The sequence below is a fragment of the Phyllobates terribilis genome, unplaced genomic scaffold, assembly GCF_046119375.1.
Source record: "Phyllobates terribilis strain yellow unplaced genomic scaffold, ASM4611937v1 Scaffold_8__6_contigs__length_399053987, whole genome shotgun sequence".
NCBI classification, from domain to species: Eukaryota; Metazoa; Chordata; class Amphibia; order Anura; family Dendrobatidae; genus Phyllobates; species Phyllobates terribilis.
Genome location: NW_027362768.1, coordinates 349,694,415 through 350,847,847, shown reverse-complemented (window position 1 = coordinate 350,847,847; position 1,153,433 = coordinate 349,694,415). Strand labels below are relative to the sequence as shown.

General features: G+C 46.8%; 1 protein-coding gene and 2 long non-coding RNA genes across 10 annotated transcripts; 1 reads left to right on the top strand and 2 right to left on the bottom strand.

The window, feature by feature from the left end:
* The first annotated feature begins 299,362 nt into the window (after positions 1-299,362).
* On the top strand, positions 299,363-1,109,531 carry LOC141156559 (uncharacterized). Of its 5 annotated transcripts, XR_012247667.1 has the most exons (4): positions 299,363-299,530; positions 302,418-302,515; positions 372,180-372,287; positions 394,655-394,722. It is a non-coding gene; the product is annotated as an uncharacterized lncRNA (long non-coding RNA). The 5 variants fall into 5 exon arrangements; XR_012247670.1 differs by lacking the exons at positions 372,180-372,287; positions 394,655-394,722 and adding an exon at positions 1,109,303-1,109,531; XR_012247671.1 differs by lacking the exons at positions 372,180-372,287; positions 394,655-394,722 and adding an exon at positions 754,495-754,597.
* On the bottom strand, positions 505,337-599,896 carry LOC141156558 (UDP-glucuronic acid decarboxylase 1-like). Of its 4 annotated transcripts, none has more exons than XM_073642762.1 (8): positions 599,774-599,896; positions 597,628-597,747; positions 534,725-534,768; positions 514,556-514,616; positions 510,697-510,754; positions 508,411-508,514; positions 505,962-506,073; positions 505,337-505,858 (listed from the first exon to the last, which is right to left on the bottom strand). In XM_073642762.1, exons 1-8 carry the CDS (start codon positions 599,795-599,797, stop codon positions 505,842-505,844), a joined length of 540 nt encoding a protein of 179 aa, XP_073498863.1. In that variant the 5' UTR covers positions 599,798-599,896; the 3' UTR covers positions 505,337-505,841. The 4 variants fall into 4 exon arrangements, 3 of the variants coding, with proteins under 3 accessions (XP_073498863.1, XP_073498862.1, XP_073498864.1); XR_012247665.1 differs by having other exon boundaries at positions 505,833-505,858; positions 508,411-508,510; XM_073642761.1 differs by lacking the exon at positions 505,337-505,858 and having other exon boundaries at positions 505,885-506,073.
* On the bottom strand, positions 781,309-852,856 carry LOC141156557 (uncharacterized). The gene is made up of 4 exons (XR_012247664.1): positions 852,694-852,856; positions 844,532-844,676; positions 811,996-812,103; positions 781,309-781,380 (listed from the first exon to the last, which is right to left on the bottom strand). It is a non-coding gene; the product is annotated as an uncharacterized lncRNA (long non-coding RNA).
* Positions 1,109,532-1,153,433: the final 43,902 nt, after the last annotated feature.

Genomic DNA, 1,153,433 nt, shown 5'->3' with positions numbered 1-1,153,433 from the left:
GCTGGCCGTCAGGGTTCACCGCGGCTCTGGCACAAACCCGGCGACACGGAGGTGGCACGGGCAGGAGCGGACTGGCCGTCTCGGCTTCTCACTTTTTGGATTTTAGAAGGGCATGACATGCCTATATCTGTGTCTCCCCCTCCTTTTACTCCTCCACCTCTTTTCTTTTCGCATGACTATATGTACTTGTCACTTTTCCATGTGTTAGTTGTGTCTTCTGAGCAGTTTGTCAGCTTTTGGACACCTTTGAAGGTGTTTTCTATGTGTTTCTATGTGTTTTTGTTTGCCTGCCATTGGTTTTAACGGTGTTCGAAGGTGTTCGACGAACAGTTCGACGAACAGTTCGGCGAACAGTTCGGCGAACACAAGGGTGTTCGACGAACCGAACCGAACTCGAACACTACGGGGGTGGCTCAACACTAGTTATTACACACTAAAATCAAACAGTTTTCAACTTAAAACTTTATTCTAGGTGATGTTACATTTGCACATAGGACCCCTTGTTCGAAAGGAGCTTCTGAACTCTCTCATTCATTGAATTTGTCAGGTTTTGGATGGTTTCTGCTTCAATTGTTTTGCATGAGGACAGAATACCCTCCCAGAGCTGTTGCTTAGATGTGAACTGCCTCCCGCCATCATAGACACTCCTTTTGATGATGCTCCAGAGGTTCTCAATGGGGTTGAGGTCAGGTGAGCATGGGGGCCACACCATAAGTTTGTCCCCTTTTATGCCCATAGCAGCCAGAGATGCAGATGTGTTATGTGCAGCATGAGACGGGGCATTATCATGCTCGAGTCTCCGCCCCATATGCTTCGCGGCCAAAAAAAAAAACGTTGCTGGGATCGCCTGCCATGCGCGAGCGATCCCCGCATGGTTTTTTTGGGTGTCTAACAACCGTGAAACATGCGGGGCGGGGACTCGAGCGTGTCATTCGAGCACCCGCGATACTTGGTGCATATCCGAGTACCCGATGCAAACTCAAGTAGCGAGCACTTGCGCTCAAGACTAATGACAACTTATTTAATATGTTGACCTAATATTATCAAATTCTGTCGTACCTTTGGGTTCAAAATGTACACTATACACCTTGATAAAATTCTTGAGGGGTCTAGTTTCCAAAATGGGGTCACTTGTGGGGGGTTTCCACTATTTCGGCACATCAGGGGCTCCCAAAATGCGACATGGCGTCCGCTCTTGATTCCAGACAATTTTGCGTTCAAAAAGTCACACAGTGTCCCTTCCCTTCTGAACCCTGATGTGCGCCCAAACAGTGTATTTTCCCCACATATGGGGTATTGGTGCACTCAGGAGAAATTGCACAACAGTTTTTAGGTTCCATTTTCTCCTCTTACCCTTGTGGAACTAAAAAAAATCGCTGATCAAATTTTAACCCTTATAGCGCACTAATAAAAAAAAAATTTGGTTCCAAAATTGTGCTGATGTAAAGTAGACATGTGGGAAATGTTATTTATTAACTATTTTGTGTAACATATCTCTCTGATTTAACAGAATAAAATTTCAAATTTTGAAAATTGTGAAATTTTCAAAATTTTCGCCAAATTTCCAATTTTTTCACAAATAAACGCAAGTGATATTGAAGAAATTTTACCACTATCATGAAGTACAATATGTCACGAAAAAACATTCTCATAATCAGCGGGATCCGTTGAAGCGTTTCAGAGTAATTACCTCCTAAAGTGACAGTGGTCAGAATTGTAAACATTGGCCTGGTCATTAACGTGTAAACCACCCTGGGGGGTAAAGGGGTTAATAATAGCCATTTCAAAACTGTGCAGAAGGGTGCAGAGGTCCTTAATCTGTTCCCACTCCGTAAACGTGATACGCCCCACGTCCGTACTGCGTTGGCACAGGCTATACGACATGACATACTGCGTCAGGGCTCGTTGCTGCTGCCACAGTCGCTGAAACATGTGCAGAGTGGAATTCCACCGCGTTGGCACATCACTATCAACCTGTTAACTGTCATGGAGAAAGACCTCTGTATCAATGCAAGTCGATGACATGAGGGGTGCGAACAGCAGAAGTGAGCACACAGCTTCCGGACTTTCTGAAGCAGCTCATCCAGGCCGGGATAGTGGCGGAGAAATCGCTGTACCACCAGGTTGAGGACGTGAGCCATGCAAAGCACATGTGTGGGTTCGCCTTGGCGTAGAGCCGCAAACAGGTTCGCACCGTTATCGTACATGGCCTTCCCTGGCTCCAGGTTCAGTGGAGACAGCTATTGCTGAAACTGAGCCTGGAGAGCTGTCCACAACTCTTCAGCTGCATGACTGCGATCTTCAAGGCATATTAATTTGAAGACTGCCTGGTTGCTGTGCTGCGCAGTATGGAGGTGGTGTGAATTTGCTCTGCACTGTTGGAACGCGTGTCTCGTTAAGGCAGAGGTTGATTGCCAAGTGAAGCACAGTGGATGGTCCATGCAATTTAGTGACGCGCCCCTGGGCCTGTGTCGCGCTGCGTTGCGCACGCGGGAGCTTACCCGGAGCCGGATCTGTTGAGGGTTGTAGTCTCGTGGCGGTGACCCGGTCCGTGCCCAGGGAGTCAAACTGAGCGGCGATGTATCAGCGGTAGATGTTGGACGACTACGCCACCCGTTGAGTACAGCTAAGGAGCTGCTGCTGCAGGGCAGACCGCTGAGGCCGGTGGTAGGATTGTGCAGCGTGATAGTATAACCCCCAACGGGAGGGGTATGGCCTCAGGGCAGCCGACGTGGATGATGGGGGTAGCAGGAACCACTCGGAGACGGTACGGTGTAGTTCAGGGTCTTTACTGGTGACAAAGATAGACCCTCCCGGAGTACTGGCTAGCGATTGGGGCCTGGTCAGTCCTTGAGCAGATGGGATCTCCCCTGGCCAGGCGGAGTTGTAGGCCTCCCAAACTAACTGTACTCTTCTGGCTACCTTGCTAGAGGCGGGTATAAGTAGCCCACGTCCCTCAGTGTACCGTGTGGTGCTCACCCGTATGGCCGGTGACTCGGGGCCTTCTAGTAGCTTCCGCTCCACGACGGCGGTGCTGGTCCCATGCGTGTGACCGTGCCTTCGGGTTTCTTGGCCAGAGGACCTGGAATCCCCTGCCTGACGGATTCTGCTGCTGGGTAGGAGTTAGTCCCCACAGCCTCGGACTCCGGGTCCGGTAAGAAATCTTCTCAGTCAGGGCGAGCTCTGCAGCTGCCAGCCCCTGACTCCTTGTAACACTGCTCCCACAGAGCTCCTGATGTTCTGTTCCTATATTTGCTTCTTTTCTCTGTCTCTACTTCTTCTCTACTCACTAACCCTGCCTCAGCCCTAGGTTTATATAGGGGAAGTCCTTCCCCTCCCAGGACTGGGCAGGAGGTGTGGCATGCATAGGATTCCTGACCAAGAGACCTCCCACCTGCTCTCAGACGTAATATCTCTATCACTGTGGCAACCAGACCCCTGGGGTGTCACATTCCCCCCTAGTGAAATTTAGTACTCCGGGACTAAACATATTTTAGAAAAACATAACAAGATATAACAATAACAATACAATAAAGAAACACATAAAGGTGGTCACGGCATGTCCGTAACCGGGTGCAGTCTTTGAAGAAAGCAAGGTGTCCATTTCACCAAAACAGGGAGACGTAACCAGGTAGGGGTCTGTCCTGCCCCGAGTCCTTAACAGTCTTTAGTCCGTCCTGGGTTACGCTCCAACTATGTACACAGGATTCCCGGTAAATCCACCAAAGACTCCTATAAACAACTAGAAACACATAATTATACACAAGCAACAAGAAAAACAGGTAACCACAAATAAAACAATTTATACACTTCAAATCCTCCAACGTGCGGGTAACTGGCCTCTAGTGGACCTAGTGGACCTACGGAGCTGACTGTCTGGCCCTGAACTACAGGGTGTAGGAGCTGTCAAGGGTAAATTGGGCAGCTGTCTATGGGCCCTTTGGCTCACTAGGGATATGGCAGGCTCACTGCAAGCAGAGGGTTGATCCTCCTGATCTGCTGGTGTGGGGTCTTCTGCCTCCTGGACCGGCTGTTCTTCCAGCTCTACCTGTTGCTCCGTAGGTGCTTGGGATGCTGGTTGGAGGAAGGTGAGTACGGGTACCACAACTGCACCATTGACTTGAGTCCAAGACCGAGGGAAGTCTCCGAGCACAGTACTAACCATATCTTCCCTTTCCTCTCCTGGTCGATGGTCTTCTTGTTCCTCTTCAGGGTTCCGTAGCTGTTCAGGACACTTCTTCAGGTGATCCCGGGATACAATGGCTGTGGTCTCCCCTCCGTCTTTACTGATGGTACAGACCTTCGGGTTCTCGTGGCTTGAGGGCAGTACGGTGTACGGGTCCTTCTCCCACTGGTCGTCCAACTTGTGGAGCCGTCTTTTCCTCTTCAAGACCTGCTCTCCGGGCACCAGGGGAACAGCGGGAGCATACTGGTTGTAAGTTTTCTCTTGTCTCTCCCTAGCCTGACAGAGACTTCGCTCCACGCTCTCCTGTACTTTCCGGTACTGCTGCTGCCTCTCTGTGTCCCAGTCTGCTTCTGGTGAAGTGTCCTCGGGTGTCAGGACTCCCATTTCCAGGTCAACAGGTAACTTACCAGGTCTCGCCCTCATTAGGTAAGCCGGGGTACAGTTGGTGGAACCTACCGGGATGTGGTTGTATAGGTCCACCAGATCGGGCAGCTTCTCAGGCCACAGACTGCGTTCTTCCAGGGGCAACGTTTTCAAAAGATCCATTACCACCTGGTTCATTTTCTCACAAAGTCCATTAGTTTGCGGATGATAGGGTGTCGTCCTTATCTTCCGGCAGCCATACAGATTGCAGAATTCCTGGAAGACCTCCGCTTCAAAGGCAGGTCCCTGGTCCGTCAGCACTTGGTCCGGGTACCCGTGTGGACGGCAGAAGTGCTGCTGGAAGGCTCTAGCTGCTATTTGAGCCGTTAAGTCCTTGACGGGGACGACAACCAAGAACCGGGAGTAATGATCCACGATGGTTAACGCGTAGACGTAGCCACTTCTGCTTGGGGTCAGTTTTACATGATCCAAGGCTACCAGTTCCAACGGCTGCCGGGTGACGATGGACTGCAGGGGAGTCTTCTGGCTGGCACGGTCCTTCCTCCTCAGGTTGCACGGGCCACAGTCTCTGCACCACCTCTCGATGGTTCCCCTCATGCCTACCCAATGGAACCGCCCGCACAGCAGGAACTCCAGCTTCTTCCATCCGAAATGCCCAGCTCCATCGTGGTATGCCTCCATCACCATGGCTGCGTCTCGTCGTGGCACCACTACTTGCCAGATTAGTTCATGCGTCCGGGAGTTAACCATCCTGCGGCACAACTTCCCCTTGTAAAGGAACAGTCTACTCTTTTCTGCCCACAGTTGCTTGGCTTCCTCCGGAGCGTCTGGGTCAAGGCGAGCCTCTGGCCGAGTCAGCATCTCCTTCACCAGCCGGACGGCAGGGTCACTGTCTTGCGTTTCCGCCCAGTTGTAGTGAGGTAAGGGGTTAAGCGTAGCGCCTTGCTTACTCCTTACCCGATGGGAAAACTGGATAGTCCCATGACGGTGAAACGCGGGGAGTTCGACTTCTTCCAGTCCCTCTGGATCTTCTCCTACGTCCGGTAGGTTTGGCATCCTGGACAGGGCGTCCGCGTTGGTATTGGAGCGTCCTGCCCGGTATTTGATGGTGAACTCGTAGTTGGACAGGCGGGCCATCCATCTCTGCTCTAGGGCACCGAGTCTTGCCGTGTCCAGGTGTGTCAACGGGTTGTTATCCGTGTACACGACGAACCGGGAAGAAGCGAGGTAGTGCTTAAAGCGTTCGGTGACTGCCCACACCACTGCCAGGAACTCTAGCTTAAATGAGCTGTAATTCTCAGGGTTTCTTTCGGTGGGTCGCAGTTTTCGGCTGGCGTAAGCGATTACTCGCTCCTTCCCCTGCTGGATCTGGGACAACACGGCTCCTAGCCCGATGTTACTTGCGTCAGTGTAGAGGATAAAGGGCTGGCTGTAATCCGGGTACGCCAGGATTTCATCCCCCGTGAGGGCCATCTTCAGCTGGCGGAAGGACTCTTCTTCCAACTTCTCCCATCTGAAGGGCGGCTTCTGGTTCTTGGCCTTCCGGGACTGGCCTATCAGGAGGTCCTGCATAGGAGCTGCCTTTTTGGTGAAACCGGGGATGAACCTGCGGTAGTAGCCTACCAACCCGAGGAACTGCCGCACTTCTTTTACACTGGAGGGACTTGGCCATTCCTTAATTGCGGTGATCTTATCAGGGTCGGGAGCCACTCCGTCAGCGCTCACCACGTGTCCCAGGTACTGCACCTTTGGTTTCAGGAGGTGACACTTGGAGGGTTTCACCTTTAGGCCGTAGCTTGCCAGAGCTTCGAACACTTCCGCCAGGTGTTTCAGGTGGTCCTCATAAGTCTTAGAATATACGATGACATCGTCCAGGTACAACAGGACCGTCTCGAAGTTTCTGTGGCCCAGACAGCACTCCATTAATCGTTGGAAGGTTCCTGGTGCGTTGCAGAGTCCGAACGGCATACAGGTAAACTCGCTAAGTCCCATCGGGGTGGTGAATGCGGTCTTCTCCCGGTCCGCCTCTGCTACAGGAACCTGCCAGTACCCACTAGTGAGATCCAAGGTAGAGAAGAAGTTAGCAGATCTTAAAGCAGCCAAAGACTCCTCTATCCTTGGTAAGGGGTACGCATCCTTGTGTGTGATACGGTTGATTTTCCGGTAATCTACACACATCCTCATGGTGTTGTCTTTCTTTTTGACTAAGACTAGTGGAGCTGCCCAGGGGCTACAGCTATCCCTGATCACCCCAGCCTCCTTCATGTCTCTAAGCATCCCCTTGGCGTGTTGGTAGTGTGCAGGGGGTACGGGTCGATACCTCTCTTTTATGGGAGGATGGTCTCCCGTGGGGATGTGGTGTTCTACCCCCTTGACTCGCCCGAAGTCTAACGGGTGTTTACTAAACACTCTCTCGTACTCTTGAACCACCCGATAGACTCCCTGTTTCTGGTGTGAGGGAGTGGAGTCAGTACCCAAATGTAGTTGCTGACACCAGTCCTCCATTGTTTTCTTAGAGACGTTACCTTCCTCCGGGTGAGATGGAGGCAAGGGTTCCACAGATTGTATAGCATTTTGGTTAATGGTATATAATTTGGCTAGCGTGGCATACCGGGGCAGGTACACTTCCCTCTTCCCGATATTGATTATGCGAACGGGCACCCTCCCATGGCGTACATTAACCACCCCCCGTGCTGTCAAGATGGTGGGCCTACTGTCTGAGTAAACTGGTTCTACCATTGCCTGGTAATCTCTACCTCTCAGACCAATAGCTGCCCGGCACCAAATCATCATTTCACTTTTTGGGGGCATGGCAATAGGGAAAGGGTCACACATTCTCACGCTACCAATCTCACCGCCGGAGAGTTCCACCTGTTGCCGTCGCATCAGTGCCCGGATCTCTCTTTGGAGCACTCGCTGCTCGCCGGAGCTGGCGTTCTTGGCAACCTGCTGTAAAAGGAAAATCACCTCTGCAAGACAATTTTCAATTACATTAGTTCCTAGAGTTATCTTTGGGTGACTCTCGTGTTTGTCAATGTCTACAATGATCAGTCCCTGTGCTGCCAGTTCGACTCTACCGATTTTAATGGTCACCTCTTTAAATCCAATCTGTGGCACGGGCTGACCATTGCTGGCGATGATACTCAAGTCGTCGTCAGGGTAGCGGGTGATATCCGAGTCATTCCAGTACTGCTTGAAGAGCACGTACGGGATGGTGGTGACCTGTGACCCGGTGTCCAGTAGGGCACTCATAGGAATGCCATCCAGTACCACGGGTAAGACTGGACGTCCTCCAACATATTTGTCGCGCCAGTTCGATGGGCCTGGTGATCTTTTTCCTGGGGGTTGGCCCTCTACCCCAGGTTGTGCCAGTTTAAAGGACAGTACCTTGCCATATGTCCGGGTTGATTGCAGCGGCGGCAGATGGGTCGTCCGTCCTCGTTGTATCGGTCGCTGGGTCTCCCTCTGGCCGGTGGGGTCCTCCTTGGTCGACGCCACGGGATGTCCTCCGGTCCGGATGCCAGCTGGATCTTCCCTGGAGTGGAAACCTGTAAAGACTGCACAGTTCGGGTTAGCGCAGCAACGCTTTTAGCTAGCTCTTGGACCTGATGGTGCAGGTCTGGAGCCGGGTCATTGTTCAAAGCCTGCGCATCAGCTCCCACAGGCCCTGCCGACAAGGGTGCCGCCTCCTGGTGGTAAGTGGTAGTGGGGCGTCTGTGGGTCACAACGCCACCTGGTGCCGGTTCTCGGAGCAACCGGATGGCTCTGTCCTTGAACTGTGCAAATCCCAGATGAGGGTCCTGTAAGGCCATTGCCCGCAACTGGGTTCGGTGGGCATTGCAATATAAACCCTCTATAAATTGTTCAGTCAACAGCCTGTCCTCGTCTCCCACGCCGTCAGGGTCGGTCTGCTTAATGGCTCTCAGGGCCTCTTGTAGGTTCAGGGCATAGTCCCTTATACTGTCGTATGCTCGCTGCTTGCACACGTAGAATCTAAGCTTGATCTCGGCTGAGGTGCGGGTATCAAAGGTGTCCCTCAGCCGGGTTAGTATCCCTGCGACAGTCCTCCCCCCAGGTGGCCAGGACTTTACCTCCCTTTGGGCTGCCCCGGTTAGTTGGGCCACCAGGATGCTCACTTTTTGCTCCTCTGTGAGGGGGTACACCTGGAAGAGGCTATCCAGCTTTTCTCTAAAGTCATGCAGGGTATGGGACTCCCCTGAGTACTGGGGTAGCCAGGCTGCCCCCGGGATATAGGGCATGGTGAAAGGCATGACCGCAACAGCGGTGGCGCTGGCGGGGGTTGAAGCGGTGAAGCTCTCCTCCGTATCCGACATCCTTCTCCCCCCTAGTGGACCGTGGCCTACCTTGCGATGATCCTCTTCCGTAAGCCGCGGCTCCGCAGTGGATCGTCAGGGTTGAGGACCTTCCGTCGCGCTCCTGTGACGTCGGCGTCTGCTGGGCTCCTTCCAGGACCTTACGCAACGTCCGGACGTGAGGCGGGGCTTCAGTTCTCGCGCGCTTTCGGAGTCCACGCCCCTCTTCTTCCCGCGCGACGTCTTCAAGATGGCGTCCAACGGCGGGAAAACTCCACGGAAGGCGGGAAGAAGGCTGAAAATGGCGCCGGATGGCGGGAATCTTCACCACAGGTAAGTTTGAACAGTCTTTTTCAGGCACGCAGTACCCGGTGGTTGCGGGCACGAAATCCTGCCGACTACGCCAAAAGTTGACGCGCCCCTGGGCCTGTGTCGCGCTGCGTTGCGCACGCGGGAGCTTACCCGGAGCCGGATCTGTTGAGGGTTGTAGTCTCGTGGCGGTGACCCGGTCCGTGCCCAGGGAGTCAAACTGAGCGGCGATGTATCAGCGGTAGATGTTGGACGACTACGCCACCCGTTGAGTACAGCTAAGGAGCTGCTGCTGCAGGGCAGACCGCTGAGGCCGGTGGTAGGATTGTGCAGCGTGATAGTATAACCCCCAACGGGAGGGGTATGGCCTCAGGGCAGCCGACGTGGATGATGGGGGTAGCAGGAACCACTCGGAGACGGTACGGTGTAGTTCAGGGTCTTTACTGGTGACAAAGATAGACCCTCCCGGAGTACTGGCTAGCGATTGGGGCCTGGTCAGTCCTTGAGCAGATGGGATCTCCCCTGGCCAGGCGGAGTTGTAGGCCTCCCAAACTAACTGCACTCTTCTGGCTACCTTGCTAGAGGCGGGTATAAGTAGCCCACGTCCCTCAGTGTACCGTGTGGTGCTCACCCGTATGGCCGGTGACTCGGGGCCTTCTAGTAGCTTCCGCTCCACGACGGCGGTGCTGGTCCCATGCGTGTGACCGTGCCTTCGGGTTTCTTGGCCAGAGGACCTGGAATCCCCTGCCTGACGGATTCTGCTGCTGGGTAGGAGTTAGTCCCCACAGCCTCGGACTCCGGGTCCGGTAAGAAATCTTCTCAGTCAGGGCGAGCTCTGCAGCTGCCAGCCCCTGACTCCTTGTAACACTGCTCCCACAGAGCTCCTGATGTTCTGTTCCTATATTTGCTTCTTTTCTCTGTCTCTACTTCTTCTCTACTCACTAACCCTGCCTCAGCCCTAGGTTTATATAGGGGAAGTCCTTCCCCTCCCAGGACTGGGCAGGAGGTGTGGCATGCATAGGATTCCTGACCAAGAGACCTCCCACCTGCTCTCAGACGTAATATCTCTATCACTGTGGCAACCAGACCCCTGGGGTGTCACATTAGCAAATGGAGTTAGGGATTTAGTCAGGATTGATGGCTAATTATCTGCCTGTATTTTTCAGCATTAAGGACTCCATCATACAATTCCATCAGGGAGGCGTCTGATTGCCTCCAACATTATTCTGCAGCAGCAAAACGACCACAAATGTACAGCCAATGTCATTAAGAACTGTAAATGGCATAAAGAAGAAAAAGGAGTCCTGGAAGTGATGATATGTCCCCACAGAGCCCTGATCTCAACATCAAGTTTGTCTGGGATTACATGAAGAAACAGAAGGTTTTGCGAAAGCCTACATAGGATCTGTGGTTAGATCTCCAAGATGTTCGGAACAATCTCCCTGTCGAGTTCCTTCAAAACTGTGTAAGTGCATCCAGAAGAATTGATGCTTTGATGATGTATTGTGTTCATTCACTTTGTATTTTGTTAATTGATAAAAATAGACACTTCTACATTTTAAACCATTTTCACTGTGCAGCATTTCTCCACACCTGCCTGTCTAGTTGATTGGAGGGGTTTCGGTCCTGAGGAAAGGTCTTGGGAGCCTGCCGACAACATCGTTCTCCCCCCTCTTCCCCCCTGTGATTTTTGAGCAGTTTCTCCGTCGGGTTGGCCTAAAGAACAGTGGGGCGTCAGGGGGGTGCTGTCACAGCAGTAACTCACGTGCCTCCTCAGCGTCGTCCTACTCTCCATCGTCAGCGTTCGGCGTCTCCTCCCATCAGGGCGGCTCGCTGAGGTTCGCCTCTTGCAGCTCTCCTCTGCACAGCTGCAACAGCATGGTGTTTTCCATTTGGCCTTAGGGGGCGTGGCCGGTCTCTGCAGGAATTTAACCCTGCTTTGTCCTGCAGAGATCAGGAGTGGTACCTGGCGACTACCTGCGGCCAAGACTATCCTCGCCACCAGAGGCTCTAGTGAAAACCAGTTAGTTGCTTGGTCACGCCACTCCAGGGTCAGCCCGGCCCCAGGAGCAGTGGGTCCACACCCAGCCGTGTTACAGGAAGTTTCATCAGTTTTTATTTTAAATACATTAAGACAACTTTTTCTGTTGAACAACTTCCTTTGTAGAGAAGCTGTCACTTGACATAAATGTGTAATTTTTTCCGTTCTCATGAATCTGCGTCATTTTGTTTTTCTTTCCTGTGCCCCTTCGTTTCGAAAATATGGCACTTTATGCCTTGTGTAAAGTAGTCTTTTTAGCCAACTCGGAGTGGTCTTTAACCCCTTACTGGCCAGCGACATTAGCCCCGCCCATCGGTGACCTGTCACGTGATCGCGGGTTACCGATGCGTGGGCATGGCAACCCGGGGTCTGCAGCAGACTCCTGTGGTTCTCATGTCTTGCTTGCTATGAGTGCCACCTAGTGGTTGGCGCTCATAGCACAGAGCATTTCTGCTACATAGAGGCAATCTGCTCATCGCCTTTCTGAAGCCGAGCCGATCAGGTATCTGCAGCTTCTGGTCTCCTGTGGAGACTATTGAAGAGGCAGAAAGTGGAAAAAAATGTTTTTAAAAATATGAAAAAGGTAAAACAATATATAAAAGTTTAAATCGCCCCCTTTCTCCCCATTCAAAATAAAATAATAATAAAGAAAAAACACATATTTGGTATTGCTGCGTTCAGAATCGCCCATTCTATCAATATAAAAAAAGAATTAATCCGATCGGTAAACGGCATAACGAGAAAATTCTAGACGCCAGAATTATGTTTTTTGGTCGTTACAACATTGAAATAAAATGAAATAATGGGCGATCAGCTCGACACGCAAAAAATAAGCCCTCACTTGGCCCCAGATCCCGAAAAATGGAGACTCTACGGGTCTCGGAAAATGGCGCCATTTTTAGCAAACTTTGGATTTTTTTTTCACCACTTAAATAAAAAAGAACCTATACATGTTTGGTGTCTACAAACTCGTAATGACCTGGAGAATCATAATTGCAGGTCAGTTATAGCATTCAGTGAACGTGGTAATAAAAAAACAACAACCGTAGAATTGCATTTTTTGTTGCAATTTCACCGCGCTTGGAATTTTTTTCCCCGTTCTCCAGTACATGATATGGTAAAACCAGTGATGGCGTTTAAAAGTACAACTTGTCCCGCAAAAAATAAGCCCTCACATGGCAATATTGACCTAAAAATAAAAAGGCTATGGGTCTGGGAAGAAGGGGAGCAAAAAATGAAAATGCAAAAATGGAAAATGCTCCGGTCATTAAGGGGTTAAAAAGCCTCCCATGTAGAGGAGTTTTGTATCACTACCACTTAGCTAAAGGGAGAAGATTAATATATAAGTAAGAGGAGTGGAGTGGCAGATGGAAAAGGGAATAAAACCAATCCCAGATTCAGAAGAACAGCGGCATTTACACCAAATAAATGTTACAGATTTATGACAAGTGACAGATCCTATTTAATGTGATTGTTTCTGTGACAGAACAGACATTTTCTGATGTTCTATAACTCCTTTACATATAAATGTATTGTGGGCTCTAGATGGTACCGTGTATGCTATCATTGTAATCTCCATTACTGGATAGAATTAGAGAAGAAAGACTAAGGCCAGAAGCTGTGACAAAAAATTATCAAAAGTGACTGCAGATTTTATTTGTATTTTTTTTAGGCAAAAGGAGTTAATAACAGCGACCACCTGACTGGGGTCTTACATCTTCAAGCAACTATTCCCAATCATCCGGAGAATCTACAAGAAGAAATGTCTTGTTTGCAGCCACTGATTTCTCTGCCTCCATTCAGTCCACAGTTGTGGATTTGTCTGGCTGAATCTTCCATGAGGCTTTTCCTCCATCACTGACTGCGAGGATCCATCACATAACTGCCATAGATTCAGCTTATGTGCTCAGACATCACTGGGAGCCCCCCAGCAATGTATATGACGCGCCCCTGGGCCTTCGTCGCGCGGCATCGCGCGCACGGGGGCTTACCCGGAGCCGGATCCGATGGGAGTAGTAGTCTCGTGGCGGTGACCCGGTCCGTGCCCAGGGAGTCAAGCTGGACGGCAGTGTTTAGCAGTAGATGTTAGAAATGTTCGACTACGCCACCCGTTGATTGCGGCTATGAGGCCGCCGCTGCAGGGCAGACCGCTGAGGCCGGTGATATGGTTATGCAGCGTAGATGGTATAACCCCCAACGGGAGGGGTATGGCCTCAGGGCAGCAGATGAGGATGATAGTGGTAGTGATGGTGCGGCAAGGAAGCTCAGAGACATGTGATGCAGTTTCAGGGTTTTTACTCACAGGTGTTGCTCCGATCACTTCGGCCAAGGGTGACCACCCGGGCCGTGCTGCGTCCACCAGGTGCGGGACTCGGTCAACTCCCGGGCAGTTCCAGAGCGTGGTCCTGAGCTCCCCTCTCTCTTTCTTCCTACTGGCCGTCCCCACCAGGGACCCACCTTTGTCCGGCTCCCTCGGGCCTCTTGGTGGCAAAACCTTTCCTGGCTTTCCTGACCCTATTCGTGGTATGCCTTCCTGGTGGATGTGGTGAGGGTCGTGCCCAAAACTTGACCACGACCTCCGGTTCCTGGCTAAGGATATTTTGCCTCTGCCAGTTTGGGATCCGCTACCCTTTTCTGCCAACCCTTCACCCTTCTGGTTTACTTCTGGGATCTCAGGGTTCCCTCTTGTCTTGTGTCTCTGGGCCTCTCTTCCTCCTTCTCTCTGCTTCAGGCCTGGCCCTGGAGCTGGGCCCAGCCGGAGCCACAGCTCCCTGTCAGCCCTCCTGGCTGAGCTCACTCTGAACTCACTCCCTGAACTCACCCTGTTCCTAGATGGTGCCCACCTTATATACTCCCTCTATGTGTGAGCCCAGGTGACTAGCACCCAATGGGCTCCTACCTCTATGCCCAGAGTCCCTCCCCTATCTGCCCCTACACTACTGGGATGTTCCACCCCCCCTCCCACTCCAGCCAGGGACAGACGCTGTCGTACCTGCACATCTACCTAGTGGGAGTACCGTTGTTCTGTCCCCCGGAAATGGGATGAGTGTAGTGCATGCAGCTTACTGAGCTCAGTCCCACACTCCATCCTTACCCGGGAGTGGAATACCACACCTCTGGTTCGAGGTGCAATACCCCTGTAGTAGCCGAGTCCTCGGGGTGCTACATTCCCCCCCGGTAAACCACAGCACGTCCTCGGGCTGGAATAGAGTAAAACATACCAAAACATACAAACTTTTTAAAACATACACTAACAGGTAAGACATCATAAACATTATCAGCAGATATAACATGACAGGTAACTTCTTATATATTATTCTAGCAGTATAAATTTTTGATATAAAACTTTTTCATATAAAATGTTCTTGATCTTCTGGCCACGGTGCAACTTGTGACCAGGTAAAGTGCCACAGTCACTAGAAGAAAAACAGTTCCTTATAAAACCGGTAGGGGGCGCCTTAGGAAGCGCAACTATTTTACAGGATATGGCCGCTCTCAGTCCTCGGCCAGTGGGGATAAGGAATGGCTGCTCACAGTCCTCAGCCTGTGGGGATAAGGAATGGCTGCTCACAGTCCTCAGCCTGGTTAGGGAAAGGGACACACAGGGAACAATTCACACTAGTCCCAACGGGGAACACACTTAAATTGGCAGCATGTCAAGTACCCCTACGGGTAACTATATACAGTTTCAGTTTATGCTACTTCCCTTCAGCAGCGGTGTCCTCTCCTTGTCTCCTCCTGAGGGTAATCTTCAGACCCGTCCGGGTCCTCTTGTTCCTCCTCATACCGCAGCTCTTCCTCCGTCAGCCGGTGCACATGAAGGGCGTATGGTCCTTTTGCACACTGATGCCGGGTGAAGGTGACCTCGTCACCCAGGTAAAGGTCACGTCCACGGTGTCCCTCTGGCAGGTGGGACTCGACATCCCTGCGGGTAACAAAGACGTCGCCGGGGGTTCTGTGATCCCTGATAAAGCCCCAGCCGTGCTCCATTTGAAATTTTATTACAGTCCCGGTGGCGCGGGGACCGTGGGCCGCACGGCGGTTTCGTCGGGTCCGGCTTTTCTGCTCCGCACTTTGGACCTGCAGCCGCTCCTCGCGGACCCGCCTCTCTCGCCGTTCTTTGTTGAAGACCTCTAGTTGTTGTCGGCAGCACTCCGCACGCTGGGCTGCGGCCGCCCGGGTCTCTTGGGTGAACCCCATGAGGTTTTCACCGGTGGGGTCCCATGCGAACTGAGCCTCCTCCAACGGGAGTGGGGTGATCTTGGGGGCGCCGGAGCCGGGATCAGGGGCTCACACAGGGGCCATTACTTCCGGAGTCGGGGATTGACATACTCCGGTGGCCACACAAAGGACTGCCCATCCGGGCAAGTATGTTGTGCGAACAGGTCTTCGCCCAAGGGCAGCACTGTGGAGGTTGAGGGCGCGGTGGTGGTAGCGGCGCCCGGGTTCACGAGGCCTTGCGACCAGGCCGGTGGCGCTCTAAAGGTGAAGGGCACTGTGGAAACGGCGGCGCCCGGGGGTACTCGGCCTTGCGACCAGGCCGGTGGCGTTTCCTGCTTGGCCGCGCTCAGGGTTGAGGCGCGTGACGTCACAGGGGGCGCGGCCGCGGCTCCTGCCGCTTGAGGCCTAGTTTGGAGCGGTGGCGGTGCAGCATCGGGCACGGTAAGGGGGATTTTGGGCTCTGCGACGGGGAGCTGGGGCAGGCTCACGGCTTCTAGGCCTGGGGTGGTGACGTCCCCTTTACCTGCTTCCATCTCTTCAGCTCCTTCCACGGCGTCGTCTCCGGCCTTCGTCCCTCCTGCACCATCCTCAGAGGCAGACAGACTCCTCGTCCCGGGTGGCGTCCTTTGCTGGCGGGTTCCAGCCTGCAGGGCCATTTCTCTGCTCCACTCGGCCAGCACTTCTTGCTGCACTCGGGCCATCTTCCGAGCCAAGCCCTCCAGCGCGGTCTGTGCATGCTCCCGATCTTTGGGGAGCTGTGCCAGGATCTCCACCAGGCCTTCTGGGGTGGCGGCCTGCAACAGGCTCCTGACCACAGGGTCGGTGCTGCCTGACTCTCCCTCCATCTCCGGGTGCGATCTTTCCAGACTCCCCCAGGCTGCACCCATCCTCTCTCTTTTGTTCTTGATCCGCCCATACTGAGGGTGGTCCCGGGGCAACTTGGTGATTGTGAGTTCCAGGGGCAGTCTCCCCACGCTGATGGACATCTCTATCATTGCAGTCCCTGCTGGTGGGGGCGGTCTTTGCTTTTGGCGCTCTTCTGGGACCAGGCCCACGATGGGAGGTCGTCTCTTGCCACCCTCTGGCACGCCCATAATGGCGTCCGCTCTGCCAGGGCGGGAAATCGTCCCAGATGGCGGGAATCGCCTCCCAATGGCGGGAAACTCTGCGGATGGCGGGAAAAGGCTGCAGATGGCGGGCAAACGGCGGGAAACGACCCGAGATGGCGTCCGATGACGGGGACCCTCCGGAATTGGCGGGAGACTTCTTCTTACGGTACATATAAACTTTTCTTCAGGCACGCAGTACCCGGTAGTTGCGGGCACGTAATCCTGCCGACTACGCCAAAGTTGACGCGCCCCTGGGCCTTCGTCGCGCGGCATCGCGCGCACGGGGGCTTACCCGGAGCCGGATCCGATGGGAGTAGTAGTCTCGTGGCGGTGACCCGGTCCGTGCCCAGGGAGTCAAGCTGGACGGCAGTGTTTAGCAGTAGATGTTAGAAATGTTCGACTACGCCACCCGTTGATTGCGGCTATGAGGCCGCTGCTGCAGGGCAGACCGCTGAGGCCGGTGATATGGTTATGCAGCGTAGATGGTATAACCCCCAACGGGAGGGGTATGGCCTCAGGGCAGCAGATGAGGATGATAGTGGTAGTGATGGTGCGGCAAGGAAGCTCAGAGACATGTGATGCAGTTTCAGGGTTTTTACTCACAGGTGTTGCTCCGATCACTTCGGCCAAGGGTGACCACCCGGGCCGTGCTGCGTCCACCAGGTGCGGGACTCGGTCAACTCCCGGGCAGTTCCAGAGCGTGGTCCTGAGCTCCCCTCTCTCTTTCTTCCTACTGGCCGTCCCCACCAGGGACCCACCTTTGTCCGGCTCCCTCGGGCCTCTTGGTGGCAAAACCTTTCCTGGCTTTCCTGACCCTATTCGTGGTATGCCTTCCTGGTGTATGTGGTGAGGGTCGTGCCCAAAACTTGACCACGACCTCCGGTTCCTGGCTAAGGATATTTTACCTCTGCCAGTTTGGGATCCGGTACCCTTTTCTGCCAACCCTTCACCCTTCTGGTTTACTTCTGGGATCTCAGGGTTCCCTCTTGTCTTGTGTCTCTGGGCCTCTCTTCCTCCTTCTCTCTGCTTCAGGCCTGGCCCTGGAGCTGGGCCCAGCCGGAGCCACAGCTCCCTGTCAGCCCTCCTGGCTGAGCTCCTCTCTGAACTCACTCCCTGAACTCACCCTGTTCCTAGATGGTGCCCACCTTATATACTCCCTCTATGTGTGAGCCCAGGTGACTAGCACCCAATGGGCTCCTACCTCTATGCCCAGAGTCCCTCCCCTATCTGCCCCTACACTACTGGGATGTTCCACCCCCCCTCCCACTCCAGCCAGGGACAGACGCTGTCGTACCTGCACATCTACCTAGTGGGAGTACCGTTGTTCTGTCCCCCGGAAATGGGATGAGTGTAGTGCATGCAGCTTACTGAGCTCAGTCCCACACTCCATCCTTTCCCGGGAGTGGAATACCACACCTCTGGTTCGAGGTGCAATACCCCTGTAGCAGCCGAGTCCTCGGGGTGCTACATATACATGACATTGCCAGAACAGACCACCCCACTGTATCCAGAGCTGATCACTCCGTACTAGTGTAGCACCCCGAGGGCTCGGCTGCTACAGGGGTATTGCACCTCGAACCAGAGGTGTGGTATTCCACTCCCGGGTAAGGATGGAGTGTGGAACGGGGCTCAGTTAGCTGCATGCACCACACTCACCCCATTTCCGGGGGACAGATCAACGGTACTCCCACCAGATAGATGTGCAGGTACGACAGCGTCTGTCCCTGGCTGGAGTGGAGAGGGGGGAGGAATATCCCAGTGGTGTAGGAGCAGACAGGGGAGGGACTCTGGGCATAGGTAGGAGCCCATTGGGTGCTGGTCACCTGGGCTCGGGTGTCAGAAGGGAGTATATAAGGCAGGCACCATGATAGGGCAGGGGAGTGCAGTCAGAGAGGAGTTCAGTTCGGAGAGGAGCTCAGCCAGAGAGGGCTGACAGGGAGCTGTGGCTCTGTCCGGGCCCAGTTCCAGAACCAGGCCTGAAGTGGAGGCCTGAGGCAGAGAGAGAGAAGGAAGAAGAAGAAGGAACAGAAAGGAGCAGGAACACAAGGAAAGGCCCAGAGACGCAAGAAAAGAGGGAACCCTGAGATCCCACGAGTTAACGGGTGAAGGGTTGGCAGAACAGGGTACCGGATCCCAAACTGGTGGAGGCCAATTGTCCTCAGCCAGGAACCGGAGGTCGTGGTCAAGTCTTGGCGCGACCCCTCACCATATCCACCAGGAAGGCATACCATATAGGGTCAGGGAAACCGGGAAAGGTTTCACCACCAGAAGGCCAGAGGGAGCCGGACAAAGGTGGGTCCCTGGTGGGGACGGCCAGTAGGAAGGGAGAGAGGGGAGCTCTGGACCACGCCCTGGAATTGCCTGGGAGTTGGCCAAGTCCCGTACCTGGTGGACGCAGCACGGCTTGGGGGTCACTGCTGGCTGGAGTGACCGGAGCAACAACTGTGAGTAAAGCTTTAAACCTGCACCACAAGTCTCTGTGATTCCTTGCCACTCCAGCACCACTAGCACTGGGACCCTCACAACATCACTCCCATCAATTTCCACACTAGCTGCCCTGAGGCAATACTCCTCCCGTGGGGAGTCATCCCATACTGAGCTGCACAACCAACATCAGCCTCAGCGGTCTGCAGTGCAGCGGCGGTCCCCACTGACCGCAATCCACGGGTGGCGTAGTTGAACAATATAACATCTTATGCCAAGCACCGCCACTTAGTTTGACACCCTGGGCACGGACCGGGTCACCGCCACGAGGACTACTACCCCTATCAGATCCGGCTCCGGGTATTCCCCGCATGCGCAACGCTTCACAACATGGCCCAGGGGGCGCGTCACTAGGACCCTGTAATAGAAGTGGACGGCCCCCACACACAGGGAGCAGCTGTGGACGTGGTCCTGTGCCGGCTTCATTAGGGCAAGGTATATAGAGGATCTCATCTGTACCGAGAAGCCGGACGAGCAGTCCTGCAGCAGAAGTGACCGAACACTGCGAGTGTCAGTACCTAGGACCACCTCTTGGGAGGAGGAGGATGTTTTAATGACGTATAAAAACTTAGGACACTATAGTCCTGATTGATGAATGCAATTATGCCAGAATTCCGGTGTAAATCACTTTGAAAAGTCACAATTTTTGTGCATTGTTGAGTTGATCAAAAATGTTGTGACTTTTGGTGTTTTCACGTCAGTTTTGCCCAGCTTCACCAAAATGGGCAGAGTTGGGGCAGGATGGAAGTGTGCCACCACAGCTTGTCTAATTCTTGGCGAACTGTGGCTTCCCTTACACCAGAAATCTTACTCCAGTCCGTGACTGGAGTAAGATTTGTGGCAAGGTGCACGCACCACTTGTCAGAAGCGCATAATTCATGCGCCACTTAATGAATCTGGACCGTCTGACTCCAGCACGCTCCCTCATCAAGAGCAGCTTGAATATCGCCAGTCTTAATGAATCCGTGTCCTAAGTGCTTTATTAGTTAAAGAATAACCGTTGTTTTATTTTTTTTTTGTAAATTAATATTACACATGAAAATAAGTAATTTTATAATCTTATCAGAGAAGTCTTCTTTTTCCTGCTGGATTGATCTTTCAGTTTCAATTTGCGGTAACATCTGTAAAATCTGTATTCAGTGAAGACAAACTTTCCTATTAGTGAGATAGATGACAGTTAGTGCTATTAATACTCTTTAAAGAAGGAAGGGGGAGGAGCTAGTGGAAGGGGGAGGAGCTGGCGGAAGGCACAGACCTTCTGCTGCAAGTTCTCCTGAAACCACAGTTACTTCTCCATGGAAGATTGCAGCTGGTGTTTATACATAGAATCCTAGAACATTAGAATTGGAGGAACCTCCAGGGTCCTAGTGTCCAACCCCTGCTCAATGCAGGATTCACTAAACCATCTCAGACAAATGTCTGTCCAGCCTCTGTTTGAAGACTTCCATTGAAGGAGAATTCATCACCTCTCGTGGCAGCCTGTTCCATTGAAGAACGCACCAAATCTGCAGCGTGTGCACACAGCCTTGTTGTTCTTTTGGTCACAGGCAGGTCTTTGCACAGTCCTGAATGATAAGTACAGCACATACACGCTAAGGCTATGTGCCCACGTAGCAGATTTGATGCAGAGCATTTTTGCCTCTCTCTGGCAGAAGAAAACGCATGCAGATTTACATGCAGATTTACATGCATTTTTTCTGCTAGAGAGAAGTGTTTTTTCAGCATTTTTTCAGCGTTTTCGCATGCGTTTTTTCAAGCACTTTTCCAAGTGATTTTGAGCATAACTTGGAAAAGTGCTTGACAAGTTGGTCACACAATATAAATCCATGCAACCGGCATGGATTTATATTGTGTGACCAACTTAGATGCTTTAAATGCGGCATCTATAGTAAAAAAAAAAAAAGAATTAAAAAGTTAAAAATAAAAAACAAACCTGTATACTCACCTCTCCAGTCTCCTCCCGGCGGCGTTCTCTCTCTTCAGCGTCCCGCGGTATACTGGCAGGACCTGCGGTGACGTCATTTAGTCAGCTGATGGTCACGCGACCATCACCTGACCTCTTTCGTCAGCAGTCGCGTGACCATCAGCTGACTAGATGACGTCACTGCAGGTCCTGCAAGTACACCGCTGGACGGCGAGGAGAGAGGATCGCCGCCGGGAGCAGACCGGAGAGGTGAGTATACAGGGTTTTTTATTTTTAACTTATTTATTTCTTTTTTTCACCGCTTGGTAGCCGGGATGAAGAGGAGTTGTAGTATCTTCTTCATCCTGGGTACCACACGCACCCCGATTACGCTGCAAATTCTCGGCCATTGAATTCAATTGAAACGCAGCAAATCCACATATACCTGCGGGGTTGCTGCTTTTCAATGGCCGCGAATTTGCGGCGTAATCGCAGTAGAAATGGTCATGCTGCATTTTGCAACGCAATGCGGATTCGGCTCTCTAATTAGCGCATCATGTGCACAGCACATCCGAATTCACATTGCTTCGCATGGCAGACGGTTTTACAAGCGTTTTCATGGGCACATAGCCTAAGAGCGGGGAGCGGCTCTAGTGTCACCTGCTGGGATGGCACAATCACTGTCACCAGGATACAGGGGACATTATCAGAAAGGAGGAGATGACGTCTCTTCCCTCTCGCCTATCAGAGAATAGATTGCTGTATACGGGGGGCCTTATCCTCCTCTATTACACATCACTCAGTTCCTAAAGGGAATGATTTGACCATAATACAATATATTTGAGTGGAGCCAGTGCTCCAGTTTTACCTTCATAATGTTGAATGGAGATTGATCAGTTCCAGTGTGTCTGAACAGGGTCCGAGCCCACATCTCCTGAGCTCAGGCTTTACACTGAGCATCACTGTCACGGACGTCAGATGAGAAGGGCATGGAGCACGATGTGGATGGTTGCCTCCGTATCCGCCATTACCTGGACTGCTAGCTTTACCTGGACACTCTGGATCAGCTCCTCCGTCTTGTCGAGACCTCTAAGGGCCAGTTCACACAAGCAGATAAAATATCATTCAGAGTTTCATCCAGAAAAGTGGGAGAATTCTTTTCTCACTTGTCATCCATGTGCAGTCCAGATCTAATCTGGCTTTTTAACCATTTACAGTTTCCAGGGCTACAGGATTGCAATGTATCTGTATAAAGCAGATTTTTTTCTGTACCCATAGACTTGAATGGGTGAATCTTGTCTGACGGATGAAACGAGGACATGCTGCCATTTTCTCTATTTATTTTTTGCTCACACACAGATTCGATCAGTGACAAAAAAAAAAAAAGACTCCTCTGCACTTTCCCATTGAATAGCATTGGTCTGAGTGCTGTCCATTTGTTCCACAGACAACTTTCCTACTGAAAATACATTCGTGTGAATGAGTCCTAAGAAAGACCTTGTAATTGGTTATTAGATGTTGACTGAAGTTTGGCTCTGAAAATGCAGGGCTCTTAAAGACGTTCTCTAATACTTTAATGCAGATGATTTATGCATAAAATAGGTCGTCTATATCAGATCGTTGTAGGTCCGACTCTTGGCTCCCCACCAATAAGTTGTTTATAGCTCTGGCAACGGCCGGATGTAACTTGTGCACAGAGCGCACCCCAGTGGCCACTGCCTGGTGCTGCAGATCACCTCCGGTACTCCTCAATAGCTGGTCTGCACCCGGCAGCGGCCGCAGTGTACGGAGCGGTTTTGTTCCACTTTGAACATTGCCTGTATCTTGCCAGAGGTGATAACAGCTGATCATCGGGGGGCCGATGGTTGGACCCCCACCTATCTTATATTAATGACCTATCCAGTGGAGTATAAAAGTGTTTGATAACTCCTTTTAAAATCTTGTTTCCATCCCATTGTCTTATACAGCGTGTATCTGTGTTCTTGCTGTAACCAGATCGGCCTGACCTCTGATGGTTCTTCTAGGCTTCTATTACAGCTCTTACAGCCCCAGCATGCATCATTTGTGCTGGAGAGGAATATGAAGACGCAGGAGCAAATAGAAGAACAATTAGGAAAGCTTGGATTATTAGAAGAGCAAAAAATGCTCATAGTGGAGGTGAACCTATTATTATTATTATTTTTAACTTTCATTTTTATATTTTTTTATTTTTAGGACATTTGTTTCCTCTCTTCAGGAAATAACAGTAGATAAGATTGATTAAAGCTTCTGGAAAGGTGTTTAATAACGTCTGATCAGGTGGCTGGTTTGTAATGGTTGTCCCATCTTACCAATCCCTCTCTCCTGCGGTGAATGTGACATTGTGGGATGAATATATATATGACGCGCCCCTGGGCCTGTGTCGCGCTGCGTTGCGCATGCGGGAGCCTACCCGGAGCCGGATCAGTAGAGGGTTGTAGTCTCGTGGCGGTGACCCGGTCCGTGCCCAGGGAGTCAAACTAGACGGCAGTCTATTAGTATTAAATAGTTGATGACTACGCCACCCGTTGAGTGCAGCCAGGGAGCTGCTGCTGCAGGGCAGACCGCTGAGGCCGGTGGTAGGATTGTGCAGCGTGATAGTATAACCCCCAACGGGAGGGGTATGGCCTCAGGGCAGCCGACGTGGATGATGGGGGTAGCAGGAACCACTCAGAGACGGTACGGTGTAGTTCAGGGTCTTTACTGGTAACAACGATAGACCCTCCCGGAGTACTTGCTAGCAAACGGGGCCTGGTCAGTCTTTGAGCAGATGGGATCTCCCCTGGCCAGGCGTAGTTGTAGGCCTCACAAACTGACTGTACTCTTCTGGCTACCTTGCTAGAAGCTGATGTAAGTAGCCCACGTCCCTGAGTGTACCGTGTGGTGCTCACCCGTATGGCCGGTGACTCGGGGCCTTCTAATGGCTTCCGCTCCACGATGGCGGTGCTGGTCCCACGCGTGTGACCGTGCCTTCGGGCTTCTGGGCCAGAGGACCTGAAATCCCCTGCCTGACGGATTCTGCTGCTGGGTAGAAGTTAGTCCCCACAGCCTCGGACTCCGGGTCCGGTAAAGAATCTTCTTAGTCAGGGCGAGCGCTGCAGCTGCCAGCCCCTGACTCCTTGGAACTCTGCTGTTTCCTATGCTGCTTCTTGTCTCCACTCTCCTTGTCTGACTCACCCTGCCTCAGCCCCGGGTTTATACAGGGGAAGTTCTTCCCCTCCCAAGACTGGGCAGGAGGTGTGGCATGCACAGGATCCCTGACCAAAGGACCTCCCACCTGCTCTCAGACATAACATTACATTACTGTGGAAAACCAGACCCCTGGGGTGCCACATTCCCCCCTAGTGAAATTTAGTACTCCGGGACTAAACACATTTAGAAAAACATAACAAGGCAAAAACATTAATAATACAATAAGAAAACATATAAAGATGGTTACGGCATGTCCGCAACCGGGTGCAGTCTCTGAAGAAAGCAAGGTGTCCATTTCACCAACACAGGGAGACGTAACCAGGTAGGGGTCTGTCCTACCCCGAGTCCTTAACAGTCTCTAGTCCATCCTGGGTTACGCTCCAACTATGTACAAGGATTCCCGGTAAATCCACCAAGGATCCCTAAAAATAACTAGAAACACAAAATTATACACAAGCAACAAGACACAGAAAAACATAAATAAAACAATTTATACACTTCAAATTCTCCAGCGTGCGGGTAACTGGCCTCTAGTGGCCCGAGTGGACCTTCGGAGCTGACTGTCTGGCCCTGAACTACAGGGTGTAGGAACTGTCAAGGGTAAACTGGGCAGCTGTCTATGGGCCCTCTGGCTCACTAGGGGTATGGCAGGCTCACTATAAGCAGAGGGTTGATTTTCCGGGTCTGCTTGTGTAGAGTCTTCTGCCTCCTGGACTGGCTGTTCTTCCAGCTCTACCGGTTGCTCCGTAGGTTCTTGGGATGATGGTTGGAGGAAGGTGAGTATGGGTACCACAACTGCACCATTGACTTGAGTCCAAGACCGAGGGAAGTCCCCGAGCACGGTACTAACCATATCTTCCCTTTCCTCTACGGGTCGATGGTCTTCTTGTTCCTCTTCAGGGTTCCTCAGTTGTTCGGGACACTTCTTCAGGTGGTCCCGGGATACAATGGCTGTGGTTTCCCCTCCGTCTTTACTGATGGTACAGACCTTCGGGTTCTCGTGGCTTGAGGGCAGTACGGTGTACGGGTCCTCCTCCCACTGGTCATCCAACTTGTGGAGCCGTCTTTTCCTCTTCAAGACCTGCTCTCCGGGTACCAGGGGAACAGCGGGAGCATACTGGTTGTAAGTCTTCTCTTGTCTTTCCCTAGCCTGACAGAGACTTCGCTCCACGCTCTCTTGTACTCTCCGGTACTGCTGCTGCCTCTCTGTGTCCCAGTCTGTTTCTGGTGAAGTGTCCTCAGGTGTCAGGACTCCCATTTCCAGGTCAACAGGTAACTTACCAGGTCTCGCCCTCATTAGGTAAGCCGGGGTACAGTTGGTGGAACCTACCGGGATGTGGTTGTATAGGTCCACCAGATCGGGCAACTTCTCAGGCCACAGACTGCGTTCTTCCAGGGGCAATGTTTTTAGCAGATCCATTACCACCTGGTTCATTTTTTCACAAAGTCCATTAGTTTGCGGATGGTAGGGTGTCGTCCTTATCTTCCGGCAGCCATACAGATTGCAGAATTCCTGGAAGACCTCCGCTTCAAAGGCAGGTCCCTGGTCCGTCAGCACTTGGTCCGGGTACCCGTGTGGACGGCAGAAGTGCTGCTGGAAGGCTCTAGCTGCTGTTTGAGCCGTTAAGTCCTTGACGGGGACGACAACCAAGAACCGGGAGTAATGATCCACGATGGTTAACGCGTAGACGTAGCCACTTCTGCTTGGGGTCAGTTTTACATGATCCAAGGCTACCAGTTCCAACGGTTGCCGGGTGACGATGGACTGCAGGGGAGTCTTCTGGCTGGCCCGGTCCTTCCTTCTCAGATTGCACGGGCCACAGTCTCTGCACCACTTCTCGATGGTTCCCCTCATGCCTACCCAGTGGAACCGCTCGCGCAGCAGGAACTCCAGCTTTTTCCACCCGAAGTGTCCAGCTCCGTCGTGGTATGCCTCCATCACCATGGCTGCGTCTCTTCGTGGCACCACTACTTGCCAGAGTAGTTCATGCGTCCGGGAGTTGACCATTCTGTGGCACAACTTCCCCTTGTAAAGGAATAGTCGACTCTTCTCCGCCCATAGTTGTTTGGCTTCCTCCGGAGCGTCTGGTTCAAGTCGAGCCTCCGGCCGAGTCAGCATCTCCTTCACCAGTCGGACGGCAGGGTAGCTGTCTTGCGTTTCCGCCCAGTTGTAGTGGGGTAAGGGGTTCAACGTAGCAGCCTGTTTACCCCTTACCCGGTGGGAATACTGGATAGTCCCATGACGGTGGAACGCAGGGAGTTCAACTTCTTCCAGTCCCTCCGGATCTTCTCCTTCGTCCGGCAGGTTGGGCATCCTGGACAGGGCATCCGCGTTAGTATTGGAGCGTCCTGCCCGGTATTTGATTGTGAACTCGTAGTTGGACAGACGGGCCATCCACCTCTGCTCCAGGGCACCGAGTCTTGCCGTGTCCAGGTGTATCAACGGGTTGTTATCCGTGTATACGGTGAACCGGGAAGAAGCGAGGTAATGCCTAAAGCGCTCGGTGACTGCCCATACCACGGCCAGGAACTCTAGCTTAAATGAGCTGTAATTCTCGGGGTTCCTTTCGGTGGGTCGCAGTTTTCGGCTGGCATAGGAGATCACTCGTTCTCTCCCCTGCTGAATCTGGGATAGTACGGCTCCTAGCCCGATGTTACTGGCGTCGGTGTAGAGGATGAAGGGCTGGCTATAGTCTGGGTACGCCAAGATTTCATCCCCCGTGAGGGCCATCTTCAGCTGGCGGAAGGACTCTTCTTCTAGCTCTTCCCATTTGAAGGGCGGCTTCTGGTTCTTGGCCTTCCGGGACTGGCCTATCAGGAGGTCCTGCATAGGCGCTGCCTTTTTGGTGAAACCGGGAATAAACCTTCGGTAGTAGCCTACCAACCCTAGGAACTGCCGCACTTCTTTTACGCTGGAGGGGCTTGGCCATCCCTTAATTGCGGTGATCTTATCGGGGTCGGGAGCCACTCCGGCAGCGCTCACCACGTGTCCCAGGTATTGCACCTTTGGTTTCAGGAGGTGACACTTGGAGGGTTTCACCTTTAGGCCGTAACTCGCCAGAGCTTCGAACACCTCCGCCAGGTGTTTCAGGTGGTCCTCATAAGTTTTGGAGTATACGATGACATCGTCCAGGTACAACAGGACCGTCTCGAAGTTTCTGTGGCCCAGACAGCACTCCATTAATCGTTGGAAGGTTCCTGGGGCGTTGCAGAGTCCGAACGGCATGCAGGTGAACTCGCTAAGTCCCATCGGGGTGGTGAATGCGGTCTTCTCCCGGTCCGCCTCTGCTACAGGAACCTGCCAGTACCCGCTAGTGAGATCCAAGGTAGAGAAGAAGTTAGCAGATCTTAAAGCAGCCAATGACTCCTCTATCCTTGGTAAGGGGTACGCATCCTTGTGTGTGATACGGTTGATTTTCCGGTAATCTACACACATCCTCATGGTGTTGTCTTTCTTTTTGACTAAAACTAGTGGGGCTGCCCAGGGGCTACAGCTATCCCGGATTACCCCAGCCTCCTTCATGTCTCTAAGCATCCCCTTGGCGTGTTGGTAATGTGCAGGGGGTACGGGTCGATACCTCTCTTTTATGGGAGGATGATCTCCCGTGGGGATGCGGTGTTCTACCCCCTTGACTCGCCCGAAGTCTAACGGGTGTTTACTAAACACTCTCTCATACTCTTGAACCACCCGATAGACTCCTTGTTTCTGATGTGAGGGAGTGGAATCAGTACCCAAATGTAGTTGCTGACACCAGTCCTCCATGTCTTTCTTAGAGCCGTTACCTTCCTCCGGGTGAGATGGAGGCAAGGGTTCCACAGATTGTATAGAATTTTGATTAGTGGTATATAATTTGGCTAGCGTGGCATACCGGGGCAGGTACACTTCCCTCTCCCCGATATTTATTATGCGAATGGGCACCCTCCCATGGCGTACATTGACCACCCCCCGTGCTGTCAAAATGGTGGGCCTACTGTCTGAGTAAACTGGTTCTACCATTGCCTGGTAATCTCTTCCTCTCAGACCAATAGCTGCCCGGCACCAAATCATCATTTCACTTTTTGGGGGCATGGCAATAGGAAAAGGGTCACACATTCTTACGCTACCAATCTCACCGCCGGAGAGTTCCACTTGTTGCCGTTGCATCAGTGCCCGGATCTCTTTCTGGAGCACCCGCTGCTCGCCGGAGCTGGCGTTCTTGGCAACCTGCTGTAAAAGGAAAATCACCTCTGCAAGACAATTTTCAATTACGTTAGTTCCTAGAGTTATTTTTGGGTGACTCTCATGTTTATCAATATCTACAATGATCAGTCCCTGTGCGGCCAGTTCGACTCTACCGATTTTGAGGGCCACCTCCTTAAATCCGATCTGTGGCACGGGCTGGCCATTGCTGGCGATGATACTCAAGTCGTCGTCAGGGTAGTGGGTAATATCCGAGTCATTCCAGTACTGCTTGAAGAGCACGTACGGGATGGTGGTGACCTGTGACCCGGTATCCAGTAGGGCACTCATGGGAATGCCATCCAGTACCACAGGCAAGACTGGACGTCCTCCCACATATCTGTCGCGCCAGTTCGATGGGCCTGGTGATCTTTTTCCTGGGGGTTGGCCCTCTACCCCAGGTTGTGCCCGTTTAAAGAACAGTACCTTTCCATATGTCCGGGTTGATTGCAGCAGCGGCAGATGGGTCGTCCGTCCTCGCTGTATCGGTCACTGGGTCTTCCTCTGGCCGGTGGGGTCCTCCTTGGTCGACGCCACGGGATGTCCTCCGGTCCGGATGCCAGCTGGATCTTCCCTGGGGTGGAAACCTGTAAAGACTGCACAGTTCGGGTTAGCGCAGCAACGCTCTTAGCTAGCTCTTGGACCTGATGGTGTAGGTCTGGAGCCGGGTCATTGTCCAAAGCCTGCGCATCAGCTCCCACAGGCCCTGCTGACAAGGGCGCCGCCTCCTGGTAGTAAGTGGTAGTGGGGCGTCTGTGGGTCACAACGCCACCTGGTGCCGGTTCTCGGAGCACCCGGATGGCTCTGTCCTTGAACTGTGCAAAGTCCAGATGGGGATCCTGTAAGGCCATTGCCCGCAACTGGGTTCGGTGGGCATTGCAATATAAACCCTCTATAAATTGTTCAGTCAACAGCCTGTCCTCGTTTCCCACCCCATCAGGGTCGGTCTGCTTTATGGCCCTCAGGGCCTCTTGTAGGTTTAGTGCATAGTCCCTTATACTCTCATGCGCTCGCTGCTTGCACCCGTAGAATCTAAGCTTAATCTCGGCTGAGGTGCGGGTATCAAAGGTGTCCTTCAGCCGGGTTAGTATCCCTGCGACAGTCTTCCTCCCAGGTGGCCAGGATTTTACTTCCCTTTTGGCTGCCCCGGTTAGTTGGGCCACCAGGATGCTCACTTTTTGCTCTTCTGTGAGGGGGTACACCTGGAAGAGGCTATCCAGCTTTTCTCTAAAGTCATGCAGGGTATGTGACTCCCCTGAGTACTGGGGTAGCCAAGCTGCTCCCGGGATATAGGGCATGGTGAAGGGCATAACTGCAGCAGCGGTAGCGCTGGCGGGGGTTGAGGCAGTGAAGCTCTCTTCCGTATCCGACATCTTCCTCCCCCCTAGTGGACCGTGGCCTACCTTGCGATGATCCTGTTCCGTAGGCCGCGGCTCCGCAGTGGATCGTCAGGGTTGAGGACCTTCCGTCGCGCTCCGGTGACGTCGGCGTCTGCTGGGCTCCTTCCAGGACCTTACGCAACGTCCGGACGTGAGGCGGGGCTTCAGTTCTCGCGCGCTTTCGGAGTCCACGCCCCTCTTCTTCCCGCGCGGCGTCCTCAAGATGGCGTCCAATGGCGGGAAAACTCCACGGATGGCGGGAAGAAGGTCGAAGATGGCGCCGGATGGCGGGAAAACTTCGCGGATGGCGGGAAGAAGGTAGAAGATGGCGCCGGATGGCGGGAAACCTCCACGGATAGCGGGAATCTTCACCACTGGTAAGTTTGAACAGTCTTTGCTTTTCAGGCACGCAGTACCCGGTGGTTGCGGGCACGAAATCCTGCCGACTACGCCAAAGTTGACGCGCCCCTGGGCCTGTGTCGCGCTGCGTTGCGCATGCGGGAGCCTACCCGGAGCCGGATCAGTAGAGGGTTGTAGTCTCGTGGCGGTGACCCGGTCCGTGCCCAGGGAGTCAAACTAGACGGCAGTCTATTAGTATTAAATAGTTGATGACTACGCCACCCGTTGAGTGCAGCCAGGGAGCTGCTGCTGCAGGGCAGACCGCTGAGGCCGGTGGTAGGATTGTGCAGCGTGATAGTATAACCCCCAACGGGAGGGGTATGGCCTCAGGGCAGCCGACGTGGATGATGGGGGTAGCAGGAACCACTCAGAGACGGTACGGTGTAGTTCAGGGTCTTTACTGGTAACAACGATAGACCCTCCCGGAGTACTTGCTAGCAAACGGGGCCTGGTCAGTCTTTGAGCAGATGGGATCTCCCCTGGCCAGGCGTAGTTGTAGGCCTCACAAACTGACTGTACTCTTCTGGCTACCTTGCTAGAAGCTGATGTAAGTAGCCCACGTCCCTGAGTGTACCGTGTGGTGCTCACCCGTATGGCCGGTGACTCGGGGCCTTCTAATGGCTTCCGCTCCACGATGGCGGTGCTGGTCCCACGCGTGTGACCGTGCCTTCGGGCTTCTGGGCCAGAGGACCTGAAATCCCCTGCCTGACGGATTCTGCTGCTGGGTAGAAGTTAGTCCCCACAGCCTCGGACTCCGGGTCCGGTAAAGAATCTTCTTAGTCAGGGCGAGCGCTGCAGCTGCCAGCCCCTGACTCCTTGGAACTCTGCTGTTTCCTATGCTGCTTCTTGTCTCCACTCTCCTTGTCTGACTCACCCTGCCTCAGCCCCGGGTTTATACAGGGGAAGTTCTTCCCCTCCCAAGACTGGGCAGGAGGTGTGGCATGCACAGGATCCCTGACCAAAGGACCTCCCACCTGCTCTCAGACATAACATTACATTACTGTGGAAAACCAGACCCCTGGGGTGCCACATATATATGTATATGTGTATGTGTGAAAAGTTGTTTGCCCCTTCCTGATTTCTCATTCTTTTGCATGTTTGTCACACTTAAATATTTCAGATCTCAAAACAAATTTTAATATTAGACAAAGATAACACAAGTAAACACAAAATGCAGTTTTTAAATGAAGATCCTAATTATTAAGGGAAAAAAAAATCCAAACCTACAGGGCCCTGTGTGAAAAAGTGATTGCCCTCTAAACCTAATAACTGGTTGAAGCACCCTCAGCAACAACAACTACAATCAAGTGTTTGGGATAATTGGCAATGAGTCTTTTACAACACTCTGGAGGAATTTTTGCCCACTCATCTTTGCAAAATTGTTGTAATTTAGCCACATTGGAGGGTTTCCGAGCATGAACCGCTTTCTTAAGGTCAGGACTTTGACTAAGGCTGTGTGCCCACGATGCGTTTTTGGTGCGTATTTTGGTGCATATTTGCAGCGCGTAAACGCTCCAGAAACGCTTTGCATACCTTATCCTATGACATTCTGCAAGTTCTGTGCACATGGTCCGTATTTTTTCTGCGCAGATTTTACTCGCAGAAAAAATACGGACATGACCAATTCTTGTGCATTTCTGCATGCGTATTTGCCTATACAATGCATTGGAAAAACGCATGGCAAATACGCATGCAAATACTCAGGAAAATTTCTGCTTCATTTCTGCATCGTGGGCACTAAGCCTAAGCCACTGCAAAGTCTTAATTTTGTTTTCCTTAAGCCATTCAGAGGTGGACTTACTGCTGTGTTTTGGATCATTGTCCTGCTGCATAACCCAAGTGCACTTCAGCTTGAGGTCATGAACAGATGGCCGGACATTCTCTTTCAGGATTTTTTGTTTAACCAGCAGAATTCATGGTTCCATTTACCACAGTAAGTCTTCCAGGTCCTGAAGCAGCAAAACAGTCCCAGACCATCACAATACCGCCACCATATTTTACTGTTGGTATGATGTTCCTTTTTTGAAATGCAGTGATTCTTCTACGCCAGATGTAATGGGACATACACCTTCCAAAAAGTTCAACTTTTGTCTTGTCAATCCACAGAGTATTCTCCCCAAAGTCTTGGCGATCATCAAGATTTTTTCTGCCAAAACTGAGATGATCCATTATGTTCTCATTGCTCAGCAGTGGTTTTCGTCTTGGAACTCTGCTATGCGTGTCATTTTTGCCCAGTCTCTTTCTTATGGTGGAGTCATGAACACTGACCTTAACGGAGGCAAGTGAGACCTGCAGTTCTCTGGATGTTGTTGTGGGGTCTTTTGTGACCTCTTGAATGAGTCTTTGCTGCGCTCTTGGGTTAATTTTGATCAGCCGGCCACGCCTAGGAAAGTTCACCAAACCACAGTTAATTTATGTTTTAAGGAGGGAGGGGGGTCACTTTTTCACTCAGGGCCCTGTAGGTTTGGATTTCCTTTTCCCTTAATAATAAAAACCTTCCTTTTAAAAACTGCATTAAGTGTTTCATTGTGTTATCTTTGTCTAATATTTAAATTTGTTTTGTGATCTGAAACATTTAAGTGTGACAAATATGCAAGGAAAGGGGCAAACACTTTTTCACACCAGTGTATGTATATGTCTGTGTCTGTGTGTGTGTATCAGCGACGCGGGTTTTCAGAAAAAGATGGCGGCCGTTAGCTGCTCATCTGCCGGACGGAGGTCAGCGGCGATGCAGCCGGGAGATGAGCAGCGCTAGCTGCTCATCTCCTGTCTGCTGGCAGCACAAGTACCCCGACGGGCGGCGCCGCTGACCTCCATGCGGCTACCGTCGGGAGATCAGCGGCGATGCAGCGGGAGATGAGCGGCGCTAGCCACTCATCTCTCGGCTGCTAGCAGCATAAGTACCCCAACCTGTGGCACCGCTGACCCCCATGCGGCTACCGTCGGGAGATCAGCGGCTTGGGCCGCTGATCTCCCGACGGCAAGTGTGAAGGGAAGTACGGCGCCGCTGCCCGGTCCTCAGTAATACGGTTCGCCAATCAGCGATATTGGCGCCAAATTTAAACACCGCTGTGCTGATTGGTCGCGCCCCCCGGCCACGACCAGTCAGCGATATTGGCGCCAAAATTAAACACCGCTGTGCTGATTGCGCCCGGTGTACCGCATACATATTCTAGAAAACCCGATGCGTTTGAATCGGGCCACCATCTAGTGTGTATATATATATATATATATATATATATATATATATATACAGTACAGACCAAAAGTTTGGACACACCTTCTCATTTAAAGATTTTTCTGTATTTTCATGACTTTGAAAATTGTACATTCACACTGCAGTCATCAAAATTATGAATTAACACATGTGGAATTATATACTTAACAGAAAAGTGTGAAACAACTGAAAATATGTCTTATATTCTAGGTTCTTCAAAGTAGCCACCTTTTGCTTTGATGACTGCTTTGCACACTCTTGGCATTCTCTTGATGAGCTTCAAGAGGTAGTCACTGGAAATGGTTTAAACTTCACAGATGTGCCCTGTCAGGTTTAATAAGTGGGATTTCTTGCCTTATAAATGGGGTTGGGACCATCAGTTGTGTTGTGCAGAAGTCAGGTGGATACACAGCTGATAGTCCTACTGAATAGACTGTTAGCTGCTTTTTTCTTGCCATAATACAAATTCAAAGTAAAGAAAAACGAGTGGCCATCATTATTTTAAGAAATGAAGGTCAGTCAGTCTGAAAAATTGGGCAAACTTTGAAAATGTCCCCAAGTGCAGTTGGAAAAACCATCAAACGCTACAAAGAAACTGTCTCACATGAGGACCGCCCCAGGAAAGGAAGACCAAGAGTCACCTCTGCTTCTGAGGATAAGTTTATCCGAGTCACCAGCTTCAGAAATTGCAGGTTAACAGCAGCTCAGATTAGAGAGCAGATCAATGCCACACAGAGTTCTAGCAGCAGACACATCTCTACAACAACTGTTAAGAGGAGACTTTGTGCAGCAGGCCTTCATGGTAAAATAGCTGCTAGGAAACCACTGCTAAGGACAGGCGACAAGCAGAAGAGACTTGTTTGGCCTAAAGAACACAATGAATGGACATTAGACCAGTGGAAATCTGTGCTTTGGTCTGCTGAGTCCAAATTTGAGATCTTTGGTTCCAACCACCGTGTCCTTTGTGCGACGCAGAAAAGGTGAACGGATGGACTCTACATGCCTGGTTCCCACCGTGAAGCATGGAGGAGGAGGTGTGATGGTGTGGGGGTGCTTTGCTGGTGACATTGTTGGGGATTTATTCAAAATTGAAGGCATACTGAGCCAGCATGGCTACCACAGCATCTTGCAGCGGCATGCTATTCCATCCGGTTTTCGTTTAGTTGGACCATCATTTATTTTTCAACAGGACAATGACCCCAAACACACCTCCAGGCTGTGTAAGGGCTATTTGACCAAGAAGGAGAGTGATGGGGTGCTATGCCAGATGACCTGACCTCCACAGTCACCAAACCTGAACCCAATCAAGATGGTTTGGGGTGAGCTGGACCGCAGAGTGAAGGCAAAAGGGCCAACAAATGCTAAGCATCTCTGGGAACTCCTTCAAGATTGTTGGAAGACCATTTCCGGTGACTACCTCTTGAAGCTCATCAAGAGAATGCCAAGAGTGTGCAAAGCAGTCATCAAAGCGAAAGGTGGCTACTTTGAAGAACCTAGAATATAAGACATATTTTCAGTTGTTTCACACTTTTTTGTTAAGTATATAATTCCACATGTGTTAATTCATAGTTTTGATGCCTTCAGTGTGAATGTACAATTTTCATAGTCATGAAAATACAGAAAAATCTTTAAATGAGAAGGTGTGTCCAAACTTTTGGTCTGTACTGTACACACACACCACACACACACACCAAACACACACACACACCACACACACACCGCACACACACACCAAACACACACACACACCACACACACCGCACACATACGCGCACACACACGAGCACACACACGCGCGCACACACACGCACACGTGTGTGTGTATGTGTGTGTGTATATATATAATTTTCCAAGTGCCAATTGAAACATGTGTTCACTTTGCACTTGCATTTCTTTTAATCTCCCCACTGTCTGCCAAGTTACCTACATTATAGATCCAAACAGATGGTTAGATTCCTCTGCTGAGGCTGTTTCACGTAAGGACACGGGACGTGGTCCCCAGCATGGGACACCCATTCAGGGCCGGCGTAAGGGCAGGCAGACTAGGCATCTGCCTGGGGCCCCCAGCCCGTGGCGTGCCGCTATAGGGCCTGTGAGTTCGTCCCCCCGCATCGCACATTGAACTGTATCGGCAGCGGGGGAATGACTGTGCCTGCAGAGTGGAGCTGCTGAGACGCTCTGCAGAGCATGGAGCAGCTGGAGAACGAGGATGAGTATTGTATGTATTTGTTTTTTTATACGTGGTGACCATAATACTGCAGAACTTGGGGGCTGCATTATACTGTTTGGAATGGCTGAATTATACTCTATGGGGGGGCAGAATTATACTTTATCGTGGACTATGGGTTGCATTATATTATATGTACTATATGTTTGGCTGCATTAAACTATAGGGAGGCTGCATTATACTCTATTAAGGACTAAGGAGAATGCATTATACTATATGAAGGACTATGGGGAGTTCATTATACTATATGAAGGACTATGGGGAGTGCATTATACTATATGAAGGACTATGGGGAGTGCATTATACTATATGGAGGGCTATGGGGCGTGCATTATATTATAGGGAGGGCTATGGGGAGTGCATTATACTATAGGGAGGGCTATAGGGAGTATATTATACTATAAGGAGGGCTATGGGGAGTGCATTATACTATACTGAGGGCTATAGGGAGTATATTATACTATATGGAGGGCTATGGTGAGTGTATTATACTGTATGTGTGGCGCCCCTGAGGGTTCGGTCGCCACAAGAGGGGACACTGCAGCCTGTCAGCAGGTGTAGTGTCTCCTCACCCAGGTAAGGAAGGTGCACTGGTCAGGACCCTGTCTTGCATCCAACACTACACACTCCTGACCTATGGGAGGCAAGTATGCACCATAGTGCTGCCTCAGCAGGATCACGAGTGGGGGGAACCAAAAGTTAGGGGAACCATGTAGTGGGTGAAGGGTGTAGAACACACTTTTAGTTTGCACACATAGTTTCATATATAATAGCCAGCCATCTTAAGCACAAGGTTCTTGATTCTTGGCTCCTGTTCTTTGATTGTGGTCTTTGCAGCTGACAGTGGCCTTGTGTAGGAGCCTGCAGTGTGCTGAAGATGCACAGTCCTCGTGCTCTGACCTTGACACGAGGAGCGGGTACGAGTTAACAGAGTCTCTACCCCGGTCAAGTTCCCTTGCTTAAGAAGGTCGGGAGCTATAGTGTAGCTCCATAGCAAAAGGATCCCAGGAGGATGCAGACGGAGCGGTATACGCCACCTGTCCTCGCTATACTGGCCCAGCCAGAGGGACTCCTGCTGCAAGAGGGGTACCGGCCCCCGATATCTGACTTTGTCACTTTAGGTCTCCGTCAGAGAAGCCCGGTGGGCTACAGTGGATCCCGTCGCGGGACGGACGCAACAGCAATTGCCGCCGTGCCCCAAATCTGTGGAAAGTCCAGAGGGATACCCAGCCTTTAGTCTACACACGGACAGGAGAGGTCCAAAAAGGGGAGAGTTAGGAACACTCTGAGGGTCCTGATCCAGGCACCTGAAGGACTTGGGTGCGCTGAGCCCTCATCCCTGGTGGCCGCAGTCATCCGTGAGGAGCAGGTAGAAGCCTTGCGGCTGAGCTAAAAGAACTGTGAGTAAAAGACCTGAAAGACTATCCTTATGGCCTATGGTTCCTTTATTTCTGCGCTGCACCACACTGCACCCGAGTGACCCAGGACTACTCTCCCCATCCTCCTGTCTCATCTGCCCTGAGGCACAGCTCCGCCTGTGGGGAGTTATACCATCGCAAGCTGCCACAACTCCCGGCCTCAGAGGACTGCTAGCAGCGCTGGTGGCGCATCACCAGACACCGCAGGAGGCGTAGTCGATAATACCACTCAACCCTGAAAGCCCTTACATCCTTTTCAATGTGACGGCCCTGGGCATGAAACGGGTCCGGTCCACGACTGCATCCCCCCTGACATCTGACCCGGTTCCGAGTACCCCCACCATCTTTTCCCAGGGCAGGGCTGCGAGCGTCACACATATGGAGGACTATGAGGTGCATTATACTAATATGGAGGACTATGGGGAGTGCATTGTACTATATGGAGGGCTATGGGGAGTGCATTATACTATTTGGAGGAATATGGGCCACATTATACAATATGGAGCGCTGTGTGGCACATTATACAATATGGAGGACTATGGGGAGTACATTATACTATAGGCAGGGCTATAGGGAGTGCATCATACTATATGGAGGGCTATGGGGCAGTGTATTATACTATATGGAGGGCTATGGGGCAGTGTACTATACTATATAGAGCGCTATGGGGAGTGTATTATACTATATGGAGGACTATGGGGAATGTATTATACTATATTGAGGAATATGGGCCACATTATACAATATGGAGGGCTGGGGGCACATTATACAATATGGAGGACTATGGGCAGTGCATTATACTATAGGTAGTGTATTATACTATATGGAGGGCTATGGGGCAGTGTATTATACTATATGGAGGACTATGAGGTGCATTATACTATATAGAAGGCTATGGGGAATATATTATACTATATTGAGTAATATGGGCCACATTATACAATATGAAGGGCTGTGGGGCACATTGTACAATATGAAAGACTAAGGGGCGTGCATTATGCTATATGGAGGCCTATGGGGCAGTGTATTATACTATATGGAGGGCTATGGGGCAGTGTATTATACACTGTGTGCAGAAATATTAGGCAAGTTGTATATTAAAGGATTATTTTTATTATTGATCAACAACTAAGTTCTCAATCAACCGAAAAGACTCATAAATATCCAAGCTTAATATTTTTGGAAGTTGGAGTGGGTTTTTTTTAGATTTGGCTATCTTAGGAGGATATCTGTTTGTGCAGGTAACTATTACTGTGCAGAATTATTAGGCAACTTAATAAAAACCAAATATAATCCCATCTCACTTGTTTATTTTCACCAGGTAAACCAATATCCGTGCACAAAATTTAGAAATAAACATTTCTGACACGCAAAAACAAAAACCAAAAAATTAGTGATCAATATAGCCACCTTTCTTTATGATGACAGTCAGCAGCCTTCCATCCATAGATTCTGTCAGTTGCTTGATCTGTTTTTGATCAACATTGCGTGCAGCAGTCACCACAGCCTCCCAGACACTGTTCCGAGAGGTGTACTGTTTTTCCTCCCTGTAGATCTCACATTTTATGATGGACCACAGGTTCTCTATGGGGTTCAGATCAGGTGAACAAGGGGGCCATGTCATTATTTTTTCTTCTTTTAGACCTTTACGGGCCAGCCACGCTGTGGAGTAGTTGGATGCATGTGATGGAGCATTGTCCTGCATGAAAATCATGTTTTTCTTGAACGATACTGACTTCTTCCTTACCACTGCTTGAAGAAGTTGTCTTCCAGAAACTGGCAATAGGTCTGGGAGTTGAGCTTCACTCCATCCTCAACCCTAAAAGGTCCCACAAGTTCATCTTTGATGATACCAGCACATACCAGTACCCCACCTCCACCTTGCTGGCGTCGGAGTGGAGCTCTCTGTCCTTTACTGATACAGCCTCTGGCCCATCCATCTGGCCCATCAAGAGTCACGCTCATTTCATCAGTCCATAACACCTTTGAAAAATCAGTTTTAAGATATTTCTTGACCCATTATTGACGTTTTATCTTATGTTTCTTGTTCATAGGTGGTCGTTTTTCAGCCTTCCTTACCTTGGCCATGTCCCTGAGTATTGCACACCTTATGCTTTCTGATACTCCAGTAACGTTGCAGCTCTGAAATATGGCAAAACTGGTGGCGAATGGCATCTTGGCAGCTTCACGCTTGATTTTCCTCAATTCATCGGCAGTTATTTTGCGCCTTTTTTGACCAACACGCTTCTTGCGACCCTGTTGGCTATTTGCCATGAAACGCTTGATTGTTCGGTGATCACGCTTCAAAAGTTTGGAAATTTAAAGACTGCTGCATCCATCTGCAAGACATCTCACAATTTTGGACTTTTCAGAGCCCGTCAAATCTCTCTTCTGACCCATTTTGCCAAAGGAAAGGAAGTTGCCTAATAATTAAGCACACCTTATATAGGGCGTTGATGTCATTAGTCAACACCCCTCCTCATTACAGAGATGCACATCACCAGATTTACTTAATTGGTAGTTGGCTCTCAAGTAGGAGTAGGACAACATGTATAAAAAGTATCAAAGTGATCAAAATACGCATTTGCCTAATAATTCTGCACGCGGTGTACTATATGGAGGGGGGCACATTATACAATATGGAGGACTATGGGGAGTGCATTATACTATATGGAGGACTATGGGGAGTATATTATACTATATGGAGGGCTATGGGGAGTGTATTATACTATATGGAGGACTATGGGGAGTGTATTATACTATGTGGAGTACTATGAGGTGCATTATACTATGTGGAGGGCTATGGGGAGTGTATTATACTATTTGGAGGAATATGAGCCATATTATACAATATGGAGCTCTGTGGGGCACATTATACAATATTGAAGACTTTTGGGAGTGCATTATACTATAGGGAGTGTATTATACTATAGGGAGTGTATTATACTATATGGAGGGCTATGAGGCAGTGTATTATACTATATGGAGGGCTATGGGGCAGTGTATTATACTATATGGAGGGCTATGAGGCAGTGTATTATACTATATGGAGGGCTATGAGGCAGTCTATTATACTATATGGAGGGCTATGGGGTAGTGTATGATACTATATGGAGGGCTATGGGGCAGTGTATGATACTATATGGAGGGCTATGGGGCAGTGTATGTAACTATATGGAGGGCTATGGGGCAGTGTATGATACTATATGGAGGGCTATGGGGCAGTGTATGATACTATATGGAGGGCTATGGGGCAGTGTATGATACTATATGGAGGGCTATGGGGCAGTGTATTATACTATATGGAGGGCTATGGGGCAGTGTATTATACTATATGGAGGACTATGAGGTGCATTATACTATATAGAAGGCTATGGGGAATATATTATACTATATTGAGTAATATGGGCCACATTATACAATATGGAGGGCTGTGGGGCACATTGTACAATATGAAAGACTATGGGGCGTGCATTATACTATATGGAGGACTGTGGAGAGTATATTATACTATATGGAGGGCTATTAGGTGCATTATACTATATGGAGAACTATGAGGTGCATTATACTATATAGAAGGCTATGGGGAATATACTATACTATTTGGAGGAATATGGGCCACATTATACAATATGGAGGGCTGTGGGGCACATTATACAATATGGAGGGCTGTGGGGCACATTATACAATATGGAGGGCTGTGGGGCACATTATACAATATGGAGGGCTATGGGGAGTGCATTATAGTATATGGAGGGCTATCGGGAGTGTATTATACTATATGGAGGACTATGGGCCTCATTATACAATATGGGGACTGTGGGGCACATTATAAAATATGGAGGACTATGGCATGTATTATACTAAACAAGCAAAATGCTGCCTATTCATCAAGTAATTGGATTGTTTATGCCAGAACAAAAATCCTTGTTCTCAGCAGCACATCGGCCGGTGTAACCTGCAGATGTGCTGCTGGTAACATGATGCTGTATGGGGACAGATTGATCTATTAGTGATTGTTCTGTATCCATCATTCTTCCTCAGCTGGTGTAAAGAGGTCGGGAAACAAGCGTCGAACGGCTTCAGTATTGTGGATTGCGCTCGTTTAGCGGCCTGATCTCAGCGCATGTAAATACAAGCTAAATGTTTGTGTGGTGCTGTATGTCAGCATTTGGGACCCCACTTTAAACTTTTCCCCAGGGCCCCACTTTATCTAAAATCGGCCCTGCACCCATTTAAATGGTTCCCGTCCGCTGCACAGACTGGGAGAGAGAGGGGAGACTATTTGTGGCTTATGTAGTGGCGCTCAGTTTTGTGGACATCGGAGGGAAAGTTTTCTTTTAATTTATGAAATTCAATTCATGTGCTAAATTTAAAAAAATAATATTAGTAACAATTCAACTTTATTTTAATCCTTAGGTTATGGGTGAGGATCTTTTGGCAGAAAGAACAGAGGAAGGACAAACGGACACAAAAACCACTCAGACATTGGCCTCTTACATAATGCCGTCTGACGCCGAGTTCAGAGTCAAATGGTTTCAGAAAGCGACCACTTTCCTAATGAGCAGCGAGTAAAGATGATCAGCTCTCCGCCATCACTGACTGTCTGCCAACTGGAGCTTGTCCATCTCTAATCATTCCTGCTTAATGGGGGCCACAATATTTTTACTTCACAGTAATCCCTGACATCTTTTCGGTGTATATTGTATACATAGTGATCTTTATACGGCTGGAGCACTTACAGTAGCAAATCAGATGGCGTGCAGGTAGCGTTGTGCGAGATACAGTATGCCGTCCTGCTTCTATCATTAGAGGGTCCTGCTGGAGAACAGCGGCCACACTATTATACTGTGTCCAGAGTTACAGGAGTCTGTCAGATGTGGACTGCTACGTTGCAAAAAATGCTTAATAAGTTATTTTTTTTCAAACTGATATGCAAAATATTTTTAATAAAATCATTTTCTTATACTTGCAGGGTTTCTGTTTATTCAGTAATTTTGTAGCTGTTTTCTCTCACGCTGTGGATGATTGTAAATGAATACAGTTTCCTACATAATCATTGCAGCGGATCAGTTAAAAACGGGTGCCGTATGTGTTGTACCCAGGACCGGCATCACCACCCGGGCAAGTGCCTGGGCCCTCAGCGAGCAGGGGGCCCACTCACCCTCTGGGACACCAGCGTGCTATGGGGCCCATGAGTCGGCGGGGCCTGATGCCAGCGAATGGGCACTTGCACTGGGCCTTCCCAGTGCTTTAAACTGTTTGCAATACTTACCTCTCCCTGTTCCTCTGCTGCTCCTCTGTCTTCTGCGTCTTCTTACTCTGTGACATCTCAGGGCAGAGGGCACGATGACGTCACTACAGAGCGCCCTCTGCTGAGCAGTCCCAGTGCAGAGAGTCGGAAGACGCTGATGAGACAGGCCTGCTTCCAGCAAGGAGCGGTGAGTATTTGATTTTTTTTTTTTTATGTAAGGAGTATTATATGGGGCTCATTATATATGGAGTATTATATAGGGCCCATTATCTATGGAGCATTATATGGGGCCTATTCTTTATCGAGCAATATATTGGGCCCACTATTTATGGAGCAATATATAAGGCCCATACTGTATGGAGCAATATATGGGGCCCATACTGTATGGAGCAATATATGAGGCTCATTTTACTTTATGGAGCAATACATGGAGTCCATTATACTGAATGGAGCAATATATGGGGCTCATTATACTGTATGGCGCATTATATGCGGTCCATTATTCTGTATGAAGCAATATATGGTGTCCATAATACTGTATGGAGGACCATGTGGTGTCCATAATACTGTATGGAGGACCATGTGGTGCCCATAATACTGTATGGAGGACCATGTGGTGCCCATAATACTGTATGGAGGATATTCTGCCACCGATGTACGTGGGGCGAGATGTGTCTGAGGGATGTGACACGGATCTCTGTATAAGCAGTGGCATATAGCGTCAACTCACTGATCTGAATAGATGAAAACTACCCGACTCCTGGGGCGATGGTGGTGCCCAGGTAGGGTTACAAGCCCGTAGTCATGTAGAGAAGTAACCTGGCACTCAGAAGACTCATGGGTTCTTTTATAGTTTTTAATAAAGTAGTGCAGAAAAATAAACAACAGACGTTTCGGTCACATTAGACCTTCATCGGTGTACTACAAAAATAAAAATGGCAGTAAGTATCATATAGACATGTATAAATAATACAGATGTGACCAAACATGATCAAATCAAACCAATTAGTCATGAAAAAGTGCTTAAAGGGAGTACAACATGGGAAAAAAAGGATGGGAAGGGGAGGAGGATTAGGAGAGGGAATGGTGGCAGATCCTGAAATCTTATAGAAAGGAACCTACCAGTTAGCAGAAGTGGGTATATTAAAGCAGTAGCCTATTGGGTTCTGTAAGCTGTGGGGATAAAAATAAAGGCATAAATGCCATGGACCAAGGCTATTACTAGTATGGAGAGTGAGGGCATTGTCCCTATGAAGTTACCTGTAGATGTGTGGTAGCCGGACACGGTGTCCACCGTTTGTCAGGAGGTGCTATGAGGGACTGAGGACCTTATGGGTCTTAAGTAGGTAGTGGAGAGGGTTAAAGGTCACTCTCTGGGCTGATCATTGGTAGCAGTGGGATTAGAGCGCGCATATAACAATCAGAAGGACCTGAGAAGCGGAAGTAGCGTCATTTGACGTTCTTTAAGGTCCTACAACGAGAAGGGCCAGTCAGGTGACCGGAAGTGACGCGCGAGTGCGTTCCACGCTATGTTGTATGCGTTCCACTGCATAAGAGTAGCGCTGGAGACAGTTTGGTAGGATGGAGGGATGTAATAGGATCAGGATAGGAGTCCAGGAGGGTAGGGGATCAGGAGGGAGGAACCGCCGAAGGAGACGAGAGGTAGAGATTGGGGAAAGGAGTTACGCCACTGTACTAATCTTGAACTACATTGTGCCACACTCTCTAAATACGTCAGAGTCCAACGTATTCCAAGGGGACTTAGAGTCCCATTACGCCCTACACTTTTCTATGACCAAGAGGACTATTGCATAAAGTTTGAACTTATTTTAAACAAATGCTTGTTTGATCTCATGACTTTAACGATTGAATTCTTACAGAAGGAAATCATGGCATCCAAAGAACAGATTTCTAGCATTGAAACTCAACTAGCATCCACGATCTCCATAGAAGAATTGAATTCTCTAAAGACCAAGGTAAATCAGAACCTGGAACAACACCGACGGGATACTGAAGAAAGGAAACGACTGAAATTCATCCGTGACGCAGAGGACTACCAGAAGGATCGAGTATACAAATGGCGCGACTTCTCCAGCACACGACGTGGTCCGGGACAACCGGGTCACTCCTCCACCGACCTTTCCTCTTCTGGCACGGAATTGGACAGACCAAATCACCCATCCACCTCTACTCATTATTTAGGTTTTCGGAAGAAGTACAACCGAAAAAGAGGAGGACGAGGAGAGGCGGTACCAACAGTTGGCGACAGGAGCTTCGTCAGGGTTACACGCTCCCAGGTCTGACCCCATTAGTTGTGAACATTTCGTCACGATCCCTCAGCATAGCGGAACTATCGGTGTTACAGAAAGGCCTGTCTTTCTGCCCGTCTTACAAGTGTAATACTTTTGGTTTAGAGATGGATTTACAAAGGTTTTTCAGATCTATTAGACTCAAGGCTCACTTTTCTCAGGAGGTTATTCCCAATACCACTACACCTATCATTAATCCAGTCAGCATCACAGCGGCTAGCCTAGGATTAAAGAATAAAAGTACTTATCGACCCCCCCAGAACTACCATGCTGCAGAAACTTTCATCGATTTTATTAAACAATCTTTCCAAAAATTACGATCAGATATTGATTTAGGCCGGTTACATTACCAACAGAATCTGTCCTCTTTGGACAGACAAGCACTAAAAACACTCCAATCTGATTCTTCCATTATCATCAAATCAGCGGACAAGGGCGGGGCGATAGTAGTAATGGACAAATCCACCTATCTGAATGAGATTCATAGACAACTAGACGACAACTCAGTTTATGAGAGACTTACACACGACCCCACCTCCACTATTAAGGAGGCTATCTCCAAAACCCTGGAACATCATTGCCTTAAGGGAACAATTGACAACAAAACCCGTGAATTCTTAACCAATACCTTCCCAATTACTCCAGTGTTTTATACCTTACCGAAAATTCACAAGAATCTCGAAAACCCCCCGGGCTGTCCGATAGTCGCTGCCACTAATTCCATTCTATCACCTTTAGCGATTTTCTTGGAAAAATATTGACCCCTTTGGTTAAACACTATTATTAAAGAGATTGCACAGATCCACCCAGAATCCTTATTAGTCACATTTGATGTCAATAACCTATATACCTCCATCCCATATGAGAAAGGGATCACTTGTGTAAAAAAACTACTGCCTATTTCCCATACACCACCAGAGATGAACCGCCTCTGCCTAGATCTTTTAACCTTGGTCCTATCTAAAAATTTCTTCTTATTCCAAGACACTTTTTACCTACAGAAACAGGGTACCGCAATGGGGTCTAATGTAGCCCCCCCGTATGCTAACTGCTACATGTCAAGATTTGAGGAAGAGGTAGTATACACAAATCCACTATTCAAGACCCACTCTAGGTTATGGAAGTGATACATAGATGACATTTTCTGCATTTGGACAGGGCCCATGGAGACTTTGACACAATTTTTTGAAATTCTGAACTCATCCTGGGATGGTCTTGGTTTCACCATGTCTTCCAGTAGACAATCTATTCATTTCCTTGATACCACCATCATCAAAGATGAGCTGGGCTTCCTCTCTACTGACTTGTATGTGAAACCCACAGACAGAAATAGTCTTCTACACTACACGAGCCTTCACCCGAAATCCATCTTTACCTCAGTACCCAGATCCCAATTCCACCGGGTTCAACGCATTGTTAGTAACCCCTCTACACAGGATGTCAGGATCACTGAGATGAGGGAAAAAATTCTTAACATGGCTGGTGGATAACCTCTGTCATCTCGAGCCTTAGAGCCCACTACAAGCACTCGTCTTACTTCTAACAAACGCATACCATTCGTCCATACTTACCATCCTATGGTTTCAATATTACATAAAAAGATCAGGCAACACTGGAACATATTGAAAACAGCTTATCCAACAGTTCCAGAATTTAAGGTCCCGTTCTTACCATGTTATAAAAGATCCACCAACCTCCGTGACCAACTCGTCCACTCAGACATCGGTACCACTAACACTCAACCAAGACAGAGATTCCTATCCACACCGAAACATTGGACTTTTCCATGTTTACAATGTCACCAATGCAATAACATTATCCGAGGAGATACTATCACCCACAATCAGGCAAACAGTATAAAATTAGGGATTATTTCACATGCAACTCTTCCTACGTGGTTTACTTTTCAAAATGCCCTTGTGGCCTGATTTATGTGGGGGAGACTACTCAGTGTATCAAAGATAGGATCTCTAAGCGTAAATCAACAATATGTTGTAAAAATTTACTCTTACCAGTTCCCTTACATTTTGTGACAGCCGGTCATCTGGTGTCACAACTCAAATTCCAGGTGATTGAACATGTCCCCCCTCCCAGACGGGGAGGAGACCGAATCCGTTTGTTAAAACGCAGGGAGTCTTTTTGGATCCATGAGCTACAATCACTATCCCCTAAAGGACTCAATAAAGAATATGATCTTAGCTCATTTACTTAGTTATCAATTAGCTCATGCAATCATATTGAACATGGGCTTAACTATGGCATTTAACAGGGACCTTTGATTTTCTACATATGATACCGTTTATCCAAGGGACTAATAACTCAGTTGTCATTATCATATTGACCTATATGGGATACCCAGTTATTGTAATCATTACTCTGATTCTCTGATGTCTTGAAATATGCGATGCCTTGCTGATATGATCTATATTATTCTATGTTGGTTTAATGATGCATACTATGATCACGTTATTTATACCCTTTTTCTCATTTTCTTTAGATCCCATCCTAATTGGTGTTCCTCCCTCCTGATCCCCTACCCTCCTGGACTCCTATCCTGATCCTATCACATCCCTCCATCCTACCAAACTGTCTCCAGCGCTACTCTTATGCAGTGGAACGCATACAACATAGCGTGGAACGCAATCACGCGTCACTTCCGGTCACGTGACCGGCCCTTCTCGTTGTAGGACCTTAAAGAACGTCAAATGACGCTACTTCCGCTCCTCAGGTCCTTCTGATTGTTATATGCGCGCTCTAATCCCACTGCTACCAATGATCAGCCCAGAGAGTGACTTTTAACCCTCTCCACTACCTACTTAAGACCCATAGGGTCCTCAGTCCCTCATAGCACCTCCTGACAAACGGTGGACACCGTGTCCGGCTACCACACATCTACAGGTAACTTCATAGGGACAATCCCCTCACTCTCCATACTAGTAATAGCCTTGGTCCATGGCATTTATGCCTTTATTTTTATCCCCGCAGCTTACAGAACCTAATAGGCTACTGCTTTAATATACCCACTTCTGCTAACTGGTAAGTTCCTTTTTATAAGATTTCAGGATCTGCCACCATTCCCTCTCCTAATCCTCCTCCCCTTCCCATCCTTTTTTTCCCATGTTGTACTCCCTTTAAGCACTTTTTCATGACTAATTGGTTTGATTTGATCATGTTTGGTCACATCTGTATTATTTATACATGTCTATATGATACTTACTGCCATTTTTATTTTTGTAGTACACCGATGAAGGTCTAATGTGACCGAAACGTCTGTTGTTTATTTTTCTGCACTACTTTATTAAAAACTATAAAAGAACCCATGAGTCTTCTGAGTGCCAGGTTACTTCTCTACTAACTCACTGACCTGCGCTCCTGTTCCTCATGAACTGCACGTGGTAATCCGGAATGATGATGCAGTGATGAATTCAACAGATTTATTTACAGTTCTTGATGAGATGAGATGAGGGAAAGTGAAGGATGAGGAAAGGGTAGGAATTGTAGGTATTAGAAGCGCCAGGTAAAGTGGTAACAAGAGAATCCTTTCTCCAGTCCTGCAGCATGAGTAGTCAAGATGGATGTGAAGAAGAAGAAGGAAGTGCTGAACAGGAGATAGGAGGAGTTACAGACCGAAGGGGTTTGTGGGTAAAACACAAGAATAATACATGTTATAACATACAGTATTATAACTACGGCCAGTAGATGGCAGCAAAGTACAACAATACAATAATCATGTAACATTAGGTAATGCCCCAAATGTCTGAAAGTATTTTCAAATAAAAAGCTGGACAGCACACTCCCCGTCTGAAATCCCTGGATTTCACTATATTAACAGTCTTGAGGTGGGGGTGTTTTCCTGAAGTACTGAGGGATACCTCAACCTGAAAGACAAACAATGCATGCAATGCAACAATAACATATAACAAACGAGGTAGACGAATGTCTATAACAGTTCCTGAAGCAATCCAAAGGATGCCCATCTTCAGATTGGAGAAGCCGCACTAGGCCAAACTGTCTCCAACCCAATTGTAATCCAGTGGTTACAGTTCCTGGTTGCAATCAGATGAGTGTTTTTAGCAGTCCAAAAGTTTCTTGAAAGTTCCAAGTTCAAGTTCCAGATGTGTTGGCGCAAACAAGCCTTGTCCATCTGGAGAAGTGTTCAAATTGCTGTCAGCCCAAGCCAACCTTCTCTTTGGTAATGGGGGTGCTGACATCAGGACGGATCTCTGGGTCAACGTCTGGATCCTGAAGACTGAAGCTGTCTTCAACAGCAGTCTCTTCACACTGGCCGCAAAGGAACCCCGGTCCTTTTAACCAAGAAGAGTTTGCGAGGGCACCAACAGACACTGGCCTAGTAGCAATGTCAGCAGGGTTAAGATGTGATGGAACATACTTCCATTGCTCAGGTTTAGAGGATTTCCTGATCCTTTCAACGCGGTTACTGACATAGACATAGAAGCGTTTTGTCTGGTTGTATATGTAGCCCAGAACAACCTTGCTGTCTGTGTAGAATCTTGTGTCATCCACGTGAATAGGTAGTTCATTCTGTATGAAGTCTGCAATGTCGATGGCTAGTACAGCTCCACAGAGCTCAAGTCTGGGTATGGTGTGTTCAGGTTTAGGAGCCAGTTTAGCCTTTCCAAATAGAAATCCAACATGGGCTTCATTGTTAGAGTCTATAACCTTCAAATAGGCAACAGCTGCAATTGTTAGAACCCTCCTGTTAGTTTTTGCTATCTTGTGTTTTGCGGTCACGTGACCAGCTGCCTATATATTCCAGCTCCGCCCTTCTGGCTTTGCTGGACTTCAGTGTTTTTTGCCTGTCTCTCTAGCCAGGTGCTTCGGTGCCTATCTGTCTAGTTTGCTTGGTCCTCTGGGACCTCTAGTACTTTTTGTCAGTTTGTCTTTTTGCTCTGCAACAACTTCTGTTAGGAGGTGTCCCATTTTTGTCCCAGTCCTTAGTTCTTTTAGGGACCCCTCCCTTTATTCTATATGTCTCTGTTCAGACTAGCCGAGGATGAAGGCGGGTCTGTTCACAAGGAACAGGCTGCCCACTACATTGTAGGGATTCAGCTTAGTCTTACTGTAGGGACAGCTTTTCCCATTCTTTCCTTAGTTTATGTTGCAGATCATAACTTCGGACTCCAAGATTAAGTCTTGGAGTCCGAAGTGCTATGATAAATGTTGTAATGGTCGCATTGCGGCTGTGGAAAAAGGGGAATTACCTGTACCTATTCAAGATTTTTGGAGGGTTTTTTCGGAGGAGGAGTCGCAAGTTTTACCTCCTCATAGGGATTATGATTGCACCATTGAGTTTGTTCCAGGTGCTACTCTTCCCAAAAGTCGCTTGTTTAATCAGACTATCCCTGAAAGAAAGGCATTGGAGGAGTACATACAGACTAGCCTGGCTGCTGGTCACATTAGACCTTCTAAGTCGCCTGTGGCAGTCGGATTCTTCTTTGTTAAAAAAAAGGACGGCGGTTTGCGTCCATGTCTGGATTTTCGTGAAATTAATAAGAGTACCATATGCAATTCCTACCCATTGCCGTTAATTCCTGATTTGTTTAACCAGTTAGTGGGGGCCAAGTGGTTCTCAAAAATTGATCTCCGAGGGGCATACAATTTGTTACATGTGAAGGAGGGTGATGAATGGAAAACTGCTTTTAACACTCCGGTAGGTCATTTTGAGAATCTGGTTATGCCTTTTGGTCTTACCAATGCAACTGCATTTTTTCAGAATCTTATTAACGACATCCTCAGACCTTTGATTGGTAAGAATGTGGTTGTGTATTTGGATGACATTTTGATTTATTCACCAGGTCTGGAGTCCCTTTGGCAGAGTGTACGTGAAGTTTTGCAGTTATTGAGTGATAATTCACTTTTTGCTAAGCTGGAGAAATGTGAGTTCCCTGTGCAGAAAATTAGTTTTTTGGGCTACATTGTCTCCAGCGAGGGCTTTGAGATGGACCCTGTGAAGGTTCAGGCTGTGCAGGAATGGCCTAGGCCTATTGGTTTGAAATCTATACAGAGGTTTTTGGGTTTTGCCAATTATTACAGGAAATTCATTAAGAATTTTTCTGTAATTGTTAAACCTCTAACCGATCTCACCAGGAAAGGTGCGAATACGACCCAGTGGACTACTGAGGCCATTGAAGCGTTTGAGTATCTCAAAGAGAGGTTCAGTTCTGCCCCTATCCTTATACAGCCTGATGAGACCAAACCTTTTTTGGTCGAGGTCGATGCTTCATCAGTGGGGGTCGGAGCAGTTTTGTCTCAGGAGAACAAGGGTGGAGTACATCCTTGTGCCTTCTTTTCGAAAAAAAATTCGGAAACCAAACTGAATTATGATGTTGGAAATCGGGAGTTTCTGGCTATTAAACTTGCGTTTGAACACTGGCATCATTTTTTGGAAGGCGCTAGATTTCCTATTCAGGTTTTCACAGATCATAAGAATTTGATCTATCTGGATGCTGCCAAGCGCTTGAATGCCCATCAAGCTAGGTGGGCACTTTTTTTTTCTCGGTTTCATTTTTCTGTTACCTATATCCCTGGTACTAAGAATGTTAAAGCCGATGCTTTATCTCGCAACTTCTCTCCTACGGTCGGTGCCGAGGAGCAGGAGAGCATTTTGCAGAAAGGAGTTGTGGTGGCGGCATTGGACTCCGATTTGGAGAATGGGATTCTGAATGCTCAAGATGATGCTCCATCTAACACTCCCCATGGGAGGTTGTTCGTGCCTAGAGCCTTTAGGAAAGATTTGTTTGTGGAGTGTCATGAGTCTCGGTTGGCAGGTCATCCAGGAGTTTCGGAGACCAAGAGACTTATCAGTCGCAGTTTTTGGTGGCCTGGATGGCAGAAGGAAGTCATCAAGTGGGTGCGTCAGTGTACTGTGTGTGCCAGGTCAAAGGCTTCACATACTCCTGCTGCGGGGTTGCTTTGCCCTCTGGAGGTTCCTAGTGCGCCTTGGACGCATCTCTCTATGGATTTTATTACTGATCTTCCTGTGTCTGAGGGTTTTACTGTCATCTGGGTGGTCGTAGACCGTTTTAGTAAGATGTGTCATTTGGTTCCATTCATTAAGTTGCCCTGCGCCAAGACACTCGCTAAGGCGTTTGTTAAGGAGATTGTCAAGCTCCATGGCGTTCCCACGGATATTGTTTGTGATAGAGGACCTCAGTTTGTGGCTCGCTTTTGGCGTGCTTTTTGTGACTGGTTGGGAGTTCATTTGTCATTTTCGTCTGGTTATCATCCTGAGTCTAATGGACTGGTTAATCTGTAGGACCTTACACAGCTCCTTCATTAACTTGCTCATGAGTAGGGTCCCTTGATCGGTTAGTATTTCCTTCGGCAGACCGGTCCTGGTGAATATATTGACAAGTTCTCTGGCTATGTACTTAGTCGATGAGTTCCTTAGCGGTACCGCTTCTGGATACCAGGTCACATAGTCCATGACCACCAAAATGTATTGGTGGCCCCGGACTGATTTGACTAAGGGCCCCACTAGGTCCATTGCAATCCTCTCAAAGGGGACCTCTATCACAGGTAGTGGGATTAGTGGGCTACGGAAGTGGGAAGACGGAGTGGTTAACTGGCAGGTGGGGCAGGACCTACAATAGTTTAGAATTTCTCGGTAACACCCTGGCCAATAAAACCTTCTCAACATCCTCTCCTGAGTTTTCTCGACCCCTAGGTGTCCCCCCAGAACATGTGAATGGGTCATATCTAATACCCTCCGTCGGTAGGGCCCCGGCACTAACAGCTGTTCCACTATCTCACCGCCCCTTAGTTTGGCCACCCGATAGAACAACTCCCCCTGAACTGCAAAGTGGGGGAACCTGGTGTCGGCCCCCGGCTCTTGAGCAACCCCATTACATACAGTAACCTGGTCAAACGCCCCCTTTAAGGTCAGGTCCCGAACTTGAGCAGTCCCAAAGTTCTCTCTGGACACATCTAATTCAGGAAGCTCGGCCTCGTCGGTCACCATCTCACCCTCATTGCCAGCAAGGATGCACAGTGGGAACTCATCCACTTGAGACTTCATCGGGGGTTCTTACCTAGGGACCAAGCTTTGGCCCATGCTACATAGTCCGGTTCCCTTTCCCCACAAGTCCCAAAACGAAGAAAAATCACATCTCAGTAATACGGGATATATCAGGTCCTTTACCACCCCGACCTCGTGGGACTGGGCACCACACTCTTTTCCCACTGTCACTGTGGCCACGGGGTAGTGCTTGGCATCCTCATAGATTTACCGAACGCCCACGGATTTGGTAGGGACCAACTGGTGGGGAAGGGTAGATCTGATTAAGGTCACCAGACTCCCAGAGTCCAACAACAAAAAACAGGGATCCAGCAACAAACATCCAAATGAGAATCTGAATGTGTATTAAAACTTCATGTTTATTAGAATTCCTTTAAAATCATGCTGTTAAAATTGTGGATCCAAGGGATTACGCGTTTCGAGCAAAAATATCTTTAGTCATAACCATGTCTCAGACAAATATGGTGCCAGAACCTCTGCCCACTGATCTGGTGGAAGTCAGTCCCGATCAGCCACCCTCTCAAAGACTGTCAGAAAGGCTTCTACATCATCCCAGGGGTCATCTTCTGCATGGCCCATCTTACCGCCTTCCTGACGTGTGAGTCATCAGTCGGCCCAGGGGGTGGGGCGGTTGCTCTACCCTGGATGGCATCCGCCAGAAACTGTATCTTCTTTTGCTGCTCCCGCTGGTGCTGCTGCTGCGCCTTTGGCTGCAACTGTTGCAGCAAGTTTGGTCGTCTCCTGTTGAGCTTGTTGCTGCTGTAGCTCCCGGTGCTGCTGTAATTGCTGTAGGTGCTGCTGGTGTTGCTGCGCTTGGCTCTGGACTAAATGCTTAATAAGCTCCTCCATGTTTCCGGACATCTGTGGCTGGCTGACGGCCTTCACCCAGGACATCCACCATTCTCTATGGCAGGTACAAGTGTTCCTGGAATCTTGCCCGTATTCTCCACCAATTGTGGTAAAGCGACTTGCTAGGCTTTCCAGAGGCAGACACAGGACACACGGTTTGGGTTAACTTCCTGCTGGTTTATTGTATGGCATAAACTCCAGCAGCGTTCCACAAAAATAAACAGGCCCTCTCTGGGTTAACGGGAAAACAAAAGATAAAGTATAGCAGAGTCCATTAGCGAGGCTTTGCCCACTCAAAGCAGCACAGTGAAGTGCCCCAAACACCAGTCCTTCGGTGTTGCTCTCTGGCAAACACAGCCTGGAAAATTCACTCTCCAGACCACACACTACAGAAAAAAAAAACAGTGACTGAGCATTTAAGCTTGCTCAGCTACACCCTGAGGGGACATAGGGTGAATGACCTCCCACCCTCTTTGCCATTCACATAAAACCACACCCTTTAGGAATTAACCCCCAACATATAACATGCTGGAGGAAAGTTTGTAGGTTTCAGTTCACACAAGCTAGCAGCCGGAGTGACACATACCTCCTCTTGCATATAACACCAGTGACTGTCACAGGGTGCAGAATACTGTTTAAGGGAACTTTGTGGGGACAATACTGTGTAAGGGGGCTGTGTGAGCATATCGTTCTGTGAGGACATAATACTGTGTAGTGAGGCTTTGTGGGGATGTCATTCTAGGTGCCGGGCCGTGTGGTACATCATATTGTATTAGTAACTGTTGATCAAAATACAAGGGCTGAATAACAGGAGCAGTATGATTTCCGCTTTATATACAATTGATATAAATCAGTACATTTTATGGTTTTGAGTAGCTGCTACAGGTAAGAATGCATGCTACAAGAAGCCCTATTGTATGACAATTGAAAAGCACTACAATGATAAATAAGTGCTACAGCTCATAAGTCTAATAGATGAGATACAAGGGCGGCAGTAGAAGCATTTACCTCACTGCCCACTAATGAATGAAACCAAATATTGCCGAATAAGGCTCATTTGGATATGAAAAGATATCTATTGTGATCCAAATAGTTTTCTATCTATAGAGACTGGAGAGACGGCTGAACACCGGGATGACCAGTGTAGTTGTACATAGAAGCAGTTTTCTCTTGCTACGTATAGCATAATCCCTTTTATCCAATTTCCTGATAAATAAGCCCTCATAATAAAGTGAATAGTGTATACCGAGTAGGATTATATTGAGGACTCACTATTGGTGGTGATTTATTCTGAAGAATAATATATTAGACAAATAAGCCCTCGATACACAACTGCCATAACAGAAGCACAAGCACTTTAATAGTTATGGCTCATATAACCCAGCGCTGAATTATCAGAAACATCCAGTACTGTGTGGTTTTAAAGGCCCGGTCACACTTAGCGACGCTGCATGATCCCGATAACGATACGACCTGTCAGGGATCGTTGCTGCGTCGCTATGTGGTCGCTGGTGAGCTGTCAAACAGGCAGGCTCACCAACGATCAGGGGAGCAGCGACATCGTGGAAAGAATTTTTCCACGATGTCCTGCTCCTGGTTACGAGCCTGCTGAAGCAGGAGCAGGCTGGTAACTATGGTAAACATCGGGTTACTAGTGGCACACGCACACCTAGTAACCAATTGTTTATCATGCTTACCACTCTGCTACAGTGCGTGTGTGCCCCTAGTAACCCGATGTTTACCATGGTTACCAGCCTGATCGCTGCTCCCGCTGGTCACACACAGCGATGTGTGCTGACCAGCGGGAGAGCAACGACCAAAAAATGGTCCAGGACACTTTGCAGCGATCAGCGACCTCACAGCAGGGGCCTGATCGCTGCAAAGTGTCACACATAGCGACATCGCTGGTGAGGTCGCTGTTGCGTCACCAAAACCGTGACACAGCAGCGATCTCGCTATGTGAGACGGGGGCTTAAGTGTGTGTTATATTTTCCGTTATTATATCTAATAATCAAAATAAAAGTTATGTTTTATATTTCGGTCTTTATTAAGGGATCTCTATCCCTAAGCCGACCTTTGAACAGAGTTTTTGTGTGTCTGATCCACACAATGTTACTCCACATTATGAGCTAAAGAGGAGTTAAAAATGAGCAATTGCTGCCTATTTGCTTCTGTGCTGATCTGACACATGGGCCCATCAGGTAAAGTGATGGAAGGAAGTTTTTTCCTCTCATGTTGAAAAATGACATTTTCTGACACCTATTGATGAGAGAAAAAAAGTGATGAAGATTTACAAACTTCTAACATTAGTCAGTGAAAAACATACAGAACAAGGATGCAAATGTATCTTTTTTTTGACAATCCAATCATTTGAATGGGCCAGTTTTATCTGCAAATCAGATTACAATCAAACATGTCTCAAATTTCTTTTGTGAACCATCAGCATCAGAAAAGGTCCATAGACTATAATTATTACGTTTTTATAAGCAAAGAAAAGGAACACAATGCAAACTCTAAAATCAGACATTTAAATGGATGAGTTTGGTGGGCAAACAGGGTCTGACTGGAGCACCGGGACACTGGACGATTATCCGGTGGGCCAGGGTCCTTGGCAGGACCCTGAGCAGGACGTAGAGGGGGCCCACTGGTTTCAACTGAATGTGCGTCCGAGGACATTTCATTAATGATCAGTATTGTAATATTCGGTCACTATGTTGTAATATCTGGTCCGGTCATGGTGTGGTATTTATCCCTGTATGTGTTATTATTTGGTCACTATGTGGTGTGGACATGGTGTGGTGGTATTTCTCCCTTGTATGTGGAATTATTTGGTCGCTATATGTTGGTAATATCTGGTCTGGTCATGGTGTGGCGATATTTCTCCCTTTTACAGTATGTGGTATTGTTCGGTCACTATGTGGTGGTCATATGTGGTCTGCTCACGGTGTGACGGTAGTTCTCCCTTCTATGTGGAATAATTTGGTCGCTATATGCTGGTAAAATCTGGTCTGGTCATGGTGTGGCGATATTTGTCCCTTATACAATATGTGGTATTATTCGGTCACTATGTGGTGGTAATATGTGGTCTGGTCACGGTGTGGCTGTATTTCTCCCTTCTACGTGGGATTATTCTCCCTTGAATGTGGTATTATTGGTCTTGAAAAAGTGGATTGTGTAGTGTATAGCAGTCAATTGTTCTCTCAGATATTGATTAGGAGAATAATCTTTATTTAGATTTGTGATTAAATACTTGGAACAAGATGCATTTACAGAAAATCTACTGTGAAAACAAGTAATCACCTTTCCAAAGGATAAGTGATAAGGTATTGATTGGTGGGGGTCTGACTGCCGGGACCCGCACCGATTGGTAGAATGTGGAGCTTTTATCCCCACTAGACTGGAGCAGCATGTGCGACTTCACCACTGATCCATTCATTCCCTCAATGGCTGCGAGCGCTGCTCTTGTTTTTTTCTGGAAGCCCCAAAGAGAATAAATGGATCTGCGGTCAGACGTCCCACCTGCCGCTGCATTTTAAAATGGGGATAAAAGTGTCCTGTCAGGGATAAAACTTCCCAATTCTGATCAGTGTGGTTTCCAATGGTCGGACCCAAACGATCATTAAGTTATCACCAATCCTGAGGAGCCCATGGATCGGTGATAACTTGTTTTCACCAAAGAAGCCCTTTAATGCAAACTACCGTAATTGTACATCCCAGTTGTGCTGTGCGCACAGTAGATGTGCAGGAGCCGCCTGTGTTTTACAGTCGAGGTTCCACTATAACGGGGATAAAGGCTAACAGGTATCTGCATCTAGCTGTAGGGTGGGCCCCAGTCTCCCCAGTCCGACGCTGTGGGCAAATATAACCTGGCTGGGCAATTGTAGCCAATTTTGCTGCAAAAAAAGAAAAGTCTTTTTACCTTTTTAACCATAACTTTCAATGTCTTGGATAAATGTGTAACCCTTTATTAAATTCTGACTTTATTCTGGGGATCTCATGGTAGTAGAGCATACCAGAGGTTGACTATATTTTATTTTTTATTTATTTATTTTTTACAGAAAGATCCAGGTAAAGAAAAAAAAAAGTAAAAAAAAATGGAAACCAAAAGAAAATAAACAGACCACACCTTTTTGGTAAATTGTTATACTTTGAGCAGCCCCATGATATAAGCTGGTGCAGGTCACTAATCAGACAAATCCACATGAATGAGTGTAAGAAGTGAATGCAGCACTCACCGCTATAATAAAACATTGTATTCCATAATTAATAACCATCAGCTTCTCACAGAGGGAGGTCGGCGAGTGGTAGATACAGTGCATTGTGAAAGGATTTGGCCCCGTTGAACTTTTCTACCTTTTGCCACATTTCTGGCTTCAAACATAAAGATATAAAATTCAAATTTTTTTGGGAAGAATCAACAAGTGGGAATGAAATCTATTGGATATTTTAAACTTTTTAAAAAAAATAAAAAATGAAAAGTGGGGCGTGCAATATTATTCAGCCCCTTTACTTTCAGTTCAGCAAACTCACTCCAGAAGTTCAGTGAGGATCTCTGAATGATCCAATGTTGTCCTAAATGACTGGTAACGATAACTAGAATCCACTGATCCAATGTTGTCCTAAATGACTGGTAACGATAACTAGAATCCACCTGTGTGTGATCAAGTCTCCTATAAATGCACCTGCTGTGTGATAGTCTCAGGGTTCTGTTTCAAGTGCAGAGAGCATCATGAAGACCAAGGAACACACCAGGCAGGTCTGAGATACTGTTGTGGCGAAGTTCAAAGCCGGATTTGGATACAAAAAGATTTCCCAAGTTTTAAACATTTCAAGGAGCACTGTGCAAGCGATAATACTGAAATGGAAGGAGTATCAGACCAATGCAAATCTACCAAGACCCGGCCGTCCCTCTAAACCAGTTTTTCCCAAACTCCAGTCCTCACGGACCCCCACAGGTCGTGTTTTCAGTATTCCCTTAGTATTGCATAGGTGATGGAAGTATCATCAAGGCATCAGGAATTATCTCACCTGTGCAATACTATGGAAATCCTGAAAACATGACCTGTGGGGTCTGTGAGGACTGGAGTATGGGAAACACTGCTCTAAACTTTCATCTCGAACAAGGAGAAGACTGATCAGAGATGGAGCCAAAAGGCCCATGATCACTCTGGATGAACTGCAGAGATCTAGAGCTGAGGTGGGATAGTCTGTACATAGGACAACAATCAGTTGTACACTGCACAAATCTGGGCTTTATGGAAGAATGGCAAGAAGAAAGCCATTTCTCAAAGATATCCATAAACAGTCTCGTTTGAAGTTTGCCACAAGCCACCTGGGAGACACACCAAACATGTAGAATAAGGTGCTCTGGTCAGATTAAACCAAAATCGAACTTTTTGGCCACAATGCAAAACGATATGTTTGGCGTAAAAGCAACACAGCTCATCACCCTCAAAACACCATCCCCACTGTCGAACATGGTGGTGGCCGCATCATGGTTTGGGCCTGCTTATCTTCAGCAGGGACAGAGAAGATGGTTAAAATTGATGGGAAGATGGATGGAGCCAAATACAGGACCATTCTGGAAGAAAACCTGTTGGAGTCTGCAAAAGACCTGAGACTGGGAAGAAGATTTATCTTCCAACAAGACAATGATCCCAAACATAAAGCAAACTCTACAATGGAATGGTTAGAAAATAAACATATCCAGGTGTTAGAATGGCCAAGTCAAAGTCCAGACCTGAATCCAATCGAGAATCAGTGGAAAGAACTGAAAACTGCTGTTCACAAACGCCCTCCATCCAACCTCAATGAGCTCGAGCTGTTTTGCAAGGAAGAATGGGCAAGAATTTCAGCCTCTCAATGTGCAAAACTGATAGAGACATACCCCAAGCGACTTGCAGCTGTAATCGCAGCAAAAGGTGGCACTATAAAAGTATTAACTCAAGGGGGCCGAATAATATTGCACGCCCCACTTTTCAATTTGTTAAAAAAGTTTAAAATAGCAAATAAATTTCGTTCCACTTCACGATTGTGTCCCACTAGTTGTTGATTCTTCCCCAGAAAAATAGAATTTTATATCTTTACTAGATGGTGGCACGATTCTAACGCATCGGGTATTCTAGAATATGTATGCGGCCGACCGGGCGCAATCAGCAGAACGTTGTTTAAATTTGGCGCCAAAATCGCTGATTGGTCGCGGCCGGCAACCGCGACTAATCAGCAAAACGGTGTTTAAATTTGGCGGCAATATCGGTGATTAGTCACGGGTGGCGGCCGCGACCAATCAGCGAACTGTGTTAGTGAGGACGGGAGAGCTTGTTTAAATTTGGCGATAAAATAGACCAATCAGCAGAGCGTTGTTTACATTTTCCGGCAATCTCGCTGATTGGTCTTGGCCGGCCGGCGGCCGGGACCAATGAGCAGAGCGGTGTTTAAATTTGGCGCCAAAATCGCTGATTGGTAGCAGTCGCCGGCGGCCGCGACCAATCAGCAGAGCGTTGTTTAAGCTTGGCGCCAATCTCGCTGATTGGTCGCGGCTGGCGGCCACGACGAATCAGCACAGCGGTGTTTACATTTGCCGCCCATCTCGCTGATTGGTCTTGGCCGGCCGGCGGCCGCGACCAATGAGCAGAGCGGCGTTTAAATTTGCCGCCGATATCGCTGATTGGTCGCGGTGGCCGGCCAAGATTAATCAGCAGAGCGGCGTTTAAATTTGCCGCCCATCTCGCTCATTGGTCGCGGTGGCTGGCTGCGATTAATCAGCACAGCGGCGTTTAAATTTGCCGCCCATCTCGCTCATTGGTCGCGGTGGCCGGCCGCGATCAATCAGCAGAGCGGCGTTTAAATTTGCCACCCATCTCGCTGATTGGTCGCGGTTGGCCACCGCGACCAATCAGCAGAGCGGCGTTTAAATTTGCAGCCCATCTCGCTGATTGGTCGCGGTCGGCCACCGCGACCATTTAGCACAGCGGCATTTAAATTTGCCGCCCATCTCGCTGATTGGTCGCGGCCGGCCACCGCGACCAATCAGCGTCGTATTAGTGTGGGCCCGGGAGCGGCGCTGCTTGTGCGGCTCTTTCTGCTGCGAGAAGCCGGGAGATGAGCGGCTACTCGCAGCAGAAGCATCCCGACCGGCGGCGCCGCTCCCCGGTCCTCCGTTCACACTTGCTGTCGGGAGATCAGCGGGCCGAGCCGCTGATCTTCCGACGTTAGCCGTATGGAGGTCAGCGGCGCCGGTCGGGGTAGTTGTGCTGCTAGCGCCGCTCATCTCCCCGCTGCATCGTCGCTGACCTCCGTCCGCCAGATGAGCCGCTAACGGCCGCCATCCTTTTTCAGAAATCCCGCGGCGCTGATTGGCCGCTGCTGGACCAATGAGCGACGCGGGATTTCCAGGACGGACAGACAGACAGACAGACGGGATAAGACAATTATATAGTAGATGTTTGAAGCCAGAAATGTGGCAAAAGGTAGAAAAGTTTAAGGGGGCCAAATCCTTTCACAATGCACTGTATAGGCGACGGCAGTATTGTGTATTTGCAGGATTCCAGGCCAGTATCTGCCACCCGCTGTATTTCCCATGTGAGAAGCTCTGATATTTTATTACAGGGAAACTGTCATCAGGTTTTTGCTATGTAATCTAAAAGCAACAAGTCGGGGCAGAGGACCTTATCCCAGCGATGTGTCACTTGCTGGTCTGCATGATGTCATTTTGATATAATCCCTCTTTTATCTGCTGCAGATCTAGCAGTTCCCTGAATTCACAGATTATGTAGAGACCAATGCGGGAAAGTTACCCCAAATGTTATAGAAGTCAGCATTGGATTTTCTACTTTCAGATCACCTCACAGACCAATGTAAGTTAAGGGACAAGTTCAGATGACTGTTTATCCCACTGTTTTTTGAAAGAAATTTGCCATTAAAACTCATACATACAGTACAAAAAGAAATAGATGCCACAACCAGGGCCGGCTCCAGGATTTCATGGGCCCCGGGCAAAAGTCTCAGTGGGCCCCTTTCACACCTACCACGATTCATGATGCACAGAAATATAGGTATAGTACAATGCTAAAGATTTCACTGACTTCTCACATTACATGAGTGATATCTATTGTAAAGTCTACAAGAGCTCAGAAACCGGCGAATCCTCCCAGCGCACAGTGCAGACAATATAGTCCTCTATACAGTATTATGGGCCCCACGTAGTCCTCCATATACAGTATTATGGGCACCACGTGGTCCTCCATATACAGTATTATGGGCACCACATGGTCCTCCATATACAGTATTATGGGCACCACATGGTCCTCCATATACAGTATTATGGGCACCACATGGTCCTCCATATATAGTATTATGGGCACCACATGGTCCTCCACACAGTATTATGGGCACCACATGGTCCTCCACACAGTATTATGGGCACCACATGGTCCTCCATACAGTATTATGGGCACCACATGGTCCTCTATACAGTATTATGGGCACCACATGGTCCTCCATACAGTATTGTGGACACCACATGGTCCTCCATACAGTATTATGGACACCACATGGTCCTCTATACAGTATTATGGACACCACATGGTCCTCCATACAGTATTATGGACACCACATGGTCCTCCATACAGTATTATGGACACCACATGGTCCTCCATATAGTATTATGGGCAGCACATGGTCCTGCATCCAGTACTATGGGCACCATATATTGCTCCATACAGAATAATGGACCGCATATAATGCTCCATACAGTATGATCCCCATATATTGCTCCATTCAGTATAATGGACCCCATATATTGCTCCATAAAGTAAAATGAGCCCCATATATTGCTCCATACAAAATGGGTACCATATAATGCTCCATACAGAATAATGGAGCCCAAATATTGCTCCATACAGTATGGGCCCCATATATTGCTCCACACAGTATGGGCCCTATATATTGCTCCATAAATAGTGGGCCCAATATATTACTCCATAAAGAATAGGCCCCATATAATGCTCCATAGATAATGGGCCCTATATAATACTCCATACATAATGGGCCCCATATATTGTTCAATAGATAATGAGCCCCATATAATACTCCTTACATAAAAAAAAAAAATCAAATACTCACCGCTCCTTGCTGGAAGCAGGCCTGTCTCTTCAGGGTCTTCCGACTCTCTGCACTGGGACTGCTCAGCAGAGGGCGCTCTGTAGTGACGTCATCGCGCCATCTGCCCTGAGATGTCACAGAGTAAGAAGACGCAGAAGACAGAGGAGCAGCAGAGGAACAGGGAGAGGTAAGTATTGCAAACAGTTTAAAGCACTGAGGAAGACCCAGTGCAAGTGCCCATTCGCTGGCATCAGGCCCCGCCGACTCATGGGCCCCATAGCGCGCTGGTGTCCCAGAGGGTGAGTGGGCCCCCTGCTCGCTCAGGGCCCAGGCTCTTGCCTGGGTGGTGATGCCGGCCCTGGGTACAACACATACGGCACCCGTTTTTAACTGATCCGCTGCAATGATTATGTAGGAAACTGTATTCATTTACAATCATCCACAGCGTGAGAGAAAACAGCTACAACATTACTGAGTAAACAGAAACCCTGCAAGTATAAGAAAATGATTTTATTAAAAATATTTTGCATATCAATCCAGTTTGAAAAAAAATAACTTATTAAGTATTTTTTGCAACGTAGCAGTCCACATCTGACAGACTCCTGTAACTCTGGACACAGTATAATAGTGTGGCCACTGTTCTCTAGCAGGACCCTCTAATGATAGAAGCAGGACGGCATACTGGATCTTGCACAACGCTACCTGCACGCCATCTGATTTGCTACTGTAAGTGCTCCAGCCGTATAAAGATCACTATGTATACAATATACTCCGAAAAGATGTCCGGGATTACTGTGAAGTAAAAATATTGTCGCCCCCATTGAGCAGGAATGATTAGAGATGGACAAGCTCCAGTTGGCAGACAGTCAGTGATGGCGGAGAGCTGATCATCTTTACTCGCTGCTCATTAGGAAAGTGGTCGCTTTCTGAAACCATTGGACTCTGAACTCGGCGTCAGACGGCATTATGTAAGAGGCCAATGTCTGAGTGGTTTTTGTGTCCGTTTGTCCTTCCTCTGTTCTTTCTGCCAAAAGATCCTCACCCATAACCTAAGGACTAAAATAAAGTTGAATTGTTACTAATATTATTTTTGTAAATTTAGCACATGAATTGAATTTCATAAATTAAAAGAAAACTTTCCCTCCGATGTCCACAAAACTGAGCGCCACTACATAAGCCACAAATAGTCTCCCCTCTCTCTCCCAGTCTGTGCAGCGGACGGGAACCATTTAAATGGGTGCAGGGCCGATTTTAGATAAAGTGGGGCCCTGGGGAAAAGTTTAAAGTGGGGTCCCAAATGCTGACATACAGCACCACACAAACATTTAGCTTGTATTTACATGCGCTGAGATCAGGCCGCTAAACGAGCGCAATCCACAATACTGAAGCCGTTCGACGCTTGTTTCCCGACCTCTTTACACCAGCTGAGGAAGAATGATGGATACAGAACAATCACTAATAGATCAATCTGTCCCCATACAGCATCATGTTATCCACCGGGCGATGTGCTGCTGAGAACAAGGATTTTTGTTCTGGCATAAACAATCCAATTACTCGATGAATAGGCAGCATTTTGCTTGTTTAGTATAATACATGCCATAGTTCTCCATATTTTATAATGTGCCCCAGAGCCCCCCATATTGTATAATGAGGCCCATAGTCCTCCAAATAGTATAATACACTCCCAATAGCCCTCCATATAGTATAATGCACTCCCCATAACCCTCTATATAGTATAATATACTCCCCATAGTCCTCAATATAGTATAATGCACTCCCCATAACCCTCTATATAGTATAATATACTCCCCATAGTCCTCCATATTGTATAATGTGCCCCACAGCCCTCCATATTGTATAATGTGGCCCATATTCCTCCAAATAGTATAATACACTCCCCATAGCTCTCTATATAGTATAATGCACCTCATAGTTCTCCATATAGTATAATGCACCTCATAGTCCTCCATATACACTGTGTTCCAAATTATTATGCAAATAATATTTTCTCAGATTTTCCCAAATTACCTATATGAATTGCAGTCATTGTAATTTTCCAGTCAGATAACTATTAGAGTACAATTGAAAGGTTTTTGTACAAACTGCCTATGATAACAGTATATTTAAAAAAAAATAAAACACTCAAACTGCTCTCAAAATGCATGTTCCAAATTATTACGCACAGCAGAGTTTTCAACCTTTTCATTTTAATAAAGAACAAAAAAAATGGTCATTTTTGAAATTATAAGCATTAGCAGGTTATTACAAACTGAAATCAAACAGTTTTCAACTCAAAACTTTATTCTAGGTGATGTTACATTTGCACATAGGACCCCTTGTTCGAAAGGAGCTTCTGAACTCTCTCATTCATTGAATAAGTTTGTCCCGGTTTATACCCACAGCAGCCAGAGATGCAGATGTGTTATGTGCGGCATGAGACGGGGCATTATCATGCATGAAAATGATCTTGCTGCGGAATGCACGGTTCTTCTTCTTGAACCATGGCAGGAAGTACTGTTTGAGAAACTCAACATACATTATGGAGTTCATCTTTACCCCTTCAGGGATCCTAAAAGGGCCGACAATCTCTCTCCCCATGATTCCAGCCCAAAACATTACTCCGTCTCCTCCTTGTTGGTGCCGTAGCCGTGTTTGCATGGGGTGTCCATCAACCAGCCATCCTCCATTCCATCCATCTGGACCATCGAGATCATTTCATGCATGATAATGCCCCGTCTCATGCTGCACATAACACATCTGCATCTCTGGCTGCTATGGGCATAAAAGGGGACAAACTTATGGTGTGACCCCCATGCTCCCCTGACCTCAACCCCATTGAAAACCTCTGGAGCATCATCAAAAGGAGTGTCTATGACGGCGGGAGGCAGTTCACATCTAAGCAACAGCTCTGTTAGCGTATTCTGTCCTCATGCAAACAATTGAAGCAGAAACCATCCAAAACCTGACAAATTCAATGAATGAGAGAGTTCAGAAGCTCCTTTCGAACAAGGGGTCCTATGTGCAAATATTACATCACCTAGAATAAAGTTTTGAGTTGAAAACTGTTTGATTTCAGTTTGTAATAACCTGCTAATGCTTATAATTTCAAAAATGACCATTTTTTTGTTCTTTATTAAAATGAAAAGGTTGAAAACTCTGCTGTGCATAATAATTTGGAACATGCATTTTGAGTGCAGTTTGAGTGTTTTATTTTTTAAAAAATATACTGTTATCATAGGCAGATTGTACAAAAACCTTTCAATTGTACTCTAATAGTTATTTGACTGGAAAATTACAATGACTGCCATTCATATAGGCAATTTGGGAAAATCTGAGAAAATATTATTTGCATAATAATTTGGAACACAGTGTAGTATAATGCACCTCATAGCCCTCCATATAGTATAATATACTCCCCATAGTACTTCATATAGTATAATGCACTCCCCATAGTCTTTCATATTGTATAATGTGCCCCACAGCACTCCATATTGTATAATGTGGCCCATATTCCTCAATATAGTAATTACATTCCCCATAGCCCTCCATATAGTATAATGCACCTGATAGTCCTCCATATAGTATAGTACACTCCCCATAGCCCTCCATATAGTATAATACACTGCCCCATAGCCCTCCATATAGTATAATACACTGCCCCATAACCCTCCATATAGTATAATATACTGCCCCATAGCCCTCCATATAGTATAATACACTCCCTATAGTATAATGCACTCCCCAAAGTCTTCAATATTGTATAATGTGCCCCACAGAGCTCCATATTGTATAATGTGACCCATATTCCTCCAAATAGTATAATACACTCCCCGTAGCCCTCCACATTGTATAATACAACTCATAGTCCTCCATATAGTATAATGAACCTCATAGTCCGCCATATAGTGTAGTACACTCCCCATAGCCCTCCATATAGTATAATACACTGTCCCATAGCCCTCCATATAGTATAATACACTGCCCCATAACCCTCCATATAGTATAATATACTGCCCCATAGCCCTCCATATAGTATAATACACTCCCTATAGTATAATGCACTCCCCAAAGTCTTCAATATTGTATAATGTGCCCCACAGAGCTCCATATTGTATAATGTGACCCATATTCCTCCAAATAGTATAATACAATCCCCGTAGCCCTCCACATAATATAATGCACCTCATAGTCCTCCATATAGTATAATGAACCTCATAGTCCGCCATATAGTATAATACACTCCCCATACCCCTCTAAATAGTATAATGCACTCCCCAAAGTCCTCCATATAGTATAATATACGGCCCATAGTCCTCCATATAGTATAATGCACTCCCAATAGTCCTCCATATAGTATAATGTGGCCCACAGCCCTCCATATTGTATGATGTGGCCCATATTCCTCAATATAGTATAATACATTCCCCATAGTCCTCCATATAGTATAATACACTTCCCATAGCCCTCTGTATAGTATAATACACTGCCCCACAGCCCTCCATATAGTATAATACACTGCCCCATAGCGCTCCATATAGTATAATGCACTCCCTATAGCCCTCCCTATAGTATAATGTACTCCCCATAGTCCTCCATATTGTATAATGTGCCCCACAGCGCTCAATATTGTATAATGTGGCCCATATTCCTCCAAATAGTATAATACACTCCCCATAGCCCTCCACATAGTATAATGCACCTCATAGTCCTCCATATAGTATAATGAACCTCATAGTCCGCCATATAGTATAATAAACTCCCCATAGCCCTCCATATAGTATAATGCACCTCATAGCCCTCCATATAGTATAATACACTCCCCATAGCCCTCCATATAGTATAATACACTCCCCATAGCCCTCCATATAGTATAATGCACCTCATTGTCCTCCATATAGTATAATGCACCTCATTGTCCTCCATATAGTATAATGCACTCCCCATAGCCCTCCATATAGTATAATGCACCTCATAGTCCTCCATATAGTATAATACACTCCCCATAGCCCTCCATATAGTATAATATACTCCCCATAGTGCTCCATATAGTATAATGCACTCCCAATAGCCATCCATATAGTATAATGCCACTCCCTATAGCCCTCCCTATAGTATAATGCACTCCCCATAGCCCTCCCTTTAGTATAATGCACTCTCCATAGTCCTTCATAGTGTATAATGCACTCCCCATAGTCCTTCATATAGTATAATGCATTCTCCTCAGTCCTTAATAGAGTATAATGCAGCCTCCCTATAGTATAATGCAGCCAAACATATAGTACATATAATATAATGCAACCCATAGTCCTCGATAAAGTATAATTCGGCCCCAACCATAGAGTATAATGCAGCCCCCCAGTTCTGCAGTATTATGGTCACCACGTATAAAAAACAAATACATACAATACTCACCTCTCCTCGTTCTCCAGCTGCTCCATGCTCTGCAGAGCGTCTCAGCAGCTCCACTCTGCAGGCACAGTCATTCCCCCGCTACCGATACAGTTCAATGCGCGATGCAGGGGGAACTCACGGGCCCTATAGCGGCACGCCACGGGCTGGAGGCCCCAGGCAGATGCCTAGTCTGCCTGCCCTAACGCTGGCCCTGAATGGGTGTGTCATGCTGGGGACGTGTTTTTCTGCTTTTTTTCTTGCCATAGTACAAATTCTATTCAGTAGGACTATCAGCTGTGTATCCACCAGACTTCTGCACAACACAACTGATGGTCCCAACCCCATTTATAAGGCAAGAAATCCCACTTATTAAACCTGACAGGGCACACCTGTGAAGTGAAAACCATTTCCGATGACTACCTCTTGAAGTTCATCAAGAGAATGCCAAGAGTGTGCAAAGCAGTCATCAAAGCAAAAGGTGGCTACTTTGAAGAACCTATAATATAAGACATATTTTCAGTTGTTTCACACTTTTTTGTTAAGTATATAATTCCACATGTGTTAATTCATAGTTTTGATGCCTTCAGTGTGAATGTACAATTTTCATAGTCATTGAAAATACAGAAAAATCTTTAAATGAGAAGGTGTGTCCAAACTTTTGGTCTGTTACTGTATATATCCAGGATGTGTGATCAAGGGGTGCCATACATACCAGAATGGGGGATCAAGGGGTGTCATGCATACCAGGATGGGTGATCAAGGGATGCCATGCATACCAGGATGGGGGATCAAGGGGTGCCATGCATACCAGGATGGGGGATCAAGGGGTGCCATGAAAACTAGGATGGGGATCAGGGGGTGCCATGCATACCAGGATGGTAGATCAAAGGGGTGCCATGAATACCAGGATGGGGGATCAATGGGTGCCATGCATTCCAGGATGGGGATGAGGGCCACGTATACCAAGATGGGATGGGGGCCACATATACCAGGAAGGAGGGACCATACATACCAGAATGGAGGATATTAACAGAATTAGGGGACATTACCCCAATACCAATGTCAGCAGCAGACTCCTATTAGACAAAGATAGCACAAGTATACACAAAATGAAGTTTTTAAAAGGAAGGTTTTTATGATTAAGGGAAAAGGAAATCCAAACCTACAGGGCCCTGTGTGAAAAAAGTGATGCCCCTCCCTCCTTAAAACATAAATGAACTGTGATTTGTCACATCTTTGGGAAGCTGAGTTCAATTTCCGTAGCCCCACACAGCCCTGTTTACTGCCACACGTGTTCTCAATCAAGAAATCACTTAAATAGGACATGCCTGACAAAGTGAAGTAGAACAAAAGATCCTCTAAAGCTAGAGATCATGCTGCGATCCAAAGAAATTCAGGACCAAATGAGAAACAAAGTAATTGAGATCTATCAGTCTGGAAAAAGTTCTAAAGCCATTTCTAAAGATTTGGGACTCCAGCGAACCACAGTGGGAGTCATTATCCACAATAGGCGAAAATATGGAACAATGGTGAACTTTCCTAGGCGTGGCCGGCTGATCAAAATTACCCCAAGAGCGCAGCAACGACTCATCCAAGAGGTTACAAAAGACCCCACAACAACATCCAGAGAACTGCAGGTCTCACTTGCCTCAGTTAAGGACAGTGTTCATGACTACACCATAAGAAAGAGACTGGGCAAAAATGACACGCATAGCAGAGTTCCAAGACAAAAAACACTGCTGAGCAATAAGAACAAAGGCTCATGTCAGTTTTGGCAGAAAACATCTTGATGATTGCCAAGACTTTTGGGAGAATACTCTGTGGACTGACAAGACAAAAGTTGAACTTTTTGGAAGGTGTATGTCCCATTACATCTGGCGTAGAAGTAACACTGCATTTCAAAAAAGGAACATCATACCAACCGTAAAATATGGTGGCAGTAGCGTGATTGTCTGGGACTGTTATGCTGCTTCAGGACCTGGAAGACTTGCTGTGGTAAATGGAACCATGAATTCTGCTGGTTAACCAAAAAATCCTGAAAGAGAATGTCCGGCCATCTGTTCATGACCTCAAGCTGAAGTGCACTTGGGTTATGCAGCAGGACAATGATCCAAAACACAGCAGTAAGTCCACCTCTGAATGGCTTAAGGAAAACAAAATTAAGACTTTGCAGTGGCTTTGGATTCAGGGAGTTTGGAAGGGAGGACTTAGGACTGAATTGCTGACTGTATTTCATTCTTTCTTTACTTTACTTTTTGCTTAATTAATCCACCTGACCTACTTATCTGATTCCCCCGTCCATACTTGATACTTAACTGATCTCCCGCCGATATCTAATTGATACACTTGCACATCCCTAATTGATCCCCGTCCATACACCTATATATAAATAATTGTGTTTTGTACTTGTATATATATACTGACTGTATCCCCATATTTAGAATGACGTCCATTTTGGCCGGAGCTGTGCAGTGTACATCTTGCGCAATGTATGCATTCCGTGAGCAACCGCTCGAGGATCCATACTGCTGCGAGAGATGTGAGCATATCGTGCACTTGGAAGCCCAAATTCTGGATCTAAGTGCTCAGATAGCGGTACTGAGGAGCATCGACAACATGGAACGGAGTTTGCTGCTCACCGAGCAGACACTCAATGGGTCAATACTGGGGGTGGAGCATAGAGGGGAAGTGCAGGCTGAACAGGCAGGGAGCTGGATAACAGTTAGGAGGGATAGAGGGAAGAAGTATAGGAAGGCTGGTTCAGAACCGGCATTATTGGAGCACGACAGATCCTCTGACCGCCGGGGGAGTGTATGCTCCAGTAATGAGGGGGAGGGGGGAAGTGTAGGGCAGGCAAGACAGGTTCTGGTAGTGGGTGACTCTATTATTAGGGGGACAGACAGGGCAATCTGTCACAAAGACCGGGATCGCCGAACGGTGTGCTGCCTCCCTGGCGCTCGAGTCCGGCACATCGCGGATCGGGTAGACAGGTTACTGGGTGGGGCTGGCGAAGACCCAGCGGTCAAGGTCCACATCGGCACCAATGACAAAGTGAGTGGTAGATGGAGGGTCCTTAAAAATGATTTCAGGGACCTAGGTAGGAAGCTTAGGGCAAGGACCTCCAAGGTAGTTTTCTCAGAAATACTACCAATCCCGCGAGCCACACAGGAGCGCCAACGGGAAGTTAGGGAGGTGAATAAGTGGCTAAAGAGTTGGTGCAAGGCAGAAGGGTTTGGGTTCATGGAGAACTGGGCCGACTTCGCGGTCGGCTACAGGCTCTACCGTAGGGACGGGCTGCACCTCAATGGGGAGGGTGCAGCGGTGCTGGGGAAGAAGATGGCTAATAGGTTGGAGGAGTTTTTAAACTAGAGACGGGGGGGGGAAACAAAGGAAATAGGTGGGATGTGAGGCAAGCAAGGGGGAAGGGGAGAAGTGAATATAATGAGGGTGGAGAGGGGGGGTGGGGATAGTACAGTTAGATCGTTAGAGAAGAATAGGATGCTAAATAACCCCAAAGTTTTATCTTGCATGCTGACCAACGCAAGAAGCCTGACCAATAAGGCGGATGAGCTGCAGGCGCTTATATCGGAGGAGAGGTATGACATCGTAGGTATAACAGAGACTTGGCTAGACGATAGCTACGACTGGGCGGTAAATTTATTAGATTATAGTTTATTTAGAAGGGACCGGAAACAGGGGAAAGGCGGAGGAGTCTGCTTATATGTAAAGTCATGTCTAAAACCCAGACTAAGGGAAGATATAGGAGAGGGAGAAGAGGGGGTCGAGTCCATGTGGGTAGAGATAGAGGGAACTAAAAATAATAATAAAATATTACTGGGGGTCTGCTATAAGCCACCAAATATAACAGAGGAGAATGAGAATCTGCTATTAGGACAAATAGACAAAGTAGCAAAACATAATGAAGTGATTGTAATGGGGGATTTCAACTACCCGGATATTGACTGGGAAACAGAAACCTGTAGATCTCAGAAAGGAAAAAGGTTCTTGACAAATATTAAGGATAATTATCTCTCCCAACTAGTGCAGGAACCAACGAGAGGGAAGGCCGTGTTGGACTTAATATTGACTAATAGGCCTGATAGAATAACTGAGGTACAGATAGGGGGGCACATAGGTAATAGCGACCATAATATTATCGACTTCAAAATGCCCTTCAGTAGGGTTATCAATAAGGGAACAACAAAAACATTAAACTTTAGGAGGGCGAAGTTTGATCAGCTGAAAGAAAACCTTCAACTTATAGACTGGGACAAAGTTCTTAATCAAAGGAATACGAATAGTAAATGGGAAACCTTCAAAAGAATTCTGAATACTCAGTGTGAGAGGTATATACCGTATGGGAATAAAAGGGCCAGAAATAAGAGGAAACCAATATGGTTGAACAAGAACGTAAAAGGGGCGTTAAATAGCAAAAAAGAGGCATTCAAGAGATTAAAACAGGAAAAACAGTAAGGAGGCACTAATGTGTTACAAGGAAAAAACGAGAACCTGTAAAAAACAAATAAAAATAGCGAAGGAGGAAACAGAGAAACGTATTGCTAGGGAAAGTAGATCAAATCCCAAACTGTTCTTTACGTATATAAATAGTAAAAGGATTAAATCGGATAATATTGGACCGATAAAAAGTGAGGAAGGCAAAATCATAGAGAAAGATGAGGATAAAGCTAATCTATTAAATAATTTTTTTTCGACAACTTTCACAAAGGAAATAGAACTAACAGGAGAAATGAGAAGTGACAAACTTAATCCTCCACTAAGTATGACAAATCTAACCCAAGTTGGGGTACAGAAACGCCTCAGTAACATTAAAATAAACAAATCACCAGGACCTGATGGCATACACCCACGGGTACTAAGGGAACTAAGTAATGTGATAGACAGACCGTTATATCTTATATTTAAGGACTCTGTTGAGACTGGGTCTGTACCACTTGATTGGCGACAGGCGAATGTATTGCCAATATTCAAAAAGGGAGCGAAAAGTGACGCCGGAAACTATCGGCCGGTGAGTCTGACGTCCGTTGTGGGCAAAATTTTTGAAAGCTTCATTAAAGAGGCAATTACGGAGCATCTTGATGCTAATAATCTTTTAATCCCGAACCAACATGGATTCATGTGGAGTCGCTCCTGCCAAACAAACCTGATTGACTTCTACGAGGAGGTTAGCTCTCGAGTAGATCAGGGGGAACCAGTGGATGTCGTGTATCTCGACTTCTCAAAAGCGTTCGATAGCGTGCCACATAATAGGTTGGTATACAAAATGAGAATGATGGGGCTGGGGGAAAATGTCTGCAAGTGGGTAGCTAACTGGCTAAAGGATAGAAGGCAGAGGGTGGTTATAAATGGAATATACTCAGATTGGGTAAGCGTCACTAGTGGGGTACCACAGGGGTCTGTACTAGGCCCAATGTTATTTAATATCTTTATTAACGACATAGTCAATGGGATAAATAGTAAAATATCAATATTTGCAGATGACACAAAGTTATGTAAAACAATTAATACAAAAGAGGACAGTGCAGACCTACAGAGGGATTTGGATAAGCTGGGTAGGTGGAGCATTAAATGGCAAATGAGGTTTAACGAGGAGAAATGTAAGGTCATACATATGGGAAGGAAAAATGGAAGTCACCAGTACTCACTGAATGGGAAATCATTGGGGAATTCAGAGATGGAGAAGGACTTGGGCATCTTGATTGATAGCAAACTAAATTGGAGTGCCCAAAGTCAGGCCGCTGCTGTAAGGGCAAACAGGGTAATGGGATGTATCAGAAGAGGTATAGCTGCAAAGGATGAGAACATTGTTCTTCCACTGTACAAAGCACTGGTCAGACCACACTTGGAATACTGTGCTCAGTTATGGGCCCCAATATATAGAAAGGATATAAATGAGCTTGAAAAGGTACAAAGGAGGGCAACAAAATTAATAAAGGGAATGGAGGGACTGCAATACCCAGAGAGGTTGGCAAAACTAGGACTATTCAGCCTGGAAAAGAGAAGGTTGAGTGGGGACATAATAAATGTGTACAAATATGTTAGGGGACAGTATAGAGATCTTGCCCGGGATTTGTTCAAAAGGAGGGATATTACGGTAACAAGAGGGCACTCACTAAGACTGGAAGAGAAAAGGTTTCAGCACCAGCATAGGAAGGGGTTCTTTACGGTAAGAGCAGTGAGAATATGGAATTCACTGAGTGAGGAGACGGTAATGTCGGATTCACTAAACCAGTTCAAGCGGGGACTGGATGCATTTCTAGATACCAGGCAGATTTCAGCATATACTTAAAAATAAAATAAAATAGTAGGTTGATACAGGGATTTATTCTGACTGCTGGTTTCAGAGTCGGGAGGGAATTTTTCCTCAGGTGAAGATTGGCCAAATCATTTGGGGTTTTTGCCCTCCTCTGGATCAACTTTAGCAATTACAGAACTAACAGGTCGAACTTGATGGACGCAAGTCTTTATTCGGCTTTACAAACTATGTTACTATATGTTACTATGGCTTAGTCAAAGTCCTGACCTTAAGAAAGAGGTTCATGCTCGGAAACCCTCCAATGTGGCTAAATTACAACAATTTTGCAAAGATGAGTGGGCAAAAATTCCTCCAGAGTGTTGTAAAAGACTCATTGCCAATTATCCCAAACACTTGATTGTAGTTGTTGTTGCTGAGGGTGCTTCAACCAGTTATTAGGTTTAGAGGGCAATCACTTTTTCACACAGGGCCCTGTAGGTTTGGATTTCTTTTTCCCTTAATAATTAGGATCTTCATTTAAAAACTGCATTTTGTGTTTACTTGTGTTATCTTTGTCTAATATTAAAATTTGTTTTGAGGTTTTGAGATCTGAAATATTTAAGTATGACAAACATGCAAAAGAATGAGAAATCAGGAAGGGGCAAATAACTTTTCACACATACACATATACATATATATATATATTCATCCCACAATGTCACATTCACCGCAGGAGAGAGGGATTGGTAAGATGGGACAACCATTACAAACCAGCCACCTGATCAGACGTTATTGAACACCTTTCCAGAAGCTTTAATCAATCTTATCTACTGTTATTTTCTGAAGAGAGGAAACAAATGTCCTAAAAATAAAAAAATATAAAAATGAAAGTTAAAAAGAAAAAATAATAATAATAGGCTCACCTCCACTATGAGCATTTTTTGCTCTTCTAATAATCCAAGCTTTCCTAATTGTTCTTCTATTTGCTCCTGCGTCTTCATTTTCCTCTCCAGCACAAATGATGCATGCTGGGGCTGTAAGAGCTGTAATAGAGGCCTAGAAGAACCATCAGAGGTCAGGCCGATCTGGTTACAGCAAGAACACAGATACACGCTGTATAAGACAATGGGATGGAAACAAGATTTTAAAAGGAGTTATCAAACACTTTTATACTCCACTGGATAGGTCATTAATATAAGATAGGTGGGGGTCCAACCATCGGCCCCCCGATGATCAGCTGTCATCACCTCTGGCAAGATGCAGGCAATGTTCAAAGTGGAACAAAACCGCTCCGTACACTGCGGCCGCTGCCGGGTGCAGACCAGCTATTGAGGAGTACCGGAGGTGATCTGCAGCACCAGGCAGTGGCCACTGGGGTGCGCTCTGTGCACAAGTTACATCCGGCCGTTGCCAGAGCTATAAACAACTTATTGGTGGGGAGCCAAGAGTCGGACCTACACCGATCTGATATAGACGACCTATTTTATGCATAAATCATCTACATTAAAGTATTAGAGAACGTCTTTAAGAGCCCTGCATTTTCAGAGCCAAACTTCAGTCAACATCTAATAACCAATTACAATGTCTTTCTTAGGACTCGTTCACACGAATGTATTTTCAGTAGGAAAGTTGTCTGTGGAACAAATGGACAGCACTCAGACCAATGCTATTCAATGGGAAAGTGCAGAGGAGTCATTTTTTTTTTTGTCACTGATCGAATCTGTGTGTGAGCAAAAAATAAATAGAGAAAATGGCAGCATGTCCTCGTTTCATCCGTCAGACAAGATTCACCCATTCAAGTCTATGGGTACAGAAAAAAATCTGCTTTATACAGATACATTGCAATCCTGTAGCCCTGGAAACTGTAAATGGTTAAAAAGCCAGATTAGATCTGGACTGCACATGGATGACAAGTGAGAAAAGAATTCTCCCACTTTTCTGGATGAAACTCTGAATGATATTTTATCTGCTTGTGTGAACAGGCCCTTAGAGGTCTCGACAAGACGGAGGAGCTGATCCAGAGTGTCCAGGTAAAGCTAGCAGTCCAGGTAATGGCGGATACGGAGGCAACCATCCACATCGTGCTCCATGCCCTTCTAATCTGACGTCCGTGACAGTGATGCTCAGTGTAAAGCCTGAGCTCAGGAGATGTGGGCTCGGACCCTGTTCAGACACACTGGAACTGATCAATCTCCATTCAACATTATGAACATAAAACTGGAGCACTGGCTCCACTCAAATATATTGTATTATGCTCAAATCATTCCCTTTAGGAACTGAGTGATGTGTAATAGAGGAGGATAAGGCCCCCCGTATACAGCAATCTATTCTCTGATAGGCGAGAGGGAAGAGACGTCATCTCCTCCTTTCTGATAATGTCCCCTGTATCCTGGTGACAGTGATTGTGCCATCCCAGCAGGTGACACTAGAGCCGCTCCCCGCTCTTAGGCTATGTGCCCATGAAAACGCTTGTAAAACCGTCTGCCATGCAAAGCAATGTGAATTCGGATGTGCTGTGCACATGATGCGCTAATTAGCGCGCAGAATTCGCATTGCGTTGCAAAACGCAGCATGACCATTTCTACCGCGATTATGCCGCAAATTCGCGGCCATTGAAAAGCAGCAACCCCGCAGGTATATGTGGATTTGCTGCGTTTCAATTAAATTCAATGGCCGAGAATTTGCAGCGTAATCGGGGTGCGTGTGGTACCCAGGATGAAGAAGAGACTACAACTCCTCTTCATCCCGGCTACCAAGCGGTGAAAAAAAGAAATAAATAAAAATAAAAAAACCCTGTATACTCACCTCTCCGGTCTGCTCCCGGCGGCGTCCTCTCTCCTCGGCGTCCAGCGGTGTACTTGCAGGACCTGCAGTGATGTCATCTAGTCAGGTGATGGTCACGCGACCGCTGACGTCAGAGGTCAGGTGATGGTCGCGTGACCATCAGCTGACTAAATGATGTCACCGCAGGTCCTGCCAGTATACCGCGGGATGCTGAAGAGAGAGAACGCCGCCGGGAGGAGACTGGAGAGGTGAGTATACAGGTTTTTTTTTTACTTTTAACTTTTTCATTCTTTTTTTTTTTTTTACTATAGATGCAGCATTTAAAGCATCTAAGTTGGTCACACAATATAAATCCATGCCGGTTTCATGGATTTATATTGTGTGACCAACTTGTCAAGCACTTTTCCAAGTTATGCTCAAAATCACTTGGAAAAGTGCTTGAAAAAACGCATGCGAAAACGCTGAAAAAATGCTGAAAAAACACTTCTCTCTGGCAGAAAAAATGCATGTAAATCTGCATGTAAATCTGCATGTAAATTTGCCAGAGAGAGGCAAAAACACTCTGCATCAAATCTGCTACGTGGGCACATAGCCTTAGCGTGTATGTGCTGTACTTATCATTCAGGACTGTGCAAAGACCTGCCTGTGACCAAAAGAACAACAAGGCTGTGTGCACACGCTGCAGATTTGGTGCGTTCTTCAATGGAACAGGCTGCCACGAGAGGTGGTGAATTCTCCTTCAATGGAAGTCTTCAAACAGAGGCTGGACAGACATTTGTCTGAGATGGTTTAGTGAATCCTGCATTGAGCAGGGGTTGGACACTAGGACCCTGGAGGTTCCTCCAATTCTAATGTTCTAGGATTCTATGTATAAACACCAGCTGCAATCTTCCATGGAGAAGTAACTGTGGTTTCAGGAGAACTTGCAGCAGAAGGTCTGTGCCTTCCGCTAGCTCCTCCCCCTTCCGCTAGCTCCTCCCCTTCCTTCTTTAAAGAATATTAATAGCACTAACTGTCATCTATCTCACTAATAGGAAAGTTTGTCTTCACTGAATACAGATTTTACAGATGTTACCGCGAATTGAGACTGAAAGATCAATCCAGCAGGAAAAAGACGACTTCTCTGATAAGATTATAAAATTACTTATTTTCATGTGTAATATTAATTTACAAAACAAAAATTAAAACAACGGTTATTCTTTAACTAATAAAGCACTTAGGACAGGGATTCATTAAGACTGGCCATATTCAAGCTGCTCTTGATGAGGGAGCGTGCTGGAGTCAGACGGTCCAGATTCATTAAGTGGCGCATGAATTATGCGCTTCTGACAAGTGGTGCGTGCACCTTGCCACAAATCTTGCTCCAGTCACGGACTGGAGTAAGATTTCGGGTGTAAGGGAAGCCACAGTTCACCATGAATTAGACAAGCTGTGGTGCCACACTTCCATCTTGCCCCAACTCTGCCCATTTTGGTGAAGCTGGGCAAAACTGACGTAAAAACACCAAAAGTCACAACATTTTTGATCAACTCAACAATGCACAAAAATTGTGACTTTTCAAAGTGATTTACACCAGAATTCTGGCATAATTGCATTGATCAATCAGGACTATAGTGTCCTAAGTTTTTATACTTCATTAAAACATCCTCCTCCTCCCAAGAGGTGGTCCTAGGTACTGACCCTCGCAGTGTTCGGTCACTTCTGCTGCAGGACTGCTCGTCCGGCTTCTCGGTACAGATGAGATCCTCTATATATCTTGCCCTAATGAAGCCGGCACAGGACCACGTCCACAGCTGCCCCCTGTGTGTGGAGGCCGTCCACTTCTATTACAGGGTCCTAGTACGGAGTGATCAGCTCTGGATACAGTGGGGTGGTCTGCTCTGGCAATGTCATGTATACATTGCTGGGGGGCTCCCAGTGATGTCTGAGCACATAAGCTGAATCTATGGCAGTTATGTGATGGATCCTCGCAGTCAGTGATGGAGGAAAAGCCTCATGGAAGATTCAGCCGGACAAATCCACAACTGTGGACTGAATGGAGGCAGAGAAATCAGTGGCTGCAAACAAGACATTTCTTCTTGTAGATTCCCCGGATGATTGGGAATAGTTGCTTGAAGATGTAAGACCCCAGTCAGGTGGTCGCTGTTATTAACTCCTTTTGCCTAAAAAAAATACAAATAAAATCTGCAGTCACTTTTGATAATTTTTTGTCACAGCTTCTGGCCTTAGTCTTTCTTCTCTAATTCTATCCAGTAATGGAGATTACAATGATAGCATACACGGTACCATCTACAGCCCACAATACATTTATATGGAAAGGAGTTATAGAACATCAGAAAATGTCTGTTTTGTCACAGAAACAATCACATTAAATAGGATCTGTCACTTGTCATAAATCTGTAACATTTATTTGGTGTAAATGCCGCTGTTCTTCTGAATCTGGGATTGGTTTTATTCCCTTTTCCATCGGCCACTCCACTCCTCTTACTTATATATTAATCTTCTCCCTTTAGCTAAGTGGTAGTGATACAAAACTCCTCTACATGGGAGGCTTTTTAACCCCTTAATGACCGGAGCATTTTCCATTTTTGCATCTTCATTTTTTGCTCCCCTTCTTCCCAGACCCATAGCCTTTTTATTTTTAGGTCAATATTGCCATGTGAGGGCTTATTTTTTGCGGGACAAGTTGTACTTTTAAACGCCATCACTGGTTTTACCATATCATGTACTGGAGAACGGGGAAAAAAATTCCAAGCGCGGTGAAATTGCAAAAAAAATGCAATTCCACGGTTGTTGTTTTTTTTACCACGTTCACTGAATGCTATAACTGACCTGCAATTATGATTCTCCAGGTCATTACGAGTTTGTAGACACCAAACATGTATAGGTTCTTTTTTATTTAAGTGGTGAAAAAAAAATCCAAAATTTGCTAAAAAATGGCGCCATTTTCCGAGACCCGTAGAGTCTCCATTTTTCGGGATCTGGGGCCAAGTGAGGGCTTATTTTTTGCGTGTCGAGCTGATCGCCCATTATTTCATTTTATTTCAATGTTGTGACGACCAAAAAACATAATTCTGGCGTCTAGAATTTTCTCGTTACGCCGTTTACCGATCGGATTAATTCTTTTTTTTATATTGATAGAATGGGCGATTCTGAACGCAGCAATACCAAATATGTGTTTTTTCTTTATTATTATTTTATTTTGAATGTGGCGAAAGGGGGCGAATTAAACTTTTATATATTGTTTTACCATTTTCATATTTTTAAAAACATTTTTTTCCACTTTCTGCCTCTTCAATAGTCTCCACAGGAGACCAGAAGCTGCAGATACCTGATCGGCTCGGCTTCAGAAAGGCGATGAGCAGATTGCCTCTATGTAGCAGAAATGCTCATGTGCTATGAGCGCCAACCACTAGGTGGCCCTCATAGCAAGCAAGACATGACAACCACAGGGGTCTGCTGCAGACCCCGGGTAGCCATGCCCACGCATCGGTAACCCGCGATCACGTGACAGGTCACCGATGGGCGGGGCTAATGCCGCTGTCGGAGATTGACAGCGGCATTTAAGTGGTTAACAGCTGCGGGTGGATCGCAATTCCACCAACGGCTGTTGCAGCCACATGTCAGCTGTAAGAATCAGCTGACATGTGCCTGGTTCAGTGCGGGCTCAGCGCCGGAGCCAGAGCGGAACCGGGAGTGATGGCCTGGGGTGTACTAATACGCCCCTGGCCAGTAAGGGGTTAAAGACCACTCCGAGTTGGCTAAAAAGACTACTTTACACAAGGCGTAAAGTGCCATATTTTCTAAACGAAGGGGCACAGGAAAGAAAAACAAAATGACGCAGATTCATGAGAACGGAAAAAATTACACATTTATGTCAAGTGACAGCTTCTCTACAAAGGAAGTTGTTCAACAGAAAAAGTTGTCTTAATGTACTTAAAATAAAAACTGATGAAACTTCCTGTAACATGGCTGGGTGTGGACCCACTGCTCCTGGGGCCGGGCTGACCCTGGAGTGGCGTGACTAAGCAACTAACTGGTTTTCACTAGAGCCTCTGGTGGCGAGGATAGTCTTGGCCACAGGTAGTCGCCAGGTACCACTCCTGATCTCTGCAGGACAAAGCAGGGTTAAATTCCTGCAGAGACCGGCCACGCCCCCTAAGGCCAAATGGAAAACACCATGCTGTTGCAGCTGTGCAGAGGAGAGCTGCAAGAGGCAAACCTCAGCGAGCCGACCTGATGGGAGGAGACGCTGAACGCTGACGATGGAGAGTAGGACGACGCTGAGGAGGCACGTGAGTTACTGCTGTGGCAGCACCCCCCTGACGCCCCACTGTTCTTTAGGCCAACCCAACGGAGACACTGCTCAAAAATCACAGGGGGGAAGAGGGGGGAGAACGATGTTGTCGGCAGGCTCCCAAGACCTTTCCTCAGGACCGAAACCCCTCCAATCAACTAGACAGGCAGGTGTGGAGAAATGCTGCACAGTGAAAATGGTTTAAAAAGTAGAAGTGTCTATTTTTATCAATTAACAAAATACAAAGTGAATGAACACAATACATCATCAAAGCATCAATTCTTCTGGATGCACTTACACAGTTTTGAAGGAACTCGACAGGGAGATTGTTCTCAACATCTTGGAGATCTAACCACAGATCCTATGTAGGCTTTCACAAAACCTTCTGTCTCTTCATGTAATCCCAGACAAACTTGATGTTGAGATCAGGGCTCTGTGGGGACATATCATCACTTCCAGGACTCCTTTTTCTTCTTTATGCCATTTACAGTTCTTAATGACATTGGCTGTATATTTGTGGTCGTTTTGCTGCTGCAGAATAATGTTGGAGGCAATCAGACGCCTCCCTGATGGAATTGTATGATGGAGTCCTTAATGCTGAAAAATACAGGCAGATAATTAGCCATCAATCCTGACTAAATCCCTAACTCCATTTGCTAAATTGCATGGACCATCCACTGTGCTTCACTTGGCAATCAACCTCTGCCTTAACGAGACACGCGTTCCCACAGTGCAGAGCAAATTCACACCACCTCCATACTGCGCAGCACAGCAACCAGGCAGTCTTCAAATTAATATGCCTTGAAGATCGCAGTCATACAGCTGAAGAGTTGTGGACAGCTCTCCAGGCTCAGTTTCAGCAATAGCTGTCTCCGCTGAACCTGGAGCCAGGGAAGGCCATGTACGATAACGGTGCGATCCTGTTTGCGGCTCTACGCCAAGGCGAACCCACAAACGTGCTTTGCATGGCTCACGTCCTCAACCTGGTGGTACAGCGATTTCTCCGCCACTATCCCGGCCTGGATGAGCTGCTTCAGAAAGTCCGGAAGCTGTGTGCTCACCTCCGCCGTTCGCACCCCTCATGTCATCGACTTGCATTGATACAGAGGTCTTTCTCCATGACAGTTAACAGGTTGATAGTGATGTGCCAACGCGGTGGAATTCCACTCTGCACATGTTGCAGCGACTGTGGCAGCAGCAACGAGCCCTGACGCAGTATGTCATGTCGTATAGCCTGTGCCAACGCAGTACGGACGTGGGGCGTATCACGTTTACGGAGTGGGAACAGATTAAGGACCTCTGCACCCTTCTGCACAGTTTTGAATTGGCTATTATTAACCCCTTTACCCCCAGGGTGGTTTGCACTTTAATGACCAGGCCAATGTTTACAATTCTGACCACTGTCACTTTAGGAGGAAATTACTCTGAAATGCTTCAACGGATCCCGCTGATTATGAGAATGTTTTTTCGTGACATATTGTACTTCATGATAGTGGTAAAATTTCTTCAATATCACTTGCGTTTATTTGTGAAAAAATTGGAAATTTGGCGAAAATTTAGAAAATTTCACAATTTTCAAAATTTTTATTTTTATTCCGTTAAATCAGAGAGATATGTTACACAAAATAGTTAATAAATAACATTTCCCACATGTCTACTTTACATCAGCATAATTTTGGAACCAAAATTTTTTTTTATTAGTGCGCTATAAGGGTTAAAATTTGATCAGCGATTTTTTTTAGTTCCACAAGGGTAAGAGGAGAAAATGGAACCTAAAAACTGTTGTGCAATTTCTCCTGAGTGCGCCAATACCCCATATGTGGGGAAAATACACTGTTTGGGCGCACGTCAGGGTTCAGAAGGGAAGGATCACTGTGTGACTTTTTGAACGCAAAATTGCCTGGAATCAAGAGCGGACGCCATGTCGCATTTCGGGAGCCCCCGTCTCATGCTGCACATAACACATCTGCATCTCTGGCTGCTGTGGGCATAAAAGGGGACAAACTTATGGTGTGGCACCCATGCTCCCCTGACCTCAACCCCATTGAGAACCTCTGGAGCATCATTAAAAGGAGTGTCTATGATGGCGGGAGGCAGTTCACATCTAAGCAACAGCTCTGGGAGGGTATTCTGTCCTCATGCAAAACAATTAAAGCAGAAACCATCCAAAACCTGACAAATTCAATGGACGAGAGAGTTCAGAAGCTCCTTTCGAACAAGGGGTCCTATGTGCAAATGTAACATCACCTAGAATAAAGTTTTGAGTTGAAAACTGTTTGATTTTAGTTTGTAATAACCTGCTAATGCTTATAATTTCAAAAATGACCATTTTTTTGTTCTTTATTAAAATGAAAAGGTTGAAAACTCTGCTGTGCATAATCATTTGGAACATGCATTTTGAGTGCAGTTTGAGTTTTTTATTTTTTTAAAAATATACTGTTATCATAGGCAGTTTGTACAAAAACCTTTCAATTGTACTCTAATAGTTATTTGACTGGAAAATTACAATGATTGCAATTCATATAGGTAATTTAGGAAAATCTAAGAAAATATTATTTGCATAATAATTTGGAACACAGTGTATTCGGAGAGCTATAACTTTTTTTTTTCGGACAATGTTGCTGTGTGGTGGCTTGTGTTTTTGCGGGACAAGATGACGTTTTTAGCGGTACCATTTTTATTTACATTCGTCTTTTTGATCGCGTCTTATTTCATTTTTTGTTTGGCGGTATGATGATAAAGCATTATTTTTTGCTTCGTTTTTTTTTTTTTTTTCTATGTTCACTAAAGGGGTTAACTAGTGGGACAGTTTTATAGGTCAGGTCATTCCGGACGCAGCGCTGCCAAATATGTGTACTTTTATTGGTTTATTTTTTTTTTCATAATAAATAAATATTAGGGGTTCAATATATTTTTATTTTTTGGGGATTATTTTTTTCTTTTTTATATTTTTACAATTTTTTTTTTATTTTTTTAATTTTTTTCACTTTTCTACTTTTTTTTTTTACTTTTACACATTGTCCCACTATGGGACTTTCACTTTTTGCAGCCTGATCGGCTGCATGGCATAGGGAGCAGCAGCTCTCTTTGTCATGCAGCCTGTCAGCGCTGCACACCGGGGAGACATTACTTTGGTCGCGCACTGCGCATGACCAAAGGAACGTCCTGCCTCCTGGTTACCCGGATGTTGTCATGATGACATCGGATCGTCATGGCAACATCCGGAAGCCGCCGCAGACATCGCTGGACGCCGTCAGGAGAGGCGAGTATATCGATCACCTCCCCCCTTGCCACCGCAATGTGCCGGGTGTCAGCTGTGCACATAGCACCGGGTGTCAGCTGTGACAATCAGCTGACACCCGGCGGCGATCGCCCCGCTTGTGTGCGGGCGCGATCGCAGCGCACGTAATAATACGTAGCTGGTCCATAAGTCCCAGGGCACAGCTACGTACTATTACTGACAAGGTCGGAAAGGGGTTAAAATAGTTAGCGCTGACGATGCCATATTCAGCATCACTATTCCGGTCATACACATGCTGGAGCAGAATTTGAATAGTGTGCAGCACGAGGTGGTTGTCCCAGAAGAAGAGGAGGATGCGGAAGGGATAAGAATGTCTCAAAGTTCCAGACTATCGTCACACAGGCGGATGCCAAGTGACGGTGGATTCCGGCGATCGAGGGGTTTGGTGACACCAGACATACTGTTAGTGAAGGTGCAAGAGCCGAGGAACAAATGGAGGAGGAGGAGGAAGAGGTGATGGGCGAGTAGCTGTCAGAGGATGAAGAGGATAATCATCCCCTCTCTGTTGAACGTGGTTTGCAGGAGGGGACGGAGGAAAAAAGCATCAGTGTTACGCAGCCAGCAACAGAGCCTGGCTTTGGACCACATGGAAGAGCCTGACATACAAGTGCCTTGTTGATGCACTATATGCAACATGATTCCCGTATAGTTAGGATTCGAAATAATGCTGACTACTGGGTTGCCACTCTTGTTAGATCCACGTTATAAGACTAAATTTTGCCAGATGCTTCCCGCCCTGGAAAGGGACCTGCTAATGTTGGAGTTTCGAAACAAGCTTTTAAGCAACCTTAATAGAGCTTTTCCCCAAGATAGGAGTGAGGCACACAGTGTGCGTCGCAGCTGTAGTCTTTCAACCTCCAGCACGTCAGTTTGTCAACGCCAAAACATTAGCAGCAGCAGCGTAAGTGGCAGAAGCAATTTCTGAGTCCTTTCACACATTTTTAGACCAGCTCATGCACTAGCACAACAGAGTACAAGTTTGACACATGGTAAACGACTGGAGAGGATGGTGGAGGAGTATCTAGAGCTCAATATGAATACCATCAGGGAGGATTTTAACCCTTTTACATTTTGGTCTTCAAAAATGGTTCAATGGTCTGAGCTTGCCTGTCACGCCTTGGAGGTTTTATCATGCCCGACAGCCAGCATTCCCTCAGAACGTGTCATCAGCGCTGCTGGTCGTGTCCCGACGGATAAGCGCAGCCGGCTGTCCCATGAAAGTGTGGACCGCCTAACTTTCATCAAGATGAACAAGTCATGGATCTCCAAGGACTTTTGCACCATAACTGCAGACTGTACAGAGTAGGCGATATTGTAGTTTTTAGTGTGCTGCATTGATCTTGCGGAATTGCGTCTGTGATGTGGGTTGTGTGCCTGTTCTTGCTGCTGCTGCAGGTTTTAGGCCCTAATTTTTGGAAATGTGGGGAATCCTGATTAGATTTCCATCTACTGGGTTGGCTGGAGGGGAAGAGGTGTCCTTCCTACTTCTACAATTTCTACTGTAGTGAAATTGATGCCACTTCGGAGGTTTTAGGCCCTAATTTAGGGAAATGTGAACACTCCTGATTGGATCTCGATGTGCTGGGTTGGCTGTATTTGAAGAGGTTTTGGTCTCCATTACAATAGTTATACTCTAGTGAAATAATTTTTTTGGTGCAGATATTTTTCTCCACAAAAGGGGTACACAGACCTGATAAACTCAAAATTGGTATATAAAGCAGGCTACATCTCCGCTTAAAATTGTTTGGAAACAAGACAAAAAACCAAGCAATGTGAACTGAGGTCTAAGATGGTAGACATGCAAGAAATAGGAGCATGTTCACACTAGCAAAAAAAAGCAAAACCTACAAAAGACAAAAATATATCTCATACCCTACCATCATTGTATGTAAATGTAAAGCAAAGTTGCATAATAAATATAGGGTACTTAGTGAACTATTTTTGATCAAAAAAAGTATACAAGCCGTCCCACCAGCGGCAAGGTGACCCTAAATTGGGACGGTACCTATACTGTCTATATTAAAAACCTTACTGTATATCAAAGTTGAAGTAATGCATATAAAAGGGCAGACAAATAGGACCGGGTCCCAACTCCAGACCACCCAGGCCCGTGGTAAGCTACATATATACTAATCAGCTCAACAAAGGGGATGCCACACCCTTAAATTGCACAGAATGCAAACAAGACAAAAAACCAAGCAATGTGAACTGAGGTCTAAGATGGTAGACATGCAAGAAATAGGAGCATGTTCACACTAGCAAAAAAAAGCAAAACCTACAAAAGACAAAAATATATCTCATACCCTACCATCATTGTATATAAATGTAAAGCAAAGTTGCATAATAAATATAGGGTACTTAGTGAACTATTTTTGATCAAAAAAAGTATACAAGCCGTCCCACCAGCGGCAAGGTGACCCTAAATTGGGACGGTACCTATACTGTCTATATTAAAAACCTTACTGTATATCAAAGTTGAAGTAATGCATATAAAAGGGCAGAGAAATAGGACCGGGTCCCAACTCCAGACCACCTAGGCCCGTGGTAAGCTACATATATACTAATCAGCTCAACAAAGGGGATGCCACACCCTTAAATTGCACAGAATGCAAACAAGACAAAAAACCAAGCAATGTGAACTGAGGTCTAAGATGGTAGACATGCAAGAAATAGGAGCATGTTCACACTAGCAAAAAAAAGCAAAACCTACAAAAGACAAAAATATATCTCATACCCTACCATCATTGTATATAAATGTAAAGCAAAGTTGCATAATAAATATAGGGTACTTAGTGAACTATTTTTGATCAAAAAAAGTATACAAGCCGTCCCACCAGCGGCAAGGTGACCCTAAATTGGGACGGTACCTATACTGTCTATATTAAAAACCTTACTGTATATCAAAGTTGAAGTAATGCATATAAAAGGGCAGACAAATAGGACCGGGTCCCAACTCCAGACCACCCAGGCCCGTGGTAAGCTACATATATACTAATCAGCTCAACAAAGGGGATGCCACACCCTTAAATTGCACAGAATGCAAACAAGACAAAAAACCAAGCAATGTGAACTGAGGTCTAAGATGGTAGACATGCAAGAAATAGGAGCATGTTCACACTAGCAAAAAAAAAAGCAAAACCTACAAAAGACAAAAATATATCTCATACCCTACCATCATTATATATAAATGTAAAGCAAAGTTGCATAATAAATATAGGGTACTTAGTGAACTATTTTTGATCAAAAAAAGTATACAAGCCGTCCCACCAGCGGCAAGGTGACCCTAAATTGGGACGGTACCTATACTGCCTATATTAAAAACCTTACTGTATATCAAAGTTGAAGTAATGCATATAAAAGGGTAGACAAATAGGACCGGGTCCCAACTCCAGACCACCCAGGCCCGTGGTAAGCTACATATATACCAGTCAGCTCAACAAAGGGGATGCCACACCCTTAAATAAATCTACCATCTTAGACCTCAGTTCATATTGCTTGGTTTTTTGTCTTGTTTGCATTCTGTGCAATTTAAGGGTGTGGCATCCCCTTTGTTGAGCTGACTGGTATATATGTAGCTTACCACGGGCCTGGGTGGTCTGGAGTTGGGACCCGGTCCTATTTGTCTACCCTTTTATATGCATTACTTCAACTTTGATATACAGTAAGGTTTTTAATATAGGCAGTATAGGTACCGTCCCAATTTAGGGTCACCTTGCCGCTGGTGGGACGGCTTGTATACTTTTTTTGATCAAAAATAGTTCACTAAGTACCCTATATTTATTATGCAACTTTGCTTTACATTTATATATAATGATGGTAGGGTATGAGATATATTTTTGTCTTTTGTAGGTTTTGTTTCTTTTTGCTAGTGTGAACATGCTCCTATTTCTTGCATGTCTACCATCTTAGACCTCAGTTCACATTGCTTGGTTTTTTGTCTTGTTTGCATTCTGTGCAATTTAAGGGTGTGGCATCCCCTTTGTTGAGCTGACTGGTATATATGTAGCTTACCACGGGCCTGGGTGGTCTGGAGTTTTGACCCGGTCCTATTTGTCTACCCTTTTATATGCATTACTTCAACTTTAATATACAGTAAGGTTTTTAATATAGGCAGTATAGGTACCGTCCCAATTTAGGGTCACCTTGCCGCTGGTGGGACGGCTTGTATACTTTTTTTGATCAAAAATAGTTCACTAAGTACCCTATATTTATTATGCAACTTTGCTTTACATTTATATATAATGATGGTAGGGTATGAGATATATTTTTGTCTTTTGTCTTTTGTAGGTTTTGTTTCTTTTTGCTAGTGTGAACATGCTCCTATTTCTTGCATGTCTACCATCTTAGACCTCAGTTCACATTGCTTGGTTTTTTGTCTTGTTTGCATTCTGTGCAATTTAAGGGTGTGGCATCCCCTTTGTTGAGCTGACTGGTATATATGTAGCTTACCACGGGCCTGGGTGGTCTGGAGTTGGGACCCGGTCCTATTTGTCTACCCTTTTATATGCATTACTTCAACTTTGATATACAGTAAGGTTTTTAATATAGGCAGTATAGGTACCGTCCCAATTTAGGGTCACCTTGCCGCTGGTGGGACGGCTTGTATACTTTTTTTGATCAAAAATAGTTCACTAAGTACCCTATATTTATTATGCAACTTTGCTTTACATTTATATATAATGATGGTAGGGTATGAGATATATTTTTGTCTTTTGTCTTTTGTAGGTTTTGTTTCTTTTTGCTAGTGTGAACATGCTCCTATTTCTAGCATGTCTACCATCTTAGACCTCAGTTCACATTGCTTGGTTTTTTGTCTTGTTTGCATTCTGTGCAATTTAAGGGTGTGGCATCCCCTTTGTTGAGCTGACTGGTATATATGTAGCTTACCACGGGCCTGGGTGGGCTGGAGTTGGGACCCGGTCCTATTTGTCTACCCTTTTATATGCATTACTTCAACTTTGATATACAGTAAGGTTTTTAATATAGGCAGTATAGGTACCGTCCCAATTTAGGGTCACCTTGCCGCTGGTGGGACGGCTTGTATACTTTTTTTGATCAAAAATAGTTCACTAAGTACCCTATATTTATTATGCAACTTTGCTTTACATTTATATATAATGATGGTAGGGTATGAGATATATTTTTGTCTTTTGTCTTTTGTAGGTTTTGTTTCTTTTTGCTAGTGTGAACATGCTCCTATTTCTTGCATGTCTACCATCTTAGACCTCAGTTCACATTGCTTGGTTTTTTGTCTTGTTTGCATTCTGTGCAATTTAAGGGTGTGGCATCCCCTTTGTTGAGCTGACTGGTATATATGTAGCTTACCACGGGCCTGGGTGGTCTGGAGTTGGGACCCGGTCCTATTTGTCTACCCTTTTATATGCATTACTTCAACTTTGATATACAGTAAGGTTTTTAATATAGGCAGTATAGGTACCGTCCCAATTTAGGGTCACCTTGCCGCTGGTGGGACGGCTTGTATACTTTTTTTGATCAAAAATAGTTCACTAAGTACCCTATATTTATTATGCAACTTTGCTTTACATTTATATATAATGATGGTAGGGTATGAGATATATTTTTGCCTTTTGTAGGTTTTGTTTCTTTTTGCTAGTGTGAACATGCTCCTATTTCTTGCATGTCTACCATCTTAGACCTCAGTTCACATTGCTTGGTTTTTTAAAAAAGAGGGGGCATAAAGGGGGGGGGGTACTGTAGCATCGGCGTCTCTGCCCCCTGACAGGCAGAGACGCCGTCCCTCTTACCGCCGTGATCCCGGCGTCTTCCAGCTCTCCTGCTACTGCTGGCACGCGCAGCTTCCCGGGCACTGTGCTTAGGGCGCGCGCGCCGTCCTAAAGAGTCCCCGGCCAGTGGCCAGAGGACTTCTCATATAAAAAGGCACCTCCTCCAAAATGGTGGTGCCCGTGCAAGATTGTAGCTCTGTGTTCTAAACTCTGCTTCAGCCCTCAGGTCCCGCTGCTAGCCTGACTACCAGTCCAGTCCGCCAGCCTGACTACAAGTCCAGTGCGCCAGCCTGACTACCAGTCCAGTGCGCCAGCCTGACTACCAGTCCAGTGCGCCAGCCTGACTACCAGTCCAGTCGGCCAGCCTGACTACCAGTCCAGTCGGCCAGCCTGACTACCAGTCCAGTCCGCCAGCCTGACTACCTGTCCAGTCCGCCAGCCTGACTACCTGTCCAGTCCGCCAGCCTGTCCAGTCCGCCAGCCTGACTACCAGTCCACCAGCCTGACTACCAGTCCACCAGCCTGACTACCAGTCCGCCAGCCTGACTACCAGTCCGCCAGCCTACCAGTCCAGTCCGCCAGCCAAATACACTCTCCAGCCCGACGGTCTGCCTACGGTCCAAACCCGCCAGTTTGTCTATGGGCCAGGCTTGCCTGCCTACCCGGAGAACGTACCAGTTACCTGCCGTGCCTACCAGCCAGCCTACCTGTATGCTCCTGCCAGTTACCTGTGGTGTCTGCCAGTCCGTCTACCCGGATCACCCGTCAGTCTGCCTGCTGTGCTCATCTGCTGTACCGGTCAGTCCCTGCCTTCTGACCCGTGGGAGTCACCTGCTCTCATACAAGGACTGGCCCAGAGTAGCACCTGGTCCCTCTGCTCGATCCTTCCCTGGTTCACGGAGTCGATTGAGCCTCCGTGCGACCTTGGTCAGTCCGAGTTGATACCTAGTTACGCCCCTCTGGTCCCTCCTTGCACCGCAGCACAGAGGTTCCACCACCCGGATCCCTAACAACCTCCATATAGTGTGAACAGGTGCACGTTGCAATGACTGCATAACATAAAATAAGAAAGAACAGCAGCACTCTCTAAGGGCCAAGAGGTGGTGGTCAGGTTTTTTGTTTTCTTGCAGTTTACCATGGAGGTTTTGACTGCCTCCTTTTCTGACTCTGCACTCCACCCATCAACCCAAGGGTGCTTTTAATTAGTGTTGCTTTCTAACTGCCCACTTAAAATTGTAGGCTTATAGCCCAAGAGAGGCATGTTTCGGAAAATAGTTACCCATCATGCGGAGGTCACCTTGCCGTGGTTGATGGGCACACATGAATTGGCCAATTTATGCGCTAAGAACCTTGATTTTTTCTAAGTACATTTTATTTAGCAATAGTGCAGTTTAGATCTTATTTTCTTAGCGTTTGCATATGTCTTGGCCCTTACAGAGTGCTGCTGTGCTTTCTTATTCTATGTGGGAGAGGCAGTCATGAGTGAAAGGATAACAGGAGTGTGTCCTAGACGAGGAGATGGAAGAGCACCAGACCCAGTCCCCATACACTGCAATATTACAGAGGAGTCCACATCAGTGTCAGGGCTCAACAGCCGGGACCGCTCCCTATTTATACCACGAGTACAGTTAAAATACTGGAGCCAGATTACTAGTGGGGAACTATATAGTAGCATGAAAGCAACAGCTTTGTGCATGACGACTGGTATAAATGGAGGGGGTATATAAATATCCAGATGGGTAATAGGACACACAAGTTCCGTACAGTACAAGAATACACACATACCCTCTTTATATAAATTTCAATGTTGTAAAGGGTACAATTTAGGGTGCGAATGACTAGGATAGAAACTCCCCAGGCATATGTGCAAAAGACTGAATAGTAAGCCCACCTGAAGACAGATAACGTGAAAACGCCTCCAGTGGGATTTCAAAGAAGTCAGACTGGTTGTCAGCAATGACCTTCAGGCGAGACAGAGAGAACATGGAGTATATAAGATTGAGTTCCTTCAGGAATTTGACAGAACTGAGCGAGTATTCTCAAACTACATATGGTCTTTTCGAGACAAGCAAAGAAGAAAGTCTCTGTCCCTACAGTTGAAGAATTTTGCAATGAAGGTGTAAGGTGCAGACCCAAGGGGCAAGGGATGGAGGGATGTGATATGCCCTCTGCAATGTACATAGCCGAGAAACTATCCCGGCCATAGGTGGAGATCAGTACATTCCCTAAAAAGAGCCGTGGATATTTGGGAATATGTCTGAAATACCCCCACAAAACAAGGTCCAGGAGTATGCGCCAAAGGGGCCATAGACTGCAATGATGCAAACTGAGCGAACGTCCAGTATACGCCTCCCGGAGACAGACACCCAGACCCAGTCTACTATGTCCAGTCAGTGAATACGCCTGGACCCTGTTTTTTGGGGAACTTCGGAAGTATGCCCCGATGGGGACACAGAATGCAAGGTGAAAGCACCCTAACAAGTTGCAGCTTATCTGCTGTTCTGTTGTGAGATGAAGCCCATTTTGGTGGAGTCCGTATAAAATGGATCAACTCAGACTCCTAAAATATATAATAAATTGGGTACAGTAGTTTGTGGGGAATATTTTTTTCACAAGAATTTGGTAAAGTTATGAAATGTCCTATAAATGTCTGTCCTATTCCTGATCTAAGGGTCTAGACTTTTAGCTGAGATGAATCTGTGCTACAGTAAATTTATCACTTACACATGAGCCGTGTATGAGGGAGTCGGAGGCCTGGAAATGGAGGAGTCGGAGGTTTGGCTTACTGACTCCACAGCCCGGGTTAGCAATAGCCGGATGCAGGTGAAGCCGAGCAAAGGACGGACACTACATCTCTCCTTCTAATGAGCCGTGTAGTAGGTGGTCTCTGTCACAGAATAAGGTAAGGGTCCGGTGTGCTACCGGGGGTGTACAACTCCAAGAGGGGCAGGAAGAGAAGGATAGAATCCAACGGAAAAGGAGATCGCACAGTTTCCCAAGGAGACCGGATCACTAATGATCTACTCCAGAAACACAAACAAGAGGATCTGATGGGGGAGGGGCGACAGACAAATTCATAGAGAACTGTATTCATGTAGCCAAAGTAGAATTAGCAAATGAGCTATAATGAGCCTGAAAAGGACGGACCCCACAAAGCCAGAGTTAATGCTGCAGATGTCACCGGCATCAGACAATGAGAGCGGGGGGCTTTGCACAGCTTAAGATACTGAGAGAGTTCAGTATATAAATTGTAAGCTTGCGAGCAGGGCCCTCACTCCTCCTGTAACGGATAAAATGTCTTACATTGTATTGTTTTTATTGTCTGTATAAGTCCTTACTTAATTGGAAAGTGCTGCAGAATATGTTGGTGCTATGATACAATAATCATTTTTATTTATATGTGCAGAGATGTTTCAGTTTTCACATTCACCACATGAGGGCAGCAGAGTACTATGCTCAGAATAAGGTCAGACATAACAGAACCTGCATATTACATGTGCTGACTAATGAGAGATACTGCCACTTGCACTGGTATGGCTGACATCAGACTGTACATGCGCCCGATAATGTCTGTGAGGGCGTATCTGTGCCCTGCTCCTCAGTCTCCTCTCGCTCTCCCTCTGAGCGCTGGTAAATAGGTGATGGTATCAGGGGGAACAATGTCTACCTAGAACTGCACCCTTGGTCTGGGCCAACTACGCCATCTTGTGGTAAGGGACAGTACCAATTAGTGAAGCGCTGCTAAAGGGCCATGTGTTTCTGAGTCGGGTCTCACAGTCTGGGGCCCATTGGTAACAGGACAATGGCAGACAAGGTCCTCTGGTCTCCCACCTCAGCTCAAGTGAGGCCGCAACTCTGAGCATCGCGTAGGCCATGCTAATGGAGCACAGCCAAACTCATCTGAAAATGGGCCCATAAGCTTCTTGTAACCAAGAGGAGTCACACTGATGGCCCTCCATGCCGGGATGAGCCCTCTGTGTAGCTCGGAGCCCCCTTGGACACATACGCACCCAATGGCTGCCGGACATGCCCCCCCTACACAACAATTATTTTTTAAAGCATTCTGACTTTGCAGCGTTTTCCCACAACACTATATCAGCGCTGGTCCCAGGTGTTGGCAGCTCCATTCCCACATAGGTGTCACTGGCAGAAGGAGATCCTGGACCAATGCAAATATGACAACTTTTCCATACCTTTTTTTTTAACTAGAGCATAATAGTAAGTTTCATCCATTTTTACTTTTAAACATAATAAAGCAACTTTTTCTTCTCAAGTTGGACAAATAATGTTTCCCTATAATGTCTCCAATTCCATTCCCAGCAGTTCTGCGCTCTCCAGCGCTTCTTTGCGCCTCCCCAGACGTAGTAAGCCGCGCGCCTGACTTTCCTGGACGTCGCTCCTCATTGCGGTGTTTGCCAGCGGTATAAGTGCAGAGCAGTCGCTGGACACATTAAACGCCTTCTGAAAGGGAAGAAAGAGAACGGCCATTATCCTTCCTAAAAGAAAGGGATGGTGGCAGAATTCTTTTCAGATGTTTTAGCAAAGTCTTTTGGATTTATGGGCAAAGTCTTTCCTACAAAACTGCAGAACTGATTTCTTGCAATTCTGCGAGTCTGATCATTCTATAAGAAAATCAACTAAGTGACAAATCTATTGTTTTATTATAGTTCTGTGAGTACAAATCATTCCATAACCTTGGGTTCACCCTGGTATTACACACAAAGCAAATGGTTGGCTTGCTGTAAGGCAGGGGTCTCAAACACGCGGCCCGCAGACACCATAGACCCCGATGGCGGCCCGGTCCAGAAGCTGCCGGCAGCTGCGCTTCAGTTCAGTGTACTGCTCTGCACAGCAATACCAGTGGCAGCCGCCGGCCTATCAGAGGCCAGCAGCTGACATCTGCGTCCCAGCGCAGCAGCGTATGACGTCACTGACACGCGCAGATGTCAGCTGCTGGCCTCTGATAGGCCGGCGGCTGCCACTGGTATTGCTGTGCAGAGAGCCGGTCTCTGCGCGGCAGTACACTGAACTGAAGCGCAGCTGCTGGCAGCTCCTGGATCGGGGTCTATGGTGCCTGCGGGCCACAGGTGCAGAAAAGACGCCGAGGGAACGGAGGACAGGTGAGAAGAATCTTTTTTTTTCTCTTGTATGTGTAGAACAGCATAAGGGACAGTCCTCCAAGGTGGGTACCAGGCTGGGGACAGTCCTCCAAGATGGGGACCAGGCTGGGGACAGTCCTAAAAAGGTGGGTACCAGGCTGGGGACAGTCCTAAAAAGGTGGGTACCAGGCTGGGGACAGTACTAAAAAGGTGGGGACCAGGCTGGGGACAGTCCTAAAAAGGTGGGGACCAGGCTGGGGACAGTCCTAAAAAGGTGGGGACCAGGCTGGGGACAGTCCTAAAAAGGTGGGGACCAGGCTGGGGACAGCCCTAAAAAGGTGGGGACCAGGCTGGGGACAGTCCTAAAAAGGTGGGGACCAGGCTGGGGACAGTCCTAAAAAGGTGGGGACCAGGCTGGGGACAGTCCTAAAAAGGTGGGGACCAGGCTGGGGACAGTCCTAACAGATGGGGACCAGGCTGGGGACAGTCCTAACAGATGGGGACCAGGCTGGGGACAGTCCTAACAGATGGGGACCAGGCTGGGGACAGTCCTAAAACATGGAGACCAGGCTGGGGACAGTCCTAAAACATGGAGACCAGGCTGGGGACAGTCCTAAAACATGGAGACCAGGCTGGGGACAGTCCTAAAACATGGAGACCAGGCTGGGGACAGTCCTAAAACATGGGGACCAGGCTGGGGACAGTCCTAAAACATGGGGACCAGGCTGGGGACAGTCCTAAAACATGGGGACCAGGCTGGGGTCAGAACTACAAGAGGGGTACCAGGATGGGGACATTCCTAGAAGATGGGGACATTACAACAAGATGGGGACCAGGATGGGGCATTACTACAAGATGAGGACATATCTACAATATGGGGACCAGCATGTGACATTACGACAATATGGGGCCCAGTATGGAATATTACGACAAGATGGGGACAAAGATGGGGGGCATTACAAGATGCAGGCCAGGGTGGGGCACGTTACTACTAGATTTTGGCAGAAAAACTTCAAAATAAAGCATGAAAAAATATTTTGCCACTAAAAATGCTGCTCTATATACAGTACAGACCAAAAGTTTGGACACACCTTCTCATTTAAAGATTTTTCTGTATTTTCATGACTATGAAAATTGTACATTCACACTGAAGGCATCAAAACTATGAATTAACACATGTGGAATTATATACTTAACAAAAAAGTGTGAAACAACTGAAAATATGTCTTATACTCTAGGTTCTTCAAAGTAGCCACCTTTTGCTTTGATGACTGCTTTGCACACTCTTGGCATTCTCTTGATGAGCTTCAAGAGGTAGTCACCGGAAATGGTCACAGTCACTGCAACATGTGCAGAGTTGAATTCCACCGGGTAGGCACATCGCATTTTAGCCGGTGAAGTGGCAGGCCCAACGACTTCTGTAGAGATGTAAGTTGCTGAGCTGCGGGATGCGAACGGAGGAAGTGAGCACACAGCAACCGTGCCCTCTGCAGAAGGCCATCTAGTCCGGGATAGTGGGCTAAAAATTGCTGAACAACCAGGTTCAACACGTGAGCCATACAAGGCACGTGTGTGACATTGCCCCGGCGAAGTATAGATGGACTAATAGACCAAGTCCCACACACTGCTAGAAGCCCAAATATTTTTTCAGAGCTAGATGCAGAAAAAAATTATATTGAATTTGCAACCTGATGGAGGTCAGTATAGATGGACTAATAGACCAAGTCCCACACACAGCTAGAAGCCCAAATATTTTTTCAGAGCTAGATGCAGAAAAAAATTATATTCAATTTGCAACCTGATGGAGGTCAGTATAGATGGACTAATAGACCAAGTCCCACACACTGCTAGAAGCCCAAATATTTTTTCAGAGCTATATGCAGAAAAAAATTATATTCAATTTGCAACCTGGTGGAGGTTAGTATAGATGGACTAATAGAATGATGCTATGCCCAAAAGGTTTTACTTCACTAGGTGCAGTAAAAAATATTGGTATTCTATACACAGGTGGTGTAGCTTGCAACACAGATAGGCTACTCCACTGACTAACACACACTGCAAGAGGCCAAAAAGGATTTGCTTTGCTAGATTTAGCAAAATGCTGTGAAAAAAACTTGCACAGACCTGCCTGGCAAAAACTGATAGGAACTGATGTAACTTAGTCCTGAAAAGGACTGCAATTACAATTAGTCTTTACTCCCAACCTATCTATTTAAGAGCACAGACCTGCCTGATAAAAGTCGTAGGAAATGCTGTAACCTAGTCCTTAAAAGGACTGCAATCACAACTCTTCCCTACTCCCAAGCTATCTGTAGATTGGCTTGAAATTAACAAGGTATAGCGCACACAGCAACAGCGGTGCCGTCTAACACGCAGCTGCAGCAGTGAGAAAATGGTGGCGACGGGGAAAATGGCAGGGTCTTATAGGGCAAGGACATGTGACATACACTGCCAATGACACATGCCCTTGCTTGTGTGAAAAAAAGCACTTCGCTCCGTGTGTGCGCTGCTGATAGGCTGACAGATTGCACCTCCCCACTGTAAATGCGGGAAAGAGAAAAAAAAATGGAGATCTTCATTATTCCTGCAGAGATCCATCCCCTGCCCCTCCCCCCGCCCCGCTGTACACTCAAACTGCGTATTAACATTAATTTTCATCATTACTGAGAAAAAATCCAGTTATGATTTTGGTGCACGAACAGTTATCGAACATAACCTCGAACAGCCGAATTTTTTTCGTGTTCGCCGACCGGCTCGAACACCGCCCAAAACAGCTCGAATTTGAGATTGGCGAACAGTTCGAGTCGAACAACGCTCATCTCTAATGGGCGAGTTCAGAATCACCCGATCTGTCAAAATATAAAAAGAATTAATCAGATCGGTAATGAGGATAAAAAACAAAAATGTAGAATTTTGTTTGCTGCAACATTGCAATAAAATGAAATAACGGGTGATAAAAACATCGTATCTACCCCAAAATGGCATCAATAAAAATGTCAGCTCAAATGAAATAACGGGTGATAAAAACATCGTATCTACCCCAAAATGGCATCAATAAAAATGTCAGCTCAGCGCGCAAGAAATAAGCCCTCACCCGACCCCAGATCCCAAAAAAAGAGATTCCATGGGTCTTGGAAAATGGCTCCTTTATTTTCTTTTTTACAAACTTTGGAATTTTTTTTCACCACTTAAATAAAAAAGAACCTATACATGTTTGGTGTCTACAAACTCGTAATGACACGGAGAATCATAATGGCAGGTCACTTTTAGCATTTAGTGAATATGTTAAAAAAAACAATTGTTGAATTGCACTTTTTTTGCAATTTCACCACACTTGGAATTTTTTTCCCGTTTTCCAGTACACAATATGGTAAAATCAATGGTGTCGTTCAAAAGCACAACTCGTCCGCGAGAAACAAGCCCTCACACGGCCATATTGACTAAAAAAAAAAGTTATGGCTCTGGGTAGAAGGGGATCAAAAAATGAAAATGCAAAAACAAAAAATCCCAAGATGGTAAAGGGGTTAAATGAGAAATGTATATATGTGATTTGTGTTTTGAAATCTATGTCTTAATCCACAGTTTTTAATATACCGTATTTTACAGACTATAAGGTTTTAGAGGAGGAAAATAGGAAAAAAATGTGAAGAAAAAAATGTCATGCCGCATTGTTATGGGGAAGGGTCTCCTGCTGGCACTGTTTATGGCCCCCACACGCCGATGTCAGCTGGCGGAATATTCACTGCTCCCCATGCCCGGGGGTGTGTAGAAAGTTTTAAGAAAATTATACACACAACCTTTCACCTATCTAAATTAGTGCCCTTATGGGAAAATCCTAGATTTATTCAGGGTAAACAGAACAAGCTTTGTAAGCAATGGAACCAGAAAGGGAATTATTAAATGTTAATGAAGGAAGGCTGCTCACCTGGCAGGAATTCTCAGGGATGTATGATATGGGAGATCATCAATGTCTACAGTACCACCAAACAGTCACTTTCTACAGCTCTATGGTGAGAGATTTCGGGAAGGTGGAAAGGAGGGGTGATTTTGACATATTGATGTGGTCTAGCTCATGGGTAAATTCTCTATCCACAATATATCAAAGGATTAGGAGACAAATTCTGCACACTGCGGTACCGGATTCATTTATCCATTGGAGTATAGCGCTAAATGACACTTAGATAGATGGTAAACTTTTGACGGGCTTGGATAAAGTAAAAATAGCAATGAACAATGGAGAGAAATGCAGTACAAACTGATTCATAATGCCATTTATGCTTTCAATTTTTCCTACAAAGATGCTTCATCACATTATTTATGAAAATGCCCAAAATGTAACCTAAAACCAATTTGTTTGATAGAATCAGGCGATGCCCTTCCACCCAAATGGTGTGGGAAGAGACCCTTCTCTATTTAGATAATGTTTGGAAAATTAAAGTACCACAGTCTCCTCGGGCATGTTTATTTCATCATATTGTAACAGAACATCGGGAGGATGGGGACAGAGTTCTGTCTATACAGATAATACATGTCGTTCTTTTGGTGGTTAAAAAATGTCCACTTAGATATTGGTTGAAGAAAGAGACACCTCAATTATCTGAAATAATCAAAACTCTGAAAACCTTATTAGTTTATGACAAACTTGAGTCAGAAAGACAAAAAGAAAAGTCGACGACAGCGTTTTTTCACAAACTGAGATCTTTTAATGAATATAGCAATACACAATCTGATATGTCACAGCTGATGAAAGTATTCTGACACACATCCTGGTATCATACGGAGGAACATAGGGGGACAACAGGATTACTTAAAGTCTAATGGATTCACTTATTTTTACATCTATTCATATAAGGATTTTGGACAAGTATTTTTTTGTTGTTTTGCATGCGGAGTTAAAAACTGAATCTGTTAAAATTGTGAAAAAAAATGATTGGATGGATTTCACACTTATTTCTAAAGATGTGGTCTGTGTTGGTAAATGTCATGGAGATTCTAGGATTATAACCTGATTTGTTTGTCTATTTTGTCTCATTAAATAAAGTTTGTTTAAAAAAAAAAAGATGAGAACACTAGATTCCATCATGACATCATAATTAACCATCACTACTTACAGAAGTGTTTACACCCACATAGTCACTTTGACATTCCGGTGTCATTGCTGTCAGTGAGAAGCTACATAGCTAATCATATACTGATTGCGCTTGGATTTACTTTGGATTTACTTGAAATGTCTGAAATTCCTTCAGACAGACTTCAGGTGTTAGCACTGCTCCAGGGGATTCTTACCACCTACGCCCCTGACATTGTGCTACCACTACCCGATGGCGTCCTCAGCTTCACTTACCGGCTGGTTATGAAGCTTGTGAGAGACTGCCTGACCAAATACCACAAAGGTCGTATTAGCTCAGAATATCTTGAGCATTTACAGCAAAACATCTGGACACTCGTACAGCAGGTAAATAGCAGGCAATCTGCACAAATCTTATAATAATAATAATAATAATAATAATAATAATAATAGAATATGATAAGGGATTACAAGTTTAAGTTTAACCTGTTCCAAATACTAAGATAAGAATAGCTGGGGACCAAAAATAGGGCATACAGGCTACATGACAAGGGAAATTGAGGTATCTAAAGGTTTAATTGAAATAGGGACAGGAAGGTTGTTACCGTGGGGTGAATGGGATTGGTTAACCTTGTAAGGACCAGGAAATTTGACATTTTTTTGCTGTCATTTTTTCATCACTTTCTTTTAAGAGCCATAACTTTCTTATTTTTCTGTTGGCGTTTGTGAGAAGAGTTGTAGTTTTGAGTGGCTCCATTCTTTTTACCATAAAATATACAGTAGTTTTTGGGGGTTTTGTTTTTACGGCGTTTGTTATGCAGTAAAAATGACCTGGAAAAATGATTTTCCACGTCAGTTCGATTAAGGCGATACCGAATATGCAAAGAAAATTCAGAATATTGCGAAAACATTTTTTTGCTTTGTGTCGCTAAATTCTGAGACCCGTAACATTTCTTATTTTTCTGTTGATGGGGCCCAGTGAAGACTTGTTTTTTACGCTGTAAGAAATGGAGGAGAGGAAGGAGGATTTAAAAGGCGGTACTTGATAAATAGAGGGTTTGGGGAGATGTGATTTTTAATTGTCACAGGCCGATTTACACAAGTCGTAAGCAGTCATGTGTCTTACTTACATGCCCTAGGTGTGGAGGGTGGACGTGGAGATATAAAGGGAACCTGTCGCCTAAAATAATGCTATTAATCTGCACCTTAATCTGCAGTTTAATAGCGTTCTGACACCATGGAGCCGCCACACTGAAATAAACTGTATCCCCCTGGCAGCCTCACTCTTTCAGTCATATCGGTGGCGCCGGCAGGCTTTCAGTCTCCGTTCTCTGCATAGTGAGCGGCGGCTGTAACCGCACCCGGCACTGACTGACAGCCGGTGCTAATATGGCAGCACAGTGTCAGAATGCTAATAACCTGTATATCAACTCCATATCTGCAGGTTAATAGCATTACTTTACATGACAGGTTCCCTTTAGAGGTTTACAAATGACCGGATCCCTCGTCAGCTGTCATGTAGCATTTGTAGTGGCGATATCAGGAGTAACACGGCGATATAAATGGCGTCCTCCATTCTGCACTTTCTCTCATGATTTTCCTTTCTTGTTTATTTCCATCTCTATAGGCTGAACAAAAATCCCATAGTGGAGAATTGGCCTTTATTAAACAACTGGCCCAGAATGTCCTGCTTGTACTGGAGTATCCGGCCTACTCCCTGGAGCGCCTGGTAAGGAGCCATCGTCTTCTATATCTCATGTCCTTGTTGCCTGATCCTCTCCAGATTACCGTCATATAGCAGAAGCTCAGATTTATGGTGGTAGAGGCCTCCCTGTCCGCTCCAGGCAGACACAGGACATTTTATGACCGCCTGTCTCTGCGGCTCCATCATCTGTGAGGACAGTCTGATGTTCATTCAGTTGTTTAATGTTGTTGAAGAAAAAGCAGATCACAGACATGGCACAAAACTAAAGTCATTTCAAATGGCAACTTTAGGGCTTTAAGATACACTAAAAGAAATCAAGATTAAAAATGTGGTACTCAGTAAGGGTAATTTTTTTCATACCAAGTAGAGGGAAAAAAAATATGGAATCACTAAATTCTGAAGAAAAAATTATGGAATCACCCTGTAAATTTTCATTTCCAATACTAACACCTGCATGAAAATAGATCTGCTAGTTAGTCTGCATCTAAAAAGGAGTGATCACACCTTGGAGAGCTGTTGCACTAAGTGGACTGACATGACTCATGGCTCCAACACGAGAGATGTCAATTGAAACAAATATGGAATCACTCAATTCTGAGGAAAAATTATGGAATCATGAAAAACAAACACACAAAAGAACACTCCAATACATCACTAGTATTTTGTTGCACCACCTCTGGCTTTAATAACAGCTTGCAGTCTCTGAGGCATGGACTTAATGAGTGACAAACAGTACTCTTCATCAATCTGGCTCCAACTTTCTCTGACTGCTGTTGCCAGATCAGCTTTGCATGTTGGAGCTTTGTCATGCACCATTTTCTTCAACTTCCACCAAAGATTTTCAATTGGATTCAGATCCGGACTATTTGCAGGCCATGACATTGACCTTATGTGTCTTCTTTCAAGGAATGTTTTCACAGTTTTTGCTCTATGGCAGGATGCATTATCATCTTGAAAAATGATGTCATCATCCCCAAACATCGTTTCAATTGATGGGATAAGAAGACTGTCCAAAATATCAATGTAAACTTGGGCATTTATTGAAGATGTAATGACAGCCATCTCCCCAATGCCTTTACCTGACATGCAGCCTCATATCATCAATGACTGTGGAAATTTGCATGTTCTCTTCATGCAGTCATCTTTATAAATCTCATTGGAACGGCACCAAACAAAAGTTCCAGCATCATCACCTTGCCCAATGCAGATTCGCGATTCATCACTGAATATGACTTTCATCCAGTCATCCACAGTCCACAATTGCTTTTCCTTAGCCCATTGTAACCTTGTTTCTTTCTGTGTTTAGGTGTTAATGATGGCTTATGTTTAGCTTTTCTGTATGTAAATCCCATTTCCTTTCGGCGGTTTCTTACAGTTCGGTCACAGACATTGACTCCAGTTTCCTCCAATTCATTCCTCATTTGTTTTGTTGTGCATTTCCTGTTTTGAAGACATATTGGATTAAGTTTCCGGTCTTGACGCTTTGATGTCTTCCTTGGTCTACCAGTATATTTGCCTTTAACAACCTTCCCATGTTGTTTCTATTTGGTCCATATTTTAGACACAGCTTACTGTGAAAAACCAACATCTTTTGCAACATTGTGTGATGATTTACCTTCTTTTAAGAGTTTGATAATCCTCTAATTTGTTTCAATTGACATCTCTCGTGTTGGAGCCATGAGTCATGTCAGTCCACTTGGTGCAACAGCTCTCCAAGGTGTGATCACTCCTTTTTAGATGCAGACTAACTAGCAGATCTAATTTGATGCAGGTGTTAGTTTTGGAAATGAAAATTTACAGGGTGATTCCATAATTTTTTCTTCAGAATTTAGTGATTCCATAATTTTTTTCCCTCTGCTTGGTCTAAAAAAAATTACCCTTACTGAGTACCACATTTTTAATATTGATTTCTTTTAGTGTTTCTTAAAGCCCTAAAGTTGCCATTGGAAATTACTTTAGTTTTGTGCCATGTCTGTGATCTGCTTTTTTTTCAACATTAAACAACTAAATGAACATCCTCCGAGCCCGGTGATTCCATAATTTTTGCCAGGGGTTGTATATTAATGTGGATTTACTGGGGGGAGCGGCGTTGTACAGTTCGTCCAATACTGAGATTATCCAGGAAATCCAATGTTTAGTCCTTCCTGTCTATTGTATGTGGTAATGTAGTATTTGTGAAATGTTATATTAATTGTATATATTATATCCATCAGGAAACATCTGAAGGCGACTCCAAAGAGGGGCAAAACGGAAATATTGCTGACCCTGATATCAGTCAGCCGGGGCCGAACCCTGATCTGATGGAAGGTAAGCCGGTCATCTAATATTCTACATACAAATATCAAGTTATAGAGAAAGGCAGAGAACATGGAGATTTACTCTTCATCCAATGTATGAGACCGCTGGCGGCTCATGAGCCCCCATGGACTATAATGGAGGGGGTCACAAATGTACAAAGAGGCTCATTGGTCCCCAATCATGTAATTGTTGAGGATTCGGTCAGATCCTGAGCAATGACACGTTCATAATACAGTATATATATATACATATGCCATAAATATATACAGTGTGTGCAGAATATCCTTATATCTAGTATATTCCATGTACAGGGGTCTTATCATTTCCATTATTATATGGATGTGTTATATAAGTGGTGATATAGACTAATACATGTCGTCTCTTCATTATTTTATCATTATTATAGGAATAACTGTGCCGGCAAATACTGATGGTGGAACATCTGAGCCACCAGAAATCATCCAGGAATCAGCCAGTGTAAGTATCATGGGACGTCTGTATATCATCAGATGACGGGTGGGAATTACACATCCCATATTATACCCCATATGACAATGGGATATCTCTGCTCTTATGTAGATCAGACCTATTATGTGTGACGGTGGTGTTATTATTCTGTCTCCTCCGTGTGATGTCCCTTATCCTCCCCTGCAGTACAATGATTTATGTGTATGGGGAATATCCCCCTATAATATAATAGTGTCTGTGGGGGGTCCGGCTTTTATCACGTCCTCTACTTCGGTTGCAGTGTAATCAGGGGGGATATAATATAGACGGAAGATGTTCCTGCATCTGGAGCTTTTATCCTCCTGCAGCTTCGTTGTCTTAATGTCATTTCTTATTCCTTTTTAGGCCTTGATCGGATCAGTGAACCCGGGGAGAAATCCTTGTAAGGACGACTTTAATCCTATCAAACTGATCAGCTGTGGAGGATTTGGGTGAGCTTTACTTTGGTATAATATTCATTTCTCAGGGCTCCTTATGACGATGCCTATGTCTCTACCTCCTGCCCGTGCAATGCTACCATAGAGAAATTATGGTTCCACATCACTGTCCACATCTAATTGTCTCTCTTCAGTTAGGATGTGACGTGGATGAGGACTTTCCATAGGTGATCATTTATGGAGTGTTATTTTATGGATTTCTAGTGATGGCCGCACATCTAGTATTAACCATTAGTACAGGAGATCACTTGATCAGGTCTATGGATGGACTGTTAGTAAGAATTCATAATAAATCATTGATTTTCTTCCTCCTCAGATCCGTCCACCTAGTTCGCCATACAGACACAAACAAGATATGTGCTATGAAGAAAATGGACAAGCAGAACCTGAAAAAGCCAAAGACCCTTAAATGGGCCTTTCAGGAGAGGGACATCTCTACATTCGCTGATTGTCCCTTTGTGGCCTCCATGTTCTGCTCCTTTCCTACTAAACTTCATCTGTGTATGGTCATGGAGTATGCACCAGGTAGGACACATCCATTGTATTTATATCCAGCCCACGTCGGCCTAATCCTAGCACCTTATATATAACCTGAACATGTCCACATGGACGGTTACATGTCCACACCGCATTTACTATAATGTTACTAAGATGCCTTGTGTGTCCTCACTGAGCATGGCGGCAATATCTGCTATGGAGGAAAGGAAGATTTCTCTGTATTTGAACAGTTTTTATAGATGAGAACTTTCACAGAGAAATAAATTAGAGGCTTGTAGATGAGGCCTGGCTCTGTCTCTATGTACAGGGTTCCTCTGCAGTATACGCTCTACATTACACAGTGTATCTCTATATATACCATCCTGTCCCAATATCTCCACTTGTTTCACATTCACACTCATCATGTGTAATTTACTCTGTAACAGACCCTCACCTGTCATATTTGCTTTTTCCTGTAGGAGGAGACTGTGGCAATCTTCTACAGCACAGGGGTCCTTTACCTATCACCTTGGCCCGTCTGTACATTGCAGAAACAGTCCTTGCTGTGGAATATCTGCACAGCTATGGTGTGGTGCACAGAGACCTGAAGCCTGTAAAGTAAGTGACCCTTGAGGTATAATAAAGGGGATGAAAGTTAGTTTGTTATACAGTCTATGGGTTATTACTTGGGGCTGACACCATCTTTTCTTTTACAGCATCCTGATAACATCAACAGGACATATTAAAGTGACTGATTTTGGACTTTCAAAACTTGGCCTCATGAGACCAACATCAAACATCTATAAGGCTCCAACTAAGGACATCACCAAAGAGTTCTGTGATAAAGAGGTCGGCTTTACTTACAGGATCTTCTACTTTACATATCTCATCTCTTTCTCCTTCTCTGATCATTTCTCATCACATTTCCACTGATGTTATTTGTCGTATGTATTGATCATCATCTCATTCTTCTGTTGTTTTCCAGACTGCTGGCACGTCTAGTTACATGGCCCCAGAAGTTATCCTACAGAAAGGCTATGGAAGACCTGTTGACTGGTGGTCAGTAGGCATCATCCTATATGAATTTCTCTTTGGATATACACCATTTTATAGGGCTTCCCAAAAGGAGAAATTAGGCAGTATCCTCAGTGGTAAGTAAAATAATCTGACTGCTTGTCATGTCGCTGTTATTTGGTTTGATTGGTTCCTTGGTTTAGCTTCTAGCTTTTTTAAGGAAAATGCTTTTTTATGTAAATAAATGAAGAGGTTTTATTTCCTGTAATATTTTCTTTTTATATCACAGATGACATTGTTTGGAGATGTAATTACTTTCCTCCACCAAATGCTCGGGGCATCATCACTCAGCTACTCAGAAAAAATCCAGAACAAAGACTTGGGACAGGTAATATGATAATAGTATTAATAATGACTTATTACACCTCTGGACAAATGAAGGTGTCCATGAGGATAAGCACTGAAGGTCTCTACCAACGTGTCCATTCCCCATTCTTTATGCTCTAATGTTCAGTACATTTCCTTCATGTTGGCTCTTTTAAATCTCCAGTTCAGATTAACATAAACTGTATAGATACGGAGTAGTTTCTCTGACAATAACTGTATCGATTTCTTTCTTGTCTTCCTTTTCCAGGAGGGGCACACGAGATCAAAATTCATCCATTTCTGCGAGCCTTAAACTTTAACAACCTTCTAAGTCAGAAGCCTCTGTTCGTTCCTGATCTAAAATCAGATGAGGACACCTGCTACTTTAGCAGTAAGTAAAATGAGACGTTATCAGCAGAAAACTGCTGAGTGTCTTTTCTTTCATTATGTGTGACAATCAGTTCCCATCATAATGAGTAATAACATGGTGACTGTCTGACCGGCTCTTATACTAATAATTTCTCATAAAACTTTTACTTTTCAGATCGCTCTGTACGTTATAAACTTAGGAATTCAGATGATGGGGACACAAGTGAGGACAATGACTGTCCAGAAATCAAAAACTTTGAATCATCTTCTCAAAGGTTTTCCAAAGTAAGTATGTCTAAAGCATGTAGGTCAATAAAATGAATAAAACCTATAATTAGAAAAAAAGTTTAAAAATATATCTATTTATATTTTATATTTCTTTGTGTTTTTTAGCTATATACCACCAGTACCAAGATGGTGACCATTGAAGAACCTATGTCACCTCCAGAGTGTACCCCTGAGAACAGCAAAAAACACCCAGACTTGCGAGTAGATTATTATTATTATGAGATTTAGCTCTGATATATGCTCAGACACGAGTAACACAAATCTAAATCCAGCATCCACCACCCCATGATAACTGATTGCTGCTCATCTGGCTTGTGATTACACAGCAATATCAGTTGATCATTGCAACCAGCCATTCATTCCCAGCTCTTTATAGGCCAATATTACTAGTTAGACTCCATTCTTGCTGGTAGAATGGGTCCTGAGCAGAGTATCCCCTTCATGATGTCCCAAATGGCCTTACAGACAAGTGTTCTTCCTTTTTGTATTGTTTTCACTTGTAATTTACTTGACTTTCTTCTACCAAACAGGCAGAAAGAATCTCCCCCTTCCAAAACTGATGATGGTGACAATCAGTGTGTCACTGCTAAAAAGTGTGAGTCATCCTCGCCCTCATTGTCAGGTATGTACAGATTTATAGACCATCCCATTATAGGCTATGATACAAAAGTGTAATGTGAATCTGCACATGAAGGCTCAGATAATGACTTACTTTATTCCCGCTGCCCCTGAGTATTCAATTTTTTGTTTTGGTAAAATCCACCATACGGTTCCAGAGTTATTGGCAGTTTTATTTAGTGCTAATTTTTATGTTCTTTACAAGAGGGTGGTGCTTACAGGATTATCTGGGGGGGGTCTTCAGCCTCTTCTTCAGTATTATACTGTGGTAAAGACCATAAAAATGACCACTAAATAAAAAGGCCCCTGTCTGTGGAACTGTAAGGCGATGTGCTCACTATGCGTTTTTAATCGTTTCCGCAGCGGCAATTCCGCCGCAGAAACGCTTAAAAAACGCTTGGTAGAAGGTCTGCCATGTTCCCCAATGATAATCCGCATCTGCTGTGCACATGCTGCGGAAATTTCCGCTGCAGATTATCATTGCGGAAAAATCCGCAGCACTACCAATTATTTTGCAGAAGTGCTGCGTTTTCACCGCCATTGACTTGCATTGGAACGCATGGAATCCACATCACTGCATCTGTACATGCGGAATCCATGTGTTTCAATGTGCGGATGGTACTCGGGTCTGGAGAAGAGGAGACTCTCCTCCAGACCCCCCCACCATAGAACCTGTAAAAAAAAGAATAAAATAAAAAATAAATATTATACTTACCTTCTGATGGCCTCCGGTTCCTTGTCTCGGCTTGCCGGCAGATCGCGGTAGACTAAAGGACCTGCGCTGACGTCATTTAGTCATGTGACGGGTCATGCGACCAATGATGTCGGCAGGTCCTTAAATCTATCGCGAGCTGCCGGCAAGCCAAGACAAGGACTCCGGGGGCCATCAGAAGGCAAGTATATTTATTTTTTATTTTTTACCATTCTTTCGGTCACACTATATAAATCCATGCCAGTTGCATGGATTAATATAGTGTGACCAGGTTGTCAAGCACTTTCCAAGTGATACTAAAATCGCTTGGAAAGCGCTTGACAACCCGCATGCGAAATCGCATGATCAAAACGCTTCACATCCGCATGTCCCTGGCAGGAAAAACGCATGTACAATCCGCATGTACAATCCGCATGTACAATCCGCCTGTACAATCCGCCTGTACAATCCGCCTGTACAATCCGCCTGTACAATCCGCCTGTACAATCCGCATGTATAATCCACATGTACAATCCGCATGTACAATCCGCATGTGCAATCCACATGTGCAATCCGCATGTACAATCCGCATGTACAATCCGCATGTACAATCCGCATGTGCAATCCGCATGTACAATCCGCATGTACAATCCACATGTACAATCCGCATGTACAATACGCATGTACAATCCACATGTACAATCCGCATGTACAATCCGCATGTACAATCCGCATGTGTTTTTTGTGGCAGGAAGATGCAGAAACGCTCAGGAAAAAATCCGGAGCATTTCTGCATCGTGGGCACATAGCCTAAGGGGGATTTTAATAAAAACCAAAAACAGAGTCCTCAGGGGAGCAGGGGGAATAAAGTAAGAGTGAATTCTGGACACTTAAGACCTGGTGATGAGTCTTCTTTAAACTTACGCTTAAGTGTTATCTGACGGATTATATAAAAACACTTTGGCTTGCTGCAAGTAATGTCATGTTAATAAGGGAGACACCACACGGCCGCACACAGAAAAGCTACAAGTGCATATTAACCAGTTTGAGTAACTCTATAAACATATAAAATTAATCTTTGAGGAGTTTATAATCAACATCTTTTTCTGACTTTTTATTAGAACCTCCAGTTCAGGAGAGAAAGAAATCTGCACTAAATCTGAGAAAACAGCAAAGAACAGATAAAGTGGAAGAGGGGGAAAGTAGTAGGCGAGGTAAGTGTGAGGATAATCTCCATGTTGTATGATGTCAGTGAGATAAGTCATGTGGAGCAGATGTCATCTGTCAGTGGTGGGATTGTCACATGTATGATGGCTGACAATGATCCCGCACCTCTGTATGGAGAAGATTCCTCTACCGGCCTCCCACAGAGACACCACAGTAGTGTCCTCTAATATGGAGTCCCATTACTTACTTCGGATTTACATCTTTTTTATAGGTTCTATCTTCCGCCGGATGATATCATCCTGCCGGCGTGGATTATCCAGGGCTGCTCGCACTATCAGACAAAGCTGCATTTTTGCCCACTGTCACCAGGGCACCAGAACCATCTCAAGGGCAGAAAACCCTCACATCTAGTGCCCTGAAGAAAGTACAGCACATCCACCATCAATGCTGTACCTGCATGGAAAGAGTTGTACCATCTACTGTACCTGCGGCCGTCTGACCAGCAAGAAATATCTGCAAAAGTCAAAGGCCTCCAAGAACATCTTTTCAACCTTCCATGTAATTCTTAATTAAAAAAAAAAAATTAAAATTGATTAATGTCCTTTTGAATTTAATTGAATATTACTGACATTTATGGCATATCAATGCTATACATGTTATATCTGTCCAACGGTTTGGACACCAAACAGAAGATTAGACAAGACTGAAACATACAGCTTGCACAGCAAGTTGTTTTTACATTGCAGTGTATGTTCATTTTAATTTTTATTGAGTACTTTTCATAAGGGAACCAGGAGGAAACCACCTGAAATAAACATTGTGTGCACAAAAAGTGGAAATCAAGCTAGGTGGAAACATGCCCTGATCCACTGATTTTACAAGAACTCAGATACTTTTACCTTAGTAGCGCTCTATTTCAGATTCAGGCACAAGAACAAGTTGGATTCTGTGCTGTGCATCCTGGGGGTCCCAGCAGTCACAATCCACCAAAATCGTAGCTAAGACTTCAAGCACTGACGAGGCGAAACATCCGAGTGGGTCACTAACCGATATTACCACTATTTGGTGACCATATAGTGGTAGATAACAGCACATATTAAGACTATAGATGAGTGAGCACTAAACTGCTCAGATGCTTGTTACTCGAACCGAACAATTCCTAATGCTCGTGTGCTCATTTCAAGTAACAAGTATAATGGAAGTCAATGAGAAATCCGAGCATTTTTCTGGAAGACCCTACAAGGAGGTCTGGGTGGCAGTGAAAATGTTCAAATGGATGGAAAAAGTGCTGAATGGAAGGAGAACAGCATGGGGAAGACCCCTGGAGGCATCTCTGACTCCCAGATCGCTGCTGAGAACAATGGTGTGACACTTTTTCTCCACTTTAAGGACTGACAATAAAACATTCCCAATCAATGAGAAATTGCATTTTACAGGAACAAAAATGTTAAAAGGGTTGCCCAGTACTTTAGATTACCCCCACAATGTATCCCCCCTGGGCCCCTAAGGATTTTTGTAATTACCTTACGTTGCAGATAATGCCTGTGAGTGGCGCTATCACTGGCCGCTCACAGGCATCACGTGACCCCCGGCTGCAGCCGGCTCTGATATCCGCTGATGTCACGACAAGTGCTGGCAGCAGCCGGGGGTCTCTCTCTTCCACATTCCACGGTGAATGCCAGGCTGTAGGTGGGGTTACCCCCTGCATCACACCCGGCATCCACCTCGCGCTCTCCCTCTCCCCATTCATTGGGAACGCACGCGGTGAATGCTGGGTGTGACGCGGGGGGTGATCGCGCCCACAATCCAGCTGTCACGCCTCACTTGTCGTGACGTCAGCGCGGGGTCACGTGATGCCTGTGAGCGGCGCTATCCTTGGCTGCAACGTCAGCTAATTACAAAAATCCTTAGGGGCCCCGTGGGGATACATTGGGGGGGGGTAATCTAAAGTACTGGACAACTTCTTTAAGAATCATTTTTTTCCTGTATAATGACTTAAACCAAAATTTTATTTTTTATTAACAAATAGGTAATTTCAGTGTAATTTATGAAGGAAGAAAGAACTGCCAAAAATTAGGGATTCTGATACATCCTGTATTAGAATAAAGGAGGGTCTCATACACATTCTGGTCAATTTGACATATAGTAGTACTTCTAGACTCATAAAGGCTATGCATTAAGTGCAAAATGCAAGTAGTTTCATGCTTTGACTACACCCCACAATTTTTTGGCATCTGTTGGCTTTGCCTCAGAAACAGCATTTTTGATGTCACCCCACAAGTGTTCTATCGGATTAAGATAGGGGTGTAGCATCGGCGTCTCTGCCTCCTGCCCGGCAGAGACTCCGTCCCCCTTACCGCTGCGGTCCTGCTCCGGCGTCTTCTGGCCTCCCTGCAGCTGCTGCTGGTGCACGCAGCTTCCCCGGCTCTGTACTTAGGGTGCGCACACGCTCCCTACCTCTTAAAGGGGCCGCGCGCGCCGTCCTAAAAAGTCCCCGGCCAATGGCCGGAGGACTTCCCCTATAAAAGGCACCTCCTCCAATATGGAGGTGCCCGTGCAAGGTTGTAGCTTTGTATGTTAAACTCTGCTTCAGCCCTCAGGTCCCGCTGCTAGCCTGACTACAAGTCCTGCCTGCCCGCCAGCCTGACTACCAGTCCTGTCCGCCAGCTTGACTACCAGTCCTTTCCGCCAGCTTGACTACCAGTCCTGTCCGCCAGCCTGACTACCAGTCCTGTCCGCCAGCTTGTCTACTCTCCAGCCCGACAGTCTGCCTACGGTCCAGTCCGCCAGTTTGTCTATGGGCTCAACCCGCCTGCTTGCCTGGAAGCATCTGCCTGTTACCTGCCGTGCCTACCTGTCTGCATGCCAGCCGTGCATGCCAGTGCCCACCTGTCAGCCTACCTGGAGGCTCCTGCTTGTTACCTGCCGTGCCTACCTGTCAGCCTACCTGGAGGCTCCTGCTTGTTACCTGTCGCGCCTGCCTGTCCGTCTGCCCGGATCACCCGTCAGCCTGCCTGCCGTGCTCATCTGCTGTATCGGTCGGTCCCTGCCTTCTGACCCGTGGGAGTCACCTGCTCTCATACAAGGTTGGTACCCAGAGTAGCACCTGGTCCCTCTGCTCGGTCCTTCCCTGGTCACGGAGTCGATTGAACCGCCGTACGACCTTGGTCGGTCCGAGTTGATACCTAGTTACGCCTCTCTGGTCCCCCCTTGCACCGCAGCACAGAGGTTCCACTACCCGGATCCGTAACACCGGGGATTGGACTGGTCACTCCATAACCTCTATTTTGTTGGACTGGAACCAAGATTTTGATCGTTTACTGGTGTGTTTAGGGTCGTTGTCTTGTTGAAACACCCATTTCAAGGGCATATCCTCTTCAGCGTAAGGCAACATGACCTCTTCAATTATTTTAATATATGCAAACTGGTCCATAATCCCTGGTATGGGGTAAATAGGTCCGGCACCATAGTAAGAGAAACGTGCCCATATCATGATGCTTGCTCCACCATGCTTCACTGTCTTCAGAGAGTACTGTGGCTTGAATGCAGAGTTTAGGGGTCGTCTGACGAACTGTCTGTGCCCCTTGGACCCAAAAAGAACAATTTTACTTTCATCAGTCCACAAAATGTTTCTCCACTTCTCTTTAGGCTAGTTGATGTGTTCTTTGACAAATTGTATCCGCTTCAGTACATGTCTTTTTTTAACAGTGGGACTTTGCGGGGACTTCTTGCTAAGAGATTAGCTTCACACAGGCATCTTCTAACTGTCACAGTACTCACAGGTAACTTGAGACGCTCTTTGATCATCCTGGAGCTGATCATTGGCTGAACCTTTTCCATTCTGGATATTCTTCGATCCACTCGAATGGTAGTCTTCTGTTTTTTTTCCACGTCTCTCTGGTTTTGCTTTCCATTTTAAAGCATTGGAGATCATTTTAGCTGAACAGCCTATCATAGTCTGCACTTCTATATAAGTTTTACCCTTTCCAAACAACTTTTTAATCAAAGTACGCTGTTCTTCTGAACAATGTCTCGAATGACCCATATTTCTCAGGCTTTCAAGGAGAAATGCATGTACAACATGTGCTGGCTTCATCCTTAAATAAGGGCCACCTGATTCATACCTGTATCTTCACAGAATGATTGACCTCACTATTGAACTCCACACTGCTATTATTTTGAACACACCCCCTAACAATTAATTATTCAAATACACAGACTCATGCAGATCATGAATGCGGAGTCTGTTGGTTTTCTTAGAATCTACTGCACCAACTGGTAAATTGTTTGACATGTGGTAATATAATTTATAAATCATATATAGCAACTATAGTGGATTTAAAACTTAACTTTTACTATTAAGAATAAAAGATTTGGCAATCCTCAATACAAAATTGACAATACACATAACAAATATGTTAAAAACTAGAAAATATGTCCATGTGTTTGTTTAGGATCATACTCTGACAATAGTCAAAAAGGTGGCAACAAGGCATCAGTGAATACCTATATAAATATATAACATGTTACAACAAAACCAGACAATAAAGTCCAGAAATTGTATACAGTAGGGCTAATGGATATAAGGAAAGATCTCACCAAATTCGCTGGTCTCCAAATTCCTCCAACAGGTCCTCATCCATAAAGGCCCAAATCATGGAGTCCAAGGGGTTGATTATCCCTTTCAGTCCCTATAATCTTGACTGACCCTCAAACGTATTCTGCGCTCCAGTGCACCGGAAGTGACGTGCATACGTGCATGGCTGCCAGTGGCACTGGGTCACTAGTGTTTATTGATGATGTGACACAGGACAGAAGCAGACGAATGAATTGTGATGTATTCAGAGCCATACTGTGTGCTCAGATCCACCCAAATGCAGCCAAACTGATTGGTCGTCGTTTCATACTACAGATGGACAATGACCCAAAACATAAAGCCAAAGCAACCCAGGAGTTTATTAAAGCAAAGAAGTGGAATATTCTTGAATGGCCAAGTCAGTCACCTGATCTCAACCCAATTAAGCATGCATTTCACTTGTTAAAGACTAAACTTCAGACAGAAAGGCCCACAAACAAACAGCAACTGAAAACCACCGCAGTGAAGGCCAGGCATCAAAAAGGAGGAAACACAGCGTCTGGTGATGTCCATGAGTTCAAGACTTCAGGCAGTCATTGCCAACAAAGGGTTTTCAACCAAGTACTAGAAATGAACATTTTATTTACAATTATTTAATCTGTCCAATTACTTTTGGTCCCTTTAAAAACAGGGTGGCACATGTTGAGGAGCTGAAACTCCTAAACCCTTCATCCAATTTTAATGTGGATACCCTCAAATGAAAGCTGAAAGTCTGAACTTCAACTGCATCTGAATTGTTTTGTTTAAAATTCATTGTGGTAATATCTAGAACCAAAATTAGAAAAATATTGTCTCTGTCCAAATATATATGGACCTAACTGTATGATTTTCGAATTGTGGACTTGGCAGGAGGGGCAACCCACACATATTGCCGCCCCTTGAATTTTGCTGTTAATGTTTAATATAATTTATACCAAAAACAGTGATCAATCTGGTTAGTCATATTGGACTGCTATTATTTTGAATACTACTGTACATACAGCGCCGGACTGGGGTGTCTGGGGCCCACCAGGGACATTGACTCCAGGGGCCCACCCACCTTTCAGCTATTTGCAAATACCTGTTAGCCGTTATACCCATTATATTGTCGGCTCCTGCACATCACTGTGCGCTCACAAGAACTGCGATGTACAATTACTGTAGTTTGCATTAAAGGGTTATTATTGGTGAAAACAAGTTATCAGCGATACACAGGTTGGGAAGGTGATCACTTATTTATTGGTGGAATCCGCACTGTCAGAAGATTGTGGCACTTTGAGTATTTGGTGACATTTTTACCTCTGTATTTATAAGACAAAACCAGGAGTGGAGCAATCAGAGGTAATGTTTTATGCATTTCTCACCCACTCCTGGTTTTGTCGTATAAATATGTGGCACCCCAGGGGTCTGGTTACCACAGTAATAGAAATATTACGTCTGAGAGCAAGTGGGAGGTTTCCTGGTCAGGAGCCCTTAAACATGCAACACCTCCGGCCCAGTCCTGGGAGGGGAGGAATCTGCCCTTATAAACTGGGTCTGGGGCGGGGTTAGGGAGAACAAGCAGACACAGAGAAAGTAACAGCAAGGAGCTCTGTAGGAGCAGGAGCTGAAGACCAGGGGCTGGAGCTGAGCAGAGCTCGCCCTGGCAGAAGAATCTAAGTACCGGACACCGGAGTCAGAGGCTGTAAGGATCTCTAAGTCCAACAGCAGAACCCAGCTGACAGGGGATTCCAGGTCCTCTGGCCATAGAAGCCCGGAGGCTCAGTCACAAGCAAGGGACCAGCACCGCCATCGAGGAGCGGAGGCTAACAGAAGGCCCCAAGTCACCAGCCATACGGGTGAGCACTAAACGGTACACTCAGGGACGTGGGCTACTATCACCCGCTTATAGCAAGGTAGCCAGGAAGAGTGCAGACAGACGGGGAGGCCTACAACTCCACCTGGCCACGGGAGCTCCTGCTTGCTCACAGACTGACCAGGCCTCTTATGCTAGCCAGTACTCCCGGGAGGGTCTGCCTTATTATCATCAGTAAAGACCCTGAACTGCACTGCAAAGACTCTGAGTCGTTCCTGTTACGCTCGTGCACCATCACTCCCATCATCCACACTCATTGCCCTGAGGCTATACTCCTCCCGTGGGGAGTCATCCCATTCTCTGCTGTGCATACAACACCAGCCTCAGTGGTCTGCCTCGCAGCGGCGGTACACCCTGACCGCAATCCACGGGTGGCGTAGTCGGACAATTAACCTAAAACCTTACAAATAGACTGGCACTGGTTTGACCACCCTGAGCCACGGGACCGGGTCACCGCCACGGTGACTACAACCCCCAGCGTCCCACGAAAGGCCCAATTCCGGGTTCCCCACGCGGCCCAGGGGGCGCGTCAACTTCAGAGGTGAAAATCTCACCAAATGCCAACTTGCTTTCTCTGGTGAACCTCTGTAACTGCATCTCTGCTGCTGTGTAATAGTCACAGGGCAGGGAGGAGTTAAACATCCAAGTATTTAATATCTATTGGAAATAAAGAGGTTTCCCCTTATTGATATCAGGTAAAACAAATGACCAACCACAATCCACTCTACCAAGATCAATATTACCAGATAGAAGGCAGAAATACCATCACACCGTGACCAGATCACATATTACCACCACATTGTGCCCAAATAATGCCACATACAAGGCACAAATACCCCCACACCATGACCAAAGCACATAATACCACCATATAGTGATCAAATGCTACCAGATACAAGGTATAAATACTGACACACCATGAGACCACATATTACCACCACATAGTGACTGAATAATGCCACATACAAGGGACAAATATCGTCATGTCATGACTAGTGTTGAGCATTCCGATACTGAAATATCGGGTATCGGCCGATATTCGCGGTATCGGAATTCCGATACTTTTGCAATATCGTATACCGGAATCGGAAGTTCCCATAATGCAATGAGCCATTTTCATTTTATTCAGCCAATGAGGATCCTAAGAAGTGTGGGCACATCCTGTTAGGCATGTAGGCATCTTAACTAATGGCATGGCTGTGATTGGCTGCTGAAATGATGTCATGATGCACTATAAAAGCCGCCGCCGCCATTTTGAGCTCACTCTGCTGTGAATTCAGTTAGGGATAGGACGCTGTTGTTCTGAGGGACAGTTTTAGCTACCTATTTGCTCTATACTGCTTTACCCAAGCTACTTTCTAAATCACTGTGCCTTGCAGCGCTAGTGCACAGTTCCCTGTGCTGTTCACCGCTGTCTGCAAGGTCTGTGTGTGTGAGTGCAGCTCACCCTGTAGTGTGTGCTTCAGCCACGTCTGGTTGTAGTGCACTCAGTATGTGTCACTGCCTCATACATTGTCCTTTTTTGCCAATTCATAATTTTTCCTGATATCTCCTATTAGTGTGGTGGTTCCATCTGTATTCAGCTAAATTGGTTCCAAACACACTATATAGGAGTAGATAGAGAATTTTTTTTCCGTCTTGCAGCACTAGTGCACAGTGCTCTGCATCTGTACTGTTCACCGCTGTCTGCAAGGTCTGTATGTGTGAGTGCAGCTCACCCTGTAGTGTGTGCTTCAACCACGTCTGGTTGTAGTGCACTCAGTGTGTGTCACTGCCTCATACATTGTCCTTTTTTGCCAATTCATAATTTTTCCTGATATCTCCTATTAGTGTGGTGGTTCCATCCGTATTCAGCTAAATTGGTTCCAAACACACTATATAGGAGTAGATAGAGAAATTTTTTTGGTCTTGCAGCGCTAGTGCACAGTGCTCTGCATCTGTACTGTTCACCGCTGTCTGCAAGGTCTGGTGTGTGAGTGCAGCTCACCCTGTAGTGTGTGCTTCAACCCCGTCTGGTTGTAGTGCACTCAGTGTGTGTCACTGCCTCATACATTGTCCTTTATTGCCAATTCATAATTTTTCCTGATATCTCCTATTAGTGTGGTGGTTCCATCCGTATTCAGCTAAATTGATTCCAAACACACTATATAGGAGTAGATAGAGGAGCCTTTCTGCAGCATTGGGCCCTGCAGCCCCAGCCAGATTAGTATTAGCCTATTTTTTGCAGCCTCATCTATTGTATTGTAGGTTACCTTCCTACATTGTAATAGCTACAAAAAGTTTGTGATACTATCGTTATTACATCTTTAGGCACATCCAGTGTCTTTTTGTGACAAAAAAAAACCTAAATAAAGTTCACCAAACACTCCACTTTACAGTTGTGTAGGCCACATTAGCTCATATTAAAATCTAGTCCACACTTTATAAAATTAGTGTTTCTTATACCTGTTAGCAGCTGTTCAGGAATAAGCACACTAAGCCCTTAGTACTTTTCTGCCTATCTTTATCAGTCTACCAAGATGAAGAAGGCAGGGAGTAAGGCATGTGGTCGTTGGCGTGCAGTTTCTGCAGGGAGAGGACGTGAGGATTCTGTGCCTGCAGGGAGAGGACGTGGGGATTCTGTGCCTGCTGCGGGCACCAGTGACTCAGCATCCCCCAGTTTTACCAGGGAACAGTCCTTTATGCGCAGCTTTGTAGGAGCTAGCCGTACCCCACTGCTGCGCGAGGACCAAATTGAAGCCGTTGTCGGATGGATGGCAGCTAACGCATCGACTTCAATTAGTTCCAGATCCTCTCAGGTCCTGAGCACTGAAGAGCACCCATCTGTCTCTTCACCACCTGCCAAATTGCCCAGGCAGTCAGAGAGCTCTGGACAGGAGCCATCTCTACTTCTGTTCTCTGAATCTCTTGGCTTGGAAAGAGGGGGCCAGCCAAGCAGAATTCTAGAATTTGAAGAAGAGGTAGTATGCAGTGATGCGCAACCGTTTTGTCTCTCTGAATCTGAAGAGGCGGGTGGGCCAGTGCCTATGGTCAGCAGCACACCTCAGTACGCATCTGATGATGAGACTCAGGTGCCACTTTCTGGTGCGTACTGTGCTGTCGAGACTACCCAGGAGAAGCAGTTGTTTGAAGAGGGTGGTGTAGATGATGAGGTCCTTGACCCATCATGGCGTGAGGGACAGGAAGGTGGTGGGAGCAGCTCTGAGGAAGAGATTCCCCGAACGGCCCAAAAAGGAGGGAGAGGGAGGGGGCAGACTTGGTTGCCTGTAGCCTCCACTTCGGCACCCATTAGGAGCATGGCTCTTCCAAAATCCAAAGCGGGCGCTCCCAAGACTTGCAGTGCCTGGTCCTTTTTTGACACAGTTGCAGATGACATTTGCTTTGTCAAATGCAAGCTGTGTAATCAGAAGGTGAAAAGAGGGAAAAGTGTCAGCAACCTCAATACCACAAATATGTGGAAACATGTGCGGACCAAGCGCGTGGTGGAGTTACAAAAACACACTGAAGACCTAGGCCAACCTACAGCGCCACCTACCACCTCTTCAGCTCGTGTTGTAGCCTCTTCCTCCAGCTCACACACAGCTGGTTCGGCTTCCTCACAGGATCGCCATGGAAGAATCTCTGGCACTGTTGTACAGAGACACAGTGTAATTCCACCCACAGCACCACTTTCCCAGTCATCCTCACACTCCCAGGCCAGTCTACAGCCATCGTTAGCACAGGCATGGGAGAAAAGGCGCCCATACTCGGCAAACCACCCCCGAGCACAGGCTCTGAATGCTGGCATTGCTAAACTACTGGCCCTTGAAATGCTATCATTCAGGCTGGTGGAGACTGACACATTCCGTAACTTTATGGCATTGGCAGTCCCACAATACAATGTACCCAGGCGCTTTTATTTCAGCAGGCAAGCCGTCCCTGCCCTGCAACATCATGTGGAGGGAAAAATTAAACATGCGCTACAAAACGCCGTCAGTAGCAAGGTCCACCTGACCACTGATGCGTGGACCAGTAAGCATGGACAGGGACGATACCTTTCCCTCACTGCCATTGGGTAAATGTTGTGGAGCCGGGTACAGATCTTGAGAGTGGCGCTGTACGTGTTCTGCCAACTCCAAGGATTGCAGGAATCCAGTCTGTACACATTGACTCCTCCTCATACTCCAGTTCCTCTGAATCAGCGCTGCAGGAGCCGTCACGGTCTACCTCCACATCGACCCGTGAACGGTTACCTGTTATGATGACCGATATGAGCACAGCCGTGGCCAAACGTCAACAGGCCGTATTAAAATTAATTTCTTTGGGGAATCGAAGCCACACAGCGCAGGAGCTCTGGAATGCCATCAAGCAGCAGAGCGACGTGTGGTTTGTGCCAGCGAATCTCCAGCCAGGCATGGTAGTGTGTGACAATGGCCGAAATCTGGTGGCAGCTCTGGGCCTGGGCAACCTCACTCACATCCCATGTCTGGCACATGTGCTCAACTTGGTCGTGCAGAGTTTTTTGAGGGACTATCCGGATCTTGATGCACTGCTTCACAAGGTCCGCATAGAGTGCGCTCACTTGCGGCATTCCAGCAATGCAAGATCACGCATTGCAGCTCTGCAGCGCCGATTACGTCTTCCGGAACATCGCATCATATGTGACCTACCCACCAGGTGGAATTCAACGTTACATATGTTGGAGAGGTTGTGTGAGCAGCAGGCAGCAGTAATGGAGTACCAGCTGCAGCAGGCGCAAACAAGTCGCAGTGCGCGCCGTTCACACTTCACCACCACTGAGTGGGCCTCTATGAAGGACATTTGCCACGTTTTGCGTGCCTTCGATTTTTCCACGCGGATGGCGAGTGCAGATGATGCACTAGTCAGCATGACTATCCCCCTTATCTGCCTGCTTGAAAAAACACTGCAAGCACTAAGGGACGAGGTTTTGGAAGAGGTGGAGGATGAGGAGTCACAAATGCCATCTGCTTCTCTACAGTCTGCGCAACGTGGTTCCTCACAAAGGCCTAGGCAGGGGACACTTTGTGAGGAGGATGAGGAGGAGTCAATGGATGAGGAAGACATCTGTCCAGAGGAGGGAGGTACACAATGCTCTAGTAGTCAGTATCTAGAGCGAGGGTGGGGTGATGCAGAGCAGGCAGAGATCACGCCTCAAGCAGGGGACAGCGTTTCTTGGCCAGTTGGCAGTCTGCAGCACATGGTTGATTTCATGCTGCAGTGCCTGAGAAACGACCGCCGCATCGCCCACATTCTCAACACGGCTGATTATTGGGTGTCCACCCTCTTAGATCCTCGCTACCGGGACAACTTACAAAGCCTCATAACACCGTTGAACCGGGAGCGTAAAATGCGGGAGTACCAAGACGCACTGGTGCATTCCATCATGTTCTCCATTCCAACCGAGAGCAGTGCTGCTAGTGCTTTACAAAGCAGCTCAGTGCGTCGAGGCAGTGGAGGAAGCTCTGCACAAAGAGGGAGCAGAAGCAGCGCCTCAGCACAAGGCAAGACCACTATGGCCGAAATGTGGCAAAGTTTTGTGTCCCCGCCACCACAAATGTCTACACCATCACAGACGGCTCCAGTCAGCAGGAGGCAACGTTTCCGTCAGATGGTGACAGACTACATGTCTTGCCCTCTTAGTGTACTCCCAGACGGCTCTTCTCCCTTCAAGTTTTGGGTCTGTAAGCTGGATACATGGCCAGAGCTTAGTCAGTATGCATTGGAGGTGCTAGCTTGCCCTGCTGCTAGTGTATTATCGGAACGCGTCTTTAGTGCCGCAGGAGGTGTACTAACAGACCGTCGCATGCGACTATCCTCCGATAACGTTGACCGGCTTACTTTTCTCAAAATGAACAAGGCCTGGATCTCTCATGAATTTGCCAGTCCTCTTCCAGAATAAATAATTGGTTGGCAACAGTATCCAGGTCTCCTGTTCTGTTCATGTTTCTACCACCTGAACTGTAATCCCTGAGCTCCAACACCGCCAGTTGGCGCTCGGAAGTGCCGTCTGCACAGTCAACACTTGCTGCGGTGTTATTGGGGTTCAGTAACGTCAGCTGTTCCCCTGCTGTGTTCACGGCAATTTCTCCTGCTCTGTCCATATTCACTGTGCTACTTATTTAAAACTTGCTCCAATTACACCTCTGGCTCCTCTCTGTTTTCATTCTTATCCCTGGGCTCCAATACCGCCAGTTGGCGCTCGGAAGTGCCGTCTGCACAGTCAACACTTGCTGCGGTGTTATTGGGGTTCAGTAACGTCAGCTGTTCCCCTGCTGTGTTCACGGCAATTTCTCCTGCTCTGTCCATATTCACTGTGCTACTTATTTAAAACTTGCTCCAATTACACCTCTGGCTCCTCTCTGTTTTCATTCTTATCCCTGGGCTCCAACACCGCCAGTTGGCGCTCGGAAGTGCTGTCTGCACAGTCAACACTTGCTGCCGTGTTATTGGGGTTCGGTAACGTCAGCTGTTCCCCTGCTGTGCGGACGGCAATTTCTCCTGCTTTGTCCACATCCACTGTACTACACATTTTAAAGTTGCTCCAATTACACCTCTGGCTCCTCTGTTTTCATTCTTATCCCTGGGCTCCAGCACCGCCAGTTGGCGCTCGGAAGTGCTGTCTGCACAGTCAACACTTGCTGCCGTGTTATTGGGGTTCGGTAACGTCAGCTGTTCCCCTGCTGTGCGGACGGCAATTTCTCCTGCTTTGTCCACATCCACTGTACTACACATTTTAAAGTTGCTCCAATTACACCTCTGGCTCCTCTGTTTTCATTCTTATCCCTGGGCTCCAACACCGCCAGTTGGGGCTCAGAAGTGCCGTCTGCACAGTCAACACTTGCTGCGGTGTTATTGGGGTTCAGTAACGTCAGCTGTTCCCCTGCTGTGTTCACGGCAATTTCTCCTGCTCTGTCCATATTCACTGTGCTACTTATTTAAAACTTGCTCCAATTACACCTCTGACTCCTCTCTGTTTTCATTCTTATCCCTGGGCTCCAACACCGCCAGTTGGCGCTCGGAAGTGCCGTCTGCACAGTCAACACTTGCTGCAGTGTTATTGGGGTTCAGTAACGTCAGCTGATCCCCAGCTGTGTGTCCGGCAAATTCTCCTGCTTTGTCCACATCCACTGTACTACGGATTTAAAACCTCCTCCAAATACACCTCTGGCTCCTCCGTTTTTAGTATTTACCCTGGGCTCCAATACCGCTAGTTGCTGCTCAGAAGTGCCGTCTGCACAGTCAACGCTTGCTCCAGTGTTATTGGGGTTCAGTAACGTCAGCTGATCCCCAGCTGTGTGTCCGGCAAATTCTCCTGCTTTGTCCACATCCACTGTACTACGGATTTAAAACCTCCTCCAAATACACCTCTGGCTCCTCCGTTTTTAGTATTTACCCTGGGCTCCAATACCGCTAGTTGCTGCTCAGAAGTGCCGTCTGCACAGTCAACGCTTGCTCCAGTGTTATTGGGGTTCAGTAACGTCAGCTGATCCCCAGCTGTGTGTCCGGCAAATTCTCCTGCTTTGTCCACATCCACTGTACTACGGATTTAAAACCTCCTCCAAATACACCTCTGGCTCCTCCGTTTTTAGTATTTACCCTGGGCTCCAATACCGCTAGTTGCTGCTCAGAAGTGCCGTCTGCACAGTCAACGCTTGCTCCAGTGTTATTGGGGTTCAGTAACGTCAGCTGATCCCCAGCTGTGTGTCCGGCAAATTCTCCTGCTTTGTCCACATCCACTGTACTACGGATTTAAAACCTCCTCCAAATACACCTCTGGCTCCTCCGTTTTTAGTATTTACCCTGGGCTCCAGCACCGCCAGCTGGTTCTCGGCAGTTCCATTGGCTCTTGTACCTTCTGCTACCCATCCGGGTTCCAGTACCGTCAGCTGGTTCTCGGCAGTGACTTTGGCACGGGTACTCCCTCCTGCCCAGCCTGGTTCCAGCACGCCAGCTGTTTCCGGGTAGTGTCAACGTCACTTTGCCTCCAATGCGTTGTCCTGTCGTGTTGCGGTCGGGTTAGCCGACTCTATGGTGCCTGCAGTTTAGGTGACTCCTATGTGGGCTGCGGGATCTGGCAATGAAGGCTGGTTCCATAGTGCCAATAGGACAAGCACCCCCTGTAGGACTGTGGGTTTTGGTAACTGCGGCCGGCTCGCGGCCTTGAACTTTTTTTTACATGGGTACCTTCCGCTACCCATCCGGGTTCCAGTACCGTCAGCTGGTTCTCGGCAGTGCCTTTGGATTAGGTGCCTCCTTCTCGGTATCCAAGTTCCACCAACGTCTGCTGGTCCTTGGTAGTGCTTTCTGGCACAGGTACCTCCTGCTTAGTAACCGAGTTCCAGTAACATCAGCTGGTCCTCGGTAGTTCCATTGGCTCTTGTACCTTCTGCTACCCATCCGGGTTCCAGTACCGTCAGCTGGTTCTCGGCAGTGTCTTTGGCATGGGTACTCCCTCCTGCCCAGCCTGGTTCCAGCACGCCAGCTGTTTCCGGGTAGTGTCAACGTCACTTTGCCTCCAATGCGTTGTCCTGTCGTGTTGCGGTCGGGTTAGCCGACTCTATGGTGCCTGCAGTTTAGGTGACTCCTATGTGGGCTGCGGGATCTGGCAATGAAGGCTGGTTCCATAGTGCCAATAGGACAAGCACCCCCTGTAGGACTGTGGGTTTTGGTAACTGCGGCCGGCTCGCGGCCTTGAACTTTTTTTTACATGGGTACCTTCCGCTACCCATCCGGGTTCCAGTACCGTCAGCTGGTTCTCGGCAGTGCCTTTGGATTAGGTGCCTCCTTCTCGGTATCCAAGTTCCACCAACGTCTGCTGGTCCTTGGTAGTGCTTTCTGGCACAGGTACCTCCTGCTTAGTAACCGAGTTCCAGTAACATCAGCTGGTCCTCGGTAGTTCCATTGGCTCTTGTACCTTCTGCTACCCATCCGGGTTCCAGTACCGTCAGCTGGTTCTCGGCAGTGTCTTTGGCACGGGTACTCCCTCCTGCCCAGCCTGGTTCCAGCACGCCAGCTGTTTCCGGGTAGTGTCAGCGTCACTTTGCCTCCAATGCGTTGTCCTGTCGTGTTGCGGTCGGGTTAGCCGACTCTATGGTGCCTGCAGTTTAGGTGACTCCTATGTGGGCTGCGGGATCTGGCAATGAAGGCTGGTTCCATAGTGCCAATAGGACAAGCACCCCCTGTAGGACTGTGGGTTTTGGTAACTGCGGCCAGCTCGCGGCCTTGAACTTTTTTTTACATGGGTACCTTCCGCTACCCATCCGGGTTCCAGTACCGTCAGCTGGTTCTCGGCAGTGCCTTTGGATTAGGTGCCTCCTTCTCGGTATCCAAGTTCCACCAACGTCTGCTGGTCCTTGGTAGTGCTTTCTGGCACAGGTACCTCCTGCTTAGTAACCGAGTTCCAGTAACATCAGCTGGTCCTCGGTAGTTCCATTGGCTCTTGTACCTTCTGCTACCCATCCGGGTTCCAGTACCGTCAGCTGGTCCTCGGTAGTTCCTCAGCCTTCTTGTACTTTCTGCTACATTTCCAAGTTCAAGCTTTTTGAAATGGTTCTTGGTAATCACTCTGGATCTCCCTGACGAGGACCCTGAAGACGAGGACCCTGAAGACCAACCCGAAGAAGACGAGGACCCCGAAGACGACGACCCTGAAGACGAGGACCCTGAAGACCACCCCGAAGAAGACGAGGACCCTGAAGACGAGGACCCTGAAGACCACCCCGAAGAAGACGAGGACCCTGAAGACCACCCCGAAGAAGACGAGGACCCTGAAGACCACCCCGAAGAAGACGAGGACCCCGAAGACGAGGACCCGGAAGACGACCACCCTGAAGACCACCCTGAAGAAGACCAAGAAGATGACCCTGAAGAAGTTGACCAAGAGGACAAAGAAGAGAAGACAAGTACCAAGATACAGAAGAACAAGAGACAGAAAACCAAGAAGCAGAAATACAAGAAGCTGCAGAACAAAAAGCGGAAGAACATTAAGCATAAGATTAAAATTCAGAGCAAAAGATAATATCTAAATTATAAGCAGAATATGACTAAGCAGTGTATGGGGGTGAGTCCGTTCCTCCTCGTGGTGCCCCTGGAAAAGACCTGCTGCTGCAGGCCAAACTGAACGCGGACAAATCCTGTTGTGAATCTTTTGTGACGGGCAGAACGAAAGGTGTAATGTCCAACCTTTTATAGATAACAACTACAGGAATGCCTGTCACAAATAAGAATATGATGAAGAAGAAGAATATGAAGAAGATGAAGAAGTAGAATATGAAGAATGTAAAAAAAAGAATAATACGAAGAAGGTGAAGAAGAAGAAGGTGAAGAAGAAGTGGATGAAAAAGATGCTGAGGATGATGAAGGAGAAAGTGTGGGAGAAGTAAAAAAGAAGGTGAAGAGCATGGAAGTAGTGAAACATAAATATCTGACAAAATATAAAAATACTTAACATAGTTAATATTTCCGTAACTCAGAACATCTTAAAAAAATAGTAATTCCTGCTATTCCATTTGACTGGGCTAAACCTCTATGCCTTTATTGTCTCCCCCACCTCCCCCAATACATTCTACATTATTCTTAGTTGTTTTCCTTCATGTAGAATTAACCTACAAGGAAAGAAAGGGTTTATTTTAATTCCGATATTTATGTCCCATTGACTTGCATTGGTTTCCGGTATCGGAATCGGCGATATCCGATACTTTTTCGGTATCGGTCCGATCCAATCCGATCCGATATTTCCCAATATCGGAAGGTATCGCTCAACACTAGTCATGACCAAAGCACATAATGCTACCACATAGTGACAAATAATGCTAAAATAATAAAAATGTAAAAAACTCAGTATATTGGGTCAGTGTACAGGTTATACAGTGATCACCAGTGACATTATACACCGGAGCTCTGTATATAGTGTACAGGTTATACAGTCATCACCAGTGACATTATACACAGAAGCTCTGTATATAGTGTCAGTGTGTGTGTATAGGTAATACACATACTCACCAGTGATGTCTCTAGGTGAAGTTCTTTATCTGCTGACCGATATATCACATCTTCTATGCAGGACTTATCTATGCAGAAAATAACATAGTTAGCTATAACTGATCACTTCCAGAGCACAATCCACACTTTTCCCAAGATTTCTACACTGCATGAAATGACAAAAAAGCAACATAGTGCCGCACTACACAGTAACAGTGCTCCAGTGTCATTCTGTGCCTGCTCATCTGTCAGCAGACATATTTGTCTGATGGCAAAGATGTGGCAGAGCTGAAGACAGAAGACCCATGGATTACGTCAGAGCGAGGATTTTTTTTTATATTAAAGATAGAGTCCCTTAGGCTACGTTCCCACGCGGAGTAATAGCCGCATATTCCTGCTTTTATGCGGCGCTGTAGAGCGCTCGCGTAAAAGCAGTGCCAAAGAAAGCTGGAAACGGCTTCCAGCAAAAGCTATGGCTTTTACTGAAAAGCGTTCAGACGCCGCGTTTTGCCACGTATTTTTGCGCGGGCGCTTTCACTGCAAAAGCGGCCGTGCAAAAAGAATTGACATGCCAATTCTTGGCGTTTTTTTCGGCACGATTTCCCTATAGGCTACATGTTAACATGGCTTTGGGAAAAGCGCGCTGAGAAAAGCGCAACGTCGGCATGTAGTAGCGATTTTTTGCGCCGCGTATGAAAGTAGCCTAAATGTGTTTTGTGTTTTATTTTTAATAATAAAAAAAATTTCTGTGTTTTTTTTCTGTTTACTAGAAATTCATGGTGGCCATATCTAATTTGGCGTGACAACATGAATATCGGGCTTAGTATCAGCTGATAATACAAAGCTGGCCTGGTACTAACCCTATTATTACCCAGGGTACTCACCATCAGGGCCGCTAGAAGAGCCAGCTAAAGCGCCTGGAAATTTTCAAGGGTGGCTGCGGGCTGCGATTTTCAGCGTGGGGGGCCAAGAACACTTGGGCCTTACCATGCTGAGAATCCCAGCCCCCAGCTGCCTTGTTTTATCTGGCTGGTGATCAACATATGGCAGGAGCACACACCTTTTTCTAAAAAAAAATATTTTAAATAAGTTTAAAACAAATATTCGGCTTCTCTGTCTTTTGATCGCCAGCCAAGGTAAAGCCAGGCAGCTGGGGGTGGCAGGCTGTAGCTGTCCGCTTTACCTGCGGTGAGAATCAAAAATTCTGCAGAGTGCTACATCATGTTTTTAAAAATGATTTCTTTTCACACTTCTATATGTCACAGACCCAACAGCCAATCACAGATGCTGTCAAAGAGGATGGGCGTCTGTGACTGGCTGTTCGAGTAATGTACAATCAGCCCATACATTCTAGTATGGTACTATGTATGGGCTACTTTCAGGTTACTCAAGCAGCCAATCACAGACGCCCATTTTCTGTGTCAGCGTCTGTGATTAGCTGTTGGGCCTGTCACACATATAGAAGTGTGAAAATAAATAAATAATAAAACAAAAATGACATAGCGCTCCGCAGAATTTTTGATTCTCAGCGCAGATAAAGCAGACAGCTATGGGTTGCCACTTCTAGCTGCCTGGTGATCAAAAGTCAGGAAAGCCCAATTTTTTTTTTAATTATTTAAAAAAATAATACAAAAAAAAATGTGTGGGCTCCCGCCATATTTTGATCGCCAGCCTGGTAAAAAACCAGGCAGCTGGGGTCTGGGATTCTCAGCATGGTAAGGCCCAAGCATTCTGGGCCCCCCACGCTGAAAACGGCAGCCAGCAGCCACCCCTGGAATTGGTGCATACATCGTAGCGCCATTTCCAGGCACTTTATCCGGCTCTTCCAACGGCCCTGGTGGGGGTGGCATGCTGGGTAATAATGGGGTCAGTACCAGCTTTGTATTATCAGCTGGCACTAAGCCTGAAATTCATGGCGTCACGCCAAACTAGACATGGCCACCATGAATTTCTAGTAAACAGAAAAAAAAACCACAACACAGAAATTTTTTTTTAATAAAAATAAAACACAAAACACATGTAAGGACTCCATCTTTAACCACTTCGCACCAGAGCCTGTTTTTGCCTTCGTGACCGGGCCAATTTTTTCAATTCTGACCAAGGTCACTTTATGAAGTAATTACTCTGGAACGCTTCAACGTATTCCCCTGATTCTGAGATTATTTTTTCGTGACATATTGTACTTCATGATACTGGTAAAATTTCTTCGATATAACTTACGTTTATTTGTGAAAAAATCGGAAATTTGGCAAAAATTTTGAAAATTTTCCAATTTTCCAACTTTGAATTTTCATGAGCTTAAATCAGAGAGATGTGTCACACAAAATAGTTAATAAATAACATTTCCCACATGTCTACTTTACATCAGCACAATTTTGGAACCAAAATTTTTTTTTGTTAGGGAGCTATAAGGGTTAAAAGTTGACCAGCGATTTCTCATTTTTTGAACAAAATTTACAAAAACATTTTTTTAGGGACCACATCATATTTGAAGTCACTTTGAGGGGTCTTTATGACAGAAAATACCAAAAAGTGACACCATTCTAAAAACTGCACCCCTCAAGGTGCTCAAAACCACATTCAAGAACTTTATTAACCCTTCAGGTGCTTCACAGGAATTTTTGGAATGTGGAAGAAAAAAATTAATATTTAACTTTTTTCACAAAAATGTTACTTTAGACCCAATTTTTTCTATTTTCACAGGGGTAACAGGAAAAAATGGACCCCAAATTTTTTTGTGCAATTTCTCTTGAGCGTGCTGATACCCCATATGTGAGGGAAAACCACTGTTTGGGCGCACTGCAGGGTTCGGAAGGGAAGGAGCGCCATTAGACTTTTTGAATATAAAATTTGTCTGAATAATTAGCAGACGCCATGTTGCGTTTGGAGAGCTCCTGATGTGCCTAAACAGTGGAAACCCCCCACAAGTGACACCATTTTGGAAACTAGACCCCTTAGGGAACTTATCTAGATGTGTGTTGAGCACCTTGAACCCCAAGGTGCTTCACAGAAGTTTATAATATTGAGCAGTAAAAATAAAATTTTCACATTTTTCCCACAAAAACATTTTTCATCCCTTAATTTTGCATTATCATAAGGGTAATGGGAAAAATTGCACTATGAAATTTGTTGTGCAATTTCTCCTGAACTCGCTGATACCCCATATGTGGAGGCAAACCACTGTTTGGGCGCACGGCAGGGTTTGAAAGGGAAGGAGCGCCATTTGACTTTTTGAATGTAAAATTTGTCTGAATAATTAGAGGACGCCATGTTGCGTTTGGAGAGCTTCTGAAGTGCCTAAACAGTGGAAACCTCCCACAAGTGACACCATTTTGGAAACTAGACCCCTTAGGGAACTTATCTAGATGTGTGGTGAGCACCTTGAACCCCAAGGTGCTTCACAGAAGTTTATAATATTGAGCTGTAAAAATAAAATTTTCTAATTTTTCCCACAAAACCTTTTTTCATCCCTTAATTTTGCATTATCATAAGGGTAACAGAATAAATTGCACCATGAAATTTGTTGTGCAATTTCTCCTGAGTACGCCGATACCCCATATGTGGGGGAAAACCACTGCTTTGGTGTACGGCAGGGTTCGGAAGAGAAAGGAGCGCTATGTTGGCTGGGATAGGTGGCTGACACCATGTCACATTTGAAGAGTCGCTGACATGCCAAAACAGCAGAAACCCCCACAAGTGACCCCATTTTGTAAACTACACCTCTCAAGGAATTCATCTAGGGAAGTAGTGAGTATTTTTTAATTTTTTATTTTATACAATTGGGCAGTGAAAAAAGCATAATTATATTTTTACCACAAAAAAATGTTTTACCCTCAGATTTTACATTTTCACACAGGGCATGGTGCCGAAATGTGTCACACAATTTCTTCTAAAAGTGGCAATACCCCATATGTGGCTGTATCGTACCGCTCAACCATACGGCGAGATCTGGGGGGGACGGAGTGCTATTTGACAATTGGAGAACAAATTATTGTAGAATAGGCATTTGGATTTGGGAGCACAAAATTTTCTGAATTTCTTTTGGGGGGCAAGGGCCATTTCGCTTTTCCAGAGACTTTCTGCTACCAGTAACTTGGAAGTCCCTTATACTTTTAACAGATGACAGACCTGAGTGGGGACTAGCTTTTTTTGAGGACTGAGTTGAAGCTTTTATTGGGAACATTTTATGTAACATTTATCCGGCGCTCTAGGCCGAGCACTTACATCGGGGTTTCCATCTAAATTTCCAAGTGATATAATTCAGATGAAACCCCTGCGGGATCCATTCACTGTAATGAGGCAGCAGAGTTACTCTGGACTCCGTCTGGCCTCTGTTTAGCGGTGTCCTTTTTTTCAGAAGTGCACAAAACGGCCAACCGCACTTTTATGCACGCCTAAAACAAATGACACCGTGGGATCCCAGGCTAGACGGCGTCCACAGTGGTCTATATCTGCCTCATTACAGGGAATCTTCCGTCATGGGTTCTGGCTGAATCACGTATTTCAGAGATTTACACGGAAACTCTGGTGTAAGCGCTCAGCGCAGAGCGCAGGATAAATGTGAGCGGAGCCTTACTGCGATCTTTCGGAGACATAATAAACAAATCAGTAGCAGGTGAAGAATTGGTTATATTTATTTTTTACGCCACTCCTCGTGCGGTATAAGTGATGAGATTACTTTATTCTTCGGGTCGGTGCGATTACAGAGATACCAGATTTATATCGGGTTTTTATGACTCACAGCTGTCACACACTAAAAGACGCTTTTTTTTGCAAAATCTAGTTTTTGCATCACCATATTTTGAGAGCTATAATTTTTCCATATTTCGGCCGACAGTCATGTGATGGCTTGTTTTTTGCAGGACGAGTTGACATTTTTATTGGTACTATTTTTGGGTACGTGACATTTTTTGATCGCTTTCTATTCCGTTTTTTGGGAGGTAAAATTAACAAAAACCAATTCAGGAATTGTTCTTTGAGGTTTTTTTTATGCCGTTCTGCGTGTGGTAAAAGTGATCAGGCAGCGTTATTCTTCGGGTCAGTACATTTACAGCGATACTACACTTACTGTATATTTTTTTATGTTTTGGCGCTTTTACACAATAAAACAAATTTATAGAAAAAAATATTTTTTTTGCATTGCTTTATTCTGAGCACTATAACTTTTTTATTTTTCGACTGATGGAACTGTATGGCGGCTTGTTTTTTGCGGAACAAGATGACGTTTTCAGCGGTACCATTTTTTTTTCTATTTTGCTTTCTGATCGCATTTTTTTCCACTTTTTGTTTGGCGATATGAGGAAAAAGCATATTTTTTTGCTCCGTTTTTTATTTATTTTTATTACGGTGTGCACAGAAGGAGTTAATTAGTGTGACAGTTTTATAGCTCGGGTTGTTTTGGACGCGGCAATACCAAATATGTGTTCTTTTTTTGGTTTTGTAAAAATATACGGATTTATTGGTTTAATATTTTGTTTATTTATTTTTATTTATTTTGTGATTTTTTTTTTTTAACAGTTTAAAAACTTTTTTTTTTACTTTTTTTTACATTTTTACTTAGTCCCTGTATGGGACATTAATTTTTATTTTTCTGATCACTGATCTCATGTAATGTAATAGACATATATTACATTACATTACATGAGATCTTCCCTGTTTCAGGCAGAGTCTCCTGTCTGGCTCAGCTTGCAGGCTGAGCCAGACAGGACACCATATATGGCAGAGCTGGAGGCGGTCATGTGACCTCCAGCTGCCATAGCAACCCCAGGTCCTGAAAGGAATCGGAGGTCTTCGGAGGTAAGTAAGACGACCCCCTCTCCTCCTGCTGTCTCCTATATGCCGCGATCACTATAGATCGCAGCATATAGAAGACAGCAAAGGGTTAACATCACTGGGACCAGATCCAATCAGGTCCCGATGATGTTCCCTGTCAGAGCTAACGCTTTGCACCGGAATCGCAGCGCTTGCAGGACCCTGGGGGTCCTGAGCGCTGCGAGACCACCCACCGTTTTTAAACGTCCGCGCTGCACAGAGCCCAGGCAGCGCGGACGTTTATGTACAGTGGGCGGTCGGGAACCGGTTAATAAATAACAAAATCCTCGCCCTGACGTAATCCACGGATCTTCTGTCTCCAGCTCTGCTACATCTTTGCCATCAGACAAATATGCCTGCTGACAGAGATGAGCAGGCACAGAATGACACTAGAACACAGTTGTCAGAGAAGTGCTCAGCTGGCCTCCAGCCGCCGACCATGTTTTCCTGCGCGTTACAAATAATGCATACTTTCAAATGCATGCCTATTTTTGCAATGCAAGTCTACGGTACATTGCGTCTGCGCTGATTTACAACGGATCCGTTGTAACGCACAGCATAAACGCAATGTTAACCCATCCTAACAGCAGCGAGAAGGGGAGATGGAGCCCTGGAGACCGCCTAGTCAGTCTACTGGTGGTACTATCATGACCATTGCCCAGTATGTACTGCCAGCCTCTGTGGTACTAGCATTCAAGCTCACATGGCATGTCCTGCCAGCCAGCCACTGGTGTTAGTACTAGCATGATAGTACCACACCACCAGTGACTGGGCAATGGGCATGCATGATGGTACCACCATTGGCTGGCAGGACAGGACATGCTGGGCATGATAGTGCACAGAGGCTGGCAGGACATACTAAGCATGATTCATGCCTAGTATGTCCTGCAAGCCTCTGTGGTACTATCATGCCCACCCGGCATGTCCTGCCAGCCAGCCACTGGTGGTAGTACTACTAGCATGATAGTACCACAAAGGGCCGGATCCAGGTTTTTCTGGGCCCCGGGCGAAAGAGTCTCAGTGGGCCCCTTTAACACATACCACGATTCATGATGCACAGATACTGTAGAGAAATAAAAGTATAGTACAATGCAAAGATTTCACTTCTTATATTATATGACTGATATCTATTTTAAATTCTACAATAGCTCAGAAACCGGCGAATCGCTCCACAGAGTGTACTGGCCCCCCAAAAATGCTCCATACAGGATATTGGCCCCCAAATAACGCTCCATACAGGATACTGGCCCCCAAAAAAATCCTCCATACAGGATACTGGTCCCCATATAACGCTCCATACAGGATACTGGCCCCCCAAAAATGCTCCATACAGGATACTGGCCCCCATATAACGCTCCATTCAGGATAATGGCCCCATATAACGCTCCACACAGTATACTAGCCCCCATAAAATGCTCCATACAGGATACTGGCCCCCATATAAGGCTCCATACAGGATACTGGCCCCCATATAAAGCTCCATGCAGGCTGTCCCGTCCCCCCCTTATAATGCCCCATGCAGGCTGTTCCCCCCCCCCTTATAATGCCCCATGCAGGCTGTCCCCCCCCATATAATGTCCCATGCAGGATGTCACCCCCCATATAATGCCCCTTGCAGGATGCCACTTCCCCCCATATAATGCCCCATGCAGGATGTCACTCCCCCCCCATATAATGCCCTATGCAGGATGTCCCTCCCCCCCCATATAATGACCCATGTAGGATGTCCCTTCCCCTCCATATAATGCCCCATGCAGAATGTCACTCATCATATAATGCACCATGAAAAATGTCACTCCCCCACATATAATGCCCCATGCAGGATATCACTCCCCCCCCATATAATGCCCCATGCAGAATGCCATCCCCCATATAATGCACCATGCAGGATGTCACTTCTCCCCCCCATATAATGCCCCATGCAGGATGTCACCCCGCAATATAAGCCCCATGCAGGATGTCACCCCCCCTTATAATGCCTCATGTAGGATGTCCCTTCCCCCCATATAATGCCCCATGCAGGATGTCACCCCCCATATAATGCCCCATGCATGCTGTCACCCCCCCCCATATAATGCCCCATGCAGGCTGTCACCCCACCATATAATGCCCCATGCAGGATGTCCTCCCACCATATAATGCCCCATGCAGGATGTCCTCCCCCCATATAATGCCCCATGCAGGATGTCATCCCCCCATATAATGCCCCATGCAGGCTGTTACCCTCCCATATTATGCCCCATGCATGCTGTTAACCCACCCATATAAAGCCCCATGCAGGATGTCACCCGCCCCCAATATAATGCCCCATGCAGGCTGTCACCCCCGCCCATATAATGCCCCATGCCTCCATACATAAAAAAAAAAAAAAATCAAATATTCACCTCCCTCCTCCTCACCTGCTGCCGCTGCTCAGGTCTATACTCCTGCGTTGCCGGCGTATTCCCGCTCTGCGCTGCCTGTGATGGCTCAGGGGAGGACGCGGTGGAAAGTCGTCACCGCACCCTCTAACCTGAGACGTCACAGGGAGCGCAGAGCAGGAAGACAGCGGATCTGCGGAGGCACGAGGAGAGGTAAGTATCCGGCTGCCGGGGCCCTGAACACGCTGCCTGGAGCGACGCCGGGTCCGTCAGCGCGTACAGGAAGCAGTCCCAGGGCGATGACGTCATCACCCTGAGACTGACCTCCTGCGCACGCTCCGGCAGTGTCGCGCTGCGCACAGGAGGCAGAAGGCCACTGCGGCAGCAGGCAGAGCAGGGAGATCGCTCTCCAGAGGGCCCATCACTAATCATATCGGCAGTGCTGCCGACATGATTAGCGAACCGGGGGGGCCCTCTGTTCTCTGTACAGGGGGTGTAGGGGGCGGGGCTTGATGGAGACATTGGGGGCAGAATGGAGACATTGGGGGCAGAATGGAGGCAAAATGGAGACATGGGGGCAGAATGGAGGCAAAATGGAGACATGGGGGGCAGGATGGAGACATGGGGGACAGGATGAAGACCTTGTGAGGGGGGTCATGTTACTGTGCAAGGCGACACTAGGTTGCTTTATTTTCTTTATCTTGTGCAGTGTAGAAGCTGGGGAAAAATTGGGTTATGTGCTCTGGAAACTGTTCTTGATAACTGTGTTATCTTATGCAGAGACGAGTCCTGGCTGGAAGAAGTGATGGCAGTCTGCGCTGGATGAAGAGGAAAAGCAAAGATGAAGGACTTCAACTAGAAATGTCACCGGTGAGTCAATGTGTTATCTGTACATTTACACTATACACTGTGTACGTTGTACAGAGCTCCTGTGTATAATGGTACTTATGGTAATATTAGTTTTCTTTTTTTTATTAATAATCAGTATTGTATTCGGTCACTATGTGGTGGTAATATGTGATCTAGTCATAGTGTGGTGGTATTTGTCCCTTGTATGTGGTATTATTCGGTCACTATGTGGTGGTATTATGTGATCTGGTCATGGTGTGATGGTATTTGTCCCTTATACGTGGTATTATTGGTCATTTTAAAAAATATATGTAACACATTCCCATAAATAAAAATATACCTAAAAAGAATATTGGATATTATAAGAAATTTTTAATAGGTTAGCGTAGATTATGGCCCGGCCAGAAGAGTCTCCTTGTCGTGGTGGTGACTTAAAATATCTTTTGGCAAAAACAAAAGCTGCTGGCTATATATGTGATCTGCTGTTCAATGGGAAATGTTAATGTGTGATTGGTGAAGATGTGGTGCAGAAAGTAGAGTTTTTCCAGGAGTGGGCGGTGGGACTGTGGAACTTTTGAGGGATGGAGACAGAGCTGGGGTGGAGGTGGAGCTGGGATGGAGCCTGGCTGGAGTTTCAAGGGGGCCCAAAAATTTTGTCAGTATGGGGCCCCCAAATTACTGGTGGCAGCCCTGCATCTGATGGATGGCTCTAGGTTTGGTGAATGCCAGGAGAATGTGACCTGCCTGAATACATTGCAGGGCTGCCTCCAGGAATTTTAGGGCCCCATACAGCCAAAGTTTTTGGGCCCCCCTGAGACTTCACCCCAGGCTCCACACCAGCTCCACCCCTCGAACCTTCCACAGTGCCACCGCTCACTCTTGGAAAAACTCCACTTTCTGCACCACGTCCTCACCAATCACATATTAACAGTTCCATCGAATACCAGATCACCTACATAGCCAGCAGCTTTTGTTTTGGCCAAAAGATTTTTTTAAGCTGCCACCACGACAAGGAGATTCTTCTGCCCGGGCCCTACTCTACTCTAACCTATTAAACATTTCTTATTTTACCTAAAACTCTTTTTAAGTACAGTATATAGGAGCTCTGTGTATAGTATGTAATGCATAGTGTAAATGTACAGGTAACACACTGACTCACCGGTAACGTCTCTAGTTGAAGTCCTTCATCTTCGCTTTTCCTCTTCATCCAGCACAGACTGCCATCACTTCTTCCAGCAAGGACTCGTCTCTGCAGAAAGTAACACATAGTTATCTAGAGCAGTTTCCAGAGCACATTCCCTAATTTTTCACCAACTTCTACACTACACCAAATGAAGAAAAAAAGCGATATAGTGCCACCCTGCACAGGAACAGGGCCCCCTCCCCACTGAAAACAGCATTCTCAAAAATAAAATACATCACACTTGTAATAATATCCTTTTATTAGCCCCTACAGTAATAATGTAATAATGTCCCACATCCTGCTTCCATATGTACTCCATTCTGGACCCCATATGTCTTCATCTTGCCCTGATATGTTCTCCCATCCTGGCCCCATGTGACTTCATTCTCCCTGCATATTTCTCCATTCTGGCCCCCATGTGTTAGCTCGCATTCTGCCCCGCATGTGTCAGTTCCCATTCTGCCCCCCATGTCTCATCTCCCATTTTGCCCCCCATGTCTCATCTCCTATTTTGCCCCCCATGTCTCAGCTTCCATTCTGAACCCAATTCTCAGCTTCCATTCTGCCCCCCAGGTCTCATCTCCCATTCTGCCTCCCATTTCTCAGCTCCCATTCTGCCCCCCAATGTGTCAGCTCCCATTCTGCCCCCCAATGTGTCAGCTCCCATTCTGCCCCCCAATGTGTCAGCTCCCATTCTGCCCCCCAATGTGTCAACTCCCATTCTGCCCCCCATGTCTCCTCTCCCATTTTGCCCCCCGTGTCTCAGCTTCCATTCTGCCCCCCATGTGTCATTTACCATTCTGCCCCTATGTCTCAGCTTCCATTCTGCCTCCATTTCTCAGCTTCTATTCTGCCCCCCTTGTCTCAGCTCCCATTCTGACCCCCATGTGTCATCTCCTATTCTGCCTCCCATGTCTCAGCTTCCATTCTGACCCCCATGTGCATGTGTTAGCTCTCATTCTGCCCCCCATGTGTTAGCTCTCATTCTGTCTACCCCCATGTGTTAGCTTTCATTCTGCCCCCTTGTCTCATATTCCATTCTGCCCCCTTGTCTCATATTCCATTCTGCCCCCTTGTCTCATATTCCATTCTGCCCCCATGTCTCATATTCCATTCTGCCCCCCATGTGTCATCTCCCATTCTGCCCCCCATGTGTCATCTCCCATTCTGCCCCCCATGTGTCATCTCCCATTCTGCCCCCCATGTGTCATCTCCCATTCTGCCCCCCATATGTCATCTCCCATTCTGCCCCCCATGTCTCAGCTTCCATTTTGAACCCAATTCTCAGGTTCCATTCTGCCCCCATTTCTCAGCTCCCATTCTGCCCCCTATGTGTCTTCTCCCATTCTGCCCCCTATGTGTCTTCTCCCATTCTGCCCCCATGTCTCAGCTCCCATTCTGAACCCAATTCTCAGCTTCCATTCTGCCCCCAATGCTCAGCTTCCATTCTGCCCCCCATGTCTCAGCTTCCATTCTGCCCCCATGTGTTAGCTCTCATTCTGCCCCCATGTGTTAACTCTAATTCTGCCCCCATGTCTCAGCTCCCATTCTGCCCCCAATGTTTCAGCTCCCATTCTGCCCCCAATGTTTCAGCTCCCATTCTGCCCCCCATGTTTAATCTCCCATTCTGCCCTGATGTCTCAGCTCCCATTCTGCCTCCACGTCTCCTCTACATTCTGCCCCCATTTTTTTGCTCCATCAAGCCCCCATGTGTCTACTCTCCATTTTGCCCCATGTGTCAGCTCCCATTCTGCCCCATGTGTCATCTCCCATTCTGCCCCCATGTCTCATTTCCCATTCTGCCAACCATGTGTCATCTCCCATTCTTCCCCCCATGTATCATCTCCCATTCTACCCCCCATGTCTCATCTCCCATTCTGCCCCCCATGTATCATCTCCCATTCTACCCCCCATGTGTCATCTCCCATTCTACCCCCCATGTGTCATCTCCCATTCTGCCCCCATGTCTTATCTCCCATTCTTCCCCCCGTCTAAGCTTCCGTTCTGCCCCCCATGTGTGAGCTCCCATTCTGAACCCCATGTGTCAGCTCCCATTCTTCCCCCCTGTCTAAGCTTCCATTCTGCCCCCCCCCATGTGTTAGCTCCCATTCTGAACCCCATGTGTCAGCTCCTATTCTGACCTTCATGTCTCATCTCCCATTCTGCCCCCATGTCTCATCTCCCACTCTGGCTCCCATGTGTCATCTCCCATTCTGCCCCCCATGTATCATCTCCCATTCTGCCCCCCATGTCTCATCTTCCATTCTGCCCCCATGTGTGATTTCCCATTCTGCTTCCATGTCTCATCTCCCATTCTGACCCTAATGTCTCATCTCCCATTCTTCCCCCCTGTCTAATCTTCCATTCTGCCCCCCCCCATGTCTGAGCTCCCATTCTGATCCCCATGTGTCTCTTCTCCATTTTGCCCTATGTGTCAGCTCCCAATCTGCCCCATGTATCATCTCCCATTCTGCCCCCAAAATTGACTCCCATTTTGCCCCCAAAATTGACTCACATTCTGCCCCCCATGTGTGATCTCCCATTCTGCTTCCATGTCTCATCTCCCATTCTGACCCTCATGTCTCATCTCCCATTCTTCCCCCCATGTGTGATCTCCCATTCTGACCCCCATGTGTCAGCTCACATTCTGCCCCCATGTCTCATCTCCCATTCTGGCTCCCATGTCTCATCTCCCATTTTGCCCCATGTGTCATCTCCCATTCTGCCTCCCATGTCTCATCTCCCATTCTGGCTCCCATGTCTCATCTCCCATTCTGCCCCCCATGTGTCATCTCCCATTCTGCCCCCCATGTGTCATCTCCCATTCTGCCCCCCATGTCTCATCTACCATTCTGCCCCCCATGTCTCATCTACCATTCTGCCCCCCATGTCTCATCTACCATTCTGCCCCCCATGTCTTATCTACCATTCTGCCCCCATGTCTCAGCTCTCATTCTGCCTCCACATCTCCTCTACATTCTGCCCCCATTTTTTTGCTCCATCCAGCCCCCATGTGTCTCCTCTCCATTTTGCCCCATGTGTTATCTCCCATTCTGCCCCCCATGTATCATCTCCCATTCTGCCCCCCATGTATCATCTCCCATTCTGCCCCCCATGTATCATCATCCATTCTGCTTCCATGTCTCAGCTCCCATTCTGCCCCCAATGTCTCATCTCCCATTCTGACCTCCATGCCTCATCTCCCATTCTTCCCCCTGTCTCAGCTTCCAATCTGCCCCCCCTCATGTGTTAGCTCCCATTCTGACCCCCATGTGTCAGCTCTCATTCTGCCCTCATGTCTTATCTCCCATTCTTCCCCCCGTCTAAGCTTCCGTTCTGCCCCCCATGTGTGAGCTCCCATTCTGAACCCCATGTGTCAGCTCCCATTCTTCCCCCCTGTCTAAGCTTCCATTCTGCCCCCCCCCATGTGTTAGCTCCCATTCTGAACCCCATGTGTCAGCTCCTATTCTGACCTTCATGTCTCATCTCCCATTCTGCCCCCATGTCTCATCTCCCACTCTGGCTCCCATGTGTCATCTCCCATTCTGCCCCCCATGTATCATCTCCCATTCTGCCCCCCATGTCTCATCTTCCATTCTGCCCCCATGTGTGATTTCCCATTCTGCTTCCATGTCTCATCTCCCATTCTGACCCTAATGTCTCATCTCCCATTCTTCCCCCCTGTCTAATCTTCCATTCTGCCCCCCCCCATGTCTGAGCTCCCATTCTGATCCCCATGTGTCTCTTCTCCATTTTGCCCTATGTGTCAGCTCCCAATCTGCCCCATGTATCATCTCCCATTCTGCCCCCAAAATTGACTCCCATTTTGCCCCCAAAATTGACTCACATTCTGCCCCCCATGTGTGATCTCCCATTCTGCTTCCATGTCTCATCTCCCATTCTGACCCTCATGTCTCATCTCCCATTCTTCCCCCCATGTGTGATCTCCCATTCTGACCCCCATGTGTCAGCTCACATTCTGCCCCCATGTCTCATCTCCCATTCTGGCTCCCATGTCTCATCTCCCATTTTGCCCCATGTGTCATCTCCCATTCTGCCTCCCATGTCTCATCTCCCATTCTGGCTCCCATGTCTCATCTCCCATTCTGCCCCCCATGTGTCATCTCCCATTCTGCCCCCCATGTGTCATCTCCCATTCTGCCCCCCATGTCTCATCTACCATTCTGCCCCCCATGTCTCATCTACCATTCTGCCCCCCATGTCTCATCTACCATTCTGCCCCCCATGTCTTATCTACCATTCTGCCCCCATGTCTCAGCTCTCATTCTGCCTCCACATCTCCTCTACATTCTGCCCCCATTTTTTTGCTCCATCCAGCCCCCATGTGTCTCCTCTCCATTTTGCCCCATGTGTTATCTCCCATTCTGCCCCCCATGTATCATCTCCCATTCTGCCCCCCATGTATCATCTCCCATTCTGCCCCCCATGTATCATCATCCATTCTGCTTCCATGTCTCAGCTCCCATTCTGCCCCCAATGTCTCATCTCCCATTCTGACCTCCATGCCTCATCTCCCATTCTTCCCCCTGTCTCAGCTTCCAATCTGCCCCCCCTCATGTGTTAGCTCCCATTCTGACCCCCATGTGTCAGCTCTCATTCTGCCCTCATGTCTCAGCTCCCATTCTGCCTCCTTGTCTCCTCTACATTCTGCCCCCATTTTTTTGCTCCATTCAGCTCCCATGTGTCTCCTCTCCATTTTGCCCCATGTATCATCTCCCATTCTGCCCCCATGTCTCATCTCCCATTCTGCCCCCATGTCTCATCTCCCATTCTGCCCCCATGTCTCATCTCCCATTCTGCCTACTATGTGCCATCTCCCATTCTGCCCCCATGTCTCATCTCCCATTCTGCCTACTATGTGCCATCTCCCACTCTGCCCCTATGTGTCATCTCCTATTCTGCTTCCATGTCTCATCTCCCATTCTGACCTTCTTGTCTCATCTCCCATTCTGCCCCCATGTCTCATCTCCCATTCTGCCTCCCTTGTCTCATCTCCCATTCTGGCTCCCATGTCTCATCTCCCAGATTTCCAGTGTGTAGTCCCAGTCAATGTATAGCAGTCATCACCAGACAATGCAGATCAGGCACTAGAATAGCTTACAGCCGTTGATCTTTGGGGATACAGTATATCACAAAAGTGAGTACACCCCTCACATTTTTGTAAATATTTTATTATATATTTTCATGGGACAACACTGAAGATATGACACTTTGATACAATGTAAAATAGTCAGTGTACAGCTTGTAAATTTGGTGTGCCCTCTAAATAACTCACACAGCCATTAATGTCTAAGCCACTGGCAACAAAAGTGAGTACACCCCTACTTGAAAATGGCCAAATTGTGCTCATAGTGTCAAAACTTTGTGTGGCCACCATTATTTTCGTTTTGATTTAAATTATTTATTTATCATGAATCAAAAAAGTAAAGACAAATCAGAGATACAACAATGGTGGAACAACATCTGGAAATAAGATATTACAGGAAGATCAAAAATTAGAAATCAAACAGAAGTGCCAGTTGAGTAGAGCTAAAGGTGAGGATTAGTTCCGACAAGAGGAAGAGAATTAAATAGATGATTCGTGGCCACCATTATTTTCAAGCAGTGCCTTAACTCTCTTGGGCATGCAGGTCACTAGAGCTTCACAGGTTGCCACTGGAATCCTCTTCCACTCCTCCATGATGACATCACGGAGCTGGTGGATGTTAGAGACTTTGCACTCCTCCACCTTCTGTTTGAGGATGCCCCACAAATGTTCAACAGGGTTTCGGTCTGGACACATGCTCGGCTAGTCCAGCACCATTTCCGGTGACTACCTCTTGAAGCTCATCAAGAGAATGCCAAGAGTGTGCAAAGCAGTCATCAAAGCAAAAGGTGGCTACTTTGAAGAACCTAGAGTATAAGACATATTTTCAGTTCTTTCACACTTTTTTGTTAAGTATATAATTCCACATAATTCATAGTTTTGATGCCTTCAGTGTGAATGTACAATTTTCATACTCATGAAAATACAGAACAATCTTTAAATGAGAAGGTGTGTCCAAACTTTTGGTCTATACTGTATATATACTACTATATATTACACAGGTATATTTGTGTACACATACATATTTATATATAGCAAGAGAGAGTGCTATATATACTGTATATAAGCATTCGTGTGTTATATAGACAGAGGGGCTCAGCATAATGTGCAGTTACAGAAAGTTGCGCTATACAGTTATATGAAAAAGTTTGGGCACCCCTATTAATCTTAAGCTTAATGTTTTATAAAAATTGGTGTTTTTGCAACAGCTATTTCAGTTTGATATATGTAATAAGTGTTGGACACAGTAATGTTTCTGCCTTGAAATGAGGTTTACTGTACTAACAGAAAATGTGCAATCTGCATTCAAACAAAATTTGACAGGTGCATAAGTATGGGCACCCTTATCATTTTCTTGTTTTAAATACTCCTATCTACTTTTTACTGACTTACTAAAGCACTTTTTTGGTTTTGTAACCTCATTGAGCTTTGAACTTCATAGCCAGGTGTATGCAATCATGAGAAAAGCTACTTAAAGTGGCCACTTGCAAGTTGTTCTCCTGTTTGAATCTCCTCTGAAGAGTGGCATCATGGGCTCCTCAAAACAACTGTCAAATGATCTGAAAATAAAGATTATTCAACATAGTTGTTCAGGGGAAGGATACAAAAAGCTGTTTCAGAGATTTAACCTGTCAGTTTCCACTGTGAAGAACATAGTAAGGAAATGGAAGAACACAGGGACAGTTCTTGTTAAGGCCAGAAGTGGCAGGCCAAGAAAAACATCAGAAAGGCAGAGAAGAAGAATGGTGAGATCAGTCAAGGACAATCCTCAGACCACCTCCAGAGAGCTGCAGCATCAACTTGCTGCAGATGGTGTCACTGTGCATCGGTCAACTATACAACGCACTTTGCACAAGGAGAAGCTGTATGGGAGAGTGATGCGAAAGAAGCCGTTTCTGCAAGCACACCACAAACAGAGCACATTTGGAGAAGCCAATTTCTTTTTGGAATAAGGTCCTGTGGACTGATGAAACCAAGATTGAGTTGTTTGGTCATACAAAAAGGCGTTATGCATGGCAGCAAAAAACCCGCAGCATTCCAAGAAAAACACTTGCTACCCACAGTAAAATTTGGTGGAGGTTCCATCATGCTTTGGGGCTGTGTGGCCAATGCCGGCACCGGGAATCTTGTTAAAGTTGAGGGACGCATGGATTCCACTCAGTATCAGCAGATTTTTGACAATAATGTTCAAGAATCAGTGATAAAGTTGAAGTTACGCAGGGGATGGATCTTTCAGCAAGACAATGATCCAAAACACCACTCCAAATCTACTCAGGCATTCATGCAGAGGAACAATTACAATGTTCTGGAATGGCCATCCCAGTCCCCAGACCTGAATATCATTGAACATCTGTGGTATCATTTGAAGAGGGCTGTCCATGCTCGGCGACCATCAAACTTAACTGAACTGGAATTGTTTTGTAAAGAGGAATGGTCAAAATTACCTTCATCCAGGATCCAAGAACTCATTAAAAGCTACAGGAAGCGACTAGAGGCTGTTATTTTTGCAAAAGGAGGATCTACTAATATTAATGTCACTTTTCTGGTGAGGTGCCCATACTTATGCACCTGTCAAATTTTGTTTGAATGCAGATTGCACATTTTCTGTTAGTACAATAAACCTCATTTCAAGGCAGAAACATTACTGTGTCCAACAGTTATTACATATATCAAACTGAAATAGCTGTTGCAAAAACACCAATTTTTATAAAACAATAAGCTTAAGATTAATAGGGGTGCCCAAACTTTTTCATATAACTGTATATAAATCTATAGATATAGAGAGAGTCAAAATTGGAACAGCACCATATCTTCAAAATATCGGGTGCAAGGCCCCCAAACAGATATCCATAAGTATAGACAGTATAGCAAAAAAACGGCAGGCAGCGCTCCAAAAGATCTTTGAAAAAATATGGACTTTATTAGCCCGGCGTGGCGACGTTTCGGTTGCGGTGCAGTGATCAAGCAGTGATGAAGGTTGTCTGCAACTGAAACATCGCCACACCGGGCTAATAAAGTCTATATTTTTTTTTGGAGAGCTGGCTGCCATTTTTTTGCTATAGATATAGAGAGATATATGGAAAAAATATCAGCAACCGGCCAAAAACCTTCAAATTAGGAAAAAATAGAATGGAAGCAGCACTTCACTGAAAATAAGTGATGCGCACTTTATTCCCCCATCTGATCTGGATGGATAATGTCGGCCTTTTTCACTTATTTCCACTGGAGCGCTGCTTCAACTCTTAACTTGCTCCATTTTTAGCCACGAGATGTAAATGTGGATCTTTATTCGCAGATATGGGTGATACATGCTGTGGTCACTCTGTAGCCTTCTCTCTGGCTCTACACACAGTATATATAGACAGGAGACCCTTTATATAGATTGTCCCCCTTTCTATTACAACCATTTGATAAATGAGCTCTTAGGGTCACTACACTGCTGACCAGAGGCGCTGCCTAGCAACCAGCCTCTGGGGGCGCCGTGCCGCCAAACCCAAGATGGCCGCTCCCATAACTGTGATTCTCTTATTTGATAACGCAAGTAATTCTTCCAAAGGTAATTCTTCTGTGGGTTGTAGAGTCCGTCTCATGCTACTATGAGTGTGAAAACACAACCAGCATTCCAAAGTGACCAAAACATCAGCCAGAAAGCATTGGTACTGAGATGTGGTCTGTGGTCCCCACCTGCAGAACCACTCCTTTATTGAGGGTGTCTTGATAATTGCCAATAATTTCCATCTATTGTCTATTCCATTTGCACAACAGCATGTGAGATTGATTGTCAATCAGTGTTGCTTCCTAAATGGACAGTTTGATTTCACAGAAGTTTGATTTACTTGGAGTTATATTCTGTTGTTTAAGTGTTTTGGGTTTTTTTGCGCAGTGTATATTTTTTTAATTACTTTTTATTAGCTTTTTAGGGGCTCGTCATATTGTCAGAGTCCTAGCTTTTTCATTTTTCTGTAAACAGAACTGTATGAGGGCTTGTATTTTTGTAAAATGAGCTGCTGTTTTTATTGGTGTCATTTTGGAATATATATGACTTTTTGATCACTTTTTATCATTATTTTTATTTGGCCTCATGGAGAGATGGAAGTGAGTGATAATTCAGAGTTCGAGTCTGCAGGAAGATGCGCCCCTGACTCAGAACCATAAACCCATAGTTCTAGTAACAATACAACCTTAGTCAGTTAGAGGCACGAGTCAGCTGTGTACCCAACCCACTCCCGCCTTGTATGACCCAGTCACAGCTCCTGAGCCCACTCCATGCACTCACAACCATCACCCGCTGTACATATACAGCTAAGTAAGATTCCCATAACACACGTAGGAACAGAAAACCCGGAGTTCTAGTAACAACACAAATTCATTCTCAGGAGGAAGCAATAACAACGTATAGGGAGGCTGTAGGAAGGAGCCGGTGAGTTTACGTGTTACATTGTAACTGTGCAGACTACTAGAGGCTCAAAACTTACTTATTGAGAAATTAATGTTTTATGTCACTGTAGACATTATAAGTAATAGGATATGAAAGTCATAACAGAATGTGCAGTGTTACCACCTTTCTATATATCACTTACTGGTAATAAATACAGAAATACACGAGGTACATGATGATGATGTTCAATAATTAATAATTTTATTTTTTTCTCCTATCAGTATGTTTTGAGTTGTGGGAGGAAACCGGAGTACCCGGAGGAAACCCACACAGACACGGGGAGAACATACAAACTCAGTGCAGATGGTGTCCCAGATTTACACCCAGGACCACCGTGCTGCTCGCCAACAGCGCTAATCACTGCGCCACCGTGCCGTCCTGTAGTATGATGGTCCTACATCTCCAAGCAGCATGCCACCAGATGAGGTATGGGGCAGCAACAGAGAATGCAGGAGGTCATGGTCTCTGATATGTAACAGAGTAGATGGAAGAACTCTGGACAAGAGACCAATGGTAAAGCTCATGGGTGGGATTCTAACAGACCCCGCCTGTTTCTTCAGACCACACCCAGGTCCACGCCTCCCTGACCCAGTAGTCAGGTATTGGGGGGAGGGAACTGCTTTACATTTCCATTGCTGTTATTGCTGCGGCTTTGAATGTTCTTCCACCTGTCGCTGATATAGGAGAAGCCACAGAACAGCCGCTGGTCCTCCGGGGTTATAGGTGGTTTCCGAGCTTCAGTGCGGGACATCACTTGCTGCAATTCAATTTGTTTGCTAGTTTGCATCACTGGGATCTATAGAAGAAAGACAAATCAGTCTGGTTAATTCATTAGGTATTTCATTATATTAGTCCCCTCCTTAGGGCACCTGTACAGATTGTGGATGAGCCGTGGTAACCATGTGCAGATTACCCCTAATCACCACGATCCTCCGGTACTTTTAGCTTGAGAACAAGTCAACTACTGGTGGTGCCTGGCAATCTGCGGTATGCACATCGGCTACAACTGCACCACTAGGCTGCGCTCACACGTTACAACCACATTGGTTTCTTTTGCCACAGTATCGACAAAAATGCAAACTTTTGTTGTGGTTTTCCCAAAAAAATGGCAAGAGCATTATGGCGCTTTTACCAAAAAAATGGACAGTGTGAACGCAGCCTAATGGATCCAAGTTTTTAACTAAGTGGCCGTCTGGAGAATTGGGGACAATAATTACACTTTTGAGAAATATGTAAAGGCCTGCCCATCCTGCCCCATGCTGTAATTCCACACGTTTACCAGCAGGGGAGGATAAACACATTCTGGCCTACACTATGTATGATTATTACTCATTATTTGAGTATTTCTTACACATATTGTCACATTACACAGACGAGGAGGTGACAGTATAATAAAATAATGCTGCGTACTTACAGGTGTCATTGTAAATGGTGGACGTAACCTTCATGCCTCCAATTCCTCCCAGTTTATGGGCGAGAAGAATGGATGTCCTTTTAAATTGCTGCAAGCAACCTGTCTCTTCTCTGGTGATTTACACAAGAGCTGCAAATATATAAGAACCATTATTATATCACAAGTAGTCATATGAATAATCCCAGAAAAACATCAGTGTCACAAATGTATTCTCATTTTCTTATAGAAAGATGAATTTATTATAACAACTATTGCTAGAGAGAAGTAGGATAGGACAGGATAGGACAGGATAGTACAGGATAGGACAGGATAGGACAGGATAGGACAAGATAGGACAAGATAGTACAGGATAGGATAGTACAGTATAGGATAGGGCAGGACAGGACAGGATAGTACAGTACAGTACAGGATAGGAAAGAATAGTACAGGATAGGATAGGAAAGTACATTATAGGATAGGATAGGACAGGACAGTATAGGATAAGACTGGACAAGACAGGACAGGATAGTACAGGACAGGATAAGACAGGACAGGATGGGATACGATAGGACAGGTTAAGATAGGATAGGATAGGCCGTCTGTAGTAGATCAGACGGGGGCCGATGCCCAATGATCATGATGATTAGCTGTTTGAAGAGGTTTTGGTGAGCTCCGCGGCCTCTTTATAGTATGAATAAGGCTGTACATAAGAACGCTGTACATATAGGAGGGGCTGTGCCGGGGGCTGCAGCGTTGTCCCAATCACTTGTATTGGATAAAGCTGAAATACCCAACACAATGGTGATGAAATGTTCAGCGTGTTATCACAACTCATGACAGTCCTATCTGTTCTGTGTCTCAAGATATAAGGGTCTAATTACTCACTCTCTCTATGATGTCCCTGATGTTAGAATCCATAGTGTTCGGATAGCGAGGTTTATCATGCTGCACTGAACGCTTAATCATTAGTCGATTCCGACCAGTATAGAACGGGTAAGATCCTGTGGCCATTTGAAAGACTGTGATCCCAAAAGAGAACAGGTCGACCGTGTAATTAAAGGGCTGCTGACGATGCATCTGTGGAAAAATCAGATTAAAAGGATAAGTTAGTACATTTTCCATCCTGGGAGACAAAGCAACCGTGGCCAGATTTACCAGTAGTGTTCCTCCACTCCTAAGCCCCCATATACATTAGATAGATGTTGGCCAAAAGATCGTTGTTAGCTACCTCCCCCATAAACAGGAATGCACGGCTCGGGCGAGAGCTCCTTTGTTCTCGATGAGAAAGAAGCTGCTAGACTCCTCCGAAGAACAAAAGATCGGTCATTGGAAATCCGATGTGCCGTGGTTTTCTCCTCCCGGGTGAAGACTTGAGAGGTCCTCATACACATTAGACTGTTTGCTGAAACTTCTGATATTGGCAGGTTCGGCTGACTACGTCTTATATGTATGGGGGCCTTTACACAGTCCATCAATTAGACAGCGTTAGTAAATGAGGGCCGCTGTGGTGATGGGTCTGTGATTGCACAAGCTCCACAGTAAATGAAGATCGTAGGTGGATAATAAGATATGAGATATCAGTAGTCACATAGTCACCTCAGGAGCCATATAGCCGGGAGTGCCGGCAAAGTCACTGATCTTCTGAGAGCCAAATACATTCATTGCAGCAAGGCCGAAATCAGCGATCTTCGCGTGTCCATCGCTGTCCAGAAGGATGTTGTCTGGTTTTAAATCCCTGAAAAAAGAAAGAAAAATAGTTCTGTGAATCAGACGTGGATCAGTTGTAGTGCTTGGGTTGCTGTGGGGGCGGCTGCACAGGACCACTCACTAAACACTGGGGGGCAGAGTTACTAATCCCGTCTTGTGTAGACGTATACCAGACTGTCTGAAAACACACCAAATTTCATCACAGTAAATTTGGAGCATCTTTAGTGACTTTTGTCTGACGTTACACCACCTATTGATCGGATTACTTAGTTCTGCCACATTTCACTATTTTACAAAGTAAACCTTCTCCTATGTATAAAAAAGAAATGACTTATTACCGGTGAATAATCCCCTGGCTGTGGAGAAACTCTAGTCCACTCAAGATTTCTGCTGCAAGGAACCTAAGAAGGAAGAAAAAAAATCCTATCAGCATTAATACTTCTATAGAACCACTAATAACTATGATGGGAGACAGCGGCCACAGATGTCACAGAGCTGCTGTTCTCTTACCTGGTCGTGCAGACATCCAGGGGGGCTCTGGAATTGATAAATGCAGTCAAGTCGCCACCACTCAGATATTCCATGGCATAAAATGCATAGTCCTGTGTGAAAGGAGGGAAGATGATGTTAAATAATGTGGATTTTATCCATCCTGATAACATTTACCATGGTTCAGGGAACTATACTGTATGTTCAGGAAAAAATGGCCCCATGATCTGCAAACTCTGGAGGCGTACGAGTTCAAGATTCAGTCAAAATCCACTAACGATAGTCATCAGTAATGGCGGCAAGGGCACACAGCAGATCTTTTCATTTGCACTGGCAAAGATTGGATTTGCACTCTAATGGAAGCAACTAAACATGATGGGGGGAAAGGGGGAATTTCTAGAAGGAAAGGAGTCTCTTACCACTGTCTGGAAGGTGCCATAGGCGTGTGTGAAGAATCTGCTCTCTCCAGTGATTTCCAGGACCTCTCTCTCTAAGCGGATGGCGTGTCTAGCGTTCTCCACCAATTCCCTCTTCTTGACCATCTTGATCGCCAGCTGATGTCCGCTGGTTTTATGTGTGGCCAGCATCACCTTGCCAAAGCTGCCCTCTCCAAGCTTCCTGGTAAAGGTGAAACTCTCCAGGGAAATACGGGTAGTCACTGGGTCTGAAACGCTGGTGGGTCTGAAACGCTTTCCTAGAAAGAAAAACAGAAGAACTAACAATTAATCTTACTGTCGCACTCGCATATAATGCTACAATAAATTGACAATTATTTTAACCCAGTCATGAACTTTGAACATGATGAAGCTGGATACCACCATGTTCCGGCCGGAGAGCCCCAAGTATAGAAGTTGGAGAGCTCTGATGTACATGGTAAGATGTACGGGATACGATTATGTCATTAGATTACATTTTGTAAAATAAATTAACACTATATAAAGCATGGATGTGGTCTGTGACTTAATGACTATAGACTTTACCTTCTGGAGCTTGGTAGATGGCTTTGTCATTCTCACGTCTTCTCTTTGTAGTGGTCTCAGTGTCAGATGTCCTCTTTCTCTTAAGTTGTTCTCTACAACTTAGATCTTCACCACTCTCATGATGTTTTTGAGAACTCCTTGTTTTAGCTGACCCGCTAAACCTTATTACAGAGGTATCATCCTTTCCACTCTCAGATTCCACCATTCTCCCTCTCTTATTTGGGGTTTCATCTGCCTTCTCAGGAGATGTGTTCCCTCTTTTTTTCCCCTTCTTAAGGGTCTTTTTCTGTAGAGGATGCCCAAAAGATGTTGTACAGGGATCTTCTGTCTTCTCAACAGGTACATCCTGTATAATGTCCTGAGAAGTTTCTCCTCTCTGAGAAAAACTCTCTTCCATGCATCTCTTTTTAGCGCTCCTCTTATTCTCCTCACCATACTTCCTTTTTCTTCCCATGATAAGTTAATATCAATGAAAAAGAATTTGCTAAGTACGCAAAAGTCGTCCTCACTCTTCAACAGTTGAAGGTAAAGTAAGAAAAGTGACAGTGGAATCTTAACTTTACAATTCCATAGTATTGTGATATCATCGCCATTGTGACATCATCAGTCAGAGCGTAAGCGATGATGTCATCAACCGCTGAAGGTCTAAGTTTGACATAATCAGATGACCCAGTATGAGAAAAGTTTTGTTTTGCAGTGTAACATACCTTTTTTAAGATTCTACTGATGGGTCCTAAATGTTGTGCATCTAACTGTCCAAAAAACTATGAGCACCTAGAAAAAAAACAAGGACCGATGCACCAACAAATATAAAGTTTAATAAATAAATGTATCTTTATTAGATATACAAAATTGCTGGACATGATCTGATTAAAAACAACATATGCACAAAGACATATTAAAATAACAATCGGAGATGGAGGAACACAGCAGTGTTACAGAATATAGTAAGGAGGACACCAAATCGCCTAAATATAGCAGCAGAAATAATCAATTGTGACATTAGGGTACACGTAAAGATTGCAGAAGGAAGAGGAACAGTGACTTCCCAAATAAATAAGTATAAGAGAAATAGTTCTGTGCTCCAGTATATGACACCACAACACAGGTCAAGACAAGTAAATCCCGGTGTTTTCAGGCCCATATTGCCCACGAGGTGAATGTTTCTGTGTCCTCCCCTCACCGTCCTGTTCACTAAACTAAGATGAATTTACCAACCTGATATTATGTGCCAGGACTCATCTAAAACCAAGTATCTCCCTTCATGGCAGCCATGTTCCCTACTGGCAGAGGTCCCTTTCATTAGGAGAATGCCCCCTGCTACACGGCAAACATCACTGAGGTCTCCAAAGTACCCAAAATATTAGGCAGGTGGTGTTCATGTTATGGCTGATGGGTGTATATCTGCAGTGATGTACATGAATGAAAATAGGAACTAATCCTTATATTTCACATTCTGCCTCCTACTGCCGCTATCCACAGCCCTGTGTTGTGTAGAGGCCACACTGACATTTCATCTACATACAAGAGTATATAAATCTCTACATTCTCCAGTGGGTTTTATACTGTGGTGTTTTGTCCACAGTGATGTAATACCCTGCAGTAGCCACAGGATGACGTAGTTTCATGGCTTTATCTCTCTATGGATGTAATGTTACAGTATTATTACTGCGAGGAAACAAGTAAAAAGAAATTGGCCAGCGCTATGGATCACTTGGCTGCACTGGAAGAGCAACCATGTCATGTATATAATGGATCTCCCAGGACATACGACCACAAGGTCAGTGCTGGACACTCTGAAAGGTGTAGTCCACATACAGGATCTTCAGAGAAAAGACAAAAGCATGTCAGTCACCCTGGAAGTAAAATGCCCATATACTTTATTTCTGTGCAGCGGTGGATGGGATGTGCACACAGGCAACATGAAAAGGTATCGGCCGTTTCGCACTGTGACTAACGCTTCATCTGGCCCGAGTCTATCATGACATCAGTGTATGCCTTATATACGCCCTGCTACAAAGTGTCATGGTAGAAACTTATTCTGCTGCATTCGATAGAGGAAGGTCAAGTGGACAAAATATGAATTAGAAGAACACTCTCATGTCAAATTTAGCATTTAACCCCAGAGGTCCTAATGTGTTAGTATGGAGGATCCATTATGCTTCTTTTCTTAATAGGATCTTATGTCTGTCACCACCCCCGAGTGGTGATGGGACCTTTTCTAAACCTGCAAACTGTAATATATTAATTTTCCCTTCTTGGTGTTTATATGTTCGATTAAATGAGAAGAAAAAGCTCCTGTATTAATTGATTTAAAATGTTCCTTTTGTTTAGACCTGTAGGTTACGTATTGTTCTTCCTATATAAAACGCTCCTCATTCACAGAGCAGGACATAGACTATGATGTTTATTGGCATGAAATAAACTCATTACCCTGATGCGTTATGTTTCACAGTCTGATGTAGTTCGTTTTCGCATTATAATCACATATTGTGCAATTGCCCCATCTGTAATTTCCGTTTGGTGCGGATTTTTCTAACCAGGTGGTTTTCCTATCACTAAAGCGGCTCCTCACTAAAATGTATTTTTTTATTGCAATTGCGTTTCAGGCCACTACTTTATAATCTGGATAATTTTCAATTATATGCCAATAGTTTTATAAATAACTGATTTTATAGACGCAGGTAAGGGACGGTGTTTAACAGAAAATCAAAAGTGATTTTCTATTCTTCTTTCTTCATCTTTAGAATATAAAAGGCAATTGGAGCTTACTCCATTCAGAGCTTCTGGGATTCATTTTTTGGGTACCATCTTTTTGTGAATCTTTCTTTTAATTATGTGTCCTGTTCCATGAAATTCTCCATAATATTATATATACAACGCATTCACAAGAAGTGACTGTATGGATTGGATTTTCTACATGTGGAGCATGTGCACTTTCTTATTGCAGGAAAGACTAGTTTCTGTAGTTTTTAGTAATGATTTCATTGGTAATTATAGAGGCTGAAATCTCTAATAATTCTATTCTGATATCACTAAACTTGCTAGTAAATTTCATATACATTTTTTCAATATTATTTAAATCATTAACAAACTGGTTAAATTGTGAGTCTGTACCAGAACATATCAGAAAAATGTCATCCACAAAACAGCAAAAAATACAAATAAATCTGATGAACGGATGACTATAGATTAAAATATAATTATTTTCAAAAACGGTCATAAAATATTGGTGTAAATCCATGTGACGAAGAATCCTACCGCGGTGCCGAACTGCTGATGATGCCATTTATTATTGAATTTAAAAGCATTATCAGTAAGTATGAAATGTAATGCTTCGCTCATAAATACAATGAATTGTTCATTTGTATTTGGGTTAATCAGAATGTCTTGGACCGCATGGAGACCCCCGTCCTGGGGAATCCTGGTGTACAGACTTTTAGTATCAATGGAAGCCAAAAGGAAAACGGGTTGCCAAGTGAAGTCTTCCAAAGTGCTCAAGAAATAGTCCCTGTCCATTATATAGGACGGTACGTCACTGTACCTAATCATTATTAAGGGCCATAGGATTCTGCTGGCCAGGCACATTGGAGAATTTTAGTGTTAACTTTCTGAAAAAGTTTTTTTATATTACATACAGATTCCCAGAGCAGAGTTATTTTGATAACACCCAAAGTCCCAGGAAAATAATTAATGTTTTCTGAATGTTGTTCTGGAATCATTGGATGGTGTTACAGATCCGGGTGGTGGAACCTCTGTGCTGCGGTGCAAGGAGGGGCCAGTGGGGCGTGCCAAGTATCAACTCGTATCAACTCGGTCCGACCAAGGTCGCACGGTGGCTCAGTCGACTCCGTGAACCAGGGAGGAACCGAGCAGAGGGACCAGGTGCCACTTTGGGACTGACCTTGTATGAGAGCAGGTGAATCCCACGGGTCAGGAGGCAGGAACTGACCGGTACAACAGATGAGCTTCGGCTGGCAGGCTGACTGGTGGTCTGGGTAGACAAGCAGGCAGATAGTCAGGCGAGTGTTCCGGGTAGGCAAACTTGCGGCACAACAGGTAGCTGGCTGGTGCTTCCTGGTAAGCGGGCAGGCAGGCACGGCAGGTAACAGGCAGGTGCTTCCAGGTAAGTGGGCTGGCAGGCACGGCAGGTAACAGGCAGGTGCTTCCAGGTAAGCGGGCTGGCAGGCACAGCAGGTAACAGGCAGGTGCTTCCAGGTAAGCGGGCTGCCAGGCACAGCAGGTAACAGGCAGGTGCTTCCAGGTTAGCAGGCGGGCAGAGCCCATAGACAGACTGGCAGACTGGACTGTAGACAGACTGTCGGGCTGGAGAGTAGTTAGGCTGGCGGACTGGACTGAAGATCAGACTGGCGGACAGGACTGACTTGCAGAGGACCTGGGGGCTGAAGCAAAGTAAGAATCACAAAGCAACAACCTTGCACGGGCACCTCCATATTGGAGGAGGTGCCATTTATAGGGGAAGTCCTCCGGCCATTGGCCGGGGAATTTTTAGGACGGACCGCGCGATTAAGCAAAATTGAAGTAGGTCTTTCTTTTGAGTACCTATTGCATCGCCCCAGGAAGCATTTCTGACCCCCAGGTCACTGCTGTCAACAATGTGGTCAGAGGTATTAAGCCACTTTTACGGGCACACAATAAAACGTTCAAAAACGAAACTGAAACGGTTTTCCTGTGAAATATGTTAAGGAACTTCCTTTCCAGGGTAAAGACTTGTGTATAAGGTAAAATAAATAACCAAAAACAAAAATATTCCTCCACACCTTCGGCTATGTTCACAAGTAGCATTTTTTATGCGTTTTTGCACTTTTGTATTGCTTTCAACCGTGACAAATGCATTCACCGGGAAATGTCATTTTATCATTTTACAATCTTATCTTGCCATGTGCTGTGTGACACATGCATACAGTGCTGAAAAGACATGGGAACATCATGGGGAAGATACCTGGAAGCATCTCTGACACCCAGGTCACTGCCTAAAAGTGTGCCCATCAGAAGTGATCCTTGCCGCATCAGAAGATGCAGACTTGCAACTATCCCCATGCAAGTCCTTGTCCCAGGGCAGTGTTCAATTGTACCTCCCCCATTCCTTGCAATGCAAGCGCAAGTATGCAGCCTGCCACCCGACCACCCCCAGGCTGCAATACCATACTGCTAGCTTGCTTGCACTTAAAATTGGGCCTTTTAGGCATGTGGAGGCAGACGCCGGCCACCATGTCATGGCATCCCCAGCCACCCCGCGGCCGGGTGCCCACACACAGTCCCCAGCCACCTGGGGGTGGCCGGGTGTCCATAAACGGTCCCCAGCTGCCCCTATTTGAAGGACAGCCTAACCACAAACACGTGGACATATGAATGTGGCCAGGAATGGTCCATCTGACTGATGTCGTCACACTGGGTTAATATTGTGGAAGCCGGGACACAGTTGGACACTGGGATGCAACACTTCCTCCAGACATAGAGGATTGCGGGTCCTGGGTCAATCAGGCTTCAACACAAAGTTCAGAAGGTAGACAGCAGCAGTGGTGGGCCTCCTACACAACGAGTAAATTATTCATGATCATGAGGCCATCCATCTCCTTAGCTTTCTGTTCCTTGGAATGCAAGCGCATGTATGTAGTTGCGGCTAGGCCTGAGGTGGTCAGGGTTTTGGCGCATATCCTACCTCCTCTGAGGATTGCTGGATGTTTTCCTGCTACTATCCCAGTTCTATGACTCCCGTTAAAACAAAGCTTCAGGTGATGAATAATGGATGAGGTGGTGGCAAAGGAGAAAGAGCAGGAGGAACAGGGACCATTCACATCAATATCAGGCCAGTCAACCACACATGTCTTGTAGGATATGTTTCTGTACCAAAAGGAACGGTTCGGCTACACAGTTATAGGGCATAAAATGAGTGCAATGCCTACCAAAAATTTCGAGGCACTCCAGTGCCCCTTGGAAGTGACATGGAGGTAGAGGGCCTTAACTAAACCATTTTTTCCATTTATAGCAACTGGGTCTCCTGTACACTGTTGGCCTAAGCAGTGAATGGAAGGCTTTCCAAAAATTCTGAGGAACTGCAATGCACCTTGAAACAGACGTGGATTACAGCGTACTAAAAACCTCCTACCCATTATTGGGGAGTGGGTCTCCCTTAGTGTTCGCCTATGCATTGAAAAGCAAAAGCTGACTAAAATTAGGAGGAATTGCAATGTCCGTTGGAAGAGTCGTGGAGGTTAGAGTTAATTAAAAACAACATTTCAATGCCCCTTGGAAGAGCTGTGGAGTTCAGAGTGGTTTAACAAGATGCTTTTAATGCCCCTTGGAAGAGAGGTGGAGGTCACAGTAGCTTAACAAGATGGTTTTAAAGCCCCTTGGAAGAGACGTGGAGGTGACATGGAATAAAAACACAATATCAATGCCCCTTGGAAGAGTGGTGGAGGTCGCAGTTGCTTAACAAGATGGTTTTAAAGCCCCTTGGAAGAGACGTGGAGGTCACAGTGAAATAAAAAGACAATATCAATGCCCCTTGGAAGAGTGGTGGAGGTCGCAGTAGCTTAAAAAGACGGGTTTTATGCCCTTTGGAAAAGTGGTGGAGGTCGCAGTAGCTTAACAAGACGGTTTTAATGCCCCTTGGAAGAGACGTGGAGTTCAGAGTTGTTTAACAAGACGGTTTTAATGCCCCTTGGAAGAGACGTGGAGGTCACAGTAGCTTAACAAGATGGTTTTAATGCCCCTTGGAAGAGACGTGGAGGTCAGAGTGGTTTAACAAGACGGTTTTAATGCCCCTTGGAAGAGACGTGGAGGTCACGGTAGCTTAACAAGACGGTTTTAATGGCCCTTGGAAGAGACGTGGAGTTCAGAGTGGTTTAACAAGACTGTTTTAATGCCCCTTGGAAGAGTGGTGGAGGTCGCAGTAACTTAACAAGATGGTTTTAATGCCCCTTGGAAGAGACGTGGAGTTCAGAGTGGTTTAACAAGACGGTTTTAATGCCCCTTGGAAGAGACGTGGAGGTCAGAGTGGTTTAACAAGACGCTTTTAATGCCCCTTGGGAGAGTGGTGGAGGTCACAGTAGCTTAACAAGACTGTTTTAAAGACCCTTGGAAGAGACATGGAGGTCAAAGTGGAATGAAAAGACAATATCAATTTATCTTGGAAGAGTGGTGGAGGTCACAGTAGCTTAACAAGACTATTTTAATGCCCCTTACAAGAGACATGCAGTACAGCATATTCAAAACATTATTCCCATTATTGGGGAGTGGGTCTCCCATAGTCTTTGCCTATGCCTTCCAAGCAAAAGCTGCCAAAAATTAGGACGGAGGAACTTGCAGTGCTTCAACACGGACCACGGTCACCCTGGTGGTATAGTGGTGGTAGAGGCTGAGGATAAGGAGAAGAACAAAATACAGCCGAAATGAGGAAGCGTATACCCATGTGTGGATGTGAAGCGGTGCATGGGAATACACCTCCCGAAATGACACAGTGGATTTGACTTTATGTTACTCTGCTGTCATTTGGTGGTGATGAGAAGTCTGGCCCAATTCAGCCCTTGTTCATTTTGATAAGGGTCAGCTTGTCAGCATTGTCAGTTGACAGGCGAGTGCGCTTACCAGTTATAATTCCCCCAGCGGCACTAAAAACACGCTCCTTTAACACGCTAGCGGCAGAGCAGGCCAGGACCTCCAAGGCGTACAGAGCGAGTTCATTCCAAGTGTCCAGCTTGGATACCCAATAATTAAAAGGCACAGAGGATTCACGGAGGATGCTGGTAAGGTTGGCAAGGTACTCCCTCACCATCTTTTGAAACTTCCCACGCCTCAGGGCCTGTAAGTGGGGCGGGTCTCAGAAAACTGTCCCAGAATGTTGACAGTGTTCCCCTGCCTCTGCTGGATTGCAGTTGCTTCTCTCTCGCCTGTACGCCTTGGTTGGTCAACGAACTGTGACCTCTGCTGCTAGCGTGTTCAGATGGGAATTTTTTTAACAGTTCTGCAGCAAGGGCCTTCTGGTACTGCCACATTTTTGTAGACCCCTCCACCTCAGGAATAAGAGAGTGAAAGTTCTCCTTGTAGCGGGGGTCTAAAAGTGTCACCAACCAGTAATGACTGTCACCCAACATTTTGACAACGCGAGGGTCACGGTTAAGGCCTTGTAACATAAAGTCAGCCATGCGTGCCAGACTGGTAACGGGCAAGACTTCCGTGTCCTCACCAAGATGACGACTGACCATGCTCTCCTCCTCCTCCTCCTCCCCCCCTGTCCTCAGGCCACCCACGCTGAACCGATGGTATGACAGTTGTACAGGTACTACCATCTACAGCGCATGTTACCAGCTCCTGTTCTTCCTCCTCCTCTCCCTCATTGTCCCCCAATGCACGTTGGGATGAGATGAGGCTGGGCTGTGTGTAATCGCCCTTTACGGCTTCTTGATCCATCTCATCATACTCTGGCTGCAATGTCTCCTCTTTAATTCTCTGCAGAGAGCATTGCAAAAGACAGACAAGTGGGATGCTGACGCTAATGATGGCGTCATCACCACTCACCATCTTGGTGGACTCCTCAAAGTTTGTCAGGATGGTACATATGTCAGACATCCAGGTCCACTCCTGAGGTCTTATGTGTGGAGTCTGACCTGAATATCGACTGCCTTGTTGCGGCTGGTACTCCACAACTGCTCTCTTCTGCTCACAAATCCTTTGCAACATGTGGAGGGTAGAGTTCCAACGTGTGGGGACATCACACACCAGTCGGTGTGCCGGAAGCTGCAAACGCTGCTGCAGCATAGCAAGGGCGGCGGAAGCTGTAGCCGACTTGCGAAAATGAGCTGACAGGCGGATTACTTTGACGAGCAGATCTGGCAACTCGGGGTACGATTTAAGAAACCGCTGAACCACAAGGTTAAGCACATGAGCCAGGCATGGTACGTGTGTGATCTCGCCTTGCCTCAGAGCCGCCACCAGGTTACGGCCATTGTCACACACGACAATGCCTGGATGTAGGTTCAGCTGTGTCAGCCACAGATCTGCCTGCTCTTTCACAGCTGTCCACAACTCACAAGCAGTGTGAGGTTTATCACCTAACTTATGAGTTTCAGCACAACCTGTTGCCGTTTGGCTGAGGCAGTACTGCAGTGCTTCCAGCTTGTAACTGATGTGCTGATATGTGAGATGGAGGCTGAACATGAGGAGGAGGAGGAGGAGGATGCGTAGGAGCTGTACACTGTGGGGGCAACTCTGACTGACATAGGGCCCGCAATCCTCGGTGTGGGGAGGATGTGTTCCGTCCCAAGGTCCGACTGGGCACCCGGCTTGCACTATGTTTACCCAGTGTGCCGTCAGGGAGATGTACCGTCCCTGGCCACAAGCACTTGTCCACGTGTCCGTGATGTATTAGATGTATCTTACATGTGCCGTGTACTTCCAGCATAAATGTTACTCCTTGATTGGAGTATATTTCTGGTGTAAGCTTGGCTATGATTGGGTCACAGTTAACATTGATCTGTATTGGGCTCTTTTCTTTTTAACATATTTATTAATGACCTTGGCCAGAGCTTACAGAGTAGAATTTCAATATTTGAAGGCGATTTTTAAAATCTTTCATAATCTGCTTCATCCAATAAGCATTCAAGTTTATATAGCTTGGAGGTTGAAGCTCTGCATAAAAATGATGATATGGTCAAAATACTCACTTCTGCACCCAGAGCAGAAGATTTTGTTCAGTAACAAGATGGCGGTTATACTCAGACACTATGTGGTGATAATATATGGCCATTGTGTGGTGCTAATATCTGGTCATTGTGTGGTGCCATTTTTCCCCTTCAAATTGTTATGACTGGTTAATAAATTTTGGTATAGTGAACTTGTTCAGTAGCAATATGGTGATGATTGTTATTTGGTAACTCTCTGATTACTATTTAGAAGTTTTACCTAGAAAATGATCTTACTGCTGTGTTTTCTATGAGGTTTACATATTTTCTTTTTTCTAATGTAGGTAAGATAAACACATACCGTATTTTTCGGACTATAAGGCACACCGGACCATAAGACGCACCCCAAATTTTGGGGTGGAAAATAGGAAAAAAAATGTTTTTATAAAATGGTGGTCCGTCTTATAGTCTGAATAGGTATATAGGTATCTTACCTGGGGGGCGGTCCCTCAGGAGGTAGGGTCCCTCAAGAAGCCGGCGGAAGTGGAGGAATGCTGTGAACCCGGAGTGTTCCAGCAGCGGGGAGTTGCGGTGGTGGTGGAGCAGGATCGTAAGAAGCAGAAGCCTCCGTTCCCTCCCTCAGAAACCTGGCGGTGGAAGAAGAGGTGAGATGCTCGGGGCCGGTGTCTGGCTGTAGGCGATGAGGCAGAGTGAGGAGTGTGCGCTGCTTTTATGGTGTGTGCCGCCATCGATCCCACTCCACCACCACCGCAACTCCCCAGACATTCGGACCATAAGACGCACCCCTCATTTTCCTTCCAAATTTTGGGAGGGAAAAAGTGCGTATTATGGTCCAAAAAATACGGTATGTCTTTATAGGATGTAGAATTCTACAGAACCCTATACATCAGGCCAACATGCTTTTCTGGTCCAGATCCAAATTTTCATTGGGGCCCATTATTCCACTACGTATACATCCTAATGAATCAGCCCCATACTGTTTAACCCTTTAAGGACCGAGCCACTTTGTATATTAATGACCGAATCTCAATTTTCTAATCTGACATGCGTCACTTTTTGTGGTAATAACTCTGGAACACTTCAACATATTCCAGTGATTCTGAGGTCATTTTACGTGACACATTGTACTTCAGGATAGTAGTAAATCTAGGTCGATACGATTTGTGCTTATGTATGACAATATCTAAAATTTGACAAAAATGTGGAAAATGTGCAATTTTCGAACTTTTAATTTTGTTCTGCTTTTAAAACAGTCATTCCACACAAAATAATTCATAAATAATATTCACCACATTTCTACTTTACATCAACATCATTCTTGAAATGACTTTTTTTTGCTAAATTATTGAAAAGGTTAAAAGTTTATCAGCAATTTTTCATTGTTTCATTGAAATTTAGAAAACCTTTATTTTTAGAACCGCTTCACTTTTGAAGTCGTCTAGATGTGAGAAAACTGGCAAAAAATGCCACATTTTAAAATCTGTATCCCTCTAAGTATTCAAAACCGCATTCAGAAAGTTTGATAACTATTTAGGCGCTTCACAGGAATAAATTCAACTTGGAAAAACCTGGAAAAAAAAAATGAAAATTTACATTTTCTTTACTAAAATGTCTCTTAAGCCCCACATTTTAAATTTTTGCAAATGTAAAAGGTGGAAATGGACACCACAGTTTGTTGTGAAATTTCTCCTGAGTAGAACAATACCCTATATGTGGTGGAAATAAAAAGAATTTTGAGAAAACTACTGTTTGGGCACATGCAGGGCTTGGAAGGGAAGTAGCGCTGTATGATTTTTAGAGCGTAAATTTGTCTGCAATAGATTGCAGACGCCATGTTGCATGTGACCCGAATTTGGAGTCTATACCCCTCAAGGAATATATTGACGAGTGTAATGAACGTTTTGAACATACATGTGTTTCATAGAATTTTATAATATTTTTTAGCAGACAAGATAATCTTTTCAGGATTTCATATACAATTTTTTTATCTCGTTTTATTCCCCTCTTTGTTTGGCAGCAAAATGCAAAAGTTTTTGCCACTTTTTTTTTTTTTTTTTACGGTGCTCACTTTAGGGGTTAAATTGAGTGACAGTTTCATACATCACATTGTTCCGTCCGCCACGATTCCAAATATCTGTACTTTTTTTCTTTATTTTTGTTTTTAAATAAATATGCACATTTATTGGTGTAATATTTTTTGTTCTTTGGTTATTTTTTTTTAAATCATTTTTATGATTTTTTTCTTAACTTTTTTTCCCTTTTTTTCTTAGTCCCTCTATGGAACTTTAACTTTTATTTGTCTGGTCACTGGTCTCATGCACTGTAACACACATGTATAGCAATTAGTGTTGAGCGAGTATGTTCTGTTAACCCTTTCGCCGAGTATGCTCGGGCCGAGCTCCGAGTATTTACAGCTGCTCGGTGATATGTTTGAATCGCTCCCGTGTGCATGATTTGCAACTGTTTGACAGTTTTAATACATGTGAGGAATGTCTATTTCTTACACATTCCTCACATGTAATAAAGCTGTCAAACAGTTGCAAATCATGCACACGGGAGCGATTCAAACATATCACCGAGCAGCTGTAAATACTCGGAGCTCGGCCCGAGCATACTCGGAACAGAACATACTCGCTCAACACCAATAGCAATGCATAAGACCTATCATATTAAACTGGCAGCCTACGGCTGGGTCTAACAGGCCACCGTACCTAGCAGACCAGGAGGTCATTGTTTGACCTCCGGGTACCATGACAACTTTCAACTCCTGGTGATTGTGTCGATGGGGTGCTGATGGTGGTGAGAGGGGGAGCCCTCTCCCTGTTACAACTTATAAATGCCGCGATCACTATGGATCGTGGCATCTGGAAGGTTAATCAGCCAGGGTCAGTTCTAGCACCGGCCATGGCTGTTACCACAGGAGCTCAGCTGTCAGATAAGCCGAGCTCCCGGTGCTGATCGTGCAGGGAAGTGATGGTGTTTCAGCACCTCTCGCCGATCTCATGGTTTGCGTGGTTAGTCTTATACTCGCTCATGATGTGCCATATCCATCATTCATCGTTAAGGGCTTCATTTTGTCATAAGCAACGTCCTGACTGAAGCGTCAATGTTCTCCACAACCTCCTCCTGTCCTGACACAGAACCGTCCCTTTTGCTTTACAGGACGAAATAGCAGAACGCACAAGCCTTAACCCCATAGTGTCACAGACAGTTTTGGCCTCTATTTGTGTGATCCAGGAGTGATAATGTCTTTAGTAAAAGTGAGAGCATTTTATCCCAGGGCGAATGTAAACAGTTTGTTTTGGACAGATCAAATATGACAATAACAAATTTATATAGTTTACTGTTGTACAATTAATACGCTCATGGATAAAAAAAATCTTCTGATTTTGGGTCATCAAATTCTGAGAGCTATAATTTTGCAATTTTCGGACAACTGAACTGTACGAGGGCTTATTGCTTGTGCTACTAGCTGTAGTTTACATTAGTGCCATTTTGTGGTACATGCGACTTTTTGATATATTTTTCTTTACAGTTTGGATGGAATCAATTCTATATTTTGATCATGGAATCTTTATTCAATATGATCACGACAATATCAAATTTATATACTGTAGATTTTTTTCTTATTTTTTGCTGCTTTTGCAGAAGAACTTGCATTAAAAAAATACTTATTTGTCACCATATTCTGATAATCATAACCTTTATTTCCCCACAGATTGGGCTGCATGAGGACTTGTTTTTTCTGGGACAATTTTGGGGTTTTTAAGGTTTTTTTTATCATCATTTATCATTATTTTGGTAGCAGGCAGGAGCAAAAAAGATTAAATCTGTGTTTGGTTTTAAATTTTAGTCTTTACAAAGAGTAACTGACATGTGTAAGAAAGTCCTTACCAAGAGCTGGAAGAGCTGGGAAAACAGTGTGGACAATTTCTTCTTTAAAGCAGAGAATGAAGTTTATTCAGAGGTACGCGGCAGAACAGTTCAGAATGCAGACAGGGAAAATGCACTGGCACTCGCAGGTGTCCAGATCAGCAACACAGCATTGGAATATCTGGTGGTGGTCTGACCATGGTGTGGATGTGTTGTGGCGATGGACTGGCCCCGAACAACAATATCAGAGCCTTTTTATACATGGCTTAAACAAAGGAACTACATATTGCGGCAAAAGGCGTATACAGTGGGTACGGAAAGTATTCAGACCCCTTTAAATTTTTCACTCTTTGTTTCATTGCAGCCGTTTGGGAAATTCTAAAATGTTAATTTTTTTTCTCATTAAAGTACACTCTGCACCCCATCTTGACTGAAAAAAAAACAGAAATGTAGAAATTTTTGCAAATTTATTAAAAAAGAAAAACTGAAATATCATATGGTCATAAGTATTCAGACCCTTTGCTCATATTTAAGTCACATGCTGTCCATTTCCTTGTGATCCTCCTTGATATGGTTCTACTCCTTCATTGGAGTCCAGCTGTGTTTAATTAAACTGATAGGACTTGATTTGGAAAGGCACACACCTGTCTATTTAAGACCTCACAGCTCACAGTGCATGTCAGACCAAATGAGAATCATGAGCTCAAAGGAGCTGCCCAAGGAGCTCAGAGACAGAATTGTTGCAAGGCACAGATCTGGCCAAGGATACAAAAGAATTTCTGCATTAGTCAAGGTTCCTAAGAGCACAGTGGCCTCCATAATCCTTAAATGGAAGAAGTTTGGGACCACCAGAAGTCTTCCTAGACCTGGCCATCCAGCCAAACTGAGCAATCGTGGGAGAAGAGCCTTGGCGAGAGAGTTAAAGAAGAACCACAAGATTACTGTGGCTGAGCTCCAGAGATGCAGTAGGGACATGGGAGAAAGTTCCACAAAGCCTCTCCTCAGTGCAAGACATATGAAAGCCCGCATTGAGTTTGCTCAAAAACACATGAAGGACTCACAGACTATGAGAAATAAGATTCTCTGGTCTGATGAGACGAAGATAGAACTTTTTGGTGATAATTCTAAGCGGTATGTGTGGAGAAAACCAGGCACTGCTCATCACCTGCCCAGTACAATCCCTACAGTGAAACCTGGTGGTGGCAGCATCATGCTATGGGGGTGTTTTTCAGCTGCATGGACAGGACGACTGGTTGCATTGAAGGAAACATGAATACGGCCAAGTGCAGAGATATCCTGGATGAAAATCTCTTCCAGAGTGCTCTGGGCCTCAGACTTGGCAGAAGGCTCACCTTCCAACAAGACAATGACCCTAAGCACACAGCTAAAATAACAAAGGAGTGGCTTTAGAACAACTCTGTGACCATTCTTGACTGGCCCAGCCAGAGCCCTGACCTAAACCCAATTGAGCATCTCTGGAGAGACCTGAAAATGGCTGTTCACCAATTTTCACCATCCAACCTGATGGAACTGGAGAGGCTCTGCAAGGAAGAATGGCAGAGGATTCCCAAATCCAGGTGTGAAAAACTTGTTGCATCATTCCCAAGAAGACTCATGGCTAAATACTTATGACCATGTGATATTTCAGTTTTTCTTTTTAAATACATTTGCAAACATTTTTACATTTATGTTTTTTTCAGTCAAGATGGGGTGCAGAGTGTACTTTAATGAGAAAAAAATCAACTATTTAGAATTTACCAAATGGCTGCAATGAAACAAAGAGTGAAAAATGTAAAGGGGTCTGAATACTTTCCATACCCGCTGTACATGATAACCTCATACTGCAGGGAAAACATGCGTCTTAGAACAACAAATAATGCAACATGACAATATTTATGAGTATTTTTGCCAAACTCCATTACAATCCATGAATCCCCATGTCCTTCTTAACTAATGATGGTTTCCTCATAATTCCTCACATATTGCTAACTGTATTGTCCTAATTTCTATACCACTATTACAATGACACTATTTTCTACCCTATAATGCCACTTATTTACTTTCACAATGACCTGCAGCTGCTCCAATTAACCTTTGTGTATGCTAACCGTACCTGCTAATGGCGCTGACATCATTCCATGGCTCCATTGTGGCTAGAGCCGCAGAACATGCATCTCATTAGCTGCAAAACTCAAACTTTGCAAAAGATGGCTGCTAGGTTTAACATGGCTGTTCAGATTGTTAGGACTTCTCATTCTCTTACAACAAGTTAACTTTTTTTTGGGTCAATAAAATTATAGTGATAACAAAAATATATATATTTAATTATTTTTTACAGTTTTTTTACATGAAAAAAATATACACTGTTCAAAAAAATAAAGTGAACACTCAAATAACACATCCTAGATCTGAATGAATGAAATATTCTCATTGAATACTTTGTTCTGTACAAAGTCATGCTGAAGGATGTTGCAGGCAGTAGATCGCTCTTCATGGCGCCTCCAGACTCTGTCACGTCTGTCACATGTGCTCAGTGTGAACCTGCTTTCATCTGTGAAGAGCACAGGGCGCCAGTGGCGACTTTGCCAATCCTGGTGTTCTGTGGCAAATGCAAAGCGTCCTGCACGGTGTTGGGCTGTCAGCATAACCCCCATCTGTGGACGTCGGGCCCTCATACCACCCTCATGGAGTCGGTTTCTAACCGTTTGTGCAGACACATGCACATATGTGGCCTGTTGGAGGTCATTTTGCAGGGCTCTGGCCGTGCTCCTCCTGTTCCTCCTTGCACAAAGGCAGAGGTAGCGGTCCTGGTGCTGGGTTGTTGCCCTCCTACGGCCCCCTCCTCGTCTCCTGATGTACTGGCCTGTCTCCTGGTAGCGCCTCCAGCCTCTGGACACTACGCTAACAGACAGAGCAAACCTTCTTGCCACAGCTCGCATTGATGTGCCATCCTGGATGAGCTGCACTACCTGAGCATCTTCTGAGGGTTGTAGAGTCCGTCTCATGCTACTACGAGTGTGAAAGCACAACCAACATTCAAAAGTGACCAAAACATCAGCCAGAAAGCATTGGTACTGAGATGTGGTCTGTGGTCCCTACCTGCAGAACCACTTCTTTATTGAGGGTGTCTTGATAATTGCCAATAATTTCCATCTATTGTCTATTCCATTTGCACAACAGCATGTGAAATTGATTGTCAATCAGTGTTGCTTCCTAAATGGACAGTTTGATTTCACAGAAGTTTGATTTACTTGGAGTTATATTCTGTTGTTTAAGTGTTTTTTTGTTTTTTTTTGCGCAGTGTATATGATGTGCCCCCTGGGCCGTGGGGTACTCGGTGCCGGGCCGGTCGATGCAGGGGATGTCACAGTGGCATTGACCCGGTCCGTGATCCAGGGCGGTCAATCAAAAGGGGTTATTTACAGGGGATTCATAGTTTTTATATAAAGTTTGTGACGCCAGCAAAAGGGAGCCGCCGCTGCGGAGCAGGTCCTCTGGAGCTGATGTTAGCACAGCAGAGTTGGTTTAGCTCTCCACAGGTAGAGCTTAGCTCCAGGGCGTTGCAGGAATGTTATAGATGAAGTAGGTGTGTAGGGTGGTGCACGGTGGTGCAGGGGATGATGGCGCAGTAAAAATTCACAGAGACAGTGGGGTGCAGTCTTCAGGGTTTTACTCACGATTTTTAGACTTCAAGTTACCAGGGCCAGGGTAACTTCCCACGTTGTCCTGTGTTTACTCAGGGAGGGGTTCAGCAAACCCCCAGGCAATTCCAGAGTACTTAACGGGACCCCGTTCTTTGTGTTCCCTCTGGCCATCTCCCTGCACCTCACACCCAGTGCCCCAAGCCAGTGACCGCGGACCTTGTCGGGCGACGTCTTCTCTGTCCCCTGGGTCCTCTATGGCCACCTTTTTGATGAGTTAGATGTGGCTTTTGGCTGCAGCACCTGAAATGCTGCACCCTCCGGTTGTCTAGTTGAGACTTGAAGAACTCTGCTAGTTAAAGGGCCAGTCCCCTCTCTGCGACCTGATCCTTCCACTCCTGGTGGGTTCGGGTGCACGGGTGGCATCCGCACTGCCTGTGCCCCTAGGATCCTTTCTCCTTTACTGGAGCCTTTCTTCTCACTCTACTCCTCTCTTCAGTCTGTCCTGGGCCTGTCTCACTAGGCTCTCCTCCTGAGCAGAGCTCCTGCTGAGCTCCTGCTCCACACTCTCTTCTCCTCTGACTGAACTTTCAGACTGACCTGACTTCACAAGATAGCTTCTCATTTTATATCCTCCTTTCAAGTGCTCCCCTAAGCTGCTTCCTCCACCCACACCCACTACATGGTTCCCCTTAATTTGGTTCCCCCCACTCCAGCCAGGGACAGGGCTCAGCAGGAGAGCGACGCATCTTGCCCCTCCTGCTGGTCTGGAGTAGTGTAGTGTTGGATGCAGGTGTTTGGGTCCCGAGCAGTACTCCCTCCTTACCTGAGAATGAGATACCACACCTGTGGGTGAGATGCAGTACCTCTGTGGTGACTGAACCCGCAGGGGCGCCACATATATTTTTTTAATTACTTTTTATTAGCTTTTTAGGGGCTCGTCATATTGTCAGAGTCCTAGCTTTTTCATTTTTCTGTAAACAGAACTGTATGAGGGCTTGTATTTTTGTAAAATGAGCTGTTGTTTTTATTGGTGCCATTTTGGAATACATATGACTTTTTGATCACTTTTTATCATTATTTTTATTTGGCCTCATGGAGAGATGGAAGTGAGTGATAATATCAGAGTTCGAGGCTGCAGGAAGATGCGCCCCTGACTCAGAACCATAAACCCATAGTTCTAGTAACAATACAACCTTAGTCAGTTAGAGGCACGAGTCAGCTGTGTACCCAACCCACTCCCGCCTTGTATGACCCAGTCTCAGCTCCTGAGCCCACTCCATGCACCCACAACCATCACCCGCTGTACATATACAGCTAAGTAAGATTCCCATAACACACGTAGGAACAGAAAACCCGGAGTTCTAGTAACAACACAACCTCATTCTCAGGAGGAAGCAATAACAACGTATAGGGAGGCTGTAGGAAGGAGCCGGTGAGTTTACGTGTTACATTGTAACTGTGCAGACTACTAGAGGCTCAAAACTTACTTATTGAGAAATTAATGTTTTATGTCACTGTAGACATTATAAGTAATAGGATATGAAAGTCATGACAGAATGTCCAGTGTTACCACCTTTCTATATATCACTTACTGGTAATAAATACAGAAATACACGAGGTACATGATGATGATGTTCAATAATTAATAATTTTATTTTTTTCTCCTATCAGTATGTTTTGAGTTGTGGGAGGAAACCGGAGTACCCGGAGGAAACCCACACAGACACGGGGAGAACATACAAACTCATTGCAGATGGTGTCCCAGATTTACACCAGGACCACCGTGCTGCTCGCCAACAGCGCTAATCACTGCGCCACCGTGCCGTCCTGTAGTATGATGGTCCTACATCTCCAAGCAGCATGCCACCAGATGAGGTATGGGGCAGCAACAGAGAATGCAGGAGGTCATGGTCTCTGATATGTAACAGAGTAGATGGAAGAACTCTGGACAAGAGACCAATGGTAAAGCTCAGGGGTGGGATTCAAACAGACCCTGCCTGTTTCTTCAGACCACACCCAGGTCCACGCCTCCCTGACCCAGTAGTCAGGTATTGGGGGGAGGGAACTGCTTTACATTTCCATTGCTGTTATTGCTGCGGCTTTGAATGTTCTTCCACCTGTCGCTGATATAGGAGAAGCCACAGAACAGCCGCTGGTCCTCCGGGGTTATAGGTGGTTTCCGAGCTTCAGTGCTGGACATCACTTGCTGCAATTCAATTTGTTTGCTAGTTTGCATCACTGGGATCTATAGAAGAAAAACAAATCAGTCTGGTTAATTCATTAGGTATTTCATTATATCAGTCCCCTCCTTAGGGCACCTGTACAGATTGTGGATGAGCCGTGGTAACCGTGTGCAGATTACCCCTAATCACCACCATCCACCGGTACTTTTAGCTTGAGAACAAGTCAACTACTGGTGGTGCCTGGCAATCTGCGGTATGCACATCGGCTACAACTGCACCACTAGGCTGCGCTCACACGTTACAACCACATTGGTTTCTTTTGCCGCAGTATCGACAAAAATGCATACTTTTGTTGTGGTTTTCCAAAAAAAATGGCAAGAGCATTATGGCGCTTTCACCAAAAAAATGCACAGTGTGAAAGCAGCCTAATGGATCCAAGTTATTAAATAAGTGGCCTTCTGGAGAATTGGGGACAATAAATACACTTTTGAGAAATATGTAAAGGCCTGCCCATCCTGCCCCATGCTGTAATTCCACACGTTTACCAGCAGGGGAGGATAAACACATTCTGGCCTACACTATGTATGATTATTACTCATTATTTGAGTATTTCTTACACATATTGTCACATTACACAGACGAGGAGGTGACATTATAATAAAATAATGCTGCGTACTTACAGGTGTCATTGTAAATGGTGGACGTAACCTTCCTGCCTCCAATTCCTCCCAGTTTATGGGCGAGAAGAATGGATGTCCTTTTAAATTGCTGCAAGCAACCTGTCTCTTCTCTGGTGATTTACACAAGAGCTGCAAATATATAAGAACCATTATTATATCACAAGTAGTCATATGAATAATCCCAGAAAAACATCAGTGTCACAAATGTATTCTCATTTTCTTATAGAAAGATGAATTTATTATAACAACCATTGCTAGAAAGAAATAGGATAGGATAGGACAGGATAGTACAGGATAGGACAGGATAGTACAGTACAGGATAGGACAGTACAGGATAGGACAGTACAGGATAGGATAGGGCAGGACAGGACAGTATAGTATAGGACAGGATAGTACAGTGCAGGATAGGACATGATAGTACAGGATAGGAAAGAATAGTACAAGATAGGATAGGATAGTACAGCATAGGATAGGAAAGTACATTATAGGATAAGACAGGATAGGATAGGGCAGGACAGGACAGGATAGGATAGGACAGGATAAGACTGGACAAGACAGGACAGGATAGTACAGGACAGGATAAGACAGGACAGGATGGGATACGATAGGACAGGTTAAGATAGGACAGGATAGGCCGTCTGTAGTAGATCAGACGGGGGCCGATGCCCAATGATCATGATGATTAGCTGTTTGAAGAGATTTTGGTGAGCTCCGCGGCCTCTTTATAATATGAATAAGGCTGTACATAAGAACTCTGTACATATAGGAGGGGCTGTGCCGGGGGCTGCAGCGTTGTCCCAATCACTTGTATTGGATAAAGCTGAAATACCCAACACAACGGTGATGAAATATTCAGCGTGTTATCACAACTCATGACAGTCCTATCTGTTCTGTGTCTCCAGATATAAGTGTCTAATTACTCACTGTCTCTATGATGTCCCTGATGTTAGAATCCATGGTGTTCGGATAGCGAGGTTTATCATGCTGCACTGAACGCTTAATCATTAGTCGATTCCGACCAGTATAGAACGGGTAAGATCCTGTGGCCATTTGGAAGACTGTGATCCCAAAAGAGAACAGGTCGACCGTGTAATTAAAGGGCTTCTGACGATGCATCTGTGGAAAAATCAGATTAAAATGATAAGTTAGTATATTTTCCATTCTGGGAGACAAAACAACCGTGGCCAGGTTTACCGGTAGTGTTCCTCCACTCCTAAGCCCCCATAAACATTACATAGGTGTTGGCCAAAAGATCGTTGTTAGCTACCTCCCCCATAAACAGGAATGCACGGCTCGGGCGAGAGCTCCTTTGTTCTCTATGAGAAAGAAGCTGCTAGACTCCTCCGAAGAACAAAAGATCGGTCATTGGAAATCCGATGTGCCGTGTTTTTCTCCTCCCGGGTGAAGACTTGAGAGGTCCTCATACACATTAGACCATTGGCTGAACCCTGTGATATTGGCAGGTTCGGCTGACTTTAGTCTTATATGTATAGGGGCCCTTACACAGTCCATTTATTAGACAGCATTAGTAAATGTGGGCCGCTGTGGTGATGGGTCTGTGATTGCACAAGCTCCACAGTAAGTGAAGATCACAGGTGGATAATAAGATATGAGATATCAGTAGTCACATAGTCACCTCAGGAGCCATATAGCCGGGAGTGCCGGCAAAGTCACTGATCTTCTGAGAGCCAAATACATTCATTGCAGCAAGGCCGAAATCAGCGATCTTAGCGTGTCCATCGCTGTCCAGAAGGATGTTGTCTGGTTTTAAATCCCTGAAAAAAGAAAGAAAAATAGTTCTGTGAATCAGACGTGGATCAGTTGTAGTGCTTGGGTTGCTGTGGGGGCGGCTGCACAGGACCACTCACTAAACACTGGGGGGCAGAGTTACTAATTCCGTCTTGTGTAGACGTATACCAGACTGTCTGAAAACACACCAAATTTCATCACAGTAAATTTGGAGCATCTTTAGTGACTTTTGTCTGACGTTACACCACCTATTATTCGGATTACTTAGTTCTGGCACATTTCACAATTTAACAAAGTAAACCTTCTCCTATGTATAAAAAAGAAATGACTTATTACCGGTGAATAATCCCCTGGCTGTGGAGAAACTCTAGTCCACTCAAGATTTCTGCTGCAAGGAACCTGAGAAGGAAGAAAAAAAATCCTATCAGCATTAATACTTCTATAGAACCACTAATAACTATGATGGGAGACAGCGGCCACAGATGTCACAGAGCTGCTGTTCTCTTACCTGGTCGTGCAGACATCCAGGGGGGCTCTGGAATTGATAAATGCAGTCAAGTCGCCACCACTCAGATATTCCATGGCATAAAATGCATAGTCCTGTGTGAAAGGAGGGAAGATGATGGTAAATAATGTGGCTTTTTTACATCCTGATAACATTTACCATGGTTCAGGGAACTATACTGTATGTTCAGGAAAAAATGTCCCCATGATCTGCAAACTCTGGAGGCGTACGAGTTCAAGATTCAGTCAAAATCCACTAACGATAGTCATCAGTAATGGCGGCAAGGGCACACAGCAGATCTTTTCATTTGCACTGGCAAAGATTGGATTTGCACTCTAATGGAAGCAACTAAACATGATGGGGGGAAAGGGGGGATTTCTAGAAGGAAAGGAGTCTCTTACCGCTGTCTGGAAGGTGCCATAGGCGTGTGTGAAGAATCTGCTCTCTCCAGTGATTTCCAGGACCTCTCTAAGCGGATGGCGTCTCTAGCGTTCTCCACCAATTCCCTCTTCTTGACCATCTTGATCGCCAGCTGATGTCCGCTGGTTTTATGTGTGGCCAGCATCACCTTGCCAAAGCTGCCCTCTCCAAGCTTCCTGGTAAAGGTGAAACTCTCCAGGGAAATACGGGCAGTCACTGGGTCTGAAATGCTTCTGGTCTGTGCACCAATTACTCCTAGAAAGAAAAGCATTAGAACTAACAATTAATCTTACTGTCGCACTCGCATTTAATGCTACAATAAATTGACAATTATTTTAACCCAGTCATGAACTTTGAACATGATGAAGCTGGATACCACCATGTTCCGGCCAGAGAGCCCCAAGTATAGAAGGTGGAGAGCTCTGATGTACATGGTAAGATGTACGGGATACGATTATGTCATTAGGTTACATTTTGTAAAATAAATGAACACTATATAAAACATGGATGTGGTCTGTGACTTAATGACTATAGAATTTACCTTCTGGAGCTTGGTAGATGGCTTTGTCATTCTCACGTCTTCTCTTTGTAGTGGTCTGAGTGTCAGATGTCCTCTTTCTCTTAAGTTGTTCTCTACAACTTAGATCTTCACCACTCTCTTGATGTTTGTGAGAGCTCCTGGTTTTAGCTGACCCGCTAAACCTTATTTCAGAGGTATCATCCTTTCCACTCTCAGATTCCACCATTCTCCCTCTCTTATTTGGGGCTTCATCTGCCTTCTCAGGAGATGTGTTCCCTCTTCTTTTCCCCTTCTTAAGGGTCTTTTTCTGTAGAGGATGCCCAAAAGATGTTGTACAGGGATCTTCTGTCTTCTCAACAGGTACATCCTGTACAATGTCCTGAGAAGTTTCTCCTCTCTGAGAAAAACTCTCTTCCATGCATCTCTTTTTAGCGCTCCTCTTATTCTCCTCACCACACTTCCTTTTACTTCCCATGATAAGTTAATATCAATGAAAAAGAATTTGCTAAGTATAGAAAAGTCGTCCTCACTCTTCAACAGTTGAAGGTAAAGTAAGAAAAGTGATAGTGGAATCTTAACTTTACAATTCCATAGTATTGTGATATCATCGCCATTGTGACATCATCAGTCAGAGCGTAAGCGATGATGTCATCAACCGCTGAAGGTCTAAGTTTGACATAATCAGATGACCCAGTATGAGAAAAGTTTTGTTTTGCAGTGTAACATACCTTTTTTAAGATTCTACTGATGGGTCCTAAATGTTGTGCATCTAACTGTCCAAAAAACTATGAGCACCTAGAAAAAAAACAAGGACCGATGCACCAACAAATATAAAGTTTAATAAATAAATGTATCTTTATTAGATATACAAAATTGCTGGGCATGATCTGATTAAAAACAACATATGCACAAAGACATATTAAAATAACAATCGGAGATGGAGGAACACAGCAGTGTTACAGAATATAGTAAGGAGGACACCAAATCGCCTAAATATAGCAGCAGAAATAATATATTGTAACATTAGGGTACACGTAAAGATTGCAGATGGAAGAGGAACAGTGATTTCCCAAATAAATAAGTATAAGAGAAATAGTTCTGTGCTCCAGTATATGACACCACAACACAGGTCAAGACAAGTAAATCCCGGTGTTTTCAGGCCCATATTGCCCACGAGGTGAATGTTTCTGTGTCCTCCCCTCACCGTCCTGTTCACTAAACTAAGGTGAATTTACCAACCTGATATTACGTCCCAGGACTCATCTAAAACTGAGTATCTCCCTTCATGGCAGCCATGTTCCCTACTGGCAGAGGTCCCTTTCATTAGGAGAATGCCCCCTGCTACACGGCAAACATCACTGAGGTCTCAAAGTACCCAAAATATTAGGCAGGTGGTGTTCATGTTATGGCTGATGGGTGTATATCTGCAGTGATGTACATGAATGAAAATAGGAACTAATCCTTATATTTCACATTCTGCCTCCTACTGCCGCTATCCACAGCCCTGTGTTGTGTAGAGGCCACACTGACATTTCATCTACATACAAGAGTATATAAATCTCTACATTCTCCAGTGGGTTTTATACTGTGGTGTTTTGTCCACATTGATGTAATACCCTGCAGTAGCCACAGGATGATGTAGTTTCATGGCTTTATCTCTCTATGGATGTAATGTTACAGTATTATTACTGCGAGGAAAAAAGTAAAAAGAAATTGGCCAGCGCTATGGATCACTTGGCTGCACTGGAAGAGCAGCCATGTCATGTATATAATGGATCTCCCAGGACATACGACCACAAGGTCAGTGCTGGACACTCTGAAAGGTGTAGTCCACATACAGGATCTTCAAAGAAAAGATAAAAGCATGTCAGTCACCCTGGAAGTAAAATGCCCATATACTTTATTTCTGTGCAGCGGTGGATGGGATGTGCACACAGGCAACATGAAAATGTATCGGCCGTTTCGCACTGTGACTAACGCTTCATCTGGCCCGAGTCTATCATGACATCAGTGTATGCCTTATATACGCCCTGCTACAAAGTGTCATGGTAGAAACTTATTCTGCTGCATTCGATAGAGGAAGGTCAAGTGGACAAAATATGAATTAGAAGAACACTCTCATGTCAAATTTAGCATTTAACCCCAGAGGTCCTAATGTGTTAGTATGGAGGATCCATTATGCTTCTTTTCTTAATAGGATCTTATGTCTGTCACCACCCCCGAGTGGTGGTGGGACCTTTTCTAAACCTGCAAACTGTAATATATTAATTTTCCCTTCTTGGTGTTTATATGTTCGATTAAATGAGAAGAAAAAGCTCCTGTATTAATTGATTTAAAATGTTCCTTTTGTTTAGACCTGTAGGTTACGTATTGTTCTTCCTATATAAAACGCTCCTCATTCACAGAGCAGGACATAGACTATGATGTTTATTGGCATGAAATAAACTCATTACCCTGATGCGTTATGTTTCACAGTCTGATGTAGTTCGTTTTCGCATTATAATCACATATTGTGCAATTGCCCCATCTGTAATTTCCGTTTGGTGCGGATTTTTCTAACCAGGTGGTTTTCCTATCACTAAAGCGGCTCCTCACTAAAATGTATTTTTTTATTGCAATTGCGTTTCAGGCCACTACTTTATAATCTGGATAATTTTCAATTATATGCCAATAGTTTTATAAATAACTGATTTTATAGACGCAGGTAAGGGACGGTGTTTAACAGAAAAGCAAAAGTGATTTTCTATTCTTCTTTCTTCATCTTTAGAATATAAAAGGCAATTGGAGCTTACTCCATTCAGAGCTTCTGGGATTCATTTTTTGGGTACCATCTTTTTGTGAATCTTTCTTTTAATTATGTGTCCTGTTCCATGAAATTCTCCATAATATTATATATACATCGCATTCACAAGAAGTGACTGTATGGATTGGATTTTCTACATGTGGAGCATGTGCACTTTCTTATTGCCGGAAAGACTAGTTTTCTGTAGTTTTTAGTAATGATTTCATTGTTTATTATAGAGACTGAAATCTCTAATAATTCTATTCTGATATCACTAAACTTGCTAGTAAATTTCATATACATTTTTTTAACATTATTTAAATCATTAATAAACTGGTTAAGTTGTGAGTCTGTACCGGAACATATCAGAAAAATGTTGTCCACAAAACAGCAAAAAATACAAATAAATCTGATGAACGGATGACTTTAGATTAAAATATAATTATTTTCAAAAACGGACATAAAATAGCAGTGCAAATACGTGTGACGAAGAATCCTACCGCGGTGCCGAACTGCTGATGATGCCATTTATTATTGAATTTAATAGCATTAGCAGTAGGTATGAAATGTAATGCTTTGCTCATAAATACAATGAATTGTTCATTTGTATTTGGGTTAATCAGAATGTCTTGGACCGCATGGAGACCCCCGTCCTGGGGAATCCTGGTGTACAGACTTTTAATATCAATAGAAGCCAAAAGGAAAACGGGTTGCCAAGTGAAGTCTTCCAAAGTGCTTAAGAAATAGTCTGTGTCCATTATATAGGACGGTACGTCACTGTACCTAATCATTATTAAGGGCCATAGGATTCTGCTGGCCGGGCACATTGGAGAATTTTAATGTTAACTATCTGAAAAAGTTTTTTTATATTACATACAGATTCCCAGAGCAGAGTTATTTTGATAACACCCAAAGTCCCAGGAAAATAATTAATGTTTTCTGAATGTTGTTCTGGAATCGCTGGATGGATCATAGGCTAAGTTCACACAAGTGTATAAAAAATCTTCCGATTTTCATCCATTAAAAAAGAATGATTTTTCATCGTTATTGTCATCTGTATATTATCCGTATATTATCTGTACGTCCTTTTATACATCTGTATGGCATCTGTTTTATAAATCACCAGTTAAAAAAGTTTACAAGACCAACGTGTCTGTATAAATTAGATGCAAAACAGATGATCAGTATGGGATACCGATTCTTTTGCCCAGCCATAGGCCATAGCACTCGGACAATACACTGGTGTGAATGTACACATGGGAAGAGATATGATTTGATTTCTCTACAGTTAATATTCAGGCACTTGTGTTTTATTGAAAGAACTTTACTTGCACGCTCATTTATATTTTTTCATTATAAATGGAATAATTAATACAATAAAAATCATTATTTATTTTCTTCTCAAAACACAGAGATACAGGTTAAACGATTATATAAAATAGTATTTACCTGCTGCTATTATTTGAACCTGCTGGTAAATAACAATTTACACATGTGCTGCAGTCTAATTGGAAGTGCAGCTACAGGGAGAAAATGACGTTATATTCTCCCTGCAGCTTCTGCTTCCAGTCATTGGGGTAATGAATAGTCAGTGCTCACTACACAGTGAGGTCGCTGTAATCACTCCCTCCTGCTTGACTGATATCCTGCTCTGCACACACCCTGAATCAGGGTCAGACTGTGACTCAAACCCTACCAGGCCATAAACTATAACCCCACCCCAAACAAGGGGCAATGAACGGTTTAACAAATTTTGCTTTAGTTGTTCATGCCCCTTACCACTCCTTTGGAGGAGTCATCTGTTAATGATGCGGCAGTGCACATGACTGACCAGGACTCCATTCACACCGGGCACTTCAGAGCCCTGTCTTTCAGGATCAGTGGGGGTCCCAGTAGTTGAACAGTTATCTTCTACCCCATCGGATAGAGAATTGTTTCCAAAGTAAAAATTACCCTTTATGTTTGACGCGCCCCTGGGCCTGAGTCGTGTGGCATCGCGCGCACGGGGGCTTACCCGGAGCCGGATCAGATAGGGGTAGTAGTCTCGTGGCGGTGACCCGGTCCGTGCCCAGGGAGTCAAACTGAGTGGCAGTATTTAGCAGTAGATATTAGAATGTTCGACTACGCCACCCGTTGAATGCGGCGATGAAGCCGCCGCTGCAGGGCAGTCCACTGAGGCCGGTGTTATGGTTGTGCAGCGTAGATGGTATAACCCCCAACGGGAGGGGTATGGCCCCAGGGCAGCAGATGTGAATGATAGTGGTAGTGATGGTGCAGCAAGGAAGCTCAGAGACGTGTGGTGCAGTTTCAAGGCTTTTACTCACAGGTGTTGCTCCGGTCACTTCGGCCAAGGGTGACCACCCGAGCCGTGCTGCGTCCACCAGGTGCGGGACTCGGCCAACTCCCAGGCAGTTCCAGAGCGTGGTCCTGAGCTCCCCTCTCGTCCTTCCTACAGGCCGTCCTCACCAGGGACCCACCTATGTCCGGCTTCCTCGGGCCTTATGGGGCAAAACCTCTCTCCGGTTTTCCTGACCCTATGTGGCGTGCCTTCCTGGTGGATGTGGCGAGGGGTCGTGCCAAAGCTTGACCACGACCTCCGGTTTCTGGCTAAGGATGATTTGCCTCCACCAGCTTGGGATCCAGTACCCTTCTCTGCCAACCCCTCACCCGTTCTGGTTCACTCGTGGGATCTCAGGGTTCCCTCTGCTTGCGTCTCTGGGCCTTTCCTTGTGTTCCCTTTTCTTCCCCTCTCTGCTTCAGGCCTGGCTCTGGAGCTGGGCCCAGACGGAGCCACAGCTCCCCCCCTCAGCCCTCTCTGGCTGAGCTCCTCTCTGAACAGACTCTCCTCTGAACAGGACCTTGTCTAAAGATGGTGCCCACCTCTTATACTCCCTCTGACACCCGAGCCCAGGTGACTAGCACCCAATGGGCTCCTTCCTATGCCCAGAGTCCCTCCCCTGACTGCTCCTACACTACTGGGATGTTCCTCCCCCCCTCCCACTCCAGCCAGGGACAGACGCTGTCGTACCTGCACATCTATCTGGTGGGAGTACCGTTGTTCTGTCCCCCGGAAATGGGATGAGTGTAGTGCATGCAACTAGCTGAGCTCAGTTCCACCCTCCATCCTTACCCGGGAGTGGAATACCACACCTCTGGATCGAGGTGCAATACCCCTGTAGCAGCCGAGTCCTCGGGGTGCTACATGTTCAATATGTTTTATTAAACATTAATTAAACATTAATTATTGATTGTTAAACATTTTGCAAATCAAAAAATATATTGAATTTGAAGAAAACATAACAATATGGAAAATGTCCACAGTTCCAATGAGATCACCTCTTTCAATATCAATTCACATTGTAATACCTTGAACATCATATTGTTTATGTAATAATCAGCAATAAGAGGTTCTTATGTTGAGGTAACTTCTATATTATGTCTGAAGAAATCATATAAAGAGAAGAAAGAAAAAGAGAGAGAAAAGACATAGGGACAAGGGATGGGAGGGGGAGGAGGTCCTTATGCCCACGTAGCTGATTATGAGCACAATAACATAAATCTGTTGAAACTATTAAAACATAGTATGATAATTATGTGAATCCTGAAACAGAATCCAACCACTCCAAACCCTTCTGAATTTATCATTGGTTCCATTACATTCTGCAGAAAGTTCTTCCATTCTACATAAATTCACCATTTCATTGTACCAATCCAATATACTAGGTGGGTTTTTAAGTTTCCAAAACCGCGGGATTACCGTCCTTGCCATTGTAAAGCAAAATCGAAGTAGGTCTTTCTTTTAAGTACCTATTGAAGAAAGGAGAATTGACAGGAGAGCTATTTGGGGAGACCATGTTACTCTGTTACCTGTGATACGTTGGTAATTATCGAATACCTTCTCCCAAAATGGTTTCATTCTAGAGCACTCCCACCAGATAGGAATCATGGAACCCACTTCACATTCACATCTCCAACACATTTCTGAAACTGTAGGGAACATTGCATGTCATTTAGATGGGTAGTGATACCATTGTGTAAGTATTTTATAGTTCTTCTCTTGTGCACTCCCAGCATTAGTGAGCGTATGTGTGAAGAGGAACCCTTTTGCTCATTCAAGAGGGGACAAACTAATCCCCAAGTCCCTCTCCCATGCTCGCTGATATGCCAGCTTCTCCATTCCCTCCTCTCTACCCAATCCCTCACAGATCACAGAAATAGAGTGAGTCGGTCCATTTTCCTGAAGGAACATGTTCTCAAAGCAGGTGTAGTTTGGGAGCGAATTTACATTAGGGTTATGTGCTACTAGAAGGGATTGTATTTGCAAGTATTCAAACCATTTGATTTTCACATTTGGAGACTTTGTTTGTAAAGATACAAAAGAAGGTATCATACCATTTTCCAATATTTGAAACAATCAGGTGTCCTCCACTGCCCTCCGACCGAGGAAGGACCCCCGTAGATATCCGGGAAGAAAGGAAGGGTTATAAAATATTGATGTGAGTGGACTAATAGTTTTATCTGGAAACACTTTTTCCTCAGTGAATGTCATGTTCTAAGTGTTTCCCTAGTTAATTTGCACTTGACCAAGGTCACTGAGTCTTCTTGACACCATGGTAGATGTGGTAGAGGGACTTCTAAGCCTTCCTGTTCCACCCCCACCCATTGTTTAGTGTCTGCATAAAAGTGCCAATCTAGGATCCTCAGCAAGGCAGAGGCCTGAAAATATCTCTTGAAATTTGGAAGGCTTGCACCACCCATTGATTTATGACGAGAGAGTGTCTGTATGTTTATGCGAGGTTTAATCTTACACCAAATGAATTTAATCATAGCTAATCTTAGTCTACGAAAGAAACTATGGAGAGGAGAGATCGGGACTGTTTGAAAAATGTACAAGAAACGAGGTAAAATGTCAATTTTGATGGCGTTCATTCTTCCAAATCAAGATAGCTTCAATTTACCATATTTCAATAGATCTCTATATGTTCTATTCAGTAAAGCTTGATGGTTAAGCGCAAATAATTTATTAGGATCTGAGGGAATATGGACCCCTAAATATTTCAATGATTCTTTCTGCCATTTAAATGGAAATTTAGTCATAAGTTGTGAGACTTCAGTCTGTGGGAGAGATATGTTCAAGGCCTCTAGACTTTAAAATTACTGACTGATCCAAACCTATCAAATTCTTTTAGAGTCATTGGAAATGTTATTTGTGGTTGGGATATATAGAGAAGTAAATCATCTGCATACAGAGCTGCTTTATAAGACTTAGATCTCACCTTGTATCCATGAATATTGGGATTATTTCTGAGAGCATTGGCCAGATGCTCCATTACCACTACATATAGCAATGGAGATAGGGGGCACCCTTGTCTAGTTCCATTGTTAATTGCAAATGGAGCAGAAAGATAATTATTTACTCTCACTCTTGCTGTTGGGCTTTTATATAGTGCCATAATTTTCTGTAGGTAGCAAGGGCCCAAACCTATCTGTCTTAAAGCTTCCTCCATGAACCCCCAGTGAACTCTATCAAAAGCCTTCTCTGCGCCTATAGATAGAAGACTTAGTGGAGTAGACTCAATTCTTGCTATAGAAATAATGAGTAGTGTCTTAATAGTATTGTCCCTAGCTTCTCATCCTTTGACAAAGCCTACTTGATCATTATTAACTAAAGAGGGGAGTAAAGGAGCTAACCTATCGGCCCAAGATTTTTGAAAATAATTTAATATCTATATTTAATAAAGACATTGGTCTAAAATGAGCAATTATTGAGGGGTCTTTTCCTGGCTTGGGGAGAACATTAATATGTGCCTCTATAGATTGGGGGACAAATCCAGCATTTCCATCAATTGCATTAAATGTTTTAGCCATTATTGGAGAGAGTTGCTCTCTAAACTGTTTGTAAAATGCCGGCGTAAAGCCATCTGGGCCCGGGCATTTACATGATGGGGAGGCCCGTATCGCAGAATAAATTTTATTTATGGATATCACCTCTTCCAGAGTTTTCGTAAAATAACCCTTTAAACAATTTGTCAATAATTAATTTTTATTTGCCTAATGGATTGCAGACATAGAAAATAATAAACCCACCAATACTGACGCTCCCCAAGTCCAATGCCTCCCAGCCAACGAGCCAGAAGAAGTTGTATTGTGCAATGTATGTACACAGAATAAAAGCATTACCAAACAAAACTTAGGATAAAACAATGAGCAAATACCCTGCAGTAAGTAAAGAAATAATAGTAGTATTAATACATGTATATATGGGGGTCTAGCTAAGTATTTTGGTGAGGGATGAAGTATGTAGATGACTAAGATTAGACCCTTAGTCGAGGATCCCACTCTGCATATTCTCTCAAACCTAGTTGAAATAGAAACTCAGGTATATTGAAGTAAATAGGAACCAAAGTGGTGAATTTGAAAGTAGTGATATCTGCTTCAACATGGAAGGAAAATTTAGATGAAAGGTCCTCAAAGGACTGGGAAAATTTGGATAAAAAGTCCTCAAAGGACTGGAGGGATCTAGACCTGTAATGAATTATCTCTACAAAAATATGCAGGATAAGGAGAAAGGATTACCAGCTTCATGAATAGTTCAAAAAATAGGTTTCTTTATTGTGAAAAAAGCTCTTTAAAAACAGATTTCATAGTCACATAGTGTAGCCAGGGCAACGCGTTTCGAACCCTAAAGATGCGTTCTTTGTCAAGACTGGCTTGCAAATGGCATACCCATGGTATATAAACCATTGTTCACCAATCACATACAAAATGGAAGTCACATGATACATAAATTTGCATACAAAAATATAAAACCAATTTGCAGAGTATATGCATAGTAAAAGCAATCACATGACAAAGAAGAAATCACATATGCATAGACAAGTTACTCGCTATAATGGAACAGTAGTTCCCTCCGTAAATTTAGTCCATTCGGTTGGCAAGTGTTCAGATGATACATCCAAAATGCTTCTCGATCGAGTGGGCGTCTCCTATTATCCCCGCCCCGAGGATCAAAGGTAAGTTTTTCAATGCCAAAGACCTGAAATGAGGATGTCTCTCTATTATGCTGCTCAATAAAATGTCAGGAGGCACAAGAAATGTTATGATTAGTGACATTAAAAATATCAGAAAGATGTTCTGCCACTCGCTGTTTTCATTTTCTTATAGTGCATCCCACATATAACAGATCGCAGCTGGCACATCTTATGATGTAAACCACATAATTACTGTTGCAATTCAGATAGCTTTTTATATTGTGGGTTTCACTAGAATCAGCATTAGTGAAGTTTTTAGTGATTTTTACATAGCGACAAATGCCGCATCTGGTGTAACCACACTTGTAAAACCCTTTACAATTAAGCCAGGTATGCCGTTTTTGTAGATTATTTGGGCGACTAGATGCCAATAGCCCCCCTATTGTTTGCGCTTTTTTTTGCCACCACCAAAACTCCAGAATCAAGAATTTTAGACAATACAGTATCCTCATATAAAATGGGAAGATGTTTCAGTATTATATTTTTAATCAGTTGAAATTGTGAACTATATCAAAAGGAAATAACATTTCGATTTTTATGTGCTGTAATATCATTGCGATTAATCCTTGCCCTAGACAGATCAATTAGATCCAGTCTATTTTTACTGTCCACAATTTTTTCTGCTCTCTTTAACCCCTTAAGCCCCGAGGGTGGTTTGCACGTTAATGATCAGGCCAATTTTTACAATTCTGACCACTGTCAATTTATGAGGTAATTACTCTGGAACGCTTCAATGGATCCCCCTGATTCTGAGATTGTTTTTTTGTGACATATTGTACTTCATGATTGTGGAAAAATTTCTTCGATATCACTTGCATTTATTTGTGAAAAAAACGGAAATTTGGCGAAAATTTTGAAAATTTTGCAATTTTCAAAATTTTAATTTTTAAGTCCTGAAATCAGAGAGATATGTCACACAAAAGAGTTAATAAATAACATTTCCCACATGTCTACTTTACATCAGCACAATTTTGGAACCAAAATTTTTTTTTGTTAGGGAGTAGTGTTGAGCATTCCGATACTGAAATATCGGGTATCGGCCGATATTCGCGGTATCGGAATTCCGATACTTAATTCCGATACTATTGCAATATCGTATACCGGAATCGGAAGTTCCCATAATGCAATGAGACATTTTCATTTTATTCAGCCAATGAGGATCCTAAGAAGTGTGGGCACATCCTGTTAGGCATGTAGGCATCTTAACTAATGGCATGGCTGTGATTGGCTGCTGAAATGATGTCATGATGCACTATAAAAGCCACCGCCGCCATTTTGAGCTCACTCTGCTGTGAATTCAGTTAGGGATAGGACGCTGTTGTTCTGAGGGACAGTTTTAGCTACCTATTTGCTCTATACTGCTTTACCCAAGCTACTTTCTAAATCACTGTGCCTTGCAGTGCTAGTGCACAGTTCCCTGTACTGTTCACCGCTATCTGCAAGGTCTGTGTGTGTGAGTGCAGCTCACCCTGTAGTGTGTGCTTCAGCCAAGTCTGGTTGTAGTGCACTCAGTGTGTGTCACTGCCTCATACATTGTCCTTTTTTGCCAATTCATAATTTTTCCTGATATCTCCTATTAGTGTGGTGGTTCCATCTGTATTCAGCTAAATTGGTTCCAAACACACTATATAGGAGTAGATAGAGAAATTTTTTTCCGTCTTGCAGCACTAGTGCACAGTGCTCTGCATCTGTACTGTTCACCGCTGTCTGCAAGGTCTGGTGTGTGAGTGCAGCTCACCCTGTAGTGTGTGCTTCAACCCCGTCTGGTTGTAGTGCACTCAGTGTGTGTCACTGCCTCATACATTGTCCTTTATTGCCAATTCATAATTTTTCCTGATATCTCCTATTAGTGTGGTGGTTCCATCTGTATTCAGCTAAATTGGTTCCAAACACACTATATAGGAGTAGATAGAGAATTTTTTTCCGTCTTGCAGCACTAGTGCACAGTGCTCTGCATCTGTACTGTTCACCGCTGTCTGCAATTTCTGGTGTGTGAGTGCAGCTCACCCTGTAGTGTGTGCTTCAACCCCGTCTGGTTGTAGTGCACTCAGTGTGTGTCACTGCCTCATACATTGTCCTTTATTGCCAATTCATAATTTTTCCTGATATCTCCTATTAGTGTGGTGGTTCCATCCATATTCAGCTAAATTGATTCCAAACACACTATATAGGAGTAGATAGAGGAGCCTTTCTGCAGCATTGGGCCCTGCAGCCCCAGCCAGATTAGTATTAGCCTATTTTTTGCAGCCTCATCTATTGCATTGTAGGTTACCTTCCTACATTGTAATAGCTACAAAAAGTTTGTGATACTATCGTTATTACATCTTTAGGCACATCCAGTGTCTTTTTGTGACAAAAAAAACCTAAATAAAGTTCACCAAACACTCCACTTTACAGTTGTGTAGGCCACATTAGCTCATATTAAAGTCTAGTCCACACTTTATAAAATTAGTGTTTCTTATACCTGTTAGCAGCTGTTCAGGAATAAGCACACTAAGCCCTTAGTACTTTTCTGCCTATCTTTATCAGTCTACCAAGATGAAGAAGGCAGGGAGTAAGGCATGTGGTCGTGGTCGTGGGCGTGGGCGTGGAGTTTCTGCAGGGAGAGGACGTGAGGATTCTGTGCCTGCAGGGAGAGGACGTGGGGATTCTGTGCCTGCTGCGGGCACCAGTGACTCAGCATCCCCCAGTTTTACCAGGGAACAGTCCTTTATGCGCAGCTTTGTAGGAGCTAGCCGTACCCCACTGCTGCGCGAGGACCAAATTGAAGCCGTTGTCGGATGGATGGCAGCTAACGCATCGACTTCAATTAGTTCCAGATCCTCTCAGGTCCTGAGCACTGAAGAGCACCCATCTGTCTCTTCACCACCTGCCAAATTGCCCAGGCAGTCAGAGAGCCCTGGACAGGAGCCATCTCTACTTCTGTTCTCTGAATCTCTTGGCTTGGAAAGAGGGGGCCAGCCAAGCAGAATTCGAGAATTTGAAGAAGAGGTAGTATGCAGTGATGCGCAACCGTTTTGTCTCTCTGAATCTGAAGAGGCGGGTGGGCCAGTGCCTATGGTCAGCAGCACACCTCAGTACGCATCTGATGATGAGACTCAGGTGCCACTTTCTGGTGCGTACTGTGCTGTCGAGACTACCCAGGAGAAGCAGTTGTTTGAAGAGGGTGGTGTAGATGATGAGGTCCTTGACCCATCATGGCGTGAGGGACAGGAAGGTGGTGGGAGCAGCTCTGAGGAAGAGATTCCCCGAACGGCCCAAAAAGGAGGGAGAGGGAGGGGGCAGACTTGGTTGCCTGTAGCCTCCACTTCGGCACCCATTAGGAGCATGGCTCTTCCAAAATCCAAAGAGGGCGCTCCCAAGACTTGCAGTGCCTGGTCCTTTTTTGACACAGTTGCAGATGACATTTGCTTTGTCAAATGCAAGCTGTGTAATCAGAAGGTGAAAAGAGGGAAAAGTGTCAGCAACCTCAATACCACAAATATGTGGAAACATGTGCGGACCAAGCACGTGGTGGAGTTACACAAACACACTGAAGACCTAGGCCAACCTACAGCGCCACCTACCACCTCTTCAGCTCGTGTTGTAGCCTCTTCCTCCAGCTCACACACAGCTGGTTCGGCTTCCTCACAGGATCGCCATGGAAGAATCTCTGGCACTGTTGTACAGAGACACAGTGTAATTCCACCCACAGCACCACTTTCCCAGTCATCCTCACACTCCCAGGCCAGTCTACAGCCATCGTTAGCACAGGCATGGGAGAAAAGGCGCCCATACTCGGCAAACCACCCCCGAGCACAGGCTCTGAATGCTGGCATTGCTAAACTACTGGCCCTTGAAATGCTATCATTCAGGCTGGTGGAGACTGACACATTCCGTAACTTTATGGCATTGGCAGTCCCACAATACAACGTGCCCAGCCGCTTTTATTTCAGCAGGCAAGCCGTCCCTGCCCTGCAACATCATGTGGAGGGAAAAATTAAACATGCGCTACAAAACGCCGTCAGTAGCAAGGTCCACCTGACCACTGATGCGTGGACCAGTAAGCATGGACAGGGACGATACCTTTCCCTCACTGCCCATTGGGTAAATGTTGTGGAGCCGGGTACAGATCTTGAGAGTGGCGCTGTACGTGTTCTGCCAACTCCAAGGATTGCAGGAATCCAGTCTGTACACATTGACTCCTCCTCATACTCCAGTTCCTCTGAATCAGCGCTGCAGGAGCCGTCACGGTCTACCTCCACATCGACCCGTGAACGGTTACCTGTTATGATGACCGATATGAGCACAGCCGTGGCCAAACGTCAACAGGCCGTATTAAAATTAATTTCTTTGGGGAATCGAAGCCACACAGCGCAGGAGCTCTGGAATGCCATCAAGCAGCAGAGTGACGTGTGGTTTGTGCCAGCGAATCTCCAGCCAGGCATGGTAGTGTGTGACAATGGCCGAAATCTGGTGGCAGCTCTGGGCCTAGGCAACCTCACTCACATCCCATGTCTGGCACATGTGCTCAACTTGGTCGTGCAGAGTTTTTTGAGGGACTATCCGGATCTTGATGCACTGCTTCACAAGGTCCGCATAGAGTGCGCTCACTTGCGGCGTTCCAGCAATGCAAGATCACGCATTGCAGCTCTGCAGCGCCGATTATGTCTTCCGGAACATCGCATCATATGTGACCTACCCACCAGGTGGAATTCAACGTTACATATGTTGGAGAGGTTGTGTGAGCAGCAGGCAGCAGTAATGGAGTACCAGCTGCAGCAGGCGCAAACAAGTCGCAGTGCGCGCCGTTCACACTTCACCACCACTGAGTGGGCCTCTATGAAGGACATTTGCCACGTTTTGCGTGCCTTCGATTATTCCACGCGGATGGCGAGTGCAGATGATGCACTAGTCAGCATGACTATCCCCCTTATCTGCCTGCTTGAAAAAACACTGCAAGCACTAAGGGACGAGGTTTTGGAAGAGGTGGAGGATGAGGAGTCACAAATGCCATCTGCTTCTCTACAGTCTGCGCAACGTGGTTCCTCACAAAGGCCTAGGCAGGGGACACTTTGTGAGGAGGATGAGGAGGAGTCAATGGATGAGGAAGACATCTGTCCAGAGGAGGGAGGTACACAATGCTCTAGTAGTCAGTATCTAGAGCGAGGGTGGGGTGATGCAGAGCAGGCAGAGATCACGCCTCAAGCAGGGGACAGCGTTTCTTGGCCAGTTGGCAGTCTGCAGCACATGGTTGATTTCATGCTGCAGTGCCTCAGAAACGACCGCCGCATCGCCCACATTCTCAACACGGCTGATTATTGGGTGTCCACCCTCCTAGATCCTCGCTACCGGGACAACTTACAAAGCCTCATAACACCATTGAACCGGGAGCGTAAAATGCGGGAGTACCAAGACGCACTGGTGCATTCCATCATGTTCTCCATTCCAACCGAGAGCAGTGCTGCTAGTGCTTTACAAAGCAGCTCAGTGCGTCGAGGCAGTGGAGGAAGCTCTGCACAAAGAGGGAGCAGAAGCAGCGCCTCAGCACAAGGCAAGACCAGTATGGCCGAAATGTGGCAAAGTTTTGTGTCCCCGCCGCCACAAATGTCTACACCATCACAGACAGCTCCAGTCAGCAGGAGGCAACGTTTCCGTCAGATGGTGACAGACTACATGTCTTGCCCTCTTAGTGTACTCCCAGACGGCTCTTCTCCCTTCAAGTTTTGGGTCTGTAAGCTGGATACATGGCCAGAGCTTAGTCAGTATGCACTGGAGGTGCTAGCTTGCCCTGCTGCTAGTGTATTATCGGAACGCGTCTTTAGTGCCGCAGGTGGTGTACTAACAGACCGTCGCATGCGACTATCCTCCGATAACGTTGACCGGCTTACTTTTCTCAAAATGAACAAGGCCTGGATCTCTCATGAATTTGCCAGTCCTCTTCCAGAATAAATAATTGGTTGGCAACAGTATCCAGGTCTCCTGTTCTGTTCATGTTTCTACCACCTGAACTGTAATCCCTGAGCTCCAACACCGCCAGTTGGCGCTCGGAAGTGCCGTCTGCACAGTCAACACTTGCTGCCGTGTTATTGGGGTTCAGTAACGTCAGCTGTTCTCCTGCTGTGCGGACGGCAATTTCTCCTGATTTGTCCACATCCACTGTACTACACATTTTAAAGTTGCTCCAATTACTCCTCTGGCTCCTCTGTTTTCATTCTTATCCCTGGGCTCCAGCACCGCCAGTTGGCGCTCGGAAGTGCTGTCTGCACAGTCAACACTTGCTACCATGTTATTGGGGTTCAGTAACGTCAGCTGTTCCCCTGCTGTGCGGACGGCAATTTCTCCTGCTCTGTCCACATTCTCACTACTACAGATTTTAAAGTTGCTCCAATTACACCTCTGGCTCCTCTGTTTTCATTCTTATCCCTGGGCTCCAGCACCGCCAGTTGGCGCTCGGAAGTGCCGTCTGCACAGTCAACACTTGCTGCGGTGTTATTGGGGTTCGGTAACGTCAGCTGTTCCCCTGCTGTGTTCACGGCAATTTCTCCTGCTCTGTCCATATTCACTGTGCTACTTATTTAAAACTTGCTCCAATTACACCTCTGGCTCCTCCGTTTTTAGTATTTACCCTGGGCTCCAACACCACCAGTTGGCGCTCGGAAGTGCTGTCTGCACAGTCAACACTTGCTGCCGTGTTATTGGGGTTCAGTAACGTCAGCTGTTCTCCTGCTGTGCGGACGGCAATTTCTCCTGCTTTGTCCACATCCACTGTACTACACATTTTAAAGTTGCTCGAATTACACCTCTGGCTCCTCTGTTTTCATTCTTATCCCTGGGCTCCAGCACCGCCAGTTGGCGCTCGGAAGTGCCGTCTGCACAGTCAACACTTGCTGCGGTGTTATTGGGGTTCGGTAACGTCAGCTGTTCCCCTGCTGTGTTCACGGCAATTTCTCCTGCTCTGTCCATATTCACTGTGCTACTTATTTAAAACTTGCTCCAATTACACCTCTGGCTCCTCCGTTTTTAGTATTTACCCTGGGCTCCAATACCGCTAGTTGCTGCTCAGAAGTGCCGTCTGCACAGTCAACGCTTGCTCCAGTGTTATTGGGATTCAGTAACGTCAGCTGATCCCCAGCTGTGTGTCCGGCAAATTCTCCTGCTTTGTCCACATCCACTGTAGTACGGATTTAAAACCTCCTCCAAATACACCTCTGGCTCTTCTGTTTTTAGTATTTACCCTGGGCTCCAGCACCGCCAGCTGGTTCTCGGCAGTTCCATTGGCTCTTGTACCTTCTGCTACCCATCCGGGTTCCAGTACCGTCAGCTGGTTCTCGGCAGTGTCTTTGGCACGGGTACTCCCTCCTGCCCAGCCTGGTTCCAGCACGCCAGCTGTTTCCGGGTAGTGTCAACGTCACTTTGCCTCCAATGCGTTGTCCTGTCGTGTTGCGGTCGGGTTAGCCGACTCTATGGTGCCTGCAGTTTAGGTGACTCCTATGTGGGCTGCGGGATCTGGCAATGAAGGCTGGTTCCATAGTGCCAATAGGACAAGCACCCTCTGTAGGACTGTGGGTTTTGGTAACTGCGGCCGGCTCGCGGCCTTGAACTTTTTTTTTACATGGGTACCTTCTGCTACCCATCCGGGTTCCAGTACCGTCAGCTGGTTCTCGGCAGTGCCTTTGGATTAGGTGCCTCCTTCTCGGTATCCAAGTTCCACCAACGTCTGCTGGTCCTTGGTAGTGCTTTCTGGCACAGGTACCTCCTGCTTAGTAACCGAGTTCCAGTAACATCAGCTGGTCCTCGGTAGTTCCATTGGCTCTTGTACCTTCTGCTACCCATCCGGGTTCCAGTACCGTCAGCTGGTCCTCGGTAGTTCCATTTGCTCTTGTATCTTCTGCTACCCATCCGGGTTCCAGTACCGTCAGCTGGTCCTCGGTAGTTCCATTTGCTCTTGTATCTTCTGCTACCCATCCGGGTTCCAGTACCGTCAGCTGGTTCTCGGCAGTGCCTTTGGATTAGGTGCCTCCTTCTCGGTATCCAAGTTCCACCAACGTCTGCTGGTCCTTGGTAGTGCTTTCTGGCACAGGTACCTCCTGCTTAGTAACCGAGTTCCAGTAACATCAGCTGGTCCTCGGTAGTTCCATTGGCTCTTGTACCTTCTGCTACCCATCCGGGTTCCAGTACCGTCAGCTGGTCCTCGGTAGTTCCATTTGCTCTTGTATCTTCTGCTACCCATCCGGGTTCCAGTACCGTCAGCTGGTTCTCGGCAGTGCCTTTGGATTAGGTGCCTCCTTCTCGGTATCCAAGTTCCACCAACGTCTGCTGGTCCTTGGTAGTGCTTTCTGGCACAGGTACCTCCTGCTTAGTAACCGAGTTCCAGTAACATCAGCTGGTCCTCGGTAGTTCCATTGGCTCTTGTACCTTCTGCTACCCATCCGGGTTCCAGTACCGTCAGCTGGTCCTCGGTAGTTCCATTTGCTCTTGTATCTTCTGCTACCCATCCGGGTTCCAGTACCGTCAGCTGGTCCTCGGTAGTTCCATTTGCTCTTGTATCTTCTGCTACCCATCCGGGTTCCAGTACCGTCAGCTGGTTCTCGGCAGTGCCTTTGGATTAGGTGCCTCCTTCTCGGTATCCAAGTTCCACCAACGTCTGCTGGTCCTTGGTAGTGCTTTCTGGCACAGGTACCTCCTGCTTAGTAACCGAGTTCCAGTAACATCAGCTGGTCCTCGGTAGTTCCATTGGCTCTTGTACCTTCTGCTACCCATCCGGGTTCCAGTACCGTCAGCTGGTCCTCGGTAGTTCCATTTGCTCTTGTATCTTCTGCTACCCATCCGGGTTCCAGTACCGTCAGCTGGTTCTCGGCAGTGTCTTTGGCACGGGTACTCCCTCCTGCCCAGCCTGGTTCCAGCACGCCAGCTGTTTCCGGGTAGTGTCAACGTCACTTTGCCTCCAATGCGTTGTCCTGTCGTGTTGCGGTCGGGTTAGCCGACTCTATGGTGCCTGCAGTTTAGGTGACTCCTATGTGGGCTGCGGGATCTGGCAATGAAGGCTGGTTCCATAGTGCCAATAGGACAAGCACCCTCTGTAGGACTGTGGGTTTTGGTAACTGCGGCCGGCTCGCGGCCTTGAACTTTTTTTTTACATGGGTACCTTCTGCTACCCATCCGGGTTCCAGTACCGTCAGCTGGTTCTCGGCAGTGCCTTTGGATTAGGTGCCTCCTTCTCGGTATCCAAGTTCCACCAACGTCTGCTGGTCCTTGGTAGTGCTTTCTGGCACAGGTACCTCCTGCTTAGTAACCGAGTTCCAGTAACATCAGCTGGTCCTCGGTAGTTCCATTGGCTCTTGTACCTTCTGCTACCCATCCGGGTTCCAGTACCGTCAGCTGGTCCTCGGTAGTTCCATTTGCTCTTGTATCTTCTGCTACCCATCCGGGTTCCAGTACCGTCAGCTGGTTCTCGGCAGTGTCTTTGGCACGGGTACTCCCTCCTGCCCAGCCTGGTTCCAGCACGCCAGCTGTTTCCGGGTAGTGTCAACGTCACTTTGCCTCCAATGCGTTGTCCTGTCGTGTTGCGGTCGGGTTAGCCGACTCTATGGTGCCTGCAGTTTAGGTGACTCCTATGTGGGCTGCGGGATCTGGCAATGAAGGCTGGTTCCATAGTGCCAATAGGACAAGCACCCTCTGTAGGACTGTGGGTTTTGGTAACTGCGGCCGGCTCGCGGCCTTGAACTTTTTTTTTACATGGGTACCTTCTGCTACCCATCCGGGTTCCAGTACCGTCAGCTGGTTCTCGGCAGTGCCTTTGGATTAGGTGCCTCCTTCTCGGTATCCAAGTTCCACCAACGTCTGCTGGTCCTTGGTAGTGCTTTCTGGCACAGGTACCTCCTGCTTAGTAACCGAGTTCCAGTAACATCAGCTGGTCCTCGGTAGTTCCATTGGCTCTTGTACCTTCTGCTACCCATCCGGGTTCCAGTAACATCAGCTGGTCCTCGGTAGTTCCATTGGCTCTTGTACCTTCTGCTACCCATCCGGGTTCCAGTACCGTCAGCTGGTTCTCGGCAGTGCCTTTGGATTAGGTGCCTCCTTCTCGGTATCCAAGTTCCACCAACGTCTGCTGGTCCTTGGTAGTGCTTTCTGGCACAGGTACCTCCTGCTTAGTAACCGAGTTCCAGTAACATCAGCTGGTCCTCGGTAGTTCCATTGGCTCTTGTACCTTCTGCTATCCATCCGGGTTCCAGTACCGTCAGCTGGTCCTCGGTAGTTCCTCAGCTTTCTTGTACCTTCTGCTACATTTCCAAGTTCAAGCTTTTTGAAATGGTTCTTGGTAATCACTCTGGATCTCCCTGACGAGGACCCTGAAGACGAGGACCCTGAAGACCAACCCTAAGAAGACGAGGACCCCGAAGACAATGACCCTGAAGACGAGGACCCTGAAGACCACCCCGAAGAAGACGAGGACCCTGAAGACCACCCCGAAGAAGACGAGGACCCTGAAGACCACCCCGAAGAAGACGAGGACCCCGAAGACGAGGACCCAGAAGACCAACCCGAAGAAGACGAGGACCCCGAAGACGAGGACCCCCGAAGACGACGACCCTGAAGACCACCCCGAAGAAGACCAAGAAGATGACCCTGAAGAAGTTGACCAAGAAGACAAAGAAGAGAAGACAAGCACCAAGATACAGAAAAACAAGAGACAGAAAACCAAGAAGCAGAAATACAAGAAGCTGCAGAACAAAAAGCGGAAGAACATTAAGCATAAGACTAAAAATCAGAGCAAAAGATAATATCTAAATTATAAGCAGAAGATGACTAAGCAGTGTATGGGGGTGAGTCCGTTCCTCCTCGTGGTGCCCCTGGAAAAGACCTGCTGCAGGCCAAACTGAACGCGGACAAATCCTGTTGTAAATCTTTTGTGACGGGCAGAACGAAAGGTGTAATGTCCAACCTTTTATAGATAACAACTACAGGAATGCCTGTCACAAATAAGAATATGATGAAGAAGAAGAATATGAAGAAGATGAAGAAGTAGAATATGAAGAATGTAAAAAAAAGAATAATACGAAGAAGGTGAAGAAGAAGAAGGTGAAGAAGAAGTGGATGAAAAAGATGCTGAGGATGATGAAGGAGAAAGTGTGGGAGAAGTAAAAAAGAAGGTGAAGAGCATGGAAGTAGTGAAACATAAATATCTGACAAAATATAAAAATACTTAACATAGTTAATATTTCCGTAACTCAGAACATAATAAAAAAATATTAATTCCTGCTATTCCATTTGACTGGGCTAAACCTCTATGCCTTTATTGTCTCCCCCACCTCCCCCAATACATTCTACATTATTCTTAGTTGTTTTCCTTCATGTAGAAATAACCTACAAGGAAAGAAAGGGTTTATTTTAATTCCGATATTTATGTCCCATTGACTTGCATTGGTTTCCGGTATCGGAATCGGCGATATCCGATACTTTTTCGGTATCGGTCCGATCCAATCCGATCCGATATTTCCCGATATCGGAAGGTATCGCTCAACACTATTAGGGAGCTATAAGGGTTAAAAGTTGACCAGTGATTTCTCATTTTTCCAACAAAATTTACAAAACCATTTTTTTAGGGACCACATCACATTTGAAGTCACTTTGAGAGGTCTTTATGACAGAAAATACCCAAAAGTGACACCATTCTAAAAACTGCACTCCTCAAGGTGCTCAAAACCACATTCAAGAACTTTATTAACCCTTCAGGTGCTTCACAGGATTTTTTTGAATGTGGAAGAAAAAAATGAACATTTAACTTTTTTCACAAAAATGTTACTTTAGACCCAATTTTTTTTATTTTCACAGGGGTAACAAGAAAAAATGGACCCCAAAATTTGTTGTGCAATTTCCCCTGGGCACGCAGATACCCAATATTTGGGGAAAAAACACTGTTTGGGCGCACGGCAGGGCTCGGAAGGGAAGGAGCGCCATTTGACTTTTTGATTGTAAAATTTGCTTGAATAATTAGCGGACGCCATGTTGTGTTTGGAGAGCCCCTGTGTGCCCAAACTTTGGAGCTCCCCCACAAGTGACCCCATTTTGGAAACTAGACCCCCCAAGGCACCTTTCTAGATGCATAGTGAGCACTTGGAACCCCCAGGTGCTTCACAAATTGATTCGTAAAAATGAAAAAGTGAAAAAAAAAACACTTTTTCATTTTTACGAATCAATTTGTGAAGCACCTGGGGGTTCCAAGTGCTCACTATGCATCTAGATAGGTGCCTTGGGGGGTCTAGTTTCCAAAATGGGTTCACTTGTGGGGGAGCTCCAATGTTTGGGCACACAGGGACTCTCCAAATGCAACATGGTATCCGCTAACAAATTGAATGGAAAATCGGCTCAAATTGTTAGCGGACACCACGTTGCGTTTGGAGAGCCCCTCTGTGCCCAAACTTTGGAGCTCCCCCACAAGTGACCCCATTTTGGAAACTAGACCCCCCAAGACACCTTACTAGATGCATAGTGAGCACTTGGAACCCCCAGGTGCTTCACAAATTGATTTGTAAAAATGAAAAAGTGAAAAAAAAACACTTTTTCACTTTTATGAATCAATTTGTGAAGCACCTGGGGTTCCAAGTGCTCACTATGAATCTAGATAGGTGCCTTGGGGGGTCTAGTTTCCAAAATGGGGTCACTTGTGGGGGAGCTCCAAAGTTTGGGCACACAGGGGCTCTCCAAACGCAACATGGTGTCCGCTAACAATTTGAGCCGACAATTTGTTAGCGGATATCATGTTGCATTTGGAGAGTCCCTGTGTGCCCAAACATTGGAGCTCCCCCACAAGTGACCCCATTTTGGAAACTAGACCCCCCAAGGCACCTATCTAGATTCATAGTGAGCACTTGGAACCCCAGGTGCTTCACAAATTGATTCATAAAAATGAAAAAGTGTTTTTTTTTTCACTTTTTCATTTTTACGAATCAATTTGTGAAGCACCTGGGGGTTCCAAGTGCTCACTATGCATCTAGATAGGTGCCTTGGGGGGTCTAGTTTCCAAAATGGGGTCACTTGTGGGGGAGCTGCAATGTTTGGGCACACAGGGGCTCTCCAAACGCAACATGGCGTCCGCTAACAATTTGAGCCGATTTTCCATTCAATTCGTTAGCTGACACCATGTCGTGTTTGGAGAGCCCGTGATGTGCCTAAACAGTGGAGCTCCCCCACAAGTGTCCCCATTTTGGAAACTATACCCCTCAAGGATTTTATTAAGGTGTATAGTGAACATTTTGAACCCAGAGGTACGGCACAGAATTTGTTTACATTAGGTCATCATATTGAATAAGTTGTCATTATTCTTGAGCGCAAGTGCTCGCTACTTGAGTTTGCATCGGGTACTCAGGTATGCACCATGTACAGCGTGTGCTCGAGTGACATGCTCGAGTCCCTGCTCCGCATGTTTCACGGTTATTAGACACCCAAAAAAAAACATGCGGGGATCGCTCGTGCATGGCAGGCAATCCCCGTAAAGTTTTTTTGGCCGCGAAGCATATGGGGCAGAGACTCGAGCATGTCACTCAAATACCCACGATACTCAATGCATACCAGAGCACCCGATGCAAACTCAAGTAGCGAGCACTTGCGCTCAACACTAGTCACCATATCGTCATCTTTTTTTCTTACTTTTGAAAAAAATCCCAACCCCAGCCCTAACCCTAGCACAACCCTAACCATAGCACAACCCTAGCCCTAGCACAACCCTAGCCCCAGCACAACCCTAGCCCCAGCACAACCCTAGCCCCAAACCCAGCCCTAACCCTAGCCCAATCCTAACCCAAGAGTTTATTTTTGACGCCATTCCTTGTGCGGTATAAGTGATTAGACGACTTTATTCTTCAGGTCGGTGTGATTACAGCAATGCCAGAATCATATGGGGTTTTTATGACTGACAGCTGTCACACACTAAAAGACGCATTTTTTGTAAAATCTAGTTTTTGCATCGCCATATTTTGAGAGCTATAATTTTTCCAGATTTTGGCAGACAGTCATGTGACGGTTCGTTTTTTGCGGGATGACTTGACGTTGTAATTGGTGCCATTTTCAGGCACGTGACATTTTTTGATCGCTTTCTATTCCGATTTTTGGGAGGCAGAATAAACAAAAACCAACAATTCAGGAATTGTTTTTTTTTTTTTATTCTGTTCTGTGTGTGGTAAAATTGATGAGGTAGCTTTATTCTTCGGGTCAGTACGTTTACAGCGGTACCACATTTGTATCATTTTTCTATGTTTGGCGCTTATACACAATAAAAGCTATTTTATAGAAAAAAATATTTTTTAGCATCGCTTTATTCTGAGAGCTATAACTTTTTTATTTTTCGGCTGATTGAGCTGTATGGCGGCTTGTTTTTTGCGGGACGAGATGACGTTTTCAGCGGTACCATTTTTATTTATATGCGTCTTTTTGATCGCGTGTTATTCCACTTTTTGTTTGGCGGTATGGTGATAAAGCATTGTTTTTTGCTTCGTTTTTTTTGGGTTTTTTTTACCGTGTTCACTGAAGGGGTTAACTAGTAGGACAGTTTTATAGGTCAGGTTGTTCCGGACGCGGCGATACCAAATATGTGTACTTTTATTGTTTTTTTTTTGTTTTTTTTTATAATAATATTTATTGATGGGTACATTATATTTTTATTTTTGGTGGATTATTTTTTTTATTTTTTTTTTATATTTTTGCAATTTTTTTTTTTTTTTTTCTACTTTCAGACAGTTTATACACTTTATTACTTTGTCCCACTCTGGGACTTTCACTTTTTTTTCTCTGATCGCCTGCATGGCACAGGAATGCAGCACCATCCCTATGCCATGCAGGCTATCAGCGGTGCACAGTGTGAAGATTGTTTGGAGATGCACTGGGCATGTCCAAACAATCTTCCTGCTGTCTAGTGACCCGGATGTTGTCATGACGACATCGGGTCGTCATGGCAACACCCGGGAAGCCTTTGCAGACTGCGCTGGAAGCCGGAAGAGGAGGTGAGTATCGGCGATCACCTCCCCTTGCCCCCGCAATGCCGCGATCGACTTCGATCGACTTCGATCGCAGCATCGCAGGGGTTAATGTGCTGGGAACGGTGCAGGACCGCTCCCTGCACATAGTACCGGGTGTCAGCTGTGACAATCAGCTGACACGCGGCGGCGATCGCGCCCGCACAGCCTGTGTGCGCGCGCGATCGCGATGACGTACTAATACGGGTCTGGCTCTTAAGTCCCAGGGCACAGACGCGTATTAGTACGTCAGATGTTGTTAAGGGGTTAAAGACCAATCCGGATAACCCCTAGATTTCAATTTACTTTTACACCTGATGAATTCTTCATCCAATTTATTTGCATTGTTACAGTTACGTTTGATTCTTGTCAGTTCCCCCACATGTATAGCTTTTATAGTATGGCGCGAATGTCCGCTTTTGGCATGTAGAATGGTATTCCCAGATATGGGTCTGGAAAATGTGGAAGTAGTGATGGAGCCGTGAAGAATCCCCAATTTTAGATCAAGAAATGATATACACTTAGAATCAAAGGTGTAAGTGAAAGAAAGATTGAATTCATTGTTATTTAAATACTTGATGAATTCCGGTATGGCAGACGCATCCCCACTCCAGATGAAGATCAAATCATCTATGTATCTGCCATACCAGAAAACATCACGAGCCCATGGATTGGCGAAGGTGTACAATGCAACATATTCCCAATGGGACATTACCATATTTGCCAACGATGGGGAATAGCTAGATCCCATGGATACTCCTCTACATTGGAGATAAAATTCCTGATTGTACATAAAAAAATTATTAGTCATAAGATATTGTGTACAAGACAAAAGATAATTAATTAAATCCAAGGTATAATTACTATACTTATTAAGATGGAAATCCAATGCTTGCAGAGCGACATCATATGGTATACTTGTGTACAAAGACACTACATCACACCCTAACCATGTATATCCCTCCGGCCATGTGATATTTGTTAATTGGTCCACAACGTCTCTTGAATCTTTAAGAAAACCTGCAGATCTCTGCACTAGCGGTTGAAATAATGTATCCATCCAATTACCAAGATGCTCTGTAACAGAATTAATATTAGAAATGATTGGTCTCATTGGGGGGGGATTGATGCCCTTGTGTGTCTTGGGTAGACCATATAAAAGTGGTAGCATGGGATGCTCAACAATGAGAAAGTCTTTTTGTTTAGCTGTAATAACCCCTAAAACAAAACCTTTGTTTATTATAGCATGGGTTGTTATTTTGTAATCTGTGGAGGGATTTGATGGAATTTTTGTGTAAGTAGTTGTATCAGACAAAAGCTCCAACATTTGGTTGTGATACATGTCTGCATCCATAACTACTACTAGTCCGCCTTTATCTGACATCTTAATAATGACATCCTCCATCCGTTTTAGTTCCTGTAATGCCTTCATTTGTTTTTTGCATAGATTTTTTTCTCAAAGTAATAAAAAGATGAAAGATGTCAATAAATTTGTAAGAAACCTGACGGTAAAAAGACATTTTTTTATCTGCACCTAACAATATAGATCATGACAAAATAACCAATGAATTTCGGACTCTTAATTTTCAGGAACAATCAGCATTACTACACCTTCAAGATTTGGAAACGGAAAATCGTTCTCCACAACCTAGCATCAATTCAGCAGAGTTTTTTTCAGGGCGGAATCCTTTTTTTTATCCTATACAATCGAGAACGGGAGCAATGGATAAATTCCAGGAAACTATTCAACGTGAACTAAAAAATCTCCATATGCAGGTGGAAAATAACAGCTCAAAAAGTAATTTGAACAAAAAACAAATGAAGGCATTACAGGAACTAAAACGGATGGAGGATGTCATTATTAAGATGTCAGATAAAGGCGGACTAGTAGTAGTTATGGATGCAGACATGTATCACAACCAAATGTTGGAGCTTTTGTCTGATACAACTACTTACACAAAAATTCCATTCCACAAGAATGTGGTTGTGTATTTGGATGACATTTTGATTTATTCACCAGATCTGGAGTCCCATTGGCAGAGTGTATGTGAAGTTTTGCAGTTATTGAGTGATAATTCACTCTTTGCTAAGCTGGAGAAATGTGAGTTCGCTGTGCAGAGAATTAGTTTTTTGGGCTACATTGTCTCCAGCGAGGGCTTTGAGATGGACCCTGTGAAGGTTCAGGCTGTGCAGGAATGGCCTAGGCCTATTGGTTTGAAATCTATACAGAGGTTTTTGGGTTTTGCCAATTATTACAGGAAATTCATTAAGAATTTTTCTGTAATTGTTAAACCTCTAACCGATCTCACCAGGAAAGGTGCGAATACGGTCCAGTGGACTACTGAAGCCATTGAAGCGTTTGAGTATCTCAAAGAGAGGTTCAGTTCTACCCCTATCCTTATACCGCCTGATGAGAACAAAACTTTTTTGGTCGAGGTCGATGCTTCATCGGTGGGGGTCGGAGCAGTTTTGTCTCAGGAGAACAAGGGTGGAGTACATCCTTGTGCCTTCTTTTCGAAAAAAATTTCGGAAACCAAACTGAATTATGATGTTGGAAATCGGGAGTTCCTGGCTATTAAACTTGCGTTTGAACACTGGCGTCATTTTTTGAAAGGCGCTAGATTTCCTATTCAGGTTTTCACAGATCATAAGAATTTGATCTATCTGGATGCTGCCAAGCGCTTGAATGCCCGTCAAGCTAGGTGGGCACTTTTTTTTTCTCGGTTTCATTTTTCTGTTACCTATATCCCTGGTACTAAGAATGTTAAAGCCGATGCTTTATCTCGCAGCTTCTCTTCTACGGTCGGTGCCGAGGAGGAGGAGAGCATTTTGCAGAAAGGAGTTGTGGTGGCGGCATTGGACTCCGATTTGGAGAATGGGATTCTGAATGCTCAAGATGATGCTCCATCTAACACTCCCCATGGGAGGTTGTTTGTGCCTAGAGCCTTTAGGAGAGCTTTGTTTGTGGAGAGTCATGAGTCTCGGTTGGCAGGTCATCCAGGAGTTTCGGAGACCAAGAGACTTATCAGTGGCAGTTTTTGGTGGACTGGATGGCAGAAGGAAGTCATCAAGTGGGTGCGTCAGTGTACTGTGTGTGCCAGGTCAAAGGCTTCACATACTCCTGCTGCGTGGTTGCTTTGCCCTCTGGAGGTTCCTAGTGCGCCTTGGACGCATCTCTCTATGGATTTTATTACTGATCTTCCTGGGCCGGAGGGTTTTACTGTCATCTGGGTGGTCGTAGACTGTTTTAGTAAGATGTGTCATTTGATTCCATTCATTAAGTTGCCCTGCGCCAAGACACTCGCTAAGGCGTTTGTTAAGGAGATTGTCAAGCTCCATGGCGTTCCCACGTATATTGTTTCTGATAGAGGACCTCAGTTTGTGGCTCGCTTTTGGCGTGCTTTTTGTGACTGGTTGGGAGTTCATTTGTCATTTTCATCTGGTTATCATCCTGAGTCTAATGGACAGACTGAAAGAAAGAACCAGGATGTTGAACAGTTTTTGCGTTGTTTTGTGGCGGACAATCAAGAGGTGTGGTCTGAGTTTCTGCCTCTCGCAGAATTTGCTCTTAACAATCATACATCCTCCTCTGCTGGGTGTTCTCCTTTTTTTTGTTGCACTGGGAGACATCCGTCTTTTGGTTCGTTCTCCAAATTGGGGTCGGCGGTGCCGGAGGAGGAGAATTTTTCCGGTGATTTGGAGAGAGTTTGGACTAATGTACGTTGTAACCTGTAAGAGGCTAACAAGAAGTCCAAGAAGTATTTTAACAGGAAACGTAAAGAGGTTTTGTTTACTGTGGGTGACATGGTTTGGTTGTCCTCAAAGAACTTGCGGTTGATGATTTCCTCTAAAAAACTGGATCCTAAGTTTGTGGGTCCATTTAAAGTGCTTCAGGTTGTTAACCCATCTGCTGTCAGGTTGGATGTCCCTACTTCCTGGAAGATTAATCCTGTGTTTCATGTTTCCTTGTTGAAAAAGGCTGACGTTTCTAATAGGGACGCCACTGTCACAGTTCCTCCTGTGGTGGAAGACGGTGAATATGAAATTTCTCGTATTTTGAATTCAAGATGGCATAGAGGGATATTACAGTATCTTGGTTCCTGGAAGGGTTTCGGTCCCGAAGACAACTCCTGGGTAAGGACGGATGATGTCTCCTAGGCTTGTTAAAGCTTTCCACAGGAGGTTTCCTGACTGCTGTACAAAGACGAGGAGATGCCACACAGTGGTAGACATGACCATGATCTGATTTTGAGTTGTGTTGCTGCCGTCAATTTCTACATTAGGTAAGTTTTTCAAATGAAATGGAAAATGTCTGATGTTCACCCTCTGATCTGTGATCTATGTTCTGTTGTGAATAAAATGTGGCTATAAGAGATTTCCCAATCATTGCATTCTTGTTTTCTTTCCATTTTTACACACGGCCCCAACTTTTTGGGAATTGGGGCTGTAATTTATGGTCATGTTCACAATGTTCACAAAGATAAAACATGGATATATCCATTTTCCATCGGATTTGTAGATAAAACTCGCCCCTTTGAGTGAAAGTTTGTAAGGAAAATGCACAGCACTCGGATGCTGTCCACGTCATTTGAGCAATGTCTGTCTTTTAGGGTTTAATGGGCAGGAGACGCTTGGAAACGCTAAAGGGACGTCACATAAATGTGTCACATACATTGACATGATGCAGATTTTAATTCTACATTGCAAACAATTTCTGCATGAAATCAGCAGAGACATTTATTTTCAGCGTGCAGATTACATTTTGTAAACTTCCATCCGCTTTCCTGCTGCTATAATACGCTGCGGCTTTTCCACAGAGAGAGGACCCTGGTCCACAACATTTTGCTTATTTTGTTGGGAATTGGGCCCTCCGGAGTATGGGAGCTGACACTGATCTGGGAGCTTTTATGCTGTTTGTGCAGTATTTGGGACATTAATCTATCAATTATTCGGCCAGGGTATAACAGTATTTTTAGGTAATGATTTGTATTGTACTAATATTTAAAACTTTAATACAATAAACTTTACGATGTGATGTCAGGACTATGGCACAGTTATTTGGCCGGTGTATTTCAGTATTGTACAGCACTATTATTTGGGGACTTTCTGACGTGTATTTATGGACTGTGGGGTAGAATTATTTTGTGCACTGTATTGCACTATTTTCCATAGAACTGTGTGGCTATATTATTTGGCCAGCATATGGTAGTAGTTTTTGGCACTATGGATACTATTATTCTGAAACTTTGTGTCATCATTTTGTGGACTGTACAATTCTGTTCATACTAATGTAATTGCTTCTATTTTTATAGTCTATGTAACATTTTGAACACCGTACGTGCGGTATTATTTTATGACAGAATTATTTGACCACTTTATGGAATTATTTTCTTATAGACTGTATGGTGCCATTATTTAGTTATTGTATTGTCATTTTTAGTAATGTGTTACTATTCTTTAGAGGTTTCATATGGTGGGTATTTAGGGATTGTTTGGTGGAATTAATTTGACCACTGTATGGCAGTATTATTGAGGCATTATAATAGGCCCATTGTGTGAATGTTGAAAGTATATCCAGTGGAGCCGTCACCACAGGGAGTCTCACATGTAGACCCAGGTGATGTGTTTGACCTGAGAAAAATACCTCCACTAGCTTTGGGGGAAGGGTGGGAGCAGTTCTGTCCATTCAGAGGGCTGATCCCAGTGAAGGAGAAAAGAAGCCACATGGTTAGAGTTGGTGGAATGTCGTTGAAGGGATAGTATCTAGTCTGAGGATCTGGACCATGGATGAATCGATGGCTTATGGCGTAGAGATCAGCTATCACCTGAGCTGAATAAATGTGCTACAGTTGTGGGATCTGTGATCCATTGTCTGGATTTGATACATTTTCTTAAAGGACTGTTGCTACTGGATACCTTTGCTTCTATCGTTTTATGTGTCATATGGAGAATCGTGGACTGTGACTACAGACTATACTTGCTGGAGATACGAAATATGTGGGCCAACCAAAAGTTGGGGGATAGTGATTATCGCTTGGCACAAATGCAGTGGAATTACCTCCCCGGGGAGGGGATCTTGTGGACTGAGACAATTGTATTTTGGACATTTACCTGGAATTGCTGTATTACCATGGATGTAAGGAATAAAATAGTGTTGCTTGTAGATGGTAAGCTTAGGAGCAGGGACCTCACTCCTCATGTAACAGTTTAAACTGTCTTACCTTGTATTGAACTTATTGTATGTACATGTCCCCGCTTAATTGTAAAGTGCTGCGGAATATGTTGGCGCTATATAAATAAAAATCATTATTATTATTAACCTGCCTAAGTAATTATTGAAATGCACCATCTCAGATCTTCACAGTATGGACCCCAAAATAGTAAGGATAAAAACTACAGCAAACACTGCAAATAAAAAAAATAAGAAAGTTGGAAAGCAAAGAGGAAGCAATAGGACTATGTGACCCAGGACCTGGTGCAGCCATCTACTAATTGCAGGACACCCTGGGGACAATGTCCTCCCCATCCATTAGAACTACAAGGTCCAGCAGACAAGCAACAGAGCACATCACTCCTTCCCTCCATGTCCCGCTGCCGACATTACCGCACATGGCCGCTAGATGGCGGGGCACCTCTGCTGTTGCAGCCAATACTAGCGTGCAGGTGAAGTCGCTGGCCACTAGGTGGCGGGGCATCTCTGCTGTTGCTTCCATTACAATTGCTGAGTGCAGTCGCTGGCCACTAGGTGGCGGCACACTTTTCCAGGCTGTAATGTTGAGTCTCCAGTCTGATATAACGCAGTGGATTGTGGGCAGCAGAGATGACAGCCGCCCTGTCTCCTCCACACTCCGCGGAGAGATCCTGTCAGTGAGCCGCCCTTCCTATCAGGGCGCCGGGGAGAGCCTGACCGCTGCCTCCATCCATCACCGGCCGCTGCTGCGGGCACAGGTAAGTAGCAGCCCCGTGCCCGCAGCCCATGTCCCGGGCTGAGAAGCCTCCGGCTGCTGATTGCTGCTGGCAGAGGCGATGGCAGCCGGGACTGGCAGCAGGTGATGGGTCCTGTGTGATGTGCGCACATACTGGTCAGATGGGGGCGCAGCAGTGCCAGGGACGCTGGCAGGAGGAGATGCCCATAGCGTGTGGTGTCTGGGGTGATGGGGTGAGACTGGCACCTGCCCTGGTAACGCTGCCAGTGCCCGGGAGACTTGTGCCGCTCACTGTGCCCGGGGAGACTCGATCACCTGCTGATCTGCTAGTATTCTACAGCTGGGATTGGCTGTAAGAAGCGGATTGTAACCAAGTCCTAGTGATTAGCTGCAGCGTCGCTATGTGCCATTGTGATCGTTATATACAAGGGATTAGCTGCAGCGTCGCTATGTGCCATTGTGATCGTTATATACCAGGGATTAGCTGCAGCGTTGCTATGTGCCATTCTGTTCGTTACATTCCGGGTTACAATGTGACCCTATAAGATGTGAGTAGCCCCTGAGTAATAGACACGAGGAGGTGAAGGACCCTCCTGCTGTTCCTCCTGGCCCGGTGGCCGTGGCACATATGGACTTCCACTCCAGTGATGGGTATAAATGTTATTATATTATTTTCTGATAACTGAATATTTTATCAACTGTATTTTCTGCCGTTAATGTTAGTGCGGTCCCAGTGTGCTATGAGATATACCCCAGCACCTTCTCTCCTGCTGATCTCCCTCCCCTCAGTCCTCCGCCCTGCTGATATCCCCCCCTCCATTCCTCCGTGCTGCTGATATCCCCCCCTCCATTCCTCCGTGCTGCTGGTATACCCCCTCCTTCATTCCTCCGTGCTGCTGATATCCCCCCTCCATTCCTCCATGCTGCTGATATCCCCCCTCCATTCCTCCATGCTGCTGATATCCCCCCCTCCATTCCTCCGTGCTGCTGATATCCCCCCACTCCATTCCTCCATGCTGCTGATATCCCCCCCACTCTATTCCTCCGTGCTGCTGATATCCCCCCACTCTATTCCTCTGTGCTGCTGATATCCTTCCCACTCCATTCCTCCGTGCTGCTGATACACCCCCCCACTCCATTCCTCCGTGCTGCTGATACCCCCCCACTCCATTCCTCCGTGCTGCTGATATCCCTCCTCCATTCCTCCGTGCTGCTGATATTACCCCCCCTCCATTCCTCCCTCCTGCTGATATCCCCCCCCCTCCATTCTTCCGTCCTGCTGGCCGGGTCCCCGCCTGTTTCTTCTCTTCTTCAATTGTTGGCTCGTGCCTGTCCCATCCAAGCAGTGGTGGTAGCAGGTATGGCCACTGACTTGGCTGCAGCAGTCACATGCCAACAGTACTGGGCAAGGAGCATGGTGGGACCCGACCAGCAGCATGGAGGACTAGGGGGGGATCAGCAGGGGCTGTTCAGTATTTCCATCCCACACTCAGCCCATACCTACATATAGAATGTGATGTCTGCAGCCGATCTCTAGCTACTGATTGTCTGCAGCGGTCCTATGATCCACCACCAATAGAGAGGTTATTTCCCTGCCAGAGCGCTCAGCACATTGTGTATGGACTCCATAGAAAGTCTCTGGTCCTCACACCGCACTGTGTGCACGCTCCTGCAGCCGCTCACTGCTTCTGCTGCTCAGGGGTTTCTATAAAGTCTGCTGCATGATTGTTGGGGGTCTGAGGACCCCAACCCCTCAATCCGCAGGACGTTTAATCCCCTGCAACATATAAAGGAATCTTGTGAACTCCTCGGTGCACTTCACTATTGGGGGCGCTGTCCGGGATCGTCCTCACCCACTGGGATTCTGGCAATAATGAGAAGCGATAAATGACGGGTGAGGAAAATCCTGGAGAAAAGCTGCAAAGAGAAACCTTCAGGTTGTTTCCTACTGATTCTATAGAAATCCTTTTCTCCTCCAGTAACATAGTCTATTAGCCCCCATAGTGACCGCCTGGTGGTCAGGGGGTCCGGGGTGTTGTGCCCTGGTTGTCAGGGGGTCCGGGATGTTGTGGTCAGGGGGTCTGGTGTGTTGCACCTGTGGCCTCTGTACATTTATAAGGGTGGAGTCGCTGATATCAGCCACAATATAGTGAGACATAAAGATGGAGAAATGCTGGAGATCTCGGATCCACTGTGATCTCCTAGAAGAGATCTGCCGGTGACGCCCCAGAAACGATGACTGTTCGGAGCTCCGCACCTTGGATACGAGTGGGGTCTCATTCACACCTCCGTGATCTTCACGTGTGCAAGAAAAATGCTCCCGTGGTCCTCCGTGTTCTGGATATAAGTATAAGGGTCTGTGCACACCACGTCTTGTAGATGCCGGCGACCCGCTCAGCTTTACTACAGGAAGAAGCTGCAGAAACCGAGACAGGGAGAACTCCGAGCAGAAACCGCCTGGAGAAAGGAGCGGTCACTTCTAACTGCGTGGCCTCTTCATAAACGTGAAACGGTTAAAGGACTGACCATGTGCACAGCGAGGCGGATTACATTGCAGGGTATATGGTCATTCTATCTATTTATTGGGTGGTTGTTCTTCAGACGGGTTGTGGAGCGTACCGGCCTGATAAAGGCGCTGTGTACACAGAGCCTAAACCTGCAGCGGGAATCATAGGGTCAGCCATGAATCTCTGCTCGTAGATCACATTGCAAATGCACAAGGGATTTATTAGTGTGAACTCCCGGTAACAATGCTCACACTCACTGGGTGGATGTGGACCAAGCCTGCTCATATTCACCACCTAACATGTATGGTGTTTCTTCATGTCTGGGAAGGAAAGATCAGGCATATTGGATATCAGCATGCCCAATCCTTTTCTTCTGAGAGAAGCTGTCACCAGAGGCGTCTGACAGCGGCTATCTCTCTGGTGAGAATAAATGCCCTCTTGGCTGTGGAGTGTGCCTGTGTATAGCGGGGGCAGGAGGAATAGTGACGGCTGGACAAGCTTTCTTATGGCGGCTATCCCATGACTATTTCCCGGAACAAACAGCGGTGGAATAAGTATTCATCACGTCACTACTATTCTAAGTAAATATATTTCTAAAGGTGCTATTGCCATGAAATTCTCACCAGATGTCGGTAACAGCCCATCCAATCCACACAGGCAAAGAAATCACCATAGATGTCCATAAATGAAGTTTTGTGTAATGAGAAATGACAATTTCTCAGCTGGAGGACTACGAGGCATCGAGTGATATCAATGCTACTAATGGAGACAAGTGTAGAGAATTCTGCTACTTCTGGGCTTAGGACCATTATGTGCAAAAAGTGTATGGTGTGTGTTAACAAAATAGGAATACCTCTTTAAAGGGGTTGTCCGAGCTTTTATACTTTTCAATGTGTGTGTATAAGTTGCAGAATGCTGAACCCTTGTAATATACTCACTGTCAGCATTCTGCACCGTTGCCTACATACTATACTTCAGCATGTGACCAGCCTCACTCCTGGTTTTGGAGGACCTGGTCACATCCTGACTAGTCTTTTCGTGTTCTGTTCGGAGACTAGTCATGAAGTCACAACTAACACCACACCCAGTTTCTGCCGGACCCTCCTCCTTCAGCCTCCTGTGCCTGCACACAGTGCAAGGCGGCAGTGGCATGTCACAGCTGGTTGCACTAACCAGTCCAATCAGCTGCTAGCAGAGACATACAGGTGAACTGAATGGTGGAACAAGGAACTGAAAGCTTCTTCCTCCACTGATCAATCTCAGGAAAGGCTGGAGGTCCTGTCACTGATGATGATGGTAAAACAGTGCTGCTGTAGGTGCAGCGCAAAATCACATTTTGCAAATGGGAAAGTAATCAGACCTAGGTATTTCTAATAGCTGCAGAGCAGGTGACATTACTTTGACCGATGTCCTAATAGACCTTTCTTCAGTCAAGGTCTAATAGGAGCAGTAAGATGTCAGTCATGGGGGTCACTGTTAGGACCCCAACTTCTATAGAAACTCATCAGCACCGTAATCGTATCTCCCTCTCCTTCTGTCCAAACCATCTAGATGCTGTGGTTGCTACTGACGGTGGGGTATAAGGGGTTAAACTGCCAGGATCAGGAATAGCTCCTCCAGCAGCGGGACTGTGTAATACAGCTGTACGACTGCTGCAGATCTCGTAGGTGCCCTGACGACACCTGCCTGATGAAAATGTGCACTATTGAGCGGGTGCTGGATCCTGACTGTGAAGTATATTTTCGATGCTTCTCGGGAACCAGTTATTCTTAATCTTTCAGCAGGTTAAGGGTAGAGAGTCTGATTCCAGTGATGTGTCAATTACTGGGTGTGTTTTGCTGTTTTAATACAATCAGTATTTTAGCAGCAGGACGTTATCACTACAAGACTAGGTGTCTCGTGTCTCCTAGTCCAACCACACCGCCATCACTGGTTAGCGGCTTTCTGTCAATATACAGTGTACATAGAAAGCTGCCAATCAATGGTGTGTTCGGGGTTATACAGGGCTCAACATCTGAGCTATGCTACAGAGAAAAGTGTGATTCTATCACAATTGCTGCACCCAGTAAGTGGTACATCGCTGGAATCAGGGTCTCTGTCCCTACATCATGCTGCTGTCAGATTACATAGCAAAAACCTGCTGACAGATTCCCGTTAAGGCCCAGCTATAATATCACTGTAACACTATCATTAGATGTGAGCTCCCTATACCTGTATACCTGCTGCTGTGGTGCTGCACAAAAAGTTATTCACAAAACGAGTGTATACATGTATATCTATATCTCCTGAATGGTATTACTGCTAGATTTACTATAGATATACAGTACAGACCAAAAGTTGAATCTCATCAAGAGAATGCCAAGAGTGTGCAAAGCAGTCATCAAAGCAAAAGGTGGCTATTTTGAAGAACCTTGAATACAAGACATATTTTCAGTTGTTTCACACTTTTTTGTTAAGTATATAATTCCACATGTGTTAATTCATAGTTTTGATGCCTTCAGAGTGAATGTACAATTTTCATAGTCATGAAAATACAGAAAAATCTTTAAATGAGAAGGTGTGTCCAAACTTTTGGTCTGTACTGTAAATATGAGGTTCTTAGCGCACATTTTGAGCAAATTGTGCGAGCCCATCTGCCAACGACAAGGCGACCTCTTCAGATGGGTCCCTACACTAACCTAACACTAATTTATTTACTAACTGGAACTCGGCCTCACAAATATCTTATTATTACTACCATTTTTACGATTTATTAAAAATGTACCTTTTATTATTTACTTTATTTATTAGTTTTATCATTTTTTTTATTACTCTTGTGACTCTAATAATGGTATTACTAAAATCCCTATGTCTAAAGCTTTTGATCCAGAAGAAGGCAAAAACCCCAGGACACATTCAGCCAATTTGTGTCACTGGGGAAAAATTCCTTCTTGACCCCGAGAAAAGGCGATCAGTCCTAGGACCCTGGATCAAACCTAATTATGTTATTACTAGTTATCTAATTAATATTGCAGTGCTAATTATACTACTACTATAGTTATTATTATTTTATATATAGGGTTTTGTTCTTTTTATAGATATTATACTATTATTAATATACCGCTATTTTATTACAGAACTATTCTAACTTTTAGATTAGGTTTTGTTCTTTTTATAGATTTTATATTTATTACTTACGTCCTGCTATCTTATAGTACTATTCTAACTTTTCTATGACTGTTTCACTTTACACTACTGATTGAGGTACTACTATAATTATTTTAATTTAGTGTTTTGTTCTTTTTATAGATATAACTATTTTATATTCTTACTATTATTAATACTGCTATTTTATAACTATTATTCTAACTTTTCTATTATCATTAATACTACCCTATTCCTACACTGTTGATCCAGAAGAAGGCAAAAACCCCAGGACACATTCAGCCAATTTGTGTCACAGGGGAAAAATTCCTTCTTGACCCCGAGAAAAGGCGATCAGTCCTAGGACCCCGGATCACACTGCTATTCCACCTACTACTGTACTATTACTACGGATATTTTATTACTACTTTTATGACTTTCTTATTATCACTAATATAATTACTCTTGTCAGTCTAATACTGATCTATTCCCACTATATTACTATTCTCCTGCTATTATTATTACTGGTGTTTTTATACTTATGGGCCGGTAATGCCGCATCTGATGTTATCGGCAGAGAGGTCCCAGCAGGACGGTCCACAGGATGTTCTTCTTTCTTGTCATAGGGAAGACTTGGCTGACTTGGTGGTGGAAGTTGTGCGGCCTGGTCCTGCTTCTTCTTGTGCTGCTTCTCGGGAGCTTAATGTCCAGTTTGATCTTCTTTGCCGCCTTCTGCTCTTCTTTCTTGTCTTCCTCTTCATCCAGATAGTCCAGCATTTCTCTTAGAGCCATTTGTTCTTCTTCTTCCCGTTTCCTTTTCTCCCTGGCTTGGATGCTTATGGGTGGAGCGGGCCGTTCTTCTCTCCTTACAGTATACCTTCTTTGGGCTTCTGGGTTGGTTGGCATGAGGCGCTCCTTCTTGTAGAGGGGAGAAGGGAGAAGCTTCGTACAATACGCCAGTCTTCTCAGTATCTCCTCAGGGGGGACGTATCCGGGGCACATGGTGACTGCTGACATCTTCACTGACAATGTAGCCAAATCCTATAAAACATCAGGAATAGTCAGCAGGGGTTTTGACTATAAATTCTGGTGCAGGGGAAGGGCAACATTGGGAAATGTATAGGATACTGACTGTTACATATGTCGGCTCCATTACAGGGGGATTTTCAGTTGGAACCAGTTATCACTTATACCTGGGATAGGTGATGACTTATAGATCAGTGGGGTCCGTCCGCTGGGAACTCCAGCCGTCACCAGAACTTTTATCCCCGTTAGATGGTAGAGGAGGTGCACATGCTCCACCGCCGCTCCATTCACCCTCTCTGGGGCCTGCAGGAGCTGTACTCAACGTTCTCTGGCACCCTCGGTGGTTGGGCGAGGGTACTGCCGCTGCCTCCTAACAGGATAACAGGGCCCTGTTCTGGCGATTGGTGGTTCCCAGTGGTCGGACTCTGATCTTATCCCGCAGATAGGTGATAACTTGTTGGGAGCTCCCCTTTAGTATGTGGTATATATGGAGGACGGGGTATCGTGCAGAGTACTAGCAATACTACACTGCGGCCATCCTGTGTGCGCCGGGGCCGTTCCCCATGGAGGAGCAGAGCGGGGGGTAAATATCGGGATCTAGTCGCCGGATCCATCCAGATGGGAGATGTGACGAGTGCGGCCTCACCCCCTGATATCTCATCCTATTGTGTGTTGGGGAATAATAAGTTGGTGATGAGCAGATTTCTCAGGACGTCTTGGTTGTGGTCTGTGAGTGCGTGTGATGGGATGTGGCTCCTCCGTTATCTTATAGACGTCTTATACCTGGAATCTCGCGCTGACTGCAGGTGTCTGTCTTCACACTCGGATGAGATATAACAGACTGACTTCTTTTTTTTTTTTTTTTTCCAAATTCAAACTGAGCAATCCTATTGGTTGTTCAGAAATGCAGTTACCATGGTGACAGAAGTATCTGAAGATTTAAAGGGACCGGATGCTGTTATAGTGCTATAATACATTTTACTATAATGTTCCCCAAATACTGTATATTATGTGTCCCTGTGCAGATAATGTGGGGGCATATATAGCTCTCCATATATAGCTCTTCATATTTTACATAGATTCATTTAGAGGATCTGCAGAGATATTTTGGGGGAAAATAACTTATGGTAACAATTGAACGTGTATAAAGAAGGCTGGTTATCTATTAATGGTCATACGATTGCGGTTTATGTTCAATACAAATCTAAATATTAATCAGAAGTCACTGGGAGAGATTTATCAGCTAAATGACAGAATCCTGTAGTTCTGTGCAGCAAAATCTGTATTTCATGATTTGCTTCACATGTTTTAAACTCTTTCTGTGCCTTGTCTGACAAGAGGCGTGGCTTAGCTGAAAAGGGGTGTGGCTTATGTGAGAGGGGAGGGGCCTAACATTCTACTCCAGAAATTACACCAAAATTGTAGCTCACATTTCTGGCAGAAAATAAGTAACTAACTAACTAGATGGTGTAAATGTGGAGAAGACAGTGTAAGAATGTGGCAGATGGATGAAATGGCCGCTGCGGGAGGAATGTGACGCCCCACACTGATTATTACCAGTTCTTGCAGCTGCAGCGCTTACTGAGCGGAGTCACTGGAGGTGACGGGTGGGCGACCCCTGAATAGAATAATGCTCCACATCGCCAGCATGGTCTATTCACTGGGAATCATTCACTATAATATCAGTCAGCATTAAACTGAAGGAAACTTCCCAGCACCTCCTAACAGCTGGAAGTAAGTGCCGGGTGCTGTGACTGCATTATACACCGTGTGCACTGAGGGATCAGCAAACATTGAGGAGCAGATGACAGAATCTGGTAACATTTCAGTTTGCCAGCCATGATGAGTTTTCCACAATAAATTGATTTGTGGCAAAATATTGATGGGAAAATACGTGTATAACACATGGAGCTCTTCTCTAACTTTTTTTATTCTCTTTTGAGTTTTTTAACACAAACTTAGTGTCCAAGTGATCTCAACCTATCTGACTAGAGGAAAACGGATGGTAACTATTAACTGCACTAACAGACTTTATAGGAAAAATCCAGCTCACCAGCAATGGAAATGCAGGAAATCCAGCGTCACAGTCATACAAAAATTTCTTTAACCCGTTTCTGGCATGAGGCGTAATAAGACATCCCTGTGCCCTGGGCCTTAATGACCAGGTACGTATTATTACACCTCGGCGATCGCGCCCGCACACATGCTGTGCTGGCGCGTTCATCTCCGAGTGTCAGCTGATTCTGACAGCTGACACCCAGTATTCTGTGCCAGGAGCAACCCGGCACATTAACCCCCAAAATGCTGCGATTTGAAGTGGATCGCAGCATTTCGGGAGCAGGCAGAGGTAAGACAGGCCCTCCTACCTTGGATCGGAGACCCCTCGCTGCCTCAGTGGGGTGGTCTTGTTTGTTGCCATGGTGACCCGATGTCTTCATGACTACATCCGGGTCACCAGGCACCAGCAAGTTTGTTAGATCATGTGCAGAGCACTAACTATCTAACTTGTGTCAGTGCAGAGCTTACAGCCTGCATAGCTTAGAGATGCTGCTGCATCCCTATGCTATACAAGCAATCAGCCTGCAAAAAAATGAAAGTCCCATAGTAGAACAAAGTAAAAAAGTGTCAGAAAGTAAAAAAAAAAATTGGAAAAATATAAAACAAAATGAAAAAATCTTAAAGAATAAAAATATATTATACCCAGAAATAAATATTATTATGAAAAAAACAAAATGATAAAAGTAAACATATTTGGCATCACCACGTCCAGAACGACCTGACCTCTAAAACTGTCCCACTCATTAACCCATTTAGTGAACACGGTGTAAAAAAAAAATGCAAAAAACAGTGCTTTATCATCATACCGCCGAACACAAAATGGAATAAAACGCAATCAAAAAGACAAATGTAAATAAAAATGGTACCGCTGAAAACGTCATCTTGTCCCGCAAAAATGAAACCGCCATACAGCTCCATCAGCTGAAAAATAAGTTATCGCTCTCAGAATAAAACGATGCAATAAAAATACAAAATATGTAAAGAATATTGTAGATATAATCCCATGTCAATCATTGTATCCTATTTGGCAGGGGATTATAAAGATCTACTGCATACAGTTGTAACTGGATACTTCTAAAGCCAAGAAGGAGGAAGGGGGCCTGAGAGAGTGAGTGACAAATATTTCACTTAGCAGCTCCAAGCCAAGAAATTACACCCCCACCAGCTAGCGGTGGGCTTCAACAGGAAGACCCCCTGGAGATCCAAGCCATGCCGTTCAGACAATTATAATTCAATACCAAATTATGGAAATGCTATATGTCCTAGTTATTTATAAAATAGATTTTCAAGATCCCAAGAGAATGGGGAATGTCAGCCTTACTCCCAGCCCAGTCTAGCGCGTAGGGATGGGGAGATACTAGACACAGCCTTTTGAAGACCCGTAGGGTCACTGTCTTTAGTCTCCACGCGTAGCAGGGGCCCGCCTGGATCGTGATGACACCAGAACCGGCTCCCTAGGACCGTCCATTAAGGAAGTATAACCCATTTTCGTTTTTGGAGTTTATAGCTGAGGGAGGCCATGGGTGGAGATTTAGGTCCAGTCCAAGGGGTAGGAGGGGGAGTGACCCAGAGAGTTTAAAAGCTCCTGCAGTTCTAGCCCAGGGCTTTTTCTCTGGGAGGTTGCGACAACACATCATGTGAGGGAAGTCATCTCCACAGAGGGACCCACAAACCTCTCATGTGGCAGCCCTCCCCCGCAAGCCAGGCTTTCCATCTGACTGGTAACTCACTCTTAATATCTGTTTTTATCTTTTGTACCACTACTATTGTGTTTGCATCTCTGACCATTATGTATTTATAATCCTTATGTATATAGGCGATGTGATGGCGATTAAATATATAGTTTAACTTTGGGCTGATCTTTTATCTCGATCCACGAATCCTCATGTCCATTGTACGGTCCAACTAACACGATACCGGGGCTGGTTTCTGGCCCGATAATTCCCGTTAATGGACCGGGGGGCTTATATCTAATAGAAACTGGTAGCAGCTCTACCAGGCTGACAAGGTTCTGTTTCACTGGGGCTAGTGGAAGGGGCCTCTCAGCCTGTCAGGGGTGTGAGCGAGTGTGGTGCCACGTCAGACACTGAGTGGGCAACCTCTTCTCACGCCCGGTATCTTCCTGTACCTGTGTGGACAGGGGTGTCTGTGTAGAACTGTACCAATCTGACATTACGCATCCTCGAGGGGGTGCGGAATGTCACGTTGGTGCAAAGGGCAGATCCATATCATGTGATCCATCAGACGTAACTGTGATGTCAGGCGGGTGGCGAGGTGTGGATCCTTCACATGTGGTGGCAGTGGTGGGATTCTGCGGGATCTCTCTGGTGCCATATCGCCAGAAAAAATTAACATACCGGCATGAGCTGAAACGACACACACATGCTGCTGCTCCCAACGCACGTTTCGCCATCTGGGCTTTGACTAGGGACAAGGAACAAAAAGGCAGAGTTGGTATTTAAGCCGGAGTCAGCCAAAAAGGGTGCAAAGTGCTATATAGCAAGCCGCGATTAGCTGGTAACAGAGAGAGGGATTGTCATGCATGACAACGTCACATCCGGTCCGCGTGACTCGACTCGCTTGAGCGCATCAATAGGGCAGAAGTGACGGCGGTATGCATTCAGCGTTGGAGCGCAAAACAAGATGGCGACTTCTGCGCTCCACGTTAGAACACAAGGGTCAAATTACAGCCGGCTGGGCTCAGCGCAATAAATATACAAGGAACCTCATGTCCTGAAACGTAAAACAGAAGTGTGAAAGGTGAATGAATGAATGTTAGTGACCTATTATGAATAAACAGTGTGTGGGGGGGGGGATAAGCAAATGTGAAAAATGTAAGTAAGAAAGAAGAAAATAGAAAAAGAAATTAAGTAATGAGTATACAGTACAGACCAAAGTTTGGACACACCTTCTCATTTAAAGATTTTTCTGTATTTTTATGACTTTGAAAATTGTACATTCACACTGAAGGCATCAAAACTATGAATTAACACATGTGGAATTATATACTTAACAAAAAAGTGTGAAACAACTGAAAATATGTCTTATATTCTAGGTTCTTCAAAGTAGCCACCTTTTGCTTTGATGACTGCTTTGCACACTCTTGGCATTTTCTTGATGAGGTTCAAGAGGTAGTCACCAGAAATGGTCTTCCAACAATCTTGAAGGAGTTCCCAGAGATGCTTAGCACTTGTTGGCCCTTTTGCCATCACTCTGCGGTCCAGCTCACCCCAAACCATCTCGATTGGGTTCAGGTCTGGTGACTGTGGAGGCCAGGTCATCTGGCGTAGCACCCCATCACTCTCCTTTTTGGTCAAATAGCCCTTACACAGCCTGGAGGTGTGTTTGGGGTCATTCTCCTGTTGAAAAATAAATGATGGTCCAACTAAACGAAACCGGATGGAATAGCATGCCGCTTCAAGATGCTGTGGTAGCCATGCTGGTTCAAAATGCCTTCAATTTTGAATAAATCCCCAACAGTTTGACCAGCAAAGCACCCCCACACCATCACACCTCCTCCTCCATGCTTCACGGTGGGAACCAGGCATGTAGAGTCCATCCGTTCACCTTTTCTGCGTCGCACAAAGACACGGTGGTTGGAACAAAGGATCTCAAATTTGGACTCCTCAGACCAAAGCACAGATTTCCACTGGTCTAATGTCCATTCCTTGTGTTCTTTAGCCCAAACTTGTCTCTTCTGCTTGTTGCCTGTCCTTAGCAGTGGTTTCCTAGCAGCTATTTTACCATGAAGGCCTGCTGCACAAAGTCTCCTCTTAACAGTTGTTGTAGAGATGTGTCTGCTGCTAGAACTCTGTGTGGCATTGACCTGGTCTCTAATCTGAGCTGCTGTTAACATGGGATTTCTGAGGCTGGTGACTCGGATAAACTTATCCTCAGAAGCAGAGGTGACTCTTGGTCTTCCTTTCCTGGGGCGGTCCTCATGTGAGACAGTTTCTTTGTAGCGCTTGATGGTTTTTGCAACTGCACTTGGGGACACTTTCAAAGTTTTCCCAATTTTTCGGACTGACTGAGCTTCATTTCTTAAAATAATGATGGCCACTCGTTTTTCTTCACTTAGCTACTTTTTTCTTGCCATAATACAAATTCTAACACTCTATTCAGTAGGACTATCAGCTGTGTATCCACCTGACTTCTGCACAACACAACTGATGGTCCCAACCCCATTTATAAGGCAAGAAATCCCACTTATTAAAGCTGACAGGGCACACCTGTGAAGTGAAAACCATTTCCGGTGCCTACCTCTTGAAGCTCATCAAGAGAATGCCAAGAGTGTGCAAAGCAGTCATCAGAGCAAAAGGTGGCTACTTTGAAGAACCTAGAATATAAGACATATTTTCAGTAGTTTCACACTTTTCTGTTAAGTATATAATTCCACATGTGTTAATTCATAGTTTTGATGCCTTCAGAGTGAATGTACAATTTTCATAGTCATGAAAATACAGAAAAATCTTTAAATGAGGTGTGTCCAAACTTTTGGTCTGTACTGTATATGATTGTGAACTAAAAGTAAACGACACAAAGTGAATAACAATTGATCATACTTTCCATACACTAATGAAAGTGCTACAGTGCATATATGAACAATAAAAAATGTGTATATAATTTATTTAAAACAATAATAAATATATAAGGATTGAGAGGAGCCACTAATTTTAAAAACCTCTATATCAAAAAAGCTATTGTATTAATATACAGCAGCCTGTCACTGGTATTTATTCAGATAAGTATGATGAACATAACTCCGGAATGTGAAGACCAATTCCTCGTTGGCGAAATATCATCAATTCAGATGCATTTTTATTGTGTAAAAGCGCCAAAACATAAAAAAACTATATAAATGTAGTATAGCAGTAAATGTACTGACCCGAAGAATAAAGCGACCTTATCAATTTTACCACACGTGGAACAGAATAAAAAAAGTAAAAACAATTCCTGAATTGTTGGTTTTTGTTTGTTCTGCCTCCCAAAAAGAGGAGTAGAAAGCGATCAAAAAATGTCATGTGCCCGAAAATGATACCAATAAAACCGTCAACTTGTCCCGCAAAAAACAAGCCCTTACATGACTCTCTCAGCCGAAATATGGAAAAATTATAGCTATCAAAATATGGGGATGCAAAAACTAGTCTGTGCAAAAAAAAGCGTCTTTTATGAATATGAATATGAATCTGGTATCGTTGTAATCGCACCAACCCGAAGAATAAAGTCGTCTAATCACTTATACCACACGAGGAACAGCGTAAAAAATAAGCTCTAGCATTAGAGTTACGGTTAGACCACGGCCTCATTATCAGTATTCGGTCAGTATTTTTTCTCAGGAGTGGGAACCAAAGCCAGGAGTGGGTGATAAATGCAGAGTTGGTGACTTGTTTCTATTATACCTTTTCTCTGATTGTTCCTCTCCTGGTTTTGTCTCCCACTCCTGAGAAAAAATACTGACCAGATACTGATAATGGGGCCCTGGCCTTAGGGTTGTTTTAGGGTTAGGGTTGTGTTGACGTTGGGATTTTTTCAAAAGTAAAGAAAAAAAAAAATGATGACGATATGGTGACTAGTCTTGAGCACAAGTGCTCGCTACTTGAGTATGCGTCGGGTGCCGGGTATGCACTGAGTATCGCAGGTGCTCAAGTGACATGCTCGAGTCTCTGCCCCATATGTTTCACGGCTGTTATACAGCCAAAAGAAAAAAACAGATGGGGATTGCCTGCTATGCATCGGCAATCCCTGCATGTTTTTTTTGTTGTTTTTTTGAGTGTCTAAAAACCGTGAAACATGCGAGGCGGGGACTCGAGCATGTCACTCGAGCCCCCGCGATACTTGTTTCATACCTGAGTACCTGATGCAAACTCAAGTAGCGAGCACTTGCGCTTAAGACTAATGACAACATATTCAATATGATGACATAATGTTATCAAACTCTGTGTTCTGTGTCGTACCTCTGGGTTCAAAATGTTCACTATACCCTGTGACAAAGTCACTGGCAAAGTACTGGAGGGAAGATGTGTAGCACTGAGATTAGGAGCTCCAGTAATTAAATATAGGAAAAAGGTTCCAGCACACGAAGGGGTTACTCAGCCATCTTTAGTTCTAAGGTGGTTAAACACATGTAGAAAGGAAGGAGGTCGGAGGATAAAATCCCAGCCTTTTAGAGCATATGTGTGTAGGGTGGGTTTGGAGGTGAAAGCTCTGAGCTGTTTTGTCATGTGAAGGAAAGACAAACCTTGAGTTGTTTGTTCCTGAAGCGGGCGGTTACTCGTAGCTACAAGGACTGTGCCATACGTTATGTTTTGTTTTTTCCGGTTAGGCCAGGAAGGCCGTGTTTGTTTTTGCTGTGGTTTATGCAGCATTCTTAATAAACCCAGCGAAGATTTAAAGAGACAATTGTAGCACCCTGAGGATTCGGCTGCTACAGGGGTATTGCACCTCAACCCAGAGGTGTGGTATTCCACTCCCGGGTAAGGATGGAGTATGGAACTGAGCTCAGTAGGCTGCATGCACTACATACATCCCATTTCCGGGGGACAGAACAACGGTACTCCCACCAGTATATGTGCAGGTACGACTGCGTCTGTCCCTGGCTGGAGTGGGAGGGGGGTGGAACATCCCAGTAGTGTAGGGGCAGATAGGGGGAGTAGTCTGGGTAAATGTAGGAGCTCATTGGGTGCTGGTCACCTGAGCTCACACATAGAGGGAGTATATAAGGTGGGCACCATCTTAGGACAGAGTCAGTCAGTCAGTCAGCGAGTCAGCAGTACTCCAGGAGAGGAGAAGGAAGAGGGACCCAGAGGCGCAGGACGAGAGGGGACCCCAAGAGCCCGTATGAGAGCTGATAAGGGTGAAGGGTCGGCAAAAGGGTACCGGATCCCAAGCTGGCAGAGGCCAAAGCACACCTTAGCCAGGAACCGGAGGTCGTGGGCAGGATCTGCCACGACCCTCACCAAATCCACCAGAATGGCACACCGAGCATAGGGTCAGGGAAGCCAGAGAAGGTTCAACCACCAAGAGACCCGAGGGAGCCGGACACAGGTGGATCCCTGGTGGGAACGGCCAGAAGAAGGGAGAGTCAGAAAGGAGCTCAGGACCATACTCAGGAATTGCCCGGGAGTTGGCCGAGTCCAGGACCTGGTGGACGCAGCACGGCTTGGGTGGTCACTGCTGTACAGAGTGACCCGAGCAACACCAGTGAGTAAGAACCCTGAACTGCATTTCATGCCTCTGAGTCTCCTTGCTGCACCTTCACAACCACCATCCTCCACGTCTGACCCCCTGAGGCTATACCCCTCCCGTTGGGGGTTATACTACCACAGCTGCACACACACCACCAGCCTCAGCGGACCATCCTGCAGCGGCGGCCTTTTGACCGCAAATCAACGGGTGGCGTAGTCGACACTAAAAACATCTACAAGGACTGCCGCACACTGAGTTTGACACCCTGGGCACGGACCGGGTCACAGCCACTCGGAGACTACAACCCCCATCTGATCCGGCTCCGGGTATCCCTAACAACATGGCCCAGGGGGCGCGTCAACTTTGGCGTAGTCGGCAGGATAACGTGCCCGCAACCACCGGGTACTGCGTGCCTGAAGAAAAGTTCGTATTTACCTCAAAAAGAAGTCTCCCGCCGATTCCGGAGGGTCCCCGCCATCGGACGCCATCTCGGATCGGTTCCCGCCGTTTGCCCGCCATCTGCGGTCTTTTCCCGCCGTCCACGGAGTTTCCCGCCACTGGGAGACGATTCCCGCCATCTGAGAAGATTTCCCGCCCTGGCAGAGCGGACGCCATTATGGGCGTGCCAGAGGGTGGCAAGAGGCCACCTCCCATCGTGGGCCAGGACCAAGAATGGCGCCAAAAACGAAGACCGCCCCCACCAGCAGAGACTGTGATGCTTGAGATGTCCATCAGCGTGAGGGAACTGCCCCTGGGGCTGACAATCACCAAGTTGCCCCGGGACCACCCTCAGTGTGGACGGACCGAGAACAAAGGAGAGAAGATGGGTGCAGCCTGGAGGAGTCTGGAGGAGAGTCCAGAGAGAACACACCCGGAGATGGAGGGAGAGTCAGGCAGCACCGACCCAGTGGTCAGGAGCCTGTTGCAGGTCGCCACTCCAGAAGGCCTGCTGGAGATCCTGGCGCAGCTCCCCGGAGATCGGGAGCGTGCACAGACCGCGCTGGAGGGCCTAGCACGAAGGATGGCCCGGGTGCAGCAGGAAACACTGGCGGAGTGGACCCGAGAGATGGCCCGGCAGGCCGGAGCCCGCCAGCGAAGCATGCCACCCGCAGCGAGGAGCAAGTCCACCTCTGAGGACGGCGAAGGATGGACGACGGCCGGAGACGACGCCGCGGAGGGAGCTGAAGAGATGAAGGCAGGTAATGGGGACGACAACATCCCGTGCCCAGAAGCCGTAAACCTGCCCCAGCTCCCCGTCGCAGAGCCCGAAGCCCCATTCACCGTTCCCGTAGCCGCTGCGTCATCGCTCCAAGCTAGGCCTCAAGCGGCCGGAGCCGCGGCCACGCCCCCTGTGACGTCACGGGCCTCAATTCTGAGCGCGGCCAAACAGGAAGCGCCATCGACCTGGTCACAGGGCCGAGTACCCCGGGCGCAGCAGTACCAACAGCGCCCTATACCACAGCCGAGCCACCGGCCTGGTCGCTGGGCCAAGTAACCCCGGGCGCCGCCGTCTTCACGGTGCCCTTCACCTTCAGGGTGCCCCAGGCCTGGTCGCAAGGCCTGGTGAACCCGGGCGCCGCTACCACCACCGCGCCCTCAACGTCCACAGCGCCACACCTGGGTGAAGACCTGTTTGCCCAGCAGACTTGCCCGGATGGGCAGCCCCCTGTGTGGCCACCGGAGTACCACCATCCCCGACTCCGGAAAGAAAGACCCCTGGATGAGCCCCTGATCCCGGCTCCGGCGCCCGCCAAGATCACCCCACTCTCGTTGGAGGAAGCTCAGTTCGAGTGGGACTTTACCGGTGAGGACCTGATGGGATTCACCGAGGAGACCCGGGCAGCCGCAGCCCAGCGTGCGGAGTGCTGCCGGCAACAGTTGGAGGTTTTTACTAAGGAGCGACGAGAGAGGCGGGTCCGCGAGGAGCGGCTCCAAGTGAAGAGCGCCGAGCAGAAGAGCCGAGCCCGCAGAAACCCCCGTGCTGCCCACGGTCCCCGTGCCAGCGGGACTGTAATAAAATTCCAGTTGGAGCACGGGTGGGGTTTCATCCGGGACCACAAGACCCCCGGCGACGTCTTTGTCACCCGCAGAGACGTTGAAAGTCATCTGCCGGAGGGACACAGAGGCCGTGACCTATACCTGGGTGATGAGGTCACCTTCACCCGGCATCAGTGCGCCAAGGGCCCGTATGCCCTGCATGTGCATAGACTGACTGAGGAGGAGCTACGGGGTGAGGAGGATCAAGAGGACCCGGACGGGTCTAAAGATTACCCTCAGCCAAGAGCACACCGCCACTGATGAACTGTAAATAGAATATGTAAATAGTTACCCGTGTGGGTACAAAAACTGCTGCTACCAAAGTGTAGTCCCCGTCGGGACCAGCAAGTGAATACCCGTGTGTCCCTATCCCCTAACAGGCTGAGGACTGTGAACAGCCATTCCTTAATCCCACTGGCCGAGGACTGAGAGCGGCCACCTCCCCTTTTGTACATAGTTGCGCATTTTAAGGCGCCCCCTACCGGTTTTATAGGAAACTTGTTTTTCTACAAGAGACTGTGGCACTTTACCTGGTCACAAGTTGCACCGTGGCCGGAGGAACAAGAAAAAGTTTATCGCTGCTGATAATGTTTATAGTGTTTTATATGTTTATGTTTTGAAAAAAAATTGTATGTTTTTGGATGTTTATTCTTTTACAGCCCGAGGACGTGCTGTGATTTACCAGGGGGGAATGTAGCACCCTGAGGATTCGGCTGCTACAGGGGTATTGCACCTCAACCCAGAGGTGTGGTATTCCACTCCCGGGTAAGGATGGAGTATGGAACTGAGCTCAGTAGGCTGCATGCACTACATACATCCCATTTCCGGGGGACAGAACAACGGCACTCCCACCAGTATATGTGCAGGTACGACTGCGTCTGTCCCTGGTTGGAGTGGGAGGGGGGTGGAACATCCCAGTAGTGTAGGGGCAGATAGGGGGAGTAGTCTGGGTAAATGTAGGAGCTCATTGGGTGCTGGTCACCTGAGCTCACACATAGAGGGAGTATATAAGGTGGGCACCATCTTAGGACAGAGTCAGTCAGTCAGTCAGCGAGTCAGCAGTACTCCAGGAGAGGAGAAGGAAGAGGGACCCAGAGGCGCAGGACGAGAGGGGACCCCAAGAGCCCGTATGAGAGCTGATAAGGGTGAAGGGTCGGCAAAAGGGTACCGGATCCCAAGCTGGCAGAGGCCAAAGCACACCTTAGCCAGGAACCGGAGGTCGTGGGCAGGATCTGCCACGACCCTCACCAAATCCACCAGAATGGCACACCGAGCATAGGGTCAGGGAAGCCAGAGAAGGTTCAACCACCAAGAGACCCGAGGGAGCCGGACACAGGTGGATCCCTGGTGGGAACGGCCAGAAGAAGGGAGAGTCAGAAAGGAGCTCAGGACCATACTCAGGAATTGCCCGGGAGTTGGCCGAGTCCAGGACCTGGTGGACGCAGCACGGCTTGGGTGGTCACTGCTGTACAGAGTGACCCGAGCAACACCAGTGAGTAAAAACCCTGAACTGCATTTCATGCCTCTGAGTCTCCTTGCTGCACCTTCACAACCACCATCCTCCACGTCTGACCCCCTGAGGCTATACCCCTCCCGTTGGGGGTTATACTACCACAGCTGCACACACACCACCAGCCTCAGCGGACCATCCTGCAGCGGCGGCCTTTTGACCGCAAATCAACGGGTGGCGTAGTCGACACTAAAAACATCTACAAGGACTGCCGCACACTGAGTTTGACACCCTGGGCACGGACCGGGTCACAGCCACTCGGAGACTACAACCCCCATCTGATCTGGCTCCGGGTATCCCTAACAACATGGCCCAGGGGGCGCGTCACAATGTTCCTGTGTACCGCTATATGCAACCAAGTGAGCCGATCTACAACAACCCCTTGATAAAATCCTTGGGGGGTCTAGTTTCCAAAATGGGGTCACTTGTGGGGAATGTCCACTGTTTAGGTGCATCAGGGGCTCTCCAAATGCGACATGGCGTCCGCTCTCGATTCCTGCCAATTTTGCATTCAAAAAGTCACACAGTGCTCCTTCCCTTCTGAACCCTGCCGTGCGCGCAAACAGTGGTTTTTCCCCACATATCAGGTATTGGCGTACTCAGGAGAAATTGCACAACAAGTTTTGGGGTCCATTTTCTCCTCTTACCCTTGTGAAAATAAAAAATTTGGGGCTAAAAGATCATTTTTGTGAAAAATGTTAAATGTTCATTTTTTTCTTCCACATTCCAAAAATTCCTGTGAAGCACCTGAAGGGTTAATAAACTTCCTGAATGCTGTTTTGAGCACCTTGAGGGGTGCAGTTTTTAGAATGCAGTCACTGTTGGGTATTTCTGTCATATAGTCACTTCCACCTCCTATCCACGATCTGTCACAAACTCTCGCAACCCTTCAAACCTTATTCCCATCCGCCCAGCCCCCGCCTCCCCAGTCCCACTAACAGGATCTCTATGCAATGCTCGCTCCGTGTGCAACAAACTTTCCTACATCCATGATCTTTTCATTACTAACAAACTCTTCTTCATCGGCATCACCGATACCTGGCTCACCACCTCTGACACGGCATCCCCAGCTGCACTTTCGTACGGTGGATTCCATCTTTCTCACACACCCCGCTCCAATTTCAAGCATGGTGGAGGAGTAGGTTTTCTCCTGTCAGGCAACTGCTCCTTCACCCATATCCCACTGCCACCCTCCATTACTCTCCCCTCCTTTGAAGTACACTGTGTGCTCATCTACTCCCCCCTCCAACTGGCCGTCGTTTACCGCTCCCCAGGACTAGCCACCACCTTCTTTGACCACTTCAACACCTGGCTGCTTAATTTCCTTTCGGATGACATCCCCACTATCATCATGGGTGACTTCAACATCCCCATTGACACTTCCCACTCATCTGTCTCGAAGCTTCTATTCCTCACTTCCTCCTTCAGCCTTGCTCAATGGTCTTCAGCCCCCACTCACAAAGATGGCCACACACTGGACCTCATCTTCACCCTCCTCTGTTCCCTATCTAACCTCTCAAGCTCACCTCTCCCTCTTTCTGACCACAACTTACATTCTCTTACCTCTCCTCTCCAGGTACACAAGCCACACTCCACAAACTTGCACACCCTCACAGAAATCTCAAACACCTTGACCTACACTCAATCTCTGAATCCCTTCTCCCTCTCACAGGCATAAGTTCATTACACAATGCAAATGCTGCTGCCACTTTATATAACACCTCAATAGCTGCAGCTCTCAAATCGGTCGCCCCCTCACACGTATCACAGCTCGCCCATTCAACCGGCAACCCTGGCACACCAACCTGACTAAAGAACTGCGAAGGGCCTCCAGGGTTGCTGAGTGGAAATGGAAAAGGTCCCACTCCAACGAGCACTTCATTGCATTCTAACAGTCCCTCACTACCTTCAAGTCCACACTTACTGCAGCAAAACAAACATACCTCTCATATCATCCCTGTCTCACAACCCTAAACAGCTATTCAAAACTTTCAGTTCTCTCCTCTGTCCCCCAGCGCCTCCTTCATCTCCTCTCATCTCAGCCGAAGACTTTGCCACATTCTTCAAGCAGAAGGTTGACACTATCAGACATATCTTTTGACTAAAGTCCCCACAGCCCCTCCTCACACCTACTCAACCATCCTCCTCCAAAACCAGCTTCTCCACCATTACAGACAATCAACTCTCCTCTTTACTCTCCAAATCACACCTCACCACCTGCAAACTTGACCCAGTCCCATCCCACCTCATCCCTAACCTTAACACTATTCTCATCCCAACCCTAACCCACCTTTTCAACCTGTCACTAACAACTGGTGTCTTCCCCTCATGTTTCAAACATGCCTCGATCACACCCATCCTCAAAAAGCCATCCCTTGACCCATCCTCTCTGTCTAGCTATCGCCGCATATCACTTCTCCCCTATGACTCAAAACTACTGGAACAACACGTCCATTCTGAACTGTCCTCCCACCTCTCCTCTTTGACCGCCTCCAATCTGGCTTCCGACCGCACCACTCCACTGAAACTTCCCTGACTAAAGTCACCAACGACTTACTAACTGCCAAATCCAAGCAACACTACTCTGTCCTCCTCCTCCTGGACCTGTCATCTGCCTTTGACACAGTCGACCATTCCCTCTTACTACAGACTCTCATCTCTTGGCATCATGGACTTGGCCCTATCTTGAATCTCTTCATACCTAACTGACCGGACATTCAGTGTCTGCCACTCACACACCACCTCCTCATCTCGCCCCCTCTCTGTCAGTGTCCCCCAAGGTTCAGTCCTAGGACCCCTGCTCTTCTCCATCTACACATTCGGCCTGGGACAGCTCATAGGGTCCCATGGCTTTCAGTATCACCTCTATGCTGATGACACACAGATCTACCTCTCTGGATCCGATTTCTCCTTCCTACTAACCAAAATCCCACAATGTCTGTCCGCTATTTTATCCTTCTTCTCTGACAGGTTTCTAAAACTTAACATAGACAAAACTGAATTCATCATTTTTCCACTGTCTCACTCAACCCCCCCCAACTGACCTATCCATCAAAGTCAATGGCTGCCCAATCTCCCTAGTCCCGCAAGCCCGCTGCCTCAGGGTAACCCTGGACTCTAACCTCTCCTTTAAACCACATATCCAAGCCCTTTCCACTTCCTTCCGACTCCAACTCAAAAAATATCTCCCGGATCCGCACATTCCTCAACCACGAATCTGCAAAAACACTAGTGCATGCCCTCATCATCTCCTGCCTTGACTACTGCAACCTCTTGCTCTGTGGCCTCCCTTCTACCACTCGCACACCTCCAATCTATCCTAAACTCTGCTGCCCGACTAATCCACGTGTCCCCCGCCTCTCCTCTCTGTCAATCCCTTCACTGGCTCCCCATTGCCCAGAGACTCCAGTGTAGGGCCAGCAATGGCAGCCCTGGGAGCAGCAGTACAGTATATCACTATAACCATAGTGAGCATCCAGGAGATGTGTGGCTGGCATGGCCGTGCTGTTTCTGTGGCAGAAGCCACATGATATAAAGACAAAGTAGCACTCTGTAGTGCTAAAGCATGGAAACATGAAATACATGGAATTTGAATATCATTACTGCTTTAGATAATAAGAAAAAATGGAGATGTTTAGCACATAATTTGGCCAATTCATGCAAACCCAGCAGCCAACGACAAGGCACTTTCCGGTTTGCTGGGAACTGATCTAATGTGAATCCTCTGCTAGGCTAAAGCCTGAATTTATGGGTAGCTAGGATCCTGCTGCAGTTAAATCCGCCACAGGCTGGAGGGTGGAGCGCTCGGTCAGAGAGACAATATACAAATAGCAAAAAACTGTCACTTCCAAATCAGAAAACTGGTGTGTACAAGGCCACTCTGGAGCGGGGCTGCGCCCACTAGTCGGGTTCTGCCCGGGAGTATGTATAATGCATATATCACCGCCATCCCCGGGTCAGAAACCAGCGACTCCGCACAGTGCACAGTCTCTGCGCTGGAGGATTTATAAGTCTGCAGTTACACAGTGACCCGACAACCCCTTACAGCAGGGGTCTCAAACTCGGCTTGGTATATGGGCCGCACACGGAAAAAAATTTAATTTGGGGAGGCGCATTCTTTGCAGGACAAAGTGACATTTTTAGTGATACCATTTTTTTCTATACACCTTCTAAACATTTTTGCTGTTTTATTTTTTATAGCTTGAGTCTTTGTGGATGTGGCGATAATAAAACATGCACTTTTTTTGTTTACTTTAGTTTATACAGTACAGACCAAAAGTTTGGACACACCTTCTCATTTAAAGATTTTTCTGTATTTTCGTGACTATGAAAATTGTACATTCACACTGAAGGCATCAAAACTATGAATTGACACATGTGGAGTTATATACTTAACAAAAAAGTGTGAAACAACTGAAAATATGTCTTATATTCTTGGTTCTTCAAAGTAGCCACCTTTTGCTTTGATGACTGCATTGCACTCTCTTGGCATTCTCTTGATGAGCTTCAAGAGGTAGTCACCGGAAATGGTTTTCACTTCACAGGTGTGCCCTTTCACGTTTAATAAGTGGGATTTCTTTCCTTATAAATGGGGTTGGGACCGTCAGTTGTGTTGTGCAGAAGTCAGGTGGATACACAGCTGATAGTCCTACTGAATAGACTGTTAGAATTTGTATTATGGCAAGAAAAAAGCAGCTAAGTAAAGAAATACGAGTGGCCATCATTACTTTAAGAAATGAAGGTCAGTCAGTGCGAAAAATTGGGCAAACTTTGAAACTGTTCCCAAGTGCAGTTGCAAAAACCATCAAGATCTACAAAGAAACTGTCTCACATGAGGACCGCCCCAGGAAAGGAAGACCAAGAGTCACCTCTGCTTCTGAGGATAAGTTTATCCGAGTCACCAGCCTCATAAATCGCAGGTTAACAGCAGCTCAGATTAGAGACCAGGTCAATGCCACACAGAGTTCTAGCAGCAGACACATCTCTACAACAACTGTTAAGAGGAGACTTTGTGCAGCCGGCCTTCATGGTAAAATAGCTGCTAGGAAACCACTACTAAGGACAGACAACATGCAGAAGAGACTTGTTTGGGCTAAAGAACACAAGGAATGGACATTAGACCAGTGGAAATCTGTGCTTTGGTCTGATGAGTCCAAATTTGAGATCTTTGGTTTCAACCACCGTGTCTTTGTGCGACGCAGAAAAGGTGAACGGATGGACTCTACATGCCTGGTTCCCACCGTGAAGCATGGAGGAGGAGGAGGTGTGATGGTGTGGGGGTGCTTTGCTGGTGACACTGTTGGGGATTTATTCAAAATTGAAGGCATACTGAAGCAGCATGGCTACCACAGCATCTTGCAGCGGCATGCTATTCCATCCAGTTTGCGTTTAGTTGGACCATCATTTATTTTTCAACAGGACAATGACCCCAAACACACCTCCAGGCTGTGTAAGAGCTATTTGACCAAGAAGGAGAGTGATGGGGTGCTACGCCAGATGACCTGGCCTCCACAGTCACCAGACCTGAACCCAATCAACATGGTTTGGGGTGAGCTGGACCGCAGAGTGAAGGCAAAAGGGCCAACAAGTGCTAAGCATCTCTGGGAACTCCTTCAAGATTATTGGAAGACCATTTCCGGTGACTACCTCTTGAAGCTCATCAAGAGAATGCCAAGAGTGTGCAAAGCAGTCATCAAAGCAAAAGGTGGCTACTTTGAAGAACCTAGAATATAAGACATATTTTCAGTTGTTTCACACTTTTTTGTTAAGTATATAATTCCACATGTGTTAATTCATAGTTTTGATGCCTTCAGTGTGAATGTACAATTTTCATAGTCATGAAAATACAGAAAAATCTTTAAATGAGAAGGTGTGTCCAAACTTTTGGTCTGTACTGTATATAGAGCAGCATTTTTAGTGGCAAAATATTTTTTCATGCTTTATTTTGATGTTTTTGTACCAAAATCTAGTAGTAACGTGCCCCACCCTGGTCTGCGTCTTGTAATGTCCCCCATCTTTGTCCCCATCGTGTTGTAATATTCCATGCTGGGCCCCATATTGTCGTAATGTCACATACCGGTCCCCATATTGTAGATATGTCCTCATCTTGTAGCAATGCCCCATCCTGGTCCCCATCTTGTTGTAATGTCCCCATCTTCTAGGAATGTCCCCATCCTGGTCCCCCTCTTGTAGTACTGTCCCCAGCCTGGTCCCCATGTTTTAGGACTGTCCCCAGCCTGGTCCCCATGTTTTAGGACTGTCCCCAGCCTGGTCTCCATGTTTTAGGACTGTCCCCAGCCTGGTCCTCATCTTTTAGGACTGTCCCCAGCCTGGTCCCCATCTGTTAGGACTGTCCCCAGCCTGGTCCCCATGTTTTAGGACTGTCCCCAGCCTGGTCCCCATCTGTTAGGACTGTCCCCAGCCTGGTCCCCATGTTTTAGGACTGTCCCCAGCCTGGTCCCCAACATTTTAGGACTGTCCCCAGCCTGGTCCCCACCTTTTTAGGACTGTCCCCAGCCTGGTCCCCACCGTTTTTAGGACTGTCCCCAGCCTGGTCCCCACCGTTTTAGGACTGTCCCCAGCCTGTTCCCCACCGTTTTAGGACTGTCCCCAGCCTGGTCCCCACCGTTTTAGGGCTGTCCCCAGCCTGGTCCCCACCGTTTTAGGGCTGTCCCCAGCCTGGTCCACACCGTTTTAGGGCTGTGCTCAGCCTGGTCCCCACCGTTTTAGGGCTGTCCCCAGCCTGGTCCCCACCGTTTTAGGACTGTCCCCACCGTTTTAGGGCTGTCCCCAGCCTGGTCCCCACCGTTTTAGGGCTGTCCCCAGCCTGGTCCCCACCGTTTTAGGACTGTCCCAGCCTGGTCCCCACCGTTTTAGGACTGTCCCCAGCCTGTTCCCCACCGTTTTAGGACTGTCCCCAGCCTGGTCCCCATCTTGGAGGACTGTCCCCAGCCTGGTCCCCACCGTTTTAGGGCTGTCCCCAGCCTGGTCCCCACCGTTTTAGGGCTGTCCCCAGCCTGGTCCCCATCTTGGAGGACTGTCCCCAGCCTGGTCCCCACCGCTTTAGGGCTGTCCCCAGCCTGGTCCCCACCATTTTAGGGCTGTCCCCAGCCTGGTCCCCACCGTTTTAGGGCTGTCCCCAGCCTGGTCCCCACCGTTTTAGGACTGTCCCCAGCCTGGTCCCCACCGTTTTAGGGCTGTCCCCAGCCTGGTCCCCACCGTTTTAGGGCTGTCCCCAGCCTGGTCCCCACCGTTTTAGGACTGTCCCCAGCCTGGTCCCCACCGTTTTAGGACTGTCCCCAGCCTGGTCTCCATGTTTTAGGACTGTCCCCAGCCTGGTCCCCATGTTTTAGGACTGTCCCCAGCCTGGTCTCCATGTTTTAGGACTGTCCCCAGCCTGGTCCTCATCTTTTAGGACTGTCCCCAGCCTGGTCCCCATCTGTTAGGACTGTCCCCAGCCTGGTCCCCATGTTTTAGGACTGTCCCCAGCCTGGTCCCCATCTGTTAGGACTGTCCCCAGCCTGGTCCCCATGTTTTAGGACTGTCCCCAGCCTGGTCCCCAACATTTTAGGACTGTCCCCAGCCTGGTCCCCACCTTTTTAGGACTGTCCCCAGCCTGGTCCCCACCGTTTTTAGGACTGTCCCCAGCCTGGTCCCCACCGTTTTAGGACTGTCCCCAGCCTGTTCCCCACCGTTTTAGGACTGTCCCCAGCCTGGTCCCCACCGTTTTAGGGCTGTCCCCAGCCTGGTCCCCACCGTTTTAGGGCTGTCCCCAGCCTGGTCCACACCGTTTTAGGGCTGTGCTCAGCCTGGTCCCCACCGTTTTAGGGCTGTCCCCAGCCTGGTCCCCACCGTTTTAGGACTGTCCCCACCGTTTTAGGGCTGTCCCCAGCCTGGTCCCCACCGTTTTAGGGCTGTCCCCAGCCTGGTCCCCACCGTTTTAGGACTGTCCCAGCCTGGTCCCCACTGTTTTAGGACTGTCCCCAGCCTGTTCCCCACCGTTTTAGGACTGTCCCCAGCCTGGTCCCCACCTTGGAGGACTGTCCCCAGCCTGGTCCCCACCGTTTTAGGGCTGTCCCCAGCCTGGTCCCCACCGTTTTAGGGCTGTCCCCAGCCTGGTCCCCATCTTGGAGGACTGTCCCCAGCCTGGTCCCCACCGCTTTAGGGCTGTCCCCAGCCTGGTCCCCACCATTTTAGGGCTGTCCCCAGCCTGGTCCCCACCGTTTTAGGGCTGTCCCCAGCCTGGTCCCCACCGTTTTAGGACTGTCCCCAGCCTGGTCCCCACCGTTTTAGGGCTGTCCCCAGCCTGGTCCCCACCGTTTTAGGGCTGTCCCCAGCCTGGTCCCCACCGTTTTAGGACTGTCCCCAGCCTGGTCCCCACCTTGGAGGACTGTCCCCAGCCTGGTCCCCACCGTTTTAGGACTGTCCCCAGCCTGGTCCCCATCTGTTAGGACTGTCCCCAGCCTGGTTCCCATCTGTTAGGACTGTCCCCAGCCTGGTCCCCATCTGTTAGGACTGTCCCCATCTATTAGGACTGTCCCCAGCCTGGTCCCCATCTTGGAGGACTGTCCCCAGCCTGGTCCCCATCTTGGAGGACTGTCCCTTATGCCGTTCTACACATACAAGAGAAAAAAAAGATTCTTCTCACCTGTCCTCCGTTCCCTCGGCGTCTTTTCTGCACCTGTGGCCCGCAGGCACCATAGACCCCGATCCAGGAGCTGCCGGCAGCTGCGCTTCAGTTCAGTGTATTGCCGCGCAGAGACCGGCTCTCTGTACAGCAATACCAGTGGCAGCCGCCGGCCTATCAGAGGCCAGCAGCTGACATCTGCGCGTGTCAGTGACGTCATAAGCTGCTGCGCTGGGACGCTGATGTCAGCTGCTGGCCTCTGATAGGCCGGCGGCTGCCACTGGTATTGCTGTGCAGAGCAGTACACTGAACTGAAGCGCAGCTGCCGGCAGCTTCTGGACCGGGCCGCCATCGGGGTCTATGGTGCCTGCGGGCCGCGTGTTTGAGACCCCTGCCTTACAGCAAGCCAACCATTTGCTTTGTGTGTAATACCAGGGTGAACCCAAGGTTATGGAATGATTTGTACTCACAGAACTATAATAAAACAATAGATTTGTCACTTAGTTGATTTTCTTATAGAATGATCAGACTCGCAGAATTGCAAGAAATCAGTTCTGTAGTTTTGTAGGAAAGACTTTGCCCATAAATCCAAAAGACTTTGCTAAAACATCTGAAAAGAATTCTGCCACCATCCCTTTCTTTTAGGAAGGATAATGGCCGTTCTCTTTCTTCCCTTTCAGAAGGCGTTTAATGTGTCCAGCGACTGCTCTGCACTTATACCGCTGGCAAACACCGCAATGAGGAGCGACGTCCAGGAAAGTCAGGCGCGCGGCTTACTACGTCTGGGGAGGCGCAAAGAAGCGCTGGAGAGCGCAGAACTGCTGGGAATGGAATTGGAGACATTATAGGAAACATTATTTGTCCAACTTGAGAAGAAAAAGTTGCTTTATTATGTTTAAAAGTAAAAATGGATGAAACTTACTATTATGCTCTAGTTAAAAAAAAAGGTATGGAAAAGTTGTCATATTTGCATTGGTCCAGGATCTCCTTCTGCCAGTGACACCTATGTGGGAATGGAGCTGCCAACACCTGGGACCAGCGCTGATATAGTGTTGTGGGAAAACGCTGCAAAGTCAGAATGCTTTAAAAAATAAGTGTTGTGTAGGGGGGGCATGTCCGGCAGCCATTGGGTGCGTATGTGTCCAAGGGGGCTCCGAGCTACACAGAGGGCTCATCCCGGCATGGAGGGCCATCAGTGTGACTCCTCTTGGTTACAAGAAGCTTATGGGCCCATTTTCAGATGAGTTTGGCTGTGCTCCATTAGCATGGCCTACGCGATGCTCAGAGTTGCGGCCTCACTTGAGCTGAGGTGGGAGACCAGAGGACCTTGTCTGCCATTGTCCTGTTACGAATGGGCCCCAGACTGTGAGACCCGACTCAGAAACACATGGCCCCTTAGCAGCGCTTCACTAATTGGTACTGTCCCTTACCACAAGATGGCGTAGTTGGCCCAGACCAAGGGTGCAGTTGTAGGTAGACATTGTTCCCCCTGATACCATCACCTATTTACCAGCGCTCAGAGGCAGAGCGAGAGGAGACTGAGGAGCAGGGCACAGATACGCCCTCACAGACATTATCGGGCGCACTTACAGTCTGATGTCAGCCATACCAGTGCAAGTGGCAGTATCTCTCATTAGTCAGCACATGTAATATGCAGGTACTGTTATGTCTGACCTTATTCTGATCATAGTACTCTGCTGCCCTCATGTGGTGAATGTGAAAACTGAAACATCTCTGCACATATAAATAAAAATGATTATTGTATCATAGCACCAACATATTCTGCAGCACTTTCCAATTAAGTAAGGACCTGTACAGACAATAAAAACAATACAATGTAACACATTTTATCCGTTACAGGAGGAGTGAGGGCCCTGCTCGCAAGCTTACAATTTATATACTGAACTCTCTCAGTATCTTAAGCTGTGCAAAGCCCCCCGCTCTCATTGTCTGATGCCGGTGACATCTGCAGCATTAACTCTGGCTTTGTGGGGTCCATCCTTTTCAGGCTCATTATAGCTCATTTGCTAATTCTACTTTGGCTACATGAATCCAGTTCTCTATGAATTTGTCTGTCACCCCTCCCCCATCAGATCCTCTTGTTTGTGTGTCTGGAGTAGATCATTAGTGATCCGGTCTCCTTGGGAAACTGTGCGATCTCCTTTTTCGTTGGATTCTATCCTTCTCTTCCTGCCCCTCTTGGAGTTGTACACCCCCGGTAGCACACCGGACCCTTACCTTATTCTGTGACAGAGACCACCTACTACACGACTCATTAGAAGGGGAGATGTAGTGTCCGTCCTTTGCTCGGCTTCACCTGCATCCGGCTATTGCTAACCCGGGCTGTGGAGTCAGTAAGCCAAACCTCCGACTCCTCCATTTCCAGGCCTCCGACTCCCTCATACACGGCTCATGTGTAAGTGATAAATTTACTGTAGCACAGATTCATCTCAGCTAAAAGTCTAGACCCTTAGATCAGGAATAGGACAGACATTTATAGGACATTTCATAACTTTACCAAATTCTTGTGAAAAAAATATTCCCCACAAACTACTGTACCCAATTTATTATATATTTTAGGAGTCTGAGTTGATCCATTTTATACGGACTCCACCAAAATGGGCTTCATCTCACAACAGAACAGCAGATAAGCTGCAACTTGTTAGGGTGCTTTCACCTTGCATTCTGTGTCCCCATCGGGGCATACTTCCGAAGTTCCCCAAAAAACAGGGTCCAGGCGTATTCACTGACTGGACATAGTAGACTGGGTCTGGGTGTCTGTCTCCGGGAGGCGTATACTGGACGTTCTCTCAGTTTGCATCATTGCAGTCTATGGCCCCTTTGGCGCATACTCCTAGACCTTGTTTTGTGGGGGTATTTCAGACATATTCCCAAGTATCCACGGCTCTTTTTAGGGAATGTACTGATCTCCACCTATGGCCGGGATAGTTTCTCGGCTATGTACATTGCAGAGGGCATATCACATCCCTCCATCCCTTGCCCCTTGGGTCTGCACCTTACACCTTCATTGCAAAATTCTTCAACTGTAGGGACAGAGACTTTCTTCTTTGCTTGTCTCGAAAAGACCATATGTAGTTTGAGAATACTCGCTCAGTTCTGTCAAATTCCTGAAGGAACTCAACCTTATATACTCCATGTTCTTTCTGCCTCGCCTGAAGGTCATTGCTGACAACCAGTCTGACTTCTTTGAAATCCCACTGGAGGCGTTTTCACGTTATCTGTCTTCAGGTGGGCTTACTATTCAGTCTTTTGTACATATGCCGGGGAGTTTCTATCCTAGTCATGCGCACCCTAAATTGTACCCTTTACAACATTGAAATTTATATAAAGAGGGTATGTGTGTATTCTTGTACTGTACGGAACTTGTGTGTCCTATTACCCATCTGGATATTTATATACCCCCTCCATTTATACCAGTCGTCATGCACAAAGCTGTTGCTTTCATGCTACTATATAGTTCCCCACTAGTAATCTGGCTCCAGTATTTTAACTGTACTCGTGGTATAAATAGGGAGCGGTCCCGGCTGTTGAGCCCTGACACTGATGTGGACTCCTCTGTAATATTGCAGTGTATGGGGACTGGGTCTGGTGCTCTTCCATCTCCTCGTCTAGGACACACACCTGTTATCCTTTCACTCATGACTGCCTCTCCCACATAGAATAAGAAAGCACAGCAGCACTCTGTAAGGGCCAAGACATATGCAAACACTAAGAAAATAAGATCTAAACTGCACTATTGCTAAATAAAATGTACTTAGAAAAAATCAAGGTTCTTAGCTCATAAATTGGCCAATTCATGTGTGCCCATCAACCACGGCAAGGTGACCTCCGCATGATGGGTAACTATTTTCCTAAACATGCCTCTCTTGGGCTATAAGCCTACAATTTTAAGTGGGCAGTTAGAAAGCAACACTAATTAAAAGCACTCTTGGGTTGATGGGTGGAGTGCAGAGTCAGAAAAGGAGGCAGTCAAAACCTCCATGGTAAACTGCAAGAAAACAAAAAACCTGACCACCACCTCTTGGCCCTTACAGAGTGCTGCTGTTCTTTCTTATTTTATGTTATGCAGTCATTGCAGCGTGCACCTGTTCACACTATATGGAGGCTGTTAGGGATCCGGGTGGTGGAACCTCTGTGCTGCGGTGCAAGGAGGGACCAGAGGGGCGTAACTAGGTATCAACTCGGACTGACCAAGGTCGCACGGCGGCTCACTCGACTCCGTGAACCAGGGAAGGACCGAGCAGAGGGACCAATTGCTACTCTGGGCCAGTCCTTGTATGAGAGCAGGTGACTCCCATGGGTCAGAAGGCAGGGACTGACCGGTACAGCAGATGAGCACGGCAGGCAGACTGACGGGTGATCCGGGTAGACGGACTGGCGGACACCACAGGTAACTGGCAGGAGCCTCTGGGTAGGCTGGCTGGTAGGCACGGCAGGTAACTGGTACGTTCTCCGGGTAGGCAGGCAAGCCTGGCCCATAGACAGACTGGCGGGTTTGGACCGTAGGCAGACCGTCGGGCTGGAGAGTGTACTTGCCTGGCGGAGTGGACTGGTAGTCAGGCTGGCGGACTGGACTGGTAGTCAGGCTGGCGGACTGGACTGGTAGTCAGGCTGGCGGACTGGACAGGTAGTCAGGCTAGCAGCGGGACCTGAGGGCTGAAGCAGAGTTTAGAACACCGAGCTACAACCTTGCACAGGCACCTCCATTTTGGAGGAGGTTCCTTTTATATGATAAGACCTCCGGCCATTGGCCGGGAACTCCTTAGGACGGCGCGTGCGGCCCCTTTTAAGAGGGAGGGAGCGCGCGCCCTAAGCACAGTGCCCGGGAAGCTGCACGCGCCGGCAGCAGCAGCAGGAGAGCCGGAAGGTGCCGGGCCGTGAGCGCGGCGGTAAGGGGGACGGCGTCGACGCCGATGCTACAGAGGTTCTGGTCAGGTTTTTGTTTTCTTGCCTCTCCCACATAGATCTTGCCCTGGTGCCGGACTCTGCCTTGGCTGCAGTCATTTTCTATTATTACCTCTGTCACTCCATCCCAGATCTTACTCCTCTCCCTGTTCCCCTCTTGGGAGGGTCCATTTCCAAGGCCACTGTGACATATAAATCCATCTTGCGTCTCTCTCCTTCTCCTTTTTTTTTATTTCAAAATAACAATGAGGACCGTATAATACAACAGATATGGGATACTTTTGAAGCATTTGCTCATGATATCCTGGCTCCTGCTGTGAGGGATGTGGAGATGACTGAGGTATCACACAGGAGCTCCAGTACCTGTGGAGCATAAGTCCCAGTGGCCGGCAGCCTTACTTGTTACACTCCCTCTGCTTAGAGATGATGAGCAACATGGTCCTTTTATGTATGACAGGAATACTAAATGGGGACAAATGTGGTAAACTACTTACCTATATGGCAAATCGTTACTGTGACCCCGTGGTAATCAGGGCACTTAGGGGCGAGGAGAGGAGAACTAGAGGGGACCCTAAACATGTTCTGTCGGAGTTTGATAATTTTTACCAATCTTTATTCCTCATACAGGCCTGTTTATTACTTCAGTTTGATGTAAAAATTCTAGATAAAGTATTGGAAATTCCTCTGCGTTCATATATTCGGCAAATTATTCATTGTGACCAAACTGACATTGTGCCAGGAAAGTCGACAACCCTCAACCTCCAGCGTTTTTATTTATTTTTCTCTAAGGAGGACACGTTATGGTCTCACTTGATGCCAATAAAGCCTTCAGCTCTATTGAATGGTCTGTTCTTTGGGCGACCAAGCGTTGGATGGGCTTTCGGCCAGTGATTACTAAATGGGAGAAGCTCCTATACGCGGACACTGTGGTGCGTATATGCTTCCCCCTGATCCAGGGCGCGCAGCAGGGATGTCCGCTGTCCCCAATGCTGTGACTGTAGTGGAGCCACTGGCCGCCCTTATCCGCTCCACCCCAGAGATTCAGGGGTTTATCCAGGCCCCAACACACAGCAAACTTAGTCTCTACGCAGACAGCACTTTCCTGTACCTGCAAGGTGCTAACGTGTCAGTACCAGCAGCGCTGAATGTGATTGATGAGTGCGGCCTCTTCTCAGGTCAAAAAATCAACTGGGATAAGTCTTTTGTCTTCCCTGTAGACCTGAAAGTCACCTCCAGACAAGCCTCCCTCCTATCTTTAATATGGGTTTCAAAGTTCTCTTATCTAGGAGTCCAAGTATCTACATATTTAGATGAATTCACTACACAGCTTCGCTCTTTTGTTGATTATAAAAGCTAAGATAAGGAGATAAGAGAAGTTACTCCTGTCGGTCGCGGCTCACATCAGGTTATATCCCCAATATATGTGAACTTCAATACCTTCAATAAGCGTAACTCCATCTTTTCCTCATTCATTTTGCAGGGTCACAGAACTGGGATCCATCGCCCGGTCCTGTAATATGCTCGGGTGAGGGGGTGGCTTTATCGGACCCTAGACTGTATTATTGGGCGTATTATTATCCTTTTGCGCATTATTGGTTTGTTCAGCTTTCTTGTATATGTAGGTGGAACAGGGATGACTTCCTGAGATCCCTTGTGGCCATTGTTTGACCCTATGACCCAGAGATTAAACACCCTTTGCACATACTTTTTTGCTCCTCCAAGAGCATACATGGAAAGCTCTGGCCCGCAGGGTGATTTATATTTGGCTTGCGGCACCAGAACCGCCACCCCTATGTGGGGCCCATTACCCTGTATGGAGGACTATGTGGGGCACATTATACTGTATACTGATTGGCTCACGACTTTGTCCAAGGTTTTCATTTTGGCCCTCTGTGTGTTTGAGTTTGACATCCCTGTTCTAGAGGGCCCCTTCAATACATAACTGATTTTCATGCAGGCTATATCAATCTAGACCATGGTATGGAAACTTTTCTGTGCTCCTTTTTCTCACAATCATACCCCTCTCTGGCATAGCAGCACTCTTATTGAATTATTAGATTTGGAGTGAGGGCCTTTATGGGAAAGGGCAGGCTCGGTTTACCTGGGTCAGGTCTATGTGGCTGGTGACCCATTTCATGTTCTGAAGTGAAATCTTCTTTACCCTTCCATTTCCTACAGCTTAGACAAACTAATTCCTAGCTATTCCGAGAGAGCGGCTCAACTCTGTATCCTACATTGCACATATTACACCACAGCCAGGATGAGTAGGGTCCAGCCCCAGTTCCTGGATGTATGCCTCATGTGCCGCAAGGGCCGGGGGACGTTCCTCCACCTTCTGTGACACTGTCCAGAGATTTGGGCTTACTGGCCAAGTTGGTTAGATTCCTACATGACAGTATGGAGAAGCCTGTCGCAGAGGACCCTGTAACCTGCCTTTTGGTTCTTGACCTTGAGGAGTGCCCGGGTCACTCCTAACTGCCTGCACTCTTTTGGGGCTGGTGGAAGGGTGAGAGCGTCGATCCTCATATCTGGTGGCAGAGTTTGTGGTATGGTGGAGTGTTCGTCATTTTTTTCCTTCTTACTGTTCCTCGGTCTCACCCCCGGCCCATTCTCTGTTTCCGGGCCCCCAGTGGGAGCAGTTTATTTTTATTTTTTTATTATTAAAATTGTTTGATCCCAGGCCTTCATAATGTACAATCTCATGGCAGTGCACTTGGTATACGTGATATTTTCTTTGCACATCGGTCCCTCCTAGTTGTACACTGCATGTTCGGTTGACTTGTTCTTTTGTTGTACTGTAGTATGTACTTCATTCTGTATTTTCTTAATGACATTGCCTGGATCGTTGTCGTCCGGCTGCAGAATGATTTTGGCACCAGTCAGACACCTCCGTAATGGTACTGAATGGTGGATAAGAATCTGCCTGTATTTCTCAACATCGAGGACACCAAGAAATGGGCAACGTTAAGTGCTGTAGATGCAATGGTCAACCAAGGAAACGTAGTGCAGCAGATGAAAGATATATCAGGATTACTTCCCTTCAGTGTTGGAATATGTCCAGCAGTGTCATCAGCTCTAAGCTCCGTTTGTTTGTTTAGTTAAATGTCCATTTATTATGCCATACCTCTGTCTTTTTTTTGTGCATATATTTGTGTTTCTTCAGATATTTTGTTATACCATGCCTGAGGAAGAGACCTAAGAAGTCCTGAAAGCTTGCTTTGTAACATCATTTATTTTATTATTTTTGTTAGCCATTAAAAGATATCATAACTACAAGATTATCTTGTTTTTTCCTACTGAGAGCAATCTTTTTTTTTTTTTTTTTAATTAGCTAACAAGTAGAGATGAGCGAACATTTCAATGTTCGGTTCGGAAATGTTCATAGAATATTTAGACATTCGCCGAACATTTCCGAACACCATACTGTTCAATGGGGGGGGGGGACAAAAAAAAAGCATATGCAACACCTTCACTCTGGCCCAAAAGCTGTCAAAACACATCAAATTAAGGGTGTAGACACCAGGAAAGTGGGTCAATTGATGCCAGAGTACAAATACTAGATTTATTATTACTATTGCAGCGACATTTATTCCGTGGTGCTTTGCATGTGAAAAGGGGTCACCGACTGGTACAAGAGGAGAGCGGACCCTGCCTGCGAGGGTGCACAAACAATCTGCAAGGGATGGTTGAGGATACAGTAGGTCAGGGTACAGCTGGTTGTGCAAAAGTACGCTGGAGTGAGGGTTACCACATATTGTACGCTTGTCAGAAGAAGTGGATCTTCAGCTTCTTTTTCAAGGTTTCCATGGTAGGCGACAGTCTGATGTGTTGGGGTACAGCGTTATCACAGTAGGGGAGATGCATGGAACAAATCTGCTGAGAGCCTAAATCTCGGTAAGCTTCCAAGAGCTCACAACTGAGCAGATAAACCCCTGCACCGATTAATATGAAGGTGAAAGGCTTCTAATGACTGCAGGAGTGGGAGGAATCAAACACTTCTGGCTCCTCTCTGTGACGGTAAACCCATAACACCTTGCAAGCTTCAACACAATGTTCACAAGGTAGACAGCAGTGGTGGTCGGTCTCCTACACAACGAGCTAACTCCATGATGATAGAGGACAACATCTGCAAGTAGTTTGTATGTTCTCCCCGTGTTTGTGGGGGTTTCCTTCAGGTTCTCCGGTTACCTCCTCAGTGAAAAAGCAGCCTTACAGCAGTGTTCACAGTTCAAAAAATTAGGGACTGACACCACCATTTGCGTGGCCAACAGTTTGGAGATGGTGGAGTTCGACCTCTTAGCTTTGTCATGTGTGGGAGGAAATTTGTAAGAAGTAAGGGGCAGACCTAGCACCACACTAAATATAAATTATGTATTTGTGCCAATGTCCCCATGAATGCAAACAAGCATAAGAAAAAGACAAGGGGGATTGGGACAAATCCAGGGCACCAAATACAATTAATAAATAGATATAAAGACACTAATGTACAAAAATATGCAAAATTTTATTAGTCTCAAAGCACACTACATAGGACATTATTAAAAAACATGATAAAAAACATACACAGGACAAAGAAGGAAAAAAATCCACCCAGACAAAAGAAAAATAATCAATAGATATGTCAAAGATGTATTACACAACTGTGCAAGATAAATGTACTTCAATAACAATGGTACATAATTCCAAATATCGCTAAAATATATATGGCATGTTATAGATAAATCAATTGGTAAGAGAGCATAGTGGAAAATATCTATGCTCCACTATCGAGCCCACAAATAAATGAAGTATAAAGCAATATAGGAATAAGGAGAGTACCAGAAAATAAAGATGCACAGAGAAAAGGAAAGAGTATAAATAACCTACGCGTTACGCCAAATGCTTATGAAGCCATAAGCATATTTGGAATTATGTACCATTGTTATTGAAGTACATTTATCTTGCACAGTTGTGTAATACATCTTTGACATATCTATTGATTATTTTTCTTTTGTCTGGGTGGATTTTTTTCCTTCTTTGTCCTGTGTATGTTTTTTATCATGTTTTTTAATAATGTCCTATGTAGTGTGCTTTGAGACTAATAAAATTTTGCATATTTTTGTACATTAGTGTCTTTATATCTATTTATTAATTGTATTTGGTGCCCTGGATTTGTCCCAATCCCCCTTGTCTTTTTCTTATGTGTGGGAGGAAACAATCTTTTACGTGACCACAAATGCGGGACTGAGGGCTGGCTGTGGTGCTGATAGAGGTCGGAGTATGGTGAAACGGACAAACTGCTGGACCGTGAGTGAGGTGCAAGCACAGATGTAACGGTGGATTGAGAAACGTGGTGTGCTCAGTGAAACAAACACAGCAGGCATGTCTGCTTCTGATACAGCTGACAGGCTCTCTTTCACCCTGACTGGAGCGAGTACAGAACTAGAAGTTCTGTGGTGGGAGACCTGCGTGACAATACTTGGCACGGTAACAGAGGAGGAGGAAGCAGCTGATGCGGTTGATGAGGCAGCTGATGGTTGTTGAGGTCCGCATTTTAGCGCGGTAAGATTACCAGCGTAACACATGTTGTGTGCGCATGTGAAGGTTCATGCATGTAGTAGTCAAATCATTAGCACTTTTTCCCTCTACTGAGTTTTTTATCGCAAACTTTGCAGATAACGCGATCTGGCTCATCCTTTGCGGTCTCAAAAAAAAAAGCCCAGACTAGGCAACCTTTGCCGCCCCTGCGAGCTGCAGACCAGCGGCCGCTTCCAGTCACTGCCACGGTTGTTGCGAAGGATGCAGTGCTCCTCGTGTTTGCATTACTTTGTGTCTGCGCCATAGGACACAACGTAACCTTCTCGTCTTCCTCCTTCACCTCCTCAGATGAGCTACTCAGCTGCGTACCTCTGGGTTCACACCAAGTTGGATGAACAACCTCATCATCCCATGTGCTATCCCATTCCTCACCTTCAGAGTCACCCTCCTCTTCTTCTTGCCCCGACCGCACAGTACAGTCGAGGGTCACGGAACTACTCTTACTCAACTCCCCCCTCCCCCCCTGTATGGAGAACAATATCTGTCCCAAACAATTTTAAGCGGAGATGTAGCCTGCTTTATATACCAATTTTGAGTTTATCAGGTCTGTGCACCCCTTTTGTGGAGAAAAATATCGGCACCAAAAAATTTATTTCACTAGAGTATAACTATTGTAAAGGAGACCAAAACCTCTTCGAATACAGCCAACCCAGCACATCGAGATTGTTATGCACACGCCCGGACTGACTGGCGTGTGCGGGTGTTGTGGTTCCACTGGACCATGAACCGGAGAGTGCCTGGAGGGGCGTGACTAAGTATCTGGCCGATCCGACCAAGATGGCACGACGGCATACGACGCCAGTGCACCAGGGAGAAACCGGGCAGAGGGACCAGGTGCTACTCCAGGTCAAACTCCGGACACGGGGGTTGACCCACACAGGGATTACTGGAACAGGCTGGTTAGGCTGGCGCACAGACTGGAGGGTATAGGCAGGCACGACTGGTATGCAGGCAGGCGGGTAAAGGCAAGCGCAGCTAGAGTGCAGACAGGGAGGCACTAGCAGGTAGGAACACAGGCGGGATAGGACCCAGTACACACTGGGACTCAGGAACAATACAGGCAGAGGGGTACAGGCAAGCACAGCTAGAGTGCAGACAGGGAGGCACTAGCAGGTAGGAACACAGGCGGGATAGGACCCAGTACACACTGGGACTCAGGAACAGGCAGGTTAGGCTGGCACAGACTGGTGGATGTAAGCAAACACGGCAGGTATGCAGATGGGTGGATACAGGCGAGTATGCAGGCAGGGAGGTACTGGCCGAAAGGACGGGCTGGAGCACAGAAAGGTTAAGACCCAGTACAGACTGGGTCACAGAACCGCAGATGCGGTAGACAACCACAGCAGAGAGGGAACGCCCGAAGCGGTGGGTAAGAACAGAGCAGGACGGGGCTGCAGGAGCAGCGAGGGCAAGAACAGAGCAGGACGGGGCTGCAGGAGCAGCGAGCACAAGCAGGGCAGGACAGGACTGCCGGAGCAGCGGGCAGAAGCAGGGCAGGACAGGACTGCCGGAGCAGCGGGCAGAAGCAGGGCAGGACAGGACTGCCGGAGCAGCGGGCAGAAGCAGGGCAGGACAGGACTGCCGGAGCAGCGGGCAGAAGCAGGGCAGGACAGGACTGCCGGAGCAGCGGGCAGAAGCAGGGCAGGACAGGACTGCCGGAGCAGTGAGCAAAAGGGTCAGAGCGGAGCAAGGCTGCCGGAGCAGTGAGCAAAAGGGTCAGAGCGGAGCAAGGCTGCGGAGCAGTGAGCAAGGAGTCAGAGCAGGCTAGAACCGCCGGAGCGGTAAGCAAAGGAGTCAGAGCAGACTAGAACCGCCGGAGCGGTGAGCAAAGGAGTCAGAGCAGGCTAGAACCGCCGGAGCGGTGAGCAAAGGAGTCAGAGCAGGCTAGAACCGCCGGAGCGGTGAGCAAAGGAGTCAGAGCAGGCTAGGCTGAGTATGGGGGACAGGGCTCTGTTCACACGGAACAGACAGGAAGGGAAAGGCAGAGCCAGACACCCACAGGGTACTAGCAGAGAAGTAGCGAGTGGACCACAAACTCACAAACGGGAGTACAGAGACAACAAGCAGGAGTTAGGTACGAGTTCAGACTCTGCAGAAAAAGGAAGGGAACGGACATAGAGGCAAAACAGGTAAAGGATAGGAGAGAGTTCAGACTGGAACTGAGTGTACGGAGGAGACCGACACTGCAGCGGAATACAGGAGCGGGTCTGGGAATACGGCCCCCAGAGAGGCAGGACGAACAGGCAAGGAGCGTGTTCAGACAGGACAGACAAGATACAGGAGCGGGTCTAGGTAATCAGCCCCTAGAAGGCGGGAGGAACAGGCTAGGAGCGTGTTCAGACAGGTCAGACAAGATACAGGAACGGGTCTAGGTAATCGGCCCCTAGAAGGCAGGAGGAACAGGCTAGGAGCGTGTTCAGACAGGCCTGGAAATACAGCCTCCAGGATAGGCAGACAAGAGAACACAGAACGGGACCTGGCACCTTCAGAGTGCAAGCACACACTGAATGAAACACTATGCTCAGGCAGGAATAGATGGGAGCAGCTGAGCTATATACCAGGTGACAGACAGCAATAGGCTGAGGACGCACAAGGGGTGTGACCCACAGCAGGTACAAAAAGCAGGAAGTGATCGGGCGCCGCCCTTAAGCAGCAGAAACAGACACAAACAGACAGCATGGAGGGAAGCCAGAGAGACATTCTGGACTGGAGATCAAGTGCGCGCTCTTGCACAGTGGGAGATGGACCACCATGCAAGGACGCCGCCAGGTATGTTACAGTACCCCCCCCCTTACGCCCCCTCTTCTTCAGGCCTGCCAGAATCTTCCGCAGGGAATTCGAGGACCAGTCGTTCACTTCAAGGAGATCACTTCCACTGTCCACAGGAAAAACTGATCTCATCTGGTTAGCTAGGATGCTACCTCCTATCCAGCCATCCTCAGCAACAGACGAAACGGGTGGAGTACCAGGAACAGCACACAAGGAAGTCTCTCTCCACATATTTTCAGGTGGCACCCCAGAGGGTACAGGAGACAACTGGAAGTCCTTCACCGGGTTGGAGGGGGACAGAGACTTGGAGGTAATCTCTGCTTCGAGGTACATCTTGTCAAGCTCACAGGAAGAAATAGACGGGTTATCAGGTGCATAATGAGGAAAAGTCACTGTCTCTTTGTTATCTGGTGGTACCCCGGAGGATTCAGGAAACAACTGGAGGTCCTCCGCCGGGTCAGAAGAGTGCAGAGGCTCAGAGAAAACATCTGCTTCAGAGTACACTAGGTCGGACTCACTGGATGAAGCAGGCGAGGTATCGGGTACCGAGTATAGGAAAGTCTCTGTCCATTCACCACCAGGTGGCACCCCGAAGGGTTCTGGAGACAACTGGCGGTCCTCCGCCTGGTCAGAAGGGTGTAGAGACTCACGGGTAACCTCTGCTTCAGAGTACACTAGGTTGGACTCACTGGACGAAGCGAGCGAGGTATCAGGTACAGAGAAAAGGAGAGTCTCTGTCCTTTCGCTACCAGGTAGCACCCCGAAGGGTTCTGGAGACAACTGGAGGTCCTCCGCCTGGTCGGAGGGGTGTAGAGACTCGGGAGTAACCTCTGCTTCGGAGTACACTAGGTTGGACTCACTGGACGAAGTGAGCGAGGTATCAGGTACAGAGTATAGGAGAGTCTCTGTCCTTTCGCTACCAGGTAGCACCCCGAAGGGTTCTGGAGACAACTGGAGGTCCTCCGCCTGGTCGGAGGGGTGTAGAGACTCGGGGGTAACTACCACTTTGGGGTACCGATTGTCAGGCTCACAGGACGAAGCGGACAAAGTATCGAGTACCGAGTGTAGAGAAGTCTCTCTCCATTTGTCATCGAGTGGTATCCCGGAGGATTCAGGAGGCAACAGGGGGTCCTCCGCCAGGTAGTAGAGGTGCACAGACTCAGAGGTAACCACAGCTTTGGAGCATGCTTGGACATGCACACCGGTTAAAGTGGGTGAAGCATCTGATGCCGGGTGCAGGAAGTTCTCCTGTGTGGAGTCTGGATGGGCAGAAGTCTCTTCGGGCAGGAGAACCGGAGCACTACCCACGCACATTACCCGTTGGGGCTTCTCCGGGATACAGGGAGATGAAGCTTCAGTAGGGACTTCAAGGTTGGGGTCAGGAGGTCTCAGGGAGGACAGACCCTGGCGTGACGGCTTGCCTCTACGTCTAGCACGTCTGGACTGCCTCTTGAGGTTGGGAGATGTATTCCGGAAAGCGTAGTCACCCTGTGAAGATTCTGGGTGGACAGTAGTCTCATTGGGCTGGAGGACTATTGCGCTACCCACACACATTACGCATCGGGGCTGCTCCGGGATATTGGGAGGTGAAGCTTCAGCAGGAGCCTCCGGGTTAGGATCATCGAAGACCATTAGAAAGGCCACCAGGAAGGCCATTAGGTCCAGGAGGATCGGATCCTGTGTTTCATATAGGGGGTTGATCCATTCCAAGGCATCACCCGCCAGGTAAGACATAATGAATGCCACCTTAACCCGATCGGTGGGAAAACATAGAGGGTAGAACTTGAAGTGTAGCATGCATTGCTCCACAAATGCACGACTTTGTCTTGGATCCCCATAGTAACGTGGCGGATCCGCAGGAACGAGAGCAGATAGATCCATCTGGACGGGTGCGTAATTCGCCTGGAACTCAGCTGAGAAAAAAAAAAAAATAAATTTTATTTATTTATTTTTAATGCATGTATTCGCTGGAAAACTTCTCAGAGAGCGAAGGCCGTGGGGCTCAACGGGAACCATGGCCTGAGCATGCTGTTATGCACACGCCCGGACTGACTGGCGTGTGCGGGTGTTGTGGTTCCACTGGACCATGAACCGGAGAGTGCCTGGAGGGGCGTGACTAAGTATCTGGCCGATCCGACCAAGATGGCACGACGGCATACGACGCCAGTGCACCAGGGAGAAACCGGGCAGAGGGACCAGGTGCTACTCCAGGTCAAACTCCGGACACGGGGGTTGACCCACACAGGGATTACTGGAACAGGCTGGTTAGGCTGGCGCACAGACTGGAGGGTATAGGCAGGCACGACTGGTATGCAGGCAGGCGGGTAAAGGCAAGCGCAGCTAGAGTGCAGACAGGGAGGCACTAGCAGGTAGGAACACAGGCGGGATAGGACCCAGTACACACTGGGACTCAGGAACAATACAGGCAGAGGGGTACAGGCAAGCACAGCTAGAGTGCAGACAGGGAGGCACTAGCAGGTAGGAACACAGGCGGGATAGGACCCAGTACACACTGGGACTCAGGAACAGGCAGGTTAGGCTGGCACAGACTGGTGGATGTAAGCAAACACGGCAGGTATGCAGATGGGTGGATACAGGCGAGTATGCAGGCAGGGAGGTACTGGCCGAAAGGACGGCTGGAGCACAGAAAGGTTAAGACCCAGTACAGACTGGGTCACAGAACCGCAGATGCGGTAGACAACCACAGCAGAGAGGGAACGCCCGAAGCGGTGGGTAAGAACAGAGCAGGACGGGGCTGCAGGAGCAGCGAGGGCAAGAACAGAGCAGGACGGGGCTGCAGGAGCAGCGAGCACAAGCAGGGCAGGACAGGACTGCCGGAGCAGCGGGCAGAAGCAGGGCAGGACAGGACTGCCGGAGCAGCGGGCAGAAGCAGGGTAGGACAGGACTGCCGGAGCAGCGGGCAGAAGCAGGGCAGGACAGGACTGCCGGAGCAGCGGGCAGAAGCAGGGCAGGACAGGACTGCCGGAGCAGCGGGCAGAAGCAGGGCAGGACAGGACTGCCGGAGCAGCGGGCAGAAGCAGGGCAGGACAGGACTGCCGGAGCAGTGAGCAAAAGGGTCAGAGCGGAGCAAGGCTGCCGGAGCAGTGAGCAAAAGGGTCAGAGCGGAGCAAGGCTGCGGAGCAGTGAGCAAGGAGTCAGAGCAGGCTAGAACCGCCGGAGCGGTAAGCAAAGGAGTCAGAGCAGACTAGAACCGCCGGAGCGGTGAGCAAAGGAGTCAGAGCAGGCTAGAACCGCCGGAGCGGTGAGCAAAGGAGTCAGAGCAGGCTAGAACCGCCGGAGCGGTGAGCAAAGGAGTCAGAGCAGGCTAGGCTGAGTATGGGGGACAGGGCTCTGTTCACACGGAACAGACAGGAAGGGAAAGGCAGAGCCAGACACCCACAGGGTACTAGCAGAGAAGTAGCGAGTGGACCACAAACTCACAAACGGGAGTACAGAGACAACAAGCAGGAGTTAGGTACGAGTTCAGACTCTGCAGAAAAAGGAAGGGAACGGACATAGAGGCAAAACAGGTAAAGGATAGGAGAGAGTTCAGACTGGAACTGAGTGTACGGAGGAGACCGACACTGCAGCGGAATACAGGAGCGGGTCTGGGAATACGGCCCCCAGAGAGGCAGGACGAACAGGCAAGGAGCGTGTTCAGACAGGACAGACAAGATACAGGAGCGGGTCTAGGTAATCAGCCCCTAGAAGGCGGGAGGAACAGGCTAGGAGCGTGTTCAGACAGGTCAGACAAGATACAGGAACGGGTCTAGGTAATCGGCCCCTAGAAGGCAGGAGGAACAGGCTAGGAGCGTGTTCAGACAGGCCTGGAAATACAGCCTCCAGGATAGGCAGACAAGAGAACACAGAACGGGACCTGGCACCTTCAGAGTGCAAGCACACACTGAATGAAACACTATGCTCAGGCAGGAATAGATGGGAGCAGCTGAGCTATATACCAGGTGACAGACAGCAATAGGCTGAGGACGCACAAGGGGTGTGACCCACAGCAGGTACAAAAAGCAGGAAGTGATCGGGCGCCGCCCTTAAGCAGCAGAAACAGACACAAACAGACAGCATGGAGGGAAGCCAGAGAGACATTCTGGACTGGAGATCAAGTGCGCGCTCTTGCACAGTGGGAGATGGACCACCATGCAAGGACGCCGCCAGGTATGTTACAGAGATCCAATCAGGAATGTTCACATTTCCCTAAATTAGGGCCTAAAACCACCGAAGTGGCATCAATTTCACTACAGTAGAAATTGTAGAATTAGAAAGGACACCTCTTCCCCTACAGCCAACCCAGTAGATGGAGATCTAATCAGGATTCCCCACATTTCCAAAAATTAGGGCCTAAAACCTGCAGCAGCAGCAAGAGCAGGCACACAACCCACATCACAGACGCAATTCCGCAAGATCAATGCAGCAAACTAAAAACTACAACATCGCCTACTCTGTACAGTCTGCAGTTATGGTGCAAAAGTCCTTGGAGATCCATGACTTGTTCATCTTGATGAAAGTTATGCGGTCAACACTTTCATGGGACAGCCGGCTGCGCTTATCCGTCGGGACACGACCAGCAGCGCTGAAGACACGTTCTGAGGGAATGCTGGCTGTCGGGCATGATAAAACCTCCAAGGCGTGACAGGCGAGCTCAGGCCATTGATCCATTTTTGAAGACCAAAATGTAAAAGGGTTAAAATCCTCCCTGATAGTATTCATATTGAGCTCTAGATACTCCTCCACCATCCTCTCCAGTCGTTTACCATGTGTCAAACTTGTACTCTGTTGTGCTGGTGCATGAACTGGTCTAAAAAATGTGTGAAAGGACTCAGAAATTGCTTCTGCCACTTACGCTGCTGCTGCTAATGTTTTGGCGTTGACAAACTGACGTGCTGGAGGTTGAAAGACTACAGCTGCGACGCACACTGTGTGCCTCACTCCTATCTTGGGGAAAAGCTCTATTAAGGTTGCTTAAAAGCTTGTTTCGAAACTCCAACATTAGCAGGTCCCTTTCCAGGGCGGGAAGCATCTGGCAAAATTTAGTCTTATAACGTGGATCAAACAAGAGTGGCAACACAGTAGTCAGCATTATTTCGAATCCTAACTATACGAGAATCATGTTGCATATAGTGCATCAAGAAGGCACTTGTATGTCAGGCTCTTCCAGGTGGTCCAAAGCCAGGCTCTGTTGCTGGCTGCGTAACACTGATGCTTTTTTCCTCCGTCCCCTCCTGCAAACCACGTTCAACAGAGAGGGGATGATTATCCTCTTCATCCTCTGACAGCTACTCGCCCATCACCTCTTCCTCCTCCTCCTCCATTTGTTCCTCGGCTCTTGCACCTTCACTAACAGTATGTCTGGTGTCACCAAACCCCTCGATCGCCGGAATCCACCGTCACTTGGCATCCGCCTGTGTGACGATAGTCTGGAACTTTGAGACATTCTTATCCCTTCCGCATCCTCCTCTTCTTCTGGGACAACCACCTCGTGCTGCACACTATTCAAATTCTGCTCCAGCATGTGTATGACCGGAATAGTGACGCTGATGATGGCATCGTCAGCGCTAACTATTTTAACCCCTTTCTGACCTTGTCAGTAATAGTACGTAGCTGTGCCCTGGGACTTATGGACCAGCTACGTATTATTACGCGCGCTGCGATCGCGCCCGCACACAAGCGGGGCGATCGCCGCCGAGTGTCAGCTGATTGTCACAGCTGACACCCGGTGCTATGTGCTGGGAGCGGTCCCGCACCGCTCCCAGCACATTATCCCCCGCAATGCTGCGATCGAAGTCGATCACAGCATTGCGGTGGCAAGGGGGGAGGTGATCGGTATAATCGCCTCTCCTGCCGGCGTCCAGCGATGTCTGCGGCGGCTTCCGGATGTTGCCATGACGATCCGATGTCATCATGACAACATCCGGGTCACCAGGAGGCAGGACGTTCCTTTGGTCATGCGCAGTGTGCGACCAAAGTAATGTCTCCCCGGTGTGCAGCGCTGACAGGCTGCATGACAAAGAGAGTTGCTGCTCTCTATGCCATGCAGCCGATCAGGCAGCAAAAAGTGAAAGTCCCATAGTGGGACAATGTGTAAAAGTAAAAAAAAAAAAAAAAGTAGAAAAGTGAAAAAAAAAAATGTAAAAAAAATTGTAAAAATATAAAAAAAAAAAGAAGAAAAAAATCCCCAAAAAATAAAAATATATTGAACCCATAATATTTATTTATTATGAAAAAAAAAATAAACCAATAAAAGTACACATATTTGGCATCGCCGCGTCCGGAACGACCTGACCTATAAAACTGTCCCACTAGTTAACCCCTTTAGTGAAGACAGTAAAAAAAAAAAAAACGAAGCAAAAAACAATGCTTTATCATCATACTGTCAAACAAAAAATGGAATAACACGCGATCAAAAAGACGAATGTAAATAAAAATGGTACCGCTAAAAACGTCATCTTGTCCCGCAAAAAAACAAGCCACCACACAGCAACATTGTCCGAAAAAAAAAAAAGTTATAGCTCTCAGAATAAAGCGACACAAAAAAATATTTTTTCTAGAAAATCGTTTTTATTGTGTAAAAGCGGCAAAACATAAAAAAAACTATATAAAAAATGCACTGACCCGAAGAATAACGCTGCATTATCAATTTTACCACACGCAGAATGGCATAAAAAAAACGCAAAAAAACAATTCCTGAATTGTTACTTTTTGTTTATTCTGCCTCCCAAAAATCAGAATAGAAAAAAAATGTCACGTGCCTTGAAATGGTACCAATAAAAAAACCTCAACTTGTCCTGCAAAAAACAAGAAATCACATGACTCTGTCGGCCAAAATATGGAAAAATTATAGCTCTCAAAATATGGTGATGCAAACACTAGTCTGTGCAAAAAAAAGCGTCTTTTAGTGTGTGACCGCTGTCAGTCATAAAAACCCGATATGAATCTGGTATTGCTGTAATCGCACCGACCCGAAGAATAAAGTAGTCTAATCACCTATACCACGCGAGGAATGGTGTAAAAAAATAAACACTAGGGTTACGGATGTGCTAGGGTTAGGGTTGGGGTTGTATTAGGGTGGGGGCTAGGGTTGGCTTTTTTTCAAAAGTAAAGAAAAAAAAAAAGATAATATGGCGACCAGTGTTGACCCAAGTGCTCGCTACTTGAGTTTGCATCGGGTACTCGGGTATGCACTGAGTATCGCGGGTGCTCGAGTGACATGCTCGAGTCTCCGCCCCATATGCTTCGCGGCCAAAAAAAAACGTTGCTGGGGTCGCCTGCCATGCACGAGCGATCCCCGCATGTTTTTTTTGGATGTCTAACAACCGTGAAACATGCGGGGCGGGGACTCGAGCATGTCATTCGAGCAACCGCGATACTTGGTGCATACCCGAGTACCCGATGCAAACTCAAGTAGCGAGCACTTGTGCTCAAGACTAATGACAACTTATTTAATATGTTGACCTAATGTTATCAAATTCTGTCGTACCTTTGGGTTCAAAATGTACACTATACCCCTTGATAAAATTCTTGAGGGGTCTAGTTTCCAAAATGGGGTCACTTGTGGGGGGTTTTCACTATTTCGGCACATCAGGGGCTCCCGAAATGCGACATGGCGTCCGCTCTTGATTCCAGGCAATTTTGCGTTCAAAAAGTCACACAGTGCTCCTTCCCTTCTGAACCCTGATGTGCGCCCAAACAGTGTATTTTCCCCACATATGGGGTATTGGCGCACTCAGGAGAAATTGCACAACAGTTTTTAGGTTCCATTTTCTCCTCTTACCCTTGTAGAACTAAAAAAAATTGGGGCATTTTTGTGGAAAAAGTTTGATTTTTTTTATTTTCACGGCTTCATGTTCTAAACTTCTGTGAAGCACCTGGGGGTTAAGGGTGCTCACCACACATCTAGATAAGTTCCCTCAGGGGTCTAGTTTCCAAAATGGTGTCACTTGTGGGGGTTTTCCACTGTTTAGGCACATCATGGGCACATCCGCTAATTATTCAAGCAAATTTTACATTCAAAAAGTCAAATGGCACTCCTTCCCTTCCGAACCCTGCCGTGCGCCCAAACAGTGGTTTTCCCACACATATGGGGTATTGGCTTACTCAGGAGAGAATGCACAACAAGTTAGATGGTGCAATTTCTCCTGTTACCCTTATGAAAATGCAAAAATGGGGGCTGAAAAACATTTTCGTGGGAAAAATGTGAAAATGTTATTTACATTGCTCCATGTTATAAACTTCTGTGAAGCACCTGGGGGTTCAAGATGCTCACCACACATCTAGATAAGTTCCCTGAGGGGTCCAGTTTCCAAAATGGTATCACTTTCCACTGTTTAGGCACATCAGGGGCTCTCCAAACGCAACATGGCGTCCGCTAATTATTCAAGCAAATTTTACATTCAAAAAGTCAAATGGCGCTCCTTCCCTTCTGAGCCCTGCTGTGCGCCCAGTGTTTTTTCCCCACGTATGGGGTATCTGCGTACTCAGGGGAAATTGCACAACAAATTTTGGGGTCCATTTTTTCCTGTTACCCCTGCAAAAATAAAAAAATTGGGGTCTAAAGTAACATTTTTGTGAAAAAAGTTAAATGTTCAGTTTTTTCTTCCCCATTCCAAAAATTCCTGTGGAGCACGTGAAGGGTTAATAAACTTTTTGAAAGTGGTTTTGAGCACCTTGAGGGGTGCAGTTTTTAGAATGGTGTCATTTTTGGGTATTTTCTGTCATAAAGGCCCCTAAAAAAAAAATGGTTTTGTAAATTTTGTTGGAAAAATGAGAAATCGCTGATCAACTTTTAACCCTTATAGCGCACTAATAAAAAAAAAATTGGGTTCCAAAATTGTGCTGATGTAAAGTAGACATGTGGGAAATGTTATTTATTAACTATTTTGTGTAACATATCTCTCTGATTTACCGGAATAAAAATTCAAATTTTGAAAATTGTGAAATTTTCAAAATTTTCGCCAAATTTTCAATTTTTTCCACAAATAAACGCAAGTGATATTGAAGAAATTTTACCACTATCATGAAGTACAATATGTCACGAAAAAACAGTCTCTCATAATCAGCGGGATCTGTTGAAGCGTTTCAGAGTAATTACCTCCTAAAGTGACAGTGGTCAGAATTGTAAACATTGGCCTGGTCATTAACGTGCAAACCACCCTGGGGGGTAAAGGGGTTAATAATAGCCAATTCAAAACTGTGCAGAAGGGTGCAGAGGTCCTTAATCTGTTCCCACTCCGTAAACGTGATACGCCCCACGTCCGTACTGCGTTGGCACAGGCTATACGACATGACATACTGCGTCAGGGCTCGTTGCTGCTGCCACAGTCGCTGCAACATGTGCAGAGTGGAATTCCACCGCGTTGGCACATCACTATCAACCTGTTAACTGTCATGGAGAAAGACCTCTGTATCAATGCAAGTCGATGACATGAGGGGTGCGAACGGCGGAAGTGAGCACACAGCTTCCGGACTTTCTGAAGCAGCTCATCCAGGCCGGGATAGTGGCGGAGAAATCGCTGTACCACCAGGTTGAGGACGTGAGCCATCCAAAGCACGTGTGTGGGTTCGCCTTGGCGTAGAGCCGCAAACAAGTTCGCACCGTTATCGTACATGGCTTACCTGGCTCCAGGTTCAGCGGAGACAGCTATTGCTGAAACTGAGCCTGGAGAGCTGTCCACAACTCTTCAGCTGTATGACTGCGATCTTCAAGGCATATTAATTTGAAGACTGCCTGGTTGCTGTGCTGCGCAGTATGGAGGTGGTGTGAATTTGCTCTGCACTGTGGGAACGCGTGTCTCGTTAAGGCAGAGGTTGATTGCCAAGTGAAGCACAGTGGATGGTCCTTGCAATTTAGCAAATGGAGTTAGGGATTTAGTCAGGATTGATGGCTAATTATCTGCCTGTATTTTTCAGCATTAAGGACTCCATCATACAATTCCATCAGGGAGGCGTCTGATTGCCTCCAACATTATTCTGCAGCAGCAAAACGACCACAAATATACAGCCAATGTCATTAAGAACTGTAAATGGCAAAAAGAAGAAAAAGGAGTCCTGGAAGTGATGATCTGTCCCCACAGAGCCCTGATCTCAACATCAAGTTTGTCTGGGATTACATGAAGAGACAGAAGGTTTTGCGAAAGCCTACATAGGATCTGTGGTTAGATCTCCAAGATGTTCGGAACAATCTCCCTGTCGAGTTCCTTCAAAACTGTGTAAGTGCATCCAGAAGAATTGATGCTTTGATGATGTATTGTGTTCATTCACTTTGTATTTTGTTAATTGATAAAAATAGACACTTCTACTTTTTAAACCATTTTCACTGTGCAGCATTTCTCCACACCTGCCGGTCTAGTGGATTGGAGGGGTTTCGGTCCTGAGGAACGGTCTTGGGAGCCTGCCGACAACATCGTTCTCCCCCCTCTTCCCCCCTGCGATTTTTGAGCAGTTTCTCCGTCGGGTTGGCCTAAAGAACAGTGGGGCGTCAGGGGGGTGCTGCCACAGCAGTAACTCACGTGCCTCCTCAGCGTCGTCCTACTCTCCATCGTCAGCGTTCGGCGTCTCCTCCCATCAGGGCGGCTCGCTGAGGTTTGCCTCTTGCAGCTCTCCTCTGCACAGCTGCAACAGCATGGTGTTTTCCATTTGGCCTTAGGGGGCGTGGCCGGTCTCTGCAGGAATTTAACCCTGCTTTGTCCTGCAGAGATCAGGAGTGGTACCTGGCGACTACCTGCGGCCAAGACTATCCTCGCCACCAGAGGCTCTAGTGAAAACCAGTTAGTTGCTTAGTCACGCCACTCCAGGGTAAGCCCGGCCCCAGGAGCAGTGGGTCCACACCCAGCCGTGTTACAGGAAGTTTCATCAGTTTTTATTTTAAGTACATTAAGACAACTTTTTCTGTTGAACAACTTCCTTTGTAGAGAAGCTGTCACTTGACATAAATGTGTAATTTTTTCCGTTCTCATGAATCTGCTTCATTTTGTTTTTCTTTCCTGTGCCCCTTAGTTTCTAAAATATGGCACTTTACGCCTTGTGTAAAGTAGTCTTTTTAGCCAACTCGGAGTGGTCTTTAACCCCTTACTGGCCAGGGGCGTATTAGTACACCCCAGGCCATCACTCCCGGTTCCGCACTGGCTCCGGCGCTGAGCCCGCACTGAACCAGGCACATGTCAGCTGATTCTTACAGCTGTCATGTGGCTGCAACAGCCGTTGGTGGAATTGCGATCCACCCGCAGCTGTTAACCACTTAAATGCCGCTATCAATCTCCGACAGCGGCATTAGCCCCGCCCATCGGTGACCTGTCACGTGATCGCGGGTTACCGATGCGTGGGCATGGCAACCCGGGGTCTGCAGCAGACCCCTGTGGTTGTCATGTCTTGCTTGCTATTAGCGCCACCGAGTGGTTGGCGCTCATAGCACATGAGCATTTCTGCTACATAGAGGCAATCTGCTCATCGCCTTTCTGAAGCCGAGCCGATCAGGTAACTGCAGCTTCTGGTCTCCTGTGGAGACTATTGAAGAGGCAGAAAGTGGAAAAAAATGTTTTTAAAAATATGAAAAAGGTAAAACAATATATAAAAGTTTAAATCGCCCCCTTTCGCCCCATTCAAAATAAAATAATAATAAAGAAAAAACACATATTTGGTATTGCTGCGTTCAGAATCGCCCATTCTATCAATATAAAAAAAAGAATTAATCCGATCGGTAAACGGCGTAACGAGAAAATTCTAGACGCCAGAATTATGTTTTTTGGTCGTCACAACATTGAAATAAAATGAAATAACGGGTGATCAGCTCGACACACAAAAAATAAGCCCTCACTTGGCCCCAGATCCCGAAAAATGGAGACTCTACGGGTCTCGGAAAATGGCGCCATTTTTAGCAAACTTTGGATTTTTTTTTCACCACTTAAATAAAAAAGAACCTATACATGTTTGGTGTCTACAAACTCGTAATGACCTGGAGAATCATAATTGCAGGTCAGTTATAGCATTCAGTGAACCTGGTAAAAAAAAAAACAACCGTGGAATTGCATTTTTTGTTGCAATTTCACCGCGCTTGGAATTTTTTTCCCCGTTCTCCAGTACACGATATGGTAAAACCAGTGATGGCGTTTAAAAGTACAACTTGTCCCGCAAAAAATAAGCCGTCACATGGCAATATTGACCTAAAAATAAAAAGGCTATGGGTCTGGGAAGAAGGGGAGCAAGAAATGAAAATGCAAAAATGGAAAATGCTCCGGTCATTAAGGGGTTAAAAAGCCTCCCATGTAGAGGAGTTTTGTATCACTACCACTTAGCTAAAGGGAGAAGATTAATATATAAGTAAGAGGAGTGGAGTGGCCGATGGAAAAGGGAATAAAACCAATCCCAGATTCAGAAGAACAGCGGCATTTACACCAAATAAATGTTACAGATTTATGACAAGTGACAGATCCTATTTAATGTGATTGTTTCTGTGACAAAACAGACATTTTCTGATGTTCTATAACTCCTTTCCATATAAATGTATTGTGGGCTGTAGATGGCACCGTGTATGCTATCATTGTAATCTCCATTACTGGATAGAATTAGAGAAGAAAGACTAAGGCTCGAAGCTGTGACAAAAAATTATCAAAAGTGACTGCAGATTTTATTTGTATTTTTTTTAGAAAAAAGGAGTTAATAACAGCGACCACCTGACTGGGGTCTTACATCTTCAAGCAACTATTCCCAATCATCCGGGGAATCTACAAGAAGAAATGTCTTGTTTGCAGCCACTGATTTCTCTGCCTCCATTCAGTCCACAGTTGTGGATTTGTCCGGCTGAATCTTCCATGAGGCTTTTCCTCCATCACTGACTGCGAGGATCCATCACATAACTGCCATAGATTCAGCTTATGTGCTCAGACATCACTGGGAGCCCCCCAGCAATGTATACATGACATTGCCAGAACAGACCACCCCACTGTATCCAGAGCTGATCACTCCGTACTAGGACCCTGGAATAGAAGTGGACGGCCCCCACACACAGGGGGCAGCTGTGGACGTGGTCCTGTGCCGGCTTCATTAGGGCAAGGTATATAGAGGATCTCATCTGTACCGAGAAGCCGGACGAGCAGTCCTGCAGCAGAAGTGACCGAACACTGCGAGGGTCAGTACCTAGGACCACCTCTTGGGAGGAGGAGGATGTTTTAATGCATTATAAAAACTTAGGACACTATAGTCCTGATTGATCAATGCAATTATGCCAGAATTCTGGTGTAAATCACTTTGAAAAGTCACAATTTTTGTGCATTGTTGAGTTGATCAAAAATGTTGTGACTTTTGGTGTTTTCACGTCAGTTTTGCCCAGCTTCACCAAAATGGGCAGAGTTGGGGCAGGATGGAAGTGTGGCACCACAGCTTGTCTAATTCATAGCGAACTGTGGCTTCCCTTACACCAGAAATCTTACTCCAGTCCATGACTGGAGCAAGATTTGTGGCAAGGTGCACGCACCACTTGTCAGAAGCGCATAATTCATGCGCCACTTAATGAATCTGGACTGTCTGACTCCAGCACGCTCCCTCATCAAGAGCAGCTTGAATATGGCCAGTCTTAATGAATCCCTGTCCTAAGTGCTTTATTAGTTAAAGAATAACCGTTGTTTTAATTTTTGTTTTGTAAATTAATATTACACATGATAATAAGTAATTTTATAATCTTATCAGAGAAGTCTTCTTTTTCCTGCTGGATTGATCTTTCAGTCTCAATTCGCGGTAACATCTGTAAAATCTGTATTCAGTGAAGACAAACTTTCCTATTAGTGAGATAGATGACAGTTAGTGCTATTAATACTCTTTACAGAAGGAAGGGGGAGGAGCTAGCAGAAGGAGGAGGAGCTAGCGGAAGGCACAGACCTTCTGCTGCAAGTTCTCCTGAAACCACAGTTACTTCTCCATGGAAGATTGCAGCTGGTGTTTATAAATAGAATCCTAGAACATTAGAATTGGAGGAACCTTCAGGGTCCTAGTGTCCAACCCCTGCTCAATGCAGGATTCACTAAACCATCTCAGACAAATGTCTGTCCAGCCTCTGTTTGAAGACTTCCATTGAAGGAGAATTCACCACCTCTCGTGGCAGCCTGTTCCATTGAAGAACGCACCAAATCTGCAGCGTGTGCACACAGCCTTGTTGTTCTTTTGGTCACAGGCAGGTCTTTGCACAGTCCTGAATGATAAGTACAGCACATACACGCTAAGGCTATGTGCACACGTAGCAGATTTGATGCAGAGCGTTTTTGCCTCTCTCTGGCGGAAGAAAACGCATGCAGATTTACATGCAGATTTACATGCATTTTTTCTGCTAGACAGAAGTGTTTTTCCAGCATTTTTTCAGCGTTTTCGCATGTGTTTTTTCAAGCACTTTTCCAAGTGATTTTGAGCATCACTTGGAAAAGTGCTTGACAAGTTGGTCACACAATATAAATCCATGAAACCGGCATGGATTTATATTGTGTGACCAACTTAGATGCTTTAAATGCTGCATCTATAGTAAAAAAAAAAAAGAATTAAAAAGTTAAAAATAAAAAACAAACCTGTATACTCACCTCTCCAGTCTCCTCCCGGCGGCGTTCTCTCTCTTCAGCGTCCCGCGGTATACTGGCAGGACCTGCGGTGACGTCATTTAGTCAGCTGATGGTCACGCGACCATCACCTGACCTCTGACGTCAGCGGTCGCGTGACCATCTGCTGACTAGATGACGTCACCGCAGGTCCTGCAAGTACACCGCTGGACGGCGAGGAGAGAGGATCGCCGCCGGGAGCAGACCGGAGAGGTGAGTATACAGGGTTTTTTATTTTTAACTTATTTATTTCTTTTTTTCACCGCTTGGTAGCCGGGATGAAGAGGAGTTGTAGTCTCTTCTTCATCCTGGGTACCACACGCACCCCGATTACGCTGCAAATTCTCGGCCATTAAATTTAATTGAAACGCAGCAAATCCACATATACCTGCGGGGTTGCTGCTTTTCAATGGCCGCGAATTTGCGGCGTAATCGCGGTAGAAATGGTCATGCTGCGTTTTGCAACGCAATATGAATTCGGCGCGCTAATTAGCGCATCATGTGCACAGCACATCCGAATTCACATTGCTTTGCATGGCAGACGGTTTTACAAGCGTTTTCATGGGCACATAGCCTAAGAGCGGGGAGCGGCTCTAGTGTCACCTGCTGGGATGGCACAATCACTGTCACCAGGATACAGGGGACATTATCAGAAAGGAGGAGATGACGTCTCTTCCCTCTCGCCTATCAGAGAATAGATTGCTGTATACGGGGGGCCTTATCCTCCTCTATTACACATCACTCAGTTCCTAAAGGGAATGATTTGACCATAATACAATATATTTGAGTGGAGCCAGTGCTCCAGTTTTATGTTCATAATGTTGAATGGAGATTGATCAGTTCCAGTGTGTCTGAACAGGGTCCGAGCCCACATCTCCTGAGCTCAGGCTTTACACTGAGCATCACTGTCACGGACGTCAGATGAGAAGGGCATGGAGCACGATGTGGATGGTTGCCTCCGTATCCGCCATTACCTGGACTGCTAGCTTTACCTGGACACTCTGGATCAGCTCCTCCGTCTTGTCGAGACCTCTAAGGGCCAGTTCACACAAGCAGATAAAATATCATTCAGAGTTTCATCCAGAAAAGTGGGAGAATTCTTTTCTCACTTGTCATCCATGTGCAGTCCAGATCTAATCTGGCTTTTTAACCATTTACAGTTTCCCGGGCTACAGGATTGCAATGTATCTGTATAAAGCAGATTTTTTTCTGTACCCATAGACTTGAATGGGTGAATCTTGTCTGACGGATGAAACGAGGACATGCTGCCATTTTCTTTCTTTATTTTTTGCTCACACACAGATTTGATTAGTGACAAAAAAAAAAAATGACTCCTCTGCACTTTCCCATTGAATAGCATTGGTCTGAGTGCTGTCCATTTGTTCCACAGACAACTTTCCTACTGAAAATACATTCGTGTGAACGAGTCCTAAGAAAGACATTGTAATTGGTTATTAGATGTTGACTGAAGTTTGGCTCTGAAAATGCAGGGCTCTTAAAGACGTTCTCTAATACTTTAATGCAGATGATTTATGCATAAAATAGGTCGTCTATATCAGATGGTTGTAGGTCCGACTCTTGGCTCCCCACCAATAAGTTGTTTATAGCTCTGGCAACGGCCGGATGTAACTTGTGCACAGAGCGCACCCCAGTGGCCACTGCCTGGTGCTGCAGATCACCTCCGGTACTCCTCAATAGCTGGTCTGCACCCGGCAGCGGCCGCAGTGTACGGAGCGGTTTTGTTCCACTTTTAACATTGCCTGCATCTTGCCAGAGGTGATGACAGCTGATCATCGGGGGGCCGATGGTTGGACCCCCACCTATCTTATATTAATGACCTATCCAGTGGAGTATAAAAGTGTTTGATAACTCCTTTTAAAATCTTGTTTCCATCCTATTGTCTTATACAGCGTGTATCTGTGTTCTTTGTGTAACCAGATCGGCCTGACCTCTGATGGTTCTTCTAGGCCTCTATTACAGCTCTTACAGCCCCAGCATGCATCATTTGTGCTGGAGAGGAATATGAAGATGCAGGAGCAAATAGAAGAACAATTAGGAAAGCTTGGATTATTAGAAGAGCAAAAAATGCTCATAGTGGAGGTGAGCCTATTATTATTATTTTATTTTTTTTTTAACTTTCATTTTTATATTTTTTTATTTTTAGGACATTTGTTTCCTCTCTTCAGAAAATAACAGTAGATAAGATTGATTAAAGCTTCTGGAAAGGTGTTCAATAACGTCTGATCAGGTGGCTGGTTTGTAATGGTTGTCCTATCTTACCAATCCCTCTCTCCTGCGGTGAATGTGACATTGTGGGATGAATATATATATATGTATATGTATATGTGAAAAGTTGTTTTCCCCTTCCTGATTTCTCATTCTTTTGCATGTTTGTCACACTTAAATATTTCAGATCTCAAAACAAATTTTAATATTAGACAAAGATAACACAAGTAAACACAAAATGCAGTTTTTAAATGAAGATCCAAATTATTAAGGGAAAAAAAAATCCAAACCTACAGGGCCCTGTGTGAAAAAGTGATTGCCCTCTAAACCTAATAACTGGTTGAAGCACCCTCAGCAACAACAACTGCAATCAAGTGTTTGGGATAATTGGCAATGAGTCTTTTACAACACTCTGGAGGAATTTTTGCCCACTCATCTTTGCAAAATTGTTGTAATTTAGCCACATTGGAGGGTTTCCGAGCATGAACCGCTTTCTTAAGGTCAGGACTTTGACTAAGGCTGTGTGCCCACGATGCGTTTTTGGTGCGTATTTTGGTGCATATTTGCAGCGCGTAAACGCTACAGAAACGCATTGCATACCTTATCCCATGACTTCCTATGACATTCTGCAAGTTCTGTGCACATGGTCCGTATTTTTTCTGCGCAGATTTTACTCGCAGAAAAAATACGGACATGACCAATTCTTGTGCATTTCTGCATGCGTATTTGCCTATACAATGCATTGGAAAAACGCATGGCAAATACGCATGCAAATACTAAGGAAAATTTCTGCTTCATTTCTGCATCGTGGGCACTAAGCTTAAGCCACTGCAAAGTCTTAATTTTGTTTTCCTTAAGCCATTCAGAGGTGGACTTACTGCTGTGTTTTGGATCATTGTCCTGCTGCATAACCCAAGTGCACTTCAGCTTGAGGTCATGAACAGATTGCCGGACATTCTCTTTCAGGATTTTTTGTTTAACCAGCAGAATTCATGGTTCCATTTACCACAGTAAGTCTTCCAGGTCCTGAAGCAGCAAAACAGTCCCAGACCATCACAATACCGCCACCATATTTTACTGTTGGTATGATGTTCCTTTTTTGAAATGCAGTCATACTTCTACGCCAGATGTAATGGGACATACACCTTCCAAAAAGTTCAACTTTTGTCTTGTCAATCCACACAGTATTCTCCCCAAAGTCTTGGCGATCATCAAGATTTTTTCTGCCAAAACTGAGATGAGCCTTTATGTTCTTATTCCTCAGCAGTGGTTTTCGTCTTGGAACTCTGCTATGAGTGTCATTTTTGCCCAGTCTCTTTCTTATGGTGGAGTCATGAACACTGACCTTAACGGAGGCAAGTGAGACCTGCAGTTCTCTGGATGTTGTTGTGGGGTCTTTTGTGACCTCTTGGATGAGTCTTTGCTGCGCTCTTGGGGTAATTTTGATCAGCCGGCCACGCCTAGGAAAGTTCACCAAACCACAGTTAATTTATGTTTTAAGGAGGGAGGGGGATCACTTTTTCACTCAGGGCCCTGTAGGTTTGGATTTCCTTTTCCCTTAATAATAAAAACCTTCCTTTTAAAAACTGCATTAAGTGTTTCCTTGTGTTATCTTTGTCTAATATTTAAATTTGTTTTGTGATCTGAAACATTTAAGTGTGACAAATATGCAAGGAAAGGGGCAAACACTTTTTCACACCAGTGTACGTATATGTGTGTGTGTGTGTGTGTGTATATATATATATATATATATATATATATATATATATATATATGCATATGTGTATATCTAATATATATAATCGTCTTATCCCGTCTGTCTGTCCAGGAAATCCCGCGTCGCTGATTGGTCCGGCCGCGGCCAATCAGCGACGCGGGTTTTCAGAAAAAGATGGCGGCCGTTAGCGGCTCATCTGCCGGACGGAGGTCAGCGGCGATGCAGCCGGGAGATGAGCAGCGCTAGCCGCTCATCTCCTGTCTGCTGGCAGCACAAGTACCCCGACGGGCGGCGCCGCTGACCTCCATGCGGCTACCGTCGGGAGATCAGCGGCGATGCAGCGGGAGATGAGCGGCGCTAGCCACTCATCTCTCGGCTGCTAGCAGCATAAGTACCCCAACCTGTGGCACCGCTGACCCCCATGCGGCTACCGTCGGGAGATCAGCGGCTTGGGCCGCTGATCTCCTGACGGCAAGTGTGAAGGGAGGGACGGCACCGCTGCCCGGTCCTCAGTAATACGGTTCGCCAATCAGCGATATTGGCGCCAAATTTAAACACCGCTGTGCTGATTGGTCGCGCCCCCCGGCCACGACCAGTCAGCGATATTGGCGCCAAATTTAAACACCGCTGTGCTGATTGGTCGCGCCCCCCGGCCACGACCAGTCAGCGATATTGGCGCCAAATTTAAACACCGCTGTGCTGATTGCGCCCGGTGTACCGCATACATATTCTAGAAAACCCGATGCGTTTGAATCGGGCCACCATCTAGTGTATATATATATATATATATACAGTACAGACCAAAACTTTGGACACACCTTCTCATTTAAAGATTGTTCTGTATTTTCATAACTTTGAAAATTGTACATTCACACTGAAGTCATCAAAACTATGAATTAACACATGTGGAATTATATACTTAACAGAAAAGTGTGAAACAACTGAAAATCTGTCTTATATTCTAGGTTCTTCAAAGTAGCCACCTTTTGCTTTGATGACTGCTTTGCACACTCTTGGCATTCTCTTGATGAGCTTCAAGAGGTAGTCACTGGAAATGGTTTAAACTTCACAGATGTGCCCTGTCAGGTTTAATAAGTGGGATTTCTTGCCTTATAAATGGGGTTGGGACCATCAGTTGTGTTGTGCAGAAGTCAGGTGGATACACAGCTGATAGTCCTACTGAATAGACTGTTAGCTGCTTTTTTCTTGCCATAATACAAATTCAAAGTAAAGAAAAACGAGTGGCCATCATTATTTTAAGAAATGAAGGTCAGTCAGTCTGAAAAATTGGGCAAACTTTGAAAATGTCCCCAAGTGCAGTTGGAAAAACCATCAAACGCTACAAAGAAACTGTCTCACATGAGGACCGCCCCAGGAAAGGAAGACCAAGAGTCACCTCTGCTTCTGAGGATAAGTTTATCCGAGTCACCAGCTTCAGAAATTTCAGGTTAACAGCAGCTCAGATTAGAGAGCAGATCAATGCCACACAGAGTTCTAGCAGCAGACACATCTCTACAACAACTGTTAAGAGGAGACTTTGTGCAGTAGGCCTTCATGGTAAAATAGCTAATAGGAAACCACTGCTAAGGACAGGCGACAAGCAGAAGAGACTTGTTTGGCCTAAAGAACACAAGGAATGGACATTAGACCAGTGGAAATCTGTGCTTTGGTCTGATGAGTCCAAATTTGAGATCTTTGGTTCCAACCACCGTGTCTTTGTGCGACGCAGAAAAGGTGAACGGATGGACTCTACATGCCTGGTTCCCACCGTGAAGCATGGAGGAGGAGGTGTGATGGTGTGCGGGGCTTTGCTGGTGACACTGTTGGGGATTTATTCAAAATTGAAGGCATACTGAGCCAGCATGGCTACCACAGCATCTTGCAGCGTCATGCTATTCCATCCGGTTTTCGTTTAGTTGGACCATCATTTATTTTTCAACAGGACAATGACCCCAAACACACTTCCAGGCTGTGTAAGGGCTATTTGACCAAGAGGGGGAGTGATGGGGTGCTACGCCAGATGACCTGGCCTCCACAGTCACCAGACCTGAACCCAATTGAGATTGTTTGGAGTGAGCTGGACCGCAGAGTGAAGGCAAAAGGGCCAACAAGTGCTAAGCATCTCTGGGAACTCCTTCAAGATTGTTGGAAGACCATTTCCGGTGACTACCTCTTGAAGCTCATCAAGAGAATGCCAAGAGTGTGCAAAGCAGTCATCAAAGCGAAAGGTGGCTACTTTGAAGAACCTAGAATATAAGACATATTTTCAGTTGTTTCACACTTTTTTGTTAAGTATATAATTCCACATGTGTTAATTCATAGTTTTGATGCTTTCAGTGTGAATGTACAATTTTCATAGTCATGAAAATACAGAAAAATCTTTAAATGAGAAGGTATGTCCAAACTTTTGGTCTGTACTGTACACACACACCACACACACACACCACACACACCACACACACACACACACACCGCACACATACGCGCACGTGTGTGTGTATGTGTGTGTGTATATATATAATTTTCCAAGTGCCAATTGAAACATGTGTTCACTTTGCACTTGCATTTCTTTTAATCTCCTGTCTGCCAAGTTACCTACATTATAGATCCAAATAGAATGTTAGATTCCTCTGCTGAGGCTGTTTCACGTAAGGACACGGGACGTGGTCCCCAGCATGGGACACCCATTCAGGGCCGGCATAAGGGCAGGCAGACTAGACATCTGCCTGGGGCCCCCAGCCCATGGCATGCCGCTATAGGGCCTGTGAGTTCGTCCCCCCGCATCGCGCATCGCGCATTGAACTGTATCGGCAGCGGGGGAATGACTGTGCCTGCAGAGTGGAGCTGCTGAGACGCTCTGCAGAGCATGGAGCAGCTGGAGAACGAGGATGAGTATTGTATGTATTTGTTTTTTTATACGTGGTGACCATAATACTGCAGAACTGGGGGGCTGCATTATACTGTATGGAGTGGCTGAATTATACTCTATGGGGGGGCAGAATTATACTTTATCGTGGACTATGGGTTGCATTATATTATATGTACTATATGTTTGGCTGCATTAAACTATAGGGAGGCTGCATTATACTCTATTAAGGACTAAGGAGAATGCATTATACTATATGAAGGACTATGCGGAGTGCATTATACTATATGAAGGACTATGGGGAGTGCATTATACTATATGAAGGACTATGGGGAGTGCATTATACTATATGGAGGGCTATGGGGAGTGCATTATATTATAGGGAGGGCTATGGGGAGTGCATTATACTATAGGGAGGGCTATGGGGAGTGCATTATACTATACTGAGGGCTATAGGGAGTATATTATACTATATGGAGGGCTATGGTGAGTGTATTATACTATATGTGTGGCGCCCCTGAGGGTTCGGTCGCCACAAGAGGGGATACTGCAGCCTGTCAGCAGGTGTAGTGTCTCCTCACCCAGGTAAGGAAGGTGCACTGGTCAGGACCCTGTCTTGCATCCAACACTACACACTACTGACCTATGGGAGGCAAGTATGCACCATAGCGCTGCCTCAGCAGGATCACGAGTGGGGGGAACCAAAAGTTAGGGGAACCATGTAGTGGGTGAAGGGTGTAGAACACACTTTTAGTTTGCACACATAGTTTCATATATAATAGCCAGCCATCTTAAGCACAAGGTTCTTGATTCTTGGTTCTTGGCTCCTGTTCTTTGATTGTGGTCTTTGCAGCTGACAGTGGCCTTGTGTAGGAGCCTGCAGTGTGCTGAAGATGCACAGTCCTCGTGCTCTGACCTTGACACGAGGAGCGGGTACGAGTTAACAGAGTCTCTACCCCGGTCAAGTTCCCTTGCTTAAGAAGGTCGGGAGCTCCATAGCAAAAGGATCCCAGGAGGATGCAGACGGAGCGGTATACGCCACCTGTCCTCGCTATACTGGCCCAGCCAGAAGGACTCCTGCTGCAAGAGGGGTACCGGCCCCCGATATCTGACTTTGTCACTTTAGGTCTCCGTCAGAGAAGCCCGGTGGGCTACAGTGGATCCCGTCGCGGGACGGACGCAACAGCAATTGCCGCCGTGCCCCAAATCTGTGGAAAGTCCAGAGGGATACCCAGCCTTTAGTCTACACACAGACAGGAGAGGTCCAAAAAGGGGAGAGTTAGGAACACTCTGAGGGTCCTGATCCAGGCACCTGAAGGACTTGGGTGCGCTGAGCCCTCATCCCTGGTGGCCGCAGTCATCCGTGAGGAGCAGGTAGAAGCCTTGCGGCTGAGCTAAAAGAACTGTGAGTAAAAGACCTGAAAGACTATCCTTATGGCCTATGGTTCCTTTATTTCTGCGCTGCACCACACCGCACCCGAGTGACCCAGGACTACTCTCCCCATCCTCCTGTTACTTCTGCCCTGAGACACAGCTCCGCCTGTGGGAAGTTATATCATCGCAAGCTGCCACAACTCCCGGCCTCAGAGGACTGCTAGCAGCGCTGGTGGCGCATCACCAGACACCGCAGGTGGCGTAGTCGATAATACCACTCAACCCTGAAAGCCCTTACATCCTTTTCAATGTGACGGCCCTGGGCACGGAACGGGTCCGGTCCACGACTGCATCCCCCCTAACATCTGACCCGGTTCCGAGTACCCCCACCATCTTTTCCCAGGGCAGGGCTGCGAGCGTCACACATATGGAGGACTATGAGGTGCATTATACTAATATGGAGGACTATGGGGAGTGCATTGTACTATATGGAGGGCTATGGGGAGTGCATTATACTATTTGGAGGAATATGGGCCACATTATACAATATGGAGCGCTGTGTGGCACATTATACAATATGGAGGACTATGGGGAGTACATTATACTATAGGCAGGGCTATAGGGAGTGCATCATACTATATGGAGGGCTATGGGGCAGTGTATTATACTATATGGAGGGCTATGGGGCAGTGTACTATACTATATAGAGGGCTATGGGGAGTGTATTATACTATATGGAGGACTATGGGGAATGTATTATACTATATTGAGGAATATGGGCCACATTATACAAAATGGAGGGCTGGGGGGCACATTATACAATATGGAGGACTATGGGCAGTGCATTATACTATAGGTAGTGTATTATACTATATGGAGGGCTATGGGGCAGTGTATTATACTATATGGAGGACTATGAGGTGAATTATACTATATAGAAGGCTATGGGGAATATATTATACTATATTGAGTAATATGGGCCACATTATACAATATGAAGGGCTGTGGGGCACATTGTACAATATGAAAGACTATGGGGCGTGCATTATACTATATGGAGGCCTATGGGGCAGTGTATTATACTATATGGAGGGCTATGGGGCAGTGTATTATACACTGTGTGCAGAAATATTAGGCAAGTTGTATATTAAAGGATTATTTTTATTATTGATCAACAACTAAGTTCTCAATCAACCGAAAAGACTCATAAATATCCAAACTTAATATTTTTGGAAGTTGGAGTGGGTTTTTTTTAGATGTGGCTATCTTAGGAGGATATCTATTTGTGCAGGTAACTATTACTGTGCAGAATTATTAGGCAACTTAATAAAAACCAAATATAATCCCATCTCACTTGTTTATTTTCACCAGGTAAACCAATATCCGTGCTCAAAATTTAGAAATAAACATTTCTGACACGCAAAAACAAAAACCAAAAAATTAGTGATCAATATAGCCACCTTTCTTTATGATGACACTCAACAGCCTTCCATCCATAGATTCTGTCAGTTGCTTGATCTGTTTTTGATCAACATTGCGTGCAGCAGTCACCACAGCCTCCCAGACACTGTTCCGAGAGGTGTACTGTTTTTCCTCCCTGTAGATCTCACATTTTATGATGGACCACAGGTTCTCTATGGGGTTCAGATCAGGTGAACAAGGGGGCCATGTCATTATTTTTTCTTCTTTTAGACCTTTACGGGCCAGCCACGCTGTGGAGTAGTTGGATGCATGTGATGGAGCATTGTCCTGCATGAAAATCATGTTTTTCTTGAACGATACCGACTTCTTCCTTACCACTGCTTGAATAAGTTGTCTTCCAGAAACTGGCAATAGGTCTGGGAGTTGAACTTCACTCCATCCTCAACCCTAAAAGGTCCCACAAGTTCATCTTTGATGATACCAGCACATACCAGTACCCCACCTCCACCTTGCTGGCGCCGGAGTGGAGCTCTCTGCCCTTTACTGATCCAGCCTCTGGCCCATCCATCTGGCCCATCAAGAGTCACGCTCATTTCATCAGTCCATAACACCTTTGAAAAATCAGTCTTAAGATATTTCTTGACCCATTATTGACGTTTTATTTTATGTTTCTTGTTCATAGGTGGTCGTTTTTCAGCCTTCCTTACCTTGGCCATGTCCCTGAGTATCGCACACCTTGTGCTTTTTGATACTCCAGTAACGTTGCAGCTCTGAAATATGGCAAAACTGGTGGCGAATGGCATCTTGGCAGCTTCACGCTTGATTTTCCTCAATTCATGGGCAGTTATTTTGCGCCTTTTTTGGCCAACACGCTTCTTGCGACCCTGTTGACTATTTGCCATGAAACGCTTGATTGTTCGGTGATCACGCTTCAAAAGTTTGGAAATTTCAAGACTGCTGCATCCATCTGCAAGACATCTCACAATTTTGGACTTTTCAGAGCCCGTCAAATCTCTCTTCTGACCCATTTTGCCAAAGGAAAGGAAGTCGCCTAATAATTAAGCACACCTTATATAGGGCGTTGATGTCATTAGTCAACACCACTCCTCATTACAGAGATGCACATCACCAGATTTACTTAATTGGTAGTTGGCTCCCAAGCCTATGCAGCTTGAAGTAGGACAACATGTATAAAAAGTATCAAAGTGATCAAAATACGCATTTGCCTAATAATTCTGCACGCGGTGTACTATATGGAGGGCTATGGGGCAGGGTATTATACTATATAGAGGGCTATGGGGAGTGTATTATACTATATGGAAGACTATGGGGAATGTATTATACTCTATTGAGGAATATGGGCCACATTATACAATATGGAGGGCTGGGGGGCACATTATACAATATGGAGGACTATGGGGAGTGCATTATACTATATGGAGGACTACGGGGAGTATATTATACTATATGGAGGGCTATGGGGAGTGTATTATACTTTATGGAGGACTATGGGGAGTGCATTATACTATATGGAGGGCTATGAGGAGTGTATTATACTATATGGAGTACTATGAGGTGCATTATACTATGTGGAGGGCTATGGGGAGTGTATTATACTATTTGGAGGAATATGAGCCATATTATACAATATGGAGCTCTGTGGGGCACATTATACAATATTGAAGACTTTTGGGAGTGCATTATACTATAGGGAGTGTATTATACTATAGGGAGTGTATTATACTATATGGAGGGCTATGAGGCAGTGTATTATACTATATGGAGGGCTATGGGGCAGTGTATTATACTATATGGAGGGCTATGAGGCAGTGTATTATACTATATGGAGGGCTATGAGGCAGTGTATGATACTATATGGAGGGCTATGGGGCAGTGTATGATACTATATGGAGGGCTATGGGGCAGTGTATGATACTATATGGAGGGCTATGGGGCAGTGTATGTAACTATATGGAGGGCTATGGGGCAGTGTATGATACTATATGGAGGGCTATGGGGCAGTGTATGATACTATATGGAGGGCTATGGGGCAGTGTATGATACTATATGGAGGGCTATGGAGCAGTGTATTATACTATATGGAGGGCTATGGGGCAGTGTATTATACTATATGGAGGACTATGAGGTGCATTATACTATATAGAAGGCTATGGGGAATATATTATACTATATTGAGTAATATGGGCCACATTATACAATATGGAGTGCTGTGGGGCACATTGTACAATATGAAAGACTATGGGGCGTGCATTATACTATATGGAGGACTATGGAGAGTATATTATACTATATAGAGGGTTATGGGGAGTGCATCATACTATATGGAGGGCTATGAGGTGCATTATACTATATGGAGGGCTATTAGGTGCATTATACTATATGGAGAACTATGAGGTGCATTATACTATATAGAAGGCTATGGGGAATATATTATACTATTTGGAGGAATATGGGCCACATTATACAATATGGAGAGCTGTGGGGCACATTATACAATATGGAGGGCTATGGGGAGTGCATTATACTATATGGAGGGCTATCGGGAGTGTATTATACTATATGGAGGACTATAGGCCTCATTATACAATATGGGGGGCTGTGGGGCACATTATAAAATATGGAGGACTATGGCATGTATTATACTAAACAAGCAAAATGCTGCCTATTCATCGAGTAATTGGATTGTTTATGCCAGAACAAAAATCCTTGTTCTCAGCAGCACATCGGCCGGTGGATAACATGATGCTGTATGGGGACAGATTGATCTATTAGTGATTGTTCTGTATCCATCATTCTTCCTCAGCTGGTGTAAAGAGGTCGGGAAACAAGCGTCGAACGGCTTCAGTATTGTGGATTGCGCTCGTTTAGCGGCCTGAACTCAGCGCATGTAAATACAAGCTAAATGTTTGTGTGGTGCTGTATGTCAGCATTTGGGACCCCACTTTAAACTTTTCCCCAGGGCCCCACTTTATCTAAAATCGGCCCTGCACCCATTTAAATGGTTCCCGTACGCTGCACAGACTGGGAGAGAGAGGGGAGACTATTTGTGGCTTATGTAGTGGCGCTCAGTTTTGTGGACATCGGAGGGAAAGTTTTCTTTTAATTTATGAAATTCAATTCATGTGCTAAATTTAAAAAAATAATATTAGTAACAATTCAACTTTATTTTAGTCCTTAGGTTATGGGTGAGGATCTTTTGGCAGAAAGAACAGAGGAAGGACAAACGGACACAAAAACCACTCAGACATTGGCCTCTTACATAATGCCGTCTGACGCCGAGTTCAGAGTCCAATGGTTTCAGAAAGCGACCACTTTCCTACTGAGCAGCGAGTAAAGATGATCAGCTCTCCGCCATCACTGACTGTCTGCCAACTGGAGCTTGTCCATCTCTAATCATTCCTGCTCAATGGGGGCCACAATATTTTTACTTCACAGTAATCCCTGACATCTTTTCGGAGTATATTTTATACATAGTGATCTTTATACGGCTGGAGCACTTACAGTAGCAAATCAGATGGCATGCAGGTAGCGTTGTGCAAGATACAGTATGCCGTCCTGCTTCTATCATTAGAGGGTCCTGCTAGAGAACAGCGGCCACACTATTATACTGTGTCCAGAGTTACAGGAGTCTGTCAGATGTGGACTGCTACGTTGCAAAAAATGCTTAATAAGTTATTTTTTTTCAAACTGGATTGATATGCAAAATATTTTTAATAAAATCATTTTCTTATACTTGCAGGGTTTCTGTTTATTCAGTAATGTTGTAGCTGTTTGCTCTCACGCTGTGGATGATTGTAAATGAATACAGTTTCCTACATAATCATTGCAGCGGATCAGTTAAAAACGGGTGCCGTATGTGTTGTACCCAGGACCGGCATCACCACCCGGGCAAGTGCCTGGGCCCTGAGCGAGCAGGGGGCCCACTCACCCTCTGGGACACCAGCGCGCTATGGGGCCCATGAGTCGGCGGGGCCTGATGCCAGCGAATGGGCACTTGCACTGGGCCTTCCTCAGTGCTTTAAACTGTTTGCAATACTTACCTCTCCCTGTTCCTCTGCTGCTCCTCTGTCTTCTGCGTCTTCTTACTCTGTGACATCTCAGGGCAGAGGGCGCGATGACGTCACTACAGAGCGCCCTCTGCTGATCAGTCCCAGTGCAGAGAGTCGGAAGACGCTGATGAGACAGGCCTGCTTCCAGCAAAGAGCGGTGAGTATTTGATTTTTTTTTTTTTTATGTAAGGAGTATTATATGGGGCTCATTATATATGGAGTATTATATAGGGCCCATTATCTATGGAGCATTATATGGGGCCTATTCTTTATCGAGCAATATATTGGGCCCACTATTTATGGAGCAATATATAGGGCCCATACTGTATGGAGCAATATATGGGGCCCATACTGTATGGAGCAATATATGAGGCTCATTTTACTTTATGGAGCAACATATGGAGTCCATTATACTGAATGGAGCAATATATGGGGCTCATTATACTGTATGGCGCATTATGTGCGGTCCATTATTCTGTATGAAGCAATATATGGTGTCCATAATACTGTATGGAGGACCATGTGGTGTCCATAATACTGTATGGAGGACCATGTGGTGCCCATAATACTGTATGGAGTATATTCTGCCACCGATGTACGTGGGGCGAGATGTGTCTGAGGGATGTGACACGGATCTCTGTATAAGCAGTGGCATATAGCGTCAACTCACTGACCTGAATAGATGAAAACTACCGCACTCCTGAGGTGATGGTGGTGCCCAGGTAGGGTTACAAGCCCGTAGTCATGTAGAGAAGTAACCTGGCACTCAGAAGACTCATGGGTTCTTTTATAGTTTTTAATAAAGTAGTGCAGAAAAATAAACAACAGACGTTTCGGTCACATTAGACCTTCATCGGTGTACTACAAAAATAAAAATGGCAGTAAGTATCATATAGACATGTATAAATAATACAGATGTGACCAAACATGATCAAATCAAACCAATTAGTCATGAAAAAGTGCTTAAAGGGAGTACAACATGGGAAAAAAAGGATGGGAAGGGGAGGAGGATTAGGAGAGGGAATGGTGGCAGATCCTGAAATCTTATAGAAAGGAACCTACCAGTTAGCAGAAGTGGGTATATTAAAGCAGTAGCCTATTAGGTTCTGTAAGCTGTGGGGATAAAAATAAAGGCATAAATGCCATGGACCAAGGCTATTACTAGTATGGAGAGTGAGGGGATTGTCCCTATGAAGTTACCTGTAGATGTGTGGTAGCCGGACACGTTGTCCACCGTTTGTCAGGAGGTGCTATGAGGGACTGAGGACCTTATGGGTCTTAAGTAGGTAGTGGAGAGGGTTAAAGGTCACTCTCTGGGCTGATCATTGGTAGCAGTGGGATTAGAGCGCGCATATAACAATCAGAAGGATCTGAGAAGCGGAAGTAGCGTCATTTGACGTTCTTTAAGGTCCTACAACGAGAAGGGCCGGTCAGGTGACCGGAAGTGACGCACGAGTGCGTTCCACGCTATGTTGTATGCGTTCCACTGCATAAGAGTAGCGCTGGAGACAGTTTGGTAGGATGGAGGGATGTGATAGGATCAGGATAGGAGTCCAGGAGGGTAGGGGATCAGGAGGGAGGAACCGCCGAAGGAGACGAGAGGTAGAGATTGGGAAAAGGAGTTACGCCACTGTACTAATCTTGAACTACATTGTGCCACACTCTCTAAATACGTCAGAGTCCAACGTATTCCAAGGGGACTTAGAGTCCCATTACGCCCTACACTTTTCTATGACCAAGAGGACTATTGCATAAAGTTTGAACTTATTTTAAACAAATGCTCGTTTGATCTCATGACTTTAACGATTGAATTCTTACAGAAGGAAATCATGGCATCCAAAGAACAGATTTCTAGCATTGAAACTCAACTAGCATCCACGATCTCCATAGAAGAATTGAATTCTCTAAAGACCAAGGTAAATCAGAACCTGGAACAACACCGACGGGATACTGAAAAAAGGAAACGACTGAAATTCATCCGTGACGCAGAGGACTACCAGAAGGATCGAGTATACAAATGGCGCGACTTCTCCAGCACACGACGTGGTCTGGGACAACCGGGTCACTCCTCCACCGACCTTTCCTCTTCTGGCTCGGAATTGGACAGACCAAATCACCCATCCACCTCTACTCATTATTTAGGTTTTCGGAAGAAGTACAACCGAAAAAGAGGAGGACGAGGAGAGGCGGTACCAACAGTTGGCGACAGGAGCTTCGTCAGGGTTACACGCTCCCAGGTATGACCCCATTAGTTGTGAACATTTCGTCACGATCCCTCAGCATAGCGGAACTATCGGTGTTACAGAAAGGCCTGTCTTTCTGCCCGTCTTACAAGTGTAATACTTTTGGTTTAGAGATGGATTTACAAAGGTTTTTCAGATCTATTAGACTCAAGGCTCACTTTTCTCAGGAGGTTATTCCCAATACCACTACACCTATCATTAATCCAGTCAGCATCACAGCGGCTAGCCTAGGATTAAAGAATAAAAGTACTTATCGCCCCCCCAGAACTACCATGCTGCAGAAACTTTCATCGATTTTATTAAACAATCTTTCCAAAAATTACGATCAGATATTGATTTAGGCCGGTTACATTACCAACAGAATCTGTCCTCTTTGGACAGACAAGCACTAAAAACACTCCAATCTGATTCTTCCATTATCATCAAATCAGCGGACAAGGGCGGGGCGATAGTAGTAATGGACAAATCCACCTATCTGAATGAGATTCATAGACAACTAGACGACAACTCAGTTTATGAGAGACTTACACACGACCCCACCTCCACTATTAAGGAGGCTATCTCCAAAACCCTGGAACATCATTGCCTTAAGGGAACAAATGACAACAAAACCCGTGAATTCTTAACCAATACCTTCCCAATTACTCCAGTGTTTTATACCTTACCGAAAATTCACAAGAATCTCGAAAACCCCCCGGGCTGTCCGATAGTCGCTGACACTAATTCCATTCTATCATCTTTAGCGATTTTCTTGGAAAAAATATTGACCCCTTTGGTTAAACACTATTATTAAAGAAATCGCACAGATCCACCCAGAATCCTTATTAGTCACATTTGATGTCAATAACCTATATACCTCCATCCCACATGAGAAAGGGATCACTTGTGTAAAAAACCTACTGGCTATTTCCCATACACCACCAGAGATCAACCGCCTCTGCCTAGATCTTTTAACCTTGGTCCTATCTAAAAATTTCTTCTTATTCCAAGACACTTTTTACCTACAGAAACAGGGTACCGCAATGGGGTCTAATGTAGCCCCCCCGTATGCTAACTGCTACATGTCAAGATTTGAGGAAGAGGTAGTATACACAAATCCACTATTCAAGACCCACTCTAGGTTATGGAAGTGATACATAGATGACATTTTCTGCATTTGGACAGGGCCCATGGAGACTTTGACACAATTTTTTGAAATTCTGAACTCATCCTGGGATGGTCTTGGTTTCACCATGTCTTCCAGTAGACAATCTATTCATTTCCTTGATACCACCATCATCAAAGATGAGCTGGGCTTCCTCTCTACTGACTTGTATGTGAAACCCACAGACAGAAATAGTCTTCTACACTACACGAGCCTTCACCCGAAATCCATCTTTACCTCAGTACCCAGATCCCAATTCCACCGGGTTCAACGCATTGTTAGTAACCCCTCTACACAGGATGTCAGGATCACTGAGATGAGGGAAAAAATTCTTAACATGGCTGGTGGATAACCTCTGTCATCTCGAGCCTTAGAGCCCACTACAAGCACTCGTCTTACTTCTAACAAACGCATACCATTCGTCCATACTTACCATCCTATGGTTTCAATATTACATAAAAAGATCAGGCAACACTGGAACATATTGAAAACAGCTTATCCAGCAGTTCCAGAATTTAAGGTCCCGTTCTTACCATGTTATAAAAGATCCACCAACCTCTGTGACCAACTCGTCCACTCAGACATCGGTACCACTAACACTCAACCAAGACAGAGATTCCTATCCACACCGAAACATTGGACTTTTCCATGTTTACAATGTCACCAATGCAATAACATTATCCGAGGAGATACTATCTATCACCCACAATCAGGCAAACAGTATAAAATTAGGGATTATTTCACATGCAACTCTTCTTACGTGGTTTACTTTTCAAAATGCCCTTGTGGCCTGATTTATGTGGGGGAGACTACTCAGTGTATCAAAGATAGGATCTCTAAGCGTAAATCAACAATATGTTGTAAAAATTTACTCTTACCAGTTCCCTTACATTTTGTGACAGCCGGTCATCTGGTGTCACAACTCAAATTCCAGGTGATTGAACATGTCCCCCCTCCCAGACGGGGAGGAGACCGAATCCGTTTGTTAAAACGCAGGGAGTCTTTTTGGATCCATGAGCTACAATCACTATCCCCTAAAGGACTCAATAAAGAATATGATCTTAGCTCATTCACTTAGTTATCAATTAGCTCATGCAATCATATTGAACATGGGCTTAACTATGGCATTTAACAGGGACCTTTGATTTTCTACATATGATACCGTTTATCCAAGGGACTACTAACTCAGTTGTCATTATCATATTGACCTATATGGGATACCCTGTTATTGTAATCATTACTCTGATTCTCTGATGTCTTGAAATATGCGATGCCTTGCTGATATGATCTATATTATTCTATGCTGGTTTAATGATGCATACTATGATCATGTTATTTATACCCTTTTTCTCATTTTCTTTAGATCCCATCCTAATTGGTGTTCCTCCCTCCTGATCCCCTACCCTCCTGGACTCCTATCCTGATCCTATCACATCCCTCCATCCTACCAAACTGTCTCCAGCGCTACTCTTATGCAGTGGAACGCATACAACATAGCGTGGAACGCAATCGCGCGTCACTTCCGGTCACGTGACCGGCCCTTCTCGTTGTAGGACCTTAAAGAATGTCAAATGACGCTACTTCCGCTCCTCAGGTCCTTCTGATTGTTATATGCGCGCTCTAATCCCACTGCTACCAATGATCAGCCCAGAGAGTGACTTTTAACCCTCTCCACTACCTACTTAAGACCCATAAGGTCCTCAGTCCCTCATAGCACCTCCTGACAAACGGTGGACACCGTGACCGGCTACCATACATCTACAGGTAACTTCATAGGGACAATCCCCTCACTCTTCATACTAGTAATAGCCTTGGACCATGGCATTTATGCCTTTATTTTTATCCCCACAGCTTACAGAACCTAATAGGCTACTGCTTTAATATACCTGACGCGCCCCTGGGCCTGCTGTGTCGCGCAGCGTCTCGCGCACGGGGGCTTACCCGGAACCGGATCAGATGAGGGTTGTAGTCTCCGAGTGGCGGGGACCCGGTCCGTGCCCAGGGAGTCAGACTCAGTGTGTGGCAGTCTTGATAGATGTTATTTGAGTGTCGACTACGCCACCCGTTGATTTGCAGCTATGGAGCTGCCGCTGCAGGGCAGACCGCTGAGGCCGGTGTAGAATTGTGCAGCGTGATAGTATAACCCCCAACAGGAGGGGTATGGCCTCAGGGCAGCCGACGTGGAAGATGGGGGTAGCAGGAACCACTCAGAGACGGTGCGGTGTAATTCAGGGTCTTTACTGGTAACAACGATAGACCCTCCCGGAGTACTTGCTAGCGAACGGGGCCTGGTCAGTCCTTGAGCAGATGGGATCTCCCCTGGCCAGGCGGAGTTGTAGGCCTCCCAAACTGACTGTACTCTTCTGGCTACCTTGCTAGAAGCGGATATAAGTAGCCCACGTCCCTGGGTGTACCGTGTGGTGCTCACCCGTATGGCCGGTGACTCGGGGCCTTCTATTGGCTTCCGCTCCACGATGGCGGTGCTGGTCCCACACGTGTGACCGTGCCTTCGGGTTTCTGGGCCTGAGGACCTGAAATCCCCTGCCGGTCGGCTTCTGCTGCTGGGTAAGAGTTAGTCCCCACAGCCTCGGACGCCGGGTCCGGTAAGAAAGCTTCTCAGTCAGGGCGAGCTCTGCAGCTGCCAGCCCCTGACTCGTAGTAGTATTGCTCCCACTGAGCTCCTGCTGTTTCTTCCTATGACTGTTTCTTGTCTCTACTCTCCTTGACTCCTCACCCTGCTTCAGCCCCGGGTTTATATAGGGGAAGTTCTTCCCCTCCCAAGACTGGGCAGGAGGTGTGGCATGCACAGGATCCCTGACCAAAGGACCTCCCACCTGCTCTCAGACATAACATCTCTATCACTGTGGCAACCAGACCCCTGGGGTGTCACATTCCCCCCTAGTGAAATTTAGTACTCCGGGACTAAACATATTTTAGAAAAACATAACAAGATAAAAACAATAATAATACAATAAGAAAAACATATAAAGATGGTTACGGCATGTCCGTAACCGGGTGCAGTCTTTGAAGAAAAGCAAGGTGTCCATTTCACCAAAACAGGGAGACGTAACCAGGTAGGGGTTTGTCCTACCCCGAGTCCTTAACAGTCTTTAGTCCGTCCTGGGTTACGCTCCAACTACGTACAAGGATTCCCGGTAAATCCGCCAAGGACTCCTACAAATAACTAGAAACACAAAATTATACACAAGCAACAATACACAGGTAAACATAAATAAAACAATTTATACACTTCAAATCCTCCACCGTGCGGGTAACTGGCCTCTAGTGGCCCTAGTGGACCTACGGAGCTGACTGCCTAGCCCTGAACTACAGGGTGTAGGAGCTGTCAAGGGTAAACTGGGCAGCTGTCTACCGGCTCTTTGGCTCACTAGGGATATGGCAGGCTCACTGCAAGCAGAGGGTTGATCCTCCTGGTCTGCGGGTGTGGGGTCTTCTGCCTCCTGGACCGGCTGTTCTTCCAGCTCTACCTGTTGCTCCGTAGGTGCTTGGGATGCTGGTTGGAGGAAGGTGAGTACGGGTACCACAACTGCACCATTGACTTGAGTCCAAGACCGAGGGAAGTCCCCGAGCACAGTACTAACCATATCTTCCCTTTCCTCTACGGGTCGATGGTCTTCTTGTTCCTCTTCAGGGTTCCTCAGTTGTTCGGGACACTTCTTCAGGTGGTCCCGGGATACAATAGCTGTGGTTTCCCCTCCGTCTTTACTGATGGTACAAACCTTCGGGTTCTCGTGGCTTGAGGGCAGTACGGTGTACGGGTCCTTTTCCCACTGGTCGTCCAACTTGTGGAGCCGTCTCTTCCTCTTCAAGACCTGCTCTCCGGGTACCAGGGGAACAGCGGGAGCATACTGGTTGTAAGTTTTCTCTTGTCTTTCCCTAGCCTGACAGAGACTTCGCTCCACGCTCTCCTGTATTCTCCGGTACTGCTGCTGCCTCTCTGTGTCCCAGTTTGTTTCTGGTGAAGTGTCCTCGGGTGTCAGGACTCCCATTTCCAGGTCAACAGGTAACTTACCAGGTCTTGCCCTCATTAGGTAAGCCGGGGTACAGTTGGTGGAACCTACCGGGATGTGGTTGTATAGGTCCACCAGATCGGGCAACTTCTCAGGCCACAGACTGCGTTCTTCCAGGGGCAACGTTTTTAAAAGATCCATTACCACCTGGTTCATTTTCTCACAAAGTCCATTAGTTTGCGGATGGTAGGGTGTCGTCCTTATCTTCCGGCAGCCATACAGATTGCAGAATTCCTGGAAGACCTCCGCTTCAAAGGCAGGTCCCTGGTCCGTCAGCACTTGGTCCGGGTACCCGTGTGGACGGCAAAAGTGCTGCTGGAAGGCTCTAGCTGCTGTTTGAGCCGTTAAGTCCTTGACGGGGACGACAACCAAGAACCGGGAGTAATGATCCACGATGGTTAACGCGTAGACGTAGCCACTTCTGCTTGGGGTCAGTTTTACATGATCCAAGGCTACCAGTTCCAACGGTTGCCGGGTGACGATGGACTGCAGGGGAGTCTTCTGGCTGGCACGGTCCTTCCTTCTCAGGTTGAACGGGCCACAGTCTCTGCACCACTTCTCAATGGTTCCCCTCATGCCTACCCAGTGGAATCGCTCGCGCAGCAGGAACTCCAGCTTCTTCCACCCGAAGTGTCCAGCTCCATCGTGGTATGCCTCCATCACCATGGCTGCGTCTCTTCGTGGCACCACTACTTGCCAGAGTAGTTCATGCGTCCGGGAGTTAACCATTCTGCGGCACAACTTCCCCTTGTAAAGGAACAGTCGACTCTTCTCTGCCCATAGTTGTTTGGCTTCCTCCGGAGCGTCTGGTTCAAGGCAAGCCTCCGGGCGAGTCAGCATCTCCTTCACCAGTCGGACGGCAGGGTCGCTGTCTTGCGTTTCCGCCCAGTTGTAGTGAGGTAAGGGGTTCAACGTAGCAGCCTGCTTACTCCTTACCCGGTGGGAATACTGGATAGTCCCATGACGGTGGAACGCAGGGAGTTCAACTTCTTCCAGTCCCTCCGGATCTTCTCCTTCGTCCGGCAGGTTGGGCATCCTGGACAGGGCATCCGCGTTGGTATTGGAGCGTCCGGCCCGGTATTTGATTGTGAACTCGTAGTTGGACAGACGGGCCATCCACCTCTGCTCCAGGGCACCGAGTCTTGCCGTGTCCAGGTGTGTCAACGGGTTGTTATCCGTGTACACAGTGAACCGGGAAGAAGCGAGGTAATGCTTAAAGCGCTCGGTGACTGCCCATACTACGGCCAGGAACTCTAGCTTAAATGAGCTGTAATTCTCGGGGTTCCTTTCGGTGGGTCGCAGTTTTCGGCTGGCGTAGGCGATTACTCGTTCCTTCCCCTGCTGGATCTGGGACAGTACGGCTCCTAGCCCGATGTTACTGGCGTCGGTGTAGAGGATAAAGGGCTGGCTATAATCTGGGTACGCCAGGATTTCGTCCCCCGTGAGGGCCATCTTCAGCTGGCGGAAGGACTCTTCTTCCAGCTCCTCCCATTTGAAGGGCGGCTTCTGGTTCTTGGCCTTCCGGGACTGGCCTATCAGGAGGTCCTGCATAGGTGCTGCCTTCTTGGTGAAACCGGGAATAAACCTTCGGTAGTAGCCTACCAACCCGAGGAACTGCCGCACTTCTTTTACGCTGGAGGGGCTTGGCCATTCCTTAATTGCGGTGATCTTATCAGGGTCGGGAGCCACTCCGTCAGCGCTCACCACGTGTCCCAGGTACTGCACCTTTGGTTTCAGGAGGTGACACTTGGAGGGTTTCACCTTTAGGCCGTAACTCGCCAGAGCTTCGAACACTTCCGCCAGGTGTTTCAGGTGGTCCTCATACGTCTTGGAATATACGATGACATCGTCCAGGTACAACAGGACCGTCTCGAAGTTTCTGTGGCCCAGACAACACTCCATTAGTCGTTGGAAGGTTCCTGGTGCGTTGCAGAGTCCGAACGGCATGCAGGTGAACTCGCTAAGTCCCATCGGGGTGGTGAATGCAGTCTTCTCCCGGTCCGCCTCTGCTACAGGAACCTGCCAGTACCCGCTAGTGAGATCCAAGGTAGAGAAGAAGTTAGCAGATCTTAAAGCAGCCAATGACTCCTCTATCCTTGGTAAGGGGTACGCATCCTTGTGTGTGATACGGTTGATTTTCCGGTAATCTACACACATCCTCATGGTGTTGTCTTTTTTTCTGACTAAGACTAGTGGAGCTGCCCAGGGGCTACAGCTATCCCTGATCACCCCAGCCTCCTTCATGTCTCTAAGCATCCCCTTGGCGTGTTGGTAGTGGGCAGGGGGTACGGGTCGATACCTCTCTTTTATAGGAGGATGGTCTCCCGTGGGGATGTGGTGTTCTACCCCCTTGACTCGCCCGAAGTCTAACGGGTGTTTACTGAACACTCTCTCGTACTCCTGAACCACCCGATAGACTCCTTGTTTCTGGTGTGAGGGAGTGGAGTCAGTACCCAGATGTAGTTGCTGACACCAGTCCTCCATGTTTTTCTTAGAGCCGTTACCTTCCTCCGGGTGAGATGGAGGCAAGGGTTCCACAGATTGTATAGAATTTTGGTTAATGGTATATAACTTGGCTAGCGTGGCATACCGGGGCAGGTACACTTCCCTCTCCCCGATATTTATTATGCGAACGGGCACCCTCCCATGGCGTACATCAACCACCCCCCGTGCTGTCAAAATGGTGGGCCTACTGTCTGAGTAAACTGGTTCTACCATTGCCTGGTAATCCCTACCTCTCAGACCAATAGCTGCCCGGCACCAAATCATCATTTCACTTTTTGGGGGCATGGCAATAGGAAAAGGGTCACACATTCTTACGCTACCAATCTCACCGCCGGAGAGTTCCACCTGTTGCCGTCGCATCAGTGCCCGGATCTCTTTCTGGAGCACCCGCTGCTCGCCGGAGCTGGCGTTCTTGGCAACCTGCTGTAAAAGGAAAATCACCTCTGCAAGACAATTTTCAATTACATTAGTTCCTAGAGTTATTTTTGGGTGACTCTCATGTTTGTCAATATCTACAATGATCAGTCCCTGTGCTGCCAGTTCGACTCTACCGATTTTGATGGTCACCTCTTTAAATCCGATCTGTGGCACGGGCTGGCCATTGCTGGCGATGATACTCAAGTCGTCGTCAGGGTAGCGGGTAATATCCGAGTCATTCCAGTACTGCTTAAAGAGCACGTACGGGATGGTGGTGACCTGTGACCCAGTGTCCAGTAGGGCACTCATGGGAATGCCATCCAGTACCACAGGCAAGACTGGACGTCCTCCCACATATCTGTCGCGCCAGTTCGATGGGCCTGGTGATCTTTTTCCTGGGGGTTGGCCCTCTACCCCAGGTTGTGCCCGTTTAAAGAACAGTACCTTGCCATATGTCCGGGTTGATTGCAGCGGCGGCAGATGGGTTGTCCGTCCTCGTTGTATCGGTCGCTGGGTCTTCCTCTGGCCGGTGGGGTCCTCCTTGGTCGATGCCACGGGATGTCCTCCGGTCCGGATGCCAGCTGGATCTTCCCTGGGGTGGAAACCTGTAAAGACTGCACAGTTCGGGTTAGCGCAGCAACGCTCTTAGCTAGCTCTTGGACCTGATGGTGTAGGTCTGGAGCCGGGTCATTGTCCAAAGCCTGCGCATCAGCTCCCACAGGCCCTGCCGACAAGGGCGCCGCCTCCTGGTGGTAAGTAATAGCTGGGCGCCTGTGGGTCATAACGCCACCCGGTGCCGGTTCTCGGAGCACCCGGATGGCTCTGTCCTTGAACTGTGCAAAGCCCAGATGGGGATCCTGTAAGGCCATCGCCCGCAACTGGGTTCGGTGGGCATTACAATACAGTCCCTCTATAAATTGTTCAGTCAACAGCCTGTCCTCGTTTCCCACTCCATCAGGGTCGGTCTGCTTAATGGCCCTCAGGGCCTCTTGTAGGTTTAGTGCATAGTCCCTTATACTCTCATGCGCTCGCTGCTTGCACCCGTAGAATCTAAGCTTAATCTCGGCTGAGGTGCGGGTATCAAAGGTATCCTTCAGCCGGGTTAGTATCCCTGCGACAGTCTTCTTCCCAGGTGGCCAGGATTTTACTTCCCTTTTAGCTGCCCCGGTTAGTTGGGCCACCAGGATGCTCACTTTTTGCTCTTCTGTGAGGGGGTACACCTGGAAGAGGCTATCCAGCTTTTCTCTAAAGTCATGCAGGGTATGTGACTCCCCTGAGTACTGGGGTAGCCAAGCTGCTCCCGGGATATAGGGCATGGTGAAGGGCATAACTGCAGCAGCGGTGGCGCTGGCGGGGGTTGAGGCAGTGAAGCTCTCCTCCGTATCCGACATCTTCCTCCCCACTAGTGGACCGTGGCCTACCTTGCGATGATCCTGTTCCGTAGGCCGCGGCTCCGCAGTAGATCGTCAGGGTTGAGGACCTTCCGTCGCGCTCCGGTGACGTCGGCGTCTGCTGGGCTCCTTCCAGGACCTTACGCAACGTCCGGACGTGAGGCGGGGCTTCAGTTCTCGCGCGCTTTCGAAGTCCACGCCCCTCTTCTTCCCGCGCGGCGTCCTCAAGATGGCGTCCAATGGCGGGAAAACTCCACGGATGGCGGGAAGAAGGCCGAAGATGGCGCCGGATGGCGGGAAAACTTCGCGGATGGCGGGAAGAAGGCAGAAGATGGCGCCGGATGGCGGGAAACCTCACCACTGGTAAGTTTGAACAGTCTTTGCTTTTCAGGCACGCAGTACCCGGTGGTTGCGGGCACGAAATCCTGCCGAATACGCCAAAGTTGACGCGCCCCTAGGCCTGCTGTGTCGCGCAGCGTCTCGCGCACGGGGGCTTACCTGGAACCGGATCAGATGAGGGTTGTAGTCTCCGAGTGGCGGGGACCCGGTCCGTGCCCAGGGAGTCAGACTCAGTGTGTGGCAGTCTTGATAGATGTTATTTGAGTGTCGACTACGCCACCCGTTGATTTGCAGCTATGGAGCTGCCGCTGCAGGGCAGACCGCTGAGGCCGGTGTAGAATTGTGCAGCGTGATAGTATAACCCCCAACGGGAGGGGTATGGCCTCAGGGCAGCCGACGTGGAAGATGGGGGTAGCAGGAACCACTCAGAGACGGTGCGGTGTAATTCAGGGTCTTTACTGGTAACAACGATAGACCCTCCCGGAGTACTTGCTAGCGAACGGGGCCTGGTCAGTCCTTGAGCAGATGGGATCTCCCCTGGCCAGGCGGAGTTGTAGGCCTCCCAAACTGACTGTACTCTTCTGGCTACCTTGCTAGAAGCGGATATAAGTAGCCCACGTCCCTGAGTGTACCGTGTGGTGCTCACCCGTATGGCCGGTGACTCGGGGCCTTCTATTGGCTTCCGCTCCACGATGGCGGTGCTGGTCCCACACGTGTGACCGTGCCTTCGGGTTTCTGGGCCTGAGGACCTGAAATCCCCTGCCGGTCGGCTTCTGCTGCTGGGTAAGAGTTAGTCCCCACAGCCTCGGACGCCGGGTCCGGTAAGAAAGCTTCTCAGTCAGGGCGAGCTCTGCAGCTGCCAGCCCCTGACTCGTAGTAGTATTGCTCCCACTGAGCTCCTGCTGTTTCTTCCTATGACTGTTTCTTGTCTCTACTCTCCTTGACTCCTCACCCTGCTTCAGCCCCGGGTTTATATAGGGGAAGTTCTTCCCCTCCCAAGACTGGGCAGGAGGTGTGGCATGCACAGGATCCCTGACCAAAGGACCTCCCACCTGCTCTCAGACATAACATCTCTATCACTGTGGCAACCAGATCCCTGGGGTGTCACATACCCACTTCTGCTAACTGGTAGGTTCCTTTTTATAAGATTTCAGGATCTGCCACCATTCCCTCTCCTAATCCTCCTCCCCTTCCCATCCTTTTTTTCCCATGTTGTACTCCCTTTAAGCACTTTTTCATGACTAATTGGTTTGATTTGATCATGTTTGGTCACATCTGTATTATTTATACATGTCTATATGATACTTACTGCCATTTTTATTTTTGTAGTACACCGATGAAGGTCTAATGTGACCGAAACGTCTGTTGTTTATTTTTCTGCACTACTTTATTAAAAACTATAAAAGAACCCATGAGTCTTCTGAGTGCCAGGTTACTTCTCTACTAACTCACTGACCTGCGCTCCTGTTCCTCATGAACTGCACGTGGTAATCCGGAATGATGATGCAGTGATGAATTCAACAGATTTATTTACAGTTCTTGATGAGGTGAGATGAGGGAAAGTGAAGGATGAGGAAAGGGTAGGAATTGTAGGTATTAGAAGCGCCAGGTAAAGTGGTAACAAGAGAATCCTTTCTCCAGTCCTGCAGCATGAGTAGTCAAGATGGATGTGAAGAAGAAGAAGGAAGTGCTGAGCAGGAGATAGGAGGAGTTACAGACCGAAGGGGTTTGTGGGTAAAACACAAGAATAATATATGTTATAACATACAGTATTATAACTACGGCCAGTAGATGGCAGCAAAGTACAACAATACAATAATCATGTAACATTAGGTAATGCCCCAAATGTCTGAAAGTATTTTCAAATAAAAAGCTGGACAGCACACTCCCCGTCTGAAATCCCTGGATTTCACTATATTAACAGTCTTGAGGTGGAGGTGTTTTCCTGAAGTACTGAGGGATACCTCAACCTGAAAGACAAACAATGCATGCAATGCAACAATAACATATAACAAACAAGGTAGACGAATGTCTATAACAGTTCCTGAAGCAATCCAAAGGATGCCCATCTTCAGATTGGAGAAGCCGCACTAGGCCAAACTGTCTCCAACCCAATTGTAATCCAGTGGTTACAGTTCCTGGTTGCAATCAGATGAGTGTTTTTAGCAGTCCAAAAGTTTCTTGAAAGTTCCAAGTTCAAGTTCCAGATGTGTTGGCGCAAACAAACCTTGTCCATCTGGAGAAGTGTTCAAATTGCTGTCAGCCCAAGCCAACCTTCTCTTTGGTAATTGGGGTGCTGACATCAGGACGGATCTCTGGGTCAACGTCCGGATCCTGAAGACTGAAGCTGCCTTCAACAGCAGTCTCTTCACACTGGCCGCAAAGGAACCCCGGTCCTTTTAACCAAGAAGAGTTTGCGAGGGCACCAACAGACACTGGCCTAGTAGCAATGTCAGCAGGGTTAAGATGTGATGGAACATACTTCCATTGCTCAGGTTTAGAGGATTTCCTGATCCTTTCAACGCGGTTACTGACATAGACATAGAAGCGTTTTGTCTGGTTGTATATGTAGCCCAGAACAACCTTGCTGTCTGTGTAGAATCTTGTGTCATCCACCTGAATAGCTAGTTCATTCTGTATGAAGTCTGCAATCTCGATGGCTAGTACAGCTCCACAGAGCTCAAGTCTGGGTATGGTGTGTTCAGGTTTAGGAGCCAGTTTAGCCTTTCCAAATAGAAATCCAACATGGGCTTCATTGTTAGAGTCTATAACCTTCAAATAGGCAACAGCTGCAATTGTTAGAACCCTCCTGTTAGTTTTTGCTATCTTGTGTTTTGCGGTCACGTGACCAGCTGCCTATATATTCCAGCTCCGCCCTTCTGGCTTTGCTGGACTTCAGTGTTTTTTGCCTGTCTCTCTAGCCAGGTGCTTCGGTGCCTATCTGTCTAGTTTGGTTGGTCCTCTGGGGCCTCTAGTACTTTTTGTCAGTTTGTCTTTTTGCTCTGCAACAACTTCTGTTAGGAGGTGTCCCATTTTTGTCCCAGTCCTTAGTTCTTTTAGGGACCCCTCCCTTTATTCTATATGTCTCCGTTCAGACTAGCCGAGGATGAAGGCGGGTCTGTTCACAAGGAACAGGCTGCCCGCTACATTGTAGGGATTCAGCTTAGTCTTACTGTAGGGACAGCTTTTCCCATTCTTTCCTTAGTTTATGTTGCAGATCATAACTTCGGACTCCAAGATTAAGTCTTGGAGTCCGAAGTGCTATGATAAATGTTGTAATGGTCGCATTGCGGCTGTGGAAAAAGGGGAATTACCTGTACCTATTCAAGATTTTTGTAGGGTTTTTTCGGAGGAGGAGTCGCAAGTTTTACCTCCTCATAGGGATTATGATTGCACCATTGAGTTTGTTCCAGGTGCTACTCTTCCCAAAAGTCGCTTGTTTAATCAGACTATCCCTGAAAGAAAGGCATTGGAGGAGTACATACAGACTAGCCTGGCTGCTGGTCACATTAGACCTTCTAAGTCGCCTGTGGCAGTCGGATTCTTCTTTGTTAAAAAAAAGGACGGCGGTTTGCGTCTATGTCTGGATTTTCGTGAAATTAATAAGAGTACCATATGCAATTCCTACCCATTGCCGTTAATTCCTGATTTGTTTAACCAGTTAGTGGGGCCAAGTGGTTCTCAAAAATTGATCTCCGAGGGGCATACAATTTGTTACATGTGAAGGAGGGTGATGAATGGAAAACTGCTTTTAACACTCCGGTAGGTCATTTTGAGAATCTGGTTATGCCTTTTGGTCTTACCAATGCACCTGCATTTTTTCAGAATCTTATTAACGACATCCTAAGATCTTTGATTGGTAAGAATGTGGTTGTTTATTTGGATGACATTTTGATTTAGTCCCATTGGCAGAGTGTACATGAAGTTTTGCAGTTATTGAGTGATAATTCACTTTTTGCTAAGCTGGAGAAATGTGAGTTCGCTGTGCAGAAAATTAGTTTTTTGGGCTACATTGTCTCCAGCGAGGGCTTTGAGATGGACCCTGTGAAGGTTCAGGCTGTGCAGGAATGGCCTAGGCCTATTGGTTTGAAATCTATACAGAGGTTTTTCGGTTTTGCCAATTATTACAGGAAATTCATTAAGAATTTTTCTGTAATTGTTAAACCTCTAACCGATCTCACCAGGAAAGGTGCAAATACGACCCAGTGGACTACTGAAGCCATTGAAGCATTTGAGTATCTCAAAGAGAGGTTCAGTTCTGCCCCTATCCTTATACAGCCTGATGAGACCAAACCTTTTTTGGTCGAGGTCGATGCTTCATCAGTGGGGGTCGGAGCAGTTTTGTCTCAGGAGAACAAGGGTGGATGGAGTACATCCTTGTGCCTTCTTTTCGAAAAAAAATTCGGAAACCGAACTGAATTATGATGTTGGAAATCGGGAGTTTCTGGCTATCAAACTTGCGTTTGAACACTGGCATCATTTTTTGGAAGGCGCTAGATTTCCTATTCAGGTTTTCACAGATCATAAGAATTTGATCTATCTGGATGCTGCCAAGCGCTTGAATGCCTGTCAAGCTAGGTGGGCACTTTTTTTTTTTCGGTTTCATTTTTCTGTTACCTATATCCCTGGTACTAAGAATGTTAAAGCCGATGCTTTATCTCGCAACTTCTCTCCTACGGTCGGTGCCGAGGAGCAGGAGAGCATTTTGCAGAAAGGAGTTGTGGTGGCGGCATTGGACTCTGATTTGGAGAATGGGATTCTGAATGCTCAAGATGATGCTCCATCTAACACTCCCCATGGGAGGTTGTTCGTGCCTAGAGCCTTTAGGAAAGATTTGTTTGTGGAGTGTCATGAGTCTCGGTTGGCAGGTCATCCAGGAGTTTCGGAGACCAAGAGACTTATCAGTCGCAGTTTTTGGTGGCCTGGATGGCAGAAGGAAGTCATCAAGTGGGTGCGTCAGTGTACTGTGTGTGCCAGGTCAAAGGCTTCACATACTCCTGCTGCGGGGTTGCTTTGCCCTCTGGAGGTTCCTAGTGCGCCTTGGACGCATCTCTCTATGGATTTTATTACTGATCTTCCTGTGTCTGAGGGTTTTACTGTCATCTGGGTGGTCGTAGACCGTTTTAGTAAGATGTGTCATTTGGTTCCATTCATTAAGTTGCCCTGCACCAAGACACTCGCTAAGGCGTTTGTTAAGGAGATTGTCAAGCTCCATGGCGTTCCCACGGATATTGTTTGTGATAGAGGACCTCAGTTTGTGGCTCGCTTTTGGCGTGCTTTTTGTGACTGGTTGGGAGTTCATTTGTCATTTTCGTCTGGTTATCATCCTGAGTCTAATGGACTGGTTAATCTGTAGGACCTTACACAGCTCCTTCATTACCTTGCTCATGAATAGGGTCCCTTGATCGGTTAGTATTTCCTTCGGCAGACCGGTCCTGGTGAATATATTGACAAGTTCTCTGGCTATGTACTTAGTCGATGAGTTCCTTAGCGGTACCGCTTCTGGATACCAGGTCACATAGTCCATGACCACCAGAATGTATTGGTGGCCCCGGACTGATTTGACTAAGGGCCCCACTAGGTCCATTGCAATCCTCTCAAAGGGGACCTCTATCACAGGTAGTGGGATTAGTGGGCTACGGAAGTGGGAAGACGGAGTGGTTAACTCGCAGGTGGGGCAGGACCTACAATAGTTTATAATTTCTCGGTAACACCCTGGCCAATAAAACCTTCTCAACATCCTCTCCTGAGTTTTCTCGACCCCTAGGCGTCCCCCCAGAACATGTGAATGGGTCATATCTAATACCCTCCGTCGGTAGGGCCCCGGCACTAACAGCTGTTCCACTATCTCACCGCCCCTTAGTTTGGCCACCCGATAGAACAACTCCCCCTGAACTGCAAAGTGGGGGAACCTGGTGTCGGCCCCCGGCTCTTGAGCAACCCCATTACATACAGTAACCTGGTCAAACGCCCCCTTTAAGGTCAGGTCCCGAACTTGAGCAGTCCCAAAGTTCTCTCTGGACACATCTAATTCAGGAAGCTCGGCCTCGTCGGTCACCATCTCACCCTCATTGCCAGCAAGGATGCACAGTGGGAACTCATCCACTTGAGACTTCATCGGGGGCTCTTACCTAGGGACCAAGCTTTGGCCCATGCTACATAGTCCGGTTCCCTTTCCCCACAAGTCCCAAAACGAAGAAAAATCACATCCTAGTAATACGGGATATATCAGGTCCTTTACCACCCCGACCTCGTGGGAATGGGCACCACACTCTTTTCCCACTGTCACTGTGGCCACGGGGTAGTGCTTGGCATCCTCATAGATTTACCGAACGCCCACGGATTTGGTAGGGACCAACTGGTGGGGAAGGGTAGCTCTGATTAAGGTCACCAGACTCCCAGAGTCCAACAACAAAAAACAGGGATCCAGCAACAAACATCCAAATGAGAATCTGAATGTGTATTAAAACTTCATGTTTATTAGAATTCCTTTAAAATCATGCTGTTAAAATTGTGGATCCAAGGGATTACGCGTTTCGAAAAAAATATCCTTAGTCATAACCATGTCTCAGACAAATATGGTGCCAGAACCTCTGCCCAGTGTTCTGGTGGAAGTCAATCCCGATCAGCCACCCTCTCAAAGACTGTCAGAAAGGCTTCTACATCATCCCAGGGGTCATCTTCTGCATGGCCCATCTTACCGCCTTCCTGACGTGTGAGTCATCAGTCGGCCCAGGGGGTGGTGCGGTTGCTCTACCCTGGATGGCATCCGCCAGAAACTGTATCTTCTTTTGCTGCTCCCGCTGGTGCTGCTGCTGCGCCTTTGGCTACAACTGTTGCAGCAAGTTTGGTCGTCTCCTGTTGAGCTTGTTGCTGCTGTAGCTCCCGGTGCTGCTGTAATTGCTGTAGGTGCTGCTGGTGTTGCTGCGCTTGGCTCTGGACTAAATGCTTAATAAGCTCCTCCATGTTTCCGGACATCTGTGGCTGGCTGACGGCCTTCACCCAGGACATCCACCGTTCTCTATGGCAGGTACAAGTGTTCCTAGAATCTTGCCCGTATTCTCCACCAATTGTGGTAAAGCGACTTGCTAGGCTTTCCAGAGGCAGACACAGGACACACGGTTCGGGTTAACTTCCTGCTGGTTTATTGTATGGCATAAACTCCAGCAGCGTTCCACAAAAATAAACAGGCCCTCTCTGGGTTAACGGGAAAACAAAAGATAAAGTATAGCAGAGTCCATTAGCGAGGCTTTGCCCACTCAAAGCAGCACAGTGAAGTGCCCCAAACACCAGTCCTTCGGTGTTGCTCTCTGGCAAACACAGCCTGGAAAATTCACTCTCCAGACCACACACTACAGAAAAAAAACAGTGACTGAGCATTTAAGCTTGCTCAGCTACACCCTGAGGGGACATAGGGTGAATGACCTCCCACCCTCTTTGCCATTCACATAAAACCACACCCTTTAGGAATTAACCCCAACATATAACATGCTGGAGGAAAGTTTGTAGGTTTCAGTTCTCACAAGCTAGCAGCTGGAGTGACACATACCTCCTCTTGCATATAACACCAGTGACTCTGTCACAGGGTGCAGAATACTGTTTAAGGGAACTTTGTGGGGACAATACTGTGTGAGGGGGCTGTGTGAGCATATCGTTCTGTGTGGACATAATACTGTGTAGTGAGGCTTTGTGGGGATGTCATTCTAGGTGCCGGGCCGTGTGGTACATCATATTGTATTAGTAACTGTTGATCAAAATACAAGGGCTGAATAACAGGAGCAGTATGATTTCCGCTTTATATACAATTGATAAAAATCAGTACATTTTATGGTTTTGATTAGCTGCTACAGGTAAGAATGCATGCTACAAGAAGCCCTATTGTATGACAATTGAAAAGCACTACAATCAGCGTCGGACTGGGGAGACTGGGGCCCACCCTACAGCTAGATGCAGATACCTGTTAGCCTTTATCCCCGTTATAGTGGAACCTCGACTGTAAAACACAGGCGGCTCCTGCACATCTACTGTGCGCACAGCACAACTGGGATGTACAATTACGGTAGTTTGCATTAAAGGGCTTCTTTGGTGAAAACAAGTTATCACCGATCCATGGGCTCCTCAGGATTGGTGATAACTTAATGATCGTTTGGGTCCGACCTTTGGAAACCGCACTGATCAGAATTGGGAAGTTTTATCCCTGACAGGACACTTTTATCCCCATTTTAAAATGCAGCGGCAGGTGGGATGTCTGACTGCAGATCCATTCATTCTCTTTGGGGCTTCCAGAAAAAAACAAGAGCAGCGCTCGCAGCCATTGAGGGAATGAATGGATCAGTGCTGAAGTCGCACATGCTGCTCCAGTCTAGTGGGGATAAAAGCTCCACATTCTACCAATCGGTGCGGGTCCCAACAGTCAGACCCCCACCAATCAATACCTTATCACTTATCCTTTGGAGAGGTGATTACTTGTTTTCACAGTAGATTTGATGTAAGTGCATCTTGTTCCAAGTATTTAATCACAAATCTAAATAAAGATTATTCTCCTAATTAATATCTGAGAGAACAATTGACTGCTATACACAACACAATCCACTTTTTCAAGACCAATAATACCACATTCAAGGGAGAACTAACGCGACACTGTGACCAGACCACATATTACCAGCATAAAGCGACCGAATAATCCCACGTAGAAGGGAGAAATACAGCCACACCGTGACCAGACCACATATTACCACCACATAGTGACCGAATAATACCACATATTGTATAAGGGACAAATATCGCCACACCATGACCAGACCAGATTTTACCAGCATATAGCGACCAAATTATTCCACATAGAAGGGAGAACTACCGTCACACCGTGAGCAGACCACATATGATCACCACATAGTGACCGAACAATACCACATACTGTAAAAGGGAGAAATATCGCCACACCATGAGCAGACCAGATATTACAAACATATAGTGACCAAATAATTCCACATACAAGGGAGAAATACCACCACACCATGTCCACACCACATAGTGACCAAATAATAACACATACAGGGATAAATACCACACCATGACCGGACCAGATATTACAACATAGTGACCGAATATTACAATACTGATCATTAATGAAATGTCCTCGGACGCACATTCAGTTGAAACCAGTGGGCCCCCTCTACGTCCTGCTCAGGGTCCTGCCAAGGACCCTGGCCCACTGGATAATCGTCCAGTGTCCCGGTGCTCCAGTCAGACCCTGTTTGCCCACAAAACTCATCCATTTAAATGTCTGATTTTAGAGTTTGCATTGTGTTCCTTTTCTTTGCTTATAAAAACGTAATAATTATAGTCTATGGACCTTTTCTGATGCTGATGGTTCACAAAAGAAATTTGAGACATGTTTGATTGTAATCTGATTTGCAGATAAAACTGGCCCATTCAAATGATTGGATTGTCAAAAAAAAGATACATTTGCATCCTTGTTCTGTATGTTTTTCACTGACTAATGTTAGAAGTTTGTAAATCTTCATCACTTTTTTTCTCTCATCAATAGGTGGCAGAAAATGTCATTTTTCAACATGAGGAGAGAAAACTTCCTTCCATCACTTTACCTGATGGGCCCATGTGTCAGATCAGCACAGAAGCAAATAGGCTGCAATTGCTCATTTTTAACTCCTCTTTAGCTCATAATGTGGAGTAACATTGTGTGGATCAGACACACAAAAACTCTGTTCAAAGGTCGGCTTAGGGTTTACTTCATGTACACACAAATTGCCAAAGGCAAATAGAGATCCCTTAATAAAGACCGAAATATAAAACATAACTTTTATTTTGATTATTAGATATAATAACGGAAAAGATAACACACACTTAAAATCACACAGTACTGGATGTTTCTGATAATTCAGCGCTGGGTTATATGAGCCATAACTATTAAAGTGCTTGTGCTTCTGTTATGGCAGTTGTGTATCGAGGGCTTATTTGTCTAATATATTATTCTTCAGAATAAATCACCACCAATAGTGAGTCCTCAATATAATCCTACTCGGTATACACTATTCACTTTATTATGAGGGCTTATTTATCAGGAAATTGGATAAAAGGGATTATGCTATACGTAGCAAGAGAAAACTGCTTCTATGTACAACTACACTGGTCATCCCGGTGTTCAGCCGTCTCTCCAGTCTCTATAGATAGAAAACTATTTGGATCACAATAGATATCTTTTCATATCCAAATGAGCCTTATTCGGCAATATTTGGTTTCATTCATTAGTGGGCAGTGAGGTAAATGCTTCTACTGCCGCCCTTGTATCTCATCTATTAGACTTATGAGCTGTAGCACTTATTTATCATTGTAGTCAGGCTCGGTCTGGCCTGGCGGGGCGCCGGGAAATTTCCCGGTGGGCCCCGGGCCCCTTGCAGAGGGAACAGGAGAATAAAAAAAAAAAAGTGGTCGTGGACCCTTTAAGGGCGCACGCAAGCACTTTCACCGACGCGATGCCCAGTACAGTAGCGGGAGGGGCCTGGGAGCAGGAGAGCAGGGCAGGGGCTGCACTGCAGCGTCACACTCAGCAGACAGGGCCGTACGTCTGCTAAAAGTGACGTCACAGCGCGCCCTGCACTGCAGTCTCCCACATTAGGGGCGCGTCTGTACACTGTATGGGCTGGAGACAAGCCAAGGTACTGTAATATTTGTGTGTTTGTATGGATTTTTATGTATATGCTGCCTGCATGTGTGTGTGTACAGTGTGTGTATATGCCTGTGTGTGTACAGTGTGTGTATATGCCTGTGTGTACAGTGTGTGTATATGCCTGTGTGTACAGTGTGTGTATATGCCTGTGTGTGTACAGTGTGTGTGTACAGTGTGTGTATATGCCTGTGTGTGTACAGTGTGTATATGCCTGTGTGTGTACAGTGTGTGTATATGCCTGTGTGTGTACAGTGTGTGTATATGCTTGTGTGTGTACAGTGTGTATATGCCTGTGTGTGTACAGTGTGTGTATATGCCTGTGTGTGTACAGTGTGTGTATATGCTTGTGTGTGTACAGTGTGTATATGCCTGTGTGTGTACAGTGTGTGTATATGCCTGTGTGTGTATATGCCTGTGTGTGTGTACAGTGTGTGTATATGCCTGTGTGTGTATATGCCTGTGTGTGTACAGTGTGTGTATATGCCTGTGTGTGTATATGCCTGTGTGTGTACAGTGTGTGTATATGCCTGTGTGTGTATATGCCTGTGTGTGTACAGTGTGTGTATATGCCTGTGTGTATATGCCTGTGTGTGTACAGTGTGTGTGTACAGTGTGTGTATATGCCTGTGTGTACAGTGTGTGTATATGCCTCTGTGTGTACAGTGTGTGTATATGCCTCTGTGTGTACAGTGTGTGTATATGCCTGTGTGTGTACAGTGTGTGTATATGCCTGTGTGTGTATATGCCTGTGTGTGTACAGTGTGTGTATATGCCTGTGTGTGTACAGTGTGTATATGCCTGTGTGTGTGTATATGCCTGTGTGTGTACAGTGTGTGTATATGCCTGTGTGTGTACAGTGTGTGTATATGCCTGTGTGTGTACAGTGTGTGTGTACAGTGTGTGTATATGCCTGTGTGTGTACAGTGTGTATATGCCTGCATGTGTGTGTATATGCCTGTGTGTGTACAGTGTGCGTATATGCTTGTGTGTGTGTACAGTGTGTGTATATGCCTGTGTGTGTACAGTGTGTGTATATGCCTGTGTGTATATGCCTGTGTGTGTGTACAGTGTGTGTATATGCCTGTGTGTGTGTACAGTGTGTGTATATGCCTGTGCGTTTGTGTATATGCCTGTGCGTGCGTGTGTGTATATGCCTGTGTGTGTATATATGCCTGTATGTGTGTGTGTGTGTGTGTATATGCCTGTGTGCGTGTGCGTATGTGTGTATATGCCTGTATGTGTACATTGTGTATGCCTGTGTGCTTATGTGTCTTCACACGTGTGTGTGTGCTTCCCTGCGTGTCTGCATTTTTGTGTGTGATTGTCTGAGTGTGTCTGTGCATTTCTGTGTGTGCTTGCCTGTGTGTGTACTTGTCCCCATTTCTGTGAGTATCTGTATCTGCGTGTGTATATTAGGGCTCTTTCACATGTCCTGATATTTACGGGACTGGAGATATCCGTGTCCACCTGTGTGTCATCCAAGTGACACATACTGGCGCTTGGGAATCAGTGTACAGTTAGCGCTGTTCCCAAGAGCCGGGTGCTGAGCGCTGCCCTCATCATAGATCCCTGCAGGCGCTGTGATCAGCAGCAGCGGGGTCAATGATGAGAGTAGTAGTCTACTCCCACTGTGTCCGTGTCCAACTGTAAAAATAAGAATAAAATAAAAAAATCCTTATACTCACCTCTCCTAAGTGTCACCTGCTGTAATCCGTGCGAGCGCTCACGCCAAGGAGAATGACTTCTGCAGCGAGCTTGCTCCAGAGCTGCGCTTAGTGAATCACAGGGCACCGCTTGTTGAGCGCAGCTCCGGAGCCCACTCGCTGCAGGAGACATTCTCCTCGGCGTGAGCGCTCGCACGGATTACAGCGGGTGACACTTAGTAGAGGTTAGTATAAGGATTTTTTTATTTTATTCTTTTTACAGTTGGACACAGCGGGTATAGACTATTACTCTCATCATTGACCCTGGGGTGCTGATCGCAGAGCCGGCAGGGATCTATGATGAGGGCAGCGCTCAGCGCTCTTCCCAAGCACCGGGTGCTAACTGTCATCAGTGTGCGGGACATTTTGCGGTCTGGACATCAGGTAAAAAACAGACATGTCAGCGTGTTTTGCCCACGGACACCACATGGTCTGTGTAAAGTGGAAACACACTGACATGTGCACATACGCATTCATGTGAATGGGTCTACGTGTGTCAGTGTCTCTGGTACGTGTGGAAACGGTCACCGCATGTACTGACGTGTGAAAGAGCCCTTAGTATGTGTCCGTGTGCGCTTGTTTTCGTGTGTGTAAGCGTGCTTCTGCATGTCTGTGTGCTCTTCCGAAGATTTATTATATTTGGAGAGAGATGGGAGAGAAATTCTAGGAGACAGAATGGGGAGATGTGTGAAGAAACAGTATGGTGAACTAGGGGAGGGGTGGGAATGGGTGCGGGAACAGAATGGGGAAGGGATGTATAAGACAGTATGGAGAGTGGGGGAATAGTGTGAGGAGACAGTATGGAGGGAGAAAAGTGTGAGGTGACACAGCACAGATACTAGGTAGTGTGGGGGAAGGTATAGAGATGCGGCAGTATGGGGGGAACAGTGTGAGGGCACAGCAAGGAGGGAACAGTATGCTGAGGAGGGGGGAGTGTGATGAAGGGGCACAGTATAGAGACTGGGCAGTATAGGGGGGACACAGTGTGAGAGGACAATGTGAACAGGGGGCCCAGTATGGTAAGGAGAGGACAGTGTGGAGAGCAGGTACCATAAGAGGGATAGAGTGTATGTCATGTTTTGTGCAGGGAGCATTGTAAGAGTTAGGTTTATTCAGGGGCTCAGTGTAGATATTTTTATTCAGGAGCATTATAATGACACTGCTATCTTTAAGGGCATCGTGTCGGGATGTGCTGCAGAAGACCGGAGAAGATGGAAGTCTGCAGAGACGAGCTGTGGATGAGAAAAGTCATCATGGAGACTGGACAAGAGGTAACATACCTGGATGTAAATGTTCATTTGTGATCCTGCCTGTGTCTCATCAGTACTGTGGTTCCTGTATGGTCCACAGTCTGATGATGACTGATAACAACTCCCAGTATCTCTATTGTTAATTACATACTGGAAGTTGTAGGTTTATGCGATACAAAGATATATGGGGCTGACCTGACATTACAAATGATGGTGGTTCAGATGATGTATTCTTGTACTAATGTGTTTGTGCGCGTCTGTGTGTTTGTATGTGTCTACGTATCTGGAATAATATGTATTTTTGTAAGATGCGTGTATGTAAGAGTCCATTGTGGTGTGTAATAACATTCATATGCTTGGGGCACCTTTACTAAATCTATTAGGACTTGCTCACATGTGTTAGGGAATTCCATTTGTCTTTCCACATTTAGGAACAGACAAGTGAAATTTGCTAACCTTGTCATAACCATAGGGTTGTACTTGTATGGAGCGGGTTCAGGAGCTGAGCCTGCTCCATACCAGGCGGATGTCGGCTGTGTTACATAGCCGGCGTCTGCCTGTAACAGCAGTGATCAGAGTTCGCCTTGATTGCTGCTGTTCTGAGTATTTAAGTGCCCTTGTCAATCACTGACAGCGGCATTTAGATAGCACGATGGCCGGTGCATGCAGTCACCTGCTCCCTTCAGCCCCCTGTGACGCAGTTGCAGGTTGCTGGTGGGTTGCCAGTAGTGCTGAGTGAGCGTGGTCGGACAAGGTGTTATCTCAGCATGTTCGGGTGTTATCTGAGTATCTTGTAGTGCTCTGCTAATATGTTCGAGTCCCTGCGGTAACATGTTTTGCGGCGGTAGACAGAAGCAACACATGCAGTGATTACCTAACAAACAGGCAATTCCTGCATGTGTTGCGTCTGCCTGCAAAACATGCTACCCTGGGGACTCGAGCATATTAGCAGAACATTACAAGATACCTGGATAACACCCGAGCATGCTGGGATCACACCTTATCCGACCATGCTCGCTCAGCACTAGTTGCCAGATGCTGCTGCCATGTTAGTCGTTCAATGAAGCTCAGCCTGAGGCTGGGCTCCATGGAAGTGTCACAATCAAGGTGTCGGACGTTATTGCAGCACCCTCACTTTGTAGTTCGCGGTGACTGTAATGTCTCCCTCCTTGCACCGACCTTATAACAGGAAGCGAGTTGCGGCAGGGAGAATAAAACGTAATTTTCTCTGTGTAGCCAACGCTTTTCCATTAAGCTGTCTAACCAGGCTTTAAACCCTATTTACCTGCAGATTACCCCTATATCTGCAGATAAATAGCGTTTTTCAAGGTGACAAGTTACCATTAAAGGGACTCTGGCAGTACGGAATGACTGTTCGAACAAAGTCCTGCCGCTCAGTTCTTCACAGCGTGGCCAATCATGTAACTATAGTGCATTATAGAAAAGCATAACAAGTAATAAAACCGTTTATGGTGGGCTGTAGTTTGGGCCCCTAGAGTCAGTTCCCCTGGTGGGCCCTGGGCACCCCAGTCCGACTCTGCTCACCGCTATAATAAAACATTGTATTCCGTAATTAATAACCATCAGCTTCTCACAGAGGGAGGTCGGCGAGTGGTACATACAGCGCATTGTGAAAGGATTTGGCCCCCTTGAACTTTTCTACCTTTTGCCACATTTCTGGCTTCAAACATAAAGATATAAAATTCAAATTTTTTTGGGAAGAATCAACAAGTGGGAATGAAATCTATTGGATATTTTAAACTTTTTAAAAAAAATAAAAAATGAAAAGTGGGACGAGCAATATTATTCGGCCCCTTTACTTTCAGTTCAGCAAACTCACTCCAGAAGTTCAGTGAGGATCTCTGAATGATCCAATGTTGTCCTAAATGACTGGTAATGATAACTAGAATCCACCTGTGTGTAATCAAGTCTCTGTATAAATGCACCTGCTGTGTGATAGTCTCAGGGTTCTGTTTCAAGTGCAGAGAGCATCATGAAGACCAAGGAACACACCAGGCAGGTCCGAGATACTGTTGTGGCGAAGTTCAAAGCCGGATTTGGATACAAAAAGATTTCCCAAGTTTTAAACATCTCAAGGAGCACTGTGCAAGCGATAATATTGAAATGGAAGGAGTATCAGACCAATGCAAATCTACCAAGACCCGGCCGTCCCTCTAAACCAGTTTTTCCCAAACTCCAGTCCTCACGGACCCCCACAGGTCATGTTTTCAGTATTCCCTTAGTATTGCATAGGTGATGGAAGTATCATCAAAGCATCAGGAATTCTCTCACCAGTGCAATACTATGGAAATCCTGAAAACATGACCTGTGGGGTCTGTGAGGACTGGAGTATGGGAAACACTGCTCTAAACTTTCATCTCGAACAAGGAGAAGACTGATCAGAGATGCAGCCAAAAGGCCCATGATCACTCTGGATGAACTGCAGAGATCTAGAGCTGAGGTGGGATAGTCTGTCCATAGGACAACAATCAGTTGTACACTGCACAAATCTGGGCTTTATGGAAGAATGGCAAGAAGAAAGCCATTTCTCAAAGATATCCATAAACAGTCTCGTTTGAAGTTTGCCACAAGCCACCTAGGAGACACACCAAACATGTAGAATAAGGTGCTCTGGTCAGATTAAACCAAAATCGAACTTTTTGGTCACAATGCAAAATGATATGTTTGGCGTAAAAGCAACACAGCTCATCACCCTCAAAACACCATCCCCACTGTCGAACATGGTGGTGGCAGCATCATGGTTTGGGCCTGCTTATCTTCAGCAGGGACAGAGAAGATGGTTAAAATTGATGGGAAGATGGATGGAGCCAAATACAGGACCATTCTGGAAGAAAACCTGTTGGAGTCTGCAAAAGACCTGAGACTGGGAAGAAGATTTATCTTCCAACAAGACAATGATCCCAAACATAAAGCAAACTCTACAATGGAATGGTTAGAAAATAAACGTATCCAGGTGTTAGAATGGCCAAGTCAAAGTCCAGACCTGAATCCAATCGAGAATCAGTGGAAAGAGCTGAAAACTGCTGTTCACAAACGCCCTCCATCCAACCTCAATGAGCTCGAGCTGTTTTGCAAGGAAGAATGGGCAAGAATTTCAGCCTCTCGATGTGCAAAACTGATAGAGACATACCCCAAGCGACTTGCAGCTGTAATCGCAGCAAAAGGTGGCACTATAAAAGTATTAACTCAAGGGGGCCGAACAATATTGCACGCCCCACTTTTCAATTTGTTAAAAAAGTTTAAAATAGCAAATAAATTTCATTCCACTTCACGATTGTGTCCCACTTGTTGTTGATTCTTCCCCAGAAAAATAGAATTTTATATCTTTGCTAGATGGTGGCCCGATTCTAACGCATCGGGTATTCTAGAATATGTATGCGGCCGACCGGGCGCAATCAGCAGAACGTTGTTTAAATTTGGCGCCAAAATCGCTGATTGGTCGCGGCCGGCAACCGCGACTAATCAGCAAAACGGTGTTTAAATTTGGCGGCAATATCGGTGATTGGTCATGGGTGGCGGCCGCGACCAATCAGCGAACTGTGTTAGTGAGGACGGGAGAGCTTGTTTAAATTTGGCGATAAAATAGACCAATCAGCAGAGCGTTGTTTAAATTTTCCGGCAATCTCGCTGATTGGTCTTGGCCGGCCGGCGGCCGGGACCAATGAGCAGAGCGGTGTTTAAATTTGGCGCCAAAATCGCTGATTGGTAGCAGTCGCCGGCGGCCGCGACCAATCCGCAGAGCGTTGTTTAAGTTTGGCGCCAATCTCGCTGATTGGTCGCGGCTGTCGGCCACGACGAATCAGCACAGCGGTGTTTACATTTGCCGCCCATCTCGCTGATTGGTCGCGGCCGGCCACCGCGACCAATGAGCAGAGCGGCGTTTAAATTTGCCGCCGATATCGCTGATTGGTCGCGGTGGCCGGCTGCGATTAATCAGCACAGCGGCGTTTAAATTTGCCGCCCATCTCGCTCATTGGTCGCGGTGGCCGGCCGCGATCAATCAGCAGAGCGGTGTTTAAATTTGCCACCCATCTCGCTGATTGGTCGCGGTCGGCCACCGCGACCAATCAGCAGAGCGGCGTTTAAATTTGCCGCCCATCTCGCTGATTGGTCGCGGTCGGCCAACGCTACCAATCAGTCGAGCGGCGTTTAAATTTGCCGCCCATCTCGCTGATTGGTCGCGGCCGGCCACCGCGACCAACAGCGTCGTATTAGTGTAGGCCCGGGAGCGGCGCTGCTTGTGCGGCTCCTTCTGCTGCGAGAAGCCGGGAGATGAGCGGCTGCTCGCAGCAGAAGCATCCCGACCGGCGGCGCCGCTCCCCGGTCCTCCGTTCACACTTGCTGTCGGGAGATCAGCGGGCCGAGCCGCTGATCTTCCGACGTTAGCCGCATGGAGGTCAGCGGCGCCGGTCGGGGTAGTTGTGCTGCTAGCGCCGCTCATCTCCCCGCTGCATCGCCGCTGACCTCCGTCCGCCAGATGAGCCGCTAACGGCCGCCATCTTTTTTCAGAAATCCTGCGGCGCTGATTGGCCGCTGCCGGACCAATGAGCGACGCGGGATTTCCAGGACGGACAGACAGACAGACAGACAGACAGACGGGATAAGACAATTATATAGTAGATGTTTGAAGCCAGAAATGTGGCAAAAGGTAGAAAAGTTTAAGGGGACCAAATCCTTTCACAATGCACTGTATAGGCGACGGCAGTACTGTGTATTTGCAGGATTCCAGGCCAGTATCTGCCACCCGCTGTATTTCCCATGTGAGAAGCTCTGATATTTTATTACAGGGAAACTGTCATCAGGTTTTTGCTATGTAATCTAAAAGCAACAAGTCGGGGCAGAGGACCTTATCCCAGCGATGTGTCACTTGCTGGTCTGCATGATGGCATTTTGATATAATCCCTCTTATCTGCTGCAGATCTAGCAGTTCCCTGAATTCACAGATTATGTAGAGACCAATGCGGGAAAGTTACCCCAAATGTTCTAGAAGTCAGCATTGGATTTTCTGCTTTCAGATCACCTCACAGACCAATGTAAGTTAAGGGACAAGTTCAGATGACTGTTTATCCCACTGTTTTTTGAAAGAAATTCGCCATTAAAACTCATACATACAGTACAAAAAGAAATAGATGCCACAACCAGGGCCGGCTCCAGGATTTCATGGGCCCCGGGCAAAAGTCTCAGTGGGCCCCTTTCACACCTACCTCGATTCATGATGCACAGAAATATAGGTATAGTACAATGCTAAAGATCTCACTTACTTCTCACATTACATGAGTGATATCTATTGTAAAGTCTACAACAGCTCAGAAACCGGCGAATCCTCCCAGCGCACAGTGCAGACAATATAGTCCTCTATACAGTATTATGGGCCCACGTAGTCCTCCATATACAGTATTATGGGCCCCACGTAGTCCTCCATATACAGTATTATGGGCACCACGTGGTCCTCCATATACAGTATTATGGGCACCACGTGGTCCTCCATATACAGTATTATGGGCACCACATGGTCCTACATATACAGTATTATGGGCACCACATGGTCCTCCATATACAGTATTATGGGCACCACATGGTCCTCCATATACAGTATTATGGGCACCACATGGTCCTCCACACAGTATTATGGGCACCACATGGTCCTCCATACAGTATTATGGACACCACATGGTCCTCTATACAGTATTGTGGACACCACATGGTCCTCCATACAGTATTATGGACACCACATGGTCCTCTATACAGTATTATGGACACCACATGGTCCTCCATACAGTATTATGGACACCACATGGTCCTCCATATAGTATTATGGGCAGCACATGGTCCTGCATCCAGTACTATGGGCACCATATATTGCTCCATACAGAATAATGGACCGCATATAATGCTCCATACAGTATGATCCCCATATATTGCTCCATTCAGTATAATGGACCCCATATATTGCTCCATAAAGTAAAATGAGCCCCATATATTGCTCCATACATAATGGGTACCATATAATGCTCCATACAGAATAATGGAGCCCAAATATTGCTCCATACAGTATGGGCCCCATATATTGCTCCACACAGTATGGGCCCTTTATATTGCTCCATAAATAGTGGGCCCAATATATTGCTCCATAAAGAATAGGCCCCATATAATGCTCCATAGATAATGGGCCCTATATAATACTCCATACATAATGGGCCCCATATATTGTTCAATATATAATGAGCCCCATATAATACTCCATACATAACGAGCTCCATATAATACTCCTTACATAAAAAAAAAAATCAAATACTCACCGCTCCTTGCTGGAAGCAGGCCTGTCTCATCAGCGTCTTCCGACTCTCTGCACTGGGACTGCTCAGCAGAGGGCGCTCTGTAGTGACGTCATCGCGCCCTCTGCCCTGAGATGTCACAGAGTAAGAAGACGCAGAAGACAGAGGAGCAGCAGAGGAACAGGCAGAGGTAAGTATTGCAAACAGTTTAAAGCACTGGGGAAGGCCCAGTGCAAGTGCCCATTCGCTGGCATCAGGCCCCGCCGACTCATGGGCCCCATAGTGCGCTGGTGTTCCAGAGGGTGAGTGGGCCCCCTGCTCGCTCAGGGCCCAGGCTCTTGCCCGGGTGGTGATGCCGGCCCTGGGTACAACACATACGGCACCCGTTTTTAACTGATCTGCTGCAATGATTATGTAGGAAACTGTATTCATTTACAATCATCCACAGAGTGAGAGAAAACAGCTACAACATTACTGAATAAACAGAAACCCTGCAAGTATAAGAAAATGATTTTATTAAAAATATTTTGCATATCAATCCAGTTTGAAAAAAAATAACTTATTAAGTATTTTTTACAACGTAGCAGTCCACATCTGACAGACTCCTGTAACTCTGGACACAGTATAATAGTGTGGCCGCTGTTCTCTAGCAGGACCCTCTAATGATAGAAGCAGGACGGCATACTGGATCTCGCACAACGCTACCTGCATGCCATCTGATTTGCTAAGTGCTCCAGCCGTATAAAGATCACTATGTATACAATATACTCCGAAAAGATGTCAGGGATTACTGTGAAGTAAAAATATTGTGGCCCCCATTGAGCAGGAATGATTAGAGATGGACAAGCTCCAGTTGGCAGACAGTCAGTGATGGCGGAGAGCTGATCATCTTTACTCGCTGCTCATTAGGAAAGTGGTCGCTTTCTGAAACCATTTGACTCTGAACTCGGCGTCAGACGGCATTATGTAAGAGGCCAATGTCTGAGTGGTTTATGTGTCCGTTTGTCCTTCCTCTGTTCTTTCTGCCAAAAGATCCTCACCCATAACCTAAGGATTAAAATAAAGTTGAATTGTTACTAATATTATTTTTTTAAATTTAGGACATGAATTGAATTTCATAAATTAAAAGAAAACTTTCCCTCCGATGTCCACAAAACTGAGCGCCACTACATAAGCCACAAATAGTCTCCCCTCTCTCTCCCAGTCTGTGCAGCGGACGGGAACCATTTAAATGGGTGCAGGGCCGATTTTAGATAAAGTGGGGCCCTGGGGAAAAGTTTAAAGTGGGGTCCCAAATGCTGACATACAGCACCACACAAACATTTAGCTTGTATTTACATGCGCTGAGATCAGGCCGCTAAACGAGCGCAATCCACAATACTGAAGCCGTTCGACACTTGTTTCCCGACCTCTTTACACCAGCTGAGGAAGAATGATGGATACAGAACAATCACTAATAGATCAACCTGTCCCCATACAGCATCATGTTATCCACCGGGCGATGTGCTGCTGAGAACAAGGATTTTTGTTCTGGCATAAACAATCCAATTACTCGATGAATATGCAGCATTTTGCGTGTTTAGTATAATACATGCCATAGTCCTCCATATTTTATAATGTGCCCCACAGCCCCCAATATTGTATAATGAGGCCCATAGTCCTCCATATAGTATAATACACTCCCGATAGCCCTCCATATAGTATAATGCACTCCCCATAGCCCTCCATATTGTATAATGTGCCCCACAGCCCCCCATATTGTATAATGAGGCCCATAGTCCTCCAAATAGTATAATACACTCCCGATAGCCCTCCATATAGTATAATGCACTCCCCATAACCCTCTATATAGTATAATATACTCCCCATAGTCCTCCATATTGTATAATGTGCCCCACAGTCCTCCATATTGTATAATGTGGCCCATATTCCTCCAAATAGTATAATACACTCCCCATATCTCTCTATATAGTATAATGCACCTCATAGTTCTCCATATAGTATAATGCACCTCATAGTCCTCCATATACACTGTGTTCCAAATTATTATGCAAATAATATTTTCTCAGATTTTCCCAAATTACCTATATGAATTGCAGTCATTGTAATTTTCCAGTCAAATAACTATTAGAGTACAATTGAAAGGTTTTTGTACAAACTGCCTATGATAACAGTATATTTTGAAAAAAATAAAACACTCAAACTGCACTCAAAATGCATGTTCCAAATTATTATGCACAGCAGAGTTTTCAACCTTTTCATTTTAATAAAGAACAAAAAAATGGTCATTTTTGAAATTATAAGCATTAGCAGGTTATTACAAACTGAACTCAAACAGTTTTCAACTCAAAACTTTATTCTAGGTGATGTAATATTTGCACATAGGACCCCTTGTTCGAAAGGAGCTTCTGAACTCTCTCATTCATTGAATAAGTTTGTCCCGTTTTATACCCACAGCAGCCAGAGATGCAGATGTGTTATGTGCAGCATGAGACGGGGCATTATCATGCATGAAAATGATCTTGCTGCGGAATGCACGGCTCTTCTTCTTGAACCATGGCAGGAAGTACTGTTTGAGAAACTCAACATACATTATGGAGTTCATCTTTACCCCTTCAGGGATCCTAAAAGGGCCGACAATCTCTCTCCCCATGATTCCAGCACAAAACATTACTCCGTCTCCTCCTTGTTGGCGCCGTAGCCGTGTTTGCATGGGGTGTCCATCAACCAGCCATCCTCCATTCCATCCATCTGGACCATCGAGATCATTTCATGCATGATAATGCCCCGTCTCATGCTGCACATAACACATCTGCATCTCTGGCTGCTGTGGGCATAAAACGGGACAAACTTATGGTGTGGCCCCCATGCTCCCCTGACCTCAACCTCATTGAAAACCTCTGGAGCATCATCAAAAGGAGTGTCTATGATGGCGGGAGGCAGTTCACATCTAAGCAACAGTTCTGGGAGGGTATTCTGTCCTCATGCAAAACAATTGAAGCAGAAACCATCCAAAACCTGACAAATTCAATGAATGAGAGAGTTCAGAAGCTCCTTTCGAACAAGGGGTCCTATGTGCAAATGTAACATCACCTAGAATAAAGTTTTGAGTTGAAAACTGTTTGATTTCAGTTTGTAATAACCTGCTAATGCTTATAATTTCAAAAATAACCATTTTTTTGTTCTTTATTAAAATGAAAAGGTTGAAAACTCTGCTGTGCATAATAATTTGGAACATGCATTTCGAGTGCAGTTTGAGTGTTTTATTTTTTTAAAAATATACTGTTATCATAGGCAGATTGTACAAAAACCTTTCAATTGTACTCTAATAGTTATTTGACTGGAAAATTACAATGACTGCCATTCATATAGGCAATTTGGGAAAATCTGAGAAAATATTATTTGCATAATAATTTGGAACACAGTGTAGTATAATGCACCTCATAGCCCTCCATATAGTATAATGCACCTCATAGCCCTCCATATAGTATAATATACTCCCTATAGTATAACGCACTCCCCAAAGTCTTCAATATTGTATAATGTGCCCCACAGAGCTCCATATTGTATAATGTGACCCATATTCCTCCAAATAGTATAATACAATCCCCGTAGCCCTCCACATAGTATAATGCACCTCATAGTCCTCCATATAGTATAATGAACCTCATAGTCCGCCATATAGTATAATACACTACCCATAGCCCTCCATATAGTATAATGCACTCCCCATAGCCCTCCATATAGTATAATGCACTCCCCATAGCCCTCCATATAGTAAAATGCACTTCATAGTCCTCCATATAGTATAATACACTCCCCATACCCCTCTAAATAGTATAATGCACTCCCCAAAGTCCTCCATATAGTATAATATACGGCCCATAGTCCTCCATATAGTATAATGCACTCCCAATAGTCCTCCATATAGTATAATGTGGCCCACAGCCCTCCATATTGTATGATGTGGCCCATATTCCTCAATATAGTATAATACATTCCCCATAGTCCTCCATATAGTATAATACACTTCCCATAGCCCTGTGTATAGTATAATACACTGCCCCACAGCCCTCCATATAGTATAATACACTGCCCCATAGCCCTCCCTAAAGTATAATGCACTCCCCATAGCCCTCCCTTTAGTATAATGCACTCTCCATAGTCCTTCATAGTGTATAATGCACTCCCCATAGTCCTTCATATAGTATAATGCATTCTCCTCAGTCCTTAATAGAGTATAATGCAGCCTCCCTATAGTATAATGCAGCCAAACATATAGTACATATAATATAATGCAACCCATAGTCCTCGATAAAGTATAATTCGGCCCCAACCATAGAGTATAATGCAGCCCCCCAGTTCTGCAGTATTATGGTCACCACGTATAAAAAACAAATACATACAATACTCACCTCTCCTCGTTCTCCAGCTGCTCCATGCTCTGCAGAGCGTCTCAGCAGCTCCACTCTGCAGGCACAGTCATTCCCCCGCTACCGATACAGTTCAATGCGCGATGCGGGGGGACGAACTCACGGGCCCTATAGCGGCACGCCACGGGCTGGAGGCCCCAGGCAGATGCCTAGTCTGCCTGCCCTTACGCTGGCCCTGAATGGGTGTCTCATGCTGGGGACGTGTTTTTCTGCTTTTCTTCTTGCCATAGTACAAATTCTATTCAGTAGGACTATCAGCTGTGTATCCACCAGACTTCTGCACAACACAACTGATGGTCCCAACCCCATTTATAAGGCAAGAAATCCCACTTATTAAACCTGACAGGGCACACCTGTGAAGTGAAAACCATTTCCGGTGACTACCTCTTGAAGCTCATCAAGAGAATGCCAAGAGTGTGCAAAGCAGTCATCAAAGCAAAAGGTGGCTACTTTGAAGAACCTATAATATAAGACATATTTTCAGTTGTTTCACACTTTTTTGTTAAGTATATAATTCCACATGTGTTAATTCATAGTTTTGATGCCTTCAGTGTGAATGTACAATTTTCATAGTCATTGAAAATACAGAAAAATCTTTAAATGAGAAGGTGTGTCCAAACTTTTGGTCTGTTACTGTATATATCCAGGATGTGTGATCAAGGGGTGCCATACATACCAGAATGGGGGATCAAGGGGTGTCATGCATACCAGGATGGGTGATCAAGGGATGCCATGCATACCAGGATGGGGGATCAAGGGGTGCCATGCATACCAGGATGGGGGATCAAGGGGTGCCATGAAAACTAGGATGGGGATCAGGGGGTGCCATGCATACCAGGATGGTAGATCAAAGGGGTGCCATGAATACCAGGATGGGGGATCAATGGGTGCCATGCATTCCAGGATGGGGATGAGGGCCACGTATACCAAGATGGGATGGGGGCCACATATACCAGGAAGGAGGGACCATACATACCAGGATGGAGGATATTAACAGAATTAGGGGACATTACCCCAATACCAATGTCAGCAGCAGACTCCTATTAGACAAAGATAGCACAAGTATACACAAAATGCAGTTTTTAAAAGGAAGGTTTTTATGATTAAGGGAAAAGGAAACCCAAACCTACAGGGCCCTGTGTGAAAAAAGTGATGCCCCTCCCTCCTTAAAACATAAATTAACTGTGATTTGTCACATCTTTGGGAAGCTGAGTTCAATTTCCGTAGCCCCACACAGCCCTGTTTACTGCCACACGTGTTCTCAATCAAGAAATCACTTAAATAGGACATGCCTGACAAAGTGAAGTAGAACAAAAGATCCTCTAAAGCTAGAGATCATGCTGCGATCCAAAGAAATTCAGGACCAAATGAGAAACAAAGTAATTGAGATCTATCAGTCTGGAAAAAGTTCTAAAGCCATTTCTAAAGATTTGGGACTCCAGCGAACCACAGTGGGAGTCATTATCCACAATAGGCGAAAATATGGAACAATGGTGAACTTTCCTAGGCGTGGCCGACTGATCAAAATTACCCCAAGAGCACAGCAACGACTCATCCAAGAGGTCACAAAAGACCCCACAACAACATCCAGAGAACTGCAGGTCTCACTTGCCTCAGTTAAGGACAGTGTTCATGACTACACCATAAGAAAGAGACTGGGCAAAAATGACACGCATAGCAGAGTTCCAAGATGAAAACCACTGCTGAGCAATAAGAACAAAGGCTCATGTCAGTTTTGGCAGAAAACATCTTGATGATCGCCAAGACTTTTGGGAGAATACTCTGTGGACTGACAAGACAAAAGTTGAACTTTTTGGAAGGTGTATGTCCCATTACATCTGGCGTAGAAGTAACACTGCATTTCAAAAAAGGAACATCATACCAACCGTAAAATATGGTGGCAGTAGCGTGATTGTCTGGGACTGTTATGCTGCTTCAGGACCTGGAAGACTTGCTGTGGTAAATGGAACCATGAATTCTGCTGGTTAACCAAAAAATCCTGAAAGAGAATGTCCGGCCATCTGTTCATGACCTCAAGCTGAAGTGCACTTGGGTTATGCAGCAGGACAATGATCCAAAACACAGGAGTAAGTCCACCTCTGAATGGCTTAAGGAAAACAAAATTAAGACTTTGCAGTGGTTTAGTCAAAGTCCTGACCTTAAGAAAGCGGTTCATGCTCGGAAACCCTCCAATGTGGCTAAATTACAACAATTTTGCAAAGATGAGTGGGCAAAAATTCCTCCAGAGTGTTGTAAAAGATTCATTGCCAATTATCCCAAACACTTGATTGTAGTTGTTGTTGCTGAGGGTGCTTCAACCAGTTATTAGGTTTAGAGGGCAATCACTTTTTCACACAGGGCCCTGTAGGTTTGGATTTCTTTTTCCCTTAATAATTAGGATCTTCATTTAAAAACTGCATTTTGTGTTTACTTGTGTTATCTTTGTCTAATATTAAAATTTGTTTTGAGATCTGAAATATTTAAGTATGACAAGCATGCAAAAGAATGAGAAATCAGGAAGGGGCAAATAACTTTTCACACATACACATATACATATATATATATTCATTCCACAATGTCACATTCACCGCAGGAGAGAGGGATTGGTAAGATGGGACAACCATTACAAACCAGCCACCTGATCAGACGTTATTGAACACCTTTCCAGAAGCTTTAATCAATCTTATCTACTGTTATTTCCTGAAGAGAGGAAACAAATGTCCTAAAAATAAAAAAATATAAAAATGAAAGTTAAAAAAAAATAAAATAATAATAATAGGTTCACCTCCACTATGAGCATTTTTTGCTCTTCTAATAATCCAAGCTTTCCTAATTGTTCTTCTATTTGCTCCTGCATCTTCATATTCCTCTCCAGCACAAATGATGCATGCTGGAGCTGTAAGAGCTGTAATAGAGGCCTAGAAGAACCATCAGAGGTCAGGCCGATCTGGTTACAGCAAGAACACAGATACACGCTGTATAAGACAATGGTATGGAAACAAGATTTTAAAAGGAGTTATCAAACACTTTTATACTCCACTGGATAGGTCATTAATATAAGATAGGTGGGGGTCCAACCATCGGCCCCCCGATGATCAGCCGCCATCACCTCTGGCAAGATGCAGGCAATGTTCAAAGTGGAACAAAACCGCTCCGTACACTGCGGCCGCTGCCGGGTGCAGACCAGCTATTGAGGAGTACCGGAGGTGATCTGCAGCACCAGGCAGTGGCCACTGGGGTGCGCTCTGTGCACAAGTTACATCCGGCCGTTGCCAGAGCTATAAACAACTTATTGGTGGGGAGCCAAGAGTCGGACCTACAACCATCTGATATAGACGACCTATTTTATGCATAAATCATCTGCATTAAAGTATTAGAGAACGTCTTTAAGAGCCCTGCATTTTCAGAGCCAAACTTCAGTCAACATCTAATAACCAATTACAATGTCTTTCTTAGGACTCGTTCACACGGATGTATTTTCAGTAGGAAAGTTGTCTGTGGAACAAATGGACAGCACTCAGACCAATGCTATTCAATGGGAAAGTGCAGAGGAGGAATTTTTTTTTTTGTCACTGATCGAATCTGTGTGTGAGCAAAAAATAAAGAAAGAAAATGGCAGCATGTCCTCGTTTCATCCGTCAGACAAGATTCACCCATTCAAGTCTATGGGTACAGAAAAAAATCTGCTTTATACAGATACATTGCAATCCTGTAGCCCTGGAAACTGTAAAGGGTTAAAAAGCCAGATTAGATCTGGACTGCACATGGATGACAAGTGAGAAAAGAATGATATTTTATCTGCTTGTGTGAACAGGCCCTTAGAGGTCTCGACAAGACGGAGGAGCTGATCCAGAGTGTCCAGGTAAAGCTAGCAGTCCAGGTAATGGCGGATACGGAGGCAACCATCCACATCGTGCTCCATGCCCTTCTAATCTGACGTCCGTGACAGTGATGCTCAGTGTAAAGCCTGAGCTCAGGAGATGTGGGCTCGGACCCTGTTCAGACACACTGGAACTGATCAATCTCCATTCAACATTATGAACATAAAACTGGAGCACTGGCCCCACTCAAATATATTGTATTATGGTCAAATCATTCCCTTTAGGAACTGAGTGATGTGTAATAGAGGAGGATAAGGCCCCCCGTATACAGCAATTTATTCTCTGATAGGCGAGAGGGAAGAGACGTCATCTCCTCCTTTCTGATAATGTCCCCTGTATCCTGGTGACAGTGATTGTGCCATCCCAGCAGGTGACACTAGAGCCGCTCCCCGCTCTTAGGCTATGTGCCCATGAAAACGCTTGTAAAACCGTCTGCCATGCAAAGCAATGTGAATTCGGATGTGCTGTGCACATGATGCGCTAATTAGAGAGCCGAATTCACATTGCGTTGCAAAATGCAGCATGACCATTTCTACCGCGATTACGCCGCAAATTCGCGGCCATTGAAAAGCAGCAACCCCGCAGGTATATGTGGATTTTTCTGCGTTTCAATTAAATTCAATGGCCGAGAATTTGCAGCGTAATCGGGGTGCGTGTGGTACCCAGGATGAAGAAGAGAATACAACTCCTCTTCATCCCGGCTACCAAGCGGTGAAAAAAAGAAATAAATAAGTTAAAAATAAAAAACCCTGTATACTCACCTCTCCGGTCTGCTCCCGGCGGCGATCCTCTCTCCTCGCCGTCCAGCGGTGTACTTGCAGGACCTGCGGTGAGGTCATCTAGTCAGCTGATGGTCACGTGACCGCTGACGTCAGAGGTCAGGTGATGGTCGCGTGACCATCAACTGACTAAATGACGTCACCGCAGATCCTGCCAGTATACCGCGGGACGCTGAAGAGAGAGAACGCCGCCGGGAGGAGACTGGAGAGGTGAGTATACAGGTTTTTTTTTTTTTTTTTTAACTTTTTAATTCTTTTTTTTTTTTTACTATAGATGCAGCATTTAAAGCATCTAAGTTGGTCACACAATATAAATCCATGCCGGTTGTATGGATTTATATTGTGTGACCAACTTGTCAAGCACTTTTCCAAGTTATGCTCAAAATCACTTGGAAAAGTGCTTGAAAAAACGCTGAAAAAATGCTGAAAAAACACTTCTCTCTGGTAGAAAAAAATGCATGTAAATCTGCATGTAAATCTGCCAGAGAGAGGCAAAAACGCTCTGCATCAAATCTGCTACGTGGGCACATAGCCTTAGCGTGTATGTGCTGTACTGATCATTCAGGACTGTGCAAAGACCTGCCTGTGACCAAAAGAACAACAAGGCTGTGTGCACACGCTGCAGATTTGGTGCGTTCTTCAATGGAACAGGCTGCCACGAGAGGCGGTGAATTCTCCTTCAATGGAAGTCTTCAAACAGAGGGTGGACAGACATTTGTCTGAGATGGTTTAGTGAATCCTGCATTGAGCAGGGGTTGGACACTAGGACCCTGGAGGTTCCTCCAATTCTAATGTTCTAGGATTCTATGTATAAACACCAGCTGCAATCTTCCATGGAGAAGTAACTGTGGTTTCAGGCGAACTTGCAGCAGATGGTCTGTGCCTTCCGCTAGCTCCTCCCCCTTCCGCTAGCTCCTCCCCTTCCTTCTGTAAAGAGTATTAATAGCACTAACTGTCATCTATCTCACTAATAGGAAAGTTTGTCTTCACTGAATACAGATTTTACAGATGTTACCGCGAATTGAGACTGAAAGATCAATCCAGCAGGAAAAAGACGACTTCTCTGATAAGATTATAAAATTACTTATTTTCATGTGTAATATTAATTTACAAAACAAAAATTAAAACAACGGTTATTCTTTAACTAATAAAGCACTTAGGACAGGGATTCATTAAGACTGGCCATATTCAAGCTGCTCTTGATGAGGGAGCGCGCTGGAGTCAGACGGTCCAGATTCATTAAGTGGCGCATGAATTATGCGCTTCTGACAAGTGGTGCGTGCACCTTGCCACAAATCTTACTCCAGTCACGGACTGAAGTAAGATTTCGGGTGTAAGGGAAGCCACAGTTCGCTATGAATTTGACAAGCTGTGGTGCCACACTTCCATCTTGCCCCAACTCTGCCCATTTTGGTGAAGCTGGGCAAAACTGACGTGAAAACAATAAACGTCACAACATTTTTGATCAACTCAACAATGCACAAAAATTGTGACTTTTCAAAGTGATTTACACCAGAATTCTGGCATAATTGCATTGATCAATCAGGACTATAGTGTCCTAAGTTTTTATACTTCATTAAAACATCCTCCTCCTCCCAAGAGGTGGTCCTAGGTACTGACCCTCGCAGTGTTCGGTCACTTCTGCTGCAGGACTGCTCGTCCGGCTTCTCGGTACAGATGAGATCCTCTATATACCTTGCCCTAATGAAGCCGGCACAGGACCACGTCCACAGCTGCTCCCTGTGTGTGGGGGCCGTCCACTTCTATTACAGGGTCCTAGTACGGAGTGATCAGCTCTGGATACAGTGGGGTGGTCTGTTCTGGCAATGTCATGTATACATTGCTGGGGGGCTCCCAGTGATGTCTGAGCACATAAGCTGAATCTATGGCAGTTCTGTGATGGATCCTCGCAGTCAGTGATGGAGGAAAAGCCTCATGGAAGATTCAGCCGGACAAATCCACAACTGTGGACTGAATGGAGGCAGAGAAATCAGTGGCTGCAAACAAGACATTTCTTCTTGTAGATTCCCCGGATGATTGGGAATAGTTGCTTGAAGATGTAAGACCCCAGTCAGGTGGTCGCTGTTATTAACTCCTTTTGCCTAAAAAAAATACAAATAAAATCTGCAGTCACTTTTGATAATTTTTTGTCACAGCTTCTGGCCTTAGTCTTTCTCCTCTAATTCTATCCAGTAATGGAGATTACAATGATAGCATACACGGTGCCATCTACAGCCCACAATACATTTATATGGAAAGGAGTTATAGAACATCAGAAAATGTCTGTTTTGTCACAGAAACAATCACATTAAATAGGATCTGTCACTTGTCATAAATCTGTGACATTTATTTGGTGTAAATGCCGCTGTTCTTCTGAATCTGGGATTGGTTTTATTCCCTTTTCCATCGGCCACTCCACTCCTCTTACTTATATATTAATCTTCTCCCTTTAGCTAAGTGGTAGTGATACAAAACTCCTCTACATGGGAGGCTTTTTAACCCCTTAATGACCGGAGCATTTTCCATTTTTGCATTTTCATTTTTTGCTCCCCTTCTTCCCAGACCCATAGCCTTTTTATTTTTAGTTTAATATTGCCATGTGACGGTTTATTTTTTGCGGGACAAGTTGTACTTTTAAACACCATCACTGGTTTTACCATATCATGTACTGGAGAACGGGGAAAAAAATTCCAAGCGTGGTGAAATTGCAACAAAAAATGCAATTCCACGGTTGTTTCTTTTGTACCACGTTCACTGAATGCTATAACTGACCTGCAATTATGATTCTCCAGGTCATTACGAGTTTGTAGACACCAAACATGTATAGGTTCTTTTTTATTTAAGTGGTGAAAAAAAAATCCAAAGTTCGCTAAAAATGGCCCCATTTTCCGAGACCCGTAGAGTCTCCATTTTTCGGAATCTGGGGCCAAGTGAGGGCTTATTTTTTGCGTGTCGAGCTGATCGCCCGTTATTTCATTTTATTTCAATGTTGTGACGACCAAAAAACATAATTCTGGCGTCTAGAATTTTCTCGTTACGCCGTTTACCGATCGGATTAATTCTTTTTTTTATATTGATAGAATGGGCGATTCTGAACGCAGCAATACCAAATATGTGGTTTTTCTTTATTATTATTTTATTTTGAATGGGGCGAAAGGGGGCGATTTAAACTTTTATATATTGTTTTACCTTTTTCATATTTTTAAAAACATTTTTTTTCCACTTTCTGCCTCTTCAATAGTCTCCACAGGAGACCAGAAGCTGCAGTTACCTGATCGGCTCGGCATCAGAAAAGCGATGAGCAGATTGCCTCTATGTAGCAGAAATGCTCATGTGCTATGAGCGCCAACCACTAGGTGGCGCTCATAGCAAGCAAGACATGACAACCACAGGGGTCTGCTGCAGACCCCGGGTTGCCATGCCCACGCATCGGTAACCCGCGATCACGTGACAGGTCACCGATGGGCGGGGCTAATGCCGCTGGCCAGTAAGGGGTTAAAGACCACTCCGAGTTGGCTAAAAAGACTACTTTACACAAGGCGTAAAGTGCCATATTTTCTAAACGAAGGGGCACAGGAAAGAAAAACAAAATGAAGCAGATTCATGAGAACGGAAAAAATTACACATTTATGTCAAGTGACAGCTTCTCTACAAAGGAAGTTGTTCAACAGAAAAAGTTGTCTTAATGTACTTAAAATAAAAACTGATGAAACTTCCTGTAACACGGCTGGGTGTGGACCCACTGCTCCTGGGGCAGGGCTGACCCTGGAGTGGCGTGACTAAGCAACTAACTGGTTTTCACTAGAGCCTCTGGTGGCGAGGATAGTCTTGGCCACAGGTAGTCGCCAGGTACCACTCCTGATCTCTGCAGGACAAAGCAGGGTTAAATTCCTGCAGAGACCGGCCACGCCCCCTAAGGCCAAATGGAAAACACCATGCTGTTGCAGCTGTGCAGAGGAGAGCTGCAAGAGGCGAACCTCAGCGAGCCGCCCTGATGGGAGGAGACGCCGAACGCTGACGATGGAGAGTAGGACGACGCTGAGGAGGCACGTGAGTTACTGCTGTGGCAGCACCCCCCTGACGCCCCACTGTTCTTTAGGCCAACCCGACGGAGAAACTGCTCAAAAATCACAGGGGGGAAGAGGGGGGAGAGCGATGTTGTCGGCAGGCTCCCAAGACCTTTCCTCAGGACCGAAACCCCTCCAATCAACTAGACAGGCAGGTGTGGAGAAATGCTGCACAGTGAAAATGGTTTAAAATGTAGAAGTGTCTATTTTTATCAATTAACAAAATACAAAGTGAATGAACACAATACATCATCAAAGCATCAAATCTTCTGGATGCACTTACACAGTTTTGAAGGAACTCGACAGGGAGATTGTTCCGAACATCTTGGAGATCTAACCACAGATCCTATGTAGGCTTTCGCAAAACCTTCTGTCTCTTCATGTAATCCCAGACAAACTTGATGTTGAGATCAGGGCTCTGTGGGGACATATCATCACTTCCAGGACTCCTTTTTCTTCTTTATGCCATTTACAGTTCTTAATGACATTGGCTGTATATTTGTGGTCGTTTTGCTGCTGCAGAATAATGATGGAGGCAATCAGACGCCTCCCTGATGGAATTGTATGATGGAGTCCTTAATGCTGAAAAATACAGACAGATAATTAGCCATCAATCCTGACTAAATCCCTAACTCCATTTGCTAAATTGCATGGACCATCCACTGTGCTTCACTTGGCAATCAACCTCTGCCTTAACGAGACACGCGTTCCCACAGTGCAGAGCAAATTCACACCACCTCCATACTGCGCAGCACAGCAACCAGGCAGTCTTCAAATTAATATGCCTTGAAGATCGCAGTCATACAGCTGAAGAGTTGTGGACAGCTCTCCAGGCTCAGTTTCAGCAATAGCCGTCTCCGCTGAACCTGGAGCCAGGGAAGGCCATGGACGATAACGGTGCGAACCTGTTTGCGGCTCTACGCCAAGGCGAACCCACACACGTGCTTTGCATGGCTCACGTCCTCAACCTGGTGGTACAGCGATTTCTCCGCCACTATCCCGGCCTGGATGAGCTGCTTCAGAAAGTCCGGAAGCTGTGTGCTCACTTCCGCCGTTCGCACCCCTCATGTCATCGACTTGCATTGATACAGAGGTCTTTCTCCATGACAGTTAACAGGTTGATAGTGATGTGCCAACGCGGTGGAATTCCACTCTGCACATGTTGCAGCGACTGTGGCAGCAGCAACGAGCCCTGACGCAGTATGTCATGTCGTATAGCCTGTGCCAACGCAGTACGGACGTGGGGCGTATCACTTTTACGGAGTGGGAACAGATTAAGGACCTCTGCACCCTTCTGCACAGTTTTGAAATGGCTATTATTAACCCCTTTACCCCCCAGGGTGGTTTGCACGTTAATGACCAGGCCAATGTTTACAATTCTGACCACTGTCACTTTAGGAGGTAATTACTCTGAAACGCTTCAACGGATCCCGCTGATTATGAGAATGTTTTTTCGTGACATATTGTACTTCATGATAGTGGTAAAATTTCTTCAATATCACTTGCGTTCATTTGTGAAAATATTGGAAATTTGGCGAAAATGTTGAAAATTTCACAAAATAGTTAATAAATAACATTTCCCACATGTCTACTTTACATCAGCACAATTTTGGAACCAACATTTTTTTTATTAGTGCGCTATAAGGGTTAAAAGTTGATCAGCGATTTTTTTTAGTTCCACAAGGGTAAGAGGAGAAAGTGGAACCTAAAAACTGTTGTGCAATTTCTCCTGAGTGCACCAATACCCCATATGTGGGGAAAATACACTGTTTGGGCTCACGTCAGGGTTCAGAAGGGAAGGAGCACTGTGTGACTTTTTGAACGCAAAATTGCCTGGAATCAAGAGCGGACGCCATGTCACATTTCGATAGCCCCCGTCTCATGCTGCACATAACACATCTGCATCTCTGGCTGCTATGGGCATAAAAGGGGACAAACTTATGGTGTGGCCCCCATGCTCCCCTGACCTCAACCCCATTGAGAACCTCTGGAGCATCATTAAAAGGAGTGTCTATGATGGCGGGAGGCAGTTCACATCTAAGCAACAGCTCTGGGAGGGTATTCTGTCCTCATGCAAAACAATTGAAGCAGAAACCATCCAAAACCTGACAAATTCAATGAATGAGAGAGCTCAGAAGCTCCTTTCGAACAAGGGGTCCTATGTGCAAATGTAACATCACCTAGAATAAAGTTTTGAGTTGAAAACTGTTTGATTTCAGTTTGTAATAACCTGCTAATGCTTATAATTTCAAAAATGACCATTTTTTGTTCTTTATTAAAATGAAAAGGTTGAAAACTCTGCTGTGCATAATAATTTGGAACATGCATTTTGAGTGCAGTTTGAGTGTTTTATTTTTTTAAAAATATACTGTTATCATAGGCAGTTTGTACAAAAACCTTTCAATTGTACTCTAATAGTTATTTGACTGGAAAATTACAATGACTGCAATTCATATAGGTAATTTGGGAAAATCTGAGAAAATATTATTTGCATAATAATTTGGAACACAGTGTATTCGGAGAGCTATAACTTTTTTATTTTTCGGACAATGTTGCTGTGTGGTGGCTTGTGTTTTTGCGGGACAAGATGACTTTTTTAGCGGTACCATTTTTATTTACATTCGTCTTTTTGATTGCGTCTTATTCCATTTTTTGTTTGGCGGTATGATGACAAAGCATTGTTTTTTGCTTCGTTTTTTTTTTTTTTTACTATGTTCACTAAAGGGGTTAACTAGTGGGACAGTTTTATAGGTCAGGTCATTCCGGACGCGGCGATGCCAAATATGTGTTCTTTTATTGGTTTATTTTTTTTTTCATAATAAATAAATATTATGGGTTCAATATATTTTTATTTTTTGGGGATTATTTTTTTCTTTTATATATTTTTACAATTTTTTTTTTTTCACTTTTCTACTTTTCTTTTTACTTTTACACATTGTCCCACTATGGGACTTTCACTTTTTGCAGCCTGATCGGCTGCATGGCATAGGGAGCAGCAGCTCTCTTTGTCATGCAGCCTGTCAGCGCTGCACACCGGGGAGACATTACTTTGGTCGCGCACTGCGCATGACCAAAGGAACGTCCTGCCTCCTGGTGACCTGGATGTTGTCATGATGACATCGGATTGTCATGGCAACATCCGGAAGCCGCCGCAGACATCGCTGGACGCCGGCAGGAGAGGCGAGTATACCGATCACCTCCCCCCTTGCCACCGCAATGTGCCGGGTGTCAGCTGTGCACATAGCACCGGGTGTCAGCTGTGACAATCAGCTGACACCCGGCGGCGATCGCCCCGCTTGTGTGCGGGCGCGATTGCAGCGCGCGTAATAATACATAGCTGGTCCATAAGTCCCAGGGCACAGCAACGTACTATTACTGACAAGGTCGGAAAGGGGTTAAAATAGTTAGCGCTGACGATGCCATCATCAGCATCACTATTCCGGTCATACACATGCTGGAGCAGAATTTGAATAGTGTGCAGCACGAGGTGGTTGTCCCAGAAGAAGAGGAGGATGCGGAAGGGATAAGAATGTCTCAAAGTTCCAGACTATTGTCACACAGGCGGATGCCAAGTGACGGTGGATTCCGGCGATCGAGGGGTTTGGTGACACCAGACATACTGTTAGTGAAGGTGCAAGAGCCGAGGAACAAATGGAGGAGGAGGAGGAAGAGGTGATGGGCGAGTAGCTGTCAGAGGATGAAGAGGATAATCATCCCCTCTCTGTTGAACGTGGTTTGCAGGAGGGGACTGAGGAAAAAAGCATCAGTGTTACGCAGCCAGCAACAGAGCCTGGCTTTGGACCACCTGGAAGAGCCTGACATACAAGTGCCTTCTTGATGCACTATATGCAACATGATTCCCGTATAGTTAGGATTCGAAATAATGCTGACTACTGGGTTGCCACTCTTGTTAGATCCACGTTATAAGACTAAATTTTGCCAGATGCTTCCCGCCCTGGAAAGGGACCTGCTAATGTTGGAGTTTCGAAACAAGCTTTTAAGCAACCTTAATAGAGCTTTTCCCCAAGATAGGAGTGAGGCACACAGTGTGCGTCGCAGCTGTAGTCTTTCAACCTCCAGCACGTCAGTTTGTCAACGCCAAAACATTAGCAGCAGCAGCGTAAGTGGCAGAAGCAATTTCTGAGTCCTTTCACACATTTTTAGACCAGCTCATGCACCAGCACAACAGAGTACAAGTTTGACACATGGTAAACGACTGGAGAGGATGGTGGAGGAGTATCTAGAGCTCAATATGAATACCATCAGGGAAGATTTTAACCCTTTTACATTTTGGTCTTCAAAAATGGATCAATGGCCTGAGCTCGCCTGTCACGCCTTGGAGGTTTTATCATGCCCGACAGCCAGCATTCCCTCAGAACGTGTCTTCAGTGCTGCTGGTCGTGTCCCGACGGATAAGCGCAGCCGGCTGTCCCATGAAAGTGTTGACCGCCTAACTTTCATCAAGATGAACAAGTCATGGATCTCCAAGGACTTTTGCACCATAACTGCAGACTGTACAGAGTAGGCGATATTGTAGTTTTTAGAGTGCTGCATTGATCTTGCGGAATTGCGTCTGTGATGTGGGTTGTGTGCCTGCTGCAGGTTTTAGGCCCTAATTTTTGGAAATGTGGGGAATCCTGATTAGATCTCCATCTACTGGGTTGGCTGTAGGGGAAGAGGTGTCCTTTCTAATTCTACAATTTCTACTGTAGTGAAATTGATGCCACTTCGGTGGTTTTAGGCCCTAATTTGGTGCAGATATTTTTCTCCACAAAAGGGGTACACAGACCTGATAAACTCAAAATTGGAATATAAAGCAGGCTACATCTCCACTTAGAATTGTTTGGGACAGATATTGATCTCCATACAGGGGGGGGAGTTGAGTAAGAGTAGCTCCGTGACCCTCGACTACTGTGCGGTCGGGGCAAGAAGAGGAGGAGGGTGACTCTGAAGGTGAGGAATGGGATAGCACATGGGATGATGAGGTTGTCCATCCAACTTGGTGTGAACCCAGAGGTACGCAGCTGAGTAGCTCATCTGAGGAGGTGGAGGAGGAAGACGAGAAGGTTACGTTGCGTCCTATGGCGCAGACACAAAGTAATGCAAACACGAGGAGCACTGCATCCTTCGCAACAACCGAGGCAGTGACCGGCAGCGGTCGCTGGTCTGCAGCTCGCAGGGGCGGCAAAGGTTGCCTAGTCTGGGCTTTTTTTTTTTTTTTGAGACCGCAAAGGATGAGCCAGATCGCGTTATCTGCAAAGTTTGCGATAAAAAACTCAGTAGAGGGAAAAAGTGCTAATAATTTGACTACTACATGCATGAACCTTGACATGCGCACACAACATGTGTTACGCTGGTAATCTTACCGCGCTAAAATGCGGACCTCAACAACCATCAGCTGCCCCATCAACCGCATCAGCGGCTTCTTCCTCCTCCTCCGATACCATGCCAAGTATTGTCACGCAGGTCTCCCACCGCAGAACTTCTAGTTCTGCACCCGCTCCAGTCAGGCTGAATGACAGCCTGTCAGCTGTATCAGAAGCAGACATGCCTGCTGTGTTTGTTTCACTGAGCACACCACGTTTCTCAATCCACCGTTACATCTGTGCTTGCACCTCACTCACGGTCCAGCAGTTTGTCCGTTTCACCATACTCCGCCCTCTATCAGCACCACAGCCAGCCCTCAGTCCCGCATTTGTGGTCACGTAAAAGATTGTTTCCTCCCACACATAACAAAGCTAAGAGGTCGAACTCCACCATCTCCAAACTGTTGGCCACGCAAATGGAGGTGTCAGTCCCTAATTTTTTGAACTGTGAACACTGCGGTATGGCTGCTTTTTTACTGAGGAGGTAACCGGAGAACCTGAAGGAAACCCCCACAAACACGGGGAGAACATACAAACTACTTGCAGATGTTGTCGTCTATCATCATGGAGTTAGCTCGTTGTGTAGGAGACCGACCACCACTGCTGTCTACCTTGTGAACATTGTGTTGAAGCTTGCAAGGTGTTATGGGTTTACCGTCACAGAGAGGAGCCAGAACGTCTGATTCCTCCCACTCCTGCAGTCATTAGAAGCCTTTCGCCTTCATATTAATCGGTGCAGGGGTTTATCTGCTCAGTTGTGAGCTCTTGGAAGCTTACTGTGATTTAGGCTCTCAGCAGATTTGTTCCATGCATCTCCCCTACTGTGATTTGTTCCATGCATCTCCCCTACTGTGATAACGCTGTACCCCAACACATCAGACTGTCGCCTACCATGGAAACCTTGAAAAAGAAGCTGAAGATCCACTTCTTCTGACAAGCGTACAATATGTGGTAACCCTCACTCCAGAGTACTTTTGCACAACCAGCTGTACCCTGACCTACTGTATCCTCAACCATCCCTTGCACCACGGAATAAATGTCGCTGCAACAGTAATAATAAATATAGTATTTGTACTCTGGCATCAGTTGACCCACTTTCCTGGTGTCTACACCCTTAATTTGATGTGTTTTGACAGCTTTTGGGCCAGAGTGAAGGTGTTGCATATGCTTTTTTTTTGGTCCCGTCCCCCCAATTGAACAGTATGGTGTTCGGAAATGTTCGGCGAATGTCTAAATATTCTATGAACATTTCCGAACCGAACATTGAAATGTACAACTAGGAGGGACCGATGTGCAAAGAAAATATCACGTATACCAAGTGCACTGCCATGAGATTGTACATTATGAAGGCCTGGGATCAAACAGTTTTAATAATAAAAAAATAAAAATAAACTGCTCCCACTGGGGGCCCGGAAACAGAGAATGGGCCGGGGGTGAGACCCAGGAACAGTAAGAAGGAAAAAAATGACGAACACTCCACCATACCACAAACTCTGCCACCAGATATGAGGATCGACGCTCTCACCCTTCCACCAGCCCCAAAAGAGTGCAGGCAGTTTGGAGTGACCCGGGCACTCCTCAAGGTCAAGAACCAAAAGGCAAGTTACAGGGTCCTCTGCGACAGGCTTCTCCATACTGTCATGTAGGAATCTAACCAACTTGGGCAGTAAGCTCAAATCTCTGGACAGTGTCACAGAAGGTGGAGGAACGTCCCCCGGCCCTTGCGGCACATGAGGCATACATCCAGGAACTGGGGCTGGACCCTACTCATCCTGGCTGTGGTGTAATATGTGCAATGTAGGATACAGAGTTGAGCCGCTCTCTCGGAATAGCTAGGAATTAGTTTGTCTAAGCTGTAGGAAATGGAAGGGTAAAGAAGATTTCACTTCAGAACATGAAATGGGTCACCAGCCACATAGACCTGACCCAGGTAAACCGAGCCTGCCCTTTCCCATAAAGGCCCTCACTCCAAATCTAATAATTCAATAAGAGTGCTGCTATGCCAGAGAGGGGTATGATTGTGAGAAAAAGGAGCACAGAAAAGTTTCCATACCATGGTCTAGATTGATATAGCCTGCATGAAAATCAGTTATGTATTGAAGGGGCCCTCTAGAACAGGGATGTCAAACTCAAACACACAGAGGGCCAAAATGAAAAACTTGGACAAAGTCGTGAGCCAATCAGTATACAGTATAATGTGCCCCACATAGTCCTCCATACAGGGTAATGGACCCCACATAGGGGTGGCGGTTCTGGTGCCGCAAGCCAAATATAAATCACCTTGCGGGCCAGAGCTTTTCATGTATGCTCTTGGAGGAGCAAAAAAGTATGTGCAAAGGGTGTTTAATCTCTGGGTCATAGGGTCAAACAATGGCCACAAGGGATCTCAGGAAGTCATCCCTGTTCCACCTACATATACAGGAAAGCTGAACAAACCAATAATGCGCAAAAGGATAATAATACGCCCAATAATACAGTCTAGGGTCCGATAAAGCCACCCCCTCACCCGAGCATATTACAGGACTGGGCGATGGATCCCAGTTCTGTGACGCTGCAAAATGAATGAGGAAAAGATGGAGTTACGCTTATTGAAGGTATTGAAGTTCACATATATTGGGGATATAACCTGATGTGAGCCGCGACCGACAGGAGTAACTTCTCTTATCTCCTTATCTTAGCTTTTATAATCAACAAAAGAGCAAAGCTGTGTAGCGAATTCACCTGAATATGTAGATACTTGGACTCCTAGATAAGAGAACTTTGAAACCCATATCAAAGATAGGAGGGAGGCTTGTCTGGAGGGGACTTTCAGGTCTACAGGGAAGACAAAAGACTTATCCGAGTTGATTTTTAGACCTGAGAAGAGGCCGCACTCATCAATCACATTCAGCGCTGCTGGTACTGACACGTTAGCACCTTGCAGGTACAGGAAAGTGCTGTCTGCGTAGAGACTAAGTTTGCTGTGTGTTGGGGCCTGGATAAACCCCTCAATCTCTGGGGTGGAGCGGATAAGGGCGGCCAGTGGCTCCACTACAGTCACAGCATTGGGGACAGCGGACATCCCTGCTGCGCGCCCTGGATCAGGGGGAAACATATACGCACCACAGTGTCCGCGTATAGGAGCTTCTCCTATTTAGTAATCACTGGCCGAAAGCCCATCCAACGCTTGGTCGCCCAAAGAACAGACCATTCAATAGAGCTGAGGGCTTTATTGGCATCAAGTGAGACCATAACGTGTCCTCCTTAGAGAAAAATAAATAAAAACGCTGGAGGTTGAGGGTTGTCGACTTTCCTGGCACAATGTCAGTTTGGTCACAATGAATAATTTGCCGAATATATGAACGCAGAGGAATTTCCAATACTTTATCTAGAATTTTTACATCAAACTGAAGTAATAAACAGGCCTGTATAAGGAATAAAGATTGGTAAAAATTATCAAACTCCGAAAGAACATGTTTAGGGTCCCCTCTAGTTCTCCTCTCCTCGCCCCTAAGTGCCCTGATTATCATGGGGTCACAGTAACGATTTGCCATATAGGTAAGTAGTTTACCACATTTGTCCCCATTTAGTATTCCTGTCATACATGAAAGGACCATGTTGCTCATCATCTCTAAGCAGAGGGAGTGTAACAAGTAAGGCTGCCGGCCACTGGGAATTATGCTCCACAGGTACTGGAGCTCCTGTGTGATACCTCAGTCATCTCCACATCCCTCACAGCAGGAGCCAGGATATCATGAGCAAATGCTTCAAAAGTATCCCATACCTGTTGTATTATACGGTCCTCATTGTATTTTAAAATAAATAAAAGGAGAAGGAGAGAGACACAAGATGGATTTATATGTCACAGTGGCCTTGGAAATGGACCCTCCCAAGAGGGGAACAGGGAGAGGAGTAAGATCTGGGATGGAGTGACAGAGGTAATAATAGAAAATGACTGCAACCAAGGCAGAGTCCGGCACCAGGGCAAGATCTATGTGGGAGAGGCAAGAAGGCAAAAACATGACCAGAACCTCTGTAGCATCGGCGTCTCTGCCCCCTGATAGGCAGAGACGACGTCCCCCTTACCGCCGCGCTCCCGGCCCGGCACCTTCCGGCTCTCCTGCTGCTGCTGCCGGCGCGTGCAGCTTCCCAGGCACTGTGCTTAGGGCGCGCGCTCCCTCCCTCTTAAAAGGGGCCGCACGCGCCGTCCTAAGGACTCCCCTGCCAATGGCCGGAGGTCTTATCATATAAAAGGAACCTCCTCCAAAATGGAGGTGCCTGTGCAAGGTTGTAGCTCGGTGTTCTAAACTCTGCTTCAGCCCTCAGGTCCCGCTGCTAGCCTGACTACCAGTCCAGTCCGCCAGCCTGACAAACAGTCCAGTCCGCCAGCCTGACTACCAGTCCGCCAGCCAAGTACACTCTCCAGCCCGACGGTCTGCCTACAGTCCAAACCCGCCAGTCTGTCTATGGTCCAGGCTTGCCTGCCTACCCGGAGAACGTACCAGTTACCTGCCGTGCCTACCAGCCAGCCTACCCGGAGGCTCCTGCCAGTTACCTGTGGTGTCCGCCAGTCCGTCTACCCGGATCACCAGTCAGCCTGCCTGCCGTGCTCATCTGCTGTACCGGTCAGTCCCTGCCTTCTGACCCATGGGAGTCACCTGCTCTCATACAAGGACTGGCCCAGAGTAGCACCTAGTCCCTCTGCTCGGTCCTTCCCTGGTTCACGGCATCGATTGAGCCGCCGTGCGACCTTGGTCAGTGTGAGTTGATACCTAGTTACGCCCCTCTGGTCCCTCCTTGCACCGCAGCACAGAGGTTCCACCACCCGGATCCGTAACAGTTTGCACGGGCCATGGAACCCGGTGACCCCCAGGCTCCTTCGCTTGCTGACCTGTACCAGGAGGTTTCTCGTCAGAGATCCCAAAAGGAAACCATCCTGACCTACCTGCGGTCTGTCAACTCTCGCCTGGACACGCTGATCGTCCCACCTGTGTCCGCCTCGAGCCGAGCGACACCCGTTCCGGCGGCGCCTCTGCCTACCAGTGCCACGGCATCCAGCTCTGGACCCCGGCTCTCTGCGCCTCCTCGTTTTGGGGGTAACCCCGTCTTACGTCGGGGTTTTCTGAACCAGTGCACATCAGTTTCCCTCCGACCGGGCCAAGGTGGCGTTCATTATGTCTCACCTCACCGGGGAAGCATTGGCATGGCTAAACCCTCTATGGGAGAGAGGGGATCCCCTGGTGTCCGATCTTCCGGCTTTCCTCACTGCCTTCCGGAGGGTCTTCGATGAGCCCGGACAAAGAACTTCTACTGCCTCCTTATTGCTCCGTCTCCGCCAAGGGAGTCTCACCGTGGGCCAGTATGCCATACAGTTCCGTACCCTCGCTTCTGAGCTTGACTGGAACAACGAGGCCCTAGTGTCCACCTTCTGGGAGGGTCTTTCCGGACGGATCAAGGACGAGCTGGCCGGCCGGGACATTCCTACCACCTTGGTTGACCTGGTGTCACTAGCTACCCGGATTGACATGCGTTTCCTGGAACGTGCTAAGGAGACTACCCGGGAGAGAAGATTTCCTCGTCTTGCTCCTGTTTTCCAAAAACCTGCCTCCCAACCAGCAACTCCCCGGGCACGCTCGCCTGAGCCCATGCAGATCGACCAGACCAAGATGGCCAAGTCTCGCCAAGAAACACGCCGAGCCGAGGGGAGTTGTTTCTACTGTGGTAGTAAGGAGCATCTGATCTGTTCCTGTCAGGTGAAGCCAGGAAACTACAGTGTCTAGGACCGCTCGGAGAGGTCGTCCTAGGCAAGAGTAAATCCTCTCCGTTCTTGACTTTTTCTGTTTCTATTTCCTGTGGAGAGAACCGCTTCTTTGAAACTGCCCACCTGGATTCCGGAGCCGCTGGGAATCTCATTTATCAGTCCCTTGTAGAGAAGTATCAGATTCCTACCAAACCTCTGGCTGAACCATTGGCAGTCACTTCCGTGGATGGAAGACTCCTTCCGGTGACCATCCAGCTCGTCACAGAGCCTGTAACCCTTCAGGTGGGAATGCTGCACTCGGAGAGGATCTCCTTCCATGTGCTATCCGGAGTCTCTCACTCCCTTTTGCTAGGTCTACCCTGGCTACAGAGACATGAACCCGTTCTGAATTGGCAATCCGGTGAGGTGCTCCGTTGGGGGCAGGATTGCCATGAGACCTGCCTGGTTCCGATTCGCCCGGCTTGACCTCCGTCTACTCCGGCTAATTTACCTGGTCTACCGGCACCTTACTGGTCCTATGCAGATGTCTTCGACAAGAAGGAGGCAGAGACCCTTCCACCTCATAGGCCATATGATTGCCCTATCGACCTGGTACCCGGTGCCACTCCACCCCGTGGGCGTATCTACCCATTGTCGTTGGCCGAAACCCGGGCCATGTCGGAGTACATCGAAGAAAATCTGGCTAGGGGATTCATCCAGAAATCTACCTCCCCGGCTGGAGCTGGATTCTTCTTCGTTAAAAAGAAAGACGGTTCACTACGCCCCTGTATCGATTATAGAGAACTCAACCAGATTACTATCAAAAATAAATAGCCCCTGCCGCTCATCTCTGAGCTGTTCCACCGCCTTAAAGGCGCGAAGATCTTCACCAAGCTCGATCTTCGTGGTCCGGATCCGCCAAGGAGACGAGTGGAAGACGGCATTCAATACCTGGGACGGCCACTATGAATACCATGTGATGCCCTTCGGCCTCTGTAATGCTCCAGCCGTCTTCCAAGAACTAGTTAACGACATCTTCCGTGACCTCTTATATTCATGCGTGGTGGTGTACCTGGACGACATCTTGGTCTTCTCTCCGGATCTTCCCACACACCGGAGGAATGTTTGTCAGGTCCTGCTTAGGCTCAGGCAGAATCACCTAAACGCAAAATTTGAGAAATGCCTCTTCAAGCATACCTCTCTTCCATTCCTGGGCTATATTATCTCTAAAACTGGTCTACGGATGGATCCCGAGAAGGTCTCTGCCGTCTTAAAGTGGCTCCAACCAGAGGGGTTGAAGGCGATTCAGCGATTGCTGAGCTTCGCTAACTATGAAAGCCTCTTCATCCCACATTTCTCTTCCCGGACTGCACCCATCTCTGCGCTCACCCGTAAGGGAGCAAATCCTAAGGAATGGACGTCCGAAGCGGAGGAGGCCTTCCTCTCATTAAAACAAGCCTTCTCCTCTGCCCCGATGCTGCACTGTCCGGATTGCAACAAACAGTTCTTTCTGGAGGTTGATGCTTCCTCTTCCGGAGCGGTGCTCACCCAGGAATCTCCGTCCGGGAGAATGGTAACCTGCGGCTTCTTCTCCAAGCTCTTCTCCTCGTCCGAGCGCAACTATTCCATTGGAGATCGAAAACTGCTAGCCATCAAATTGGCGCTGGAGGAGTGGTGTTACCTGCTAGAGGGGGCTCTGCACCCGGTGGTCATCTACACTGACCACAAAAAACTGGCATATCTACAAAATGCCCAAAGACTCAATCCGCGTCAGGCCCGGTGGTTTTTGTTCTTTTTAACTTTACCCTACATTACCGCCCTGCGGACAAGAACGTTAAAGCCGACGCTTTGTCGAGATCCTTCCTGTCTTCCGATCAAGAGGAGGAGCCTATGCATATCATCGATCCCTCCAAAGTGATGAATGAGGTCCAAGGGAGCCAGTCTCGTCTCCCACCCGATAAGACATTTAACCATATATTCATAAGGTACATTGTAAAAAACCACTCTACCCCAAGTGAGGTCCCAAAAATTGGAAAAGTGGAAGTTTATGCCACTCCATAAGACAAATATGCATGCTACCACAAAACACAGGAGTTTTTTTGGCAATAATTAGTAGACAAATATTTTATTGAACACTTAAAGACATGGGACATACAACAAGGAACAACCCGGCATAAAAAGTGGGGCTGCATATATAAATATATTAAGATCGAACAATCATAAAGAATAGAAATAACAATGGAGAAAAAAAGTGCCACAGTATTTAACCCCTAGTGGGATAGTTGTCTAAGTGCTGCATACAGGAAAAGTCTATAAAGACATGCATTGTTAATACAAAAAAGTATATAATAATCGTGTCAGCACATAAACCCCTATAATCTTTGTTCAAATCATGGTATTGCACGCTTACCCATTGCTAAATAGCAGCCCCACAAGAGAAAATCCCCAACGCACGTTTTGCTTGGTGTGTTAAACCGCTTCCTCGGGGGGGAATAAGGACTTCATCCATCACATCTTTCGTCTCCACGGCCTACCCCTCCACATCGTGTCTGAACGCGGGGTCCAGTTTACTTTGCGCTTCTGGAGAGCTACGTGTAAGCTGCTGGATGTCTCCCTGTATTTCTCCTCTGCTTATCATCCACAGTCCAATGGCCAAGTGGAACGTATCAACCAGATCCTTACCAGCTTCCCCCGGCACTTTGTCAACGCTCACCATACCGATTGGGTAGAGTTCCTACCATGGGCCGAGTTCTCCTATAACAACCATGACAGCGAATTTTCTTCCAAGTCCCCATTCTTTGTGGTCTACGGTCAACATCCCCGGATTCCGTTTCCCGTCTCCGCTTCAGTGGACAACCCTGCCGCAGAGTCTCTGATCAGCGAATTTTCCACCATTTTGGAGGACACTAGATCCGCACTTCTTCAATCCTACAAGCAGATGAAGAGACATGCCGACAAGAGATGTCTGGATCAGCCTCCATTCCGCCCTGGAGACAAGGTTTGGCTCTCCTCCAAACATGTTCGTCTCAAAATACCCTCCTATAAGTTGGGTCCACGGTTCATCGGTCCATTTGAAGTCCTCAAGCAAATCAATCCAGTGGCCTACAAGTTAAAACTCCCGGCCCCCTTCGGGTTCCCAACTCCATCCACGTATCTCTCCTCAAACCAGTTGTTCTTAATTCTTTTTCCGACAATCCAGGTACTTCCCCAGCTCCGGGCTCCACTGAGGAAGTCTATGAGGTAGAGAACATTCTGGCCACCAAGAGGGTAAGAGGAAAAACCTTTTTTCTGGTGGATTGGAAGGGGTTTGGCCCAGAGGAGAGAATTTGGGAACCCAGGGAGAACATCCACACCCTGCTTCACCTTAAAAAATTTCTTTCAGGCTTAAAAAAGAGGGGGCATAAAGGTGGGGGGGGGTACTGTAGCATCGGCGTCTCTGCCCCCTGACAGGCAGAGACGCCGTCCCTCTTACCGCCGTGCTCCCGGCGTCTTCCAGCTCTCCTGCTGCTGCTGGCACGCGCAGCTTCCCGGGCACTGTGCTTAGGACGCACGCGCCGTCCTAAAGAGTCCCCGGCCAGTTGCCAGAGGACTTCTCATATAAAAAGGCACCTCCTCCAAAATGGAGGTGCCCGTGCAAGATTTTAGCTCTGTGTTCTAAACTCTGCTTCAGCCCTCAGGTCCCGCTGCTAGCCTGACTACCAGTCCAGTCCACCAGCCTGACTACAAGTCCAGTCCGCCAGCCTGACTACCAGTCCAGTCCGCCAGCCTGACTACCTCTCCAGTCCGCCAGCCTGACTACCTGTCCAGTCCGCCAGCCTGTCCAGTCCGCCAGCCTACCAGTCCAGTCCGCCAGCCAAGTACACTCTCCAGCCCGAGGGTCTGCCTACGGTCCAAACCCGCCAGTCTGTCTATGGTCCAGGCTTGCCTGCCTACCCGGAGAACGTACCAGTTACCTGCCGTGCGTACCAGCCAGCCTAACTGGATGCTCCTGCCAGTTACCTGTGGTGTCCGCCAGTCCGTCTACCCGGATCACCCGTCAGTCTCCTGCCGTGCTCATCTGCTGTACCGGTCAGTCCATGCCTTCTGACCCGTGGGAGTCACCTGCTCTTATACAAGGACTGGCCCAGAGTAGCACCTGGTCCCTCTGCTCGGTCCTTCCCTGGTTCATGGAGTCGATTGAGCCGCCGTGCAACCTTGGTCAGTCCGAGTTGATACCTAGTTACACCCCCTCTGGTCCCTCCTTGCACCGCAGCACAGAGGTTCCACCACCCGGATTCCTAACAACCTCCATATAGTGTGAACAGGTGCACGCTGCAATGACTGCATAACATAAAATAAGAAAGAACAGCAGCACTCTGTAAGGGCCAAGAGGTGGTGGTCAGGTTTTTTGTTTTCTTGCAGTTTACCATGGAGGTTTTGACTGTCTCCTTTTCTGACTCTGCACTCCACCCATCAACCCAAGGGTGCTTTTAATTAGTGTTGCTTTCTAACTGCCCACTTAAAATTGTAGGCTTATAGCCCAAGAGAGGCATGTTTAGGAAAATAGTTACCCATCATGCGGAGGTCACCTTGCCGTGGTTGATGGGCACACATGAATTTTCCAATATATGCGCTAAGAACCTTGATTTTTTCTAAGGACATTTTATTTAGCAATAGTGCAGTTTAGATCTTATTTTCTTAGTGTTTGCATATGTCTTGGCCCTTACAGAGTGCTGCTGTGCTTTCTTATTCTATGTGGGAGAGGCAGTCATGAGTGAAAGGATAACAGGAGTGTGTCCTAGACGAGGAGATGGAAGAGCACCAGACCCAGTCCCCATACACTGCAATATTACAGAGGAGTCCACATCAGTGTCAGGGCTCAACAGCCGGGACCGCTCCCTATTTATACCACGAGCACAGTTAAAATACTGGAGCCAGATTACTAGTGGGGAACTATATAGTAGCATGAAAGCAACAGCTTTGTGCATGACGACTGGTATAAATGGAGGGGGTATATAAATATCCAGATGGGTAATAGGACACACAAGTTCCGTACAGTACAAGAATACACACATACCCTCTTTATATAAATTTAAATGTTGTAAAGGGTACAATTTAGGGTGCGCATGACTAGGATAGAAACTCCCCGGGCATATGTACAAAAGACTGAATAGTAAGCCCACCTGAAGACAGATAACGTGAAAACGCCTCCAGTGGGATTTCAAAGAAGTCAGACTGGTTGTCAGCAATGACCTTCAGGCGAGACAGAGAGAACATGGAGTATATAAGGTTGAGTTCCTTCAGGAATTTGACAGAACTGAGCGAGTATTCTCAAACTACATATGGTCTTTTCGAGACAAGCACAGAAGAAAGTCTCTGTCCCTACAGTTGAAGAATTTTGCAATGAAGGTGTAAGGTGCAGACCCAAGGGGCAAGGGATGGAGGGATGTGATAGGCCCTCTGCAATGTACATAGCCGAGAAACTATCCCGGCCATAGGTGGAGATCAGTACATTCCCTAAAAAGAGCCGTGGATATTTGGGAATATGTCTGAAATACCCCCACAAAACAAGGTCCAGGAGTATGCGCCAAAGGGGCCATAGACTGTAATGATGCAAACTGAGCGAACGTCCAGTATACGCCTCCCGGAGACAGACACCCAGACCCAGTCTACTATGTCCAGTCAGTGAATACGCCTGGACCCTGTTTTTTGGGGAACTTCGGAAGTATGCCCCGATGGGGACACAGAATGCAAGGTGAAAGCACCCTAACAAGTTGCAGCTTATCTGCTGTTCTGTTGTGAGATGAAGCCCATTTTGGTGGAGTCCGTATAAAATGGATCAACTCAGACTCCTAAAATATATAATAAATTGGGTACAGTAGTTTGTGGGGAATATTTTTTTCACAAGAATTTGGTAAAGTTATGAAATGTCCTATAAATGTCTGTCCTATTCCTGATCTAAGGGTCTAGACTTTTAGCTGAGATGAATCTGTGCTACAGTAAATTTATCACTTACACATGAGCCGTGTATGAGGGAGCCGGAGGCCTGGAAATGGAGGAGTCGGAGGTTTGGCTTACTGACTCCACAGCCCGGGTTAGCAATAGCCGGATGCAGGTGAAGCCGAGCAAAGGACGAACACTACATCTCCCCTTCTAATGAGCCATGTAGTAGGTGGTCTCTGTCACAGAATAAGGTAAGGGTCCGGTGTGCTACCGGGGGTGTACAACTCCAAGAGGGGCAGGAAGAGAAGGATAGAATCCAACGCAAAAGGAGATCGCACAGTTTCCCAAGGAGACCGGATCACTAATGATCTACTCCAGACACACAAACAAGAGGATCTGATGGGGGAGGGGTGACAGACAAATTCATAGAGAACTGGATTCATGTAGCCAAAGTAGAATTAGCAAATGAGCTACAATGAGCCTGAAAAGGACGGACCCCACAAAGCCAGAGTTAATGTTGCAGATTTCACCGGCATCAGACAATGAGAGCGGGGGGCTTTGCACAGCTTAAGATACTCAGAATAAGGTCAGACATAACAGTACCTGCATATTACATGTGCTGACTAATGAAAGATACTGCCACTTGCACTGGTATGGCTGACATCAGACTGTAAGTGCGCCCGATAATGTCTGTGAGGGCGTATCTGTGCCCTGCTCCTCAGTCTCCTCTCGCTCTCCCTCTGAGCGCTGGTAAATAGGTGATGGTATCAGGGGGAACAATGTCTACCTAGAACTGAACCCTTGGTCTGGGCCAACTACGCCATCTTGTGGTAAGGGACAGTACCAATTAGTGAAGCGCTGCTAAGGGGCCATGTGTTTCTGAGTCAGGTCTCACAGTCTGGGGCCCATTCGTAACAGGACAATGGCAGACAAGGTCCTCTGGTCTCCCACCTCAGCTCAAGTGAGGCCGCAACTCTGAGCATCGCGTAGGCCATGCTAATGGAGCACAGCCAAACTCATCTGAAAATGGGCCCATAAGCTTCTTGTAACCAAGAGGAGTCACACTGATGGCCCTCCATGCCGGGATGAGCTCTCTGTGCAGCTCGGAGCCCCCTTGGACACATACGCACCCAATGGCTGCCGGACATGCCCCCCCTACACAACACTTATTTTTTAAAGCATTCTGACTTTGCAGCGTTTTCCCACAACACTATATCAGCGCTGGTCCCAGGTGTTGGCAGCTCCATTCCCACATAGGTGTCACTGGCAGAAGGAGATCCTGGACCAATGCAAATATGACAACTTTTCCATACCTTTTTTTTTAACTAGAGCATAATAGTAAGTTTCATCCATTTTTACTTTTAAACATAATAAAGCAACTTTTTCTTCTCAAGTTGGACAAATAATGTTTCCTATAATGTCTCCAATTCCATTCCCAGCAGTTCTGCGCTCTCCAGCGCTTCTTTGCGCCTCCCCAGACGTAGTAAGCCGCGCGCCTGACTTTCCTGGACGTCGCTCCTCATTGCGGTGTTTGCCAGCGGTATAAGTGCAGAGCAGTCGCTGGACACATTAAACGCCTTCTGAAAGGGAAGAAAGAGAACGGCCATTATCCTTCCTAAAAGAAAGGGATGGTGGCAGAATTCTTTTCAGCTGTTTTAGCAAAGTTTTTTGGATTTATGGGCAAAGTCTTTCCTACAAAACTGCAGAACTGATTTCTTGCAATTCTGCGAGTCTGATCATTCTATAAGAAAATTAACTAAGTGACAAATATATTGTTTTATTATAGTTCTGTGAGTACAAATCATTACATAACCTTGGGTTCACCCTGGTATTACACACAAAGCAATTGGTTGGCTTGCTGTAAGGGGTTGTCGGGTCACTGTGTAACTGCAGACTTATAAATCCTCCAGCGCAGAGACTGGGCACTGTGCGGAGTCGCTGGTTTCTGACCCGGGGACGGCGGTGATATATGCATTATACATACTCCCGGGCAGAACCCGACTAGTGGGCGCAGCCCCGCTCCAGAGTGGCCTTGTACACACCAGTTTTTTGATTTGGAAGTGACAGTCAGTTTTTTGCTATTTGTATATTGTCTCTCTGACCGAGCGCTCCACCCTCCAGCCTGTGGTGGATTTAATTGCAGCAGGATCCTAGCTACCCATAAATGCAGGCTTTAGCCTAGCAGAGGATTCACATTAGATCAGTTCCCAGCAAACCGGAAAGTGCCTTGTCGTTGGCTGCTGGGTTTGCATGAATTGGCCAAATTATGTGCTAAACATCTCCATTTTTTCTTATTATCTAAAGCAGTAATGACATTCAAATTCCATGTATTTCATGTTTCCATGCTTTAGCACTACAGAGTGCTACTTTGTCTTTATATCATGTGGCTTCTGCCACAGAAACAGCACGGCCATGCCAGCCACACATCTCCTGGATGCTCACTATGGTTATAGTGATATACTGTACTGCTGCTCCCAGGGCTGCCATTGCTGGCCCTACACTGGAGTCTCTGGGCAATGGGGAGCCAGTGAAGGGATTGACAGAGAGGAGAGGCGGGGGACACGTGGATTAGTCGGGCAGCAGAGTTTAGGATAGATTGGAGGTGTGCGAGTGGTAGAAGGGAGGCCACAGAGCAAGAGGTTGCAGTAGTCAAGGCAGGAGATGATGAGGGCGTGCACTAGTGTTTTTGCAGATTCGTGGTTGAGGAATGTGCGGATCCGGGAGATATTTTTTGAGTTGGAGTCGGAAGGAAGTGGAAAGGGCTTGGATATGTGGTTTAAAGGAGAGGTTAGAGTCCAGGGTTACCCTGAGGCAGCGGGCTTGTGGGACTAGGGAGATTGGGCAGCCATTGACTTTGATGGATAGGTCAGTTGGGGGGGGTTGAGTGAGACGGTGGAAAAATGATGAATTCAGTTTTGTCTATGTTAAGTTTTAGAAACCTGTCAGAGAAGAAGGATAAAATAGCGGACAGACATTGTGGGATTTTGGTTAGTAGGGAGGAGAAATCGTATCCAGAGAGGTAGATCTGTGTGTCATCAGCATAGAGGTGATACTGAAAGCCATGGGACCCTATGAGCTGTCCCAGGCCGAAGGTGTAGATGGAGAAGAGCAGGGGTCCTAGGACTGAACCTTGGGGGACACTGACAGATAGGGGGCGAGATGAGGAGGTGGTGTGTGAGTGGCAGACACTGAATGTCCGGTCAGTTAGGTATGAAGAGATCCAAGATAGGGCCAAGTCCGTGATGCCAAGAGATGAGAGTCTGCAGTAAGAGGGAATGGTCGACTGTGTCAAAGGCAGATGACAGGTCCAGGAGGAGGAGGACAGAGTAGTGTTGCTTGGATTTGGCAGTTAGTAGGTCGTTGGTGACTTTAGTCAGGGACGTTTCAGTGGAGTGGTGCGGTCGGAAGCCAGATTGGAAGCGGTCAAAGAGGAGAGGTGGGAGGACAGTTCAGAATGGACGTGTTGTTCCAGTAGTTTTGAGCCATAGGGGAGAAGTGATATGCGGCGATAGCTAGACAGAGAGGATGGGTCAAGGGATGGCTTTTTGAGGATGGGTGTGATCGAGGCATGTTTGAAGCATGAGGGGGAAGACACCAGTTGTTAGTGACAGGTTGAAAAGGTGGGTTAGGGTTGGGATGAGAATAGTGTTAAGGTTAGGGATAAGGTGGGACGGGACTGGGTCAAGTTTGCAGGTGGTGAGGTGTGATTTGGAGAATAAAGAGGAGAGTTGATTGTCTGTAATGGTGGAGAAGCTGGTTTTGGAGGAGGATGGTTGAGTAGGTGTGAGGAGGGGCTGTGGGGACTTTAGTCAAAAGATTTGTCTGATAGTGTCAACCTTCTGCTTGAAGAATGTGGCAAAGTCTTCGGCTGAGATGAGAGGAGATGAAGGAGGCGCTGGGGGACGGAGGAGAGAACTGAAAGTTTTGAATAGCTGTTTAGGGTTGTGAGACAGGGATGATATGTGAGATGAGAAGTATGTTTGTTTTGCTGCAGTAAGTGTGGACTTGAAGGTAGTGAGGGACTGTTAGAATGCAATGAAGTGCTCGTTGGAGTGGGACCTTTTCCATTTCCACTCAGCAACCCTGGAGGCCCTTCGCAGTTCTTTAGTCAGGTTGGTGAGCCAGGGTTGCCGGTTGAATGGGCGAGCTGTGATAAGTGTGAGGGGGCGACCGATTTGAGAGCTACAGCTATTGAGGTGTTATATAAAGTGGCAGCAGCATTTGCATTGTGCAATGAACTTATGCCTGTGAGAGGGAGAAGGGATTCAGAGATTGATTGTAGGTCAAGGTGTTTGAGATTTCTGTGAGGGTGTGCAAGTTTGTGGAGTGTGGCTTGTGTACCTGGAGAGGAGAGGTAAGAGAATGTAAGTTGTGGTCAGAAAGAGGGAGAGGTGAGCTTGAGAGGTTAGATAGGGAACAAAGGAGGGTGAAGATGAGGTCCAGTTTGTGGCCATCTTTGTGAGTGGGGGCTGAAGACCATTGAGCAAGGCTGAAGGAGGAAGTGAGGAATAGAAGCTTCGAGACAGATGAGTGGGAAGTGTCAATGGGGATGTTGAAGTCACCCATGATGATAGTGGGGATGTCATCGGAAAGGAAATTAAGCAGCCAGGTGTTGAAGTGGTCAAAGAAGGTGGTGGCTAGTCCTGGGGGGCAAGTAAACGACGGCCAGTTGGAGGGGGGAGTAGATGAGCACACAGTGTACTTCAAAGGAGGGGAGAGTAATGGAGGGTGGCAGTGGGATATGGGTGAAGGGGCAGTTGCCTGACAGGAGAAAACCTACTCCTCCACCATGCTTGAAATTGGAGCGGGGTGTGTGAGAAAGATGGAATCCACCGTACGAAAGTGCAGCAGGGGACGCCGTGTCAGAGGTGGTGAGCCAGGTATCGGTGATGCCGATGAAAGAGAGTTTGTTAGTAATGAAAAGATCATGGATGTAGGAAAGTTTGTTGCACACGGAGCGAGCATTGCATAGAGCTCCTGTTAGTGGGACTGGGGAGGCGGGGGCTGGGCGGATGGGAGTAAGGTTAGAAGGGTTGCGAGAGTTTGTGACAGATCGTGGATAGGAGGTGGAAGTGACTATATGACAGAAATACCCAACAGTGACAGCATTCTAAAAACTGCACCCCTCAAGGTGCTCAAAACAGCATTCAAGAAGTTTATTAACCCTTCAGGTGCTTCACAGGAATTTTTGGAATGTGGAAGAAAAAAATGAACATTTAACATTTTTCACAAAAATGATTTTTCAGCCCCAAATTTTTTATTTTCACAAGGGTAAGAGGAGAAAATGGACCCCAAAACTTGTTGTGCAATTTCTCCTGAGTACGCCGATACCTGATATGTGGGGAAAAACCACTGTTTGCGCGCACTGCAGGGTTCAGAAGGGAAGGAGCACTGTGTGACTTTTAGACCGCAAAATTGGCTGGAATCGAGAGCGGACGCCATGTCGCATTTGGAGAGCCCCTGATGCACCTAAACAGTGGACATCCCCCACAAGTGACCCCATTTTGGAAACTAGACCCCCCAAGGATTTTATCAAGGGGTTGTTGTAGATCGGCTCACTTGGTTGCATATAGCGGTACACAGGAACACTGTCTCTTTAAATCTTCTGCTGGGTTTATTAAGAATGCTGCATAAACCACAGCACAGATAGCAAAAACAAACACGACCTTCCTGGCCTAACAGGAAAAACAAAACATAACGTATGGCACAGTCCTTGTTGCTACGAGTAACCGCCCGCTTCAGGAACAAACAACTCAAGGTTTATCTTTCCTTCACATGACAAAACAGCTCAGAGCCTTCACCTCCAAACCCACCCTACACACAAATCCTCTAAAAGGCTGGGATTTTATCCTCTGACCTCCTTCCTTTCTACAGGTGTTTAACCACCTTAGAACTAAAGATGGCTGAGTAACCCCTTCGTATGCTGGAACCTTTTTCCTATATTTAATTACTGGAGCTCCTAATCTCAGTGCTACACATCTTCCCTCCAGTACTTTGCCAGTGACTTTGTCACAGGATATAGTGAACATTTTGAACCCAGAGGTACGACACAGAACACAGAGTTTGATAACATTATGTCATCATATTGAATATGTTGTCATTAGTCTTAAGTGCAAGTGCTCGCTACTTGAGTTTGCATCAGGTACTCAGGTATGAAACAAGTATCGCGGGGGCTCGAGTGACATGCTCGAGTCCTCGCCTCGCATGTTTCACGGTTTTTAGACACTCAAAAAAACAACAACAAAAAACATGCAGGGATTGCCGATGCATAGCAGGCAATCCCCATGTGTTTTTTTCTTTTGGCTGTATAACAGCCGTGAAACATATGGGGCAGAGACTCGAGCATGTCACTTGAGCACCTGCGATACTCAGTGCATACCCGGCACCCGATGCATACTCAAGTAGCGAGCACTTGCGCTCAAGACTAGTCACCATATCGTCATCATTTTTTTTTTTTCTTTACTTTTGAAAAAATCCCAACCTCAATACAACCCTAACCCTAAAACAACCCTAAGGCCAGGGCCCCATTATCAGTATCTGGTCAGTATTTTTTCTCAGGAGTGGGAGACAAAACCAGGAGAGGAGCAATCAGAGAAAAGGTAGAATAGAAACAAGTCACCAACTCTGCATTTATCACCCACTCCTGGTTTTGGTTCCCACTCCTGAGAAAAAATACTGAGCGAATACTGATAATGAGGCCGTGGTCTAACCGTAACTCTAATGCTAGAGCTTATTTTTTACGCTGTTCCTCGTGTGGTATAAGTGATTAGACGACTTTATTCTTCGGGTTGGTGCGATTACAACGATACCAGATTCATATTCATAAAAGACGCTTTTTTTGCACAGACTAGTTTTTGCATCCCCATATTTTGATAGCTATAATTTTTCCATATTTCGGCCGAGAGAGTCATGTAAGGGCTTGTTTTTTGCGGGACAAGTTGACGGTTTTATTGGTATCATTTTCAGGCACGTGACATTTTTTGATCGCTTTCTACTCGTATTTTTGGGAGGCAGAACAAACAAGAACCAACAATTCAGGAATTGTTTTTACTTTTTTTATGCTGCTCCACGTGTGGTAAAATTGATAAGGTCGCTTTATTCTTCGGGTCAGTACATTTACTGCTATACTACATTTATATAGTTTTTTATGTTTTGGCGCTTTTACACAATAAAAATGCATCTGAATTGATGATATTTCGCCAACGAGGAATTGGTCTTCACATTCCGGAGTTATGTTCATCATACTTATCTGAATAAATACCAGTGACAGGCTGCTGTATATTAATACAATAGCTTTTTTGATATAGAGGTTTTTAAAATTAGTGGCTCCTCTCAATCCTTATATATTTATTATTGTTTTAAATAAATTATATACACATTTTTTATTGTTCATATATGCACTGTAGCACTTTCATTAGTGTATGGAAAGTATGATCAATTGTTATTCACTTTGTGTCGTTTACTTTTAGTTCACAATCATATACAGTACAGACCAAAAGTTTGGACACACCTCATTTAAAGATTTTTCTGTATTTTCATGACTATGAAAATTGTACATTCACTCTGAAGGCATCAAAACTATGAATTAACACATGTGGAATTATATACTTAACAAAAAAGTGTGAAACAACTGAAAATATGTCTTATATTCTAGGTTCTTCAAAGTAGCCACCTTTTGAAAAATCTTTAAATGAGAAGGTGTGTCCAAACTTTTGGTCTGTACTGTATACTCATTACTTAGAAAAAGAAACTATTTTCTTCTTTCTTACTTCCATTTTTCACATTTGCTTCCCCCCCCCCACTGTTTATTCATAATAGGTCACTAACATTCATTCATTCACCTTTCACACTTCTGTTTTACGTTTCAGGACATGAGGCTCCTTGTATATTTATTGCGCTGAGCCCAGCCGGCTGTTATTTGACCCTTGTGTTCTAACGTGGAGCGCAGAAGTCGCCATCTTGTTTTGCGCTCCAACGCTGAACGCATACCGCCGTCACTTCTGCCCTATTGATGCGCTCAAGCGAGTCGAGTCACGCGGACCGGATGTGACGTTGACATGTCATGCATGACGATCCCTCTCTCTGTTACCAGCTAATCGCGGCTTGCTATCTCGCACTTTGGACTCTTTTTGGCTGACTCCGGCTTAAATACCAACGCTGCCTTTTTGTTCCTTGTCCCTAGTCAAAGCCCAGATGGCGAAACGTGCGTTGGGAGCAGGAGCATGTGTGTGTGGTTTCAGCTCATGCCGGTATGTTAATTTTTTCTGGCGATATGGCACCAGAGAGATCCCGCAGAATCCCACCACTGCCACCACATGTGAAGGATCCACACCTCGCCACCCGCCTGACATCACAGTTACGTCTGACAGATCACATGATATGGATCTGCCCTTTGCACCAACTTGATGTTCCGCACCCCCTCGAGGTAATGTCAGATTGGTACAGTTCTACACAGACACCCCCTGTCCACACAGGTACAGGAAGGTACCGGGCGTGAGTAGAGGTTGCCCACTCAGTGTCTGACGTGGCACCACACTCGCTCACACCCCTGACAGGCTGAGAGGCCCCTTCCACTAGCCCCAGTGAAACAGAACCTTGTCAGCCTGGTAGAGCTGCTACCAGTTTCTATTAGATATAAGCCCCCCGGTCCGTTAACGGGAATTATCGGGCCAGAAACCAGCCCCGGTATTGTGTTAGTTGGACCGTACAATGGACATGAGGATTCGTGGATCGAGATAAAAGATCAGCCCAAGGTTAAACTATATATTTAATCGCCATCACATCGCCTATATACATAAGGATTATAAATACATAATGGTCAGAGATGCAAACACAATAGTAGTGGTGCAAAAGATAAAAACAGATATTAAGAGTGAGTTACCAGTCAGATGGAAAGCTTGGCTTGTGGGGGAGGGCTGCCACATGGGAGGCCTCTGTGGGGATGACTTCCCTCACATGATGTGTCGTCGCGACCTCCCAGAGAAAAAGCCCTAGGCTAGAACTGCAGGAGCTTTTAAACTCTCTGGGTCACTCCCCCTCCTGCCCCCTGGACTGGACCTAAATCTCCACCCATGGCCTCCCTCAGCTATAAACTCCAAAAACAAAAATGGGTTATACTTCCTTAATGGACGGTCCTAGGGAGCCGGTTCTGGTGTCATCACGATCCAGCCGGGCCCCTGCTACACGAGGAGACTAAAGACAGTGGCCCTACGGGTCTTCAAAAGGCTGTGTCTGGTATCTCCCCATCCCTACGCGCTAGACTGGGCTGGGAGTAAGACTGACATTCCCCATTCTCTTGGGATCTTGAAAATCTATTTTATAAATAACTAGGACATATAGCATTTCCATAATTTGGTATTGAATTATCGTTGTCTGACACAAAGGGAACGGCATGGCTTGGATCTCTAGGGGGTCTTCCTATTGAAGCCCACCAGCTAGCTGGTGGGGGTATAATTTCTTGGCTTGGAGCTGCTAAGTGAGATATTTGTCACTCAATCTCTCGGGCCCCCTTCCTCCTTCTTGGCTGTAGAAGTGTCCAGTTACAACTGTATGCAGTAGATCTTTATAATCCCCTGCCAAATAGGATACAATGATTGACATGGGATTATATCTACAATATTCTTTACATATTTTGTATTTTTATTGCATCGTTTTATTCTGAGAGCTATAACTTATTTTTCGGCTGATGGAGCTGTATGGCGGTTTGATTTTTGCGGGACAAGATGACGTTTTCAGCGGTACCATTTTTATTTACATTTGTCTTTTTGATTGCGTTTTATTCCATTTTGTGTTCGGCGGTATGATGATAAAGCACTGTTATTTGCATTTTTTTTTTACACCGTGTTCACTAAATGGGTTAACGAGTGGGACAGTTTTATAGGTCAGGTCGTTCTGGACCTGGTGATGCCAAATATGTTTACTTTTATCGTTTTGTTTTTTTCATAATAATATTTATTTCTGGGTATAATATATTTTTATTCTTTATGATTTTTTCATTTTGTTTTATATTTTTCCAATTTTTTTTTTACTTTCTGACACTTTTTTACTTTGTACTACTATGGGACTTTCATTTTTTTGCAGGCTGATTGCTTGTATAGCATAGGGATGCAGCAGCATCTCTAAGCTATGCAGGCTGTAAGCTCTGCACTGACACAAGTTAGATAGATAGTGCTCTGCACATGATCTAACAAACTTACTGGTGCCTGGTGACCCGGAAGTAGTCATGAAGACATCGGGTCACCATGGCAACAAACAAGACCACCCCACTGAGACAGCGAGGGGTCTCCGATCCAAGGTAGGAGGGCTGTCTTACCTCTGCCTGCTCCCGAAATGCTGCGATCGACTTCAAATCGCAGCATTTTGGGGGTTAATGTGCCGGGCTGCTCCTGGCACAGAATACTGGGTGTCAGCTGTCAGAATCAGCTGACACTCGGAGATGAACGCGCCAGCACAGCATGTGTGCGGGCGCGATCGCCGAGGTGTAATAATACGTACCTGGTCATTAAGGCCCAGGGCACAGGGATGTCTTATTACGCCTCATGCCAGAAAGGGGTTAAAGAAATTTTTGTATGACTGTGACGCTGGATTTCCAGCATTTCCATTGCTGGTGAGCTGGATTTTTCCTATAAAGTCTGTTAGTGCAGTTAATAGTTACCATCCGTTTTCCTCTAGTCAGATAGGTTGAGATCACTTGGACACTAAGTTTGTGTTAAAAAACTCAAAAGAGAATAAAAAAAGTTAGAGAAGACCTCCATGTGTTATACACGTATTTTCCCATCAATATTTTGCCACAAATCAATTTATTGTGGAAAACTCATCATGGCTGGCAAACTGAAATGTTACAAGATTCTCTCATCTGCTCCTCAATGTTTGCTGATCCCTCAGTGCACACGGTGTATAATGCAGTCACAGCACCCGGCACTTACTTCCAGCTGTTAGGAGGTGCTGGGAAGTTTCCTTCAGTTTAATGCTGACTGATATTATAGTGAATGATTCCCAGTGAATAGACCATGCTGGCGATGTGGAGCATTATTCTATTCAGGGGTCGCCCACCCGTCACCTCCAGTGACTCCGCTCAGTAAGCGCTGCAGCTGCAAGAACTGGTAATAATCAGTGTGGGGCGTCACATTCCTCCCGCAGCGGCCATTTCATCCATCTGCCACATTCTTACACTGTCTTGTCCACATTTACACCATCTAGTTAGTTAGTTACTTATTTTCTGCCAGAAATGTGAGCTACAATTTTGGTGTAATTTCTGGAGTAGAATGTTAGGCCCCTCCCCTCTCATATAAGCCACACCCCTTTTCAGCTAAGCCACGCCTCTTGTCAGACAAGGCACAGAAAGGGTTTAAAACATGTGAAGCAAATCATGAAATACAGATTTTGCTGCACAGAACTACAGGATTCTGTCATTTAGCTGATAAATCTCTCCCAGTGACTTCTGATTAATATTTAGATTTGTATTGAACATAAACCGCAATCGTATGACCATTAATAGATAACCAGCCTTCTTTATACACGTTCAATTGTTACCATAAGTTATTTTTCCCCAAAATATCTCTGCAGATCCTCTAAATGAATCTATGTAAAAGAGATTAGTTACTTACCGGTAACGGGATTTCTCGGAGACCATGACAGCACCACGAGAGAGGGAATCCGCCCACCAAGGACAGGAAACCTACAGGCTTAAAAGGGGGCGGCCCTCCCTCTCGCCTCAGTTTGGATTACAGAGCATTGAGAGGACCGTCCGGTTAGTAGACATAGCAACATAATCATGAAACAAACAGTATATACATTTTCTTACAACATCAATGTGTGAGAATAAAGAATGAAAACAGATAAGAAGTGCTCCCAAAAAGGGGTGAAGGGAGGTAATATAAGGGTGCTGTCATGGTCTCCGAGAAATCCCGTTACCGGTAAGTAACTAATCTCTTTATCGGTCGACCATGACAGCACCGCGAGAGAATTGCAGAGATGAAGATTCTAGGGAGGGACCACCGCTTTGAGCCCCCTTCTCCCAAATGTGAGGTCAGACGAAGCACCCAGATCTAGTCTATAGTGCTTATAGAAGGTAGATGGAGAAGACCAGGTAGCAGCCTTACATATGTCCTCCATCGAGACGCCAGACCTCTCTGCCCATGAGGTTGCCACCGCCCTGGTAGAGTGAGCTTTCAGGCCACGCGGTGCTTCCTCTCCGTTGGATACATAGGCTAGCGTAATGGCCTCCCTAATCCATCTAGCCATGGTGGATCTAGAGACCTTAAGCCCCTTCCTAACCCCCTGATAGGAGATAAACAGGGAACTATCTCTCCTAAAGGGCTGAGTGACAGCAAGGTACCTAACCACACACCTTCTCACATCTAAAGCATGGAAATCTGTTTCTCTCTGATTACTAGGGTTCGGGCAAAAAGAGGGTAATATTACTTCCTGAAGTCTATGAAACCGGGAAGCTACCTTAGGCAAGTATGCCATGAAAACTAGGAATGGGATCAGGGGGTGCCATGCTTACCAGGATGGTAGATCAAAGGGGTGCCATGAATACCAGGATGGGGGATCAATGGGTGCCATGCATTCCAGGATGGGGATGAGGGCCACGTATACCAAGATGGGATGGGGGCCACATATACCAGGAAGGAGGGACCATACATACCAGGATGGAGGATATTAACAGAATTAGGGGACATTACCCCAATACCAATGTCAGCAGCAGACTCCTATTAGACAAAGATAGCACAAGTATACACAAAATGCAGATTTTAAAAGGAAGGTTTTTATGATTAAGGGAAAAGGAAACCCAAACCTACAGGGCCCTGTGTGAAAAAAGTGATGCCCCTCCCTCCTTAAAACATAAATTAACTGTGATTTGTCACATCTTTGGGAAGCTGAGTTCAATTTCCGTAGCCCCACACAGCCCTGTTTACTGCCACATGTGTTCTCAATCAAGAAATCACTTAAATAGGACATGTCTGACAAAGTGAAGTAGAACAAAAGATCCTCTAAAGCTAGAGATCATGCTGCGATCCAAAGAAATTCAGGACCAAATGAGAAACAAAGTAATTGAGATCTATCAGTCTGGAAAAAGTTCTAAAGCCATTTCTAAAGATTTGGGACTCCAGCGAACCACAGTGGGAGTCATTATCCACAATAGGCGAAAATATGGAACAATGGTGAACTTTCCTAGGCGTGGCCGGCTGATCAAAATTAACCCAAGAGCGCAGCAACGACTCATCCAAGAGGTCACAAAAGACCCCACAACAACATCCAGAGAACTGCAGGTCTCACTTGCCTCAGTTAAGGACAGTGTTCATGACTACACCATAAGAAAGAGACTGGGCAAAAATGACCCGCATAGCAGAGTTCCAAGATGAAAACCACTGTTGAGCAATAAGAACAAAGGCTCATGTCAGTTTTGGCAGAAAACATCTTGATGATCGCCAAGACTTTTGGGAGAATACTCTGTGGACTGACAAGACAAAAGTTGAACTTTTTGGAAGGTGTATGTCCCATTACATCTGGCGTAGAAGTAACACTGCATTTCAAAAAAGGAACATCATACCAACCGTAAAATATGGTGGCAGTAGCGTGATTGTCTGGGACTGTTATGCTGCTTCAGGACCTGGAAGACTTGCTGTGGTAAATGGAACCATGAATTCTGCTGGTTAACCAAAAAATCCTGAAAGAGAATGTCCGGCCATCTGTTCATGACCTCAAGCTGAAGTGCACTTGGGTTATGCAGCAGGACAATGATCCAAAACACAGGAGTAAGTCCACCTCTGAATGGCTTAAGGAAAACAAAATTAAGACTTTGCAGTGGTTTAGTCAAAGTCCTGACCTTAAGAAAGTGGTTCATGCTCGGAAACCCTCCAATGTGGCTAAATTACAACAATTTTGCAAAGATGAGTGGGCAAAAATTCCTCCAGAGTGTTGTAAAAGATTCATTGCCAATTATCCCAAACACTTGATTGTAGTTGTTGTTGCTGAGGGTGCTTCAACCAGTTATTAGGTTTAGAGGGCAATCACTTTTTCACACAGGGCCCTGTAGGTTTGGATTTCTTTTTCCCTTAATAATTAGGATCTTCATTTAAAAACTGCATTTTGTGTTTACTTGTGTTATCTTTGTCTAATATTAAAATTTGTTTTGAGATCTGAAATATTTAAGTATGACAAACATGCAAAAGAATGAGAAATCAGGAAGGGGCAAACAACTTTTCACACATACACATATACATATATATATATTCATCCCACAATGTCACATTCACCGCAGGAGAGAGGGATTGGTAAGATGGGACAACCATTACAAACCAGCCACCTGATCAGACGTTATTGAACACCTTTCCAGAAGCTTTAATCAATCTTATCTACTGTTATTTCCTGAAGAGAGGAAACAAATGTCCTAAAAATAAAAAAATATAAAAATGAAAGTTAAAATAAAATAATAATAATAGGCTCACCTCCACTATGAGCATTTTTTGCTCTTCTAATAATCCAAGCTTTCCTAATTGTTCTTCTATTTGCTCCTGCATCTTCATATTCCTCTCCAGCACAAATGATGCATGCTGGGGCTGTAAGAGCTGTAATAGAGGCCTAGAAGAACCATCAGAGGTCAGGCCGATCTGGTTACAGCAAGAACACAGATACACGCTGTATAAGACAATAGGATGGAAACAAGATTTTAAAAGGAGTTATCAAACACTTTTATACTCCACTGGATAGGTCATTAATATAAGATAGGTGGGGTCCAACCATCGGCCCCCCGATGATCAGCCGCCATCACCTCTGACAAAACCGCTCCGTACACTGCGGCCGCTGCCGGGTGCAGACCCTCTATTGAGGAGTACCGAAGGTGATCTGCAGCACCAGGCAGTGGCCACTGGGGTGCGCTCTGTGCACAAGTTACATCCGGCCGTTGCCAGAGCTATAAACAACTTATTGGTGGGGAGCCAAGAGTCGGACCTACAACCATCTGATATAGACGACCTATTTTATGCATAAATCATCTGCATTTAAGTATTAGAGAACGTCTTTAAGAGCCCTGCATTTTCAGAGCCAAACTTCAGTCAACATCTAATAACCAATTACAATGTCTTTCTTAGGACTCGTTCACACGAATGTATTTTCAGTAGGAAAGTTGTCTGTGGAACAAATGGACAGCACTCAGACCAATGCTATTCAATGGGAAAGTGCAGAGGAGTCATTTTTTTTTTGTCACTGATCGAATCTGTGTGTGAGAAAAAAATAAATAGAGAAAATGGCAGCATGTCCTCGTTTCATCCGTCAGACAAGATTCACCCATTCAAGTCTATGGGTACAGAAAAAAATCTGCTTTATACAGATACATTGCAATCCTGTAGCCCTGGAAACTGTAAATGGTTAAAAAGCCAGATTAGATCTGGACTGCACATGGACGTCAAGTGAGAAAAGAATTCTCCCACTTTTCTGGATGAAACTCTGAATGATATTTTATCTGCTTGTGTGAACAGGCCCTTAGAGGTCTCGACAAGACGGAGGAGCTGATCCAGAGCGTCCAGGTAAAGCTAGCAGTCCAGGTAATGGCGGATACGGAGGCAACCATCCACATCGTGCTCCATGCCCTTCTCATCTGACGTCCGTGACAGTGATGCTCAGTGTAAAGCCTGAGCTCAGGAGATGTGGGCTCGGACCCTGTTCAGACACACTGGAACTGATCAATCTCCATTCAACATTATGAACGTAAAACTGGAGCACTGGCCCCACTCAAATATATTGTATTATGGTCAAATCATTCCCTTTAGGAACTGAGTGCTGTGTAATAGAGGAGGATAAGGCCCCCCGTATACAGCAATCTATTCTCTGATAGGCGAGAGGGAAGAGACTTCATCTCCTCCTTTCTGATAATGTCCCCTGTATCCTGGTGACAGTGATTGTGCCATCCCAGCAGGTGACACTAGAGCCGCTTCCCGCTCTTAGGCTATGTGCCCATGAAAACGCTTGTAAAACCGTCTGCCATGCAAAGCAATGTGAATTCGGATGTGCTGTGCACATGATGCGCTAATTAGAGAGCCGAATTCACATTGCGTTGCAAAATGCAGCATGACCATTTCTACCGCGATTACGCCGCAAATTCGCGGCCATTGGAAAGCAGCAACCCCGCAGGTATATGTGGATTTGCTGCTTTTCAATTAAATTCAATGGCCGAGAATTTGCAGCGTAATCGGGGTGCGTGTGGTACCCAGGATGAAGAAGAGACTACAACTCCTCTTCATCCCGGCTACCAAGCGGTGAAAAAAAGAAATAAATAAGTTAAAAATAAAAAACCCTGTATACTCACCTCTCCGGTCTGCTCCCGGCGGCGATCCTCTCTCCTCGCCGTCCAGCGGTGTACTTGCAGGACCTGCGGTGACGTCATCTAGTCAGCTGATGGTCACGCGACCGCTGATGTCAGAGGTCAGGTGATGGTCGCGTGACCATCAGCTGACTAAATGACGTCACCGCAGATCCTGCCAGTATACGGCGGGACGCTGAAGAGAGAGAACGCCGCCGGGAGGAGACTGGAGAGGTGAGTATACAGGTTTGTTTTTACTTTTAACTTTTTTACTATAGATGCAGCATTTAAAGCATCTAAGTTGGTCACACAATATAAATCCATGCCGGTTGCATGGATTTATATTGTGTGACCAACTTGTCAAGCACTTTTCCAAGTTATGCTCAAAATCACTTGGAAAAGTGCTTGAAAAAACGCTGAAAAAACACTTCTCTCTGGCAGAAAAAATGCATGTAAATCTGCATGTAAATCTGCATGTAAATCTGCCAGAGAGAGGCAAAAACGCTCTGCATCAAATCTGCTACGTGTGCACATAGCCTTAGCGTGTATGTGCTGTACTTATCATTCAGGACTGTGCAAAGACCTGCCTGTGACCAAAAGAACAACAAGGCTGTGTGCACACGCTGCAGATTTGGTGCGTTCTTCAATGGAACAGGCTGCCACAAGAGGTGGTGAATTCTCCTTCAATGGAAGTCTTCAAACAGAGGCTGGACAGACATTTGTCTGAGATGGTTTAGTGAATCCTGCATTGAGCAGGGGTTGGACACTAGGACCCTGGAGGTTCCTCCAATTCTAATGTTCTAGGATTCTATGTATAAACACCAGCTGCAATCTTCCATGGAGAAGTAACTGTGGTTTCAGGAGAACTTGCAGCAGAAGGTCTGTGCCTTCCGCTAGCTCCTCCCCCTTCCGCTAGCTCCTCCCCTTCCTTCTTTAAAGAGTATTAATAGCACTAACTGTCATCTATCTCACTAATAGGAAAGTTTGTCTTCACTGAATACAGATTTTACAGATGTTACCGTGAATTGAGACTGAAAGATCAATCCAGCAGGAAAAAGAAGACTTCTCTGATAAGATTATAAAATTACTTATTTTCATGTGTAATATTAATTTACAAAACAAAAATTAAAACAACGGTTATTCTTTAACTAATAAAGCACTTAGGACAGGGATTCATTAAGACTGGCCATATTCAAGCTGCTCTTGATGAGGGAGCGCGCTGGAGTCAGACGGTCCAGATTCATTAAGTGGCGCATGAATTATGCACTTCTGACAAGTGGTGCGTGCACCTTGCCACAAACCTTACTCCAGTCACGGACTGGAGTAAGATTTCTGGTGTAAGGGAAGCCACAGTTCGCTATGAATTAGACAAGCTGTGGTGCTACACTTCCATCCTGCCCCAACTCTGCCCATTTTTGTGAAGCTGGGCAAAACTGACGTGAAAACACCAAACGTCACAACATTTTTGATCAACTCAACAATGCACAAAAATTGTGACTTTTCAAAGTGATTTACACCAGAATTCTGGCATAATTGCATTGATCAATCAGGACTATAGTGTCCTAAGTTTTTATACTTCATTAAAACATCCTCCTCCTCCCAAGAGGTGGTCCTAGGTCCTGACCCTCGCAGTGCTCGGTCACTTCTGCTGCAGGACTGCTCGTCCGGCTTCTCGGTACAGATGAGATCCTCTATATACCTTGCCCTAATGAAGCCGGCACAGGACCACGTCCACAGCTGCTCCCTGTGTGTGGGGGCCGTCCACTTCTATTACAGGGTCCTAGTACGGAGTGATCAGCTCTGGATACAGTGGGGTGGTCTGTTCTGGCAATGTCATGTATACATTGCTGGGGGGCTCCCAGTGATGTCTGAGCACATAAGCTGAATCTATGGCAGTTCTGTGATGGATCCTCGCAGTCAGTGATGGAGAGGAAAAGCCTCATGGAAGATTCAGCCGGACAAATCCACAACTGTGGACTGAATGGAGGCAGAGAAATCAGTGGCTGCAAACAAGACATTTCTTCTTGTAGATTCCCCGGATGATTGGGAATAGTTGCTTGAAGATGTAAGACCCCAGTCAGGTGGTCGCTGTTATTAACTCCTTTTGCCTAAAAAAAATACAAATAAAATCTGCAGTCACTTTTGATAATTTTTGGTCACAGCTTCGAGCCTTAGTCTTTCTTCTCTAATTCTATCCAGTAATGGAGATTACAATGATAGCATACACGGTGCCATCTAGAGCCCACAATACATTTATATGGAAAGGAGTTATAGAACATCAGAAAATGTCTGTTTTGTCACAGAAACAATCACATTAAATAGGATCTGTCACTTGTCATAAATCTGTAACATTTATTTGGTGTAAATGCCGCTGTTCTTCTGAATCTGGGATTGGTTTTATTCCCTTTTCCATCGGCCACTCCACTCCTCTTACTTATATATTAATCTTGTCCCTTTAGCTAAGTGGTAGTGATACAAAACTCCTCTACATGGGAGGCTTTTTAACCCCTTAATGACCGGAGCATTTTCCATTTTTGCATTTTCATTTTTTGCTCCCCTTCTTCCCAGACCCATAGCCTTTTTATTTTTAGGTCAATATTGCCATGTGAGGGCTTATTTTTTGCGGGACAAGTTGTACTTTTAAACGTCATCACTGGTTTTACCATATCATGTACTGGAGAACGGGGAAAAAAATTCCAAGCGCGGTAACATTGCAAAAAAAATGCAATTCCATCGTTGTTTTGTTTTTACCACGTTCACTGAATGCTATAACTGACCTGCAATTATGATTCTCCAGGTCATTACGAGTTTGTAGACACCAAACATGTATAGGTTCTTTTTTATTTAAGTGGTGAAAAAAAAATCCAAAGTTTGCTAAAAATGGCGCCATTTTCCGAGACCCGTAGAGTCTCCATTTTTCGGGATCTGGGGCCAAGTGAGGGCTTATTTTTTGCGTGTCGAGCTGATCGCCCTTTATTTCATTTTATTTCAATGTTGTGACGACCAAAAAACATAATTCTGGCGTCTAGAATTTTCTCGTTACGCCGCTTACTGATCGGATTAATTCTTTTTTTTATATTGATAGAATGGGCGATTCTGAACGCAGCAATACCAAATATGTGGTTTTACTTTATTATTATTTTATTTTGAATGGGGCGAAAGGGGGCGATTTAAACTTTTATATATTGTTTTATCTTTTTCATATTTTTAAAAACATTTTTTTCCACTTTCTGCATGCTTCAATAGTCTCCACAGGAGACCAGAAGCTGCAGATACCTGATCGGCTCGACTTCAGAAAGGCGATGAGCAGATTGCCTCTATGTAGCAGAAATGCTCCTGTGCTATGAGCGCCAACCACTAGGTGGCGCTCATAGCAAGCAAGACATGACAACCACAAGGGTCTGCTGCAGACCCCGGGTTGCCATGCCCACGCATCGGTAACCCGCGATCACGTGACAGGTCACCGATGGGCGGGGCTAATGCCGCTGGCCAGTAAGGGGTTAAAGACCACTCCGAGTTGGCTAAAAAGACTACTTTACACAAGGCGTAAAGTGCCATATTTTCTAAACGAAGGGGCACAGGAAAGAAAAACAAAATGAAGCAGATTCATGAGAACGGAAAAAATTACACATTTATGTCAAGTGACAGCTTCTCTACAAAGGAAGTTGTTCAACAGAAAAAGTTGTCTTAATGTACTTAAAATAAAAACTGATGAAACTTCCTGTAACACGGCTGGGTGTGGACCCACTGCTCCTGGGGCCGGGCTGACCCTGGAGTGGCGTGACTAAGCAACTAACTGGTTTTCACTAGAGCCTCTGGTGGCGAGGATAGTCTTGGCCACAGGTATTCGCCAGGTACCACTCCTGATCTCTGCAGGACAAAGCAGGGTTAAATTCCTGCAGAGACCGGCCACGCCCCCTAAGGCCAAATGGAAAACACCATGCTGTTGCAGCTGTGCAGAGGAGAGCGGCAAGAGGCGAACCTCAGCGAGCCGACCTGATGGGAGGAGACGCCGAACGCTGACGATGGAGAGTAGGACGACGCTGAGGAGGCACGTGAGTTACTGCTGTGACAGCACCCCCCTGACGCCCCACTGTTCTTTAGGCCAACCCGACGGAGAAACTGCTCAAAAATCGCAGGGGGGAAGAGGGGGGAGAACGATGTTGTCGGCAGGCTCCCAAGACCTTTCCTCAGGACCGAAACCCCTCCAATCAACTAGACAGGCAGGTGTGGAAAAATGCTGCACAGTGAAAATGGTTTAAAATGTAGAAGTGTCTATTTTTATCAATTAACAAAATACAAAGTGAATGAACACAATACATCATCAAAGCATCAATTCTTCTGGATGCACTTACACAGTTTTGAAGGAACTCGACAGGGAGATTGTTCCGAACATCTTGGAGATCTAACCACAGATCCTATGTAGGCTTTCGCAAAACCTTCTGTCTCTTCATGTAATCCCAGACAAACTTGATGTTGAGATCAGGGCTCTGTGGGGACATATCATCACTTCCAGGACTCCTTTTTCTTCTTTATGCCATTTACAGTTCTTAATGACATTGGCTGTATATTTGTGGTCGTTTTGCTGCTGCAGAATAATGTTGGAGGCAATCAGACGCCTCCCTGATGGAATTGTATGATGGAGTCCTTAATGCTGAAAAATACAGGCAGATCATAATAATAAATAATAATCTACTATATAATTGTCTTATCCCGTCTGTCTGTCTGTCCAGGAAATCCCGCGTCGCTCATTGGTCCGGCAGCGGCCAATCAGCGCCGCGGGATTTCAGAAAAAAGATGGCGGCCGTTAGCGGGACAGAGCTCAGCGGCGTTGCAGCCGGGAGATGAGCGCCGCGAGGCGCTCATCTCCCGGCCGGTACCAGCAGAAGGACCCCGACCGCCGGACCCATCTGCGGGACGGAGATGCAGCCGGGAGATGAGCGGTGCGAGGCGCTCATGTCCCGGCCGGTAGCAGCGGAAGGACCGCCGGCGTCGCTGACCTCCATGCAGAAGAGAGGACCGGTGAGCGGCACTGCGGGTCGGGATACTTCTGCTGCGAGCACCCGCTCATGTCCCGGGTTCTCGCAGCGGAAGTAGCCGAACAGGCAGCGCCGCTTCCTGGTCCTCACCAAGACGATTCGATGATTGGTCGCGGTCTTCGGACCCGACCAATCACTGATCGTAGCGCAAAAGTTAAATACCGCTGTGCTGATTGGTCGCGGACGCTGCGCGCGACCAATCACCGATTTGGGCGCCAAATTTAAATATCGGCCGCGACCAATCAGCACAGTAGTGGTTAACTTTAGCCGCAAGATCAGTGATTGGTCGCGGGCCAAGACCGCGACCAATCACTGATTTGTGCGGCACATTTAAATAGCGGCCGCGACCAATTAATGTCAGCGCCGCTCCCCGGTCCTCTCTTCACACCCTAGCCGCTGATGTCCCCACAGTATCCGCATGGTGTTACAAAGATCCGGACATTTATGTTAAAAATTGCTGATTGGTCGCTGGAGCTGCCCGCGACCAATTACCGATTTGGGCGCCAAATTTAAATATCGGCCGCGACCAATCAGCACAGCGGTGTTTAAATCTGGAGCCAAGATCGGTGATTGGTCGTGTAGCACCCCGAGGGCTCGGCTGCTACAGGGGTATTGCACCTCAAACCAGAGGTGTGGTATTCCACTCCCGGGTAAGGATGGAGTGTGGACCAGGACTCGGTAGGCTGCATGCACCACATACACCCCATTTCCGAGGGACAGCTCAACTGTGCTCCCACTAGACAGAAGTGCAGGCATGACAGCATCTGTCCCTGGCTGGAGTGGGGGGGGGGGGGGGAGTGCACCCAGTGGTGTAGGAGCAGATAGGGGTGGGTCTCTGGGCATAGGTAGGGGCCCATTGGTTGCTAGTCACCTGGGCTCGGGTGTTAGAAGGAGGTATATAAGGTGGGCACCATCTTAGGACAGTAGTGAGTTGAGTCAGAGGGAAAGACAGGAAGCAGAGCCTCTGCATGGGCTCTGCTCCGCAGGCTGGCCTTGTCCGGAGGCTGGAGCCTGAGAGAGAGAGAAAGGAGAAGGAACAGAAAGGACAGTAAGCAAGGAACAGGAACACAGAGAAAGGCCCAGAGACACGAGTGAAGTAGGAACCTTAAGAACCCACGAGATAACGGGTGAAGGGTTGGCAGAGCAGGGTACCGGAACCCAAATTGGTGGAGGCGACTAATCCTCAGCCAAAACCGGAGGTTGTGACCACATCTTGGTGCGACCCCTCACTACATCCACCAGGAAACCATACCACATAGGGTCAGGGAAACCGGAGAGAGGTTTCGCCAACAGAAGGCCCGAGGAAGCTGGACAAAGGTGGGTCACTGGTGGGGACGGCCAGAGAAGGGAAGAGAAGGGAGTTCTGTGCCACACTCTGGAATTGCCTGGGAGTTGACCGAGTCCCTCACCTGGTGGACGCAGCACGGCTTGGGCAGTCATCGCCTGCAGCATTGACACGAATAACAACTGTGAGTAAAGCATTGGAAACTGCAACCGCACGTCTCTGTGTTTCATCGCCGCACCAGCACCATTAGTACTGGGACGCTCGCACCATCACTCCCATCATCTCGCACACTAACTGCCCTGGGGCTGCACTCTTCCCGTGGGGAGTCACACTACCTAAGCTGCATATACCATCAGCCCCAGCCGTCTGCCTTGAAGCGGCGGTCCCCACTGACCGCAATCCACGGGTGGTGTAGTCGGACACTTATTATAACACCAATAGACTGCCACTGGTTTGACCACCCTGGGCACGGACCGGGTCACCGCCACACGGAGACTACAACCCCCAGCGATCCGGCTCCGGGTATCCCCTGCACAGCGCAGGCCCAGGGGGCGAGTCAGTCGCGTCCGATATTTAAATTTGGCGCCCAAATCGGTGATTGGTCGCGGGCAGCGCCAGCGACCAATCAGCGATTTTTAACACAAATGTCCGGACCTTTGTAACACCATGCGGATACTGTGGGGACATCAGCGGCTAGGGTGTGAAGGGAGGACCAGGGAGCGGCGCTGCCTGTGCGGATAGTTCCGCTGCGAGAACCAGGGACATGAGCGGGCGCTCGCAGCAGAAGTATCCTGACCCGCAGAGCCGCTCCCCGGTCCTCCCTTCTCACCCTAGCCGCTGATGTCCCCACAGTATCAGCATGGTGTTACAAAGGTCCGGACATTTGTGTTAAAAATCGCTGATTGGTCGCTGGCGCTGCCCGCGACCAATCACCGATTTGGGCGCCAAATTTAAATATCGGCCGCGACCAATCACCGATCTTGGCTCCACATTTAAACACCGCTGTACTGATTGGTCGCGGACGCTATTTAAATGTGGCGCCAAAATCGTTGATTGGTCGCGCCCAGCGTCGGCGACCAATCAGCACAGCGGTGTTTAAATGTGGAGCCAATATCAGCGATTTTTAACACAAATGTCTGGACCTTTGTAACACCATGCGGATACTGTGGGGAGATCAGCGGCTAGGGTGTGAAGGGAAGACCGGGGAGCGGCGCTGCGGGTCGGGATACTTCTGCTGCGAGCAGTCGCTCATGTCCCGGGTCCTCGCAGTGGAAGTAGCCGCACAGGCAGCGGCGCTCCCCGGTCCTCACTAATACGATTCCGCTCCCCGCTCCTCACCAATACGATTCGCTGATTGGTCGCGCTCTCCGCACGCGACCAATCAGCGAGCTTGGCGCCAAATTTAAACAACGCTCTGCTGACTGATCGCGGTCGCTGGCCGAGATCAATCAGCAGTATTGGCGCAAAATTTAAACAACGCTCTGCTGATTGGTCGCCGGCCGCGACCAGTCAGCAGTATTGTCGCCAAATTTAAACACCTCTTTGCTGATTGGTCGCGGTCGCGACTAATCAGCGATTTTGGTTCCAAATTTAAACACGCTCTCCATTCCTCACTAACACTTTTAGCCGATTGGTCGCGGCCGCCGCCTGCGACCAATCACCGATATTGTCGCCAAATTTAAACACCGCTTTGCTGATTGGTCGCGGTTGCCTAACGCGACCAATCAGCGATTTGGGCGCCAAATTTAAACGCCGCTCTGCTAATTGCTCCCCGTCGGCAGCATACCTATTCTAGAATACCCGATGCGTTTGAATCGGGCCACCATCTAGTAATAATAATAAACAGGCAATGGAAGAAAAGTGCACACTACAAATGTGAATAAAGGATGCGCAGCCCTGGAGACATAACTCATGGTAATAATAATATAACAATATTTTTGATAGGGGTGACATGCAGGTATATGTATACATGTGCTGCATTATTGTGTATTAGCATGGTCATAATTTTCATGATATGAAGGGGATAAACACATATATGTATACTAGATGGTGGCCCGATTCGAACGCATCGGGTATTCTAGAATAGGTATGCGGCCGACGGGGCACAATTAGCAGAGCGGCGTTTAAATTTGGCGCCCAAATCGCTGATTGATCGCGTTAGGCAACCGCGACCAATCAGCAAAGCGGTGTTTAAATTTGGCGGCAATATCGGTGAATGGTCGCGGGCGGCGGCCGCGACCAATCTGCGAACCGTGTTAGTGAGGAATGGAAAGCGTGTTTAAATTTGGCACCAAAATCGCTGATTAGTCGCGACCGCGACCAATCAGCAAAGAGGTGTTTAAATTTGGCGACAATACTGCTGATTGGTCGTGGCCGGCGACCGTGACCAATCAGCAGAGCGATGCAGAGCGGTGTTTAAATTTGGCGCCAAAATCGCTGATTAGTCGCGGCTGACGGCCGCGACCAATCATCAGAGCGTTGTTTAAATTTTGCGCCAAGCTCGCTGATTGGTCGCGGCTGGCGTCCGCGACCAATTAGCACAGCAGTGTTTAAATGTGGCGGCAAGATCGGTGATTGGTTGCGGCCGCTATTTAAATGTGGCGCCCAAATCGGTGATTGGTCGTGGGCAGCGTCCGCGACCAATCAGCACAGCGGTATTTAACTTTTGCGCTAAGATCAGTGATTGGTCACGGTCTTCGGACCCGACCAATCATCGAATCGTCTTGGTGAGGACCGGGGAGCGGCGCTGCCTATGCGGCTACTTCCGCTGCGAGAACCCGGGACATGAGCGGGCGCTCGCAGCAGAAGTATCCCGACCCGCAGCGCCGCTCCCCGGTCCTCCCTTCCGCATGGATGTCAGCGACGCCGGCGGTCCTTCCGCTGCTACCGGCCGGGACATGAGCGCCTCCCGCCGCTCATCTCCCGGCTGCATCTCCGTCCCGCAGATGGGTCCGACGGTCGGGGTCCTTCTGCTGGTACCGGCCGGGAGATGAGCGCCTCGCGGCGCTCATCTCCCGGCTGCAACGCCGCTGAGCTCCGTACCGCAGATGAGCCGCTAACGGCTGCCATTTTTTTTCTGAAATCCCGCGGCGCTGATTGGCTGCCGGACCAATGAGCAACGCGGGATTTCCTGGACAGATAGACAGACAGACAGACAGACAGACGGGATAAGACAATTATATAGTAGATATTGTTCTATTGATATTACCATGAATTATGTCTCCACGGCTGCGCGTCCTTTATTCACATAGCGATTTGCACTGTGCACTTTTTCTTCCATTGCCTGTTATCATTATTTTTTTTTAATAAATGAAGATTCATTTCATTAATATGTGTTGTAGCCTATGTACATAAACACAATCATACATGCGCACAAACACACACGTCACTCACCATCCCTCTGCTCGGCTCCTGTCATCCAACTCCTCTCCGGTGCAGCAGTGCAAGGCGCACTGCCTGACGTCACAGGGCCGTGTCTCCTAGCTATGACGCGGCCGGTCCAGCACACAAGAAAGTTTACAGGTGCAGTGCTGGCCCGGCCGAAAGAAGAAGCAGGGGCCCTGCGCAGCTGCTGGGGGAGTGGCACGCCTCCCCCTTCCTCGCCGTCCAGCTCGCCCCTACCCACCGGGATATGTGCGCCACATCAGCTGCGCACACATTATAATGAGGGCGATCTGGCCAAGGGCCCCTCCGGAGCTCCGGACCCCGGGCGGTAGCCCAGATTGCCTTCATTATAATGCGCCTATGATAGAGGCCACTATCTCCTTAGCTTGCTGGTGGTACTTTTCTGCAGGAATCAGCTTGGCTCCAACCAGCCTGAAATATTTTCAGTGAATTATGGCACGACGCCATGGTATTAGCACTGCCCCCAGTACCAGTAGCGAAGCCATCCACAATTTCCTTCTCAGGAATTTTATTTGGTAGAATGAGTAGCTGGCCAAATACATTTGTTTTTCATAAAGGAGCTGAAGATACTGAGTGGCAAGTTTCTTCAGTATGTTAGACCGGAGATTACGTAAGGGAATATATCAGGAGAGATTACACTGTGTTCCAAATTATTATGCAAATAATATTTTCTCAGATTTTCCCAAATTACCTATATGAATTGCAGTCATTGTAATTTTCCAGTCAAATAACTATTAGAGTACAATTGAAAGGTTTTTGTACAAACTGCCTATGATAACAGTATATTTTTAAAAAAAAATAAAACACTCAAACTGCACTCAAAATGCATGTTCCAAATTATTATGCATAGCAGAGTTTTCAACCTTTCAACCTTTTCATTTTAATAAAGAACAAAAAAAATGGTCATTTTTTAAATTATAAGTATTAGCAGGTTATTACAAACTGAAATCAAACAGTTTTCAACTCAAAACTTTATTCTAGGTGAAAGGAGCTTCTGAACTCTCTCATTCATTGAATTTGTCAGGTTTTGGATGGTTTCTGCTTCAATTGTTTTGCATGAGGACAGAATACCCTCCCAGAGCTGTTGCTTAGATGTGAACTGCCTCCCACCATCATAGACACTCCTTTTGATGATACTCCAGAGGTTCTCAATGGGGTTGAGGTCAGGGGAGCATGGGGGCCACACCATAAGTTTGTCCCCTTTTATGCCCATAGCAGCCAGAGATGCAGATGTGTTATGTGCAGCATGAGACGGGGCAATATCATGCATGAAATGATCTCGATGGTCCAGATGGATGGAGTGGAGGATGGCTGGTTGATGGACACCCCATGCAAACACGGCTACGGCGCCAACAAGGAGGAGGTGGAGTAATGTTTTGGACTGGAATCATGGGGAGAGAGATTGTCGGCCCTTTTAGGATCCCTGAAGGGGTAAAGATGAACTCCATAATGTATGTTGAGTTTCTCAAACAGTACTTCCTGCCATGGTTCAAGAAGAAGAACCGTGCATTCCGCAGCAAGATCATTTTCATGCATGATAATGCCCCGTCTCATGCTGCACATAACACATCTGCAGCTCTGGCTGCTGTGGGCATAAAAGGGGACAAACTTATGGTGTGGCCCCCATGCTCCCCTGACCTCAACCCCATTGAGAACCTCTGGAGCATCATCAAAAGGAGTGTCTATGATGGCGGGAGGCAGTTCACATCTAAGCAACAGCTCTGGGAGGGTATTCTGTCCTCATGCAAAACAATTGAAGCAGAAACCATCCAAAACCTGCCAAATTCAATGAATGAGAGAGTTCAGAAGCTCCTTTCGAACAAGGGGTCCTATGTGAAAATGTTACATCACCTAGAATAAAGTTTTGAGTTGAAAACTGTTTGATTTTAGTTTGTAATAACCTGCTAATGCTTATAATTTCAAAAATGACCATTTTTTTGTTCTTTATTAAAATGAAAAGGTTTAAAATTCTGCTGTGCATAATAATTTGGAACATGCATTTTGAGTGCAGTTCGAGTGTTTTATTTTTTAAAAAATATACTGTTATCATAGGCAGTTTGTACAAAAACCTTTCAATTGTACTCTAATAGTTATTTGACTGGAAAATTACAATGACTGCAATTCATATACAGTACAGACCAAAAGTTTGGACACACCTCATTTAAAGATTTTTCTGTATTTTCATAACTATGAAAATTGTACATTCACACTGAAGGCATCAAAACTATGAATTAACACATGTGGAATTATATACTTAACAAAAAAGTGTGAAACAACTGAAAATATGTCTTATATTAGGTTCTTCAAAGTAGCCACCTTTTGCTTTGATGACTGCTTTGCACACTCTTGGCATTCTCTTGATGAGCTTCAAGAGGTAGTCACCGGAAATGGTCTTCCAACAATCTTGAAGGAGTTCCCAGAGATGCTTAGCACTTGTTGGCCCTTTTGCCTTCACTCTGCGGTCCAGCTCACCCCAAACCATCTCGATTGGGTTCAGGTCTGGTGACTGTGGAGGCCAGGTCATCTGGCGTAGCACCCCATCACTCTCCTTCTTGGTCAAATAGCCCTTACACAGCCTGGAGGTGTGTTTGGGGTCATTGTCCTGTTGAAAAATAAATGATGGTCCAACTAAAAGCAAACCGGATGGAATAGCATGCCGCTGCAAGATGCTGTGGTAGCCATGCTGGCTCAGTATGCCTTCAATTTTGAATAAATCCCCAACAGTGTCACCAGCAAAGCCCCCCCACACCATCACACCTCCTCCTCCATGCTTCACGGTGGGAACCAGGCATGTAGAATCCATCCGTTCACCTTTTCTTCGTCGCACAAAGACACGATGGTTGGAACCAAAGATCTCAAATTTGGACTCATCAGACCAAAGCACAGATTTCCACTGGTCTAATGTCCATTCCTTGTGTTCTTTAGCCCAAACAAGTCTCTTCTGCTTGTTGCTTGTCCTTAGCAGTGGTTTCATAGCAGCTATTTTACCATGAAGGCCTGCTGCACAAAGTCTCCTCTTAACAGTTGTTGTAGAGATGTGTCTGCTGCTAGAACTCTGTGTGGCATTGACCTGGTCTCTAATCTGAACTGCTGTTAACCTGCGATTTCTGAGGCTGGTGACTTGGATAAACTTATCCTCAGAAGCAGAGGTGACTCTTGGTCTTCCTTTCCTGGGGAGGTCCTCATGTGAGCCAGTTTCTTTGTAGCGCTTGATGGTTTTTGCAACTGCACTTGGGAACACTTTCAAAGTTTGCCCAATTTTTTCGGACTGACTGACCTTCATTTCTTAAAGTAATGATGGCCACTCGTTTTTCTTTACTTAGCTGCTTTTTCTTGCAATAATACAAATTCTAACAGTCTATTCAGTAGGACTATCAGCTGTGTATCCACCTGACTTCTGCACAACACAACTGATGGTCCCAACCCCATTTATAAGGCAAGAAATCCCACTTATTAAACCTGACAGGGCACACCTGTGAAGTGAAAACCATTTCCGGTGACTACCTCTTGAAGCTCATCAAGAGAATGCCAAGAGTGTGCAAAGCAGTCATCAAAGCAAAAGGTGGCTACTTTGAGGAACCTAGAATATAAGACATATTTTCAGTTGTTTCACACTTTTTTGTTAAGTATATAATTCCACTTGTGTTAATTCATAGTTTTGATGCCTTCAGTGTGAATGTACAATTTTCATAGTCATGAGCATACAGAAAAATCTTTAACTGAGAAGGTGTGTCCAAACTTTTGGTCTGTACTGTAGGTAATTTGGGAAAATCTGAGAAAATATTATTTGCATAATTATTTGGAACACAGTGTAGTTCAGAGATGTACGGAGGAGAAAGGTTGTGGATGGCTTTGTAGGTCAGTGTTAGTAGTTTGAACTGGTTATGCTGGGCAATTGGGAGCCAGTGAAGGGATCTTATAGATTGCAATCTTATAGATTGCTGGAGCCAGTCCACAGTAAAAAAAAAAAAGCAGCCATAGAGTGTCTGGGAACCTTCACACAGACTTTTATTAGCCAGGGCTGCTTCTCAGAAGGGTTGGACATGCCCACCAGAGAACCAGAGACTCCTCCGGTGGGCCCTGGCTTCTCCTTCTGAATAGTTCATAGTGCAAACCTTACAGCTGCTATGGGGCTCTTGAGCGAGAGAGAAAGGTGGACCCTCAGAGAATCAAATCCTCTGGTGGGCCCAATGTTCTTCAGTCTCACACTGCTTCACGGTGAGAGTTGTATTTCACCACAGCCATATTCTTTAGCTCTGTGAAAGGACTGGTATAGAGGGAAACCGTATCTACTCCAGCTGTCATTTCTCCCAGGAAGTCCTCTAATGCAGCTTGTTGCATAAGCAATGGCAGCCCGTCCAACATCAGCTACCACTTCTGGGTGGTGCTTCAACATACAAAGATCTTTCTTTGTGGCTTGAATTTCATGACTACAGAGTTGGGCAATGGCCTGATCTGCAATGCGTTTTGAGAAATAACGTGCATAAGCACGTCCAATCCACAGTAAAAAAAAGCAGCCATAGAGTGTCCGGAAACCTTCACACATACTTTTCTTAGCCAGGGCTGCTTCTAGGAGAGAGTTGTATTTCACCACATCCATATTCTTTAGGTCAGATGAAAGGACTGGAATACAGGGAAACCTTATCCACTCCGGTTGTCATTTCTCCACCACCAGGTTCCGGACATTGTCACACACGACCATGTCTGGCTGCATGTTCAGCGGTGAAAGCCACAGATCTGCCTGCTGTGTTACAGCTTTCAACAACTCTGCAGCGGTGTGTGGTTTGTCACCTAAGCATAAGCATATTATTTTTGGCACAGCCTGTTGCCGCTTGGCCAAGGAAGTGCTGCAGTGCTTCCAGCTTGTGACTGATCATTTTGGAAATGGAGGCCGAACAGGAGGAGGATGAGAAGGAGGAGGTGCAGGAGCTGAACAATGTGATTACATTGAGGTTGTATTGTCGAGTGTTTTTTATTAGTGATGAGTGAGCATGCTTGCTACTGCTCGGTGCTCGCCCGAGCATCTCACCGCTCGAGATGCTCGGCGCTCGCCAAGTATTCCCGGGGTTGCTCGGGTCCCCTCCCTGCATGTTTGGCGCTCTTTAGAGCGCCAATCAACATGCAGGGATTGCCTGCCACTCATTGTAATGCCGCAGCCATGGTGGTTGTGGCATTACAGTGGTTGGATGGCCGCACAGCGTCATCAGGTCTATATCAGACCTGGCGCCGCTGTGCTCGTCACAGTCACTCCGGAGTCAGGCAGAGTAGGGAGAGGTGCTGCTGCTTCAGGGAGAGATTTGCTTGTGTATTAGGTAGTGTAGGGAGAAAAACCGTACATTACACTTATCCATCTTAACAAACAGTCATTTTGAGCACTGACTAATCCATATGCAGAGATATCAGGCAGGCAGTGTACATAGGCTGGCAGGCAGTGTATATAGCAGACTGCAGTGCATATAGCACAAGAGGCTCCATTCCAATTCTGCCTTCTGCTGCTGTTAGATATTTCTATACAAAGGCCCAGGTCTCAGGGGCCAGGAATACTTTTTTTTTTAAATCCTCATTATTTGCTTAAAAAGCAATCCAGAGAACACCATTTTTTTCTGCGCCATTTGCTTGTTGGCACTGCAGAATACAGTCAGGTCCTTTCCATATTACAGCGCTAGAAATCCAGCTAGTTAAAACCGTGTTTTCTCCGTCACATGGATCACATATACGTATTCAGAAAATACTGCCATTTTTGGCCTCCATTCCAATTTTTTTTCACTGTGTCAGCAAAGTTTTTGACACCAGTTTGCTGTTCAAACTAGTTACCTACAGGCCAGGTATTTAAAACTTTGTTTTCTCCGTCACACGGATCACATATACGTTGTCAGAAAACACTGCCATTTCTGGACTCCATTAAAAATTTCCTTCAGTGTGTCAGTGAAGCAATTCACACCAGTTTGCTGTTCAAACTAGTTACCTACAGGCCAGGTATTTAAAACTCTGTTTTCTCCGTCACACGGATCACATATACAGTACAGACCAAAAGTTTGGACACACTTTCTCATTTAAAGATTTTTATGTATTTTCATGACTTTGAAAATTGTCTTTTGTGTCTACTCACAGATAACTTGAGACTGTCTTTGATCATCCTGGAGCTGATCATTGGCTGTACCTTTGCCATTATGGCTATTCTTCGATCCATTTTAAACCATTGGAGATCATTTTAGCTGAACAGCCTATCATTGTCTGCACTTCTTTAGAAGTTTTACCCTCTCCAATCAACTTTTTAATCAAAGTACTCTGTTCTTCTGAACAATGTCTAGAACAACCCATATTTCTCAGGCTTTCAAGGAGAAATGCATGTACAACAAGTGCTGGCTTCATCCTTAAATAAGGGCCAACTGATTCACACCTTTTCTTCACAGAATGATTGACCTCACTAATTGAACTCCACACTGCTATTATTTTGAACACACCCCCTTTCAATTATTCAAATACACAGACTCAAAAACATGCAGATCATGAATGCTGAGTCTGTTGGTTTTCTTAGAATCTATTGCACCAACTGGTAAATTGTTTGATATGTGGTAATATAATTTATATCAAAAACAGTGATTAATCTGGTTAGTCATATTAAACTGCTATTATTTTGAACAGTATGTATAATGAATGGGGGGATGGATGCAGTGCAGGGACTAAGACTATGTGCACACATTCAGGATTTCCAGCAGAAAATTCTACTGCAAATCCTAATGTGTTGGCAGGAAAAACGTTGCATAAAATACGCTTTTTTGCTGTGCTTTTAAAAGGCGATTTTGTTGCAGATTTTTCTCCACTCATTGGAATGGGTGAAATATGCTGCAAGAATTGACATTATGCAGATTTGAATCTGCTGCAAATCTGTAAGGAAAAAATAGGCAGCGTGTGCATGACTTCAGGATTCTCATTCAATTTGCTGGTACAGTAAAATGATGCGTATTTGATGCAACATGTGCACATAGCCTTGAAATTAGTTGGGGGAATGTTAGACACTGACTAATATTTATTTATTGGGCTTCGAAAATTATAGTTAATGTGGGGTGGGGGGCACAGAGCTAGATTACTTATCAGTTTATATTTTTAAGGAGCAATGTGATGGAGACGTTTGTGTGTGTGTGTGTGTATATATATACATATGATATATGTGACCTTATTATTTTCAGGGCTGCGGTGATCAGTGTGACAAGACGCGTCGTGGGTGGAAGATGTCGACATGAAGGTCTGACCAGATTGAGAAGAAACAACAGAAAATGGCTCTAATCAGACGAGATGTAAGTATTTATTCTGATGTGTATGACTTGGAGTAATACTGTTCTTTGTAAAATTCCTTAGGCCACTTCTCACATTTGTGTGAAATGTCTGTGAGCTGCCAGATTTTTTTATTGGTTGGCACATGGACTCAGGGTTTCATAGATCCATTCACTTATCAGTAAAAATCATGGATCCGAGAATGAGGTCTGCGAGACTCGGGGCATGTCCTGTTTCTGATCTGATTTTGAAGATCAGAATAGGACTTACTCAGTGGGTCTGTGTGCTGTTCGAGAGAAAAAGAAAATTGAGCAGCACACTGATACAGAAATGTAGCCTTACTATATACAGCACCGTCCCTTATTGTATAGTGTACTCCCTTATTATGTATAGCACAGTCATTAAAGGAGTATTCCCATCTCTAAGTTCCTATCCTAATATGTAGTAAGTGTAGTAATATTAGCAAATGGCCACACACATAGTGACTGTTAGTCAGCTGTTAGTGGTCGTAACTAGTGATGAGCGAGCTCGCTCAGTTAACCCTTTCACCGAGCACGCTCGGATACTGACCGAGAATTTTCGGAGTGCTCAACAACTATGTTCGAGTCGCTACGGCTGCATGTGTCGCGGCTGTTACACAGCTGCAACACATGCAGGGATTGCCTGTTTGTTAGGCAATCCCTGCATCTTATTATGTATAGCACCGTCCCTTACATAGCATATTCTTGTTAGTTTTGATAATCACTGCGCCCTCTCTTTATCACATGGTTCTCACTTGTTAGATATATAATGACTGCTGATGAAGCAGCATCTGACCAGGAGACCAGTCCATCATCCGCCTCCATTAGAAAAAAAGCTTTCCCATGCTCCATCAGCCGTCATTTTAATTTATTTCTAACAAGAGTGAACGCAATGAAATAAGGACAGGGCACCAAAATATTGAGAATTTGACATGTAAAGGACAAGAGAGGACACTATATAAAATTATATTACATGTATATAGCTTTGTCACCACAAAAGGATGGGGGCCCAGACACATTTCTTAAACAGGGGCCCCAACCTTTTAGTGTCCGCCCTTGGACGGTGGTATATACAGTTAGGTCCATATATATTTGGACAGAGACAACATTTTTCTAATTTTGGTTCTAGACATTACCACAATGAATTTTAAACAAAACAATTCAGATGCAGTTGAAGTTCAGACTTTCAGCTTTCATTTGAGGGTATCCACATTAAAATTGGATGAAGGGTTTAGGAGTTTCAGCTCTTTAACATGTACCACCCTGTTTTTAAAGGGACCAAAAGTAATTGGACAATTGACTCCAAGGCTATTTCATGGACAGGTGTGAGCAATCCCTTTATGTCATTCTCAATTAAGCAGATAAAAGGCTTGGAGTTGATTTGAGCTGTGGTGCTTGCATTTGGAAGGTTTTTCTGTGAAGTAAACATGCGGTCAAAGGAGCTCTCCATGCAGGTGAAACAAGCCATGCTTAAGCTGCAAAAACAGAAAAAACCCATCCGAGAAATTGCTACAATATTAGGAGTGGCAAAATCTACAGTTTGGTACATCCTGAGAAAGAAAGAAAGCACTGGTGAACTCATCAATGCAAAAAGACCTGGGCGCCCACGGAAGACAACAGTGGTGGATGATAACAGAATAATCTCCATGGTGAAGAGAAACCCCTTCACAACAGCCAACCAAGTGAACAACACTCTCCAGGAGGTAGGCGTATCAATATCCAAATCTACCATAAAGAGAAGACTGCATGAAAGTAAATACAGAGGGTTCACTGCACGGTGCAAGCCACTCATAAGAATCAAGAATAAAAAGGCTAGACTGGACTTTGCTAAAAAACATCTAAAACAGCCAGCACAGTTCTGGAAGAACATTCTTTGGACAGATGAAACCAAGATCAACCTCTACCAGAATGATGGAAAGAGAAAAGTATGGCGAAGGCGTGGTACAGCTCATGATCCAAAGCATACCACATCATCTATAAAACACGGCGGAGACAGTGTGATGGCTTGGGCATACATGGCTGCCAGTGGCACTGGGTCACTAGTGTTTATTGATGATGTGACACAGGACAGAAGCAGCCGAATGAATTCTGATGTATTCAGAGCCATACTGTGTGCTCAGATCCACCCAAATGCAGCCAAACTGATTGGTCGTCGTTTCATACTACAGATGGACAATGACCCAAAACATAAAGCCAAAGCAACCCAGGAGTTTATTAAAGCAAAGAAGTGGAATATTCTTGAATGGCCAAGTCAGTCACCTGATCTCAACCCAATTGCATTTCACTTGTTAAAGACTAAACTTCAGACAGAAAGGCCCACAAACAAACAGCAACTGAAAACCACCGCAGTGAAGGCCAGGCAGAGCATCAAAAAGGAGGAAACACAGCGTCTGGTGATGTCCATGAGTTCAAGACTTCAGGCAGTCATTGCCAACAAAGGGTTTTCAACCAAGTGCTAGAAATGAACATTTTATTTGCAATTATTTAATCAGTCCAATTACTTTTGGTCCCTTTAAAAACAGGGTGGCACATGTTAAGGAGCTGAAACTCCTAAACCCTTCATCCAATTTTAATGTGGATACCCTCAAATGAAAGCTGAAAGTCTGAACTTCAACTGCATCTGAATTGTTTTGTTTAAAATTCATTGTGGTAATATCTAGAACCAAAATTAGAAAAATGTTGTCTCTGTCCAAATATATATGGACCTAACTGTATATGAATGTATGTGTATATGCAAAACATAATACAACAACAGAGGACCTGTGTCTCCAGTCACGCACTGATTGGCTGCCGGCATGTATTGCAGCGCAGGGACTCGGCGGGTCCCCTGCACCGTAATACATTTCAGCTGAATGTGTGTACGATGATGCACATCAAGCTGAAATAGTCGCTGGTATCGGCGGGCCCCCTCCAGCTGCATCAGACATATGTCCGCCCCTGGTGCAGTGAGTAGCTGGGGTCCCTGACATCACAGCTGAGCCTAGAGCACATGCAAGGCCGTCCCTGGGACGCCATACTATGTATATTACTTATACTTCAGCAGTTGGGTGAGCAGTTTTTAATTATAACACAAGTGTTGGCACATTATCATTCTGATGCAATTAAGGCTTTTTATCACTATATGCAAATACATGTGAAGTGGTACAGAATAAAAATGAAGTATTGTTATATGAGGAGATGAGTATTATTGCAGTATGATTTCCTGATGTACAGTGATTAATCACGGATTATGGAGTAGATCTTATATATACCTTGTTTATGCACTGTGAATGTTCATGGCTTGAGAAAGGCTCACAGTATAAAGAGCTGAAATGTCGCACCTACACGGGTGAATAAAGATCAGTGTTTTTACTATCTCGCAGATGGAGTGCTGCCATTTTCTTGCTGTATTTCACTATAAATAAATATCTATATGAATCTCTAGTTATATGGTTACATTTTTATATGTAAAACAAAAACTGCATAGATTTGTCCTCATATATATTAGTGTAGAATATACGGACTCGAGAAAATCGGCAGGATCTATTGTAAAACTTCTTCGGCTGGTATTCAGACTAAAGCTTGTCACCGCAGGAGTCGCAATGTGACCCTACTCACCTGCATCACACTACCATGCAGCAGCGGCATAGAACGAAGTTTGGCAGCTTGACCTATGTTGTGACCAAACTTCGTGTCACCCAAGCATAGGCTAGACCATGTGTGTGGGCTAACGTCACTGCCATGAAACGCCAATCCCTGGCACATCAACGTCAGCTGCTGCCCTCTGATTGGCCGGCAGCGTGTATTGTAGTCCAGGGACTCCGATTCTCTGCACCGCAACACACTTCAGTCCTGAGGTGCACATCCGACTGAAGTAGTCATATGGGTCCAGTTGCACTTTATGAGACCGCAATCATTACGCCCCTGGGTAATGTAGGGGACATGGGATGATACTGACATCATTGTGGATGGGGTGTGAGATGAAGTGATCGGTGCTGCACTGCCACAGATAAAAGCACAGGATCACTGCTCAGTCAGTTCCAATGCTGGAATGAATGAGGTCAGTGCTGAGGCGGATTACTAACAGCCAATGAGTGAGTATTGGGCGGGTAGAAGCAAGTGCTGGACAATTGAGCCAGGCAGTGCTAGCTCTGGTTCTGAGTCTACAAAAAAAAGTACAGGGAGCACAACCTAGTCTGGAGAGCAGCATGTAAACAGGGTGCAGCAAATAAAAAGAAATTCAGGAGTAATGAAAGGTAGAAATCAAAAACAAAGTTTATTGGGCTGTCATCCAAAATTGCCAGTAAAAAAATAAAAAAGTGGTATCTATCAAGGCAGGTGGTGGTATCTATCAAGGCAGGAGGTGGTATCGGTGGTATCAAGGCAGGCGGTGGTATCGGTGGTATTAAGGCATGTGGTGGTATCGGTGGTATCAAGGCAGGTGGTGGTATCGGTGGTATCAAGGCAGGTGGTGGTATCGGTGGTATCAAGGCAGGTGGTGGCATCGGTGGTATCAAGGCAGGTGGTGGTATCGGTGGTATCAAGGCAGGTGGTGGTATCGGTGGTATCAAGGCATGTGGTGGTATCGGTGGTATCAAGGCAGGTGGTGGTATCGGTGTTATCAAGGCAGGTGGTGGCATCGGTGGTATCAAGGCAGGTGGTGGTATCAAAGAAGGTGGTGGTATCAAGGCAGGTGGTGGTATCGGTGGTATCAAGCCAGGTGGTGGTATCAAGGCAGGTGGTGGTATCGGTGGTATCAAGGCAGGTGGTGGTATCGTTGGTATCAAGGCAGGTGGTGGTATCGGTGGTATCAAGGCTGGTGGTGGTATCAAGCCAGGTGGTGTATCAAGGCAGGTGGTGGTATCGGTGGTATCCTATATAGATTGGAGATATAACAAATAATATTGTTAAAGCGCATTAAAGTCACAAAAGTAGTCAGTGAACATCTTGTATAACTGTGTACATTTGGTGTGCTCTCTAAGTAACTCAACACACAGCCATTAATGTCTAAACCACTTACAACAAAAGGGAGTACACCCCTAAGTGAAAATGGCCAAATTGTGCTCAATTAGGTACTTTCCTTCACCGATTTCATGTGGCTCATTAACGTTACAAAGTCATAGATGTGAATTTGGAGCAGGAGCATTAAATTTGGTGTTATCGCTCTCACACTGCTCACTAGAAATTCAACATGGCACCTCATGGCAAAAAAACCTCTCTGAGGATCTGAAAAAAAGAATTGTTGCTCTATGTAAAGATGGCCTAGGCCAGGGGTCCTCAAACTACGGCCCGCGGGCCACATGCGGCCCGTGGAGGATTTTTATCCGGCCCGCCGGGCTGTGGGCAGAGGGGAGCTGTGCCAGCGCCCACCCTTCTTCCCCGCTTTCTCAGAGCCCCGGTAGCCCGATACTTACCTCTCCCCGTGCCTTCGCAGATCCACTGTCTTCCTGGTCTGCGCTCCCTGTGACGTCTCAGGTCAGAGGGTGCGGTGACGTCTTTACACCGCGCCCTCCCCTGAGCCATCACAGGCAGCGCAGAGAGGGACGACGACGCCGCGACGCTGGAGTCCGGACCTGAGCAGCGGCAGCAGGCAAGGAGGGAGGTGAGTATTGGATTTTTATATATTTTTTTAATGTATGGAGGCATGGGACATAATATTAGGGGTGACATCCTGCATGTGGCATTATATGGGGGGGTGACTTCCTGAATGGGGCATTATATGGGGGAGTGATATCCTGCATGGGTCATTATATGGGGGGGGTGACATCCTGAATGGGGCATTATATGGGGGGGTGACATCCTGAATGGGGCATTATAAAGACAGGGGAGTGATATCCTGCATGGGTCATTATATGGGGGGGGGGGGTGACATCCTGAATGGGGCATTATATGGGGGGGGTGACATCCTGAATGGGGCATTATAAAGACAGGGGAGTGATATCTTGTATGGGGCATTATATGGTGGGAGAAAGGGAAATCCTGCATGGGGCATAATAAGGAGGGAACAGCCTGCATAGGGCATTATAAGGGGGAAACAGCCTGCCTATTGGGGATATTTACTTGCCTATTCGGGATATTTACCTGCCTATTAGGGACCTATGCTGCCTATTTGGGACATTTACCTGCCTATTGGGGACCTATGCTGCCTATTGGGAACATTTACCTGCCTATTGGGGACATTTACTTGCCTATTAGGAACCTATGCTGCCTATTGGGGATATTTACCTGCCTATTGGGGAACTATGCTGCCTATTGGGGATATTTACCTGCCTATTTGGGACATTTACTTGCCTATTAGGAACCTATGCTGCCTATTGGGTACATTTACCTGCCTATTGGGGACATTTACTTGCCTATTAGGAACCTATGCTGCCTATTGGGTACATTTACCTGCCTATTGGGGAACTATGCTGCCTATTTGGGACATTTACCTGCCTATTGGGGACCTATGCTGCCTATTGGGAACATTTACCTGCCTATTGTGGACATTTACTTGCCTATTAGGAACCTATGCTGCCTATTGGGTCATTTACCTGCCTATTGGGGACATTTACCTGCCTATTGGGAACATTTACCTGCCTATTGGGGACGTATGCTGCCTATTGGGGACATTTACCTGCCTATTGGGGATATTTAACTGCCTATTGAGGACCTATGCTGCCTATTGGGGATATTTAACTGCCTATTGAGGACCTATGCTTCCTATTGGGTACAGTTACCTACCTATTGAAATACCGGTTGATTTAACTTTACTTGTTCTTCATTTTAAATATTGTATTTGTTCCTGTATTGTTTTTTTTTACTACAAAATAAGATATGTGCAGTGTGCATAGTAATTTGTTCATAGTTTTTTTTAAAAACTATATTCCGGCCCTCCAATGGTCTGAGGGACCGTGAACTGGCCCCCTGTTTAAAAAGTTTGATGACCCCTGGCCTAGGCTATAAGAATATTGCCAACTGTTAGAACCCTCCTGTTAGTTTTTTTCCTATTTTGTGGTCACGTGACCTGCTGCCTATTTAAGCTCCGCCCTTCTGGCTTTGCTGGACTTCAGTGTTACTTTGACTCTTAATCTAGCCAGTTGCTTTGTACCTCTCTCTATAGTTTGCTTGGTCCTTGGACCTCTAAGTATTTCTGTGTGTTTGTCTTTTTGCTCCACTACAACGTCTATCATCCGGAGTCTAATGGACAGACAGAAAGAAAGAACCAGGATGTTGAGCAGTTTTTGTGTTGTTTTGTGGCAGACAATCAAGAGGTGTGGTCTGAGTTTCTGCCACTTGCTGAATTTGCTCTTAACAACCATACATCCTCCTCTGCTGGGTGTTCTCCGTTTTTTGTTGTACTGGGAGACATCCGTCGTTTGGTTCGTTCTCCAAATTGGTGTCTGCTGTGCCGGAGGAGGAGAATTTTTCCGGTGATTTGGAGAGAGTTTGGACTGATGTACGTTGTAACCTTCAAGAGGCTAACAAAAAGTTTAAGAAGTATTTTAACAGGAAACGTCAAGAGGTTTTGTTTACGGTTGGTGACATGGTTTGGTTGTCCTCAAAGAATCTGCGGTTGAGGATTCCTTCTAAAAAATTGGGTCCGAAGTTTGTGGGACCATTTAAGGTGCTTCAGGTGGTTAACCAGTCTGCTGTTAGGTTGGAGGTTCCCTCCTCCTGGAAGATTAATCCGGTGTTTCATGTTTCCTTGTTGAAAAAAGCTGATGTATCGGATAGGGATGCCACTGACACAGTTCCTCCGGTGGTGGAAGACGGTGAATATGAATTTCTCGTATCCTGAATTCCAGAGGGCATAGAGGGAGATTGCAGTATCTCGTCGCTTGGAAAGATTTTGTTCCTTAGGATAACTCCTGGGTAAGGGCAGATGATGTCTCTGTTCCTAGACTTATCAGAGCGCTTCACAGGAGGTTTCCTGATAGGCCTGGGCCTGGAGGATCCGGAGGATCCTCATAGAAGAGGGGGTACTGTTAGAACCCTCCTGTTAGTTTTTTTTCTATTTTGTGGTCACGTGACCTGCTGCCTATTTATTCAAGCTCCGCCCTTCTGGCTTTGCTGGACTTCAGTGTTACTTTGACTCTTAATCTAGCCAGGTGCTTTGTACCTATCTCTATAGTTTGCTTGGTCCTTGGACCTCTAAGTATTTCTGTCTGTTTGTCTTTTTGCTCCGCTACAACTTCTGCTAGGAGGTGTCCAATTTTGTCCCAGTCCTTAGTACTTTTAGGGACCCCTCCCTTATATCTATAGGTCTGCGTTCAGACTAGCTGAGGACGAAGGCGGGTCTGTTCACAAGGAACAGGTTGCCCGCTGCATCATAGGGAATCAGCTTAGTCCTATTGTAGGGACAGTTTTCCTATCTTTGCTTAGCTCTTGTAGCAGATCATAACAGTAAGTCCAGCCCAAAATAAAATAAAAAATCCTAAGGAAAGAGATCCGGAGATCAGCATGGTGTCTGTTCAGAAATTGGCTCAACGCCTGCTGGGATTGTCTCTTGAGGTGGCCGAGCTCCAGCAACACGTGAGTAGCTGTCCTGGAGTGCATTTTGTTGAACCGAAGGTAGGACTGCCTGATTTTTTTTTATGGTAAACAACAAGATTTTTTTTCCTTTAAAAATGCTTGTTTATTATATTTTTGTTTGAGACCCAGGTCCTCTGGGAATGAATCACATTGCATTGGGTTTATCATGTCACTTTTGCGCAAGGAACCACAGGGATGGGCCTTTTCTCTCCAACCTAATGATCCGTGGTTTAGATCGGTGGAAGATTTTTTTTCTGCTATGGGGTTGTTGTATGACGATCCTGGTCGAGTCTCTTCTGCTGAGACACAACTGAGACGTTTAAAGCAGGGGTCAGGTGATGTTGAAAATTATTGTACACACTTCAGAAGGTGGTCTTCTGAAGTGAGATGGAATGATTCGGCGTTAAAATGTTTGTTTCTTGCTGGTTTAAGTGAAAGGGTTAAGGATCTGCTGATTGCTTTCCCTGCACCTGGAAACTTGCAAGAAGCCATGCAATTAGCTATTCAGGTGGACAGGAGACTGCGTGCCAGGGTTAATGAGGAGAAAACTCCTGCTATGGCAGCTCCTAGTCATCAGGGGGTCTGCTCGGACGACGGAGAACCAATGGAGATTGGGGCGATGCCACTCCGCTCTCAGGAAAAAGACCGCAGGTTTTCCAAGGGATTGTGTTTTTATTGTGGTAAATCTGACCATTTTGTTAAGAACTGTGAGCTTCTGTTAAACAAAAAAAAAGGTCAGTTACGCCGTATTGCTTGTTTAAACACTAAGGGAGTATTTCTTTCAGGGAGTACCTCATTGCAGGAGGAATTGATTGAATTTCAAGTATTTGTGGATTGTGGTTCTACACTGAATGTGATTGATAAGGGATTTTTGGAAAAACTTAAATTGGAACCCAAACCTTTGTCATCTCCTATTTCTGTGGTTGCTGTTGATAACACTCCTTTGAAATGTGTTACTCACAAGGTTTTTGAATTTCCCCTCACTATTAATGGTATTGACCAAGAGAATTTGGATTTAGTGGTATTAAATAATTTACCTTCTCCAGTAGTTTTAGGTTTGCCTTGGTTAAAACTGCACAATCCTTTACTGGACTGGTCTACTAATGAGATTAAGTCTTGGAGTCCTAAGTGTTATGATAAATGTTGTAACGGTCGCATTGCTGCTGTGGAAAGAGGGGAATTACCTGTATCTATTCAGGATTTTTGGAAGTTTTTTTCAGAGGAGGAGTCACAAATTCTACCTCCTCATAGGGACTATGATTGCACCATTGAGTTTGTTCCTGGAGCTACTCTTCCCAAGAGTCGCTTATTTAATCTTACTATCCCTGAAAGATAGGCCTTGGAGGAATACATACAGACGAACTTGGCTGCTGGTCACATTAGACCTTCTAAGTCACCTGTGGCTGTTGGATTATTTTTTGTAAAAAAAAAGGACGGCGGTTTACGTCCATGTCTGGACTTTCGCGAAATTAATAAAATTACCGTACGGAATTCCTACCCACTGCCGTTAATTCCTGACTTGTTTAACCAGTTAGTGGGGGCCAAGTGGTTCTCTAAAATTGATCTCCGGGGGGCATACAATTTGTTGCGAATGAAGGAGGGTGATGAATGGAAGACTGCTTTTAACACCCCGGTGGGTCATTTTGAGAATCTGGTTATGCCTTTTGGTCTTACCATTGCACCAGCGTTTTTTCAGAATCTTATTAATGACATCCTGAGACCTTTCATTGGTAAGAATGTGGTGGTGTATTTGGATGACATTTTGATTTATTCGCCAGATCTGGAGTCTCATTGGCAGAGTGTACGTGAGTTATTGCAGTTATTAAGTGACAATTCACTTTTTGCTAAGCTGGAGAAATGCGAGTTCGCTGTGCAGAGAATTCGTTTTATGGGCTACATTATCTCCAGCGAGGGCTTTGAGATGGACCCGGTGAAGGTTCAGGCTGTGCAAGAATGGCCTAGGCCTACTGGTTTAAAATCGATACAGAGATTTTTGGGTTTCGCCAATTATTACAGAAAATTCATTAAGAATTTTTCTATAATTGTTAAGCCGCTGACCGATCTCACCAGGAAAGGTGCGAATACGGTCCAGTGGACTACTGAGGCCATTGAAGCTTTTGTGTATCTCAAGGAGAGGTTCAGTTCTGCCCCCATCCTTATGCAGCCTGATGAGACCAAGCCTTTTTTGGTCGAGGTTGATGCTTCTTCGGTGGGGGTCGGTGCGGTTTTGTCTCAGGAGAACAAGGATGGAGTACATCCCTGTGCTTTTTGTTCGAAAAAATTTTCTGAAACCGAACTTAATTACGATGTTGGTAATCGGGAATTGCTGGCTATCAAACTCGCATTTGAACATTGGCGTCATTTCTTGGAAGGTGCTAAATTTTCCATTCAGGTTTTCACTGATCATAAGAATCTGATCTATCTAGATGCTGCCAAGCGCTTGAATGCCTGTCAGGCTAGGTGGGCTCTTTTTTTTTCACAGTTTAATTTTTCTGTTACTTACATCCCGGGTACTAAGAATGTTAAAGCTGATGCTTTATCTTGCAGCTTTTCTCCCATGGTTGGTACCGAGGAGGAGGAGAGCATTTTACAGGAAGGAGTTGTGATAGCAGCATTGGACTCCGTTTTGGAAGATGGGATTCTGAAAGCCCAGGAGGATGCCCCATCTAACACTCCCCATGGGAGGTTGTTTGTACCTAGAACCTTTAGGAGAGAGTTGTTTGTGGAGTACCATGAGTCTCGGTTGGCAGGTCATCCAGGAATTTCGGAGACTAAGAGACTGGTAGGTCGCAGTTTTTGGTGGCCTGGGTGGCAGAATGAAATCATTAAATGGGTGCGTCAATGTACTGTGTGTGCCAGATCAAAGGCTTCACACGCTCCTGCTGCGGGGTTGCTTTTCCCTCTGGAGGTTCCTAGTGCACCTTGGACGCATCTTGCAATGGATTTTATTACTGACCTTCCTGTGTCCGAGGGTTTCACTGACATCTGGGTGGTCGTGGACCGTTTTAGCAAGATGTGTCACTTGGTTCTTTTCATTAAACTACCCTGTGCTAAGACACTCGCTAAGGCTTTTGTGAAGGAAATTGTCAGACTCCATGGCGTTCCCACCGACATTGTTTCTGATAGGGGACCTCAGTTTGTGGCTCATTTTTGGCGTGATTTTTGTGACAGGTTGGGAGTCCATTTGTCATTTTCATCTGGGTATCATCCTGAGTCTAATGGACAGACAGAAAGAAAGAACCAGGATGTTGAGCAGTTTTTGCATTGTTTTGTCTTAGACAATCAAGAGGTGTGGTCTGAGTTTCTGCCACTTGCTGAATTTGCTCTTAACAACCATACATCCTCTTCTGCTGGGTGTTCTCTGTTTTTTTGTTGTACTGGGAGACATCCGTCGGTGGTTCGTTCTCCAAATTGGTGTCGGCTGTGCCGGAGGAGGAGAATTTTTCCGGTGATTTGGAGAGAGTTTGGACTGATGTACGTTGTAACCTTCAAGAGGCTAACAAAAAGTCTAAGAAGTATTTTAACAGGAAACGTCAAGAGGTTTTGTTTACGGTTGGTGACATGGTTTGGTTGTCCTCAAAGAATCTGCGGTTGAGGATTCCTTCTAAGAAATTGTGTCCGAAGTTTGTGGGACCATTTAAAGTGCTTCAGGTGGTTAACCAGTCTGCTGTTAGGTTGGAGGTTCCCTCCTCCTGGAAGATTAATCCGGTGTTTCATGTTTCCTTGTTGAAAAAAGCTGATGTATGGGATAGGGACGCCACTGTCACAGTTCCTCCGGTGGTGGAAGACTGTGAATATGAAATTTCTCGTATCCTGAATTCCAGAGGGCATAGAGGGAGATTGCAGTATCTCGTCGCTTGGAAAGGTTTCGGTCCTAAGGATAACTCCTGGGTAAGGGCAGATGATGTCTCTGCTCCTAGACTTATCAGAGCGTTTCACAGGAGGTTTCCTGATAGGCCTGGGCCTGGAGGATCCGGAGGATCCTCATAGAAGAGGGGGTACTGTTAGAACCCTCCTGTTAGTTTTTTTTCTATTTTGTGGTCACGTGACCTGCTGCCTATTTATTCAAGCTCCGCCCTTCTGGCTTTGCTGGACTTCAGTGTTACTTTGACTCTTAATCTAGCCAGGTGCTTTGTACCTATCTCTATAGTTTGCTTGGTCCTTGGACCTCTAAGTATTTCTGTCTGTTTGTCTTTTTGCTCCGCTACAACTTCTGCTAGGAGGTGTCCAATTTTGTCCCAGTCCTTAGTACTTTTAGGGACCCCTCCCTTATATCTATAGGTCTGTGTTCAGACTAGCTGAGGATGAAGGCGGGTCTGTTCACAAGGAACAGGTTGCCCGCTGCATCGTAGGGAATCAGCTTAGTCCTATTGTAGGGACAGTTTTCCTATCTTTCCTTAGTTCTTGTAGCAGATCATAACACCAACACTGTGAAACTGAGCTTCAACATGCTGGCCAAGACCATACAGTGGTTTAACAAGATAGGTTCCACTCAGAACTGGCCTCGCCATGGTCGAACAAAGAAGTTGAGTACACGTGCTCACCGTCATATCCAGAGGCTGTCTTTTCAAAAGAGGTGTAAAAGTGCTGCCAGCATTGCTTCGGAGGTTAAAGGCGTGGGGGGTCAGCCTGTCAGTACTCAGACCATACTTTGCAATCAAATTTTTATTGCATGGCTGTCGTCACAGAAGAAAGCCTCTTCTAAAGATGCTGCACAAGAAAGCCCGCAAACACTTTGCTGAAGACAAGCATACTAAGGACATGAATTACTGGCACCATGTCCTGTGGTCTGATGAAACCAAAATAAAGTTATTTGGTTCATATTGTGTAAAGTGTGTTAGGTAGCGAGCAGGTGAGGAGTACAAAGACAAGTGTATCTTCCCTACAGTCAAGCCTGCTGGTGGGAGTGTCATGGTTGGGGATACATGAGTGCTGCCGGCTGTGGTGAGCTACAGTTCATTAAGGGAACCATGAATGCCAAAATGTACTGTGACATCCTGAAGCAGAGCATGATTCCCTCACTTCGGAAGCTGGGCCAAAGCGCAGTATTCCAACATGATAATGACCCCAAACATACTTCCAAGATGACCACTGCCTTGCTAAAGAAACTGACGGTAAAGGTGCTGGACTAGCCAAGCATGTGTCCAGACCGAAACCCTGTTGAACATTTGTGGGGCATCCTCAAACAGAAGGTGGAGGAGTGCAAAGTCTCTAACATCCACCAGCTCCGTGATGTCATCATGGAGGAGTGGAAGAGGATTCCAGTGGCAACCTGTGAAGCTCTAGTGACCTGCATGCCCAAGAGAGTTAAGGCACTGCTTGAAAATAATGGTGGCCACGAATCATCTATTTAATTCTCTTCCTCTTGTCGGAACTAATCCTCACCTTTAGCTCTACTCAACTGGCACTTCTGTTTGATTTCTAATTTTTGATCTTCCTGTAATATCTTATTTCCAGATGTTGTTCCACCATTGTTGTATCTCTGATTTGTCTTTACTTTTTTGATTCATGATAAATAAATAATTTAAATCAAAATGAAAATAATGGTGGCCACACAAAGTTTTGACACTATGAGCACAATTTGGCCATTTTCAAGTAGGGGTGTACTCACTTTTGTTGCCAGTGGCTTAGACATTAATGGTTGTGTGAGTTATTTAGAGGGCACACCAAATTTACAAGCTGTACACTGACTATTTTACATTGTATCAAAGTGTCATATCTTCAGTGTTGTCCCATGAAAATATATAATAAAATATTTACAAAAATGTGAGGGGTGTACTCACTTTTGTGATATACTGTATCCCCAAAGATCAACGGCTGTAAGCTATTCTAGTGCCTGATCTGCATTGTCTGGTGATGACTGCTATACATTGACTGGGACTACACACTGGAAATCTGGGAGATGAGACATGGGAGCCAGAATGGGAGATGAGACATGGGGGCAGAATGGGAGATGAGACAAGAAGGTCAGAATGGGAGCTAACACATGGGGGTCAGAATGGGAGCTAACACATGGGGGGGGGGGGGGGTGGCAGAATGGAAGCTGAGACAGGGGGAAGAATGGGAGATGAGGCATGGAAGCAGAATGGATGATGATACATGGGGGGCAGAATGGGAGATAAGACATGGGGCAAAATGGAGAGGAGACACATGGAGGCTGGATGGAGCAAAAAAATGGGGGCAGAATGTAGAGGAGACATGGAGGCAGAATGGGAGATAAGACATGGGGGGCAGAATGGGAGCTGACACATGGGGGGCAGAATGGGAGCTGACATATGGGGGGCAGAATGGGAGCTGACACATGGGGGGCAGAATGGGAGCTGAGAAATGGGGGGCAGAATGGGAGCTGAGAAATGGGGGCAGAATGGAAGCTGAGAATTGGGTTCAAAATGGAAGCTGAGACATGGGCAGAATGGGAGATGACACATGGGGGGCAGAATGGGAGATGACACATGGGGGGCAGAATGGGAGATGACACATGGGGGGCAGAATGGGAGATGACACATGGGGGACAGAATGGGAGATGACACATGGGGGACAGAATGGGAGATGACACATGGGGGACAGAATGGAATATGAGACAAGGGGGGCAGAATGAGAGCTAACACATGGGGGTAGGCAGAATGAGAGCTAACACATGCACATGGGGGTCAGAATGGAAGCTGAGACATGGGAGGCAGAATAGGAGCTGAGACATGGGGGGCAGAATGGAAGCTGAGAAATGAAGGCAGAATGGAAGCTGAGACATGGGGGCAGAATGGTAAATGACACATGGGGGGCAGAATGGAAGCTGAGACACGGGGGGCAAAATGGGAGATGAGACATGGGGGGGCAGAATGGGAGTTGACACATTGGGGGCAGAATGGGAGCTGACACATTGGGGGGCAGAATGGGAGCTGACACATTGGGGGGCAGAATGGGAGCTGAGAAATGGGGGGCAGAATGGGAGATGATACATTGTTGCAGAATGGGAGCTGAGACCTGGGGGGCAGAATGGAAGCTGAGAATTGGGTTCAGAATGGAAGCTGAGACATGGGGGGCAAAATGGGAACTGACACATGCAGGGCAGAATGCGAGCTAACACATGGGGGCCAGAATGGAGAAATATGCAGGGAGAATGAAGTCACATGGGGCCAGGATGGGAGAACATATCAGGGCAAGATGAAGACATATGGGGTCCAGAATGGAGTACATATGGAAGCAGGATGTGGGACATTATTACATTATTACTGTAGGGGCTAATAAAAGGACATTATTACAAGTGTGATGTATTTTATTTTTGAGAATGCTGTTTTCAGTGGGGAGGGGGCACTGTTCCTGTGCAGGGTGGCACTATGTCGCTTTTTTTCTTCATTTGGTGTAGTGTAGAAGTTGGTGAAAAATTAGGGAATGTGCTCTGGAAACTGCTCTAGATAACTATGTGTTATTTTCTGCAGAGACGAGTCCTTGCTGGAAGAAGTGATGGCAGTCTGTGCTGGATGAAGAGGAAAAGCGAAGATGAAGGACTTCAACTAGAGACGTTACCGGTGAGTCAGTGTGTTACCTGTACATTTACACTATGCATTACATACTATACACAGAGCTCCTATATACTGTACTTAAAAAGAGTTTTAGGTAAAATAAGAAATGTTTAATAGGTTAGAGTAGAGTAGGGCCCGGCCAGAAGAATCTCCTTGTCGTGGTGGCAGCTTAAAAAAATCTTTTGGCCAAAACAAAAGCTGCTGGCTATGTAGGTGATCTGGTATTCGATGGAACTGTTAATATGTGATTGGTGAGGACGTGGTGCAGAAAGTGGAGTTTTTCCAAGAGTGAGCGGTGGCACTGTGGAAGGTTCGAGGGGTGCAGCTGGTGTGGAGCCTGGGGTGAAGTCTCAGGGGGGCCCAAAAACTTTGGCTGTATGGGGCCCTAAAATTCCTGGAGGCAGCCCTGCAATGTATTCAGGCAGGTCACATTCTCCTGGCATTCACCAAACCTAGAGCCATCCATCAGATGCAGGGCTGCCACCAGTAATTTGGGGGCCCCATACTGACAAAATTTTTGGGCCCCCTTGAAACTCCAGCCAGGCTCCATCCCAGCTCCACCTCCACCCCAGCTCTGTCTCCATCCCTCAAACGTTCCACAGTCCCACCGCCCACTCCTGGAAAAACTCTACTTTCTGCACCACATCTTCACCAATCACACATTAACATTTCCCATTGAACAGCAGATCACATATATAGCCAGCAGCTTTTGTTTTTGCCAAAAGATATTTTAAGTCACCACCACGGCAAGGAGACTCTTCTGGCCGGGCCATACTCTACGCTAACCTATTAAAAATTTCTTATAATATCCAATATTCTTTTTAGGTATATTTTTATTTATGGGAATGTGTTACATATATTTTTTAAAATGACCAATAATACCACGTATAAGGGACAAATACCATCACACCATGACCAGATCACATAATACCACCACATAGTGACCGAATAATACCACATACAAGGGTCAAATACCACCACACTATGACCAGATCACATATTACCACCACATAGTGACCGAATACTACAATACTGATTATTAATAAAAAAAAGAAAACTAATATTACCATAAGTACCATTATACACAGGAGCTCTGTACAACGTACACAGTGTATAGTGTAAATGTACAGATAACACATTGACTCACCGGTGACATTTCTAGTTGAAGTCCTTCATCTTTGCTTTTCCTCTTCATCCAGCGCAGACTGCCATCACTTCTTCCAGCCAGGACTCGTCTCTGCATAAGATAACACAGTTATCAAGAACAGTTTCCAGAGAACATTCCCCAATTTTTCCCCAGCATCTACACTGCACAAGATAAAGAAAATAAAGCAACCTAGTGTCGCCTTGCACAGTAACAGGACCCCCCTCACAAGGTCTCCATCCTGCCCCCCATGTCTCCATTTTGCCTCCATTCTGTCCCTAATGTCTCCATCAAGCCCCGCCCCCTACACCCCCTGTACAGAGAACAGAGGGCCCCCCGGTTCGCTAATCATGTCGGAGCACTGCCGATATGATTAGTGATGGGCCCTCTGGAGAGCGATCTCCCTGCTCTGCCTGCTGCCGCAGTGGCCTTCTGCCTCCTGTGCGCAGCGCGACACTGCCGGAGCGTGCGCAGGAGGTCAGTCTCAGGGTGATGACGTCATCGCCCTGGGACTGCTTCCTGTGCGCGCTGACGGACCCGGCGTCGCTCCAGGCAGCGGCTGCAGGCCTGCCTCTCATCTCGACGCGTGAGTATGAAAAGCAGGGGCCGGGACGGGGGGAGGGATCGGTGGGAGTGACTGGGAGGACCCCTGGCCGAGGCTGGCAGTAAATACTACTGGGCAGTGGGCATGATTATCATCATGCCCATTGCCTAGCATGTCTTGCTTCCAGCCTCTGGTTACTGGTGCTATGCCTAGCAGCATGTACTACCACCAGGGGCTGGCAGGACATGCTGGGTGGGCATGATAGTACCAAGGAGGCTGGTGGAGTGGTAGTCAGGGCTGGCGTCAGCTCCCGGGCAAGTGCCGGGGCCCTGAGCAGGCGGGAGGTCCACTTGCCGTCGGGCTCCCCGCCGGGCTATGGGCGGAGGAGAGCAGTGCCAGCGCCCGCCCTTCTCCCCCGCTTGCTCAGGGCCCCGGCAGCCGGATACTTACCTCTCCCCGTGCCTTCGCAGATCCGCTGTCTTCCTGGTCTGCGCTCCCTGTGACGTCTCAGGTCAGAGGGTGCGGTGACGACTTTCCACTGCGTCCTCCCCTGAGCCATCACAGGCAGCGCAGAGCGGGAAGACGCCGGCAACGCAGGAGTATAGACCTGAGCAGCGGCAGCAGGTGAGGAGGAGGGAGGTGAATATTTGATTTTTTTTTTTTTTTATGTATGGAGGCATGGGGCATTATATGGGCGGGGGTGACAGCCTGCATGGGGCATTATATTGGGGGCGGGTGACATCCTGCATGGGGCTTTATATGGGGGGGTAACAGCATGCATGGGGCATAATATGGGGGGGTAACAGCCTGCATGGGGCATTATATGGGGGGATGACACCCTTCATGGGGCATTATATGGTGGGGTGACAGCCTGCATGTGGCATTATATGGGGGGGGGGTGACAGCATGCATGGGGCATTATATGGGGGGTGACATCCTGCATGGGGCATTATATGGGGGGAAGGGACATCCTACATGAGGCATTATAAGGGGGGGTGACATCCTGCATGGGGCTTATATGGCGGGGTGACATCCTGCATGGGGCATTATATGGGGGGGAAAAGTGACATCCTGCATGGGGCATTATATGGGGGATGGCATCCTGCATGGGGCATTATATGGGGGGGAGTGATATCCTGCATGGGGCATTATATGTGGGGGAGTGACATCTTTCATGGTGCATTATATGATGAGTGACATTCTGCATGGGGCATTATATGGAGGGGAAGGGACATCCTACATGGGTTATTATATGGGGGGGGCAGGGACATCCTGCATAGGGCATTATATGGGGGGGGGGAGTGACATCCTGCATGGGGCATTATATGGGGGGAAGTGGCATCCTGCATGGGGCATTATATGGGGGGAAATGGCATCCTGCAAGGGGCATTATATGGGGGGTGACATCCTGCATGGGACATTATATGGGGGGGGGACAGCCTGGATGGGGCATTAGAAGGGGGGGATGGGACAGCCTGCATAGGGCATTATGTGGGGGGAACAGCTTGCATGGAGCTTTATATGGGGGCCAGTATCCTGTATGGAGCCTTATATGGGGGGGCCAGTATCCTGTATGGAGCATTTTATGGGGGCTAGTATACTGTGTGGAGCGTTATATGGGGCCATTATCCTGAATGGAGCGTTATATGGGGGCCAGTATCCTGTATGGAGCATTTTTGGGGGGCCAGTATCCTGTATGGAGCGTTATATGGGGACCAGTATCCTGTATGGAGGATTTTTTTGGGGGCCAGTATCCTGTATGGAGCGTTATTTGGGGGCCAATATCCTGTATGGAGCATTTTTTGGGGGCCAGTACACTGTGTGGAGCGATTCGCCGGTTTCTGAGCTATTGTAGAATTTAAAATAGATATCACTCATATAATATAAGAAGTGAAATCTTTGCATTGTACTATACTTTTATCTCTCTGCAGTATCTGTGCATCATGAATCGTAGTATGTGTTAAAGGGGCCCACTGAGACTCTTTCGCCCGGGGCCCAGAAAAACCTGGATCCGGCCCTTTGTGGTACTATCATGCTAGTACTACTACCGCCAGTGGCTGGCTGGCAGGACATGCCGGGTGGGCATGATAGTACCACAGAGGCTTGCAGGACATACTAGGCATGAATCATGCTTAGTATGTCCTGCCAGCCTCTGTGTACTATCATGCCCAGCATGTCCTGTCCTGCCAGCCACTGGTGGTACCATCATGCATGCCCATTGCCCAGTCACTGGTGGTGTGGTACTATCATGCTAGTACTAACACCAGTGGCTGGCTGGCAGGACATGCCATGTGAGCTTGAATGCTAGTACCACAGAGGCTGGCAGTACATACTGGGCAATGGGCATGATAGTACCACCAGTAGACTGACTAGGCGGTCTCCAGGGCTCCGTCTCCCCTTCTCGCTGCTGTTAGGATGGGTTAACATTGCGTTTATGCTGTGCGTTACAACGGATCCGTTGTAAATCAGCGCAGACGCAATGTACCGTAGACTTGCATTGCAAAAATAGGCATGCATTTGAAAGTATGCATTATTTGCAACGCGCAGGAAAACATGGTCGGCGGCTGGAGGCCAGCTGAGCACTTCTCTGACAACTGTGTTCTAGTGTCATTCTGTGCCTGCTCATCTCTGTCAGCAGGCATATTTGTCTGATGGAAAAGATGTAGCAGAGCTGGAGACAGAAGATCCGTGGATTACGTCAGGGCGAGGATTTTGTTATTTATTAAAGATGGAGTCCCTACATGTGTTTTGTGTTTTATTTTTATTAAAAAAAAATTTCTGTGTTTGTGGTTTTTTTTTCTGTTTACTAGAAATTCATGGTGGCCATGTCTAGGTTGGCGTGACGCCATGAATTTCAGGCTTAGTGCCAGCTGATAATACAAAGCTGGTACTGACCCCATTATTACCCAGCGTGCCACCCCCACCAGGGCCGTTGGAAGAGCCAGATAAAGTGCCTGGAAATGGCGCTACGATGAATGCGCCAATTCCAGGGGTGGCTGCGGGCTGCCGTTTTCAGCGTGGGGGGCCCAGAATGCTGGGCCTTACCATGCTGAGAATCCCAGACCCCAGCTGCCTGTTTTTTTACCAGGCTGGCGATCAAAATATGGCGGGAGCCCACGCATTTTTTTTTTTATTATTTTTTTAAATAATTTAAAAAAAACATTGGGCTTTCCTGACTTTTGATCGCCAGGCAGCTAGAAGTGGCAGCCTGTAGCTGTCTGCTTTATCTGCGCTGAGAATCAAAAATTCTGCGGAGCACTGTCATTTTTGTTTTATTATTTATTTATTTTCACACTTCTATATGTGTGACAGGCCCAACAGCTAATCACAGACGCTGACACAAAAAATGGGCGTCTGTGATTGGCTGCTTGAGTAACCTGAAAGCTGCCCATACATAGTACCATACTAGAATGTATGGGCTGATTGTACATTACTCGAACAGCCAATCACAGACGCCCATCCTCTTTGACAGCATCTGTGATTGGCTGTTGGGTCTGTGACATATAGAAGTGTGAAAAGAAATCATTTTTAAAAACATGATGTAGCACTCTGCAGAATTTTTGATTCTCACCGCAGGTAAAGCGGACAGCTACGGCCTGCCACCCCCAGCTGCCTGGCTTTACCTTGGCTGGCGATCAAAAGACAGAGAAGCCGAATATTTGTTTTAAACTTATTTTAAATATTTTTTTTTAGAAAAAGGTGTGTGCTCCTGCCATATGTTGATCGCCAGCCAGATAAAACAAGGCAGCTGGGGGCTGGGATTCTCAGCATGGTAAGGCCCAAGTGTTCTTGGCCCCCCACGCTGAAAATCGCAGCCCGCAGCCACCCTTGAAAATTTCCAGGCGCTTTAGCTGGCTCTTCTAGCGGCCCTGGTGGTGAGTACCCTGGGTAATAATAGGGTTAGTGCCAGGCCAGCTTTGTATTATCAGCTGATACTAAGCCCGGAATTCATGTTGTCACGCCAAATTAGACATGGCCACCATGAATTTCTAGTAAACAGAAAAAAAACACAGAAATTTTTTTTTTATTAAAAATAAAACACAAAACACATTTAGGCTACGTTCATACGCGGCGCAAAAAATCGCTACTGCATGCCGACGTTGCGCTTTTCTCAGCGTGCTTTTCCCAAGGCCATGTTAACATGTAGCCTATGGGGAAATCGTGCCGAAAAAAACGCCAAGAATTGGCATGTCAATTCTTTTTGCACGGCCGCTTTTGCAGTGAAAGCGCCCGCGCAAAAATACCTGGCAAAACGCGGCGTCTGAACGCTTTTAAGTAAAAGCCATAGCTTTTGCTGGAAGCCGTTTCCAGCTTTCTTTGGCACTGCTTTTACGCGAGCGCTCTAAAACGCCGCATAAAAGCAGGAATATGCGGCTATTACTCCGCGTGGGAACGTAGCCTAAGGGACTCTATCTTTAATATAAAAAAAAATCCTCGCTCTGACGTAATCCATGGGTCTTCTGTCTTCAGCTCTGCTACATCTTTGCCATCAGACAAATATGTCTGCTGACAAATGAGCAGGCACAGAATGACACTGGAGCACTGTTACTGTGTAGTGCGGCACTATGTTGCTTTTTTGTCATTTCATGCAGTGTAGAAATCTTGGGAAAAGTGTGGATTGTGCTCTGGAAGTGATCAGTTATAGCTAACTATGTTATTTTCTGCATAGATAAGTCCTGCATAGAAGATGTGATATATCGGTCTGCGGCAGATAAAGAACTTCACCTAGAGACATCACTGGTGAGTATGTGTATTACCTATACACACACACTGACACTATATACAGAGCTTCTGTGTATAATGTCACTGGTGATGACTGTATAACCTGTACACTATATACAGAGCTCCTGTGTATAATGTCACTGGTGATCACTGTATAACCTGTACACTGACCCAATATACAGAGCTTTTTTACATTTTTATTATTTTAGCATTATTTGTCACTATGTGGTAGCATTATGTGCTTTGGTCATGACATGACGATATTTGTCCCTTGTATGTGGCATTATTCAGTCACTATGTGGTGGTAATATGTGGTCTCATGGTGTGTCAGTATTTATACCTTGTATCTGGTAGCATTTGATCACTATGTGGTGGTATTATGTGCTTTGGTCATGGTGTGGCGGTATTTGTGCCTTGTATGTGGCATTATTTGGGCACTATGTGGTGGTAATATGTGATCTGGTCACGGTGTGGTGGTATTTCTGCCTTCTATCTGGTAATATTACATAGTTACATAGTTTATAAGGCCGAAAAAAGACAAGCTTCCATCCAGTTCAGCCTATTTCTTGTGCACTGCAGCTATTCCGCAGCGTTGATCCAGGGGAAGGCAACAAAAAACTATGCGGTATAGGCCAGTTTACATCATTGAGGAAAAATTCACTTCCCGACACTAATCTGGCAGTCAGATTAAATCCCTGGATTAATTAACTAAGCATAAGATGTAATTTTATTGTTCTCAAGAAAGGCGTCCAGGCCTCTCTTGAACTCATTAAGTGAGTTGGACATCACCACTTCCTCTCCCAGAGAGTTCCAGAGTCTCACGGCTCTGACCGTAAAGAATCCCTTTCTATGCTGGTGCAGGAACCTCCTTTCCTCCAGACGCATAGTGTGCCCCCTCGTCTTTGTCACCATCCTTGGTATAAACAGGTCATGGGAAAGATCTCTGTACTGCCCCCTGATGTATTTATACATGTTTATGGGGTCTCTCCTAAGCCTTCTCTTTTTCAATGTAAATAGGCCTAATTTTGACAACCTCTCTGGGTATTCTAGTCCCTCCATTCCCTTTATTACCTTAGTCGCCCTCCTTTGTACCCTCTCTAGCTCCAATATGTCTTTCCTGAGCACCGGAGCCCAGAACTGTGCACAATATTCTAAGTGCGGCCTTACCAGCGCTTTATACAGAGGAAGAACAATGTTCTCATCATATGCCCCTATTCCTCTTCTGATGCATGCCATGACTCTATTTGCCTTCGCAGCTGCTGCCTGACACAGGGCACTCCAATTTAATTTGCTATTAACCAAGACGCCCAGGTCCTTCTCCATGTCAGATTTCCCCAACGGTTTCCCATTTAATATGTGTGGGTGACTGCTGTTTTTCTTTCCCATGTGCATGACCTTACATTTATCGGCATTGAACCCCATTTGCCATTTTTTGGCCTAACTCCCCAATTTATCTAAATCCTCCTGTAGCTGTGCCCTATCCTCATCTGTATTAACTACTTTACAAAGTTTAGTATCATCTGCAAATATTGCTATTTTACTATGCAACCCTTCCACTAGATCATTAATAAATATATTAAATAATATAGGGCCTAAGACAGACCCTTGAGGCACCCCGCTAGTAACCCTGACACCCCCTGAGCTTACTCCATTGATAACCACCCTCTGCTTTCTATCACTCAGCCAGCTATTTACCCACTTGCACACATTATCCCCCAGACCAAGCAGTCTCATTTTATATACCAACCTTTTGTGTGACACGGTATCAAACGCTTTGGAGAAGTCAAGGTATACAACATCCACTGACTCTCCGCGGTCCAGCTGTGAGCTCACCTCCTCGTAGAAGGCCATCAGGTTTGTTTGGCAGGAGCGATCCCTCATGAATCCATGTTGATATGGAGTTAGACAGTTATTATTATTAAGATATTCTACAATAGCATCTCTAAGAAATCCTTCAAACAATTTACCCACAACAGACGTTAAGCTGACTGGTCTATAGTTCCCAGGGTCACTTTTAGACCCCTTTTTGAATATTGGTACCACATTTGCTTGGCGCCAGTCTAGTGGGACAGTCCCTGTCCATAAAGAGTGCTTGAATATAAGATACAGTGGTCTGTCTATCACATTACTTAATTCTTTTAGTACCCGGGGGTGTATGTCATCTGGGCCTGGTGACTTGTCTATTTTGATATTATTTAGGCGTTTCTGAACTTCCTCCTGGGTTAGGTGGGTGATATTTAGCGGAGGGTTTACTTTATCACTCTGCATTTCCTTCTATAAATTGTTTTCTTTTGTGAAAACAGTGGAGAAGAAGCTATTGAGTAGGTTTGCTTTACCCTCATCGCCCTCTATGATTTTACCCAGGTTATTTTTCAATGGGCCAACTCCATCAGTTTTAATCCTTTTACTGTTTATATAGTTAAAGAACAGTTTGGGATTCGTTTTACTTTCCTTCGCAATTAGTCTCTCTGTGTCCTCTTTTGCTATTCTTATTTGTTTCTTACAGATTTTGTTTTTTTCCCTATAAGATATTAGCGCTTCCTCGCTGCCTTCTTGTTTAAGTTTACCGAAAGCCCTTTTTTTGTTTTTCATTGCCCTGATATTGATCTTGGTAGAGTGGATTGTGGTTGGTCATTTGTTTTACCTGATATCAATAAGGGGAAACCTCTTTATTTCCAATAGATATTAAATACTTGGATGTTTAACTCCTCCCTGCCCTGTGACTATTACACAGCAGCAGAGATGCAGTTACAGAGGTTCACCAGAGAAAGCAAGTTGGCATTTGGTGAGATTTTCACCTCTGAAGTTGACGCGCCCCCTGGGCCGAGTGGGGAACCCGGAACTGGGCCTTTCGTGGGATGCTGGGAGTTGTAGTCACCGTGGCGGCGACCCGGTCCCGTGGCTCAGGGTGGTCAAACCAGTGGCAGTCTATTTGTAAGGTTTTAGGTTAATTGTCCGACTACGCCACCCGTGGATTGCGGTCAGGGTGTACCGCTGCTGCGAGGCAGACCGCTGAGCCTGGTGTTGTATGAGCAGCAGAGAATGGGATGACTCCCCACGGGAGGAGTATAGCCTCAGGGCAATGAGTGTGGATGATGGGAGTGATGGTGCACGAGCGTAACAGGAACGACTCAGAGTCTTTGCAGTGCAGTTCAGGGTCTTTACTGATGATAATAAGGCAGACCCTCCCGGGAGTACTGGCTAGCATAAGAGGCCTGGTCAGTCTGTGAGCAAGCAGGAGCTCCCGTGGCCAGGTGGAGTTGTAGGCCTCCCCGTCTGTCTGCACTCTTCCTGGCTACCTTGCTATAAGCGGGTGATAGTAGCCCACGTCCCTGAGTGTACCGTGTAGTGCTCACCCATATGGCTGGTGACTTGGGGCCTTCTGTTAGCCTCCGCTCCTCGATGGCGGTGCTGGTCCCTTGCTTGTGACTGAGCCTCCGGGCTTCTATGGCCAGAGGACCTGGAATCCCCTGTCAGCTGGGTTCTGCTGTTGGACTTAGAGATCCTTACAGCCTCGGACTCCGGTGTCCGGTACTTAGATTCTTCTGCCAGGGCGAGCTCTGCTCAGCTCCAGCCCCTGGTCTTCAGCTCCTGCTCCTACAGAGCTCCTTGCTGTTACTTTCCCTGTGTCTGCTTGTTCTCCCTAACCCCGCCCCAGACCCAGTTTATAAGGGCAGATTCCTCCCCTCCCAGGACTGGACAGGAGGTGTTGCATGTTTAAGGGCTCCTGACCAGGAAACCTCCCACTTGCTCTCAGACGTAATATTTCTATTACTGTGGTAACCAGACCCCTGGGGTGCCACATTCCCCCCTAGTAAATTTTAGTACTCCGGTACTAAACACATTTTTAAGAAAACACAAATACAGGGTAAAACAATAACAGGAAAAGTACATTTTGTATTGATGGTCACGGCATTTCCGTAACCGGGTGTCCATATCACCCAAGGTGAAGTTTTTTAGAATAGAGTAGGGGACCTGTCCAAAGCAAACCCCGAACGTTGGCCCTGGGCGTGGCTGCAAGGCAAAGCTAACTACTTTGGGCCACATGGAGGCCACGCCAGACAGGTTTTTCTTCGTTTTCGCAAGAAGCACCAAGTGTAACTATCTACAATGTAGTTCCGGTTATTCAGCGTCCATAACCTGTCAGTCCAAATAAACCTGAAGGGTAACTAGAGAAACATAATTAATAAACAGGCAGCAAACATAAACCATTTTCAACATTTGCAGTTTACAGGTAAATTCACATTACAGTTTAGATTCTCCAGCGAGCGGGCATCTGTCCTCTAGTGCTCCTGGTGGACCTACGTAACCCACTATCTGGTTCTGCACTACAGGGTGTAGAAGGTGTTGCGGGTAGGCCTGGCAGCTTTCTGCGTACTCTTTGGCTTACTAGGGGCACGGCAGGCTCACTACTAGCAGAGGGTTGATTCTCCTGGGCTGCTGGTATGGATTCTTCTGCCTCCTGGGCCGGCTGCTCTTCTGACACTCCCTGTTCTTCTGTAGGCCCTTGAGGGGCTGGCTGGAGAAAGGTGAGGACGGGTACCACGACTGCGTTGTTGATTTGAGTCCAGGACCGGGGAAAGTTTCAGAGTACGGTACTGATCATTTCTTCTCTTTCCTCTGCGGGTTGAGGGTTCTCTTGATCTTCGTCAGCTCTTTGCAGCTGCTCGGGACACTTTTTCAGGTGGTCTCTGGAAACAATGGCTGTGGTTTCTCCTCCATCCTTACTGATTATGCAGACTTTTGGATTATCATGGCTTGAGGGCAGTACTGTGTACGGGTCCTTCTCCCACTGGTTGTCCAACTTGTGGAGCCGCCTCTTTCTCTTCAAGACCTGCTCTCCAGGTACCAGGGGAACAGCGGGAGCATGCTGGTCATAAGTCTTCTCTTGCCTTTCTCTTGCTTGAGACAGACTTTGCTCGACGCTCTCCTGTACTTTCTGATACTGCTGCTGCCGTTCTGTATCCCAGTCTGCCTCTGGCGAGGTGTCCTCAGGTGTCAGGACTCCCATATCCAGGTCAATAGGCAGCTTACCAGGTCTTGCTCTCATTAGGTAAGCCGGGGTACAGTTGGTAGAACCTACGGGGATGTGGTTATACAAGTCCACCAGATCAGGCAGTTTTTCAGGCCACAGACCGCATTCTTCCAGGGGCAACGTTTTTAGCAAGTCTATCACCACCTGGTTCATTTTCTCACATAGTCCGTTGGTCTGAGGGTGATAGGGCGTTGTTCTTATCTTCCTGCAGCCATACAGATTGCAGAACTCTTGGAAGACCTCCGCTTCGAAGGCTGGCCCTTGGTCAGTTAACACTTGCTCCGGATACCCGTGTGGATGGCAGAAGTGCTGCTGGAAGGCTCTAGCTGCTGTTTGAGCCGTTAAGTCCTTGACAGGGACCACCACCAGGAACCGGGAGTAGTGATCTACGATGGTGAGGGCGTAGACGTACCCAGATTTGCTTGGAGCCAGTTTCACATGGTCCAGGGCTACCAGTTCTAGTGGCTGCCTGGTGATGATGGGCTGCAGGGGAGTCTTCTGGCTGGCACGGTCTCTTCTCCTTAGGCTGCACGGGCCACAGTCTCTGCACCACCTCTCGTGGCTCCTCTCATGCCTACCCAGTAGAACCGTCCATGCAACAAGAACTCCAGCTTCTTCCATCCGAAGTGTCCTGCTCTGTCGTGGTATGCCTCCAGAACCATAGCCGCGTCTCGTCTTGGGACCACTACCTGCCAGGTCAGCTCATGTGTTCTAGAGTTGACCATTCTCCGGCACAGCTTCTCCTTGTAAAGAAACAGTTTACTTTTCTCCTTCCACAGTTGCTTGGTCTCCTCCGGAGCATCTGGGTCAAGACGGGCATCAGCCTGTGTCAGCATTTCCTTCACCAGACGGACTGCGGGATCACTGTCTTGTGTCTCCGCCCAGCTATAGTGGGGTAAGGGATTGAACGTAGCAGAGCGCTTGTCCCTTACACGGTGGGAATACAGGGTAATCCCATGACGGTGGAACGCAGGGAGTTCGACTTCTTCCAGTTCTTCTGGATCTTCCCCTACGTCCGGTAACTTTGGCATTCTGGACAGGGCATCCGCGTTGGCATTTGAGCGTCCCGCCCGGTATTTGATGGTGAATTCATAGTTGGACAGGCGGGCCATCCATCTCTGCTCCAGGGCACCAAGTCTTGCAGTGTCCAGGTGTGTCAACGGGTTGTTATCCGTGTACACGGTGAACTTTGAAGAGGCAAGGTAATGCTTGAAACGTTCGGTCACTGCCCACACCACTGCCAGGAACTCTAGCTTGAATGAACTATAATTCTCAGGGTTTCTCTCTGTGGGCTGTAGTTTTCGGCTGGCGTAAGCGATTACCCGTTCTTTCCCCTGCTGGATCTGGGACAGTACGGCTCCTAGCCCGATGTTGCTCACGTCCGTGTGGAGGATAAAGGGCTGGCCGTAGTCAGGGTATGCCAGGATTTCATCCCCCGTGAGGGCCATCTTCAGCTGGCGGAAGGACTCCTCTTCCAGCTTTTCCCACCTGAAGGGCGGCTTCTGGTTTTTGGCCTTCCTGGATTGACCTATCAGGAGGTCCTGCATAGGAGCTGCCATTTTGGTGAAACCGGGAATGAATCTTCGGTAGTAGCCTACCAACCCGAGAAACTGCCGCACTTCCTTTATGCTGGAGGGTCTTGGCCAGTCTTTAATCACGGTGATCTTATCGGGGTCGGGAGCCACTCCGTCAGCACTCACCACGTGTCCCAGGTACTGCACCTTTTGTTTCAGCAGGTGACACTTGGAGGGTTTCACCTTTAGGCCTTAGCTTGCCAGGGCGTCAAACACTTCTGCCAAGTGTTTCAGATGGTCCTCGTAGGTTTTGGAATAAACGATGACATCGTCCAGGTATAACAGGACAGTCTCGAAATTCCGGTGTCCCAGACAGCATTCCATCAACCGCTGGAAGGTTCCTGGTGCGTTGCAGAGCCCGAACGGCATACAGTTGAATTCGCTGAGACCCATCGGGGTGGTGAATGCGATCTTCTCCTTGTCTGCCTCTGCTACAGGAACCTGCCAGTACCCGCTAGTAAGATCCAAAGTGGAGAAGAAGTTAGCAGATTTTAATGCAGCTAAAGATTCTTCTATTCTAGGTAGCGGGTACGCATCTTTGTGTGTGATACGGTTGACCTTTCTGTAGTCTACACACATTCTCATTGTGTTGTCCTTCTTTTTCACTAGAACTAGTGGAGCTGCCCAGGGGCTACAGCTGTCCCTGATTACCCCAGCCTCCTTCATGTCCTTCAACATCCCCTTTGCATGCTGATAGTGTGCAGGGGGTACAGGTCGGTATCTTTCCTTTATGGGTGGATGGTCTCCCGTGGGGATGTGATGTTCTACCCCCTTTACTCACCCGAAGTCTAGCGGGTGTTTACTAAAGACTCTTTCGTACTCCTGAACCACCCGGTAGACTCCCTGTTTTTGGTGTGAGGGAGTGGAGTCAGTACCCAAATGCAGTTGCTGACACCTGTCCTCCATTTATTTCTTAGAGCCGTTACCTTCCTTTGGTTGAGATGGAGGCAAGGGTTCCACGGCCTTTACAGAATTTTGATTTATGGTGAACAATTTGGCTAGCGTGGCATACCGGGGCAGGTATACTTCTCTCTCCCCGATATTTACGATGCGGACAGGTACCCTCCCATGGCGTACATCGACTACTCCCTGTGCTGTCAAAATGGTGGGCCTACTGTCTGAGTAGACGGGCTCTACCATTGCTTGGTAGTCTCTACCTCTTAGACCAATAGCTGCTCGGCACCAGATCATCATCTCACTTTTCGGGGGCATGGTAATAGAGAACGGGTCGCACATTCTCACGCTACCTATCTCACCATCAGATAGTTCCACTTGTTGCCGTTTCATCAGTGCCCAGATCTCTTTTTGGAGGACACGCTGCTGGCTGGAACTGGCTTTCATGGCAACCTGCTGTAAAATGAGAATTATCTCTGCAAGACCATTTTCAATCACGTTAGTACCCAAGGTTATTTTAGGGTGACTCTCACGACGGTCAATGTCCACAATGATCAGTCCTTGTGCCGCCAGTTCGACTTTACCGATTTTAATGGTCACCTCTTTGAATCCCACCTGCGGCACGGGCTGACCATTGCTGGCGATGATACTCAGGTCGTCATCTGGGTAGCGGGTTATGTCCGAGTCATTCCAGTACCGCTTAAAGAGCACATAAGGGATGGTAGTTACCTGTGACCCGGTGTCTAGTAGGGCACTCATTGGAATGCCATCCAGTACCACAGGCAAGACTGGACGTCCCCCTACATATTTATCACGCCAGTTCGAGGGGCCTGATGATCTTATGCCTGGGGGTTGGCCCTCTGCCCCAGGTTGTGCCCGTTTAAATGACAGTACCTTGCCATATGTCCGGGTTGATTGCAGCGGCGGCAGATAGGTTGTCCGTCCTCGTTGTATCTGTCGCTGGGTCTTCCTCTGGACGATGAGATCCTCCTCTGTCGGCGCCACGGGACATCCTCCGGTCCGGATGCCGGCTGGATCTTTCCTGGAGGAGAGACCTGTAAAGACTGCACAGTTCTAGTTAGCGCGGCTACGCTTTTAGTTAGCTCTTGGACCTGATGGTGCAGGTCTGTAGCCGGGTTGTTGTCCAAAGCCTGCGCACCAGCTCCTATAGGCTCTGCAGACAAGGGCGCCGCCTCCTGGTGATAGGTAATAGCAGGGTGCCGGTGGGTTACAGCGCTACCCGGTGCCGGTTCTCTGAGCACCCGGATGGCCCTGTCTTTGAACTTTGCAAAGTCTAAACCAGGGTTCTGCAAGGCCATTGCACGTAACTGGGTTCGGTGGGCGTTGGACAGCAGACCCTCAATGAATTGCTCAGTTAATAGTTCATCTGCATTCCGCACACTGTCAGGGTCTGCCTGTTTAATGGCTCCCAGGGCCTCATGCAGACTCAAAGCATAGTCTCTTATACTGTCTTGGGCCCGCTGCTTGCACCCATAAAATCTCATTTTGATCTCGGCTGAGGTGCGGGTATCAAAAGTGTCCTTCAGCCGGGCTAAGATCTCCTTTACGGTCTCCTTGTCCCGGACTGACCAGGACTTTACTTTGCGTTGGGCTGCGCCGGTTAGCTGGCCTATCAATATGCTCACTTTCTGGCCCTCCGTCAGGGGGTATACCTTAAATAGGCTGTACAGTCTCTCTTTATAGTCGCTTAGGATATGCGACTCCCCTGAGTATTGGGGCAGCCAGGCCGCTCCGGGGATGTATGGCATTGTGAACGGCATTACTGCGGCAGCGGCCGCGCTGGTGGTAGAGGGTCCCTCCGTGTCCGTCATCTTCCTCCCCCCTAGTTAAGTGTGGCCTACCTTCCGACGATCCTCTTCTGTAGGCCGCGGCTCCGCTGGTGCTGCTCCGGACAAGGACCTTGCGTCGCGTCCTGGTGACGTCAGCGTCGCTCTCTCTCCCTTCCAGGACCTTGCGCAGCGTCGGTGCGTAGGGCGGAGCTTCAGGTCTCGCGCGCTTTCGGCATCCACGCCCCTCTTCTTCCCGCGTGGCGTCCCGAAGATGGCGCCCGATGGCGGGAAAACGGCTGAAGAGGGCGGAAACCTTCACCACGGCAGGTATGACAGTCTTTTGAAGGCGCGCAGTACCCGGTGGTTGCGGGCACGAAATCCTGCTGACTACGCCAAAGTTGACGCGCCCCCTGGGCCGCGTGGGGAATCCGGAACTGGGCCTTTCGTGGGACGCTGGGGGTTGTAGTCACCGTGGCGGTGACCCGGTCCCGTGGCTCAGGGTGGTCAAACCAGTGGCAGTCTATTTGTAAGGTTTTAGGTTAATTGTCCGACTACGCCACCCGTGGATTGCGGTCAGGGTATACCGCCGCTGCGAGGCAGACCGCTGAGGCTGGTGTTGTATGCGCAGCAGAGAATGGGAGGAGTATAGCCTCAGGGCAATGAGTGTGGATGATGGGAGTGATGGTGCACGAGCGTAACAGGAACGACTCAGAGTCTTTGCAGTGCAGTTCAGGGTCTTTACTGATGATAATAAGGCAGACCCTCCCGGGAGTACTGGCTGGCATAAGAGGCCTGGTCAGTCTGTGAGCAAGCAGGAGCTCCCGTGGCCAGGTGGAGTTGTAGGCCTCCCCGTCTGTCTGCACTCTTCCTGGCTACCTTGCTATAAGCGGGTGATAGTAGCCCACGTCCCTGAGTGTACCGTGTAGTGCTCACCCGTATGGCTGGTGACTTGGGGCCTTCTGTTAGCCTCCGCTCCTCGATGGCGGTGCTGGTCCCTTGCTTGTGACTGAGCCTCCGGGCTTCTATGGCCAGAGGACCTGGAATCCCCTGCCGGCTGGGTTCTGCTGTTGGACTTAGAGATCCTTACAGCCTCGGACTCCGGTGTCCGGTACTTAGATTCTTCTGCCAGGGCGAGCTCTGCTCAGCTCCAGCCCCTGGTCTTCAGCTCCTGCTCCTACAGAGCTCCTTGCTGTTACTTTCCCTGTGTCTGCTTGTTCTCCCTAACCCCGCCCCAGACCCAGTTTATAAGGGCAGATTCCTCCCCTCCCAGGACTGGACAGGAGGTGTTGCATGTTTAAGGGCTCCTGACCAGGAAACCTCCCACTTGCTCTCAGACGTAATATTTCTATTACTGTGGTAACCAGACCCCTGGGGTGCCACATATTTATAAGACAAAACCAGGAGTGGGTGAGAAATGCATAAAACATTACCTCAGATTGCTCCACTCCTGGTTTTGTCTTATAAATACAGAGGTAAAAATCTCACCAAATATTCAAAGTGCCACAATCTTCTGACAGTGCGGATTCCACCAATAAATAAGTGATCACCTTCCCAACCTGTGCATCGCTGATAACTTGTTTTCACCAATAAAAACCCTTTAATGCAAACTACAGTAATTGTACATCGCAGTTCTTGTGAGCGCACAGTGATATGCAGGAGCCGACAATATAATGGGTATAACGGCTAACAGGTATTTGCAAATAGCTGAAAGGTGGGTGGGCCCCTGGAGTCAATGTCCCTGGTGGGCCCCAGACACCCCAGTCCGGCGCTGTATGTACAGTAGTATTCAAAATAATAGCAGTCCAATATGACTAACCAGATTGATCACTGTTTTTGGTATAAATTATATTAAACATTAACAGCAAAATTCAAGGGGAGGCAATATGTGTGGGTTGCCCCTCCTGCCAAGTCCACAATTCGAAAATCATACAGTTAGGTCCATATATATTTGGACAGATACAATATTTTTCTAATTTTGGTTCTAGATATTACCACAATGAATTTTAAACAAAACAATTCAGATGCAGTTGAAGTTCAGACTTTCAGCTTTCATTTGAGGGTATCCACATTAAAATTGGATGAAGGGTTTAGGAGTTTCAGCTCCTCAACATGTGCCACCCTGTTTTTAAAGGGACCAAAAGTAATTGGACAGATTAAATAATTGTAAATAAAATGTTCATTTCTAGTACTTGGTTGAAAACCCTTTGTTGGCAATGACTGCCTGAAGTCTTGAACTCATGGACATCACCAGACGCTGTGTTTCCTCCTTTTTGATGCCTGGCCTTCACTGCGGTGGTTTTCAGTTGCTGTTTGTTTGTGGGCCTTTCTGTCTGAAGTTTAGTCTTTAACAAGTGAAATGCATGCTTAATTGGGTTGAGATCAGGTGACTGACTTGGCCATTCAAGAATATTCCACTTCTTTGCTTTAATAAACTCCTGGGTTGCTTTGGCTTTATGTTTTGGGTCATTGTCCATCTGTAGTATGAAACGACGACCAATCAGTTTGGCTGCATTTGGGTGGATCTGAGCACACAGTATGGCTCTGAATACATCACAATTCATTCGTCTGCTTCTGTCCTGTGTCACATCATCAATAAACACTAGTGACCCAGTGCCACTGGCAGCCATGCATGCCCAAGCCATCACACTGCCTCCGCCGTGTTTTACAGATGATGTGGTATGCTTTGGATCATGAGCTGTACCACGCCTTCGCCATACTTTTCTCTTTCAATCATTCTGGTAGAGGTTGATCTTGGTTTCATCTGTCCACAGAATGTTCTTCCAGAACTGTGCTGGCTTTTTTAGATGTTTTTTTTTAGCAAAGTCCAGTCTAGCCTTTTTATTCTTGATTCTTATGAGTGGCTTGCACCGTGCAGTGAACCCTCTGTATTTACTTTCATGCAGTCTTCTCTTTATGCTAGATTTGAATATTGATACGCCTACCTCCTGGAGAGTGTTGTTCACTTGGTTGGCTGTTGTGAAGGGGTTTCTCTTCACCATGGAGATTATTCTGTTAACATCCACCACTGTTGTCTTCCGTGGGCGCCCAGGTCTTTTTGCATTGATGAGTTCACCAGTGCTTTCTTTCTTTCTCAGGATGTACCAAACTGTAGATTTTGCCACTCCTAATATTGTAGCAATTTCTCGGATGGGTTTTCTCTGTTTTTGCAGCTTAAGGATGGCTTGTTTCACCTGCATGGAGAGCTCCTTTGACCGCATGTTTACTTCACATCAAAACCTTCCAAATGCAAGCACCACAGCTCAAATCAACTCCAAGCCTTTTATCTGCTTAATTGAGAATGACATAACGAAGGGATTGCTCACACCTGTCCATGAAATAGCCTTGGAGTCAATTGTCCAATTACTTTTGGTCCCTTTAAAAACAGGGTGGCACATGTTAAGGAGCTGAAACTCTAAAACCCTTCATCCAATTTTAATGTGGATACCCTCAAATGAAAGCTGAAAGTCTGAGCTTCAACTGCATCTGAATTATTTTTTTTTAAATTCATTGTTGCAATGTCTAGAACCAAAATTAGAAAAATGTTGTCTCTGTCCAAATATATATGGACCTACAGTAACTGTATATACCAACTATAGGGATTTAAAACTTAACTTTTACTATCAAGAATAAAAGATTTGGCAATCCTCTATACAAAATTGACAATACACATAACAAATATGTTAAAAAGTAGAAAATGTGCCCATGTCCCTGTATAGGATCATACTCTGACAATAGTCAAAAAAGTGGCAACAAGGCATCAGTGAATACCTATATAAATATATAACATGTTACAACAAAACCAAACAATAAAGTCCAGAATTTGTATGCAGTAGGGCCAATGGATATAAGGAAAGATCTCACCAAATTCGCTGGTCTCCAAATTCCTCCAACAGGTCCTCATCCATAAAGGCCCAAATCATGGAGTCCAAGGTGTTGATTATCCCTTTCAGTCCCTATAATGTTGACTGACCCTCAAACGTATTCTGCGCTCCAGTGCACCGGAAGTGACGTGCATACGTGTCGCTAATGGTGCGCCCCATCTACTTGGCACGCAGGGTGCGTTCCAGCGTACCGGAAGTGACGTGCCGGCGTACCGGAAACGAAGTTTGCGGCTCCCCCGGAAATATAGTAGGGAAACTGTGGAGCGCATACAGCATAGTTTGCGGCTCCCCCGGAAATCCTGTGGAGAGCATACAGCGTTCCATAATAGCATAGTGGCGCATACATCCCGGAACCAACCGGCGGTCCACAAACATGAGATATAATATTAAATCTGGTTATAGGGGCGTGCCCTCTGTTTATTGCAGGGTCACAGATATGGGTGGTTTTGTAATCCTATTTGCCCAAATAAGGTGAGAATGTCTTGGATAGGTCCACTTGATTAGTTTATTTTTGAATCTACCAATTACGACACATCTACATAACTAAGGGGTGGGGCACCACTCTCCAGGTGTCCACACTCCCTGATTTAGACATGCTATAAATTGCTGGCAGCCTCTATGGAATCTGCCATTGCCTAAAATTACAACCCAGATAGAGGGTTCCCAGCCCAGTCCCCAGCCCTATATTCTACAGTTTTTTGTGCTAATCCCCTGATGACTCAAGATTTTTGAAGAAACGCGTCGGGAGGCGCATAGGGTCAGTTCAGGGCTGTCCAGGTTTTCAGGGTCACCTCTTGACTGCCCTTGTAAGGGCAGGAGTCTTGGGGTTTGAGGGTCAGTCAAGATTATGGAGACTGACAGGGATAATCAACCCCTTGGACTCCATGATTTGGGCCTTTATGGATGAGGACCTGTTGGAGGAATTTGGAGACCAGCGAATTTGGTGAGATCTTTCCTTATATCCATTGGCCCTACTGTATACAATTTCTGGACTTTATTGTCTGGTTTAGTTGTAACATGTTATATATTTATATAGGTATTCACTGATGCCTTGTTGCCACCTTTTTGACTATTGTCAGAGTATGATCCTAAACAGGGACATGGACATATTTTATAGTTTTTAACATATTTGTTATGTGTATTGTCAATTTTGTATTGAGGATTGCCAAATCTTTTATTCTTAATAGTAAAAGTTAAGTTTTAAATCCACTATAGTTGCTATATATGATTTATAAATTATATTACCACATGTCAAACAATTTACCAGTTGGTGCAGTAGATTCTAAGAAAACCAACAGACTCCGCATTCATGATCTGCATGTTTTTGAGTCGGTGTATTTGAATAATTAATTGTTAGGGGGTGTGTTCAAAATAATAGCAGTGTGGAGTTCAATAGTGAGGTCAATCATTCTGTGAAGACACAGGTATGAATCAGGTGGCCCTTATTTAAGGATGAAGCCAGCACATGTTGTACATGCATTTCTCCTTGAAAGCCTGAGAAATCTGGGTCATTTGAGACATTGTTCAGAAGAACAGCGTACTTTGATTAAAAAGTTGTTTGGAAAGGGTAAAAATTATATAGAAGTGCAGACTATGATAGGCTGTTCAGCTAAAATGATCTCCAATGCTTTAAAATGGAAAGCAAAACCAGAGAGACGTGGAAAAAAAACAGAAGACTACCATTCGAATGGATCGAAGAATATCCAGAATGGAAAAGGTTCAGCCAATGATCAGCTCCAGGATGATCAAAGACCGTCTCAAGTTACCTGTGAGTACTGTGACAGTTAGAAGATGCCTGTGTGAAGCTAATCTCTTAGCATGAAGTCCCCGCAAAGTCCCACTGTTAAAAAAAGACATGTACTGAAGCGGATACAATTTGTCCAAGAACTCATCAACTAGCCTAAAGAGAAGTGGAGAAACATTTTGTGGACTGATGAAAGTAAAATTGTTCTTTTTGGGTCCAATGGGCACAGACAGTTCGTCAGACGACCCCTAAACTCTGCATTCAAGCCACAGTACACTCTGAAGACAGTGAAGCATGGTGGAGCAAGCATCATGATATGGGCACGTTTCTCTTACTATGGTGCCAGACCTATTTACCGCATACCAGGGATTATGGACCAGTTTGCATATATTAAAATACTTGAAGAGGTCATGTTGCCTTACGCTGAAGAGGATATGCCCTTGAAATGGGTGTTTCAACAAGACAACGACCCTAAACACACCAGTAAACGATCAAAATCTTGGTTCCAGTCCAACAAAATAGAGGTTATGGACTGACCAGCCCAATCCTTGGTGTTACGGATCCGGGTGGTGGAACCTCTGTGCTGCGGTGCAAGGGGGGACCAGAGAGGCGTAACTAGGTATCAACTCGGACCGACCAAGGTCGTACGGCGGTTCAATCGACTCCGTGACCAGGGAAGGACCGAGCAGAGGGACCAGGTGCTACTCTGGGTACCAACCTTGTATGAGAGCAGGTGACTCCCACGGGTCAGAAGGCAGGGACCGACCGGTACAGCAGATGAGCACGGCAGGCAGGCTGACGGGTGATCCGGGCAGACGGACAGGCAGGCGCGACAGGTAACAAGCAGGAGCCTCCAGGTAGGCTGACAGGTAGGCATGGCAGGTAACAAGCAGGAGCCTCCAGGTAGGCTGACAGGTGGGCACTGGCATGCACGGCTGGCATGCAGACAGGTAGGCACGGCAGGTAACAGGCAGATGCTTCCAGGCAAGCAGGCGGGTTGAGCCCATAGACAAACTGGCGGACTGGACCGTAGGCAGACTGTTTGGCTGGAGAGTAGACAAGCTGGCGGACAGGACTGGTAGTCAGGCTGGCGGACAGGACTGGTAGTCAGGCTGGCGGACAGGACTGGTAGTCAGGCTGGCGCGGGCAGGCAGGACTTGTAGTCAGGCTAGCAGCGGGACCTGAGGGCTGAAGCAGAGTTTAACACACAAAGCTACAACCTTGCACGGGCACCTCCATATTGGAGGAGGTGCCTTTTATAGGGGAAGTCCTCCGGCCATTGGCCGGGGACTTTTTAGGACGGCGCGCGCGGCCCCTTTAAGAGGGAGCGAGCGTGTGCGCGCCCCAAGTACAGAGCCGGGGAAGCTGCGTGCACCAGCAGCAGCTGCAGGGAGGCCAGAAGACGCCGGAGCAGGACCGCGGCGGTAATGGGGACGGAGTCTCTGCCGGGCAGGAGGCAGAGACGCCGATGCTACACCCCTATCTTAATCCGATAGAACACTTGTGGGGTGACATCAAAAATGCTGTTTCTGAGGCAAAGCCAACAGATGCCAAAAAATTGTGGGGTGTAGTCAAAGCATGAAACTACTTGCATTTTGCACTTAGTGCATAGCCTTTATGAGTCTAGAAGTATTACTATATGTCAAATTGACCAGAATGTGTATGAGACCCTCCTTTATTCTAATACAGGATGTATCAGAATCCCTAATTTTTGGCAGTTCTTTCTTCCTTTATAAATTACACTGAAATTACCTATTTGTTAATAAAATTAAAATTTTGGTTTAAGTCATTATACAGGAAAAAAATGATTCTTAAAGAAGTTGTCCAGTACTTTAGATTACCCCCCCCCCCCCCCCAATGTATCCACACGGGGCCCCTAAGGATTTTTGTAATTAGCTGACGTTGCAGCCAAGGATAGCGCCGCTCACAGGCATCACGTGACCCCGCGCTGACGTCACGACAAGTGAGGCGTGACAGCTGGATTGTGGGCGCCATCACCCCCCGCGTCACACCCAGCATTCACCGCGTGCGTTCCCAATGAATGGGGAGAGGGACAGCGCGAGGTGGATGCCGGGTGTGACGCAGGGGGTAACCCCACCTACAGCCTGGCATTCACCGTGGAATGTGGAAGAGAGAGACCCCCGGCTGCTGCCAGCACTTGTCGTGACATCAGCGGATATCAGAGCCGGCTGCAGCCGGGGGTCACGTGATGCCTGTGAGCGGCCAGTGATAGCGCCGCTCACAGGCATTATCTGCAACGTAAGGTAATTACAAAAATCCTTAGGGGCCCAGGGGGGATACATTGTGGGGGTAATCTAAAGTACTGGGCAACCCTTTTAACATTTTTGTTCCTGTAAAATGCAATTTCTCATTGATTGGGAATGTTTTATTGTCAGTCCTTAAAGTGGAGAAAAAGTGTCACACCATTGTTCTCAGCAGCGATCTGGGAGTCAGAGATGTCTCCAGGGGTCTTCCCCATGCTGTTCTCCTTCCATTCAGCACTTTTTCCATCCATTTGTACATTTTCACTGCCACCCAGACCTCCTTGTAGGGTCTTCCAGAAAAATGCTCGGATTTCTCATTGACTTCCATTATACTTGTTACTTGAAATGAGCACACGAGCATTAGGAATTGTTCGGTTCGAGTAACAAGCATCTGAGCAGTTTAGTGCTCACTCATCTATAGTCTTAATATGTGCTGTTATCTACCACTATATGGCCACCAAATAGTGGTAATATCGGTTAGTGACCCACTCGGATGTTTCGCCTCCGCTGTGCTTGAAGTCTTAGCTACGATTTTGGTGGATTGTGACTGCTGGGACCCCCAGGATGCACAGCACAGAATCCAACTTGTTCTTGTGTCTGAATCTGAAATAGAGTGCTACTAAGGTAAAAGTATCTGAGTTCTTGTAAAATCAGTGGATCAGGGCATGTTTCCACCTAGCTTGATTGCCACTTTTTGTGCACACAATGTCTATTTCAGGTGGTTTCCTCCTGGTTCGCTTATGAAAAGCACTCAATAAAAATTAAATTGAACATACACTGCAATGTAAAAACAACTTGCTGTGCAAACTGTATGTTTCAGTCTTGTCTAATCTTCTGTTTGGTGTCCAAACCGTTGGACAGATATAACATGTATAGCATTGATATGCCATAAATGTCAGTAATATTCAATTAAATTCAAAAGGACATTAATCAATTTTAATTTTTTTTTTTTAATTAACAATTACATGGAAGGTTGAAAAGATGTTCTTGGAGGCCTTTGACTTTTGCAGATATTTCTTGCTGGTCAGACGGCCACAGGTACAGTAGATGGTACAACTCTTTCCATGCAGGTACAGCATTGATGGTGGATGTGCTGTACTTTCTTCAGGGCACTAGATGTGAGGGTTTTCTGCCCTTGAGATGTTTCTGGTGCCCTGGTGACAGTGGGCAAAAATGCAGCTTTGTCTGATAGTGCGAGCAGCCCTGGATAATCCACGCCGGCAGGATGATATCATCCGGCGGAAGATAGAACCTATAAAAAAGATGCAAAACCGAAGTAAGTAATGGGACTCCATATTAGAGGACACTACTGTGGTGTCTCTGTGGAAGGCCGGTAGAGGAATCTTCTCCATACAGAGGTGCGGGATCATTGTCAGCCATCATACATGTGACAATGCCACCACTGACAGATGACATCTGCTCCACATGACTTATCTCACTGACATCATACAACATGGAGATTATCGTCACACTTACCTCGCCTACTACTTTCCCCCTCTTCCACTTTATCTGTTCTTTGCTGTTTTCTCAGATTTAGTGCAGATTTCTTTCTCTCCTGAACTGGAGGTTCTAATAAAAAGTCAGAAAAAGATGTTGATTATAAACTCCTCAAAGATTAATTTTATATGTTTATAGAGTTACTCAAACTGGTTAATATGCACTTGTAGCTTTTCTGTGTGTGGCCGTGTGGTGTCTCCCTTATTAACATGACATTACTTGCAGCAAGCCAAAGTGTTTTTATATAATCCGTCAGATAACACTTAAGCGTAAGTTTAAAGAAGACTCATCACCAGGTCTTAAGTGTCCAGAATTCACTCTTACTTTATTCCCCCTGCTCCCCTGAGGACTCTGTTTTTGGTTTTTATTAAAATCCCCCTTAGGCTATGTGCCCACGATGCAGAAATGCTCCGGATTTTTTTTTGAGCGTTTCTGCATCTCCCTGGCACAAAAAACGCATGCGGATTGTACACGCGGATTGTACACGCGGATTGTACACGCGGATTGTACACGCGGATTGTACATGCGTTTTTCCTGCCAGGGACATGCGGATGCGAAGCGTTTTGATCGAAAGAATGGTAAAAAATAAAAAATAAATATACTTGCCTTCTGATGGCCCCCGGAGTCCTTGTCTTGGCTTGCCGGCAGCTCGCGGTAGATTTAAGGACCTGCCAACATCATTGGTCGCATGACCCGTCACATGACTAAATGACGTCAGCGCAGGTCCTTTAGTCTACCGCGATCTGCCGGCAAGCCGAGACAAGGAACCGGAGGCCATCAGAAGGTAAGTATAATATTTATTTTTTATTTTATTCTTTTTTTTTACAGGTTCTATGGTGGGGGGGGTCCGGAGGAGAGTCTCCTCTTCTCCAGACCCGAGTACCATCCGCACATTGAAACACATGGATTCCGCATGTACAGATGCAGTGATGCGGATTCCATGTGTTCCAATGCAAGTCAATGGCGGTGAAAACGCAGCACTTCTGCAAAATAATTGGTAGTGCTGCGGATTTTTCCGCAATGATAATCCGCAGCGGAAATTTCCGCAGCATGTGCACAGCAGATGCGGATTATCATTGGGGAACATGGCAGACCTTCTACCAAGCGTTTTTTAAGCGTTTCTGCGGCGGAATTGCCACTGCGGAAACGATTAAAAACACATAGTGAGCACATCGCCTTACAGTTCCACAGACAGGGGCCTTTTTATTTAGTGGTCATTTTTATGGTCTTTACCACACTATAATACTGAAGAAGAGGCTGAAGACGCTCCCCCCCCCCCAGATAATCCTGTAAGCACCACCCCCTTGTAAAGAACATAAAAATTAGCACTAAATAAAACTGCCAATAACTCTGGAACCGTATGGTGGATTTTACTAAAACAAAAAATTGAATACTCAGGGGCAGCGGGAATAAAGTAAGTCATTATCTGAGCCTTCATGTGCAGATTCACATTACACTTTTGTATCATAGTCTATAATGGGATGGTCTATAAATCTGTACATACCTGACAATGAGGGCGAGGATGACTCACACTTTTTAGCAGTGACACACTGATTGTCACCATCATCAGTTTTGGAAGGGGGAGATTCTTTCTGCCTGTTTGGTAGAAGAAAGTCAAGTAAATTACAAGTGAAAACAATATAAAAAGGAAGAACACTTGTCTGTAAGGCCATTTGGGACATTATGAAGGGGATACTCTGCTCAGGACCCCATTCTACCAGCAAGAATGGAGTCTAACTAGTAATATTGGCCTATAAAGAGCTGGGAATGAATGGCTGGTTGCAATGATCAACTGATATTGCTGTGTAATCACAAGCCAGATCCACAGTAATCAGTTATCATGGGGTGGTGGATGCTGGATTTAGATTTGTGTTACTCGTGTCTGAGCATATATCAGAGCTAAATCTCATAATAATAATAATCTACTCACCAGTCTGGGTGTTTTTCGCTGTTCTCAGGGGTACACTCTGGAGGTGACATAGGTTCTTCAATGGTCACCATCTTGGTACTGGTGGTATATAGCTAAAAAACACAAAGAAATATAAATAGATATATTTTTAAACTTTTTTTCTAATTATAGGTTTTATTCATTTTATTGACCTACATGCTTTAGACATACTTACTTTGGAAAACCTTTGAGAAGATGATTCAAAGTTTTTGATTTCTGGACAGTCATTGTCCTCACTTGTGTCCCCATCATCTGAATTCCTAAATTTATAACGCACAGAGCGATCTGAAAAGTAAAAGTGTTATGAGAAATTATTAGTATAAGAGCCGGTCAGACAGTCACCATGTTATTACTCATTATGATAGGAACTGATTGTCACACATAATGAAAGAAAAGGCACTCAGCAGTTTTCTGCTGATAAGGTCTCATTTTACTTACTGCTAAAGTAGCAGGTGTCCTCATCTGATTTTAGATCAGGAACGAACAGAGGCTTCTGACTTAGAAGGTTGTTAAAGTTTAAGGCACGCAGAAATGGATGAATTTTGATCTCGTGTGCCCCTCCTGGAAAAGGAAGACAAGAAAGAAATCGATAGTTATTGTCAGAGAAACTACTCCGTATCTATACAGTTTATGTTAATCTGAACTGGAGATTTAAAAGAGCCAACATGAAGGAAATGTACTGAACATTAGAGCATGAAGAATGGGGAATGGACACGTTGGTAGAGACCTTCAGTGCTCATCCTCATGGACACCTTCATTTGTCCCGAGGTGTAATAAGTCATTATTAATACTATTATCATATTACCTGTCCCAAGTCTTTGTTCTGGATTTTTTCTGAGTAGCTGAGTGATGATGCCCCGAGCATTTGGTGGAGGAAAGTAATTACATCTCCAAACAATGTCATCTGTGATATAAAAAGAAAATATTACTGGAAATAAAACCTCTTCATTTATTTACATAAAAAAGCATTTTCCTTAAAAAAAGCTAGAAGCTAAACCAAGGAACCAATCAAACCAAATAACAGCGACATGACAAGCTGTCAGATTATTTTACTTACCACTGAGGATACTGCGTAATTTCTCCTTTTGGGAAGCCCTATAAAATGGTGTATATCCAAAGAGAAATTCATATAGGATGATGCCTACTGACCACCAGTCAACAGGTCTTCCATAGCCTTTCTGTAGGATAACTTCTGGGGCCATGTAACTAGACGTGCCAGCAGTCTGGAAAACAACAGAAGAATGAGATGATGATCAATACATACGACAAATAACATCAGTGGAAATGTGATGAGAAATGATCAGAGAAGGAGAAAGAGATGAAATATGTAAAGTAGAAGATCCTGTAAGTAAAGCCGACCTCTTTATCACAGAACTCTTTGGTGATGTCCTTAGTTGGAGCCTTATAGATGTTTGATGTTGGTCTCATGAGGCCAAGTTTTGAAACTCCAAAATCGGTCACTTTAATATGTCCTGTTGATGTTATCAGGATGCTGTAAAAGAAAAGATGGTGTCAGCCCCAAGTAATAACCCATAGACTGTATAACAAACTAACTTTCATCCCCTTTATTATACCTCAAGGGTCACTTACTTTACAGGCTTCAGGTCTCTGTGCACCACACCATAGCTGTGCAGATATTCCACAGCAAGGACTGTTTCTGCAATGTACAGACGGGCCAAGGTGATAGGTAAAGGACCCCTGTGCTGTAGAAGATTGCCACAGTCTCCTCCTACAGGAAAAAGCAAATATGACAGGTGAGGGTCTGTTACAGAGTAAATTACACATGATGAGTGTGAATGTGAAACAAGCGGAGATATTGGGACAGGATGGTATATATAGAGATACACTGTGTAATGTAGAGCGTATACTGCAGAGGAACCCTGTACATAGAGACAGAGCCAGGCCTCATCTACAAGCCTCTAATTTATTTCTCTGTGAAAGTTCTCATCTATAAAAACTGTTCAAATACAGAGAAATCTTCCTTTCCTCCATAGCAGATATTGCCGCCATGCTCAGTGAGGACACACAAGGAATCTTAGTAACATTATAGTAAATGCGGTGTGGACATGTAACCGTCCATGTGGACATGTTCAGGTTATATATAAGGTGCTAGGATTAGGCCGACGTGGGCTGGATATAAATACAATGGATGTGTCCTACCTGGTGCATACTCCATGACCATACACAGATGAAGTTTAGTAGGAAAGGAGCAGAACATGGAGGCCACAAAGGGACAATCAGCGAATGTAGAGATGTCCCTCTCCTGAAAGGCCCATTTAAGGGTCTTTGGGTTTTTCAGGTTCTGCTTGTCCATTTTCTTCATAGCACATATCTTGTTTGTGTCTGTATGGCGAACTAGGTGGACGGATCTGAGGAGGAAGAAAATCCATGATTTATTATGAATTCTTACTAACAGTCCATCCATAGACCTGATCAAGTGATCTCCTATACTAATGGTTAATACTAGATGTGCGGCCATCACTAGAAATCCATAAAATAACACTCCATAAATGATCACCTATGGAAAGTCCTCATCCACGTCACATCCTAACTGACCTGAAGAGAGACAATTAGATGTGGACAGTGATGTGGAACCATAATTTCTCTATGGTAGCATTGCACGGGCAGGACGTAGAGACATAGGCATCGTCATAAGGAGCCCTGAGAAATGAATATTATACCAAAGTAAAGCTCACCCAAATCCTCCACAGCTGATCAGTTTGATAGGATTAAAGTCGTCCTTACAAGGATTTCTCCCCGGGTTCACTGATCCGATCAAGGCCTAAAAAGGAATAAGAAATGACATCAAGACAACGAAGCTGCAGGAGGATAAAAGCTCCAGATGCAGGAACATCTTCCGTCTATATTATATCCCCCCTGATTACACTGCAACCGAAGTAGAGGACGTGATAAAAGCCGGACCCCCCACAGACACTATTATATTATAAGGGGATATTCCCCATACACATAAATCATTGTACTGCAGGGGAGGATAAGGGACATCACACGGAGGAGACAGAATAATAACACCACCGTCACACATAATAGGTCTGATCTACATAAGAGCAGAGATATCCCATTGTCATATGGGATGTGTAATTCCCACCCGTCATCTGATGATATACAGACATCCCATGATACTTACACTGGCAGATTCCTGGATGATTTCTGGTGGCTCAGATGTTCCACCATCAGTATTTGCCGGCACAGTTATTCCTATAATAATGATAAAATAAAAAAGAGACGACATGTATTAGTCTATATCACCACTTATATAACACATCCATATAATAATGGAAATGATAAGACCCCTGTACATGGAATATACTAGATATAAGGATATTCTGCACACACTGTATATATTTATGGCATATCTATATATATATATATATATATACTGTACTATGAACGTGTCATTGCGCAGGATCTGACCGAATCCTCAACAATTACATGATTGGGGACCAATGAGCCTCTTTGTACATTTGTGACCCCCTCCATTATAGTCCATGGGGGCTCATGAGCCGCCAGCGGCCTCATACATTGGATGAAGAGTAAATCTCCATGTTCTCTGCCGTTCTCTATAACTTGATATTTGTATGTAGAATATTAGATGACCGGCTTACCTTCCATCAGATCAGGGTTCGGCCCCGGCTGACTGATATCAGGGTCAGCAATATTTCCATTTTGCCCCTCTTTGGAGTCGCCTTCAGATGTTTCCTGATGGATATAATATATACAATTAATATAACATTTCACAAATACTACATTACCACATACAATAGACAGGAAGGACTAAACATTGGATTTCCTGGATAATTTCAGTATTGGACGAACTGTACAATGCCGCTCCCCCCAGTAAATCCACATTAATATACAACCCCTGGCAAAAATTATGGAATCACCGGGCTCGGAGGATGTTCATTTAGTTGTTTAATGTTGAAAAAAAAGCAGATCACAGACATGGCACAAAACTAAAGTAATTTCCAATGGCAACTTTAGGGCTTTAAGAAACACTAAAATAAATCAATATTAAAAATGTGGTACTCAGTAAGGGTAATTTTTTTTAGACCAAGCAGAGGGAAAAAATTTATGTTATCACTAAATTCTGAAGAAAAAATTATGGAATCACCCTGTAAATTTTAATTTCCAAAACTAACACCTGCATCAAATTAGATCTGCTAGTTAGTCTGCATCTAAAAAGGAGTGATCACACCTTGGAGAGCTGTTGCATCAAGTGGACTGACATGACTCATGGCTCCAACACGAGAGATGTCAATTGAAACAAATTAGAGGATTATCAAACTCTTAAAAGAAGGTAAATCATCACACAATGTTGCAAAAGATGTTGGTTTTTCACAGTCAGCTGTGTCTAAAATATGGACCAAATAGAAACAACATGGGAAGGTTGTTAAAGGCAAATATACTGGTAGACCAAGGAAGACATCAAAGCGTCAAGACCGGAAACTTAATGCAATATGTCTTCAAAACAGAAAATGCACAACAAAACAAATGAGGAATGAATTGGAGGAAACTGGAGTCAATGTCTGTGACCGAACTGTAAGAAACCGCCGAAAGGAAATGGGATTTACATACAGAAAAGCTAAACATAAGCCATCATTAACACCTAAACACAAAAAAAACAAGGTTACAATGGGCTAAGGAAAAGCAATTGTGGACTGTGGATGACTGGATGAAAGTCATATTCAGTGATGAATCGCGAATCTGGATTGGGCAAGGTGATGATGCTGGAACTTTTGTTTGGTGCCGTTCCAATGAGATTTATAAAGATGACTGCATGAAGAGAACATGCAAATTTCCACAGTCATTGATGATATGAGGCTGCATGTCAGTTAAAGGCATTGGGGAGATGGCTGTCATTACATCTTCAATAAATGCCCAAGTTTACATTGATATTTTGGACAGTCTTCTTATCCCATCAATTGAAACGATGTTTGGGGATGATGACATCATTTTTCAAGATGATAATGCATCCTGCCATAGAGCAAAAACTGTGAAAACATTCCTTGAAAGAAGACACATAAGGTCAATGTCATGGCCTGCAAATAGTCCGGATCTGAATCCAATTGAAAATCTTTGGTGGAAGTTGAAGAAAATGGTGCATGACAAAGCTCCAACATGCAAAGCTGATCTGGCAACAGCAATCAGAGAAAGTTGGAGCCAGATTGATGAAGAGTACTGTTTGTCACTCATTAAGTCCATGCCTCAGAGACTGCTAGCTGTTATTAAAGCCAGAGGTGGTGCAACAAAATACTAGTGATGTATTGGAGTGTTCTTTTGTGTGTTTGTTTTCCATGATTCCATAATTTTTCCTCAGAATTGAGTGATTCCATATTTGTTTCAATTGACATCTCTCGTGTTGGAGCCATGAGTCATATCAGTCCACTTGGTGCAACAGCTCTCCAAGGTGTGATCACTCCTTTTTATATGCAGACTAACTAGCAGATCTAATTTGATGCAGGTGTTAGTATTGGAAATGAAAATTTACAGGGTGATTCCATAATTTTTTCTTCAGAATTTAGTGATTCCATAATTTTTTTCCCTCTACTTGGTATGAAAAAAATTACCCTTACTGAGTACCACATTTTTAATCTTGATTTCTTTTAGTGTATCTTATAGCCCTAAAGTTGCCATTTGAAATGACTTTAGTTTTGTGCCATGTCTGTGATCTGCTTTTTTTTCAACAACATTAAACAACTGAATGAACATCCTCCGAGACCGGTGCTTCCATAATTTTTGCCAGGGTTTGTATAAGGGACTTGTATCTACAACTGATCTCCAATATCTTCTATCAGGACTACAGCATTTATAAGAAGGAAGATTGTGATCATCGAGAGAGACAGAAGCGGATATACTAACTCCGCACCGCTGAGTACAGACTGTCCTCACAGATGATGGAGCCGCAGAGACAGGCGGCCAAAAATGTCCTGTGTCTGCCTGGAGCGGACAGGGAGGCCTCTACCACCATAAATCTGAGCTTCTGCTATATGACGGTAATCTGGAGAAGATCAGACAACAAGGACATGAGATATAGAAGACGATGGCTCCTTACCAGGCGCTCCAGGGAGTAGGCCGGATACTCCAGTACAAGCAGGACATTCTGGGCCAGTTGTTTAATAAAGGCCAATTCTCCACTATGGGATTTTTCTTCAGCCTATAGAGATGGAAATAAACAAGAAAGGAAAATCATGAGAGAAAGTGCAGAATGGAGGACGCCATTTATATCGCCGTGTTACTCCTGATATCGGCACTACAAATGCTACATGACAGCTGACGAGGGATCCGGTCATTTGTAAACCTCTAAAGGGAACCTGTCATGTAAAGTAATGCTAGTAACCTGCAGATATGGAGTTGATATACAGGTTATTAGCATTCTGACACTGTGCTGCCATATTAGCACCGGCTGTCAGTCAGTGCCGGGTGCGGTTACAGCCGCCGCTCACTATGCAGAGAACGGTGACTGAAAGCCTGCCGGCGCCACCGATATGACTGAAAGAGTGAGGCTGCCTGGGGGATACAGTTTATTTCAGTGTGGCGGCTCCATGGTGTCAGAACGCTATTAACCTGCAGATTAAGGTGCATATTAATAGCATTATTTTAGGCGACAGGTTCCCTTTATATCTCCACATCCACCCTCCACACCTAGGGCATGTAAGTAAGACACATGACTGCTTACGACTTGTGTAAATCGGCCTGTGACAATTAAAAATCACATCTCCCCAAACCCTCTATTTATCAAGTACCGCCTTTTAAATCCTCCTTCCTCTCCTCCATATCTTACAGCGTAAAAACCAAGTCTTCACTGGGCCCCATCAACAGAAAAATAAGAAATGTTACGGGTCTCAGAATATAGCGACACAAAGCAAAAAAATGTTTTTGCAATATTCTGAATTTTCTTTGCATATTCGGTATCGCCTTAATCGAACTGACGTGGAAAATCATTTTTCCAGGTCATTTTTACTGCATAACAAACGCTGTAAAAACAAAACCCCCCAAAAACTACTGTATATTTTATGGTAAAAAGAATGGAGCCACTCAAAGCTACAACTCTTCTCACAAACGCCAACAGAAAAATAAGAAAGTTATGGCTCTTAAAAGAAAGTGATGAAAAAATGACAGCAAAAAAATATCAAATTTCCTGGTCCTTACAAGGTTAACCAATCCCATTCACCCCACGGTAACAACCTTCCTGTCCCTATTTCAATTAACCCTTTAGATACCTCAATTTCCCTTGTCATGTAGCCTGTATGCCCTATTTTTGGTCCCCAGCTATTCTTATCTTAGTATTTGGAACAGGTTAAACTTAAACTTGTAATCCCTTATCATATTCTATTATTATTATTATTATAAGATTTGTGCAGATTGCCTGCTATTTACCTGCTGTACGAGTGTCCAGATGTTTTGCTGTAAATGCTCAAGATATTCTGAGCTAATACGACCTTTGTGGTATTTGGTCAGGCAGTCTCTCACAAGCTTCATAACCAGCCGGTAAGTGAAGCTGAGGACGCCATCGGGTAGTGGTAGCACAATGTCAGGGGCGTAGGTGGTAAGAATCCCCTGGAGCAGTGCTAACACCTGAAGTCTGTCTGAAGGAATTTCAGACATTTCAAGTAAATCCAAAGTAAATCCAAGCGCAATCAGTATATGATTAGCTATGCAGCTTCTCACTGACAGCAATGACACCGGAATGTCAAAGTGACTATATGGGTGTAAACACTTCTGTAAGTAGTGATGGTTAATTATGATGTCATGATGGAATCTAGTGTTCTCATCTTTTTTTTTTTTTTTTAAACAAACTTTATTTAATGAGACAAAATAGACAAACAAATCAGGTTATAATCCTAGAATCTCCATGACATTTACCAACACAGACCACATCTTTAGAAATAAGTGTGAAATCCATCCAATCATTTTTTTTCACAATTTTAACAGATTCAATTTTTAACTCCGCATGCAAAACAGCAAAAAAATACTTTTCCAAAATCCTTATATGAATAGATGTAAAAATAAGTGAATCCATTAGACTTTAAGTAATCCTGTTGTCCCCCTATGTTCCTCCGTGTGATACCAGGATGTGTGTCAGAATACTTTCATCAGCTGTGACATATCAGATTGTGTATTGCTACATTCATTAAAAGATCTCAGTTTGTGAAAAAAACGCTGTCGTCGACTTTTCTTTTTGTCTTTCTGACTCAAGTTTGTCATAAACTAATAAGGTTTTCAGAGTTTTGATTATTTCAGATAATTGAGGAGTCTCTTTCTTCAACCAATATCTAAGTGGACATTTTTTAACCACCAAAAGAACGACATGTATTATCTGTATAGACAGAACTCTGTCCCCATCCTCCCGATGTTCTGTTACAATATGATGAAATAAACATGCCCGAGGAGACTGTGGTACTTTAATTTTCCAAACATTATCTAATTAGAGAAGGGTCTCTTCCCACACCATTTGGGTGGAAGGGCATCGCCTGATGCTATCAAACAAATTGGTTTTAGGTTACATTTTGGGCATTTTCATAAATAATGTGATGAAGCATCTTTGTAGGAAAAATTGAAAGCATAAATGGCATTATGAATCAGTTTGTACTGCATTTCTCTCCATTGTTCATTGCTATTTTTACTTTATCCAAGCCCGTCAAAAGTTTACCATCTATCTAAGTGTCATTTAGCGCTATACTCCAATGGATAAATGAATCCGGTACCGCAGTGTGCAGAATTTGTCTCCTAATCCTTTGGTATATTGTGGATAGGGAATTTACCCATGAGCTAGACCACATCAATATGTCAAAATCACCCCTCCTTTCCACCTTCCCAAAATCTCTCACCATAGAGCTGTGGAAAGTAACTGTTTGGTGGTACTGTAGACATTGATGATCTCCCATATCATACATCCCTGAGAATTCCTGCCAGGTGAGCAGCCTTCCTTCATTAACATTTAATAAATCCCTTTCTGGTTCCATTGCTTACAAAGCTTGTTCTGTTTACCCTGAATAAATCTAGGATTTTCCCATAAGGGCACTAATTTAGATAGGTGAAAAGGTTGTTTGTATAATTTTCTTAAAACTTTCTACACACCCCCGGGCATGGGGAGCAGTGAATATTCCGCCAGCTGACATCGGCGTGTGGGGGCCATAAACAGTGCCAGCAGGAGACCCTTCCCCATAACAATGCGGCATGACATTTTTTTCTTCACATTTTTTTTCGATTTTCCTCCTCTAAAACCTTATAGTCTGTAAAATACGGTATATTAAAAACTGTGGATTAAGACATAGATTTCAAAAAACAAATCACATATATACATTGCTCATTTAACCCCTTTACCATCGTGGGATTTTTAGTTTTTGCATTTTCATTTTTTGATCCCCTTCTACCCAGAGCCATAACTTTTTTTTTTCAGTCAATATGGCCGTGTGAGGGCTTGTTTCTCGCGGACGAGTTGTACTTTTGAACGACACCATTGATTTTACCATATTGTGTACTGGAAAACGGGAAAAAAATTCCAAGTGTGGAGAAATTGCAAAAAAAAGTGCAATTCGACAATTGTTTTTTTTAACATATTCACTAAATGCTAAAAGTGACCTGCTATTATGATTCTCCGTGTCATTACGAGTTTGTAGACACCAAACATGTATAGGTTCTTTTTTATTTAAGTGGTGAAAAAAAATTCCAAAGTTTGTAAAAAAGAAAATAAAGGAGCCATTTTCCAAGACCCATGGAATCTCCTTTTTTGGGATCTGGGGCCGGGTGAGGGCTTATTTCTTGCGCGCTGAGCTGACATTTTTATTGATGCCATTTTGGGGTAGATACGATGTTTTTATCACCCGTTATTTCATTTTATTGCAATGTTGCAGCAACCAAAATTCTACATTTTTGTTTTTTTTCCTCATTACCGATCTGATTAATTCTTTTTATATTTTGACAGATCGGGTGATTCTGAACTCGCCGATTAGAGATGAGCGTTGTTCGACTCGAACTGTTCGCCAATCTCAAATTCGAGCTGTTTTGGGCGGTGTTCGAGCCGTTCGGCGAACACGAACGATTTGAAAAAAATTCGGCTGTTCGAGGTTATGTTCGATAACTGTTCGTGCACCAAAATCATAACTGGATTTTTTCTCAGTAATGCTGAAAATTAATGTTAATATGCAGTTTGAGTGTACAGCGGGGTGGGGGGAGGGGCAGGGGATGGATCTCTGCAGGAATAATGAAGATCTCCATTTTTTTTTCTCTTTCCCGCATTTACAGTGGGGAGGTGCAATCTGTCAGCCTATCAGCAGCGCTCACACGCAGCAAAGTGCTTTTTTTCACACAAGCAAGGGCATGTGTCATTGGCAGTGTATGTCACATGTCCTTGCCCTATAAGACCCAGCCATTTTCCCCGTCGCCACCATTTTCTCACTGCTGCAGCTGCGTGTTAGACGGCACCGCTGTTGCTGTGTGCGCTATACCTTGTTAATTTCAAGCCAATTTTCGCACAAATCTACAGATAGCTTGGGAGTAGGGAAGAGTTGTGATTGCAGTCCTTTTAAGGACTAGGTTACAGCATTTCCTTCGACTTTTATCAGGCAGGTCTGTGCTCTTAAATAGATAGGTTGGGAGTAAAGACTAATTGTAATTGCAGTCCTTTTCAGGACTAAGTTACATCCGTTCCTATCAGTTTTTGCCAGGCAGGTCTGTGCCAGTGCTGTGCAAGTTTTTTTCACAGCATTTGGCTAAATCTAGCAAAGCAAATCCTTTTTGGCCTATTGCAGAGTGTGTTAGTCAGTGGAGTAGCCTATCTGTGTTGCAAGATATAACACCTGTGTATAGAATACCAATTTTTTTACTGCACCTAGTGAAGTAAAATCTTTTGGGCATAGCATCATTCTATTAGTCCATCTATACTGACCTCCATCAGGTTGCAAATTAAAAATATTTTTTTTCTGCATCTGGCTCTGAAAAATTATTTGGGCTTCTAGCAGTGTGTGGGACTTGTTCTATTAGTCCATCTATACTGACCTCCATCAGGTTGCAAATTAAAAATAATTTTTATCGGCATCTAGCTCTGAAAAAATATTTGGGCTTTTAGCAGTGTGTGGGACTTGTTCTATTAGTCCATCTATACTGACCTCCATCAGGTTGCAAATTAAAAATAATTTTTATCTGCATCTAGCTTTGAAAAAATATTTGGGCTTCTAGCAGTGTGTGGGACTTGTTCTATTAGTCCAGCTATACTGACCTCCATCAGGTTGCAAATTGAATATAATTTTTATCTGCATCTAGCTCTGAAAAAATATTTGGGCTTCTAGCAGTGTGTGGGACTTGGTCTATTAGTCCATCTATACTGACCTCCATCAGGTTGCAAATTGAATATAATTTTTATCTGCATCTAGCTCTGAAAAAATATTTGGGCTTCTAGCAGTGTGTGGGACTTGTTCTATTAGTCCATCTATACTGACCTCCATCAGGTTGCAAATTGAATATAATTTTTATCTGCATCTAGCTCTGAAAAAATATTTGGGCTTCTAGCAGTGTGTGGGACTTGGTCTATTAGTCCATCTATACTGACCTCCACCAGGTTGCAAATTGAATATAATTTTTTTCTGTATCTAGCTCTGAAAAAATATTTGGGCTTCTAGCAGTGTGTGGGGCTTGTTCTATTAGTCCATCTATACTGACCTCCACCAGGTTGCAAATTGAATATAATTTTTTTTCTGCATCTAGCTCTGAAAAAATATTTGGGCTTCCAGCAGTGTGTGGGACTTGTTCTATTAGTCCATCTATACTGACCTCCATCAGGTTGCAAATTAAAAATAATTTTTATCTGCATCTAGCTCTGAAAAAATATTTGGGCTTCTAGCAGTGTGTGGGACTTGTTCTATTAGTCCATCTATACTGACCTCCATCAGGTTGCAAATTGAATATAATTTTTTTCTGCATCTAGCTCTGAAAAAATATTTGGGCTTCTAGCAGTGTGTGGTACTTGTTCTATTAGTCCATCTATACTGACCTCCATCAGGTTGCAAATTAAAAATATTTTTTTTCTGCATCTAGCTCTGAAAAAATATTTGGGCTTCTAGCAGTGTGTGGGACTTGTTCTATTAGTCCATCTATACTGACCTCCATCAGGTTGCAAATTGAATATAATTTTTTTCTGCATCTAGCTCTGAAAAAATATTTGGGCTTCTAGCAGTGTGTGGGACTTGGTCTATTAGTCCATCTATACTGACCTCCATCAGGTTGCAAATTGAATATAATTTTTTTCTGCATCTAACCCAGCCAATAGTTTTGGCCTAATACCACAGTTTGGCCACTCAGCTCTGCTCGGTTCCCATCCATTGTTTTTTTGTGCAAACAACTCCAGAGTTGTGAATTAGTTAACCACCAAAATGAGTGGAAAAAGGCCTGCTGCTGGTGGAAAGGGGAATAGGCGTGTTGGGAAGGGGAAAAAAGGTTGTGTCCCTGGGGTAGGTGTTAAAGCAACAGTAACATCTGCAGAAGAAAGACCATCTTCCAGCCAAACTAAAATGTCTACTTCTTTTAGCGGACAATGTGATAAGATCCCTTTCTTACGGCCACGCCAATCGCTACAAATTCCAGATGAGGCACAAAAACAGCAGGTGCTTCAACGGATATCAAGTGCTCTTTTAAGTGGGCTCTCTTCCACATCAACTTCAACATCACAAATACTCCAGTCCTCAGAGGTGTACCCCAATCGCACTTGCTTCCGCACAGCTCCCAAATCTCCAGCTGCCCGTCTGAGTATGAGGTAGAACAGATGGTTGAGTCTGCAGAGCTGTTTACTCATACTATAGCCTGGGAATCAGAGGTCGGCTCCAGCGCTTCTGTGAATCCAGACGAGGGAATGATCTGCACTGATGCCCAGAATCTTTATGAGTCGGATCCAGGACCAGACGCAGAGGGTTCTGACCATAATGTAGACGCTCATTCCCAAACTGTAACTCCTGTTGGTAGAGACAATGAGGAAGACGATGATGAGACTCAAATACCTGATTGGAGCGACAACTTTAGTTTTTTGTCAGGGCAGGAACAGGTTGGCTCTGAGGACGACGGGTGTGATAACACACAGGGTGATGATGATGAGGTTGGAGATCCCACTTACTGTCAACCGACAGTCAGCCAAGAGATGAGGTCAGCAGAGGAGGTGGAGGAGAATGCTAGTGACGACGAGGTCAGGTTGCGCCTTCCTGGACAGAGACGTAGTACTGGAAGCACGTCAACAACTGCATCCTCAAACACAACTCTGCCTCTGACCACAAGTCGTGGTGGCTCTTCAGGTCGCATGGGTGCTAAGCCTTGCATAGCCTGGGCATTTTTTCAGATCGATAAAGATAACCCAACTCGTGTTATCTGTAACATTTGTCAGCAAAAGCTAAGTAGAGGCCAAAAAATACATAGTTTGAGTACTTCATGCATGAACCGGCACATTGACATGAAGCATAAGTTGCTGTGGGAAGCTCACTGTGCTACAATGCGGCCTAGCCGGCCGGGCCAACCACCGTCTGCCACATCTTGTGCATCCGCGGCCTCTTCATCCTCTGTGACTGGGGGGACAGCAGTCACACCTGTTTTGGGATACAGACCTGCCACCTCTTTACCCGCAACAGCCAGCGTGATTGGCAGGTCATCATTTTCTTTGGAGGTGGTAACACCAGCTGGTGTGGAGCGCTGTCCTACATCGATAGCACCACCTTTGGATCAAGGCAACCTAACATGTCCGCCTGCATCTTCCTCACAAACCGGCAGTTTGCCGGGGACTCCCTTATCAACCCCGTCTAAGCACAACAGCCAGCCCTCGGTCCCTCAGATGTGGACAAGTAAAAGACCATTTCCTCCTAGCCATGAGAAAGCTAAGAGGTTGAATTTCACCATCTGCAAGCTCTTGGCTACAGAAATGCTGCCTTTCCGCCTGGTGGACACAGAGGATTTTCGAGACCTTATGTCCGTCGCAGTGCCCCAGTACCAGATGCCCAGTCGGCACTACTTCTCAAAGAAAGGTGTGCCTGCGCTCCACCAGCATGTCGCACAAAACATCAACCGGTTCTTTGAGAAACTCTGTGTGTGACAGGGTGCATTTCACCACGGACACTTGGACGAGTAGGCATGGACAGGGGCATTACATGTCGCTGACTGGGCACTGGTTAACTATGGTGACAGCAAGACAAGGGGCTGCTGTCCAAGTCTTGCCGTCCCCACAAGTTGTGCGTCAATCCTCTTTATGTCAAAGTTACTCCACTGCTTCTGCCTCCTCAACCTCCTCTCGGTCTTCCACCTGCACCCAAAGCCTGTCTGGTCATGCCACAAGCTTTCTAACTGCGCAGAAGGGATCCTGCACACCTCCTTACTATGCTGGCAGTAGGACTCAACGTCATCAGGCGGTTTTTACTTTGAAATGTCTGGGAAATGTGAGTCGCACAGCTGAGGAGTTGTGGTCAGCTCTGGAGAACCAATTTCATGAATGGTTGTCTCCACTGGACCTGAAACCAGGGAAGGCCGTGTGCGACAATGCTGCAAACCTGGGTGCGGCCCTTCGCCGGGGCAATGTCACACACGTGCCTTGTATGGCTCACGTGTTGAACCTGGTTGTCCAGCAATTTTTAGCCCACTATCCCGGACTAGATGGCCTTCTGCAGAGGGCACGGTCGCTGTGTGCTCACTTCAGCCGTTCGCATCCCGCAGCTCAGCGACTTACATCTCTACAGAAGTCGTTGGGCCTGCCACTTCACCGGCTAAAATGCAATGTGCCTACCCGGTGGAATTCAACTGTGCACATGTTGCAGCGACTGTGGCAGCACCGACAAGCCCTGGTGCAATACGCTCTGACGTATAGCCTGGGCCAACGAGATCCAGAGGTGGGGCAAATCAAGCTGGAGGAGTGGTCTCAGATCAGGGACCTATGCATCCTTCTGCACAGTTTTGAAATGGCGACGAAGATGTTTAGTGCTGACGATGCCATTATCAGCATGACTATTCCGGTGATTTACATGCTGGAGCACATGTTAAACAGAATTCGGAGTCAGGTGGTGGCACAAGAGGAGGTGGAGGAAGTAGAGGAGGAGGAGTTGTATGCGGAAGGGCTAACATCTGCAAGGTCCAGACGGTCGGCAGCACCAAGGCGGCAGGCATGTGAGGGTTGGGGAGATGGTTTTACCAGGGCGCATGGTAGCAGCCAAACTAGTGAGGAAGGTGCAGGAGCCCAGGAAGAAGTGGAGGACGAACTGATGGAAGACTCATCAGATAAGGGAGACCTTGATCACATTTCTGTTGTGCGAGGTTGGGGGGAGAGAACAGAGGAAGGAAGCATGATTGTTAGCTCGCCACCAACACAACAGGGACTTGGTGCTCCTGGATGCGCAAGACACATGAGTGCCTTCTTGCTGCACTACCTGCAACATGACCCTCCAATTGGGAGAATTAGAAATAATCCTGACTACTGGGTTGCCACACTGTTAGATCCCCGGTACAAAAGTAAATTTGCAGAAATTATTCCTGCCATAGAAAGGGATGCACGCATGCAGGAGTATCAGCAGAGACTGTTGCAGAATCTTACATGTGCTTTTCCACAAAACACCAGTGGTGCACGTAGTGAATCTCACAGTTCCAACTTGCCAACCGTGGGACCGTTGAGTGTTCAGCACTCAAACCGTAACAGAAACACAGTATCTGCTGGTAACATCAATTTTGCGGAATCATTTCACCACTTTTTTAGCCCATCCTTTGCAAGGCCACAGGAGACAAGAAGTCTGACACATAGTCAACGCCTAGAGACGATGGTACAGCAGTATCTCCAAGTAACCATTGAAGCCATGAATGTGTCACTGGACCCTTGCTCTTTTTGGGCTTCCAATCTGGATAAATGGCCGGAGCTAGCCACTTACGCCTTGGAGATCTTATCATGCCCCGCAGCCAGCGTTCTGTCTGAACGTGTGTTCAACGCTGCTGGTGGTGTGCTGACAGATAAGCGCACACGGCTCTCCACTGATAATGTAGACAGACTCACGTTCATAAAGATGAACAAATCATGGATCCGAAACGAATTTTCTACCCCTGTGTCATCCTGGGGAGAGTAAAAGCTTGATGATTGGTTAAAATCACCTCACCAACCGTTTTAAGCTTTCAAATTACTAATCATGTTTATCAGTATCTTGGCTGGAAAATAATTTGGGCTTTGTAGCAGTGTGCAGTACTGATTCTATTAGGCCATCTATACTAAGCTCCACCAGATTTAAAATTACTAATCATGTTTATCTGTATCTTGGCTGGAAAATAATTTGGGCTTTGTAGCAGTGTGCAGTACTGATTCTATTATGCCATCTATACTAAGCTCCACCAGATTTAAAATTACTAATCATGTTTATCTGTATCTTGGCTGGAAAATAATTTGGGCTTTGTAGCAGTGTGCAGTACTGATTCTATTAGGCCATCTATACTAAGGTCCACCAGATTTAAAATTAATAATAATTTTTAGCTGCATGTAGCCCGGAAAATAATTTTGGGGCTCCGAGATGCGCAAGACACATAAGTGCCTTCTTGCTGCACTACCTGCAACATGACCCTCAGATTGTCAGAATTTGAAGTAATCCTGACTACTGGGTTGCCACACTCTTAGATCCCCCACACTCTTCGATCAACCTTTTCATTTTAATAAAGACCAAAAAAATGGTCATTTTTGAAATTATAAGCATTAGCAGGTTATTAGAAACAAATCAAACAGATTTCAACTCAGAACTTTATTCTAGGTGATGTTACATTTGCACATAGGACCCCTTGTTCGAAAGGAGCTTCTGAACTCTCTCATCCATTGAATTTGTCAGGTTTTGGATGGTTTCTGCTTCAGTTTTTTTGCATGAGGACAGAATACCCTCCCAGAACTGTTGCTTAGGTGTGAACTGCCTCCTGCCATCATAGACACTCCTTTTGATGATGCTCCAGAGGTTCTGAATGGGGTAGAGGTCAGGGGAGCATGGGGGTCACACCATAAGTTTGTCCCCTTTTATTCCCATATCAGCCAGAGATGCAGATGTGTTATGTGCAGCATGAGACGGTGCATTATCATGCATGAAAATGATCTTGCTGTGGAATACACGGTTCTTCTTCTTGAACCATGGCAGGAAGTGCTGTTTGAGAAACTCCACATACATTATGGAGTTCATCTTTACCCCTTCAGGGATCCTAAAGGGGCCGACAATCTCTCTCCCCATGATTCCAGCCCAAAACATTACTCCACCTGCTCCTTGTTGGCGCTGTAGCCATGTTTGCGTGGGGTATCCATCAAGCAGCCATCCTCCACTCCATCCATCTGGACCATCGAGCGTTGCACGGCACTCATCCGTGAACAAAACAGTTTTGAAATCAGTCTTCATGCATTGTTTGGCCCACTGGAGCCATTTCTGCTTGTGTGCAGTGGATAGAGGAGGTCGACAGGATGGCGTACGCACAGCTGCAAACCTCTGAAGGACCCTGCATCTTGTTGTTCGGGTGACGTTGGAGGCACCAGCAGCTTCAAGAACTTGTCTGCTGCTATGACAAGGCTTTTTTGCCGCTGCTCTTTTAACCTGACGTAATTGCCTGTAGGAAAGAGTCCTCAATTTGCCCTTATCAGCACGCACACGTGTGTACTGTGAATCAGCTACATACTTCTTGATTGCCAAAACACTTCATCCTGATCATCGCACAATGTTGATTGTAGTCATGCCTTGACCTAAACACTCCACAATTTGTTGCTTCTCAGCAGCCGACACATCCTTTTTCTTTCCCATTTTGGCAGAAAATTTAGGCTGCTTAATAATGTGGGACAGCCTTCTTAAGTAGTCTTGCCTTTCATTGGACACACCTGCCAAACTAATTAGCACAGGTGTCTGCAATTGCTTACAGTGATATAAAGAGCCCTGACACACATCACCATCAATGAGTTTAACTGACAAACAAACAAATTCTTCCCTTATCACTCCTAAACACTTTTTGCATAATAATTTGGAACACAGTGTACATGTGCTTTTCCACAAAACACCAGTGGTTCACGTAGTGAATCTTACAGTTCTAACTTGCCAACCGTGGTCTGTATGGAGTTGTTCAATAAAGGGCCCAAAATTAAGATAACATAGACGGGAGAGGTCTCTATGAATAGGAATTCCTAAGTATTTGATACCCTGTGAGGGACAGGCAAAGGGAAAGTTGGACTGGATGAAATCCTGTATGGATTTGGGGAGGGAGACATCGAGGGCCTCAGAGTTCGCTGTATTGATTTTAAAATTTGACCGTGCTCCGTCACTAGGATGTATAAGAGAGTGGACAGAGGACATCCCTGCCTTGTCCCATTGGTGATTATGAAAGGTGATGAAAATGTTCTGACGCGCCCCCTGGGCCTTGGGACACCCGGAGCTAGACCCTTTTTGGTGGATGCTGGTGGTTGTAGTCTCCGTGGCGGCAACCAGGTTCCGTGGCTCAGGGCGGTCAAACCAGTGGCGGAACTATTTATGTGGTTCTGATGTTTAAACGTCCGACTACGCCACCTTTGGATTGCGGTCAGAGTGAACCGCCGCTGCAGGGCAGACCGCTGAGGCTGGTGTTGTGGGTGCAGCAGAGCGTAGCATAACTCCCCACGGGAGGAGTATAGCCTCAGGGCAGTGTATGTGGAGGATGGGGGTGATGGTGCAGGGCAGCAGCAGTAACGACACGGAGTCAGTGATGCAGTCCAGGGCCCTTACTCACAGTTCTTATTATCCAGACCACTTCTGCAGGTAACGGCTGCCCATGTCGTACTGTGCTCACCAGGTGAGGGGCTCAGACAACTCCCAGATAACTTTGGAGCGCTTCACAGGACCCCCTTTGTGTCTGGCCTTTCTTACCAACCCTTCTGTCCGGCTGCCTCGGGCCTCCTCTTGGTAAACTTGGCGCCAGTTTCCCTGACCCTATGTGGTGCCTTCCTAGCGGGTGTAGCGAGGGGCTGCGCCACATAAAATGTCACAGCCTCCGGTTTCTAGCTGAGGGTCGTTTCCCGCCTCCACTAGTTTCGGGGACTGGTATCCCCCTTTGGCCTGACCCCTCCACGCAGGTGGATTCGGGCGTGCGGTGGCGACTCGCCCGTCCACACCCCTGGGATCCCTTCGTTCCTCTTTCCTGGAGCCTTCTCCGCTCCTCTTCCTTCCTTCTCCCTCTTCCAGGCCTGGGCCTCTGTTACTAGGCCCCCTCCGGAGCAGAGCTCATACAGAGCCCCTGCTCACTGTCACTTCTGCTCAGACTTCTCTGCACTGAACTAAGATGGTGCCCACCTTTTATACTCCCTTCTCAATGCACCCAGGAACTGCTTCCTCCCTGCTCCTGCACTACAGGGTTCCCCTTCCTCAGTGTTCCCTCCCCCCACTCCAGCCAGGGACAGGGACTGTCGTGCCCATCTCAGGGGCATATTGGTCGCCCTGCCCCACGGCAATGTGGTGTAATGCATGCAGGTGTCGGGTCCTGATCCACACTCCATCCTTACCTGAGAGTGAGATATCACACCTCTGGGTGAGGTGCAATACCTCTGTAGCAACCGAGCCCTCAGGGTGCTACAGTTCCATTTATCTTCAGCCTAGGTGACGTATTGCGATACAGGGCCGTGATTTTGGCTATAAAAGGGTCCCCTAGACCCCTACCCCAAACTTTTTAAGAGAATCATATATGGCGTGCCAGGAGACTCTATGGAATGCTTTCTCAGCATCCAACGAGAGTATCTAATTAAAATTTTTTAACTGCATCTAGCCCAGGAAATACTTTGTGCCTAGTAGCTGTGTCTGCTAGTCAGCGGATTATCCCGGCTGTTAAGCAAGCTACACCACCTGTAGTTTGGACACTTTATTTTTTCAAAGGAAATGCTTCGGGACCACCGGCTACTCAGTGAAGAGCATCAGGAGGCACCCCAAGGCATAGGGGCTGGGACTGGCAGTAGGATGCCTTGCGGTGGACAGCCAAGCTCGATCCTTATAAAAGCTTTTTAACTGCAGCAGCTTTAGTGGACGCTACTGGAGCTGGAATTACGCGGCTGCTGGCATGAGACTTGCCCTCCAATAGATCCTTGTAAATGGATTTAAAGTGTATTCATTCAAATTAGAGAGACAATTTAAATTAAAAAGCTTAGAGCTGCCTCCACCACAGGGGAGCTCGCTCGACCCACCAGCGGACAGGCACCAGTATTGGGAGAGGGGGGCTGGCCGTCAGGGTCCACTGTGGCTCTGGCACAAACCCGGCGACACGGAGGTGGCACTGGCAGGAACGGACTGGCCGTGTTGGCTTCTCACTTTTTGGATTTTAGAAGGGCATGACATGCCTATATCTGTGTCTCCACCTCCTTTTACTCCTCCACCTCTTTTCTTTTCGCATGACTATATGTACTTGTCACTTTTCCATGTGTTAGTTATGTCTTCTGAGCAGTTTGTCAGCTTTTGGACACCTTTGAATGTGTTTTCTATGTGTTTCTATGTGTTTTTGTTTGCCTGCCATTGGTTTTAACGGTGTTCGAAGGTGTTCGACGAACACACGGGTGTTCGACGAACCGAACTGAACTCGAACATTACGGGGGTGGCTCAACACTAGTAATAACCCCTAAAACAAAACCTTTGTTTATTATAGCATGGGTTGTTATTTTACAATCTGTGGAGGGATTTGATGGAATTTTTGTGTAAGTAGTTGTATCAGACAAAAGCTCCAACATTTGGTTGTGATACATGTCTGCATCCATAACTACTACTAGTCCGCCTTTATCTGACATCTTAATAATGACATCCTCCATCCGTTTTAGTTCCTGTAATGCCTTCATTTGTTTTTTGCATAGATTTTTTTCTCAAAGTAATAAAAAGATGAAAGATGTCAATAAATTTGTAAGAAACCTGACGGTAAAAAGACATTTTTTTATCTGCACCTAACAATATAGATCATGACAAAATAACCAATGAATTTCGGACTCTTAATTTTCAGGAACAATCAGCATTACTACACCTTCAAGATTTGGAAAAGGAAAATCGCTCTCCACAACCTAGCATCAATTCAGCAGAGTTTTTTTCAGGGCGGAATCCTTTTTTTTATCCTATACAATCGAGAACGGGAGCAATGGATAAATTCCAGGAAACTATTCAACGTGAACTAAAAAATCTCCATATGCAGGAGGAAAATAACAGCTCAAAAAGTAATTTGAACAAAAAACAAATGAAGGCATTACAGGAACTAAAACGGATGGAGGATGTCATTATTAAGATGTCAGATAAAGGCGGACTAGTTGTAGTTATGGATTTAGACATGTATCACAACCAAATGTTGGAGCTTTTGTCTGATACAACTACTTACATAAAAATTCAATTCCACAAGAATGTGGTTGTGTATTTGGATGACATTTTGATTTATTCACCAGATCCAGAGTCCCATTGGCAGATTGTATGTGAAGTTTTGCAGTTATTGAGTGATAATTCACTCTTTGCTAAGCTGGAGAAATGTGAGTTCGCTGTGCAGAAAATTCGTTTTTTGGGCTACATTGTCTCCAGCGACGGCTTTGAGATGGACCCTGTGAAGGTTCACGCTGTGTAGGAATGGCCTAGGCCTATTGGTTTGAAATCTATACAGAGGTTTTTGGGTTTTGCCAATTATTACAGGAAATTCATTAAGAATTTTTCTGTAATTGTTAAACCTCTAACTGATCTCACCAGGAAAGGTGCGAATACGATCCAGTGGACTACTGAAGCCATTGAAGCGTTTGAGTATCTCAAAGAGAGGTTCAGTTCTGCCCCTATCCTTATACAGCCTGATGAGACCAAACCTTTTTTGGTCGAGGTCGATGCTTCATCAGTGGGGGTCGGAGCAGTTTTGTCTCAGGAGAACAAGGGTGGAGTACATCCTTGTGCCTTCTTTTCGAAAAAAATTTCGGAAACCGAACTGAATTATGATGTTGGAAATCGGGAGTTGCTGGCTATTAAACTTGCGTTTGAACACTGGCGTCATTTTTTGGAAGGCGCTAGATTTCCTATTCAGGTTTTCACAGATCATAAGAATCTGATCTATCTGGATGCTGCCAAGCGCTTGAATGCCCGTCAAGCTAGGTGGGCACTTTTATTTTCTCAGTTTCATTTTTCTGTTACCTATATCCCTGGTACTAAGAATGTTAAAGCCGATGCTTTATCTCGCAGCTTCTCTCCTACGGTCGGTGCCGAGGAGGAGGAGAGCATTTTGCAGAAAGGAGTTGTGGTGGCGGCATTGGACTCCGATTTGGAGAATGGGATTCTGAATGCTCAAGATGATGCTCCATCTAACACTCCCCATGGGAGGTTGTTTGTGCCTAGAGCCTTTAGGAGAGCTTTGTTTGTGGAGTGTCATGAGTCTCAGTTGGCAGGTCATCCAGGAGTTTCGGAGACCAAGAGACTTATCAGTCGCAGTTTTTGGTGGCCTGGATGGCAGAAGGAAGTCATCAAGTGGGTGCGTCAGTGTACTGTGTGTGCCAGGTCAAAGGCTTCACATACTCCTGCTGCGGGGTTGCTTTGTCCTCTGGAGGTTCCTAGTGCGCCTTGGACGCATCTCATTATGGATTTTATTACTGATCTTCCTGTGTCTGAGGGTTTTACTGTCATCTGGGTGGTCGTAGACCGTTTTAGTAAGATGTGTCATTTGGTTCCATTCATTAAGTTGCCCTGCGCCAAGACACTCGCTAAGGCGTTTGTTAAGGAGATTGTCAAGCTCCATGGCTTTCCCATGGATATTGTTTCTGATAGAGGACCTCAGTTTGTGGATCTCTTTTGGCGTGCTTTTTGTGACTGGTTGGGAGTTCATTTGTCATTTTCGTCTGGTTATCATCCTGAGTCTAATGGACAGACTGAAAGAAAGAACCAGGATGTTGAACAGTTTTTGCGTTGTTTTGTGGCGGACAATCAAGAGGGGTGGTCTGAGTTTCTGCCTCTCGCAGAATTTGCTCTTAACAATCATACATCCTCCTCTGCTGGGTGTTCTCCTTTTTTTTGTTGCACTGGGAGACATCCGTCTTTTGGTTCGTTCTCCAAATTGGGGTCGGCGGTGCCGGAGGAGGAGAATTTTTCCGGTGATTTGGAGAGAGTTTGGACTAATGTACATTGTAACCTGCAAGAGGCTAACAAGAAGTCCAAGAAGTATTTTGACAGGAAACGTAAAGAGGTTTTGTTTACTGTGGGTGACATGGTTTGGTTGTCCCCAAAGAACTTGCGGTTGATGATTCCCTCTAAAAAACTGTGTCCTAAGTTTGTGGGTTCATTTAAAGTGCTTCAGGTTGTTAACCCATCTGCTGTCAGGTTGGATGTCCCTACTTCCTGGAAGATTAATCCTGTGTTTCATGTTTCCTTGTTGAAAAAGGCTTACGTTTCTAATAGGGACGCCACTGTCACAGTTCCTCCTGTGGTGGAGGACGGTGAATATGAAATTTCTCGTATTTTGAATTCAAGATGGCATAGAGGGAAATTACAGTATCTTGTCTCCTGGAAGGGTTTCGGTCCCGAAGACAACTCCTGGGTAAGGACGGATGATGTCTCTGCTCCTAGGCTTGTTAAAGCTTTCCACAGGAGGTTTCCTGACTGCTGTACAAAGACGAGGAGATGCCACACAGTGGTAGACATGACCATGACCTGATTTTGAGTTGTGTTATTTGGCCGGTGTATTTCAGTATTGTACAGCTCTATTATTTGGGGACTTTCTGACGTGTATTTATGGACTGTGGGGTAGAATTATTTTGTGCACTGTATTGCACTATTTTCCATAGAACTGTGTGGCTATATTATTTGGTCAGCATATGGTAGTAGTTTTTGGCACTATGGATACTATTATTCTGAAACTTTGTGTTATCATTTTGTGGACTGTACAATTCTGTTCATACTAATGTAATTGCTTCTATTTTTATAGTCTATGTAGCATTTTGAACACCGTACGGTATTATTTTATGACAGAATTATTTGACCTCTTTATGGAATTATTTTCTTATGGACTGTATGTTGCCATTATTTAGTTATTGTATCGTCGTTTTTAGTAATGTGTTACTATTCTTTAGAGGTTTCATATGGTGGGTATTTAGGGATTGTTTGGTGGAATTAATTTGACCACTGTATGGCAGTATTATTGAGGCATTATAATAGGCCCATTGTGTGAATGTTGAAAGTACATCCAGCGGAGCCGTCACCACAGGGAGTCTCACATGTAGACCCAGGTGATGTGTTTGACCTGAGAAAAATACCTCCACTAGCTTTGGGGGGGAGGGTGAGAGCAGTTCTGTCCATTCAGAGGGCTGATCCCAGTGAAGGAGAAATGAAGCCACATGGTTAGAGTTGGTGGAATGTCGTTGAAGGGATAGTATCTAGTCTGAGGATCTGGACCATGGATGAATCGATGGCTTATGGCGTAGAGATCAGCTACCACCTGAGCTGAATAAATGTGCTACAGTTGTGGGATCCGTGATCCATTGTCTGGATTTGATACATTTTCTTAAAGGACTGTTGCTACTGGATACCTTTGCTTCTATCGTTTTATGTGTCATATGGAGAATCGTGGACTGTGACTACAGACTATACTTGCTGGAGATACGAAATATGTGGGCCAACCAAAAGTTGGGGGATAGTGAGTATCGCTTGGCACAAAGGCAGTGGAATTACCTCCCCGGGGATGGGATCTTGTGGACGGAGACAATTGTATTTTGGACATTTACCTGGAATTGCTGTATTACCATGGATGTAAGGAATAAAATAGTGTTGCTTGTAGATGGTAAGCTTAGGAGCAGGGACCTCACTCCTCATGTAACAGTTTAAACTGTCTTACCTTGTATTGAACTTATTGTATGTACATGTCCCCGCTTAATTGTAACGTGCTGCGGAATATGTTGGCGCTATATAAATAAAAATCATTATTATTATTAACCTGCCTAAGTAATTATTGAAATGCACCATCTCAGATCTTCACAGTATGGACCCCAAAATAGTAAGGATAAAACCTACAGCAAACACTGCAAATAAAAAAAATAAAGTTGGAAAGCAAAGAGGAAGCAATAGGACTATGTGACCCAGGACCTGGTGCAGCCATCTACTAATGTGCAGGACACCCTGGGGACAATGTGCTCCCCATCCATTAGAACTACAAGGTCCAGCAGACAAGCAGCAGAGCACATCACTCCTTCCCTCCATGTTCCGCTGCAAGTCCAGTGCCGACATTACCGCACATGGCCGCTAGATGGCGGGGCACCTCTGCTGTTGCAGCCAATACTAGCGTGCAGGTGAAGTCGCTGGCCACTAGGTGGCGGGGCATCTCTGCTGTTGCTTCCTTTACAATTGCTGGGTGCAGTCGCTGGCCACTAGGTGGCGGCAGACTTTTCCAGGCTGGAATGTTGCTCTCCTCTGCTCTTGCTGTCATCACGGAGTCTCCAGTCTGATATAACGCTGTGGATTGTGGGCAGCAGAGATCACAGCCGCCCTGTCTCCTCCACACTCCGCGGAGAGATCCTGTCAGTGAGCCGCCCCTCCTGTCAGGGCGCCGGGGAGAGCCTGACCGCTGCCTCCATCCATCACCGGCCGCTGCTGCGGGCACAGGTAAGTAGCAGCCCCGTGCCCGCAGCCCATGTCCCGGGCTGAGAAGCCTCCGGCTGCTGATTGCTGCTGGCAGAAGCGATGGCAGCCGGGACTGGCAGCAGGTGATGGGTCCTGTGTGATGTGGGCACATACTGGTCAGATGGGGGCACAGCAGTGCCAGGGACGCTGGCAGGAGGAGATGCCCATAGTGTGTGGTGTCTGGGGTGATGGGGTGAGACTGGCACCTGCCCTGGTAACGCTGCCAGTGCCCGGGAGACTTGTGCCGCTCACTGTGCCCGGGGAGACTCGATCACCTGCTGATCTGCCAGTATTCTACAGCTGGGATTGCCTGTAAGAAGCGGATTGTAACCAAGTCCTAGTGATTAGCTGCAGCGTCGCTATGTGCCATTATGATCGTTATATACCAGGGATTAGCTGCAGCATCGCTATGTGCCATTGTGATCGTTATATACCAGGGATTAGCTGCAGTGTCGCCATGTGCCATTGTGATCGTTATATACCAGGGATTAGCTGCAGCGTTGCTCTGTGCCATTGTGATCGTTATATACCAGGGATTAGCAGCAGCGTAGCTCTGCCATTGTGATCGTTATATACCAGGGATTAGCAGCAGCGTCGCTCTTTGCCATTGTGATCGTTATATACCAGGGATTAGCTGCAGCGTTGCTATGTGCCATTGTGATCGTTATATTCCGGGTTACAATGTGACCCTATAAGCTGTGAGTAGCCAGTGAGTAATAGACACGAGGAGGTGAAGGACCCTCCTGCTGTTCCTCCTGGCCCGGTGGCCGTGGCACATATGGACGTCCACTCCAGTGATGGGTATAAATGTTATTATATTATTTTCTGATAACTGAATATTTTATCAACGGTATTTTCTGCCGTTAATGTTAGTGCGGTCCCAGTGTGCTATGAGATATACCCCAGTACCTTCTCTCCTGCTGATATCACCCCCCTCCATTCCTCCGTGCTGCTGATATCCCCTCCTCCATTCCTCCGTGCTGCTGATATCCCCCCCTCCATTCCTCCGTGCTGCTGATATCCCCCCCTCCATTCCTCTGTGCTGCTCATATCCCCCCCCTCCATTCCTCCGTGCTGCTGATATCCCCCCCCTCCATTCCTCTGTGCTGCTGATATCCCCCCCTCCATTTCTCCGTGCTGCTGATATCCCCTCCCATTCCTCCTTGCTGCTGATATCCCACCCCTCCATTCCTCCGTGCTGCTGATATCCCCCCTACATTCCTCCGTGCTGCTGATATCCCCCCTCCATTCCTCCGTGCTGCTGATATCCCCCCCTCCATTCCTCCGTGCTGCTGATATCCCCCCCCTCCATTCCTCCGTGCTGCTGATATCCCCCCCCCCCTCCATTCCTCCGTGCTGCTGATATCCCCCCCCCCTCCATTCCTCCGTGCTGCTGATGATGCACCCCCTGGGCCGTGTGTGTAGGGGAATACCCGGAGCCGGGCCTCTGTGAGGTGCTGGGGGTTGTAGTATCCGTGGCGGCGACCCCGTCCGTGCCCAGGGCGGTCAAACCAGAGGGGATAGCCTATTCATTCTGAATGTCCGACTACGCCACGCGTGGATTGCGGTCGGAGTGAACCGCCGCTGCAGTGCAGACCGCTGAGGCTGGTGTTGTGGGCACAGCAGAGTGTAGTATAACTCCCCACGGGTGGAGTACAGCCTCAGGGCAGCAATCAGGGATGTTGGGAGTGATGGTGCACGGGAGTAATGATTCAGAGTCTCTGTAATGCAGTTCAGGATCTTTACTCACAGTTCTTTATCCAAGTTACTTCAGTTGGTCATAACGTCCCGCGTCGCACTGTGCTCACCAGGTAAGGGGTCGGCCAACTCCCAGATAACTTTGGAGCGCTTCACAGGACCCCCTTTGTGTGTCCTTCCTCTGGCCTGTCATACCCCACCAGTGACCACGCTTCTGTCCGGCTGCCTCGGGCCTTGGCGGGTAAACGTTGGCCTCCGTTTCCCTGACCCTATGTGGTGCCTTCCTAACGGGTATGGCAAGAGGCTGCGCCACATAAAATGTCACAGCCTTCGGTTTCTAGCTGAGGGTAGTTCCCCGCCTCCACTAGTTTCGGGGACCAGTCTCCCCCTTTGGCCTGACCCCTCCACGCAGGTAGATTCGGGCGTGTGGTGGCTACCAGCCGGTCCACACCCCTGGGGTCCCTTCGTTCCTTGTTCCTGGAGCCTTCACTGCTCCTCTTCCTTTCTCTTCCCCTCCAGGCTTGGGCCTAAGTTACTAGGCCCGCCTCTGGAGCAGAGCCCATGCAGAGCCTCTGCTCCCGGTCACTTCTCCTCAGACTCAACCCTGATCTAAGATGGTGCCCACCTTTTATACCTCCCTCTAGGTGCACCTAGGAACTACTTCCTCCCTGCTCCTGCACTACAGGGTTCCCCCTTCCTCGGTGTTCCCTCCCCCCACTCCAGCCAGGGACAGGGACTGTCGTGCTCTGCCTGGAGCATATCGGTCGCCCTGCCCCCCGGAAATGTGGTGTATTGCATGCAGGTGTCGGGGTCCTGATCCACACTCCATCCTTACCTGAGAGTGAGATATCGCACATCTGGATGAGATGCAATACCTCTGTAGCAACCGAGCCCTCGGGGTGCCACACTGATATCCCCCCCTCCATTCCTCCGTGCTGTTGATATCCCCCCCTCCATTCCTCCGTGCTACTGATATCCCCCCTCCATTCCTCCGTGCTACTGATATCCCCCCTCCATTCCTCCGTGCTACTGATATCCCCCCTCCATTCCTACTTGCTACTGATATCCCCCCTCCATTCCTCCGTGCTACTGATATCCCCCCCTCCATTCCTCCGTGCTACTGATATCCCCCCTCCATTCCTCTGTGCTGCTGATATCCCCCCTCCATTCCTCTGTGCTGCTGATATCCCCACTCCATTCCTCCGTGCTGCTGCTATCTCCCCCACTCCATTCATCCGTGCTGCTGCTATCCCCCCCACTCCATTCCTCCGTGCTGCTGATATCCCCCCACTCCATTCCTCCGTGCTGCTGATATCCCCCCCACTCCATTCCTCCGTGCTGCTGATATCCCCCCCACTCCATTCCTCCGTGCTGCTGATATCCCCCCCACTCCATCCTTCTGTGCTGCTGATATCCCCACTCCATTCCTCCGTGCTGCTGCTATCTCCCCCACTCCATTCCTCCGTGCTGCTGCTATCCCCCCCCACTCCATTCCTCCGTGCTGCTGATATCCCCCCACTCCATTCCTCCGTGCTGCTGATATCCCCCCCACTCCATTCCTCCGTGCTGCTGATATCCCCCCACTCTATTCCTCCGTGCTGCTGATCTCCCCCCCTCTCCATTCCTCCGTGCTGCTGATATCCCCCCTCCATTCCTCCGTGCTGCTGATATTACCCCCCTCCATTCCTCCCTCCTGCTGATATCCCCCCCACTCCATTCCTCCATGCTGCTGATATCCCCCCCACTCCATTCCTCCGTGCTGCAGATATCCCCCCACTCCATTCCTCCGTGCTGCTGATATCCCCCCCACTCCATTCCTCCGTGCTGCTATCCCCCCCACTCCATTCCTCCGTGCTGCTGATATCCCCCCAACTCCATTCTTCTGTGCTGCTGAGATCCCCTCCACTCCATTCCTCCGTGCTGCTGATATCCCCCCCACTCCATTCCTCCGTGCTGCTGTTGATATCCCCCCTCCATTCCTCCGTGCTGCTGTTGATATCCCCCCCTCCATTCCTCCGTGCTGCTGTTGATATCCCCCTCCATTCCTCCGTGCTGCTGTTGATATCCCCCCTCCATTCCTCCGTGCTGATGTTGATATCCCCCCCTCCATTCCTCTGTGCTACTGATATCTCCCCCCTCCATTCCTTCGTGCTACTGATATCCCCCCTCCATTCCTCTGTGCTGCTGATATCCCCCCCTCCATTCCTCTGTGCTGCTGATATCCCCCCTCTCCATTCCTCCGTGCTGCTATCTCCCTCCACTCCATTCCTCCGTGCTGCTATCTCACCCACTTCATTCCTCCGTGCTGCTGATATCCCCCCCACTCAATTCCTCCGTGCTGCTGATATCCCCCCCACTCCATTCCTCCGTGCTGCTGATATCCCCCCCACTCCATTCCTCCGTGCTGCTGATATTCCCCCCACTCCATTCCTCCGTGCTGCTGATATCCCCACACTCCATTCCTCTGTGCTGCTATTACCACCCCCTCCATTCCTCTGTGCTGCTGATATACCACCCCCTCCATTCCTCCGTTCTGCTGATATCCACCCCCTCCATTCCTCCGTGCTGCTGATATCCCCCCCTCCATTCCTCTGTGCTGCTGATATTACCACCCCCTCCATTCCTCTGTGCTGCTGTTATCCCCCCCCTCCATTCCTCTGTGCTGCTGATATTACCCCCCCTCCATTCCTCTGTGCTGCTGATATTACCCCCCCTCCATTTCTCTATGCTGCTGATATTACCCCCCCCTCCATTCCTCCGTGCTGCTGATATCCCCCCCCCCCTTCCACTCCTCCCTCCTGCTGATGTCCCCCCCCCTCCATTCCTCCGTCCTGCTGGCCGGGTCCCCGCCGGTTTCTTCTCTTCTTTCATTGTTGGCTCGTGCCTGTCCCATCCAAGCAGTGGTGGTAGTGACGCGCCCCCTGGGCCTGTGCTGTTCAGGGGGATACCCGGAGCCGGGCCTTCTGTAAGATGCTGGGGGTTGTAGTCTCCGTGTGGCGGCGACACGGTCCGTGCCCATGGCGGTCAAACCAGTGGCAGTCTATTGGTATTGTAATTGTCCGACTACGCCACCCGTGAATTGCGGTCAGTGGGGACCGCCGCTGCGCTGCAGACCGCTGAGGCTGATGTAATTTGCGCAGCCGAGTATGGAATAACTCCCCACGGGAGAAGTATTGTTAGAACTCTCCTGTTAGGTTTTTTTTAGTTTGCTGGTCACATGACCATTTTTGCCTATTTAATCCGGCTCCGCCCTCCTGGTCTTGCTGGACTTCATTGTATTTACTACTCTTGAGCTAGCTTGGTGCTCTGTTGCCGTTCTCTGTTAGTTTTGCTAGGTCTTCTGACCTCTATGCTTTTTGTTGTGTGTTTGTCTTTGACTGCTACTATTTCTGCTAGGAGGTGTCCAACTTATCCCAGTCCCTAGTTCTTGTAGGGATCCCTCCCTCACATCTATAGGTCTTCGTTCAGTCTAGCCGAGGACTTTAGCGGGTCTGATCGCATGATCAGGTTCCCCGTTACATCGTAGGGATCTAGTTTAGTTCTATTGTAGGGACAGTTCTCCTGTCTTTCCTTAGTCCCTGTAGCAGATCATAACAGTAAGTCCAGCCCTAAAAGAAAAAAAAAAAAATTTTCTCTAATGAAAGACCTCCAGTTTTCCATCATGGTCTCGGTTCAAGATTTGGCTCAACGCTTGCAGGGACTCTCTCTGGAGGTGGCCAAGCTCCAACAACACGTGAGTAGCTGTTCTGGAGCACATTTTGTGGAACCAAAGGTACGTCTGCCTGATTTATTTTTTGGCGAACAAGATTTTTTTTCTTTTAAAAATGCTTGTTTATTGTATTTTCGTTTGAGACCTGGATCCTCTGATGATGAATCATAGCGCATAGGGTTCATAATGTCACTTTTGCGCAAAGATCCTCAGGGATGGGCCTTCTCTCTCCAACCTAGTGATCCGTGCTTTAGATCAGTGGATAGTTTTTTTTCTGCTTTGGGTTTGTTGTATGATGATCCTGATCGTGTCTCATCTGCTGAGTCTGAATTGAGACGTTTGAGGCAGGGATCAGGTAATGTGGAAAAATATTGTTCTCACTTCCGTCGGTGGTCTGCCCAGGTGGGGTGGAACGATTCAGCTTTGAAAAGCTTGTTTCTTGCAGGGCTAGGTGAAAGGGTTAAGGATTTACTGATTGCTTATCCCACACCTGGAAACTTGCAGGAGGCTATGCAATTAGCTATACGGGTGGACAGGAGACTGCGTGCAAGGGTTAATGAGAGCAAATCCTCTGCTATGTCAGCTCCGAGTCTTGAGAGGGTCTGTGCTGACAATGGAGAGCCGATGGAGATTGGGGCGATGCCACCCCGCTCTCAGGAAAAAGATCGCAGGCTTTCTGAAGGCTTGTGCTTCTATTGCGGAAATTCTGGTCATTTTATTAAGAACTGTGTGCTTCGTATGAAGAAAGAAAAAAAAAATGGTCAGTTATGCCCGTATTGCCTGTTTAAATTCTAAGGGAGTATTTCTATCTGCCACTACTGCTGCTCAGGATGAATTAATTGAATTTGGGGTATTTGTGGATTGTGGTTCTACTCTGAATGTGATTGATGGGGGATTCTTGGAAAAACTTAGATTAGAACCTAAAACTTTGTCATCCCCTATTGCTGTGGTTTCTGTTGATGGCTCTCCCTTGAAGAGTGTTACTCATAAGGTCTGTGAATTTCCCCTCACTATTAATGGTATTCACCAAGAAAATTTGGATTTGGTGGTATTGGATAATTTGCCTTCTCCAGTAATATTGGGGTTACCCTGGTTAAAATTGCACAATCCTGTACTAGATTGGTCTACCAATGAAATTAAGTCCTGGAGCCCTAAGTGTTATGACAAGTGTTGTAACGGACGTATTGCTGCTGTGGATAAAGGGGAATTGCCTGTACCTATTCAGGATTTTTGGAGAGTTTTTTCTGAGGAGGAGTCACAAATTTTGCCTCCCCATAGAGACTATGATTGTACCATTGAATTTGTCCCTGGAGCGACTCTTCCTAAAAGTCGTTTATTTAATCTTACTATTCCTGAGAGAAAGGCTTTGGAGGAATACATACAGACAAGCTTGGCCGCCGGTCACATTAGGCCTTCCAAGTCTCCTGTGGCTGTTGGATTTTTTTTTGTAAAAAAAAACGATGGCGGTTTACGTCCTTGTCTGGACTTTCGTGAGATTAATAAAATTACTGTACGCAATCCTTACCCACTGCCATTGATTCCTGATTTATTTAACCAGTTAGTGGGGGCCAAGTGGTTCTCTAAAATTGATCTCCGGGGGGCATACAATTTGTTGCGCATGAAGGAGGGTGATGAATGGAAGACTGCTTTTAACACTCCTGTGGGTCATTTTGAGAATCTGGTTATGCCTTTTGGTCTTACCAATGCTCCAGCATTTTTTCAGAATCTTATTAATGACATCCTTAGACCTTTAATCGGCAAAAATGTGGTTGTGTATTTGGATGACATTCTGATTTATTCGCCTGATCTGGAGTCTCATTGGCGGAGCGTACATGAGGTATTACAGTTATTAATGGACAATTCGCTTTTTGCTAAGCTGGAGAAATGTGAGTTCGCTGTACAGAGAATTAGTTTTTTGGGCTACATTATCTCCAGTGAAGGTTTTGAGATGGACCCGATTAAAGTTCAAGCTGTGCAGGAATGGCCTAGGCCTATTGGTTTGAAATCGATACAGAGGTTTTTGGGTTTCGCCAATTATTACAGAAAATTCATAAAAAAATGTTCTATTATTGTCAAACCGCTGACCGATCTCACCAGGAAAGGTGCTAATGCGGTTCAGTGGACTTCTGAGGCCATTGAAGCTTTTGTGTTTCTAAAGGAGAGGTTCACCTCTGCTCCCATCCTTATGCAGCCTGATGTGACTAAGCCGTTTTTGGTTGAGGTTGATGCTTCTTCGGTGGGGGTCGGTGCGGTGTTGTCTCAGGAAAACAAGGATGGAGTACATCCCTGTGCCTTTTTTTCAAAAAAATTTTCTGAGACTGAACTTAATTACGATATTGGTAATCGGGAATTGCTGGCGATTAAACTCGCATTTGAACACTGGCGTCACCTCTTGGAAGGTGCTGAATTTCCCATTCAGGTTTTCACTGATCATAAAAATCTGATCTATCTTGATGCTGCCAAGCGCTTGAATGCCCGTCAGGCTAGGTGGGCACTTTTTTTCTCGCGGTTTAATTTTTCCGTTACTTACATCCCGGGTACCAAGAATGTTAAAGCGGATGCTTTGTCTCGCAGCTTTTCTCCCATGGTCGGTGTTGAGGAGGAAGAGGAGAGCATTTTACAAGAAGGTGTTGTGATTGCTGCTTTGGACTCCGTTTTGGAGGATGAGATTCTTAAAGCTCAGGAGAATGCCCCATCTAACACTCCCCATGGAAGGTTGTTTGTGCCTAGGACCTTTAGGAGAGATTTGTTTGTTGAGTGTCATGAGTCTCGGTTGGCAGGTCATCCAGGAATTTCTGAGACCAAGAGACTTGTGGGTCGCAGTTTTTGGTGGCCTGGATGGCAGAAGGAAGTCATTAAGTGGGTGCGCCAATGTACTGTGTGTGCTAGATCCAAGTCTTCGCATGCTCCTGCTGCGGGGTTGCTTTGCCCTCTGGAGGTTCCTAGTGCACCTTGGACACATCTGGCTATGGACTTTATTACTGACCTTCCCCCCTCTGAAGGTTTCACGGTCATCTGGGTGGTCGTGGACCGTTTTAGCAAGATGTGTCACTTGGTTCCCTTCATCAAACTGCCTTGCGCTAAGACACTCGCTAAGGCCTTTGTCAAGGAAATTGTCAGACTACATGGTGTTCCTACTGACATTGTTTCTGATAGGGGACCTCAGTTCGTGGCTCGTTTTTGGCGTGCCTTTTGTGACAGGTTGGGAGTTCATTTGTCGTTTTCATCTGGATATCATCCTGAGTCTAATGGCCAGACAGAAAGGAAGAACCAGGATGTTGAGCAGTTCTTGCGTTGTTTTGTGGCAGACAATCAAGAGGGGTGGTCTGAGTTTCTGCCACTTGCTGAATTTGCTCTTAACAACCATACATCCTCTTCTGCTGGGTGTTCGCCTTTTTTTTGTTGTTCTGGGAGACATCCGTCTTTTGGGTCATTCTCCAAATTGGTTTCGGCTGTGCCTGAGGAGGAGAGTTTTTCCGGTGATTTGGAGAGAGTTTGGACGGATGTGCGTGGTAATCTTCAGGAGGCTAACAAAAAATCTAAGAGGTACTTTGATAGGAAACGGCAAGAGGTTTTGTTTGCTGTTGGTGACATGGTTTGGTTGTCCTCTAAGAATCTGCGATTGAGGATTCCTTCTAAAAAATTGGGTCCCAAGTTCGTAGGGCCCTTTAAGGTGCTTCAGATAGTTAACCAATCTGCTGTTAGGTTGGAGGTTCCTTCGTCCTGGAAGATTAACCCGGTGTTTCATGTTTCTCTGTTGAAAAAAGCTGATGTGTCTGATGGTGACGCCTCTGCCACTGTTCCTCCGGTGGTGAAGGACGGGGAATATGAAATTTCCCGCATCCTAAATTCTAGACGGTATAGAGGGAGTTTGCAGTATCTCGTCGCTTGGAAGGGTTTCGGACCTGAGGATAACTCATGGGTGAGGGCGGATGATGTTTCTGCTTCCAGACTTGTCAGAGCGTTTCACAGGAGGTTTCCTGGTAAGCCTGGGCCTAGGGGATCCGGAGGATCCTCTTAGAAGAGGGATCCTCTGTTAGAACTCTCCTGTTAGGTTTTTTTTAGTTTGCTGGTCACATGACCATTTTTGCCTATTTAATCCGGCTCCGCCCTCCTGGTCTTGCTGGACTTCATTGTATTTACTACTCTTGAGCTAGCTTGGTGCTCTGTTGCCGTTCTCTGTTAGTTTTGCTAGGTCTTCTGACCTCTATGCTTTTTGTTGTGTGTTTGTCTTTGACTGCTACTATTTCTGCTAGGAGGTGTCCAACTTATCCCAGTCCCTAGTTCTTGTAGGGATCCCTCCCTCACATCTATAGGTCTTCGTTCAGACTAGCCGAGGACTTTAGCGGGTCTGATCGCAGGATCAGGTTCCCCGTTACATCGTAGGGATCTAGTTTAGTTCTATTGTAGGGACAGTTCTCCTGTCTTTCCTTAGTCCCTGTAGCAGATCACAACAAGTATTGCCTCAGGGCAGCTAATGTGGATGATGGGAGTGATGGTGTGAGCGTCCCGGTAGTAATGGTGCTGGTGCGGCGATGAAACACAGAGACATGTGGTGCAGTTCAGGGTCTTTACTGGTGGTATAAAGCAGACCCCCTCGGGAGTACTGGTTAGCAGTTGGGGCCTGGTCAGTCTGTGAGCAAGCAGGATCTCCCCTGGCCAGGTGGAGTTGTAGGCCTCCCCGACTATCTGCACTCTTTCCTGGCTACCTTGCTCTATGTGGGTAGAAGTAGCCCACGTCCCTGAGTATACCGTGTGGTGCTCACCCGTATGGCCGGTGACTTGGGGCCTTCCGTCAGCCTCCGCTTCACGATGGCGGTGCTGGTCCCTTGCTTGTGACCGTGCCTTCGGGTTTCTAAAGCCAGAGGACATGGAATCCCCTGCCGGTTGGATTCTGCTGCTGGACCTGGATGTCCCCACAGCCTCGGACTCCGTGTCCGGGTTTAGTGTCTTCAGCCAAGGCGAGCTATCTAGCTTCCAGCCTCTGGCACTCACTCCTGCTCCTACAGAGCTCCTGTTGTCACTTTCCCTGTGTCTGCTGTCCTCCAGACCTGACTGCGTCTCTGTCTGGGACTTCACTCACTAATCCCGCCCCAGACCCAGTTTATAAGGGCAGATTCCTCCCCTCCCAGGTCTGGGTGGGCCTTGTTGCATGCTTAGGGCTCCTGACCAGAGAAACCTTGCTCTCAGACATAATATCTCTATTACTGTGGTAACCAGACCCCTGGGGTGCCACATTCCCCCCTAGTAAATTTTAGTACTCCGGGACTAAACACATTTTTTTAAAGAAACATAAATGCAGGGTATAACAATAATACAATAACATATTTACAAGTAGCTTTAGTTCTTTAAAGGTCACGGCGTGTCCGCAACCGGGTGTCCATATCACCCAAGGTGAAGTTTGTGAAACTAGAGGGTGTCCATGTCACCCAAGGTGAAGCTTTAAGCGAAGTAGGGGACCTGTCCAAAGCAAACCCCTTGCGTTGGCCTTGGGCGTGGCTGCAAGGCTGGAGCTAGCTACTTTGGGCCGCAAGTAGGCCACGTCAGACAGGTTTTCTCTTCCGCGACCGTCTTCACAAGAGGCACCAAGGTGCAACTATCTACAAGACTGTTCCGGTTATCCTGTGTGCATAACCTGTTAGTCCAAAGAAATCTGCAGGGTAACTGAGAAACATAATAATAATTAATAACAGGCAACAAACATAAACCATAAACAGTTGAACAGATAAATTCACAGTGCATTACTTATATTTTCCAGCGAGCGGGCATCTGACCTCTAGTGACTCTTGTGGACCTACGGAGCTCACTAACTGGTCCTGCACTACAGGGTGTAGGAGGTGTTATGGGTAAGCTGGGCAGCTGTCTTCGCACTCTTTGGCTCACTAGGGGCACGGCAGGCTCACTACTAGCAGAGGGTTGATTCTCCTGTGCTGCTGGTATGGATTCTTCTGCCTCCTGGGCCGGCTGCTCTTCCAGCTCTATCTGGTCTTCTGTAGGCACTTGAGGGGCTGGTTGGAGAAAGGTGAGGACGGGCACCACGATAGCGTTGTTGACTTGTGTCCAGGACCGGGGAAAGTCTCCGAGTATGGTGCTGATCATTTCCTCCTTTTCATCTACGGGTTGAGGGTCTTCCTGATCTTCATCCGTGCTTTGCAACTTCTCGGGGCACTTTTTCAGGTGGTCTTTGGAGACAGTGGCTGTGGTCTCTCCTCCATCCTTGCTGATGACGTACACCTTTGGATTATTGTGGCTTGAGGGCAGTACGGTGTACGGGTCCTTTTCCCACTGATATTCCACCTTATGGAGCCGCCTTTTCCTTTTCAAGACCTGCTCTCCAGGTACCAGGGGAACAGCGGGAGCATGTTGGTTATAAGTCCTCTCCTGCCTTTCTCTTGATTGACAGAGACTTCGCTCGACGCTCTCCTGTACTTTCCGGTACTGCTGCTGCCGTTCTGTATCCCAGTCTGCCTCTGGCGAGGAGTCCTCGGGTATCAGGACTCCCATATCCAGGTCAACAGGCAGCTTACCAGGTCTTGCTCGCATTAGGTAAGCCGGGGTACAGTTGATGGAACCTACTGGGATGTGGTTATACAGGTCCACCAGATCGGGCAGTTTCTCAGGCCACAGACTGCGTTCTTCCAGGGGCAATGTTTTTAGCAGATCTATCACCACCTGGTTCATCTTCTCGCAGAGTCCATTGGTTTGGGGGTGATAGGGTGTTGTTCTTATCTTCTTGCAGCCATACAGGTTGCAGAACTCCTGGAAGACCTCCGCTTCGAAGGCTGGTCCTTGGTCCGTCAGCACTTGGTCCGGGTACCCGTGTGGGCGGCAGAAGTGCAGCTGGAAGGCTCTGGCTGCTGTCTGAGCCGTCAAGTCCTTGACGGAGACCACCACCAGGAACCGGGAGTAGTGATCCACGATGGTTAGGGCGTAGACATACCCGCTTCTGCTTGGAGCCAGTTTAACATGGTCCAGAGCGACCAGTTCCAGCGGCTGCCTGGTGATGATGGGCTGCAGGGGAGTCCTCTGGCTGACACGGTCCCTTCTTCTTAGGTTGCACGGGCCACAGTCTCTACACCACCTCTCAATGGCTCCTCTCATGCCTATCCAGTAGAACCGTTCACGCAGCAGGAACTCCAGCTTCTTTCATCCGAAGTGCCCTGCCCCATTGTGGTAGGCCTCCAGCACCATAGCTGCGTCCCGTCTCGGTACCACAACCTGCCAGATCAGTTCATGTGTCCGGGGATTGACCATTCTGCGGCACAACTTTTCCTTGTAGAGAAACAGTCTGCTCTTCTCCGTCCACAGTTGCTTGGTCTCTTCCGGAGCATCTGGGTCCAGGCGGGCGTCAGCCTGGGTCAGCATCTCCTTTACCAGACGGACTGCGTCTCCGCCCAGTTGTAGTGGGGTAAGGGGTTGAACTTAGCGAATCGCTGGCCCCTCACACGGTGGGAATACTGGGTAATCCCATGACGGTGAAACGCAGGGAGTTTGATCTCTTCCAATTCTTCTGGATCCTCCCCTTCGTCCGGTAGGTTTGGCATCCTGGACAGGGCGTCCGCGTTGGTTTTGGAGCGTCCTGCCCGGTATTTGATCGTGAACTCATTATTGGACAGGCGGGCCATCCATCTCTGCTCCAGGGCACCCAGTCTTGCAGTGTCCAGGTGTGTCAACGGGTTGTTGTCCGTGTACACGGTGAACCTGGAAGAGGCAAGGTAATGCTTGAAACGTTCGGTTACTGCCCACACCACTGCCAGGAACTCTAGCTTGAACGAGCTGTAATTCTCAGGGTTTCTTTCCGTGGGTCGCAGTTTTCGGCTGGCATAAGAAATTACCCGTTCTCTCCCCTGCTGGATCTGGGACAGTACGGCTCCTAGCCCGATGTTGCTTGCGTCCGTGTGGAGGATAAAGGGCTGGCTGTAATCAGGGTACGCCAGGATTTCATCCCCCGTGAGGGCCATCTTCAGCTGGCGGAAGGACTCCTCTTCCAGCTTTTCCCATTTGAAGGGTGGCTTCTGGTTTTTGGCCTTCCTGGACTGGCCTATAAGGAGGTCCTGCATAGGAGCTGCCTTCTTGGTAAAACCGGGAATGAATCTTCGGTAGTAGCCTACCAACCCGAGGCACTGCCACACTTCCTTTATGCTGGATGGTCTTGGCCAGTCCTTGATCACGGTGATCTTGTCAGGGTCGGTGGCTACTCCGTCAGCACTCACCATGTGTCCCAGGTACTGTACCTTTGGCTTCAGTAGATGACACTTTGAGGCTTTTACCTTTAGGCTACAGTTTGCCAGGGCTTCAAACACTTCTGCCAGGTGTTCCAGATGGTCCTCATAGGTCTTGGAATAGACGATGACATCGTCCAGGTATAACAGGACCGTCTCGAAGTTCCGGTGTCCCAGACAGCACTCCATCAACCGTTGGAAGGTTCCTGGTGCGTTGCAGAGCCCGAACGGCATACAGTTAAATTCGCTGAGTCCCATCGGGGTGGTGAATGCGGTCTTCTCCCGGTCCGCCTCTGCTACAGGAACCTGCCAGTACCCGCTAGTGAGATCCAACGTAGAGAAGAAGTTAGCAGATTTTAATGCAGCTAAGGACTCTTCTATCCTTGGTAACGGGTATGCATCTTTGTGTGTGATACGGTTGACCTTCCTGTAGTCTACACACATTCTCATGGTGTTGTCTTTCTTTTTCACTAAGACTAGTGGAGCTGCCCAGGGGCTACAGCTGTCCCTAATTACCCCAGCCTCCTTCATGTCTTTTAGCATCCCCTTGGCGTGTTGATAGTGTGCAGGGGGTACGGGTCGGTATCTCTCCTTTATGGGAGGATGGTCTCCCATGGGGATGTGATGTTCTACCCCCTTTACTCGCCCGAAGTCCAGCGGGTGTTTACTAAACACTCTCTCGTACTCTTGAACCACCCGATAGACTCCCTGTTTTTGGTGTGAGGGAGTGGAGTCAGTACCCAAATGCAGTTGCTGACACCAGTCCTCCATTGTTTTCTTAGAGCCGTTACCTTCCTCTGGTTGAGATGGAGGCAAGGGTTCCACGGCCTGTACAGAGTTCTGGTTGATGGTGAACAATTTGGCTAACGTGGCATACCGGGGCAGGTATACTTCTCTCCCCCCGATATTTATGATGCGGACGGGCACCCTCCCATGGCGTACATCGACCACCCCCCGTGCTATCAAAATGGTGGGCCTACTGTCTGAGTAGACAGGTTCTACCATTGCTTGGTAGTCTCTACCTCTTAGACCAATAGCTGCCCGGCACCAAATCATCATCTCACTTTTCGGGGGCATGGCAATAGGGAACGGGTCACACATTCTCACTCTACCTATCTCACCACCAGATAGTTCCACTTGTTGCCGCTTCATCAGTGCCCGGATCTCTTTTTGGAGCACACGCTGCTGGCTGGAACTGGCGTTCTTGGCAACCTGTTGCAAAATAAGAATCACCTCTGCAAGACAGTTTTCAATTACGTTAGTACCTAGGGTTATTTTTGGGTGACTCTCGCGACTGTCAATGTCCACAATGATCAGTCCTTGTGCCGGCAGTTCAACCTTACCGACCTTGATGGTCACCTCTTTAAATCCTATCTGGGGCACGGGCTGACCATTGCTGGCTATAATGCTCAGGTCGTCATCTGGGTAGCGGGTTATGTCCGAGTCATTCCAGTACCGCTTGAAGAGCACGTACGGGATGGTGGTGACCTGTGACCCGGTGTCTAGTAGGTCACTCATAGGAATGCCATCCAGTACCACAGGCAAGACCGGACGTCCCCCTACGTATTTGTCACGCCAGTTCGATGGGCCTGATGATCTTATGCCTGGGGGTTGGCCCTCTACCCCAGGTTGTGCCCGTTTAAATGACAGTACCTTGCCATATGTCCAGGTTGATTGCAGCGGCGGCAGATGGGTCGTCCGTCCTCGTTGTATCTGTCGCTGGGTCTTCCTCTGGCCGGTGGGGTCCTCCTCAGTCGGCGCCACGGGACGTCCTCTGGTCCGGATGCCAGCTGGATCTTTCCTGGAGAAGAGACCTGTAAAGACTGCACAGTTCTGGTTAGCGCGGCAACGCTCTTAGTCAGCTCTTGGACCTGATGGTGCAGGTCTGTAGCCGGGTCACTGTTCAAAGCCTGCGCATCAGCTCCCACAGGCCCTGCAGACAAGGGCGCCGCGTCCTGGTGATAAGTGATAGCAGGGCGCCTGTGGGTCACAGCGCCACCTGGTGCCGGTTCTCGGAGCACCCGGATGGCTCTGTCCTTGAACTGTGCAAAGTCCAGGTCAGGGTCCTGTAAGGCCATTGCCCGCAACTGGGTTCGGTGGGCATTGCACAGTAGAGCCTCAATAAATTGTTCGGTCAACAGCCTGTCTTCATTTCCCACGCTGTCAAGGTCTGCCTGCTTAATGGCTCTCAGGGCCTCTTGTAAGTTTAGAGCATAGTCTCTTATACTTTAATGTGCCCGCTGTTTGCACCCGTAAAATCTGAGCTTTATTTCGGCTGAGGTTCGGGTATCAAATGTGTCTTTCAGCCGGGCTAGTATTTCTCTGACAGTCCTCTTCTTCCCAGGTGACCAGGACTTTACCTCCCTTTGGGCTGCCCCGATTAACTGGGCCACTAGAATGCTCACTTTTTGCTCTTCTGTGAGGGGGTATACCTGGAAGAGGCTATCAAGTCTTTCCCTAAAGTCACTTAGAGTATGTGACTCCCCTGAGTACTGGAGTAGCCAGGTTGCCCCCGGGATATAGGGCATGGTGAAGGGCATGACCGCAGCAGCGGTTGCGCTGGCGGCCGGTGTGGCGGTGGAGCTCCCCTCGGTGTCCGACATCCTCCTTCCCCCCTAGTGGACCGTGGCCTACCTTGCGATGCTCTTCTTCCGTAGGCCGCGGCTCCGCAGTCGATCGTCGGGGTTGAGGACCTGGCGTCGCGCTCCGATGACGTCAGCGTCGCTCTTCCTCCCTTCCAGGACCTTACGCAGCGTCGGAGCGTGGGGCGGAGCTTCGGATCTCGCGCGCTTTCGGCGTCCACATCCCTCTTCTTCCCGCACGGCGTCCCGAAGATGGCGTTCGAAGGCGGGAAGCAGCTGCGGATGGCGGTAAGAAGGCAGAAGACGGCGGGAAACGGTCCAAGATGGCGTCTGATGGAGGGAATCGGCTCCGGATGGCGGGAAACTTCACCACAGGTAAGTACAAAAGTCTTATTCAGGCACGCAGTACCCGGTGGTTGCAGGCACGAAATCCTGCCGACTACGCCAAAGTTGACGCGCCCCCTGGGCCTGTGCTGTGCAGGGGGATACCCGGAGCCGGGCCTTCTGTAAGATGCTGGGGGTTGTAGTCTCCGTGTGGCGGCGACCCGGTCCGTGCCCAGGGCGGTCAAACCAGTGGCAGTCTATTGGTATTGTAATTGTCCGACTACGCCACCCGTCGATTGCGGTCAGTGGGGACCGCCGCTGCACTGCAGACCGCTGAGGCTGATGTAATTTGCGCAGCCGAGTATGGAATAACTCCCCACGGGAGAAGTATTGCCTCAGGGCAGCTAATGTGGATGATGGGAGTGATGGTGTGAGCGTCCCGGTAGTAATGGTGCTGGTGCGGCGATGAAACACAGAGACGTGTGGTGCAGTTCAGGGTCTTTACTGGTGGTATAAAGCAGACCCTCCCGGGAGTACTGGTTAGCAGTTGGGGCCTGGTCATTCTGTGAGCAAGCAGGATCTCCCCTGGCCAGGTGGAGTTGTAGGCCTCCCCGACTATCTGCACTCTTTCCTGGCTACCTTGCTCTATGCGGGTAGAAGTAGCCCACGTCCCTGAGTATATCGTGTGGTGCTCACCCGTATGGCCGGTGACTTGGGGCCTTCCGTCAGCCTCCGCTTCACGATGGCGGTGCTGGTCCCTTGCTTGTGACCGTGCCTTCGGGTTTCTAAGGCCAGAGGACATGGAATCCCCTGCCGGTTGGATTCTGCTGCTGGACCTGGATGTCCCCACAGCCTCGGACTCTGTGTCCGGGTTTAGTGTCTTCAGCCAAGGCGAGCTATCTAGCTTCCAGCCTCTGGCACTCACTCCTGCTCCTACAGAGCTCCTGTTGTCACTTTCCCTGTGTCTGCTGTCCTCCAGACCTGACTGCGTCTCTGTATGGGACTTCACTCACTAATCCCGCCCCAGACCCAGTTTATAAGGGCAGATTCCTCCCCTCCCAGGTCTGGGTGGGCCGTGTTGCATGCTTAGGGCTCCTGACCAGAGAAACCTCCCACTTGCTCTCAGACATAATATCTCTATTACTGTGGTAACCAGACCCCTGGGGTGCCACAGTAGCAGGTATGGCCACTGACTTGGCTGCAGCAGTCACATGCCAACAGTACTGGGAAAGGAGCCTGGTGGGACCCGACCAGCAGCATGGAGGACTAGGGGGGGATCAGCAGGGGCTGTTCAGTATTTCCATCCCACACTCAGCCCATACCTACATATAGAATGTGATGTCTGCAGCCGATCTATAGCTACTGATTGTCTGCAGCGGTCCTATGATCCACCACCAATAGAGAGGTTATTTCCCTGCCAGAGCGCTCAGCACATTGTGTATGGACTCCATAGAAAGTCTCTGGTCCTCACACCGCACTGTGTGCACGCTCCTGCAGCCGCTCACTGCTTCTGCTGCTCAGGGGTTTTTATAAAGTCTGTTGCATGATTGTTGGGGGTCTGAGGACCCCGACCCCTCAATCTGCAGGAGGTTTAATCCCCTGCAACATATAAAGGAATCTTGTGAACTCCTCGGTGCACTTCACTATTGGGGGCGCTGTCCGGGATCGTCCTCACCCACTGGGATTCTGGCAATAATGAGAAGCGATAAATGACGGGTGAGGAAAATCCTGGAGAAAAGCCGCAAAGAGAAACCTTCAGGGTGTTTCCTACTGATTCTATAGAAATCCTTTTCTCCTCCAGTAACATAGTCCATTAGCCCCCATAGTGACCGCCTGGTGGTCAGGGGGGCCGGGGTGTTGTGCCCTGGTTGTCAGGGGGTCCGGGGTGTTGTGCCCTGGTGGTCAGGGGGTCCGGGGTGTTGTGGTCAGGGGGTCTGGTGTGTTGCACCTGTGGCCTCTCTACATTTATAAGGGTGGAGTCGCTGATATCAGCCACAATATAGTGAGACATAAAGATGGAGAAATGCTGGAGATCTCTGGATCCACTGTGATCTCCTAGAAGAGATCTGCCGGTGACGCCCCAGAAACGATGACTGTTCGGAGCTCCGCACCTTGGATACGAGTGGGGTCTCATTCACACCTCCGTGATCTTCACGTGTGCAAGAAAAATGCTCCCGTGGTCCTCAGTGTTCTGGATATAAGTATAAGGGTCTGTGCGCACCACGTCTTGTAGATGCCGGCGACCCGCTCAGCTTTACTACAGGAAGAAGCTGCAGAAACCGAGACAGGGAGAACTCCGAGCAGAAACCGCCTGGAGAACGGAGCGGTCACTTCTAACCGTGTGGCCTCTTCATAAACGTGAAACGGTTAAAGGACTGACCATGTGCACAGCGAGGCGGATTACATTGCAGGGTATATGGTCATTTCATCTATTTATTGGGTGGTTGTTCTTCAGACGGGTTGTGGAGCGTACCGGCCTGATAAAGGCGCTGTGTGCACAGAGCCTAAACCTGCAGCGGGAATCATAGGGTCAGCCATGAATCTCTGCTCGTAGATCACATTGCAAATGCACAAGGGATTTATTAGTGTGAACTCCCGGGAACAATGCTCACACTCACTGGGTGGATGTGGACCAAGCCTGCTCATATTCACCACCTAACATGTATGGTGTTTCTTCATGTCTGGGAAGGAAAGATCAGGCATATTGGATATCAGCATGCCCAATCCTTTTCTTCTGAGAGAAGCTGTTACCAGAGGCGTCTGACAGCGGCTATCTCTCTGGTGAGAATAAATGCCCTCTTGGCTGTGGAGTGTGCATGTGTATAGTGGGGGCAGGAGGAATAGTGACGGCTGGACAAGCTTTCTTATGGCGGCTATCCCATGACTATTTCCCTGAACAAACAGCGGTGGAATAAGTATTCATCACGTCACTACTATTCTAAGTAAATATATTTCTAAAGGTGCTATTGCCATGAAATTCTCACCAGATGTCGGTAACAGCCCATCCAATCCACACAGGCAAAGAAATCACCATAGATGTCCATAAATGAAGTTTTGTGTAATGAGAAATGACAATTTCTCAGCTGGAGGACTACGAGGCATCGAGTGATATCATTGCTACTAATGGAGACAAGTATAAAAACACAAAGAAAAACTGAGTGTACAGCATATAAAAAGAGACTTTATTAATAGAAGTATAAATACACAATATTATCAATATAATGAATAAATACAAGAGGGAGACAGTACAGAACCACGGGGGCACATAGCAGCTAACCGCAGCTAGCCAATATGGTAGAATGGTATAAGAGAAAATAAGGGAAGGGGGGAAGGAGCGACCCAAGGCAACATGTGCACAAAGTGGCAAGATAGGAGAGGCATCTATAGGAGGATGTCAAGCATTAAATAATGGTGGGTATGTGTCCCATATTTCCCCCAAATGGGGGCAGAATAGATAAAGACCATAATACAGGATGCACTCACCAAAAAGGCCACCAAGGGGCGCTAGAGAAGGGGGTCAGGGAACACGGCAGGAGCAAACCAAAGTGGGACCTGCGGGCCTCGACGCGCTTTTCGCAGGTTTGCTTTATCAAGACTGTGGGGTGTGAGTTGTGGTTCTTCCGCACTCCATACTCGTGATCTCTATTATGCTGGCCGAAGTGTTTTCTAATGGAGACAAGTGTAGAGAATTCTGCTACTTCTGGGCTTAGGACCATTATGTGCAAAAAGTGTATGGTGTGTGTTAACAAAATAGGAATACCTCTTTAAAGGGGTTGTCTGAGCTTTTATACTTTTCAATGTGTGTGTATAAGTTGCAGAATGCTGAACCCTTGTAATATACTCACTGTCAGCATTCTGCACCGTTGCCTACATACTATACTTCAGCATGTGACCAGCCTCACTTCTGATTTTGGAGGACCTGGTCACATCCTGACTAGTCTTTTCGTGTTCTGTTCGGAGACTAGTCATGAAGTCACAACTAACACCACACCCAGTTTCTGCCAGACCCTCCTCCTTCAGCCTCCTGTGCCTGCACACAGTGCAAGGCGGCAGTGGCATGTCACAGCTGGTTGCACTAACCAGTCCAATCAGCTGCTAGCAGAGACATACAGGTGAACTGAATGGTGGAACAAGGAACTGAAAGCTTCTTCCTCCACTGATCAATCTCAGGAAAGGCTGGAGGTCCTGTCACTGATGATGATGGTAAAACAGTGCTGCTGTAGGTGCAGCGCAAAATCACATTTTGCAAATGGGAAAGTAATCAGACCTAGGTATTTCCAGTAGCTGCAGAGCAGGTGACATTACTTTGACCGATGTCCTAATAGACCTTTCTTCAGTCAAGGTCTAATAGGAGCAGTAAGATGTCAGTCATGGGGGTCACTGTTAGGACCCCAACTTCTATAGAAACTCATCAGCATCGTAATCGTATCTCCCTCTCCTTTTGTCCAAACCATCTAGATGCTGTGGTTGCTACTGACGGTGGGGTATAAGGGGTTAAACTGCCAGGATCAGGAATAGCTCCTCCAGCAGCGGGACTGTGTAATACAGCTGTACGACTGCTGCAGATCTCGTAGGTGCCCTGACGACACCTGCCTGATGAAAATGTGCACTATTGAGCGGGTGCTGGATCCTGACTGTGAAGTATATTTTCGATGCTTCTCGGGAACCAGTTATTCTTAATCTTTCAGCAGGTTAAGGGTAGAGAGTCTGATTCCAGTGATGTGTCAATTACTGGGTGTGTTTTGCTGTTTTAATACAATCAGTATTTTATCAGCAGGACATTATCACTACAAGACTAGGTGTCTCGTGTCTCCTAGTCCAACCACACCGCCATCACTGGTTAGCGGCTTTCTGTCAATATACAGTGTACATAGAAAGCTGCCAATCAATGGTGTGTTCGGGGTTATACAGGGCTCAACATCTGAGCTCTGCTACAGAGAAAAGTGTGATTCTATCACAATTGCTGCACCCAGTAAGTGGCACATCGCTGGAATCAGGGTCTCTGTCCCTACATCATGCTGCTGTCAGATTACATAGCAAAAACCTGCTGACAGATTCCCGTTAAGGCCCAGCTATAATATCACTGTAACACTATCATTAGATGTGAGCTCCCTATACCTGTATACCTGCTGCTGTGGTGCTGCACAAAAAGTTATTCACAAAACGAGTATATACATGTATATCTATATCCCCTGAATGGTATTACTGCTAGATTTACTATAGATGTACAGTACAGACCAAAAGTTGAAGCTCATCAAGAGAATGCCAAGAGTGTGCAAAGTAGTCATCAAAGCAAAAGGTGGCTACTTTGAAGAACCTAGAATATAAGACATATTTTCAGTTGTTTCACACTTTTTTGTTAAGTATATAGAAAAATCTATAAATGAGAAGGTGTGTCCAAACTTTTGGTCTGTACTGTAACTATGAGGTTCTTAGCGCACATTTTGAGCAAATTGTGCGAGCCCATCTGCCAACGACAAGGCGACCTCTTCAGATGGGTCCCTACACTAACCTAACACTAATTTATTTACTAACTGGAACTCGGCCTCACAAATATCTTATTATTACTACCATTTTTACGATTTATTAAACATGTACCTTTTATTATTTACTTTATTTATTAGTTTTATCATTTTTTTATTACTCTTGTGACTCTAATAATGGTATTACTAAAATCCCTATGTCTAAAGCTTTTGATCCAGAAGAAGGCAAAAACCCCAGGACACATTCAGCCAATTTGTGTCACAGGGGAAAAATTCCTTCTTGACCCCGAGAAAAGGCGATCAGTCCTAGGACCCCGGATCACACTGCTATTCTACCTACTACTGTACTATTACTACGGATATTTTATTACTACTTTTATGACTTTATTATTATCACTAATATAATGACTCTTGTTAGTTTAATACTGATCTATTACCACTATATTACTATTCTCCTGCTATTATTATTACTAGTGTTTTTATACTTACGGGCCGGTAATGCCGCATCTGATGTTATCGGCAGAGAGGTCCCAGCAGGACGGTCCACAGGATGTTCTTCTTTCTTGTCATAGGGAAGACTTGGCTGACTTGGTGGTGGAAGTTGTGCGGCCTGGTCCTGCTTCTTCTTGTGCTGCTTCTCGGGAGCTTAATGTCCAGTTTGATCTTCTTTGCCGCCTTCTGCTCTTCTTTCTTGTCTTCCTCTTCATCCAGATAGTCCAGCATTTCTCTTAGAGCCATTTGTTCTTCTTCTTCCCGTTTCCTTTTCTCCCTGGCTTGGATGCTTATGGGTGGAGCGGGCCGTTCTTCTCTCCTTACAGTATACCTTCTTTGGGCTTCTGGGTTGGTTGGCATGAGGCGCTCCTTCTTGTAGAGGGGAGAAGGGAGAAGCTTCGTACAATACGCCAGTCTTCTCAGTATCTCCTCAGGGGGGACGTATCCGGGGCACATGGTGACTGCTGACATCTTCACTGACAATGTAGCCAAATCCTATAAAACATCAGGAATAGTCAGCAGGGGTTTTGACTATAAATTCTGGTGCAGGGTAAGGGCAACATTGGGAAATGTATAGGATACTGACTGTTACATATGTCGGCTCCATTACAGGGGGATTTTCAGCTGGAACAAGTTATCACTTATACCTGGGATAGGTGATGACTTATAGATCAGTGGGGTCCGTCCGCTGGGAACTCCAGCGGTCACCAGAACTTTTATCCCCGTTAGATGGTAGAGGAGGTGCACATGCTCCACCGCCGCTCCATTCACCCTCTCTGGGGCCTGCAGGAGCTGTACTCAACGTTCTCTGGCACCCTCGGTGGTTGGGCGAGGGTACTGCCGCTGCCTCCTAACAGGATAACAGGGCCCTGTTCTGGCGATTGGTGGTTCCCAGTGGTCGGACTCTGATCTTATCCCGCAGATAGGTGATAACTTGTTGGGAGCTCCCCTTTAGTATGTGGTATATATGGAGGACGGGGTATCGTGCAGAGTACTAGCAATACTACACTGCGGCCATCCTGTGTGCGCCGGGGCCGTTCCCCATGGAGGAGCAGAGCGGGGGGTAAATATCGGGATCTAGTCGCCGGATCCATCCAGATGGGAGATGTGACGAGTGCGGCCTCACCCCCTGATATCTCATCCTATTGTGTGTTGGGGAATAATAAGTTGGTGATGAGCAGATTTCTCAGGACATCTTGGTTGTGGTCTGTGAGTGCGTGTGATGGGATGTGGCTCCTCCGTTATCTTATAGACGTCTTATACCTGGAATCTCGCGCTGACTGCAGGTGTCTGTCTTCACACTCGGATGAGATATAACAGACTGACTTCTTTTTTTTTTTCAAATTCAAACTGAGCAATCCTATTGGTTGTTCAGAAATGCAGTTACCATGGTGACAGAAGTATCTGAAGATTTAAAGGGACAGGATGCTGTTATAGTGCTATAATACATTTTACTATAATGTTCCCCAAATACTGTATATTATGTGGCCCTGTGCAGATAATGTGGGGGCATATATAGCTCTCCATATATAGCTCTTCATATTTTACATAGATTCATTTAGAGGATCTGCAGAGATATTTTGGAGGAAAATAACTTATGGTAACAATTGAACGTGTATAAAGAAGGCTGGTTATCTATTAATGGTCATACGATTGCGGTTTATGTTCAATACAAATCTAAATATTAATCAGAAGTCACTGGGAGAGATTTATCAGCTAAATGACAGAATCCTGTAGTTCTGTGCAGCAAAATCTGTATTTCATGATTTGCTTCACATGTTTTAAACCCTTTCTGTGCCTTGTCTGACAAGAGGCGTGGCTTAGCAGAAAAGGGCTGTGGCTTATATGAGAGGGGAGGGGCCTAACATTCTACTCCAGAAATTACACCAAAATTGTAGCTCACATTTCTGGCAGAAAATAAGTAACTAACTAACTAGATGGTGTAAATGTGGAGAAGACAGTATAAGAATGTGGCAGATGGATGAAATGGCCGCTGCGGGAGGAATGTGACGCCCCACACTGATTATTACCAGTTCTTGCAGCTGCAGCGCTTACTGAGCGGAGTCACTGGAGGTGACGGGTGGGCGACCCCTGAATAGAATAAAGCTCCACATCGCCAGCATGGTCTATTCACTGGGAATCATTCACTATAATATCAGTCAGTATTAAACTGAAGGAAACTTCCCAGCACCTCCTAACAGCTGGAAGTAAGTGCCGGGAGCTGTGACTGCATTATACACCGTGTGCACTGAGGGATCAGCAAACATTGAGGAGCAGATGAGAGAATCTGGTAACATTTCAGTTTGCCAGCCATGATGAGTTTTCCACAATAAATTGATTTGTGGCAAAATATTGATGGGAAAATACGTGTATAACACATGGAGGTCTTCTCTAACTTTTTTTATTCTCTTTTGAGTTTTTTAACACAAACTTAGTGTCCAAGTGATCTCAACCTATCTGACTAGAGGAAAACGGATGGTAACTATTAACTGCACTAACAGACTTTATAGGAAAAATCCAGCTCACCAGCAATGGAAATGCAGGAAATCCAGCGTCACAGTCATACAAAAATTTCTTTAACCCCTTTCTGGCATGAGGCGTAATAAGACATCCCTGTGCCCTGGGCCTTAATGACCAGGTACGTATTATTACACCTCGGCGATCGCGCCCGCACACATGCTGTGCTGGCGCGTTCATCTCCGAGTGTCAGCTGATTCTGACAGCTGACACCCAGTATTCTGTGCCAGGAGCAACCCGGCACATTAACCCCCAAAATGCTGCGATTTGAAGTGGATCGCAGCATTTCGGGAGCAGGCAGAGGTAAGACAGCCCTCCTACCTTGGATCGGAGACCCCTCGCTGTCTCAGTGGGGTGGTCTTGTTTGTTGCCATGGTGACCCGATGTCTTCGTGACTACATCCGGGTCACCAGGCACCAGCAAGTTTGTTAGATCATGTGCAGAGCACTATCTATCTAACTTGTGTCAGTGCAGAGCTTACAGCCTGCATAGCTTAGAGATGCTGCTGCATCCCTATGCTATACAAGCAATCAGCCTGCAAAAAAATGAAAGTCCCATAGTAGTACAAAGTAAAAAAGTGTCAGAAAGTAAAAAAAAAATTGGAAAAATATAAAACAAAATGAAAAAATCTTAAAGAATAAAAATATATTATACCCATAAATAAATATTATTATGAAAAAAACAAAACAATAAAAGAAAACATATTTGGTATCACCACGTCCAGAACGACCTGACCTCTAAAACTGTCCCACTCATTAACCCATTTAGTAAACACGGTGTAAAAAAAAATGCAAAAAACAGTGCTTTATCATCATACCGCCGAACACAAAATGGAATAAAACGCAATCAAAAAGACAAATGTAAATAAAAATGGTACCGCTGAAAACGGCATCTTGTCCCGCAAAAATAAAACCGCCATACAGCTCCATCAGCTGAAAAATAAGTTATAGCTCTCAGAATAAAACGATGCAATAAAAATACAAAATATGTAAAGAATATTGTAGATATAATCCCATGTCAATCATTGTATCCTATTTGGCAGGGGATTATAAAGATCTACTGCATACAGTTGTAAGTGGACACTTCTACAGCCAAGAAGAAGGAAGGGGGCCCGAGAGAGTGAGTGACAAATATCTCACTTAGCAGCTCCAAGCCAAGAAATTACACCCCCACCAGCTAGCTGCTGGGCTTCAATAGGAAGACCCCCTGGAGATCCAAGCCATGCCGTTCCCTTTGTGTCAGACAACTATAATTCAATACCAAATTATGGAAATGCTATATGTCCTGTTTATTTATAAAATAGAATTTCAAGATCCCAAGAGAATGGGGAATGTCAGCCTTACTCCCAGCCCAGTCTAGTGCGTAGGAATGGGGAGATACCAGACACAGCCTTTTGAAGACCCGTAGGGCCACTGTCTTTAGTCTCCACGTGTAGCAGGGGCCCTGCTGGATCGTGATGACACCAGAACCGGCTCCCTAGGACCGTCCATTAAGGAAGTATAACCCATTTTCGTTTTTGGAGTTTATAGCTGAGGGAGGCCATGGGTGGAGATTTAGGTCCAGTCCAGGGGGCAGGAGGGGGAGTGACCCAGAGAGTTTAAAAGCCCCTGCAGTTCTAGCCTAGGGCTTTTTCTCTGGGAGGTCGCGACGACACATCATGTGAGGGAATCCCCACAGAGGGACCCACAAGCCTCCCATGTGGCAGCCCTCCCCCGCAAGCCAGGCTTTCCATCTGACTGGTAACTCATTCTTAATTTATGTTTTTATCTTTTGTACCACTACTATTGTGTTTGCATCTCTGACCATTATGTATTTATAATCCTTATGTATATAGGCGATGTGATGGCAATTAAATATATAGTTTAACTTTGGTCTGATCTTTTATCTCGATCCACGAATCCTCATGTCCATTGTACTGTCTAACTAACACAATACCGGGGCTGGTTTCTGGCCTGATAATTCCCGTTAACGGACCGGGGGGCTTATATCTAATAGAAACTGGTAGCAGCTCTACCAGGCTGACAAGGTTCTGTTTCACTGGGGCTAGTGGAAGGGGCCTCTCAGCCTGTCAGGGGTGTGAGCGAGTGTGGTGCCACGTCAGACACTGAGTGGGCAACCTCTTCTCACGCCCTGTACCTTCCTGTACCTGTGTGGACAGGGGGTGTCTGTGTAGAACTGTACCAATCTGACATTACGCATCCTCGAGGGGGTGAGGAACGTCACGTTGGTGCAAAGGGCCGATCCATATCATGTGATCCGTCAGACGTAACTGTGATGTCAGGCGGGTGGCGTGGTGTGGATCCTTCACATGTGGTGGCAGTGGTGGGATTCTGCGGGATCTCTCTGGTGCCATATCGCCAGAAAAAATTAACATACCGGCATGAGCTGAAACCACACACACATGCTGCTGCTCCCAACGCACGTTTCGCCATCTGGGCTTTGACTAGGGACAAGGAACAAAAAGGCAGAGTTGGTATTTAAGCCGGAGTCAGCCAAAAAGGGTGCAAAGTGCGATATAACAAGCCGCGATTAGCTGGTAACAGAGAGAGGGATCATCATGCATGACATGTCAACGTCACCTCCGGTCCGCGTGACTCGACTCGCTTGAGCGCATCAATAGGGCAGAAGTGACGGCGGTATGCGTTCAGCTTTGGAGTGCAAAACAAGATGGCGACTTCTGCGCTCCACGTTAGAACACAAGGGTCAAATAACAGCCGGCTGGGCTCAGCGCAATAAATATACAAGGAGCCTCATGTCCTGAAACGTAAAACAGAAGTGTGAAAGGTGAATGAATGAATGTTAGTGACCTATTATGAATAAACAGTGGGGGGGGGGAAGCAAATGTGAAAAATGTAAGTAAGAAAGAAGAAAATAGTTTCTTTTTCTAAGTAATGAGTATACAGTACAGACCAAAAGTTTGGACACACCTTCTCATTTAAAGATTTTTCTGTATTTTCATGACTTTGAAAATTGTACATTCACACTGAAGACATCAAAACTATGAATTAACACATGTGGAATTATATACTTAACAAAAAAGTAAAGTGTGAAACAACTGAAAATATGTCTTATATTCTAGGCTCTTCAAAGTAGCCACCTTTTGCTTTGATGACTGCTTTGCACACTCTTCGCTTTTTCTTGATGAGCTTCAAGAGGTAGTCACCAGAAATGGTCTTCCAACAATCTTGAAGGAGTTCCCAGAGATGTTTAGCACTTGTTGGCCCTTTTGCCGTCACTCTGCGGTCCAGCTCACCCCAAACCATCTCGATTGGGTTCAGGTCTGGTGACTGTGGAGGCCAGGTCATCTGGCGTAGCATCCAATCACTCTCCTTCTTTGTCAAATAGCTCTTATACAGCCTGGAGGTGTTTGGGGTCATTCTCCTGTTGAAAAATAAATGATGGTCCAACTAAACGAAACCGGATGGAATAGCATGCCGCTGCAAGATGCTCTGGTAGCCATGCTGGTTCAAAATGCCTTCAATTTTGAATATATCCCCAACAGTGTCACCAGCAAAGCACCCCCACACCATCACACCTCCTCCTCCATGCTTCACGGTGGGAACCAGGCATGTAGAGTCCATTCGTTCACCTTTTCTGCGTCGCACAAAGACATGGTAGTTGGAACCAAAGATCTCAAGTTTGGACTCATCAAGCCAAAACATAAATTTCCACTGGTCTAATGTCCATTCCTTGTGTTCTTTAGCCCCAACTTGTCTCTTCTGCTTGTTGCCTGTCCTTAGCAGTGGTTTCCTATCAGCTATTTTACCATGAAGGCCTGCTGTACAAAGTCTCCTCTTAACAGTTGTTGTAGAGATGTGTCTGCTGCTAGAACTCTGTGTGGCATTGACCTGGTCTCTAATCTGAGCTGCTGTTAACATGGGATTTCTGAGGCTGGTGACTCGGATAAACTTATCCTCAGAAGCAGAGGTGACTCTTGGTCTTCCTTTCCTGGGGCGGTCCTCATGTGAGACAGTTTCTTTGTAGCGCTTGATGGTTTTTGCAACTGCACTTGGGGACACTTTCAAAGTTTTCCCAATTTTTCCGACTGACTGACCTTCATTTCTTAAAGCAATGATGGCCACTCGTTTTTCTTTACTTAGCTGCTTTTTTCTTGCCATAATACAAATTCTAACACTCTATTCAGTAGGACTATCAGCTGTGTATCCACCAGACTTCTGCACAACACAACTGATGGTCCCAACCCCATTTATAAGGCAAGAAATCCCACTTATTAAACCTGACAGGGCACACCTGTGAAGTGAAAACCATTTCCGGTGACTACCTCTTGAAGCTCATCAAGAGAATGCCAAGAGTGTGCAAAGCAGTCATCAAATCAAAAGGTGGCTACTTTGAAGAACCTAGAGTATAAGACATATTTTCAGTTGTTTCACACTTTTTTGTTAAGTATATAATTCCACATGTGTTAATTCATAGTTTTGATGCCTTCAGAGTGAATGTACAATTTTCAAAGTCATAAAAATACAGAAAAATCTTTAAATGAGAAGTTGTGTCCAAACTTTTGGTCTGTACTGTATATGATTGTGAACTAAAAGTAAACGACACAAAGTGAATAACAATTGATCATACTTTCCATACACTAATGAAAGTGCTACAGTGCATATATGAACAATAAAAAATGTGTATATAATTTATTTAAAACAATAATAAATATATAAGGATTGAGAGGAGCCACTAATTTTAAAAACCTCTATATCAAAAAAGCTATTGTATTAATAGACAGCAGCCTGTCACTGGTATTTATTCAGATAAGTATGATGAACATAACTCCGGAATGTGAAGACCAATTCCTCGTTGGTGAAATATCATCAATTCAGATGCATTTTTATTGTGTAAAAGCGCCAAAACATAAAAAACTATATAAATGTAGTATAGCAGTAAATGTACTGACCCGAAGAATAAAGCGACCTTATCAATTTTACCACACGTGGAGCAGCATAAAAAAAGTAAAAACAATTCCTGAATTGTTGGTTTTTGTTTGTTCTGCCTCCCAAAAATAGGAGTAGAAAGTGATCAAAAAATGTCATGTGCCCGAAAATGATACCAATAAAACCGTCAACTTGTCCCGCAAAAAACAAGCCCTTACATGACTCTCTCGGCCGAAATATGGAAAAATTATAGCTATCAAAATATGGGGATGCAAAAACTACTCTTTGCAAAAAAGCGTCTTTTATGAATATGAATCTGGTATCGTTGTAATCGCACCAACCCGAAGAATAAAGTCGTCTAATCACTTATACCACACGAGGAACAGCGTAAAAAATAAGCTCTAGCATTAGAGTTACGGTTAGACCACGGCCTCATTATCAGTATTCGGTCAGTATTTTTTCTCAGGAGTGGGAACCAAAACCAGGAGTGGGTGATAAATGCAGAGTTGGTGACTTGTTTCTATTAGACCTTTTCTCTGATTGCTCCTCTCCTGGTTTTGTCTCCCACTCCTGAGAAAAAATACTGACCAGATACTGATAATGGGGCCCTGGCCTTAGGGTTGTTTTAGGGTTAGGGTTGTATTGAGGTTGGGATTTTTTCAAAAGTAAAGAAAAAAAAATGATTACGATATGGTGACTAGTCTTGAGCGCAAGTGCTCGCTACTTGAGTATGCATCGGGTGCCGGGTATGCACGGAGTATCGCAGGTGCTCAAGTGACATGCTCGAGTCTCTGCCCCATATGTTTCACGGCTGTTATACAGCCCAAAGAAAAAAACACATGGGGATTGCCTGCTATGCATCGGCAATCCCTGCATGTTTTTTTTGTTGTTTTTTTGAGTGTCTAAAAACCGTGAAACATGCGAGGCGGGGACTCGAGCATGTCACTCGAGCCCCCGCGATACTTGTTTCATACCTGAGTACCTGATGCAAACTCAAGTAGCGAGCACTTGCACTTAAGACTAATGACAACATATTCAATATGATGACATAATGTTATCAAACTCTGTGTTCTGTGTCGTACCTCTGGGTTCAAAATGTTCACTATATCCTGTGACAAAGTCACTGGCAAAGTACTGGAGGGAAGATGTGTAGCACTGAGATTAGGAGCTCCAGTAATTAAATATAGGAAAAAGGTTCCAGCACACGAAGGGGTTACTCAGCCATCTTTAGTTCTAAGGTGGTTAAACACCTGTAGAAAGGAAGGAGGTCAGAGGATAAAATCCCAGCCTTTTAGAGCATTTGTGTGTAGGATGGGTTTGGAGGTGAAAGCTCTGAGCTGTTTTGTCATGTGAAGGAAAGACAAACCTTGAGTTGTTTGTTCCTGAAGTGGGCGGTTACTCGTAGCTACAAGGACTGTGCCATACGTTATGTTTTGTTTTTCCTGTTAGGCCAGGAAGGCCGTGTTTGTTTTTGCTGTGGTTTATGCAGCATTCTTAATAAACCCAGCAGAAGATTTAAAGAGACAATGTTCCTGTGTACCGCTATATGCAACCAAGTGAGCCGATCTACAACAACCCCTTGATAAAATCAATATGCAGTTCTGCAGTTTTGTAGGAAAGACTTTGCCCATAAATCCAAAAGACTTTGCTAAAACATCTGAAAAGAATTCTGCCACCATCCCTTTCTTTTAAGAAGGATAATGGCCGTTCTCTTTCTTCCCTTTCAGAAGGCGTTTAATGTGTCCAGCGACTGCTCTGCACTTATACCGCTGGCAAACACCGCAATGAGGAGCGACGTCCAGGAAAGGGAGGCGCAAAGAAGCGCTGGAGAGCGCAGAACTGCTGGGAATGGAATTGGAGACATTATAGGAAACATTATTTGTCCAACTTGAAAAGAAAAAGTTGCTTTATTATGTTTAAAAGTAAAAATGGATGAAACTTACCTTTTTTTTAACTAGAGCATAATAGTATGGAAAAGTTGTCATATTTGCATTGGTCCAGGATCTCCTTCTGCCAGTGACACCTATGTGGGAATGGAGCTGCCAACACCTGGGACCAGCGCTGATATAGTGTTGTGGGAAAACGCTGCAAAGTCAGAATGCTTTAAAAAATAAGTGTTGTGTAGGGGGGGCATGTCCGGCAGCCATTGGGTGCGTATGTGTCCAAGGGGGCTCCGAGCTACACAGAGGGCTCATCCCGGCATGGAGGGCCATCAGTGTGACTCCTCTTGGTTACAAGAAGCTTATGGGCCCATTTTCAGATGAGTTTGGCTGTGCTCCATTAGCATGGCCTACGCGATGCTCAGATTTGCGGCCTCACTTGAGCTGAGGTGGGAGACCAGAGGACCTTGTCTGTCTTTGTCCTGTTACGAATGGGCCCCAGACTGTGAGACCCGACTCAGAAACACATGGCCCCTTAGCAGCGCTTCACTAATTGGTACTGTCCCTTACCACAAGATGGCGTAGTTGGCCCAGACCAAGGGTGCAGTTCTAGGTAGACATTGTTCCCCCTGATACCATCACCTATTTACCAGCGCTCAGAGGGAGAGCGAGAGGAGACTGAGGAACAGGGCACAGATACGCCCTCACAGACATTATCGGGCGCACTTACAGTCTGATGTCAGCCATACCAGTGCAAGTGGCAGTATCTTTCATTAGTCAGCACATGTAATATGCAGGTACTGTTATGTCTGACCTTATTCTGAGCATAGTACTCTGCTGCCCTCATGTGGTGAATGTGAAAACTGAAACATCTCTGCACATATAAATAAAATGATTATTGTATCATAGCGCCAACATATTCTGCAGCGCTTTCCAATTAAGTAAGGACCTGTACAGACAATAAAAACAATACAATGTAACACATTTTATCCGTTACAGGAGGAGTGAGGGCCCTGCTCGCAAGCTTACAATTTATATACTGAACTCTCTCAGTATCTTAAGCTGTGCAAAGCCCCCCGCTCTCATTGTCTGATGCCGGTGAAATCTGCAGCATTAACTCTGGCTTTGTGGGGTCCGTCCTTTTCAGGCTCATTATAGCTCATTTGTTAATTCTACTTTGGCTACATGAATCCAGTTCTCTATGAATTTGTCTGTCACCCCTCCCCCATCAGATCCTCTTGTTTGTGTGTCTGGAGTAGATCATTAGTGATCCGGTCTCCTTGGGAAACTGTGCGATCTCCTTTTGCGTTGGATTCTATCCTTCTCTTCCTGCCCCTCTTGGAGTTGTACACCCCCGGTAGCACACCGGACCCTTACCTTATTCTGTGACAGAGACCACCTACTACACGGCTCATTAGAAGGGGAGATGTAGCGTCCGTCCTTTGCTCTGCTTCACCTGCATCCGGCTATTGCTAACCCGGGCTGTGGAGTCAGTAAGCCAAACCTCCGACTCCTCCATTTCCAGGCCTCCGACTCCCTCATACACGGCTCATGTGTAAGTGATAAATTTACTGTAGCACAGATTCATCTCAGCTAAAAGTCTAGACCCTTAGATCAGGAATAGGACAGACATTTATAGGACATTTCATAACTTTACCAAATTCTTGTGAAAAAAATATTCCCCACAAACTACTGTACCCAATTTATTATATATTTTAGGAGTCTGAGTTGATCCATTTTATACGGACTCCACCAAAATGGGCTTCATCTCACAACAGAACAGCAGATAAGCTGCAACTTGTTAGGGTGCTTTCACCTTGCATTCTGTGTCCCCATCGGGGCATACTTCCAAAGTTCCCCAAAAAACAGGGTCCAGGCGTATTCACTGACTGGACATAGTAGACTGGGTCTGGGTGTCTGTCTCCGGGAGGCGTATACTGGACGTTCGCTCAGTTTGCATCATTGCAGTCTATGGCCCCTTTGGCGCATACTCCTGGACCTTGTTTTGTGGGGGTATTTCAGACATATTCCCAAATATCCACGGCTCTTTTTAGGGAATGTACTGATCTCCACCTATGGCCGGGATAGTTTCTCGGCTATGTACATTGCAGAGGGCCTATCACATCCCTCCATCCCTTGCCCCTTGGGTCTGCACCTTACACCTTCATTGCAAAATTCTTCAACTGTAGGGACAGAGACTTTCTTCTTTGCTTGTCTCGAAAAGACCATATGTAGTTTGAGAATACTCGCTCAGTTCTGTCAAATTCCTGAAGGAACTCAATCTTATATACTCCATGTTCTCTCTGTCTCGCCTGAAGATCATTGCTGACAACCAGTCTGACTTCTTTGAAATCCCACTGGAGGCGTTTTCACGTTATCTGTCTTCAGGTGGGCTTACTATTCAGTCTTTTGTACATATGCCCGGGGAGTTTCTATCCTAGTCATGCGCACCCTAAATTGTACCCTTTACAACATTGAAATTTATATAAAGAAGGTATGTGTGTATTCTTGTACTGTACGGAACTTGTGTGTCCTTTTACCCATCTGGATATTTATATACCCCCTCCATTTATACCAGTCGTCATGCACAAAGCTGTTGCTTTCATGCTACTATATAGTTCCCCACTAGTAATCTGGCTCCAGTATTTTAACTGTACTCGTGGTATAAATAGGGAGCGGTCCCGGCTGTTGAGCCCTGACACTGATGTGGACTCCTCTGTAATATTGCAGTGTATGGGGACTGGGTCTGGTGCTCTTCCATCTCCTCGTCTAGGACACACTCCTGTTATCCTTTCACTCATGACTGCCTCTCCCACATAGAATAAGAAAGCACAGCAGCACTTTGTAAGGGCCAAGACATATGCAAACACTAAGAAAATAAGATCTAAACTGCACTATTGCTAAATAAAATGTACTTAGAAAAAATCAAGGTTCTTAGCGCATAAATTGGCCAATTCATGTGTGCCCATCAACCACGGCAAGGTGACCTCCGCATGATGGGTAACTATTTTCCGAAACATGCCTCTCTTGGGCTATAAGCCTACAATTTTAAGTGGGCAGTTAGAAAGCAACACTAATTAAAAGCACCCTTGGGTTGATGGGTGGAGTGCAGAGTCAGAAAAGGAGGCAGTCCAAACCTCCAAGGTAAACTACAAGAAAACAAAAAACCTGACCACCACCTCTTGGCCCTTACAGAGTGCTGATGTGCTTTCTTATTTTATGTTATGCAGTCATTGCATCGTGCACCTGTTCACACTATATGGAGGCTGTTAGGGATCCGGGTGGTGGAACCTCTGTGCTGCGGTGCAAGGAGGGACCAGAGGGGCGTAACTAGGTATCAACTCGGACTGACCAAGGTCGCACGGCGGCTCAATCGACTCCGTGAACCAGGGAAGGACCGAGCAGAGGGACCAGGTGCTACTCTGGGCCAGTCCTTGTATGAGAGCTGGTGACTCCCATGGGTCAGAAGGCAGGGACTGACCGGTACAGCAGATGAGCTCGGCAGGCAGACTGACGGGTGATCCGGGTAGACGGACTGGCGGACACCACAGGTAACTGGCAGGAGCATCCAGGTAGGCTAGCTGGTAGGCACGGCAGGTAACTGGTACGTTCACCGGGTAGGCAGGCAAGCCTGGCCCATAGATAGACTGGCGGGTTTGGACCGTAGGCAGACCGTCGGGCTGGCGGACTGGACTGGTAGTCAAGCTGGCGGACTGGACTGGTAGTCAGGCTGGCGGACTGGACTGGTAGTCAGGCTGGCGGACTGGACTGGTAGTCAGGCTGGCGGACTGGACTGGTAGTCAGGCTAGCAGCGGGAACTGAGGGCTGAAGCAGAGTTTAGAAAACAGAGCTACAACCTTGCACGGGCACCTCTATTTTGGAGGAGGTGCCTTTTACATGAGAAGTCCTCTGGCCACTGGCCGGGGACTCTTTAGGACGGCGCGCGTGGCCCCTTTAAGAGGGAGGGAGCGCGCGCGCCCTAAGCACAGTGCCTGGGAAGCTGCGCGTGCCAGCAGCAGCAGGAGAGCTGGAAGACGCCGGGAGCACGGCGGTAAGAGGGACGTCGTCTCTTCCTGTCGGGGCAGAGACGCCAATGCTACAGTACCCACCCCCTTTATGCCCCCTCTTTTTTAAGCCTGAAAGAAATTTTTTAAGGTGAAGCGGGGCGTGGATGTTCTCCCTGGGTTCCCAAGTTCTCTCCTCTGGGCCAAACCCCTTCCAATCCACCAGAAAAAAGGTTTTTCCTCTTACACTCTTGGTGGCCAGAATGTTCTCTACCTCATAGACGTCCTCAGCGGAGACCGGAGCTGGGGAGGTACCTGGATTGTCGGAAAAAGAATTAAGAACACCTGGTTTGAGGAGAAATACGTGGAAGGAGTTGGGAACCTGAAGGGGGCCGGGAGTTTTAACTTGTAGGCTACTGGATTGATTTGCTTGAGGACTTCAAATGGACCGATGAACCGTGGACCCAACTTATAGGAGGGTATTTTGAAATGAACATGTTTGAAGGAGAGCCAAACCTTGTCTCCCGGGCGGAATGGAGGCGGATCCAGACGTCTCTTGTCGGCATGTCTCTTCATCCGCTTGTAGGATTGAAGAAGTGCGGATCTAGTGTCCTCCAAAATGGTGGAAAATTCGCTGACCAGAGACTCTGCGGCAGGGTTGTCCACTGAAGCGGAGATGGGAAACGGAATCCGAGGATGTTGACAGTAGACCACAAAGAATGGGGACTTGGAAGAAGATTCACTGTCATGGTTGTTATAGGAGAACTCGGCCCATGGTAGGAGCTCTACCCAATCGGTATGGTGAGCGTTGACGAAGTGCCGGAGGAAGCTGGTAAGGATTTGGTTGATACGTTCCACTTGGCCATTGGACTGTGGATGATAAGCAGAGGAGAAATACAGGGAGACATCCAGCAGCTTACACGTAGCTCTCCAGAAGCGCAAAGTAAACTGGACCCCGCAATGAGACACGATGTGGAGGGGTAGGCCGTGGAGACGAAAGATGTGATGGATGAATTCCTTAGCCAGCACAGAAGCAGACGGGAGACCAGACAGAGGGATAAAGTGGGCCATTTTAGAAAAGCGGTCAGCGACCACCCAAATGAGAGTACAACCGGCAGAAACAGGGAGATCAGTAATAAAGTCGATAGCATTGTGTTGCCACGGGGCAGCAGGTATGGGAAGAGGCAGGAGACGGCCAGCTGGAAGACGTATGGGGACCTTTTAGCGGCCACAGGATGAACAGGCCGTGACGAAGTCTACAACATCCTTGCGCAGGGAAGGCCACCAGTAATGCCGGGTAATGAGCAGGAATGTCTTCCTCTGGCCAGCATGGCTGGCTAGTTTAGATGAATGACCCCATTGAAGAACCTTCTTACGATCCAGAACCGCTACAAATGTCTTACCGGGTGGGAGACGAGACTGGCTCCCTTGGACCTCATTCATCACTTTGGAGGGATCGATGATATGCATAGGCTCCTCCTCTTGATCGGAAGACAGGAAGGATCTCGACAAAGCGTCGGCTTTAACGTTCTTGTCCGTAGGGCGGTAATGTAGGGTAAAGTTGAAACGGGCAAAGAACAAAGACCACCGGGCCTGACACAGATTGAGTCTTTGGGCATTTTGTAGATATGCCAGGTTTTTGTGGTCAGTGCAGATGACCACCGGGAGCATAGACCCCTCTAGCAGGTAACACCACTCCTCCAGCGCCAATTTTATGGCTAGCAGTTCTCGATCTCCAATGGAACAGTTGCGCTCGGACGAGGAGAAGAGCTTGGAGAAGAAGCCGCAGGTTACCATTCTCCCGGACGGAGATTCCTGGGTGAGCACCGCTCCGGAAGAGGAAGCATCAACCTCCAGAAAGAACTGTTTGTTGCAATCCGGACGGTGCAGCATCGGGGCAGAGGAGAAAGCTTGTTTTAATGAGAGGAAGGCCTCCTCCTCTTCGGACGTCCATTCCTTAGGATTTGCTCCCTTACGGGTGAGCGCAGAGATGGGTGCTGTCCGGGAAGAGAAATGTGGGATGAAGAGGCTTTAATAGTTAGCGAAGCTCAGCAATCGCTGAATCGCCTTCAACCCCTCCGGTTGGGGCCACTTTAAGACGGCAGAGACCTTCTCGGGGTCCATCCGTAGACCAGTCTTAGAGATAATATAGCCCAGGAACGGAAGAGAGGTCTGCTTGAAGAGGCATTTCTCAAATTTTGCGTATAGGTGATTCTGCCTGAGCCTAAGCAGGACCTGACGAACATTCCTCCGGTGTGTGGGAAGATCCGGAGAGAAGACCAAGATGTCGTCCAGGTACACCACCACGCATGAATATAAGAGGTCAAGGAAGATGTCGTTAACTAGTTCTTTGAAGACAGCTGTGGCATTACAGAGGCCGAAGGGCATCACATGGTATGTATAGTGGCCGTCCCGGGTATTGAATGCCGTCTTCCACTCGTCTCCTTGGCGGATCCAGACCAAGTTATACGCTCCACGAAGAACGAGCTTAGTGAAGATCTTTGCGCCTTTAAGGCGGTCGAACAGCTCAGAGATGAGCGGCAGGGGGTATTTATTTTTGATAGTAATCTGGTTGAGTCCTCTATAATCGATACAGGGGCGTAGTGAACCGTCTTTCTTTTTTACGAAGAAGAATCCAGCTCCAGCCGGGGAGGTAGATTTCTGGATGAATCCCCTAGCCAGATTTTCTTCGATGTACTCCGACATGGCCCGGGTTTCGGCCAACGACAAGGGGTAGATACGCCCACGGGGTGGAGTGGCACCGAGTACCAGGTCGATAGGGCAATCATATGGCCTATGAGGTGGCAGGGTCTCTGCCTCCTTCTTGTCGAAGACATCTGCATAGGACCAGTAAGGTGCCGGTAGACCAGGTAAATTAGCCGGAGTAGACGGAGGTCGAGCCGGGCGAATCGGAACCAGGCAGGTCTCATGGCAATCCTGCCCCCAACGGAGCACCTCACCGGATTGCCAATTCAGAACGGGTTCATGTCTCTGTAGCCAGGGTAGACCTAGCAAAAGGGAGTGAAAGAGTCCGGATAGCACATGGAAGGAGATCCTCTCCGAGTGCAGCATTCCCACCTGAAGGGTTACAGGCTCTGTGACGAGCAAGATGGTCACCGGAAGGAGTCTTCCATCCACGGAAGCGACTGCCAATGGTTCATCCAGAGGTTTGGTAGGAATCTGATACTTCTCTACAAGGGACTGAGAAATGAGATTCCCAGCGGCTCCAGAATCCAGGTGGGCGGTTTCAAAGAAGCGGTTCTCTCCACAGGAAATAGAAATGGATAAAGTCAAGAACGGAGAGGATTTACTCTTGCCTAGGACGACCTCTCCGAGCGGTCCTAGACACTGTAGTTTCCTGGCTTCACCTGACAGGAACGGATCAGATGCTCCTTACTACCACAGTAGAAACAGCTCCCCTCGGCTCGGCGTGTTTCTTGGTGAGACTTGACCATCTTGGTCTGGTCGATCTGCATGGGTTCAGGCGAGCGTGCCCGGGGAGTTGCTGGTTGGGAGGCAGGTTTCTGGAAAACAGGAGCAAGACGAGGAAATCTTCTCTCCCGGGTAGTCTCCTTAGCACGTTCCGGGAAACGGATGTCAATCCGGGTAGCTAGTGACACCCGGTCAACCAAGGTGGTAGGAATGTCCCGGCCAGCCAGCTGGTCCTTGATCCGTCTGGAAAGACACTAGGGCCTCGTTGTTCCAGGCAAGCTCAGAAGCGAGGGTACGGAACTGTATGGCATACTGGCCCACGGTGAGACTCCCTTGGCGGAGACGGAGCAATGAGGAGGCAGTAGAAGTTCTTCGTCTGGACTGGTAGTCAGGCTGGAGGACTGGACTGGTAGTCAGGGTGGCGGACTGCACTGGTAGTCAGGCTGGCGGACTGGACTGGTAGTCAGGCTGGCGGACTGGACTGGTAGTCAGGCTAGCAGCGGGACCTGAGGGCTGAAGCAGAGTTTAGAACACCGAGCTACAACCTTGCAAAGGCACCTCCATTTTGGAGGAGGTTCCTTTTATATGATAAGACCTCCGGCCCTTGGCCGGGGAGTCCTTAGGACGGCGCGTGCGGCCCCTTTGAAGAGGGAGGGAGCGTGCCCTAAGCACAGTGCCCGGGAAGCTGCACGCGCCGGCAGCCGCAGCAGGAGAGCCAGAAGGTGCCGGGCCGGGAGCGCGGCGGTAAGGGGGACGGCGTCTCAGGGGGCAGAGACGCCGATGCTACAGAGGTTCTGGTCAGGTTTTTGTTTTCTTGCCTCTCCCACATAGATCTTGCCCTGGTGCCGTACTCTGCCTTGGCTGCAGTCATTTTCTATTATTACCTCTGTCACTCCATCCCAGATCTTACTCCTCTCCCTGTTCCCCTCTTGGGAGGGTCCATTTCCAAGGCCACTGTGACATATAAATCCATCTTGTGTCTCTCTCCTTCTCCTTTTTTTTTTTTATTATAAAATAACAATGAGGACCGTATAATACAACAGGTATGGGATACTTTTGAAGCATTTGCTCATGATATCCTGGCTCCTGCTGTGAGGGATGTGGAGATGACTGAGGTATCACACAGGAGCTCCAGTACCTGTGGAGCATAAGTCCCAGTGGCCGGCAGCCTTACTTGTTACACTCCCTCTGATTAGAGATGATGAGCAACATGGTCCTTTTATGTATGACAGGAATACTAAATGGGGACAAATGTGGTAAACTACTTACCTATATGGCAAATCGTTACTGTGACCCCATGGTAATCAGGGCACTTAGGGGCGAGGAGAGGAGAACTAGAGGGGACCCTAAACATGTTCTGTCGGAGTTTGATAATTTTTACCAATCTTTATTCCTCATAAAGGCCTGTTTATTACTTCAGTTTGATGTAAAAATTCTAGATAAAGTATTGGAAATTCCTCTGCGTTCATATATTCGGCAAATTATTCATTGTGACCAAACTGACATTGTGCCAGGAAAGTCGACAACCCTCAACCTCCAGCGTTTTTATTTATTTTTCTCTAAGGAGGACACGTTATGGTCTCACTTGATGCCAATAAAGCCTTCAGCTCTATTGAATGGTCTGTTCTTTGGGCGACCAAGCGTTGGATGGGCTTTCGGCCAGTGATTACTAAATGGGAGAAGCTCCTATACGCGGACACTGTGGTGCGTATATGCTTCCCCCTGATCCAGGGCGCGCAGCAGGGATGTCCGCTGTCCCCAATGCTGTGACTGTAGTGGAGCCACTGGCCGCCCTTATCCGCTCCACCCCAGAGATTCAGGGGTTTATCCAGGCCCCAACACACAGCAAACTTAGTCTCTACGCAGACAGCACTTTCCTGTACCTGCAAGGTGCTAACATGTCAGTACCAGCAGCGCTGAATGTGATTGATGAGTGCGGCCTCTTCTCAGGTCTAAAAATCAACTGGGATAAGTCTTTTGTCTTCCCTGTAGACCTGAAAGTCCCATCCAGACAAGCCTCCCTCCTATCTTTGATATGGGTTTCAAAGTTCTCTTAACTAGGAGTCCAAGTATCTACATATTTAGGTGAATTCGCTACACAGCTTTGCTCTTTTGTTGATTATAAAAGCTAAGATAAGGAGATAAGAGAAGTTACTCCTGTCGGTCGCGGCTCACATCCGGTTATATCCCCAATATATGTGAACTTCAATACCTTCAATAAGCGTAACTCCATCTTTTCCTCATTCATTTTGCAGGGTCACAGAATTGGGATCCATCGCCCGGTCCTGTAATATGCTCGGGTGAGGGGGTGGCTTTATCGGACCCTAGACTTTATTATTGGGCGTATTATTATCCTTTTGCGCATTATTGGTTTGTTCAGCTTTCCTGTATATGTAGGTGGAACAGGGATGACTTCCTGAGAGCCCTTTTGGCCATTGTTTGACCCTATGACCCAGAGATTAAACACCCTTTGCACATACTTTTTTGCTCATCCAAGAGCATACATGGAAAGCTCTGGCCCACAGGGTGATTTATATTTGGCTTGCGGCACCAGAACCGCCACCCCTATGTGGGGTCCATTACCCTGTATGGAGGACTATGTGGGGCACATTATACTGTATACTGATGGGCTCACGACTTTGTCCAAGTTTTTCATTTTGGCCCTCTGTGTGTTTGAGTTTGACATCCCTGTTCTAGAGGGCCCCTTCAATACATAACTGATTTTCATGCAGGCTATATCAATCTAGACCATGGTATGGATACTTTTCTGTGCTCCTTTTTCTCACAATCATACTCCTCTCTGGCATAGCAGCACTCTTATTGAATTATTAGATTTGGAGTGAGGGCCTTTATGGGAAAGGGCAGGCTCGGTTTACCTGGGTCAGGTCTATGTGGCTGGTGACCCATTTCATGTTCTGAAGTGAAATCTTCTTTACCCTTCCATTTCCTACAGCTTAGACAAACTAATTCCTAGCTATTCCGAGAGAGCGGCTCAACTCTGTATCCTACGTTGCACATATTACACCACAGCCAGGATGAGTAGGGTCCAGCCCCAGTTCCTGGATGTATGCCTCATGTGCCGCAAGGGCCGGGGGACGTTCCTCCACCTTCTGTGACACTGTCCAGAGATTTGGGCTTACTGGCCAAGTTGGTTAGATTCCTACATGACAGTATGGAGAAGCCTGTCGCAGAGGACCCTGTAACCTGCCTTTTGGTTCTTGACCTTGAGGAGTGCCCGGGTCACTCCTAACTGCCTGCACTCTTTTGGGGCTGGTGGAAGGGTGAGAGCGTCGAACCTCATATCTGGTGGCAGAGTTTGTGGTATGGTGGAGTGTTCGGCATTTTTTTCTTTCTTACTGTTCCTGGGTCTCACCCCCGGCCCATTCTCTGTTTCCGGGCCCCCAGTGGGAGCAATTTATTTTTATTTTTTTATTATTAAAATTGTTTGATCCCAGGCCTTCATAATGTACAATCTCATGGCAGTGCACTTGGTATACGTGATATTTTCTTTGCACATCGGTCCCTCCTAGTTGTACACTGCATGTTCGGTTGACTTGTTCTTTTGTTGTACTGTAGTATGTACTTCATTCTGTATTTTCTTAATGACATTGCCTGGATCGTTGTCGTCCGGCTGCAGAATGATTTTGGCACCAGTCAGACACCTCCGTAATGGTACTGAATGGTGGATAAGAATCTGCCTGTATTTCTCAACATCGAGGACACCAAGAAATGGGCAACGTTAAGTGCTGTAGATGCAATGGTCAACCAAGGAAACGTAGTGCAGCAGATGAAAGATATATCAGGATTACTTCCCTTCAGTGTTGGAATATGTCCAGCAGTGTCATCAGTCGTAAGCTCCGTTTGTTTGTTTAGTTAAATGTCCATTTATTATGCCATACCTCTGTCTTTTTTTGTGCATATATTTGTGTTTCTTCAGATATTTTGTTATACCATGCCTGAGGAAGAGACCTAAGAAGTCCTGAAAGCTTGCCTTGCAACATCATTTATTTTATTATATTTGTTAGCCATTAAAAGATATCATAACTACAAGATTATCTTGTTTTTTCCTACTGAGAGCAATCTTCTTTTTTTTTTTTAATTAGCTAACAAGTAGAGATGAGCGAACATTTCAATGTTCGGTTCGGAAATGTTCATAGAATATTTAGACATTCGCTGAATATTTCCGAACACCATACTGTTCAATGGGGGGGGGGGGACAAAAAAAAAGCATATGCAACACCTTCACTCTGGCCCAAAAGCTGTCAAAACACATCAAATTAAGGGTGTAGACACCAGGAAAGTGGGTCAATTGATGCCAGCGTACAAATACTATATTTATTATTACTGTTGCAGCGACATTTATTCCGTGGTGCTTTGCATGTGAAAAGGGGTCACCGACTGGTACAAGAGGAGAGAGGACCCTGCCTGCGAGGGTGCACAAACAATCTGCAAGGGATGGTTGAGGATACAGTAGGTCAGGATACAGCTGGTTGTGCAAAACTACGCTGGAGTGAGGGTTACCACATATTGTACGTGTTAGAACCTTGCTCTTAGGTTTTTTCTATTACTGGTCACATGACCTTGTTGGCCTATTTAATCCTGCTCCGCCCTTCTGGCTTTGCTGGACTTCATTGTATAACTACTTTCTAGCTAGCCTGTGCTCTGTATCTAACTCTGTTAGTTTGCTTGGTCTACGGACCTCTATGTTCTATATATTTTGTTTGTTCGTCTGTCTGCTACTATTTCTGTTAGGAGGTGTCCCATTTTCCTCCCAGTCCTTAGTACTTGTAGGGATTCCTTCCCCACATCTATAGGTCTCCGTACAGACTAGCTTAGGACTTTAGCAGGTCTGATCGCAGGATCAGGTTCCCTGTTACATCGTAGGGATTCAGCTGAGTTCTATCGTAGGGACAGATCTCCTCTCTTTCCTTAGCTCTGGTAGCAGAACATAACAGTACGCTTGTCAGAAGAAGTGGATCTTCAGCTTCCTTTTCAAGGTGTCCATGATAGGCGACAGTCTGATGTGTTGGGGTACAGCGTTATCACAGTAGGGGAGATGCATGGAACAAATCTGCTGAGAGCCTAAATCACTGTAAGCTTCCAAGAGCTCACAACTGAGCAGATAAACCCCTGCACCGATTAATATGAAGGCGAAAGGCTTCTAATGACTGCAGGAGTGGGAGGAATCAGACGCTTCAGGCTCCTCTCTGTGACGGTAAACCCATAACACCTTGCAAGCTTCAACACAATGTTCACAAGGTAGACAGCAGTGGTGGTCGGTCTCCTACACAACGAGCTAACTCCATGATGACAGAGGACAACATCTGCAAGTAGTGTGTATGTTCTCCCCGTGTTTGTGGGGGTTTCCTTCAGGTTCTCCTCAGTAAAAAAGCAGCCATACAGCAGTGTTCACAGTTAAAAAAGTTAGGGACTGACACCACCATTTGCGTGGCCAACAGTTTGGAGATGGTGGAGTTCGACCTCTTAGCTTTGTCATGTGTGGGAGGAAACAATCTTTTACGTGACCACAAATGCGGGACCGAGGGCTGGCTGTGGTGCTGATAGAGGGCGGAGTATGGTGAAACGGACAAACTGCTGGACCGTGAGTGAGGTGCAAGCACAGATGTAACGGTGGATTGAGAACCGTGGTGTGCTCAGTGAAACAAACACAGCAGGCATGTCTGCTTCTGATATAGCTGACAGGCTCTCTTTCACCCTGACTGGAGCGGGTACAGAACTAGAAGTTCTGCGGTGGGAGACCTGCGTGACAATACTTGGCACGGTAACAGAGGAGGAGGAAGAAGCAGCTGATGCTTTTGATGGGGCAGCTGATGGTTGTTGAGGTCCGCATTTTAGCGCGGTAAGATTACCAGCGTAACACATGTTGTGTGCGCATGTGAAGGTTCATGCATGTAGTAGTCAAATTATTAGCACTTTTTCCCTCTACTGAGTTTTTTATCGCAAACTTTGCAGATGACGCGATCTGGCTCATCCTTTGCGGTCTCCCAAAAAAAAAAGCCCAGACTACGCAACCTTTGCCGCCCCTGCGAGCTGCAGACCAGCGACTGCTGCCGGTCATTGCCACGGTTGTTGCGAAGGATGCAGTGCTCCTCGTGTTTGCATTACTTTGCGTCTGCGCCATAGGACGCAACGTAACCTTCTCGTCTTCCTCCTCCACCGCCTCAGATGAGCTACTCAGCTGCGTACCTCTGGGTTCACTCCAACTTGGATGAACAACCTCATCATCCCATGTGCTATCCCATTCCTCACCTTCATAGTCACCCTCCTCCTCTTCTTGCCCCGACCTCACAGTACAGTCGAGGGTCACGGAACTACTCTTACTCAACTCCCCCCTCCCTCCCTGTATGGAGAACAATATCTGTATCTGTCCCAAACTATTTTAAGCGGAGATGTAGCCTGCTTTATATACCAATTTTGAGTTTATCAGGTCTGTGTACCCCTTCTGTGGAGAAGAATATCAGCACCAAAAAATTTATTTCACTAGAGTATAACTATTGTAAAGGAGACCAAAACCTCTTTGAATACAGCCAACCCAGCACATCGAGATCCAATCAGGAGTGTTCACATTTCCCTAAATTAGGGCATAAAACCACCGAAGTGGCATCAATTTCACTACAGTAGAAAATGTAGAATTAGGAAGGACACCTCTTCCCCTCCAGCCAACCCAGTAGATGGAGATCTAATCAGGATTCCCCACATTTCCAAAAATTAGGGCCTAAAACCTGCAGCAGCAGCAAGAGCAGGCACACAACCCACATCACAGACGCATTTCCGCAAGATCAATGCAGCACACTAAAAACTACAACATCGCCTACTCTGTACAGTCTGCAGTTATGGTGCAAAGTCCTTGGAGATCCATGACTTGTTCATCTTGATGAAAGTTAGGCGGTCAACACTTTCATGGGACAGCCGGCTGCGCTTATCCGTCGGGACACGAATGCTGGCTGTCGGGCATGATAAAACCTCCAAGGCGTGACAGGCGAGCTCAGGCCATTGATCCATTTTTGAAGACCAAAATGTAAAAGGGTTAAAATCCTCCCTGATGGTATTCATATTGAGCTCTAGATACTCCTCCACCATCCTCTCCAGTCGTTTACCATGTGTCAAACTTGTACTCTGTTGTGCTGGTGCATGAGCTGGTCTAAAAAATGTGTGAAAAGACTCAGAAATTGCTTCTGCCACTTACGCTGCTGCTGCTAATGTTTTGGTGTTGACAAACTGACGTGCTGGAGGTTGAAAGACTACAGCTGCGACGCACACTGTGTGCCTCACTCCTATCTTGGGGAAAAGCTCTATTAAGGTTGCTTAAAAGCTTGTTTCGAAACTCCAACATTAGCAGGTCCCTTTCCAGGGCGGGAAGCATCTGGCAAAATTTAGTCTTATAACGTGGATCTAATAAGAGTGGCAAGCCAGTAGTCAGCATTATTTCGAATCCTAACTATACGGGAATCATGTTGCATATAGTGCATCAAGAAGGCACTTGTATGTCAGGCTCTTCCAGGTGGTCCAAAGCCAGGCTCTGTTGCTGGCTGCGTAACACTGATGCTTTTTTCCTCCGTCCCCTCCTGCAAACCACGTTCAACAGAGAGGGGATGATTATCCTCTTCATCCTCTGACAGCTAATGCCCCGTCTCATGCTGCACATAACACATCTGCATCTCTGGCTGCTGTGGGCATAAAAGGGGACAAACTTATGGTGTGGCACCCATGCTCCCCTGACCTCAACCCCATTGAGCACCTCTGGAGCATCATCAAAAGGAGTGTCTATGATGGCGGGAGGCAGTTCACATCTAAGCAACAGCTCTGGGAGGGTATTCTGTCCTCATGCAAAACAATTGAAGCAGAAACCATCCAAAACCTGACAAATTCAATGAATGAGAGAGTTCAGAAGCTCCTTTCGAACAAGGGGTCCTATGTGCAAATGTAACATCACCTAGAATAAAATTTTGAGTTGAAAACTGTTTGATTTCAGTTTGTAATAACCTGCTAATGCTTATAATTTCAAAAATGCCCATTTTTTTGTTCTTTATTAAAATGAAAAGGTTGAAAACTCTGCTGTGCATAATAATTTGGAACATGCATTTTGAGTGCAGTTTGAGTGTTTTATTTTTTTTAAAATATACTGTTATCATAGGCAGTTTGTACAAAAAACTTTCAATTGTACTCTAATAGTTATTTGACTGGAAAATTACAATGACTGCAATTCATATAGGTAATTTGGGAAAATCTGAGAAAATATTATTTGCATAATAATTTGGAACACAGTGTAAAGCGACAGAAAAATATTTTTTCTAGAAAATCGTTTTTATTGTGTAAAAGCGGCAAAATATTAAAAAAACTATATAAAAAATGCACTGACCCGAAGAATAACGCTGCATTATCAATTTTACCACACGCAGAATGGCATAAAAAAAACTCAAAAAAACAATTCCTGAATTGTTGCTTTTTGTTTATTCTGCCTCCCAAAAATCAGAATAGAAAAAAATGTCACGTGCCCGAAAATGGTACCGATAAAAAAAACCTCAACTTGTCCTGCAAAAAACAAGCCATCACATGACTCTGTCGGCCAAAATATGGAAAAATTATAGCTCTCAAAATATGGTGATGCAAACACTAGTCTTTGCAAAAAAAGCGTCTTTTAGTGTGTGACCGCTGTCAGTCATAAAAACCCGATATGAATCTGGTATTGCTGTAATCACACCGACCCGAAGAATAAAGTAGTCTAATCACTTATACCACGCGAGGAATGTTGTAAAAAATAAACACTAGGGTTACGGATGTGCTAGGGTTAGGGTTGGGGTTGTATTAGGGTTGGGGCTAGGGTTGGTTTTTTTTCAAAAGTAAAGAAAAAATAAAAGATAATATGGCGACCAGTGTTGAGCGCAAGTGCTCGCTACTTGAGTTTGCATCGGGTACTCGGGTATGCACTGAGTATCGCGGGTGCTCGAGTGACATGCTCGAGTCTCCGCCCCATATGCTTCGCAGCCAAAAAAAAAACGTTGCTGGGATCGCCTGCCATGCACGAGCGATCCCCGCATGGTTTTTTTGGGTGTCTAACAACCGTGAAACATGTGGGGCGGGGACTCGAGCGTGTCATTCGAGCACCCGCGATACTTGGTGCATACCCGAGTACCCGATGCAAACTCAAGTAGCGAGCACTTGTGCTCAAGACTAATGACAACTTATTTAATATGTTGACCTAATCTTATCAAATTCTGTCGTACCTTTGGGTTCAAAATGTACACTATACCCCTTGATAAAATTCTTGAGGGGTCTAGTTTCCAATATGGGGTCACTTGTGGGGGGTTTTCACTATTTCGGCACATCAGGGGCTCCCGAAATGCGACATGGCGTCCGCTCTTGATTCCAGGCAATTTTGCGTTCAAAAAGTCACACAGTGCTCCTTCCCTTCTGAACCCTGACGTGCGCCCAAACAGAGTATTTTCCCCACATATGGGGTATTGGCGCACTCAGGAGAAATTGCACAACAGTTTTTAGGTTCCATTTTCTCCTCTTACCCCTGTGGAACTAAAAAAAATCGCTGATCAACTTTTAACCCTTATAGCGCACTAATAAAAAACAATTTTGGTTCCAAAATTGTGCTGATGTAAAGTAGACATGTGGGAAATGTTATTTATTAACTATTTTGTGCAACATATCTCTCTGATTTAACGGAATAAAAATTCAAATTTTGAAAATTGTGAAATTTTCAAAATTTTCGCCAAATTTCCAATTTTTTCACAAATAAACGCAAGTGATATTGAAGAAATTTTACCACTATCATGAAGAACAATATGTCATGAAAAAACAATCTCATAATCAGCGGGATCCGTTGAAGCGTTCCAGAGTAATTACCTCCTAAAGTGACAGTGGTCAGAATTGTAAACATTGGCCTGGTCATTAACGTGCAAACCACCCTGGGGGGTAAAGGGGTTAATAATAGCCATTTCAAAACTGTGCAGAAGGGTGCAGAGGTCCTTAATCTGTTCCCACTCCATAAACGTGGCATGCCCCACGTCCGTACTGCGTTGGCACAGGCTATACGACATGACATACTGCGTCAGGGCTCGTTGCTGCTGCCACAGTCGCTGCAACATGTGCAGAGTGGAATTCCACCGCGTTGGCACATCACTATCAACCTGTTAACTGTCATGGAGAAAGACCTCTGTATCAATGCAAGTCGATGACATGAGGGGTGCGAACGGCGGAAGTGAGCACACAGCTTCCGGACTTTCTGAAGCTGCTCATCCAGGCCGGGATAGTGGCGGAGAAATCGCTGTACCACCAGCTTGAGGACGTGAGCCATGCAAAGCACGTGTGTGGGTTCGCCTTGGCGTAGAGCCGCAAACAGGTTCGCACCGTTATCGTACATGGCCTTCCCTGGCTCCAGGTTCAGCGGAGACAGCTATTGCTGAAACTGAGCCTGGAGAGCTGTCCACAACTCTTCAGCTGTATGACTGCGATCTTCAAGGCATATTAATTTGAAGACTGCCTGGTTGCTGTGCTGCGCAGTATGGAGGTGGTGTGAATTTGCTCTGCACTGTTGGAACGCGTGTCTCGTTAAGGCAGAGGTTGATTGCCAAGTGAAGCACAGTGGATGGTCCATGCAATTTAGCAAATGGAGTTAGGGATTTAGTCAGGATTGATGGCTAATTATCTGCCTGTATTTTTCAGCATTAAGGACTCCATCATACAATTCCATCAGGGAGGCGTCTGATTGCCTCCAACATTATTCTGCAGCAGCAAAACGACCACAAATATACAGCCAATGTCATTAAGAACTGTAAATGGCATAAAGAAGAAAAAGGAGTCCTGGAAGTGATGATATGTCCCCACAGAGCCCTGATCTCAACATCAAGTTTGTCTGGGATTACATGAAGAGACAGAAGGTTTTGCGAAAGCCTACATAGGATCTGTGGTTAGATCTCCAAGATGTTCGGAACAATCTCCCTGTCGAGTTCCTTCAAAACTGTGTAATTGCATCCAGAAGAATTGATGCTTTGATGATGTATTGTGTTCATTCACTTTGTATTTTGTTAATTGATAAAAATAGACACTTCTACATTTTAAACCATTTTCACTGTGCAGCATTTCTCCACACCTGCCTGTCTAGTGGATTGGAGGGGTTTCGGTCCTGAGGAAAGGTCTTGGGAGCCTGCCGACAACATCGTTCTCCCCCCTCTTCCCCCCTGTGATTTTTGAGCAGTTTCTCCGTCGGGTTGGCCTAAAGAACAGTGGGGCGTCAGGGGGGTGCTGCCACAGCAGTAACTCACGTGCCTCCTCAGCGTCGTCCTACTCTCCATCGTCAGCGTTCGGCGTCTCCTCCCATCAGGGCGGCTCGCTGAGGTTTGCCTCTTGCAGCTCTCCTCTGCACAGCTGCAACAGCATGGTGTTTTCCATTTGGCCTTAGGGGGCGTGGCCGGTCTCTGCAGGAATTTAACCCTGCTTTGTCCTGCAGAGATCAGGAGTGGTACCTGGCGACTACCTGCGGCCAAGACTATCCTCGCCACCAGAGGCTCTAGTGAAAACCAGTTAGTTGCTTAGTCACGCCACTCCAGGGTCAGCCCGGCCCCAGGAGCAGTGGGTCCACACCCAGCCGTGTTACAGGAAGTTTCATCAGTTTTTATTTTAAGTACATTAAGACAACTTTTTCTGTTGAACAGCTTCCTTTGTAGAGAAGCTGTCACTTGACATAAATGTGTAATTTTTTCCGTTCTCATGAATCTGCGTCATTTTGTTTTTCTTTCCTGTGCCCCTTCGTTTAGAAAATATGGCACTTTACGCCTTGTGTAAAGTAGTCTTTTTAGCCAACTCGGAGTGGTCTTTAGCCCCTTACTGGCCAGTGGCTTTAGCCCCGCCCATCGGTGACCTGTCACGTGATCGCGGGTTACCGATGCGTGGGCATGGCAACCCGGGATCTGCAGCAGACCCCTGTGGTTGTCATGTCTTGCTTGCTATGAGCGCCACCTAGTGGTTGGCGCTTATAGCACATGAGCATTTCTGCTACATAGAGGCAATCTGCTCATCGCCTTTCTGAAGCCGAGCCGAACAGGTATCTGCAGCTTCTGGTCTCCTGTGGAGACTATTGAAGAGGCAGAAAGTGGAAAAAAATGTTTTTAAAAATATGAAAAAGGTAAAACAATATATAAAAGTTTAAATCGCCCCCTTTCTCCCCATTCAAAATAAAATAATAATAAAGAAAAAACACATATTTGGTATTGCTGCGTTCAGAATCGCCCATTCTATCAATATAAAAAAAAGAATTAATCCGATCGGTAAACGGCGTAACGAGAAAATTCTAGACGCCAAAATTATGTTTTTTGGTCGTCACAACATTGAAATAAAATGAAATAATGGGCGATCAGCTCGACACGCAAAAAATAAGCCCTCACTTGGCCCCAGATCCCGAAAAATGGAGACTCTACGGGTCTCGGAAAATGGCGCCATTTTTTAGGAAACTTTGGATTTTTTTTTCACCACTTAAATAAAAAAGAACCTATACATGTTTGGTGTCTACAAACTCGTAATGACCTGGAGAATCATAATTGCAGGTCAGTTATAGCATTCAGTGAAAAAATTGCATTTTTTGTTGCAATTTCACCGCTCTTGGAATTTTTTTCCCCGTTCTCCAGTACATGATATGGTAAAACCAGTGATGGCGTTTAAAAGTACAACTTGTCCCGCAAAAAATAAGCCCTCACATGGCAATATTGACCTAAAAATAAAAAGGCTATGGGTCTGGGAAGAAGGGGAGCAAACAATGAAAATGCAAAAATGGAAAATGCTCCGGTCATTAAGGGGTTAAAAAGCCTCCCATGTAGAGGAGTTTTGTATCACTACCACTTAGCTAAAGGGAGAAGATTAATATATAAGTAAGAGGAGTGGAGTGGCCGATGGAAAAGGGAATAAAACCAATCCCAGATTCAGAAGAACAGCGGCATTTACACCAAATAAATGTCACAGATTTATGACAAGTGACAGATCCTATTTAATGTGATTGTTTCTGTGACAAAACAGACATTTTCTGATGTTCTATAACTCCTTTCCATATAAATGTATTGTGGGCTGTAGATGGCACCGTGTATGCTATCATTGTAATCTCCATTACTGGATAGAATTAGAGGAGAAAGACTAAGGCTCGAAGCTGTGACAAAAAATTATCAAAAGTGACTGCAGATTTTATTTGTATTTTTTTTAGGCAAAAGGAGTTAATAACAGCGACCACCTGACTGGGGTCTTACATCTTCAAGCAACTATTCCCAATCATCCGGGGAATCTACAAGAAGAAATGTCTTGTTTGCAGCCACTGATTTCTCTGCCTCCATTCAGTCCACAGTTGTGGATTTGTCCGGCTGAATCTTCCATGAGGCTTTTCCTCTCCATCACTGACTGCGAGGATCCATCACAGAACTGCCATAGATTCAGCTTATGTGCTCAGACATCACTGGGAGCCCCCCAGCAATGTATACATGACATTGCCAGAACAGACCACCCCACTGTATCCAGAGCTGATCACTCCGTACTAGGACCCTGTAATAGAAGTGGACGGCCCCCACACACAGGGAGCAGCTGTGGACGTGGTCCTGTGCCGGCTTCATTAGGGCAAGGTATATAGAGGATCTCATCTGTACCGAGAAGCCGGACGAGCAGTCCTGCAGCAGAAGTGACCGAGCACTGCGAGGGTCAGTACCTAGGACCACCTCTTGGGAGGAGGAGGATGTTTTAATGAAGTATAAAAACTTAGGACTCTATAGTCCTGATTGATCAATGCAATTATGCCAGAATTCTGGTGTAAATCACTTTGAAAAGTCACAATTTTTGTGCATTGTTGAGTTGATCAAAAATGTTGTGACTTTTGGTGTTTTCACGTCAGTTTTGCCCAGCTTCACCAAAATGGGCAGAGTTGGGGCAGGATGGAAGTGTGGCACCACAGCTTGTCTAATTCATAGCGAACTGTGGCTTCCCTTACACCAGAAATCTTACTCCAGTCCATGACTGGAGCAAGATTTGTGGCAAGGTGCACGCACCACTTGTCAGAAGCACATAATTCATGCGCCACTTAATGAATCTGGACCGTCTGACTCCAGCACGCTCCCTCATCAAGAGCAGCTTGAATATGGCCAGTCTTAATGAATCCCTGTCCTAAGTGCTTTATTAGTTAAAGAATAACCGTTGTTTTAATTTTTGTTTTGTAAATTAATATTACACATGAAAATAAGTAATTTTATAATCTTATCAGAGAAGTCTTCTTTTTCCTGCTGGATTGATCTTTCAGTCTCAATTCGCGGTAACATCTGTAAAATCTGTATTCAGTGAAGACAAACTTTCCTATTAGTGAGATAGATGACAGTTAGTGCTATTAATACTCTTTAAAGAAGGAAGGGGAGGAGCTAGTGGAAGGGGGAGGAGCTAGCGGAAGGGGGAGGAGCTAGCGGAAGGCACAGACCTTCTGCTGCAAGTTCTCCTGAAACCACAGTTACTTCTCCATGGAAGATTGCAGCTGGTGTTTATACATAGAATCCTAGAACATTAGAATTGGAGGAACCTCCAGGGTCCTAGTGTCCAACCCCTGCTCAATGCAGGATTCACTAAACCATCTCAGACAAATGTCTGTCCAGCCTCTGTTTGAAGACTTCCATTGAAGGAGAATTCACCACCTCTCGTGGCAGCCTGTTCCATTGAAGAACGCACCAAATCTGCAGCGTGTGCACACAGCCTTGTTGTTCTTTTGGTCACAGGCAGGTCTTTGCACAGTCCTGAATGATCAGTACAGCACATACACGCTAAGGCTATGTGCCCACGTAGCAGATTTGATGCAGAGCGTTTTTGCCTCTCTCTGGCAGATTTACATGCAGATTTACATGCATTTTTTCTGCCAGAGAGAAGTGTTTTTTCAGCGTTTTTTCAAGCACTTTTCCAAGTGATTTTGAGCATAACTTGGAAAAGTGCTTGACAAGTTGGTCACACAATATAAATCCATGCAACCGGCATGGATTTATATTGTGTGACCAACTTAGATGCTTTAAATGCTGCATCTATAGTAAAAAAAAAAAAAAAAGAATTAAAAAGTTAAAAATAAAAAAAAACCCTGTATACTCACCTCTCCAGTCTCCTCCCGGCGGCGTTCTCTCTCTTCAGCGTCCCGCGGTATACTGGCAGGACCTGCGTGACGTCATTTAGGCAGCTGATGGTCACGCGACCATCACCTGACCTCTGACGTCAGCAGTCGCGTGACCATCAGCTGACTAGATGACGTCACCGCAGGTCCTGCAAGTACACCGCTGGACGCCGAGGAGAGAGGACGCCGCCGGGAGCAGACCGGAGAGGTGAGTATACAGGGTTTTTTTATTTTTAATTTATTTATTTCTTTTTTTCACCGCTTGGTAGCCGGGATGAAGAGGAGTTGTAGTCTCTTCTTCATCCTGGGTACCACACGCACCCCGATTACGCTGCAAATTCTCGGCCATTGAATTTAATTGAAACGCAGCAAATCCACATATACCTGCGGGGTTGCTGCTTTTCAATGGCCGCGAATTTGCGGCGTAATCGCGGTAGAAATGGTCATGCTGCGTTTTGCAACGCAATGTGAATTCGGCGCGCTAATTAGCGCATCATGTGCACAGCACATCCGAATTCACATTGCTTTGCATGGCAGACGGTTTTACAAGCGTTTTCATGGGCACATAGCCTAAGAGCGGGGAGCGGCTCTAGTGTCACCTGCTGGGATGGCACAATCACTGTCACCAGGATACAGGGGACATTATCAGAAAGGAGGAGATGACGTCTCTTCCCTCTCGCCTATCAGAGAATAGATTGCTGGATACGGGGGGCCTTATCCTCCTCTATTACACATCACTCAGTTCCTAAAGGGAATGATTTGACCATAATACAATATATTTGAGTGGGGCCAGTGCTCCAGTTTTGCGTTCATAATGTTGAATGGAGATTGATCAGTTCCAGTGTGTCTGAACAGGGTCCGAGCCCACATCTCCTGAGCTCAGGCTTTACACTGAGCATCACTGTCACGGACGTCAGATGAGAAGGGCATGGAGCACGATGTGGATGGTTGCCTCCGTATCCGCCATTACCTGGACTGCTAGCTTTACCTGGACACTCTGGATCAGCTCCTCCGTCTTGTCGAGACCTCTAAGGGCCTGTTCACACAAGCAGATAAAATATCATTCAGAGTTTCATCCAGAAAAGTGGGAGAATTCTTTTCTCACTTGTCGTCCATGTGCAGTCCAGATCTAATCTGGCTTTTTAACCATTTACAGTTTCCAGGGCTACAGGATTGCAATGTATCTGTATAAAGCAGATTTTTTTCTGTACCAATAGACTTGAATGGGTGAATCTTGTCGACGGATGAAACGAGGACATGCTGCCATTTTCTTTCTTTATTTTTTGCTCACACACAGATTCGATCAGTGACAAAAAAAAAAAATCCTCCTCTGCACTTTCCCATTGAATAGCATTGGTCTGAGTGCTGTCCATTTGTTCCACAGACAACTTTCCTACTGAAAATACATTTGTGTGAACGAGTCCTAAGAAAGACATTGTAATTGGTTATTAGATGTTGACTGAAGTTTGGCTCTGAAAATGCAGGGCTCTTAAAGACGTTCTCTAATACTTTAATGCAGATGATTTATGCATAAAATAGGTCGTCTATATCAGATCGTTGTAGGTCCGACTCTTGGCTCCCCACCAATAAGTTGTTTATAGCTCTGGCAACGGCCGGATGTAACTTGTGCACAGAGCGCACCCCAGTGGTCACTGCCTGGTGCTGCAGATCACCTCCGGTACTCCTCAATAGCTGGTCTGCACCCGGCAGCGGCCGCAGTGTACGGAGCGGTTTTGTTCCACTTTGAACATTGCCTGCATCTTGCCAGAGGTGATGGCGGCTGATCATCGGGGGGCCGATGGTTGGACCCCCACCTATCTTATATTAATGACCTATCCAGTGGAGTATAAAAGTGTTTGATAACTCCTTTTAAAATCTTGTTTCCATACCATTGTCTTATACAGCGTGTATCTGTGTTCTTGCTGTAACCAGATCGGCCTGACCTCTGATGGTTCTTCTAGGCCTCTATTACAGCTCTTACAGCCCCAGCATGCATCATTTGTGCTGGAGAGGAATATGAAGACGCAGGAGCAAATAGAAGAACAATTAGGAAAGCTTGGATTATTAGAAGAGCAAAAAATGCTCATAGTGGAGGTGAGCCTATTATTATTATTATTTAATTTTTTTTTAACTTTCATTTTTATATTTTTTTATTTTTAGGACATTTGTTTCCTCTCTTCAGAAAATAACAGTAGATAAGATTGATTAAAGCTTCTGGAAAGGTGTTCAATAACGTCTGATCAGGTGGCTGGTTTGTAATGGTTGTCCCATCTTACCAATGCCTCTCTCCTGCGGTGAATGTGACATTGTGAGATGAATATATATATATGTATATGTGTATGTGTGAAAAGTTGTTTGCCCCTTCCTGATTTCTCATTCTTTTGCATGTTTGTCACACTTAAATATTTCAGATCTCAAAACAAATTTTAATATTAGACAAAGATAACACAAGTAAACACAAAATGCAGTTTTTAAATGAAGATCCTAATTATTAAGGGAAAAAGAAATCCAAACCTACAGGGCCCTGTGTGAAAAAGTGATTGCCCTCTAAACCTAATAACTGGTTGAAGCACCCTCAGCAACAACAACTACAATCAAGTGTTTGGGATAATTGACAATGAGTCTTTTACAACACTCTGGAGGAATTTTTGCCCACTCATGTTTGCAAAATTGTTGTAATTTAGCCACATTGGAGGGTTTCCGAGCATGAACCGCTTTCTTAAGGTCAGGACTTTGACTAAGGCGGTGTGCCCACGATGCGTTTTTGGTGCGGATTTTGGTGCATATTTGCAGCGCGTAAACGCTCCAGAAACGCATTGCATACCTTATCCCATGACTTCCTATGACATTCTGCAAGTTCTGTGCACATGGTCCGTATTTTTTCTGCGCAGATTTTACTCGCAGAAAAAATACAGACATGACCAATTCTTGTGCGTTTCTGCATGCGTATTTGCCTATACAATGCATTGGAAAAACGCATGGCAAATACGCATGCAAATACTCAGGAAAATTTCTCCTTCATTTCTGCATCGTGGGCACTAAGCCTAAGCCACTGCAAAGTCTTAATTTTGTTTTCCTTAAGCCATTCAGAGGTGGACTTACTGCTGTGTTTTGGATCATTGTCCTGCTGCATAACCCAAGTGCACTTCAGCTTGAGGTCATGAACAGATGGCCGGACATTCTCTTTCAGGATTTTTTGTTTAACCAGCAGAATTCATGGTTCCATTTACCACAGTAAGTCTTCCAGGTCCTGAAGCAGCAAAACAGTCCCAGACCATCACAATACCGCCACCATATTTTACTGTTGGTATGATGTTCCTTTTTTGAAATGCAGTGATACTTCTACGCCAGATGTAATGGGACATACACCTTCCAAAAAGTTTAACTTTTGTCTTGTCAATCCACAGAGTATTCTCCCAAAAGTCTTGGCGATCATCAAGATTTTTTGTGCCAAAACTGAGATGAGCCTTTATGTTCTTATTGCTCAGCAGTGTTTTTTGTCTTGGAACTCTGCTATGCGGGTCATTTTTGCCCAGTCTCTTTCTTATGGTGTAGTCATGAACACTGACCTTAACTGAGGCAAGTGAGACCTGCAGTTCTCTGGATGTTGTTGTGGGGTCTTTTGTGACCTCTTGGATGAGTCTTTGCTGCGCTCTTGGGGTAATTTTGATCAGCCGGCCACGCCTAGGAAAGTTCACCAAACCACAGTTAATTTATGTTTTAAGGAGGGAGGGGGATCACTTTTTCACTCAGGGCCCTGTAGGTTTGGATTTGCTTTTCCCTTAATAATAAAAACCTTCCTTTTAAAAACTGCATTAAGTGTTTCCTTGTGTTATCTTTGTCTAATATTTAAATTTGTTTTGTGATCTGAAACATTTAAGTGTGACAAATATGCAAGGAAAGGGGCAAACACTTTTTCACACCAGTGTATGTATATGTGTGTGTGTGTATGCATATGTGTATATCTAATATATATAATCGTCTTATCCCGTCTGTCAGTCCAGGAAATCCCACGTCGCTGATTGGTCCGGTCCTCAGTAATACGGTTCGCCAATCAGCGATATTGGCGCCAAATTTAAACACCGCTGTGCTGATTGGTCGCGCCCCCCGGCCACGACCAGTCAACGATATTGGCGCCAAATTTAAACACCGCTGTGCTGATTGCGCCCGGTGTACCGCATACATATTCTAGAAAACCCGATGAGTTTGAATCGGGCCACCATCTAGTGTGTATGTATATGTATATATATATATATATATATATATATATATATATACATACAGTACAGACCAAAAGTTTGGACACACCTTCTCATTTAAAGATTTTTCTGTATTTTCATGACTTTGAAAATTGTACATTCACACTGAAGGCATCAAAACTATGAATTAACACATGTGGAATTATATACTTAACAAAAAAGTGTGAAACAACTGAAAATATGTCTTATATTCTAGGTTCTTCAAAGTAGCCACCTTTTGCTTTGATGACTGCTTTGCACACTCTTGGCATTCTCTTGATGAGCTTCAAGAGGTAGTCACCGGAAATGGTTTTCACTTCACAGGTGTGCCCTGTCAGGTTTAATAAGTGGGATTTCTTGCCTTATAAATGGGGTTGGGACCATCAGTTGTGTTGTGCATTAGTCAGGTGGATACACAGCTGATAGTCCTACTGAATAGACTGTTAGCTGCTTTTTTCTTGCCATAATACAAATTCAAAGTAAAGAAAAACGAGTGGCCATCATTATTTTAAGAAATGAAGGTCAGTCAGTCTGAAAAATTGGGCAAACTTTGAAAGTGTCCCCAAGTGCAGTTGGAAAAACCATCAAACGCTACAAAGAAACTGTCTCACATGAGTTTTGGTCTGTACTGTACACACACACACACACACACACACCACACACACCACACACCCACACACACACACACACCACACACACACACACACACCCTGTTTTAAACAGCAAGTCAGTTAAGAACTAGCAAGCCTTCTTCCAGGTAGTCCTCCATATTGATTAGCTCTGTATAACTCCGCTCACAGCACTGATTGGCAGCAGTACAGAAAGCTGTCAGTGGCATGGACCGTGTTATACAGAGCTCAGCATTTAAAAAAAAATATATATATATATTGGTAGATCTGCAGCAGCTAAAACCCCAATTTTATCAAAACTACAGCAAACAGCCCAGCAAGTTAAACATTGCTGGAAACAAGGTCCCTGCCTCTACATCATGTTGCGGTGGCATAAGCTGGTGACAGATTCCCTATAACTGCAGAGAATATTTGGCATTGTGATCTTAGGCTTAAAGAAGCTGTTTGACCATGGAGACCAATTTCAAGCTTCATATTCACAATTCTTTAAAACGTAAGAACTTTCTATTACTACTTATATTTGAAAATGGCATGGCTGTGTGCTTGACTTTTCGCATCTGTTTGCAATAGATGTAGTCGAAATACTAACTAGAAAAATTAGGAATATTGGTCATCTACTTTTGGCCGTATAGGGTCTACCTTCAGTAAACCTATTACAAAATACTTTTGACTGTAGCACTTAATTTTTTAGACTGGTCCTTCAGATGGATGGAAAAAATAAAAAAAGTCTACATGATCAATAAAGAGACTGAAGAAGCTGGAATGCCCCAGAAAAGAATGAAGTGTTTACCTTCAATGTAAAGTGGTTCCACAACATCGTGATTAATGAGCTCAAAGTTCTCATGGCCAATCCAGTGCTCCACATTTCTTTTCCTACCAGTAAATAAGTTGTCTACTACTGTAGCCTCATGGCCATCCATCATAAGCTTGTCTGTGAGATGAGACCCAACAAAACCAGCACCTCCTGTTATCTGCAAACACAATTTGACAAATATGATTTCAATGAACAAAAAAAAAAATTATTCAATTTGAGTGACAATATTATATTATCTAGCTGCTGTTTGATCTCAGTCCACAGCTCCTGTGCGTTATGGTAGTTGTCCCCCAAACCAGAGGCATATCTAGGGGAAGGTAGCCAGGGCATGTGCCCCAAGCGCAGCTGGCAAGGGGGCGCAGTCGGGCAGCCTAATGCGGTGGTCTAATCTTCCCCGGTGGCCGCACAGAACATGCAACCCGCTGGCTCCCAGTGAACAATTGAAGTTCTCACCGCTGGGTCAGAGCGATGCCAGCAGCGCGATCAGACCATGTGATCATGCTGCTAGCGTCATTCACCGGTGCTGAGAAATGTGAAGAACATTGGTGGAAAATGCTCCACAGCAGTTGAGCTGAAGACACCGAAGATTAAATGTAACGAGGGGCTGGGGGATATTTACTGTGTGGGAGGGGGGTATACTATGTGTGTTGGGGATATTTACTGCATGTCGGGGGGTATATACTGTTTGGGAATGATTTAGTGTAATGGAGCTGGGTAAGATTTACTGTGTGAAGGGGGAAATTTAGTGTAACGAGGCTAGGGGAGATTTACTGTGTGTAGAACATTTAGTATAACGGGGTGGGGATGATTTGAGGACACAAGTTTGGGGAGCAAGGATGGGACCGCTGCAGACATAATATGAGTGGCGGGAGACATTTGAAGACACAATATGAGGAGCAAGGGGTGAAATGGGGGGCATGTATGGGGGGAGGGGGGGATCTGTGCAAACACAGTATGGTGAGTGGGGGAGATGTGTGGGGAGGCCGTATGGAAAAAGAGAGGGTAAATGTATGAGATGGGAAGGGGAGATGTGTGAGGGAATAGTGCGAGGAGACAGTATGGGGGGAGAAAAATGTGAGTGGGCACTGAATAAAGACTGAATAGTGTGTATGTGGAGGGGTAGCATGGGGGGACATTGTAAGGGCACAGCCAGGAGGGGACAGTATACCAAGGAGAGGGAGTGTGATGAGTGGGCACAGTATAGAGACTGTCCTATACAGGGGACAGTGAGAGGACAGTGTGAAGAGGGGGCCCAGTATGGAAAGGAGAGGGCAGTGTGGGGAGCATGTACCATAAGAGGCACAGTGTGTGGGTCATATTTTGTGCAGAGAATATAGTGAGGGGCAATTATTTATTCAGGGGCTCAGCATAGGACAGATATTTTTATTCAGGAGCTATATAATAAGGGCATTGTGTATGTGCTGCAGAAGACCTGAGAAGATAGAAGGCTGCCGAGACGAGCTGTGGATGAGAAAAGTCATCATGGCATCTCGACAAAATTAAGAAGAAAAGGAAGAGGATGACTCCAGAGACGTCATCTATTAAGTACCTGGATGTAAAAGCTTTTTGTGACACCACGGCCACGTCCCCCATTTGATGCTCTCATTTTTTGGAACTGGTTTTTCTAAACACTACTCGTAAAGAGATGGCAGAAGAATAGATTTATTTGCAACACTACGAGAAAGCACACAGTGGTCCTGAAAAATTATTTCTATGGCCTATAAATGGCAACGAGCTGGCTAATGCCAATTATGTATTTCCCAGACAACTAGAAAACACACACACACAGACTTCAAAAAATTATTTATTTGGCCTTTGAATGATGAGATGGCTGATGCCAATTATTTATTTCCAAGACTACTAGAAAACACACAGCGGTCCTGAGAAATTATTTCTTGGGCCTAGAAATGGCAACAAGACAGCTGATGCCAATTGTTTATTTCCAAGACTACTAGAAAACACAGTGACTTAAAAAGGCACAGTACTCTCACAGACGGGGGTGGGGGGGCAGGGTATACATGGCGGCTTAAAGGCACAGTACACACAGTGGCTAGTTTGCAGAGTGCACAGTCAGAATCTGTCCATCACTCCAGCTGCATCCTATCCCTACACTAATGAGGGCATAATTGCGACACTCGTGATGAGGCCATTATACAGGCCGGGTCACGTGCTGCGCTGGCCAATCACAGCCATGCTAATACTTTCAACAAGCTTTATTAGACTGGCGAACCCGAACAGGAAACTGGACATATAGTAAAATGTCAGTGTTTGGGGCTCGGTACGGACCCCGAACTTTACCTTTCGGGTTCACTCATTCCAAATTGCCAGGTCACTTTTACTGTAAAATTAATATGGTAATAAACTCCAAAACAATTGTGGAATTGCACTTTTTTTGCAATTTCAACGCACTTGGAATTTTTTTCCCACTGCAATACCTCAGAACGTGACACTGATCACATTTAAAAAATGAGGCCAGGTCATTAACCTACAAAGTGGCTCGGTCCTTAAGGGGTTAATCTAGTGGACTCAATAGTTTTTCCCCTTTATTTATCCGGCACCGTTATAAACCTTCATCACAAACTTACTGTTTTAGAAAACTACATAACATTTTCGCCACTTTAACCATTTCAAATCTGTTGTCCCATCAGCCAAAATTGCACAAAAAATATGGCATCTTGTAGAGTATTAGTTACAGAAGAAATAAGTCTACATACCCCTGTTAAAATGCCAGGGCTTTGTCATGAAAAAAAAATTATACCAAGAAGAAATAATTAATTTCAGAACTTTTTCCAACTTTAATGTTGCCCATAATCTGCACAAATTCATTCAGAAACAAACTGAAATAATATTGAGGGCGAAATAAAACTAAATTAATGTGGTTGTATAAGTGTGAACACCCTCTTACAACTGGGGATGTGATTGTGTTAAAAATTAGCAAATCACATTTAAACTCATGTTAAATAGTAGTCCGTACACGGCTGACTATGTTTAGTCATTCTGATTAACCGCATATAATCTAGTAGGATTTTCCTGACATTTTCTTACTTGCATTTAACAGAAAAGGCCATGGTCTGTAAACCGCTTGCAAGACAGCAAAGGGATCTCATTGTTGAAAGTTACCAGTCAGAAGGTGGGTATAAAAATAAATAAATTCCAAGATATTAGAACCTTGATGAAGACAGTAATCAAGATGTGGCTTAAATTTGGCACAACAGTTACATTACCTAGAACTGAACGTGCCTCAAATATTAATAAAAATACTAGAAGGAAATTGGTCTGGAACGCTGTCAAGAGGAGAACTGCAACATTAAAGGAGCTGCAAGAAATTTTGGAAAATACTGGTTGTCTACTGAATTATGACAACAATCTCCAGTATTCTTCATATGTCTGGCCTGTGGGAAAGGGTGGCAAGATGGAATCCTTTTCTTAGAAAGAAAAAACATTAAAGCCCCAACTTGTTATTCCAAAACCGATGCGCGCTTATGCTGTGATCAGTCAGTCAGATTGACTGACTGATCACAGCACCCTGAGTCCAGGGGCTGATGGCATAGGTCCCCGCACCTCTTCCCGCCATCAGTGACAGCTGTCGGCACTGAACTGTCACTGCGTTTTTACATGCAGTGACTGTTTAAAGTCATGACGGACATAGCATGTCATGGTGCCAGAACTGACACCCGCTCATGACGTGCTATGTCCATCATTAGTTGTAAAGGGCTTAAAGGGGTTGTCCAGTACTTTATTATTGGTGATCTATCCTTAGGATAGGTCATCAATATCAGATTGACCTGACAGCTATTGATCAGTTTTGTGTGTCGGTGGCTGGAAGGGAATAGTTTCGAAGCAGAACAGCAGAGCTCCGCCAACCAAATAGTGATTGACTGCGACCGGATACTTCACATCCGCTCCTATTCAAATAAATAGAAGTAGGTTGGCAGCATCCCACTGTGTATGAAATGCAATGTTTCACTCCACACAATTATCACCTGTGGGGACAAGATGTAAACAGTTAATTGGTGGGGTGTCAAGCCCCTACCTATTTTATATTGATGACTTACCTATTGGATATTGGAGCTATTGGATATGTCATCAATATAAAGTTACCAGACAGTTCCTTTAAGAAAATAGTTTTCAGTTACTCAAGGAGCAATGTCAATTAATATAGACAAGAAAAGCACCAGTTAACTATTATTTATTTTATTAAAATAGCATATTCAACCACCATAAACTGATAATACTTTATTTTCTTTATCCAAGAATACACTTAACAACACAATAGGGACTCAAAATATTCTTATTTATCAGAGCTGCTTTCAAATTGAAATGTACAGCTTTGTGAACATTGAGGAGAACAAAGATAAGGTTTAAGTAACAAAAAAAAACAAAGCTTTCCCACATGTTTTCCCACTCTTCAGGAGTATATCTAAATTGGCAGTATGAAAGAGTGGACCCTTACAAGACTGCCCCAATGTAATGCATAGAGTACATACCATATTAATGGACCTACCATATTCTTTAAACATATATAAATAAATTGGCATTTTTATTTCCATGTCTGCTTCAGCTTCAAAAAGAAACTAGTAATTTAAACCCGTTGTATTCGGCAGAGTCTGAAAGGACTAACTGGTGATTCTTAGCTGGCCCCACCACCAGCAATAGGGCTGACCTGTCCTCAGACAGTTGTCAAAAACAGTCACGGCAAGATATATAAAATGTGGAGATTTCCATGTATTTCCTACTCTACTGTACATAGAAAGACATCTTTAAAAAGTGCAAGGCAATGTTTGCAGTTCTCAAATGTTATTAGGCACATCCATTCCTTTAAAGCAAGCTTCATAGGGAAATTCCAGTTTTATTCTTCATGATAGCCCCTCAGAAGTCTCTATTTTCTTGTAAAAGAACCAAGGGGAAAGGGAGAACAAAAATTACATCCTGTAAACCATCAAGATAGCCCCTCTTCTTCACGGAGTGTTCAGTTATGTCGCATTCTACCTTTTTTTATTCTCTCCGGTTTTGGCTTGGGTATATATTGGTTATTTGCTTGGTATTCAAGTTCTTTACTAAAGTAGTGAATTGTTTTATTCAAGCCTTCCTCTAGTGGAACCTGAGAAGAGAGAATAGCAAGAAAAACCATGTTACCGTAGCTTTCTGAACTTACACCAAAGTCAACAAGAACAATCTAAAAAAAAAAATAGATTAATAGTATATATATGAAATGATATAATATATAACTAGTGTTGAGCATTCCGATACTGAAATATCGAGTATCGGCCGATATTCGCGGTATCGGAATTCCGATACTTAATTCCGATACTTTTACAATATCGAATACCGGAATCGGAAGTTCCCATAATGCCTGCGCTCTGCAGTGTCTCTGAAGTATGACAAGCTGGATGGCAGAGCTCAGCTGAGATCCAGCCTGTCATCAGAATGCCATCCCATCGTGGGAGAATTCTCCTGATTGTTTAATAGCCGGCGGGCGGTAAAAAGCCGCCGGCTTTTAAACAATCACACAGCCCCATACTGCTTCCCCGCAGCCTCCCACCCCAATCCTCCGCTCCCCTCGCCACCTCCCATCCCGATCGTAAGTTAGGACCGGGCGGGGAGCGCAGCACCAAGGAGCGGGGAGCGAAGGACCCGGGCGGGGAAGCCGGCAGTGAAAAGACTTCACCGCCGGCTTTCCCGTTCTGTGCTGCGCTTTCCCGCCGGTTATTTCAAATGAACAGCTGAGGTATCAGGTGATGCTGATCAGCTGTTCATTTGAAGTAGCCGCGGTGCCCTCAGAGGGTTCACGTGAGTTCATGCTTGACTGCATTGCATGAACTCACATGAACTTTCCCACGGCCGCACAGGTCAGCCTCACCTCCCAGACGATCAGCCCGTCATGATTGGTGTGTGTGGGTGTCTGTGCGTGTGTCTGCGAGTGTGTGCGGGGTGTCTGTGCGATATCTGCGGGTGTGTGCGGTGTCTGTGCGATGTGTGCGGGTGTGCGCGGTGTCTGTGCGATGTCTGCGGTGTCTGTGCGATGTCTGCGAGTGTGTGCGGTGTCTGTGCGATGTCTGCGAGTGTGTGCGGTGTCTGTGAGATGTCTGCGAGTGTGTGCGGTGTCTGTGAGATGTCTGCGAGTGTGTGCGGTGTCTGTGCGATGTCTGCGAGTGTGTGCGGTGTCTGTGCGATGTCTGCGAGTGTGTGCATGCTGGCAGACATAGGCCAATGTGACACTACTACTCCCATCGGCCTATGTCTGTCCCCTGTCCACTCGTGCCAGCAGGATCAGCTCGATGGGAGCAGTAGTTCCCATCAGCCTGATCCTGCTATATAAATTTCCCTACTGTGTCCCCAATAAATTTTAAATACATTTCATTGGTGGCCAGTAGTTACCTACAATAAATTAGTTCATACATTACCTGTTCCTGCCGATCGCCACCTAAAATAAAGTAAAAAATAAAAAACTACACGTGGACAGGTAACTATTTTTTTTTTAGTAAACTAAGAATTAAATAAAATTGTGTGTTTTATTTCAAATAAAACGCCAATTTTTTTTAAATAAATCCTTTATTTTAACACTAAATGACATTTGAGGAGTTAATAAAGATGCAGTCCCTAAATTATTATTTATTTTTTAATTGATTTTTCCCAAAAATTTTGACGTGGGCTTTGCCATATTTTTGTATGCCAGCCAGGTACAGCATCCAGCTTCTATGAACGCGCCATTTTCCGGGGTGGCTGCGGACTGCAATTTGCACCGGGGGGGGGGGGGGGGCAGAAAGCTTGGGCCTCCCTGCGCTGCAGATTCCATCCCCCAGCTGCCTAGTTGTACCTGGCTGGACACAAAAATAGGGAGAAGCCCCACGTATTTTTTTTTTTAATTATTTCATGAAATTCATTTAAATTCTATTCTAAATTGTCGGGTACAGATGCTGAATTGCCGGCCGGCTTTTTTAAAGAGACGGTGCATGAAAACACTATTATATTTTTAAATAAATCCTTTACACTAAATGACAAGTACAGTAAGCAACACTGTCACTGTACTTCATATATATGTGACTGACATGTTTCTATCTATCTTATCTATGTGTGAAGCTCTATTCTTTCTGTTGTAAATTGTCGGGTACCGGTGTATGCCGCTGATGAATTGCCGGCTTTTCGCGTAATACATTCTACATTATTCTTAGTTGTTTTACTTCATGTAGAATTAACCTACAAGGAAAGAAAGGGTTTATTTTCATTCCGATATTTGTGTCCCATTGACTTGCATTGGTTTCCGGTATCGGAATCGGCGATATCCGATATTTTTTGGGTATCGGTCCGATCCAATCCGATACGATATTTCCTGATATCGGAAGGTATCGCTCAACACTATATATAACACACATACAGATATATATTTTTTTACCTCTACTGAGGCAGTGATGCTATGATTAAACTCCAGTATACATACCACAGGTTCCCATCCAAGTAGAAGCTTGGCTTTCCTGATATCTGGTTTTCGCCTTTGTGGATCATCTTGAGCTTCTGAAAGAAACTGTATTTCTCCACCACTCCCTATAATGGAAGAACATATGCTTAATAGTGGTTTGTGTTTTTTTTCCTTCTTTGAATCATTAAAAAAAAAAAAAAAAAAAAGCAAAAAAGATTATTGACTTTGGCGCTCCATGGCATCTTAACCAGCGCAGCACGATCTTCCTCGGCTGACACTCGAATGCCGGCATCTTGCGATTAGTGGACCCCAGCGATGTCATGAAGAGCATTTTACCATTATATGGCAGGGTGTATGTAATCGCAAGAAGTGCCCATTATGTTGGCATTCAAGTGATGGCCCAGGAAGTTTCCTCTTCCTTGGGATGGCAGCCGCAAAGTACAAAAAGTACCTTGGAACAAGGTAGTGAAAATCTTTTTGCTCATCTTTATAAGTCATAGAATGTTAAGTGCAGTATCGTAGTGTCCAATGTTTGCCATGGGTAAAAAATAAAAATATGCCTGGCCTATGATGTTCTCCTACCAAAGCCTCATTAAGACGCCAATTTAAACATGAAAAACACTGATAGAACTTGTACATATTTTATAGTCTACGGCGCAGTTCACATGTTTGTATTTTGGGGCAGACCACTGTAAAATTACCCAAAGTCTTGTCCGATTTTGATCAAGTTCACAGGTCAAACTCGCCAAGTCTATGGGTCCATTAAAGAAAAAAGAAAACATATCACATGTGCTGTCTGTTTGCTTATAGAAGCCCGAGACACCAAGTTTTTATTTTGCTTTTGCATATGAGAAAACAAAAAACTGATGAAGCTGATGGTAAAACGGACACGGACCAGAACACAGATGAAAAATTGTTCAGTTTTTTTGGGTATGAGAAAAATCATCGTCTGAATGAGCAATAACACATGTAAGTATAATGCATGAGAAGGACAAGTCACAAATGAGGTCCAGCAGCAGCGTGGTCACAGTGAGGGCACCTGCTCTATTTTCCAGAGGCCAAATGGATATGGAAGAGCAGTTTCCATTTAAATATCAAGAATGGAGACTACTTTTTTTTACTTATTTCTTTTTTACTGGAGAGACTATTTTTGCTGTAAAAGTTCGGAGTTGCAGCATAACCAAAATATTTTTGTAAAAAAAAATACTCTGTTCATTATCAAAATTGTGTGATAAAAAGAGAAAAGAAAATACAGTGGTCCAGTGGGTGGAGTAACTCATTCATTGCCAGTATGTCTTGAATAATTAGACCGTGAAGGCCGTCAATCACGGATAAGACCAGCCCCCGTCCCTCTAATCCAAGAACAAGCAAGAATTTAAAGGGTTTTTCTCAAGAGCAAGTGTTCATTTTAATCATCTTGGAATAATAACAATTCAATGTATTAAAATAAAATGTTCCTGCGCGGAGATAATCTTATAAATTGTCCCTTGCTGTGTCTGACCTTGCAGGAGCATGGTCTGATCATACCGCAGCACCTGGCTGGGGAAAAAAAAGTATGTGGACATTACAACACGAGATTGCAAATGATTCTCTGAAGTAAAACATTGTTTAAAAACAGGCAGTGAAATGTTTTACCTCAGAGAAAGAGTCATCTGTGATCCTGTGCTGTAATGTCTGTATAATCTTGTGCTTCCTCCCATGCCCAGGAGCCATTACACAGTACACAGCAGGGGCACATTTATAAGATCATCTCCACACAGGAACATTTTATTTAAATACATCCAATTGTGGAAATTATTATTCCAAAAACTCTTGATTAAAATGAACTTTTGTTCGAGGGAAAACCCCAATGGATTTACTTTATACTGTATCAAATGTCCAGTATACAGCAATCTGCTCAGATGCTCCTTGACCATAACACAATGCCAATAGATTTCAGAGCATTTTCATGGGGACAGGTTCCCTTTCAATAGGAAGATACGAGCTGCAAGGACAAATAGTGACATTTGGAAGAATACATTTTCATTTAGACAGTGATGTAGCAGAACATGCCTAAAAAAATACCATTTACATGTTATGTCAGTAGACATTTATAGACTGGGATAAGGCAATTTTACAAGCCAACAAGAGTGCATTGCCATTGGGTGAAGATATAAAATCAATAAAACACTTGTAAGAAAAAAAATTTGGTATCAATACTAATCACAGACCTTTATCAGCAATTCACGCACAGTGCACAATTATCCACCTTGTGATTACACATCTAATAAACTATTGGCAGGATTTCTCAGGGGGGCGAGAACTCACCAACAAGTTGCTTAATTAATCTGGCAAATTCCAGGATGGTGTGCTCTTCTGGGTTTCCCTGTGGAGAAGACAACAGCAGATTACAGCTTTAATTGCAAATTGTAATTAATAACCTCAATGCGGAGATGAATTTAGGATTGGCTTACGGTTCTTTAAACTCCAATTACTTTTCCAGGTGAAATGGACAATCATGTACAAAATAATGATATTGTAGAATAGTTTTACCCTTCAGCAAGTCACGTGCCATTCAATTCAATGTGTTGCCTCCCTATCATACTAATGTGGTTCCATGTTGCCCTGGCTTTAGGCTATGTTCACACTGCATTTTTGCAGTGTTTTTCCCACACAGAAATGGGCCAAAACGCTAGTGAATTCTTCTGCCAGCTAATGCAATGACAATCCTGAAGTGCTGTGAACATGATCAGGAATTTTCCTGGCAGGATTTGCATTGCACTTAAATCTGCAGCATGTCAATTCTTTGTGGTTTTTTGTCGCTTTTTTCACCCATTGAGTTGAATTGAGTCAGTCAAATCTGCAGCAAAAACGCAGGTATAAAAATATTTGCGGATTTGCTGTGTATTTGATTGACTCCATTTAAGTCAATGGGTCAAAAAGACGGCTAAAGCACACAAAGAATTGACCGCAAGTCACATGCGTCAGCTGATGAGAGACTACTCCTCCCATCAGCCTACAAGAGAGCAGGCGCTGCTGATGGGAGAAGTGGTCTCATCAGCAGACGCCTGTGCTCAAAGTAAAAAAAAGTTAAAATAAAATTGATATTAAAATAACATTATACTCACCTATTCGCCGTAATCTCGAGTGTCCCACGGCGATCGGATCACCCGGCAGCACTCTATACACTGACAGGAGCGTAATCGCTCCCGGCAGTGTTTAGCGTGATCTGCCAGGACAGAGATCACATGAGTTCATCAGCTGATGAGCTCCAGTGACCTTACTTACGACACAGAATTTTCTCACACAGCAGTGGTGCAGTAAGTAAGATCACCGGAGCTCATCAGCTGATGAACTCATGTGACCTCTGTCCCGGCAGCTCAGCGCTATACACGAACACAGGAGTGATTCCACTCCTGTATCAGTGTATAGCCTGCTATCCTTTAGAACATGTGCATCAGTGATTGCTGATGTGACTGCTCTAGAACTGACCCAGATCTTCATGGGACACTCTGGATTATGTCATCACATCGGACAGGTGAGAGATATGATTGTAAAAAAAAAAAAAAACAGATGACAATGGCTTCAGCAGATTAGGCGTTAGGCGAGTATACTGTGTTTTTTATTCTTAAATAAATGATTAAAACAGTGTGGACTTTTATTTCAAATAAAGGATTTTTTTCAGGCCGTGTGTTTATTTAAAAATCTTTACTATGGGGTTAGTAATGGGGGTGTCTTTTAGACACCTCTCCATTACTAAGCTTGGCTTCATGTCAGGTGCCGATACAAAGCTGACATGAACCCCAACTCTATTACCCCACTTGCCACCGCACCAGGGCAAGTGGGAAGAGCGAGGCTAAGAGACAGATTTGGTGCATCTTATGGATGCACAATTTCTGGGACAGCTAAGGGCCAATATTATTAGCTTTGGAGGGGCCAGTATCCATGGCCCCTTCCCTGGCTATTAATATCATCTCAAAGCTGTCTGTTTAGCCTTTGCTGGTTAGATTTTATAGTGGGACCATATGTGTCAATTCTTTTCAGGGGGACTCCTGTAATCTAGCCAGTAAATGCTAATCAAACAGCTGTGGGCTGTTATTAATACCCAGGGAATATTTTCAGCTAATGGATCCTTCCCTGGCTAGTAATATCAGCCCTCAGTAGTTGGCTTTCCCTCTGCTGGTTACAAAAAGGACGCGGGAGCCCACAGCATTTTTTTAATTTAATTCATTTTATTTCATAAACTCACCCGCAGCATGTCAATTTCTGTAGCTGTAGATTTTGACCGATTGAAATGTCATTACATGTGGTGGATCCGCATGTACTGACAAAACTGTGGCATTAGGGGTAATGGGATTAAGGGGTAATAGGATTAGGTGTTGCTGACACCAAGCCCTCGCTTTAGTAAGGAAGAGGTGTCAGCCAGACACCCTCATTACTAAACCTGTAAGTAAAGACTTAAAGTGTTTTATTCTCAGTGTGTGTTTATTTGAAATAAAACAGACACATTCTTTAATCATTTAAATTAACCCAATATACTCACCCCACGGTAATCCAAGGGTTAAAGCCATGTCCCACGTTTCTTTTTTCAAATATCTCCATTTAGCTCCAAAAAGCATTCATTGCTGCACAAAAACTCTTAAAAAAACAACAAACACAAAAACGCAATGTTTTTGCTGCCACGAGATGCAGAAACCTTGCAGAAATTTCTGCAATCAAATACTCAATGTGCGCACATGACCTTAGAGTCATTCAGGGCATGTCAATCTACATCAGTCACAGCATAAATTGACAAGCTGCATATTGCAAGTCCAATTTATACTACAGATATTCTTAATAGATCAAATGTGGCTGTGATGCATTGGAAAGGGGTGAAGTTTAGACACAACCCTAAACCACTTGCAATGCACTGTGTAAGGAAAGAATGCTGCAAAACAAGAATGCTTTAACGAAAAAAAACAGAAGTGTGAATAGTTTATTTTTATCAATTAATACAATTAAAAGTGAATGAACAAATGAGCAGTATAAATCAAATCAATATATTTGATCAAATTAAAGTGGGGAGAGAAAGATAGGTGTCAGCAGCAGTTACAGACTGCAAGCTTGCTAGGCAGAAGCAACTAAGTTATTGCATTTCTTGTGCAATCATTTATGTAAAGGAGGGGGGGGATTTTTTAACTGTGACTGTATCTCACAAAGTGCACATGTCACATTTTAAATTAATGGGGGGCAGTTTTGAAATATATGGCGCATGACTCGGCACAATCCAGACAGAATGCTGTTGCTTCTAACAGCGACACTGTCAGTTTAAGGCCACGGCTCCACTATCAGTATTCGGTCAGTATTCGGTCAGTATTTTTTCTCAGGAGTGGCAGCCAAAACCAGGAGTGGGTGATTAATGCAGAGTCGGTGACTTGTTTCTATTATACCTTTTCTCTGATTGTTCCTCTCCTGGTTTTGGCTCCCACTCCGGATAAAAAATACTGACAGAATACTGACCAAATACTGATGGGGCTGTGGCCTAAGTCAGTGATCTGCAAAGAAATATGTCTGATCACAAATAACCAAGAGGGATGAGTTTTGGACCTTTAATTTAAATAAAAAACATGAAGTCTGTCAGTGCAACAGCCCAATAACAGCCTATTTAATAAGTTACCATCAGTTTATATGTTGAGGTCATGGACATTACTAAGGCTGAGACTGTGAAATAGTTAAAAAGATTGCATACAGTCCTATGAGACTTCAGATTACTACACACGTCTTTTCAGCGCAATACTGCAAACGAATGTATTTTGTACTTTGTTGGTAGCTGGCTATTTATGTTTTTTTTTCCTGGAGATAGCATTTTTCAAAAAATATTTCTCAGAATTACATTTAATAAGAGAGTAGATATGTTCCAGTCACATCCTGCCCTTTTATACTTTTAAGGTTGGAATTACAAATGCAATTTTTTTTAAAGCAACATCCAGGAGTAAAAGGAAGGAAAGACTGACGTGAACCTGGGATTAAAATCAGAATGATTTTGCCAGAAACCTGTCATAAAAACAAAACAAGCAGCCCCAAAAATAGTATTTTATAATGTTCAGAAAATGTGGTCACTGTTATTTTGTGTGACTTCCGCATATATACTTTAAGTGATGAAGTATTACAGCAGAATGTAAATATAAACCCAGAAAAGGAAACTTACCAGATTCACCGGACTGCTGACATTGCTGTTCATTAAACCCACAAGCCCATTAACCAGGTCACTAGTAGAGAGAAGAACCAGTACATTGTTAAGGTTTCTTAAAATCTGCCATTAGCTACTACGCTTTGGAACTAAGGTCTGTTGGTTTTGTCTTTCGTTAAGTGGTTGTCCGGTCTTCTCATGAAAGTCGGCAGTCCTCTATGTGACCTCAGACCAGACCTCTGAATCTTATCGGTGAGTGTACCACACGCTGTCAAGATTCTACTGGTGTGGTCAGTGACAGCAGGCAGTAATGTGACCGTAAGTAAGCGATTTGCATACTTCCGGCCACATTCTGACAAGACGTGCTCGGCCTCGCTCAATTAACATGTATTGGGGCTGAGCAGCTTTTACTAGCATATGACTGCATGTATGCAAAACTTATACTTTTAGTTATGTGACTGCCCGCTCTCGCCAGCGACACCAGAGAATCGAGATTGCAGACTTCTGAAATCTTACAGCGTGCGCTATCACATAGAATGACTGCAGCCTTTCATCAGAGGAGCAGACAAGTCCTATAACTAATACAAGTATATTGTATTGTCATAATGTGGCCTAGGCTGGTTATATTCAGCACTGCAGGCTGTGCACAAGGCATGACGGAGTCCGCCTCTGTCATCAATTTTATTACAAGTCTGCAGTAAGGGTGAGATCAGACAAAAGTGTGGACAAAACTCTTCCCAACAGCAGTGACCAATGGCTACAGGATTTGTTAAACTAAATTTTGTGGCCTTTGGCCACTGAAGGTTGGAAGTGTTTGGGTCGCACCGTATGCCAATTAATCGGTCCAGGAGTGAGATCAGAGATAAGCTGCCTAACTAACCCTTAGAAGGCAGTGAGACGACCGTATAAATCAGACTGCAATGCATGGAGTGGCCAGCTGGTCTCCCATATATTTCTATGAAGCGGTCACGCCTGGGTCAGGAGATCCTCCGGCCAGTCCATGCATTTCTGTCTGATCTTGGTCTGATTTATACAGTAGTCTGAATGCAGCCTTCAGGAAAGAAAGACCAAACACAGCAAGGTCTCACAAGTAAAGCAGACGGCAGGAAAGAAGAGTTTTGGTCATTCATTATTTAGGCTACATTCAGACAAAAAAAGATCAATAAATGGGTCCAACAGGTGTCACCTCAAAAAACATGAACGGGACCCTCTACATATCCCACAAAAGGAGAGCAGAAGGAACCAAGTGACAACTGAATGAATCATACAAGAAATAAAGGTGACATTCAGACAAAGTGGATTTGTTACAGATTCAGTGGGTACAATAACTCACATGTAACAAACTAAAATGTAGCAGCATAAAATTACCTGGAGATTTCTGGCAAGATTGGTCTTAACTAATCCCTGGGGTGTGTTTATATAATCTTCCTGGCGATTTTGGATCAGAAAACGTCGGAAAAATAGTTTCTCAAAAATAGGAAAAGAAAAACAAAAACACAAAACTATGTCACTCACCCCGTGACTAAAAAGTTATTACTTTATTACATCCGGGCGGAGGAGACAGAAAATAGAGCGACGTCCGTATCACAATGCCAAGCACTTCATGCAGGCTGAATTTAGCGCATGGAGCGTGAAACAGCCGCCGCTCTTTCCTGTCTCCTCCGCCCGGATGGAATCTAGGAATCATTTTGAAGCCATGGGGTGAGGGCCACAGTTTTTCTCTCTTCCTATTTTTGATGTTGCCGGTCTCCTGTTCAGCACCACATGTGGCTATGTTATGACTGACTCAGGAATTAAAAAACAGTTACACTTTATACCAAGAATCAATAGTACACGTAAGAATAAGCATCTTTGTAATATTTCTTATCAGAGAGATTTGCTTCTTGCTCCGCCAAAATTGTTAAGTCTACCAAAATTCTGAATGTAGAAAGGAGGAGCTAGAGATAGAAGGAGAGGAGGAAGGAGGAGCTGTATTTCCATAGAAGCTTAGCAGCAGCACCTGCCATCTTCTCTCAGGAATGGAGCACTCGCCCTCACTCAAGACACATTTTACCTCAGAATTGAGAATTTTGATAAGGACTGATCAATTTTGGCAGAGAAAGAAGCAGATTTCTCTGATAATACTTATTACAAAGTTGTTTATTTTCATGTGCACTATTGATTTATGAAACATAATTAAAATGTCAGTTACGCTTTAACCCCTTACTTACCGGGGACGTATTAGTACGCATATTTGCGTACCCCCCGTTCAGTGAGGGCTGCTGCGCTGAGCCCTCACTGAACGGAGCACATGTCAGCTGATTCTTACAGCTGACATGTGCCCGCAACAGCCGCGGGTGGAATCGCGATCCACCCGCGGCTGTTAACATGTTAAATGCCACTGTCAATCTCCGACAGCAGCATTTAACGCGCGCTTCCGGGTATCGCGTCATAAGCCTCGCCCACCGGCGACCCCGTCACGTGATCGCGGGTCGCCGATGGGCGTGCATGACAACCCTGTGGTTGTCATGATCTTGTCGCTATGAGCGCCACCTAGTGGTCGGCGCTCATAGCACAGGACCATTTCTGCTGCATGCAGGGGACCTGCTCGTCCCCTGTATGTAGCAGAGGCGATCGGACAGTTGCTGCTTCTAGTCTCCTATGGAGACTATAGAAGCATGCAAAAAGTAAAAAAAAAAAGTTTTTAAAAAAATATAAAAGTTTAAAATCACCCCCCTTTCACCCCATTCAAAATAAAATATATATAAAAAAAAAAACCACATACACATATTTGGTATCGCCGCGTTCAGAATTGCCCGATCTATCAATATAAAAAAAGAATTAATCCGATCGGTAAATGGCGTAACAAGAAAAAAATTCTAAACGAGAAAATTACGTTTTTTGGTCGCCGCAAAATTGCAATAAAATGCAATAACGGACGATCAAAACATCGGATCTACCCCAAATGTTATCAATAAAAACGTCAGCCCGGCACGCAAAAAATAAGCCATGAACCATCCCCAGATCACGAAAAATGGAGACGCTACGGGTCTTAGAAAATGGCGCTATTTTTTTATTTTTTTTTTACCAAATTTTGGAATTTTTTTTCACCACTTAAATATAAAAGAACCTATACATGTTTGGTGTCTATGAACTCGTAATGACCTGTAGAATAAGAAGAGCAGGTCAGTTTTAGCATTCAGTGAACGTGGTAAAAAAAATAAATAAAAAACAACTGTGGTATTGCACTTTTTTTGCAATTTTACCGCACTTGGAATTTTTTTCCCGTTTTCCCGTACAGGATATGGTAAAACTAGTAGTGGCGTTGAAAAGTACAACTCGTCCCACAAAAAATAAGCCCTCACATGGCCATATTGACCAAAAAATAAAAACGCTATGGCTCTGGGAACAAGGGGAGCAAAAACGAAAATGCAAAAACGGAAAATGCTCCGGGGCTTAAGGGGTTAACCCCTTCATGGCACTGGCCGTACATATACGGCGCTGCAGGAGGTGCGTTCCGACAAAGCGCGGTGTACGGCAGGACGATTGTGTGGGCTCATACCGATGGCCGGCGCAGTTAAACGCGGGCGTCAGCTCTGTATGAGAGCCTACACCCTGCGGCAACGCCCACGATTGGTGCTAGCACCGATCAAGGGCGTTTAACCCCTCTAATGCTGCTTTCAATAGTGACAGCGACATCGATCGGCAAAGCAGAGAGCTCCCTCTGCTCAGATCTGCACAATGCCGCTGAACAAAACGCAATCAAAAAGTCGAAGGTAAATAAAAATTCATCTTGTCCCGCAAAACACAAGCCGCCATACAGCTCCAGCAACGCAAAAATAAAAAAGCTATAGCTTTCAGAATACAGAGATGCAAAAAACAATTCTTTCTATAAAATAGTTTGTGTAAACACTGGAAAAAAAGAAAATGCTGTATCGCTGTAATCGTACTGACCCGAAGAATAAAGTTATCTGATCACTCACCACACCGTGAATGGCAAAAAAAAAAATCCCAAGAAACAAATTTCTGTATTGCTGGTTTTTGTTCATTATGCCTCCCAAAAATTGGAATAGAAAAACGATCAAAAAATGTTGTACCGAAAATGGTATTAATGAAAACGTCAACTCGTCCCGCAAAAAACACACATGACTGTCGGCCGAAATATGGAAAAATTATAGCTTTCAAAATATGGTGATGCAAAAACTTTTTTTTTTTGCTAAAACTAAAGTCTTTTAGAGTGAGACGGCACCCAAACAAAACAAAAATATATCAATCTTGTATCGCTGCAATTGCACCGACCAGAAGAATAAAGTCGTCTAATCAATTATATCACACGAGGAATGGCATAAAAAATAGATACAACCGATTCTTCACCTGCTGTTGATTTGTTCATTTTGCCTCCCAAAGATCGCAGTAAGGCTCAGCTCACATTTATCCTTCACACTGCACTGAGCACTTACACCGGGATTTCTGTGTGAATATCTGAAATATGTGATTTAGGTGAAAACCCCCACGGAAGATTCCCTATAGTGAGGCAGATGGAGGCACTCTGGCCTATGATCCAGCAGTGCCAGTCTTTTTAAGCGCATACACATAAGCGTGGCCAACCACACAGTTTTGTGCACTTCTGAAAAGGACACCGCTGAACAGAGGCCAGACGGAGTACAGAGTAACTCTGCTGCCTCTTTATAGTGAACGGATCAGTCGGGGATTTCATCAGAATCACGTCATTCGGAGATTTAAATGGAGACCCCGATGCAAGTGCACAGAATAAATGTGATCCCAAATATTGTGTAAAATGTTCCCAACAAAAGCTTCAACTCAATCCAAAAAAAAAGCAAGTCTCCACTCAGGTAGTCATCTGTTAATGGAAACATAGGGAGCTTTCACGTTACTAGTAGCACAAAGGCTCTGGAAAAGTGCTATGGCTCTCTCCACCCCTCAAAAGAAATCCAGCAAATTCTGTACTCCCAAATCCTCATGCTGCCCCCTCCTTTCTCAGCCCCACAGTATGCCTAAACTGTAGTTATCATTCACATTTGGCATTTCTGTAGCGATGGGAGCCCGCTTAATTTACAGGGTACATGTCTCCAGAAGCCTGAGCTGGGCACAATGTGTGGGTACTGCAACGTACTGGGCACGACGACGGCAAATTTCACTCAGCAACATACACTGCTGCTCGTTTCTGGCAAACATTCATGGAGTCAAATTCGTGACTTCACCTGTAGATAAATTCCCAGAGGCGTGTAATTTCCACAATGGGGTCATTTGAGGGGGATTCTGCTCTTCTGGCACATAGGGACTTCTGTATATGGAGTCTGCAAACTATTATACAATATTTTGTTCTCCAAGAGTCAAATAGCGCTCCTTCCCTCCAGCGTCTCGTCATATGGCTAAACCACATATGGGGTATTGCCCAAATTCAGCAGAAATTGTGTGACAAATTTTGGTGCCATTTTTACCAATTTCCCCATGTGAAAATGTAAAATCTGGAGCTAAAACAAAATTTTTGTGGTAAAAAAGTAATTATATTTTCTTTACTGCCCAATGGTATAAGGTTCTGTGACACACCTGTGGTGTCAATTAATCTAGGCGTGCATCAATCATATTAATTGAGAGGTATAGTTTGTAAAATGAGGTCTATTATGGGGAGAGGGGGGTTTGTGGTTCTGGCACCTTGGGGGCTCTGCCAATGTGACATGGCACCCTCAAACCATTCCAGCAAAATGTTCACTACAATATGGTGCTCCTTCCTCAAGAGGGATAGTTTCCAAAATGGAGTCACTTGTGGGGGGTTTCTGCTGTTTTGGCATGTCAAGGGGTCGTCAAATGTGACATGGCATTTGCAATCTGTTCCAGCCAAAACAACAGAATTCAATTAGGGCTCCTTCCCTTCCCAAACAGTAGTTTTCCACCACATTTGGGGTTTTTGGTGTACTCAGGACAAGATTTCACAACAGACTGAACTGTCCATTTTCTCCTGTTACCCTTGTGAAAATTAAAAATTTGGGGCTGAAGTAACATTTTTGTGGGAAAAATGTATATTTTCATTTTCATGGCTCAACGTTATAAAATTTGGTGAAGTACCAACGGGATTAAGGTTCTCACTACACATCTAGATAAAATCCTTGAGGGGTGTAGTTACCAACTTGGGGTCACTTATGGGGGGTTTCCACTGTTTAGACACATCAGCAGCTATGCAAATAGTACATGGCGTCCGCCATCTATTCCAGCCAATTTTGCGTTCCAAAAGTCAAATTGGCGCTCCTTCCTAACCAAGCCCTGCTCCCAAAACAGTTTTCACCACAAAATTTGGGGCTAAATGAACATTTTTGTGGGAAAATGTAAATTTTTTTCCTTCCACATTTCTTTAATTCTTGTGAAGCACCTAAAGGTTAATAAACTTCTTGAATGAGGCATTGAACACCTTGAGGGGTGCAGTTTTTAAAATGGAGTCACTTGTGTATTTTCTATCATATATGCCTCCCAAAGTCACTTCAAATATGATGTGGTCCCTGAAAAAACAAAACAACCCTCTCCCCCAAATGTTTCAATAATCATGCTGATTTAAAGTAAAGTAGACATGTGAAAAATGTTCCATATTAACAATTGTGTGTTTAAGGGCATAAAAATTAAAAGTTTGGAAATTGGGCAAAAAGTGTGAACATTTTGCAATTTCCGATATTTTCACAAATAGCGAACAAATTTTACCACCATCATGAAATACAAGGTCACGAAAAAACAAAACAAAAAACAATCTCACAATAACTGAGACCCGTTGAAGCGTTTTAGAGTTATTACCACATAAAGTGCCACTGGTCAGAATTGTAAAAACTGGCCTGGTCATGAAGGTGAAAACAGGCTGGGGAGGGGAGGGGTGTGAAGGGGTTAAAGGCTTAGTGCCCACAATGCAGAAATGAAGCAGAAATTCTCCTGAGTATTTCTGTATCTCCTTGGCAGAAAAACGCATGCGTTTTTTACATGGATTTTTGACGCGCATTTGATGCGTATTTGACATGCGTTTTTCCAATGCATTGTATAGGAAAATCTGCATGCAGAAACGCACAAGAATTGGTCATGTCCGTATTTTTTCTGCGAGTAAAATCTGCGCAGAAAAAATACGGACCATGTGCACAGAACTTTCAGAATGTCATAGGAAGTCATGGGATAAGGTATGCAATGCGTTTCTGGAGCGTTTACGCACTGCAAATATGCACCAAAAACGCATCGTGGGCACACAGCCAAACAATTATATTTATCTCCATGTGTTACTCCATTAATTTGATTACAATTACTAGAAAAGAGGATAGTTTGGCATTACATTAGTTTCTCAAAAATGCTCAAAAGAATAGAATTTTTATTTCATTTCTATATGTTAAGGCTTTTGAGGTTCTTAAAAATGCTCAATCTTTCAAAAACCGCTAGCAATTAGAAGTAGTAATATGTACATTCTTCTGGCATTTTCCACCAGAAAGACGCTGCATACTGTGGCGCCCTGCTACGCATTGGTGCCACAGAACCCAGAAGGCTGCATGGATGGACTTCTCCACAAGAGGCCCCCACACATTCACACACCTCCACCCTACCACCTCAGACCAGCAGAGGGAGCCATTAGCGATATATAAAGGGAGGGTGGAGGCAGGCAGCTCAGTTAGTGTGCAGTGTGTGTTCAGAGACAGAGAGAAACACAGCTCAGAGTTGAGCAGAGAGCGTGCTGACACTCAGACAGGAGCACGCTGGCTGCTATGCTTAGGCGAGCCAAGGCCTACAGCACGTGTGAAAGCCTAGTGAGGGCCTTGAGTGGGCCGAAGGCGAGAGGAGTAGGAAGAAGTAGTGAGGGGGCAGAGGAGCATACCAGGCTCACCCCAATATATATACCGGACACCGGGTCCGCGCCTACAGGGACATTTATAGTCAGTAGGAACCACCGGAACCCCTGGAGGACTACAGGTCCCAGGATCACCGAATGCTGACTACAGTACCAGGGCTAGCAGACACGGAGGCCCCAGCGTCCAGGGAGAGTGATCTCCAAAGAGAAGGCCCTACCACCAGGTCAGCAGGTGCAGAGTGAGACAGTAACCAAGCTAGGCCTAGCTCCAGGCAGGTCGGAAGCTTAGAGAGTAAAGCAACGGATCAGGAGGCCCTATACCCGCTCACTGGGGAGAGTCCAAAAGTGTGCCCTTCACCTGGAGTACCCTGGACCGTGCCTGCAGCATCACCAGTAAAGGTACTTAAGCTTACCCCCGTGTGAGTGTCTGTCTTTCCTCCGGGACCGTCCTGCCGTCTCTCCCTTGCACCAACATCCATTACACGCCACGCTGCCCTGAGGCCCGCTCCACCTGTGGGGCGCCATTCCATCACAAGCTGCTCTACCATCTGCCTCAGAGGACTGCTTCGCAGCGGCGGCTCCCTCTAGCCGCAATCCACAGGTGGCGCCACGAACTTTCCAAATCCCCTATATATTCCCCCTTTTACTGACCGCCCTGGGTCACGGACCGGGCCAGCCACCGTGATATCCCCCAGCTACCGGAGGCCCGGCTGCCGAGTATCCCACGGCCCCGGGGGTGCGTCAATACCTTACAATGCAAGTCGATCAGAAGGCTAAAAAGATGTCCGGGCAGAAGATCTGACAATTACCTGGTGCGGTGCTGGGAAAGGTTGACTGGTGGAGGTGTTTGACCAGTCACACACAGTCATCTAATCGCAATTGTAAAGCCAGGCTCAGATTCATGAGGTGTACAAAAACAAAAAACAAACCCGACGAACTTTATTTTTTTTAATCATTTAAGGGAATGTGAACCTATGATCGTTTGATTGCTTATATTATATACTACAATACTGTGGTAGCTCAGTCTCCATAGCAGACCATGAAATTCACTAATTACCAAAATACTGTGATATTGCAGAAATTAGTGAATATCATGGTCTCTCAAGGAGACAGAGCTTCATAGGAGTCCAAATAACTCGGACGAGTTTGTGTCTGTGAAAAGCATCAGACAGCACTCAGATGCCATCAGAGTGCAGTCTGATTTTCACAGACCAACTGAATGGAAGAGGTGGAGAAACTTTTTTTCTTCACCTTCGAGAAAATTGGATCACACTCTGATCAGAGTTTGATCAGCGGGCGATCAGAGTGTGAATAGCATAATTGAACAGATTTTCTCGGATGAGATAAAAACTGTCATGTGACCCTTGCCTTAGAATGCAGCACTAGTGGGCATGCTCAACTGCCACTTTATGCATTCCCCACCAGTCAGCCAGAGAAAGCAGAGTACAGTCCTCTAGGGAATGAATGGAGTGGCAGTGACTCGCCCCCTGGGCCGTGGGGTACCCGGAACTGGGCCTTCTAGCGTACGGTGCTGATGGGGGTAGTAGTGGCAACCCGGTCCTGTGGCTCAGGGTGGTCAGACCAATGCTGTGGCAGTCTATTTATAGATGTTTTGAATGTCTGACTACGCCACCCGTGGATTGCGGTCAGGGATAACCGCCGCTGCAAGGCAGACCGCTGAGGCTGGTGTTGGTGTGCAGCACAGGGATAGGATAACTCCCCACAGGAAGAGTGTAGCCTCAGGGCAATGTAGGTGGATGCTGGGGGTGATGGTGCAGGCGCAGCATAAATCACACAGAGTCCAATGGTGCAGTCCAGGGTCTTTTACTCACAGTTGATATCCAAATCACTTCTGTCAGCAACGACTGCCCAAGCCGTGCTGCGTCCACCAGGTGAGGGGCTCGGTCAACCCCCAGGCAATTCAGAAGTATGGCACAGGACCCCCTTCTGTCCTTTCTCTGGCCTCTCGTGCCCCACCAGTGACCACACTTCTGTCCAGCTACAGCGGACCGTGTCGGGTAAGCGTTGGCCTACACTTCCCGCTATCCTATATGGTGCCTTCCTAGCAGGTTTGGCGGGGGGTCGCACCAATAAATGATCACGACCTCCGGTTCTTGGCTGAGGGATGATTTACCTCCACCAACTTGGGAATCCGGTACCCTTCCACAGCCTGACCCTTAGTGCTCCGGTTGCTGTCCGTTCTGCTCTCCTAGGGTCCCTTCTGCCTTCTTGTTTCTGGAGCCCTTCCACTCCTCTGTCTCTTCTCCTTCCTTCCTTCTCCTTCTCCTCTTCTCCTCTCTGGCCCCGGCCTTCTCTCTAGGCCTGCCTCGTGGAGCTGAGCTCAAGCTGAGCCACAGCTCCCTGCCAGCTCTCTCTGGCTGAACTACCTCTCTCTTTCTCCACTCCACTACTCAACTTCTACTCCTCACTTAAGATGGCTCCCACCTTTTATCTACTTCTCTGTGTCTGAGCTCAGGTGACCTGCACCCAATGAGCTCCTTCCTATGCTCCAGAAACCGTCCCCTTCTGCTCCTACACCACTGGGTTCTCTCCCCCCTCCCCACTCCAGCCAGGGACATGGTCAGTTGTGCCTGCAATAAAATGGGAGCACCGTCGAGCTGTCCCCTGGAAATGGGGAGTGTGTATGTGTGTATGCAGCTAACTGAGCCCTGGTCCACACTCCATCCTTACCTGGGAGTGGAATATCACACCTCTGGTTGAGGTGCAATACCCCTGTAGCAACCGAACCCTCGGGGCGCTACAGCAGTCACATGTGTACTCCATTCTAGGGAGGGTAAAAGTGCCCCGTTCTGATGATCAATGCCGGGATCAAACAGTTAGACCCCCAGTAAACTGTGGGTAGGTGACAAAAACCTCTTTAAAAGGTCACGTTCAGTATTTAATTCATATTTTACCTCAGTGTTTGTAAGCCAAAACCAGGAGTGTGTGATAAATGCAGAAGTGGTGACGTGTTTCTATTATACTTTTCCTCTGATTGTTCCACTCCTGATTTTGGCTTACAAATACGGATATAAAATACTGACCAAATACTGAACGTGTCAGCATTTTTTGTTTTTATTCACCGCTGTAGTGGAGCTTTAAACGCAAGTCCTCCGGTCATGTATTCACCCTCCGGCTTCTTCACTGTTATTTTTTTGGAAATTAAATACACACATACTTTTTTCCCACAAAAGTGTTGTAGCCTCAAATTTTCTCATTTTCACAAGGATACCTGGAGAAAATGGCACCAAAATGTGTTGTGCAATTTCTCCTGAGTACACAGATTCCCCATATGTGGTTGAAAATGACTTTTGAGGCACAGTGCAATGCTCAGGAGGGAAGAAGCGCCATACTGGAGTTAAAATTTTGCTGGAATGGTTTGAGGGTGCCATGTCACATTGGCAGAGCCCCTGAGGTGCCAGAACAGCAGAAACCTCCCATAAGTAACATCATTTTATAAAACTAGATCGCTCAATGAATTCATCTAGGGGTGCAGTGAGGATGTTGACACCACATGTGCCACAAAGAATTTTATACCAATGGGCGGTGAAGATTAATCGCTTTTTTTGCCACTAAAATGTTGTTTTAGTTCCAAATTTTTAATTTGTCTAAGGGCTAAAGGGAAAAAAATGGATCTTTGTTTTTTGGGCAGATTTCACTGTTATGGTTTGAAGGTGCCATGACCCACTGGGAGAGCCACTGAGGTGCCAGAACAGCAGAACCCCCACAAGTGACCCCATATTACAAAATTACACCTCTCAATGAATTAATCTAGGGGTGCGGTGATCATATTGACACCACAAGTGTGTCAGAATTTTACACCATTGGGCAGTGATGAAAAAAAATAAATTACATTTGTTTACCACAAATATTTTGCTTTTGCCCCAGATTTTACATTTTTATACAGGGAAAAGGGTAAAAATGGCACCAAAATTTGTCACAATTTCTGCTGAATGTAAAAATATCCCATATGTGGCTGTACAGTACTGCATAGTGTACGGTGAGATTCGGGAGGTAAGGAACGCTATTTGCCTCCTGGAGCACAGATTTTCCTAGAATAGTTTGCAGACTCCAGATACAGAGCCCCTACGTGCTAGACGAGCAGAATACCCCCTCAAGTGACCCCATTTTGGAAATTATACCCCTCTGGGAATTTATCTGCAGGTGTAGTGACGATTTTGACTCCATGGGTGTTTTACATTAACAAGCAGCAGTGGATGTTGGAGTGAAACTTGCAAATCTACTAATGAAGTGCCCGGCACGTTCTACTGGAGACACGTACCCGTAAATTAAATGGGCTCTGATCGCTACAGAAATGCCAAACATGTGGACGTTAAATGTGGTTTAGGCACACTGTGGGGCTCAGAAGGGGGATCATCTGTATTTGGGAGTTCAGATTCGCTGAGTTTCTGTTTTTTGGGGGGGGGGGGTGGCGAGGAGCCATAGTACTTTTCCAGAGCCTTTGTACTGCCAGTAACATGGAAGCCCCCCATATTTCGAATGAAGTAATGCAGATGACACAGCCGACTGGTCCACTCACTATAATGGGGCAGCAGAGTTACTCTGAACTCAGTCTAGCCTCTGTTCAGCAGTGTCCTTTTCAGAAGTGTACAAACCTGTGGTCGACTGTGCTTTCATGCAAGCCTAAAAAGACGGACACCACCGGATCATAGGCCAGACGGCGTCCACAGTGTCTCCATCTGTCTCACTATAGGGAATCTTCCCTCTAGGTTTCCGTCTGAGTCACGTATTTCAGAGATTTACATGGAAACCCCGGTGTAAGCGCTCAGCGTAGAGCACAGGATAAATGTGCGCTGAGCCTTACTGCGATCTTTGGGTGACAGAATGAACAAATCAACAGCTGGTGAAGATTTAGATTTATTTTTTACGCCGTTCCTTGTGCGGTATAAGTGATTAGACGACTATTCTTCAGGTTGGTGCGATTACAGCGATCGCTGTATTCTGAGAGTTATAAATTATTTTGGCATTGATGGAGCTGTATGGTGGCTTGTTTTTTTGGGGGGGGTGCAAGATGATGTTTTCAGTGATACAATTTTTTATTTACATTCATATTTCTGATCGCGTTTTAGTCCACTTTTTGTTTGGTGGTACGATGAAAAAGTATTGTTTTTTGCCTCCTTTTGTATTAATTTTTTAAAGCTGTTCACTGAACAGGTTAATTAGTTTGACAGTTTTATAGGTCAGGTCATTCCGGACACGACAATACCAAATGGGTGTACTTTTATTGTTGGTTTTTTAAACAAATACTTCTTTATGGTTAATATATATTGTAATTACACTTTTATTTACTTAGTCCCTATATGGGACGTTCACCTTCAGTAGTCTGATCGCTGGTATAAAGCAATCAAATTTACCAGCACTACAATGCTTTACAACTGTTAGTGCTGCACTGACACAAGCCCCTTACACCATGCTCTGTGCACCCCTTAAACTCTAAGGGGATTGCCGTAACCTGGTGATCCAGATGTAGTCATGACAACCTCAGGTCACCATGGCAAAGATCGAGCTCTTATAATGACATCGCGGGGGCACCGATCGTAGGGGAGAGGGAGCTCCCTCCCTACCTTCTAAATGCTGCGATCAATTGAAGCATTTAGGGGGTAAACTGCCGGGAGTGGTGAGGGCACCATTTCTGGCAGTGAGTCGGGCGTCAACTATGATGTTTGCTGAACACCCGGCGGCGATCGCGCACACACACACACACACGCACGCGCACACACACACACACACACACACATACATACACACACACATACATACACACACACACACATACACACACACACACACACATACACACACACACACACACACACACACACACACACATACATACACACACACACACACATATACACACACATACACACACACACACACACACACACACATACATACATACACACACACACACACATATACACACACACACACACACACACACACACAGCTCCTGTGTGCGCGCGATCGCCTTGTCGAATCTATACTCCATTGGTCGGGAAGTCTTTCCCTTCCATGAAGAGTATATACTGCAAATGTCGTGAAGGGGTTAAGCACCACTCCAGAGATTAAATTAAAAAAAATGCTGGAGTAGTGCTTTATCAGGTAAGAATGTGAAACTTGAATGAAATAATTAGAAAACCATGCATCATTCCCTTTATACGTCACAAATACTTGAAACTTTGTATTTTACGTGATATACTAAACACATTTAAGCTTGTGTGTAATATGAAGAAATGTGGAAAGTTCACGGGGCATACTTATACTTATTCAAAGGGCACTATATGGAAATATTATCTACACACACACACGATCAGTGAGTGAGCATGGAAGTCACACCATTGTGATGTCACCAGAATCCAAAGACAAGATGACAGGGAGAGTCAGAGGTGACATCACAAGTCAGAGGATTCTCAGCCAGGCAGCATGTGAGCAGTAGAGCAGCTCAGGCTACAGAAGGATTTGAGAATCCAGGTATTTAGTAAAGTTTCATCTATGGCAGTTCACTCACATGAGAGGAACATGTACAGTAGTGCCCAACCTCTTTAGGTTTTACTCTGGGTGCACAGACAGCTCTGGGGTCCATTTTAGGTCATCAGAGCGGAATGTACTAGTCTCCTGAAATCTGGTGACATCATGGAAAAAAGGGACCCTGCCTACAGTAATACAATGCAGTAAAGTTTTTTAAAAGGTCATAAATTATTATTTTTTTTTTTTCATCCAAAAAGTAAGGGCAGAGACAGTCGGCCATATAACTCGTGCGAGGATTGCATCATAAACCTTGTACTGGTTGTCTGCTCTCCTGACCTGAGCTTGACAACTGCACAGAAATCCATCAGGCTGTCATGCTGAGGTCAGGAGAGGCGCCAGGCCAGCCGGGCACTGTGATGTGATCATCGCACCAGTTATATGGCAGTTTGTCTCTGCCCTTACAAGAACTCTCAGACAGAAATGGGGCTTTTTACAGAATGTATAACACCCCACTCACTAGCACAGTACTATGATATATTGTCAAGTTTCTTTGCTCAAATCGGCAACAAGTAATACGCAAAAATGTGGTAAAATGGAACAAATTTTTTTTTTCTTAAAAGCCTGGTCAACCTATTTAGAGGATCAATTTTTTCCCAACCAATCCAGAGAGCTACAGAATGCCCTATACCAGAGATCCCCAACCTGTGACTCGCAGGCCCATGATGTGTGGATCGTGGTTGTCTGCCAGCTTGATGCATTAGCACCAGGTCCAGTAAAAAGCTATAAAGAGCAGGTCTCCAGACCTGTGACTAGCCCTGCACCGTAGCACAAATCTGTAGGCACATATACCAGCCTTGTGGTTTTAGAGATTAATATATTTAATTTATCTGGAGGTAGGAACATCCTGCCAGTCACAGGAGATTCTTTCAGCTGGATGTGATAGTGTGGTGGGAGTGCTTGATGCGAGCATACTGAATCGGGGTAAGGTGACAACCACTGGATGCAAGCATACGGCCTCCGTTTAATTTCTATGGGAAAGTTTGGCTGCCATTATAATAGTAATTGGGGATTTGGGTGACGCTACTTTGGGGGAGAGCAGGAGCAGATGTCACTACCCCAAGGTGCATCTGGATGTGGCTCTCCAGATAAGAAAGGTTGAGGACCACTGCCCTATACAGTGTCTATAGCACTGCCATCTCCAGGAGTCCCAAAACAATAAATGGAGAAGTAGTATTCCCAGCGGTCGAACCCCAAAAGAGGAGAGCCGGATCACTTAGCAAGTTATCTATTCACAGGATAAGATGGAACCAAGTACCTAATTCTTACTGCTGCAGTACAAAAGGGGACAGTATGTACTTATTAAATGCAAGACTATTAATTCTGGGGGAAAAAAAAAGAGGCTTCAGGCTTTGTTACGCGATTACAATATGGACAAATTGTAGTTACTAAGATATTGTATATAAATACATAGATTGGTCACTAGAGGGCAATAAAACCTATATTTATACCCACACTTCACGCCATCCAGTATGAATGGACCCATAGATACATCATTTATAAGGCAGCAGTGATTGAACATTACGCTCTGCCACAACTCCCAAGGAATGCCACGCGGAGTGAAACTGAACAGCATGTATTATCTATAGATGACTTTAATTTCCCACTTTAATTTCCCACTTTACAAAATATCTTTTCAGCAATTTTCTCATTTATTAGTTGAAAACCTCCTTTACATGGAATCTGTCACCAGGTTTTTGCATCTGAATGCAGAATGACGTCATTTTGATAGAATCCCTGTTTTATCTGCAGCAGATCTACAGATTCTCAGAATGCAGAGCTCTACATAATCCCGCCCACACCAGTGTGCATAGGCAGAAAGCTGCCAATCAGTGATGGTGGTGAGAGCATCTACAGAGCGCATGAATATGGACCACTACATGACAGCAGTTTTACTACTTCCCCAAGGGTAATTTCATGCGCATAAAACATTCTGTCCTTAAATGGCAGGTCACCTGCCTCCTAATTTAAATATCGCACCTGCGCAGTCAGTATAGTGGTCTTTAAAAAAAATAAACAAAACAAAATGGCAATGGCGCTTTGCAGCCTGCAGTGGGGCGCAGACTGGCTTCCTAATGCGGCGGTTCGAGGAGTCTCCTTCGGCGGTTGCATTTTTGCCACTCTCCCCCGAATTGGGAGTCTGTTCTTCTCTGAGCCAGCTGTCAAGCTGACAGCCAGCTCACTGAAGGTGCAGCGCCGGCTCCCTGTGTTTAATTGTACGGGGGCAGTGAAACAGGATTTAAAGACAGTTTGCAGCCCAAATATTACATCTGCCCCCACCCCTAAAATGGGTCCTTAAATCCTCTTACATCTGCTCCGACCCCCAAAAGTTTGGATGGGGGAAGATGTAATAGGATTAAATTACACAGTTTGGGGAACGAGGGATGGGTGCGGACACAATATGGGGAGGGGGAAACAGGAGAAATTTGAGGGGGCATGGATGCAGACTCAGTATGGGGATGTGTGCGGAGGCAGTATAAAGATATATTTTGTGCAGGGAATATAGTAAGGGGCAATTATTTATTCAGGGGCTCAGCTTAGAGCAGATATTTTTTATTCAGGAGCATTATAATGACACTGCTATTTTTAAGGGCATCGTGTGGAGTCTGGACAAGATGAAGAAAATAAAGAGAACGACTCCCAGAGACAACATCATCTTTCCGGTACCTGGATATAAATGTTTTTTTGTAATACTGACTAATTCTCATATTTTTATTTATGTTAGGAACATTAAAGGGGTTGTCCAAGTTTGTAATGAGTCTGCAGTCATTCTATGTGACGGCAGACTTCAGAATTCTCACAACGCGCACTGCACACTGTCAGGATTCTCTCATGCCAGCGATTTGCATACATGCAGTCACATGCCGACTAGACGTGTGGCCTTACTCGATGAAAATGAATTGAGCGAGGCCAGACACGTCTAGTCGGAATATGGCCAGAAGTATACAAATCACATACTTGCACTTACATGACCGTCCACTCTTGCCACCGGCAAGGGAGAATTTTAAAAAAGTGTGCAGTGCATGCGCTGTGATATTTCAGAAGCCTGAAGTCACAGAGTGACTGCAGACTTTCATCACAAACCGGACGAGTCCTTTAATTATAAACTGAAGCCCTGTGGCATGCCAGTCCAATCCAAATAGCATTTAATATACCGTCAGGATTCAGCTCTGCTCGCTGGCAGGTTTCATCAGACATCTCATGGCCACTTCACTCATGTGATTTTCATACTTACGGTCATGCAACAACTAGTCTGTTTTTCACTGAGCTTTGAGAGAAATGGGGAGAGCAGCTAGTCGGCACTCGACTAAGCGTGCAAATCGCATATGTGCTAAAGAGGGGGGATCTAGAACGAACCAGACTGTAAATAACATGGTAAAGGCAGTTAGTGAAGATGTAGATAGGCGATACATTCATTGGTAGATACAGTGGGTATGTAAAGTATTCAGACCCCTTTAAAATTTTTGACTCTGTTTCATTGCAGCCATTTGGTAAATTCTAAAAAGTTCATTTTTTTCTCATTAAAGTACACTCTGCATCCCATCTTGGCTGAAAAAACAAAATGTAGACATTTTTGCAAATTAAAAAAGAAAAACTGAAATATCACATGATCATAAGTATTCAGACCCTTTGCTCAGTATTGAGTAGCAGCACCCAAGTTTTTCACACCTGGATTTGGGAATCCTCTGCCATTCTTCCTTGCAGATCCTTCCCAGTTCCGTCAGGTTGGATGGTGAACGTTGGTGGACAGCCATTTTCCGGTCTCTCCAGAGATGCGCAATTGGGTTTAGGTCAGGACTCTGGCTGGGCCAGTCAAGAATGGTCACAGAGTTGCTCTGAAGCCACTCCTTTGTTATTTTAGCTGTGTGCTTAGGGTCATTGTCTTGTTGGAAGGTGAACCTTTCCCCAAGTCTGAGGTCCAGAGCACTCTGGAAGAGGTTTTCATCCAGGATATCTCTGCACTTGGCCGTATTCATGTTTCCTTCAATTGCAACCAGTCGTCCTGTCCCTGCAGCTGAAAAACACCCCCATAGCATGATGCTGCCACCACCAGGTTTCACTGTTGGGCAGAGGATGAGCAGTGTCTGGTTTTCTCCACACATACCGCTTAGAATTATCACCAAAAAGTTCTATCTTAGTCTCATCAGACCAGAGAATCTTATTTCTCATAGTCTGGGAGTGTGTTTTTGAGCAAATTCTATGCAGGTTTTCATATGTCTTGCATTAAGGCGATATAGTGGATTGAATAAAAAGCGGTCTATGGAGCGCTAAAAAGATTAACACTGGAGATGACAGATTGGGGCTAAAAAATAAAATTTAATGAGCCCTTTCCACAACGCGTTTCGATAGTAAACTATCTTCCTCTGGTGCATTGAGGAGAGGCTTCGGTCGGTACACTCTGCCATAAAGGCCCAACTGGTGGAGGGCTGCAGTGATAGTTGACTTTTTGGAACTTTCTCCCATCTCCCTACTGCATCTCTGGAGGTCCGCCACAGTGATCTTGGGGTTCTTCTTTACCTCTCTCACCAAGGCTCTTCTCCCACGATTGCTCAGTTTGGCTGGACGGCCAGGTCTAGGAAGACTTTTGGTGGTCCCAAACTTGTTCCATTTAAGGATTATGGAGGCCACTGTGCTCTTAGGAACCTTGTGTAATGTAGAAATTCTTTTGTAACCTTGGCCAGATCTGTGTCTTGCCACAATTCTGTCTCTGAGCTCCTTGGGCAGTTCCTTTGAGCTCATGATTCTCATTTGGTCTGACAGACAGGTGTGTGCCTTTCCAAATCAAGTCCTATTAATTAAACACAGCTGGACTCCAATGAAGGAGTAGAACCATCCCAAGGAGGATCACAAGGAAATAGGAAATGGACAGCATGTGACTTAAATATGAGTGTCTGAGCAAAGGGTCTGAATACTTATGACCAGTTGATATTTCAGTTTTTCTTTAAAAAATCTCTATATTTCTGGATTTTTTCAGTCAAGATGGGGTGCAGCATGTACCTTAATGAGAAAAGAAAATGAACTTTAGAATTTACCAAATGGCTGCAATGAAAGAGTGAAAAATTTAAAGGGGTCTGAATACTTTCCGTACCCACTGTATATTGATCAATACATTTTCTAGCCATACATTTATTGGATGGATAGATCAACCTAGTGAATATCTAACGATATATCAACCAATGTATCGCCTATCAAGCTTTTCATCATCATCAACCTCTAGAAAGATTTTCTATTTAATAAATAGATGCCTAGCTATATATCCTCACCAACTGCCTTTACCATGCTGTTTACAGTCTGATAAGTTCTGTATCACTATGTATATATATGCTGTATCCCACTAGGTAGGCAGACAGAAAATTAATATTTAGATTATATTTTGATACATTGGCGGCACCGTGGGGTTGAATTTATTTTAATACTAGTAATACCAAATATGTTGGGAGCAATCCTGTGTGCGCTGCGCTCCTATGTGCAGTGGTGATGACTGCCTCTTGTGCACGCTCCCGCATTGGTCCTCGGTACACAGTGGACGGCATTTTGTTGGTTTCATTTTTGAAGACCACTATATTGAATGCGCCGGCGCGATATTTAAAATCAAGAACCACAAAATTTAATTCTTCACTGCAAGTATCATTTTAATCTGTAACAGCGCCAACATGACAATGCCTGCAAAACCTGTCAGCAGAATTTTGCTAATTCTTTAGTAAGTGAAATGACCCAACTATGGTGGCAGAAATGAAATTTTGTATAATACAGATGTATGTATTCTCTCTCTCTCTCAGATTATATATATACACACACACACACACACACACACACTATTACACACTAACCTGACATATTGAAACGCCCTAGTCTGTGATCCTGATCCATATACCTACAGAAGGAAAAACAAAAACCTTATTTACGGTAAAATGTAAGAAAAATGGCTTAATAGATGATAAAACTTTGTGATGCAGTTTGAACAACTCTTGCCTGTAAAAATGAACAACTACAAAAACATTCAGAAGTTCATTAAATTACACATACTTTCAAAAAGAATTTCGCTAACACCTTGAAGGTGCAGAAATGTTTCCCTCCTTGCCTTTAAAGATCCACAATTTTATTAATTATTTTTCCAGTAACATAGCTATATGATGGTTTTATTGAAGTTTTGAATGACAATTTCCGTTATCAAATAAAGTACACTGCATAACGAAAAAAATTCAGAGTTTGATAAAACAAAAACACACACAGTGGGGAAAATAAGTATTTGAAACACTGCCGATTTTTCAAGTTTTACCACCTACAAAGAATGGAGGGGTTTGTAATTGTTAGCGTAGATACACCTCAGACACAGAATCTCAGAAAAAAAAAAAAGCAAACAATCATATCGTATGATTTTTATATATTTCATGTAATAAAAATGCAAATTAAGTATTTGATACAACTTAAAACTTAAATATTTGGTACAGAAACCTTTGTTTACAATTACAGAGGTCAAACGTTTCCTGAAGTTCTTGACCAGGTTTGAAGACACTGCAGCAGGGATTTTAGCCCACTAATCCATACAGATCTCCAGATCTTTCAGGTTTCGGGGCAGTTGTTGGGCAACATTGAGTTTCAGCTCTCTCCAAAGATTTTCTATTGGGTTAAGATCTGGAGACTGGCTAGGCCACTCCAGGACTTTGAAATGCTTCTTAACATTAGTTGCCCTGACTGTGTCTTTCAGATCATTGCCAAGCTGGAAGACCCAGCTACGACCCATCTTCAATGCTCTTACTGTCAGAAGGAGGTTATTGGCCAAAATCTCGCGATACATTACTCCACATCCATTCTCCCTTTAATACGGTGCAGTCATCCTGTCCCCTTTGCAGAAAAGCATTCCCAAAGTATGGGAGGGCCACAAAGGACGAGGTATGAAGGACGCGGGCCAGAAAAGGACGCGGGCCAGAAAAGGACGAGGGCCAAAAAGTAACAGGTATGGAGGACGCGGGCCAAAATGACCAGGTATGGAGGACGCGGGCCAGAGGACAAGGAATGGAGGACACGGGCCAAAAGGACGAGGGATGAAGGACGCGGGACAGGGGACTTGGTATGGAGGATGCGGTCCAAAAAAGGACCAGGTATGGAGGACGCGGGCCGAAAAGGACCAGGTAAGGAGGACGCGGGCCAAAAAGGACCAGGTATGGAGGACGCGAGCCAAAAAGGACGAAGTATGGAGGACGCGGGCCAAAAAGGACGAGGTATGGAGGACGTGGGCCAAAAAGGACGAGGTATGGAGGACTCGGGCCAAAAAGGACCAGGTATGGAGGACGCGGGCCAAAAAGGACCAGGTATGGAGGACGCGGGCCAAAAATGACCAGGTATGGAGGACTCGGGCCAAAAGGGACCAGGTATGGAGGACGTGAGCCAAAAAGGACCAGGTATGGAGGACGCGGGCCAAAAATGACCAGGTATGGAGGACTCGCGCCACAAAGGACCAGGTATGGAGGACGCGGGCCAAAAAGGACCATGTATGGAGGAAGTGGGCCAAAAAGGACCAGGTATGGAGGACGCGGGCCAAAAAGGACCAGGTATGGAGGACGCGGGCCAGAGGACTAGGATGCGGGTCAGAGTACGAGGATGCGGGCCAGAGGACGAGGTACGGAGGACTCGGGCCAAGGGACCAGGTCTGGAAGTCACGGGCTAAAAGAACGAGGTAAGGAGGACGTGAGCCAGAGGACAAGGACACGGGCCAGAGGACGAGGTATGGAGGACGCGGGCCAGAGGACGAGGACGCGGGCCAAAAGGGACGAGGTGTGGAGGACGCAGGCCAAAATGACCAGGTATGGAGGACACAGGCCAGAGGACCAGGTATGGAGGACGCGGGCCAAAAGGACCAGGTATGGAGGATGCGGGCCAAAAGGATCAGGTATGGAGGATGCGGGCCAAAAAGGACGAGGTATGGAAGACGCGGGCTAGAGGACGAGCAATGGAGGACGCGGGCCAAAAGGACGAGGTATGAAGGACGCGGGATAGGGGACTAGGTATGGAGGACGCGGGCCAAAAAGGACCAGGTATGGAGGACGCGGGCCAAAAGAACGAGGTAAAGAGGACGCGGGCCAGAGGACGAGGACGCGGGCCAGAGGACGAGGTATGAAGGACGCGGGCCAAAAGCGACGAGGTATGAAGGACGTGGGACAGGGGAGTAAGTATAGAGGACGCGGGCCAAAAAGGACCAGGTATGGAGGATGCGGGCCAAAAGAACGAGGTATGGAGGACGCGGGCCAAAAGGACGAGGACGCAGGCCAGAGGACGAGGTATGGAGGACGCGGGCCAAAAGGACGAGGACGCAGTCCAGAGGACGAGGTATGGAGGACGCGGGCCAGAGGACGAGGACCAAAAGGGACGAGGTGTGGAGGACGCGGGCCAAAAGGTCCATGTATGGAGGACGTGGGCCAAACGACCAGGTATGGAGGACGCGGGCCAAAAGGACCAGGTATGGGGGACGTGGGCTAAAAGGACCAGGTATGGAGGACACGGGCCAAAGGACCAGGCATGGAGGACGCGGGCCAGAGGACGAGGTCGCGGGCCACAAAGGACAAGGTATGAAGGACGAGGGCCCGAAAAGGACGAGGGCCAGAAAAGGACGCGCGCCAAAAAGGATCAGGTATGGAGCATGCGGGCCAAAAAGGACGAGGTATGGAAGACGCGGGCCAGAGGACGAGCAATGGAGGACGCGGGCCAAAAGGACGAGGTATGAAGGACGCGGGATAGGGGACTAGGTATGGAGGACGCGGGCCAAAAAGGACCAGGTATGGAGGACGCGGGCCAAAAGAACGAGGTAAAGAGGACGCGGGCCAGAGGACGAGGACGCGGGCCAGAGGACGAGGTATGAAGGACGCGGGCCAAAAGCGACGACGTATGAAGGACGTGGGACAGGGGAGTAAGTATAGAGGACGCGGGCCAAAAAGGACCAGGTATGGAGGATGCGGGCCAAAAGAACGAGGTATGGAGGACGCGGGCCAAAAGGACGAGGACGCAGGCCAGAGGACGAGGTATGGAGGACGCGGGCCAAAAGGACGAGGATGCAGTCCAGAGGACGAGGTATGGAGGACGCGGGCCAGAGGACGAGGACCAAAAGGGACGAGGTGTGGAGGACGCGGGCCAAAAGGTCCATGTATGGAGGACGTGGGCCAAACGACCAGGTATGGAGGACGCGGGCCAAAAGGACCAGGTATGGAGGACGCGGGCCAAAAGGACCAGGTATGGGGGACGCGGGCCAAAAGGACCAGGTATGGAGGACGCGGGCCAAAGGACCAGGTATGAAGGACGCGGGCCAGAAAAGGACGCGGGCCAGAAAAGGACATGGGCCAAAAAGGACCAGGTATGGAGGACGCGGGCCTAAAAGGACCAGGTATGGAGGACGCAGGCCAGAGGACGAGGTATGAAGGACGCGGGACAGGGGAATAGGTATGGAGGACGCGGGCCAAAAAGGACCAGGTATGGAGGATGCGGGCCGAAAAGGACCAGGTAAGGAGGACGCGGGCCAAAAAGGACCAGGTATGGAGGACGCGGGGCAAAAAGGGCCAGGTATGGAGGACGCGGGGCAAAACGGACGAGGTATGGAGGACGCGGGCCAAAAAAAAAATAGGTATGGAGGACGCGGGCCAAAAAGAACCAGGTATGGAGGACGCAGGCCAAAAAAGGACCAGGTATGGAGGACACGGGCCAGAGGACCAGGTATGGAGGACGCGGGCCAAAAGGACCAGGTATGGAGGACGCGGGCCAAAAAGGACCAGGTATGGAGGACGCGGGCCAAAAATGACCAGGTATGGAGGACGAGGGCCAGAGGTCGAGGATGCAGGCCAGAGGACGAGGTATGGAGGACGCAGGCCAAAAGGACGAGGTATGGAGGACGCGGGCCAAAGGACCAGGTATGGAGGACGCGGGCCAAAAGGACGAGGTATGGAGGATGCGGGCCAGAGGACCAGGTAAGGAGGACGCGGGCCAGAAAACCAGGTATGGATGATGCTGGCCAGAGGACCAGGTATGGAGGACACGGGCCAGAGGACGAGGACGCAGGCCCGAGGACGAGAACGCGGGCCAGAGGACGAGGATGCGGACCAAAAGGACCAGGTATGGAGGACGCGGGCCAAAAAGGACCAGGTATGGAGGACGTGGGCCAAAAAGGACTAGGTATGGAGGACGCGGACCAAAAAAGACCAGGTATGGAGGACGCGGGCCAGAGGACGAGGACGCGGGCCAGAGGATGAGGTATGGAGGATGCGGGCCAAAAGGACGAGGTATGGAGGACGCGGGCCAGGGGACCAGGTATGGAGGACGCGGGCCAAAAAGGACCAGGTATGGAGGACGCGGGCCAAAAATGACCAGGTATGGAGGACTCGGGCCAGAAAGGACCAAGTATGGAGGACGCGGGAAAAAAAGGACCAGGTAAGGAGGACGCGGGCCAAAAAGGACCAGGTATGGAGGACGCGGGCCAAAAAGGACCAGGTATGGAGGACGCGGGCCAGAGGACGAGGACGAGGATCAGAGGACGAGGACGCGGGCCAGTGGACGAGGTATGGAGGACGCGTGCCAGACGTCGAGGACGCGGGCCAAAAGGGACGAGGTGTGGAGGACGCAGGCCAAAAGGACCAAGTATGGAGGACGCGGGCCAGAGGACCAGGTATGGAGGACGCGGGCCAAAAGGACCAGGTATGGAGGACGCGGGCCAAAAGGACCAGGTATGGAGGACGCGGGCCAAAAAGGACCAGGTATGGAGGACACGGGACAGAGGACGAGGTATGGAGGACGCGGGCCAAAGGACATGGGCTAGGGGACCAGGTATGGAGGACGCGGGCCAGGGGACCAGGTATGGAGAACGCGGGCCAAAAATGACCAGGTATGGAGGACGTGGGCCAAAAAGGACCAGGTATGGAGGACGCGGCCCAAAAGAACGAGGACTCGGGCCAGAGGACGAGGACGCGGGCCAAAAGGACGAGGTATGGAGGACGCGGGCCAGAGGACAAGGTATGGAGGACGCGGGCCAGAGGACCAGGTATGAAGGACACGGACCAGTGGACGAGGACGCGGGCCAGAGGACGAGGACGCGGGCCAGAGGACGAGGACGCGGGCCAGAGGACCAGGTATGGAGGACGAGGGCCACAAGGACCTGGTATGGAGAATGGAGACCAAAAGGACCAGGTATGGAGAATGCAGACCAAAAGGACCAGTTATGGAGGACGCGGGCCAAAAAGGACCAGGTATGGAGGACGTGAGCCAAAAAGGACCAGGTATGGAGGACGCGGGCCAAAAATGACCAGGTATGGAGGACGCGGGCCAGAGGACGAGGACGCGGGCCAGAGGACGAGGTATGGAGGACGCAGGCCAAAAGGACGAGGTATGGAGGACGCGGGCCAGAGGACCAGGTATGGAGGACGTTGGCCAAAAGGACGAGGTAAGGAGGACGCGGGCCAGAGGATCAGGTATGGAGGACGCGGGCCAGAAGACCAGGTATGGAGGATGCTGGCCAGAGGAACAGGTATGGAAGACACGGGCCAGAGGACGAGGGGTAGGGGACCAGGTATGTAGGACGCGGGCCAGGGGACCAGGTATGGAGAACGCGGGCCAAAAAGGACCAGGTATGGAGGACGTGGGACAAAAAGGACCAGGTATGGAGGATGTGGGCCAAAAAGGACCAGGTAAGGAGGACGCGGCCCAAAAGAACGAGGACGCGGGCCAGAGGACGAGGACGCGGGCCAAAAGGACGAGGTATGGAGGACGCGGGCCAGTGGACCAGGAATGGAGGACTCTGGCCAGAGGACCAGGTATGGAGGACACGGGCCAGTGGACGAGGACGCGGGCCAGTGGACGAGGACGCGGGCCAGAGGACGAGGACGCGGGCCAGAGGACCAGGTATGGAGGACGCGGGACAAAAGGACCAGGTATGGAGAATGCAGACCAAAAGGACCAGGTATGGAGAATGCAGACCAAAAGGACCAGTTATGGAGGACGCGGGCCAAAAAGGACCAGGTATGGAGGACGTGAGCCAAAAAGGACCAGGTATGGAGGACGCGGGCCAAAAATGACCAGGTATGGAGGACGCGGGCCAGAGGACGAGGACGCGGGCCAGAGGACGAGGTATGGAGGACGCAGGCCAAAAGGACGAGGTATGGAGGACGCGGGCCAGAGGACCAGGTATGGAGGACGTTGGCCAAAAGGACGAGGTAAGGAGGACGCGGGCCAGAGGACGAGGTATGAAGGACGCGGGCAAAAAGCGACGAGGTATGGAGGACGCGGGCCAAAAGGACGAGGACGCAGGCCAGAGGACAAGGTATGGAGGACGCGGGCCAAAAAGACGAGGACGCAGTCCAGAGGACGAGGTATGGAGGACGCGGGCCAGAGGACGAGGACCAAAATGGACGAGGTGTGGAGGATGCGGACCAAAAGGACAAGGTGTGGAGGACGCGGGCCAAAAGGTCCAGGTATAGAGGACGTGGGCCAAACGACCAGGTATGGAGGACGTGGGCCAAAAGGACCAGGTATGGAGGACGCGGGTCAAAAGGACCAGGTATGGGGGACGTGGGCTAAAAGGACCAGGTATGGAGGACACGGGCCAAAGGACCAGGTATGGAGGACGCGGGCCAAAGTATGAGGACGCGGGCCAGAGGACGAGGTCGCGGGCCACAAAGGACGAGGTATGAAGGACTCGGGCCAGAAAAGGACGAGGGCCAGAAAAGGACGCGGGCCAAAAAGGATCAGGTATGGAGGATGCGGGCCAAAAAGGACGAGGTATGGAAGACGCGGGCCAGAGGACGAGCAATGGAGGACGCGGGCCAAAAGGACGAGGTATGAAGGACGCGGGATAGCGGACTAAGTATGGAGGACACGGGCCAAAAAGGACCAGGTATGGAGGATGCGGGCCAAAAGAACGAGGTATGGAGGAAGCGGGCCAAAAGGACAAGGACGCAGGCCAGAGGACGAGGTATGGAGGACGCGGGCCAAAAGGACGAGGACGCAGTCCAGAGGACCAGGTATGGAGGACGCGGGCCAAAGTATGAGGACGCGGGCCAGAGGACGATGTCGCGGGCCACAAAGGACGAGGTATGAAGGACTCGGGCCAGAAAAGGACGAGGGCCAGAAAAAAGACGCGGGCTAAAAAGGATCAGGTATGGAGGAATGCGGCCAAAAAGGACGAGGTATGGAAGACGCGGGCCAGAGGACGAGCAATGGAGGACGCGGGCCAAAAGGACGAGGTATGAAGGACGCGGGATAGCGGACTAAGTATGGAGGACGCGGGCCATAAAGGACCAGGTATGGAGGATGCGGGCCAAAAGAAAGAGGTATGGAGGACGCGGGCCAAAAGGACGAGGACGCAGGCCAGAGGACGAGGTATGGAGGACGCGGGCCATAAGGACGAGGACGCAGTCCAGAGGACGAGGTATGGAGGACGCGGGCCAGAGGACGAGGACCAAAAGGGACAAGGTGTGGAGGACGCGGGCCAAAAGGACAAGGTGTGGAGGACGCGGGCCAAAAGGTCCAGGTATAGAGGACGTGGGCCAAACGACCAGGTATGGAGGACGTGGGCCAAAAGGACCAGGTATGGAGGACGCGGGCCAAAAGGACCAGGTATGGAGGACGCGGGCCAAAAGGACCAGGTATGGGGGACGCGGGCCAAAAGGATCAGGTATGGAGGACGCGGGCCAAAAATGACAAGGTATGGAGGACGCGGGCCAGAGGACAAGGATGCGGGTCAGAGTACGAGGACGGGGGCCAGAGGACGAGGTACGGAGGACTCGGGCCAAAAGGAAGAGGTATGGAGGACGTGGGCCAGGGGACCAGGTCTGGAAGACACGGGCTAAAAGAACGAGGTAAGGAGGACGTGAGCCAGAGGACAAGGACAAGGGCCAGAGGACGAGGTATGGAGGACGCGGGCCAGAGGACGAGGACGCGGGCCAAAAGGGACGAGGTGTGGAGGACACGGGCCAAAAGGACGAGGTGTGGAGGACGCAGGCCAAAATGACCAGGTATGGAGGACACAGGCCAGAGGACCAGGTATGGAGGACGCGGGCCAAAAGGACGAAGTATGGAGGACGCGGGCAAAAAGCGACGAGGTATGGAGGACGCGGGCCAAAAGGACGAGGACGCAGTCCAGAGGACGAGGTATGGAGGACGCGGGCCAGAGGACGAGGACCAAAAGGGACGAGGTGTGGAGGATGCGGGCCAAAAGGACAAGGTGTGGAGGACGCGGGCCAAAAGGTCCAGGTATAGAGGACGTCGGCCAAACGACCAGGTATGGAGGACGTGGGCCAAAAGGACCAGGTATGGAGGACGCGGGCCAAAAGGACCAGGTATGGGGGACGTGGGCTAAAAGGACCAGGTATGGAGGACACGGGCCAAAGGACCAGGTATGGAGGACGCGGGCCAAAGTATGAGGACGCGGGCCAGAGGACGAGGTCGCGGGCCACAAAGGACGAGGTATGAAGGACTCGGGCCAGAAAAGGACGAGGGCCAAAAAGGACGCGGGCCAAAAAGGATCAGGTATGGAGGATGCGGGCCAAAAAGGACGAGGTATGGAAGACGCGGGCCAGAGGACGAGCAATGGAGGACGCGGGCCAAAAGGACGAGGCATGAAGGAAGCGGGATAGCGGACTAAGTATGGAGGACGCGGGCCATAAAGGACCAGGTATGGAGGATGCGGGCCAAAAGAAAGAGGTATGGAGGACGCGGGCCAAAAGGACGAGGACGCAGGCCAGAGGACGAGGTATGGAGGACGCGGGCCATAAGGACGAGGACGCAGTCCAGAGGACGAGGTATGGAGGACGCGGGCCAGAGGACGAGGACCAAAAGGGACGAGGTGTGGAGGACGCGGGCCAAAAGGACAAGGTGTGGAGGACGCGGGCCAAAAGGTCCAGGTATGGAGGACGTGGGCCAAACGACCAGGTATGGAGGACGTGGGCCAAAAGGACCAGGTATTGAGGACGCGGGCCAAAAGGACCAGGTATGGAGGACGCGGGCCAAAAGGACCAGGTATGGAGGACGCGGGCCAAAAGGACCAGGTATGGGGGACGCGGGCCAAAAGGATCAGGTATGGAGGACGCGGGCCAGAGGACAAGGATGCGGGTCAGAGTACGAGGACGGGGGCCAGAGGACGAGGTACGGAGGACTCGGGCCAAAAGGAAGAGGTATGGAGGACGTGGGCCAGGGGACCAGGTCTGGAAGACACGGGCTAAAAGAACGAGGTAAGGAGGACGTGAGCCAGAGGACAAGGACACGGGCCAGAGGACGAGGTATGGAGGACGCGGGCCAGAGGACGAGGACGCGGGCCAAAAGGGACGAGGTGTGGAGGACACGGGCCAAAAGGACGAGGTGTGGAGGATGCAGGCCAAAATGACCAGGTATGGAGGACACAGGCCAGAGGACCAGGTATGGAGGACGCGGGCCAAAAGGACGAGGTATGGAGGACGCGGGCCAGAGGACCAGGTATGGAGGACGTTGGCCAAAAGGATGAGGTAAGGAGGACGCGGGCCAGAGGACGAGGACACGGGCCAGAGGACGAGGTATGAAGGACGCGGGCAAAAAGCAACGAGGTATGGAGGACGCGGGCTAAAATGACGAGGACGCAGGCCAGAGGACAAGGTATGGAGGACGCGGGCCAAAAAGACGAGGACGCAGTCCAGAGGACGAGGTATGGAGGACGCGGGCCAGAGGACGAGGACCAAAAGGGACGAGGTGTGGAGGATGCGGGCCAAAAGGACAAGGTGTGGAGGACGCGGGCCAAAAGGTCCAGGTATAGAGGACGTGGGCCAAACGACCAGGTATGGAGGACGTGGGCCAAAAGGACCAGGTATGGAGGACGTGGGCCAAAAGGACCAGGTATGGAGGACGTGGGCCAAAAGGACCAGGTATGGAGGACGCGGGCTAAAAGGACCAGGTATGGAGGACACGGGCCAAAGGACCAGGTATGGAGGACACGGGCCAAAGGACCAGGTATGGAGGACACGGGCCAAAGTATGAGGACGCGGGCCAGAGGACGAGGTCGCGGGCCACAAAGAACGAGGTATGAAGGACTCGGGCCAGAAAAGGACGAGGGCCAGAAAAGGACGCGGGCCAAAAAGGATCAGGTATGGAGGATGCGGGCCAAAAAGGACGAGGTATGGAAGACGCGGGCCAGAGGACGAGCAATGGAGGACGCGGGCCAAAAGGACGAGGTATGAAGGACGCGGGATAGCGGACTAAGTATGGAGGACGCGGGCCAAAAAGGACCAGGTATGGAGGATGCGGGCCAAAAGAACGAGGTATGGAGGACGCGGGCCAAAAGGACGAGGACGCAGGCCAGAGGACGAGGTATGGAGGACGCGGGCCAAAAGGACGAGGACGCAGTCCAGAGGACCAGGTATGGAGGACGTGGGCCAAAGTATGAGGACGCGGGCCAGAGGACGAGGTCGCGGGCCACAAAGGACGAGGTATGAAGGACTTGGGCCAGAAAAGGACGAGGGCCAGAAAAAAGACGCGGGCCAAAAAGGATCAGGTATGGAGGATGCGGGCCAAAAAGGACGAGGTATGGAAGACGCGGGCCAGAGGACGAGCAATGGAGGACGCGGGCCAAAAGGACGAGGTATGAAGGACGCGTGATAGCGGACTAAGTATGGAGGACGCGGGCCATAAAGGACCAGGTATGGAGGATGCGGGCCAAAAGAAAGAGGTATGGAGGACGCGGGCCAAAAGGACGAGGACGCAGGCCAGAGGACGAGGTATGGAGGACGCGGGCCAAAAGGACGAGGACGCAGTCCAGAGGACAAGGTATGGAGGACGCGGGCCAGAGGACGAGGACCAAAAGGGACGAGGTGTGGAGGACGCGGGCCAAAAGGACGAGGTGTGGAGGACGCGGGCCAAAAGGTCCAGGTATGGAGGACGTGGGCCAAACGACCAGGTATGGCGGACGTGGGCCAAAAGGACCAGGTATGGAGGACGCGGGCCAAAAGGACCAGGTATGGAGGACGCGGGCCAAAAAGGACAAGGTATGGAGGACGCGGGCCAGAGGACAAGGATGCGGGTCAGAGTACGAGGACGCGGGCCAGAGGACGAGGTACGGAGGACTCGCGCCAAAAGGAAGAGGTATGGAGGACGTGGGCCAGGGGACCAGGTCTGGAAGACACGGGCTAAAAGAACGAGGTAAGGAGGACGTGAGCCAGAGGACAAGGACACGGGCCAGAGGACGAGGTATGGAGGACGCGGGCCAGAGGACGCGGACGCGGGCAAAAAGGGACGAGGTGTGGAGGACACGGGCCAAAAGGACGAGGTGTGGAGGACACGGGCCAAAATGACCAGGTATTGAGGACACAGGCCAGAGGACCAGGTATGGAGGACGCGGGCCAAAAGGACCAGGTATGGGGGACGTGGGCTAAAAGGACCAGGTATGGAGGACACGGGCCAAAGGACCAGGCATGGAGGACGCGGGCCAAAGTATGAGGACGCGGGCCAGAGGACGATGTCGCGGGCCACAAAGGACAAGGTATGAAGGACGAGGGCCAGAAAAGGACGAGGGCCAGAAAAGGACGCGCGCCAAAAAGGATCAGGTATGGAGGATGCGGGCCAAAAAGGACGAGGTATGGAAGACGCGGGCCAGAGGACGAGCAATGGAGGACGCGGGCCAAAAGGAAGAGGTATGAAGGACGCGGGATAGGGGACTAGGTATGGAGGACGCGGGCCAAAAAGGACCAGGTATGGAGGACGCGGGCCAAAAGAACGAGGTAAGGAGGACGCGGGCCAGAGGACGAGGGCGCGGGCCAGAGGACGAGGTATGAAGGACGCGGGACAGGGGACTAAGTATAGAGGACACGGGACAAAAAGGACCAGGTATGGAGGATGCGGGCCAAAAGAACGAGGTATGGAGGACGCGGGCCAAAAGGACGAGGACGCAGGCCAGAGGACGAGGTATGGAGGACGCGGGCCAAAAGGACGAGGACGTAGTCCAGAGGACGAGGTATGGAGGACGCGGGCCAGAGGACGAGGACCAAAAGGGACGAGGTGTGGAGGACGTGGGCCAAAAGGACAAGGTGTGGAGGACGCGGGCCAAAAGGTCCAGGTATGGAGGACGTGGGCCAAACGACCAGGTATGGAGGACGCGGGCCAAAAGGACCAGGTATGGAGGACGCGGGCCAAAAGGACCAGGTATGGGGGACGTGGGCCAAAAGGACCAGGTATGGAGGGCGCGGGCCAAAGGACCAGGTATGAAGGACGCGGGCCAGAAAAGGACGCGGGCCAGAAAAGGACATGGGCTAAAAAGGACCAGGTATGGAGGACGCGGGCCTAAAAGGACCAGGTATGGAGGACGCAGGCCAGAGGACGAGGTATGAAGGACGCGGGACAGGGGAATAGGTATGGAGGACGCGGGCCAAAAAGGATCAGGTATGGAGGATGCGGGCCAAAAAGGACGAGGTATGGAAAACGCGGGCCAGAGGACGAGCAATGGAGGACGCGGGCCAAAAGGACGAGGTATGAAGGACGCGGGATAGCGGACTAAGTATGGAGGACGCGGGCCAAAAAGGACCAGGTATGGAGGATGCGGGCCAAAAGAACGAGGTATGGAGGACGCGGGCCAAAAGGACGAGGACGCAGGACAGAGGACGAGGTATGGAGGACATGGGCCAAAAGGACGAGGACGCAGTCCAGAAGACCAGGTATGGAGGACGTGGGCCAAAGTATGAGGACGCGGGCCAGAGGACGAGGTCGCGGGCCACAAAGGACGAGGTATGAAGGACTCGGGCCAGAAAAAGGACGCGGGCCAAAAAGGATCAGGTATGGAGGATGCGGGCCAAAAAGGACGAGGTATGGAAGACGCGGGCCAGAGGACGAGCAATGGAGGACGCGGGCCAAAAGGACGAGGTATGAAGGACGCGGGATAGCGGACTAAGTATGGAGGACGCGGGCCATAAAGGACCAGGTATGGAGGATGCGGGCCAAAAGAAAGAGGTATGGAGGACGCGGGCCAAAAGGACGAGGACGCAGGCAGAGGACGAGGTATGGAGGACGCGGGCCAAAAGGACGAGGACGCAGTCCAGAGGACGAGGTATGGAGGACGCGGGCCAGAGGACGAGGACCAAAAGGGACGAGGTGTGGAGGATGCGGGCCAAAAGGACAAGGTGTGGAGGACGCGGGCCAAAAGGTCCAGGTATAGAGGACGTGGGCCAAAAGGACCAGGTATGGAGGACGCGGGCCAAAAGGACCAGGTATGGGGGACGTGGGCTAAAAGGACCAGGTATGGAGGACACGGGCCAAAGGACCAGGTATGGAGGACGCGGGCCAAAGTATGAGGACGCGGGCCTGAGGACGAGGTCGCGGGCCACAAAGGACGAGGTATGAAGGACTCGGGCCAGAAAAGGACGAGGGCCAGAAAAGGACGCGGGCCAAAAAGGATCAGGTATGGAGGATGCGGGCCAAAAAGGACGAGGTATGGAAGAAGCGGGCCAGAGGACGAGCAATGGAGGACGCGGGCCAAAAGGACGAGGTATGAAGGACGCGGGATAGCGGACTAAGTATGGAGGACGCGGGCCAAAAAGGACCAGGTATGGAGGATGCGGGCCAAAAGAACGAGGTATGGAGGAAGCGGGCCAAAAGGACGAGGACGCAGGCCAGAGGACGAGGTATGGAGGACGCGGGTCAAAAGGACGAGGACGCAGTCCAGAGGACCAGGTATGGAGGACGCGGGCCAAAGTATGAGGACGCGGGCCAGAGGACGATGTCGCGGGCCACAAAGGATGAGGTATGAAGGACTCGGGCCAGAAAAGGACGAGGGCCAGAAAAAAGACGCGGGCCAAAAAGGATCAGGTATGGAGGATGCGGGCCAAAAAGGACGAGGTATGGAAGACGCGGGCCAGAGGACGAGCAATGGAGGACGCGGGCCAAAAGGACGAGGTATGAAGGAAGCGGGATAGCGGACTAAGTATGGAGGACGCGGGCCATAAAGTACCAGGTATGGAGGATGCGGGCCAAAAGAAAGAGGTATGGAGGACGCGGGCCAAAAGGACGAGGACGCAGGCCAGAGGACGAGGTATGGAGGACGCGGGCCATAAGGACGAGGACGCAGTCCAGAGGACGAGGTATGGAGGACGCGGGCCAGAGGACGAGGACCAAAAGGGACGAGGTGTGGAGGACGCGGGCCAAAAGGACAAGGTGTGGAGGACGCGGGCCAAAAGGACCAGGTATGGAGGACGCGGGCAAAAAGGACCAGGTATGGAGGACGCGGGCCAAAAGGACCAGGTATGGGGGACGCGGGCCAAAAGGATCAGGTATGGAGGACGCGGGCCAAAAATGACAAGGTATGGAGGACGCGGGCCAGAGGACAAGGATGCGGGTCAGAGTACGAGGACGGGGGCCAGAGGACGAGGTACGGAGGACTCGGGCCAAAAGGAAGAGGTATGGAGGACGTGGGCCAGGGGACCAGGTCTGGAAGACACGGGCTAAAAGAACGAGGTAAGGAGGACGTGAGCCAGAGGACAAGGACACGGGCCAGAGGACGAGGTGTGGAGGACGCGGGCCAGAGGACGAGGACGCGGGCCAAAAGGGACGAGGTGTGGAGGACACGGGCCAAAAGGACGAGGTGTGGAGGACGCAGGCCAAAATGACCAGGTATGGAGGACACAGGCCAGAGGACCAGGTATGGAGGACGCGGGCCAAAAGGACGAGGTATGGAGGACGCGGGCCAGAGGACCAGGTATGGAGGACGTTGGCCAAAAGGACGAGGTAAGGAGGACGCGGGCCAGAGGACGAGGACGCGGGCCAGAGGACGAGGTATGAAGGACGCGGGCAAAAAGCAACGAGGTATGGAGGACGCGGGCCAAAATGACGAGGACGCAGGCCAGACGACAAGGTATGGAGGACGCGGGCCAAAAAGACGAGGACGCAGTCCAGAGGACGAGGTATGGAGGACGCGGGCCAGAGGACGAGGACCAAAAGGGACGAGGTGTGGAGGATGCGGGCCAAAAGGACAAGGTGTGGAGGACGCGGGCCAAAAGGTCCAGGTATAGAGGACGTGGGCCAAACGACCAGGTATGGAGGACGTGGGCCAAAAGGACCAGGTATGGAGGACGCGGGCCAAAAGAACCAGGTATGGAGGACGCGGGCCAAAAGGACCAGGTATGGGGGACGTGGGCTAAAAGGACCAGGTATGGAGGACACGGGCCAAAGGACCAGGTATGGAGGACGCGGGCCAAAGTATGAGGACGCGGGCCAGAGGACGAGGTCGCGGGCCACAAAGGACGAGGTATGAAGGACGAGGGCCAGAAAAGGACGCGGGCCAAAAAGGATCAGGTATGGAGGATGCGGGCCAAAAAGGACGAGGTATGGAAGATGCGGGCCAGAGGACGAGCAATGGAGGACGTGGGCCAAAAGGACGAGGTATGAAGGACGCGGGATAGTGGACTAAGTATGGAGGACGCGGGCCTAAAAGGACCAGGTATGGAGGATGCGGGCCAAAAGAACGAGGTATGGAGGACGCGGGCCAAAAGGACGAGGACGCAGGCCAGAGGACGAGGTATGGAGGACGCGGGCCAAAAGGACGAGGACGCAGTCCAGAGGACCAGGTATGGAGGACGCGGGCCAAAGTATGAGGACGCGGGCCAGAGGACGAGGACCAAAAGGGACGAGGTATGGAGGACGCGGGCCAGAGGACGAGGACCAAAAGGGACGAGGTGTGGAGGACGCGGGCCAAAAGGACAAGGTGTGGAGGACGCGGGCCAAAAGGTCCAGGTATGGAGGACGTGGGCCAAACGACCAGGTATGGAGGTCGTGGGCCAAAAGGACCAGGTATGGAGGACGCGGGCCAAAAGGACCAGGTATGGAGGACGCGGGCCAAAAGGACGAGGACGCAGGCCAGAGGACGAGGTATGGAGGACGCGGGCCAAAAGGACGAGGACGCAGTCCAGAGGACCAGGTATGGAGGACGCGGGCCAAAGTATGAGGACGCGGGCCAGAGGACGAGGTCGCGGGCCACAAAGGACGAGGTATGAAGGACTCGGGCCAGAAAAGGACGAGGGCCAGAAAAAAGATGCGGGCCAAAAAGGATCAGGTATGGAGGATGCGGGCCAAAAAGGACGAGGTATGGAAGACGCGGGCCAGAGGACGAGCAATGGAGGACGCGGGCCAAAAGGACGAGGTATGAAGGACGCGTGATAGCGGACTAAGTATGGAGGACGCGGGCCATAAAGGACCAGGTATGGAGGATGCGGGCCAAAAGAAAGAGGTATGGAGGACGCGGGCCAAAAGGACGAGGATGCAGGCCAGAGGACGAGGTATGGAGGACGGCGGCCAGAGGACGAGGACCAAAAGGACGAGGTGTGGAGGACGCGGGCCAAAAGGACGAGGTGTGGAGGACGCGGGCCAAAAGGTCCAGGTATGGAGGACGTGGGCCAAACGACCAGGTATGGCGGACGTGGGCCAAAAGGACCAGGTATGGAGGACGCGGGCCAAAAGGACCAGGTATGGAGGACGCGGGCCAAAAGGACCAGGTATGGGGGACGCGGGCCAAAAGGACCAGGTATGGAGGACGCGGGCCAAAAAGGACAAGGTATGGAGGACGCGGGCCAGAGGACAAGGATGCGGGTCAGAGTACGAGGACGCGGGCCAGAGGACGAGGTACGGAGGACTCGGGCCAAAAGGAAGAGGTATGGAGGACGTGGGCCAGGGGACCAGGTCTGGAAGACACGGGCTAAAAGAACGAGGTAAGGAGGACGTGAGCCAGAGGACAAGGACACGGGCCAGAGGACGAGGTATGGAGGACGCGGGCCAGAGGACGAGGACGCGGGCCAAAAGGGACGAGGTGTGGAGGACACGGGCCAAAAGTACGAGGTGTGGAGGACACGGGCCAAAATGACCAGGTATTGAGGACACAGGCCAGAGGACCAGGTATGGAGGACGCGGGCCAAAAGGACCAGGTATGGAGGACGCGGGCCAAAAGGACCAGGTATGGAGGACGCGGGCCAAAAGGACCAGGTATGGGGGACGTGGGCTAAAAGGACCAGGTATGGAGGACACGGGCCAAAGGACCAGGCATGGAGGACGCGGGCCAAAGTATGAGGACGCGGGCCAGAGGACGATGTCGCGGGCCACAAAGGACAAGGTATGAAGGACGAGGGCCAGAAAAGGACGAGGGCCAGAAAAGGACGCGCGCCAAAAAGGATCAGGTATGGAGGATGCGGGCCAAAAAGGACGAGGTATGGAAGACGCGGGCCAGAGGACGAGCAATGGAGGACGCGGGCCAAAAGGAAGAGGTATGAAGGACGCGGGATAGGGGACTAGGTATGGAGGACGCGGGCCAAAAAGGACCAGGTATGGAGGACGCGGGCCAAAAGAACGAGGTAAGGAGGACGCGGGCCAGAGGACGAGGACGCGGGCCAGAGGACGAGGTATGAAGTACGCGGGACAGGGGACTAAGTATAGAGGACGCGGGCCAAAAAGGACCAGGTATGGAGGATGCGGGCCAAAAGAACGAGGTATGGAGGACGCGGGCCAAAAGGACGAGGACGCAGGCCAGAGGACGAGGTATGGAGGACGCGGGCCAAAAGGACGAGGACGTAGTCCAGAGGACGAGGTATGGAGGACGCGGGCCAGAGGACGAGGACCAAAAGGGACGAGGTGTGGAGGACGCGGGCCAAAAGGACAAGGTGTGGAGGACGCGGGCCAAAAGGTCCAGGTATGGAGGACGTGGGCCAAACGACCAGGTATGGAGGACGCGGGCCAAAAGGACGAGGTATGGAGGACGCGGGCCAGAGGACGAGGACCAAAAGGGACGAGATGTGGAGGACGCGGGCCAAAAGGACCAGGTATGGGGGACGTGGGCTAAAAGGACCAGGTATGGAGGACACGGGCCAAAGGACCAGGCATGGAGGACGCGGGCCAAAGTATGAGGACGCGGGCCAGAGGACGATGTCGCGGCCACAAAGGACAAGGTATGAAGGACGAGGGCCAGAAAAGGACGAGGGCCAGAAAAGGACGCGCGCCAAAAAGGATCAGGTATGGAGGATGCGGGCCAAAAAGGAGGAGGTATGGAAGACGCGGGCAAGAGGACGAGCAATGGAGGACGCGGGCCAAAAGGAAGAGGTATGAAGGACGCGGGATAGGGGACTAGGTATGGAGGACGCGGGCCAAAAAGGACCAGGTATGGAGGACGCGGGCCAAAAGAACGAGGTAAGGAGGACGCGGGCCAGAGGACGAGGACGCGGGCCAGAGGACGAGGTATGAAGGACGCGGGCCAAAAGCGACGAGGTATGAAGGACGCGGGACAGGGGACTAAGTATAGAGGACGCGGGCCAAAAAGGACCAGGTATGGAGGATGCGGGCCAAAAGAACGAGGTATGGAGGACGCGGGCCAAAAGGACGAGGACGCAGGCCAGAGGACGAGGTATGGAGGACGCGGGCCAAAAGGACGAGGACGTAGTCCAGAGGACGAAGTATGGAGGACGCGGGCCAGAGGACGAGGACCAAAAGGGACGAGGTGTGGAGGACGCGGGCCAAAAGGACAAGGTGTGGAGGACGCGGGCCAAAAGGTCAAGGTGTGGAGGACGCGGGCCTAAAGGTCCAGGTATGGAGGACGTGGGCCAAACGACCAGGTATGGAGGACGCGGGCCAAAAGGACCAGGTATGGAGGACGCGGGCCAAAAGGACCAGGTATGGGGGACGTGGGCCAAAAGGACCAGGTATGGAGGGCGCGGGCCAAAGGACCAGGTATGAAGGACGCGGGCCAGAAAAGGACGTGGGCCAGAAAAGGACATGGGCCAAAAAGGACCAGGTATGGAGGACGCGGGCCTAAAAGGACCAGGTATGGAGGACGCAGGCCAGAGGACGAGGTATGAAGGACGCGGCACAGGGGAATAGGTATGGAGGACGCGGGCCAAAAAGGATCAGGTATGGAGGTTGCGGGCCAAAAAGGACGAGGTATGGAAGACGCGGGCCAGAGGACGAGCAATGGAGGACGCGGGCCAAAAGAACGAGGTATGAAGGACGCGGGATAGCGGACTAAGTATGGAGGACGCGGGCCAAAAAGGACCAGGTATGGAGGATGCGGGCCAAAAGAACGAGGTATGGAGGACGCGGGCCAAAAGGACGAGGACGCAGGCCAGAGGACGAGGTATGGAGGACATGGGCCAAAAGGACGAGGACGCAGTCCAGAGGACCAGGTATGGAGGACGTGGGCCAAAGTATGAGGACGCGGGCCAGAGGACGAGGTCGCGGGCCACAAAGGACGAGGTATGAAGGACTCGGGCCAGAAAAGGACGAGGGCCAGAAAAAGGACGCGGGCCAAAAAGGATCAGGTATGGAGGATGCGGGCCAAAAAGGACGAGGTATGGAAGACGCGGGCCAGAGGACGAGCAATGGAGGACGCGGGCCAAAAGGACGAGGTATGAAGGACGCGGGATAGCGGACTAAGTATGGAGGACGCGGGCCATAAAGGACCAGGTATGGAGGATACGGGCCAAAAGAAAGAGGTATGGAGGACGCGGACCAAAAGGACGAGGACGCAGGCCAGAGGACGAGGTATGGAGGACGCGGGCCAAAAGGACGAGGACGCAGTCCAGAGGACGAGGTATGGAGGACGCGGGCCAGAGGACGAGGACCAAAAGGGACGAGGTGTGGAGGACGCGGGCCAAAAGGACAAGGTGTGGAGGACGCGGGCCAAAAGGTCCAGGTATGGAGGACGTGGGCCAAACGACCAGGTATGGAGGACGCGGGCCAAAAGGACCAGGTATGGAGGACGCGGGCCAAAAGGATCAGGTATGGGGGACGCGGGCCAAAAGGACCAGGTATGGGGGACGCGGGCCAAAAGGACCAGGTATGGAGGACGCGGGCCAAAAAGGACAAGGTATGGAGGACGCGGGCCAGAGGACAAGGATGCGGGTCAGAGTACGAGGACGCGGGCCAGAGGACGAGGTACGGAGGACTCGGGCCAAAAGGAAGAGGTATGGAGGACGTGGGCCAGGGGACCAGGTCTGGAAGACACGGGCTAAAAGAACGAGGTAAGGAGGACGTGAGCCAGAGGACAAGGACACGGGCCAGAGGACGAGGACGCGGGCCAAAAGGGACGAGGTGTGGAGGACACGGGCCAAAAGGACGAGGTGTGGAGAACGCAGGCCAAAATGACCAGGTATGGAGGACACAGGCCAGAGGACCAGGTATGGAGGACGCGGGCCAAAAGGACCAGGTATGGAGGACGCGGGCCAAAAGGACCAGGTATGGAGGACGCGGGCCAAAAGGACCAGGTATGGAGGACGCGGGCCAAAAGGACCAGGTATGGAGGACGCGGGCCAAAAGGACCAGGTATGGAGGACGCGGGCCAAAAGGACCAGGTATGGAGGACGCGGGCCAAAAGGACCAGGTATGGAGGACGCGGGCCAAAAGGACCAGGTATGGGGGACGTGGGCTAAAAGGACCAGGTATGGAGGACACGGGCCAAAGGACCAGGCATGGAGGACACGGGCCAAAGTATGAGGACGCGGGCCAGAGGACGAAGTCGCGGGCCACAAAGGACAAGGTATGAAGGACGAGGGCCAGAAAAGGACGCGCGCCAAAAAGGATCAGGTATGGAGGATGCGGGCCAGAGGACGAGCAATGGAGGACGCGGGCCAAAAGGACGAGGTATGAAGGACGCGGGATAGGGGACTAGGTATGGAGGACGCGGGCCAAAAAGGACCAGGTATGGAGGACGCGGGCCAAAAGAACGAGGTAAGGAGGAACGCGGGCCAGAGCACGAGGACGCGGGCCAGAGGACGAGGTATGAAGGACGCGGGCCAAAAGCGACGAGGTATGAAGGACGCGGGACAGGGGACTAAGTATAGAGCACGCGGGCCAAAAAGGACCAGGTATGGAGGATGCGGGCCAAAAGAACGAGGTATGGAGGACGCGGGCCAAAAGGACGAGGACGCAGGCCAGACGACGAGGTATGGAGGACGCGGGCCAAAAGGACGAGGACGCGGGCCAGAGGACGAGGACCAAAAGGGACGAGGTGTGGAGGACGTGGGCCAAAAGGACAAGGTGTGGAGGACGCGGGCCAAAAGACCAGGTATGGAGGACGCGGGCCAAAAGGACCAGGTATGGAGGACGCGGGCCAAAAGGACCAGGTATGGGGGACGCGGGCCAAAAGGACCAGGTATGGGGGACGCGGGCCAAAAGGACCAAGTATGGGGGACGCGGGCCAAAAGGACCAGGTATGGAGGACGCGGGCCAAAAAGGACAAGGTATGGAGGACACGGGCCAGAGGACGAGGTACGGAGGACTCGGGCCAAAAGGAAGAGGTATGGAGGACGTGGGCCAGGGGACCAGGTCTGGAAGACACGGGCTAAAAGAACGAGGTAAGGAGGACGTGAGCCAGAGGACAAGGACATGGGGCCAGAGGACTAGGTATGGAGTACACGGTCCAGAGGACGAGGAGGTGGGCCAAAAGGGACAAGGTGTGGAGGACACGGGCCAAAAGGACGAGGTGTGGAGGACGCAGGCCAAAATGACCAGGTATGGAGGACACAGGCCAGAGGACCAGGTATGGAGGACGCGGGCCAAAAGGACCAGGTATGGAGGACGCGGGCCAAAAGGACCAGGTATGGAGGATGCGGGCCAAAAGGACCAGGTATGGAGGACGCGGGCCAAAAGGACCAGGTATAGGGGACGTGGGCTAAAAGGACCAGGTATGGAGGACACGGGCCAAAGGACCAGGCATGGAGGACGCGGGCCAAAGTATGAGGACGCGGGCCAGAGGACGAGGTCGCGGGCCACAAAGGACAAGGTATGAAGGACGAGGGCCAGAAAAGGACGAGGGCTAGAAAAGGACGCGCGCCAAAAAGGATCAGGCATGGAGGATGCGGGCCAAAAAGGACGAGGTATGGAAGACGCGGGCCAGAGGACGAGCAATGGAGGACGCGGGCCAAAAGGACGAGGTATGAAGGACGCGGGATAGGGGACTAGGTATGGAGGATGCGGGCCAAAAAGGACCAGGTATGGAGGATGCGGGCCAAAAGAACGAGGTAAGGAGGACGCGGGCCAGAGGACGAGGACGCGGGCCAGAGGACGAGGTATGAAGGACGCGGGCCAAAAGCGACGAGGTATGAAGGACGCGGGACAGGGGACTAAGTATAGAGGACGCGGGCCAAAAAGGACCAGGTATGGAGGATGCGGGCCAAAAGAACGAGGTATGGAGGGCGCGGGCCAAAAGGACGAGGACGCAGGCCAAAGGACGAGGTATGGAGGACGCGGGCCAAAAGGACGAGGACGTAGTCCAGAGGACGAGGTATGGAGGACGCGGGCCAGAGGACGAGGACCAAAAGGGACGAGGTGTGGAGGACGCGGGCCAAAAGGACAAGGTGTGGAGGACGCGGGCCAAAAGGTCCAGGTATGGAGGACGTGGGCCAAAAGGTCCAGGTATGGAGGACGTGGGCCAAACGACCAGGTATGGATGACGCGGGCCAAAAGGACCAGGTATGGAGGACGCGGGCCAAAAGGACCAGGTATGGGGGACGCGGGCCAAAAGGACCAGGTATGGGGGACGCGGGCCAAAGGACCAGGTATGAAGGACGCGGGCCAGAAAAGGACGCGGGCCAGAAAAGGACATGGGCCAAAAAGGACCAGGTATGGAGGACGCGGGCCTAAAAGGACCAGGTATGGAGGACGCAGGCCAGAGGACGAGGTATGAAGGACGCGGGACAGGGGAATAGGTATGGAGGACGCAGGCCAAAAAGGACCAGGTATGGAGGACGCGGGCCGAAAAGGACCAGGTAAGGAGGACGCGGGCCAAAAAGGACCAGGTATCGAGAACGCGGGGCAAAAAGGGCCAGGTATGGAGGACGCGGGGCAAAAAGGGCCAGGTATGGAGGACGCGGGCCAAAAAAAAAATAGGTATGGAGGACCCGGGCCAAAAAGAACCAGGTATGGAGGACGCAGGCCAAAAAAGGACCAGGTATGGAGGACACGGGCCAGAGGACCAGGTATGGAGGACGCGGGCCAAAAGGACCAGGTATGGAGGACGCGGGCCAAAAAGGACCAGGTATGGAGGACGCGGGCCAAAAATGACCAGGTATGAAGGACGAAGGCCAGAGGTCGAGGATGCGGGCCAGAGGACGAGGTATGGAGGACGCAGGCCAAAAGGACGAGGTATGGAGGACGCGGGCCAAAGGACCAGGTATGGAGGACGCGGGCCAAAAGGACGAGGTATGGAGGACGCGGGCCAGAGGACCAGGTATGGAGGACGCGGGCCAGAAGACCAGGTATGGAGGATGCTGGCCAGAGGACCAGGTATGGAGGACACGGGCCAGAGGACGAGGACGCGGGCCAGAGGACGAGGACGCGGGCCAGAGGACGAGGATGCGGACCAAAGGGACCAGGTATGGAGGACACGGGCCAAAAAGGACCAGGTATGGAGGACGTGGGCCAAAAAGGACTAGGTATGGAGGACGCGGACCAAAAAAGACCAGGTATGGAGGACGCGGGCCAGAGGACGAGGACGCGGGCCAGAGGATGAGGTATGGAGGATGCGGGCCAAAAGGACGAGGTATGGAGGACGCGGGCCAGGGGACTAGGTATGGAGGACGCGGGCCAAAAATGACCAGGTATGGAGGACGCGGGCCAAAAATGACCAGGTATGGAGGACTCGGGCCAAAAATGACCAGGTATGGAGGACTCGGGCCAAAAAGGACCAAGTATGGAGGACGCGGGCCAAAAAGGACCAGGTATGGAGGACGCGGGCCAAAAAGGACCAGGTATGGAGGACGCGGGTCAGAGGACGAGGACGCGGGCCAGAGGACGAGGTATGGAGGACGCGGGCCAGAGGACGAGGACGCGGGCCAAAAGGACAAGGTATGGAGGACGCGGGCCAGAGGACCAGGTATGGAGGACGCGGGCCAAAAGGACCAGGTATGGAGGACGCGGGCCAAAAGGACCAGGTATGGAGGACGCGGGCTAAAAGGACCAGGTATGGAGGACGCGGGCCAAAAAGGACCAGGTATGGAGGACGCGCGCCAAAAAGGACCAGGTATGGAGGACGCGGGACAGAGGATGAGGTATGGAGGACGCGGGCCAAAGGACACGGGCTAGGGGACCAGGTATGGAGGACGCGGGCCAGGGGACCAGGTATGGAGAACGCGGGCCAAAAAGGACCAGGTATGGAGGACGCGGGCCAAAAAGGACCAGGTATGGAGGACGTGGCCCAAAAGAACGAGGACGCGGGCCAAAAGGACGAGGTATGGAGGACGCGGGCCAGAGGACAAAGTATGAAGGACGCGGGCCAGAGGACCAGGTATGAAGGACACGGGCCAGAGGACGAGGACGCGGGCCAGAGGACGAGGACGCGGGCCAGAGGACCAGGTATGGAGGACGCGGGCCACAAGGACCTGGTATGGAGAATGCAGACCAAAAGGACCAGGTATGGAGAATGCAGACCAAAAGGACCAGTTATGGAGGACGCGGGCCAAAAAGGACCAGGTATGGAAGACGTGAGCCAAAAAGGACCAGGTATGGAGGACACGGGCCAAAAATGACCAGGTATGGAGGACGCGGGCCAGAGGACGAGGACGCGGGCCAGAGGACGAGGTATGGAGGACGCAGGCCAAAAGGACGAGGTATGGAGGACGCGGGCCAGAGGACCAGGTATGGAGGACGTTGGCCAAAAGGACGAGGTAAGGAGGACGCGGGCCAGAGGACCAGGTATGGAGGACGCGGGCTAGAAGACCAGGTATGGAGGATGCTGGCCAGAGGAACAGGTATGGAAGACACGGGCCAGAGGACGCGGGCTAGGGGACCAGTTATGGAGGACGCGGGCCAGGGGACCAGGTATGGAGAACGCGGGCCAAAAAGGACCAGGTATGGAGGACGTGGGCCAAAAAGGACCAGGTATGGAGGACGCGGCCCAAAAGAACGAGGACGCGGGCCAGAGGACGAGGACGCGGGCCAAAAGGACGAGGTATGGAGGACGCGGGCCAGAGGACCAGGAATGGAGGACGCTGGCCAGAGGACCAGGTATGGAGGACACTGGCCAGTGGACGAGGACGCGGGCCAGTGGACGAGGACGCGGGCCAGAGGACGAGGACGCGGGCCAGAGGACCAGGTATGGAGGACGTGGGTCAAAAGGACCAGGTATGGAGAATGCAGACCAAAAGGACCAGGTATGGAGAATGCAGACCAAAAGGACCAGTTATGGAGGACGCGGGCCAAAAAGGACCAGGTATGGAGGACGTGAGCCAAAAAGGACTAGGTATGGAGGACGCGGGCCAAAAATGACCAGGTATGGAGGACGCGGGCCAGAGGACGAGGACGCGGGCTAGAGAACAAGGTATGGAGGACGCAGGCCAAAAGGACGAGGTATGGAGGACGCGGGCCAGAGGACCAGGTATGGAGGACGTTGGCCAAAAGGACGAGGTAAGGAGGACGCGGGCCAGAGGACGAGGACGCGGGCCAGAGGACGAGGTATTAAGGACGCGGGCCAAAAGCAACGAGGTATGGAGGACGCGGGCCAAAAGGACGAGGACGCAGGGCAGAGGACGAGGTATGGAGGACGCGGGCCAAAAAGACGAGGACGCAGTCCAAAGGACGAGGTATGGAGGACGCGGGCCAGAGGACGAGGACCAAAAGGGACGAGGTGTGGAGGACGCGGGCCAAAAGGACAAGGTGTGGAGGACGCGGGCCAAAAGGTCCAGGTATAGAGGACGTGGGCCAAACGACCAGGTATGGAGGACGCGGGCGAAAAGGACCAGGTATGGAGGACGCGGGCCCAAAGGACCAGGTATGGAGGTCGCGGGTCAAAAGGATCAGGTATGGGGGACGTGGGCTAAAAGGACCAGGTATGGAGGACACCGGCCAAAGGACCAGGTATGGAGGACGCGGCCAAAGTATGAGGACGCGGGCCAGAGGACGAGGTCGCGGGCCACAAAGGACGAGGTATGAAGGACTCGGGATAGCGGACTAAGTATGGAGGACGCGGGCCAAAAAGGACCAGGTATGGAGGATGCGGGCCAAAAGGACGAAGACGCAGGCCAGAGGACGAGGTATGGAGGACGCGGGCCAAAAAGACGAGGATGCAGTCCAGAGGACCAGGTATGGAGGACGTGGGCCAAAGTATGAGGACGCGGGCCAGAGGACGAGGTCGCGGGCCACAAAGGACGAGGTATGAAGGACTCGGGCCAGAAAAGGACGAGGGCCAGAAAAAGGACGCGGGCCAAAAAGGATCAGGTATGGAGGATGCGGGACAAAAAGGACGAGGTATGGAAGACGCGGGCCAGAGGACGAGCAATGGAGGACGCGGGCCTAAAGGACGAGGTATGAAGGACGCGGGATAGCGGACTAAGTATGGAGGACGCGGGCCATAAAGGACCAGGTATGGAGGATGCGGGCCAAAAGAAAGAGGTATGGAGGACGCGGGCCAAAAGGACGAGGACGCAGGCCAGAGGACGAGGTATGGAGGACGCGGGCCAAAAGGACGAGGACGCAGTCCAGAGGACGAGGTATGGAGGACGCGGGCCAGAGGACGAGGAACAAAAGGGACGAGGTGTGGAGGACGCGGGCCAAAAGGACAAGGTGTGGAGGACGCGGGCCAAAAGGTCCAGGTATGGAGGACGTGGGCCAAAAGGACCAGGTATGGAGGACGCGGGCCAAAAGGACCAGGTATGGAGGACGCGGGCCAAAAGGACCAGGTATGGAGGACGCGGGCCAAAAGGACCAGGTATGGGGGACGCGGGCCAAAAGGACCAGGTATGGAGGACGCGGGCCAAAGGACCAGGTATGAAGGACGCGGGCCAGAAAAGGACGCGGGCCAGAAAAGGACATGGGCCAAAAAGGACCAGGTATGGAGGACGCGGGCCAAAAAGGACCAGCTATGGAGGACGCGGGCCAAAAAGGACCAGGTATGGAGGACGCAGGCCAGAGGACGAGGAATGGAGGACGCGGGCCAAAAGGACGAGGTATGAAGGACGCGGGACAGGGGAATAGGTATGGAGGACGCGGGCCAAAAAGGACCAGGTATGGAGGACGCGGGCCGAAAAGGACCAGGTAAGGAGGACGCGGGCCAAAAAGGACCAGGCATCGAGGACGCGGGCCAAAAAGGGCCAGTTATGGAGGACGCGGGGCAAAACAGACGAGGTATGGAGGACGCGGGCCAAAAAGGACGAGGTATGGAGGACTCGGGCCAAAAAGGACCAGGTATGGAGGACGCGGGTCAAAAGGGACAAGGTATGGAGGACGCGGGCCAAAAAAAAAATAGGTATAGAGGACGCGGGCCAAAAAGAACCAGGTATGGAGGACGCAGGCCAACAAAGGACCAGGTATGGAGGACGCGGGCCAAAAAGGACCAGGTATGGAGGCGCGGGCCAAAAATGACCAGGTATGGAGGACTCGGGCTAAAAAGGACCAAGTATGGAGGACGCGGGCCAAAAAGGACCAGGTATGGAGGACGCGGGCCAAAAAGGACCAGGTATGGAGGACGCGGGCCAAAAAGGACCAGGTATGGAGGACGCGTGTCAAAGTACAAGGAAGCGGGCCAGAGGACGAGGACGCGGGCCAGAGGACGAGGTATGGAGGATGCGGGCCAGAGGACGAGGACGCTGGCCAAAAGGGACGAGGTGTGGGGGACACAGGCCAAAAGGACCAGGTATGGAGGACGCGTGCCAGAGGACCAGGTATGGAGGACGCGGGCCAAAAGGACCAGGTATGGAGGACGTGGGCCAAAAAGGACCAGGTATGGAGGACGCGGGCCAAAAATGACCAGGTATGGAGGACGAGGGCCAGAGGTCGAGGATGCGGGCCATAGGACGAGGTATGGAGGACGCAGGCCAAAAGGACGAGGTATGGAGGACGCGGGCCAAAGGACCAGGTATGGAGGACGCAGGCCAAAAGGACAAGTTATGGAGGACGCGGGCCAGAGGACCAGGTATGGAGGACGCGGGCCAGAAGACCAGGTATGGAGGATGCTGGCCAGAGGACCAGGTATGGAGGACACGGGCCAGAGGATGAGGACGCAGGCCAGAGGTCGAGGACGCGCGCCAGAGGACGAGGATGCGGACCAAAAGGACCAGGTATGGAGGACGCGGGCCTAAAAGGACCAGGTATGGAGGACGTGGGCCAAAAAGGACTAGGTATGGAGGACGCGGACCAAAAAAGACCAGGTATGGAGGACGCGGGCCAGAGGACGAGGACGCAGGCCAGAGGATGAGGTATGGAGGATGCGGGCCAAAAGGACGAGGTATGGAGGACGCAGGCCAGGGGACCAGGGATGGAGGACGTGGGCCAAAAAGGACCAGGTATGGAGGACGCGGGCCAAAAATGACCAGGTATGGAGGACTCGGGCCAAAAAGGAACAAGTATGGAGGACGCGGGCCAAAAAGGACCAGGTATGGAGGACGCGGGCCAAAAATGACCAGGTATGGAGGACTCGGGCTAAAAAGGACCAAGTATGGAGGACGCGGGCCAAAAAGGACCAGGTATGGAGGACGCGGGCCAAAAAGGACCAGGTATGGAGGACGCGTGTCAGAGTACAAGGACGCGGGCCAGAGGACGAGGACGCGGGCCAGAGAACGAGGTATGGAGGATGCGGGCCAGAGGACGAGGACGCTGGCCAAAAGGGACGAGGTGTGGGGGACACAGGCCAAAAGGACCAGGTATGGAGGACGCGGGCCAGAGGACCAGGTATGGAGGACGCGGGCCAAAAGGACCAGGTATGGAGGACGTGGGCCAAAAAGGACCAGGTATGGAGGACGCGGGCCAAAAATGACCAGGTATGGAGGACGAGGGCCAGAGGTCGAGGATGCGGGCCAGAGGATGAGGTATGGAGGACGCAGGCCAAAAGGACGAGGTATGGAGGACGCGGGCCAAAGGACCAGGTATGGAGGACGCAGGCCAAAAGGACGAGTTATGGAGGACGCGGGCCAGAGGACCAGGTATGGAGGACGCGGGCCAGAAGACCAGGTATGGAGGATGCTGGCCAGAGGACCAGGTATGGAGGACACGGGCCAGAGGACGAGGACGCAGGCCAGAGGTCGAGGACGCGGGCCAGAGGACGAGGATGCGGACCAAAAGGACCAGGTATGGAGGACGCGGGCCTAAAAGGACCAGGTATGGAGGACGTGGGCCAAAAAGGACTAGGTATGGAGGACGCGGACCAAAAAAGACCAGGTATGGAGGACGCGGGCCAGAGGACGAGGACGCGGGCCAGAGGATGAGGTATGGAGGATGCGGACCAAAAGGACGAGGTATGGAGGACGCGGGCCAGGGGACCAGGTATGGAGGACGTGGGCCAAAAAGGACCAGGTATGGAGGACGCGGGCCAAAAATGACCAGGTATGGAGGACTCGGGCCAAAAAGGAACAAGTATGGAGGACGCGGGCCAAAAAGGACCAGGTATGGAGGACGCGGGCCAAAAAGGACCAGGTATGGAGGACGCGGGCCAAAAAGGACCAGGTATGGAGGACGCGGGCCAAAAAGGACCAGGTATGGAGGACGCGGGCCAGAGGACGAGGACGCGGGTCAGAGGAAGAAGACGCGGGCCAGAGGACGAGGTATGGAGGACGCGGGCCAAAAGGGACGTGGTGTGGAGGACGCAGGCCAAAAGGACCACGTATGGAGGACGCGGGCCAAAAAGGACCAGGTATGGAGGACGCGGGCCAAAGGACGTGGGCTAGGGGACCAAGTATGGAGGACACGGGCCAGGGGACCAGGTATGGAGAACGCGGGCCAAAAAGGACCAGGTATGGAGGACGTGGGCCAAAAAGGACCAGGTATGGAGGACGCGGCCCAAAAGAACGAGGACGCGGGCCAGAGGACGAGGACGCGGGCCAAAAGGACAAGGTATGGAGGACGCGGGCCAGAGGACAAGGTATGGAGGACGCGGGCCAGAGGACCAGGTATGGAGGACGCTGGCCAGAGGACCAGGTATGGAGGACACGGGCCAGTGGACGAGGACGCGGGCCAGAGGACGAGGACGTGGGGCAGAGGACGAGGACGCAGGCCAGAGGACGAGGTATGGAGGACGCGGACCAAAAGGACGAGGACGCAGTCCAGAGGACGAGGTATGGAGGACGCGGGCCAGAGGACGAGGACCAAAAGGGACGAGGTGTGGAGGACGCGGGCCAAAAGGACGAGGTGTGGTGGACGTGGGCCAAAAGGTCCAGGTATGGAGGACGCGGGCAAAAAGGACCAGGTATGGAGGACGCGGGCCAAAAGGACCAGGTATGGAGGACGCGGGCCAAAAAGGACCAGGTATGGAGGACGCGGGCCAAAAAGGACCAGGTATGGAGGACGCGGGCCAAAGGACGCGGGCTAGGGGACCAGGTATGGAGGACGCGGGACAGGGGACCAGGTATGGAGAACGCGCGCCAAAAAGGACCAGGTATGGAGGACGTGGGCCAAAAAGGACCAGGTATGGAGGACGCGGCCCAAAAGAACGAGGACGCGGGCCAGAGGACGAGGACGCGGGCCAAAAGGACGAGGTATGGAGGACGCGGGCCAGAGGACAAGGTATGGAGGACGCGGGCCAGAGGACCAGGTATGGAGGACGCTGGCCAGAGGACCAGGTATGGAGGACACGGGCCAGTGGACGAGGACGCGGGCCAGAGGACGAGGACGCGGGCCAGAGGACGAGGACGCGGGCCAGAGGACCAGGTATGGAGGACGCAGGCCAAAAGGCCCAGGTATGGAGAATGCAGACCAAAAGGACCAGGTATGGAGAATGCAGACCAAAAGGACCAGTTATGGAGGACGCGGGCCAAAAAGGACCAGGTATGGAGGACGTGAGCCAAAAAGGACCAGGTATGGAGGACGCGAGCCAAAAATGACCAGGTATGGAGGACGCGGGCCAGAGGACGAGGACGCGGGCCAGAGGACGAGGTATGGAGGACGCAGGCCAAAAGGACGAGGTATGGAGGACGCGGGCCAGAGGACAAGGAATGGAGGACGTTGGCCAAAAGGACAAGGTATGGAGGACGCGGGCCAGAGGACCAGGTATGGAGGACGCGGGCCAGAAGACCAGGTATGGAGGATGCTGGCCAGAGGAACAGGTATGGAGGACACGGGCCAGAGGACGAGGACACAGGCCAGAGGACGAGGACGCGGGCCAGATGACGAGGATGCGGGTCAGAGGACCAGGTATGGAGGACATGGACCAAAAGGACCAGGTATGGAGAATGCGGACCAAAAGGACTAGGTATTGAGGACGCGGGCCAAAAAGGACCAGGTATGGAGGAGGTGGGCCAAAAAGGACTAGGTATGGAGGACGCGGACCAAAAAGGACCATGTATGGAGGACGCGGGCCAGAGGACGAGGACGCGGGCCAGAGGATGAGGTATGGAGGATGCGGGCCAAAAGGACGAGGTATGGAGGACGCGGGCCAGGGGACCAGGTATGGAGGATTTGGACCAAAAGAGGAGGAAGCGGGCCAGAGGACGAGGACACGGGCCAGAGGACGATGACTCGGACCCAAAAGGACGAGGTATGGAGGACGTGGGCCAGAGGACAAGGACAAGGACCCAAAAGGACGAGGTATGGAGAACGCGGGCCCAAAAGGACGAGGTATGGAGGACGCGGGCCCAAAAGGACGACGTATGCAGGACGCGGGCCAAAAAGGACGAGGTATGGAGGACGCGGGCCAAAAAGGACGAGGTATGGAGGACGCGGGCCAAAAAGGACGAGGTATGGAGGACGCGGGCCAAAAAGTATGAGGTATGGAGGACGCGGGCAAAAAAGGACCAGGTATGGAGGACGCGGGCCCAAAAGGACCAGGTATGGAGGACGTGGGCCCAAAAGGACCAGGTATGGAGGATACAGGCCCAAAAGGACCAGGTATGGAGGACACGGGCCAAAAAGGACCAGGTATGGAGGACGCGAGCCAAAAAGGACCAGGTATGGAGGACGCGGGCCAGGACCAGGTATGGAGGAAGCGGGCCAAAAAGGAACATGTAAAGAGGACTCGGGCCAAAAAGGACCAGGTATGGAGGACGTGGGCCAAAAGGACCAGGTATGGAGGACGCGGGCCAAAAAGGACCAGGTATGGAGGACGTGGGCCAAAAAGGACGAGGTACGGAGTACTCGGGCCAAAAAGGACCAGGTATCGAGGATGCGGACCGAAAAGAACCAGGTATGGAGGACGCGGGCCAAAAAGGACCAGGTATGGAGGATGTGGGCCAAAAAGGACCAGGCATGGAGGACGCGGGCCCAAAAGGACCAGGCATGGAGGACGCGGGCCCAAAAGGACCAGGTATGGAGGACGCGGGCCCAAAAGGACCAGGTATGGAGGACGCGGGCCAGAAAGGACCAGGTATGGAGGACACGGGCCAGAAAGGACCGGGTATGGAGGACTCGGGCCAAAAAGGACCGGGTATGGAGGACGCGGGCCAAAAAGGACCAGGTATGGAGGACGTGGGCCAAAAAGGACCAGGTATGGAGGACGCGGCCCAAAAGAACGAGGACGCGGGCCAGAGGACGAGGACGCGGGCCAAAAGGACGAGGTATGGAGGACGCGGGCCAGAGGACAAGGTATGGAGGACGCGGGCCAGAGGACCAGATATGGAGGACGCTGGCCAGAGGACCAGGTATGGAGGACACGGGCCAGAGGACGAGGACGCGGGCCAGAGGACGAGGACGCGGGCCAGAGGACGAGGACGCGGGCCAGAGGACCAGGTATGGAGGACGCAGGCCAAAAGGCCCAGGTATGGAGAATGCAGACCAAAAGGACCAGGTATGGAGAATGCAGACCAAAAGGACCAGTTATGGAGGACGCGGGCCAAAAAGGACCAGGTATGGAGGACGTGAGCCAAAAAGGACCAGGTATGGAGGACGTGGGCCAAAAAGGACGAGGTACGGAGTACTCGGGCCAAAAAGGACCAGGTATCGAGGACGCGGACCGAAAAGGACCAGGTATGGAGGACGCGGGCCAAAAAGGACCAGGTATGGAGGATGCGGGCCAAAAAGGACCAGGCATGGAGGACGCGGGCCCAAAAGGACCAGGTATGGAGGACGCGGGCCCAAAAGGACCAGGTATGGAGGACGCGGGCCAGAAAGGACCAGGTATGGAGGACACGGGCCAGAAAGGACCGGGTATGGAGGACTCGGGCCAAAAAGGACCGGGTATGGAGGACGCGGGCCAAAAAGGACCAGGTATGGAGGACGCGGGCCAAAAAGGACCAGGTATGGAGGACGCGGGCCAAAAAGGACCAGGTAAGGAGGACGCGGGCCAAAAAGGACTAAGTATGGAGTACGCGGACCGAAAAGGACCAGGTATGGAGGACGCGGGCCAAAAAGGACCAGGTATGGAGAACGCGGGCCAAAAAGGACCAGGTATGGAGGACTCAGGCCAAAAAGGAACAGGTATGTAGGACGCGGGCCAAAAAGGACCATGTAAGGAGGACTCGGGCCAAAAAGGACCAGGTATGGAGGACATGGGCCAAAAAGGACCAGGTATGGAGGACGAGGGCCAAAAAGGACCAGGTATGGAGGACGAGGGCCAAAAAGGACCAGGTATGGAGGACGCGGGCCAAAAAGTACGAGGTATGGAGGAATCGGGCCAAAAAGGACCAGGTTTGGAGGAGGTGGGCCAAAAAGGACTAGGTATGGAGTACGCGGGCCAAAAAGGACCAGGTATGGACGACGCGGACCGAAAATGACCAGGTATGGAGGACGCGGGCCAAAAAGGACCAGGTATGTAGGACGCGGGCTAAAAAGCACCAGGTATGGAGGACGCGGGCCAAAAAGGACCATGTAAGGAAGACTCGGGCCAAAAAGGACCAGATATGGAGGACGCGGACCGAAAAGGACCAGGTATGGAGGACGCGGGCCAAAAAGGACCAGGCATGGAGGACTCGGGCCAAAAAGCACCAGGTATGGAGGACGCGGGCCAAAAAGGACCATGTAAGGAGGACTCAAGCCAAAAAGGACCAGGTATGGAGGACGAGGGCCAAAAAGGATCAGGTATGGAGGACGCGGGCCAAAAGGACCAGGTATGGGGGACGCGGGCCAAAAAGGACCAGGTATGGAGGACGCGGGCCAAAAAGGACCAGGTATGGAGGACGCGGGCCAAAAAGGAACATGTAAGGAGGACTCGGGCCAAAAAGGACCAGATATGTAGGACGTGGGCCAAAAAGTACCAGGTATGGAGGACGAGGGCCAAAAAGGACCAGGTATGGAGGACGAGGGCCAAAAAGGACCAGGTATGGAGGACGCGGGCCAAAAAGGACGAGGTATGGAGGACTCGGGCAAAAAAGGACCAGGTATGGAGGAGGTGGGCCAAAAAGGACTAGGTATGGAAGACGCGGACCTAAAAGGACCAGGTATGGAGGACGCGGGCCAGAGGACGAGGACGCGGGCCAGAGGATGAGGTATGGAGGATGCGGGCCAAAAGGACTAGGTATGGAGGACGCGGGCCAGGGGACCAGGTATGGAGGACGCGGACCAAAAGAGGAGGAAGCGGGCCAGAGGACGAGGACACGGGCCAGAGGACGATGACGCGGACCCAAAAGGACGAGGTATGGAGGACGTGGGCCAGAGGACAAGGACAAGGACCCAAAAGGACGAGGTATGGAGGACGCGGGCCCAAAAGGACGAGGTATGGAGAACGCGGGCCCAAAAGGATGAGGTATGGAGGACGCGGGCCCAAGAGGACCAGGTATTGAGGACGCGGGCCAAAAAGGACCAGGTATGGAGGAGGTGGGCCAAAAAGGACTAGGTATGGAGGACGCGGACCAAAAAGGACCATGTATGGAGGACGCAGGCCAGAGGACGAGGACAGGGACCCAAAAGGACGAGGAATGGAGGACGCGGGCCCAAAAGGACCAGGTATGGAGAATGCGGACCAAAAGGACCAGGTATTGAGGACGCGGGCCAAAAAGGACCAGGTATGGAGGAGGTGGGCCAAAAAGTACTAGGTATGGAGGACGCGGACCAAATAGGACCATGTATGGAGGACGCGGGCCAGAGGACGCGGGCCAGAGGATGAGGTATGGAGGATGCGGGCCAAAAGGATGAGGTATGGAGGACGCGGGCCAGGGGACCAGGTATGGAGGACGCGGACCAAAAGAGGAGGAAGCGGGCCAGAGGACGAGGACACGGGCCAGAGGACGATGACGCAGACCCAAAAGGACAAGGTATGGAGGACGTGGGCCAGAGGACAAGGACCCAAAAGGACGAGGTATGGAGAACGCGGGCCCAAAAGGACGAGGTATGGAGGACGCGGGCCCAAAAGGACTACGTATGCAGGACGCGGGCCAAAAAGGACGAGGTATGGAGGACGCGGGCCAAAAAGGACCAGGTATGGAGGACGCGGGCCAAAAAGGACCAGGTATGGAGGACGCGGGCCAAAAAGGAACATGTAAGGAGGACTCGGGCCAAAAAGGACCAGATATGTAGGACGCAGGGCCAAAAAGTACCAGGTATGGAGGACGCAGGCCCAAAAGGACCAGGTATGGAGGACGCGGGCCCAAAAGGACCAGGTATGGAGGACGCGGGCCAAAAAGGACCAGGTATGGAGGACGTGGGCCAAAAAGGACGAGGTATGGAGTACGTGGGCCAAAAAGGACCAGGCATGGAGGACGCGGACCGAAAAGGACCAGATATTGAGGACGCGGGCCAAAAAGGACCAGGTATGTAGGACGCGGGCCAAAAAGCACCAGGTGTGGAGGACGCGGGCCAAAAAGGACCAGGTATGGAGGACGCGGACCGAAAAGGACCAGGTATGGAGGACGCGGGCCAAAAAGGACCAAGTATGGAGGACGCGGGCAAAAAGGCACCAGGTATGGAGGACGCGGGCCAAAAAGGACCATGTAAGGAGGACGAGGGCCAAAAAGGACCAGGTATGGAGGACGCGGGCCAAAAAGGACCAGGTATGGAGGACGCGGGCCAAAAAGGACCAGGTATGGAGGACGCGGGCCAAAAAGGACCAGGTATGGAGGACGAGGGCCAAAAAGGACCAGGTATGGAGGACGCGGGCCAAAAAGGATGAAGTATGGAGGACTCGGGCCCAAAAGGATGAGGTGTGGAGGACTCGGGCCAAAAAGGACGATGTATGGAGTACGCGAGCCAAAAAGGACCAGATACGGAGAACGCGGACCAGATGACGAGGCCGCGGGCCAAAGGACGAGGTATGGAGGACGTGCGCAAAAAGGACGAGGTATGGAGGCCGCGGGACAGGGGACCAGGTATGGAGGACGCGGGCCAAAAGAACGAGGTAAAGAGGATGCGGGCCAGAGGACGAGGACGCATGTCAGAGGAAGAGGTATGGAGGATGCGCGCCAAAAGGGACGAGGTATGGATGACGCGGGTCAAAAGGACGAGGACGCAGGCCAGAGGACGAGGTATGGAGGACGCGGGCCAGAGTACGAGGTTGCGGGCCAGAGAACGAGGTATGGAGGACACGGGCCAAAAGGATTCGGGCTAGGGGACCAGGTATGGAGGCCCGGGCCAGGGGACCAGGTATGGAGGACGCGGGCCAAAAGAACGAGGTAAGGAGGAAGCTGGCTAGAGGACGAGGACGCGGGCCAGAGGTCGAGGTATGGAGGACGCGGGCCAAAAGGGACGAGGTATGGAGGACGTGGGACAAAACGGACCAGGTATGGAGGACGCGGGCCAAAAAAAAAACAGGTATGGAGGACACGGGACAAGAAGGACCAGGTATGGAGGACGCGGGCCAAAAAAGGACCAGGTATGGAAGACGCGGGCCAAAAAGGAGCAGGTATGGAGGACGCGGGCCAAAAAGGACCAGGTATGGAGGACGTGGGCCAAAAAGGACCAGGTATGAAGGACGCGGGCCAAAAAGGACAAGGTATGGACGACGCTGGCCAGAGGATGAGGAAGCGGGCCAGAGTACGAGGACGCGGGCCAAAGGACGAGGTATGGAGGACGCGGGCAAAAAGGACGAGGTATGGAGGACGCGGGACCAGGTATGGAGGACGCGGGCCAAAAGAACGAGGTAAGGAGGACGCGGGTCAGAGGACGAAGTTGCGGTCCAGAGAACGAGGTATGGAGGACGCGGGCCAGAGTACGAGGTTGGGGGCCAGAGAACGAGATATGGAGGACACGGGCCAAAAGGACGCGGGCTAGGGGACCAGGTATGGAGGACGCGGGCCAGGGGACCAGTTATGGAGGACGCGGGCCAAAAGAACGAGGTAAGGAGGACGCGGGCCAGAGGACGGGGACGCGGGCCAGAGGTCGAGGTATGGAGGACGCAGGCCAAAAGGGACGAGGTATGGAGGACGAGGGCCAAAAGGATGAGGACGTAGGTCAGAGGACGAGGTATGGAGGACGCGAGCCAAAAAGGACCAGGTATGGAGGACGCGGGCCAAAAAGGACCAGGTATGGAGGACGCGGGCCAAAAAAAAAACAGGTATGGAGGACGCGGGCCAAAAAAGGACCAGGTATGGAGGATGCGGGCCAAAAAGGACAAGGTATGGAGGACGCGGGCCAGAGGACGAGGACGCGGGCCAGAGGACGAGGTATGGAGGACGCGGGCCAAAAGGGACGAGGAAAGGAGGACGCGGGCCAGAGGACGAGGACGCGGGCCAGAGGACGAGGTATTGAGGACGCGCGCCAAAAGGGAAAAGGTATGGAGGACGCGGGCCAAAAGAACGAGGTAAGGAGGACGCGAGCCAGAGGATGAGGACACGGGCCAGAGGACGAGGTAAGGAGGACGCGGGCCGAAAGGGACGAGGTATAGAGGACGCGAGCCAAAAGGAAGAGGACGCAGGCCAGAGGACGAGGTATGGAGGACGCGGGCCAGAGGACGAGGACCGAAAGGGACGAGGTGTGGAGGACGCGGGCCAAAAGGACAAGGTGTGGAGGACGCGGGCCAAAAGGACAAGGTATGGAGGACGCGGGCCAAAGGACCAGGTATGGAGGACGCGGGCCAAAAGGACCAGGTATGGAGGACGCGGGCCAAAAGGACGAGGTATGGGGGACGCGGGCCAAAAGGACCAGGTATGGAGGACGCAGGCCAAAGGACCAGGTATGGAGGACGTGGGCCAAAGTACGAGGACGCGGGCCAGAAAAGGATGCGGGCCAGAAAGGACCAGGTATGGAGGACGCAGGCCTAAAAGGAATAGGTATGGAGGACGCGGGCCACAGGATGAGGAATGGAGGACGCGGGCCAAAAGGACGAGATACGAAGGACGCGGGACAGGGGACTAGGTATGGAGGACGCGAGCCAAAAAGGACCAGGTTAGGAGGACGTGGGCCATAAAGGACCAGGTTAGGAGGACGCGGGCTAAAAAGGACCAGGTATGGAGGACGCGGGCCAAAAAGGATGAGTTTTGGAGGACGCAGGCCAAAAAGGACGAGGTATGGAGGACTCGGGCCAAAAAGGACCAGGTATGGAGGACGCGGGCCAAAAAGGACCAGGTATGGAGAACGCGGGCCAAAAAAAAACAGGTATGGAGGACGCAGGCCAAAAAAGACCAGGTATTGAGGACGCGGGCCAAAAAGAACCAGGTATGGAGGACGCGGGCCAAAAAGGACCAGGTATGGAGGACGCGGGCCAAAAAGGACCAGGTATGGAGGATGCGGGCCAAAAAGGACCAGGTATGGAGGACGCGGGCCAAAAAGGACCAGGTATGGAGGACGCGGGCCAAAAAGGACCAGGTATGGAGAACACGGGCCAAAAAGGACCAGGTATGGAGGATGCGGGCCAAAAAGGAACAGGTATGGAGGACGCGGGCCAAAAAGGACCAGGAATGGAGGACGCGGGTCAGAGTACGAGGACTCGGGCCAGAGGACAAGGTATGGAGGACGCGGGCCAAAAGGAAGAGGTATGGAGGACGTGGGCCAGGGGACCAGGTCTGGAGGACCCGGGCTAAAAGAACGAGGTAAGGAGGACGCGGGCCAGAGGACGAGGTATGGAGGACGCGGGCAAGACGACGAGGACGTGGGCCAAAAGGGACGAGGTGTGGAGGACACAGGCCAAAAGGACCAGGTATGGAGGACGCGGGCCAAAAAGAACCAGGTATGGAGGATGCGGGCCAAAAAGGACCAGGTATGGAGGACGCGGGCCAAAAAAGACCAGGTATTGAGGACGCGGGCCAAAAAGGACCAGGTATGGAGGACGCGGGCCAAAAAGGACCAGGTATGGAGGACGCGGGCCAGAGGATGAGGACGCGGGCCAGAGGACGAGGACGCGGGCCAAAGGACAAGGTATGGAGGACACGGGCCGAAAAGGACCAGGTAAGGAGGACGCGGGCCAAAAAGGACCAGGTATGGAGGACACGGGCCAAAAAGGACCAGGTATGGAGGATGCGGGCCAAAAAGGAACAGGTATGGAGGACGCGGGCCAAAAAGGACCAGGAATGGAGGACGCGGGCCAGAGGACGAGGACGCGGGTCAGAGTACGAGGACTCGGGCCAGAGGACAAGGTATGGAGGACGCGGGCCAAAAGGAAGAGGTATGGAGGACGTGGGCCAGGGGACCAGGTCTGGAGGACCCGGGCTAAAAGAACGAGGTAAGGAGGACGCGGGCCAGAGGACGAGGTATGGAGGACGCGGGCCAGACGACGAGGACGAGGGCCAAAAGGGACGAGGTGTGGAGGACACAGGCCAAAAGGACCAGGTATGGAGGACGCGGGCCAAAAAGGACCAGGTATGGAGGACGCGGGCCAAAAAAGACCAGGTATTGAGGACGCGGGCCAAAAAGGACCAGGTATGGAGGACGCGGGCCAAAAAGGACCAGGTATGGAGGACGCGGGCCAGAGGATGAGGACGCGGGCCAGAGGACGAGGACGCGGGCCAAAGGACAAGGTATTGAGGACACGGGCCGAAAAGGACCAGGTAAGGATGACGCAGTCCAAAAAGGACCAGGTATGGAGGACGCGGGCCAAAAAGAACCAGGTATGGAGGACGCGGGCCTAAAAGGAGGAGGTATGGAGGACGCGGGCCAAAAAGGACGAGGTATGGAGGACTCGGGCCAAAAAGGACCAGGTATGGAGGACGCGGTCCAAAAAGGACCAGGTATGGAGGACGTGGGCCAAAAAAGGACCAGGTATGGAGGACGCGGGCCAAAAAGGACCAGGTATGGAGGACGCGGCCAAAAAAAAAAAACAGGTATGGAGGACGCGGGCCAAAAAGGACCAGGTATGGAGGACACGGGCCAAAAAGGACCAGGTATGGAGGATGCGGGCCAAAAAGGAACAGGTATGGAGGACGCGGGCCAAAAAGGTCCAGGAATGGAGGACGCGGGCCAGAGGACGAGGACGCGGGTCAGAGTACGAGGACTCGGGCCAGAGGACAAGGTATGGAGGATGCGGGCCAAAAGGAAGAGGTATGGAGGACGTGGGCCAGGGGACCAGGTCTGGAGGACCCGGGCTAAAAGAACGAGGTAAGGAGGACGCGGGCCAGAGGACGAGGTATGGAGGACGCGGGCCAGACGACGAGGACGAGGGCCAAAAGGGACGAGGTGTGGAGGACACAGGCCAAAAGGACCAGGTATGGAGGACGCGGGCCAAAAAGAACCAGGTATGGAGGATGCGGGCCAAAAAGGACCAGGTATGGAGGACGCGGGCCAAAAAAGACCAGGTATTGAGGACGCGGGCCAAAAAGGACCAGGTATGGAGGACGCGGGCCAAAAAGGACCAGGTATGGAGGACGCGGGCCAGAGGATGAGGACGCAGGCCAGAGGACGAGGACGCGGGCCAAAGGACAAGGTATGGAGGACACGGGCCGAAAAGGACCAGGTAAGGAGGACGCAGTCCAAAAAGGATCAGGTATGGAGGACGCGGGCCAAAAAGAACCAGGTATGGAGGACGCGGGCCAAAAAGGACCAGGTATGGAGGACGCGGGCCAAAAAGGACCAGGTATGAAGGACACGGGCCAAAAAGGACCAGGTATGGAGGATGCGGGCCAGAAGGACCAGGTATGGAGGACGCGGACCTAAATGACCAGGTATGGAGGACGCGGGCTAGAAAACCAGGTATGGAGGACGCGGGCCAAAGAACGAGGACGCGGACCAGAGGACGAGGATGTGGGCCCAAAAGGACGAGGTATGATGGACGCGGGCCAGAAAAGGACGCGGGCCATATAGGACCAGGTATGGAGGACGCGGGCCAAAAAGGCCAAGGTATGGAGGATGCGGGCCAGAGGATGAGGACGCGGGCCAGAGGACGAGGACGGGGGCCAAAGGACGAGGTATGGAGGACATGGGCCGAAAAGGACCAGGTAAGGAGGACGCAGTCCAAAAAGGACCAGGTATGGAGGACGTGGGCCAAAAAGAACCAGGTATGGAGGACGCGGGCCTAACAGGACGAGGTATGGAGGACGCGGGCCAAAAAGGACGAGGTATGGAAGACTCGGGCCAAAAAGTACCAGGTATGGAGGACGCGGGCCAAAAAAAAACAGGTATGGAGGACGCGGTCCAAAAAGGACCAGGTATGGAGGACGTGGGCCAAAAAAGGACCAGGTATGGGGGACTCGAGCCAAAGAACGAGGACGTGGTCCACAGGATGAGGATGCGGGCCAAAGGACGAGGTAAGGAGGACGCGGGCCAGAGGACGAGGTTGCGGGCCAGAGAACGAGGTATGGAGGACGCGGGCTAAAAGGACGCGGGCTAGGGGACCAGGTATGGAGGACGCAGGCTAGGAGACCAGGTATGGAGGACGCGGGCCAAAAGAATGAGGTAAGGAGGACACGGGCCAGAGGACGAGGACGCGGGCCAGAGGACGAGGTATGGAGTACGTGGGCCAAAAGAACGAGGTAAGGAGGACGCGGGCCAGAGGACGAGGTTGCCGGCCAGAGAACGAGGTATGGAGGACGCGGGCCAAAAGGACACGGGCTAGGGGACCAGGTATGGAGGACGCGGGCTAGGGGACCAGGTATGGAGGATGCGGCCCAAAGTACGAGGACGCGGACCAGAGGACGAGTACGCGGGCCACAAAAGACGAGGTATGAAGGACGCGGGGCAGAAAAGGACGCGGGCCAAAAAGGACCTGGTATGGAGGACGCGGGCCAAAAAGGACCAGGTATGGAGGACGCGGGCCAAAAAGGATGAGGTATGGAGGACGCAGGCCAAAAAGGACGAGGTATGGAGGACTCGGGCCAAAAAGGACCAGGTATGGAGGACGCGGGCCAAAAAGGACCAGGTATGGAGGACGCGGGCCAAAAAGGACGAGGTATGGAGGACGCGGGCCAAAAAGGACCAGGTATGGAGGACGCGGGCCAAAAAGGACCAGGTATGGAGGAATCGGGCCAAAAAGGACCAGGTATGGAGGATGCGGTCGAAAAAGGACCAGGTATGGAGGACGCGGGCCAAAAAAAAACAGGTATGGAGGACGCGGTCCAAAAAGGACCAGGTATGGAGGATGTGGGCCAAAAAAGGACCAAGTATGGAGGACGCGGGCCAAAAAAGGACCAGGTATGGAGGACGCGGGCCAAAAGGACCAGGTATGAGGACGCGGGCCAGAAAACCAGGTAAGGGGGACGCGGGCCAAAGAACGATGACGCGGGTCAGAGGATGAGGACGCGGGCCAAAATGGACGAGGTATGAAGGACGCGGGCCAGAAAATGACGCGGGCCAAAAAGGACAAGGTATGGAGGACGCGAGCCAAAAAAGGACCAGCTATGGAGGACGCGGGCCAAAAAAGGACCAGGTATGGAGGACGCGGGCCAAAAAGGACCAGGTATGGAGGACGCGGGCCAAAAAGGACCAGGTATGGAGGACGCGGGCCAAAAAGGACCAGGTATGAAGGACACGGGCCAAAAAGGACCAGGTATGGAGGACGCGGGCCAAAAAGGACCAGGTAAGGAGGACGCAGTCCAAAAAGGACCAGGTATGGAGGACGCGGGCCAAAAAGAACCAGGTATGGAGGACGCGGGCCTAAAAGGACGAGGTATGGAGGACGCGGGCCTAAAAGGACGAGGTATGGAGGACGCGGGCCAAAAAGGACGAGGTATGGAGGACTCGGGCCAAAAAGGACCAGGAATGGAGGACGCGGGCCAAAAAAAAACAGGTATGGAGGACGCGGTCCAAAAAGGACCAGGTATGGAGGACGTGGGCCAAAAAAGGACCAGGTATGGGGGACTCGAGCCAAAGAACGAGGACGCGGTCCACAGGATGAGGACGCGGGCCAAAGGACGAGGTAAGGAGGACGCGGGCCAGAGGACGAGGTTGCGGGCCAGAGAACGAGGTATGGAGTGTAATGCACACGCCCGGACTGACTGGCGTGTGCGTGTTTATGTAGTGATTCCACTGTGCCATGAACCGGAGAGTGCCTGGAGGGGCGTAACTAAGTATCTGCCCGATCCGACCAAGGTCGCACGACGGCATACGACGCCAGTGCACCAGGGAGGAACTGAGCAGAGGAACCAGGGTCTACTCCAGGTCAGACTCCGGACACGGCTGTTGACCCACACCGGGGAATACAGGAACAGGCAGACTAGAGCACAAGCTGGGTAGGGTCCAGTACAGACTGGGAGACAAATTCGAAACCGCAGACGCGGTGGACAGAGCTGAGCAAAGCGAAAACCGCAGACGCGGTGGACAGAGCTGAGCAAAGCGAAAACCGCAGACGCGGTGGACAGAGCTGAGCAAAGCGAAAACCGCAGACGCGGTGGACAGAGCTGAGCAAAGCGAAAACCGCAGACGCGGTGGACAGAGCTGAGCAAAGCGAAAACCGCAGATGCGGTGGACAGAGCTGAGCAAAGCGAAAACCGCAGACGCGGTGGACAGAGCTGAGCAAAGCGAAAACCGCAGACGCGGTGGACAGAGCTGAGCAAAGCGAAAACCGCAGACGCGGTGGACAGAGCTGAGCAAAGCGAAAACCGCAGACGCGGTGGACAGAGCTGAGCAAAGCGAAAACCGCAGACGCGGTGGACAGAGCTGAGCAAAGCGAAAACCGCAGACGCGGTGGACAGAGCTGAGCAAAGCGAAAACCGCAAACGCGGTGGACAGAGCTGAGCAAAGCGAAAACCGCAAACGCGGCGGACAGAGCTGAGCAAAGCGAAAACCGCAGACGCGGCGGACAGAGCTGAGCAAAGCGAAAACCGCAGACGCGGCGGACAGAGCTGAGCAAGGCGAAAACCGCAGACGCGGCGGACAGAGCTGAGCAAAGCGAAAACCGCAGACGCGGCGGACAGAGCTGAGCAAAGCAAAAACCGCAGACGCGGCGGACAGAGCTGAGCAAAGCAAAAACCGCAGACGCGGCGGACAGAGCTGAGCAAAGCGAAAACCGCAGACGCGACGGACAGAGCTGAGCAAGGCGAAAACCGCAGACGCGGCGGACAGAGCTGAGCAAAGCGAAAACCGCAGACGCGGCGGACAGAGCTGAGCAAAGCAAAAACCGCAGACGCGGCGGACAGAGCTGAGCAAAGCGAAAACCGCAGACGCGGCGGACAGAGCTGAGCAAAGCGAAAACCGCAGACGCGGTGGACAGAGCAGAGCAAAGCGAAAACCGCAGACGCGGAAGGAACAGGGCTCTGTTCACACGGAACAGACTAGAAGGGAAAGGCAGAACCAGATACCCACAGGGTACTTGCAGAGAAGTAGCGAGTGGACCACAAACTCACAAACGGAAGTACAGTGACAACGAGCAGGAGTAGGTACGAGTTCAGACTCTGCAGAAAAAGGAAAGGAACGGACATAGAGAAAAAACAGGTAAAAGATAGGAGAGAGTTCAGACTGGAACTGAGTGTACGGAGGAGACCGACACTGCAGCGGGATACAGGAGCGGGTCTGGGAATACGGCCCCCAGAGAGGCGGGACGAACAGGCAAGGAGCGTGTTCAGACTGGCCTGGAAATACAGCCTCCAGGAAGGCGGAACGAACAGGCAAGGAACGAGTACAGACTGCAGGTTAAGGTACACAGATAGGACACAGTACAGACATGGGAACAGATACTGCAAGACAGGTAACATAGACAGGACCTGGCATGTCAGAGACAAAAGCCAACTGACAGGGCAAGATGCTCAGGCATGGGTTAATGGGGCAGCTGGTTTAAATACCAGGTGACAGACAGCAATAGGCTGAGGACGCACAAAGGGTGTGCCTGCAGCAGGTACAAAAAGCAGGAAGTGATCGGGCGCCGCCCATAAGCAGCAGACACAGAAGCAAACAGACAGCATGGAGGGAAGCCAGAGAGACACCCTGGACTGGAGATCAAGTGCGCGCTCTTGCACAGTGGGAGATGGACCACTATGCAAGGACGCCGCCAGGTATGTTACATGGAGGACGCGGGCTAAAAGGACGCGGGCTAGGGGACCAGGTATGGAGGACGCAGGCTAGGAGACCAGGTATGGAGGACGCGGGCCAAAAGAATGAGGTAAGGAGGACACGGGCCAGAGGACGAGGACGCGGGCCAGAGGACGAGGTATGGAGTACGCGGGCCAAAAGAACTAGGTAAGGAGGACGCGGGCCAAAAGAACGAGGTTGCCGGCCAGAGAACGAGGTATGGAGGACGCGGGCCAAAAGGACACGGGCTAGGGGACCAGGTATGGAGGACGCGGGCTAGGGGGACCAGGTATGGAGGATGCGGCCCAAAGTACGAGGACGCGGACCAGAGGATGAGTACGCGGGCCACAAAAGACGAGGTATGAAGGACGCGGGGCAGAAAAGGACGCGGGCCAAAAAGGACCTGGTATGGAGGACGCGGGGCCAAAAAGGACCAGGTATGGAGGACGCGGGCCAAAAAGGATGAGGTATGGAGGACGCAGGCCAAAAAGGACGAGGTATGGAGGACTCGGGCCAAAAGGACCAGGTATGGAGGACGCGGGCCAAAAAGGACCAGGTATGGAGGACACGGGCCAAAAAGGACGAGGTATGGAGGACGCGGGCCAAAAAGGACCAGGTATGGAGGAATCGGGCCAAAAAGGACCAGGTATGGAGGATGCGGTCGAAAAAGGACCAGGTATGGAGGACGCGGGCCAAAAAAAAACAGGTATGGAGGACGCGGTCCAAAAAGGACCAGGTATGGAGGACGTGGGCCAAAAAAGGACCAAGTATGGAGGACGCGGGCCAAAAAAGGACCAGGTATGGAGGACGCGGGCCAAAAGGACCAGGTATGAGGACGCGGGCCAGAAAACCAGGTATGGGGGACGCGGGCCAAAGAACGATGACGCGGGTCAGAGGATGAGGACGCGGGCCAAAATGGACGAGGTATGAAGGACGCGGGCCAGAAAATGACGCGGGCCAAAAAGGACAAGGTATGGAGGACGCGAGCCAAAAAGGACCAGCTATGGAGGACGCGGGCCAAAAAAGGACCAAGTATGGAAGACGCGGGCCAAAAGGACCAGGTATGAGGACGCGGGCCAGAAAACCAGGTATGGGGGACGCGGACCAAAGAACGATGACGAGGGTCAGAGGATGAGGACGCTGGCCAAAAAGGACGAGGTATGAAGGACGCGGGCCAGAAAATGACGCGGGCCAAAAAGGACAAGGTATGGAGGACGCGAGCCAAAAAGGACCAGGTATGGAGGACGCGGGCCAGAGGACGAGGACACGGGCCAAAGGACAAGGTATGGAGGATGCGGGCAAAAAGGACGAGGTATGGAGGACGTGGGCCAGGGGACCAGGTCTGGAGGACCCGGGCTAAAAGAACAAGATAAGGAGGACGCGGGCCAGAGGACGAGGTATGGAGGACGCGGGCCAGACGACGAGTACGCGGGCCAAAAGGGACGAGGTGTGGAGGACACAGGCCAAAAGGACCAGGTATGGAGGACGCGGGCCAAAAAGAACCAGGTATGGAGGATGCGGGCCAAAAATGACCAGGTATGGAGGACGCGGGCCAAAAAGGACCAGGTATGTAGGACGCGGGCCAAAAAGAACCAGGTATGGAGGATGCGGGCCAAAAAGGACCAGGTATGGAGGACGCGGGCCAAAAAGGACCAGGTATGGAGGACGCGGGCCAAAAAGGACCAGGTATGGAGGACGCGGGCCAAAAAGGACCAGGTATGGAGGACGCGGGCCAAAAAGGACTAGGTATGGAGGACGCGGGCCAAAAAGGACCATGTATGGAGGACGCCGGCCAAAAAGGACCAGGTATGGAGGACGCGGGTCAGAGGACCAGGAAGCGGGTCAGAGTACGAGGACGAGGGCCAGAGGACAAGGTATGGAGGACGCGGGCCAAAAGGAAGAGGTATGGAGGACGTGGGCCAGGGGACCAGGTCTGGAGGACCCGGGCTAAAAGAACGAGGTTATGAGGACGCGGGCCAGAGGACGAGGTATGGAGGACGTGGGCCAGATGACGAGGACGCGGCCAAAAGGGACGAGGTGTGGAGGACACGGGCCAAAAGGATGAGGTGTGGAGGACGCGGGCCAAAAGGACCAGGTATGGAGGACGCGGGCCAGAGGACCAGGTATGGAGGACGCGGGCCAAAAGGACCAGGTATGGAGGACGCGGGCCAAAAGGACCAGGTATGGAGGACGCGGGCCAAAAGGACCAGGTATGGAGGACACGGGCCAGAAAACCAGGTATGGAGGACGCGGGCCAAAGAACGAGGACGCGGGCCCAAAAGGACAAGATATGAAGGACGCGGGCCAGAAAAGGACGCGGGCCAAAAAGGACCAGGTATGGAGGACGCGGGCCAAAAAGGACCAGGTATGGAGGACGCGGGTCAGAGGACGAGGACGCGGGTCAGAGTACGAGGACGAGGGCCAGAGTACAAGGTATGGAGGACGCGGGCCAAAAGGAAGAGGTATGGAGGACGTGGGCCAGGGGACCAGGTCTGGAGGACCCGGGATAAAAGAACGAGGTTATGAGGACGCGGGCCAGAGGACGAGGTATGGAGGACGCGGGCCAGACGACGAGGACGCGGGCCAAAAGGGACGAGGTGTGGAGGACACGGGCCAAAAGGATGAGGTGTGGAGGACGCGGGCCAAAAGGACCAGGTATGGAGGACGCGGGCCAGAGGACCAGGTATGGAGGACGCGGGCCAAAAGGACCAGGTATGGAGGACGCGGGCCAAAAGGACCAGGTATGGAGGACGCGGGCCAAAAGGACCAGGTATGGAGGACGCGGTCCTAAAAAGACCAGGTATGGAGGACGCGGGCCAGAAAACCAGGTATGGAGGACGCGTGCCAAAGAACGAGGACACGGGCCCAAAAGGACAAGGTATGAAGGACGCGGGCCAGAAAAGAACGCGGGCCAAAAAGGACCAGGTATGGAGGACGCGGGCCAAAAAGAACCAGGTACGGAGGATGCGGGCCAAAAATGACCAGGTATGGAGGACGCGGGCCAAAAAGGACCAGGTATGGAGGACGCCGGCCAAAAAGGACCAGGTATGGAGGACGCGGGCCAAAAAGAACCAGGTATGGAGGATGCGGGCCAAAAACGACCAGGTATGGAGGACGCGGGCCAAAAAGGACCAGGTATGGAGGACGCGGGCCAAAAAGGACCAGGTATGGAGGACGCGGGCCAAAAAGGACCGGGTATGGAGGACGCGGGCCAAAAAGGACCAGGTATGGAGGACGCGGGCCAAAAAGGACCAGGTATGGAGGACGCGGGCCAAAAAGGACTAGGTATGGAGGACGCGGGCCAAAAAGGACCATGTATGGAGGACGCCGGCCAAAAAGGACCAGGTATGGAGGACGCGGGTCAGAGGACGAGGAAGCGGGTCAGAGTACGAGGACGAGGGCCAGAGGACAAGGTATGGAGGACGCGGGCCAAAAGGAAGAGGTATGGAGGACGTGGGCCAGGGGACCAGGTCTGGAGGACCCGGGCTAAAAGAACGAGGTTATGAGGACGCGGGCCAGAGGACGAGGTATGGAGGACGCGGGCCAGACGACGAGGACGCGGCCAAAAGGGACGAGGTGTGGAGGACACGGGCCAAAAGGATGAGGTGTGGAGGATGCGGGCAAAAAGGACCAGGTATGGAGGACGCGGGCCAGAGGACCAGGTATGGAGGACGCGGGCCAAAAGGACCAGGTATGGAGGACGCGGGCCAAAAGGACCAGGTATGGAGGACGCGGGCCAAAAGGACCAGGTATGGAGGACACGGGCCAGAAAACCAGGTATGGAGGACGCGGGCCAAAGAACGAGGACGCGGGCCCAAAAGGACAAGGTATGAAGGACGCGGGCCAGAAAAGGACGCGGGCCAAAAAGGACCAGGTATGGAGGACGCGGGCCAAAAAGGACCAGGTATGGAGGACGCGGGTCAGAGGACGAGGACGCGGGTCAGAGTACGAGGACGAGGGCCAGAGGACAAGGTATGGAGGACGCGGGCCAAAAGGAAGAGGTATGGAGGACGTGGGCCAGGGGACCAGGTCTGGAGGACCCGGGATAAAAGAACGAGGTTATGAGGACGCGGGCCAGAGGACGAGGTATGGAGGACGCGGGCCAGACGACGAGGACGCGGGCCAAAATGGACGAGGTGTGGAGGACACGGGCCAAAAGGATGAGGTGTGGAGGACGCGGGCCAAAAGGACCAGGTATGGAGGACGCGGGCCAAAAGGACCAGGTATGGAGGACGCGGGCCAAAAGGACCAGGTATGGAGGACGCGGGCCAAAAGGACCAGGTATGGAGGACGCGGGCCAAAAGGACCAGGTATGGAGGACGCGGGCCAAAAGGACCAGGTATGGAGGACACGGGCCAGAAAACCAGGTATGGAGGACGCGGGCCAAAGAACGAGGACGCGGGCCCAAAAGGACAAGGTATGAAGGACGCGGGCCAGAAAAGGACGCGGGCCAAAAAGGACCAGGTATGGAGGACGCGGGCCAAAAAGGACCAGGTATGGAGGACGCGGGTCAGAGGACGAGGACGCGGGTCAGAGTACGAGGACGAGGGCCAGAGGACAAGGTATGGAGGACGCGGGCCAAAAGGAAGAGGTATGGAGGACGTGGGCCAGGGGACCAGGTCTGGAGGACCCGGGATAAAAGAACGAGGTTATGAGGACGCGGGCCAGAGGACGAGGTATGGAGGACGCGGGCCAGACGACGAGGACGCGGGCCAAAATGGACGAGGTGTGGAGGACACGGGCCAAAAGGATGAGGTGTGGAGGACGCGGGCCAAAAGGACCAGGTATGGAGGACGCGGACCAAAAGGACCAGGTATGGAGGACGCGGGCCAAAAGGACCAGGTATGGAGGACGCGGGCCAAAAGGACCAGGTATGGAGGACGCGGGCCAAAAGGACCAGGTATGGAGGACGCGGGCCAAAAGGACCAGGTATGGAGGACGCGGGCCAGAAAACCAGGTATGGAGGACGCGTGCCAAAGAACGAGGACGCGGGCCCAAAAGAACAAGGTATGAAGAACGCAGGCCAGAAAAGAACGCGGGCCAAAAAGGACCAGGTATGGAGGACGCGGGCCAAAAAGGGCCAGGTATGGAGGACGCGGGCCAGAGGACAAGGACGCGGGCCAAAAAGGACCAGGTATGGAGGACGCGGGCAAAAAGGACGAGGTATGGAGGACGCGGGACAGGGGACCAGGTATGAAGGACGAGGGCTGAAAGAACGAGGTAAGGAGGACGCGGGCCAGAGGACGAGGTTGCGGGACAGAGAACGAGGTATGGAGGATGTGGGCCAAAAGGACGCGGGCTAGGGGACCAGGTATGGAGGACGCGGGCCAGGGGACCAGGTAGGGAGGACGCAGGCCAAAAGAACGAGGTAAGGAGGACACGGTCCAGAGGACGAGGACGCGGGCCAGAGGACGAGGTATGAAGGACGCGGTTCAAAATAGACGAGGTATGGAGGACGCGGGCCAGGGGACCAGGTCTGGAGGACCCGGGCTAAAAGAACGAGGTATGGAGGACGCGGGCCAGACGACGAGGACTCGGGCCAAAAGGGACGAGGTGTGGAGGACGCAGGCCAAAAAGAACCAGGTATGGAGGATGCGGGCCAAAAAGGACCATTTATGGAGGACGCGGGCCAAAAAAGACCAGGTATGGAGGACGCGGGCCAAAAAGGACCAGGTATGTAGGACGCGGGCCAAAAAGGACCAGGTATGGAGGACGCGGGCCAAAAAGGACCAGGTATGGAGGACGCGGGCCAAAAAGGACTAGGTATGAAGGACGCGGGCCAAAAAGGACCATGTATGGAGGACGCCGGCCAAAAAGGACCAGGTATGGAGGACGCGGGTCAGAGGACGAGGAAGCGGGTCAGAGTACGAGGACGAGGGCCAGAGGACAAGGTATGGAGGACGCGGGCCAAAAGAAAGAGGTATGGAGGACGTGGGCCAGGGGACCAGGTCTGGAGGACCCGGGCTAAAAGAACGAGGTTATGAGGACGCGGGCCAGAGGACGAGGTATGGAGGACACGGGCCAGACGACGAGGACGCGGCCAAAAGGGACGAGGTGTGGAGGACACGGGCCAAAAGGATGAGGTGTGGAGGACGCGGTCCAAAAAGGACCAGGTATGGAGGACGTGGGCCAAAAAAGGACCAAGTATGGAGGACGCGGGCCAAAAAAGGACCAGGTATGGAGGACGCGGGCCAAAAGGACCAGGTATGAGGACGCGGGCCAGAAAACCAGGTATGGGGGACGCGGGCCAAAGAACGATGACGCGGGTCAGAGGATGAGGACGCGGGCCAAAATGGACGAGGTATGAAGGACGCGGGCCAGAAAATGACGCGGGCCAAAAAGGACAAGGTATGGAGGACGCGAGCCAAAAAGGACCAGCTATGGAGGACGCGGGCCAAAAAAGGACCAAGTATGGAAGACGCGGGCCAAAAGGACCAGGTATGAGGACGCGGGCCAGAAAACCAGGTATGGGGGACGCGGGCCAAAGAACGATGACGAGGGTCAGAGGATGAGGACGCTGGCCAAAAAGGACGAGGTATGAAGGACGCGGGCCAGAAAATGACGCGGGCCAAAAAGGACAAGGTATGGAGGACGCGAGCCAAAAAGGACCAGGTATGGAGGACGCGGGCCAGAGGACGAGGACACGGGCCAAAGGACAAGGTATGGAGGATGCGGGCAAAAAGGACGAGGTATGGAGGACGTGGGCCAGGGGACCAGGTCTGGAGGACCCGGGCTAAAAGAACAAGATAAGGAGGACGCGGGCCAGAGGACGAGGTATGGAGGACGCGGGCCAGACGACGAGTACGCGGGCCAAAAGGGACGAGGTGTGGAGGACACAGGCCAAAAGGACCAGGTATGGAGGACGCGGGCCAAAAAGAACCAGGTATGGAGGATGCGGGCCAAAAATGACCAGGTATGGAGGACGCGGGCCAAAAAGGACCAGGTATGTAGGACGCGGGCCAAAAAGAACCAGGTATGGAGGATGCGGGCCAAAAAGGACCAGGTATGGAGGACGCGGGCCAAAAAGGACCAGGTATGGAGGACGCGGGCCAAAAAGGACCAGGTATGGAGGACGCGGGCTAAAAAGGACCAGGTATGGAGGACGCGGGCCAAAAAGGACTAGGTATGGAGGACGCGGGCCAAAAAGGACCATGTATGGAGGACGCCGGCCAAAAAGGACCAGGTATGGAGGACGCGGGTCAGAGGACCAGGAAGCGGGTCAGAGTACGAGGACGAGGGCCAGAGGACAAGGTATGGAGGACGCGGGCCAAAAGGAAGAGGTATGGAGGACGTGGGCCAGGGGACCAGGTCTGGAGGACCCGGGCTAAAAGAACGAGGTTATGAGGACGCGGGCCAGAGGACGAGGTATGGAGGACGTGGGCCAGATGACGAGGACGCGGCCAAAAGGGACGAGGTGTGGAGGACACGGGCCAAAAGGATGAGGTGTGGAGGACGCGGGCCAAAAGGACCAGGTATGGAGGACGCGGGCCAGAGGACCAGGTATGGAGGACGCGGGCCAAAAGGACCAGGTATGGAGGACGCGGGCCAAAAGGACCAGGTATGGAGGACGCGGGCCAAAAGGACCAGGTATGGAGGACACGGGCCAGAAAACCAGGTATGGAGGACGCGGGCCAAAGAACGAGGACGCGGGCCCAAAAGGACAAGATATGAAGGACGCGGGCCAGAAAAGGACGCGGGCCAAAAAGGACCAGGTATGGAGGACGCGGGCCAAAAAGGACCAGGTATGGAGGACGCGGGTCAGAGGACGAGGACGCGGGTCAGAGTACGAGGACGAGGGCCAGAGTACAAGGTATGGAGGACGCGGGCCAAAAGGAAGAGGTATGGAGGACGTGGGCCAGGGGACCAGGTCTGGAGGACCCGGGATAAAAGAACGAGGTTATGAGGACGCGGGCCAGAGGACGAGGTATGGAGGACGCGGGCCAGACGACGAGGACGCGGGCCAAAAGGGACGAGGTGTGGAGGACACGGGCCAAAAGGATGAGGTGTGGAGGACGCGGGCCAAAAGGACCAGGTATGGAGGACGCGGGCCAGAGGACCAGGTATGGAGGACGCGGGCCAAAAGGACCAGGTATGGAGGACGCGGGCCAAAAGGACCAGGTATGGAGGACGCGGGCCAAAAGGACCAGGTATGGAGGACGCGGTCCTAAAAAGACCAGGTATGGAGGACGCGGGCCAGAAAACCAGGTATGGAGGACGCGTGCCAAAGAACGAGGACACGGGCCCAAAAGGACAAGGTATGAAGGACGCGGGCCAGAAAAGAACGCGGGCCAAAAAGGACCAGGTATGGAGGACGCGGGCCAAAAAGAACCAGGTACGGAGGATGCGGGCCAAAAATGACCAGGTATGGAGGACGCGGGCCAAAAAGGACCAGGTATGGAGGACGCCGGCCAAAAAGGACCAGGTATGGAGGACGCGGGCCAAAAAGAACCAGGTATGGAGGATGCGGGCCAAAAACGACCAGGTATGGAGGACGCGGGCCAAAAAGGACCAGGTATGGAGGACGCGGGCCAAAAAGGACCAGGTATGGAGGACGCGGGCCAAAAAGGACCGGGTATGGAGGACGCGGGCCAAAAAGGACCAGGTATGGAGGACGCGGGCCAAAAAGGACCAGGTATGGAGGACGCGGGCCAAAAAGGACTAGGTATGGAGGACGCGGGCCAAAAAGGACCATGTATGGAGGACGCCGGCCAAAAAGGACCAGGTATGGAGGACGCGGGTCAGAGGACGAGGAAGCGGGTCAGAGTACGAGGACGAGGGCCAGAGGACAAGGTATGGAGGACGCGGGCCAAAAGGAAGAGGTATGGAGGACGTGGGCCAGGGGACCAGGTCTGGAGGACCCGGGCTAAAAGAACGAGGTTATGAGGACGCGGGCCAGAGGACGAGGTATGGAGGACGCGGGCCAGACGACGAGGACGCGGCCAAAAGGGACGAGGTGTGGAGGACACGGGCCAAAAGGATGAGGTGTGGAGGATGCGGGCAAAAAGGACCAGGTATGGAGGACGCGGGCCAGAGGACCAGGTATGGAGGACGCGGGCCAAAAGGACCAGGTATGGAGGACGCGGGCCAAAAGGACCAGGTATGGAGGACGCGGGCCAAAAGGACCAGGTATGGAGGACACGGGCCAGAAAACCAGGTATGGAGGACGCGGGCCAAAGAACGAGGACGCGGGCCCAAAAGGACAAGGTATGAAGGACGCGGGCCAGAAAAGGACGCGGGCCAAAAAGGACCAGGTATGGAGGACGCGGGCCAAAAAGGACCAGGTATGGAGGACGCGGGTCAGAGGACGAGGACGCGGGTCAGAGTACGAGGACGAGGGCCAGAGGACAAGGTATGGAGGACGCGGGCCAAAAGGAAGAGGTATGGAGGACGTGGGCCAGGGGACCAGGTCTGGAGGACCCGGGATAAAAGAACGAGGTTATGAGGACGCGGGCCAGAGGACGAGGTATGGAGGACGCGGGCCAGACGACGAGGACGCGGGCCAAAATGGACGAGGTGTGGAGGACACGGGCCAAAAGGATGAGGTGTGGAGGACGCGGGCCAAAAGGACCAGGTATGGAGGACGCGGGCCAAAAGGACCAGGTATGGAGGACGCGGGCCAAAAGGACCAGGTATGGAGGACGCGGGCCAAAAGGACCAGGTATGGAGGACGCGGGCCAAAAGGACCAGGTATGGAGGACGCGGGCCAAAAGGACCAGGTATGGAGGACACGGGCCAGAAAACCAGGTATGGAGGACGCGGGCCAAAGAACGAGGACGCGGGCCCAAAAGGACAAGGTATGAAGGACGCGGGCCAGAAAAGGACGCGGGCCAAAAAGGACCAGGTATGGAGGACGCGGGCCAAAAAGGACCAGGTATGGAGGACGCGGGTCAGAGGACGAGGACGCGGGTCAGAGTACGAGGACGAGGGCCAGAGGACAAGGTATGGAGGACGCGGGCCAAAAGGAAGAGGTATGGAGGACGTGGGCCAGGGGACCAGGTCTGGAGGACCCGGGATAAAAGAACGAGGTTATGAGGACGCGGGCCAGAGGACGAGGTATGGAGGACGCGGGCCAGACGACGAGGACGCGGGCCAAAATGGACGAGGTGTGGAGGACACGGGCCAAAAGGATGAGGTGTGGAGGACGCGGGCCAAAAGGACCAGGTATGGAGGACGCGGACCAAAAGGACCAGGTATGGAGGACGCGGGCCAAAAGGACCAGGTATGGAGGACGCGGGCCAAAAGGACCAGGTATGGAGGACGCGGGCCAAAAGGACCAGGTATGGAGGACGCGGGCCAAAAGGACCAGGTATGGAGGACGCGGGCCAGAAAACCAGGTATGGAGGACGCGTGCCAAAGAACGAGGACGCGGGCCCAAAAGAACAAGGTATGAAGAACACAGGCCAGAAAAGAACGCGGGCCAAAAAGGACCAGGTATGGAGGACGCGGGCCAAAAAGGGCCAGGTATGGAGGACGCGGGCCAGAGGACAAGGACGCGGGCCAAAAAGGACCAGGTATGGAGGACGCGGGCAAAAAGGACGAGGTATGGAGGACGCGGGACAGGGGACCAGGTATGAAGGACGAGGGCTGAAAGAACGAGGTAAGGAGGACGCGGGCCAGAGGACGAGGTTGCGGGACAGAGAACGAGGTATGGAGGATGTGGGCCAAAAGGACGCGGGCTAGGGGACCAGGTATGGAGGACGCGGGCCAGGGGACCAGGTAGGGAGGACGCAGGCCAAAAGAACGAGGTAAGGAGGACACGGTCCAGAGGACGAGGACGCGGGCCAGAGGACGAGGTATGAAGGACGCGGTTCAAAATAGACGAGGTATGGAGGACGCGGGCCAGGGGACCAGGTCTGGAGGACCCGGGCTAAAAGAACGAGGTATGGAGGACGCGGGCCAGACGACGAGGACTCGGGCCAAAAGGGACGAGGTGTGGAGGACGCAGGCCAAAAAGAACCAGGTATGGAGGATGCGGGCCAAAAAGGACCATTTATGGAGGACGCGGGCCAAAAAAGACCAGGTATGGAGGACGCGGGCCAAAAAGGACCAGGTATGTAGGACGCGGGCCAAAAAGGACCAGGTATGGAGGACGCGGGCCAAAAAGGACCAGGTATGGAGGACGCGGGCCAAAAAGGACTAGGTATGAAGGACGCGGGCCAAAAAGGACCATGTATGGAGGACGCCGGCCAAAAAGGACCAGGTATGGAGGACGCGGGTCAGAGGACGAGGAAGCGGGTCAGAGTACGAGGACGAGGGCCAGAGGACAAGGTATGGAGGACGCGGGCCAAAAGAAAGAGGTATGGAGGACGTGGGCCAGGGGACCAGGTCTGGAGGACCCGGGCTAAAAGAACGAGGTTATGAGGACGCGGGCCAGAGGACGAGGTATGGAGGACACGGGCCAGACGACGAGGACGCGGCCAAAAGGGACGAGGTGTGGAGGACACGGGCCAAAAGGATGAGGTGTGGAGGACGCGGGCCAAAAGGACCAGGTGTGGAGGACGCGGGCCAAAGGACCAGGTATGGAGGACGCAGGCCAAAAGGACCAGATATGGAGGACGCGGGCCAAAAGGACCAGGTTTGGAGGACGCGGGCCAAAAGGACCAGGTATGGAGGACACGGGCCAGAAAACCAGGTATGGAGGACGCGGGCCAAAGAACGAGGACGCGGGCCCAAAAGGACAAGGTATGAAGGACGCGGACCAGAAAAGGACGCGGGCCAAAAAGGACCAGGTATGGAGGTCGCGGGCCAAAAAGGACCAGGTATGGAGGACGCGGGTCAGAGGACGAGGACGCGGGTCAGAGTACGAGAACGAGGGCCAGAGGACAAGGTATGGAGGACGCGGGCCAAAAGGAAGAGGTATGGAGGACGTGGGCCAGGGGACCAGGTCTGGAGGACCTGGGATAAAAGAACGAGGTTATGAGGACGCGGGCCAGAGGACGAGGTACGGAGGACGCGGGCCAGACGACGAGGACGCGGGCCAAAAGGGACGAGGTGTGGAGGACACGGGCCAAAAGGATGAGGTGTGGAGGACGCGGGCCAAAAGGACCAGGTATGGAGGACGCGGGCCAGAGGACCAGGTATGGAGGACGCGGGCCAAAAGGACCAGGTATGGAGGACGCGGGCCAAAAGGACCAGGTATGGAGGACGCGGGCCTAAAAGGACCAGGTATGGAGGACGCGGGCCAGAAAACCAGGTATGGAGGACGCGTGCCAAAGAACGAGGACGCGGGCCCAAAAGGACAAGGTATGAAGGACGCGGGCCAGAAAAGAACGCGGGCCAAAAAGGACCAGGTATGGAGGACGCGGGCCAAAAAAGGCCAGGTATGGAGGACGCGGGCCAGAGGACGAGGACGCGGGCCAAAAAGGACCAGGTATGGAGGACGCGGGCAAAAAGGACGAGGTATGGAGGACGCGGGACAGGGGACCAGGTATGAAGGACGAGGGCTGAAAGAACGAGGTAAGGAGGACGCGGGCCGGAGGACGAGGTTGCGGGACAGAGAACGAGGTATGGAGGATGCGGGCCAAAAGGACGCGGGCTAGGGGACCAGGTATGGAGGACGCGGGCCAGGGGACCAGGTATGGAGGACGCGGGCCAGGGGACCAGGTATGGAGGACGCAGGCCAAAAGAACGAGGTAAGGAGGACACGGTCCAGAGGACGAGGACGCGGGCCAGAGGACGAGGTATGAAGGACGCGGTTCAAAATAGACGAGGTATGGAGGACGCGGGCCAGGGGACCAGGTCTGGAGGACCCGGGCTAAAAGAACGAGGTAAGGAGGACGCGGGCCAGAGGACGAGGTATGGAGGACGCGGGCCAGACGACGAGGACTCGGGCCAAAAGGGACGAGGTGTGGAGGACACAGGCCAAAAGGACCAGGTATGGAGGACGCGGGCCAAAAAGAACCAGGTATGGAGGATGCGGGCCAAAAAGGACCAGTTATGGAGGACGCGGGTCAAAAAAGACCAGGTATTGAGGACGCGGGCCAAAAAGGACCATGTATGGAGGACGCGGGCCAAAAAGGACCAGGTATGTAGGACGCGGGCCAAAAAGGACCAGGTATGTAGGACGCGGGCCAAAAAGGACCAGGTATGGGGGACGCGGGCCAAAAAGGACCAGGTATGAAGGACGCGGGCCAGAAAAGGACGCGGGCCAAAAAGGACCAGGTATGGAGGACGCGGGCCAAAAAGGACCAGGTATGGAGGACGCGGGTCAGAGGACGAGGACGCGGGTCAGAGTACGAGGACGAGGGCCAGAGGACAAGGTATGGAGGACGCGGGCCAAAAGGAAGAGGTATGGAGGACGTGGGCCAGGGGACCAGGTCTGGAGGACCCGAGCTAAAAGAACGAGGTTATGAGGACGCGGGTCAGAGGACGAGGTATGGAGGACACGGGCCACACGACGAGGACGCGGGCCAAAAGGGACGAGGTGTGGAGGACATGGGCCAAAAAGATGAGGTGTGGAGGACGCGGGCCAAAAGGACCAGGTATGGAGGATGCGGGCCAGAGGACCAGGTATGGAGAACGCGGGCCAAAAGGACCAGGTATGGAGGACGCGGGCCAAAAGGACCAGGTATGGAGGACGCGGGCCAAAAGGACCAGGTATGGAGGACGCGGGCCTAAAAGGACCAGGTATGGAGGACGCGGGCCAGAAAACCAGGTATGGAGGACGCGGGCCAAGGAACGAGGACGCGGGCCCAAAAGGACAAGGTATGAAGGACGCGGGCCAGGAAAGGACGCGGGCCAAAAAGGACCAGGTATGGAGGACGCGGGCCAAAAAGGACCAGGTATGGAGGACGCGGGCCAGTGGACGAGGACGCGGGCCAAAAAGGACCAGGTATGGAGGACGCGGGCAAAAAGGACGAGGTATGGAGGACGCGGGCCAGAGGACGAGGTATGGAGGATGCGGGCCAAAAGGACGCGGGCTAGGGGACCAGGTATGGAGGACGCGGGCCAGGGGACCAGGTATGGAGGACGCAGGCCAAAAGAACGAGGTAAGGAGGACACGGTCCAGAGGACGAGGACGCGGGCCAGAGGATGAGGTATGAAGGACGCGGTTCAAAAGAGACGAGGTATGGAGGACGCGGGTCAAAAGGACAAGGTGTGGAGGACGCGGGCCAAAAGGACAAGGTGTGGAGGACGCGGGCCAAAGGACCAGGTAGGGAGGATGCGGGGACCAAAAGGACCAGGTATGGAGGACGCGGGCCAAAGGGATCAGGTATGGGGGACACGGGCCAAAAGGACCAGGTATGGAGGACACGGGCCAAAGAACCAGGTATGGAGGACGCGAGCCAAAGTACAAGGATGCGGGCCAGAGGACGAGGACGCGGTCCAAAAAGGATGAGGTATGAAGGACGCGAGCCAGAAAAGAACGCGGGCCAAAAAGGACCAGGTATGGAGGACGTGGTCCAAAGAGGACCAGGTATGGAGGACGCGGGCCAGAGGACGAGGAATGGAGGACGCGGGCCAAAAGGACGAGGTATGAAGGACGCGGGACATGGGACCTGGTTTGGAGGACGTGGGCCAAAAGAACGAGGTAAGGAGGATGCTGGCCAGAGGATGAGGATGCGGGCCAGAGGATGAGGTATGGAGGACGCGGGCCAAAAGGACGCTGTCCTGGGGACCAGGTATGGAGGACGCGTGCCAGGAGACCAGGTATAGAGGACGCGGGCCAAAAGAATGAGGTAAGGAGGACGCTGGCCAGAGGACGAGGACGTGGGCCAGAGGATGAGGCATGGAGGACGCGGGCCAAAAGGACGAGGACGCGGGCCAGAGTACGAGGTATGGAGGACGCAGGCCAGAGGACGAGGACCAAAAGCGACGAGGTGTGGAGGACGCGGGCCAAAAGGACGAGGTGTGGAGGACGCGTGCCAAAAGGACCAGGTATGGAGGACGCGGGCCAGAGGACCAGGTATGGCGGACTCGGGCCAAAAGGACCAGGTATGGAGGACGCGAGCCAAAAGGACCAGGTATGGAGGACGCGGGCCAAAAGGACCAGGTATGGAGGATGCGGGCCAGAGGACCAGGTATGGAGGACGCGGGCCAGAGGACGAGGACGCGGGCCAAAAAGGACAAGGTATGAAGGGCGCGGGCCTGTAAAGGGCGCTGGCCAGAAAAGGACGCGGGCCCGGAGGACGAGGACCAAAATGGACGAGGTATGGAGGACGCGGGCCAGAGGACCAGGTATGGAGGACGCGGGCCAGAGGACGAGGACGCGGGCCAAAAAGGACAAGGTATGAAGGACGCGGGCCTGTAAAGGGCGCTGGCCAGAAAAGGACGCGGGCCCGGAGGACGAGGACCAAAAGGGACGAGGTATGGAGGACGCGGGCCAGAAGACGAGGTATGGAGGACGCGGGCAAAAGCGGACGAGGACGCGGGCCAAAAAGGACGAGGACGCGGGCCAGAAAAGGACGCGGGCCAGAAAAGGACCAGGTATGGAGGACGCGGGCCAGAGGACGAGGACACGGGCCAAAGGACGAGGTATGGAGGACGCGGGTAAAAGGACGAGGTATGGAGGATGCGGGACAGGGGACCAGGTATGGAGGACGCGGGCCAAAAGAACGAGGTAAGGAGGACGCGGGGCAGAGGACGAGGTTGCGGGCCAGAGAACGAGGTATGGAGGATGCGGGCCAAAAGGACGCCGGCTAGGGGATCAGGTATGGAGGACGCGGGCCAGGGAACCAGGTATGGAGGACGCGGGCCAAAAGAACGAGGTAAGGAGGACACGGGCCAGAGGACGAGGACGTGGGCCAGAGGACGAGGTATGAAGGACGCGGTCCAAAAGGGACGAGGTATGGAGGACGCGGGCCAAAAGGACAAGGTGAGGAGGACGCGGGCCAAAAGGACCAGGTATGGAGGATGCGGGCCAAAGAACCAGGTATGGAGGACGCGGGCCAAAAGGACCAGGTACGGGGGACATGGGCCAAAAGGACCAGGTATGGAAGACACGGGCCAAAGGACCAGGTATGGAGGACGCGGGCCAAAGTACGAGGACGCGGACCAAAAAGGACGAGGTATGAAGTACGCGGGCCAGAAAAGAACGCGGGCCAAAAAGGACCAGGTATGGAGGACGCGGGCCAGAGGACGAGGAATGGAGGACGCGGGCCAAAAGGACGAGGTATGAAGGACCTGGGACAGGGGACCTGGTATTGAGGACGCGGGCCAAAAGAACGAGGTAAGGAGGACGCCAGCCAGAGGACGAGGACGTGGGCCAGAGGACGAGGTATGGAGGACGCGGGCCAAAAGGGACGAGGTATGGAGGACGCGGTCCAAAAGGACGAGGTATGGAGGACGCGGGCCAGAGGACAAGGACGCGGGCCAAAAGGACAAGGTATGGAGGACGCAGGCGAAAAAGGACGAGGAAGCGGGCCATAAAGGAAAAGAACGTAGGCCAATAAGGACGAGGACGCGGGCCAAAAAGGACGAGGGCACGGGCCAAAGAGGACGAGGACGCGGGCCAAAAAGGACGAGGACGCGGGCCAAAAAGGACGAGGACGCGGGCCAAAAAGGACGAGGACGCGGGCCAAAAAGGACGAGGACGCGGGCCAAAAAGGACGAGGACGCGGGCCATAGAGGACCCGGGCCAGAGAGGACGAGGCCGGAGGCCAGAGAGGACGCGGGCCAGAGAGGACGTGGGCCAAAGAGGACGCGGGCCAGAGAGGACGAGGACGCGGTCCAAAAAGGACGAGGACGCGGGCCAGAGAGGACGCGGACCAGAGAGGACGCGCGCCAGAGAGGACGCGCGCCAGAGAGGACGAGGACGCGGGCCAAAAAGGACGAGGATGCGGGCCAAAAAGGACGAGGATGCGGGCCAGAGAGGACGAGGACGCAGGCCAGAGAGGATGCGGGCCAGAGAGGATGCGGGCCAGAGAGGACGCGGGCCAGAGAGGACGCAGGCAAGAGAGGACGCAGGCAAGAGAGGACAAGGACGCGGGTCAAAAAGGACGAGGACGCGGGCCAGAGAGGACGCGGGCCATAGAGGACGCGGGCCAGAGAGGACGAGGACGCGGGCCAGAGAGGATGAGGGCCAGAGAGGACGAGAACGTGGGCCAGAGAGGACAAGGCCGCGGGCCAGAAAAGGACGAGGCTGCGGGCCAGAAAAGGAGGAGGCTCGGAGGCCGCGGGCCAGAAAAGGATGAGGCCTGGAGGACACAAGGACTCCCTCAAGGGCGGACTAGGAGGGCAACAACGATGTCGAGGAGGACTAGGATGGATGAGGAGGAGGTTAAGGATTGACGAGGACGACTCATAATAGGTGTACAATCATGATGCAAATATCATTAGAAAACCGCTATGTCATACTTCTGGACCCAAAACAATGAGTAGAGAAATCGTAATGCCTAAAAGTTTCAGATTCCTTCCATAAAACATGGCATGAAAACCTTGGCCAATTTTTTTTGCTAGTGATGCAACTTCACTTAGCTTATTAAAAAGTTCTTTCAGAAAGTTGATTCATTTTTCATTCATTCTATCATGTACGGTATAGAGACCAATTTCCTTTTAATCCAACTAAAAGATTTGGTGCAGAAAACAGCATGCGCGGAGGTGAGGAACAGGCAGGATGTTTATACCATCCTTCAATTAGAAGAAACCTATTAGAGGGTATTTAGACCAGAACGGTTTGCCATTTCGTACTTACAGTTAAAGGCTCTCCTTGTAGTGCTTGTAGTACAAAGTTACTGATAACTCTTCCATCATTCATGTGCATACGTGGCCCAAATGTATTAAATGTCCGAGCCACTCTGACCTCCACACCTTCCTGCCAACAAGAAAAGCAGTTTAGAGACCACATTTTCTTCCAGTAAAAATTAGACTTTTGTTTGTAAAGACATTCTACACAAATAAGCATGTATTTTTCTACCATAGCTTGTATCGCTTTACAAGGTTGTTTTCATTACGAGTTTTGGAAGGTACCACTAACCAGCCTACTGGCTTCTTACTTGCCAGGGGGCGTTCCTGAATGAACGACGAAACTGACCAGCAACATGGCCGCACAGTTGGTCCAAACTGTCCACTGTTGACAGCAGAGCTAGCTTTGCCTCTGCAGCATTGTGTAAGTGCAGGGACAATGAACCTGGCTGGATCCAGCCATCTGGCTAGCTTCAGAGCAGCACTTGCAAGCTCTATAGCATAAAGCATACAAGAGCTGCACTACTTGCCCAGGAACCTAGCCACCTCTGATAGAATACTGCCCTTTGTTAGTTTGCAGAGGTAGCCGGTAGCCTATGGAATTAAGAAGCCCTCTGTTCTTATGAATGTTGACGAGCTGCTTGCTTCTATGTGCAGTTTAAAATTGTACCCATTTATAAAAAGAAAACCCATGTAAATGTTTCCAATAAGTTGTGATTAGCTTTCCTTGAGAGGGCACAGCATGTATTATATGACATAATGTTATCAATGCAGCATTTCCTATAGCAAGGACACACATTCACAAAACCATTTGTCGAAGACCTCAGGTCTATAGAGAATTGCTCTGGCATGGTTAATTGATTCTGTAATTTCTGACTCGTATCAACACATTCTATTTTACATAATGAAACACCCTTTGAAATTTTTGGTTGGAAATAAAACATAATTAGCAATAATATAACAACTTCAAGCCCACTGCTGTGAAGATCAAGCCATTATTATATCAAGATGAGGCTGGCAGCAGAAGAGTGGACTGGCCACCCCAGAACTCATTGTCATTTAAAGTTATGGCAGAAACCCAACTTCAAAGACTGAACTTTGTGGTTTTCACAAAAAGATAGCAGAATTAAGTCACAGCCTCGTAGGAAAAAAAGCAGATGAGTAGTAGATGCTAAGAAGTCACAGCACCACTAGAAGGCTATCTGAGTGGTTCCCTACGTTGACCCAGTCTATATAGAACACCTATAACATAGTAACTGAAACATTTCCCACTTTTTTAGGCAATTACAGAGTGAAGCAACCTTGAGCAATCAGCTTTAAAACTTAGGGGAGGGAGGGGGTAATTGCAGTGTGTATGTTCATTTCAACTGTAGCACCCAAATGAAGGATTGCAGCTTTTATTGCCCTCTGTCTTGCCAGGTCTTGCATAGGGCCCTAGCGGCTTAGCTGATCGTTAGCAAGATGGGACCCTCATTTAATTCTCCAACGGTGTATTTTGGGTTTTCGTTTTGTTTTACCATTTCTACCATTCTTAATGTACAGAACATTTATATTGCTTGTGTGCCACAGACATTTTAATATTGTAAGACTAAATTGACCCATTTCAGATGGAGCATGCTGTAAAGATAGTAGATTTAATACAAAAAAGCACTCTATTACATGGGTAGTGGAAAAATCAATTACTCCATCACATACAAGATTAGCTACTTATCAAGGGACTTAAAACTGCGCAAATTACACAACGTGCAATAGTTTTGAAACTTGGGCAAATCACACCATCAGCAAAAAAAAACAATCCCTCAGCAAATAAAGTCTCCCTAATGTAATTAGAGCACAGGAAATACATAGGGCTTAAAGATATAGAGGTCAGAATAAGGGCGTCTGCAAGGCCTCATTAAGAGTTTTTGTCAGACCCCATTATTCGGACCATGATATCCTCCAGTTTTATATATTTGCTTGGGAGACAAACGATTTTTTTTTTTTAGACATTACTGTATAACCGACTAATGCTATCCATAATTTCCACGGACCCACAGACTTGTATGAGCGATTTTGATTCATGACATGGGTCAAAAATTTGGGGTGGGGGGGAGGGGTGTTATTGTAGGTTGTAAGACGTCTTCCAGATTACACTGAATATTAGTAACACGACCAACCTGTTTCATATAAGAATAGCACATGGTCTCTGCTACTCGCTTTCCCTCATCATAACAAGCTCGGGGCCAATAGGATTCACATGTCCCCAGTAGTCTTCATTTTGAGGGTGTACTTCTGGATCTGATGATTAACATAGGAGGAGATTGAGGACAAAGCATAAAGTGAATGTAATAAAAAAATAAGTAGAATACAGACTATGGGCTTTACAAGGAACCATTATATCAAAACAACAAACAATAAAAAGGCCAAAGATTACAAGAGCCGACATGACATCATTTATCACAGTCTGGACTTTTTATCTTTTGCTCTGCAGCTTGACACCTGAGATAATGGTGGTAAAGACAATGAGACGCAGGAACAATGTTGAAAGCGATTTCAAGTGTAAAGGCCCCGTCACACATAACGAGATCGCTAGCGAGATCGTTGATAAGTCACGGTTTTTGTGACACAATAGCGATCTTGCTAGCGATCTCGTTATGTCTGACAGGTAGCAATGATCAGGCCCCTGCTGTGAGATCGCTGATCGTTACAAAGCTTCCTGGACCATCCCTGGGTCGTCGCGCTCCCGCTGGGCAGTGTGCATCGCTGTATTTGACACCTTATCAACGACCTCGTTAGCGATTCAGAACTGAGACACGTAGGCGTGCATAAATTGGACTTTTCCGCGCCCCTGAAGTGGAGGAACCCCAAAACCGTAAGCGTTAAAATAAAAAAAATAAAGTGGTTTAATGCGTAATTTCAGTGGGGATAATGGGTTCCTATGGGAGAAAGTGCAGCCGCAGGTGTGTAAAGAATTGACATGTTGATTCTTTTTACGCCCGCGCTTTCTCCCATAAAAGTGCAGCGTATATTTACGCAGTGTCTGTACGGCAAAGTGAATTTCACATTCACTTTGCCGGCAGACACAGGGGCACATGGAGCATTTTTAAAAAGCGTGCGCAAAAAAGTGGTCAAAAATGCACGTAATTTTACGAAAAGTAATTTTATGCACGTCTTTGTGACACAATACAGTCCCTATCAAGGTGTATATAGATAGATTGGCCTCATCCTCTGATTCACTGAAAACAATCTGCGCTAAAGCCGTATTTAGACGGAGAGAATTCTGCTCAAATCGAGCACGAATAGATAAAACAAGTTCAATGGCCTGTGGAAATCAGCCTTTTACAGAACAAGAACATCAATCTAAACTGCGTGAGGAAGAACGATTGTTCATGTGCACACTATATGGGGACAGAACGATCACATTGTTAGCGCACAACCCCCATTTAGATCACAGATATGAACCCTCTAGGATTACTATTTTGTGAATATTTTTTGCGGCATTACTCAATAAACAAGAGTTTTGCAATATATAAAATACATTTATTTAATTTATTTTAATTCTACATTATGTTATATAATATATATTTTACATACACATACTTTTTATCTGTATGTTTTTGCTCTAATCATTGGCCTTTGGGTCAGGCTACTCCCTCACATGAGAGACACCTGTTTTTCATGTATCTTTGTCCTATTTTTATTCTTATCAATAAAATATCTATTTTATAAAGGTATTCCTACTGTGACATGGTCCTTTCCACCCTCCTGCATTAGGATATTTGGAAGGTTATTCTTTTATCTCTATTTGTTTCAGTGACGTGGCATTCTTGGTAACCAAACTATTGATGGATTCAAAGTAAACTTGCCAGATTACAGACAACATTCAGTGTTATTCACTGTTTTAGGTAACTCTAATCCCTAAATATTCCCGCAGCAGCCTATACCACTCCCATGTGTCTTACTGTCTAAATATATATTTGCCTGAAATTCACTTACTATAATTTATAATAGTAATTTGTAAGCGTTGATGAACGATATTAAGGTGATTAAAACTATGGATGAGTGAATCCCTGTGTAACAGACAGCTGTCCAGCCAACACCTGAAGTGAATGGAGCGGAGGGCAAGCATGCGAATCGGCAGGTGTTGGCCAGGTTTTATTTCCTGCACTGTACACAATCACAACCAACATGTACCAGTGCTACTGTCACAGCCAACAAAGTACTTTGGTTCTGGGTAAAAGCAAAAATCTCAACAAGGCAAAAATATCACGTGATCAGTAAGGTGAAGGGTCTTTTTGGTCAATAGAAGAGTCAAGAAGGATGCTAAACAGAGAACCAAAACACAAGAACCCAAGGAGAAGGAATTTGTTAAGAAACTTGATGCCGCTCACGCTGATGCCATGAAACTTAAGGAAGAATGTGACTTCTTGCTTCCTCAAAGAGAAAAAGGTAGTTGTGGAAGCATGGGAACATTAGACAAAAAGCTGGCCAAGGTCGAGGAAAGAAGATTTAGGAGAGAATTATAGGCAGAGAAATGAAGAAAAATGGAAACTGAGCAAGTTCGGCAGTCAACAGCATCGGCTGAACTTTGCTGTAGTAGTAGCAACTGCAGAGACAACGGCGACAACATAAATATGCATGAATCTATTACAGTAAAAGGTAATTGAAAAATACCACCATCTCAGGACAAAGGTAATCGGTATCACTATTAGTTGAAGTATGATAATCATAATAGAATTCTAAAACACACAAGGTGTTAGTCTCCAGAACCATTACACTCTACAAATCAGCTAAGGTAATCTAGAGGTGTTAAGGATCCAAACTGAGCTATTATAAAGTTGGCAACACATGCAAATATAATCTGGACCTGAAATATGGGAAAAAAACTCTGTGAATATAGATAATGTATAATCATTTTTATGCCATATACCCTTAAAAGAATATCATGGAAATGTTTATAAGTATATTGAAGGATTTACATCAGTGGTGTCAAACTCAAACACAGGGCCAAAATAAAAAAAACTTGGAGAATGTTGCCGGCCAACCAGTACAGTATAATGGCCCCACAGTCCTCCATACGGTATAATGACATAGGGGTGGTGGTTCTGGTGTAGCGGGACAAATATAAAATCACCCTGCAAGCCAGATTTGGCCCACAGGCCAGAGTTTGACACGTATGATTTACATAAACACACAGAAGAATACAATTTGAGATCAAATAAATAAGAGGACGAAGTCCACATAAGCCCAGTTGGGGTAGTGACGTGTTGTGTGACAAAAACATGACGGAGGACAAGATCCCGGAAACCTCATCCAGATAATCTCGAAAGATGATTCAGAGTGAAGAAAAAGAAAGGACTTCAACCACCTTTACTGCAATCTCTTTAAGTCCTCACACGTCACTACCCCAACTGGGCTTATTTGGACTTGGTCCTCTTATTTATTTGATCTCAAATTGTATTCTTCTGTGTGTTTATGTAAATCATATGTGTCAAACTCTGGCCTGTGGGCCAAATCTGGCTTGCAGGGTGATTATACATGGCCCGTGACACCAGAACCACCACCCCTGTGGGGCCATTATACTGTATGGATGATTGTGTGGGGCCCATTATACTGTATACTGGCTGGCCTGCAACTTTCTCCAAGTATTTTTTATTTTGGCCCTCTGTTTGAGTTTGACATCGCTGATGGAAATCATTCAATATACTTATAAACATTAGACTGATATCCTTTTAAGGGTATATGGTATAAAAATGATTATACATTATCTATATTGGCATAAGTATTTTCCTATATTTAGGTCCAGATTATATTTGCATGGGTTGCTAACTTTATAATACATCAGTTTGGATCCTTGATACCTATATTATCTTATCTAATTTGGGGAGTGTAATTGGAATTGGTTCTGGAGATGGTAACACTCAGCTCGTGGGTTTTAGAATTCTATTGTGATTGGCATGCTTCATCTAATAGGGATACCGATTACCATTGTCCTGAGATAGTGATATTTTTCAATTATCTATAATTGCCTTCTTCAATTACCTTTACTGTAATATTTATGCATTTAGGGACTCAAATATTTTGCCTTGTGTTCTTGCAAGCACACTTTTATTCTAACCATTGCTTACAATTTTTTTTCTGGTTACTTGCATAGAAATATAACGCATCTTGTAACATATTGAGATCTGATGGTCTTTTGGGTAAATCTGGTATTACGCCATCTTTTCATACAAAAATGTACAAAAAAATGCGATGTGTATAACTAGATTAAAGTTGCGCATCCGTACGCTCCCCTTCTGGGTGCGATGCACAAGATCAGACTGTTCGCTCTACTTTGCGTGCGCGGTACGCGCCTCTAACAAGATGCACCATATAAATTGATGCCATTTACCTCACGCGCATGCGTGAATGTCAATAAGTGACTGGAACGCAAATTGGTCAATGTGCACATGTGCGGTAGCACATTTCCTTTTGATATGTGAATATGTTGCGGTCTAGAGCATGCGCAATTGTATCCCCAATATGGTTGCTCTCGGTAAAGTCGAACAGCCATTTATCTTTCTTTGATGGTCTGTTCATTTAAACAAATTCATTCAGCTGATACAGACCCGTGAGGAAGCCACAGTTTGTTTGGCGACACGCGTTGGGCATCTCTGCCCTGCAGCTCTCTTCCAACCATTTTCTAATCGAGGATCTTGCTATATCATGGCATTCAAAGGTTTGCGATATTTTCCTTTTGACACAATTATGTGTCTTGCAATTATCTCCAACAGTTCTGTTAGTTCTTTTGTGGCACTTATTTGATGCTTACAGTGCATGTCATTTTTATCATCGCTTTACTAATTGGCAGAGTAGGTATTATTTTAGTTCATCTATTACTTTGACAAGTTTAGGCGGCCAATTTATTTCTGTTGGTACTTTTGTCAACATATACTATCCACAATTTGTATGGATAGTCTATAATTAATCATACTATGTTCTAAATGTTTACACCTTGACCATCGAGTCTTTCATATATTTCTAGGCATAGATTGTTGACAACACATGAAAATGTCCTCAGTGCTGTACTGTTCTACTATTATCAATCTTTTAGACTCTTTATGGTTGGCGGTTTGAGATGCATGGGCTATTTAGGCTTATTTTAGGTTAACAGTGTTTTCATGTAATTTTTGACTAAGTGTTTTTAATTGTTTGCTGAATGGTTCAATAAAATATTTTCTATTTTTGGTGATCCCTGTATCCATAGCATGTTTCTTTCTGGTTTCTGGTAAATTGGCAATTCATCACATGCTGCAGGCTCATCCCGAGTACTAGGTGGTGCCTTCTTTAAAATGTGTTTCACATGTTTGTTAAATTGTGTCTGGTGTCAACAGGTCCAAATATAAAGTTATAAAGTTGCCTGGAATCAACTGGATAAAACAAAGGTTTTCGGCTTGAATGGAGTTTCAACTGAGCTAGGACCACTTAAAAAGGAGTGTCTAGTTGAATTTTACACCAACCAGCTGGCACAATGCCATCCAAGAGATGATTACAAGGAATTGTTAACACTGGCACTCCTGTTCCTTGGTTCACTGGCAAACCCAGACATACACATCAACACTCCAGGCGCCTACCATCATGCTTGATGGATGGCCAAAGTGATATTCAGAGCGTATATCTTCATGATTCGTCACCAATTTCATTTAATTTTGACAGAGTTAAAAAGTCTCCGTCAATTTTGCACTTTTACTGCCTGCTTATACTTGAAGGCTTGGTACCGCTGTCAGATCCCAGCCACATCTCCGTGAAATGACTTGACATTACTCCAAGAACTTGTAGCATACAAAGGAATCAACCAACCTGTTGCTGAGGCAGCAATAAAAACTTTCCACAGATACCTGTGGCACCTCACTGAGATTATGGTGGGTCTGGCTTTTTCTAACCGTTAGGTTCTAACTGCAGAAAAGGTTGAGATGGTTCTGGCGGTATAGCTATTGGGCTTAATTATGATTATTAATGAGTTGGGGGCGCCACTGGCGTAGGATGGTAGGGTGCCAACCTCCACGTAGGTAGGGATTAAGTTAGTTAGGGACAAAAAGAGGGATATTGCCCATTGGTCCTTTTTCCTTCTTTCCTCCTGTTTGTATGTGCTCAGGTCCTTTATGTCTCGCACTACCAAAAGGAACTGGCTACTCAATTATTATTGGGTTATGTGTTTAATATATTTTCCCCTTCTTCCTCTTTCATCTCATGCTCTTGTGGTGACATTAAAATACCAGTGACTATCACCTCTCTTCATTTAATGGATTTACTGTCTAATCAGAGGTATTGCTTCTGCTAGTATTTGTCCCTTTCGGTCAAGCATAAAAACAAGATTAATGTAATTTTTGACTCTGTACATGCTGAGAAAGGGCATGTGGAGCTCCTTTATAGAGTTTACATAAGGGTTCCACAAGGTGCCCCGCATAGGTTACGGGGGAATGCATATGTCCGCAGGGACTGCCTATCTCCCTGGCAATAAGGGTTGTTCTAGAGCTATGGACCTGAGCGCTTTTGTTTGGGCCCATTGCCGCACACCTGGGTGTGACAAGCACTCTTTGGAGCACATTCCATTTAGATTCCCTTTCTCTTTCCCAGGTCTATTTAAACTGGGGATATGTGGTATAGGGTTAGAAATTAAGCGAGTCCTGTCCCTGGCCCTTGGTGTATGTGTACAATTTAAGTATCATAACCATGAAAGAGGGTTATTTATTTTGGGAAGACTCTAACACTACAAATTGCTGCTTTATGGGTTAATAAATATGTTACCTTTATATTTTCTCCTATCCAACAAGCATCTTTCAACATATCTTTTACATTGATCCTTATCTAGTTAGTATTAAAATAAGATGGTCACTGAAGTGTACCATTAGATGCTGTTCGTTGCATGACCATTATTGTATCTGAGCAGGACCTTTCTGGGTAAATTTTCCTGCTTTGAGTATAGGTGGGGTAACCAGTTATACATGTGAAAGGTCATGTGAACACCTGATGTTGTTGGGTGTGATAACTGGAGAAAAGGAGTGTATGAGTGGATCACTCTTTTATTGTGTATATGTTAGTCTGTGAGCACTTGCACCTTATTTTATAAGTCTTTGATTAAAAGTTAAATTTTAATTGATACACAGCTATTTCAGTGAGATGGTTCTGGCTCTGCAGAAGGAAGGCAACGATGTCTGCTCAACTCGCGTGCAGCCTGCCGAAGACCTTGTGTCACACAAGAAGCTTCAACACTTCATGTCGTCCAACACAAAAAAACCTGTTTGTTGCACTGAAAATAAACCAAGATTTTCTTCATCAAGATCCTTGTCTATGGCACACTAATGCAAGTTACAATGATGCATCCTCAAGTCGCTGGATGGAAAATCATGAATGATGCCGCTGAAAGCTCCATTGCCAGGGGCGTACATAGGAATCATGGGGCCCCATAGCAGAAGCTCTGATTGGAACCCCCCCCCCCAAAAAAAAAATAAATAAATAAAAATAATTGTCTGGGTCACCAAAGATCAGATCTCACAACTTTCCATCCTTTACATAGTAATTTTCCTCCTGCTCGAGTCCTAGATCTCTTTCATTGCCCCATAAAGTGTGATGCCAATAAAAGGGCCCCCCAAACACAGTATGATACCCCCATGGTGAATTCCTCCACATGCACAGCATAATGACCCTACTGTACCCCACCTCAACTTCCAGGGAAAAGTATGCTGACCCTAACACAGTATGATCATCCCCCAACTGTGAGCCCCTACAGCTAAAGATGATGGTACATAATAAGGGAGGGTGTTAAACATAATAAAAGAGGAAACTATATAACTAAGGATGGCGCTATACATAATAAGTGAGTACACTATATACTAAGGAACTGTGCTATACATAATAATTCTACATTCCTGTATCCGTGTGCAGTGTCGGTGTGCTGCCCTGTTTTACCGACGCATTAAGCATGTCCTATTCTAATCCTCAATATCGGATCAGAACAGGACATTCCCTGACCCTCACAGATCTCATTCTCAGATCCGTGATTTTCATGGATGTGTGAATGGATCTATAAAACTGTACGAGTCAGTGGATCATCCGATAAAAAAATCTGGCAGCACAAGGACATTTCACACAAATGTGAGAATGCAGCCTAAAGCCCCCATCTCACATAGCGAGATCGCCGCTGTGTCACGGTTTTGGTGACGCAACAGCGACCTCACTAGCGATGTCGCTATGTGTGACACTTTGCAGTGATCAGGCCCCTGCTGTGAGGTCGCTGATCGCTGCAAAGTGTCCTGGACCATTTTTCTGTGTGTGACCAGCGGGAGCAGCGATCAGGCTGGTAACCATGATAAACATCGGGTTACTAGGGGCACACGCGTTCCAGCGCCACCATATTGCTCTGTCCCAGCGCCACCCTATTGCTCTGTCCCAGCGCCTCCATATTGCTCTGTCCCAGCGCCTCCATATTGCTCTGTCCCAGCGCCTCCATATTGCTCTGTCCCAGCGCCTCCATATTGCTCTGTCCCAGCGCCTCCATATTGCTCTGTCCCAGCGCCTCCATATTGCTCTGTCCCAGCGCCTCCATATTGCTCTGTCCCAGCGCCTCCATATTGCTCTGTCCCAGCGTCTCCATATTGCTCTGTCCCAGCGCCTCCATATTGCTCTGTCCCAGCGCCTCCATATTGCTCTGTCCCAGCGCCACCCTATTGCTCTGTCCCAGCGCCTCCATATTGCTCTGTCCCAGCGCCTCCATATTGCTCTGTCCCAGCGCCTCCATATTGCTCTGTCCCAGCGCCTCCATATTGCTCTGTCCCAGCGCCTCCATATTGCTCTGTCCCAGCGCCTCCATATTGCTCTGTCCCCCCACCTCCCCTCCCCAGTGTTTCAGTAAAAAAAAAAAAAAATACTTACCTCAGCAGCTCAGCTCGCTCCCCTGCAGCATTCTCCTGGCTGCCGGCAGCTTTCTTCCTGACCCAGGCACGCGCTGGATGATGACGTCATGAAGCTGCACACGCCTGGGTCAGGAAGGAAGCAGAGGACGATCCCTGCAACTCCGCTGCTATTCTTCTCCTGACAGCAGCGGAGCTGCAGGGATCGCTCCCTGCGCGCCGCGTGCAGGGAGCAGCTGCACCTTGCGGGCCCCTTAGTGCAGCTCCATGGTGGGGACCCAGCACAGCTGCACCGGCGGCGGTATGTCCGCCCCTGGACTGCTATGGGGCCCTCTAGGCTCACGGGCCCCCTGGGCTCACGGGCCCCATAGCAGTCGCGTGGTCTGCCGCCATTGGCGGTACACCACTGTCCATTGCACTCATGAGCACATTCAATTCATCACTGAGCACTCAAGAAGACTAGAAATAGTTTATTATCCAGTGTGTGGAAAAGCATCACCATGACATGACTATCCTGAAGCAAATAAAGGGTGTTTCGTTAAAAAAAAAAAGAGTGTAACTACTGTAAAGTTGTACATTTACTTTGCTGCAAGACATTACAAATAATTGCAACATTGTTTACTGGTAACTCAATCATCACAAAACTAACAATGTTACGAAATTTTGTGTATGTTACAATCACACCAAAATGGAATTATACCCAGGGGTGAGACCTAAAAATTGGCACAAAAATTTCCTGGTGCCTGTACTCAGCTACTTGCATTTCTCCACATTGCAAGGACATTTTTATTGAATAGATAAAGCATTTCGAAACACAGTTCCCTTTTCAAAAGGGAACCCGTCAAGTAGAAAATGCTGTCTGATCTGGTGATTTTTATAGAAATGTAGCGGAGCCAATTGATATATACTATATAAAAAAATATTTCCTTACTTTATATAACTTAATATATTGCTCTGAACCCCTGTTCTTTCTATGCATACAAGTCCAGTGAAAGGCTCAATTAGAGCCGGCCCTAGAGCGGTGCAGACAGATAGTGGTCATTCAGTAAGTAGGACCGTCCCCACTGGACTCCTAAACCTCTGCTCTTTCTATGCTTAGAGCAATATATTAAGAGTTATACGGAATAATTACCCACAAAATCACATAATCCGCTCTTCTCCTATTGATACAATACTGCCTGTTGATCATACAACTTTCTAAAAATTATGCATTTCACTTAGACATGGAAAAAAACTGCACCAACATTCTGGACAGCAGTTACATAAATGTGCATGCTATATAGCAACTCACCCAACATGTTCAGGGTTCCTATTGTGTTGGTTTTTAACGTCTTGATTGGATTATACATGTAATTAGGAGGAGAAGCAGGAGAGGCTAAATGGTAAATTTGGGCCACTGTGAAGAAAAAGAAAAACCACCACCACATGTAATAGTGAACTTTAATTGCAATTTATTTCTAAAATGACTTATTCCTGAAAAATGTACAATTATTACCCATCCAATTAATATCAGTTTCAATTGTTCCTCATGTAACTTAAGGGAATGTGTCAGTAGATTTTAGCCATCCATTTAATCTGACAGCAGCATAATGTAGAGGCAGAGATCCCAATTCCAGTGATGTGTCACTTACTGGCTAATGCTGGTTGTTTCAATAGTAAAAAAATAAATAAATTCAACGGTTTATCAGCTGGAGATCATTACTAGATGACTAGGCGTCTCACGCCACGTGGTTCATTTGCGCTGTGTAATCCAACCACTGGTTGGCAGCTTTCTGCCTATGCACAATGTACACAAAAGCTGCCAATCAATGGTGTGGGTGGAGTCATATAGACTCAGCATTCAGGCAACTGCTAGACCGGCAGCAAAGAAAACTACACCAAGCAGACCACTAAGTGACATCACTGGAATCAGGATCTCTGCTCCTACATCATGCTGCACTACAAAAACATAGCAAACACCTGCTGAAAGACTCCCTTTAATAATTGATTTTCCACAGAATATTTGCCCTGGAACCTGAACGTGGTCGCTAATGAAGCAGTTTTGTGTGATGAAATGCAAGGATATCCCAAATCAAGGCGTGGGCTGAGGCAGAGCAACAGTACCGACCCCCGAGCTGCATCTTCTACCAACATCAAATGTTGTAATATTTAAAACTCAGATGACATATGGAGGTGGGCTTAGTGTAATAGAAGTTGAAAGGGTTATGCCATTTAGATCTGTTTAGGGACCCAATTCATCAACATTCACAATAGGTAGTACAAAATTATTATATTAAGAAACTCTTATAAAGAAATGCTTCTGCACATACCCTATGTGTAAGGAATCTGCAGCCAGTAAAAAACTCCAGGGGGCCGATTCATAACAGTTTGCACCAAAACGCTACAATAAAAATGTTGCAAGATTTTTCACAGCTCAAAAATCGCACCAAAAGGTCATGCCTCTTGGCATTTTTCAGCCATTTCCCCCCAACAGCTGGATGGGGCGAGGGCAAGCGCCACTGAAGTGACTTAAAGGGGTACTCCGGAGATAAATAAAATAAATAAGTTGTACTGTCCCTGCCCTCTATAAAGATGAGATGCCCTGCGCACTTCTGTTATCATTAGAGCACTTGTAATTCAGTGTGACAGCAGCTGCTCCCCTCTGGGACAATACATCACAGCAGTGTGAAGCTCTCCGCTGTAAGAAACAGCCAGTCCGAGAAGAAGGAGCATGTCAAGGGAGTGGCCTGCTCTTGGCTTTTAAGGCTATGTGCCCACGTTGCGGACCTGAAGCATATTTTTTACGCTTCTCCCTGGCGGGAAAATCGCATGCGGATATTACATGCGGTTTTCCCGCCAGGTAGAAGCGTTTGTGAGGCGTCTTTGCATGCATTTCCGCATGCGGGTTATCAAGCACTTCTCCAAGCATCACTTGGAAAAGTGCTTGACAACTTGTTCAGAATGGTAAAAAATAAAAAAATAAACTTTATACTCACCTTCTGATGCATTCTCTGCCCCGTCCGGAGTCTTGAGCGGCTCACGCTGTTGTGTGCAGGACCTTCGGTGACGTCATTGAGTCATGTGGTGGGTCACATGACTCAATGACGTGGCAGGTCCTTCAGACAACAGCGCGACGGAGGGAAAACATCAGAAGATAAGTATAAACTTTATTTTATTCTTTTTTTGACAGGTTCTTTGGTACCCAGGTCTGGATGAGAGTCTCCTCTCATCCAGACTTGGGTACCATCCGCACATTGATTCCGCTGCGCTTCCGCAAAATTAATGAACATGCTGCGGATTTTTGACTGCAGCATATACGCTGCGGAAAAATCCGCAGCATGGGCACTGACATTGCGGAATGCCATTGGGGACCATGGGGTGCGGATATACATGCGTTTTTCAAGCGTTTACGCTGCGGAAATTCCGCAGCATATACGCTTGAAAAACGCAACGTGGGCACACAGCCTAATAGCAACAGATGTTGTGGGCGATATGCCCTTTTCCAAGATGGCGCCAGTATACCTGGTCTTCTAGTGCACAGATGCGGAAGTCCTTACCTCCTGTTCTGACATGCGTGGTATTAGCTACAGGAACGCCGAGATTTTGGCGCTATATGCAAATGCAAATTGGGGTGAGCCATGTTTCCCTATTTGTATACACAGCTGCTGCATATGATCAATTATGTATAGATATGAGTGTTATGGCTGTAAGCCTGTTTACATTGTTGTTTTGCACTAAGTCATTTACACTGATTATGCACCATCATGTCTTGTAATATTATTTATCTGAAAGATTATGTATATTATGCACTTTTCATGTAATTGCTGCTGATTACTATTGTAATTAGATCGCCTTAAACACTCTGCACTTGCACCTTACCTATGCTTGAGAAAGGGCCACAATTTTGGACTGAAACGTTGCCATATGGGCTATTAAACATGTATGTATGTATGTATGCATGTATATACACACACACATATACAGGGTGGTCCAAAAGTAGGTGGCCAGAAAATAATAACATTTATTTTGATTTATATATAAAATGATATTTACTAACACAAGCATAACATTGACAATTAAATTTTATTCTGAACAATAATACAAAAGCCCTTAAATTTTATCAACGCAGGTGCGGAAACTGTTTTCCATTACAAGTTGCACAGCTTTGAAGTCGCCTCTTACGTTTCAACAAACTTTTTTGCACAAGTCTCTTTGGGTATTAATTTCTTGAAATGCATCTCAAGTAATTTTCAAATCACTGACACTTTTTGGTTTTCGACTATAAACTTTGTCCATGAGTACTCCCCAAAAGAAAAAATCCATTGGGGTCAAGTCTGGTGAACGTGCCGGCCAATCAAATGGGCCTCTTCAGCCAATCCATTTATTAGGAAATGTTTCATCAAGATACTCGCGGACCACTCTTGAATAATGTGGAGGGGCCCCATCTTGTTGGAAATAAAGGTCATTTGAATTAGGCTGTTGCTGTAACTGGGGAACAACTTGATTCATAAGAATTTCGAGACACTTATCTCCTGTGACTGTTCCATAACCTTCATAACCTTATGTCCACCTACTTTTGGACATGTATGTACATATATACACATACACACACACACACACACACACACACACACACACACACTAGGTGGCGCTCATAGCAATCTTTACATGACAACCACAGGGGTCTGCTGCGTGATGGGGTCACCGATGGGCGGGGTAAGTGACGCGCTTACGGCACTGTTAAATGCTGCTGTCAGAGATTGACAGTGGCATTTAACTGGTTAACAGCCGTGGCTGGATTGCAATTCCACCCGCGGCTGTTGCAGGCACATGTCCGCTGTATAAATCAGCTGGCATTTGCCCGGTTCAGTGCAGACTCAGCGCCAGAGCCCCTGCTGAACCGACCTTTCCAACGTGGTGCGTACTATTACTGACCATGTTGGAAAGGGGCTAAAATCACATTTCACTGATTAAAGCAATCTGTCACAAGGTTTCTGCCGCATAAACGTAGAGGCAGAGAACCTGATTCCAGCAATGTGTCATGCCACTTACTGATCTGCTTGCTGCAATTTTGCTAAAAAAAAACAAAACAAAAAAACAAACAAACACACACACACGCGCACACACACACGCACACGTGTGTGTGTATGTGTGTATATATATAATTTTCCAAGTGCCAACTGAAACATGTGTTCACTTTGCACTTGCATTTCTTTTAATCTCCCCACTGTCTGCCAATTTACCTACATTATAGATCCAAACAGATGGTTAGATTCCTCTGCTGAGGCTGTTTCACGTAAGGACACGGGACGTGGTCCCCAGCATGGGACACCCATTCAGGGCCGGCGTAAGGGCAGGCAGACTAGGCATCTGCCTGGGGCCCCCAGCCCGTGGCGTGCCGCTATAGGGCCCGTGAGTTCGTCCCCCCGCATCGCGCATTGAACTGTATCGGCAGCGGGAGAATGACTGTGCCTGCAGAGTGGAGTTGCTGAGACGCTCTGCAGAGCATGGAGCAGCTGGAGAACGAGGAGAGGTGAGTATTGTATGTATTTGTTTTTTTATACGTGGTGACCATAATACTGCAGAACTGGGGGGCTGCATTATACTGTATGGAGTGGCTGAATTATACTCTATGGGGGGGCAGAATTATACTTTATCGTTGACTATGGGTTGCATTATATTATATGTGGAACCCCAGGGGTCTGGTTACCACAGTAATAGCAATATTACGTCTGTGAGCAGGTGGGAGGTCTCCTGGTCAGGAATCCTAAGCATGCCACACCTCCTGCCCAGTCCTGGGAGGGGAAGAACTTCCCCTATAAAAACTGGGGCTGAGGTGGGGTTATAGAGAGAACACAGACAGAGACAGAGACACAGTCTGGTCTGGTGTGGAGCAGTTACAGGGAAAATAAGAACAGGAGCTCTGTGGGAGCAGTGATAAAAGGAGTCCGGGACTGGAAGCTGTAGAGCTCGTCCGGACTGAAGAGATCTCACCGGACACGGAGTCCGAGGCTGTGGGGACTGTTCCATACCCAGCAGCAGAAACCGACCGGCAGGGGATTTCAGGTCCTCTGGCCAAGAAACCCGAAGGCACGGTCACACGCAAGGGACCAGCACCGCCGTCGTGGAGCGGAGGCTACCAGAAGGCCCCGAGTCACCGGCCATACGGGTGAGCACCACACGGTACACTCAGGGACGTGGGCTACTTTTACCCGCTTCTAGCAAGGTAGCCAAGAAGAGTACAGTTAGTTGGGGAGGCCTACAACTCCGCCTGGCCAGGGGAGATCCTGTCTGCTCACGGACTGACCAGGCCCCGATCGCTAGCCAGTACTCCCGGGAGGGTCTACCTTTGCCACCAGTAAAGACCCTGAACTATACCGCATCGTCTCTGAGTGGTGCCTGCGTGCAAATCCGCTATCCCCATCATCCACGTCTGCTGCCCTGAGGCCATACCCCTCCCGTTGGGGGTTATACTACCCACGCTGCACAACTGTACCACCGGCCTCAGCGGTCTGCCCTGCAGCGGCGGTTTCATAACTGCATTCAGCGGGTGGCGTAGTCGAACACTAAAACATCATATACTAATTCCGCCACTTAGTTTGACACCCTGGGCACGGACCGGGTCACCGCCACGAGGACTACTACCCCCAACAGATCCGGCTCCGGGTATTCCCCAAACATGGCCCAGGGGGCGCGTCAACTTTTGGCGTAGTCAGCAGGATTCCGTGCCCGCAACCACCGGGTACTGCGCGCCTGAAAAAGACTGATAAACTTACCTGCGGTGAAGATTCCCGCCATCCGTGGAGTTTTCCCGCCATCCGACGCCATCTTCTGCCTTCTTCCCGCCATCCGTGGAGTTTTCCCGCCGTTGGACGCCATCTCGAGGACGCCGCGCGGGAAGAAGAGGGGCGTGGACTCCGAAAGCGCGCGAGAACTGAAGCCCCGCCTCACGTCCGGACGTTGCGTAAGGTCCTGGAAGGAACCCAGCAGACGCCGACGTCACAGGAGCGTGACGGAAGGTCCTCAACCCTGACGATCCACTGTGGAGCCACGGCCTACGGAAGAGGATCATCGCAAGGTAGGCCACGGTCCACTAGGGGGGAGGAGGATGTCGGATACGGAGGAGAGCTTCACTGCCACAGCCACCGCCAGCACCACCGCTGCTGCGGTCATGCCTTTCACCATGCCCTACATACCGGGGGCAGCCTGGCTACCCCAGTACTCAGGGGAGTCACATACCCTAAATGACTTCAGAGAAAGGCTGGATAGCCTCTTCCAGGTGTACCCCCTCACAGAAGAGCAAAAAGTGAGCATCCTGGTGGCTCAATTAACAGGGGCAGCCCAAAGGGAGGTAAAGTCCTGGCCACTTGGGAGGAGGAGGACTGTCGCAGAGATACTAGCCCGGCTGAAAGACACATTTGACACCCGCACCTCAGCCGAAATAAAGCTTAGATTCTACGGGTGCAAGCAGCGAGCACATGAGAATATAAGGGACTATGCACTAAACCTACAAGAGGCCCTGAGAGCCATTAAGCAGGCCGACCCTGACGGCGTGGGAAACGAAGACAAGCTGTTGACTGAACAATTTATAGAGGGTCTACATTGCAATGCCCACCGAACCCAGTTGCGGGCAATGGCCTTACAGGACCCTCATCTGGACTTTGCACAGTTCAAGGACAGAGCCATCCGGGTGCTCCGAGAACCGGCACCAGGTGGCGCTGTGACCCACAAACGCCCTGCTACCACTTACCACCAGGAGGCGGCGCCCTTGTCGGCAGGGCCTGTGGGAGCTGATGCGCAGGCTTTAAACAATGACCCGGCTACAGACCTGCACCATCAGGTCCAAGAGCTAACTAAAAGCGTTGCCGCGCTAACCCGAACTGTGCAGTCTTTACAGGTTTCTACTCCAGGGAAGATCCAGCTGGCATCTGGACCGGAGTATATCCCGTGGCGCCGACCAAGGAGGACCCCACCGGCCAGAGGAAGACCCAGCGACCGATACAACGAGGACGGACAACCCATCTGCCGCCGCTGCAATCAACCCGGACATATGGCAAGGTACTGTCCTTTAAAACTGGCACAACCTGGGGTAGAGGGCCAACCCCTAGGAATAAGATCACCAGGCCCATCGAACTGGCGTGACAAATACGTGGGAGGACATCCAGTCTTGCCTGTAGTACTGGATGGCATTCCTATGAGTGCCCTACTTGACACCGGGTCACAGGTCACCACCATCCCGTACGTGCTCTTTAAGCAGTACTGGAATGACTCGGATATAACCCGCTACCCTGACGACGATGGTCAACCCGTGCCACAGATCGGATTCAAAGAGATGACCATTAAAGTCGGTAGAGTCGAACTGGCAGCACAGGGACTGATCATTGTAGACATTGACAAGCGCGAGAGTCACCCAAAGATAACTCTAGGAACTAATGTGATTGAAAATTGTCTTGCAGAGGTGATTTTCATTTTACAGCAGGTTGCCAAGAACGCCAGCTCCGGCCAACAGCGAGTGCTCCAAAAAGAGATCCGGGCACTGATGCGGCGGCAACAGGTGGAACTCTCCGGTGGTGAGATTGGAAGCGTGAGAATATGTGACCCTTTCCCTATTGCCATGCCCCCAAAAAGTGAAATGATGATTTGGTGCCGGGCAGCTATTGGTCTAAGAGGTAGAGACTACCAAGCAATGGTAGAACCCGTCTATTTAGACAGTAGGCCCACCATTTTGACAGCACGGGGGGTGGTTGATGTACGCCATGGGAGGGTGCCCGTTCGCATAATAAATATCGGGAAGAGGGAAGTGTACCTGCCCCGGTATGCTACGCTAGCCAAATTGTATACCATCAATCAAAATTCTGTACAGTCCGTGGAACCCTTGCCTCCATCTCATCCAGAGGAAGGTAACGGCTCTAAGAAAACAATAGAGGACTGGTGTCAGCAACTACATTTGGGTACTGACTCCACTCCCTCACACCAGAAACAGGGAGTCTATCGGGTGGTTCAAGAGTACGAGAGAGTGTTTAGTAAACACCCGTTAGACTTCGGGCAAGTAAAGGGGGTAGAACATCACATCCCCACGGGAGACCATCCTCCCATAAAGGAGAGGTATCGTCCCGTACCCCCTGCACACTACCAACACGCCAAGGGGATGCTTAGAGACATGAAGGAGGCTGGGGTAATCAGGGATAGCTGTAGCCCCTGGGCAGCTCCACTAGTCTTGGTTAAAAAGAAAGACAACACCATGAGAATGTGTGTAGATTACCGGAAAATCAACCGTATCACACACAAAGATGCGTATCCCTTACCAAGGATAGAGGAGTCTTTGGCTGCTTTAAAATCTGCTAACTTCTTCTCTACTTTGGATCTCACTAGCGGGTACTGGCAGGTTCCTGTAGCAGAGGAGGACCGGGAGAAGACCGCATTCACCACCCCGATGGGACTTAGCGAGTTTACCTGCATGCCGTTCGGACTCTGCAATGCACCAGGAACCTTCCAACGATTGATGGAATGCTGTCTGGGACACCGGAACTTTGAGACGGTCCTGCTGTACCTGGACGATGTTATAGTCTATTCCAAGACCTACGAGGACCACCTGAAACACCTGGCAGAAGTGTTCGAAGCTCTGGCAAACTACGGCCTAAAGGTGAAACCCTCCAAGTGTCACCTCCTGAAACCAAAGGTGCAGTACCTGGGACACGTGGTGAGTGCTGACGGAGTGGCTCCCGACCCTGATAAGATCACCGCGATTAAGGAATGGCCAAGCCCCTCCAGCGTAAAGGAAGTGCGGCAGTTCCTCGGGTTGGTAGGCTACTACCGAAGATTCATTCCCGGTTTCACCAAAAAGGCAGCTCCTATGCAGGACCTCCTGATAGGCCAGTCCAGGAAGGCCAAGAATCAGAAGCCGCCCTTCAGATGGGAGAAGCTGGAAGAAGAGTCCTTCCGCCAGCTGAAGATGGCCCTCACGGGGGATGAAATCCTGGCGTACCCTGATTACAGCCAGCCCTTTATCCTCTACACCGACGCAAGTAACATCGGGCTAGGAGCCGTACTGTCCCAGATCCAGCAGGGGAAAGAACGGGTAATTGCTTACGCCAGCCGAAAACTGCGACCCACCGAAAGAAACCCTGAGAATTACAGCTCATTCAAGCTAGAATTCCTGGCAGTGGTGTGGGCAGTCACCGATCGCTTTAAGCACTACCTCGCCTCTTCCCGGTTCACCGTGTACACGGATAACAACCCGTTGACACACCTGGATACGGCAAGACTCGGTGCCCTGGAGCAGAGATGGATGGCCCGCCTGTCCAACTATGAGTTCACGATCAAATACCGGGCAGGACGCTCCAATACCAACGCGGATGCCCTGTCCAGAATGCCAAACCTACCGGACGTAGGGGAAGATCCAGAGGAACTGGAAGAAGTTGAACTCCCCGCGTTTCACCGTCATGGGACTACCCAGTATTCCCACCGTGTAAGGGGTAAGCAATCCGCTACGTTCAACCCCTTACCTCATTACAACTGGGCGGAAACGCAAGACAGTGACCCCGCCGTCCGACTGGTGAAGGAGATGCTGACTCAGCCAGATGCCCGCCTTGACCCAGACGCTCCGGAGGAGACCAAGCAACTGTGGGCTGAGAAGAGTCGACTGTTCCTTTACAAGGGGAAGTTGTGCCGCAGAATGGTTAACTCCCGGACGCATGAACTGATCTGGCAAGTAGTGGTGCCAAGAAGAGACGCGGCTATGGTACTGGAGGCATACCACGACGGAGCTGGGCACTTCGGATGGAAGAAGCTGGAGTTCCTGCTGCGCGGGCGGTTCCACTGGGTAGGCATGAGAGGAACCATCGAGAGGTGGTGCAGAGACTGTGGACCGTGCCACCTAAGAAGGAAGGACCGTGCCAGCCAGAAGACTCCCTTGCAGCCCATCATCTCCCGACAGCCACTGGAACTGGTAGCCCTGGACCATGTGAAACTGGCTCCAAGCAGATCTGGGTATGTCTACGTCCTCACAATCGTAGATCATTACTCCCGGTTCCTGGTGGTGGTCCCGGTCAAGGACTTAACGGCTCAAACAGCAGCTAGAGCCTTCCAGCAGCACTTCTGCCGTCCACACGGATACCCAGAGCAGGTGCTGACGGACCAAGGACCTGCCTTTGAAGCGGAAGTCTTCCAGGAGTTCTGCACTCTGTATGGCTGCCGGAAGATAAGAACAACACCCTATCATCCGCAAACCAATGGACTCTGCGAGAAAATGAACCAGGTGGTGATAGACCTTCTGAAAACATTGCCCCTGGAAGAACGCAGTCTGTGGCCTGAGAAACTGCCTGATCTGGTGGACCTATACAACCATATCCCTGTAGGTTCTACCAACTGTACCCCGGCTTACCTAATGAGAGCAAGACCTGGTAAGCTTCCTGTTGATCTGGAGATGGGAGTCCTGACACCCGAGGACACTTCACCAGAAGCAGACTGGGACACAGAGAGGCAGCAGCAGTACCGGAAAGTACAGGAGAGCGTTGAGCGAAGTCTCTGTCAAGCTAGAGAAAGACAGGAGAAGACTTACAACCAGTATGCTCCCGCTGTTCCCCTGGTACCTGGAGAGCAGGTCTTGAAGAGGAAGAGACGGCTCCACAAGTTGGACGACCAGTGGGAGAAAGACCCGTACACCGTACTGCCCTCGAGCCATGAGAACCCAAAGGTCTGCACAATCAGTAAGGACGGAGGAGAAACCACAGCCATTGTCTCCCGAGATCACCTGAAGAAGTGTCCCGAACAGCTACGAAACCCTGAAGAAGAACAAGAAGACCCTCGACCCGCAGAGGAAAGGGAAGAGATGGTCCGTACTGTACTCGGAGACTTCCCTCGGTCTTGGACACAAGTGAATGGCGCTGTTGTGGTACCCGTCCTCACCTTCCTCCAACCAGCATCCCGAGCGCCTACGGAAAAACAGGTAGAGCTGGAAGAGCAGCCGGTCCAGGAGGCAGAAGACCCCACACAAGCAGACCAGGAGAATCAACCCTCTGCTTATAGTGAGCCTGCCGTACCCCTAGTGAGCCAAAGAGTCCGTAGACAGCTGCCCAGCTTACCTTTAACAGCTCCTACACCCTGTAGTGCAGGACCAGTTAGTCAGCTCCGTAGGTCTACTAGGGCCACTAGAGGCCAGTTGCCCATACGTTGGAGGATCTAAAGTGTTTAGACTGTTTTATTGATATTTACCTGTTTACTGTTGCTTGTAAATAATTATGTTTTTCCAGTTATGTTATAGGTGTCTTTTGTGGATTTACTAGAACTCTATTGTATATATGTTTGGAGCGTAACCCAGGAACGGACTAAAGACTGTTAAAGACTCGGGGCAGGGCAGACCCCTACCTGGTTACGGCTCCCTGTTCTTTGGTGAAATGGACACCCTTTTTGCTTCAAAAGTTGCACCCGGTTGCGGATACGCTGTGACCACCTTAACGTGTTTTTCCTTATTGTATTGTTCCTGTTTATACCCTGTTATGTTTTCAAAAATATGTTTAGTCCCGGAGTACTAAATTTTACTAGGGGGGAATGTGGAACCCCAGGGGTCTGGTTACCACAGTAATAGCAATATTACGTCTGTGAGCAGGTGGGAGGTCTCCTGGTCAGGAATCCTAAGCATGCCACACCTCCTGCCCAGTCCTGGGAGGGGAAGAACTTCCCCTATAAAAACTGGGGCTGAGGTGGGGTTAGAGAGAGAACACAGACAGAGACACAGTCTGGTCTGGTGTGGAGCAGTTACAGGGAAAATAAGAACAGGAGCTCTGTGGGAGCAGTGATAAAAGGAGTCCGGGACTGGAAGCTGTAGAGCTCGTCCGGACTGAAGAGATCTCACCGGACACGGAGTCCGAGGCTGTGGGGACTGTTCCATACCCAGCAGCAGAAACCGACCGGCAGGGGATTTCAGGTCCTCTGGCCAAGAAACCCGAAGGCACGGTCACACGCAAGGGACCAGCACCGCCGTCGTGGAGCGGAGGCTACCAGAAGGCCCCGAGTCACCGGCCATACGGGTGAGCACCACACGGTACACTCAGGGACGTGGGCTACTTTTACCCGCTTCTAGCAAGGTAGCCAAGAAGAGTACAGTTAGTTGGGGAGGCCTACAACTCCGCCTGGCCAGGGGAGATCCTGTCTGCTCACGGACTGACCAGGCCCCGATCGCTAGCCAGTACTCCCGGGAGGGTCTACCTTTGCCACCAGTAAAGACCCTGAACTATACCGCATCGTCTCTGAGTGGTGCCTGCGTGCAAATCCGCTATCCCCATCATCCACGTCTGCTGCCCTGAGGCCATACCCCTCCCGTTGGGGGTTATACTACCCACGCTGCACAACTGTACCACCGGCCTCAGCGGTCTGCCCTGCAGCGGCGGTTTCATAACCGCATTCAACGGGTGGCGTAGTCGAACGCTAAAACATCATATACTAATTCCGCCACTTAGTTTGACACCCTGGGCACGGACCGGGTCACCGCCACGAGGACTACTACCCCCAACAGATCCGGCTCCGGGTATTCCCCAAACATGGCCCAGGGGGCGCGTCATTATATGTACTATATGTTTGGCTGCATTAAACTATAGAGAGGCTGCATTATACTCTATTAAGGACTAAGGAGAATGCATTATACTATATGAAGGACTATGGGGAGTGCATTATACTATATGGAGGGCTATGGGGAGTGCATTATACTATATGGAGGGCTATGAGGAGTGCATTATACTATAGGGAGGGCTATGGGGAGTGCATTATACTATACAGAGGGCTATAGGGAGTATATTATACTATATGGAGGGCTATGGTGAGTGTATTATACTATATGTGTGGCGCCCCTGAGGGTTCGGTCGCCACAAGAGGGGATACTGCAGCCTGTCAGCAGCTGTAGTGTCTCCTCACCCAGGTAAGGAAGGTGCACTGGTCAGGACCCTGTCTTGCATCCAACACTACACACTCCTGACCTATGGGAGGCAAGTATGCACCATAGTGCTGCCTCAGCAGGATCACGAGTGGGGGGAACCAAAAGTTAGGGGAACCATGTAGTGGGTGAAGGGTGTAGAACACACTTTTAGTTTGCACACACAGTTTCATATATAATAGCCAGCCATCTTAAGCACAAGGTTCTTGATTCTTGGTTCTTGGCTCCTGTTCTTTGATTGTGGTCTTTGCAGCTGACAGTGGCCTTGTGGAGGAGCCTGTAGTGTGCTGAAGATGCACAGTCCTCGTGCTCTGACCTTGACACGAGGAGCGGGTACGAGTTAACAGAGTCTCTACCCCGGTCAAGTTCCCTTGCTTAAGAAGGTCGGGAGCTATAGTGTAGCTCCATAGCAAAAGGATCCCAGGAGGATGCAGACGGAGCGGTATACTCCACCTGTCCTCGCTATACTGGCCCAGCCAGAGGGACTCCTGCTGCAAGAGGGGTACCGGCCCCCGATATCTGACTTTGTCACTTTAGGTCTCTGTCAGAGAAGCCCGGTGGGCTACAGTGGATCCCGTCGCGGGACGGACGCAACAGCAATTGCCGCCGTGCCCCAAATCTGTGGAAAGTCCAGAGAGATACCCAGCCTTTAGTCTACACACGGACAGGAGAGGTCCAAAAAGGGGAGAGTTAGGAACACTCTGAGGGTCCTGATCCAGGCACCTGAAGGACTTGGGTGCGCTGAGCCCTCATCCCTGGTGGCCGCAGTCATCCATGAGGAGCAGGTAGAAGCCTTGCGGCTGAGCTAAAAGAACTGTGAGTAAAAGACCTGAAAGACTATCCTTATGGCCTATGGTTCCTTTATTTCTGCGCTGCACCACACCGCACCCGAGTGACCCAGGACTACTCTCCCCATCCTCCTGTCTCATCTGCCCTGAGGCACAGCTCCGCCTGTGGGGAGTTATACCATCGCAAGCTGCCACAACTCCCGGCCTCAGAGGACTGCTAGCAGCGCTGGTGGCGCATCACCAGACTCCGCAGGTGGCGTAGTCGATAATACCACTCAACCCTGAAAGCCCTTACATCCTTTTTAATGTGACGGCCCTGGGCACGGAACGGGTCCGGTCCACGACTGCATCCCCCCTAACATCTGACCCGGTTCCGAGTACCCCCACCATCTTTTCCCAGGGCAGGGATCAAAGTGATCAAAATACGCATTTGCCTAATAATTCTGCACGCGGTGTACTATATGGAGGGCTATGGGGCAGTGTATTATACTATATAGAGGGCTATGGGGAGTGTATTATACTATATGGAAGACTATGGGGAATGTATTATACTCTATTGAGGAATATGGGCCACATTATACAATATGGAGGGCTGGGGGGCACATTATACAATATGGAGGACTATGGGGAGTGCATTATACTATATGGAGGACTACGGGGAGTATATTATACTATATGGAGGGCTATGGGGAGTGTATTATACTTTATGGAGGACTATGGGGAGTGCATTATACTATATGGAGGGCTATGGGGAGTGTATTATACTATATGGAGGACTATGAGGTGCATTATGCTATGGGGAGTGTATTATACTATTTGGAGGAATATGAGCCATATTATACAATATGGAGCTCTGTGGGGCACATTATACAATATTGAAGACCTTTGGGAGTGCATTATACTATAGGGAGTGTGTTATACTATAGGGAGTGTATTATACTATATGGAGGGCTATGAGGCATTATATTATACTATATGGAGGGCTATGGGGCAATGTATGATACTATATGGAGGGCTATGGGGCAGTGTATGATACTATATGGAGGGCTATGGGGCAGTGTATGATACTATATGGAGGGCTATGGGGCAGTGTATTATACTATATGGAGGGCTATGGGGCAGTGTATTATACTATATGGAGGACTATTAGACTATATAGAAGGCTATGGGGAATATATTATACTATATTGAGTAATATTGGCCACATTATACAATATGGTGTGCTGTGGGCACATTGTACAATATGAAAGACTATGGGGCGTGCATTATACTATATGGAGGACTGTGGAGAGTATATTATACTATATGGAGGGCTATGAGGTGCATTATACTATATGGAGAACTATGAGGTGCATTATACTATATAGAAGGCTATGGGGAATATATTATACTATTTGGAGGAATATGGGCCACATTATACAATATGAAGGGCTGTGGGGCACATTATACAATATGGAGGGCTATGGGGAGTGCATTATACTATATGGAGGGCTATCGGGAGTGTATTATACTATATGGAGGACTATGGGCCTCATTATACAATATGGGGGGCTGTGGGGCACATTATAAAATATGGAGGACTATGGCATGTATTATACTAAACAAGCAAAATGCTGCCTATTCATCGAGTAATTGGATTGTTTATGCCAGAACAAAAATCCTTGTTCTCAGCAGCACATCGCCCGGTGGATAACATGATGCTGTATGGGGACAGATTGATCTATTAGTGATTGTTCTGTATCCATCATTCTTCCTCAGCTGGTGTAAAGAGGTCGGGAAACAAGCGTCGAACGGCTTCAGTATTGTGGATTGCGCTCGTTTAGCGGCCTGATCTCAGCGCATGTAAATACAAGCTAAATGTTTGTGTGGTGCTGTATGTCAGCATTTGGGACCCCACTTTAAACTTTTCCCCAGGGCCCCACTTTATCTAAAATCGGCCCTGCACCCATTTAAATGGTTCCCGTACGCTGCACAGACTGGGAGAGAGAGGGGAGACTATTTGTGGCTTATGTAGTGGCGCTCAGTTTTGTGGACATCGGAGGGAAAGTTTTCTTTTAATTTATGAAATTCAATTCATGTGCTAAATTTAAAAAAATAATATTAGTAACAATTCAACTTTATTTTAATCCTTAGGTTATGGGTGAGGATCTTTTGGCAGAAAGAGCAGAGGAAGGACAAACGGACACAAAAACCACTCAGACATTGGCCTCTTACATAATGCCGTCTGACGCCGAGTTCAGAGTCAAATGGTTTCAGAAAGCGACCACTTTCCTAATGAGCAGCGAGTAAAGATGATCAGCTCTCCGCCATCACTGACTGTCTGCCAACTGGAGCTTGTCCATCTCTAATCATTCCTGCTCAATGGGGGCGACAATATTTTAACTTCACAGTAATCTCTGACATCTTTTCGGAGTATATTGTATACATAGTGATATTTATACGGCTGGAGCACTTAGCAAATCAGATGGCATGCAGGTAGCGTTGTGCGAGATACAGTATGCCGTCCTGCTTCTATCATTAGAGGGTCCTGCTAGAGAACAGCGGCCACACTATTATACTGTGTCCAGAGTTACAGGAGTCTGTCAGATGTGGACTGCTACGTTGCAAAAAATGCTTAATAAGTTATTTTTTTTCAAACTGGATTGATATGCAAAATATTCTTAATAAAATCATTTTCTTATACTTGCAGGGTTTCTGTTTATTCAGTAATGTTGTAGCTGTTTTCTCTCACGCTGTGGATAATTGTAAATGAATACAGTTTCCTACATAATCATTGCAGCGGATCAGTTAAAAACGGGTGCCGTATGTGTTGTACCCAGGGCCGGCATCACCACCCGGGCAAGTGCCTGGGCCCTGAGCGAGCAGGGGGCCCACTCACCCTCTGGGACACCAGTGCGCTATGGGGCCCATGAGTCGGCGGGGCCTGATGCCAGCGAATGGGCACTTGCACTGGGCCTTTCCCAGTGCTTTAAACTGTTTGCAATACTTACCTCTCCCTGTTCCTCTGCTGCTCCTCTGTCTTCTGCGTCTTCTTACTCTGTAACATCTCAGGGCAGAGGGCGCGATGACGTCACTACAGAGCGCCCTCTGCTGAGCAGTCCCAGTGCAGAGAATCGGAAGATGCTGATGAGACAGGCCTGCTTCCAGCAAGGAGCGGTGAGTATTTGATTTTTTTTTTATGTAAGGAGTATTATATGGGGCTCATTATGTATGGAGTATTATATAGGGCCCATTATCTATGGAGCATTATATGGGGCCTATTCTTTATCGAGCAATATATTGGGCCCACTATTTATGGAGCAATATATAGGGCCAATACTGTATGGAGCAATATATGGGGCCCATAGTGTATGGAGCAATATATGAGGCTCATTTTACTTTATGGAGCAATATATGGAGTCCATTATACTGAATGGAGCAATATATGGGGCTCATTATACTGTATGGCGCATTATATGCGGTCCATTATTCTGTATGAAGCAATATATGGTGTCCATAATACTGTATGGAGGACCATGTGGTGTCCATAATACTGTATGGAGGACCATGTGGTGCCCATAATACTGTATGGAGTATATTCTGCCACCGATGTACGTGGGGCGAGATGTGTCTGAGGGATGTGACACGGATCTCTGTATAAGCAGTGGCGGATAGCGTCAACTCACTGACCTGAATAGATGAAAACTACCGCACTCCTGAGGTGATGGTGGTGCCCAGGTAGGGTTACAAGCCCGTAGTCATGTAGAGAAGTAACCTGGCACTCAGAAGACTGATGGGTTCTTTTATAGTTTTTAATAAAGTAGTGCAGAAAAATAAACAGACGTTTCGGTCACATTAGACCTTCATCGGTGTACTACAAAAATAAAAATGGCAGTAAGTATCATATAGACATGTATAAATAATACAGATGTGACCAAACATGATCAAATCAAACCAATTAGTCATGAAAAAGTGCTTAAAGGGAGTACAACATGGGAAAAAAAGGATGGGAAGGGGAGGAGGATTAGGAGAGGGAATGGTGGCAGATCCTGAAATCTTATAGAAAGGAACCTACCAGTTAGCAGAAGTGGGTATATTAAAGCAGTAGCCTATTAGGTTCTGTAAGCTGTGGGGATAAAAATAAAGGCATAAATGCCATGGACCAAGGCTATTACTAGTATGGAGATTGAGGGGATTGTCCCTATGAAGTTACCTGTAGATGTGTGGTAGCCGGACACTGTGTCCACCGTTTGTCAGGAGGTGCTATGAGGGACTGAGGACCTTATGGGTCTTAAGTAGGTAGTGGAGAGGGTTAAAGGTCACTCTCTGGGCTGATCATTGGTAGCAGTGGGATTAGAGCGCGCATATAACAATCAGAAGGACCTGAGAAGCGGAAGTAGCGTCATTTGACGTTCTTTAAGGTCCTACAACGAGAAGGGCCGGTCAGGTGACCGGAAGTGATGCGCGAGTGCGTTCCACGCTATGTTGTATGCGTTCCACTGCATAAGAGTAGCGCTGGAGACAGTTTGGTAGGATGGAGGGATGTGATAGGATCAGGATAGGAGTCCAGGAGGGTAGGGGATCAGGAGGGAGGAACCGCCGAAGGAGACGAGAGGTAGAGATTGGGAAAAGGAGTTACGCCACTGTACTAATCTTGAACTACATTGTGCCACACTCTCTAAATACGTCAGAGTCCAACGTATTCCAAGGGGACTTAGAGTCCCATTACGCCCTACACTTTTCTATGACCAAGAGGACTATTGCATAAAGTTTGAACTTATTTTAAACAAATGCTCGTTTGATCTCATGACTTTAACGATTGAATTCTTACAGAAGGAAATCATCGCATCCAAAGAACAGATTTCTAGCATTGAAACTCAACTAGCATCCACGATCTCCATAGAAGAATTGAATTCTCTAAAGACCAAGGTAAATCAGAACCTGGAACAACACCGACGGGATACAGAAAACAGGAAACGACTGAAATTCATCCGTGACGCAGAGGACTACCAGAAGGATCGAGTATACAAATGGCGCGACTTCTCCAGCACACGACGTGGTCCGGGACAACCGGGTCACTCCTCCACCGACCTTTCCTCTTCTGGCTCGGAATTGGACAGACCAAATCACCCATCCACCTCTACTCATTATTTAGGTTTTCGGAAGAAGTACAACCGAAAAAGAGGAGGACGAGGAGAGGCGGTACCAACAGTTGGCGACAGGAGCTTCGTTAGGGTTACACGCTCCCAGGTATGACCCCATTAGTTGTGAACATTTCGTCACGATCCCTCAGCATAGCGGAACTATCGGTGTTACAGAAAGGCCTGTCTTTCTGCCCGTCTTACAAGTGTAATACTTTTGGTTTAGAGATGGATTTACAAAGGTTTTTCAGATCTATTAGACTCAAGGCTCACTTCTCAGGAGGTTATTCCCAATACCACTACACCTATCATTAATCCAGTCAGCATCACAGCGGCTAGCCTAGGATTAAAGAATAAAAGTACTTATCGACCCCCCCAGAACTACCATGCTGCAGAAACTTTCATCGATTTTATTAAACAATCTTTCCAAAAATTACGATCAGATATTGATTTAGGCCGGTTACATTACCAACAGAATCTGTCCTCTTTGGACAGACAAGCACTAAAAACACTCCAATCTGATTCTTCCATTATCATCAAGATCAGCGGACAAGGGCGGGGCGATAGTAGTAATGGACAAATCCACCTATCTGAATGAGATTCATAGACAACTAGACGACAACTCAGTTTATGAGAGACTTACACACGACCCCACCTCCACTATTAAGGAGGCTATCTCCAAAACCCTGGAACATCATTACCTTAAGGGAACAATTGACAACAAAACCCGTGAATTCTTAACCAATACCTTCCCAATTACTCCAGTGTTTTATACCTTACCGAAAATTCACAAGAATCTCGAAAACCCCCCGGGCCGTCCGATAGTCGCTGCCACTAATTTCATTCTATCACCTTTAGCGATTTTCTTGGAAAAAATATTGACCCCTTTGGTTAAACAGACCACATCCTTCATCCTTGACACAGGAGCCTTCCTCACTATTATTAAAGAGATCGCACAGATCCACCCAGAATCCTTATTAGTCACATTTGATGTCAATAACCTATATACCTCCATCCCACATGAGAAAGGGATCACTTGTGTAAAAAACCTACTGGCTATTTCCCATACACCACCAGAGATGAACTGCCTCTGCCTAGATCTTTTAACCTTGGTCCCATCTAAAAATTTCTTCTTATTCCAAGACACTTTTTACCTACAGAAACAGGGTACCGCAATGGGGTCTAATGTAGCCCCCCCGTATGCTAACTGCTACATGTCAAGATTTGAGGAAGAGGTAGTATACACAAATCCACTATTCAAGACCCACTCTAGGTTATGGAAGCGATACATAGATGACATTTTCTGCATTTGGACAGGGCCCATGGAGACTTTGACACAATTTTTTGAAATTCTGAACTCATCCTGGGATGGTCTTGGTTTCACCATGTCTTCCAGTAGACAATCTATTCATTTCCTTGATACCACCATCATCAAAGATGAGCTGGGCTTCCTCTCTACTGACTTGTATGTGAAACCCACAGACAGAAATATTCTTCTACACTACACGAGCCTTCACCCGAAATCCATCTTTACCTCAGTACCCAGATCCCAATTCCACTGGGTTCAACGCATTGTTAGTAACCCCTCTACACAGGATGTCAGGATCACTGAGATGAGGGAAAAAATTCTTAACATGGCTGGTGGATAACCTCTGTCATCTCGAGCCTTAGAGCCCACTACAAGCACTCGTCTTACTTCTAACAAACGCATACCATTCGTCCATACTTACCATCCTATGGTTTCAATATTACATAAAAAGATCAGACAACACTGGAACATATTGAAAACAGCTTATCCAACAGTTCCAGAATTTAAGGTCCCGTTCTTACCATGTTATAAAAGATCCACCAACCTCCGTGACCAACTCGTCCACTCAGACATCGGTACCACTAACACTCAACCAAGACAGAGATTCCTATCCACTCCGAAACATTGGACTTTTCCATGTTTACAATGTCACCAATGCAATAACATTATCCGGGGAGATACTATCTATCACCCACAATCAGGCAAACAGTATAAAATTAGGGATTATTTCACATGCAACTCTTCCTACGTGGTTTACGTTTCAAAATGCCCTTGTGGCCTGATTTATGTGGGGGAGACTACTCAGTGTATCAAAGATAGGATCTCTAAGCGTAAATCAACAATACGTTGTAAAAATTTACTCTTACCAGTTCCCTTACATTTTGTGACAGCCGGTCATCTGGTGTCACAACTCAAATTCCAGGTGATTGAACATTTCCCCCCTCCCAGACGGGGAGGAGACCGAATCTGTTTGTTAAAACGCAGGGAGTCTTTTTGGATCCATGAGCTACAATCACTATCCCCTAAAGGACTCAATAAAGAATATGATCTTAGCTCATTCACTTAGTTATCAATTAGCTCATGCAATCATATTGAACATGGGCTTAACTATGGCATTTAACAGGGACCTTTGATTTTCTACATATGATACCGTTTATCCAAGGGACTAATAACTCAGTTGTCATTATCATATTGACCTATATGGGATACCCTGTTATTGTAATCATTACTCTGATTCTCTGATGTCTTGAAATATGCGATGCCTTGCTGATATGATCTATATTATTCTATGTTGGTTTAATGATGCATACTATGATCATGTTATTTATACCCTTTTTCTCATTTTCTTTAGATCCCATCCTAATTGGTGTTCCTCCCTCCTGATCCCCTACCCTCCTGGACTCCTATCCTGATCCTATCACATCCCTCCATCCTACCAAACTGTCTCCAGCGCTACTCTTTGTAAGGCAGCGCTAGTCATCATAATGGGGAATACTCGCTTCGCTGCGACAATCAATGCACACGTGCAATGTCTTTACATTTTTCTCACAATGTTGCAGTTTATTACTTCATAAGCCACAGTTCACCGGGTCCAACTCAGTGGCACGCCGACACACATATCTATAATATTCACGAGCCAAGTGGCACACAGGCCCACTTGCTCCAGGTTACAGCCTACGGCAAGGTAATAAATTATCAATGTCCATAACACAGTCCATGTAACAAAGTGTATTACCTTTGCCGGGTTTAGTTGAATCATAGAATGGTAGAGTTGGAAGGGACCTCCTGGGTCATCTGGTCCAACCCCCTGCTCAAAGCAGGATTCACTAGATCATCTCAGACAGATGTCTGTCCAGCCTCTGTTTGAAGATGTCCATTGAAGGGGAACTCACCACCTCTCGTGGCAGCCTGTTCCACTCATTAATCACCCTAACTGTCAAAAAGTTTTTTCTAATATCTAATCTGTGTCTCCTCCCATTTAGTTTCATCCCATTGCTTCTAGTCTTTCCTTGTGCAAATGAGAATAAAGATGATCCTTCTACAATGTGACAGCCCTTGACATATTTGTAGACAGCTATTAAGTCTCCTCTCAGTCTTCTTTTTTGCAAGCTAAACATTCCCAAATCCTGCAACCGTTCCTCATAGGACATGGTTTGCATACCAGTCACCATTCTGGTCGCTCTTCTCTGAACTTGCTCCAGTTTGTCTATGTCTTTTTTAAAATGTGGTGCCCAAAACTGTACACAGTATTCCAGATGAGGTCTGACCAAAGAGGAGTAAAGACCGATAATGACTTCACGTGATCTAGACTGTATGCTTCTGTTAATACATCCCAGAATTGTATTTGCCTTTTTTGCTGCTGCATCACACTGTTGACTCATGTTCAGTCTATGATCTATTAGTATACCTAAGTCTTTTTCACATGTACTGTTGCTTAGCTCTATTCCTCCCATTCTGTATATGCTTTTTTCATTTTTATTGCCCAGATGTAGTACTTTGCATTTTTCCCTGTTAAAAACCATTCTGTTGGTTGCTGCCCACTGCTCCAGTTTATTTAGGTCTTTTTGAATCCTCTCTCTCTCTTCTCTAGTATTAGCTATCCCTCCTAGCTTTGTGTCATCAGCAAATTTAATCAGTTTACCCTCAATTCCTTCATCTAAATCATTGATAAAGATGTTGAACAATACAGGTCCCAGGACGGAGCCCTGTGGTACCCCACTTGAGACATTCATCCAGCTGGATGTGAAGCCATTTACAACCACCCTTTGAGTCCGATCACTAAGCCAGTTATGAATCCACCTAACAGTTGCCTGGTCCATTGCATACTTGGTCATTTTTTCAATAAGGATGGTGTGAGATACTTTGTCAAATGCTTTGCTGAAGTCAAGATATACTATATCTACAGCATTTCCCTGATCCACCCAGTCAGTGATTCTGTCATAGAAGGAAATTAAGTTAGTCTGTCATGACTTGTTAGTTACAAACCCATGCTGACTCTGGTTAATCACTTCATTCTTATCCATGTACTTACATACATGTTGTTTAATAATTTGTTCAAAGATCTTTCCTGGTATAGAAGTCAGACTCACCGGCCTATAGTTCCCTGGGTCCACCTTCTTCCCCTTTTTGAAGATAGGAACAACATTTGCTCTTCTCCAGTCTTCTGGGACTTCTCCTGTTCTCCAAGAATTTTCAAAGATTATGGAGAGTGGTTCTAAAATTTCTTCTACAATCTCCTTCAGTACTCTGGGGTGTAATTCATCTGGACCTGGAGACTTGAACTCATTTATGTTAGCTAAATATTCCCTCACAATCTTTCTGTTTACAGATAACTTGGATTCCTCTATTCCTTTAAAAGGACAGTGAAGATCAGTTGATGTTACATTTTCTTTCTGAGAGAAAACAGATGCAAAATAGGAATTAAAAAGTTCGGCCTTCTCAACATCCTCTCTTACCATTTCTCCATTTTCATCCTGTAAAAATCCTATAGCATCTTTGACTTTTCTTTTACTTTTGACATACCCCCAAAATCCTTTTTTATTGCTTTTGACATCTCTTGCAAGCCTTAATTCATTGTCAGCTTTAGCTAACCTGATACGTGCCCTACAGGATCTGCAGACTGCATTATAATCTTCTTTAGATATGCCTCCCTCTTTCCATTTAATAAACATTTCTTTCTTTCTTTTTAGCATGTGTTTAAGTTCTGTGTTCATCCATCCTGGTTTCCTTAAATGCTTCCCATTCTTCCTACTTTTCGGGATTGTTAACGATTGTGCTTTGAGAATCTCATTTTTAAAAATTTCCCATCCTTCCTGGATATTTTTGTCCTTAAGGACATCCAGCCATTGGATCCCTCCTATTCTCTTTCTGAGTCTCTTAAAATCTGCCTTTCTAAAATCTAACCTTGAAGTCTGAGTCTTCACATGTCTTCCTCCTCTAGTTATCCAAAATTCTATAATAGCATGATCGCTGCCTCCTAGGGTCCCAGCCACCTTTACCTCCTCAACCATTTCCTCCCTGTTTATAAGGATTAGATCCAAAGTAGCAGATCCCCTTGTTTTCTCCCCTACCTTTTGGAAGATAAAGTTGTCAGCAAGAGAGGATAAGAATTTGCTTGACCTGTTAGTTTTACTTGAGAGAGATTCCCAACAAATGTCTGGATAGTTGAAATCTCCCATGACCACTACGTCATATTTTTTGGAGAACTTGGTCATTTGATACATAAAGAGTTCATCCATATCTTCAGCTTGCCCAGGTGGCCTGTAGTAAATGCCTACAATGGTGTCCTTTCCGTTGTTCTCTCCTTGTATTCTTACCCAAACAGTTTCCACAGAACTCCTAGTCTCTGAAGCTTCAATCTCTGTGCAGATATACGCTTTTCTAACATACAATGCAACACCTCCTCCTCGTTTATCAAGTCTGTTTCTTGCAAATAAGTTGTATCCTTTTAGCCTTTTATTCCAATCATGTGTATCGTCCCACCAAGTTTCAGTGATTCCAATGACATCATATTCCTTTTCCTGCATTAGTAGTTCCAATTCTCCTTGTTTGTTGCCCATGCTTTGTGCATTTGTATAAAAACATTTTAGTTTGTGATTGGTTTCTCTTCCTCCCATATTTTTATTATTTAAATTGTTTTGTCTTTGTTCTTCCTTTCCACTTCCAGTAGCAGAGATCTCAATAGTATTTGTCAGCTGTATGGCTTTTTCTGGCCTTTTGCTTCCCTTCCCACATTGTTCTAGTTTAAAGCTCTTCTGATGAGTGTAGCAAGGCGACTTCCAAATACATGTTTTCCAGTCTTCGTAAGGTGCACCCCATCTCTAGCAAGTAGTCCATCGTATAGGTAATTCATTCCGTGATCCAGAAATCCAAATCCTTGTTGACGGCACCATCGACGTAGCCAGTTGTTCACCTGTAGAATCTTATTCCACCTCATTGTTCCATGGCCATCCACTGGGAGGATGGATGAGAACCTTGTCAGTTGCTGCAGTCCATTTAATCTGCCACCACTGTGGCTTTGTGGCTTCCCAGGTAGGGGTCTCCAGCCGTCGTTCCCTCAAAGGCCACTGACATCCACACAGGATCCAGGCTCGACCTTTCAGGTACCAGGCTTCGCTCCAAAGCCGCTGCCTTCCAAGGCCACTAGCATCCGCACAGGATCCAGTCTTTGCCTTTCAGGCTGCCAGGTTTCACTCGGCCTCACTAGGCCTCTCACAAACGGTGTCCCACACACACGGAGCACAGGCCTCACACCGAACACACCTGTCTCAAATTACCAGGGTTTATATATCCTGTGCACACACACACAAACTGACAGGACCTTGCTGATGTCAGTCATGTGATCAGTCAGCTGTGTGTATAGGTCCTGTGTGCTGTCCCAGTCATGTGTACAGACCTTTACTGTGCATACAGGACCTGTGTGATGTCACAGTCATGTGACCAGTCAGTTAAAGGGGAAGGTACATGGTCAGGTAAACACATCCTGGACCATATACAGTAATGCTAGCAAGCTGCTGCATTACATATCCCCCCCTCTGTTCAAACTTGTGTGGTTGAACACATAATATACACAATAACATTATAACCCCCAGCTCACATAGAGACCATGTACTTTACAATTGTGCTACTCAGCCCCTGGAACCTTAGTCAACGACATTAGCCCATTCCTTAGGGACCTAGCATTTGTCACTGTCACTGACTTCGTCAGGTCACCTTTCCGGGTCGTAACCTTGTCAGGTCTCCCCCGCTCCCAGCGGTCAGTCATAATCTTGTCAGACCTCCCCCGCTCCCAGCGGTCAGTCGTAACCTTGTCAGGTCTCCCCCGTTCCCAGCGGTCAGTCATACAGCGGTGTGACTCACATGCCCTGGTATCTAAGGTCCGGTTCGACTCCGTAATGTCCCGTCCTCTATTGGGTCGTTTGTATGGGCTTCTCAAACCTGAGTCACTGGAGGTCTCACTACCTCTAAACCCACGCCCACTACTCTCAGGACATCTTGAAAGGTCCCTAACTCCAGCTGTAGCTGTTCTGGTATTTAGGGGGCCCTTTCTCTGTCGGGTCTCACTATTTCTAGACGGCTTCCATCTTCTGCTGCTCAGATGATGCTGTCTATCTACTCGCAGTCTAGCGAGATTCAATTGTTCTACCTCTCGCAGGTAGGTCACTCAGTATTCAATCAGCATGCATATATATTCTAGGCTTTCTTCTGTTCCTGCAGCGGAGAAGGACACCATGCCGTCTTCGTCTGGTATCCAGTCCTGATGATCACGTGGACTGCTTACTTTCACCACACCAGACTTCTTGACCATCATCTGCATGGCTCGACCGCTTCTCCCAATGAGCTCTCTCACCAGAACATGAGGCACCCGGATGACCTCTTCACGCATACTGTGAGATTTCCTCATCCAGTTGTCTAACGGCTTGTTCCATCTTCAACCGGAGAAACCGCTTCGTGCGAATACATCGCCAATGCATATAACTTAGGATCGCCACTCTCTTCACTGTGACTTCGGTCATGGACAGAACCACCAGCTGTTTAGCTTCGGAGGTCAAGTACACCTTACAGGCTCCCACAGCTTTCTTAAACTCTTCATGCACGGACTCACGGGTGCATTCTTCCCTCAAATCCTCGGGTACATCTATGAGGCATTTGTACCAAGACGTTTCGGACTCACCAGTAGTTTCCAGACGATCAACCAGCTCAGGGTTCAGGGACAACTGACTTTCAGCTTCTTCCCCCTGTATGCTTACCCTGAGCTGACTCACAGCTACAAATTCACGAATTTTCGTCTTGACCACTTACACTTCATATTTATCTTCTGTTACCCTGCTCTTAGCTCTCCTCAGGTCCACCTTCTCATGGTATAAGGGAGTGAGTACAACGTGTTCACCCTTTTCCTTCTCCAAGAATGCCTCGTTCACTGAGTGATACTTTGTCAGGCGACTTTTGAGCCCGGAAACTTCTTCCTCTAGCTCCGTCACTCGCCTCTCAGCGGCCCGTCTCTGAAGCTCTTCCTGCTTCAACTGCTCTTCCAGCAGCAGAGTTCTCTCAGACCTCTCCATCTCCAATGCGCCCACTCGGCTCTCAATAGCCAGTCTCTCACGCTTCTCTTGCGTCCACTGGGTTTGTAGCAACTCCTTGAGCTGCTTGAACTCGGCTCCGACATCCACCGAACCCTCCGAGCCCACATCACTCGAGGAGGTATCTGCTTCATACCTCCCATCACCAGCGGTCAACTCCTGGCCCTGGTCTGTGGCTTTTCCGATGGACTCCTCCATCCTCTCTCGCTCAGCTTCCATCTTGCTGACTGTTTCCTTAAGGTACGTCTCCGCCTTCTGGAGAGTATCACAGGACATCTGTAGCTCCTTCACCTGAGCTTCCAGATCTAGGGTCTTTCCCCAGAGACCATCATTCTCCTCACGGGTGTCTTACAGAGTGGTCTCAACCACTTGGTGCACTTGCTCTGCACCCGCCTTATCCTCCTCTAGTTTTTCCTTCACCTTGAGGAGATCCTCATAATCTCTCTTACTCTGTTGCAGTTCCCTACTGCGTTCACCATACTCCTTCTTGGAGTCACACAGCTCCTGGTTGAGCTGTTTGCGCAGACGTTCTAGGATTTGTTCACGTCCAGAAACACCATCCTGCCGCGCCTCCTTCTCAAGCTTCAACTGCAAAACCTCTTCCTTGATTTTGCGGCGGTCCTCCTTAATTGCGTAGAACATTTCCTTCCAATGGTTAATTTCCGCGTTGCTTCCCTCCACGTCTCGCTGCCAGTTCCTCATAACCTGGTATATTTTCTGCTGTTCAGACTCCAGGTTCAGCTGGTCTGCGGACACGTTCCCCAGGTTTTCCCTTATCTGCTGCACGTCACTCTGACACTGTTGCCTGATAGGCTCCAGTTCTTGGTCATGACTGGCCACCTTCTCTTTCAGGGCTGTCAGATCCTGATCCATCAGTCTCAGTACCGCACTGGAGGTTGCTACTGGCAACATCACCTCCTCTTCTACCTCTAAAGGAGGACCCACACTTGAAGCAAAGGCACACAGTACTACATTCTCTTTATTTTCATTTTCAGCGAGGACTACCGGAGCAACCTTTTTGTGGCCCTTGCGCCATCGACGACGAGAGGGGGACTCTCTCCCCTCGTCTAGCCCCTCCTGACTGAACTCACTTTTTACTTTCATAGTGTCACAGTCAGCTACGGGGTCTGTGTCACTCCCCATGGTGTTGTGGACTAATAGGTCACCTCCCACTTTGAAGTCACCCCCTTCTACTGGAGTTACCGCGTTATCAACGGTCACATTGTCATTTTTAGGAGGTACCAACCCACAACCAGTAACAATTTTCAGTTTTCTACACTCCACACTCTTGTGAAAATCCACCCCTTTTTTAGACTCTGCCCCCTTTTTAACAACCACACCGGCAGGGTAATTTTTACACAAAAAAATCAGCAGTAGTCTTAGGACTCAGTTCACAACATCTCTTACCACCTCCCCGGGCACTCTGGGACAACACTGGTGCCCCCAGAGAGTCCATAGAATGGTCCACTGCCGCCATTCCATATGGTGCCCACAGCTCCTGCGGTTCCTGCACCATGTCCAGTAAAAGTTTCCCAAATACCTGCTCCGGTCCCAACCGGCCCTTCAACCGCTAAATAGCTCCAGACAGATCTGCTGCTTTGCTCACAGCCATCGCGGTGCGCTGCTCACACTAGAACTTCACCGCTCTCCCGGAAAAAATATTCGTGGCCCCGCCGAGCCACCGCAAACCAGTTTTGAGTGCGACGATAATCTTCGCAACCCCGCCGAGTTGCCGCAAGATGCTTTAAACTTCGTGAGCCCCGCCGAGCCACAGCAAACCAGGTTTGAGTGCGACGCCAATCTTCGCAACCCCGCCGAGTTGCAGCCAGATGCTTTAATCCACACTCGTCCTGTGCCGTTGCCCCTAGCAACCGGGCTGCAGCTGCCTGCACTCTCGAACAATATGTAAGGCAGCGCTAGTCATCATAATGGGGAATACTTGCTTCGCTGCGACAATCAATGCACACGTGCAATGTCTTTACATTCCTTTCAGGACTCCTCACCAAGTCGGCTCTCCCTCAAAGGCCACTGACATCCACACAGGATCCAGGCTCGACCTTTCAGGTACCAGGCTTCACTCCAAAGCCGCTGACTTCCAAGGCCACTAGCATCCGCACAGGATCCAGTCTTTGCCTTTCAGGCTGCCAGGCTTCACTCGGCCTCACTAGGCCTCTCACAAACGGTGTCCCACACACACACAGCACAGGCCTCATGCCTCACACCGAACACACCTGTCTCAAATTACCAGGGTTTATATATCCTGTGCACACACACACAAACTGACAGGACCTTGCTGATGTCACAGTCATGTGATCAGTCAGCTGTGTGTATAGGTCCTGCGTGCTGTCCCAGTCATGTGTACAGACCTTTACTGTGCATACAGGACCTGTGTGATGTCACAGTCATGTGACCAGTCAGTTAAAGGGGAAGGTACATGGTCAGGTAAACACATCCTGGACCATATACAGTAATGCTAGTGTAGCACCCTGAGGATTCGGCTGCTACAGGGGTATTACGCCTCAAGCCAGAGGTGTGGTATTCCACTCCCGGGTAAGGATGGAGTGTGGAACTGAGCTCAGTAGGCTGCATGCACTACATACATCCCATTTCCGGGGGACAGACCAATGGTACTCCCACTAGAGAAATGTGCAAGTACGACAGTGTCTGTCCCTGGCTGGAGTGGGAGGGGGGTGGAACATCCCAGTAGTGTAGGGGCAGATAGGGGGAGCAGTCTGGGTAATGCTAGGAGCTCATTGGGTGCTGGTCACCTGAGCTCACACATAGAGGGAGTATATAAGGTGGGAACCATCTTAGATCAGGGTCAGTCTGTCAGAGTTGAGTCAGAGAAGCAGAGCAGCTCAGCCAGCTCCAAGGCCAAGAGAGAGAGAGAGGAGAAAGAAGGACCCAGAGGGGGAGAAGAGGGAACTCCAAGAACCCAAAATTAGATCAGAGGGTGAAGAGTTGGCACAAGGGTACCGGATCCCAAGCTGGTGGAGGGCCCTAATCCTTAGCCAGAGACCGGAGGTCGTGGGCAGGATCTGCCACGACCACCCACTAAATCCACCCGGAAGGCAAACCAAGAATAGGGTCAGGGAACCCAGAGACAAGGGTTTTACCAACAAGAGGCCCGAGGGAGCCGGACTTAGGTGGATCCCTGGTGGGGAAGGCCAGAGAGAAGGACAAGTCAGAAAGGGAGCTCAGGACCACGCTCCAGAATCACCTGGGGGTTGGCCGAGTCCAGGACCTGGTGGACGCAGCACGGCTCGGGCGGTCACTCAAGGCCGGAGTGACCAACGCAAAAGCAGTAAGTAAAACCCTGAACTGCACAGCCCGACTCGGAGTCTTATTACCACTCTCACTGCACCACCACAACCACCACCCTCTACAACTGACCCCCTGAGGCTATACCCCTCCCGTTGGGGGTTATACTACCTGAGCTGCACACACACCACCAGCCTCAGCGGACCCTGCTGCAGCGGCGGCCGTAGTGACCGCAAATCAACGGGTGGCGTAGTCGACACTAAAGAACATCCAGTAACATCTGTAGGACTGCCACACACTGAGCTTGACACCCTGGGCACGGACCGGGTCACCGCCACTCGGAGACTACAACCCCCATCTGATCCGGCTCCGGGTATCCCCCAAACAACACTGGCCCAGGGGGCGCGTCACTAGCAAGCTGCTGCATTACACTCTTATGCAGTGGAACGCATACAACATAGCGTGGAACGCACTCGCGCGTCACTTCCGGTCACGTGAACGGCCCTTCTCGTTGTAGGACCTTAAAGAACGTCAAATGACGCTACTTCCGCTCCTCAGGTCCTTCTGATTGTTATATGCGCGCTCTAATCCCACTGCTACCAATGATCAGCCCAGAGAGTGACCTTTAACCCTCTCCACTACCTACTTAAGACCCATAAGGTCCTCAGTCCCTCATAGCACCTCCTGACAAACGGTGGACACCGTGTCCGGCTACCACACATCTACAGGTAACTTCATAGGGACAATCCCCTCACTCTCCATACTAGTAATAGCCTTGGTCCATGGCATTTATGCCTTTATTTTTATCCCCACAGCTTACAGAACCTAATAGGCTACTGCTTTAATATACCCACTTCTGCTAACTGGTAAGTTTCTTTCTATAAGATTTCAGGATCTGCCACCATTCCCTCTCCTAATCCTCCTCCCCTTCCCATCCTTTTTTTCCCATGTCGTACTTCGTTTAAGCACTTTTTCATGACTAATTGGTTTGATTTGATCATTTTGGTCACATCTGTATTATTTATACATGTCTATATGATACTTACTGCCATTTTTATTTTTGTAGTACACCGATGAAGGTCTAATGTGACCGAAACGTCTGTTGTTTATTTTTCTGCACTACTTTATTAAAAACTATAAAAGAACCCATGAGTCTTCTGAGTGCCAGGTTACTTCTCTACTAACTCACTGACCTGCGCTCCTGTTCCTCATGAACTGCATGTGGTAATCCAGAATGATGATGCAGTGATGAATTCAACAGATTTATTTACAGTTCTTGATGAGGTGAAATGAGGGAAAGTGAAGGATGAGGAAAGGGTAGGAATTGTAGGTATTAGAAGCGCCAGGTAAAGTGGTAACAAGAGAATCCTTTCTCCAGTCCTGCAGCATGAGTAGTCAAGATGGATGTGAAGAAGAAGAAGGAAGTGCTGAGCAGGAGATAGGAGGAGTTACAGACTGAAGGGGTTTGTGGGTAAAACACAAGAATAATACATGTTATAACATACAGTATTATAACAATGGCCAGTAGATGGCAGCAAAGTACAACAATACAATAATCATGTAACATTAGGTAATGCCCCAAATGTCTGAAAGTCTTTTCAAACAAAAAGCTGGACAGCACACTCCCCGTCTGAAATCCCTGGATTTCACTATATTAACAGTCTTGAGGTGGGGGTGTTTTCCTGAAGTACTGAGGGATACCTCAACCTGAAAGACAAACAATGCATGCAATGCAACAATAACATATAACAAACGAGGTAGACGAATGTCTATAACAGTTCCTGAAGCAATCCAAAGGATGCCCATCTTCGGATTGGAGAAGCCGCACTAGGCCAAACTGTCTCCAACCCAATTGTAATCCAGTGGTTACAGTTCCTGGTTGCAATCAGATGAGTGTTTTTAGCAGTCCAAAAGTTTCTTGAAAGTTCCAAGTTCAAGTTCCAGATGTGTTGGCGCAAACAAGCCTTGTCCATCTGGAGAAGTGTTCAAATTGCTGTCAGCCCAAGCCAACCTTCTCTTTGGTAATGGGGGTGCTGACATCAGGACGGATCTCTGGGTCAACGTCTGGATCCTGAAGACAGAAGCTGTCTTCAACAGCAGTCTCTTCACACTGGCCGCAAAGGAACCCCGGTCCTTTTAACCAAGAAGAGTTTGCGAGGACACCAACAGACACTGGCCTAGTAGCAATGTCAGCAGGGTTAAGATGTGATGGAACATACTTCCATTGCTCAGGTTTAGAGGATTTCCTGATCCTTTCAACGCGGTTACTGACATAGACATAGAAGCGTTTTATCTGGTTGTATATGTAGCCCAGAACAACCTTGCTGTCTGTGTAGAATCTTGTGTCATCCACGTTAATAGCTAGTTCATTCTGTATGAAGTCTGCAATCTCGATGGCTAGTACGGCTCCACAGAGCTCAAGTCTGGGTATGGTGTGTTCAGGTTTAGGAGCCAGTTTAGCCTTTCCAAATAGAAATCCAACATGGGCTTCATTGTTAGAGTCTATAACCTTCAAATAGGCAACAGCTGCAATTGTTAGAACCCTCCTGTTAGTTTTTGCTATCTTGTGTTTTGCGGTCACGTGACCAGCTGCCTATATATTCCAGCTCCGCCCTTCTGGCTTTGCTGGACTTCAGTGTTTTTTGCCTGTCTCTCTAGCCAGGTGCTTCGGTGCCTATCTGTCTAGTTTGCTTGGTTCTCTGGGACCTCTAGTACTTTTTGTCAGTTTGTCTTCTTGCTCTGCAGCAACTTCTGTTAGGAGGTGTCCCATTTTTGTCCCAGTCCTTAGTTCTTTTAGGGACCCCTCCCTTTATTCTATATGTCTCCGTTCAGACTAGCCGAAGACGAAGGCGGGTCTGTTCACAAGGAACAGGCTGCCCGCTACATTGTAGGGATTCAGCTTAGTCTTACTGTAGGGACAGCTTTTCCCATTCTTTCCTTAGTTTATTTTGCAGATCATACCAGTAAGTCCAGCCCAAAAAAAAAACAACTAAAAGGAAAGAAATTCGGGGATCAATATGGTTTATGGCTCAACGCCTGCAGGGATTGTCTCTGGAGGTGGCCGATCTTCAGCAACATGTGAGTAGCTGTCCTGGAGCGCATTTTGTGGAACCGAAGGTAGGACTGCCTGATATTTTTTATGGTTAACAGCAAGATTTTTTTTCCTTTAAAAATGCTTGTTTGTTATATTTTCGTTTGAGACCGAGGTCCTCTGGGAATGAATCACAGCGCATTGGTTTTATTATGTCACTTTTGCGCAAAGAACCACAGGGGTGGGCCTTTTCTCTCCAACCTAATGATCCGTGTTTAAGTTCTGTTGAGGAATTTTTTTATGCTATGGGGCTATTATATGACGATCCTGATCGAATCTCATCTGCTGACTCAGAACTTAGACGTTTGAATCAGGGGTCAGATGATGTTGAAATTTATTGCACACACTTCAGGAGATGGGCTTCAGAAGTTAAGTGGAATGATTCGGCGCTGAAAAGTTTATTTCTTGCTGGTCTGAGTGAAAGGGTTAAGGATTTGCTAATTGCATTCCCTGCACCTGAGACTCTGCAAGAAGCTATGCAGTTAGCTGTTCGTGTGGACAGGAGAATAAGGTCCAGGGTCAATGATGTAAAAACTCCTGTAACTTCAGGTCATAGTTTCCAGAAAATCTGCTCTGACAGCGGAGAACCAATGAAGGTTGGGACAATGTCACTCCGCTCTCAAGAAAGAGATCGGAGATTCGCTGAAGGTTTGTGTTTTTATTGTGGTAAAGCTGACCATTTGATTAAGTATTGTGAGCGTCGTTTAAGTAAAGAAAAAAAAAAGGTCAGTTACGCCCGTATAGCTTGTTTACGCTCTGCAGGAGTGTTCCTTTCTGGGTGTACTACTCTGCAGGGAGATTTGATTGATTTCGGGTATTTGTGGATTGTGGTTCAACACTTAATGTGATTGATAAAGGGTTTTTGGAAAAACTTAAATTGAAATCCAAACCTTTGTCATCTCCTATTTCTGTGGTTGCAATTGATAACACTCCTTTGAAATGTATTACTCACAAAACTGCTGCATTTCCTCTCACTATCAATGGTGTTCACCAAGACATTTTGGATTTGGTAGTTTTGGATAATTTGCCCTCTCCAGTTGTTCTAGGATTGCCTTGGTTAAAGCTGCACATCCTTTGTTGGACTGGTCTACTAATGTGATTAAGTCTTGGAGTCCGAAGTGCTATGATAAATGTTGTAATGGTCGCATTGCGGCTGTGGAAAAAGGGGAATTACCTGTACCTATTCAAGATTTTTGGAGGGTTTTTTCGGAGGAGGAGTCGTAAGTTTTACCTCCTCATAGGGATTATGATTGCACCATTGAGTTTGTTCCAGGTGCTACTCTTCCCAAAAGTCGCTTGTTTAATCTGACTATCCCTGAAAGAAAGGCATTGGAGGAGTACATACAGACTAGCCTGGCGGCTGGTCACATTAGACCTTCTAAGTCGCCTGTGGCGGTCGGATTCTTCTTTGTTAAAAAAAGGACGGCTGTTTGCGTCCATGTCTGGATTTTCGTGAAATTAATAAGATTACCATACGCAATTCCTACCCATTGCCGTTAATTCCTGATTTGTTTAACCAGTTAGTGGGGGCCAAGTGGTTCTCAAAAATTGATCTCCGAAGGGCATACAATTTGTTACATGTGAAGGAGGGTGATGAATGGAAAACTGCTTTTAACACTCCGGTAGGTCATTTTGAGAATCTGGTTATGCCTTTTGGTCTTACCAATGCACCTGCATTTTTTCAGAATCTTATTAATGACATCCTGAGACCTTTGATTGGTAAGAATGTGGTTGTGTATTTGGATGACATTTTGATTTATTCACCAGATCTGGAGTCCCATTGGCAGAGTGTACGTGAAGTTTTGCAGTTATTGAGTGATAATTCACTTTTTGCTAAGCTGGAGAAATGTGAGTTCGCTGTGCAGAAAATTAGTTTTTTGGGCTACATTGTCTCCAGCGAGGGCTTTGAGATGGACCCTGTGAAGGTTCAGGCTGTGCAGGAATGGCCTAGGCCTATTGGCTTGAAATCTATACAGAGGTTTTTGGGTTTTGCCAATTATTACAGGAAATTCATTAAGAATTTTTCTGTAATTGTTAAACCTCTAACCGATCTCACCAGGAAGGTGCGAATACGACCCAGTGGACTACTGAGGCCATTGAAGCGTTTGAGTATCTCAAAGAGAGGTTCAGTTCTGCCCCTATCCTTATACAGCCTGATGAGACCAAACCTTTTTTGGTCGAGGTCGATGCTTCATCAGTGGGGGTCGGAGCAGTTTTGTCTCAGGAGAACAAGGGTGGAGTACATCCTTGTGCCTTCTTTTCGAAAAAAAATTCGGAAACCAAACTGAATTATGATGTTGGAAATCGGGAGTTGCTGGCTATTAAACTTGCGTTTGAACACTGGCATCATTTTTTGGAAGGCGCTAGATTTTGTAACGGGTCTGGGAGGCGGAACCTCTGAGCTACTATACAAGGGGGCGGTCCTTGTAAGGGAGCGGGTGGCGACCAGGCAGGCAGTCACAGCAGGTGACCGGGACAGTCTCTGGGTGTACGGGCAGGAGGTCACGGCAAGTGACCGGGACAGTCTCTGGATGAACGGGCTGGAGGTCACGGCAAGTGACCGGGGCAGTCTCTGGGTGAACGGGCTGGAGGTCACGGCAAGTGACCGGGGCAGTCTCTGGGTGAACGGCCTGGAGGTCACGGCAAGTGACCGGGGCAGTCTCTAGGTAAAGGGTAGGTACGACCTGTGATGGCTGAACCTCCAGGTAGGCTAGCAAGGCAGATGGAGGATGTGTGCTCCCAGGTGAGCAAGCGAGAGTCTCTGGAATAGCAGGTGGTCACAGCACGTGACGGCGAAGCCTCCAGGTAGGCAAGCAGGCAGGTAGCGGAGAAGCGCTCCCAGGTGAGCGGGCAAGAGTCTCTGGAATAGCTGGTGGTCACAGCACGTGACGGCGGAGCCTCCGGGCAGGCAAGCAGGCAGGTAGCGGAGAAGCGCTCCCAGGTGAGCGGGCAAGCTGGTCCATAGACAGACTGACAGGAGTAGAAAGGCAGACCGTCGGACCTCAGGCTAGCAAGCAGGCAGGTAGCTGATGTGCGCTCCCAGGTGAGCGGGCAAGCTGGTCCTTAGACAGACTGACAGGAGTTGTAAGGCAGACCGTCGGACCTCAGGCTAGCAAGCAGGTAGCAGGAATAACAGGCAGGAAACAGACAGCAAACTGGCAGGACTCTGGCAGGAATCAGGCAGGTAACTGGCAGGTAACTGGCAACGGGACCTGAGGGCTGAAGCAGAATAGAACAGTGCAACAACATTGCTCGGGCACCTCCATTTTGGAGGAGGTGCCTTATATATGGTGAAGTCCTCCGGCCATTGGCCGGGGACTCCTTAGGACGGCGCGCGGCCCCTTTAAGAGGAAGGGAGAGCGCGCGCGCGCGCCCTAAGCACAGTGGCCAGGAAGGAGCGCGCGCTGCCAGCAGAGCGGGAGGAGGACGCCGGGCACGGAGCAGGGAGGTGAGGGGAACAGCGTCCCTGCCTAGCAGAGGGCAGGGACGCCGGCGCTACAGTACCCCCCCCTTTAGGCCCCCCCTTTTTTAGGCCAGACAGAAATTTAGCAAGGATAAGAGGGGCATGGATGTTCTCCCGGGGCTCCCACGTTCTCTCCTCAGGACCAAACCCCTTCCAATCTACTAGAAAAAAGGTCTTTCCTCTTACCCTTTTGGTGGCAAGAATGTTCTCTACCTCAAACTCGTCCTCAGCAGAAACCGGAGCAGGAGGCGTACCTGTAGACTTAGAAAAAGAGTTAAGTACCACAGGTTTGAGGAGAGATACATGGAAGGAGTTAGGGATCCGTAAGTTGGCCGGGAGTTTCAATTTATAGGCCACCGGGTTGATCTGACTGATGACCTCCAGGGGGCCGATGAACCGAGGCCCTAACTTGTAAGAAGGTATCTTGAGTCGGACATATTTAGATGAGAGCCAGACTTTATCTCCGGGACGAAATTGTGGAGGATCCAGGCGTTTTTTGTCAGCGTGTCTTCTCATCCGTTCGGACTACTGAAGGAGTGCGGATCGGGTACTCTCCCAAATGGAGGAAAATTTGCCAACGAGAGATTCCGCAGCCGGGTTGTCCACAGAGGTGGAGACAGGAAAAGTAATCCGAGGATGCTGACCGAAGACTGCAAAAAACGGGGATTTGGAGGAGGATTCGCTCTCGTGATTGTTATAAGAGAACTCGGCCCATGGTAGGAGATCCACCCAGTCTGAATGATGGGCATTAACGAAGTGCCGGAGGTAACTGGTCAGGTTCTGATTGATCCGCTCCACTTGACCATTGGACTGTGGGTGGTAAGCGGAAGAGAAGTCCAGGGTGACGTCTAGCAGTTTACAAGTGGCTCTCCAGAAGCGTGAGGTGAACTGTACCCCACGATCCGACACGATGTGGAGGGGCAGGCCATGAAGACGGAAGATGTGACAAATAAAGTCTTTAGCTAGCTCGGGTGCAGACGGGAGGCCTGGCAGGGGAACGAAATGAGCCATCTTGGAGAAGCGGTCAGCGACCACCCAAATGACCGTACAACCGGCAGAGACTGGGAGGTCTGTTATAAAGTCCATTGCTATATGCTGCCAGGGGGCAGCAGGTACTGGGAGCGGAAGGAGGCGACCGGCTGGCAGATGTCTCGGAACCTTGTTGCGGGCGCAGGACACACAGGCAGAAACAAAGTCTATTACGTCCTTGTGCAGGGTAGGCCACCAGTAGTGCCGGGTAATAAGCTGGAGGGTCTTTTTCTGACCGGCATGGCCAGCCAGTTTAGACGAGTGACCCCAGTGAAGGATCTTCTCCCGATCAGGTACTGATACGAACGTCTTTCCAGGAGGGAGACGATTTAGACTCACGGGAGCCACCTGCATTACTCTGGCGGGATCGATGATGTGTTTCGGATCTTCCTCGAGATCAGACACCAGAAAGGATCGAGACAAGGCGTCCGCCTTGACGTTTTTGTCAGCCGGGCGAAAATGAAGAACAAAATCAAAGCGAGCAAAAAACAAGGACCACCGGGCTTGGCGCGGGTTAAGTCTCTGGGCATGCTGGAGATAAGCCAAGTTCTTGTGGTCAGTGTAAATTATTACCGGGTGAAGAGCCCCCTCGAGCAGGTAACGCCACTCCTCCAATGCCAGTTTGATGGCCAATAACTCTCGGTCTCCTATGGAATAATTGCGCTCTGAGGAGGAGAAGAGTTTAGAGAAGAAGCCGCAAGTTACCATCCTCCCGGAAGATGATTTTTGAGTAAGTACCGCTCCGGCTCCAGAGGAGGAGGCGTCAACTTCCAGGAAGAACTACTTGTTGCCGTCCGGGCGATGCAGCACCGGGGCGGAAGAGAAGGCCTGTTTTAAGGAAAGAAAGGCCTCCTCTGCTTCGGGCGGCCACTCTTTGGGATTAGTACCCTTACGGGTGAGCGCGGAAATTGGGGCAGTCCGGGAAGAGAAGTGTGGTATGAAGAGGCAGTAGTAGTTGGCGAAGCCCAGGAACCGCTGAATGGCCTTCAACCCCTCCGGTCGAGGCCATTTCTCGATGGCAGACAGTTTCTCTGGATCCATTCGTAGGCCGGTCTGAGAAATAATGTAGCCCAAAAACGGAAGCGAGGTCTGCTCACAGAGGCACTTCTCGTATTTAGCGAAGAGGTGATTCTGCCTGAGCCTGAGCAGGACCTGACGAACGTCCCTCCGGTGAGTCTGGAGATCCGGAGAGAAGACCAAGATGTCGTCCAGGTACACCACTACGCAGGAGTAGAGAAGGTCCCGGAAGATGTCATTGACCAACTCTTGAAAGACGGCAGGAGCGTTACAGAGACCAAAGGGCATTACCAGATATTCATAGTGGCCGTCCCGGGTGTTGAATGCCGTCTTCCATTCATCCCCCTGACGGATACGAACCAGGTTGTACGCCCCACGGAGGTCCAGTTTGGTGAAGATTCTAGCCCCTCTCAGACGATCAAATAACTCCGGAATGAGCGGAAGGGGGTACTTATTCTTCACCGTGATTTGGTTAAGGCCTCTATAGTCTATACAGGGACGGAGAGAGCCGTCCTTCTTTTTGACGAAGAAGAAGCCTGCTCCCGCCGGGGAGGTAGATTTCCGGATGAATCCCCTGGCCAGATTCTCCTCAATATATTCGGACATCGACCGGGTCTCAGCAGCGGATAATGGATAAATACGCCCACGGGGAGGAGTAGTACCGGGTAACAGGTCGATAGGGCAGTCGTATGGTCTATGAGGGGGTAGTGTCTCTGCTTCCTTTTTATTAAAGACATCAGCATAAGACCAATAAGGAATCGGAAGTCCAGGTAGATTAGCTGGGGTAGGAGAAGGACGGACGGGATGGACGGGAACCAGACAGGTCTTATGGCAGTCCTGTCCCCAGCGAAGGACTTCTCCGGTCTGCCAGTCAAGCACGGGTGCATGTCTCTGGAGCCAAGGTAGACCTAGCAAGAGGGCGTGAGAGAGTCCAGGCAGAACATGAAAGGAGATACTCTCAGAATGCAGCATTCCCACCTGTAGAGTAATGGATTCGGTGATGAGTTGGATGGGGCGTGGTAAGAGACCCCCATCCACGGCAGCAACAGACAAGGGTACAGCCAGAGGTTTGGTGGGGATGCGGTATTTCTCTACCAGGGACTGTGAAATAAGATTCCCGGCTGCTCCAGAGTCCAGTTGGGCTAGTTCGAAATAACGGTTCTCCCCGCAGACGATTGAAACTGACAGCAGCAGAGATGGAGAGGATTTATTCTTGTCTAGGTCGACCTCTCTGAGCGAACCTAGACACAGGCGTTTCCCGACCTCTCTGGGCAGGCACGGATCCGGTGCTCCTTACTGCCACAGTAGAAGCAGCTCCCCTCGGCACGGCGTAAGTCCTGACGGGTTTTGACCATCTTGGTCTGGTCGACCTGCATAGACTCAGGAGAGTGTACCTGGGGAGAGACGGAGGGAGTGACGGGTTTCTGAAAGGTAGGAGCTAGACGTGGAAACCTCCTCTCACGGGTGACCTCTTTGGCACGCTCCTGGAACCGTAGGTCAATCCGGGTGGCAAGAGTTATTAGGTCATCGAGAGTGGTAGGAATGTCCCGACCGGCAAGTTCATCTTTAATACGGCCGGACAGACCCTCCCAGAAGACGGATACCAGAGCGTCGTTATCCCAGGCCAGCTCCGAGGCAAGGGTACGGAACCGTACGGCATATTGGCCCACGGTGAGACTTCCCTGACGGAGGCGTAGCAGAGATGATGCGGATGAGGTCTTGCGTCCAGGTTCGTCGAAGACTTTCCGGAAAGCCGTGAGGAAGGCAGGCAAGTCGGACACCAGGGGGTCTCCTCTCTCCCATAGAGGATTTAGCCAGGCCAGGGCCTCCCCGGTGAGATGGGACATGATGAAGGCAATTTTGGCCCGGTCGGAGTTAAACTGGTGGGACAATAGTTCAAAGTGCAGGGTGCACTGATTTATGAAGCCCCGAGCCTGGGTGGAGTCGCCTCCGAAGCGAGGAGGTGCAGAAAGCCGGGGTCCGGGGTAGGATACCATGGTATTGGTGGGCAGCGGAGCTGCCGGGTTGCGAGTCATGGCACTGGCGGTGGTTGCTGGTGGAGCAGTCAGAGTATCCAGGCGAGAATTGACATTCCGCAGGTGACCCAGGATGGACTCCTGTTGGGACCTCTGACGGGACAGTTCATGACAGAGGTCCGAGAGCGAGGGAGCTTGGGTGCCACCGGGTTCCATGGCCCGAGCAAACTGTAACGGGTCTGGGAGGCGGAACCTCTGAGCTACTATACAAGGGGGCGGTCCTTGTAAGGGAGCGGGTGGCGACCAGGCAGGCAGTCACAGCAGGTGACCGGGACAGTCTCTGGGTGTACGGGCAGGAGGTCACGGCAAGTGACCGGGACAGTCTCTGGATGAACGGGCTGGAGGTCACGGCAAGTGACCGGGGCAGTCTCTGGGTGAACGGGCTGGAGGTCACGGCAAGTGACCGGGGCAGTCTCTGGGTGAACGGGCTGGAGGTCACGGCAAGTGACCGGGGCAGTCTCTAGGTAAAGGGTAGGTACGACCTGTGATGGCTGAACCTCCAGGTAGGCTAGCAAGGCAGATGGAGGATGTGTGCTCCCAGGTGAGCAAGCGAGAGTCTCTGGAATAGCAGGTGGTCACAGCACGTGACGGCGAAGCCTCCAGGTAGGCAAGCAGGCAGGTAGCGGAGAAGCGCTCCCAGGTGAGCGGGCAAGAGTCTCTGGAATAGCTGGTGGTCACAGCACGTGACGGCGGAGCCTCCGGGCAGGCAAGCAGGCAGGTAGCGGAGAAGCGCTCCCAGGTGAGCGGGCAAGCTGGTCCATAGACAGACTGACAGGAGTAGAAAGGCAGACCGTCGGACCTCAGGCTAGCAAGCAGGCAGGTAGCTGATGTGCGCTCCCAGGTGAGCGGGCAAGCTGGTCCTTAGACAGACTGACAGGAGTTGTAAGGCAGACCGTCGGACCTCAGGCTAGCAAGCAGGTAGCAGGAATAACAGGCAGGAAACAGACAGCAAACTGGCAGGACTCTGGCAGGAATCAGGCAGGTAACTGGCAGGTAACTGGCAACGGGACCTGAGGGCTGAAGCAGAGTAGGACAGTGCAACAACATTGCTCGGGCACCTCCATTTTGGAGGAGGTGCCTTATATATGGTGAAGTCCTCCGGCCATTGGCCGGGGACTCCTTAGGACGGCGCGCGCGGCCCCTTTAAGAGGAAGGGAGAGCGCGCGCGCCCTAAGCACAGTGGCCAGGAAGGAGCGCGCGCTGCCAGCAGAGCGGGAGGAGGACGCCGGGCACGGAGCAGGGAGGTGAGGGGAACAGCGTCCCTGCCTAGCAGAGGGCAGGGACGCCGGCGCTACAGATTTCCTATTCAGGTTTTCACAGATCATAAGAATTTGATCTATCTGGATGCTGCCAAGCGCTTGAATGCCCGTCAAGCTAGGTGGGCACTTTTTTTTTTCTCGGTTTCATTTTTCTGTTACCTATATCTATGGTACTAAGAATGTTAAAGCCGATGCTTTATCTCGCAACATCTCTCCTACGGTCGCTGCCGAGGAGCAGGAGAGCATTTTGCAGAAAGGAGTTGTGGTGGCGGCATTGGACTCCGATTTGGAGAATGGGATTCTGAATGCTCAAGATGATGCTCCATCTAACACTCCCCATGGGAGGTTGTTCGTGCCTAGAGCCTTTAGGAAAGATTTGTTTGCGGAGTGTCATGAGTCTCGGTTGGCAGGTCATCCAGGAGTTCCGGAGACCAAGAGACTTATCAGTCGCAGTTTTTGGTGGCCTGGATGGCAGAAGGAAGTCATCAAGTGGGTGCGTCAGTGTACTGTGTGTGCCAGGTCAAAGGCTTCACATACTCCTGCTGCGGGGTTGCTTTGCCCTCAGGTTCCTAGTGCGCCTTGGACGCATCTCTCTATGGATTTGATTACTGATCTTCCTGTGTTTGAGGGTTTTACTGTCATCTGGGTGGTCGTAGACCGTTTTAGTAAGATGTGTCATTTGTTTCCATTCATTAAGTTGCCCTGCGCCAAGACACTCGCTAAGGCGTTTGTTAAGGAGATTGTCAAGCTCCATGGCGTTCCCACGGATATTGTTTGTGATAGAGGACCTCAGTCTGTGGCTCGCTTTTGGTGTGCTTTTTGTGACTGGTTGGGAGTTTATTTGTCATTTTCGTCTGGTTATCATCCCGAGTCTAATGGACTGGTTAATCTGTAGGACCTTACACAGCTCCTTCACTACCTTGCTCATGAATAGGGTCCCTTGATCGGTTAGTATTTCCTTCGGCAGACCGGTCCTGGTGAATATATTGCCAAGTTCTCTGGCTATGTACTTAGTCGATGAGTTCCTTAGCGGTACCGCTTCTGGATACCAGGTCAGATAGTCCATGACCACCAGAATGTATTGGTGGCCCCGGGCTGATTTGACTAAAGGCCCCACTAGGTCCATTGCAATCCTCTCAAAGGGGACCTCTATCACAGGTAGTGGGATTAGTGTTAGAACCTTGCTCTTAGGTTTTTTCCTTTGCTGGTCACATGACCTTGTTGGCCTATTTAATCCTGCTCCGCCCTTCTGGCTTTGCTGGACTTCATTGTATAACTACTTTCTAGCTAGCCTGTGCTCTGTATCTAGCTCTGTTAGTTTGCTTGGTCTACGGACCTCAGTGTTCTTTATATTTTGTTTGTTTGTCTGTCTGCTACTATTTCTGTTAGGAGGTGTCCCATTTTCCTCCCAGTCCTTAGTACTTGTAGGGATTCCTTCCCCACATCTATAGGTCTCCGTACAGACTAGCTTAGGACTTTAGCAGGTCTGATCGCAGGATCAGGTCCCCTGTTACATCGTAGGGATAAAGCTGAGTTCTATCGTAGGGACAGATCTCCTCTCTTTCCTTAGCTCTGGTAGCAGAACATAACAGTAAGTCCAGCCTGCAAATTCTCTAAGGAAAGATTTTTCTGTTCCATCATGGTGTCGGTTCAGGATTTGGCTCATCGCCTGCAGGGACTCTCTCTGGAGGTGGCCGAGCTCCGTCAGCACGTGAGTAACTGTCCTGGAGCACATTTCTTGGAGCCTAAGGTATGTTTGCCGGATTTATTTTTTGGTGAACACCGAGAATTTTTTTCATTTAAAAATGCTTGCTTATTGTATTTTCGTTTGAGACCCAAGTCCTCTGGGGATGAATCCCAGCGCATAGGGTTCATAATGTCACTTTTGCGCAAAGAGCCTCAGGAGTGGGCCTTTTCTTTGCAACCTAGTGACACATGCTTCAGATCAGTGGATAGTTTTTTTTCTGCTTTGGGATTATTATATGATGATCCTGACCGTGTCGCATCAGCTGAGACTGAGTTAAGACGTTTGAGACAGGGATCAGGTAATGTGGAAAAATATTGTACTCATTTCCGTCGATGGTCTACTCAAACAGGGTGGAACGATTCTGCTCTGAAAAGTCTATTTCTTGCTGGGCTCAATGAAAGGGTTAAAGACCTGCTAATTGCTTATCCTACACCTGAAGATTTGCAACAGGCTATGCAATTAGCTATACGGGTGGATAGGAGACTGCGTGCAAGGGTTAATGAGAGCAAATCCTCTGCTATGTCAGTTTCTGGTTATGAGAATGTGTGTACTAACAGTGGTGAACCGATGGAGATTGGATCGGTGGCACCTCGCTCTCAAGAAAAAGACCGTAGATTTTTTGAAGGCTTGTGTTTCTATTGCGGAAAATCTGGTCATTTGATTAAAGGCTGTGAGCTTCGTATGAAGAAAGAAAAAAAAATGGTCAGTCATGCCCGTATTGCCTGTTTAAATTCCAAGGGTGTATTTTTAGCTGCTTCCACGATTGCTCAGGAAAAATTAATGGAATTTCGGGTGTTTGTCGATTGTGGGTCTACTCTGAATGTAATTGATGGGGGATTCTTGGAAAGACTCAATTTAAACCCGAACCTTTATCATCACCCATTGCTGTGGTTTCTGTGGATGGTTCCCCTTTGAAGAATATTACTCTCAAGGTCTGTGAATTTCCTCTCACTATTAATGGTGTTCACCATGAGAAATTGGATTTGGTAGTTTTGAATAACTTGCCTTCTCCAGTAATATTGGGATTGCCCTGGTTAAAATTTCACAATCCTGTACTGGATTGGTCTACCAGTGAAATTAAATCCTGGAGCCATAAATGTTATGACAAGTGTTGTAACGGGCGTATTGCAGCTTTGGATAGGGGAGAATTGCCTGTTCCTATTCAGGATTTTTGGAGAGTTTTTTTCTGAGAAGGAATCGCAGGTTTTGCCTCCCCATAGAGACTATGATTGTTCTATTGAATTTGTCCCTGGAGCGACTCTTCCTAAAAGTCGTTTATTTAACCTTACTATTCCTGAGAGGAAGGCTTTGGAGGAATACATACAGACAAGTTTGGCCGCCGGTCACATTAGGCCTTCTAAGTCTCCTGTGGCGGTTGGATTTTTCTTTGTAAAAAAAAAGGACGGCGGTTTACGTCCTTGTCTGGATTTTCGTGAGATTAACAAAATTACTGTACGCAATCCTTACCCACTGCCATTGATTCCTGATTTATTTAACCAGTTAATGGGGGCCAAGTGGTTCTCTAAAATTGACCTTAAGGGGGCATACAATCTGTTGCGCATGAAGGAGGGTGACGAATGGAAGACTGCTTTTAACACTCCTGTGGGTCATTTTGAGAATCTGGTTATGCCTTTTGGTCTTACTAATGCTCCTGCATTTTTTCAGAATCTTATTAATGACATCCTTAGACCTTTGATCGGCAAAAATGTGGTTGTGTATTTGGATGACATTTTGATTTATTCGCCGGATCTGGAGTCTCATTGGCGGAGCGTACGTGAGGTATTACAGTTGTTAATGGACAATTCGCTTTTTGCTAAGCTGGAGAAATGCGAGTTCGCTGTACAGAGAATTAGTTTTTTGGGTTACATTATCTCCAGCGAAGGTTTTGAGATGGACCCGGTTAAAGTTCAAGCTGTACAGGAATGGCCTAGGCCTATTGGTTTGAAATCGATACAGAGGTTTTTAGGTTTCGCCAATTATTACAGAAAATTCATAAAAAATTTTTCTAGTATTGTCAAACCGCTGACCGATCTCACCAGGAAAGGTGCTGATGCGGTTCAGTGGTCTTCTGAGGCTATTGAAGCTTTTGTGTGACGCGCCCTGGGCCTATGTGATGTAGCGTTGCGCACGCAGGGACTACCCGGAGCCGGATCTGATAGGGGTAGTAGTCTCGTGGCGGTGACCCGGTCCGTGCCCAGGGAGTCAGACTAAGTGGCGGTATATTAGCAGTAGATGTAGAACGACTACGCCACCCGTTGAATGCAGCTATGGAGCTGCTGCTGCAGGGCAAACCGCTGAGGCCGGTGGGAGGATGGTGCAGCGTGGATGGTATAACCCCCAACGGGAGGGGTATGGCCTCAGGGCAGCCGACATGGATGATGGGGGTAGCAGGAATCACTCAGAGACGATACGGTGTAGTTCAGGGTCTTTACTGGTGACAAAGATAGACCCTCCCGGAGTACTGGCTAGCGGTCGGGGCCTGGTCAGTCCTTGAGCAGATGGGATCCCCCTTGGCCAGGCGGAGTTGTAGGCCTCCCCAACTAATTGTACTCTTCTGGCTACCTTGCTAGAGGCGGGTAAAGGTAGCCCACGTCCCTGAGTGTACCGTGTGGTGCTCACCCGTATGGCCGGTGACTCGGGGCCTTCTAGTAGCTTCCGCTCCACGACGGCGGTGCTGGTCCCAAACGTGTGACCGAGCCTTCGGGTTTCTGGGCCAGAGGACCTGAAATCCCCTGCCGGTCGGTTTCTGCTGCTGGGTAGGAGTTAGTCCCCACAGCCTCGGACTCCGGGTCCAGTAAGAAATCTTCAATCAGGGCGAGCTCTACAGCTTCCAGCCCTGATCTCCTCTTAGCACGACTCCCACAGAGCTCCTGATCTTTCTTTCCTATCACTGCTTCTCTTCTTCTCTCTACTCTTCTTCTCTAACCCTGCCTCAGCCCCAGGTTTATATAGGGGAAGTCCTTCCCCTCCCAGGACCGGGCAGGAGGTGTGGCATGCATAGGATTCCTGACCAAGAGACCTCCCACCTACTCTCAGACATAACACTTCTGTTACTGTGGAAACCAGACCCCTGGGGTGCCACATTCCCCCCTAGTGAAATTTGGTACTCCGGGACTAAACATATTTTAGAAAAACATAACCAATACAAACAGAAACGGTACAATAGAAAAAAAACATATTAGAATGGTCACGGCGTGTCCGCAACCGGGTGCAGCTTTTGAAGAAAAGCAAGGTGTCCATTTCACCAAAACAGGGAGACGTAACCAGGTAGGGGTCTGTCCTGCCCCGAGTCCTTAACAGTCTTTAGTCCATTCCTAAGTTACGCTCCAACCAATTGTACAAGGATTCCCGGTAAATCCACCAAGGACTCCTAAAAATAACTAGAAACACATAATTATTTACAAGTAACAGACAGGTCACCACAAATAAAACAATTTAAACACTTCAAATTCTCCAACGTGCGGGTAGCTGGCCTTTAGTGGCCCTAGTGGACCTACGGAGCTGACTGTCTGGCCCTGTAGGAGCTGTCAAGGGTAAACTGGGCAGCTGTCTACAGGCTCTTTGGCTCACTAGGGGTATGGCAGGCTCACTATAAGCAGAGGGTTGATCCTCCTGATCTGCTTGTGTGGAGTCTTCTGCCTCCTGGACCGGCTGTTCTTCCAGCTCTACCGGTTGCTCCGTGAGTACTTGGGATGCTGGTTGGAGGAACGTGAGGACGGGTACCACAACTGCACCATTGACTTGAGTCCAGGACCGAGGGAAGTCTCCGAGCACAGTACTAACCACATCTTCCCTTTCCTCTACGGGTCGAGGGTCTTCTTGTTCCTCTTCAGGATTCCGTAGCTGTTCGGGACACTTCTTCAGGTGATCCCGGGATACAATGGTTGTGGTTTCCCCTCCGTCTTTACTGATGGTACAGACCTTCGGGTTGTCGTGGCTTGAGGGCAGTACGATGTACGGGTCCTTCTCCCACTGGTCGTCCAACTTGTGGAGCCGTCTTTTCCTCTTCAAGACCTGCTCTCCGGGTACCAAGGGAACAGCGGGAGCATACTGGTTGTAAGTTTTCTCTTGTCTTTCCCTAGCTAGACAGAGACTTCGCTCCATGCTCTCCTGTACTTTCCGGTACTGCTGCTGCCTCTCTGTGTCCCAGTCTGCTTCCGGTGAAGTGTCCTCCGGTGTCAGGACTCCCATCTCCAGGTCAACAGGTAGCTTACCGGGTCTTGCCCTCATTAGGTAAGCCGGGGTACAGTTGGTGGAACCTACAGGGATGTAGTTGTATAGGTCCACCAGGTCGGGCAGCTTCTCAGGCCACAGACTGCTTTCTTCCAGGGGCAATGTTTTTAGAAGATCTATCACCACCTGGTTCATTTTCTCACAAAGTCCATTAGTTTGCGGATGATAGGGTGTCGTCCTGATCTTCCGGCAGCCATACAGAGTATCGAACTCTTGGAAGACCTCCGCTTCAAAGGCAGGTCCCTGGTCCGTCAGCACCTGCTCTGGGTAGCCGTGTGGACGGCAGAAGTGCTGCTGGAAGGCTCTAGCTGCTGTTTGAGCCGTTAAGTCCTTGACGGGGACGACAACCAAGAACCGGGAGTAGTGATCCACGATGGTTAATGCGTAGACGTAGCCACTTCTGCTTGGGGTCAGTTTTACATGATCCAAGGCTACCAGTTCCAACGGCTGCCGGGTGACGATGGACTGAAGGGGGGTCTTCTGGCTGGCACGGTCCTTCCTTCTTAGGTTGCATGGGCCACAGTCTCTGCACCACCTCTCGATGGTTCCTCTCATGCCTACCCAATGGAACCGCCCGCGCAGCAGGAACTCCAGCTTCTTCCATCCGAAGTGCCCAGCCCCGTCGTGGTATGCCTCCATCACCATAGCTGCGTCCCTTCTTGGCACCACTACTTGCCAGATCAGTTCATGCGTCCGGGAGTTAACCATTCTGCGGCACAACTTCCCCTTGTAAAGGAACAGTCGACTCTTCTCTGCCCACAGTTGCTTGGCCTCCTCCGGAGCGTCTAGGTCAAGGCGAGCTTCTGGCTGAGTCAGCATCTCCTTCACCAGCCGGACGGCAGGGTCACTGTCTTGCGTTTCCGCCCAGTTGTAGTGAGGTAAGGGGTTGAACGTAGCGGCTTGCTTACCCCTTACACGGTGGGAATACTGGATAGTCCCATGACGGTGGAACGCAGGGAGTTCGACCTCTTCCAAATCTTCTGAATCCTCACCCTCGTCCGGTAGGTTTGGCATCCTGGACAGGGCGTCCGCGTTGGTATTGGAGCGTCCTGCCCGGTATTTGATTGTAAACTCATAGTTGGACAAGCGGGCCATCCATCTCTGCTCTAGGGCACCGAGTCTTGCAGTGTCCAGGTGTGTCAACGGGTTGTTATCCGTGTACACGGTGAACCGGGAAGAAGCGAGGTAGTGCTTAAAGCGTTCGGTGACTGCCCACACCACTGCCAGGAACTCTAGCTTAAATGAGCTGTAATTCTCAGGATTTCTTTCGGTGGGTCGCAGTTTTCGGCTGGCGTAAGCAATTACCCGTTCTTTCCCCTGCTGGATCTGGGATAGTACGGCTCCTAGCCCGATGTTACTGGCGTCGGTGTAGAGGATAAAGGGTTGGCTATAATCAGGGTACGCCAGGATTTGATCCCCCGTGAGGGCCATCTTCAGCTGGCGGAAGGACTCTTCTTCCAACTTCTCCCATCTGAAGGGCGGCTTCTGGTTCTTGGCCTTCCTGGACTGGCCTATCAGGAGGCCCTGCATAGGAGCTGCCTTTTTGGTGAAACCGGGTATGAACCTTCGGTAGTAGCCTACCAACCCGAGGAACTGCCTCACTTCCTTTACACTGGAGGGGCTTGGCCATTCCTTAATTGCGGTGATCTTATCAGGGTCGGGAGCCACTCCGTCAGCACTCACCACGTGTCCCAGGTACTGCACCTTTGGCTTCAGGAGGTGACACTTGGAGGGTTTCACCTTTAGGCCGTAACTTGCCAGAGCTTCAAACACTTCCGCCAGGTGCTTCAGGTGGTCCTCGTAGGTTTTGGAGTAGACGATGACATCGTCCAGGTATAACAGGACCGTCTCAAAGTTCCGGTGTCCCAGACAGCACTCCATCAATCGCTGGAAGGTTCCTGGTGCGTTGCAGAGTCCAAACGGCATGCAGGTAAACTCACTAAGTCCCATCGGGGTGGTGAATGCGGTCTTTTCCCGATCCGCCTCTGCTACAGGAACCTGCCAGTACCCGCTAGTGAGATCCAAGGTGGAGAAGAAGTTAGCAGATTTTAAAGCAGCCAAAGACTCCTCTATTCTTGGTAAGGGGTACGCATCTTTGTGTGTGATACGGTTTATTTTCCGGTAATCTACACACATTCTCATGGTGTTGTCTTTCTTTTTGACCAAGACTAGTGGAGCTGCCCAGGGGCTACAGCTTTCCCTGATTACCCCAGCCTCCTTCATGTCTCTAAGCATCCCCTTGGCGTGTTGGTAGTGTGCAGGGGGTACGGGTCGATACCTCTCTTTTATGGGAGGATGGTCTCCCGTGGAGATGTGATGTTCTACCCCCTTGACTCGCCCGAAGTCTAACGGGTGTTTACTAAACACTCTCTCGTACTCTTGAACCACCCGGTAGACTCCCTGTTTCTGGTGGGAGGGAGTGGAGTCAGTACCCAAATGTAGTTGCTGACACCAATCCTCCATTTGTTGTTTAGAGCCGTTACCTTCCTCCGGAGAAGATGGAGGCAAGGGTTCTACGGACTGTATAGAATTCTGATTGATGGTATACAATTTGGCTAGCGTGGCATACCGGGGCAGGTACACTTCCCTCTTCCCGATATTTATTATGCGAACGGGCACCCTCCCATGGCGTACATTGACCACCCCCCGTGCTGTCAAAATGGTGGGCCTACTGTCTGAGTAAACTGGTTCTACCATTGCCTGGTAATCTCTACCTCTCAGACCAATAGCCGCCCGGCACCAAATCATCATTTCACTTTTTGGGGGCATGGCAATAGGGAAAGGATCACACATTCTCACGCTACCAATCTCACCGCCGGAGAGTTCCACCTGTTGCCGTCGCATCAGTGCCCGGATCTCTTTTTGGAGCACTCGCTGCTGGCCGGAGCTGGCGTTCTTGGCAACCTGCTGTAAAATAAAAATCACCTCTGCAAGACAATTTTCAATTACATTAGTTCCTAGAGTTATCTTAGGGTGACTCTCGCGCTTATCAATGTCCACAATGATCAGTCCCTGGGCTGCCAGCTCGACTCTACCGATTTTAATGGTCACCTCTTTAAATCCGATCTGTGGCACGGGCTGGCCATTGCTGGCGATGATACTCAAGTCGTCGTCAGGGTAGCGGGTTATATCCGAGTCATTCCAGTACTGCTTGAAGAGCACGTACGGGATGGTGGTGACCTGTGACCCAGTGTCCAGTAGGGCACTCATAGGAATGCCATCCAGTACCACAGGCAAGACTGGACGTCCTCCCACATATTTGTCACGCCAGTTTGATGGGCCTGATGATCTTTTTCCTAGGGGTTGGCCCTCTACCCTAGGTTGTGCCAGTTTAAAGGACAGTACCTTGCCATATGTCCGGGTTGATTGCAGCGGCGGCAGATAGGTTGTCCGTCCTCGTTGTATCGGTCGCTGGGTCTTCCTCTGGCCGGTGGGGTCCTCCTTGGTCGGCGCCACGGGATGTCCTCCGGTCCGGATGCCAGCTGGATCTTCCCTGGAGTAGAAACCTGTAAAGACTGCACAGTTCGGGTTAGCGCAGCAACGCTTTTAGCTAGCTCTTGGACCTGATGGTGCAGGTCGGGAGCCGGGTCATTGTTCAAAGCCTGCGCATCAGCTCCCACAGGCCCTGCCGACAAGGGCGCCGCCTCTTGGTGGTAAGTGGTAGTGGGGCGTCTGTGGGTCACAACGCCACCTGGTGCCGGTTCTCGGAGCACCCGGATGGCTCTGTCCTTGAACTGTGCAAATCCCAGATGAGGGTCCTGTAAGGCCATTGCCCGCAACTGGGTTCGGTGGGCATTGCAATATAAACCCTCTATAAATTGTTCAGTCAACAGCCGGTCCTCGTCTCCCACGCCGTCAGGGTCGGTCTGCTTAATGGCTGTCAGGGCCTCTTGTAGGTTTAGTGCATAGTCCCTTATACTCTCTTGTGCTCGCTGCTTGCACCCGTAGAATCTAAGCTTGATCTCGGCTGAGGTGCGGGTATCAAAGGTATCCTTCAGCCGGGTTAGTATCCCTGCGACAGTCCTTCCTTCAGGTGGCCAGGACTTTACCTCCCTTTGGGCTGCCCCAGTTAATTGGGCCACCAGGATGCTCACTTTTTGCTCTTCTGTGAGGGGGTACACCTGGAAGAGGCTATCCAGCTTTTCTCTAAAGTCATGCAGAGTATGTGACTCCCCTGAGTACTGGGGTAGCCAGGCCGCTCCCGGGATATAGGGCATGGTGAAAGGCATGACTGCAGCAGCGGTGGCGCTGGCGGTGGTTGAGGCAGTGAAGCTCTCCTCCGTATCCGACATCTTCCTCCCCCCTAGTGGACCGTGGCCTACCTTGCGATGATCCTCTTCCGTAGGCCGCGTCTCCGCAGTGGATCGTCAGGGTTGAGGACCTTCCGTCGCGCTCCTGTGATGTCGGCGTCTGCTGGGCTCCTTCCAGGACCTTACGCAACGTCCGGACGTGAGGCGGGGCTTCAGTTCTCGCGCGCTTTCGGAGTCCACGCCCCTCTTCTTCCCGCGCGGCGTCTTCAAGATGGCGTCCAACGGCGGGAAAACTCCACGGATGGCGGGAAGAAGGCAGAAGATGGCGCCGGATGGCGGGAAAACTTCGCGGATGGCGGGAAGAAGGTAGAAGATGGCGCCGGATGGCGGGAATCTTCACCACAGGTAAGTTTGAACAGTCTTTTTCAGGCACGCAGTACCCGGTGGTTGCGGGCACGAGATCCTGCCGACTACGCCAAAAGTTGACGCGCCCTGGGCCTATGTGATGTAGCGTTGCGCACGCAGGGACTACCCAGAGCCGGATCTGATAGGGGTAGTAGTCTCGTGGCGGTGACCCGGTCCGTGCCCAGGGAGTCAGACTAAGTGGCGGTATATTAGCAGTAGATGTAGAACGACTACGCCACCCGTTGAATGCAGCTATGGAGCTGCTGCTGCAGGGCAAACCGCTGAGGCCGGTGGGAGGATGGTGCAGCGTGGATGGTATAACCCCCAACGGGAGGGGTATGGCCTCAGGGCAGCCGACGTGGATGATGGGGGTAGCAGGAATCACTCAGAGACGATACGGTGTAGTTCAGGGTCTTTACTGGTGACAAAGATAGACCCTCCCGGAGTACTGGCTAGCGGTCGGGGCCTGGTCAGTCCTTGAGCAGATGGGATCCCCCTTGGCCAGGCGGAGTTGTAGGCCTCCCCAACTAATTGTACTCTTCTGGCTACCTTGCTAGAGGCGGGTAAAGGTAGCCCACGTCCCTGAGTGTACCGTGTGGTGCTCACCCGTATGGCCGGTGACTCGGGGCCTTCTAGTAGCTTCCGCTCCACGACGGCGGTGCTGGTCCCAAACGTGTGACCGAGCCTTCGGGTTTCTGGGCCAGAGGACCTGAAATCCCCTGCCGGTCGGTTTCTGCTGCTGGGTAGGAGTTAGTCCCCACAGCCTCGGACTCCGGGTCCGGTAAGAAATCTTCAATCAGGGCGAGCTCTACAGCTTCCAGCCCTGATCTCCTCTTAGCACGACTCCCACAGAGCTCCTGATCTTTCTTTCCTATCACTGCTTCTCTTCTTCTCTCTACTCTTCTTCTCTAACCCTGCCTCAGCCCCAGGTTTATATAGGGGAAGTCCTTCCCCTCCCAGGACCGGGCAGGAGGTGTGGCATGCATAGGATTCCTGACCAAGAGACCTCCCACCTGCTCTCAGACATAACACTGCTGTTACTGTGGAAACCAGACCCCTGGGGTGCCACATGTGTATCTCAAGGAGAGGTTCACCTCTGCTCCCATCCTTATGCAGCCTGATGTGACTAAGCCGTTTTTGGTTGAGGTTGATGCTTCCTCTGTGGGGGTTGGCGCAGTATTGTCTCAGGATAACGGGGATGGATTACATCCCTGTGCCTTTTTTTCAAAAAAATTTTCGGAGACTGAACTGAATTACGATATTGGTAATCGGGAATTATTGGCTATTAAACTCGCATTTGAACACTGGCGCCACTTCTTGGAAGGTGCGGAATTTCCCGTTCAGGTTCTTACGGATCATAAAAATCTGATATATCTTGATGCTGCCAAGCGCCTGAATGCCCGTCAGGCTAGGTGGGCACTGTTTTTCTCGCGGTTTAATTTCTCCGTTACTTACATCCCTGGTACTAAGAATGTTAAGGCGGATGCCTTGTCTCGCAGTTTTTCTCCCATAGTCGGTGCTGAGAAAGAGGAGAACATTTTACAAGAAGGTGTTGTGATTGCTGCTTTGGACTCCGTTTTGGAAGATGAGATTCTTAAAGCACAGGAGAATGCCCCATCTAACACTCCTCATGGGAGGTTGTGCCTGGGACCTTTAGGAGAGATTTGTTTGTTGAGTGTCACGAATCTCGGTTGGCAGGTCATCCCGGAATCTCTGAGACCAAGAGACTGGTGGGTCGCAGTTTTTGGTGGCCTGGATGGCAGAAGGAAGTCATTAAGTGGGTGCGTCAATGTACTATATGTGCTAGATCTAAGTCCTCACATACTCCTGCTGCGGGGTTGCTTTGTCCTTTGGAGGTTCCCAGTGCTCCTTGGACACATTTGGCTATGGACTTTATAACTGACCTTCCCCCCTCTGAGGGTTTTACTGTCATCTGGGTGGTCGTGGACCGTTTTAGCAAGATGTGTCACTTGGTTCCCTTCGTCAAACTGCCCTGCGCTAAAACTCTCGCTAAGGCCTTTGTCAAGGAAATTGTCAGACTTCATGGCGTTCCTACTGACATTGTTTCTGATAGGGGTCCTCAGTTCGTGGCTCGTTTTTGGCGTGCCTTTTGTGACAGGTTGGGAGTTCATTTATCGTTCTCGTCCGGATATCATCCTGAATCTAATGGCCAGACAGAAAGGAAAAACCAGGATGTTGAGCAGTTCTTGCGTTGTTTTGTGGCAGACAATCAAGAGGGGTGGTCTGAGTTTCTGCCACTTGCTGAATTTGCTCTGAACAATCATACATCTTCTTCTGCTGGTTGTTCGCCTTTTTTTTGTTGTTCTGGGAGACATCCGTCGTTTGGGTCGTTCTCCAAGTTGGGATCTGCCGTGCCTGAGGAGGAGAATTTTTCCGGTGATTTGGAGAGAGTTTGGACGGATGTGCGTGGTAATCTTCAGGAGGCCAACAGAAAATCTAAAGACTACTTTGATAGGAAACGACAGGAGGTTTTGTTCGCTGTTGGTGACATGGTTTGGTTGTCCTCTAGGAATCTGCGGTTGAGGATTCCTTCTAAGAAATTGGGTCCCAAGTTTGTAGGGCCCTTTAAGGTGCTTCAGGTTGTCAACCAATCTGCTGTTAGGTTGGAGGTTCCTACCTCCTGGAGAATTAATCCGGTATTTCATGTCTCTCTGTTAAAAAAAGCTGTTGTGTCGGATGGTGACGCCTCTGCCTCTGTTCCTCCGGTGGTGGAGGACGGGGAATATGAAATTTCTCGCATCCTTAACTCTAGACGGTATAGAGGTAGTTTGCAGTATCTTGTGGCCTGGAAAGGTTTCGGACCCGAGGATAACTCTTGGGTGAGGTCAGATGATGTTTCCGCGTCCAGACTTATCAGAGCGTTTCACAGGAGATTTCCTGATAAGCCTGTTCCTAGGGGATCCGGAGGATCCTCTTAGAAGGGGGGGTACTGTTAGAACCTTGCTCTTAGGTTTTTTCCTTTGCTGGTCACATGACCTTGTTGGCCTATTTAATCCTGCTCCGCCCTTCTGGCTTTGCTGGACTTCATTGTATAACTACTTTCTATCTAGCCTGTGCTCTGTATCTAACTCTGTTAGTTTGCTTGGTCTACGGACCTCAGTGTTCTTTATATTTTGCTTGTTTGTCTGTCTGCTACTATTTCTGTTAGGAGGTGTCCCATTTTCCTCCCAGTCCTTAGTACTTGTAGGGATTCCTTCCCCACATCTATAGGTCTCCGTACAGACTAGCTTAGGACTTTAGCAGGTCTGATCGCAGGATCAGGTCCCCTGTTACATCGTAGGGATAAAGCTGAGTTCTATCGTAGGGACAGATCTCCTCTCTTTCCTTAGCTCTGGTAGCAGAACATAACAATTAGAGGGCTATGGAAGTGGGAAGACGGAGTGGTTAACTGGCAGGTGGGGCAGGACCTACAATAGTTTAGAATTTCTCGGTAACACCCTGGCCAATAAAACCTTCTCAACATCCTCTCCTGAGTTTTCTCGACCCCTAGGTGTCCCCCCAGAACATGTGAATGGGTCATATCTAATACCCTCCGTCAGTAGGGCACCGGCACTAACAGCTGTTCCACTATCTCACCGCCCCTTAGTTTGGCCACCCGATAGAACAACTCCCCCTGAACTGCAAAGTGGGGGAACCTGGTGTCGGCCCCCGGCTCTTGAGCAACCCCATTACATACAGTAACCTGGTCAAACGCCCCCTTTAAGGTCAGGTCCCGAACTTGAGCAGTCCCAAAGTTCTCTCTGGACACATCTAATTCAGGAAGCTCGGCCTCGTCGGTCACCATCTCACCCTCATTGCCAGCAAGGATGCACAGTGGGAACTCATCCACTTGAGACTTCATCGGGGGTTCTTCCCTAGGGACCAAGCTTTGGCCCATGCTACATAGTCCGGTTCCCTTTCCCCACAAGTCCCAAAACAAAGAAAAATCACATCCCAGTAATACGGGATATATCAGGTCCTTTACCACCCCGACCTCGTGGGACTGGGCACCACACTCTTTTCCCACTGTCACTGTGGCCACGGGGTAGTGCTTGGCATCCTCATAGATTTACCGAACGCCCACAGATTTGGTAGGGACCAACTGGTGGGGAAGGGTAGCTCTGATTAAGGTCACCAGACTCCCAGAGTCCAACAACAAAAAACAGGGATCCAGCAACAAACATCCAAATGAGAATCTGAATGTGTATTAAAACTTCATGTTTATTAGAATTCCTTTAAAATCATGCTGTTAAAATTGTGGATCCAAGGGATTACGCGTTTCGAACAAAAATATCGTTAGTCATAACCATGTCTCAGACAAATATGGTGCCAGAACCTCTGCCCACTGTTCTGGTGGAAGTCAATCCCGATCAGCCACCCTCTCAAAGACTGTCAGAAAGGCTTCTACATCATCCCAGGGGTCATCTTCTGCATGGCCCATCTTACCGCCTTCCTTACGTGTGAGTCATCAGTCGGCCCAGGGGGTGGGGCGGTTGCTCTACCCTGGATGGCATCCGCCAGAAACTGTATCTTCTTTTGCTGCTCTCACTGGTGCTGCTGCTGCGCCTTTTGCTGCCACTGTTGCAGCAAGTTTGGTCGTCTCCTGTTGAGCTTGCTGCTGCTGTAGCTCCCGGTGCTGCTGTAATTGCTGCAGGTGCTGCTGGTGTTGCTGCGCTTGGCTCTGGACTAAATGCTTAATAAGCTCCTCCATGTTGCCGGACATCTGTGGCTGGCTGACGGCCTTCACCCAGGACATCCACCGTTCTCTATGGCAGGTACAAGTGTTCCTGGAATCTTGCCCGTATTCTCCACCAATTGTGGTAAAGCGACTTGCTAGGCTTTCCAGAGGCAGACACAGGACACACGGTTCGGGTTAACTTCCTGCTGGTTTATTGTATGGCATAAACTCCAGCAGCTTTCCACAAAAATAAACAGGCCCTCTCCGGGTTAACGGGAAAACAAAAGATAAAGTATAGCAGAGTCCATTAGCGAGGCTTTGCCCACTCAAAGTAGCACAGTGTAGTGCCCCAAACACCAGTCCTTCGGTGTTGCTCTCTGGCAAACACAGCCTGGAAAATTAACTCTCCAGACCACACACTACAGAAAAAAAAACAGTGACTGAGCATTTAAGCTTGCTCAGCTACACCCTGAGGGGACATAAGGTGAATGACCTCCCACCCTCTTTGCCATTCACATAAAACCACACCCTTTAGGAATTAACCCCCAACATATAACATGCTGGAGGAAAGTTTGTAGGTTTCAGTTCACACAAGTTAGCAGCCGGAGTGACACATACCTCCTCTTGCATATAACATCAGTGACTGTCACAGGATGCAGAATACTGTTTAAGGGAACTTTGTGGGGACAATACTGTGTAAGGGGGCTGTGTGAGCATATTGTTCTGTGAGGACATAATACTGTGTAGTGAGGCTTTGTGGGGATGTCATTCTAGGTGCCGGGCCGGGTGGTACATCATATTGTATTAGTAACTGTTGATCAAAATACAAAGGCTGAATAACAGGAGCAGTATGATTTCCGCTTTATATACAATTGATAAAAATCAGTAAATGTTATGGTTTTGAGTAGCTGCTACAGGTAAGAATGCATGCTACAAGAAGCCCTATTGTATGACAATTGAAAAGCACTACAATGATAAATAAGTGCTACAGCTCATAAGTCTGAGGCTGAGTTCACACGATGCGTTTTTCATGCGTTTCCGCGGCGTTTTTGCAGTTGCGTAAACGCCGCGGAAAAGCATGAAAAACGCATGGTAGAAGGGCAGCAATGTTCCCCAATTGAAATCCGCATGTGCTGTGCCCATGATGCGGATTTTTCCGCAGCGTAAACGCTGCGGTCAAAAGTCCGCAGCATGTCAATTAATTTTGCGGAAACGCTGCTCTTTTGCCGCCATTGACTTGCATTAGACCGCATGGAATCCGCATCACTGTATATGTTGATGCGCTTTTCATGCGGTCTAATGTGCGGATGGTACCCGGGTGTGGATGAGAGGACTCTCATCCAGACCCAGGTACCATTAAAAAAAAAAAGAATAAAATAAAATATACATATATTCTCACCTTCTGACGGCCCGCGCTGCGTCCTGCCGGCTTCCCGCGCACTTCGGGGTTGAATGAAGGACCTTCGCTGACGTCAGAGTCATGTGACGGGTCACGTGACGCTGACGTCGGAAGGTCCTACAGTCTTCACTGTCGGCAGCCGGGGCCGATGAAGCCGGACACCGGGGGCCATCAGAGGGTAAAGTATAGATTTATTTTTTATTTTTTGACATCACACACTATATAAATCCATGCCGGTTGCATGGATTTATATAGTGTGAAGTTGACAAGCACTTTCCAAGTGATGCTAAAATCGCTTGGGAAGCGCTTGTCAACCCGCATGCGGAAATGAAAGTGAAGACCGCTTCATTTCCGCATGTCCCTGGCAGGAAACCGCATGTACAATCCGCATGCGTTTTTTCCTGCCAGAGAGATGCAGAAACGCTCAGGAAAAAATCCTGAGCATTTCTGCATCGTGTGCACATACCCTAATAGATGAGATACAAGGGCGGCAGTAGAAGCATTTACCTCACTGCCCACTAATGAATGAAACCAAATATTGCCGAATAAGGCTCATTTGGATATGAAAAGATATCTATTGTGATCCAAATAGTTTTCTATCTATAGAGACTGGAGAGACGGCTGAACACCGGGATGACCAGTGTAGTTGTACATAGAAGCAGTTTTCTCTTGCTACGTATAGCATAATCCCTTTTATCCAATTTCCTGATAAATAAGCCCTCATAATAAAGTGAATAGTGTATACCGAGTAGGATTATATTGAGGACTCACTATTGGTGGTGATTTATTCTGAAGAATAATATATTAGACAAATAAGCCCTCGATACACAACTGCCATAACAGAAGCACAAGCACTTTAATAGTTATGGCTCATATAACCCAGCGCTGAATTATCAGAAACATCCAGTACTGTGTGATTTTAAAGGCCCCGTCACACTTAGCGACGCTGCAACGATCCCGACAACGATACGACCTGTCAGGGATCGTTGCTGCGTCGCTATGTGGTCGCTGGTGAGCTGTCAAACAGGCAGGCTCACCAACGATCAGGGGAGCAGCGAATCTTTCCACGATGTCCTGCTCCTGGTTACGAGCCTGCTGAAGCAGGAGCAGACTGGTAACTATGGTAAACATCGGGTTACTAGTGGCACACGAGCACCTAGTAACCCGTTGTTTATCATGCTTACCACTCTGCTACAGTGCGCGTGTGCCCCTAGTAACCCGATGTTTACCATAGTTACCAGCCTGATCGCTGCTCCCGCTGGTCACACACAGCGATGTGTGCTGACCAGCGGGAGAGCAACGACCTAAAAATGGTCCAGGACACTTTGCAGCGATCAGCGACCTCACAGCAGGGGCCTGATCACTGCAAAGTGTCACACATAGCGACATCGCTGGTGAGGTCGCTGTTGCGTCACCAAAACCGTGACACAGCAGCGATCTCGCTATGTGAGACGGGGGCTTAAGTGTGTGTTATCTTTTCCGTTATTATATCTAATAATCAAAATAAAAGTTATGTTTTATATTTCGGTCTTTATTAAGGGATCTCTATTTGCCTTTGGCAATTTGTGTGTACATGAAGTAAACCCTAAGCCGACCTTTGAACAGAGTTTTTGTGTGTCTGATCCACACAATGTTACTCCACATTATGAGCTAAAGAGGAGTTAAAAATGAGCAATTGCTGCCTATTTGCTTCTGTGCTGATCTGACACATGGGCCCATCAGGTAAAGTGATGGAAGGAAGTTTTTTCCTCTCATGTTGAAAAATGACATTTTCTGCCACCTATTGATGAGAGAAAAAAAGTGATGAAGGTTTACAAACTTCTAACATTAGTCAGTGAAAAACATACAGAACAAGGATGCAAATGTATCTTTTTTTTGCCAATCCAATCATTTGAATGGGCCAGTTTTATCTGCAAATCAGATTACAATCAAACATGTCTCAAATTTCTTTTGTGAACCATCAGCATCAGAAAAGGTCCATAGACTATAATTATTATGTTTTTATAAGCAAAGAAAAGGAACACAATGCAAACTCTAAAATCAGACATTTAAATGGATGAGTTTGGTGGGCAAACAGGGTCTGACTGGAGCACCGGGACACTGGACGATTATCCGGTGGGCCAGGATCCTTGGCAGGACCCTGAGAAGGACATAGAGGGGGCCCACTGGTTTCAACTGAATGTGCGTCCGAGGACATTTCATTAATGATCAGTATTGTAATATTCGGTCACTATGTTGTAATATCTGGTCCGGTCATGGTGTGGTATTTATCCCTGTATGTGTTATTATTTGGTCACTATGTGGTGTGGACATGGTGTGGTGGTATTTCTCCCTTGTATGTGGAATTATTTGGTCGCTATATGTTGGTAATATCTAGTCTGGTCATGGTGTGGCGATATTTCTCCCTTTTACAGTATGTGGTATTATTCGGTCACTATGTGGTGATCATATGTGGTCTGCTCACGGTGTGACGGTAGTTCTCCCTTCTATGTGGAATAATTTGGTCGCTATATGCTGCTAAAATCTGGTCTGGTCATGGTGTGGCGATATTTGACCCTTATACAATATGTGGTATTATTCGGTCACTATGTGGTGGTAATATGTGGTCTGGTCACTGTGTGGCTGTATTTCTCCCTTCTACGTGGGATTATTCGGTCGCTTTATCCTGGTAATATGTGGTCTGGTCACAGTGTCGCGTTAGTTCTCCCTTGAATGTGGTATTATTGGTCTTGAAAAAGTGGATTGTGTTGTGTATAGCAGCCAATTGTTCACTCAGATATTAATTAGGAGAATAATCTTTATTTAGATTTGTGATTAAATACTTGGAACAAGATGTACTTACAGGAAATCTACTGTGAAAACAAGTAATCACCTTTCCAAAGGATAAGTGATAAGGTATTGATTGGTGGGGGTCTGACTGCTGGGACCCGCACCGATTGGTAGAATGTGGAGCTTTTATCCCCACTAGACTGGAGCAGCATGTGCGACTTCACCACTGATCCATTCATTCCCTCAATGGCTGCGAGCGCTGCTCTTGTTTTTTTCTGGAAGTCCCAAAGAGAATGAATGGATCTGTGGTCAGACATCCCACCTGCCGCTGCATTTTAAAATGGGGATAAAAGTGTCCTGTCAGGGATAAAACTTCCCAATTCTGATCAGTGCGTTTTCCAATGGACGGACCCAAACGATCATTAAGTTATCACCAATCCTGAGGAGCCCATGGATTGGTGATAACTTGTTTTCACCAAAGAAGCCCTTTAATGCAAACTACCGTAATTGTACATCCCAGTTGTGCTGTGCGCACAGTAGATGTGCAGGAGCCGCCTGTGTTTTACAGTCGAGGTCCCACTATAACGGGGATAAAGGCTAACAGGTATCTGCATCTAGCTGTAGGGTGGGCCCCAGTCTCCCCAGTCCGACGCTGTGGACAAATATAACCTGGCTGGGCAATTGTAGCCAATTTTGCTGCAAAAAAAGAAAAGTCTTTTTACCTTTTTAACCATAACTTTCAATGTCTTGGATAAATGTGTAACCCTTTATTAAATTTTGCCTTTATTCTGGGGATCTCATGGTAGTAGAGCATACCAGAGGTTGACTATATTTTATTTTTTATTTATTTATTTTTTACAGAAAGATCCAGGTAAAGAAAAAAAAAAAAAGTAAAAAAAAATGGAAACCAAAAGAAAATAAACAGACCACACCTTTTTGGTAAATTGTTATACTTTGAGCAGCCCCATGATATAAGCTGGTGCAGGTCACTAATCAGACAAATCCACATGAATGAGTGTAAGAAGTGAATGCAGCACTCACCGCTATAATAAAACATTGTATTCCATAATTAATAACCATCAGCTTCTCACAGAGGGAGGTCGGCGAGTGGTAGATACAGTGCATTGTGGAAGTATTTGGCCCCCTTGAACTTTTCTACCTTTTGCCACATTTCTGGCTTCAAACATAAAGATATAAAATTCAAATTTTTGGGGGAAGAATCAACAAGTGGGAATGAAATTTATTGGATATTTTAAACTTTTTAAAGAAAAATAAAAAATGAAAAGTGGGGCGTGCAATATTATTCGGCCCCTTTACTTTCAGTTCAGCAAACTCACTCCAGAAGTTCAGTGAGGATCTCTGAATGATCCAATGTTGTCCTAAATGACTGGTAACGATAACTAGAATCCACTGATCCAATGTTGTCCTAAATGACTGGTAACGATAACTAGAATCCACCTGTGTGTAATCAAGTCTCCGTATAAATGCACCTGCTGTGTGATAGTCTCAGGGTTCTGTTTCAAGTGCAGAGAGCATCATGAAGACCAAGGAACACACCAGGCAGGTCCGAGATACTGTTGTGGCGAAGTTCAAAGCCGGATTTGGATACAAAAAGATTTCCCAAGTTTTAAACATCTCAAGGAGCACTGTGCAAGCGATCATATTGAAATGGAAGGAGTATCAGACCAATGCAAATCTACCAAGACCCGGCCGTCCCTCTAAACCAGTTTTTCCCAAACTCCAGTCCTCATGGACCCCCACAGGTCGTGTTTTCAGGATTTCGTTAGTATTGCATAGGTGATGTAAGTATCATCAAGGCATCAGGAATTCTCTCACCTGTGCAATACTATGGAAATCCTGAAAACATGACCTGTGGGGTCTGTGAGGACTGGAGTATGGGAAACACTGCTCTAAACTTTCATCTCGAACAAGGAGAAGACTGATCAGAGATGCAGCCAAAAGGCCCATGATCACTCTGGATGAACTGCAGAGATCTAGAGCTGAGGTGGGATAGTCTGTCCATAGGACAACAATCAGTTGTACACTGCACAAATCTGGGCTTTATGGAAGAATGGCAAGAAGAAAGCCATTTCTCAAAGATATCCACAAACAGTCTCGTTTGAAGTTTGCCACAAGCCACCTGGGAGACACACCAAACATGTAGAATAAGGTGCTCTGGTGAGATGAAACCAAAATCGAACTTTTTGGCCACAATGCAAAACGATATGTTTGGCGTAAACACCTGAATCCAATCGAGAATCAGAGGAAAGAGCTGAAAACTGCTGTTCACAAATGCCCTCCATCCAACCTCAATGAGCTCGAGCTGTTTTGCATGGAAGAATGGGCAAGAATTTCAGCCTCTCGATGTGCAAAACTGATAGAGACATACCCTAAGCGACTTTCAGCTGTAATCGCAGCAAAAGGTGGCACTACAAAGTATTAACTCAAGGGGGCCGAATAATATTGCACGCCTCACTTTTCAATTTGTTAAAAAAGTTTAAAATAGCAAATAAATTTCGTTCCACTTCACGATTGTGTCCCACTTGTTGTTGATTCTTCCCCAGAAAAATAGAATTTTATATCTTTACTAGATGGTGGCCTGATTTTAACGCATCGGGTATTCTAGAATATGTATGCGGCCGACCGGGCGCAATCAGCAGAACGTTGTTTAAATTTGGCGCCAAAATCGCTGATTGGTCGCGGACGGCAACCGCGACTAATCAGCAAAACGGTGTTTAAATTTGGCGGCAATATCGGTGATTGGTCACGGGTGGCGGCCGCGACCAATCAGCGAACTGTGTTAGTGAGGACCGGAGAGCTTGTTTAAATTTGGCGATAAAATAGACCAATCAGCAGAGCGTTGTTTAAATTTTCCGGCAATCTCGCTGATTGGTCTCAGCCGGCCGGCGGCCGGGACCAATGAGCAGAGCGGTGTTTAAATTTGGCGCCAAAATCGCTGATTGGTAGCAGTCGCCGGCGGCCGCGACCAATGAGCAGAGCGGCGTTTAAATTTGCCGCTGATATCGCTGATTGGTCGCGGTGGCCGGCCATGATTAATCAGCAGAGCGGCGTTTAAATTTGCCGCCCATCTCGCTCATTGGTCGCGGTGGCCGGCTGCGATTAATCAGCAGAGCGGCGTTTAAATTTGCAGCCTATATCGCTGATTGGTCGCGGTCGGCCACCGCGACCAATCAGCACAGCGGCGTTTAAATTTGCCGCCCATCTCGCTGATTGGTCGCGGTCGGCCACCGCGACCAATCAGCACAGCGGCGTTTAAATTTGCCGCCCATCTCGCTGATTGGTCGCGGTCGGCCACCGCGACCAATCAGCATCGTATTAGTGTGGGCCCGGGAGCGGCGCTGCTTGTGCGGCTCCTTCTGCTGCGAGAAGCCGGGAGATGAGCGGCTGCTCGCAGCAGAAGCATCCCGACCGGCGGCTCCGCTCCCCGGTCCTCCGTTCACACTTGCTGTCGGGAGATCAGCGGGCTGAGCCGCTGATCTTCCGACGTTAGCCGCATGGAGGTCAGTTGTGCTGCTAGTGCCGCTCATCTCCCCGCTGCATCGCCGCTGACCTCCGTCCGCCAGATGAGCCGCTAACGGCCGCCATCTTTTTTCAGAAATCCCGCGGGATTTCCAGGACGGACAGACAGACAGATGGGATAAGACAATTATATAGTAGATGTTTGAAGCCAGAAATGTGGCAAAAGGTAGAAAAGTTTAAGGGGGCCAAATCCTTTCACAATGCACTGTATAGGCGACGGCAGTACTGTGTATTTGCAGGATTTCAGGCCAGTATCTGCCACCCGCTGTATTTCCCATGTGAGAAGCTCTGATATTTTATTACAGGGAAACTGTCATCAGGTTTTTGCTATGTAATCTAAAAGCAACAAGTCGGGGCAGAGGACCTTATCCCAGCGATGTGTCACTTGCTGGTCTGCATGATGGCATTTTGATATAATCCCTTTTATCTGCTGATCTAGCAGTTCCCTGAATTCACAGATTATGTAGAGACCAATGCGGGAAAGTTACCCCAAATGTTATAGAAGTCAGCATTGGATTTTCTGCTTTCAGATCACCTCACAGACCAATGTAAGTTAAGGGACAAGTTCAGATGACGGTTTATCCCACTGTTTTTTTAAAGAAATTTGCCATTAAAACTCATGCATACATTACAAAAAGAAATAGATGCCACAACCAGGGCCGGCTCCAGGATTTCATGGGCCCCGGGCAAAAGTCTCAGTGGGCCCCTTTCACACCTACCACGATTCATGATGCACAGAAATATAGGTATAGTACAATGCTAAAGATTTCACTGACTTCTCACATTACATGAGTGATATCTATTGTAAAGTCTACAACAGCTCAGAAACCGGCGAATCCTCCCAGCGCACAGTGCAGACAATATAGTCCTCTATACAGTATTATGGACACCACATGGTCCTCCATACAGTATTATGGACACCACATGGTCATCCATATAGTATTATGGGCAGCACATGGTCCTGCATCCAGTACTATGGGCACCATATATTGCTCCATACAGAATAATGGACTGCATATAATGCTCCATACAGTATGATCCCCATATATTGCTCCATTCAGTATAATGGACCCCATATATTGCTCCATAAAGTAAAATGAGCCCCATATATTGCTCCATACATAATGGGTACCATATAATGCTCCATACAGAATAATGGAGCCCAAATATTGCTCCATACAGTATGGGCCCTATATATTGCTCCATAAATAGTGGGCCCAATATATTGCTCCATAAAGAATAGGCCCCATATAATGCTCCATAGATAATGGGCCCTATATAATACTCCATACATAATGGGCCCCATATATTGTTCAATAGATAATGAGCCCCATATAATACTCCATTGTTAGAAAAATTAACACTTCCTTATCTTAGATAAGGGCACAGTGAGGATAAAAGGGAAATCAGTCTTTGAATTGTGTGGATAAAATAAAAGCTTATTTAATGTTCATTCAAAAAGGTGATTACAAAAAATGGAAAGAAAATAGTTCATAGCACACAACAAAAGGAGTATCAGGTTAACAGAAAATAGAAACAATTATAAGTTCTTACGTATCCAGTTTTGTCAGTATGTGATGGTCCGTGGTGGAGACCTCAAGGTATGAGAATCTACCCACCATACTGATGCCTCTCCTTATATACCATCTTGCCTCATGGATATGTAGCACCCTGAGGATTCGGCTGCTACAGGGGTATTACACCTCAAGCCAGAGGTGTGGTATTCCACTCCCGGGTAAGGATGGAGTGTGGAACTGAGCTCAGTAGGCTGCATGCACTACATACATCCCATTTCCGGGGGACAGACCAATGGTACTCCCACTAGAGAAATGTGCAGGTACGACAGTGTCTGTCCCTGGCTGGAGTGGAAGGGGGGTGGAACATCCCAGTAGTGTAGGGGCAGATAGGGGGAGCAGTCTGGGTAATGCTAGGAGCTCATTGGGTGCTGGTCACCTGAGCTCACACATAGAGGGAGTATATAAGGTGGGAACCATCTTAGATCAGGGTCAGTCTTCTGTAGAGGGTCAGTCAGTCAGTCTGTCAGTCTTTTTGCAGAGTCAGAGGAAGAGAGCAGAGGAGAAGAGCAGCTCCAAGGCCAAGAGAGAGAGAGGAGAAAGAAGGACCCAGAGGGGGAGAAGAGGGAACTCCAAGATCCCAAAATTAGACCAGAGGGTGAAGAGTTGGCACAAGGGTACCGGATCCCAAGCTGGTGGAGGGCACTAATCCTCAGCCAGAGACCGGAGGTCGTGGGCAGGATCTGCCACGACCACCCACTAAATCCACCCGGAAGGCAGACCAAGAATAGGGTCAGGGAACCCAGAGACAAGGGTTTACCAACAAGAGGCCCGAGGGAGCCGGACTTAGGTGGATCCCTGGTGGGGAAGGCCAGAGAGAAGGACAAGTCAGAAAGGGAGCTCAGGACCACGCTCCAGAATCACCTGGGGGTTGGCCGAGTCCAGGACCTGGTGGACGCAGCACGGCTCGGGCGGTCACTCAAGGCCGGAGTGACCAAACAAAAGCAGTAAGTAAAAACCCTGAACTGCACAGCCCGACTCTGAGTCTCATTACCATCCTCACTGCACCTCCACAACCACCATCCTCTGCAACTGACCCCCTGAGGCTATACCCCTCCCGTTGGGGGTTATACTACCTGAGCTGCACACACATCACCAGCCTCAGCGGACCCTGCTGCAGCGGCGGCCGTATTGACCGCAATTCAACGGGTGGCGTAGTCGACATAAAAGAACATCTTGTAACATCTATAAGGACTGCCACACACTGAGCTTGACACCCTGGGCACGGACCGGGTCACCGCCACTCGGAGACTACAACCCCCATCTGATCCGGCTCCGGGTAATCCCCCAAACAACACTGGCCCAGGGGGCGCGTCAACTTTGGCGTAGTCGGCAGGATTACGTGCCCGCAACAACCGGGTACTGCGTGCCTGAAGAAAAGTTCACCGTTACCTTAAAAAGAAGTCTCCCGCCGGTTCCGGAGGGTCCCCGCCAACGGGCCCCATCACAGGTCGTTTCCCGCCGGTTGTCCGCCATTTACAGCTTTTTCCCGCCATCCATGGAGTTTCCCGCCACTGGGAGACGATTCCCGCCATTTCCAAAGATTTCCCGCCTTGGAAGAGCGGACGCCATTATGGGCGTGCCAGAGGGTGGCAAGAGGTCACCTCCCATCGTGGGCCAGGTCGAAGAATGGCGCCAAAAGCGGAAACCGCGCCCACCAACAGAGACTGTGATGCTGGAAGTGTCCATCAGCGTGAGAGAACTGCCCCTGGAACTGACAATCACAAAGTTGCCCCGGGACCACCCTCAATGTGGGCGGAGACAGAACAAGAGAACGAAGATGGGTGTCGCCTGGAGCAGTCTGGAGAGAGCGCACCCGGAGACAAGAAGTCTGGAGAGGAGTCCAGAGAAAGCCTACCCGGAGATGGAGGGAGAGCCAGGCAGCACCGACCCAGTGGTCAGGAGCCTGCTACAAGCCACAACCCCACTAGGCCTAGTGGAGATCCTGGCACAGCTCCCCCGAGACCGGGAGTGTGCACAGACTGCGCTGGAGAGCCTCGCACGGAGGATGGCCCGGGTACAGCGAGAGACGTTGGCGGAGTGGAGCCGAGAGATGGCCCAGCAGACCGAAACCCGACAGCGGAGCACGCCACCCGAGACGAGGAGACAGACCGCCTCTGAGGATGGTGCAGGAGGACTGAAGGCCGGAGACGGCGCCGAGAAGGGAGCTGAACGGACGGAGGCAGGTAAAGGGGACGTCTCTACCCCGAGCCGGGAAACCGCGTGCCTGCCCCAGCTCCCCGTCGCAGAGCCCGAAGTTCCCCCTGCCGTGCCCGTCGCTGCATCGTCACCGCCGCCGACTAGGCCTCAACCGGAAACCGCGGCCGCGACCCCTGTGACGTCACGCGCTTCGACCCTGAGCGCGGCAAAGCAGGAAATACCATCGGCCTGGTCGCAAGGTCTAGTACCCCCGGGCGCCGCAATTCCAACAGCGCCCCCTACCTCCGCGGAGCCACCGGCCTGGTCGCAGGGCCGAGAAACCCAGGGCGCCGCCGTTCTTACGGTGCCCTTTGCCTTTAGGGTGTCTCAAGCCTGGTCGCAAGGCCTGGTCAACCCGGGCGCTGCTACCATCAACGCGCCCTCAACATCTAGAGTGCCGCACCTGGGTGAAAATCTATTTGCCCAGCATACGTGCCCGGATGGGCAGCCCTTTGTATGGCCCCAGGAGTACATTCAGCTAGAACTCCAGAGAGCAAGGCCCATGTGCGAGCCCCTGATTCCGGCTCCGAAGCCTGTAAAGAGGACCTCACCCCCGCTGGAGGAGGCACAGTTTGAGTGGGACCCCACCGGAGAAGACCTCATGGGGTTCACTCAGGAGACTCGGGCGGCCGCAGCGGAGCGTGCAGAGTGCTGCCGCCAGCAGCTCGAGGTCTTCGAGAAGGAGCGGAGAAAGAGGCGGGTCCGGGAACAGCAAGCACAGATAAGGAGCGCGGAGCAGAAGAGCCGGACCAGGAGGAATCCCCGTGCAGCTCATGGTCCCCCTTCCACCGGGACTGTGATAAAATTCAACATGCAGCATGGGTGGGGCTTCATTAGAGACCATCATACCCCCGGCGACGTCTTTGTCACACGCAGAGACGTAGAAAGCCATCTGCCGGAGGGACACAGAGGTCGTGACCTGTATGTAGGGGACGAGGTCACCTTCACCCGGCACAAGTGTGCCAAAGGACCCTACGCCCTCCATGTACATCGCCTGACGGAGGAGGAGCTGCGGTGTGAGGAGGAGCAAGAGGACCCGGACGGGTCTGAAACTGAAACCAACCAACAAGAAAGAGCAGGAGGACGCCGTCGTTAAAGTACGGTAAAGAGACTGTAAATAGTTACCCATCGGGGTACAGTGAACTGTTGCTGCTTTAAATGAGTCCCCGTTGGGACAAGAGTGAACTGTTAGCCCGTGTGTCCCTATTCCCATTACCTGGCCGAGGACTGAGAGCGGCCATATTCCCCTTGTATATAGTTGCGCTTCCTAAAGCGCCCCCTACCGGTTTTATAGTAAACTGTTGTTTTCTTAAAGAGACTGTCGCACTTTACCCGGTCACAAGTTGCACCGTGGCCGGAGGAGCAAGAGTATTTACAAGGAAGAGTTTTTATGAAAAGTTTTATGTGATGTTTTATGTTTATGTTTATGAAAAAAAAAAAAAAAAAAAATTGTATGTTTTGGATGTTTTTATCTTTGACAGCCCGAGGACGTGCTGTGATTTACCAGGGGGGAATGTAGCACCCTGAGGATTCGGCTGCTACAGGGGTATTACACCTCAAGCCAGAGGTGTGGTATTCCACTCCCGGGTAAGGATGGAGTGTGGAACTGAGCTCAGTAGGCTGCATGCACTACATACATCCCATTTCCGGGGGACAGACCAATGGTACTCCCACTAGAGAAATGTGCAGGTACGACAGTGTCTGTCCCTGGCTGGAGTGGGAGGGGGGTGGAACATCCCAGTAGTGTAGGGGCAGATAGGGGGAGCAGTCTGGGTAATGCTAGGAGCTCATTGGGTGCTGGTCACCTGAGCTCACACATAGAGGGAGTATATAAGGTGGGAACCATCTTAGATCAGGGTCAGTCTTCTGTAGAGGGTCAGTCAGTCTGTCAGTCTTTTTGCAGAGTCAGAGGAAGAGAGCAGAGGAGAAGAGCAGCTCCAAGGCCAAGAGAGAGAGAGGAGAAAGAAGGACCCAGAGGGGGAGAAGAGGGAACTCCAAGATCCCAAAATTAGACCAGAGGGTGAAGAGTTGGCACAAGGGTACCGGATCCCAAGCTGGTGGAGGGCACTAATCCTCAGCCAGAGACCGGAGGTCGTGGGCAGGATCTGCCACGACCACCCACTAAATCCACCCGGAAGGCAGACCAAGAATAGGGTCAGGGAACCCAGAGACAAGGGTTTACCAACAAGAGGCCCGAGGGAGCCGGACTTAGGTGGATCCCTGGTGGGGAAGGCCAGAGAGAAGGACAAGTCAGAAAGGGAGCTCAGGACCACGCTCCAGAATCACCTGGGGGTTGGCCGAGTCCAGGACCTGGTGGATGCAGCACGGCTCGGGCGGTCACTCAAGGCCGGAGTGACCAAACAAAAGCAGTAAGTAAAAACCCTGAACTGCACAGCCCGACTCTGAGTCTCATTACCATCCTCACTGCACCTCCACAACCACCATCCTCTGCAACTGACCCCCTGAGGCTATACCCCTCCCGTTGGGGGTTATACTACCTGAGCTGCACACACATCACCAGCCTCAGCGGACCCTGCTGCAGCGGCGGCCGTATTGACCGCAATTCAACGGGTGGCGTAGTCGACATAAAAGAACATCTTGTAACATCTATAAGGACTGCCACACACTGAGCTTGACACCCTGGGCACGGACCGGGTCACCGCCACTCGGAGACTACAACCCCCATCTGATCCGGCTCCGGGTAATCCCCCAAACAACACTGGCCCAGGGGGCGTGTCAGATATACATTGGAGACTATTTTTACAGTTACATAACCCAATATGGCGGTTTGCTGATATGGCAGTAACCTCCATACCTATAATAGAGTATGTATTTTCGACTGTGTACAATTACTTCATGTTGCATATTTCAAACATATGGCTAAGGACTTTTCATCATTAGTTATCTCTAAATAACCCATCTTGACAACGAGTCCTATAGATTTGATGTACAGAACAGGTGTGTCTGCCAAGGTTCTCAGAATAACCTCTGTCACGCTCTGAACCTACTAAGCATGAGACTAAGCTTCTGAGAGCTTATATGTAATATTTTATATCATAAGAGATTAATATTTTACAGTCCCCCCTGATTATGATTTAAGAAATATCATAATCAATCCTAAACTCATTTTCTCACCATTCGTATCACATTCATTCTTTATTCTGAACTCCTTGTATTGACACCTGTATTGAACATCATCTGAGTTCCCAAAACTTCTAAATTAAAATTAAAAATTCACTCAAAAAGTTAATTTTTTCTTTTTAGCATTTCTCTTAAAATATCATCCTCCTTTTTTATTTCTGTCTTTATCTTTTTATATATCTTCTTAATTTTATAGGTTATTAAAATCTGATAAAATATGCATGAAAATATCAAAATAAATAATATTATTATTGGATTTGTTAATATATTTCCTGCTACCATTTTCGCTGAAGACTGTGACCAACTAGTAACTGATTTTCCTAAATTTTTCCACCAAGATGAGCCTGACATACTTGTCCATTCATGTTCAATATCATTTAAACGACCTTGTTCATGTCTGAATACAATTTCAGCTTCTTTTAGTTGTTTTGTTAATAAATTTAACAAACCTTTGTCTTTCTTTATCTCATTTGTCCACATATCCCATGGGAAATTATTTATTTGAGACAAATTGAACTGTATCGGAAGGATTTTCAGATTTCTTGTCCCTATTGACGTAATGTTAATACTTCCTTCCTTCTTGGAGATAGTTTTTACATCTCCTTCTATACAATATAAGCCTATAGTCAGATTTTCAGCATGTACACAAGAGGAGAAGAATGCAGAAACAACTTCTTTTTCGGACATAACTTGGAAACAAATTTTGTTTGAACTTATTGGAGTCACCAAATCATGTAATGTCCGCACATTCTCAACCCTAGCGTGACATGAGGTATGATTGTGAAAACATGAATGGAAAATGACTTTATCCTGTCCAGGTAGACACATTACCTTAGAAACAAAATGTAAGCATGAAGAATGTCTAATTGTTCAGTGTTTGTACCATCAAATGCAAAATCTGTGTACTGTAATTGATCATATAGTAATTGTGTATTACTAACAGGAATGCCCAGAACAGTTATAGGAACCATGGTTTCTTCTCTTCCCGATATTGGGATTAGTGATGTTCCTATACAAATGTTCTGTTCACATCCTAACCACTTATTTACCCACAAATCTGTATGATTTAATGCAAAATTATATTCTGTAGGCAAATTTCTCATTATTCCTAAAGGTGTAATTCCACTTTGCAATGCTTGTGCAATCATTTTCAGATTGGTGGAATATTCAATCTGAACTTCTAGACATGCTCTGGCCACTTGGGATTCCTGTTCACTTTTTGCTAGAGCTAAAGTCGCATCTTGTAGATGTGACACTGGAGATCCCAGCACAGCAGCCGTGTTCAAAACCATCTTTTCAAGGAGTTGATTCAAACTTTTCTGAATTTTTACTCCTTTACCTCCAACATACCCAATATTTTCCAAATCTGATTTAAGTGTATGAATGTCCATAGTATTAATTAAACTTCCCACTGTTCCTAATCCCCCCAAAATACCTTCTAATATCCCCCTATTGCTTCTAACCTGTGTTGAAGTTCTTTTCCCAAACCATTGCTCTATTCCCATCTCCATGTTAATGAGATGTGATTTACACTGGGGATATTTGGAAGAGATTTTCCAGTTAGTCATATTGAAAGTCCATATCATGGTCATAAATACTCCATCTCTTAATAGAGGTTTAGATTGGAATTGATTGATTTGGAAAGAAGTAGATGGTTGAAACCTTGTCTGCGTACATACATTATCTACTGCTGACCAAACATTCACATTTACATCTTTACACTGTTTGTAATTATTTTTAGTTAAAACACAACACTGGTAAAGTCCAGAATCCTTAGGAGATGGATTCTCTAGAGAAAAAACAAAATTCTTATCCAGCCATCTCACATTCCCGTATTGACTTCTATGTATAACATTTGTTGGACCATTTGAAAAACTTCCCAAAAATAATTTGTTTCTGGTCCATGTTAACAAAGACTCGGGAGGTAACTCTAACCTTGTGTTGCATTTTAATAAAAGAGGAGACATATTTTCTTGACTATGTACCGCTTGTGGTGCAACCCTTACTTCTGGAGTGATAGTATTTGTTACTGTAAAAACTACAGATACTTGTACACGTACTGGTTCTCTGGTTATCTGGAAATTCCAGGTTTTTACCCAATCCTCATCTCCTTCTGTAATAGAAAGTAATGAATGATCCAAAATTTTCCCAAAAAGTTGTGATTTTAACACAATCTCTGTTTCGGATGTTCTAACTGTCCCTTTTATGAGCATATCATTAGTAATATCACCCGACCATACAGCTTTCTCTTCACCTCTTATCTCTATATTCCAGTATAACACATCTGTAGGATTGCATTCCCATGTGCCTGTCTTATTATTATGTATATAATCTCCTTGTAACTGTGTAAATTTATACTTCGGTCCTGTGGCCGCATGTAATATTATGTTAGTGTCGTGTATGAAGTGCAGTTCAATACAGCATTCTACACCATAACCCATGCAAATGTTTCCAGTAATATCTACTGAATCGTCCGGTATGTCTTCATCAATTAGATTTTGTAGACTTGATCCTCTTGGTTTTCGTGAATGTAAAGTTCCTTTGATATGTCCATTCACTTCACTAGTATTCGTTCCATGATAAAAAATGTCTTCTGCGTAGATCACAATTGAAATAGTACAAAGTAGCAGAAATGTGGTTCCCATCAGGTAGTAGCTTTTCCTGGGAAACTTTTTCTTTTCTTGAAGGATTGGTATTGAATTCTTTCCATCAAGGACATGGTATTCCGTATTCCAGCTCTTATTGGAATCCATTTCTTCCTAAAAGAAATGCAGTATCATTATTTTGCAATGTACAATTTGCATTGATCAATATGTACCCACAATTTTTGTTGTCTGCGGGTATTTTTAACCATGTTAGATGCTGGTTGCACTAGGATCATAACTTGTCCCATGGTATCGATTATTTCAAAGGGACCTTCTCAGTTACTTTCCCAAGGTCCACTCTTCCTGAAAGTTTTTATCATGACTAGAGCCCCTTTTTTGAATTTCGATTCATATGGTGGCTCCATCCTCTGCATTCTTGATGCAGCATGTGGAAGAATGCTTTTCAAGTTTTCCTGCAACAATTGCAACCATTTGGACCTTGCAACAGCATCTTTTTGAGGTGTGGACAAAAATGGTTCATGTAGGAAAATCAATGGCATTTTCCTTCCTGTCATTAGTTCAAAGGGAGTAAACTGAGTTGTAGAAGAAATAGTTCCTCTAACACTCAACAGTACAAAAGGTACTGCATCAACCCAAGTATTACCTTTGTCCAATAACATTTTTGCAATTCTGGATTTTATTGTTCTATTCATCCTTTCCACAATACCAGCAGACTGTGGATGGTAAGGTACATGAAACTGTTGTTGTACCCCTAGAATAGCACAAACTGCTCGCATGATCTTTCCTGTGAAGTGACTTCCTTCATCAGAGGTAACTTATCTGTATTAGATTCAAAAATATCTGCATTATCAAAAGCATCCACCTTCTCATTGTACTTTGGGATGTCTTTTACAATTTTCATCAATTGATCGTGTATTTTAAGATTGATTCGTGCTGCTCTGTCATGTAATTTTTTCCTTTGTAGTTCAACTCCCTGTAATTTTTCCCAAAAAATTTTGAAATCTTGTGTCTCTGGTATAAATGATGTGGAGGCACTATCTTCACTTTTACTATTTGATCTTGTATTTACAGAAACCTTTATTATGTCTTGGTGTAATTTGGACAATAACTCTGTCCTGGTATCAATTTGATCCTCCAATTGTTCAATATGTTCTGCCAAAATCAAACAATTTGGACAATCAAAGTAATCCCCGTCAGTGTCCTGTGTGTCAGAATGACTGATTTCTTGTGTGTCTACCTGTTTGTCAGAATGACTGATGTCTTGTGTGATAATGCATGCTTTGTGTGCTTGCGTGTCAGTTTTTTCAAAAACCAAATTATTGTACACACGGACCATATGCATCACATTTTGAAGGTTTCTCTGTAACTTTTTTACAGAAAAAAACCTTTTATCAATGCTAAGATTCTCTGCTTCACATTGGCTATACAAACTAGACCACAATTGTGCGTCTGTATGGCTATGAACAAACTTAAACTGTATGTTACTTTTCTTAGAATATTCATGAATAAAAATCCATTTCTCACCTATGGAATGGCTTTTCCTCTCCTGGATTGATGCAACCGTCAATGGATGGTGACTTTTCTGTGCTCCGCTGACCCCCACGTGGTATGCTTTAGAGACGCTCCTCACTGTCCAGTAGATTCCGTCTGATCCTTGTGAATGTGGAATTCCTGAGACTTGTACAAGTATATTTTTAGCTCTCTCCTCCCCCCTTTTTGTACTAGAGGAAGGATTCCACACAAAATAGCACAAAAATCAGAGCTGGCTGTGGCTCGCCATTAATGTTAGAAAAATTAACACTTCCTTATCTTAGATAAAGGCACAGTGAGGATAAAAGGGAAATCAGTCTTTGAATTGTGTGGATAAAATAAAAGCTTATTTAATGTTCATTCAAAAAGGTGATTACAAAAAATGGAAAGAAAATAGTTCATAGCACACAACAAAAGGAGTATCAGGTTAAAGGAAAATAGAAACAATTATAAGTTCTTACGTATCCAGTTTTGTCAGTATGTGATGGTCCGTGGTGGAGACCTCAAGGTATGAGAATCTACCCACCATACTGATGCCTCTCCTTATATACCATCTTGCCTCATGGATATACATTGGAGACTATTTTTACAGTTACATAACCCAATATGGCGGTTTGCTGATATGGCAGTAACCTCCATACCTATAATAGAGTATGTATTTTCGACTGTGTACAATTACTTCATGTTGCATATTTCAAACATATGGCTAAGGACTTTTCATCATTAGTTATCTCTAAATAACCCATCTTGACAACGAGTCCTATAGATTTGATGTACAGAACAGGTGTGTCTGCCAAGGTTCTCAGAATAACCTCTGTCACGCTCTGAACCTACTAAGCATGAGACTAAGCTTCTGAGAGCTTATATGTAATATTTTATATCATAAGAGATTAATATTTTACATCCATACATAATGAGCCCCATATATTGTTCAATAGATAATAAGCCCCATATAATACTCCATACATAATGGACCCCATATATTGTTCAATAAATAATGAGCCCCATATAATACTCCTTACATAATGAGCCCCATATAATACTCCTTACATAAAAAAAAAAATCAAATACTCACCGCTCCTTGCTGGCCGCAGGCCTGTCTCATCAGCATCTTCCGACTCTCTGCACTGGGACTGATCAGCAGAGGGCACTCTGTAGTGATGTCATCGCGCCCTCTGCCCTGAGATGTCACAGAGTAAGAAGACGCAGAAGACAGAGGAGCAGCAGAGGAACAGGGAGAGGTAAGTATTGCAAACAGTTTAAAGCACTGGGGAAGGCCCAGTGCAAGTGCCCATTCGCTGGCATCAGGCCCCGCCGACTCATGGGCCCCATAGCGTGCTGGTGTCCCAGAGGGTGAGTGGGCCCCCTGCTCGCTCAGGGCCCAGGCACTTGCCCGGGTGGTGATGCCGGCCCTGGGTACAACACATACGGCACCCGTTTTTAACTGATCCGCTGCAATGATTATGTAGGAAACTGTATTCATTTACAATCATCCACAGCGTGAGAGAAAACAGCTACAACATTACTGAATAAACAGAAACCCTGCAAGTATAAGAAAATGATTTTATTAAAAATATTTTGCATATCAATCCAGCTTGAAAAAAAATAACTTATTAAGCATTTTTTGCAAAGTAGCAGTCCACATCTGACAGACTCCTGTAACTCTGGACACAGTATAATAGTGTGGCCGCTGTTCTCTAGCAGGACCCTCTAATGATAGAAGCAGGACGGCATACTGTATCTCACACAACGCTACCTGCATGCCATCTGATTTGCTACTGTAAGTGCTCCAGCCGTATAAAGATCACTATGTATACAATATACTCCGAAAAGATGTCAGGGATTACTGTGAAGTAAAAATATTGTCGCCCCCATTGAGCAGGAATGATTAGAGATGGACAAGCTCCAGTTGGCAGACAGTCAGTGATGGCGGAGAGCTGATCATCTTTACTCGCTGCTCATTAGGAAAGTGGTCGCTTTCTGAAACCATATGACTCTGAACTCGGCGTCAGACGGCATTATGTAAGAGGCCAATGTCTGAGTGGTTTTTGTGTCCGTTTGTCCTTCCTCTGTTCTTTCTGCCAAAAGATCCTCACCCATAACCTAAGGACTAAAATAAAGTTGAATTGTTACTAATATTATTTTTTTAAATTTAGCAAATGAATTGAATTTCATAAATTAAAAGAAAACTTTCCCTCCGATGTCCACAAAACTGAGCGCCACTACATAAGCCACAAATAGTCTCCCCTCTCTCTCCCAGTCTGTGCAGCGTACGGGAACCATTTAAATGGGTGCAGGGCCGATTTTAGATAAAGTGGGGCCCTGGGGAAAAGTTTAAAGTGGGGTCCCAAATGCTGACATACAGCACCACACAAACATTTAGCTTGTATTTACATGCGCTGAGATCAGGCCGCTAAACGAGCGCAATAAACAATACTGAAGCCGTTCGACGCTTGTTTCCCGACCTCTTTACACCAGCTGAGGAAGAATGATGGATACAGAACAATCACTAATAGATCAATCTGTCCCCATACAGCATCATGTTATCAGCAGCACATCTGCAGGTTACACCGGCCGATGTGCTGCTGAGAACAAGGATTTTTGTTCTGGCATAAACAATCCAATTACTCGATGAATAGGCAGCATTTTGCTTGTTTAGTATAATACATGCCATAGTCCTCCATATTGTATAATGTGCCCCACAGCCCTCCATATTGTATAATGAGGCTCATACTCCTCCAAATAGTATAATACACTCCCGATAGCCCTCCATATAGTATAATATACTCCCCATAACCCTCTATATAGTATAATATACTCCCCATAGTCCTCCATATAGTATAATACACTCCCGATAGCCCTCCATATAGTATAATATACTCCCCATAGTCCTCCATATTGTATAATGTGCCCCACAGCCCTCCATATTGTATAATGTGGCCCATATTCCTCCAAATAGTATAATACACTCCCCATAGCTCTCTATATAGTATAATGCACCTCATAGTTCTCCATATAGTATAATGCACCTCATAGTCCTCCATATACACTGTGTTCCAAATTATTATGCAAATAATATTTTCTCAGATTTTCCCAAATTACCTATATGAATTGCAGTCATTGTAATTTTCCAGTCAAATAACTATTAGAGTACAATTGAAAGGTTTTTGTACAAACTGCCTATGATAACAGTATATTTTTAAAAAAATAAAACACTCAAACTGCACTCAAAATGCATGTTCCAAATTATTATGCACAGCAGAGTTTTCAACCTTTTCATTTTAATAAAGAACAAAAAAATGGTCATTTTTGAAATTATAAGCATTAGCAGGTTATTACAAACTGAAATCAAACAGTTTTCAACTCAAAACTTTATTCTAGGTGATGTAATATTTGCACATAGGACCCCTTGTTCAAAAGGAGCTTCTGTATAATGTGTATAATGCACTCCCCATAGCCCTCCCTATAATATAATGCACTCTCCATAGCCCTCCATATAGTATAATGCACTCCCCATAGTCCTTCATATAGTATAATGCACTCCCCATAGTCCTTCATATAGTATAATGCACTCCCCATAGTCCTTCATATAGTATAATGCATTCTCCTCAGTCCTTAATAGAGTATAATGCAGCCTCCCTATAGTATAATGCAGCCAAACATATAGTACATATAATATAATGCAACCCATAGTCCTCGATAAAGTATAATTCGGCCCCAACCATAGAGTATAATGCAGCCCCCAGTTCTGCAGTATTATGGTCACCACGTATAAAAAACAAATACATACAATACTCACCTCTCCGCATTCTCCAGCTGCTCCATGCTCTGCAGAGCGTCTCAGCAGCTCCACTCTGCAGGCACAGTCATTCCCCGATACAGTTCAATGCGCGATGCGGGGGGACGAACTCATGGGCCCTATAGCGGCACGCCACGGGCTGGAGGCCCCAGGCAGATGCCTAGTAAGCCTGCCCTTACGCTGGCCCTGAATGGGTGTCTCATGTAGGGGATGTGTTTTTCTGCTTTTTTTCTTGCCATAGTACAAATTCTATTCAGTAGGACTATCAAGAGTGTGCAAAGCAGTCATCAAAGCAAAAGGTGGCTACTTTGAAGAACCTAGAATATAAGACATATTTTCAGTTGTTTCACACTTTTTTGTTAAGTATATAATTCCACATGTGTTAATTCATAGTTTTGATGCCTTCAGTGTGAATGTACAATTTTCATAGTCATTGAAAATACAGAAAAATCTTTAAATGAGAAGGTGTGTCCAAACTTTTGGTCTGTTACTGTATATATCCAGGATGTGTGATCAAGGGGTGCCATACATACCAGAATGGGGGATCAAGGGGTGTCATGCATACCAGGATGGGTGATCAAGGGATGCCATGCATACCAGGATGGGGGATCAAGGGGTGCCATGCATACCAGGATGGGGGATCAAGGGGTGCCATGAAAACTAGGATGGGGATCAGGGGGTGCCATGCATACCAGGATGGTAGATCAAAGGGGTGCCATGAATACCAGGATGGGGGATCAAGGGATGCCATGCATACCAGGATGGGGGATCAAGGGGTGCCATGAAAACTAGGATGGGGATCAGGGGGTGCCATGCATACCAGGATGGTAGATCAAGGGGTGCCATGAAAACTAGGATGGGGATCAGGGGGTGCCATGCATACCAGGAAGGGGGGACCATACATACCAGGATGGAGGATATTAACAGAATTAGGGGACATTACCCCAATACCAATGTCAGCAGCAGACTCCTATTAGACAAAGATAGCACAAGTATACACAAAATGCAGTTTTTAAAAGGAAGGTTTTTATGATTGAGGGAAAAGGAAATCCAAACCTACAGGGCCCTGTGTGAAAAAAGTGATGCCCCTCCTTCCTTAAAACATAAATTAACTGTGATTTGTCACATCTTTGGGAAGCTGAGTTCAATTTCCGTAGCCCCACACAGCCCTGTTTACTGCCACACGTGTTCTCAATCAAGAAATCACTTAAATAGGACATGCCTGACAAAGTGAAGTAGAACAAAAGATCCTCTAAAGCTAGACATCATGCTGCGATCCAAAGAAATTCAGGACCAAATGAGAAACAAAGTAATTGAGATCTATCAGTCTGGAAAAAGTTCTAAAGCCATTTCTAAAGATTTTTGACTCCAGCGAACCACAGTGGGAGTCATTATCCACAATAGGCGAAAATATGGAACAATGGTCAACTTTCCTAGGCATGGCCGGCTGATCAAAATTACCCCAAGAGCGCAGCAAAGACTCATCCAAGAGGTCACAAAAGACCCCACAACAACATCCAGAGAACTGCAGGTCTCACTTGCCTCAGTTAAGGACAGTGTTCATGACTCCACCATAAGAAAGAGACTGGGCAAAAATGACACGCATAGCAGAGTTCCAAGATGAAAACCACAGCTGAGCAATAAGAACAAAGGCTCATCTCAGTTTTGGCAGAAAACATCTTGATGATCGCCAAGACTTTTGGGAGAATACTCTGTGGACTGACAAGACAAAAGTTGAACTTTTTGGAAGGTGTATGTCCCATTACATCTGGCGTAGAAGTAACACTGCATTTCAAAAAAGGAACATCATACCAACCGTAAAATATGGTGGCAGTAGCGTGATTGTCTGGGACTGTTATGCTGCTTCAGGACCTGGAAGACTTACTTGCTGTGGTAAATGGAACCATGAATTCTGCTGGTTAACCAAAAAATCCTGAAAGAGAATGTCCGGCCATCTCTTCATGACCTCAAGCTGAAGTGCACTTGGGTTATGCAGCAGGACAATGATCCAAAACACAGCAGTAAGTCCACCTCTGAGTGGCTTAAGGAAAACAAAATTAAGACTTTGCAGTGGCTTAGTCAAAGTCCTGACCTTAAGAAAGCGGCTAAATGTGGCTAAATTACAACAATTTTGCAAAGATGAGTGGGCAAAAATTCCTCCAGAGTGTTGTAAAAGACTTATTGTCAATTATCCCAAACACTTGATTGTAGTTGTTGTTGCTGAGGGTGCTTCAACCAGTTATTAGGTTTAGAGGGCAATCACTTTTTCACACAGGGCCCTGTAGGTTTGGATTTCTTTTTCCCTTAATAATTAGGAGCTTCATTTAAAAACTGCATTTTGTGTTTACTTGTGTTATCTTTGTCTAACATTAAAATTTGCATGGATTTATATTGTGTGACCAACTTGTCAAGCACTTTTCCAAGTTATGCTCAAAATCACTTGGAAAAGTGCTTGAAAAAACGCATGCGAAAACGCTGAAAAAATGCTGAAAAAACACTTCTCTCTGGCAGAAAAAATGCATGTAAATCTGCATGTAAATCTGCATGTAAATCTGCCAGAGAGAGGCAAAAACGCTCTGCATCAAATCTGCTACGTGGGCACATAGCCTTAGCGTGTATGTGCTGTACTTATCATTCAGGACTGTGCAAAGACCTGCCTGTGACCAAAAGAACAACAAGGCTGTGTGCACACGCTGCAGATTTGGTGCGTTTTTCAATGGAACAGACTGGTGAATTCTCCTTCAATGGAAGTCTTCAAACAGAGGCTGGACAGACATTTGTCTGAGATGGTTTAGTGAATCCTGCATTGAGCAGGGGTTGGACACTAGGACCCTGGAGGTTCCTCCAATTCTAATGTTCTAGGATTCTATGTATAAACACCAGCTGCAATCTTCCATGGAGAAGTAACTGTGGTTTCAGGAGAACTTGCAGCAGAAGGTCTGTGCCTTCCGCTAGCTCCTCCCCCTTCCGCTAGCTCCTCCCCTTCCTTCTATAAAGAGTATTATTAGCACTAACTGTCATCTATCTCACTAATAGGAAAGTTTGTCTTCACTGAATACAGATTTTACAGATGTTACCGCGAATTGAGACTGAAAGATCAATCCAGCAGGAAAAAGAAGACTTCTCTGATAAGATTATAAAATGACTTATTATCATGTGTAATATTAATTTACAAAACAAAAATTAAAACAACGGTTATTCTTTAACTACCGTATATTCCGGCGTATAAGACGACCTGGTGTATAAGACGACCCCCCTACTTTCCTGTTAAAATATAGAGTTTAGGATATATTCACCGTATAAGACTACCCCTTTTCCAACGCATACCAAACACCGGTAAAAATAAAAAAAAAACAGATTTGAATTTAACATGGTCCTTTTTTAATTTAAATTCTTATGACATGCAGGTATATAGCAGGAAAACTGTCACTCATAAACATATTAAAATAGGGGGGACCCCACGTCATTTTTTGGGGGGGTCCCCCATTCTAATAGCTAGTAAAGGCTATGTATTCAGCTGGGGGCTGATATTAGTAGCCTGGGAAGCTCCGTGGGTATTACCCCCTTCCCAGGCTTCAAACATCTGCACCAGCCGTCTGCTTAACCTCCGCTAGAGACTAAAATTAAGGGGAACCCCACGCCAATTTTTTTAATAATAAATCCTTTATTTTAATACTAAATGACAAGTACAGTAACCAACACTATCACTGTACTTCATATATATGTGACTGACATGTTTCTATCTATCTAATCTATGTGTGAAGCTCTATTCTGTCTGTTATAAATTGTCGGGTACCGATGCTGAATTGCCGGCCGGCTTTTTTAAAGAGACGGTGCATGAAAACACTATTATTTGTTTTAATAAATCCTTTACACTAAATGACAAGTACAGTAAGCAATACTGTCACTGTACTTCATATATATGTGACTGACATGTTTCTATCTATCTAATCTATGTGTGATTCTCTATTCTTTCTATTCTAAATTGTCGGGTGCCGGCTTATGCCGCTGCTGAATTGCCGGCTTTTCATATATTGTCACAGAAGCGATGCGAAATTCCCAGCTCCGGACACAGCGCAGCGCTTCTGTGACAAGTGAAAGCTGTCGGCACAGAAGCCCTGCGCTGTGTCCGGAGCTGGGAATACGCAGCGATGTGTCAGTTTCAGCACAGAAGCGCTGACTGTCTGGACCTACCGCCGCCGTATTTTAACTCCCTCCACCTTATATTAACTCCGACATGGCAGGGATACGGCCACGGCAGCTTATTAACACCCCCAGAGTATCCCCGCATGTCAATTTCTGAAAGTTTAAAAGCATTACCGGCGTATAAGACGACCCCAGACTAGACAGAAGATTTTTCAGTCTTCAAAAGTCGTCTTATACGCCGGAATATACGGTAATAAAGCACTTAGGACAGGGATTCATTAAGACTGGCCATATTCAAGCTGCTCTTGATGAGGGAGCGTGCTGGAGTCAGACGGTCCAGATTCATTAAGTGGCGCATGAATTATGCGCTTCTGACAAGTGGTGCGTGCACCTTGCCACAAATCTTGCTCCAGTCATGGACTGGAGTAAGATTTCTGGTGTAAGGGAAGCCACAGTTCACCATGAATTAGACAATCTGTGGTGCCACACTTCCATCCTGCCCCAACTCTGCCCATTTTGGTGAAGCTGGGCAAAACTGACGTGAAAACACCAAAAGTCACAACATTTTTGATCAACTCAACTATGCACAAAAATTGTGACTTTTCAAAGTGATTTACACCAGAATTCTGGCATAATTGCATTGATCAATCAGGACTATAGTGTCCTAAGTTTTTATACTTCATTAAAACATCCTCCTCCTCCCAAGAGGTGGTCCTAGGTACTGACCCTCGCAGTGTTCGGTCACTTCTGCGGCAGGACTGCTCGTCCGGCTTCTCGGTACAGATGAGATCCTCTATATACCTTGCCCTAATGAAGCCGGCACAGGACCACGTCCACAGCTGCTCCCTGTGTGTGGGGGCCGTCCACTTCTATTACAGGGTCCTAGTACGGAGTGATCAGCTCTGGATACAGTGGGGTGGTCTGTTCTGGCAATGTCATGTATACATTGCTGGGGGGCTCCCAGTGATGTCTGAGCACATAAGCTGAATCTATGGCAGTTATGTGATGGATCCTCGCAGTCAGTGATGGGAGAGGAAAAGCCTCATGGAAGATTCAGCCGGACAAATCCACAACTGTGGACTGAATGGAGGCAGAGAAATCAGTGGCTGCAAACAAGACATTTCTTCTTGTAGATTCCCCAGATGATTGGGAATAGTTGCTTGAAGATGTAAGACCCCAGTCAGGTGGTCGCTGTTATTAACTCCTTTTGCCTAAAAAAAATACAAATAAAATCTGCAGTCACTTTTGATAATTTTTGGTCACAGCTTCGAGCCTTAGTCTTTCTTCTCTAATTCTATCCAGTAATGGAGATTACAATGATAGCATACACGGTGCCATCTAGAGCCCACAATACATTTATATGGAAAGGAGTTATAGAACATCAGAAAATGTCTGTTTTATCACAGAAACAATCACATTAAATAGGATCTGTCACTTGTCATAAATCTGTAACATTTATTTGGTGTAAATGCCGCTGTTCTTCTGAATCTGGGATTGGTTTTATTCCCTTTTCCATCGGCCACTCCACTCCTCTTACTTATATATTAATCTTGTCCCTTTAGCTAAGTGGTAGTGATACAAAACTCCTCTACATGGGAGGCTTTTTAACCCCTTAATGACCGGAGCATTTTCCATTCTTGCATTTTCATTGTTTGCTCCCCTTCTTCCCAGACCCATAGCCTTTTTATTTTTAGGTCAATATTGCCATGTGAGGGCTTATTTTTTGCGGGACAAGTTGTACTTTTAAACGCCATCACTGGTTTTACCATATCATGTACTGGAGAACGGGGAAAAAAATTCCAAATGCGGTGAAATTGCAACAAAAAATACAATTCCACGGTTGTTGTTTTTTTTTTTACCACGTTCACTGAATGCAATAACTGACCTGCAATTATGATTCTCCAGGTCATTACGAGTTTGTAGACACCAAACATGTATAGGTTCTTTTTTATTTAAGTGGTGAAAAAAAAAATCCAAAGTTTGCTAAAAATGGCGCCATTTTCCGAGACCCGTAGAGTCTCCATTTTTCGGGATCTGGGGCCAAGTGAGGGCTTATTTTTTGCGTGTCGAGCTGATCGCCCGTTATTTCATTTTATTTCAATGTTGTGACGACCAAAAAACATAATTCTGGCGTTTAGAATTTTCTCGTTACGCCGTTTACCGATCGGATTAATTCTTTTTTTTATATTAATAGATCGGGCGATTCTGAACGCAGCAATACCAAATATGTGTTTTTTCTTTATTATTATTTTATTTTGAATGGGGCGAAAGGGGGCGATTTAAACTTTTATATATTGTTTTACCTTTTTCATATTTTTAAAAACATTTTTTTCCACTTTCTGCCTCTTCAATAGTCTCCACAGGAGACCAGAAGCTGCAGTTACCTGATCGGCTCGGCTTCAGAAAGGCGATGAGCAGATTGCCTCTATGTAGCAGAAATGCTCATGTGCTATGAGCGCCAACCACTAGGTGGCGCTCATAGCAAGCAAGACATGACAACCACAGGGGTCTGCTGCAGATCCCGGGTTGCCATGCCCACGCATCGGTAACCCGCGATCACGTGACAGGTCACCGATGGGCGGGGCTAATGCCGCTGTTGCAGATTGACAGCGGCATTTAAGTGGTTAACAGCTGCGGGTGGATTGCAATTCCACCAACGGCTGTTGCAGCCACATGTCAGCTGTAAGAATCAGCTGACATGTGCCTGGTTCAGTGCGGGCTCAGCGCCGGAGCCAGTGCTGAACCGGGAGTGATGGCCTGGGGTGTACTAATACGCCCCTGGCCAGTAAGGGGTTAAAGACCACTCCGAGTTGGCTAAAAAGACTACTTTACACAAGGCGTAAAGTGCCATCTTTTAGAAACGAAGGGGCACAGGAAAGAAAAACTAAATGACGCAGATTCATAAGAACGGAAAAAATTACACATTTATGTCAAGTGACAGCTTCTCTACAAAGGAAGTTGTTCAACAGAAAAAGTTGTCTTAATGTACTTAAAATAAAAACTGATGAAATTTCCTGTAACACGGCTGGGTGTGGACCCACTGCTCCTGGGGCCGGGCTGACCCTGGAGTGGCGTGACTAAGCAACTAACTGGTTTTCACTAGAGCCTCTGGTGGCGAGGATAGTCTTGGCCGCAGGCAGTCGCCAGGTACCACTCTTGATCTCTGCAGGACAAAGCAGGGTTAAATTCCTGCAGAGACCGGCCACGCCCCCTAAGGCCAAATGGAAAACACCATGCTGTTGCAGCTGTGCAGAGGAGAGCTGCAAGAGGCGAACCTCAGCGAGCCGACCTGATGGGAGGAGACGCCGAACGCTGACGATGGAGAGTAGGACGACGCTGAGGAGGCACGTGAGTTACTGCTGTGACAGCACCCCCCTGACACCCCACTGTTCTTTAGGCCAACCCAACGGAGAAACTGCTCAAAAATCACAGGGGGGAAGAGGGGGGAGAACGATGTTGTCGGCAGGCTCCCAAGACCGTTCCTCAGGACCGAAACCCCTCCAATCCACTAGACCGGCAGGTGTGGAGAAATGCTGCACAGTGAAAATGGTTTAAAATGTAGAAGTGTCTATTTTTATCAATTAACAAAATACAAAGTGAATGAACACAATACATCATCAAAGCATCAATTCTTCTGGATGCACTTACACAGTTTTGAAGGAACTCGACAGGGAGATTGTTCCGAACATCTTGGAGATCTAACCACAGATCCTATGTAGGCTTTCGCAAAACCTTCTGTCTCTTCATGTAATCCCAGACAAACTTGATGTTGAGATCAGGGCTCTGTGGGGACATATCATCACTTCCAGGACTCCTTTTTCTTCTTTATGCCATTTACAGTTCTTAATGACATTGGCTGTATATTTGTGGTCGTTTTGCTGCTGCAGAATAATGTTGGAGGCAATCAGACGCCTCCCTGATGGAATTGTATGATGGAGTCCTTAATGCTGAAAAATACAGGCAGATAATTAGCCATCAATCCTGACTAAATCCCTAACTCCATTTGCTAAATTGCATGGACCATCCACTGTGCTTCACTTGGCAATCAACCTCTGCCTTAACGAGACACGCGTTCCCACAGTGCAGAGCAAATTCACACCACCTCCATACTGCGCAGCACAGCAACCAGGCAGTCTTCAAATTAATATGCCTTGAAGATCGCAGTCATACAGCTGAAGAGTTGTGGACAGCTCTCCAGGCTCAGTTTCAGCAATAGCTGTCTCCGCTGAACCTGGAGCCAGGGAAGGCCATGTACGATAACGGTGCGAACCTGTTTGCGGCTCTACGCCAAGGCGAACCCACACACGTGCTTTGCATGGCTCATGTCCTCAAGCTGGTGGTACAGCGATTTCTCCGCCACTATGCCGGCCTGGATGAGCTGCTTCAGAAAGTCCGGAAGCTGTGTGCTCACCTCCGCCGTTCGCACCCCTCATGTCATCGACTTGCATTGATACAGAGGTCTTTCTCCATGACAGTTAACAGGTTGATAGTGATGTGCCAACGCGGTGGAATTCCACTCTGCACATGTTGCAGCGACTGTGGCAGCAGCAACGAGCCCTGACGCAGTATGTCATGTCGTATAGCCTGTGCCAACGCAGTACGGACGTGGGGCGTATCACGTTTACGGAGTGGGAACAGATTAAGGACCTCTGCACCCTTCTGCACAGTTTTTAAATGGCTATTATTAACCCCTTTACCCCCGAGGGTGGTTTACACGTTAATGACCAGGCCAATGTTTACAATTCTGACCACTGTCACTTTAGGAGGTAATTACTCTGAAACGCTTCAACAGATCCCGCTGATTATGAGAGACTGTTTTTTCGTGACATATTGTACTTCATGATAGTGGTAAAATTTCTTCAATATCACTTGCGTTTATTTGTGAAAAAAATGGAAATTTGGCGAAAATTTTGAAAATTTCACAATTTTCAAAATTTCAATTTTTATTCCGTTAAATCAGAGAGATATGTTACACAAAATAGTTAATAAATAACATTTCCCACATGTCTACTTTACATCAGCATAATTTTGGAACCAAAACTTTTTTTTATTAGTGCGCTATAAGGGTTAAAATTTGATCAGTGATTTTTTTTTAGTTCCACAAGGGTAAGAGGAGAAAATGGAACCTAAAAACTGTTGTGCAATTTCTCCTGAGTGCGCCAATACCCCATATGTGGGGAAAATACACTATTTGGGCGCACGTCAGGGTTCAGAAGGGAAGGAGCACTGTGTGACTTTTTGAACGCAAAATTGTCTGGAATCAAGAGCGGACGCCATGTCGCATTTCGGGAGCCCCTGATGTGCCGAAATAGTGGAAACCCCCCACAAGTGACCCCATTTTGGAAACTAGACCCCTCAAGAATTTTATCAAGGTGTATAGTGTACATTTTGAACCCAAAGGTACGACAGAATTTGATAACATTAGGTCAACATATTAAATAAGTTGTCATTAGTCTTGAGCACAAGTGCTCGCTACTTGAGTTTGCATCGGGTACTCGGGTATGCACCAAGTATCGCGGGTGCTCGAATGACACGCTCGAGTCCCCGCCCCACATGTTTCACGGTTGTTAGACACCCAAAAAAAACATGCGGGGATCGCTCGTGCATGGCAGGCGATCCCAGCAACGTTTTTTTTTTGGGCCGCGAAGCATATGGGGCGGAGACTCGAGCATGTCACTCGAGCACCCGCGATACTCAGTGCATACCCGAGTACCCGATGCAAACTCAAGTAGCGAGCACTTGCGCTCAACACTGGTCGCCATATTATCTTTTTTTTTTTTCTTTACTTTTGTAAAAAAAACAACCCTAGCCCCAACCCTAATACAACCCCAACCCTAACCCTAGCACATCCGTAACCCTAAAGTTTATTTTTTTACACCATTCCTCGCGTGGTATAAGTGATTAGACTACTTTATTCTTCGGGTCGGTGCGATTACAGCAATACCAGATTCATATCGGGCTTTTATGACTGACAGCGGTCACACACTAAAAGACGCTTTTTTTGCACAGACTAGTGTTTGCATCACCATATTTTGAGAGCTATAATTTTTCCATATTTTGGCCGACAGAGTCATGTGATGGCTTGTTTTTTGCAGGACAAGTTGAGTTTTTTTTATTGGTACCATTTTCGGGCACGTGACATTTTTTTTCTATTCTGATTTTTGGGAGGCAGAATAAACAAAAAGCAAAAATTCAGGAATTGTTTTTTTGCGTTTTTTTTTATGCCATTCCGCGTGTGGTAAAATTGATAATGCAGCGTTATTCTTCAGGTCAGTGCATTTTTTATATAGTTTTTTTATGTTTTGCTGCTTTTACACAATAAAAACGATTTTCTAGAAAAAATATTTTTGTGTCGCTTTACACTGTGTTCCAAATTATTATGCAAATAATATTTTCTCAGATTTTCCCAAATTACCTATATGAATTGCAGTCATTGTAATTTTCCAGTCAAATAACTATTAGAGTACAATTGAAAGCTTTTTGTACAAACTGCCTATGATAACAGTATATTTTAAAAAAAATAAAACACTCAAACTGCACTCAAAATGCATGTTCCAAATGATTATGCACAGTAGAGTTTTCAACCTTTTCATTTTAATAAAGAACAAAAAAATGGGCATTTTTGAAATTATAAGCATTAGCAGGTTATTACAAACCAAAATCAAACAGTTTTCAACTCAAAACTTTATTCTAGGTGATGTTACATTTGCACATAGGACCCCTTGTTCGAAAGGAGCTTCTGAACTCTCTCATTCATTGAATTTGTCAGGTTTTGGATGGTTTCTGCTTCAATTGTTTTGCATGAGGACAGAATACCCTCCCAGAGCTTTTGCTTAGATGTGAACTGCCTCCCGCCATCATAGACACTCCTTTTGATGATGCTCCAGAGGTGCTCAATGGGGTTGAGGTCAGGGGAGCATGGGTGCCACACCATAAGTTTGTCCCCTTTTATGCCCACAGCAGCCAGAGATGCAGATGTGTTATGTGCAGCATGAGATGGGGCATTATCATGCATGAAATGATCTCGATGGTCCAGATGGATGGAGTGGAGGATGGCTGGTTGATGGACACCCCATGCAAACAAGGCTACGGCGCCAACAAGGAGGAGGTGGAGTAATGTTTTGGGCTGGAATCATGGGGAGAGAGATTGTCGGCCCTTTTAGGATTCCTGAAGGGGTAAAGATGAACTCCATAATGTATGTTGAGTTTCTCAAACAACACTTCCTGCCATGGTTCAAGAAGAAGAACCGTGCATTCCGCAGCAAGATCATTTTCATGCATGATAATGCCCGTCTCATGCTGCACATAACACATCTGCATCTCTGGCTGCTGTGGGCATAAAAGGGGACAAACTTATGGTGTGGCACCCATGCTCCCCTGACCTCAACCCCATTGAGCACCTCTGGAGCATCATCAAAAGGAGTGTCTATGATGGCGGGAGGCAGTTCACATCTAAGCAACAGCTCTGGGAGGGTTTTCTGTCCTCATGCAAAACAATTGAAGCAGAAACCATCCAAAACCTGACAAATTCAATGAATGAGAGAGTTCAGAAGCTCCTTTCGAACAAGGGGTCCTATGTGCAAATGTAACATCACCTAGAATAAAGTTTTGAATTGAAAACTGTTTGATTTTAGTTTGTAATAACCTGCTAATGCTTATAATTTTAAAAATGACTATTTTTTTGTTCTTTATTAAAATGAAAAGGTTGAAAACTCTGCTGTGCATAATAATTTGGAACATGCATTTTGAGTGCAGTTTGAGTGTTTTTTTTTTAAAAAATATACTGTTATCATAGGCAGTTTGTACAAAAACCTTTCAATTGTACTCTAATAGTTATTTGACTGGAAAATTACAATGACTGCAATTCATATAGGTAATTTGGGAAAATCTAAGAAAATATTATTTGCATAATAATTTGGAACACAGTGTATTCGGAGAGCTATAACTTTTTTTTTTCGGACAATGTTGCTGTGTGGTGGCTTGTTTTTTTGCGGGACAAGATGACGTTTTTAGCGGTACCATTTTTATTTACATTCGTCTTTTTGATTGCGTCTTATTCCATTTTTTGTTTGGCGGTATGATGATAAAGCATTATTTTTTGCTTCGTTCTTTTTCTTTTTTTTTTTTACTATGTTCACTAAAGGGGTTAACTAGTGGGACAGTTTTATAGGTCAGGTCATTCCGGACGCGGCGATGCCAAATATGTGCACTTTTATTGGTTTATTTTTTCATAATAAATAAATATTAGGGGTTCAATATATTTTTATTTTTTGGGGATTATTTTTTACTTTTCTATATTTCTACCATTTTTAAAAATTTTTTTTTTTTTTTCCACTTTTCTACTTTTTTTTTTTACTTTTACACATTGTCCCACTATGGGACTTTCACTTTTTGCAGCCTGATCGGCTGCATGGCATAGGGAGCAGCAGCTCTCTTTGTCATGCAGCCTGTCAGCGCTGCACACCGGGGAGACATTACTTTGGTCGCGCACTGCGCATGACCAAAGGAACGTCCTGCCTCCTGGTGACCCGGATGTTGTCATGATGACATCGGATCGTCATGGCAACATCCGGAAGCCGCCGCAGACATCGCTGGACGCCGGCAGGAGAGGCTAGTATATCGATCACCTCCCCTCTTGCCACCGCAATGTGCCGGGTGTCAGCTGTGACAATCAGCTGACACCCGGCGGCGATCGCCCCGCTTGTGTGCGAGCGCGATCGCAGCGCGCGTAATTATACGTAGCTGGTCCATAAGTCCCAGGGCACAGCTACGTACTATTACTGACAAGGTCGGAAAGGGGTTAAAATAGTTAGCGCTGACGATGCCATCATCAGCATCACTATTCCGGTCATACACATGCTGGAGCAGAATTTGAATAGTGTGCAGCACGAGGTGGTTGTCCCAGAAGAAGAGGAGGATGCGGAAGGGATAAGAATGTCTCAAAGTTCCAGACTATCGTCACACAGGCGGATGCCAAGTGACGGTGGATTCCGGCGATCGAGGGGTTTGGTGACACCAGACATACTGTTAGTGAAGGTGCAAGAGCCGAGGAACAAATGGAGGAGGAGGAGGAAGAGGTGATGGGCGAGTAGCTGTCAGAGGATGAAGAGGATAATCATCCCCTCTCTGTTGAACGTGGTTTGCAGGAGGGGACTGAGGAAAAAAGCATCAGTGTTACGCAGCCAGCAACAGAGCCTGGCTTTGGGCCACCTGGAAGAGCCTGACATACAAGTGCCTTCTTGATGCACTATATGCAACATGATTCCCGTATAGTTAGGATTCAAAATAATGCTGACTACTGGGTTGCCACTCTTGTTAGATCCACGTTATAAGACTAAATTTTGCCAGATGCTTCCCGCCCTGGAAAGGGACCTGCTAATGTTGGAGTTTCGAAACAAGCTTTTAAGCAACCTTAATAGAGCTTTTCCCCAAGATAGGAGTGAGGCACACAGTGTGCGTCGCAGCTGTAGTCTTTCAACCTCCAGCACGTCAGTTTGTCAACGCCAAAACATTAGCAGCAGCAGCGTAAGTGGCAGAAGCAATTTCTGAGTCCTTTCACACATTTTTAGACCAGCTCATGCACCAGCACAACAGAGTACAAGTTTGACACATGGTAAACGACTGGAGAGGACGGTGGAGGAGTATCTAGAGCTCAATATGAATACCATCAGGGAGCATTTTAACCCTTTTATATTTTGGTCTTCAAAAATGGATCAATGGCCTGAGCTCGCCTGTCAGGCCTTGGAGGTTTTATCATGCCCGACAGCCAGCATTCCCTCAGAACGTGTCTTCAGCGCTGCTGGTCGTGTCCCGACGGATAAGCGCAGCCGGCTGTCCCATGAAAGTGTTGACCGCCTAACTTTCATCAAGATGAACAAGTCATGGATCTCCAAGGACTTTTGCACCATAACTGCAGACTGTACAGAGTAGGCGATGTTGTAGTTTTTAGTGTGCTGCATTGATCTTGCGGAATTGCGTCTTTGATCTGGGTTGTGTGCCTGCTCTTGCTGCTGCTGCAGGTTTTAGGCCCTAATTTTTGGAAATGTGGGGAATCCTGATTAGATCTCCATCTACTGGGTTGGCTGTAGGGGAAGAGGTGTCCTTCCTAATTCTACAATTTCTACTGTAGTGAAATTGATGCCACTTCGGTGGTTTTAGGCCCTAATTTAGGGAAATGTGAACACTCCTGATTGGATCTCGATGTGCTGGGTTGGCTGTATTCGAAGAGGTTTTGGTCTCCTTTACAATAGTTATACTCTAGTGAAATAAATTTTTTGGTGCAGATATTTTTCTCCACAAAAGGGGTACACAGACCTGATAAACTCAAAATTGGTATATAAAGCAGGCTACATCTCCGCTTAAAATTCTTTGGGACAGATATTGCTCTCCATACGGGGGGGGGTTGAGTAAGAGTAGCTCCGTGACCCTCGACTGTACTGTGCGGTCAGGGCAAGAAGAGGAGGAGGGTGACTCTGAAGGTGAGGAATGGGTTAGCACATGGGATGATGAGGTTGTTCATCCAACTTGGTGTGAACCCAGAGGTACGCAGCTGAATAGCTCATCTGAGGAGGTGGAGGAGGAAGACTAGAAGGTTACGTTGCGTCCTATGGCGCAGACACAAAGTAATGCAAACACGAGGAGCACTGCATCCTTCGCGACAACCGAGGCAGTGACCGGCAGCGGTCGCTGGTCTGCAGCTCGCAGGGGCGGCAAAGGTTGCCTAGTCTGGGCTTTTTTTTTTTTTTTGAGACCGCAAAGGATGAGCCAGATCGCGTTATCTGCAAAGTTTGCAATAAAAAACTCAGTAGAGGGAAAAAGTGCTAATAATTTGACTACTACATGCATGAACCTTCACATGCGCACACAACATGTGTTACGCTGGTAATCTTACCGCGCTAAAATGCGGACCTCAACAACCATCAGCTGCCCCATCAACCGCATCAGCTGCTTCTTCCTCCTCCTCTGTTACCGTGCCAAGTATTGTCACGCAGGTCTCCCACCGCAGAACTTCTAGTTCTGTACCCGCTCCAGTCAGGCTGAAAGAGAGCCTGTCAGCTGTATCAGAAGCAGACATGCCTGCTGTGTTTGTTTCACTGAGCACACCATGTTTCTCAATCCACCGTTACATCTGTGCTTGCACCTCACTCACGGTCCAACAGTTTGTCCGTTTCACCATACTCCGTCCTCGATCAGCACCACAGCCAGCCCTCAGTCCCGCATTTGTGGTCACGTAAAAGATTGTTTCCTCCCACACATGACAAAGCTAAGAGGTCGAACTCCACCATCTCCAAACTGTTGGCCACGCAAATGGTGGTGTCAGTCCCTAATTTTTTGAACTGTGAACACTGCTGTATGGCTGCTTTTTTACTGAGGAGGTAACCGGAGAACCTGAAGGAAACCCCCACAAACACGGGGAGAACATACAAACTACTTGCAGATGTTGTAGTCTATCATCATGGAGTTAGCTCGTTGTGTAGGAGACCGACCACCACTGCTGTCTACCTTGTGAACATTATGTTGAAGCTTGCAGTCATTAGAAGCCTTTCGCCTTCATATTAATCGGTGCAGGGGTTTATCTGCTCAGTTGTGAGCTCTTGGAAGCTTACCGTGATTTAGGCTCTCAGCAGATTTGTTCCATGCATCTCCCCTACTGTGATAACGCTGTACCCCAACACATCAGACTGTCGCCTACCATGGAAACCTTGAAAAAGAAGCTGAAGATCCACTTCTTCTGACAAGCGTACAATATGTGGTAACCCTCACTCCAGTGTACTTTTGCACAACCAGCTGTACCCTAACCTACTGTATCCTCAACCATCCCTTGCAGATTGTTTGTGCGCCCTCGCACGCAGGGTCCTCTCTCCTCTTGTACCAGTCGGTGACCCCTTTTCACATGCAAAGCACCACGGAATAAATGTCGCTGCAAGAGTAATAATAAATATAGTATTTGTACTCTGGCATCAATTGACCCACTTTCCTGGTGTCTACACCCTTAATTTGATGTGTTTTGACAGCTTTTGGGCCAGAGTGAAGGTGTTGAATATGCTTTTTTTTTTGTCCCCCCCCATTGAACAGTATGGTGTTCGGAAATGTTCGGCGAATATCTAAATATTCTATGAACATTTCCGAACCGAACATTGAAATGTACAACTAGGAAGGACCGATGTGCAAAGAAAATATCACGTATACCAAGTGCACTGCCATGAGATTGTACATTATGAAGGCCTGGGATCAAACAATTTTAATAATAAAAAAATAAAAATAAACTGCTCCCACTGGGGGCCTGGAAACAGAGAATGGGCCGGGGGTGAGACCCAGGAAAAGTAAGAAGGAAAAAAATGACGAACACTCCACCATACCACAAACTCTGCCACCAGATATGAGGATCGACGCTCTCACCCTTCCACCAGCCCCAAAAGAGTGCAGGCAGTTAGGAGTGACCCGGGCACTCCTCAAGGTCAAGAACCAAAAGGCAGGTTACAGGGTCCTCTGCGACAGGCTTCTCCATACTGTCATGTAGGAATCTAACCAACTTGGCCAGTAAGCTCAAATCTCTGGACAGTGTCACAGAAGGTGGAGGAACGTCCCCCGGCCCTTGCGGCACATGAGGCATACATCCAGGAACTGGGGCTGGACCCTACTCATCCTGGCTGTGGTGTAATATGTGCAATGTAGGATACAGAGTTGAGCCGCTCTCTCGGAATAGCTAGGAATTAGTTTGTCTAAGCTGTAGGAAATGGAAGGGTAAAGAAGATTTCACTTCAGAACATGAAATGGGTCACCAGCCACATAGACCTGACCCAGGTAAACCGAGCCTGCCCTTTCCCATAAAGGCCCTCACTCCAAATCTAATAATTCAATAAAAGTGCTGCTATGCCAGAGAGGGGTATGATTGTGAGAAAAAGGAGCACAGAAAAGTTTCCATACCATGGTCTAGATTGATATAGCCTGCATGAAAATCAGTTATGTATTGAAGGGGCCCTCTAGAACAGGGATGTCAAACTCAAACACACAGAGGGCCAAAATGACAAACTTGGACAAAGTCGTGAGCCAAACATTATACAGTATAATGTGCCCCACATAGTCCTCCATACAGGGTAATGGACCCCACATAGGGGTGGCGGTTCTGGTGCCGCAAGCCAAATATAAATCACCCTGCGGGCCAGAGCTTTCCATGTATGCTCTTGGAGGAGCAAAAAAGTATGTGCAAAGGGTGTTTAATCTCTGGGTCATAGGGTCAAACAATGGCCACAAGGGCTCTCAGGAAGTCATCCCTGTTCCACCTACATATACAGGAAAGCTGAACAAACCAATAATGCGCAAAAGGATAATAATACGCCCAATAATACAGTCTAGGGTCCGATAAAGCCACCCCCTCACCCGAGCATATTACAGGACCGGGCGATGGATCCCAGTTCTATGACCCTGCAAAATGAATGAGGAAAACATGGAGTTACGCTTATTGAAGGTATTGAAATTCACATATATTGGGGATATAACCTGATGTGAGCCGCGACCGACAGGAGTAACTTCTCTTATCTCCTTAGCTTAGCTTTTATAAATCAACAAAAGAGCGAAGCTGTGTAGCGAATTCACCTAAATATGTAGATACTTGGACTCCTAGATAAGAGAACTTTGAAACCCATATTAAAGATAGGAGGGAGGCTTGTCTGGAGGGGACTTTCAGGTCTACAGGGAAGACAAAAGACTTATCCCAGTTGATTTTTAGACCTGAGAAGAGGCCGCACTCATCAATCACATTCAGCGCTGCTGGTACTGACACGTTAGCACCTTGCAGGTACAGGAAAGTGCTGTCTGCGTAGAGACTAAGTTTGCTGTGTGTTGGGGCCTGGATAAACCCCTGAATCTCTGGGGTGGAGCGGATAAGGGCGGCCAGTGGCCCCACTACAGTCACAGCATTGGGGACAGCGGACATCCCTGCTGCGCGCCCTGGATCAGGGGGAAGCATATACGCACCACAGTGTCCGCGTATAGGAGCTTCTCCCATTTAGTAATCACTGGTCGAAAGCCCATCCAACGCTTGGTCGCCCAAAGAACAGACCATTCAATAGAGCTGAAGGCTTTATTGGCATCAAGTGAGACCATAACGTGTCCTCCTTAGAGAAAAATAAATAAAAACGCTGGAGGTTGAGGGTTGTCGACTTTCCTGGCACAATGTCAGTTTGGTCACAATGAATAATTTGCCGAATATATGAACGCAGAGGAATTTCCAATACTTTATCTAGAATTTTTACATCAAACTGAAGTAATAAACAGGCCTGTATGAGGAATAAAGATTGGTAAAAATTATCAAACTCCGACAGAACATGTTTAGGGTCCCCTCTAGTTCTCCTCTCCTCGCCCCTAAGTGCCCTGATTACCATGGGGTCACAGTAACGATTTGCCATATAGTTAAGTAGTTTACCACATTTGTCCCCATTTAGTATTCCTGTCATACATAAAAGGACCATGTTACTCATCATCTCTAAGCAGAGGGAGTGTAACAAGTAAGGCTGCCGGCCACTGGGACTTATGCTCCACAGGTACTGGAGCTCCTGTGTGATACCTCAGTCATCTTCACATCCCTCACAGCAGGAGCCAGGATATCATGAGCAAATGCTTCAAAAGTATCCCATACCTGTTGTATTATACGGTCCTCATTGTTATTTTAAAATAAAATAGGAGAAGGAGAGAGACACAAGATGGATTTATATGTCACAGTGGCCTTGGAAATGGACCCTCCCAAGAGGGGAACAGGGAGAGGAGTAAGATCTGGGATGGAGTGACAGAGGTAATAATAGAAAATGACTGCAGCCAAGGCAGAGTCCGGCACCAGGGCAAGATCTATGTGGGAGAGGCAAGAAAACAAAAACCTGACCAGAACCTCTGTAGCATCGGCGTCTCTGCCCCCTGATAGGCAGAGACGCCGTCCCCCTTACCGCCGCGCTCCCGGCCCGGCACCTTCCGGCTCTCCTGCTGCTGCTGCTGGCGCTTGCAGCTTCCCGGGCACTGTGCTTAGGGGGCACGCTCCCTCCCTCTTAAAAGGGGCCGCACGCGCCGTCCTAAGGACTCCCCAGCCAAGGGCCGGAGGTCTTATCATATAAAAGGAGCCTCCTCCAAAATGGAGGTGCCTGTGCAAGGTTGTAGCTCGGTGTTCTAAACTCTGCTTCAGCCCTCAGGTCCCGCTGCTAGCCTGACTACCAGTCCAGTCCGCCAGCCTGACTACCAGTCCAGTCCGCCAGCCTGACTACCAGTCCAGTCCGCCAGCCTGACTACCAGTCCAGTTCGCCAGCCTGACTACCAGTCCAGTTCGCCAGCCTGACTACCAGTCCAGTCCGCCAGCCAAATACACTCTCCAGCCCGACGGTCTGCATACGGTCCAAACCCGCCAGTCTGTCTGTGGGCCAGGCTTGCCTGCCTACCCGGAGAACGTACCAGTTACCTGCCGTGCCTACCAGCCAGCCTACCCGGAGGCTCCTGCCAGTTACCTGTGGTGTCTGCCAGTCCGTCTACCCGGATCACCCGTCAGTCTGCCTGCTTGGCTCATCTGCTGTACCGGTCAGTCCCTGCCTTCTGACCCGTGGGAGTCACCTGCTCTCATACAAGGACTGGCCCAGAGTAGCACCTGGTCCCTCTGCTCGATCCTTCCCTGGTTCACGGAGTCGATTGAGCCTCCGTGCGACCTTGGTCAGTCCGAGTTGATACCTAGTTACGCCCCTCTGGTCCCTCCTTGCACCGCAGCACAGAGGTTCCACCACCCGGATCCCTAACAACCTCCATATAGTGTGAACAGGTGCACATTGCAATGACTGCATAACATAAAATAAGAAAGAACAGCAGCACTCTCTAAGGGCCAAGAGGTGGTGGTCAGGTTTTTTGTTTTCTTGCAGTTTACCATGGAGGTTTTGACTGCCTCCTTTTCTGACTCTGCACTCCACCCATCAACCCAAGGGTGCTTTTAATTAGTGTTGCTTTCTAACTGCCCACTTCAAATTGTAGGCTTATAGCCCAAGAGAGGCATGTTTAGGAAAATAGTTACCCATCATGCGGAGGTCACCTTGCCGTGGTTGATGGGCACACATGAATTGGCCAATTTATGAGCTAAGAACCTTGATTTTTTCTAAGTACATTTTATTTAGCAATAGTGCAGTTTAGATCTTATTTTCTTAGTGTTTGCATATGTCTTGGTCGTACAGTACAAGAATACACACATACCCTCTTTATATAAATTTCAATGTTGTAAAGGGTACAATTTAGGGTGCGCATGACTAGGATAGAAACTCCCCGTGCATATGTACAAAAGACTGAATAGTAAGCCCACCTGAAGACAGATAACGTGAAAACGCCTCCAGTGGGATTTCAAAGAAGTCAGACTGGTTGTCAGCAATGACCTTCAGGCGAGACAGAGAGAACATGGAGTATATAAGGTTGAGTTCCTTCAGGAATTTGACAGAACTGAGCGAGTATTCTCAAACTACATATGGTCTTTTCGAGACAAGCAAAGAAGAAAGTCTCTGTCCCTACAGTTGAAGAATTTTGCAATGAAGGTGTAAGGTGCAGACCCAAGGGGCAAGGGATGGAGGGATGTGATATGCCCTCTGCAATGTACATAGCCGAGAAACTATCCCGGCCATAGGTGGAGATCAGTACATTCCCTAAAAAGAGCCGTGGATATTTGGGAATATGTCTGAAATACCCCCACAAAACAAGGTCCAGGAGTATGCGCCAAAGGGGCCATAGACTGTAATGATGCAAACTGAGCGAACGTCCAGTATACGCCTCCCGGAGACAGACACCCAGACCCAGTCTACTATGTCCAGTCAGTGAATACGCCTGGACCCTGTTTTTTGGGGAACTTCGGAAGTATGCCCCGATGGGGACACAGAATGCAAGGTGAAAGCACCCTAACAAGTTGCAGCTTATCTGCTGTTCTGTTGTGAGATGAAGCCCATTTTGGTGGAATCCGTATAAAATGGATCAACTCAGACTCCTAAAATATATAATAAATTGGGTACAGTAGTTTGTGGGGAATATTTTTTTCACAAGAATTTGGTAAAGTTATGAAATGTCCTATAAATGTCTGTCCTATTCCTGATCTAAGGGTCTAGACTTTTAGCGGAGATGAATCTGTGCTACAGTAAATTTATCACTTACACATGAGCCGTGTATGAGGGAGTCGGAGGCCTGGAAATGGAGGAGTCGGAGGTTTGGCTTACTGACTCCACAGCCCGGGTTAGCAATAGCCGGATGCAGGTGAAGCCGAGCAAAGGACGAACACTACATCTCCCCTTCTAATGAGCCGTGTAGTAGGTGGTCTCTGTCACAGAATAAGGTAAGTGTCCGGTGTGCTACCGGGGGTGTACAACTCCAAGAGGGGCAGGAAGAGAAGGATAGAATCCAACGGAAAAGGAGATCGCACAGTTTCCCAAGGAGACCGGATCACTAATGATCTACTCCAGACACACAAACAAGAGGATCTGATGGGGGAGGGGTGACAGACAAATTCATAGAGAACTGTATTCATGTAGCCAAAGTAGAATTAGCAAATGAGCTATAATGAGCCTGAAAAGGATGGACCCCACAAAGCCAGAGTTAATGCTGCAGATTTCACCGGCATCAGACAATGAGAGCGGGGGGCTTTGCACAGCTTAAGATACTGAGAGAGTTCAGTATATAAATTGTAAGCTTGCGAGCAGGGCCCTCACTCCTCCTGTAACGGATAAAATGTGTTACATTGTATTGTTTTTATTGTCTGTACAGGTCCCTACTTAATTGGAAAGTGCTGCAGAATATGTTGGTGCTATGATACAATAATCATTTTTATTTATATGTGCAGAGATGTTTCAGTTTTCACATTCACCACATGAGGGCAGCAGAGTACTATGCTCAGAATAAGGTCAGACATAACAGTACCTGCATATTACATGTGCTGACTAATGAAAGATACTGCCACTTGCACTGGTATGGCTGACATCAGACTGTAAGTGCGCCCGATAATGTCTGTGAGGGCGTATCTGTGCCCTGTTCCTCAGTCTCCTCTCGCTCTCCCTCTGAGCGCTGGTAAATAGGTGATGGTATCAGGGGGAACAATGTCTACCTACAACTGCACCCTTGGTCTGGGCCAACTTCGCCATCTTGTGGTAAGGGACAGTACCAATTAGTGAAGCGCTGCTAAGGGGCCATGTGTTTCTGAGTCGGGTCTCACAGTCTGGGGCCCATTGGTAACAGGACAATGGCAGACAAGGTCCTCTGGTCTCCCACCTCAGCTCAAGTGAGGCCGCAACTCTGAGCATCGCGTAGGCCATGCTAATGGAGCACAGCCAAACTCATCTGAAAATGGGCCCATAAGCTTCTTGTAACCAAGAGGAGTCACACTGATGGCCCTCCATGCCGGGATGAGCCCTCTGTGTAGCTCGGAGCCCCCTTGGACACATACGCACCCAATGGCTGCCGGACATGCCCCCCCTACACAACACTTATTTTTTAAAGCATTCTGACTTTGCAGCGTTTTCCCACAACACTATATCAGCGCTGGTCCCAGGTGTTGGCAGCTCCATTCCCACATAGGTGTCACTGGCAGAAGGAGATCCTGGACCAATGCAAATATGACAACTTTTCCATACCTTTTTTTTTAACTAGAGCATAATAGTAAGTTTCATCCATTTTTACTTTTAAACATAATAAAGCAACTTTTTCTTCTCAAGTTGGACAAATAATGTTTCCCTATAATGTCTCCAATTCCATTCCCAGCAGTTCTGCGCTCTCCAGCGCTTCTTTGCGCCTCCCCAGACGTAGTAAGCCGCGCGCCTGACTTTCCTGGACGTCGCTCCTCATTGCGGTGTTTGCCAGCGGTATAAGTGCAGAGCAGTCGCTGGACACATTAAACGCCTTCTGAAAGGGAAGAAAGAGAACGGCCATTATCCTTCCTAAAAGAAAGGGATGGTGGCAGAATTCTTTTCAGATGTTTTAGCAAAGTCTTTTGGATTTATGGGCAAAGTCTTTCCTACAAAACTGCAGAACTGATTTCTTGCAATTCTGCGAGTCTGATCATTCTATAAGAAAATCAACTAAGTGACAAATCTATTGTTTTATTATAGTTCTGTGAGTACAAATCATTCCATAACCTTGGCTTCACCCTGGTATTACACACAAAGCAAATGGTTGGCTTGCTGTAAGGCAGGGGTCTCAAACACGCGGCCCGCAGGCACCATAGACCCCGATGGCGGCCCGGTCCAGAAGCTGCCGGCAGCTGCGCTTCAGTTCAGTGTACTGCTCTGCACAGCAATACCAGTGGCAGCCGCCGGCCTATCAGAGGCCAGCAGCTGACATCAGCGTCCCAGCGCAGCAGCTTATGACGTCACTGACACGCGCAGATGTCAGCTGCTGGCCTCTGATAGGCCGGCGGCTGCCACTGGTATTGCTGTACAGAGAGCCGGTCTCTGCGCGGCAATACACTGAACTGAAGCGCAGCTGCCGGCAGCTCCTGGATCGGGGTCTATGGTGCCTGCGGGCCACAGGTGCAGAAAAGACGCCGAGGGAACGGAGGACAGGTGAGAAGAATCTTTTTTTTCTCTTGTATGTGTAGAACGGCATAAGGGACAGTCCTCCAAGTTGGGTACCAGGCTGGGGACAGTCCTAAAAAGATGGGTACCAGGCTGGGGACAGTCCTAAAAAGGTGGGGACCAGGCTGGGGACAGTCCTAAAAAGATGGGTACCAGGCTGGGGACAGTCCTAAAAAGGTGGGTACCACGCTGGGGACAGTCCTAAAAAGATGGGTACCAGGCTGGGGACAGTCCTAAAAAGGTGGGGACCAGGCTGGGGACAGTCCTAAAAAGGTGGGGACCAGGCTGGGGACGGTCCTAAAAAGGTGGGGACCAGGCTGGGGACAGTCCTAAAAAGGTGGGGACCAGGCTGGGGACAGTCCTAACAGATGGGGACCAGGCTGGGGACAGTCCTAACAGATGGGGACCAGGCTGGGGACAGTCCTGACAGATGGGGACCAGGCTGGGGACAGTCCTAACAGATGTGGACCAGGCTGGGGACAGTCCTAAAACATGAGGACCAGGCCGCGGACAGTCCTAAAACATGAGGACCAGGCTGGGGACAGTCCTAAAACATGAGGACCAGGCTGGGGACAGTCCTAAAACATGGGGACCAGGCTGGGGACAGTCCTAAAACATGGGGACCAGGCTGGGGACAGTCCTAAAACATGAAGACCAGGCTGGGGACAGTCCTAAAACATGGAGACCAGGCTGGGGACAGTCCTAAAACATAGAGACCAGGCTGGGGACAGTCCTAAAACATGGGGACCAGGCTGGGGACAGTCCTAAAACATGGGGACCAGGCTGGGGACAGTCCTAAAACATGGGGACCAGGCTGGGGACAGAACTACAAGAGGGGGACCAGGATGGGGACATTCCTAGAAGATGGGTACATTACAACAAGATGGGGACCAGGATGGGGCATTACTACAAGATGAGGACATATCTACAATATGGGGACCGGTATGTGACATTACGACAATATGGGGCCCAGTATGGAATATTACGACAAGATGGGGACAAAGATGGGGGACATTACAAGATGCAGACCAGGGTGGGGCACGTTACTACTAGATTTTGGCAGAAAAACTTCAAAATAAAGCATGAAAAAATATTTTGCCACTAAAAATGCTGCTCTATATACAGTACAGACCAAAAGTTTGGACACACCTTCTCATTTAAAGATTTTTCTGTATTTTCATGACAATGAAAATTGTACATTCACACTGAAGGCATCAAAACTATGAATTAACACATCTGGAATTATATACTTAACAAAAAAGTGTGAAACAACTGAAAATATGTCTTATATTCTAGGTTCTTCAAAGTAGCCACCTTTTGCTTTGATGACTGCTTTGCACACTCTTGGCATTCTCTTGATGAGCTTCAAGAGGTAGTCACCGGAAATGGTCTTCCAACAATCTTGAAGGAGTTCCCAGAGATGCTTAGCACTTGTTGGCCCTTTTGCCTTCACTCTGTGGTCCAGCTCACCCCAAACCATCTCGATTGGGTTCAGGTCTGGTGACTGTGGAGGCCAGGTCATCTGGCGTAGCATCCCATCACTCTCCTTCTTTGTCAAATAGCTCTTACACAGCCTGGAGGTGTGTTTGGGGTCATTGTCCTGTTGAAAAATAAATGATGGTCCAACTAAACGCAAACTGGATGGAATAGCATGCCGCTGCAAGATGCTGTGGTAGCCATGCTGGCTCAGTATGCCTTCAATTTTGAATAAATCCCCAACAGTGTCACCAGCAAAGCCCCCCCACACCATCACATCTCCTCCTCCATGCTTCACGGTGGGAACCAGGCATGTAGAGTCCATCCGTTCACCTTTTCTGCGTCGCACAAAGACACGGTGGTTGGAAACAAAGATCTCAAATTTGGACTCATCAGACCAAAGCACAGATTTCCACTGGCCTAATGTCCATTCCTTGTGTTCTTTAGCCCAAACAAGTCTCTTCTGCTTGTTGCCTGTCCTTAGCAGTGGTTTCCTAGTAGCTATTTTACCATGAAGGCCTGCTGCACAAAGTCTCCTCTTAACAGTTGTTGTAGAGATGTGTCTGCTGCTAGAACTCTGTGTGGCATTGACCTGGTCTCTAATCTGAGCTGCTGTTAACATGGGATTTCTGAGGCTGGTGACTCGGATAAACTTATCCTCAGAAGCAGAGGTGACTCTTGGTCTTCCTTTCCTGGGGCGGTCCTCATGTCAGCCAGTTTCTTTGTAGCGCTTGATGGTTTTTGCAACTGCACTTGGGGACAGCTTCAAAGATTGCCCAATTTTTCGCACTGACTGACCTTCATTTCTTAAAGTAATGATGGCCACTCGTTTTTCTTTACTTAGAATTTGTATTATGGCAAGAAAAAAGCAGCTAACAGTCTATTCAGTAGGACTATCAGCTGTGTATCCACCTGACTTCTGCACAACACAACTGACGGTCCCAACCCCATTTATAAGGCAAGAAATCCCACTTATTAAACCTGAAAGGGCACACCTGTGAAGTGAAAACCATTTCCAGTGACTACCTCTTGAAGCTCATCAAGAGAATGCCAAGAGTGTGCAAAGCAGTCATCAAAGCAAAAGGTGGCTACTTTGAAGAACCAAGAATATAAGACATATTTTCAGTTGTTTCACACTTTTTTGTTAAGTATATAACTCCACATGTGTTAATTCATAGTTTTGATGACTTCAGTGTGAATGTACAATTTTCATAGTCATGAAAATACAGAAAAATCTTTAAATGAGAAGGTGTGTCCAAACTTTTGGTCTGTACTGTATAAACTAAAGTAAGCAAGAAAAGTGCATGTTTTATTATCGCCACATCCACAAAGACTCAAGCTATAAAAAATAAAACAGCAAAAATGTTTAGAATGTGTATAGAAAAAAAATGGTATCACTAAAAATGTCACTTTGTCCTGCAAAGAATGCGCCCCCCCAAATAAATTTTTTTTCCGTGTGCGGCCCATATACCAACCCGAGTTTGAGACCCCTGCTGTAAGGGGTTGTCGGGTCACTGTGTAACTGCAGACTTATAAATCCTCCAGCGCAGACTGGGCACTGTGCGGAGTCGCTGGTTTCTGACCCGGGGACGGCGGTGATATATGCATTATACATACTCCCGGGCAGAACCCGACTAGTGGGCGCAGCCCCGCTCCAGAGTGGACTTGTACACACCAGTTTTCTGATTTGGAAGTGACAGTCAGTTTTTTGCTATTTGTATATTGTCTCTCTGACCGAGCGCTCCACCCTCCAGCCTGTGGTGGATTTAATTGCAGCAGGATCCTAGCTACCCATAAATGCAGGCTTTAGCCTAGCAGAGGATTCACATTAGATCAGTTCCCAGCAAACCGGAAAGTGCCTTGTCGTTGGCTGCTGGGTTTGCATGAATTGGCCAAATTATGTGCTAAACATCTCCATTTTTTCTTATTATCTAAAGCAGTAATGACATTCAAATTCCATGTATTTCATGTTTCCATGCTTTAGCACTACAGAGTGCTACTTTGTCTTTATATCATGTGGCTTCTGCCACAGAAACAGCACGGCCATGCCAGCCACACATCTCCTGGATGCTCACTATGGTTATAGTGATATACTGTACTGCTGCTCCCAGGGCTGCCATTGCTGGCCCTACACTGGAGTCTCTGGGCAATGGGGAGCCAGTGAAGGGATTGACAGAGAGGAGAGGCAGGGGACACGTGGATTAGTCGGGCAGCAGAGTTTAGGATAGATTGGAGGTGTGCAAGTGGTAGAAGGGAGGCCACAGAGCAAGAGGTTGCAGTAGTCAAGGCAGGAGATGATGAGGGCGTGCACTAGTGTTTTTGCAGATTCGTGGTTGAGGAATGTGCGGATCCGGGAGATATTTTTTGAGTTGGAGTCGGAAGGAAGTGGAAAGGGCTTGGATATGTGGTTTAAAGGAGAGGTTAGAGTCCATGGTTACCCTGAGGCAGCGGGCTTGCGGGACTAGGGAGATTGGGCAGCCATTGACTTTGATGGATAGGTCAGTTGGGGGGGGTTGAGTGAGACGGTGGAAAAATGATGAATTCAGTTTTGTCTATGTTAAGTTTTAGAAACCTGTCAGAGAAGAAGGATAAAATAGCGGACAGACATTGTGGGATTTTGGTTAGTAGGGAAGAGAAATCGGATCCAGAGAGGTAGATCTGTGTGTCATCAGCATAGGTGATACTGAAAGCCATGAGACCCTATGAGCTGTCCCAGGCCGAAGGTGTAGATGGAGAAGAGCAGGGGTCCTAGGACTGAACCTTGGGGGACACTGACAGATAGGGGGCGAGATGAGGAGGTGGTGTGTGAGTGGCAGACACTGAATGTCCGGTCAGTTAGGTATGAAGACATCCAAGATAGGGCCAAGTCCGTGATGCCAAGAGATGGAGTCTGTAGTAAGAGGGAATGGTCGACTGTGTCAAAGGCAGATGACAGGTCCAGGAGGAGGAGGACAGAGTAGTGTTGCTTGGATTTGGCAGTTAGTAGGTCGTTGGTGACTTTAGTCAGGGAAGTTTCAGTGGAGTGGTGCGGTCGGAAGCCAGATTGGAGGCGGTCAAAGAGGAGAGGTGGGAGGACAGTTCAGAATGGACGTGTTGTTCCAGTAGTTTTGAGCCATAGGGGAGAAGTGATATGCGGTGATAGCTAGACAGAGAGGATGGGTCAAGGGATGGCTTTTTGAGGATGGGTGTGATCGAGGCATGTTTGAAGCATGAGGGGAAGACACCAGTTGTTAGTGACAGGTTGAAAAGGTGAGTTAGGGTTGGGATGAGAATAGTGTTAAGGTTAGGGATGAGGTGGGACGGGACTGGGTCAAGTTTGCAGGTGGTGAGGTGTGATTTGGAGAGTAAAGAGGAGAGTTGATTGTCTGTAATGGTGGAGAAGCTGGTTTTGGAGGAGGATGGTTGAGTAGGTGTGAGGAGGGGCTGTGGGGACTTTAGTCAAAAGATTTGTCTGATAGTGTCAACCTTCTGCTTGAAGAATGTGGCAAAGTCTTCGGCTGAGATGAGAGGAGATGAAGGAGGCGCTGGGGGACGGAGGAGAGAACTGAAAGCTTTGAATAGCTGTTTAGGGTTGTGAGACAGGGATGATATGAGAGATGAGAAGTATGTTTGTTTTGCTGCAGTAAGTGTGGACTTGAAGGTAGTGAGGGACTGTTAGAATGCAATGAAGTGCTCGTTGGAGTGGGACCTTTTCCATTTCCACTCAGCAACCCTGGAGGCCCTTCGCAGTTCTTTAGTCAGGTTGGTGTGCCAGGGTTGCCGGTTGAATGGGCGAGCTGTGATACGTGTGAGGGGGCGACCGATTTGAGGCTGCAGCTATTGAGGTGATATATAAAGTGGCATCAGCATTTGCATTGTGTAATGAACTTATGCCTGTGAGAGGGAGAAGGGATTCAGAGATTGAGTGTAGGTCAAAGTGTTTGAGATTTCTGTGAGGGTGTGCAAGTTTGTGGAGTGTGGCTTGTGTACCTGGAGAGGAGAGGTAAGAGAATGTAAGTTGTGGTCAGAAAGAGCGAGAGGTGAGCTTGAGAGGTTAGATAGGGAACAGAGGAGGGTGAAGATGAGGTCCAGTGTGTGGCCATCTTTGTGAGTGGGGGCTGAAGACCATTGAGCAAGGCTGAAGGAGGAAGTGAGGAATAGAAGCTTCGAGACAGATGAGTGGGAAGTGTCAATGGGGATGTTGAAGTCACCCATGATGATAGTGGTGATGTCATCAGAAAGGAAATTAAGCAGCCAGGTGTTGAAGTGGTCAAAGAAGGTGGTGGCTAGTCCTGGGGAGCGGTAAACGACGGCCAGTTGGAGGGGGGAGTAGATGAGCACACAGTGTACTTCAAAGGAGGGGAGAGTAATGGAGGGTGGCAGTGGGATATGGGTGAAGGAGCAGTTGCCTGACAGGAGAAAACCTACTCCTCCACCATGCTTGAAATTGGAGCGGGGTGTGTGAGAAAGATGGAATCCACCGTACGAAAGTGCAGCTGTGGACGCCGTGTCAGAGGTGGTGAGCCAGGTATCGGTGATGCCGATGAAGAAGAGTTTGCAAGTAATGAAAAGATCATGGATGTAGGAAAGTTTGTTGCACACGGAGCGAGCTTTGCATAGAGCTCCTGTTAGTGGGACTGGGGAGGCGGGGGCTGCGCGCATGGGAATAAGGTTAGAAGGGTTGTGAGAGTTTGTGACAGATCGTGGATAGGAGGTGGAAGTGACTATATGACAGAAATACCCAACAGTGTCAGCATTCTAAAAACTGCACCCCTCAAGGTGCTCAAAACAGCATTCAAGAAGTTTATTAACCCTTCAGGTGCTTCACAGGAATCTTTGGAATGTGGAAGAAAAAAATGAACATTTAACATTTTTCACAAAAATGATCTTTTAGCCCCAAATTTTTTATTTTCACAAGGGTAAGAGGAGAAAATGGACCCCAAAACTTGTTGTGCAATTTCTCCTGAGTACGCCGATACCTGATATGTGGGGAAAAACCACTGTTTGCGTGCACGGCAGGGTTCAGAAGGGAAGGAGCACTGTGTGACTTTTAGAACGCAAAATTGGCTGGAATCGAGAGCGGACGCCATGTCGCATTTGGAGAGCCCCTGATGCACCTAAACAGTGGACATCCCCCACAAGTGACCCCATTTTGGAAACTAGACCCCCCAAGGATTTTATCAAGGGGTTGTTGTAGATAGGCTCACTTGGTTGCATATAGCGGTATACAGGAACATTGTCTCTTTAAATCTTCTGCTGGGTTTATTAAGAATGCTGCATAAACCACAGCAAAAACAAACACGGCCTTCCTGGCCTAACCGGAAAAACAAAACATAACGTATGGCACAGTCCTTGCTCCTACGAGTAACCGCCCACTTCAGGAACAAACAACTCAAGGTTTGTCTTTCCTTCACATGACAAAACAGCTCAGAGCTTTCACCTCCAAACCCATCCTACACACAAATGCTCTAAAAGGCTGGGATTTTATCCTCTGACCTCCTTCCTTTCTACAGGTGTTTAACCACCTTAGAACTAAAGATGGCTGAGTAACCCCTTCGTGTGCTGGAACCTTTTTCCTATATTTAATTACTGGAGCTCCTAATCTCAGTGCTACATGACGCGCCCCTGGGCCTGTGTCGCGCTGCGTTGCGCACGCGGGAGCTTACCCGGAGCCGGATCTTTTGAGGGTTGTAGTCTCGTGGCGGTGATCCGGTCCGTGCCCAGGGAGTCAGACTAAGTGGCGCTGTATCAGCGGTAGATGTTGGACGACTACGCCACCCGTTGAGTACAGCTAAGGAGCTGCTGCTGCAGGGCAGACCGCTGATGCCGGTGGTAGGATTGTGCAGCGTGATAGTATAACCCCCAACGGGAGGGGTATGGCCTCAGGGCAGCCGACGTGGATGATGGGGGTAGCAGGAATCACTCAGAGACGATGCGGTGTGATTCAGGGTCTTTACTGGTGACAAAGATAGACCCTCCCGGAGTACTGGCTAGCGATCGGGGCCTGGTCAGTCCTTGAGCAGATGGGATCTCCCCTGGCCAGGCGGAGTTGTAGGCCTCCCAAACTGACTGTACTCTTCTGGCTACCTTGCTAGAGGCGGGTATAAGTAGCCCACGTCCCTGAGTGTACCGTGTGGTGCTCACCCGTATGGCCGGTGACTCGGGGCCTTCTAGTAGCTTCCGCTCCACGACGGCGGTGCTGGTCCCATGCGTGTGACCGTGCCTTCGGGTTTCTTGGCCAGAGGACCTGAAATCCCCTGCCTGACGGATTCTGCTGCTGGGTAGGAGTTAGTCCCCACAGCCTCGGACTCCGGGTCCGGTAAGAAATCTTCTCAGTCAGGGCGAGCTCTGCAGCTGCCAGCCCCTGACTCCTTGTAACACTGCTCCCACAGAGCTCCTGTTGTTTCTTCCCATAGCTGCTTCTCTTCTCTGTCTCTACTTCTGGCATGGCCCAGGAGCTGGGCCCAGCCGGAGCCACAGCTCCCTGTCAGCCCTCCTGGCTGAACTCTCCCTCTGAACTCTCTAACCCTGCCTCAGCCCCAGGTTTATATAGGGGAAGTTCTTCCCCTCCCAGGACTGGGCAGGAGGTGTGGCATGCATAGGATTCCTGACCAAGAGACCTCCCACCTGCTCTCAGACATAACATTGCTGTTACTGTGGAAACCAAACCCCTGGGGTGCCACATTCCCCCCTAGTGAAATTTAGTACTCCGGGACTAAACATATTTTTAGAAAAACATAACAAGGTATAAACAATAATAATACAATAAGGAAAACACATAAAGATGGTTACGGCGTGTCCGCAACCGGGTGCAGTTTTGAAGAAAAGCAAGGTGTCCATTTCACCAAAACAGGGAGACGTAACCAGGTAGGGGTCTGTCCTGCCCCGAGTCCTTAACAGTCTTTAGTCCATTCCTGGGTTACGCTCCAACCATGTACAAAGGATTCCCGGTAAATCCACCAAAGACTCCCATAAATTACTAGAAACACATAATTATTTACAGGATATGGCCGCTCTCAGTCCTCGGCCAGTGGGGATAAGGAATGGCTGCTCACAGTCCTCAGCCTGGTTTAAGATAGGGGCACATGGGGAACAATTCACTAATCCCAACGGGGACCATATTTTAATTAGCAGCAGTCCTTGTACCCTTACGGGTAACTATTTACAGCTCTTTATTCACGCTACTTCCCTTCAGTAGCTATGTCCTCTTTGTGCTCCCTCCTGAGGGTAGTCCTCAGACCCGTCCGGGTCCTCTTCGCTTTCCTCGTATTGGTAGTACTGCAGCTCCTCCTCGGTTAGCTGGGTTAGTATCTCTGCGACAGTCCTCCTCCCAGGTGGCCAGGACTTTACCTCCCTTTGGGCTGCCCCGGTCAATTGGGCCACCAGGATGCTCACTTTTTGCTCCTCTGTGAGGGGGTACACCTGGAAGAGGCTATCCAGCTTTTCTCTAAAGTCATGCAGGGTATGTGACTCCCCTGAGTACTGGGGTAGCCAGGCTGCCCCCGGGATATAGGGCATGGTGAAAGGCATGACCGCAACAGCGGTGGCGCTGGCGGGGGTTGAAGCGGTGAAGCTCTCCTCCGTATCCGGCATCCTTCTCCCCCCTAGTGGACCGTGGCCTACCTTGCGATGATCCTCTTCCGTAGGCCGCGGCTCCGCAGTGGATCGTCAGGGTTGAGGACCTTCCGTCGCGCTCCTGTGACGTCGGCGTCTGCTGGGCTCCTTCCAGGACCTTACGCAACGTCCGGACGTGAGGCGGGGCTTCAATTCTCGCGCGCTTTCGGAGTCCACGCCCCTCTTCTTCCTGCGCGGCGTCTTCAAGATGGCGTCCAACGGCGGGAAAACTTCGCGGATGGCGGGAAGAAGGTAGACGATGGCGCCGGATGGCGGGAAAACTTCGCGGATGGCGGGAAGAAGGTAGAAGATGGCGCCGGATGGCGGGAAACCTCCACGGATGGCGGGAATCTTCACCACTGGTAAGTTTGAACAGTCTTTTTCAGGCACGCAGTACCCGGTGGTTGCGGGCACGAAATCCTGCCGACTACGCCAAAAGTTGACGCGCCCCTGGGCCTGTGTCGCGCTGCGTTGCGCATGCGGGAGCTTACCCGGAGCCGGATCTTTTGAGGGTTGTAGTCTCGTGGCGGTGATCCGGTCCGTGCCCAGGGAGTCAGACTAAGTGGCGCTGTATCAGCGGTAGATGTTGGACGACTACGCCACCCGTTGAGTACAGCTAAGGAGCTGCTGCTGCAGGGCAGACCGCTAATGCCGGTGGTAGGATTGTGCAGCGTGATAGTATAACCCCCAACGGGAGGGGTATGGCCTCAGGGCAGCCGACGTGGATGATGGGGGTAGCAGGAATCACTCAGAGACGATGCGGTGTGATTCAGGGTCTTTACTGGTGACAAAGATAGACCGTCCCGGAGTACTGGCTAGCGATCGGGGCCTGGTCAGTCCTTGAGCAGATGGGATCTCCCCTGGCCAGGCGGAGTTGTAGGCCTCCCAAACTGACTGTACTCTTCTGGCTACCTTGCTAGAGGCGGGTATAAGTAGCCCACGTCCCTGAGTGTACCGTGTGGTGCTCACCCGTATGGCCGGTGACTCGGGGCCTTCTAGTAGCTTCCGCTCCACGACGGCGGTGCTGGTCCCATGCGTGTGACCGTGCCTTCGGGTTTCTTGGCCAGAGGACCTGAAATCCCCTGCCTGACGGATTCTGCTGCTGGGTAGGAGTTAGTCCCCACAGCCTCGGACTCCGGGTCCGGTAAGAAATCTTCTCAGTCAGGGCGGGCTCTGCAGCTGCCAGCCCCTGACTCCTTGTAACACTGCTCCCACAGAGCTCCTGTTGTTTCTTCCCATAGCTGCTTCTCTTCTCTGTCTCTACTTCTGGCATGGCCCAGGAGCTGGGCCCAGCCGGAGCCACAGCTCCCTGTCAGCCCTCCTGGCTGAACTCTCCCTCTGAACTCTCTAACCCTGCCTCAGCCCCAGGTTTATATAGGGGAAGTTCTTCCCCTCCCAGGACTGGGCAGGAGGTGTGGCATGCATAGGATCCCTGACCAAGAGACCTCCCACCTGCTCTCAGACATAACATTGCTGTTACTGTGGAAACCAGACCCCTGGGGTGCCACACTACACATCTTCCCTCCAGTACTTTGCCAGTGACTTTGTCACAGGGTATAGTGAACATTTTGAACCCAGAGGTACGACACAGAACACAGAGTTTGATAACATTATGTCATCATATTGAATATGTTGTCATTAGTCTTAAGCGCAAGTGCTCGCTACTTGAGTTTGCATCAGGTACTCAGGTATGAAACAAGTATTGCGGAGGCTCGAGTGACATGCTCGAGTCCCCGCCTCGCATGTTTCACAGTTTTTAGACACTCAAAAAAACAACAAAAAAACCATGAAGGGATTGCCGATGCATAGCAGGCAATCCCCGTGTGTTTTTTTCTTTTGGCTGTATAACAGCCGTTAAACATATGGGGCAGAGACTCGAGCATGTCACTTGAGCACCTGCGATACTCAGTGCATACCCGGCACCCGATGCATACTCAAGTAGCGAGCACTTGCGCTCAAGACTAGTCACCATATCGTCATCATTTTTTTTTTCTTTACTTTTGAAAAAATCCCAACCTCAACACAACCCTAACCCTAAAACAACCCTAAGGCCAGGGCCCCATTATCAGTATCTGGTCAGTAAGGGCTTGGTTTTTGCGGAACAAGTTGACGGTTTTATTGGTATCATTTTCGGGCACATGACATTTTTTGGGAGCTTTCTACTCCTATTTTTGGGAGGCAGAACAAACAAAAACCAACAATTCAGGAATTGTTTTTACTTTTTTTATGCTGTTCCACGTGTGGTAAAATTGATAAGGTCGCTTTATTCTTCGGGTCAGTACATTTACTGCTATACTACATTTATATAGTTTTTTTATGTTTTGGCGCTTTTACACAATAAAAATGCATCTGAATTGATGATATTTCACCAACGAGGAATTGGTCTTCACATTCCGGAGTTATGTTCATCATACTTATCTGAATAAATACCAGTGACAGACTGCTGTATATTAATACAATAGCTTTTTTGATATGGAGGTTTTTAAAATTAGTGGTTCCTCTCAATCCTTATATATTTATTATTGTTTTAAATAAATTACATACACATTTTTTATTGTTCATATATGCACTGTAGCACTTTCATTAGTGTATGGAAAGTATGATCAATTGTTATTCACTTTGTGTCGTTTATTTTTAGTTCACAATCATATACAGTACAGACCAAAAGTTTGGACACACCTTCTCATTTAAAGATTTTTCTGTATTTTCATGACTATGAAAATTGTACATTCACACTGAAGGCATCAAAACTATGAATTAACACATGTGGAATTATATACTTAACAAAAAAGTGTGAAACAACTGAAAATATGTCTTATATTCTAGGTTCTTCAAAGTAGCCACCTTTTGCTTTGATGACAGCTTTGCACACTCTTGGCATTCTCTTGATGAGCTTCAAGAGGTAGTCACCGGAAATGGTTTTCACTTCACAGGTGTGCCCTGTCAGGTTTAATAAGTGGGATTTCTTGCCTTATAAATGGGGTTGGGACCATCAGTTGTGTTGTGCAGAAGTCTGGTGGATACACAGCTGATAGTCCTACTGAATAGAGTGTTAGAATTTGTATTATGGCAAGAAAAAAGCAGCTAAGCAAAGAAAAACGAGTGGCCATCATTACTTTAAGAAATGAAGGTCAGTCAGTCCGAAAAATTGGGCAAACTTTGAATGTATCCCCAAGTGCAGTTGCAAAAACCATCAAGCGCTACAAAGAAACTGTCTCACATGAGGACCGCCCCAGGAAAAGAAGACCAAGAGTCACCTCTGCTTCTGAGGATAAATTTATCCGAGTCACCAGCCTCAGAAATCCCAAGTTAACAGCAGCTCAGATTAGAGACCAGGTTAATGCCACACAGAGTTCTAGCAGCAGACACATCTCTTCAACAACTGTTAAGAGGAGACTTTGTGCAGCCGGCCTTCATGGTAAAATAGAATTACATAAAATACTGATTGAAATAGTGGACAGAATTCACACTAGTGGTCACCACTGATACAGATAATTAGTATAAATTAGGAAGGGTTTATAGAAGGGAAAAGGTGTGTGAATAAAATATAACTTTTATTAATATAATTAAAAAAACTCTTATTTTGTGAATTATTGGTGAATAAATATTCATACATCAAATTATGTATATAGGGCCACTGCTGTGTATTTATATGCAGTGCTAGCCCACAAATCACTTATTTCAAGTGTGAGGACACAAAAATAAATTATCCACAGCCAATGTCCCTATAATTATTGGCTGGGTATTATAAGTTATGTGTCCCAGGTATCCCAACATTCTCCGTCATAAAGTAAATAATAACATATATAAAGTGCCGTGGAAATATGTGAGATGATAGTTAATTTTCCACCAGTGAGCCTAAATGACTTCTTATATACTCTGCATTATTAATAAATTAATGCCGATATTAAAGATGAGCTATTTCGAAAGAGAAGAGACTTTTCGAAAGAAATTACTCTAAACAATCAATCAAAAGGGCATATAATATTGCCTTAAGGACGGAGAGGAAGGACCTTTTAATCCCGAAGACTCGAAATCAAGACGAAACGTTGAGATTTATAACCGAATACCATCAAGATTGGCAAATTATGATTAATATCTTTAATAAACATTGGGGGATTTTAAAATCGGATAGAGATCTTGATCGATATCTCACACCAAAGGCCTCAATAGGATATCGGAAAACTACATCTATCTCTAACCTTTTGGTCTCGAGTCATTTTAAACGCAATAATAGAATTGTAAATGTAAGGGATCCGGGTTTCTTCCCCTGTAAACTATGCAAGGCCTGTCAAATTTTGACCCCTATGAAATCCTTTAGGGATGCTTTTGGAAAAAACTTTACCATACACCAACATTTAAATTGCTCTTCGGTTGGAGTGATTTATTGTTTGGAGTGCACATGTGGACTCAGATATGTAGGTAAGACAACCAGAGATCTGAGGACACGCATCAGAGAACATATTAGGAGTATCATTAACTTTGATAAGGACGAACAAATATGTAGAGAAAGACAAAAAATTTTCATTCCTACCCCCATCGCCAAGCATTTCAAACATGCACATGACTTAAGATGGAAAGATCTGAAAGGATGGGCAATTTTTCAACATAAGCTGGATATTAGGGGTGGAGATTTGGAACAATTCTTGTTAAAAATGGAAAGCCAGTGGATATTCCGTTTAAATACGGTTAATCCACATGGACTGAACGAAAATTTCAATTTTGGTTGTTTTTTATGACGTTTCTCTATACTCTGCACAGTAACTTTTTGACCTGTCTCTGGCCTTGGGGTTGTAAGTTGTGCATTTCCAATGATTTTTTCCTGCTTTACAATGAATTGATTTATGTCTATTTGCCCTCTGAAAATATTGATGCATCTGGTTTTCTTTCCCAGATGTATCAGTTGAAATATAGAGAATCAAATATACTTATACCTCTATTCTCTACACTATCCCATCAATCTTCCTCACTTTGTATTTGAGGTGGGGGAATGAAGGATTTAGCTTTATTCATATTCACTGGGGAGTGAACTATCATAGATAATATGAGAAGAGAATTAGAGGTTTGCAATAAAGATCCCCCTTAAATGCAATTGATGTTCGATATGTACAAGATTTCTTCAATCTGATAGATCTATACATATAATAATACTTTATGGTATTATTATTCTAATGCGTAGCCTTTCAGGTATATTATCAGCCAACCTAATAGTATGGGATAAAACGGGAATTTAACCATTATCTTTACAATTTCTGGTATTTTTAAAATTTCATTTGGAATTATTTAATTACATGTTTCTGCCAATGCAGGTATGTGGACTCTCTGATTGGCTGATAGACCTGTCAATCTTGACAGGAGGTATAAGAATCCTGAGAAGGCGGCCGATCCCGCCCTTAGAAAAAGCCGGTAATCACGGCGAAACGCGCGTCAGGGACGTTCATTCTTATAATCTATATGTGGTGACACATCCCAGGATCCACACACCACTCTCTGTCACTTTAATTCTTACCCTGCCGGCTTAATACATAAAGCGGCAGTGACCGCGTGCAGGCTATCTGCACGCGATCTGAATGAGAACGCTGTCGGGGAGATAAGAGGCTCTGCTCTCCACGTGCTCTAGCCAGCAATACAAACTGGCAGCTAACTGCACGACTTCTATAATCAATCATTTCTATTCGGCCGGCTTAATATATGAAGCAGCAGTGATAGCGTGCAGATTATCTGCACGAGGTCTGAGTGAGAGCGCTGCGGGGGAGACAGTGTGTTCTGACCTCCACGTGAAGCAAATGATATACATTGACATCTCACTTTATCTTTAATCTCTGCAATATATAATAGTAATTGCTAGCAGACCACCCGCACACAGCAAGAATGTACACGCTGTGGGATTAAATGAGCACCCTTATATTTACGGGTATGACTTGATAGAACAGCGGTATTAACCGCATAGACCACCCATATTAGATTAGTGCTTGGCTCAGAGATACAAATCCAGCTATATAGCTGTTTTTTTCATGCCAGCTTTAATAGTGAGATTGCAAGGAAATAGCTCATCTTTAATATCGGCATTAATTTATTAATAATGCAGAGTATATAAGAAGTCATTTAGGCTCACTGGTGGAAAATTAACTATCATCTCACATATTTCCACGGCACTTTATATATGTTATTATTTACTTTATGACGGAGAATGTTGGGATACCTGGGACACATAACTTATAATACCCAGCCAATAATTATAGGGACATTGGCTGTGGATAATTTATTTTTGTGTCCTCACAATTGAAATAAGTGATTTGTGGGCTAGCACTGCATATAAATACACAGCAGTGGCCCTATATACATAATTTGATGTATGAATATTTATTCACCAATAATTCACAAAATAAGAGTTTTTTTAATTATATTAATAAAAGTTATATTTTATTCACACACCTTTTCCCTTCTATAAACCCTTCCTAATTTATACTTCATGGTAAAATAGCTGCTAGGAAACCACTGCTAAGGACAGGCAACAAGCAGAAGAGACTTGTTTGGGCTAAAGAACAAAAGGAATGGACATTAGACCAGTGGAAATCTGTGCTTTGGTCTGATGAGTCCAAATTTGAGATCCTTGGTTCCAACCACCGTGTCTTTGTGCGACGCAGAAAGGTGAACGGACGGACTCTACATGCCTGGTTCCCACCGTGAAGCATGGAGGAGGAGGTGTGATGGTGTGGGGGTGCTTTGCTGGTCAAACTGTTGGGGATTTATTCAAAATTGAAGGCATACTGAACCAGCATGGCTACCACAGCATCTTGCAGCGGCATGCTATTCCATCCAGTTTGCGTTTAGTTGGACCATCATTTATTTTTCAACAGGACAATGACCCCAAACACACCTCCAGGCTATGTAAGGGCTATTTGACCAAAAAGGAGAGTGATGGGGTGCTACGCCAGATGACCTGGCCTCCACAGTCACCAGACCGGAACCCAATCGAGATGGTTTGAGGTGAGCTGGACCGCAGAGTGAAGGCAAAAGGGCCAACAAATGCTAAGCATCTCTGGGAACTCCTTCAAGATTGTTGGAAGACCATTTCTGGTGACTACCTCTTGAAGCTCATCAAGAGAATGCCAAGAGTGTGCAAAGCAGTCATCAAAGCAAAAGGTGGCTACTTTGAAGAACCTAGAATATAAGACATATTTTCAGTTGTTTCACACTTTTTTGTTAAGTATATAATTCCACATGTGTTAATTCATAGTTTTGATGCCTTCAGTGTGAATGTACAATTTTCAAAGTCATGAAAATACAGAAAAATCTTTAAATGAGGTGTGTCCAAACTTTTGGTCTGTACTGTATACTCATTACTTAGTTTATTTTTCAATTTTCTTCTTTCTTACTTACATTTTTCACATTTGCTTACCGCCCCCCCCCCCACTGCTTATTCATAATAGGTCACTAACATTCATTCATTCACCTTTCACACTTCTGTTTTACGTTTCAGGACATGAGGCTCCTTGTATATTTATTGCACTGAGCCCAGCCGGCGGTTATTTGACCCTTGTGTTCTAACATGGAGCGTAGAAGTCGCCATCTTGTTTTGCGCTCCAACGCTGAACGCATACCGCCGTCACTTCTGCCCTATTGATGCGCTCAAGCGAGTCGAGTCACGCGGACCGGATGTGACGTTGACATGTCATGCATGACGATCCCTCTCCCTGTTACCAGCTAATCGCGGCTTGCTATATCGCACTTTGCACCCTTTTTGGCCGACTCCGGCTTAAATACTAACTCTGCCTTTTTGTTCCTTGTGCCTAGTCAAAGCCCAGATGGCGAAAAGTGCGTTGTGTGCAGCAGCATGTGTGTGTGGTTTCAGCTCATGCCGGTATGTTAATTTTTTCTGGCGATATGGCACCAGAGAGATTCCGCAGAATCCCACCACTGCCACCACATGTGAAGGATCCACACCTCGCCACCCGCCTGACATCACAGTTACGTCTGACGGATCACATGATATGGATCTGCCCTTTGCACCAACGTGACGTTCCGCACCCCCTTGAGGAAGCATAATGTCAGATTGGTACAGTTCTACACAGACACCCCCTGTCCACACAGGTACAGGAAGGTACCGGGCATGAGAAGAGGTTGCCCACTCAGTGTCTGACGTGGCACCACACTCGCTCACACCCCTGACAGGCTGAGAGGCCCCTTCCACTAGCCCCAGTGAAACAGAACCTTGTCAGCTTGGTAGAGCTGCTACCAGTTTCTATTAGATATAAGCCCCCCGGTCCGTTAACGGGAATTATCGGGCCAGAAACCAGCCCCGGTATTGTGTTAGTTGGACCGTACAATGGACATGAGGATTCGTGGATCGAGATAAAAGATCAGCCCAAGGTTAAACTATATATTTAATCGCCATCACATCGCCTATATACATAAGGATTATAAATACATAATGGTCAGAGATGCAAACACAATAGTAGTGGTACAAAAGATAAAAACAGATATGAAGAGTGAGCTACCAGTCAGATGGAAAGCCTGGCTTGTGGGGGAGGGCTGCCACATGGGAGGCTTGTGGGTCCCTCTGTGGGGATGACTTCCCTCACATGATGAGTCATCGCGACCTCCCAGAGAAAAAGCCCTAGGCTAGAACTGCAGGAGCTTTTAAACTCTCTGGGTCACTCCCCCTCCTGCCCCCTGGACTGGACCTAAATCTCCACCCATTGCCTCCCTCAGCTATAAACTCCAAAAACAAAAATGGGTTATACTTCCTTAATGGACGGTCCTAGGGAGCCGGTTCTGGTGTCATCACGATCCAGCCGGGCCTCTGCTACACGAGGAGACTAAAGACAGTGGCCCTACGGGTCTTCAAAAGGCTGTGTCTGGTATCTCCCCATCCCTACGCGCTAGACTGGGCTGGGAGTAAGGCTGACATTCCCCATTCTCTTGGGATCTTGAAAATCTATTTTATAAATAAGTAGGACATATAGCATTTCCATAATTTGGTATTGAATTATAGTTGTCTGACACAAAGGGAACTGCATGGCTTGGATCTCCAGGGGGTCTTCCTATTGAAGCCCACCAGCTAGCTAGTGGGGGTGTAATTTCTTGGCTTGGAGCTGCTAAGTGAGATATTTGTCACTCACTCTCTCGGGGCCCCCTTCCTCCTTCTTGGCTGTAGAAGTGTCCAGTTACAACTGTATGCAGTAGATCTTTATAATCCCCTGCCAAATAGGATACAATGATTGACATGGGATTATATCTACAATATTCTTTACATATTTTGCATTTTTATTGCATCGTTTTATTCTGAGAGCTATAACTTATTTTTCAGCTGATGGAGCTGTATGGTGGTTTGATTCTTGCGGGACAAGATGACGTTTTCAGTGGTACCATTTTTATTTACATTTGTCTTTTTGATTGCGTTTTATTCCATTTTGTGTTCGGCGGTATGATGATAAAGCACTGTTTTTTGCATTTTTTTTTTACACCGTGTTCACTAAATGGGTTAACGAGTGGGACAGTTTTAGAGGTCAGGTCGTTCTGGACGTGGTGATACCAAATATGTTTACTTTTATCGTTTCGTTTTTTTCATAATAATATTTATTTATGGGTATAATATATTTTTATTCTTTAAGATTTTTTCATTTTGTTTTATATTTTTCCAATTTTTTTTTACTTTCTGACACTTTTTTACTTTGTACTACTATGGGACTTTCATTTTTTTGCAGGCTGATTGCTTGTATAGCATAGGGATGCAGCAGCATCTCTAAGCTATGCAGGCTGTAAGCTCTGCACTGACACAAGTTAGACAGATAGTGCTCTGCACATGATCTAACAAACTTGCTGGTGCCTGGTGACCCGGATGTAGTCATGAAGACATCGGGTCACCATGGCAACAAACAAGACCACCACACTGAGACAGCGAGGGGTCTCCGATCCAAGGTAGGAGGGGCTGTCTTACCTCTGCCTGCTCCCGAAATGCTGCGATCGACTTCAAATCACAGCATTTTGGGGGTTAATGTGCCGGGCTGCTCCTGGCACAGAATACTGGGTGTCAGCTGTCAGAATCAGCTGACACTCGGAGCTGAACGCGCCAGCACAGCATGTGTGCGGGCGCGATCGCCGAGGTGTAATAATACGTACCTGGTCATTAAGGCCCAGGGCACAGGGATGTCTTATTACGCCTCATGCCAGAAAGGAGTTAAAGAAATTTTTGTATGACTGTGACGCTGGATTTCCTGCATTTCCATTGCTGGTGAGCTGGATTTTTCCTATAAAGTCTGTTAGTGCAGTTAATAGTTACCATCAGTTTTCCTCTAGTCAGATAGGTTGAGATCACTTGGACACTAAGTTTGTGTTAAAAAACTCAAAAGAGAATAAAAAAAGTTAGAGAAGACCTCCATGTGTTATACACGTATTTTCCCATCAATATTTTGCCACAAATCAATTTATTGTGGAAAACTCATCATGGCTGGCAAACTGAAATGTTACCAGATTCTCTCATCTGCTCCTCAATGTTTGCTGATCCCTCAGTGCACACGGTGTATAATGCAGTCACAGCTCCCGGCACCTACTTCCAGCTGTTAGGAGGTGCTGGGAAGTTTCCTTCAGTTAATGCTGACTGATATTATAGTGAATGATCCCCAGTGAATAGACCATGCTGGCGATGTGGAGCATTATTCTATTCAGGGGTCGCCCACCCGTCACCTCCAGTGACTCCGCTCAGTAAGCGCTGCAGCTGCAAGAACTGGTAATAATCAGTGTGGGGCGTCACATTTCTCCCGCAGCGGCCATTTCATCCATCTGCCACATTCTTACACTGTCTTGTCCACATTTACACCATCTAGTTAGTTAGTTACTTATTTTCTGCCAGAAATGTGAGCTACAATTTTGGTGTAATTTCTGGAGCAGAATGTTAGGCCCCGCCCATTTCCCATAAGCCACACCCCTTTTCAGCTAAGCCACGCCTCTTGTCAGACAAGGCACAGAAAGGGTTTAAAACATGTGAAGCAAATCATGAAATACAGATTTTGCTGCAAAGAACTACAGGATTCTGTCATTTAGCTGATAAATCTCTCCCAGTGACTTCTGATTAATATTTAGATTTGTATTGAACATAAACCGCAATCGTATGACCATTAATAGATAACCAGCCTTCTTTATACACGTTCAATTGTTACCATAAGTTATTTTCCCCCAAAATATCTCTGCAGATCCTCTAAATGAATCTATGTAAAATATGAAGAGCTATATATGGAGAGCTATATATGCCCCCACATTATCTGCACAGGGCCACATAATATACAGTATTTGGGGAACATTATAGTAAAATGTATTATAGCACTATAACAGCATCCTGTCCCTTTAAATCTTCAGATACTTCTGTCACCATGGTAACTGCATTTCTGAACAACCAATAGGATTGCTCAGTTTGAATTTGAAAAAAAAAAAAAAAAGAAGAAGTCAGTCTGTTATATCTCATCCGAGTGTGAAGACAGACACCTGCAGTCAGCGCGAGATTCCAGGTATAAGACGTCTATAAGATAACGGAGGAGCCACATCCCATCACACGCACTCACAGACCACAACCAAGACGTCCTGAGAAATCTGCTCAGCACCAACTTATTATTCCCCAACACACAATAGGATGAGATATCAGGGGGTGAGGCCGCACTCGTCACATCTCCCATCTGGATGGATCCGGCGACTAGATCCCGATATTTACCCCCCGCTCTGCTCCTCCATGGGGAACGGCCCCGGCGCACACAGGATGGCCGCAGTGTAGTATTGCTAGTACTCTGCACGATACCCCGTCCTCCATATATACCACATACTAAAGGGGAGCTCCCAACAAGTTATCACCTATCTGCGGGATAAGATCAGAGTCCGACCACTGGGAACCACCAATCGCCAGAACAGGGCCCTGTTATCCTGTTAGGAGGCAGCGGCAGTACCCTCGCCCAACCACCGAGGGTGCCAGAGAACGTTGAGTACAGCTCCTGCAGGCCCCAGAGAGGGTGAATGGAGCGGCGGTGGAGCATGTGCACCTCCTCTACCATCTAACGGGGATAAAAGTTCTGGTGACGGCTGGAGTTCCCAGCGGACGGACCCCACTGATCTATAAGTCATCACCTATCCCAGGTATAAGTGATAACTTGTTCCAACTGAAAATCCCCCTGTAATGAAGCCGACATATGTAACAGTCAGTATCCTATACATTTCCCAATGTTGCCCTTCCCCTGCACCAGAATTTATAGTCAAAACCCCTGCTGACTATTCCTGATGTTTTATAGGATTTGGATACATTGTCAGTGAAGATGTCAGCAGTCACCATGTGCCCCGGATACGTCCCCCCTGAGGAGATACTGAGAAGACTGGCGTATTGTACGAAGCTTCTCCCTTCTCCCCTCTACAAGAAGGAGCGCCTCATGCCAACCAACCCAGAAGCCCAAAGAAGGTATACTGTAAGGAGAGAAGAACGGCCCGCTCCACCCATAAGCATCCAAGCCAGGGAGAAAAGGAAACGGGAAGAAGAAGAACAAATGGCTCTAAGAGAAATGCTGGACTATCTGGATGAAGAGGAAGACAAGAAAGAAGAGCAGAAGGCGGCAAAGAAGATCAAACTGGACATTAAGCTCCCGAGAAGCAGCACAAGAAGAAGCAGGACCAGGCCGCACAACTTCCACCACCAAGTCAGCCAAGTCTTCCCTATGACAAGAAAGAAGAACATCCTGTGGACCGTCCTGCTGGGACCTCTCTGCCGATAACATCAGATGCGGCATTACCGGCCCGTAAGTATAAAAACACCAGTAATAATAATAGCAGGAGAATAGTAATATAGTGGGAATAGATCAGTATTAGACTAACAAGAGTAATTATATTAGTGATAATAAGAAAGTCCTAAAAGTAGTAATAAAATATCCGTAGTAATAGTACAGTAGTAGGTGGAATAGCAGTGTGATCCGGGGTCCTAGGACTGATCGCCTTTTCTCGGGGTCAAGAAGGAATTTTTCCCCTGTGACACAAATTGGCTGAATGTGTCCTGGGGTTTTTGCCTTCTTCTGGATCAACAGTGTAGGAATAGGGTAGTATTAATGATAATAGAAAAGTTAGAATAATAGTTATAAAATAGCAGTATTAATAATAGTAAGAATATAAAATAGTTATATCTATAAAAAGAACAAAACACTAAATTAAAATAATTATAGTAGTAGCTCAATCAGTAGTGTAAAGTGAAACAGTCATAGAAAAGTTAGAATAGTACTATAAGATAGCAGGACGTAAGTAATAAATATAAAATCTATAAAAAGAACAAAACCTAATCTAAAAGTTAGAATAGTTCTGTAATAAAATAGCGGGATATTAATAATAGTATAATATCTATAAAAAGAACAAAACCCTATATATAAAATAATAACTATAGTAGTAGTATAATTAGCACTGCAATATTAATTAGATAACTAGTAATAACATAATTAGGTTTGATCCAGGGTCCTAGGACTGATCGCCTTTTCTCGGGGTCAAGAAGGAATTTTTCCCCAGTGACACAAATTGGCTGAATGTGTCCTGGGGTTTTTGCCTTCTTCTGGATCAAAAGCTTTAGACATAGGGATTTTAGTAATACCATTATTAGAGTCACAAGAGTAATAAAAAAAATGATAAAACTAATAAATAAAGTAAATAATAAAAGGTACATTTTTAATAAATCGTAAAAATGGTAGTAATAAAAAGATATTTGTGAGGCCGAGTTCCAGTTAGTAAATAAATTAGTGTCAGGTTAGTGTAGGGACCCATCTGAAGAGGTCGCCTTGTCGTTGGCAGATGGGCTCGCACAATTTGCTCAAAATGTGCGCTAAGAACCTCATATTTACAGTACAGACCAAAAGTTTGGACACACCTTCTCATTTATAGATTTTTCTGTATTTTCATGACTATGAAAATTGTACATTCACACTGAAGGCATCAAAACTATGAATTAACACATGTGGAATTATATACTTAACAAAAAAGTGTGAAACAACTGAAAATATGTCTTATATTCTAGGTTCTTCAAAGTAGCCACCTTTTGCTTTGATGACTGCTTTGCACACTCTTGGCATTCTCTTGATGAGCTTCAACTTTTGGTCTGTACTGTATATCTATAGTAAATCTAGCAGTAATACCATTCAGGAGATATAGATATACATGTATACACTCGTTTTGTGAATAACTTTTTGTGCAGCACCACAGCAGCAGGTATACAGGTATAGGGAGCTCACATCTAATGATAGTGTTACAGTGATATTATAGCTGGGCCTTAACGGGAATCTGTCAGCAGGTTTTTGCTATGTAATCTGACAGCAGCATGATGTAGGGACAGAGACCCTGATTCCAGCGATGTGCCACTTACTGGGTGCAGCAATTGTGATAGAATCACACTTTTCTCTGTAGCAGAGCTCAGATGTTGAGCCCTGTATAACCCCGAACACACCATTGATTGGCAGCTTTCTATGTACACTGTATATTGACAGAAAGCCGCTAACCAGTGATGGCGGTGTGGTTGGACTAGGAGACACGAGACACCTAGTCTTGTAGTGATAACGTCCTGCTGATAAAATACTGATTGTATTAAAACAGCAAAACACACCCAGTAATTGACACATCACTGGAATCAGACTCTCTACCCTTAACCTGCTGAAAGATTAAGAATAACTGGTTCCCGAGAAGCATCGAAAATATACTTCACAGTCAGGATCCAGCACCTGCTCAATAGTGCACATTTTCATCAGGCAGGTGTCGTCAGGGCACCTACGAGATCTGCAGCAGTCGTACAGCTGTATTACACAGTCCCGCTGCTGGAGGAGCTATTCCTGATCCTGCCAGTTTAACCCCTTATACCCCACCGTCAGTAGCAACCACAGCATCTAGATGGTTTGGACAGAAGGAGAGGGAGATACGATTACGGTGCTGATGAGTTTCTATAGAAGTTGGGGTCCTAACAGTGACCCCCATGACTGACATCTTACTGCTCCTATTAGACCTTGACTGAAGAAAGGTCTATTAGGACATCGGTCAAAGTAATGTCACCTGCTCTGCAGCTACTGGAAATACCTAGGTCTGATTACTTTCCCATTTGCAAAATGTGATTTTGCGCTGCACCTACAGCAGCACTGTTTTACCATCATCATCAGTGACAGGACCTCCAGCCTTTCCTGAGATTGATCAGTGGAGGAAGAAGCTTTCAGTTCCTTGTTCCACCATTCAGTTCACCTGTATGTCTCTGCTAGCAGCTGATTGGACTGGTTAGTGCAACCAGCTGTGACATGCCACTGCTGCCTTGCACTGTGTGCAATTGCAAAAAGAACTTCGGCACTCCATACATGAATATATAAGAAATATTGTATCTAGACCAGTGATTTTCAACCTTTTTTGAGCCGCGGCACACTTTTTATACTTAGAAAATCCTGGGGCACACCACCAACCAAAATAGCACAAAATGACACTAAAACAGTCATATTATACATATAGTTAATAATATAGATTCTAAATTTATTTTACTCACTCAGTGTGAAACCTGGGCCGGTTTCGATAAACACAAAATGGTGGCAGGAATGGTGGAAAGACACACATGAAGCTCTTCCTCAACAGTTCTCAGTTTCTCCCTGTTTTTAGTTTTTATCGCAGTCAAGCTTGAGAAGCCCAGCTCACATAGATATGTGGTTGAAAATGGGAGCAATGTCAAAATAGCTTTGTTGGCCAGAATGGGGAACTCCTTGGCAACAGATAACCAAAAACTGTCCAAAGGAAGATCAGCAAACTTTAGCTTTAAACCGCGATCTTGCTTCAGTTCAACGAGTTCCTCTTGCTCCTTTAAAGTCATGTCCTTTCCAGCAACGGATAATGAGCTGTATGGGTCCCTAACCCAGTCAAGGCATTCTGTGAAGGCTGAAGAGAAATAGAACGATAACTTCTCCTCAAGAGTTTTCAAATGTCTGCCAATCGCTTCGCACATTGCAGCAGTATTGTCATCATGCAGTTTCTCGGTGAGTGGGAACATCTGAAGGTTGCCACCCTGCACATGTTGTTGCCAGAGCTGCACCTTTAAACGGAATCCGTTCATTTTATCAGTGCTTGTAAGCAGGTTTTCATTTCGACCTTGCATCCGTGTGTTTAGTTCATTCAGATATTGAAATATATCAGCCAGGTATGCCAGCTTTGCACACCACTCATCACTTGCAAGCAGCTTTGAATAATCGGACCTCTCGTTTGTAAGAAATATTTTAAGTTCTTCTCGCAACTCATACACACGGGCCAGCACTTTGCCGCGTGACAGCCACCTGACCTCCGTGTGAAGCAATAAGATTTTATGCTCCGCTCCCATTTCTGTACACAAAGACGCAAATAAGCGACATCTCAAAGGTCGCGTCTTCACAAAGTTCACTATGCGCACAACATCATCCAACACAGGAGCTAGATCTGCTGGTAAGGTCTTTGCAACGAGGGCCTCACGGTGCAAGAAACAGTGGGTAGCAAGAACATCTGGGTTTCTTTCTTTAACCCTACTTACAAAGCCTTTGATGCGCCCGACCATGGCTGCGGCTACATCAGTGCAGACACCTGTGCAGTTTTCCCATGTAAGTCCACTTTTATCAAGATATTCCGATGTGACTTGGAATATTGCCTCTCCTGTTGATTTTTCTGTCAGTGCCTTGCAAAATAGGAAGTTTTCTCTAATCGCTTCACCATCCACAAAACGCACATTGGCCAACAACTGACAATGTCCACTGATATCCGTCGACTCATCAAGTTGCAAGGCAAATTTCTTACTGATGCGCACCTTTTCCAAAACAACTGTTTCAATGTCCGCAGACAAGTCATCAATCCGTCTGGCAATTGTGTTATCAGAGAGAGGCACTTTAGCCATCTCTTTAGCTGCTTCAGGGCCAAGCATCTCATTTACAATAGCTTTACAAGCTGGTAGTATTAATGTTTCTGCCACAGTGTGGGACTTTTTTGATTTAGCTATGAGTTCAGCAACAAGGTAGCTAGCTTTGAGGGCTCTCTCATTTACCTTTGTGCTTTTTCTCAAAAAAGTTGCCCCTTTCTCATTGTTTGTACGCAAGCGTACAAAATACTCCATCGGTTTATTTTGAACGGAAGGGTGTTTCGTTTGGACATGGCGTTTAAGTTTGCTTGGCACCATAGCGCTATTGGAAAGCTTCTCACCACACACCAAGCACAGTGGTGTTGGTGCTGTCGCATCCCCAGTTGAAGTAAATCCAAATGAAAGATAGCTTTCACTGTATTGCCTTGAGCTCACCGTCTTGTCTTTTTTCTTTTGTCGAACTCTCATACTAGGGCCTTCATTTGGGTTAGAATTGTGTCCAGGGTCCTGTTCGGCATTTGCCTTTTCCATTCTCAAATACTTCTCCATCACTGCTGAGATAGTGTGCGCAGCCACACACTAAAATAGAAGAGTATTACATTATCTGCCACACTTAAAGGACCTCTGCTAGGCATATTTCATTCCTGAGGGCTTAAAAAGCAGCTCTCGTGGTGACAAGAAGCTGATTTAAACCCCCCAAGAGTGAACTTCGCGAGAGCTGTATGTGTGTGATAATAACTTCTATTACTACGGTCTGCATTTCCTGCTTGAGTTGACACTAGTGACGTAGCACTCAGCTTTCTCTATAAGTAGAATAGAGCCGGCTGCCAAGTGCTACGCCACTAGAGTCAATTCAAGCAGGACATGACTGCTGAAGAACGGTACTAATATCATTTATTATTCCATACATACAACTCTCACGGAGTTCACTCTTGGGGGTTTTAAATCAGCTTCTTACCACCACAAGAGCTACTTTTTTAGCCCTCAAGAGTGAAATATGCCTGGCAGAGGTCCTTTCAATAAATTATTTATTTTAAAAAAGTGAAATAAAAAAGGATAACCCCCTCATATATTCAATCCCATGTAACCTCATAAATACAGTCCCACGTATATGAGCACATGATTATCAGCATCATATACTGTGGTGATGTGCACTGTACAGCGCCACAGTATATGGTGCTGATTATTATGTGGCTCATATACTGCAATATAAAGGGGTACAATGAGAAGTACTATGGCCATGAGGCCAGAGTACAAGTGCCAGCTCATATACTCAGCATATGAGCTGGTACTTGTAGTACTCCAGCCTCATGACTATAGTATTTCTCATTTTACATTTCTCATTGTTATATGCAGTATACTGCTGGAGTACTAAATGTTATGTTCTGCTACCAAAGCTAAGGAAAGAGAGGAGATCTGTCCCTACTATAAGACTCAGCTGAATCCCTACGATGTAACAGGGAACCTGATCCTGCGATCAGACCTGCTAAAGTCCTAATCTAGTCTGTACGGAGACCTATAGATGTGAGGAGGGAATCCCTACAAGTACTAAGGACTGGGAGGAATATGGGACACCTCCTAACAGAAATAGTAGCAGACAGATGAACAAACAAAATAGATAGAACATAGAGGTCCGTAGACCAAGCAAACTAACAGAGTTAGATACAGAGCACAGGCTAGCTAGAAAGTAGATATACAATGAAGTCCAGCAAAGCCAGAAGGGCGGAGCAGGATTAAATAGGCCAACAAGGTCATGTGACCAGCAAAGGAAAAAAACCTAACAGCAAGGTTCTAACAGTACCCCCCCTTCTAAGAGGATCCTCCGGATCCCCTAGGACCAGGCTTATCAGGAAATCTCCTGTGAAACGCTCTGATAAGTCTGGACGCGGAAACATCATCTGACCTCACCCAAGAGTTATCCTCGGGTCCGAAACCTTTCCAGGCCACAAGATACTGCAAACTACCTCTATACCGTCTAGAGTCAAGGATGCGAGAAATTTCATATTCCCCGTCCTCCACCACCGGAGGAACAGAGGCAGAGGCGTCACCATCCGACACAACAGCTTTTTTTAACAGAGAGACATGAAAGACCGGATTAATTCTCCAGGAGGTAGGAACCTCCAACCTAACAGCAGATTGGTTGACAACCTGAAGCACCTTAAAGGGCCCTACAAACTTGGGACCCAATTTCTTAGAAGGAATCCTCAACCGCAGATTCCTAGAGGACAACCAAACCATGTCACCAACAGCGAACAAAACCTCCTGTCGTTTCCTATCAAAGTAGTCTTTAGATTTTCTGTTGGCCTCCTGAAGATTACCACGCACATCCGTCCAAACTCTTTCCAAATTACCGGAAAAATTCTCCTCCTCAGGCACGGCAGATCCCAACTTGGAGAACGACCCAAACGACGGATGTCTCCCAGAACAACAAAAAAAAGGCGAACAACCAGCAGAAGAAGATGTATGATTGTTCAGAGCAAATTCAGCAAGTGGCAGAAACTCAGACCACCCCTCTTGATTGTCTGCCACAAAACAACGCAAGAACTGCTCAACATCCTGGTTTTTCCTTTCTGTCTGGCCATTAGATTCAGGATGATATCCGGACGAAAACGACAAATGAATTCCCAACCTGTCACAAAAGGCACGCCAAAAACGAGCCACGAACTGAGGACCCCTATCAGAAACAATGTCAGTAGGAACGCCATGAAGTCTGACAATTTCCTTGACAAAGGCCTTAGCGAGAGCTTTAGCGCAGGGCAGTTTGACGAAGGGAACCAAGTGACACATCTTGCTAAAACGGTCCACGACCACCCAGATGACAGTAAAACCCTCAGAGGAGGGAAGGTCAGTTATAAAGTCCATAGCCAAATGTGTCCAAGGAGCACTGGGAACCTCCAAAGGACAAAGCAACCCCGCAGCAGGAGTATGTGAGGACTTAGATCTAGCACATATAGTACATTGGCGCACCCACTTAATGACTTCCTTCTGCCATCCAGGCCACCAAAAACTGCGACCCACCAGTCTCTTGGTCTCAGAGATTCCGGGATGACCTGCCAACCGAGATTCGTGACACTCAACAAACAAATCTCTCCTAAAGGTCCCAGGCACAAACAACCTCCCATGAGGAGTGTTAGATGGGGCATTCTCCTGAGCTTTAAGAATCTCATCTTCCAAAACGGAGTCTAAAGCAGCTATCACAACACCTTCTTGTAAAATGTTTTCCTCTTTCTCAGCACCGACTATGGGAGAAAAACTGCGAGACAAGGCATCCGCCTTAACATTCTTAGTACCAGGGATGTAAGTAACGGAGAAATTAAACCGCGAGAAAAACAGTGCCCACCTAGCCTGACGGGCATTCAGGCGCTTGGCAGCATCAAGATATATCAGATTTTTATGATCCGTAAGAACCTGAACGGGAAATTCCGCACCTTCCAAGAAGTGGCGCCAGTGTTCAAATGCGAGTTTAATAGCCAATAATTCCCGATTACCAATATCGTAATTCAGTTCAGTCTCCGAAAATTTTTTTGAAAAAAAGGCACAGGGATGTAATCCATCCCCGTTATCCTGAGACAATACTGCGCCAACCCCCACAGAGGAAGCATCAACCTCAACCAAAAACGGCCTAGTAACATCAGGCTGCATAAGGATGGGAGCAGAGGTGAACCTCTCCTTGAGATACACAAAAGCTTCAATGGCCTCAGAAGACCACTGAACCGCATCAGCACCTTTCCTGGTGAGATCAGTCAGAGGTTTGACAATACTAGAAAAATTTTTTATGAATTTTCTGTAGTAATTGGCGAAACCCAAAAACCTCTGTATCGATTTCAAACCAATAGGCCTAGGCCATTCCTGCACAGCCTGAACCTTAACCGGATCCATCTCAAAACCTTTGCTGGAGATAATGTAGCCCAAAAAACTAATTCTCTGTACAGCGAACTCACATTTCTCCAGCTTAGCAAAAAGCGAATTGTCCATTAATAACTGTAATACCTCACGCACGCTCCGCCAATGAGACTCCAGATCTGGCGAATAAATCAAAATGTCATCCAAATACACAACCACATTTTTACCGATCAAAGGTCTAAGGATGTCATTAATCAGATTCTGAAAAAATGCAGGAGCATTAGTAAGACCAAAAGGCATAACCAGATTCTCAAAATGACCCACAGGAGTGTTAAAAGCAGTCTTCCATTCATCACCCTCCTTCATGCGCAACAGATTGTATGCCCCCTTAAGGTCAATTTTAGAGAACCACTTGGCCCCCAATAACTGGTTAAACAGATCAGGAATCAATGGCAGTGGGTAAGGATTGCGTACCGTAATTTTGTTAATCTCACGAAAATCCAGACAAGGACGTAAACCGCCGTCCTTTTTTTTTACAAAAAAAAATCCAACCGCCACAGGAGACTTAGAGGGCCTAATGTGACCGGCGGCCAAACTTGTCTGTATGTATTCCTCCAAAGCCTTCCTCTCAGGAATGGTAAGGTTAAATAAACGACTTTTAGGAAGAGTCGCTCCAGGGACAAATTCAATAGAACAATCATAGTCTCTATGGGGAGGCAAAACCTGCGATTCCTTCTCAGAAAAAACTCTCCAAAAATCCTGAATAGGTACAGGCAATTCTCCCCTATCCAAAGCTGCAATACGCCCGTTACAACACTTGTCATAACATTTATGGCTCCAGGATTTAATTTCACTGGTAGACCAATCCAGTACAGGATTGTGAAATTTTAACCAGGGCAATCCCAATATTACTGGAGAAGGCAAGTTATTCAACACTACCAAATCCAATTTCTCATGGTGAACACCATTAATAGTGAGAGGAAATTCACTGACCTTAAGAGTAATATTCTTCAAAGGGGAGCCATCCACAGAAACCACAGCAATGGGGGATGATAAAGGTTCAGGTTTTAAATTGAGTTTTTCCACGAATCCCCCATCAATTACATTCAGTGTAGACCCGCAATCAACAAACACCCGAAATTCCATCAATTTTTCCTGAGCAATCGTGGAAGCAGCTAAAAATATACCCTTGGAATTTAAACAGGCAATACGGGCGTGACTGACCATTTTTTTTTCTTTCTTCATACGAAGCTCACAGCCTTTAATCAAATGACCAGATTTTCCGCAATAGAAACACAAGCCTTCTGAAAAACGACGGTCTTTTTCTTGAGAGCGAGGTGCCACCGATCCAATCTCCATCGGTTCACCACTGTTAGTACACACATTATCATAACCAGAAACTGACATAGCAGAGGATTTGCTCTCATTAACCCTAGCACGCAGTCTTCTATCCACCCGTATAGCTAATTGCATAGCCTGTTGCAAATCCTCAGGTGTAGGATAAGCAATTAGCAGGTCTTTAACCCTTTCACTGAGCCCAGCAAGAAATAGACTTTTCAGAGCAGAATCGTTCCACCCTGTTTGAGTGGACCAACGACGAAAATGAGTACAATATTTTTCGACATTACCTGATCCTTGTTTTAAACGTCTCAACTCAGTCTCAGCTGATGCCACACGGTCAGGATCATCATATAATAGTCCCAAAGCAGAAAAAAAACTATCCACTGATCTGAAGCATGTATCACTAGGTTGCAAAGAAAAGGCCCACTCCTGAGGCTCTTTGCGCAAAAGTGACATTATGAACCCTACGCGCTGGGATTCATCCCCAGAGGACTTGGGTCTCAAACGAAAATACAATAAGCAAGCATTTTTAAATGAAAAAAATTTTCGATGTTCACCAAAAAATAAATCCGGCAAACATACCTTAGGCTCCAAGAAATATGCTCCAGGACAGTTACTCACGTGCTGACGGAGCTCGGCCACTTCCAGAGAGAGTCCCTGCAGGTGTTTAGCCAAATCCTGAACCGACACCATGATGGAACAAAAAAAAAAAAAAAATCTTTCCTTAGAGAATTTGCAGGCTGGACTTACTGTTATGTTCTGCTACCAAAGCTAAGGAAAGAGAGGAGATCTGTCCCTACTATAAGACTCAGCTGAATCCCTACGATGTAACAGGGAACCTGATCCTGCGATCAGACCTGCTAAAGTCCTAATCTAGTCTGTACGGAGACCTATAGATGTGAGGAGGGAATCCCTACAAGTACTAAGGACTGGGAGGAATATGGGACACCTCCTAACAGAAATAGTAGCAGACAGATGAACAAACAAAATAGATAGAACATAGAGGTCCGTAGACCAAGCAAACTAACAGAGTTAGATACAGAGCACAGGCTAGCTAGAAAGTAGATATACAATGAAGTCCAGCAAAGCCAGAAGGGCGGAGCAGGATTAAATAGGCCAACAAGGTCATGTGACCAGCAAAGGAAAAAAACCTAACAGCAAGGTTCTAACACTAAAAGTACCAGCTCATATGCTGAGTATTCTGCCAACAGTTCATATACTCAGGCAAAAGCTTATATAGTCAGCATTATTGGCGGGCATTACCTTGGCGGCGGGCAAATGCGAGAGTCTCTCCACTCTCAGGATGACGCGCCGGCCTCGGTGACGTCATTAAGTCGCGCGAGGTTCAAAGCTTGCGCATGTGTTATTGTACACGTCTCCTACATTGTAAGAAGGCGTGACTGCCCATCGAGCGCATTGCCGGGAAACAAAACACAGGGGGCACCATAGTTTGGGGAACTTTCCCCGCAGCACACCCGACCATGTGTCGCGGCACACTAGTGTGCCGCGGAACACTGGTTGAAAATCACTGATCTAGACTAATGTCACTTTGAAAAATGAAGGTTTTTTTGCGCATAATTTTGCCAATTTATGTGTGCCCATCAACCACGACAAGGTCACCTTCGTATGATGGGAAACTACGCTACGCTACCACTGGATATGCCACTCTTGGGCTGTAAGCCTGTATGAACAATATGTCTCTGCTTGGGCTTTTAACCTACAATGTATGGGCTGGTAGAGCTAGTTAAAACAACCTGTGACTGAATGAGAGGGACACATGGTCAGAAAAAAGGCTGTCAAACTTCTAATAGTGTGAACACGTACCAGCTGCAATGTTCCAGGAGCGGGATCCCAAAAATGATTAATAGAAAAAAGAGAGGGGTCGCTCACTGGTCTATTCGGGTGCTCTGAAGAAAAAAGTAATCTCAATTGCAAAAAGAACTTCGGCACTCCATACATGAATATATAAGAAATATTGTATCTAGACTAATGTCACTTTGAAAAATAAAGGTTTTTTTGCGCATAATTTGGCCAATTTATGTGTGCCCATCAACCACGACAAGGTCACCTTCGTATGATGGGAAACTACGCTACGCTACCACTGGATATGCCACTCTTGGGCTGTAAGCCTGTACATAACATAAGGTCTCGAAAATCCTCTGTGTCCACCAGGCGGAAAGGCAGCATTTCTGTAGCCAAGAGCTTGCAGATGGAGAAATTCAACCTCTTAGCTTTCTCACGGCTAGGAGGAAATGGTCTTTTACTTGTCCACATCTGAGGGACCGAGGGCTGGCTGTTGTGCTTAGACGGGGTTGATAAGGGTGTCCCGGGCAAACTGCCGGTCTGTGAGGAAGATGCAGGCGGACATGTTAGGTTGCCTTGATCCAAAGGTGGTGCTATCGATGTCGGACAGCGCTCAACACCAGCTGTTGTTACCACCTCCAAAGAAAATGATGACCCAGTCACAGAGGATGAAGAGGCCGCGGATGCACAAGATGTGGCAGACGGCGGTTGGCCCGGCCGGCTAGGCCGCATTGTAGCACAGTGAGCTTCCCACTGAAACTTATGCTTCATGTCCATGTGCCGGTTCATGCATGAAGTACTCAAACTATGTATTTTTTGGCCTCTACATAACTTTTGCTGACAAATGTTACAGATAACACGAGTTGGGTCATCTTTATCGATCTGAAAAAATGCCCAGTCTATGCAAGGCTTAGCACCCATGTGACCTGAAGAGCCACCACGACTTGTGGTGAGAGGTAGAGTTGTGTTTGAGGATGCAGTTGTTGACGTGCTTCCAGTACAACGTCTCTGTCCAGGAAGGCGCAACCTGACCTCGTCGTCACTAGCATTCTCCTCCACCTCCTCTGCTGACCTCATCTCTTGGCTGACTGTGGGTTGACAGTAAGTGGGATCTCCAACCTCATCATCATCACCCTGTGTGTTATCACACCCGTCGTCCTCAGAGCCAACCTGTTCCTGCCCTGACAAAAAACTAAAGTTGTCGCTCCAATCAGGTATTTGAGTCTCATCATCGTCTTCCTCATTGTCTCCACCAACAGGTGTTACAGTTTGGGAATGAGGGTCTACATTATGGTCAGAACCTTCTGCGTCTGGTCCTGGATCCGACTCATAAAGTATCTGGGAATCAATGCAGATCATTTCCTCGTCTGGATTCACAGAAGCGCTGGAGTCGACCTCTGATTCCCAGGCTATAGTATGAGTAAACAGCTCTGCAGACTCAACCATCTGTTCTACCTCATACTCAGACGGGCAGCTGGAGATTTGGGAGCTGTGAGGAAGCAAGTGCGATTGGGGTGACACCTCTGAGGACTGGAGTATTTGTGATGTTGAAGTTGATGTGGAGGAGAGCCCACTTAAAGGAGCACTTGATATCCGTTGAAGCACCTGCTGTTTTTGTGCCTCATCTGGAATTTGTAGCGATTGGCGTGGCCGTAAGAAAGGGATCTTATCACATTGTCCGCTAAAAGAAGTAGACATTTTAGTTTGGCTGGAAGATGGTCTTTCTTCTGCAGATGTTACTGTTGCTTTAACACCTACCCCACGGACACAACCTTTTTTCGCCTTCCCAACACGCCTAATCCCCTTTCCACCAGCAGCAGGCCTTTTTCCACTCATTTTGGTGGTTAACTAATTCACAACTCTGGACTTGTTTGCACAAAAAAACAATGGATGGGAACCGAGCAGAGCTGAGTGGCCAAACTGTGGTATTAGGCCAAAACTATTGGCTGGGTTAGATGCAGAAAAAAATTATATTCAATTTACAACCTGATGGAGGTCAGTATAGATGGACTAATAGACCAAGTCCCACACACTGCTAGAAGCCCAAATATTTTTTCAGAGCTAGATGCAGAAAAAAATTATATTGAATTTGCAACCTGATGGAGGTCAGTATAGATGGACTAATAGACCAAGTTCCACACACTGCTAGAAGCCCAAATATTTTTTCAGAGCTAGATGCAGATAAAAATTATTTTTAATTTGCAACCTGATGGAGGTCAGTATAGATGGACTAATAGACCAAGTCCCACACACTGCTAGAAGCCCAAATATTGTTTCAGAGCTAGATGCAGAAAAAAATTATATTCAATTTGCAACCTGATGGAGGTTAGTATAGATGGACTAATAGAACAAGTCCCACACACTGCTAGAAGCCCAAATATTTTTTCAGAGCTAGATGCCGATAAAAATTATTTTTAATTTGCAACCTGATGGAGGTCAGTATAGATGGACTAATAGAACAAGTCCCACACACTGCTAGAAGCCCAAATATTTTTTCAGAGCTAGATGCAGATAAAAATTATTTTTAATTTGCAACCTGATGGAGGTCAGTATAGATGGACTAATAGAGAAAGTCCCACACACTGCTAGAAGCCCAAATATTTTTTCAGAGCTAGATGCAGAAAAAATTATATTCAATTTGCAACCTGATGGAGGTCAGTATAGATGGACTAATAGAACAAGTCCCACACACTGCTAGAAGCCCAAATATTTTTTCAGAGCTAGATGCAGAAAAAAAAAATATTCAATTTGCAACCTGATGGAGATCAGTATAGATGTACTAATAGACCAAGTCCCACACACTGCTAGAAGCCCAAATATTTTTTCAGAGCTAGATGCAGAAATTTTTTTTATTCAATTTGCAACCTGATGGAGATCAGTATAGATGTACTAATAGACCAAGTCCCACACACTGCTAGAAGCCCAAATATTTTTTCAGAGCTAGATGCAGAAAAAAATTATATTCAATTTGCAACCTGATGGAGGTCAGTATAGATGGACTAATAGAACAAGTCCCACACACTGCTAGAAGCCCAAATATTTTTTCAGAGCTAGATGCCGATAAAAATTATTTTTAATTTGCAACCTGATGGAGGTCAGTATAGATGGACTAATAGAACAAGTCCAACACACTGCTAGAAGCCCAAATATTTTTTCAGAGCTAGATGCAGATAAAAATTATTTTTAATTTGCTACCTGATGGAGGTCAGTATAGATGGACTAATAGACCAAGTCCCACACACTGCTAGAAGCCCAAATATTTTTTCAGAGCTAGATGCAGAAAAAAATTATATTCAATTTGCAACCTGGTGGAGGTCAGTATAGATGGACTAATAGAACAAGTCCCACACACAGCTAGAAGCCCAAATATTTTTTCAGAGCTAGATGCAGATAAAAATTATATTCAATTTGCAACCTGATGGAGGTCAGTATAGATGGACTAATATAATGATGCTATGCCCAAAAGGTTTTACTTCACTAGGTACAGTAAAAAAATTGGTATTCTATACACAGTGTATATGGTATATGTATATATGGTGTAGCTTGCAACACAGATAGGCTACTCCACTGACTAACACACTCTGCAATAGGCCAAAAAGGATTTGCTTTGCTAGATTTAGCCAAATGCTGTGAAAAAAACTTGCACAGCACTAGCACAGACCTGCCTGGCAAAAACTGATAGGAACTGATGTAACTTAGTCCTGAAAAGGACTGCAATTACAATTAGTCTTTACTCCCAACCTATCTATTTAAGAGCACAGACCTGCCAGATAAAAGTCGTAGGAAATGCTGTAACCTAGTCCTTAAAAGGACTGCAATCACAACTATTCCCTACTCCCAAGCTATCTGTAGATTTGTGCGAAAATTGGCTTGAAATTAACAAGGTATAGCGCACACAGCAACAGCGGTGCCGTCTAACACGCAGCTGCAGCAGTGAGAAAATGCTGGCGACGGGGAAAATGGCTGGGTCTTATAGGGCAAGGACATGTGACATACACTGCCAATGACACATGCCCTTGCTTGTGTGAAAAAAAGCACTTTGCTGCGTGTGTGCGCTGCTGATAGGCTGACAGACTGCACCTCCCCACTGTAAATGCGGGAAAGAGAAAAAAAAATGGAGATCTTTATTATTCCTGCAGAGATCCATCCCCTGCCCCTCCCCCCGCCCCGCTGTACACTCAAACTGCGTATTAACATTAATTTTCATCATTACTGAGAAAAAATCCAGTTATGATTTTGGTGCACGAACAGTTATCGAACATAACCTCGAACAGCCGAATTTTTTTCAAATCGTTCGTGTTCGCCGAACGGCTCGAACACCGCCCAAAACAGCTCGAATTTGCGATTGGCGAACAGTTCGAGTCGAACAACGCTCATCTCTAATCGGCGAGTTCAGAATCACCCGATTTGTCCAAAATATAAAAAGAATTAATCAGATCGGTAATGAGGAAAAAAAACAAAAATGTAGAATTTTGGTTGCTGCAACATTGCGATAAAATGAAATAACGGGTGATAAAAACATCGTATCTACCCCAAAATGGCATCATTAAAAACGTCAGCTCAGCGCGCAAGAAATAAGCCCTCACCCGGCCCCAGATCCCAAAAAAGGAGATTCCATGGGTCTTGGAAAATGGCTCCTTTATTTTCTTTTTTACAAACTTTGGATTTTTTTTTCACCACTTAAATAAAAAAGAACCTGGACATGTTTGGTGTCTACAAACTCGTAATGATACAGAGAATCATAATGGCAGGTCACTTTTAGCATTTAGTGAATAAGTTTAAAAAAAACAATTGTCGAGTTGCACTTTTTTTGCAATTTCACCACAGTTGGAATTTTTTTCCCGTTTTCCAGTACACAATATGGTAAAATCAATGGTGTCGTTCAAAAGTACAACTTGTCCGCAAGAAACAAGCCCTCACACGGCCATATTGACTAAAAAAAAAAGTTATGGCTCTGGGTAGAAGGGGATCAAAAAATGAAAATGCAAAAACAAAAAATCCCAAGATGGTAAAGGGGTTAAATGAGCAATGTATATATGTGATTTGTTTTTTGAAATCTATGTCTTAATCCACAGTTTTTAATATACCGTATTTTACAGACCATAAGGTTTTAGAGGAGGAAAATAGAAAAAAAATGTGAAGAAAAAAATGTCATGCCGCATTGTTATGGGGAAGGGTCTCCTGCTGGCACTGTTTATGGCCCCCACACGCCGGTCAGCTGGCGGAATATTCACTGCTCCCCATGCCCGGGGGTGTGTAGAAAGTTTTAAGAAAATTATACACACAACCTTTTCACCTATCTAAATTAGTGCCCTTATGGGAAAATCCTAGATTTATTCAGGGTAAACAGAACAAGCTTTGTAAGCAATGGAACCAGAAAGGGATTTATTAAATGTTAATGAAGGAAGGCTGCTCACCTGGCAGGAATTCTCAGGGATGTATGATATGGGAGATCATCAATGTCTACAGTACCACCAAACAGTCACTTTCTACAGCTCTATGGTGAGAGATTTCGGGAAGGTGGAAAGGAGGGGTGATTTTGACATATTGATGTGGTCTAGCTCATGGGTAAATTCCCTATCCACAATATACCAAAGGATTAGGAGACAAATTCTGCACACTGCGGTACCTGATTCATTTATCCATTGGAGTATAGCGCTAAATGACACTTAGATAGATGGTAAACTTTTGACGGGCTTGGATAAAGTAAAAATAGCAATGAACAATGGAGAGAAATGCAGTACAAACTGATTCATAATGCCATTTATGCTTTCAATTTTTCCTACAAAGATGCTTCATCACATTATTTATGAAAATGCCCAAAATGTAACCTAAAACCAATTTGTTTGATAGAATCAGGCGATGCCCTTCCACCCAAATGGTGTGGGAAGAGACCCTTCTCTATTTAGATAATGTTTGGAGAATTAAAGTACCACAGTCTCCTCGGGCATGTTTATTTCATCATATTGTAACAGAACATCGGGAGGATGGGGACAGAGTTCTGTCTATACAGATAATACATGTCGTTCTTTTGATGGTTAAAAAATGTCCACTTAGATATTGGTTGAAGAAAGAGACACCTCAATTATCTGAAATAATCAAAACTCTGAAAACCTTATTAGTTTATGACAAACTTGAGTCAGAAAGACAAAAAGAAAAGTCGACGACAGCGTTTTTTCACAAACTGAGATCTTTTAATGAATATAGCAATACACAATCTGATATGTCACAGCTGATGAAAGTATTCTGACACACATCCTGGTATCACACGGAGGAACATAGGGGACAACAGGATTACTTAAAGTCTAATGGATTCACTTATTTTTACATCTATTCATATAAGGATTTTGGACAAGTATTTTTTTGCTGTTTTGCATGCGGAGTTAAAAATTGAATCTTAAAATTGTGAAAAAAAATGATTGGATGAATTTCACACTTATTTCTAAAGATGTGGTCTGTGTTGGTAAATGTCATGGAGATTCTAGGATTATAACCTGATTTGTTTGTCTATTTTGTCTCATTAAATAAAGTTTGTTTAAAAAAAAAAAAAAAGATGAGAACACTAGATTCCATCATGACATCATAATTAACCATCACTACTTACAGAAGTGTTTACACCCATATAGTCACTTTGACATTCCGGTGTCATTGCTGTCAGTGAGAAGCTGCATAGCTAATCATATACTGATTGCGCTTGGATTTACTTTGGATTTACTTGAAATGTCTGAAATTCCTTCAGACAGACTTCAGGTGTTAGCACTGCTCCAGGGGATTCTTACCACCTACGCCCCTGACATTGTGCTACCACTACCCGATGGCGTCCTCAGCTTCACTTACCGGCTGGTTATGAAGCTTGTGAGAGACTGCCTGACCAAATACCACAAAGGTCGTATTAGCTCAGAATATCTTGAGCATTTACAGCAAAACATCTGGACACTCGTACAGCAGGTAAATAGCAGGCAATCTGCACAAATCTTATAATAATAATAATAATAGAATATGATAAGGGATTACAAGTTTAAGTTTAACCTGTTCCAAATACTAAGATAAGAATAGCTGGGGACCAAAAATAGGGCATACAGGCTACATGACAAGGGAAATTGAGGTATCTAAAGGGTTAATTGAAATAGGGACAGGAAGGTTGTTACCGTGGGGTGAATTGGATTGGTTAACCTTGTAAGGATCAGGAAATTTGACATTTTTTTGCTGTCATTTTTTCATCACTTTCTTTTAAGAGCCATAACTTTCTTATTTTTCTGTTGGGGTTTGTGAGAAGAGTTGTAGTTTTGAGTGGCTCCATTCTTTTTACCATAAAATATACAGTAGTTTTTGGGGGGTTTTGTTTTTACAGCGTTTGTTATGCAGTAAAAATGACCTGGAAAAATGATTTTCCACGTCAGTTCGATTAAGGCGATACCGAATATGCAAAGAAAATTCAGAATATTGCAAAAACATTTTTTTGCTTTGTGTCGCTAAATTCTGAGACCCGTAACATTTCTTATTTTTCTGTTGATGGGGCCCAGTGAAGACTTGTTTTTTACGCTGTAAGATATGGAGGAGAGGAAGGAGGATTTAAAAGGCGGTACTTGATAAGTAGATGGTTTGGGGAGATGTGATTTTTAATTGTCACAGGCCGATTTACACAAGTCGTAAGCAGTCATGTGTCTTACTTACATGCCCTAGGTGTGGAGGGTGGACGTGGAGATATAAAGGGAACCTGTCGCCTAAAATAATGCTATTAATATGCACCTTAATCTGCAGGTTAATAGCGTTCTGACACCATGGAGCCGCCACACTGAAATAAACTGTATCCCCCAGGCAGCCTCACTCTTTCAGTCATATCGGTGGCGCCGGCAGGCTTTCAGTCACCGTTCTCTGCATAGTGAGCGGCGGCTGTGACCGCACCCGGCACTGACTGACAGCCGGTGCTAATATGGCAGCACAGTGTCAGAATGCTAATAACCTGTATATCAACTCCATATCTGCAGGTTACTAGCATTACTTTACATGACAGGATCCCTTTAGAGGTTTACAAATGACCGGATCCCTCGTCAGCTGTCATGTAGCATTTGTAGTGCCGATATCAGGAGTAACACGGCGATATAAATGGCGTCCTCCATTCTGCACTTTCTCTCATGATTTTCCTTTCTTGTTTATTTCCATCTCTATAGGCTGAAGAAAAATCCCATAGTGGAGAATTGGCCTTTATTAAACAACTGGCCCAGAATGTCCTGCTTGTACTGGAGTATCCGGCCTACTCCCTGGAGCGCCTGGTAAGGAGCCATCGTCTTCTATATCTCATGTCCTTGTTGTCTGATCTTCTCCAGATTACCGTCATATAGCAGAAGCTCAGATTTATGGTGGTAGAGGCCTCCCTGTCCGCTCCAGGCAGACACAGGACATTTTTGGCCGCCTGTCTCTGCGGCTCCATCATCTGTGAGGACAGTCTGTACTCAGCGGTGCGGAGTTAGTATTTCCGCTTCTGTCTCTCTCGATGATCACAATCTTCCTTCTTATAAATGCTGTAGTCCTGATAGAAGATATTGGAGATCAGTTGTAGATACAAGTCCCTTATACAAACCCTGGCAAAACTTATGGAATCACCGGGCTCGGAGGATGTTCATTCAGTTGTTTAATGTTGTTGAAAAAAAAGCAGATTACAGACATGGCACAAAACTAAAGTCATTTCAAATGGCAACTTTAGGGCTATAAGATACACTAAAAGAAATCAAGATTAAAAATGTGGTACTCAGTAAGGGTAATTTTTTTCATACCAAGTAGAGGGAAAAAAATTATGGAATCACTAAATTCTGAAGAAAAAATTATGGAATCACCCTGTAAATTTTCATTTCCAATACTAACACCTGCATCAAATTAGATCTGCTAGTTAGTCTGCATATAAAAAGGAGTGATCACACCTTGGAGAGCTGTTGCACCAAGTGGACTGATATGACTCATGGCTCCAACACGAGAGATGTCAATTGAAACAAATATGGAATCACTCAATTCTGAGGAAAAATTATGGAATCATGGAAAACAAACACACAAAAGAACACTCCAATACATCACTAGTATTTTGTTGCACCACCTCTGGCTTTAATAACAGCTTGCAGTCTCTGAGGCATGGACTTAATGAGTGACAAACAGTACTCTTCATCAATCTGGCTCCAACTTTCTCTGATTGCTGTTGCCAGATCAGCTTTGCATGTTGGAGCTTTGTCATGCACCATTTTCTTCAACTTCCACCAAAGATTTTCAATTGGATTCAGATCCGGACTATTTGCAGGCCATGACATTGACCTTATGTGTCTTCTTTCAAGGAATGTTTTCACAGTTTTTGCTCTATGGCAGGATGCATTATCATCTTGAAAAATGATGTCATCATCCCCAAACATCGTTTCAATTGATGGGATAAGAAGACTGTCCAAAATATCAATGTAAACTTGGGCATTTATTGAAGATGTAATGACAGCCATCTCCCCAATGCCTTTACCTGACATGCAGCCTCATATCATCAATGACTGTGGAAATTTGCATGTTCTCTTCATGCAGTCATCTTTATAAATCTCATTGGAACGGCACCAAACAAAAGTTCCAGCATCATCACCTTGCCCAATGCAGATTCGCGATTCATCACTGAATATGACTTTCATCCAGTCATCCACAGTCCACAATTGCTTTTCCTTAGCCCATTGTAACCTTGTTTTTTTTGTGTTTAGGTGTTAATGATGGCTTATGTTTAGCTTTTCTGTATGTAAATCCCATTTCCTTTCGGCGGTTTCTTACAGTTCGGTCACAGACATTGACTCCAGTTTCCTCCAATTCATTCCTCATTTGTTTTGTTGTGCATTTCCTGTTTTGAAGACATATTGCATTAAGTTTCCGGTCTTGACGCTTTGATGTCTTCCTTGGTCTACCAGTATATTTGCATTTAACAACCTTCCCATGTTGTTTCTATTTGGTCCATATTTTAGACACAGCTGACTGTGAAAAAACAACATCTTTTGCAACATTGTGTGATGATTTACCTTCTTTTAAGAGTTTGATAATCCTCTAATTTGTTTCAATTGACATCTCTCGTGTTGGAGCCATGAGTCATGTCAGTCCACTTGATGCAACAGCTCTCCAAGGTGTGATCACTCCTTTTTAGATGCAGACTAACTAGCAGATCTAATTTGATGCAGGTGTTAGTTTTGGAAATTAAAATTTACAGGGTGATTCCATAATTTTTTCTTCAGAATTTAGTGATAACATAAATTTTTTCCCTCTGCTTGGTCTAAAAAAAATTACCCTTACTGAGTACCACATTTTTAATATTGATGTATTTTAGTGTTTCTTAAAGCCCTAAAGTTGCCATTGGAAATTACTTTAGCTTTGTGCCATGTCTGTGATCTGCTTTTTTTTCAACATTAAACAACTAAATGAACATCCTCCGAGCCCGGTGATTCCATAATTTTTGCCAGGGGTTGTATATTAATGTGGATTTACTGGGGGGAGCGGCGTTGTACAGTTCGTCCAATACTGAAATTATCCAGGAAATCCAATGTTTAGTCCTTCCTGTCTATTGTATGTGGTAATGTAGTATTTGTGAAATGTTATATTAATTGTATATATTATATCCATCAGGAAACATCTGAAGGCGACTCCAAAGAGGGGCAAAATGGAAATATTGCTGACCCTGATATCAGTCAGCCGGGGCCGAACCCTGATCTGATGGAAGGTAAGCCGGTCATCTAATATTCTACATACAAATATCAAGTTATAGAGAACGGCAGAGAACATGGAGATTTACTCTTCATCCAATGTATGAGGCCGCTGGCGGCTCATGAGCCCCCATGGACTATAATGGAGGGGGTCACAAATGTACAAAGAGGCTCATTGGTCCCCAATCATGTAATTGTTGAGGATTCGGTCAGATCCTGCGCAATGACACGTTCATAGTACAGTATATATATATATATATATATATATATATATATATATAGATATGCCATAAATATATACAGTGTGTGCAGAATACCCTTATATCTAGTATATTCCATGTACAGGGGTCTTATTTCCATTATTATATGGATGTGTTATATAAGTGGTGATATAGACTAATACATGTCGTCTCTTTTTTATTTTATCATTATTATAGGAATAACTGTGCCGTCAAATACTGATGGTGGAACATCTGAGCCACCAGAAATCATCCAGGAATCTGCCAGTGTAAGTATCATGGGACGTCTGTATATCATCAGATGACGGGTGGGAATTACACATCCCATATGACAATGGGATATCTCTGCTCTTATGTAGATCAGACCTATTATGTGTGACGGTGGTGTTATTATTCTGTCTCCTCCGTGTGATGTCCCTTATCCTCCCCTGCAGTACAATGATTTATGTGTATGGGGAATATCCCCTTATAATATAATAGTGTCTGTGGGGGGTCCGGCTTTTATCACGTCCTCTACTTCGGTTGCAGTGTAATCAGGGGGGATATAATATAGACGGAAGATGTTCCTGCATCTGGAGCTTTTATCCTCCTGCAGCTTCGTTGTCTTGATGTCATTTCTTATTCCTTTTTAGGCCTTGATCGGATCAGTGAACCCGGGGAGAAATCCTTGTAAGGACGACTTTAATCCTATCAAACTGATCAGCTGTGGAGGATTTGGGTGAGCTTTACTTTGGTATAATATTTATTTCTCAGGGCTCCTTATGACGATGCCTATGTCTCTACGTCCTGCCCCTGCAATGCTACCATAGAGAAATTATGGTTCCACATCACTGTCCACATCTAATTGTCTCTCTTCAGGTCAGTTAGGATGTGACGTGGATGAGGACTTTCCATAGGTGATCATTTATGGAGTGTTATTTTATGGATTTCTAGTGATGGCCGCACATCTAGTATTAACCATTAGTACAGGAGATCACTTGATCAGGTCTATGGATGGACTGTTAGTAAGAATTTATAATAAATCATGGATTTTCTTCCTCCTCAGATCCGTCCACCTAGTTCGCCATACAGACACAAACAAGATATGTGCTATGAAGAAAATGGACAAGCAGAACCTGAAAAAGCCAAAGACCCTTAAATGGGCCTTTCAGGAGAGGGACATCTCTACATTCGCTGATTGTCCCTTTGTGGCCTCCATGTTCTGCTCCTTTCCTACTAAACTTCATCTGTGTATGGTCATGGAGTATGCACCAGGTAGGACACATCCATTGTATTTATATCCAGCCCACGTCTGCCTAATCCTAGCACCTTATATATAACCTGAACATGTCCACATGGACGGTTACATGTCCACACCGCATTTACTATAATGTTACTAAGATGCCTTGTGTGTCCTCACTGAGCATGGCGGCAATATCTGCTATGGAGGAAAGGAAGATTTCTCTGTATTTGAACAGTTTTTATAGATGAGAACTTTCACAGAGAAATAAATTAGAGGCTTGTAGATGAGGCCTGGCTCTGTCTCTATGTACAGAGTTCCTCTGCAGTATACGCTCTACATTACACAGTGTATCTCTATATATACCATCCTGTCCCAATATCTCCGCTTGTTTCACATTCACACCCATCATGTGTAATTTACTCTGTAACAGACCCTCACCTGTCATATTTTCTTTTTCCTGTAGGAGGAGACTGTGGCAATCTTCTACAGCACAGGGGTCCTTTACCTATCACCTTGGCCCGTCTGTACATTGCAGAAACAGTCCTTGCTGTGGAATATCTGCACAGCTATGGTGTGGTGCACAGAGACCTGAAGCCTGTAAAGTAAGTGACCCTTGAGGTATAATAAAGGGGATGAAAGTTAGTTTGTTATACAGTCTATGGGTTATTACTTGGGTCTGACACAATCTTTTCTTTTACAGCATCCTGATAACATCAACAGGACATATTAAAGTGACCGATTTTGGAGTTTCAAAACTTGGCCTCATGAGACCAACATCAAACATCTATAAGGCTCCAACTAAGGACATCACCAAAGAGTTCTGTGATAAAGAGGTCGGCTTTACTTACAGGATCTTCTACTTTACATATCTCATCTCTTTCTCCTTCTCTGATCATTTCTCATCACATTTCCACTGATGTTATTTGTCGTATGTATTGATCATCATCTCATTCTTCTGTTGTTTTCCAGACTGCTGGCACGTCTAGTTACATGGCCCCAGAAGTTATCCTACAGAAAGGCTATGGAAGACCTGTTGACTGGTGGTCAGTAGGCATCATCCTATATGAATTTCTCTTTGGATATACACCATTTTATAGGGCTTCCCAAAAGGAGAAATTACGCAGTATCCTCAGTGGTAAGTAAAATAATCTGACTGCTTGTCATGTCGCTGTTATTTGGTTTGATTGGTTCCTTGGTTTAGCTTCTAGCTTTTTTTTAAGGAAAATGCTTTTTTATGTAAATAAATGAAGAGGTTTTATTTCCAGTAATATTTTCTTTTTATATCACAGATGACATTGTTTGGAGATGTAATTACTTTCCTCCACCAAATGCTCGGGGCATCATCACTCAGCTACTCAGAAAAAATCCAGAACAAAGACTTGGGACAGGTAATATGATAATAGTATTAATAATGACTTATTACACCTCTGGACAAATGAAGGTGTCCATGAGGATGAGCACTGAAGGTCTCTACCAACGTGTCCATTCCCCATTCTTCATGCTCTAATGTTTAGTACATTTCCTTCATGTTGGCTCTTTTAAATCTCCAGTTCACATTAACATAAACTGTATAGATACGGAGTAGTTTCTCTGACAATAACTATCGATTTCTTTCTTGTCTTCCTTTTCCAGGAGGGGCACACGAGATCAAAATTCATCCATTTCTGCGTGCCTTAAACTTTAACAACCTTCTAAGTCAGAAGCCTCTGTTCGTTCCTGATCTAAAATCAGATGAGGACACCAGCTACTTTAGCAGTAAGTAAAATGAGACCTTATCAGCAGAAAACTGCTGAGTGCCTTTTCTTTCATTATGTGTGACAATCAGTTCCTATCATAATGAGTAATAACATGGTGACTGTCTGACCGGCTTATACTAATAATTTCTCATAACACTTTTACTTTTCAGATCGCTCTGTGCGTTATAAATTTAGGAATTCAGATGATGGGGACACAAGTGAGGACAATGACTGTCCAGAAATCAAAAACTTTGAATCATCTTCTCAAAGGTTTTCCAAAGTAAGTATGTCTAAAGCATGTAGGTCAATAAAATGAATAAAACCTATAATTAGAAAAAAAGTTTAAAAATATATCTATTTATATTTCTTTGTGTTTTTTAGCTATATACCACCAGTACCAAGATGGTGACCATTGAAGAACCTATGTCACCTCCAGAGTGTACCCCTGAGAACAGCGAAAAACACCCAGACTGGTGAGTAGATTATTATTATTATGAGATTTAGCTCTGATATATGCTCAGACACGAGTAACACAAATCTAAATCCAGCATCCACCACCCCATGATAACTGATTACTGTGGATCTGGCTTGTGATTACACAGCAATATCAGTTGATCATTGCAACCAGCCATTCATTCCCAGCTCTTTATAGGCCAATATTACTAGTTAGACTCCATTCTTGCTGGTAGAATGGGGTCCTGAGCAGAGTATCCCCTTCATGATGTCCCAAATGGCCTTACAGACAAGTGTTCTTCATTTTTGTATTGTTTTCACTTGTAATTTACTTGACTTTCTTCTACCAAACAGGCAGAAAGAATCTCCCCCTTCCAAAACTGATGATGGTGACAATCAGTGTGTCACTGCTAAAAAGTGTGAGTCATCCTCGCCCTCATTGTCAGGTATGTACAGATTTATAGACCATCCCATTATAGGCTATGATACAAAAGTGTAATGTGAATCTTCACATGAAGGCTCAGATAATGACTTACTTTATTCCCGCTGCCCCTGAGTATTCAATTTTTTGTTTTGGTAAAATCCACCATACGGTTCCAGAGTTATTGGCAGTTTTATTTAGTGCTAATTTTTATGTTCTTTACAAGGGGGTGGTGCTTACAGGATTATCTGGGGGGAGTGTCTTCAGCCTCTTCTTCAGTATTATAGTGTGGTAAAGACCATAAAAATGACCACTAAATAAAAAGGCCCCTGTCTGTGGAACTGTAAGGCGATGTGCTCACTATGTGTTTTTAATCGTTTCCGCAGCGGCAAGTCCGCCGCAGAAACGCTTAAAAAACGCTTGGTAGAAGGTCTGCCATGTTCCCCAATGATAATCCGCATCTGCTGTGCACATGCTGCGGAAATTTCCGCTGCGGATTATCATTGCGGAAAAATCCGCAGCACTACCAATTATTTTGCAGAAGTGCTGCGTTTTCACCGCCATTGACTTGCATTGGAACACATGGAATCCGCATCACTGCATCTGTACATGCGGAATCCATTTGTTTCAATGCGCGGATGGTACTCGGGTCTGGAGAAGAGGAGACTCTCCTCCGGACCCCCCCCACCATAGAACCTGTAAAAAAAAAGAATAAAATAAAAAATAAATATTATACTTACCTTCTGATGGCCTCCGGTTCCTTGTCTCGGCTTGCCGGCAGATCGCGGTAGACTAAAGGACCTGCGCTGACGTCATTTAGTCATGTGACGGGTCATGCGACCAATGATGTTGGCAGGTCCTTAAATCTACCGCGAGCTGCCGGCAAGCCAAGACAAGGACTCCGGGGGCCATCAGAAGGCAAGTATATTTATTTTTTATTTTTTACCATTCTTTCGATCAAAACGCTTCGCATCCGCATGTCCCTGGCAGGAAAAACGCATGTACAATCCGCGTGTACAATCCGCGTGTACAATCCGCGTGTACAATCCGCATGCGTTTTTTGTGCCAGGGAGATGCAGAAACGCTCAAAAAAAAATCCGGAGCATTTCTGCATCGTGGGCACATAGCCTAAGGGGGATTTTAATAAAAACCAAAAACAGAGTCCTCAGGGGAGCAGGGGGAATAAAGTAAGAGTGAATTCTGGACACTTAAGACCTGGTGATGAGTCTTCTTTAAACTTACGCTTAAGTGTTATCTGACGGATTATATAAAAACACTTTGGTTTGCTGCAAGTAATGTCATGTTAATAAGGGAGACACCACACGGCCGCACACAGAAAAGCTACAAGTGCATATTAACCAGTTTGAGTAACTCTATAAACATATAAAATTAATCTTTGAGGAGTTTATAATCAACATCTTTTTCTGACTTTTTATTAGAACCTCCAGTTCAGGAGAGAAAGAAATCTGCACTAAATCTGAGAAAACAGCAAAGAACAGATAAAGTGGAAGAGGGGGAAAGTAGTAGGCGAGGTAAGTGTGCCGATAATCTCCATGTTGTATGATGTCAGTGAGATAAGTCATGTGGAGCAGATGTCATCTGTCAGTGGTGGGATTGTCACATGTATGATGGCTGACAATGATCCCGCACCTCTGTATGGAGAAGATTCCTCTACCGGCCTCCCACAGAGACACCACAGTAGTGTCCTCTAATATGGAGTCCCATTACTTACTTCGGTTTTACATCTTTTTTATAGGTTCTATCTTCCGCCGGATGATATCATCCTGCCGGCGTGGATTATCCAGGGCTGCTCGCACTATCAGACAAAGCTGCATTTTTGCCCACTGTCACCAGGGCACCAGAAACATCTCAAGGGCAGAAAACCCTCACATCTAGTGCCCTGAAGAAAGTACAGCACATCCACCATCAATGCTGTACCTGCATGGAAAGAGTTGTACCATCTACTGTACCTGCGGCCGTCTGACCAGCAAGAAATATCTGCAAAAGTCAAAGGCCTCCAAGAACATCTTTTCAACCTTTCATGTAATTCTTAATTAAAAAAAAAAATTAAAATTGATTAATGTCCTTTTGAATTTAATTGAATATTACTGACATTTATGGCATATCAATGCTATACCTGTTATATCTGTCCAACGGTTTGGACACCAAACAGAAGATTAGACAAGACTGAAACATACAGTTTGCACAGCAAGTTGTTTTTACATTGCAGTGTATGTTCAATTTAATTTTTATTGAGTGCTTTTCATAAGGGAACCAGGAGGAAAGCACCTGAAATAGACATTGTGTGCACAAAAAGTGGCAATCAAGCTAGGGGGAAACATGCCCTGATCCACTGATTTTACAAGAACTCAGATACTTTTACCTTAGTAGCGCTCTATTTCAGATTCAGGCACAAGAACAAGTTGGATTCTGTGCTGTGCATCCTGGGGGTCCCAGCAGTCACAATCCACCAAAATCGTAGCTAAGACTTCAAGCACTGACGAGGCGAAACATCCGAGTGGGTCACTAACCGATATTACCACTATTTGTTGACCATATAGTGGTAGATAACAGCACATATTAAGACTATAGATGAGTGAGCACTAAACTGCTCAGATGCTTGTTACTCGAACCGAACAATTCCTAATGCTCGTGAGCTCATTTCAAGTAACAAGTATAATGGAAGTCAATGAGAAATCCGAGCATTTTTCTGGAAGACCCTACAAAGAGGTCTGGGTGGCAGTGAAAATGTACAAATGGATGGAAAAAGTGCTGAATGGAAGGAGAACAGCATGGGGAAGACCCCTGGAGGCATCTCTGACTCCCAGATCGCTGCTGAGAGCAATGGTGTGACACTTTTTCTCCACTTTAAGGACTGACAATAAAACATTCCCAATCAATGAGAAATTGCATTTTACAGGAACAAAAATGTTAAAGGGGTTGCCCAGTACTTTAGATTACCCCCACAATGTATCCCCCCTGGGCCCCTAAGGATTTTTGTAATTACCTTACGTTGCAGATAATGCCTGTGAGTGGCGCTATCACTGGCCGCTCACAGGCATCACGTGACCCCCGGCTGCAGCCGGCTCTGATATCCGCTGATGTCACGACAAGTGCTGGCAGCAGCCGGGGGTCTCTCTCTTCCACATTCCACGGTGAATGCCAGGCTGTAGGTGGGGTTACCCCCTGCGTCACACCCGGCATCCACCTCGCGCTCTCCCTCTCCCCATTCATTGGGAACGCACGCGGTGAATGCTGGGTGTGACGCGGGGGGTGATGGCGCCCACAATCCAGCTGTCACGCCTCACTTGTCGTGACGTCAGCGCGGGGTCACGTGATGCCTGTGAGCGGCGCTATCCTTGGCTGCAACGTCAGCTAATTACAAAAATCCTTAGGGGCCCCGTGGGGATACATTGGGGGGGGGGGGGGGTAATCTAAAGTACTGGACAACTTCTTTAAGAATCATTTTTTTCCTGTATAATGACTTAAACCAAAATTTTATTTTTATTAACAAATAGGTAATTTCAGTGTAATTTATGAAGGAAGAAAGAACTGCCAAAAATTAGGGATTCTGATACATCCTGTATTAGAATAAAGGAGGGTCTCATACACATTCTGGTCCATTTGACATATAGTAATACTTCTAGACTCATAAAGGCTATGCACTAAGTGCAAAATGCAAGTAGTTTCATGTTTTGACTACACCCCACAATTTTTTGGCATCTGTTGGCTTTGCCTCAGAAACAGCATTTTTGATGTCACCCCACAAGTGTTCTATCGGATTAAGATAGGGGTGTAGCATCGGCGTCTCTGCCTCCTGCCCGGCAGAGACTCCGTCCCCATTACCGCCGCGGTCCTGCTCCGGCGTCTTCTGGCCTCCCTGCAGCTGCTGCTGGTGCACGCAGCTTCCCCGGCTCTGTACTTGGGGCGCGCACACGCTCGCTCCCTCTTAAAGGGGCCGCGCGCGCCGTCCTAAAAAGTCACCGGCCAATGGCCGGAGGACTTACCCTATAAAAGGCACCTCCTCCAATATGGAGGTGCCCGTGCAAGGTTGTAGCTTTGTGTGTTAAACTCTGCTTCAGCCCTCAGGTCCCGCTGCTAGCCTGACTACAAGTCCTGCCTGCCCGCGCCAGCCTGACTACCAGTCCTGTCCGCCAGCTTGACTACCAGTCCTGTCCGCCAGCCTGACTACCAGTCCTGTCCGCCAGCCTGACTACCAGTCCTGTCCGCCAGCTTGTCTACTCTCCAGCCCGACAGTCTGCCTACGGTCCAGTCCGCCAGTTTGTCTATGGGCTCAACCCGCCTGCTTGCCTGGAAGCATCTGCCTGTTACCTGCCGTGCCTACCTGTCTGCATGCCAGCCGTGCATGCCAGTGCCCACCTGTCAGCCTACCTGGAGGCTCCTGCTTGTTACCTGCCGTGCCTACCTGTCAGCCTACCTGGAGGCTCCTGCTTGTTACCTGTCGCGCCTGCCTGTCCGTCTGCCCGGATCACCCGTCAGCCTGCCTGCCGTGCTCATCTGCTGTACCGGTCGGTCCCTGCCTTCTGACCCGTGGGAGTCACCTGCTCTCATACAAGGTTGGTACCCAGAGTAGCACCTGGTCCCTCTGCTCGGTCCTTCCCTGGTCACGGAGTCGATTGAACCGCCGTACGACCTTGGTCGGTCCGAGTTGATACCTAGTTACGCCTCTCTGGTCCCCCCTTGCACCGCAGCACAGAGGTTCCACCACCCGGATCCGTAACACCGGGGATTGGGCTGGTCACTCCATAACCTCTATTTTGTTGGACTGGAACCAAGATTTTGATCGTTTACTGGTGTGTTTAGGGTCGTTGTCTTGTTGAAACACCCATTTCAAGGGCATATCCTCTTCAGCGTAAGGCAACATGACCTCTTCAAGTATTTTAATATATGCAAACTGGTCCATAATCCCTGGTATGCGGTAAATAGGTCTGGCACCATAGTAAGAGAAACGTGCCCATATCATGATGCTTGCTCCACCATGCTTCACTGTCTTCAGAGTGTACTGTGGCTTGAATGCAGAGTTTAGGGGTCGTCTGACGAACTGTCTGTGCCCATTGGACTCAAAAAGAACAATTTTACTTTCATCAGTCCACAAAATGTTTCTCCACTTCTCTTTAGGCTAGTTGATGAGTTCTTGGACAAACTGTATCCGCTTCAGTACATGTCTTTTTTTAACAGTGGGACTTTGCGGGGACTTCATGCTAAGAGATTAGCTTCACACAGGCATCTTCTAACTGTCACAGTACTCACAGGTAACTTGAGACGGTCTTTGATCATCCTGGAGCTGATCATTGGCTGAACCTTTTCCATTCTGGATATTCTTCGATCCATTCGAATGGTAGTCTTCTGTTTTTTTTCCACGTCTCTCTGGTTTTGCTTTCCATTTTAAAGCATTGGAGATCATTTTAGCTGAACAGCCTATCATAGTCTGCACTTCTATATAATTTTTACCCTTTCCAAACAACTTTTTAATCAAAGTACGCTGTTCTTCTGAACAATGTCTCAAATGACCCAGATTTCTCAAGCTTTCAAGGAGAAATGCATGTACAACATGTGCTGGCTTCATCCTTAAATAAGGGCCACCTGATTCATACCTGTGTCTTCACAGAATGATTGACCTCACTATTGAACTCCACACTGCTATTATTTTGAACACACCCCCTAACAATTAATTATTCAAATACACCGACTCAAAAACATGCAGATCATGAATGCGGAGTCTGTTGGTTTTCTTAGAATCTACTGCACCAACTGGTAAATTGTTTGACATGTGGTAATATAATTTATAAATCATATATAGCAACTATAGTGGATTTAAAACTTAACTTTTACTATTAAGAATAAAAGATTTGGCAATCCTCAATACAAAATTGACAATACACATAACAAATATGTTAAAAACTATAAAATATGTCCATGTCCCTGTTTAGGATCATACTCTGACAATAGTCAAAAAGGTGGCAACAAGGCATCAGTGAATACCTATATAAATATATAACATGTTACAACTAAACCAGACAATAAAGTCCAGAAATTGTATACAGTAGGGCCAATGGATATAAGGAAAGATCTCACCAAATTCGCTGGTCTCCAAATTCCTCCAACAGGTCCTCATCCATAAAGGCCCAAATCATGGAGTCCAAGGGGTTGATTATCCCTGTCAGTCTCCATAATCTTGACTGACCCTCAAACCCCAAGACTCCCGCCCTTACAAGGGCAGTCAAGAGGTGACCCTGAAAACCTGGACAGCCCTGAACTGACCCTATGCGCCTCCCGACGCGTTTCTTCAAAAATCTTGAGTCATCAGGGGATTGGCACAAAAAACTGTAGAATATAGGGCTGGGAACTGGGCTGGGAACCCTCTATCTGGGTTGTAATTTTAGGCAATGGCAGATTCCATAGAGGCTGCCAGCAATTTATAGCATGTCTAAATCAGGGAGTGTGGACACCTGGAGAGTGGTGCCCCACCCCTTAGTTATGTAGATGTGTCGTAATTGGTAGATTCAAAAATAAACTAATCAAGTGGACCTATCCAAGACATTCTCACCTTATTTGGGCAAATAGGATTACATAACCACCCATATCTGTGACCCTGCAATAAACATAGGGCACGCCCCTATAACCAGATTTAATATTATATCTCATGTTTGTGGACCGCCGGTTGGTTCCGGGATGTATGCGCCACTATGCTATTATGGAACGCTGTATGCTCTCCACAGGATTTCCGGGGGAGCCGCAAACTATGCTGTATGCGCTCCACAGTTTCCCTACTATATTTCCGGGGGAGCCGCAAACTTCGTTGTCGGTACGCCGGCACGTCACTTCCGGTATGCTGGAACGCACCCTGCGTGCCAAGTAGATGGGGCGCACCATTAGCGACACGTATGCACGTCACTTCCGGTGCACTGGAGCGCAGAATACGTTTGAGGGTCAGTCAACATTATAGGGACTGAAAGGGATAATCAACACCTTGGACTCCATGATTTGGGCCTTTATGGATGAGGACCTGTTGGAGGAATTTGGAGACCAGCGAATTTGGTGAGATCTTTCCTTATATCCATTGGCCCTACTGTATACAATTTCTGGACTTTATTGTTTGGTTTTGTTGTAACATGTTATATATTTATATAGGTATTCACTGATGCCTTGTTGCCACTTTTTTGACTATTGTCAGAGTATGATCCTATACAGGGACATGGGCACATTTTCTACTTTTTAACATATTTGTTATGTGTATTGTCAATTTTGTATAGAGGATTGCCAAATCTTTTATTCTTGATAGTAAAAGTTAAGTTTTAAATCCCTATACTTGGTATATACAGTTACTGTAGGTCCATATATATTTGGACAGAGACAACATTTTTCTAATTTTGGTTCTAGACATTGCAACAATGAATTAAAAAAAAATAATTCAGATGCAGTTGAAGTTCAGACTTTCAGCTTTCATTTGAGGGTATCCACATTAAAATTGGATGAAGGGTTTAGGAGTTTCAGCTCCTTAACATGTGCCACCCTGTTTTTAAAGGGACCAAAAGTAATTGGACAATTGACTCCAAGGCTATTTCATGGACAGGTGTGAGCAATCCCTTCGTTATGTCATTCTCAATTAAGCAGATAAAAGGCTTGGAGTTGATTTGAGTTGTGGTGCTTGCATTTGGAAGGTTTTGATGTGAAGTAAACATGCGGTCAAAGGAGCTCTCCATGCAGGTGAAACAAGCCATCCTTAAGCTGCAAAAACAGAGAAAACCCATCCGAGAAATTGCTACAATATTAGGAGTGGCAAAATCTACAGTTTGGTACATCCTGAGAAAGAAAGAAAGCACTGGTGAACTCATCAATGCAAAAAGACCTGGGCGCCCACGGAAGACAACAGTGGTGGATGATAGCAGAATAATCTCCATGGTGAAGAGAAACCCCTTCACAACAGCCAACCAAGTGAACAACACTCTCCAGGAGGTAGGCGTATCAATATTCAAATCTAGCATAAAGAGAAGACTGCATGAAAGTAACTACAGAGGGTTCACTGCACGGTGCAAGCCACTCATAAGAATCAAGAATAAAAAGGCTAGACTGGACTTTGCTAAAAAAAAACATCTAAAAAAGCCAGCACAGTTCTGGAAGAACATTCTGTGGACAGATGAAACCAAGATCAACCTCTACCAGAATGATTGAAAGAGAAAAGTATGGCGAAGGCGTGGTACAGCTCATGATCCAAAGCATACCACATCTGTAAAACACGGCGGAGGCAGTGTGATGGCTTGGGCATGCATGGCTGCCAGTGGCACTGGGTCACTAGTGTTTATTGATGATGTGACACAGGACAGAAGCAGACGAATGAATTGTGATGTATTCAGAGCTATACTGTGTGCTCAGATCCACCCAAATGCAGCCAAACTGATTGGTCGTCGTTTCATACTACAGATGGACAATGACCCAAAACATAAAGCCAAAGCAACCCAGGAGTTTATTAAAGCAAAGAAGTGGAATATTCTTGAATGGTCAAGTCAGTCACCTGATCTCAACCCAATTAAGCATGCATTTCACTTGTTAAAGACTAAACTTCAGACAGAAAGGCCCACAAACAAACAGCAACTGAAAACCACCGCAGTGAAGGCCAGGCATCAAAAAGGAGGAAACACAGCGTCTGGTGATGTCCATAAGTTCAAGACTTCAGGCAGTCATTGCCAACAAAGGGTTTTCAACCAAGTACTAGAAATGAACATTTTATTTACAATTATTTAATCTGTCCAATTACTTTTGGTCCCTTTAAAAACAGGGTGGCACATGTTGAGGAGCTGAAACTCCTAAACCCTTCATCCAATTTTAATGTGGATACCCTCAAATGAAAGCTGAAAGTCTGAACTTCAACTGCATCTGAATTGTTTTGTTTAAAATTCATTGTGGTAATATCTAGAACCAAAATTAGAAAAATATTGTCTCTGTCCAAATATATATGGACCTAACTGTATGATTTTCGAATTGTGGACTTGGCAGGAGGGGCAACCCACACATATTGCCTCCCCTTGAATTTTGCTGTTAATGTTTAATATAATTTATACCAAAAACAGTGATCAATCTGGTTAGTCATATTGGACTGCTATTATTTTGAATACTACTGTACATACAGCGCCGGACTGGGGTGTCTGGGGCCCACCAGGGACATTGACTCCAGGGGCCCATCCACCTTTCAGCTATTTGCAAATACCTGTTAGCCGTTATACCCATTATATTGTCGGCTCCTGCATATCACTGTGCGCTCACAAGAACTGTGATGTACAATTACTGTAGTTTGCATTAAAGGGTTTTTATTGGTGAAAACAAGTTATCAGCGATGCACAGGTTGGGAAGGTGATCACTTATTTATTGGTGGAATCCGCACTGTCAGAAGATTGTGGCACTTTGAATATTTGGTGAGATTTTTACCTCTGTATTTATAAGACAAAACCAGGAGTGGAGCAATCTGAGGTAATGTTTTATGCATTTCTCACCCACTCCTGGTTTTGTCTTATAAATATGTGGCACCCCAGGGGTCTGGTTACCACAGTAATAGAAATATTACGTCTGAGAGCAAGTGGGAGGTTTCCTGGTCAGGAGCCCTTAAACATGCAACACCTCCTGTCCAGTCCTGGGAGGGGAGGAATCTGCCCTTATAAACTGGGTCTGGGGCGGGGTTAGGGAGAACAAGCAGACACAGGGAAAGTAACAGCAAGGAGCTCTGTAGGAGCAGGAGCTGAAGACCAGGGGCTGGAGCTGAGCAGAGCTCGCCCTGGCAGAAGAATCTAAGTACCGGACACCGGAGTCCGAGGCTGTAAGGATCTCTAAGTCCAACAGCAGAACCCAGCCGGCAGGGGATTCCAGGTCCTCTGGCCATAGAAGCCCGGAGGCTCAGTCACAAGCAAGGGACCAGCACCGCCATCGAGGAGCGGAGGCTAACAGAAGGCCCCAAGTCACCAGCCATACGGGTGAGCACTACACGGTACACTCAGGGACGTGGGCTACTATCACCCGCTTATAGCAAGGTAGCCAGGAAGAGTGCAGACAGACGGGGAGGCCTACAACTCCACCTGGCCACGGGAGCTCCTGCTTGCTCACAGACTGACCAGGCCTCTTATGCTAGCCAGTACTCCCGGGAGGGTCTGCCTTATTATCATCAGTAAAGACCCTGAACTGCACTGCAAAGACTCTGAGTCGTTCCTGTTACGCTCGTGCACCATCACTCCCATCATCCACACTCATTGCCCTGAGGCTATACTCCTCCCATTCTCTGCTGCGCATACAACACCAGCCTCAGCGGTCTGCCTCGCAGCGGCGGTATACCCTGACCGCAATCCACGGGTGGCGTAGTCGGACAATTAACCTAAAACCTTACAAATAGACTGCCACTGGTTTGACCACCCTGAGCCACGGGACCGGGTCACCGCCACGGTGACTACAACCCCCAGCGTCCCACGAAAGGCCCAGTTCCGGATTCCCCACGCGGCCCAGGGGGCGCGTCAACTTTGGCGTAGTCGGCAGGATTTCGTGCCCGCAACCACCGGGTACTGCGCGCCTTCAAAAGACTGTCATACCTGCCGTGGTGAAGGTTTCCGCCCTCTTCAGCCGTTTTCCCGCCATCTGCAACTGTTTTCCCGCCATCGGGCGCCATCTTCGGGACGCCACGCGGGAAGAAGAGGGGCGTGGATGCCGAAAGCGCGCGAGACCTGAAGCTCCGCCCTACGCACCGACGCTGCGCAAGGTCCTGGAAGGGAGAGAGAGCGACGCTGACGTCACCAGGACGCGACGCAAGGTCCTTGTCCGGAGCAGCACCAGCGGAGCCGCGGCCTACAGAAGAGGATCGTCGGAAGGTAGGCCACACTTAACTAGGGGGGAGGAAGATGACGGACACGGAGGGACCCTCTACCACCAGCGCGGCCGCTGCCGCAGTAATGCCGTTCACAATGCCATACATCCCCGGAGCGGCCTGGCTGCCCCAATACTCAGGGGAGTCGCATATCCTAAGCGACTATAAAGAGAGACTGTACAGCCTATTTAAGGTATACCCCCTGACGGAGGGCCAGAAAGTGAGCATATTGATAGGCCAGCTAACCGGCGCAGCCCAACGCGAAGTAAAGTCCTGGTCAGTCCGGGACAAGGAGACCGTAAAGGAGATCTTAGCCCGGCTGAAGGACACTTTTGATACCCGCACCTCAGCCGAGATCAAAATGAGATTTTATGGGTGCAAGCAGCGGGCCCAAGACAGTATAAGAGACTATGCTTTGAGTCTGCATGAGGCCCTGGGAGCCATTAAACAGGCAGACCCTGACAGTGTGCGGAATGCAGATGAACTATTAACTGAGCAATTCATTGAGGGTCTGCTGTCCAACGCCCACCGAACCCAGTTACATGCAATGGCCTTGCAGAACCCTGGTTTAGACTTTGCAAAGTTCAAAGACAGGGCCATCCGGGTGCTCAGAGAACCGGCACCGGGTAGCGCTGTAACCCACCGGCACCCTGCTATTACCTATCACCAGGAGGCGGCGCCCTTGTCTGCAGAGCCTATAGGAGCTGGTGCGCAGGCTTTGGACAACAACCCGGCTACAGACCTGCACCATCAGGTCCAAGAGCTAACTAAAAGCGTAGCCGCGCTAACTAGAACTGTGCAGTCTTTACAGGTCTCTCCTCCAGGAAAGATCCAGCCGGCATCCGGACCGGAGGATGTCCCGTGGCGCCGACAGAGGAGGATCTCATCGTCCAGAGGAAGACCCAGCGACAGATACAACGAGGACGGACAACCCATCTGCCGCCGCTGCAATCAACCCGGACATATGGCAAGGTACTGTCATTTAAACGGGCACAACCTGGGGCAGAGAGCCAACCCCCAGGCATAAGATCATCAGGCCCCTCGAACTGGCGTGATAAATATGTAGGGGGACGTCCAGTCTTGCCTGTGGTACTGGATGGCATTCCAATGAGTGCCCTACTAGACACCGGGTCACAGGTAACTACCATCCCTTATGTGCTCTTTAAGCGGTACTGGAATGACTCGGACATAACCCGCTACCCAGATGACGACCTGAGTATCATCGCCAGCAATGGTCAGCCCGTGCCGCAGGTGGGATTCAAAGAGGTGACCATTAAAATCGGTAAAGTCGAACTGGCGGCACAAGGACTGATCATTGTGGACATTGACCGTCGTGAGAGTCACCCTAAAATAACCTTGGGTACTAACGTGATTGAAAATGGTCTTGCAGAGATAATTCTCATTTTACAGCAGGTTGCCATGAAAGCCAGTTCCAGCCAGCAGCGTGTCCTCCAAAAAGAGATCTGGGCACTGATGAAACGGCAACAAGTGGAACTATCTGATGGTGAGATAGGTAGCGTGAGAATGTGCGACCCGTTCCCTATTACCATGCCCCCGAAAAGTGAGATGATGATCTGGTGCCGAGCAGCTATTGGTCTAAGAGGTAGAGACTACCAAGCAATGGTAGAGCCCGTCTACTCAGACAGTAGGCCCACCATTTTGACAGCACAGGGAGTAGTCGATGTACGCCATGGGAGGGTACCTGTCCGCATCGTAAATATCGGGGAGAGAGAAGTATACCTGCCCCGGTATGCCACGCTAGCCAAATTGTTCACCATAAATCAAAATTCTGTAAAGGCCGTGGAACCCTTGCCTCCATCTCAACCAAAGGAAGGTAACGGCTCTAAGAAATAAATGGAGGACAGGTGTCAGCAACTGCATTTGGGTACTGACTCCACTCCCTCACACCAAAAACAGGGAGTCTACCGGGTGGTTCAGGAGTACGAAAGAGTCTTTAGTAAACACCCGCTAGACTTCGGGTGAGTAAAGGGGGTAGAACATCACATCCCCACGGGAGACCATCCACCCATAAAGGAAAGATACCGACCTGTACCCCCTGCACACTATCAGCATGCAAAGGGGATGTTGAAGGACATGAAGGAGGCTGGGGTAATCAGGGACAGCTGTAGCCCCTGGGCAGCTCCACTAGTTCTAGTGAAAAAGAAGGACAACACAATGAGAATGTGTGTAGACTACAGAAAGGTCAACCGTATCACACACAAAGATGCGTACCCGCTACCTAGAATAGAAGAATCTTTAGCTGCATTAAAATCTGCTAACTTCTTCTCCACTTTGGATCTTACTAGCGGGTACTGGCAGGTTCCTGTAGCAGAGCCAGACAAGGAGAAGATCGCATTCACCACCCCGATGGGTCTCAGCGAATTCAACTGTATGCCGTTCGGGCTCTGCAACGCACCAGGAACCTTCCAGCGGTTGATGGAATGCTGTCTGGGACACCGGAATTTCGAGACTGTCCTGTTATACCTGGACGATGTCATCGTTTATTCCAAAACCTACGAGGACCATCTGAAACACTTGGCAGAAGTGTTTGACGCCCTGGCAAGCTAAGGCCTAAAGGTGAAACCCTCCAAGTGTCACCTGCTGAAACAAAAGGTGCAGTACCTGGGACACGTGGTGAGTGCTGACGGAGTGGCTCCCGACCCCGATAAGATCACCGTGATTAAAGACTGGCCAAGACCCTCCAGCATAAAGGAAGTGCGGCAGTTTCTCGGGTTGGTAGGCTACTACCGAAGATTCATTCCCGGTTTCACCAAAATGGCAGCTCCTATGCAGGACCTCCTGATAGGCCAGTCCAGGAAGGCCAAGAACCAGAAGCCGCCCTTCAGGTGGGAAAAGCTGGAAGAGGAGTCCTTCCGCCAGCTGAAGATGGCCCTCACGGGGGATGAAATCCTGGCATACCCTGACTACGGCCAGCCCTTTATCCTCCACACGGACGCGAGCAACATCGGGCTAGGAGCCGTACTGTCCCAGATCCAGCAGGGGAAAGAACGGGTAATCGCTTACGCCAGCCGAAAACTACAGCCCACAGAGAGAAACCCTGAGAATTATAGCTCATTCAAGCTAGAGTTCCTGGCAGTGGTGTGGGCAGTGACCGAACGTTTCAAGCATTACCTTGCCTCTTCAAAGTTCACCGTGTACACGGATAACAACCCGTTGACACACCTGGACACTGCAAGACTTGGTGCCCTGGAGCAGAGATGGATGGCCCGCCTGTCCAACTATGAATTCACCATCAAATACCGGGCGGGACGCTCAAATGCCAACGCGGATGCCCTGTCCAGAATGCCAAAGTTACCGGACGTAGGGGAAGATCCAGAAGAACTGGAAGAAGTCGAACTCCCTGCGTTCCACCGTCATGGGATTACCCTGTATTCCCACCGTGTAAGGGACAAGCGCTCTGCTACGTTCAATCCCTTACCCCACTATAGCTGGGCGGAGACACAAGACCGTGATCCCGCAGTCCGTCTGGTGAAGGAAATGCTGACACAGGCTGATGCCCGTCTTGACCCAGATGCTCCGGAGGAGACCAAGCAACTGTGGAAGGAGAAAAGTAAACTGTTTCTTTACAAGGAGAAGCTGTGCCGGAGAATGGTCAACTCTAGAACACATGAGCTGACCTGGCAGGTAGTGGTCCCAAGACGAGACGCGGCTATGGTTCTGGAGGCATACCAGGACAGAGCAGGACACTTCGGATGGAAGAAGCTGGAGTTCTTGTTGCGTGGACGGTTCTACTGGGTAGGCATGAGAGGAGCCACGAGAGGTGGTGCAGAGACTGTGGCCCGTGCAGCCTAAGGAGAAGAGACCATGCCAGCCAGAAGACTCCCCTGCAGCCCATCATCACCAGGCAGCCACTAGAACTGGTAGCCCTGGACCATGTGAAACTGGCTCCAAGCAAATCTGGGTACGTCTACGCCCTCACCATCGTAGATCACTACTCCCGGTTCCTGGTGGTGGTCCCTGTCAAGGACTTAACGGCTCAAACAGCAGCTAGAGCCTTCCAGCAGCACTTCTGCCGTCCACACGGGTATCCGGAGCAAGTGTTAACTGACCAAGGGCCAGCCTTCGAAGCGGAGGTCTTCCAAGAGTTCTGCAATCTGTATGGCTGCAGGAAGATAAGAACAACGCCCTATCACCCTCAGACCAACGGACTATGTGAGAAAATGAACCAGGTGGTGATAGACTTGCTAAAAACGTTGCCCCTGGAAGAATGCGGTCTGTGGCCTGAAAAACTGCCTGATCTGGTGGACTTGTATAACCACATCCCCGTAGGTTCTACCAACTGTACCCCGGCTTACCTAATGAGAGCAAGACCTGGTAAGCTGCCTGTTGATCTGGATATGGGAGTACTGACACCTGAGGACACCTCGCCAGAGGCAGACTGGGATACAGAACGGCAGCAGCAGTATCAGAAAGTACAGGAGAGCGTCGAGCAAAGTCTGTCTCAAGCAAGAGAAAGGCAAGAGAAGACTTATGACCAGCATGCTCCCGCTGTTCCCCTGGTACCTGGAGAGCAGGTCTTGAAGAGAAAGAGGCGGCTCCACAAGATGGACAACCAGTGGGAGAAGGACCCGTACACAGTACTGCCCTCAAGCCATGATAATCCAAAAGTCTGCATAATCAGTAAGGATGGAGGAGAAACCACAGCCATTGTTTCCAGAGACCACCTGAAAAAGTGTCCCGAGCAGCTGCAAAGAGCTGACGAAGATCAAGAGAACCCTCAACCCGCAGAGGAAAGAGAAGAAATGATCAGTACCGTACTCGGAGACTTTCCCCGGTCCTGGACTCAAATCAACAACGCAGTCGTGGTACCCGTCCTCACCTTTCTCCAGCCAGCCCCTCAAGGGCCTACAGAAGAACAGGGAGTGTCAGAAGAGCAGCCGGCCCAGGAGGCAGAAGAATCCATACCAGCAGCCCAGGAGAATCAACCCTCTGCTAGTAGTGAGCCTGCCGTGCCCCTAGTAAGCCAAAGAGTACGCAGAAAGCTGCCAGGCCTACCCGCAACACCTTCTACACCCTGTAGTGCAGAACCAGATAGTGGGTTACGTAGGTCCACCAGGAGCACTAGAGGACAGATGCCCGCTCGCTGGAGAATCTAAACTGTAATGTGAATTTACCTGTAAACTGCAAATGTTGAAAATGGTTTATGTTTGCTGCCTGTTTATTAATTATGTTTCTCTAGTTACCCTTCAGGTTTATTTGGACTGACAGGTTATGGACGCTGAATAACCGGAACTACATTGTAGATAGTTACACTTGGTGCTTCTTGCGAAAACGAAGAAAAACCTGTCTGGCGTGGCCTCCATGTGGCCCAAAGTAGTTAGCTTTGCCTTGCAGCCACGCCCAGGGCCAACGTTCGGGGTTTGCTTTGGACAGGTCCCCTACTCTATTCTAAAAAACTTCACCTTGGGTGATATGGACACCCGGTTACGGAAATGCCGTGACCATCAATACAAAATGTACTTTTCCTGTTATTGTTTTACCCTGTATTTGTGTTTTCTTAAAAATGTGTTTAGTACCGGAGTACTAAAATTTACTAGGGGGGAATGTGGCACCCCAGGGGTCTGGTTACCACAGTAATAGAAATATTACGTCTGAGAGCAAGTGGGAGGTTTCCTGGTCAGGAGCCCTTAAACATGCAACACCTCCTGTCCAGTCCTGGGAGGGGAGGAATCTGCCCTTATAAACTGGGTCTGGGGCGGGGTTAGGGAGAACAAGCAGACACAGGGAAAGTAACAGCAAGGAGCTCTGTAGGAGCAGGAGCTGAAGACCAGGGGCTGGAGCTGAGCAGAGCTCGCCCTGGCAGAAGAATCTAAGTACCGGACACCGGAGTCCGAGGCTGTAAGGATCTCTAAGTCCAACAGCAGAACCCAGCTGACAGGGGATTCCAGGTCCTCTGGCCATAGAAGCCCGGAGGCTCAGTCACAAGCAAGGGACCAGCACCGCCATCGAGGAGCGGAGGCTAACAGAAGGCCCCAAGTCACCAGCCATATGGGTGAGCACTACACGGTACACTCAGGGACGTGGGCTACTATCACCCGCTTATAGCAAGGTAGCCAGGAAGAGTGCAGACAGACGGGGAGGCCTACAACTCCACCTGGCCACGGGAGCTCCTGCTTGCTCACAGACTGACCAGGCCTCTTATGCTAGCCAGTACTCCCGGGAGGGTCTGCCTTATTATCATCAGTAAAGACCCTGAACTGCACTGCAAAGACTCTGAGTCGTTCCTGTTACGCTCGTGCACCATCACTCCCATCATCCACACTCATTGCCCTGAGGCTATACTCCTCCCGTGGGGAGTCATCCCATTCTCTGCTGCTCATACAACACCAGCCTCAGCGGTCTGCCTCGCAGCAGCGGTACACCCTGACCGCAATCCACGGGTGGCGTAGTCGGACAATTAACCTAAAACCTTACAAATAGACTGCCACTGGTTTGACCACCCTGAGCCACGGGACCGGGTCGCCGCCACGGTGACTACAACTCCCAGCATCCCACGAAAGGCCCAGTTCCGGGTTCCCCACTCGGCCCAGGGGGCGCGTCAACTTCAGAGGTGAAAATCTCACCAAATGCCAACTTGCTTTCTCTGGTGAACCTCTGTAACTGCATCTCTGCTGCTGTGTAATAGTCACAGGGCAGGGAGGAGTTAAACATCCAAGTATTTAATATCTATTGGAAATAAAGAGGTTTCCCCTTATTGATATCAGGTAAAACAAATGACCAACCACAATCCACTCTACCAAGATCAATATCAGGGCAATGAAAAACAAAAAAAGGGCTTTCGGTAAACTTAAACAAGAAGGCAGCGAGGAAGCGCTAATATCTTATAGGGAAAAAAACAAAATCTGTAAGAAACAAATAAGAATAGCAAAAGAGGAGACAGAGAGACTAATTGCGAAGGAAAGTAAAACGAATCCCAAACTGTTCTTTAACTATATAAACAGTAAAAGGATTAAAACTGATGGAGTTGGCCCATTGAAAAATAACCTGGGTAAAATCATAGAGGGCGATGAGGGTAAAGCAAACCTACTCAATAGCTTCTTCTCCACTGTTTTCACAAAAGAAAACAATTTATCGAAGGAAATGCAGAGTGATAAAGTAAACCCTCCGCTAAATATCACCCACCTAACCCAGGAGGAAGTTCAGAAACGCCTAAATAATATCAAAATAGACAAGTCACCAGGCCCAGATGACATACACCCCCGGGTACTAAAAGAATTAAGTAATGTGATAGACAGACCACTGTATCTTATATTCAAGCACTCTTTATGGACAGGGACTGTCCCACTAGACTGGCGCCAAGCAAATGTGGTACCAATATTCAAAAAGGGGTCTAAAAGTGACCCTGGGAACTATAGACCAGTCAGCTTAACGTCTGTTGTGGGTAAATTGTTTGAAGGATTTCTTAGAGATGCTATTGTAGAATATCTTAATAATAATAACTGTCTAACTCCATATCAACATGGATTCATGAGGGATCGCTCCTGCCAAACAAACCTGATGGCCTTCTACGAGGAGGTGAGCTCACAGCTGGACCGGGGAGAGTCAGTGGATGTTGTAGACCTTGACTTCTCCAAAGCGTTTGATACCGTGTCACACAAAAGGTTGGTATATAAAATGAGAATGCTTGGTCTGGGGGATAATGTGTGCAAGTGGGTAAATAGCTGGCTGAGTGATAGAAAGCAGAGGGTGGTTATCAATGGAGTAAGCTCAGGGGGTGTCAGGGTTACTAGCGGGGTGCCTCAAGGGTCTGTCTTGGGCCCTATATTATTTAATATATTTATTAATGATCTAGTGGAAGGGTTGCATAGTAAAATAGCAATATTTGCAGATGATACTAAACTTTGTAAAGTAGTTAATACAGATGAGGATAGGGCACAGCTACAGGAGGATTTAGATAAATTGGGGAGTTAGGCCAAAAAATGGCAAATGGGGTTCAATGCCGATAAATGTAAGGTCATGCACATGGGAAAGAAAAACAGCAGTCACCCACACATATTAAATGGGAAACCGTTGGGGAAATCTGACATGGAGAAGGACCTGGGCGTCTTGGTTAATAGCAAATTAAATTGGAGTGCCCTGTGTCAGGCAGCAGCTGCGAAGGCAAATAGAGTCATGGCATGCATCAGAAGAGGAATAGGGGCATATGATGAGAACATTGTTCTTCCTCTGTATAAAGCGCTGGTAAGGCCGCACTTAGAATATTGTGCACAGTTCTGGGCTCCGGTGCTCAGGAAAGACATATTGGAGCTAGAGAGGGTACAAAGGAGGGCGACTAAGGTAATAAAGGGAATGGAGGGACTAGAATACCCAGAGAGGTTGTCAAAATTAGGCCTATTTACATTGGAAAAGAGAAGGCTTAGGGGAGACCCCATAAACATGTATAAATACATCAGGGGGCAGTACAGAGATCTTTCCCATGACCTGTTTATACCAAGGATGGTGACAAAGACGAGGGGGCACACTATGCGTCTGGAGGAAAGGAGGTTCCTGCACCAGCATAGAAGGGGATTCTTTACGGTCAGAGCCGTGAGACTCTGGAACTCTCTGGGAGAGGAAGTGGTGATGTCCAACTCACTTAATGAGTTCAAGAGAGGCCTGGACGCCTTTCTTGAGAACAATAAAATTACATCTTATGCTTAGTTAATTAATCCAGGGATTTAATCTGACTGCCAGATTAGTGTCGGGAAGTGAATTTTTCCTCAATGATGTAAACTGGCCTATACCGCATAGTTTTTTGTTGCCTTCCCCTGGATCAACGCTGCGGAATAGCTGCAGTGCACAAGAAATAGGCTGAACTGGATGGAAGCTTGTCTTTTTTCGGCCTTATAAACTATGTAACTATGTAATATTACCAGATAGAAGGAAGAAATACCACCACACCGTGACCAGATCACATATTACCACCACATAGTGCCCAAATAATGCCACATACAAGGCACAAATACCGCCACACCATGACCAAAGCACATAATACCACCACATAGTGATCAAATGCTACCAGATACAAGGTATAAATACTGACACACCATGAGACCACATATTACCACCACATAGTGACTGAATAATGCCACATACAAGGGACAAATATCGTCATGTCATGACCAAAGCACATAATGCTACCACATAGTGACAAATAATGCTAAAATAATAAAAATGTAAAAAAGCTCTGTATATTGGGTCAGTGTACAGGTTATACAGTGATCACCAGTGACATTATACACAGGAGCTCTGTATATAGTGTACAGGTTATACAGTCATCACCAGTGACATTATACACAGAAGCTCTGTATATAGTGTCAGTGTGTGTGTATAGGTAATACACATACTCACCAGTGATGTCTCTAGGTGAAGTTCTTTATCTGCCGCAGACCGATATATCACATCTTCTATGCAGGACTTATCTATGCAGAAAATAACATAGTTAGCTATAACTGATCACTTCCAGAGCACAATCCACACTTTTCCCAAGATTTCTACACTGCATGAAATGACAAAAAAGCAACATAGTGCCGCACTACACAGTAACAGTGCTCCAGTGTCATTCTGTGCCTGCTCATTTGTCAGCAGACATATTTGTCTGATGGCAAAGATGTAGCAGAGCTGAAGACAGAAGACCCATGGATTACGTCAGAGCGAGGATTTTTTTTTTATATTAAAGATAGAGTCCCTTAGGCTACGTTCCCACGCGGAGTAATAGCCGCATATTCCTGCTTTTATGCGGCGTTTTAGAGCGCTCGCGTAAAAGCAGTGCCAAAGAAAGCTGGAAACGGCTTCCAGCAAAAGCTATGGCTTTTACTTAAAAGCGTTCAGACGCCGCGTTTTGCCAGGTATTTTTGCGCGGGCGCTTTCACTGCAAAAGCGGCCGTGCAAAAAGAATTGACATGCCAATTCTTGGCGTTTTTTTCGGCACGATTTCCCCATAGGCTACATGTTAACATGGCCTTGGGAAAAGCACGCTGAGAAAAGCGCAACGTCGGCATGCAGTAGCGATTTTTTGCGCCGCGTATGAACGTAGCCTAAATGTGTTTTGTGTTTTATTTTTAATAAAAAAAAAAATTCTGTGTTTTTTTTCTGTTTACTAGAAATTCATGGTGGCCATGTCTAATTTGGCGTGACAACATGAATTCCGGGCTTAGTATCAGCTGATAATACAAAGCTGGCCTGGCACTAACCCTATTATTACCCAGGGTACTCACCACCAGGGCCGCTAGAAGAGCCAGCTAAAGCGCCTGGAAATTTTCAAGGGTGGCTGCGGGCTGCGATTTTCAGCGTGGGGGGCCAAGAACACTTGGGCCTTACCATGCTGAGAATCCCAGCCCCCAGCTGCCTTGTTTTATCTGGCTGGCGATCAACATATGGCAGGAGCACACACCTTTTTCTAAAAAAAAATATTTAAAATAAGTTTAAAACAAATATTCGGCTTCTCTGTCTTTTGATCGCCAGCCAAGGTAAAGCCAGGCAGCTGGGGGTGGCAGGCCGTAGCTGTCCGCTTTACCTGCGGTGAGAATCAAAAATTCTGCAGAGTGCTACATCATGTTTTTAAAAATGATTTCTTTTCACACTTCTATATGTCACAGACCCAACAGCCAATCACAGATGCTGTCAAAGAGGATGGGCGTCTGTGATTGGCTGTTCGAGTAATGTACAATCAGCCCATACATTCTAGTATGGTACTATGTATGGGCAGCTTTCAGGTTACTCAAGCAGCCAATCACAGACGCCCATTTTCTGTGTCAGCGTCTGTGATTAGCTGTTGGGCCTGTCACACATATAGAAGTGTGAAAATAAATAAATAATAAAGCAAAAATGACATAGCGCTCCGCAGAATTTTTGATTCTCAGCGCAGATAAAGCAGACAGCTACAGGCTGCCACTTCTAGCTGCCTGGCGATCAAAAGTCAGGAAAGCCCAATGTTTTTTTTTAATTATTTAAAAAAATAATTAAAAAAAAAATGCGTGGGCTCCCGCCATATTTTGATCGCCAGCCTGGTAAAAAAAACAGGCAGCTGGGGTCTGGGATTCTCAGCATGGTAAGGCCCAGCATTCTGGGCCCCCCACGCTGAAAACGGCAGCCCGCAGCCACCCCTGTAATTGGCGCATACATCGTAGCGCCATTTCCAGGCACTTTATCTGGCTCTTACAACGGCCCTGGTGGGGGTGGCACGCTGGGTGATAATGGGGTCAGTACCAGCCTTGTATTATCAGCTGGCACTAAGCCTGAAATTCATGGCGTCACGCCAACCTAGACATGGCCACCATGAATTTCTAGTAAACAGAAAAAAAAACCACAACCACAGAAATTTTTTTTTAATAAAAATAAAACACAAAACACATGTAGGGACTCCATCTTTAATAAATAACAAAATCCTCGCCCTGACGTAATCCACGGATCTTCTGTCTCCAGCTCTGCAACATCTTTGCCATCAGATCAGACAAATATGCCTGCTGACAGAGATGAGCAGGCACAGAATGACACTAGAACACAGTTGTCAGAGAAGTGCTCAGCTGGCCTCCAGCCGCCGACCATGTTTTCCTGCGCGTTGCAAATAATGCATACTTTCAAATGCATGCCTATTTTTGCAATGCAAGTCTACGGTACATTGCGTCTGCGCTGATTTACAACGGATCCGTTTTAACGCACAGCATAAACGCAATGTTAACCCATCCTAACAGCAGCGAGAAGGGGAGACGGAGCCCTGGAGACCGCCTAGTCAGTCTACTGGTGGTACTATCATGCCCATTGCCCAGTATGTACTGCCAGCCTCTGTGGTACTAGCATTCAAGCTCACATGGCATGTCCTGCCAGCCAGCCACTGGTGTTAGTACTAGCATGATAGTACCACACCACCAGTGGCTGGGCAAGGGGCATGCATGATGGTACCACCAGTGGCTGGCAGGACAGGACATGCTGGGCATGATAGTACACAGAGGCTGGCAGGACATACTAAGCATGATTCATGCCTAGTATGTCCTGCAAGCCTCTGTGGTACTATCATGCCCACCCGGCATGTCCTGCCAGCCAGCCACTGGCGGTAGTAGTACTAGCATGATAGTACCACAAAGGGCCGGATCCAGGTTTTTCTGGGCCCCGGGCGAAAGAGTCTCAGTGGGCCCCTTTAACACATACCACGATTCATGATGCACAGATACTGCAGAGAGATAAAAGTATAGTACAATGCAAAGATTTCACTTCTTATATTATATGAGTGATATCTATTTTAAATTCTACAATAGCTCAGAAACCGGCGAATCGCTCCACACAGTGTACTGGCCCCCAAAAAATGCTCCATACAGGATATTGGCCCCCAAATAACGCTCCATACAGGATACTGGCCCCCAAAAAAATCCTCCATACAGGACACTGGTCCCCATATAACGCTCCATACAGGATACTGGCCCCCCAAAAATGCTCCATACAGGATACTGGCCCCCATATAACGCTCCATTCAGGATAATGGCCCCATATAACGCTCCACACAGTATACTAGCCCCCATAAAATGCTCCATACAGGATACTGGCCCCCATATAAGGCTCCATACAGGATACTGGCCCCCATATAAAGCTCCATGCAAGCTGTTCCCCCCACATAATGCCCTATGCAGGCTGTCCCATCCCCCCCTTATAATGCCCCATGCAGGCTGTTCCCCCCCCATATAATGTCCCATGCAGGATGTCACCCCCCATATAATGCCCCTTGCAGGATGCCACTTCCCCCCATATAATGCCCCATGCAGGATGCCACTTCCCCCCATATAATGCCCCATGCAGGATGTCACTCCCCCCCCCCATATAATGCCCTATGCAGGATGTCCCTTCCCCCCCCATATAATAACCCATGTAGGATGTCCCTTCCCCTCCATATAATGCCCCATGCAGAATGTCACTCATCATATAATGCACCATGAAAGATGTCACTCCCCCACATATAATGCCCCATGCAGGATATCACTCCCCCCCATATAATGCCCCATGCAGGATGCCATCCCCCATATAATGCCCCATGCAGGATGTCACTTCTCCCCCCCATATAATGCCCCATGCAGGATGTCACCCCCCCTTATAATGCCTCATGTAGGATGTCCCTTCCCCCCATATAATGCCCCATGCAGGATGTCACCCCCATATAATGCCCCATGCATGCTGTCACCCCCACCCCATATAATGCCACATGCAGGCTGTCACCCCACCATATAATGCCCCATGAAGGGTGTCATCCCCCCATATAATGCCCCATGCAGGCTGTTACCCCCCCATATTATGCCCCATGCATGCTGTTACCCCCCCATATAAAGCCCCATGCAGGATGTCACCCGCCCCCAATATAATGCCCCATGCAGGCTGTCACCCCCGCCCATATAATGCCCCATGCCTCCATACATAAAAAAAAAAAAAAAATCAAATATTCACCTCCCTCCTCCTCACCTGCTGCCGCTGCTCAGGTCTATACTCCTGCGTTGCCGGCGTCTTCCCGCTCTGCGCTGCCTGTGATGGCTCAGGGGAGGACGCAGTGGAAAGTCGTCACCGCACCCTCTGACCTGAGACGTCACAGGGAGCGCAGACCAGGAAGACAGCGGATCTGCGAAGGCACGGGGAGAGGTAAGTATCCGGCTGCCGGGGCCCTGAGCAAGCGGGGGAGAAGGGCGGGCGCTGGCACTGCTCTCCTCCGCCCATAGCCCGGCGGGGAGCCCGACGGCAAGTGGACCTCCCGCCTGCTCAGGGCCCCGGCACTTGCCCGGGAGCTGACGCCAGCACTGACTACCACTCCACCAGCCTCCTTGGTACTATCATGCCCACCCAGCATGTCCTGCCAGCCCCTGGTGGTAGTACATGCTGCTAGGCATAGTACCAGTAACCAGAGGCTGGAAGCAAGACATGCTAGGCAATGGGCATGATGATAATCATGCCCACTGCCCAGTAGTATTTACTGCCAGCCTCGGCCAGGGGTCCTCCCAGTCACTCCCACCGATCCCTCCCCCCGTCCCGGCCCCTGCTTTTCATACTCACGCGTCGAGATGAGCGGCAGGCCTGCAGCCGCTGCCTGGAGCGACGCCGGGTCCGTCAGCGCGCACAGGAAGCAGTCCCAGGGCGATGACGTCATCACCCTGAGACTGACCTCCTGCGCACGCTCCGGCAGTGTCGCGCTGCGCACGGGAGGCAGAAGGCCACTGCGGCAGCAGGCAGAGCAGGGAGATCGCTCTCCAGAGGGCCCATCACTAATCATATCGGCAGTGCTCCGACATGATTAGCGAACCGGGGGGCCCTCTGTTCTCTGTACAGGGGGTGTAGGGGGCGGGGCTTGATGGAGACATTAGGGACAGAATGGAGGCAAAATGGAGACATGGGGGCCAGGATAGAGACATAGGAAGCGGGATGGAGACATGGGGGACAGGATGAAGACATGGGGGCATGATGGAGACATTGTGGCCAGGATAGAGACATGGGGGGCAGAATGGAGACATGGGGGGCAGGATGGAGACATGGGGGGCAGGATGGAGACCTGGGGGGCAGGATGAAGACATGGGGGACAGGATGAAGACATGGGGGCATGATGGAGACATTGTGGCCAGGATAGAGACATGGGGGGCAGAATGGAGACATAGGGAGCGGGATGGAGACATGGGGGAGAGGATGGGGGGCAAGCTTGAGACATGGGGGGCAGAATGGAGGCAAAATGGAGACATGGGGGGGGAATGGAGACATGGGGGACAGGATGAAGACCTTGTGAGGGGGGTCCTGTTACTGTGCAAGGCGACACTAGGTTGCTTTATTTTCTTTATCTTGTGCAGTGTAGAAGCTGGGGAAAAATTGGGGAATGTGCTCTGGAAACTGTTCTTGATAACTGTGTTATCTTATGCAGAGACGAGTCCTGGCTGGAAGAAGTGATGGCAGTCTGCGCTGGATGAAGAGGAAAAGCAAAGATGAAGGACTTCAACTAGAAATGTCACCGGTGAGTCAATGTGTTATCTGTACATTTACACTATACACTGTGTACGTTGTACAGAGCTCCTGTGTATAATGGTACTTATGGTAATATTAGTTTTCTTTTTTTTATTAATAATCAGTATTGTAGTATTCGGTCACTATGTGGTGGTAATATGTGATCTGGTCATAGTGTGGTGGTATTTGACCCTTGTATGTGGTATTATTCGGTCACTATGTGGTGGTATTATGTGATCTGGTCATGGTGTGATGGTATTTGTCCCTTATACGTGGTATTATTGGTCATTTTAAAAAATATATGTAACACATTCCCATAAATAAAAATATACCTAAAAAGAATATTGGATATTATAAGAAATTTTTAATAGGTTAGCGTAGAGTATGGCCCGGCCAGAAGAGTCTCCTTGCCGTGGTGGTGACTTAAAATATCTTTTGGCAAAAACAAAAGCTGCTGGCTATATATGTGATCTGCTGTTCAATGGGAAATGTTAATGTGTGATTGGTGAAGATGTGGTGCAGAAAGTAGAGTTTTTCCAGGAGTGGGCGGTGGGACTGTGGAACGTTTGAGGGATGGAGACAGAGCTGGGGTGGAGGTGGAGCTGGGATGGAGCCTGGCTGGAGTTTCAAGGGGGCCCAAAAATTTTGTCAGTATGGGGCCCCCAAATTACTGGTGGCAGCCCTGCATCTGATGGATGGCTCTAGGTTTGGTGAATGCCAGGAGAATGTGACCTGCCTGAATACATTGCAGGGCTGCCTCCAGGAATTTTAGGGCCCCATACAGCCAAAGTTTTTGGGCCCCCCTGAGACTTCACCCCAGGCTCCACACCAGCTGCACCCCTCGAACCTTCCACTTTCTGCACCACGTCCTCACCAATCACATATTAACAGTTCCATCGAATACCAGATCACCTACATAGCCAGCAGCTTTTGTTTTGGCCAAAAGATTTTTTTAAGCTGCCACCACGACAAGGAGATTCTTCTGGCCGGGCCCTACTCTACTCTAACCTATTAAACATTTCTTATTTTACCTAAAACTCTTTTTAAGTACAGTATATAGGAGCTCTGTGTATAGTATGTAATGCATAGTGTAAATGTACAGGTAACACACTGACTCACCGGTAACGTCTCTAGTTGAAGTCCTTCATCTTCGCTTTTCCTCTTCATCCAGCACAGACTGCCATCACTTCTTCCAGCAAGGACTCGTCTCTGCAGAAAATAACACATAGTTATCTAGAGCAGTTTCCAGAGCACATTCCCTAATTTTTCACCAACTTCTACACTACACCAAATGAAGAAAAAAAGCGACATAGTGCCACCCTGCACAGGAACAGTGCCCCCTCCCCACTGAAAACAGCATTCTCAAAAATAAAATACATCACACTTGTAATAATGTCCTTTTATTAGCCCCTACAGTAATAATGTAATAATGTCCCACATCCTGCTTCCATATGTACTCCATTCTGGACCCCATATGTCTTCATCTTGCCCTGATATGTTCTCCCATCCTGGCCCCATGTGACTTCATTCTCCCTGCATATTTCTCCATTCTGGCCCCCATGTGTTAGCTCGCATTCTGCCCTGCATGTGTCAGTTCCCATTTTGCCCCCCATGTCTCAGCTTCCATTCTGCCCCCCAGGTCTCAGCTCCCATTCTGCAACAATGTATCATCTCCCATTCTGCCCCCCATTTCTCAGCTTCCATTCTGCCCCCCAATGTGTCAGCTCCCATTCTGCCCCCCAATGTGTCAGCTCCCATTCTGCCCCCAATGTGTCAACTCCCATTCTGCCCCCCGTGTCTCAGCTTCCATTCTGCCCCCCATGTGTCATTTACCATTCTGCCCCCATGTCTCAGCTTCCATTCTGCCTTCATTTCTCAGCTTCCATTCTGCCCCCCATGTCTCAGCTCCCATTCTGCAACCATGTGTCATCTCCTATTCTGCCTCCCCCCATGTGTTAGCTCTCATTCTGCCTACCCCCATGTGTTAGCTCTCATTCTGCCCCCCTTGTCTCATATTCCATTCTGCCCCCCTTGTCTCATATTCCATTCTGTCCCCCATGTGTCATCTCCCATTCTGCCCCCCATGTGTCATCTCCCATTCTGCCCCCCATGTGTCATCTCCCATTCTGCCCCCCATGTGTCATCTCCCATTCTGCCCCCCATGTGTCATCTCCCATTCTGCCCCCCATGTGTCATCTCCCATTCTGCCCCCCATGTGTCATCTCCCATTCTGCCCCCCATGTGTCATCTCCCATTCTGCCCCCCATGTGTCATCTCCCATTCTGCCCCCCATGTCTCAGCTTCCATTTTGAACCCAATTCTCAGCTTCCATTCTGCCCCCCATTTCTCAGCTCGCATTCTGCCCCCCATGTGTCAGCTCCCATTCTGCCCCCCATATGTCAGCTCCCATTCTGCCCCCCATATGTCAGCTCCCATTCTGCCCCCCATATGTCAGCTCCCATTCTGCCCCCCATATGTCAGCTCCCATTCTGCCCCCCATATGTCAGCTCCCATTCTGCCCCCCATGTGTCAGCTCCCATTCTGCCCCCCATGTCTTATCTCCCATTCTGCCTCCATGTCTCCTCTACATTCTGCCCCCATTTTTTTGCTCCATCCAGCCTCCATGTGTCTCCTCTCCATTTTGCCCCATGTGTTATCTCCCATTCTGCCCCCCATGTATCATCATCCATTCTGCTTCCATGCCTCATCTCCCATTCTTCCCCCTGTCTCAGCTTCCATTCTGCCCCCCCCCCCCATGTGTTAGCTCCCATTCTGACCCCCATGTGTTAGCTCCCATTCTGACCTTCTTGTCTCATCTCCCATTCTGCCCCCATGTCTCATCTCCCATTCTGGCTCCCATGTCTCATCTCCCAGATTTCCAGTGTGTAGTCCCAGTCAATGTATAGCAGTCATCACCAGACAATGCAGATCAGGCTCTAGAATAGCTTACAGCCGTTGATCTTTGGGGATACAGTATATCACAAAAGTGAGTACACCCCTCACATTTTTGTAAATATTTTATTATATATTTTCATGGGACAACACTGAAGATATGACACTTTGATACAATGTAAAATAGTCAGTGTACAGCTTGTAAATTTGGTGTGCCCTCTAAATAACTCACACAACCATTAATGTCTAAGCCACTGGCAACAAAAGTGAGTACACCCCTACTTGAAAATGGCCAAATTGTGCTCATAGTGTCAAAACTTTGTGTGGCCACCATTATTTTCGTTTTGATTTAAATTATTTATTTATCATGAATCAAAAAAGTAAAGACAAATCAGAGATACAACAATGGTGGAACAACATCTGGAAATAAGATATTACAGGAAGATCAAAAATTAGAAATCAAACAGAAGTGCCAGTTGAGTAGAGCTAAAGGTGAGGATTAGTTCCGACAAGAGGAAGAGAATTAAATAGATGATTCGTGGCCACCATTATTTTCAAGCAGTGCCTTAACTCTCTTGGGCATGCAGGTCACTAGAGCTTCACAGGTTGCCACTGGAATCCTCTTCCACTCCTCCATGATGACATCACGGAGCTGGTGGATGTTAGAGACTTTGCACTCCTCCACCTTCTGTTTGAGGATGCCCCACAAATGTTCAACAGGGTTTCGGTCTGGACACATGCTTGGCTAGTCCAGCACCTTTACCGTCAGTTTCTTTAGCAAGGCAGTGGTCATCTTGGAAGTATGTTTGGGGTCATTATCATGTTGGAATACTGCGCTTTGGCCCAGCTTCCGAAGTGAGGGAATCATGCTCTGCTTCAGGATGTCACAGTACATTTTGGCATTCATGGTTCCCTTAATGAACTGTAGCTCACCACAGCCGGCAGCACTCATGTATCCCCAACCATGACACTCCCACCAGCAGGCTTGACTGTAGGGAAGACACACTTGTCTTTGTACTCCTCACCTGCTCGCTACCTAACACACTTTACACAATATGAACCAAATAACTTTATTTTGGTTTCATCAGACCACAGGACATGGTGCCAGTAATTCATGTCCTTAGTATGCTTGTCTTCAGCAAAGTGTTTGCGGGCTTTCTTGTGCAGCATCTTTAGAAGAGGCTTTCTTCTGTGACAACAGCCATGCAATAAAAATTTGATTGCAAAGTATGGTCTGAGTACTGACAGGCTGACCCCCCACGCCTTTAACCTCCGAAGCAATGCTGGCAGCACTTTTACACCTCTTTTGAAAAGACAGCCTCTGGATATGACGGTGAGCACGTGTACTCAACTTCTTTGTTCGACCATGGCGAGGCCAGTTCTGAGTGGAACCTATCTTGTTAAACCACTGTATGGTCTTGGCCAGCATGTTGAAGCTCAGTTTCACAGTGTTGGTGTTATGATCTGCTACAAGAACTAAGGAAAGATAGGAAAACTGTCCCTACAATAGGACTAAGCTGATTCCCTACGATGCAGCGGGCAACCTGTTCCTTGTGAACAGACCCGCCTTCATCCTCAGCTAGTCTGAACACAGGGAGGGGTCCCTAAAAGTACTAAGGACTGGGACAAAATTGGACACCTCCTAGCAGAAGTTGTAGCGGAGCAAAAAGACAAACAGACAGAAATACTCAGAGGTCCAAGGACCAAGCAAACTATAGAGATAGGTACAAAGCACCTGGCTAGATTAAGAGTCAAAGTAACACTGAAGTCCAGCAAAGCCAGAAGGGCGGAGCTTGAATAAATAGGCAGCAGGTCACGTGACCACAAAATAGAAAAAAAACTAACAGGAGGGTTCTAACAGTACCCCCTCTTCTATGAGGATCCTCCGGATCCTCCAGGCCCAGGCCTATCAGGAAACCTCCTGTGAAACGCTCTGATAAGTCTAGGAGCAGAGACATCATCTGCCCTTACCCAGGAGTTATCCTTAGGACCGAAACCTTTCCAAGCGACGAGATACTGCAATCTCCCTCTATGCCCTCTGGAATTCAGGATACGAGAAATTTCATATTCACCGTCTTCCACCACCGGAGGAACTGTGACAGTGGCGTCCCTATCCCATACATCAGCTTTTTTCAACAAGGAAACATGAAACACCGGATTAATCTTCCAGGAGGAGGGAACCTCCAACCTAACAGCAGACTGGTTAACCACCTGAAGCACTTTAAATGGTCCCACAAACTTCGGACCCAATTTCTTAGAAGGAATCCTCAACCGCAGATTCTTTGAGGACAACCAAACCATGTCACCAACCGTAAACAAAACCTCTTGACGTTTCCTGTTAAAATACTTCTTAGACTTTTTGTTAGCCTCTTGAAGGTTACAACGTACATCAGTCCAAACTCTCTCCAAATCACCGGAAAAATTCTCCTCCTCCGGCACAGCCGACACCAATTTGGAGAACGAACCACCGACGGATGTCTCCCAGTACAACAAAAAAACAGAGAACACCCAGCAGAAGAGGATGTATGGTTGTTAAGAGCAAATTCAGCAAGTGGCAGAAACTCAGACCACACCTCTTGATTGTCTGCGACAAAACAATGCAAAAACTGCTCAACATCCTGGTTCTTTCTTTCTGTCTGTCCATTAGACTCAGGATGATACCCAGATGAAAATGACAAATGGACTCCCAACCTGTCACAAAAATCACGCCAAAAATGAGCCACAAACTGAGGTCCCCTATCAGAAACAATGTCGGTGGGAACGCCATGGAGTCTGACAATTTCCTTGACAAAAGCCTTAGCGAGTGTCTTAGCACAGGGTAGTTTAATGAAAAGAACCAAGTGACACATCTTGCTAAAACGGTCCACGACCACCCAGATGTCAGTGAAACCCTCGGACACAGGAAGGTCAGTAATAAAATCCATTGCAAGATGCGTCCAAGGTGCACTAGGAACCTCCAGAGGGCAAAGCAACCCCGCAGCAGGAGCGTGTGAAGCCTTTGATCTGGCACACACAGTACATTGACGCACCCATTTAATGATTTCCTTCTGCCACCCAGGCCACCAAAAACTGCGACCTACCAGTCTCTTAGTCTCCGAAATTCCTGGATGACCTGCCAACCGAGACTCATGGTACTCCACAAACAACTCTCTCCTAAAGGTTCTAGGTACAAACAACCTCCCATGGGGAGTGTTAGATGGGGCATCCTCCTGGGCTTTCAGAATCCCATCTTCCAAAACGGAGTCCAATGCTGCTATCACAACGCCTTCCTGTAAAATGCTCTCCTCCTCCTCGGTACCAACCATGGGAGAAAAGCTGCAAGATAAAGCATCAGCTTTAACATTCTTAGTACCCGGGATGTAAGTAACAGAAAAATTAAACTGTGAAAAAAAAAGAGCCCACCTAGCCTGACAGGCATTCAAGCGCTTGGCAGCATCTAGATAGATCAGATTCTTATGATCAGTGAAAACCTGAATGGAAAATTTAGCACCTTCCAAGAAATGACGCCAATGTTCAAATGCGAGTTTGATAGCCAGCAATTCCCGATTACCAACATCGTAATTAAGTTCGGTTTCAGAAAATTTTTTCGAACAAAAAGCACAGGGATGTACTCCATCCTTGTTCTCCTGAGACAAAACCGCACCGACCCCCACCGAAGAAGCATCAACCTCGACCAAAAAAGGCTTGGTCTCATCAGGCTGCATAAGGATGGGGGCAGAACTGAACCTCTCCTTGAGATACACAAAAGCTTCAATGGCCTCAGTAGTCCACTGGACCGTATTCGCACCTTTCCTGGTGAGATCGGTCAGCGGCTTAACAATTATAGAAAAATTCTTAATGAATTTTCTGTAATAATTGGCGAAACCCAAAAATCTCTGTATCGATTTTAAACCAATAGGCCTAGGCCATTCTTGCACAGCCTGAACCTTCACCGGGTCCATCTCAAAGCCCTCGCTGGAGATAATGTAGCCCATAAAACGAATTCTCTGCACAGCGAACTCGCATTTCTCCAGCTTAGCAAAAAGTGAATTGTCACTTAATAACTGCAATAACTCACGTACACTCTGCCAATGAGACTCCAGATCTGGCGAATAAATCAAAATGTCATCCAAATACACCACCACATTCTTACCAATGAAAGGTCTCAGGATGTCATTAATAAGATTCTGAAAAAACGCTGGTGCAATGGTAAGACCAAAAGGCATAACCAGATTCTCAAAATGACCCACCGGGGTGTTAAAAGCAGTCTTTCATTCATCACCCTCCTTCATTCGCAACAAATTGTATGCCCCCCGGAGATCAATTTTAGAGAACCACTTGGCCCCCACTAACTGGTTAAACAAGTCAGGAATTAACGGCAGTGGGTAGGAATTCCGTACGGTAATTTTATTAATTTCGCGAAAGTCCAGACATGGACGTAAACCGCCGTCCTTTTTTTTTACAAAAAATAATCCAACAGCCACAGGTGACTTAGAAGGTCTAATGTGACCAGCAGCCAAGTTCGTCTGTATGTATTCCTCCAAGGCCTATCTTTCAGGGATAGTAAGATTAAATAAGCGACTCTTGGGAAGAGTAGCTCCAGGAACAAACTCAATGGTGCAATCATAGTCCCTATGAGGAGGTAGAATTTGTGACTCCTCCTCTGAAAAAAACTTCCAAAAATCCTGAATAGATACAGGTAATTCCCCTCTTTCCACAGCAGCAATGCGACCGTTACAACATTTATCATAACACTTAGGACTCCAAGACTTAATCTCATTAGTAGACCAGTCCAGTAAAGGATTGTGCAGTTTTAACCAAGGCAAACCTAAAACTACTGGAGAAGGTAAATTATTTAATACCACTAAATCCAAATTCTCTTGGTCAATACCATTAATAGTGAGGGGAAATTCAAAAACCTTGTGAGTAACACATTTCAAAGGAGTGTTATCAACAGCAACCACAGAAATAGGAGATGACAAAGGTTTGGGTTCCAATTTAAGTTTTTCCAAAAATCCCTTATCAATCACATTCAGTGTAGAACCACAATCCACAAATACTTGAAATTCAATCAATTCCTCCTGCAATGAGGTACTCCCTGCAAGAAATACTCCCTTAGTGTTTAAACAAGCAATACGGCGTAACTGACCTTTTTTTTGTTTAACAGAAGCTCACAGTTCTTAACAAAATGGTCAGATTTACCACAATAAAAACACAATCACTTGGAAAACCTGCGGTCTTTTTCCTGAGAGCGGAGTGGCATCGCCCCAATCTCCATCGGTTCTCCGTCGTCCGAGCAGACCCCCTGATGACTAGGAGCTGCCATAGCAGGAGTTTTCTCCTCATTAACCCTGGCACGCAGTCTCCTGTCCACCTGAATAGCTAATTGCATGGCTTCTTGCAAGTTTCCAGGTGCAGGGAAAGCAATCAGCAGATCCTTAACCCTTTCACTTAAACCAGCAAGAAACAAACATTTTAACGCCGAATCATTCCATCTCACTTCAGAAGACCACCTTCTGAAGTGTGTACAATAATTTTCAACATCACCTGACCCCTGCTTTAAACGTCTCAGTTGTGTCTCAGCAGAAGAGACTCGACCAGGATCGTCATACAACAACCCCATAGCAGAAAAAAAATCTTCCACCGATCTAAACCACGGATCATTAGGTTGGAGAGAAAAGGCCCATCCCTGTGGTTCCTTGCGCAAAAGTGACATGATAAACCCAATGCAATGTGATTCATTCCCAGAGGACCTGGGTCTCAAACAAAAATATAATAAACAAGCATTTTTAAAGGAAAAAAAATCTTGTTGTTTACCATAAAAAAAAATCAGGCAGTCCTACCTTCGGTTCAACAAAATGCACTCCAGGACAGCTACTCACGTGTTGCTGGAGCTCGGCCACCTCAAGAGACAATCCCAGCAGGCGTTGAGCCAATTTCTGAACGGACACCATGCTGATCTCCGGATCTCTTTCCTTAGGATTTTTTATTTTATTTTGGGCTGGACTTACTGTTATGATCTGCTACAAGAGCTAAGCAAAGATAGGAAAACTGTCCCTACAATAGGACTAAGCTGATTCCCTATGATGCAGCGGGCAACCTGTTCCTTGTGAACAGACCCGCCTTCGTCCTCAGCTAGTCTGAACGCAGACCTATAGATATAAGGGAGGGGTCCCTAAAAGTACTAAGGACTGGGACAAAATTGGACACCTCCTAGCAGAAGTTGTAGCGGAGCAAAAAGACAAACAGACAGAAATACTTAGAGGTCCAAGGACCAAGCAAACTATAGAGATAGGTACAAAGCACCTGGCTAGATTAAGAGTCAAAGTAACACTGAAGTCCAGCAAAGCCAGAAGGGCGGAGCTTGAATAAATAGGCAGCAGGTCACGTGACCACAAAATAGAAAAAAAACTAACAGGAGGGTTCTAACAGTACCCCCTCTTCTATGAGGATCCTCCGGATCCTCCAGGCCTATCAGGAAACCTCCTGTGAAGCGCTCTGATAAGTCTAGGAACAGAGACATCATCTGCCCTTACCCAGGAGTTATCCTAAGGAACGAAATCTTTCCAAGCGACGAGATACTGCAATCTCCCTCTATGCCCTCTGGAATTCAGGATACGAGAAATTCATATTCACCGTCTTCCACCACCGGAGGAACTGTGACAGTGGCATCCCTATCCGATACATCAGCTTTTTTCAACAAGGAAACATGAAACACCGGATTAATCTTCCAGGAGGAGGGAACCTCCAACCTAACAGCAGACTGGTTAACCACCTGAAGCACCTTAAATGGTCCCACAAACTTCGGACCCAATTTTTTAGAAGGAATCCTCAACCGCAGATTCTTTGAGGACAACCAAACCATGTCACCAACCGTAAACAAAACCTCTTGACGTTTCCTGTTAAAATACTTCTTAAACTTTTTGTTAGCCTCTTGAAGGTTACAACGTACATCAGTCCAAACTCTCTCCAAATCACCGGAAAAATTCTCCTCCTCCGGCACAGCAGACACCAATTTGGAGAACGAACCAAACGACGGATGTCTCCCAGTACAACAAAAAACGGAGAACACCCAGCAGAGGAGGATGTATGGTTGTTAAGAGCAAATTCAGCAAGTGGCAGAAACTCAGACCACACCTCTTGATTGTCTGCCACAAAACAACGCAAAAACTGCTCAACATCCTGGTTCTTTCTTTCTGTCTGTCCATTAGACTCAGGATGATAGACGTTGTAGTGGAGCAAAAAGACAAACACACAGAAATACTTAGAGGTCCAAGGACCAAGCAAACTATAGAGAGAGGTACAAAGCAACTGGCTAGATTAAGAGTCAAAGTAACACTGAAGTCCAGCAAAGCCAGAAGGGCGGAGCTTAAATAGGCAGCAGGTCACGTGACCACAAAATAGGAAAAAAACTAACAGGAGGGTTCTAACAGTTGGCAATATTCTTATAGCCTAGGCCAGGGGTCATCAAACTTTTTAAACAGGGGGCCAGTTCACGGTCCCTCAGACCATTGGAGGGCCGGAATATAGTTTTTTAAAAAAACTATGAACAAATTACTATGCACACTGCACATATCTTATTTTGTAGTAAAAAAAAACAATACAGGAACAAATACAATATTTAAAATGAAGAACAAGTAAAGTTAAATCAACCGGTATTTCAATAGGTAGGTAACTGTACCCAATAGGAAGCATAGGTCCTCAATAGGCAGTTAAATATCCCCAATAGGCAGTTAAATATCCCCAATAGGCAGGTAAATGTCCCCAATAGGCAGCATACGTCCCCAATAGGCAGGTAAATGTTCCCAATAGGCAGCATAGGTCCCCAATAGGCAGGTAAATGTCCCCAATAGGCAGGTAAATGACCCAATAGGCAGCATAGGTTCCTAATAGGCAAGTAAATGTCCCCAATAGGCAGGTAAATGTACCCAATAGGCAGCATAGGTTCCTAATAGGCAAGTAAATGTCCCAAATAGGCAGGTAAATATCCCCAATAGGCAGCATAGTTCCCCAATAGGCAGGTAAATATCCCCAATAGGCAGCATAGGTTCCTAATAGGCAAGTAAATGTCCCCAATAGGCAGGTAAATGTTCCCAATAGGCAGCATAGGTCCCCAATAGGCAGGTAAATGTCCCAAATAGGCAGCATAGGTCCCTAATAGGCAGGTAAATATCCCGAATAGGCAAGTAAATATCCCCAATAGGCAGGCTGTTTCCCCCTTATAATGCCCTATGCAGGCTGTTCCCTCCTTATTATGCCCCATGCAGGATTTCCCTTTCTCCCACCATATAATGCCCCATACAAGATATCACTCCCCTGTCTTTATAATGCCCCATTCAGGATGTCACCCCCCCCATATAATGCCCCATTCAGGATGTCACCCCCCCCATATAATGACCCATGCAGGATATCACTCCCCCATATAATGCCCCATTCAGGAAGTCACCCCCCCATATAATGCCACATGCAGGATGTCACCCCTAATATTATGTCCCATGCCTCCATACATTAAAAAAAAATATAAAAATCCAATACTCACCTCCCTCCTTGCCTGCTGCCGCTGCTCAGGTCCGGACTCCAGCGTCGCGGCGTCGTCGTCCCTCTCTGCGCTGCCAGTGATGGCTCAGGGGAGGGCGCGGTGTAAAGACGTCACCGCACCCTCTGACCTGAGACGTCACAGGGAGCGCAGACCAGGAAGACAGTGGATCTGCGAAGGCACGGGGAGAGGTAAGTATCGGGCTACCGGGGCTCTGAGAAAGCGGGGAAGAAGGGTGGGCGCTGGCACAGCTCCCCTCTGCCCACAGCCCGGCGGGCCGGATAAAAATCCTCCACGGGCCGCATGTGGCCCGCGGGCCGTAGTTTGAGGACCCCTGGCCTAGGCCATCTTTACATAGAGCAACAATTCTTTTTTTCAGATCCTCAGAGAGTTTTTTTTGCCATGAGGTGCCATGTTGAATTTCTAGTGAGCAGTGTGAGAGCGATAACACCAAATTTAATGCTCCTGCTCCAAATTCACATCTATGACTTTGTAACGTTAATGAGCCACATGAAATCGGTGAAGGAAAGTACCTAATTGAGCACAATTTGGCCATTTTCACTTAGGGGTGTACTCCCTTTTGTTGTAAGTGGTTTAGACATTAATGGCTGTGTGTTGAGTTACTTAGAGAGCACACCAAATGTACACAGTTATACAAGATGTTCACTGACTACTTTTGTGACTTTAATGCGCTTTAACAATATTATTTGTTATATCTCCAATCTATATAGGATACCACCGATACCACCACCTGCCTTGATACCACCACCTGGCTTGATACCACCACCAGCCTTGATACCACCGATACCACCACCTGCCTTGATACCAACGATACCACCACCTGCCTTGATACCACCGATACCACCACCTGCCTTGATACCACCACCTGGCTTGATACCACCGATACCACCACCTGCCTTGATACCACCGATGCCACCACCTGCCTTGATACCACCGATACCACCACCTGCCTTGATAACACCGATACCGCCACCTGCCTTGATAACACCGATACCACCACCTGCCTTGATACCACCGATACCACCACATGCCTTGATACCACCACCTGCCTTGATACCACCACCTGCCTTAATACCACCGATACCACCGCCTGCCTTGATACCACCGATACCACCTCCTGCCTTGATAGATACCACCACCTGCCTTGATAGATACCACTTTTTTATTTTTTTACTGGCAATTTTGGATGACAGCCCAATAAACTTTGTTTTTGATTTCTACCTTTCATTACTCCTGAATTTCTTTTTATTTGCTGCACCCTGTTTACATGCTGCTCTCCAGACTAGGTTGTGCTCCCTGTACCTTTTTTTGTAGACTCAGAACCAGAGCTAGCACTGCCTGGCTCAATTGTCCAGCACTTGCTTCTACCCACCCAATACTCACTCATTGGCTGTTAGTAATCCGCCTCAGCACTGACCTCATTCATTCCAGCATTGGAACTGACTGAGCAGTGATCCTGTGCTTTTATCTGTGGCAGTGCAGCACCGATCACTTCATCTCACACCCCATCCACAATGATGTCAGTATCATCCCATGTCCCCTACATTACCCAGGGGCATAATGATTGCGGTCTCATAAAGTGCAACTGGACCCATATGACTACTTCAGTCGGATGTGCACCTCAGGACTGAAGTGTGTTGCGGTGCAGAGAATCGGAGTCCCTGGACTACAATACACGCTGCCGGCCAATCAGAGGGCAGCAGCTGACGTTGATGTGCCAGGGATTGGCGTTTCATGGCAGTGACGTTAGCCCACACACATGGTCTAGCCTATGCTTGGGTGACACGAAGTTTGGTCACAACATAGGTCAAGCTGCCAAACTTCGTTCTATGCCGCTGCTGCATGGTAGCGTGATGCAGGTGAGTAGGGTCACATTGCGACTCCTGCGGTGACAAGCTTTAGTCTGAATACCAGCCGAAGAAGTTTTACAATAGATCCTGCCGATTTTCTCGAGTCCGTATATTCTACACTAATATATATGAGGACAAATCTATGCAGTTTTTGTTTTACATATAAAAATGTAACCATATAACTAGAGATTCATATAGATATTTATTTATAGTGAAATACAGCAAGAAAATGGCAGCACTCCATCTGCGAGATAGTAAAAACACTGATCTTTATTCACCCGTGTAGGTGCGACATTTCAGCTCTTTATACTGTGAGCCTTTCTCAAGCCATGAACATTCACAGTGCATAAACAAGGTATATATAAGATCTACTCCATAATCAGTGATTAATCACTGTACATCAGGAAATCATACTGCAATAATATTCATCTCCTCATATAACAATACTTCATTTTTATTCTGTACCACTTCACATGTATTTGCATATAGTGATAAAAAGCCTTAATTGTATCAGAATGATAATGTGCCAACACTTGTGTTATAATTAAAAACTGCTCACCCAACTGCTGAAGTATAAGTAATATACATAGTATGGCGTCCCAGGGACGGCCTTGCATGTGCTCTAGGCTCAGCTGTGATGTCAGGGACCCCAGCTACTCACTGCACCAGGGGCGGACATATGTCTGATGCAGCTGGAGGGGGCCCGCCGATACCAGCGACTATTTCAGCTTGATGTGCATCATCGTACACACATTCAGCTGAAATGTATTACGGTGCAGGGGACCCGCCGAGTCCCTGCGCTGCAATACATGCCGGCAGCCAATCAGTGCGTGACTGGAGACACAGGTCCTCTGTTGTTGTATTATGTTTTGCATATACACATACATTCATATACAGTTAGGTCCATATATATTTGGACAGAGACAACATTTTTCTAATTTTGGTTCTAGATATTACCACAATGAATTTTAAACAAAACAATTCAGATGCAGTTGAAGTTCAGACTTTCAGCTTTCATTTGAGGGTATCCACATTAAAATTGGATGAAGGGTTTAGGAGTTTCAGCTCCTTAACATGTGCCACCCTGTTTTTAAAGGGACCAAAAGTAATTGGACTGATTAAATAATTGCAAATAAAATGTTCATTTCTAGCACTTGGTTGAAAACCCTTTGTTGGCAATGACTGCCTAAAGTCTTGAACTCATGGACATCACCAGACGCTGTGTTTCCTCCTTTTTGATGCTCTGCCTGGCCTTCACTGCGGTGGTTTTCAGTTGCTGTTTGTTTGTGGGCCTTTCTGTCTGAAGTTTAGTCTTTAACAAGTGAAATGCAATTGGGTTGAGATCAGGTGACTGACTTGGCCATTCAAGAATATTCCACTTCTTTGCTTTAATAAACTCCTGGGTTGCTTTGGCTTTATGTTTTGGGTCATTGTCCATCTGTAGTATGAAACGACGACCAATCAGTTTGGCTGCATTTGGGTGGATCTGAGCACACAGTATGGCTCTGAATACATCAGAATTCATTCGGCTGCTTCTGTCCTGTGTCACATCATCAATAAACACTAGTGACCCAGTGCCACTGGCAGCCATGTATGCCCAAGCCATCACACTGCCTCCGCCGTGTTTTATAGATGATGTGGTATGCTTTGGATCATGAGCTGTACCACGCCTTCGCCATACTTTTCTCTTTCCATCATTCTGGTAGAGGTTGATCTTGGTTTCATCTGTCCAAAGAATGTTCTTCCAGAACTGTGCTGGCTGTTTTAGATGTTTTTTAGCAAAGTCCAGTCTAGCCTTTTTATTCTTGATTCTTATGAGTGGCTTGCACCGTGCAGTGAACCCTCTGTATTTACTTTCATGCAGTCTTCTCTTTATGGTAGATTTGGATATTGATACGCCTACCTCCTGGAGAGTGTTGTTCACTTGGTTGGCTGTTGTGAAGGGGTTTCTCTTCACCATGGAGATTATTCTGCAATCATCCACCACTGTTGTCTTCCGTGGGCGCCCAGGTCTTTTTGCATTGATGAGTTCACCAGTGCTTTCTTTCTTTCTCAGGATGTACCAAACTGTAGATTTTGCCACTCCTAATATTGTAGCAATTTCTCGGATGGGTTTTTTCTGTTTTTGCAGCTTAAGCATGGCTTGTTTCACCTGCATGGAGAGCTCTTTTGACCGCATGTTTACTTCACAGAAAAACCTTCCAAATGCAAGCACCACAGCTCAAATCAACTCCAAGCCTTTTATCGGCTTAATTGAGAATGAAATAATGAAGGGATTGCCCACACCTGTCTGTGATGAACCTGTAGCCGCCATCTTGGTAATGATAAATCATATCCAGGGATGGCCACACTTCAGCAGCCCCCACCCTTGGGACCTTCTGTTAAAACGTCAACTAGATAGTTTCCCCCCATCCAGGCTCCTGTAAGATAAGAAGCCTACTTAACACTTGAATGCTAGGAGCTTCAAAGACTTCGAGAGGAAACACAGCCAGCAGGGGGGGGTGCTTCGTCTATCTGTACCTGACCATTTGTCCCATAGGACTAGTTTCTTTGTCTGTCACAAGCATGGAGGCATAAGATATAGAAACATGAAAAGTACACGCATGTTGCATGGGATGGGCCAATAAAAAAATATCACGGCGTCCCGGAGCCATTGCGCACACAAGCCTCCGCGGTAGACGTTTGTACGTGCTCTGGAAGCCAAGATATAGCGCGGAGCCATTCCTGAGGACCGTATGGTATCATAATTGATATCAAAAGGTCGGTTGCGGCGGCCCGAATCCATGGGAACCCCTGGGGGTATCATGAGACCATCCCAGAAGAAGTTATTGGGTTCCATAGAATTTGGGCTTCTGATCGAAGTTAGACCTGAGGGTGGAGACTGAGCCAGCTGACCTCACCAGCAGTGGGCGGGACGGGGCAGGTAAGATAGCAGGACAGACAAGAGACAAGTCAGTCTTGACCCAAGAGTGGTGTGCTGAACATCTGAGCACCAGCTGAGGCCACCAAGGGGAGGAGCAGTTTGACCATGCGGTGGTAGGCCTCAGCCTGTAACAAAGAACCGTGCCTGCGATCGCAGAATCCTCTCCCTGCGTCACAAGAAAATCAAGAAACCGGTAACTGATATGCTGTGGTGATTCTGTGTGTTGTATTCCATTGTTGTATAGTTTAGCCTGACCTTATACCTGTGTATATTTAGTTGTATATCGTGTATCTAGTGTATTATTATAATCAATTACCTCAAGTAATTGTGGGCCTGCCTTTTATTCTGCATAACGAACGCACGTCCGTGTGAGCTCGGCTCAAGCCAAAAACGCTACCCAGGGTTGGTTCCTGACCCGATATAGGCCCATTCACGGACTGGGCGTATATCTAAAATAGGGACTGGTGGCAGCATACCAACTGGGGATTGGGGAAGGCTGGTAGTGACGGTCGGAGGTTCAGATATATATATTCCTGGCGCGGCCAAGGAAGATATATATACCGCCCTCACTACAGAGGGCCCCGATACCCAGTAGGTTACAGGACAGTCTCTCTGGCGACCGCTTATCCTAGGTGCAGTTCCTTGACTGACCTGAGGCTAAGAGGGCGCTAGCGAGTTGTGCTGTGTAGTGACGTTGAAGGGATAACACACTACCGTGTTCCCTGCGCTGGTTGCAGCTACCTGGCACTACTTTCTCTAGGTGCAGTACCTTGACTGACCTGAGAGGTAAGGGGGCGCCAGAGAGCTGCACCCACCGGCCGGCTTTCATCACATTGGTGGCAGCGGTGGGATTGCAGAATAATAGTGTTGTGGGACCCCTACTCCCAGGCACTAAAGACTGCCAGTGGTAACTTCCACTGCTGGAGTCTTAAGGTCAGCCCAACGTTAGACGGTCAGGCTAAAAGTATAACAAGGTGTGTGCAAACTCAGGGTTGCAGCGGTGTCGGTTACCAAGATGGCAGACGGCACCAGGAGCAAGACCCTGCAAGAGGCTAATGCTACGGTCCGTGTGGCAGGAGGGGAGGACATTGTTACTCATGGCGAGGAGGAGTCCAGCCCGGGCACCTCAGGGAGCCAGTCCCCAGTATACGGTCCCGCAGTGGGCTGCCCACCACCTACCCAGCCCAGCCTGTCCAGATCACAAGCCCTTTTACAAGCGGCTATGGCAAGTCTCCAGTCTCATGGCGATGCCGTCTACAAAACCCTCCTGGCAGCATCAGAGAAGGCAGCGGAGGAGGAGCGTGCAGAGCGGGCTGCGGAGCGGGCTGCGGAGCGGGCTGCGGAGCGTGAAGCTGCAGAGCGCCGGGAGGCTGCGGAGCGTGAAGCTGCAGAGCGCCGGGAGGCTGCGGAGCGTGAAGCTGCAGAGCGCCGGGAGGCTGCGGAGCGTGCAGAGCGAGCTGCGGAGCGCCAGCACCAACTGGACCTGGCCCAGCGGGGGCTTCCGCTAGAGCAACCAACCCATCAGGAGACCAAGTCGTCCAAAGTCCGAGCTGAGGACTTCCCTCTACTGGAGAAGGATGGGGACCTGGACTCCTTTCTGGTGGCATTTGAACGGACCTGTCTTCAGCACCATCTGGCCCGGGATCAGTGGGTCAGATACCTGACCCCCCGTTTGAGGGGTAAGTCCCTGGATGCCTTGGGGGACTTACCTGCCGGGGAGGTACAGAACTACGACTGCATCAAGCGGGCCCTGATCCGGCAGTACAACCTCACTCCCGAGTCGTACCGCCAGAAGTTCCGGAGCCTGCTGCGTGGCCCCAAGGACACCTGGACCGATCATATGCGGGCGCTGTTGAGAGCCGCAGAGCACTGGACCTCGGGTCTAGCGCTTACTACCCGCCAGGAGGTCCAGGAACTGTTCGTCACGGAGCAGTTCTTGTGGAACTGCCCAGAGGACCTCCGACAGTTCCTCCGTGACCGAAAACCAACAGGGGCTTCTGCTACAGCCGCCCTGGCAGACGAGTATGCCAATAACAGGGCGCCTGAGCTGAAGAAGTCTGCCAGCAGCACCTGGAGAGGGGGTAAGCCCAGTCATGCCCCTGTTTCCCCGGCCCCTAGAACACAAGGGGTGTATCCCCCTGTTGCCCTCTCCAGGCAAGGACCAGACGTAAGACGTTGTCATCTATGCAACAAACCAGGACACTTTAGGGCTGAGTGTCCCCAGCGCCAAAAGACCCCATCCCAGTCCCAGAGAGCGCCCAATGTTTTGTGTGTGGGAGGGGGTGGTGGTAGGTCCCTGGACAACATCCAACCCGTCACCATAGGCCGTTCTGCGGTCATGGGACTGCGGGACACGGGCGCTGAACGAACACTGGTACGGCCTGAGGTGGTGTCCCCCCAGGACTTGGTACCAGGAAAGACTCTTTCCGTCTCCGGGGTTGGAGGCGTGGAGCCGGCACTTCCCGTTGCCATGGTGTATTTGGACTGGGGTGCCGGAAGGGGGATGCGGGAGGTGGGAGTAACGCCAAATATTCCCGCAAATGTTTTATTAGGGACCGACTTGGGGCGTCTAGTATCGCAGTATGTACCCTCTGAACCCCCAAGTTCGGCCCCCCAAGAGTGTATTGATTTGTCTGCTGCTAATGCCAACCATGTTGTATGTAGTGTGTGTCCTGCTGAGGAGGAGGGAGTGAAACCTGAGGGTAACACCTGCACAGACACAACACAAACAGGGTTAGTGAAAGCAGGTGGGGAGTGTGGGGATGCCCGCAGAGGTGCTCAGCCGGCGTGCCGTGACCTCTTGTCCTCCGGTGAGGGAGGGGGCGGGCAGGATTCTGTAGAGGGAAGCTCAGGGATGGAGAGGGGGGCAGCTACCGGCAGTGTAGGGCTCCCAGGGGTATCCAGGCTGCTGAGTATAGGCCCACTGCAGGGGGAGGAACAGGCCATGGGAGGTGGGGGTGTCCCAAGAGAGGAGCCGCCAGGTAAGACCCCAGGGCAGGAGTTCCCCACATCCGAGATGTCCAAAGGCCTAGGAAGCCTGCCTGATCGGGCGGCTTGGTCAGAAACAGAGGGGAAGCGGGCACTACCCACGGTCACAGCGGTCATAGCCGCTGTCACCAGGAGTGGGAGCGCCGGAGCCCAAGGAGCCTTGCAGAGGTCCGACGGCTTCCCCACTTCTGACCAAGTGTCTGCCGGGTCAGACAGCGGCCAGGTGACATGCCCGGAGGGGCTGACGGAGGATGTGGCAGTTTCGTCGATTCTGGCCACATCAAGTCGGGAATTTCAGGCTGCGTTGGAAGCAGACGACAGCCTGAAAGCTCTCAAGGAACAGGCGGCACAGCCTCCCATGGAGTCAGACTGCGAGCGTGTGGTCTGGGACCAGGGACGGCTGTACCGGGTAACGGTCCAGCAGGGTTCACCGGAGGCGTGGCCCAGGGACCGACAGTTAGTGGTACCCTATCCGTTCAGGGCGGAATTGTTGCGGATCGCACACGAGATTCCGATGGCCGGACACCTAGGGATCGCTAAAACCAAGGCCAGGATAGCTCAGCATTTCTACTGGCCTGGGATGGGAGCCGCGGTGGGTGCCTACTGCCGTTCGTGTGACACCTGTCAGAGGGTGGGGAAGGCGGGGCCGCGCCCCAAAGCCCCACTGGTAACTCTGCCAATCATCAAAGAGCCTTTCTCGAGGGTCGCTGTGGATCTTATTGGACCTCTGTCCACTCCCAGCCACTCCGGGAAATGCTTCATACTCACGGTAGTGGACTATGCCACCCGGTACCCGGAAGCGGTAGCTTTGTCGTCCATTCGGGCCGACAAGGTGGCTACCGCCTTACTGGAGATCTTCTCCAGAGTGGGTTTCCCCCAAGAAATGCTCACCGACCGAGGGACCCAGTTCATGTCGCGGCTGATGGAGTCCCTCTGTAAGCAAATGCAGGTGCAACATCTGGTGGCCAGCCCGTATCACCCACAGACTAATGGCCTGTGTGAGCGGTTCAATGGCACCTTAAAGCAGATGCTTAAGATGTTGGTCGACTCCCACGGGAGAGACTGGGAGCGTTACCTCCCACACCTCCTATTTGCTTACCGGGAGGTTCCGCAGGCCTCAACGGGGTTCTCCCCCTTTGAGCTCCTGTACGGGCGACGGGTACGGGGCCCCCTGGCTCTGGTGAAGGAAGCATGGGAAGGGGATTTGGCCACCCCCGAGGTGTCGGTCATCGAGTATGTCGTGCGCCACCGGGACAGGATGATGGCCTTGGCAAAGCTGGTGCAGGACAATATGGCCCAGGCCCAGGCCGACCAGAAGCGGTGGTACGACCAGAATGCTTGTGAGAGGACCTACCAGGTGGGTCAAAAGGTGTGGGTACTGGTCCCCGTACCACAGAACAAGCTTCAGGCAGCCTGGGAAGGTCCCTACTTCGTGCACCAGAAACTCAATGCCGTCACCTATCTGGTCACCCTGGATCACGCCCGTGGAAGGAGGAAGGCCTTCCACGTGAACATGATGAAGGCTCATCATGAGCGGGAAGCGACTGCCCACCCAGTGTGCAACCTTCCCGAGGAAGGAGAGGTAGAAACCCTCCTGGATCTGCTCACCCAAGCCAAGGCGGGTGGGTCCATCGAGGATGTGGGGGTTGGCCACCAGCTCACGGAGGACCAACGGTCCCAGCTGGGGACCACCCTGCACCCCTTCCGGGGGCTGTTCAGCAGCCTGCCCGGAAGGACTGAGATGGCTGTCCACGACGTGGACACTGGCGATCACCCGCCGATCCGGCGTTCAGCATATCGGGTCTCTTTCGAGGTGCAGGGAAACATGCGCCAAGAGATAGACGAGATGCTGAAGCTGGGGGTGATCCAGGCATCCAGCAGCGCGTGGGCCTCGCCTGTAGTCCTCGTACCAAAGAAGGACCGAACTACACGGTTCTGCGTGGACTACCGGGGGCTCAACGCTGTAACGGCCACCGATGCGTTCCCCATACCACGCATCGATGACCTGCTCGATCGGATGGCCGGGGCTAAGTACCTGACCATCATGGATCTGAGCCGGGGGTACTGGCAGATTCCTCTGACCCCCGCGGCAAGGGAACGCTCTGCCTTTATCACCCCTTTTGGACTGTACGAGTCCACAGTGATGCCATTCGGCATGAAGAATGCCCCTGCCACTTTTCAGCGGATGGTCAATACGCTGCTTGAGGGACTTGAAGGGTACGCGGCTGCGTACTTGGACGATATTGCAGTCTTCAGTCCCACTTGGGAGGATCACCTAGAGCACCTGCGGCAGGTGCTCGGTCGGATCCACCGGGCAGGCTTGACCATCAAGCCGGAAAAGTGCCAGCTGGGCATGAGTGAGGTCCTCTACCTGGGTCACCGGGTAGGCGGGGGGGTTCTGAAGCCAGAACCTGGGAAAGTGGATGCCATCGCATCCTGGCCCACTCCTAGGACCAAAAAGCAGGTGATGTCCTTCTTGGGGACCGCCGGGTACTATAGGAGGTTCGTCCCACACTATAGCACCCTGGCCAAGCCCCTGACGGACCTCACCAAGAAGAAGCTGCCCGTCGCAGTCGACTGGACAGTCGCCTGCGAGACAGCTTTCGGGGCACTCAAGGCCGCCCTAAGTAGCTCCCCTGTACTGCAAGCTGCCGACTTCGACCGGCCGTTTGTGGTACAGACCGACGCCAGTGACTTTGGCCTCGGTGCTGTGCTAAGTCAGGTCAACACGACAGGCCAGGAACATCCTGTCTTGTACCTGAGCAGGAAGCTACTGCCCCGGGAGGTGGCTTACTCCACGGTGGAAAAAGAATGCCTGGCAATTGTATGGGCCCTGCAGCGTCTGCAGCCCTACTTGTACGGGAGCCATTTCACCGTGGAGACGGACCACAACCCCCTCAGCTGGTTACACACGGTCTCTGGGTCGAATGGCAGGTTGCTACGCTGGAGCCTCGCTCTCCAGCAGTACCACTTCTCCATTCGCCACAGAAGAGGCCGTGACCACGGTAACGCTGACGGGTTATCCCGGCAAGGGGAGGGTGCAGAAGGACGCACGGGGGAACACAGGAATGTGCTACCCCCTCGCGCCCTCGTATAGGGGGAGGTGTGATGAACCTGTAGCCGCCATCTTGGTAATGATAAATCATATCCAGGGATGGCCACACTTCAGCAGCCCCCACCCTTGGGACCTTCTGTTAAAACGTCAACTAGATAGTTTCCCCCCATCCAGGCTCCTGTAAGATAAGAAGCCTACTTAACACTTGAATGCTAGGAGCTTCAAAGACTTCGAGAGGAAACACAGCCAGCAGGGGGGGGTGCTTCGTCTATCTGTACCTGACCATTTGTCCCATAGGACTAGTTTCTTTGTCTGTCACAAGCATGGAGGCATAAGATATAGAAACATGAAAAGTACACGCATGTTGCATGGGATGGGCCAATAAAAAAATATCACGGCGTCCCGGAGCCATTGCGCACACAAGCCTCCGCGGTAGACGTTTGTACGTGCTCTGGAAGCCAAGATATAGCGCGGAGCCATTCCTGAGGACCGTATGGTATCATAATTGATATCAAAAGGTCGGTTGCGGCGGCCCGAATCCATGGGAACCCCTGGGGGTATCATGAGACCATCCCAGAAGAAGTTATTGGGTTCCATAGAATTTGGGCTTCTGATCGAAGTTAGACCTGAGGGTGGAGACTGAGCCAGCTGACCTCACCAGCAGTGGGCGGGACGGGGCAGGTAAGATAGCAGGACAGACAAGAGACAAGTCAGTCTTGACCCAAGAGTGGTGTGCTGAACATCTGAGCACCAGCTGAGGCCACCAAGGGGAGGAGCAGTTTGACCATGCGGTGGTAGGCCTCAGCCTGTAACAAAGAACCGTGCCTGCGATCGCAGAATCCTCTCCCTGCGTCACAAGAAAATCAAGAAACCGGTAACTGATATGCTGTGGTGATTCTGTGTGTTGTATTCCATTGTTGTATAGTTTAGCCTGACCTTATACCTGTGTATATTTAGTTGTATATCGTGTATCTAGTGTATTATTATAATCAATTACCTCAAGTAATTGTGGGCCTGCCTTTTATTCTGCATAACGAACGCACGTCCGTGTGAGCTCGGCTCAAGCCAAAAACGCTACCCAGGGTTGGTTCCTGACCCGATATAGGCCCATTCACGGACTGGGCGTATATCTAAAATAGGGACTGGTGGCAGCATACCAACTGGGGATTGGGGAAGGCTGGTAGTGACGGTCGGAGGTTCAGATATATATATTCCTGGCGCGGCCAAGGAAGATATATATACCGCCCTCACTACAGAGGGCCCCGATACCCAGTAGGTTACAGGACAGTCTCCCTGGCGACCGCTTATCCTAGGTGCAGTTCCTTGACTGACCTGAGGCTAAGAGGGCGCTAGCGAGTTGTGCTGTGTAGTGACGTTGAAGGGATAACACACTACCGTGTTCCCTGCGCTGGTTGCAGCTACCTGGCACTACTTTCTCTAGGTGCAGTACCTTGACTGACCTGAGAGGTAAGGGGGCGCCAGAGAGCTGCACCCACCGGCCGGCTTTCATCACACTGTCCATGAAATAGCCTTGGAGTCAATTGTCCAATTACTTTTGGTCTCTTTAAAAACAGGGTGGCACATGTTAAGGAGCTGAAACTCCTAAACCCTTCATCCAATTTTAATGTGGATACCCTCAAATGAAAGCTGAAAGTCTGAACTTCAACTGCATCTGAATTGTTTTGTTTAAAATTCATTGTGGTAATGTCTAGAACCAAAATTAGAAAAATGTTGTCTCTGTCCAAATATATATGGACCTAACTGTATATACCACCGTCCAAGGGCGGACACTAAAAGGTTGGGGCCCCTGTTTAAGAAATGTGTCTGGGCCCCCATCCTTTTGTGGTGACAAAGCTATATACACGTAATATAATTTTATATAGTGTCCTCTCTTGTCCTTTACATGTCAAATTCTCAATATTTTGGTGCCCTGTCCTTATTTCATTGCGTTCACTCTTGTTAGAAATAAATTAAAATGACGGCTGATGGAGCATGGGAAAGCTTTTTTTCTAATGGAGGCGGATGATGGACTGGTCTCCTGGTCAGATGCTGCTTCATCAGCAGTCATTATATATCTAACAAGTGAGAACCATGTGATAAAGAGAGGGCGCAGTGATTATCAAAACTAACAAGAATATGCTATGTAAGGGACGGTGCTATACATAATAAGATGCAGGGATTGCCTAACAAACAGGCAATCCCTGCATGTGTTGCAGCTGTGTAACAGCCGCGACACATGCAGCCGTAGCGACTCGAACATAGTTGTTGAGCACTCCGAAAATTCTCGGTCAGTATCCGAGCGTGCTCGGTGAAAGGGTTAACTGAGCGAGCTCGCTCATCACTAGTTACGACCACTAACAGCTGACTAACAGTCACTATGTGTGTGGCCATTTGCTAATATTACTACACTTACTACATATTAGGATAGGAACTTAGAGATGGGAATACTCCTTTAATGACTGTGCTATACATAATAAGGGAGTACACTATACAATAAGGGACGGTGCTGTATATAGTAAGGCTACATTTCTGTATCAGTGTGCTGCTCAATTTTCTTTTTCTCTCGAACAGCACACAGACCCACTGAGTAAGTCCTATTCTGATCTTCAAAATCAGATCAGAAACAGGACATGCCCCGAGTCTCGCAGACCTCATTCTCGGATCCATGATTTTTACTGATAAGTGAATGGATCTATGAAACCCTGAGTCCATGTGCCAACCAATAAAAAAATCTGGCAGCTCACAGACATTTCACACAAATGTGAGAAAGTGGCCTAAGGAATTTTACAAAGAACAGTATTACTCCAAGTCATACACATCAGAATAAATACTTACATCTCGTCTGATTAGAGCCATTTTCTGTTGTTTCTTCTCAATCTGGTCAGACCTTCATGTCGACATCTTCCACCCACGACGCGTCTTGTCACACTGATCACCGCAGCCCTGAAAATAATAAGGTCACATATATCATATGTATATATATACACACACACACACACAAACGTCTCCATCACATTGCTCCTTAAAAATATAAACTGATAAGTAATCTAGCTCTGTGCCCCCCACCCCACATTAACTATAATTTTCGAAGCCCAATAAATAAATATTAGTCAGTGTCTAACATTCCCCCAACTAATTTCAAGGCTATGTGCACATGTTGCATCAAATACGCATCATTTTACTGTACCAGCAAATTGAATGAGAATCCTGAAGTCATGCACACGCTGCCTATTTTTTCCTTACAGATTTGCAGCAGATTCAAATCTGCATAATGTCAATTCTTGCAGCATATTTCACCCATTCCAATGAGTGGAGAAAAATCTGCAACAAAATCGCCTTTTAAAAGCACAGCAAAAAAGCGTATTTTATGCAACGTTTTTCCTGCCAACACATTAGGATTTGCAGTAGAATTTTCTGCTGGAAATCCTGAATGTGTGCACATAGTCTTAGTCCCTGCCCTGCATCCATCCCCCCATTCATTATACATACTGTTCAAAATAATAGCAGTTTAATATGACTAACCAGATTAATCACTGTTTTTGATATAAATTATATTACCACATATCAAACAATTTACCAGTTGGTGCAATAGATTCTAAGAAAACCAACAGACTCAGCATTCATGATCTGCATGTTTTTGAGTCTGTGTATTTGAATAATTGAAAGGGGGTGTGTTCAAAATAATAGCAGTGTGGAGTTCAATTAGTGAGGTCAATCATTCTGTGAAGAAAAGGTGTGAATCAGTTGGCCCTTATTTAAGGATGAAGCCAGCACTTGTTGTACATGCATTTCTCCTTGAAAGCCTGAGAAATATGGGTTGTTCTAGACATTGTTCAGAAGAACAGAGTACTTTGATTAAAAAGTTGATTGGAGAGGGTAAAACTTCTAAAGAAGTGCAGACAATGATAGGCTGTTCAGCTAAAATGATCTCCAATGGTTTAAAATGGATCGAAGAATAGCCATAATGGCAAAGGTACAGCCAATGATCAGCTCCAGGATGATCAAAGACAGTCTCAAGTTATCTGTGAGTAGACACAAAAGACAATTTTCAAAGTCATGAAAATACATAAAAATCTTTAAATGAGAAAGTGTGTCCAAACTTTTGGTCTGTACTGTATATGTGATCCGTGTGACGGAGAAAACAGAGTTTTAAATACCTGGCCTGTAGGTAACTAGTTTGAACAGCAAACTGGTGTGAATTGCTTCACTGACACACTGAAGGAAATTTTTAATGGAGTCCAGAAATGGCAGTGTTTTCTGACAACGTATATGTGATCCGTGTGACGGAGAAAACAAAGTTTTAAATACCTGGCCTGTAGGTAACTAGTTTGAACAGCAAACTGGTGTCAAAAACTTTGCTGACACAGTGAAAAAAAATTGGAATGGAGGCCAAAAATGGCAGTATTTTCTGAATACGTATATGTGATCCATGTGACGGAGAAAACACGGTTTTAACTAGCTGGATTTCTAGCGCTGTAATATGGAAAGGACCTGACTGTATTCTGCAGTGCCAACAAGCAAATGGCGCAGAAAAAAATGGTGTTCTCTGGATTGCTTTTTAAGCAAATAATGAGGATTTAAAAAAAAAAAGTATTCCTGGCCCCTGAGACCTGGGCCTTTGTATAGAAATATCTAACAGCAGCAGAAGGCAGAATTGGAATGGAGCCTCTTGTGCTATATGCACTGCAGTCTGCTATATACACTGCCTGCCAGCCTATGTACACTGCCTGCCTGATATCTCTGCATATGGATTAGTCAGTGCTCAAAATGACTGTTTGTTAAGATGGATAAGTGTAATGTACGGTTTTTCTCCCTACACTACCTAATACACAAGCAAATCTCTCCCTGAAGCAGCAGCACCTCTCCCTACTCTGCCTGACTCCGGAGTGACTGTGACGAGCACAGCGGCGCCAGGTCTGATATAGACCTGATGACGCTGTGCGGCCATCCAACCACTGTAATGCCACAACCACCATGGCTGCGGCATTACAATGAGTGGCAGGCAATCCCTGCATGTTGATTGGCGCTCTAAAGAGCGCCAAACATGCAGGGAGGGGACCCGAGCAACCCCGGGAATACTTGGCGAGCGCCGAGCATCTCGAGCAGTGAGATGCTCGGGCGAGCACCGAGCAGTAGCGAGCATGCTCACTCATCACTAATAAAAAACAGACTCGACAATACAACCTCAATGTAATCACATTGTTCAGCTCCTGCACCTCCTCCTTCTCATCCTCCTCCTGTTCGGCCTCCATTTCCAAAATGATCAGTCACAAGCTGGAAGCACTGCAGCACTTCCTTGGCCAAGCGGCAACAGGCTGTGCCAAAGATAATATGCTTATGCTTAGGTGACAAACCACACACCGCTGCAGAGTTGTTGAAAGCTGTAACACAGCAGGCAGATCTGTGGCTTTCACCGCTGAACATGCAGCCAGACATGGTCGTGTGTGACAATGTCCGGAACCTGGTGGTGGAGAAATGACAACCGGAGTGGATAAGGTTTCCCTGTATTCCAGTCCTTTCATCTGACCTAAAGAATATGGATGTGGTGAAATACAACTCTCTCCTAGAAGCAGCCCTGGCTAAGAAAAGTATGTGTGAAGGTTTCCGGACACTCTATGGCTGCTTTTTTTTACTGTGGATTGGACGTGCTTATGCACGTTATTTCTCAAAACGCATTGCAGATCAGGCCATTGCCCAACTCTGTAGTCATGAAATTCAAGCCACAAAGAAAGATCTTTGTATGTTGAAGCACCACCCAGAAGTGGTAGCTGATGTTGGACGGGCTGCCATTGCTTATGCAACAAGCTGCATTAGAGGACTTCCTGGGAGAAATGACAGCTGGAGTAGATACGGTTTCCCTCTATACCAGTCCTTTCACAGAGCTAAAGAATATGGCTGTGGTGAAATACAACTCTCACCGTGAAGCAGTGTGAGACTGAAGAACATTGGGCCCACCAGAGGATTTGATTCTCTGAGGGTCCACCTTTCTCTCTCGCTCAAGAGCCCCATAGCAGCTGTAAGGTTTGCACTATGAACTATTCAGAAGGAGAAGCCAGGGCCCACCGGAGGAGTCTCTGATTCTCTGGTGGGCATGTCCAACCCTTCTGAGAAGCAGCCCTGGCTAATAAAAGTCTGTGTGAAGGTTCCCAGACACTCTATGGCTGCTTTTTTTTTTTTACTGTGGACTGGCTCCAGCAATCTATAAGATTGCAATCTATAAGATCCCTTCACTGGCTCCCAATTGCCCAGCATAACCAGTTCAAACTACTAACACTGACCTACAAAGCCATCCACAACCTTTCTCCTCCGTACATCTCTGAACTACACTGTGTTCCAAATAATTATGCAAATAATATTTTCTCAGATTTTCCCAAATTACCTACAGTACAGACCAAAAGTTTGGACACACCTTCTCAGTTAAAGATTTTTCTGTATGCTCATGACTATGAAAATTGTACATTCACACTGAAGGCATCAAAACTATGAATTAACACAAGTGGAATTATATACTTAACAAAAAAGTGTGAAACAACTGAAAATATGTCTTATATTCTAGGTTCCTCAAAGTAGCCACCTTTTGCTTTGATGACTGCTTTGCACACTCTTGGCATTCTCTTGATGAGCTTCAAGAGGTAGTCACCGGAAATGGTTTTCACTTCACAGGTGTGCCCTGTCAGGTTTAATAAGTGGGATTTCTTGCCTTATAAATGGGGTTGGGACCATCAGTTGTGTTGTGCAGAAGTCAGGTGGATACACAGCTGATAGTCCTACTGAATAGACTGTTAGAATTTGTATTATTGCAAGAAAAAGCAGCTAAGTAAAGAAAAACGAGTGGCCATCATTACTTTAAGAAATGAAGGTCAGTCAGTCCGAAAAAATTGGGCAAACTTTGAAAGTGTTCCCAAGTGCAGTTGCAAAAACCATCAAGCGCTACAAAGAAACTGGCTCACATGAGGACCTCCCCAGGAAAGGAAGACCAAGAGTCACCTCTGCTTCTGAGGATAAGTTTATCCAAGTCACCAGCCTCAGAAATCGCAGGTTAACAGCAGTTCAGATTAGAGACCAGGTCAATGCCACACAGAGTTCTAGCAGCAGACACATCTCTACAACAACTGTTAAGACGAGACTTTGTGCAGCAGGCCTTCATGGTAAAATAGCTGCTATGAAACCACTGCTAAGGACAAGCAACAAGCAGAAGAGACTTGTTTGGGCTAAAGAACACAAGGAATGGACATTAGACCAGTGGAAATCTGTGCTTTGGTCTGATGAGTCCAAATTTGAGATCTTTGGTTCCAACCATCGTGTCTTTGTGCGACGAAGAAAAGGTGAACGGATGGATTCTACATGCCTGGTTCCCACCGTGAAGCATGGAGGAGGAGGTGTGATGGTGTGGGGGGGCTTTGCTGGTGACACTGTTGGGGATTTATTCAAAATTGAAGGCATACTGAGCCAGCATGGCTACCACAGCATCTTGCAGCGGCATGCTATTCCATCCGGTTTGCTTTTAGTTGGACCATCATTTATTTTTCAACAGGACAATGACCCCAAACACACCTCCAGGCTGTGTAAGGGCTATTTGACCAAGAAGGAGAGTGATGGGGTGCTACGCCAGATGACCTGGCCTCCACAGTCACCAGACCTGAACCCAATCGAGATGGTTTGGGGTGAGCTGGACCGCAGAGTGAAGGCAAAAGGGCCAACAAGTGCTAAGCATCTCTGGGAACTCCTTCAAGATTGTTGGAAGACCATTTCCGGTGACTACCTCTTGAAGCTCATCAAGAGAATGCCAAGAGTGTGCAAAGCAGTCATCAAAGCAAAAGGTGGCTACTTTGAAGAACCTAATATAAGACATATTTTCAGTTGTTTCACACTTTTTTGTTAAGTATATAATTCCACATGTGTTAATTCATAGTTTTGATGCCTTCAGTGTGAATGTACAATTTTCATAGTTATGAAAATACAGAAAAATCTTTAAATGAGAAGGTGTGTCCAAACTTTTGGTCTGTACTGTATATGAATTGCAGTCATTGTAATTTTCCAGTCAAATAACTATTAGAGTACAATTGAAAGGTTTTTGTACAAACTGCCTATGATAACAGTATATTTTTTAAAAAATAAAACACTCGAACTGCACTCAAAATGCATGTTCCAAATTATTATGCACAGCAGAATTTTAAACCTTTTCATTTTAATAAAGAACAAAAAAATGGTCATTTTTGAAATTATAAGCATTAGCAGGTTATTACAAACTAAAATCAAACAGTTTTCAACTCAAAACTTTATTCTAGGTGATGTAACATTTTCACATAGGACCCCTTGTTCGAAAGGAGCTTCTGAACTCTCTCATTCATTGAATTTGTCAGGTTTTGGATGGTTTCTGCTTCAATTGTTTTGCATGAGGACAGAATACCCTCCCAGAGCTGTTGCTTAGATGTGAACTGCCTCCCGCCATCATAGACACTCCTTTTGATGATGCTCCAGAGGTTCTCAATGGGGTTGAGGTCAGGGGAGCATGGGGGCCACACCATAAGTTTGTCCCCTTTTATGCCCACAGCAGCCAGAGATGCAGATGTGTTATGTGCAGCATGAGACGGGGCATTATCATGCATGAAAATGATCTTGCTGCGGAATGCACGGTTCTTCTTCTTGAACCATGGCAGGAAGTACTGTTTGAGAAACTCAACATACATTATGGAGTTCATCTTTACCCCTTCAGGGATCCTAAAAGGGCCGACAATCTCTCTCCCCATGATTCCAGTCCAAAACATTACTCCACCTCCTCCTTGTTGGCGCCGTAGCCGTGTTTGCATGGGGTGTCCATCAACCAGCCATCCTCCACTCCATCCATCTGGACCATCGAGATCATTTCATGCATGATATTGCCCCGTCTCATGCTGCACATAACACATCTGCATCTCTGGCTGCTATGGGCATAAAAGGGGACAAACTTATGGTGTGGCCCCCATGCTCCCCTGACCTCAACCCCATTGAGAACCTCTGGAGTATCATCAAAAGGAGTGTCTATGATGGTGGGAGGCAGTTCACATCTAAGCAACAGCTCTGGGAGGGTATTCTGTCCTCATGCAAAACAATTGAAGCAGAAACCATCCAAAACCTGACAAATTCAATGAATGAGAGAGTTCAGAAGCTCCTTTCACCTAGAATAAAGTTTTGAGTTGAAAACTGTTTGATTTCAGTTTGTAATAACCTGCTAATGCTTATAATTTAAAAAATGACCATTTTTTTTGTTCTTTATTAAAATGAAAAGGTTGCAAGGTTGAAAACTCTGCTATGCATAATAATTTGGAACATGCATTTTGAGTGCAGTTTGAGTGTTTTATTTTTTTTAAAAAATATACTGTTATCATAGGCAGTTTGTACAAAAACCTTTCAGTTGTACTCTAATAGTTATTTGACTGGAAAATTACAATGACTGCAATTCATATAGGTAATTTGGGAAAATCTGAGAAAATATTATTTGCATAATAATTTGGAACACAGTGTAATCTCTCCTGATATATTCCCTTACGTAATCTCCGGTCTAACATACTGAAGAAACTTGCCACTCAGTATCTTCAGCTCCTTTATGAAAAACAAATGTATTTGGCCAGCTACTCATTCTACCAAATAAAATTCCTGAGAAGGAAATTGTGGATGGCTTCGCTACTGGTACTGGGGGCAGTGCTAATACCATGGCGTCGTGCCATAATTCACTGAAAATATTTCAGGCTGGTTGGAGCCAAGCTGATTCCTGCAGAAAAGTACCACCAGCAAGCTAAGGAGATAGTGGCCTCTATCATAGGCGCATTATAATGAAGGCAATCTGGGCTACCGCCCGGGGTCCGGAGCTCCGGAGGGGCCCTTGGCCAGATCGCCCTCATTATAATGTGTGCGCAGCTGATGTGGCGCACATATCCCGGTGGGTAGGGGCGAGCTGGACGGCGAGGAAGGGGGAGGCGTGCCACTCCCCCAGCAGCTGCGCAGGGCCCCTGCTTCTTCTTTCGGCCGGGCCAGCACTGCACCTGTAAACTTTCTTGTGTGCTGGACCGGCCGCGTCATAGCTAGGAGACACGGCCCTGTGACGTCAGGCAGTGCGCCTTGCACTGCTGCACCGGAGAGGAGTTGGGTGACAGGAGCCGAGCAGAGGGATGGTGAGTGACGTGTGTGTTTGTGCGCATGTATGATTGTGTTTATGTACATAGGCTACAACACATATTAATGAAATGAATCTTCATTTATTAAAAAAAAATAATGATAACAGGCAATGGAAGAAAAAGTGCACAGTGCAAATCGCTATGTGAATAAAGGACGCGCAGCCGTGGAGACATAATTCATGGTAATATCAATAGAACAATATCTACTATATAATTGTCTTATCCCGTCTGTCTGTCTGTCTGTCTGTCTATCTGTCCAGGAAATCCCGCGTTGCTCATTGGTCCGGCAGCCAATCAGCACCGCGGGATTTCAGAAAAAAAAATGGCAGCCGTTAGCGGCTCATCTGCGGGACGGAGCTCAGCGGCGTTGCAGCCGGGAGATGAGCGCCGCGAGGCGCTCATCTCCCGGCCGGTACCAGCAGAAGGACCCCGACCGTCGGACCCATCTGCGGGACGGAGATGCAGCCGGGAGATGAGCGGCGGGAGGCGCTCATGTCCCGGCCGGTAGCAGCGGAAGGACCGCCGGCGTCGCTGACATCCATGCGGAAGGGAGGACCGAGGAGCGGCGCTGCGGGTCGGGATACTTCTGCTGCGAGCGCCCGCTCATGTCCCGGGTTCTCGCAGCGGAAGTAGCCGCACAGGCAGCGCCGCTCCCCGGTCCTCACCAAGACGATTCGATGATTGGTCACGGTCTTCGGACCCGACCAATCACTGATCTTAGCGCAAAAGTTAAATACCGCTGTGCTGATTGGTCGCGGACGCTGCCCGCGACCAATCACCGATTTGGGCGCCACATTTAAATAGCGGCCGCGACCAATCACCGATCTTGCCGCCACATTTAAACACTGCTGTGCTAATTGGTCGCGGACGCCAGCCGCGACCAATCAGCGGGCTTGGCGCCAAATTTAAACAACGCTCTGCTGATTGATCGCGGTCGCTGGCTGAGATCAATCAGCAGCATTGGCGCAAAATTTAAACAACGCTCTGATGATTGGTCGCGGCCTAACGCGATCAATCAGCGATTTGGGCGCCAAATTTAAACGCCGCTCTGCTAATTGTGCCCCGTCGGCCGCATACCTATTCTAGAATACCCGATGCGTTCGAATCGGGCCACCATCTAGTATACATATATGTGTTTATCCCCTTCATATCATGAAAATTATGACCATGCTAATACACAATAATGCAGCACATGTATACATATACCTGCATGTCACCCCTATCAAAAATATTGTTATATTATTATTACCATGAGTTATGTCTCCAGGGCTGCGCATCCTTTATTCACATTTGTAGTGTGCACTTTTCTTCCATTGCCTGTTTATTATTATTACTAGATGGTGGCCCGATTCAAACGCATCGGGTATTCTAGAATAGGTATGCGGCCGACGGGGAGCAATTAGCAGAGCGGCGTTTAAATTTGGCGCCCAAATCGCTGATTGGTCGCGTTAGGCAACCGCGACCAATCAGCAAAGCGGTGTTTAAATTTGGCGACAATATCGGTGATTGGTCGCAGGCGGCGGCCGCGACCAATCGGCGAAAAGTGTTAGTGAGGAATGGAGAGCGTGTTTAAATTTGGCACCAAAATCGCTGATTAGTCGCGACCAATCAGCAAAGAGGTGTTTAAATTTGGCGACAATACTGCTGACTGGTCGCGGCCGGCGACCAATCAGCAGAGCGTTGTTTAAATTTTGCGCCAATACTGCTGATTGATCTCGGCCAGCGACCGCGATCAGTCAGCAGAGCGTTGTTTAAATTTGGCGCCAAGCTCGCTGATTGGTCGCGCTCTCCGCACGCGACCAATCAGCGAATCGTATTGGTGAGGAGCGGGGAGCGGAATCGTATTAGTGAGGACCGGGGAGCGCCGCTGCCTGTGCGGCTACTTCCACTGCGAGGACCCGGGACATGAGCGACTGCTCGCAGCAGAAGTATCCCGACCCGCAGCGCCGCTCCCCGGTCTTCCCTTCACACCCTAGCCGCTGATCTCCCCACAGTATCCGCATGGTGTTACAAAGGTCCAGACATTTGTGTTAAAAATCGCTGATATTGGCTCCACGTTTAAACACCGCTGTGCTGATTGGTCGCCGACGCTGGGCGCGACCAATCAACGATTTTGGCGCCACATTTAAATAGCGTCCGCGACCAATCAGTACAGCGGTGTTTAAATGTGGAGCCAAGATCGGTGATTGGTCGCGGCCGATATTTAAATTTGGCGCCCAAGTCGGTGATTGGTCGCGGGCAGCGCCAGCGACCAATCAGCGATTTTTAACACAAATGTCCGGACCTTTGTAACACCATGCTGATACTGTGGGGACATCAGCGGCTAGGGTGAGAAGGGAGGACCGGGGAGCGGCTCTGCGGGTCAGGATACTTCTGCTGCGAGCGCCCGCTCATGTCCCTGGTTCTCGCAGCGGAACTATCCGCACAGGCAGCGCCGCTCCCTGGTCCTCCCTTCACACCCTAGCCGCTGATGTCCCCACAGTATCCGCATGGTGTTACAAAGGTCCGGACATTTGTGTTAAAAATCGCTGATTGGTCGCTGGCGCTGCCCGCGACCAATCACCGATTTGGGCGCCAAATTTAAATATCGGACGCGACTGACTCGCCCCCTGGGCCTGCGCTGTGCAGGGGATACCCGGAGCCGGATCGCTGGGGGTTGTAGTCTCCGTGTGGCGGTGACCCGGTCCGTGCCCAGGGTGGTCAAACCAGTGGCAGTCTATTGGTGTTATAATAAGTGTCCGACTACGCCACCCGTGGATTGCGGTCAGTGGGGACCGCCGCTGCAAGGCAGACCGCTGGGGCTGATGGTATACGCAGCTTAGGTAGTGTGACTCCCCACGGGAAGAGTGCAGCCCCAGGGCAGTTAGTGTGCGAGATGATGGGAGTGATGGTGCGAGCGTCCCAGTACTAATGGTGCTGGTGCGGCGATGAAACACAGAGACGTGCGGTTGCAGTTTCCAATGCTTTACTCACAGTTGTTATTCGTGTCAATGCTGCAGGCGATGACTGCCCAAGCCGTGCTGCGTCCACCAGGTGAGGGACTCGGTCAACTCCCAGGCAATTCCAGAGTGTGGCACAGAACTCCCTTCTCTTCCCTTCTCTGGCCGTCCCCACCAGTGACCCACCTTTGTCCAGCTTCCTCGGGCCTTCTGTTGGCGAAAACTCTCTCCGGTTTCCCTGACCCTATGTGGTATGCTTTCCTGGTGGATGTAGTGAGGGGTCGCACCAAGATGTGGTCACAACCTCCGGTTTTGGCTGAGGATTAGTCGCCTCCACCAATTTGGGTTCCGGTACCCTGCTCTGCCAACCCTTCACCCGTTATCTCGTGGGTTCTTAAGGTTCCTACTTCACTCATGTCTCTGGGCCTTTCTCTGTGTTCCTGTTCCTTGCTTACTGTCCTTTCTGTTCCTTCTCCTTTCTCTCTCTCTCAGGCTCCAGCCTCCGGACAAGGCCAGCCTGCGGAGCAGAGCCCATGCAGAGGCTCTGCTTCCTGTCTTCCCCTCTGACTCAACTCACTACTGTCCTAAGATGGTGCCCACCTTATATACCTCCTTCTAACACCCGAGCCCAGGTGACTAGCAACCAATGGGCCCCTACCTATGCCCAGAGACCCACCCCTATCTGCTCCTACACCACTGGGTGCACTCCCCCCCCCCCCACTCCAGCCAGGGACAGATGCTGTCGTGCCTGCACTTCTGTCTAGTGGGAGCACCGTTGAGCTGTCCCTCGGAAATGGGGTGTATGTGGTGCATGCAGCCTACCGAGTCCTGGTCCACACTCCATCCTTACCCGGGAGTGGAATACCACACCTCTGGTTTGAGGTGCAATACCCCTGTAGCAGCCGAGCCCTCGGGGTGCTACACGACCAATCACCGATCTTGGCTCCAGATTTAAACACCGCTGTGCTGATTGGTCGCGGCCGATATTTAAATTTGGCGCCCAAATCGGTAATTGGTCGCGGGCAGCTCCAGCGACCAATCAGCAATTTTTAACACAAATGTCCGGATCTTTGTAACACCATGCGGATACTGTGGGGACATCAGCGGCTAGGGTGTGAAGAGAGGACCGGGGAGCGGCGCTGACATCTAATTGGTCGCGGCCGCTATTTAAATGTGCCGCACAAATCAGTGATTGGTCGCGGTCTTGGCCCGCGACCAATCACTGATCTTGCGGCTAAAGTTAACCACTACTGTGCTGATTGGTCGCGGCCGATATTTAAATTTGGCGCCCAAATCGGTGATTGGTCGCGCGCAGCGTCCGCGACCAATCAGCACAGCGGTATTTAACTTTTGCGCTACGATCAGTGATTGGTCGCGGTCTTCGGACCCGACCAATCATCGAATCGTCTTGGTGAGGACCAGGAAGCGGCGCTGCCTGTTCGGCTACTTCCGCTGCGAGAACCCGGGACATGAGCGGGTGCTCGCAGCAGAAGTATCCCGACCCGCAGTGCCGCTCACCGTTCCTCTCTTCTGCATGGAGGTCAGCGACGCCGGCGGTCCTTCTGCTGCTACCGGCCGGGACATGAGCGCCTCGCGCCGCTCATCTCCCGGCTGCATCTCCGTCCCGCAGATGGGTCCGGCGGTCGGGGTCCTTCTGCTGGTACCGGCCGGGAGATGAGCGCCTCGCGGCGCTCATCTCCCGGCTGCAACGCCGCTGAGCTCTGTCCCGCTAACGGCCGCCATCTTTTTTCTGAAATCCCGCGGCGCTGATTGGCCGCTGCCGGACCAATGAGCGACGCGGGATTTCCTGGACAGACAGACGGGATAAGACAATTATATAGTAGATTATTATTTATTATTATGATCTGCCTGTATTTTTCAGCATTAAGGACTCCATCATACAATTCCATCAGGGAGGCGTCTGATTGCCTCCAACATTATTCTGCAGCAGCAAAACGACCACAAATATACAGCCAATGTCATTAAGAACTGTAAATGGCATAAAGAAGAAAAAGGAGTCCTGGAAGTGATGATATGTCCCCACAGAGCCCTGATCTCAACATCAAGTTTGTCTGGGATTACATGAAGAGACAGAAGGTTTTGCGAAAGCCTACATAGGATCTGTGGTTAGATCTCCAAGATGTTCGGAATAATCTCCCTGTCGAGGTCCTTCAAAACTGTGTAAGTGCATCCAGAAGAATTGATGCTTTGATGATGTATTGTGTTCATTCACTTTGTATTTTGTTAATTGATAAAAATAGACACTTCTACATTTTAAACCATTTTCACTGTGCAGCATTTCTCCACACCTGCCGGTCTAGTTGATTGGAGGGGTTTCGGTCCTGAGGAACGGTCTTGGGAGCCTGCCGACAACATCGTTCTCCCCCCTCTTCCCCCCTGCGATTTTTGAGCAGTTTCTCCGTCGGGTTGGCCTAAAGAACAGTGGGGCGTCAGGGGGGTGCTGTCACAGCAGTAACTCACGTGCCTCCTCAGCGTCGTCCTACTCTCCATCGTCAGCGTTCAGCGTCTCCTCCCATCAGGGCGGCTCGCTGAGGTTTGCCTCTTGCAGCTCTCCTCTGCACAGCTGCAACAGCATGGTGTTTTCCATTTGGCCTTAGGGGGCGTGGCCGGTCTCTGCAGGAATTTAACCCTGCTTTGTCCTGCAGAGATCAGGAGTGGTACCTGGCGACTACCTGCGGCCAAGACTATCCTCGCCACCAGAGGCTCTAGTGAAAACCAGTTAGTTGCTTAGTCACGCCACTCCAGGGTCAGCCCGGCCCCAGGAGCAGTGGGTCCACACCCAGCCGTGTTACAGGAAGTTTCATCAGTTTTTATTTTAAGTACATTAAGACAACTTTTTCTGTTGAACAACTTCCTTTGTAGAGAAGCTGTCACTTGACATAAATGTGTAATTTTTTCCGTTCTTATGAATCTGCGTCATTTAGTTTTTCTTTCCTGTGCCCCTTCGTTTCTAAAAGATGGCACTTTACGCCTTGTGTAAAGTAGTCTTTTTAGCCAACTCGGAGTGGTCTTTAACCCCTTACTGGCCAGGGGCGTATTAGTACACCCCAGGCCATCACCCCTGGTTCAGCGCTGGCTCTGGCGCTGAGCCCGCACTGAACCAGGCACATGTCAGCTGATTCTTACAGCTGACATGTGAACCAGGCACATGTCAGCTGATTCTTACAGCTGACATGTGGCTGCAACAGCCGTTGGTGGAATTGCGATCCACCCGCAGCTGTTAACCACTTAAATGCCGCTGTCAATCTGCAACAGCGGCATTAGCCCCGCCCATCGGTGACCTGTCACGTGATCGCGGGTTAGCGATGCGTGGGCATGGCAACCCGGGGTCTGCAGCAGACCCTTGTGGTTGTCATGTCTTGCTTGCTATGAGCGCCACCTAGTGGTTGGCGCTCATAGCACATGAGCATTTCTGCTACATAGAGGCAATCTGCTCATCGCCTTTCTGAAGCCGAGCCGATCAGGTAACTGCAGCTTCTGGTCTCCTGTGGAGACTATTGAAGAGGCAGAAAGTGGAAAAAAATGTTTTTAAAAATATGAAAAAGATAAAACAATATATAAAAGTTTAAATCGCCCCCTTTCGCCCCATTCAAAATAAAATAATAATAAAGTAAAAACACATATTTGGTATTGCTGCGTTCAGAATCGCCCATTCTATCAATATAAAAAAAAGAATTAATCCGATCAGTAAGCGGCGTAACGAGAAAATTCTAGACGCCAGAATTATGTTTTTTGGTCGTCACAACATTGAAATAAAATGAAATAACGGGCGATCAGCTCGACACGCAAAAAATAAGCCCTCACTTGGCCCCAGATCCCGAAAAATGGAGACTCTACGGGTCTCGGAAAATGGCGCCATTTTTAGCAAACTTTGGATTTTTTTTTCACCACTTAAATAAAAAAGAACCTATACATGTTTGGTGTCTACAAACTCGTAATGACCTGGAGAATCATAATTGCAGGTCAGTTATAGCATTCAGTGAACGTGGTAAAAACAAAACAACCGTGGAATTGCATTTTTTGTTGCAATGTCACCGCACTTGGAATTTTTTTCCCCGTTCTCCAGTACATGATATGGTAAAACCAGTGATGACGTTTAAAAGTACAACTTGTCCCGCAAAAAATAAGCCCTCACATGGCAATATTGACCTAAAAATAAAAAGGCTATGGGTCTGGGAAGAAGGGGAGCAAAAAATGAAAATGCAAAAATGGAAAATGCTCCGGTCATTAGGGGGTTAAAAAGCCTCCCATGTAGAGGAGTTTTGTATCACTACCACTTAGCTAAAGGGAGAAGATTAATATATAAGTAAGAGGAGTGGAGTGGCCGATGGAAAAGGGAATAAAACCAATCCCAGATTCAGAAGAACAGCGGCATTTACACCAAATAAATGTCACAGATTTATGACAAGTGACAGATCCTATTTAATGTGATTGTTTCTGTGACAAAACAGACATTTTCTGATGTTCTATAACTCCTTTCCATATAAATGTATTGTGGGCTCTAGATGGTGCCGTGTATGCTATCATTGTAATCTCCATTACTGGATAGAATTAGAGGAGAAAGACTAAGGCTCGAAGCTGTGACAAAAAATTATCAAAAGTGACTGCAGATTTTATTTGTATTTTTTTTAGGCAAAAGGAGTTAATAACAGCGACCACCTGACCGGGGTCTTACATCTTCAAGCAACTATTCCCAATCATCCGGGGAATCTACAAGAAGAAATGTCTTGTTTGCAGCCACTGATTTCTCTGCCTCCATTCAGTCCACAGTTGTGGATTTGTCCGGCTGAATCTTCCATGAGGCTTTTCCTCCATCACTGACTGCGAGGATCCATCACAGAACTGCCATAGATTCAGCTTATGTGCTCAGACATCACTGGGAGCCCCCCAGCAATGTATACATGACATTGCCAGAACAGACCACCCCACTGTATCCAGAGCTGATCCCTCCGTACTAGGACCCTGTAATAGAAGTGGACGGCCCCCACACACAGGGAGCAGCTGTGGACGTGGTCCTGTGCCGGCTTCATTAGGGCAAGGTATATAGAGGATCTCATCTGTACCGAGAAGCCGGACGAGCAGTCCTGCAGCAGAAGTGACCGAGCACTGCGAGGGTCAGTACCTAGGACCACCTCTTGGGAGGAGGAGGATGTTTTAATGAAGTATAAAAACTTAGGACACTATAGTCCTGATTGATCAATGCAATTATGCCAGAATACTGGTGTAAATCACTTTGAAAAGTCACAATTTTTGTTCATTGTTGAGTTGATCAAAAATGTTGTGACGTTTGGTGTTTTCACGTCAGTTTTGCCCAGCTTCACCAAAATGGGCAGAGTTGGGGCAGGATGGAAGTGTGGCACCACAGCTTGTCTAATTCATAGCGAACTGTGGCTTCCCTTACACCAGAAATCTTACTCCAGTCCGTGACTGGAGTAAGATTTGTGGCAAGGTGCACGCACCACTTGTCAGAAGCGCATAATTCATGCGCCACTTAATGAATCTGGACCGTCTGACTCCAGCACGCTCCCTCATCAAGAGCAGCTTGAATATGGCCAGTCTTAATGAATCCGTGTCCTAAGTGCTTTATTAGTTAAAGAATAACCGTTGTTTTAATTTTTGTTTTGTAAATTAATATTACACATGAAAATAAGTAATTTTATAATCTTATCAGAGAAGTCTTCTTTTTCCTGCTGGATTGATCTTTCAGTCTCAATTCACGGTAACATCTGTAAAATCTGTATTCAGTGAAGACAAACTTTCCTATTAGTGAGATAGATGACAGTTAGTGCTATTAATACTCTTTAAAGAAGGAAGGGGAGGAGCTAGCAGAAGGGGGAGGAGCTAGCGGAAGGCACAGACCTTCTGCTGCAAGTTCTCCTGAAACCACAGTTACTTCTCCATGGAAGATTGCAGCTGGTGTTTATACATAGAATCCTAGAACATTAGAATTGGAGGAACCTTCAGGGTCCTAGTGTCCAACCCCTGCTCAATGCAGGATTCACTAAACCATCTCAGACAAATGTCTGTCCAGCCTCTGTTTGAAGACTTCCATTGAAGGAGAATTCACCACCTCTCGTGGCAGCCTGTTCCATTGAAGAACGCACCAAATCTGCAGCGTGTGCACACAGCCTTGTTGTTCTTTTGGTCACAGGCAGGTCTTTGCACAGTCCTGAATGATAAGTACAGCACATACACGCTAAGGCTATGTGCCCACGTAGCAGATTTGATGCAGAGCGTTTTTGCCTCTCTCTGGCAGATTTACATGCAGATTTACATGCATTTTTTCTGCCAGAGAGAAGTGTTTTTTCAGCGTTTTTTCAAGCACTTTTCCAAGTGATTTTGAGCATAACTTGGAAAAGTGCTTGACAAGTTGGTCACACAATATAAATCCATGCAACCGGCATGGATTTATATTGTGTGACCAACTTAGATGCTTTAAATGCTGCATCTATAGTAAAAAAGTTAAAAGTAAAAACAAACCTGTATACTCACCTCTCCAGTCTCCTCCCGGCGGCGTTCTCTCTCTTCAGCGTCGCGCGGTGTACTGGCAGGATCTGCGGTGACGTCATTTAGTCAGCTGATGGTCACGTGACCATCACCTGACCGCTGACGTCAGCGGTCGCGTGACCATCTGCTGACTAGATGACGTCACCGCAGGTCCTGCAAGTACACCGCTGGACGCCGAGGAGAGAGGATCGCCGCCGGGAGCAGACCGGAGAGGTGAGTATACAGGGTTTTTTATTTTTAACTTATTTATTTCTTTTTTTCACCGCTTGGTAGCCGGGATGAAGAGGAGTTGTAGTCTCTTCTTCATCCTGGGTACCACACGCACCCCGATTACGCTGCAAATTCTCGGCCATTGAATTTAATTGAAAAGCAGCAAATCCACATATACCTGCGGGGTTGCTGCTTTCCAATGGCCGCGAATTTGCGGCGTAATCGCGGTAGAAATGGTCATGCTGCGTTTTGCAACGCAATGCGAATTTGGCGCGCTAATTAGCGCATCATGTGCACAGCACATCCGAATTCACATTGCTTTGCATGGCAGACGGTTTTACAAGCGTTTTCATGGGCACATAGCCTAAGAGCGGGGAGCGGCTCTAGTGTCACCTGCTGGGATGGCACAATCACTGTCACCAGGATACAGGGGACATTATCAGAAAGGAGGAGATGACGTCTCTTCCCTCTCGCCTATCAGAGAATAGATTGCTGTATATGGGGGGCCTTATCCTCCTCTATTACACATCACTCAGTTCCTAAAGGGAATGATTTGACCATAATACAATATATTTGAGTGGGGCCAGTGCTCCAGTTTTACGTTCATCATGTTGAATGGAGATTGATCAGTTCCAGTGTGTCTGAACAGGGTCCGAGCCCACATCTCCTGAGCTCAGGCTTTACACTGAGCATCACTGTCACGGACGTCAGATTAGAAGGGCATGGAGCACGATGTGGATGGTTGCCTCCGTATCCGCCATTACCTGGACTGCTAGCTTTACCTGGACACTCTGGATCAGCTCCTCCGTCTTGTCGAGACCTCTAAGGGCCTGTTCACACAAGCAGATAAAATATCATTCAGAGTTTCATCCAGAAAAGTGGGAGAATTCTTTTCTCACTTGTCGTCCATGTGCAGTCCAGATCTAATCTGGCTTTTTAACCATTTACAGTTTCCAGGGCTACAGGATTGCAATGTATCTGTATAAAGCAGATTTTTTTCTGTACCCATAGACTTGAATGGGTGAATCTTGTCTGACGGATGAAACGAGGACATGCTGCCATTTTCTCTATTTATTTTTTGCTCACACACAGATTCGATCAGTGACAAAAAAAAAATGACTCCTCTGCACTTTCCCATTGAATAGCATTGGTCTGAGTGCTGTCCATTTGTTCCACAGACAACTTTCCTACTGAAAATACATTCGTGTGAACGAGTCCTAAGAAAGACATTGTAATTGGTTATTAGATGTTGACTGAAGTTTGGCTCTGAAAATGCAGGGCTCTTAAAGACGTTCTCTAATACTTTAATGCAGATGATTTATGCATAAAATAGGTCGTCTATATCAGATGGTTGTAGGTCCGACTCTTGGCTCCCCACCAATAAGTTGTTTATAGCTCTGGCAACGGCCGGATGTAACTTGTGCACAGAGCGCACCCCAGTGGCCACTGCCTGATGCTGCAGATCACCTCCGGTACTCCTCAATAGCTGGTCTGCACCCGGCAGCGGCCGCAGTGTACGGAGCGGTTTTGTCAGAGGTGATGGCGGCTGATCATCGGGGGGCCGATGGTTGGACCCCCACCTATCTTATATTAATGACCTATCCAGTGGAGTATAAAAGTGTTTGATAACTCCTTTTAAAATCTTGTTTCCATACCATTGTCTTATACAGCGTGTATCTGTGTTCTTGCTGTAACCAGATCGGCCTGACCTCTGATGGTTCTTCTAGGCCTCTATTACAGCTCTTACAGCCCCAGCATGCATCATTTGTGCTGGAGAGGAATATGAAGATGCAGGAGCAAATAGAAGAACAATTAGGAAAGCTTGGATTATTAGAAGAGCAAAAAATGCTCATAGTGGAGGTGAGCCTATTATTATTATTTTATTTTTTTTTAACTTTCATTTTTATATTTTTTTATTTTTAGGACATTTGTTTCCTCTCTTCATTAAATAACAGTAGATAAGATTGATTAAAGCTTCTGGAAAGGTGTTCAATAACGTCTGATCAGGTGGCTGGTTTGTAATGGTTGTCCCATCTTACCAATCCCTCTCTCCTGCGGTGAATGTGACATTGTGGGATGAATATATATATATGTATATGTGTATGTGTGAAAAGTTATTTGCCCCTTCCTGATTTCTCATTCTTTTGCATGCTTGTCATACTTAAATATTTCAGATCTCAAAACAAATTTTAATATTAGACAAAGATAACACAAGTAAACACAAAATGCAGTTTTTAAATGAAGATCCTAATTATTAAGGGAAAAAGAAATCCAAACCTACAGGGCCCTGTGTGAAAAAGTGATTGCCCTCTAAACCTAATAACTGGTTGAAGCACCCTCAGCAACAACAACTACAATCAAGTGTTTGGGATAATTGGCAATGAATCTTTTACAACACTCTGGAGGAATTTTTGCCCACTCATCTTTGCAAAATTGTTGTAATTTAGCCACATTGGAGGGTTTCCGAGCATGAACCGCTTTCTTAAGGTCAGGACTTTGACTAAACCACTGCAAAGTCTTAATTTTGTTTTCCTTAAGCCATTCAGAGGTGGACTTACTCCTGTGTTTTGGATCATTGTCCTGCTGCATAACCCAAGTGCACTTCAGCTTGAGGTCATGAACAGATGGCCAGACATTCTCTTTCAGGATTTTTTGGTTAACCAGCAGAATTCATGGTTCCATTTACCACAGCAAGTCTTCCAGGTCCTGAAGCAGCATAACAGTCCCAGACAATCACGCTACTGCCACCATATTTTACGGTTGGTATGATGTTCCTTTTTTGAAATGCAGTGTTACTTCTACGCCAGATGTAATGGGACATACACCTTTCAAAAAGTTCAACTTTTGTCTTGTCAGTCCACAGAGTATTCTCCCAAAAGTCTTGGCGATCATCAAGATGTTTTCTGCCAAAACTGACATGAGCCTTTGTTCTTATTGCTCAGCAGTGGTTTTCATCTTGGAACTCTGCTATGCGTGTCATTTTTGCCCAGTCTCTTTCTTATGGTGTAGTCATGAACACTGTCCTTAACTGAGGCAAGTGAGACCTGCAGTTCACTGGATGTTGTTGTGGGGTCTTTTGTGACCTCTTGGATGAGTCGTTGCTGTGCTCTTGGGGTAATTTTGATCAGCCGGCCACGCCTAGGAAAGTTCACCATTGTTCCATATTTTCGCCTATTGTGGATAATGACTCCCACTGTGGTTCGCTGGAGTCCCAAATCTTTAGAAATGGCTTTAGAACGTTTTCCAGACTGATAGATCTCAATTACTTTGTTTCTCATTTGGTCCTGAATTTCTTTGGATCGCAGCATGATCTCTAGCTTTAGAGGATCTTTTGTTCTACTTCACTTTGTCAGGCATGTCCTATTTAAGTGATTTCTTGATTGAGAACACGTGTGGCAGTAAACAGGGCTGTGTGGGGCTACGGAAATTGAACTCAGCTTCCCAAAGATGTGACAAATCACAGTTAATTTATGTTTTAAGGAGGGAGGGGCATCACTTTTTTCACACAGGGCCCTGTAGGTTTGGGTTTCCTTTTCCCTTAATCATAAAAACCTTCCTTTTAAAAACTGCATTTTGTGTATACTTGTGCTATCTTTGTCTAATAGGAGTCTGCTGCTGACATTGGTATTGGGGTAATGTCCCCTAATTCTGTTAATATCCTCCATCCTGGTATGTATGGTCCCTCCTTCCTGGTATATGTGGCCCCCATCCCATCTTGGTATACGTGGCCCTCATCCCCATCCTGGAATGCATGGCACCCATTGATCCCCCATCCTGGTATTCATGGCACCCCTTTGATCTACCATCCTGGTATGCATGGCACCCCCTGATCCCCATCCTAGTTTTCATGGCACCCCTTGATCCCCCATCCTGGTATGCATGGCACCCCTTGATCCCCCATCCTGGTATGCATGGCATCCCTTGATCACCCATCCTGGTATGCATGACACCCCTTGATCCCCCATTCTGGTATGTATGGCACCCCTTGATCACACATCCTGGATATATACAGTAACAGACCAAAAGTTTGGACACACCTTCTCATTTAAAGATTTTTCTGTATTTTCAATGACTATGAAAATTGTACATTCACACTGAAGGCATCAAAACTATGAATTAACACATGTGGAATTATATACTTAACAAAAAAGTGTGAAACAACTGAAAATATGTCTTATATTATAGGTTCTTCAAAGTAGCCACCTTTTGCTTTGATGACTGCTTTGCACACTCTTGGCATTCTCTTGATGAGCTTCAAGAGGTAGTCACCGGAAATGGTTTTCACTTCACAGGTGTGCCCTGTCAGGTTTAATAAGTGGGATTTCTTGCCTTATAAATGGGGTTGGGACCATCAGTTGTGTTGTGCAGAAGTCTGGTGGATACACAGCTGATAGTCCTACTGAATAGAATTTGTACTATGGCAAGAAAAAAAGCAGAAAAACACGTCCCCAGCATGAGACACCCATTCAGGGCCAGCGTAAGGGCAGGCAGACTAGGCATCTGCCTGGGGCCTCCAGCCCGTGGCGTGCCGCTATAGGGCCCGTGAGTTCGTCCCCCCACATCGCGCATTGAACTGTATCGGTAGCGGGGGAATGACTGTGCCTGCAGAGTGGAGCTGCTGAGACGCTCTGCAGAGCATGGAGCAGCTGGAGAACGAGGAGAGGTGAGTATTGTATGTATTTGTTTTTTATACGTGGTGACCATAATACTGCAGAACTGGGGGGCTGCATTATACTCTATGGTTGGGGCCGAATTATACTTTATCGAGGACTATGGGTTGCATTATATTATATGTACTATATGTTTGGCTGCATTATACTATAGGGAGGCTGCATTATACTCTATTAAGGACTGAGGAGAATGCATTATACTATATGAAGGACTATGGGGAGTGCATTATACACTATGAAGGACTATGGAGAGTGCATTATACTAAAGGGAGGGCTATGGGGAGTGCATTATACTATAGGGAGGGCTATGGGGCAGTGTATTATACTATATGGAGGGCTGTGGGGCAGTGTATTATACTATACACAGGGCTATGGGAAGTGTATTTTACTATATGGAGGACTATGGGGAATGTATTATACTATATTGAGGAATATGGGCCACATCATACAATATGGAGGGCTGTGGGCCACATTATACTATATGGAGGACTATTGGGAGTGCATTATACTATATGGAGGACTATGGGCCGTATATTATACTATATGGAGGACTTTGGGGAGTGCATTATACTATTTAGAGGGGTATGGGGAGTGTATTATACTATATGGAGGACTATGAAGTGCATTTTACTATATGGAGGGCTATGGGGAGTGCATTATACTATATGGAGGGCTATGGGGAGTGCATTATACTATATGGAGGGCTATGGGTAGTGTATTATACTATATGGCGGACTATGAGGTTCATTATACTATATGGAGGACTATGAGGTGCATTATACTATGTGGAGGGCTACGGGGATTGTATTATACTATTTGGAGGAATATGGGTCACATTATACAATATGGAGCGCTGTGGGTCACATTATACAATATGGAGCTCTGTGGGGCACATTATACAATATTGAAGACTTTGGGGAGTGCGTTATACTATAGGGAGTATATTATACTATATGGAGGGCTATGAGGTGCATTATACTATATGGAGGGCTATGAGGTGCATTATACTACACTGTGTTCCAAATTATTATGCAAATAATATTTTCTCAGATTTTCCCAAATTGCCTATATGAATGGCAGTCATTGTAATTTTCCAGTCAAATAACTATTAGAGTACAATTGAAAGGTTTTTGTACAATCTGCCTATGATAACAGTATATTTTTAAAAAAATAAAACACTCAAACTGCACTCGAAATGCATGTTCCAAATTATTATGCACAGCAGAGTTTTCAACCTTTTCATTTTAATAAAGAACAAAAAAATGGTCATTTTTGAAATTATAAGCATTAGCAGGTTATTACAAACTGAAATCAAACAGTTTTCAACTCAAAACTTTATTCTAGGTGATGTTACATTTGCACATAGGACCCCTTGTTCGAAAGGAGCTTCTGAACTCTCTCATTCATTGAATTTGTCAGGTTTTGGATGGTTTCTGCTTCAATTGTTTTGCATGAGGACAGAATACCCTCCCAGAACTGTTGCTTAGATGAGAACTGCCTCCCGCCATCATAGACACTCCTTTTGATGATGCTCCAGAGGTTTTCAATGGGGTTGAGGTCAGGGGAGCATGGGGGCCACACCATAAGTTTGTCCCGTTTTATGCCCACAGCAGCCAGAGATGCAGATGTGTTATGTGCAGCATGAGACGGGGCATTATCATGCATGAAATGATCTCGATGGTCCAGATGGATGGAATGGAGGATGGCTGGTTGATGGACACCCCATGCAAACACGGCTACGGCGCCAACAAGGAGGAGACGGAGTAATGTTTTGTGCTGGAATCATGGGGAGAGAGATTGTCGGCCCTTTTAGGATCCCTGAAGGGGTAAAGATGAACTCCATAATGTATGTTGAGTTTCTCAAACAGTACTTCCTGCCATGGTTCAAGAAGAAGAACCGTGCATTCCGCAGCAAGATCATTTTCATGCATGATAATGCCCCATCTCATGCTGCACATAACACATCTGCATCTCTGGCTGCTGTGGGTATAAAACGGGACAAACTTATTCAATGAATGAGAGAGTTCAGAAGCTCCTTTCGAACAAGGGGTCCTATGTGCAAATATTACATCACCTAGAATAAAGTTTTGAGTTGAAAACTGTTTGAGTTCAGTTTGTAATAACCTGCTAATGCTTATAATTTCAAAAATGACCATTTTTTTGTTCTTTATTAAAATGAAAAGGTTGAAAACTCTGCTGTGCATAATAATTTGGAACATGCATTTTGAGTGCAGTTTGAGTGTTTTATTTTTTTCAAAATATACTGTTATCATAGGCAGTTTGTACAAAAACCTTTCAATTGTACTCTAATAGTTATTTGACTGGAAAATTACAATGACTGCAATTCATATAGGTAATTTGGGAAAATCTGAGAAAATATTATTTGCATAATAATTTGGAACACAGTGTATATGGAGGACTATGAGGTGCATTATACTATATGGAGAACTATGAGGTGCATTATACTATATAGAGAGATATGGGGAGTGTATTATACTATTTGGAGGAATATGGGCCACATTATACAATATGGAGGACTGTGGGGCACATTATACAATATGGAGGACTATGGGGAGTATATTATACTATATAGAGGGTTATGGGGAGTGCATTATACTATATGGAGGGCTATCGGGAGTGTATTATACTATTTGGAGGACTATGGGCCTCACTTTACAATATGGGGGGCTGTGGGGCACATTATACAATATGGAGGGCTATGGGGAGTGCATTATACTATATGGAGGGCTATCGGGAGTGTATTATACTATATGGAGGACTATGGGCCTCATTATACAATATTGGGGGCTGTGGGGCACATTATAAAATATGGAGGACTATGGCATGTATTATACTAAACACGCAAAATGCTGCCTATTCATCGAGTAATTGGATTGTTTATGCCAGAACAAAAATCCTTGTTCTCAGCAGCACATCGGCCGGTGTAACCTGCTGATAACATGATGCTGTATGGGGACAGATTGATCTATTAGTGATTGTTCTGTATCCATCATTCTTCCTCAGCTGGTGTAAAGAGGTCGGGAAACAAGCGTCGAACGGCTTCAGTATTGTGGATTGCGCTCGTTTTAGCGGCCTGATCTCAGCACATGTAAATACAAGCTAAATGTTTGTGTGGTGCTGTATGTCAGCATTTGGGACCCCACTTTAAACTTTTCCCCAGGGCCCCACTTTATCTAAAATCGGCCCTGCACCCATTTAAATGGTTCCCGTCCGCTGCACAGACTGGGAGAGAGAGGGGAGACTATTTGTGGCTTATGTAGTGGCGCTCAGTTTTGTGGACATCGGAGGGAAAGTTTTCTTTTAATTTATGAAATTCAATTCATGTGCTAAATTTAAAAAAATAATATTAGTAACAATTCAACTTTATTTTAATCCTTAGGTTATGGGTGAGGATCTTTTGGCAGAAAGAACAGAGGAAGGACAAACGGACACAAAAACCACTCAGACATTGGCCTCTTACATAATGCCGTCTGACGCCGAGTTCAGAGTCCAATGGTTTCAGAAAGCGACCACTTTCCTAATGAGCAGCGAGTAAAGATGATCAGCTCTCCGCCATCACTGACTGTCTGCCAACTGGAGCTTGTCCATCTCTAATCATTCCTGCTCAATGGGGGCCACAATATTTTTACTTCACAGTAATCCCTGACATCTTTTCGGAGTATATTGTATACATAGTGATCTTTATACGGCTGGAGCACTTAGCAAATCAGATGGCATGCAGGTAGCGTTGTGCGAGATCCAGTATGCCGTCCAGCTTCTATCATTAGAGGGTCCTGCTAGAGAACAGCGGCCACACTATTATACTGTGTCCAGAGTTACAGGAGTCTGTCAGATGTGGACTGCTACGTTGCAAAAAATACTTAATAAGTTATTTTTTTTCAAACTGGATTGATATGCAAAATATTTTTAATAAAATCATTTTCTTATACTTGCAGGGTTTCTGTTTATTCAGTAATGTTGTAGCTGTTTTCTCTCACTCTGTGGATGATTGTAAATGAATACAGTTTCCTACATAATCATTGCAGCAGATCAGTTAAAAACGGGTGCCGTATGTGTTGTACCCAGGGCCGGCATCACCACCCGGGCAAGAGCCTGGGCCCTGAGCGAGCAGGGGGCCCACTCACCCTCTGGGACACCAGCGTGCTATGGGGCCCATGAGTCGGCGGGGCCTGATGCCAGCGAATGGGCACTTGCACTGGGCCTTCCCCAGTACTTTAAACTGTTTGCAATACTTACCTCTCCCTGTTCCTCTGCTGCTCCTCTGTCTTCTGCGTCTTCTTACTCTGTGACATCTCAGGGCAGAGGGCGCGATGACGTCACTACAGAGCGCCCTCTGCTGAGCAGTCCCAGTGCAGAGAGTCGGAAGACGCTGATGAGACAGGCCTGCTTCCAGCAAGGAGCGGTGAGTATTTGATTTTTTTTTTTATGTAAGGAGTATTATATGGAGCTCATTATGTATGGAGTATTATATGGGGCTCATTATATATTGAACAATATATGGGGCCCATTATGTATGGAGTATTATATAGGGCCCATTATCTATGGAGCATTATATGGGGCCTATTCTTTATGGAGCAATATATTGGGCCCACTATTTATGGAGCAATATAAAGGGCCCATACTGTGTGGAGCAATATATGGGGCCCATACTGTATGGAGCAATATTTGGGCTCCATTATTCTGTATGGAGCATTATATGGTACCCATTATGTATGGAGCAATATATGGGGCTCATTTTACTTTATGGAGCAATATATGGGGTCCATTATACTGAATGGAGCAATATATGGGGATCATACTGTATGGAGCATTATATGCGGTCCATTATTCTGTATGGAGCAATATATGGTGCCCATAGTACTGGATGCAGGACCATGTGCTGCCCATAATACTATATGGAGGACCATGTGGTGTCCATAATACTGTATGGAGGACCATGTGGTGTCCATAATACTGTATAGAGGACCATGTGGTGTCCATAATACTGTATGGAGGACCATGTGGTGTCCACAATACTGTATAGAGGACCATGTGGTGTCCATAATACTGTATGGAGGACCATGTGGTGCCCATAATACTGTGTGGAGGACCATGTGGTGCCCATAATACTGTATATGGAGGACCATGTGGTGCCCATAATACTGTATATGGAGGACCATGTGGTGCCCATAATACTGTATATGGAGGACCATGTGGTGCCCATAATACTGTATATGGAGGACCATGTGGTGTCCATAATACTGTATATGGAGGACTACGTGGGGCCCATAATACTATATATGGAGGACCACGTGGTGCCCATAATACTGTATATGGAGGACCACGTGGTGCCCATAATACTGTATATGGAGGACTACGTGGGGCCCATAATACTGTATAGAGGACTATATTGTCTGCACTGTGCGCTGGGAGGATTCGCCGGTTTCTGAGCTCTTGTAGACTTTACAATAGATATCACTCATGTAATGTGAGAAGTAAGTGAAATCTTTAGCATTGTACTATACCTATATTTCTGTGCATCATGAATCGTGGTAGGTGTGAAAGGGGCCCACTGAGACTTTTGCCCGGGGCCCATGAAATCCTGGAGCCGGCCCTGGTTGTGGCATCTATTTCTTTTTGTACTGTATGCATGAGTTTTAATGGCAAATTTCTTTCAAAAAACAGTGGGATAAACAGTCATCTGAACTTGTCCCTTAACTTACATTGGTCTGTGAGGTGATCTGAAAGAAGAGAATCCAATGCTGACTTCTATAACATTTGGGGTAACTTTCCCGCATTGGTCTCTACATAATCTGTGAATTCAGGGAACTGCTAGATCTGCAGCAGATAAGAGGGATTATATCAAAATGCCATCATGCAGACCAGCAAGTGACACATCGCTGGGATAAGGTCCTCTGCCCCGACTTGTTGCTTTTAGATTACATAGCAAAAACCTGATGACCGTTTCCCTGTAATAAAATATCAGAGCTTCTCACATGGGAAATACAGCGGGTGGCAGATACTGGCCTGGAATCCTGCAAATACACAGTACTGCCGTCGCCTATACAGTGCATTGTGAAAGGATTTGGCCCCCTTAAACTTTTCTACCTTTTGCCACATTTCTGGCTTCAAACATCTACTATATAATTGTCTTATCCCGTCTGTCTGTCTGTCTGTCTGTCTGTCCGTCCTGGAAATCCCGCGTCGCTCATTGGTCCGGCAGCGGCCAATCAGCGCCGCGGGATTTCTGAAAAAAGATGGCGGCCGTTAGCGGCTCATCTGGCGGACGGAGGTCAGCGGCGATGCAGCGGGGAGATGAGCGGCGCTAGCAGCACAACTACCCCGACCGGCGCCGCTGACCTCCATGCGGCTAACGTCGGAAGATCAGCGGCTCGGCCCGCTGATCTCCCGACAGCAAGTGTGAACGGAGGACCGGGGAGCGGCGCCGCCGGTCGGGATGCTTCTGCTGCGAGCAGCCGCTCATCTCCCGGCTTCTCGCAGCAGAAGGAGCCGCACAAGCAGCGCCGCTCCCGGGCCTACACTAATACGACGCTGTTGGTCGCGGTGGCCGGCCGCGACCAATCAGCGAGATGGGCGGCAAATTTAAACGCCGCTCTGCTGATTGGTAGCGTTGGCCGACCGCGACCAATCAGCGAGATGGGCGGCAAATTTAAACGCCGCTGTGCTGATTGGTCGCGGTGGCCGACTGCGACCAATCAGCGAGATGGGCTGCAAATTTAAACGCCGCTCTGCTGATTGGTCACGGTGGCCGACCGCGACCAATCAGCGAGATGGGTGGCAAATTTAAACGCCGCTCTGCTGATTGATCGCGGCCAGCCACCGCGACCAATGAGCGAGATGGGCGGCAAATTTAAACGCCGCTGTGCTGATTAATCGCAGCCGGCCACCGCGACCAATCAGCGATATCGGCGGCAAATTTAAACGCCGCTCTGCTCATTGGTCGCGGTGGCCGGCCGCGACCAATCAGCGAGATGGGCGGCAAATGTAAACACCGCTGTGCTGATTCGTCGTGGCCGACAGCCGCGACCAATCAGCGAGATTGGCGCCAAACTTAAACAACGCTCTGCGGATTGGTCGCGGCCGCCGGCGACTGCTACCAATCAGCGATTTTGGCGCCAAATTTAAACACCGCTCTGCTCATTGGTCCCGGCCGCCGGCCGGCCAAGACCAATCAGCGAGATTGCCGGAAAATTTAAACAACGCTCTGCTGATTGGTCTATTTTATCGCCAAATTTAAACAAGCTCTCCCGTCCTCACTAACACAGTTCGCTGATTGGTCGCGGCCGCCACCCATGACCAATCACCGATATTGCCGCCAAATTTAAACACCGTTTTGCTGATTAGTCGCGGTTGCCGGCCGCGACCAATCAGCGATTTTGGCGCCAAATTTAAACAACGTTCTGCTGATTGCGCCCGGTCGGCCGCATACATATTCTAGAATACCCGATGCGTTAGAATTGGGCCACCATCTAGTAAAGATATAAAATTCTATTTTTCTGGGGAAGAATCAACAACAAGTGGGACACAATCGTGAAGTGGAACGAAATTTATTTGCTATTTTAAACTTTTTTAACAAATTGAAAAGTGGGGCGTGCAATATTGTTCGGCCCCCTTGAGTTAATACTTTTATAGTGCCACCTTTTGCTGCGATTACAGCTGCAAGTCGCTTGGGGTATGTCTCTATCAGTTTTGCACATCGAGAGGCTGAAATTCTTGCCCATTCTTCCTTGCAAAACAGCTCGAGCTCATTGAGGTTGGATGGAGGGCGTTTGTGAACAGCAGTTTTCAGCTCTTTCCACTGATTCTCGATTGGATTCAGGTCTGGACTTTGACTTGGCCATTCTAACACCTGGATACGTTTATTTTCTAACCATTCCATTGTAGAGTTTGCTTTATGTTTGGGATCATTGTCTTGTTGGAAGATAAATCTTCTTCCCAGTCTCAGGTCTTTTGCAGACTCCAACAGGTTTTCTTCCAGAATGGTCCTGTATTTGGCTCCATCCATCTTCCCATCAATTTTAACCATCTTCTCTGTCCCTGCTGAAGATAAGCAGGCCCAAACCATGATGCTGCCACCACCATGTTCGACAGTGGGGATGGTGTTTTGAGGGTGATGAGCTGTGTTGCTTTTACGCCAAACATATCATTTTGCATTGTGACCAAAAAGTTCGATTTTGGTTTAATCTGACCAGAGCACCTTATTCTACATGTTTGGTGTGTCTCCTAGGTGGCTTGTGGCAAACTTCAAACGAGACTGTTTATGGATATCTTTGAGAAATGGCTTTCTTCTTGCCATTCTTCCATAAAGCCCAGATTTGTGCAGTGTACAACTGATTGTTGTCCTATGGACAGACTATCCCACCTCAGCTCTAGATCTCTGCAGTTCATCCAGAGTGATCATGGGCCTTTTGGCTGCATCTCTGATCAGTCTTCTCCTTGTTCGAGATGAAAGTTTAGAGCAGTGTTTCCCATACTCCAGTCCTCACAGACCCCACAGGTCATGTTTTCAGGATTTCCATAGTATTGCACAGGTGAGAGAATTCCTGATGCCTTGATGATACTTCCATCACCTATGCAATACTAAGGGAATACTGAAAACATGACCTGTGGGGGTCCGTGAGGACTGGAGTTTGGGAAAAACTGGTTTAGAGGGACGGCCGGGTCTTGGTAGATTTGCATTGGTCTGATACTCCTTCCATTTCAATATTATCGCTTGCACAGTGCTCCTTGAGATGTTTAAAACTTGGGAAATCTTTTTGTATCCAAATCCGGCTTTGAACTTCGCCACAACAGTATCTCGGACCTGCCTGGTGTGTTCCTTGGTCTTCATGATGCTCTCTGCACTTGAAACAGAACCCTGAGACTATCACACAGCAGGTGCATTTATACAGAGACTTGATTACACACAGGTGGATTCTAGTTATCGTTACCAGTCATTTAGGACAACATTGGATCAGTGGATTCTCGTTATCGTTACCAGTCATTTAGGACAACATTGGATCATTCAGAGATCCTCACTGAACTTCTGGAGTGAGTTTGCTGAACTGAAAGTAAAGGGGCCGAATAATATTGCTCGTCCCACTTTTCATTTTTTATTTTTTTTAAAAAGTTTAAAATATCCAATAGATTTCATTCCCACTTGTTGATTCTTCCCAAAAAAATTTGAATTTTATATCTTTATGTTTGAAGCCAGAAATGTGGCAAAAGGTAGAAAAGTTCAAGGGGGCCAAATCCTTTCACAATGCGCTGTATGTACCACTCGCCGACCTCCCTCTGTGAGAAGCTGATGGTTATTAATTATGGAATACAATGTTTTATTATAGCGGTGAGCAGAGTCGGACTGGGGTGCCCAGGGCCCACCAGGGGAACTGACTCTAGGGGCCCACACTACAGCCCACCATAAACGGTTTTATTACTTGTTATGCTTTTCTATAATGCACTATAGTTACATGATTGGCCACGCTGTGAAGCACTGAGCGGCAGGACTTTGTTCGAACAGTCATTCCGTACTGCCAGAGTCCCTTTAATGGTAACTTGTCACCTTGAAAAACGCTATTTATCTGCAGATATAGGGGTAATCTGCAGGTAAATAGGGTTTAAAGCCTGGTTAGACAGCTTAATGGAAAAGCGTTGGCTACACAGAGAAAATTACGTTTTATTCTCCCTGCCGCAACTCGCTTCCTGTTATAAGGTCGGTGCAAGGAGGGAGACATTACAGTCACCGCGAACTACAAAGTGAGGGTGCTGCAATAACGTCCGACACCTTGATTGTGACACTTCCATGGAGCCCAGCCTCAGGCTGAGCTTCATTGAACGACTAACATGGCAGCAGCATCTGGCAACTAGTGCTGAGCGAGCATGGTCGGATAAGGTGTGATCCCAGCATGCTCGGGTGTTATCCAGGTATCTTGTAATGTTCTGCTAATATGCTCGAGTCCCCAGGGTAGCATGTTTTGCAGGCAGACGCAACACATGCAGGAATTGCCTGTTTGTTAGGTAATCACTGCATGTGTTGCTTCTGTCTACCGCCGCAAAACATGTTACCGCAGGGACTCGAGCATATTAGCAGAGCACTACAAGATACTCAGATAACACCCGAACATGCTGAGATAACACCTTGTCCGACCACGCTCACTCAGCACTACTGGCAACCCACCAGCAACCTGCAACTGCGTCACAGGGGGCTGAAGGGAGCAGGTGACTGCATGCACCGGCCATCGTGCTATCTAAATGCCGCTGTCAGTGATTGACAAGGGCACTTAAATACTCAGAACAGCAGCAATCAAGGCGAACTCTGATCACTGCTGTTACAGGCAGACGCCGGCTATGTAACACAGCCGACATCCGCCTGGTATGGAGCAGGCTCAGCTCCTGAACCCGCTCCATACAAGTACAACCCTATGGTTATGACAAGGTTAGCAAATTTCACTTGTCTGTTCCTAAATGTGGAAAGACAAATGGAATTCCCTAACACATGTGAGCAAGTCCTAATAGATTTAGTAAAGGTGCCCCAAGCATATGAATGTTATTACACACCACAATGGACTCTTACATACACGCATCTTACAAAAATACATATTATTCCAGATACGTAGACACATACAAACACACAGACGCGCACAAACACATTAGTACAAGAATACATCATCTGAACCACCATCATTTGTAATGTCAGGTCAGCCCCATATATCTTTGTATCGCATAAACCTACAACTCCCAGTATGTAATTAACAATAGAGATACTGGGAGTTGTTATCAGTCATCATCAGACTGTGGACCATACAGGAACCACAGTACTGATGAGACGCAGGCAGGATCACAGATGAACATTTACATCCAGGTGTCTTACCTGAGACGTCTTCTCTGATTAGAGTCGTTCTCTCTCTTTTCGTCTCCCTCTTGTCCAGTCTCCATGATGACTTTTCTCATCCACAGCTCGTCTCTGCAGACTTCCATCTTCTCCGGTCTTCTGCAGCACATCCCGACACGATGCCCTTAAAGATAGCAGTGTCATTATAATGCTCCCGAATAAAAATATCTACACTGAGCCCCTGAATAAACCTAACTCTTACAATGCTCCCTGCACAAAACATGACATACACTCTACCCCTCTTATGGTACCTGCTCTCCACACTGCCCCCTCCTTACCATACTGGGCCCCCTCTTCACATTGTCCTCTCACACGGTGTCCCCCCTATACTGCCCAGTCTCTATACTGTGCCCCTTCATCACACTCCCCCCTCCTCAGCATACTGTTCCCTCCTTGCTGTGCCCTCACACTGTTCCCCCCATACTGCCGCATCTCTATACCTTCCCCCACACTACCTAGTCTCTGTGCTGTGTCACCTCACACTTTTCTCCCTCCATACTGTCTCCTCACACTATTCCCCCACTCTCCATACTGTCTTATACATCCCTTCCCCATTCTGTTCCCGCACCCATTCCCACCCCTCCCCTAGTTCACCATACTGTTTCTTCACACATCTCCCCATTCTGTCTCCTAGAATTTCTCTCCCATCTCTCTCCAAATATAATAAATCTTCGGAAGAGCACACAGACATGCAGAAGCACGCTTACACACACGAAAACAAGCGCACACGGACACATACTAAGGGCTCTTTCACACGTCAGTACATGCGGTGACCGTTTCCACACGTACCAGAGACACTGACACACGTAGACCCATTCACATGAATGCGTATGTGCACATGTCAGTGTGTTTCCACTTTACACAGACCATGTGGTGTCCGTGGGCAAAACACGCTGACATGTCTGTTTTTTACCTGATGTCCAGACCGCAAAATGTCCCGCACACTGATGACAGTTAGCACCCGGTGCTTGGGAAGAGCGCTGAGCGCTGCCCTCATCATAGATCCCTGCCGGCTCTGCGATCAGCACCCCAGGGTCAATGATGAGAGTAATAGTCTATACCCGCTGTGTCCAACTGTAAAAAGAATAAAATAAAAAAATCCTTATACTAACCTCTACTAAGTGTCACCCGCTGTAATCCGTGCGAGCGCTCACGCCGAGGAGAATGTCTCCTGCAGCGAGTGGGCTCCGGAGCTGCGCTCAACAAGCGGTGCCCTGTGATTCAATAAGCGCAGCTCTGGAGCAAGCTCGCTGCAGAAGTCATTCTCCTTGGCGTGAGCGCTCGCACGGATTACAGCAGGTGACACTTAGGAGAGGTGAGTATAAGGATTTTTTTATTTTATTCTTATTTTTACAGTTGGACACGGACACAGTGGGAGTAGACTACTACTCTCATCATTGACCCCGCTGCTGCTGATCACAGCGCCTGCAGGGATCTATGATGAGGGCAGCGCTCAGCACCCGGCTCTTGGGAACAGCGCTAACTGTACACTGATTCCCAAGCGCCAGTATGTGTCACTTGGATGACACACAGGTGGACACGGATATCTCCAGTCCCGTAAATATCAGGACATGTGAAAGAGCCCTAATATACACACGCAGATACAGATACTCACAGAAATGGGGACAAGTACACACACAGGCAAGCACACACAGAAATGCACAGACACACTCAGACAATCACACACAAAAATGCAGACACGCAGGGAAGCACACACACACGTGTGAAGACACATAAGCACACAGGCATACACAATGTACACATACAGGCATATACACACATACGCACACGCACACAGGCATATACACACACACACACACATACAGGCATATATACACACACAGGCATATACACACACACACGCACGCACAGGCATATACACAAACGCACAGGCATATAAACACACACTGTACACACACACAGGCACACACACAGGCATATACACACACTGTACACACACACAGGCATATACACACAGGCATATACACACACTGTACACACACAGGCATATACACACACTGTACACACACACAGGCATATACACACACTGTACACACACAGGCATATACACACAGGCATATACACACACAGGCATATACACACACTGTACACACACAGGCATATACACACACTGTACACACACACAGGCATATACACACAGGCATATACACACACTGTACACACACAGGCATATACACACACTGTACACACACAGGCATATACACACACTGTACACACACACAAGCATATACGCACACTGTACACACACAGGCATATACACACACATGCAGGCATATACACACACTGTACACACACAGGCATATACACACACACAGGCATATACACACTGTACACACACAGGCATATACACACACTGTACACACAGGCATATACACACACTGTACACACACACTGTACACACACAGGCATATACACACACTGTACACACACAGGCATATACACACACAGGCATATACACACACTGTACACACACAGGCATATACACACACAGGCATATACACACACTGTACACACACAGGCATATACACACACTGTACACACACAGGCATATACACACACAGGCATATACACACACTGTACACACACACAGGCATATACACACACAGGCATATACACACACTGTACACACACAGGCATATACACACACTGTACACACACAAGCATATACACACACTGTACACACACAGGCATATACACACACATGCAGGCATATACACACACTGTACACACACAGGCATATACACACACTGTACACACACAGGCATATACACACACTGTACACACAGGCATATACACACACTGTACACACGCAGGCATATACACATGTAGCACCCTGAGGATTCGGCTGCTACAGGGGTATTGCACCTCAACCCAGAGGTGTGATATTCCACTCCCGGGTAAGGATGGAGTGTGGACCTGAGCTCGGTAGGCTGCATGCACTACACACATCCCATTTCCGAGGAGCAGACCGACGGTACTCCCACTTAGAAATGTGCAGGTACGACCGAGTCTGTTCCTGGCTGGAGTGGGAGGGGGGTGGAACATCCCAAGTAGTGTAGGGGCAGATAGGGGGAGCAGCCTGGGTAAAGATAGGAGCTCATTGGGTGCTGGTCACCTGAGCTCACACATAGAGGGTGTATATAAGGTGGGCACCATCAAAGAACAGGGTCAGTCTGTCAGAGCAGAGCAGAGGAAGAGGAGCAGAGAAGCCCCAGAGAGAGAGAGGAGAAAGCAAGAGAGACCCAGAGGGGGAAACAGAAGAGAGGACTCTGAGACCCCAAATCCAATCCACGGGTGAAGAGTCGGCATCAGGGTACCGGAACCCAAGCTGGTGGGGGCAAAAACACACCCCAGCCAGAGACCGGAGGCCGTGGGCAGCGTCTGCCACGGCCACCCACCACATCCACCCGAAGGCATACCACGTGGAGGGTCAGGGAACCCAAGGCCAAGGGTCTCCCAACAGAAGGCCCGAGGGAGCTGGACCTGGGTGGATCACTAGTGGGGACGGCCAGAGAAAGGACAGAAGGAGAGCTCAGGGTCACGCTCCGGACTCGCTTGGGGGTTGGCTGGATCCAGGACCTGGTGGATGCAGCACGGCTCGGGAGGTCACTTGAAGCTGGAGTGACCGGAACATCAGCAGTGAGTAAACACCCTAAACTGCACAACCCGACTCTGTCTTCATTTAACACCTATGCTGCACCACCACAACCCCCATCCTCTGCACCTGACCCCCTGAGGCTATACCCCACCCGTTGGGGGTTATACCATCACAAGCTGCACCTACACCATCAGCCTCAGCGGACCCTGCTGCAGCGGCAGCCATAGTGACCGCAATACAACGGGTGGCGTAGTCGACATTAAGAACTTAATAACATCTGTAGGACTGCCACATACAACTGAGTTTGACACCCTGGGCACGGACCGGGTCATAGCCACTCGGAAGACTACAACTCCCATCTGATCCGGCTCCGGGTATTCCCCTAAGGAATATGGCCCAGGGGGCGCGTCAACTTTGGCGTAGTCGGCAGGATTACGTGCCCACAACAACCGGGTACTGCGTGCCTGAAGAAAAGTGCAAGTTTACCTCAAAAAGAAGTCTCCTGCCGGTTCCGGAGGGTCCCCGCCATCGGACCCCATCACCAGTCGATTCCCGCCGGTTGTCCGCCATTAACAGCGTTTTCCCGCCATCTGCAGAGTTTCCCGCCACTGGGAAGCGATTCCCGCCATTTCCAAAGGTTTCCCGCCTTGGAAGAGCGGACGCCATTATGGGCGTGCCAGAGGGTGGCAGGAGGCCACCTCCCATCGTGGGCCAGGACCGAAAATGGCGCCAAAAGTGGAAACCGCCCCCACCAACAGAGACTGTGATGCTAGAGGTGTCTGTCAGCGTGAAAGAACAGCCCCTGGAGCTGACAGTCACCAAGTGGCCCCGGGACCGCCCTCGAGGGGGGAGGAGACGAAAGGAGAGAACAAAGATGGGTGCCGCTTGGAGCAGTCTGGAGAGAGCGCACCCGGAGGCAAGAAGCCTGGAGAAGAGTATCGGAGGAGCTTACCCGGAGATGGCGAGAAAGCAGAGCAGCACCGGCCCGTTGGCCAGGAGCCTGCTAGAAACCGAGGAGGGAGAGCAGAGCAGCACCGGCCCGCTGGCCAGGAGCCTGCTGGAGACGACTGTAGGAGAGCAGAGCAGCACCGACCCGTTGGTCAGGAGCCTGCTGGAAACAACGACCCCACTAGGACTAGTGGAGGTCCTAGCACAGCTCCCCCGAGACCGGGAGTGTGCACAGACCGCTCTGGAGGGCCTCGCAAGGAGGATGGCCCGGGTGCAGCGAGAGACGTTAGCAGAATGGAGCCGTGAGATGGCCCAGCAGACCGAGACCTGTCAGCGGAGCACGCCACCCGAGATGAGGAGACAGACCGCCTCTGAGGATGGCGCAGGAGGACTGAAGGCCGGAGACGGCGCCGAGAAGGGAGCCGAACGAGTGGAGGCAGGTAAAGGGGACGTCTATACCCCAAACCGGGAAACCGCGCACCTGCCCCAGCTCCCCGTCGCAGAGCCCGAAGTCTATCCTGCCGTGCCCGTCGCTGCAACATCACCGCCGCAGACTAGGCCTCAAACGGGAGCCGCGACCCCTGTGACGTCACACGCCTCGACCCCGAGCGTGACCAAGCAGGAAGTACCACCAGCCTGGTCGCAAGGCCTAGTACCCCCGGGCGCCGCAATACCAACAGCGCCCCGTACCTCCGCGGAGCCCCCGGCCTGGTCGCAGGGCCAAGTAGCCCAGGGCGCCGCCGTCCTTACGGTGCCCTTCACCTTCCAGATACCCCAGGCCTGGCCGCAAGGCCCGGGCAACCCGGGCGCTAACACCACCGCGCCCATAAGACCAAGAGTGCCGCATCTGGGAGAGGACCTGTACGCCCAGCACACGTGCCCGGATGGGCAGCCATTTATATGGCCACCGGAGTTCCACCATCCCCGACTCCGGAGAGAGAGACCCCTGGATGAACCCCTGATCCCGGCTCCAAAGCCCGTAAAGAGGATCTCGCCCCCGCTAGCAGAAGCGCAGTTTGAGTAGGACCCCACCGGAGAAGACCTCATGGGGTTCACTCAAGAGACTCGGGCAGCTGCAGCGGAGCGTGCTGAGTGCTGCCGCCAACAGCTCGAGGACTTCGAGAGGGAGCGGAGAGAGAGGCGGGTCCGGGAACAACAAGCCCAAATAAAGAGCGCGGAGCAGAAGAGCCGGGCCAGGAGAGACCCCCGTGCAGCGCATAGTCCCCGCACCACCGGGACTGTGATAAAGTTTAACCTGCAGCATGAGTGGGGCTTCATCCGAGACCACCACACCCTAGGCGACGTCTTCGTAACCAGGAGAGACGTTGAGTCCCACCTACCGGAGGGACACAGAGGTCGTGACCTTTACATCGGGGACGAGGTCACCTTCACCCGGCACAAGTGTGCCAAAGGTCCCTACGCCCTCCATGTGCATCGCCTGACGGAGGAAGAGCTGCGGTGTGAGGAGGAAGAACAAGAGGACCCGGACGGGTCTGAAGCCAAAGGTAACCATAAAGCAAGAGCAGGAGGACGCCGTCGTTAAGTACAGCGAAGCAGAAGCTGTATATAGTTGCCCGTCGGGGCACCGTGAACTGAAACTGTTACTGTTGCTAATATAGTCCCCGTTGGGACCAGCAAGTGTGAACTGTTTACCCGTTTAACCCCTAAATCCCACTGACTGAGGACTGAGAGCGGTCATTCCTCCCTAATACCTGGCCGAGGACTGAGAGCGGCCACTACCCCTTGTAAATAGTTGCGCGTCCTAAAGCGCCCCCTACCGGTTTTATAGGAAAGCCACGAGTTCCAAAGACTGTCGCACTTTACCCGGTCACACGTTGCACAGTGACCGGAGGAGGAGCCAGAGGCGACGAGAATGTTTTATAAGAATGTTTTGCTGCTAATGTATGTTATTTTATATGTTTATACGATGTTGTTGATATGAAAAAAATTGTATGTTTTGGTGTTGTTTATGTCTTACAGCCCGAGGACGTGCTGTGATTTACCAGGGGGGAATGTAGCACCCTGAGGATTCGGCTGCTACAGGGGTATTGCACCTCAACCCAGAGGTGTGATATTCCACTCCCGGGTAAGGATGGAGTGTGGACCTGAGCTCGGTAGGCTGCATGCACTACACACATCCCATTTCCGAGGAGCAGACCGACGGTACTCCCACTTAGAAATGTGCAGGTACGACTGAGTCTGTTCCTGGCTGGAGTGGGAGGGGGGTGGAACATCCCAAGTAGTGTAGGGGCAGATAGGGGGAGCAGCCTGGGTAAAGATAGGAGCTCATTGGGTGCTGGTCACCTGAGCTCACACATAGAGGGTGTATATAAGGTGGGCACCATCAAAGAACAGGGTCAGTCTGTCAGAGCAGAGCAGAGGAAGAGGAGCAGAGAAGCCCCAGAGAGAGAGAGGAGAAAGCAAGAGAGACCCAGAGGGGGAAACAGAAGAGAGGACTCTGAGACCCCAAATCCAATCCACGGGTGAAGAGTCGGCATCAGGGTACCGGAACCCAAGCTGGTGGGGGCAAAAACACACCCCAGCCAGAGACCGGAGGCCGTGGGCAGCGTCTGCCACGGCCACCCACCACATCCACCCCGAAGGCATACCACGTGGAGGGTCAGGGAACCCAAGGCCAAGGGTCTCCCAACAGAAGGCCCGAGGGAGCTGGACCTGGGTGGATCACTAGTGGGGACGGCCAGAGAAAGGACAGAAGGAGAGCTCAGGGTCACGCTCCGGACTCGCTTGGGGGTTGGCTGGATCCAGGACCTGGTGGATGCAGCACGGCTCGGGAGGTCACTTGAAGCTGGAGTGACCGGAACATCAGCAGTGAGTAAACACCCTAAACTGCACAACCCGACTCTGTCTTCATTTAACACCTATGCTGCACCACCACAACCCCCATCCTCTGCACCTGACCCCCTGAGGCTATACCCCACCCGTTGGGGGTTATACCATCACAAGCTGCACCTACACCATCAGCCTCAGCGGACCCTGCTGCAGCGGCGGCCATAGTGACCGCAATACAACGGGTGGCGTAGTCGACATTAAGAACTTAATAACATCTGTAGGACTGCCACATACAACTGAGCTTGACACCCTGGGCACGGACCGGGTCATAGCCACTCGGAAGACTACAACTCCCATCTGATCCGGCTCCGGGTATTCCCCTAAGGAATATGGCCCAGGGGGCGCGTCACACACACTGTACACACAGGCATATACACACACTGTACACACGCAGGCATATACACACACAGGCATATACACACACTGTACACACAGGCATATACACACACTGTACACACACAAGCATATACACACACTGTACACACACAGGCATATACACACACATGCAGGCATATACACACACTGTACACACACAGGCATATACACACACTGTACACACACACTGTACACACACAGGCATATACACACACTGTACACACAGGCATATACACACACTGTACACACGCAGGCATATACACACACAGGCATATACACACACTGTACACACACACATGCAGGCAGCATATACATAAAAATCCATACAAACACACAAATATTACAGTACCTTGGCTTGTCTCCAGCCCATACAGTGTACAGACGCGCCCCTAATGCGGGAGACTGCAGTGCAGGGCGCGCTGTGACGTCACTTTTAGCAGACGTACGGCCCTGTCTGCTGAATGTGACGCTGCAGCGCAGCCCCTGCCCTGCTCTCCTGCTCCCAGGCCCCTCCCGCTACTGTACTGGGCATCGCGTCGGTGAAAGTGCTTGCGTGCGCCCTCGACCACTTTTTTTTTTTTTTTTATTCTCCTGTTCCCTCTGCAAGGGGCCCGGGGCCCACCGGGAAATTTCCCGGCGTCCCGCCAGGCCAGACCGAGCCTGACTACAATGATAAATAAGTGCTACAGCTCATAAGTCTAATAGATGAGATACAAGGGCGGCAGTAGAAGCATTTACCTCACTGCCCACTAATGAATGAAACCAAATATTGCTGAATAAGGCTCATTTGGATATGAAAAGATATCTATTGTGATCCAAATAGTTTTCTATCTATAGAGACTGGAGAGACGGCTGAACACCGGGATGACCAGTGTAGTTGTACATAGAAGCAGTTTTCTCTTGCTACGTATAGCATAATCCCTTTTATCCAATTTCCTGATAAATAAGCCCTCATAATAAAGTGAATAGTGTATACCGAGTAGGATTATATTGAGGACTCACTATTGGTGGTGATTTATTCTGAAGAATAATATATTAGACAAATAAGCCCTCGATACACAACTGCCATAACAGAAGCACAAGCACTTTAATAGTTATGGCTCATATAACCCAGCGCTGAATTATCAGAAACATCCAGTACTGTGTGATTTTAAGTGTGTGTTATATTTTCCGTTATTACAGTTATATGAAAAAGTTTGGGCACCCTTATTAATCTTAAGCTTAATGTTTTATAAAAATTGGTGTTTTTGCAACAGCTATTTCAGTTTGATATATGTAATAACTGTTGGATACAGAAATGTTTCTGCCTTGAAATGAGGTTTATTGTACTAACAGAAAATGTGCAATCTGCATTCAAACAAAATTTGACAGGTGCATAAGTGTGGGCACCCTTATCATTTTCTTGTTTTAAATACTCCTACCTACTTTTTACTGACTTACTAAAGCACTTTTTTTGGTTTTGTAACCTCATTGAGCTTTGAACTTCATAGCCAGGTGTATGCAATCATGAGAAAAGCTACTTAAAGTGGCCACTTGCAAGTTGTTCTCCTGTTTGAATCTCCTCTGAAGAGTGGCATCATGGGCTCCTCAAAACAACTGTCAAATGATCTGAAAACAAAGATTATTCAACATAGTTGTTCAGGGGATGGATAGAAAAAGCTGTCTCAGAGATTTAACCTGTCAGTTTCCACTGTGAGGAACATAGTAAGGAAATGGAAGAACACAGGGACAGTTCTTGTTAAGGCCAGAAGTGGCAGGCCAAGAAAAACATCAGAAAGGCAGAGAAGAAGAATGGTGAGATCAGTCAAAGACAATCCTCAGACCACCTCCAGAGAGCTGCAGCATCAACTTGCTGCAGATGGTGTCACTGTGCATCGGTCAACTATACAACGCACTTTGCACAAGGAGAAGCTGTATGGGAGAGTGATGCAAAAGAAGCCGTTTCTGCAAGCACGCCACAAACAGAGTCGGCTGAGGTATGCAAAAGCACATTTGGAGAAGCCAATTTCTTTTTGGAAGAAGGTACTGTGGACTGATGAAACCAAGATTGAGTTGTTTGGTCATACAAAAAGGTGATATGCATGGCGGCAAAAAAACACAGCATTCCAAGAAAAACACTTGCTACCCACAGTAAAATTTGGTGGAGGTTCCATCATGCTTTGGGGCTGTGTGGCCAATGCCGGCACCGGGAATCTTGTTAAAGTTGAGGGACGCATGGATTCCACTCAGTATCATCAGATTCTTGACAATAATGTTCAAGAATCAGTGACAAAGTTGAAGTTACGCAGGGGATGGATCTTTCAGCAAGACAATGATCCAAAACTCCGCTCCAAATCTATTCAGGCATTCATGCAGAGGAACAATTACAATGTTCTGGAATGGCCATCCCAGTCCCCAGACCTGAATATCATTGAACATCTGTGGGATCATTTGAAGAGGGCTGTCCATGCTCGGCGACCATCAAACTTAACTGAACTGGAATTGTTTTGTAAAGAGGAATGGTCAAAAATACCTTCATCCAGGATCCAGGAAATCATTAAAAGCTACAGGAAGCGACTAGAGGCTGTTATTTTTGCAAAAGGAGGATCTACTAAATATTAATGTCATTTTTCTGGTGAGGTGCCCATACTTATGCACCTGTCAAATTTTGTTTGAATGCAGATTGCACATTTCCTGTTAGTACAATAAACCTCATTTCACGGCAGAAGCATTACTGTGTCCAACAGTTATTACATATATCAAACTGAAATAGCTGTTGCAAAAACACCAATTTTTATAAAACATTAAGCTTAAGATTAATAGGGGTGCCCAAACTTTTTCATATAACTGTATATCTAATAATCAAAATAAAAGTTATGTTTTATATTTCGGTCTTTATTAAGGGATCTCTATTTGCCTTTGGCAATTTGTGTGTACATGAAGTAAACCCTAAGCCGACCTTTGAACAGAGTTTTTGTGTGTCTGATCCACACAATGTTACTCCACATTATGAGCTAAAGAGGAGTTAAAAATAAGCAATTGCTGCCTATTTGCTTCTGTGCTGATCTGACACATGGGCCCATCAGGTAAAGTGATGGAAGGAAGTTTTCTCTCCTCATGTTGAAAAATGACATTTTCTGCCACCTATTGATGAGAGAAAAAAAGTGATGAAGGTTCACAAACTTCTAACATTAGTCAGTGAAAAACATACAGAACAAGGATGCAAATGTATCTTTTTTTTGACAATCCAATCATTTGAATGGGCCAGTTTTATCTGCAAATCAGATTACAATCAAACATGTCTCAAATTTCTTTTGTGAACCATCAGCATCAGAAAAGGTCCATAGACTATAATTATTACGTTTTTATAAGCAAAGAAAAGGAACACAATGCAAACTCTAAAATCAGACATTTAAATGGATGAGTTTGGTGGGCAAACAGGGTCTGACTGGAGCACCGGGACACTGGACGATTATCCAGTGGGCCAGGGTCCTTGGCAGGACCCTGAGCAGGACGTAGAGGGGGCCCACTGGTTTCAACTGAATGTGCGTCCGAGGACATTTCATTAATGATCAGTATTGTAATATTCGGTCACTATGTTGTAATATCTGGTCCAGTCATGGTGTGGTATTTATCCCTGTATGTGTTATTATTTGGTCACTATGTGGTGTGGACATGGTGTGGTGGTATTTCTCCCTTGTATGTGGAATTATTTGGTCACTATATGTTTGTAATATCTGGTCTGGTCATGGTGTGGCGATATTTCTCCCTTTTACAGTATGTGGTATTGTTCGGTCACTATGTGGTGATCATATGTGGTCTGCTCACGGTGTGACGGTAGTTCTCCCTTCTATGTGGAATAATTTGGTCGCTATATGCTGGTAAAATCTGGTCTGGTCATGGTGTGGCGATATTTGTCCCTTATACAATATGTGGTATTATTCGGTCACTATGTGGTGGTAATATGTGGTCTGGTCACGGTGTGGCTGTATTTCTCCCTTCTACGTGGGATTATTCGGTCGCTTTATGCTGGTAATATGTGGTCTGGTCACAGTGTCGCGTTAGTTCTCCCTTGAATGTGGTATTATTGGTCTTGAAAAAGTGGATTGTGTTGTGTATAGCAGTCAATTGTTCTCTCAGATATTAATTAGGAGAATAATCTTTATTTAGATTTGTGATTAAATACTTGGAACAAGATGCACTTACATCAAATCTACTGTGAAAACAAGTAATCACCTCTCCAAAGGATAAGTGATAAGGTATTGATTGGTGGGGGTCTGACTGCTGGGACCCGCACCGATTGGTAGAATGTGGAGCTTTTATCCCCACTAGACTGGAGCAGCATGTGCGACTTCAGCACTGATCCATTCATTCCCTCAATGGCTGCGAGCGCTGCTCTTGTTTTTTTCTGGAAGCCCCAAAGAGAATGAATGGATCTGCGGTCAGACATCCCACCTGCCGCTGCATTTTAAAATGGGGATAAAAGTGTCCTGTCAGGGATAAAACTTCCCAATTCTGATCAGTGCGGTTTCCAATGGTCGGACCCAAACGATCATTAAGTTATCACCAATCCTGAGGAGCCCATGGATCGGTGATAACTTGTTTTCACCAAAGAAGCCCTTTAATGCAAACTACCGTAATTGTACATCCCAGTTGTGCTGTGCGCACAGTAGATGTGCAGGAGCCGCCTGTGTTTTACAGTCGAGGTTCCACTATAACGGGGATAAAGGCTAACAGGTATCTGCATCTAGCTGTAGGGTGGGCCCCAGTCTCCCCAGTCCGACGCTGATTGTAGTGCTTTTCAATTGTCATACAATAGGGCTTCTTGTAGCATGCATTCTTACCTGTAGCAGCTAATCAAAACCATAAAATGTACTGATTTTTATCAATTGTATATAAAGCGGAAATCATACTGCTCCTGTTATTCAGCCCTTGTATTTTGATCAACAGTTACTAATACAATATGATGTACCACACGGCCCGGCACCTAGAATGACATCCCCACAAAGCCTCACTACACAGTATTATGTCCACACAGAACGATATGCTCACACAGCCCCCTCACACAGTATTGTCCCCACAAAGTTCCCTTAAACAGTATTCTGCACCCTGTGACAGAGTCACTGGTGTTATATGCAAGAGGAGGTATGTGTCACTCCAGCTGCTAGCTTGTGAGAACTGAAACCTACAAACTTTCCTCCAGCATGTTATATGTTGCGGTTAATTCCTAAAGGGTGTGGTTTTATGTGAATGGCAAAGAGGGTGGGAGGTCATTCACCCTATGTCCCCTCAGGGTGTAGCTGAGCAAGCTTAAATGCTCAGTCACTGTTTTTTTTCTGTAGTGTGTGGTCTGGAGAGTGAATTTTCCAGGCTGTGTTTGCCAGAGAGCAACACCGAAGGACTGGTGTTTGGGGCACTTCACTGTGCTGCTTTGAGTGGGCAAAGCCTCGCTAATGGACTCTGCTATACTTTATCTTTTGTTTTCCCGTTAACCCAGAGAGGGCCTGTTTATTTTTGTGGAACGCTGCTGGAGTTTATGCCATACAATAAACCAGCAGGAAGTTAACCCGAACCGTGTGTCCTGTGTCTGCCTCTGGAAAGCCTAGCAAGTCGCTTTACCACAATTGGTGGAGAATACGGGCAAGATTCTAGGAACACTTGTACCTGCCATAGAGAACGGTGGATGTCCTGGGTGAAGGCCGTCAGCCAGCCACAGATGTCCGGAAACATGGAGGAGCTTATTAAGCATTTAGTCCAGAGCCAAGCGCAGCAACACCAGCAGCACCTACAGCAATTACAGCAGCATCGGGAGCTACAGCAGCAACAAGCTCAACAGGAGACGACCAAACTTGCTGCAACAGTTGTAGCCAAAGGCGCAGCAGCAGCACCAGCGGGAGCAGCAAAAGAAGATACAGTTTCTGGCGGATGCCATCCAGGGTAGAGCAACCGCACCACCCCCTGGGCCGACTGATGACTCACACGTCAGGAAGGCGGTAAGATGGGCCATGCAGAAGATGACCCCTGGGATGATGTAGAAGCCTTTCTGACAGTCTTTGAGAGGGTGGCTGATCGGGATTGACTTCCACCAGAACAGTGGGCAGAGGTTCTGGCACCATATTTGTCTGAGACATGGTTATGACTAAGGATATTTTTTTCGAAACGCGTAATCCCTTGGATCCACAATTTTAACAGCATGATTTTAAAGGAATTCTAATAAACATGAAGTTTTAATACACATTCAGATTCTCATTTGGATGTTTGTTGCTGGATCCCTGTTTTTTGTTGTTGGACTCTGGGAGTCTGGTGACCTTAATCAGAGCTACCCTTCCCCACCAGTTGGTCCCTACCAAATCTGTGGGCGTTCGGTAAATCTATGAGGATGCCAAGCACTACCCCGTGGCCACAGTGACAGTGGGAAAAGAGTGTGGTGCCCATTCCCACGAGGTCGGGGTGGTAAAGGACCTGATATATCCCGTATTACTAGGATGTGATTTTTCTTCGTTTTGGGACTTGTGGGGAAAGGGAACCGGACTATGTAGCATGGGCCAAAGCTTGGTCCCTAGGTAAGAGCCCCCGATGAAGTCTCAAGTGGATGAGTTCCCACTGTGCATCCTTGCTGGCAATGAGGGTGAGATGGTGACCGACGAGGCCGAGCTTCCTGAATTAGATGTGTCCAGAGAGAACTTTGGGACTGCTCAAGTTCGGGACCTGACCTTAAAGGGGGCGTTTGACCAGGTTACTGTATGTAATGGGGTTGCTCAAGAGCCGGGGGCCGACACCAGGTTCCCCCACTTTGCAGTTCAGGGGGAGTTGTTCTATCGGGTGGCCAAACTAAGGGGCGGTGAGATAGTGGAACAGCTGTTAGTGCCGGGGCCCTACCGACGGAGGGTATTAGATATGACCCATTCACATGTTCTGGGGGGACGCCTAGGGGTCGAGAAAACTCAGGAGAGGATGTTGAGAAGGTTTTATTGGCCAGGGTGTTACCGAGAAATTATAAACTATTGTAGGTCCTGCCCCACCTGCGAGTTAACCACTCCGTCTTCCCACTTCCGTAGCCCACTAATCCCACTACCTGTGATAGAGGTCCCCTTTGAGAGGATTGCAATGGACCTAGTGGGGCCCTTAGTCAAATCAGTCCGGGGCCACCAATACATTCTGGTGGTCATGGACTATGTGACCTGGTATCCAGAAGCGGTACCGCTAAGGAACTCATTGACTAAGTACATAGCCAGAGAACTTGTCAATATATTCACCAGGACCGGTCTGCCGAAGGAAATACTAACCGATCAAGGGACCCTATTCATGAGCAAGGTAATGAAGGAGCTGTGTAAGGTCCTACAGATTAACCAGTCCATTAGACTCAGGATGATAACCAGACGAAAATGACAAATGAACTCCCAACCAGTCACAAAAAGCACGCCAAAAGCGAGCCACAAACTGAGGTCCTCTATCACAAACAATATCCGTGGGAACGCCATGGAGCTTGACAATCTCCTTAACAAACGCCTTAGCGAGTGTCTTGGCGCAGGGCAACTTAATGAATGGAACCAAATGACACATCTTACTAAAACGGTCTACGACCACCCAGATGACAGTAAAACCCTCAGACACAGGAAGATCAGTAATAAAATCCATAGAGAGATGCGTCCAAGGCGCACTAGGAACCTCCAGAGGGCAAAGCAACCCCGCAGCAGGAGTATGTGAAGCCTTTGACCTGGCACACACAGTACACTGACGCACCCACTTGATGACTTCCTTCTGCCATCCAGGCCACCAAAAACTGCGACTGATAAGTCTCTTGGTCTCCGAAACTCCTGGATGACCTGCCAACCGAGACTCATGACACTCCACAAACAAATCTTTCCTAAAGGCTCTAGGCACGAACAACCTCCCATGGGGAGTGTTAGATGGAGCATCATCTTGAGCATTCAGAATCCCATTCTCCAAATCAGAGTCCAATGCCGCCACCACAACTCCTTTCTGCAAAATGCTCTCCTGCTCCTCGGCACCGACCGTAGGAGAGAAGTTGCGAGATAAAGCATCGGCTTTAACATTCTTAGTACCAGGGATATAGGTAACAGAAAAATGAAACCGAAAAAAAAAAAGTGCCCACCTAGCTTGACAGGCATTCAAGCGCTTGGCAGCATCCAGATAGATCAAATTCTTATGATCTGTGAAAACCTGAATAGGAAATCTAGCGCCTTCCAAAAAATGATGCCAGTGTTCAAACGCAAGTTTGATAGCCAGAAACTCCCGATTTCCAACATCATAATTCAGTTCGGTTTCCGAATTTTTTTTCGAAAAGAAGGCACAAGGATGTACTCCATCCACCCTTGTTCTCCTGAGACAAAACTGCTCCGACCCCCACTGATGAAGCATCGACTTCGACCAAAAAAGGTTTGGTCTCATCAGGCTGTATAAGGATAGGGGCAGAACTGAACCTCTCTTTGAGATACTCAAACGCTTCAATGGCTTCAGTAGTCCACTGGGTCGTATTCGCACCTTTCCTGGTGAGATCGGTTAGAGGTTTAACAATTACAGAAAAATTCTTAATGAATTTCCTGTAATAATTGGCAAAACCCAAAAACCTTTGTATAGATTTCAAACCAATAGGCCTAGGCCATTCCTGCACAGCCTGAACCTTCACAGGGTCCATCTCAAAGCCCTCGCTGGAGACAATGTAGCCCAAAAAACTAATTTTCTGCACAGGGAACTCACATTTCTCCAGCTTAGCAAAAAGTGAATTATCACTCAATAACTGCAAAACTTTATGTACACTCTGCCAATGGGACTAAATCAAAATGTCATCCAAATAAACAACCACATTCTTACCAATCAAAGATCTTAGGATGTCGTTAATAAGATTCTGAAAAAATGCAGGTGCATTGGTAAGACCAAAAGGCATAACCAGATTCTCAAAATGACCTACCGGAGTGTTAAAAGCAGTTTTCCATTCATCACCCTCCTTCACATGTAACAAATTGTATGCCCCTCGGAGATCAATTTTTGAGAACCACTTGGCCCCCACTAACTGGTTAAACAAATCAGGAATTAACGGCAATGGGTAGGAATTGCATATGGTACTCTTATTAATTTCACGAAAATCCAGACATAGACGCAAACCGCCGTCCTTTTTTTTAACAAAGAAGAATCCGACTGCCACAGGCGACTTAGAAGGTCTAATGTGACCAGCAGCCGGCTAGTCTGTATGTACTCCTCCAATGCCTTTCTTTCAGGGATAGTCTGATTAAACAAGCGACTTTTGGGAAGAGTAGCACCTGGAACAAACTCAATGGTGCAATCATAATCCCTATGAGGAGGTAAAACTTGCGACTCCTCCTCCGAAAAAACCCTACAAAAATCTTGAATAGGTACAGGTAATTCCCCTTTTTCCACAGCCGCAATGCGACCATTACAACATTTATCATAGCACTTCGGACTCCAAGACTTAATCTTGGAGTCCGAAGTTATGATCTGCAACATAAACTAAGGAAAGAATGGGAAAAGCTGTCCCTACAGTAAGACTAAGCTGAATCCCTACAATGTAGCGGGCAGCCTGTTCCTTGTGAACAGACCCGCCTTCATCCTCGGCTAGTCTGAACGGAGACATATAGAATAAAGGGAGGGGTCCCTAAAAGAACTAAGGACTGGGACAAAAATGGGACACCTCCTAACAGAAGTTGTTGCAGAGCAAAAAGACAAACTGACAAAAAGTACTAGAGGCCCCAGAGGACCAAGCAAACTAGACAGATAGGCACCGAAGCACCTGGCTAGAGAGACAGGCAAAAAACACTGAAGTCCAGCAAAGCCAGAAGGGCGGAGCTGGAATATATAGGCAGCTGGTCACGTGACCGCAAAACACAAGATAGCAAAAACTAACAGGAGGGTTCTAACAATTGCAGCTGTTGCCTATTTGAAGGTTATAGACTCTAACAATGAAGCCCATGTTGGATTTCTATTTGGAAAGGCTAAACTGGCTCCTAAACCTGAACACACCATACCCAGACTTGAGCTCTGTGGAGCTGTACTAGCCATCGAGATTGCAGACTTCATACAGAATGAACTAGCTATTCAGGTGGATGACACAAGATTCTACACAGACAGCAAGGTTGTTCTGGGCTACATATACAACCAGACAAAACGCTTCTATGTCTATGTCAGTAACCGCGTTGAAAGGATCAGGAAATCCTCTAAACCTGAGCAATGGAAGTATGTTCCATCACATCTTAACCCTGCTGACATTGCTACTAGGCCAGTGTCTGTTGGTGCCCTCGCAAACTCTTCTTGGTTAAAAGGACCGGGGTTCCTTTGCGGCCAGTGTGAAGAGACTGCTGTTGAAGGCAGCTTCAGTCTTCAGGATCCGGACGTTGACCCAGAGATCCGTCCTGATGTCAGCACCCCCATTACCAAAGAGAAGGTTGGCTTGGGCTGACAGCAATTTGAACACTTCTCCAGATGGACAAGGTTTGTTTGCGCCAACACATCTGGAACTTGAACTTGGAACTTTCAAGAAACTTTTGGACTGCTAAAAACACTCATCTGATTGCAACCAGGAACTGTAACCACTGGATTACAATTGGGTTGGAGACAGTTTGACCTAGTGCGGCTTCTCCAATCTGAAGATGGGCATCCTTTGGATTGCTTCAGGAACTGTTATAGACATTCGTCTACCTTGTTTGTTATATGTTATTGTTGCATTGCATGCATTGTTTGTCTTTCAGGTTGAGGTATCCCTCAGTACTTCAGGAAAACACCCCCACCTCAAGACTGTTAATATAGTGAAATCCAGGGATTTCAGACGGGGAGTGTGCTGTCCAGCTTTTTATTTGAAAATACTTTCAGACATTTGGGGCATTACCTAATGTTACATGATTATTGTATTGTTGTACTTTGCTGCCATCTACTGGCCGTAGTTATAATACTGTATGTTATAACATATATTATTCTTGTGTTTTACCCACAAACCCCTTCGGTCTGTAACTCCTCCTATCTCCTGCTCAGCACTTCCTTCTTCTTCTTCACATCCATCTTGACTACTCATGCTGCAGGACTGGAGAAAGGATTCTCTTGTTACCACTTTACCTGGCGCTTCTAATACCTACAATTCCTACCCTTTCCTCATCCTTCACTTTCCCTCATCTCACCTCATCAAGAACTGTAAATAAATCTGTTGAATTCATCACTGCATCATCATTCCGGATTACCACGTGCAGTTCATGAGGAACAGGAGCGCAGGTCAGTGAGTTAGTAGAGAAGTAACCTGGCACTCAGAAGACTCATGGGTTCTTTTATAGTTTTCAATAAAGTAGTGCAGAAAAATAAACAACAGACGTTTCGGTCACATTAGACCTTCATCGGTGTACTACAAAAATAAAAATGGCAGTAAGTATCATATAGACATGTATAAATAATACAGATGTGACCAAACATGATCAAATCAAACCAATTAGTCATGAAAAAGTGCTTAAAGGGAGTACAACATGGGAAAAATAGGACGGGAAGGGGAGGAGGATTAGGAGAGGGAATGGTGGCAGATCCTGAAATCTTATAAAAAGGAACCTACCAGTTAGCAGAAGTGGGTATGTGACACCCCAGGGATCTGGTTGCCACAGTGATAGAGATGTTATGTCTGAGAGCAGGTGGGAGGTCCTTTGGTCAGGGATCCTGTGCATACCTCCTGCCCAGTCTTGGGAGGGGAAGAACTTCCCCTATATAAACCCGGGGCTGAAGCAGGGTGAGGAGTCAAGGAGAGTAGAGACAAGAAACAGTCATAGGAAGAAACAGCAGGAGCTCAGTGGGAGCAATACTACTACGAGTCAGGGGCTGGCAGCTGCAGAGCTCGCCCTGACTGAGAAGCTTTCTTACCGGACCCGGCGTCCGAGGCTGTGGGGACTAACTCTTACCCAGCAGCAGAAGCCGACCGGCAGGGGATTTCAGGTCCTCAGGCCCAGAAACCCGAAGGCATGGTCACACGTGTGGGACCAGCACCGCCATCGTGGAGCGGAAGCCAATAGAAGGCCCCGAGTCACCGGCCATACGGGTGAGCACCACACGGTACACTCAGGGACGTGGGCTACTTATATCCGCTTCTAGCAAGGTAGCCAGAAGAGTACAGTCAGTTTGGGAGGCCTACAACTCCGCCTGGCCAGGGGAGATCCCATCTGCTCAAGGACTGACCAGGCCCCGTTCGCTAGCAAGTACTCCGGGAGGGTCTATCGTTGTTACCAGTAAAGACCCTGAATTACACCGCACCGTCTCTGAGTGGTTCCTGCTACCCCCATCTTCCACGTCGGCTGCCCTGAGGCCATACCCCTCCCGTTGGGGGTTATACTATCACGCTGCACAATTCTACACCGGCCTCAGCGGTCTGCCCTGCAGCGGCAGCTCCATAGCTGCAAATCAACGGGTGGCGTAGTCGACACTCAAATAACATCTATCAAGACTGCCACACACTGAGTCTGACTCCCTGGGCACGGACCGGGTCCCCGCCACTCGGAGGCTACAACCCTCATCTGATCCGGTTCCGGGTAAGCCCCCGTGCGCGAGACGCTGCGCGACACAGCAGGCCCAGGGGCGCGTCAACTTTGGCGTAGTCGGCAGGATTTCGTGCCCGCAACCACCGGGTACTGCATGCCTGAAAAGCAAAGACTGTTCAAACTTACCAGTGGTGAGGTTTCCCGCCATCCGGCGCCATCTTCTGCCTTCTTCCCGCCATCCGCGAAGTTTTCCCGCCATCCGGCGCCATCTTCGGCCTTCTTCCCGCCATCCGTGGAGTTTTCCCGCCATTGGACGCCATCTTGAGGACGCTGCGCGGGAAGAAGAGGGGCGTGGACTTCGAAAGCGCGCGAGAACTGAAGCCCCGCCTCACGTCCGGACGTTGCGTAAGGTCCTGGAAGGAGCCCAGCAGACGCCGACGTCACCGGAGCGCGACGGAAGGTCCTCAACCCTGACGATCTACTGCGGAGCCGCGGCCTACGGAACAGGATCATCGCAAGGTAGGCCACGGTCCACTAGGGGGGAGGAAGATGTCGGATACGGAGGAGAGCTTCACTGCCTCAACCCCCGCCAGCGCCACCGCTGCTGCAGTTATGCCCTTCACCATGCCCTATATCCCGGGAGCAGCTTGGCTACCCCAGTACTCAGGGGAGTCACATACCCTGCATGACTTTAGAGAAAAGCTGGATAGCCTCTTCCAGGTGTACCCCCTCACAGAAGAGCAAAAAGTGAGCATCCTGGTGGCCCAACTAACCGGGGCAGCTAAAAGGGAAGTAAAATCCTGGCCACCTGGGAAGAAGACTGTCGCAGGGATACTAACCCGGCTGAAGGATACCTTTGATACCCGCACCTCAGCCGAGATTAAGCTTAGATTCTACGGGTGCAAGCAGCGAGTGCATGAGAGTATAAGGGACTATGCACTAAACCTACAAGAGGCCCTGAGGGCCATTAAGCAGACCGACCCTGATGGAGTGGGAAACGAGGACAGGCTGTTTGTTGACTGAACAATTTATAGAGGGACTGTATTGTAATGCCCACCGAACCCAGTTGCGGGCGATGGCCTTACAGGATCCCCATCTGGGCTTTGCACAGTTCAAGGACAGAGCCATCCGGGTGCTCCGAGAACCGGCACCGGGTGGCGTTATGACCCACAGGCGCCCAGCTATTACTTACCACCAGGAGGCGGCGCCCTTGTCGGCAGGGCCTGTGGGAGCTGATGCGCAGGCTTTGGACAATGACCCGGCTCCAGACCTACACCATCAGGTCCAAGAGCTAGCTAAGAGCGTTGCTGCGCTAACCCGAACTGTGCAGTCTTTACAGGTTTCCACCCCAGGGAAGATCCAGCTGGCATCCGGACCGGAGGACATCCCGTGGCGTCGACCAAGGAGGACCCCACCGGCCAGAGGAAGACCCAGCGACCGATACAGCGAGGACGGACAACCCATCTGCCGCCGCTGCAATCAACCCGGACATATGGCAAGGTACTGTTCTTTAAACGGGCACAACCTGGGGTAGAGGGCCAACCCCCAGGAAAAAGATCACCAGGCCCATCGAACTGGCGCGACAGATATGTGGGAGGACGTCCAGTCTTGCCTGTGGTACTGGATGGCATTCCCATGAGTGCCCTACTGGACACTGGGTCACAGGTCACCACCATCCCGTACGTGCTCTTTAAGCAGTACTGGAATGACTCGGATATTACCCGCTACCCTGACGACGACTTGAGTATCATCGCCAGCAATGGCCAGCCCGTGCCACAGATCGGATTTAAAGAGGTGACCATCAAAATCGGTAGAGTCGAACTGGCAGCACAGGGACTGATCATTGTAGATATTGACAAACATGAGAGTCACCCAAAAATAACTCTAGGAACTAATGTAATTGAAAATTGTCTTGCAGAGGTGATTTTCCTTTTACAGCAGGTTGCCAAGAACGCCAGCTCCGGCGAGCAGCGGGTGCTCCAGAAAGAGATCCGGGCACTGATGCGACGGCAACAGGTGGAACTCTCCGGCGGTGAGATTGGTAGCGTAAGAATGTGTGACCCTTTTCCTATTGCCATGCCCCCAAAAAGTGAAATGATGATTTGGTGCCGGGCAGCTATTGGTCTGAGAGGTAGGGATTACCAGGCAATGGTAGAACCAGTTTACTCAGACAGTAGGCCCACCATTTTGACAGCACGGGGGGTGGTTGATGTACGCCATGGGAGGGTGCCCGTTCGCATAATAAATATCGGGGAGAGGGAAGTGTACCTGCCCCGGTATGCCACGCTAGCCAAGTTATATACCATTAACCAAAATTCTATACAATCTGTGGAACCCTTGCCTCCATCTCACCCGGAGGAAGGTAACGGCTCTAAGAAAAACATGGAGGACTGGTGTCAGCAACTACATCTGGGTACTGACTCCACTCCCTCACACCAGAAACAAGGAGTCTATCGGGTGGTTCAGGAGTACGAGAGAGTGTTCAGTAAACACCCGTTAGACTTCGGGCGAGTCAAGGGGGTAGAACACCACATCCCCACGGGAGACCATCCTCCTATAAAAGAGAGGTATCGACCCGTACCCCCTGCCCACTACCAACACGCCAAGGGGATGCTTAGAGACATGAAGGAGGCTGGGGTGATCAGGGATAGCTGTAGCCCCTGGGCAGCTCCACTAGTCTTAGTCAGAAAAAAAGACAACACCATGAGGATGTGTGTAGATTACCGGAAAATCAACCGTATCACACACAAGGATGCGTACCCCTTACCAAGGATAGAGGAGTCATTGGCTGCTTTAAGATCTGCTAACTTCTTCTCTACCTTGGATCTCACTAGCGGGTACTGGTAGGTTCCTGTAGCAGAGGCGGACCGGGAGAAGACTGCATTCACCACCCCGATGGGACTTAGCGAGTTCACCTGCATGCCGTTCGGACTCTGCAACGCACCAGGAACCTTCCAACGACTAATGGAGTGTTGTCTGGGCCACAGAAACTTCGAGACGGTCCTGTTGTACCTGGACGATGTCATCGTATATTCCAAGACGTATGAGGACCACCTGAAACACCTGGCGGAAGTGTTCGAAGCTCTGGCGAGTTACGGCCTAAAGGTGAAACCCTCCAAGTGTCACCTCCTGAAACCAAAGGTGCAGTACCTGGGACACGTGGTGAGCGCTGACGGAGTGGCTCCCGACCCTGATAAGATCACCGCAATTAAGGAATGGCCAAGCCCCTCCAGCGTAAAAGAAGTGCGGCAGTTCCTCGGGTTGGTAGGCTACTACCGAAGGTTTATTCCCGGTTTCACCAAAAAGGCAGCACCTATGCAGGACCTCCTGATAGGCCAGTCCCGGAAGGCCAAGAACCAGAAGCCGCCCTTCAAATGGGAGGAGCTGGAAGAAGAGTCCTTCCGCCAGCTGAAGATGGCCCTCACGGGGGACGAAATCCTGGCGTACCCGGATTATAGCCAGCCCTTTATCCTCTACACCGACGCCAGTAACATCGGGCTAGGAGCCGTACTGTCCCAGATCCAGCAGGGGAAGGAACGAGTAATCGCCTACGCCAGCCGAAAACTGCGACCCACCGAAAGGAACCCCGAGAATTACAGCTCATTTAAGCTAGAGTTCCTGGCCGTAGTATGGGCAGTCACCGAGCGCTTTAAGCATTACCTCGCTTCTTCCCGGTTCACCGTGTACACGGATAACAACCCGTTGACACACCTGGACACGGCAAGACTCGGTGCCCTGGAGCAGAGGTGGATGGCCCGTCTGTCCAACTACGAGTTCACAATCAAATACCGGGCCGGATGCTCCATTACCAACGCGGATGCCCTGTCCAGGATGCCCAACCTGCCGGACGAAGGAGAAGATCCGGAGGGACTGGAAGAAGTTGAACTCCCTGCGTTCCACCGTCATGGGACTATCCAGTATTCCCACCGGGTAAGGAGTAAGCAGGCTGCTACGTTGAACCCCTTACCTCACTACAACTGGGTGGAAACGCAAGACAGCGACCCTGCCGTCCGACTGGTGAAGGAGATGCTGACTCGCCCGGAGGCTTGCCTTGAACCAGACGCTCCGGAGGAAGCCAAACAACTATGGGCAGAGAAGAGTCGACTGTTCCTTTACAAGGGGAAGTTGTGCCGCAGAATGGTTAACTCCCGGACGCATGAACTACTCTGGCAAGTAGTGGTGCCACGAAGAGACGCAGCCATGGTGATGGAGGCATACCACGATGGAGCTGGACACTTCGGGTGGAAGAAGCTGGAGTTCCTGTTGCGCGAGCGATTCCACTGGGTAGGCATGAGGGAACCATTGAGAAGTGGTGCAGAGACTGTGGCCCGTGCAACCTGAGAAGGAAGGACCGTGCCAGCCAGAAGACTCCCCTGCAGTCCATCGTCACCCGGCAACCGTTGGAACTGGTAGCCTTGGATCATGTAAAACTGACCCCAAGCAGAAGTGGCTACGTCTACGCGTTAACCATCGTGGATCATTACTCCCGGTTCTTGGTTGTCGTCCCCGTCAAGGACTTAACGGCTCAAACAGCAGCTAGAGCCTTCCAGCAGCACTTTTGCCGTCCACACGGGTACCCGGACCAAGTGCTGACGGACCAGGGACCTGCCTTTGAAGCGGAGGTCTTCCAGGAATTCTGCAATCTGTATGGCTGCCGGAAGATAAGGACGACACCCTACCATCCGCAAACTAATGGACTTTGTGAGAAAATGAACCAGGTGGTAATGGATCTTTTAAAAACGTTGCCCCTGGAAGAACGCAGTCTGTGGCCTGAGAAGTTGCCCGATCTGGTGGACCTATACAACCACATCCCGGTAGGTTCCACCAACTGTACCCCGGCTTACCTAATGAGGGCAAGACCTGGTAAGTTACCTGTTGACCTGGAAATGGGAGTCCTGACACCCGAGGACACTTCACCAGAAACAGACTGGGACACAGAGAGGCAGCAGCAGTACCGGAGAATACAGGAGAGCGTGGAGCGAAGTCTCTGTCAGGCTAGGGAAAGACAAGAGAAAACTTACAACCAGTATGCTCCCGCTGTTCCCCTGGTACCCGGAGAGCAGGTCTTGAAGAGGAAGAGACGGCTCCACAAGTTGGACGACCAGTGGGAAAAGGACCCGTACACCGTACTGCCCTCAAGCCACGAGAACCCGAAGGTTTGTACCATCAGTAAAGACGGAGGGGAAACCACAGCTATTGTATCCCGGGACCACCTGAAGAAGTGTCCCGAACAACTGAGGAACCCTGAAGAGGAACAAGAAGACCATCGACCCGTAGAGGAAAGGGAAGATATGGTTAGTACTGTGCTCGGGGACTTCCCTCGGTCTTGGACTCAAGTCAATGGTGCAGTTGTGGTACCCGTACTCACCTTCCTCCAACCAGCATCCCAAGCACCTACGGAGCAACAGGTAGAGCTGGAAGAACAGCCGGTCCAGGAGGCAGAAGACCCCACACCCGCAGACCAGGAGGATCAACCCTCTGCTTGCAGTGAGCCTGCCATATCCCTAGTGAGCCAAAGAGCCGGTAGACAGCTGCCCAGTTTACCCTTGACAGCTCCTACACCCTGTAGTTCAGGGCTAGGCAGTCAGCTCCGTAGGTCCACTAGGGCCACTAGAGGCCAGTTACCCGCACGGTGGAGGATTTGAAGTGTATAAATTGTTTTATTTATGTTTACCTGTGTATTGTTGCTTGTGTATAATTTTGTGTTTCTAGTTATTTGTAGGAGTCCTTGGCGGATTTACCGGGAATCCTTGTACATAGTTGGAGCGTAACCCAGGACGGACTAAAGACTGTTAAGGACTCGGGGTAGGACAAACCCCTACCTGGTTACGTCTCCCTGTTTTGGTGAAATGGACACCTTGCTTTTCTTCAAAGACTGCACCCGGTTACGGACATGCCGTAACCATCTTTATATGTTTTTCTTATTGTATTATTATTGTTTTTATCTTGTTATGTTTTTCTAAAATATGTTTAGTCCCGGAGTACTAAATTTCACTAGGGGGGAATGTGACACCCCAGGGGTCTGGTTGCCACAGTGATAGAGATGTTATGTCTGAGAGCAGGTGGGAGGTCCTTTGGTCAGGGATCCTGTGCATGCCACACCTCCTGCCCAGTCTTGGGAGGGGAAGAACTTCCCCTATATAAACCCGGGGCTGAAGCAGGGTGAGGAGTCAAGGAGAGTAGAGACAAGAAACAGTCATAGGAAGAAACAGCAGGAGCTCAGTGGGAGCAATACTACTACGAGTCAGGGGCTGGCAGCTGCAGAGCTCGCCCTGACTGAGAAGCTTTCTTACCGGACCCGGCGTCCGAGGCTGTGGGGACTAACTCTTACCCAGCAGCAGAAGCCGACCGGCAGGGGATTTCAGGTCCTCAGGCCCAGAAACCCGAAGGCACGGTCACACGTGTGGGACCAGCACCGCCATCGTGGAGCGGAAGCCAATAGAAGGCCCCGAGTCACCGGCCATACGGGTGAGCACCACACGGTACACTCAGGGACGTGGGCTACTTATATCCGCTTCTAGCAAGGTAGCCAGAAGAGTACAGTCAGTTTGGGAGGCCTACAACTCCGCCTGGCCAGGGGAGATCCCATCTGCTCAAGGACTGACCAGGCCCCGTTCGCTAGCAAGTACTCCGGGAGGGTCTATCGTTGTTACCAGTAAAGACCCTGAATTACACCGCACTGTCTCTGAGTGGTTCCTGCTACCCCCATCTTCCACGTCGGCTGCCCTGAGGCCATACCCCTCCCGTTGGGGGTTATACTATCACGCTGCACAATTCTACACCGGCCTCAGCGGTCTGCCCTGCAGCGGCAGCTCCATAGCTGCAAATCAACGGGTGGCGTAGTCGACACTCAAATAACATCTATCAAGACTGCCACACACTGAGTCTGACTCCCTGGGCACGGACCGGGTCCCCGCCACTCGGAGACTACAACCCTCATCTGATCCGGTTCCGGGTAAGCCCCCGTGCGCGAGACGCTGCGCGACACAGCAGGCCCAGGGGCGCGTCAGGTATATTAAAGCAGTAGCCTATTAGGTTCTGTAAGCTGTGGGGATAAAAATAAAGGCATAAATGCCATGGTCCAAGGCTATTACTAGTATGAAGAGTGAGGGGATTGTCCCTATGAAGTTACCTGTAGATGTATGGTAGCCGGTCACGGTGTCCACCGTTTGTCAGGAGGTGCTATGAGGGACTGAGGACCTTATGGGTCTTAAGTAGGTAGTGGAGAGGGTTAAAAGTCACTCTCTGGGCTGATCATTGGTAGCAGTGGGATTAGAGCGTGCATATAACAATCAGAAGGACCTGAGGAGCGGAAGTAGCGTCATTTGACGTTCTTTAAGGTCCTACAACGAGAAGGGCCGGTCACGTGACCGGAAGTGACGCGCGATTGCGTTCCACGCTATGTTGTATGCGTTCCACTGCATAAGAGTAGCGCTGGAGACAGTTTGGTAGGATGGAGGGATGTGATAGGATCAGGATAGGAGTCCAGGAGGGTAGGGGATCAGGAGGGAGGAACACCAATTAGGATGGGATCTAAAGAAAATGAGAAAAAGGGTATAAATAACATGATCATAGTATGCATCATTAAACCAGCATAGAATAATATAGATCATATCAGCAAGGCATCGCATATTTCAAGACATCAGAGAATCAGAGTAATGTTTACAATAACAGGGTATCCCATATAGGTCAATATGATAATGACAACTGAGTTAGTAGTCCCTTGGATAAACGGTATCATATGTAGAAAATCAAAGGTCCCTGTTAAATGCCATAGTTAAGCCCATGTTCAATATGATTGCATGAGCTAATTGATAACTAAGTGAATGAGCTAAGATCATATTCTTTATTGAGTCCTTTAGGGGATAGTGATTGTAGCTCATGGATCCAAAAAGACTCCCTGCGTTTTAACAAACGGATTCGGTCTCCTCCCCGTCTGGGAGGGGGGACATGTTCAATCACCTGGAATTTGAGTTGTGACACCAGATGACTGTCTGTCACAAAATGTAAGGGAACTGGTAAGAGTAATTGTTATGCACACGCCCGGGCTAAGCGGCGTGTGCGTGTGATTGGTAGTGATTCCACTGGACCGTGCCGGAGAGTGAATGCCTGGAGGGGCGTGACTAAGTATTCACCCGATCCGACCAGGGTCGCACGACGGCATACGACGCCAGTGCACCAAGGAGGAACCGAGCAGAGGGACCAGGTGCTACTCCAGGACAGACCCCGGACACGGCTGTTGACCCACACAGGGAAATACAGGAACAGGCTGGTAGGCTGGCACACAGACTGGAGGGTATAGGCAGGCACGACTGGTATGCAGGCAGGCGGGTATGCAGGCAGGGGGGTAAAGGCAAGCACAGCTAGAGTGCAGACAGGGAGGCACTAGCAGGTAGGAACACAGGCGGGATAGGACCCAGTACACACCGGGACTCAGGAACAATACAGGCAGAGGGTTACAGGCAAGCACAGCTAGAGTGCAGACAAGGCTGAGCAGGGAGGACAGGGCTCTGTTCACACGGAACAGACAGGAAGGGAAAGACAGAGCCAGATACTCACACAGTACTTGCAGAGACAACAAGCAGGAGTTAGGTACGAGTTCAGACTCTGCAGAAAAAGGAAGGGAACGGACATAGAGGCAAAACAGGTAAAGGACAGGAGAGAGTTCAGACTGGAACTGAGTGTACGGAGGAGACCGACACTGCAGAGGGATACAGGAGAGGGTCTGGGAATACGGCCCCCAGAGAGGCGGAACGAACAGGCAAGGAGCGTGTTCAGACAGGACAGACCAGACACAGGAGCGGGTCTAGGAAATCGGCCACTAGAAGGCGAGAGGAACAGGCTAGGAGCGTGTTCAGACAGGACAGACAAGAGAACACAGAAAGGAGTCAGTTCAGACACGGGAGCTGATACCGCAAAGCAGGAGACATACAGGACTCAGTTCAGACACGGGAGCTGATACCGCAAAGCAGGAGACATACAGGACTCAGTTCAGACACGGGAACTGATACAAAAAGCAGGAGACAAGAGACGGGACCTGGCACCTTCAGAGTGCAAGCACACACAGAAGGAAACACTATGCTCAGGCAGGGATAGAAGGGAGCTGCTGAGCTATATACCAAGTGACAGACAGCAATAGGCTGAGGACGCACAAGGGGTGTGACCCACAGCAGGTACAAAAGGCAGGAAGTGATCGGGCGCCGCCCTTAAGCAGCAGAAACAGACACAAACAGACAGCATGGAGGGAAGCCAGAGAGACATTCTGGACAGGAGATCAAGTGCGCCCTCTTGCACAGTGGGAGATGGACCACCATGCAAGGACGCCGCCAGGTATGTTACAGTACCTCCCCCCTTACGCCCCCTCTTCTTCAGGCCTGCCAGAATCTTCCGCAGGGAATTCGAGGGCCAGTCGTTCACTGGGTTGGAGGGGGACAGAGACTTAAGGGTAATCTCTGCTTCGAGGTACATCTTGTCAAGCTCACAGGAAGAAATAGACGGGTTATCACGTACATAATGAGGAAAAGTCACTGTCTCTTTGTTATCTGGTGGTATCCCGGAGGATTCAGGAAACAACTGGAGGTCCTCCGCCGGGTCAGAAGAGTGCAGAGGCTCAGAGAAAACAACTGCTTCAGAGTACACTAGGTCGGACTCACTGGAGGAAGCAGGCGAGGTATCGGGTACCGAGTATAGGAAAGTCTCTGTCCATTCACCACCAGGTGGCACCCCGAAGGGTTCTGGAGACAGCTGGCGGTCCTCCGCCTGGTCAGAGGGGTGTAGAGACTCACGGGTAACCTCTGCTTCAGAGTACACTAGGTCGGACTCACTGGAGGAAGCAGGCGAGGTATCGGGTACCGAGTATAGGAAAGTCTCTGTCCATTCACCACCAGGTGGCACCCCGAAGGGTTCTGGAGACAGCTGGCGGTCCTCCGCCTGGTCAGAGGGGTGTAGAGACTCACGGGTAACCTCTGCTTCAGAGTACACTAGGTCGGACTCACTGGACGAAGCAAGCGAGGTATCAGATCCAGGATATAGGAAAGTCTCTGTCCATTCACCACCAGGTGGCACCCCGAAGGATTCTGAACACAACTGGAGGTCCTCCGCCTGGTCGGAGGGGTGTAGAGACTCAGGAGTAACCTCTGCTTCGGAGTACACTAAGTTGGACTCACTGGACGAAGCGAGCGAGGTATCAGGTACAGAGTATAGGAGAGTCTCTGTCCTTTCGCTACCAGGTAGCACCCCGAAGGGTTCAGGAGACAACTGGAGATCCTCCGCCTGGTCGGAGGGGTGTAGAGACTCGGAGGTAACTACCACTTTGGGGTACCCATTGTCAGGCTCACAGGACGAAGCGGACAAAGTATTGAGTACCGGGTGTAGAGAAGTCTCTCTCCATTTGTCATCGAGTGGTATCCCGGAGGGTTCAGGAGGCAACAGGGGATCCTCCGCCAGGTAGTAGAGGTGCACAGACTCTGAGGTAACCACAGCTTTGGAGCATCCTTGGACATGCACACCGGTTAAAGAGAAAGAAGCATCTGATGCCGGGTGCAGGAAGTTCTCCTGTGTGGAGTCTGGATGGGCAGAAGTCTCTTCGGCCAGGAGAACTGGTGCACTACCCACGCACATTACCCATTGGGGTTTCTCCGGGATACAGGGAGATGAAGCTTCAGTAGGGACTCCAAGGCTGGGGTCAGGAGGTCTCAGGGAGGACAGACCCTGGCGTGACGGCTTGCCTCTAAGTCTAGCACGTCTGGACTGCCTCTTGAGGTTGAGAGAAGTATTCCGGAAAGCGTAGTCACCCTGTGAGGATTCTGGGTGGGCAGTAGTCTCATTGGGCTGGAGGACTATTGCGCTACCCACACACATTACCCGTCGGGGCTGCTCCGGGATATTGGGAAGTGAAGCTTCAGCAGGGGCTTCAGAGTTAGGGTCCTCGAAGACCATACGAAAGGCCACCAGGAAGGCCTGCAGGTCAAGGATGACAGGATCCCATGCTTCCCATAGGGGGGTGACCCATTTCAAGGCATCACCCGCTAGGTAGTCAATCATAAAGGCCACATTAGCCCAATCGGAAGGAAAATAGAGAGGGTAGGCCTTAAAGTGTAGCATGCATTGCTCCACAAATGCACGACACTGTCTTGGATCCCCATAGTAACGTGGCGGATCCGCAGGAACGAGGGCTGATAGATCCATCTGGACGGGTGCGTAATTCGCCTGGAACTCAGCTAAAGGGGGAAAAAAAATTTATTTATTTTATTTTAATGCATGTATTCGCTGGAAAAACTTCTCAAAGAGCGAAGGCCGTGGGGCTCAACGGGAACCATGTCCTGAGCATGCTGTTATGCACACGCCCGGGCTAAGCGGCGTGTGCGTGTGATTGGTAGTGATTCCACTGGACCGTGCCGGAGAGTGAATGCCTGGAGGGGCGTGACTAAGTATTCACCCGATCCGACCATGGTCGCACGACGGCATACGACGCCAGTGCACCAAGGAGGAACCGAGCAGAGGGACCAGGTGCTACTCCAGGACAGACCCCGGACACGGCTGTTGACCCACACAGGGAAATACAGGAACAGGCTGGTAGGCTGGCACACAGACTGGAGGGTATAGGCAGGCACGACTGGTATGCAGGCAGGCGGGTATGCAGGCAGGGGGGTAAAGGCAAGCACAGCTAGAGTGCAGACAGGGAGGCACTAGCAGGTAGGAACACAGGCGGGATAGGACCCAGTACACACCGGGACTCAGGAACAATACAGGCAGAGGGTTACAGGCAAGCACAGCTAGAGTGCAGACAAGGCTGAGCAGGGAGGACAGGGCTCTGTTCACACGGAACAGACAGGAAGGGAAAGACAGAGCCAGATACTCACACAGTACTTGCAGAGACAACAAGCAGGAGTTAGGTACGAGTTCAGACTCTGCAGAAAAAGGAAGGGAATGGACATAGAGGCAAAACAGGTAAAGGACAGGAGAGAGTTCAGACTGGAACTGAGTGTACGGAGGAGACCGACACTGCAGAGGGATACAGGAGCGGGTCTGGGAATACGGCCCCCAGAGAGGCGGAACGAACAGGCAAGGAGCGTGTTCAGACAGGACAGACCAGACACAGGAGCGGGTCTAGGAAATCGGCCACTAGAAGGCGAGAGGAACAGGCTAGGAGCGTGTTCAGACAGGACAGACAAGAGAACACAGAAAGGAGTCAGTTCAGACACGGGAGCTGATACCGCAAAGCAGGAGACATACAGGACTCAGTTCAGACACGGGAGCTGATACCGCAAAGCAGGAGACATACAGGACTCAGTTCAGACACGGGAACTGATACAAAAAGCAGGAGACAAGAGACGGGACCTGGCACCTTCAGAGTGCAAGCACACACAGAAGGAAACACTATGCTCAGGCAGGGATAGAAGGGAGCTGCTGAGCTATATACCAAGTGACAGACAGCAATAGGCTGAGGACGCACAAGGGGTGTGACCCACAGCAGGTACAAAAGGCAGGAAGTGATCGGGCGCCGCCCTTAAGCAGCAGAAACAGACACAAACAGACAGCATGGAGGGAAGCCAGAGAGACATTCTGGACAGGAGATCAAGTGCGCCCTCTTGCACAGTGGGAGATGGACCACCATGCAAGGACGCCGCCAGGTATGTTACAGTAATATTGTTGATTTACGCTTAGAGATCCTATCTTTGATACACTGAGTAGTCTCCCCCACATAAATCAGGCCACAAGGGCATTTTGAAAAGTAAACCACGTAAGAAGAGTTGCATGTGAAATAATCCCTAATTTTATACTGTTTGCCTGATTGTGGGTGATAGATAGTATCTCCTCGGATAATGTTATTGCATTGGTGACATTGTAAACATGGAAAAGTCCAATGTTTCGGTGTGGATAGGAATCTCTGTCTTGGTTGAGTGTTAGTGGTACCGATGTCTGAGTGGACGAGTTGGTCACAGAGGTTGGTGGATCTTTTATAACATGGTAAGAACGGGACCTTAAATTCTGGAACTGCTGGATAAGCTGTTTTCAATATGTTCCAGTGTTGCCTGATCTTTTTATGTAATATTGAAACCATAGGATGGTAAGTATGGACGAATGGTATGCGTTTGTTAGAAGTAAGACGAGTGCTTGTAGTGGGCTCTAAGGCTCGAGATGACAGAGGTTATCCACCAGCCATGTTAAGAATTTTTTCCCTCATCTCAGTGATCCTGACATCCTGTGTAGAGGGGTTACTAACAATGCGTTGAACCCGGTGGAATTGGGATCTGGGTACTGAGGTAAAGATGGATTTCGGGTGAAGGCTCGTGTAGTGTAGAAGACTATTTCTGTCTGTGGGTTTCACATACAAGTCAGTAGAGAGGAAGCCCAGCTCATCTTTGATGATGGTGGTATCAAGGAAATGAATAGATTGTCTACTGGAAGACATGGTGAAACCAAGACCATCCCAGGATGAGTTCAGAATTTCAAAAAATTGTGTCAAAGTCTCCATGGGCCCTGTCCAAATGCAGAAAATGTCATCTATGTATCACTTCCATAACCTAGAGTGGGTCTTGAATAGTGGATTTGTGTATACTACCTCTTCCTCAAATCTTGACATGTAGCAGTTAGCATACGGGGGGGCTACATTAGACCCCATTGCGGTACCCTGTTTCTGTAGGTAAAAAGTGTCTTGGAATAAGAAGAAATTTTTAGATAGGACCAAGGTTAAAAGATCTAGGCAGAGGCGGTTGATCTCTGGTGGTGTATGGGAAATAGCCAGTAGGTTTTTTACACAAGTGATCCCTTTCTCATGTGGGATGGAGGTATATAGGTTATTGACATCAAATGTGACTAATAAGGATTCTGGGTGGATCTGTGCGATTTCTTTAATAATAGTGTTTAACCAAAGGGGTCAATATTTTTTCCAAGAAAATCGCTAAAGATGATAGAATGGAATTAGTGTCAGCGACTATCGGACAGCCCGGGGGGTTTTCGAGATTCTTGTGAATTTTCGGTAAGGTATAAAACACTGGAGTAATTGGGAAGGTATTGGTTAAGAATTCACGGGTTTTGTTGTCATTTGTTCCCTTAAGGCAATGATGTTCCAGGGTTTTGGAGATAGCCTCCTTAATAGTGGAGGTGGGGTCGTGTGTAAGTCTCTCATAAACTGAGTTGTCGTCTAGTTGTCTATGAATCTCATTCAGATAGGTGGATTTGTCCATTACTACTATCGCCCCGCCCTTGTCCGCTGATTTGATGATAATGGAAGAATCAGATTGGAGTGTTTTTAGTGCTTGTCTGTCCAAAGAGGACAGATTCTGTTGGTAATGTAACCGGCCTAAATCAATATCTGATCGTAATTTTTGGAAAGATTGTTTAATAAAATCGATGAAAGTTTCTGCAGCATGGTAGTTCTGGGGGGGTCGATAAGTACTTTTATTCTTTAATCCTAGGCTAGCCGCTGTGATGCTGACTGGATTAATGATAGGTGTAGTGGTATTGGGAATAACCTCCTGAGAAAAGTGAGCCTTGAGTCTAATAGATCTGAAAAACCTTTGTAAATCCATCTCTAAACCAAAAGTATTACACTTGTAAGACGGGCAGAAAGACAGGCCTTTCTGTAACACCGATAGTTCCGCTATGCTGAGGGATCGTGACGAAATGTTCACAACTAATGGGGTCATACCTGGGAGCGTGTAACCCTGACGAAGCTCCTGTCGCCAACTGTTGGTACCGCCTCTCCTCGTCCTCCTCTTTTTCGGTTGTACTTCTTCCGAAAACCTAAATAATGAGTAGAGGTGGATGGGTGATTTGGTCTGTCCAATTCCGAGCCAGAAGAGGAAAGGTCGGTGGAGGAGTGACCCGGTTGTCCCAGACCACGTCGTGTGCTGGAGAAGTCGCGCCATTTGTATACTCGATCCTTCTGGTAGTCCTCTGCGTCACGGATGAATTTCAGTCGTTTCCTTTTTTCAGTATCCCGTCGGTGTTGTTCCAGGTTCTGATTTACCTTGGTCTTTAGAGAATTCAATTCTTCTATGGAGATCGTGGATGCTAGTTGAGTTTCAATGCTAGAAATCTGTTCTTTGGATGCCATGATTTCCTTCTGTAAGAATTCAATCGTTAAAGTCATGAGATCAAACGAGCATTTGTTTAAAATAAGTTCAAACTTTATGCAATAGTCCTCTTGGTCATAGAAAAGTGTAGGGCGTAATGGGACTCTAAGTCCCCTTGGAATACGTTGGACTCTGACGTATTTAGAGAGTGTGGCACAATGTAGTTCAAGATTAGTACAGTGGCGTAACTCCTTTTCCCAATCTCTACCTCTCGTCTCCTTCGGCGGTTCCTCCCTCCTGATCCCCTACCCTCCTGGACTCCTATCCTGATCCTATTACATCCCTCCATCCTACCAAACTGTCTCCAGCGCTACTCTTATGCAGTGGAACGCATACAACATAGCGTGGAACGCACTCGCGCGTCACTTCCGGTCACCTGACCGGCCCTTCTCGTTGTAGGACCTTAAAGAACGTCAAATGACGCTACTTCCGCTCCTCAGGTCCTTCTGATTGTTATATGCGCGCTCTAATCCCACTGCTACCAATGATCAGCCCAGAGAGTGACCTTTAACCCTCTCCACTACCTACTTAAGACCCATAAGGTCCTCAGTCCCTCATAGCACCTCCTGACAAACGGTGGACAACGTGTCCGGCTACCACACATCTACAGGTAACTTCATAGGGACAATCCCCTCACTCTCCATACTAGTAATAGCCTTGGTCCATGGCATTTATGCCTTTATTTTTATCCCCACAGCTTACAGAACCTAATAGGCTACTGCTTTAATATACCCACTTCTGCTAACTGGTAGGTTCCTTTCTATAAGATTTCAGGATCTGCCACCATTCCCTCTCCTAATCCTCCTCCCCTTCCCATCCTTTTTTTCCCATGTTGTACTCCCTTTAAGCACTTTTTCATGACTAATTGGTTTGATTTGATCATGTTTGGTCACATCTGTATTATTTATACATGTCTATATGATACTTACTGCCATTTTTATTTTTGTAGTACACCGATGAAGGTCTAATGTGACCGAAACGTCTGTTGTTTATTTTTCTGCACTACTTTATTAAAAACTGTAAAAGAACCCATGAGTCTTCTGAGTGCCAGGTTACTTCTCTACATGACTACGGGCTTGTAACCCTACCTGGGCACCACCATCACCTCAGGAGTGCGGTAGTTTTCATCTATTCAGGTCAGTGAGTTGACGCTATATGCCACTGCTTATACAGAGATCCGTGTCACATCCCTCAGACACATCTCGCCCCACGTACATCGGTGGCAGAATATACTCCATACAGTATTATGGGCACCACATGGTCCTCCATACAGTATTATGGACACCACATGGTCCTCCATACAGTATTATGGACACCATATATTGCTTCATACAGAATAATGGACCGCACATAATGCGCCATACAGTATAATGAGCCCCATATATTGCTCCATTCAGTATAATGGACTCCATATATTGCTCCATAAAGTAAAATGAGCCTCATATATTGCTCCATACAGTATGGGCCCCATATATTGCTCCATACAGTATGGGCCCTATATATTGCTCCATAAATAGTGGGCCCAATATATTGCTCGATAAAGAATAGGCCCCATATAATGCTCCATAGATAATGGGCCCTATATAATACTCCATATATAATGAGCCCCATATAATACTCCTTACATAAAAAAAAAAAAAAATCAAATACTCACCGCTCTTTGCTGGAAGCAGGCCTGTCTCATCAGCGTCTTCCGACTCTCTGCACTGGGACTGATCAGCAAAGGGCGCTCTGTAGTGACGTCATCGCGCCCTCTGCCCTGAGATGTCACAGAGTAAGAAGACGCAGAAGACAGAGGAGCAGCAGAGGAACAGGGAGAGGTAAGTATTGCAAACAGTTTAAAGCACTGGGAAAGGCCCAGTGCAAGTGCCCATTCGCTGGCATCAGGCCCCGCCGACTCATGGGCCCCATAGCGCGCTGGTGTCCCAGAGGGTGAGTGGGCCCCCTGCTCGCTCAGGGCCCAGGCACTTGCCCGGGTGGTGATGCCGGTCCTGGGTACAACACATACGGCACCCGTTTTTAACTGATCCGCTGCAATGATTATGTAGGAAACTGTATTCATTTACAATCATCCACAGCGTGAGAGCAAACAGCTACAACATTACTGAATAAACAGAAACCCTGCAAGTATAAGAAAATGATTTTATTAAAAATATTTTGCATATCAATCCAGTTTGAAAAAAAATAACTTATTAAGCATTTTTTGCAACGTAGCAGTCCACATCTGACAGACTCCTGTAACTCTGGACACAGTATAATAGTGTGGCCGCTGTTCTCTAGCAGGACCCTCTAATGATAGAAGCAGGACGGCATACTGGATCTCGCACAACGCTACCTGCATGCCATCTGATTTGCTACTGTAAGTGCTCCAGCCGTATAAAGATCACTATGTATACAATATACTCCGAAAAGATGTCAGGGATTACTGTGAAGTAAAAATATTGTCGCCCCCATTGAGCAGGAATGATTAGAGATGGACAAGCTCCAGTTGGCAGACAGTCAGTGATGGCGGAGAGCTGATCATCTTTACTCGCTGCTCATTAGGAAAGTGGTCGCTTTCTGAAACCATTTGACTCTGAACTCGGCGTCAGACGGCATTATGTAAGAGGCCAATGTCTGAGTGGTTTTTGTGTCCGTTTGTCCTTCCTCTGTTCTTTCTGCCAAAAGATCCTCACCCATAACCTAAGGACTAAAATAAAGTTGAATTGTTACTAATATTATTTTTTTAAATTTAGCACATGAATTGAATTTCATAAATTAAAAGAAAACTTTCCCTCCGATGTCCACAAAACTGAGCGCCACTACATAAGCCACAAATAGTCTCCCCTCTCTCTCCCAGTCTGTGCAGCGGACGGGAACCATTTAAATGGGTGCAGGGCCGATTTTAGATAAAGTGGGGCCCTGGGGAAAAGTTTAAAGTGGGGTCCCAAATGCTGACATACAGCACCACACAAACATTTAGCTTGTATTTACATGCGCTGAGTTCAGGCCGCTAAACGAGCGCAATCCACAATACTGAAGCCGTTCGACGCTTGTTTCCCGACCTCTTTACACCAGCTGAGGAAGAATGATGGATACAGAACAATCACTAATAGATCAATCTGTCCCCATACAGCATCATGTTATCCACCGGGCGATGTGCTGCTGAGAACAAGGATTTTTGTTCTGGCATAAACAATCCAATTACTCGATGAATAGGCAGCATTTTGCTTGTTTAGTATAATACATGCCATAGTCCTCCATATTTTATAATGTGCCCCACAGCCCCTCATATTGTATAATGAGGCCTATAGTCCTCCATATAGTATAATACACTCCCGATAGCCCTCCATATAGTATAATGCACTCCCCATAGCCCTCCATATTGTATAATGTGCCCCACAGCTCTCCATATTGTATAATGTGGCCCATATTCCTCCAAATAGTATAATATATTCCCCATAGCCTTCTATATAGTATAATGCACCTCATAGTTCTCCATATAGTATAATGCACCTAATAGCCCTCCATATAGTATAATGCACGATCCATAGTCTTTCATATTGTACAATGTGCCCCACAGCCCTCCATATTGTATAATGTGGCCCATATTACTCAATATAGTATAATATATTCCCCATAGCCTTCTATATAGTATAATGCACCTCATAGTCCTCCATATAGTATAATACACTGCCCCATAGCCCTCCATATAGTATAATACACTGCTCCATAGCCCTCCATATAGTATCATACACTGCCCCATAGCCCTCCATATAGTATCATACACTGCCCCATAGCCCTCCATATAGTATCATACACTGCCCCATAGACCTCCATATAGTTACATACACTGCCCCATAGCCCTCCATATAGTATCATACACTGCCCCATAGCCCTCCATATAGTATCATACACTGCCCCATAGCCCTCCATATAGTATCATACACTGCCCCATAGCCCTCCATATAGTATCATACACTGCCTCATAGCCCTCCATATAGTATAATACACTGCCTCATAGCCCTCCATATAGTATAATACACTGCCCCATAGCCCTCCATATAGTATAATACACTGCCTCATAGCCCTCCATATAGTATAATACACTCCCTATAGTATAATACACTCCCTATAGTATAATGCACTCCCAAAAGTCTTCAATATTGTATAATGTGCCCCACAGAGCTCCATATTGTATAATATGGCTCATATTCCTCCAAATAGTATAATACACTCCCCATAGCCCTCCACATAGTATAATGCACCTCATAGTACTCCATATAGTATAATACACTCCTCATAGCCCTCCATATAGTATAATGCACTCCCCATAGTCCTCCATAAAGTATAATACACTCCCCATAGCCCTCCATATAGTATAATATACTCCCCGTAGTCCTCCATATAGTATAATGCACTCCCCATAGTCCTCCATATTGTATAATGTGCCCCCCAGCCCTCCATATTGTATAATGTGGCCCATATTCCTCAATAGAGTATAATACATTCCCCATAGTCTTCCATATAGTATAATACACTCCCCATAGCCCTCTATATAGTATAATACCCTGCCCCATAGCCCTCCATATAGTACACCGCGTGCAGAATTATTAGGCAAATGCGTATTTTGATCACTTTGATACTTTTTATACATGTTGTCCTACTTCAAGCTGCATAGGCTTGGGAGCCAACTACCAATTAAGTAAATCTGGTGATGTGCATCTCTGTAATGAGGAGTGGTGTTGACTAATGACATCAACGCCCTATATAAGGTGTGCTTAATTATTAGGCGACTTCCTTTCCTTTGGCAAAATGGGTCAGAAGAGAGATTTGACGGGCTCTGAAAAGTCCAAAATTGTGAGATGTCTTGCAGATGGATGCAGCAGTCTTGAAATTTCCAAACTTTTGAAGCGTGATCACCGAACAATCAAGCGTTTCATGGCAAATAGTCAACAGGGTCGCAAGAAGCGTGTTGGCCAAAAAAGGCGCAAAATAACTGCCCATGAATTGAGTAAAATCAAGCGTGAAGCTGCCAAGATGCCATTCGCCACCAGTTTTGCCATATTTCAGAGCTGCAACGTTACTGGAGTATCAAAAAGCACAAGGTGTGCGATACTCAGGGACATGGCCAAGGTAAGGAAGGCTGAAAAACGACCACCTATGAACAAGAAACATAAAATAAAACGTCAATAATGGGTCAAGAAATATCTTAAGACTGATTTTTCAAAGGTGTTATGGACTGATGAAATGAGCGTGACTCTTGATGGGCCAGATGGATGGGCCAGAGGCTGGATCAGTAAAGGGCAGAGAGCTCCACTCCGACTCAGACGCCAGCAAGGTGGAGGTGGGGTACTGGTATGTGCTGGTATCATCAAAGATGAACTTGTGGGACCTTTTAGGGTTGAGGATGGAGTGAAGCTCAACTCCCAGACCTATTGCCAGTTTCTGGAAGACAACTTCTTCAAGCAGTGGTAAGGAAGAAGTCGGTATCGTTCAAGAAAAACATGATTTTCATGCAGGACAATGCTCCATCACATGCATCCAACTACTCCACAGCGTGGCTGGCCCGTAAAGGTCTAAAAGAAGAAAAAATAATGACATGGCCCCCTTGTTCACCTGATCTGAACCCCATAGAGAACCTGTGGTCCATCATAAAATGTGAGATCTACAGGGAGGAAAAACAGTACACCTCTCGGAACAGTGTCTGGGAGGCTGTGGTGACTGCTGCACGCAATGTTGATCAAAAACAGATCAAGCAACTGACAGAATCTATGGATGGAAGGCTGTTGAGTGTCATCATAAAGAAAGGTGGCTATATTGATCACTAATTTTTTGGTTTTTGTTTTTGCGTGTCAGAAATGTTTATTTCTAAATTTTGTGCACGGATATTGGTTTACCTGGTGAAAATAAACAAGTGAGATGGGATTATATTTGGTTTTTATTAAGTTGCCTAATAATTCTGCACAGTAATAGTTACCTGCACAAATAGATATCCTCCTAAGATAGCCAAATCTAAAAAAAACCCACTCCAACTTCCAAAAATATTAAGTTTGGATATTTATGAGTCTTTTCGGTTGATTGAGAACTTAGTTGTTGATCAATAATAAAAATAATCCTTTAATATACAACTTGCCTAATATTTCTGCACACAGTGTATAATACACTGCCCCATAGCCCTCCATATAGTATAATACACTGCCCCATAGGCCTCCATATAGTATAATGCACGCCCCATAGTCTTTCATATTGTACAATGTGCCCCACAGCCCTTCATATTGTATAATGTGGCCCATATTACTCAATATAGTATAATATATTCCCCATAGCCTTCTATATAGTATAATGCACCTCATAGTCCTCCATATAGTATAATACACTGCCCCATAGCCCTCCATATAGTATAATACACTACCTATAGTATAATGCACTGCCCATAGTCCTCCATATTGTATAATGTGCCCCCCAGCCCTCCATTTTGTATAATGTGGCCCATATTCCTCAATATAGTATAATACATTCCCCATAGTCCTCCATATAGTATAATACACTCCCCATAGCCCTCTATATAGTATAGTACACTGCCCCATAGCCCTCCATATAGTATAATACACTGCCCCATAGCCCTCCATATAGTATGATGCACTCCCTATAGCCCTGCCTATAGTATAATGTACTGCCCATAGTCCTCCATATTGTATAATGTGCCACACAGCGCTCCATATTGTATAATGTGGCCCATATTCCTCCAAATAGTAGAATGCACTCCCCATAGCCCTCCATATAGTACAATGCACTCCCCATAGTCCTCCATATTAGTATAATGCACCTCATAGTCCTCCATATGTGTGACGCTCGCAGCCCTGCCCTGGGAAAAGATGGTGGGGGTACTCGGAACCGGGTCAGATGTTAGGGGGGATGCAGTCGTGGACCGGACCCGTTCCGTGCCCAGGGCCGTCACATTGAAAAGGATGTAAGGGCTTTCAGGGTTGAGTGGTATTATCGACTACGCCACCTGCGGTGTCTGGTGATGCGCCACCAGCGCTGCTAGCAGTCCTCTGAGGCCAGGAGTTGTGGCAGCTTGCGATGGTATAACTCCCCACAGGCGGAGCTGTGTCTCAGGGCAGAAGTAACAGGAGGATGGGGAGAGTAGTCCTGGGTCACTCGGGTGCGGTGTGGTGCAGCGCAGAAATAAAGGAACCATAGGCCATAAGGATAGTCTTTCAGGTCTTTTACTCACAGTTCTTTTAGCTCAGCCGCAAGGCTTCTACCTGCTCCTCACGGATGACTGCGGCCACCAGGGATGAGGGCTCAGCGCACCCAAGTCCTTCAGGTGCCTGGATCAGGACCCTCAGAGTGTTCCTAACTCTCCCCTTTTTGGACCTCTCCTGTCCGTGTGTAGACTAAAGGCTGGGTATCCCTCTGGACTTTCCACAGATTTGGGGCACGGCGGCAATTGCTGTTGCGTCCGTCCCGCGACGGGATCCACTGTAGCCCACCGGGCTTCTCTGACGGAGACCTAAAGTGACAAAGTCAGATATCGGGGGCCGGTACCCCTCTTGCAGCAGGAGTCCTTCTGGCTGGGCCAGTATAGCGAGGACAGGTGGCGTATACCGCTCCGTCTGCATCCTCCTGGGATCCTTTTGCTATGGAGCTACACTATAGCTCCCGACCTTCTTAAGCAAGGGAACTTGACCGGGGTAGAGACTCTGTTAACTCGTACCCGCTCCTCGTGTCAAGGTCAGAGCACGAGGACTGTGCATCTTCAGCACACTGCAGGCTCCTACACAAGGCCACTGTCAGCTGCAAAGACCACAATCAAAGAACAGGAGCCAAGAACCAAGAATCAAGAACCTTGTGCTTAAGATGGCTGGCTATTATATATGAAACTATGTGTGCAAACTAAAAGTGTGTTCTACACCCTTCACCCACTACATGGTTCCCCTAACTTTTGGTTCCCCCCACTCGTGATCCTGCTGAGGCAGCGCTATGGTGCATACTTGCCTCCCATAGGTCAGTAGTGTGTAGTGTTGGATGCAAGACAGGGTCCTGACCAGTGCACCTTCCTTACCTGGGTGAGGAGACACTACACCTGCTGACAGGCTGCAGTATCCCCTCTTGTGGCGACCGAACCCTCAGGGGCGCCACACATATAGTATAATACACTCACCATAGCCCTCCATATAGTATAATATACTCCCTATAGCCCTCAGTATAGTATAATGCACTCCCCATAGCCCTCCCTATAGTATAATGCACTCCCCATAGCCCTCCCTATAATATAATGCACTCCCCATAGCCCTCCATATAGTATAATGCACTCCCCATAGTCCTTCATATAGTATAATGCACTCCCCATAGTCCTTCATATAGTATAATGCACTCCCCATAGTCCTTCATATAGTATAATGCATTCTCCTTAGTCCTTAATAGAGTATAATGCAGCCTCCCTATAGTTTAATTCAGCCAAACATATAGTACATATAATATAATGCAACCCATAGTCCACGATAAACTATAATTCTGCCCCCCCATAGAGTATAATTCAGCCACTCCATACAGTATAATGCAGCCCCCCAGTTCTGCAGTATTATGGTCACCACGTATAAAAAAACAAATACATACAATACTCATCCTCGTTCTCCAGCTGCTCCATGCTCTGCAGAGCGTCTCAGCAGCTCCACTCTGCAGGCACAGTCATTCCCCCGCTGCCGATACAGTTCAATGCGCGATGCGGGGGGACGAACTCACAGGCCCTATAGCGGCACGCCACGGGCTGGGGGCCCCAGGCAGATGTCTAGTCTGCCTGCCCTTATGCCGGCCCTGAATGGGTGTCCCATGCTGGGGACCACGTCCCGTGTCCTTACGTGAAACAGCCTCAGCAGAGGAATCTAACATTCTATTTGGATCTATAATGTAGGTAACTTGGCAGACAGAAGATTAAAAGAAATGCAAGTGCAAAGTGAACACATGTTTCAATTGGCACTTGGAAAATTATATATATACACACACACATACACACACACGTGTGCGTGTGTGTGCGCGCGTGTGTGTGCACGTGTGTGTGCGCGTATGTGTGCGGTGTGTGGTGTGTGTGGTGTGTGTGTGTGGTGTGTGTGTACAGTACAGACCAAAAGTTTGGACATACCTTCTCATTTAAAGATTTTTCTGTATTTTCATGACTATGAAAATTGTACATTCACACTGAAAGCATCAAAACTATGAATTAACACATGTGGAATTATATACTTAACAAAAAAGTGTGAAACAACTGAAAATATGTCTTATATTCTAGGTTCTTCAAAGTAGCCACCTTTCGCTTTGATGACTGCTTTGCACACTCTTGGCATTCTCTTGATGAGCTTCAAGAGGTAGTCACCGGAAATGGTCTTCCAACAATCTTGAAGGAGTTCCCAGAGATGCTTAGCACTTGTTGGCCCTTTTGCCTTCACTCTGCGGTCCAGCTCACTCCAAACAATCTCAATTGGGTTCAGGTCTGGTGACTGTGGAGGCCAGGTCATCTGGCGTAGCACCCCATCACTCTCCCTCTTGGTCAAATAGCCCTTACACAGCCTGGAAGTGTGTTTGGGGTCATTGTCCTGTTGAAAAATAAATGATGGTCCAACTAAACGAAAACCGGATGGAATAGCATGCCGCTGCAAGATGCTGTGGTAGCCATGCTGGCTCAGTATGCCTTCAATTTTGAATAAATCCCCAACAGTGTCACCAGCAAAGCCCCCCACACCATCACACCTCCTCCTCCATGCTTCACGGTGGGAACCAGGCATGTAGAGTCCATCCGTTCACCTTTTCTGCGTCGCACAAAGACACGGTGGTTGGAACCAAAGATCTCAAATTTGGACTCATCAGACCAAAGCACAGATTTCCACTGGTCTAATGTCCATTCCTTGTGTTCTTTAGGCCAAACAAGTCTCTTCTGCTTGTCGCCTGTCCTTAGCAGTGGTTTCCTATTAGCTATTTTACCATGAAGGCCTACTGCACAAAGTCTCCTCTTAACAGTTGTTGTAGAGATGTGTCTGCTGCTAGAACTCTGTGTGGCATTGATCTGCTCTCTAATCTGAGCTGCTGTTAACCTGAAATTTCTGAAGCTGGTGACTCGGATAAACTTATCCTCAGAAGCAGAGGTGACTCTTGGTCTTCCTTTCCTGGGGCGGTCCTCATGTGAGACAGTTTCTTTGTAGCGTTTGATGGTTTTTCCAACTGCACTTGGGGACATTTTCAAAGTTTGCCCAATTTTTCAGACTGACTGACCTTCATTTCTTAAAATAATGATGGCCACTCGTTTTTCTTTACTTTGAATTTGTATTATGGCAAGAAAAAAGCAGCTAACAGTCTATTCAGTAGGACTATCAGCTGTGTATCCACCTGACTTCTGCACAACACAACTGATGGTCCCAACCCCATTTATAAGGCAAGAAATCCCACTTATTAAACCTGACAGGGCACATCTGTGAAGTTTAAACCATTTCCAGTGACTACCTCTTGAAGCTCATCAAGAGAATGCCAAGAGTGTGCAAAGCAGTCATCAAAGCAAAAGGTGGCTACTTTGAAGAACCTAGAATATAAGACAGATTTTCAGTTGTTTCACACTTTTCTGTTAAGTATATAATTCCACATGTGTTAATTCATAGTTTTGATGACTTCAGTGTGAATGTACAATTTTCAAAGTTATGAAAATACAGAACAATCTTTAAATGAGAAGGTGTGTCCAAACTTTTGGTCTGTACTGTATATATATATACACTAGATGGTGGCCCGATTCAAACGCATCGGGTTTTCTAGAATATGTATGCGGTACACCGGGCGCAATCAGCACAGCGGTGTTTAAATTTGGTGCCAATATCGCTGACTGGTCGTGGCCGGGGGGCGCGACCAATCAGCACAGCGGTGTTTAAACTTGGCGCCAATATCGCTGACTGGTCGTGGCCGGGGGGCGCGACCAATCAGCACAGCGGTGTTTAAATTTGGCGCCAATATCGCTGATTGGCGAACCGTATTACTGAGGACCGGGCAGCGGCGCCGTCCCTCCCTTCACACTTGCCGTCAGGAGATCAGCGGCCCAAGCCGCTGATCTCCCGACGGTAGCCGCATGGGGGTCAGCGGTGCCACAGGTTGGGGTACTTATGCTGCTAGCAGCCGAGAGATGAGTGGCTAGCGCCGCTCATCTCCCGCTGCATCGCCGCTGATCTCCCGACGGTAGCCGCATGGAGGTCAGCGGCGCCGCCCGTCGGGGTACTTGTGCTGCCAGCAGACAGGAGATGAGCGGCTAGCGCTGCTCATCTCCCGGCTGCATCGCCGCTGACCTCCGTCCGGCAGATGAGCCGCTAACGGCCGCCATCTTTTTCTGAAAACCCGCGTCGCTGATTGGCCGCGGCCGGACCAATCAGCGACGCGGGATTTCCTGGACAGACAGACGGGATAAGACGATTATATATATTAGATATACACATATGCATATATATATATATATATATATATATATATATATATATATACATATATATATATATATATATATATATATACACACACACACACACACACACACATATACGTACACTGGTGTGAAAAAGTGTTTGCCCCTTTCCTTGCATATTTGTCACACTTAAATGTTTCAGATCACAAAACAAATTTAAATATTAGACAAAGATAACACAAGGAAACACTTAATGCAGTTTTTAAAAGGAAGGTTTTTATTATTAAGGGAAAAGGAAATCCAAACCTACAGGGCCCTGAGTGAAAAAGTGATCCCCCTCCCTCCTTAAAACATAAATTAACTGTGGTTTTGTGAACTTTCCTAGGCGTGGCCGGCTGATCAAAATTAACCCAAGAGCGCAGCAAAGACTCATTCAAGAGGTCACAAAAGACCCCACAACAACATCCAGAGAACTGCAGGTCTCACTTGCCTCCGTTAAGGTCAGTGTTCATGACTCCACCATAAGAAAGAGACTGGGCAAAAATGATACTCATAGCAGAGTTCCAAGACGAAAACCACTGCTGAGGAATAAGAACATAAAGGCTCATCTCAGTTTTGGCAGAAAAAATCTTGATGATCGCCAAGACTTTGGGGAGAATACTGTGTGGATTGACAAGACAAAAGTTGAACTTTTTGGAAGGTGTATGTCCCATTACATCTGGCGTAGAAGTATGACTGCATTTCAAAAAAGGAACATCATACCAACAGTAAAATATGGTGGCGGTATTGTGATGGTCTGGGACTGTTTTGCTGCTTCAGGACCTGGAAGACTTACTGTGGTAAATGGAACCATGAATTCTGCTGGTTAAACAAAAAATCCTGAAAGAGAATGTCCGGCAATCTGTTCATGACCTCAAGCTGAAGTGCACTTGGGTTATGCAGCAGGACAATGATCCAAAACACAGCAGTAAGTCCACCTCTGAATGGCTTAAGGAAAACAAAATTAAGACTTTGCAGTGGCTTAAGCTTAGTGCCCACGATGCAGAAATGAAGCAGAAATTTTCCTGAGTATTTGCATGCGTATTTGCCATGCGTTTTTCCAATGCATTGTATAGGCAAATACGCATGCAGAAATGCACAAGAATTGGTCATGTCCGTATTTTTTCTGCGAGTAAAATCTGCGCAGAAAAAATACGGACCATGTGCACAGAACTTGCAGAATGTCATAGGAAGTCATGGGATAAGGTATGCAATGCGTTTCTGTAGCGTTTACGCGCTGCAAATATGCACCAAAATACGCACCAAAAACGCATCGTGGGCACACAGCCTTAGTCAAAGTCCTGACCTTAAGAAAGCGGTTCATGCTCGGAAACCCTCCAATGTGGCTAAATTACAACAATTTTGCAAAGATGAGTGGGCAAAAATTCCTCCAGAGTGTTGTAAAAGACTCATTGCCAATTATCCCAAACACTTGATTGTAGTTGTTGTTGCTGAGGGTGCTTCAACCAGTTATTAGGTTTAGAGGGCAATCACTTTTTCACACAGGGCCCAGTAGGTTTGGATTTCTTTTTCCCTTAATAATTAGAATCTTCATTTAAAAACTGCATTTTGTGTTTACTTGTGTTATCTTTGTCTAATATTAAAATTTGTTTTGAGATCTGAAATATTTAAGTGTGACAAACATGCAAAAGAATGAGAAATCAGGAAGGGGAAAACAACTTTTCACATATACATATACATATATATATATTCATCCCACAATGTCACATTCACCGCAGGAGAGAGGGATTGGTAAGATAGGACAACCATTACAAACCAGCCACCTGATCAGACGTTATTGAACACCTTTCCAGAAGCTTTAATCAATCTTATCTACTGTTATTTTCTGAAGAGAGGAAACAAATGTCCTAAAAATAAAAAAATATAAAAATGAAAGTTAAAAAAAAAATAAAATAATAATAATAGGCTCACCTCCACTATGAGCATTTTTTGCTCTTCTAATAATCCAAGCTTTCCTAATTGTTCTTCTATTTGCTCCTGCATCTTCATATTCCTCTCCAGCACAAATGATGCATGCTGGGGCTGTAAGAGCTGTAATAGAGGCCTAGAAGAACCATCAGAGGTCAGGCCGATCTGGTTACAGAAAGAACACAGATACACGCTGTATAAGACAATGGTATGGAAACAAGATTTTAAAAGGAGTTATCAAACACTTTTATACTCCACTGGATAGGTCATTAATATAAGATAGGTGGGGGTCCAACCATCGGCCCCCCCAAATAAGCAGCCGCCATCACCTCTGGCAAGATGCAGGCAATGTTCAAAGTGGAACAAAACCGCTCCGTACACTGCGGCCGCTGCTGGGTGCAGACCAGCTATTGAGGAGTACCGGAGGTGATCTGCAGCACCAGGCAGTGGCCACTGGGGTGCGCTCTGTGCACAAGTTACATCCGGCCGTTGCCAGAGCTATAAACAACTTATTGGTGGGGAGCCAAGAGTCGGACCTACAACCATCTGATATAGACGACCTATTTTATGCATAAATCATCTGCATTAAAGTATTAGAGAACGTCTTTAAGAGCCCTGCATTTTCAGAGCCAAACTTCAGCCAACATCTAATAACCAATTACAATGTCTTTCTTAGGACTCGTTCACACAAATGTATTTTCAGTAGGAAAGTTGTCTGTGGAACAAATGGACAGCACTCAGACCAATGCTATTCAATGGGAAAGTGCAGAGGAGTCATTTTTTTTTTTTGTCACTGATCGAATCTGTGTGTGAGCAAAAAATAAAGAAAGAAAATGGCAGCATGTCCTCGTTTCATCCGTCAGACAAGATTCACCCATTCAAGTCTATGGTTACAGAAAAAAATCTGCTTTATACAGATACATTGCAATCCTGTAGCCCTGGAAACTGTAAATGGTTAAAAAGCCAGATTAGATCTGGACTGCACATGGATGACAAGTGAGAAAAGAATTCTCCCACTTTTCTGGATGAAACTCTGAATGATATTTTATCTGCTTGTGTGAACAGGCCCTTAGAGGTCTCGACAAGACGGAGGAGCTGATCCAGAGTGTCCAGGTAAAGCTAGCAGTCCAGGTAATGGCGGATACGGAGGCAACCATCCACATCGTGCTCCATGCCCTTCTCATCTGACGTCCGTGACAGTGATGCTCAGTGTAAAGCCTGAGCTCAGGAGATGTGGGCTCGGACCCTGTTCAGACACACTGGAACTGATCAATCTCCATTCAACATTATGAACATAAAACTGGAGCACTGGCCCCACTCAAATATATTGTATTATGGTCAAATCATTCCCTTTAGGAACTGAGTGATGTGTAATAGAGGAGGATAAGGCCCCCCGTATACAGCAATCTATTCTCTGATAGGCGGGAGGGAAGAGACGTCATCTCCTCCTTTCTGATAATGTCCCCTGTATCCTGGTGACAGTGATTGTGCCATCCCAGCAGGTGACACTAGAGCCGCTCCCCGCTCTTAGGCTATGTGCCCATGAAAACGCTTGTAAAACCGTCTGCCATGCAAAGCAATGTGAATTCGGATGTGCTGTGCACATGATGCGCTAATTAGCGCGCCAAATTCGCATTGCGTTGCAAAACGCAGCATGACCATTTCTACCGCGATTACGCCGCAAATTCGCGGCCATTGAAAAGCAGCAACCCCGCAGGTATATGTGGATTTGCTGCGTTTCAATTAAATTCAATGGCCGAGAATTTGCAGCGTAATCGGGGTGCGTGTGGTACCCAGGATGAAGAAGAGACTACAACTCCTCTTCATCCCGGCTACCAAGCGGTGAAAAAAAGAAATAAATAAGTTAAAAATAAAAAACCCTGTATACTCACCTCTCCGGTCTGCTCCCGGCGGCGATCCTCTCTCCTCGCCGTCCAGCGGTGTACTTGCAGGACCTGCGGTCACGTCATCTAGTCAGCTGATGGTCACGCGACCGCTGACGTCAGAGGTCAGGTGATGGTCGCGTGACCATCAGCTGACTAAATGACATCACCGCAGGTCCTGCCAGTATACCGCGGGACGCTGAAGAGAGAGAACGCCGCCGGGAGGAGACTGGAGAGGTGAGTATACAGGTTTGTTTTTTATTTTTAACTTTTTAATTCTTTTTTTTTTTTACTATAGATGCAGCATTTAAAGCATCTAAGTTGGTCACACAATATAAATCCATGCCGGTTGCATGGATTTATATTGTGTGACCAACTTGTCAAGCACTTTTCCAAGTGATGCTCAAAATCACTTGGAAAAGTGCTTGAAAAAACGCATGCGAAAACGCTGAAAAAATGCTGAAAAAACACTTCTGTCTGGCAGAAAAAATGCATGTAAATCTGCATGTAAATCTGCATGTAAATCTGCATGCGTTTTCTTCCGCCAGAGAGAGGCAAAAACGCTCTGCATCAAATCTGTTACGTGGGCACATAGCCTTAGCGTGTATGTGCTGTACTTATCATTCAGGACTGTGCAAAGACCTGCCTGTGACCAAAAGAACAACAAGGCTGTGTGCACACGCTGCAGATTTGGTGCGTTCTTCAATGGAACAGGCTGCCACGAGAGGTGGTGAATTCTCCTTCAATGGAAGTCTTCAAACAGAGGCTGGACAGACATTTGTCTGAGATGGTTTAGTGAATCCTGCATTGAGCAGGGGTTGGACACTAGGACCCTGAAGGTTCCTCCAATTCTAATGTTCTAGGATTCTATGTATAAACACCAGCTGCAATCTTCCATGGAGAAGTAACTGTGGTTTCAGGAGAACTTGCAGCAGAAGGTCTGTGCCTTCCGCTAGCTCCTCCCCCTTCCACTAGCTCCTCCCCCTTTCTTCTTTAAAGAGTATTAATAGCACTAACTGTCATCTATCTCACTAATAGGAAAGTTTGTCTTCACTGAATACAGATTTTACAGATGTTACCGCGAATTGAGACTGAAAGATCAATCCAGCAGGAAAAAGAAGACTTCTCTGATAAGATTATAAAATTACTTATTATCATGTGTAATATTAATTTACAAAACAAAAATTAAAACAACGGTTATTCTTTAACTAATAAAGCACTTAGGACACGGATTCATTAAGACTGGCCATATTCAAGCTGCTCTTGATGAGGGAGCGTGCTGGAGTCAGACAGTCCAGATTCATTAAGTGGCGCATGAATTATGCGCTTCTGACAAGTGGTGCGTGCACCTTGCCACAAATCTTGCTCCAGTCATGGACTGGAGTAAGATTTCTGGTGTAAGGGAAGCCACAGTTCGCTATGAATTAGACAAGCTGTGGTGCCACACTTCCATCCTGCCCCAACTCTGCCCATTTTGGTGAAGCTGGGCAAAACTGACGTGAAAACACCAAAAGTCACAACATTTTTGATCAACTCAACAATGCACAAAAATTGTGACTTTTCAAAGTGATTTACACCAGAATTCTGGCATAATTGCATTGATCAATCAGGACTATAGTGTCCTAAGTTTTTATACTTCATTAAAACATCCTCCTCCTCCCAAGAGGTGGTCCTAGGTACTGACACTCGCAGTGTTCAGTCACTTCTGCTGCAGGACTGCTCGTCCGGCTTCTCGGTACAGATGAGATCCTCTATATACCTTGCCCTAATGAAGCCGGCACAGGACCACGTCCACAGCTGCTCCCTGTGTGTGGGGGCCGTCCACTTCTATTACGGGGTCCTAGTACGGAGTGATCAGCTCTGGATACAGTGGGGTGGTCTGCTCTGGCAATGTCATGTATACATTGCTGGGGGGCTCCCAGTGATGTCTGAGCACATAAGCTGAATCTATGGCAGTTCTGTGATGGATCCTCGCAGTCAGTGATGGAGGAAAAGCCTCATGGAAGATTCAGCCGGACAAATCCACAACTGTGGACTGAATGGAGGCAGAGAAATCAGTGGCTGCAAACAAGACATTTCTTCTTGTAGATTCCCCGGATGATTGGGAATAGTTGCTTGAAGATGTAAGACCCCAGTCAGGTGGTCGCTGTTATTAACTCCTTTTTTCTAAAAAAAATACAAATAAAATCTGCAGTCACTTTTGATAATTTTTTGTCACAGCTTCGAGCCTTAGTCTTTCTTCTCTAATTCTATCCAGTAATGGAGATTACAATGATAGCATACACGGTGCCATCTAGAGCCCACAATACATTTATATGGAAAGGAGTTATAGAACATCAGAAAATGTCTGTTTTGTCACAGAAACAATCACATTAAATAGGATCTGTCACTTGTCATAAATCTGTGACATTTATTTGGTGTAAATGCCGCTGTTCTTCTGAATCTGGGATTGGTTTTATTCCCTTTTCCATCGGCCACTCCACTCCTCTTACTTATAGATTAATCTTCTCCCTTTAGCTAAGTGGTAGTGATACAAAACTCCTCTACATGGGAGGCTTTTTAACCCCTTAATGACCGGAGCATTTTCCATTTTTGCATTTTCATTTCTTGCTCCCCTTCTTCCCAGACCCATAGCCTTTTTATTTTTAGGTCAATATTGCCATGTGAGGGCTTATTTTTTGCGGGACAAGTTGTACTTTTAAACGCCATCACTGGTTTTACCATATCATGTACTGGAGAACGGGGAAGAAAATTCCAAGCGCGGTGAAATTGCAACAAAAAATGCAATTCCACGGTTGTTTTTTTATTACCACGTTCACTGAATGCTATAACTGACCTGCAATTATGATTCTCCAGGTCATTACGAGTTTGTAGGCACCAAACATGTATAGGTTCTTTTTTATTTAAGTGGTGAAAAAAAAATCCAAAGTTTGCTAAAAATGGCGCCATTTTCCGAGACCCGTAGAGTCTCCATTTTTCGGGATCTGGGGCCAAGTGAGGGCTTATTTTTTGTGTGTCGAGCTGATCACCCGTTATTTCATTTTATTTCAATGTTGTGACGACCAAAAAACATAATTCTGGCGTTTAGAATTTTCTCGTTACGCCGTTAACCGATCGGATTAATTCTTTTTTTTATATTGATAGAATGGGCGATTCTGAACGCAGCAATACCAAATATGTGTTTTTTCTTTATTATTATTTTATTTTGAATGGGGCGAAAGGGGGCGATTTAAACTTTTATATATTGTTTTACCTTTTTCATATTTTTAAAAACATTTTTTTCCACTTTCTGCCTCTTCAATAGTCTCCACAGGAGACCAGAAGCTGCAGATACCTGATCGGCTCGACTTCAGAAAGGCGATGAGCAGATTGCCTCTATGTAGCAGAAATGCTCATGTGCTATGAGCGCCAACCACTAGGTGGCGCTAATAGCAAGCAAGACATGACAACCACAGGGGTCTGCTGCAGACCCCAGGTTGCCATGCCCACGCATCGGTAACCCGCGATCACGTGACAGGTCACCGATGGGCGGGGCTAATGCCGCTGTCGGAGATTGACAGCGGCATTTAAGTGGTTAACAGCTGCGGGTGGATCGCAATTCCACCAACGGCTGTTGCAGCCACATGTCAGCTGTAAGAATCAGCTGACATGTGCCTGGTTCAGTGCGGGCTCAGCGCCGGAGCCAGAGCGGAACCGGGAGTGATGGCCTGGGGTGTACTAATACGCCCCTGGCCAGTAAGGGGTTAAAGACCACTCCGAGTTGGCTAAAAAGACTACTTTACACAAGGCGTAAAGTGCCATATTTTAGAAACGAAGGGGCACAGGAAAGAAAAACAAAATGAAGCAGATTCATGAGAATGGAAAAAATTACACATTTATGTCAAGTGACAGCTTCTCTACAAAGGAAGTTGTTCAACAGAAAAAGTTGTCTTAATGTACTTAAAATAAAAACTGATGAAACTTCCTGTAACATGGCTGGGTGTGGACCCACTGCTCCTGGGGCCGGGCTGACCCTGGAGTGGCGTGACTAAGCAACTAACTGGTTTTCACTAGAGCCTCTGGTGGCGAGGATAGTCTTGGCCGCAGGTAGTCGCCAGGTACCACTCCTGATCTCTGCAGGACAAAGCAGGGTTAAATTCCTGCAGAGACCGGCCACGCCCCCTAAGGCCAAATGGAAAACACCATGCTGTTGCAGCTGTGCAGAGGAGAGCTGCAAGAGGCAAACCTCAGCGAGCCGACCTGATGGGAGGAGACGCCGAACGCTGACGATGGAGAGTAGGACGACGCTGAGGAGGCACGTGAGTTACTGCTGTGGCAGCACCCCCCTGACGCCCCACTGTTCTTTAGGCCAACCCGACGGAGAAACTGCTCAAAAATCGCAGGGGGGAAGAGGGGGGAGAACGATGTTGTCGGCAGGCTCCCAAGACCGTTCCTCAGGACCGAAACCCCTCCAATCAACTAGACAGGCAGGTGTGGAGAAATGCTGCACAGTGAAAATGGTTTAAAAAGTAGAAGTGTCTATTTTTATCAATTAACAAAATACAAAGTGAATGAACACAATACATCATCAAAGCATCAATTCTTCTGGATGCACTTACACAGTTTTGAAGGAACTCGACAGGGAGATTGTTCCGAACATCTTGGAGATCTAACCACAGATCCTATGTAGGCTTTCACAAAACCTTCTGTCTCTTCATGTAATCCCAGACAAACTTGATGTTGAGATCAGGGGTCTGTGGGGACATATCATCACTTCCAGGACTCCTTTTTCTTCTTTTTGCCATTTACAGTTCTTAATGACATTGGCTGTATATTTGTGGTCGTTTTGCTGCTGCAGAATAATGTTGGAGGCAATCAGACGCCTCCCTGATGGAATTGTATGATGGAGTCCTTAATGCTGAAAAATACAGGCAGATAATTAGCCATCAATCCTGACTAAATCCCTAACTCCATTTGCTAAATTGCAAGGACAATCCACTGTGCTTCACTTGGCAATCAACCTCTGCCTTAACGAGACACGCGTTCCCACAGTGCAGAGCAAATTCACACCACCTCCATACTGCGCAGCACAGCAATCAGGCAGTCTTCAAATTAATATGCCTTGAAGATCGCAGTCATACAGCTGAAGAGTTGTGGACAGCTCTCCAGGCTCAGTTTCAGCAATAGCTGTCTCCGCTGAACCTGGAGCCAGGGAAGGCCATGTACGATAACGGTGCGAACCTGTTTGCGGCTCTACGCCAAGGCGAACCCACACACGTGCTTTGGATGGCTCACGTCCTCAACCTGGTGGTACAGCGATTTCTCCGCCACTATCCCGGCCTGGATGAGCTGCTTCAGAAAGTCGGGAAGCTGTGTGCTCACCTCCGCCGTTCGCACCCCTCATGTCATCGACTTGCATTGATACAGAGGTCTTTCTCCATGACAGTTAACAGGTTGATAGTGATGTGCCAACGCGGTGGAATTCCACTCTGCACATGTTTCAGCGACTGTGGCAGCAGCAACGAGCCCTGACGCAGTATGTCATGTCGTATAGCCTGTGCCAACGCAGTACGGACGTGGGGCGTATCACGTTTACAGAGTGGGAACAGATTAAGGACCTCTGCACCCTTCTGCACAGTTTTGAAATGGCTATTATTAACCCCTTTACCCCCGAGGGTGGTTTGCACGTTAATGACCAGGCCAATGTTTACAATTCTGACCACTGTCACTTTAGGAGGTAATTACTCTGAAACGCTTCAACAGATCCCGCTGATTATGAGAGACTGTTTTTTCGTGACATATTGTACTTCATGATAGTGGTAAAATTTCTTCAATATCACTTGCGTTTATTTGTGGAAAAAAATGAAAATTTGGCGAAAATTTCACAATTTTCAAAATTTGAATTTTTATTCCGGTAAATCAGAGGGATATGTTACACAAAATAGTTAATAAATAATATTTCCCACATGTCTACTTTACATCAGCACAATTTTGGAACCCAATTTTTTTTTTATTAGTGCGCTATAAGGGTTAAAAGTTGATCAGCGATTTCTCATTTTTCCAACAAAATTTACAAAACCATTTTTTTTTAGGGGCCTTTATGACAGAAAATACCCAAAAATGACACCATTCTAAAAACTGCACCCCTCAAGGTGCTCAAAACCACATTCAAAAAGTTTATTAACCCTTCACGTGCTCCACAGGAATTTTTGGAATGGGGAAGAAAAAACTGAACATTTAACTTTTTTCACAAAAATGTTACTTTAGACCCCAATTTTTTTATTTTTGCAGGGGTAACAGGAAAAAATGGACCCCAAAATTTGTTGTGCAATTTCCCCTGAGTACGCAGATACCCCATACGTGGGGAAAAAACACTGGGCGCACAGCAGGGCTCAGAAGGGAAGGAGCGCCATTTGACTTTTTGAATGTAAAATTTGCTTGAATAATTAGTGGACGCCATGTTGCGTTTGGAGAGCCCCTGATGTGCCTAAACAGTGGAAAGTGATACCATTTTGGAAACTGGACCCCTCAGGGAACTTATCTAGATGTGTGGTGAGCATCTTGAACCCCCAGGTGCTTCACAGAAGTTTATAACATGGAGCAATGTAAATAACATTTTCACATTTTTCCCACGAAAATGTTTTTCAGCCCCCATTTTTGCATTTTCATAAGGGTAACAGGAGAAATTGCACCATCTAACTTGTTGTGCATTCTCTCCTGAGTAAGCCAATACCCCATATGTGTGGGAAAACCACTGTTTGGGCGCACGTCAGGGTTCAGAAGGGAAGGAGCACTGTGTGACTTTTTGAACGCAAAATTGCCTGGAATCAAGAGCGGACGCCATGTCGCATTTCGGGAGCCCCTGATGTGCCGAAATAGTGGAAACCCCCCACAAGTGACCCCATTTTGGAAACTAGACCCCTCAAGAATTTTATCAAGGGGTATAGTGTACATTTTGAACCCAAAGGTACGACAGAATTTGATAACATTAGGTCAACATATTAAATAAGTTGTCATTAGTCTTGAGCACAAGTGCTCGCTACTTGAGTTTGCATCGGGTACTCGGGTATGCACCAAGTATCGCGGGTGCTCGAATGACATGCTCGAGTCCCCGCCCCGCATGTTTCACGGTTGTTAGAAATCCAAAAAAAACATGCGGGGATCGCTCGTGCATGGCAGGCGACCCCAGCAACGTTTTTTTTTGGCCGCGAAGCATATGGGGCGGAGACTCGAGCATGTCACTCGAGCACCCGCGATACTCAGTGCATACCCGAGTACCCGATGCAAACTCAAGTAGCGAGCACTTGGGTCAACACTGGTCGCCATATTATCTTTTTTTTTTTCTTTACTTTTGAAAAAAAAACAACCCTAGCCCCAACCCTAATACAACCCCAACCCTAACCCTAGCACATCTGTAACCCTAGTGTTTATTTTTTTACACCATTCCTCGCGTGGTACAAGTGATTAGACTACTTTATTCTTCGGGTCGGTGCGATTACAGCAATACCAGATTCATATCGGGTTTTTATGACTGACAGCGGTCACACACTAAAAGACGCTTTTTTTTGCACAGACTAGTGTTTGCATCACCATATTTTGAGAGCTATAATTTTTCCATACTTTGGCCGACAGAGTCATGTGATTTCTTGTTTTTTGCAGGACAAGTTGAGGTTTTTTTATTGGTACCATTTCAAGGCACGTGACATTTTTTTTCTATTCTGATTTTTGGGAGGCAGAATAAACAAAAAGCAACAATTCAGGAATTGTTTTTTTGCGTTTTTTTTATGCCATTCTGCGTGTGGTAAAATTGATAATGCAGCGTTATTGTTCGGGTCAGTGCATTTTTTATATAGTTTTTTTTATGTTTTGCCGCTTTTACACAATAAAAACGATTTTCTAGAAAAAATATTTTTTTGTGTCGCTTTATTCTGAGAGCTATAACTTTTTTTTTTTTCGGACAATGTTGCTGTGTGGTGGCTTGTTTTTTTGCGGGACAAGATGACGTTTTTAGCGGTACCATTTTTATTTACATTCGTCTTTTTGATCGCGTGTTATTCCATTTTTTGTTTGACAGTATGATGATAAAGCATTGTTTTTTGCTTTGTTTTTTTTTTTTTACTGTCTTCACTAAAGGGGTTAACTAGTGGGACAGTTTTATAGGTCAGGTCGTTCCGGACGCGGCGATGCCAAATATGTGTACTTTTATTGGTTTATTTTTTTTTTCATAATAAATAAATATTATGGGTTCAATATATTTTTATTTTTTGGGGATTTTTTTTTTCTTTTTTTTTTATATTTTTACAAATTTTTTTACATTTTTTTTTTTCACTTTTCTACTTTTTTTTTTTTTTTTACTTTTACACATTGTCCCACTATGGGACTTTCACTTTTTGCTGCCTGATCGGCTGCATGGCATAGAGAGCAGCAACTCTCTTTGTCATGCAGCCTGTCAGCGCTGCACACCGGGGAGACATTACTTTGGTCGCACACTGCGCATGACCAAAGGAACGTCCTGCCTCCTGGTGACCCGGATGTTGTCATGATGACATCGGATCGTCATGGCAACATCCGGAAGCCGCCGCAGACATCGCTGGACGCCGGCAGGAGAGTCGAGTATACCGATCACCTCCCCCCTTGCCACCGCAATGCTGTGATCGACTTCGATCGCAGCATTGCGGGGGATAATGTGCTGGGAGCGGTGCGGGACCGCTCCCAGCACATAGCACCGGGTGTCAGCTGTGACAATCAGCTGACACTCGGCGGCGATCGCCCCGCTTGTGTGCGGGCGCGATCGCAGCGCGCGTAATAATACGTAGCTGGTCCATAAGTCCCAGGGCACAGCTACGTACTATTACTGACAAGGTCAGAAAGGGGTTAAAATAGTTAGCGCTGACGATGCCATCATCAGCATCACTATTCCGGTCATACACATGCTGGAGCAGAATTTGAATAGTGTGCAGCACGAGGTGGTTGTCCCAGAAGAAGAGGAGGATGCGGAAGGGATAAGAATGTCTCAAAGTTCCAGACTATCGTCACACAGGCGGATGCCAAGTGACGGTGGATTCCGGCAATCGAGGGGTTTGGTGACACCAGACATACTGTTAGTGAAGGTGCAAGAGCCGAGGAACAAATGGAGGAGGAGGAGGAAGAGGTGATGGGCGAGTAGCTGTCAGAGGATGAAGAGGATAATCATCCCCTCTCTGTTGAACGTGGCTTGCAGGAGGGGACGGAGGAAAAAAGCATCAGTGTTACGCAGCCAGCAACAGAGCCTGGCTTTGGACCACCTGGAAGAGCCTGACATACAAGTGCCTTCTTGATGCACTATATGCAACATGATTCTCGTATAGTTAGGATTTGAAATAATGCTGACTACTGGGTTGCCACTCTTGTTAGATCCACGTTATAAGACTAAATTTTGCCAGATGCTTCCCGCCCTGGAAAGGGACCTGCTAATGTTGGAGTTTCGAAACAAGCTTTTAAGCAACCTTAATAGAGCTTTTCCCCAAGATAGGAGTGAGGCACACAGTGTGCGTCGCAGCTGTAGTCTTTCAACCTCCAGCACGTCAGTTTGTCAACGCCAAAACATTAGCAGCAGCAGCGTAAGTGGCAGAGGCAATTTCTGAGTCCTTTCACACATTTTTAGACCAGCTCATGCACCAGCACAACAGAGTACAAGTTTGACACATGGTAAACGACTGGAGAGGATGGTGGAGGAGTATCTAGAGCTCAATATGAATACCATCAGGGAGGATTTTAACCCTTTTACATTTTGGTCTTCAAAAATGGATCAATGGCCTGAGCTCGCCTGTCACGCCTTGGAGGTTTTATCATGCCCGACAGCCAGCATTCCCTCAGAACGTGTCTTCAGCGCTGCTGGTCGTGTCCCGACGGATAAGCGCAGCCGGCTGTCCCATGAAAGTGTTGACCGCCTAACTTTCATCAAGATGAACAAGTCATGGATCTCCAAGGACTTTTGCACCATAACTGCAGACTGTACAGAGTAGGCGATGTTGTAGTTTTTAGTTTGCTGCATTGATCTTGCGGAATTGCGTCTGTGATGTGGGTTGTGTGCCTGCTCTTGCTGCTGCTGCAGGTTTTAGGCCCTAATTTTTGGAAATGTGGGGAATCCTGATTAGATCTCCATCTACTGGGTTGGCTGTAGGGGAAGAGGTGTCCTTTCTAATTCTACAATTTCTACTGTAGTGAAATTGATGCCACTTCGGTGGTTTTAGGCCCTAATTTAGGGAAATGTGAACATTCCTGATTGGATCTCGATGTGCTGGGTTGGCTGTATTCGAAGAGGTTTTGGTCTCCTTTACAATAGTTATACTCTAGTGAAATAAATTTTTTGGTGCCGATATTTTTCTCCACAAAAGGGGTGCACAGACCTGATAAACTCAAAATTGGTATATAAAGCAGGCTACATCTCCGCTTAAAATTGTTTGGGACAGATATTGTTCTCCATACAGGGGGGGAGGGGGGAGTTGAGTAAGAGTAGTTCCGTGACCCTCGACTGTACTGTGCGGTCGGGGCAAGAAGAAGAGGAGGGTGACTCTGAAGGTGAGGAATGGGATAGCACATGGGATGATGAGGTTGTTCATCCAACTTGGTGTGAACCCAGAGGTACGCAGCTGAGTAGCTCATCTGAGGAGGTGGAGGAGGAAGACGAGAAGGTTACGTTGTGTCCTATGGCGCAGACACAAAGTAATGCAAACACGAGGAGCACTGCATCCTTCGCAACAACCGTGGCAGTGACTGGAAGCGGCCGCTGGTCTGCAGCTCGCAGGGGCGGCAAAGGTTGCCTAGTCTGGGCTTTTTTTTTTGAGACCGCAAAGGATGAGCCAGATCGCATTATCTGCAAAGTTTGCGATAAAAAACTCAGTAGAGGGAAAAAGTGCTAATGATTTGACTACTACATGCATGAACCTTCACATGCGCACACAACATGTGTTACGCTGGTAATCTTACCGCGCTAAAATGCGGACCTCAACCACCATCAGCTGCCCCATCAACCGCATCAGCTGCTTCTTCCTCCTCCTCTGTTACCGTGCCAAGTATTGTCACGCAGGTCTCCCACCACAGAACTTCTAGTTCTGTACCCGCTCCAGTCAGGGTGAAAGAGAGCCTGTCAGCTGTATCAGAAGCAGACATGCCTGCTGTGTTTGTTTCACTGAGCACACCACGTTTCTCAATCCACCGTTACATCTGTGCTTGCACCTCACTCACGGTCCAGCAGTTTGTCCGTTTCACCATACTCCGACCTCTATCAGCACCACAGCCAGCCCTCAGTCCCGCATTTGTGGTCACGTAAAAGATTGTTTCCTCCCACACATAAGAAAAAGACAAGGGGGATTGGGACAAATCCAGGGCACCAAATACAATTAATAAATAGATATAAAGACACTAATGTACAAAAATATGCAAAATTTTATTAGTCTCAAAGCACACTACATAGGACATTATTAAAAAACATGATAAAAAACATACACAGGACAAAGAAGGAAAAAAATCCACCCAGACAAAAGAAAAATAATCAATAGATATGTCAAAGATGTATTACACAACTGTGCAAGATAAATGTACTTCAATAACAATGGTACATAATTCCAAATATGCTTATGGCTTCATAAGCATTTGGCGTAACGCGTAGGTTATTTATACTCTTTCCTTTTCTCTGTGCATCTTTATTTTCTGGTACTCTCCTTATTCCTATATTGCTTTATACTTCATTTATTTGTGGGCTCGATAGTGGAGCATAGATATTTTCCACTATGCTCTCTTACCAATTGATTTATCTATAACATGCCATATATATTTTAGCGATATTTGGAATTATGTACCATTGTTATTGAAGTACATTTATCTTGCACAGTTGTGTAATACATCTTTGACATATCTATTGATTATTTTTCTTTTGTCTGGGTGGATTTTTTTCCTTCTTTGTCCTGTGTATGTTTTTTATCATGTTTTTTAATAATGTCCTATGTAGTGTGCTTTGAGACTAATAAAATTTTGCATATTTTTGTACATTAGTGTCTTTATATCTACGGTATTTATTAATTGTATTTGGTGCCCTGGATTTGTCCCAATCCCCCTTGTCTTTTTCTTATGCTTGTTTGCATTCATGGGGACATTGGCACAAATACATAATTTATATTTAGTGTGGTGCTAGGTCTGCCCCTTACTTCTTACAAATTTCCTCCCACACATGACAAAGCTAAGAGGTCGAACTCCACCATCTCCAAACTGTTGGCCACGCAAATGGTGGTGTCAGTCCCTAATTTTTTGAACTGTGAACACTGCTGTATGGCTGCTTTTTCACTGAGGAGGTAACCGGAGAACCTGAAGGAAACCCCCACAAACACGGGGAGAACATACAAACTACTTGCAGATGTTGTCCTCTATCATCATGGAGTTAGCTCGTTGTGTAGGAGACCGACCACCACTGCTGTCTACCTTGTGAACATTGTGTTGAAGCTTGCAAGGTGTTATGGGTTTACCGTCACAGAGAGGAGCCAGAAGTGTTTGATTCCTCCCACTCCTGCAGTCATTAGAAGCCTTTCACCTTCATATTAATTGGTGCAGGGATTTATCTGCTCAGTTGTGAGCTCTTGGAAGCTTACCGTGATTTAGGCTCTCAGCAGATTTGTTCCATGCATCTCCCCTACTGTGATAACGCTGTACCCCAACACATCAGACTGTCGCCTACCATGGAAACCTTGAAAAAGAAGCTGAAGATCCACTTCTTCTGACAAGCGTACAATATGTGGTAACCCTCACTCCAGCGTACTTTTGCACAACCAGCTGTACCCTGACCTACTGTATCCTCAACCATCCCTTGCAGATTGTTTGTGCACCCTCGCAGGCAGGGTCCGCTCTCCTCTTGTACCAGTCGGTGACCCCTTTTCACATGCAAAGCACCACGGAATAAATGTCGCTGCAATAGTAATAATAAATATAGTATTTGTACTCTGGCATCAATTGACCCACTTTCCTGGTGTCTACACCCTTAATTTGATGTGTTTTGACAGCTTTTGGGCCAGAGTGAAGGTGTTGCATATGCTTTTTTTTTGTCGTCCCCCCCCCATTGAACAGTATGGTGTTCGGAAATGTTCGGCGAATGTCTAAATATTCTATGAACATTTCCGAACCGAACATTGAAATGTACAACTAGGAGGGACCGATGTGCAAAGAAAATATCACGTATACCAAGTGCACTGCCATGAGATTGTACATTATGAAGGCCTGGGATCAAACAATTTTAATAATAAAAAAATAAAAATAAACTGCTCCCACTGGGGGCCCGGAAACAGAGAATGGGCCGGGGGTGAGACCGAGGAACAGTAAGAAGGAAAAAAATGACGAACACTCCACCATACCACAAACTCTGCCACCAGATATGAGGATCGACGCTCTCACCCTTCCACCAGCCCCAAAAGAGTGCAGGCAGTTAGGAGTGACCCAGGCACGCCTCAAGGTCAAGAACCAAAAGGCAGGTTACAGGGTCCTCTGCGACAGGCTTCTCCATACTGTCATGTAGGAATCTAACCAACTTGGCCAGTAAGCCCAAATCTCTGGACAGTGTCACAGAAGGTGGAGGAACGTCCCCCGGCCCTTGCGGCACATGAGGCATACATCCAGGAACTGGGGCTGGACCCTACTCATCCTGGCTGTGGTGTAATATGTGCAATGTAGGATACAGAGTTGAGCCGCTCTCTCGGAATAGCTAGGAATTAGTTTGTCTAAGCTGTAGGAAATGGAAGGGTAAAGAAGATTTCACTTCAGAACATGAAATGGGTCACCAGCCACATAGACCTGACCCAGGTAAACCGAGCCTGCCCTTTCCCATAAAGGCCCTCACTCCAAATCTAATAATTCAATAAGAGTGCTGCTATGCCAGAGAGGGGTATGATTGAGAGAAAAAGGAGCACAGAAAAGTTTCCATACCATGGTCTAGATTGATATAGCCTGCATGAAAATCAGTTATGTATTGAAGGGGCCCTCTAGAACAGGGATGTCAAACTCAAACACACAGAGGGCCAAAATGAAAACCTTGGACAAAGTCATGAGCCAATCAGTATACAGTATAATGTGCCCCACATAGTCCTCCATACAGGGTAATGGACCCCACATATGGGTGGCGGTTCTGGTGCCGCAAGCCAAATATAAATCACCCTGCGGGCCAGAGCTTTCCATGTATGCTCTTGGATGAGCAAAAAAGTATGTGCAAAGGGTGTTTAATCTCTGGGTCATAGGGTCAAACAATGGCCACAAGGGCTCTCAGGAAGTCATCCCTGTTCCACCTACATATACAGGAAAGCTGAACAAACCAATAATGCGCAAAAGGATAATAATACGCCCAATAATACAGTCTAGGGTCCGATAAAGCCACCCCCTCACCCGAGCATATTACAGGACCGGGCGATGGATCCCAGTTCTGTGACCCTGCAAAATGAATGAGGAAAAGATGGAGTTACGCTTATTGAAGGTATTGAAGTTCACATATATTGGGGATATAACCTGATGTGAGCCGCGACCGACAGGAGTAACTTCTCTTATCTCCTTATCTTAGCTTTTATAATCAACAAAAGAGCGAAGCTGTGTAGCGAATTCACCTAAATATGTAGATACTTGGACTCCTAGATAAGAGAACTTTGAAACCCATATCAAAGATAGGAGGGAGGCTTGTCTGGAGGGGACTTTCAGGTCTACAGGGAAGACAAAAGACTTATCCCAGTTGATTTTTAGACCTGAGAAGAGGCCGCACTCATCAATCACATTCAGCGCTGCTGGTACTGACACGTTAGCACCTTGCAGGTACAGGAAAGTGCTGTCTGCGTAGAGACTAAGTTTGCTGTGTGTTGGGGCCTGGATAAACCCCTGAATCTCTGGGGTGGAGCGGATAAGGGCGGCCAGTGGCTCCACTACAGTCACAGCATTGGGGACAGCGGACATCCCTGCTGCGCGCCCTGGATCAGGGGGAAGCATATACGCACCACAGTGTCCGCGTATAGGAGCTTCTCCCATTTAGTAATCACTGGCCGAAAGCCCATCCAACGCTTGGTCGCCCAAAGAACAGACCATTCAATAGAGCTGAAGGCTTTATTGGCATCAAGTGAGACCATAACGTGTCCTCCTTAGAGAAAAATAAATAAAAACGCTGGAGGTTGAGGGTTGTCGACTTTCCTGGCACAATGTCAGTTTGGTCACAATGAATAATTTGCCGAATATATGAACGCAGAGGAATTTCCAATACTTTATCTAGAATTTTTACATCAAACTGAAGTAATAAACAGGCCTTTATGAGGAATAAAGATTGGTAAAAATTATCAAACTCCGACAGAACATGTTTAGGGTCCCCTCTAGTTCTCCTCTCCTCGCCCCTAAGTGCCCTGATTACCATGGGGTCACAGTAACGATTTGCCATATAGGTAAGTAGTTTACCACATTTGTCCCCATTTAGTATTCCTGTCATACATAAAAGGACCATGTTGCTCATCATCTCTAAGCAGAGGGAGTGTAACAAGTAAGGCTGCCGGCCACTGGGAATTATGCTCCACAGGTACTGGAGCTCCTGTGTGATACCTCAGTCATCTCCACATCCCTCACAGCAGGAGCCAGGATATCATGAGCAAATGCTTCAAAAGTATCCCATACCTGTTGTATTATACGGTCCTCATTGTTATTTTAAAATAAATAGGAGAAGGAGAGAGACACAAGATGGATTTATATGTCACAGTGGCCTTGGAAATGGACCCTCCCAAGAGGGGAACAGGGAGAGGAGTAAGATCTGGGATGGAGTGACAGAGGTAATAATAGAAAATGACTGCAGCCAAGGCAGAGTCCGGCACCAGGGCAAGATCTATGTGGGAGAGGCAAGAAAACAAAAACCTGACCAGAACCTCTGTAGCATCGGCGTCTCTGCCCCCTGATAGGCAGAGACGCCGTCCCCCTTACCGCCGCGCTCACGGCCCGGCACCTTTCGGCTCTCCTGCTGCTGCTGCCGGCGCGTGCAGCTTCCCGGGCACTGTGCTTAGGGCGCGCGCTCCCTCCCTCTTAAAAGGGGCCGCACGCGCCGTCCTAAGGAGTTCCCGGCCAATGGCCGGAGGTCTTATCATATAAAAGGAACCTCCTCCAAAATGGAGGTGCCTGTGCAAGGTTGTAGCTCGGTGTTCTAAACTCTGCTTCAGCCCTCAGGTCCCGCTGCTAGCCTGACTACCTGTCCAGTCCGCCAGCCTGACTACCAGTCCAGTCCGCCAGCCTGACTACCAGTCCAGTCCGCCAGCCTGACTACCAGTCCACTCCGCCAGGCAAGTACACTCTCCAGCCCGACGGTCTGCCTACGGTCCAAACCCGCCAGTCTGTCTATGGGCCAGGCTTGCCTGCCTACCCGGAGAACGTACCAGTTACCTGCCGTGCCTACCAGCCAGCCTACCCAGAAGCTCCTGCCAGTTACCTGTGGTGTCCGCCAGTCCGTCTACCCGGATCACCCGTCAGTCTGCCTGCCGTGCTCATCTGCTGTACCGGTCAGTCCCTGCCTTCTGACCCATGGGAGTCACCTGCTCTCATACAAGGACTGGCCCAGAGTAGCAATTGGTCCCTCTGCTCGGTCCTTCCCTGGTTCACGGAGTCGAGTGAGCCGCCGTGCGACCTTGGTCAGTCCGAGTTGATACCTAGTTACGCCCCTCTGGTCCCTCCTTGCACCGCAGCACAGAGGTTCCACCACCCGGATCCCTAACAGCCTCCATATAGTGTGAACAGGTGCACGCTGCAATGACTGCATAACATAAAATAAGAAAGAACAGCAGCACTCTGTAAGGGCCAAGAGGTGGTGGTCAGGTTTTTTGTTTTCTTGCAGTTTACCATGGAGGTTTTGACTGCCTCCTTTTCTGACTCTGCACTCCACCCATCAACCCAAGAGTGCTTTTAATTAGTGTTGCTTTCTAACTGCCCACTTAAAATTGTAGGCTTATAGCCCAAGAGAGGCATGTTTAGGAAAATAGTTACCCATCATGCGGAGGTCACCTTGCCGTGGTTGATGGGCACACATGAATTGGCCAATTTATGAGCTAAGAACCTTGATTTTTTCTAAGTACATTTTATTTAGCAATAGTGCAGTTTAGATCTTATTTTCTTAGTGTTTGCATATGTCTTGGTCCTTACAGAGTGCTGCTGTGCTTTCTTATTCTATGTGGGAGAGGCAGTCATGAGTGAAAGGATAACAGGAGTGTGTCCTAGACGATGAGATGGAAGAGCACCAGACCCAGTCCCCATACACTGCAATATTACAGAGGAGTCCACATCAGTGTCAGGGCTCAACAGCCGGGACCGCTCCCTATTTATACCACGAGTACAGTTAAAATACTGGAGCCAGATTACTAGTGGGGAACTATATAGTAGCATGAAAGCAACAGCTTTGTGCATGACGACTGGTATAAATGGAGGGGGTATATAAATATCCAGATGGGTAATAGGACACACAAGTTCCGTACAGTACAAGAATACACACATACCCTCTTTATATAAATTTCAATGTTGTAAAGGGTACAATTTAGGGTGCGCATGACTAGGATAGAAACTCCCCGGCATATGTACAAAAGACTGAATAGTAAGCCCACCTGAAGACAGATAACGTGAAAACGCCTCCAGTGGGATTTCAAAGAAGTCCGACTGGTTGTCAGCAATGACCTTCAGGCGAGACAGAGAGAACATGGAGTATATAAGGTTGAGTTCCTTCAGGAATTTGACAGAACTGAGCGAGTATTCTCAAACTACATATGGTCTTTTCAAGACAAGTAAAGAAGAAAGTCTCTGTCCCTACAGTTGAAGAATTTTGCAATGAAGGTGTAAGGTGCAGACCCAAGGGGCAAGGGATGGAGGGATGTGATAGGCCCTCTGCAATGTACATAGCCGAGAAACTATCCCGGCCATAGGTGGAGATCAGTACATTCCCTAAAAAGAGCTGTGGATACTTGGGAATATGTCTGAAATACCCCCACAAAACAAGGTCCAGGAGTATGCGCCAAAGGGGCCATAGACTGCAATGATGCAAACTGAGCGAACGTCCAGTATACGCCTCCCGGAGACAGACACCCAGACCCAGTCTACTATGTCCAGTCAGTGAATACGCCTGGACCCTGTTTTTTGGGGAACTTCGGAAGTATGCCCCGATGGGGACACAGAATGCAAGGTGAAAGCACCCTAACAAGTTGCAGCTTATCTGCTGTTCTGTTGTGAGATGAAGCCCATTTTGGTGGAGTCCGTATAAAATGGATCAACTCAGACTCCTAAAATATATAATAAATTGGGTACAGTAGTTTGTGGGGAATATTTTTTTCACAAGAATTTGGTAAAGTTATGAAATGTCCTATAAATGTCTGTCCTATTCCTGATCTAAGGGTCTAGACTTTTAGCTGAGATGAATCTGTGCTACAGTAAATTTATCACTTACACATGAGCCGTGTATGAGGGAGCCGGAGGCCTGGAAATGGAGGAGTCGGAGGTTTGGCTTACTGACTCCACAGCCCGGGTTAGCAATAGCCGGATGCAGGTGAAGCCGAGCAAAGGACGGACGCTACATCTCCCCTTCTAATGAGCCGTGTAGTAGGTGGTCTCTGTCACAGAATAAGGTAAGGGTCCGGTGTGCTACCGGGGGTGTACAACTCCAAGAGGGGCAGGAAGAGAAGGATAGAATCCAACGAAAAAGGAGATCGCACAGTTTCCCAAGGAGACCGGATCACTAATGATCTACTCCAGACACACAAACAAGAGGATCTGATGGGGGAGGGGCGACAGACAAATTCATAGAGAACTGGATTCATGTAGCCAAAGTAGAATTAGCAAATGAGCTATAATGAGCCTGAAAAGGACGGACCCCACAAAGCCAGAGTTAATGCTGCAGATTTCACCTGCATCAGACAATGAGAGCGGGGGGCTTTGCACAGCTTAAGATACTGAGAGAGTTCAGTATATAAATTGTAAGCTTGCGAGCAGGGCCCTCACTCCTCCTGTAACGGATAAAATGTGTTACATTGTATTGTTTTTATTGTCTGTACAGGTCCTTACTTAATTGGAAAGTGCTGCAGAATATGTTGGTGCTATGATACAATAATCATTTTTATTTATATGTGCAGAGATGTTTCAGTTTTCACATTCACCACATGAGGGCAGCAGAGTACTATGCTCAGAATAAGGTCAGACATAACAGTACCTGCATATTACATGTGCTGACTAATGAGAGATACTGCCACTTGCACTGGTATGGCTGACATCAGACTGTAAGTGCGCCCGATAATGTCTGTGAGGGCGTATCTGTGCCCTGCTCCTCAGTCTCCTCTCGCTCTCCCTCTGAGCGCTGGTAAATAGGTGATGGTATCAGGGGGAACAATGTCTACCTACAACTGCACCCTTGGTCTGGGCCAACTACGCCATCTTGTGGTAAGGGACAGTACCAATTAGTGAAGCGCTGCTAAGGGGCCATGTGTTTCTGAGTCGGGTCTCACAGTCTGGGGCCCATTCGTAACAGGACAATGGCAGACAAGGTCCTCTGGTCTCCCACCTCAGCTCAAGTGAGGCCGCAACTCTGAGCATCGCGTAGGCCATGCTAATGGAGCACAGCCAAACTCATCTGAAAATGGGCCCATAAGCTTCTTGTAACCAAGAGGAGTCACACTGATGGCCCTCCATGCTGGGATGAGCCCTCTGTGTAGCTCGGAGCCCCCTTGGACACATACGCACCCAATGGCTGCCGGACATGCCCCCCCTACACAACACTTATTTTTTAAAGCATTCTGACTTTGCAGCGTTTTCCCACAACACTATATCAGCGCTGGTCCCAGGTGTTGGCAGCTCCATTCCCACATAGGTGTCACTGGCAGAAGGAGATCCTGGACCAATGCAAATATGACAACTTTTCCATACCTTTTTTTTTAACTAGAGCATAATAGTAAGTTTCATCCATTTTTACTTTTAAACATAATAAAGCAACTTTTTCTTCTCAAGTTGGACAAATAATGTTTCCTATAATGTCTCCAATTCCATTGCCAGCAGTTCTGCGCTCTCCAGCGCTTCTTTGCGCCTCCCCAGACGTAGTAAGCCGCGCGCCTGACTTTCCTGGACGTCGCTCCTCATTGCGGTGTTTGCCAGCGGTATAAGTGCAGAGCAGTCGCTGGACACATTAAACGCCTTCTGAAAGGGAAGAAAGAGAACGGCCATTATCCTTCCTAAAAGAAAGGGATGGTGGCAGAATTCTTTTCAGATGTTTTAGCAAAGTCTTTTGGTTTATGGGCAAAGTCTTTCCTACAAAACTGCAGAACTGATTTCTTGCAATTCTGCGAGTCTGATCATTCTATAAGAAAATCAACTAAGTGACAAATATATTGTTTTATTATAGTTCTGTGAGTACAAATCATTCCATAACCTTGGGTTCACCCTGGTATTACACACAAAGCAAATGGTTGGCTTGCTGTAAGGCAGGGGTCTCAAACACGCGGCCCGCAGGCACCATAGACCCCGATGGCGGCCCGGTCCAGAAGCTGCCGGCAGCTGCGCTTCAGTTCAGTGTACTGCTCTGCACAGCAATACCAGTGGCAGCCGCCGGCCTATCAGAGGCCAGCAGCTGACATCTGCGTCCCAGCGCAGCAGTGTATGACGTCACTGACACGCGCAGATGTCAGCTGCTGGCCTCTGATAGGCCGGCGGCTGCCACTGGTATTGCTGTACAGAGAGCCGGTCTCTGCGCGGCAGTACACTGAACTGAAGCGCAGCTGCCGGCAGCTCCTGGATCGGGGTCTATGGTGCCTGCGGGCCACAGGTGCAGAAAAGACGCCGAGGGAACGGAGGACAGGTGAGAAGAATCTTTTTTTTCTCTTGTATGTGTAGAACGGCATAAGGGACAGTCATCCAAGATGGGGACCAGGCTGAGGACAGTCCTCCAAGGTGGGGACCAGGCTGGGGACAGTCCTAAAACGGTGGGGACCAGGCTGGGGACAGTCCTCCAAGATGGGGACCAGGCTGGGGACAGTCCTCCAAGGTGGGTACCAGGCTGGGGACAGTCCTAAAAAGGTGGGTACCACACTGGGGACAGTCCTAAAAAGATGGGTACCAGGCTGGGGACAGTCCTAAAAAGGTGGGGACCAGGCTGGGGACAGTCCTAAAAAGATGGGTACCAGGCTGGGGACAGTCCTAAAAAGATGGGTACCAGGCTGGGGACAGTCCTAAAAAGGTGGGTACCACGCTGGGGACAGTCCTAAAAAGATGGGTACCAGGCTGGGGACAGTCCTAAAAAGGTGGGGACCAGGCTGGGGACAGTCCTAAAAAGGTGGGGACCAGGCTGGGGACAGTCCTAAAAAGGTGGGGACCAGGCTGGGGACAGTCCTAAAAAGGTGGGGACCAGGCTGGGGACAGTCCTAACAGATGGGGACCAGGCTGGGGACAGTCCTAACAGATGGGGACCAGGCTGGGGACAGTCCTAACAGATGGGGACCAGGCTGGGGACAGTCCTAACAGATGTGGACCAGGCCGGGGACAGTCCTAAAACATGAGGACCAGGCCGCGGACAGTCCTAAAACATGAGGACCAGGCTGGGGACAGTCCTAAAACATGAGGACCAGGCTGGGGACAGTCCTAAAACATGGGGACCAGGCTGGGGACAGTCCTAAAACATGGGGACCAGGCTGGGGACAGTCCTAAAACATGGAGACCAGGCTGGGGACAGTCCTAAAACATGGAGACCAGGCTGGGGACAGTCCTAAAACATGGAGACCAGGCTGGGGACAGTCCTAAAACATGGGGACCAGGCTGGGGACAGTCCTAAAACATGGGGACCAGGCTGGGGACAGTCCTAAAACATGGGGACCAGGCTGGGGACAGTCCTAAAACATGGGGACCAGGCTGGGGACAGAACTACAAGAGGGGGACCAGGATGGGGACATTCCTAGAAGATGGGGACATTACAACAAGATGGGGACCAGGATGGGGCATTGCTACAAGATGAGGACATATCTACAATATGGGGACCGGTATGTGACATTACGACAATATGGGGCCCAGTATGGAATATTACAACACGATGGGGACAAAGATGGGGGACATTACAAGACGCAGACCAGGTTGGGGCACGTTACTACTAGATTTTGGCAGAAAAACTTCAAAATAAAGCATGAAAAAATATTTTGCCACTAAAAATGCTGCTCTATATACAGTACAGACCAAAAGTTTGGACACACCTTCTCATTTAAAGATTTTTCTGTATTTTCATAACAATGAAAATTGTACATTCACACTGAAGGCATCAAAACTATGAATTAACACATCTGGAATTATATACTTAACAAAAAAGTGTGAAACAACTGAAAATATGTCTTATATTCTAGGTTCTTCAAAGTAACCACTTTTTGCTTTGATGACTGCTTTGCACACTCTTGGCATTCTCTTGATGAGCTTCAAGAGGTAGTCACTGGAAATGGTCTTCCAACAATCTTGAAGGAGTTCCCAGAGATGCTTAGCACTTGTTGGCCCTTTTGCCTTCACTCTGTGGTCCAGCTCACCCCAAACCATCTCGATTGGGTTCATGTCTGGTGACTGTGGAGGCCAGGTCATCTGGCGTAGCATCCCATCACTCTCCTTCTTGGTCAAATAGCCCTTACACAGCCTGGAGGTGTGTTTGGGGTCATTGTCCTGTTGAAAAATAAATGATGGTCCAACTAAACGCAAACCGGATGGAATAGCATGCTGCTGCAAGATGCTGTGGTAGCCATGCTGGTTCAGTATGCCTTCAATTTTGAATAAATCCCCAGCAGTGTCACCAGCAAAGCACCCCCACACCATCACACCTCCTCCTCCTCCATGCTTCACGGTGGGAACCAGGCATGTAGAGTCCATCCGTTCACCTTTTCGGTGTCGCACAAAGACAGTGGTTGGAACCAAAGATCTCAAATTTGGACTCATCAGACCAAAGCACAGATTTCCACTGGTCTAATGTCCATTCCTTGTGTTCTTTAGCCCAAACAAGTCTCTTCTGCTTGTTGCCTGTCCTTAGCAGTGGTTTCCTAGTAGCTATTTTACCATGAAGGCCTGCTGCACAAAGTCTCCTCTTAACAGTTGTTGTAGAGATGTGTCTGCTGCTAGAACTCTGTGTGGCATTGACCTGGTCTCTAATCTGAGCTGCTGTTAACATGGGATTTCTGAGGCTGGTGACTCGGATAAACTTATCCTCAGAAGCAGAGGTGACTCTTGGTCTTCCTTTCCTGGGGCGGTCCTCATGTCAGCCAGTTTCTTTGTAGCCCTTGATGGTTTTTGCAACTGCACTTGGGGACAGCTTCAAAGATTGCCCAATTTTTCGCACTGACTGACCTTCATTTCTTAAAGTAATGATGGCCACTCGTTTTTCTTTACTTAGAATTTGTATTATGGCAAGAAAAAAGCAGCTAACAGTCTATTCAGTAGGACTATCAGCTGTGTATCCACCTGACTTCTGCACAACACAACTGACGGTCCCAACCCCATTTATAAGGCAAGAAATCCCACTTATTAAACCTGAAAGGGCACACCTGTGAAGTGAAAACCATTTCCGGTGACTATCTCTTGAAGCTCATCAAGAGAATGCCAAGAGTGTGCAAAGCAGTCATCAAAGCAAAAGGTGGCTACTTTGAAGAACCAAGAATATAAGACATATTTTCAGTTGTTTCACACTTTTTTGTTAAGTATATAACTCCACATGTGTTAATTCATAGTTTTGATGACTTCAGTGTGAATGTACAATTTTCATAGTCATGAAAATACAGAAAAATCTTTAAATGAAAAGGTGTGTCCAAACTTTTGGTCTGTACTGTATAAACTAAAGTAAGCAAAAAAAGTGCATGTTTTATTATCGCCACATCCACAACGACCCAAGCTATAAAAAATAAAACAGCAAAAATGTTTAGAATGTGTATAGAAAAAAAATGGTATCACTAAAAATGTCACTTTGTCCTGCAAAGAATGACCCCCCCAAATAAATTTTTTTTCCGTGTGCGGCCCATATACCAACCCGAGTTTGAGACCCCTGCTGTAAGGGGTTGTCGGGTCACTGTGTAACTGCAGACTTATAAATCCTCCAGCGCAGAGACTGGGCACTGTGCGGAGTCGCTGGTTTCTGACCCGGGGACGGCGGTGATATATGCATTATACATACTCCCGGGCAGAACCCGACTAGTGGGCGCAGCCCCGCTCCAGAGTGGCCTTGTACACACCAGTTTTCTGATTTGGAAGTGACAGTCAGTTTTTTGCTATTTGTATATGGTCTCTCTGACCGAGCGCTCCACCCTCCAGCCTGTGGTGGATTTAATTGCAGCAGGATCCTAGCTACCCATAAATTCAGGCTTTAGCCTAGCAGAGGATTCACATTAGATCAGTTCCCAGCAAACCGGAAAGTGCCTTGTCGTTGGCTGCTGGGTTTGCATGAATTGGCCAAATTATGTGCTAAACATCTCCATTTTTTCTTATTATCTAAAGCAGTAATGACATTCAAATTCCATGTATTTCATGCTTCCATGCTTTAGCACTACAGAGTGCTACTTTGTCTTTATATCATGTGGCTTCTGCTACAGAAACAGCACGGCCATGCCAGCCACACATCTCCTGGATGCTCACTATGGTTATAGTGATATACTGTGCTGCTGCTCCCAGGGCTGCCATTGCTGGCCCTACACTGGAGTCTCTGGGCAATGGGGAGCCAGTGAAGGGATTGTCAGAGAGGAGAGGCGGGGGACACGTGGATTAGTCGGGCAGCAGAGTTTAGGATAGATTGGAGGTGTGCAAGTGGTAGAAGGGAGGCCACAGAGCAAGAGGTTGCAGTAGTCAAGGCAGGAGATGATGAGGGCGTGCACTAGTGTTTTTGCAGATTCGTGGTTGAGGAATGTGCGGATCCGGGAGATATTTTTTGAGTTGGAGTCGGAAGGAAGTGGAAAGGGCTTGGACATGTGGTTTAAAGGAGAGGTTAGAGTCCATGGTTACCCTGAGGCAGCGGGCTTGCGGGACTAGGGAGATTGGGCAGCCATTGACTTTGATGGATAGGTCAGTTGGGGGGGGTTGAGTGAGACGGTGGAAAAATGATGAATTCAGTTTTGTCTATGTTAAGTTTTAGAAACCTGTCAGAGAAGAAGGATAAAATAGCGGACAGACATTGTGGGATTTTGGTTAGTAGGGAAGAGAAATCGGATCCAGAGAGGTAGATCTGTGTGTCATCAGCATAGAGGTGATACTGAAAGCCATGAGACCCTATGAGCTGTCCCAGGCCGAAGGTGTAGATGGAGAAGAGCAGGGGTCCTAGGACTGAACCTTGGGGGACACTGACAGATAGGGGGCGAGATGAGGAGGTGGTGTGTGAGTGGCAGACACTGAATGTCCGGTCAGTTAGGTATGAAGACATCCAAGATAGGGCCAAGTCCGTGATGCCAAGAGATGGAGTCTGTAGTAAGAGGGAATGGTCGACTGTGTCAAAGGCAGATGACAGGTCCAGGAGGAGGAGGACAGAGTAGTGTTGCTTGGATTTGGCAGTTAGTAGGTCGTTGGTGACTTTAGTCAGGGAAGTTTCAGTGGAGTGGTGCGGTCGGAAGCCAGATTGGAGGCGGTCAAAGAGGAGAGGTGGGAGGACAGTTCAGAATGGACGTGTTGTTCCAGTAGTTTTGAGCCATAGGGGAGAAGTGATATGCGGTGATAGCTAGACAGAGAGGATGGGTCAAGGGATGGCTTTTTGAGGATGGGTGTGATCGAGGCATGTTTGAAGCATGAGGGGAAGACACCAGTTGTTAGTGACAGGTTGAAAAGGTGGGTTAGGGTTGGGATGAGAATAGTGTTAAGGTTAGGGATGAGGTGGGACGGGACTGGGTCAAGTTTGCAGGTGGTGAGGTGTGATTTGGAGAGTAAAGAGGAGAGTTGATTGTCTGTAATGGTGGAGAAGCTGGTTTTGGAGGAGGATGGTTGAGTAAGTGTGAGGAGGGGCTGTGGGGACTTTAGTCAAAAGATTTGTCTGATAGTGTCAACCTTCTGCTTGAAGAATGTGGCAAAGTCTTCGGCTGAGATGAGAGGAGATGAAGGAGGCGCTGGGGGACGGAGGAGAGAGCTGAAAGCTTTGAATAGCTGTTTAGGGTTGTGAGACAGGGATGATATGAGAGATGAGAAGTATGTTTGTTTTGCTGCAGTAAGTGTGGACTTGAAGGTAGTGAGGGACTGTTAGAATGCAATGAAGTGCTCGTTGGAGTGGGACCTTTTCCATTTCCACTCAGCAACCCTGGAGGCCCTTCGCAGTTCTTTAGTCAGGTTGGTGTGCCAGGAAAGTATGATCAATTGTTATTCACTTTGTGTCATTTATTTTTATTTCACAATCATATACTGTACAGACCAAAAGTTTGGACACACCTTCTCATTTAAAGATTTTTCTGTATTTTCATGACTATGAAAATTGTACATTCACACTGAAGGCATCAAAACTATGAATTAACACATGTGGAATTATATACTTAACAAAAAAGTGTGAAACAACTGAAAATATGTCTTATATTCTAGGTTCTTCAAAGTAGCCACCTTTTGCTTTGATGACTGCTTTGCACACTCTTGGCATTCTCTTGATGAGCTTCAAGAGGTAGTCACCGGAAATGGTTTTCACTTCACAGGTGTGCCCTGTCAGGTTTAATAAGTGGGATTTCTTGCCTTATAAATGGGGTTGGGACCATCAGTTGTGTTGTGCAGAAGTCTGGTGGATACACAGCTGATAGTCCTACTGAATAGAGTGTTAGAATTTGTATTATGGCAAGAAAAAAGCAGCTAAGTAAAGAAAAACGAGTGGCCATCATTGCTTTAAGAAATGAAGGTCAGTCAGTCCGAAAAATTGGGCAAACTTTGAAAGTGTCCCCAAGTGCAGTTGCAAAAACCATCAAGCGCTACAAAGAAACTGTCTCACATGAGTACCGCCCCAGGAAAGGAAGACCAAGAGTCACCTCTGCTTCTGAGGATAAATTTATCCGAGTCACCAGCCTCAGAAATCCCAAGTTAACAGCAGCTCAGATTAGAGACCAGGTTAATGCCACACAGAGTTCTAGCAGCAGACACATCTCTTCAACAACTGTTAAGAGGAGACTTTGTGCAGCCGGCCTTCATGGTAAAATAGAATTACATAAAATACTGATTGAAATAGTGGACAGAATTCACACTAGTGGTCACCACTGATACAGATAATTAGTATAAATTAGGAAGGGTTTATAGAAGGGAAAAGGTGTGTGAATAAAATATAACTTTTATTAATATAATTAAAAAAACTCTTATTTTGTGAATTATTGGTGAATAAATATTCATACATCAAATTATGTATATAGGGCCACTGCTGTGTATTTATATGCAGTGCTAGCCCACAAATCACTTATTTCAAGTGTGAGGACACAAAAATAAATTATCCACAGCCAATGTCCCTATAATTATTGGCTGGGTATTATAAGTTATGTGTCCCAGGTATCCCAACATTCTCCGTCATAAAGTAAATAATAACATATATAAAGTGCCGTGGAAATATGTGAGATGATAGTTAATTTTCCACCAGTGAGCCTAAATGACTTCTTATATACTCTGCATTATTAATAAATTAATGCCGATATTAAAGATGAGCTATTTCGAAAGAGAAGAGACTTTTCGAAAGAAATTACTCTAAACAATCAATCAAAAGGGCATATAATATTGCCTTAAGGACGGAGAGGAAGGACCTTTTAATCCCGAAGACTCGAAATCAAGACGAAACGTTGAGATTTATAACCGAATACCATCAAGATTGGCAAATTATGATTAATATCTTTAATAAACATTGGGGGATTTTAAAATCGGATAGAGATCTTGATCGATATCTCACACCAAAGGCCTCAATAGGATATCGGAAAACTACATCTATCTCTAACCTTTTGGTCTCGAGTCATTTTAAACGCAATAATAGAATTGTAAATGTAAGGGATCCGGGTTTCTTCCCCTGTAAACTATGCAAGGCCTGTCAAATTTTGACCCCTATGAAATCCTTTAGGGATGCTTTTGGAAAAAACTTTACCATACACCAACATTTAAATTGCTCTTCGGTTGGAGTGATTTATTGTTTGGAGTGCACATGTGGACTCAGATATGTAGGTAAGACAACCAGAGATCTGAGGACACGCATCAGAGAACATATTAGGAGTATCATTAACTTTGATAAGGACGAACAAATATGTAGAGAAAGACAAAAAATTTTCATTCCTACCCCCATCGCCAAGCATTTCAAACATGCACATGACTTAAGATGGAAAGATCTGAAAGGATGGGCAATTTTTCAACATAAGCTGGATATTAGGGGTGGAGATTTGGAACAATTCTTGTTAAAAATGGAAAGCCAGTGGATATTCCGTTTAAATACGGTTAATCCACATGGACTGAACGAAAATTTCAATTTTGGTTGTTTTTTATGACGTTTCTCTATACTCTGCACAGTAACTTTTTGACCTGTCTCTGGCCTTGGGGTTGTAAGTTGTGCATTTCCAATGATTTTTTCCTGCTTTACAATGAATTGATTTATGTCTATTTGCCCTCTGAAAATATTGATGCATCTGGTTTTCTTTCCCAGATGTATCAGTTGAAATATAGAGAATCAAATATACTTATACCTCTATTCTCTACACTATCCCATCAATCTTCCTCACTTTGTATTTGAGGTGGGGGAATGAAGGATTTAGCTTTATTCATATTCACTGGGGAGTGAACTATCATAGATAATATGAGAAGAGAATTAGAGGTTTGCAATAAAGATCCCCCTTAAATGCAATTGATGTTCGATATGTACAAGATTTCTTCAATCTGATAGATCTATACATATAATAATACTTTATGGTATTATTATTCTAATGCGTAGCCTTTCAGGTATATTATCAGCCAACCTAATAGTATGGGATAAAACGGGAATTTAACCATTATCTTTACAATTTCTGGTATTTTTAAAATTTCATTTGGAATTATTTAATTACATGTTTCTGCCAATGCAGGTATGTGGACTCTCTGATTGGCTGATAGACCTGTCAATCTTGACAGGAGGTATAAGAATCCTGAGAAGGCGGCCGATCCCGCCCTTAGAAAAAGCCGGTAATCACGGCGAAACGCGCGTCAGGGACGTTCATTCTTATAATCTATATGTGGTGACACATCCCAGGATCCACACACCACTCTCTGTCACTTTAATTCTTACCCTGCCGGCTTAATACATAAAGCGGCAGTGACCGCGTGCAGGCTATCTGCACGCGATCTGAATGAGAACGCTGTCGGGGAGATAAGAGGCTCTGCTCTCCACGTGCTCTAGCCAGCAATACAAACTGGCAGCTAACTGCACGACTTCTATAATCAATCATTTCTATCCGGCCGGCTTAATATATGAAGCGGCAGTGATAGCGTGCAGATTATCTGCACGAGGTCTGAGTGAGAGCGCTGCGGGGGAGACAGTGTGTTCTGACCTCCACGTGAAGCAAATGATATACATTGACATCTCACTTTATCTTTAATCTCTGCAATATATAATAGTAATTGCTAGCAGATCACCCGCACACAGCAAGAATGTACACGCTGTGGGATTAAATGAGCACCCTTATATTTACGGGTATGACTTGATAGAACAGCGGTATTAACCGCATAGACCACCCATATTAGATTAGTGCTTGGCTCAGAGATACAAATCCAGCTATATAGCTGTTTTTTTCATGCCAGCTTTAATAGTGAGATTGCAAGGAAATAGCTCATCTTTAATATCGGCATTAATTTATTAATAATGCAGAGTATATAAGAAGTCATTTAGGCTCACTGGTGGAAAATTAACTATCATCTCACATATTTCCACGGCACTTTATATATGTTATTATTTACTTTATGACGGAGAATGTTGGGATACCTGGGACACATAACTTATAATACCCAGCCAATAATTATAGGGACATTGGCTGTGGATAATTTATTTTTGTGTCCTCACAATTGAAATAAGTGATTTGTGGGCTAGCACTGCATATAAATACACAGCAGTGGCCCTATATACATAATTTGATGTATGAATATTTATTCACCAATAATTCACAAAATAAGAGTTTTTTTAATTATATTAATAAAAGTTATATTTTATTCACACACCTTTTCCCTTCTATAAACCCTTCCTAATTTATACTTCATGGTAAAATAGTTGCTAGGAAACCACTGCTAAGGACAAGCAACAAGCAGAAGAGACAAGTTTGGGCTAAAGAACAGAAGGAATGGACATTAGACCAGTGGAAATCTGTGCTTTGGTCTGATGAGTCCAAATTTGAGATCTTTGGTTCCAACCACAGTGTCTTTGTGCGACGCAGAAAAGGTGAACGGATGGACTCTACATGCCTGGTTCCCACCGTGAAGCATGGAGGAGGAGGTGTGATGGTGTGGGGGTGCTTTGCTGGTGACACTGTTTGGGATTTATTCAAAATTGAAGGCATACTGAACCAGCATGGCTACCACAGCATCTTGCAGCAGCATGCTATTCCATTCGGTTTGCGTTTAGTTGGACCATCATTTATTTTTCAACAGGACAATGACCCCAAACACACCTCCAGGCTGTGTAAGGGCTATTTGATCAAGAAGGAGAGTGATGGGGGGCTACGCCAGATGACCTGGCCTCCACAGTCACCAGACCGGAACCCAATCGAGATGGTTTGGGGTGAGCTGGACCGCAGAGTGAAGGCAAAAGGGCCAACAAGTGCTAAGCATCTCTGGGAACTCCTTCAAGATTGTTGGAAGACCATTTCCGGTGACTACCTCTTGAAGCTCATCAAGAGAATGCCAAGAGTGTGCAAAGCAGTCATCAAAGCAAAAGGTGGCTACTTTGAAGAACCTAGAATATAAGACATATTTTCAGTTGTTTCACACTTATTGTTAAGTATATAATTCCACATGTGTTAATTCATAGTTTTGATGCCTTCAGTGTGAATGTACAATTTTCAAAGCCATGAAAATACAGAAAAATCTTTAAATGAGAAGGTGTGTCCAAACTTTTGGTCTGTACTGTATACTCATTACTTAGCTTATTTTTCAATTTTCTTCTTTCTTTCTTACATTTTTCACATCTGCTTACCCCCCCCCCCACTGTTTATTCATAATAGGTCACTAACATTCATTCATTCACCTTTCACACTTCTGTTTTACTTTTCAGGACATGAGGCTCCTTGTATATTTATTGCGCTGAGCCCAGCCGGCTGTTATTTGACCCTTGTGATCTAACGTGGAGCGTAGAAGTCGCCATCTTGTTTTGCGCTCCAACGCTGAATGCATACCGCCGTCACTTCTGCCCTATTGATGCGCTGAAGCGAGTCGAGTCACGCGGACCGGATGTGACGTTGTCATGCATGACAATCCCTCTCTCTGTTACCAGCTAATCGCGGCTTGCTATATCGCACTTTGCACCCTTTTTGGCCGACTCCGGCTTAAATACCAACTCTGCCATTTTGTTCCTTGTCCCTAGTCAAAGCCCAGATGGAAAAGTGCGTTTTGTGCAGCAGCATGTGTGTGTGGTTTCAGCTCATGCCGGTATGTTAATTTTTTCTGGCGATATGGCACCAGAGAGATCCCGCAGAATCCCACCACTGCCACCACATGTGAAGGATCCACACCTCGCCACCCGCCTGACATCACAGTTACGTCTGACGGATCACATGATATGGATCTGCCCTTTGCACCAACGTGACGTTCCGCACCCCCTTGAGGAAGCATAATGTCAGATTGGTACAGTTCTACACAGACACCCCCTGTCCACACAGGTACAGGAAGGTACCGTGCGTGAGAAGAGGTTGCCCACTCAGTGTCTGACGTGGCACCACACTCGCTCACACCCCTGACAGGCTGAGAGGCCCCTTCCACTAGCCCCAGTGAAACAGAACCTTGTCAGCCTGGTAGAGCTGCTACCAGTTTCTCTTAGATATAAGCCCCCCGGTCCGTTAACGGGAATTATCGGGCCAGAAACCAGCCCCGGTATTGTGTTAGTTGGACCGTACAATGGACATGAGGATTCGTGGATCGAGATAAAAGATCAGCCCAAGGTTAAACTATATATTTAATCGCCATCACATCGCCTATATACATAAGGATTATAAATACATAATGGTCAGAGATGCAAACACAATAGTAGTGGTACAAAAGATAAAAACAGATATTAAGAGTGAGTTACCAGTCAGATGGAAAGCCTGGCTTGTGGGGGAGGGCTGCCACATGGGAGGCTTGTGGGTCCCTCTGTGGGGATGACTTCCCTCACATGATGAGTCATCGCGACCTCCCAGAGAAAAAGCCCTAGGCTAGAACTGCAGGAGCTTTTAAACTCTCTGGGTCACTCCCCCTCCTGCCCCCTGGACTGGACCTAAATCTCCACCCATGGCCTCCCTCAGCTATAAACTCCAAAAACAAAAATGGGTTATACTTCCTTAATGGACGGTCCTAGGGAGCCGGTTCTGGTGTCATCACGATCCAGCCGGGCCTCTGCTACACGAGGAGACTAAAGACAGTGGCCCTACGGGTCTTCAAAAGGCTGTGTCTGGTATCTCCCCATCCCTATGCGCTAGACTGGGCTGGGAGTAAGGCTGACATTCCCCATTCTCTTGGGATCTTGAAAATCTATTTTATAAATAACTAGGACATATAGCATTTCCATAATTTGGTATTGAATTATAGTTGTCTGACACAAAGGGAACGGCATGGCTTGGATCTCCAGGGGGTCTTCCTATTGAAGCCCACCAGCTAGCTGGTGGGGGTGTAATTTCTTGGCTTGGAGCTGCTAAGTGAGATATTTGTCACTCACTCTCTCGGGCCCCCTTCCTCCTTCTTGGCTGTAGAAGTGTCCAGTTACAACTGTATGCAGTAGATCTTTATAATCCCCTGCCAAATAGGATACAATGATTGACATGGGATTATATCTACAATATTCTTTATATATTTTGCATTTTTATTGCATCGTTTTATTCTGAGAGCTATAACTTATTTTTCAGCTGATGGAGTTGTATGGTGATTTGATTCTTGCGGGACAAGATGACGTTTTCAGCGGTACCATTTTTATTTACATTTGTCTTTTTGATTGCGTTTTATTCCATTTTGTGTTCGGCGGTATGATGATAAAGCACTGTTTTTTGCATTTTTTTTTTTACACCGTGTTCACTAAATGGGTTAACGAGTGGGACAGTTTTATAGGTCAGGTCGTTCTGGACGTGGTGATACCAAATATGTTTACTTTTATCGTTTCGTTTTTTTCATAATAATATTTATTTATGGGTATAATATATTTTTATTCTTTAAGATTTTTTCATTTTGTTTTATATTTTTCCAATTTTTTTTTACTTTCTGACACTTTTTTACTTTGTACTACTATGGGACTTTCATTTTTTTGCAGGCTGATTGCTTGTATAGCATAGGGATGCAGCAGCATCTCTAAGCTATGCAGGCTGTAAGCTCTGCACTGACACAAGTAAGACAGATAGTGCTCTGCACATGATCTAACAAACTTGCTGGTTCCTGGTGACCCAGATGTAGTCATGAAGACATCGGGTCACCATGGCAACAAACAAGACCACCCCACTGAGGCAGCGAGGGGTCTCCGATCCAAGGTAGGAGGGGCTGTCTTACCTCTGCCTGCTCCCGAAATGCTGCGATCCACTTCAAATCGCAGCATTTTGGGGGTTAATGTGCCGGGCTGCTCCTGGCACAGAATACTGGGTGTCAGCTGTCAGAATCAGCTGACACTCGGAGCTGAACGCGCCAGCACAGCATGTGTGCGGGCGCGATCGCCGAGGTGTAATAATACGTACCTGGTCATTAAGGCCCAGGGCACAGGGATGTCTTATTACGCCTCATGCCAGAAACGGGTTAAAGAAATTTTTGTATGACTGTGACGCTGGATTTCCTGCATTTCCATTGCTGGTGAGCTGGATTTTTCCTATAAAGTCTGTTAGTGCAGTTAATAGTTACCATCCGTTTTCCTCTAGTCAGATAGGTTCAGATCACTTGGACACTAAGTTTGTGTTAAAAAACTCAAAAGAGAATAAAAAAAGTTAGAGAAGAGCTCCATGTGTTATACACGTATTTTCCCATCAATATTTTGCCACAAATCAATTTATTGTGGAAAACTCATCATGGCTGGCAAACTGAAATGTTACCAGATTCTGTCATCTGCTCCTCAATGTTTGCTGATCCCTCAGTGCACACGGTGTATAATGCAGTCACAGCACCCGGCACTTACTTCCAGCTGTTAGGAGGTGCTGGGAAGTTTCCTTCAGTTAATGCTGACTGATATTATAGTGAATGATTCCCAGTGAATAGACCATGCTGGCGATGTGGAGCATTATTCTATTCAGGGGTCGCCCACCCGTCACCTCCAGTGACTCCGCTCAGTAAGCGCTGCAACTGCAAGAACTGGTAATAATCAGTGTGGGGCGTCACATTCCTCCCGCAGCGGCCATTTCATCCATCTGCCACATTCTTATACTGTCTTCTCCACATTTACACCATCTAGTTAGTTAGTTACTTATTTTCTGCCAGAAATGTGAGCTACAATTTTGGTGTAATTTCTGGAGTAGAATGTTAGGCCCCTCCCCTCTCACATAAGCCACACCCCTTTTCAGCTAAGCCACGCCTCTTGTCAGACAAGGCACAGAAAGGGTTTAAAACATGTGAAGCAAATCATGAAATACAGATTTTGCTGCACAGAACTACAGGATTCTGTCATTTAGCTGATAATTCTCTCCCAGTGACTTCTGATTAATATTTAGATTTGTATTGAACATAAACCGCAATCGTATGACCATTAATAGATAACCAGCCTTCTTTATACACGTTCAATTGTTACCATAAGTTATTTTCCCCCAAAATATCTCTGCAGATCCTCTAAATGAATCTATGTAAAATATGAAGAGCTATATATGGAGAGCTATATATGCCCCCACATTATCTGCACAGGGCCACATAATATACAGTATTTGGGGAACATTATAGTAAAATGTATTATAGCACTATAACAGCATCCTGTCCCTTTAAATCTTCAGATACTTCTGTCACCATGGTAACTGCATTTCTGAACAACCAATAGGATTGCTCAGTTTGAATTTGGAAAAAAAAAAAAAGTCAGTCTGTTATATCTCATCCGAGTGTGAAGACAGACACCTGCAGTCAGCGCGAGATTCCAGGTATAAGACGTCTATAAGATAACGGAGGAGCCACATCCCATCACACGCACTCACAGACCACAACCAAGACGTCCTGAGAAATCTGCTCAGCACCAACTTATTATTCCCCAACACACAATAGGATGAGATATCAGGGGGTGAGGCCGCACTCGTCACATCTCCCATCTGGATGGATCCGGCGACAAGATCCCGATATTTACCCCCCGCTCTGCTCCTCCATGGGGAACGGCCCCGGCGCACACAGGATGGCCGCAGTGTAGTATTGCTAGTACTCTGCACGATACCCCGTCCTCCATATATACCACATACTAAAGGGGAGCTCCCAACAAGTTATCACCTATCTGCGGGATAAGATCAGAGTCCGACCACTGGGAACCACCAATCGCCAGAACAGGGCCCTGTTATCCTGTTAGGAGGCAGCGGCAGTACCCTCGCCCAACCACCGAGGGTGCCAGAGAACGTTGAGTACAGCTCCTGCAGGCCCCAGAGAGGGTGAATGGAGCGGCGGTGGAGCATGTGCACCTCCTCTACCATCTAACGGGGATAAAAGTTCTGGTGACGGCTGGAGTTCCCAGCGGACGGACCCCACTGATCTATAAGTCATCACCTATCCCAGGTATAAGTGATAACTTGTTCCAACTGAAAATCCCCCTGTAATGGAGCCGACATATGTAACAGTCAGTATCCTATACATTTCCCAATGTTGCCCTTCCTCTGCACCAGAATTTATAGTCAAAACCCCTGCTGACTATTCCTGATGTTTTATAGGATTTGGATACATTGTCAGTGAAGATGTCAGCAGTCACCATGTGCCCCGGATACGTCCCCCCTGAGGAGATACTGAGAAGACTGGCGTATTGTACAAAGCTTCTCCCTTCTCCCCTCTACAAGAAGGAGCGCCTCATGCCAACCAACCCAGAAGCCCAAAGAAGGTATACTGTAAGGAGAGAAGAACGGCCCTCTCCACCCATAAGCATCCAAGCCAGGGAGAAAAGGAAACGGGAAGAAGAAGAACAAATGGCTCTAAGAGAAATGCTGGACTATCTGGATGAAGAGGAAGACAAGAAAGAAGAGCAGAAGGCGGCAAAGAAGATCAAACTGGACATTAAGCTCCCGAGAAGCAGCACAAGAAGAAGCAGGACCAGGCCGCACAACTTCCACCACCAAGTCAGCCAAGTCTTCCCTATGACAAGAAAGATGAACATCCTGTGGACCGTCCTGCTGGGACCTCTCTGCCGATAACATCAGATGCGGCATTACCGGCCCGTAAGTATAAAAACACTAGTAATAATAATAGCAGGAGAATAGTAATATAGTGGTAATAGATCAGTATTAGACTAACAAGAGTAATTATATTAGTGATAATAAGAAAGTCATAAAAGTAGTAATAAAATATCCGTAGTAATAGTACAGTAGTAGGTGGAATAGCAGTGTGATCCGGGGTCCTAGGACTGATCGCCTTTTCTTGGGGTCAAGAAGGAATTTTTCCCCTGTGACACAAATTGGCTGAATGTGTCCTGGGGTTTTTGCCTTCTTCTGGATCAACAGTGTAGGAATAGGGTAGTATTAATGATAATAGAAAAGTTAGAATAATAGTTATAAAATAGCAGTATTAATAATAGTAAGAATATAAAATAGTTATATCTATAAAAAGAACAAAACACTAAATTAAAATAATTATAGTAGTAGCTCAATCAGTAGTGTAAAGTGAAATAGTCATAGAAAAGTTAGAATAGTACTATAAGATAGCAGGACGTAAGTAATAAATATAAAATCTATAAAAAGAACAAAACCTGATCTAAAAGTTAGAATAGTTCTGTAATAAAATAGCGGGATATTAATAATAGTATAATATCTATAAAAAGAACAAAACCCTATATATAAAATAATAATAACTATAGTAGTAGTATAATTAGCACTGCAATATTAATTAGATAACTAGTAATAACATAATTAGGTTTGATCCAGGGTCCTAGGACTGATCGCCTTTTCTCGGGGTCAAGAAGGAATTTTTCCCCAGTGACACAAATTGGCTGAATGTGTCCTGGGGTTTTTGCCTTCTTCTGGATCAAAAGCTTTAGACATAGGGATTTTAGTAATACCATTATTAGAGTCACAAGAGTAATAAAAAAAATGATAAAACTAATAAATAAAGTAAATAATAAAAGGTACATTTTTAATAAATCGTAAAAATGGTAGTAATAATAAGATATTTGTGAGGCCGAGTTCCAGTTAGTAAATAAATTAGTGTTAGGTTAGTGTAGGGACCCATCTGAAGAGGTCGCCTTGTCGTTGGCAGATGGGCTCGCACAATTTGCTCAAAATGTGCGCTAAGAACCTCATATTTACAGTACAGACCAAAAGTTTGGACACACCTTCTCATTTATAGATTTTTCTGTATTTTCATGACTATGAAAATTGTACATTCACACTGAAGGCATCAAAACTATGAATTAACATATGTGGAATTATATACTTAACAAAAAAGTGTGAAACAACTGAAAATATGTCTTATATTCTAGGTTCTTCAAAGTAACCACCTTTTGCTTTGATGACTGCTTTGCACACTCTTAGCATTCTCTTGATGAGCTTCAACTTTTGGTCTGTACTGTATATCTATAGTAAATCTAGCAGTAATACCTTTCAGGAGATATAGATATACATGTATACACTCGTTTTGTGAATAACTTTTTGTGCAGCACCACAGCAGCAGGTATACAGGTATAGGGAGCTCACATCTAATGATAGTGTTACAGTGATATTATAGCTGAGCCTTAACGGGAATCTGTCAGCCGGTTTTTGCTATGTAATCTGACAGCAGCATGACGTAGGGACAGAGACCCTGATTCCAGCGATGTGCCACTTACTGGGTGCAGCAATTGTGATAGAATCACACTTTTCTCTGTAGCAGAGCTCAGATGTTGAGCCCTGTATAACCCCGAACACACCATTGATTGGCAGCTTTCTATGTACACTGTATATTGACAGAAAGCCGCTAACCAGTGATGGCGGTGTGGTTGGACTAGGAGACACGAGACACCTAGTCTTGTAGTGATAACGTCCTGCTGATAAAATACTGATTGTATGAAAACAGCAAAACACACCCAGTAATTGACACATCACTGGAATCAGACTCTCTACCCTTAACCTGCTGAAAGATTAAGAATAACTGGTTCCCGAGAAGCATCGAAAATATACTTCACAGTCAGGATCCAGCACCCGTTCAATAGTGCACATTTTCATCAGGCAGGTGTCGTCAGGGCACCTACGAGATCTGCAGCAGTCGTACAGCTGTATTACACAGTCCCGCTGCTGGAGGAGCTATTCCTGATCCTGGCAGTTTAACCCCTTATACCCTACCGTCAGTAGCAACCACAGCATCTAGATGGTTTGGACAGAAGGAGAGGGAGATACGATTACGGTGCTGATGAGTTTCTATAGAAGTTGGGGTCCTAACAGTGACCCCCATGACTGACATCTTACTGCTCCTATTAGACCTTGACTGAAGAAAGGTCTATTAGGACATCGGTCAAAGTAATGTCACCTGCTCTGCAGCTATTAGAAATACCTAGGTCTGATTACTTTCCCATTTGCAAAATGTGATTTTGCGCTGCACCTACAGCAGCACTGTTTTACCATCATCATCAGTGACAGGACCTCCAGCCTTTCCTGAGATTGATCAGTGGAGGAAGAAGCTTTCAGCTCCTTGTTCCACCATTCAGTTCACCTGTATGTCTCTGCTAACAGCTGATTGGACTGGTTAGTGCAACCAGCTGTGACATGCCACTGCTGCCTTGCACTGTGTGCAATTGCAAAAAGAACTTCGGCACTCCATACATGAATATATAAGAAATATTGTATCTAGACCAGTGATTTTCAACCTTTTTTGAGCCGTGGCACACTTTTTATACTTAGAAAATCCTGGGGCACACCACCAACCAAAATAGCACAAAATGACACTAAAACAGTCATATTATACATATAGTTAATAATATAGATTCTAAATTTATTTTACTCACTCAGTGTGAAACCTGGGCCAGTTTCGATAAACACAAAAGGGATATCCTGGCAGGAATGGTGGAAAGACACACATGAAGCTCTTCCTCAACAGTTCTCAGTTTCTCCCTGTTTTTAGTTTTTATCGCAGTCAAGCTTGAGAAGCCCAGCTCACATAGATATGTGGCTGAAAATGGGAGCAATGTCAAAATAGCTTTGTTGGCCAGAATGGGGAACTCCTTGGCAACAGATAACCAAAAACTGTCCAAAGGAAGATCAGCAAACTTTAGCTTTAAACCGCGATCTTGCTTCAGTTCAACGAGTTCCTCTTGCTCCTTTAAAGTCATGTCCTTTCCAGCAACGGATAATGAGCTGTATGGGTCCCTAACCCAGTCAAGGCATTCTGTGAAGGCTGAAGAGAAATAGAACGATAACTTCTCCTCAAGAGTTTTCAAATGTCTGCCAATCGCTTCGCACATTGCAGCAGTATTGTCATCATGCAGTTTCTCGGTGAGTGGGAACATCTGAAGGTTGCCACCCTGCACATGTTGTTGCCAGAGCTGCACCTTTAAACGGAATCCGTTCATTTTATCAGTGCTTGTAAGCAGGTTTTCATTTCGACCTTGCATCCGTGTGTTTAGTTCATTCAGATATTGAAATATATCAGCCAGGTATGCCAGCTTTGCACACCACTCATCACTTGCAAGCAGCTTTGAATAATCGGACCTCTCGTTTGTAAGAAATATTTTAAGTTCTTCTCGCAACTCATACACACGGGCCAGCACTTTGCCGCGTGACAGCCACCTGACCTCCGTGTGAAGCAATAAGATTTTATGCTCCGCTCCCATTTCTGTACACAAAGACGCAAATAAGCGACATCTCAAAGGTCGCGTCTTCACAAAGTTCACTATGCGCACAACATCATCCAACACAGGAGCTAGATCTGCTGGTAAGGTCTTTGCAACGAGGGCCTCACGGTGCAAGAAACAGTGGGTAGCAAGAACATCTGGGTTTCTTTCTTTAACCCTACTTACAAAGCCTTTGATGCGCCCGACCATGGCTGCGGCTCCATCAGTGCAGACACCTGTGCAGTTTTCCCATGTAAGTCCACTTTTATCAAGATATTCCGATGTGACTTGGAATATTGCCTCTCCTGTTGATTTTTCTGTCAGTGCCTTGCAAAATAGGAAGTTTTCTCTAATGGCTTCACCATCCACAAAACGCACATTGGCCAACAACTGACAATGTCCACTGATATCCGTCGACTCATCAAGTTGCAAGGCAAATTTCTTACTGATGCGCACCTTTTCCAAAACAACTGTTTCAATGTCCGCAGACAAGTCATCAATCCGTCTGGCAATTGTGTTATCAGAGAGAGGCACTTTAGCCATCTCTTTAGCTGCTTCAGGGCCAAGCATCTCATTTACAATAGCTTTACAAGCTGGTAGTATTAATGTTTCTGCCACAGTGTGGGACTTTTTTGATTTAGCTATGAGTTCAGCAACAAGGTAGCTAGCTTTGAGGGCTCTCTCATTTACCTTTGTGCTTTTTCTCAAAAAGTTGCCCCTTTCTCATTGTTTGTACGTAAGCGTACAAAATACTCCATCGGTTTATTTTGAACGGAAGGGTGTTTCGTTTGGAGATGGCGTTTAAGTTTGCTTGGCACCATAGCGCTATTGGAAAGCTTCTCACCACACACCAAGCACAGTGGTGTTGGTGCTGTCGCATCCCCAGTTGAAGTAAATCCAAATGAAAGATAGCTTTCACTGTATTGCCTTGAGCTCACCGTCTTGTCTTTTTTCTTTTGTCGAACTCTCATACTAGGGCCTTCATTTGGGTTAGAATTGTGTCCAGGGTCCTGTTCGGCATTTGCCTTTTCCATTCTCAAATACTTCTCCATCACTGCTGAGATAGTGTGCGCAGCCACACACTAAAATAGAAGAGTATTACATTATCTGCCACACTTAAAGGACCTCTGCTAGGCATATTTCATTCCTGAGGGCTTAAAAAGCAGCTCTCGTGGTGACAAGAAGCTGATTTAAACCCCCCAAGAGTGAACTTCGCGAGAGCTGTATGTGTGTGATAATAACTTCTATTACTACGGTCTGCATTTCCTGCTTGAATTGACACTAGTGACGTAGCACTCAGCTTTCTCTATAAGTAGAATAGAGCCGGCTGCCAAGTGCTACGCCACTAGAGTCAATTCAAGCAGGACATGACTGCTGAAGAACGGTACTAATATCATTTATTATTCCATACATACAACTCTCACGGAGTTCACTCTTGGGGGTTTTAAATCAGCTTCTTACCACCACAAGAGCTACTTTTTTAGCCCTCAAGAGTGAAATATGCCTGGCAGAGGTCCTTTCAATAAATTATTTATTTTAAAAAAGTGAAATAAAAAAGGATAACCCCCTCATATATTCAATCCCATGTAACCTCATAAATACAGTCCCACGTATATGAGCACATGATTATCAGCATCATATACTGTGATGATGTGCACTGTACAGCGCCACAGTATATGGTGCTGATTATTATGTGGCTCATATACTGCAATATAAAGGGGTACAATGAGGAGTACTATGGCCATGAGGCCAGAGTACAAGTGCCAGCTCATATACTCAGCATATGAGCTGGTACTTGTAGTACTCCAGCCTCATGACTATAGTATTTCTCATTTTACATTTCTCATTGTTATATGCAGTATACTGCTGGAGTACTAAAAGTACCAGCTCATATGCTGAGTATTCTGCCAACAGTTCATATACTCAGGCAAAAGCTCATATAGTCAGCATTATTGGCGGGCATTACCTTGGCGGTGGGCAAATGCGAGAGTCTCTCCGCTCTCAGGATGACGCGCCGGCCTCGGTGACGTCATTAAGTCGCGCGAGGTTCAAAGCTTGCGCATGTGTTATTGTACACGTCTCCTACATTGTAAGAAGGCGTGACTGCCCATCGAGCGCATTGCCGGGAAACAAAACACAGGGGGCACCATAGTTTGGGGAACTTTCCCCGCGGCACACCCGACCATGTGTCGCGGCACACTAGTGTGCTGCGGAACACTGGTTGAAAATCACTGATCTAGACTAATGTCACTTTGAAAAATGAAGGTTTTTTTGCGCATAATTTTGCCAATTTATGTGTGCCCATCAACCACGACAAGGTCACCTTCGTATGATGGGAAACTACGCTACGCTACCACTGGATATGCCACTCTTGGGCTGTAAGCCTGTATGAACAATATGTCTCTGCTTGGGCTTTTAACCTACAATGTATGGGCTGGTAGAGCTAGTTAAAACAACCTGTGACTGAATGGGAGGGACACATGGTCAGAAAAAAGGCTGTCAAACTTCTAATAGTGTGAACACGTACCAGCTGCAATGTTCCAGGAGCGGGATCCCAAAAATGATTAATAGAAAAAAGAGAGGGGTCGCTCACTGGTCTATTCGGGTGCTCTGAAGAAAAAAGTAATCTCAATTGCAAAAAGAACTTCGGCACTCCATACATGAATATATAAGAAATATTGTATCTAGACTAATGTCACTTTGAAAAATGAAGGTTTTTTTGCGCATAATTTGGCCAATTTATGTGTGCCCATCAACCACGACAAGGTCACCTTCGTATGATGGGAAACTACGCTACGCTACCACTGGATATGCCACTCTTGGGCTGTAAGCCTGTATGAACAATATTTCTCTGCTTGGGCTTTTAACCTACAATGTATGGGCTGGTAGAGCTAGTTAAAACAACCTGTGACTGAATGGGAGGGACACATGGTCAGAAAAAAGGCTGTCAAACTTCTAATAGTGTGAACACGTACCAGCTGCAATGTTCCAGGAGCGGGATCCCAAAAATGATTAATAGAAAAAAGAGAGGGGTCGCTCACTGGTCTATTCGGGTGCTCTGAAGAAAAAAGTAATCTCAATTGCAAAAAGAACTTCGGCACTCCATACATGAATATATAAGAAATATTGTACCTAGACTAAGGTCACTTTGAAAAATGAAGGTTTTTTGCGCAAAATTTGGCCAATTTATGTGTGCCCATCAACCACGACAAGGTCACCTTCGTATGATGGGAAACTACGCTACGCTACCACTGGATATGCCACTCTTGGGCTGTAAGCCTGTACATAACATAAGGTCTCGAAAATCCTCTGTGTCCACCAGGCGGAAAGGCAGCATTTCTGTAGCCAAGAGCTTGCAGATGGAGAAATTCAACCTCTTAGCTTTCTCACGGCTAGGAGGAAATGGTCTTTTACTTGTCCATATCTGAGGGACCGAGGGCTGGCTGTTGTGCTTAGACGGGGTTGATAAGGGTGTCCCCGGCAAACTGCCGGTCTGTGAGGAAGATGCAGGCGGACATGTTAGGTTGCCTTGATCCAAAGGTGGTGCTATCGATGTCGGACAGCGCTCAACACCAGCTGTTGTTACCACCTCCAAAGAAAATGATGACCCAGTCACAGAGGATGAAGAGGCTCCGGATGCACAAGATGTGGCAGACGGCGGTTGGCCCGGCCGGCTAGGCCGCATTGTAGCACAGTGAGCTTCCCACTGAAACTTATGCTTCATGTCCATGTGCCGGTTCATGCATGAAGTACTCAAACTATGTATTTTTTGGCCTCTACATAGCTTTTGCTGACAAATGTTACAGATAACACGAGTTGGGTCATCTTTATCGATCTGAAAAAATGCCCAGTCTATGCAAGGCTTAGCACCCATGTGACCTGAAGAGCCACCACGACTTGTGGTGAGAGGTAGAGTTGTGTTTGAGGATGCAGTTGTTGACGTGCTTCCAGTACTACGTCTCTGTCCAGGAAGGCGCAACCTGACCTCGTCGTCACTAGCATTCTCCTCCACCTCCTCTGCTGACCTCATCTCTTGGCTGACTGTGGGTTGACAGTAAGTGGGATCTCCAACCTCATCATCATCACCCTGTGTGTTATCACACCCGTCGTCCTCAGAGCCAACCTGTTCCTGCCCTGACAAAAAACTAAAGTTGTCGCTCCAATCAGGTATTTGAGTCTCATCATCGTCTTCCTCATTGTCTCCACCAACAGGTGTTACAGTTTGGGAATGAGGGTCTACATTATGGTCAGAACCTTCTGCGTCTGGTCCTGGATCCGACTCATAAAGTATCTGGGCATCAGTGCAGATCATTTCCTCGTCTGGATTCACAGAAGCGCTGGAGTCGACCTCTGATTCCCAGGCTATAGTATGAGTAAACAGCTCTGCAGACTCAACCATCTGTTCTACCTCATACTCAGACGGGCAGCTGGAGATTTGGGAGCTGTGAGGAAGCAAGTGCGATTGGGGTGACACCTCTGAGGACTGGAGTATTTGTGATGTTGAAGTTGATGTGGAGGAGAGCCCACTTAAAGGAGCACTTGATATCCGTTGAAGCACCTGCTGTTTTTGTGCCTCATCTGGAATTTGTAGCGATTGGCGTGGCCGTAAGAAAGGGATCTTATCACATTGTCCGCTAAAAGAAGTAGACATTTTAGTTTGGCTGGAAGATGGTCTTTCTTCTGCAGATGTTACTGTTGCTTTAACACCTACCCCACGGACACAACCTTTTTTCCCCTTCCCAACACGCCTATTCCCCTTTCCACCAGCAGCAGGCCTTTTTCCACTCATTTTGGTGGTTAACTAATTCACAACTCTGGAGTTGTTTGCACAAAAAAACAATGGATGGGAACCGAGCAGAGCTGAGTGGCCAAACTGTGGTATTAGGCCAAAACTATTGGCTGGGTTAGATGCAGAAAAAAATTATATTCAATTTACAACCTGATGGAGGTCAGTATAGATGGACTAATAGACCAAGTCCCACACACTGCTAGAAGCCCAAATATTTTTTCAGAGCTAGATGCAGAAATTTTTTTTATTCAATTTGCAACCTGATGGAGGTCAGTATACATGGACTAATAGAACAAGTCCCACACACTGCTAGAAGCCCAAATATTTTTTCAGAGCTAGATGCCGATAAAAATTATTTTTAATTTGCAACCTGATGGAGGTCAGTATAGATGGACTAATAGAACAAGTCCCATACACAGCTAGAAGCCCAAATATTTTTTCAGAGCTAGATGCAGAAAAAAATTATATTCAATTTGCAACCTGGTGGAGGTCAGTATAGATGGACTAATAGAACAAGTCCCACACACTGCTAGAAGCCCAAATATTTTTTCAGAGCTAGATGCAGATAAAAATTATATTCAATTTGCAACCTGATGGAGGTCAGTATAGATGGACTAATATAATGATGCTATGCCCAAAAGGTTTTACTTCACTAGGTACAGTAAAAAAATTGGTATTCTATACACAGTGTATATGGTATATGTATATATGGTGTAGCTTGCAACACAGATAGGCTACTCCACTGACTAACACACTCTGCAATAGGCCAAAAAGGATTTGCTTTGCTAGATTTAGCCAAATGCTGTGAAAAAAACTTGCACAGCACTGGCACAGACCTGCCTGGCAAAAACTGATAGGAACTGATGTAACTTAGTCCTGAAAAGGACTGCAATTACAATTAGTCTTTACTCCCAACCTATCTATTTAAGAGCACAGACCTGCCAGATAAAAGTCGCAGGAAATGCTGTAACCTAGTCCTTAAAAGGACTGCAATCACAACTATTCCCTACTCCCAAGCTATCTGTAGATTTGTGCGAAAATTGGCTTGAAATTAACAAGGTATAGCGCACACAGCAACAGCGGTGCCGTCTAACACGCAGCTGCAGCAGTGAGAAAATGGTGGCGATGGGGAAAATGGCTGGGTCTTATAGGGCAAGGACATGTGACATACACTGCCAATGACACATGCCCTTGCTTGTGTGAAAAAAAGCACTTCGCTCCGTGTGTGCGCTGCTGATAGGCTGACAGATTGCACCTCCCCACTGTAAATGCGGGAAAGAGAAAAAAAAATGGAGTTCTTCATTATTCCTGCAGAGATCCATCCCCTGCCCCTCCCCCCGCCCCGCTGTACACTCAAACTGCGTATTAACATTAATTTTCATCATTACTGAGAAAAAATCCAGTTATGATTTTGGTGCACGAACAGTTATCGAACATAACCTCGAACAGCCGAATTTTTTTCAAATCGTTCGTGTTCGCCGAACGGCTCGAACACCGCCCAAAACAGCTCGAATTTGAGATTGGCGAACAGTTCGAGTCGAACAACGCTCATCTCTAATCGGCGAGTTCAGAATCACCCGATCTGTCAAAATATAAAAAGAATTAATCAGATCGGTAATGAGGAAAAAAAACAAAAATGTAGAATTTTGGTTGCTGCAACATTGCGATAAAATGAAATAACGGGTGATAAAAACATCGTATCTACCCCAAAATGGCATCATTAAAAACGTCAGCTCAGCGCGCAAGAAATAAGCCCTCACCCGGCCCCAGATCCCAAAAAAGGAGATTCCATGGGTCTTGGAAAATGGCTCCTTTATTTTCTTTTTTACAAACTTTGGAATTTTTTTTCACCACTTAAATAAAAAAGAACCTGGACATGTTTGGTGTCTACAAACTCGTAATGATACAGAGAATCATAATGGCAGGTCACTTTTAGCATTTAGCGAATATGTTAAAAAAAAACAATTGTCGAGTTGCACTTTTTTTGCAATTTCACCACAGTTGGACTTTTTTTCCCGTTTTCCAGTACACAATATGGTAAAATCAATGGTGTCGTTCAAAAGTACAACTAGTCTGCAAGAAACAAGCCCTCACACGGCCATATTGACTGAAAAAAAAAAGTTATGGCTCTGGGTAGAAGGGGATCAAAAAATGAAAATGCAAAAACAAAAAATCCCAAGATGGTAAAGGGGTTAAATGAGCAATGTATATATGTGATTTGTGTTTTGAAATCTATGTCTTAATCCACAGTTTTTAATATACCGTATTTTACAGACCATAAGGTTTTAGAGGAGGAAAATAGAAAAAAATGTGAAGAAAAAAATGTCATGCCGCATTGTTATGGGGAAGGGTCTCCTGCTGGCACTGTTTATGGCCCCCACACGCCGATGTCAGCTGCCGGAATATTCACTGCTCCCCATGCCCGGGGGTCTGTAGAAAGTTTTAAGAAAATTATACAAACAACCTTTTCACCTATCTAAATTAGTGCCCTTATGGGAAAATCCTAGATTTATTCAGGGTAAACAGAACAAGCTTTGTAAGCAATGGAACCAGAAAGGGATTTATTAAATGTTAATGAAGGAAGGCTGCTCACCTGGCAGGAATTCTCAGGGATGTATGATATGGGAGATCATCAATGTCTACAGTACCACCAAACAGTTACTTTCCACAGCTCTATGGTGAGAGATTTCGGGAAGGTGGAAAGGAGGGGTGATTTTGACATATTGATGTGGTCTAGCTCATGGGTAAATTCCCTATCCACAATATACCAAAGGATTAGGAGACAAATTCTGCACACTGCGGTACCGGATTCATTTATCCATTGGAGTCTAGCGCTAAATGACACTTAGATAGATGGTAAACTTTTGACGGGCTTGGATAAAGTAAAAATAGCAATGAACAATGGAGAGAAATGCAGTACAAACTGATTCATAATGCCATTTATGCTTTCAATTTTTCCTACAAAGATGCTTCATCACATTATTTATGAAAATGCCCAAAATGTAACCTAAAACCAATTTGTTTGATAGAATCAGGCGATGCCCTTCCACCCAAATGGTGTGGGAAGAAACCCTTCTCTAATTAGATAATGTTTGGAAAATGAAAGTACCACAGTCTCCTCGGGCATGTTTATTTCATCATATTGTAACAGAACATCGGGAGGATGGGGACAGAGTTCTGTCTATACAGATAATACATGTCGTTCTTTTGGTGGTTAAAAAATGTCCACTTAGATATTGGTTGAAGAAAGAGACACCTCAATTATCTGAAATAATCAAAACTCTGAAAACCTTATTAGTTTATGACAAACTTGAGTCAGAAAGACAAAAAGAAAAGTCGACGACAGCGTTTTTTCACAAACTGAGATCTTTTAATGAATATAGCAATACACAATCTGATATGTCACAGCTGATGAAAGTATTCTGACACACATCCTGGTATCATACGGAGGAACATAGGGGGACAACAGGATTACTTAAAGTCTAATGGATTCACTTATTTTTACATCTATTCATATAAGGATTTTGGAAAAGTATTTTTTTGCTGTTTTGCATGCGGAGTTAAAAACTGAATCTGTTAAAATTGTGAAAAAAAATGATTGGATAAATTTCACACTTATTTCTAAAGATGTGGTCTGTGTTGGTAAATGTCATGGAGATTCTAGGATTATAACCTGATTTGTTTGTCTATTTTGTCTCATTAAATAAAGTTTGTTTAAAAAAAAAAAAAAAGAACACTAGATTCCATCATGACATCATAATTAACCATCACTACTTACAGAAGTGTTTACACCCATATAGTCACTTTGACATTCCGGTGTCATTGCTGTCAGTGAGAAGCTGCATAGCTAATCATATACTGATTGCGCTTGGATTTACTTTGGATTTACTTGAAATGTCTGAAATTCCTTCAGACAGACTTCAGGTATTAGCACTGCTCCAGGGGATTCTTACCACCTACGCCCCTGACATTGTGCTACCACTACCCGATGGCGTCCTCAGCTTCACTTACCGGCTGGTTATGAAGCTTGTGAGAGACTGCCTGACCAAATACCACAAAGGTCGTATTAGCTCAGAATATCTTGAGCATTTACAGCAAAACATCTGGACACTCGTACAGCAGGTAAATAGCAGGCAATCTGCACAAATCTTATAATAATAATAATAATAGAATATGATAAGGGATTACAAGTTTAAGTTTAACCTGTTCCAAATACTAAGATAAGAATAGCTGGGGACCAAAAATAGGGCATACAGGCTACATGACAAGGGAAATTGAGGTATCTAAAGGGTTAATTGAAATAGGGACAGGAAGGTTGTTACCGTGGGGTGAATGGGATTGGTTAACCTTGTAAGGACCAGGAAATTTGTCATTTTTTGCTGTCATTTTTTCATCACTTTCTTTTAAGAGCCATAACTTTCTTATTTTTCTGTTGGGGTTTGTGAGAAGAGTTGTAGCTTTGAGTGGCTCCATTCTTTTTACCATAAAATATACAGTAGTTTTTTGGGGGTTTTGTTTTTACGGCGTTTGTTATGCAGTAAAAATGACCTGGAAAAATGATTTTCCACGTCAGTTCGATTAAGGCGATACCGAATATGCAAAGAAAATTTAGAATATTGCGAAAACATTTTTTTGCTTTGTGTCGCTAAATTCTGAGACCCGTAACATTTCTTATTTTTCTGTTGATGGGGCCCAGTGAAGACTTGTTTTTTACGCTGTAAGAAATGGAGGAGAGGAAGGAGGATTTAAAAGGCGGCACTTGATAAATAGAGGGTTTGGGGAGATGTGATTTTTAATTGTCACAGGCCGATTTACACAAGTCGTAAGCAGTCATGTGTCTTACTTACATGCCCTAGGTGTGGAGGGTGGACGTGGAGATATAAAGGGAACCTGTCGCCTAAAATAATGCTATTAATCTGCACCTTAATCTGCAGGTTAACAGCGTTCTGACACCATGGAGCCGCCACACTGAAATAAACTGTATCCCCCCTGGCAGCCTCACTCTTTCAGTCATATCGGTGGCGCCGGCAGGCTTTCAGTCTCCGTTCTCTGCATAGTGAGCGGCGGCTGTAACCGCACCCGGCACTGACTGACAGCCGGTGCTAATATGGCAGCACAGTGTCAGAATGCTAATAACCTGTATATCAACTCCATATCTGCAGGTTAATAGCATTACTTTACATGACAGGTTCCCTTTAGAGGTTTACAAATGACCGGATCCCTCGTCAGCTGTTATGTAGCATTTGTAGTGCCGATATCAGGAGTAACACGGCGATATAAATGGCGTCCTCCATTCTGCACTTTCTCTCATGATTTTCCTTTCTTGTTTATTTCCATCTCTATAGGCTGAAGAAAAATCCCATAGTGGAGAATTGGCCTTTATTAAACAACTGGCCCAGAATGTCCTGCTTGTACTGGAGTATCCGGCCTACTCCCTGGAGCGCCTGGTAAGGAGCCATCGTCTTCTATATCTCATGTCCTTGTTGTCTGATCCTCTCCAGATTACCGTCATATAGCAGAAGCTCAGATTTATGGTGGTAGAGGCCTCCCTGTCCGCTCCAGGCAGACACAGGACATTTTATGACCGCCTGTCTCTGCGGCTCCATCATCTGTGAGGACAGTCTGATGTTCATTCAGTTGTTTAATGTTGTTGAAAAAAAAGCAGATCACAGACATGGCACAAAACTAAAATCATTTCCAATGGCAACTTTAGGGCTTTAAGATACACTAAAAGAAATCAAGATTAAAAATGTGGTACTCAGTAAGGGTAATTTTTTTCATACCAAGTAGAGGGAAAAAAATTATGGAATCACTAAATTCTGAAAAAAAAATTATGGAATCACCCTGTAAATTTTCATTTCCAATACTAACACCTGCATCAAATTAGATCTGCTTGTTAGTCTGCATCTAAAAAGGAGTGATCACACCTTGGAGAGCTGTTGCACCAAGTGGACTGACATGACTCATGGCTCCAACACGAGAGATGTCAATTGAAACAAATATGGAATCACTCAATTCTGAGGAAAAATTATGGAATCATGGAAAACAAACACACAAAAGAACACTCCAATACATCACTAGTATTTTGTTGCACCACCTCTGGCTTTAATAACAGCTTGCAGTCTCTGAGGCATGGACTTAATGAGTGACAAACAGTACTCTTCATCAATCTGGCTCCAACTTTCTCTGATTGCTGTTGCCAGATCAGCTTTGCAGGTTGGACCTTTGTCATGCACCATTTTCTTCAACTTCCACCAAAGATTTTCAATTGGATTCAGATCCGGACTATTTGCAGGCCATGACATTGACCTTATGTGTCTTCTTTCAAGGAATGTTTTCACAGTTTTTGCTCTATGGCAGGATGCATTATCATCTTGAAAAATGATGTCATCATCCCCAAACATCGTTTCAATTGATGGGATAAGAAGACTGTCCAAAATATCAATGTAAACTTAGGCATTTATTGAAGATGTAATGACAGCCATCTCCCCAATGCCTTTACCTGACATGCAGCCTCATATCATCAATGACTGTGGAAATTTGCATGTTCTCTTCATGCAGTCACCTTTATAAATCTCATTGGAACGGCACCAAACAAAAGTTCCAGCATCATCACCTTGCCCAATGCAGATTCGCGATTCATCACTGAATATGACTTTCATCCAGTCATCCACAGTCCACAATTGCTTTTCCTTAGCCCATTGTAACCTTGTTTCTTTTTGTGCTTAGGTGTTAATGATGGCTTATGTTTAGCTTTTCTGCATGTAAATCCCATTTCCTTTAGGCGGTTTCTTACAGTTCGGTCACAGACATTGACTCCATTTTCCTCCAATTCATTCCTCAATTGTTTTGTTGTGCATTTCCTGTTTTGAAGACATGTTGGATTAAGTTTCCGGTATTGACGCTTTGATGTTTTCCTTGGTCTACCAGTATATTTGCCTTTAACAACCTTCCCATGTTGTTTCTATTTGGTCCATATTTTAGACACAGCTGACTGTGAAAAACCAACATCTTTTGCAACATTGTGTGATGATTTACCTTCTTTTAAGAGTTTGATAATCCTCTAATTTGTTTCAATTGACATCTCTCGTGTTGGAGCCATGAGTCATGTCAGTCCACTTGGTGCAACAGCTCTCCAAGGTGTGATCACTCCTTTTTAGATGCAGACTAACTAGCAGATCTAATTTGATGCAGGTGTTAGTTTTGGAAATGAAAATTTACAGGGTGATTCCATAATTTTTTCTTCAGAATTTAGTGAGTCCATAATTTTTTTCCCTCTGCATGGTCTAAAAAAAATGACCCTTACTGAGTACCACATTTTTAATATTGATTTCTTTTAGTGTTTCTTAAAGCCCTAAAGTTGCCATTGGAAATGACTTTAGTTTTGTGCCATGTCTGTGATCTGCTTTTTTTTCAACATTAAACAACTAAATGAACATCCTCCGAGCCCGGTGATTCCATAATTTTTGCCAGGGGTTGTATATTAATGTGGATTTACTGGGGGGAGCGGCGTTGTACAGTTCGTCCAATACTGAAATTATCCAGGAAATCCAATGTTTAGTCCTTCCTGTCTATTGTATGTGGTAATGTAGTATTTGTGAAATGTTATATTAATTGTATATATTATATCCATCAGGAAACATCTGAAGGCGACTCCAAAGAGGGGCAAAACGGAAATATTGCTGACCCTGATATCAGTCAGCCGGGGCCGAACCCTGATCTGATGGAAGGTAAGCCGGTCATCTAATATTCTACATACAAATATCAAGTTATAGAGAACGGCAGAGAACATGGAGATTTACTCTTCATCCAATGTATGAGGCCGCTGGCGGCTCATGAGCCCCCATGGACTATAATGGAGGGGGTCACAAATGTACAAAGAGGCTCATTGGTCCCCAATCATGTAATTGTTGAGGATTCGGTCAGATCCTGAGCAATGACACATTCATAGTACAGTATATATATATATAGATATGCCATAAATATATACAGTGTGTGCAGAACATCCTTATATCTAGTATATTCCATGTACAGGGGTCTTATCATTTCCATTATTATATGGATGGGTTATATAAGTGGTGATATAGACTAATACATGTCGTCTCTTCATTATTTTATCATTATTATAGGAATAACTGTGCCGGCAAATACTGATGGTGGAACATCTGAGCCACCAGAAATCATCCAGGAATCTGCCAGTGTAAGTATCATGGGATGTCTGTATATCATCAGATGACGGGTGGGAATTACACATCCCATATTATACCCCATATGACAATGGGATATCTCTGCTCTTATGTAGATCAGACCTACTATGTGTGACGGTGGTGTTATTATTCTGCCTCCTCCGTGTGATGTCCCTTATCCTCCCCTGCAGTACAATGATTTATGTGTATGGGGAATATCCCCTTATAATATAATAGTGTCTGTGGGGGGTCCGGCTTTTATCACGTCCTCTACTTCGGTTGCAGTGTAATCAGGGGGGATATAATATAGACGGGAGATGTTCCAGCATCTGGAGCTTTTATCCTCCTGCAGCTTCGTTGTCTTAATGTCATTTCTTATTCCTTTTTAGGCCTTGATCGGATCAGTGAACCCGGGGAGAAATCCTTGTAAGGACGACTTTAATCCTATCAAACTGATCAGCTGTGGAGGATTTGGGTGAGCTTTACTTTGGTATAATATTCATTTCTCAGGGCTCCTTATGACGATGCCTATGTCTCTACGTCCTGCCCCTGCAATGCTACCATAGAGAAATTATGGTTCCACATCACTGTCCACATCTAATTGTCTCTCTTCAGGTCAGTTAGGATGTGACGTGGATGAGGACTTTCCATAGGTGATCATTTATGGAGTGTTATTTTATGGATTTCTAGTGATGGCCGCACATCTAGTATTAACCATTAGTACAGGAGATCACTTGATCAGGTCTATGGATGGACTGTTAGTAAGAATTCATAATAAATCATGGATTTTCTTCCTCCTCAGATCCGTCCACCTAGTTCGCCATACAGACACAAACAAGATATGTGCTATGAAGAAAATGGACAAGCAGAACCTGAAAAAGCCAAAGACCCTTAAATGGGCCTTTCAGGAGAGGGACATCTCTACATTCGCTGATTGTCCCTTTGTGGCCTCCATGTTCTGCTCCTTTCCTACTAAACTTCATCTGTGTATGGTCATGGAGTATGCACCAGGTAGGACACATCCATTGTATTTATATCCAGCCCACGTCTGCCTAATCCTAGCACCTTATATATAACCTGAACATGTCCACATGGACGGTTTCATGTCCACACCGCATTTACTATAATGTTACTAAGATGCCTTGTGTGTCCTCACTGAGCATGGCGGCAATATCTGCTATGGAGAAAAGGAAGATTTCTCTGTATTTGAACAGTTTTTATAGATGAGAACTTTCACAGAGAAATAAATTAGAGGCTTGTAGATGAGGCCTGGCTCTGTCTCTATGTACAGGGTTCCTCTGCAGTATACGCTCTACATTACACAGTGTATCTCTATATATACCATCCTGTCCCAATATCTCCGCTTGTTTCACATTCACACTCATCATGTGTAATTTACTCTGTAACAGACCCTCACCTGTCATATTTGCTTTTTCCTGTAGGAGGAGACTGTGGCAATCTTCTACAGCACAGGGGTCCTTTACCTATCACCTTGGCCCGTCTGTACATTGCAGAAACAGTCCTTGCTGTGGAATATCTGCACAGCTATGGTGTGGTGCACAGAGACCTGAAGCCTGTAAAGTAAGTTACCCTTGAGGTATAATAAAGGGGATGAAAGTTAGTTTGTTATACAGTCTATGGGTTATTACTTGGGTCTGACACCATCTTTTCTTTTACAGCATCCTGATAACATCAACAGGACATATTAAAGTGACCGATTTTGGAGTTTCAAAACTTGGCCTCATGAGACCAACATCAAACATCTATAAGGCTCCAACTAAGGACATCACCAAAGAGTTCTGTGATAAAGAGGTCGGCTTTACTTACAGGATCTTCTACTTTACATATCTCATCTCTTTCTCCTTCTCTGATCATTTCTCATCACATTTCCACTGATGTTATTTGTCGTATGTATTGATCATCATCTCATTCTTCTGTTGTTTTCCAGACTGCTGGAACGTCTAGTTACATGGCCCCAGAAGTTATTCTAATGAAAGGCTATGGAAGACCTGTTGACTGGTGGTCAGTAGGCATCATCCTATATGAATTTCTCTTTGGATATACACCATTTTATAGGGCTTCCCAAAAGGAGAAATTACGCAGTATCCTCAGTGGTAAGTAAAATAATCTGACTGCTTGTCATGTCGCTGTTATTTGGTTTGATTGGTTCCTTGGTTTAGCTTCTAGCTTTTTTAAGGAAAATGCTTTTTTATGTAAATAAATGAAGAGGTTTTATTTCCTGTAATATTTTCTTTTTATATCACAGATGACATTGTTTGGAGATGTAATTACTTTCCTCCACCAAATGCTCGGGGCATCATCACTCAGCTACTCAGAAAAAATCCAGAACAAAGACTTGGGACAGGTAATATGATAATAGTATTAATAAGGACTTATTACACCTCTGGACAAATGAAGGTGTCCATGAGGATAAGCACTCAAGGTCTCTACCAACGTGTCCATTCCCCATTCTTCATGCTCTAATGTTCAGTACATTTCCTTCATGTTGGCTCTTTTAAATCTCCAGTTCAGATTAACATAAACTGTATAGATACGGAGTAGTTTCTCTGACAATAACTGTATCGATTTCTTTCTTGTCTTCCTTTTCCAGGAGGGGCACACGAGATCAAAATTCATCCATTTCTGCGTGCCTTAAACTTTAACAACCTTCTAAGTCAGAAGCCTCTGTTCGTTCCTGATCTAAAATCAGATGAGGACACCCGCTACTTTAGCAGTAAGTAAAATGAGACGTTATCAGCAGAAAACTGCTGAGTGCCTTTTCTTTCATTATGTGTGACAATCAGTTCCCATCATAATGAGTAATAACATGGTGACTGTCTGACCGGCTCTTATACTAATAATTTCTCATAACACTTTTACTTTTCAGATCGCTCTGTGCGCTATAAATTTAGGAATTCAGATGATGGGGACACAAGTGAGGACAATGACTGTCCAGAAATCAAAAACTTTGAATCATCTTCTCAAAGGTTTTCCAAAGTAAGTATGTCTAAAGCATGTAGGTCAATAAAATGAATAAAACCTATAATTAGAAAAAAAGTTTAAAAATATATCTATTTATATTTTATATTTCTTTGTGTTTTTTAGCTATATACCACCAGTACCAAGATGGTGACCATTGAAGAACCTATGTCACCTCCAGAGTGTACCCCTGAGAACAGCAAAAAACACCCAGACTGGTGAGTAGATTATTATTATTATTATGAGATTTAGCTCTGATATATGCTCAGACAAGAGTAACACAAATCTAAATCCAGCATCCACCACCCCATGATAACTGATTGCTGTTCATCTGGCTTGTGATTACACAGCAATATCAGTTGATCATTGCAACCAGCCATTCATTCCCAGCTCTTTATAGGCCAATATTACTAGTTAGACTCCATTCTTGCTGGTAGAATGGGGTCCTGAGCAGAGTATCCCCTTCATGATGTCCCAAATGGCCTTACAGACAGGTGTTCTTCCTTTTTGTATTGTTTTCACTTGTAATTTACTTGACTTTCTTCTACCAAACAGGCAGAAAGAATCTCCCCCTTCCAAAACTGATGATGGTGACAATCAGTGTGTCACTGCTAAAAAGTGTGAGTCATCCTCGCCCTCATTGTCAGGTATGTACAGTTTTATAGACCATCCCATTATAGACTATGATACAAAAGTGTAATGTGAATCTGCACATGAAGGCTCAGATAATGACTTACTTTATTCCCGCTGCCCCTGAGTATTCAATTTTTTGTTTTGGTAAAATCCACCATACGGTTCCAGAGTTATTGGCAGTTTTATTTAGTGCTAATTTTTATGGTCTTTACAAGGGGGTGGTGCTTACAGGATTATCTAGGGGGGGGTGTCTTCAGCCCCTTCTTCAGTATTATAGTGTGGTAAAGACCATAAAAATGACCACTAAATAAAAAGGCCCCTGTCTGTGGAACTGTAAGGCGATGTGCACACTATGCGTTTTTAATCGTTTCCGCAGCGGCAATTCCGCCGCAGAAACGCTTAAAAAACGCTTGGTAGAAGGTCTGCCATGTTCCCCAATGATAATCCGCATCTGCTGTGCACATGCTGCGGAAATTTCCGCTGCGGATTATCATTGCGGAAAAATCCGCAGCACTACCAATTATTTTGCAGAAGTGCTGCGTTTTCAGCGCCATTGACTTGCATTGGAACGCATGGTATCCGCATCACTGCATCTGTACATGCGGAATCCATGTGTTTCAATGTGCGGATGGTACTCGGGTCTGGAGAAGAGGAGACTCTCCTCCGGACCCCCCTAACCATAGAACCTGTAAAAAAAAAGAATAAAATAAAAAATAAATATTATACTTACCTTCTGATGGCCTCCGGTTCCTTGTCTCGGCTTGCCGGCAGATCGCGGTAGACTAAAGGACCTGCGCTGACGTCATTTAGTCATGTGACGGGTCATGCGACCAATGATGTTGGCAGGTCCTTAAATCTACCGCGAGCTGCCGGCAAGCCAAGACAAGGACTCCGGGGGCCATCAGAAGGCAAGTATATTTATTTTTTACCATTCTTTCGGTCACACTATATAAATCCATGCCAGTTGCATGGATTAATATAGTGTGACCAGGTTGTCAAGCACTTTCCAAGTGATACTAAAATCGCTTGGAAAGCGCTTGACAACCCGCATGCGAAATCGCATGATCAAAACGCTTCATATCCGCATGTCCCTGGCAGGAAAAACGCATGTACAATCCGCGTGTACAATCCGCGTGTACAATCCGCGTGTACAATCCGCGTGTACAATCCGCGTGTACAATCCGCATGTACAATCCGCATGTACAATCCGCATGTACAATCCGCGTGTACAATCCGCGTGTACAATCCGCATGTACAATCCGCATGTATAATCCGCATGCGTTTTTTGTGCCAGGGAGATGCAGAAACGCTCAGGAGAAAATCCGGAGCATTTCTGCATCGTGGGCACATAGCCTAAGGGGGATTTTAATAAAAACCAAAAACAGAGTCCTCAGGGGAGCAGGGGGAATAAAGTAAGAGTGAATTCTGGACACTTAAGACCTGGTGATGAGTCTTCGTTAAACTTACGCTTAAGTGTTATCTGACGGATTATATAAAAACACTTTGGCTTGCTGCAAGTAATGTCATGTTAATAAGGGAGACACCACACGGCCGCACACAGAAAAGCTACAAGTGCATATTAACCAGTTTGAGTAACTCTATAATCATATAAAATTAATCTTTGAGGAGTTTATAATCAACATCTTTTTCTGACTTTTTATTAGAACCTCCAGTTCAGGAGAGAAAGAAATCTGCACTAAATCTGAGAAAACAGCAAAGAACAGATAAAGTGGAAGAGGGGGAAAGTAGTAGGCGAGGTAAGTGTGACGATAATCTCCATGTTGTATGATGTCAGTGAGATAAGTCATGTGGAGCAGATGTCATCTGTCAGTGGTGGGATTGTCACATGTATGATGGCTGACAATGATCCCGCACCTCTGTATGGAGAAGATTCCTCTACCGGCCTCCCACAGAGACACCACAGTAGTGTCCTCTAATATGGAGTCCCATTACTTACTTCGGTTTTACATCTTTTTTATAGGTTCTATCTTCCGCCGGATGATATCATCCTGCCGGCGTGGATTATCCAGGGCTGCTCGCACTATCAGACAAAGCTGCATTTTTGCCCACTGTCACCAGGGCACCAGAAACATCTCAAGGGCAGAAAACCCTCACATCTAGTGCCCTGAAGAAAGTACAGCACATCCACCATCAATGCTGTACCTGCATGGAAAGAGTTGTACCATCTACTGTACCTGTGGCCGTCTGACCAGCAAGAAATATCTGCAAAAGTCAAAGGCCTCCAAGAACATCTTTTCAACCTTCCATGTAATTCTTAATTAAAAAAAAAATTAAAATTGATTAATGTCCTTTTGAATTTAATTGAATATTACTGACATTTATGGCATATCAATGCTATACATGTTATATCTGTCCAATGGTTTGGACACCAAACAGAAGATTAGACAAGACTGAAACATACAGTTTGCACAGCAAGTTGTTTTTACATTGCAGTGTATGTTCAATTTAATTTTTATTGAGTGCTTTTCATAAGGGAACCAGGAGGAAACCACCTGAAATAGACATTGTGTGCACAAAAAGTGGCAACCAAGCTAGGTGAAAACATGCCCTGATCCACTGATTTTACAAGAACTCAGATACTTTTACCTTAGTAGCGCTCTATTTCAGATTCAGGCACAAGAACAAGTTGGATTCTGTGCTGTGCATCCTGGGGGTCCCAGCAGTCACAATCCACCAAAATCGTAGCTAAGACTTCAAGCACAGGGGAGGCGAAACATCCGAGTGGGTCACTAACCGATATTACCACTATTTGGTGACCATATATTGGTAGATAACAGCACATATTAAGACTATAGATGAGTGAGCACTAAACTGCTCAGATGCTTGTTACTCGAACCGAACAATTCCTAATGCTCGTGTGCTCATTTCAAGTAACAAGTATAATGGAAGTCAATGAGAAATCCGAGCATTTTTCTGGAAGACCCTACAAGGAGGTCTGGGTGGCAGTGAAAATGTTCAAATGGATGGAAAAATTGCTGAATGGAAGGAGAACAGCATGGGGAAGACCCCTGGAGGCATCTCTGACTCCCAGATCGCTGCTGAGAACAATGGTGTGACACTTTTTCTCCACTTTAACCCCTTAACAACATCTGACGTACTAATACGCGTCTGTGCCCTGGGACTTAAGAGCCAGACCCGTATTAGTACGTCATCGCGATCGCGCGCGCACACAGGCTGTGCGGGCGCGATCGCCGCCGGGTGTCAGCTGATTGTCACAGCTGACACCCGGTACTATGTGCAGGGAGCGGTCACGCACCGCTCCCAGCACATTAACCCCCGCGATGCTGCGATCGAAGTCGATCGCGGCATTGCGGGGGCAAGGGGAGGTGATCGGCGATACTCACCTCCTCTTCCGGCTTCCAGCGCAGTCTGCAAAGGCTTCCCGGGTGTTGCCATGACGACCCGATATCGTCATGACAACATCCGGGTCACCAGAGAGCAGGAAGATTGCTTGGACATGCGCAGTGCATCTCCAAGCAATCTTCACACTGTGCACTTCTGACAGCCTTCATGGCATAGGGATGGTGCTCCATTCCTGTGCCATGCAGGCGATCAGAAAAAAAAAAGTGAAAGTCCCAGAGTGGGACAAAGTAATAAAGTGTATAAACTGTGTGAAAGTGGGGAAAAAAAAAAAAAAAAAAAAAAAAGTGCAAAAATATTATAAAAAAATAAAAAAAATAATACACCAAAAATAAAAATATAATGTACCCATCAATAAATATTATTATAAAAAAAATAAAAAAAAACAATAAAAGTACACATATTTGGTATCGCCGCGTCCGGAACAACCTGACCTATAAAACTGTCCCACTAGTTAACCCCTTCAGTGAACACGGTAAAAAAAAAAAAAAAAAAACAAGCAAAAAACAATGCTTTATCACCATACCGCCAAACAAAAAGTGGAATAACACGCGATCAAAAAGAGGCATATAAATAAAAATGATACCGCTGAAAACGTCATCTCGTCCCGCAAAAAACAAGCCGCCATATAGCTCCATCAGCCGAAAAATAAAAAAGTTATAGCTCTCAGAATAAAGCGATACTAAAAAATATTTTTTTCTATAAAATAGCTTTTATTGTGTATAAGCGCCAAAACATAGAAAAATGATACAAATGTGGTACCGCTGTAAACGTACTGACCCGAAGAGTAAAGCTGCCTCATCAATTTTACCACACGCGGAACAGAATAAAAAAAACAAAAAAAAAAAACAATTCCTGAATTGTTGGTTTTTGTTTATTCTGCCTCCCAAAAATCGGAATAGAAAGCGATCAAAAAATGTCACGTGCCTGAAAATGGCACCAATAACAACGTCAAGTCATCCCGCAAAAAACGAGCCGTCACATGACTGTCTGCCAAAATCTGGAAAAATTATAGCTCTCAAAATATGGCGATGCAAAAACTAGATTTTACAAAAAATGCGTCTTTTAGTGTGTGACAGCTGTCAGTCATAAAAACCCCATATGATTCTGGCATTGCTGTAATCACACCGACCCGAAGAATAAAGTCGTCTAATCACTTATACCGCACAAGGAACGGCGTCAAAAATAAACTCTTGAGTTAGGATTGGGCTAGGGTTAGGGCTGGGTTTGGGGCTAGGGTTGTGCTGGGGCTAGGGTTGTGCTGGGGCTAGGGTTGTGCTGGGGCTAGGGTTGTGCTGGGGCTAGGGTTGTGCTAGGGTTAGGGCTGGGGTTGGGATTTTTTTCAAAAGTAAGAAAAAAAGATGACGATATGGCGACTAGTGTTGAGAGCAAGTGCTCGCTACTTGAGTGTGCTCTGGTATGCATTTAGTATCATGGGTATTTGAGTGACATGCTCGAGTCTCTGCCCCATATGCTTCGCGGCCAAAAAACTTTACGGGGATTGCCTGCCATGCACGAGCGATCCCCGCATGTTTTTTTTTTGGGTGTATAATAACCGTGAAACATGCGGAGCAGGGACTCGAGCATGTCACTCGAGCACACGCTGTACATGGTGCATACCTGAGTACCCGATGCAAACTCAAGTAGCGAGCACTTGCGCTCAAGAATAATGACAACTTATTCAATATGATGACCTAATGTAAACAAATAATGTGCCGTACCTCTGGGTTCAAAATGTTCACTATACACCTTAATAAAATCTTTGAGGGGTATAGTTTCCAAAATGGGGACACTTGTGGGGGAGCTCCACTGTTTAGGCACATCACGGGCTCTCCAAACGCGACATGGTGTCCGCTAACAAATTGAATGGAAAATCGGCTCAAATGGTTAGCGGACGCCATGTTGCGTTTGGAGAGCCCCTGTGTGCCCAAACATTGGAGCTCCCCCACAAGTGACCCCATTTTGGAAACTAGACCCCCCAAGGCACCTATCTAGATGCATAGTGAGCACTTAGAACCCCCAGGTGCTTCACAAATTGATTCGTAAAAATGAAAAAGTGAAAATAAAACACTTTTTCATTTTTATGAATCAATTTGTGAAGCACCTGGGGTTCCAAGTGCTCACTATGAATCTAGATAGGTGCCTTGGGGGTCTAGTTTCCAAAATGGGGTCACTTGTGGGGGAGCTCCAATGTTTGGGCACACAGGGACTCTCTAAATGCAACATGGTATCCGCTAACAAATTGAATGGAAAATCGGCTCAAATTGTTAGCGGACACCACATTGCGTTTGGAGAGCCCCTCTGTGCCCAAACTTTGGAGCTCCCCCACAAGTGACCCCATTTTGGAAACTAGACCCCCCAAGGCACCTTTCTAGATGCATAGTGAGCACTTGGAACCCCCAGGTGCTTCACAAATTGATTCGTAAAAATGAAAAAGTGAAAAAAAAAAAACACTTTTCATTTTTATGAATCAATTTGTGAAGCACCTGGGGTTCCAAGTGCTCACTATGAATCTAGATAGGTGCCTTGGGGGGTCTAGTTTCCAAAATGGGGTCACTTGTGGGGGAGCTCCAATGTTTGGGCACACAGGGACTCTCCAAATGCAACATGATATCCGCTAACAAATTGTCGGCTCAAATTGTTAGCGGATATCATGTTGCATTTGGAGAGTCCCTGTGTGCCCAAACATTGGAGCTCCTCCACAAGTGACCCCATTTTGGAAACTAGACCCCCCAAGGCACCTATCTAGATGCATAGTGAGCACTTGGAACCCCTAGGTGCTTCACAAATTAATTCGTAAAAATGAAAAAGTGTTTTTTTTTTCACTTTTTCATTATTACGAATCAATTTGTGAAGCACCTGGGGGTTCCAAGTGCTCACTATGCATCTAGAAAGGTGCCTTGGGGGGTCTAGTTTCCAAAATGGGGTCACTTGTGGGGGAGCTCCAAAGTTTGGGCACAGAGGGGCTCTCCAAACGCAATGTGGCGTCCGCTAACAATTTGAGCCGATTTTCCATTCAATTTGTTAGCGGATACCATGTTGCATTTAGAGAGTCCCTGTGTGCCCAAACATTGGAGCTCCCCCACAAGTGACCCCATTTTGTAAACTAGACCCCCCAAGGCACCTATCTAGATGCATAGTGAGCACTTGGAACCCCTAGGTGCTTCACAAATTGATTCGTAAAAATGAAAAAGTGTTTTTTTTTTCACTTTTTCATTATTACGAATCAATTTGTGAAGCACCTGTGGGTTCTAAGTGCTCACTATGCATCTAGAAAGGTGCCTTGGGGGGTCTAGTTTCCAAAATGGGGTCACTTGTAGGGGAGCTCCAAAGTTTGGGCACAGAGGGGCTCTCCAAACGCAATGTGGTGTCCGCTAACAATTTGAGCCGATTTTCCATTCAATTTGTTAGCGGATACCATGTTGCATTTAGAGAGTCCCTGTGTGCCCAAACATTGGAGCTCTCCCACAAGTGACCCCATTTTGGAAACTAGACCCCCCAAGGCACCTATCTAGATGCATAGTGAGCAGTTGGAACCCCCAGGTGCTTCACAAATTGATTCATAAAAATGAAAAAGTGTTTTTTTTTTCACTTTTTCATTGTTACGAATCAATTTGTGAAGCACCTGGGGGTTCCAAGTGCTCACTATGCATCTAGATAGGTGCCTTGGGGGGTCTAGTTTCCAAAATGGGGTCACTTGTGGGGGAGCTCCAATGTTTGGGCACACAGCAGCTCTCCAAACGCAACATGGTGTCGCTAACAATTTGAGCCAATTTTGCGTTAAATTTGTTAGCGGACACCATGTTGCATTTAGAGAGCCGCTGTGTGCCCAAATATTGGAGCTCCCCCACAAGTGACCCCATTTTGGAAACTAGACCACCCAAGGCACCTATCTAGATGCATAGTGAGCACTTGGAACCCTCAGGTGCTTCACAAATTGATTCATACAAATGAAAAAGTGTTTTTTTTTTCACTTTTTCATTGTTACGAATCAATTTGTGAAGCACCTGGGGGTTCCAAGTGCTCACTATGCATCTAGATAGGTGCCTTGGGGGGTCTAGTTTCCAAAATGGGGTCACTTGTGGGGGAGCTCCAATGTTTGGGCACAGAGGGGCTCTCCAAACGCAATGTGGTGTCCGCTAACAATTTGAGCCGATTTTCCATTCAATTTGTTAGCGGATACCATGTTGCATTTAGAGAGTCCCTGTGTGCCCAAACATTGGAGCTCTCCCACAAGTGACCCCATTTTGGAAACTAGACCCCCCAAGGCACCTATCTAGATGCATAGTGAGCAGTTGGAACCCCCAGGTGCTTCACAAATTGATTCATACAAATGAAAAAGTGTTTTTTTTTTCACTTTTTCATTGTTACGAATCAATTTGTGAAGCACCTGGGGGTTCCAAGTGCTCACTATGCATCTAGATAGGTGCCTTGGGGGGTCTAGTTTCCAAAATGGGGTCACTTGTGGGGGAGCTCCAATGTTTGGGCACACAGCAGCTCTCCAAACGCAACATGGTGTCGCTAACAATTTGAGCCAATTTTGCGTTAAATTTGTTAGCGGACACCATGTTGCATTTAGAGAGCCGCTGTGTGCCCAAATATTGGAGCTCCCCCACAAGTGACCCCATTTTGGAAACTAGACCACCCAAGGCACCTATCTAGATGCATAGTGAGCACTTGGAACCCTCAGGTGCTTCACAAATTGATTCATAAAAATGAAAAAGTGTTTTTTTTTTTCACTTTTTCATTGTTACGAATCAATTTGTGAAGCACCTGGGGGTTCCAAGTGCTCACTATGCATCTAGAAAGGTGCCTTGGGGGGTCTAGTTTCCAAAATGGGGTCACTTGTGGGGGAGCTCCAAAGTTTGGGCACACATGGGCTCTCCAAACACAACATGGCGTCCGCTAATTATTCAAGCAAATTTTACAATCAAAAAGTCAAATGGCGCTCCTTCCCTTCCGAGCCCTGCCGTGCGCCCAAACAGTATTTTTTCCCCAAATATTGGGTATCTGCGTGCCCAGGGGAAATTGCACAACAAATTTTGGGGTCCATTTTTTCTTGTTACCCCTGTGAAAATAAAAAAAATTGGGTCTAAAGTAACATTTTTGTGAAAAAAGTTAAATGTTCATTTTTTTCTTCCACATTCCAAAAATTCCTGTGAAGCACCTGAAGGGTTAATAAAGTTCTTGAATGTGGTTTTGAGCACCTTGAGGGGTGCAGTTTTTAGAATGGTGTCACTTTTGGGTATTTTCTGTCATAAAGACCTCTCAAAGTGACTTCAAATGTGATGTGGTCCCTAAAAAAATGGTTTTGTAAATTTTGTTGGAAAAATGAGAAATCGCTGGTCAACTTTTAACCCTTATAGCTCCCTAACAAAAAAAAATTTTGGTTCCAAAATTGTGCTGATGTAAAGTAGACATGTGGGAAATGTTATTTATTAACTCTTTTGTGTGACATATCGCTCTGATTTCAGGGCTTAAAAATTCAAATTTTGAAAATTGCAAAATTTTCAAAATTTTCGCCAAATTTCCATTTTTTTCACAAATAAACGCAAGTGATATCGAAGAAATTTTTCCACAATCATGAAGTACAATATGTCACGAAAAAACAATCTCAGAATCAGGGGGATCCGTTGAAGCGTTCCAGAGTAATTACCTCATAAAGTGACAGTGGTCAGAATTGTAAAAATTGGCCCGGTCATTAACGTGCAAACCACCCGCGGGGCTTAAGGACTGACAATAAAACATTCCCAATCAATGAGAAATTGCATTTTACAGGAACAAAAATGTTAAAGGGGTTGCCCAGTACTTTAGATTACCCCCACAATGTATCCCCCCTGGGCCCCTAAGGATTTTTGTAATTACCTTACGTTGCAGATAATGCCTGTGAGCGGCGCTATCACTGGCCGCTCACAGGCATCACGTGACCCCCGGCTGCAGCCGGCTCTGATATCCGCTGATGTCACTGACGCGCCCCCTGGGCCATGTTGGGCAGCGTTGCGCATGCGGGGAATACCCGGAGCCGGATCTGATAGGGGTAGTAGTCCTCGTGGCGGTGACCCGGTCCGTGCCCAGGGTGGTCAAACCAAGTGGCAGAACTTAGAATAAAGTAAGATGTTATAGAGTTCGACTACGCCACCCGTGGATTGTGGTCAGTGGGGACCGCCGCTGCACTGCAGACCGCTGAGGCTGATGTTATTTGTGCAGCTGAGAATGGGATGACTCCCCACGGGAGGAGTATTGCCTCAGGGCAGCTATTGTGGAGATGAAGATGGCAGTGATGGTGCGGGTGTCCCAGTACTGATGGTGTAGGTGCGGCGATGAAACACGGAGGCTTGAAATGCAGTTTCCAAAGACGCAAGAAAAGAGGGAACCCTAAGATCCCACGGAATAACGGGTGAAGGGTTGGCAGAACAGGGTACCGGATCCCAAACTGGTGGAGGCCAATTATCCTTAGCCAGGAACCGGAGGTCGTGGTCAAGTCTTGGCGCGACCCCTCAACAAATCCACCAGGAAGGCATACCGTATAGGGTCAGGGAAACCGGGAAAGGTTTCGCCACCAAAAGGCCCGAGGGAGCCGGACAAAGGTGGGTCCCTAGTGGGGACGGCCAGTAGGAAGGAAGAGAGGGGAGCCCTGGACCACGCTCTGGAAAAATCACAGCACGTCCTCGGGCTGGAAAAGAGTAAAACAATTTAGACATACAAAATTTTTAAAGTGTACACTTGCATATAAGATATATCAACTTTCAACTCATCCCTTTATGGGAGGTACTCTTCTCTTTAACGTTACTGGTCAAAACTACCGGAACTCTTTTAGCATATGACACATTATAGAACATCACAGGTAACTTTTACATTATTATACTAGCAGCATTTAAACTTTCAATATAAAACTTTTTCAAGTAAAACATTCTCATATAAAACGTTCTTCACAAACACATTCTTGATCTCTGGTCACGGCGCAACTTGTGACCAGGTAAAGTGCAACAGTCACTAATTCCGAGGTAGAAAAACAGTTCCTTATAAAACCAATAGGGGGCGCTTTAAGAAGCGCAACTATTTACAGGGTGTTGACCGCTCTCAGTCCTCGGCCAGTGGGAATAGGGAATGGCTGCTCACAGTCCTCAGCCTGGTTAGGGATTAGGGGCACACAGGTAACAGTTCACTCGATCAACAATTTCACAACAGTTCTTGTACCCCGACGGGTAACTATATACAGTTCCACTTTACCATTCTCTAATAATGGTGTCCTCCTGCTCCTTCCTGAGGGTAGTCTTCAGACCCGTCCGGGTCCTCTTGGTCTTCCTCATACTGCAACTCCTCCTCTGTTAGCCGGTGTACGTGAAGGGCGTACGGTCCTTTGGCACACTGATGCCGGGTGAAGGCGACCACATCACCCGGGTAGAGGTCACGTCCGCGGTGTCCCTCCGGCAGGTGGCTCTCGACATCCCTGCGGGTGACAAAGACGTCGCCGGGGGTTCGGTGATCCCGGATAAAGCCCCAGCCGTTCTCCAGTTGAAACTTTATTACGGTCCCGGTGGTGCGGGGGCCGTGGGCCGTAAGGGGGTTTCGTCGGGCCCGGCGTTTCTGCTCCGCGCTTTGGGCCTGCAGCTGTTCCTCGCGGATTCGCCTCTCTCGCCGTTCTCTCCCAAAGACCTCCAGCTGTTGACGGCAGCACTCCTCATGCCGGGCTGCGGCCGCCCGGGTCTCCTTGGTGAACCCCATGAGGTCCTCACCGGTCGGATCCCATGCGAATTGGGCGTCTTCCAACGGGAGCGGGACAATTTTGGCGGGCGCCGGTGCTGGGATCAGAGGCTCACACAGGGGCCGTTCCCTCCGGAGTCGGGGGTTGATGTACTCCGGTGGCCACACGAAGGGCAGCCCGTCCGGGCTAGTATGCTGCACGAAGAGATCTTCGCCCAGGGGCAGCACTGTGGAGGTCAAGGGCGCTGTGGGGGCAGCGGTGCCCGGAGGTACCCGGCCTTGCGACCAGGCCGGCGGCACAGTGGAGGTAGAGGGCGCTGTGGAGACCGCGGCGCCCGGGGGTACTCGGCCCTGCGACCAGGCCGGGGGAATCCTATTTGGGTCAAAGGACGGCACCGTTGAGGAAGAGGGCGCTGGAGGGGCATCAGCGCCCGGGTTCACCAGGCCCTGCAACCAGGCCGGTGGCACTTCCTGTTTTGCCGCGCTCAGGGTCAAGGGGCGTGGCGCGGAAGAGGGCGTGACCGCGGCTCCTGCCGCTTGAGGCCTAGTTGGGAGTAGTGGCGGTGCGGCAACGGGCGTGGTGAGTAGGACTTCGGGCTCTGCGACGGGGAGCTGGGGCAGGCTTGCGGCTACTGGGCTCGGGGTAGTGACGTCCCCATTACCTGCTTCCATCCTTGCAGCTCCCTCCGCGGCGTCGTCTCCGGCCTTCATCCCTCCTGCACCATCCTCAGGGGCAGACATGCCCCACGTTGCGGGTGGCGTCCTCTGCTGGCGGGTTCCAGCCTGCTGGGCCATCTCCCTTCTCCATTCGGCCAGTGCTTCCTGCTGTACTCGGGCCATCTTCCGGGCCAAGGCCTCCAGCGCGGTCTGTGCACGCTCCCGATCTCTGGGGAGTTGTGCCAGGATCTCCACCAGGCCTTCTGGGGTGGCGGCCTGCAACAGGCTCCGAACCACGGGGTCGGTGCTGCTCGACTCTTCCTCCATCCCCGGGTGCGATCTGTCCAGACTCCTCCAGGCCGCACCCATCTTCTCAGCTTTATTCCCTATCCGCCCCCATTGGGAGTGGTCCCGGGGCAACTTAGTGACAGTCAGTTTCAGGGGCAGACCCCCCACTCTGATGGACATCTCCATTGTTGTAGTCTCGGCTGATGGGGGCGGTCTCTTCCTTTGGCGCCACTCTGGGGCCATGCCCACGATGGGAGGTGGTCTCTTGCCACCCTTTGGCACGCCCATAATGGCGTCCGCTCTGCCAGGGCGGGAAACCGTCTCAGATGGCGGGAATCGTCTCCTGATGGCGGGAAACTCCGCGGATGGCGGGCAAAGGCTGCAGATGGCGGGTAAACGGCGGGAAACGACCCGACCTGGCGCCCGATGGCGGGAATCCTCTGGAATTGGCGGGAGGCTTCTTCTTACGGTACATGTGAACTTTTCTTCAGGCACGCAGTACCCGGTGGTTGCGGGCACGGGATCCTGCCGACTACGCCAAAGTTGACTCACCCCCTGGGCCATGTTGGGCAGCGTTGCGCATGCGGGGAATACCCGGAGCCGGGTCCGATAGGGGTAGTAGTCCTCGTGGCGGTGACCCGGTCCGTGCCCAGGGTGTCAAACTAAGTGGCGGTGCTTGGCATAAGATGTTGTTCTGTTCGACTACGCCACCCGTTGATTGCGGCTATGAAGCCGCCGCTGCAGGGCAGACCGCTGAGGCCGGTGGTACGGTGGTGCAGCGTGGATGGTATAACCCCCAACGGGAGGGGTATAGCCTCAGGGCAGCTGGCTAGGCAGGGAGGAATGATGGTGGTCGTGGTGGTGTAACAAGGAATCACTGAGACGTGCGGTTGCAGTTTTCACAGCTTTACTCACAGTTCTTTATCGGGTCCCTTGTGCACAGTAAGGACCACCCGAGTCATGCTGCGTCCACCAGGTCAGGGACTCGGCCAACTCCCAGGCAATTCCAGAGCGTGGTCCAGGGCTCCCCTCTCTTCCTTCCTACTGGCCGTCCCCACTAGGGACCCACCTTTGTCCGGCTCCCTCGGGCCTTTTGGTGGCGAAACCTTTCCCGGTTTCCCTGACCCTATACGGTATGCCTTCCTGGTGGATTTGGTGAGGGGTCGCGCCAAGACTTGACCACGACCTCCGGTTCCTGGCTAAGGATAATTGGCCTCCACCAGTTTGGGATCCGGTACCCTGTTCTGCCAACCCTTCACCCGTTATTCCGTGGGATCTTAGGGTTCCCTCTTTTCTTGCGTCTCTGGGCCTTTCCTGGTGTTTCTGTTCCTTCTTCCTCCTACTTCTCTCTCTCTGCTTCAGGCCTCCACTTCAGGCCTGGTTCTGGAACTGGGCCCGGACTGAGCCACAGCTCCCTGTCAGCCCTCTCTGGCTGAGCTCCTCTCTGAACAGACAGACCCTACTGAACACTGATCTTAAGATGGTGCCCACCTTTTATACTCCCTTCTGACACCCGAGCCCAGGTGACCAGCACCCAATGGGCTCCTACCTATGCCCAGAGTCCCTCCCCTATCTGCTCCTACACCACTAGGATACTCCTCCCCCCTCCCCACTCCAGCCAGGGACAGACGCTGTCGTACCTGCACATCTATCTGGTGGGAGTACCGTTGATCTGTCCCCCGGAAATGGGGTGAGTGTAGTATATGCAGCTTACTGAGCCCCGGTCCACATTCCATCCTTACCCGGGAGTGGAATACCACACCTCTGGTTCGAGGTGCAATACCCCTGTAGCAGCCGAGTCCTTGGGGTGCTACATCACGACAAGTGCTGGCAGCAGCCGGGGGTCTCTCTCTTCCACATTCCACGGTGAATGCCAGGCTGTAGGTGGGGTTACCCCCTGCATCACACCCGGCATCCACCTCGCGCTCTCCCTCTCCCCATTCATTGGGAACTCACACGCGTGAATGCTGGGTGTGACGCGGGGGGTGATGGCGCCCACGAACCAGCTGTCACGCCTCACTTGTCGTGACGTCAGCGCGGGGTCACGTGATGCCTGTGAGCGGCGCTATCCTTGGCTGCAACGTAAGCTAATTACAAAAATCCTTAGGGGCCCCGTGGGGATACATTGGGGGGGGGGGGGGGGGGGAATCTAAAGTACTGGACAACTTCTTTAAGAATCATTTTTTTCCTGTATAATGACTTAAACCAAAATTTTATTTTTTATTAACAAATAGGTAATTTCAGTGTAATTTATGAAGGAAGAAAGAACAGCCAAAAATTAGGGATTCTGATACATCCTGTGTTAGAATAAAGGAGGGTCTCATACACATTCTGGTCAATTTGACATATAGTAGTACTTCTAGACTCATAAAGGCTATGCACTAAGTGCAAAATGCAAGTAGTTTCATGCTTTGACTACACCCCACAATTTCTTGGCATCTGTTGGCTTTGCCTCAGAAACAGCATTTTTGATGTCACCCCACAAGTGTTCTATCGGATTAAGATAGGGGTGTAGCATCGGCGTCTCTGCCTCCTGCCCGGCAGAGACTCCGTCCCCCTTACCGCCGTGGTCCTGCTCCGGCGTCTACTGGCCTCCCTGCAGCTGCTGCTGGTGCACGCAGCTTCCCCGGCTCTGTACTTAGGGCGCGCACATGCTCCCTCCCTCTTAAAGGGGCCGCGCGCGCCGTCCTAAAAAGTCCCCGGCCAATGGCCGGAGGACTTCCCCTATAAAAGGCACCTCCTCCAATATGGAGGTGCCCGTGCAAGGTTGTAGCTTTGTGTGTTAAACTCTGCTTCAGCCCTCAGGTCCCGCTGCTAGCCTGACTACAAGTCCTGCCTGCCCGCCAGCCTGACTACCAGTCCTGTCCGCCAGCTTGACTACCAGTCCTGTCCGCCAGCTTGACTACCAGTCCTGTCCGCCAGCCTGACTACCAGTCCTGTCCGCCAGCTTGTCTACTCTCCAGCCAAACAGTCTGCCTACGGTCCAGTCCGCCAGTTTGTCTATGGGCTCAACCCGCCTGCTTGCCTGGAAGCATCTGCCTTTTACCTGCCGTGCCTACCTGTCTGCATGCCAGCCCTGCATGCCAGTGCCCACCTGTCAGCCTACCTGGAGGCTCCTGCTTGTTACCTGCCGTGCCTACCTGTCAGCCTACCTGGAGGCTCCTGCTTGTTACCTGTCGCGCCTGCCTGTCCGTCTGCCCGGATCACCCGTCAGCCTGCCTGCCGTGCTCATCTGCTGTACTGGTCGGTCCCTGCCTTCTGACCCGTGGGAGTCACCTGCTCTCATACAAGGTTGGTACCCAGAGTAGCACCTGGTCCCTCTGCTCGGTCCTTCCCTGGTCACGGAGTCGATTGAACCGCCGTACGACCTTGGTCGGTCCGAGTTGATACCTAGTTACGCCTCTCTGGTCCCCCCTTGCACCGCAGCACAGAGGTTTCACCACCCGGATAAGTAACACCGGGGATTGGGCTGATCACTCCATAACCTCTATTTTGTTGGACTGGAACCAAGATTTTGATCGTTTACTGGTGTGTTTAGGGTCGTTGTCTTGTTGAAACACCCATTTCAAGGGCATATCCTCTTCAGCGTAAGGCAACATGACCTCTTCAAGTATTTTAATATATGCAAACTGGTCCATAATCCCTGGTATGCGGTAAATAGGTCCGGCACCATAGTAAGAGAAACGTGCCCATATCATGATGCTTGCTCCACTATGCTTCACTGTCTTCAGAGTGTAATGTGGCTTGAATGCAGAGTTTAGGGGTCGTCTGACGAACTGTCTGAGCCCCTTGGACCCAAAAAGAACAATTTTACTTTCATCAGTCCACAAAATGTTTCTCCACTTCTCTTTAGGCTAGTTGATGTGTTCTTTGACAAATTGTATCCGCTTCAGTACATGTCTTTTTTTAACAGTGGGACTTTGCGGGGACTTCTTGCTAAGAGATTAGCTTCACACAGGCATCTTCTAACTGTCACAGTACTCACAGGTAACTTGAGACGGTCTTTGATCATCCTGGAGCTGATCATTGGCTGAACCTTTTCCATTCTGGATATTCTTCGATCCATTCGAATGGTAGTCTTCTGTTTTTTTTCCACGTCTCTCTGGTTTTGCTTTCCATTTTAAAGCATTGGAGATCATTTTAGCTGAACAGCCTATCATAGTCTGCACTTCTATATAAGTTTTACCCTTTCCAAACAACTTTTTAATCAAAGTACGCTGTTCTTCTGAACAATGTCTCGAATGACCCATATTTCTCAGGCTTACAAGGAGAAATGCATGTACAACATGTGCTGGCTTCATCCTTAAATAAGGGCCACCTGATTCATACCTGTGTCTTCACAGAATGATTGACCTCACTATTGAACTCCACACGGCTATTATTTTGAACACACCCCCTAACAATTAATTATTCAAATACACAGACTCAAAAACATGCAGATCATGAATGCGGAGTCTGTTGGTTTTCTTAGAATCTACTGCACCAACTGGTAAATTGCTTGACATGTGGTAATATAATTTATAAATCAAATATAGCAACTATAGTGGATTTAAAACTTAACTTTTACTATTAAGAATAAAAGATTTGGCAATCCTCAATACAAAATTGACAATACACATAACAAATATGTTAAAAACTAGAAAATATGTCCATGTCCCTGTTTAGGATCATACTCTGACAATAGTCAAAAAGGTGGCAACAAGGCATCAATGAATACCTATATAAATATATAACATGTTACAACAAAACCAGAAATTGTATACAGTAGGGCCAATGGATATAAGGAAAGATCTCACCAAATTCGCTGGTCTCCAAATTCCTCCAACAGGTCCTCATCCATAAAGGCCCAAATCATGGAGTCCAAGGGGTTGATTATCCCAGTCAGTCCCCATAATCTTGACTGACCCTCAAACCCCAAGACTCCCGCCCTTACAAGGGCAGTCAAGAGGTGACCCTGAAAACCTGGACAGCGCTGAACTGGCCCTATGCGCCTCCCTACGTGTTTCTTCAAAAATCTTGAGTCATCAGGGGATTGGCACAAAAAACTGTAGAATATAGGGCTGGGAACTGGGCTGGGAACCCTCTATCTGGGTTGTAATTTTAGGCAATGGCAGATTCCATAGAGGCTGCCAGCAATTTATAGCATGTCTAAATCAGGGAGTGTGGACACCTGGAGAGTGGTGCCCCACCCCTTAGTTATGTAGATGTGTCGTAATTGGTAGATTCAAAAATAAACTAATCAAGTGGACCTATCCAAGACATTCTCGCCTTATTTGGGCAAATAGGATTACAAAACCACCCATATCTGTGACCCTGCAATAAACAGAGGGCACGCCCCTATAACCAGATTTAATATTATATCTCATGTTTGTGGACCGCCGGTAGGTTCCGGGATGTATGCGCCACTATGCTATTATGGAACGCTGTATGCTCTCCACAGGATTTCCGGGGGAGCCGCAAACTATGCTGTATGCGCTCCACCGTTTCCCTACTATATTTCCGGGGGAGCTGCAAACTTCGTTTCCGGTACGCCGGCACGTCACTTCCGGTACGCTGGAACGCACCCTGCGTACCAAGTAGATGGGGTGCACCATTAGCGACACGTATGCACGTCACTTCCGGTGCACTGGAGCGCAGAATACGTTTGAGGGTCAGTCAAGATTATAGGGACTGAAAGGGATAATCAACCCCTTGGACTCCATGATTTGGGCCTTTATGGATGAGGACCTGTTGGAGGAATTTGGAGACCAGCGAATTTGGTGAGATCTTTCCTTATATCCATTGGCCCTACTGTATACAATTTCTGGACTTTATTGTCTGGTTTTGTTGTAACAAGTTATATATTTATATAGGTATTCACTGATGCCTTGTTGACTCTTTTTTGACTATTGTCAGAGTATGATCCTATACAGGGACATGGGCACATTTTCTACTTTTTAACATATTTGTTATGTGTATTGTCAATTATGTATTGAGGATTGCCAAATCTTTTATTCTTGATAGTAAAAGTTAAGTTTTAAATCCCTATAGTTGGTATATACAGTTACTGTAGGTCCATATATATTTGGACAGAGACAACATTTTTCTAATTTTGGTTCTAGACATTACCACAATGAATTTAAAAAAAAAAATTCTGATGCAGTTGAAGTTCAGACTTTCAGCTTTCATTTGAGGGTATCCTCATTAAAATTGGATGAAGGGTTTAGGAGTTTCAGCTCCTTAACATGTGCCACCCTGTTTTTAAAGAGACCAAAAGTAATTGGACAATTGACTCCAAGGCTATTTCATGGACAGGTGTGAGCAATCCCTTCGTTATGTCATTCTCAATTAAGCAGATAAAAGGCTTGGAGTTGATTTGAGCTGTGGTGCTTGCATTTGGAAGGTTTTGATGTGAAGTAAACATGCGGTCAAAGGAGCTCTCCATGCAGGTGAAACAAGCCATCCTTAAGCTACAAAAACAGAAAAAACCCATCCGAGAAATTGCTACAATATTAGGAGTGGCAAAATCTACAGTTTGGTACATCCTGAGAAAGAAAGAAAGCACTGGTGAACTCATCAATGCAAAAAGACCTGGGCGCCCACGGAAGACAACAGTGGTGGATGATCGCAGAATAATCTCCATGGTGAAGAGAAACCCCTTCACAACAGCCAACCAAGTGAACAACACTCTCCAGGAGGTAGGCGTATCAATATTCAAATCTAGCATAAACAGAAGACTGCATGAAAGTAAATACAGAGGGTTCACTGCACGGTGCAAGCCACTCATAAGAATCAAGAATAAAAAGGCTAGACTGGACTTTGCTAAAAAAAACATCTAAAAAAGCCAGCACAGTTCTGGAAGAACATTCTTTGGACAGATGAAACCAAGATCAACCTCTACCAGAATGATTGAAAGAGAAAAGTATGGCGAAGGCGTGGTACAGCTCATGATCCAAAGCATACCACATCATCTGTAAAACACGGCGGAGGCAGTGTGATGGCTTGGGCATGCATGGCTGCCAGTGGCACTGGGTCACTAGTGTTTATTGATGATGTGACACAGGACAGAAGCAGACAAATGAATTGTGATGTATTCAGAGCCATACTGTGTGCTCAGATCCACCCAAATGCAGCCAAACTGATTGGTCGTCGTTTCATACTACAGATGGACAATGACCCAAAACATAAAGCCAAAGCAACCCAGGAGTTTATTAAAGCAAAGAAGTGGAATATTCTTGAATGGCCAAGTCAGTCACCTGATCTCAAGCCAATTAAGCATGCATTTCACTTGTTAAAGACTAAACTTCAGACAGAAAGGCCCACAAACAAACAGCAACTGAAAACCACCGCAGTGAAGGCCAGGCAGAGCATCAAAAAGGAGGAAACACAGCGTCTGGTGATGTCCATGAGTTCAAGACTTCAGGCAGTCATTGCCAACAAAAGGTTTTCAACCAAGTACTAGAAATGAACATTTTATTTACAATTATTTAATCTGTCCAATTACTTTTGGTCCCTTTAAAAACAGGGTGGCACATGTTAAGGAGCTGAAACTCCTAAACCCTTCATCCAATTTTAATGTGGATACCCTCAAATGAAAGCTGAAAGTCTGAACTTCAACTGCATCTGAATTGTTTTGTTTAAAATTCATTGTGGTAATATCTAGAACCAAAATTAGAAAAATATTGTCTCTGTCCAAATATATATGGACCTAACTGTATGATTTTCGAATTGTGGACTTGGCAGGAGGGGCAACCCACACATATTGCCGCCCCTTGAATTTTGCTGTTAATGTTTAACCCCTTACTTACCGGGCACGTATTAGTACGCATATCTGCGTACCGCCGGTTCAGTGAGGGCTCCGGCGCTGAGCCCTCACTGAACCGAGCACATGTCAGCTGATTCTTACAGCTGACATGTGCCCGCAACAGCCGCGGGTGGAATCGCGATCCACCCGCGGCTGTTAACCAGTTAAATGCTGCTGTCAATCTCCGACAGCAGCATTTAACGCGCGCTTCCGGGTAGCGCGTCATAAGCCCCGCCCACCGGCGACCCCGTCACGTGATCGCGGGTCGCCGATGGGCGTGCATGACAACCCAGGGTCTGCAGCAGACGCCTGTGGTTGTCATGATCTTGTCGCTATGAGCGCCACCTAGTGGTCGGCGCTCATAGCACAGGACCATTTCTGCTGCATGCAGGGGATCTGCTGGTCCCCTGTATGTAGCAGAGGCGATCGGACAGTTGCTGCTTCTAGTCTCCTATGGAGACTATAGAAGCATGCAAAAAGTAAAAAAAAAAAGTTTTTAAAAATATAAAAAAAAATAAAAAAATATAAAAGTTTAAATCACCCCCCTTTCACCCCATTCAAAATAAAATATATAAAAAAAAAAACCACATACACATATTTGGTATCGCCGCGTTCAGAATCGCCCGATCTATCAAAATAAAAAAAGAATTATTCCGATCGGTAAACGGCGTAGCGAGAAAAAAATTCTAAACGCCAGAATTACGTTTTTTGGTCGCCGCAAAATTGCAATAAAATGCAATAACGGGCGATCAAAACATCGGATCTACCCCAAATGTTATCAATAAAAACGTCAGCCTGGCACGCAAAAAATAAGCCATCAACCAGCCCCAGATCACGAAAAATGGAGACGCTACGGGTCTTAGAAAATGGCGCTATTTTTTTATTTTTTTTTTTACCAAATTTTGGAATTTTTTTTCACCACTTAAATATAAAAGAACCTATACATGTTTGGTGTCTATGAACTCGTAATGACCTGTAGAATAAGAAGGACAGGTCAGTTTTAGCATTCAGTGAACATGGTAAAAAAAATAAATAAAAAACAACTGGGGTATTGCACTTTTTTTGCAATTTTACCGCACTTGGAATTTTTTTCCTGTTTTCCCATACAGGATATGATAAAACTAGTAATGGCGTTGAAAAGTACAACTCGTCCCGCAAAAAATAAGCCCTCACATGGCCATATTGACCAAAAAATAAAAACGCTATGGCTCTGGGAACAAGGGGAGCAAAAACGAAAATGCAAAAACGAAAAATGCTCCGGGGCTTAAGGGGTTAATATAATTTATACCAAAAACAGTGATCAATCTGGTTAGTCATATTGGACTGCTATTATTTTGAATACTACTGTACATACAGCGCCGGACTGGGGTGTCTGGGGCCCACCAGGGACATTGACTCCAGGGGCCCACCCACCTTTCAGCTATTTGCAAATACCTGTTAGCCGCTATACCCATTATATTGTCGGCTCCTGCACATCACTGTGCGCTCACAAGAACTGCGATGTACAATTACTGTAGTTTGCATTAAAGGGTTATTATTGGTGAAAACAAGTTATCAGCGATGCACAGGTTGGGAAGGTGATCACTTATTTATTGGTGGAATCCGCACTGTCAGAAGATTGTGGCACTTTGAGTATTTGGTGACATTTTTACCTCTGTATTTATAAGACAAAACCAGGAGTGGAGCAATCAGAGGTAATGTTTTATGCATTTCTCACCCACTCCTGGTTTTGTCGTATAAATATGTGGCACCCCAGGGGTCTGGTTACCACAGTAATAGAAATATTACGTCTGAGAGCAAGTGGGAGGTTTCCTGGTCAGGAGCCCTTAAACATGCAACACCTCCGGCCCAGTCCTGGGAGGGGAGGAATCTGCCCTTATAAACTGGGTCTGGGGCGGGGTTAGGGAGAACAAGCAGACACAGGGAAAGTAACAGCAAGGAGCTCTGTAGGAGCAGGAGCTGAAGACCAGGGGCTGGAGCTGAGCAGAGCTCGCCCTGGCAGAAGAATCTAAGTACCGGACACCGGAGTCCGAGGCTGTAAGGATCTCTAAGTCCAACAGCAGAACCCAGCTGACAGGGGATTCCAGGTCCTCTGGCCATAGAAGCCCGGAGGCTCAGTCACAAGCAAGGGACCAGCACCGCCATCGAGGAGCGGAGGCTAACAGAAGGCCCCAAGTCACCAGCCATACGGGTGAGCACTAAACGGTACACTCAGGGACGTGGGCTACTATCACCCGCTTATAGCAAGGTAGCCAGGAAGAGTGCAGACAGACGGGGAGGCCTACAACTCCACCTGGCCACGGGAGCTCCTGCTTGCTCACAGACTGACCAGGCCTCTTATGCTAGCCAGTACTCCCGGGAGGGTCTGCCTTATTATCATCAGTAAAGACCCTGAACTGCACTGCAAAGACTCTGAGTCGTTCCTGTTACGCTCGTGCACCATCACTCCCATCATCCACACTCATTGCCCTGAGGCTATACTCCTCCCGTGGGGAGTCATCCCATTCTCTGCTGTGCATACAACACCAGCCTCAGCGGTCTGCCTCGCAGCGGCGGTACACCCTGACCGCAATCCACGGGTGGCGTAGTCGGACAATTAACCTAAAACCTTACAAATAGACTGCCACTGGTTTGACCACCCTGAGCCACGGGACCGGGTCACCGCCACGGTGACTACAACCCCCAGCATCCCACGAAAGGCCCAGTTCCGGTTTCCCCACGCGGCCCAGGGGGCGCGTCAACTTCAGAGGTGAAAATCTCACCAAATGCCAACTTGCTTTCTCTGGTGAACCTCTGTAACTGCATCTCTGCTGCTGTGTAATAGTCACAGGGCAGGGAGGAGTTAAACATCCAAGTATTTAATATCTATTGGAAATAAAGAGGTTTCCCCTTATTGATATCAGGTAAAACAAATGACCAACCACAATCCACTCTACCAAGATCAATATTACCAGATAGAAGGCAGAAATACCATCACACCGTGACCAGATCACATATTACCACCACATAGTGCCCAAATAATGCCACATACAAGGCACAAATACCGCCACACCATGATCAAAGCACATAATACCACCATATAGTGATCAAATGCTACCAGATACAAGGTATAAATACTGACACACCATGAGACCACATATTACCACCACATAGTGACTGAATAATGCCACATACAAGGGACAAATATCGTCATGTCATGACCAAAGCACATAATGCTACCACATAGTGACAAATAATGCTAAAATAATAAAAATGTAAAAAACTCAGTATATTGGGTCAGTGTACAGGTTATACAGTGATCACCAGTGACATTATACACAGGAGCTCTGTATATAGTGTACAGGTTATACATTCATCACCAGTGACATTATACACAGAAGCTCTGTATATAGTGTCAGTGTGTGTGTATAGGTAATACACATACTCACCAGTCATGTCTCTAGGTGAAGTTCTTTATCTGCTGACCGATATATCACATCTTCTATGCAGGACTTATCTATGCAGAAAATAACATAGTTAGCTATAACTGATCACTTCCAGAGCACAATCCACACTTTTCCCAAGATTTCTACACTGCATGAAATGACAAAAAAGCAACATAGTGCCGCACTACACAGTAACAGTGCTCCAGTGTCATTCTGTGCCTGCTCATCTGTCAGCAGACATATTTGTCTGATGGCAAAGATGTGGCAGAGCTGAAGACAGAAGACCCATGGATTACGTCAGAGCGAGGATTTTTTTTATATTAAAGATAGAGTCCCTTAGGCTACGTTCCCACGCGGAGTAATAGCCGCATATTCCTGCCTTTATGCGGCGCTTTAGAGCGCTCGCGTAAAAGCAGTGCCAAAGAAAGCTGGAAACGGCTTCCAGCAAAAGCTATGGCTTTTACTGAAAAGCGTTCAGACGCCGCGTTTTGCCATGTATTTTTGCGCGGGCGCTTTCACTGCAAAAGCGGCCGTGCAAAAAGAATTGACATGCCAATTCTTGGCGTGTTTTTCGGCACGATTTCCCTATAGGCTACATGTTAACATGGCTTTGGGAAAAGCGCGCTGAGAAAAGCGCAACGTCGGCATGCAGTAGCGATTTTTTGCGCCGCGTATGAACGTAGCCTAAATGTGTTTTGTGTTTTATTTTTAATAATAAAAAAATTTCTGTGTTTTTTTTCTGTTTACTAGAAATTCATGGTGGCCATATCTAATTTGGCGTGACAACATGAATATCGGGCTTAGTATCAGCTGATAATACAAAGCTGACCTGGTACTAACCCTATTATTACCCAGGGTACTCACCACCAGGGCCGCTAGAAGAGCCAGCTAAAGCGCCTGGAAATTTTCAAGGGTGGCTGCGGGCTGCGATTTTCAGCGTGGGGGGCCAAGAACACTTGGGCCTTACCATGCTGAGAATCCCAGCCCCCAGCTGCCTTGTTTTATCTGGCTGGCGATCAACATATGGCAGGAGCACACACCTTTTTCTAAAAAAAAATATTTTAAATAAGTTTAAAACAAATATTCAGCTTCTCTGTCTTTTGATCGCCAGCCAAGGTAAAGCCAGGCAGCTGGGGGTGGCAGGCCGTAGCTGTCCGCTTTACCTGTGGTGAGAATCAAAAATTCTGCAGAGTGCTACATCATGTTTTTAAAAATGATTTCTTTTCACACTTCTATATGTCACAGACCCAACAGCCAATCACAGATGTTGTCAAAGAGGATGGGCGTCTGTGACTGGCTGTTCGAGTAATGTACAATCAGCCCATACATTCTAGTATGGTACTATGTATGGGCTGCTTTCAGGTTACTCAAGCAGCCAATCACAGACGCCCATTTTCTGTGTCAGCGTCTGTGATTAGCTGTTGGGCCTGTCACACATATAGAAGTGTGAAAATAAATAAATAATAAAACAAAAATGACATAGCGCTCCGCAGAATTTTTGATTCTCAGCGCAGATAAAGCAGACAGCTACAGGTTGCTACTTCTAGCTGCCTGGTGATCAAAAGTCAGGAAAGCCCAATGTTTTTTTTTAATTATTTAAAAAAATAATAAAAAAAAAAATGCGTGGGCTCCCGCCATATTTTGATCGCCAGCCTGGTAAAAAACCAGGCAGCTGGGGTCTGGGATTCTCAGCATGGTAAGGCCCAAGCATTCTGGGCCCCCCACGCTGAAAACGGCAGCCCGCAGCCACTCCTGGAATTGGCACATACATCGTAGCGCCATTTCCAGGCACTTTATCCGGCTCTTCCAACGGCCCTGGTGGGGGTGGCACGCTGGGTGATAATGGGGTCAGTACCAGCTTTGTATTATCAGCTGGCACTAAGCCTGAAATTCATGGCGTCACGCCAAACTAGACATGGCCACCATGAATTTCTAGTAAACAGAAAAAAAAACCACAACACAGAAATTTTTTTTTAATAAAAATAAAACACAAAACACATGTAGGGACTCCATCTTTAACCACTTCGCGCCAGAGCCTGTTTTTGCCTTCGTGACCGGGCCAATTTTTTCAATTCTGACCAAGGTCACTTTATGAAGTAATTACTCTGGAACGCTTCAACGTATTCCCCTGATTCTGAGATTATTTTTTCGTGACATATTGTACTTCATGATACTGGTAAAATTTCTTAGATATAACTTACGTTTATTTGTGAAAAAAACGGAAATTTGGCAAAAATGTTGAAAATTTTCCAATTTTCCAACTTTGAATTTTCATGCCCTTAAATCAGAGAGATGTGTCACACAAAATAGTTAATAAATAACATTTCCCACATGTCTACTTTACATCAGCACAATTTTGGAACCAAAATTTTTTTTTGTTAGGGAGCTATAAGGGTTAAAAGTTGACCAGCGATTTCTCATTTTTTGAACAAAATTTACAAAAACATTTTTTTAGGGACCACATCATATTTGAAGTCACTTTGAGGGGTCTTTATGACAGAAAATACCAAAAAGTGACACCATTCTAAAAACTGCACCCCTCAAGGTGCTCAAAACCACATTCAAGAACTTTATTAACCCTTCAGGTGCTTCACAGGAATTTTTGGAATGTGGAAGAAAAAAATTAATATTTAACTTTTTTCACAAAAATGTTACTTTAGACCCAATTTTTTCTATTTTCACAGGGGTAACAGGAAAAAATGGACCCCAAATTTTTTTGTGCAATTTCTCTTGAGCGTGCTGATACCCCACATGTGAGGGAAAACCACTGTTTGGGCGCACTGCAGGGTTCGGAAGGGAAGGAGCGCCATTAGACTTTTTGAATATAAAATTTGTCTGAATAATTAGCAGACGCCATGTTGCGTTTGGAGAGCTCCTGATGTGCCTAAACAGTGGAAACCCCCCACAAGTGACACCATTTTGGAAACTAGACCCCTTAGGGAACTTATCTAGATGTGTGTTGAGCACCTTGAACCCCAAGGTGCTTCACAGAAGATTATAATATTGAGCTGTAAAAATAAAATTTTCTAATTTTTCCCACAAAACCGTTTTTCATCCCTTAATTTTGCATTATCATAAGGGTAACAGGATAAATTGCACCATGAAATTTGTTGTGCAATTTCTCCTGAGTACGCCGATACCCCATATGTGGGGGAAAACCACTGCTTTGGTGTACAGCAGGGTTCGGAAGAGAAAGGAGCGCTATGTTGGCTGGGATAGGCAGCAGACACCATGTCACATTTGAAGAGTCGCTGACATGCCGAAACAGCAGAAACCCCCACAAGTGACCCCATTTTGTAAACTACACCTCTCAAGGAATTCATCTAGGGAAGTAGTGAGTATTTTTTATTTTTTTATTTTATACAATTGGGCAGTGAAAAAAGCATAATTATATTTTTACCACAAAAAAATGTTTTACCCTCAGATTTTACATTTTCACACAGGGCATGGTGCCGAAATGTGTCACACAATTTCTTCTAAAAGTGGCAATACCCCATATGTGGCTGTATCGTACCGCTCAACCATACGGCGAGATCTGGGGGGGACGGAGTGCTATTTGACAATTGGAGAACAAATTATTGTAGAATAGGCATTTGGATTTGGGAGCACAAAATTTTCTGAATTTCTTTTGGGGGGCAAGGGCCATTTCGCTTTTCCAGAGACTTTCTGCTACCAGTAACTTGGAAGTCCCTTATACTTTTAACAGATGACAGACCTGAGTGGGGACGAGCTTTTTTTGAGGACTGAGTTGAAGCTTTTATTGGGAACATTTTATGTAACATTTATCCGGCGCTCTAGGCTGAGCACTTACATCGGGGTTTCAATCTAAATTTCCAAGTGATATAATTCAGATGAAACCCCTGCGGGATCCATTCACTGTAATGAGGCAGCAGAGTTACTCTGGACTCCGTCTGGCCTCTGTTTAGCGGTGTCCTTTTTTTCAGAAGTGCACAAAACGGCCAACCGCACTTTTATGCACGCCTAAAACAAATGACACCGTGGGATCCCAGGCTAGACGGCGTCCACAGTGGTCTATATCTGCCTCATTACAGGGAATCTTCCGTCATGGGTTCTGGCTGAATCACGTATTTCAGAGATTTACACGGAAACTCTGGTGTAAGTGCTCAGCGCAGAGCGCAGGATAAATGTGAGCAGAGCCTTAAGGCGATCTTTCGGAGACATAATAAACAAATCAGTAGCAGGTGAAGAATTGGTTATATTTATTTTTTACGCCACTCCTCGTGCGGTATAAGTGATGAGATTACTTTATTCTTCGGGTCGGTGCGATTACAGAGATACCAGATTTATATCGGGTTTTTATGACTGACAGCTGTCACACACTAAAAGACGCTTTTTTTTGCAAAATCTAGTTTTTGCATCACCATATTTTGAGGGCTATAATTTTTCCATATTTCGGCCGACAGTCATGTGATGGCTTGTTTTTTGCGGGACGAGTTGACATTTTTATTGGTACCATTTTTGGGTACGTGACATTTTTTGATCGCTTTCTATTCCGTTTTTTGGGAGGTAAAATTAACAAAAACCAATTCAGGAATTGTTCTTTGAGGTTTTTTTTATGCCGTTCTGCGTGTGGTAAAAGTGATCAGGCAGCGTTATTCTTCGGGTCAGTACATTTACAGCGATACTACACTTACTGTATATTTTTTTATGTTTTGGCGCTTTTACACAATAAAACAAATTTATAGAAAAAAATATTTTTTTTGCATTGCTTTATTCTGAGCACTATAACTTTTTTATTTTTCGACTGATGGAACTGTATGGCGGCTTGCTTTTTGCGGAACAAGATGACGTTTTCAGCAGTACCATTTTTTTTTCTATTTTGCTTTCTGATCGCATTTTTTTCCACTTTTTGTTTGGCGATATGAGGAAAAAGCATATTTTTTTGCTCCGTTTTTTATTTATTTTTATTACGGTGTGCACAGAAGGAGTTAATTAGTGTGACAGTTTTATAGCTCGGGTTGTTTTGGACGCGGCGATACCAAATATGTGTTCTTTTTTTGGTTTTGTAAAAATATACGGATTTATTGGTTTAATATTTTGTTTATTTATTTTTATTTATTTTGTGATTTTTTTTTTAACAGTTTAAAAACTTTTTTTTTTACTTTTTTTTACATTTTTACTTAGTCCCTGTATGGGACATTAATTTTTATTTTTCTGATCACTGATCTCATGTAATGTAATAGACATATATTACATTACATTACATGAGATCTTCCCTGTTTCAGGCAGAGTCTCCTGTCTGGCTCAGCTTGCAGGCTGAGCCAGACAGGACACCATATATGGCAGAGCTGGAGGCGGTCATGTGACCTCCAGCTGCCATAGCAACCCCAGGTCCTGAAAGGAATCGGAGGTCTTCGGAGGTAAGTAAGACGACCCCCTCTCCTCCTGCTGTCTCCTATATGCCGCGATCACTATAGATCGCAGCATATAGAAGACAGCAAAGGGTTAACATCACTGGGACCAGATCCAATCAGGTCCCGATGATGTTCCCTGTCAGAGCTAACGCTCTGCACCGGAATCGCAGCGCTTGCAGGACCCTGGGGGTCCTGAGCGCTGCGAGACCACCCACCGTTTTTAAACGTCCGCGCTGCACAGAGCCCAGGCAGCGCGGACGTTTATGTACAGTGGGCCGTCGGGAACCGGTTAATAAATAACAAAATCCTCGCCCTGACGTAATCCACGGATCTTCTGTCTCCAGCTCTGCTACATCTTTGCCATCAGACAAATATGCCTGCTGACAGAGATGAGCAGGCACAGAATGACACTAGAACACAGTTGTCAGAGAAGTGCTCAGCTGGCCTCCAGCCGCCGACCATGTTTTCCTGCGCGTTGCAAATAATGCATACTTTCAAATGCATGCCTATTTTTGCAATGCAAGTCTACGGTACATTGCGTCTGCGCTGATTTACAACGGATCCGTTGTAACGCACAGCATAAAAACAATGTTAACCCATCCTAACAGCAGCGAGAAGGGGAGATGGAGCCCTGGAGACCGCCTAGTCAGTCTACTGGTGGTACTATCATGACCATTGCCCAGTATGTACTGCCAGCCTCTGTGGTACTAGCATTCAAGCTCACATGGCATGTCCTGCCAGCCAGCCACTGGTGTTAGTACTAGCATGATAGTACCACACCACCAGTGACTGGGCAATGGGCATGCATGATGGTACCACCAGTGGCTGGCAGGACAGGACATGCTGGGCATGATAGTGCACAGAGGCTGGCAGGACATACTAAGCATGATTCATGCCTAGTATGTCCTGCAAGCCTCTGTGGTACTATCATGCCCACCCGGCATGTCCTGCCAGCCAGCCACTGGTGGTAGTAGTACTAGCATGATAGTACCACAAAGGGCCGGATCCAGGTTTTTCTGGGCCCCGGGCGAAAGAGTCTCAGTGGGCCCCTTTAACACATACCACGATTCATGATGCACAGATACTGCAGAGAAATAAAAGTATAGTACAATGCAAAGATTTCACTTCTTATATTATATGAGTGATATCTATTTTAAATTCTACAATAGCTCAGAAACCGGCGAATCACTCCACACAGTGTACTGTCCCCCAAAAAATGCTCCATACAGGATATTGGTCCCCAAATAACGCTCCATACAGGATACTGGCCCCCAAAAAAATCCTCCATACAGGATACTGGTCCCCATATAACGCTCCATACAGGATACTGGCCCCCCAAAAATGCTCCATACAGGATACTGGCCCCCATATAACGCTCCATTCAGGATAATGGCCCCATATAACGCTCCACACAGTATACTAGCCCCCATAAAATGCTCCATACAGGATACTGGCCCCCATATAAGGCTCCATACAGGATACTGGTCCCCATATAAAGCTCCATGCAGGCTGTCCCGTCCCCCCCTTATAATGCCCCATGCAGGCTGTCTCCCCCCCCCTTATAATGCCCCATGCAGGCTGTCCCCCCCCCCATATAATGTCCCATGCAGGATGTCACCCCCCATATAATGCCCCTTGCAGGATGCCACTTCCCCCCCATATAATGCCCCATGCAGGATGTCACTCCCCCCCCCCATATAATGCCGTATGCAGGATGTCCCTCCCCCCCCATATAATGACCCATGTAGGATGTCCCTTCCCCTCCATATAATGCCCCATGCAGAATGTCACTCATCATATAATGCACCATGAAAAATGTCACTCCCCCACATATAATGCCCCATGCAGGATATCACTCCCCCCCCATATAATGCCCCATGCAGAATGCCATCCCCCATATAATGCACCATGCAGGATGTCACTTCTCCCCCCCATATAATGCCCCATGCAGGATGTCACCCCGCCATATAAGCCCCATGCAGGATGTCACCCCCCCTTATAATGCCTCATGTAGGATGTCCCTTCCCCCCATATAATGCCCCATGCAGGATGTCACCCCCCATATAATGCCCCATGCATGCTGTCACCCCCCCCCATATAATGCCCCATGCAGGCTGTCACCCCACCATATAATGCCCCATGCAGGATGTCCTCCCCCCATATAATGCCCCATGCAGGATGTCCTCCCCCCATATAATGCCCCATGCAGGATGTCATCCCCCCATATAATGCCCCATGCAGGCTGTTACCCTCCCATATTATGCCCCATGCATGCTGTTACCCCCCCATATAAAGCCCCATGCAGGATGTCACCCGCCCCCAATATAATGCCCCATGCAGGCTGTCACCCCCGCCCATATAATGCCCCATGCCTCCATACATAAAAAAAAAATAAAAATCAAATATTCACCTCCCTCCTCCTCACCTGCTGCCGCTGCTCAGGTCTATACTCCTGCGTTGCCGGCGTCTTCCCGCTCTGCGCTGCCTGTGGTGGCTCAGGGGAGGACGCGGTGGAAAGTCGTCACCGCACCCTCTGACCTGAGACGTCACAGGGAGCGCAGAGCAGGAAGACAGCGGATCTGCGAAGGCGCGAGGAGAGGTAAGTATCCGGCTGCCGGGGCCCTGAGCAAGCGGGGGAGAAGGGCGGGCGCTGGCACTGCTCGCCTCCGCCCATAGCCCGGCGGGGAGCCCGACGGCAAGTGGGCCTCCCGCCTGCTCAGGGCCCCGGCACTTGCCCGGGAGCTGACGCCAGCCCTGACTACCACACCACCAGCCTCCTTGGTACTATCATGCCCACCCAGCATGTCCTGCCAGCCCCTGGTGGTAGTACATGCTGCTAGGCATAGTACCAGTAACCAGAGGCTGGAAGCAAGACATGCTAGGCAATGGGCATGATGATAATCTTGCCCACTGCCCAGTAGTATTTACTGCCAGCCTCGGCCAGGGGGTCCTCCCAGTCACTCCCACCGATCCCTCCCCCGGTCCCGGCCCCTGCTTTTCATACTCACGCGTCGAGATGAGCGGCAGGCCTGCAGCCGCTGCCTGGAGCGACGCCGGGTCCGTCAGCGCGCACAGGAAGCAGTCCCAGGGCGATGACGTCATCACCCTGAGACTGACCTCCTGCGCACGCTCCGGCAGTGTCGCGCTGCGCACAGGAGGCAGAAGGCCACTGCGGCAGCAGGCAGAGCAGGGAGATCGCTCTCCAGAGGGCCCATCACTAATCATATCGGCAGTGCTCCGACATGATTAGCGAACCGGGGGGGCCCTCTGTTCTCTGTACAGGGGGTGTAGGGGGCGGGGCTTGATGGAGACATTAGGGACAGAATGGAGGCAAAATGGAGACATGGGGGCATGATGGAGACATGGGGGCCAGGATAGAGACATGGGGGCATGAAGGAGACATGGGGGCCAGGATAGAGACATGGGGGGCAGAATGGAGGCAAAATGGAGACATAGGGAGCGGGATGGAGACATGGGGGAGAGGATGGGGGCAAGCTTGAGACATGGGGGGCAGAATGGAGGCAAAATGGAGACATGGGGGGAAATGGAGGCAAAATGGAGACATGGGGGACAGGATGGAGACCTTGTGAGGGGGGTCATGTTACTGTGCAAGGCGACACTAGGTTGCTTTATTTTCTTTATCTTGTGCAGTGTAGAAGCTGGGGAAAAATTGGGGAATGTGCTCTGGAAACTGTTCTTGATAACTGTGTTATCTTATGCAGAGACGAGTCCTGGCTGGAAGAAGTGATGGCAGTCTGCGCTGGATGAAGAGGAAAAGCAAAGATGAAGGACTTCAACTAGAAATGTCACCGGTGAGTCAATGTGTTATCTATACATTTACACTATACACTGTGTACGTTGTACAGAGCTCCTGTGTATAATGGTACTTATGGTAATATTAGTTTTCTTTTTTTTATTAATAATCAGTATTGTATTCGGTCACTATGTGGTGGTAATATGTGATCTGGTCATAGTGTGGTGGTATTTGTCCCTTGTATGTGGTATTATTCGGTCACTATGTGGTGGTATTATGTGATCTGGTCATGGTGTGATGGTATTTGTCCCTTATACGTGGTATTATTGGTCATTTTAAAAAATATATGTAACACATTCCCATAAATAGAAATATACCTAAAAAGAATATTGGATATTATAAGAAATTTTTAATAGGTTAGCGTAGATTATGGCCCGGCCAGAAGAGTCTCCTTGTCGTGGTGGTGACTTAAAATATCTTTTGGCAAAAACAAAAGCTGCTGGCTATATATGTGATCTGCTGTTCAATGGGAAATGTTAATGTGTGATTGGTGAAGATGTGGTGCAGAAAGTAGAGTTTTTCCAGGAGTGGGCGGTGGGACTGTGGAACTTTTGAGGGATGGAGACAGAGCTGGGGTGGAGGTGGAGCTGGGATGGAGCCTGGCTGGAGTTTCAAGGGGGCCCAAAAATTTTGTCAGTATGGGGCCCCCAAATTACTGGTGGCAGCCCTGCATCTGATGGATGGCTCTAGGTTTGGTGAATGCCAGGAGAATGTGACCTGCCTGAATACATTGCAGGGCTGCCTCCAGGAATTTTAGGGCCCCATACAGCCAAAGTTTTTGGGCCCCCCTGAGACTTCACCCCAGGCTCCACACCAGCTCCACCCCTCGAACCTTCCACAGTGCCACCGCTCACTCTTGGAAAAACTCCACTTTCTGCACCACGTCCTCACCAATCACATATTAACAGTTCCATCGAATACCAGATCACCTACATAGCCAGCAGCTTTTGTTTTGGCCAAAAGATTTTTTTAAGCTGCCACCACGACAAGGAGATTCTTCTGCCCGGGCCCTACTCTACTCTAACCTATTAAACATTTCTTATTTTACCTAAAACTCTTTTTAAGTACAGTATATAGGAGCTCTGTGTATAGTATGTAATGCATAGTGTAAATGTACAGGTAACACACTGACTCACCGGTAACGTCTCTAGTTGAAGTCCTTCATCTTCGCTTTTCCTCTTCATCCAGCACAGACTGCCATCACTTCTTCCAGCAAGGACTCGTCTCTGCAGAAAGTAACACATAGTTATCTAGAGCAGTTTCCAGAGCACATTCCCTAATTTTTCACCAACTTCTACACTACACCAAATGAAGAAAAAAAGCGACATAGTGCCACCCTGCACAGGAACAGGGCCCCCTCCCCACTGAAAACAGCATTCTCAAAAATAAAATACATCACACTTGTAATAATATCCTTTTATTAGCCCCTACAGTAATAATGTAATAATGTCCCACATCCTGCTTCCATATGTACTCCATTCTGGACCCCATATGTCTTCATCTTGCCCTGATATGTTCTCCCATCCTGGCCCCATGTGACTTCATTCTCCCTGCATATTTCTCCATTCTGGCCCCCATGTGTTAGCTCGCATTCTGCCCGCATGTGTCAGTTCCCATTCTGCCCCCCATGTCTCATCTCCCATTTTGCCCCCCATGTCTCATCTCCCATTTTGCCCCCCATGTCTCATCTCCCATTTTGCCCCCCATGTCTCAGCTTCCATTCTGAACCCAATTCTCAGCTTCCATTCTGCCCCCCAGGTCTCATCTCCCATTCTGCCCCCCAATGTGTCAGCTCCCATTCTGCCCCCCAATGTGTCAGCTCCCATTCTGCCCCCCAATGTGTCAGCTCCCATTCTGCCCCCCAATGTGTCAGCTCCCATTCTGCCCCCCAATGTCTCCTCTCCCATTTTGCCCCCCGTGTCTCAGCTTCCATTCTGCCCCCCATGTGTCATTTACCATTCTGCCCCCCATGTGTCATTTACCATTCTGCCCCCATGTCTCAGCTTCCATTCTGCCTCCATTTCTCAGCTTCTATTCTGCCCCCCTTGTCTCAGCTCCCATTCTGCAACCATGTGTCATCTCCTATTCTGCCTCCCATGTCTCAGCTTCCATTCTGACCCCCATGTGCATGTGTTAGCTCTCATTCTGCCCCCCATGTGTTAGCTCTCATTCTGTCTACCCCCATGTGTTAGCTTTCATTCTGCCCCCTTGTCTCATATTCCATTCTGCCCCCTTGTCTCATATTCCATTCTGCCCCCTTGTCTCATATTCCATTCTGCCCCCTTGTCTCATATTCCATTCTGCCCCCCATGTGTCATCTCCCATTCTGCCCCCCATGTGTCATCTCCCATTCTGCCCCCCATATGTCATCTCCCATTCTGCCCCCCATATGTCATCTCCCATTCTGCCCCCCATGTGTCATCTCCCATTCTGCCCCCCATGTGTCATCTCCCATTCTGCCCCCCATGTCTCAGGTTCCATTTTGAACCCAATTCTCAGGTTCCATTCTGCCCCCCATGTGTCATCTCCCATTCTGCCCCCCATGTGTCATCTCCCATTCTGCCCCCCATGTGTCATCTCCCATTCTGCCCCCCATGTGTCATCTCCCATTCTGCCCCCCATGTGTCATCTCCCATTCTGCCCCCCATATGTCATCTCCCATTCTGCCCCCCATATGTCATCTCCCATTCTGCCCCCCATATGTCATCTCCCATTCTGCCCCCATTTCTCAGCTCCCATTCTGCCCCCCATGTGTCAGCTCCCATTCTGCCCCCTATGTGTCTTCTCCCATTCTGCCCCCTATGTGTCTTCTCCCATTCTGCCCCCATGTCTCAGCTCCCATTCTGAACCCAATTCTCAGCTTCCATTCTGACCCCATGTCTCAGCTCCCATTCTGATCCTAATTCTCAGCTTCCATTCTGCCCCCAATGCTCAGCTTCCATTCTGCCCCCCCACGTCTCAGCTTCCATTCTGCCCCCCCACGTCTCAGCTCCCATTCTGCAACCATGTGTCATCTCCCATTCTGCCCCCCATGTCTCAGCTTCCATTCTGCCCCCCATGTGTTAGCTCTCATTCTGCCCCCATGTGTTAACTCTAATTCTGCCCCCATGTCTCAGCTCCCATTCTGCCCCCAATGTTTCAGCTCCCATTCTGCCCCCAATGTTTCAGCTCCCATTCTGCCCCCCATGTTTAATCTCCCATTCTGCCCTGATGTCTCAGCTCCCATTCTGCCTCCACGTGTCCTCTACATTCTGCCCCCATTTTTTTGCTCCATCAAGCCCCCATGTGTCTACTCTCCATTTTGCCCCATGTGTCAGCTCCCATTCTGCCCCATGTGTCATCTCCCATTCTGCCCCCATGTCTCATTTCCCATTCTGCCAACCATGTGTCATCTCCCATTCTTCCCCCCATGTATCATCTCCCATTCTACCCCCCATGTCTCATCTCCCATTCTGCCCCCCATGTGTCATCTCCCATTCTACCCCCCATGTGTCATCTCCCATTCTACCCCCCATGTGTCATCTCCCATTCTGCCCCCATGTCTCATCTCCCATTCTTCCCCCCGTCTAAGCTTCCGTTCTGCCCCCCATGTGTGAGCTCCCATTCTGAACCCCATGTGTCAGCTCCCATTCTTCCCCCCTGTCTAAGCTTCCATTCTGCCCCCCCCATGTGTTAGCTCCCATTCTGAACCCCATGTGTCAGCTCCTATTCTGACCTTCATGTCTCATCTCCCATTCTGCCCCCATGTGTCATCTCCCATTCTGCCCCCCATGTCTCATCTCCCATTCTGCCCCCCATGTGTGATTTCCCATTCTGCTTCCATGTCTCATCTCCCATTCTGACCCTAATGTCTCATCTCCCATTCTTCCCCCCTGTCTAATCTTCCATTCTGCCCCCCCCATGTCTGAGCTCCCATTCTGACCCCCATATGTCTCTTCTCCATTTTGCCCTATGTGTCAGCTCCCAATCTGCCCCATGTATCATCTCCCATTCTGCCCCCAAAATTGACTCCCATTCTGCCCCCAAAATTGACTCCCATTCTGCCCCCCATGTCTCATCTCCCATTCTGCCCCCATGTGTCATTTCCCATTCTGCTTCCATGTCTCATCTCCCATTCTGACCCTCATGTCTCATCTCCCATTCTTCCCCCCTGTCTAAGCTTCCATTCTCCCCCCCCCCCCATGTGTGATCTCCCATTCTGACCCCCATGTGTCAGCTCACATTCTGCCCCCATGTCTCATCTCCCATTCTGGCTCCCATGTCTCATCTCCCATTTTGCCCCATGTGTCATCTCCCATTCTGGCTCCCATGTGTCATCTCCCATTCTGGCTCCCATGTGTCATCTCCCATTCTGGCTCCCATGTCTCATCTCCCATTCTGGCTCCCATGTCTCATCTCCCATTCTGACCTTCTTGTCTCATCTCCCATTCTTCCCCCATGTGTCATCTCCCATTCTGCCCCCCATGTGTCATCTCCCATTCTGCCCCCCATGTTTCATCTACCATTCTGCCCCCCATGTCTCAGCTCTCATTCTGCCTCCACATCTCCTCTACATTCTGCCCCCATTTTTTTGCTCCATCCAGCCCCGATGTGTCTCCTCTCCATTTTGCCCCATGTGTTATCTCCCATTCTGCCCCCCATGTATCATCTCCCATTCTGCCCCCCATGTATCATCTCCCATTCTGCCCCCCATGTATCATCATCCATTCTGCTTCCATGTCTCAGCTCCCATTCTGCCCCCAGTGTCTCATCTCCCATTCTGACCTCCATGCCTCATCTCCCATTCTTCCCCCTGTCTCAGCTTCCAATCTGCCCCCCCTCATGTGTTAGCTCCCATTCTGCCCTCATGTCTCAGCTCCCATTCTGCCTCCTTGTCTCCTCTACATTCTGCCTCCATTTTTTTGCTCCATTCAGCTCCCATGTGTCTCCTCTCCATTTTGCCCCATGTATCATCTCCCATTCTGCCCCCATGTCTCATCTCCCATTCTGCCCCCATGTCTCGTCTCCCATTCTGCCCCCATGTCTCATCTCCCATTCTGCCTACTATGTGCCATCTCCCATTCTGCCCCCATGTCTCATCTCCCACTCTGCCCCTATGTGTCATCTCCTATTCTGCTTCCATGTCTCATCTCCCATTCTGACCTTCTTGTCTCATCTCCCATTCTGCCCCCATGTCTCATCTCCCAGATTTCCAGTGTGTAGTCCCAGTCAATGTATAGCAGTCATCACCAGACAATGCAGATCAGGCACTAGAATAGCTTACAGCCGTTGATCTTTGGGGATACAGTATATCACAAAAGTGAGTACACCCCTCACATTTTTGTAAATATTTTATTATATATTTTCATGGGACAACACTGAAGATATGACACTTTGATACAATGTAAAATAGTCAGTGTACAGCTTGTAAATTTGGTGTGCCCTCTAAATAACTCACACAGCCATTAATGTCTAAGCCACTGGCAACAAAAGTGAGTACACCCCTACTTGAAAATGGCCAAATTGTGCTCATAGTGTCAAAACTTTGTGTGGCCACCATTATTTTCGTTTTGATTTAAATTATTTATCATGAATCAAAAAAGTAAAGACAAATCAGAGATACAACAATGGTGGAACAACATCTGGAAATAAGATATTACAGGAAGATCAAAAATTAGAAATCAAACAGAAGTGCCAGTTGAGTAGAGCTAAAGGTGAGGATTAGTTCCGACAAGAGGAAGAGAATTAAATAGATGATTCGTGGCCACCATTATTTTCAAGCAGTGCCTTAACTCTCTTGGGCATGCAGGTCACTAGAGCTTCACAGGTTGCCACTGGAATCCTCTTCCACTCCTCCATGATGACATCACGAAGCTGGTGGATGTTAGAGACTTTGCACTCCTCCACCTTCTGTTTGAGGATGCCCCACAAATGTTCAACAGGGTTTCGGTCTGGACACATGCTTGGCTAGTCCAGCACCATTTCCAGTGACTACCTCTTGAAGCTCATCAAGAGAATGCCAAGAGTGTGCAAAGCAGTCATCAAAGCAAAAGGTGGCTACTTTGAAGAACCTAGAATATAAGACATATTTTCAGTTCTTTCACACTTTTTTGTTAAGTATATAATTCCACATGTGTTAATTCATAGTTTTGATGCCTTCAGTGTGAATGTACAATTTTCATACTCATGAAAATACAGAACAATCTTTAAATGAGAAGGTGTGTCCAAACTTTTGGTCTATACTGTATATATACTACTATATATTACACAGGTATATTTGTGTACACATACATATTTATATATAGCAAGAGACAGTGCTGTATATACTGTATATAAGCATTCGTGTGTTATATAGACAGAGGGGCTCAACATCATGTGCAGTTACATAAAGTTGCGCTAATTATAAATCTATAGATATAGAGAGAGTCAAAATTGAAACAGCACCATATCTTCAAAATATCGGGTGCAAGGCCCCCAAACAGATATCCATAAGTATAGACAGTAGAGCAAAAAAACGGCAGGCAGCGCTCCAAAAGGTCTTTGAAAAAATATGGACTTTATTAGCCCGGCGTGGTGACGTTTCGGTTGCGGTGCAGTGATCAAGCAGTGATGAAGGTTGTCTGCAACTGAAACGTCGCCACACCGGGCTAATAAAGTCTATATTTTTTTTTGGAGAGCTGCCTGCCATTTTTTTGCTATAGATATAGAGAGATATATGGAAAAAATATCAGCAACCGGCCAAAAACCTTCAAATTAGGAAAAAATAGAATGGAAGCAGCACTTCACTGAAAATAAGTGATGCGCACTTTATTCCCCCATCTGATCTGGATGGATAATGTCGGCCTTTTTCACTTATTTCCACTGGAGCGCTGCTTCAACTCTTAACTTGCTCCATTTTTAGCCACGAGATGTAAATGTGGATCTTTATTCGCAGATATGGGTGATACATGCTGTGGTCACTCTGTAGCCTTCTCTCTGGCTCTACACACAGTATATATAGACAGGAGACCCTTTATATAGATTGTCCCCCTTTCTGTTACAACCATTTGATAAATGAGCTCTTAGGGTCACTACACTGCTGACCAGAAGCGCTGCCTAGCAACCAGCCTCTGGGGGCGCCGTGCCGCCAAACCCAAGATGGCCGCTCCCATAACTGTGATTCTCTTATTTGATAACGCAAGTAATTCTTCTGTGGGTTGTAGAGTCCGTCTCATGCTACTACGAGTGTGAAAACACAACCAGCATTCAAAAGTGACCAAAACATCAGCCAGAAAGCATTGGTACTGAGATGTGGTCTGTGGTCCCCGCCTGCAGAACCACTCCTTTATTGAGGGTGTCTTGATAATTGCCAATAATTTCCATCTATTGTCTATTCCATTTGCACAACAGCATGTGAAATTGATTGTCAATCAGTGTTGCTTCCTAAATGGACAGTTTGATTTCACAGAAGTTTGATTTACTTGCAGTTATATTCTGTTGTTTAAGTGTTTTGTTTTTTTTTGCGCAGTGTATATTTTTTTAATTACTTTTTATTAGCTTTTTAGGGGCTCGTCATATTGTCAGAGTCCTAGCTTTTTCATTTTTCTGTAAACAGAACTGTATGAGGGCTTGTATTTTTGTAAAATGAGCTGTTGTTTTTATTGGTGTCATTTTGGAATACATATGACTTTTTGATCACTTTTTATCATTATTTTTATTTGGCCTCATGGAGAGATGGAAGTGAGTGATAATTCAGAGTTCGAGTCTGCAGGAAGATGCGCCCCTGACTCAGAACCATAAACCCATAGTTCTAGTAACAATACAACCTTAGTCAGTTAGAGGCACGAGTCAGCTGTGTACCCAACCCACTCCCACCTTGTATGACCCAGTCTCAGCTCCTGAGCCCACTCCATGCACTCACAACCATCACCCGCTGTACATATACAGCTAAGTAAGATTCCCATAACACACGTAGGAACAGAAAACCCGGAGTTCTAGTAACAACACAACCTCATTCTCAGGAGGAAGCAATAACAACGTATAGGGAGGCTGTAGGAAGGAGCCAGTGAGTTTACGTGTTATATTGTAACTGTGCAGACTACTAGAGGCTCAAAACTTACTTATTGAGAAATTAATGTTTTATGTCACTGTAGACATTATAAGTAATAGGATATGAAAGTCATGACAGAATGTGCAGTGTTACCACCTTTCTATATATCACTTACTGGTAATAAATACAGAAATACACGAGGTACATGATGATGATGTTCAATAATTAATAATTTTATTTTTTTCTCCTATCAGTATGTTTTGAGTTGTGGGAGGAAACCGGAGTACCCGGAGGAAACCCACACAGACACGGGGAGAACATACAAACTCAGTGCAGATGGTGTCCCAGATTTACACCCAGGACCACCGTGCTGCTCGCCAACAGCGCTAATCACTGCGCCACCGTGCCGTCCTGTAGTATGATGGTCCTACATCTCCAAGCAGCATGCCACCAGATGAGGTATGGGGCAGCAATAGAGAATGCAGGAGGTCATGGTCTCTGATATGTAACAGAGTAGGTGGAAGAACTCTGGACAAGAGACCAATGGTAAAGCTCAGGGGTGGGATTCAAACAGACCCCGCCTGTTTCTTCAGACCACACCCAGGTCCACGCCTCCCTGACCCAGTAGTCAGGTATTGGAGGGAGGGAACTGCTTTACATTTCCATTGCTGTGGCTTTGAATGTTCTTCCACCTGTCGCTGATATAGGAGAAGCCACAGAACAGCCGCTGGTCCTCCGGGGTTATAGGTGGTTTCCGAGCTTCAGTGCGGGACATCACTTGCTGCAATTCAATTTGTTTGCTAGTTTGCATCACTGGGATCTATAGAAGAAAGACAAATCAGTCTGGTTAATTCATTAGGTATTTCATTATATTAGTCCCCTCCTTAGGGCACCTGTACAGATTGTGGATGAGCCGTGGTAACCATGTGCAGATTACCCCTAATCACCACGATCCTCCGGTACTTTTAGCTTGAGAACAAGTCAACTACTGGTGGTGCCTGGCAATCTGCGGTATGCACATCGGCTACAACTGCACCACTAGGCTGCACTTACACGTTACAACCACATTGGTTTCTTTTGCCGCAGTATCGACAAAAATGCATACTTTTGTTGTGGTTTTCCCAAAAAAATGGCAAGGGCATTATGGCGCTTTTACCAAAAAAATGCACAGTGTGAACGCAGCCTAATGGATCCAAGTTTTTAACTAAGTGGCCGTCTGGAGAATTGGGGACAATAATTACACTTTTGAGAAATATGTAAAGGCCTGCCCATCCTGCCCCATGCTGTAATTCCACACGTTTACCAGCAGGGGAGGATAAACACATTCTGGCCTACACTATGTATGATTATTACTCATTATTTGAGTATTTCTTACACATATTGTCACATTATACGGATGAGGAGGTGACATTATAATAAAATAATGCTGTGTACTTACAGGTGTCATTGTAAATGGTGGACATAACCTTCCTGCCTCCAATTCCTCCCAGTTTATGGGCGAGAAGAATTGATGTCCTTTTAAATTGCTGCAAGCAACCTGTCTCTTCTCTGGTGATTTACACAAGAGCTGCAAATATATAAGAACCATTATTATATCACAAGTAATAATATGAATAATCCCAGAAAAACATCAGTGTCACAAATGTATTCTCATTTTCTTATAGAAAGATGAATTTATTATAACAACTATTGCTAGAGAGAAGTAGGATAGGACAGGATATTACAGGATAGTACAGGATAGGACAAGATAGTACAGGATAGGACAAGATAGTACAGGATAGGATAGGGCAGGACAGGATAGGATAGGACAGGATAGTACAGTACAGTACAGGAAAGAATAGTACAGGATAGGATAGGATAGTACAGCATAGGATAGGAAAGTACATTATAGGATAAGACAGGATAGGATAGGACAGGACAGTATAGGATAGGACAGGATAAGACTGGACAAGACAGGACAGGATAGTACAGGACAGGATAAGACATGACAGGATGGGATACGATAGGACAGGTTAAGATAGGATAGGATAGGCCGTCTGTAGTAGATCAGACGGGGGCCGATGCCCAATGATCATGATGATTAGCTGTTTGAAGAGGTTTTGGTGAGTGCCGCGGCCTCTTTATAGTATGAATAAGGCTGTACATAAGAACGCTGTACATATAGGAGGGGCTGTGCCGGGGGCTGCAGCATTGTCCCAATCACTTGTATTGGATAAAGCTGAAATACCCAACACAATGGTGATGAAATGTTCAGCGTGTTATCACAACTCATGACAGTCCTATCTGTTCTGTGTCTCCAGATATAAGTGTCTAATTACTCACTCTCTCTATGATGTCCCTGATGTTAGAATCCATGGTGTTCGGATAGCGAGGTTTATCATGCTGCACTGAACGCTTAATCATTAGTCGATTCCGACCAGTATAGAACGGGTAAGATCCTGTGGCCATTTGGAAGACTGTGATCCCAAAAGAGAACAGGTCGACCATGTAATTAAAGGGCTGCTGACGATGCATCTGTGGAAAGATCAGATTAAAAGGATAAGTTAGTACATTTTCCATCCTGGGAGACAAAGCAACCGTGGCCAGGTTTACCGGTAGTGTTCCTCCACTCCTAAGCCCCCATATACATTAGATAGATGTTGGCCAAAAGATCGTTGTTAGCTACCTCCCCCATAAACAGGAATGCACGGCTCGGGCGAGAGCTCCTTTGTTCTCGATGAGAAAGAAGCTGCTAGACTCCTCCGAAGAACAAAAGATCGGTCATTGGAAGTCCGATGTGCCGTGGTTTTCTCCTCCCGGGTGAAGACTTGAGAGGTCCTCATACACATTAGACTGTTTGCTGAAACTTCTGATATTGGCAGGTTCGGCTGACTTACGTCTTATATGTATGGGGGCCTTTACACAGTCCATCAATTAGACAGCGTTAGTAAATGAGGGCCGCTGTGGTGATGGTTCTGTGATTGCACAAGCTCCACAGTAAATGAAGATCGTAGGTGGATAATAAGATAAGAGATATCAGTAGTCACATAGTCACCTCAGGAGCCATATAGCCGGGAGTTCCGGCAAAGTCACTGATCTTCTGAGAGCCAAATACATTCATTGCAGCAAGGCCGAAATCAGCGATCTTAGCGTGTCCATCGCTGTCCAGAAGGATGTTGTCTGGTTTTAAATCCCTGAAAAAAGAAAGAAAAATAGTTCTGTGAATCAGACGTGGATCAGTTGTAGTGCTTGGGTTGCTGTGGAGGCGGCTGCACAGGACCACTCACTAAACACTGGGGGGCAGAGTTACTAATCCCGTTTTGTGTAGACGTATACCAGACTGTCTGAAAACACACCAAATTTCATCACAGTAAATTTGGAGCATCTTTAGTGACTTTTGTCTGACGTTACACCACCTATTGATCGGATTACTTCGTTCTGGCACATTTCACTATTTTACAAAGTAAACCTTCTCCTATGTATAAAAAAGAAATGACTTATTACCGGTGAATAATCCCCCGGCTGTGGAGAAACTCTAGTCCACTCAAGATTTCTGCTGCAAGGAACCTAAGAAGGAAGAAAAAAAATCCTATCAGCATTAATACTTCTATAGAACCACTAATAACTATGATGGGAGACAGCGGCCACAGATGTCACAGAGCTGCTGTTCTCTTACCTGGTCGTGCAGACATCCAGGGGGGCTCTGGAATTGATAAATGCAGTCAAGTCGCCACCACTCAGATATTCCATGGCATAAAATGCATAGTCCTGTGTGAAAGGAGGGAAGATGATGGTAAATAATGTGGATTTTATCCATCCTGATAACATTTACCATGGTTCAGGGAACTATACTGTATGTTCAGGAAAAAATGGCCCCATGATCTGCAAACTCTGGAGGCGTACGAGTTCAAGATTCAGTCAAAATCCACTAACGATAGTCATCAGTAATGGCGGCAAGGGCACACAGCAGATCTTTTCATTTGCACTGGCAAAGATTGGATTTGCACTCTAATGGAAGCAACTAAACATGATGGGGGGAAAGGGGGAATTTCTAGAAGGAAAGGAGTCTCTTACCACTGTCTGGAAGGTGCCATAGGCGTGTGTGAAGAATCTGCTCTCTCCAGTGATTTCCAGGACCTCTCTCTCTAAGCGGATGGCGTGTCTAGCGTTCTCCACCAATTCCCTCTTCTTGACCATCTTGATCGCCAGCTGATGTCCGCTGGTTTTATGTGTGGCCAGCATCACCTTGCCAAAGCTGCCCTCTCCAAGCTTCCTGGTAAAGGTGAAACTCTCCAGGGAAATACGGGTAGTCACTGGGTCTGAAACGCTGGTGGGTCTGAAACGCTTTCCTAGAAAGAAAAACAGAAGAACTAACAATTAATCTTACTGTCGCACTCGCATATAATGCTACAATAAATTGACAATTATTTTAACCCAGTCATGAACTTTGAACATGATGAAGCTGGATACCACCATGTTCCGGCCGGAGAGCCCCAAGTATAGAAGGTGGAGAGCTCTGATGTACATGGTAAGATGTACGGGATACGATTATGTCATTAGATTACATTTTGTAAAATAAATTAACACTATATAAAGCATGGATGTGGTCTGTGACTTAATGACTATAGACTTTACCTTCTGGAGCTTGGTAGATGGCTTTGTCATTCTCACGTGTTCTCTTTGTAGTGGTCTCAGTGTCAGATGTCCTCTTTCTCTTAAGTTGTTCTCTACAACTTAGATCTTCACCACTCTCATGATGTTTTTGAGAACTCCTTGTTTTAGCTGACCCGCTAAACCTTATTACAGAGGTATCATCCTTTCCACTCTCAGATTCCACCATTCTCCCTCTCTTATTTGGGGTTTCATCTGCCTTCTCAGGAGATGTGTTCCCTCTTTTTTTCCCCTTCTTAAGGGTCTTTTTCTGTAGAGGATGCCCAAAAGATGTTGTACAGGGATCTTCTGTCTTCTCAACAGGTACATCCTGTACAATGTCCTGAGAAGTTTCTCCTCTCTGAGAAAAACTCTCTTCCATGCATCTCTTTTTAGCGCTCCTCTTATTCTCCTCACCACACTTCCTTTTTCTTCCCATGATAAGTTAATATCAATGAAAAAGAATTTGCTATGTACGCAAAAGTCGTCCTCACTCTTCAACAGTTGAAGGTAAAGTAAGAAAAGTGACAGTGGAATCTCAACTTTACAATTCCATAGTATTGTGATATCATCGCCATTGTGACATCATCAGTCAGAGCGTAAGCGATGATGTCATCAACCGCTGAAGGTCTAAGTTTGACATAATCAGATGACCCAGTATGAGAAAAGTTTTGTTTTGCAGTGTAACATACCTTTTTTAAGATTCTACTGATGGGTCCTAAATGTTGTGCATCTAACTGTCCAAAAAACTATGAGCACCTAGAAAAAAAACAAGGACCGATGCACCAACAAATATAAAGTTTAATAAATAAATGTATCTTTATTAGATATACAAAATTGCTGGACATGATCTGATTAAAAACAACATATGCACAAAGACATATTAAAATAACAATCGGCGATGAAGGAACACAGCAGTGTTACAGAATATAGTAAGGAGGACACCAAATCGCCTAAATATAGCAGCAGAAATAATCAATTGTGACATTAGGGTACACGTAAAGATTGCAGATGGAAGAGGAACAGTGACTTCCCAAATAAATAAGTATAAGAGAAATAGTTCTGTGCTCCAGTATATGACACCACAACACAGGTCAAGACAAGTAAATCCCGGTGTTTTCAGGCCCATATTGCCCACGAGGTGAATGTTTCTGTGTCCTCCCCTCACCGTCCTGTTCACTAAACTAAGGTGAATTTACCAACCTGATATTATGTCCCAGGACTCATCTAAAACCAAGTATCTCCCTTCATGGCAGCCATGTTCCCTACTGGCAGAGGTCCCTATCATTAGGAGAATGCCCCCTGCTACACGGCAAACATCACTGAGGTCTCCAAAGTACCCAAAATATTAGGCAGGTGGTGTTCATGTTATGGCTGATGGGTGTATATCTGCAGTGATGTACATGAATGAAAATAGGAAATAATCCTTATATTTCACATTCTGCCTCCTACTGCCGCTATCCACAGCCCTGTGTTGTGTAGAGGCCACACTGACATTTCATCTACATACAAGAGTATATAAATCTCTACATTCTCCAGTGGGTTTTATACTGTGGTATTTTGTCCACAGTGATGTAATACCCTGCAGTAGCCACAGGATGACGTAGTTTCATGGCTTTATCTCTCTATGGATGTAATGTTACTGTATTATTACTGCGAGGAAACAAGTAAAAAGAAATTGGCCAGCGCTATGGATCACTTGGCTGCACTGGAAGAGCAGCCATGTCATGTATATAATGGATCTCCCAGGATATACGATCACAAGGTCAGTGCTGGACCCTCTGAAACGTGTAGTCCACATACAGGATCTTCAGAGAAAAGACAAAAGCATGTCAGTCACCCTGGAAGTAAAATGCACATATACTTTATTTCTGTGCAGCTGTGGATGGGATGTGCACACAGGCAACATGAAAAGATATCGGCCGTTTCGCACTGTGACTAACGCTTCATCTGGCCCGAGTCTATCATGACATCAGTGTATGCCTTATATACGCCCTGCTACAAAGTGGCATGGTAGAAACTTATTCTGCTGCATTCGATAGAGGAAGGTCAAGTGGACAAAATATGAATTAGAAGAACACTCTCATGTCAAATTTAGCATTTAACCCCAGAGGTCGTAATGTGTTAGTATGGAGGATCCATTATGCTTCTTTTCTTAATAGGATCTTATGTCTGTCAGCACCCCCGAGTGGTGGTGGGACCTTTTCTAAACCTGCAAACTGTAATATATTAATTTTCCCTTCTTGGTTTTTATTTATATGTTCGATTAAATGAGAAGAAAAAGCTCCTGTATTAATTGATTTAAAATGTTCCTTTTGTTTAGACCTGTAGGTTACGTATTGTTCTTCCTATATAAAACGCTCCTCATTCACAGAGCAGGACATAGACTATGATGTTTATTGGCATGAAATAAACTCATTACCCTGATGCGTTATGTTTCACAGTCTGATGTAGTTCGTTTTCGCATTATAATCACATATTGTGCAATTGCCCCATCTGTAATTTCCGTTTGGTGCGGATTTTTCTAACCAGGTGGTTTTCCTATCACTAAAGCGGCTCCTCACTAAAATGTATTTTTTTATTGCAATTGCGTTTCAGGCCACTACTTTATAATCTGGATAATTTTCAATTATATGCCAATAGTTTTATAAATAACAGATTTTATAGACGCAGGTAAGGGACGGTGTTTAACAGAAAAGCAAAAGTGATTTTCTATTCTTCTTTCTTCATCTTTAGAATATAAAAGGCAATTGGAGCTTACTCCATTCAGAGCTTCTGGGATTCATTTTTTGGGTACCATCTTTTTGTGAATCTTTCTTTTAATTATGTGTCCTGTTCCATGAAATTCTCCATAATATTATATATACAACGCATTCACAAGAAGTGACTGTATGGATTGGATTTTCTACATATGGAGCATGTGCACTTTCTTATTGCAGGAAAGACTAGTTTCTGTAGTTTTTAGTAATGATTTCATTGGTAATTATAGAGGCTGAAATCTCTAATAATTCTATTCTGATATCACTAAACTTGCTAGTAAATTTCATATACATTTTTTCAATATTATTTAAATCATTAACAAACTGGTTAAATTGTGAGTCTGTACCAGAACATATCAGAAAAATGTCGTCCACAAAACAGCAAAAAATACAAATAAATCTGATGAACGGATGACTATAGATTAAAATATAATTATTTTCAAAAACGGTGGTGTAAATCCATGTGACGAAGAATCCTACCGTGGTGCCGAACTGCTGATGATGCCATTTATTATTGAATTTAATAGCATTATCAGTAAGTATGAAATGTAATGCTTCGCTCATAAATACAATGAATTGTTCATTTGTATTTGGGTTAATCAGAATGTCTTGGACCGCATGGAGACCCCCGTCCTGGGGAATCCTGGTGTACAGACTTTTAATATCAATGGAAGCCAAAAGGAAAACGGGTTGCCAAGTGAAGTCTTCCAAAGTGCTCAAGAAATAGTCCCTGTCCATTATATAGGACGGTACGTCACTGTACCTAATCATTATTAAGGGCCATAGGATTCTGCTGGCCAGGCACATTGGAGAATTTTAGTGTTAACTTTCTGAAAAAGTTTTTTTATATTACATACAGATTCCCAGAGCAGAGTTATTTTGATAACACCCAAAGTCCCAGGAAAATAATTAATGTTTTCTGAATGTTGTTCTGGAATCATTGGATGGTGTTACGGATCCGGGTGGTGGAACCTCTGTGCTGCGGTGCAAGGAGGGGCCAGTGGGGCGTGCCAAGTATCAACTCGTATCAACTCGGTCCGACCAAGGTCGCACGGCGGCTCAGTCGACTCCGTGAACCAGGGAGGAACCGAGCAGAGGGACCAGGTGCCACTTTGGGACTGACCTTGTATGAGAGCAGGTGAATCCCACGGGTCAGGAGGCAGGAACTGACCGGTACAACAGATGAACTTCGGCTGGCAGGCTGACTGGTGGTCTGGGTAGACAAGCAGGCAGATAGTCAGGCGAGTGTTCCGGGTAGGCAAACTTGCGGCACAACAGGTAGCTGGCTGGTGCTTCCTGGTAAGCGGGCAGACAGGCACGGCAGGTAACAGGCAGGTGCTTCCAGGTAAGCGGGCTGGCAGGCACGGCAGGTAACAGGCAGGTGCTTCCAGGTAAGCGGGCTGGCAGGCACGGCAGGTAACAGGCAGGTGCTTCCAGGTAAGCGGGCTGGCAGGCACAGCAGGTAACAGGCAGGTGCTTCCAGGTTAGCAGGCGGGCAGAGCCCATAGACAGACTGGCAGACTGGACTGTAGACAGACTGTCGGGCTGGAGAGTAGTTAGGCTGGCGGACTGGACTGAAGATCAGACTGGCGGACAGGACTGACTTGCAGAGGACCTGGGGGCTGAAGCAAAGTAAGAATCACAAAGCAACAACCTTGCACGGGCACCTCCATATTGGAGGAGGTGCCATTTATAGGGGAAGTCCTCCGGCCATTCGCCGGGGAATTTTTAGGACGGAGCGCGCGATTAAGCAAAATTGAAGTAGGTCTTTCTTTTGAGTACCTATTGCATCGCCCTAGGAAGCATTTCTGACCCCCAGGTCACTGCTGTGAACAATGTGGTCAGAGGTATTAAGCCACTTTTACGGGCACACAATAAAACGTTCAAAAACGAAACTGAAACGGTTTTCCTGTGAAATATGTTAAGGAACTTCCTTTCCAGGGTAAAGACTTGTGTATAAGGTAAAATAAATAACCAAAAACAAAAATATTCCTCCACACCTTCGGCTATGTTCACAAGTAGCATTTTTTATGCGTTTTTGCACTTTTGTATTGCTTTCAACCGTGACAAATGCATTCACCGGGAAATGTCATTTTATCATTTTACAATCTTATCTTGCCATGTGCTGTGTGACACATGCATACAGTGCTGAAAAGACATGGGAACATCATGGGGAAGATACCTGGAAGCATCTCTGACACCCAGGTCACTGCCTAAAAGTGTGCCCATCAGAAGTGATCCTTGCCGCATCAGAAGATGCAGACTTGCAACTATCCCCATGCAAGTCCTTGTCCCAGGGCAGTGTTCAATTGTACCTCCCCCATTCCTTGCAATGCAAGCGCAAGTATGCAGCCTGCACCCGACCACCCCCAGGCTGCAATACCATACTGCTAGCTTGCTTGCACTTAAAATTGGGCCTTTTAGGCATGTGGAGGCAGACGCCGGCCACCATGTCATGGCATCCCCAGCCACCCCGCGGCCGGGTGCCCACACACAGTCCCCAGCCACCTGGGGGTGGCCGGGTGTCCATAAACGGTCCCCAGCTGCCCCTATTTGAAGGACAGCCTAACCACAAACACGTGGACATATGAATGTGGCCAGGAATGGTCCATCTGACTGACGCCATCACACTGGGTTAATCCGGGACACAGTTGGACACTGGGATGCAACACTTCCTCCAGATATAGAGGATTGCGGGTCCTGGGTCAATCAGGCTTCAACACAAAGTTCAGAAGGTAGACAGCAGCAGTGGTCGGCCTCCTACACAACGAGTAAATTATTCATGATCATGAGGCCATCCATCTCCTTAGCTTTCTGTTCCTTGGAATGCAAGCGCATGTATGTAGTTGCGGCTAGACCTGAGGTGGTCAGGGTTTTGGCGCATATCCTACCTCCTCTGAGGATTGCTGGATGTTTTCCTGCTACTATCCCAGTTCTATGACTCCCGTTAAAACAAAGCTTCAGGTGATGAATGATGGATGAGGTGGTGGCAAAGGAGAAAGAGCAGGAGGAACAGGGACCATTCACATCAATATCAGGCCAGTCAACCACACATGTCTTGTAGGATATGTTTCTGTACCAAAAGGAACGGTTCGGCTACACAGTTATAGGGCATAAAATGAGTGCAATGCCTACCAAAAATTTCGAGGCACTCCAGTGCCCCTTGGAAGTGACATGGAGGTAGAGGGCCTTAACTAAACCATTTTTTCCATTTATAGCAACTGGGTCTCCTGTACACTGTTGGCCTAAGCAGTGAATATAAGGCTTTCCAAAAATTATGAGGAACTGCAATGCACCTTGAAACAGACGTGGATTACAGCGTACTAAAAACCTCCTACCCATTATTGGGGAGTGGGTCTCCCTTAGTGTTCGCCTATGCATTGAAAAGCAAAAGCTGACTAAAATTAGGAGGAATTGCAATGTCCGTTGGAAGAGTCGTGGAGGTTAGAGTTAATTAAAAACAACATTTCAATGCCCCTTGGAAGAACTGTGGAGTTCAGAGTGGTTTAACAAGATGCTTTTAATGCCCCTTGGAAGAGAGGTGGAGGTCACAGTAGCTTAACAAGATGGTTTTAAAGCCCCTTGGAAGAGACGTGGAGGTGACATGGAATAAAAACACAATATCAATGCCCCTTGGAAGAGTGGTGGAGGTCGCAGTTGCTTAACAAGACGGTTTTAAAGCCCCTTGGAAGAGACGTGGAGGTCACAGTGGAATAAAAAGACAATATCAATGCCCCTTGTAAGAATGGTGGAGGTCGCAGTAGCTTAAAAAGACGGTTTTTATGCCCTTTGGAAAAGTGGTGGAGGTCGCAGTAGCTTAACAAGACGGTTTTAATGCCCCTTGGAAGAGACGTGGAGTTCAGAGTGGTTTAACAAGACGGTTTTAATGCCCCTTGGAAGAGACGTGGAGGTCACAGTAGCTTAACAAGATGGTTTTAATGCCCCTTGGAAGAGACGTGGAGGTCAGAGTGGTTTAACAAGACGGTTTTAATGCCCCTTGGAAGAGACGTGGAGGTCACGGTAGCTTAACAAGACGGTTTTAATGGCCCTTGGAAGAGACGTGGAGTTCAGAGTGGTTTAACAAGACTGTTTTAATGCCCCTTGGAAGAGTGGTGGAGGTCGCAGTAACTTAACAAGATGGTTTTAATGCCCCTTGGAAGAGACGTGGAGTTCAGAGTGGTTTAACAAGACGGTTTTAATGCCCCTTGGAAGAGACGTGGAGGTCAGAGTGGTTTAACAAGACGCTTTTAATGCCCCTTGGGAGAGTGGTGGAGGTCACAGTAGCTTAACAAGACTATTTTAATGCCCCTTACAAGAGACATGCAGTACAGCATATTCAAAACATTATTCCCATTATTGGGGAGTGGGTCTCCCATAGTCTTTGCCTATGCCTTCCAAGCAAAAGCTGCCAAAAATTAGGACGGAGGAACTTGCAGTGCTTCAACACGGACCACGGTCACCCTGGTGGTATAGTGGTGGTAGAGGCTGAGGAGAAGGAGAAGAACAAAATACAGCCGAAATGAGGAAGCGTATACCCATGTGTGGATGTGAAGCGGTGCATGGGAATACACCTCCCGAAATGACACAGTGGATTTGACTTTATGTTACTCTGCTGTCATTTGGTGGTGATGAGAAGTCTGGCCCAATTCAGCCCTTGTTCATTTTGATAAGGGTCAGCTTGTCAGCATTGTCAGTTGACAGGCGAGTGCGCTTACCAGTTATAATTCCCCCAGCGGCACTAAAAACACGCTCCGTTAACACGCTAGCGGCAGAGCAGGCCAGGACCTCCAAGGCGTACAGAGCGAGTTCATTCCAAGTGTCCAGCTTGGATACCCAATAATTAAAAGGCACAGAGGAATCACGGAGGATGCTGGTAAGGTTGGCAAGGTACTCCCTCACCATCTTTTGAAACTTCCCATGCCTCAGGGCCTGTAAGTGGGGCGGGTCTCAGAAAACTGTCCCAGAATGTTGACAGTGTTCCCCTGCCTCTGCTGGATTGCAGTTGCTTCTCTCTCGCCTGTACGCCTTGGTTGGTCAACGAACTGTGACCTCTGCTGCTAGCGTGTTCAGATGGGAATTTTTTTAACAGTTCTGCAGCAAGGGCCTTCTGGTACTGCCACATTTTTGTAGACCCCTCCACCTCAGGAATAAGAGAGTGAAAGTTCTCCTTGTAGCGGGGGTCTAAAAGTGTCACCAACCAGTAATGACTGTCACCCAACATTTTGACAACGCGAGGGTCACGGTTAAGGCCTTGTAACTTAAAGTCAGCCATGCGAGCTAGACTGGTAACGGGCAAGACCTCCGTGTCCTCACCAAGATGACGACTGACCATGCTCTCCTCCTCCTCCTCCTCCCCCCCTGTCCTCAGGCCACCCACGCTGAACCGATGGTATGACAGTTGTACAGGTACTACCGTCTACAGCGCATGTTACCAGCTCCTGTTCTTCCTCCTCCTCCTCCTCCTCTCCCTCATTGTCCCCCAATGCACGTTGGGATGAGATGAGGCTGGGCTGTGTGTAATCGCCCTTTACGGCTTCTTGATCCATCTCATCATACTCTGGCTGCAATGTCTCCTCTTTAATTCTCTGCAGAGAGCATTGCAAAAGACAGACAAGTGGGATGCTGACGCTAATGATGGCGTCATCACCACTCACCATCTTGGTGGACTCCTCAAAGTTTGTCAGGATGGTACATATGTCAGACATCCAGGTCCACTCCTGAGGTCTTATGTGTGGAGTCTGACCTGAATATCGACTGCCTTGTTGCGGCTGGTACTCCACAACTGCTCTCTTCTGCTCACAAATCCTTTGCAACATGTGGAGGGTAGAGTTCCAACGTGTGGGGACATCACACACCAGTCGGTGTGCCGGAAGCTGCAAACGCTGCTGCAGCATAGCAAGGGCGGCGGAAGCTGTAGCCGACTTGCGAAAATGAGCTGACAGGCGGATTACTTTGACGAGCAGATCTGGTAACTCGGGGTACGATTTAAGAAACCGCTGAACCACAAGGTTAAGCACATGAGCCAGGCATGGTACGTGTGTGATCTCGCCTTGCCTCAGAGCCGCCACCAGGTTACGGCCATTGTCACACACGACAATGCCTGGATGTAGGTTCAGCTGTGTCAGCCACAGATCTGCCTGCTCTTTCACAGCTGTCCACAACTCACAAGCAGTGTGAGGTTTATCACCTAACTTATGAGTTTCAGCACAACCTGTTGCCGCTTGGCTGAGGCAGTACTGCAGTGCTTCCAGCTTGTAACTGATGTGCTGATATGTGAGATGGAGACTGAACATGAGGAGGAGGAGGAGGATGATGCGTAGGAGCTGTACACTGTGGGGGCAACTCTGACTGACATAGGGCCCGCAATCCTCGGTGTGGGGAGGATGTGTTCCGTCCCAAGGTCCGACTGGGCACCCGGCTTGCACTATGTTTAACCAGTGTGCCGTCCGGGAGATGTACCGTCCCTGGCCACAAGCACTTGTCCACGTGTCCGTGATGTATTAGATGTATCTTACATGTGCCGTGTACTTCCAGCATAAATGTTACTCCTTGATTGGAGTATATTTCTGGCGTAAGCTTGGCTATGATTGGGTCACAGTTAACATTGATCTGTATTGGGCTCTTTTCTTTTTAACATATTTATTAATGACCTTGGCCAGAGCTTACAGAGTAGAATTTCAATATTTGAAGGCGATTTTTAAAATCTTTCATAATCTGCTTCATCCAATAAGCATTCAAGTTTATATAGCTTGGAGGTTGAAGCTCTGCATAAAAATGATGATATGGTCAAAATACTCACTTCTGCACCCAGAGCAGAAGATTTTGTTCAGTAACAAGATGGCGGTTATACTCAGACACTATGTGGTGATAATATATGGCCATTGTGTGGTGATAATATCTGGTCATTGTGTGGTGCCATTTTTCCCCTTCAAATTGTTTATGACTGGTTAATAAATTTTGGTATAGTGAACTTGTTCAGTAGCAATATGGTGATGATTGTTATTTGGTAACTCTCTGATTACTATTTAGAAGTTTTACCTAGAAAATGATCTTACTGCTGTGTTTTCTATGAGGTTTACATATTTTCTTTTTTCTAATGTAGGTAAGATAAACACATACCGTATTTTTCGGACTATAAGGCACACCGGACCATAAGACGCACCCCAAATTTTGGGGTGGAAAATAGGAAAAAAAATGTTTTTATAAAATGGTGGTCCGTCTTATAGTCTGAATAGGTATATAGGTATCTTACCTGGGGGGCGGTCCCTCAGGAGGTAGGGTCCCTCAAGAAGCCGGCGGAAGTGGAGGAATGCTGTGAACCCGGAGTGTTCCAGCAGCGGGGAGTTGCGGTGGTGGTGGAGCAGGATCGTAAGAAGCAGAAGCCTCCGTTCCCTCCCTCAGAAACCTGGCGGTGGCAGAAGAGGTGAGATGCTCGGGGCCGGTGTCTGGCTGTAGGCGATGAGGCAGAGTGAGGAGTGTGCGCTGCTTTTATGGTGTGTGCCACCATCGATCCCACTCCACCACCACCGCAACTCCCCAGACATTCGGACCATAAGACGCACCCCTCATTTTCCTTCCAAATTTTGGGAGGGAAAAAGTGCGTATTATGGTCCAAAAAATACGGTATGTCTTTATAGGATGTAGAATTCTACAGAACCCTATACATCAGACCAACATGCTTTTCTGGTCCAGATCCAAATTTTCATTGGGGCCCATTATTCCACTACGTATACATCCTAATGAATCAGCCCCATACTGTTTAACCCTTTAAGGACCGAGCCACTTTGTATATTAATGACCGAATCTCAATTTTCTAATCTGACATGCGTCACTTTTTGTGGTAATAACTCTGGAACACTTCAACATATTCCAGTGATTCTGAGGTCATTTTACGTGACACATTGTACTTCAGGATAGTAGTAAATCTAGGTCGATACGATTTGTGCTTATGTATGACAATATCTAAAATTTGACAAAAATGTGGAAAATGTGCAATTTTCAAACTTTTAATTTTTTCTGCTTTTAAAACAGTCATACCACACAAAATAATTCATAAATAATATTCACCACATTTCTACTTTACATCAACATCATTCTTGAAATGACTTTTTTTTGCTAAATTATTGAAAAGGTTAAAAGTTTATCAGCAATTTTTCATTGTTTCATTGAAATTTAGAAAACCTTTATTTTTAGAACCGCTTCACTTTTAAAGTCGTCTAGATGTGAGAAAACTGGCAAAAAATGCCACATTTTAAAATCTGTATCCCTCTAAGTATTCAAAACCGCATTCAGAAAGTTTGATAACTATTTAGGCGCTTCACAGGAATAAATTCAACTTGGAAAAACCTGGAAAAAAAAAATGAAAATTTACATTTTCTTTACTAAAATGTCTCTTAAGCCCCACATTTTAAATTTTTGCAAATGTAAAAGGTGGAAATGGACACCACAGTTTGTTGTGAAATTTCTCCTGAGTAGAACAATACCCTATATGTGGTGGAAATAAAAAGAATTTTGAGAAAACTACTGTTTGGGCACATGCAGGGCTTGGAAGGGAAGTAGCGCTGTATGATTTTTAGAGCGTAAATTTGTCTGCAATAGATTGCAGACGCCATGTTGCATGTGACCCGAATTTGGAGTCTATACCCCTCAAGGAATATATTGACGAGTGTGATGAACGTCTTGAACATACATGTGTTTCATAGAATTTTATAATATTTTTTAGCAGACAAGATAATCTTTTCAGGATTTCATATACAATTTCTTTTTTTTTTTTTTTTACGGTGCTCACTTTAGGGGTTAAATTGAGTGACAGTTTCATACATCACATTGTTCCGTCCGCCACGATTCCAAATATCTGTACTTTTTTTCTTTATTTTTGTTTTTAAATAAATATGCACATTTATTGGTGTAATATTTTTTGTTCTTTGGTTATTTTTTTTTAAATCATTTTTATGATTTTTTTCTTAACTTTTTTTCCCTTTTTTTCTTAGTCCCTCTATGGAACTTTAACTTTTATTTGTCTGGTCACTGGTCTCATGCACTGTAACACACATGTATAGCAATTAGTGTTGAGCGAGTATGTTCTGTTAACCCTTTCGCCGAGTATGCTCGGGCCGAGCTCCGAGTATTTACAGCTGCTCGGTGATATGTTTGAATCGCTCCCGTGTGCATGATTTGCAACTGTTTGACAGTTTTAATACATGTGAGGAATGTCTATTTCTTACACATTCCTCACATGTAATAAAGCTGTCAAACAGTTGCAAATCATGCACACGGGAGCGATTCAAACATATCACCGAGCAGCTGTAAATACTCGGAGCTCGGCCCGAGCATACTCGGAACAGAACATACTCGCTCAACACCAATAGCAATGCATAAGACCTATCATATTAAACTGGCAGCCTACGGCTGGGCCTAACAGGCCACCGTACCTAGCAGACCAGGAGGTCATTGTTTGACCTCCGGGTACCATGACAACTTTCAACTCCTGGTGATTGTGTCGATGGGGTGCTGATGGTGGTGAGAGGGGGAGCCCTCTCCCTGTTACAACTTATAAATGCCGCGATCACTATGGATCGTGGCATCTGGAAGGTTAATCAGCCAGGGTCAGTTCTAGCACCGGCCATGGCTGTTACCACAGGAGCTCAGCTGTCAGATAAGCCGAGCTCCCGGTGCTGATCGTGCAGGGAAGTGATGGTGTTTCAGCACCTCTCGCCGATCTCATGGTTTGCATGGTTAGTCTTATACTCGCTCAAGATGTGCCATATCCATCATTCATCGTTAAGGGCTTCATTTTGTCATAAGCAACGTCCTGACTGAAGCGTCAATGTTCTCCACAACCTCCTCCTGTCCTGACACAGAACCGTCCCTTTTGCTTTACAGGACAAAATAGCAGAACGCACAAGCCTTAACCCCATAGTGTCACAGACAGTTTTGGCCTCTATTTGTGTGATCCAGGAGTGATAATGTCTTTAGTAAAAGTGAGAGCATTTTATCCCAGGGCGAATGTAAACAGTTTGTTTTGGACAGATCAAATATGGCAATAACAAATTTATATAGTTTACTGTTGTACAATTAATACGCTCATGGATAAAAAAAAATCTTCTGATTTTGGGTCATCAAATTCTGAGAGCTATAATTTCGCAATTTTCGGACAACTGAACTGTACGAGGGCTTATTGCTTGTGCTACTAGCTGTAGTTTACATTAGTGTCATTTTGTGGTACATGCGACTTTTTGATATATTTTTCTTTACAGTTTGGATGGAATCAATTCTATATTTTGATCATGGAATCTTTATTCAATATGATCACGACAATATCAAATTTATATACTGTAGATTTTTTTCTTATTTTTTGCTGCTTTTGCAGAAGAACTTGCATTAAAAAAATACTTATTTGTCACCATATTCTGATAATCATAACCTTTATTTCCCCACAGATTGGGCTGCATGGGCTGCATGAGGACTTGTTTTTTCTGGGACAATTTTGGGGTTTATAAGGTTTTTTTTTTTATCATCATTTATCATTATTTTGGTAGCAGGCAGGAGGAAAAAAGATTAAATCTGTGTTTGGTTTTAAATTTTAGTCTTTACAAAGAATAACTGACATGTGTAAGAAAGTCCTTACTGAGAGCTGGAAGAGCTGGGAAAACAGTGTGGACAATTTCTTCTTTAAAGCAGAGAATGAAGTTTATTCAGAGGTACGCGGCAGAACAGTTCAGAATGCAGACAGGGAAAATGCACTGGCACTCGCAGGTGTCCAGATCAGCAACACAGCATTGGAATATCTGGTGGTGGTCTGACCATGGTGTGGATGTGTTGTGGCGATGGACTGGCCCCGAACAACAATATCAGAACCTTTTTATACATGGCTTAAACAAAGGAACTACATATTGCGGCAAAAGGCGTATACAGTGGGTACGGAAAGTATTCAGACCCCTTTAAATTTTTCACTCTTTGTTTCATTGCAGCCGTTTGGTAAATTCTAAAATGTTAATTTTTTTTCTCATTAAAGTACACTCTGCACCCCATCTTGACTGAAAAAAAAACAGAAATGTAGAAATTTTTGCAAATTTATTAAAAAAGAAAAACTGAAATATCATATGGTCATAAGTATTCAGACCCTTTGCTCATATTTAAGTCACATGCTGTCCATTTCCTTGTGATCCTCCTTGATATGATTCTACTCCTTCATTGGAGTCCAGCTGTGTTTAATTAAACTGATAGGACTTGATTTGGAAAGGCACACACCTGTCTATTTGGCTATGTGCCGACGTTGCATTTATGAAGCAGAAAATTTCTGCTGCATAAATGCAAGTCCTCTCCCGGAAAAACGCATGCGGAATTCCGCACGCGTTTATCGCGCATTTTTCGCGCGTTTATCACGCGTTTTCCACATGCGGAATTGCCTTGCGTTTTTTATGCATTGGATAAAGGCAATTCCGCTTGCGGAAACGCAAAATTAAATGACATGCTGCGGATTTTTGAACGCGGCATAAACGCTGCGGAAAAATCCGCAGCATGTGCATAGAACTTGCGGAATCCCATTGGGGACCATGGGGTGCGGATCTACATGCGTTTTTCAAGCGTTTACGCTGCGGAAATTCCGCAGCATATACGCTTGAAAAATGCTACGTGGGCACACAGCCTTTAAGACCTCACAGCTCACAGTGCATGTCAGACCAAATGAGAATCATGAGCTCAAAGGAGCTGCCCAAGGAGCTCAGAGACAGAATTGTTGCAAGGCACAGATCTGGCCAAGGATACAAAAGAATTTCTGCATTAGTCAAGGTTCCTAAGAGCACAGTGGCCTCCATAATCCTTAAATGGAAGAAGTTTGGGACCACCAGAAGTCTTCCTAGACCTGGCCATCCAGCCAAACTGAGCAATCGTGGGAGAAGAGCATTGGCGAGAGAGTTAAAGAAGAACCACAAGATTACTGTGGCTGAGCTCCAGAGATGCAGTAGGGACATGGGAGAAAGTTCCACAAAGCCTCTCCTCAGTGCAAGACATATGAAAGCCCGCATTGAGTTTGCTCAAAAACACATGAAGGACTCACAGACTATGAGAAATAAGATTCTCTGGTCTGATGAGACGAAGATAGAACTTTTTGGTGACAATTCTAAGCGGTATGTGTGGAGAAAACCAGGCACTGCTCATCACCTGCCCAGTACAATCCCTACAGTGAAACCTGGTGGTGGCAGCATCATGCTATGGGGGTGTTTTTCAGCTGCAGGGACAGGACGACTGGTTGCAATTGAAGGAAACATGAATACAGCCAAGTGCAGAGATATCCTGGATGAAAATCTCTTCCAGAGTGCTCTGGGCCTCAGACTTGGCAGAAGGCTCACCTTCCAACAAGACAATGACCCTAAGCACACAGCTAAAATAACAAAGGAGTGGCTTTAGAACAACTCTGTGACCAATCTTGACTGGCCCAGCCAGAGCCCTGACCTAAACCCAATTGAGCATCTCTGGAGAGACCTGAAAATGGCTGTTCACCAATTTTCACCATCCAACCTGATGGAACTGGAGAGGCTCTGCAAGGAAGAATGGCAGAGGATTCCCAAATCCAGGTGTGAAAAACTTGTTGCATCATTCCCAAGAAGACTCATGGCTAAATACTTATGACCATGTGATATTTCAGTTTTTCTTTTTAAATACATTTGCAAACATTTTTACATTTATGTTTTTTTCAGTCAAGATGGGGTGCAGAGTGTACTTTAATGAGAAAAAAATCAACTATTTAGAATTTACCAAATGGCTGCAATGAAACAAAGAGTGAAAAATGTAAAGGGGTCTGAATACTTTCCGTACCCGCTGTACATGATAACCTCATACTGCGGGGAAAACATGCGTCTTAGAACAACAAATAATGCAACATGACAATATTTATGAGTATTGTTGCCAAACTCCATTACAATCCATGAATCCCCATGTCCTTCTTAACTAATGATGGTTTCCTCATAATTCCTCACATATTGCTAACTGTATTGTCCTAATTTCTATACCACTATTACAATGACACTATTTTCTACCCTATAATGCCACTTATTTACTTTCACAATGACCTGCAGCTGCTCCAATTAACCTTTGTGTATGCTAACCATACCTGCTAATGGCGCTGACATCATTCCATGGCTCCATTGTGGCTAGAGCCGCAGAACATGCATCTCATTAGCTGCAAAACTCAAACTTTGCAAAAGATGGCTGCTAGGTTTAACATGGCTGTTCAGATTGTTAGGACTTCTCATTCTCTTACAACAAGTTAACTTTTTTTTGGGTCAATATAATTATAGTGATAACAAAAATATATATATTTAATTATTTTTTACTGTTTTTTTACATGAAAAAAATATACACTGTTCAAAAAAATAAAGTGAACACTCAAATAACACATCCTAGATCTGAATGAATGAAATATTCTCATTGAATACTTTGTTCTGTACAAAGTCATGCTGAAGGATGTTGCAGGCAGTAGATCGCTCTCCATGGCGCCTCCAGACTCTGTCACGTCTGTCACATGTGCTCAGTGTGAACCTGCTTTCATCTGTGAAGAGCACAGGGCGCCAGTGGCGACTTTGCCAATCCTGGTGTTCTGTGGCAAATGCAAAGCGTCCTGCACGGTGTTGGGCTGTCAGCATAACCCCCATCTGTGGACGTCGGGCCCTCATACCACCCTCATGGAGTCGGTTTCTAACCGTTTGTGCAGACACATGCACATATGTGGCCTGTTGGAGGTCATTTTGCAGGGCTCTGGCCGTGCTCCTCCTGTTCCTCCTTGCACAAAGGCGGAGGTAGCGGTCCTGGTGCTGGGTTGTTGCCCTCCTACGGCCCCCTCCTCGTCTCCTGATGTACTGGCCTGTCTGCTGGTAGCGCCTCCAGCCTCTGGACACTACGCTAACAGACAGAGCAAACCTTCTTGCCACAGCTCGCATTGATGTGCCATCCTGGATGAGCTGCACTACCTGAGCATCTTCTGTGGGTTGTAGAGTCCGTCTCATGCTACTACGAGTGTGAAAGCACAACCAACATTCAAAAGTGACCAAAACATCAGCCAGAAAGCATTGGTACTGAGATGTGGTCTGTGGTCCCTACCTGCAGAACCACTCCTTTATTGAGGGTGTCTTGATAATTGCCAATAATTTCCATCTATTGTCTATTCCATTTGCACAACAGCATGTGAAATTGATTGTCAATCAGTGTTGCTTCCTAAATGGACAGTTTGATTTCACAGAAGTTTGATTTACTTGGAGTTATATTCTGTTGTTTAAGTGTTTTTTTGGTTTTTTTTGCGCAGTGTATATGATGTGCCCCCTGGGCCGTGGGGTACTCGGTGCCGGGCCGGTCGATGCAGGGGATGTCACAGTGGCATTGACCCGGTCCGTGATCCAGGGCGGTCAATCAAAAGGGGTTATTTACAGGGGATTCATAGTTTTTATATAAAGTTTGTGACGCCAGCAAAAGGGAGCCGCCGCTGCGGAGCAGGTCCTCTGGAGCTGATGTTAGCACAGCAGAGTTGGTTTAGCTCTCCACAGGTAGAGCTTAGCTCCAGGGCGTTGCAGGAATGTTATAGATGAAGTAGGTGTGTAGGGTGGTGCAGGGGATGATGGCGCAGTAAAAATTCACAGAGACAGTGGGGTGCAGTCTTCAGGGTTTTACTCACGATTTTTAGACTTCAAGTTACCAGGGCCAGGGTAACTTCCCACGTTGTCCTGTGTTTACTCAGGGAGGGGTTCAGCAAACCCCCAGGCAATTCCAGAGTACTTAACGGGACCCCGTTCTTTGTGTTCCCTCTGGCCATCTCCCTGCACCTCACACCCAGTGCCCCAAGCCAGTGACCGCGGACCTTGTCGGGCGACGTCTTCTCTGTCCCCTGGGTCCTCTATGGCCACCTTTTTGATGAGTTAGATGTGGCTTTTGGCTGCAGCACCTGAAATGCTGCACCCTCCGGTTGTCTAGTTGAGACTTGAAGAACTCTGCTAGTTAAAGGGCCAGTCCCCTCTCTGCGACCTGATCCTTCCACTCCTGGTGGGTTCGGGTGCACGGGTGGCATCCGCACTGCCTGTGCCCCTGGGATCCTTTCTGCTTTACTGGAGCCTTTCTTCTCACTCTACTCCTCTCTTCAGTCTGTCCTGGGCCTGTCTCACTAGGCTCTCCTCCTGAGCAGAGCTCCTGCTGAGCTCCTGCTCCACACTCTCTTCTCCTCTGACTGAACTTTCAGACTGACCTGACTTCACAAGATGGCTTCTCATTTTATATCCTCCCTAAGCTGCTTCCTCCACCCACACCCACTACATGGTTCCCCCTAATTTGGTTCCCCCCACTCCAGCCAGGGACAGGGCTCAGCAGGAGAGCGACGCATCTTGCCCCTCCTGCTGGTCTGGAGTAGTGTAGTGTTGGATGCAGGTGTTTGGGTCCCGAGCAGTACTCCCTCCTTACCTGAGAATGAGATACCACACCTGTGGGTGAGATGCAGTACCTCTGTGGTGACTGAACCCGCAGGGGCGCCACATATATTTTTTTAATTACTTTTTATTAGCTTTTTAGGGGCTCGTCATATTGTCAGAGTCCTAGCTTTTTCATTTTTCTGTAAACAGAACTGTATGAGGGCTTGTATTTTTGTAAAATGAGCTGTTGTTTTTATTGGTGCCATTTTGGAATACATATCACTTTTTGATCACTTTTTATCATTATTTTTATTTGGCCTCATGGAGAGATGGAAGTGAGTGATAATATCAGAGTTTGAGGCTGCAGGAAGATGCGCCCCTGACTCAGAACCATAAACCCATAGTTCTAGTAACAATACAACCTTAGTCAGTTAGAGGCACGAGTCAGCTGTGTACCCAACCCACTCCCGCCTTGTATGACCCAGTCTCAGCTCCTGAGCCCACTCCATGCACCCACAACCATCACCCGCTGTACATATACAGCTAAGTAAGATTCCCATAACACACGTAGGAACAGAAAACCCGGAGTTCTAGTAACAACACAACCTCATTCTCAGGAGGAAGCAATAACAACGTATAGGGAGGCTGTAGGAAGGAGCCGGTGAGTTTACGTGTTACATTGTAACTGTGCAGACTACTAGAGGCTCAAAACTTACTTATTGAGAAATTAATGTTTTATGTCACTGTAGACATTATAAGTAATAGGATATGAAAGTCATGACAGAATGTCCAGTGTTACCACCTTTCTATATATCACTTACTGGTAATAAATACAGAAACACACGAGGTACATGATGATGATGTTCAATAATTAATAATTTTATTTTTTTCTCCTATCAGTATGTTTTGAGTTGTGGGAGGAAACCGGAGTACCCGGAGGAAACCCACACAGACACGGGGAGAACATACAAACTCATTGCAGATGGTGTCCCAGATTTACACCAGGACCACCGTGCTGCTCGCCAATAGCGCTAATCACTGCGCCACCGTGCCGTCCTGTAGTATGATGGTCCTACATCTCCAAGCAGCATGCCACCAGATGAGGTATGGGGCAGCAACAGAGAATGCAGGAGGTCATGGTCTCTGATATGTAACAGAGTAGATGGAAGAACTCTGGACAAGAGACCAATGGTAAAGCTCATGGGTGGGATTCAAACAGACCCCGCCTGTTTCTTCAGACCACACCCAGGTCCACGCCTCCCTGACCCAGTAGTCAGGTATTGGGGGGAGGGAACTGCTTTACATTTCCATTGCTGTTATTGCTGCGGCTTTGAATGTTCTTCCACCTGTCGCTGATATAGGAGAAGCCACAGAACAGCCGCTGGTCCTCCGGGGTTATAGGTGGTTTCCGAGCTTCAGTGCGGGACATCACTTGCTGCAATTCAATTTGTTTGCTAGTTTGCATCACTGGGATCTATAGAAGAAAAACAAATCAGTCTGGTTAATTCATTAGGTATTTCATTATATCAGTCCCCTCCATAGGGCACCTGTACAGATTGTGGATGAGCCGTGGTAACCATGTGCAGATTACCCCTAATCACCACCATCCACCGGTACTTTTAGCTTGAGAACAAGTCAACTACTGGTGGTGCCTGGCAATCTGCGGTATGCACATCGGCTACAACTGCACCACTAGGCTGCGCTCACACGTTACAACCACATTGGTTTCTTTTGCCGCAGTATCGACAAAAATGCATACTTTTGTTGTGGTTTTCCAAAAAAAATGGCAAGAGCATTATGGCGCTTTCACCAAAAAAATGCACAGTGTGAAAGCAGCCTAATGGATCCAAGTTATTAAATAAGTGGCCTTCTGGAGAATTGGGGACAATAAATACACTTTTGAGAAATATGTAAAGGCCTGCCCATCCTGCCCCATGCTGTAATTCCACACGTTTACCAGCAGGGGAGGATAAACACATTCTGGCCTACACTATGTATGATTATTACTCATTATTTGAGTATTTCTTACACATATTGTCACATTACACAGACGAGGAGGTGACATTATAATAAAATAATGCTGTGTACTTACAGGTGTCATTATAAATGGTGGACGTAACCTTCCTGCCTCCAATTCCTCCCAGTTTATGGGCGAGAAGAATGGATGTCCTTTTAAATTGCTGCAAGCAACCTGTCTCTTCTCTGGTGATTTACACAACAGCTGCAAATATATAAGAACCATTATTATATCACAAGTAATAATATAAATAATCGCAGAAAAACATCAGTGTCACAAATGTATTCTCATTTTCTTATAGAAAGATGAATTTATTATAACAACCATTGCTAGAAAGAAATAGGATAGGATAGGACAGGATAGTACAGGATAGGACAGGATAGTACAGTACAGGATAGGACAGTACAGGATAGGATAGGGCAGGACAGGACAGTATAGTATAGGACAGGATAGTACAGTGCAGGATAGGACATGATAGTACAGGATAGGAAAGAATAGTACAAGATAGGATAGGATAGTACAGCATAGGACAGGAAAGTACATTATAGGATAAGACAGGATAGGATAGGGCAGGACAGGACAGGATAGGATAGGACAGGATAAGACTGGACAAGACAGGACAGGATAGTACAGGACAGGATAAGACAGGACAGGATGGGATACGATAGGACAGGTTAAGATAGGACAGGATAGGCCGTCTGTAGTAGATCAGACGGGGGCCGATGCCCAATGATCATGATGATTAGCTGTTTGAAGAGATTTTGGTGAGCGCCGCGGCCTCTTTATAATATGAATAAGGCTGTACATAAGAACTCTGTACATATAGGAGGGGCTGTGCCGGGGGCTGCAGCGTTGTCCCAATCACTTGTATTGGATAAAGCTGAAATACCCAACACAACGGTGATGAAATATTCAGCGTGTTATCACAACTCATGACAGTCCTATCTGTTCTGTGTCTCCAGATATAAGTGTCTAATTACTCACTCTCTCTATGATGTCCCTGATGTTAGAATCCATGGTGTTCGGATAGCGAGGTTTATCATGCTGCACTGAACGCTTAATCATTAGTCGATTCCGACCAGTATAGAACGGGTAAGATCCTGTGGCCATTTGGAAGACTGTGATCCCAAAAGAGAACAGGTCGACCGTGTAATTAAAGGGCTGCTGACAATGCATCTGTGGAAAAATCAGATTAAAATGATAAGTTAGTACATTTTCCATTCTGGGAGACAAAACAACCGTGGCCAGGTTTACCGGTAGTGTTCCTCCACTCCTAAGCCCCCATAAACATTACATAGGTGTTGGCCAAAAGATCGTTGTTAGCTACCTCCCCCATAAACAGGAATGCACGGCTCGGGCGAGAGCTCCTCTGTTCTCTATGAGAAAGAAGCTGCTAGACTCCTCCGAAGAACAAAAGATCGGTCATTGGAAATCCGATGTGCCGTGTTTTTCTCCTCCCGGGTGAAGACTTGAGAGGTCCTCATACACATTAGACCATTGGCTGAACCCTGTGATATTGGCAGGTTTGGCTGACTTTAGTCTTATATGTATGGGGGCCCTTACACAGTCCATTTATTAGACAGCGTTAGTAAATGAGGGCCGCTGTGGTGATGGGTCTGTGATTGCACAAGCTCCACAGTAAATGAAGATCGCAGGTGGATAATAAGATATGAGATATCAGTAGTCACATAGTCACCTCAGGAGCCATATAGCCGGGAGTGCCGGCAAAGTCACTGATCTTCTGAGAGCCAAATACATTCATTGCAGCAAGGCCGAAATCAGCGATCTTCGCGTGTCCATCGCTGTCCAGAAGGATGTTGTCTGGTTTTAAATCCCTGAAAAAAGAAAGAAAAATAGTTCTGTGAATCAGACGTGGATCAGTTGTAGTGCTTGGGTTGCTGTGGGGGCGGCTGCACAGGACCACTCACTAAACACTGGGGGGCAGAGTTACTAATTCCGTCTTGTGTAGACGTATACCAGACTGTCTGAAAACACACCAAATTTCATCACAGTAAATTTGGAGCATCTTTAGTGACTTTTGTCTGACGTTACACCACCTATTATTCGGATTACTTAGTTCTGGCACATTTCACAATTTAACAAAGTAAACCTTCTCCTATGTATAAAAAAGAAATGACATTACCGGTGAATAATCCCCTGGCTGTGGAGAAACTCTAGTCCACTCAAGATTTCTGCTGCAAGGAACCTGAGAAGGAAGAAAAAAAATCCTATCAGCATTAATACTTCTATAGAACCACTAATAACTATGATGGGAGACAGCGGCCACAGATGTCACAGAGCTGCTGTTCTCTTACCTGGTCGTGCAGACATCCAGGGGGGCTCTGGAATTGATAAATGCAGTCAAGTCGCCACCACTCAGATATTCCATGGCATAAAATGCATAGTCCTGTGTGAAAGGAGGGAAGATGATGGTAAATAATGTGGCTTTTTTACATCCTGATAACATTTACCATGGTTCAGGGAACTATACTGTATGTTCAGGAAAAAATGTCCCCATGATCTGCAAACTCTGGAGGCGTACGAGTTCAAGATTCAGTCAAAATCCACTAACGATAGTCATCAGTAATGGCGGCAAGGGCACACAGCAGATCTTTTCATTTGCACTGGCAAAGATTGGATTTGCACTCTAATGTAAGCAACTAAACATGATGGGGGGAAAGGGGGAATTTCTAGAAGGAAAGGAGTCTCTTACCACTGTCTGGAAGGTGCCATAGGCGTGTGTGAACAATCTGCTCTCTCCAGTGATTTCCAGGACCTCTCTCTCTAAGCGGATGGCGTCTCTAGCGTTCTCCACCAATTCCCTCTTCTTGACCATCTTGATCGCCAGCTGATGTCCGCTGGTTTTATGTGTGGCCAGCATCACCTTGCCAAAGCTGCCCTCTCCAAGCTTCCTGGTAAAGGTGAAACTCTCCAGGGAAATACGGGCAGTCACTGGGTCTGAAATGCTTGTGGTCTGTGCACCAATTACTCCTAGAAAGAAAAACATTAGAACTAACAATTAATCTTACTGTTGCACTCGCATTTAATGCTACAATAAATTGACAATTATTTTAACCCAGTCATGAACTTTGAACATGATGAAGCTGGATACCACCATGTTCCGGCCGGAGAGCCCCAAGTATAGAAGGTGGAGAGCTCTGATGTACATGGTAAGATGTACGGGATACGATTATGTCATTAGGTTACATTTTGTAAAATAAATGAACACTATATAAAACATGGATGTGGTCTGTGACTTAATGACTATAGAATTTACCTTCTGGAGCTTGGTAGATGGCTTTGTCATTCTCACGTCTTCTCTTTGTAGTGGTCTGAGTGTCAGATGTCCTCTTTCTCTTAAGTTGTTCTCTACAACTTAGATCTTCACCACTCTCTTGATGTTTGTGAGAGCTCCTGGTTTTAGCTGACCCGCTAAACCTTATTTCAGAGGTATCATCCTTTCCACTCTCAGATTCCACCATTCTCCCTCTCTTATTTGGGGCTTCATCTGCCTTCTCAGGAGATGTGTTCCCTCTTCTTTTCCCCTTCTTAAGGGTCTTTTTCTGTAGAGGATGCCCAAAAGATGTTGTACAGGGATCTTCTGTCTTCTCAACAGGTACATCCTGTACAATGTCCTGAGAAGTTTCTCCTCTCTGAGAAAAACTCTCTTCCATGCATCTCTTTTTAGCGCTCCTCTTATTCTCCTCACCACACTTCCTTTTACTTCCCATGATAAGTTAATATCAATGAAAAAGAATTTGCTAAGTATACAAAAGTCGTCCTCACTCTTCAACAGTTGAAGGTAAAGTAAGAAAAGTGATAGTGGAATCTTAACTTTACAATTCCATAGTATTGTGATATCATCGCCATTGTGACATCATCAGTCAGAGCGTAAGCGATGATGTCATCAACCGCTGAAGGTCTAAGTTTGACATAATCAGATAACCCAGTATGAGAAAAGTTTTGTTTTGCAGTGTAACATACCTTTTTTAAGATTCTACTGATGGGTCCTAAATGTTGTGCATCTAACTGTCCAAAAAACTATGAGCACCTAGAAAAAAAACAAGGACCGATGCACCAACAAATATAAAGTTTAATAAATAAATGTATCTTTATTAGATATACAAAATTGCTGGACATGATCTGATTAAAAACAACATATGCACAAAGACATATTAAAATAACAATCGCAGCTGGAGGAACACAGCAGTGTTACAGAATATAGTAAGGAGGACACCAAATCGCCTAAATATAGCAGCAGAAATAATCAATTGTAACATTAGGGTACACGTAAAGATTGCAGATGGAAGAGGAACAGTGATTTCCCAAATAGATAAGTATAAGAGAAATAGTTCTGTGCTCCAGTATATGACACCACAACACAGGTCAAGTCAAGTAAATCCCGGTGTTTTCAGGCCCATATTGCCCACGAGGTGAATGTTTCTGTGTCCTCCCCTCACCGTCCTGTTCACTAAACTAAGGTGAATTTACCAGCCTGATATTATGTCCGAGGACTCATTTAAAACCAAGTATCTCCCTTCATGGCAGCCATGTTCCCTACTGGCAGAGGTCCCTTTCATTAGGAGAATGCCCCCTGCTACACGGCAAACATCACTGAGGTCTCCAAAGTACCCAAAATATTAGGCAGGTGGTGTTCATGTTATGGCTGATGGGTGTATATCTGCAGTGATGTACATGAATGAAAATAGGAACTAATCCTTATATTTCACATTCTGCCTCCTACTGCCGCTATCCACAGCCCTGTGTTGCGTAGAGGCCACACTGACATTTCATCTACATACAAGAGTATATAAATCTCTACATTCTCCAGTGGGTTTTATACTGTGGTGTTTTGTCCACAGTGATGTAATACCCTGCAGTAGCCACAGGATGACGTAGTTTCATGGCTTTATCTCTTTATGGATGTAATGTTACGGTATTATTACTGTAAGGAAAAAAGCAAAAAGAAATTGGCCAGCACTATGGATCACTTGGCTGCACTGGAAGAGCAGCCATGTCATGTATATAATGGATCTCCCAGGATATACGACCACAAGGTCAGTGCTGGACACTCTGAAAGGTGTAGTCCACATACAGGATCTTCAGAGAAAAGACAAAAGCATGTCAGTCACCCTGGAAGTAAAATGCCCATATACTTTATTTCTGTGCAGCGGTGGATGGGATGTGCACACAGGCAACATGAAAATGTATCGGCCGTTTCGCACTGTGACTAACGCTTCATCTGGCCCGAGTCTATCATGACATCAGTGTATGCCTTATATACGCCCTGCTACAAAGTGTCATGGTAGAAACTTATTCTGCTGCATTCGATAGAGGAAGGTCAAGTGGACAAAATATGAATTAGAAGAACACTCTCATGTCAAATTTAGCATTTAACCCCAGAGGTCCTAATGTGTTAGTATGGAGGATCCATTATGCTTCTTTTCTTAATAGGATCTTATGTCTGTCACCACCCCCGAGTGGTGGTGGGACCTTTTCTAAACCTGCAAACTGTAATATATTAATTTTCCCTTCTTGGTGTTTATATGTTCGATTAAATAAGGAGAAAAAGCTCCTGTATTAATTGATTTAAAATGTTCCTTTTGTTTAGACCTGTAGGTTACGTATTGTTCTTCCTATATAAAACGCTCCTCATTCACAGAGCAGGACATAGACTATGATGTTTATTGGCATGAAATAAACTCATTACCCTGATGCGTTATGTTTCACAGTCTGATGTAGTTAGTTTTCGCATTATAATCACATATTGTGCAATTGCCCCATCTGTAATTTCCGTTTGGTGCGGATTTTTCTAACCAGGTGGTTTTCCTATCACTAAAGCGGCTCCTCACTAAAATGTATTTTTTTATTGCAATTGCGTTTCAGACCACTACTTTATAATCTGGATAATTTTCAATTATATGCCAATAGTTTTATAAATAACTGATTTTATAGACGCAGGTAAGGGACGGTGTTTAACAGAAAAGCAAAAGTGATTTTCTATTCTTCTTTCTTCATCTTTAGAATATAAAAGGCAATTGGAGCTTACTCCATTCAGAGCTTCTGGGATTCATTTTTTGGGTACCATCTTTTTGTGAATCTTTCTTTTAATTATGTGTCCTGTTCCATGAAATTCTCCATAATATTATATATACATCACATTCACAAGAAGTGACTGTATGGATTGGATTTTCTACATGTGGAGCATGTGCACTTTCTTATTGCCGGAAAGACTAGTTTTCTGTAGTTTTTAGTAATGATTTCATTGGTAATTATAGAGGCTGAAATCTCTAATAATTCTATTCTGATATCACTAAACTTGCTAGTAAATTTCATATACATTTTTTTAATATTATTTAAATCATTAATAAACTGGTTAAGTTGTGAGTCTGTACCGGAACATATCAGAAAAATGTCATCCACAAAACAGCAAAAAATACAAATAAATCTGATGAACGGATGACTTTAGATTAAAATATAATTATTTTCAAAAACGGACATAAAATAGCGGTGCAAATACATGTGACGAAGAATCCTACTGCGGTGCCGAACTGCTGATGATGCCATTTATTATTGAATTTAATAGCATTAGCAGTAGGTATGAAATGTAATGCTTCGCTCATAAATACAATGAATTGTTCATTTGTATTTGGGTTAATCAGAATTTCTTGGACCGCATGGAGACCCCCGTCCTGGGGAATCCTGGTGTACAGACTTTTAATATCAATAGAAGCCAAAAGGAAAACGGGTTGCCAAGTGAAGTCTTCCAAAGTGCTCAAGAAATAGTCCGTGTCCATTATATAGGACGGTACGTCACTGTACCTAATCATTATTAAGGGCCATAGGATTCTGCTGGCCGGGCACATTGGAGAATTTTAATGTTAACTATCTGAAAAAGTTTTTTTATATTACATACAGATTCCCAGAGCAGAGTTATTTTGATAACACCCAAAGTCCCAGGAAAATAATTAATGTTTTCTGAATGTTGTTCTGGAATCGCTGGATGGATCATAGGCTAAGTTCACACAAGTGTATAAAAAATCTTCCGATTTTCATCCATTAAAAAAGAATGATTTTTCATCGTTATTGTCATCTGTATATTATCCGTATATTATCTGTACGTCCTTTTATACATCTGTATGGCATCTGTTTTATAAATCACCAGTTAAAAAAGTTTACAAGACCAACGTGTCTGTATAAATTAGATGCAAAACAGATGATCAGTATGGGATACCGATTCTTTTGCCCAGCCATAGGCCATAGCACTCGGACAATACACTGGTGTGAATGTACACATGGGAAGAGATATGATTTGATTTCTCTACAGTTAATATTCAGGCACTTGTGTTTTATTGAAAGAACTTTACTTGCACGCTCATTTATATTTTTTCATTATAAATGGAATAATTAATACAATAAAAATCATTATTTATTTTCTTCTCAAAACACAGAGATACAGGTTAAACGATTATATAAAATAGTATTTACCTGCTGCTATTATTTGAACCTGCTGGTAAATAACAATTTACACATGTGCTGCAGTCTAATTGGAAGTGCAGCTACAGGGAGAAAATGACGTTATATTCTCCCTGCAGCTTCTGCTTCCAGTCATTGGGGTAATGAATAGTCAGTGCTCACTACACAGTGAGGTCGCTGTAATCACTCCCTCCTGCTTGACTGATATCCTGCTCTGCACACACCCTGAATCAGGGTCAGACTGTGACTCAAACCCTACCAGGCCATAAACTATAACCCCACCCCAAACAAGGGGCAATGAACGGTTTAACAAATTTTGCTTTAGTTGTTCATGCCCCTTACCACTCCTTTGGAGGAGTCATCTGTTAATGATGCGGCAGTGCACATGACTGACCAGGACTCCATTCACACTGGGCACTTCAGAGCCCTGTCTTTCAGGATCAGTGGGGGTCCCAGTAGTTGAACAGTTATCTTCTACCCCATCGGATAGAGAATTGTTTCCAAAGTTAAAATTACCCTTTATGTTTGACGCGCCCCTGGGCCTGAGTCGTGCGGCATCGCGCGCACGGGGGCTTACCCGGAGCCGGATCAGATAGGGGTAGTAGTCTCGTGGCGGTGACCCGGTCCGTGCCCAGGGAGTCAAACTGAGTGGCAGTATTTAGCAGTAGATATTAGAATGTTCGACTACGCCACCCGTTGAATGCGGCGATGAAGCCGCCGCTGCAGGGCAGTCCACTGAGGCCGGTGTTATGGTTGTGCAGCGTAGATGGTATAACCCCCAACGGGAGGGGTATGGCCCCAGGGCAGCAGATGTGAATGATAGTGGTAGTGATGGTGCAGCAAGGAAGCTCAGAGACGTGTGGTGCAGTTTCAAGGCTTTTACTCACAGGTGTTGCTCCGGTCACTTCGGCCAAGGGTGACCACCCGAGCCGTGCTCCGTCCACCAGGTGCGGGACTCGGCCAACTCCCAGGCAGTTCCAGAGCGTTGTCCTGAGCTCCCCTCTCGTCCTTCCTACAGGCCGTCCTCACCAGGGACCCACCTATGTCCGGCTTCCTCGGGACTTATGGGGCAAAACCTCTCTCCGGTTTTCCTGACCCTATGTGGCGTGCCTTCCTGGTGGATGTGGCGAGGGGTCGTGCCAAAGCTTGACCACGACCTCCGGTTTCTGGCTAAGGATGATTTGCCTCCACCAGCTTGGGATCCAGTACCCTTCTCTGCCAACCCCTCACCCGTTCTGGTTCACTCGTGGGATCTCAGGGTTCCCTCTGCTTGCGTCTCTGGACCTTTCCTTGTGTTCCCTTTTCTTCCTCTCTCTGCTTCAGGCCTGGCTCTGGAGCTGGGCCCAGACGGAGCCACAGCTCCCCCCCTCAGCCCTCTCTGGCTGAGCTCCTCTCTGAACAGACTCTCCTCTGAACAGGACCTTGTCTAAAGATGGTGCCCACCTCTTATACTCCCTCTGACACCCGAGCCCAGGTGACTAGCACCCAATGGGCTCCTTCCTATGCCCAGAGTCCCTCCCCTGACTGCTCCTACACTACTGGGATGTTCCTCCCCCCCTCCCACTCCAGCCAGGGACAGACGCTGTCGTACCTGCACATCTATCTGGTGGGAGTACCGTTGTTCTGTCCCCCGGAAATGGGATGAGTGTAGTGCATGCAACTAGCTGAGCTCAGTTCCACCCTCCATCCTTACCCGGGAGTGGAATACCACACCTCTGGATCGAGGTGCAATACCCCTGTAGCAGCCGAGTCCTCGGGGTGCTACATGTTCAATATGTTTTATTAAACATTAATTAAACATTAATTATTGATTGTTAAACATTTTGCAAATCAAAAAATATATTGAATTTGAAGAAAACATAACAATATGGAAAATGTCCACAGTTCCAATGAGATCACCTCTTTCAATATCAATTCACATTGTAATACCTTGAACATCATATTGTTTATGTAATAATCAGCAATAAGAGGTTCTTATGTTGAGGTAACTTCTATATTATGTCTGAAGAAATCATATAAAGAGAAGAAAGAAAAAGAGAGAGAAAAGACATAGGGACAAGGGATGGGAGGGGGAGGAGGTCCTTATGCCCACGTAGCTGATTATGAGCACAATAACATAAATCTGTTGAAACTATTAAAACATAGTATGATAATTATGTGAATCCTGAAACAGAATCCAACCACTCCAAACCCTTCTGAATTTATCATTGGTTCCATTAAATTCTGCAGAAAGTTCTTCCATTCTACATAAATTCACCATTTCATTGTACCAATCCAATATACTAGGTGGGTTTTTAAGTTTCCAAAACCGCGGGATTACCGTCCTTGCCGTTGTAAAGCAAAATCGAAGTAGGTCTTTATTTTAAGTACCTATTGAAGAAAGGAGAATTGACAGGAGAGCTATTTGGGGAGACCTTGTTACTCTGTTACCTGTGATACGTTGGTAATTATCGAATACCTTCTCCCAAAATGGTTTCATTCTAGAGCACTCCCACCAGATAGGAATCATGGAACCCACTTCACATTCACATCTCCAACACATTTCTGAAACTGTAGGGAACATTGCATGTCATTTAGATGGGTAGTGATACCATTGTGTAAGTATTTTATAGTTCTTCTCTTGTGCACTCCCAGCATTAGTGAGCGTATGTGTGAAGAGGAACCCTTTTGCCCATTCAAGAGGGGACAAACTAATCCCCAAGTCCCTCTCCCATGCTCGCTGATATGCCAGCTTCTCCATTCCCTCCTCTCTACCCAATCCCTCACAGATCACAGAAATAGAGTGAGTCGGTCCATTTTCCTGAAGGAACATGTTCTCAAAGCAGGTGTAGTTTGGGAGCGAATTTACATTAGGGTTATGTGCTACTAGAAGGGATTGTATTTGCAAGTATTCAAACCATTTGATTTTCACATTTGGAGACTTTGTTTGTAAAGATACAAAAGAAGGTATCATACCATTTTCCAATATTTGAAACAATCAGGTGTCCTCCACTGCCCTCCGACTGAGGAAGGACCCCCGTAGATATCCGGGAAGAAAGGAAAGGTTATAAAATATTGATGTGAGTGGACTAATAGTTTTATCTGGAAACACTTTTTCCTCAGTGAATGTCATGTTCTAAGTGTTTCCCTAGTTAATTTGCACTTGACCAAGGTCACTGAGTCTTCTTGACACCATGGTAGATGTGGTAGAGGGACTTCTAAGCCTTCCTGTTCCACCCCCACCCATTGTTTAGTGTCTGCATAAAAGTGCCAATCTAGGATCCTCAGCAAGGCAGAGGCCTGAAAATATCTCTTGAAATTTGGAAGGCTTGCACCACCCATTGATTTATGACGAGAGAGTGTCTGTATGTTTATGCGAGGTTTAATCTTACACCAAATGAATTTAATCATAGCTAATCTTAGTCTACGAAAGAAACTATGGGGAGGAGAGATCGGGACTGTTTGAAAAATGTACAAGAAACGAGGTAAAATGTCAATTTTGATGGCGTTCATTCTTCCAAATCAAGATAGCTTCAATTTACCATATTTCAATAGATCTCTATATGTTCTATTCAGTAAAGCTTGATGGTTAAGCGCAAATAATTTATTAGGATCTGAGGGAATATGGACCCCTAAATATTTCAATGATTCTTTCTGCCATTTAAATGGAAATTTAGTCATAAGTTGTGAGACTGCAGTCTGTGGGAGAGATATGTTCAAGGCCTCTATAATTTAAAATTACTGACTGATCCAAACCTATCAAATTCTTTTAGAGTCATTGGAAATGTTATTTGTGGTTGGGATATATAGAGAAGTAAATCATCTGCATACAGAGCTGCTTTATAAGACTTAGATCTCACCTTGTATCCATGAATATTGGGATTATTTCTGAGAGCATTGGCCAGATGCTCCATTACCACTACATATAGCAATGGAGATAGGGGGCACCCTTGTCTAGTTCCATTGTTAATTGCAAATGGAGCAGAAAGATAATTATTTACTCTCACTCTTGCTGTTGGGCTTTTATATAGTGCCATAATTTTCTGTAGGTAGCAAGGGCCCAAACCTATCTGTCTTAAAGCTTCCTCCATGAACCCCCAGTGAACTCCATCAAAAGCCTTCTCTGCGCCTATAGATAGAAGACCTAGTGGAGTAGACTCAATTCTTGCTATAGAAATAATGAGTAGTGTCTTAATAGTATTGTCCCTAGCTTCTCATCCTTTGACAAAGCCTACTTGATCATTATTAACTAAAGAGGGGAGTAAAGGAGCTAACCTATCGGCCCAAGATTTTTGAAAATAATTTAATATCTATATTTAATAAAGACATTGGTCTAAAATGAGCAATTATTGAGGGGTCTTTTCCTGGCTTGGGGAGAACATTAATATGTGCCTCTATAGATTGGGGGACAAATCCAGCATTTCCATCAATTGCATTAAATGTTTTAGCCATTATTGGAGAGAGTTGCTCTCTAAACTGTTTGTAAAATGCCGGCGTAAAGCCATCTGGGCCCGGGCATTTGCATGATGGAGAGGCCCGTATCGCAGAATAAATTTTATTTATGGATATCACCTCTTCCAGAGTTTTCGTAAAATAACCCTTTAAACAATTTGTCAATAATTAATTTTTATTTGTCTAATGGATTGCAGACATAGAAAATAATAAACCCACCAATACTGACGCTCCCCAAGTCCAATGCCTCCCAGCCAACGAGCCAGAAGAAGTTGTATTGTGCAATGTATGTACACAGAATAAAAGCATTACCAAACAAAACTTAGGATAAAACAATGAGCAAATACCCTGCAGTAAGTAAAGAAATAATAGTAGTATTAATACATGTATATATGGGGGTCTAGCTAAGTATTTTGGTGAGGGATGAAGTATGTAGATGACTAAGATTAGACCCTTAGTCGAGGATCCCACTCTGCTTATTCTCTCAAACCTAGTTGAAATAGAAACTCAGGTATATTGAAGTAAAGAGGAACCAAAGTGGTGAATTTGAAAGTAGTGATATCTGCTTCAACATGGAAGGAAAATTTAGATGAAAGGTCCTCAAAGGACTGGGAAAATTTGGATAAAAAGTCCTCAAAGGACTGGAGGGATCTAGACCTGTAATGAATTATCTCTACAAAAATATGCAGGATAAGGAGAAAGGATTACCAGCTTCATGAATAGTTCAAAAAATAGGTTTCTTTATTGTGAAAAAAGCTCTTTAAAAACAGATTTCATAGTCACATAGTGTAGCCAGTTTCGAACCCTAAAGATGCGTTCTTTGTCAAGACTGGCTTGCAAATGGCATACCCATGGTATATAAACCATTGTTCACCAATCACATACAAAATGGAAGTCACATGATACATAAATTTGCATACAAAAATATAAAACCAATTTGCAGAGTATATGCATAGTAAAAGCAATCACATGACAAAGAAGAAATCACATATGCATAGACAAGTTACTCGCTATAATGGAACAGTAGTTCCCTCCGTAAATTTAGTCCATTCGGTTGGCAAGTGTTCAGATGATACATCCAAAATGCTTCTCGATCGAGTGGGCGTCTCCTATTATCCCCGCCCCGAGGATCAAAGGTAAGTTTTTCAATGCCAAAGACCTGAAATGAGGATGTCTCTCTATTATGCTGCTCAATAAAATGTCAGGAGGCACAAGAAATGTTATGATTAGTGACATTAAAAATATCAGAAAGATGTTCTGCCACTCGCTGTTTTCATTTTCTTATAGTGCATCCCACATATAACAGATCGCAGCTGGCACATCTTATGATGTAAACCACATAATTACTGTTGCAATTCAGATAGCTTTTTATATTGTGGGTTTCACTAGAATCAGCATTAGTGAAGTTTTTAGTGATTTTTACATAGCGACAAATGCCGCATCTGGTGTAACCACACTTGTAAAACCCTTTACAATTAAGCCAGGTATGCCGTTTTTGTAGATTATTTGGGTGACTAGATGCCAATAGCCCCCCTATTGTTTGCGCTTTTTTTGCCACCACCAGAACTCCAGAATCAAGAATTTTAGATAATACAGTATCCTCATATAAAATGGGAAGATGTTTCGGTATTATATTTTTAATCAGTTGAAATTGTGAACTATATCTAAAGGAAATAACATTTCGATTTTTATGTGCTGTAATATCATTGCGATTAATCCTTGCCCTAGACAGATCAATTAGATCCAGTCTATTTTTACTGTCCACAATTTTCTCTGCTCTCTTTAACCCCTTAAGCCCCGAGGGTGGTTTGCACGTTAATGACCAGGCCAATTTTTACAATTCTGACCACTGTCACTTTATGAGGTAATTACTCTGGAACGCTTCAATGGATCCCCCTGATTCTGAGATTGTTTTTTCGTGACATATTGTACTTCATGATTGTGGAAAAATTTCTTCGATATCACTTGCGTTTATTTGTGAAAAAAACGGAAATTTGGCGAAAATTTTGAAAATTTTGCAATTTTCAAAATTTTAATTTTTAAGTCCTGAAATCAGAGAGATATGTCACACAAAAGAGTTAATAAATAACATTTCCCACATGTCTACTTTACATCAGCACAATTTTGGAACCAAAATTTTTTTTTGTTAGGGAGCTATAATGGTTAAAAGTTGACCAGTGATTTCTCATTTTTCCAACAAAATTTACAAAACCATTTTTTTAGGGACCACATCACATTTGAAGTCACTTTGAGAGGTCTTTATGACAGAAAATACCCAAAAGTGACACCATTCTAAAAACTGCACTCCTCAAGGTGCTCAAAACCACATTCAAGAACTTTATTAACCCTTCAGGTGCTTCACAGGATTTTTTTGAATGTGGAAGAAAAAAATGAACATTTAACTTTTTTCACAAAAATGTTACTTTAGACCCAATTTTTTTTATTTTCACAGGGGTAACAAGAAAAAATGGACCCCAAAATTTGTTGTGCAATTTCCCCTGGGCACGCAGATACCCAATATTTGGGGAAAAAACACTGTTTGGGCGCACGGCAGGGCTCGGAAGGGAAGGAGCGCCATTTGACTTTTTGATTGTAAAATTTGCTTGAATAATTAGCGGACGCCATGTTGTGTTTGGAGAGCCCCTGTGTGCCCAAACTTTGGAGCTCCCCCACAAGTGACCCCATTTTGGAAACTAGACCCCCCAAGGCACCTTTCTAGATGCATAGTGAGCACTTGGAACCCCCAGGTGCTTCACAAATTGATTCGTAAAAATGAAAAAGTGAAAAAAAAATACTTTTTCATTTTTACGAATCAATTTGTGAAGCACCTCGGGGTTCCAAGTGCTCACTATGCATCTAGATAGGTGCCTTGGGGGGTCTAGTTTCCAAAATGGGTTCACTTGTGAGGGTGCTCCAATGTTTGGGCACACAGGGACTCTCCAAATGCAACATGGTATCCGCTAACAAATTGAATGGAAAATCGGCTCAAATTGTTAGCGGACACCACGTTGCGTTTGGAGAGCCCCTCTGTGCCCAAACTTTGGAGCTCCCCCACAAGTGACCCCATTTTGGAAACTAGACCCCCCAAGACACCTTTCTAGATGCATAGTGAGCACTTGGAACCCCCAGGTGCTTCACAAATTGATTTGTAAAAATGAAAAAGTGAAAAAAAAAACACTTTTTCATTTTTATGAATCAATTTGTGAAGCACCTGGGGTTCCAAGTGCTCACTATGAATCTAGATAGGTGCCTTGGGGGGTCTAGTTTCCAAAATGGGGTCACTTGTGGGGGAGCTCCAAAGTTTGGGCACACAGGGGCTCTCCAAACGCAACATGGTGTCCGCTAACAATTTGAGCCGACAATTTGTTAGCGGATATCATGTTGCATTTGGAGAGTCCCTGTGTGCCCAAACATTGGAGCTCCCCCACAAGTGACCCCATTTTGGAAACTAGACCCCCCAAGGCACCTATCTAGATTCATAGTCAGCACTTGGAACCCCAGGTGCTTCACAAATTGATTCATAAAAATGAAAAAGTGTTTTTTTTTTCACTTTTTCATTTTTACGAATCAATTTGTGAAGCACCTGGGGGTTCCAAGTGCTCACTATGCATCTAGATAGGTGCCTTGGGGGGTCTAGTTTCCAAAATGGGGTCACTTGTGGGGGAGCTCCAATGTTTGGGCACACAGGGGCTCTCCAAACGCAACATGGCGTCCGCTAACAATTTGAGCCGATTTTCCATTCAATTCGTTAGCTGACACCATGTCGCGTTTGGAGAGCCCGTGATGTGCCTAAACAGTGGAGCTCCCCCACAAGTGTCCCCATTTTGGAAACTATACCCCTCAAGGATTTTATTAAGGTGTATAGTGAACATTTTGAACCCAGAGGTACGGCACAGAATTTGTTTACATTAGGTCATCATATTGAATAAGTTGTCATTATTCTTGAGCGCAAGTGCTCGCTACTTGAGTTTGCATCGGGTACTCAGGTATGCACCATGTACAGCGTGTGCTCGAGTGACATGCTCGAGTCCCTGCTCCGCATGTTTCACGGTTATTAGACACCCAAAAAAAAACATGCGGGGATCGCTCGTGCATGGCAGGCAATCCCCGTAAAGTTTTTTTGGCCGCGAAGCATATGGGGCAGAGACTCGAGCATGTCACTCAAATACCCACGATACTCAATGCATACCAGAGCACCCGATGCAAACTCAAGTAGCGAGCACTTGCGCTCAACACTAGTCACCATATCGTCATCTTTTTTTCTTACTTTTGAAAAAAATCCCAACCCCAGCCCTAACCCTAGCACAACCCTAACCATAGCACAACCCTAGCCCTAGCACAACCCTAGCCCCAGCACAACCCTAGCCCCAGCACAACCCTAGCCCCAAACCCAGCCCTAAACCTAGCCCAATCCTAACCCAAGAGTTTATTTTTGACGCCGTTCCTTGTGCGGTATAAGTGATTAGACGACTTTATTCTTCAGGTCGGTGTAATTACAGCAATGCCAGAATCATATGGGGTTTTTATGACTGACAGCTGTCACACACTAAAAGACGCATTTTTTGTAAAATCTAGTTTTTGCATCGCCATATTTTGAGAGCTATAATTTTTCCAGATTTTGGCAGACAGTCATGTGACGGTTCGTTTTTTGCGGGATGACTTGACGTTGTTATTGGTGCCATTTTCAGGCACGTGACATTTTTTGATCGCTTTCTATTCCGATTTTTGGGAGGCAGAATAAACAAAAACCAACAATTCAGGAATTGTTTTTTTTTTTTTTATTCTGTTCTGCGTGTGGTAAAATTGATGAGGTAGCTTTATTCTTCGGGTCAGTACGTTTACAGCGGTACCACATTTGTATCATTTTTCTATGTTTGGCGCTTATACACAATAAAAGCTATTTTATAGAAAAAAATATTTTTTAGCATCGCTTTATTCTGAGAGCTATAACTTTTTTATTTTTCGGCTGATTGAGCTGTATGGCAGCTTGTTTTTTGCGGGACGAGATGACGTTTTCAGCGGTACCATTTTTATTTATATGCGTCTTTTTGATCGCGTGTTATTCCACTTTTTGTTTGGTGGTATGGTGATAAAGCATTGTTTTTTGCTTCGTTTTTTTTGTTTTTTTTTACCGTGTTCACTGAAGCGGTTAACTAGTGGGACAGTTTTATAGGTCAGGTTGTTCCGGACGCGGCGATACCAAATATGTGTACTTTTATTGTTTTTTTTTTTTTTTTTTTATAATAATATTTATTGATGGGTACATTATATTTTTATTTTTGGTGGATTATTTTTTTTATTTTTTTTTTTATATTTTTGCAATTTTTTTTTTTTTTTTTTTCCACTTTCAGACAGTTTATACACTTTATTACTTTGTCCCACTCTGGGACTTTCACTTTTTTTTCTCTGATCGCCTGCATGGCACAGGAATGCAGCACCATCCCTATGCCATGCAGGCTATCAGCGGTGCACAGTGTGAAGATTGTTTGGAGATGCACTGGGCATGTCCAAACAATCTTCCTGCTGTCTGGTGACCCGGATGTTGTCATGACGACATCGGATCGTCATGGCAACACCCGGGAAGCCTTTGCAGACTGCGCTGGAAGCCGGAAGAGGAGGTGAGTATCGGCGATCACCTCCCCTTGCCCCCGCAATGCCGCGATCGACTTCGATCGACTTCGATCGCAGCATCGCAGGGGTTAATGTGCTGGGAACGGTGCAGGACCGCTCCCTGCACATAGTACCGGGTGTCAGCTGTGACAATCAGCTGACACGCGGCGGCGATCGCGCCCGCACAGCCTGTGTGCGCGCGCGATCGCGATGACGTACTAATACGGGTCTGGCTCTTAAGTCCCAGGGCACAGACGCGTATTAGTACGTCAGATGTTGTTAAGGGGTTAAAGACCAATCCGGATAACCCCTAGATTTCAATTTACTTTTACACCTGATGAATTCTTCATCCAATTTATTTGCATTGTTACAGTTACGTTTGATTCTTGTCAGTTCCCCCACATGTATAGCTTTTATAGTATGGCGCGAATGTCCGCTTTTGGCATGTAGAATGGTATTCCCAGATATGGGTCTGGAAAATGTGGAAGTAGTGATGGAGCCGTGAAGAATCCCCAATTTTAGATCAAGAAATGATATACACTTAGAATCAAAGGTGTAAGTGAAAGAAAGATTGAATTCATTGTTATTTAAATACTTGATGAATTCCGGTATGGCAGACGCATCCCCACTCCAGATGAAGATCAAATCATCTATGTATCTGCCATACCAGAAAACATCACGAGCCCATGGATTGGCGAAGGTGTACAATGCAACATATTCCCAATGGGACATTACCATATTTGCCAACGATAGGGAATAGCTAGATCCCATGGATACTCCTCTACATTGGAGATAAAATTCCTGATTGTACATAAAAAAATTATTAGTCATAAGATATTGTGTACAAGACAAAAGATAATTAATTAAATCCAAGGTATAATTACTATACTTATTAAGATGGAAATCCAATGCTTGCAGAGCGACATCATATGGTATACTTGTGTACAAAGACACTACATCACACCCTAACCATGTATATCCCTCCGGCCATGTGATATTTGTTAATTGGTCCACAACGTCTCTTGAATCTTTAAGAAAACCTGCAGATCTCTGCACTAGCGGTTGAAATAATGTATCCATCCAATTACCAAGATGCTCTGTAACAGAATTAATATTAGAAATGATTGGTCTCATTGGGGGGGGATTGATGCCCTTGTGTGTCTTGGGTAGACCATATAAAAGTGGTAGCATGGGATGCTCAACAATGAGAAAGTCTTTTTGTTTAGCTGTAATAACCCCTAAAACAAAACCTTTGTTTATTATAGCATGGGTTGTTATTTTGTAATCTGTGGAGGGATTTGATGGAATTTTTGTGTAAGTAGTTGTATCAGACAAAAGCTCCAACATTTGGTTGTGATACATGTCTGCATCCATAACTGCTACTAGTCCGCCTTTATCTGACATCTTAATAATGACATCCTCCATCCGTTTTAGTTCCTGTAATGCCTTCATTTGTTTTTTGCATAGATTTTTTTCTCAAAGTAATAAAAAGATGAAAGATGTCAATAAATTTGTAAGAAACCTGACGGTAAAAAGACATTTTTTTTATCTGCACCTAGCAATATAGATCATGACAAAATAACCAATGAATTTCAGACTCTTAATTTTCAGGAACAATCAGCATTACTATACCTTCAAGATTTGGAAAAGGAAAATCGCTCTCCACAACCTAGCATCAATTCAGCAGAGTTTTTTTCAGGGCGGAATCTTTTTTTTTATCCTATACAATCGAGAACGGGAGCAATGGATAAATTCCAGGAAACTATTCAGCGTGAACTAAAAAATCTCCATATGCAGGTGGAAAATAACAGCTCAAAAAGTAATTTGAACAAAAAACAAATGAAGGCATTACAGGAACTAAAACGGATGGAGGATGTCATTATTAAGATGTCAGATAAAGGCGGACTAGTAGTAGTTATGGATGCAGACATGTATCACAACCAAATGTTGAAGCTTTTGTCTGATACAACTACTTACACAAAAATTCTATTCCACAAGAATGTGGTTGTGTATTTGGATGACATTTTGATTTATTCACCAGATCTGGAGTCCCATTGGCAGAGTGTATGTGAAGTTTTGCAGTTATTGAGTGATAATTCACTTTTTGCTAAGCTGGAGAAATGTGAGTTCCCTGTGCAGAAAATTAGTTTTTTGGGCTACATTGTCTCCAGCGAGGGCTTTGAGATGGACCCTGTGAAGGTTCAGGCTGTGCAGGAATGGCCTAGGCCTATTGGTTTGAAATCTATACAGAGGTTTTTGGGTTTTGCCAATTATTACAGGAAATTCATTAAGAATTTTTCTGTAATTGTTAAACCTCTAACCGATCTCACCAGGAAAGGTGCGAATACGGTCCAGTGGACTACTGAAGCCATTGAAGCGTTTGAGTATCTCAAAGAGAGGTTCAGTTCTGCCCCTATCCTTATACAGCCTGATGAGAACAAAACTTTTTTGGTCGAGGTCGATGCTTCATCGGTGGGGGTCGGAGCAGTTTTGTCTCAGGAGAACAAGGGTGGAGTACATCCTTGTGCCTTCTTTTCGAAAAAAATTTCGGAAACCAAACTGAATTATGATGTTGGAAATCGGGAGTTCCTGGCTATTAAACTTGCGTTTGAACACTGGCGTCATTTTTTGAAAGGCGCTAGATTTCCTATTCAGGTTTTCACAGATCATAAGAATTTGATCTATCTGGATGCTGCCAAGCGCTTGAATGCCCGTCAAGCTAGGTGGGCACTTTTTTTTTCTCGGTTTCATTTTTCTGTTACCTATATCCCTGGTACTAAGAATGTTAAAGCCGATGCTTTATCTCGCAGCTTCTCTCCTACGGTCGGTGCCGAGGAGGAGGAGAGCATTTTGCAGAAAGGAGTTGTGGTGGCGGCATTGGACTCCGATTTAGAGAATGGGATTCTGAATGCTCAAGATGATGCTCCATCTAACACTCCCCATGGGAGGTTGTTTGTGCCTAGAGCCTTTAGGAGAGCTTTGTTTGTGGAGAGTCATGAGTCTCGGTTGGCAGGTCATCCAGGAGTTTCGGAGACCAAGAGACTTATCAGTGGCAGTTTTTGGTGGCCTGGATGGCAGAAGGAAGTCATCAAGTGGGTGCGTCAGTGTACTGTGTGTGCCAAGTCAAAGGCTTCACATACTCCTGCTGCGTGGTTGCTTTGCCCTCTGGAGGTTCCTAGTGCGCCTTGGACGCATCTCTCTATGGATTTTATTACTGATCTTCCTGGGCCGGAGGGTTTTACTGTCATCTGGGTGGTCGTAGACCGTTTTAGTAAGATGTGTCATTTGGTTCCATTCATTAAGTTGCCCTGCGCCAAGACACTCGCTAAGGCGTTTGTTAAGGAGATTGTCAAGCTCCATGGCGTTCCCACGTATATTGTTTCTGATAGAGGACCTCAGTTTGTGGCTCGCTTTTGGCGTGCTTTTTGTGACTGGTTGGGAGTTCATTTGTCATTTTCGTCTGGTTATCATCCTGAGTCTAATGGACAGACTGAAAGAAAGAACCAGGATGTTGAACAGTTTTTGCGTTGTTTTGTGGCGGACAATCAAGAGGTGTGGTCTGAGTTTCTGCCTCTCGCAGAATTTGCTCTTAACAATCATACATCCTCCTCTGCTGGGTGTTCTCCTTTTTTTTGTTGCACTGGGAGACATCCGTCTTTTGGTTCGTTCTCCAAATTGGGGTCGGCGGTGCCGGAGGAGGAGAATTTTTCCGGTGATTTGGAGAGAGTTTGGACTAATGTACGTTGTAACCTGCAAGAGGCTAACAAGAAGTCCAAGAAGTATTTTAACAGGAAACGTAAAGAGGTTTTGTTTACTGTGGGTGACATGGTTTGGTTGTCCTCAAAGAACTTGCGGTTGATGATTTCCTCTAAAAAACTGGGTCCTAAGTTTGTGGGTCCATTTAAAGTGCTTCAGGTTGTTAACCCATCTGCTGTCAGGTTGGATGTCCCTACTTCCTGGAAGATTAATCCTGTGTTTCATGTTTCCTTGTTGAAAAAGGCTGACGTTTCTAATAGGGACGCCACTGTCACAGTTCCTCCTGTGGTGGAAGACGGTGAATATGAAATTTCTCGTATTTTGAATTCAAGATGGCATAGAGGGATATTACAGTATCTTGGTTCCTGGAAGGGTTTCGGTCCCGAAGACAACTCCTGGGTAAGGACGGATGATGTCTCTGCTCCTAGGCTTGTTAAAACTTTCCACAGGAGGTTTCCTGACTGCTGTACAAAGACGAGGAGATGCCACACAGTGGTAGACATGACCATGACCTGATTTTGAGTTGTGTTGCTGCCGTCAATTTCTACATTAGGTAAGTTTTTCAAATGAAATGGAAAATGTCTGATGTTCACCCTCTGATCTGTGATCTATGTTCTGTTGTGAATAAAATGTGGCTATAAGAGATTTCCCAATCATTGCATTCTTGTTTTCTTTCCATTTTTACACACGGCCCCAACTTTTTGGGAATTGGGGCTGTAATTTATGGTCATGTTCACAATGTTCACAAAGATAAAACATGGATATATCCATTTTCCATCGGATTTGTAGATAAAACTCGCCCCTTCGAGAGAAAGTTTGTAAGGAAAATGCGCAGCACTCGGATGCTATCCACGTCATTTGAGCAATGTCTGTCTTTTAGGGTTTAATGGGCAGGAGACGCTTGGAAACGCTAAAGGGACGTCACATAAATGTGTCACATACATTGACATGATGCAGATTTTAATTCTACATTGCAAACAATTTCTGCATGAAATCAGCAGAGACATTTATTTTCAGCGTGCAGATTACATTTTGTAAACTTCCATCCGCTTTCCTGCTGCTATAATACGCTGCGGCTTTTCCACAGAGAGAGGACCCTGGTCCACAACATTTTGCTTATTTTGTTGGGAATTGGGCCCTCCGGAGTATGGGAGCTGACACTGATCTGGGAGGTTTTATGCTGTTTGTGCAGTATTTGGGACATTAATCTATCAATTATTCGGCCAGGGTATAACAGTATTTTTAGGTAATGATTTGTATTGTACTAATATTTAAAACTTTAATACAATAAACTTTACGGTGTGATGTCAGGACTATGGCACAGTTATTTGGCCGGTGTATTTCAGTATTGTACAGCACTATTATTTGGGGACTTTCTGACGTGTATTTATGGACTGTGGGGTAGAATTATTTTGTGCACTGTATTGCACTATTTTCCATAGAACTGTGTGGCTATATTATTTGGCCAGCATATGGTAGTAGTTTTTGGCACTATGGATACTATTATTCTGAAACTTTGTGTCATCATTTTGTGGACTGTACAATTCTGTTCATACTAATGTAATTGCTTCTATTTTTATAGTCTATGTAACATTTTGCACACCGTACGTGCGGTATTATTTTATGACAGAATTATTTGACCACTTTATGGAATTATTTTCTTATAGACTGTATGGTGCCATTATTTAGTTATTGTATCGTCATTGTTAGTAATGTGTTACTATTCTTTAGAGGTTTCATATGGTGGGTATTTAGGGATTGTTTGGTGGAATTAATTTGACCACTGTATGGCAGTATTATTGAGGCATTATAATAGGCCCATTGTGTGAATGTTGAAAGTATATCCAGTGGAGCCGTCACCACAGGGAGTCTCACATGTAGACCCAGGTGATGTGTTTGACCTGAGAAAAATACCTCCACTAGCTTTGGGGGGAGGGTGGGAACAGTTCTGTCCATTCAGAGGGCTGATCCCAGTGAAGGAGAAAAGAAGCCACATGGTTAGAGCTGGTGGAATGTCGTTGAAGGGATAGTATCTAGTCTGAGGATCTGGACCATGGATGAATCGATGGCTTATGGCGTAGAGATCAGCTATCACCTGAGCTGAATAAATGTGCTACAGTTGTGGGATCCGTGATCCATTGTCTGGATTTGATACATTTTCTTAAAGGACTGTTGCTACTGGATACCTTTGCTTCCATCGTTTTATGTGTCATATGGAGAATCGTGGACTGTGACTACAGACTATACTTGCTGGAGATACGAAATATGTGGGCCAACCAAAAGTTGGGGGATAGTGATTATCGCTTGGCACAAATGCAGTGGAATTACCTCCCCGGGGAGGGGATCTTGTGGACTGAGACAATTGTATTTTGGACATTTACCTGGAATTGCTGTATTACCATGGATGTAAGGAATAAAATAGTGTTGCTTGTAGATGGTAAGCTTAGGAGCAGGGACCTCACTCCTCATGTAACAGTTTAAACTGTCTTACCTTGTATTGAACTTATTGTATGTACATGTCCCCGCTTAATTGTAAAGTGCTGCGGAATATGTTGGCGCTATAAAAATAAAAATCATTATTATTATTAACCTGCCTAAGTAATTATTGAAATGCACCATCTCAGATCTTCACAGTATGGACCCCAAAATAGTAAGGATAAAAACTACAGCAAACATTGCAAATAAAAAAAATAAGAAAGTTGGAAAGCAAAGAGGAAGCAATAGGACTATGTGACCCAGGACCTGGTGCAGCCATCTACTAATGTGCAGGACACCCTGGGGACTATGTCCTCCCCATCCATTAGAACTACAAGGTCCAGCAGACAAGCAGCAGAGCACATCACTCCTTCCCTCCATGTTCCGCTGCCGACATTACCGCACATGGCCGCTAGATGGCGGGGCACCTCTGCTGTTGCAGCCAATACTAGCGTGCAGGTGAAGTCGCTGGCCACTAGGTGGCGGGGCATCTCTGCTGTTGCTTCCATTACAATTGCTGAGTGCAGTCGCTGGCCACTAGGTGGCGGCACACTTTTCCAGGCTGGAATGTTGAGTCTCCAGTCTGATATAACGCAGTGGATTGTGGGCAGCAGAGATGACAGCCGCCCTGTCTCCTCCACACTCCGCGGAGAGATCCTGTCAGTGAGCCGCCCTTCCTATCAGGGCGCCGGGGAGAGCCTGACCGCTGCCTCCATCCATCACCGGCCGCTGCTGCGGGCACAGGTAAGTAGCAGCCCCGTGCCCGCAGCCCATGTCCCGGGCTGAGAAGCCTCCGGCTGCTGATTGCTGCTGGCAGAGGCGATGGCAGCCGGGACTGGCAGCAGGTGATGGGTCCTGTGTGATGTGCGCACATACTGGTCAGATGGGGGCGCAGCAGTGCCAGGGACGCTGGCAGGAGGAGATGCCCATAGCGTGTGGTGTCTGGGGTGATGGGGTGAGACTGGCACCTGCCCTGGTAACGCTGCCAGTGCCCGGGAGACTTGTGCCGCTCACTGTGCCCGGGGAGACTCGATCACCTGCTGATCTGCCAGTATTCTACAGCTGGGATTGGCTGTAAGAAGCGGATTGTAACCAAGTCCTAGTGATTAGCTGCAGCGTCGCTATGTGCCATTGTGATCGTTATATACCAGGGATTAGCTGCAGCGTCGCTCTGTGCCATTGTGATCGTTATATACCAGGGATTAGCTGCAGCGTTGCTATGTGCCATTCTGTTCGTTACATTCCGGGTTACAATGTGACCCTATAAGATGTGAGTAGCCCCTGAGTAATAGACACGAGGAGGTGAAGGACCCTCCTGCTGTTCCTCCTGGCCCGGTGGCCGTGGCACATATGGACTTCCACTCCAGTGATGGGTATAAATGTTATTATATTATTTTCTAATAACTGAATATTTTATCAACTGTATTTTCTGCCGTTAATGTTAGTGCGGTCCCAGTGTGCTATGAGATATACCCCAGCACCTTCTCTCCTGCTGATCTCCCTCCCCTCAGTCCTCCGCCCTGCTGATATCCCCCCCTCCATTCCTCCGTGCTGCTGATATCCCCCCCTCCATTCCTCCGTGCTGCTGGTATACCCCCTCCTTCATTCCTCCGTGCTGCTGATATCCCCCCTCCATTCCTCCATGCTGCTGATATCCCCCCTCCATTCCTCTGTGCTGCTGATATCCCCCCCCCTCCATTCCTCCGTGCTGCTGATATCCCCCCTCCATTCCTCCATGCTGCTGATATCCCCCCCTCCATTCCTCCGTGCTGCTGATATCCCCCCCACTCCATTCCTCCATGCTGCTGATATCCCCCCCACTCTATTCCTCCGTGCTGCTGATATCCCCCCCACTCTATTCCTCCGTGCTGCTGATATCCTTCCCACTCCATTCCTCCGTGCTGCTGATACACCCCCCACTCCATTCCTCCGTGCTGCTGATACCCCCCCCCCACTCCATTCCTCCGTGCTGCTGATATCCCTCCTCCATTCCTCCGTGCTGCTGATATTACCCCCCCTCCATTCCTCCCTCCTGCTGATATCCCCCCCTCCATTCTTGCGTCCTGCTGGCCGGGTCCCCGCCTGTTTCTTCTCTTCTTCCATTGTTGGCTCGTGCCTGTCCCATCCAAGCAGTGGTGGTAGCAGGTATGGCCACTGACTTGGCTGCAGCAGTCACATGCCAACAGTACTGGGCAAGGAGCCTGGTGGGACCCGACCAGCAGCATGGAGGACTAGGGGGGGATCAACAGGGGCTGTTCAGTATTTCCATCCCACACTCAGCCCATACCTACATATAGAATGTGATGTCTGCAGCCGATCTATAGCTACTGATTGTCTGCAGCGGTCCTATGATCCACCACCAATAGAGAGGTTATTTCCCTGCCAGAGCGCTCAGCACATTGTGTATGGACTCCATAGAAAGTCTCTGGTCCTCACACCGCACTGTGTGCACGCTCCTGCAGCCGCTCACTGCTTCTGCTGCTCAGGGGTTTCTATAAAGTCTGCTGCATGATTGTTGGGGGTCTGAGGACCCCAACCCCTCAATCTGCAGGACGTTTAATCCCCTGCAACATATAAAGGAATCTTGTGAACTCCTCGGTGCACTTCACTATTGGGGGCGCTGTCCGGGATCGTCCTCACCCACTGGGATTCTGGCAATAATGAGAAGCGATAAATGACGAGTGAGGAAAATCCTGGAGAAAAGCCGCAAAGAGAAACCTTCAGGGTGTTTCCTACTGATTCTATAGAAATCCTTTTCTCCTCCAGTAACATAGTCTATTAGCCCCCATAGTGACCGCCTGGTGGTCAGGGGGTCCGGGGTGTTGTGCCCTGGTTGTCAGGGGGTCCGGGATGTTGTGGTCAGGGGGTCTGGTGTGTTGCACCTGTGGCCTCTGTACATTTATAAGGGTGGAGTCGCTGATATCAGCCACAATATAGTGAGACATAAAGATGGAGAAATGCTGGAGATCTCGGATCCACTGTGATCTCCTAGAAGAGATCTGCCGGTGACGCCCCAGAAACGATGACTGTTCGGAGCTCCGCACCTTGGATACGAGTGGGGTCTCATTCACACCTCCGTGATCTTCACGTGTGCAAGAAAAATGCTCCCGTGGTCCTCCGTGTTCTGGATATAAGTATAAGGGTCTGTGCACACCACGTCTTGTAGATGCCGGCAACCCGCTCAGCTTTACTACAGGAAGAAGCTGCAGAAACCGAGACAGGGAGAACTCCGAGCAGAAACCGCCTGGAGAAAGGAGCGGTCACTTCTAACCGTGTGGCCTCTTCATAAACGTGAAACGGTTAAAGGACTGACCATGTGCACAGCGAGGCGGATTACATTGCAGGGTATATGGTCATTCTATCTATTTATTGGGTGGTTGTTCTTCAGACGGTTTGTGGAGCGTACCGGCCTGATAAAGGCGCTGTGTGCACAGAGCCTAAACCTGCAGCGGGAATCATAGGGTCAGCCATGAATCTCTGCTCGTAGATCACATTGCAAATGCACAAGGGATTTATTAGTGTGAACTCCCGGTAACAATGCTCACACTCACTGGGTGGATGTGGACCAAGCCTGCTCATATTCACCACCTAACATGTATGGTGTTTCTTCATGTCTGGGAAGGAAAGATCAGGCATATTGGATATCAGCATGCCCAATCCTTTTCTTCTGAGAGAAGCTGTCACCAGAGGCGTCTGACAGCGGCTATCTCTCTGGTGAGAATAAATGCCCTCTTGGCTGTGGAGTGTGCATGTGTATAGCGGGGGCAGGAGGAATAGTGACGGCTGGACAAGCTTTCTTATGGCGGCTATCCCATGACTATTTCCCGGAACAAACAGCGGTGGAATAAGTATTCATCACGTCACTACTATTCTAAGTAAATATATTTCTAAAGGTGCTATTGCCATGAAATTCTCACCAGATGTCGGTAACAGCCCATCCAATCCACACAGGCAAAGAAATCACCATAGATGTCCATAAATGAAGTTTTGTGTAATGAGAAATGACAATTTCTCAGCTGGAGGACTACGAGGCATCGAGTGATATCATTGCTACTAATGGAGACAAGTGTAGAGAATTCTGCTACTTCTGGGCTTAGGACCATTATGTGCAAAAAGTGTATGGTGTGTGTTAACAAAATAGGAATACCTCTTTAAAGGGGTTGTCCGAGCTTTTATACTTTTCAATGTGTGTGTCTAAGTTGCAGAATGCTGACCCCTTGTAATATACTCACTGTCAGCATTCTGCACCGTTGCCTACATACTATACTTCAGCATGTGACCAGCCTCACTCCTGGTTTTGGAGGACCTGGTCACATCCTGACTAGTCTTTTCGTGTTCTGTTCGGAGACTAGTCATGAAGTCACAACTAACACCACACCCAGTTTCTGCCAGACCCTCCTCCTTCAGCCTCCTGTGCCTGCACACAGTGCAAGGCGGCAGTGGCATGTCACAGCTGGTTGCACTAACCAGTCCAATCAGCTGTTAGCAGAGACATACAGGTGAACTGAATGGTGGAACAAGGAACTGAAAGCTTCTTCCTCCACTGATCAATCTCAGGAAAGGCTGGAGGTCCTGTCACTGATGATGATGGTAAAACAGTGCTGCTGTAGGTGCAGCGCAAAATCACATTTTGCAAATGGGAAAGTAATCAGACCTAGGTATTTCCAGTAGCTGCAGAGCAGGTGACATTACTTTGACCGATGTCCTAATAGACCTTTCTTCAGTCAAGGTCTAATAGGAGCAGTAAGATGTCAGTCATGGGGGTCACTGTTAGGACCCCAACTTCTATAGAAACTCATCAGCACCGTAATCGTATCTCCCTCTCCTTCTGTCCAAACCATCTAGATGCTGTGGTTGCTACTGACGGTGGGGTATAAGGGGTTAAACTGCCAGGATCAGGAATAGCTCCTCCAGCAGCGGGACTGTGTAATACAGCTGTACGACTGCTGCAGATCTCGTAGGTGCCCTGACGACACCTGCCTGATGAAAATGTGCACTATTGAGCGGGTGCTGGATCCTGACTGTGAAGTATATTTTCGATGCTTCTCGGGAACCAGTTATTCTTAATCTTTCAGCAGGTTAAGGGTAGAGAGTCTGATTCCAGTGATGTGTCAATTACTGGGTGTGTTTTGCTGTTTTAATACAATCAGTATTTTATCAGCAGGACGTTATCACTACAAGACTAGGTGTCTCGTGTCTCCTAGTCCAACCACACCGCCATCACTGGTTAGCGGCTTTCTGTCAATATACAGTGTACATAGAAAGCTGCCAATCAATGGTGTGTTCGGTGTTATACAGGGCTCAACATCTGAGCTCTGCTACAGAGAAAAGTGTGATTCTATCACAATTGCTGCACCCAGTAAGTGGTACATCGCTGGAATCAGGGTCTCTGTCCCTACATCATGCTGCTGTCAGATTACATAGCAAAAACCTGCTGACAGATTCCCGTTAAGGCCCAGCTATAATATCACTGTAACACTATCATTAGATGTGAGCTCCCTATACCTGTATACCTGCTGCTGTGGTGCTGCACAAAAAGTTATTCACAAAACGAGTGTATACATGTATATCTATATCTCCTGAATGGTATTACTGCTAGATTTACTATAGATATACAGTACAGACCAAAAGTTGAATCTCATCAAGAGAATGCCAAGAGTGTGCAAAGCAGTCATCAAAGCAAAAGGTGGCTATTTTGATGAACCTTGAATACAAGACATATTTTCAGTTGTTTCACACTTTTTTGTTAAGTATATAATTCCACATGTGTTAATTCATAGTTTTGATGCCTTCAGAGTGAATGTACAATTTTCATAGTCATGAAAATACAGAAAAATCTTTAAATGAGAAGGTGTGTCCAAACTTTTGGTCTGTACTGTAAATATGAGGTTCTTAGTGCACATTTTGAGCAAATTGTGCGAGCCCATCTGCCAACGACAAGGCGACCTCTTCAGATGGGTCCCTACACTAACCTAACACTAATTTATTTACTAACTGGAACTCGGCCTCACAAATATCTTATTATTACTACCATTTTTACGATTTATTAAAAATGTACCTTTTATTATTTACTTTATTTATTAGTTTTATCATTTTTTTTATTACTCTTGTGACTCTAATAATGGTATTACTAAAATCCCTATGTCTAAAGCTTTTGATCCAGAAGAAGGCAAAAACCCCAGGACACATTCAGCCAATTTGTGTCACTGGGGAAAAATTCCTTCTTGACCCCGAGAAAAGGCGATCAGTCCTAGGACCCTGGATCAAACCTAATTATGTTATTACTAGTTATCTAATTAATATTGCAGTGCTAATTATACTACTACTATAGTTATTATTATTTTATATATAGGGTTTTGTTCTTTTTATAGATATTATACTATTATTAATATCCCGCTATTTTATTACAGAACTATTCTAACTTTTAGATTAGGTTTTGTTCTTTTTATAGATTTTATATTTATTACTTACGTCCTGCTATCTTATAGTACTATTCTAACTTTTCTATGACTATTTCACTTTACACTACTGATTGAGGTACTACTATAATTATTTTAATTTAGTGTTTTGTTCTTTTTATAGATATAACTATTTTATATTCATACTATTATTAATACTGCTATTTTATAACTATTATTCTAACGTTTCTATTATCATTAATACTACCCTATTCCTACACTGTTGATCCAGAAGAAGGCAAAAACCCCAGGACACATTCAGCCAATTTGTGTCACAGGGGAAAAATTCCTTCTTGACCCCGAGAAAAGGCGATCAGTCCTAGGACCCCGGATCACACTGCTATTCCACCTACTACTGTACTATTACTACGGATATTTTATTACTACTTTTATGACTTTCTTATTATCACTAATATAAATACTCTTGTTAGTCTAATACTGATCTATTACCACTATATTACTATTCTCCTGCTATTATTATTACTGGTGTTTTTATACTTACGGGCCGGTAATGCCGCATCTGATGTTATCGGCAGAGAGGTCCCAGCAGGACGGTCCACAGGATGTTCTTCTTTCTTGTCATAGGGAAGACTTGGCTGACTTGGTGGTGGAAGTTGTGCGGCCTGGTCCTGCTTCTTCTTGTGCTGCTTCTCGGGAGCTTAATGTCCAGTTTGATCTTCTTTGCCGCCTTCTGCTCTTCTTTCTTGTCTTCCTCTTCATCCAGATAGTCCAGCATTTCTCTTAGAGCCATTTGTTCTTCTTCTTCCCGTTTCCTTTTCTCCCTGGCTTGGATGCTTATGGGTGGAGCGGGCCGTTCTTCTCTCCTTACAGTATACCTTCTTTGGGCTTCTGGGTTGGTTGGCATGAGGCGCTCCTTCTTGTAGAGGGGAGAAGGGAGAAGCTTCGTACAATACGCCAGTCTTCTCAGTATCTCCTCAGGGGGGACGTATCCGGGGCACATGGTGACTGCTGACATCTTCACTGACAATGTATCCAAATCCTATAAAACATCAGGAATAGTCAGCAGGGGTTTTGACTATAAATTCTGGTGCAGGGGAAGGGCAACATTGGGAAATGTATAGGATACTGACTGCTACATATGTCGGCTCCATTACAGGGGGATTTTCAGTTGGAACAAGTTATCACTTATACCTGGGATAGGTGATGACTTATAGATCAGTGGGGTCCGTCCGCTGGGAACTCCAGCTGTCACCAGAACTTTTATCCCCGTTAGATGGTAGAGGAGGTGCACATGCTCCACCGCCGCTCCATTCACCCTCTCTGGGGCCTGCAGGAGCTGTACTCAACGTTCTCTGGCACCCTCGGTGGTTGGGCGAGGGTACTGCCGCTGCCTCCTAACAGGATAACAGGGCCCTGTTCTGGCGACTGGTGGTTCCCAGTGGTCGGACTCTGATCTTATCCCGCAGATAGGTGATAACTTGTTGGGAGCTCCCCTTTAGTATGTGGTATATATGGAGGACGGGGTATCGTGCAGAGTACTAGCAATACTACACTGCGGCCATCCTGTGTGCGCCGGGGCCGTTCCCCATGGAGGAGCAGAGCGGGGGGTAAATATCGGGATCTTGTCGCCGGATCCATCCAGATGGGAGATGTGACGAGTGCGGCCTCACCCCCTGATATCTCATCCTATTGTGTGTTGGGGAATAATAAGTTGGTGCTGAGCAGATTTCTCAGGACGTCTTGGTTGTGGTCTGTGAGTGCGTGTGATGGGATGTGGCTCCTCCGTTATCTTATAGACGTCTTATACCTGGAATCTCGCGCTGACTGCAGGTGTCTGTCTTCACACTCGGATGAGATATAACAGACTGACTTCTTTTTTTTTTTTTTTTCAAATTCAAACTGAGCAATCCTATTGGTTGTTCAGAAATGCAGTTACCATGGTGACAGAAGTATCTGAAGATTTAAAGGGACAGGATGCTGTTATAGTGCTATAATACATTTTACTATAATGTTCCCCAAATACTGTATATTATGTGGCCCTGTGCAGATAATGTGGGGGCATATATAGCTCTCCATATATAGCTCTTCATATTTTACATAGATTCATTTAGAGGATCTGCAGAGATATTTTGGGGGAAAATAACTTATGGTAACAATTGAACGTGTATAAAGAAGGCTGGTTATCTATTAATGGTCATACGATTGCGGTTTATGTTCAATACAAATCTAAATATTAATCAGAAGTCACTGGGAGAGATTTATCAGCTAAATGACAGAATCCTGTAGTTCTGTGCAGCAAAATCTGTATTTCATGATTTGCTTCACATGTTTTAAACCCTTTCTGTGCCTTGTCTGACAAGAGGCGTGGCTTAGCTGAAAAGGGGTGTGGCTTATGTGAGAGGGGAGGGGCCTAACATTCTACTCCAGAAATTACACCAAAATTGTAGCTCACATTTCTGGCAGAAAATAAGTAACTAACTAACTAGATGGTGTAAATGTGGAGAAGACAGTGTAAGAATGTGGCAGATGGATGAAATGGCCGCTGCGGGAGGAATGTGACGCCCCACACTGATTATTACCAGTTCTTGCAGCTGCAGCGCTTACTGAGCGGAGTCACTGGAGGTGACGGGTGGGCGACCCCTGAATAGAATAATGCTCCACATCGCCAGCATGGTCTATTCACTGGGAATCATTCACTATAATATCAGTCAGTATTAAACTGAAGGAAACTTCCCAGCACCTCCTAACAGCTGGAAGTAAGTGCCGGGTGCTGTGACTGCATTATACACCGTGTGCACTGAGGGATCAGCAAACATTGAGGAGCAGATGACAGAATCTTGTAACATTTCAGTTTACCAGCCATGATGAGTTTTCCACAATAAATTGATTTGTGGCAAAATATTGATGGGAAAATACGTGTATAACACATGGAGGTCTTCTCTAACTTTTTTTTTTTCTCTTTTGAGTTTTTTAACACAAACTTAGTGTCCAAGTGATCTGAACCTATCTGACTAGAGGAAAACGGATGGTAACTATTAACTGCACTAACAGACTTTATAGGAAAAATCCAGCTCACCAGCAATGGAAATGCTGGAAATCCAGCTTCACAGTCATACAAAAATTTCTTTAACCCGTTTCTGGCATGAGGCGTAATAAGACACCCCTGTGCCCTGGGCCTTAATGACCAGGTACGTATTATTACACCTCGGCGATCGCGCCCGCACACATGCTGTGCTGGCGCGTTCATCTCCGAGTGTCAGCTGATTCTGACAGCTGACACCCAGTATTCTGTGCCAGGAGCAGCCCGGCACATTAACCCCCAAAATGCTGCGATTTGAAGTCGATCGCAGCATTTCGGGAGCAGGTAGAGGTAAGACAGCCCCTCCTACCTTGGATCGGAGACCCCTCGCTGCCTCAGTGGGGTGGTCTTGTTTGTTGCCATGGTGACCCGATGTCTTCATGACTACATCCGGGTCACCAGGCACCAGCAAGTTTGTTAGATCATGTGCAGAGCACTAACTATCTAACTTGTGTCAGTGCAGAGCTTACAGCCTGCATAGCTTAGAGATGCTGCTGCATCCCTATGCTATACAAGCAATCAGCCTGCAAAAAAATGAAAGTCCCATAGTAGAACAAAGTAAAAAAGTGTCAGAAAGTAAAAAAAAAAATTGGAAAAATATAAAACAAAATGAAAAAATCTTAAAGAATAAAAATATATTATACCCAGAAATAAATATTATTATGAAAAAAACAAAATGATAAAAGTAAACATATTTGGCATCACCACGTCCAGAACGACCTGACCTCTAAAACTGTCCCACTCATTAACCCATTTAGTGAACACGGTGTTAAAAAAAGATGCAAATAACAGTGCTTTATCATCATACCGCCGAACACAAAATGGAATAAAATGCAATCAAAAAGACAAATGTAAATAAAAATGGTACCGCTGAAAACGTCATCTTGTCCCGCAAAAATGAAACCGCCATACAGCTCCATCAGCTGAAAAATAAGTTATCGCTCTCAGAATAAAACGATGCAATAAAAATACAAAATATGTCAAGAATATTGTAGATATAATCCCATGTCAATCATTGTATCCTATTTGGCAGGGGATTATAAAGATCTACTGCATACAGTTGTAACTGGATACTTCTACAGCCAAGAAGGAGGAAGGGGGCCCGAGAGAGTGAGTGACAAATATTTCACTTAGCAGCTCCAAGCCAAGAAATTACACCCCCACCAGCTAGCGGTGGGCTTCAACAGGAAGACCCCCTGGAGATCCAAGCCATGCCGTTCCCTTTGTGTCAGACAATTATAATTCAATACCAAATTATGGAAATGCTATATGTCCTAGTTATTTATAAAATAGATTTTCAAGATCCCAAGAGAATGGGGAATGTCAGCCTTACTCCCAGCCCAGTCTAGCGCGTAGGGATGGGGAGATACTAGACACAGCCTTTTGAAGACCCGTAGGGTCACTGTCTTTAGTCTCCACGCGTAGCAGGGGCCCGCCTGGATCGTGATGACACCAGAACTGGCTCCCTAGGACCGTCCATTAAGGAAGTATAACCCATTTTCGCTTTTGGAGTTTATAGCTGAGGGAGGCCATGGGTGGAGATTTAGGTCCAGTCCAAGGGGTAGGAGGGGGAGTGACCCAGAGAGTTTAAAAGCTCCTGCAGTTCTAGCCCAGGGCTTTTTCTCTGGGAGGTTGCGACAACACATCATGTGAGGGAAGTCATCTCCACAGAGGGACCCACAAGCCTACCATGTGGCAGCCCTCCCCCGCACGCCAGGCTTTCCATCTGACTGGTAACTCACTCTTAATATCTGTTTTTATCTTTTGTACCACTACTATTGTGTTTGCATCTCTGACCATTATGTATTTATAATCCTTATGTATATAGGCGATGTGATGGCGATTAAATATATAGTTTAACTTTGGGCTGTTCTTTTATCTCGATCCACGAATCCTCATGTCCATTGTACGGTCCAACTAACACGATACCGGGGCTGGTTTCTGGCCCGATAATTCCCGTTAATGGACCGGGGGGCTTATATCTAATAGAAACTGGTAGCAGCTCTACCAGGCTGACAAGGTTCTGTTTCACTGGGGCTAGTGGAAGGGGCCTCTCAGCCTGTCATGGGTGTGAGCGAGTGTGGTGCCACGTCAGACACTGAGTGGGCAACCTCTTCTCACGCCCAGTATCTTCCTGTACCTGTGTGGACAGGGGTGTCTGTGTAGAACTGTACCAATCTGACATTACGCATCCTCGAGGGGGTGCGGAATGTCACGTTGGTGCAAAGGGCAGATCCATATCATGTGATCCATCAGACGTAACTGTGATGTCAGGCGGGTGGCGAGGTGTGGATCCTTCACATGTGGTGGCAGTGGTGGGATTCTGCGGGATCTCTCTGGTGCCATATCGCCAGAAAAAATTAACATACCGGCATGAGCTGAAACGACACACACATGCTGCTGCTCCCAACGCACGTTTCGCCATCTGGGCTTTGACTAGGGACAAGGAACAAAAAGGCAGAGTTGGTATTTAAGCCGGAGTCAGCCAAAAAGGGTGCAAAGTGCTATATAGCAAGCCGCGATTAGCTGGTAACAGAGAGAGGGATTGTCATGCATGACAACGTCACATCCGGTCCGCGTGACTCGACTCGCTTGAGCGCATCAATAGGGCAGAAGTGACGGCGGTATGCATTCAGCGTTGGAGCGCAAAACAAGATGGCGACTTCTGCGCTCCACGTTAGAACACAAGGGTCAAATTACAGCCGGCTGGGCTCAGCGCAATAAATATACAAGGAACCTCATGTCCTGAAACGTAAAACAGAAGTGTGAAAGGTGAATGAATGAATGTTAGTGACCTATTATGAATAAACAGTGTGTGGGGGGATAAGCAAATGTGAAAAATGTAAGTAAGAAAGAAGAAAATAGAAAAAGAAATTAAGTAATGAGTATACAGTACAGACCAAAGTTTGGACACACCTTCTCATTTAAAGATTTTTCTGTATTTTTATGACTTTGAAAATTGTACATTCACACTGAAGGCATCAAAACTATGAATTAACACATGTGGAATTATATACTTAACAAAAAAGTGTGAAACAACTGAAAATATGTCTTATATTCTAGGTTCTTCAAAGTAGCCACCTTTTGCTTTGATGACTGCTTTGCACACTCTTGGCATTTTCTTGATGAGGTTCAAGAGGTAGTCACCAGAAATGGTCTTCCAACAATCTTGAAGGAGTTCCCAGAGATGCTTAGCACTTGTTGGCCCTTTTGCCATCACTCTGCGGTCCAGCTCACCCCAAACCATCTCGATTGGGTTCAGGTCTGGTGACTGTGGAGGCCAGGTCATCTGGCGTAGCACCCCATCACTCTCCTTCTTGGTCAAATAGCCCTTACACAGCCTGGAGGTGTGTTTGGGGTCATTCTCCTGTTGAAAAATAAATGATGGTCCAACTAAACGAAACCGGATGGAATAGCATGCCGCTTCAAGATGCTGTGGTAGCCATGCTGGTTCAAAATGCCTTCAATTTTGAATAAATCCCCAACAGTTTGACCAGCAAAGCACCCCCACACCATCACACCTCCTCCTCCATGCTTCACGGTGGGAACCAGGCATGTAGAGTCCATCCGTTCACCTTTTCTGCGTCGCACAAAGACACGGTGGTTGGAACCAAGGATCTCAAATTTGGACTCCTCAGACCAAAGCACAGATTTCCACTGGTCTAATGTCCATTCCTTGTGTTCTTTAGCCCAAACTTGTCTCTTCTGCTTGTTGCCTGTCCTTAGCAGTGGTTTCCTAGCAGCTATTTTACCATGAAGGCCTGCTGCACAAAGTCTCCTCTTAACAGTTGTTGTAGAGATGTGTCTGCTGCTAGAACTCTGTGTGGCATTGACCTGGTCTCTAATCTGAGCTGCTGTTAACATGGGATTTCTGAGGCTGGTGACTCGGATAAACTTATCCTCAGAAGCAGAGGTGAATCTTGGTCTTCCTTTCCTGGGGCGGTCCTCATGTGAGACAGTTTCTTTGTAGCGCTTGATGGTTTTTGCAACTGCACTTGGGGACACTTTCAAAGTTTTCCCAATTTTTCGGACTGACTGAGCTTCATTTCTTAAAATAATGATGGCCACTCGTTTTTCTTTACTTAGCTGCTTTTTTCTTGCCATAATACAAATTCTAACACTCTATTCAGTAGGACTATCAGCTGTGTATCCACCTGACTTCTGCACAACACAACTGATGGTCCCAACCCCATTTATAAGGCAAGAAATCCCACTTATTAAACCTGACAGGGCACACCTGTGAAGTGAAAACCATTTCCGGTGACTACCTCTTGAAGCTCATCAAGAGAATGCCAAGAGTGTGCAAAGCAGTCATCAGAGCAAAAGGTGGCTACTTTGAAGAACCTAGAATATAAGACATATTTTCAGTAGTTTCACACTTTTCTGTTAAGTATATAATTCCACATGTGTTAATTCATAGTTTTGATGCCTTCAGAGTGAATGTACAATTTTCATAGTCATGAAAATACAGAAAAATCTTTAAATGAGGTGTGTCCAAACTTTTGGTCTGTACTGTATATGATTGTGAACTAAAAGTAAACGACACAAAGTGAATAACAATTGATCATACTTTCCATACACTAATGAAAGTGCTACAGTGCATATATGAACAATAAAAAATGTGTATATAATTTATTTAAAACAATAATAAATATATAAGGATTGAGAGGAGCCACTAATTTTAAAAACCTCTATATCAAAAAAGCTATTGTATTAATATACAGCAGCCTGTCACTGGTATTTATTCAGATAAGTATGATGAACATAACTCCGGAATGTGAAGACCAATTCCTCGTTGGTGAAATATCATCAATTCAGATGCATTTTTATTGTGTAAAAGCGCCAAAACATAAAAAACTATATAAATGTAGTATAGCAGTAAATGTACTGACCCGAAGAATAAAGCGACCTTATCAATTTTACCACACGTGGAACAGAATAAAAAAAGTAAAAACAATTCCTGAATTGTTGGTTTTTGTTTGTTCTGCCTCCCAAAAATAGGAGTAGAAAGCGATCAAAAAATGTCATGTGCCCGAAAATGATACCAATAAAACCGTCAACTTGTCCCGCAAAAAACAAGCCCTTACATGACTCTCTCAGCCGAAATATGGAAAAATTATAGCTATCAAAATATGGGGATGCAAAAACTAGTCTGTGCAAAAAAAAGCATCTTTTATGAATATGAATATGAATCTGGTATCGTTGTAATCGCACCAACCCGAAGAATAAAGTCGTCTAATCACTTATACCACACGAGGAACAGCGTAAAAAATAAGCTCTAGCATTAGAGTTACGGTTAGACCACGGCCTCATTATCAGTATTCGGTCAGTATTTTTTCTCAGGAGTGGGAACCAAAGCCACGAGTGGGTGATAAATGCAGAGTTGGTGACTTGTTTCTATTCTACCTTTTCTCTGATTGTTCCTCTCCTGGTTTTGTCTCTCACTCCTGAGAAAAAATACTGACCAGATACTGATAATGGGGCCCTGGCCTTAGGGTTGTTTTAGGGTTAGGGTTGTGTTGACGTTGGGATTTTTTCAAAAGTAAAGAAAAAAAAAATGATGACGATATGGTGACTAGTCTTGAGCGCAAGTGCTCGCTACTTGAGTATGCGTCGGGTGCCGGGTATGCACTGAGTATCGCAGGTGCTCAAGTGACATGCTCGAGTCTCTGCCCCATATGTTTCACGGCTGTTATACAGCCAAAAGAAAAAAACACATGGGGATTGCCTGCTATGCATCGGCAATCCCTGCATGTTTTTTTTTTTGAGTGTCTAAAAACCGTGAAACATGCGAGGCGGGGACTCGAGCATGTCACTCGAGCCCTCGCGATACTTGTTTCATACCTGAGTACCTGATGCAAACTCAAGTAGCGAGCACTTGCGCTTAAGACTAATGACAACATATTCAATATGATGACATAATGTTATCAAACTCTGTGTTCTGTGTCGTACCTCTGGGTTCAAAATGTTCACTATATCCTGTGACAAAGTCACTGGCAAAGTACTGGAGGGAAGATGTGTAGCACTGAGATTAGGAGCTCCAGTAATTAAATATAGGAAAAAGGTTCCAGCACACGAAGGGGTTACTCAGCCATCTTTAGTTCTAAGGTGGTTAAACACAAGTAGAAAGGAAGGAGGTCAGAGGATAAAATCCCAGCCTTTTAGAGCATTTGTGTGTAGGGTGGGTTTGGAGGTGAAAGCTCTGAGCTGTTTTGTCATGTGAAGGAAAGACAAACCTTGAGTTGTTTGTTCCTGAAGCGGGTGGTTACTCGTAGCTACAAGGACTGTGCCATACGTTATGTTTTGTTTTTCCGGTTAGGCCAGGAAGGCCGTGTTTGTTTTTGCTGTGGTTTATGCAGCATTCTTAATAAACCCAGCGAAGATTTAAAGAGACAATGTTCCTGTGTACCGCTATATGCAACCAAGTGAGCCGATCTACAACAACCCCTTGATAAAATCCTTGGGGGGTCTAGTTTCCAAAATGGGGTCACTTGTGGGGAATGTCCACTGTTTAGGTGCATCAGGGGCTCTCCAAATGCGACATGGCGTCCGCTCTCGGTTCCTGCCAATTTTGCATTCAAAAAGTCACACAGTGCTCCTTCCCTTCTGAACCCTGCCGTGCGCGCAAACAGTGGTTTTTCCCCACATATCAGGTATTGGCGTACTCAGGAGAAATTGCACAACAAGTTTTGGGGTCCATTTTCTCCTCTTACCCTTGTGAAAATAAAAAATTTGGGGCTAAAAGATCATTTTTGTGAAAAATGTTAAATGTTCATTTTTTTCTTCCACATTCCAAAAATTCCTGTGAAGCACCTGAAGGGTTAATAAACTTCTTGAATGCTGTTTTGAGCACCTTGAGGGGTGCAGTTTTTAGAATGCAGTCACTGTTGGGTATTTCTGTCATATAGTCACTTCCACCTCCTATCCACGATCTGTCACAAACTCTCGCAACCCTTCAAACCTTATTCCCATCCGCTCAGCCCCCGCCTCCCCAGTCCCACTAACAGGATCTCTATGCAATGCTCGCTCCGTGTGCAACAAACTTTCCTACATCCATGATCTTTTCATTACTAACAAACTCTTCTTCATCGGCATCACCGATACCTGGCTCACCACCTCTGACACGGCGTCCCCAGCTGCACTTTCGTACGGTGGATTCCATCTTTCTCACACACCCCGCTCCAATTTCAAGCATGGTGGAGGAGTAGGTTTTCTCCTGTCAGGCAACTGCTCCTTCACCCATATCCCACTGCCACCCTCCATTACTCTCCCCTCCTTTGAAGTACACTGTGTGCTCATCTACTCCCCCCTCCAACTGGCCGTCGTTTACCGCTCCCCAGGACTAGCCACCACCTTCTTTGACCACTTCAACACCTGGCTGCTTAATTTCCTTTCGGATGACATCCCCACTATCATCATAGGTGACTTCAACATCCCCATTGACACTTCCCACTCATCTGTCTCGAAGCTTCTATTCCTCACTTCCTCCTTCAGCCTTGCTCAATGGTCTTCAGCCCCCACTCACAAAGATGGCCACACACTGGACCTCATCTTCACCCTCCTCTGTTCCCTATCTAACCTCTCAAGCTCACCTCTCCCTCTTTCTGACCACAACTTACATTCTCTTACCTCTCCTCTCCAGGTACACAAGCCACACTCCACAAACTTGCACACCCTCACAGAAATCTCAAACACCTTGACCTACACTCAATCTCTGAATCCCTTCTCCCTCTCACATGCATAAGTTCATTACACAATGCAAATGCTGCTGCCACTTTATATAACACCTCAATAGCTGCAGCTCTCAAATCGGTCGCCCCCTCACACGTATCACAGCTCGCCCATTCAACCGGCAACCCTGGCACACCAACCTGACTAAAGAACTGCGAAGGGCCTCCAGGGTTGCTGAGTGGAAATGGAAAAGGTCCCACTCCAACGAGCACTTCATTGCATTCTAACAGTCCCTCACTACCTTCAAGTCCACACTTACTGCAGCAAAACAAACATACTTCTCATCTCTCATATCATCCCTGTCTCACAACCCTAAACAGCTATTCAAAACTTTCAGTTCTCTCCTCTGTCCCCCAGCGCCTCCTTCATCTCCTCTCATCTCAGCCGAAGACTTTGCCACATTCTTCAAGCAGAAGGTTGACACTATCAGACATATCTTTTGACTAAAGTCCCCACAGCCCCTCCTCACACCTACTCAACCATCCTCCTCCAAAACCAGCTTCTCCACCATTACAGACAATCAACTCTCCTCTTTACTCTCCAAATCACACCTCACCACCTGCAAACTTGACCCAGTCCCATCCCACCTCATCCCTAACCTTAACACTATTCTCATCCCAACCCTAACCCACCTTTTCAACCTGTCACTAACAACTGGTGTCTTCCCCTCATGTTTCAAACATGCCTCGATCACACCCATCCTCAAAAAGCCATCCCTTGACCCATCCTCTCTGTCTAGCTATCGCCGCATATCACTTCTCCCCTATGACTCAAAACTACTGGAACAACACGTCCATTCTGAACTGTCCTCCCACCTCTCCTCTTTGACCGCCTCCAATCTGGCTTCCGACCGCACCACTCCACTGAAACTTCCCTGACTAAAGTCACCAACGACCTACTAACTGCCAAATCCAAGCAACACTACTCTGTCCTCCTCCTCCTGGACCTGTCATCTGCCTTTGACACAGTCGACCATTCCCTCTTACTACAGACTCTCATCTCTTGGCATCATGGACTTGGCCCTATCTTGAATCTCTTCATACCTAACTGACCGGACATTCAGTGTCTGCCACTCACACACCACCTCCTCATCTCGCCCCCTCTCTGTCAGTGTCCCCCAAGGTTCAGTCCTAGGACCCCTGCTCTTCTCCATCTACACATTCGGCCTGGGACAGCTCATAGGGTCCCATGGCTTTCAGTATCACCTCTATGCTGATGACACACAGATCTACCTCTCTGGATCCGATTTCTCCTCCCTACTAACCAAAATCCCACAATGTCTGTCCGCTATTTTATCCTTCTTCTCTGACAGGTTTCTAAAACTTAACATAGACAAAACTGAATTCATCATTTTTCCACTGTCTCACTCAACCCCCCCCAACTGACCTATCCATCAAAGTCAATGGCTGCCCAATCTCCCTAGTCCCGCAAGCCCGCTGCCTCAGGGTAACCCTGGACTCTAACCTCTCCTTTAAACCACATATCCAAGCCCTTTCCACTTCCTTCCGACTCCAACTCAAAAAATATCTCCCGGATCCGCACATTCCTCAACCACGAATCTGCAAAAACACTAGTGCACGCCCTCATCATCTCCTGCCTTGACTACTGCAACCTCTTGCTCTGTGGCCTCCCTTCTACCACTCGCACACCTCCAATCTATCCTAAACTCTGCTGCCCGACTAATCCACGTGTCCCCCGCCTCTCCTCTCTGTCAATCCCTTCACTGGCTCCCCATTGCCCAGAGACTCCAGTGTAGGGCCAGCAATGGCAGCCCTGGGAGCAGCAGTACAGTATATCACTATAACCATAGTGAGCATCCAGGAGATGTGTGGCTGGCATGGCCGTGCTGTTTCTGTGGCAGAAGCCACATGATATAAAGACAAAGTAGCACTCTGTAGTGCTAAAGCATGGAAACATGAAATACATGGAATTTGAATGTCATTACTGCTTTAGATAATAAGAAAAAATGGAGATGTTTAGCACATAATTTGGCCAATTCATGCAAACCCAGCAGCCAACGACAAGGCACTTTCCGGTTTGCTGGGAACTGATCTAATGTGAATCCTCTGCTAGGCTAAAGCCTGCATTTATGGGTAGCTAGGATCCTGCTGCAGTTAAATCCGCCACAGGCTGGAGGGTGGAGCGCTCGGTCAGAGAGACAATATACAAATAGCAAAAAACTGTCACTTCCAAATCAGAAAACTGGTGTGTACAAGGCCACTCTGGAGCGGGGCTGCGCCCACTAGTCGGGTTCTGCCCGGGAGTATGTATAATGCATATATCACCGCCGTCCCCGGGTCAGAAACCAGCGACTCCGCACAGTGCCCAGTCTCTGCGCTGGAGGATTTATAAGTCTGCAGTTACACAGTGACCCGACAACCCCTTACAGCAGGGGTCTCAAACTCGGCTTGGTATATGGGCCGCACACGGAAAAAAATTTAATTTGGGGGGGCGCATTCTTTGCAGGACAAAGTGACATTTTTAGTGATACCATTTTTTTCTATACACCTTCTAAACATTTTTGCTGTTTTATTTTTTATAGCTTGAGTCTTTGTGGATGTGGCGATAATAAAACATGCACTTTTTTTGTTTACTTTAGTTTATACAGTACAGACCAAAAGTTTGGACACACCTTCTCATTTAAAGATTTTTCTGTATTTTCGTGACTATGAAAATTGTACATTCACACTGAAGGCATCAAAACTATGAATTAACACATGTGGAGTTATATACTTAACAAAAAAGTGTGAAACAACTGAAAATATGTCTTATATTCTAGGTTCTTCAAAGTAGCCACCTTTTGCTTTGATGACTGCGTTGCACTCTCTTGGCATTCTCTTGATGAGCTTCAAGAGGTAGTCACCGGAAATGGTTTTCACTTCACAGGTGTGCCCTTTCACATTTAATAAGTGGGATTTCTTTCCTTATAAATGGGGTTGGGACCGTCAGTTGTGTTGTGCAGAAGTCAGGTGGATACACAGCTGATAGTCCTACTGAATAGACTGTTAGCTGCTTTTTTCTTGCCATAATACAAATTCTAAGTAAAGAAATACGAGTGGCCATCATTACTTTAAGAAATGAAGGTCAGTCAGTGCGAAAAATTGGGCAAACTTTGAAACTGTTCCCAAGTGCAGTTGCAAAAACCATCAAGATCTACAAAGAAACTGTCTCACATGAGGACCGCCCCAGGAAAGGAAGACCAAGAGTCACCTCTGCTTCTGAGGATAAGTTTATCCGAGTCACCAGCCTCATAAATCGCAGGTTAACAGCAGCTCAGATTAGAGACCAGGTCAATGCCACACAGAGTTCTAGCAGCAGACACATCTCTACAACAACTGTTAAGAGGAGACTTTGTGCAGCCGGCCTTCATGGTAAAATAGCTGCTAGGAAACCACTACTAAGGACAGACAACATGCAGAAGAGACTTGTTTGGGCTAAAGAACACAAGGAATGGACATTAGACCAGTGGAAATCTGTGCTTTGGTCTGATGAGTCCAAATTTGAGATCTTTGGTTTCAACCACCGTGTCTTTGTGCGACGCAGAAAAGGTGAACGGATGGACTCTACATGCCTGGTTCCCACCGTGAAGCATGGAGGAGGAGGAGGTGTGATGGTGTGGGGGTGCTTTGCTGGTGACACTGTTGGGGATTTATTCAAAATTGAAGGCATACTGAAGCAGCATGGCTACCACAGCATCTTGCAGCAGCATGCTATTCCATCCAGTTTGCGTTTAGTTGGACCATCATTTATTTTTCAACAGGACAATGACCCCAAACACACCTCCAGGCTGTGTAAGAGCTATTTGACCAAGAAGGAGAGTGATGGGGTGCTACGCCAGATGACCTGGCCTCCACAGTCACCAGACCTGAACCCAATCGAGATGGTTTGGGGTGAGCTGGACCGCAGAGTGAAGGCAAAAGGGCCAACAAGTGCTAAGCATCTCTGGTAACTCCTTCAAGATTATTGGAAGACCATTTCCGGTCAAGAGAATGCCAAGAGTGTGCAAAGCAGTCATCAAAGCAAAAGGTGGCTACTTTGAAGAACCTAGAATATAAGACATATTTTCAGTTGTTTCACACTTTTTTGTTAAGTATATAATTCCACATGTGTTAATTCATAGTTTTGATGCCTTCAGTGTGAATGTACAATTTTCATAGTCATGAAAATACAGAAAAATCCTTAAATGAGAAGGTGTGACCAAACTTTTGGTCTGTACTGTATATAGAGCAGCATTTTTAGTGGCAAAATATTTTTTCATGCTTTATTTTGAAGTTTTTGTACCAAAATCTAGTAGTAACGTGCCCCACCCTGGTCTGCGTCTTGTAATGTCCCCCATCTTTGTCCCCATCGTGTTGTAATATTCCATGCTGGGCCCCATATTGTCGTAATGTCACATACCGGTCCCCATATTGTAGATATGTCCTCATCTTGTAGCAATGCCCCATCCTGGTCCCCATCTTGTTGTAATGTCCCCATCTTCTAGGAATGTCCCCATCCTGGTCCCCCTCTTGTAGTACTGTCCCCAGCCTGGTCCCCATGTTTTAGGACTGTCCCCAGCCTGGTCCCCATGTTTTAGGACTGTCCCCAGCCTGGTCTCCATGTTTTAGGACTGTCCCCAGCCTGGTCCTCATCTTTTAGGACTGTCCCCAGCCTGGTCCCCATCTGTTAGGACTGTCCCCAGCCTGGTCCCCATGTTTTAGGACTGTCCCCAGCCTGGTCCCCATCTGTTAGGACTGTCCCCAGCCTGGTCCCCATGTTTTAGGACTGTCCCCAGCCTGGTCCCCAACATTTTAGGACTGTCCCCAGCCTGGTCCCCACCTTTTTAGGACTGTCCCCAGCCTGGTCCCCACCGTTTTTAGGACTGTCCCCAGCCTGGTCCCCACCGTTTTAGGACTGTCCCCAGCCTGTTCCCCACCGTTTTAGGACTGTCCCCAGCCTGGTCCCCACCGTTTTAGGGCTGTCCCCAGCCTGGTCCCCACCGTTTTAGGGCTGTCCCCAGCCTGGTCCCCACCGTTTTAGGGCTGTGCCCAGCCTGGTCCCCACCGTTTTAGGGCTGTCCCCAGCCTGGTCCCCACCGTTTTAGGACTGTCCCCACCGTTTTAGGGCTGTCCCCAGCCTGGTCCCCACCGTTTTAGGGCTGTCCCCAGCCTGGTCCCCACCGTTTTAGGACTGTCCCAGCCTGGTCTCCACCGTTTTAGGACTGTCCCCAGCCTGTTCCCACCGTTTTAGGACTGTCCCCAGCCTGGTCCCCATCTTGGAGGACTGTCCCCAGCCTGGTCCCCACCGTTTTAGGGCTGTCCCCAGCCTGGTCCCCACCGTTTTAGGGCTGTCCCCAGCCTGGTCCCCATCTTGGAGGACTGTCCCCAGCCTGGTCCCCACCGCTTTAGGGCTGTCCCCAGCCTGGTCCCCACCATTTTAGGGCTGTCCCCAGCCTGGTCCCCACCGTTTTAGGGCTGTCCCCAGCCTGGTCCCCACCGTTTTAGGACTGTCCCCAGCCTGGTCCCCACCGTTTTAGGGCTGTCCCCAGCCTGGTCCCCACCGTTTTAGGGCTGTCCCCAGCCTGGTCCCCACCGTTTGAGGACTGTCCCCAGCCTGGTCCCCACCGTTTTAGGACTATCCCCAGCCTGGTCCCCATCTTGGAGGACTGTCCCCAGCCTGGTCCCCACCGTTTTAGGACTGTCCCCAGCCTGGTCCCCATCTGTTAGGACTGTCCCCAGCCTGGTCCCCATCTGTTAGGACTGTCCCCATCTATTAGGACTGTCCCCAGCCTGGTCCCCATCTTGGAGGACTGTCCCCAGCCTGGTCCCCATCTTGGAGGACTGTCCCTTATGCCGTTCTACACATACAAGAGAAAAAAAAGATTCTTCTCACCTGTCCTCCGTTCCCTCGGCGTCTTTTCTGCACCTGTGGCCCGCAGGCACCATAGACCCCGATCCAGGAGCTGCCGGCAGCTGCGCTTCAGTTCAGTGTACTGCCGCGCACAGACCGGCTCTCTGTACAGCAATACCAGTGGCAGCTGCCGGCCTATCAGAGGCCAGCAGCTGACATCTGCGCGTGTCAGGGACGTCATACACTGCTGCGCTGGGACGCAGATGTCAGCTGCTGGCCTCTGATAGGCCGGCGGCTGCCACTGGTATTGCTGTGCAGAGCAGTACACTGAACTGAAGCGCAGCTGCCGGCAGCTTCTGGACCGGGCCGCCATCGGGGTCTATGGTGCCTGCGGGCCGTGTGTTTGAGACCCCTGCCTTACAGCAAACCAACCATTTGCTTTGTGTGTAATACCAGGGTGAAGCCAAGGTTATGGAATGATTTGTACTCACAGAACTATAATAAAACAATAGATTTGTCACTTAGTTGATTTTCTTATAGAATGATCAGACTCGCAGAATTGCAAGAAATCAGTTCTGCAGTTTTGTAGGAAAGACTTTGCCCATAAACCAAAAGACTTTGCTAAAACATCTGAAAAGAATTCTGCCACCATCCCTTTCTTTTAGGAAGGATAATGGCCGTTCTCTTTCTTCCCTTTCAGAAGGCGTTTAATGTGTCCAGCGACTGCTCTGCACTTATACCGCTGGCAAACACCGCAATGAGGAGCGACGTCCAGGAAAGTCAGGCGCGCGGCTTACTACGTCTGGGGAGGCGCAAAGAAGCGCTGGAGAGCGCAGAACTGCTGGGAATGGAATTGGAGACATTATAGGAAAACATTATTTGTCCAACTTGAGAAGAAAAAGTTGCTTTATTATGTTTAAAAGTAAAAATGGATGAAACTTACTATTATGCTCTAGTTAAAAAAAAAGGTATGGAAAAGTTGTCATATTTGCATTGGTCCAGGATCTCCTTCTGCCAGTGACACCTATGTGGGAATGGAGCTGCCAACACCTGGGACCAGCGCTGATATAGTGTTGTGGGAAAACGCTGCAAAGTCAGAATGCTTTAAAAAATAAGTGTTGTGTAGGGGGGGCATGTCCGGCAGCCATTGGGTGCGTATGTGTCCAAGGGGGCTCCGAGCTACACAGAGGGCTCATCCCGGCATGGAGGGCCATCAGTGTGACTCCTCTTGGTTACAAGAAGCTTATGGGCCCATTTTCAGATGAGTTTGGCTGTGCTCCATTAGCATGGCCTACGCGATGCTCAGAGTTGCGGCCTCACTTGAGCTGAGGTGGGAGACCAGAGGACCTTGTCTGCCATTGTCCTGTTACGAATGGGCCCCAGACTGTGAGACCCGACTCAGAAACACATGGCCCCTTAGCAGCGCTTCACTAATTGGTACTGTCCCTTACCACAAGATGGCGTAGTTGGCCCAGACCAAGGGTGCAGTTGTAGGTAGACATTGTTCCCCCTGATACCATCACCTATTTACCAGCGCTCAGAGGGAGAGCGAGAGGAGACTGAGGAACAGGGCACAGATACGCCCTCACAGACATTATCGGGCGCATGTACAGTCTGATGTCAGCCATACCAGTGCAAGTGGCAGTATCTTTCATTAGTCAGCACATGTAATATGCAGGTACTGTTATGTCTGACCTTATTCTGAGCATAGTACTCTGCTGCCCTCATGTGGTGAATGTGAAAACTGAAACATCTCTGCACATATAAATAAAAATGATTATTGTATCATAGCACCAACATATTCTGCAGCACTTTCCAATTAAGTAAGGACCTGTACAGACAATAAAAACAATACAATGTAACACATTTTATCCGTTACAGGAGGAGTGAGGGCCCTGCTCGCAAGCTTACAATTTATATACTGAACTCTCTCAGTATCTTAAGCTGTGCAAAGCCCCCCGCTCTCATTGTCTGATGCCGGTGACATCTGCAGCATTAACTCTGGCTTTGTGGGGTCCATCCTTTTCAGGCTCATTATAGCTCATTTGCTAATTCTACTTTGGCTACATGAATCCAGTTCTCTATGAATTTGTCTGTCACCCCTCCCCCATCAGATCCTCTTGTTTGTGTGTCTGGAGTAGATCATTAGTGATCCGGTCTCCTTGGGAAACTGTGCGATCTCCTTTTCCGTTGGATTCTATCCTTCTCTTCCTGCCCCTCTTGGAGTTGTACACCCCCGGTAGCACACCGGACCCTTACCTTATTCTGTGACAGAGACCACCTACTACACGGCTCATTAGAAGGGGAGATGTAGTGTCCGTCCTTTGCTCGGCTTCACCTGCATCCGGCTATTGCTAACCCGGGCTGTGGAGTCAGTAAGCCAAACCTCCGACTCCTCCATTTCCAGGCCTCCGGCTCCCTCATACACGGCTCATGTGTAAGTGATAAATTTACTGTAGCACAGATTCATCTCAGCTAAAAGTCTAGACCCTTAGATCAGGAATAGGACAGACATTTATAGGACATTTCATAACTTTACCAAATTTTTGTGAAAAAAATATTCCCCACAAACTACTGTACCCAATTTATTATATATTTTAGGAGTCTTAGTTGATCCATTTTATACGGACTCCACCAAAATGGGCTTCATCTCACAACAGAACAGCAGATAAGCTGCAACTTGTTAGGGTGCTTTCACCTTGCATTCTGTGTCCCCATCGGGGCATACTTCCGAAGTTCCCCAAAAAACAGGGTCCAGGCGTATTCACTGACTGGACATAGTAGACTGGGTGTGGGTGTCTGTCTCCGGGAGGCGTATACTGGACGTTCTCTCAGTTTGCATCATTACAGTCTATGGCCCCTTTGGCGCATACTCCTGGACCTTGTTTTGTGGGGGTATTTCAGACATATTTCCAAGTATCCACGGCTCTTTTTAGGGAATGTACTGATCTCCACCTATGGCCGGGATAGTTTCTCGGCTATGTACATTGCAGAGGGCATATCACATCCCTCCATCCCTTGCCCCTTGGGTCTGCACCTTACACCTTCATTGCAAAATTCTTCAACTGTAGGGACAGAGACTTTCTTCTTTGCTTGTCTCGAAAAGACCATATGTAGTTTGAGAATACTCGCTCAGTTCTGTCAAATTCCTGAAGGAACTCAACCTTATATACTCCATGTTCTCTCTGTCTCGCCTGAAGGTCATTGCTGACAACCAGTCTGACTTCTTTGAAATCCCACTGGAGGCGTTTTCACGTTATCTGTCTTCAGGTGGGCATACTATTCAGTCTTTTGTACATATGCCCGGGGAGTTTCTATCCTAGTCATGCGCACCCTAAATTGTACCCTTTACAACATTGAAATTTATATAAAGAAGGTATGTGTGTATTCTTGTACTGTACGGAACTTGTGTGTCCTATTACCCATCTGGATATTTATATACCCCCTCCATTTATACCAGTCGTCATGCACAAAGCTGTTGCTTTCATGCTACTATATAGTTCCCCACTAGTAATCTGGCTCCAGTATTTTAACTGTACTCGTGGTATAAATAGGGAGCGGTCCCGGCTGTTGAGCCCTGACACTGATGTGGACTCCTCTGTAATATTGCAGTGTATGGGGACTGGGTCTGGTGCTCTTCCATCTCCTCGTCTAGGACACACTCCTGTTATCCTTTCACTCATGACTGCCTCTCCCACATAGAATAAGAAAGCACAGCAGCACTCTGTAAGGACCAAGACATATGCAAACACTAAGAAAATAAGATCTAAACTGCACTATTGCTAAATAAAATGTACTTAGAAAAAATCAAGGTTCTTAGCTCCTAAATTGGCCAATTCATGTGTGCCCATCAACCACAGCAAGGTGACCTCTGCATGATGGGTAACTATTTTCCTAAACATGCCTCTCTTGGGCTATAAGCCTACAATTTTAAGTGGGCAGTTAGAAAGCAACACTAATTAAAAGCACCCTTGGGTTGATGGGTGGAGTGCAGAGTCAGAAAAGGAGGCAGTCAAAACCTCCATGGTAAACTGCAAGAAAACAAAAAACCTGACCACCACCTCTTGGCCCTTACAGAGTGCTGCTGTTCTTTCTTATTTTATGTTATGCAGTCATTGCAGCGTGCACCTGTTCACACTATATGGAGGCTGTTAGGGATCCGGGTGGTGGAACCTCTGTGCTGCGGTGCAAGGAGGGACCAGAGGGGCGTAACTAGGTATCAACTCGGACTGACCAAGGTCGCACGGCGGCTCACTCGACTCCGTGAACCAGGGAAGGACCGAGCAGAGGGACCAATTGCTACTCTGGGCCAGTCCTTGTATGAGAGCAGGTGACTCCCATGGGTCAGAAGGCAGGGACTGACCGGTACAGCAGATGAGCACGGCAGGCAGACTGACGGGTGATCCGGGTAGACGGACTGGCGGACACCACAGGTAACTGGCAGGAGCCTCTGGGTAGGCTGGCTGGTAGGCACGGCAGGTAACTGGTACGTTCTCCGGGTAGGCAGGCAAGCCTGGCCCATAGACAGACTGGCGGGTTTGGACCGTAGGCAGACCGTCGGGCTGGAGAGTGTACTTGCCTGGCGGAGTGGACTGGTAGTCAGGCTGGCGGACTGGACTGGTAGTCAGGCTGGCGGACTGGACTGGTAGTCAGGCTGGCGGACTGGACAGGTAGTCAGGCTAGCAGCGGGACCTGAGGGCTGAAGCAGAGTTTAGAACACCGAGCTACAACCTTGCACAGGCACCTCCATTTTGGAGGAGGTTCCTTTTATATGATAAGACCTCCGGCCATTGGCCGGGAACTCCTTAGGACGGCGCGTGCGGCCCCTTTTAAGAGGGAGGGAGCGCGTGCCCTAAGCACAGTGCCCGGGAAGCTGCACGCGCCGGCAGCAGCAGCAGGAGAGCCGGAAGGTGCCGGGCCGTGAGCGCGGCGGTAAGGGGGACGGCGTCTCTGCCTATCAGGGGGCAGAGACGCCGATGCTACAGAGGTTCTGGTCAGGTTTTTGTTTTCTTGCCTCTCCCACATACATCTTGCCCTGGTGCTGTACTCTGCCTTGGCTGCAGTCATTTTCTATTATTACCTCTGTCACTCCATCCCAGATCTTACTCCTCTCCCTGTTCCCCTCTTGGGAGGGTCCATTTCCAAGGCCACTGTGACATATAAATCCATCTTGCGTCTCTCTCCTTCTCCTTTTTTTTTATTTCAAAATAACAATGAGGACCGTATAATACAACAGATATGGGATACTTTTGAAGCATTTGCTCATGATATCCTGGCTCCTGCTGTGAGGGATGTGGAGATGACTGAGGTATCACACAGGAGCTCCAGTACCTGTGGAGCATAAGTCCCAGTGGCCGGCAGCCTTACTTGTTACACTCCCTCTGCTTAGAGATGATGAGCAACATGGTCCTTTTATGTATGACAGGAATACTAAATGGGGACAAATGTGGTAAACTACTTACCTATATGGCAAATCGTTACTGTGACCCCATGGTAATCAGGGCACTTAGGGGCGAGGAGAGGAGAACTAGAGGGGACCCTAAACATGTTCTGTCGGAGTTTGATAATTTTTACCAATCTTTATTCCTCATACAGGCCTGTTTATTACTTCAGTTTGATGTAAAAATTCTAGATAAAGTATTTGAAATTCCTCTGCGTTCATATATTCGGCAAATTATTCATTGTGACCAAACTGACATTGTGCCAGGAAAGTCGACAACCCTCAACCTCCAGCGTTTTTATTTATTTTTCTCTAAGGAGGACACGTTATGGTCTCACTTGATGCCAATAAAGCCTTCAGCTCTATTGAATGGTCTGTTCTTTGGGTGACCAAGCGTTGGATGGGCTTTCGACCAGTGATTACTAAATGGGAGAAGCTCCTATACGCGGACACTGTGGTGCGTATATGCTTCCCCCTGATCCAGGGCGCGCAGCAGGGATGTCCGCTGTCCCCAATGCTGTGACTGTAGTGGAGCCACTGGCCGCCCTTATCCGCTCCACCCCAGAGATTCAGGGGTTTATCCCGGCCCCAACACACAGCAAACTTAGTCTCTACGCAGACAGCACTTTCCTGTACCTGCAAGGTGCTAACGTGTCAGTACCAGCAGCGCTGAATGTGATTGATGAGTGCGGCCTCTTCTCAGGTCTAAAAATCAACTGGGATAAGTCTTTTGTCTTCCCTGTAGACCTGAAAGTCACCTCCAGACAAGCCTCCCTCCTATCTTTGATATGGGTTTCAAAGTTCTCTTATCTAGGAGTCCAAGTATCTACATATTTAGATGAATTCACTACACAGCTTCGCTCTTTTGTTGATTATAAAAGCTAAGATAAGGAGATAAGAGAAGTTACTCCTGTCGGTCGCGGCTCACATCAGGTTATATCCCCAATATATGTGAACTTCAATACCTTCAATAAGCGTAACTCCATCTTTTCCTCATTCATTTTGCAGGGTCACAGAACTGGGATCCATCGCCCGGTCCTGTAATATGCTCGGGTGAGGGGGTGGCTTTATCGGACCCTAGACTGTATTATTGGGCGTATTATTATCCTTTTGCGCATTATTGGTTTGTTCAGCTTTCCTGTATATGTAGGTGGAACAGGGATGACTTCCTGAGAGCCCTTGTGGCCATTGTTTGACCCTATGACCCAGAGATTAAACACCCTTTGCACATACTTTTTTGCTCCTCCAAGAGCATACATGGAAAGCTCTGGCCCGCAGGGTGATTTATATTTGGCTTGCGGCACCAGAACCGCCACCCCTATGTGGGGCCCATTACCCTGTATGGAGGACTATGTGGGGCACATTATACTGTATACTGATTGGCTCACGACTTTGTCCAAGTTTTCATTTTGGCCCTCTGTGTGTTTGAGTTTGACATCCCTGTTCTAGAGGGCCCCTTCAATACATAACTGATTTTCATGCAGGCTATATCAATCTAGACCATGGTATGGAAACTTTTCTGTGCTCCTTTTTCTCACAATCATACCCCTCTCTGGCATAGCAGCACTCTTATTGAATTATTAGATTTGGAGTGAGGGCCTTTATGGGAAAGGGCAGGCTCGGTTTACCTGGATCAGGTCTATGTGGCTGGTGACCCATTTCATGTTCTGAAGTGAAATCTTCTTTACCCTTCCATTTCCTACAGCTTAGACAAACTAATTCCTAGCTATTCCGAGAGAGCTGCTCAACTCTGTATCCTACATTGCACATATTACACCACAGCCAGGATGAGTAGGGTCCAGCCCCAGTTCCTGGATGTATGCCTCATGTGCCGCAAGGGCCGGGGGACGTTCCTCCACCTTCTGTGACACTGTCCAGAGATTTGGGCTTACTGGCCAAGTTGGTTAGATTCCTACATGACAGTATGGAGAAGCCTGTCGCAGAGGACCCTGTAACCTGCCTTTTGGTTCTTGACCTTGAGGCGTGCCCGGGTCACTCCTAACTGCCTGCACTCTTTTGGGGCTGGTGGAAGGGTGAGAGCGTCGAACCTCATATCTGGTGGCAGAGTTTGTGGTATGGTGGAGTGTTCGTCATTTTTTTCCTTCTTACTGTTCCTCGGTCTCACCCCCGGCCCATTCTCTGTTTCCGGGCCCCCAGTGGGAGCAGTTTATTTTTATTTTTTTATTATTAAAATTGTTTGATCCCAGGCCTTCATAATGTACAATCTCATGGCAGTGCACTTGGTATACGTGATATTTTCTTTGCACATCGGTCCCTCCTAGTTGTACACTGCATGTTCGGTTGACTTGTTCTTTTGTTGTACTGTAGTATGTACTTCATTCTGTATTTTCTTAATGACATTGCCTGGATCGTTGACGTCCGGCTGCAGAATGATTTTGGCACCAGTCAGACACCTCCGTAATGGTACTGAATGGTGGATAAGAATCTGCCTGTATTTCTCAACATCGAGGACACCAAGAAATGGGCAACGTTAAGTGCTGTAGATGCAATGGTCAACCAAGGAAACGTAGTGCAGCAGATGAAAGATATATCAGGATTACTTCCCTTCAGTGTTGGAATATGTCCAGCAGTGTCATCAGCTCTAAGCTCCGTTTGTTTGTTTAGTTAAATGTCCATTTATTATGCCATACCTCTGTCTTTTTTTGTGCATATATTTGTGTTTCTTCAGATATTTTGTTATACCATGCCTGAGGAAGAGACCTAAGAAGTCCTGAAAGCTTGCTTTGTAACATCGTTTATTTTATTATTTTTGTTAGCCATTAAAAGATATCATAACTACAAGATTATCTTGTTTTTTCCTACTGAGAGCAATCTTTTTTTTTTTTTTTTAATTAGCTAACAAGTAGAGATGAGCGAACATTTCAATGTTCGGTTCGGAAATGTTCATAGAATATTTAGATATTCGCCGAACATTTCCGAACACCATACTGTTCAATGGGGGGGACGGGACAAAAAAAAAAAGCATATGCAACACCTTCACTCTGGCCCAAAAGCTGTCAAAACACATCAAATTAAGGGTGTAGACACCAGGAAAGTGGGTCAATTGATGCCAGAGTACAAATACTATATTTATTATTACTATTGCAGCGACATTCATTCCGTGGTGCTTTGCATGTGAAAAGGGGTCACCGACTGGTACAAGAGGAGAGCGGACCCTGCCTGCGAGGGCGCACAAACAATCTGCAAGGGATGGTTGAGGATACAGTAGGTCAGGGTACAGCTGGTTGTGCAAAAGTACGCTGGAGTGAGGGTTACCACATATTGTACGCTTGTCAGAAGAAGTGGATCTTCAGCTTCTTTTTCAAGGTTTCCATGGTAGGCGACAGTCTGATGTGTTGGGGTACAGCGTTATCACAGTAGGGGAGATGCATGGAACAAATCTGCTGAGAGCCTAAATCACGGTAAGCTTCCAAGAGCTCACAACTGAGCAGATAAACCCCTGCACCAATTAATATGAAGGTGAAAGGCTTCTAATGACTGCAGGAGTGGGAGGAATCAAACACTTCTGGCTCCTCTCTGTGACGGTAAACCCATAACACCTTGCAAGCTTCAACACAATGTTCACAAGGTAGACAGCAGTGGTGGTCGGTCTCCTACACAACGAGCTAACTCCATGATGATAGAGGACAACATCTGCAAGTAGTTTGTATGTTCTCCCCGTGTTTGTGGGGGTTTCCTTCAGGTTCTCCGGTTACCTCCTCAGTGAAAAAGCAGTCATACAGCAGTGTTCACAGTTCAAAAAATTAGGGACTGACACCACCATTTGCGTGGCCAACAGTTTGGAGATGGTGGAGTTCGACCTCTTAGCTTTGTCATGTGTGGGAGGAAATTTGTAAGAAGTAAGGGGCAGACCTAGCACCACACTAAATATAAATTATGTATTTGTGCCAATGTCCCCATGAATGCAAACAAGCATAAGAAAAAGACAAGGGGGATTGGGACAAATCCAGGGCACCAAATACAATTAATAAATAGATATAAAGACACTAATGTACAAAAATATGCAAAATTTTATTAGTCTCAAAGCACACTACATAGGACATTATTAAAAAAACATGATAAAAAACATACACAGGACAAAGAAGGAAAAAAATCCACCCAGACAAAAGAAAAATAATCAATAGATATTTCAAAGATGTATTACACAACTGTGCAAGATAAATGTACTTCAATAACAATGGTACATAATTCCAAATATCGCTAAAATATATATGGCATGTTATAGATAAATCAATTGGTAAGAGAGCATAGTGGAAAATATCTATGCTCCACTATCGAGCCCACAAATAAATGAAGTATAAAGCAATATAGGAATAAGGAGAGTACCAGAAAATAAAGATGCACAGAGAAAAGGAAAGAGTATAAATAACCTACGCGTTACGCCAAATGCTTATGAAGCCATAAGCATTTGGCGTAACGCGTAGGTTATTTATACTCTTTCCTTTCCTTTTTTGAAGCCATAAGCATTTGGCGTAACGCGTAGGTTATTTATACTCTTTCCTTTTCTCTGTGCATCTTTATTTTCTGGTACTCTCCTTATTCCTATATTGCTTTATACTTCATTTATTTGTGGGCTCGATAGTGGAGCATAGATATTTTCCACTATGCTCTCTTACCAATTGATTTATCTATAACATGCCATATATATTTTAGCGATATTTGGAATTATGTACCATTGTTATTGAAGTACATTTATCTTGCACAGTTGTGTAATACATCTTTGACATATCTATTGATTATTTTTCTTTTGTCTGGGTGGATTTTTTTCCTTCTTTGTCCTGTGTATGTTTTTTATCATGTTTTTTAATAATGTCCTATGTAGTGTGCTTTGAGACTAATAAAATTTTGCATATTTTTATACATTAGTGTCTTTATATCTATTTATTAATTGTATTTGGTGCCCTGGATTTGTCCCAATCCCCCTTGTCTTTTTCTTATGTGTGGGAGGAAACAATCTTTTACGTGACCACAAATGCGGGACTGAGGGCTGGCTGTGGTGCTGATAGAGGGCGGAGTATGGTGAAACGGACAAACTGCTGGACCGTGAGTGAGGTGCAAGCACAGATGTAACGGTGGACTGAGAAACGTGGTGTGCTCAGTGAAACAAACACAGCAGGCATGTCTGCTTCTGATACAGCTGACAGGCTCTCTTTCAGCCTGACTGGAGCGGGTACAGAACTAGAAGTTCGGCGGTGGGAGACCTGCGTGACAATACTTGGCACGGTAACAGAGAAGGAGGAAGAAGCAGCTGATGCGGTTGATGAGGCAGCTGATGGTTGTTGAGGTCCGCATTTTAGCGCGGTAAGATTACCAGCGTAACACATGTTGTGTGCGCATGTGAAGGTTCATGCATGTAGTAGTCAAATCTTTAGCACTTTTTCCCTCTACTGAGTTTTTTATCGCAAACTTTGCAGATAACGCGATCTGGCTCATCCTTTGCGGTCTCAAAAAAAAAAGCCCAGACTAGGCAACCTTTGCCGCCCCTGCGAGCTGCAGACCAGCGGCCGCTTCCAGTCACTGCCACGGTTGTTGCGAAGGATGCAGTGCTCCTCGTGTTTGCATTACTTTGTGTCTGCGCCATAGGACACAACGTAACCTTCTCGTCTTCCTCCTCCACCTCCTCAGATGAGCTACTCAGCTGCGTACCTCTGGGTTCACACCAAGTTGGATGAACAACCTCATCATCCCATGTGCTATCCCATTCCTCACCTTCAGAGTCACCCTCCTCCTCTTCTTGCCCCGACCGCACAGTACAGTCGAGGGTCACGGAGCTACTCTTACTCAACTCCCCCCTCCCCCCCCGTATGGAGAACAATATCTCTCCCAAACAATTTTAAGCGGAGATGTAGCCTGCTTTATATACCAATTTTGAGTTTATCAGGTCTGTGTACCCCTTTTGTGGAGAAAAATATTGGCACCAAAAAATTTATTTCACTAGAGTATAACTATTGTAAAGGAGACCAAAACCTCTTCGAATACAGCCAACCCAGCACATCGAGATCCAATCAGGAGTGTTCACATTTCCCTAAATTAGGGCCTAAAACCACCGAAGTGGCATCAATTTCACTACAGTAGAAATTGTAGAATTAGGAAGGACACCTCTTCCCCTACAGCCAACCCAGTAGATGGAGATCTAATTAGGATTCCCCACATTTCCAAAAATTAGGGCCTAAAACCTGCAGCAGCAGCAAGAGCAGGCACACAACCCACATCACAGACGCAATTCCGCAAGATCAATGCAGCACACTAAAAACTACAACATCGCCTACTCTGTACAGTCTGCAGTTATGGTGCAAAAGTCCTTGGAGATCCATGACTTGTTCATCTTGATGAAAGTTAGGCGGTCAACACTTTCATGGGACAGCCGGCTGCGCTTATCCGTCGGGACACGACCAGCAGCGCTGAAGACACGTTCTGAGGGAATGCTGGCTGTCGGGCATGATAAAACCTCCAAGGCGTGACAGGCGAGCTCAGGCCATTGATCCATTTTTGAAGACCAAAATGTAAAAGGGTTAAAATCCTCCCTGATAGTATTCATATTGAGCTCTAGATACTCCTCCACCATCCTCTCCAGTCGTTTACCATGTGTCAAACTTGTACTCTGTTGTGCTGGTGCATGAGCTGGTCTAAAAAATGTGTGAAAGGACTCAGAAATTGCTTCTGCCACTTACGCTGCTGCTGCTAATGTTTTGGCGTTGACAAACTGACGTGCTGGAGGTTGAAAGACTACAGCTGCGACGCACACTGTGTGCCTCACTCCTATCTTGGGGAAAAGCTCTATTAAGGTTGCTTAAAAGCTTGTTTCGAAACTCCAACATTAGCAGGTCCCTTTCCAGGGCGGGAAGCATCTGGCAAAATTTAGTCTTATAACGTGGATCTAACAAGAGTGGCAACACAGTAGTCAGCATTATTTCGAATCCTAACTATACGAGAATCATGTTGCATATAGTGCATCAAGAAGGCACTTGTATGTCAGGCTCTTCCAGGTGGTCCAAAGCCAGGCTCTGTTGCTGGCTGCGTAACACTGATGCTTTTTTCCTCCGTCCCCTCCTGCAAACCACGTTCAACAGAGAGGGGATGATTATCCTCTTCATCCTCTGACAGCTACTCGCCCATCACCTCTTCCTCCTCCTCCTCCATTTGTTCCTCGGCTCTTGCACCTTCACTAACAGTATGTCTGGTGTCACCAAACCCCTCGATCGCCGGAATCCACCGTCACTTGGCATCCGCCTGTGTGACGATAGTCTGGAACTTTGAGACATTCTTATCCCTTCCGCATCCTCCTCTTCTTCTGGGACAACCACCTCGTGCTGCACACTATTCAAATTCTGCTCCAGCATGTGTATGACCGGAATAGTGATGCTGATGATGGCATCGTCAGCGCTAACTATTTTAACCCCTTTCTGACCTTGTCAGTAATAGTACGTAGCTGTGCCCTGGGACTTATGGACCAGCTACGTATTATTACGCGCGCTGCGATCGCGCCCGCACACAAGCGGGGCGATCGCCGCCGAGTGTCAGCTGATAGCACCGGGTGTCAGCTGTGACAATGTGCTGGGAGCGGTCCCGCACCGCTCCCAGCACATTATCCCCCGCAATGCTGCGATCGAAGTCGATCACAGCATTGCGGTGGCAAGGGGGGAGGTGATCGGTATACTCGCCTCTCCTGCCGGCGTCCAGCGATATCTGCGGCGGCTTCCGGATGTTGCCATGACGATCCGATGTCATCATGACAACATCCGGGTCACCAGGAGGCAGGACGTTCCTTTGGTCATGCGCAGTGTGCGACCAAAGTAATGTCTCCCCGGTGTGCAGCGCTGACAGGCTGCATGACAAAGAGAGTTGCTGCTCTCTATGCCATGCAGCCGATCAGGCAGCAAAAAGTGAAAGTCCCATAGTGGGACAATGTGTAAAAGTAAAAAAAAAAAAAAAAAAGTAGAAAAGTGAAAAAAAAAAATGTAAAAAAAATTGTAAAAATATAAAAAAAAAAGAAAAAAAAAATCCCCAAAAAATAAAAATATATTGAACCCATAATATTTATTTATTATGAAAAAAAAAAATAAACCAATAAAAGTGCACATATTTGGCATCGCCGCGTCCGGAACGACCTGACCTATAAAACTGTCCCACTAGTTAACCCCTTTAGTGAAGACAGTAAAAAAAAAAAAAACGAAGCAAAAAACAATGCTTTATCATCATACTGTCAAACAAAAAATGGAATAACACGCGATCAGAAAGACGAATGTAAATAAAAATGGTACCGCTAAAAACGGCATCTTGTCCCGTAAAAAAACAAGCCACCACACAGCAACATTGTCCGAAAAAAAAAAAAGTTATAGCTCTCAGAATAAAGCGACACCAAAAAATATTTTTTCTAGAAAATCGTTTTTATTGTGTAAAAGCGGCAAAACATAAAAAAAACTATATAAAAAATGCACTGACCCGAAGAATAACGCTGCATTATCAATTTTACCACACGCAGAATGGCATAAAAAAAACGCAAAAAAACAATTCCTGAATTGTTACTTTTTGTTTATTCTGCCTCCCAAAAATCAGAATAGAAAAAAAATGTCACGTGCCTGAAAATGGTACCAATAAAAAAACCTCAACTTGTCCTGCAAAAAACAAGAAATCACATGACTCTGTCGGCCAAAATATGGAAAAATTATAGCTCTCAAAATATGGTGATGCAAACACTAGTCTGTGCAAAAAAAAGCGTCTTTTAGTGTGTGACCGCTGTCAGTCATAAAAACCCGATATGAATCTGGTATTGCTGTAATCGCACCGACCCGAAGAATAAAGTAGTCTAATCACTTGTACCACGCGAGGAATGGTGTAAAAAAATAAACACTAGGGTTACGGATGTGCTAGGGTTAGGGTTGGGGTTGTATTAGGGTTGGGGCTAGGGTTGTTTTTTTTTCAAAAGTAAAGAAAAAAAAAAAGATAATATGGCGACCAGTGTTGACCCAAGTGCTCGCTACTTGAGTTTGCATCGGGTACTCGGGTATGCACTGAGTATCGCGGGTGCTCGAGTGACATGCTCGAGTCTCCGCCCCATATGCTTCGCGGCCAAAAAAAAACGTTGCTGGGATCGCCTGCCATGCACGAGCGATCCCCGCATGTTTTTTTTGGATGTCTAACAACCGTGAAACATGCGGGGCGGGGACTCGAGCATGTCATTCGAGCACCCGCGATACTCAGTGCATACCCGAGTACCCGATGCAAACTCAAGTAGCGAGCACTTGTGCTCAAGACTAATGACAACTTATTTAATATGTTGACCTAATGTTATCAAATTCTGTCGTACCTTTGGGTTCAAAATGTACACTATACCCCTTGATAAAATTCTTGAGGGGTCTAGTTTCCAAAATGGGGTCACTTGTGGGGGGTTTTCACTATTTCGGCACATCAGGGGCTCCCGAAATGCGACATGGCGTCCGCTCTTGATTCCAGGCAATTTTGCGTTCAAAAAGTCACACAGTGCTCCTTCCCTTCTGAACCCTGATGTGCGCCCAAACAGTGTATTTTCCCCACATATGGGGTATTGGCGCACTCAGGAGAAATTGCACAACAGTTTTTAGGTTCCATTTTCTCCTCTTACCCTTGTGGAACTAAAAAAAATTGGGGCATTTTTGTGGAAAAAGTTAGATTTTTTTTATTTTCACGGCTTCATGTTCTAAACTTCTGTGAAGCACCTGGGGGTTAAGGGTGCTCACCACACATCTAGATAAGTTCCCTCAGGGGTCTAGTTTCCAAAATGGTGTCACTTGTGGGGTTTTTACACTGTTTAGGCACATCATGGGCACATCCGCTAATTATTCAAGCAAATTTTACATTCAAAAAGTCAAATGGCGCTCCTTCCCTTCCGAACCCTGCCGTGCGCCCAAACAGTGGTTTTCCCACACATATGGGGTATTGGCTTACTCAGGAGAGAATGCACAACAAGTTAGATGGTGCAATTTCTCCTGTTACCCTTATGAAAATGCAAAAATGGGGGCTGAAAAACATTTTCGTGGGAAAAATGTGAAAATGTTATTTACATTGCTCCATGTTATAAACTTCTGTGAAGCACCTGGGGGTTCAAGATGCTCACCACACATCTAGATAAGTTCCCTGAGGGGTCCAGTTTCCAAAATGGTATCACTTTCCACTGTTTAGGCACATCAGGGGCTCTCCAAACGCAACATGGCGTCCGCTAATTATTCAAGCAAATTTTACATTCAAAAAGTCAAATGGCGCTCCTTCCCTTCTGAGCCCTGCTGTGCGCCCAGTGTTTTTTCCCCACGTATGGGGTATCTGCGTACTCAGGGGAAATTGCACAACAAATTTTGGGGTCCATTTTTTCCTGTTACCCCTGCAAAAATAAAAAAATTGGGGTCTAAAGTAACATTTTTGTGAAAAAAGTTAAATGTTCAGTTTTTTCTTCCCCATTCCAAAAATTCCTGTGGAGCACGTGAAGGGTTAATAAACTTTTTGAATGTGGTTTTGAGCACCTTGAGGGGTGCAGTTTTTAGAATGGTGTCATTTTTGGGTATTTTCTGTCATAAAGGCCCCTAAAAAAAAAATGGTTTTGTAAATTTTGTTGGAAAAATGAGAAATCGCTGATCAACTTTTAACCCTTATAGCGCACTAATAAAAAAAAAATTTGGTTCCAAAATTGTGCTGATGTAAAGTAGACATGTGGGAAATGTTATTTATTAACTATTTTGTGTAACATATCTCTCTGATTTACCGGAATGAAAATTCAAATTTTGAAAATTGTGAAATTTTCAAAATTTTCGCCAAATTTTCAATTTTTTCCACAAATAAACGCAAGTGATATTGAAGAAATTTTACCACTATCATGAAGTACAATATGTCACGAAAAAACAGTCTCTCATAATCAGCGGGATCTGTTGAAGCGTTTCAGAGTAATTACCTCCTAAAGTGACAGTGGTCAGAATTGTAAACATTGGCCTGGTCATTAACGTGCAAACCACCCTGAGGGGTAAAGGGGTTAATAATAGCCAATTCAAAACTGTGCAGAAGGGTGCAGAGGTCCTTAATCTGTTCCCACTCCGTAAACGTGATACGCCCCACGTCTGTACTGCGTTGGCACAGGCTATACGACATGACATACTGCGTCAGGGCTCGTTGCTGCCACAGTCGCTGCAACATGTGCAGAGTGGAATTCCACCGCGTTGTGGAGCCCTTCTGGTCTGCATCCAGTCCCTCTGTATAAGGTGGTCCCCATCATATTGGTCCCAGTTGGACTTATCTCTTGGCAAATTCCACTATATACTACTATTGTTAAACTGATGAAGGTCGCTAAGACCGAAACGTTTTTGTATGTATATGGACTGCAAATAAATTTCACCGCTTTTGAATATTTGAGTGCCGAGGCTTTTTCTCTTTAACCCTGCTTTGTCCTGCAGAGATCAGGAGTGGTACCTGGCGACTACCTGCGGCCAAGACTATCCTCGCCACCAGAGGCTCTAGTGAAAACCAGTTAGTTGCTTAGTCACGCCACTCCAGGGTCAGCCCGGCCCCAGGAGCAGTGGGTCCACACCCAGCCGTGTTACAGGAAGTTTCATCAGTTTTTATTTTAAGTACATTAAGACAACTTTTTCTGTTGAACAACTTCCTTTGTAGAGAAGCTGTCACTTGACATAAATGTGTAATTTTTTCCGTTCTCATGAATCTGCGTCATTTAGTTTTTCTTTCCTGTGCCCCTTCATTTCTAAAAGATGGCACTTTACGCCTTGTGTAAAGTAGTCTTTTTAGCCAACTCGGAGTGGTCTTTAACCCCTTACTGGCCAGGGGCATATTAGTACACCCCAGGCCATCACTCCCGGTTCCGCACTGGCTCCGGCGCTGAGCCCGCACTGAACCAGGCACATGTCAGCTGATTCTTACAGCTGACATGTGGCTGCAACAGCCGTTGGTGGAATTGCGATCCACCCGCAGCTGTTAACCACTTAAATGCCGCTATCAATCTCCGACAGCGGCATTAGCCCCGCCCATTGGTGACCTGTCACGTGATCGCGGGTTACCGATGCGTGGGCATGGCAACCTGGGGTCTGCAGCAGACCCCTGTGGTTGTCATGTCTTGCTTGCTATGAGCGCCACCTAATGGTTGGCGCTCATAGCACATGAGCATTTCTGCTACATAGAGGCAATCTGCTCATCGCCTTTCTGAAGCCGAGCCGATCAGGTATCTGCAGCTTCTGGTCTCCTGTGGAGACTATTGAAGCATGCAGAAAGTGGAAAAAAATGTTTTTAAAAATATGAAAAAGGTAAAACAATATATAAAAGTTTAAATCGCCCCCTTTCGCCCCATTCAAAATAAAATAATAGTAAAGAAAAAACACATATTTGGTATTGCTGCGTTCAGAATCGCCCATTCTATCAATATAAAAAAAAGAATTAATCCGATCGGTAAACGGCGTAACGAGAAAATTCTAAACGCCAGAATTATGTTTTTGGTCGTCACAACATTGAAATACAATGAAATAATGGGCGATCAGCTCGACACGCAAAAAATAAGCCCTCACTTGGCCCCAGATCCCGAAAAATGGAGACTCTACGGGTCTCGGAAAATGGCGCCATTTTTAGCAAACTTTGGATTTTTTTTTCACCACTAAAATAAAAAAGAACCTATACATGTTTGGTGTCTACAAACTCGTAATGACCTGGAGAATCATAATTGCAGGTCAGTTATAGCATTCAGTGAACGTGGTAAAAAACAAACAACCGTGGAATTGCATTTTTTGTTGCAATTTCACCGCGCTTGGAATTTTTTTCCCCGTTCTCCAGTACATGATATGGTAAAACCAGTGATGGCGTTTAAAAGTACAACTTGTCCCGCAAAAAATAAGCCCTCACATGGCAATATTGACCTAAAAATAAAAAGGCTATGGGTCTGGGAAGAAGGGGAGCAAAAAATGAAAATGCAAAAATGGAAAATGCTCCGGTCATTAAGGGGTTAAAAAGCCTCCCATGTAGAGGAGTTTTGTATCACTACCACTTAGCTAAAGGGAGAAGATTAATATATAAGTAAGAGGAGTGGAGTGGCCGATGGAAAAGGGAATAAAACCAATCCCAGATTCAGAAGAACAGCGGCATTTACACCAAATAAATGTCACAGATTTATGACAAGTGACAGATCCTATTTAATGTGATTGTTTCTGTGACAAAACAGACATTTTCTGATGTTCTATAACTCCTTTCCATATAAATGTATTGTGGGCTGTAGATGGCACCGTGTATGCTATCATTGTAATCTCCATTACTGGATAGAATTAGAGGAGAAAGACTAAGGCCAGAAGCTGTGACAAAAAATTATCAAAAGTGACTGCAGATTTTATTTGTATTTTTTTTAGGCAAAAGGAGTTAATAACAGCGACCACCTGACTGGGGTCTTACATCTTCAAGCAACTATTCCCAATCATCCGGGGAATCTACAAGAAGAAATGTCTTGTTTGCAGCCACTGATTTCTCTGCCTCCATTCAGTCCACAGTTGTGGATTTGTCCGGCTGAATCTTCCATGAGGCTTTTCCTCTCCATCACTGACTGCGAGGATCCATCACATAACTGCCATAGATTCAGCTTATGTGCTCAGACATCACTGGGAGCCCCCCAGCAATGTATACATGACATTGCCAGAACAGACCACCCCACTGTATCCAGAGCTGATCACTCCGTACTAGGACCCTGTAATAGAAGTGGACGGCCCCCACACACAGGGGGCAGCTGTGGACGTGGTCCTGTGCCGGCTTCATTAGGGCAAGGTATATAGAGGATCTCATCTGTACCGAGAAGCCGGACGAGCAGTCCTGCAGCAGAAGTGACCGAGCACTGCGAGGGTCAGTACCTAGGACCACCTCTTGGGAGGAGGAGGATGTTTTAATGAAGTATAAAAACTTAGGACACTATAGTCCTGATTGATCAATGCAATTATGCCAGAATTCTGGTGTAAATCACTTTGAAAAGTCACAATTTTTGTGCATTGTTGAGTTGATCAAAAATGTTGTGACGTTTGGTGTTTTCACGTCAGTTTTGCCCAGCTTCACCAAAATGGGCAGAGTTGGGGCAAGATGGAAGTGTGGCACCACAGCTTGTCTAATTCATGGCGAACTGTGGATTCCCTTACACCAGAAATCTTACTCCAGTCCGTGACTGGAGTAAGATTTGTGACAAGGTGCACGCACCACTTGTCAGAAGTGCATAATTCATGCGCCACTTAATGAATCTGGACCGTCTGACTCCAGCACGCTCCCTCATCAAGAGCAGCTTGAATATGGCCAGTCTTAATGAATCCGTGTCCTAAGTGCTTTATTAGTTAAAGAATAACCGTTGTTTTAATTTTTGTTTTGTAAATTAATATTACACATGAAAATAAGTAATTTTATAATCTTATCAGAGAAGTCGTCTTTATCCTGCTGGATTGATCTTTCAGTCTCAATTCGCGGTAACATCTGTAAAATCTGTATTCAGTGAAGACAAACTTTCCTATTAGTGAGATAGATGACAGTTAGTGCTATTAATACTCTTTAAAGAAGGAAGGGGGAGGAGCTAGCGGAAGGGGAGGAGCTAGCGGAAGGCACAGACCTTCTGCTGCAAGTTCTCCTGAAACCACAGTTACTTCTCCATGGAAGATTGCAGCTGGTGTTTATAAATAGAATCCTAGAACATTAGAATTGGAGGAACCTCCAGGGTCCTAGTGTCCAACCCCTGCTCAATGCAGGATTCACTAAACCATCTCAGACAAATGTCTGTCCAGCCTCTGTTTGAAGACTTCCATTGAAGGAGAATTCACCACCTCTCGTGGCAGCCTGTTCCATTGAAGAACGCACCAAATCTGCAGCGTGTGCACACAGCCTTGTTGTTCTTTTGGTCACAGGCAGGTCTTTGCACAGTCCTGAATGATAAGTACAGCACATACACGCTAAGGCTATGTGCCCACGTAGCAGATTTGATGCAGAGCGTTTTTGCCTCTCTCTGGCAGAAAAAAACGCATGCAGATTTACATGCAGATTTACATGCATTTTTTCTGCCAGAGAGAAGTGTTTTTTCAGCATTTTTTCAGCGTTTTTTCAAGCACTTTTCCAAGTGATTTTGAGCATAACTTGGAAAAGTGCTTGACAAGTTGGTCACACAATATAAATCCATACAACCGGCATGGATTTATATTGTGTGACCAACTTAGATGCTTTAAATGCGGCATCTATAGTAAAAAAAAAAGAATTAAAAAGTAAAAAAAAACAAAACAAACCTGTATACTCACCTCTCCAGTCTCCTCCCGGCGGCGTTCTCTCTCTTCAGCGTCCCGCGGTATACTGGCAGGACCTGCGGTGATGTCATTTAGTCAGCTGATGGTCACGCGACCATCACCTGACCTCTGACGTCAGCGGTCGCGTGACCATGAGCTGACTAGATGACTTCACCGCAGGTCCTGCAAGTACACCGCTGGACGCCGAGGAGAGAGGATCGCCGCCGGGAGCAGACCGGAGAGGTGAGTATACAGGGTTTTTTATTTTTAACTTATTTATTTCTTTTTTTCACCGCTTGGTAGCCGGGATGAAGAGGAGTTGTAGTCTCTTCTTCATCCTGGGTACCACACGCACCCCGATTACGCTGCAAATTCTCGGCCATTGAATTTAATTGAAACGCAGCAAATCCACATATACCTGCGGGGTTGCTGCTTTACAATGGCCGCGAATTTGCAGCGTAATCGCAGTAGAAATGGTCATGCTGCGTTTTGCAACGCAATGCGAATTCGGCTCTCTAATTAGCGCATCATGTGCACAGCACATCCGAATTCACATTGCTTTGCATGGCAGACGGTTTTACAAGCGTTTTCATGGGCACATAGCCTAAGAGCGGGGAGCGGCTCTAGTGTCACCTGCTGGGATGGCACAATCACTGTCACCAGGATACAGGGGACATTATCAGAAAGGAGGAGATGACGTCTCTTCCCTCTCGCCTATCAGAGAATAAATTGCTGTATACGGGGGGCCTTATCCTCCTCTATTACACATCACTCAGTTCCTAAAGGGAATGATTTGACCATAATACAATATATTTGAGTGGGGCCAGTGCTCCAGTTTTATGTTCATAATGTTGAATGGAGATTGATCAGTTGCAGTGTGTCTGAACAGGGTCCGAGCCCACATCTCCTGAGCTCAGGCTTTACACTGAGCATCACTGTCACGGACGTCAGATTAGAAGGGCATGGAGCACGATGTGGATGGTTGCCTCCGTATCCGCCATTACCTGGACTGCTAGCTTTACCTGTACGCTCTGTATCAGCTCCTCCGTCTTGTCGAGACCTCTAAGGGCCTGTTCACACAAGCAGATAAAATATCATTCAGAGTTTCATCCAGAAAAGTGGGAGAATTCTTTTCTCACTTGTCATCCATGTGCAGTCCAGATCTAATCTGGCTTTTTAACCATTTACAGTTTCCAGGGCTACAGGATTGCAATGTATCTGTATAAAGCAGATTTTTTCTGTACCCATAGACTTGAATGGGTGAATCTTGTCTGACGGATGAAACGAGGACATGCTGCCATTTTCTTTCTTTATTTTTTGCTCACACACAGATTCGATCAGTGACAAAAAAAAAAAAGACTCCTCTGCACTTTCCCATTGAATAGCATTGGTCTGAGTGCCGTCCATTTGTTCCACAGACAACTTTCCTACTGAAAATACATTCGTGTGAACGAGTCCTAAGAAAGACATTGTAATTGGTTATTAGATGTTGACTGAAGTTTGGCTCTGAAAATGCAGGGCTCTTAAAGACGTTCTCTAATACTTTAATGCAGATGATTTATGCATAAAATAGGTCGTCTATATCAGATGGTTGTAGGTCCGACTCTTGGCTCCCCACCAATAAGTTGTTTATAGCTCTGGCAACGGCCGGATGTAACTTGTGCACAGAGCGCACCCCAGTGGCCACTGCCTGGTGCTGCAGATCACCTCCGGTACTCCTCAATAGCTGGTCTGCACCCGGCAGCGGCCGCAGTGTACGGAGCGGTTTTCTTCCACTTTGAACATTGCCTGCATCTTGCCAGAGGTGATGGCGTCTGATCATCGGGGGGCCGATGGTTGGACCCCCACCTATCTTATATTAATGACCTATCCAGTGGAGTATAAAAGTGTTTGATAACTCCTTTTAAAATCTTGTTTCCATCCAATTGTCTTATACAGCGTGTATCTGTGTTCTTGCTGTAACCAGATCGGCCTGACCTCTGATGGTTCTTCTAGGTCTCTATTACAGCTCTTACAGCCCCAGCATGCATCATTTGTGCTGGAGAGGAATATGAAGACGCAGGAGCAAATAGAAGAACAATTAGGAAAGCTTGGATTATTAGAAGAGCAAAAAATGCTCATAGTGGAGGTGAGCCTATTATTATTATTATTTTATTTTTTTTAACTTTCATTTTTATATTTTTTTATTTTTAGGACATTTGTTTCCTCTCTTCAGAAAATAACAGTAGATAAGATTGATTAAAGCTTCTGGAAAGGTGTTCAATAACGTCTGATCAGGTGGCTGGTTTGTAATGGTTGTCCCAACTTACCAATCCCTCTCTCCTGCGGTGAATGTGACATTGTGGGATGAATATATATATATGTATATGTATATGTGAAAAGTTGTTTGCCCCTTCCTGATTTCTCATTCTTTTGCATGTTTGTCACACTTAAATATTTCAGATCTCAAAACAAATTTTAATATTAGACAAAGATAACACAAGTAAACACAAAATGGAGTTTTTAAATGAAGATCCTAATTATTAAGGGAAAAAGAAATCCAAACCTACAGGGCCCTGTGTGAAAAAGTGATGGCCCTCTAATCCTAATAACTGGTTGAAGCACCCTCAGCAACAACAACTACAATCAAGTGTTTGGGATAATTGACAATGAGTCTTTTACAACACTATGAAGTGCATTTTACTATATGGAGGGCTATGGGGAGTGCATTATATTATATGGAGGGCTATGGGGAGTGTATTATACTATATGGAGGACTATGAGGTGCATTATACTATGTGGAGGGCTACGGGGAGTGTATTATACTATTTGGAGGAATATGGGTCACATTATACAATATGGAGCTCTGTGGGGCACATTATACAATATTGAAGACTTTGGGGAGTGCATTATACTATAAGGAGTGTATTATACTATATGGAGGGTTATGGGGCAGTGTATTATACTATATGGAGGGCTATGGGGCAGTGTATTATATTATATGGAGGGCTATGGGGAATGTATTTACTATATTGAGGAATATGGGCCAGATTATACAATATGAAAGACTATGGGGAGTGCATTATACTATATGAAGGACTATAGGGAGTATATTATACTATAGGGAGGGCTATGAGGTGCATTATACTATATGGAGGGCTATGAGGTGCATTATACTATATGGAGAACTATGAGGTGCATTATACTATATAGAGAGCTATGGGGAGTGTATTATACTATTTGGAGGAATATGGGCCACATTATACAATATGGAGGGCTATGGGGAGGGCATTATACTATATAGAGATCTATGGGGAGTGTATTATACTATATGGAGGACTATGGGGCACATTATACAATATGGGGGGCTGTGGGGCACATTATAAAATATGGAGTCTATGGCATGTATTATACTAAACAAGCAAAATGCTGCCTATTCATCGAGTAATTGGATTGTTTATGCCAGAACAAAAATCCTTGTTCTCAGCAGCACATCGGCCGGTGGATAACATGATGCTGTATGGGGACAGATTGATCTATTAGTGATTGTTCTGTATCCATCATTCTTCCTCAGCTGGTGTAAAGAGGTCGGGAAACAAGCGTCGAACGGCTTCAGTATTGTGGATTGTTCTCGTTTAGCGGCCTGATCTCAGCGCATGTAAATACAAGCTAAATGTTTGTGTGGTGCTGTATGTCAGCATTTGGGACCCCACTTTAAACTTTTCCCCAGGGCCCCACTTGACCGTATACGGCCAACCCGGGTTCCACCGTTCATATGCCTCCGCCCCCATCTTACCACACTTACATACTTTAACAAATAAAAACACTGCACCTGTAATTTTCTTTGGATAAATTTGGCCACAACGGCCATTTTATTAACAAACAACATTAACATATATACATTATTATGAAATAAATAAGAAGGGAGGGTTCTTGGAGTTAAAAATTGATCTGGCAAAACTAAACCGAAGTCGAACCACCGTGTTACCCTCAGCTGTCCATCACCAGCTCGAGGGCACCAAAAGCTCCCAGGGTAAAACCCCGTCCAGAGCCCCAAAAACCAGATGCCAGATCATCCCTCTTAATCAAACCACTGCCTGTAAAATTCAAATAATTTTCCACCGACACTTCTGTGCCAACTCCAAGAACCCCACCCCCCGCCACAAACGAACAGCCCTGACCACCTCAGGCTTGTGAGCGCCCCAACACCGCCATGGCCCTCTCAATCCCCTCCTGTATAGCCAATGTCCACAAATCAATTCCAACATCGTTCAGATGTACGCCATCCTTTGCCCAAAATTCTCCAACCCCTGCCTCAAGATCAAGATGCCGAACACTTATTCCCCCGTTCCTACCGAAAAACGCTGCTATGGCCCTATTTAACTTAACTCGTGCCCTGTTAATGTCCTTCACTGATCTAGCCTCCCTCCATTTTTTTCTCGGTACAATGTCAGACCAAACCGTTAACACCCCCGGAAAAGATGTCAACAACTTTAAAAAATCAATCCGAATATCCCTCATCAATTCCCTAACCGGCGGAGACCCCAAATCATTCCCCCCCAAATGCACTACCAAAATATCCGGCGCCCGGTCCAAACGAGCCGCCTTATGGAATTCAGACAGCATCCTTCTCCATACCATCCCTCGAAAACCTAGCCACCGAACCACCGCTTGCTCCCTGCTAAAACCCAATTGCCTACCGTTCGGCCTCACGTCCGCCCGCAGCGCCCCCCAATGAACGAAAGAGTGTCCGAGAATCCAGACTAATAATGGGACGCCACCTGCAAAAAGACAACCAAAGAATTGTATTCACTTCTGACCAGATAAAACATAAGCCTGCACACCTAATGCCGTACATAGATAGAATCATAGAATGTAGAGTTGGAAGGGACCTCCTGGGTCATCTGGTCCAACCCCCTGCTCAAAGCAGGATTCACTAAATCATCTCAAACAGATGTCTGTCCAGCCTCTGTTTGAAGACGTCCATTGAAGGGGAACTCACCACCTCTCGTGGCAGCCTGTTCCACTCATTGATCACCCTCACTGTCAAAAAGTTTTTTCTAATATCTAATCTGTGTCTCCTCCCATTTAGTTTCATCCCATTGCTTCTAGTCTTTCCTTGTGCAAATGAGAATAAAGATGATCCTTCTACAATGTGACAGCCCTTGACATATTTGTAGACAGCTATTAAGTCTCCTCTCAGTCTTCTTTTTTGCAAGCTAAACATTCCCAAATCCTGCAACCGTTCCTCATAGGACATGGTTTGCAGACCAGTCACCATTCTGGTCGCTCTTCTCTGAACTTGCTCCAGTTTGTCTATGTCTTTTTTAAAATGTGGTGCCCAAAACTGTACACAGTATTCCAGATGAGGTCTGACCAAAGAGGAGTAAAGTCCGATAATGACTTCACGTGATCTAGACTGTATGCTTCTGTTAATACATCCCAGAATTGTATTTGCCTTTTTTGCTGCTGCATCACACTGTTGACTCATGTTCAGTCTATGATCTATTAGTATACCTAAGTCTTTTTCACATGTACTTTTGCTTAGCTCTATTCCTCCCATCTGTCCCATAGGACAGATAACGATCTGAACTCCACCTCCCAATGCACTTTATCACCTCCTGGCTTAAACCCAAACCGTCCGCTTCTGACGCCGCACCGATTCTGAACGAATGCGACCCGTATACCTCAGGGCTAAGGCCCAATTCTATGATCCCTTTCTTAAACACTGCAATAAATTGAAATGAGACAAAAACTCACCATTTTTATGACACAATAATGGGCCCTTACGTCCCGACCAGACTTGCCAATAAGCCATTAAACATCTCCTAGGACACATAAACGATCCATCAACTTCCCCCAATACCACTCGCTTGCCTCTTCCCAATTGATCCGTCTTCCCCCTCATGATCCAGAATTCAATGCACCTGTCCCGACCGCTCACGTCCTCGGCAAACAAACCCCCAGCCTTATTCCTACTTGGTGCCACCAACTCACCTAATCTTAGTGCGCCGAAAAACGCCCATGAAAAAGCCAACCTAAACAGTGTGGCTTCAAAAGCCGAACAACAGATCTTATCCAACGCAAAACCCAACTGCTCTAAAATACTAAAAGTCACCGGTCTTCATTTATCTAACACTTTACTTCCCCTCCTAAAGCCCTTAATTGCTTGTTTCACTAAAAACGATTTTGTAACATCTTTTAACCCCTGTAATCTAAAACCGAATGCCAATCCTGCAACAAATTTACTAACTTTTGAAACGGACCATCCGCTCTCCGCTGCCTTTCCCACAAGAAACAACACCGCCATCTCTCTATCTCCCTCACTCTCCACGCCACCCCACTGCAAAATACAGCTTTGCCATACTCGCCATGATGCCTCGTATGATGCCCAAGTCTGCCTTGTAATGGACTCCTGTATTAAACGTCCTGCTCTTCCATAACCAGCTGCCACAAATGCGAAGGGCATTCCTGTCCCGCGTCCTCGGCCTCTGGTGCTAGCGCCCGAAAACGGTCCCACTGAAAACGAGACAAGGCATCTGCTATGGTATTTTGCACACCTGGAACATGTACCGCTGTAATCCAAGCATTCAAGTTAAGGCAACAAAGAACTAGTTCCCTCAGCAGCCTAATCACAGGCAGGGACGAGGCCGACAAGCTGTTTATGACAGACACCACTCCCATGTTGTCGCAATGAAACTGAATTCTCCTGTTGGCAAAACACTCACCCCAAATAGTAACCGCAACAACGATGGGAAACAATTCCAAAAAAGCCAAATTCTTCATAAGACCCTTCTCCGTCCACTCGCCCGGCCATACTCCAACACTCCACCTCCCTTTCCAATAGGCCCCATAACCAGCACCTCCTGCCGCATCCGTAAATATCTCACAATCAAAGCTGCTTAAGAACTCCTGCTGGATTAATGACCTGCCGTTATAACTTTCCAAAAACAGCTTCCAAACCTTTAGATCCTCCTTGTGTTCCCTATTTAGCCGAATAAAATGATGGGGGGCCCGCACTCCTGCTGTCGCGCCTGACAACCTGCGACAAAATATTCTGCCCATTGGCATAATCCTGCATGCAAAATTCAGTCGCCCTGACAGCGATTGCAACTCCCTCAGGGTCACCTTGCGCAGCCTCCCGACTCTATCAACCTCCTGCTTGAGCAAAATCAATTTGTCCTCCGGTAACCGACACTCCATCCTTTCTGTATCAATTACAATGCCCAAAAAACTTATGGTTGTGCAAGGGCCTTCTGTCTTTTCTTCAGCCAATGGTACGCCAAAATGCTCTGCCACCCACACCATAGTACCTAATAAATTCCTACACAACAACGATTGCGGAGGGCCTATAAACAAGAAATCATCCAAATAATGAATGACTGACTTAACTGATGCCAGGTCCTTCACAACCCATTCCAAAAATGTACTAAATGTTTCAAACAAAGAACACGAAATTGCACAACCCATTGGCAAACACCTATCCACGTAATATGCCCCATTCCAAAAACAACCTAACAACGGGATACTATCCGGGTGAACTGGCAGCAACCTAAAAGCCGACTCGATATCCGTTTTTGCTAGCAACGATCCTGACCCATATCGCCGTACCCATTGCACCGCAGCATCAAATGAAGTATATTCAACTGAACACAATTCTTGTGCAATGCCATCGTTCAACGAGAGCCCCTTGGGGTACGACAAATGCTGAATTAACCGAAACTTATTCCTCTCTTTTTTGGGCACAACCCCCAGTGGCGAGATAATCACTTTGCTACTAGGTAAGTCCTGAAACGGTCCTGCCATCCTGCCCAATTCCACTTCCTTAGCCAATTTCACACTGACCACATCAGGATGAAGGGAGGCAGACAACAAATTTTTTACTGAAACGGGGACCTCGTGCTCAGGAAGAGGTATTCTAAAACCTTCCAAAAAACCTTCCGAAATAACCTTAGCCTTCAACTGATCCGGATACCTACTTAGAAAGGGGGCCATTGCGTGCACCCTCACTGGAGTCCCCCCTTTGACCGGTACCCACTGTCGGCTTTCCCTTACCCTTTTTAAAACATTTTGTTGCTCCGTGTGAGCCTCCACTACAATGGGAGCACACATGTTTAAATTTACAGGAGCTCCCATATTTGCAATGGCCATCGTTGAATTGCCAGCAAGTTCCCGCTTCTTTCTTAGTGCTTTGTGCCCCCTGACAGTTTCCCCCATGTCCTGCTGATTGGTTCCCGCCACTGTTGCTCCCGTGAAAGGACTGCCCATACCTCACTGGGGCCATAACCTTCAGCCACAATCCAATGTCCTTTTGATCCCATCTAATCTCCGGGCGAACTGTCTTCCTCTGACGAAATTGCTCGTCATACCGTAACCATGCCTGACCCCCATAAGTCCTATGAGCCTCCCCAATGGCGTCCAAGTAGCAAAACAGCCCCGAGCAATTATCAGGAGCCTTTTCCCCAATAACGCTAGCCATTATTGCAAAAGCTTGTAACCAGTTAACAAACGTCTGTGGAATCAACCTCCACCTGCGCTTTTCTTCCTCCTCTTTCTTACTGTCGTCCTTTTTTCCCTTATCCAGGTTAAACTTTTCCATCGGAAGAAGGGAAAATTTCCACATACTCATCCCGCCAAATTTTTTCCTTAACCTCTTTTTTTAAATGAGCCCACAACGGCCCCTCAAAACACACATATACTTCCCCTTTCGCCCTATCATCCAGTTTTACGGTATCCCGTTTCTCCTTTTCCGTCTGCACACACACCGACACCCCAGACGGTATCCCGGCTGCCACCACCGCTGACCTGGCCGATTCGCTCCCCTCCTGTGACAGCGCCACTTGACTATGTACCCAAGCCCCCGCTGGTGACGACCCCACTTGATTAGCCCCACCGCCTTCTAATCTGGCCAGAATGAGCGACATGTTAACCAACATATCCCTAATCCCGCATACATCCGACCCACTACCTCCTCTAACATTTCCCCCGCTGGGGCCCGCCAACTGCCTATCCCCCACCCCGTCCGCTAAAGACCCCGCGGGCGACAAACCATACATAGATGCATACTCACCGAGCTGCACGGGTGCTGTGTCCCCGCCAGCCGTACGCCCCGAGTCCTGACGATTCCTTGCTTCGCCTTGATCTCCACCGAAGTCCAATCCACCCGCCTCCATGCGTTCAGGGCCCGCGCCCCTGGCCTCCACGTCACCAGGTGGGACCCGAGCCTGTGTTGATGTCCCAGCCGCTCGTCCTCCACTCATCTCTGCTCCGGTCCTCACCGCCATCCATGTACGGCCTTGATTGACAGATCCGGACTCCCTGGCCCGATCCGTGTCAGACAGCGAAAAACTGCCAGGCAACCCCATGCTGCTGCCTGCCGCCTCATCCCTCTGCCTGGTGTGACTTGGCCAGGCAGGAGGTCCTGGAATTGCTGCCTGCCCTTGCGCCTCTGCTGCATCCTTCCCCTGGTCTGTCTAGCAGGCACCCCGACAGGTACCTCGCCAGGTGTGCCTGCCGTGCTAGTGTTCCCTCCGTTATCCGCCTCTGCAGTAGCGCTGGTGCTCCGACTTTTGAATTTCCCGCTCCGTACGTTGCCGCGGGATCTTGGAGTGGGGGGCGTGTCCCCACGCCCGCCGCTGATAGGCCTGTCGTTCCTGCCGTCTGTTTCCTGGGGCGGAAGTGACGTGGGCCGCCCTTCCGGTGAGGCCCCGCCCCCTGGATGACGCGTCTGCAGCATGGGCCTTCCTTCCGACGCGGCCTGCGCTCTGGTACTGCGGCGCGCCACCGGAGCAGGCCGCACCACAACGGAGCGGGGCACCATCTTCCTGGACCGCAACCCGACACTTGGGGAGCCAGCAGGCCGGCTGGGCGGATTCCTGCCGCGGCGTGCATGCTGGCGGGGGGTTCCGCCGGCATGGTCACCAGACGCAGGGTCCCCTGAGGGGCTCCGCAGCCTGCGCCTGCTGCCCGTAGCCACCATCTCCGGGGAGAGCCTCTCGGGTGGCCGCGTCCTCCTGGCGGTTCTTCCTGATCCCGACGTGGATTCTTCTTCGCCTGCATTCCCCAGCAGACCAGACAGCTGGGCCTCGAGCCATCCTCCTCGCCTGGATCTTACTGCCTCCCTCAACCTAGCGACAAGGGACTCCACAGACTCCATGACAGCCAGAGAAGCGTCCCAAACGACTTGGAATTAAGGTAAGATTTTTTTTTTTTTAATGTTCCTCTGTTACTTTTTCCTATGCTCTTCTCCTCTGGACTAACAGTTTCCCGCACTTTTCCTTCTTATACCTCTCTTCCCCCATCTCCATCCCGTCCCAATGCCCGCCCTTCCTGACCTCTACCCAATCCCAATTATTGGGATTCAAATTACACCCTGCTGGCCCATCCCGGTCATGTGGGGCTTCCTTCTAGGTTGCCCTGCCTCCAGCCCCTTTCTTTATCTAAAATCGGCCCTGCACCCATTTAAATGGTTCCCGTCCGCTGCACAGACTGGGAGAGAGAGGGGAGACTATTTGTGGCTTATGTAGTGGCGCTCAGTTTTGTGGACATCGGAGGGAAAGTTTTCTTTTCATTTATGAAATTCAATTCATGTGCTAAATTTAAAAAAATAATATTAGTAACAATTCAACTTTATTTTAGTCCTTAGGTTATGGGTGAGGATCTTTTGGCAGAAAGAACAGAGGAAGGACAAACGGACACAAAAACCACTCAGACATTGGCCTCTTACATAATGCCGTCTGACGCCGAGTTCAGAGTCCAATGGTTTCAGAAAGCGACCACTTTCCTAATGAGCAGCGAGTAAAGATGATCAGCTCTCCGCCATCACTGACTGTCTGCCAACTGGAGCTTGTCCATCTCTAATCATTCCTGCTCAATGGGGGCGACAATATTTTAACTTCACAGTAATCCCTGACATCTTTTCGGAGTATATTGTATACATATATTTATATTTATACGGCTGGAGCACTTAGCAAATCAGATGACATGCAGGTAGCGTTGTGCGAGATACAGTATGCCGTCCTGCTTCTATCATTAGAGGGTCCTGCTAGAGAACAGCGGCCACACTATTATACTGTGTCCAGAGTTACAAGAGTCTGTCAGATGTGGACTGCTACGTTGCAAAAAATGCTTAATAAGTTATTTTTTTTCAAACTGGATTGATATGCAAAATATTTTTAATAAAATCATTTTCTTATACTTGCAGGGTTTCTGTTTATTCAGTAATGTTGTAGCTGTTTTCTCTCACGCTGTGGATGATTGTAAATGAATACAGTTTCCTACATAATCATTGCAGCGGATCAGTTAAAAACGGGTGCCGTATGTGTTGTAGCCACGGCCGGCATCACCACCCGGGCAAGTGCCTGGGCCCTGAGCGAGCAGGGGGCCCACTCACCCTCTGGGACACCAGCGCGCTATGGGGCCCATGAGTCGGCGGGGCCTGATGCCAGCGAATGGGCACTTGCACTGGGTCTTCCCCAGTGCTTTAAACTGTTTGCAATACTTACCTCTCCCTGTTCCTCTGCTGCTCCTTTGTCTTCTGCGTCTTCTTACTCTGTGACATCTCAGGGCAGAGGGCGCGATGACGTCACTACAGAGCGCCCTCTGCTGATCAGTCCCAGTGCAGAGAGTCGGAAGACGCTGATAAGACAGGCCTGCTTCCAGCAAGGAACGGTGAGTATTTGATTTTTTTTTTTATGTAAGGAGTATTATATGGAGCTCATTATGTATGGAGTATTATACGGGGCTCATTATTTATTGAGCAATATATGGGGCCCATTATGTATGGAGTATTATATGGGGCTTATTATCTATTGAACAATATATGGGGCCCATTATGTATGGAGTATTATATGGGGCTTATTATCTACTAGATGGTGGCCCGATTCGAACACATCGGGTATTCTAGAATAGGTATGCGGCCGACGGGGCGCAATTAGCAGAGCGGCGTTTAAATTTGGCGCCCAAATCGCTGATTGGTCGCATTCAGCAACCGCGACCAATCAGCAAAGCGGTGTTTAAATTTGGCGGCAATATCGGTGATTGGTCGCGGGCGGCGGCCGCGACCAATCTGCGAACCGTATTAGTGAGGACTGGAGAGCGTGTTTAAATTTGGCACCAAAATCGCTGATTAGTCGCGACCAATCAGCAGAGCGGTGTTTAAATTTGGTGCCAATACTGCTGATTGGTCGCGACAAATCAGCGAGATTGGCGCCAAATTTAAACAACGCTCTGCTGATTGGTCGAGGCCGGCGACCGCGACCAATCAGCAGAGCGATGCAGAGCGGGGTTTAAATTTGGCCCCAAAGTCGCTGATTAGTCGCGTCTGACGGCCGCGACCAATCAGCGATTTTGGCGCAAAATTTAAACAACGCTCTGCTGATTGGTCGCCGGCCTCGACCAATCAGCAGAGCGTTGTTTAAATTTGGCGCCAATCTCGCTGATTTGTTGCGGATGGCGGCCGCGACCAATCAGCAGAGCGGTGTTTAAATTTGGCGCCAAAATCGCTGATTGGTCGCGGGCGGCAGCCGCGACCAATCAGCGAACCGTGTTAGTGAGGAATGGAGAGCGTGTTTAAATTTGGCACCAAAATCGCTGATTAGTCGCGACCGCGACCAATCAGCAAAGAGGTGTTTAAATTTGGCGACAATACTGCTGATTGTCGCGGCCGATATTTAAATTTGGTGCCCAAATCGGTGATTGGTCGCGGGCAGCGCCAGCGACTAATCAGCGATTTTTAACACAAATGTCCGGACCTTTGTAACACCATGCGGATACTGTGGGGACATCAGCGGCTAGGGTGTGAAGGGAGGACCGGGGAGTGGCGCTGCGGGTCGGGATACTTCTGCTGCGAGCAGTCGCTCATGTCTCGGGTTCTCGCAGTGGAAGTATCCGCACAGGCAGCGGCGCTCCCCGGTCCTCACTAATACGATGCCGCTCCCCTACTCCTCACCAATACGATTCGCTGATTGGTCGCGCTCTCCGCACACGACCAATCAGTGATCTTGGCGCTAAAGTTAAACACCGCTCTGCTGATTGGTCGCGGCCGCTGCCCGCGACCAATCACCGATTTGGGGGCCAAATTTAAATATCGGCCACGACCAATCAGTACAGCGGTGTTTAAATGTGGAGCCAAGATCGGTGATTGGTCGCGGCCGATATTTTAATTTGGCGCCCAAATCGTTGATTGGTCGCGGGCACCGCCCGCGACCAATCAGCAATTTTTAACACAAATGTCCTGATCTTTGTAACACCATGCGGATACTGTGGGGACATCAGCGGCTAGGGTGTGAAGGGAGGACCGGGGAGTGGCGCTGCGGGTCGGGATACTTCTGCTGCGAGCAGTCGCTCATGTCTCGGGTTCTCGCAGTGGAAGTATCCGCACAGGCAGCGGCGCTCCCCGGTCCTCACTAATACGATGCCGCTCCCCGCTCCTCACCAATACGATTCGCTGATTGGTCGCGCTCTCCGCACACGACCAATCAGTGATCTTGGCGCTAAAGTTAAACACCGCTCTGCTGATTGGTCGCGGCCGCTGCCCGCGACCAATCACCGATTTGGGGGCCAAATTTAAATATCGGCCACGACCAATCAGTACAGCGGTGTTTAAATGTGGAGCCAAGATCGGTGATTGGTTGCGGCCGATATTTTAATTTGGCGCCCAAATCGTTGATTGGTCGCGGGCACCGCCCGCGACCAATCAGCAATTTTTAACACAAATGTCCTGATCTTTGTAACACCATGCGGATACTGTGGGGACATCAGCGGCTAGGGTGTGAACGGAGGACCGGGGAGCGGCGCTGCGGGTCGGGATACTTCTGCTGCGAGCTCATGTCCCGGGTTCTCGCAGCGGAAGTATCCGCACAGGCAGCGCCGCTGACATCCATGCGGCTAGGGCGTGAAGGGAGGACCGGGGAGCGGCGCTGCGGGTCCAATTGGTCGCGGCCGCTATTTAAATGTGCCGCACAAATCGTTGATTGGTCGCGGACTTGGCCCGCGACCAATCACTGATCTTGCGGCCAAAGTTAAACACTACTGTGCTGATTGGTCGCGGACGCTGCCCGCGACCAATCACCGATTTGGGCGCCAAATTTAAATATCGGCCGTGACCAATCACCGATCTTGGCTCCACATTTAAACACCGCTGTGCTGATTGTTCGCGGCCGATATTTAAATGTGGCGCCCAAATCTGTGATTGGTCGCGGGCAGCGTCGGCGACCAATCAGCACAGCGGTGTTTAAGTTTTGCGCTAAGATCAGTGATTGACGCAGGATTTCCTGGACAGACAGACAGACAGACGGGATAAGACAATTATATATATAGATTGAACAATATATGGGGCCCATTATGTATGGAGTATTATATGGGGCTCATTATCTATTGAACAATATATGGGGCTCATTATGTATGGAGTATTATATGGGGCTCATTATCTATTGAACAATATATGGGGCCCATTATGTATGGAGTATTATATAGGGCCCATTATCTATGGAGCATTATATGGGGCCTATTTTTTATGGAGCAATATATTGGGCCCACTATTTATGGAGCAATATATAGGGCCCATACTGTATGGAGCAATATATGGGGCCCATACTGAATGGAGCAATATTTGGGCTCCATTATTCTGTATGGAGCATTATATGGTACCCATTATGTATGGAGCAATATATGAGGCTCATTTTACTTTATGAAGCAATATATGGGGTCCATTATACTGAATGGAGCAATATATGGGGATCATACTGTATGGAGCATTATATGCGGTCCATTATTCTGTATGGAGCAATATATGGTGCCCATAGTACTGGATGCAGGACCATGTGCTGCCCATAATACTATATGGAGGACCATGTGGTGTCCATAATACTGTATGGAGGACCATGTGGTGTCCATAATACTGTATGGAGGACCATATGGTGTCCATAATACTGTGTGGAGGACCATGTGGTGTCCATAATACTGTGTGGAGGACCATGTGGTGCCCATAATACTGTGTGGAGGACCATGTGGTGCACATAATACTGTATATGGAGGACCACGTGGTGCCCATAATACTGTATATGGAGGACCACGTGGTGCCCATAATACTGTATGGAGGACCACGTGGTGCCCATAATACTGTATATGGAGGACCACGTGGTGCCCATAATACTGTATATGGAGGACCACGTGGTGCCCATAATACTGTATATGGAGGACCACGTGGTGCCCATAATACTGTATGGAGGACCACGTGGTGCCCATAATACTGTATATGGAGGACCACGTGGTGCCCATAATACTGTATATGGAGGACCACGTGGTGCCCATAATACTGTATATGGAGGACCACGTGGTGCCCATAATACTGTATATGGAGGACCACGTGGTGCCCATAATACTGTATATGGAGGATTACGTGGGGCCCATAATACTGTATATGGAGGACTACGTGGGGCCCATAATACTGTATATGGAGGACTACGTGGGGCCCATAATACTGTATAGAGGACTATATTGTCTGCACTGTGCGCTGGGAGGATTCGCCGGTTTCTGAGCTGTTGTAGACTTTACAATAGATATCACTCATGTAATGTGAGAAGTCAGTGAAATCTTTAGCATTGTACTATACCTATATTTCTGTGCATCATGAATCGTGGTAGGTGTGAAAGGGGCCCACTGAGACTTTTGCCCGGGGCCCATGAAATCCTGGAGCCGGCCCTGGTTGTGGCATCTATTTCTTTTTGTACTGTATGCATGAGTTTTAATGGCAAATTTCTTTCAAAAAACAGTGGGATAAACAGTCATCTGAACTTGTCCCTTAACTTACATTGGTCTGTGAGGTGATCTGAAAGCAGAAAATCCAATGCTGACTTCTATAACATTTGGGTTAACTTTCCCGCATTGGTCTCTACATAATCTGTGAATTCAGGGAACTGCTAGATCTGCAGCAGATAAGAGGGATTATATCAAAATGCCATCATGCAGACCAGCAAGTGACACATCGCTGGGATAAGGTCCTCTGCCCCGACTTGTTGCTTTTAGATTACATAGCAAAAACCTGATGACAGTTTCCCTGTAATAAAATATCAGAGCTTCTCACATGGGAAATACAGCGGGTGGCAGATACTGGCCTGGAATCCTGCAAATACACAGTACTGCCGTCGCCTATACAGTGCATTGTGAAAGGATTTGGCCCCCTTGAGTTAATACTTTGTAGTGCCACCTTTTGCTGCGATTACAGCTGCAAGTCGCTTGGGGTATGTCTCTATCAGTTTTGCACATCGAGAGGCTGAAATTCTTGCCCATTCTTCCTTGCAAAACAGCTCGAGCTCATTGAGGTTGGATGGAGGGCGTTTGTGAACAGCAGTTTTCAGCTCTTTCCATTGATTCTCAATTGGATTCAGGTCTGGACTTTGACTTGGCCATTCTAACACCTGGATACTTTTATTTTCTAACCATTCCATTGTAGAGTTTGCTTTATGTTTGGGATCATTGTCTTGTTGGAAGATAAATCTTCTTCCCAGTCTCAGGTCTTTTGCAGACCCCAACAGGTTTTCTTCCAGAATGGTCCTGTATTTGGCTCCATCCATCTTCCCATCAATTTTAACCATCTTCTCTGTCCATGCTGAAGATAAGCAGGCCCAAACCATGATGCTGCCACCACCATGTCCGACAGTGGGGATGGTGTTTTGAGGGTGATGAGCTGTGTTGCTTTTATGCCAAACATATCGTTTTGCATTGTGGCCAAAAAGTTCGATATTGGTTTAATCTGACCAGAGCACCTTATTCCACATGTTTGGTGTGTCTCCCAGGTGGCTTGTGGCAAACTTCAAACCAGACTGTTTATGGATATGACGCGCCCCCTGGGACATATTCCTTTTTGAGGGGAATACCCGGCACCGGATCAGATGGGGGGTTGTAGTCTCCGAGCGGCTGTGACCCGGCCCCGTGCCCAGGGCGTCAAGCTCAGTGTTATGTGGCAGTCCTACAGATGTTATTAAGAGTTCTTTTGTGTCGACTACGCCACCCGTTGTGATGCGGTCACTGTGGCCGCCGCTGCAGCAGGGTCCGCTGAGGCTGATGATGCAGGTGCAGCTTGTGATGATAACCCCCAACGGGAGGGGTATAGCCTCAGGGGGGACAGGTGCAGAGGATGGGGGTTGTGGTGGTGCAGTGCAGACGGCAGTGAAGACAGAGTCGGGTTATGCAGTTAAGGGTGTTTACTTACTGCAGATGTTGTACTGGTCACTCCAGCTCCGAGTGACCACCCGAGCCGTGCTGCGTCCACCAGGTCCTGGATCCAGCCAACCCCCAAACAAGTCCGGAGCGTGGCCCTGAGCTCTCCTTCTGTCCCGTTCTCTGGCCGTCCCCACCAGTGATCCACCTAGGTCCAGCTCCCTCGGGTCTTCTGTTGGGACACCCTTGGCCTTGGGTTCCCTGACCCTTCATGTGGTGTGCCTTCGGGGTGGATGTAGTGGGTGACCGTGGCAAACGCTGCCCACGGTCTCCGGTCTCTGGCTGGGGAATGTTTTTACCCCCACCAGCTTGGGTTCCGGTACCCTGATGCCGACTCTTCACCCGGGGTTTTAATTTGGGATCTTAGAGTCCTGTTCTTCTGTGCCTCTGGGTCTCTCTCTCTCCTCTCTCACTCTGGGTCTTTCCTTCTCCTCTGCTCCTGACTTGTTCTCTGCATCTGACCCTGTTCTTAGTTGGTGCCCACCTTATATACACCCTCTATGTGTGAGCTCAGGTGACCAGCACCCAATGAGCTCCTAACTTTACCCAGGCTGCTCCCCCTATCTGCCCCTACACTACTTGGGATGTACCACCCCCCTCCCACTCCAGCCAGGAACAGACTCGGTCGTACCTGCACATTTCTAAGTGGGAGTACCGTCGGTCTGCTCCTCGGAAATGGGATGTGTGTAGTGCATGCAGCCTACCGAGCTCAGATCCACACTCCATCCTTACCCGGGAGTGGAATATCACACCTCTGGGTTGAGGTGCAATACCCCTGTAGCAGCCGAATCCTCAGGGTGCTACATTCCCCCCTGGTAAATCACAGCACGTCCTCGGGCTGTAAGACATAAAACATCACCAAAACATACAAATTTTTATAAACATATAAAACATATAAAACATTATATATATATAAAACTTTTCATATAACATTCTCGTCGTCTCTTGTTTCTGGTTCCTCCTCCGGACACTGTGCAACGTGTGTCCGGGAAAAGTGCGACAGTCTCTTAGAAAAACTGGTTTTCCTATAAAACCGGTAGGGGGCGCTTTAGGACGCGCAACTATTTACAAGGGAAGTTGGCCGCTCTCAGTCCTCGGCCAGGTAAGGAGGGAAAGGGAATGGCTGCTCACAGTCCTCAGCCTGTGGGATTAAGGGTAAACGGGTAAACAGTTCACACTTGCTGGTCCCAACGGGGACTATATTAGCAGCAACAGTTTCAGTTTCTTTATACCCCGATTGGGTAACTTATTTACAGCACCTGCTCTGCCGCACTCAACGGCGTCTTCCTCCTGCTCTTTGCTTATAGCTGGTGGTAACTTCAGACCCGTCCGGGTCCTCTTGCTCCTCCTCCTCGCACCGCAACTCCTCCTCCGTCAGGCGGTGTACGTGGAGGGCGTAAGGTCCTTTGGCACACTTGTGCCGGGTAAAGGTGACCTCGTCCCCGATATAAAGGTCACGACCTCTGTGCCCCTCCGGCAGATGGGACTCAACGTCTCTGCGCGTTACAAAAACGTCGCCGGGGGTGTTGTGGTCTCTGATGAAGCCCCACCCATGCTGCTGGTTGAACTTGATCACTGTCCCGATGGTGCGGGGACAATGCGCTGCACGGGGGTCTCTCCTGGCCCGGCTCTTCTGCTCCGCGCTCCTTATCTGGGCTTGTTGTTCCCGGACCCGCCTCTCTCTCCGCTCCCTCTCAAAGACCTCGAGCTGCTGGCGGCAGCACTCTGCACGCTCCGCTGCGGCTGCCCGAGTCTCTTGAGTGAACCCCATGAGATCTTCTCCGGTGGGGTCCCACTCAAACTGCGCTTCTGCTAGCGGGGGCGAGATCCTCTTAACGGGCTTTGGAGCCGGGATCAGGGGTTCACACATGGGCCTTGCCCTCTTTTGGAGCTCTTGTTCGTAGTACTCCCTGGGCCAGACAAAGGGCTGCCCGTCCGGCCATGTGTGTTGGGCGAACAGATCTTCTCCCAGATGCGGCACTTTAGGTTTTATGGGCGCGGTGGTGGTGGCGCCCGGGTTGCCCAGGCCTTGCGGCCAGGCCTGGGGCACCTGGAAGGTGAAGGGCACCGTTAATACGGCGGCGCCCTGGGCTACCTGGCCTTGCGGCCAGGCCGGAGGCTCCGCGGAGGTAGGGGGCGCTGTTGGTATTGCGGCGCCCGGGGGTACTAGGCCTTGCGACCAGGCTGGTGGTACTTCCTGCTTGGTCACGCTCGGGGTCGAGGCGTGTGACGTCACAGGGGTCGCGGCGGCGGCTTCCGGTTGGGGCCTAGTCTGCGTCGGTGACATGGCGTTTTCGGGCACAGCAGGGGGACTTTCGGGCTCTGCGACGGGGAGCTGGGGCAGGTAAGCGGTGTCCCGGCTTGGGGTGTAGACGTCCCCTTTACCTGCCTCCATGCGTTCGGCTCCCTTCTCGGCGCCGTCTCCGGCCTTTGGTCCTCCCGCGCCATCCTCAGAGGCAGTCTGTTTCCTCATCTTGGCTGGCGTGCTCCGGGTCTTGGTTTCAGCTTGCTGGGCCATCTCCCGGCTCCATTCCGCCAATATCTCTCGCTGTACCCGGGCCATCCTCCGTGCGAGGCCCTCCAGGGCAGTTTGTGCACACTCCCGGTCTCGGGGGAGCTGTGCAAGTACCTCCACTAGGCCTAGCGGGGTCGTGGTGTCTAGCAGGCTCCTGACCAACGGGTCGGTGCTGCTCTGCTCTTCTTCCAGCAGGCTCCTGGCCAGCGGGCCGGTGCTGCTCTGCTCTCTGGACATCTCCGGGTGAGCTTCTTTGCTGCTCCTCTCCAGGCTTCCTGCCTCCGGGTGTGCTCGCTCCAGACTCCTCCAAGCGACACCCATCTTTGCTCTCTCCTTTCGTCTCCTCCCACTTCGAGGGCGGTCCCGGGGCAACTCGGTGACTGTCAGCTCCAGGGGTAGTTCTTTCACGCTGACAGACACCTCCAGCATCACAGTCTCTGTTGGTGGGGGCGGTTTCCACTTTTGGCGCCATTTTCTGTCCCGGCCCACGATGGGAGGCGGCCTCTTGCCCTCCTTTGGCACGCCCATAATGGCGTCCGCTGCTCTTCCAAGGCGGGAAATCTTCGGATTTGGCGGGAAGCGTCGCCCAGTGGCGGGAAACTCTGCAGATGGCGGGAACAAGCTGGAAATGGCGGACAATCGGCGGGACACGACCTGTGATGGGGTCCGATGGTGTGGACCCTCCGGAACCGGCGGGAGACTTCTTTCTGAGGTAAACTTGCACTTTTCTTCAGGCACGCAGTACCCGGGTGTTGCGGGCACGTAATCCTGCCGACTACGCCAAAGTTGACGCGCCCCCTGGGACATATTCCTTTTTGAGGGGAATACCCGGCACCGGATCAGATGGGGGGTTGTAGTCTCCGAGCGGCTGTGACCCGGCCCCGTGCCCAGGGCGTCAAGCTCAGTGTTATGTGGCAGTCCTACAGATGTTATTAAGAGTTCTTTTGTGTCGACTACGCCACCTGTTGTGATGCGGTCACTGTGGCCGCCGCTGCAGCAGGGTCCGCTGAGGCTGATGATGCAGGTGCAGCTTGTGATGATAACCCCCAACGGGAGGGGTATAGCCTCAGGGGGGACAGGTGCAGAGGATGGGGGTTGTGGTGGTGCAGTGCAGACGGCAGTGAAGACAGAGTCGGGTTATGCAGTTAAGGGTGTTTACTTACTGCAGATGTTGTACTGGTCACTCCAGCTCCGAGTGACCACCCGAGCCGTGCTGCGTCCACCAGGTCCTGGATCCAGCCAACCCCCAAACAAGTCCGGAGCGTGGCCCTGAGCTCTCCTTCTGTCCCGTTCTCTGGCCGTCCCCACCAGTGATCCACCTAGGTCCAGCTCCCTCGGGTCTTCTGTTGGGACACCCTTGGCCTTGGGTTCCCTGACCCTTCATGTGGTGTGCCTTCGGGGTGGATGTAGTGGGTGACCGTGGCAAACGCTGCCCACGGTCTCCGGTCTCTGGCTGGGGAATGTTTTTACCCCCACCAGCTTGGGTTCCGGTACCCTGATGCCGACTCTTCACCCGGGGTTTTAATTTGGGATCTTAGAGTCCTGTTCTTCTGTGCCTCTGGGTCTCTCTCTCTCCTCTCTCACTCTGGGTCTTTCCTTCTCCTCTGCTCCTGACTTGTTCTCTGCATCTGACCCTGTTCTTAGTTGGTGCCCACCTTATATACACCCTCTATGTGTGAGCTCAGGTGACCAGCACCCAATGAGCTCCTAACTTTACCCAGGCTGCTCCCCCTATCTGCCCCTACACTACTTGGGATGTACCACCCCCCTCCCACTCCAGCCAGGAACAGACTCGGTCGTACCTGCACATTTCTAAGTGGGAGTACCGTCGGTCTGCTCCTCGGAAATGGGATGTGTGTAGTGCATGCAGCCTACCGAGCTCAGATCCACACTCCATCCTTACCCGGGAGTGGAATATCACACCTCTGGGTTGAGGTGCAATACCCCTGTAGCAGCTGAATCCTCAGGGTGCTACAGATATCTTTGAGAAATGGCTTTCTTCTTGCCATTCTTCCATAAAGGCCAGATTTGTGCAGTGTACGACTGATTGTTGTCCTATAGACAGACTATCCCACCTCAGCTCTATATCTCCGCAGTTCATCCATAGTGATCATGGGCCTTTTGGCTGCATCTCTGATCACTCTTCTCCTTGTTCGAGATGAAAGTTTAGAGCAGTGTTTCCCATACTCCTGTCCTCACAGACCCCACAGGTCATGTTTTCAGGATTTCCATAGTATTGCACAGGTGAGAAAATTCCTGATGCCTTGATGATACTTACATCACCTATGCAATACTAAGGAAATCCTGAAAACACAACTTGTGGGGGTCCGTGAGGACTGGAGTTTGGGAAAAACTGGTTTAGAGGGACGGCCGGGTCATGGTAGATTTGCATTGGTCTGATACTCCTTCCATTTCAATATGATTGCTTGCACAGTGCTCCTTGAGATGTTTAAAACTTGAGAAATCTTTTTGTATCCAAATCCGGTTTTGAACTTCGCCACAACAATATCTCGGACCTGCCTGGTGTGTTCCTTGGTCTTCATGATGCTCTCTGCACTTGAAACAGAACCCTGAGACTATCACACAGCAGGTGCATTTATACAGAGACTTGATTACACACAGGTGGATTCTAGTTATCGTTACCAGTCATTTAGGACAACATTGGATCAGTGGATTCTAGTTATCGTTACCAGTCATTTAGGACAACATTGGATCATTCAGAGATCCTCACTGAACTTCTGGAGTGAGTTTGCTGCACTGAAAGTAAAAGGGGCCAAATAATATTGCTCGTCCCACTTTTCATTTTTTTTTTATTTTTTAAAAGTTTAAAATATCCAATAGATTTCATTCCCACTTGTTGATTCTTCCCAAAAAAATTTGAATTTTATATCTTTATGTTTGAAGCCAGAAATGTGGCAAAAGGTAGAAAAGTTCAAGGGGGCCAAATCCTTTCACAATGCGCTGTATCTACCACTCGCCGACCTCCCTCTGTGAGAAGCTGATGGTTATTAATTATGGAATACAATGTTTTATTATAGCGGTGAGTGCTGCATTCACTTCTTACACTCATTCATGTGGATTTGTCTGATTAGTGACCTGCACCAGCTTATATCATGGGGCTGCTCAAAGTATAACAATTTACCAAAAAGGTGTGGTCTGTTTATTTTCTTTTGGTTTCCATTTTTTTTTTACTTTTTTTTTTTTTCTTTACCTGGATCTTTCTGTAAAAAATAAATAAATAAAAAATAAAATATAGTCAACCTCTGGTATGCTCTACTACCATGAGATCCCCAGAATAAAGGCAGAATTTAATAAAGGGTTACACATTTATCCAAGACATTGAAAGTTACGGTTAAAAAGGTAAAAAGACTTTTCTTTTTTTGCAGCAAAATTGGCTACAATTGCCCAGCCAGGTTATATTTGCCCACAGCGTCGGACTGGGGAGACTGGGGCCCACCCTACAGCTAGATGCAGATACCTGTTAGCCGTTATCCCCGTTATAGTGGAACCTCGACTGTAAAACACAGGCGGCTCCTGCACATCTACTGTGCGCACAGCACAACTGGGATGGACAATTACGGTAGTTTGCATTAAAGGGCTTCTTTGGTGAAAACAAGTTATCACCAATCCATGGGCTCCTCAGGATTGGTGATAACTTAATGATCGTTTAGGTCCGTCCATTGGAAACCGCACTGATCAGAATTGGGAAGTTTTATCCCTGGCAGGACACTTTTATCCCCATTTTAAAATGCAGCGGCAGGTGGGATGTCTGACTGCAGATCCATTCATTCTCTTTGGGGCTTCCAGAAAAAAACAAGAGCAGCGCTCGCAGCCATTGAGGGAATGAATGGATCAGTGGTGAAGTCGCACATGCTGCTCCAGTCTAGTGGGGATAAAAGCTCCACATTCTACCAATCGGTGCGGGTCCCAGCAGTCAGACCCCCACCAATCAATACCTTATCACTTATCCTTTGGAAAGGTGATTACTTGTTTTCACAGTAGAATTCCTGTAAGTGCATATTGTTCCAAGTATTTAATCACAAATCTAAATAAAGATTATTCTCCTAATTAATATCAGAGAGAACAATTGACTGCTATACACAACACAATCCACTTTTTCAAGACCAATAATACCACATTCAAGGGAGAACTAACGCGACACTGTGACCAGACCACATATTACCAGCATAAAGCGACCGAATAATCCCACGTAGAAGGGAGAAATACAGCCACACCGTGACCAGACCACATATTACCACCACATAGTGACCGAATAATACCACATATTGTATAAGGGACAAATATTGCCACACCATGACCAGACCAGATTTTAGCAGCATATAGCGACCAAATTATTCCACATACAAGGGAGAACTAATGTCACACCGTGAGCAGACCACATATGACCACCACATAGTGACCGAACAATACCACATACTGTAAAAGGGAGAAATATCGCTACACCATGACCAGACCAGATATTACCAACATATAGCGACCAAATAATTCCACATACAAGGGAGAAATACCACCACACCATGTCCACACCACATAGTGACCAAATAATAATACATACAGGGATAAATACCACACCATGACCGGACCAGATATTACAACATAGTGACCGAATATTACAATACTGATCATTAATGAAATGTCCTCGGACGCACATTCAGTTGAAACCAGTGTGCCCCCTCTATGTCCTGCTCAGGGTCCTGCCAAGGACCCTGGCCCACCGGATAATCGTCCAGTGTCCCGGTGCTCCAGTCAGACCCTGTTTGCCCACAAAACTCATCCATTTAAATGTCTGATTTTAGAGTTTGCATTGTGTTCCTTTTCTTTGCTTATAAAAACATAATAATTATAGTCTTATGGACCTTTTCTGATGCTGATGGTTCACAAAAGAAATTTGAGACATGTTTGATTGTAATCTGATTTGCAGATAAAACTGGCCCATTCAAATGATTGGATTGTCAAAAAAAAGATACATTTGCATCCTTGTTCTGTATGTTTTTCACTGACTAATGTTAGAAGTTTGTAAATCTTCATCACTTTTTTTCTCTCATCAATAGGTGGCAGAAAATGTCATTTTTCAACATGAGGAGAGAAAACTTCCTTCCATCACTTTACCTGATGGGCCCATGTGTCAGATCAGCACAGAAGCAAATAGGCTGCAATTGCTCATTTTTAACTCCTCTTTAGCTCATAATGTGGAGTAACATTGTGTGGATCAGACACACAAAAACTCTGTTCAAAGGTCGGCTTAGGGTTTACTTCATGTACACACAAATTGCCAAAGGCAAATAGAGATCCCTTAATAAAGACCGAAATATAAAACATAACTTTTATTTTGATTATTAGATATAATAACGGAAAAGATAACACACACTTAAAACCACACAGTACTGGATGTTTCTGATAATTCAGCGCTGGGTTATATGAGCCATAACTATTAAAGTGCTTGTGCTTCTGTTATGGCAGTTGTGTATCGAGGGCTTATTTGTCTAATATATTATTCTTCAGAATAAATCACCACCAATAGTGAGTCCTCAATATAATCCTACTCGGTATACACTATTCACTTTATTATGAGGGCTTATTTATCAGGAAATTGGATAAAAGGGATTATGCTATACAGTACAGACCAAAAGTTTGGACATACCTTCACATTTAAAGATTTTTCTGTATTTTCATGACTATGAAAATTGTACATTCACACTGAAGGCATCAAAACTATGAATTAACACATGTGGAATTATATACTTAACAAAAAAGTGTGAAACAACTGAAAATATGTCTTATATTCTAGGTTCTTCAAAGTAGCCACCTTTTGCTTTGATGACTGCTTTGCACACTCTTGGCATTCTCTTGATGAGCTTCAAGAGGTAGTCACTGGAAATGGTCTTCCAACAATCTTGAAGGAGTTCCCAGAGATGCTTAGCACTTGTTGGCCCTTTTGCCTTCACTCTGCGGTCCAGCTCACCCCAAACCATCTCGATTGGGTTCAGGTCTGGTGACTGTGGAGGCCAGGTCATCTGGCGTAGCACCCCATCACTCTCCTTCTTGATCAAATAGCCCTTACACAGCCTGGAGGTGTGTTTGGGGTCATTGTCCTGTTGAAAAATAAATGATGGTCCAACTAAACGCAAACCGGATGGAATAGCATGCCGCTGCAAGATGCTGTGGTAGCCATGCTAGTTCAGTATGCCTTCAATTTTGAATAAATTCCCAACAGTGTCATCAGCAAAGCACCCCCACACCATCACACCTCCTCCTCCATGCTTCACAGTGGGAACCAGGCATGTAGAGTCCATCCGTTCACATTTTCTGGGTCGCACAAAGACACAGTGGTTGGAACCAAAGATCTCAAATTTGGACTCATCAGACCAAAGCACAGATTTCCACTGGTCTAATGTCCATTCCTTGTGTTCTTTAGCCCAAACAAGTCTCTTCTGCTTGTTGCCTGTCCTTAGCAGTGTTTTCCTAGCAGCTATTTTACCATGAAGGCCTGCTGCACAAAGTCTCCTCTTAACAGTTGTTGTAGAGATGTGTCTGCTGCTAGAACTCTGTGAGGCATTGACCTTGTCTCTAATCTGAGCTGGTGTTAACCTGTGATTTCTGAGGCTGGTGACTCGGATGAACTTATTCTCAGAAGCAGAGGTGACTCTTGGTCTTCCTTTCCTGGGGCGATCCTCATATGAGCCAGTTTCTTTGCAGCGCTTCATGGTTTTTGCAACTGCACTTGGGGACACTTTCAAAGTTTTCCCAATTTTTTGGACTGACTGACCTTCATTTCTTAAAGTAATGATGGCCACTCGTTTTTCTTTACTTAGCTGCTTTTTTCTTGCCATAATACAAATTCTAACAGCCTATTCAGTAGGACTATCAGCTGTGTATCCACCAGACTTCTGCACATCACAACTGATGGTCCCAACCCCATTTATAAGGCAAGAAATCCCACTTATTAAACCTGACAGGGCACACCTGTGAAGTGAAAACCATTTCCGGTGACTACCTCTTGAACCTCATCAAGAGAATGCCAAGAGTGTGCAAAGCAGTCATCAAAGCAAAAGGTGGCTACTTTGAAGAACCTAGAATATAAGACATATTTTCAGTTGTTCCACACTTTTTTGTTAAGTATATAATTCCACATGTGTTAATTCATAGTTTTGATGCCTTCAGTGTGAATGTACAATTTTCATAGTCATGAAAATACAGAAAAATCTTTAAATAAGAAGGTGTGTCCAAACTTTTGGTCTGTACTGTACATAGCAAGAGAAAACTGGTTCTATGTACAACTACACTGGTCATCCCGGTGTTCAGCCGTCTCTCCAGTCTCTATAGATAGAAAACTATTTGGATCACAATAGATATCTTTTCATATCCAAATGAGCCTTATTCGGCAATATTTGGTTTCATTCATTAGTGGGCAGTGAGGTAAATGCTTCTACTGCCGCCCTTGTATCTCATCTATTAGACTTATGAGCTGTAGCACTTATTTATCATTGTAGTGCTTTTCAATGGTCATACAATAGGGCTTCTTGTAGCATGCATTCTTACCTGTAGCAGCTACTCCAAACCATAAAATGTACTGATTTTTATCAATCCTACTACTATTATAAATGCGAAAGTTCGTGAGTATGTATGTTTGTTACTCTTTCACAAAAAAACTACTGGACGGATTTGCATGAAACTTTACAGTAATATAGATTATACATCGGAATAACATATAGGCTACAATTTGTAATGATTTTATGTAATTTTGGTTGTAATATAACGATACATGTCAATTAAGTTGGAAAAAAATCTGGCCTCTGAGAGCTCTCTTGGCGTACGCTGCCTAAACCGTTGGAGTTACACAAAGATGATGTACCGTAGAATTGTTTGTCTTGAATAGTTCTAAATAAAAGTCCGCGACAGCATATATCTACCTTTTATGTGGAAGCCACTATGACCAAAATTGTGAACCATAAATTTAATTAAATTAGATACTATTTTACAATGCACATTTTAGTATATTTATCAAACTTTTTAGTATATTTATCAAACTCTTATATACACACATACACAGGTGATATTTAAATGGCTGATTTACAGCAGTCAGAAGAGGTTGATAATACAATAATTTGCCCATAGTGGATCATTGTATAGGGAGGTCACAGTTGCCGCCTGTCCACAGTCAGAATACAGGGGTGATCATATACCGTGGCCAGGTACAAGTGTGGCACAGGGGGTTCACACAAGACCCCCAGGGACTGACATTTCCTAGAAACTTTGGCAGCTGTCAGTCATGAGCTCACCCTGATACATTACACTCTGGAAACAGCTGAAGGGAGAAGGATAATTTATGACATTTTCTCAGACTTAAAAAAAAAAAAAAAAAAATAGCCCAGAAAACAGCCCATATGTCAGGAACAGGTTACTAGGGAACTACACGTCCCAGCACGGCCTGCCCGCGCCCACAGCCCTGGGGGAGTGTGAGGCTTCCTCCTGCAGGTTGCCCGGGGGCACCGGGCCATCATTGTCCTCACACAGGGGGTCCCCGCCGCCATTGTCCCTCCACATAACACCGTATAATAAAACATGCGCTCACCTGCGCCAGCTGCTGCAGCCGGGAAAGTTCCGAGCGCCTCACCTGGGCGGAGGGGAAGTGACTCACACACGGGGAGGGGCAGTAACCTGAGCGCGGCTCCATGGAGGATGCACACACTGCAGCCTGACAGCACCGGCAGCAGCGCTACACAAATGGCGTCCTCCCCTCCTGTGTGCAGCACAGCCCTGTGTGTGTGCAGCGCAGCATGTCACCCACAGCACCAGCAGGCTGCTCTCAGCTCCCACAGAGCACTGGGAATGGTTGCTATGGGTAACCGTGCCACAGCTGCTCCTCATAGACCAGTCATATACAACTGATATCGTCTGTACAGCGATCGTAATATAACTAATTAGATTGTTTTAGTATTTTGTTTGAACTTTACTAAGTATCTATTTTGTAATTAGTACTTATAAAAATGCCGCGAAAGCGTAAGTCTAACATTTCGCAAAGCTCTAATAAAGCCCGAGCTATGAAAATAATTAGACGTGATGAGACGTCTCAACAAGCCGAGCAACGAAGGCTGAGCAGGCGGTGCGTTGTGCGGCACATAGAGCTGCAGAGACTCCAGAACAATCCCAAGCCCGACGTGAACAGCATGCGGAGTATCTGGCGTCTCAACGGGCTGCTGAAACTCAAGAACAGTCCCAAGCCCGACGTGAACAGCATGCGGAGTATCTGGCGTCTCAACGGGCTGCTGAAACTCAAGAACAGTCCCAAGCCCGACGTGAACAGCATGCGGAGTATCTGGCGTCTCAACGGGCTGCTGAAACTCAAGAACAGTCCCAAGCTCGACGTGAACAGCATGCGGAGTATCTGGCGTCTCAATGGGCTGCAGAGACTCAAGAACAGTCCCAAGCCCGACGTGAACAGCATGCGGAGTATCTGGCGTCTCAACGGGCTGCTGAAACTCAAGAACAGTCCCAAGCCCGACGTGAACAGCATGCGGAGTATCTGGCGTCTCAACGGGCTGCTGAAACTCAAGAACAGTCCCAAGCCCGACGTGAACAGCATGCGGAGTATCTGGCATCTCAACGGGCTGCTGAAACTCAAGAACAGTCCCAAGCTCGACGTGAACAGCATGCGGAGTATCTGGCGTCTCAACGGGCTGCTGAAACTCAAGAACAGTCCCAAGCCCGACGTGAACAGCATGCGGAGTATCTGGCGTCTCAACGGGCTGCTGAAACTCAAGAACAGTCCCAAGCCCGACGTGAACAGCATGCGGAGTATCTGGCGTCTCAACGGGCTGCTGAAACTCAAGAACAGTCCCAAGCCCGACGTGAACAGCATGCGGAGTATCTGGCGTCTCAACGGGCTGCTGAAACTCCAGAACAGTCCCAAGCTCGACGTCAGCAGCAAGCGACTTACATGACGTCCCAAAGAGCCACTGAAACTTATGAAATGGCCGAATCTCGCAGACGCACTGTTGCTGAAAGGGCAGCACAGCGACGTCAAACATTTACAAGAAATACATGGATATTGTTTAATAAAGCTGCATTTGAGTATGACGAGACTCTTGATTATGAAACTCACAAGCTTATAAAAATAGAAACAATGACCATAGATTGCAAATATTGCGGAGCTCTTAAGTGGAAAGAGGAAGCAGCAGGTATGTGTTGTTTGGGTGGGAAAGTAGCTCTTCCTTATATAGACGAGCCAGTTCAACCTTTAAAAGAGCTTTTCTCTAATGAAACTGATGAATCTCGCCTTTTTCTAAATAATATAAGAAAATACAACATGTGCTTTCATATGACGTCTTTTGGAGCAGATCAAATTGTCTCAATGCCAGGGTTTTGCCCGACCTTTACAATACGAGGACAAGTATACCACCGTATCGGTTCTTTAATTCCTATGTCCATTTCGCAACCACAATTTTTACAAGTTTATTTCATAGGTGGCGAGGAAGAAGAACAAATCAACAGGCGTACTGAGTGCGTGCAAAGCGTAGATAGAAACATAGTTAAAATATTACAACAAGTACTTCACGACCACAACATTTTGGTGCATGAATTTAAAACGGCTAGAGACAGAATGATCAATGACGATCATTTCAAAGTAGTGATTCACCCAGACCGTGTACCACGTGGTCAACATGAGAGACGATTCAATGCCCCTACTACAAATGAAATAGCTGCTGTAATAGTAGCGAACAAACTATGTCTCGGGACATCGTTGTGCAGCCGCGCGATGGCATGCTCACTAGGGTTCCCGATACACATAGATTCTATGACGCTCTCGAGTACCCAATAATTTTTTGGAAAGGACAAGAGGGGTACAGCATTGATATTCCTCAGATAAATCCAATTACCAAACAAGCAATGCCAAGCAAAAAGGTGTCCTGCAAAGATTTTTATGCCTTTCACTTGATGGTCCGTCGCAGCGATTTTAATTTGATGCTTAAGTGTAGGCTCCTACTTCATCAGTTTCTGGTCGACATGTATGTAAAGATGGAAAGTGAGCGCTTAAGGTTCATTTCTTTAAATAAAAAAAAACTGCGCGCAGAAAATTATATTCACTTGCAAGATGCAATAAGAAATGATGCGGATTTGGATCCAAATAACTTAGGTCAGATGGTGATTCTCCCGTCATCATTTGTAAATAGCCCGAGATACCTACACGAATACACACAAGATGCGTTCACATACGTACGTAATTATGGGAGGCCTGATTTATTTATTACAATGACTTGCAACCCCGCTTGGCCAGAAATCACCAAAGAGCTTATGGCTGGTCAAAATTCAACGGACAGACGTGACTTAACAGCTCGAGTATTTAGAATAAAAGTACAGAAGTTGGTAGCTCTACTTACAAAAGGTAACATATTTGGTGATATGCAATGCTTCATGTACTCGATCGAGTGGCAAAAGCGAAGTTTGCCTCATGTGCACTTACTGCTGTGGTTAAAGGAAAAATTGCATCCGAACCAAATTGACGAAATCATATGTGCTGAGATACCAAACCCAGAAACCAATCAAAAGCTCTATGATACAGTGACAAAGAATATGATTCACGGGCCATGTGGTACATTCAATTCTTCATCGCCATGCATGAAGGAAGGAAAATGTACCAAAAAATATCCGAGGAAGCTTTTAAAAGATACTCAAACCAATGACAAAGGTTATCCTTTGTACAGGCACAGAGCACCAGAGAATAGTGGACGCACGACGATTATAAAAACCCGTAGAGGGACACAGGAAATATTGGTGGACAATGGCTGGGTGGTCCCATATTCTCCACTCTTATCAAAAAATTTTAATTCTCATTTAAATGTAGAGTTCTGTAATACGGTACATGCGATAAAATATATTTGCAAATATATTAATAAGGGTAGCGACCAGGCTATTTTTAACATCCGCCAGCAAGGGAATGTTAACATTGACCCAAGAGATGAGGTGCAGACCTTTAGAACCGGCCGATATGTTAGTAGTAACGAAGCAGCGTGGCGGATCTTAGGTCTGCCTCTGCACGAGAGACACCCAACCGTTACTCATCTCGCGATTCATTTACCCAATGGCGAGAGGGTTTACTTTACGGAAAATAATTTTAGAGAGAGATTAGAAGCACCACCTAAAACTACACTAACTGCATTTTTCCTGTTGTGCCAAAGTGATACGTTTGTAAAAACATTACTTTACATTGACGTGCCTCGCTACTATACTTGGAATGTGGCACGGAAGCAATGGAAACGTCGTTTACAAGGAACACCTGTCGATGGCTGGCCAGGTGTGAAGGCAGGAGACGCTCTAGGTGGCATTTACACGGTGCACGTTAGCAATTTTGAATGTTATTGCTTGCGTATGCTGCTGAATGTAATAAGGGGTCCAACCAACTTCTCGGATTTAAAAACATTTGAAGGTCAAGAACTTGCAACTTTTCGGCAGGTGTGTGAGAAGATGGGGTTGTTGGAAGATGATAACCACTGGGATACCACCTTAGAAGAGGCCGTGCTATGTCGCACCCCGGCGCAAATAAGAGAGCTGTTTGCCATATTGATATGCACTTGCGGTTTATCCAATCCTCTACAACTCTGGCACAAGTATAAAACTGCGTCATCAGAGGATATCATGCACAGATTTGAAAGAATGGATCACGTTAACGATGATCTCTGTTTCAATGAGGCGTTGGGGCTTATCGAGGACAAAATATTAATAATTTCTGGAAAGAAATTGTCCGATTTTGGTCTACCCTCACCGCGGCGTAGAGGAGAGCTGTCGAATGAGTTGATAAAAGAGCTAAGCTATGATACCAACCAGTTAGACGCTCACGTTTGTGAAACTGAGCCACGTTTGCTACCTGATAAAAGAGAGATTTATCACAAAATAGTAGGACGAGTTGAGAATGGTGAAGGTGGATTTTTTTTCCTTGATGCCCCGGGTGGTACAGGAAAAACTTTCTTGCTTAATTTACTTTTAGCAAAAATTCGTAGCGGTCATAACGTTGCATTAGCTGTGGCTTCCTCTGGAATTGCTGCAACATTGCTAAGCGGTGGACGGACGGCACATTCAGTCTTTAAATTACCTCTTCATCTGGTGAACGAAGAAACCCCATCGTGTAATATCAGCAAGAGCAGCGCCCGTGGCCTCCTGTTGCAACAGTGCAAACTAATCGTGTGGGACGAGTGCACAATGTCACACAAACGTGCCATCGAAGCTCTTGATCGTTGTCTACAAGATTTATACAGTAAACAAACAATAATGGGTGGTGTGGTTGTTTTATTGGCTGGGGACTTTAGGCAAACTTTGCCTATCATCGAGTGAGGCACTGCAGCAGACGAAATTAAAGCATGTCTGAAATCCTCATATTTATGGACCAAAGTTGAAAAGCTGCACCTCACCACCAACATGCGTGTCCAGTTATTCAGTGATCTAGAGTCGGGCGCGTACGCTGAGAAACTGCTCGAGATCGGTGAAGGTCGAATCGAAACTGACGAAGAAGGTATGGTTCTATTCACTAACCAATTTTGTCATGTTGTGGATTCGGAAGACGCACTTATTGCTCAAGTTTTTCCAAATTTGCAACAAAACATCCACGATGAAAATTGGCTATGTGAAAGAACTATACTAGCACCAAGAAATGAAACAGTTGCGAAAATCAATAAAATTATCTTGGACCAAGTAACCAGCGATGCAACAACCTACAACTCTATCGACACAGTCATGTCATCTGAAGACTGTACGAGCTACCCCGTGGAGTTTCTTAACTCTTTGGAGCTATCCAGGGTCCCATCTCATAAGCTCAAATTAAAGGTCAGTATATCCGTTTTGTTAATGCGCAACTTGGACGCCCCGAGATTATGTAATGGCACTAGATTGCGAGTCACTGAACTAGGCAGGCACATTGTAAAGGCCACAATTTTAACTGGAGAAGCTAAGGGTGAAAATATTCTTATATCACACATCCCAATAATACCCAATAACTTACCCTTTAATTTCAAACGTTTGCAGTTCCCACTTAAAGTTGCATTTTCAATGACCATCAATAAATCGCAAGCGCAAACTTTGAAGGTAGCGGGGATACATTTAGGCACGCCCTGTTTTTCCCACGGTCAGCTATACGTAGCTTGCTCACGTGTTTCTAAATCGCAAAATCTACATATTTTCGCTGAACGAAAGAAATCAAATAACATAGTTTACAGGAGTATATTGCAGTAAAAACACATAGATAAATTACCTGCAGATGTCCTTTATTCCAATTACATACTAATTCTTTACTAACACGAACAATATTAAACGCAAGTAACTTCAGTCCGTCCTGTTTATTAATCAGTGTTTAGTAATCCGTTTGTGATGAAATTTGATATGGATAATTTCAAGCCTGGGGAAGGACATAGGGCTACTTTTTATAAACACACCATACAGGCGAAGTTATATAAAACTGTAAACCTGATTGACTGACACACCTAGCGGTCAACGCACAGCCGAAACCACTGAACTTAGCATCTTGAAATTTGCAGATAGGTTTTATTATAGCTTAAATGAGCACTAAGAAAGGAATTTTGATAATTCCACCCTCAAGAGTTTCCCTCTTCATATTATAGGGGTTCAAAGATTGTATGGAATCCGTCAGTTTTGAAGTTAGACATCTGAAATTTTGGATGTACGCGTAACTAAATAAGATTATTTTTTTTTACTATTAAGATTATTTTTTTTTACTATTAAGATTATTTTTTTTTACTATTAAAATGATCTGTCACGAAACTTAATGTGGCAGACCAAATTCCACGCGAGCGAAGCCGCGGGTAAAAGCTAGTACAGTATAATGGCCACAATATTATATAACAGGCCCAATATATTGCTCCATACAGTTTATACTGGACCCCATATATAGCTCCATACAGTATAATGGCTTCATATAGTATATAATAGGCCCCATATATTGCTCCATACAGTATATAATGGGCCCCATATATTGTTCCATACAGTATAATGACCACATATAGTATATAATAGGCCCCATATATTGCTCCATACAGTATATACTGGGCCCCATATATTGTTCCATACAGTATAATGGCCCCATATAGTATATAATAGGCCCCATATATTGCTCCATACAGTATATAATGGGCCCCATATATTGTTCCATACAGTATAATGACCACATATAGTATATAATAGGCCCCATATATTGCTCCATACAGTATATACTGGGCCCCATATATTGTTCCAGACAGTATAATGGACACATAGTATATAATGGGCCCAATATATTGCTCCATACAGTATATACTGGGCCCCATATATTGTTCCATACAGTATAATGGCCACATATAGTATATAATGGGCCCCATATATTGCTCCATACAGTATATACTGGGCTCTATATATTGCTGCACAGTATAATGGCCCCATATAGTAAGTAATGGGTTCCATAAATTGCTAAATGCAGTATAATGGCCTCATACAATTTATAATGGGCCCCATATATTGCTCAAAACAGTATAATGGCCCCATATAGTGCTCCATACAGTATAATGACCACATATAGTATATAATAGGCCCCATATATTGCTCCATACAGTATATACTGGGCCCCATATATTGCTCCTTACAGTATATACTGGGCCCCATAAATTTTTCCATACAGTATAATTGCCTCGTACAGTATATAATGGGCCCCATATATTGTTCCATACAGTATAATGGCTCCATACAGTATGTACTGGGCCCAATATATTGCTCCATACAGTATATACTGGGCCCCATATATTGATCCACAGTATAATGGCCCCATATAGCATATAATAGGCCACATATATTGCTCCATACAGTATAATGGCCCCATATAGCGCTCCATACAGTATAATGACTGCATATAGTATATAATAGGCCCCATATAGTTCTCCATACAGTATAATGGGCCCAATATATTGCTCCATACAGTATATACTGGGCCCCATATATTGCTCCATACTGTATAATGGCCCCACATAGCATATAATAGGCCCCATATATTGCTCCATACAGTATAATGGCCCCATGTAGGGTATAATGGGCCACATATTTTGCTCCATACTGTATATACTGGGAACCATAAATTGCTCAATACAGTATAATGGCCCCATATATTGCTCCATACAGTATACTGACCACATATAGAATATAATAGGCCTATATATTGCTTCATACAGTATAATGGCTCCATATAGTATATAATGGGCCCCATATATTGCTCCATACAGTATAATAGCTCCATATAGTATATAATGGGCCCCACATATTGCTCCATACAGTATAATGGCCCCATATAGTGCTCCATACAGTATATACTGGACCCCATATATTGCTCCATACAGTATAATGGCCCTACATATTGCTCCATACAGTATAATGGCCCCATATAGTGCTCCATACAGTATATACTGGACCCCGTATATTGTTCCATAAAGTATAATGGTCCCATATAGTATATAATGAGCCCCATATATTGCTCCATACAGTGTAATGGCCCCATATATTGCTACATACAGTATATAGCGGGCCCCATATATTGCTCCATACAGTTTATACTGGGCCCCATATATTGCTACATACAGTATATAATGGGCCCCATATATTTCTACATACAGTATATACTGGGCCCCAATTATTGCTCCATACAGTATAATGGCCCCATATAGTATATAATGGGCCTTCCTCATATTTTGCTCCATACAGTATACTGGCTTCATAGAGTATATCAAATACTCACCTTTCCCTTTCCCCGTAGGTTCGGTATACTCAGAGCGTCTTCTAATTCTGGAGTGCTCAGGTCAGAGGGCGCGCTGAGGTGACGTCATTGCGCCCTCTGCCCTGACACATCAGTGTTAGAAGACACTGGAGCTGTGGGGAATGAGGAGAGATGGGGAAGGGGCCAAGGGTGGCGGGGATCCCGGTGGCTGCACGGGCCCCATAGCGTGCCATTGTTTCCCCCTCCCTGGGCCACAGTACTTGCCTGCATGCATGGGGTGGTGATGCCAGCCATTGTTGCCATGGCAGGTCAGTTCTGCATGTGCTCACTCCTGCATCCTTCGCTTTTAAAGGGCCAGTGCCCTTTTCCTCCTCCTCTCTGGGGCCCATCGGGCATTTCACCTGTACCCGGCCAGGCCAGTCCGACCCTGTGTGAATGTAATGTTGTACAGAGCACAGACAGATGCCGGCCCTTCCTCCAAAGTGGAACTAAACAATGTGTGCTGCATCTGTGCTGCGCAGACTATGCTGACTTCAGATGACGTCCAGGTTACAGCCCCACTGGATCCGGGACGGTTGTGAGATATGCCGATGATTTCTGCAGGACCCACAGCTTGTTTTTCTCAGTCGCTGCTCTCCTCCTTCTCTGACTGATCACAATAATATCTATTCCAGGTCCTTCAGCTTTGTGGTAGGAGGTAACAGGTTCCCCCAGCACTCCATGTGGCTCACACCTCACACTGCTCAGTACTCTGTCAGTAATCTGCTATATATCATTGTTGCACCAGAGCCATCTAGAGGTCACAGTAATACATTGCAACACAACAAAGTATAACATATACAGCATTACATTAAAAGAGAGAAAAATAGACACTATAGATTAAAATATTCAGTTATTTAAAGGCAGACTGAAAAATTAAATAGTTGGCAGAATACACAGAGGTGACACCACTGAGAAGATGTGTTTTATTGATTAAGTGGTGTGCGCCTCTTCATGAATTTGATGCATCCAACTATAAAATACTCCCTCATTAAAACTGGGGTATACAATGTCAATATAAATGGAAGGTGCCGTGATTTTTATTTTTGTATTAATAATTATTGAGTATATAATCAATTATTTTTAATACAAAATTAATTGCACTGGTTTAATATTTTTTAAATTATTAACTCTATCTACAGCCACAGTGGGCGGCCATATAATATTGCTGATGTGTAATTGTCTGAACACGAAGCTTACACACTTCAAATATGGCAGCCTCTGTGTACTGTGTCCTCCTGCATCTCCTGCATTGTGTCACACCAGGTGTTAGTGCAACACAAAGGAAAAGGGAGCCCAGACACTAGGGAAAGGGGGAAGTGGAGACCTCCTAGTCTGGTCTAGCGTCACCCTGTCTCAACTACTGTCCCTATATTGCCTCTTCAGCAATCGCCGCACGCATGCCTCGCCCCACTTTCCCTGGCGTATGGCTAAGGCTATGGAAGGGAGGAGATGAGCACTAGTCAACCTCCACTAAACACTATAGACAACATGGGAAGACAAAACAGGGGGGAATTGCTTAGCTTTAGATGAGTCCAAATAAGCACACGGCCTCAAGCTCCAGAGAGGACAAAGTACTGCTCCTGCTAAGCCTCACAAGTAGAAATGGATATAGCCGGCGACTCCCTCTCAGACACACCAGGTATATATACACCCAGGCCAGAGAGCTAATTAGCAAGAGAGAGGTAGCCGCTCGGTCCTAAAGACAGCCTCTTATCTAAGAGGCTGTCTGAAATGCCAAACGTAGAGATCTCCTGCAACCCACTGCAGGGCGACTGTCTGTCACCTCTGACACACCCATGACACATTGTGGCTGCCTCCTGCTGTGACCTAGGCACACCTCCTGGGCTGTCCAGGTCACAACTGTGGGAGGAGATCGGCACCATGTTTTTTGAAGCCCATAGCTGTACTGCGAGCTACACTTTCCACCTGTCACCATTCACACTGCTCAGTGCGAGCAGTGACAGGAGGCGCAGGGATGCAGTGAATGCTGAGCGGAGGTCCAGGATGAGATGAGTATCGGCGGTGGTGAACAGTGTTCTACAGCCTGACATTAGCAGAACAATACTGATCACCGCTCTCAGCCGCTGTCACTGCAGTGTTCAGTAGACTTATATAGCAGGATAGGAAGAATTTCTGCGCTCTCCAAAGAGACAAATGTTGGTAATAGAATTGTAGGTTTATTGTCAACGCGTTTCAGAGTCCACAGACTCCTTCCTCAGGACAACCATACATAACCAGTTACAGGCATACATGGTTTAAATACAGAAAAAAAAAAAAATGGCGCCAAGTGCAGAGGGAGGGGAATGTAGAGTCACATGTCTAAATACGTGCACATGACAGCTGATCTGATCAGCTATCATGTGCCTCTAACAACTGCGGGAGGATCCGAGATCCACCCGTGGTTGTTAACCAGTTAAATGCTGCTGTCAATCACTGACCGTGGCATTTAAAATAAGTGCCAGCCGAAAGTGCATCACATGTCCCGCCCATGGATTGTCAAGACAGCCAGGGGCTCTGCAGAAGACCCCTGTGCTTGTCATTGGGAATCTACTATGAACGCTGGCGCATGGCCAGCATTCATGGGAGATCGTGATTTTTGCTACAAATAGCAGTGCTGAAGCCTTGCTATGTGTAGCACAAGCGATCAGATGATCGCAGCTTCAAGTCCCCTATGAAGAATATTGAAGCAAGTTAAAAAAAAAGTTAAAAAAATATTTTAAAAATAAAAAAAAACAAACGTTCAAATCATCCCCCTTTTGCCCCATAGAAAATAAAAAAATAATAAAATAAACATATTTGGTATCGCTCTGTTCAGAATCGCCTGATCTATCAAAATATAGTAAATAAAGTAAATTAATCCTATCTGTAAATGGAGTAACAAGAAAAACATCGAAAAGCCAGAATTACGTTTTTTTGATCGCCTCAACATTGTAATAAAATGCAATAAAGGGCAATCAAAACATCAGATCTACCCCAAAATGGTATCAATAAAAACATCAGCTTGTTGCGCAAAAAATAAGCCCTCACCCAGCCCCAGATCCCAAAACATGGAGACGCTACGGGTCTCGGAAAATGGCGACATAAGCTAAATTTTTTTTCTTACAAATTTCAGATTTTGTTTCACCACTTAAATGAAAAAGAACCTATCCATGTTTGGTATCTGCGAACTCGTAATGACCTGGAGAATTATAATAGAGGGCAGTTTTAGCATTTAGAGAACATGATAAAAACAAAATTGTGGAAATTAACTTTTTTTACAATTTCACAGCATTTTTAATTTTTTTCCCGTTTTCCAGTACACTATATGGTAAAATCAATGGTGTCATTCAAAAACACAACTTGTCCCACAAAAAGCAAGCCCTCGTACGGCCATATTGACGGAAGAATAAATAAGTTATGGCTCTGGGAAAAAGGGGAGCAGAAAACAAAAGAGCAAAAATGGAAAATCGCAAGGTCGTGAAGGGGTTAAAAACAAATGTTAATATTTAAAAAAAAGTGACAGTTTACATGTTTTCAATTGCCAAAAATAAAATTTTGATGGCACATTCCCTTTAATGAATGTCCTGATATGAAATCTAATGAGATTTCAGTCCCTCTGTATGTAAATTAAAGCTGTGCCCACGGATTATCTCCACAGCTTCATATTATAAGCAGAATTACAACACGCACATATGAAATACACTGAAGAGAAATAAGAGCGTTCTGTCCCTTTAAATTCAGTGTGTTACATAACACTGCTCAGCCAATAGGATCGCTGGATTTGAATTTGAAAATAAAGCAAACTGTCATTCATCCTCAGTCTGTTACAGGACAGTGAGCGGTGAAGATGGATGTCGGTGAGTGCTCCCATCCCATCATCTGATGTCACTGATCTCACCTAAATTCAATATAGGAGAGAACGGCTGCTGTCACCTGCCACTAGGGGGAGCTATCAGTACAATATATATCTACTGGTGCACTGTGCTCCCCCTAGTGGCTGCAGGAAAGCAGAATTGTATCATTAGGTCACACAGGACACTCTGCCAGTATTATTTATTGAGGGGTTTATGCCACTGTTGTCAATGGGATGAGTGTGCTGGCACTGATAATGGGGGTTAGGCTTTATCCGCTGTTAATGAAGTCACTTTGGCAGTTGTTTTTAGGGGGTTTCCTGTACTTATGGGAATGAAGAACATAGAAATACATGAATGTCATATATCTTTATTTACACCCAGTAAAGACTATGCTCCATGTGGTCATATGAGTGTATGTGTGTAATGGGGGTCCGATACCGGGGGGACGTTCACTATGAATAAATGTGGAAAGCTGCGCGGTTTGTGTCTTTATCAGATCTGTGACTAAGTCTTTTTTGGATTCACAGCTTTTCCTATGACTACTGCAGAAGAGAATAGATACAGGATGGCCGCGAGCCGCAGATCTTGGGGGGTCAGCAGCTTTATTATAACCGGACCCCTTATCCTATGCTTCATCCCTGGTGAATGATAAGTGGACACTCATTGGATTCTGTTTTCTTTAGGACGTCTACCTCCAACAGGAATGTGTCTTCGGACCTGGACTCTTCTCATGTGAGATTATTTTTTTAAATATTTTTTTTTCCATTAATCTGAAAATATTGTGCCATTAACCCCTTAAAGACCCTGGGATTTTCCGTTTTTTGCATCTTCTTTTTTTGCTCCCCTTGCTCCCAGAGCCATAGCGTTTTTATTTTTGGTCAATATGGCCATGTGAGGGCTTATTTTTTGCGGGACGAGTTGTACGGGGGTGATGGCCTGGGGCGTACTAATACGCCCCAGGCTTTAAAGGGGTTAATCCAGCATTTGATAATGCAGACCATCTATTAGTTCAGTACAGAATTGAAACACAATGTAGATTGAGCAGAAAGTCAGTTAAAAGACAGTTTCCAATAGTAGATTGTTTGCTTTCTATGCCGGGAATAATTCCGAATTCAGCAGGTCACGTTGATGTTAACAGGCTTGGACTGGCCAACAGGAAAACGGGAGAATCCTCCGGTGGGCCACCACCCTCTGATATGAACAGTACTTGGCATAATATACTTGAATCTCTATGTACAGACAAAGTCAGCATCTTATTCACTTAACAATCTATCAAGTTCATTGTTATATAGATTTATGACTGAGGATAATGTTACGTTAATTGAAAAGTGGGGTCCTGGAGTTGGCTACTGGTGGGCCGAAACTGGATGCTGGATTAAATAAATTTACCTGTAATTTAAAGATTTAATACCTCTGGGCTTTGTATGATTGATCCCATTATGTGCTTGTTTTTTCTTGCCAGCTTGTCCAAGAACAAAAGAAGAAAGGGATCTACAACTTCTGATATACTGCACCAGATTCCTGCTGTCTCCGATCTTCAACATGGAGGTCACTGATCATACCGCAGAATATGTTGTCTATGTTTTCTCCATAGATGTAAAGGAACGTCTCAATAGTCAACTGAATGAATATCTTCTTTTATTAGCGCCTCATGCCGACCAACCGGGAAGCTCAGAAGAAATATCTACCGTTTCCTTTGGATGAAGAAAAACCTGAGCCAACATCAGTGATGCCAGAAGAGCCGAAAGAAGAGGAGATGAAGGAGGCAATGAAGTATTGGGAGATAGAAGAAATGGAAGTAGATGAGGCAGAAGACACCAAGGCGAAAGAAGAAGATAAGGCAGAAGATAGCAAGGGGAAAAAACAAGATAAGGAAGAAGATACAAAGGGGAAAAAACAAGATAAGGCAGAAGATACCAAAGGGAAAAAAGAAGATAAGGCAGAAGATACCAAGGGGAAAAAACAACAAGATAGGGCAGAAGATACCAAGGGGAAAAAACAACAAGATAGGGCAGAAGATACCAAGGGGAAAAAAGAAGATAAGGCAGAAGATACCAAGGGGAAAAAAGAAGAAGATAAGGCAGAAGATACCAAGGGGAAAAAAGAAGATAAGGCAGAAGATACCAAGGGGAAAAAACAACAAGATAGGACAGAAGATACCAAGGGGAAAAAAGAAGAAGATAAGGCAGAAGATACCAAGGGGAAAAAAGAAGATAAGGCAGAAGATACCAAGGGGAAAAAAGAAGAAGATAAGGCAGAAGATACCAAGGGGAAAAAAGAAGAAGATAAGGCAGAAGATACCAAGGGGAAAAAAGAAGAAGATGCTAAAATATCAAAAGCAAAAGAAGAAAAGAACAACACCTGGGCCAGAAGAGTTGAGAACCAGCCAGCAGGAAGACACAAGATCCGCCAGCAGTCCATCCTTAAATACGTGAATACCAACCTCAGAGGAAGGAGGAACATCATCTGGACCATCCTCCTCAAATCAACGAGACGTTGATGGACGCTAAGGCACCAACATTCCAGCTGAAGGAACATCAACAGCTTCATATCTAAAAATAATAAAAATAATAGACATAAAATAGTTATTATTAGATTAAGAAAGCTTAAAAATGTAGTAAAATCATAGTAAAGACTTTAATAATATTAGGAGCAGTAATAATAGCAGTAATATAATATTAATTTGTGTAATAATGGTAGAGACATAAAAATAACATCAGCAGGTTTGATCCAGGGTTCTAGGACTGATCGCCTTTTCCCGGGGTCAAGAAGGAATTTTCCCCCTGAGACACCAATTGGCTGAATGTGTCCAGGGGTTTTTGCCTTCTTCTGGATCAACAGCTTTAGGAATAAGGACCTACGAATTAGTAAGATTATAGTAGAATTAGCAATAGTGGAGTAGTAATATAATATAGTATATAGCGTAATATTAGTGACCATAAAACAGGAATAATTTCACTAGTAAAGTAATAATACATTTATACTATAATATTAAAAATAAAATATTAATAATATTTGTTAAATGATTAATTATTAATTAAATTAAATATTAATTATTAAAATTTGAATAAGTATTAGGAGATTTGATCCAGGGTTCTAGGACTGATCGCCTTTTCTCGGGGTCAAGAAGGAATTTTTCCACCATGACACAAATTGGCCGAACGTGTCCGGGTTTTTTTGCCTTCTTCTGGATCAACATCTTTAGGAATTAGGATCTAATTTTTAGTTTTAGTAAAATATCAATACAAATGTTAGCAAAAATGGTAAGAATAAAATAGCAATAATACAAAAATATCTAGCATAAAATAGTAGAATATTAGTAATAATATCAGTAAAATAGCAGGAAACTAAAAATAACACAAATAATAGTAATACAAAAAATAGTATCTAATGTAATGATTCTAATAATTAGTAAATAATTAATATATATTAGGGTTTTGATCCAGGGTCCTAGGACTGATCGCCTTTTCTCGGGGTCAAGAAGGAATTTTTCCCGAGTGACATAAATTGGCCGAATGTGTCCAGGTTTTTTTTGCCTTCTTCTGGATCAATAACATTAGGAGTAGGATCTAATTAATAGTAACTAGAGAAATAATATAAATATTAGTAACAATAATTATAATATTAAATAGTAAAAAAATCGAAATAAATGTTAAAAAAAAATAGCGGTAGTAATAAAATAGCAAAATAAGTTATAATAGTATAGCATTATTAGAAATAGTATAATAATAGCATAGGACATTATTTGGCATCAGCAGGTTTGATCCAGTGTTCTAGGACTGATCGCTTTTTCCCGGGGTCGAGAAGGAATTTTTCCCCTTGATACAAATTGGCTGAATGTGTCCAGGGGTTTTTGCCTTCTTCTGGATCAACAGCTTTAATTCTAGGAATCTCATAGTACTAGAGTAATAATAGCAATAATAAGTATAATAATGTTGTAATAACAAGCAATAGATTGTGAGGATAAGAATAAGATAAATACAATAAATAGGTTAGTTTGTTAGTGTAGGGCCCCATCTGATGAGGTCGCCTTGTCGTTGGCAGATGGGCTTGCACAATTTGATCAAAATGTGCACTAAGAACCTCAAATTTATTAGTTTAAAGAATAAGGAAGTAATAAAATACACAAGATTATAAATATAACTTTGTCTTGCCACCTTTATTTTCCTGTAATGAAGAAAATCCAGAACATTTTAGACATCTGTATCTCTGTGTTGTAATCATAGCAGGTTAAAAATGGGCCCAATATATTGCTCCATAAAGTATATACTGGGCCCCATATATTGCTCCATACAGTATAATGGCCACATATAGTATATAATGGGCCACATATTTTGCTCCATACTGTATATACTGGGCACCATAAATTGCTCAATACAGTATAATGACCACATATAGTATATAATAGGCCCCATATATTGCTCCATACAGTATGATGACCCCATATATTGCTTCATACAGTATAATGGCTCCATATAGTATATAATGGGCCCCATATATTGCTCCATACAGTATAATAGCCCCTTATAGCATATAATGGGCCCCACATATTGCTCCATACATTATAATGGCCACATCTAGTGCTCAATACAGTATATACTGGACCCCGTATATTGCTCCATAAAGTATAATAGTCCCATATAGTATATAATGAGCCCCATATATTGTTCCATACAGTATAATGGCCAAATAAATTGCTCCATACAGTATAATAGCCCCTAATAGTATATAATAAGCCCCACATATTGCTCCATACAGTATAATGGCCTATTGCTACATACAATATATAATGGGCCCCATATATTGCTCCATACAGTATATAATGGGCCCCGTATATTGCTCCATACAGTAAATACTGGGCCCCATATATTGCTACATACAGTATATACTGGGCCCCATTTATTGCTCCATAAAGTATATACTGCCAGCATATACTGTATGGAGCAATAAATGGGGCCCAGTATATACTGTATGTAGCAATATATGGGGCCCAGTATATACTGTATGGAGCAATATATGGGGCCCATTATATACTGTATGGAGCAAATATATGGGGCCTATTATATACTATATGTGGCCATTAAACTGTATGGAGCAATATATGTGGGCATTATCTATATATATAATCGTCTTATCCCGTCTGTCTGTCTGTCTGTGTGTCTGTCTGTCCAGGAAATCCCGCGTCGCTCATTGGTCCGACAGCGGCCAATCAGCACCGCGGGATTTCAGAAAAAAGATGGCGGCCGTTAGCGGCTCATCTGCGGGACGGAGCTGTGCGGCGATGCAGCCGGGAGATGAGCGCCGCGAGGCGCTCAGCTCCCGGCCCGTATCAACAGAAGGACCCCGACCGCCGGACCCATCTGCAGGACGGAGATGCAGCCAGGAGATGAGCGACGCAAGGCGCTCATCTCCCGGCCGGTAGCAGCGGATGGACCGCCGGCGCCGCTGACCTCCATGCGGAAGGGAGGATCGGGGTGCGGCGCTGCGGGTCGGGATACTTCTGCTGCAAGCGCCCGCTATGTCCCGGGTTCTCGCAGCGGAAGTAGCCACACTGGCAGCGCCGCTCCCCGGTCCTCACCAAGACGATTCGATGATTGGTCGCGGTCTTCGGACCCGACCAATCACTGATCTTAGCGCAAAAGTTAAATACCGCTGTGCTAATTGGTCGCGGACGCTGCCCGCGACCAATCACCGATTTGGGCGCCAAATTTAAATATCGGCCACGACCAATCAGCACAGCGGTGTTTAAATCTGGAGCCAAGATCGGTGATTGGTCGCGGGCAGCGTCCGCGACCAATCAGCACAGTAGTGGTTAACTTTAGCCGCAAGATCAGTGATTGGTCGCGGGCCAAGACCGCGACCAATCACCGATTTGTGCGGCTCATTTAAATAGCGGCCGCGACCAATTGGATGTCAGCGCCGCTCCCCGGTCCTCCCTTCACACCCTTGCCGCATGGATGTCAGCGGCGCTGCCTGTGCGGATACTTCAGCTCCGAGAACCCGGGACATGAGCGGGCGCTCGGAGCAGAAGTATCCCGACCCGCAGCGCCGCTCCCCGGTCCTCCCTTCACACCCTAGCCGCTGATGTCCCCAGAGTATCCGCATGGTGTTACAAAGGTCCGGACATTTGTGTTAAAAATCGCTGATTGGTCGCTGGCCGCGACCAATCACCGATTTGGGCGCCAAATTTAAATATCGGCCGCAACCAATCACCGATCTTGGCTCCACATTTAAACACCACTGTACTGATTGGTCGCGGACGCTATTTAAATGTGGCGCCAAAATCGGTGATTGGTCGCGCCCAGCGTCGGCGACCAATCAGCACAGCGGTGTTTAAATGCGGAGCCAAGATCGGTGATTGGTCGCGGCCGATATTTAAATTTGGCGCCCAAATCGGTGATTAGTCGCGGTCAGCGTCCGCGACCAATCAGCACAATAGTGTTTAACTTTGGCGCCAAGATCAGTGATTGGTCGCGGGCCAAGACAGCGACCAATCACCGATTTGTGCTGCAGATTTAAATAGCGGCCGCGACCAATTGGATGTCAGCGCCGCTCCCCGGTCCTCCCTTCACACCCTAGCCGCATGGATGTCAGCGGCGCTGCCTGTGCGGATACTTCCGCTCCGAGAACCCAGGACATGAGCGGGCGCTCGGAGCAGAAGTATCCCGACCCGCAGCGCCGCTCCCCAGTCCTCCCTTCACACCCTAGCCGCTGATGTCCCCACAGTATCCGCATGGTGTTACAAAGGTCCGGACATTTGTGTTAAAAATCGCTGATTGGTCGCTGGCGCTGCCCGCGACCAATCACCGATTTGGGCGCCAAATTTAAATATCAGCCGCGACCAATCAGCACAGCGGTGTTTAAATGTGGAGCCAAGATCGGTGATTGGTCGCGGGCAGCGCCAGCGGCCAATCACCGATTTTTAACACAAATGTCTGGACCTTTGTAACACCATGCGGATACTGTGGGTACATCAGCGGCTAGGGTGTGAAGGGAGGACCGGGGAGCGGCGCTGCGGGTCGGGATACTTCTGCTCCGAGCGCCCGCTCATGTCCCTGGTTCTCGCAGCGGAAGTACCCGCACAGGCAGCGGCGCTGCCCGGTCCTCACTAATACGATTCCGCTCCCCGCTCCTCACCAATACGATTCGCTGATTGGTCGCGCTCTCCGCACGCGACCAATCAGTGATCTTGGCGCTAAAGTTAAACACAGCTCTGCTGATTGGTCGCGGCCGCTGCCCGCGACCAATCACCGATTTGGGCGCCACATTTATATAGCGGCCGCGACCAATCACCGATCTTGCCGCCACATTTAAACACTGCTGTGCTAATTGGTCGCGGACGCCAGCCGCGACCAATCACCGAGCTTGGCGCCAAATTTAAACAACGCTCTGCTGATTGGTTGCGGACGCCGGACGCGTCCAATCAGCGAAATTGGCGCCAAATTTAAACAACGCTCTGCTGATTGGTCGCGGACTCCAGCCGCGACCAATCAACGAGATTGGCGCCAAATTTAAGCAACGCTCTGCTGATTGATCGCGGTCGCTAGCCGAGATCAATCAGCAGTATTGGCGCAAAATTTAAACACCGCTCTGCTGATTGCTCGCGGTTGTTGGCCGTGACCAGTCAGCAGTATTGGCGCCAAATTTAAACCTCACTCTGCTGATTGGTCGCAACCACCGGCCGCGACCAATCTGCGTTTTTTGTGCCAAATTTAAAAAACGCTCTGCTGATTGGTCGCGGAGTTGGCGACCGTGACCAATCAGCAGTATTGGGGCCAAATTTAAACCCCGCTCTGCTGATTGGTCGCGGTCGCCGGCCGCGACCCATCAGCATTATTGGTGCCAAATTTAAACCCCGCTCTGCTGATTGGTCGCGGCCACCAGCCGCCAACAATCAGCGAGATTGGCGCCAAATTTAAACACCGCTCTGCTGATTGGTTGAGGCCGGTGGCCGCGACCAATCAGCGATTTTGGCTCCAAATTTAAACAACGCTCTGCTGATTGGTCACGGCCGTCAGCCGCGATTAATCAGCGATTTTCGCGCCAAATTTAAACAACGCTCTCCTGATTGGTCGCGGTCGCCGGCCTCGACCAATCAGCGATTTTGGCACCAAATTTAAACCCCGCTCTGCATCGCTCTGCTGATTGGTCGCGGTCGGGAGCTGCGACCAGTCAGCAGTATTGGCGCCAAATTTAAACACCGCTCTGCTGATTGGTCGCGACTAATCAGCGATTTTGGTGCCAAATTTAAACACACTCTCCAGTCCTCACTAACACGGTTTGCTGATTGGTCGCGGCCGCGGCCCGCGACCAATCACCGATATTGCCGCCAAATTTAAACACCGCTTTGCTGATTGGTCGCGGTTGCCGAACGCGACCAATCAGCGATTTTGGCGCCAAATTTAAACACAGCTCTGCTGATTGTGCCCGGTCGGCCGCATACCTATTCTAGAATACCCGATGCATTAGAATCGGGCCACCATCTAGTATACTATATGGGGCCATTATACTGTATGAAGCAATATATCGGGCCCATTATATACTATATGTTGCCATTATACTGTATGGAGCAATATATGGGGCCTATTATATACTATATTTGGCCATTATACTGTAAGGAGCAATATATGGGGCTTAATAAATACTGTATGGAGCAATCAATGGGGTCCATTATATACTGTATTGAGCAATATATGGGGCCTATTATATACTATATGGGGCCATTATACTGTATGGAGCAATATATGTGGGCCACTATATACTACACGAGGCCATTATACTGTATGAAGCAATATATGGGGCCCATTATATACTCTATGGGGCCATTAAACTGTGGATCAATATATTGGGCCCAGTATATACTGTATAGAGAAATATATGGGGTCCATTATAAAATATATGGGGCCATTATACTGTATGGAGCAATATATGGGGCCCATTATATACTATATGAGGCCATTATACTGTGGATCAATATATGGGGCCCAGTATATACTGTATGGAGCAATATATGGGGCCCAGTATATACTGTATGGAGCCATTATACTGTATGGAACAATATATGGGGGCCATTATATACTGTATGGGGCAGTTATACTGTAGAGAACAATTTATGAGGCCCAGTATATACTATATGGAGCAATATATGGGGCCCATTATACTGTATGGAGTACTATATGGGGCCTATTATATACTTTATGTGGTCATTATACTGTATGGAGCACTATATGGGGGAAATTATACTGTATGGAGCAATATATGGGGCCCATTATATATTATATGGGGCCATTAGAATGTATGGAGCAATTTATGGAGCCCATTATATACTATATGGGGCCATTATACTGTGCAGCAATATATGGGGCCCAGTATATACTGTATGGAGCAATATACTGAGCCCATTATATCTTATATGTGGCCATAATACTATATGGAGCAATATATGGGACCCATTATATACTGTATGGAGTAATATATGAGGCCTGTTATATACTATATGGGACCATTATACTGTATGGAGCAATATATTGGACCTATTATATACTATTTGAAGCCATTATACTGTATGGAGAAATATGTGGGGCCCAGTATATACTGTATGGACCAATATATGAGGTCCTTTATATACTATATGGGGCCATTACACTGTGCAGCAATATATGGTGCCCAGTATGTACTGTATGGAGCAATATATGGGATGGGCCGGCTCCAGGTTTTTGTGGGCCCCAGGCGAAAAAGTCTCAGTGGGCCCCTTTAATACATACACGATTCATGATGCACTGATACTGCAGAGAAATATATATATAGTACAAGGCCAAAGATTTCACTTCTTACATTACATGAGTGATATCTATTGTAAATTCCACAATAGTTCAGAAACCGGCGAATCGCTCCACACAGTATACTGGCCCCCATAAAATGCTCCATAAAGAATACTGGCCCCCATATAACGCTCCATGAAGGCTGTTCCCCCCACATAATGCCTCATGCAGGCTGTTCCCCCCACATAATGCCCCACACAGGCTGTTTTTCTCCCCACATAATGCCCCACGCAGGCTGTTCTCCCCACATAATGTCCCACGCAGGCTGTTCCCCCCCATATAATGCCCCATGCAGGCTGTTCCCCCCATATAATGCCCCATGTAGGATGTCCACTCTTATAATGCCCCATGTAGGATGTCACACCCCCCCTCCCTTATAATGCCCCATGCAGGAGGTCACACACCCCCTCCCTTATAATGCCCCATGCAGGATGTCACACCCCCCCTCCCTTATAATGCCCCATGCAGGAGGTCACACACCCCCTCCCTTATAATGCCCCATGCAGGAGGTCACACACACCCTCCCTTATAATGCCCCATGCAGGATGTCACCCCCCCTCCCTTATAATGCCCCATGCAGGATGTTACACCCCCCCTCCCTTATAATGCCCCATGCAGGATGTCACCCCCCCTCCCTTATAATGCCCCATGCAGGATGTCACCCCCCCTCCCTTATAATGCCCCATGCAGGATGTCACACACCCCCTCCCATTTAATGCCCCATGCAGGATGTCACACACCCCTTCCCTTATAATGCCCCATGCAGGATGTCACACCCCCCCTCTCTTATAATGTCCCATGCAGGATGTCACACCCCCCCCTCTCTTATAATGCCCCATGCAGGATGTCACACACACCCCTCCCTTATAATGCCCCATGCAAGATGTCACACCCGCCCTCTCTTATAATGCCCCATGCAGGATGTCACACCCCCTCGCTTATAATGCCCCATGCAGGATGTCACACACACCCCCTCCCTTATAATGCCCCATGCAGGATGTCACACACACCCCTCTCTTATAATGCCCCATGCAGGATGTCACACACACCCCTCCCTTATAATGCCCCATGCAGGATGTCACACCCGCCCTCTCTTATAATGCCCCATGCAGGATGTCACACCCCCTCGCTTATAATGCCCCATGCAGGATGTCACACACACCCCCTCCCTTATAATGCCCCATGCAGGATGTCACACACCCCTCCCTTATAATGCCCCATGCAGGATGTCACACACACCCCCTCCCTTATAATGCCCCATGCAGGATGTCACACACACCCCCTCCCTTATAATGCACCATGCAGGATGTCACACACATAGTTACATAGTTTATAAGATAAGATAAGATAAGACATACTTTATTTATCCCGGAGGAAATTGCGGTATCACAGCAGCAGAACACAGATCTCGAACATGACACATATGATAACATAACATTTGGAATGCTTTAGACATTGCTTTTCAGACATTTGTTAAACACCCCCATAGCTTTTGGAACAAACGATCTCCTGTATTTTTCCTTTTTACACCTTAGTTGTATTAGGCGATTGCTGAATGTGCTCTTCTGTTTCGCAAACAGTTCATAAAGCGGGTGTGTGTTGTTGCCCATTATAGCTCTGCACTTCTTCTTAATCCTATCCTCTACCACCTCTTCAAAAGTCCCAAGCTGTAGGCCCACCGTCGCGCTAGCCTTCTTTATAAGTTTGTTGAGCTTGTTGGCGTCAGCAACACGCACACTGTTACCCCAGCAAATTATTGCCTCAAAGGTGGCACTAGCCACAATGGATTGGTAGAACACCTCAAGCATTTTGCCACACACATTAAAAGACCTTAACTTCCTTAGGAAGTACAATCTACTCATCCCCTTCTTGTAGACCTTCTCCATGTGGCACTTCCAGTCTAGCTTGCTATCCAGGTAAACCCCCAAATATTTGAAACTGTCCACCATCTCCACATCCTGACCGTCAATGGTAGCAGGTAGGCATACCTTCTTGCACCTTCCATAGCTCATCACCAACTCCCTGGCCAGCTTACTAAACTGGTCCCTCACGTCATTTTTGGAGACCGAGAAATGATCTATTTCACCCCCTGTTAATTTAGCTAGTTGTTCCCCGGCCTCCTCCCCCTTCCCTGCTGCTACCGCACCTTTATTGCTGAATCTATTGAAGAACTCATTAATTTCATTAGCCATTCTAAGTCCACCACCCCCCTGCTCCGACCTTGCCTTAAACCCAGTCACTAGCTTCATTCCAGCCCACACCTCTCTGGAGCTTTTTTGTGCAAATTGATTTTCTAATTTAACTCTGAATGCCTCACGGGCAATCTTAATTTTCCCCTTTAGGTCTCGCTGTATAATTTTCAATGCCTCCTTGTCCTTCCTTTTAAAAGCCAGTTTTTTCATGTTTAGTAAATGTTTCAACTCTTTTGTAATCCATGGCTTATTGTTTGCATAACACCGAATCTCTTGAACAGGTACTACAAGGCCGAAAAAAGACAAGCGTCCATCCAGTTCAGCCTATTTCTTGTGCACTGCAGCTATTCCGCAGCGTTGATCCAGGGGTATGCAAAAAAAAAACCCATGCGGTATAGGCCAATTTACATCATTGAGGAAAAATTCACTTCCCGACTCCAATCTGGCAGTCAGATTAAATCCCTGGATTAATTAACTATCACTAAACATAAGATGTAATTTTATTGTTCTCAAGAAAGGCGTCCAGGCCTCTCTTGAACTCATTAAGTGAGTTGGACATCACCACTTCCTCTCCCAGAGAGTTCCAGAGTCTCACGGCTCTGACCGTAAAGAATCCCCTTCTATGCTGGTGCAGGAACCTCCTTTCCTCCAGACGCATAGTGTGCCCCCTCGTCTTTGTCACCATCCTTGGTATAAACAGGTCATGGGAGAGATCTCTGTACTGCCCCCTGATGTATTTATACATGTTTATGAGGTCTCCCCTAAGCCTTCTCTTTTCCAATGTAAATAGGCCTAATTTTGACAACCTCTCCGGGTATTCTAGCCCCTCCATTCCCTTTATTACCTTAGTCGCCCTCCTTTGTACCCTCTGTAGCTCCAATATGTCTTTCCTGAACACCGGAGCCCAGAACTGTGCACAATATTCTAAGTGCGGCCTTACCAGCGCTTTATACAGAGGAAGAACAATGTTCTCATCATATGCCCCTATTCCTCTTCTGATGCATGCCATGACTCTATTTGCCTTCGCAGCTGCTGCCTGACACTGGGCACTCCAATTTAATTTGCTGTTAACCAAGACGCCCAGGTCCTTCTCCATGTCAGATTTCCCCAACGGTTTCCCATTTAATATGTATGGGTGACTGCTGTTTTTCTTTCCCATGTGCATGACCTTACATTTATCGGCATTGAACCCCATTTGCCATTTTTTGGCCCAACTCCCCAATTTATCTAAATCCTCCTGTAGCTGTGCCCTATCCTCATCTGTATTAACTACTTTACAAAGTTTAGTATCATCTGCAAATATTGCTATTTTACTATGCAACCCTTCCACTAGATCATTAATAAATATATTAAATAATATAGGGCCCAAGACAGACCCTTGAGGCACCCCGCTACCAACCCTGACACCCCCTGAGCTTACTCCATTGATAACCACCCTCTGCTTTCTATCACTCAGCCAGCTATTTACCCACTTGCACACATTATCCCCCAGACCAAGCATTCTCATTTTATATACCAACCTTTTGTGTGGCACGGTATCAAACGCTTTGGAGAAGTCAAGGTCTACAACATCCACTGACTCTCCGCGGTCCAGCTGTGAGCTCACCTCCTCGTAGAAGGCCATCAGGTTTGTTTGGCAGGAGCGATCCCTCATGAATCCATGTTGATATGGAGTTAGACAGTTATTATCATTAAGATATTCTACAATAGCATCTCTAAGAAATCCTTCAAACAATTTACCCACAACAGACGTTAAGCTTACTGGTCTATAGTTCCCAGGGTCACTTTTAGACCCCTTTTTGAATATTGGTGCCACATTTGCTTGGCGCCAGTCTAGTGGGACAGTCCCTGTCCATAAAGAGTGCTTGAATATAAGATACAGCGGTCTGTCTATCACATTACTTCATTCTTTTAGTACCCGGGGGTGTATGTCATCTGGGCCTGGTGACTTGTCTATTTTGATATTATTTAGGCGTTTCTGAACTTCCTCCTGGGTTAGGTGGGTGATATTTAGCGGAGGGTTTACTTTATCACTCTGCATTTCCTCCGATAAATTGTTTTCTTTTGTGAAAACAGTGGAGAAGGAGCTATTGAGTAGGTTTGCTTTACCCTCATCGCCCTCTATGATTTTACCCAGGTTATTTTTCAATGGGCCAACTCCATCAGTTTTAATCCTTTTACTGTTTATATAGTTAAAGAACAGTTTGGGATTCGTTTTACTTTCCTTGGCAATTAGTCTCTCTGTCTCCTCTTTTGCTATTCTTATTTGTTTCTTACAGATTTAGTTTTTTTCCCTATAAGATATTAGCGCTTCCTCGCTGCCTTCTTGTTTAAGTTTACCGAAAGCCCTTTTTTTGTTTTTCATTGCCCTCTTGACTTCCTTATGTAGCCACATTGGCTTCCTCCTATTCCTCGCCCTTTTATTCCCATAAGGTATGTACCTTCTACAGTGACTATGTAGGACAGTTTTGAAAATTTCCCATTTTCTATCCGTGCTCCTATTACTGAAGATACTATCCCAGTCTATAAGGTGAAGGGCATCTCTTAGCTGATCAAACTTTGCCCTCCTGAAGTTCAGTGTTTTTGTGACTCCCTTGCTGGGCACCTACTGAAGCACATGTGGAATTGTATAATGTTGTGGTCACTATTTCCCAGGTGCCCCCTGACCTGCACCTCAGTTATTCTGTCTGGCCTGTTAGTTAATATTAAGTCTAAAAGGGCCGTCCCTCTAGTTGGTTCCTGCACAAGTTGTGACAAATAATTGTCTTTGATAATTGACAGAAACCTGTTTCCTTTCTGAGATCTACAGCTTTCGGTTTCCCAGTCTATATCGGGGTAGTTGAAGTCCCCCGTAATAATCACCTCGTTATTTTTTGCTACTTCGTCTATTTGTCTCATTAATAGACTTTCCGTGGCTTCTGCTATATTTGGTGGTTTATAACAGACTCCTATGATAATTTTATTATTGTTTTTTGCCCCATGTATCTCCACCCATAAGGACTCGACCTCCTCATTTCCCTCCCATACATCCTCCCGTATTGTAGGCTTTAGAGACGTCTTTACATATAGACAGACTCCACACCCTTTCCGATTTCTTCGATCCCTTCTAAACAGACTGTAACCCTGTAAGTCAGGCATGTCCAAAGTCCGGCCCGCGGGCCATTTGCGGCCCGCGGTCCGGACTAATAAGGCCCCCAGGTATCCAGCAGCATGTACCTTGCGGCCGCTGCCGCTCTCGTCGCCACCGCCGTTCTCGTCGCCACCGCCGCTCAGTACTCCGGCGCAGGGAGAAGAGCCGAAATCTCGGACATCGCGAGATTTCGGCTTTCCTTCTCCCTGCGCCGGAGTACTGAGCGGCGGCAACCGGCCAGCCAAGATCTCGCGACGTGCGAGATCTCCAGCCCCCAGGGGTTGTAAGACGTTCAGAGGTCAGATAGGCTGAAGACCTCAGCTTAGTTGTGTAAAATTATATAAATAATATATATATTAAGTTATATATAAGTCCCTGCGCCACCTTACACCTCCAGAAAGGTTAGGCCAGCAGGGCTCTCACACAAGCTTGTGGTAGCAAGCTGTCATACCCTTCATTAACCCCTGACTGCCTGTCACTGTGCTATAATTCCATTATCTGATGTGCGACTGTTGCACAGCTTGCTATTCTCTGCCTGTGTTATAAAGCATATAGCAGTATCTTATTTTTGCTGTTCCACCCTCTGCGCCTTTTAATCTCTCCCCTTCTGGCCAATTTTTATAATGGCAACTACAAATAAGAAACGAAAAGTTGACAGTGAGGGCCGCCGCTTCCAGGACAAGTGGAAAGTAGAATATTTTTTCACTGAAATAAAGAATCACTGTGTTTGTCTGATATGCCAAGAGACCGTTGCTGTTTATAAAGAATTTAATGTCAAGCGACACTATCAGACGAGACATAGCACATACGACAAGCTAACAGGGCACGACCGAAGTGAAAAGTATAAGCAACTTGAAGCTGTTTTATTGTCACAACAGCGATTTTTTACAAGAGCCCGTGAGTCAAATGAAAATGCCACAAAGGCGAGCTATGAGGTGGCAGCGTTAATTGCTAAAAATTGCAAATCTTTTGCAGAGGGTGACTTTATCAAAGAATGTGTTATGAAAATGGTAGAGAATGTCTGTCCCGAGAAGAAGCAAGAGTTTTCCAACATTTGCCTGGCTCGTAACACTGTAGCACGGAGAATTGAAGAAATTTCATCGGATATTAAGAGACAGTTAATGTCAAAAGGAGCTGATTTTGACTTCTTTTCAATAGCCTGTGATGAAAGCACGGACCTATCTGACACGGCTCAGTTGCTGATTTTTTTAAGAGGGGTGGACGATGAAATGAATGTGACTGAAGAGCTACTTGACCTCCAGAGCCTCAAGGATCAAACAAGAGGGAAAGATTTATTTGATTCTGTTAGTTCTGCCATAGATGACATGAAACTGCCTTGGAACAAAGTTACTGGGATTATTACTGATGGGGCACCTGCCATGACTGGTGAACGAAGTGGATTATCAACCCTAATCTGTAACAAGGTGAGCGAAGAAGGAGGCAAAGCTATTAAACTTCATTGCATCATTCATCAACAAGTTCTCTGTGCTAAACATCTCCAATATGATCATGTTATGAAACCGGTACTAAAGACCATTAATTTTATCCGCTCTAAAGCCCTGTGCCACCGCCAGTTTAAACAGTTTCTACTGGATATCCAGGCTGAATATGAAGATGTTTCATATCATAACGATGTAAGATGGCTCAGTCGGGGGTCTGCACTGCAACGTTTCTACTCTCTCAGAAAGGAAATAGGAGAATTCTTGGAAACAAAGGGACAAACGATGCGAGAACTATCTGATCCAATTTGGCTGGCTGATTTGGGGTTTCTAGTCGACCTAACAAAGCATCTGAATGTACTGAACATGAATCTTCAGGGCAAAGATGCAGCGGTGAACCAACTTTATTCACACCTCAAAGCCTTTGGAACAAAGCTGCAACTTTTCCTAAGGCAGTTGTCACAAACACCGCCCAATACCATCCATTTTTCAGCGCTACAGGAAATAATTAACAGTTTTCCACAGGATGATATCCATGCGCAAATAAGCAGGTATGCAGCAGACATCACATCTCTGGCTGGGGAGTTTCAACGGCGCTTTCAAGATTTTGCAGCTATTGAAAAGGAGATCAGCATTTTCTCCTCTCCATTCTCTGTTGACCCCGACAATGCTCCTGATCAGTTGCAGCTCGAGCTCATTGAGCTACATTGTGACAGCGAGTTACGCAGTCGTCATCAACAGCTCTCTCTTGTTAACTTTTACCGCCAACTGGATAAGAGCCGGTTTCAAGAGATTCGAACATTGGCTAAGAAAACCCTGAGCTTGTTTGGCTCAACATATTTGTGTGAGAAGACATTCTCTGTTATGAACTTTAACAAGAACCGCGTGAGGACAAGACTAAGTGACTCTCACCTGCGTGACATTTTGCGCATCAAAACCACGGCCATTGAACCAGACCTAGTCTATGTGCTGCAGTCCAGATCCCAGTTTCACCCTTCACATTAGTGCAGGCTAGTTTCTTTTTTTTAATTGAGATTAATATGTTGTAAAATCTCAATTAATGTCAGTTGGATAGACAGTTATATATTTGAACACATGTATACTTGCTGTTATGTTCCTGTTCACATTTTTTGAACTTATAAGTTGACAGACAACCTTACATTACTTTGTGTAATGTACTTTAAAATGTTCCTGAGATATCTCAGTTTCCTGTTTTTATTATATTAAAGGGGTTGTCCAAGTTCAGAACCCAGACATACCCCCTTTTTCACCCAGGCAGCCCCCCTGCCATGGGCATCAAAGCATCTCATGCTCCGATGTGCTCCCTTGCCCTGTGCTATTTACAATGACACACTGCCGGTAGGAGGCTTCACCGGCTCTAATGTGCAGGCTTTAGCGCTGCTCTAGCTGGTTTACTGGTGATAAAGCCCGCCCATCAGTGCCGGTGACGTCACTGGGCTTTCTGCCAGCCCCGTGGAGAGCCGGGTATGTCACTAGAACTCCAGAAAATGCCTTTCCTCTGCGCAATTTAGTGCAGGGCAAAAGTAGGACATTGGAGCATAAACTGCTTCGATGCTCAAGTCGGGGAGGGGCTTCCTGGGTGAGAATGGGGGTATGTCTGGGTTAACCCCTTTAAGGCAGATTGATTAAACACCTGTTTAGATTTGTCATCCAAGTCACAAAATAAAAAGTATGCCGTTTTCAATAAACTTTGCAAAAAAAGTTTATTTGCATTCATTTTAATGGTCCAAAGAATGTCAAGCAAAATGATCGGCCCTCGCACATGTTCACTTCATCAAATTTGGCACTCTTAGAAAAAAGTTTGGACACCCCTGCTGTAAGTTAACTGCCCAGTCATAGCTTTCATCTAACCATGTCTCGGTTATTCCCACTATGTCATAGTTACCTGTAGATATTTCTGCTTCCAGTTCATCCATCTTGTTTGTCAGGCTTCTGGCATTTGCTAGCACGCACTTTACACGATTTACTTCCAAGTATCTTGTCTTGGACCTTCTTTGTCGCACTTCATATCTTTCATTAGTATGTTCTCTGGTTGCATGTTCGTGTCCGGCGTTTTTCTTCCCATCCCCTCTTCTTCTAGTTTAACGCCCTCCTGATGAGTGTTGCGAGTCTCCTGGCGAATGTGTGTTTCCCGGGTTTGTTGAGGTGTAGTCCGTCTCTGGCAAGGAGTCCGTCATAGAGGTAATTCACACCGTGGTCCAGGAATCCAAATCCTTGTTGTCTGCACCATCGTCTCAGCCAGTTGTTCACATCAAGGATCCTGTTCCATCTCCTGACGCCATGCCCGTCTACTGGAAGGATAGAAGAAAAAACTACCTGCACATCCAGTTCTTTTACTTTCTTCCCCAATGCTTCAAAGTCCTTGCAGATTGTCGGTAGGTCCTTCCTTGCCGTGTCATTGGTGCCAACATGTATCAGAAGAAATGGGTGGACATCCTTGGAACTGATGGGCTTCGGTATCCTATCGGTAACATCCTTGATCTTCGCCCCTGGGAGGCAGCATACTTCTCTTGCGGTTATGTCCGGTCTGCAGATAGCTGCTTCTGTTCCTCTCAGTAGTGAGTCTCCCACCACCACCACTCTTCTTCCCTTCTCGGCTGTCCTTTTTCTTGTCGCTTCTGGGTGTTTCTGGGTGCTCTTTCCTTTTTTGCTTGCTGGTAGTTCCTCATCCTTAGGTGTGCCATCTTCATCCTCCACAAGTCCTTGGAATCTGTTTCTCAGTTGTGTGGTTGGTGGTGTCTCCATGGTCTTCTTGCTTCTTTTGGTCACTTGCCTCCACTTGTCTGCCTCTGGAGGTTCTCTGACGCTTCCTTCACTTTCCGTGACCAGTAGTGACGCTTCTGTTCTGTCCAGGAAGTCTTCATTTTCCTTGATGAGCTTTAATGTCGCAATTCTTTCTTCCAGTCGCCACACCTTTTCTTCTAAAAGAGCCAGTAGTCTACACTTCTGGCAGGTGAAGTTGGTTTCATCTTCTGGTCGATCTGTGAACATGTAGCACATGTTGCAGCTCACCATGTAGGTTGTCACATCTGCCATGCTGCTCCTTGTCCCTGCTGACTTGATGTCTGTCTTCTTTCTTGTGATACCCTAGGATAAACAAATTCGCGCGGTTTGGCGATGCTTTCCAAGCAGCTGGTCCCGGCTGTACCCAACGATCTTCTAGCTGAGGGAGACTCTTCGCTTTTCCCAGAAGGCACCTGGAATATGCAAATTGTCCTCTTCAAGCTTCAATCCCTGGCTTCCTGATGACCTGATGTAAAAGCAGAATAGAGACTGCAGCACTAGAGGTGACTGGAGGATAAGACACGATGTAATAGCAGAATAGTGACTGCAGCTCTGGAGGTGACTGGAGGATAAGACACGATGTAACAACAGAATAGTGAGTGCAGCCCTGGAGGTGACTGTAGAATAAGACATGATGTAACAGCAGAATAGTGACTGCAGCTCTGGAGGTGACTGGAGGATAAGACACGATGTAACAGCAGAATAGTGACTGCAGCTCTGCAGGTGGCTGTAGGATAAGACATGATGTAACAGCAGAATAGTGACTGCAGCTCTGGAGGTGGCTGGAGGATAAGACACGATGTAACAGCAGAATAGTGACTGCAGCTCTGCAGGTGGCTGTAGGATAAGACATGATGTAACAGCAGAATAGTGACTGCAGCTCTGGAGGTGGCTGGAGGATAAGACATGATTTAACAGCAGAATAGTGACTGCAGCTCTGGAGGTGACAGGAGGATAAGACACAACGTAACAGCAGAATAGTGAGTGCAGCTCTGGAGGAAACTGGAGGATAAGACATGATGTAACAGCAGAATAGTGACTGCAGCTCTGGAGGTAACTGGAGGATAAGACATAATGTAACAGCAGAATAGTGACTACAGCTCTGGAGCTGACTGGAGGATAAAACACAATGTAACAGCAGAATGGTGAGTGCAGCTCTGGAGGTGACTGGAGGATAAGATGTGATGTAACAGCAGAATAGTGAGTGCAGCTCTGGAGGTGATTGGATGATAAGAACTGATGTAATAGCAGAATAGTGACTGCAGCTCTGGAGCTGACTGGAGGATAAGACACGATGTAACAGCAGAATAGTGACTGCAGCTCTGGAGGTGACTGGAGGATAAAACACAATGTAACAGCAGAATGGTGAGTGCAGCTCTGGAGGTGAATGGAGGATAAGATGTGATGTAACAGCAGAATAGTGAGTGCAGCTCTGGAGGTGATTGGATGATAAGAACTGATGTAACAGCAGAATAGTGACTGCAGCTCTGGAGCAGACTGGAGGATAAGACACGATGTAACAGCAGAATAGTGACTGCAGCTCTGGAGGTGACTGGAGGATAAGACACGATGTAACAGCAGGATAGTGAGTGCAGCTCTGGAGGTGACTGGAGAATAAGACACGATGTAAAAGCAGAATAGTGAGTGCAGCTCTGGAGGTGGCTGGAGGATAAGACATCATGTAACAGCAGAATAGTGACTGCAGCTCTGGAGGTGCCTGGAGGATAAGACATGATGTAGTAGCAGAATAGTGACTACAGCTCTGGAGGTGACTGGAGGATAAGACATGATGTAACAGCAGAATAGTGATTGCAGCTCTGGAGGTGAATGGAGGATAAGACACGATGTAACATAAGAATAGTGTCTGCAGCTCTGGAGGTGACTGGAGTATAAGACACAATGTAAAAGCAGATTGGTGAGTGCAGCCCTGGAGGTGACTGGAGGATAAGACACGATATAACAGCAGAATAGTGAGTGCAGCTCTGGAGGTGACTGGAGGATAAGACATGATGTAACAGCAGAATATTGACTGCAGCTCTGGAGGTGACGGGAGGATAAGACACGATGTAACAGCAGAATAGTGACTGCAGCTCTGGAGGTGACTGGGAGGATAAGACATGATGTAACAGCAGAATAGTGAGTGCAGCTCTGGAGGTGACTGGAGGATAAGACACGATGTAACAGTAGAATAGTGACTGCAGCTCTGGTGGTGACTGAAGGATAAGACATGACGTAACAGCAGAATAGTGACTACAGCTCTGGAGGTGACAGGAGGATAAGACACGATGTAACAGCAGAATCGTGACTGCAGCTCTGTAGGTGACTGCAGGATAAGACACGATGTAACAGCAGAATAGTGATTGCAGCTCTGGAGGTAATTGGAGGATAAGACATGATATAACAGCAGAATAGTGACTGCAGCTCTGGAGGTGACTGGAGGATAAGACACAAAGTAACAGCAGAATGGTGAGTGCAGCTCTGGAGGTGACTGGAGGATAAGACACGATGTAACAGTAGAATAGAGAGTGCAGTTCTGGAGGTGATTGCAGGATAAAACCTGATGTAACAGCAGAATAGTGACTGCAGCTCTGGAGGTGACTGGAGGATAAGACATGATGTAACAGCAGAATAGTGACTGTAGCTCTGGAGGAGACTGGAGGATAAGACACGATGTAACAGCAGAATAGTGACTGCAGCTCTGGTGGTGACTGAAGGATAAGACATGACGTAACAGCTGAATAGTGAGTGCAGCTCTGGAGGTGATTGGAGGAAAAGAAACGATGGAACAGCAGAATAGTGACTGCAGCTCTGGAGGAGACTGGAGGATAAAACACGATGTAACAGCAGAATAGTGACTGCAGCTCTGGTGGTGACTGAAGGATAAGACTTGACGTAACAGCAGAATAGTGACTGCAGCTCTGGAGGTGACTGGAGGAAAAGATGTGATGTAATAGCAGAATAGTGACTGCAGTTCTGGAGGTGACTGGAGGATAAGACACGATGTAACAGCAGAATAGTGACTGCAGCTCTGGAGGTGACTGGAGGATAAGACACGATGTAACAGCAGAAAAGTGACTGCAGCTGTGGAGGTGATTGGAGGATAAGACATGATGTAACAGCAGAATAGAGACCGCAGCTCTGGAGGTGAACGGAGGATAAAACATGATATAACAGCATAATGGTGAGTGCAGCTCTGGAGGTGACTGGAGGATAAGACACGATGTAACAGCATAATGGTGAGTGCAGCTCTGGCGGTGACTGGAGGATAAGACACGATGTAACAGCAGAATAGTGAGTGCAGCTCTGGAGGTGACTGGAGGATAAGACCTGATGTAACAGCAGAATAGTGATTGCCGCTCTGGAGGTTACAGGAGGATAAGACACGATGTAACAGCAGAATAGTGAATGCAGCTCTGGAGGTGGCTGGAGGATAAGACATGATGTAACAGTAGAATAGTGACCACAGCTCTGGAGGTGACTGGAGGATAAGACACAATGTAACAGCAGAATGGTGAGTGCAGCTCTGGAGGTGACTGGAGGATAAGACACGATGTAACAGCAGAATAGTGAGTGCAGCTCTGGAGGTGATTGGAGGATAAGACAAGATGTAACAGCAGAATAGAGACTCCAGATCTGGAGGTGACTGGAAGATAAGACACGATGTAACAGCAGAAAAGAGACTGCAGCTCTGGAGGTGACTGGAGGATAAGACACGATGTAACAGCAGAATAGTGAGTGCAGCTCTGGAGGTGACTGGAGGATAAGATGTGATGTAACAGCAGAATATTGACTGCAGCACTGGAGGTGACTGGAGGATAAGACAACATGTAACAGTAGAAAACAGACTGCAGCTCTGGAGGTGACTGGAGGATAAGACACGATGTAACAGCAAAATAGTGACTGCAGCTCTGGAGGTGACTGGAGGATAAGACACGATGTAACAGCAGAAAAGTGACTGCAGCTGTGGAGGTGATTGGAGGATAAGACATGATGTAACAGCAGAATAGAGACCGCAGCTCTGGAGGTGAACGGAGGATAAAACATGATATAACAGCATAATGGTGAGTGCAGCTCTGGAGGTGACTGGAGGATAAGACACGATGTAACAGCATAATGGTGAGTGCAGCTCTGGCGGTGACTGGAGGATAAGACACGATGTAACAGCAGAATAGTGAGTGCAGCTGTGGAGGTGACTGGAGGATAAGACCTGATGTAACAGCAGAATAGTGATTGCCGCTCTGGAGGTTACAGGAGGATAAGACACGATGTAACAGCAGAATAGTGAATGCAGCTCTGGAGGTGGCTGGAGGATAAGACATGATGTAACAGTAGAATAGTGACCACAGCTCTGGAGGTGACTGGAGGATAAGACACAATGTAACAGCAGAATGGTGAGTGCAGCTCTGGAGGTGACTGGAGGATAAGACACGATGTAACAGCAGAATAGTGAGTGCAGCTCTGGAGGTGATTGGAGGATAATACAAGATGTAACAGCAGAATAGAGACTCCAGATCTGGAGGTGACTGGAAGATAAGACACGATGTAACAGCAGAAAAGAGACTGCAGCTCTGGAGGTGACTGGAGGATAAGACACGATGTAACAGCAGAATAGTGAGTGCAGCTCTGGAGGTGACTGGAGGATAAGACACGATGTAACAGCAGAATAGTGAATGCAGCTCTGGAGGTGGCTGGAGGATAAGACATGATGTAACAGTAGAATAGTGACCACAGCTCTGGAGGTGACTGGAGGATAAGACACAATGTAACAGCAGAATGGTGAGTGCAGCTCTGGAGGTGACTGGAGGATAAGACACGATGTAACAGCAGAATAGTGAGTGCAGCTCTGGAGGTGATTGGAGGATAAGACAAGATGTAACAGCAGAATAGAGACTCCAGATCTGGAGGTGACTGGAAGATAAGACACGATGTAACAGCAGAAAAGAGACTGCAGCTCTGGAGGTGACTGGAGGATAAGACACGATGTAACAGCAGAATAGTGAGTGCAGCTCTGGAGGTGACTGGAGGAAAAGATGCGATGTAACAGCAGAATATTGACTGCAGCACTGGAGGTGACTGGAGGATAAGACAACATGTAACAGTAGAAAAGAGACTGCAGCTCTGGAGGTGACTGGAGGATAAAACATGATGTAACAGCAGAATAGAGACTGCATCTCTGGAGGTGACTGGAGGATAAAACATGATGTAACAGTAGAAAAGAGACTGCAGCTCTGGAGGTGACTGGAGGATAAGACATGATGTAACAGTAGAATAGTGACTGCAGCTCTGGAGGTGACTGGAAGATAAGACACGATGTAACAGTAGAATAGTGAGTGCAGCTCTGGAGGTGACTGGAGGATAAGATGCGATGTAGCAGCAGAATAGTGACTGCAGCTCTGGAGGTGACTGGAGGATAAGATGCGATGTAACAGCAGAATAGTGACTGCAGCTCTGGAGGTGACTGGAAGATAAGACACGATGTAACAGCAGAATAGTGAGTGCAGCTCTGGAGGTGACTGGAGGATAAGATGCGATGTAGCAGCAGAATAGTGACTGCAGCTCTGGAGGTGACTGGAGGATAAGATGCGATGTAAAAGCAGAATAGTGACTGCAGCTCTGGAGGTGACTGGAAGATAAGACACGATGTAACAGTAGAATAGTGACTGCAGCTCTGGAGGTGGCTGGAGGATTAGACATCATGTAACAGCAGAATAGTGACTGCAGCTCTGGAGGTGACTGCAGGATAAGACACGATGTAACAGCAGAATACTGTGTGCAGCTCTGGAGGTGACTGGAGGATAAGATGTGATGTAACAGCAGAATAGTGACTTCAGCTCTGGAGGTGACTGGAGGATAAGACACGATGTAACAGCAGAAAAGAGACTGCAGCTCTGGAGGTGGCTGGAGGATAAGACATGATGTAACAGCATGATAGAGACTGCAGCTCTGGAGGTGACTGGAGGATAAGACATGATGTAATAGAAGAATGGTGAGTGCAGCTCTGGAGGTGACTGGAGGATAAGACACGATGTAACAGCAAAATGGTGAGTGCAGCTCTGGAGGTGACTGGAGGATAAAACACGATGTAACAGCAGAATAGTGAGTGCAGCTCTGGAGGTGACTGGAGGATAAGACCTGATGTAAGAGTGGAATAGTGACTGCAGCTCTGGAGGTGACTGGAGGTTAAGACATCATGTAACAGCAGAATAGAGTCTGCAGCTCTGGAGGTGACTGGAGGATAAGACATTATGTAACAGCAGAATAGAGACTGCAGCTCCGGAGGTGACTGGAGGATAAGATATGATGTAACAGCAGAATGATGAGTGCAGCTCTGGAGGTGCCAGAAGGATTAGACATGATGTAACAGCAGAATAGTGAGTGCAGCTCTGGAGGTGACTCGAGGATAAGACACAATGTAACAGCAGAATAGTGACCGCAGCTCTGGAGGTGGCTGGAGGATAAGACCTGATGTAACAGCAGAATAGTGACTGCTGGAAGTGGCTGGAGGATAAGACATCATGTAACAGCAGAATAGTGACCACAGCTCTGGAGGTGACTGGATGATAAGACACGATGTAACAGCAGAATAGTGAGTGCAGCTCTGGAGGTGATGGGAGGATAAGACACGATGTAACAGCAGAATAGTGAGTGCAGCTCTGGAGGTGATTGGAGGATAAGACCTGATGTAACAGCAGAATAATGACTGCAGCTCTGGAGGTGACTGGAGGATAAGAAACGTTGTAACAGCAGAACAGTGACTGCAGCTCTGGAGGTGACTGAAGGATAAGACACGATGTAACAGCAGAATAGTGACTGCAGCTCTGGAGGTGACTGGAGGATAAGACACGATGTAAGAGCAGAATAGTGAGAGCAGCTCTGGAGGTGACTGGAGGATAAGACACGATGTAACAGCAGAATAGTGAGTGCAGCTCTGGAGGTAACTAGAGAATAAGATGTGATGTAACATCAGAATAGTGTCTGCAGCTCTGGAGGTGACTGGAGGATAAAACACGATGTAACAGCAGAATAGTGACTGCAGCTCTGGAGGTTACTGGAGGATAAGACATGATGTAACAGAAGAATGGAGACTGCAGCTCTGGAAGTGACTGGAGGATAAGACATGATGTAATAGCAGAATGGTGAGTGCAGCTCTGGAGGTGACTGGAGGATAAGACACGATGTAACAGCAGAATGGTGAGTGCAGCTCTGGAGGTGACTGGAGGATTAGACACGATGTAACAGCAGAATAGTGAGTGCAGCTCTGGAGGTGATTGTAGGATAAGACATCATGTAACAGCAAAATAGTGACTACAGCTCTGGAGGTGACTGGAGGATAAGACACTATGTAACAGCAGGATACTGACTGCAGCTCTGGAGGAGACAGGAGGATAAGACCTGATGTAACAGCAGAATAGAGACTGCAGCTCTGGAGGTGACTCGAGGATAAGACACAATGTAACAGCAGAATAGTGACCGCAGCTCTGGAGGTGGCTGGAGGATAAGACATGATGTAACAGCAGAATAGTGACTGCTGGAAGTGGCTGGAGGATAAGACATTATGTAACAGCAGAATAGTGACCACAGCTCTGGAGGTGACTGGATGATAAGACACGATGTAACAGCAGAATAGTGAGTGCAGCTCTGGAGGTGATGGGAGGATAAGACACGATGTAACAGCAGAATAGTGAGTGCAGCTCTGGAGGTGATTGGAGGATAAGACCTGATGTAACAGCAGAATAATGACTGCAGCTCTGGAGGTGACTGGAGGATAAGAAACGTTGTAACAGCAGAACAGTGACTGCAGTTCTGGAGGTGACTGAAGGATAAGACACGATGTAACAGCAGAATAGTGATTGCAGCTCTGGAGGTGACTGGAGGATAAGACACGATGTAAGAGCAGAATAGTGAGAGCAGCTATGGAGGTGACTGGAGGATAAGACACGATGTAACAGCAGAATAGTGAGTGCAGCTCTGGAGGTGACTGGAGGATAAGACACGATGAAACAGCAGAATAGTGACTGCAGCTCTGGAGGTTACTGGAGGATAAGACATGATGTAACAGAAGAATGGAGACTGCAGCTCTGGAAGTGACTGGAGGATAAGACATGATGTAATAGCAGAATGGTGAGTGCAGCTCTGGAGGTGACTGGAGGATAAGACACGATGTAACAGCAGAATGGTGAGTGCAGCTCTGGAGGTGACTGGAGGATTAGACACGATGTAACAGCAGAATAGTGAGTGCAGCTCTCTAGGAGATTGTAGGATAAGACCTCATGTATCAGCAAAATAGTGAATACAGCTCTGGAGGTGACTGGAGGATAAGACACTAGGTAACAGCAGAATACTGACTGCAGCTCTGGAGGAGACAGGAGGATAAGACCTGATGTAACAGCAGAATAGAGACTGCAGCTCTGGAGGTGACTGGAGGATAAGACACAATGTAACAGCAGAATAGTAAGTGCAGCTCTGGAGAAAACTGGAGGATAATGCATGATGTAACAGCAGAATAGTGACTGCAGCTCTGGAGGTGGATGGAGGATAAGGCATGATGTAACAGCAGAATAGTGACTACAGCTCTGGAGGTGACTGGAGGATAAGACACTATGTAACAGCAGAATACTGACTGCAGCTCTGGAGGAGACAGGAGGATAAGACCTGATGTAACAGCAGAATAGAGACTGCAGCTCTGGAGGTGACTGGAGGATAAGACACAATGTAACAGCAGAATAGTAAGTGCAGCTCTGGAGAAAACTGGAGGATAATACATGATGTAACAGCAGAATAGTGACTGCAGCTCTGGAGGTGGATGGAGGATAAGACATGATGTAACAGCAGAATAGTGACTACAGCTCTGGAGGTGACTGGAGGATAAGACACAATGTAACAGCAGAAAGGTGAATGCAGCTCTGGAGGTGACTGGAGGATAAGCCATGATGTAACAGCAGAATAGTGAGTGCAGCTCTGGAGGTGATTGGAGGATAAGACCTGATGTAACAACAGAATAGTGACTGCAGCTCTGGAGGTGACTGGAGAATAAGACACAATGTAACAGCATAATAGTGAGTGCAGTTCTGGAGGTGACTGGAGGATATGAAATTATGTAACAGCAGAATAATGAGTGCAGCTCTGGAGGTGACTGGAGGATAAAACACGATGTAACAGCAGAATAGTGACTGCAGCACTGG

Excerpts from the sequence above, each read along its gene's own strand:
- LOC141156558 (XM_073642761.1), bottom strand. The coding sequence starts at position 599,797 with ATGTGCTATTCTTATATGAAACAG. Across the intron at positions 597,748-599,773 it reads GCTATTCTTATATGAAACAG|GAAGGTGTGGAGGTCAGAGT; the intron begins GTTGGTCGTGTT and ends TCTTGTTGGCAG. Across the intron at positions 510,755-514,555 it reads TCAGCAGTCCGGTGAATCTG|GGAAACCCAGAAGAGCACAC; the intron begins GTAAGTTTCCTT and ends TCTTCTCCACAG.